Source organism: Rhinatrema bivittatum, chromosome 3 (genome assembly GCF_901001135.1).
Source record: "Rhinatrema bivittatum chromosome 3, aRhiBiv1.1, whole genome shotgun sequence".
Classification (NCBI taxonomy): domain Eukaryota; kingdom Metazoa; phylum Chordata; class Amphibia; order Gymnophiona; family Rhinatrematidae; genus Rhinatrema; species Rhinatrema bivittatum.
The window spans coordinates 297,099,951-298,253,383 of NC_042617.1; the positions used below are offsets into that span (position 1 = coordinate 297,099,951).

Here is a 1,153,433-nt window from a genome sequence, read left to right on the forward strand (position 1 = left end):
AAAAAAAAAATGTAATCCCACGGTGGCTTGCATACAAGAAACCCATCTCTCCAAAGGCAAGAGTTCCAAATTGAAAAAAGACTGGGTGGGAGAGTGTTGTTATACCCCTGCTAAGGGAAAGAAAGGGGGTGTTGCAATTTTTATTCATAAATCTGCTGTGTTTAAAATGTCATTAACAATTCAGGATCACGAGGGCAGACTGTGTATGATCATTGGTGCCCTAAATGGTATAGAAATCACAATATGTTACTTATATGCCCTCAATACGTACTCACATGCTTTCTATACCTATATACTTGAAGCAATTGGCATCACATGCCAAGGGGTATGTAGAGGTTGCAGGGAATTTTAACTTCACCCATGATCCCCATATAGACAGGTCCCCTGAGGGAACACCTGGCCCCAATTGGGAGGGGAAAGGGGTGCCCTTTTTATGCTCCAAATTCTCATTAATAGACTCTTGGCGCACTTTGCATCCTATAGAGAGAGACTATACACATATTTCACGAGCACGCTCATCCATGTCTAGGCTGGATTATAACCTGATTCCACGGGAAGGATTTAATGTATTGTCTAAAGCGATGGTTGGTCCTCAGATCATATCTGATCATGCCCTTAGTTGGGTGGAACTAAAATTTCATACAAGGGAACCCGGGGAAAAATTCTGGAGGTTTTCTGGGTATCCCGAGTTTCACACTCATCTCCAGAGGTGCTGGGAAGAGTATTGCACCCACAATCAGTCTCATCTCTCTAATCCCCAGCTCTTCTGGGAGACTGCTAAAGCTGTGTTACGAGGAGAAATTATCTCCTTTGTTGCATCCTGCAGACGTAAACTAAACCATACCATTTTGGCTTTGGAGACTTCTCTGGGAAACATCAAACAGCGCTTGATAGCTTCCCCCTCCAAACAACACAAACTTGAGTACTTCATACCCTACGGGACCTAAATAATCACTTACAACAAAGAGCCCAACACTTCTTCCAGACTTCTGAGAGAAATTTCTTCCGCTTTGGAAATAAAACGGGCAAACATTTGTCCACTCTTGTTAAAGCCCACAGAGGGGAAAACCTTTATACCTTTCATGAAAAACACACGGGGACAGAGAGTTACATCTCGGAAAGATATATGTGAGGTCTTCCAGACCTTCTATGAAACACTCTATACGGAAGACATCACAGGGGGGGAAGCAGAGGAAAAGGCCCTTCTTTAATAATTTACCCTTGCCTACCCTGTTGGAGACCCAACTATCCTTTCTGAATCGACCATTCACAGAGCTGGAAATTTCCTCTGCCATTTCTACCAGTAAATCCAGCAAAGCTCCAGGTCCAGATGGATTTTCCTTTGACTTCTACAAGATTCTAAAGTCCCAACTGCTCCTGTCCCTCACGTTGTTCTACAATGGGGCGGTTCAGAACCAGGGGCTTCCGACATATTTTAACACTACTTATATTACAGTCCTATATAAAGAAGGGAAGGACCCTTTACTGTCTGCATCATACAGGCCAATATCGATCTTGAATTGCGATCTCAAATTATTAGCTAAGATGCTGGCAGAAAGACTTAGTGTGGTTCTCCCCCTCCTAATTTCTGAGCACCAAGTGGGGTTTGTGAAGGGGAGACAAGCTTGTGAACATATTATTAAATTATTAATGGCAATGGCTTCTTCGATACACCTCCAATCACCTACCTTAGCGATAGGATTCGACTCGGAGAAGGCCTTCGACAGGGTGTCATGGCTCTATCTGTTCTCGGTCTTGCAGCGGTATGGAATAAGGGGTAATTTTCTGACAGTTATTTCTTTGCTATATAACAATCCATTATCACACATTGTGGCAAATGGCTTTAAGTCAGAAGCCATCCACATCAGACGGGGAGTTAAACAAGGGTGTCCCCTTTCCCCCCTGCTTTATAACTTGGCTATAGATCCCCTACTCCGCAAGATTGCCCAATCCCCAGATATTAAAGGGTTCAAGGGGGGATGCCAAGAATTTAAAATAGTGGCTTTTGTGGATGACATTTTGATTTACCTTACCAATTCACAAAGGTCGCTAGATCCGCTATTATCTATGCAAGCAGAATATGGGACCTTCGCAGGACTACGCATAAACCAAGATAAGTCAGAGGCTCTGGATATTGGGGGAAGGGTTAAGAGCATGTGGCAAGGATCCTTTCCTTTAAAAAATGGGTTGATACCCCAATGAAATATTTAGGTATTAAAATTCCTAGCACACTAATCGACCCATACAAGGTTAAATATACAACCCCTGATTCAATCCATGTCTGTTACTAAACAAAATGGCAGGGATTACCGCTCTCAATTTATGGAAGGCTTCAATTGTTTAAAATGATGATTTTACCATGGTGGTTATATGTTTTACAAATGACCCCGCTATGGCTCACCTACCGTGATTGTAGGGCGGTAGGAGCATTACTCCGCAACTTTTTATGGAACGGGAAAAAAGCTCAAATAGCATTGCAAACTATTATGCAGCCGATGGCAAAGGAGGCTTGAACTGCCCAAAGTTGCATATCTACAACCTCGCTTGTTTGATGAGACACTTGAGAGACATATTAATTGGGTCAACCTTATTCACTCCCATGGAGGCCCTTAAATCTTGGTTGGGAGCTATGTCTTTGAATCCTTTAATTCAAGCCTCCAGAGAGATGTTAGGATCAGGTGTTACGGGCCAACCTTTAATACTAGCTTGTCGCAAAGCTTGGGCCTTTCTGTGTGCTCAGACACAACTCCCTACCAAACTACCGGGATTTCTGAGTATATGTCACCCCCAGTTTTACCGACAGTGCTAAATCCATCTAACTTCCACAAATGGTGTGATAAAGGGCTGATATGGGTGCACCAATGTTTCTCAAAAGATACAGGTAGACTCCTTACCTTTTTTGAACTTCAACATGCGTATCAATTACCATCCACAGACTATTTCTCTTATTTGCAATTACGCCACTTCCTTCTCAAGCAAGAGAATTTAAGCGATATACCTGTGCAATTTTGGGTTTTATATAAGGTAGTAATGGCCCCTATGTTGCAGAAACCTTCTATTGCCACATTTCGCAAAGCTATACAATGCATAATGGAGAAGGATGCCTTGTCACCTCTTTTTCTGACCTGGCAACAATGGCCGGGTTTCACACTTTCCTACCAGACTTTTGAACATTGCTTCCAGGATATACCAGAATGGTCGGATAATGTGCTCTACAAGGAATTACAATTTAAATTCCTGTGCCAAATTTATATGACACCTGATAGGGCTTATAGAGCACATGTTATTACAACTCCGATATGTGTTAAGTGTCATATTGGGATGGGCTTATACCCCCCACAGCTTTTGGACATGCCCGGCTATCTGCTTATTCTGGGAACACATAACCAAGCTAGTAGGCCAGATGTTGGGGGTGGCACTACCGCAAGATCCTCTGTTGTGGCTCTTCAGAGTACTCCCGGGGCAGGTTACGGAGATTGACACATACAACCTGAAGTTCATTTAAAAAGCCAGCTTAGTGGGGGAAAAAAGTTATCCTCTTTAATTGGGTCTCAGATCAGCCTCCCCATCATGACCACTGGTTTCGCCTATTCATTAAATTGTACACCTTAGAGTATCTTGGTGCCCGTGCAATATCTGTGAAATGTACAATAGAAATGGAAAATATATGGCAGCCTCTGAATACATATCTGAAGCCCACAGCCGGGAGGTAATAGCAAGGTTCATGACACAGGCTGGGATCTTGACCATCTCTATGTCCGCCACAAGCCTTGGACCTTGCTCTCAGCTTGACCATATCACTACAGCAGTTTCTGACATACACTTGGGGGAGGGGGGGGGGGGAAGGAGGGTAGATTAATGGGGCATGGGATGGACTCAAGATGAACAAGTAAGAGATATGTTGGAAATGGGTATAATCATCGCTGTATATATGGTACTGGATATATGTACCTGAATGGCCATTTCTTTGATGTTTGTAGTTGATAGTATTGTTACCCTGTATCCTGGTTCTACCTCTCTGTTTGTAAACTTCAACATGGAAAAACCAACAAAAATAATACACAAAAAAAAAAAGACTGCCAAAATAAACCTCAGCAGAGACTGATGGGCCATATCCGAGGGCGTGTGTTTTGTGTTTGTTTCCGGTAACCTGTAAAAAAGTATCGGTCTTCAGGTCCCTTTCTGCATAGCCCTGACCCAATAAAGCTACCCTGAAGGGTAAAGTCAGGGCCGGGGATTAGGCATCCTAGGCAAACCTTACAGCCTGGCGCCCCCCATACACAATTTTAAATTATGTATTTAGAACAACATATTTTACATGAAAAATTACATTCTGAGGTAAAATTAATATATATGTGATAATGTCATGCACTGTTGTGATGCCAACAAGAAAACTTTACATCTTGGAATTCATATGGCATCATACCTATTATGATGTTTTGGCATGGTCCTCCCGTATCAGCACAGTACTATCTGCCAACACTCAAAGAATAACAAGCTTACCTATGAAAAAGAATACCACAAATATTACACCAGAATCTAAAATATCAATACACCTATCAGGAAAACAAAACAGGCCAAGCTACTACAGATCCCTACAGAGAAACCACATGCTAAGAATGCTTCATCTCAGACTTTGCATGCAGAACACAAACCCTCACCAATTACAGAATAAAGCCATATAAAGTATAAATAGAAATGAGCAGACAAAAACTGAACTGTAAAACGCATCACGCCAGACTCTACGGTGCACAATGGAAAAACAAAAATCACCATTCCTCATGAAACAATCAGTAAAATCAAGATATATAAATCATTAATCATAATAGTAAAATCATACTAATAAAATAATTTCAAAACAGCTGATGAATAGAATATCCAATAATTAAAGACTCATGCAAATTTTGAAAGCTTTACCAAACACCAATAAAATATTTCAAAACAGCAGACACATCACATACTACCCAATAATTAAAATGGTAGTCAATCAAGAAAAATGAACTTAAAAAGCCACCTTTACCTCTCCAGCAGTTCTCCTTCTCTTTTCCCTTGCAGGCCATACCAGAAGCAGCAGTAGCTGCTGAAGCTGTCCTCACGGTCCTCTTCCTTAGGGACCACAAGTAGTCTCTTCTCTCTCTCACAAACACACACCAGTCACATCCTCAGGACCAGTTTTTCGTGTCTCACACACCAATTATCTCCCCAACCAGTCTCTCTCACACATACAAGCACACACATACCAGTCATCTCCCTGATCAGTCTCTCTCTCTCACACACACACGTCACCTCTCTGGCCAGTCTCTCTCAATCACACAATACTCTCGCTCTCTCTTACTTACACACAGGCTTTCAATCACACATGCTCTCTCTATTTCACTTACACACAAGCTCTCAATCACACACATGTTCTATCTCACTTATAAACAGGCTCAATCATACACATGCCCCCTCTCTCTCACAGCCACAGCCAGCCAAAAACATGTTTTATCTCTCTCTCGCGCACACACTCCACACACACATAGAAGCACCCTCCCTGTCTCACAGCACACACACACAGAAGCACCCTCCCTGCCTCACATACACGCCACACAGACACAGAAGCACCCTCCCTGTCTCACATACACACCACACAGACACACACAAAGGCCCCCAGCTGAACAGCTCATCTTCGGCCCACCGGCCTTGTCTCTGGCGGCAGCTGACAGCGCCGATCTTCTTTTCTTCGGCCCCCGCTGGCCTGGTCTCCGGCGGCTGGCAGCAACATCACTCTCCTGGGTTTTAGCGGCAACACTTGGGCTTGTCTTCACTTTCTTCAGCCGCTGCCAGCTTGGGCTCCGACAGCGGCTCACGGCCCCTCTTCCTTTCTTCTGCCGCCGCTGGCTTGGGCTCCGGCGGCGGCTCACAGCCCCTTCTGCTTGGGCTCTGGCAGGGGCTTGCGGTCCCTCTTCCATTCTTCAGCTCTTGCAGGCCTCTCTTCCGGCCCCGCATGGCTGTCTTGCGGCTGTGGCAGGATGGCTCTGCTGCGGCCCCGCAGGTTTCTCTTCGGGCCGCGTGCCAGCAGACTCTCTTCTTCTCTTTGGCTGGGAAGGCCACCGGCGCCAGGGGTGGATTGCCCCACCGGGGAAAGCCCGATCCCCCAATAGGGCAATCCGCCCCTGGCGCCGGTGGCCTTCAGCCCCTACCATGTGAAAGGGGCTACCGGTGCCATTGGTTGGCCCCTGTAACATGGTAAGGGCTAAAGACCAATGTTGCCATTTTGGTTAGTGATAGCCGAGGCCCAGGGAGCAGCAGATCGCTCCCAGGCCCTCCGCTGGACCACCAGGGGGCATCGGGAGGGTGGCACTGGGGGGGGGGGGGAAGGCAAGGTGAGGCGGGGGCTGGCAGAATTTTGAAAGGGCACTTTTTGCCCTTTCAAAATTCTGCCGCCTGCTGCGGCGCCCCCCTACGTCTCGCCGCCCTAGGCACAGGCCTAGCTCGCCTAGTGGTTCCTCCGGCCCTGGGTAAAGTAATATGCTGGTACATCATAAGGCAAACTTATTAATGTCGCGGGGTGGCATGATTTCTCTCTTGCCAAAGAAAGAAAAAGGAAATTATAAGCAGATGAGTCAGTCCTGCAGGCCTTCTAAGAAAACACGGTCTGTATCTGGGGTTTCAAAAGTGAAGGATCGATCGTTGAGCCAGATCTGCAACTTGGCGGAAACTGCAGAGAAAAGGTATGATTTTTTTAATGTGCTTCCATGTTTGCATATGATTTTCTTGTGTGGTTAATAGTTGAGAATTATATAAAGAACTTCAACTTGTTTTAATCTATCTTTCTCCACAGATCAAGGAGTCAACAGTGTGGTTTATGGCACTGAAGAAGAGACACAGTCTTCCCCAACACTGGAATTCTCCTTTCCTATTTCAACAGAAATGTCCTCCTGCCAACCAAACCTGCTTGTCGAGGAGACCCAGCCCGAGGTACCAATCACACTTGACCTGTTGCAGAATATCCCTGAAACTCCGGGAGATGAGACAACAATAGTTCTGGTCGCCCTGGGAGAGGCAGTCTTTTCCATGAAGGGAATGAGCACTGACTTCTGTGCCAGCCTGATGTTAAGCATCATGACAAGTCTGTCATCCAGGTTTGTGAGTCTGGGCACAAGGTACTCATTAAAATTCATACAGAAAACGTCGAAGCAGTGGGATAAATGTCCTGCCTGGTGGAGAGCTAATCAGCGCCGTAAAGGATGTTGCCAGTGCAGTGCAGTCTGATGATAAATGAATTTTCTTATGTTGGCTTAATAAAAGTTTTTAGTTGTGTGTGAGCTATGTGTTATGTCTCTTCTTTATGGACTATGGTTTGAACAAAGGCCAGACATCAGCCTTGCTCTGTACAAGGGTGAGGTCGAAGTGGAGTTCCACTCCCAAGGCCTGGATCAAAGCTTCACTGGTGCATACACATTGGACCAGGTAATTGGGGCCCAGGGGTATTGCCTTCGCCAACAGCAAAAATAAATACTCACAGCACTGCTTCGCCTAGATTTTAATTTTTGTGGCACATCTGCAACAGGGCCCACTTCATTGTGGCACAATACCAACTTCACTATCAACACTTTCGCTTATCTTCGCTCTCCCCACTGCCATGTGGCATCATTACCATTTCCCTTACCTCTTCACCCAGCATCATAATCATATCTCTCCCCTGGTATCATCCTCTTCTTCCCTTTAACATCACCCCCCCCACTGGCATCAGAAACATCATCACCTTCAATTGTAGTGGGCGTTAACTCACCCAAATACAATCATTATTGCCTGACAATCACAAACCACTGAAATATAAATATTAATTTGTTTAAATGAAAAAGCTATGTACAAATTATTATAAACAGAAAGAGGAGCCAGGATGGGGGTCCCTGGGGGATGAAGAGGAGTGTCATCGAGGGGGAGATGATGGCCAGCTTGGTGGGGCCCTGGCCATGGCCACTAGTGATTGATCTCCAGCAATTACTCGGAGCAGTTCAATCACTTGCTCCTGGCCATGCCTCAGGTCCGCCAAGTTGGCCGCCATCTTCCCCTGAGCCCTTCCATGGAATTCAGACTCTGGCTCAGACAGACCTGCAGAGCCAGCACAGCATGCCTTCCTCCCGTAGCCCTTACTCGGGTGCTGTGTGTGTGTCCCGGAACCGTTGAGTGGCAGATGCTGATTCTCCGGAGAGCCCTTCATTGTCATTGATAATGAAAACCTCCTTGGTCTCCATGGACTCAGGAGTAGGAGAAAGATGAGTACCTTCAGCCTTTGGAGGTGGTGGTGCTTCCTCCAGTGGTGGTAGTGGCTGTGACCTTGGTGGCATGGGAGGTGCTGCTGGTGTTGGTGGATCCACTGGCTGTCCACCCTCCTCTTCCTGCTCAGATGTACTGCTGGTATCTAAAATGATAAATATCAAAGTGTAACAAACATAACACGGAGAGGCAGTGATGGTAAAGGTAGGTCATTGGGGAATTAGTGGTCAAGATTTATCAGTTGTATACTACGGATAGAGACAAACTCACTCTCTAGCTAACTGTTATTTGCATGAACAATTAATACTGGTGTTCACTGCATTTTACATTAAAAACATAAGTTAAGTAAAAGGAGTTGTCACATGCAACGTGATCAACAATTGCAATTTTGCCCTATACCTTGCCCTATAACTTACTATATAACTTATTGCACATGGGTTGATTTTTCAGAGAAAACAACGCATCAAGTCAACTGACACTTTTTAATGTACACATCAATGTGACCTGATATTTGAGAACAAAGTAGTGTTCAACACATATGCATTGATATTAATTAGTTGAATGGTCTAAGCTTTTTTTTTTGGTTGAATGTTGTTTTCGCTTTGAATCCAAATACACTCACCATCTGTTGGACCATGCCGGGCTCAGAGGGCCTGGAGCCACTCGCATTCCTCATGCTTGAACTTCCGGGCCCTCATCTTCAATGCCTCCATCTGGCGGGTACAATTAGAAAAGAAACATTGGCACCTGAATTCTCCACTGTTATACAAAGGGTGCTGGATTGATACAGTATGGGATTTCGTATGTTTTTATGCCCGGGAAAACCAACAAGCACTACTGTAAAACACTTTGAATATTTCCTATTTTTTTTCTTTTCAGCCATAGTCATGTAGCTTTTACTAAACATGTTCCATCAACAAATGTACTGTATTGTATATAGTACATAGAAAACCTTCTAAATACAACATAAAATATTTATTATTCTAGACATGGATACCCATGTTTAATTGAGGAGCTTCCAAAAATAGTCATTGATGCTCATCTGCCTGGACATGGCTACAAAACTATTTATAGGCACTTCAGGTCCTATCCATTGTACTTTGAGACAATCCACAATTTGAAAAATGTGAACATTACAAAATAAGATCATCCCAAGAGCTAACCAGAAAATCATCCATAAAGTCACAAATAACCCCAGTCTAACATCTAAAAATCTGCCAGTCTCTCTCACAGAGGGGGAATGGCCCCAAAAATATTACAACACCCCGCCCAACTTACCTCCCTTGGGAAGGAGGCCTGAGCATTAAATGTCACCCTGAGTGCCAGCCCTGCCCTGGATGCAGGTTCCACCAGCATCCAGGGCGAAAATAAAGATGACACTCATCTTCAACAATGAGCTCTGCGAGCATAGGTATATCAGCCTCTGAAAAGTTGGGCAGTCTGCCCTGTGGCATGTTTCCTCAGGCCCCCACACAAAATGGATATCTGGGTGTGGCCATGGAGGACAAACGTCCTAGTTCATGCACAGAAGACCTCACCCATTTGGATGTCCATTTTCTGCGTCACGCCCAGGATTTAAGCATCTATCACAAGAGCTCCTAAATGGATGCGTAAGGCCTGGACATAGCTGCAAGACCTGTTTACGGATGCCCAAGCCCCATGCCTTGCCAGCACACGGCTTGGGAGTCCACTATGGACCTTTGTCCATGCACGCCCAAATCTTGGATGTCCTGCAAAGGTGCTTGACTTGTGCCTTGTGTCTTTTTTATTATATTTTTGTTTATTACTTTATTAAATTAGTAAGTTTCCATGGTATACCATTCAAAATATAGCTGGATAACATTGAACAAACAAAAATACCATTTTAGGCCATCAAGAAACATAAATAAAAAATGCTGCAGCCCACCCCATCATATCCAGCTATCAAAACCAGCTTTGCATAATTCAGTCAGATTTAATTAACATTGCATTGTTTATATCCCAAGTTGTTTTTTGGGTAATAAAGTTGATTATTTTAAATTTAATTTTGGCACAGGGATCCAAGATGGCTGACGTAGAGTCTGCTGCATGAGCACGGCTCTTCTTTTCTTTGCCTTGGAAGAAATATTTCCTGAAATGCCACATTCAGCCCGAAAATGTCGGATGAAAGAATCAACCACGCAGTTCCTCTGGATTCCCCCATTTTGGGTCCGATGGATGCTCATGTTCAGCAGGGAACTCGGTTAGAGGTCTTGCCCTTGGAGAATGAGGAAGAATCAGTATTTCCTGCCCCCTCTCCAAACTCTTTAACATCTCTATCGCCGATCAATAGGGTTCCTCCAGCGAACCAAAGTATACAATAGTGTTCTTAGGTCACATTCAGAAAGAAATAGCTTTAATTGCCAGAGCATACAAAGTTTAGAGGAGAGATTCTTAATTGTTACTTACCTGTGCAAGAGTGATAAAGTTGAATCCATAACAAAACCTACATTTTGAATTTGTACAAATATTGCACTCTGCATGTTATCATCAACTGCTAAAAAAAAAGCTCACAAATTTGGGGAAGGGAATCTAGCAAGATATAAAATGTCTATCTTTTTCATATCCAAGATAAGCCTATTTTCAGACATCCACCTCTTAAAAGCATATAGGTATTTGCAGATCTCCATAAGTGACTCAGCTAAAGTTTGTTGAATCGGTACCGAAAACTGGATGTTATCAGCATAAAGCCAATATTCCACATCCAGATTTGCTAAGAGTTGACAAATTGGAAAGACAGACATGCTAAATCGTGTCTCCAAAAACGCTGAGCCGGTGGAAGCACTAGAGATGCTTTGAACCGAGCAGGCGTGTCTGTCGGGCTCTCACGGCCTCCGTTTATTAATCCTGAATTTTACCACATTTTTGCCGGAGCTAAAATTACCCGATATATCGGGAGCCTTCCAAGAGGTCCTTGCCTGAACTTTGGGCTAATCAGGGGGTTATGCCAAAGCTCGCTGTAAGAAGAGAGAGCACCACCAAAAAAGAAAAATACAGGCGGGTGCAGCGTTGGCCCTCACCCCAGAGACCACAGAAGCTATTAAAAGGGTAATGGAGGGCTTAGCCAGGAAGATACATACCTCACTGGACTCCAAGTTAGAGTCTGTGGTGGGAAAAGTTTGCCAATCTGATTTCCTCTGTAGGCGAGACCTCAGCGCAAGTGGAGGCAGTTGAAAGCAGAATGGAGGAAGTCGAGCTATCGCTGACGGAGGCGTGCCGCAAATTAGATGTGCTGGAATGCCAGTCAAAAATGTTGCAGGAAAAACCAAACAATCTAGAAAATAAGGAGTCACAGGAACAACATCAGACTAGGCGGGCTGCCTGAGAAATTTAAGGGATCTGACCCTGGGGGATTTTTTTTGCCAGATGGCTGCCGGAGGTTCTCGACTTGGTAGCGCACAGGGCTCTGGCACCAAGAGCAGGGGCAGACTCCAGGCCTTGGTTGTGCTAATTTTAGTGCACCTTTCTGGATAGTGTGTGGCTGCTGGAGGCTGCACGGGAGGCTGCAGACTTGAAGTTCCAGAATGCCTGCCTTTACCTTTTTCAAGACTTCTCTGCAGAATTGCAGCGAAAGCATCAGAGCTACAACGAGGCTAGAAAGGAGCTGAGAAGTTGGGGCATTACCTATGCGCTTCTCTACCCTGCTCGGCTGAAGGTGTTTATCAAGGGAAAGGCTCGGATCTTCACAGCTGTGAAGGATGTAATGGAATTCGTCAGAGCGGAGAAACAGTACCAGGATGGGCAGTGGGCCTAGCAAAAACGTGGTGTCTTAGGGAAAGACTGATGTGGATCTTCATCGCCCTGCCACCTGACTGAACACATCTAAGCAAGTTAATGTGAGCTTTCGGCGAAGTGAAAGACTAAGCAATCCTTGCAAGATAATTGACTTTTTTTTTTTTCAGTTCTTCGTTCTTTCACTGACTTGCTGTGTGATCTTGAGGGGGCTGTGGGGGGCTGCAGAGACTTAGGAGGAACTGGAGCTGTGATGGAGCACTTGGCCCCACCCCTGGACCACCGTCACGCCCCGGACCTCCCCTTTTTCAAAGCCCCGGGACATACACGTGCCGCCGAGCCTATGCAAGATAGGCTCAGCGCGCGCAGAGGCAGCTTTTCGGGAGTTACGCGCGTATGTTACGCGCTTAACCCTTTGAAAATCTGCCCCAAAGTATAATACTTTGTGTTACTTTATAACTTTGAAAAGCAAATGTGGAACGTTACTAAACAAATTTGCATTGCTTTCATATATGAAGGTCTCTTTATAGTTCTCTCACTTGGTTTGTCCTGACTTTTTTTTTTTTTTAGATTATTTAGTTATCCAGTGAGGATGACTCAGAACCAATGCCAGGAAATATTTCTTCACAGAGAGGGTGGTGGATGCCTGGAATGCCCTTCCAGGGGGTGGTGAAGATGAAAACTATGAAAGAATTCAAAGGGGCATGGGATAAACACTGGATCTCTAACGGCTAGAGGACGGAAATGAGAAGTGTGCAGGAGGGGGTAACTTGCTGGTATGACAGTTACTACCCTTAACGGAAGGCATGACGATAACTACTTTTAACCAATATGCTTTGATGCTTTTAATGCATCTGCCACATTGCTCCCTGCTTAGACAGCAAGGGGGGAAAAGAGGAATTGGATTTAGACAATAACAGAGGGCCCCGATATCCATGGTCTGGGATACTGATACGCAGACATAAGGGGAAAAGCACAGGACTGCTTCTACGGCCAAGTCCATAAACAAAGCACGTCAAGCAGCACTGCCTGAATTTTCAAGAAAGTGATGATTACTGAACGCAGCCGGATAAATAGCTTTGAATATTGGAGACTCACTTTTTGTTTAGGCTTTTTAAAATTATAAACATTGGTTTTCCTGATCATAGCCTTGTTGCTTTTAACCATTTTCTTAATTAACAAAATTTTAAACGCTCTTATTTGCATTGTATGCTTGTCTTAACCAGATCATAAGCTCTATGGAGAATGGACTGTCTCTTATGTGCATTTGCACAGTGCACTTAAACTCAGCATCTATCCAGGACATTTTGCAAAGCAGTGACATGGTTCACAATACACACGTATACAAAGCACTACTGTGTACAGCAAGAAACCACACAGGACTATATGTCTGGACAAGGTGTACTCAAAATTATTTTAAAATACAAGTTCTCCAACTTCTCGCTTAAGCGACTGGATTGCAGAAACTAAAGAAACAATTATACTGCTGCAGTCTTCAGCTTTGGAGTCCCATCTGTGTAGCTATTTGTGCTGCTTGTCCATGGAGACTGCTAAGTTGCTTATCTGTAATGGGTGTTCTCTGTGGACAGGAGAACAAACAGTCACACAGTTCCTCCCTCCCTCCCTCCCTGAGATCAGCCTGAGGGGAGGGTTTGTGGGGCGACAGCAGCACAGGAACTGCAGCACATGCTCAGAGCAGATCTAAAAGCTCTGACCTGAGCGAGAATGGACAGAATCAGTGCCGTTGCATAATATCACTCATCTGTGTGACTGTTTATTCTGCTATCCATGGAGAACACCTGTTACAGGTAAGCAACTTTGCCTTACCAAAGTCAGTTATAACAATGTCTGTTACACTAGGAATTCAAGTATCACAAAGTTTCCAACATCAGTATGACCAAGACTTTCAACCATGGGTAATTCTGAATGGGTAGAAGTAAACGGAACATAAATCTTTATTTGAATCAAGTAATGATCAGACCAAGATACCTTGGTATGAGAATAACCACTGTAAACTATGAATAAAGCATTCGCATCTCAGAAACACAAGGCTGAGAGTATGACCATGCTTATGAGTGGATTGTTGGATTATGTGAGACCAACCTAATGCTGACATGGAATTTAAGATTATTTCACAAATTTCAGACCATGGACAAGCATCAAGATGCAAATTAACATAACATAAAAATAAATAAATAATAATAAACCTAAGATTATACAGTTCTTCATATTTCTATTAAGATAGTAAAATATCAGTCAACATGGAGGGGTACATATTGAAATAAAAGTAAGGAGGGCTATAAATTAAACAGACACCCCAATTCAAAAGAGTTTGAATCTGTTCCAAATTTTGAGATACTAATAATCTGATGTACAGACATTCTAATAAAATAAGTTTTCACAATAATTAAATCCCCTTTAGTTTGGATGGAGTCGAGATCAGATTTGATAACCTACACCAATCGATTACAGGCTCAGCCAGCCTTCTGTTTGCAGGGGGGAAGGGGCGCCAACTCGCCAACAGACGTGAAGGAGCATTTGTGGGGGGCCCGTGGAGTGACTCGAGACACGGAGAGATTCAAATGAAGCCTTCTTTCAGTTCTTTGAGCCGGTAGTCGCAGTTGTTGTCGGGCCAGGTGAAGACAGACGGGTTGGTCTCACTCGTCGCGTCATTTTTATGAAATATCCTGCCGGCAGCTACTGAGCTGCCACTACTGCCGCTGGCGCTGCGGCGTCGGCTGTCACTTCTCTGGCTGCACGGCATGTCAGTGGCTGTTGCGTGTTGGTGCTGTAGCTGCGGCCCACACCTAGTTCACCTAGTGCTTCTGCCGGTCCTGTCTGGGGATTTAAAAATGGCATCTAAATATTGTTATCAGGAGGGTGGAGCCCTAGGTGCCAGCAAGGGAGCAGGTCAAACTAACGGGCCAATACAGTAAAGTGGCTCCGCCGGAGCACACTGTTACCCCGCATTTGGCCGCTCGTTTTCGACGCACTATTTTTACCCCTTATACAGTAAGGGGTAATAGTGCGTCGAAAACACGCGGCCAACCCCCTGAAACTAATAGCGCCCGCAACATGCAAATGCATATTGATGGGCCTATTAGTCATTCCTGCGCAATCCAGAAAGTAAAATGTGCAGCCAAGTCGCACATTTAACTTTCAGAAATTAACGCCTGCCAAAGGCAGGAGTTAATTTTGGCCGACACCAGGGAACTGTTCAGAAAAGCAGAAAAAATTGCTTTTCTGTACACCCTCCGACTTAATATCATAGCGATATTAAGTCGGAGGCCTCAAAAGTTAAAAAAAAAAAAAAAAATGTAAAATCTGCCCGCGGGTTGGAAGATGGATGCTCAATTATGCCGGCATCTGTTTTCCGAACCCGTGGCTGTCAGCAGGCTCGAGAACCGACACCGGAAAAATTGAGAGTTGGCTGTCAAACCCGCTGACAGCCGCCGCTTCTATCAAAAAGGAGGCACTAAGGACACGCTAGTGTCCCTAGCGCCTCCTTTTACCGCGGGCCCTCATTTACATTTTTTTTTTTTTACTGAATCGCGTGCCCAGGCCACTCTCCTGGGCGCTTGTCGGGAGAGCGGGCGCTCGCCGTTTCTCCCGCGGGTTTTTCTGTATCGGCTTGCAAAGCAGGTAATGCAGCAACCCAAGGCACTTGTGGGGGCAGAGATAGTCCAGTAGAAATCAACAGATATTTAACTGAGGCACAACATAAAATGCTGAGATGATATCAAGAATCATATCAATGCCTAAATCCAAAATTCTTCCTAATTTATCTAATAATGAAAGTAAATCAGTCTCTGAAAACCAGATTGGCCAATATCCAAAAACTGTCCCAACTGAATACTAAGTGCTTTCTCTATATTTGTTTTCCCACATCATTGTATAGTTTCATGTATTTGTTTTGCTCATATCATGACTCCCTGTATAATAATTCTTCGCTCTAAGATATAATTAATGTTTTTATAGCTGTCTAAGATACCCTATTATATACTCCCTGTTATTATTTACATATATATCTCTTGTATATTTTTACATATATATTTTATTTACATATATATCTCTTGTATGTATTTTTCACATCTTGCTATTGTTCATTGTAAGGGCTATGCCCATAAGTTATCAGTTGTATGTAAACCGATGCGATGTGCAAACGGCTATCGGTATAGAAGAAACTCCAAATAAATAAAAATAAATAAATATGTGTACCTAAGTAGGGAAGCTTAGAAAAGGGAGTAAAATTCTTTACATCCATTGGATCCATTTGAGGTTTCTTAAGTATAGGTCTCACATCTGCCTTTTTAAGTTCAGCAGGAAAACAATCCTGTGCCAGAGACACATTCATAATGGACTGAATGTTAACAGTCCATCACCAGCTGCTCAAATAAACTTTGCAAGCATGTGATCATGAGGAGAACCAATAAGATTCGCTGACACTAAAATATTTGTCATTTCAGCCAATGAAACCGACCAAAAAGTAATCTGAGCAGTTAAAGGTTGTAACTGCTCAATAGGTACCTTTTGACCTTCATGTTGGTCCTCTCCATCTCTTTGCTGGGTTTTTTTCTGTCACCACTTCACCACACCTCTCCAACACTCATCTTTCCCTTTTTAGTGTACTCCTGGGGGATTTCTGCGCTACTGCGGAATGCAAAATTTGCGCAGAATTCCCCGGCATGCCGCGAACGGAGCGCATCCCGTGGCACATGCTCCACAGTGAAGATGAAGGCCCGGCATGCTGTTCGCGGCAAAAAGGAAAGGCCACAGTGTGCCACGGGATACGCTCCGTTCGCAGCGAAGATGAAGGCCCGGCACGCCGTTCGTGACACACGGGGGCCTTCCCTTTTCGCCGCGAACGAAGCGCGTCCTGCGGCATGCCGGTGACAGAGAATGTGTCGAGGAGGAGAGAGGAGTGTGAGAGAGAGCATGGGGGGGGGGGGATGCCAATGAGAGAGAATGTGTGTGTGAGAGAGGGGAGGGTGACAGAGCATGGTTGGTAAGAGGGGGGGTGGGGAGGGTGAGAGAGAGCAGGAGGGTGTGAGAGACAGAGAGCATGGGAGGTAAGAGAGTGTGGGTGGGGGGATGCTTGAGTGTGGGTTTCAGAGAGGGAGCCTTTATGAGGGGAGGGGGATGCCGGTGAGAGAGAATGTTGTGTGAGAGAGGAGAGGGGGTGTGGGGGAGGGTGAGAGACAGCTTGGTTGGTAAGAGGGGGAGTGGGGGGGATGCTTGAGTGTGGGTTTCAGAGAGGGAGCCTATATGAGGAGAGGGGGTGTGGGGGAGGGTGAGACAGTTTGGTTGGTAAGAGGGGTAGTGGGGGGGATGCTTGAGTGTGGGTTTCAGAGAGGGAGCTTATATGAGGGGAGGGTTACAGAGCAGGAGGGTGTGAGAGAGAGCATGGGAGGTAAGAGAGGGTGGGTGGGGGGAGGGAGCCTATATGAGGAGATTGTGAAGGAGTGTATATGTGTGTGAGAGATTGGGAGCTCGTGTGTATGAAAAAGGGATTGTGTGTATGTGAAGGTGATAGCCTGTGTGAAGAGATTGTGTATGTGTGAGACAGAGCCTGTGTGATGGGGTGCGAAAGAGAGAGACATAGGTAGCCTGTGTGAGGATGTATGTGTGAGAGAGAAAGGGAGATTGTGTTGATGAGCCTATTAGTTATTCCCCCGGAATACTGAAAGTAAAATGTCCCTAGCCCCTCCTTATTAGCACGCGGCCTCATTTGAATACAAAATCGCGTGCCCAGGAGAGGTGCCTGGGCGCGCGTCGGGAAAGCGGGCACTCGACTCGGAGCGCTGGCTCTCCCACTCTTCTTATTGCATCGGCCTGTGTTGTGAACAATGTTTGGTCTGCTTTAGATACTTACCTGCAGGCTAATTAAGAGAGAAGAAAACTGCAGGAAAGCCAGGGTATTTCCAAAAGCTGTTTATTGGTTTTGTTTAAACACTTACGGGCAGATTCAGTAAAGTCCGTGGGAGAGTGGACGAACGCCCGCTCTCCCGGCACGCGCACAGGCCACTCGCCTGTGCGTGCAATTCTGTATTTAAATTAGGTGGTGCGGTAGAAACAGGCAAAAGGAGGCGCTAGGGACACTAGCGCGTCCCTAGCGCCTCCTTTTGACCTGGAGCGGCGGCTGTCAGCGGGTTTGACAGCTGACGCTCAATTTTGCCGGCATCGGTTCTCAAGCCCGCTGACAGCCAACAACTATCGCCCAGTCTTAAATCTTCCCTTAATAGCTAAACTAATAGAAATAACGGTACAGAAACAACTAGCTGAAAACCTAGATAATAATAACATACTGTATCCATCTCAACATGGATTTCGAAAGCACTACAGCACTGAGACACTACATCTCTTGCTAACAGATAACATTCTAAGAGGTTTTGATAGCGGTAAACAATACATTCTAATAATGCTAGACTTAGCAGCAGCCTTCGACACAGTAAACCATAAAATACTACTAAAAAGACTAGAAGAAATTGGATTACACAGCAAAACAATAAACTGGTTCAGTTCATATCTAAATAATAGGTTCTTTCAAGTTCAGATCAACAACGTATTATCAGAAAAAGTCAATCTCAAAACAGGAGTACCGCAGGGATCAGCCCTGTCCGCAACCCTCTTTAACATATACATGCTGCCCTTATGCCATCTACTAGCAGGACTAGGAATCATACATTACATTTTCGCAGACGATATTCAACTAATTCTACCAATCGAGGACACATTAGAGAAAACGTTAAACCTAGCTAACATGTACCTAGACATTATAAAACAACTGCTAAACCGAATGGAACTTGTGATTAACATTGAAAAAACAGAATTTCTACACTTAGAACGGAAAAATATTGAAATCATCCAAACTCCAATAATACTCAAAACAACCAGAAAATTGAACTAGCTGAAAAAGTTCGAAACCTTGGAATAATAATGGACCCAGAAATCAATCTAAAACAGCACATATCGTTAAAAGTAAAAGAAGGCTATGCAAAACTCATGATCCTCAGAAAACAACCACTACTAACACTAGCTGATTTCAGAACAGTACTTTAGGCACTAGTTTTCTCCAGCACTGACTACTGTAATGCTCTTTTACTAGGACTCCCAAATACAACATTAAGGCCACTTCAAATACTGCAAAACACAGCAGCTAGAATACTAACCGGAAAAAGAAGGAGGGACCATATAAATGAAACCCTGGCGGAATTACATTGGCTACCTATTGAACACAGAATAAAATACAAAGCCCTATGTACCATACATAAACTAATACATGATGAAAAATCGGACTGGCTAAACACAGCATTACGAGTACACGTCCCACACAGAAACCTTTGATCAGCAAATAAAGCACTCTTAACCATTCCTTCAGTAAAGACAGCGAGACTAACCCAAGTGAGAGAAAGGGCCTTATCTTTAGCAGGCCTCATACTTTGGAACACAATGCCTCTAGAGATCAGATTACAAAGAGATCTCAAAACCTTTAAGAAAAGTTTAAAAACATGGCTTTTTAAACAAGCATTTTATAAAGAGACTGGAGAATAGAAAATATACAGGAATAGGCAGAAGAGCACCAGCGCACAGCACTATTCTAAGAATTTGCATTATAATAGTCTATGAACTCTATATCAGGTGTACCTGTAAGGTACACCTGTAAGGTACTGTGAACAGTACCTTACAGGTACACCTAATCATGACCTCCTTCACTAAACAATCGATTGTCTTTAATGATATATTGTAACTAAACCTTTTGTGGCACCTGTTAGAATGTACTATAGTACACATTCACCTACATTCATTTATGTGCCTACATGTAAACCGTTGCGATGGTATATAACTTAGAGAAGGTATAGAAAAGATTTTAAGTAAATAAATAAATGTGGTTTCGTAAAAAAAACATAGTACAGAAACAGTTAATTTCTACGTTGGATTTTGTGTTATGCCAGTTAGATCGTAATATTCCCATGATTGCTGTTTTTCTTGATATAACTGCTGCATATAATACAATAGCGCATGAGATTTTATTTCAGCGCTTACATCATTTGGGTATAGGTGGTCTTGTTTTTCACTAGTTTCCGTCTTACTTGTTTGGAAGGAAACAGCGAGTTCACTTACAAGGGACCCAATCTGAATGGTATCTACTCCAACAAGGAGTCCCTCAGGGTTCTATTCTTTCGGCTGCCCTTTTTAATATTTTTGTTACCTTTGTGTGATCTGATTGGGCAGCTTGGGATCAAATTCAGAGTATATGCAGATGATTTACAGATGTATCTTCCCATGACAGTCTGTGACAAAGGGCCTCATTTTCCACGCCGCTCGCACACGATAAGGGACCTTTCGCACGCGAAAAGTCCCTTATCGCATGCGATACCAGGATGGGGGTAGAGTCGGCCCCGGAAGAGGAGGAGTCGGAGCGTCACCGGGGCCGACTCTGCGCCAACGCCGCGGGCAGCGAAAAGGTAAGTGCCTTTTCGCGGCAGCTTTCGCTCCCAATAGCTACACCTTCTATGGTGGCGCTATTGGGTGCGAAACCGGCAGCGATCGCAGGCCCTCCCCCCATTTCGGCCCCCCGCCCCTCATCTTCTAAAGTATCGCAAGCCTGCGATACTTTAGGAAATGAGGCCCAGAGTCTTTAGAGAGTACTCTGAGGAATATTACCAACTATCTAAATAGAATAAATGCATGGATGAACCAGAATAATGTTTTTTAATTGGGTACAACTGAAGTGATCTGTTTTTCTCGTAGGACACGGCCTCTACCTGATTTGGAGAATTGTCCCATTTTAGTTAATGGGATTAGATTCCCTACTACTAAATTGGTAAGAAATCTGGGAGTCATCTTTGATGTACACTTGAATTTCTTACTGCATTTGAGAGCAGTATTGAAATCTAGGGTTTTTAAATTTCATTTGTTATGCCATGTTAGATATATGTTAGACAAAAGTTAGTTTCCTACCTTGGTGCAGTCTTTTGTACTAATAATAATTGATTATTGTAATGGTCTTTTTGTTGGCCTTCCTGCTTTGAGTGTTCGGGCATTCTGTATATTACAGAATGCTGCTGCTCGATTAGTGGTGCATGGACATCTCTGGGGTCATATTAGCCCAGTTTTGTATGACTTGCATTGGCTACCATGACCTCAATGCATTGTTTAAAATTCTTGTGTTGGTTTTTAAAGTTTTAAAAACATGGACAATGTTGTTTGAGAAACTTATTGAAACCTCATAATCCTACCAGAACTTTGCGTTCCTAAGACATGGGTCGTCTTATTCCTTCGGTTAAAATGGCCTGTTTATGTGAGACACTTTTCTAATATTGCCCCACTGCTATTGAACACCTTGCCTGCTGTTTTGTGGGATATTTCAGGTATTAAATTGTTCAGGAAACCTTTAAAAGCTTATCTCTTTGGAGTTGCTTTTGAGAAGCTTTGTAATGAGGCAACATGAGATTGGGAGTATGCTGGATTTTATTTTATTTTCTGTATTTTGTGTCTTATGTTTTTGTGCTATTGTAATATTTGATTGTAACTTGTATTTTATTGTATGTTGATTGATATTGTATTGTAATCCGCTTAGATCGACTGGATCATCATAAACGGGCAATAAAAGATTTTAAATAATTGGCCAAAAGTCCTTCAAGGGAAATATTTGGCAAACAGTTGCATTCACGTTAATGAGTAATTGTACTGAGTAAGAACTCAGTCTTATCTGACAAATCACAGTTGTAGTGACCTGCACAGTCAGTTCTGGCAGCACGCTCTCAAACCGAGCTTTCAGGTAGTCTGTGAAGGAAAGCTGCTGCCTGGATAACTTGAGTCCTTTTGTCAGAGTCAAACCTCATTGAATATGCAGTTCCATAAAGGTCCGATGTTGATCCAGATTGGATATTGCCACCTCCTATAGACCACAGGATTGGTGGGATGCAAATGATGCCATCTAGGTCACGATGCATAGGAATATTCTCATATGCTCATTAGAGTCCACCAGCAAAAGAAGTGTTAGAACAATACCCGTTTCAAAACTGATATCAAGCTGGATACAAAGTTTCACCAAGGACATGTTCTCACGTCTGGTCCAAGGTTCTCCTCTCATTTGGGAGGTGATGACAACTCTCTGATATAAAGAGACACAATCTTTTCTTTTTTGTGTGTAAAAAAAAAAAAAAAAGTCTCATAAAGTTGCCAAAAACATCACATGGCTGCAAACTCCATGTCTGCATAGCTTTAGGCCTGCACCTTTTACTCAGTCTGTGCATAGCAGTAGGTCTCAGGTTCATGATGCACATCCTGTTTAGGACCACTGGCTTTTACCCTACAGTGAGCTGAGATATAGTAGATGGTGAGCGGAAATATAGTAGATGGTGTGCCAGTATTGGGTCTCTTTCCTCTGGTGTAATTGACACTTGTAGCTTAAAATAAGTTTACCATCACAGTTAATGAGGCCAAAGGAGGGAAAGGAGAATGGCAGAAGTGGACAGTGTTTGGGTAGGAAACAAAATCAGATTGCTGCTTGTTTAATGCTGATCTGGATAGAGTCAAGAAAGAAACAAGGAAAGGACATTGGACGAAAAGAGTAAAGAAGAAGAGAAAAAGGGAGAGATCATGAGAAAAGTGACAGGAAGGGATTAGAAGGAGCTTGGAAGCTCTCAGGAGAGAGAGAGGAGGAGAAAGGGTTTATGAGGAAGTATCAGAAGGTAAAAAAGAAGTGTGCATGGACAGAGAAGCTAGGTCCAGGACAGGAACAGAAGTAGGAAAATATAGAGGAAGAAAAGTCTAACTGAGCCAGCTGAAGGCGCACTCCCATAAGTGATTTGTCGGGATCCTGTTGTACTATGGCCAGGGTTGCTCATATTCATCCCTTTTGTCTACCTTGTCATAGTAACTCCAGAGACAGATTTCAGCTGACACTGCTCCTAGGCACGCAGTATTGGTACCATACAGTGCCCATCCTTCCTGTTACCAGATCTTGTCTCCAGTGATGCAATGCTATCCTTAGACTGCATTGAATGCAGGTTCTAAGCTTGTGCCCACAGACTCTGGCTCCCCACACAGAAATTCAGATGAGGTAGGGCCTGTGAGTGCAGACTTAGTTGGTGCTCACAGAATCACATCCCTGTAGTAGGGTCCCTGAGAGATGGGGGGGGGGGGGAATGGTAGGTTCAGAGGTTAAGTGTACGATTGGTAATCGAAGGCCTGACATTTGCTGCCCTAGGTACAGGCTTTAATAGCTCACTTTGTTGCTGCTACTTGGCAGGTCACCAGATGCAGAGCAACAGTCAGATTCAATATGAAAATTACCTATGATCATCCCACCGGACCCACAAATATACACATACCCCTCCACATTTCAAATCTTCAAAATGTAAGATCATAACAAAGTATCAGATGCTATTATATCATTTGAAAACTGACCAAATGCACTTTTAAAAACATTAATTGCTAAACTTTATTGTGCAAAGGAAAATTACCCATAATTCCATCTTAAAATTAAGCTAAAGTATATATATTTTACTAGATTTAATATTGGTGCTCTAATTCAAGAGGATTTGTGGCTCTGGAGGGTGAAATAGGGATCTGTGTGCTTGTTATGATTTCTTGCTTTGCCCTAGGACCTGTGTGTTTCACCAGTGAAGAATGCCTTTCCTTTCCAAATCTTTGTTACTGTACAAGTGATGACCTGACTTCTGAAGTGTTATGCAATTCCTGGCAGCCGGGAGGCTCTCCTTTATCTTAGCCAGCACTGAAGAGGTTAAATTCTCCCCAGTTATTCAAATTGGAGGCATTACCCTGCCTTTTCCCATAATATTACAATGTTCTGTGAATCTTTTAAGTTGAGCAATGTTACTGGTCAGAAAGCCAGTGTTTGGGGTTAGGACTGGTTCTGCAGCATGGCATTTCTTATGTTCAGAGACCTAGCCCAGAATTTGTACAAATCTCAGTCTTGACTGATGAGCACAGCCAATGAAAAATCTTTCCAGAACCCTGTCCCATTTATAAACAGTATCCCATGGTAGGATCATTAACTTGAGCCTACTCCGGCACTGGCTAGTTAAAATGAAATTTTGATTAGTTAATGTTTATTTTATAATCTGTTTTCTTTTGCTTGGGCCAATGTAATAAAGTGTGCTGGGCAGAGTGCACAGTTTAACTTGCAGCTTTGAATGCGCTTTTTGTACGCAAACTTTAATGCTTCTGCAGTAAGGAATTTTATGCAGAAGAAAACCCTACGTGTAAAACTGCACATAGGTTAGCACCTTCCCATATTAATGAAGTCATTATCTATTACCACCCATCCCCCCATGCAGCGAGGTGCACAAACTTAACTCCTGTTGTCTTAATACTAGAACTTTAACTCCTGGTCAGAGATGGAGAAAATAGTTTGTAGCTTTCTTTCCCTGTACGTACCCGGATCAGTCCAGATTCCTGGGTTTTGCCTCCCCACCAGCAGACGGAGACAAAGAAGTTCTGACTGGCCCTGACCTATACCCTAAGGTGCCACCTAAGGTCCGTCAATATTTCTCTGTCACCAGCAGATGGTGGAGGTGCAAACTCCTACAGTCCGGTCTTAGTTAAAAAAAAAAAAAAAAAAAGAGTATCTTAGATTAGACAGTGTTCAGAGTAGCGCTCGGATAAAAGTTTTTTTTCATTTCAGGCTCAAGTCGACACCAGTGAGGGGAACTTTCACTTCAGCTTCCCAGGGGGTTGGCAGATCCCACAGGGGCCATCCCCCCTGGTATTAGAGGCGGAGGCTGATAGGGGTTGAGAACCCCGCTGCCCTAATTGTCTCCAGTCTCAGGGGGTGATACCAGGGAGCCCGGCTCACTTACCCCAGGAGGATAGGACCCGAGCCCTCTGTCAAGTTTGGAAAAAAAAACAACTCAGTAGCGACTTTCGAGTGGGCTCTCTGCTCCCTCCGATGCCGACTTTGATCGCAGGTTGCTTTCTCCCACGCTGCTGGCTTCCCGCCGCGAGTTTTTTACTTTTCAGCACCAGAGCTCACTACTCACGCCACGTGGAGTCCTTGCGGCGATGCGAACCCGCGTCTCTTGTGACAGGCTTTGCTCGGCCTGCCTTCCCGGGGGAGAGGGCTCTTCGGGAGGCATTGGGGGAGCCTGGGAGGCCACGACTTGTCTCCTCAGATCCATTCCCGCTGAACGCGGATAGAACTCCTGTCATTTCTAGACTGTTCTGATCCTCAGGCTACGAATCTGAGGAAGTTAGACGTGCGACGGGTTCTGCTAAGATTTTTGGAGGTTACTAATAGTTTCCACCTGTCAGATCACCTGTTTGTACTCCGGAGTGGTCCCAGAAGAGGTTGCCAGGCATCTAAGTCTACTATCGCCCGCTGGTTGAAGGAGGCTATTAGTTCTGCCTACTTGCTTCATAGTCGACCGCGTCTGGTTGGCCTTAAAGCGCATTCTACACCATCGCAGGCAGCCTCGTGGGCAGAGTGTCAGCAAATTTCGCTACAGGAGATTTGGCTAATTGGAAGTCTTTGCACACTTTTGCTAGGCATTACCGATTGGACGTTCAGGCTCCAGGTTTGGGGGGATTTGGTGAAGGTATGAGCCGAGCGGGACTCTCAGGGTCCCACCCCGTGTAGTGGAGCTCTGGTACATCCCAGGAGTCTGGACTGATCTGGGTACGTACAGGGAAAGGAAAATTGGTTCTTACCTGCTAATTTTCGTTTCTATAGTACCACAGATCAGTCCAGAGTCCCGCCCTTTTTCAGCGTGGACATAATGGAGAGTCCGCTTATTCATTGCTTCTTGATATTTCTGCAGACATATTCTCTAAAGATTTCAATGTTTTGTTTTTAAGGGTCCTGCTCCTGCTTGGGGGTAGTGATCTGGGTTTGTCACCGGTCATAGCCGGTATATAGTTCACGATGTTGTGGTTCATTGGTTTAATTGGTTTAAGATATTCTGCTTTGATACAATGTAATACTGATGGACTGTGGGTGGCACCTTAGGGTATAGGAGAGGGCCAGTCAGAACTTCTCTGTCTCCATCTGCTGGTGGGGAGGCAAAACCCAGGAGTCTGGCCTGATCCGTGGTACTACAGGAACGAAAATTAGCAGATAAGAACCAATTTTCCTATTATATGTATCTGTACAGTGCTGCATATGTCTAGTAGCACTTTAAAAACAAGTTGTAGGGTGGAAAATGAGAGAGAAGGAAAAGGTAAAAAGGGAATGGGGATTGTAACAGATGTCTTCAAAAGGTGATGTTAAAGCAGGGAAAATAAAGTCCCGGTATCTGGATATGACCGCATGAAGGCAGAACAGGCAAATATGAATGGTTTCAAATAAGAATACAAAGAATACATTTAGGTATAGATATGCAAATGCTAAAAGTCTAAACAATAAGACAGTTAGGACATGACACTAAATGAAGATATAGACACAGGGAGGACAGTTTTCAAAGCCATATATGTGAGTAAACAGCAATTCGCCCAAGCAAAATGATTTGGTTGAAAATTGTCCTCAGAGCTGCTAAAAATGCATGCAGCCTTTCGCAGCACAGACATGTTAAGCCTTGAGAGGAAAGGTGTTCCCTTGGGTGTTTCTTGGCCTAGGAAGGAAACCAGCATGGGCATATATTCAATTTTCAAATATGTACAAGCAGTTTTGTCCTCATTCAGCGACCTGTACAAACAGCGGGTGCAAAGTAAGTGGAGGCTTTTAGCACTCTTGCTTTGCACTTGCTAATTTTGAAAGAGGAACAATGGGGTTTAGTTTACCTTTGAAAATGTGCATAAAGTGCATGCATTTAACGCGCCTGCATAGTTTGGGACTATGTGGGATATTTGAAGATTGCCTCCTAAGAGGATAATTTTCATAGCAAACTTTAAAAAATGATTTAAAAAAAAAAATATATATATATTACCACACCTAGATTGTCTTGTCTGAAAATCACGCTTCTTAGCCTGGCTTAATGTACATGTACAATTTCCATAGTATGTGTACTTTTATCTGGATTACAAGGAGCTGTTTCTGGAGGCATATTTGGATGGGGGGGGACACAACATGCATATGTGACATTTCCACAAGTATGCATGCAATGTTACCCTCCTCTGCCAACTGAGTAAAACAGCAGGCACATGTACACCGATTTTATGTCTTGCGCAAGCAAGTTATAAAATCAGGGGTCGGCGCGCGCAAGGGGGTGCACAATTGTGCACCTTGCGTGCGTCAAGCCGCGCCTTCCCCATTTCCTCCCCCTAACCTGACCTTCCCACCCCTTCCCCTAACCTTTCCTCCCCCTAGCCCTACTCTAACCCCCCCCCCCAGGTTGCGTGCGCCGGCAGCCTGCCAGCACGCAATCCTTCGACACAGCGGCAATGGCTTCTGTGTCGGAATCCTCTGGCCCCGCCCCCTTTAGTAAAGCCCCAGGACTTACACGCGTCCTGGGGCTTTGCGCGCGTCACCGGGCCTTTTTAAAATTCGGCCCTAAGTCTGTAAATGCTGAAAATATGTGAAGCCCCTGAAAACAGATTATGAAGTTTCTAGGATCCTAGATTGCTGAGGAAAATCATTACTTCAGGGAAAAGATGGAGGCCTGGGGAGAAATACACAGAGCACGGCTTCAGATGGTTTAGGGGTAGATTTTAAAAGCAGCGCGCTCGGCGTACATATGCACCCATGTCTGCACCCATAAAAGTGCATATAAGACATGCTTACAAAGATACGCTTAATTTTATATCGTGTAAAATATCTCTGCCGTGAGCATGTGTGCAGCCTTTACGCACACATTTTAATAACATGCTCGCGCAAAGAGGGGAGAGCGTGCCTCTGTTATAGAGTGTCATATTGTCTCTCTGTCTCCCACTGTAAGAGGGGCACTTTCAATTCAGGGTGGGTTTTGGTGGGGGGCAGTGTCACAATGGGAGATATAGAGTGTCAGATTCTCTCTCTAACAGAGATGCCCCCCCCCCCCCCCACCCCTGGTGTTCAGGACCCCTCTGGCTCAAAATCTCTAGACTTGCGTGTTAGTCTTGGCCCCGACCCGGCACTTCCAGTTTTTGTGCAAGCAATGCTTTTAAAGTCTACCTGTTAGATTGTAAGCCATCTGGGGATAGGGAAATACCTATTACCTACAGTACCTGCAAAAGCAGAATATAAATGAACTCTGTACTTTTCCATATTCAATTTCATCTACCATTCAGTTGCTGTCTCCTCAGTCTCCTTTTGCAGTTCCTTGAAGTCTGCAAATAATTGTGTCATCTGCAAATCCCATCAATTTCACTTGCCGGTCCCTTTTCTAGATCATCTATGAATAAGTTACAGGTCCAAATACTAAGCCCTGTGGTGCTCCTCTAATAATCTTTCTCCATTTGGGTAATCTGCCCATTCAGTCCTACCCTCTGTTTCCATCTTTTTAATCATTTACCAATCCACAATAGAAAACTGCCTCCTATCCCATGACTTTTTAATCTCCTAAAGAGTCTCACACTGGACTTTGTCAAATACCTTCGGAAAGTCCAAATACACTATATCAAGCAGCTCACCTTTATACACGTTTATTTACACATTCAAAAAATTGTAAAAGATTGGCAAGACCTCACACTTCTCCACTAAGCCATTTCTATCTACAAGGCCAGGGATTTTGGTTTTGAGAATGTTTCGATCATTTTGTCCAGAGCTGATGTCAGGCTCTCACCGGTCTATGGTTTTCCGATCAATAGTTTAACACATTCACTAAAAAATGTTATAACTCTCTATGCAGTAAGCTAATCGTATGCTAATGCACTGGGAATTAAACAGTGTGCCGACTTGCACACGTTGGGAGTTAACACATGCAACTCAGGCTTTTGCATAGGCTGAGCTCACGTTACTTCGGGAGAATCTCTACAATGCACGCGTTTAAAATTTAAACTGGCATAAATTATATTTTGCTTGTTTTGGGCACTTACAATGTAATTTCTATGCAGAACACATTTTTATGCACATAAATCATATTTTATGTGCAGAAAGCACAGGTAGATTTTAAAAGTAATATGGGCATCCAGGACTCATTCGCTCATCACCTCCCATCCATTTCAATTCAACCACAAAAAACAAGGTGATGGGTAAAACAAGGCCGCAGCTTTAATACCAAATGACCCGAGCCCCATTTATACAACAAATACATATTAAGTAAACATGTTCGTACAGATTCGGATTTCAGCCTTTCCACTCCCCCCTACCTATCCGCCTCTTTCCGGCAGGATAGCCATTACCAGCCACTCGGCTCAATGTTTCAGGCCCTACACACCAGGCACCGACCCCATCCGCCAATCTGCAAGGAGCCAGCCTGTGTGGACCCCCTACACCATCCTGCAGGGAGTCTGGCCAAGCGGCCCCCGCCTCTCTCCAGCAAGGGGCCACTCCCTGACAACAGCTCCAGTTGTCAACCATCATTTCCATATCTGAAATCCGTCCTGACATAACCAAAACTATAAACACTTATGGCTCGGGCCACGCGCCACAGGCACGGACATCCAATGTCCTGTGACCCCCCAAAGATGCGGACTGCTTTACTTGGGAAACAATGCTTCCAGCACCTCCTGAATGTCGTTCAGAAACAGGTCTGTCCCCAAAAAGGACAAATGAATCCCGTCATTCCGAAATAAGCCCCCCAATTTGCCCCAAGACCATTCGTGCCGTACATGCCGGCCCCCCAAACGCGCCAGCCAAGAGCCAATTTGCTGGTTTGCTTTGGACCTGCTTCTGCGCCACATAACATTATCCACCATTGCCGGCCGGACTATTATGTCCGACCAACACAGAAAGGTGGTAGGCATAAGTATCGACACAGCCATTAAATCTTTCCGCACTATGTTGATAAAATGTCTACCAACCATCCGACCCCAATCATTTCCACCCAGATGAATCACCATCACCCGAGGTGCACCGAGCCGCTTGCATTCTCTCTGGACACACGGGAGTAGCTCATCCCACAGCATGCCGCGACGCCCCAACCAACGAACCCGAACCCCTCTGCTGTGCAAGTCCAAGTGGGGACCATAAGGCCGACCACAGGCATGCCTGTGTGCCCAATGAATAAAGGAGTGTCCAATGATCCACACCTCCATGTCCTTAGACCCCGCACCTGAAAGAAACAGAGGTTAGACACCACTCATTCACGCCCCGCCCCCGGGCGAATGTAACCAAGGTACGCACCCGACCGCCATCGGCCGATCCTCTGAATGACTCCACCTGGCAAACCTGCACTAGCTGCTGACGTGGCTGCACCAATCCGGAACGAATGCGTACCAAAACGTCGCCCGTCCAAACCAATGACCGCCAAAGCACGCCGCAGCACTATCTCAAATTGATACTTGGTTAACGGGCACCCCGACGCATGGATCAGGAACTGAGCGTCCCCCTCCCGACGCAGCCGACAGTAATGCACTGCATTTGCAACTGGACACGTTAGCAAACCCGGCACTCTAGCTAATACAACCGACAAGCCCCGTCCCCCTTGATCCGTCTTAGACCGAGGAATGCCCAATACCACCGACCGATTAGTCACAACTACATTCGCTGCCAACAAACCCGGATAATCCCTACGACCCGCAGCTCGCGCCACCAATTCGCTAATTCGCAATGCACCAAAAAATGCCCACACAAAAGCAAGCCGAAACAACGCCGTTTCGTACCGCGATGCACACACCGACTCCAACGCCCCCCACAGCTGCAACAGTATGTCGTGCATGATCGGCAAACGCTGATGCCGACTCTGCACCACCCCTCTGGACCAACCCGCCAATAACCGCCGCACAATAAATCGTCCTGACGGAAAGCCCCACCCATGCGCCCTCATCAGAAAGGAGAACCCCGTTAACTGCCTACCTACCGCCGCCCTTGAGCACCCAGCACCTCTGGCGCCCTCAATGAACCGGACCAACGCTCCATCCGAAATTGGCCCTCCTCTCCAACCCTTGGACCACAAGAAAGCCGACACTTTGCGCGCCCCACCCAGATAACCTGTCCAGGTGGACGGAGCTAATGAAGCTCGCAGCATGCTCCAAGATTCAGGGTACCAAATCTCCAAAGGGAAGATGGGACCGGTTCTCCACAAACTTTCGCCTCCGGAGCCAGTTCTCGAAAAACTTCCCACTTGAAACGAGAAAGAGAATCGGCCACGCCATTAGACACACCCGGAACATGTCTGGCCCATAGAGTCACATTCAAGGACATGCAACGCAAAATCAATTCCCGCAATAACTCAGAAACTCTAAGACATCGCGCTGCCCTTTTATTAATGACCTCGACCACCCCCAGATTGTCACACCAAAACACAACTCTCTTGCCTCGTAACTGAGAACCCCAAATATGGACCGCCACCACAATGGGAAACAATTCCAGAAAGGTAATATTTTTTGTGATTCCCGATGCTATCCAATCCGTCGGCCACCGATCAGCACACCAAGACCCCTGGAAGTACGCTCCAAATCCCAGCGATCCTGCTGCGTCCGTAAACAGATCCAATTCGTGATTTGACAACGGATCAGTTTGCCAGAACGCCACCCCATTAAAGTTCTGCAAAAAATCATTCCAAATGCACAAATCCTCCCGCATGGCCTTCGAAACACGGACATGATGGAAGGACCGCTTAAGTCCGATCGTAGCATACGACAATCTCCGCAAAAATACTCTCCCCATAGGAATAACCCTGCATGCAAAATTCAGACTTCCCACTATAGACTGCAATTCACGCAAGGTTAGCTTAGCTCGCCCTATCGCCTCCCGTATCAATACCCTTAAGCGCTCTACTTTATCCGCCGGCAGACGAGACACCCTGGCCTCAGAATCCAATTCAATGCCCAAAAAAGTCATTATGGTACATGGACCTTCAGACTTACCAGCCGAAAGAGGTATGCCAAAAACCTTGGACACTTCATGAAAACTAGCCACCAATTGCTCACACTCTCCGGAGCCCGCTGCCCCCACAAATAAGAAATCGTCTAAATAATGCACCAATTTAGCCGATTTCGCTCTCTGCCGAACTACCCAATGCACAAAAGAACTAAAAGCTTCAAAATAAGCGCACGCTATAGAGCAGCCCATAGGCATGCACTTATCAAAATAAAAGGCGTGCTCAAAACGGAACCCCAATAAATGAAAACTGTCTGGATGCACCGGCAGCAACCGAAAAGCCGCCTCAATGTCAGCCTTAGCCATCAGCGCTCCCGGACCACAGCTGCGCACCAAACGAACTGCCGAATCAAATGACGCGTACCGAACTGTGCACAGTGCTCTTGGGATCCCGTCATTCACCGACCGCCCTTCGGGAAAGAACAAATTATGGATTAAACGAAATTTACCCACTTCCTTCTTAGGGATCACCGCCAACGGGGACAGTACCAAATCAGACATGGGATACTCCTTGAATGGACCAGCGATCCTACCCAAATCAATCTCCTCCTGTAACTTAGCCCGCACTACCCCCGCCAAACGCCGAACCGACGGACAATTACCTCCCCCCCCAACCTTGCCCACCCCTTCAAAAGGAATACTGAAGCCAACCGTAAAGCCAGTCAACAGCAGAGCAGCCATGTGCCTCCTAGGATATAACTTTAACCAAGGCCGCATAGCCGAGGCCCTAACTGGCGTAAAGGCCCGATCATACCCCAGGTTTTCCCTGACTCTTGGAACCTGGGGCTGAAGTAGCACCCTCCCCTTGTCGTTTGAGACACCTGGACACCGGATGAGCCGCGCCACAGTTGGAACAAGCATGCCGGAATTTACAGTCGGGGAAAATGCAATTGGAGCGATTAAATCTCCAACACACGTCACTCCTTCCTGATACACCTTTTCCGGAGCCTCCGCCGGGGACGTCCCTCCGAAAGGGCCGCCCCAAACCGCCGCTCAAACCCGCTCCCTGTCCTGAACCATTCATTGGCGCCTTGGATGCCATTTGTGTCAACCATAATCCAACGTCTTGGGTGCCCCAAGACATGAATTTATTTTCTTCCATCCTATCGCGGAAACGTTCATCATAATTTAACCACGACCATCCGTCGTAGGTTTTACTGGCTGCCAAAATGGCATCTGCATACGCCAACAATGGTCCATATTGCGCAGGGTCCTTGCGTCCAACGACGCTCGCCAAACGAAGAAACGCCCTCATCCAATTATGTATGTTGCGCGCTACCTTCTGCTGCGCACCCGGAAAACGTTCACTCTTTCCGCGCTTCTTCTTTCCCTTGCGCTTCCCTCGCCTACCCTCCAACAATTGAAAGATATCAATGAAACGCCTATGCCTAATCCTCTTCCGCAAAGATTTTGGGACCTCCTCCCATAATTCGGTTAAAGCCACTAGCGCTGGGGCGCCGTGCGCTGCTACTCCCCTTGAAACCCCACCAGGGTACACCACGCCTTCTGCCGTTGAACTAGAAGACGATGATGACGACGAGAATGAGGACGAGGAAGAATCCGAGGAACTCGATCTATCACGCCTCTTCCGTTTCTTAGACTTACTCTTCTTACCTGCCTCCCCTCGGACTCCCGCCCCCTCCTCCTTCTCTTCACTCATCTGCAAATCAACTCCCTTATCAATCCCTTCACATCGAATCCATCCCCCCCCCTGCTCCTCCCCAATCTTCTTAGAAGCCACCCCTTTTTTAGGTCGCGGAAAAATCACGAACTCACCTGGCGGGTCCGATGCCAACACCGCCGCTCCATCCACCTCTGCCCGCTCCCGAATTCCTGTCTGGTCCGCTACCGGCGCCACATTTCGCCACTCTTCCTGTCGCGAAGGCCCAGGAACCGCCTCCTCATCCTCCTCACGTATCGCCTGAGAAGACACCACAGCCAGGGAGGGAACAGGCCCCACAACAGGCACAAGATCCCCATCTCTCTCCCCTTCAAGCCCTTCCAACCCCCAGTCACCCCCCGCTAACATGTCCTTTTCTGCCCCACCTCTATCTCCCCTAATACCACCCTGCCACCACCCATCATCTGCCAACCAAGAAGGGGAAAAAGTGTGCCCAGGTCCTCTAGGTATAGCCCCAGCCACTCCCAATCTCCCAACTCTCCCCACTCTCCGTGCCCCCCCACGCTCACCACGATAACTCCCAGCCCCAGCTGGTCCACCTATGACCCCCATGCCCGACATAGACACTCGAGCAAGCCGCCCCCTTCCTGCGCCAGTATCCAAGTCCGGCCTCCTCCTAGACCCAACCCTCTGTCCACGAACCCTCCCGGAGCCCGCGCCATTCAACCCCCCTGATCGCCTCTCCCTGCTGCGCCGTCCCCCAATTACGACCACTCCCGGTTCACTGGCTGTGCTAACCAAATCCTCCTCCCGGCGCACATGAGCCCCTACCGCTCTCATCCCCGCTCCCATATCCGCTCCGCCTCTAGGCCGCCGCGCTCTCACACTCGGCGCCGCAGGCAGGCCACCCACGAACTCAAGCTGCACCGCCCTACGATTTTGGCCCCCCCGCCCCCTACCCTGCCCCCTCCAAATTCTCACTACCCTACTCCCACTTGCCTCTGACCGCCCCTCCGGCACCATCAGAGGCCGCTCAGCACGCGGCCCTGCCCCGCTTCCAGGAGCCCCGCCCCCCACGCCGACTCGCCGTTCCCTCTCATAATCATCCCCCTCCGGCTCGCCAACAGATCTCACCCGCTCCGAGTCGCCACTCTCAGCAATCTCCTCCTCCGATCCGGCCATTGGTAACCAGGCTGCCTCCTCAGAATCAACAAGCCAGGACAAGTCATCGACTTCCCCTTCCGCCATCGTTGCCAATTCTGACTCACCCGCACCGCCACCAACCCCGAAAGCAGCAAGGCAAGTCCACCGCAACCGCTCCAAAATTAACAACTGTCGCGCCTGACTTGTCTCGCCGCCGCGCGAACCCCGGACTGTCCCCCTCGCACTGTCCCCGCTGATATATTCAATTTGAAAATCCCTCAGCCAATTGCAGCCTCCCCCTAGCACTACCTCTCTCCCCCCCATGGATTCCCGCCAATCCCTGACTGCCACGATCCCCTCGCTCTCTAATCCATCCAGCGTCCCTTCATCTCTCCCTCCCCCCCCCCCCCCCCCTCCTGCCTAACTGATAAGCGCGCCTGGGCCCTCATTACAATAACCTTGCGGACACCTGGTCCACTCGGTTTTTCACATTGCTCGCATGTTGACGGACTATTGAGTGTTTTGCTGTTATCTGCCAAGATTTGTGGATTGGTAGATTATACATTTTATAAATAATGATATATATATCTTTTTTTTTTATTTTTCTTTATTGGTATTTCAAACCTTTCATCCAGAACACTGTTCAGCATTTTCAGAACCTCAACCAATGAATAGTTTCAAAACCCCAGTTAACCCCTCCCTTCCAATAATCATTCCCATTACTCATTATACACAAGTTGCTTCACACTTGAACAAATTCACCCCTCTCCCATTATAGTTAAATCACTAAGGATTATAGGAATACAGAATTGCAAAACAGTAAATAAATAAGGAACTCACACACAGATAAACATCTCTTCTCTGGTTGCATTACATTAAGGAACAGGAAGTATTAATAGGGTCTCCCTGAATCTTATTTCTTGTAGCCACAGGTAAGGCAGCAAAGAGGATGCCAGATGTTAATGACATTTTTACATACCTTTGGGAGATAGCAAAGAAGCAGACTTGTGATCAAGAAGTAACAGATTCAACATGGCAGCCTTCCATTGCAAGAATTCTGAATGCTCTGTATCCAACTGCTTATTCAAGATACATTTTTGTGTAACAATAATTTATGGTCTTTATCTAGAATGCATTACATGACCTAAGAGATGGGCCTAAGAGACGGACTACAGCAGTTATAATCATCGAGAAATGTGGTGTACTCTGCCAAAATGCCTGTACAATTCCATAAACAAAGTAAAATAGCTCCTGTTTGGGAACATTTCAGATAGTTGTCAGTGTGCAATTTTGGCACTGTATGCCCTTACTGGCCAAAAGATAATCTTGTATATAATTCTAAAATGTAGTTCACTCAAAATTCCATTCTCTGTAATTTTGACAGACTATTGCATTCACATATATCATCAACTAAATGTACCTGAAGATCCTTCATCCAAACATCAGCAATTGCCTGTGGTAATAAGCAAAATAATCTTCTCTGAAATGTAAATTAGCAACACAATGTTAAAATGACTGTATCATTCCTGTATGTTAGTTATTCATTCTTGACTATCTGTTATCTCTAACATCGTCAATCTTGAATACTGGGCATATGCTACCAGGCTCCAACATAGGATTACCCATCAAAAGAAGACAATAAGATATCTCCCATCAGAGTCATAGCTAGGGCGCCTATGGCCAAGTGAAAAATTGTGCCCTCATCCATTACAGAACACATGACAACAGAGTAGGGAAACTCTTTTCTAAATATTTGTATAGCAATGCCAAAGGCCGGTGCATGGGTAGTAGGTGCCCCAAGCAAACCTTACAGTCTTGCATCTTGTCACACCCTTCCTACACACAATTAAGTTTTGCATTTATTTATAACAGATTTTATGTGAAAAAGCAGAGCCGTAGTGTGCCTATGGCCAATATGGCCTCTGTCATAGGCGCTGCTACTGGAAGATCGCTCTAGTGCTGCCAGTGATGCCTCCTAGCACTGTCGTAGGAAGCAGTGTGGGCCCCACTGGAATTGCCGGCAGGGCATTAGGAGGAGGAAGGGTACTGCAGCCTCTCTGGAATAATTGGCAAAGCTGCCCTGAGAAGGAGAAGTGCAGTGCTTTTCTACTGGAATTGCCATTGTGGCCTGAGGAGGAGGAGGAGAAATGCTGCAGCCCCTCCGGAATCACTGACTGAGCTGCCCTGAGAAGGAGGAAGAGCACCGTGGCTCCGCCAGAATGGCCAGTGGGTCCTTTTAAGAGGAGGAGGAGGGCCGTGGCCATGCCAAAATTACCAGCGCAGCCTGAAAAAGAGGAGCATTGCTGCAGCCCCGCTGGAAATCGCCGGTGGGGCCTTAGGAAGAGGAATGCTGCAATTCTGCCATAAACGTCAGAGAGGCCTTAGAAGGAGAAACGCCACAGCCCCGCCAGCAATTCTAGCGGGGCCTTAGGGAGGAGGAGTGAAGTGGCTTGCTTTGTAGGAAGAGCACTAGGCCAGAACTGGAGCCTGAGTTGGTCCCAAGAAGAAACCATCCTGTTTGCTATAGGGGCTGCAGGGAAGAAGGAGACTGTTGCTGCTGTTTCAAGAGTTGGGAAAAGTGAAAGATAGAATGAGCATGTGTGTAAGTGAGAGTATATGCGTGTGTGAGAGGGAGCATCTGTGTGTGTGTGACAGAGAAAAGCAAGTCTGCTTACTGTAAATGGTGTTTTCCATAAATAGGATGAATTAACCATGCTTCATGGGTGATGTCATCGAATGGCACACTAGGCAGAAATGTCTCTCTCAAAGTTACAAAACATTTGCCCTACTGGGCATGTGCAGAGGTTCCCGTGCAAAGGATAGCTCCTCTGTTCTTCCCCAAGCAGAGATGAAAGTCCAGATGTTTAAGAAATTGTCCAGGGAGGAGGGTGGGAACACATGGCTAATTCATTCTCCTATCTACAGAAAACACAGTTTACAGTAAACAAATTTGCTTTTTTGTGTTAAGTAGACTGAATAAGCCATGCTTCATGGGGAGTCCCAAGCTGAGGGTTGTTAAAAAATAAATAAATAAATAAACTTGAGGCCATTTATAGAAGCCAGTGTTGTTGTTTTTTTTAAACAGCCTGGACTCTTCTGTGGACTGTGATCATCTCAATGAGATTGGTTTAAAATTGCTCTTCCTAGTGAACCATCTTTGGCCACTAGCTTATCTAGGCAGTAATGGGAAGTAAAGATATGAACAGAAGACCAGGTAGCTTTGCAGATTTCTTCTATTGGTATATTGTGTAAATGCAATAATGAAGCTGCCGTAGCCTGTACTTGGTGTGCTCGTATGGGGTATCACAGCAGTATAGACTGGGACTAGTAGCAGTATTGTGTGCAAGAGGTTATCCAATTGGAAAGAGTTTGTTTTGCAACTACTGTTCCCAAACTTTTGTGATCGTATGAAACAAATAGCTGGGAGAATTTTCTCTGACTTTGCATTCTGGAACCCTGCCTATCAATTTTCAAGAAAAGACTCAAGACTTGGCTGTTCAAACAAGCATTTCCGGACCCCAATTAATCTAATATCTCACTATCAATACATAAATATCAGCCATTTCAATGTTACCTATTTGTAATTATCGTTAGCCACTGTTAACCTGTCCTTTCTTTTCTCTCCTCGCCCAGTTCATTCCACCCTTGTTCTATGTAACTGCTTTTTTCCACACCATAGTTCCAGTTTGAAGTTTATTATGCACCCCTGTTTCACTGTGAACCAGCATGATGTGACTGTTGTCATGAATGCCGGTATATATAAAAAACTTAAATAAATAAATAAAATAAAATAAATAAATTCTACGTTTATAGTAGGCTATTGCCCATTTACAGTCCAGAGTTTGGAGCTGGCGGTGTCAGTCCTGTGAGTGAGGTCTCGGAAAGAAAGTAGGAAGTGTGACAGATTGGTTCAAGTGAAATGCTGATACCACCTTTGGTAAGAATTTAGGATGAGTTCATAGGACCATTTTGTCATGGAAGAATTGCAGATATCGTGAGTAGCGAACAAAGGCTTGCAATTCACTCACTCTTCTAGCTGAAGTGATCACTACCAGGAGACTACTTTCCAAACCAAATCCTTTAACTCTGCCGATTCTAGAGACTCGAAGAGAAGATTCATCAATGTGGTGAGAACAATGTTCAGGTCCCAAGGTACTGATGGTTTTCATACCGGAGGCCCTTCATTAATTTAGAATCAAGGGGGGTTTAATGATATTGGGCTACCCTCCTGATATCGATAAGCTATCACACTTAGGTGAACTCGAATTGATGAAGTGGCAAGACCTTTTTTGTTAAGAAGCCAGAGGTAGTCTAGTAGCTTTGGGGCTGACATGTGAAAAGGTCAATGGATTTGTCCTTACACCAGGTAGAATAATTAATCCATTTCAACGCATTGCTATGACATGGATGGCTTTCTAGCAGACAGTATAATTTCCTCAATGTCTTTAGGCAGATGCAAATGCTTTATTATTGAGTGTTCAACATCCATGCTGTAGATTGAGCGACAACTGAAGGGGATGAAGGGGTGATCCCTTTACCTGAGTCAGCAAGGTTGGATTGCTCCCCAAACTCTGAGGAGGGATTTCTGATAGTTGTATGAGATATGCATACCCTGTTGTCTCAGCCACTTTGGAGCTATTAGTATTAGCTTTGCTCGATCTCTCATGCATTTCTGTATTGTCTTGGCTGTGAGAGGTATCAGGGGAAAGGCATAAAGGAGCCCCCACAACCAAGAGATTAGAAAGGCATTTGGGGCCTTTCTGTATAGACTGGGATGAACTAAGCAAAAACTGTTCACTTTCCTGTTTTCCTCTGTCACGGTCAGCCCCATTCCTGAAAAAGACTTTGTTACAGTGCCCGATAGGGACCACTCACGCTGTTGAGTCTGTCTGCCTCTGTATTTGCAATCCTTGACAGACTGCCCGCAGAGTCGCTTGATCGAATTTGGCCCATTCCTGTAGCATTAGAGTTTCTTGGCAAAGGGACCAAGAACCTCTTCCTCCTTGCTTGTTTATTTAAAACATTGCTACTTGGTTGTCTGTGTGAATCATTAAATTCTTGTTCCTGAGCAAACGTTGGAAAATCTGCATGGCATAATTAACTGCTCTGAGTTCTAGCAAATTTACTTTGCACAATGATTCATGGGGGTGACCAGAATCTGTCAAGATTCTGCTCGCGGTTAGGGCCTCTCTTGATGCCATCCTGCACGGTCTGGAGGCCGCTGCCTGTCCTTCACAGCGGTCTGAGCCGCCATCATATAATTCTGCAGCTCGGAGGCCATCCATGTTTTCCTTCTGCACGGTGGGCTGTGCTGCCATGATTCCATGCGGCCCGTGGCCTGCCACTGTTCCATCTATGGGGGCTGAAGGCCGCCGACATCACCTTCTCCTCTACTCGGGGAACCTCCGCCGTCAGCGTCCTCCACCGCAGCATTGTGCCGCCTCCAGCCTCCTTTCTGAGGCCTGGAAACCAGTGCTGGGACATGGTTTTGCGGCCTAGTGCCGCTCCTGCTCTACTTCGCGGCATGGATGCCGCTCTCCAGGGTCCTGCCCTAGGGGCCCGCGGTGCGAGTAGTCCCATGGCCCCTCCTGATGATGTCATCCTGGTCTGCCCCATAAAAAGGGTCCTTCGTTAGTTCTTCGTTGTCTTTGCAAGGAGTCAGTCTGCTCCTGGACTTCTCTACGTTGCCAGCTTCTTCAAGGCATTCCGTTCTCTGTTAGGAATTCCCTCGTCATCTTCTTCTGTGTTCCTGGTCTCTTGTCGGATCCTGTGTTTCCGTCTCGTCTGTTCCTGATGTCATTGCCTTGATGTCCCTGATGTTCCAGATGTGCTGTTCTCCAGATGTTCCATCTTTCGGCACCTCCTTGATGCTCTTGACTGAGTGTCCTGGGGTCTGAAGTCCAGATGTCCTGTTGTATCCAGATGTTGATGCCTAGATGTTCCATCCCTTGACGTCTCCTTGATGCTCTTGACTAAGTGTCCTGGGGGTCCGAGGTCCAGATGTCCTGGTGTTCCATGTCCAGAGGTGGTGCTTTGCCTTCTTTAGTCAGCAGTGCTAGCCTCTGGAATACCCTTAATTTTAATGCTTGGTTCCGAGTATCTTGAGTCTTGAATCCTGAGTTTTGAATCCTGTCCTGGTCTTTGGAGTTCCTGGTGCCTGTTTCCATCCATGCCTAAAGACTTTGCCAGAGTCTGCTTCACCTTCGGCATGGTCCGTGACCAGCTACGAGTGGCTGTGTAGGGTGCGCGGCGATGCAGCACTCACTCAGTACTTTTTCCATATTCTGAACCCTCACCTGAAACCTCCAAGAAACCTGAATCCTTGTCTGAGTCTACTGACTATTCTGAGTCCTCTTCTGAGTTCCTTGAATATCCTGAGTCTTTGTCTGAGTCTTATTGTTCCTGCTCTCAGCCTCTGTCCGTCCTGTTGCATCTGCCGTACCCAACAGCAGGTCCGAAAGGGCTATCAAGTGGCTGGAGGGCTACCCCAGAGACCAACATTGCGGCGTTGGGTCTCTTTGATGCGTTCAGGTTCGACAGAGGTCAGGGCTTCTGGTCTTTAGCCTGTCTGCCCATGCTTGGACACACTTGCCTGCCTCAGCGCTTCCGCGGAGCTCCCCTACAGTCGTACAGTGGTCCAAGGGCACACCAACCTCCCTGAAATTGGGACCGTTTCCCAGTGCTTCCGTAACAGAATCATTCCATTTTCAAGTGAAGGAGGTGGGCTCCCCAGCCCCAAGCTGAGGTATCCATTGTAGTATTATCTGATGGGGATGTGATTGGAGCGGGCTTTGGATTTCAGTATCCCTGGAGATAGCCACCAATTGACATCTTTTTTTCATAAAGTTGGTAACTTTTACCCGGGATGATAGAGGTTGCAAAAACTGATTCCATTGCATCTCTAGACCCCATTGTGATGTCTTATGTGCAGCCTGGTTAAGGGAGCTACATGTATAGCTGCAGCTATGTGACCCAACAATATCAGTATTTGATGTGCTAATGTATGCTGTACTATTTTGTTTGAATCTAATGAAATTAGATGGGGAACCGGTAGATGACGTGATTCAACAGTGCTATAACATGAGAAGGGTTGTAGCCCTGTATAGGGCAAGAGACTGTGAGCACATTAATCTGATACCTCCCCCTGTGAGTGAGTTTGTTAAAATATTAAAACTATAGTGATTGTCTTGTAGCAATTATCCTCAAAGGTATAACAATTTTTTGTACTATTTTGTTTGCCAGATGTCATAGATTGTACCTTTTTCTGGCCAGTGGTGTATCCACGGGTGGGCTTGGGTGCGCAGTTGCCCACCTAATTTGGACCCAGGCCCACCCAACTGGAAGAGGCCTGTTGGAGCAATGCCGTTGTGGGATCCCAACCCCGCAATGGCGAAGAGGAGGGCTGGAGCTGCAAGGCTGCTGCAAGACCCCATCCCCACTGCGGCAGAAGTAGGACTTTGGCTGTGCCTAATGAAAAGGCCTTGTGAGTGTGTACGTGAGAGTGGGAGCTTGAATGTGGGTCTGTGTGAGCCGCAAGAATGGGAGCTTTTGGGGGGGGGGGGGGGGGGGGGGGGGGAGTGACAGCTTGTGTGTGGGAGGAAGGGAAGAAGAAAGTAGAAGAAGAGAGACACTGAAAAGTAATTAGGAAATGAACAAGGGAAAAATGGGAAAAAGAGACCAGAACCAACTAATTAGAAAAATATAAAGATCTGACAACAAAGGTAAAAAAATAAAATTATTTTGAGATTTAAACAATATGAATATGCTATCTTTGGGGAATGTGCATTTCTTATATGTTTGTATTTTGCTCTTTCTTCAGTATTCCACTATTCAGAGTCTAATTTCTCAAGCTTTCTATTTTGATTTTATCTGCATGTTTCTGTTTATAATTTGTAGTCTCTTATTTTCTATATTAGGTAAAGGTCGGTCTCTGTTTTGCCTGTGTGTGACTGAAATGCAGTATTTCTGCTAGCGTGTAGTTTCTCTGTAGTAGTCCAGCTTGTTCTATTATTCCAGTAGTGATGTATTAATGTTCTAGGGCCTGGTGTAGTATTTGCATTGCTGCTTTTTCGTAAGATTGCTATTTGAATCCTGAGAGTCAGTGCTGTGACTGTATGGTATAGCAAGGTTTTAGATGTCTTTCTTTGCAGGAGTTTGTGTTACTTTACAAAATAGCAGTGGAGGGATATTTTTTGCTGAGGTGACACCAGAATTTGAATATTTTTTTCATGTTAGCTGTAATGTGAATTGCCCTAGTTCTGCACCTGTTCTGATGATTGATATCGTAACACTTGTTGCCTGGATTGGCCACTGTTGGAAACAGGATGCTGGGCTTGATGGACACTTGGTCTGACCCAGTATGGCAATTTCTTATGTTCTTATGGTGAAGACTTTTGGGGCTGATGACAGTCAAAAAGGGAGTAACTTGTACTGATAGTGGTTCTCTCCCACTGTGAAGCAGAGGTAATGCCAATAAGATGGGTGGATAGGGATATGTGCATATGCATCCTTAAGGTCTAGGGAACACATCCAATCTTGTGGTTGGATAAATGACAAGATTGTTCCCAGAGATGTCATTTTGAATTTCTCCCAGTGTAGGAATCTGTTGAGAGATCTGAGATCCAAAATGGGTTGTAGACCTCCCAATATTTTGGCTATGAGGAAGTATTTTGAATAGCCCTGACTGTATTCCAAGTAGTCTAGTTTCCTGATGGCATTCTGTTGAAGCATTTGCACTTCCTGTAACAATGAGATCTGAGAATAATTTGGTGGGAGTGATGTCAAATGAGGTGTCTGTGGCTGGCATTTGAAACTGAGATGATATCTGTTTTAAATTACTGTCAGAACCCATTTGTCTTACTTTGGCCCAGTGGCCTTTGAAGTGATGGATTCTTCACCCCACTGGTGTGAAATGTGGTAGTAGTTCCTTCAAAAACCCTGATTGGATTTTCAAGTTGTTTGTGGCAATTGCTTTTGCTATTGCCTATCACTCTGCCTTCCACGGGATTGAGCTGATGACTGGTTGCGTGGAGGTTGGTACGGGGTCTGGCGGTACCCTTGGAATGGTCAGTCTGATCTCTTTGGGGAAAAATGGTCTCTTGTACTATGGATAGAAGAAGCGTGTTACCGATGAATGTTCACCACCTGAGGATAGGGATTGAACAACGACATTTTGTTCTTTTAATTGAGTCTCTGTTTTTTTAGTTTTTCCCTGAAGAGATTGTCTCCTAAGCAGGGAAGGTCTGACAGTTTGTAATGAACATCCTCTCTGATGCTGCTAGCATGAAGTCATGCCATACGTCTTGTGGCAATTGATGATGCTGAAGTTCAAGCTGCCAAATTGAAGCCCTTGTATGCTGCCCTTAGAAAGTGTCTTGAGAACCCTCTTCCATATCATATAGAGGTTTTGATGAAGGTTGATGAACTTCTGATTTTACATAGGGTTTTAGTGTTTGTGGCTTTTCATACAAATACTGCACAATATAAAACTGGTGGTGTTGTATACGACTGGTAAACAAGGAACTCTGGAACACCTTTTTCCCAAAGTCATCTAAGATTCCATGGTCTTTTACCAGAGGGGGAGTTGGAATGGAGGTGTGATTTTTTTTTTTTCCTCCTGCATGGCATATTCTACAACTGCCAAGTTATGGGGTAGTTGTCTGATTTCATAACCTGGTGCTTTTTGCAATCTGAACTTGAGATCCAGTTTACAAGCCACACTGACTCCGGAGGATGGAGATTGCCATGCTTTCATCACTTTTTTGAACCACTGGGTGGGATGGGAGAGCGGTGGGCTCTGCACGAGGGTCTGGTTCCTTCTTCATGTCAACTTTCAAGGTGATGCCTACTTTCTCAACAAACCAGGAGTAGGTTAAGTTGTCTGGGGGTAAGGAGCATTCTGCGAGTTCCTCCTGAGGATCTGAAGGAAGACCAGTAGAACTGGATGGGGACTCTCCCCACAGAGTGAATTACAGGACTTTTTGATCTTTGAGAACACAGTGAAGAAGGGTCTTTTGAGGCGAGAGGGAGGGTTACTCTCATATATAGAAACATAGAAATGACGGCAGAAGAAGACCAAACGGTCCATCCAGTCTGCCCAGCAAGCTTTCACACTTATTTTTTTTTTCATACTTATCTGTTACCCTTGTCCCTTGTAAGTAACGTTTTGGTTCTATTTCCCTTCCACTCCTGCCATCATAAGAACATAAGAACATAAGAAAATGCCATACTGGGTCAGACCAAGGGTCCATCAAGCCCAGCATCCTGTTTCCAACAGTGGCCAATCCAGGCCATAAGAACCTGGCAAGTACCCAAAAACTAAGTCTATTCCATGTAACCATTGCTAATGGCAGTGGCTATTCTCTAAGTGAACTTAATAGCAGGTAATGGACTTCTCCTCCAAGAACTTATCCAATCCTTTTTTAAACACAGCTATACTAACTGCACGAACCACATTCTCTGGCAACAAATTCCAGAGTTTAATTGTGCGTTGAGTAAAAAAGAACTTTCTCCGATTAGTTTTAAATGTGCCCCATGCTAACTTCATGGAGTGTCCCCTAGTCTTTCTACTATCCGAAAGAGTAAATAACCGATTCACATCTACCCGTTCTAGACCTCTCATGATTTTAAACACCTCTATCATATCCCCCCTCAGTCGTCTCTTCTCCAAGCTGAAAAGTCCTAACCTCTTTAGTCTTTCCTCACAGGGGAGTTGTTCCATTCCCCTTATCATTTTGGTAGCCCTTCTCTGTACCTTCTCCATCGCAATTATATCTTTTTTGAGATGCGGCGACCAGAATTGTACACAGTATTCAAGGTGCGGTCTCACCATGGAGTGATACAGAGGCATTATGACATTTTCCGTTTTATTCATCATTCCTTTTCTAATAATTCCCAACATTCTGTTTGCTTTTTTCACTGCCGCAGCACACTGAACCGACGATTTCAATGTGTTATCCACTATGACACCTAGATCTCTTTCTTGGGTTGTAGCACCTAATATGGAACCCAACATCGTGTAATTATAGCATGGGTTATTTTTCCCTATATGCATCACCTTGCACTTATCCACATTAAATTTCATCTGCCATTTGGATGCCCAATTTTCCAGTCTCACAAGGTCTTCCTGCAATTTATCACAATCTGCTTGTGATTTAACTACTCTGAACAATTTTGTGTCATCTGCAAATTTGACTATCTCACTCGTCGTATTTCTTTCCAGATCATTTATAAATATACAAGCCGTAAAGCCCGTTAAAACGGGCTACATCCCTCTGTCTCTCACCTCCCCCTCATTCTCTCTCCCCTCACTCTTCACCACCCCCCTCCCCCACCCACTCCTCTCCACCCTCCCTCTCCTCTCACTCAGTCCCCCCTCTCCCTCCCTCCCACTCACTCAGTCCCCCTCTCCCTCCCTCCCTTCACCCACCTCCATTTCCTCCCGGCGCCGTAAGCGCGACTTCCCGCAACCCTCACCCGGCTCATTAACTCCTCCCGCTCCTGCCGGCAGATCTCGGGGGGGGTCACTCCCGCGCGCGCGGTAGTGACCCCCCCGAGATCTGCCGGCAGATCTGGGGAGGAGAAGCAGCGGCACCGCGCGCGCGCGCGGCGCCGCTGCTTCTCCTCCCGCTCCTGCGGCCCCACCGCCATTTTTTTTTCTGATCGACATCCTTGCCCGCACATGCGCAGTAGAGCTGCGCTCTACTGCGCATTTGCGGGCCGTCGGTCACAGGCCATTTATAAGGTAGATTGAACAGTAAGGGTCCCAATACAGATCCCTGAGGCACTCCACTGTCCACTCCCTTCCACTGAGAAAATTGCCCATTTAATCCTACTCTCTGTTTCCTGTCTTTTAGCCAGTTTGCAATCCACGAAAGGACATCGCCACCTATCCCATGACTTTTTACTTTTCCTAGAAGCCTCTCATGAGGAACTTTGTCAAACGCCTTCTGAAAATCCAAGTATACTATATCTACCGGTTCACCTTTATCCACATGTTTATTAACTCCTTCAAAAAAGTGAAGCAGATTTGTGAGGCAAGACTTGCCCTGGGTAAAGCCATGCTGACTTTGTTCCATTAAACCATGTCTTTCTATATGTTCTGTGATTTTGATGTTTAGAACACTTTCCACTATTTTTCCTGGCACTGAAGTCAGGCTAACCGGTCTGTAGTTTCCCGGATCGCCCCTGGAGCCCTTTTTAAATATTGGGGTTACATTTGCTATCCTCCAGTCTTCAGGTACAATGGATGATTTTAATGATAAGTTACAAATTTTTACTAATAGGTCTGAAATTTCATTTTTTAGTTCCTTCAGAACTCTGGGGTGTATACCATCCGGTCCAGGTGATTTACTACTCTTCAGTTTGTCAATCAGGCCTACCACATCTTCTAGGTTCACCGTGATTTGATTCAGTCCATCTGAATCATTACCCATGAAAACCTTCTCCATTACGGGTACCTCCCCAACATCCTCTTCAGTAAACACCGAAGCAAAGAAATCATTTAATCTTTCCGCGATGGCCTTATCTTCTCTAAGTGCCCCTTTAACCCCTCGATCATCTAACGGTCCAACTGACTCCCTCACAGGCTTTCTGCTTCAGATATATTTAAAAAAGTTTTTACTGTGAGTTTTTGCCTCTACAGCCAACTTCTTTTCAAATTCTCTCTTAGCTTGTCTTATCAATGTCTTACATTTAACTTGCCAATGTTTATCCTTTATCCTATTTTCTTCTGTTGGATCCTTCTTCCAATTTTTGAATGAAGATCTTTTGGCTAAAATAGCTTCTTTCACCTCCCCTTTTAACCATGCCGGTAATCGTTTTGCCTTCTTTCCACCTTTCTTAATGTGTGGAATACATCTGGACTGTGCTTCTAGAATGGTATTTTTTAACAATGACCACGCCTCTTGGACATTTTTTACTTTTGTAGCTGCTCCTTTCAGTTTTTTTCTAACAATTTTTCTCATTTTATCAAAGTTTCCCTTTTGAAAGTTTAGCACGAGAGCCTTGGATTTGCACACTGTTCCTTTTCCAGTCATTAAATCAAATTTGATCATATTATGATCACTATTGCCAAGCGGCCCCACCACCGTTACCTCTCTCACCAAGTCCTGTGCTCCACTGAGAATTAGATCTAAAATTGCTCCCTCTCTCGTCGGTTCCTGAACCAATTGCTCCATAAAGCTATCATTTATTCCATCCAGGAACATTATCTCTCTAGCGTGACCCGATGATACATTTACCCAGTCTATATTGGGGTAATTGAAGTCTCCCATTATTACTGCACTACCAATTTGGTTAGCTTCCCTAATTTCTCTTAGCATTTCACTGTCCATCTCACCATCTTGACCAGGTGGACGGTAGTATACCCCTATCACTGTAGTCTTCCCTGATATACACAAGGGATTTCTACCCATAAAGATTCAATTTTGTATTTAGTCTCATGCAGGATGTTTATCCTGTTGGACTCTATGCCATCCCGGACATAAAGCGCCACACCTCCTCCCGACTGCTCCTCTCTGTCATTGCGATATAATTTGTACCCCGGTATAGCACTGTCCCATTGGTTATCCTCTTTCCACCATGTCTCTGAGATGCCAGTTAAGTCTATGTCATCATTTACTGCTATACATTCTAATTCTCCCATCTTACTACTTAGACTTCTGGCATTAGCATACAAACATTTCAAAGTTTGTTTTTTGTTTGTATTTTTATTCTGCTTTTTAATTGATAGGGATAAGTTAGAATTTTTTAGCTCAGGTGAGTTTTTAGTTACAGGCACTTGGACTACTTTTCTAATTATTGGAACCTCACTGTCGGGATGCCCTAATTCTAATGCATCATTAGTATCCTTTAAAGATACATCTCTCCGAACCATGCGCTGCTGAGCGACTGTCGGCCTTCCCCCCTGTTCCAGTCCAAAAGCTGCTCCATCTCCCTCTTAAAGGTCAGCGCCAGCAGTCCGGTTCCACCCTGGTTAAGGTGGAGCCCATCCCTTCGGAAGAGACTCCCCCTTCCCCAAAAGGTTCCCCAGTTCCTAACAAAACTGAATCCCTCTTCCTTGCACCATTGTCTCATCCACGCATTGAGACTCCGGAGCTCTGCCTGCCTCTGGTGACCTGCGCGTGGAACAGGGAGCATTTCAGAGAATGCTACCCTGGAGGTTCTGGATTTAATCTTTCTACCTAAGAGCCTAAATTTGGCTTCCAGAACCTCCCTCCCACATTTTCCTATGTCATTGGTGCCCACGTGTACCACGACAGCCGGCTCCTCCCCAGCACTGTCTAAAATCCTATCTAGGTGACGCGTGAGGTCCGCCACCTTCGCACCAGGTAGGCATGTTACCAGGCGATCCTCACGCCCACCCGCCACCCAGCTATCTACATTCCTAATAATCGAATCACCAACTATGACGGCCGACCTAACCCTTCCCTCCTGGGCAGTAGGCCTTGGGGAGATATCCTCAGTGCGAAAGGACAATGCATCACCTAGAGAGCAGGTCCTTGCTACAGGATCCTTTCCTGGTGCTCTCCCATTATGAGACCTTCTTCCTCCAAGGCAGCACCAGGGCTGCCAGCCTGAAGTTGGGACTGGACTACTATGTCCCTGAAGGTCTCATCTATATACCTCTCTGTCTCCCTCAGCTCCTCCAGGTCTGCCACTCTAGCCTCCAGAGATCGGACTCGTTCTCTGAGAGCCAGGAGCTCTTTGCATCGCATGCACATGTACAACTTCTCACCGGTGGGTAAAAAATCATACATGTGACACTCGATGCAAAAGACTGGGAAGCCCCCCTCTTGCTGCTGGACTGCTGTCTTCATCTCAATTTTGATCAGTTCCTAGTTAAGTTTTAGGTTGCTATGGGAGTAGGAATGTGTCTAAGTTCCTTTAAATGTATTAGTGAATTCACTATATGTCTGGTAGTGGCCTACTGGGGTCTGATCGAATTCTCAATAAAGTTTTTGTTGATGGGTTTTTGTTTTTTTTTGTGCAAGTGGCACCTGCCTATAAATTAAGGGATGAGCTTGGGGTGGGTGGGCGAGGGGTGGGAGGGTTGGGAATTACAAACAGTCTAACTTTAGTTAGTCAGCCTGCGTGACTCACAGCTCCCTTGATTAACAAATGTTGTTCCCTATTCAAACCCGATCTTTTTCCCTTCCACCCCCGCCATCGATGTAGTTAGCAGTTCTGGAGCTGCATCTATGTCAAAGTATCTAGCTAAGTGGTTAGGGGTAGCAGTGCTAGAGCTGCATCTAAGTGAAGTATCTAGCTAATTGGTTAGAGGTAGTAACCACCGTCATAGCAAGCTACTCCCATGCATGTTTATCCAGCCTGTGCAATTCAGTCCTTGTTGGTTGTTGTCCGAATATAAATCATCTTTTCATCATACCCCCTGCTATTGAAGCATAGAACTATGCTGGATATCATTGAAAGTGAAGTATCAGGCTTATTTGATTTGGGGTAGTAACCACCGTATCAAGCAAACTATTCCCCTGCTTTTTTGTGGATGCAAATCCTTTTTTTCACATTTCCTCTTGCCGTTGAAGCATAGAGCAATGTTGAAGTCTCATTATGTGTACGTTTATTGAATAAGGATATTAATCTCCAGGTAGTAGCCATCATTCCCGCAAGCCGTCCCATGCCTCTTCACTTCATTCACATCCTCTAGACTTTATGGAGGCGACCCCGGCATAACCAGTTCTGTAATTACAGGACAGATGAGGTATGCTGGTGGAAATATTGGGGGTTGACCTTGCAGAAATAAAGATGTAAAGAAATTCCAAACAATATCTGCAATCTGATCCACCGCTTGTTGGGATTTGCGGTGGGAACAATGAAGGAAAATTTCCCATTGTTGCGGTATATTACCTTGCTGCATTGTTATAGGAGGTATAGGTAAGATGGAACATATTGGTTGAGGGGTCTGGAGATATAGACCTTGCTGCCATAAATTAGGTGGTAGAAAAGTTGGAAAAGTTGATGGTCTGTTGGGCTGTCTTGGTACTCTTGGAGGCAGAACTGCAGCCAGTAAAGGTCCACAAATTGCGGATGATCTTCTGAGGAATGATGTGAAACTTCATTAGATGGATGTACAAGAGGGAATGGAACAGGATGGTCCTCTTGTTGGTGAGGTTGCCTTTCTCTTTTCTGTGGCATGGAAGGCTTTGAGGGCCTTTTGCACCTTCCTTTAAGATGGTTGACACAGTTCAATGTATGGTAATGGAAATTCCAGCGCTGAATGATATCTTGTGACTGGTCTCGACTGAAAGGGATGAGATTCTGGGTTGGAAGACTTCTGCATCAGCTTTGGCTGCTGGCAATGCTTCGTGTTTGCCAGCATTTGCATCTTATTAGATTCTTTATGCGCCTTTGATAGAGTCAATCATCACACTGAATGTACTGTGCATCGTTTCAGGTGGTCCTTGCATCATGTCTGGTGTTGAGTGCACCTTGCTCAGTGTTCCGTGTGCCGTCTCCAGTGCACCATGTGTCCTAGGCGCTCTGTGTGCCATCTTCGGCTTCCCCTGCACCATATGTAGCGCATCAGGGGTTGTCTTCGGTGTCTTGAGTCATCGGCACTTGAACCATGTCCAATGCGCCACTCGGCGTTCGACGCTACATGCAGCATCGAAGTATGGAATTTTTCTAGGGGACTGCGAGCCATTAATCTCTTCCCCTTGCCCTCTCAGAGGCTGGCCTGTGCTAATGAATATGGGCGTCTCTCATCTGACCTGGATAGGACTTAACAGACCTGGCTTGGTCTTCCTGGCTCGCCAAGAAGGAAGTGGAGGCTGATGAATGGTCCAATGGTGGGGCATCGTTCGCTTTTAATTTTTCTATTTTTTTATGCTCTCTTCCATTGAGCTCTTGGGAACATCTGCCACAGTCACGGCAGTTAGCTTGATTGTGGTCGGATCTCAGGCAGAAATAACAGTAACTGTGACGGTCAGTAAACATGTGGCCACAACTACAATATTTAAAATCAGATGGTTTTCTTAGAGCCATGGTGAGCACTGAAAGCTGCTGTTGTGGGGATCACAAAAGTGTGTTTTTTGGGGTTTTTTTTTAAGGAGCTGAAACTGAGAGACAGATTCCACCGTCCATGCTCTGGCATAGATGAAAAAGAACGGAGGAGCCTTCTGGAACTATTCTTTATGCGGGAACCGCCGCAAATGCCCAGTAGGGCAAAGGTTTTGTAACTTTGAAACAGCTCCGCCTAGTGTGCCATTCGATGACATCACCCATGAAGCATAGCTAATTCAGCGTGCTTATCAACAGAAGAAGCATATGTGTGTGACTGAAAGCATGTCTGTGTGAGAGAGTTGTGTGTGTGAGAACAAAGTTTGTGCGCAACAACCCCTCTTCCTTTCTGCTTCCCAGGTATGGAAAGTGGAGAATTTTTTAAAATCCTTATTAATTTTAATTATTGCCTGTTATTTGAAGTCTGTTTTGAAATTTTATTGGTGATTGAAAAATGTTTATATAAATTTTTAATTGGATATTCTATTCGTTAGTTGTTTTGAATTATACTTTATTGGTGTGATTTTACTACTGTTGATTTCTTGATTTTATTGTTTTGTGAGGAATAGTAATATTTTTTCCATTGTTGCCCTGCCCTCAGAAAGTGACTTGTTGCAATTTCCAGTTCAGCTTTTGTCTACATGTTTCTATTTATATTTTATATTTTCTTTATTCTGTTTTTGAAGGTCTGCCTCTGTTCTGTGTGTGTGACTGAAATGAGGTATTCCACTAGAGTGGAGTTTCTGTGGAGTAATTTATAGCAGTTTGGCTCATTCTATTTTCAGGGCTTGCTGTATTATTTGCAGTGTTGCCTTTTCATAGGTATGCTGGCAGTTAGTGCTATTCTGATATAGAAAGTTTATTGCATTATAATTGTTTTCTCCTGGCTTTCTGAGGGCCAAGCCTATGCCCATGGTGCTTTACAATAGGCCTAATGCAATATGAGTTCCAAGTGTCTACTTTGCTTTTTTTTTTTTTTTGCAGGGTTTTTGGTTGGCACCATAGCACTGCATGTAAATATAGCCATAGCTAGGCAATTTGGCACCTCTGGCCAAGTGAAAAATTGCACCCTCACCCATTACAGAACATATGCCACCAGAGTAGGGAGACTGTTAAATGTTTGTACAGCAATGTCAAAAGGCCGATACATGGATATTAGGTGCACCAGGCAAACCTTACAGCCTTGCATCCTGTCACGTCTTCTTTACAAACAATTAAATTATGCATTTATAATAGATTTTATGTGAAAAAGGTTATTCAAAGTATAGTTTTCTGAGGTAAAATATAATTTACAATATGTATTTTTGTTTGCAATGCTATGATGCCAACCAGAAAACCCTGCAAAAAAGCATGCTCAACCGCCTAGCCATTAAGAGGGAGGAAAGCTCCGAGAAAAGTACCTCCTGATGTGCTTCTGTTCCCCAGAAAGGGCTCAGCAATTTGGTAGGGTACTCAATGGATTTAACCTGTACCCTCCGCAGACAATGGCTAAAACCCACTGGTCCGACGTTATACTGTGCCACTGGTTCACATAGAACTTCAGCCTGTACCCTCACTGGAGGGTCCATTATCCCGGGTATGGCAGACTTGGCTATGCTCCCTGCAATCCAGTCAAAACCCTGTCCTCTGAGTTGAGTGAGACACTGGCTGGGGCTTAGGACACTCTGTTGCCTGGAATGGCTATGAGGGGCCTGCTGCTGCTTATGAGGTCAAGGAGGTGAAGGATAATATCTCCTCAGATAGAAGAAAGACTTCCTGTGGCCGAACCTCGAGGACCTCCTAGCAGAGGAGGATGGGGCCCTGGGTGCCAGCGGAGAGCTGCTGGAATTTTGCATGGTAGTCCTTCGTTTGAGCCACTGTGTCTTCTACTTTATCTCTGAAGAGGTTCTCTCCAGTGCACGTCCCATCAGAGAGTCACTCCTGCAGTTCTTGACAGAGGTCTGAGGCCCACAGCCATGTGAGTCTACAGGCACTGATCACTGCGGCAGAGACCCTCAATGACATTTCAAAAATGTTGTAGGTCGCCTTGACCCAGAGTCTTCCACAATCCAGGCCCTTATGCACCAGTGATTGATGGGGTAGCTGATGCTTATCGAATCAGAGAGCCTTCTAGACAAGATACATCACATCTACCTTGCTGTTGACAGTAGGAACTGAAAGGAAGTGTCCCACATACTCAACAGTATCTCTACAAGGATTTTGTATACTGGGACTGCCACAGTGTCCAGGAGAGGCTCCACATACTGAAGGATATCCAGCATCTTGTGCCAAGTATCCTCCTCAGTCTGCAACTGAAACAGGATAGCCTCCGATATCACCCTGACAAACCCTGCAAAGAAGTCTTCCTGAGGAGACTGTCTGCCTTCCTTTGGTGAGGGGAGACCATCCGACACATTGTCAGATACATTAGAGGAGTTATTCTCCCAGGAGTCTTAAAGGCCTTCATCCTTACTGTTGTATGCAGGGGTTGAGGCACTAGGTGCTTGGCTTCCAGCCAGTGGTATGGAACCTGACTCAGCTGGCCATGAAGGCTCAGGCCCTGGTGCCGTCCCTTTCAGCAGGGGAACTTCCTCCTCTATGGAACCATTGACCCACACCGGACTGGTTGGAGGCACCACCGATGCCCTGCTGGGTGTCTATGCCACTCTGGTTACCTATATGGGCTGTGTTGGCAACATGCTAATGAGTGCATGCAGGAGTCCAACAGTGGCTTGAGGAGGGACAATACTGGCCTTGGTGCTGTTGCTGCTCCATACTGATGCCATGCACTGCCTTCTCTATGGCCATCTGCACACGCCTCTTCAACTTCTCCTCTAAGACCGCCGATGCCATGACCAATTGGCAACCAGGAGATGTGACCAGAATCTTCTTCAGAACCGAAAGGAGGATCAGTAGTGGGCATCAGGACCAGTGGAGACTGTAATGAACCCTGGGCTGATGGAGGACTGGTGCTTCTCACCATGGGGACGATCACAACAGGCACTGGTACATCCCCATGCCTGGCGCCATGAATCAGTGGGGACCAATGCAGACGCTTCTTCAGCTTCCCTTGATAATCGGATCAGTCCTTCCTTGGTGCTGAGGCTGGAGATGATGAACCTGAAATCTTCAACCTGGGGGAGGTAGATGATGGCCTGTCTCCAGCATCCCTGGCAGCCTTTGGCATTGATGAAACTGATGACCTCCGCTGATGTCAATGGCTTGGTGTTCATCGGTGCAGCTCTGAGGTTCTTCTGTGCTGATGCCTCTGATGCTGATGTCGATGGACTGGTCTTGGTTCGAGGAGATGCCCCATCTTGTTGATGTGGATCTTATGTCCTTTAGGGGTCATCTTGATGAACTTGCTGCAACCCCGGACACTGTGCAATGCCCTGAAGCAGAGGACACATCTATCATGGGTTCCGTGATAGACATTGTCCTCATGTACAGATAGCACTGCTTGAAAGCAGATGCGGACATGTTGCCTGGAAACAAAAGGGACTCGATACTGAAATCAATGGAGGCGGCACTTGATAGCAGGCAGGCACTGAGAGTACCATCACCCCCAGGGATCAACTGCAAAAGAAAACTTACCTAAAATGTCGATAAGCCTGGCGAAAGATAAGGGAAGAAATGAGAGGAGAAGGAGTTCCTCATGTCAACCACACATTCTAGCAAAAAAGACATGAGCAAGAGGGAAAAAAAACAATTTGAAAACATTTATAGAGAGGCACTGCTAGTTGCCGTGACACACGAGTCCCCATGGGAAAAGGAGATTGAGGAGACCCTGTGTAGATGTGTGATATATCTAGTCCTGGGGGAATTCTGCGTTACTGCAGAACACAGAATTTGCTCAGAATTCCCCCCTTTGCATAATTACCAAATTCTGTGCAGAAAATAGCAGAGGAGACCCCAGCATGCTGCAAATGGAGTGCGTCCTGCTTGTGCTGCGGGACGCGCTCCGTTCGCAGCGAAGATGAAGGCCCCGGTGCGCAGTTCGCGGCGAAGATGGAAGGCCCCTGTGTGTCACGGAGGGTGCTCCGCTCGCAGCGAAGAAGGAAGGCCCTGGTGAGAGACTGTGTGTGTGTGTGTGAGAGAGAGAGAGGGGAGGGTGAGAGACAGAGCATGGGAGGTAAAAGAGTGGGGGGGGGAGCTTGAGTGTGGGTTTCAGAGAGAGGGAGCCTATATGAGGGGAGGGGGTGGGGGAGGGGGAGGGGAAGTGAGAGAGAGCATGGAAGGTAAGAGAGGGAGGTTGCTTGAGTGTGGGTTTCAGAGAGAGGGAGCCTATATGAGGAGATTGTGAAGAAGTGTGTATGTGTGTGAAAAATTGGGAGCTCATGTGTATGAAAAAGAGATTGTGTGTATGTGAGGGTGCTAGCCTGTGTGAAGGGATTGTGTATGTGTGAGACAGAGCCTGTGTGAAGGGGTGCGTGAGAGAGAGACATAAGTAGCCTGTGTGAGGATGTATGTGTGAGAAAGAAAGGGAGCTTGTGTGGGTGTGTATGCAAGAGAGATTGCCCTATATGAGGGGATGTGTGTGGGCGCGAGAGAGTGAGGGAGCCTGTATGAGGGTGTGTGTATGTGTATTAGAGAGAGGGAGCATGTGTGTGAGGGGGGGACGGGACACAGAGGGAGCCTGTGTGAGGGGCAGTACTGAGAACAGGGTCAAACTCTGGGACTGGCGATAGAGTGGAAGGGGTTGAGCCTAGAGGTGGAGGGGAGAGATACTGGCAGGTGGAGGAGTTGGGGGCCTGAGAGGGCAAAGTGGCCAGGGGAGTAGGGAGAGTGAGTGGAAGGGACACTCTTACAGTGAATTTCTAGGGAAATTCTGCTCAAAATATTTAAAATTCTGCATCTGTAAGTAATAACTTTTTTCTGTATTAATTTAAAATGTAATTACTTAGACTGTCATGTAAATTGTGCTATTTTGACCAATATAAAGTTTGCAGAATTTTGCAGAATTTTCAGTTTTTCTGCACAGAATTTTAAGGTTTTTTTGTGCAGAATTCCCCCAGGAGTATATATTGCATGCATGAGCCTGCCCCGAGAGGCTCAAAGCTATAGAAGCTTTGACATAAGTTTTCTGTGCCGGGCTCCACTGGATGTCACCCATGTGTGAGAACTGCCTTCCTATTTGTCCTTGGAGAAAGAACAATATGCTGTAAAGAGAAAAGCAAAAAAGTACAAATGTTTGTTTTCAATTTAAATATCAATTCTGTGACTTTGGAAAGTTTGTAATTTTGTTTTTTAAATTCTAACTAATTACCTGGGGATAGTGGTATTCTTTTTCTGTTTTGTTTTTTTTTAATTCTGTTTGTTTGCACAGATAGTGGTATTCTACGCCTACTCCTGTTAGCTCTAAGTGTTGTAATTTGTGTGTAAGGGGAGGAAAGGAGGAGAGGTGGTTTATACTGCCCTTTTACTCCTCTCATTTGCCCACCTGCATCGCCCCACCCCTGGCTCTTTGAAGTCCGTAATCCAAACTTGGGCTGTCTGAATGTGCTTTAGAGTTTTTTTTCCAGGGTTGGCACAACGGAGTGATAAGCTGCAGGGGTTTGTAAAATTACCTTCTGCTGTCGATCCTCTCTCCTGACCACCTCCTGTTTCTCACTGCCATCACGAGGAGAAATGGATCAGGCTGAGGCATGCTCACACCTTGATTCCTCCTCCTCTTATGCCAAATTTTTAAGTTGCACAGGGCACCACAAACCTTGTACTAGCCCAGGGGTAGATGGCAGGGAAATATCAGCCTGGAGGATTTTTTTCAGAACTGGCCTATGGAATAACTGGCGCACTCATGCACTTTCTCTGCAGTGCATGTGTCAACAGCTCCCAAAAGCAAGCCAAGTCAACCCTGGAACCTGGCAGAACTGAGACAAAATACCTCCAAAATAAACTTCATCTTTCCTAAATAACTAAAAAGTTGAGCACATTCTAGACCAACGGTGAGCAGCGCTGCAGCCTCCATTTCATCCATGAAAATTGGTTGGGCTCCCTACACATGTGCTTATATCTTTTAGAGATATATCCTGGATCCTGGGTCTGGTTCTTGAACCAATTGCAAGTGTTGACACTGCCAGCCAGTGTCAGACACCCACCCACAAACAGTCACAACCAGATTTTTAGACTGCAGAAACTTTGTATCAGTGTGTATGTGCCAATACACACTGTTGACAGTAGGAACTGAATTTAAACGGAAACTAAAGACCTGGGCCAACAAATGTAAACGGAACCTAAAGACCTGGCTATTTAAACAGGCATACACCTGAACATGCCCTCTAACCTTCCTCGCAAGTGTTCTTCCTCCTCCCTAAGCACCTCCTGGCAAGGCATCTCTTTTGTCACCCTCTACTTCCCTCCCTCCCTCTCCATTCTCCTCTACACTTTTCTCCACCTTCACACCCTCCCTTCCCCCCTCTTAAATCCCTTACCTTACAGCATTCCCCTCTAAACTCGCTTTCCCATCAATCCCGTCCCTCCATCTCCCCGACCTTACTCTTTCTCCCCACCCCATCCCTTTTATTTAAACACCCGTGTTTCCATTTCCACTGCATTTACTAAAACCTTTTTTCACTGTAAATTCTTAATCCTTCACGGCTCAAATCTCCCCCTTCTCTCTGACCCCCTCTCATCTCCTCACCCCTCCACACTTCATTATTTATTTATTTATTTATTTAAGGTTTTTATATACCGACTTCTGGCGCGCAATCCCCGGCACAGCGGCAAATGGCTGCTGTGCCGGGAGCCTCTGCCCCCGGACCGCCCCTTTAGTAAAGCCCCGGGATTTACATGCATCCCGGGGCTTTACGCGCGTCACCGGACCTTTTCAAAATAGGCCCGATGCGCATAACCCTTTGAAAATCCGGCCTACTGTGCTAGGAATAAAAAATTGTACATCAACATAAAATTTATAAATTAAATCTAGTGCAGCCATAAGGCTGTACAAGTGATGAACAAAAATATTAAGAAATACACTCTTAGTTCATGCTACTCTCACTTGAATACCAGCCAGAACACCCCCTCATCTTGCCACATCAATTGCATTCTCCTCTACAAACATGATTGAAACCATTTTACTACAACTCTCCTTAAACCAATAGACTTTAATTTAGGACTCAGTTTTGTGTATCAGCTAGTGTCAAAAGCCAATGATAAAGCCCATCTGCACGAAAATGCTTATTGTCTTGTATTGCAGGCTGCAATACAGCTTATCTATCTAATAAGGGTAATAATACTATCTCAGTCGTGTATGGTTTTTTTTCTAAATTTATACTTATTCTTTGTTCAATATATTTTCCTCTATAAACTTATCAATTAAGATAACTATCTTTGCAAGATCCTACTCAGAGTACATTAAGCTGATATAGGATGACAAATAGACAAAAGGGTACAGAATATGTCTAGTGTTTGCTTCAAAACAGATGGTACTTCTCCATTCATCAAAGAAAGATTGCCAAGTAGAATTTAGCATTCACTTATAGACGTAATCAAATTCTTAAAATCCAAACTGATCAAGGATTTAAAATACAGGATGTTCACGCGATTCTGGCAAATGAGCTCACGTCACACTGAATCACCCAAACCGGCTTACACGGGTCTAGTTTTGCCCCACTGCATGCATAAATTTGTAAGTCTACATTTCCGTTGATTTCCTTGAAAGAAAACGAATTACATATGCAAGGGGGGGAGGAGGTGGCCAGAATGAAACAAGTCCAGCTACTAAATTACTTCTGTCAGCCAGCCTCACCGTTATGTTTGTTTACATTTCCGCATTTATTTGTGTAAAATTGACGCCCATAGTTATCTGGTCTAGCCCCTCCCTTTAAGAAGCGGTGTTACATTAAGGGATGGAGGCGACGTGCGAAAGTCCTGCCTGCTCATTCCTCTCCTCTCTCTCATTCGAGAGATCTCTCGGGGGGGTGGGCGGAGCCATTGTATAGAAAGCAATTGCTGATAGGACCATTATATTCCTCTCGGGGGCACTTGGAAAGATGGGGGCCCCCACCAGGCATGTATTCAGAAATAGGCAAAGAGATTGGGCAATGGAGGGGGTGGGGTTTCCGGCTGGATCCGCTGTCGAGCATTGGATGGCGCGGAGGCAAGCTTTGGACGGAAAGGGTGTGGGCTGAGCCGGGGTCTGCGCCTTTCTCGGTTTGCTGCGATCGCGTTTCGTCGGACTGCGCCCATTGATGGAACATGGCGGCTCTCTCAGCCTGGTTCTGGAACGAGCGGTTCTGGCTGCCGCAGAACGTTACCTGGGCCGACCTGGAGGAGGAGGAGGCGGCGGCTGGGCTGCGTTACCCGCGGGTGGGGCACCTCCTGTCTGTGGTCCCGCTGACGTTCGCAATCTTCGCCTTGCGCCTCCTGTTTGAGAGGTGAGAAGCCGCTCCTCCTACGCCATCACATTGCCCGGGACCCAAGGCGTCCGGTGCCCGTTATTCAGAGGGAGCCGGAAAAGGGAGAGCGATGATTGCCTTGTTTGGGGACCGGGTGGTTCCGGTCCTGACTTTCCCTCTTCTAGTGGATGTAGGGCTTTGTAGTTCTGTCTGATTTTTATTATTATTATTCTTTTTTTTTTTTTTTGAGTCGTCGGAACTGCAATTTTCTCCGTGCAGTGAGAAAAAACTAGGACTGGTGCAGCCTATTCTGAAAACTGTGGAACTAGTTGGCTACACTTGGAAGGAGGGGAGGCTGCAATAAAAGGAGATATGGATACGTTGAAGGGGTGGGGCACAAGGAAGAGAGGCTGGGGTTGTATGTATGGACTAGGGAGGGCTAAAGGGGCAACGTGGAAGAAAGATGGAAGTTGCTATAGAGAAGGGGTGAGGAATAAAAATTTCATATAAGTAGTGAGCTACAGAAGTATATAGAGTGATGCAGAATCTATATTGCAAGTGCATAAAAAATTACTCCTGGTCAATTCTTTATATCCTAATTTCAGTAGAATTCTTTACACCGACTTTTTGGCACTTAACAGGCTACAAAGTTTGCCATCTTTGGAGTAGCAATGTTTGGCCTATGTCAAAGAGCTGTTGTAACGTTATCCTCTCTTAGTCCTAGTCTATACATTATACATTCATTCTTTTCGCTTTCCAAGAACCAGAGTGGTGGCCCAGATACCTGCCACATATGGCTTTTGAGCTTCCTGCTAAATTACTCTAGTTGAGAATAGGTCTAATGACCAGAGGTGTGAATGAAAACAGAAGAAACAGAGTATCTGTAGAACTGATGGGTAAATGAAGGAAGAGTGAGGGGGGGGGAAATAAACCTGGAGTATATATGGAACGGCAGCTGTGGAACCAGGTTAACAGTGGCTGGAACAGGGACAAAAAGCTCTGGGAATGTGAGGAGCTGAGGAATTTAGTATAAAATGTGATACTTTGAAAGTTTATATACACCATATTCTAATAACAAAAGTTAAAAAGATATGTTATGAAATACTATTACATCTATATACTTAAATCTTAAGTTAATTTTAATGTAGATGCCATTTCATTTGCCTAACAAAACTTGAGTGATATAGAAATAACATACTGCTATTGCCTTTCTTGGATTAGACAACAAAAAGAAGCATTTTACACTATCTTGCTGTGTAAAATACGTGAAAAAAGAATTTGGTCTACCTGCCCAGATAGTTGAGCATGGTGCTGTTAGGAGTATCCTGCACTCATTTGGGCTTCGTCCACTAAAGCTTTTTTTCCCCATTCTGTGTTTTTGGGCAGAAGGCTTAGTAAATCAGACTCTCTGTATTTAATCACTATAGGAAAAAGACAGATATATTTTGCAATCCAGTGTTATTGAAGGCTTTTTCCAGTCACCAGCTCTTGAAATGGGAAGGCATGAGAGATGTCTTCTGGCCAAATTCTGCATATAATAACCCATCTCATATGGTGTAAAGATGAACATTTATCCTTGAGTCAGTATTGGTGACCCCAGGATAGATGCTTTCAGAATTTCTTGCAAATATAAGATGAAATAACTTAAGAAAACTAGCACCGCCTAAGTTGAAAGGACTGCAGAGACTGCACATTTCATGACATGGAATCCTGTGTGTGATTCCAGCTGATTTGCTCAATCTTTCTACACCTGTGTTGTAGCTTTAAGGAAGGTACTTCTCAGCCTGAATATTACTGCTGCTGTTATTTATTTAGATTTTTATATTCAGCTTTTCTCCCTTTTTCGGCACTTCAGAGCGGATTACCTTCAGGGACTGTAGGTATTTCCCTATCCCCAGAGGGCTTTAGTTAAGTCTCTGCCTTGCTTAACAGGCAATCACTGCTCACGGACTGCAAAGTCTGTAAAGTGGAATGCTGTAAACATTGCTGGAGGGCTGTGTACATTGGTGCATATTACTGTATACTAGCGTATAAAGCATGTTGCTTCGAAAACAACTGTTGCTGTTTTGTTTTACTTTTTTGATGGTTTCAAAGTTCTGCAGGAGCCAGTGTGGTGTTTGGGGGAAAGGGTTAACCCTTGTCCGGGTGTCCTGCTCTGTGTATGTGTCTGAATATGTATTTTGTTGCAGCTGGTAAGATGGGATATTTTGGCTTCTGTTAATGTAGTGGACTCTTGCCTATTTCACACCCATCTTTTTTGGCAGCCTAATCAATTTTCACTCATGTAATTCTGGTTGGGATATTAAATTGACATTTGAGGCTCGAGAGACTTTGCTTCTTGGGAAGATGAAGAGGAAAAGTGGAGACTTGCTTCCGGTACAGGATACTGAAGACAAATTACATTACTAGTACAAGCTGACTGAGAAACATGTATAATTCCCTGATTGGACTCTGTGTTTAGTGATGGTTCATCTCTGACCAGATACTCCTTTCCCAACCCTACTGCCTCAGTGAGCAATCAAAGATTAGATTGATTTACTTTAAGACTTGTGATTAATCAAGTACTGAATAAACAAACACGAGAGATTGATGCATGTGATACAGAACTTGGCTTTACCAATGTTAAGTTTACAAAACTACCGTCCTTGTCGCAGCTTGTATCATTTTATATAATGCCAGACAGGAAATGTGAGTTGGATTCCTGGCTTTAGGTATTCCTGTGTTAGCAACTAGACGCCAAGCTAACTTGGGCACCGATGGCACTTTACTGACTTCATTTTAACTAAATTGCTTACTAGACAACTGGCCTACATGCATGGTTCCTTGATTCACAGACTGCTTAAGCCTTCACTCGGATCTGTTTCTGCAATGTAAGTCTAATCTTTCTCAGCCAGAGACCAATTTGACAGCAGATCTTCTCTCGCCTCTTTATTCATCTCATCCTGTTTCTCCTGTGCTGAAGGATTTGTTCTAAAATGCCAAGCTTCTGTGTTCACTCGCAGACAGTAAGGCCCCCCCTGCTGCTATTCTGTGGCTATGGGCAGAAGCACAAAGTACAAGCACCCAGCCTGGTTAGAGCTGTCCCAGGACCTAAGAGGGACAGAAATAAAAATGGGCATAAGAAATGGTTTGTATTTGGTATGTTAGGAAGAGAATAAAGAGACCACTATGCTTCAGCAAAAACAAAAAAATAGTAAGAGCAACAAGAATTAACATTTAGGAAATAGACAGTAGTAGGAGAAAGAGGCAGAATTACCAGAAGAAACAAAGGGAAGCAGGAAGGAGAATATGACAGGCAAAGGTTCAAATGGAGGAGTTTATTACCAAGCAGTAGATGCAGAGGATAAAATCTTTTAGATGTATGTGATGAGAGAGACTAATGGGAATAATAAGAATTAAAAGGGAGGAAGGGATTAGTAATGAGGCAGATCAGAAGGAAAATAGATAAATAATTTTGCTAGGTATTCACTCTAGTAGAGGGTCAGGAAGCAAAAGGCGAGGACAGAAGGGGCTGTGGGGTGAACGCATTACCATTTACCGATGATGTACTGGCACAGCTGGGAGTAGATGAGGCTATGGGACCTGATGGGGGTTCATCCCAGGAGGTGCTGACCGTGCCCCCCACAGCTCATCACTAGAAACAGGAGAGGAGCAGATGTAGCACCGCTCCCCAGGAGAGGCAACAAGGAGGGAGTGGAAAACTACAGACCGGTTAGGTTAACATCAGTGGTGGGTATTGGGTAAGGCAATTGAAATATTACTGAAGGACAGAATAGTATAATACCTTGAAACTGGGTTACAGGATCATTGGCAATGTGGTTTCATAAGGGCAAATTTTTGCCTTACAAACTTGATTTCTTTGAAGCGTTCAGAGTAGTATTTTTATTTTATTTGGATTTAGCTCACATTACTGGTAGATCAATTTGAGTTACATTCAGGTACAGTAGGTATTTTCCTATCTGAGTGCTTATGCTCTAAAGGGTTAATTTACTATGCCATGGTACACATTGTTTTTCTGCAGATGGAAAAATAGTGAACCATGGAAAAATATTGGGGGGGATGAGGGGGAAACTGCACAGTGGCTAACCCCTTTGCCTGAGGCTGCCATCTTCTTAAAGGGCCAGCAGTGAGCCTGAAATAACCTCTCATTCTGTCAAAGCCCCCCCCCCCCCCCCGTCACCTCTAGAGATGGCCCAGCCATTTAAAAAAGTGTAGAAAAAAAATTGTATGAAGTGCCCAGCCCCTACCCAAATATCTCCTGCCAACCTTCCTTGATCCCTGGCCATATCTGGTGGCATAGTGAGTTCCTGATAGTCTAATGGGATCAGAGCGCCTCCTAGACTCCAGGCCAGCTACTGCCATTTTCCAGAATGGTGCTGGCCTGCCTTTGCTCCATCACATGATAGGGGAAAGGGACGGCCAGTGTTTTGAAAAATGACAGCGGTTGGCTGAGAGGACCATCCAAATAAGGCCACAAATTGGAGCCAATAAGGCCAGAGTTTTAAGAGCAAGGCTAGGACAGGAGGCAAGACTTACTTAGACAAAGTATAGACCTTGAGGCCAGAATATAACAGGATCCATACAGGAACAATATGGCCATAGAGGTGGGAGGATTAACCAGAGTGTCTAGGCAGCAGGCCATAGAGCTGTAAGGACTAGAAAGATAGTCCAAAAGACCTGCTGAGGCTCTCTGCTAGCAGAAGGCAAGACCTGCACAGCAGGGCCTTATAGCTGGTGAGTGTGACAAAGCAGGTGAGAAATGTAATTGTGTATTTGGGAAATCAATACCACACTTCGAGGTGTAAAATGTTTTTTCTGTTCTCTTAATGAACCACCAGTGAATGGGAAAGTATCAGAAAAATATACTCATTATAAAGTAATCCGCAAGCTCTTGCCTGCAATGGGCTTCAACCAGCATCGTACACTAGGAGCACCATGCTTACATCACTCACTTAGACCCATTCACATTTAAGAACTAAACACTCTTTATTACCAAAAAAGATATTTTCTCTTTTCTTATATTTTTTGCATACTTATCTTGCCACAGAATCCTATTCAAAAACCTCTTCTCTAAAAGCTAATTCACTCAGGTGCTCCAGTATGAACCCCCACAATCATCCCGACATTGATCAATGTTTCGGCATTTCTGCCTTCCTCAGGGGAACAGACGAACACTTCTACAAAGACCAGATAAAAACCGTGAACAACAAAAAATCTTCACCCAAAAACAAGTCTGTTCCCCCTGAGGAAGACAGAAATGCCGAAACATTGATCAATGTCGGGATGACAGTTAACTTTCAAAAAAATCGATTTTCTTTTTTCATACTGAAAATTGGACAGGGGCGGGATGGCGGAGGAAACTGGTGCCGACTCTGATGGCAGGCAGGAGGGCTTCGCTCTCTCAAGACTGAGTTACCGACCCGAGCTGAATTTCAGACCTAGTTCTGTGGCCTTTGCCAAGATATTCAAAATTATAAAAAAGATTATGGATCATATGGGAGACACGAAGGAGGAGATTTCTGAGATGGGACGGCATATTTTCAAATTTGAGATTGCTACCAAATCCCAGGCTGATGAGATCCGGCGCCTGCAAAAAGATTGCAAGTCCTTACAAATTGAAAACAATACTTTGCAGTGAAACTGGAGGTCTTGGAAAATAGAACCCGCCGAGCAAACCTAAGGTTCTGCGGGGTACCTGAGACCTCAGAGTATTCAAACTGTATGGCTGCGGTGACACAGATTTGCAGGGAAATCTTGAGTACAGAACACTCCTCCGATATCTCTGCTTCCACCTCCCAGGGTCACATCAAGATTGAGAGGGCCTACCGAGCCCTAGGACCCACAATGGCAAACTGGCCATGCAATATCATTGTGTGCTTCCACGAATACACTGTAAAGGAACAGATATTTTCTTTAGCCCAGAAACACTCAGCCAACCAGTTGGAAGGTCAGGAAATTCAAGTTTTTGCAGACCATCACCCTCAACGCTCAAGAAAAGACAAGACATGCGGCCTATAACAAGAGTTTTGTAAAAGGAGAAAGTCCAGTACCACTGGCTCCACCCATTTGGGCTTTGGTTCTCCATAAGAGGCTCTCTTCGAGTGCAAACTGCTGCGGAAGCTACAGCGATTTTACAAGAAGCTAGCTTTATGGTACAGGACGCTCCTCTGTGGCCCTCGACAATGGCTCAGCAGTAAGAAGAGGCTCCCTGCTGGCAGAGTGGGGAAGGGGCAGCAGGCACCTCTGCAGAAATTCGGAGGGTCCTGCACCTGATACAGGAAATAATTTGATTTTACTGTAATGACTTTTCTTACTGCTATTTTTGAGTCTGGCTTCTTAACTGCTCTGGCAGCTGAGAGCTATGTTAAGGTGCGATGGCTTGTTACTTAGTCAGGAATGTCTATTTACCTGTTTTTATGGTTCTGTTAATGGAAGTTGTGACCCCTGGCTGTCAGTACTTGCAGCCTGGTGTGGTGGGAATTTGCGGGTACTTGTATGGTTCCTCCTGTTGTCCTTGATATGGAACTACTATTTTTTTTTGGTTGTTTTGTTTGTGGTTCCTATAGGGTGGGTGGGTGGAAGAAGATAGCGTGGGGATTGCTATGCTCTAATAATTTTGGTAGGGGTGGAGTATCCATGGGGAGTTGGCTCTGACTCCTGGGTTCAGGATTTGGGGTTATCATTGGTATAGGATAAGGGCATCTGAGCTGTTAGATCTCCTATTCATGCCCATAGGTTTAATATATTATTCCTCCTCGAACTATGGTTTCCTTTAAAATTTTATCACTGAATGTTAAGGGGCTTAATGCCCCTCAAAAGAGGAAGCTGCTGTTGTCCAATTTAAGCAGATCTCAGATTTCGATCGCACTGGTGTAGGAGACACATTTGAAAAGCAGATACGAGCATCTTTTGCGTTTCAGATTTATATCCTCCTCTGCATTGGGTGGCGTGCTCCCGCTTGGCCAAATATAGTGGGATAGGGATCCTTTTTTAGAAAGGATTTAATTTTTTAATTTCTCCTGCCATAAATATTCTATTTGTAGGCTTCTAGTTTTAGGAGGGAAAAAATATACTCTTGTGAGCTGGTATTCCCTTAACGTGAAGCAAGGAGCTTTTTTTTTTTTTTTTTTTTTTTTTCAGCTTTGTAGGAGTTTATCTTGGCACGAGCGGAAGGTCACTTAAGCATAGTTGGGAATTGTAATATCACCTTAAATCTGTCCCTGGATAATTCATCAGGTTCTGGTTTGGTTTCCCAGGGGATCATGCCCTATTCAAGAGTTTTTCTTGTCTCAGTGTAACCTAGTAGATACTTGGTAATCTCGATACCCCATATCCAGGAATTATACTTATATTTCCAATACCCATAACTCATATTCTAGGATTTGTGTCTTTTGTTTTTGGATAGGGCGCTCATAAATAGACTTTCAGCTGTAGATATAGAGCCTATTACCTGGTCAGACCACTCCCCTATTTGGTTGGAGTTTTTTCATGATTATGATAGAGGACAACTCTTTTGGAAGCTTAATGATAGATTATTGGACGATGAGTCCTTCATGGAGAAACTTTGGGATGATATACTGGAATATCTAGAGTTTAATGACTCTGGTGAATTGTCTCCTATAGTCATTTGGGATTGCTTGACAGCTGTCATGAGGGGCAAACTTATAGCAAGGGCCTCTGACATCAAAAAGCTAGCAGAAAAAGAGAGGGCAGCTTTGTTGAGACGATTGGTTCACTTCGAGCAAATTCATAAAGAGTTGCCTTCTCAGGATTTCCTCAAGCAGTTAAAACTCTGTAGATCTAGGCTGGCTGAGCTTGATGCTGCTAAGATTGCTCACCATTTGGAATTGGTTAAGCAACTGTATTTTGAAGGAGGCAATAAAGCAGGTAAACTGCTAGCCAATAAATTAAGAGCAAAACATTTGCAAAATAATGTAGTAACGCTTAAGGATGAGAGAGGCAATATCTTGACAGCTAATAAGGCTAAAGATCAGATTTTATTCTGATCTTTATAAAGCGAATTCAGATATCAACTCAGAAGCCAATTACCAATTTTTAGCCAGTACATTTCTCCCAGCTTTGGCAGAAACTCAGCATCTCCAATTAGACAAAGAAATATCCCAACTAGAGGTATCTTCAGCAATCAAACAGCTGAAGATTGGTAAGTTACTGGGTTTAGATGGCTTCACAGCCCATTTTTACCAAAGGTTCTCTGTGGATTTGGTCCCTCCTTTAACAAATTTGTTTAATGCATTACGTGCTGATTTCTTCCTTTTGCAGAATTCTAGCCAAGCTGGCATTACTATTATAGCTAAACCAGGTAGAGACCCTATGGTGTGCGGGTTGTACTACCCAATCTCCCTGCTTAATATCGATTTATAATTGTTAGCTAAAATTTTAGCTGACAGGCTAAATAGCTTTATCTCATTCACCCAGACCAGGCTGGTTTCATTCCTGGACGGGTGGCCTCAGACAACGTCCGCAAAATAGACTCCATTTGGTGGGCCAGACGGCAGCAGCTTCTCCTCTTATTACTTGCCATCGACATGGAAAAAGCATTTGATTTAGTTCATTGGCCCTACTTGTTTAAGGTTCTTCAGAAAATGCAATTTGGGCCCTTTTTTCTCACTTGGCTCCAAAAGCTCTTTGATTCTCCCAAGGCTTGTATTAAGGTCAACGGGGGCTACTCAGATGCTTTCCCTGTGGTTCACAGTACGCTACAGGGCTGTCCGCTATCTTCCTTACTTTTTGCCTTGTTTGTAGAACCTTTTGCTCAGAGTATCCGGGATAACCCACAAATTAACGGGTTCAGCTTGGGAATTACCTTAAAATATCCTTTTTTGCTGAGAACAACCTGTTTATCATTACAAACCCTACCATTTCTTTTACTGAGTTAGAACTGAATTAGGCGATCACCTTTATCTCGGGTTTTTGTTTTTTTTTTAATAAAGTGGGAGAAGTCGGAGATTCTGAATGTTTCCCTACCTGCTCAGCAAGTTGGGGCCTTACATGCGCACCTTCCCTTTCAGATGGGCCCGTGATAAAATCAAAAACCCAGGGGTTTATATTGGGGCTACCCTGGACTTATTTCAATGGAACTATCCTCCTTTATTAGCCCGCTTAATAAAGGAGGATAGGTAAGAATGGGATTGTTACCATATCTCTTGGCTGGGGTGGATAGCAACAGTAAAAATGAATTTATTGGCCAGACTCTGTTATCTTTTCCAGACTCTTCCAATTGACATTCCTGTCGTCGTCTTCTTCTTTTTTTTTTTTTTTTTTATTAAAGCGATGGCAGAGGAGGATAATGAATTTCATTTGGTGGTGGGAATACCCCAGAGTAGCCCAGAGGACTCTTTCAATCTAAATTACAGGGAGGCCTTGGGGTTCCCAAACTTCTTTGGTACCACGCCGCGGCTCAATTGAGGGCTATTGTTGATTGGCATAAGGTGGGCGCATGTAAACCTTGGGTGATTTTGGAACAGGTAGTGTTAGGGCGGATGCCTCTTTCTGCCTTGATATGGCAGCCTAGAAATTCTTGGCCTCCTGTCTGTTTTCCCGGAGCCTTTATCTACCACTTTACACGCCTGGGAGAGATGGAAGGTTTCTCTAGTGGGATCAGAGGGTTCCCCCCCTAACACGTTTTTGTTTCATAACGCTGCTTTCTTGCGTGGAGTCGCTCACTTGGCCTTTACAACCTGGGCGCCGAATGGTATCCACAAATGGGAACATATATGGGGTCCTTGTGGTTTGATAGAGTTCAAGGATTTTCAAGTCAAATATAATTTACCCGCCTCTGAATTATTTCACTATATTCAGCTACGTCATTTCCTGATGATTTCTAATCTAAAGGTAGATCTGTAGCAAAGAGTTACAATGTTTGAATCTGTGTAAATATGCGGACAGATCGCAGAAAATAATGATTTATAAGTTGTCAAAAATCAGGATATGAAACAAATCTCCCTTCATTGGGGCTTGGGAAACTGACCTGGATGAGGGACGTTGGAGGATTTCTGGAGAGAGATCTTTCAGTTTATTGGCAAAGATCTAATCTCTGCTTCTTTGATTGAGAATGGGTTTAAGGTTCTTTACCGCTGGTATTATACCCTTCAATATCGGATAGATGTTAGGGCTGCGGTGAACTAGACATGTATTTCCTTTCCTGGTGGGATTGTTTACACATTCAAGCATTTTGGCAGGCGGTAGCACATTGGCTCCGTGATCTATTACCAGGTATCAATAGTACTTTCATCCAAGGTTGCTTTATTAAATGAACCTTGTTCAACAGTGAACAAATACCAGCAGAAGCTAATAAAATACATATCCACAGCTGCCGGATGCGAATTAGCCTGAGTATGGCGAGATTGTGGTGTTTCCTCCATTTCCAGTGCACAAGCTCGAACTGACCTGCTTCACCGTCTAGGGCGGATAACAGCCCATAAGAATGACTATTTCCTCTTTCCAAAAAATGTGGTCGTCATATGTTAGAGAACTGAAGAGGAGTTCAAACTTAACCATGATTAAGTTATGAGGTTAGTGACTCACAGCCCTTCTTATCCTTCCCATTGGATTACTCTATTCATATTGTTTCTTTATACTGAGGTGGCTTGAGGGGGGTTTAAAATAAGGAACCCATTTTTTAAATTTTTATATACCAACATTTGATCTCAATTGAGACATCACACCGGTTTACATTCAGGTACTGTAGGTATTTCCCTATCCCCAGAGGGCTTACAATCTAAGTTTGTACCTGAGGCAATGTAGGGTAAAGTGACTTGCCCAAGGTCACAAGGAGCGACAGCAGGACTCGAACCCTGGTCTCCTGGTTCATAGTCCACTGCTCTAACCACTAGGCTATTCTTCCTCAAATGAGCCCTTTTGTATTATTGTGAGCTACTGTTACACAGTGTTATCAAGTCACTATTTTATTGATAGGTTAATCTTATTAGATTTTTCCTTTTGCAGTGTAGTGCTGTTCTATAATTGGAGCAATTACTGTTCAGTTTTATGAGACTGAAATGTCTTTCCTTTTTGTTATGGTGAGATTGTTGATATTATGAAGAGATTTATTAAATGTTATGTACTTATATTTGTGGTCTCTAACAAACTAATTAAAAAAACAAAACAAATTAAGGTCACCCACCAAGGACAGGGGAAACCTTTCAGTGAAGATACATTTGTAGCTAACTTTTAGGCATTATACTCACGTCATCAGGTCAGTGCAAAAGGAGTTAGGGAGAATATTTATTGAATATACAACTAAAGTGGTATGCTGGATTAAACCACACATAGGGCACAAAAACTCATACTAAATTTTGTTAATAAAGTTCTTATAACTTCAATTGCATTTAGATTGATTACATAACTACATATTCTATACCCATCTATGGGAAGATAGATAATGGAATTGATGGACATGCTAAGAGATTCCAGACAGTTATGTAAGCAATAACTCTAATGGAATTAAAGAGACTTCTTAAATCAGAAAAAACCCCCACTTTTTTTGCTGAGATGGGGATGGACACTTAGAGCAGACTCCAGTGGAGGTAAAAATTGCCAAACAGCAATAGGGTTCAAACATAATTGGGATAGATATAATGGGACTTTAGTGGCATAGGTAGTAAAAACACTATAGAGACTGCAGAAGATCTATTGTAGATATAAATGGGTAGTGGTCCCTTTTTCTGCCAGAATATCCAGTGTTTCTAGAAGTTAGTTGCACTTGCAATTTTGGGACTTTGCCAACAAGAATATTTTAAGTCTGTTGGTAGGTAGCAGTTTGAGTCAACCCAGATATTTAACTTGATTTGGTGCGCATGTTAAGCTGATTTTATTTTCCCTGCAGAAGAATTACTTAGGGGTGCTCACCTTGTGCCTTCCTCAGCCTTCGATCTCTAACTATAGTGACCAGACAGTCTGTAAACCTTTTTTTTTTGTCCTTGCTTCAGATACCAGAAAACTCAGTTCTTGAATACCAAACATTTATTAGAATGATGAAATAGTTCAACGCTCACTGTGAATGGCAAGACAAGCAATAGCTGTACAGAACATAGAGACAGATATGGTTTAATGGGGCACAGCCAGCATGGATTTACACAAGGGAAATCTAGCCTTTTTTGAAGGGGTTAATAAACATGTATATAATGGTGAGCTGTATTTGAATTTTCAGAAGGTGTTTGACAAAGTGCCCCATGAGACTCCTGAGAAAATTTAAAAAAAAAAAAAAAAAAATCATGATACAAGGAAATGTCCTATTGTGACTTGCAAACTGGTTAAAATAAATGAAATTGAGAGTAGGACTAAATTGTCTGTTTTATTACTACTAGTAGTACTACTACACATTTCTATAGCTCTACTCAACATATGCAGTGTAGTACAAACACAAGAACTTACAATGTAGTCAAGAGACTTGGAGTTTCATATAATAAAACAATGGTTAAAATTAGTTAAGGCTGAAGGTGGACAATCGGGCTTAAGATTTAAAAGCAACCTCAAAAAAGGTGGGCTTTTAGATGGGATTTAAACAAGGCAAAAGGGAGCATGACGCATCAGCTTAGGAAGTCTGTTCCAAACACATGGTGCAGCCAGGTGAAAAGCAAGGAGTTGGGACTTGGCAGGAGAGGCAAAAGGCATAGATAGGAGTAACATTTTTAAATAAGAAGTGCCATGCTGGATCAGAACAAAGTCCATTGAACCCAGCATCCTGTCTCTGATGGTGGCCAGCCCAGGTTGCAAATACATGGCAGATCCCAAAAAGCAAGATCTATTTTCTGTTACTCGCTCTCAGGGTTAGCAATACATTTCTTTAGTCTACCTTGCTAATGTGGATTTTTCCTCCAAGAACTTGCCAATTTTCTTTTAAGCCTTGCTATGCTAGCCTCCTTGACCATGTCCTGTGGCAACCAACCAGATGCCACAAGGTGATTGTGTGTGTGTGTGTGTGTGTGTGTGTGTGTGTGTGTGTGTACTGAATGAAAAAGTACTTTTTACAATTAGTTTTAAATCTACTGCTTGTTTTGTAGAATGTACTCTTGTTTTAGTATTTGAAAGGATAACTAACATTCCTTTCCTTGTATGTACCCAGATCAGTCCAGATTCCTGGGTTTTGCCTCCCTTCCAGCAGATGGAGACAGGGAAGGTTTTACTGACACTGATACTTAACCCGGTGTGCCACCTGCAGTCCCTCAGTATTTCTCTCTTTAGCAGATCGTGGAGGTGCAAAGCCTGCAGTCTGACTTAAAAAAATAAATAAAAGGATCTACTTAGGGGCTCCCAGGGGATTGCTAGATCCTGGTTGGGTCATCCCCCCTGGTTCTTAAGGAGGATGAGGCAGGCAGTACCTTTATTGTATGGTCCTTTCTTCGCCGGATAGGGCTTATAACTGGGGGTCCCAGTTTCGTTGCCCTAGAGGACAGCCTTAGCCTGCAGCCATTCTTCGTTTAAGGGAAGTGTTTAAAAAAAAAAAAGCAAATAAAGGTCAGGAATACGTGGATGAAGTTTGCCGTGGGATGGCACAATTTCCCTGACTCTTAAGTTGCTGGCTTTCGGGCAGTTCAATACTAGTTCCCTCTCCCTTTGGCGGTGTTCTCTGCGTTGCCCTTGCTACTTGGCATCCGTCAGCATGCCGCAAGGCTCAGCTTGTGCAGGGATGAGCAGCGACGGGAAATGTACCTGATGCCTGTCCGGTGGGGAGGGCTCTTCGGGGACTGCTGTGGACGGCAAACAAGGTGATATGATTCTGGGAGACTCTCACTGGTGCGGCAGCCCGTCAGGGATCACTTCCCATTGAGCGCAAGAATGGTGGCTGTCGCGCAGGCCAGGGAGGGGGAATCACCCTCCTTTGTCTCCTGAGGTGGGGACCCTTGGAGGGGGTCCAGATGCGGGAGGGCCCCTCTCTGGGAGTGAGGATGACCTCCATGGGGATTCTGACACAGCCTCCACTTTTTCCTCAGAATTTGTGCTATTACCCAAGGCTTTTAAAGCCAAGAAGTCCCTGTGGCGCAAGGCGAATCGGGATGCCAGTGAGGCCTGCAAAGAGGATCAGGCCCTCTGGGTTTGGGGGTCATGAGAGTCTGGCATGTACCTGAGCCCTCGGCTCTAACGCCTCCTACAAAGGGTTCTTCCAAAGATTTGGGCAGATGAGGGGCCGAGCGCAGAATCCCCTGGACTCAGATCCGTTTGTGTCAGAGCAGGATCCGAATCAGGACTTGTCGATGGCTGCGGCTGTCGATTGATGGTGATCCTAATGTGGTATGGTTGTTCCACAAGGAGGAGTTGGCTCCCCTTATTCCCACGGGCCTACATGAGCTAGGCATTGAAGTCCCGTGACAGAATTCAGAGTTGGGAGCCATGGACCCTGTCATGGCTGGCCTTAGGGGTCCGGTGAGGTCTTTTCCATTCCACCAGTCTGTCAACACCTTGCTATTTAGGGAGTGGGATACTCCTGAGACAGGCCTGAAGATCAGTAGGGCCATGGATAAATTATATCCTTTACCAGAGGATGCACTTGAACGTCTGAAGGTCAATGAAGATGGATGCTTCGGTGGTTGCTAAGAAGATGACCATCCCAGTGCTGGTTCTACAGCTTTGAAGGACCTTCAGAATAGAAGGCTGGAGGTGCACCTCAAGATTTTCAAGGTATCTGCCCTTGGCGTTTGAGCAGCTGTGTAGTAATTTTTATGTTGAGGGCCGGCTTAAGCTGGGTACAGTATTACAAGTGGACAGGTCCTTATCGAAATCTGAGGCCAGACAAGAGCATCTAGAAGCTGTTGTAGTGTAAAGTGTGCATGCCTTATGCGATCTTGTCAGAACTTCCTCCAGAACCATGATGTCTGCAGTTTTGGCTCGGTGACTCCTCTGGTTGAGGAACTGGTCAGCCGATGTTTCGACTAAGTCCCAGTTGGGGGCTTTGCCCTTCAAAGGGAAATTACGCTTTGGTAAAGATTTGGAAGAGATGGTTACTTTTCTTGGGGAGAATAAGGTCTATAAACTTCAGGAAGATAAACCAAAGGCGAAAGGCTCTCTTCCTTCCCGTTCCCACTTCAGAACTAATCGACTTTTGGCCCATGAGGGCAACGGGGAGTTCTTGGAGGCAGTCCTCTGGCAGACAACCATCCTGGAGCCAGTCCTTTCAAGGGCGTAAATCGGGTAGGGATGGCTTTTCATCGGTGGAGGCGGAGCCAAACCCTCGCAATGAGGCGAAGCTGGTTCACTCCTCCTTTCCAGTAATAGGGGGCCGGCTGGCTCTGTTCTTTGAGGAGTGGACCAAAATCACATCTGACCAGGGGGTCCTCGGAGTGATAAGTCAAGGCTACGCTTTTGAATTTGCTCAGCCGTTAAGAGGTCAGTTCCTAGTCTCCTCCTGCACTTATCGAGAAAAGAGTCTGGTGTTGCGGGAAACCATTGCTCGTCTTTGCATGCTTGGGGCCATCGTGCCTGTCCCCCTGGGAGAGTGAGGGATGGGTCGCTATTCCATTTATTTCATAGGCCCCAAGAAGGGCACATTCTGTCCCATCCTAGATTTTAAAAAGCTGAACACCGCGTTAAAAGTTCCTCTATTTTGGATGGAAATCTTGTGTTCGGTGATTGCCTCAATGCACAAAGAGTATCTGGCGTCTCTGGATTTGACCGAGGCCTACTTGCACATCTGAATCTGACCCGATCATCAAAGATATTTGGGATTCATGATTCTGGGCAAGCATTTTCAGTTTTGTGCCCTCCCTTTCGGTCTGGCGAAGGCGCCCAGGATCTTTACCAAAGTGATGGTCATGGTGGCGACAGCACTCTGGAGGGATGGCATCCTAGTCCACTCTTACCTGGATGACTGGTTGATTCGGGCCAAGTCAGAGATCCTTTGTCGGAAGGCAGTGGATGTAGTCCTCGACCTATTGTGCTCTCTGGGTTGGATAGTCAATCTGAGCAAAAGTCATCTTGTTCCTTCCCAGGATTTGGAATTCTTGGGGGTGTGTTTCGATTCCAAAGTGGGGAGGATTTCCAAGTTGCAAAAGCAAGTTCGCAGATTACTGCAAAAGCAAGCACCAAGGGTATGGAATTCCTTGCAAGTTCTTGTGTCTATGGTTTCCACCTTGGAGTTGGTTCCTTGGGCATTTGCTCATATGAGGCCTCTGCAGTTAGCATTGCTGACCTGTTGTCAGAGCTCGATCAAGTCTCTCTTGGTTTCTTATGCCGGACAAGCTAAGGTGGGGTGTGGATTTGGAAATCCCGACCTGGACAATAATCACCACCAATGTCAGTCTCTCCGGGTGGGGAGTGGTGTGTCAGAACCAGTCTGTGCAAGGCTGGTGGTCAGTGGAGGAAGCCTCATGGTCCATCAGTTGCTTGGAAATGAGAGCTGTTCACTTAGCCCTGCAAGTATTTCTGCCCCTGGTGAGGGGAAAGCCGGTGAGGGTCTTGTTGGACAATGCGACAACGCTAGCTTACATCAATTGACAGGCACAAAGAGCCTGGCAGTGGCTCAGGAAGCCAAAGAGTTAATTGGCTGGGCGGAACAACACCTGGAGTGGCTGGCGCCTCCCACATAGCAGGCACGGACAATGTGCAAGCGGATTTTCTGAGCTGGCATGAACTAGATCCCAGAGAATGGGAGTTGTCTGAGGAAGTGGTATGCCTCATCCGTCAAAGGTGGAATACACCGTGCATGGATCTAATGGCGACGTTTCACAATGCCAAGGCTCCACAATACTTCAGTCAGTGAAGAGAGAGGAGCAGAAGGAGTGGATGCCTTAGTTCTGTCTTGGCCGATGGGGGTCCTTCTATACATGTTCCCGCCTTGGCCATTGATCATCAAGGTCTTACGACTCATAGAAGTCCATCCAGGTGAAGTGATTCTCATTGCCCCATAGTGGCTGAGGCGTCTATGGTTTGCGGACTTGGTTAACATAGTAGTAGATGGTCCATTGCAGCTCGCACAACTGCCCAATCTGCTGCGCCAGGGACCCATTTGGATCAGGCAGATGGCTTCTGTCTAGCAGCTTGGCTTTTGAGAGGGAGGGATTAAGGAATAAGGGTTACTCTGAAGGTCATTGCTACACTCTTGCAGTCTAGAAAGACTTCCACTTCTTTGGCATATGAGGGTTTGAAAAGTGTTTGTCTTGGTGTTTCCGGGCAGAAGGTGGATCCTTGACTAGCCTTGGTTGGTTGATGTTTTAACCTTCCTGCAGGAGGGATTGGTTAAAGGTCTGTCATTTTAATTTCCTCAGAGTTCAGGTGACAGCTTTAGGCTGCCTTTGTGGCAAGGTGTGCGGAGTATCTCTGGCAGCTCATCTGGACGTTGTGAGTTTTTCTTCAGGTGGCTAAACATTTGCGTCCTCTGGTTCAGAGACCTTGCCCATCCTGGAACCTTAATGTAGTCCTTAAGAGCATGTGTGTGTCTCCGTTTGAGCCCCTGAAGCGAGCTACTATGAAAGACCTCACTTTGAAGGTGATTTTCTTGGTGGCAATTTGTTTGGCTCGTCAAATCTCTAACTTCAGGCCTTATGTAGAGAGCCCTTTTTGAGAATTTCAGATGCAGGAGTTTCCTTGAACGATTCCGTCTTTTTTTTTTTTTTTTTTTGCTGAAGGTGGTTTTCCTCATTCCACTTAAATCGGTCAGTGGAACATCTGTCCTTCCTGACATTAGATCCTGCGATGCCTCATGCTAAAGAATTGTGACTGTTTAGATGTGAGGCGTGCTTTGTTGCACTACCTGAAGGTTACTAACAGCTTCCACTTGTCGGATTATCTTTTTGTGCTAAGTCATAATGCTTCACGAGCCACCATTGCACAGTGGTTGAAAGAGACTATTAGCACTGCGAATATCTGTCAAGGTCGCCCCGTTCTGGAGAGGCTAAGGGCGCATTCTACTCGTTCGCAGGCAGCCTAAAAGTTTCGCCACAGGAGATCTTTAGAGAGGCTACTTGGAAATCATTGCACGCTTTCGCCAGGCATTACCGCTTAGATGTCCAGGCCCCAGAGGTTTTGGTGAAAATGTGCTTTGAGTGGGACTCTCACAGACCCACCCTGTTTAGGAAAGCTTTGGTATATCCCAGGAGTCTGGACTGATCTGGGTACATACAGGGAAAGGAAAATTGGTTCTTATCTGCTAATTTTCGTTCCTGTAGTACCACAGATCAGTCCAGAGTTCCCGCTCTCTAGTAAAAAGGGGGAATTGGAGAGTCCATTTGATCTGTTGTGATTTCTCTGAAGAATGGTACGAGTTTGTCCTACACATAATTCTATGGACGTGTTTGGCATTATCAGGTTTGCTTTCCCACTGCTCGTTTGGGGGAGAATAGTTAATTAAGATGTTGTCTTTGTTTTTTCATCTGGCTTGGGTACAGTTCAATACAGAGGGATTGCAGGTAGCACCTTGGGTTATAAGTGTCAGTAAAACTTTCTCTATCTCCCTCTGCTGGAGGGGAGGCAAAACCCAGGAGTCTGGACTGATCTGTGGTACTACAGGAATGAAAACCAGCAGGTAAGAACCAATTTTCCGTTCCACTTAACTCATAATTTTATAAACTTCTATCATGTCCCCCTCAGCTGTTTCTCTTCCAAGCTGAAGAGCCCTAATCTGTGTAGCCCTTCATCATAGGAGAGCTGTTCCATCGCCTTTATTAATTTTGTCACCCACTTCTGCCCCTTTTTTGCTTTTTTTTTTTTCCAAGTCATTTTATTGAACCAAACATATAACATAACACAATCAAACACACAAATGTTAATAGTATCAGTTATAAGGTTCACAAGTGCCCCAAAGCCCATCCCAACCCCTCTCCAACAAGGTGCTGTCACTGAAATAACATCACAGTATGGCTAAAAAAGAAAAAGACGATACATTACCTTTAAAAAGGATTGCAAAGTGTCTGTACACATCTGTGTTAATTTCCCCATTAGAAACAAACTCCATACATGTTTATTAAGACACATAATGCCAGATAAGTTAACCTGCTTCCGGGAGGCAGTAGTTTCATATCTAACAGCAATGACCAATTGTGACAACAATTTCAGTGTATTTGTAGAAAGGTTATTTGGAAATAGTAACAAACCTTTAGGAAGTAATATCACAGTAATTTGTTCAATTCGTAATATCACCCTGTCCCAATAAAGACTACGTGTACGCTCACCAAATGTGAAAAACAAGATTCTATCCCTCTGCACAGTCTCCACCAAAAGTCCTCAATATTAGGAGCAAACTTATAAAGCTTCACAGGAGTTAAGTACCATTTGAATAACATTTTATATCCATTTTCCACAACTAAAGTGAGAATAGAGCTCTTGGCCATAAGTGAAAAGCACTTGTCCCATTCTGCTTCCTTTGAAGGCCCAAACTCAGTAAAACCACTAGAAACCTCTTGATGTATGGTCTTATGCATTAGAAAATGCTGCACTTGTAGATATCCAAGTGTATCCTTCTCCCCCTTTCTCAGTCGAGAAGGGTAAACTGTGGAATGCCTCAAGGATTTGTACTGGGACTGGTGCTTTTTAATATTTATTTATAAATGATGAGCAGATGAGAGAAATTTATTACGAGTTGTTAAATCACAAGCGGATTGTGAAAAATTGCAGGACGACCTTGTGAGCCTAGAAGGCTGGGCATTCAAGTGGCAAATGAATTTTAATGTAGACAAGTGCAAACTGATGACATGGGGAAAAAGTAACTCATACTATAGTTATATGATATTAGGTTCCATATTAGGAGTTACCACCCAGAAAAAGGATCTGGGCATCATAGTGGACAATAATACTTTGAAATCCTTAGCTCCGTGTGCGGCAGCGGTCAAAAAAGTAAATGTTAGGAATGGAGAATAAAACAGAGACTGTTATAATGCCTTTATATTGCTCTATGGTGAGGTCACACCATAGGTCTGGTTGCCACATCTCAGAAAAAGATATAGTTGCACTGGAAAAGATACAGAGAAGGGTGACCATAATGATAAAAGGGATGGAATGGCTCCTCCATGAGGAAAAGCTAAAGAGGTTTGGGCTGTTCAGCTTGGAGAAAAAACAGCTGAGGTAGGATAAACAGAGGTCTATAAATTCAAGTAGAATAGAATGAGTAAATATATTAACACTTTCCAAAAAAAAAATAAAAAAATACAAAGACTAGGGGCCACGCCATGAAGTTAGTAAGTAGCACATGCAAAACATTCTTTTTTCACTCAATGCACAATTAAGCTCTGGTATTCATTGCTGGAAGATGTGGTGTCAAGGAGTTAATGTAACTGGGTTTAAAAAGGTTTGGACAAGTTCCTGGAGAAGTCCACAAACCTATTAACCAAGTAGACTTAGGGCATAGCCACTACTTATATCCCATGGGGCTACTGTATTTTGATACTTGTGGTCAACAAAATACACACAGAAAATTAGCCGATTTCAGCACAGGTCTTATTACATTGGCCCTAATATGTGGTTACTTTAGTCCATAGTAAAAGATCAAATAGCTTGTAGGCAAGAGTGTTTTTATAAATCTTGAGTGCCAGTGCACATTTTTAAGCATTGGAAAAAAATTTACATTTTTTGTGCCTTTTTTTTACTCTGGTTTGTGTTATCAATTTTTTGCTTATTTTTCTTTGATTTTTTTTGGCATTTTTTTCCTATATCCTTTCCCATTCAGCTTTTCTCCCTCTTTCCTTTCCACTTGTCCCACTACTCTTCTGTGGCCTTGGCAGCAGTGCCTCCACCCAACTCAGTTCTAGCAATGGCTCTTCTACTTATGCCAAGCTCGGACTGTGGTGGCAGTTGCCACACCCGAAAGCTTAGTTGTCTTGGGGGGGGGGGGGGGGGGTGTTCCAGACTTTCTTATAGGAGTCTGAAAATATTGCTAGTTTTGCTAATATGAATAAATTATAGTGCTAAGCTAATAAGAACTCTTATCTATAGATTGCAGATGTGGCTTTTTTTTTTTTTTTTTTAATTTTAACCACACTGGTAGCCTGCCTAAATGGCTACTTGGGAGAAGGGTGGAACCCCCTCGAAGCTAGTGGTGACATTACTTCTGTCTGCCTGCAGATACCACTTCCTCCCAGGAGCTGGCAGAAGTGATGTTGCGTCTGCTCATCAGGACACAGTTGCTGCCATGAGACAGATGTGGCCCATGGGCTCTAATTTTCCCACCTCAATTTTCATTGAGTAAATGCAGATAAAAAAACACTACTGGTGCAGGAAAAGAAAAAAAACAGAAATTGGTGTCTGTTGGAAAATCACCACTGCCTGCCTCAGATACACCATTTTTTAAAAATATTTTTTGTTATTTTTCTATGCTGCTGGCTCCTCAGCTGCAGAAGTTCTTATCAGCCATGGGCCTCCAGCCGGATTTGCTGCATTGCTGTTCCTAACTGCTGGGGGTGAGAAGATGGCATGAACGTTTGGAAAGGGGAAGAGCATGGTAAGGAGGGACTAGTGAAAGGGAAAAGCAACAGTTTTAGCCCCTTAGCATTTCATGTAGATACATAATTCACAAAGCCATGATAAAATCTGCCAGTTAACATGTATTAACAGGCCAGTTTTAATGTGGCTTTCATTCATCTCAACAGGACCTATTCCACAAGCACATTCTGGGACAAATCAAAGGTCCATCACGCTCAGTATTCTATCTGACAGTGGCCAATCCAGGTCACAAATACCCAATAGGATCCCTAACAATAGGTCCAGTCCTTTTTGCTTACAACCAGAATAAATGATGGCATTCCCGAGTCTACATGGCCAATAGTGGTTTATAGATTTTTGACTCCAGGAACTTGTCTAGACCCTTTTTAAACCCAGCAATGTTAACAGCTTTCACCATACCCTCTGGCAATGAGCAAAAAAATACTTTCTCAGATTTGTTTTAAATGTGCTTACTTGTTCCACCCCATTCATGATTTTATAGATCTCTATTATATTTCCTTTTAGTTGTCTAACTTTATGTTGAACAGTGCTAACCTGTTTAGCATTTCCTCATAAGGGAGCCATTTTCTCCCCTTTATCATTTTGGTTGCTATGGTCACTTTACATCTCAGTGCTACCCCTAACCACTCACTCAGGATAACCTTGTGGCCACTCAGTCCTACCAAGCACTGCCAGAGCCTGCCTTCACCTGCATACATGCCCCTAAATTGACAACCTCAAAATCTACCAATTTGCCTCTGGGTAAGTTCCCTGGTGGTTTCTAGGGACCCCACACAACACAAGGGTGTCAGGGTTCCTAAAAATATACCCACAGACCAAATACACACAATACTGGGATCATTAATCAGTCCAAGACAGGCAGAGCTAAGAAACTAATAAATTAACAAAAAGTAGAGGATTTAATCTGCACACAGGAGCAGATAAAACCAGATTAATCAGCAAAAGTTGTGAACACTCACTTCTTTTTAGTGCCTGGGGAGAGTAGGAAAACGGCTGTCTCTTAGCTGAACAGGGTCTCAGCACGCATCTGCTCCCTCTGAGACTAGAGAGTTCCAGAACCTTCAGGGTGGGTTCTGTCTGCAGGGCCAGTCAGGTTACAAAGTGTTAACAGTTGCTCTCACCAATGGCCTTCTGACAGATAATTATTTTCTGGCCAATGATACTGCAGGATGTTTCAGTCTTGCATTTCCTCAGGGCTGCTGGGATATGTATGCTGTTCAAGCTTCCTACTCAATCGAGGCAACATCCAAAGCCTGTGTTTGAACTACAGTGCAGAGGTCAAACACCACCTGCAGGCCAGCACAGAAGAAATGTGCTCTCAGGGAAGAGCAAACCACAAAGCATGCAAAATCCCTGTTTCGCCACAGCCATCCTGTATACCTTTTTAAGATAGATTTGACCAGAACTGTATACAATAGTCAAGGTGCAGGCACACCATGAATTGATAGAGGCATTATGATATCTTTGCTTTGTTTTCCATTCCCTTCCTAATATCTAAAATTTTATTTGCTTTTTTGACCACTGCTGTGAACTGGGTTGAGGATTTCAAAGTCTTTTTCATAGGTGGTGATGCCTAATATGGGGAACAGCATTGTGTACCCTATAATCTGGATTATCGTTCCCTACGTGCATCATTTTACACTTGTCCATATTAAAATTTCATCTGCTATTTTGGCACCCAAGCCGTCAGTCCTCACAATTAGTTTGTGATTTAACTACTTTGAATAATTTTGCCATTTGCAAATTTGATCACCTCACTCCTTTTCCAGAATATTTATAAATATATATATTAAAAAACAAAACATTTAATGCATAAAGAGAGCACTTTCCACCGCTGGCCCTGCGCTTTGGAACGCGCTCCCACCAGATCTTCGGCTCGAAAGACGCACAATCTCATTCAAAAAGAGACTTAAAACCTGGTTGTTCACCCAAGCATTCCCTGACTCAGCAGAACAGTAGAGCTCCCTTCACCTTTGAAATCCGGAAGGCTGCTCACCAAAAAAAAATCAACTCTGTAATTCAGTCTTTCTAACAAATGTCATAGTATTTCCGAGGCCCTGTGGCCCCGTCAGACATCGAGCCAGTTACCTATAGTTAAGAGCTGGCTAGCCGGCTAAAGTTGTTCTCCATTTGTATTCTCCCTGTTAACATTGTTAATGAACCCAAGTTCTTAGCTTCCTTGTTTTAATGTAATGCCTTGTTAACGCAGGTTTTATGGTTTAATGTAAACCGAATTGATTTGTAACTTGTTACAAGAATATCGGTATATAAGAGCCCCTAAATAAATAAATAAATAATACCATGTCTCTCAAATAGCTAAAAACCACAGAAGCCCTAATTTATAGAGCTATAAATCTGGAATTTTAGAGCAGTGATTGTACTAGAACCTGCTCAGATACCCACTAGTTTCAGAAGTATCCTATTGAATACCTCTTCCACTGTTTAAAATCGGTGCACCTTGCTTGTATAAGACATTTGCAGAATTTCAAAACATAATTACGTATCTATGGCTGCATGATGCTGGAAGAAAACCAGAGGTACTGGGTTCCTAAATATAGCTGTTTTAAACTCCATTGGTGTGGAGAGTATAGACAGTCATGGGAGTAGAGGCTTCAGTATCAGTTAATGACATGGACTGAAACCAAAACAGCTTTTCCTTGTAGATTGTGATGGTTCCATCTACAGAATGAATCGGGATGTTCTCATTACAAAAGTTGTGCTCCTTAACTTGAAGCACTAGAGGTGGGGAGAGGTAGTAGACTCTCCTTATGGCTTCTCTTGAGACTCTTCTATTGAGCTAATGTTACAGCTGGGGAAAAAGACCATTGGGTTCAGTGGTATTAAGATAAGGTACAGAACCTAATGGTTGAGACTACTGGATCTTTTTTTTTTTTTTTGTGGTGATTGGGACTCCCTGCTAGAGTTTGAGCCGGCAGCTTGGCAGCAAAGTTAATGGAAACTTTTGGGGTTGAAATATAATAAATATGCGCTGAAAGTGGGTAACACTCAGCGCCCGCTTTCTTAATGCACTCCCAGACACCCTTCCTGGGAGCGATGTGCAATATTTAAATTAGGGGTCACGTTATCAAGAAGGCGCTAGGGGTGCTTGCGTGCCCCTAGCACCTCCTTGAGAATGGGAGCCCGCGAGTGTGTTGGCCATCCGCCGGTTAGGAAAATGGACGCCGAATTTTATCGGTGTCCGTTTTTCTAAACTGCACACGGCCAGGGGTTCAACAAATGGACGCTTGGCAACTGAGCGTCCGTTTCCTGCACCTGACTGCCAGTGCTTATTTTTGTTTTGTTTTTTAAAGATTTGTTCCTCCTTCTTAATATCGCAATGCTGTTAAGTAGGAGGATGTACTGAAAACATAGTTTTCTACTTTTAGGAGTGCTCAGCGATTAACGCCTGCTCTGGGAAAGCGTTAATTTCTGAGTGCAAAAATGTGTGTCGTAGATGCACTTTTTTTTTTGGCATTCAGCGTGAATAGCTGATAGCCTCATTCACACATTAGCGTTGTGGAGGCGCTAATCCCCTTATTGCATAAGGGGGTTAGTTAGCACCTATACAACCCGCGTCCAACTGTGGGTTAAACGGTGCGCTCGGCTGAGCGCCCTGTTTTCCATTGGCCTCTTCATGTTTTCAATACATCCATTTTCTTAGAAGAACCGGGGCTGACTTTAGCTCCTTTTTATTCTACTCTAACTTTTTTTTTTTTCTCCCCCCATTTTTTTTTATTTTGCAGGTTTATTGCTAAACCATGTGCCCTACACCTCGGCATTCAAACAAATGGACCTTGCAGACCTCAACCAAATGCAATTTTAGAAAAAGTGTTTACATCTATCACAAAGGTAAATGACTCCTGAGTTTTTCGACATTGCAAGCATCTCTGCTCCTAGTGGTCTTGTTTGTTTTATGTCTGTGAGCAATAAACAAAAGTAGCCAGACATTCCTTAAAGTATAGTCCTTATTCGATGCTGAGCTGCAAAAGTGGACACTTGTTGGATGTGAAGATTTTTTTTTTTTCTGGTTTCCTGTCACGGTTGTCATGCTTTTGGTTTGACAGTTTGTGAAACATCTTAATTGGGCGTGTATTGCCCTGGAGTCTCTGGCCCCTAATGTTGCTATTTCACTGGCAGAGGCATCCTCTTTGGGTGCAGCAGGCCTGTCTGTATTTTGTTTGTGTGTGTTATGTTTTTAAAGGTTGGCTAACCTGTCTGGCGTTTTTGTTTTGTTTTTTTATAAACCCAAACTTTATGGTATTCTGGGGGTATGGGTTTGTCTGCTCCCCACCCCCCAAAAAAAAGTGAGGGCTGGGATTTAAGACTTTTTTTTTTTTTAAGGGGGAAGAGAGCAGGGCATTTGTATAGCATCATAAAATCCATAAATTGCCATACTGGGTCAGACCAAAGGTCCATCAAGCCCAGCATCCTGTTTCCGGCCAAACCAGGCCACAAGAACCTGGCAATTAGCCAAACACTAAGTATATCCCACACTACTGATGCTAGTAATAGCAGTGGCTATTCTTGTAAGTCAACTTGATTAACAGCAGTTAATGGACTTCTCCAAGTTCTTATCTAAACCTTTTTTAAACCCAGCTACACTGATTACACTAACCACATCCTCTGGCAACAAATTCCAGAGCTTAATTGTGCATAGAGTGAGAAAGAACTTCCCCTATTAGTTTTAAATGTGCTACTTGCTAACTTCATGGAGTGGCCCCTAGTCCTTCTATTATCCGAAAGAGTAAATAACCAATTCACGTTTACCCGTTCTAGACCTCTCATGATTTTAAACACCTCTATCATATCCCCCGTTAGCCATCTCTTCTCCAAGCTGAACAGTCCTATCCTCTTTAGCCTTTCCTCATAGGGGAGCTGTTCCATCCTCTCTATCATTTTGGTCGCCCTTCTCCATCGCAATAATTTTTTTGAGATGCAGAGACCAGAATTGTAAACAGTACTAGGGTTGTACATTCGTTTTAAACGAAATAGGCAATGGCAACAAAATTGTCTATTTCATTGTGTTTCTGGAGCGCCCTGAAATGAAGAAAAAATGGATGGAATTTAATGTTAGTGCGCACTAACAATATGATAGTACGCATTAAGTCCCATTAGTGGCTGTCTCCTTGCTGTCTCTTTAGAAGGAGACAGCCAGTGGGAATGCAGAATCATACCTCTAACTAAATGAACTGATCCCCAATTGACACTTAAACTTATTGGTAACATTTTTAGTTAGTGCGCACTAGCTCCGAAATGAGGGGGAAACAAAATAACTACCTCCTGAACCATTATAAAAACAAAATTTGACAGATAACGACCCGAAACGAAAACTACCCGGAAAAAAAAATCAGTGCACATCCCTACACAGTACTCAAGGTGCGGTCTCACCATGGAGCGATACAGAGGCATTCTGACATTTTCTGTTTTATTCACCATTCCCTTCCTAATAATTCCTAACATTCTGTTTCAGTCTTTACAGCCTTTACAATCTTTACAACCAAATTTCATCAAAATCTATTAACCTAGAATGTTACAGCTATGTTGCTGTGGATGGACAGAAAGATCAATATATTTGCATTTTGAAGACACTAGTAGGCGCTTTCCTTGAAAGGCAACTAAAAAGGGCAAAAATGCTTTAAGAATAGATGGCGACATGTGGTTTGTGTGTGTTTGGTTTGGCTACAGCATGTCTGTGTTCTGAGCCAGTCATAAGATGGGTTTTCTATAGGGAGGGGAGGGAAATAAAACCACCATCGTCATAAGGGCTGGACATTTCCCAGCTGCAGTGGGGGGGACTCTGTCCATGCTGGTGCCCAGGCACCTTGAAGTGAGGCAATCTTGCAATTCTTTGCCCCAGTTTGGGCCTGCTGGGAGGGAGTATTTGTGGCTGTTGTAGAGACTCAGCCTTGAAGAAGGCGCTATTTCTCCTTCCTTCCACCCACCCAGGATTGGATTTAAAAATAGGCACGAAGGGGGGGGGGCAGAATGCTTTACCAGTGCCAATGCACAGCGTAAAGGAAGCAGGAGTGGGCTCCTCTTTAGCCCAAATGCTTGGTTCCTTCCAAATTTGATGCCCTCAGCAGTTGTCTAGGTCTGAATCCAGGCCTGCCCTCCACTGCTGCTGGAACTGAGTAGGGGGACCAGCAAGAGGGAGGGGAATCTGCTGCAGCCACCAGGAGTGTGGGGAGAATGGGGGGAGGGGGGGTGTCAGAGGAGTTTTTCAGGGATGGTTCACATTTTGTCCCAAGTACTGCAAACAAATCTGGCTTTCACATTTTCCACAATTTGATATTCCTGACATAATTTGCATATATTTGCTCCAGTTGCTAATCAATTTTGCATAAATTGGCTGTCCTGCAACCCAGACTTCCTTGCAGCACTTTAAAAACTGGAGTTCGGGATTCCTGCCCGGCTCCTAAAAGTTCTGCAGGCAGCTAGCAATTTCTGATATTTGTCCAGCCTTGGCCTTGTTTTCATAGTGGCAGTTTGATCCTGTTGTGTTTTGGTATGTCAAAAACCGTGGCCTTGTGTAAAGGCTGGTGATTTTCTTCATTACAGTGTTTGTCCTATTAAAACCAAGCAGTTGGCATATTAACGGTGAGAGCTCCTGACCGCCCTGTCACAATCTGCTGGTCCATTGACGTGCTAAGGTTTAGGGGACAGGACTTCTAGAAGTATACTGCTTTTGTTGAAGTATTAGCATATTTATAATTATACGCCTTGCAGACTGTGGTGGTGATGTTGCAAGATGATGGTTTTAAATAGGTCTGGTTTTTCTAGTATATATGCCACTACTAGAACCACAGACCTTGTATAAATAATAATTTGGGAATGGACAGTTGGTAAAACACTGACCCACAATCGCAAAGAATACCAATAGTGTCCAAATTTATATTTCATTCACCAAGAACCTTTAAAGTGAGTGTACATACTAGGCTTCATTGACTTTCATAATAGGCTTCATCGTATAGCATAGTTTCACTTTCACACTCCGCCTTTTATTTAATCATTGGTCAATACTAATGTATTTTTGTTATATTTTTTGAATTTGCAAATCTCTCGTGTAGATCTACACGAGAGATTTGCAAATTCAAAAAATATAACAAAAATACATTAGTATTGACCAATGATTAAATAAAAGGCGGAGTGTGAAAGTGAAACTATGCTATACGATGAAGCCTATTATGAAAGTCAATGAAGCCTAGTATGTACACTCACTTTAAAGGTTCTTGGTGAATGAAATATAAATTTGGATACTATTGGTATTCTTTGCGATTGTGTTCTAGTATATATTCCACAGTAGCGCAAAGGTGTGCAGTTATCAGTGAAGTCTGAACCTTATATGTTAGCGTTCTGTTCCTTACCAGCTTGCTGAAGACTAGGATAACGAGTTGTTTAAACTCTGAACTCTTTAAATCAATGGGAGCAGGAAAGATCACTTTAGAATTATTCAGTGGGTTTGCTTTTGGACAGGTTTGACCAATTTTGAGTGCCTGTTGCTTTTTGCCATCAGTTTGTCTATCCATATTCTTAAATTGGAGATCCTTCCCATGCCCAGATTACGTACCTGAAATTTTCTAGGCAGTCATGTTGTTCGGGATCCAGTACACTTGCTAATTTTGGGCCAGATCCATGCACAGGCAGGTATCGTGGTAGCTTCTAGAAGAGTGGTGCCAAGAAAACTATGAAAAGCGCCTGCTTAGGATTGTGCTAGAAGCTTCCTCCTCCCCCACTTGTTGGAAATTGCTTTTTTCTTTTTGGTTCCATCAGCTGTGTAAGAAGGGTGGGAAACCTTTTCAGTTATGCATTTAATTTTTTTTACACCAAAGAATAGATTTAACCCTTTGTGGATTGAGAGTTTTCAAACAGTGATCATACGGTTATTTTGAGTTTGGGAAGGCCCCATCCTAAATCGTGCAACTGTGCTTAGCTGAGCTTTTTTCTTTTAAATGTGACAACAGCAAAAGACCTGTGGCCCATTTAACCTGCCCATCCACCCAACTAATTTATCTTTATAATTCCTATTGCTCCCCAAGAGGTCCCCTGTGTTTTTATCCCATGCTTTCTTGAATTCAGATACTGTTTTTTTTTGGGGGGGGGGGTTTTGTCTCCACCACTTCCACACATCCACCACCCTTTCTGTAAATAAATATTTCCTAAAATGACTCCTGACTCTACCCCTTTTCGCCCTCATCCGCTAACCTCTTGTTCTAGAGTTTCCTTTCCTTTGAAAGAGGCCCACCTTCTGTGCATGGAAACACTGGAGGTGTTTACAGAGAGGGTTATATTGCTGGCTGGAGGTTATGCATTTTGACCCTTTGAGAGATTGATTGGCCTTTTTAAGTGGTGATTGCAGCCATTTTGTTTATATATATATATATATATATATATATATATGTGTGTGTGTGTTTGGTAGGGACTCACTTTAATACTGTTGCCCCACCCATCTGAGATCTGAAAATCCCCAACATTCACAGCTACACTATGCCCATTGCCTGCAAGAGAGAACCTTCCAATGATGGGGTTCTTTCCACATCTTCTCCAAGCACCACAGTTTTTAAAGAAGCACTTCTTGTACGTCGCTTCTCTTAAGAATTTAGACATACAGTACCTTGTAAGTGACTTGACAGCCTTGTATGTTTTTCATTTTCAGTTGTCTAAAAAAAATACAAAACAAAATGCATTCAATACTCTATACTTGTATTGTCAAAGAACATTTACTGTATATAAATATTCCAAAAGTAATTAAGAATAAAACGAAAAGCATAAATTGCATGAGTCTTCACGCTCTGTAGGCACTTCTACATATCTCATTTAAGCCTAACTGTATCAGCGGATCAGAATAAAAGCTGCTTCTGTCATGTCTTGGTTAATGGCTTTTATTAAGTCTTATCACAAATTATATTACCATAAATGAAATGATTGGGTAATGAAACATATATTCAGCAATTGTCTCACATACCAAAAATATACTTTGGTGCTTATAAAGTTAATAAAGCTAACATATGAAATAACTTAAAAGTTGCACTTTACCAAGGTAAAACGGTCTAACTATCCTAGCTTTCAGAGATTAAAGAGCCCAAACCTTATAAATGCAGTCAGTTTACAGGAATGCTGCTTTCTTTTTGCCTCGGAGTCTCAGGATCTGCTGCCAGAGTTTGGTCACAGCTCAGACTGGCTGAAAAATTTCTGGTCTCTGTCTTATGAGAAGAGCAGAAAGGGATGGCACTCTTGAGGCTGTAAAGCAAGGCTCCCATTTCTGTGATGTCTGGCATCTTTTCCTTTGCTCTCACCTTTTTTTTTTAAAGACCTCCATTTTCATTTCTTAGTTCATAAATGCAAATTAATAGACTACAAGATGAGCAGCTTGATTGGTCCAGTCCATATGGTGTGTAGTTTGGGGGGGGGGGGGGGGGGGGGGGGGTTGTTTTGTTTTTCCAAACTGCTAGTTCAGCTTTCAGGCAAATGGACATTTAACACATGGCTGCTGGAGACATCACATATCTTTACCAGCTCTGATAGATTGGTTGGTTTGTGTAAAACCTAAAGATGAGACTAGCTGGCACCGTGCCTGCCTGGTATATACAGCAAGACAATTCTGGGCAGCACATTCAGAGCTTGATAACTGGGTATATTAAATGACCACTAGATTGCCAGATACGTCACTTGTCTGGCAATGTTTTAGCCGCATAAAAAGTGGGTGGGCAGTCGGCGTTGTTATCTGGTTAAGTTAATCGGATAAGTTAGACCAACCATATATCTGGCTAAGTTAGACCAGCTCTAACTTATCTGCTAAGTAGTAATTTGTGCGCAGATATTCAGTGGTATAGCCGTGCCGCTGAATACCCCTTGTAACTGAGCCAGATATGTCATATCCAGCTAGGTTACTTAGCCTGAATATCGGGCCCTTCAGAAAGATGGTCAAGAATCCCAGACTCCTTTGGGACATGAATCCATGTTTTGTCAGCATACAGAAGTCTTAGTATGTTTCTTTGGGCATTGTTCCTACATTTTCCCCCATTTTAAGAATTGATGTGCTGGCAAAGGAGCTCATCACTACTTAAACCTAATTAGCAATATATAACTGCAAGTTTTTAGTTAAAATGACACAAATATATAAAAAATTGTGTATTACATAAAAGATGAGGTGAAGAAAATATTAGACTCGAGGTAGAATATGAGTGCAAACAATATATTCAGTAAAAAGCTAAAACGTGACACACATAACTAGAAAGTGCCTGGTGCAGCTTGGCTAGCATCATGTTGGGATGCTTTTCCTCAGCTGGGACTGAGCATCTTGTTAAAATTGGAGGACTGATGGATGGGACGACATACGGGGAGATACTTCAAGACAACCTGCTTCAGCCTGCTAAAAAAAAAAAAACAAACCAAAAAAACTTAAAACTTGGGAGAATGTTCTGCTGAAAAGTGAACTATGAGCCCAAGCAAAAGACCAAAACACAGGAGTGGTTGAACAACGAAAAGGTGAATGTTCTGCGATGGCAGCCAGTCCAGCTCGCAATCTATTTAAGAATCTGTTACACTGTTGGAAAATTGCAATTCATAAGTGTCATCCAATCAACCTGAACAACCTGGAGCAAATCTGTCAGGAAGAATGGGCAAAAATCACTCCCAAACAGTGTGCAAAGCTGATAAAAACTTACCCTAACAGGCCTAAAGCTGTTATTGAGGCTAAAGGTGGGTCTACCAAGAATTAGTCTGAAGGGGGTTGAATGCTTATGCATGCAGTATTTTTCTGTTTTTAATTTTATTTTACAAAAAATGCAGAGAAATAATGAATTGTACTGGAAACATTTTAAGAGCGTACTGGTTTGCAATAAAAACATACTGTCTGGGACAATCTGTGTGTCATTTGTAATTCATACAAATCTGCATGTTGAACAGGACCAGTCACAGAACAGATCCTTGAGGCATTCCTCTTATCACCCTTCTCTCTTTGGAAAATGGAACCTACTCTAAGTCACATTGTTGTAAGGGAGTGTGGCAAGAAGGAAGCCATTGCTGAAGAAAAACTATATGATATACCACATAAGGTTTGCAAAGAAACACATAGGGGACATTCCACACGTGGGGGAAGGTTTTGTGGTCTAATAAGATCAACGTGAAACGTTTTGGTCTCTTGTGTTAAATGATGTAGGTGTAAAATAGAACATATCACCTGCCGACACCATCCCTACATTAAAGCATGGTGATGGCAGCATTATGTTGTGAGGATACTTTGCAGCAGTTACAGGGATAAAAAGACTTTTGAAGATTGAGGGAAAGATGGCTGGTGCCATGTACAAGCATATCCTGGAGGAAATCCTAATCATCTGCCGTAGACCGGTAACTGGGGAGAAGATGAAGAAAGTGGATGTTCTTAAGAGGCCCAGACCTGGATCTAATTTAAAAGAAAAAAATAATAATTCTGTGGCAAGACTGCGGTCCACAGATGAGCTTGAGCTCTTCTGCTAAGAAGAACTCCCAAAAACTGTACCTCCTGCAGTTGGTAGACACTGACACTGAATGACTCATAGCTGCTGTTGCTGCAAATGTAGCTTTCACCAAGTATTGAGTCAAGGGGTGTGAAGACTTATGCAATCAAGACTTGGTTTTTGTTTTTTTTAATCTTAATTACTTTTGGAATAGTTCTGTTAGTTCTTTCATGATGAGTAGATCGGTGAAACGAACTCCTTTAATGCATTTTGATTTGTATCTTTTAGATGCCAGAATGTGAAAAATATAAAGGGGTGTGAAGACTCTTTTTTTTTTTTAAGGCACATCAGCTGGCAACCCTAGCAGCGTAAATGCTTCAGAAAGTGAAATATTTTTCCTGTCTGGGATATAGACTACTTGTGTGCAATGCCAGAATGGCACAGCATTCATCTCTGATTCCTGGCATTCTAGGTGACACCCATCCTGTGATAGGCACATTAGACCCACTCCTTTTCTGATGTGCGGGCGGGCAGTTTGGGCATTGGGGACGGGTCTTGCTGTTTTAGGTGCAGAGAAGAACACCGGGAAAGGTTGTACTATGTGCTACTGTGATACAAAAAGGGCTTACCCTTTTTTTTTTTTTTTTTTTCTTTTGCAGTATCCAGATTGGAAAAGGTTAGAAGGCTTATCAAAACAATTGGATTGGGATGTACGGAAAATCCAGCGATGGTTTCGACATCGAAGGAATCAGGATAAACCCAGCCTGCTTATAAAATTTTGTGAGAGCATGTAGGTGTGCATAGGAATCCGTTGTATGCCTCTTAGTGTGTCCAGGTGCCCCCAGTAGTACCATCCTCCGAAGGGAGCAGGCAGCAAAGCAGTGGTGGTTTATTCATTCCTAGATTGGGGAGCTTTTTTAACATAACCAATTCCAATACTGTTTTCTCTGTCCTTGAAAGCCCTGTACTTATGCAGTAGTAACATACATAGTAGCTTAGCAGATGACAGCAAATCGGGACCAGTAAGTACACCCAGTCTGCCCAGTTGTTCCCATCATTATATCCCTGCACTAGCTTTAGGATATATCCCGATTTTGTCCGCTGTACAAGTCTGACTGCCTGCAGGACAAGGCTCCATGCCAGAGCCAGTTCTAGCGTCGTCTTTTCTTTGATCTTCTACCAATCCAGGGAGGTAAACATACAGCTTTCCATACTTAAAGCTACACCTGGCTCCTCTGCTTCCTCCAGGCTTTTTCCCAGCCTGTCAGTCCAGGTTCTTACTGCTTTCTAAGCATTTTTAAATTCTGAGTTTTGATCTCCACCAGGCATCTTCCACTTTTTTTTTTTTAATACAAGTAGTAGTTCCTCCTCTTCTGAGGCTCCCTCTTTCCAACTTCATATTATTGAACTCTTGTCCCTGAATTTGGTTTTCTCAGTTGCTGAAGTCTGCTAAATATGTGAATCTTTTTTTTGTTTTTTGGGGATTGGTGTTTTTTTTGGGGGGGAGGGGAGAGAGTGCTGACAGTTTTCCTCCTCTGAGCTTCCACCTCAGTCAGAACCGGGGCTAGGATCCGACCCAGTCATCGTAATGCCAGCCTCAGCTAGAGGCCCATGCGCCAGGGCTCCTTACCAGAAGCCTGTAGTCCTGGGTCCTAGGTCTGGGCGCTAGATGTCATTGCAGGATGGGGTGACTGGGGCTCCCTTCACCAGGGACTGTGAACACCCCAAGCCTGGCTGAGCTGGAAATAGAACCCAGGTTGTCCGCATGGTAGCAATCTGCATTGCCCCTGGGCCAGCCCCTATTTGTGTATCGTCCCTTATTTTCCAACGAGTAAGTTTTGAGTTCCTTAAGCCTCCCTGTGCAGGGTTTCTGTTGCATGCTCTCCACCCCCTTTAGTAGCCCTTCTCTGAATAGCTTCCATCCTCTCAATGCCCTTATGAAAGTGCGGCCTGCAGAATGGAACGCGGTACTCAAGGAGGGACCTGTACAAGGGCAGCGTTACCTCCTTTTTCCTGCTGCTGATACCTCTGCTTATGCAACCGAGCATGCTGCTAGCTTGCCCTGTTTTATTGCATTGACTGCCAGTCTCTTGGCTCTTCCACTTTTTTTTTTCTTCTTCAAGGTCCCTTTCATTATTTCCATCCCTCCCGGTGAATCTGTCAAGTTACAAAGTTGTGTCATCTGCAAACAGTGGGCCCTTCATATACGAAGAAGAAAATGTAGTAAGCATTAGAGAAGTGGTACAACTCAACAGTTACAAAATGTATTGGATATGGATGGCCCAGTTGTAATAGCTGTAGTTGTGCTTACGCTTTTCTGCTTGCTAAGCTGTACCCTTATGACCAGCTTCTAGATTTAAGTATAAAAGGTTTTAAAGTATTTCAGCTTAATTCTTTATGCATCTTTATCCTGTTCTTTAATTAGCAAGGTTTCTAAAATCAGACTCCCAATTTATGCTTTAAATATCATTTTAACGTGGCTCAGGCAAATTCTGTATGTCATTTGTAAGTTTAGAATCTGCTTTTCAATGTCTTGGCTTGCATTTGTAAGGCAGTAGAAGCCCGCAATCTCGTTGTTTAAGATACCATCTGAATTTCGCAAAGCAAAAACCTCAAGAGTTCTTCGTGCTGCGGAAGCAGCGTAACTGTGAAAGGGAAGCAGAGGCTTAATGCACATATGTAAAGGGGCACTGGCCAGATATGCAGCTGGAGGGAGAACTGTTCCGAGATAACGGGGAGTCTGAAGTAAAACTGTTTTCAGAGCTTTGAAGCAAGTCTGATCTCTGGTTGCTGGCTGTCACTGGATTAGAATTAGGCGTTCTTTTTCTTTTTGCCCAAAAATAATGGAGTAAGTTGAGACTTTTTTTTTTGTCTTACTTTCCCAGGTGGAGGCTTATGTATTCCTTGTCTATATTTTCCTATGGCATATGCTTCCTCTGGTCGGTAGGTATGAGCCATTTTTGCTTTTATTGATGAAATGCGTTAGCTGATCTGGAGGGTATGAGTGAGGGTTTTAGCCCCATTTTAGTCATGTTCCATTCAAATATTTCCTGACTTGTAAGGCAGACAGAGGGTGGGCTATAAAGAGAAATAAGGGAGCCCTGGATTGCTCACATGACTACCTCTAGCACTTCTCTTTCATTGGGCCTGAGAAACGGACATAATTGGTGCACATGCTGGGAGCAGCAGGTGACCCATTCTATTTTTCACATTGGGGAAAATCTTTTTCTTTTGTCTAAAATTAAGAAAAACCTCTAAATGTGTGTGAAATTTGTAGATGCTTTAAAGTAAATGGAGGTGGTTCACTGTGCTCGTCTTGCTGTGTTCTCGTGGCAGCGTGCACAAGGGTAACACCTGTAGGAGAAGAGGTAAAGCACACGGATTTAGGATTCTTTGTATGGATCTCTGCAGAGATGTATTAGGGCAAAAGGAAGTTTATGATTCTACCCAGGCGCAATGGGGCAGGGTGCCACAAGCACAGCCATGCTTTAATAAATTAAAACCAGTTGCTCTGTTTATCTCCACAGACTCCCTGGTTTTGGGACATCCAAAAGTGCTGGGAGAATTACCCCAATCAGGTACACGTCATGTATTTTTCGTTTAAGAAGAAAAGTCTCCGGTGGGGACTGTGGAAACTTTTCTGCCTCTCTTTCATAGATGCTTTTTTTTTTTTGGGGGGGGTGGGGGCGGGAGGAAGGGTGGAGGGTAAGGAGTGACTTTAGAGAAGAAAACTGGAGCATGTGTGCCAGAGGCTTGGTGGGTATGGGGTGGCAGAGGATCGAGAGCTTGATGGGAATAGGCCAGGTGCAGCTGTTCTGAGCCTGGGATAATGGCCTTCCCCTGACCAGAGGCTTTGTTCCCAGTGGTATCCCTGGAATATTTTGCCTAAACTGAAGTGGTCTCTTCTTTTTTTTTTTTTTTGCAGGCACTTACACCGGGTACTTACTATTTTTATATCGTGCAGCTGGCCGCCTTTTGCTCGCTCTTCTTTTCCCAGTTTACAGATATCAGACGAAAGGTAAGCACTGGCTGGGTTTAAAGGAGACACCGTGCAGGCAAGGCCGGAATTGCACCCCCATCTTTAGGAAAACTTAGAAAACCAAACCTGGCCTGGTTAGTGAACCCTGTGAGGTAAAAAAAAAAAAAAAAAAAGCATAAAACGGATAACTTATCCAACAAAAGTTAGTTGGATAAGTTATCGGGGGTATTCAGTGGAATAAACATCCTGCTGGATATCCTTAAATGTAGTTATCCAGGTATACATATATGGACAACTTTGAAACCTAACTGGCTATGTTTGAGTATCGCTGGTTAAGTTTCTACGTTATCAGAGTACGTGAACGTGGATGACTTATCTTTTAACCAGCTATATTCAAAGAGTATAGCTGCTTAAATGGCAAGCAGCAAGAAAGAAAACAAAAGCACCAAGCAAGCCAGCCTGCCTGATTTTTCTTCCCCCATGAAAGCTCCCCCAAAGATTTTGCAAGCGTTAATGTAGAATGCAGCAGATTGCCGCCCCTCCCCCGACTTCGTCAATTTTATTTCCCCGCCCCCACCCCCCTCTGGTCCTTGTGGCTTCCAGCATTGCTTCGGTAACTTATGCCTCCAGTTTTGCTATTTGGTTAACTGAGCTCCATCCTGAAACACCTCCCAGTTATTTGGATAGTGACATACAGATAAAATGTATCCAGATAAGTGGCGACTATATTCAAAACTCAACATTTATCAGGATAACTCAAATTATACAGATAAATATCTTTGAATATTGACCTCTGCAAAGCTATTTGTATTCACTGCAAACATTTACCAAGTTTGCTTACAAGCCTTACAGTGCAAATATTTATTTTTTTTAAAGTTGTTATGTAAGAACATAAATTGCCATACTGGGTCAGACCAAGGGTCCATCAAGCCCAGCATCCTGTTTCCAACAGAGGCCAAACCAGGCCACAAGAAACTGGCAAGTACCCAAACACTAAGAAGAACCCATGCTACTGATGCAATTAATAGCAGTGGCTATTAATTGCACCAGTAGCATTCTGTGTTCTCCTTTTTGCTTGCCCCTTTTCCTACTACTCATTTGGTAGACCTAGTTATGTTCTGTGATCTCCACTCCCTACATTTCTATTCAGGGATCAGAAGATTGCTAGCAGCCTGTTGCTAGTTTCAAACATTTTTCCCCGTTTTTATATAAAACTGCGGTTGCATCGGAGTGCAGCTGTGCTTGTCTTTTCTAGCAGCTGATTTGGTGGCACTTATTGCTGAGTGATGAGGCAGCTGCTCATAACGGCATTCGAGAGAAGCGACGTTCTGTCTTGTGACTGGTTCTGCCTTAAGGCTTCATCTAGACACCCGTCTCTGCAGTACACACATCAGTGTAACTAACTTAAAAAAAGGAATTGGGTCTGGTAGCAGTTCATACAGGAAAAATAACATCTTGACTGACTCCCCACAAACTTTGGAGATTTGCCTCTCCATCCCCGGCCCCTACAACCCAGTTACTGTGGTGTTAGGAAACAGGAACACCTTTTACCATTTAATATGGGTGTTTGTTAAATTATTATTCCTGAACATTTTATTTATTTTATTTTAAGTTTTTCTATACCGGCATTCGCGATGAATATCGCATCATGCCGGTTTACAATTAACAAGTGGAGAAGGAACAAAAAAAAAAAAATAATAATAATAATAAACATTAACAAGTGCTGACAAAAAGGTTGCAGTTACAATAAAACAAGGGAGTTACACAACTTGGAACAGAGAAAAGAAGCTAGGATTTTAACAGAGAGAACAAATATGCCAATTAATGGTGTGAACTAAGTTACGGCATTTGCAACATTAATGAATTACCCTGTTGAGGTGGAGTTATTAATTACCATGTTAAGGAAAAGTCTAAGGTTAGTTAATGATGAATTAAGGTTCAGTTGAGGTCTGGAAAGGCTTTCATAAATAGCCACGTTTTGAGTCTTTTCCTAAATGTAGGAAGGCGGGGTTCCTGTCGCAAATCTGGTGGGATGGAGTTCCACAGTGTTGGTCCTGCGGTGGAGAAAGCCCTGTATCTGGCGGTTATGTGCCGAGTGGTTTTGGAGTGTGGTACTTGTAGGGATTCTCTGTAGGACTCTCTGGGTCTAGAGGATGTATATTTTCTGAATGGAATTTGAAGGTTAAGTGGAGAGTATTGATGGATGGCTTTGTAAATAGTAGTTATGGACTTATATATGATTCTGTAGTGAATTGGCAGCCAGTGAAGGTCTTTGAGGATTGGTGATATGTGGTCTCTTCTCGCTGCCGTGTTTTGAACCATCTGAAGGGGTTTAGTGTGAGATGAAGGGAGACCTAAAAGTATAGAGTTGCAATAATCTAATTTAGCGATGATTATTGATTGCAATATAGTTCTGTAGTCGTGAAAGTGGAATAGTGGTTTTATACTTTTTAAGACTTGGAGTTTATGGAAGCAGTCCTTAGTAGTTTGATTTATGAATGATTTTAGGTTTAGCCTGTTATCAATGATAGCTCCTAGGTCTCTTACTTGTGGAGTTTGAAAGTTGGGTGGTGGATTTGTGTAGATGTTACTGTTTTCAGTGGAAATTAGGAGGAGTTCGCTTTTTGAAGAATTTAGTATTAGGTTTAGACTGGAGAGGAGTCCGTCGATTTTTTTTTGAAGACAAGTTTCCCAGAATGCTAGAGTTTTTGTGTAGGATTCTTTGAGGGGGATGACTATCTGGACATCATCTGCGTATAGAAAGTGTTTAAGGTTTAATTTGGTTAGCAGTTGGCAGAGGGGGAGCAGGTAAATATTAAAGAGCGTGGGTGAGAGGGAGGCGCCCTGCGGAACTCCCAAAGAGGAAGGATAATGCTGAGATTCTTTGTTGTGTAATTTGACCTGTAGCCTCTGTTCCCCAGGAACGATTTGAACCAAGACAATGCTGTTCCTGTTGTTCCAATGTTCGCTAATTGATTTAGTAGGGTGGAGTGGTTAACCGTATCAAAAGCAGCTGAGAGGTCCAGGAGGATCAGTAAGTAAGCATGACCTTTATCCAGGCCCATGATAAGGTAGTCAGTCAGGGATATGAGTAGTGAATTCAGTACTTAAAGATTTTCAGAAACCATATTGGGTCGGGAACAGAATTTTGTGTTCTTCGAGGTAGTCTGAAAGTCTGGCGTTAACTAATTTTTCCATAACCTTGGCTAAGAAAGGGAGATTGGATATTGGAGGAAGTTGGTAGGATCTTTAGGATTTAAGTTGGGGTTTTTTAAGAGCGGTTTGATGGAGGCAATTTTCAGGTCGTCTGGGTAGATTCCTTGGGCTAAGGAACAGTTGATAATGTCTGTCAGAGCTTTGGAGATGGTATCTGGTATTAGCAGGAGAAGTTTGGATGGGATGTGGTCTAATGAGTGTGATGATGGTTTCATTTTCTTCAATACAGATTGTATCTCTGAAGTAGTGATGGGTTCAAAGGATTGTAGAGTAATGTCTTTGTTGGGATGGAAGTATGTGTTGAATGGCGCTAAAGTATTGGACCTCAGCTGTGTTAGAAGGTTGGAGATTTTGTTGCTGAAGAAGAGGGCCAACTCCTCTTCTTTTTCTTGTGCTTGGTTGAAAGGAATGTCAGATGTAATGGTTTGCGTTAAATTTGATACGTAAGCAAAAAGGGCTTTTGAATCAAAAATAAGATGATGGATCTTGTGCGCGTAGAAGTCCCTTTTTGTTTTTAATGTGGAGCTCTTGTATTGGTGGAGGGCGAGTTTGTAAGCGGAGAGGGAGGTCGGTGAGGGTGCTTTCCGCCATTTGCTTTCTTTCTGTCGAAGGGAGTGTTTGAGTTTTTGAAGTTCTTCGTTAAACCAAGGTTGTCTTTTGGAGGTGTTGTGTTTGAGTTTTTTTGTTGCCAGTGGACAGAATTTGTTTGCTGCCGTTTCTGTTATCTTGGACCAGGAGTGGAGGGCTGAGTTAGGTGTGGAGATGTCTATGAGTGGGAGTTCTGGGACAAGGTGATTGTGTAATTCCTCGGAGGAGCAAGATTTCCTGTATGTAAATTCAGGTTGAGGGACAAGTTTATTGCTTGTTTGTGCCAGCGAAAAGATGGAAGATATTAAAGCATGGTCAGACCAGGGACAGGTTTGCATATCAGTCCAGACAAGCGGGTTTTATTCATCCCTACCAGCAGATGGATGTAGAGAACAAAACTATGGGCACTGCCACATATATGAGAGTGCCACCTGCAGTCCCTCAGTATTTCTCTACCTCCAGCAGATGGTAGAGGTGCTAACTCTGCAGTACTGACTGACAGGCTCCTGCAGAAGGGTCATCCTTCGGGTTGACCTGGGTGAACGGGGGGGGGGGGGGGGGGGGGTTGGATGCCCCTGGCCAGCTTCAGCTCACGACCCTGGGACCCCTGACAGCCAGTGATCTGGTTCCCTTGGTGGGAACCAGATCACTTACTTTTATTTTTGTGCTTTCCTGTGTATCTGGGCCTTTAAATCTTTGTGTAAAAAAAAAAAAAGTCACCGGCAGCTGTCTGCTTTTGTAACAGTAGAAGCATGGGGTAGGCTGTGAGGCCTAGCAGGCTGAATGCAACAGCAGAGGCATGCGGCAGGCTGTGCGGCCTAGCAGGCTGAAATCTTCGGTGAGATCATCTGGTGCAGGCCAGGCAGTAAGTGGGCAGATCGGGGGATCATTCGGAGGAGGGTGGTCCCGGTCGGGGCAGATTCACTCCAGTGGGGGCTGGCTGTACTCCCAAATGAGCCGCACGGTTTTCAATCATGGCAGCGGCCTGTTCACCGTGCCAGCAGGAAATTCTTGGGGCAGTGCACCCTCTTCAGGGTTTGACAGCTGCCATGTGGTGCGCCCCTCCCCCTCGCGATCCGGGCTGTGGGAAAGTGCAGCAAACATAGGATTGCCTGTTTGGATTTTTATTTTGCCTTGCTTTATTTCTTGGGGCTTGTTATGACAGCCAAGCAGCTCAGAGAGACCTGCAGGGCCTATGGTAGCCCGTCGGTCGACCTGAATAACCACCTCCTCTGCACGGAGTGTGCTGGAAGGGGGGAGGGGGGGTCTGAAAGCAAGCAAAGCCGCGGAGGTATTTGCGGACCGCGGCAGTGGCGCTGGGATCATAGGAGGGAGTGGCTATGGCCGCAGAAGAGGAGCTGGATAGGGGGACTTCTCCCCAGGGGTCCAGGGGGTCCCTGCCGCTCCTGTCTCCCATGGTTCGACCTGGGGGAAAAGGTCTGGATGTCTCGGGCCCTAGCAGCCCCAAGCGCCCTTCGGGGGCGAATTCTTACTTTTACTGCACAAGGCCTTCCTGGCTAGTCAGGCAGGTAAGTGCAGTGTCACAGAAGGCCCGACAGGTTCAGCAAAGCGGGGGAAGTTCCCCCCCCTCCCCCGCAAACTCTGCCTCCTGAGGAATGGTTAGCGTGATTGGAATCTGACTCGGAAGATTCGGATGTGTCTAAGCAGGAGGATGAGGTCTCCTCTGAGGCTGATCAGGATGGGGACCCAATTGGGGGTCCCTCTCTGGATCCAGGGGATTCTAAAACTGAACAGGGGACCTGAAGGCAATGATCCGCGGGTGATCTGGCTTTTCAAGAGAGGAGCTTCGCCTGCTTATACCTCAGGTGTTGGAGGAACTGGGAATTAAGCTCACCCTGGAGGATTCAGATGCTGAAGGGGTTAATCCGGTTCTGGATGGCCTACGGAGACCGCCCAGCGCTTTCCCAATTCCGAAGAAAATCCAGAAATTGATCAACCAAGAGTGGGATTCCCCCGACTCGGGTCTGCTAGTTGGCAGAGCGATGTCCAAGCTTTATCCGCTTCTGCAGGACCATCTGCATGTTCTCAAGGTCCCGAAGATGGATGCAGCAGTTTCGGCAGTCACTAAAAAGACCACTATTCCGGTGGCTGGAGCTTCCGCTCTGAAGGATGTTCAGGATCGGAAGTTGGGAGTGCATCTCAAGTGAGCTTTTGAGAGCCTGCGGGCGGTAGTATGTGCAAGTCTGATGCAGCAGGCCTATTTATGTTGGATCCAGAAGCCGCAGGAACAGTCTGCCTCCGGGACTCTTTCCCCAGTCCAGGTGGCCCACCTGAAGGCAGGGGTTGCCTATGGCACTGATGCCTTGTATGACCTGGTGATAACCACGGCCCATGCTATGGTGTCGGTGGCGGCGTCCAGCCGACACTTGTGGCTAAGCAACTGGTCAACGGATCTGTCATCAAAATCGCAGCTCTGTAATCTGCCCTTTCAGGGGAAACTGCTGTTTGGTGAGGACCTCTATCATCTGATGAAGTCACTGGGAGAGACAAAGGGCAATAGGCTGGCAGAGGTTCGAAAGTCTGGCCGGAAACCTTTCTCTTCTCGCTTTCGGGAGGTCAGACAAGGCTCTCTGCGGCCTCGGTCCCAAGTCAGTCCTCGCATAGGCAACAGGAGGGATTGCTGGTGCACCCATACTTGGACGATTGGCTGATAACAGGCGAAGTCACTAGAGGAATGTCTGCGGTCCGTGGACAGAGTTCGGTTGCTCCTGGAATCCCTAGGCTGGGTTATCAATGTGCAGAAGAGCCATCTGGTCCCCTCCAATTCCCTCGAATACTTGAGAGCCCGTTTCGACACCCAGCGGAGCAGAGTGTTTCTTACAGACAGGGTGAACAAAATTCAGGGGCAGATAGCGCATCTGCTTCGTCTACAGGTGCCGACGGTCTGGGATTACTTACAGGTCCTGGGCTCGATGGTATCCACATTGGAACTGGTGCCCTGGACGTTTGCCCATTTAGGCATCTGCAGAGAGCCTTGTTGTCCCGTTGGAATCCTTGGTCGCAACAATATTTCCTGCCCTTGGCTCTGATGGAGTCGGCCAGGGCCAGTTTGGCCTGGTGGATGATGTGGAAGAATCTGGAGAAGGGGATGCCTCTCGAGGTCCCGGAGTGGGTGGTGGTCACCACGGATGCAAGTCTTCGGGGCTGGGGGACAGTTTGTCTGGGCAGGTCTGCTCAGGGCCTTTGGTCGATGTCGGAACAGACATGGTCCATCAATCGCCTGGAGACGAGAGCAGTGCGCCGAGCTGTGGAGCAGTTTCTACCCTTGGTCTGTGATCGGATGGTGCAAGTTTTCTCGGACAATTTGTCCACGGTGGCTTACATCAACCGCCGGGGGGGGAACCAAGAGTCCCACGGTAGCGCAGGAGGCTCAGCTGCTGTTCGAGTGGGCAGAGCTTCATCTCTAAGGAATCGCTGCCTCCCATGTCGCAGGAGTCTACAATGACCAGGCGGATTACCTCAGCCGGCAGCAGTTGGATCCAGGGGAGTGGTAATTCTCTCAGAGGGCCTGGGAGCTTCTCTGCGAACGGTGGGGAACCCCGCAGTTTGATCTCATGGCAACGATTCTCAATTCCAAGACGCAAAGGTTCTTAAGCCGCTGGAGGGAGTCCGGGGCGGTGGGGCTCGATGCCCTTGTATGTCCGTGGCTGACCGGAGTCCTCCTTGTACGCCTTTCCTCCGAGGCTGCTGATAGCAAAGGTACTCGGGCATGTAGAGGGCCACACGGGGTCAGTGATTCTGGTGGCTCCGGAATGGCCTCGCCGTCCGTGGTTCGCGGATCTGGTGTGGCTGGCAGTGGACGGACCGCTACGCCTGACCCATTTATCGGATCTCCTGCGTCAGGGTCCTATATTTCCAATTGGGAGGATCACTTTTGTCTTGCAGCCTGGCTTTTGAGAGGAGGCAATTGCGCGTGAGGGGGTATCTCAGAGGGAGAGTCCAGGGGAAGGCCTTGGCATCCCATCTGGATGTGGTGCGTTTTCTCGAGGAGTCAAACATCTCCGTCCACCTCTGCATCACATTTGTCCGGAATGGAATCTTAATCTCGTGCTACGGGTCCTTTGCGAGAAGCCGTTCGAACTTCTGAATCTGGTATCTTTGAAGATCCTGACTCTGAAGACTATCTTTTTGATAGCTATCTGTTCGGCTAGAAGGATTTCAGAATTGCAGGCATTTTCGTGCCATGATCCGTTTCTCCGGATATCATCCGATACGGTGTCCTTGCAATGCAGTACCTTCGTTTCTTCCTAAGGTGGTGTCTGTTTTTAATGTAAACCAATCAGTGGAGTTGCCCGGGTTTCCGGATTGGGCTCTGGATCCCTCGATGGGATGAGAACTTCACCTTTTGGATGTGAGACGGATGGTATTACGTTACTTGAAAGTCACTAATGCTTTTCGTCATTCTGATCATTTGTTCGTCCTGTTCGGGGGGAGCAAAAAAGGGCGAAAAGGCATCTAAGTCTTCTTTGAAAGAGACTATCTCTGCAGCTTATGTATCAAAAGGAAGAGCGATTCCAGTTGGTCTTAGAGCACATTTGACTCGAGCTCAGGCGCCTTCCTGGGCCTAGTGTCAGCTGGTGTCTCCCCAAGAGATCTGTAGAGCCGCGGTGTGGTCTTCATTGCACACTTTTACCAAGCATTACTGTTTGGGTGTGCGGGCCCCGGAGGCAGCCCTCTTTTGGAGAGAGCGTCTTGCGAGCGGGTCTTTCAGGTTCCCGCCCAGTGTAAGAGGGCTTTGGTACATCCCGCTTGTCTGGACTGATCTGGATATGTTCAGGAAAGGAAAATTGGTTCTTACTTGCTAATTTTCGTTCCTGTAATACCACAGATCAGTCCAGAGGCCCGCCCTGAGGATCTCTGCCAAAAGACTGCTTTGTCTACTGCTGTATTTATTTGCAAAGCAGATTTGCCATTTTTTGGCTTCAATTTCTAGGTTTAGCGTTTTCTGCATGTTTATCTAGTTGGTCAGGGGTATCCATGTTGGGAGTCTCGTTCGCTCTTTATTTTTCTTATCTTGGCTTGGGTATCGATTAATACTGAGGGACTGCAGGTGGCACTCTCGTATATGTGGCAGTGCCCAAAGTTTTGTTGTTTACCTCCATCTGCTGGTAGGGATGAATAAAACCCGCTTGTCTGGACTGATCTGTGGTATTACAGGAATGAAAATTAGCAGGTAAGAACCAATTTTCCTGTTTTTACTTTAGATGTATGTTGTATTTTGCAAAATAAGCATTCACTCTCCTGTGGCAGTTAAGGAAAGGTTTTGGCTTCAATAAGCTGAAGAAATGAGTCTAATAGAAATGGGGAGGGTATGGGTGATTTTGGTTTCTCATCTTTGTATCCTCTCTTTGTTTTCCCTCTTAGGATTTTCAGATTATGTTTGTCCATCACTTGGTTGGAATTTGCCTCATCTTCTTTTCTTATGTAAATAACATGGTGCGGGTGGGAAGCTTGGTGATGTGCCTTCATGATGTTTCTGACATCTTGTTAGAGGTGAGTCTCCAGTCTTTTACTTTCAAAGTCACTATCATCTATATGGTGTAATACCTAACCACTGTAGCCTATATGTTGTGTGCCTGATGTCTCTTTTACCTGTCGTGATCGGCTTGATGTAAATATTTGTCCCTAAGCCTTGGTGGTAGCAATGTGCAGGGGACTCGGGTTTGAGCAGTGGAGTTTGCCTGTCACAGGAAAAAATGAACTTGAGGACCTGGTCACATTCTGCAGGACAGCAGCAGCACAGACTGGCTCAGCCTTTAAGGAGGTTTTACGGTTGATAAGCAAATCTTTGGCAGGGTGGGCACAGACCATAGCTTTCTTTTGAAACTGTGTGTGCAACTTGAATTGCACCTGCAGGTGCTGGCCGGGATTCTCTCACCCTGTCTAAACTTTGCCTTTGCTGCATCCCTAGCCCCTGCCAGCCCTGTGGATAGGAAGCGAACCCAGGTCCTCTATATAACATTCTCTGTATATTGCTGAAGCACACTCAATATTCTGTGCAGCACGTGTGTGTGTGTGTGTGTGTGTGTGTGTGTGTGTGTGTACAAAATGTATAGTTGTAGTGGGTATGGTCTGTATAATTTCAAGTTCCCTGTAGATACCAGGATCAGTCCAGACTGCTGGGTTTATGCCTCCCTTCCAGCAGATGGAGTCAGAGAAAAGCTGAAAAGCACCTCCCACATAATCCGGGGTGCCACCTGCGATCCCCTCAGTATTTTCTCTGACTCCAGCAGATTGAGAGGCATAACCTGCAGTCCTGATCTCAAAATTCCTGGGGCCTTGCCCCATCAGGTTTGAATTTCTTAAACAAAACAGATATTTAGAACTTTTGACTGGATCATTAAAAAAAAAACCAGGGTATTGGTTTTCTGATTTTCTCATAAGTTTTTCTGCAGCAGCCAGCCAGGGGCAGGCAAGGCAGGGCATTGCCCTACAGCCAATTCCCGGAGTGGTCACAGCAATAGCCCGGTGAGAAGAGGGGGAAGATATACCGGTGGGCCGATCACTCACTCTTCCCCTCCCTCAGAGATTTATTTTTATTTAAAAGAATTTATATACTGCAAATTAAACAGGATCCGTCTGGCTAAGCGGTTTACAAGTATATAAACATACATAATAAGATACACAAATTAAAACAAGTATACTATATCAAATAAAAACAATACATCCAAAACATTAAAACTAGTAAAAACTACTTCTGAAAAGACATTATAGAAAGTCAAAGCAGATTATTAATGTTCATGACAATGAGTTCATTTAACTGTAAAGGTTGTTAAATAATGTTGTATGCAGCAGCAAAGAGATGTTTTTAAAGCCTTTTTAAATTCTTTTACATTTGCTATTAAACGAATTTCATCTGGGATGGTATTCCAGAGGATTGGTCCGGTGACAGAGAGCTTGTTTCCTGGTAAATTCTAAATGGGAAAGTTTTACCGATGGTACTTCCAGCATGCGTTTATCCATTGATCTTAATTGTCTTGTTGGTTTGTAAATTCTGAGCAGAGCCATTTTGAATTTGCATTATATAAAAGGTTGTGTATAATTATTTTATATGTGATACGGTAAGATATAGGTAGCCAGTGTAAATGTTGTAGAACCGGGGTGATATGCTCTGAGTGGTATATTGTAGAGTAAACGAGCGGTAGCATTTTGGACTAACTGTAATGGGTGGGTAGTAGATTTTGGCAAACAAAGATATAGTGCATTACAGTAGTCGAGACATGTTAAAATGAGAGATTGTGTCACTGAACGAAAATCAGAAGGTAATAAAAGTGGTTTTAATTTTCTAAGTAAATGAAGCTTAAAAAATGTTGGGTTTTTTTTTTTTTACACAGCTGATATTTTGTTTGTCATAGACAGTCTAGCATCAATGATAGTGCCCAAGTTTTTTTGCTTGATGTTTTATTTCGATTTCTTGTCCGTCAAATGTAAAGGTGAGGGTGGTTGAAATTTTGAATCTGGCACAACTCCTAGAAATAATAATTCAGTTTTGCTGTGTTTAATTTTAATCTGTTGTGTGTCAACCAGGTTTTTATTGCCGTTAAATATAAGTGAAGCAGCGAGAAGGTTTTTTTCCAGCTGTCAGTGAATGGAACAATAAATTGAATGTCGTCAGCATATATTTTAAAAGACAAATTTAAGCCTGTTAAAGATGACACAGTGGAAGCAGATATGTTTTAATTCCTCTGGCACCCCCCCCAGTGCCATCCCCCGTGGGCTGAGTACTTTAAAAAAAAAAATATATCTACCTTATAAATGGCCTGTGACCGACGGCCCGCAAATGCGCAGTAGAGCGCAGCTCTACTGCGCATGTGCGGGCAAGGATGTCGATCAGAAAAAGAAAATGGCGGTGGGGCCGCAGGAGCGGGAGAAGCAGCGGCGCCGCGCGCGCGCGCGGTGCCGCTGCTTCTCCTCCCCAGATCTGCCGGCAGATCTCGGGGGGGGGGGTGTCACTCCCGCGCCCCCCCCACCGAGATCTGCCGGCAGATCTCGGGGGGGGGGGTGTCACTCCCGCGCCCCCCCCACCGAGATCTGCCGGCAGATCTCGGGGGGGGGGTGTCACTCCCGCGCCCCCCCCACCGAGATCTGCCGGCAGATCTCGGGGGGGGGGTGTCACTCCCGCGCCCCCCCCCCCCCCCGAGATCTGCCGGCAGGAGCGGGAGGAGTTAGTGGAGCCGGGTGAGGGTTGCGGGAAGTCGCGCTTACGGCGCCGGGAGGAAATGGAGGTGGGTGAAGGGAGGGAGGGAGGGAGAGGGGGAGTGAGTGGAAGGGAGGGAGGGAGGGAGAGGGGGACTGAGTGAGTGGGAGGGAGGGAGAGGGGGGACTGAGTGGGAGGGAGTGAGGGAGAGGGGGGACTGAGTGAGAGGAGAGGGAGGGTGGAGAGGAGTGGGTGGGGGAGGGGGGTGGTGAAGAGTGAGGGGAGAGAGAATGAGGGGGAGGTGAGAGACAGAGGGATGTAGCCCGTTTTAACGGGCTTTACGGCTTGTATATATATAAAGTAAAAGAAGGAGATTTTAATACTTTATTTATTTGAAATTTCTTACCTCAGCCGCGCCTACCTACAGTCTTCCGGGTCTCCGGAGGGGGTGGAGCTTCCACCCGGCTGCCAGCGATGCCGAGGGGGGTGGCGTGTAACTCTTGTGGAGAGCCAGGGCTCCGGCTCTCTTGCGAAGGCCTCTGCTCCCAGTGTTTCCCCGGGGGCGAGGGGCCTTCGCAACGACCAGATTCGGCACGGGGCGGCCATTTCGCGGCGCAAAAATTGTGCGGCGCGCACGAGGTTGAGTGGCAGAGGCCTGGCTCGCTCCCGATTAGCGCAGGAGCGGCAGCCATCTTGTCTGCCTCGGACAGGGATGCTGATTTCTCTGAGGAGGGAGAGGATCTCCCTCATCCGCTGTCCCCGCCACATAGGCCGCACGGTTTGTCTTTGGACACGGCTCCTCCTCCATCCAATCCCCCAGGGGGGCCCTTAAAGCGACAGCACCCATTTTCTTCAAAATGTATTTTATTATTACATAAAGCGTATATGGAGGTGGAAACTGAGTGGGATTCCCAGTCTCCTAGCCCACCCAAGATCCTGAGGGATTCAATGGGTCAGGGAAAGGCGGAATCCCGCTTCACTTCCTTTAACCCGGGGGATAGGCTGCCTGACCCAGTGACCCTGGGGGATCCAGGATCTCAGGATTCATTCACCCACGATCTGGGCAATAAGGGGGACAATGCCACCCAGGTGGAGGGGGATGACCCCCAGGTCCTCCATCTGTTCCGACGGGAAGAGCTGGATCCCTTGATCTTGCACGTACTTCAGGAGCTGGAACTCCCTCTTTCACAGGAAACATCAGATTTATCCACGGGGGATTCAGCTTTAGCGGGGCTTCGCGCCCCACCGCAGACTTTTCCTTTTCACCCGAAGCTGTCCCAGATTGTATCCCGTGAGTGGGAGACCCCGGAGGCCTCTTTGAGGGTTACCAGAGCCATGGAGAAATTATATCCACTTCCTAATGATTCGCTTGACCTACTTAAAGTTCCGAAGGTGGATTCGGCAGTCACGGCCATAGCCAAGCATACTATTATTCCGGTGACTGGAGGTACAGCGCTCAAAGACCTTCAGGATAGGAAGTTGGAAGTGTTGCTCAAGCGCATATTTGAAGTATCTGCCTTAGGGATATGGGCCACTGTTTGCAGTAGCCTTATGCAGCGAGCTTTGCTACGCTGGGTTCAGTAAATGTTGACGGCCCAAGACCTTCCCCCGGGGGAGGCTGAACAGGCGGCCCGTATGGAATCAGCAGTCACCTATACGGCAGATGCCCTTTATGATCATCTACGTACTTCGGCGCGCACTATGTCTTCAGCAGTGTCCGCACGACATCTATTGTGGCTCCGTAACTGGTCTGTGGATGCCTCGTCTAAATCTCAACTGGGGTCCTTCCCTTTCCGGGGTAAGCTGTTGTTTGGTGATGAGCTGGAACAACTCATAAAAGCCTTGGGAGACGACAAGGTGTATAAGCTGCCAGAGGACAAACCCAGAGTGGCCCGCTCACTGGGTAGCTACAGGGGAAGCTTTAGGGGGCAGCGTCATTTCCGGTCTGGTAGGGGTGCGTTGAGCTATACCCCTAGGCAAGCAGCTTCAAGAGCTTATACCCCTAGGCAAGCAGCTTCAAGTCGTGGTCGTATTCCTTTCGGGGCTGGCGGCCTCAGCGTGCCGGGGCCCATGCCTTCGCACACAACAGCAAACCAGCACAATGAAGGGACGCCGGCCCATTCCTCCATACCGACGATTGGGGGCCGACTATCCTAGTTTCACGAGGAATGGGTCAAAATTACCTCAGATCAGTGGGTACTAGATATTATAAGTCACGGTTACGCTTTGGATTTTGCTCGTCCCCTCCGGGATCTCTTTCTAGTGTCTCCTTGCGGACCGCCCCAGAAGCAGCAGGTCGTCCTTCAGACCCTAGCTCGGTTGAAGGCTCTGGGAACCATTATGCCAGTTCCTTGATCAGAACGCCGGACCGGTCGTTACTCCATTTATTTCGTGGTACCCAAGAAGGATGGAACTTTTTGACCGATTTTGGACCTCAAACAGGTCAACAAGGCATTGCGGGTACCTCGTTTTCGGTCATTGCGGCGGTCCACAAAGGCGAGTTTTTTTGCTTCTTTGGACTGACGGAAGCTTACCTTCACATAAGGATCCAAGAGCACCATCAGTGGTTTCTGAGATTCATGATCATGGATCAACACTATCAGTTTTGTGCCCTACCCTTTGGGCTGGCAACTGCACCCCGCGTGTTCACCAAGGTGCTGGTGGTGGTGGCGGCGAGCTTATGTCGGGAAGGGATTCTAGTACATCCCTACTTGGATGACTGGCTCATTCGAGCGAATTCTGAGGACCTCTGCAAGGCGGCGGTTCGTTCGGTTGTGTCGCCTGCGGCCCCTGGGCTGGGTTGTCAATTAGGCAAAGAGCCGGTTGATCCCAACCCAGGTGTTAGAATTTTTGGGGGCTCGATTCGATATGGTTGTAGGCAAAGTCTTGTTACCCCTCGAGCAGGTTGATGTCTCAGGTGCAGCGGCTGCTGTCGCTCCCCTCCCCAGTGGTATGGGACTATTTACAGGTTCTTGGGTTTATGGCATCTACCCTGGAGCTAGTCCCTTGGGCTTACACGCTGCAGAGAGCGCTGCTGTCTTGTTGGGATCCCAAGTGTGAAGAGTACCAGATCCCTTTGCCTCTGCTCGAACCTGCCAGATCCAGTCTGGACTGGTGGCTCTCTCCAGATCAATTATTGCAAGGGGTAGACCTCGAGAGCCCTCAATGGGTAGTTGTAACAACCGATGCCAGCCTCTCCGGTTGGGGGGCAGTGTGCCAGTCGAGGTCAGCTCAAGGTCTTTGGACTCCGTTACAGGCAAAGTGGTCCATCAACAGGTTGGAGACCAGGGCGGTCCGGCTAGCTCTGCAACACTTCTTATCAATGTTACGCTACAAAGCGATGCGGATTCTCTCCAACAATGCGACCACTGTGGCCTACATAAACAGACAAGGAGGCACCAAAAGTCATCCTGTGGCCGAGGCAGACAAATTCATGAGCTGGACTGAGCGTCACCTGGCCCGGATTGCGGCGTCTCACATAGCTGGGGTCGACAATGTTCAGACGGACTTCCTCAGCAGACAGCAATTGGATCCTGGAGAATGGGAACTTTCGGAAGAAGCGCTACGAATGGTCTCGAGACGATGGGGAACCCCCTGCCTGGACTTGATGGCGACGCATCTGAACGCAAAGGCAGCTCGCTTCTTCAGTTGCAGAAGGGACCACGGGTCCGAAGGAGTGGATGCTCTGGTTCTTCCATGGCCACCGCACATTCTTCTTTGTTTCCTCCATGGCCACTAATAGGAAAGGTATTGCGTCGCATAGAGTCTCACCAGGGGCCAGTGATTCTAGTGGCTCCGGAGTGGCCGCGAAGACCCTGGTTTGCCGATCTGATCAATCTAGCAGTGGACGGTCCGATAAGCTTCAGTCACCTACCCAACCTCCTAAGGCAGGGTCCAGTATTTTTAGATCAGGCCGATTGGTTTTGTCTAGCGGCCTGGCTTATGAGAGGAGACAGTTAAGAAAAAAGGGTTACTCAGAGGCAGTTTCTCTACTCTTCTGCGTGCCAGAAAGACTTCTACTTCTATTACCTACATACGGGTATGGAAAGTCTTTGATTCTTGGTGTCGCGGGTTGAACTTGTCCCCGCGACGGGCCACTATTGTTCACATCCTGTCATTCTTACAAGACGGCTTACGGAAGGGTTTGTCTTATAGTTGGCTCAGAGTTCAGGTCTCTGCTTTGGGCGGCCTTCGTGGTAAGGTCCATTGCGGCACAACCGGATGTGATACGGTTTTTGAAGGGGGCCAAGCACTTGAAACCACCAGTACGCACGGTTTGTCCATCCTGGAGTTTGAATTTTGGTTCTTCGTTACCTTTACGGGCCACCTTTTGAGCCCTTGAAGCAAGCGACAATTAAGGACTTGACGCTTAAAGCAGTGTTTCTCGTGGCTATCTGTTCGGCTAGGTGGGTTTCAGAGCTCCAAGCCTTGTCCTGTCGAGAACCTTTCTTGCGTATTTCTGATTTGGGTATTTCTCTACGCACAGTACCCTCCTTTCTGCCTAAGGTAGTCTCGGCGTTTCATGTCGACCAGTCAGTCGAGTTACCGGCATTCTCTGAGGATAAGGATCTGAAGAGGTTGGATGTCCGTAGGGTTCTCTTGCGGTACTTGGAGATTACTAATCCGTTTCGATTGTCTGATCAACTTTTTGTTTTGTGGAGCGGTCCTAAGAAAGGGGCTAAGGCTTCTAAAGCTACTATCGCCCGCTGGTTGAAGGACGCTATTGCTTCTGCTTACATATGTCACGGACGCCCAGTACCGGATGGCCTTAAGGTGCATACTCTTTGGCTTTCTGTCCATGATGCCGCTTGAGACCTATGTGTCTCACCCCAGGAGATTTGTCGGGCGGCCACTTGGAAATCCTTGCACACGTTTACTAAACATTACCGTTTGGATCTCCGGGATCCGAGGATGGATTCTTTTGGCAGCAGTGTGCTTCACATGGGACTCTCCAGGTCCCACCCCCTCTAGGACAGCTTGGGTACATCCCAGCAGTCTGGATTGATCCTGGTACGTACAGGGAAAGAAAAATTGGTTCTTACCTGTTAATTTTCGTTCCTGTAGTACCAAGGATCAGTCCAGACGTCCGCCCGTACACAGGAGAGTCCACTCAGCTATTCATATTCTCTTGACAGGTTATGATGCAAGTCAGTTTATTTTTGCAGCACCAATATAGTTCTAATTGTTCTTCTTATAGGTTCATGCACGTTCTACCTTTTTAACCGGTTTAGTTTTAACTTGATCTAGTCATTGGTTGATAAAGCGTGTTTACGCGTGTTTGATTATAAAAAAAAATTGTAGTTTCAGCCATTCATTCTGCAGGTGCAGGGATCGCAGGTGGCAGGTGGCACCCCGGGTTATGTGGGAGGTGCTTTTCAGCTTTTCTCTGACCCCATCTGCTGGAAGGGAGGCATAAACCCAGCAGTCTGGACTGATCCTTGGTACTACAGGAACAAAAATTAACAGGTAAGAACTAATTTTCCTGTAATGTATATTATTGATTCCTTGTAGTACATCTAGTTAAAATGCAGGATGTCTGGTTTTCCATGTTTTAATGTTGCGGGGTTTTGTTTTGTTTTTTTTTTTTTTGCAGATTGCAAAACTTGCAAATTATGCCAAGTACCAGCATTTGTGCGATGCTTTCTTTGTGCTCTTTGGTTTTGTGTTCATTACCACTCGGCTGGGTATTTACCCTTTCTGGTAAGTGTCTTCCTGGGAATTACTGTGCCCTGTTGCATAGGACAGAATAGTGTATTCTGTGGAAGCACTAATCTCTGCTGTATTAAACAGGGTCTATATGGCCCCATCACTTGAGAATCTCCTTTGGCCTTTCAATGTTTAATACATTCATTGTTGTGTAATTCCCCCAGTTAAACAAGGAAGACCTGCTGGGTTCATATTGCACTGAAGGATATAAAACATCAACTCCTTTAGACAAATTTTTCAGTATACAGACTGGGTATCTTGGAATACACAGTTACATTTGTAGGCCTTCTAGGTTCCAGCAGTGGCGGATTCCCGAGGAAGACTGGCTTGGGGATTTGCCGCCCAGGCCGGCCCAGGAGAGATACCATGTGGTCTGCCGAGCGCGGCTCTGTCACAGTCGCGCTCAGCAGACCACATGACTAGCGCGACCGGCCCACCGGGGGATGCCCGATCACCTGATAGGCCAATCTGCCCCTGATGGCAATCATGCATTCATCTGATCCCTTAAATCTCTGCTTATGCAGCATGAGTTGCTCCCTCTCTGTGTTGCATGTTTTCTTGTTTCAGGATCTTGAATTCGACGCTGTTTGAGAGTTGGGCACTGATTGGCCCTTACCAGTCTTGGTGGCTCTTCAATGGCCTGCTGTTGATCGTGCAGGTTATGCATATCATCTGGTCTGTCTGCATCATTCGTGTTGCCTATAAGGCTCTGGTTTCAGGAAAGGTAAGCATAGTCTTGTCTTGCTGCAGGACAGGGGTACATACAAAGATTTCTGTTCAGCTGTCAATGTCCTGTCATGCATAGGGTACCATTCTATCAGTAATGGTTTGTTTACTTGATAGAGGAAATTTATTCTGAATAGATAAAAATCAATGTTTTTGTTCCGATAAGGATTTTCTTTGAGAAACCTTTTCAGCCCTGTGGAGTTGGACATTTCATGAGAACAGGCACGCAAATGAAGCTTGTTTTCTAATGCTTCAAAAGTTCTTACCAAGAATATCAGTTCTCAGAGGACAAGCAGGGTGACATCTGATGGAACCTGGCACAGAAAATTTGACAGTTTCTAGAACTTTGACTGAGCTTCTTTGAGTATGCATTATCCCTCGTCCACATGGTTTCTTCAGTCTTACTTTTTCCACGGAGCCCAGTGGTTTGCAGTTTTTGAGTCTCTCATCTTTTACAACTTTTTCGGCTTTTTTTCTCATTTCGGAATTGACGGGATTTGCACCTCATCAATGCAAGTTCCCACAGTTCCTCTGGTAATCGTCCTGTGGTAGGCTTTTCAGTTGTTTACCTTAAGTTTTTTCTTTTGTAGTCGAAACCCTGGGGCGGTGGTGCCCACTGGCAAACTATTTTGATCTTGCATACTTCTTGTTTCGCGATGCCATGTCATCAGGGTTCCTCAATGCACGAGGACATGCTTGAGGGCATTCCCTGTACGTACCTGGATCAGTCCAGACCATGGGTTATGCTTCCCTTCCAGCAGGTGGAGACAGAGAAAAACTTGAAAGGCACCCTCACTTAACCTGGTGTGTCTCCTGCATCCCTTCATTATTTCTCTGTCTCCAGCAAATGGAGGTGGTGCAAACCCTGCTGTCTTGCCCTGTTTCTGGGGTTTAGGCTATCCCTTAAAATAACTAGACTGTCTGCAGACTTCTGAGTCTACTGCATCTTAAGTATTGCCATACTCCAATGAACAGACCGACACGATTGGCCAAAGTCCTTTCAATTTTCCACTTCATTTATTCTCATCCTTTCATTTCCATTCAATTGATGTTTGATAGCATGCGTTGTTACACATAGTACATAATTACATTTTCTGTTTGTACAATTTTCATCAGACGGAGCACGTGCTTATACTTCCTTGATTCGTGTACTGGAATATGCATGCATATATATATATACATTGTATGTGGTGTTCCTATAATTGCAAACACCTTTATAAAAATTACATTACAAAAAAAAACCAAACCTAGAGAGAACTAGCAGTAAAGTTTTGAATCAAGCAAGTTAAAAAAAAAAAAAAAAAAAAAAAAAAACCCCAGAAGTGCTTCTGAAGAGGGAAGTGTTTCCAAATTCTCTCAGGGGGTTGTCAGATCCTGCGGGGTCATCCCCTCTCGTGGCAGGTTATTGGAGCTGGGGTTGGTAATCCTGCAGGGCTCCTGCCAGGTAAGGAGCTGGGGAAGAGATTACTGGTGGTCCGGTCCCTCTTACCCCATGGCGATCCTTAGCATTTTTCAAAAAAAAATTTTTTTTTTTTTTTAAAGTTTTCTTTTTAGGTCGGCTGCAATCCAGGACCCTCTCCATCAGAATCACTGCATTTTTGGGTATGTTTGCTGCGGTTTTTGCTGTTTTTGCCCCACCACGATGCCGCGGCCATCTTTGTGTGTGGCATGTGGGGAATCATCCACGTGGCTTTCTCGGGCCGGCATTGGCTCCCGCTGCCTTCCTGGAGCGGAAAGCAGCTCTTTTTCTGGGTCTGCAGCATCAGCTAAGCCCCGAGGGGCTCCAAAACAGCCCATTCCATGGGATCCTTGGGCTGACCCATTCCCCTCAGTACAGGGACGGCAGCCATTTTAAACACTTTTGCTGAGGCTCAGGCAAGGGCTATGGGGGTGTGGGAGCTTCCCTCAGCACTGTCACTGGTCCCTGCCAGTCCTGATAATGCTTTTTTTTTTTGTTTTAACAGTTTTATTGATGCACATAAAAATCGTACATTACAGCAACAAGAATGAAGTATACATATCAGAAATTATGGCATCACAGTTTTTTCTTCCCTAGAAACCTCCCTCCCTTCCCTCCCTCATATCTTCCCGTGGCTGACCACAAGACAACATATATTACAAAATACAAAATGCGAAACACATGTGATCACCCCTAACACGCATAATGGGTACTCGTCAGAGCAACGATTCAGACATAGCTGCAGAAGTGGTTATGTGACATACAGAAGAGTGCATGCCGAAAGTGAGCAGGAGCCAGCACCTGACCCCTTGAGAACAGAAGTCCAGTCCGCACAATAACAAAGAAAAAGATAGAATCGTGTCACTGGTATAATGTCCCTGAGACCAAAAAGTCCCCCTATGCTTGGGATTGCGTTGTCCATGTTGCTCTCCACTGCAGATAAGGAGTCCAGATACCATAGAAAGCTTTTAACCGTTTGTGCTTTTCTGCTGTAAGTTTGTTCAAGGAGCAAACCTGATCCGTCCTATGTTGCACGGCAGCCAAAGTTGTTCCAGAATTATGCTTCCAAAGCCTCGCAATCTCCAGCCTGGTTGCTATGCAGACTTGAAGGCACAAGCCCACCGCCTGCACAGTCTCCCCGGGTGCAAAATCGTTCAACAAAGCTCCTGCTATGGAAAGGCAAACAGGTTGTTCCAGCATCTCAGATAGCCATCCTTCCACTTTCTCCCATAGAGGTTTGATACAATCCCCAGCCCACCACATGTGTAAGAATGTACCTGTCGTGGGGCAACCTCTCCAACATCTCCCATCACAGGTAGGAACCATTTTCCCCAGTCTCTCCGGTGTGACATACCATCTATATAAAAGCTTATAGCTGTTTTCTACAAGAAGCGAAGACACAGATGCCTTGCTAATGCCTACAAAGATTCTATCCCAATCATGCTCAGTAATATCCTCATTAAGATCAGCACTCCACGCCAGAGCATATCGGGGAGTAACCAGCAATCTGGTATTCAGCAATTGGTAGATTTTTGATAATCCCCTCATGCCATGTGTGACAGAGCAAAACCCCTCAAACAGAGTTTTCCCTCGAGAGAGGTCCGCCTGTACTCCACTAGTAGAACAAAAATGTGCAATTTGTTTATACGCCAAAAATTCTGTGGCTGGCAAGCCCACTGTGTTCTGTAGAAAATCAAAGGGGAGCAACTTATCACCCCCCCCAGATGTGCTCCAAACGTGTGAGAGACCGGGACTTCCAGGCGTGGAATGCTGATGCCGGAATTCCCGGCTGAAAGGCTATATTATGATATAAACTGGTAAGATAGAAATAATTCCTGGATCCCACGAGCTTCGATTTCCATTGAAGCCACATAGATAATGTATGCTTGTCGTGGGTAGTAACCCTTGAGTATCTTTCCACGTATGTCTGGGCTGCCATGGCATGGCTGCGAGTTTCATCCCCGGTACCCGGTCTTGCTCAATAATAACCCAGTGCTTCCCAGCCCGCACCCCATGCCATTCAATAATAGGTCGAACCTGGCCCGCAACCAGATACCAGTGAAGATTAGGCACACTGAGTCCACCCTCCAGTTTTCTTTGGTACAGAACTTGCCTACTGATTCGGGGCGGGCGCCTCTTACAAATGAAACTAAAAAGGCGCCTCTGCCAGAACTTGATGGCTACATTGGGAACAGGAATGGGCAGGGACTGAAATAAGTATAACAATTTAGGCAAGATATTCATTTTCACCGTGGCTATGCGGCCCAGCCAAGATATAGGTAGTCTATGCCATTTATCCAAGCCAAAGAAGATTTTTTTTATAAGTGGCGGGTAATTGCTTCCGTAAAGATCCTTCGGGTGACTAGTTAGGTAGATGCCCAAATATTTAAGTTTTTGTGACGCCCAACGGAAGGGATGTAGGGGCCTTAAAAAGGTCACTGTATCAGCCGTACATGTGACGTTTAGTATCTCTGACTTCTCCCAGTTTACTTTGTAACCAGAAGCTTCACTAAAACATTTTATTTCCGATTCAATTTCTAAGAGGGAAACATGTGGTTTCCTAACTGTAAATATGATGTCATCAGCAAAGAGACACAGTTTGAACACCTGACCCCCCGCTCCTATACCGTGTATTCGCGGATTCTGCCTGATGGTAATGGCTAGAGGTTCTAAAAAGATGGCAAACAGGATGGGCGAGAGAGGACAACCCTGCCGGGTACCTCTCCCCACTTCAAAGCAATCAGAGTACCCCCCATTAATCTTAAGACAAGCTTTCGGTCGCTCATACAACTTAAGCAGCCATTCACAAAAATACGGACCAAATCCCATTTTCCGCAATACTCCAAATAAGAAAGGCCAATGGACCATATCGAACGCTTTTTCCGCATCCATAGAGAGAAAAAGCGCTTCTTCTTGGCGTTCATGAGCGATCCACAACAGATCAACCAGTTTCCTAATATTATCACCAGCCATTCTCCCCTGTATAAAACCGGCTTGATCTTGGTGGATGAGAGTAGTGATATAATTACTCAAGCGGCCTGCTAGTATTTTTGCCAATATCTTAAGGTCCAAATTTATCAAGGAAATGGGGCGATAGGAGCCACAGACCGGTTTGGGGAGCACTGTGATGCCTGCCATATTCGCCTGTGGTCCCAGGGAGGCACCTTGTCTAAGGGAGTTATAGACCTTTTGGAGCTGAGCTACTATGAGAGGCCCAAATTGCTTATAAAATTTTGCCATCAGGCCCCAGCGACTTTCCCACTTTTAAGTCTTGTATGCTATCTAAAATCTCAGCTACCGTGATTTCAGCATCCAGTGCAAACTGTGCATCAGGTGTAAGGCATGGCAACGTCATACCCCCCAAATAATCGTCCACGTTTTTCTGCGAGATGCTTGCATTAGGTGCATATAATTGGGAATAGAATTCCAGAAATCGTGTACGAATGTCTGTGTTCTTAGTGAGCATGCGGTCCCTGTCTGTCTTAATCTTCGCAATGTTATTCTGGAACTGCATATGTTTCAGCTTGGTGGCTAACTGCTTCCCCGCCTTATTGCCGCCTTCAAAAAAGGCCTGTTTTGCCAGAAACAACTGGTGCGTAACGTATTTGGTTTCTAACCGATTTAAGTCTTCTCTAGCTTTTGTGAGTTGTAACCACACCCTCCCATTCCCTGTGGCCTGGTGCCGTCTAGACAATAGCTGTATGCTATCCCGCAATTCCTGGGCAACTTTCGAGTCTCGCTTTTTAACATACGTGCCTCTCGCAATCAGCAGCCCCCTGAGATAGGCCTTGAAGGCATCCCACACGACGGGATCTGATACTTCCCCCCCTGCATTCTGTTGAAAGTAACTTTTAATGTGGTCGCTAAGGTTTTTAGTAAAATCTTCCTCCTGCAATAAAGATTCGTTGAGGCGCCAGAATCTCACCCCAGCATCATAGCCCTGTAAGGTCACCTCCATGACTACAGCTGCGTGATCTGACCACACAACCGGGTGAATATCTGGCTTTTGGACATGATTAAACAGTCCCTTGTCCGTGAGGAGGTAATCTATCCTGGTGTATGCCCGATGTGCCGCTGAATAAAAAGTATACACCCTGGATGTAGGATAGTGGCCCCTCCACACATCCACAAGCTGCCAGGCGTCCATTAAGGCTTGCAATTTGGCCCTATGTGTGCGGGGAGTAGAAACACAACCCTTGGAGGCATCGATCTGGGGTGAACGTACCACATTAAAATCGCCACCTAGGATCAAATATCCCCGACTGTGTGACTGAAGCAGAGATCCAAGTTGTTCAAAAAATAAACCCTGGGCCTTATTAGGTGCATATATGTTTACAAGAGTGTAATCCACCCCATCTATTGATATAATTAGTATCAGATATCTACCCATGGGGTCTCTGATACAACGCTGGCAGTCAAATACCACATGAGGGCCGAGTAATATTCCCACGCCTGCGTACTTAGCCTGCTTAGAGCTTGCAGCATAAAATTGGTGTGGATAAGCAGAAGATTTCATCAGCTTTTCATAGCGAGCCCGAAGATGGGTCTCCTGAATAAAAGCGACATCGGTTTTCAAGTATCCCAGTTCCCTAAACAGTAGGCGCCTCTTATAAGAAGTGTTTAGCCCCTTCACATTGACAGAGGAAATACGTATACTAGTCATGGTATCCTGTCCTTCTCTCCTGTCCCAGCTGCCCCGGAAAAGCATGTCTCCACCCCACCCACCCTCAGCCACAATGCTATCACACTACCGTGCCAACTGTCACTCAGGTAAAAGTCATGAACCACCGATAATGAGAGTAACCCCCAGCTACAACTGAACCATGCCCCCCCTCCCCCTTCCCCCCTCCCTCTCCCTTGAAGTGATCTACTCACACCTCCCAGTAGATCAAATTGATATTATACCAGTAGAGGAAGAAATTAACAAACTTTACTCCCTCTTCCCTTGGAAAAATCCAAAAAAGCAGTAACAAACAGCAATATCAAAACTTTAGCATTAAACGAATAAAGCGAACTGTGGTGAACATCCATGGCTTACGAGGTCACAGAGGCCATAGCTCCAGACCGAACTGAAGTAGAACATTGCAAGAACCAACTGCCCGGGGCAGAGGCTCACTTCTCAGGTATTGCCTGCCGCCTGCTTGGTGGTATCCGATTGCCTCTTCAGCCGGCTATTCCTGGAAGTAGCGCGCTGCCATTTTGGAGGCTGCCCTGGGAATGCAGGTTTCCGGATAGATACGTTAGCAGTGGTGGTAGGGGAAAATCCCTTATCTTTCAAAAGTCCAGTTGCTTCTGCCACCGTGTAGGCCTGCGATGTCTTCCCCTCACAAGTGTAAGTGAGACCAAAGGGATGCATCCAGCGATATTTGATATTCTCTTGGCGAAGAAATTGTGTGATTTCCTTGAACTCAAATCTGCTCTGTAGCGTAGCTTGTGAGAGGTCAGCAAACACCAAAATTTCCTGGCCCTCCCAGGACCATTTAATCTGTTTACGCGCTGCAGCAGCAATCCTCTCTTTTTGAGAATAATTGTGGAAACAGACTATTATGTCCCGCGGGGTATTTGTTCTGGGCGGGCGCAGTGCTCTATGAGCCCTGTCCAATTTTATTTCTTCAGCCCCTTGAGAAGTAGCCTGGCCATCCAATGATAACAGGTGGGAGCAAAAACGAACAATCAGCGGTTCACAATGGTTGTTGACAGTACTTTCTGTGAACCCGCGAAAACGGAGGTTCCCACGCCGAGCTCTATTTTCCAAGTCGGCCATCTTGGCCCTCATGGCCACGTTTTCCCCTTGCAGTTCCGTGCAGATTTCTTGGAGCTGTTTAGCCGTTTCTGCTTGCGCTTCAAGTCGACCTTCCTGGTCGTCGACCCTCCGGCCCATAGCGCTCATTTCTTCCTGAAAGTCGTCCATCATTTCTGTGATTTCTTTTTTATAGCTTTTCAAGTCCTGGCGTATGCTACAAAACCAGTCCCGAAAGTCGGATCTGGTGGGCGCTTCTTCAGATGCAACATTAAATTCATCCCCTTCTTCTTCCACGTGCTCTGGCATCGCCGCCATGCCCGCGGTCTGCGCCGGGCCCGCCGCCTCCGCTCCCCCCGCCTTCTGGTACGAGTAACACTGGAAATCTACAGATTTCCTCTTCGCTGCCATCACGATCGTTAACCACCAGTAAATGCTCTCGGTAGATATCTTTAATCCACTGTTTGCCCCGCTTAATGGAGCTTTCGTAAGCTTTTTATCCGGGAAGAAACAGGAGCTCGAGAGTTAAGCAGCCATTGCTTCGGCTGACGTCACTTCCTCCCTGATAATGCTTTTGATCAGGACCAGGAATTTTTTCATGAGGATCCTGATGTCCCAGGAGGGGATGATGGGGATTCTAACTCTTTTTTTCCTTAGATTTTGTCCTCATGCATAAAGCCTTTTTGGCTTCCAGGTCTCCGCAAGGTGGTGCTTTGCCGGAGAGACCTGCACAGGGACCGTCCCCCAAGGTAGCTAAGCGCACTGATGTGCCCCCATCTCTATGGGTCACAAAGTTAAAAGGCTCCTTGGCTCCAGGAGGAGCAGCCGCTCCGGAGGTTCTGGCATTGTGGCTACAGATACAGTGACCTCTCCTTTCCCCCCTGGCTGGTGCGGGATCGGAAGATGAGCAGGGGAAGCAGAACCCCTTGGATGGTGATGACCCTAAAGTGGTCCGTCTGTTTCAGCGGGAGGAATTGGAATCTCTCATTCCTTCAGTGCTTTCTGAGCTTGGAGTGGAGCTCCCACTGCATGCTCCGCTGCAGGACTCTGTGGACTCAGTCCTGGCGGGATTGAGGATGCCAACCCAAGCTTTTCCTTTCCATCCCATACTTCAGCAGCTGATGACTAGGGAATGGAACGCTCCAGATGCTGGTTTGCGGGTTGGTCGGGCCATGGATAAGCTGTATCCGTTACTAGATGAGTCTCTGGAGCTCCTGCGGTCCCCTAAGGTTGACGCTTCAGTTTCGGCTGTTGTCAAGCGGACCACTATTCCAGCTGCAGATTCGGCGGCTCTCAAAGATCTTCAGGATCGCAAGCTGGAAGTCCTGCTTAAGCGCATCTTTGAGTTGTCTGCTCTAGGTATCCATGCGGCGGTGTGTGGCAGTTACATGTGTGTGAGCCTGCGCTGGGTCCAGCAATTGCTGACGTCTAGAGATCTTACTCCGGGAGAGTCAGAACAGGCAAAACATTTGGAAGCTGCAGTAGCTTATGGAGCGGACGCACTATATGACCTGCTCCGCACTTCCTCTTGCACCATGTTGTCGGCAAGGTGGCTTTTGTGACTCCGAAACTGGTCAGCGGATGTCTCATCCAAGGCTCAACTTGGGGCTGTTCCGTTTAAAGGTGGTTTTTTATTTGGTGGTGATTTGGAGCAGTTGATAAAATCCCTGGGGAAGAGCAAAGTTCACAATTTACCAGAGGACAGGCCAAAACCCTCCAGAGGATTTCCATCATTCCACTCTCATTTTCAAGGACAACATAGGTTTCAGCAGAACAGGCTGCAAGCGGCCGGGCAGCGACAACCGTTGGCCAGAAATTAAGCCGGTCACTCAAGCGAGTTCAACAAAAAGTTCATTACTTTTGCAAGATGGCAGCGATTACAGCAGCGCTGCACAAAACATCAACTCTTTTCCAGGCCACATGGACACCTTTCATGGAATGGGAAAAAAACATTGGATAATTAGATACGTTTGGTACCAGGGCATTGATTCATCATCTTAGTAGAGTCAGCTTTGTAAATTTTGCATTACACATAGTAGCACACCAGGTGTGGTGTCTTCTACTTTACTGTCTCACGTGAACTCATGGAAGAGGGGGGAAAGGGGAATAGGGTATACTGTTTGTAAAAGTTGAAAGCTTTTGTATTTTTTGCAATGTTGGTGTTCTGTATATTTTCGTTGTTTGATTAGCCTTCAACTTAATAAAAATAAAGAAGCAATAGCTTTGGCTTACATCTGAGAGGGCCGGCCATTGCCGGAGGGATTGCGAGCACATTCCACTAGGGCGCAGGTGACCTCATGGTGGTGTGTCAACTGCTTTCTCCGCAGGCGTTCTGTCGAGTGGCGACGTGGTCTTCTCTTCACACTTTTACAAAATATTGTTGCTTAGATGAGCGGACTCCAGAGGAAGTGATGTTTGGGAGGAGAGTATTGCCTGCGGATCTTTTGGGTTCCCGCCCAGAATAGAGGGGCTTGGATACATCCCACTCATCTGTACTGATCTGGGCTACAAACAGGAAAAACAAATTTGGTTCTTACCTGCTAATTTTCATTCCTGAAAAGTATCACAGATCAGTCCAGTGACCCGTCTGCATCTGATAAAATACTTCCTCATTTCTGGATATGGCTAAATTGATTGAGCTGGCATTTGATATAATCAGAGTAATGAAAACTGTACATAATTTGGTATACATTTGTGTTAAATCAAGGGGGCTCCAACTTTCTCTGTTCGCCCAAGGTTTATTGTGGTTTGTTAGGGTAGACATCTTGACTTGGGTACCGGTCAATACTGAGGGACTGCCAGTGGCACTGAGGTAGCAGTGCCTAAGTTTTTTTGTTCTCTGCCTCCATCTGCTGGTAAGGATGGATAAATCCACTCATCTGGATTGATCCATGATACTTAAGGAATGAAAATTAGCAGGTAAGAACCAATTTTCCTATCTTTAATCTTTGCATAACTGGTTGCAGTTCCTAATGCTTGTTGCCAATATTTAGCCAAGGGTTCTAACTACTTTTACAAAACTTATACCACCGGGAAACTGAGTTTCTCCCCTCTCCTATAAACTCCATTTCATCAGAAAGCTTCATGTCTTATAAAATCTGAGATTCATGAAGGTCAAAGAAAGGACATAATAGCATACCTGCAGAAAATCATAGAATTACTTTGTGGTAGAGAAAATGATTGCCTAAGCTGCTCATAACTGTACAAAGATACGTTTATCCATCTATGAAATACTGAAGGTAGTACCCTTCTTTCTAGCCCTGGTGGGAATCAATGGTAAGAGTAGTAATTGAGTAAAATCCATCAGTCCAGAGTTTACGAATGCTTCGCCACGTATTAATCATTGGTTAGAGTAGAACATTCCTTCTACCCACAGTTGGAAGATCCGCATCAACCATATGGAGTAAGCTTAGCAGGGAATATAGCTCCACTGTATCATGTAACAGATTTGGGTGTGTATATTTAAATTTTTCCATCATTTAATTCTCCTATAAATCATAATTGACAAGCCATATTGTACTATCTGAAATGGGGAACATCCACCCCTCCCAACTCTCTACCCTTCATCAACTTTTAATAACTAATCCTAGGTCTGCCACCCCTCCATAAGAACTGAGTGAGCATTGATTTTAACAGCGCCAAGTCTTTTCAGATGATACCTAACTGGCTACCTTGTAGTCTATATAATAGTTTCAGGAGAAGAATCATTTTGAAAAGGGTTTCTACCCAGGAAAGACACTGGCAGCTCATGCCACCACCTTCAGTTGCTCCTGAAAGGCCCTCAGGTCCTTAAAATTCAGTTCATATAAAGTGTTTAAATCTGATGGTATCCATACCCCCAAATATTAAATGCAGTGTGGCATAGCCTCAAATTTTTCAAAATTGATCTTTAAACCTGCAAAGGTTTCAAAGGCGGCAAATATCTGCAGAACATAAGGGATATCATGTATCGCATCTGCCAAGAGCAGCAAGATGTCTTCTGCAAACATATGTGATATAACAGTGGTCAGCCCTGGTGCATACCACCCTTCAGGTCAAATAGGGAAGACATACATTACTCCATTTGTAACTTGCCTGGCTCTGGGATTATGATATAAGTTGAATCCATGATACAAACCGTCTATGGAATCCCCACTTTGCCAATACCCAAAACATGTAACCCCAAATTACCTTGATGATAAACTTTTTCTGCTTCTAAGCACAGGAGAAGGCTTTTTTTTTTTTCCCCTGTCTAGAAGGCATATGTACCAAAATAGTTAATAGTTTGCAGACATTGGTAACTCCATATCTGCCATTCACAAATGCAGTTTGATCTTGTGCTACCAAGTCTGGAATGACTTTACTTAATCGGGCAACCAGTATAGAGGCTAATAACTTGGCATCTAAATTCTAAAGAGAAATTAGGCGGTACGAGGAAGGAACTCTCCCGATCTCTTTCCTTTTTGGGAAGGACTACAGTTGCTGCTTGGGTAATCTCTAGAGAGTAGAATCCATGATGTAATGCATAAACCTGTTTCAACGTCTTTGAGAGAGAATTTTGAAATCTTTATAAAATTCAGGACCTAGCCTATCCACTCCCGGAGACTTTCCTAACTTTAATTTAGTCATAGCTGATCTGAATGCACCTATCTTGGATTCAGAAATATTTTGGGCTAATTGGTTGCACAGTATCTTGTGGCAAATTTAGATCTTTGAAAAACTGATTCCTGTTTTCTTCATTCACTTCCTTCTTATCATATAGAGTTGCATGATAAGATTTAAAGAGCTGTAAAATCTCTGTGTTATTAGTTAGTTTCCCTTGAGCATTGCATAAACCCATAATAAAGACCTTGTGGTGTGTATCTTTGATCAGGCGCTCTAACATCTTGCCCGCCTTGTTACCATATTTATAGAATTGAAATTTGTAATGCTTCATGGCATGAAGTGCTCTCAAATGCAATAATTTATTTGAGGCCCGTGGTCTCATCTAATCTCAGTTTGTGCTCAGGTAAGAGTGGTGGCATGTCTCTTTTGCTTACTTAAAAAAACAAATTTGTGGAGAGGTGTAAAATTTCTGCATCTCTCTGCCTCAGCTTCCTAGCCACATACACCATTAGTCCCCTCTCAGTACAGCCCTTCTGGCCTCCCAAAGTAAAGTGGGCTGAAAATTAGACTTATCATTGAAGCCGAACTACTCTGTCCACTTACCTCTCAAGCAAGTACAAAAGTCGGTATCCTTCATAAGGTCCGAGCTCATCCTCCGCCCACTGCTGTTTTGAGCAGCACTTCCCACCTTAAATGAAAGAGAAGCCAGGGCATGATCTGAAAGCGTTAAAGCCCCCAAGGGCGCAGAAGCTACTCTGGGGAAATTAAAATGTCAGAAAGTAAAGTAGAATTGATCCTTGAATAACTTTGGTGAGGATTAGAAAATGTATAATCTTTTGTGCATGGGTGAAGCACTCTCCAAATATCAAGTAAACCCAATTCTTTTAACACCAAACTAATCCCTTTGGGTTTTTAGATGGTGCATCAGTGCGTGGAGGTTGGCAATCCTCCTTGCTATCTACTACCAGTCACCAGTTTATATTCAGAGATTAATCGAGTGTAGAACTCATGAGAATATACATTGGGAGCAGAAATGTTTCCCATTAAGTATTTCTCCTCATACAAAGTTTCCAACATAAACACAAATCTCTCTGTATCATCCTTTAGAATCATTTCTAATGTGAATGGTATGCTTTTGTGTATCAGGACTGCCACACCCCTCTGTCTGCGAGTATAGGAAGCAAAACCACAGATCCCCACCCAATCCTTTTTCAGTTTTACATGCTCCTCATCAGTTAGGAGCGTTTCCTGCAAAAAGGCTATGTGAACACTTGCCTTTTTCAGGAAGATAAGAAGTTTAGTATGTTTTATAGGTGAAATTGTCATCTACATTTAAGGTAGCTACATTGATACTACTCATTGAGCATTTAGGGCACCTTGGCCCCCATGATCAACAGCATAAGAGAACGGAGTATAGTATTAGTCCCCATACCCCCCCACCCCAGCCAAGATATAGGCAACCCTATATGGCATTAGTAAAATCTTCAGGTACATGAAAAACTATTAGTCCTAATCTGCTTTTCCTCTGTACCCAGTCATTCGATCGCTCTCTACTGCCCACTACATATGCACACCATTCATTCACAAAAATCCACATACACAATCCCCAAAATCAAAACAACATATGTCAAACCATCGGAACTTTGCCCCAAAGGGCCTAAACTCTCTCACTGTGCTTTTCTGCATGTGGTGTAATTTGCAACCAGAAACGTTCACCTATGGGAGTATCCACCCATAATATTAAAGGTAGCATAATTAGGTTCCCTGTACGTACCCGGATGAGTCCACACTCCTGAGGTTTTCCTCCCTTCCAGCAGATGGAGACAGTTTTGTGCCACCTGCAGCTCCTCAGTATTTCTTTGCCTTCAGCAGATGGAGGTGGTGCAAAACCTGCGGTTCTGAACCCAAGACAAGCGAAGGCAGCTTTTCAGTGGATTCTGTCCTCCCAGGGGGTTGGCAGGTCCTGGTGGGACCATCCCCCCTGGTTGTAGGTTCAAGGACGAGCAGGGGTTGGAAACCCCAAAATTTGTTCATCAGGGTGCTGGTGGTGACAGCTGGTGGTCCAGCTCCCTTCCCTTCAGCAAGGGTTTTGAGCAGCCTTTGTCGATTCTTCAGGTAAGATTCTTTGGAATTCTGCCTTGTTTTCTGCCTTGTGCCTTCTTAGTAAAGTTTAAAAAAAAAAAAAAAAGAAGCTGCTTTCCTGGCTGCCGGCCCGATTGATTTTCTCAGCAGGAAGTAGTGAGTTGGTCTTATCTCAGATTTTATTTTTCTGCTTCTGTTCTCTGCGCTCTCCCGTCCCGGCCCGCAGTCCACGTCTGCTGTACCATGCCTCATGCGAGCCGTTGCTCACATTGCGGTGAACGCTCCCTGAGCCTCACACAGGCCGGCCAATGTCCCCACTGCTTTCCGGGGGGGGGGGGGTGATCTTTGGGGGACGCGGCAGCGCGGGCCCGCATGGTTTCCGGTTGTCTCCTCGGAGGAGTCTGATCATGGAGATGATCCTCGAGATTCCTCTTCCCTCAGATGGCCCAGATCAGGGGGATGAGCCCGCTCAACTTCCTTCTGTGGAAGGGGATGACCCCCCAAGGTGGTTCGCTTGTTTCAACGTGAGGAATTGGCTCCTCTGATCCTGCACGTCCTAGCGGAGTTAGAGATTGCAGATCCGCTAGTGGAGCCGAGCCAGGACCTGGTCATGGTGGGCTTACGGGTCCAGCCAAAACTTTTCTCTTTCATGAGATGGTGAAGCAGTTGATGGTCTGGAAGTGGGATACTCCTGAGACAGGGCTCAAGGTCAACAGGGCGATGGACAAGCTGTATCCCTTGCCTGAAGATACTCTGAAGATACTCTGGAACTGTTGAAAATCCCTGAGGTGGCCGCGTCCATCTCAGCAGTCACACAGTGCACCACCATATCCATGGCAAGTGCAGCGCCTCTGAAAGATCTGCAGGATCGGAAGCTGGAAATGTACCTTAAGTAAACTTTTGAGGTCTCTGCTCTGAGCATTCAAGTGGTGGTCTGCAGCAGTTTTATGCTCCATACAAGCTTTAGATGGGTGCAGCAGTTGCAAAGAGCCAGGGATCTCGAGCCCCAGTAGGCAAAGCTTGCAGAAAATTTTAGAGGCTGTGGTGGCTTATGGTGTGAACGCCTTGTACGATCTTATTCGTACTTCTTCCAGAACAATGGGGTCGGCAGCTCGGCTCAGAGGCTCTTGTGGCTGCACAACTGGGCAGTGGTCATTTTGTTGAAGGCCAAGCTCAGAGCGCTCCCTTTTCAAAGGCAAGCTCCTTTTTGGGGAGGACCTGGAACAGATAAGGTGCACAAGATCCCTGAGTTCAAGCCTAAAGGGCCGATAGGATTTTTCCTCTGTTCACTCTCGTTTTCGTGGTCAAAGGCGGTTCCATCAGAGCAGAGCTCCGAGCGCAGGCCAAAGACAGGCCTCGGGGAGGTCTCAGTCTTGGTCCTAATCCTTTTGAGGGTGCAGAGCAAACCATGATAACTACAGCCAAGGAGCTATTGGAGCTAAATCCTCTCAATGAGGCATGGTCGATCCACTCCTCTGTTCCAGTTATCGGGGGTCGGCTGGCTCTCTTTTACCAGGAGTGGGTCAAGATCACATCTGACCAGTGGGTTCTAAGCATGATCAAGCGAGGCTAAGCATTAGAATTTGCTCAGCTGCTCAGAAACCTGTACATGGTATCTCCCTGTGTTTCTCCAGAGAAGAAGCTTGTTTAGCAGACTATCCAGAGGCTGAAGACCCTGGGGGCCATTATTCCCATCCCCCAGGAGGAACAAGGCATGGGACGTTATTCCATTTATTTCATCATTGCAAAGAAGGACGGCTCTTTGTCCAATCTTGACTTTAAAAAAAAAAAAAAAGGTAAACGGGGCTCTAAAATTGCCCCTTTTCCACATGGAGACTCTTTGGTCTGTCATAGGAGTGGTGCATACGAGAGTTTGTGATGTCGCTGGCCCTCACAGAGGCGTATCTCATTTCAGGATTTGTCAGGACCATCAGAGATACCTCAGATTCATGATCCTCTGGCTGCATTTCCAGTTTTGTGTTCTCCCGTTCGGTCTTGCCACCGCCCTGAGGACTTTCATCAAGGGGATGGTATGCTGATCCACCCCTACCTGGATGACTGGCTCATCCGTGCAAAGTCCCAAGGAACTCTGCAAGTGGGCGGTGGCGATGATTCTACACCGCCTGAGATCCCTGGGCTGGGTTGTCAACCTAGCCAAGAGCCATCTTTCTCCTTCTCAGGTTCTGGGGTTCTTGGGTGCACATTTAGATACCCATGTGGGCAAGGTCTTCCTCTCACAGGAACGGATTCTCAAGTTGCATGCGCAGGTTCAAAGTCTCTTATGAACACGAGTGCCCAGGGTCTGGTATTACTTACAGATTCTTGGTTCCATGACATAGACCTTAGATCTGGTCCCGTTGGCATTGCGCATATGAGACCTTTACAGAGTGCGCTACTGTCCTGCTGGAGCCCGCTGTTACAACAGTTTCATCTCCCACTTACGGAGGTCACCAGGTCCAGTCTTTCGTTGTGGCTTGGTCAGGACCATCTGGAATGTGGGGTGGACCTCGAGATACCACAGTGGTGATGACAGATGCAAGTCTCCCCGGTTGAGGAGGCTGTATGTCAGGCTCAGTCAGTACAGGGCCAGTGATCAGCAGAGGAGGAGACTTGGTTGATCAGTCGCCTAGTGACAAGAGTGGTGTGGTTGACTGTGGAGAAATTTCTTCCCCTTCTGTGCAATTGGCCAGTCAGAGTCCTATCCAACAATGCGACGACTGTAGCCTATATCAACAGGCAGGGGGGAACCAAGAGTCTGCCTGTAGCCTTGGAAACAGAGATGCTGGATGGAGCAACATCTGTCACTGTTAGTGGCGTCTCACTTAGCGGGTGGTCTGTCAATGTGCAAGCAGATTTTCTCAGCCGCCAGCTATTAGACCCTGGAGAGTGAGATCTGTTTGACAGTGCCATGGACCTGATCTCTAGCAGGTGGGACAAGACTCACATGGATCTGATGGCATCTCAAATGAATGCCAAGGCACCCCATTTCTTCAGTCGCTGAAGAGAACACGGAGTAGAAGGGGTCGATGTTCTACTTTATGTATTTCCTCCATAGCCTCTGGGCAAGGTCGTCAGGAGGATAGAGGTTCACCCAGGGCCAGTGATACTTGTAGCGCCGGAGTGGCCGCAGCAGCCTTGGTTTGTGGATCTAGTCAACCTAGCAAGGGACAGGCCCCTGAGGTTGGGTCATCTGCCAAATCTTCAGCAGCAGGGCCCTATATTTTTCGATCAAGCAGATCACTTCTGTCTAACGACCTGGCTTTTGAAAGGAGGCAGTTAAGGAAAAAGGGCTACCCAGAGGCGGTTATTTCTACTCTGCTACGAGCTCATAAGACCTGTACTTCCTTGGCATATGTGCAGGTTTGGAGGATCTTCAAGTCTTGGTGTACGGCACAGGTGCTTGATCCTCGCCACGCTTTGGTCACAGCAATTCTTTCCTTCTTACAAGGTGGCCTCGAGAAGGGTTTATCCTTTAATTCCCTATGGGTCCAGGTCTCGACCTTAGGATGTTTGAGGGGCAAGATTCATGGTTCCGCTTTGGCTGCTAATCTGGGCATGGTGCGTTTTTCTCCGAGGAGTGAAACATTTGCGACCCTTGTTGCGTCAGGTGTGCCCTTCCTGGAGTCTCAATTTGTCTGATCATCTTTGTTTTATGGAGCGGTGTAAAGTAGGGCCACAAGGTCTCCAAAGCCACTATAGCGCATTGGTTGAAAGAAGCCATTGGTTGTGCATACTTATGTTGCGATCGCCCAGTCCCGGAGGGGTTAAGGGCTCATTCTACCCGTTCTCAAGCAGCTTCCTGGGTGGAATGCCAACTGGCTTCGCCGCAAGAGATCTGCAGAGCGGCTACTTGGAAGTCTTTACATACTTTTGCCAGACACCATTTGGACATCAGGTTCCAGAAGTGTTCTTCGAGTGGGACTCTCAGTCTCACTCCAGTTAGGGAAGCTTAGGTACATCCCAGGAGTCTGGACTGATCCGGGTACGTACAGGGAAAGGAAAATTGGTTCTTACCTGCTAATTTTCGTTCCTGTTGTACCACATATCAGTCCAGCAAACCCACCTGCTGGGGAGGTTTGGGATTTTTCTTAGAGAGTCCGCTTGATCTGTGTTACATCTGATAATTTCCTGAAGAATGGCATAGGTTCTCAATAATTCTGTTAAGATGTTCTTTCTAAAATGTTTTCTCCTGACCCTCTGCTCGTTCGGGGGCACATAGATTTAATTAAAAAAAAAAAAGTTTGTTTTTGGTCAGTGAATTCTCTCCTTGGGTACTGTGAAATACTGAGGAGCTGCAGGTGGCACACCGGGTTATAAGGCAGTGCCTGTGAAACTTTCTCTGTTTCTATCTGCTGGAAGGGGAGGCAAAACCCAGGAGTCTGGACTGATCCGTGGTACTACAGGAACGAAAATTAGCAGGTAAGAACCAATTTTCTATACTTCTTGTGAATAAACACAATAGCTGTCAACAAGCAGCAATGAATAAAAACTTCAACCAACAATGAAATTATAGATCAATGAAAATGTTAGATATAGTAAAACCATTCAGTTCAAGCGTAATCCCCCAAAATGCAAAGGATGAGATCATCATATGTCGGGAACTCTGTATTGCTAGATCTTCTGCTGCTTAAAAAAAAAAAATCGATGCCATGTTGCAAGGCGTGTCCCCAAGTTCTAGAAGTGTCCACCAAGTCAAAGTGGACTCCAGAATACTGCAACAGTTCCCTCCGCTCGCAATTTGGTGGATGCCAAGGACATGAATATAAAGAGCAGATCCACCATCTCTCAGAAGAGTCTTTCACTTCAGTCGCCTGATACAGATTATCAATAAAACAGCACTGAAATCTAAAAGTCAAGCAGGGAACCCAAGGTGTCAGATTTTAACCTGCCCAATTTAGATGGATAATAGATGGTCTTAGATCATTTCATTTCACCCATGCCCAAAAGATTAAGTACAGGCTCACCTCCGAAGTCAAGTCTCTCTAGCTGATCAAGGCAGACTGCATAGCGTTACACCTTTTGGTTTAGTGGCAAAGGTAAGAGATTTGCTCTCATGAAATACTTTCATCTTAGCAGGAAAAAGCAAGTTGAACCTCATGTTCTGCTGACGACGTTCAGAGCACGCTATAGAGAAGGCCTTCCATTGGGCTGTGACTTTTTCACAGAGTAATCATTAGAGTAGAAGTCGATGCCCTTTATACTTCATTCTTTGTTGCTGTCAGAAAGCTCTAAGAATTCGAACCAGCCCAATTAAGAAGCCTCACCATTACTGGCCTAGGTCTCCCATCATCCTCTCTGCGTATTCCCACACAATGGGTGCGTTCACATATGAAGGCAGGAGATGATACACTTAGGCCCAGAGTGTCTGGCAGCCAGTACTTGAAAATACCTGCCAATTCCACATCTTTGACTGATTCAGATAGCCCAATCAGCTGTAGATTATTGCTCCAACCTTTTCCTGGTTGTCTATGCAGTTAGGCAATTGTGCTGCATCTTTGATAAAATTCACCATTTGCTGTTCCAACCAGCTCATGCTTTCTTCCTGTGCTGCTGTTCTTTATTCAGTTTCATTCAAATGCTGTGTATGGGCATCAAATTTCTCTTGAATCTCATCCTTCTCAGATTGCAATTTACTTAATCTGTCCTCCAAAGCCGCTGAGACCTCCTTGGAAATATTCACTGTTTCATCCACAGACACCATAGCGATCTTTCTTTTTGCTAGCTGCTTCAGGTGTGGACCAGGCAGCCATTTTGTGGTTATCTTGATTGGCCCTCTTTCGAGTTGTTCAGGTCTGTATTACGCTCATTCCTTCCCTCCTGGGGATCATAAATCTGTTCATATGCGTAGACAATGAGATCAGTTTCAGTAGGCAATTTAGTTTGAAGTATGCTTGCTAAATATCAGTTTTTAGAGGAATCCTGGAGCATCTCCTGCTCACGTCCAGCCAGGCATAGAGCACACTAGAAGTCCTGGACTTCCATCTTAATTAGTCAATCATCCATCGAACATTTTTTTTTCCCAGTCCTCATTCACATCAAGGTGAACAAACCCTGCACAATTTGGACTGCAAGAGAGTCTTAGCCTTCTGTCTAGAGTGGACTGAAGCTTATAGTCCACCCATCTTTTTGTTTCCTTTGATCAGATTAAGCTGGGGATCGCCATTGCCAAACAGATGCTATCCAATTTGCAAATGGATTGCATCTCCTTCTGTTATGCCCAGGTAGGTTTGCATCTTGCAGGTGATCAAGGTTCATTCTGTCTGAGCCATGGCAATGTCGATGCCCCACCGACGAGCAGTCTCTATGGAGGAGATCTGCAAGGCTGCGACATGGGTGACTTATTCACATCACATTGCTGTTTGGTCAGGAATGACTGACACGACAGCTTTGGCCAGTCTGTCCTCCAGAATTTGAAGTTTAGAACCCAACTCTGTTCCCAGCTAGAGCCTGTTGTTTTTGTTCAGTTGGGTCTCCTATATATAAAAAAAAAGGCTTGTTGGCAACAAAAATATAGTTGTTGGTGCTAGTTGGCACTGGTGGTTGTCTCCATTTTTTTGTTGGGGGGGGACTGCCTATAGCTAACAATTTACCCATATGTGAGGACTGCCATTCTGTTTTTCCTCTGAGAATGCAGAGTTGCTTACCTGTAACCGGTGTTCTCAGAGGACAGCAGGATGTCTGTCCTCATGAGACCCGACCATCTCCCCGTGAAGCTGGGTCACCACTTTGTGGGGGTTTTGTTTTTTTAATTCAGTGTTATAAGACTGAGGGGACCCTGCATGAATGTGTGGCGAAATGCATGCCCGGGTACATTCAGAGAAATTCAGTCAAAGTTCTAGAAACTTGACACAAGTTTTTCATGCTGGGCTCCATCGAATGATGTCGCCCATGTGTGAGGACTTGACCTCCTGCTGTCCTCTGAGATCACCTGTTACAGGTAAGCAACTCTTTGTCTCCCCAAAGGGACAAATAAAAATAAAGTGCATGTAAGTTACTGCTATTAAAAAACTTCTTTCAGTCATGTTCCTGTTCTTTTCCTGGAAATAAATGTTTTGAGAGACGGATCACAAACCGTCTCTCACCTGCAGTGGTGTTGACTGTGAAGCATGTGATTTGTCAGTTTTGCTTGTATGGACCTGTGTGCAAGGACGGTAGCCATGTGTGACAACTGCCAGGATTTCTTACTTGGGGAATTTCCAAAGCAATAAAAACTCAAATTCCCAATTAAACTACTCTGAGTAAATAATCTGTGTGAACACATTTTTACAGCATTGCTTAGTAAACCTGTTTTAATGTACACAGATGGGTGTTCCAGTGACAGGGGGTGGGGGGGGGGGGGGTGGGAAGGGGAGGCCTCAGCATAGCTGTTGCAGAGATGGACCCTAGCTGATGTCATTTGGCAGCTGCTCGTAAGGTGCTCTCTTTTCTCTCTTTCTCACTGCACCTAGAAATGTACATCTTGCTCTTCTACTTGCTTTTCTCTCCTGACCAGGTGACCTAGCCAGGGAAGGACTAGATGTCTTACCACTCCTCACTTCACTCTTTTCTCGCTCCTTTTCTCTGTGCCAGGTTGCAGTGGGGAAATTTCATCCTTTGCATGTAAGTTTTTTGATCTGTGCTTTTTGCCTGTACAGCTGTAAATATCTCTTATTTCTTCTTTCTAGTATTCTGATGGCTTTCCTTTCTATGAGGCAACTCATGTGTCTTGTCTCCTGTCACTCTTAGGGTTGCCAACTTTTCCATGGACCATAATTGGACACCCCACTAAACTTCATGTTTTGGGAGGGAGGGGGAAGGTTACAGACTACTGCGAGTTGTAGATCCAATCATTACTTGGCTTTCAAGAACCCCTCTCAATATACTTTGTTTTATAAAATATTATTTCAACTATGCTCATAAACACATCAATGGCAGCCTCTCTCACAACTAAAGCCTTTCTAATATACTCTCACCTCCATACTTCCCCATAAACACACATCCTGTCTTATACACACACACGCACACACTCCCAAACACACAACTTCCTCTCATATACCACATTCCCAAACACACAGCCTCCTTTCAGACACAGACGGTTCACGCTCCCTTTTCTTAAAACCTTCCCAATCTTTCATCTGTCTCCTTTATGCCACCTGTCTCTCTCTGCCCTCCCCCTCCTCTGTGCTGCCCTCCTGTCTCTAGTTCCCACCCTCTCCATGCTTGTCTTTCTCTCCCTCCTTCTCTCCTGTCTCCCTCTCCTCCCCAGTGCCTTCCTCTTTGTCTCCCTTGTCTCTTCTTTCCCTTACCCCATCTGTCTCCCACCTTCCTTTATGCTCCCCGTTGTCTCCCCTTCTCTGTGACCTTCCTTCCATACCCCCCTCTGTCTTTCCTCCCTTGCTTACCCATGTGTCTATCTTTGTTTCCCTCACTTTTTCTGTGTCCCTTCTCTCTCTCCCCATTCTCTACTCTGTGACTTTCTCCACCCCCTCCTCTGTGACTGTGTCCCATGGCTGGCTCACTGCAGCCCCTCTCTCAGGTCTTGGCCCAACACTTAGTGAGGGAGGGGCAGGAACCCAGAGGGCAGAGATCTGTGGAGTGCTGAGAACCAAGAGCTGTGCTGTGCTGTGCCCCGCCTCCCCTCTCCATCCCATCCAATCACAACACAGGAACAGAGGCAAGAGGGCGGGGACACAGCACAGCCATCAGCTCTTTCCCTGTAACCAGGAAGCTGTGGGGAAAGAGGAGCCTCTTGCAAAAAACGGATTTTCAGTGTCTGGTCAGTACTTCTGACCGGATACTGTTCAGTCCAGCTGAAAACCTGGCTGTCCAGTCCAAAACTGGGCAGTTGGCAACCCTATTCTCCCCCCCCCCCCCCCCATCATATTCTTTCTTTTCCTTTTAATTTGTATTTCTCCAATCAGATTACATCACTTCTATCAATCTTTCTTTATTGCTTTCTCTGATGGGTCTTTTAATTATTCTTGCTTTGATAAAGTGTGTAAACTTGCAACAAATCAGACTTTTTGCTTTTTGTTAATATGGCGTTTCCCAGATCAACCACAAAAACGAGGCCCAGTGTGTACCTACTTAATAAAGGCAATCAGGAGAACAAAAATATTAAAGAATGAATTTTAGTATTAGAGGTAGGGTGTTATCAAGCCAAGTGTAGATGTAAGACCTTAAACATGGAGGTTGCCTGGACGACTCGATCATCCACGTAAGGTGCCATATGTTTTGAGCTGCAAAACTGCAGGTAAACAGTGCTTTAAAAATATATTGCTGTTTTGCAGCTCAAAGACAATATGGCACCTTGTGTGGATGATTGAGTCGTCCGGGTAACCTCCATGTTTAAGGTCTTACATCTACATCCGGTTTGACACCCTACTTCTAATACTAAAATTCTTTAAAATTCATTCTTTAATATTTTTGATCTCCTGATCGCCTTTAAGTAGGTTCACACTGTGCCTCATTTATGCGGTTGTATTTCATTTGGAGACAGTTTCTGAAGGTTTATTGATTTTAAGTTTCCCAGATCAACACATATTCCTGCAACCTATTTGCTCATCTCCCCATGGTGCCCTGGTAAAATTAATGAAGAGAATTCTACCAAAAAAAGTGAATGCTAGGTACTTGTGCCACTGGTTTTAGGAATGTGCGCTATCGCCTCTAGTTGCATCATTCAGCTATTCCAACAGGGTGGTGTTTCTCTGCCAGTCTGGCTTTCAGGATATCCCAAATGAATATGCATGAGTTCTACACAGTACTGTTGCCATTGTATGAACATATAGCACATGAATATTCATTAGTGAGATCCTGAAATCCATGCGGGCTTGGAAGAACCTAAGGGCAGCTGTGAGGACCATTGTCCTAGCAATCAACATTTGAAGTGACAGCATTGGAATTCACAATGTGAAAATTTCAGGCTTGATTGACGCAATAAACATATAATCTATTGCAGTCAAGAAGTCTTAAGACTGCAACTAGTATTAATCATTTATATAACGCTGCTGGGAGTATGCACTGCTGTAAAGATACACACAAGATAGTACGCTCCATAGAGCAGAGACATCTTAGTCAAGACACAAATAGGCTTCTGGGTAAAAGTAACAAAGCCCCTAGTGTTTTTAAGTGGGATTATTTAATTGAGTAAAGCTGCAAGAAATCAGGTCTGTGCCTGTGTGGGGCAGAAAGGTGGGCCTTGAAGACAAATTTGCACTTCAAAACCAGTTTTTTTTTTTAAGTACTATGCCAATTCAGATAAAGTATATACAGACCAACTTTTTGCAAATTTAGAGAAAATGTGACCATCACCAAGAAATTAAAACGCAAGTTAAGCCAGCTATTAATCGGCAATTTTATTTAGGTTAATTCTTCAGGCTGTTTTCTCAATGAGCAAAGAAGTTGACAAGTTTTTAAAAACTTATTTCAAAAGCTTGGTCCCAGAGCTACCCACACGCTGCAACCATAAATAACACCCAAGACTATTTCCTGTACATTCTCAGATCATTGCAGACCAGTAGGTTGTGTATCCCTGCCAGCAGATGGAGTCAGAGGCAAAACTTTGGACACTACTACATAAGAGAGAGTGCCACCTGCAGTCCCTCAGTATCTCTCTGACTCCAGCAGATGGTAGAGATGCAAACCTGCAGTCTAGGATTTAGATTAAAAAAAAAATAATAATAATACAGGAATCGTTAGATTAGTTAAGCTAGTATAGTGTGTTTGCTTCCTGAGGTGTTAGGCATTGTCGCAGGCCATCCTTCCAGTGGAGCCGGGTGGTTGGATACCCCGGATTGCGTTTTGCCCATGTTCTGCCGGCGGGCCAGACATCCAGAGACTTCTGGTTCACTCTGCCTCCGAAGCAATTCCCCCATTCCTCTGGCCCTGCTGTTCTGCGAGATTTGGTAACGTTAAAGTTAAAAAGGCTGCTTTTTTTTTTTTATCTCCTCCGGAGTTGGCCAGGGCGGTGGAGACTGTGTCCTGAAGCCTGATGCGGGGCAGAGCAGGCTGTGAGGAGGTGGGCGCTTCTCAACTGAGGGGGGAGGTTTTCCTCGCCCCCCCACCCCAGGGTATGTCCTTTTCGGGCCTTCCCACGGTGTGGGAGGCGCAGTTGGGGCCAGAAGTGTGTTGTGGGAGCCTTGGTTCGCCGGCAGGGGACCGTTTGAGGATTCTTGTGCGGTAGGCACCGGAGATATTTTTCTTTGCCGCGTGGCTGAGCGGTTCGTCACATGGCGCTGAAATTCAAGATGGCCGCCAGCCACGCAGCAGGGGACCAGCTGGATTTGCATTCTCTCTATCCTGCGTTTCTGGCCAGGAGGGGGGTGCTCCAGTCGGCAGGGGCTGCGTTTTGGCTGGACCTTCGATTCCTGATGCAGTGGTTTCAGATCTGCAAGGGAGGGTTTCCCCTCCCCAGTGGAGCTAGGTCATGCAGCCAGAGAAGATGGGCAGCATGGGTCCCGTGGTGGAGGAGCAGGTTGACCTCTCTCCCGAGTTTGTTCTCCTGCATCAGGCATTTCTGGCCAATCAGAGGACCGGAGTGAAGAAAATCACGGAGCAATCTGGAGACCCCATGGGCAGGGGTCCCAAGCAGGCCTCTCAGGGTCTGCCTGAGCTCCTTCAGCAGCTTGGGGCTCCATCACCCCGGGGAGACAGCGGTGGTTGTTCAACAGGGGATCCCTCAGACCCTCTGGGGATGGATATGGGTCCTGACCCCGCCCCCTACCTGGGAGACCCCGCCATGGATGAACCAGCCCTAGATGAGTTCTCAGTTCTGGATGGGGATGATCCTCGGGTGATACGGCTGTTCAAGATGGAGGAACTACGCTCCTTGATTCCCCAAGTGCTGGAGGAATTAGGGGTCAAGGTCTCCCTGGAGGAGTCTAATTAGTGAGGGTGTCAACCCGGTACTCGACGGTCTTAGAGGACCGATGACTGCCTTTCCTCTGCCCAAGAAGATCAGGAAGTTAGTGACCCAGGAGTGGGATTCCCCGGACACCGGTTTGAAGGTGGGCAGAGCAATGGCGAAGCTTTATCCCATGAATCTTGAGACATTGGACCTCCTGAATGTACCGCGAGTGGACGCCGCTGTTTCGGCAGTCACTAAGAAGACAATTCTGGTGGCTGGGGCAGCGGTGTTGAAGGACACGCAAGACCGCAAACTGGAGATTCAGTTGAAGCAGTTGTTTGAGGTCTCGCGTGGCTGCGCGTGGTGGTATGTGCCAGCATGATGCAACGGGCCTGTCGGTGTTTGGGTCCAGAAGATCTCAAAGGTGACATCTGGCGGCCCGACTGGAGGCAGGTGTGTAGCGTATGTGGACGATGCTCTGTATGACTTGGTACGGACTTCGGCACGTGCTATGGTTTCCTCCGCTGCGTACCGCAGGCTTTTGTGGTTGCGGAACTGGTCGGCAGACTTGTCCTCCAAGGTGCAGCCTTGTAATCTCCCCTTTAAGGGGAAAGCTCCTCTTTGGGGAAGATTTGGACAAGTTGGTGAAGCTATTGGGGGAGACTAAAGGCAATCGGTTGCCAGAGGATAGGAAACCTAGTAGGGAAGGTGTTCCCGTCCCAAGCTCGTTTTCGGGATTCTCGGAGGTTTCGCTCTGATAACCTGGTTCCAAGCAGGGTTCCAGTCAACAGCAGTCCTTTTGTAGAGGCCGTCGGACTTCCAGAGAGGGGCACCAGCCAGGGCTCAGGCAGTAGTAAACCTGTGCAATGAGGCCAGGGGCCCCCCACTCCCCTGGAGAAGCAGGAGGAGGCAGATTATCCAACTTCTACGAGGAGTGGGAGAGGATTACCTCGGACCATTGGGTCTTGGAGGTGGTCAAGTACAGTTACGCTCTAGATTTCTTGTATCCGATTCGGGACGCCTTTGTGGAGTCTCATGTGGTTTCGCATGGCAGGCGAGAGGCTGTGTGGACAACCCTTCAGAGGCTTCTCGACTTAAATGCCATTTGCCCGGTATCTCCTGCGGAACAGGGTCAGGGTCGGTACTCTACTTCCTGGTCCCAAAAAAGGAAGGCTCCTTTCGACCTATCTTTGACTTGCAGAAGGTGAATCGGTGCTTGCAGGTGCCCAGGTTTCGTATGGAAACGCTCCGCTTGGTAGTTGCAGCAGTGCGCAAAGGGGAGTTTCTAGCGTCGCTGCATCTGACGGAGGCATATCTGCACATCCCGATCCGGCAGGACCATCAAAGATTCCTAAGGTTTAAGGTGCTGGGATGACATTTTCAGTTTCGTGCTCGCTTGTGTGTTGGCCACGGCACCTCGCACATAGTGGTGGCAGCGGCTCTGCGCAAAAAAAGGGATCTTGGTACATCTGTATTTGGACGATTGGCTCATCCGGACCAAGTCTCTTCAGAGGGTAATGAGCACGTTGAGGTCTCTCAGTTGGGTCACCAACCTGCAGAAGAGCCAGCTAGTGCCCATGCAATGCCTGGTGTACCTAGGAGCGCTGTTCGACATGCAGGAGGGCAAGGTCTTCCCAGCTTCGGACCGACTTTGAAATTGCAGGCCCAGGTGAAAGGGCTGCTTAAGTGAAGTGTACCAGCAGTCTGGGATTATCTCTAAGTCCTGGGCTCCATGGCATCCACTTTGGAGTTGGTTCCCTGGGCATTCGTGCACATAAGACCTTTGCAGCATGCACTGTTGTCCAGGTGGCCGGATTTACGCGCGCAGGGCATTTAAAATCTGCCCCAGTGGGTACAAAGTGATTTACAGATAACATTGATAATTCAAAGTACAAGTTATTTATTAAAACCAACAACATAGGTTTATTTTATGTTATACTAGCCCAGACAAGGTTATTTCAAGAGGAAAAAATGCTTCTGAAAAGAAATGAGTGTTTAATGCTTTTTTGAAAGCTTTTAAACAAGCTATTGAGCAGAACTGGTCTGGTAGGGCATTCCAGTTGGATGGTCTAGCTATTGAGAACATGCTCTCTGACAGTGCAGTGGTGTACAAACCTCAGGGATGGGACTTCAAGGAGGTTTTTACTAGATCTTAGGGGGGCGTACTGGCCGATATACATGTAAGATGACATTAAACCAAGGTATTGTTTTGCCTGTGCAGCAAGGTTAGAACCTTGAATTGGATGCTCCACTTGACGGGTAACCAGTGTAGGGGGGAAAAAAAAGTGTAATACGGTCATGTAACCTGGCACCGGTCAGCAGTTGAGTGGTGGCATTTGGAACAAGTTGCAAGGCTCTAATAGAGGTTGCTGGTAAACCTAAGTAATAGTGTGTTACAGTAATCGATTTTGGTCAGATCAAGGGCTTGTAAGATACTGAGAAAATCCTGTGGTTGTAGAAGAGGTTGAAGCCGTGGAGCATTCACAATTGGAAAAAGGAAGTTTGACGACATTTTCAATATGTGGTTTCATAGATAAGTTTGTGTCAATGATAACGTCCAGGTTTCTAGCATGACCTTTGAATATTTCCTTAGGGGAATGCCTTGGGTGGGGGAGGGTTTTTTTTTTCTTAACGTAGTCAGTAAAAAATATTTGTTTTTTCAATGCTGAGTAATAGTTTATTATGATGAAGCCATCTTTTGATAGAGGAAAGGAAGAGCAGAGGTGATATGATACAGACTTTCAGATACTTGAAAAGTTTTAATGATCCAAAGACAACGACAAACCGTTTCTGTTGCAAAAAAATCAGCAGAACCAGGGGTCACGATTTAAAACTCCAGGGAGGAAGACTGAGAACCAATGTCAGGAAGTATTTCTTCACGGAGAGGGTGGTGGATGCTTGGAATGCCCTTCCGGAGGAAGTGGTGAAGACCAAAACTGTGAAGGATTTCAAAGAAGCATGGGATAAACACTGGATCCATAAAGTATAGAGGATGTGAATGAAGTGAAGAGGAATGGGGGGCGGCTTGCGGGCATGATGGCTACTACCTGGAGATAAATTTCCTAATTAAATAAATATACACACGGTTAATGCGACTCCAACATTGCTCTATGCTTCAATGGCAAGAGGAAATGTGAAAAAAAAGGATTTGCATCCACAAAAAAGCAGGGGAGTAGCTTGCTTGATACGGCGGTTACTACCCCAAACCAAATTAGCCTGATACTTCACTCACAATGATATCCAGCATAGTTCTCTGCTTCAACGGCAGGGGGAATGATGAAAAGATCTCTGCTTCAACGGCAGGGGGAATGAAGTAAAGATGATTTATATTCGGACAACAACCCTCAAGGACTGAGTTGGATAGGTTGGATAAACATGAGTGGGAGTAGCTTGCTATGGCAGCGGTTACTACCCCTAAACAATTAGCTAGATACTTCAATTAGATGCTGCTCCAGCACTGAAACAGCTCCAGCACTTAGATGCAGCTCCAGCGCTGCTAACTACATCGATATCGGGGGTGGAAGGGAAATAGAATAAAAAGTCACTTACAAGGGACAAGAGAAACAGATAAGTATGGGGGAGGAAAAAAAAGTGAAAGCTTGCTGGGCAGACTGGATGGACCGTTTGGTCTTCTTCTGCCGTCATTTCTTTGTTTCTATGTGTTTCTATAATTTTATTAGACCTATAGTATATGACCAAGATGAAGAAAAAGGGGGAAAAAAACTGGATGTTGGTGTAAACTTGATTAGTTTATGCCGAGACTAACCAAAATCCTACAGAGCGGTGTCGGGTAAATATTGAAGAGGGTGGTTGATAGGGCAGAATCTTGTGGAACACTGGTGGTCATACTGCCCAGTCCAGTACTGTTGCTAAGGCATACCTGTTGTGATTGGCCTGTAAAAAATGAGGAAAACCATTCGAGCTGTGCCAGATAAGCCTAAGGGCCGCAGTCAGTGTGTTTAGTTTATTATGGTCTAGTGTATCAAATATGGTGGAAATATCAAGCAAAACTATGATGTAGAGAATGCCTTTGTCAAAGCCTCTCAGGGATAGTATCAGTGGTGGATGTTAAGGTTTATGTGTTAAAACTTTCCTGGAAGCCAAATTGAAATTGGTCAATAAGAAAGTTGACTTCTAGAAAATCATGCAATTGAGAGAGTACGGCTGCCTCTGTTACTGTGGTGAGAAGATTGGATGGTAGTTGGCAACAATCTTAGTGTGTTTTGTTTTTTTAAGGGTAGGAGGTACAGAAGTGTGCTTGAGGGAAGGAGGCAAGGAACCAGAAGATAGTGATAAGTTGATTTCTGTAATTGGTTTTGTAATCTCATCTTAACACTTTCAATAATGCCATTGAAAAGGGACTAAGAGCACAAGGAAATATTTTTTTCATTAACAACTGAGAGGTGGCATCCTCACTGATAGTATGGAAAGATGACCAAGATGGCAGGTCTAAAGAGAAGTTTTCATTGACAGAGGCCACAGTGGAATTTAGGGATGTGAATCGTTTTTTGACGATTTAAAATATCGTCCGATATATTTTAAATCGTCAAAAATCGTTAGAAGCGCGATACAATAGGAATTCCCCCGATTTATCGTCAAAAATCGTAAATCGGGGGGAAGGGAAGGGGGAAGGGGGAGTGCGGAAAAACTGGCACACTAAAACAACCCTAAAACCCACCCAGACCCTTTAAAATAAATCCCCCACCCTCCCGAACCCCCCCAAAATGCCTTAAATTACCTGGGGTCCAGAGCGGGGGTCCCGGTGTGATCTTTTACTCTCGGGCCTGCGGTGCGTTGTAGAAATGGCGCCGGCGCCATTTTGTTTTTTGTCCCCCGACGTCAGGAGCATAGGAGATCGCTCCCGGACCCAGGCTGGACCCCCAGGGACTTTTGGCCAGCTTGGGGGGGGGGGCCTCCTGACCCCCACAAGACTTGCCAAAAGTCCAGCGGGGGTCCGGGAGCGACCTCCTGCACTCAAATTGTTTTGCCGTACATTTGTACGGCAAAACGACGTCAGGAGCGTAGGAGATCGCTCCCGGACCCCTGCTGGACCCCCAGGGACTTTTGGCCAGCTTGGGGGGGCCTCCTGACTCCCACAAGACTTGCCAAAAGTCCAGCGGGGGTCTGGGAACGACCTCCTGCAGTCGAATCGTTTTGCCGTACGGCCGGCGCCTTAATTTCTCCTACTAGTTTTTTGTTCAATTACCTATATTTTAACCATTGTTAAATGTATAACGCTCCGGCGTAAGTTCTGTTCTCTGAACACCGACGTGATATCTCTGATGAGCGGCGGTATATAAAAAATTATAAATAAATAAAAATAAATAAATAAATATTTTCTCTTTATTAGTTTTAAATGTATTACCTAGTAACTTCATCGTGTAGCCCCTAGTCTTTGTAATTTTAGAAAGAGTAAACTACTGATTGTTTTTACTTCCATGCCACTCATTTTATAGATCTCTATCATATCTCCCCTCAGCCATCTCTTCTCCAAGCTGGAGTCCTAACCTCTAGCCTTTCTTCATAAATACTTCCATGCCATTATCATTTTGGTTGCCCTTCTCTGTACCTTTTCTAATTATACTATATCTTTTTTTGAGATGTGATGAACTGCACACAATACTCAAGATGAGGTCACACCATGGAGCAATACAGTGGCATTATGATATTCTGTTTTATTCTCCATTCCCTTCGTAATAATCCCTAGCATTCTATTTGCTTTCTTGCCTGCTGCTGCACACTGAGCAGAAGATTTCAATGTATTTTCAATGATGACACCTAGATTCTTTTCCTGAGTGACTCCTAATGGGCAGGCTGATGCAATATAGAAGCGCTAACACCATGCCTCTAAACTGGGCACACATTTAACATGTGCACAATCACCTCTCTTGGGCACCCAATGCAATTAGCAAGTGAGCTGCCGCGCTGAAAAGATCATGCTTAAGGATACGTTGTGTGTGTCCAACTGTCCATGACATCTGGTGGTTAGGAAACATGGCTGTGTGTGGGTTAAGAAAACGGACGCTCAATTTAAGTGTCCATTTTATTCCATGGTAGCTAATTTACTGGCACACACAATATACGTGACCCAGAGCTGGTATATTATAGATGTGTATATTGTAAGCCCCGAAAAATGTTTTTTTCCATCAACGCTTTTTTTTTTTTTTTTTTTTTTTATGGTGCTGCTTTCTGTGGTTCTTCTCCTTAGTATCGCAATGAAACTAAGTAGGAAGAACCATGTTTTGGATGCGTGTCCATAAGCCCTGCGATGCCATAAGGGGATCAGTGCATCCAAAGCATGTGTCCAGACTTGCACATAGCGCTCATTACATGTAAATTCCATGTAGATGAGGCTATTAGCTAGTACCCCGTGATGTAGAAAATCCTTGTGCATCTGAGGTGCAGTTTTTTTTAAGTTGACCTGTGGACACGTGAGAAGACTTTATGCCTGCTCCGGGGCAGGCGTAAAATTTTATGGGTTAAAAAGTGCACCTCAGGCACATGGATTTTTTGCATCATGAGGAAATAGCCAATAGCCTCATCTACATGGAATTTACATATAATGAGCGCTATTAGCTGTGTGCAAGTTTGTATGCAGAGCAATTGTCCATATTAAATTTCATTTGCCATTTGCATGCCCACTCTCCCAGTTTTGCAAGGTCCTCTTGTAATTTCTCACACTCCTCTTGTGATTTAACAACTTTACATTTTGTGCCATTGACAAATTTGATCACCTTACTTGCTCCCATTTCCAGATCCTTTATATATTAAAAAGCAGTGGTCCCAGAACAGATCCCTGGGACACTCCACTATTTACCTTTCTCCATTGGGAAAATTTACGATTTAGCCCTACTCTGTTTTTCTATCATTTAACCAGGTGGCAGTCCACAATAGGACACTGCCACCTGTCTGATGACTTTTTAATTTCCTAAGATGTTTCTTATGAAGGACTTTGTCAGTTACACCATTTTGCCTTGCATAGACATCAGACTTGCTGGTCTATAGTTTCCTGGATCACCCCTTGAACTTGTTTTAAAAATTGGCGTTACATTGGCAACCCTCCAGTCTTCAGGTAGCATAGACTGTTACTGATAGTTTACAAATTTCCAATAGCAGGTCTTCAATTTCATTTCTCAGTTCTTTAGTATCTTCCCCCCCCCCCCCCCCCAATTTTTAAGTGCTTGGTGGTCCAGTGGGGGTCCCAGGAGCGTTCTCCTGCTCTCGGGCCGTCGGCTGCCAGTAAACAAAATGGCGCCGATGGCCCTTTGCCCTTAGTATGTGACAGGGTATCCGAGCCATTGGCCAGCCCCTGTCACATGGTAGGAGCACTGGATGGCCCGTGCCATTTTTAAAGATGGCACCGGCCGGCTATCGGCGCCATTTTCTATACTGGCAGCCAACGGTCCGAGAGCGGGAGAACGCTCCCGGGACCCCCAATGGACCACCAGGTACTTAATTTTTTGGGGGGGGGTTGGAGGGGTCCGGAGGGTGGGGGGATACTAAAGATCTAAATTTAAAGGGTCGGGCTGTGTTTTTGGGTTATCAGCTCTGCACAGCTGATTTAAAAAAAAAAAAAGATTGGACCGCGGGAAAAATAATTTTCCGATAGTCCACGAATCCGAAACTGGAACCGATTCCGATTCACATCTCTAGTTAGTATAGCTGTGTTTAAAAAAGGATTGGAAGGACTTCAAAGGGGCGTGGGATAAACACTGTGGATCCATAAAGTCTAGAGGATATGAATGAATGTGGAAAAAAGGATTTGCATTCACAAAAAAGCGGGGAGTAGCTTGCTTGTTACGGCAGTTACTACCCCAAACCAAATAAGCCTGATATTTCACTTTCAATGCATATCCAGCATAGCTCTCTGCTTCATCAGCAGGGGAGAAAGACTGATACTTCACGCATATCCAGCATAACTCTCTGCTTCAACAGCAGGGTGAATGAAGAAAAGAGGATCTATATGCAGACAACAACCAAAAAGGACTGAATTACATAGTCTGGGAAAACAAATAAGCATGGGTGTAGCTTGCTTATTGCGGCGGTTACTACCCCTAACTAATTAAGCTAAATATTTCACATAGATGCAGTTCCAACACTGCTCTCTGCATTAATGGTGGGGGTGGAAGGGAAATAGAACCAAAAGGTTACTAAGAGCCAAGAGTAACAGATAAGTATGAGAAAAAAAATGTGCAAAGCTTGCTGGGCAGACTGGATGGGCCGTTTAGTCTTCTTCTGCCATCATTTCTATGTTTCTATGGATAAGTTCTTGGAGGAGAAGTCCATTACCTGCTTTTAATTAAATTGACTTAGAAAATAGCCACTGCTATTACTAGCAACGGTAACATGAAATAGACTTAGTTTTTGGGTACTTGCCAGGTTCTTATGGCCTGGATTGGCCACTGTTGGAAACAGGATGCTGGGCTTGATGGACCCTTGGTTTGACCCAATATGGCATGTTCTTATGCCAGAAATGATATTAAAAAGTGAGGATTCAAAGGAACTGAAACAAATCTCAGTGAACCTGAAAGATGTACTAGGGAAAATTGATAAACTAAAGAGTAGCAAATCACCTGGACCAAATGGTATACATCCCAGAGTGCTGAAAGAACTGAGAAATGAAATTGAAGACCTGCTATTGGAAATTTGTAAACTATCAGTAACAGTCTATGCTACCTGAAGACTGGAGGGTTGCCAATGTAACGCCAATTTTTAAAACAAGTTCAAGGGGTGATCCAGGAAACTATAGACCAGCAGTCTGATGTCTAAAGGGTTGGGCTGTGTTTTTGTAAGTGCCCTTTCTTCCCGCCCCCCCCCCCCCCCCAAATAACGATAGGAGAACCCACGAAATTAATCGTGGGGTTTCCTATCGCTATCGGGGACCCCCGATATCTGACGAGATTGAAAATATTGTCTGATATTTTCAATCATCAGATAAACGATTCACATTGCTAATACTAACTGCACTAACCACATCCTCTGGCAACAAATTCCAGAGTTTAATTGTGCGTTGAGTGAAGAAGAACTTTCTCCAATTAGTTTTAAATGTGCCACATGCTAACTTCATGGAGTGCCCCCTAGTCTTTCTATTATCCGAAAGAGTAAATAACCGATTCACATCTACCCGTTCTAGACCTCTCATGATTTTAAACACCTCTATCGTATCCTCCCTCAGTCGTCTCTTCTCCAAGCTGAAATGTCCTAACCTCTTTAGTCTTTCCTCATAGGGGAGCTGTTCCATTCCCCTTATAATTTTGGTCACCCTTCTCTGTACCTTCTCCATCTTTTACATCTTCCTCAGTGAATACTAAAGCAAAGAATTAATTTAGTCTCTCTGCTGTGAATTTGTCATCTCTAAGTGCCTTTATTGGAGGAGCTAAATTTCAACAGGTAAGCTTTTCTGGCGAATTCAACTGCAGAGACCTTACTTTAAAGGGGGATACTTTTTATAAATAACTTTTTGTTGTTTTAATTTTTGAAAGGGATTTTTTGCATTGCTTTATTTGTTTTAGGCATTATTTCTACTTATTTTTAGAAAGGAAGGGTCACCCACCCACCCTACCTTTGCTTCTAACCTTATCGACTAACCCACTAGTTTAGGGGGGGTGGAAGTAATTTTAGATACATTTAATTACTGTGGAATCAAAGTTTCAGGAGGAGATTAATTAGTTAATGCCATAGTAGATATTTCAGCAACCTTATGAAAAAGCAGCAATGCAAATACTACACCAGGCCCTAGAACATTAATACATCACCTGTGGGAATAACAGACAAGCTGGACTACTACTACAGAGAAACTACACGCTAGCAGAAATACTGCATTTCAGTCACACACACACACACAGGCAAAACGGAGACTGATCTTTAACTAATATAGAAATAAGAGACCACAAATTAGAAACAGAAACATGCAGATAAAACCAAAATAGCCTGAGAAACTAAAGTCTCTGAACAGTGGAATACTGAAGAAAGAGCAAAATACAAAAATATAAGAAATGCACATTCCTAAAGATGGCATTTCTAACATTTCAAAATAAATTTATTTATTTTTTTTACCTTTGTTGTCTGATCTTTGTATTTTTCTAATCCGTTGGTCTTGGTCTCTTTTTCCTATTTTTTCCCTTGTCGCTCATTTCCTAATTCCTTTTCAGTGTCTTTCTTCTCTACTGTCTTCTTCCCTTCCACACACACACGCTTTCTCTCACAGACTCCCTCACACACTCAAGCTCTCATTCTCATATGCTCTGCCCCCCCCCCCCCCCCCACACACATACAAGCTTTCACTTTCTCACCCCTCCCCAGGCTTACATTCTTATGCACACACAGACGCACATCCAGGCTCCCATTCTCACCCACAAACCGATGCTCCTATTCTCACCCACACATACACATATATTCAAGTTCCCATTCACACCCACACATTCAAGCTCCCATTCACTAGGTTTTACTTGAGTAAATGCACATTACTCAAGTAAGTGGACCTTTGAAAATTGCTACAATATATGCTATTGAATTGTCCATAGGATTTGCTCGTGTAAGTGCACTTTAGTAAATGACTTTTGAAAATTCCTACAATAGTAGTTACATTTACACGCTAACTCCTTTTGAAAATTACCCCCTTAACCTTTGCAGTTGATCCTTTCATTTTTTTTCTTACCATTTTCCTCATTTTCTTATAATCACCTTTTTGAAAGTTAAATGCTGTTGCAGTAGATTTCTTTAGTGCAAGCCCTCCCAGTTAAGTCAAATTTGATAATCTTGTGATCTCTATTGCCAAGTGCCTCCAAAACCTCTCGCACCCAATCCTGTGTTCCACTAAGGACTAGGTCTAAAATAGTGTCCCCTCTGGTTGGTTCTTGTACCAGCTGCTCCATAAAGCAGTCATTTTTCATTTAGGAGCTTTACCTCTCTAGAATGTTCTGATGTAACATTCACTCAGTCAATACTGGGGTAATTGAAATCATCCATTATTACTGTACTGCTGCTTTTGGTAGCCTCTCTAATTTCTTTTAGCATTTCATTGTCTGTTAGTTCATTCTGGCTATGTGCATGGTAAAACACCCCCACTATTTTATTTCCCTTTTCACCTGGAATTTTTATCCACAAAGATTCAACATTGCATTTTGTTTCCTGCAGAACTCTTGTCCTATCATTTTGATATAGTTTGTATCCAGGTATCACAGTATTCCATTGCTTATCCTCCTTCCACCAGGTCTCTGAGATGCCTACCTCTTCATCTGGTGCTTTGCACTCTCTCACTTGCAGGAACATGAAATAAAAAAGTGGTCTGACCAGGGAATGGATTGGACAGATAGATTAGGGGGCGATTTGGCTAGTATACAAAGTGGCATGAAAACTTAAAAGCTAGGGTATGGCCCATTCTATGGGTCTATGAGTGAATGAATTGCTCTCATCCAAGACCATCCATAGAGCTGAGCAAAAGGTTACCAGCTGGGGTTTAAAGTATCTGGGTCAATGTGTAGATTTAAAGTCTCCTTGAACTACGGTGGTTAAGTCTAAAGGGGTAACGAGAGTGTTTCAATCAACGGAGATATATTGTGAGTCAGATATGATGGAATAGTCTCTCAAGTAGTTGTGGTTGAAACTTATTTTTGATAATAATTAAGAGGTCGCCACCATGCTTAGCAGATCTCTGTTGTGAAAATACTAGATAATTATCATGCAAGTTGATTAGTGAGAACACTCTCGGTATCATATAGCCAGGTCACAGTTAAGCAAAGGTAATCAGGCTGATTAGAGTGCAACAGATCGTATATCACAGAAATTTTATTTTTTACTGCTTGAACATTTAACAACATAACAGCAAAATCAGACTTAGTTAATATGCTGGGAATAGGTTTGATACTCACAGGTAAGTAGCTGGCATGGGCGAGGGAGACATGGCTTCCTCCAGGAAGATAAATCGCTATAGCAGCCGTGACCGCTAAACACCAATTTGGCTGCTGTTGGATCATAAAGAACCAATTAGGGAAGTCTGCTCTTAAGTGACAGTGGCAGTGCAGAAAAAAAAAGAATGGTTTGACTGGTGCAAGCTTTCTCAGGCTTACTCAGGATGCACAAAGGAGCGTGCTTGTAAACAAACTAAGCCACATGAGGTTGGGTCCTAAGATGGTGGTAATTGGGTTGGATGATAGGGTACAGAAGCGGTAGTAAATGGGAGTTCTCTAAGCTTAGGAGCCTAACATCACAAATGGAGTTAGCGCAAGAGTAACCATTTGACAGATTGATCCATGAGGAGCAGATTGGGAGCCAATTATATTCAGTGGCTTCACTGCAATGGGTTTGGAAGATATACTAGTTTGCAGATGCCACTAAAATCTGCAACAGGATTAACAATCCACAAGAAGCAGAAAAAGGAATATTCAAGCATTGAGCAGACAATAATGCAAAACGTGCAGTTTGCTTTTGAAGTAAGATATTTATGATCACCAAAGCAGAGTTGTAATAATCCTTTTGTCTATTTTCTATTTCTTTGGCTTGGACTTTCTTAGGTTTCAAAGGATGACCGCAGTGATAGAGAGAGCAGCTCTGAAGAGGAAGAGAAGACTTCCAGTGGCACAAAAGAAGCACATAATGCCTCCCTCAATGGGGCTAATTCGATTAATGGCCACTTAGCCAGTGGAGAGTGGGCAGAGGAATAAGAGCAGACTTTCTGGACAGGAACAAATCTAGGACGCATGTATTTCCTTAAATACAGATAAACCTTTTTTGGGAAGTGAGACATCCCAGCACCTGATATCAAAATGGAAAGATACTCCATATCTAAAACAGAATGAAGCGTTACATCATGTTACAGCAAAGGCATTAAACAGATACCTTTCCTTCCCTAATTGGTAAACAAAGCTGTTACAAATATATTTCTCTGAGGACAAGCAGGATGGCAGGCTTTACACATGGGTGATATCATCCAGCATGGAAAACTTATGTCAAAATGTCTAGAACTTTGACTGAGCCTCTCTGAGCATGCATTATACCATGTGTCCATGCAGGATTCTTTCAGTCCTACATTTTCCACGGAGCCTGATGGTTTACAGTCTGAGCGTCTCACTTTTTTTGTCTTTCATCTCTTCTCGTTTTTTCAGCAAGGCTAGATGTTGAGAGGCTGATCCTGTAACCCCTTGACCTCTGAGGATGGGTCTTGTGTCCTCCTAGCTTCCAGAAAGCCTTTTTCCAGAAAGTCCTATGGACTGAAGTGGAGGAGGTTTTCCATGTGGCATGAGCAAAGGGCCCTAGACCCTTTCTCCTGCTCAACACCCAAACTGCTAGATTACCTTCTACATCTCTCCAACACTAGTCTCAAGACCAACTCAGGTCGGGTTCAAATTGGTGTGACTGGCGCAATCACCATGGTATAGGAGGTAAGCCCATCTCGGAACAGCCTATAGCTGTCAGTTTCATGCAGAGACTGCTTCATTTGAAGTTTCCCTTAAGGCCTTCTGCTTTATCATGGGTCCTCAGTGTGGTGTCAGGTGAGCAAATGAAAGCTCCTTTCAAGCTACTGTGTTCCTGCGACCTGAAGTACCTCACCTGGAAGGTTATATTTTTGCTGACAATCACGTCAGTGCACAGGGTCAGTGAGTTTCAGGCCTTTAGTGACTTATCCACCTTACATAAAGTTTTTTCACAATAGGGTAGTCTTGTGTACATACCCTCAATGCCTGCCTAAGGTGGTGTCTGACTTCCATCTTACAATCAGTTGTCCTGCCAATATTTTTTCTAGGCCTCACACTCACAAGATGAACAAGCCCTGCACAGTTTGGACTGCAAGAGAGCCTTAGCCTTCTCTCTAGAGCAGACAGAAACCCATAGCAGTCCACCCAGCTTTTTGTTTTTTGATCAGAGCAAGCTGAGGATAGCTATTGTCAAACACTATCCAATTGTCTAGCAGACTGCATCTCGTTCTATTATGCCCAGGTAGGATTGCTTCTTGGGGGCCATGAAGAGGCTCACTCTAAGCCATGGCAGTGTCAATGGCCCACTTGCAGGTAGTCCCCATGGCGGAAAGCTGCAGGGCTATGACGTGGAGTTCAAGCCACTCATTCACATTGCGCTATTTGGATGAGGATGGCCAATGCGATAGGTTTCACCAGTCTGTCTTTCGGAACCTGTTTGAGATGTAGAACCCAACTCTGTTCCCACCTCTGTCCTCTTGTTTTATTCAGGTGGGCCCCCTCTTCTATATACAAAAAAGACTTGTTGCCAACAAAAATATAGTTGTTGATGTCCATTGGCACCGATTTGTTGTCCCCCATTTTTTGTTGGGGGATTGCCTGCAGCTAGGGATTCACCCATATGTGAAGACATACACTGCTTTCTCCTGCTTGTCCTCGGAGAAAGAATTTCTTACCTGTAACAGGTGTTCTCCAAGGATATCAGGATGTCTATCCTCACGAGATCCACCCGCCTCTCCATGGAGTTGGGTCTCCATGTGTGGGTTTTTTCTTAGAATTCTGTTATAAAACTGAGGGGACCCTGCATGGATGCATCGTATAATGCATGTGTGGGCATGTCAGAGTGGCTCAGTCAAAGTTCTAGGAACTTTGATCCAAGCTTTCTGTGCCGGGCTCCATTGGATGATGTCACCCATGTGTGAAGACTGACATCCTACTGCCCTTAGAGAACACATGTTACAGGTAAGCAAGTCTACATTCTCCAGCCCTAGGTCAGCCATGTGGTAGTTTTACTGTGAGCTGTGAATACTATGTAGAAGTGTGTTTGTTTCTTTCCTCATGCGTGTTGAACTGGTTTTTATTAGGATCAACTGAGGCCCAGGAGAGTAATACTGGCCTGGTTTTAGGTGTGTGCTGCTTATGGCTTGGAAACCTGCTCCTGGCCCAGATTTGGAATATTCTGATACAGAAGATTGTACTGAGCAGAGTACTTTCCCCTCAAGCAAGTTTTGTGTTGCTCATGGCTCCTAGCTTTCTTTCTAACATCCGTATAACCTAGTCCTAGTGATTTTTCTTGTATTTGGTTTTATTTCTGCTGTTCTATTCTGCCTGCTTGGTTAGTAGTAGCTGGTGCTTTACATACCTTTTTGGCAAGGACCGTGATGCATTACAGCCCAGCAGTTGCTGTTATCTGAAGCAGAGGATCAGAATATTAGCTTTTATCAGAGCAGTTATCCAATCTGTTTATAAATTAGAGTGACTGCTCCTGAAACAGTACTCGTTTCAACTTCATCATCTTCCTATTTTTCTTAATCCAAATGATCATGGTCTTTTTGTACTGATTTTCATTATGTTTTTCCCTTATTCTGTGGCTAAACAAGTGTGGGGCTCTTTCTCTGGACCTTTTTTTTCGGTAATTAGTATCTGTTCTCTGCTAGTCTGATGCTGTAGTAACTCCTGTGCCTTTTTAACCAGCAGCCTTGCTGGATACTGCAACGTACCCCTTTGGTTGGACCCGATAGAGGTATCGCAGTGTCATCGCAAGCCATCCAAGCCTAAGTGCATTGGCTTTATGCTGTTCTTAGCCTCAGTAGGCCCATAGTGAGACTTTATATGTGTCTTATGCTGTGGAGCGGAACTGAAAACCTTTTTATTCTCTGTACAATTCCCTGCACAAAACTCTGAGCACATTCTAAGCCATGCTAGAAGCAATCATGTCAAAATCCTTCATTATGAGATTTAGAAAAATATTTTGAACAATTATTTCTGAATGCTAAGGAAATTATTTTTATGTAGGGAAGATATGGGGGAGCAAGGCACCTTTTAAAGTGACTGATTGCATATGAGAGGCTACTAGAACAGTATAAGTTTTGCATGAAAATTGCAGATTACATTGCCCTTATCCATGTGGAAAATTCAAAGAGTCTCTATTTTAGCCTCTCACTGTAACTAGAAACTGAAACAGGCAAACTGCTAAAAATGTAAAGATCTTAAACACAAACTGGCAGGTGGAATACTACTTACATGTACCATTAAAGCTTGTATTGGCCTGTTGAGGTTCCATCTCCCTCATAGAGAAGTAATTTTGTGTTTTGTGGAAGAGTGACTCTTTTTTTTTTTTTTTTTATGTGATCACATGTATGGTTTGTAAGAGTGGAAGGTGGGTGTGGATTTAGTAACCGCAGACCCCGTGGCATTCCAGGACTTTGTCATTTTTAGGGGCTGGCCTCAAGGAACTTAAGTTTCAACGTGGAATATCTCATGTTAGGGTACCAAAACCTGCCGTAATTTGGGGAAAGGTCTTAAGAATGACAAGGTCTAAACTAGAACTTGCCTTTAGCAAGGCTTCCTGAAATTAGTCTTGTCATATCAATGCCTGCTTGCCCATCCCTCTCCCTTGTATGCTATCTTTGAGATGTTTTTAACGCATTTATTCCTTTCTTTATTTCAGAATGTTTTAAACAGCCTTTTTTTCTTAAATGATTTTTTTTAAAGCAATTCTAGTAAATAAACTTTTGCTTTGAATTAAATATGTATTTTCTGACCATTGATAGGGAAAGGGTCAGTCTGTCCATATTTTGTTAAACTATAATTAAGGAAAAGTAAAATAGCAGCTGCCAGATGGGTGTATATAGCAAGGAAGCCAATTTACAGACTTGTACACACATACTTCTTTAGAGACTCATCCTGCTGGGATAGGTTCTAAATCCACACCCAGAGAGCCACATAGCAGAAAATGCATTGTCCAAGGTTTCCTGCACTTAATGTCATGTCAAGGTACTAAGGGCAGGAACTTGTGCATTCCTGCATGCTGTAATCATGATCAGAACCATAAGGCCACCTTGAGTTCTGAATTATTTTATACTATTGTTTACTTTTGTCTCTAATTAAAGTTTTTTTGGAAATCTGTTTCCTGTTGCTTTTTAAAAATTTTTCCTTTTTTTTTTTTTTTAATTTATTTTCTAGTGGATATTTATTATTATGATATGCCCTAATCTTTCTAATAGAGTGCTGTACCTAAAAGCCACAGAGGAATATGATCAGGAAGGAAGGTGACAGCATGAAGGTAGTAGGATGGGCATAAAATAACGATTTCCTAGCGAGTAGCAGATGGTCTCAGGATCAATGGGTATAGGGTACTCCTGATAACAGATGGGAGATGGAGTCAGATTTCAAGTTGACGCCAGCCTACATATACCCGTGCAGGAAGCTTAGCTCTCTCCAGTATTTCTCCGTCTCCTAAGCAGATAGGGACACTACACACACTTGCACAGTGTTAGAAAATCCAAACCAAAGAGAGAAATCTTACCTCTAGAAGACGAGCCCCGCTCTCCTGCGGTGATACCTAAGGGTCCTTCCCCTTCCCTGAGGTGATTTCAGAGATCCCTCAAAGGCAAGCCTCGGTCCGGTAGCCGGTTCCCAGCGTGGACTTAGGCCCCAGAGTGGCTGAGAGGCAGCAGGTGCAATACCAAGCGAGGCAGTGAAGGTAATTCCCTCTCCCCCCGCAGCCGGAGACCACCCGGCACAAGACTGGGAAGCACCGAGACAAGGTAAAGTGGAAAACTCTCTTAAAGTCTCCGGTCTCCGAGGCTGGGTTAGCCGCACAGATTGTCCTTCCGGCGTCTGTTAAATCGGGTTGAGCAGCCCCGTCTGAGCTAGACCCCGATCTGGTACGAGGGTCCTCACTTGTGAACTTGTGAATATTTACATATTAAAAACTTGCGTTTTTAATATGTAAATATTCCTGTCCCTTTCTCTTTTTTCCTCCTATCCCAGTTGGTAACTTCCTTGTTCATTGTAACTATTATTTTCTGCACCAGTTCAATTACCTCTAGTTCTCTGTTCATTGCACGACTTGTTAAACGTAAACCGACTTGATGCAACCTCTGGTCGTGAAAGCCGGTATAGAAAATAAGAAATAAAATAAAATAAATAAAAATAAAAGTTAGCCAACAAATGGGGCGAATCTCCAGTGCCTCGTTTACCGGAGGACAGGAACAAGAGAAATCAGCGCTCCACCCGCCCCCCCCCCCCCCCCCCCCAAAGAACCTAAGAGCAGAGGAACCCAGTGCTTCAGACCGTACAAGAACACATACTACCAAGCACCTCGCCCCGCAGGCAGGGGCTAGTCCTTTCGGAACAGACACAAGAGGGGAGCAGGCTCAGGTACAGGCCCCAGCTGCACCCCACAATGAAAATCAACAGACCCATCCACAGGAAGAAGCCATAGGGGGGCAGACTTACCCTCTTCTACTAAAGATGGGTCGAGATAACATCGGACAAGTGGATCCTAACCATCATTTGGGAGGGATACTACCTGGACTTACACAGCATTCCTCCAGACAAATTCATGAGATCACCATGCCACTCCCTCTCCAAGAGAACGGCAGTGGAAACCACACTGACAAAACTATTCAGCCTAAAGGCGATAACCACAGTGCCCAAGCACCACCAAAATACTGGTCATTATTCCATCTATTTTATCGTCCCCAAGGAGGGGACGTTCAGGCCCATCCTGGACCTAAAGACTGTCAATCACTACCTGCGGGTACCACACTTCGCATGGAAACCCTACATTCAGTCAGGGCAGTAAAACCGGGAGAATTCCTGACTTTCTCTAGATCTGTCCGAAGCCTATCTCCACATCCCAGTCCATTACGACCATCAGCGCTTCCTATGCTTTGCGATACTGGTCCATCATTACCAGTTCCGGGTGCTACCCTTCGGACTAGCTACTGCTCCTCGGACGTTCACCAAAATCATGGTGGTAGTGGTGGCGACACTGAGGAAAGAAGGAATTCTCGTACATCCGTATCTGGACGAGTGGCTGATCAGGGCAAAATCTCCAGAGGAAAGTTACCAGGCGACCACCAGAGTCAAGAATCTACTACAGAATCTCAGGTGGGGCATCAACACAGCCAAGAGCTGCCTGCAGCCCTCCCAATTGCTAGAGTACCTGGGAGTCCGGTTCGACACCAAACAAGACAAGGTTGTTCTTCCCCCTATAAGGAGAAGGAAACTGATGGACCAGTTGCGAAAACTGTTGAACTATGCTCGCCCCAAGGTATGGGACTACCTCCAAGTCCTCGGTCTTATGACATCAACCCTAGAAGTCGTCCCATGGGCAAGGGCTCACATGCACCCACTACAATGCTCCCTACTATCACAATGGAACCCAATATCCCAGAACGACTCCATTCGCCTCCAGCTACCGGCAGAGGTTCGGACCCAGCTCCAATGGTGGCTACAGGAAGACCATCTGAGCTAGGGAGTAAGACTATCCCCACTGATCTGGATCTTGCTCACCACGGATGCGAGCCTGCGAGGGTGGGGAGCCCACTGCCAGGAACTGACGGCCCAGGGGCAATGGGACAAGGAAGACTCAGGATGGAACATAAACTGACTGGAAGCTCGAGCAGTCAGACTAACCTGCCTACAATTCAGTCACAAACTCTGGGGCAAATCTGTCAGTCATGTCGGACAACACCACAACAGTTGCCTACATCAACCACCAGGGAAGAACCAGAAGCCAACAAGTGTCCCAGGAAATAGACCCCCTAATGGCATGGGTGGAAGCAAACCTGCAAGGGATCTCAGCCGCCCATATCATGGGAAAAGACAATATCACTGTGGACTACCTCAGCAGAGAGTGTCTAGACCCAGGGGCATGGACGCTGTCGACTACAGCCTTCTAGCTGATAGTAAACTGCTGGGGAACCCCAGCCATGGATCTCCTGGCAACCCAGTCCAACACCCAAGTTCTTAAGCTGCAGACGCGAACCGCAATCCCGGAAACTTGACGCCCTTGTCCAGACCTGGCCACAGGAAGACCTGCTGTATGCTTTTCACCCATGGCCACTACTGGGCGGAATCATCCTCAAGCTAGAACACCACAGGGGGGCTAGTACTTCTACTGGCCCCATAATGGCCAAGAAGGCCATGGTACGCAGACATGTGAAGACTTCTTGCGGGGAACCCTCTGTGCCTGCCTCCACACAGGGATCTTCTCCAGCATGGACCGATCCTCCACGAAGACCCAACTCGATTCTCTCTTACGGTCTGGCCATTGAGAGGACTAGCCTGAAGAAGAATGGATACTCTAAGGCAGTGATTGACACCTTGCTCCGAGCATGCAAGTTCTCCACAGCTCTAGCTTATATACGAATATGGAGAATATTCGAAGCCTGGTGTGAGGACCGCAAGATCCTTCCGTGGACAGTCAAAATCCCCATGATCCTGGAATTTTTGCAGGACGGCTTGAAGAATGGGTTGTCTCTTAACTCCCTCAAGGTTCAGGTGGCCGCGCTGGCCTGCTTCAGAGCCAAAGTGGACGGCATCAGTCTGTCAACCCATCCAGATGTTTCCCGTTCCCTGAGAGGGGTCAAACAAATCCGACCACCATTAAAGTGGCTGGTGCCCCTATGGAATCTCAATCTAGTACTAGACTTTCTAGTGGGAGCTTCCTTCAGACCTACTCACAGTCTGTCACTACGGCTCCTGACCTTGAAGACTGCATTCCGAGTGGCAATATATTCAGCCTGTCGCATCTTCGAGCTTCAAGCCCTATCCTGTCAAGAACCATTCCTCAGGTTCACACAGAGATCCATACAACTACTCACAGTCCCCTCTTTTCTTCCGAAGGTGGTTTCTCAATTTCATCTCCAGATGAACATAAGGACTCGGAAGACTCACGCCGTCTTCACCATCTAAACAGCGGCAGACTCCTAGTCCGATACGTGGAAAGATCGGAATCCGTACAAAAGACGGACCACCTATTCGTCCTTCACAGCGGGAAGAAACAAGGGGAAGCGGCCTCGCGGGCAACCATAGCCTGCTGGATCAAAGATGTAATCAAGGTGGCCTACGTAGAGGCAAGAAAGCCTCCACCTCTACAAGTCAAGACCCATTCTACAAGGGCCCAGGCAGTGTCCTGGGCGGAAACCAAGATGCTGTTGCCTGCCGAGATCTGTCGAGCGTCGACGTGGTCCTCCATACATACCTTCTCCAAGTTCTACCGCCTGGATGTCCAGGCCCGGGTGGATACTACCTTTGCAAGGGCAGTACTGAGTGGGCCACGGGCAGCCTCCCACCCTGTTCAGGAGTAGCTTTTGTACATCCCATTGGTCCTGAGTCCATCTGCTACATGCTAGGACATGGGGAAATTACTTACCTGATAATTTTGTTTTCCTTAGTGTAGACAGATGGACTCAGCATCCCGCCCACAGTTGTCCCGAAATCCGGAAACCTCGGGTGACAATCCCCGAAAACAAGACAAGCATGGGTAAGCCAGGTATTACTCCTAGTTTGACACCCATAGTTGCTGGGTGTCGGCATTTTTCCGGTTGAGTGCACTGGCGGTCTCCAATTTGGAAATCAGTTTAACCAGTCCTAGTTAATCAAGTTAACAAAACACACCTATATCCACAATTGCTTTTCGAGGAGAATACTGGAGAGCACGGGTCTATGTAGGCTGACGACAGCTTGAAATCTGACTCCGTCTCCCATCTGCTATCAGGAGTACACTATACCCATTGGTCCTGAGTCCATCTGTCTACACTAAGGAAAACAAAATTATCAGGTAAGTAATTTCTCCATTACCAAGGGGCAATTTCTTAATGCCATGCTGGGTCAGACTAAAATCCCTCAAGCTCAACATCCTGTCTGACAGTGGCACATTGCAAAAAGTAGATCCAGTTTTTTGTTGTGCACTCCCAGGACCAAGTACTGGATTAAGCGGAGTCACCTAATTAATAATTGTTAATGGACTTTCCTCCAGGAACTTGGCCAAACCCTTTCAAGAGCCTGCTATGTGTTGTTGTTGTGACGACCATATCCTCTGGCAGCAACTTCCAGTGTGTAATTGTGCATCAAGTGAAAGAAAATCTTCCCACAATTTGTTTTAAATCTACCATCTGTTCATTGGAAAGAATATCCCCTAGTCCTAGTATTTGAAAGGGTAACTTAACTGTTCCCCCTTTCTTTTCCACCCATGATCCTTATTAACCCTCTATTGTGGCAGGATAGTGCAATAGATATAGCTCTATGACTGTTCCTGTTGCTGGGATTCTTCTTTCATTTGTTCAGAATAACCACTGGTCACATTACAGCTTTGTTGCTAGGAGTCTTTATAATTTAAGGTTCACTTCAGATGTCAATATGCAACTAAATTGGAAATACATGGGCCAAGTTCTAGCAGGATAGGTTCTTTGATGTTGTAGCTGAATATTACAAAAGGTTGTCTATGGCCCTTCTAACTTAACATTGCTTTCTTTAATAAACACAATGGAGAATTTAGTTCTTACCTGATTTCCTTTCCTTAAATCCAGCCCTATTAGTTGTGATACATGGGTTATACCTCCTAACCAGCAGGAGATACTTACATGTTTGCTGACATCCCTTAGAGGCTCCCCTGGTGATCTCAGCCTGGCACTATTCTGTGTAACAGGCTAAGGTAAACATTTTTAATACTCAACTTTCCCTCACCTGGCAAGCAAAAACCAAAGGGCTTCCAAGGAAGAAACAAACAGAACAGACATAACTTGCATTTCTAGTAAGGTTTATGTTAACATCTGATTTGTTGACTTAGTGCACACAAGCAATTATTCTGAAAATGGATCAGGAGCATATACTTGGCAGAAAAGGAATGGTCTTGAACAGGTCTGGCTGGAGTTAAAGAAAAGAAATGAGCAACTAAGTATTAATTTCTCCTTCTGCTTCAGCCAGCCCAGTCCAGCTGGGATGGATGGGTTACTACCCAGCCTGTTCTCAAGACTCCTCCACCAGGGGAAACTTCTGCCCTGGCTTGATGATTGAGATGATAGTGTTTTGAATAAGTATGCAAGAATTGCCATGCTGCAAATCTTCAACATCAGGCAATGTTCTGCCCACAAATCCACCTGCATCCTGGTAGAGTATACCCTCAGTTTCTTGGGAAGTGGCAATTAGTTGGCTAGGTAAGCTTTCCCTATCACTTCCTTACTCCAATGAATGATTTCTGCCTTTTAAGCTATCCAATCCTTCTAGAATCAGTAAAGAAATAAGCTGAGGTTATGAAACTTACTGATCTTTAGCAGATAACTTCTGCTATAATTAACCTCTAAGTGATGAACTTGAGCATATTTTTCTCCTCATGAGTCCCTTTGAAAGGAAGGGAGCCATACCTTCTGGTTAAGATAAAAAAAAAATGCAAAACCACTTTGGGAAGGAACACAGGAGCCATGAGAATCTACACTGCCTCATCCATAAGATCTCTACACAAGAGCATTCAGCTCCAAAATTCATCTGGCAGTGATTGCTACCAGAAATCACTGCCTTAAGACTAAGCAGCTTAAGTGATGTCTCGCTTGGAGGCTCTAAAAGACCAACCAAATATGAAAACACCAAATTCTGATTCTCTTACTTGAGGCCAAATATGCTTCATTTTCTGGAGGAAACAAGAAGGACTTCTGCTCATCAACCAGCCTCTGTAAGGGACAACAGCTGCTATCTGTACCTTAGGGAGTTAAGGGCCAACCCAATCCCCCCTGCAGAAATTCTAAGTTATCCAGCACCAAAGTTCCTCTGAGATTTTCCTAATCTAGTGCTAATCCTCAAACAACTTCCAGACATTTCACCTATACCAAGGATGTAAAAACTTTCTTGGACCACAAAAGTGTGGTTGCATCCTTCTGAGAAAAGCAAATTTGCTTACAGTTGACTGTGGTTTCCATAGATAGTAGGATGAACTAGCCATGAGCTGTGGGTGACAGGCAGCTTTGCGCTCTACTGAGCATGTGCAGGATTTCCCAGGCAAGTGTTGGCACAGTCTTCTGCATCTGCTTCAAAGTTAGTAGAATAGGATAGTCTACTATCTAGGGAGGAAGGCAGGCATCTTGTGGCTAATTCATCCTGCTATCTATGGAAAACACTGCTTTTCCTAGCGTGTAGCAGATGGACTCAGGACCAATGGGTATAGTGTACTCCTGTTAGCAGTTGGAGACGGATCAGATTTCAATCTGACGTCAGCCCCTAGTACATATACCCCTGCAAGAAGTGCAGATCCTCAGTATTTTCTGTCTCCAAAGCAGTTAGGGACTATCTGCACGCTCTCAGAGCGTTAGAACTAAACTACAAAGAAACCCAAATTTAAGAAGAAAAGATACTTATGGAAGACGAGCCCCACTCTCCTGCGGTGATACCCTCAGGTCCCTCCCCCAGTTGAGATTCCCGAGGTGATTTCTGTGGTCCCTCGGAGGTGAGTGAGCCTCGGTCCGGCGGCCGAATTGCGGCGGGGACCTAGCCCCCGGTTTCCCGGGCACGGCTGAGAGGCAGCGGATGCACCCTCGAGCGCGGCGGTGAAGGTATTTACCCTCTCCCCCCGCAGCCGGAGACCGCCCGGAGCGAAGCCGGGAAGCGCCGAAGACAAGGTAAGGTAGAAATCCTCATATTGTTACCCGGTCTCCGAGGATCGAGGTGAAGTGCAGGTCAGCGACAAGACCAGCGCCACCGGGTTGATCCACCCTAACAGGGACAGACCCCGGTTAGCCCAAGGGTCTGCCACGTGGAGACCCTCAGAGGTGGTCGCCATCTTGCCTTCATTCGCTGCTCCATTCGCACAAAGTTAGTTTTAGGCGCACAAATCTACTTTTGCGCATATGTACGCGCACATAACTTGTGCGCATAAGCTACACGCGCATAGGCGAGGCGCACAGATTACACGCGCCGCGAGCTGTGCACATAAATAGTCCTTGGGCGCACAGCCACGCGCATATCTTACACGCGGCTCGGGCACACAGGAGCGCTTAAGATTTATGTGCAGTCAACTATGGCACCACCAGAAACTGAGCTAAAAGCGCAAGATCTCTGCCCGGCATGCCACATTAGGGCTGCACAGAGCGAGGCAGCCGACACCCTATGTTCCCAGTGTGAGGACACCCTGGGGGACCCAGGCCAAGGCCTTGTGCACCCAGGGCCGAGTACCAGCTCCTCAGGCGACACCCCGGACCTTGTAAATCCCAGAGGGACACCCCCCTCAGCCGGGGACCCCCAAAGAGCCGGCGCCACTCGGCTTGGACCCTGCGTCGCTCTCATGGGTGGAATTTTTCAAGGGATCCACACCTTTGTTCGAATGCAAACTGAAGCTTCGCATCCACATGCTCCACGAGAGGACCCTGATGCACCAGGCCCCTTAAGAGAAAGATACAGGCCTCCAAGATCCAGAAGTCCTATTTATGAGGACTCTGACATATCCGAAGAGGAGGCCGAACCCCTGGAAGAAGGAGAACTCCCCCCGGGGACAGAACCTCACCGCACCATGAGACGCTTTTTCGCAAGGGACGAACTCCCGGACTTAGTCTCACAATGTCTCTCGGAGCTCGCCATCCCGGCCCCAGGCAGTCCAGGGGAACCTAAGCCGAATCCCCTACTGGAAGGCCTCTGCCAGACCTCTCACCATTTCCTGCTGTTACAAGCTGCGCAACAGCTAATTGACCTGGAATGGAGCACCCCGGAGTCCACCTTCAAAGGGGGACGAGCCCTGGCAGCCATGTACCCCCTGGACCCAGCAACCAAAGACCTCTGTATCTGCCCAAGTATGGACGCCATGGTCTGTGTGGTAGCTAAGCGCACCACCATCCCAGTGGAGGAAGGGACAGCGCTCAAGGATGCCCTTCTTGAAGTGGAACACCTTCGGAGCCTCATTGAACTGCATCAGGTTTAGAATAAGTTGAAAGGTACCATCCCTTTAGTACTATAAAGTAAACTGAGTATAGAACCTGACCCTATTGCGAGTATGGCACTGGAACCAGTAGCCACAATGTTGTTTGTACAGCTTTGCCTTATGAACAAGGCACAACTATAACACATCTGAAAAAGAGATAGCAAAACACCTGACTGCAGCTGCTGGTACCTCAGCCCTACTGATCTGAAGTAAGGTGGTTCCACTTCCAGTAAAAGGCTGACAAGAACTCACTCAGACTTTGTAGCAGCAAGTGGCCCCCCACACCTTCAATGTCACATCTGAGAACTTCTGGACTACTTTGAAATGCTATCCTTACCTCCCTTTGTGCAGTTGTAAAAGGCTTGGACTCTGCAATGGGTCCGACTCCTATATATGTACTAACTGCCCTCGCTTTGCACACTAAGAATACCTAAAACAGTTCTGAACTGATGCTGTCCTCCGCTTAGGCATGTTTTGGTGCAATGTGGGGACTTTTGTTTCTTCCATTCTTTCACCAGCTTTTCCAAATAAGAAAATTATTCCTTACCTGCTAATTTTCGTTCCTGTAGTACCATGGATCAGTCCAGACGGTGGGTTATGTCCCCCATCCAGCAGATGGAGTCAGAACAAAACTTCAGAGGGTGCTGCCTCATAAGCTAGAGCACCCTCTGGGAATCCTCAGTATATAGCATATCAAAGCCATAGAGAGAGAAGGATGGATCAAGCTAACAGACAAATATGAACATGAATAAGAATGTGTAAAATGGATAACTCACAACCGGTGTTGGAGAAAAACTTGCAAAAAGAACTATGAAAAACCAACCCCTTAAACATAGAGGTTAACAACTGAGTAGAATAAACAGATTAGCAAAGTCAGAAGGGAAGTCAAGCAGTAAACCCCAAAATTTCTTAGGGAGGGCGTCTGGACTGATCCATGGTACTACAGGAACAAAAATTAGCAGGTAAGGAATAATTTTCTTTTCCCTGTACATACAAGGATCAGTCCAGACGGTGGGATGTACCAAAGCTTCCCTACGTAGGGTAGGCCCCTGAAAGCCCTGCTCGAATGACACTGTCGCCAAAGTAACCGGAGATCAGTGACTGGAGCTGTAAGCGATAGTGCCTTGCGAATGTATGTAAAGATTTCCAGGTCGCTGCACGACATATCTCCTGAGCGGAAACAGACTGGCTTTCCGCCCAGGATGCTGCCTAAGATCGAAGAGAATGTGCTTTGACCCCCATAGGAGGTTGTTTATCCGCTCCTATAAATGCCACTACAATCGCCTTCTTGAGCTATCTGGCGATGGTTGTCTTCGTCGCTTTGTAGCCTTTCTTTGGACCCGACCAGAGGACGAACAGATGGTCAGAGAGACGAAAATCTTTGGTAACCTCCAGGTAACAAATCAGAACCCGCTTAACATTCAGCTTTTGGAGCTCCCGTGAATCATTGGCAGAGAAGGACGGAAGTTCCACCGTCTGGTTAAAATGAAAAGCCGAGACCACCTTAGCCAGGAACGAGGGCACTGTGCGCAAAGAGACACCCCCCCCCCCCCACCCCCGAGTCCATAAAACGGAGATAGGGATCCTGGCATTACAGCTCTTGCAGCTCTGAAACTTGACGGGCAGAACAAATGGCCATCAAAAAGATAGTCTTGAGGGTGAGGTCCTTGAAAGTGGAGGAGCGTATGGGCTCGAAGGGAGGCCCGGCCAGGATCTGAAGCACTAGGTTGAGGTTCCAGGAGGGACAAGGACTCCGGACTGGGGGCCTCAAATGTTTTATCCCTCTGAGGAACTGAATGATGTCAGGGTGAGAGGACAGTGGAGTGTGTCCCTCAGGTGGACCAAGGACCCAAGAGCTGATACTTGGACCCGCAAGGGGTTGTAAGCCAGACCCTTTTCCAAACCGTCCTGAAGAAACGCTAGTATCTGAGGTACGGAAGCCGATCTCGGCTGCGAGGAATGAGAAATGTACCAGGATTCGAAGACCTTCCAGATTCGCACATAAGTGATGGAGGTTGATGTTTTCCTAGTCTTCAGGAGAGTTGTGACTACGGCCTCTGGGTATCCCCGGCGTCGGAGCCGCCGCCTTTCAAAGCCATGCGCAAGACAGAAGCATTCTACCTGGTTGAAAAATACTGGGCCTTGGCGCAGCAGATGGCCCAGGCGTAGAGGGCCGTCCACCGTGAGGTTAAGTCTGCAAACCAAGGCTGACGTGGCCATTCCGGTGCGACTAGGATCACCGGACCCCGGTGTGTCTCTATCCTCCGGAGAACCTTGCCCACTAGTGGCCACAGTGGGAACACATAGAGCAGTAGATCACGTGGCCAGGGAAGGACCAGCGCGTCCACGCCTTCTGCGCCGTGGTCCCTTCTGCGACTGAAGAATCTCGGCGCTTTGGTGTTGTGAAAGGTGGTCATGAGATCTAGGTGAGGGGTCCCCCAGCGATGAATAAGAAGCTGCATCGCCTCCTCGGAGAGTTCCCATTCCCCGGGGTCCAGACGTTGACGGCTGAGGAAGTCCGCCTGAATATTGTCCACTCCCGCAATATGGGAGGCTGCGAGGTGAGAGAGATGGATCTCCACCCACGACATCAGGTGACCTGTTTCCAACGAGATATGTCAACTCCTCGTACCCCCCCCTGGCGGTTGATATACTCTACTGTGGTCATGTTGTCTGAAAGGATCCTGACTGCCCAATGCTGAACCAGAGGGAGGAACTGTTCCAGCACCAGCCGTACTGCCCTGGTTTCCAGTCGATTGATGGGAACCACAAAGTAGATTGAATAATGTCCTGCGCCCTCCTCCTCGGGGGGGCACTGGAATGATGGCCCCGAGAGCTAGGAGTCTGGCGAGAGTCTGGCAAACCATGAGTTGCTTGAGAGGTGTCCCGCAGGGGGAAAAGATGAACCTGTCTTTTGGGGGCCGAACAAATTCCAATGTTTAAAATCCATTGATTTGAGGTGATGCGGTCCCACTCCTCGTAGAAGAGCGAAATTCGCCCCCTGATCCTGGAGGTCGAGGAGTGGGTGAATGTGGCATCATTGAGAGGGCTTGGAGGGAGCCCCTTGGGCCACCCCATCCCTTGTTGATCTGCGGCCTCGAAAAGAGCGAGCCAAGACTGAGATCTGGAAGAGGGTGCTTGAGGCAGTCTGTCTGGTGGAGCGGCGTTGCATGTGAAACCTACTCCTACAGGGATTAAACGATATAGAGGATCTTGGTCGGTCTTCAGGTAGGCGATGGACCGCATTCTCCCTGAGGAGCTTGTTGATCTGGTCCAGATCCTCCCCGAAGAGAAATGTTCCTTTAAAAGGAAGAGATCCTAACCGTGACTTGGAGGAAGAGTCAGCCAACCAGTTGCAGAGCCAAAGAAGTCGGCGAGCCGAGACTACCGATACCACTGACCTTGCCAGGACACGCAGGAGATCATACAGAGCGTCCGCTCCATAGGCGATGACCGCCTCTAGGCGGTCTGCCTGACTTGCTTCCTCCGGCGGTAGTCTCTGCGAAGTAAGAAGTTGCTGAACCCAACGGAGCCTAGCCCTTTGGGCGAGGGAGCTACAGATGGCCGCTCGGACCCCCAGAGCGGAGACCTCAAACACCATTTTGAGATAGACTTCCAGCTTCCTGTCCTGCAAATCCCACAAGGCCGTGCCACCTGTAACAGGAATCGTCATCCGCTTTGTGACAGTCGACACTGCAGAGTCTACCTGCGGGACCTTGAGGAGATCCAAGAAATCCTCGGGAAGAGGCTATAGCTTATCCATTGCCCTGTTAACCTTCAGTGAAGCTTTGGGCATGTCCCATTCCCTGGTTAACAGTTGTAGGAAAGTAGGGTGGGTAGGGAAGGCTCTTGAGGCGGGGCGTAGCCCCGCTAGTACTGGGTCCCCCTTCTTGCCCGAGGTAGAGGGTCCCGGCGGATCCTGGGGAGCCTCGATGTCTAACTCTTGGAGAATATGCGGGATGAGGGTGTCCAACTCATCCTTCTGGAAGATCCGTAGTTCCCGCGGGTCGTCCCCTTCCATCTGTGCCACGAGCAGTGGGTCATCCACGCCGAGTAGGGAATCGTCTAGTCCGGGATCTGGCACTGAAGTAACTCCATCCACCGGGGGGAGTGCTAGCCGTACCCGGGAGACCCCTTGGGGGGCCCACGATGCCCCCAGCCCCGCATCCTAGGGTGCCTGGGGGGCTCCCCCACAGTTATCCACCGGCCTAGGCAGCTTGAGGGTGGGGGTCCTGTCGTGGGGTCTGGGTCATTCTCGCCAGATACGCATTGTGCATAAGCAGCACAAAATCTGTAGTAAATGGTGGTGGTGGGGAATGGTAGCAGGCGTCCCAGGTTGTAAACCGGATCCCAAGGGCTGCACCGGAGTTAGAACCGGTGGCTGCATGTCCAAAACATCCTCCAGTTCTTCCCCTGTGGGCAACGGCATGGCTGGTGCAGGATTCAAAATGGCCACCGTTCCCGCTCAAGGCGGAATCGGGGCCAACCCAGTTTTCTGAAGACGTGCTTGATTGCGCAATGGAGGCTGTCCCACCGGCTGCGAGGTGCCCTCCCCACCAGGGAGGCATCTCGTACAAATCCCCTCGCGGGAGAGCCGCTAACCCGGCTCCCCGCACATCGGTGCGCTCTCGGCATGAGAGAGAAGAGAGAGGAGAGGAAACCTGTGCCGCGAGTAGCGGGAAAACGCCTCCGCTAAGCGCGCCGACCCCGAAATAATTAATCTGTCAGCAAAGGGATGTTACCTCTCTGCGAAGGGCAGCCCCGAGGAATGCGCATCTCGGGGCCGTAGCAGGGGGGGGAGGGGCTGAAACCTTCAGCGTTCACCCCCACAAACCTACCTGCTCAAAACACCTAAGATATGGGAATAAAATCACAAACTTACCCCAGACATGGGCCAAGAGAGGGAAGGAGCAGACCAGCCCCAAGAAAAGTAGAACTGCCTGCAAGTTGGGAGCAAAGATAATAGTTGCTCCAGTAATACTAATCAATTTTTTTTATTTATTTTTTTTTTTTTTTAACTAACTTGATCCATCAACAAGAGGAACAGTAGAGAGAAAAAGGAAGGAGATAAAAATCTCTCCTCAACACAGGGGAAGCCAAGGTTCCCCTACTCCTATCTGCTGGAGTCAGAAAGATACTGGGGACTCCCAGAGGGTGCTCTACCTTATGAGGCAGCACCCTCTGAAGCTTTGTTCTGACTCCATCTGCTGGACGGGGGACATAACACACCATCTGGACTGATCCTGGTACGTACAGGGAAATTCTTCATAAAGATTTCCATAGCTTGAATGTTTAGTCTACCTTCTCTTGGAAACTGAAACTGTTGACTACTGATGTAGGTAAAGTAAATAATAGGCAGCTACAATAGAAACCATACTCTAGGTGAAACTTAAACCAACCCTCAGGGGGTCTGCCAAAATGGTCACCCCTGCTGCCTTTCTAAGCTGCATCTTCCAAGCTTGTCCCACCTACCTTCTAAGGAACTTTCTTGTAATGTGCTTAGACACCTGCAGTCCTGTCCTAGCAACATGACTGCTGCATACAGAGGCCTACAAAACACCACCACCAGCCTCAAAAGGCAACTTCCACACAGCTTCTGTCTTCCTATGCAGAGCCTCCTTCCACAGGAATAGTGGTCCTCCTAGGGCCAGCACGAGTTCATCCACTTGTTAAAAATCCAGCTTTTCCTTTTCCTGACCCAGGAAGGGAGACAACTTTGCCATAGTCTACACCTTTTAAATGTGTGGGATATCCCATGCCCCTGTGAACACACCTTATCTATGCCATAGAACAGCTTTGATTTCCTTAAACTCTACATTTATAGGGTCTTCACTCCTTGTCTGGTCTGTCCAGCAATCTGAGGGACTGGTTGTAGAACTGAACTATAGCTGCATTATCCTCTTCCCTAGGGGAATATTCCTCCTGTTCTTCCTCACTGCCACCTTCCCTTAAAACTTCTAAAGTCCACAAGTGGCAAATCTGAAAGTGAAGTACTTTCTCCCCTCCTAATCCTCCTCTACTTCTTTGCTCAGTCTTTGGCTCTGGCTTGCCTGTAGTTCCAGGGACTGGGTCCTGCCAAAGAAACCTGGAGCTACACTCTATCCTATAGAAAAGGACCTACTGTAATCACATTACAAACACCATGGGAACAGAGGCCTGAGACTCGGGAAGAATCACATCTCCACCTGAAGAAACTGGAGCTGATCTTCTTGGAATACTATGCAGAAGAGCCAGAGACCAGGCCACTGGCACCAGTATAGAAGGCCCTGCTCTGAGCTACTCCTATGGTTCCAATATGGACACTATTCCTGCTGTGGTAGCAGCCATGGCAGTAGGAACAGCGCAGACACACCCCTGTCAATGCAGCCCTCCCCCAGCAGAACTCTGAGCTACCCTTCCCCTACCCACCAAGATTTAGAGGCTTCCCTGCCCAGTACCTGACAGCATTGATACACTCCAACCTACTGAGCAATTCCCCTATTCCTGAAGGGATGCCATCACCTCCTCCTCTACTTCTGCCCACCTCTTTTTTTCAAACAAGCAAGAAACAGGCACATGGTTCAGGAGACGGAAGGAAAAATTGAGAGGGGAGCCTTGTTTAGTCTTTTCTTTTTTTTTTAAAGGGGAGGAGAGACTACAGAAAATGAGAGAGAAAGGAGGGGAAGAGGGGTAATTCCAGCAACTGTATCTGAGCAGAAACCTTGTTCCAACAACTGGAAACTCTCTGGTCTACTGGCTGTGCTCAACTGAGGGAGGGCATCAAGACTTTCACCTCAGGAGCTGCTATCCAAATTTATATCTTCTTAACCTGGTCTTAGCTCACAGTTCAGGATGCTTACCTGCCATCTGCTGGAGACAGAGAATAGTGGCAGGCTGAAGTCAGCAGAGAAGCCTATAACCTTGATATCAGGAAACCTGTTAATCTGTCTCCAGCTGCTGGTTGGGGGGTATAAACTGTGCATCTTGATGGTCTGGCTGGATAACGAGGAAAATTGATATTGATGCTTTTCAGATTTTTGACAATGACATCCCTATACAGTAGAGCAGAAAGTAAAACATCTACAAGAGAAGTTCAGTCAAAATTAAACACGTATTTATATATAGATATCAAAAAAGATTTAGCTTGATAAACTTCATTGTCGCCATATTTTTGAGTGGGAAAACCAAATTCCCATAGCAGCTGGGTTTAAGGACACCACATATGTTTTTCACAGAAATAAAACACATGGTTTTATTACTATCAACATTCAAATCATTTTTAGTCTAGAACCGAAATGAAAACACAGAATATATGTGATCTTTATAGGGCAATATTTCCTTTCCCAAAGCTAATAACCATGTCAGAATACACCATTATTTTGAGGTTAAAATTCTTACATTTTCTGATACACCCTCTACAGAAATAATTACTCAACTTTACTTGCATCACTAGCAGAAAATGGTACACAAAAAACATGAAGGCTAATAATCATTTTACTTCACAGATGCTTTTCTTTGATTAGCAAGAAATTTCTAGTTGCTCATGTGCTTAAGAACTGCTGCCTGGCCACAGACACATGAGACAGTCCTTGGTGCCAGAGATCCCCCATAGGGCACAATGGAATTCAGGTCTCCTTGCAAGCTCAGATGCTGGAGAGGACTCATTCTTTAATGACCTCGCTTGTCTGGTTCTCCGCAGCCGCCTTAAGCTCATTTCTTCGCTGGAAATAGCGGTAAGCTCGTATACTGCACAGGTAACCACCATACAAGGTCAATAACATCATAGAGCCAGAGAAGGCCTTGTAACCAATATCAGCAACACGGCTGGGGGCCACCATGGTGATGTCCTAGAAGAATAAGAAATGTCTCAGGTCTGGTGATTTCCAAAACTTCACAACCCAACAACTGAACAACATAAAACCCTGTTTATAAATATATATATATATTCCACTGTAGCTCCTACATAATGAAAGTAAGCGCTCCAGAATATTCCAGATAGCCCTTGTCTAATATATAGGAAATGACTGTTTGCACTTTTAAATGCATGGGGTGAGAGACCCCAGTATAAAACTGGGGTCTCTCACCCCAGTTCCACCCCAGTTTCACAGTTCCACAGAGAGTAACTCAGAGTAAACTTCCTCTGCTGTTTTTGACCAAGCATGAGGAATTTTATCCAGCCCCCCAGAGAGTTATCCAGTACACCCTATAGAATCTTCACCTTTCTGGAATCTTTCTCTGGGCCCCTCCTAAAGAAGAGTCAGGATTCCCAGGCTTAAAAGACCTAGGTGCTTAAGGCAGGGATGCTCAAACTGGTCCTTGGGCCTCCCCCCGCAAGCCAGTCAGGTTTTCAGGATCTCTCTAATGAATATGCATGAGACGTATTGTGCATGCACTACCTCCTCTGTATGCAAATATTTCTCATTAGGGATGTCTAAAAAACCTGACTGGCTGCTGGGGGGGGGCCTCGAGGTCCAGTTTGAGCATTCCCACCTTAAGGAAATCCCCGGTAAAGAGGGATAAAGTCACATCGACCCATGAAGCTAGGGAGCTCAGCCAGAACTGTTAAATTCCTCCCTGACTAGTCGACTGGGAGCCTGCACTCTATCTTGGACCTGGTATATCTGAATATGTGCCTATTGGGATGCATTCATTGTTATTACTACTGGTTAATAATGAAATTACCAGGCTTTACTGTGACAATGCCTGTGGATGGGATCTGTAAATATCTTCTACTTAAGTGAATAAACACTACACTGGAACCAAAACCTGTAGCTGTATGACTGGCAAGGTTCCAGTCTGGCAAGTGAGTGTATGCAGGGTACTTTAGGCCACTTTTGCAAGGAAAACTAATTCTATCTACAGAGGGAAGCTGGTCCACTGTTTCCAACAACAGAATTCATCCCCACGTCTACTAGGCAAGGGGTGGCCAACTTCGGTCCTCAAGCCACAAACAGGCCTGATTTTCAGGATATCTAAAATGAATATGCATAAGATAGATTTGCATGCACTGCCTCCATTATAAATACATTTCATGCATATTCAGATATTATGTAAGGATCGTGAAATTGCTTCTCTGAGAATTGTGTTTTACCCTCTCTTGATGCTGTGTTACTGTGGAATGAGTCTATGTGGAGGGGGGGGAGGGTAGGATGACTGATTGAAAACCAAAAAAAGGAAATTTGTATTGTTTCATTTCATGTGCAGTGGGTGTAAGAACAACCATCCATTGTATGTTGCCATCTTTGTATTATTAAATCTTTAATAAACAGTTTGAACAATAAAAACCCTCACTGGAGCCTACCTGTCCTGCCAACTATCATCCCTACTCCCTTTTGCCTCCAAACTACTTGAATGTACTGTTCACCACTGCTGTCTTGACTTTCTTATATCTCAAGCCATTCTTGAGCTACTCCAGTCTGGTTTTTAACACATTCTACATTCAACTGAAACCGCCTTTGCTAAAGTTTCCAATGACCTATTTTTGGCCTTATCCTCCTCGACCTGTCTGCCGCTTTTGACACTGTTGATCATCACCTACTCCTTCATACTCTGTTCTCACTTGGATTTTGGGACTCTGTCCTGTCTTGGTTCTCTTATCTTTCCCATTGCACTTTTAATGTTCCTCCTCTACTGCCATTCCACTATCAACTGGTGTGCCTCAGGGTTCTGTCCTGGGCCCTCTTCTCTTCTCTCTGTATACTAATTCCCTTGGTGCTCCGATTTCCTCTCATGGCTTTCAACAATATTTTTATGCTGACGACTCCCAGATCTACCCTTCTACACCAGAAATTTCACCAGAAATCCAGTCCCAGATATCAGACTGCTTGTCGGATATTGCTGCCTGGATGTCCCACTGCCACCTTAAACTCAACATGGCCAAGAAGGAGTTCCTTATCTTCCACACAAGCCCTCTTCCCCTCTTCTACCTTTCTCTATTTCTGTGGATAACAGTCAGCCCGTAACCTTGGAATCCTCTTCGACTCCTCTCTCTCCTCTACGCATATCCAGAACTCTACTAATACGTGCCATTTCGTTTTTTTTATAACATTGCCAAAATCCATCCCTTCCTTTCTGAACACACTACCAGAACCCTTACCCACTCTCTCATCTCACTTCAACCTGCACATCACGGGTCTCCCGGCATGCCATCTCTCTCCACTGTAATCTGTCCTAAATTCAGTTGCACGATTTGTCTTTTAGAAAAGTCGCTGTACTCATATAACCCCTCTTCTGTCATCACTGCATTGGCTCACTATCCACTCCCACGTACAGTTCAAGCTCCTCTTTCTGCAGCACCTCACTACCTCTCATCTCTCTACATCCCTCCCCTCATGTACTCCGCTCAGACAAATCACTATCTGTGCCCTTCTCCTCTACCTCTAATTCCTGACTCTGTGCTTTCCACCTGGCTGCACCATATGCTTGGAATAGTCTTCCTGAACTAGTGTCATGCTCCCTCTCTTGCCATATTTAAATACCATCTAAAGACCCACCTTTTTGAAACCGCTTTTAAATCTTATGCCAGATTGTCTGCTTTTAGTCTTAACTAACTTTTCTTTTTGCTAATGTCTTATTTTATGAAATACCCCGTTTCTTGTCCTGTATGTTTGTCTTATTAGACTGCAAACTCTACTGAGCAGGGACTGTCTTTTTGTATGTTTATACAGTGCTGCATATGTAGGGAGGGGAGGCCTGCGCGATCGGCGCCCAGACCCGTCGGGGTAAGGCCTCAATTTTTTTCCCTTCCCCCCGGCGAGCCTGAGCTCCGATCCCACAGGCAGCGGCAAAAAGACCCGCCCACCAGCCCAAGCAACCAATCAGCGAGGGAGAGGGACATTTAAACTAACCTGAGCTCAGGCGCCGCGCGTCTGCGCCGCGCGTCTAAGGGGCACGACAAAGGGGCCTGCCCCTTTGTGAGCCCCTTAGTGCAGCCCCTGAGCAGCCCCCCCCTTTCAACTCCACACGCCCGCGGCTCAAATAACCCTTTTCAACTTTCTTATTGAAAAGCAAGGCCTGAAAACGACATTTGCCCAGGACCCTTAATCAAGTCTCATCTTTGCACTCACAACAATTCCAGAGTAACACAAATATGATGACCCAACATATTCCCATCAGATATCACCGTCACCCCTTCAACATTCTTCCAGCTCAATCCTCTCCAGCAAGAATTCCCAGATCTCTCATCCCTATCCTGATCACTCCCCTGACTCAGCTCCTAGGTCTAACTCTTCTCTCAGTGACCCTATTCAATTCTCAATCCCTGACAAAAAAGACTCATATCCTCAACGACTATCTCTTAGACTGTAATCCTGACATCTGCGCCATCACAGAAACCTGGCTAAAAAACTCGGACATAGCGTTAATCAATCAATTGACTACCCACAAATACGACTTTTTCTCTATCCACAGACACAAAAAACGAGGGGGCGGCCTGTTACTAGCCACCAAGAAAGAACTCAGACTAACATCTCATACAATCAAGACAGAATCCAAACTAGAACTAGGTTTATTCAAATCTAATCATCTGCAAGTCTTACTAGTTTATGCCCCCCCAGGAGTATTGGAAGCAGACGCCTCCCCCCTTATTGAATCCATCGTTAAACATATCAACACTGACTCTCCTACCATAATCCTGGGAGACTTAACATACACTTTGAAGCCACTCACCATGCACCCAACTGTGAAGCCCTCCTCACCGCCCTCAATGCTATGGGATTCACCCAGATCGTCAACGGACCCACACATAAAGCAGGACACACCTTGGACCTTATCTTTATCAACTCTAACTTCTCCATCACCAAGGATCCGGTTTGTACCCCCATCCCCTGGTCAGACCACTATCTGATAACAACCACCTTCACCTCAAATAAACAGACACCTACCACCCAACACCTCTCCTCCATTCACTTCAGGAAATCATGTGCTTCCGACATACTCAACGAACAGCTCACTAACGATCTCAAAAATATAGATCTATCCAATCCCAACACAGCGGTGCTCTCCTGGCACAATATCACAGAAGCTGTAGCAAATAAACACTGCCCATCTATCTCGAAAAGAATTAATCCTTTAAAAAAAGGAAATCAACCTTGGTACTCCAATGAACTCAAACAGATAAAACAAGAACTACGTCACAAGGAAAACAAATGGCGTAAAGCCCCTTCCTCCTCCACGCTTTCTTCTTACAAAGGAACCTTACATCATTACAGGTCTTTAATTTTAAAATCAAAAAAAGTTTTTTACGCCTATAAAATCCATGATCTCCAATATGACGCGAAGGCTCTCTTCTCATATGTGTCTCAAATCACAAAGTCACTACCACCACCGATCCCAGACGAACAAGCTCAATCCAAGGCAAACGAGCTAGCCATTTTCTTTCAGCAGAAGATATCAAACACGCTCTCACTCCTCCCACCCAATAACAACACCCTCGCTTCATTTACCAATACCCATATGCTTAAGGGAGCCAAATTAGACAACTTCGAATTAACTTCATCTAAAGAGATTGAATCCATTCTCAAGAAGCAGAAACCATCCAGCCACCCCTCAGACAACCTACCAACCAAGTTACTCCTACTCATACCAAACACAATTTCTGGACCTCTGGCCAACATCATAAACTGCTGCTTAACCCAAGGTTTGTACCCAAACATCCTAAAAAACGCCTCTCTCAAACCCCTCCTTAAGAAACACAACTTAGACCCTAGTGAACTAGCTAATTTTCGCCCTATATCGAATCTTCCATTCTTAGCCAAAATCACAGAAAAGGTGGTCAACACCCAGCTCTCAGAGTATTTAGAAGATTACAATATACTATATCCTTCACAGTATGGTTTCCGCAAATCACGCAGTACAGAAACCCTGCTCATCTCCCTAACTGACCATATTATTATGGGACTTGACAAAGGACACTCTTTTCTGCTAATCCTCTTAGACATATCAGCGGCGTTCGATACTGTCAACCACGCCATTCTCCTGAATCGTCTATTAGACATAGGCATCTCAGGACAAGTCTACAACTGGTTCAAGTCTTTCCTTAGTGATAGAAGCTTCAAGGTCAGAATAAATAATAAAGAATCACCACCAACAAATTCATCACTAGGAGTACCTCAAGGATCCTCCCTGTCCCCCACACTTTTCAATATCTACCTCCTCCCCTTGTGCCAATTGTTAACAAGTCTCAACCTTATTCACTACATTTACGCAGATGATGTGCAGATCCTGATCCCCATAACGGAATCCATTACCAAATCACTCTCGATCTGGAACAACTGTCTACAATCTATCACTAGTCTCCTCAACAGTTTAAATTTGGTCCTCAATGCTAACAAGACTGAACTCCTTCTCATTTCCGCCAACCAAGACAACATCCAATCACAGACCCATCATAACCATGCCCTCACTCATACTCAGGTTAGAGACCTGGGGGTAATACTCGATAACCGTCTTAACCTAAAGAGTATGATTAACACTATCACCAAAGACTGCTTCTTCAGACTACAGGTATTAAAAAGACTCAAACCTCTCTTATATTTCCACGACTTTAGGACAGTTCTTCAATCCTTGATATTTGCCAAAATAGACTACTGCAGCGCTCTCCTCACAGGTCTACCCAGCTCAACCATTAAGCCACTTCAGATGATACAAAATGCTGCTGCCAGAATCCTAACAAGCACCAAGCGGAGTGATCATATTACACCCATCCTCCGAAATCTACACTGGTTACCAATCAACCACAGAGTCCTTCACAAATCTTTATCATTAATACATAAATCCATCTACGATCTCCTTTATCTCGACCTTGAAATTCCATTAAAACTCCATACTTCTAATAGGCCAATGAGAGAAATATCCAAAGGAACACTACAAGCCCCTCCAACCAAAGCCACGCGACTCATTGCATCCAGGGACCGAGCATTTTCAACAGCAGCCCCAGCTATCTGGAACAACCTCCCTGCTGAACTCAGGTTGGAACCTTGCCTGCTAACTTTTAAAAAAAAACTCAAAACGTGGTTGTTCCGCCTAGCCTTCCCAGAACCCTGGGATACACATTAGACTTTATCTACTCACGAACAATTATACGAACAATTATACCTCCCCTCATCTGATTCCTGGACAGCATGGATACCAACTCTAACATGTGGACTAATTCTATTCTGAACTATCTCTAGTCCGGAATTTGTTATTTCTCTTTTCTTTACTTAACTTTATCTCTTTTCTTCCAGCTACCTAAGCTTCCAAGTTCACGGTCCTCGTTTAATGTAACTTTGTCTCTTCCTTTACCTAATTATTTTTATCCCTGTTCGATGTAAACCGTCCTGATATGGTATTTAACCATGAAGGTCGGTATAGAAAAATGTTAAATAAATAAATAAATATGTCGTGCAGCAGTATAGATATGTGTAGTAGTAGTACCACACTCTCAAACGAAATCCCTCCAAATCAGAACTATTCTGATACGTATTACTATCTATACCTCTCCTTCCCTGGAAAACCCAAGGATTCAGTGTGCAGTCTGGGGTTACAACTCACACATACTGTTACAATGGAAATCCACATCTTACAGGTGGTAAAGAACTACTTTATGCATCTGTATCAGATTTGCCAACTGCGCTATTACTTTGAAAAGCACAACCTTGCTACATACTGATCATTAACTGCATAGACTATTGTAACTTTCTATTTGGCAGCATCTCACCATACAACCTCAAATTCCTTCAACTACCACAGAGCACAGCTGCTAGACTTCTGGTAGGGGCCAAATCAAGTGAACATACAAGAACAATCTTGCATCCATTACATTAGCTACAAGTCAAAAGAAGGATAAAATTCAAAACTTTGCTTTGTCTTCAAATGTGTAAATAATTATCGACTCCCACTTCTCTCTCCCAGCTTCTGTTCTACACTCCCAAAAAGGAGCTTGGATCCTCCCAAATATCCCTATCCCACCCACCTCTGACTGTGGTCAGATTAATTTGCACAAGACTTCTTGCATTCAGCTACTAAGCCTCAAAGATATGGAACAAGACACACTAACCCTATGCCTTGAGACTTCCTACCTCTCTGTCTGAAAATAAATAAATAAAGGTTTGACTGTTTGACCAGGTCTTCCACAGCAGACACTTCCCGAGGATGAGCCTACCACCTCATTGGCCACCAGATTACTCTAGTCCTACTTAATGCATTCTTACTACCTCTGCATCAAGTGCTTGCCATATTAGACATACATTTGTTAATCCTGGGGGAATTCTGCGCTACATCGGAGCACAGAACTGCCATTTTCCGCGCAGAATTTCCAAATTCTGCACAGAAAATAGCAGAGGAGACCCCCAGCATGCCGCAAACGGAGTGCACAAAGACGAAGGTCCGTGTGTGCCACGGGACATGCTCCATTCGCGGCGAAGATGAAGGCCCGGGTGCGCTGTTTGCAGCAAAAACGGAACACCCCCATGGGCCGTGAATGGAGTGTGTTCTGCTCGCGACGAAGATGGAAGGCCCCTGTGTGCCGCGAACAGACTGTGCTCTGCTCATGGCAAAGATAAAGGCCCCAGTGAGAGAGAATGTGTGTGTGAGAGACAGCATGGGAGGTAAGAGAGCGGGGGGGATGCTTGAGTGTGGGTTTCAGAGAGAGAATGCCTATATGAGGGTGAGAGAGAGCAGAAAGATGTGAGAGAGCATGGGAGGTAAGAGAGTCGGGGGGGGGGGGGGAGTATGCTTGAGTATGGGTTTCAGAGAGAGGGAGCCTATATGAGGAGAAGATTGTGGAGTGTGTATGTGCGTGAGAGATTGGGAGCTCATGTGTATGTGAGAGTGCGAGCCTGTGTGAAGGGATTGTGTATGTGTGAGACAGAGCCTGTGTGACGGGGTGCATGAGATAGAGACATAAGTAGCCTGTGTGAGGATGTATGTGTGTATGCAAGAGAGAGGGCCCTGTATGAGGGGATGTGTGTGTGTGTGCGAGAGAGTGACGGAGCCTATATGAGGGTGTATGTATGTGTACTAAAGAGAGGGAGCATGTGGGGGGGGGAGGGTTTGGGGCCTGAGAGGGCAAAGTGGCCAGGGGAGTAGGGAGAGCCAGTGGAAGAGACACTCTTACTGTGAATTTCTAGGGAACCTCTGCATCTTTAAGTAATAACCTTTTTCTGTATTAATTTAAAATGTAATTAAAGACTGTCATGTAAGTTTGTGTTATTTTGACCAATATAAAGTTTGCAGAATTTTCAGTTTTTTTGCACATAATTCCCCCAGGAGTAATTTGTACACATTTTTATATTCTTGCTATCCAATGAACCTTTTACTATCTAATATACGTTTTTGTTACAATTTAGATAACTACCCACAAGTTACCTCATGTTTCTAGCCATATCGGTATATATCTAAACTTGGGTTTAAGGTCTGACCTCTGATTTGTAAAATGTTTCGCCGCTGCTCTTCCTGTTCGGCCCCCTCCCTTTAGATTAGAATTATTATTATTTATTTTTTTTTAGTTTCCTCCCCCTCCTTCCCAGGGTTTTTCCGCGTTAATAGTTTGGAATTGTCGCCGCCCCCGCCCCTATCGCAGTCTCCTCGCGCGCCGCCGTGAGATCGCCGTTACCTGCGACCTTCCGCGGGAGGCCGAACGGTGGTCTCGTCGCGTCTGCCTGCTTCACGTGACACTTCCGTAGAGACGCCGTGACGTCACCGTCCCTTCCCTCCCAAGCTCTCGGCGGCCATCTTGGGTTCGGGCGGAAAATTGTCGTTGCTGTGGCATGATGAATGGGGAATTGCTATTCTGCAGCTATGGTTGGGGAGTGCTGGTACGACTGCTCTAGGCCTGCTCTGCCCCGTAAAGGACAAAGGGAAAAGCAAGGATAGCTTGCTTAATTTCCAAGTCCCAAGACCCTTTGGTGCCAGCACTTCTGCAGTGCCATCCTCCGAAAAAAGCCCAAAGTTGGCCTGAAACAGGATCATTTAGCAGCCGACCCGCGGGTTATAGAGGTGGCGATATTTATGTCGCCAACTATGTAAAACTTAGTAGTAAAGACGTTCAGGGATGTTTTAAGATCCTGTTGAAATGCAGCATACAGGCTGATACAGTAAAGTGCACTCTGGTGGAGCGCACTGTTAGCCCGCGTTTGGCCGCGTGTTTTCGACGCGCTATTTTTACCCCTTATACAGTAAGGGGTAATAGCGTGTTGAAAACGCGTGACCAACCCCACCGAAACTAATAGCGCCCGCAACATGCAAATGCATATTCATGGACCTATTAGTCATTCCTGCGCGATCCAGAAAGTAAAATGTGCAGCCAAGTCGCACATTTTACTTTCAGAAATTAACGCCTGCCAAAGGTACAAAAAAATAGCAAAAGGCAGGCGTTAATTTCGGCCAGCACCGGGGAAGAGTACAGAAAAGTGATATTAAGTCGGAGGCCCCAAAAGTAAAAAAAAAAATAAAAATCTGCCCGCGGCCCACAGGTTGGAAGACGGATGCTCAATTTTGCCGGCATCCATTTTCCAAACCTGTGGTTGTCAGGGGTCTCGAGAATCGATGCCGGAAAAATTGAGCGTTGGCTGTCAAACCCGCTGACAGCCGCCGCTTCTGTCAAAAAGGAAGCGCTAGGGATGCGCTAGTGTCCCTAGCACCTCCTTTTACTGCGGACCCTCATTTAAATGTTTGGGTTTTTTACTGAATCGCGCGCCCAGGAGAGTGGCCTGGGTGCGCGTCGGGCGAGCAGGCGCTCGCCAGCTCTCCCGCGGGTTTTTCTGTATCGGCCTGATAGTAATTTAGTGTTTTGGAACGAGACAGTAGGAAAAAAGTACTGGTTTTGGCAAATAGTTTCCCAGTGAATGGGAAGGATTAAAAGGGTTGGGAACAGTTCCTGCCCCATGAGAACAATGGGATACTCCTGGGGGGAATTCTGCGCATAAAAAATATAAATTCTGTGCACAAAAACTTAAAATTCTGCAAACTTTATATTGGTCAAAGTAATACAATTTACATGGCAGTCCTTAAGTAATATACTGTGATTACTCTTTCTTTTTTCAAAGTCGACGATTATTTCAAAATAAATGTAAACACTACATCAACAATCAGTTGTTCAAAATTTCAAATTTTTCAAAAACCAGATCCCATTAAACAAGATCCCATTATTTTTACATCGGGTGCAAATGGTTTATAGACCGTCATACCATCCCGCGGTGTTTTAAGCATCTCTGCTCTTTGTTTAAGCCGCTTGTGGGATCATCTTTAATCATAGGTCTTTTTTCACCTGTATCCAAATTTTTCTTTTTGTTGTTTCGTTTTTTTAAAGCAATTTTCATTTATATAAAACAAGCCGTTAAGCCCGTAACAACGGGCTACATTAAAATTTTTTTTTTGGTCCATTTCCTTTCCACTCCCTCCCCCCACCTCTCTCTCTCTCTCTCACCTCCCCCCACACCTCCCTCTCTCTCAGCTCGGAAAGAAAAAAAACACCTCGAAATCAAGAAGCTGACAGAAAGAGGCACAAAAAAAAAACACCTCCCCCCCAGAAAGAAACCAGCCAACTCAAGAACTCCCCCCAAGCAAGACGATCTAATCCCACCAACGAAAAACGCCACCAGAGAAAAAACGAAAAAAAGAAACCACTCCGCCCCACGAAAAGCGCAAACGATCACCCCCCAACCAACACTCTCCCCTTCCCAACACGCCACCACCCCACACCCACCAACCAGCCCCTCTCCCCTCCCCCCCACTCACCTCTCCCCTCCCTCCCCTCCCCACCTCACTCTCTCCCCTCCCCTCCCACCTCACTCTCTCCCACCTCCCCTCAGCTCACTCTCCTCCCAGCTCATCCACAACCGGCAGACAGGGGGTGTCCCTCCCGCGCGCGCGCGCCGCCGCCGTTACTGCTCCTCCCTGCCTCTCGCACGCTGCCGCCGCTACTGCTCCTCCCTGCCTCTCTCTCTCGTACGCGCGCGCGTCGCCGCCACTATTGCTCCTCCCTGCCTCTTGCGCGCGCACGTCGCCGCCGCGGCTACTGCTCGTCGTCGCCGCCACCGCCGCCGGTCCTGCTCGCTGCCGCTGCCGGTCCTGCTCCTAAGGAGTAGGCGCCATTTTTTTTCCTGACACGCTGCGCTCTGGCCGATGTGCGCGCATGCGCAGTAGAGCTGCTCTCTACTGCGCATTTGCGGCACGTCGGTCAAGCTTCGTTTATTAGTATAGATATGCTGTAAGCTATTTCAAAGCAAACTATTGAGATCCTCTTATCATTTCACTCTTAAAGTGGTAAGTTCAAGGTACTTTCCTTTCGGTGGTAACAGAGTACAGTTCGACGTGATCACGTTTCGCATCCAAAGCTGCCTCAGGAACTTCTCTGATAGCGGGTTAACTCTCCATTGTTAATAGGATATTCTTGGTTGCGTTTTAATTCATTCTGAAAAGACAGAAATTATTATAACCATTTCTTGGGATTCCACTTGCCTTGCCTTGCCTTGCTCCTTGCTTGCGAACGTATACATTGTGTCGTCGCGGTGCGGGAGATGCCTCCTACTGAGGTGATCTCCGCAATCTCACTTTTAAGTGCATGCATTCAGTATGAATTGGGATTCAACATGAATAGTGGTGGATTTTTCCAATTAAACACTGTCTCCTCACATGGACTGAATCAAGAAATTGAATGGGCCCAGTTCATGTGAATTCTAGTGATTCTCAATTCAAGCCAATTTAACCTTGTTGCACCTGTGTATAATCTGCCCAATTCATACTGAACGCATATGCTTAAAAGTGAGATTGCGGAGATCACCTCAGTAGGAGGCATCTCCCGCACCGCGACGACGCAAAGAAAAACTGGAAAATATGTGTTCAGCACAGGTTGAATGCATTTTTTAACTAGGGAAGTACTTTATCCGGCTAAGTAGTGGCGAACCACACCACAAACATATAAGTACTGACTTATGCAGCTATCTGATGGCTGCTTACCACTGCCAGATAGCTGCTGCCACTTAAGCGATAGGTCAGTACCTATGCGGTTAAGTCAATTATTATCCAGGTACGTAGCAGCAGTTTCGGCTCTTACTGGAGAGTTTTTGACTTTTTAAAAACTTTTACTCTTTTTTTCATAGTGCTGGCAACTTAACTGTAACCAGGGGTTAATTTTCCAGTGCTAAAAAAGGCACGCTGGCCAGATGTCTCTGCATAGGGGGTAATGCTTAATGCCCTCATTTGTACGGGATTTCCATGCGAGGGCACTGAACAATACTCCCATTTGGAAACACACATTTTCTGCGTGCAAAACTTACTGTTGATGCAGCAAGGAGTTTTGCTCGCAGAAAATGTGCATTGAAGTGCGGGAAGAAAGGTATGTTCACAAACCTTTCTGCATCAGCTTGTAAGAGGGGGTAAAAGGTCTCTTCTTGCTGTGAAAGATGTTTCACTAAGACAAGAATTCAGGCATGAGAATCACTGTAATGGGAACAAACTGCAGATACTGAAAATGAACTAGTTCTAGCATAGCAAAACTTGACACCTCTCTTGAATGGAAAGGTCAATATCTTGAAAGTTGGGACCCTCCATTTTTAGTAACAGCTGACCCCTGTGCTATCCCAGCTATGTATATTTGATACTTACAAGGAAAGCCAAAACAGAAGTCACTAGAGAGCCACCAACTTAAGCAAACTAAGAGACTTATACTTAGGTCTAACAGGATAAAATAAGGTTAGGGGAATGATAGAGCTGTATGGAAATTCATCTTCCACACAAAGCACTCTGTCATCTAAGAACATCAATAGAAAATGAATAGAAACAAATAGGACCTAGGACCCACGGATCGATGAGAAGACTAGTATGGAAGATATTGAACTGTATAGAAGTAATACAAATTATAATGCCACCAGTGGCAATGTACAAAAATGTATCCATTCCATTTCCACACTTCTACAGAGGATGAAATTCAAATCCTCCATAGTAGATACAAAATTTGTGACAGCTAGCATTCCAAATATAGATCAATTTGTGAAAGTTCCGCATAACTGCCAATAACAAGAGTATTAACTGGAAAAAGGAAAAGAGACCACATTACAGAAACACTGGCTGAGTTGCACTGGCTTCCCATTGAACAAAGAATACAGTACAAAACACTATGCACCATACACAAATTAATACACAACAAAAACGCAGACTGGCTTAACACAGCCCTTCGCATACACATCCCCAACAGAAATCTAAGATCAGCCAACAAAGCACTTCTAACTATTCCATCAGTCAAAACAGCAAGACTAACCCAGGTAAGAGAAAGGGTGTTATCCTTAGCGGGACCCATACTATGGAACTCCATGCCCTTGGAATTAAGACTACAAAGAGAAAACAAAACATTTAGAAAAAAAATCTATAAAACTTGGCTATTTAAACAAGCCTTTCAAAAAGAGAAGGGAGAATAGAATCCAGGGAAATGCAAGGTTCAAACCAGGGAAGTGCAAGATACGAAACACCCACACAAACAGGAATCACTAAGGGTGTAGGTTTTAATAGAATTCAACACTAAGGATAAGTTACATTTATAGAATGAGTCCTAGACTCAAAACTGCTATAGAATTGACCTGGACATGATAGTGTTCACTCTCATTTAACAACTAACATTGATTAAAAACTATGTTACTGAACCTTATGGCACCTGTGTAAACTGATAGATTTTAATAGCATTACTTTTTGTGCCTTACTGTAAACCGTTGTGACGGTACCCACCTTAACGACGGTATAGAAAAAGATTTAAATAAATAAATAAATAAATAAATAAATAAATAAACATTCCAACAAGCCTTCCCTTAATCTGGGACCTCCCCATCTACAGACCCACTCCAAGGTCCTCTAGCCATCGCTTCCCCCTGGACCGCATTTGTAAATATTGCTATATTGATATGGTTTAGTTCCGAATTCTTCTGCCATCTGGCTCCTCTTATTCCCAGTTTGAGTACCCCTGTTTTATTGTAACTTTCGTTTATTCTTGGATATGTTAAAGTTATTTCCATATGTTCCATGTAAACCGATCTGATTTGATCCTTATCAAGAATGTCGGTATATAAAAGCACTAAATAAATAAATAAAATAAATAAATAAATACTCCCGCATACTGCCAATATTTTGATCCTACAGATAGACCATCATCAGGGTCAGAGATGATACAAGAAAGGAGAAAGAGAATGCAGGGAAGTACAAATAATAATTCATATACACAGTTCAATGAAATATAGAATATGATAGCAGATAAGAACCATAACACCCATAAATCTGCCCAGTTTACTTCCTGATGCATACTTCCTAATTGATTTCTGGCTTTCCTAGCACTTTTTCAAAATTAGAGTTCCCTGTACGTACCCAGATCAGTCCAGACTCCTGGGTTTTGCCTCCCCTCCAGCAGATGGAGACAGAGAAAGTTTTACTGACACTGCCAATTAACCCCAGGTGCCACCTGCAGTCCCTCAGTATTTCTCTGTCTCCAGCAGATGGTGGAGGTGCAAAATGTGCAGTCTGAAAAAAAAGAAAAGAGGAGATTTGGATTTTGGATTTCAGCCTCCCAGAGGGTTGCTACATCCCAGTTGGGCCATCCCCTCTGGTTTAAGAGGTGTACGAGCAGGGGGTCGGGGGACCCTTTTTTAAGCTTACCCCTTCTGTGCCAGACAGGACTGACAACCGGGGGACCTGGTCCACTCGCGTTGGGGGTTGGACTGAGCCTCCGGACATCTCTCTGAGGGAAGTATTTCTGTCTTTTGCTTGAAGTTTCTTTTACAAAGAAAAAAAAAAAGAGCAAAAAGATAATAAGGTTTGGTGTCAGTATTAAGTTACAGACTGAGTTGGGGGGAGCTGTGGAACGGCTCGCTGTCAGCCCAGCACTGCTTCTGTCTCGATCAAGCGGCTTGGTCTGGTGTCTCTTTCCTCCTGTGGTCTCTGCGTGTGGTGCCCAGCACTAGGGATTATGCCGCGTGGTGCTGCCTGTGGGGATGCCCCCACGTGCGTTTGCGCACGATGGAAAATGTTCCCGGTGTCTCTCTGGCAGAGAGGGCACTTCAGGGAGCATAGGGGTGAAGAGATCTTCTAAGCGCCGTGAGCTGGGAGGGCTCTCGCTGGCACGGCAGCCCGCTGCTAATCCCTTCCTGCTAAGCGCGGGAATGGCAGCCATTTTGTCCAGTTTCAGGGCTGCCGTGCGGGCCGCTGAGGGGGAGAGAGAATTTCCTCCTCCATTGTCTCCAATAGAGGTGGCCTCTGGGGAAGGTCAGGGCACTGGAGGAGCCCCTTCAGGGAGCGAAGATGATCCAAGAGACATTTCTGATGCTTCCTCTTCCTCCTTTTCTTCAGATTTTGTTTTGCTCCTACACAAAGCCTATAAGGCTCGGAGGTCTGCAAGATGCAAATCGGTGAAAGGGGACCCCCAAGGCCATCTAAGAGACCCAGGTCCTCCAGGGAGGAGAGGCCCACGAGGGTCCAGTGGCTCTTGAGGGCCACAGTAGGGATGTGAATCGTTTTTCAACGATTAAAATTATCGTCCGATAATGTTAATATCGTCTTAAATCGTTATAGAACACGATACAATAGAAATTCTAACGATTTATCGTTAAAAATCGTTAAATCGTGTTAGTGCGCACTAACTCCCCGTTAGTGCGCACTAACTCGATTTAGTGCGCACTAACTGAAAATGATCCAAATAAACACTTTCCAGGTCACTGAAGGTCAGTTAGGAATGAATATGTGTTCCTATTGGCTGGCTGCCCTCTTATCTATTGATGTTACCAAGGTTACCACTGAGGTGATGGTTGGGGGGATGGGAAATGGAACTGGAAACTAACGAACACCAACAGAAAATGAAACAAAGTGTTCACACTTCCCAGGTCAGTAAAGGTCACTTAGGAATGAATATGTATGTATGTATTCCTATTGGCTGGCTGTGCTCTTATCTATTGATGTTACCAAGGCTAACACTGAGGTAATGGTTGGGGGGATGTGAAATGGAAACAGTTGGAAGCTTGACAAAAAAAGTAATGTAATGATCAGCACTCACGTGACTAGAACTTGTTTGTTTATTATTTTTGTTAGCAGGCACCTGAAATGCTAGTGCATGTTGAATTTGCCAATCACTGTGCATTTTAGAAAGGTGGTCCTGGCTGGAACTGTACACAGTTCAAATATATGTAATTGATTGTTGGTAAGTGTATTTTTTAAGTAGCCACACTGGCACAAGTATGTTTACTTTTCCTCCTACTTAACTCACTAGCTCAGCTTTGTAAGAAGGGCTTCTCTGCTTGTGTGTTGTTTTTGTTTGGTGTGAGGAGAGCAGAAACATCAGATCTTTATTCAATCTACTACAGTCATCTCTTACAGTGCCCTATCCCTATTAATACCAGGAGTGTTGTGATCTTCCTGCACACAGTGCCCTAACCCTGATACCAGTCTGAGACAGCTCCCTCCCTGCATTACTAGTGAGAGGCTGGCTTCACAGACAGGGGGGAGCTGCCTGACCCTCACTCCTGACTTCCCCCATGTCCCAGCTAGTGAATGGTGTGTGGGTGAGGGGGGGGGGGGGAGGAGGATGGTGAAGTCTGAGACAGCTCCCTCCCTGCATTACTAGTGAGAGGCTGGCTTCACAGACAGGGGGGAGCTGCCTGACCCTCACTCCTGACTTCCCCCATGTCCCAGCTAGTGAATGGTGTGTGGGTGAGGGGGGGGGGGGGAGGATGGTGAAGTCTGAGACAGCTCCCTCCCTGCATTACTAGTGAGAGGCTGGCTTCACAGACAGGGGGGAGCTGCCTGACCCTCACTCCTGACTTCCCCCATGTCCCAGCTAGTGAATGGTGTGTGGGTGAGGGGGGGGGGGAGGATGGTGAAGTCTGAGACAGCTCCCTCCCTGCATTACTAGTGAGAGGCTGGCTTCACAGACAGGGGGGAGCTGCCTGACCCTCACTCCTGACTTCCCCCATGTCCCAGCTAGTGAATGGTGTGTGGGTGAGGGGGGGGGGGAGGATGGTGAAGTCTGAGACAGCTCCCTCCCTGCATTACTAGTGAGAGGCTGGCTTCACAGACAGGGGGGAGCTGCCTGACCCTCACTCCTGACTTCCCCCATGTCCCAGCTAGTGAATGGTGTGTGGGTGAGGGGGGGGGGGGGAGGAGGATGGTGAAGTCTGAGACAGCTCCCTCCCTGCATTACTAGTGAGAGGCTGGCTTCACAGACAGGGGGGAGCTGCCTGACCCTCACTCCTGACTTCCCCCATGTCCCAGCTAGTGAATGGTGTGTGGGTGAGGGGGGGGGGGGGAGGATGGTGAAGTCTGAGACAGCTCCCTCCCTGCATTACTAGTGAGAGGCTGGCTTCACAGACAGGGGGGAGCTGCCTGACCCTCACTCCTGACTTCCCCCATGTCCCAGCTAGTGAATGGTGTGTGGGTGAGGGGGGGGGGGAGGATGGTGAAGTCTGAGACAGCTCCCTCCCTGCATTACTAGTGAGAGGCTGGCTTCACAGACAGGGGGGAGCTGCCTGACCCTCACTCCTGACTTCCCCCATGTCCCAGCTAGTGAATGGTGTGTGGGTGAGGGGAGGGGGAGGAGGATGGTGAAGTCTGAGACAGCTCCCTCCCTGCATTACTAGTGAGAGGCTGGCTTCACAGACAGGGGGGCGCTGCCTGACCCTCACTCCTGACTCCCCCCATGTCCCAGCTAGTGAATGGTGTGTGGGTGAGGGGGGGGGGGAGGATGGTGAAGTCTGAGACAGCTCCCTCCCTGCATTACTAGTGAGAGGCTGGCTTCACAGACAGGGGGGAGCTGCCTGACCCTCACTCCTGACTTCCCCCATGTCCCAGCTAGTGAATGGTGTGTGGGTGAGGGGGGGGGGAGGATGGTGAAGTCTGAGACAGCTCCCTCCCTGCATTACTAGTGAGAGGCTGGCTTCACAGACAGGGGGGAGCTGCCTGACCCTCACTCCTGACTTCCCCCATGTCCCAGCTAGTGAATGGTGTGTGGGTGAGGGGGGGGGGGAGGATGGTGAAGTCTGAGACAGCTCCCTCCCTGCATTACTAGTGAGAGGCTGGCTTCACAGACAGGGGGGAGCTGCCTGACCCTCACTCCTGACTTCCCCCATGTCCCAGCTAGTGAATGGTGTGTGGGTGAGGGGGGGGGGGGGAGGAGGAGGTGAAGTCTGAGACAGCTCCCTCCCTGCATTACTAGTGAGAGGCTGGCTTCACAGACAGGGGGGAGCTGCCTGACCCTCACTCCTGACTTCCCCCATGTCCCAGCTAGTGAATGGTGTGTGGGTGAGGTGGGGGGGAGGATGGTGAAGTCTGAGACAGCTCCCTCCCTGCATTACTAGTGAGAGGCTGGCTTCACAGACAGGGGGGAGCTGCCTGACCCTCACTCCTGACTTCCCCCATGTCCCAGCTAGTGAATGGTGTGTGGGTGAGGGGGGGGGGGGAGGATGGTGAAGTCTGAGACAGTTCCCTCCCTGCATTACTAGTGAGAGGCTGGCTTCACAGACAGGGGGGAGCTGCCTGACCCTCACTCCTGACTTCCCCCATGTCCCAGCTAGTGAATGGTGTGTGGGTGAGGGGGGGGGGGAGGATGGTGAAGTCTGAGACAGCTCCCTCCCTGCATTACTAGTGAGAGGCTGGCTTCACAGACAGGGGGGAGCTGCCTGACCCTCACTCCTGACTTCCCCCATGTCCCAGCTAGTGAATGGTGTGTGGGTGAGGGGGGGGGGGAGGAGGATGGTGAAGTCTGAGACAGCTCCCTCCCTGCATTACTAGTGAGAGGCTGGCTTCACAGACAGGGGGGAGCTGCCTGACCCTCACTCCTGACTTCCCCATGTCCCAGCTAGTGAATGGTGTGTGGGTGAGGGGGGGGAGAGGATGGTGAAGTCTGAGACAGCTCCCTCCCTGCATTACTAGTGAGAGGCTGGCTTCACAGACAGGGGGGAGCTGCCTGACCCTCACTCCTGACTTCCCCCATGTCCCAGCTAGTGAATGGTGTGTGGGTGAGGGGGGGGGGGGAGGATGGTGAAGTCTGAGACAGCTCCCTCCCTGCATTACTAGTGAGAGGCTGGCTTCACAGACAGGGGGGAGCTGCCTGACCCTCACTCCTGACTTCCCCCATGTCCCAGCTAGTGAATGGTGTGTGGGTGAGGGGGGGGGGGAGGAGGATGGTGAAGTCTGAGACAGCTCCCTCCCTGCATTACTAGTGAGAGGCTGGCTTCACAGACAGGGGGGAGCTGCCTGACCCTCACTCCTGACTTCCCCCATGTCCCAGCTAGTGAATGGTGTGTGGGTGAGGGGGGGGGGGGGAGGATGGTGAAGTCTGAGACAGCTCCCTCCCTGCATTACTAGTGAGAGGCTGGCTTCACAGACAGGGGGGAGCTGCCTGACCCTCACTCCTGACTTCCCCCATGTCCCAGCTAGTGAATGGTGTGTGGGTGAGGGGGGGGGGGGGAGGATGGTGAAGTCTGAGACAGCTCCCTCCCTGCATTACTAGTGAGAGGCTGGCTTCACAGACAGGGGGGAGCTGCCTGACCCTCACTCCTGACTTCCCCCATGTCCCAGCTAGTGAATGGTGTGTGGGTGAGGGGGGGGGGGAGGATGGTGAAGTCTGAGACAGCTCCCTCCCTGCATTACTAGTGAGAGGCTGGCTTCACAGACAGGGGGGAGCTGCCTGACCCTCACTCAAGCAGAGAAGCCCTTCTTACAAAGCTGAGCTAGTGAGTTAAGTAGGAGGAAAAGTAAACATACTTGTGCCAGTGTGGCTACTTAAAAAATACACTTACCAACAATCAATTACATATATTTGAACTGTGTACAGTTCCAGCCAGGACCACCTTTCTAAAATGCACAGTGATTGGCAAATTCAACATGCACGTGTCTGCTAACAAAAATAATAAACAAAGAAGTTCTAGTCACGTGAGTGCTGATCATCACATGTCAAGCTTCCAACTGTTTCCATTTCACATCCCCCCAACCATTACCTCAGTGGTAACCTTGGTAACATCAATAGATAAGAGCACAGCCAGCCAATAGGAATACATATTCATTCCTAAGTGACCTTTACTGACCTGGGAAGTGTGAACACTTTGTTTCATTTTCTGCTGGTGTTCATGAGTTTCCAGTTCCATTTCCCATCCCCCCAACCATCACCTCAGTGGTAACCTTGGTAACATCAATAGATAAGAGGGCTGCCAGCCAATAGGAACACATATTCATTCCTAACTGACCTTCAGTGACCTGGAAAGTGTCTATTTGTATCATTTTGAGTTAGTGCGCACTAATCGGAAAAAACGATTTTTAACGATTTTTCAACGAAATAATCGTGCCAAACACGATTTTCTTCTCCTGCCACACGATTTCTATCGTTAAGACGATATGGAAAACGATTCACATCTCTAGGCCACAGTATTGCCGCCTTACGAGGACAGCTCATCAGAGGTTTCAACGACGGAGGACCCGCTAGTGCAGGATCCTACAGGATCGGATCCAAGTTTTCCAGATAAAGATACGGGTCAGAGTCTTTTGAAAGATCCGTCCATCGACGGCAACAACCCAAAAGTGGTTCAGTTGCTCCTCAAGAAGAACTAGGGCTTCTTCTACCTGCAGTTCTGGAGGAGCTGGGTATTGAGGTTCCGCAGGAAGACTCCGAGTTTGGACCAGTGGACCCGGTCATGGTTGGGCTCAGGGGTCCAGCGAGATCTTTCCCATTTCACAAGTTCGTCACCGCCTTATTGTTTAGGGAGTGGGACACTCCTTACACAGGCCTAAAGGTCAGCAGAGCCATGGATAAATTGTGTCCTCTGCCTGAGGATGCACTGGAGCTTCTCAAAGTTCAGAAGGTTGATGCTGTCTCGGTGGTGACAAAGAAGACCACAATTCCGGTTACTGGGTCTGCAGCTCTGAAGGACCTTCAGGATAGAAAACTGGAGGTGCACCTCAAGAAAATGTTTGAAGTGTCGGCCCTTGGTGTTAGGGCAGCTATGTGTGGCGGTTTTATGTTGCGGGCAGGCTTGCACTGGGTGCAGCAGCTACAGTTGGACTGGTCTTTGTCTGGTGCTGAAGCCCAACAGGCGGAGTGGCTGGAGGCCATTGTTGCTTCTAGTGCGGATGCCCTGTATGACCTTCTCAGGACTTCCTCCAGGACAATGGTATCGGCAGTCTCAAACCAGAGGCTCCTCTGGTTGCGGAATTGGTTGGCTAACGTTTCGTCCAAGTCTCAGGAGCTTTACCCTTCAAAGGGAAGCTGCTCTTTGGCAAGGACTTGGAGGAGATGATCAAGTCTTTTGGGGAGAATAAGGTCCATAAGTTGCTGGATGATAAGCCGAAGGGGAGGAGTTCCCTGCCATCTCGTGCCCGTTTCCGAGGGAATCAGCGTTTCCGGCTCTCTAGACCACCTGGAAGTATGCAGTGGCAGATCCCAAGCCAGCAGCCATCTTGGAACCAGTCCTTTCAGGGGTGTAGACCTAGTAGAGATGGCTCCTCACAGGGCAGTGTGGGAGCCAAATCCACCCAATGAGGTGAGACTGGACCACTCCTCGGTTCCGGTGATTGGGGGCTGTCTGGCTCTGTTTTTCGAGGAATAGACCAGGATCATGTCCGACCAGTGGGTCTTAAACTTGATAAGACAAGGTTATGCTTTAGAATTTGCCCAGCTGCTAAAAGATTGGTTCTTGGTCTCCCTGTGTTCGTACAGAGCAAAAGAGTTGACAGTAAGAGAGACCATTTGTCGCTTGGGAGCCATCGTTCCTGTACCTCTAGAGGAGTGGGGGACAGGGAGTTACTCCATTTATTTCATTGTTCCCAAAAAGGAGGGCACGTTCCATCTGATTCCCGATTTAAAGAAGGTGAACGTGACTTTGAAGGTTCCCCAGTCAGTGATTGCTGCGGTGCACATGGGGAAGTATCTGGCCTCTCTAGATTTGACAGAGGCATACCTACACATAGGGATTTGGCCTGATCATCAGCAATATCTGAGTTTCATGATTCTGGGAGATCATTTTCAATTTTGTGCTCTGCCATTCGATATGGCGACCACGCCCAGGACCTTTACCAAGGTAATGGTTGTGGTGGCTGCAGCTATCTGGAGGGACAGTATACTGGTTCACCCCTACTTGTATGACTGGTTGATTTGAGCGAAGTCAGAACTCCTTTGCCAACAGGCTGTAGACTTGGTCGTTTGGCGCTTGTGGTTCTTGGGGTGGATAGTCAGTCTGTCCAAGAGCCATCTGATCCCGTCCCAGAACTTGGAAATTCAGGGGGGCACAGTTCGATATGAGGGCGAGGAAGGTATTCCTCACTGAGGAGCGGATTTCCAAGTTGCAAGCTCAAGTTTGTGAATTGCTGATAAAGCGGGTACCCAAAGACTGGGATTACTTACAAGTTCTCGGGTCTATAGCTTCCACTTTGGAGCTGGTGCCGTGGGCGTTTGCTCATATGCAACCTCTGCAGTCGGATTTGCTGTCTCGCTGGGACCCGTTGGAGCAGTTTCACCTTCCTCTTCCCCTCTCGGAGTGTACTTGGGTCAATCTTTCCTGGTGGCTCCTGCCAGACAAGTTAAGATGGGGTGACCCTGGACATCCTGGTCTGAACGATCACCACCGATGCCAGTCTCTCCAGCTGGGGAGTGGTGTGTCAGAACCAATCGGTGCAAGGACAGTGGTCGGCGAAGGAAGCCTCAATATCCATCAGTTGTCTAGAGATGAGAGCTGTGTTCCTGGCCCTACAGGCATTTCTACCCCTGGTGAGGGGAAGGCCGGTGAGGATCCCGTTGGACAATGCAACAGGGGGGCACCAAGAGTCAGGCAATAGCGCAGGAAGCCTGGCCTTTGATTGCCTGGGCGGAACAACATCTGGAGCATTTGGCAGCCTCCCACATTGCGGGCACAGACAATGTGCAAGCAGATTTTCTGAGTCGACGATGGCTGGATCCCGGAGAGTGAGAGCTATTGAAAGAAGTGATGTGCCTCATCGCTCAGAAATGGGGTGCGCCATGCGTGGACTTCATGGCAACCTTCCACAACACCAAGGCCCCATGTTTCTTCAGTCAGCAAAGAGAAAGGGGAACAGAGAGGCTTTATGCCCAGGCTCTGCCTTGCATAACTGATGTTCTTCTGTACGTCTTCCCTCCGTGGACTCTAGTGGGCAAGATCATAAGTCGCATAGAGGTTTATCCAGGCGAAGTGATTCTCGTTGCGCCGGAGTGGCCAGGGTGTCCGTGGTTCACGGATCTAGTCAACCTAGCAGTGGATGGTCTGCTCCACCTAGCTCATCTACCAAACCTTCTACACTAGGGTCCCCTTAGTTTGGATCAGGCAGATCGCTTTTGTCTAGCGGCTTGGCTTTTGAAAGGCAGCATTTGAGGAACAAAGGTTACTCAGAAGGAGTCATCGCTACTCTCTTGCAATCTCGGAAGACTTCCACGTCCCTGGCCTACTCAAGAGTCTGGAAGGTGTTTGACGTCTTGTGTTCCGAGCAGAGGGTCGATCCCATGCAAGCTTCGGTGGCGCATATTTTGGCCTTTTTGCAGGAGGGTTTGGTCAAAGGTTTATCTTTTAATTCCCTCCGGGTTCAAGTGGCGGCCTTAGGAAGTCTTCATGGTAAGGTTTGTGGCGTCTCTCTAGTGGCTCATCTGGATGAGGTACGCTTTCTTCGGGGAGCGAAGTACTTGTGCCCTCCGTTTCAGAGACCTTGCCCCTCCTAGAATCTTAATGTGGTCCTAAGGGGCATGTGTGCACCTCTGTTTGAACCTCTGAGACAAGCGATTTTGAAAGACCTCATCTTGAAGGTGGTTTTCCTGGTGGTCATCTGTTCATCGTGCCACATCTCCTAGCTTCAGACACTTTCATGCAGGGAGCCTATTTTGCGGATTTTGGATGAAGGTGTTTCCTTGAGAACAGTTCCGTCCTTTCTGCCAAAGGTGGTGTCATCTTTCCACTTAAACCAGTCCGTTGATCTCCCATCCTACTCGAATTGGAACCCTATGTCACCTGAAGCTAAGGATTTAGACGTGAAGCGTGCTTTGTTGCTGTGCCTGGAAGTTAGGAACAGCTTCCATTTGTCGGACCATCTTTTTATGCTTGGGTCTGGTGCCAAAAAAGATCATAAGGCTTCCAGGGCCACAATTGCGAGGTGGTTGAAAGAGGCGAATGGTTCAGCATATATCACTCGGGGTCATCCTGTCCTGGAAGGGCTTCAGGCTCATTCTAATGTAAACTGCCACCCGGCAGTTTACATTAGTTTACATGTAAACTGCCACCCGGCAGTAGTTATTACTGTTAATTGTGAACCGGAGTGATATGTATTGTATACAGGAACTCCGGTATATAAAAACCATAAATAAATAAATAAATAAATAAATAAATTCTACTCATTCTCAGGCGGCCTCCTGGGCCGAGTGTCAACAAGTCTCCCTGCAAGACATCTGTAGGGCAACTACTAGGAAGTCATTGCATACTTTTGCCAAGCATTATCGTTTGGATGTCCAGGCACCAGAGGCCAGGGGCTTTGGTGAGAGTGTGCTTTGAGCGGGACTCTCACAGTCTCACCCTGTTTAGGGAAGCTTTGGTACATCCCAGGAGTCTGGACTGTGTGTACAGAGAAAGGAAAATTGGTTCTTACCTGCTAATTTTTGTTCCTGTAGTACCGCAGATCAGTCCAGAGTCCCACCCATAGAAGGAAAGGGGGATTAGGAGAGTCCGCTCAATCAGTCTTTTTCATCTAATTACTCTGAAGAATAGCACCATTTTATTGTGTTAGCCCTACACTAGTTTTTGTATGGGTGCGGTTTTTCTATTAGGTTTTCCTCTTCCCTCAAAGGGAGTTATTTCTAGAATATTATGGTTTTGCATTTCTGGCTTGGGTACAAATTAATACTGAGGGACTGCAGGTGGCATCTCAGGTTAAGTGGCAGAGTCAATAAAACTTTCTCTGTCTCCATTTGCTGGAGGGGAGGCAAAACGTTCCACACAATCTTCACCGGGCCGGCAGCCCGATAAATCAGAAAAACAGATGCAGGCATCGTTATTGGAGCCAGCCTCCAGTAGGTTGACTAAAGGCAAAACAGGGCATAAAATATCTCTACAGCCTGCGGAAGGCTCTGATGCAGCACACCATATGCACCCGACTGCCCCTGCGTTGAATACATTGGCACAAACACTGACTACAAACCGGCATCAGAACGAGGATTAGAGACCAACATACGATTCTGACTGACACAGGCTAGCTGATGAGCCACGTCAACTTACGCATTCGAAGAAGAAAGCTAGTATGACGCATCTTATGTCTGCCCATGCCATGCGTCAACCAACGCAACTGCACCCAACACACTTATTGAAACCTGTAAAACCTAATGGAGCATCAATGCACCCAAAAATCTTGACACACCCGACGCACAAACATCATACGTTGGAGGGTACGAACAGGGAGTTGCCTATAGTATTGTTCATCTCTGACATAGAAGGTTCTGGTATCTCTGAGGGAGATACCCCACTGATTTTGAGACGCTCTTCTTCCTCGGCTTCAGAAAAACATTCTACAAGTAAAAGACCACGGGCCAGAGAGCAATCAGAAACACCCAAATGAGTCTTGGAACGCTTTGTAGAAAAGGAGTACTCCTGGGAGAGAACTCCAGAGGTCACAGCGAGCGATCCAGGGTTTGAACTCCACAGCCCCAGCTTCCAGAGACCCCAAGCACGCACCATTAGGTGCGCGAATCTCAAACCCTTCAAATCTTTGAGTGAAGATCAATTTAAGGGTGGTTGAAGAGGATTGGTTAGTATAGCTTTGGGAAATATTTGGACTTAAAAAAGTTTGGAGTAAGGTAAAATAGTGGGATATATTCTTTAGAGTTTGTGTGTGTCTGAGATAGTAAGCAAGCCAGAGGTAGTTAATTCTAGTGTCTGTCTTTTCTACCCACCCACCCCTACTCAACCCTTGACTTTTTAGGCAGGAGACACTTTCTCATTAAAAATCAATCAGGCTCTTATCTAAATCATACTATTGCACCAGCCCTTATTGAGAGTTTAATCATTCCCTTGTAGGACACTAGCAGATTAATTAGTAAATACACTTGTAAATTTAAAGTACTCTTAATTCCAACTCCCTTAGTATCCTAAACATAACTAGGAACTCAACAAAATTTAAGATGCAGATAGCACTCCAGCAGCAAGAGGGGGGCTTTCCAGTCTTTTGCATTGAGTGTCACATGTATGATTTTTTACCCTCCGGTGACAGACTGGATGTGTGCACCTGGTGCAAAGAGCTCCTGGCTCTCAGAGAACGAGTCTGATCTCTGGAGGCTAGAGTAGCAGACTTGAAGGAGCTGAGGCAGAAAGAGATGTACATTGATGAGACCTTCAGGGACATAGTAGTCAAGTCCCAAATCTAGTCTGGCAGCCCCAGTGCTGCCTTGGATCAGAAAGGTCTCCCGGTTGGAGAACTCACCTTGGTGTAGCAGGAAGTGATCCTGTAGCAAAGACCAGCTCTCTGTTATGGTTTTCAAGTGTTGGAGTGGTTCCTTGGGTACTGCAGTGATAGCCACTCCCACGGGGAGGAGCCCTGTGAGGAACTGCAGTACTAGGCAAACACAGAAGATCTGTCTTTATTACAAAGCGAATGATACCACCAGAGGTGGCAGTAGTGAGGTGATCCAGCAGAGCAGTCCAGGGGCCCTCAGCAGAGGAGACCCGACCCACAATGGTAGATGTTAACAGCAAACGGTAGTAGATGCAGGTTCCCAGTGTTGAGCTGTAGATGAGACAGACTGACAAAGGTTAGATTACTCACTAAGTTGGTAGCTGTATAGATGTAGATCCCAGCAGGCAGAAGTAGTTATATTGCAGGCACCAAGGCAGGGAGGGCAGGCCCTCGAGGAGCGAGTACCTGGTATCCCAGATAGGCACCTGAAAGAAAGCAAAAGGCCCCCGAGGAGTGGGTATCCAGGTTAGGTGAAATACCCCGAAGGGCAGAGAGAGCTTTCATCGGCAGCAAGGAAGCAGCAGAGTAGCTTAGACCAGACAAGTCCAATCCTTGCTAACTCGAATTGTTAGCAAATGAAGGGCAAGCTAAATACCTGGATAGCGTGATGTCGCTTGAGGGGGACACCCCCGAGGTTCCCGCCATGACGTGTATAGAGATGTGGGTGGCGTGCACGCACGCGCGCGCACCCTAGGAGGCCCTCAGGAGAAACATGGCGGATAGCCTTGCCATAGCCATTCCGGGGACGCTGGAGAGAGCGGCATGCAGACGCGGCGGTAGCCATCTTCCCAAGGCTAGTGGGGAGAGCAGAGAGAAAGGTGAGGCACAGAGGTTGAAGCCGTATGAGACCAACGGACGCAACACTTTCCAGTGTTTTGTTCTCTCGCACTGAGGACAAATCTCCCAGGGCTACTGCCCAGGAGGGAAGGGTTAGGTCGGCCATCATAGTTGGGGATTCGATTATTAGAAATGTAGCTAGCTGGGTGGCTGGTGGACGTGAGGGCCACCTGGTGTGAAAGTGGCAGACGACACGTGTCACCTAGATAAGATTATAGACAGTGCTGGAGAGGAGCTGGCTGTTGTGGTACATGTGGACAACAACGTAGGAAAATGTGGGAGAGAGGTTCTAGAAGCCAAATTTAGGATTTTAGGTAGAAAGTTGAAATCCAGAACTTCCAGGGTGGCATTCCCTGAAATGCTTCCTGTTCCACGTGCAGATCCCCAGAGGCATACTACCACCCAATCCACAAAAATGGGGGAAATTGAATCCAATGTCACTACCTATCCCGCATTCCCTTTTATTTATTTTCTTTTTTTTTTTAAATTGATAGTTTTTATTGCTTAACTAATGAATAAAATGTTGATCACCCTTAAACCACTTCTTGTTCATACATAGCTTTTCACAACCAACATGATTTGCAAAAACTTTTTTTTTTGAAAACCCAAAAAGATTTTGAAAAACCAAAATGTTTTGGGAGGGAGAAAAGTGATGTTTCATAAAATTGTTTCAAGGTACCCTCCGGGTTAACCTTAATATTAAGAACATAAGAAAATGCCATACTGGGTCAGACCAAGGGTCCATCAAGCCCAGCATCCTGTTTCCAACAGTGGCCAATCCAGGCCATAAGAACCTGGCAAGTACCCAAAAACTAAGTCTATTCCATGTTACCATTGGCTATTCTCTAAGTGAACTTAATAGCAGGTAATGGACTTCTCATCCAAGAACTTATCCAATCCTTTTTTAAACACAGCAATACTAACTGCACTAACCACATCCTCTGGCAACAAATTCCAGAGTTTAATTGTACATTGAGTAAAAAAGAACTTTCTCCGATTAGTTTTAAATGTGCCCCATGTTAACTTCATGGAGTGCCCCCTAGTCATTCTACTATCCGAAAGAGTAAATAACAGATTCACATCTACCCGTTCTAGACCTCTCAATTTTAAACATCTCTATCATATTCACCCTCAGCCTTCTCTTCTCCAAGGTGAAAAGTCCTAACCTCTTTAGTCTTTCCTCATAAGAGAGCTGTTCCATTCCCCTTATTTTGGTAGCCCTTCTCTGTACCTTCTCCATCGCAATTATATTTTTTTTTAGATGCGGCGACCAGAATTGTACACAGTATTCAAGGTGCGATCTCACCATGGAGCGATACAGAGGCATTATGACATTTTCCGTTTTATTCACCATTCCCATTCTAATAATTCCCAACATTCTGTTTGCTTTTTTGACTGCCACAGCACACTGAACCGACGATTTCAATGTGTTATCCACTATGACGCCTAGATCTCTTTCTTGGGTTGTAGCACCTAATATGGAACCCAACATTGTGTAATTATAGCATGGGTTATTTTTCCCTATATGCATCACCTTGCACTTATCCACATTAAATTTCATCTGCCATTTGGATGCCCAATTTTCCAGTCTCATAAGGTCTTCCTGCAATTTATCACAATCTGCTTGTGATTTAACTACTCTGAACAATTTTGTGTCATCTGCAAATTTGATTATCTCACTCATCGTATTTCTTTCCAGATCAATTATAAATATATTTTTTAATCATAAACACCACCGTCCACCCTGAATACCTTTATTGTTTTTTTACATCAGTGGAAAGCAACCCCTTCCATTCTTCACCAGAGCAATTACTAAAATACCTACATTTCCTATATATCTCTGGGTTAGCGATATTTTTAATCAGAGTACACCTCAGTGCTATAATGGCGTACCATCCTTATGTTCAAGGGGCTTCCATATCCATGCATCCCCTAGTCTCTCGTTTCATGAGGGGTGCTTTAAAGGTCGACCACCAATCTCACGACCTGCAGTCCCATGGGTCTTAAACATTGTTTTGGAAGCACTAATGCTTCCTCCATTTGAGCCAATGCAGTCATCTTCGTTAAAGTTTCTTACGTGGAAAGTTTTGTTTTTAGTAGCTATAACCTCGGCAAGGCAGGTGAGCAAGTTGCAAGTGTTGGTTCACTATTCTCCGTACCTCCAGTTCTTCCATGAAAAAGTGACCCTACGAAACTAACCTGCCTTCCTACTGAAGGTAGTTTTGGTTTTTCATTTGAATCAAACCATAACGTTGCCAACTTTCTTCCCTAAACCACATTCATCTAGACATGAAGCTTTACTGCACACCTTAGCAGCATTAGCCTACTACAAGAAAAGAACTAGCACATTGAAAAGACACTCCCAGCAATTTCTTTCCTTCAACCTGAATGCTCCTGGATTATCAGTAAAATGGATGCTAGCAAACTGGCTGACTCAATGCACCTACTTCTGCTATTCTACAAGACCCGAACGTTTAACCTCAGGGATCGAGGCACATCAGTTGAGAGCTATGTCTGCTTCAATCGTCCACCTTCGACAAGCTATTCAGGACATTTGCAAAGCACAGGGATGTGAATCGTTTATCTGATGATTGAAAATATCGTCAGATATCAGGGGGTCCCCCGATAGTGATAGGAAACCCCACGATTAATTTAGTGGGTTTTCTTATCGTTATGGGGGGGGGGGGGGAAGAAAGGACACAACCTAAAAACACAACCTGACCCTTTAAAATGAGTTTGTTAGTATCCCCCCACCCTCCGGACCCCCCCCAAAATTTTTTTTAAATACCTGGTGGTCCAGCGGGGGTCCCGGGAGCATTCTCCCACGCTCGGGCTGTCGGCTGCCACTAATCAAAATGGCGCTGATGGCCTTTTGCTCTTACCATGTGACAGGGGCTATCAGTGCCATTGGTCGGCCCCTGTCACATGGTAGGTGCACTGGATGGCCCGCGCCATTTTTAAAGATGGCGCCAGCCGTCCGGTGGAGCGCACTGTTAACCCGCGTTTGAACGTGCATTTTCGATGTGCTAGCTTTACCCCTTATTCAGTAAGGGGTAATAGCGCATCAAAAACGCGCGTCCAACCCCCCTGAAACTAATAGCGCCCGCAACATGCAAATGCTTGTTGATGGCCCTATTAGTTATTCCCGCGCGATTCAGTGAGTAAAATGTGCAGCCAAGCCGCACATTTTACTTTCAGAAATTAGCACCTACCCAAAGGTAGGCGTTAATTTCTGCCGGCACCAGCGACTTTCACTGTATCGGCCCGAAACTGAGGCGATGCAGGCAGGCGCGCAGGAAGGGACCGCACAGGCATGCAGGAACAAAGCTTAGTACATTCTATGAGAAGTTCCCGCTCCAGGCCACCAGGGGTCACTCTCAGACAGAATGGTAAATTCATCCTGCTGTCTACGGAAAACACCGTTTACGGTAAGCAAACTTGCTTTTTTTGCTATAAAAGTTGCCTTGCCGCTTCAGCAGCACTCCCAACAGCTCTTTAAAATGTTATCAAATAAAGAAAAAATAAAGAAATAAAGAAAACAAAAGAGTAAAAGTATTTGCCTCCTCAAGATGTCCAACAAAAAGAAGACCACAGTAAGAGGATTCAAAAACTGTGTTTGTGACAAAAGAATGTCTATTACAGATGGACACGAAATCTGCTACCGTTACCTGGGACCGGAGTATGACCAGGCCAACTGCTATAATTCCGGAAGAATGTCCTTGCATACACAACAAGCTACAGCTTATAAAATGGAGAAACTGCATATGTTTCTTAGAAGCAGCAGTCGCTCCTCCTGCAATGCAGCATCTTCTACTTGATTGAGAAAAGAGTTAAACTGGTGCTCCTCAAAAACTCCTTCTCCGGCAAGGCAGGATGAAACCTTGGGGTTGAATAGTGCTGACCAGCCTGCTTCGAAGAAAAGGCGGCATCATTGCACAGCCACTGGAGCAACTAGTGTCAAAGAAACACTGAGGGCTGTTGTTGCACTGTGTGTTGGCACTAACAACGCATGAAGCATCGACACACAATCTACTGGCACCATTGATGCATGGCACTCATACCCCATCAATGCATGGAACATTGGTGCCATCTACATAGACATTGGCACCATTGCACACATGCTTGGTGAGGTCGACTCACTCAAAGCATGGTGAGTTGATGCAGTCAAAGCATGCAACCACAATCATCGAAACATCTGGCATCATCGAAGTTTAAGACGGCGGCACTGCTGAACCTTAAAACTTCAACTTCAACATACAAATTTACAAGGAACTTGATACCTCGAGCCCTGGACAATGGAGCCTTCCCATATCAACTGCATCATGTCATATTATCTACACAGCTTTGCTGGCTGTTGAATTATCTGCACAACTATGTGAGTTGTTGACAAAAGATTTTCACTTAGAAACACCAGATTCCATATTTTCTCTGATGCCTCTTCTAATAGGTTTCCAATTCAAAGACAAGATGTTCCACCACCCACTCCAGGTTAAAGGACATGTTAGCCATTCAACCAAATATCTGAACTGGTGAAAAATGTCCTTATCCCTTTGGTTAAAAATAAAGAAAGAGCTTTCTATCCTCTTCTCTTTGGTATTGTTAGCAATTAGCATCCTCCCAGAAGAAGGAGTCCCAGTATCCCCAATTCAAGTGAATGCACTATCAGAACCCCCATTACAGAGTTCTTCTTCACTTAATTCTCATGCAACAGAGTCTAGCCATTTAGAGATCATACACCAGGACTATTCCCTTCCAAGACAACCAAGGCCCCTATCCCTGAGTCACTGTCTTCATCACTGGGATCCTGAGTTAGTATTCCTATTCCCAGGTTCAAAAGAGGTATCAACAGGAATCCCCTCTGACCCACTACTGAAGCATCCAGCACATTCCTCACCTCTAGAAGACCTCTCATTCAAAATTCTTACATAAACTAGGAGAAGCTCTTGGAGTTAATGTACACAAATATAAAGATCCTTGCACAAAGGTCTTTGGTCTCCTCCAAACTTTGAACATACCAGCAGAACTGGCAGGTATCCCAGTTCACAGTATTCTACAACTGCTACAGATGAGAGTATGGGGAAACCCCATCTCATGTGCCCCAACTGCAAGGAAGTTAGACTTCAGATCTAAATTGCAGAAATCGCCAGGTTCTGGATAGTCCAATTACCTTTATAATCTATTGTCATTGAATCCGCTCTGAAAAGTTCAAAGAAAACAAGAATTTATTCAAATACACCAGAATCCCAGGTTACTCGACATTTTTGGGAAGAAATATTTTCAATACACCATGCTAAATGCACAGATTTCTTAATATTTACATGGAGCAATACTTGCACAATTGTACACAAAAGCTAAAACTATTTCTTCAACCTACTGAGAGTGGGAATTATCCACAACCACTTCTAGACGCTGAAGAGTGCATATGTCTTTTTCTCCAATCAATGTATGAATCTCAACAGCTTCTAATGGAGCACAACATATAGCCTGGTTGAGAGCCAATTGCCTATGTGATGATGTTCATAACAAGTTGCAGATGTTCCTTGTTTGGGGGAACAACTGTTCAAAGAGAAGTTCAGAGAAACTTGGTCAGATACAAGAACAAAATGTAGCGGTCCAATTCCTGTCTACAGATCCTGAACAACAATCTTCTTTGAGACACTTCTATGTTTTTAAGAGACATTTTTCCAGAGACGCCCCTTCTGGACTTTTCAAATATACTGGCTTCCACCTGTTAACCACTCAACAACAACTTCCAGTTCTTACTTGTTAGTGTGCATGCCATCAGCCTAAAGCAACACAACTTCAACTGAATCTTGGGCCAAATTTTTGATCTCTTCACAAGTCTGCCAACCTTCTCTGGTTGGGGGGAGAATCCTGGCCTTTTTTGGAGAAGAAGAGCAAAATAACAAATGGCTGATGGGTTTTCAAGATTGTGGAATCAGAATACTGTTTGCATTTCTTCCAGCTATCATCTCTTCCTCATTGTTTGGCTTTCAATCCAGATCCATCTCACTTAGCACAGCTCCGCCTGGCAGTGAAATCGCTTCTTCATCAGCAGGCAATAGAGCCAGTCACTGTGTTTCAGCATGGACAGGGATTTTATTCCCAGTGCTTCCTCATCCCCAAGAAATCTGGGGGACAGAGACTATTCTGGATCTGAGAAGCATGAACAAGCATCTACTCCAAGAGAAATTCAAAATGAATTCCTTCAATATAATTCTTCCCCACATCCAGAAGGGGGAATGGATGTGTGCCGTCGACCTAAAAGATGCATTTGCCCACATATCATTCCATTCGACCCACTGGCATTATCTTCACTTTAGAGTGCATTCTTCGCATTATAAATACAAAATACTCTCCTTCAGACTGTCAGCAGCTCCGAGGGGTTTCACCAAATGCCTGGCTATAGTAGCAATGCACTGATGATGTCAAGGAATCCAAGTTTACCTGTACCTAGATGATTGGCTAATAATAGCCAATTTTCAGGAGGACATATTAATCTTCCGTCAAAAATCAATTCAGCTTTTATAGAGATTGGGATTTCTGGTAAATTATGGGAAGTCAAATTTAGTGTTGACCCAGAAAATGCAATATATTGGAGTATGGTAGATTTACTGCAGAAGAGAGTTTTTCTTCTGTCAGAATGGGCAAATACGCTGAGATCATTCGTTTACTAACTGTTGAGCTCACAGCACTCGAAAGCCAGACAAGGCTTGGTTGTTTTAGGTCATATGTTGTCAGTCATTCATGTAGTTCCATTAACCTGCCTCCACATCTGCCATCTGCACTGGGGTCTCCGCTGTCAATCCTTGAAAACCAAAATGCAAGTCTCAAAGAACATGAAAAAGGAATTTTGCTGGTGGGTAAACCCTTGAATTCTTCAAGAAGTAGCTCCACTTCATCTGCTCCCTCATCAAGTAACCTTAGCAAAGGATGCTTCTATAAAAGGTTGGAGCGCCCATACTGGACTTTTTCAAACCCAAGGGACTTGGTCTCTTGTAAAAAAACGTTTTTCAGATCAGCTTACTAGAACTGACAACGATCAGATACTTGCTGCAGTTGACTTTCATGCACCTTCTCCAAGGGAGAAGCATTCTAATTCAGACTGACAAGTGGTCATGTTCTATGTGATCAAGCAGGGAGGTACTCAGTCAAAGACTGTCTGCCAAGAAGCGATAAGGATATGGGAATGGTCATGCAAACATCAAGCTGTCCTGCAAGCCACTTATTTTCCAGACCTCTCCAACACATTGGCAGTTCATCTCAGCAGAGTTTTCTTTTATCAGCAACAATCAACAGCCAACAAACTATTCAGCATATGAGGTCTTCCAGTGAGTGACATATTCACACCAGAACTGAACAGAAAACTGGAGACGTTTTAGTCCATTCTACTCAGCAAACTCAGGTCAGTTTGCGATGTCTTCCTGATCAACTGGAATGCAGATCTCATGTATTCTTTTTTACATATTCCACTGAAAGCAAGAACAGGGCAAAAAGTGCTAAAGGATTGAGCTTCATTGATCCTCATAGTTCCAGTATGGCCCAGACAGATTTGGTTTGCATATTTCATACAGCTTTCCAGCAGTCCCCCAATTCATCTGGGAACAAACCCAACCTTATACTCAAGAAGAAGAAGGACTTCTGTTCCATACAAATCTCCCAACCTGATGGCTTGGATGTTCAATGCTCAGTAAGTGCAGATCTGTCTTAACCCAGAGAGACTGAGGACTTAATAATGTCTGCTACAAAGCCATCAACTAGAAGAGCCTAAAGCTTTAAGTGAAAGAGATTCTCCATATGGTGTCAACATAATGCCTTGGATCCATTCTCACGTGACCCCAAATATTTACTAACTTACTTGTTCTCTCTTTCGGAGTCAGTAAGAGTACATCTCAGTGCCAAGTGGCTTACAATATTTGTAACAAATCTGGTTGCTAGGTGGCCCTGCCCCCCCCCCCCCCTCCTTCCCATCATCAGGGACCCTTACTGAACTACACTCAGGCGCTTTCTGGCTGCTGCAAGTCCTGTCATATATAACCCTGCCTTTCTCAACATTCAAGGCCTCATCATCCTTGCTTTAGCCAACCTTGCCTTGCCTTGTTTCTGTGTGACCTTATTGGCCCTTTTGCCTTGCTTTGTTGCTATGTGGTCTTAGTAGCCCTCTTGCCTTATTCCCTGTGTAGCCAGTTTAAGCTTTCTCGGCTGGACCTGTCTTGTCCCTCTTCATTGCCTAGTTCCCATCTTGGCCCTCCTTGTTGGTTGCCTGTTTTGTTTTGTGTTTTATTTACCTAGTCTTGCCATTGGTTCCTGTTTGCCTGTTCCTGTGTATATTTTGCTTTGTTCTTGTGGTGCTATCCATGTCTTGTTAGGGCATATCTTGTCCTGGCCAGTCTAGGCCCTCTAGCCTTTGTCATTGTGTTCCTTGCTGTGCTCCTGTCCTGTTCCCTGTGGGCTTCCCATTGGCCCTTCTGTTCCTTGTGGGTCTCCCAGTGACCTTTCTGCTCCCTGTGGGTTTGAATGGCCCTTGTGCTCCCTGGTAGCCCTTCTTGCCAGTGTATTTGGGTCTCCTAGTTGCCTAACCTCCTATATATTACCTGCCTTGTCTTGCCCTATTTAGGCCTCCCTCTGGCCTATCCCCTTTGTGTATTCGGCCCTTGTCTATCTGCAACCTGGTTCCCATTTTGTCTATTTACCTGGTTCCTGCCTATGTTTTTTACCCTGTGCCTGTTTTGTCTCTCCTTGCTCCTGCCTTGCCTTGCTGTGTTCCTGCTTGTCCAGCCTTGCCCTGCTGTGTACCTATTTACCTCATTCCTACCTGTAAGTTTTCACCCTGCTCCTGCCTTGCCTAGCTTTGCTTCTGTCCTACCCTTGCCTTGCACCTTATCCAGGCTTCCTAGTGGCCTAGTTCTTCTGAGTATTCCTTGCCCTACACCCTGTTCTGGGCTTGTAACTACTTGTTTTCCATGTTCCAATGAGCACCGTGTTCCTCTTTTTTTTTATAATTGACAATTTTTATTAAAGGCAAAAATGTAAGCAAATGCACATTGTGTCATGTATATTCAACAAACAGAAATCAAAACAGCAATATGACAACTGTACAAATAAGATAATCATAATTACATTGAACTGAGATATGCCCATATCCAATAACTATATCATTTTATTTAACCCTCACCCCTACTATTCCCCCCAACCACCACCCAAGACCCGCAGTTTATATCTAACCAGAGAGCAAGCTAAGAAGACATCAGAAAGAACAAGCACCATAAAAGCCTTAGGGGTAGATTTTCAAAGGGTTATGAGCATAAGATACGCGTGTAACCCCCGAAAACCTACCCCTGCGTGCGCCGAGCCTATTTTGCATAGGCTTGGCGGCGCGCGAAAGCCCCAGGGCGCGTGTATGTCCCGGGGTTTCGAAAAAGGGGCGGGCCGGGGGCGTGGCGGTGGGCCGGTCCGGGAGCGGCAGCGCGCGCATGTTATAAAATTGGGTGTACATTTGTGGCTCACGATTCCCACTGCTCCGGTCATCCAGGACAATCTCTGGAGCTGAAGTAAGTTGCACGCACCGGCCAACTGCCAGCGCGCGATACCAAGCACAGCGGCAAATGTGCCTGGAGCCTCTAGCTCCATCCTTGCCCCACCCCCGGATCACCCCTTTTTGCAAGCTCCGGAACTTATACGTGTCCCGGGCCTTTACGCGCATCACCAGGCCTTTTGAAAATAGGCCCGGCATGCGTAACCCTTTGGAAATCCATCCCACATTGTCTAACTGGATAACAGACTGCATTTAACACTGCTACACATCAGCAGGCTTATAAGTTACAGATTCCATCAAAGCTTGTTAAGTAGAACTATAGCTTCATCCATTGCTCATCTGCAAGCACTACCTCTCGAACACATCTGCAAAGTTGCAACTTGGTCACCAGTACACACCTTTACATCCCATTACTCTCTGGGCAGCCTGTCAAAGAGTGACAGTAAATTTGGACAGGCAGTTTTGCATAGCCTGTTCACTCAGTTGTCTACTCTCCATGGTGGGGCCAAGGCTGCTTACTGAATAAATGCTCCACTGCAACCCTTAGCTTGGGACTCCCTATGTATCATGGCAAACTCAGCCCTGTATATCGATGGAAAAAGCAAGTTGCTTACCATAAACAGTGTTTTCTATAGATAGCAGGATGAATTAGCCATGCCAAATACCCGACCATCTCCCTGGAGAGTCGACTACCGAACTAGATTTAACTTTAAAATCAACTGAAGAGGCTCACGAAACAACACCTGTGTGGAAATTCCCATACACTCTCAGTACAGTTAAAAGCTCCTACTATGTAAGAGAGACAAGTCCATCGCTGCCCCCAGACGACATCACTCACATGTCATGGCTAAGTCATCCTGCTACGTACGGAAAACACTTTACAGTAAGCAAACTTGCTTTCTTGTTCAGTTTACTTTTGAAGTATTTGAGTATCTTTATTATATCCCCCATCTCTTCCAAGGCAAATATATTTAGGTCCTTAAGTCTCATCTCATAGGGCTTTTAGTGCAGATCTTGCACCATTTTAGTAGTCTGGATCACGTCCACCATGCCTATGTCCTGTCAGAGATAGGGCCTCCAGAACATAAGAAAATGCCATACTGGGTCAGACCAAGGGTCCATCAAGCCCAGCATCCGGTTTCCAACAGTGGCCAATCCAGGCCATAAGAACCTGGCAAGTACCCAAAAACTAAGTCTATTCCATATTACCGTTGCTAATGGCAGTGGCTATTCTCTAAGTGAACTTAATAGCAGGTAATGGATTTCTCCTCCAAGAACTTATCCAATCCTTTTTTAAACACAGATATACTAACTGCACTAACCACATCCTCTGGCAACAAATTCCAGAGTTTAATTGTGCGTTGAGTAAAAAAGAACTTTCTTCGATTAGTTTTAAATGTGCCCCATGCTAACTGGACATAATATGCCAGGTGAGATCATTATTTCCTCCTTTCTACAGGCTATGCCTCTCATTCTGAACAGCTGGATACACTGTTTTGCTACCTTTAGATTAGGAGTAGGCAACTTTTTTTTGAAGTGGCATGCCAAGATTTAAATCGGGGTTAGGTAACTCCGGCCCTCGCGTGCCCCAAGCTGGTCTGCACCCATATTCACCAGATTCCTTTCACACAACTCTTGAATATTCATTTTGACACTAATTTCAGTTAAAATATTCAAGAGTTATGTAAAAATATGATTGAAACCAAAATGTTTTTCCCTATGTAAAAACAAAATTATAAAAAGAAGAGACAAATGTCTTTCACTCCCTCCCCCATTCTCACCAATTAGGAAAACAGAACAGGCCAGGCTGTTGTAGATCCCTACACAGAAATTACATGCTAGCTAGCAGAATATCTTACCTCAAGTCACACATGCAGAACCTCACCAAATACAGCATGAGGTGACCATTAAAAAGTGTAAATAGAAACATGCAGACAAAAACTGAACTGTAAACTGCAACAAGCTAAACTCTCTATGCAGTGCATAGAAAAGCAGAAACATTACCAAGTCTCATAAGCATCAAACAACAAAATTAAGAAATATAAAACATAAACATTTTTCATGAAAGGAAAACTATGCCAATTAAAAAATAAATATTTCAAAACAGTTGAATACAATAACATGTAATAATTAAAAAGTCATACACGGGGGGGGGGGGGGGGCGCTCTCGCCGCGGAGCAGGGGGGACGCTCTCGCCGTGGAGCAAGATGGCCGCGTTACTTCGCACTCCCGCCGACCCCGAGCCCCATTATTGTGCTTTATCTAGCTTTAAAACCGGCGAACCTGCTCCAAAACTCAGAGATATTCGGCTGTTATATCCAGGATGGCTCAGAAAAAGAAAGGGCCGGATTTCAAGCAATTCGCTTTTACTAAAAGCTCCGACGCTGAAGGAGGGCCTAGCAGCATGCCGGACGCCCCGGACCCAAGTACTATCAGTCGCGAGGAGGATGGTGCAGAGGGGGATGTCGACACGGCGAATTCGGACCTCCCCACAAGAGAGGACTTCCGGCGCTGGTTCGGGGATATGAGAAAGGAAATGAAAGCGCATAAAAGAGATTTACTGCAAGCAATGGAAGATATGCGTGAGGAGATGGCAGAGATAGGGAGACGTACTGATGAGTGCGAAATATGCCTGGAAGATCATGCCATCAAGCTCACTGCTTTGCAAAAAACCTCGGAACACACTCAGGCTGAGTATGCGGTCCTGTCTGCCAAACTGGAAGATTTGGACAATCGGGGGAGACGTCATAATTTGAGATTTAGAGGAATCCCTGAGGTTGAGGCATACACTGACTGTGGGGCCACTATTCAGAGATTCTGTTCTTTTTTGCAGTCACAAAATGGCGACGGTCCCACTGCAGTAGAGAGTTCTACCATAGAACTGGATCGCGCTCATCGATCATTGGGCCAGAAGCAGCCGGGTAAGCCCAGGGATATTATAGTGTGCTTCACTCAGTACATGGTTAAGGACAAAATTTATCAAATTGCACGGAAACGCAGCTCGTGGGAGTGGGAGAACAACACCATCCAAATATATACGGATCTCTCTCCTATGACATTGAAAAAAAGGATGGAATTCAGAGAGGTCACTACAGTGCTGCGCAAGGCAGGATTTCGCTATTGCTGGCTATTCCCTTTCAGGATAGCGATTACCATAGAAGGAACAACAACAAAGGCGTCCACGGTGGATGGAGCAGTAGCCATCTTGAAAGCTGCAGGGCATCCGGTGCAACGGGCGGTTCCTGATAAGAATGCTCCGGCCACCTCGATGGACACTCCAAGATGGCAGCGGGTCCGTAATGGTGGTAAACGACTGCGCAGGCAATCTGGAGGCAGCACCTCAGATCCGGATAAAGGGAAAGGATGAGAGGAAGTGCATGCCTGGAGTGGACTTTCTTTCTGCGCAGATTATGGTTTGCAGTATGAGTTTCTATGGTGGTTCTCTGGATCTGTCTTTTTATAGATTCGTGTTTCTCTTTATGATGGTTTTACATGTTCACAGGTTTACATGGAAGCAACTGGGGTGAAGGGTTGGGGGGGGGAGGCTCTGCAGGCGATCACATCCTCTATAGCCTGCACAGGGGTGCTATTTGCACATGTCTGTGGAGGGCATTGGCAATATGGGGGGAGGGGGTGGAGGGAGGGATTTGGGGATGGGAACGGGCATGTAATGTAAGGCTTCAGTTATGTGTGCACCTAGGTCCATGTTTTGCATTTTTTGTGTTCTTACGAAATCATACAAAGCATTGGTTTACTGCTGGAATTTTTCTTTTAGGCCTACCGATGGGACAGTGGACGTCTCGGGTGAGGAAGGGTAATCAGCCTGATAGGTGTTTAGGGGTGTTTACTGCTTTGTTTAATTATTTTCACCATGTCGCGGTTTCACTTATGGTCCATTAATGTTAAAGGGTTAAATAGCCCCTCGAAGCGACGGATATTTTATAATGATGTCCAACACTTTAGGGCTGATATATTATTTCTTCAGGAGACGCACCTGAAAAAATGGTATGAACATTTGCTACAATGGGCTCTCTACCCTCGCCAATTCCATGCAGCAGCGTCTAAAGTGGCTAAATATGCGGGAGTAAGTATCTTGCTACACAAGGATCTCCAAGGTTCAGTAATTAAAACTGTGGCTGATCCATTGGGACGGTATTTGGTAATGCAATTGAAAATTGAGCAGACCACCTACACTTTTTTAAATGTATACGCACCCAATACTGCTCAACAAAATTTTTTGGCTAAACTGGGTGATACTCTAGACGCTCTGGAACCTGAGCATTTAATTATAGGGGGCGATTTTAATCTCACCATTCAGCCCCATTTGGACAACTCGGCGGGAGGAGGAGGGGGAACATCGGGTGATCGCAAGTATCTTAAGAAATTTATACGAGAACGGGAACTATTGGATATCTGGCGACACAGGAACATAAATGTGAGAGATTATACTTTCTTCTCACATCCACACAAGACATATTCCCGCATAGATTACTTTTTAGTGGATAAATCCCTGAGTTTACAAATAACTCGACCTACCATAGGTTCTATTACGTGGTCAGATCACGCTCCTATAGGCTTGACACTACATTTGAATACTAAGGGGGCAGGCTTACGATTTTGGAGATTAAATGATTCCCTCTTAGCTGATGAGGCTTTTTGCCAGACTATACATGCAGCTATAGCTGACTACAAGCAATTTAACTCTGATCCTTCTCATACTCCCCCCCCTGATTTGGGATTGTTTGAAAGTGGTTCTCCGGGGAAGATTTATATCCCAGGCATCCTACCAGAAAAAAGTGAAGAGTGCAAATATTGATAGGTTACTGAATAATATCTCTAGCTTAGAGAAACAACAAAAACTCACTTTATCTCCTAGGATATATTCACGCCTTCAACATGCTCGTAATGACTTGTGCTTACTGAGAGCTGGGGATATAGCGTATCAACTGCAGCTTGTGCGGCAGGAGCATTTTGAGTGGGGAAATAAGGCTGGGAGATTGTTAGCTAGAAAATTGAAACGACAAATTGCGCAAAGCCAAATAACGAGAATTAAAGCCACAGATGGCTCCATGTTGGATACGGCCGAAGCTATACAGCATAGATTTTAGCAATTTTATGGTACTTTGTACTCCGCTGATTCCCATATTACAGAGCCCAGTATTGCTGCTTATCTTGCAGATGTCGATCTCCCACGGCTTTCCGAGACGGAGAGGCAGATATTTGAAAAGCCTATTTCACCCCTTGAGGTTCTTCATGCCGTTAAGGCACTTAAACCTAACAAAGCGCCAGGTCTGGACGGTTATACAGGCTCCTTTTATAAAAGGTTTGCCGATCACTTATCCCCCTTTCTTGTGGAAACTTTTAATGCACTGCAAGGGGAGGCCTGCTTACCGCCAGAGGCTAATGTGGCGGGAATAACAATATTGGCTAAACCCAGGAGAGATCCAACTGAGTGCGGGTCCTACCGACCGATTTCATTAATCAACATTGATCTAAAAATTCTGGCGAAAATCTTAGCTACCCGTCTCAATGTTGTAATGCCTAAATTAGTTCATTTAGATCAAGCTGGGTTCATACCTGGCAGAAAAGCGGCGGATAACGTCAGGAAAATTATAGATCTTATGTGGCAGGCTAAGCGGTTCGATACCCCAGCGATATTAATGGCGGTCGACGCGGAAAAAGCGTTCGACATGGTCCATTGGGCATTTTTGTTCAAAACTTTGGAAAAGATGAACTTTGGCCCTAAATTTATTAATTGGCTTTTCAAATTATATGATCGACCGAGGGCTAGGGTGAAAGTTAATGGAGTCTACTCTGACCCTTTTCCCATTGAGCAGGGAACTAGACAGGGTTGCCCGCTCTCCCCTTTATTGTTCGCATTGTTTCTAGAACCCTTTACTACCAAAATCAGAGGTGAGGGGACAATCAATGGCATTCAAGTGGGAAGAATGGATTATAAATTATCGCTTTTCGCGGATGATATTCTGTTCACTCTTTCCAACCCAGCCCAGTCACTAGCGGGTGTTGTTGCCCAACTCATGGCATTTAGCTCAGTCTCTGGCTTCCGTTTAAATTTAGACAAATCGGAAGTGCTAAATATCTCCCTGCCCCCGGATCAGGTGCACAAGCTGAACAGCAATTTCCTTTCAAATGGGCGGGGACTAAGCTCAAATATCTGGGGATTATTATAGGTCCCCAATTATCTGACCTCTTTAAATTGAATTATATACCCCTGGTGGCTAAAGTTTTTAGGGATTTGGATCACTGGGATAACCTTCCTGTCACATGGACTGGAAAGATAGCGATTTTAAAGATGTCTTTTTTGCCCAAATTTAACTATCTGTTCCAAACATTGCCGATCCCAATTCCTACAGCCTTACTGAAAAAATGGCAGAGAAGATTGTTCGCTTTTCTCTGGAAGCGGAGACCTCCCCGAGTTGCGCAAGCGACATTATATCGTCACAAATTGAGAGGGGGGATGGGAGTACCGAAATTACAGTGGTATTACGCGGCGGCACAAATTAGTTTCATTTTTTCATGGTACAGGAAAACTGAACAACCTCGGTGGGTAGAAATTGAGCAAGCTATTCTGGGCTCTACCCCTCTACAAGCCCTTGTATGGCAACCAAGGGTGACATTGCGAATTCAGGGTTCCTTCACTATCTCTTTAAACACTACCCTTCAGATTTGGGATAAATGGAAGCACCTTATTATAGGGAATAGAAGTTATTTTTCTCATACTCATTTATATTCCAACCTTAGATTTACCCCGGGTTGGGACTCTCCCTATTCTCAGATATGGCAGTCGCTTGGTATTCACACAATGGGTCAGATCTGTAGTCCAGACGCTCTGATTTTTTTTACACAACTTCAAGAAACTTTTTCAATTCCCTCCTTCACCTATTATTATTACCTCCAATTGCGCCATTTCATTGTACAGCACCGTATTCAAGCGGATCTTGGGAAGGGGAAAACGCAGTTTGAAGGGTGGTGTGATATGGCAGACCGCATTAAAGGCGGCTTATCTAAAATATACTTTATGCTCCAGGGGTCACTAGTAGGGAGACCTTCATATACTCATAAATGGGAAGAGGAGATTGGACTCATTCTTGAGGATGAGGACTGGGATCAGATATTTTCCAATATCAAGCACAGTTCTCTTTCCACTTCTCTAACTGAGAACGGCTATAAAGTATTATTTCGCTGGCATCTTACACCGTATAGGATGCATAAAGCGGGATTACGGGCGGATGCCAAATGTTGGAAGGGATGTGGTCAGATAGGAACATTCATTCATTTATGGTGGGAGTGTGTTTATGTACGGAAGTTGTGGAAGGAGGTTATGGCCCTAAACCTCTGTATCACTCATAAAGAGGTGATTTTATCTCCTACACAAGGGTTACTTAACGTACCTGTGAAGGTTCTCATGCTGAGAGTTTGATGATTAACCAATTTTGCATAGCAGCTCGGTGCCTCTTGGCCGGGTTATGGAATCAGCCACGAATTCCAACGAAGGACGATTTGTATCGGAAACTTGACACTATGAGCGCTATGTATAAGATAACTGCCCAAAAACGAAATCAACTCTCTAATTTCCAACGGGTGTGGCAGCCCTATCTTCAATGGAGGGAAATCGCTATGTCCCCGGGTCATGTTCCTTGAATCAGACACATACACATGATTGTACATTGCTTAAAGGTTTATTTGATTCAGCCACTTGTTCACATTTACATTTTCTCTATTCGTGGGTTTCCTGTTGACTCCCAACACCAGAGTCGTTTTGTTTGTTTTTATCTTTAAGATGTGGGGATCAACACATCCACTGATTGACGGGCCGCTATGATACTATGTATGACAGTATATGACCTATGCTCTATGCTTATGTAGCTCTTTGTTATGCACTGACTGAATGCTCATTTTCTATGTTTATATTTGATGTTTAAAATGTTGAATAAACTTTACATTACAAAAAAAATAAATAAATAAAAAGTCATACACATTTTTTTTTACATTTTCCAAACACCAATAAAATATTTCAAAGCTGACGCTTCATATAACACCCAATAATTAAAACTTCTAAGGATAAAAATAACTTGACTGTTCATACCTGGGGATTTTTGATTTCCAGTCACCTTGAGATTGTCATAAATTAGTTAGGGTGGGGGACAGGGCACACACACTTTCTAACATACACACACACAGTTTCTCTTTCTCTTTCCCTCACATGCATTCACACACACACTCTCTCTCCCCCACATGCACACACACACACACTCTCCCCCACATGCAATCACACACTCTCTCTCTCTCCCTTTCATATACAATCATACACACACATTCTCACATACAATAACACTCCCTCCCACATGCAGTCACACACACATGCTCTCTCTCCCTCCCACATTGAAATCACTCAAGCTGTCTCTCCCACAATCACACACATGCTCTCTCCCACATACAGTCACATACAATACTCTTACATGCAATCATACACACACTCTCACATGCAATCTCTCTCACACACACATATGATCTCTCTCTCTTCCTAACATGCAATCACACACATACACAGATTCCCACCCACACCCAGGCAGACACCTCCCGACCCAAAGCAGCTCACAAAACACACACAGGCTTACACACCTACCCACAGGTTCACACATACACTCTCAGGGCCTGGGCCTCTTCTTCAGCCACCAGTGGAATGAGGTCCACTAGCTGCTGATGGGGTCCTTCCTTTTCAGCTGCTGTGGGATGAGCTCCATGGTGGCCTTCTGGTCCTCTTAAGTCTTCAGCCGCCAGCGAGGTGAGGTCCGCTGACAACCCCTATGTCCTCTCTCTTCTGCCGCTGCCACGATGGCCTGCCAAATTGTGGGGTGCATAGCAGCGAGACTTGCATTTAGCCAAATGTCATCTGCTGCCATGGGACTGGTCGCACAATAAGAGAGCTATGAGACTGGTTCTGCAGCAGCAGGAGATGACGTTCAGTTAAATGTGACTCCTGCTGCCAGTGTCCAGGATGTGGAGTATGTACCGCCATCCTAAAGGCCACATACAAGGCTCAGGGTTACCTGCCTGCATCAGTAGTGAAAGCAGCGGTCAGCGTCTCCACTCGTCTGCTATTCGGTGTTATGCCACTGCTGCCATGCCTCAAAAAATGGCCTCGCGTGCTGTAGTTTGCAGACCCATACTTTAGCTCATCAGCTATGTTCACCCCAAGATTGCTCTCCTGATTGATGTACATCAGCATTGCATCCCTGTCATGCACTACTCTCTTGTATTTCTGCATCCCAATGCTTTTCTCCACTTTTTTGTTTGCACCGAAACTTAATGCCAAACACTAGACCGCTCCTCAAGCTTTATGTGAGCATCTCTCATTCTTTCTACTCCCTCAGAGGGCATCTGCTCTGTTACACATTTTAGTGTCAACTGCAAAAAGACTAACTTTTCCTTTGCAATACCTGTCATTTATGAAGATATTAGAAACATGATGGCAGAAGACAACCCATCTAGTCTATCAATCCATCCAATTTGTATTGGACAGAACTGACTGTAGCACAGATCCCCAAAGAACTCTACTAATCACCTTTGGTTTTTTTTCCTGAGTGAATTCCATTTAGCACCATCCTTTGTTGTCTGTCACTCAACCAGTTTCTATTCTGTGTACCACTTTATGGCCCACCACTATAGGCTGCTTGCTTTATTAATCCATACAGAATGAAAACATACCTTATAGCATATATATACAGTCATGATGGAAAGATTGACTACTGCTTTTGATTCCAGGTCTAAATGACTGGTTCCTAAACAGGATAGGGAAGAAGGAACAATGCTCTTATTATCCAATTACAGTTAGATAAAGAGCACAATAGGGATAGCGACTTACACAGCCGCATCATTGTTCTTTATGAACTGTTTGGTCCAGATCCCCAGTATCTTGGTTTTAGAGCAGTGGCATTGACAATTACAATTAAAGAAGTATCTATGGTGATTAAGCTAGCAATAACCAATACTTGTAATGTCTGAGGTACTGTGATGAACCTCCTCTACTGGGAAGAGGTAGCTAGCGACAGAACTTTGCAAGTTTTCCTCTTGACCAACTGATAGACATGCTGCCTCTATCTTGGAAAATTGCTGGTTCCAGGCTTGGCTGAGATAGTTCCTCATGGCATGATAGCAAAAGAAATATCAGAATCAACTAGTCCAAAAGCAGGGAAATGACAGGGATAACAGTAGTAAAGAGAGCTAGGAGGGATTTCTTAATCAGGCAATATTTCAAGCCATATACAAACGCTAATATTCTCTAACTTAGATTATTGTAACACCCTTTTATTTGGCCTCCCTGCAAGTACAATTAGACCTTTGCAGCTACTACAGAATGCTAGAGCCAGGGTCTTGACTGGGTGTAGAAAGTTTGACCACATCACACCAATTTTAGGCTCTTTGCATTGGTTGCCAGTAAAATTTAGGATTGATTTTAAAGTTCTTTGTCTTTTACACAAATGCATTCATAGCGATAAAACAGAATGGCTCAATACGGCAGTCCATCTCTACACCCACCAGAGAAATTTGAGATTGGCAAATAAACGGGTACTTTTTTAATTGGCCACGCGCATAAAAAAACAGGGGTTGCGCGTGTGGCCAGGCCTTGTGCGCACCGCATGCGTTTTCAAAGGGGCCCAGCCACGCGCGTAACTCCTGTTACACGCAGAAGTGTCAGGCTGAAGGAAGGGGGCGAGGAGGGGGGCTGGAGATGGCCGGCACAGCGGCCATTTGCCGCTGTGCCGGGGAAGGGGCTGCCGGCATGCACAAGCTGCTTCTGCTCCAACGGAGCAGTAAGCAACAAAATAAAAAAATGAAAGGTAGGAGAAAGGGTTTAGGGGTGGAGAGGAGAGGGGAAGGGGAAGGGAGGTTAGGTAGGGGGTAGGGAAAATACCTCCCAGTCCCGTCCTTAATTGGAGCAGACTGGGAGGGAACTGGGGAAGGCCAGGATGACACGCCACGCGAAAACTGTGGAAGTCTCCCCCCCCCTTGCGTGCACCGCCCGCACATGCGCGTGTGGATTATAAAATCCAGTGCGCACGTGTGCGCCAGCACGTGCATGTATGCGCACCGGGAAGCACGCACACGCACCTTTAAAAATCCACCCCAAAGGCCTTTTGGTTATCCCTTCAGTACGAACTGCACATCTGAGTGAGGTAAGGGAGAGAGCCATATCAATAGCAGGACCAAAATTATGGAATTCTTTACATACTGATTTAAGGCTGCAACAGACAATGATTTTCAAAAAAAATCTAAAACTATGGGTTTTTAAAAAGGCTTTTGAGGGATCTGATTAATTGGCTATCACCCATCAAGACAAGGAAGTTAAATAGTTTTCTGAGATTGAGGCATACAAAAGCATTAAATAAATAAACAAACAAACAAACAAACAAACATAAGGACGTTTAATTGTGGATGCCCATCCTGGTCAGTTCAGGATTCGTGCACCTCTAAACCTCAGAACAGAATCAGCATAGACAGTATGACTCATAGGATTGCTCTTTCCTCACAGCCACTTATCTTTGACTGTTCTGTTTACTTGTCAATATCAGTCGATTTGTGACTTCATTTCAAATAATATTAAATGCTTTTGGCAGAGCACTGGGAATATTGCATCAGTGTCTGGACACTTGCTCATGGTCCAGGTGAGAAAGCTAGTTTGATCAATAAGGTGAAAGAGCAGAACCAGGGATCGAATGCCTGACTTGTGCCACTGTCCAAGTTTGCAGCAAAGACTTCCAGTAGTAATTAGAAAATAGCCTTTGGCATAGGTGTCAGCTCCGTGGATCCTTGAGCATCCCCAATCCATTATCATCGTTGGCACACTGGTAGACGAGGAGCCGAGCACCATGCGCCAGGGAGGGCAGTAAGGAAAGGTTTCTGTCTCTTTCTCCTACTCCTTCCTCCCCCTGCAGCCTATTGGCCTGGCTGTGGAATGTCTGACCAATAGCAGAGAGCAGCAGCAGTTTAGGAAATCGGGATGGCTGCTGACAGAGGGTCTGAGACAACCGCTAGGAGATGGAGTGAGGAGGGGAGGTAACGCAGGCCAGACGATGGGATGATTGTTTGTAAAAAGAGGTACTGGCTGGGAGAGAATACTGCAGTGAGGGTAGGGGGGAGAAACTGAAAGAAGGAATTTTGCCTGGAAGAGGAGGAGGAGGAGGCAAGGAACTATGGGGGGGGTCGATGCAATACCATGCGTGGAAATACATGGATCCAAACTGGGCCCCCGTTTGGCCAAAGCAATAGTCAAATGAGCTGCCGCGCTAAAACGGACGCGCACAGAATAAATTGTGCATCCCTAGCGCGTCCTTGGCATCGGGCTCCCAGGAGACATGTGCTGTGAGCGAGTTACAAAAACGGATGCTCAGTACCTGTTCTATCCCACAGCAGCTAATTTACTGGCACAATACACAAATATACACAGAGTAGAGCGTGTATATTGTGGGTGTATATTTTGTGCCCCGAATTTTTTTTTTTTTTTTTTTGGTCAAGCTTTTTCATTTTTTCATGATGCTGCTTTTTTGTTTTTTTAGTTGAGTCCTTGATGCATGGTAAGACCGAATGCCAGTTCCGGGGCTGGCATTAAATTTTCCATGTTAAAAAGTGCCCAGCCATTTCTTTTGCTTGGGGGGTAATAGCTAATAGCCTCGTCTACATGCCATTTACATGTGATGAGCGCTATTAGCTATGTGCTTGGATGCGCTAGTCCCATTACTGCATTGGGAGTTATTTTGAGTGCACTGATTTTAAATGCTATGTTTATTTATATATCATGTGTGTTATTATATGTGAGCCACACTGAATTCTTTTTGGGTGGAAATTTGCAGCAAATAAGATTTTTAAATAAATAAATGTAAAAGTCAGCCTCTGCGTTAAGGTGTGCCTTTTAGATCCCTAAGTCTCATATGGCTTCTGATGTAGCCCCCACTCCAGAGTGCCTCTAGCCTTTCACTATACTTTTTGAGATGCAATCTCCAGCCCTGAATACAATATTCCAGATGAGGCCTAATCAACGATCTGTCCTGTGGTATGATTGCTTCCTTTTTTTCTGCTGGCTGTTCCTTTCTATGTACTCCAGCATTCTTCTGGCTCTACCCACTGCTTTGTCACACCATGTCACTACCTTAAGATTACTAGACACAATAACCACCATGTCTCGCTCCTGGTTTGTGCATATATTTATTATTTTATTTAGATTTTTATATTCCACTTTTTGGCAATTCAAGACACAAAGGGGCAGATTTTAAAAGCCCTACACGTGTAAATCCAAGGGGGGTTATGCGCGCCGAGCCTATTTTGCATAGGCCCGGCGATGCGCACAAGCCCCAGGACACACGTATGTCCTGGGGCTTGAAAAAGGGGTGGGGAGTGAGCGGTCCAGGGCAGGGCGGGGCGTGGCGTGGCCAGAAGCCTCCATAGGGCCTCTAGGCCGGGGGATCGCCTGCCGGCACTTGGCCGGCACATGCAACCTACACCTGCCCAGAGGCAGGTGCAACTTGAAAAATAAAGGTCGGGGGGGGGGGGGTGTTAGGTATGGGGTGGGGGGCGGAGGGAACAGGGAAAGCCATCGGGGCTCCCCTAGGGCTCGGCGCATGCAAGGTGCACAAGTGTGCACCCCCTTGCGTGCGCCGGCCCCGGATTTTATAACATGCGCGCGGCTGCGCACGCATGTTATAAAATCTGGCATAGATTTGTGCGCGCAGGGTTGCACGCACAAATCTACACCTGTGCGTGGGTATTAAAATCCAGCCCAAAATGAACAGTCACCCACGGACCAATTGGAAAAAGTATTTTTTCACTCACCGCACAATCATACTTTGGAATTTGAGGCCAAAGGTGTGGAAGAAACCCACAATAATTGGGAGTGAGCAACAAAAACCAGGATTGTAAAGGATCTGCTGGGTCACTATCAGAGACAGGATGCTAGGCTCAATGGACTATTGGTCTAACACAGTATGGGACATCTTATGTTCTGAAATGGGAGAAAACCCTTAATACATGTGAAGACAAATTAAGACAACTGGATCCCAGCCACAAAAAGAAATAAAGCAAATTGGTGAGGGCCCCACAGAGCCAATACCGGAGGTTCATGTCAAAGATCTGCAACATAGGCCAGTGCTCTAAATATGTTTTGCTTCTCCACATGCCCCCTTTGCCTATATTGACAGTTGCACATTTCATAGCAGATATGGTTCAGTAAGCTCCAAATAGTGTTACCACCTCATCCGTGTCAACCTAAAGAGGCTGAGTCAATCCTGATTTCTCTTAAAAAAAAAAAAAAAGTAGTACTATAATCTCCAAGCCTGCAATGGGGAAAACCAGGACTGGCTCAGCCTCTGGGTTGAACTGGATGGGGTGGCAACCTAGTCTGAACATAATTCCAAGTCCTACCAAGAAGGTTCTGATGACTCTGAGGCCCCCTTACTTTACATCATCATCAACAACATAGTGTCTGCTTTAAAACCTCTGGATCACTCTGTAGCAAGTATTTTAATCATACAAAATGGGTTTGATGTGGGAAAAAAAAAAGTAAAAAAGATAACAGCATCACATCCAGCTGTCCTGCTGTGGAAAAGGCTTGGCCCATGGATGAACCCTGAGCCACATGCCTCTTACCTCATATGTACTGCAGTTGCTCAGATCAGCATTTCACCACTCGTAAGTGTGAAACTGGCCTATAGATTCCAGGTGGAGAAATGGTTTGTGAAAGTTTTTAGTATACAGGGTCAAGGCTCCCACTGGATACCTTTATAAGCTCTGCTTTCTCTAGCTCTATCATCGATTAAACAGGAAAGCTTTGCATGCTATCTGGGGACTGACACTTGCTAATAAAAGGCACCCTAGCTCAATCAGCAGATTAAGTTCCTTCGCTCACAGCACAGGCAGTGAGGGGGAGGGGAAGGGACGCTGGGGGGCAAGGCTGTTGCAAAGGTCAGGGTTCCTGGGGTTTTTTTTTTGGGGGGGGGGGGAATGTAGACGACCTGCAGATATAATTGCATCTGTTTAAAAGAAAATTATTATTTACCTGCTAATTTTCGTTCCTGTAGTACCATGGATCAGTCCAGACAGTGGGTTATGTCCCCAATCCAGCAGATGGAGTCAGCACAAGCTTTGAGGGGGCGTCACCCTATATACTACTACCCCCTCTGCAGGAGTTCAGTATCGAGTATATCAAAGCCCGAGTAGAAACCCCCGAAGGATCAAGTTTGTGGAAACAGATAATGAAAACAATTGTAACCGCAACAAGTAACTGCAAACATCCTACCAACTTGTAGGGAGCTGTGAAAAACAGCGAAAAGAAACAACTGTGAAGACACAGAACACTGCGAGCAAGAAGCAGCGCAGAGCTGAGCAGGATCAAGAACCCAAACGCGGTGGGCGTCTGGACTGATCCATGGTACTACAGGAACGAAAATTAGCAGGTAAATAATAATTTTCTTTTCCCTGTACGTACCTGGATCAGTCCAGACAGTGGGATGTACCCAAGCTTCCCTAAATCGGGTGGGGTCCTGCGAGGCCTGCTCGGAGAACCTGCTCGCCAAAGTGTCCAGAGACCGAAGAGGCGAGGTGCAGACGATAGTGCCTCGAGAACGTGTGTAACGATTTCCAGTTGGCTGCCCTACAAATTTCCTGCGAGGATACCGAGCGAACCTCCGCCCAGGAAGCCGCCTGAGAACGTGTAGAATGCGCTACGATTCCGGGTGGGGGAGTCCGACCCGCCCCAATGTAAGAAGCAGCAATGCCGGCCTTCAGCCATCTGGCAATGGTAGTCTTCGAGGCCTGAGACCCCTTCTTAGGACCGGCCCAGAGTACAAAGAGATGGTCAGAGGTTCGGAACTCATTTGTAGCCTCCAGATAGAGGCGCAGAGTGCGCTTGACATTCAAGAGACGGAGAGACTTCGGCTCTGAGGAAGAGAAGGACAGCAACTCCACCGTCTGGTTCACATGGAATGCAGAAACCACCTTCGGAAGGAAGGAGGGAACGGTGCGAAGCGAAACTCCAGAGTCTGAGAAACGGAGATAGGGCTCTCTACACGACAGAGCCTGCATCTCCGAGATGCGTCGAGCGGAACAGATGGTCACAAGAAATACAGTCTTGAGAGTGAGATCCTTTATCGTTGCGCTGCGCAGCGGCTCGAACGGTGGTCCCGACAGGGAGCAAAGCACAAGGTTAAGACTCCAGGAGGGACAAGGGTCCCATAACGGAGGACGCATATGCTTGACACCCTTGAGAAAACGAGCAATGTCAGGATGCTGTAGAAGAGAGCCCCCATCGCTCAACAGCGAACCAAGGGCAGCCACCTGAACCCGTAGTGAATTATAGGCGAGCCCTTTTTCCACCCCCGCCTGTAGAAACTGAAGGATCTGAGGTACAGAAGCCTTAGCGGGTCTCGTGGCCTGGCTGGTACACCACAGCTCGAACACCTTCCAGACTCGAACATAGGCCGATGTCTTTCATGCCCGCAATAGCGTGGATACTACCGCCTCCAGGTAGCCCCGACGCCGGAGGCGGCGCCTCTCAAAAGCCAGGCTGCAAGACAGAAGAATTCTGCCTGCTCGAAAAATACCAGGCCCTGATGTAGGAGCTGGGGGAGGTGCCCCAGCCTGATTGGCCTGTCGATCACCAGCTGTAGCAGGTCCGCAAACCAGGGTCGCCTGGGCCATTCTGGGGTGACGAAAACCACGGTCCCCTGATGGCTTTCTATTCTGCGGAGCATCCTGCCCACCAGGGGCCATGGTGGAAAAGAAAGATATGGCGGCCACGGGAGGACCAGGGCATCCACTCCCTCCGCGCTCTCTCCGGCGACTGAAGAAGCGTGGAGCCTTGGCGTTGAGAGCGGACGCCATCAGATCCAAGTGGGGGGCCCCCCACCGATGGACGAGAAGTTGCATTGCTTTGTCGGAGAGAGACCACTCTCCGGGTCCAGCAGTTGACGACTGAGGAAGTCCGCCTGGACGTTGTCCACACCGGCGACGTGCGAGGCTGCTAGCCGGACGAGATGACGCTCCGCCCATTGCATCAGCAGCGCTGCCTCGAGCGCGACCTGCGGGCTGCGCGTGCCTCCTTGTCGGTTGATGTAGACCACGGTGGTAGCGTTGTCCGATAGGATTCTGACTTCTCGGTTCCGAAGAAGCGGGAGGAAATGTCGCAGAGCTAGCCGGACCGCTCTGGTTTCCAGACGGTTGATTGACCACTTCGCCTCCACCGTGGACCACGTCCCCTGCGTGGCGCTTCGATTGCAGACTGCACCCCAGCCTGCTAGACTGGCATAGGTGGTCACCACCACCCAATTTGGCAGATCAAGGGACATGCCACGGGCCAGGTTCGGCGGATCCAACCACCAGCCCAGACTGTCCCTGGCATTCTGTGGGAGCGGGAGAATCATCTGATAGTCCTGCAATACTGGTTTCCAACGGGAGAAGAGCGCCCACTGTAAGGTCCTGAGGTGCGCGAAAGCCCAAGGTACAAGGTCGATGGTGGACCCCATCACTCCCAGGAGTTGCAGGTAGTCCCAGGAGGTGGGCTCTGGTAACGCAGAGAACCGTCGTGTGTGATCCCGCAAGGATTGAGCTTTCTCCTGGCGCAGTAGGGTGTCGAAAGTTGCCCCCCAAAAAAAAACCCAAGCGTTGCGAGGGCATGAGGGAGCTCTTGGAGAAGTTCACTACCCATCCCAGGGAATGTAGAAACCGTACTACTCGAGTCACCGCTGAGCGTCCATGATCGAATGACTTCGCCCGGAGGAGCCAATCGTCCAGATAAGGATGAACCAGGATGCCCTCCTTCCGGAGAGCTGCCGCCACAACTACCATGATCTTGGTGAAGGTGTGCAGCGCCGGCGCCAATCCAAATGCGAGAGCCGTGAACTGAAAATGCTGGTCCAGAATTTTGAAACGAAGGAAACTGTGGTGGTCCGGGCGGATGGGAATGTGCAGGTAGGCCTCCGTTAAGTCCAGGGAGGCGAGGAACTCCCCCCGATGCACCGCCGCAATCACTGACCAGAGCGTTTCCATGCGGAACCGAACGACTCGAAGGGATTTGTTGACTTCCTTGAGGACTAGGATAGGCCGGAAGGAACCGTCCTTCTTTGGTACGACGAAATAGATGGAATAGTGGCCCGAGCCCACCTCTCCGAAGGGCACGGGCGCAGTAGCGCCTATCTCCCGGAGTCTGTCCAGAGTCAGCTGCACCGCTCCTCTCTTGAGGTCCGAGCCACAGGGGGAAAAGATGAACCTTCCCTGCGGGGGGGCGGACAAATTCCAATGCGTAGCCGTGTTTTATGGTATCCAGGACCCACTGGTCCGAGGTGATCCGTGCCCACTCCGCTTAGAAATACGTTAGTCGGTCCCCAATCCTGGGGACAGGGGAGTGGGCGAGACTGGCATCATTGTGAAGACTTGGTATAGGGGTTCCCGGTTCCGGGAGTAGTGCGTGCGGGCCAATGCCCGCGGAAGGCGCGCAACCAGGGCTGAGACCTGGGGGCGGATGGCCGGGAGCCCGTCTGTCTGTAGCCCCTGTAGCGCCGTTGCGCTCTGGCTCTGGTCCGAGAAGAAGAAAACGCTCTGGATGGTCGAAACCTATCCTCCGGCAGCCGATGAACAGCGTTCTCCCCCAGGGACTTGATGATCTGGTCCAAATCCTCCCCGAAGAGGAACTTGCCCCTGAAGGGAAGAGAGCCCAGACTGGACTTAGAGGACGTATCAGACGCCCAATTGCGTAGCCACAGTAGTCGTCGTGCTGCCACTACCGAAACCATGGATCTTGTGAGGACCCGAAAAAGGTCGTACGAGGCGTCCGCCCCATACGCCACTGCGGCTTCTAGCCGATCTGCCTGGGCAGCCTCATCGGACAGCAGGTTCTGAGACGTGAGGAGTTGTTGCACCCAAAGGAGACTAGCCCGCTGGGCAAGCGAACTGCACATCACCGCCCGCATACCCAGAGCGGAGACCTCGAAAACCCGCTTAAGGAAAACTTCCAACTTACGATCCTGTGTGTCCCGCAACGCCGCACCTCCCGTCACTGGGATAGTCGTCCTCTTCGTGACCGCCGACACTGCGGAGTCCACCTTTGGGACCTTGATGAGGTCCAGAAAATCTTCGGGGAGCGGGTACAGCTTTTCCATAGCCCGGCTGCTCTTCAGGGAGGCCTCCGGGGTATCCCATTCCCTGGTGAGAAGTTGTAAAAACGAGTCATGAATGGGAAAAGCCCGAGCCCTCGGCCGGAGTGCCGCCAGGACAGGATCTCCCTTCCTTGAAGAAGTGATGACAGCGGGAGCTACTGGGGCAGGCGGGTCTGGTGGCGGATCCAAATCTAATTCTTGGATGATCTGCGGGATGAGGTCGTCCAGCTCTTCCCTCTGGAAGAGGCGTAGGGTACGCGGATCATCCCCCTCCTGTGTGCCGTCCCCTTGTCCCCCGTCCGGGAGGTCAAGTCCATGTCCCGCTGGGTCTGGCACCGCCCCCACTGCCGCGGGCGTGGATCGGACCCGGGTAGGAAGGCGGGAGGCCCCCACTCCCGGAGGGTCGGGGGGGGCCGGCGTCGAGGGCGACATCCGAGGGATCTTAGGAGGGGGGGGGGGTCCCACAGGTGCTTCCAGCCCCTGCAGATAAGCGGTATGCATGAGCAGGATAAACTCCGGAGAGAACACCGGCCTGCTCGGGTGCGCTTCGGGGGCGGCGTGGTTCCTGCTCCCTGGCTCTGGGTGCTTGGTTCCTGCACCAAAATCGGGGGAACACCCCCGCTGGTAGAGTCCTCCAGGGATCCGTTCTCCCTCGTGGCCTCCAGGGATCTGTTCCCCCTCATGGCCTGCGCCTCAGGGCGCTCAGAATGTAAAATGGCCGCCGTTCCCGCCAAAAATGGCGGAGTGGCCGGCCCGCACCGCCCGGGCAAAAAAGAGAAATCAGTCAGGGACTGTGAGGTACCTTCCCCCCCGGGAAGGCATCGTGCACAGATGCCCTCCCGGGAAATCCGGGACCCCGGGTCTCCGCAGGCCGCACAGCGGGACGGCCGCGGCATCGGGATCGCTGCAGGAGAAAAGAAAAAGCCACGGGGGGGGCCACGCGCACAAAGGCGCCGCTGCGGGGGGGGCCCGGTCGGCCCGCACTGCCCGCTGTCTGAAAATAGAGGAGGGTGCCGCGGGGGGGCCTTCCTGGCCACACGACCCGCCCCAGACATCTTTCCCTAAATGGCTCAGCAGCCCATGAGGAGCTGTAAAATGGCCGCGGGTGAGGGAGTAAAGAGCGAAGAGGCCGGCTCCACCGGCTTTCGCGGGCACCGGGGGCTGAGCTGTGAAGGAAAAAAACTACAAAGGAAAAACAAACTTACCCCTGGCTGCAACGAGAAATAAACAGCAAGGCCGCAGAGAAGAGACAAGGAAGATAAGCCACTCCCCAGGAGTTGAAAGAACTCTGCCTTTTTTTTTTTTTTTTTTAAACTTAATACAAACTTGATACAAACTTGATCCACAGAAAAAGACAACAACAAGCCATAATCAAGCAAGAAAGTGAAGGAAAAGGAGGGGAAGCCTGATTCCCCTACTCGCATCTGCTGGAGTCAGAAGATACTGAACTCCTGCAGAGGGGGTAGTAGTATATATGGATACGCCCCCTCAAAGCTTGTGCTGACTCCATCTGCTGGATTGGGGACATAACCCACTGTCTGGACTGATCCAGGTACGTACAGGGAACTGAGATATATAGCAGGGGCTCCCAATCTTTCAGGGAACACAGACCCCTTTACAGTTTCAAAAAGTTTCACCAAGTCCCACACACTTCTAACTTTTGCATGCCATAACAAAATTGTATATTGTTTCCTTGAATATGAACACATTGATATGTTAACCTGCTAACACTTTTGTAAACCGTTGTGATGGTAAACCCGAATGACAGTATATAAAAACCCACAAGACAAAAAAAAGAAAAAGAAATTATGAGATGCCCTCCAGAATCATTCATACTGTACAAAATTTTGTTCTAAACTGAGTTCGTAGGGAGGGCAATTTCCAAAGCTTTTTAAAAGTTGTCCTCATAATTGAAGGTTGAAGCCATCCCACCTTCCAGTCCAGCAGTGATGAGGAAAAGGAAGCAAGTTCAAAAAAGGTTCCAGGTTAGCAAACTTGGCGTGACCTGGCAGAAAATCATCCCTGGTACCTGCAATCTCATTTTCAAAGGGGAACTGCCCACGGTGTTTCCTTTTGAATACTCCGGCTGGTGAGGGAAAGCCAGTACTTTTGTTCCTGCATACTTCACATGTGCTCTGCATGAGGATTTCAGAATTAAACCTCTGCATGCACTTTGCCTTCACCTGCCTAGCACTGCTCCCTATTTGCCCTGCAGGCAAAAGTCTGTATGTTCCCAGTGTAGCTACTTTCACCCTCAGTGGCGGGTAATAGTAATTTTCAAAAGGGCCATTTTATGTTAGTAAAGAGGTGCTTACCCACGTAAAAAGTTGAAATGTACCCCTTGAAAATTGCCTGCTTTTCTTTTATAGTTTATTATTTTCTTTTATGATTCTTTCAAACACATATAGAAAATTATAGTCACAAAATAATTAGCCTGCTTTTCAGAGGGAAGAAGGCTCCTTGTCTGGCTGTGTGTCTCCCCCAAATAACTTGTGTGTTTGTCAGATCCACATCTGGCTGTTGTCTCATGCTCCCTCCTCCTCTATGGTCATCTCTCCCTTCTTCTCTCCTGGACTATGGTGGGCCTCTATCCCTTTCCCTCTGTCCAGCATGAGTCCTGGGAGTCCTCTCCTTCTCTCCCCTGATAGCCTACCATCCACTCTCACTCCCCTTAACCAAGTCAAGCGTGGATTCCTGTTTCTTTCTTTATCCTCCATTTCTTCCTTCATTCCTGTCTCGCTCCTTCTCCGGTCCCTTTCATTCCCACCCTCACTAAACATGGGACAGTGCGGTTTGAGGCTTCCAATGGTTGCGAACAGCCGCTCCTCCTCCTGGTCTGGAGCAACGTGAAGTCTTCAGGGCCATAATAAGGCCCATCTCACTCTCCTGGCCTGTGGCAGAAGCTTAACTAAGCACAGGTAGCAGCAGCCTGCTCCTTCCTTGCAACCCTTCTGGAGGACCCCCCTGGAACAGTGGACCCCAGGTGCGGAACCACATATAGCAAAGTTCACGCATAATCCTCAGCCAAATTTTGCTTTGCCTTTTTTTTTGCAAAACATGTCACCAGAAGGCGGACTGTACCAAGTATTTTTTCCTATAGATACAAAAAAACTGAAAGTAACTCTCATGCATTATCTGGCCCCAGAGGTCTAAATCTGAAAGCAGAACTGAATCCTGTGTGGGATTGCACATTTGTATCCCTCCCCCCATACCACACATTAGTTCTTTTAGTTGTTTCATAGATACTTAGCTTCAGACATACAATTTGTTTAGTTTTTAACCATTTCTCCCATCATTTGATAACCATCCCCACCTAACTTCAGTTTCCTCGCTGTCTGAGGGCTGGTAAGGAAGGCTGCGAGGTTACTTCTTCAGCATTCCTGCTTGGCAGGCAGAAATTTGCCTTCCTTCTAAAGACAGCAGATACATGCAAGGCTCCATGTAGGAGATTTTTATTTTTTTAATGACAAATATTTTAAAATGTGTTCATATATGTTTACTTGAAGCTGATCTGTCCATTCTTCCCACTTCCGGAGCCTGACTCCATCTCCTTCTGATCTTTCCCCATACTCAAGAGACAAAAGAACACGGAAGGAGCCCAACAGCAAAATATACCAAAGGACTGAAAATGTATTGCTAACCAAGTCCTATAGCAAATAAAAAGAGGAGAAATAAATGGAGAAAGTCTTGATGCAGCAGCAATAAAACTCTTTTTATCAGGGGAACAAAAAATAAATTACAAAATATTAAAAAGTTCAAGGTTTCCCCAGATATTCCAAAGCATCATCAGATCAGCTTCTCTGGCAATTATATATTACAACACATTCCAGCCCTGTTAAGGGATCAAAGGCCAAGTTACTCAAGCACTGGAAAAGTTATAGAGTAGTTAGATACAGCGTGACCTTGCAGCCTAAATCAACTTATAGTAGAGAGAATCTTTTTTTTATTTTCAGATTTTATTTAACCTTGAACATTTGTGACATTATACTACTCTGTTTGAACCCAATCACAAATGTCAATCAGACTGCAGCTTTGGGCGGCTAATACCACACAAAGCTCTGTGATAAACAGTACTATGTTGGATCACCAAAATTAAATTTATTCCAAAAGACAACCAGCGACCTAGTTGTGGACAGAGTTTGAGTAACAAATGCTGGAAGTTTTTAAAACACTGCCTGAGAAAAAAAAAAAGTGGTAGTAGTGCTCAAAAAGCCACTTTAAATATTTGGACCCTAACTTTAGTTTTTCTTTCATTAGGCTAGATGTTAGAAAGCCTTTTTGGCAGTGAACTCAATTTTCATCCACTGCTGGCTCAGCAAAAGTAGTAGCTGAGCTAGAATCCAGCACCAGCCCCATCTATATCCAATCTCCTGGCACTAACACTTCCAGAGGACAGGCAAATGGAGTGTTAAAAAATAAGGCCCATTGCCCGATTTTAGAAACTGTTGCATTGCAGACTCTTCAGTTCTAATTAGCCTTTACAGAATAGAGCCTCTGAGACATTTAGTTCTCAGTTAATAAAGATAAAGGTTTGAAAAGGCAACAGTAGTGATGAAGAACCTTAAAACTTCCATCAAATATAGAAATAAACTAAAGTAATCAGTGTCTAGTAACAGGAAAACAATCATCTTTATCCAAGGTTTTCCAAAGGGCAGTGTGAACTGTTTCAGCAATTAAAAACAAAACAACCTACAACTCAGTTGCCACATTAGCTGGGTATCTGTAAGTAATGAAAAATGATTAGGGGATGTCCAAAAGATAAGTAGATGTGACTAATCCCTAACAGGGAACTCTGGAAAAGGTAAACAGAAGAGCCCATCTCCGCACTGATCAGAGGTCACCACAGACTGCAGCCTTTGATGGTGGGAACTAACGGGGGGAACTGAGCAGCCCTTTCAGAGCAACCAGGAGACCACTTAGTGTAACAGGTCACACTATCCAAAGCCTGATGAACTCTTAATTTGACAAATTATATTGAGGTAGGGGACCTCACATTGTAACAGATTGCTAATTAGGCATGGTTCTTTTTGCTGCAGGAGGGGGACTCAAGGCAATCAATTCTCTGTTCATCAGCAGGATCTGCAGCTCTACAGGCTGATTTCATTACAGGTGTTCCGGATGGTTCTGAAGGCACTTGATGAATTCTTTGACTGGATGACCTTCATAGCATATCTGATATACAGCAGTGAATAGGGGAAACCTGGAGGTGAAGAAACACAGTGTTCAGATTTAAAAAGTCACTATCAAGACACAGGTTTAAGCCTCTTCTACAGTTCACAGGGACCAATCCTAAGTAGGATGGCTGGAGTGATAACTCCATTTTAGTTGAAAACAATTCTGTGTCAGTCACAGCTATAGCCGTCTCCAACTTCCAGCATTATGCACTAATGTCCTCTTGTCCTATGAGCACCATGCTTTGCAAGGCAGTGTTGCCTACCTGTTCTCCCAGCATAGCAAGATGTCAGTCCTCACACTTGGGTGACATCATCCGATGGAGCCCAGCATGGAAAACGTCAAAGTTTCTAGAACTCAGACTGAGCCTCACTGCGCATGCCCATTCTAGACCTCTCATGATTTTAAAGACCTCTATCATATCCCCCGCTCAGCAGTCTCTTCCCCAAGCTGAACAGCCCTAACCTCTTCAGCTTTTTCTCATAGGGGAGCTGTTCCATCCCCTTTATCATTTTGGTTGCCCTTCTCTGTACCTTCTCCATCGCAATTATATCTTTTTTGAGATGCGGTGACCAGAATTGTACACAATACTCAAGGTGCGGTCTCACCATGGAATAGTGCAGATGCAATCTGCTAGCCAATTAGAGAGAGTCTGTTTGGCAATGGTGATCCCCAGCTTGCCCTGATCAAAGGAAGCTGGATGGACTTTCTATGGGCTTCTGTCCCCATTGGATGCCTACATTAGGAAAATTTGCACTGGAGGAATTTGGAAGGGAACCCCCCCCCCCCTCCCCAACCAAACTGGAATTGTCTTGACACCAGGATAGAGAATCCCGGAATTATGGAGTGACTCGGATGCAATCCTGAAGGAATTGAGTAGCTTGGAGCCATTTGAGACCTCAGGGTCCATTGGGCTCTTCACATGTGCAATTGTGCCATGGAAGTGAGATGAACGGTTACAGGCATATGACCCAAAAGCCTCAACATGTGCCAAGTTGACATCTTGACTCTATTGAATCTCTGCTGCAATGGCCATCAGGGTGACAGTCCATTACTGTGCGAGGAAGGCCTTGGCCTAAGTTATGTCTAGCAGAACTCCAATAAACTCCAATTGAAGGTGAAGGGATGGGCTCAGATGAGACTGAGTAGTTGATGATAACCCTAGTGACTCCAACACCCGGATGGTCACATGCATTTACTCTTCAGCTCCTGCCCGAGATATGCTCTTGACCAGCTAATAGTCTAGTTAGGGAAACAGGTGCACCCCAATCTGTGAAGGTGTGTCACCACCACGGCTAAGCATTTTGTGAAGACATGTGGGGCTGATGCTAGCCCAACTGGCAGGATGTGATACTTAAGGTGCAGGTTTCCCACCACGAATCTGAGTTACTTCTGGTGTCTGGGGAATATTTTGATGTGGGTGTGGATGTCCTTCAGATTGAGAGAGCATAGCCAGTCCCTTTTTTTGTAGAAAAGGGGTTAAGATATCTAGGGAAATCATCTTGAACTTTTCTTTCTTCAGAAATTTGTTCAAGGTTCTTAGGTCTAGGATGGGACAGAGTCTCCCGGTTTCTTTGGATTTGTGCAGTATATGGAGTAAAATCCCAGTCCTCTCTTCTCTGGTGGAACTGGCTCGGCTGCTCTGGCCATTAAAAGGGAAGAGAGCTCCAAATACGGTACCTCCTGATGTGATACGAGTCCCCAAGATGGGCTCAGGGAGCGCTTTGGAGGGACACCAAACAGATTTAATCTGTACCTCTGCAAACTATGCCGAGAACCCACTGGTCCAAGGTTGTGCTGGGCCATCGGTTCATGTAGAACCGCAGTCTGCCCCTGACTGGAAGGTCCTTCGGCATGAATACTGGGATCTTGGCTACGCTCTCTATTGTCCAGTCAAACTCCCGTCCCTGGAATTGGCTAGGATGACGTCTGGGGCTTAGGTGTCAACTGCTGCCTGAGATGGCTGCGTGGGGCTTGCTATTGACGGGACCAAGAGGGCACAGAGGATAGTGTCTCCTCGGGCGGAAGAAAGACTTCCTCTGCCCGGATCTCAGGTAACTCCTGGATGAGGAAGCTGGATCTGGAGTGGTAGTGGAGAGTTGCTGGAGCACTGCACAGTGATCCTTCATGCAATCTCCAAAGAGATTCTCTCCACTGAAAGGCATATCAGTGAGTCTCTCCTGCACTTCAGGACAGAGATCAGAGGCTTGCAGTCAGGTGAGTCTGTGAGCCCTGATCCCTATGGCAAAGACTCTTAATGCCGCTCTGAAAATGTCGTAGATAGACCGGACCCTGTCTTTTCCACACTCCAAACCTTTAGTCTTCAGTGACTGGAGGGTGTCCTGCTGCTTCTGAGTGTCCACCTCCCACACCTGCTTCAGAATGTCCCACAAATACTAGCCCATGAAGAGCTGGTAGGTTGCTATCTGGGCAATGAGTATAGCACCCTGGAAAACCTTTTTCCCAATGGTGTCCATGTCTGTAGGGTCCCTCCTTGGAGGCACTGAGTGGGTCCTAGAGCACTTGGCTTTCTTGAGAGTGGATTAGACCACTACAGACCAGTGTGAGTGCTGAATTTACGAGCCTTTTGGACAAGGTATACCACGTCTGCCTTCTTATTGACTGAAGCCACTTTGAGGGTCTCACACATCCTCGAAAACAACTCCTAAAGGATCTCATGCACTGGGGGCTACCACGATCTCCTCATGAGGTTCCACATATTGGAGGATATCTAGCATTTTGTGCCCGGTATTTTCTCAATCTCCAAATTAAATGAGATGGCCTAGGCCATCAACCAAACAAAACTTGCGAAGGAGAGGTCCTTCCGTGGGGACTTCCTTCTGCCAGGGGGAGGAGAAGAAACCTTCTGATGCCTCAATGTCCGAACCACTGTCAGAGCCTCCATATCCCCAGGAGTACACAGATTCCTCACTACTATAACTAGAGAGGGAGGGATCCCTGGGCACTCTGTCTTCAGTTAGCGGTACAATGACTGGAGCAGCTGGTCGATGGGGCCTGGACCTGGAAGTCCCCCAGTTCCCCGGTGAAGCTTTCCTCCTATGAGGAATCCAGGATGACCATCGAGACGGCTGGCACTAATTCCAATGCCTTTCCAGGCATTGATGCCATGGCGGGAACCAACACCAATGTCAGTGTCAGTAATGCACCAACAAGCACCTGTAAGGAGACAAGCAGCAGCTCAAGGAAAAGCGGTGTCGTCTTTGGTGCCATTGGTACTCCTACATTGAGGTCCTGCAGCACCTTCTCCATGGCTAGCTGCACTCATTTCTCCAACTCCTCCTCAAAAATTGCTAATGCCAACACTGACTGGGAGGCAAGAGGAGTGACCACGCCTTCTTCGGAACAAAGAGGAGGAGCCTGGCTGTCACCAGGACTGGTGGAGACTGTAGCGAACCCTCAGGTATTCTAAAGGATGGGCTCTCCTCACTGCGGAGTCACTTTGGGGGTTTCTCGGCCAAAGCCATATCGTCCCGGTGCTTTGCACCACGCATCGACAGACTGAAGCCGATGCTTCTTTGGCTTCCCTCGATACTCAGCATAGATCTTCTCCAGTGCTGAGGTTGAAGCCGATCCCATCTTAGACCGGAAAGAGCTGGGTAATGGCCTGTCTCCAGGATCTCTACCAGCCATCGACACCAAGGGAACTGATGGCCCCCCCGGATGCCGATGACCTGATGTACATTAGTATGGCTCCATGGCCTTCAATGTTGATGCCGATGGATCAGTTTTCCGGTGCCCAAAGAGACATTCAATTTTCTCCGGCTGGGACCAGTGTCCGTTGGGGGTCATTTGAGTGCATTTGCAGCTACCCCAGACATCACGCGATGTCTCCAAGCATAGGTTACCATCTATCATAGGGATCTGTGATAGAAACAGTCTTTGTGCATCAGGGGCACTGTTAAAACCTGGATGACATGTGAACTCGAAAGAAAAGAGATTCTAAATCAAACTCAATGGCAGTGAGCCTGTCGATGGCTGACAGGCATAGATGGCACCGCCACCCAGAGGGAACCACTAGCGAAAGGAAACTTAGAAAAGCAATCAAAAAACCTACCTAGGGACACTATGGGAAGAACCACGGGACCCTGTGATGACCAGGCAAAGGATTTCTCTGAAAAAGAGAATAGTCTCCGAGAGATTAAGCAAGACTCATAGAGAAAGCAATCACTAGGCTCCACGGAAAAAGAAAGACTGAAGGGACCATGCATGGCCGCATGTCACGATGCCTTCATGGGCTTGCTCAGTGAGGCTCAGTTAAAGTTCTAAAAACTCTGACATAAGTTTTCGTACAGGGCTCCATCAGAAGAGGTCACCCATATGTGAGGACTGCCATTCTGCTTATCCTTGGAGAATGCATTATGTTGGCTGTCAGAAGCCACTGCCACTAAGACTCGAGGGGGCCAATATGCAGCTGTGCAAGTTAGCCAAATAAACTTATCTGGTTAACGTGGCCAAGATATTCAATGGTGAGGCTGTGCTGCTAAATATGAGGCTATTTATAAGTTTATCTGGCTAACTTTAGCTAACTAGGGAGGTCATTCACTAAAGGTTTTCTCCCATTTTGTGTCTATGGGAAAAATGCTTAGTAAATGACCCCCTAAGTTCTGTTAGGCGCTTACCATGCAGCAAACACCTTAATATAGCAATAATGTGCGGTATTTTAATACTGCACATTATTTTGCACTAAGTATCATCAAAATGGTAATGAGCTGCTTGGCAATTTTATGGTAATAAAATAATACGGCTTGCCTGAAAAAACCCCCCAAAAAAACAAACCAAAAGCCATGCTATTTTCAGGAAAGAAAGCTACAACTCAGGCTGACTTATTTTCACAGGGCTGCAGAGAAGTCTGTCCTTGACCAGATTAGCAGCTTTTGCTTGTAATATGTATCTTAGCATAGTAAAAGATAAACAGTTCTCAGGAATGAGGTGGGGGAGTAAACCAACAGTGAGAAAGCATTCTGTATTAGTTTCTGTGCTGTGATTTGGGGAGTAAAGGGCAAGGTTCCTCCCCCTACCAAACACTCAGAGGCTTCATAGAATAAGATAAGAAACAGCAGACTGTAACAGACCTAGAGGCTGATGCATTAAGGAGCGCTAAGTCTATTGTGGCTTTTTATAAGTGTGTTAGCATGAGTTTTTTGGCACTAACATAGCTCTGGTACGTAAAAAGGGCTTTAGCACCAAAAATACCCATACTTAAAAGCCCATGGCAGGTTTAGCACAGGTGCATGCAAATTGCAGGGTAATAGCCTAATTAGCTATTATCCTGCAATGCAAGGAGACGCGCTAGGCAGGAGACTGCCTAGCGCGTCTCCTACTATGGCAGGAAATTTAACACCTGCTCAGAGGCAGGCATTACACTTCACACGGCTGGCCTGACTAAAGCTCCCTCTCCCCCACAAGGTCTGGCCCAATGGGCCAAGTGGTCTGGGTCCAGTTCCGGACTCAAGGGTCCTACAATTGAAATAGTAATTTTTACCAGCAGGTCATTTCTTAAAACAGCACCTGTCACAACCAAAATCTCACCCCGCCCAGGTACCCCTGCTGGAGACTCTCCTCTGGCAAGCCTGTTCCCAATTGGTCCTTTTTACTGGCACTTGTCAGCAAAAGGACCAATCCCCTTTCAGGACAGCCTTCTGAAACGGGATTGGTCCTTTCCCTGACAGTGAATGGACCATTTGGCAGTAAGTGAAGGAGTGAATAAAATAATATTAAGTGCCCGACACTTAATCATTTATTCACGCCTTCTGGAACAGCCCTGCTGGAATAGGGTCTCTGGCAGGGGTTCCTAGGCTTGAGAGGGAATTTTGGGTCTGGCAAGTGCTGTTTTAAGAACAGACCTTCCAAATGGACCATTCAGGTAGAAAACCCCCAGGTCTGATCCGGACAGCTTGGCCCATCGGGCAAGAACCTGTGGGGGTGGGGAGGGGGGTGCGGGGGAGGGAGTTTTAGTCAGGCCAGCTGCTGGTGCTGGTCTGGATCTAAGTTCATTTACTGATGACTTTTTCATAGCATAAGGTCTGAAGACACAGCTTCTTTCTACATTTAACTGCCTCGCACTGGATTTCTCACAGTTTAGGCCGAGAATGTAAAAAACCTGTCCTACACAGAACTGGTGTGCTGACATCAGAGCGGTAACGAAGTCAGAACTGTGGTTAAAGCTCATTAGCATTCCAGTTAACTTTTGGATATGTGAGTCCTCGAAATGCTTGAGATTAGCCCCTCTGAGGAAGCCATACTTGGTGAAACAAATGGCCTTTGTCGGGGAATGAGAAACTCTTTACAAGTTAAGGCATCTTTTGAGCAGATAAAAGGAACACACATAATAGTGAGAGAACATCATCTGTAGGTGGCACCTTAGGGTAAAGGGCAGAGTCAGACAAAACTTCTCTGTCTCCATCTGCTGGTGGGGAGGCAAAACCCAGGAGTCTGGACTGATCTGGGTATGTACAGGGAATTCTGCTTACTGAAACTTGTAATTTTGAGATATTACGGTATTGGTTGTAAGACAAATATGAATGAATATATATTCAACAAGAAACCAGCAGTATATACCGTGTTTCCCCGAAAATAAGACATCCCCCAAAAATAAGACCTAGTAGGGATTTTGCCGAATTCTTAAATATAAGACCTCCCCCGAAAGTAAGGCATCCCTTGTAAACAGGGGCGGATTGACCTATCGGGGGATCGGGCTTCCCCCGGTGGGCCGGTCAATCCTGTGACGTCATTTTTTTTAAATTTTTTTAAAATAAAGTTTCCAAAGTATTAGGGGCAGACGCGAGCAGTGGTATCCGGAGGGGAGCCGATGCGCCCGGGCGCAAGGAGGCTCATGCGGCCGCTGAGCCTCCTTGCCCGAAGAAAAAGATCGCATTCAAATGCGCTGATGCTCTTTCTCCTTCCTGCCTGTGCGGCCCCGGAAGTAAACGTTGCCAGAGCCGCATGGGCAGGAAGGAGAGAGCATCAGCGCGTGCAGAAGAGGAGCCGCCGCGGGCTGCTGCGAATCCCAAGTCGCAGCGGCCCAAGAAGAGGAAGAGGCCCGAGAAGTTCAGGGCCGCTGCAGAGCCCATCCTGCAGCGACCCGCGAAGAGATGGCCCAGAGGTGAGAGAGAGGCTGAGGGTCTGTAGAGGGTGTGTGCGTGCGTGTATGAGATGAGTTGAGAGATTGTGTGTGGGAGTGAGGATCTGAATGTTTGCAGAGGCAGCATGTGAGAGCCTCTGTGTGTATGAGAGAGACAGCGTGTGACGGTGAGAGCCTTTGCTTGAGCAAGACAGCATGTGGGAGTGAGAGAGAGCCTGTGTGTGTGAGCGTCAGACAGCATGTGCCAGTGAGAGACTGTGTGTATGAATGATTGTATGAGAGACAGCATGTGACAGTGAGAGCCTGTGTGTGTGTGTGTGAGAGAGAAATGCATGTGAGAATGAGAACCTGACTGTGTTTGAGGGAAGAAGACGGAGAGAAAAGAAATACGGAAGAAAAAAGGACAATATAAAAGGAATTGGCAAAAAAATAAGAAAGGGAAGGTGGGAAAAAAAAAAGCCTGTGACCAACCGATTAGAAAACTAACATCAGCCAGCAAAGGTAAAAAAAAAAAAATTACTTTTTAGTGATTGGCACATGTAATCTTTGGGAATGTGCAAGAGTAGCACTTTCTCTATGCGGATCTCACAATGTACGAGATCAGCATGGAGGAAGTAGAAGCCCACGGGGCCTGCACAGAGGAGGCAGCAGAATGGGCTTCAGTGTCAGTAGCAGTAACCGGCGCCTCCCCAATAGCCATGCGGCAGCAGTGACAGTGGTAGCAAGATTACTGACATCTGGGGATGGTGGCTGTACCAGTCGGGGGACCCCTTCCAAGCAGTGTGCAGAGGTTCAAAAGCAGCAGAGTCAGCCCAAGCTGACTACCATGAATGCTGCACACTCCTACCTCTCTCTGACAGCACACTGGTGAGGCATGGCTGACGCAGGGGCAGCCAGCAGCTCAACGGTATTAGACATCCCCTGAAAATAAGGCCTCGTGCATCTTTGGTAGCAAAAATTAATATAAGACACTGTCTTATTTTCGGGGAAACAGGGTAGTTAATTGATACAAAAGGAATTTAGGCCCATGATTTATTAAAGATGATTTTGTATGTTTCTACTATTTTGGAATAAAGTTATTTATTTTAAAGAAAAATGTGAATAATATTTCATTAATGTTCCATAGTGTTCTTTGTACTATTACAGATATATATACACACACACACACACACACACGTTTTTATTTACTTTTAGTTCCTTGGGGCTACCTCTAGAGGCCTGCTCTAATCATTAGGCTACCCCTCATGCGTAGCAGAGTATGATTAGAGCAGTGGGCTGCTAACCAGGGTTCAAATCCCACTGCCACTCCTCGGAACCTTGGGCAAATCACTTTATTCTCCACTACCTCAGGTACAAAATTAGATTGTAAGCCCTCTGGGGATACAGAAATACCTACAGTACCTGAATGTAATCTGACGTATTGAAAGGTACAATATAAATCAAAATAGAGGCAGTAGAAGTATAGGGGGTTGCATTAGTTGGGGGAGGGGCAGCTTTCTTCAGGCCACTCTGGCTTTTTAATATGATGGCAGCCTCTGGCAAAGGGGCTGCCATCACGTATAATTTTTTAGGTCAGCAAAGCTGTGGTGTTTTACCGCTAGGAAAATATGCGGCATTTAGTAAACTGTTATATCGAATACTGCAGTTTCACAAACCCCCACAATGTTTTCTCCTCAAAGGAAAGTATAGTGGCTTAATAAATAATAGGCCCCCCAAACAGACTTATCCAGGTAATAAGCTGGGTAATGCTAAATATGTGTTATTCAAACAAGTTAGCCAGACAAGTGTCTCCACCCCAGAAACCCTGTACCACCCCTCACTTAGCTGGCTTTTAACCAGATTTTAAAAAGTTTGCCAGCTAAATTTCCTGACTATGCCAGGATATTCAAATGGAACCACTTAGCCAGTCAAGTCTATGCCCAAACTTAACTGGCTAAGAGGCACTGAATATCAGGCCTGAGGAGTTTATAGGTACAGTACAATGTGTTGAAAATTTTTAAGAAAGCTATTTCATCTGAAATGTTAAGTTATAAATGGGAAGTTCCTGACTGCCCAGCAATAGCTTATAAAGAGATATCAAATACAGCAGTTTTGCAAGGCACACTGCAACACGGAGTACCACTTTATTGGTTACTGACCAACAGCCTCATTTCTGATCAGGGAGCAGGCATGAGTGTACTAAAATGCAGCAAATGGGAGCTGCATCTGATACTCACTTCTCTACCAAGTTCTTTGCTTTGAGGATGTGATGGAGCTCAGCAGAAGTCTGCGGGCCTTGCAGTTTCTGCCCGTTCAGCATTTCTTTCTCCAGCTCTTCAATTGACTGAAACAAGACAGCATCAGCTAATCAGCACCTAACAGTTCCCCAAAGCCTCTTTCACCCCACGTAAGCCCCTCTTCAGATTAAAAGAGGTAACTAGGAAATGGTGAAGTTCTGGAGCGTCAAACTAAATGCCCTGAAAATGCTCCCTATTTCCAAAGTCCGCTCCTGTGGATGCTAAGAGTGGAGAAGCTAAAACAGTTCTGCAGTATTTTCTATGGTCACAGGAAAGCAAGTGAAGTCAGGGCATCTTCTCCTTTACTCAAAAAGCTTAGTAAACTAAATTCTGGAGAGATCTTAATGACCAGTTGCTCTTGAGACCAAGGAATGCAGGAGAGTTGCCTGCTTCATACGTGGAATAATGTAGTAATGTTGTAATTTCTGGTTAGAGTCTCTGCTCACTGCAGATCCCAGAACAGTCTCTCAGCTTTGTTTCATTCTTAAAAGGAGAGTATAGAAAACTAAGAATACTGTGTGTAACCATAAGAAAGACTGTGGTTTTGGAAAATGCATCCTATAGTAAGTGATAAGTGTATGTATTTATTTAAAATACTTATAGCCTGCACTATCACCTGTTCAAAGCGGATAACAAATGTACATACACAATAAAAGCATAATAGAACAAACATAAGACAATAAAAAAATCCATAAAATAATTTACATTCTCATATCAAAGATTAACTGCACAACAACCCACAACCAAAAGGCGTGTCAATGTAGCAATACTCAAATCATATCCTCAAAGTCCTGCTCAAATAATAATTTTTCGGAACCTGACAATAGAACCTCCAGTCTTCAGGTCATTTATTCCAAAGGCAAGGACTTGCCATACAGAACACACTCTCCCTCAGGGCTTAATCTGTAGACAAAAAGGATATGGAACTGAAGAGCAGGGGCTGGGGGTGGGGGAGGGGATCAGATGAGGGCTGGGTGTGAACTCTCTCGTTCTCCTAAACACCACACATACACACACATATATGCAAACACACTCTTCACACTTTTCCTCCTCATCCCAATGATCCTTCATCGCCAGCCCCTCAACTGCCAGCCATTCTTCACCCACTAGTGCTCAATAAGCTCAGGGTAAGTTGGGGGGGGCAGAAATACACGCTACCACTGGCTCTGCTCCATTTCTGCAGGGGAAGCAGAACTAATTTACGCCACCGGCCCTACTCTGCTTTCTTGAGTCCCAGAAAAAAAAACGGGGGCAGAATGTCATTCTGGGTTGTTCCACCAGAAATTAAGCCCTGGGTAACAGATACTAAAAAGTGTTGAATTAGCAAAAGTTTGCAACTTGTGAGCTGTAGTGTCAACCATCAAGGCCAGGGCTGAAGCTCTGATCACTGGCACTACTGCTCATAAGTTTCAGACGCGCTAATGCAAACCCTTTTTGTGTCTCTTCTTTGTTCTGTAGTTTTTGCTTCTCTGTAGAACAGGAGGAGATGGGCTGAATTAGGGAGCAGAGCGGCTGTTCTCTGCTTTGTCCACAGCAGCTCGCCCCCTTCTCCCTTGCAGGCTGCCTGGAGGAAGGGGCTGGAGCAGATCACTCCTACTACAACTCTTCCTCTTAAGTCTGAAAAGAAGGGCCGGAACTGCGTTCCAAGCCATTCTCCCACAAATTAAGCCCTACTCTCCTGGTAGATCTGTCTGACGGCTGGTCCGGTCAGAAGATTCTGGAAAGAAGATCTCAATACACGCAACAGTGATAGGGAATAAATTCTGCGACCTGGATTATGTCAGCCTCACAGTATCACACAATCTTAAACCTCCCCTTCCCACCTCACAAACACTACTTTACTTCTTTCTACTCTTGCCCTCCTTTCCTTGTGTTTGCAGAAGTCCCGGCCCTCACCTTCCCAGTTTTAGCAAATGCTTCAGCCACTTTCCGGTTCCTTCCGCCATAACAAGTAGTGATAAGGTCAGCAACTCCACAGCTCTCTAGGAAGGTGGCAGAGGTGACAGTACCAGTGCAGAAGAGCTTGGAGAAGGCAATCATCTCCATCAGGCCCAGCCGGATAACCGCAGCCTTGGTGTTGTCCCCAAACCCGAGGCCATCGCAGAAGCCAGCACCCACAGCAACAATGTTCTAAAGAGGAATGAGAAGCAAGTAAGGCTATGTTAAGCACATAAGAAGTTATCATACTGGGTCAAACCAACGGTCCATCAAGCGCAGCATCCTGTTTCCAAAAGTGGCCAATCCAGGATAGAAGTAGCTGGCAAGTACCCAAACATTAAGCAGATCCCATGCTACTAATGCCGGTAATAAGCAGTGGCTATTCCCTAAGTCAACTTGACTAATAGTTTATGGACTTCTCCAGGAACCTGTCCAAACTCTTTTTAAACCCAGCTAAGCTAACTGCCTTAACCACATCCTCTGGTAACAAATTCCAGAGCTTAATTGTGCAATGAGTGAAAAAGAATTCTATGATTTGTTTTAAATGTGCTACTTGCTAACTTACACGGAGTGCCCCCTAGTCCTATTATCGTATTATTGTAATCCATCCCTATTCTCTAAAAAGCCCAGCATTCTCCTCCTCTTATCATTATCAGATAAACCCAATCACCTAGAACAGACTAATCTACTCCTGATTTTATCTCCACTGCATGCATGAATTTGTAATCCTCCATTTGTTAGGAAAGCCAGAACCACATCCCTAGGCATGCAATAAGACAAAACCATGCCTGAGTTAGTCTCTCCTAGGTGCCACCAATAACCCTATATCCTCTCCATCTGGTGATCATGAGAAACATTGAAAATTACTCCAGTATAAATAAGGCTGCCACTTCCAACACAGAGCCATATGCCACTCTGTCGTCAAATACGACCTACCTTGAGAGCGCCACAGATTTCCACCGTATCAGCCTCCTTCACCACAGCAATCCTGAAGTTGAGAGTCTGAAAAAGCTCTTTTAGTATCTTCCCATGTTCTTCGTTCCTACTACCTGCCAAAGATATGGTGATTTAACCTCTTGATAACATGACAAGGAAATAGGTCAGTGAGATGGTTAGCAGCAGGCAAGGACATGAAGCTAATAAGTTAATGTTAAAAAGGGCTACACAGAGCCAGTCCTGGTTTTACTTTATTGAAATCTATGGAACATAAGAAATGCCTTGATGGGTCATAAATCCATCAAGCTCAGCATTCTGTCAAGCATTATCATAAGGAGTAGCCGCCTAGTGGTTAGAGCAGTGGGCAGTGGTTAGGGCACTGGCTATGAACCAGGTTCAAGTCCCACTGTTGCTCCTTGTGACCTTGGGCAATTCACTTTACCCTCCATTGCCTCAGGTAAAAACTTAGATTGGAAGCCCTCTGGGGATAGGGAAATACCTACAGTACCTAAATGTAATCGACTTTGAAGCACTGAAAAAGTGTGAAAAGCGGAATATAAATAAATTAAAAAAATAAATAAATAAAAATAAGTACTTGGCAGATCCCATGAAGTAGACCTATTTCTTGTTACTTGGTCCCTGGGTTAGCAATAGCTTTCTTTAGTCTACCTGGCTAATAATGTGCTATGGACTTTTCCTCCAGGAACTTATCCAAACCTCTTTTAAACTCCGCTATGCTAGTTGCGTTGACCACGTCCTCTGGTAACAAGATTCTACAGTTTGACTGTGTACAGAGTAAAAAAGTACTTTCTACTATTTGTTTTAAATCTGATGATTGTTAGTTTCATGGAGTGTTCCCTTGTTTTGCTATTATTAAAGGGCTAAATAAGCCCTCCTTTATTTACCCTTCCACCCCACTCATGATTTCATAAACTTCTATCGTGCCCTGAGCCATCTCTTTTCCAAACTGTAGAAATCTAACCCATATAGCCTCTCATCATAGGGGAGCCATTATATTCCCTTTTTCATTTTGGTTGCTCTCCTCTACAGCTTTTCTAGTTATATCTTTTTTGAGATGGGATGACCAGAACTGCTTACAATACTCCAGGTGCGGTCACACCATGGATCAATGCAGGGGCAAATTATTTTCCATTTTATAGTCCATTCCTTTTCGGATCATTCCTAACATTCTATTTCTTTGTTTGACCGCTGTCATATACATTGAGCTGAGAATTTCAATGTATTGTCTACAAGACCTCCCTGGGTGGTGACTCCCAGGTGACTCTTGTAGTTGGGATTATTTTTCCCTAAGTGCATCACTTTGCATTTTTCCACACTGAATTTCATCTGCCATTGAGATGCAGTCTCCTAGTCTCACAAGGCCATTTTGCAATTCCTCACAATCTGTTTTAACAACTTTGAATAATTTTGTGTCATCTGCAAATCTGATTACTTAACTTGTCATTACCTTTTCCAGATCATTTATGAATGCATTATATAGCACAGGACTCAGTAGCAATCCCTGTAGTATTCCACTAATGACCTTTCTCCATTTGGAAAACTGACCATTTAGTTGTGCCTTCTGTTTCCTGTCTTTTAATGAGTTCCCAATCTATAATAGGATATTGCCTCCTATCCCATGACTATATAATTTCCTGAAGAGTCTCCTATGGGGGACTTTGGAAAATCCTTGAAAATCTAAATATACTATATTAACTGGATCACCTTTACCTGTATGTTTTATTTACACCTTCAAAAAAATCTAAAAGACTGGAAAATCAGGACTTGCTAAAATCATATTGACTTCCCCATTAAGCCATGCCTATCTATATGGTCAGTGATTTTGTTGGCTTCTACCATTTTGCCTGGCACACACATCAGGCTCACTAGTTTATAGTTTCCTGGATCACCCCTGGAGCCCTTTTTAAAAACTGGCATCATGTTGGCCACTTTCCAGTCTTCAAGTATTGTGGCTGTTTTATATTTCATGTTTTATTTCTTTTAAAGCTCTGGGGTGGATGCCATTTGGTCCCGGTGATTTGTTACTCTCTATTTTATCAATCCGATCTAGAACATCCTCTATTATCACAGAATCTCCACCATTAAAGAATGCTTCAAGTTACGGGTATGTTTCCAACATTCTCCTCAGTAAAGACTGAGGAAAAGAATTCATTCAATGTTTTTGCTATTTCCTTGTCCTCCTTTAGCACACTGACTCCCATCACAGGCATTTTGCTTCAAATATACTTGAAAAAAGTAAAATTGGTTCTTATCTGCTAATTTTCTTCCTGAGGTACCATGGATCAGTCCAGACTCCTGGGTTTTGCCTCCCCCACCAGCAGATGGAGACAGAGAAGTTTTGACTCTGCCCTATACCCTCAAGTGCCACCTATAGTCCGTCAGTATTACATGGTATCAAAGCAGAACATCTTAAAACTAATTAACCAGAACATTGTGAACTTCATACCGGCTATGACTGGTGATAAAAACCAGATCACTAACCCCAAGTAGGAGCAGAACCATTGAAGTCTTCGAAAAAACTTTGAAAAAACTATTCTGCAGAGAGTACAAAAAAAGTATTGAACGAGCGGACTCTCCAGTATCTCCATGCTGAAGAAGGGCAGGACTCTGGACTGATCCATGGTACTACAGGAACAAAAATTAGCAGGTAAGGACCAATTTTCCTTTCCCTGTACGTACCCGGATCAGTCCAGACTCCTGGGATGTACCAGAGCTCTACTACTCTGGGTGGGACTCCGAGAGTCCCGCTCAGATCACTCCTTCGCCAAACCCCTCAGATCCTGGGGTCTGAACATCCAATCGGTAATGTCTAGCAAAGGTATGCAAGGATTTCCAAGTGGCCGCTCTACACATCTCCTGTGGCGAAATTTGCTGACACTCTGCCCACGAGTCTGCCTGCGAACGCGTAGAATGCGCATTAAGACTGACCGGAAGCGGCCGATCATGAAGCAAGTAGGCTGAATTAATAGTCTCTTTCAACCAGCAGACGATCATAGCCCTAGAAGCATTGTATCCTCTTTTGGGACCGCTCCAGAGCACAAAAAGATGATCCGACATACAGAAACCATTGGTAACCTCCAAATAACATAGTAGAACACAGTGTATGTCTAGTTGCCCCAGATCCCTAGCTTGGGGATCACAGTTCTCCAAGTCCTGAAAAGACAGGAGTTTGATCGACTGATTGAAGTGAAAGGCCTATACTACCTTCGGAAGAAAGGAAGGAACCATCCTGCAAGGAGACCCCGTATCCATAATTCCGAGAAAGGGCTCCCTGCAGGACAAAGCCTGGAACTCAGACACCCGGCGGGCTGAGGAAATAGTCACAAGAAAAACCACCTTTAAAGTAAGATCCTTTAGCGTCGCCCGTTTTAAAGGTTCAAAAGGTGCCGTACATATTACTCGGAGGACCAAATTTAAACTCCACGATGGACAAGCATTCCTGACTGGAGGACGCAGGTGTTTAGCCCCCCTGAGAAACCACGTCACATCCGGATGCGCAACCAAGGGCACACCTCGTATTTTACCATGGAAACCATTACACGTGCCGTCCGTGGCAGACCCGTGGCCGGCCCCCTCACCTTTCTTCAATGACTCCAGCTCCTGGTTCCTCCTCGCTGACGGCGGTGGACTGTCAGCTCCGTCCTCGGGCCTCCCCTGGTGCCTCCGGCCCTGCCGTGGTCCCTGGTGTTCCCGGTCCTGCTGCCACTTCTCGTCGGGCCTCTCTGCGTAGCCCGCAGAGAGATGCTGCTACTTGCGCCGTGCCCCTCCCTAGGCGCACGCACCATTGATGTTTAAGTAGAGACCGCGGCAGGAACCTAGCCGCGGCCCCGGATGATGACGTCAACACAGCTATAGTATTTAAGTGCAGGCTCCACTCCCTAGTGTTGACTTTGCAACAGGTCTCCTCGATGGTCGAGTACTTGTTGCTTCCTGAGATTCGTCTCATCTCTGCATTACTGTTCCTCGTTTGTTCCTGGTTCCTGTCTCCTCGTTCCTACCTCGTTCCATTCTTCGGATTGACTACACGGTCTTGACTCTGCTTTGCCTGACCATACTATTGCCTATCTCCAGACCCAGACCTCTGCTTCGCCTGACTACGCTACTGCCTATTCTCCAGACCCTGACCTCTGCTTCGCCTGACTACGCTACTGCCTATTCTCCAGACCCTGACCTCTGCTTCATTTGACTGTGCTTGAATATCTTCGTGATCAGACCTCAGACTTGCTTGCCACAGTCTTTGGATTGCTGCCAGCTCTGACTCAAGCCTGTTCTTCGACGCCTCTTCAGCTTACTCCCTGGACGTGGTTTATTCAGGCTTTGGCCTGCTCTTGAGCGTCCCCTGTCTGCTTCCGTTCTATTGGCGCTCGGGTTTCCAGGACACTGCCCTGTTCAGAGTAAGACTGTACCATCTTCCACCTGCTGTCTCTGGGCTGAACCAGACTTTACTTCGACTTTACACCGAGGCCCACCTAAGTCCTGCCGGCCCCAGCACCCAAAGGCTCAACCCGCGGGGAACGGGGGCTGGTATAGGTGAAGCTCCAGCGGCCTCTGTCTATCAGCCCACTCCGCCTGCCGACGGTGGGGACCCGTAGTTCCCTACCTATGGGTTGCGTCAACCCCACCTCGGCCCAAGGGTCCACCTCCGACGCAACAGAAACAACTGAGGGCCGCTACCTGTACCCATAAAGAGCTACATGAAAGGCCTTTAACCAGGCCGGCTTGAAGGAAAGATAATATATCAGGCACCAGAGCTAGAGTAGGATTCACTTTGCGGTCTACACATCACGACTCAGACCATCCAAATTCTGACATAAGCTAAAGAAGTGGAGATCTTCCTGGAATGCAAAAGGGTAGTGATGACCGCGTCCGAATAACCCTTGGTCTTCAGTCTTTGCTTCTCAAAAGCCATGTCGCTAGGCAAAAGCGATCTGCCTCTTCCAAACAAACGGGACCCTGATGCAGAATATTCGGAAGGTCCCAGAACCTCAGGAGCCCTTCCACTATCAGGTTTAAGAGATCCGCAAACCATGGACGCCTTGGCCATTCCGGAGCTACTAGGATTCCTTCGGATGGGTGAGTTTTGATGCGCCTCAACACTTTGCTGATGAGAGGCCACAGCGGAAACACATACAGAAGGACATGCCTTGGCCAAGCGAGAACCAAAGCATCCACCCCTTCCACCATTGATCGTCGGCACAGACTGAAGAAACGAGGAGCCTTAGCATTACGGAAGGTCACCATCAAATCGACACTTGGTGTGGACCACTTGCTGCAAATGAGATGGAATGCTTCCTCGGAGAGCTCCCATTCACCGGGTTTGAGACGTGATGACTGAGAAAATCGGCTTGGACGTTGCCCACCCCTGCAATGTGAGAGGCTGCAATGCTGGCTAGGTGTTGTTCTGCCTAGCCTATCAACTGTTGGGCCTCGATCGCCACTGTTCAACTCTTGGTTCCCCCCTGGCGATTGATATAGGCCACTGCCATCGCATTGTCCGAAAGAACCCTGACGGGCTTCCTCTGGAGAAGCGGGAGAAAGGCTTGTAACGCTAACAGCACTGCCCTGGTCTCCAGATGATTGATCGACCATTGGGATTCCTCCCCAGATCATTGGCCCTGCACAGACTTTCCTTGGCACACCGCTCTCCAGCCGGAGAGACTGGCGTCCATGGGGATCACCGTCCAAGTGGGAATCTCCAAACTGACCCCCAAGTGCAAATTGTCCAAGAGGAGCCACCAATCGAAACTGGAACATGCAGAGTCCGTAAGAGGTAGTGGAAGATGAAATTGCTTGGATACCAAGCTCCAGCGAGAGAGCAATACTGACTGAAGCGGCCTCATATGAGCAAAGGTCCATGGGATTAGCTCCAAAGTAGAAGCCATCAATCCAAGGACCCGTAAATAGTCCCAAACTCTGAGAAGATTGTGAGATAGCAAGTCCCGAACTTAACCCTGCAGCTTGATGATTCGCTCCTCGGTGAGGAAGACCCTGCCTAGATGCATGTCTAACAGGGCTCCCAAGAACTCCAATGACTGAGAGGGTACCAGTTGGCTCTTGATCAAATTGACCACCCAGTTGAAGAATCTGGTTCACTGCTGCGCAACAAAGCGACGCCGACTTCGCCCGAATCAGCCAATCGTCCAGACAGGGATGGACTAGCAGGCCTTCCTTCCGAAGCTTCGCTGCCACCACAATCATGACCTTGGTAAAGGTTCTTGGTGGCCGTTGCTAAGCCGAAAGGAAGAGCGCAGAACTGAAGATGGTGACCCAGTATGGAAAACCGGAGAAATTTCTGGTGAGCAGCTCGGATTCCAATGTGCAAATATGTTTCCGTGAGATCCAGGGACGGTAGATACTCTCCCTTACATACTGACGCAATGACCGACTGCAGGGTCTCCATGTGAAACTGGGGCACTTGAAGACATCTGTTGACCCTCTTCAGATCTAGGATGGGCCGGTACGTGCCTTCCTTCTTGGGCACCACGAAGTAAATGGAATAGCAGCCCCTTCGCCGCTCCGCAGGCGGAACTGGAACAATGGCTCAGAGATTGAGTAGATGGCTCAAGGTGTACCCTACCGCCCGACGTTTCTCCCTGTAAGAACAGGGGGAAAACGAGAAAGTGGTCTCGAGGGCACCAAGCAAAATCTAAAGCGTAGTCGTGTCTTATCACATTGAGGACCTTCTTGTCTGACGCAGGCTTGGCCCATTCCTCGTAAAACAGAGACAACCTGCTTCCCACCACCGGAATGGAGGAATGAACCGGCCTCGCCTCCTTGCGCTGACTTAATTCCTGCTGCGGCTTGGGAGGCCCCAGATCTGCCAAATCGACGCCCTCAAAAGGACTGTGACCAGGACTGTTGTCTGCCAGAGTTCTGCCTAGAGGATGAACCAGCCAAACGGGAGGACCGAAATCTCAGATTTCCCCGGAAATGAGATCGAGATGAAGAAAAACTTCTCGGCTTAGGCTTATCCTGCGGAAGACGATGCACCTTGTTCTCTCCCAAGGACTGAATCATATCCTCCAAATCTTTATCGAAAAGAGGCTTACCCTTAAAAGGCAGGGAATCTAACTGGGCCTTGCAGGAGACATCAGCAGACCAGTTCCGCAACCAAAGCAGCCGGCAGGCGGAAACAGCTGAGACCATAGAGCGGGCAGAGGTCCATATCAGATCATAAAGGGCGTCCAGGCGCCCTGCTTGAACAACCTCCTCCTCCGATAACAAGGTGTTACTCTGCAATTGCTGTACCCAGCGGATACCTGCCCTTAAGGAGAAACTGCTGCACATGGCAGCCTGCACTCCAAGGGTGGTCACATCAAAAATCTTCTTGAGCTGAACTTCTAACTTATGATCCTGGAGATCCTTGAGGGCCGTTATCCCTGTCACCGGGATGGTCTTCTTAGTAACAGCGGACACCGCCGCATCCACCTTAGGGACTCGGAGAAGGTCCAGGGCATTGCTTTGTTGATTTTTCAGACCCAAATCCAGAATGTCACACTCCTGAAACAACAAGTCCGTGACTGAAAGATGAAAGGGAAAGGATTTGGTTGGACCCTGAAGACCCACCATGACCGGATCCACAGACCCCATCCGAGAGTCCTCTGCAGGACTATCAATGCCCAATTCCTCCAGGATTGCGGGAATAAGAGGACCTAACTCGTCCCTGCAGAAGAGACGGACCACCTTCAGGCCATCTCCGTCAACCCCATGGGGGCCATGACCTGAAAAAGAATCCTGTCAGCGTCGGGATCCACCCCCAGAGGGGGCTTGCCCCTGATTTTCTGCTCCTCTGGCTCCGAAACAGAGGAGGAGTCTGCCCCTGGGTGAGATGAGGCGGTCCGAAGAGGGCACTTAGCTTTCTGGCCCCTTCCAAATGTTTTACCCTCTTAAGGTCCTTTCTGCCCTTTTTGGCCACCTGCGTAGCTGCATCACTCTCTGACTGCCTCTTTGCGGACCTCCTGGCCTTAAAAGCTTTGTGCAGCAATAAAATGAAATCTGAGGAGAAAGAGGAGGAGGAGGAGACTGAAGCCCCCTTGGGACTATCCTCTGCCGGCAGAATTGGTGCTTCCCTTGGCATGCGGCTCCCCCCCCCCCCCCCCGGAGGCCGTCCGTTGTGGGGATAAGGGGGAGAATTTCCTTCCCCCTCTGCGGCTTGCGCTGCTGCGCAAAAAGTGGACAAAATGGCGTCCGTTCCCGCGGATCAAGCCACGGTCGCCCTGGTCCTGCAGGCACTCTGTGCGACCGTAAAAACACTGACCCTGGCACCTCCTGAGCACCCCTCCTCCCCCCCGGGGAAGCAGGCAGAGCAGAGCCCATCTCTAGAGACGCGCGCGCATCGCCGCACCACACGGCATTAAGAAAAGCCTCTGGGGACCGGTAAGGGACAGCGGCAGTGAAAGCAAGGCAGCAACAATTGAAAAACAACGTCGGCAAAGCGGAGAGCCCAGGCCCGCCAGAAGGCTCTGCTTTTCTTTTTCAAACCTGAGAGAAGAAGGCTCGGGTCCTGTCCTCTGGGGGTGAGTGAGCTGGGCTCCTCGCTATCACCCCCAAATGCAGCAGGTATGATAGGGTAACAGGGTCCTCAACCCCTAGTACCCACTGCCTCAAATACCAGGAGGGATGGGCCCCGCGGGACCTGCCAACCCCCTGGGAAGTTCTAGGATGATTGCTTCACTCTTCACCTTTTTTTTTTTGTTTTAGAACTAAGCCAATATAAAGAAAAAAACCTAACAATCTAAAAATCACTCCTAGAACTTCTTTTCTCTCTCTCTTTTTTTTTTTTTTTTTTTTTTTAACTAACTACAGACTGTAGGACATGCACCTCCACCATCTGCTGGAGACAGAGAAATACTGACGGACTGTAGGTGGCACCTGAGGGTATAGGGCAGAGTCAGTCAAAACTTCTCTGTCTCCATCTGCTGGTGGGGAGGCAAAGCCCAGGAGTCTGGACTGATCTGGGTACGTACAGGGAATATTTTATTATTAGTTGGCCTATCATACTGCTGTTTTACATCTAACTTGTCAGTGCTTATTCTCTTGCTTATTTTCATAATTTGAGTCTGCATGCCATTTATTGAACGATGCACTTTTATCCTAAACTACTTCCTTTTCCTCACCATTAAACCATGCAGTCAGTCGTTTGGTCACTTTCAATCTTTTTTAATGCATGGAATACATTCTATCTGGGCTTTCAAAATAGTATTTTTAAACAATGTCCACTTAAAGTTCCCATTTCTCTAAGAAAAAGCAAGAATTACAATGTCCATAGACACAATAGAGGAAGACCAGGACTGAATGAGGGTATCCATTATGAATCTAGTTTTTAGTCCTAGTGGCAGTTGAAGAAAGGATGAAGGCAAGAGAAGGGAATACAGCTCTTACCAATGGTAGTTTCGCAGAATTTCTCATCTGCCACTTCATTGGCTATATTTGCCCCCATCAGGACACTCATCTCAATCCCCAGTCTCTGGTGGATGATGCTGGAAATTAATCGCAGGCCTTCTGGACCCTCGTCAACTCCCTATAGGCAAGTTTTCAAAGGGTGAATATTTATTTTATTTATTTATTTAAAAACTTTTATATACCGGTATTAGTATGCATACATCATACCGGTTTACAATGTAACTTTAAAGGTAGAAATTACAATGAACAGGGAGGGCGAACAAGGAGGAGTATACAAAGAGCAGGAGGTGGAGGAATTAAAGCAATAAATAAAAACTGCAACGGACTATTTACAGGAATATACAAGGCGTAGGCAAGATACTTGCAGAAGTCGGTGTACTTAATCAGGGTAGGCTTGTCGGAAGAGCCATGTTTTAAGTTATTCCATGTACACACATCCCATTTCAAACCAGGCTCTTGCATCCAAAGTATACTATACTGTTCTAGATCTCATATGTTCCTACATCTTATAGGCCCTAGAATCCTAATAACTCATGCCATGGTCTACTCTAGACTCCTCCCCCATTCCTACTATGTGGTTGTTAGAAATTGTAAACTGCTGGTTAGGATATATGATGGAATTCTGTTTTTTGGGACTCATCAGGAGCTTGGAAGAGCCTTTCAGAGGCAGTATAGCAACTTTTTTGAGACTTTACCTGGGGTGATATTTTTTCACTTTATTTCTCAATGATAATATGGACTTTTTTTTTTTTTTTTTTTTTTTAGTTTCCATGGTCATAGTCTTATAATTTAGCCTCAATAAAACAGTTATTCCATCCATCCATGCCAGGCAGCTCCAATAATCATCAAGCACAAATACTAGTCTACCTTTTGACTCAACAGCAATGAAGTGCCTAAGACCTAGGTTCAGTTCTCATACTGGAAGCCCAGCAAAGGAGGAGGAAACTGCTATGGGCAAACAAAGACTGAAGCAGATCTTGGATGTACCTTGATAAGGGAGACCCCTATGGCGTTCTTCTTCACATGATCCTTCAACTGATCACACAGTTTCCCAATAAACTGGTGCGGCACCACAAACACCAAGATATCGGCATTGGCTGAGGCATCCAGCAGTTCCGGGACAGCCACCTGTCAAAGAAAATGCCAAGAAAGGCAGAGCAATAAAACCAACAAGGAAGCACTTAGCTTAGTTTCAGAATGGAGAGTTGGACTCCTGCTTCCTCTAACCTTTTATTTCTCTCCCTTATGGTGATGGAGACCATTTGGTAGTAATTTTGTATTTTGTAAATTATATTAAATCTACATAGACAGCTGTAACAGTAACCATGAGCCTGTTCAACCATCAGTATATGCACCTGCTCTACAACTTCCAGCTCACAGCTATTCAGTTCACTAGTATTAAAAAAAAAACGCTTCAACCAAGATCTTCTTCTGATGACATCAAACAATAGCCAACGGATTAGTTTATGAAATCAAGAACAGGATGAAAACAGGCTGAATTTTATGATCCATTTTCACTTTACAGTAAAATTAAAAAAGTAACATTTGACCAAAATCTTGAGCAGAGAAGGTGGGAGGTGCAGTGAAACTTCACAGAAGAGTTTACCTAAAGAACTAGTCAAGCGATAGAAATGGCCATTTAGAAACACTTTTTCCTAATGGTTAGTTTCAGTATTGTGAGGGCAGGACCACTGAGTAATTTCTTCCCAAGCGATAGAAGAAAAGAACAAGCAAAGGGTATACAAAGAAGAATGGGAGAGTACAGAATTGTAATCCCTGCTCTCACTCTCTAGTCCATGTTAGGAAGACAGCTCAGATGGTTCAAAACATTTCTTCTCCAGTCTTCTATCCTGGAGCTGCTTAGAACACTCCAAACTCAACCGGTGCTTCCTTCCAAGAGTCCTGGCGCGTTCCAGGTAACCTCTGGAAGGAAATATTTGAATACTGCATTGCCGAATACTTTGAACCATTCTGCACCATTAACATCTGTTCAGGTGTGGCTAAATACAGATAAGAGTTACACCTGGAATGGCTCAGAATTGCTACACAAAATATTCCCCTACCTCATAACTGCCAGGTTGCCCAATTTCTGGAGAATGACTAAAGGATGTGCCTGGTTTTCCAGTGTGCACCCCAATGCAAATGTAGGATATTTATCCCATGCTTATTTCATTTAAAACTAGGGACCAAAATACATCATGAGGACATCAACGCCAGGACTGGTCTGATCTCCAAGAACCAAGTCTCACAGTAGCTTGGCTGTGATCAATAGCCTCAAAAAGTTCTGGGACAACTCCAGATAATCCTATGAAACGATAACTAAGACCTGGTTGGACAGATGATCCCTGGAGTGTCTTGGGGTAGAGTTATTTCTACAATTTCAGTTATGATGCAAAATCACTCATGTGATGTATAAGAACTTAAGACATGCTATACTAGGTCAGACAAAGGGCCCATCAAGCCCAGTATCCTGTGTCCAACAGTGGCCAATCCAAGTCATAAATACCTGGAAAGTACCCAAACATTAAATAGATCCCAAGCTACTATTCCTTATTGATTAATAGTAGTTTATGGACTTCTTCTCTAGGAACATATCCAAACCTTTTTTAAACCCAGTTACACTTACTGCCATACCACATCCTCTGACAATGAATTCCAGAGCTTAATTGAGTGAAAAAGAATTTTCTCCTATTTGTTTTAAATGAGCTACTTGCTAACTTCATGGCGTGCCCCTTAGTCCTTCTATTGTCTGAGAGAGTAAATAACTGATTTACATTTACCTGTTCAAGTCCTTTCATGACTTTGTAAACCTCTATCATATCCCCCCTCAGCCGTCTCTTCTCCAAGCTGAACAGCCTTAACCTCTTTATCCTTTCCTTACATGGGAGCTGTTCCATGCCCTTTATCATTTTGGTCACCCTTCTCTGTACCTTCTCCAGTGCAACTATATCTTTTTTGAGATGCAGTGACCAGAACTGCACACAGTACTCAAGGTGCGGTTTCACCAGGGAGCGATAGAGGCACTGTGACATCCACTAGAAGTGTTTTCCCAATTTTGTGTCTATCAGAAAAATGGTCAGTACATCTGGCCAGGCAGGACCTATTAAGTGGCCACAAAGTAAGGTGCAGCTATACATAATATGACCAGATTTTTTGTTTTCACAACACAGCCAGTTATAATGCAGAAAAGAAAGCAGGCTTGTTGGCATTACAGAGTCTTACAGTCATGGTCCCCATTTCCTACAGCAGATCAGGCACTAATTCTGCCGCAAGCATTAGAAAATTCTATGGCAAAGTCTCTGAAATTCTGCAGCACAGCTACATGATTTCACACATTAAATATAAATAGCATTTTGCTTTATGAAAATAAAAAAAAGTTGTTTTCCAACCTCTTATGTGTGGGTTTCATTATTTTATTGAATTTAGTTTCCAGGGTGGAAGAAAAGGAATCTTAGCAATTGATGCAGAGAAGGAAGGGCAACCAGCATGGAGATGGGATTGGGGAGGAGAGTGAGGGAGAATCCGAGCTAGGGGATGGAGGTGGAGGGATCCCAGAGCCAAGACTGAAGGAGGGAAGATTTCCCCCCCCCCCCCAACACCCCCCCTCCTGGTGCTGTCCCCATTTCCTTTTTCACACATGCACCACCTCCAAAAATCTCTCTCAGCTATTACCCCAGCCCGGACCAATCCTCTGTCAATCCCCCCCAACAAGGTCCAAAAACATCTCTCAGCTGCTCCATGCCAGCCCCACAGCAATCCCCTTTCAATCCCTCCCCTTCCAACTGATCTCTCACCCCTTACCTCAGTGTTTTTCAACTTTGCATTACTTTTGTACCCTTTTCAAAGGTTTAAGATCTCATATACCCCCTAGTTTGCAAAAATTCAAAATTTAAAGCAAACACTATTCTTAATTTTTTTTCCCTCTGCCTTAATTGTAAAGGTGTTTCCTTTTAGTCTCTTCTCGGCTTCCATTTTGTTTGTCATCAAACTTTATTTCCTGGTTCTTCTATTTTCTCTTTCCTTCGATGCTCGTCTCCTTTCTTCATCCATCCCTCTCATCTCCTTTCCCTTTTTTCCAACTCCCTCCCATTTCTTGCCATTCATCTCTTCATTTATCACCTCTTCCATGCCCTCATCTCTTCCCCTATGGACCATTCTGAGCCCTCTAATTCTTTACTAGCTCTTAACCCCCTTTCTTCCTTTCCCCATACTAGATAGCCCTCCATCTCATGCTATCTCCCCACCACCAACAGCCAGCCTTCCACGTCCCTTCTTCTTGACCTCTCTTCCCACCTCTCCCTGTTTACTCTCTCTCCAGTTGCTAGCCATCTCCCTAGTCTTGCCCTCCCTTTCCTGGCAATTAAGCAGCAGCAGCAACAGAGCAACTACCACAAGCACAAAAAGAGAGAGACTCAGGAGATGCTGCCAGCCACAGTCAGTAGACATCAGGCACCCGGGGGGGGGGGGGGGGCAGTGAAAGTGCTGCACTTCCTGTCTCCACAGCTGCTTCCTCTTTCCCCATGTAAGCATTTCCATTCAAGAAACCCATGCCACAGAGAGACAGAAGGAAGGAGGAAAGAAAAAGCACAACACTTTCACCGTGCCCCCACAGTGCCTATGGTCTCTGTTTTAGTTCGACAGCCTACTGCCTTGTCTTGTTCTTCTTGTGCTAGTAACAGAAGCCTCAAGCTCCCCTCTCCTGTGCAGCAATAGTGATGAACAACTCTTATTTCTCCAGCTCAGCATACGGCAGGATCTCTTGCTCGAGGTTACCGCTTTATGTATGCAACGGGAGGGACTAGATGCCCTCTGCAATTCAGTCTCCTGCATGGTAATGGTGGTGGGCGGGGTCAGTACCCTCCAAAGGGGCTTCCATGGATCTCTGCTTGAGAACCACTGCCTTGGCTGGTGCCCTCAGATCTTCCCCCCCAGCTCTTCTTTCACTGCCCTAATTCAAATTTCTCTCACGTCCCTTCCCCTCTTCCCCTGCCAATCCCCATGGCACCAGTCTAGGTCAACAAGAGGGGGTGCTGAGCAACTATGCCTCGGGCCCGGCCCTCTTCTGCTGCTGCTGCCCAGCGCCCAACTGCTGAGTGATTTAAATCAGCAGCCAGGCAACAGGCAGTACTGGCCAACAGGAGACTCAGAGGCTCGTCTCCAGCTAGACAAGACAGCTCATTTAGTTTTTTTCAGGAGAATACAGGCAGAGTAAGGGGTTGGTAGCAAAGAATCTGAACACTGCAGGAAAGTTCTTGGAAAGACAAGACCACTGTTATAGGTAAGATTTGTCGCAAAAGGGGAGGTGATGGTTACTAAGAGTCCACTTTCTGAAGAGGCGATCGTTACCCCCCCTCCTTACCACGTTGGGGGGCAGCTTGTGGCCAGGCAGGTATTTGACGTTCTCATGCTCCGTGTTGATGATTTCTGTGAGTTTCCGCCCTCCAACCAGCTCCTCAAACACCCACATCTTCACCGTGCTGTCAAACTGGGGCAGGCTGGCTGCATTCTCGCCCACAATTTTTGCAATCGCTGACCCCCTGGAAGGCAAAGGGAAATGAGCCCCATGGGAAAAGCGTTCCACTAAGCCCCCACCCCCAAGACCTCTGGCATGCAGGTCTAATTTAGTCTTCACCTTGGCCAATCACTTTCCTCACATTTTAGTTAATGAGCTTTTTACAAAATTAGTCAATTCAATGATGTTGAAAACATCTCTCGCTTTCAGAAAATCGATTTCTTTAAAAAGGCTCGTGTCCACAGTAATAATTTGTGTGTATATAACATGCATTGTAATTCTAAACACCCATGCAGCTACCTCTAGGGTCTGTGGTAGAAAACAAAATAAAAACACATCATGCCCGGGCCTCCAAGAGTAGTTGGAGGGGTGGGGGTAATTTCTGGATTACCGAGATCACCTCCCTTCCCACCCAAGTCACAATTCTTCCTCCATGAAATATTTTCAGTTTTTGGAGTCCATTGCTGAATCTTAATCACATGGTCTTTCACAACTTTCCTGCTGAAAGACGTTTCCAGTGCTACAGACTGAAAAAAGCACCCCCCCCCCCCCCCCTGTGCTCACCGGAAGGGTCTGGAAGGCCCCATTTTCTGCTGCCAAACAGTACACACAGCCAGCACATCACACATCCATCTCACTGCCTTCAGCTCCTCTCTCACTGTTCAATGGTAGCAGCAAACGAGTTTGGTACAAAGCTACAATCCAATCACGTTTACCGAGGGTGATGAATCAACCATTTCCGTTCCTTGTTTTACCTGGCCCGTGAAATAGTAAACAAATCTGAGAGACCAAAGCAAGGCAGATGCTATAGACCCAAGGGGAGATTAATCCATTTTACCAAAACAAACCCACAGGTTATAGCATTTGTAGTCATGGCTCACCAGCCAATGAATGACAGTTGGGACTTCTGTCCACAGTCAAACTATGATGCATTAACAGTGTTGGCAAATTCTGCCCAAATGAACAGTGAACTTCTAGCAGAAGGCAGGGGACAGGATAGGGGAAGATGATCAAAGAACACAGGGGATGGAGCAGCAGGAACTAATGCAGATTACAGAGGAATGCAGGACGAAAAGGAAGAAACATTAATGCAGGGTAAAGGGTAGGGATGTGCATTCATTAAGTCACTCGTTTCGGCAGCACGCGCAACCTCGTAGGCTTATAGAACTTGTGTTATTTCCCATAAGGGGTTATGCGCATACTATCCATTTTATGCATGTACTGTAAATCCACAAGGTATGCACATACCGCTGAAACGAATGATCTAACACATCCCTAATAAAGGGGAAGGACGCAAGGAAAACTAATACAGGACAAAACATTTTGTGTTTGCGTCAGACACTGAGGTTTTGGTTTTTTTTTTATTATTCTTTCTTTACAAAGTTCTGAGTAGACAAGTATCCAGGCCAAAAATTAAACCACCCAACACTTTCACTGCCAGAGAAACCATTCTCTCTCTTTCTCTGCATATCCAGACTTGCATAAAGGTTTAATGTATTAGAACAAAATCTATCATGAAAATTAATGGTATATCCCGAACCTTGGAATGGGGCAGAAAATGCAGTAACAAGCATTCAAGACAGACAGGAGAGGGGAAAACATCACAAGTACAAGTCATGGTGCGATACAAGCAGCTTTACATTAACTAAGGGTTCTCCTCCCTTATACTACTGTACCCTGGGGCCACTGATCTCCTTTTCCTTTGTCATAGGACAAGCAGCACAATCTCCTTTCCCTGCACCTTAAGAGGCATGAGGCTTTAGTAATCAAAACTCATGCAGGGATATAGGAGGGGACTATTGGAAGGCATGAGGAGGGAACAGATAAGAACAAGGCCGGTTTAGTGTAATGGTTACTAGATCTCATAGGATCTCTGTTATCTCCCTATGCATCAGGCAGCTGTTCAGGGATAGTACTGTACTGGCCCAGTCCTAAGATAACCACAAATATAAGGCAATCTTCTTACATTTGGGGTATGTCTGGGTCCAGATCTCACCTTTTCTGCCTCTTCCCCACTGGAATGCTGCTGCCACCAGACTATACTGCCTTTTCCCCTTGGCTGCGATTATAAGAAAAAATAGGTTTCTAGAAATGTACTTTTCCAAAAACTCTCATCTTGTAATTGGGCCAATACAGTAATAACAAAATGTTCTGTCCTTGGGCTTAATGTTTAATAGCATTTGATATACTGCACAACATCTGAGGTATCTGAACAGTTTACAGTCATTAAACTTTTACCGTCAGACACAATATGAGAAAAAAAAAAAAGCCTTAGTAAATCAGGTCCCTTGTCTCCCTTTTGTAAACTGTCATAACAGCATCAAAACCATTAGCCAAACCTTCCACCCCAGAAGTGGCTGCTTATGGGTGTCTAAGTAATTGAACTGTTCAAGGCGATTACATCCTGCTTGGAAAAATGACAACATACAACGTCCTAAATATCAATAGTATTGGGTAAAGAACTGGCCGCTCAGCAACGCCAGGCACCGACGGGAGGTGGGTGAAAGGCAAGGAGTGATGTGGGTAGCGATCACCATCAGCACGGGCCAAAATGTATGTGCCAGAGGGGAAGGAACCGCAGTGCTGGACTGCAGACAACGAGGCTTCTGTCTTTTATATATTGTTCTGAGCAAACGAGGCCAAGCCAGACATCCCCAGATTCAAAAAAAAAACAAAAAACTGACGTGGACTTGAACAAGCTCAGGAAAACGTCGATAAATTTGACACACAAACGTTTTTAAAACGTTTGTGTGGTTTGGTTTTTTTTTCGATTCCCTGCAGGTAGCCCGGGACACGGAATAACGTCCGTTTGCTGTAAACTGGGCACAGCGTTATTTATTTTACCATTACCGGTCTTCACTGGCTTGAAATAAAGAAGCGCCTTCTGCGTCAGGCAGACAACTATCAAACAGAGCTCGCAAGTTGGAGATAACTGGAGATTTTATTTCTGCACCCGGAGCTGCTCCCCACTCTGTTTTCAGGAGAAGACAGCCCAGCCCCTCCCCCCAAGTCAGTGCCACTAAAACCCGCAGAAATAAACCCGGGTCTGGACATCGTCTCCACCAGCGGCACCTTCGGCCCCCCCCCCCCCCCCCTTCTCCACGCCAGGGACACTCACCAGTTTCCTGAGCCCACGATACAAACTTTCCGAGGAGCAGCCATTGCAGCCTGCGGCTCTGCGCGGCGGCGGCGGCGGCCGGGAGTGAGAAAAGGGGGGGGGAGGGGGGAAGGTGCACCGAGAGGATCCAACTCCCGCCACCCCCCACCCTGCGGAGTCCGAGCAGGCTGCAGAGCCCCGCCCACCAGCTCCAGGACTTCGAGCGCCTCAGGGAAGCCCTCGAGGGCAGGGCTCCGCCCACCCTAGCTGATAGGCCCCGCCCACACGCACCCGAGTGGCTCTCTGCAGAAAGTCTATTTCCACCCTATTGCCTTCAAAGGAAGATGAAGAAAAGACTCCGCCCAGAAGGGATTTAAAAAAAAAAAAAAAAAAAAAGTTTTAAGTTGCTGCCCATGGAGTATTAATAAGTAAACTATTATAGGAGGCCAAAGGGCAGCCAGAAGTACAGGTGCCAAAGTGCATGAACGATTAATTTGCTGATAGGGAAAGTTAGATTAAATCAAATATCTTGCGTGGCACAGTGCGGATAAAAGTGACTTGTCCAAAGATCGAGGGGGATGGCAGGACCTCTTCCCGACTCCTATTCCAAGTGCTGGAAAGCCAAGCCTGACCTAAAGCCTCCGCACCCCGGGGGTCATAGGACATCCCTGCCAGAAAAGGAGCAAGGTGCTGTCAATTTCTACTACCAGACTCCACCTAGGTTGGGCTGTCAAGTTACCAGAAAACAGAGTCCCTCTACCACTATAATATGATTAAGGTTCCTCATTCGTTTAAAACCTATTTTCGCCTTTGCAAAAATCAGGGACACTATCAGTTAAAATCGGTTGAAATCTATTTTAACCCGTTAAAAAAAAAAAAGTGTAGCTTTCCCACATCTCCTTCGCCAGAAGAAGTGGAGCTTGTAGAGGAGGGGGCCTGGACTATGCCTACAGCAAAAACTAGGGTACAAGCTTCCCATACAGACTACAGTGCAAGTTCTGCTGGTAAATGCCCTGCTGGAAGGAGGGCAGAAGTGAAAAAAAAGGACACAATGGGAAGGGGGAGAGAGGAGAAACTGGGAGGAGCAGGGCCAGTGCTTCCATTAGGCAAACTAAGTGATTGCCTAGAGCACCAACATTTTAGGGGTGGCAAAATGATGTCAGCATAAGACCTACAGGGGCAGCTGTGTCAGAACCAATATCACTAAAGAAAGGAAGGTTGGGCTGGAGCTACTGCTGCTGGTAGGAGGAAGTTTCTGCGCTGGAGGTAAGTTTAGGGATGTGGATTAGCGAAGGTTCACCTAAGGCACCAAATACTCTGGCACCGGTCCCCAGGGGTCATTAAATTACAAAAAAGAAAACAAAAAAACCACACCCTTTCAATTAGCCCTGACAAAGTTTGAAAGTTATGTAACCCTTTACATAAAATGTTGGGGAATCCCTACTTTTAGGACCCTAATCTGCTTAATAGCATACACTTTTTCAATATATTTATAAATGATCTGGAAAGAAATACGACGAGTGAGGTAATCAAATTTGCAGATGATACAAAATTGTTCAGAGTAGTTAAAATCACAAGCAGATTGTGATAAATTGCAGGAAAACCTTGTAAGACTGGAAAATTGGGCATCGAAATGGCAGATGAAATTTAATGTGGATAAGTGCAAGGTGATGCATATAGGGAAAAATAACCCATGCTATAGTTACACAATGTTGGGTTCCATATTAGGTGCTACAACCCAAGAAAGAGATCTAGGCGTCATAGTGGAGGCACTGGGCAACAAATTTTCACAAAAGTCAAGTTACGGAAATGAAATTAGTCAATTCTTATACATTTCCATGTGCTAAACACGAATGTGACTGTGAAAATGCAAAATTGGCTCTAGTTTTTTTGTAATATGCAATAATATAATTACATCTTGAATTGTATGCCAATAGTAGGAGACCTACGGTTAATACCTTTTGAAAAATGAAGTCATAGACTACGTCTTAGATTTCTTTGCTTGTCTCTTGTACACCTGTTCGGGAGCAACTCTGCGGAGTGTCCAGCAGTAGTCAGCCAGCATGAATATTTCACATGCTCACCCTTTCTGACTGGGCTTCATATAGTACACTGCTGACTTCAGCTTACTCAGCAGCAGCATGGCAGTAGAACTGCATTGCATCAGAAAATGATGTAATAAACTCTGGATGATGTGTACATGATGGTGTTATACAATATGATGCAATATTACATCATTCTAGGCTAATTTACAGTCCTACTGGATAAATTTACATGACTAAACATAGAAAGTGAACTATATTAAATATCTTCAAAACGAGAGCCAATAAAAACTTTTCATGGTCATATTTGTGTTCAGCACATCAAGATACTACAGAGTAGGACCTTTTTAGGTCAGTAACACTTTCATTGTTGCCCAGTGAACACATTGAAATCGTCGGTTCAGTGTGCTGCGGCAGTCAAAAAAGCAAACAATGTTGGGAATTATTAGAAAGGGAATGGTGAATAAAACAGAAAATGTCATAATGCCTCTGTATCGCTCCATGGTGAGACCGCACACAATTCTGGTCGCCGCATCTCAAAAAAAGATATAATTGCGATGGAGAAGGTACAGAGAAGGGCTACCAAAATGATAAGGGGAATGGAACAGCTCCCCTATGAGGAAAGACTAAAGAGGTTAGGACTTTTCAGCTTGGAGAAGAGACGGCTGAGGGGGGATATGATAGAGGTGTTTAAAATCATGAGAGGTCTAGAACGGGTAGATGTGAATCGGTTATTTACTCTTTCGGATAATAGAAAGACTAGGGGGCACTCCATGAAGTTAGCATGTGGCACATTTAAAACTAATCGGAGAAAGTTCTTTTTTAATCAACGCACAATTAAACTCTGGAATTTGTTGCCAGAGGATGTGGTTAGTGCAGTTAGTATAGCTGTGTTTAAAAAAGGATTGGATAAGTTCTTGGAGGAGAAGTCCATTACCTGCTATTAATTAAGTTGACTTAGAAAATAGCCACTGCTATTACTAGCAATGGTAACATGGAATAGACTTAGTTTTTGGGTACTTGCCAGGTTCTTATGGCCTGGATTGGCCACTGTTGGAAACAGGATGCTAGGCTTGATGGATCCTTGGTCTGACCCAGTGTGGCATGTTCTTATGTTCTTATACACACCATTTTTACTATCCTAGCTTCTGTCCTACAAAATAAACTGAGGAATCATTTTTTCACAGATTTTTCTCCTGTTTTCATTTTAGATATAACACACTGATAAATTATCAGGAAAAATAAAATAAAAGCCTCCCCCCCTCTAAATCTAATTTACACAACTTTTGTTCAGCTGAAAGTAGGGAGTGGCAGGAGGTAACTCCAACAAGCCAAAATACTAAAATCCTTCCGGAACCTGAACAAACAAGGCAAGATCCACTCTACTTTGCTGAAAATGCAAAAGGACTGCAAATCAAGAATGCTAAACTCAGTACCACCATATCAACCCAATTATAAGGCAAAGAATGATTATTTTCTTTAAATATATTGCTAGAAACATGCCTCTGTTTATAATCCAGGCAAAGAGTCAGCAGAGACCCCTGGCCTGGTGTGGGAAAGGCAATGCAGCCGATACAGATGATGTCCCACAGGGGAAGCATCAGCAGTACCCAGTCAGTGTCTCAGCAGGGAACGAGGTAGAAAAGGTAAGGTCAGGAAGCAGCAATAACTTATTTGCCCACACAGAAATGGTCATGGTAACTTGTTTGAATATTTAGTTGAGTAGCTGAAATCAGCCTGTTTCTATTACAAACTATGAGGAACTTTTGAAAGGCAAGCCCCATTAACAGGTTAAAACAGAGGTGCAACTGTGCTGGTCATTTTAGGTCACAGTCCACTTACAAAAACCCCAATGCAAATATGAATGCAGCAGACCAAGATTAAAGGAAATTAGTTTTTACCTGCTAATTTTTGTTCCAGAAATACCACAGATCAGTCCAGACTCCTGCGATTTGCCTCCCTGCCAGCAGATGGAGACAGAGAAAGTTTACTATCACTGCAGTGCATATAACCTAGTGTGCCACCTAAAGTCCCTCAGTATTAACCTGTACCCAAGCCAAGATAATTCCCAAAACAACACTAAGAATCCTGAACCCAAACTCCCACAACACGTAGGAGGAGGGCGAATACAATATTGAAATTCTGCCCAAGAAACCAAAGGAAAACAGCACTGGATCCCCCACATTGCATTATATACAACTCATCAGTACGAGCGGACTCTTCTTCCCCAATGGGTGGGTCTCTGGACTGATCTGTGATATTCCAGAAACAAAAATCATCAGGTAAGAACCAATTTTCCTTTCCTGTTCATGCCCCAGATTAGTCCAGACTCTTGCGATGTACCTAAGCTCCCTCAAACTGGGTGGGACTTAAGAGTCCCGCTCATAGAACACTCACCAAAACACATGGAATCCGGAGCCCAGACATCCAACCAATAATATTTGGTGAAAGCATGTAACAATTTGCAAGCAGCCACCCTGCCTAAGAATGAGTCGCGTGAGTGAGCCCTCAACCCTTGAGGCACAGGCTGACCCCTACAAATATAGGCCAAGCCAATCTCCTCTTCAGCCAATGCACAATAATGGACTCTAATGCCTTACATCCTTTCTTTGAGCCTCTCTAGACCACTCAGCAGCACAAAAAGGTCTCACCGGAGGATGCAAACTCTTCGCTCCCCAAATAAAAATGCAACACATCCAAATGCATTGACAGAGGATATCCCTTCATTGTACTCAAAGACAGCTCAAGGCTTCTACCTGCACTCTCAGAGAGTTAAAGGACAGATCCTTGACCGAACCCTCCTGCAGAAAAGTCATACTATATGACATCGTAGCCAAAAGGCAGAAGATCTTTTCCCACTCATGCTGACTTTCGAGACAATAAGCAATTTCACCAGAATGAAGGCTCATTGGGATCTCAAAGGCAGGGTTCTGGCTGAGCACAGTCTCATCCTGGGCAGGCGGCCCTCATCCCGAGACAATTCCAGCCCCAGGAATGGTTGCTACAAAGTCCTCACACTGAGAAGCACCCAGCCCTGCTCTACATCGAAACACACGCCAAAATACTCTAGTGTCTGAGACTATAAACTGCTCTTGCGATACGCCAAGTGATTTTTCAATATACGTGGCCCGAATCAACCTGTCGTCCAGATATGGATGGACCAGAATGCCTGCCTTGCACAGAAATGCCGCTCCATGCCCTTGAAGGTCAGGGCCTGAAATGGATAATGATGCCCCTGAATGCATAGGGAATGATGTTCCTAGCAAATCAGAATATGTAGAAAGAGAAACGCCCATTTATAATCCCTATTACAGAATGTAAATTTTCCATTCTGAAATAAGTCATACTCAAAAGTTGATTAACTCCCATCCTATTCAAGATAGGCCAAAAGGTACTTTCTTCCTTCTTGGGAACAAACAAAATAGATGGAATAGTGCCAAATTTTCTTGTGATCTGAGAACAGGACTTATGGCCTTCAAATCATAATCCAATAGGTGAGCCCGCACACCTTTAATGCAAAGATAGAGATGCTCTGGAGCCTACATCCTTGCAAAGCTTTTCAGGTCAAAAGCACTGAGATCTAAAGGGACGAGACTTTTGAGAAGTTGCTCATCTGTAAGGACAAAACAGACAGGAAACTCTGAGGCAGCCCTCCGCACCAAAAGGACACAATGGCACCATCTTGTCCTCTTGCAATCAAGGAACCTTGGATTCGCCCCATCTAGTCGCCAACTTCTCCAACTTACTCTCAAATAAAAGAGAACCCTTAAAGGGTAACCTTAGCAGACTGGTCTTGGAAATAGTGCCTGTCAATCAACTGTGCAGCTCTAATTGGAGCCTAGTCACTATCATGGAAGCTGCACCCAGCCACAGCCGAATTGGGGAAAAAAGCAGCTACCGGTTCTACCACCGATCCACCATCGGAAACCCCCCCCTCCTTGTGTTCCTAAGAGACATATAAAACCAACCACCTGGTTTGCAACAATGCATACCAACGCTTCTACCCTTAACTGTGCTCTTGCCAAAGTGCACTCCCCTTTTTAAAGTTTGCCTCCAGGGAACTCCACTAAAGATCAAATAACTCTCGAATTGGACAGAGGAGGGTAACCAAAATGCAAGTATCTAGCACCACCCCCAGCAACTTCAGGGTCTAAGTCCGAAATAATTCCAAACCAGGTATAATTTCTCCCTTTACTAGAGGTGAGAGTTAAATCCTTATCAGAATCCTCTGACATATGATCCACAGCCCCCTGAACATCTTCAGAGAAAGCCTCCCTGTGGTGTTTGCCCGCAGTGGCTGACAAGCGAGAGGCCCAAGCACATGAGCCCTCCTTAGCAGCTTGCCTTGCCTTCACCAGGCACCCCTGCAGAAAAGTCCGCAGGCCCCATAAAAAGGAAAAAAAAAATTCCATCTCTGAGAAAGACAATGGAACTATAGAGGCCCATAGGCCCAAATCTGGCCTTCTCTGACCTCTGTCTCAGGGATGCCTCTGCCATCGGATACAAAGGAAGAGAACTGATTGTTGTGCCTCACCTCCCATGTCAATCTAGTAGCAAACCACCTTAAGCATCTAAATAGTGCTGACTCAGGAGTAAAGACAGCAAAGGCCGGACTGCCCTCAGGCGGCAAACCTCACAGATAGCAAGGCAGCTAGATGTGTTCGTCTCTTGCATCTAGCTCTCCTGAATTTTGGTTCTGGGCAGACTCCAGTGTGCACACCAAACACTGCCTGGATATATGTGTGCACCCTCAAGGATGCACACAAATATCCTAGGCTGCAGACTTCCACACACAAGTACCCGCACAAAAATGTGATCAAGTCTAGGTTGCGGCCATACACACACAAGCACCTGCTCCATTACACGCACAAATCCAGGCCACGTCCTTACCTGCACAAAAGGAAAATTGGTTCTTGCCTGCTAATTTTCGTTCCTGTAGTACCACAGATCAGTCCAGACTCCTGGGCTTTGCCTCCCCTCCAGCAGATGGAGACAGAGAAAGTTTTACTGACACTGCCAATTAAGCCAAGGTGCCACCTACAGTCCCTCAGTATTAATCTGTACCCAAGCCAGAAATATAATCAACCAAATCAACTAGACTCCCCCAAACAAGCAGAGGGGAGAAGGAAAAAGCAGAGTTGCTTACCTGTAACAGGTGTTCTCCCAGGACAGCAGGATGTTATTCATCACATATGGGTGACATCCTCAGATGTCACTGAACACTTTTGTCAAAGTTTCTAGAACTTTGAATGGCACACTGAGCATGCCCAGCATGCCACTAACCCTGTAGCCACCAGGGATCCCCCTTCAGTCTCAGCTGTAGCAAAAAGTACGAGCGAAAAATAAAATAAGAAAATGGTAACGAACCCAACAAATGGTGGCGGGCGGGTTTCGTGAGGACTACCATCCTGCTTGTCCTGGGAGAACCTTAAAAATGAAACTGCGTCCACACAAAAACCCCGTGTAGGACTAACAAAACCTCTGCCATTCTTCAGAGAGAGTACAGAAAAGAAAAAAACTGAGCGGACTCTTTCCCAACTACCCATATTCTTCAGAGGGCGGGACTCTGGACTGATCTGTGGTACTACAGGAACAAAAATTAGCAGGTAAGAACCAATTTTCCTTTCCCTGTACATACCCAGATCAGTCCAGACTCCTGGGATGTACCAAAGCTTCCCTAGACAGGGTGGGACAGAGAGTCCCACTTGAAGCACACTTTCACAAAAGCCCCATGCCTCTGGAGCCTGGACATCCAAACGATAATGTCTGGTGAAAGTGTGCAAAAACTTCCAATTAGCCGCTATGCAGATCTCCTGCTGAAAAACCAGCTGATACTCAGCCCAGGCGGCCGACTTAGAACAAGTAGAATTTTCCCCGAAGCCCCTCTGGAACCACGCGATGCTGACAGATATACGCTGAACTAATAGTTTCTTTCAACCACCGCACAATGTTGGCTTTTGACGCCTTATGCCCCTTTTTGTCATCACCCCACAGAACAAAAAGATGATCTGACATGTGGAAACTGTTGGTGATCCCCAGATACTGCATCAATGCATGCTTTACGTCTAAATGTCATAAGTCTCTAGAGCACGGCTCCAAAGGATCCAAATTTGAGAAGGACAGGAGTTCTACCAATTGATTTAAATGAAAAGACAATATCACCTTGGGAAGAAAGGAAGGAACTGTCCGCAAACAAACCCTGTCGTCTGAGATTCTCAAAAAGGGCTCCCTGCAGGATAAAGCCTGAAGTTCGGAAATTTTATGAGCCAAACAGATATCCACCAAGAAAACCACTTTCAAGATGAAATCCTTCTTAGTTGCATGCCTCAAAGGTTCGAAGGGAGGTGCGCACATGTTCTTTAAAACCACATTCAGACTCCAGGAAGGACACGGCTGCTGGACCGGAGGGCATAAATGCTTCACTCCCCGAAGAAAATGTACAACAACTGGATGAGCCAAAAGAGCAATTCCACAAACCTTACCTCGCAGACAGCCTAACACCACCACCTAAACTCTGAGTGAATTAAAGGATAACCCTTTGACTAAACCATCCTGGAGAAAGGCCAAAATATGCCCCACCACAGCTAGTCTAGGATCCATTTGTTCACCAGGTCTCAAAAACCCTCCAGATTCTCGCATGGCCGAGAGAAGTGGAGGTCTTCCTAGATTGCAAGAGGGTAGTGACTACCGCGTCCGAATAACCTTTGTCTTTCAAATGCCGCTTCTCAAAAGCCAAGCCGCTAGACAAAATTGATCTGCCTGATGGAAACAGACAGGCCCTTGATGCAGAAGATTTGGCAAGTGAGTGAGCCTCAATGGCCCATCCACTGCTAGGTTGACTAAGTCTGCAAACCAGGGGCAACTCGGCCACTCTGGAGCTACGAGAATCACTTTGCCCAGATGAATCTCTATTTGCTGTAGGACCTTGCCCACCAAGGGCCAAGGAAGAAACATACAGTAGGACGTCGGCCAAGGCAGGACTAACGAATCTACACCTTCTGCTCCTCTTTCTCTTAGACTGAAGAAATTTGGAGCCTTGGCATTTTGTGAAGTCGCTATCAAGTCTACACACGGGGCACCCCACCGATGACTGATGAGACACATTGCTGCCTCCAACAGCTACCACTCCCTGGGGTCTAGCTGCTGTCAGCTTAGAAAATCTGCTTGCACATTGTCTGAGCCTGCAGTGTGCGAAGCTGCCAAGCGCTCCAGATGTTGCTCTGCCCAATCGACCAAAAGACTGGCCTCCTGAGCTACTGCCCAACTCTTGGTACCCCCTGCCGATTGATGTAAGTTACCGTTGTCACATTGTCCAACAATACTCCTACCAGCCTGCCCCTCACCAGGGGGAGAAACACCATCAGGGCCAAATGCACCACCTTGGCCTCTAGACGATTGATGGACCAGGATGCTTCCTCTGGTGACCTCCAGCCTTGCACAGACTGTCTCTGACATATAGCATCCCAGCCAAAAAGACTGGCATCAGTGGTAATGATCGTCCAGATCGGGAGATCGAGATCCATGCCCTGATGTAGCTTGGAAATCCGCTCCTCAGTGAAGAACACTTTTCCCGCCTTCGTGTCGAAATGCGCCCCCAGGAATTCCAAACTTTGGGAAGGAATCAGATGACTTTTGGCCACATGACGATCCACCCCAGAGATCTGAGGTGTCAGAGAACCAAATCCACTGCCCTCTGGCAAAGGGATTCCAACTTCGCCCGGATCAACCAATCATCCAATAATGGTGGACCAGGACTCTCTCTCTTCGGAGAGCGCAGCTACCACAACCATGACCTTGGTAAGCACAGTTGCCAGACCGAAGGGGAGAGTGCAAAATTGAAAATGTTCCCCCAGAATCATGAACCTCAAAAATCTGATGATCTGGTCGGATGCCTATGTGCAGGAATGCTTCGGTCAAATCCAGGGACGCCAAGTACTCCCCCTTGTGTACCGCCACAATCACCAATCGTAGAGTCTCCATCCAGAACCGAGGAACCCTCAGAGACATGTTCACCTTCTTTAAATCCAGGATCGAGCGGAACGTGCCCTCTTTCTTGGGAATGATGAAATAGATGGAATAGCGACCTGTTCCTTGCTTGCCTGGGGGAAAGGGAACAATGGCTCCCACCTGCCACAGCTATCACACAGCTTCTCTTACTGTAAGTTTCTTTTCCTGGTATGAACATGGGGATACCAAAAACCAGTCTCTTAATCTAGCAAATTCTAAAGTGTAACCTTGTTTTATCATACTTAGGACCCACTGGTCCGATGTGATCCTGGTCCACTACTTGTAAAACAGAGCTAGATGGCCCCCTAGCTTTGGTACCAAAGAGTGGACCAGCCTTGCCTCACTGAGAGGATTTGGCCCCACTTCCACCCTGGGAGAGGCCATCTCTTCCAGGACGATGTCCTCGAAAGGACTGATTCCAGGACTGCTGCCTACCAGAGAAATATCTCGGCGTCGTTCCAGAGGGCCTGAGCGCCCAAAATCTTCAATTTCCCTTGAAGCGGGGGTGAGAAGGAAGGAAGTTCTTTCCTTTTGGTCTCTCTTCTGCCAACTTATGGAACTTATTCTCACCAAGGGACTTCATCAACTCCTCTAGGTCTTTCCCAAAGAGCAATTTTCCTTTAAAGGGCAAAGATCCCAACTTTGACTTAGAAGAAACATCAGCGGACCAATTCCTCAGCCAGAGAAGGTGCCGGGCCAAGACCGACCATGACCTTGGTAAGCACAGTCGCCAGACCGAAGGGGAGAGTGGTCCTGGAAGAGGATCTGAGAAGTCATACAAAGCATTCGCACTGTACTCCACAATAGCCTCCAGCTGCTCAGCCTGTAAAGCCTCAGACTCAGACAAAGACTTGTCCATTTGCAATTGTTGTACCCATCGAAGCCCTGCTCGTAACATAAAACTGCTACACATAGCCGCCCGAGCACCAAAGGCAGACACCTCAAATATCTTCTCTTGAGGTGCACTTCCAACTACCGTTCCTGAAGATTCTTTTAGAGCAACCGTTCCAGTGACCGTAATGGTCATCTTCTTGGTGACTGTGGAGACCGAGGCATCCACTTTCAGAACCTTGAGAAGGTCAAGCTCTTCTTCCAGCAATGGATACAACCTATCCATAGCCCTGCTGACCTTCAAACCTGTATCCGGAGTAGCCCACTCCCTGAACAGGAGAGCGCTAACTGACCCATGGAAAGGAAAAGATTTTGCTGGACTTCAGAGACCAACCATGACTGGATCCACTGCTCCCAAGTCGGAATCTTCCCGAGGGACCTCTATGCCCAGCTCCTCCAGAACTGCTGGAATGGGCTCAGCTCTTCCTTGCGAAACAATCGCACCAACTTAGGGTACCTCTTTTGACTGAAGTGCTCCGTGACAGTGTCTAATCTGGGTCCTGATCAACTGCCTCCGGCCCTGCATTCTGAGGATCCAGCCCCTGGCCACCATCCTTGTCTGAATTGGCCAAAGAGCTATCCATAGCAGCCGGCACACCAAGGCTCTCAGGAGTCGCCTGACTCTAGGTGCCCCAATATCTGCGGAAGTCCTGCGTCTCTTCAGGGGCCTGACCAGGGCCGCCTTCCCAGACCTGCGATGCGCAGCCTTTCTGGCCTTATAGGCGTTGTGAAGCAAAAGCACAGATTCTGAAGAAGAGGCAGAGTCCCCCCGGAGTCCTCCTCAGCCTCTGGACCTCCCCCGGAGGTCCCCACCTCCAAAGATAAAGGGGGAGGGAAATCCCTGCCCCCCTCCGTGGCCTGCACAGGAGCGTTGAACATGGCCAAGATGGCCACCGTTCCTGCGCTCAGCGGGAATGGATCATCGGAGGTCAGCCGCATCGACAAGAGCCTCCCAGGCTCATGGTGAGCCATCATCCTCCCCCTGCCCTACTCCCCGAAGGACCCTCCCCAGTGGGGAAGCATCGGGAGCTGAGACCGTTGCGCGAGACACGACTGCGTGTCCTCACAGGTGATACAAACCGCTCCATGCGGCATGGAAAGCGAACCGAGCCGGCTGCAATGCAGGGCAATGGGAGGAAGAGAGCCGCTTAGCAGGAGCCACTGGAGATAGGAGCGATCAGCACAGGAACAGATACTTGCTGACTCTAATCAAACCCCGGCTGCCTGATTGCCTCTGTGCACTGAACTTTTTTTTTTTTTTTTATAGGTACTTCCCTTAGACAGGCAAGTAGGCTCCGCTGGTCCCTCACTGTGAGTGATCCGGGACTCCCGGGTTTCAACCTTGGCCAGCGTCAAGAAGTCTGTGAGCTATAAGGGTCCCAGACCCCCTGCTCGTCTGCTTCGAGAACCAGAGGGGATGGCCCCATCAGGACCTAGTTACCCTCTGGGATGCCACTGATGACAAGTATAAACTCTGACTTACCTGTTTTGTTTTTTTAGTTTAAGTTAGACTGCAGGCTTTGCACCTCCACCATCTGCTGGAGACAGAGAAATAATGAAGACTGCAGGTGGCACCTCGGCTTAAGGGTCAGTAAAACCTTCTCTGTCTCCATCTGCTGGAGGGGAGGCAAATCCCAGGAGTCTGGACTGATTTGGGTAGGTACAGGGAATACCCATGCACGCGTGCGCCCACCTCAAGAAATGTCTACATGAGTGCCGGCCCATAAGAAAATTACTACTTACCCGATAATTTTCGTTCCTGTAGTACCAAGGATCAGTCCAGACAGTGGGTTATGTCCCCCGTCCAGCAGATGGAGTCAGACCAAGCTTCGGAGGGTGTTGCCTTAAGTACTAGCGCACCCTCTACAGGAGTTCAGTATATAGAATATCAAAGCCAGAACAGAATGAGGCTGGATCAAGTGTAAGAACAATACCACAATGAACTTGAACAAGGCAACTAGCCATAACCGAACTTGCAGATTGAACTAGCCCACAGACCCCGAAATTGAACAAAAGGTAGGGTCTGCAATGAGCAACAACAGAAAAGAGAACCCGCACATACAGTCAGAATGATAGCAATATCGAGCAGAGAACCAGCGGTGGGCGTCTGGACTGATCCTTGGTACTACAGGAACAAAAATTATCGGGTAAGTAGTAATATTCTTTTCCCTGTACGTACCAGGATCAGTCCAGACAGTGGGATGTCCCAAAGCTTCCCTACACTGGGTGGGGCCTAGTAAGCCCTGCTCGAATCACCCTGTCCCCAAAATATCCGGCGGACGAAGGCAGGAGATGAAGTCTGTAATGACGTGCGAAGGTATGCAGTGACTTCCAAGTCGCTGCCCGACAGATCTCCTGCGGGGAAACAGACTGTAGCTCTGCCCAGGATGCAGCTTGCGCACGGAGCGAATGTGCCTTGATTCCCCGTGGCAGGTCGCGACCCGACCCTATATAAGCTGAAGCGATGGCTTCCTTTAACCATCGGGCGATCGTTGTTTTAGAAGCCGAGGAACCTTTCCTCGGGCCGGACCACAGGACAAATAAGTGATCAGAAATCCGAAATTCGTTCGTTACCTCCAGGTATCGAATGATAATCCTCTTGACATCCAGAGCACGAAGCTGACCAGATTCTCCCACTGGGAAAGACGGCAGCTCCACCATCTGATTCAGGTGGAACGATGAAACGACCTTTGGTAGAAAGGAGGGCACCGTACGTAGCGAGACCCCAGATTCGGAGAACCGAAGATAAGGTTCCCTGCAGGAGAGTGCCTGTAGCTTCGAGATGCGGCGAGCCGAAGTGATGGCTACTAGGAAAACAGTCTTGAGCGTGAGGTCTTTAATGGATGCCCTGGAGATAGGCTCGAAAGGAGGACCCGCAAATGAGCGGAGCGCCAGATTAAGACTCCACGAAGGAAAAGGATCCCTGAGCGGGGGCCGCACATGCTTAACTCCCTTGAGAAAACGGGCGACATCCGGTTGTCCTAGGAGAGAAGAGTGGTCCGTGTACTGAAGAAGCGAGCCCAGGGCAGCCACCTGCACCCGTAGAGAGTTGTAGGCTAGCCCTTTATCCAAACCGCCCTGAAGAAACGCCAGAATCTGAGTGATAGAGGCCCCAGAGGTATGAATCTCACGCTCGGTGCACCAGGTCTCAAACACCTTCCAGACCCGCACGTAGGTTGCCGACGTCGAGGTCTTTCTAGCCTTCAAAAGAATAGACACTACAGCCTCCGGGTATCCTTTTCGCCGGAGACGACGCCGTTCAAAAGCCAGGCCGCAAGACAAAAGCGTTCTGCCTGGTTGAAAAATACTGGACCTTGATGAAGCAATCGAGGGAGATGACTTAGACGAATCGGGCGCTCCACTGCGAGGTGGAGCAGATCCGTGAACCAAGGACGCTGAGGCCACTCGGGCGCCACCAGGATGACGGGCCCCCGATGACGCTCTATTCTCCGCAGGACCTTGCCCACTAGGGGCCAAGGGGGAAAGACGTACAAAAGAATGTGTTCCGGCCAAGGGAGCACTAGGGCGTCTACTCTTTCCGCCCCTTGCTCCCGCCGACGGCTGAAGAACCGGGGAGCTTTGGCATTGAGAGCCGTGGCCATGAGATCCAGCCGTGGGGCCCCCCAGCGGCTCCTGAGGAGGTGCATGGCGTCGGAGAGGGACCACTCCCCGGGATCCAGGTGCTGACGACTCAGATAGTCGGCTTGAATGTTGTCTACGCCTGCGATGTGTGACACTGCTAGACGCACTAGGTGCTTTTCCGCCCACGCCAAGAGGCGAGAGGCTTCGATGGACATGTGCCGGCACCTTGTGCCCCCCTGGCGATTGATGTATGCCACTGCCGTCGCATTGTCCGACAGGACCCGTACTGCTCGATTCCGAATCAGTGGCAAGAAGTGCATGAGCGCCAGGCGCACCGCCCTCGTTTCCAGGTGATTTATCAGCCAGGATGCCTGTTCCGTTGTCCACCGACCCTGCGCTGATTGTAGTTGGCAAACCACCCCCCATCCGGATAGGCTGGCATCGGTGGTAACCACCACCCAATGCGGTGTTTCCAGCGAGGTACCCTGGGCTAGGTGACACGGCTCCAGCCACCAGGTCAGGCTTTCCCTGGCTGCCTGAGGAAGGGACAGCACCACGTCGTAGTACCGGGAGACCGGCTTCCAGCGAGACAGAAGAGCAGCTTGCAACGGGCGAAGATGCGCAAAAGCCCATGGGACAAGGTCGATCGTGGAGGCCATGGTTCCCAGGAGCTGCAGGTAGTCCCAAGACGTGGGTTGTGGTAACCAGCTGAACCTGCTCTCGTAGGGATTGTGCTCTGTCCTGACGTAAGAAGACCTTGCCCTGAAGTGTATCGAAGTGTGCTCCCAGGAAGTCCAACTGCTGCGAAGGCGTGAGGGAGCTCTTGGCAAAATTCACTACCCAGCCCAAGGACTGGAGGAAATGCACCACTCTGGAAACCGCCATCAACCCCTGAGAGAAAGACTTCGCTCTGATGAGCCAATCGTCCAGGTATGGATGGACCAGAATTCCCTCTCGTCGCAGAGCCGCCGCGACTACCACCATGATCTTTGTGAAGGTTCGCGGGGCTGTCGCCAGCCCGAAGGGGAGGGGCTTGGAATTGGAAATGGCGATCCAGGACTTTGAAGCGTAGGAACCTTCGGTGCGCCTTGAGAATCAGGACGTGAAGATAAGCCTCTGTCAGATCGAGAGAGGCTAAAAACTCCCCTTGGTGAACCGCCGCAATCACTGACCGCAGAGTTTCCATGCAGAAGCAGGGGATCCGTAAAGACTTGTTGATCTCCTTGAGGTCCAGGATTGGACGGAAGGAGCCGTCCTTTTTGGGTACGACGAAGTAAATGGAATAGTGGCCCGAGCCCACCTCTCCGAAGGGGACGGGCGCGATGGCCCAGAGGCTCAAGAGTCTGTCCAAGGTGTGTTGCACTGCCAACCTCTTGAGCGCGGAGCCGCACGGAGAGAAGAGAAATCTGTCCCGTGGACATCTGGCAAACTCCAAAGCGTAGCCGTTCCTTATAATGTCGAGGACCCATTGGTCTGAGGTGATGCGCACCCACTCCTCGTAGAAGCGAGAAATCCGTCCCCCGATCCGAGGAATCGAGGAGTGGGCTGCTTCGGCATCTTTGGGCAGACTTGGATGAACTCCCCTGGCCCGAACCATCCCTCGCGGGACGGCGGCCACGAAAGGAACGCTGCCAGGACTGGGACCTGGAGGATGGGGTACCTGGGCCCTTGACCCTGCTGTCTGTACCCGCGGTAGCGACGCTGTTGACCCTCGGTAACGAGTCCTGTTGGGCGTAAAGGACCTGGAGTTCCGCCGCCGGTCTTCTGGCAACCTATTTACAGGATTCTCCCCCAGCGACTTGATGAGCTGGTCAAGGTCCTCCCCGAAGAGATACCTGCCCTTGAAAGGTAGCGAGCCCAGGCTGGACTTGGAGGAAGTATCTGCCGCCCAGTTGCGGAGCCATAGGAGACGCTTGGCGGAAACCAGGGAGACCATGGACCTAGCCAAGACGCGGAACAGGTCGTAAAGAGCGTCCGTTCCATATGCAATGGCGGATTCCAGACGGTCCGCCTGCTGAGCCTCCTCCGGTGGCAAATCCTGAGATGTGAGGAGCTGCTGTACCCAGCGCAGACTTGCTCTCTGCGCCAAGGAGCAACAGGCAGCGGCACGAATTCCCAAGGCTGATACTTCAAAAACTCGCTTGAGGTAGACCTCCAATTTTCTATCCTGCGTATCCCGCAGGGCAGTGCCCCCTGTCACCGGGATCGTCGTCCTTTTGGTTACGACCGACACCACTGAGTCCACCTTTGGGACTTTGATCAACTCCAGGAAATCCTCCGGAAGTGGATATAACTTTTCCATGGCTCGCCCGACCTTGAGGGATGTCTCGGGCGAGTCCCACTCCCTCGCCAGCAGCTGCAGAAAAGTCGGATGTGTGGGAAACGCCTTGGCGAGAGGACACAGCCCAGCCAAAAGAGGATCTCCCTGCTTGGACGAGGAGGTGACCACCGGAACAGGCGGTGCTGGAGGTTCAGGTGGAGGATCAAGATCTAGCTCCTGAAGAATCATAGGAATGAGGGCCTGCAATTCCTCCTTCCGAAAGATACGCATGACCCTCGGATCATCACACTCAAGCTGTGCCTCCAGGGCTGGGTCATCCGGAGAGGGAGGCGAAGCACCCCCTGGAACCGGGTAGGGATCCGTACTCCCGCTGGGAATCGGTGCCCGATGGGTCCCTGACGCACCAGGAGGGGACCCCGCCTCCCCCCATCCGCATCCCGGGTCCCCTGGGGTAGCACTGTCATACGTGGAACCTTGGCAGGAGGCGGATCCGGACTGAGCCCCGTTGGGACCTCCAGGCGCTGAAGATAAGCGTTGTGCATTAATAAAATAAACTCCAGAGAAAATGGTGGGGGACCCCGGGGGGGGGGGGGGGGGGGGGGGCTGAGAGAGGCACAACCGGGGGGCTCTGAGTTCCTGAGGTCCCAATCGGAGCCAGAATCGGCGGTTCCACACCATCAGAATCTTCTCCTTCCTTCCCTGTCAGTTGGAAAGGCTGTGTAGCAGCTTCCAAAATGGCCACCGTTCCCGCCGAAAACGGCGGGGGGGCCGACCCCCGAGAATCGGGTCGCACTGAAGATCGAGCTAAGGTCCTCCACGGTCCAGAGGTGCCCTCCCCACCAGGGAGGCACCTGGAACAAATGCCCTCACGCGAAATTCTAGCCCCCGGCTCTCCACAGGCAGAGCAGCGGGCCGGCCGCGGCATGGAGAAGCCGGGGGAGGGGGGCGGAGTGAAAACGCGCTGGCAAAGATGCAGGAACTGCGAGGTGCAGGGAAATACCCTGCTGTGCTCCAGTGTCCTAAGGAGGCAGTAGGGGAATGAAACCTCCCTACTGCAGCAGCCCCGGGGAAAGCGATTCGTCTCGGGGCCGCGGGAGCAACAGCGGTAAGAGGTGAGGAAGGGAGGGGAAGAGGCTGGCACCACCAGCTTTCCCCGCAGTGTTACCTAAAAAACTCCCTGTCAGGAACAAAAAACGGGAGAGAAAACCACAAACTTCTTAAACTTACCCTGTCAACACAGAAGCACAGGAAAGGAGGAGGCAGGAGGAAAAACGGAGAGTGGAAGCAGCCCTGCCTGCAAGCCCTCGGTCGGACCTCCCACCAATCAACCTTTTATTTATTTTTTTTTTTGCATAAACTTTAACAAGAAACTTGATCCAGCCCAGCAAGAAACAGAAATGAAGTCAAATAAAGATTAAGAAAGCCTGTCAGAAGGGGGAAACTCCAGATTCCCCTACTCTCATCTGCTGGAGTCAGAGATATACTGAACTCCTGTAGAGGGTGCGCTAGTACTTAAGGCAACACCCTCCGAAGCTTGGTCTGACTCCATCTGCTGGACGGGGGACATAACCCACTGTCTGGACTGATCCTGGTACGTACAGGGAACACCGCTTCTTACCAGGAGACAGATTTAGAAAGCACAATTTCCCCCCTACCAGCCTATGGCAGCTGAGTGGGGAATACCCTACAAGGAACTAACTTTCTCCTGCAGGTAATGACCAGAGGCGCCGAACCTGCCCTGCAGACCCTGCCATTCTGCTTCAACTGGGTGCGAAAATTATAGCAGGAATCTCACTCTGGCCCTGGGACTCTTCCTCCTGCTCCAGCCTTGACGATATGAGAAAAATCCCGTTAACAGAAGCCGCTAGATCTTCCCTTGCAACATGGCGCCGACATAACTGTCACCAACCTCCTCTCTCCATTCTCCGCTCCAAAGAGTGGGTACACAGGCACTACACTACCCAGCCTACACTGAGTGTGACAGACAGGCCTGGCACCCTAGGCACTTCCCACCTTCAGTGGGAGTACGCACCATCACGGCGAAAATACATTTTGCTTGCGTGCACAACCGTAGCTTAACACACTCCTCTCCCACTAAGTGTGAATGTTTTCCTTGTAACGGGTACAAAGCAAACACACGCCTCCTCCCGCTGTGTGTGAAATAAAGTGGCGAGAGAAATTACAGAGTGTAACAATTAAACAAGACGCAGAAAAACTCCTGTTCCTGCCTCTAGCAGGTGCAAATATACCAGAGCTGTGGGTTTTCCCCCCCAATATTCAATAAAATAAATCATTTGCTCTGAGCGAGCCCACTTGCCATGATGCTGCTGGACCTATATTGCTCGTTCCTGGCCTTACAAGTTGAGCAGAAGCGCTTGGCAGTTGGCCTGTTAAATCCTCCCGTGCTCAGCCTCTAGTCGCTGGTTGAGACTATCTCCCTTTGGCAGACTGCCTAGAAATCAGCTCCTCAGCTGGAAAGGCTGCCTCCATAATCCCGGCTCTAACCAATTTTTATTTATTTATTTATTTTAATAAAGGAAACAAAATACTTCCCTGTCAGTAGTCTTTGCTTCTGGAGCCATCACAGACAGCACAGCCAAGCAGGGAGGAAGAAAGGCATGAGGGATCCGGCTCCACTGGAATTCAGTGCTTGAGAGGGAGAGAGGCATGAGAGATCCAGCACCACCAGATTTCAGAGCTCTCTCTGGGCAGAAATACACCAAGGGTCACCAACCCTCCCTGCTCACCTGCCTCAACCAGGAGGGATGGCCCCACCAGGACCTAACAACCTCCTGGGAGGACTCTGTCAAAATTCTGTCTTCATCTTTCTATTTTTTTTTAATATACTCCAGACTGCAGGTTTTGCATCATCTACCAGAGACAGAGAAATGCCGAAGGACTGCAGATGGCACACTAGGTTATATGCAGTGTCAGTGAAACTTTCTCTGTCTCCATCTGCTGGCAGGGAGGCAAAACCCAGGAATCTGGACTGATCTGGGGCATAAACAGGATCAGCAATTGAATGCAAGCCTGTAATTATATGCACAGCCCCTAGCTTTGTGTGGAAATTGAGAGGTAGACAAACTACCACAGAATTTCTTGTGACAAATTCTGCAGCAAAACTTCATAAAGCTGAATACTTTTGCATATTAAACCATGTTAATTTTCCATCATAAAAATAAAGGAGTTTTCCAACCTTGCTTTGTCTATATAATTTATTTTGTTCTTTTTGGAGTTTTATGGGTGGGTGATCTCAGGTATAGATGAAGAGGAAAGGTAGTTCATCTATGGGATGGGTAGGAAGAGGTTCAGGGATGGGAGGAGGAGGAAGGCTCAAGACTAAGAGGACAGATATTCCGAGATCTTGGGGGAGGAGGAGGCCGAAATCTCTCCCCCAGTTACAGCCCCACTCTATCAACCCTTGTTTCCTCTCATCTCCCCATCCCAAGTACCAATCCACATGTACATACTAATCTCCCCAGCCCTCTCACACACACATTCTGATGCCTCAGCTTTTTAGTTCCCCCCTCCCCTTCCCCATCCAGATTAGACCAGCAGGAGGTGACGATGGTGGTGAGCAGCTGCATCATAGGATGTGACCATCTCCCCTGCACACTCATCCACGCCAGCTGGATCAGCATAGGAGGAAGGAATTACCAATGCACATCCTGCCAGTCACCTCCCCAACCCCAATAGCAAGGGTCAGATTTTGCAGCCCTTCGGTGAAATTGTGGGACACAGATATGGAATGCACCAAATATACTTGAAAGAAAACCCAAAAAACTCTGTATATATTGGTGCGCGTGTGTGTACACACACACACACACACCCACCCTGGCAGAATTTGTAAGATGTGAAGCATTTTAAGAAAACATGAGTGATCAGACAAAACATCTTATTTTTAATGTTTCAAATTAAACTGTTATGCATCACAGAATAGCACAATCATTAAACAAACCATAGCAATAAGGGAAATAATAAAGAGGTCCTGTTCAAAAGTGTGCATACCCTTGAATATTTAGGAAGTTGACACACACAGGTTGAGATGGCAATGAAGGGAAGGTATGCACACCTGTGCCTTGTTTCATTGTAATTAGTGTGAACTAGAGTGTACTATGTGCCTCACTAATATTCCCCCTACAAATATAACATACAAACAAACCAGAAACTGCAGACAGGCATTAATGCCTCAATTTGTTTGTATTATTGTAATTAGTCTTCGTAGAAATAGTCAATGAGTTTCTTAGCTTTCAAGAAACTCTTGTGCATTTCATCCAGGGCTGCACTGACTTTGGCGGTTACTGAAGCATGGGGAAAGCAAAAGAACTGTCAAAAGATCTGCTAAAGTAGTTCAACTTTATAAATTGGGAAAAGGATATAAAAAGATATCCAAAGATTTGAAAATGCCAATCAGTACTGTTCAAACTGATCAAGAAGTGGAAAATTAGAAGACCAAGAAAGATTTCAGACAACTGCAGGGAGAATTTTTCAGGTTGTAAAGAAAAACTCACAAGCAACTTCTACTGAAATACAGGCTTCTCTGAAACAAAGTGGTGTTGAAGCACACCATCCCTACCGTGAAGCATGGAGGTGGATCTCTGCTGTGTTTTTTTGGGGGATGGTGGTGGGTGAGCTACAGTGGCACAGGGAATTTAGTAAAAATTGATGGCAGGATGAATGCAGCATCTTATCAGAAAATACTGGAGAATTGGCATTCATCACCCAGAAAGATGCACATGGGGTACACTTGGACTTTCCAACATGACAATGATCCAAAACAAAGCCAAGTCGACCCTTCAGTGGCTGCAGCAGAAGAAAGTGAAGGTTCTGGAGTGGCCTTCACAGTCTCCTGACCTCAGCATCACTGAGCCACTTTGGGGACTCAAACATGCAGCTCATGCTAGACAACCAAAGAATTTACAAGATCTGGAGGCTTTTTGCCAAGAGGAATGGGCAGCTTTACAACATGAGAAAATAAAGGGCCTCATTCACAGCTATCACCAAAGACTGCAAGACATCATTCATGCAAAAGGGGGCAATACAAGAAATTAGAACTAAGGGTATGCAAACTTTTGTACAGGACCATTTTATTATTTCCTTTATTACTATGGTTTAAACAATTGTGCTATTCTGTGATGCATAATAGTTTATTTTAAAATATTAAAAATAACAGATGTTTTGTTTGATCATGTTTTCTTAAAATGCTACACATCTTACAAATTCTGCCAGGAGTATGTAAACTTATGAGCAGGGCCGGTGCCAGGGGATTGTGCGCCCTAGGCACCTTCAGCCTTATGCCGCCCCCCCCCAGCCCAAACTCCAGGGGAAGGGACCACATGCCACCACTCCCCCCCCCCCCCAAAAAAAAACACCTCACAAAACACCTGGTCCAGCAGGGAGTCCTGGAGCGATCTGCCGCTCCCAGGTCGTCGGCAGCCACTAATGAAAATGGCGCCAGTGGCCTTCAGCCTCTACCATGCGACAGGGGCTACCGGTGCCATTGGCTGGCCCCTGTCACATGGTAGGGGCGGAAGGCCACCGGCGCCATTTTGGTTAGTGGCAGCCGAGGCCCCGGGAGCGGCAGATCGCTCCTGGGCCCTCCGCTGGACCACCAGGGAGGCATCGGGAGGGTGGCACGACGGGGGGGAGGCAGGGGGAGGCTGAGCAGAATTTTGAAGGGGCACTTTTTGCCCTTTCAAAATTCTGCTGCCTGGCGCCCCCTAAATCTCGGCGCCCTAGGCACAGGCCTAGCGGTTCCGCCGGCCCTGCTTACGAGCACAACTGTGTATATATATATATATATATATATATATATATATATATATATATACACAGTTGTGTATATATATATATATATATATATATATATATATATATATATATATATATATAGTAGAACAACCAACCAAAGAAAACGCAAGTGTTCCTTACATATTCTTTGTGCTTGAAGAAAAAAGTAAAACATTGTGTTAATTGCAGCAGCGTAATATTAAAGTTTATGTTTATTTAAACACGATATATGTTAAATATCAAAAATCAATTATATACACTTCACGTACAAAGGTCATTATAAAAAAGCAGCACCTGAGCCAGGTTTCATATAATTGGCTCTACAAAATATCAGAGTCTATTAATGTGCACATGTGTTCAAATGGGGATGAGAGAGTCCAAAAATGAAGTGAACTGGCATACCATCCTTGTATTGCTTAAAACGTAATGCTTGACTAGAAAATACTTCATTTCACTACTGCAGACAAATTCCTCATACCCCAAGGACATTTGTTTCACCACAAATGGCTTCCTCAAGGGGGAGTTTGCAATCACATCGAGGACTCAAAAGAAATTTGTGATACACAATATGGAATCAAAATATTGGCTCAGCATATATTTTCATCAGTGTACATCTCAGCCATCCTTCTGTTTTTCAGCGAGAAACTCAAAGTGTATATAATTGATTTTTGATATACGTTAAATATCATATTTAAATAAACATTAATTTTAAATACTATGCTGTTGCAATTGACACATTAGTATTCCACTTTTTTCTTCAAGCACAAAGTATATATAAAAACACGCTCGAGTTAGAGTACCTTCCCTCACTCTCTTACTTTGTGCTCGCTTGATTTGTACACCCCTGCCACCTACCCTGCGTGAAACTGAAAAAATATTTTGTAGTCCATTACTTTTAAAAATCCCGGTGAAATCACCTACAAAATAAATACATGATACTTTTCATTATATAGACACCTTTTAGCAACAAAAATTTCCACCAAATCAAAGTAGCCAAGCTATGAAAGGGTTTGAGATTTACAACTCTGGTTTAAGACAGACTTGTCTTTGTTGTTGAATAATTGGCATTAAATCAAGCTAACAGGGTTTTGGGTTTTTTTTGTACAGGCATACAAACATCAGTCTTCATTCTGAAGATGCTTTTATTAAAACTGGGTGCAATCTACAAGGATACAGTACAAAAAAAATTTGGTCCATCAAAAAACATAATGTTCCATTAATAAAAACAGTTATTCTGACAATAGCTACATCATCATTCAGGTATCCTGAGGATGCAGACTCCAGCACTGTCTGCCTGTGTCAGCATATGCAGAACCTGCAGGGCAGGAAGAGGACAGACGGCCTCATTGTGCCAAAGGAAAAAGAATGATGTGCATAACCAGATGGCCAAGGATCTCTGGCTGCATGAAGGGATACGGTGCCCACCAGCAAAGTAGCAAGACTAGGTTCAAGCCACCAGGAATCAGACCCAGAATACACGATTCAGAAGTGTCAGTACAACGTATTTGTATCGGAGCTCCCTAAACCTCATCCATCCTGGAAGAGTCAGCACTGAAGTCTCCTGAAGCGAGCTGTGAAGGGGGAGTTGTCTCAACAGTTCAATCATAAAAAAAAGAGGAATAGCCCTGATAAGTTTCAAGATAGGCAGCATCCAGTCTGAATGCCAATTTGAGCATCTTCACATAATCTTACATTAATTCGGGCTCCTATCATCTCTTCCACTCTCAGTAACTCCACTGAAAAAAAATTATTTCCTCTTATGCATAATAAGTTGTGATCATTGCACTTGCTTTCCTTTATGGCATCACCTCCCATACTGGAACCTAGCTCTAAAAAGGTGGGGGCGAACGGGCATGGTTGTGTGTACATTACTTGCTTCCTTCCCACTCTAAGCTAAATGTCATTTTCCATGGAGCTGCAGGGCTCAGGCTGGTTGATGAGCATGTACCTGACAGTTCTCAGCCACATTCTCAGGCATCAGACTGCACCACCAGCCCCCTTTCCTTCTTCTGTACTGTAGCTCCAAACGTCTACGACATCTATTTCAGAATCCATTAACCTCCAGCCTCTCCTGAGATTTTGCACGGTCTTGTCAGAAAACAACAGTCTCCACTCTCACGTGGGCACCAAATGCTACATGACTAATCATATGCATGTTGGAAACTACATGAAAAATACAACTAAAAACTAGCTACTCCGGGGTCCCTTCTCGCCTCCTCCAAAAAACAAAACAAAACAAAAAAAAAAAAAACCCAAGAGTCCTGTTCCCTCTAACTTTCTTCTTCTGACTAAAGGGTTCCCAGCACACTAATGGGGAAGAGGAAGTATATATCACAGCCCCAGTACTCCTCTGCCCTTCATGGCACCCAATCACAGAAATGTTCCAGTGCGTACGCAGCAGCAGCACTGCCCGAGGACAGGGACACTGCTGAGAGTCCACAGACATCTGCCGCATCCATGACTGGAATGGAGGGTACCACTCGGTCTCATAGGCTTCAATCAGAATGGTTACTAGGGGCATCTGCTCCATGAGGTGCCCTGCCAACCCCTCACACATCAGCAACAGCCCTCATGGGAAATTTCCTGACAAAAAAAAGGGGCCGGATGGTCACTGAGCCTCTTACGGAAAAACTAAATTCATATTTAAGGACAGAGAAAGGCTCTGTTTATTTCTGAGCTGTCGCAATCCTCCCAGCTTTGGTTCCTCTTACAAAACCTTTGCTTCATACTGAATGCTGTTAGGCTAAGGAGCTGTGAATGAATGAGGATAGGCATCAAGGCTGGAAAGGCAAAGATCAGGAAGTGATGCAGGTAACAGGCACTCGTCACTTGCAATGGCATAAAGAGAGGCTGTTGACTCCTCCTTCATGTGGCCCACAGGCTTCATCACCATGAGTAGAAGTGAGGTGTGCATGATCATCCATCCAGTCAGCAGCTCCAAAAGCGCATTATGCAGCTGCTGTTCATGAATCCTTAAACCAGAATAAGAGAAATCTGGTGCTCTGTCCCTGCAATGCTCTCTAGATTATGTGTTGCGGATTCCCAGTGCTTGTTCCAACTCTTGTCGCCTCTGCTGCACCTGTGGAAGCAGCAACCATAGTCTTTTGGTTAACAGATTAAATGGATGTGCAACATTTCTACGCCACCCCCCTCTGCACACACACACACACACAACTCCACCACAGAAAGTATACAGCTCAGGAAGCAGCAGTGCAAGCTTCCTTCATGCACACACTGCCCCATCACAGGAGAGGTAGATTATGGGGCAGTGTGCGTCAAGGACGCTTACCTGTGCTGAGTCAGTGTGTGGGTGAGGGAAGCTTGCACTGCTGCCTCCTGTGCTATTCCTGCTCTGTGGTGAGGCGGTGTGGGTGTGGGACTGAGGGTGTGGGAAGCTTGTATTGCTTCTGCCTGTGCTGTACGTATTCTCTGCCTGTTCTGTGATGGGTTGGAAGAGAGAATACGAGAGCACTTCTGGCATCTACTAAGACTACCAGCTAGAGTGCCAATGTGTTGGTGGGTTTCATGTTATAGTTGTGTTTCAACTGTGACTTAATAACCATCAGCATTTCATATAGGCTAGAAAATTAATCTAGATCTAAGCAAACCTAGTGGAACAAAAACTTGATCGCTGAGAGTATCACACTCTCAGAAGAAGCAATTTTGTGAGGTTTTTAATGAGTTTGCATTATTTACTTTTCTATTTTTCCTATTTCCTACAATGTGCTAATTCCCCATGATGAGGTGACGTCAACACCCGGTTGCAAGTAACTCAAATGCTGCAAGTGATGTCTCTTATCCTGTAAGAGATGCTGTCTAAAATATCTGAGAGAAGTCTCACCAATTCCCTGTACCACCTTCATGCCCACCTTTGAGTAAAAGTATCTGCAAACGGCCTCCTGAGCCCAGGGCTGGAAATAGAATTCGGCTCGGCGCTCCTCCTCCGGGTTTCCAACCACATCAGTCATAGTCTGAAGAGAGAGAGAAAAACTCAGAAATGAGCAAAGGTTCTAATGAATAGCCTCGAGTTACGCTAGCACTGGGGTTGGTTGGGTATATATACGCCCAGCCTTCAGAGTGCTTCCCCCCCACCCCCCAAAAGAAATCAGTCACAAGGAGACGGTGACAAAAGGTGGATGCCCAGAAAGCACTCGCTGCCCAAGCCAGTCCTTTTACCTTGAGGTCCCGGCACTGAGACTGCAGCCAGTCATTGATGAAGCCCTGGGGATCTCGGGCAAAGCTTAGCATGAACTCCCTCTGTGTCTTTAGCTGGTTAATGGTTTCTATCGTCTCGTGAATCTGCCAAATGACAAAAACAGTAAAGAAGTGAGGTTGGGGAGGGGGAAGAGAAGAATCTAGATATATTTCTCTAGGGCGACGTTTTTACAAGCCAGACCGAGGACACATGCTTCATGTGTCTATATAACTTGCGAGTGGATCAAACTTACTCCTCTGCTGGTAACTCACGTGATCCATAATCCTTTTCTGTAGCATGGAGAGGTAAGCCTTGGCTACAAACTATAATATACTCACAGCAAGAGGACAAGTACGGTGAGAAGGCTGGGGTGGCATGGGGGGGGGGGGGGGTAAAGAGAAATTATATTGGAGGGATTATTATTGTTACCTTGTTATCAAGAGCAGCTATTTCCTGCTGACTAGCTGTGGAGAGCAGGAAAGAGTTCATCTGGGTCTTGAGTGTGTCATCCACTTCCACATCTATGTCATAACAGGCAGTTTTCTTCTGGTCATTTGGATCGACACTGGGCAGGCCAAAGAGAGAGCACAGGAGAGACTGGAAATGTGCCAGGACAAATTTTCACACTGGTGGTCTGCACTATATTAGCACTTTCACAAGTACTACATCACAAAGACAAATCAAGAGGCAGTTGTGCCTGGGGCTCACCTGATCACATGATTGATGATAATGGGCTCAGGGGGCATGAGTAGTGCATGCAGCCTCTGAGGGATTTCTGAGAACTTCATTCTCTGGGATTCAAATATCTGCAAGAGAGGCCCAGAAGTGAGATCAAGGCAGATGAGACAAGATAACACAGGAGAGAGAGAAAGGGAAAGAGAAAACCAGCAATGGCGGACTATGTAAGATTGTGATTCACAAAGGTCTCATAGGGAGAAGACGCACAGACTAACCCAGAAGATGGCTAGAAAGGTGAGAGGCTGTGGAATTATAGCCATGACGTGGAGGCAGACTAGGGATGATGGTGCATGCATTCCGTTTGCTTCTAGGTCACTACATCAAGTGACAGAAGACAAGAGAACAATTTTCACTGCTGAAAAAGGACAGATTAGTAGAAAACCTTCCTGACATCTACCTTATCTGTAGATATAAAACATACAATTCTAGGATAGGCAGGCATCACACCTCTCAGCTGCTGCAGGTACTAAGTGTACCATGCTGGAGTAACAAAAATTAGTGTCTTTACCTGCTGCTAGTGCAAAGCACACAAGACAGTGAAACAACTTGTCATACCTGCTGCAGGTATTTGTCACAGATCACAAATTCTCTCTCATGCGGGTCCTGCAACTTGTGGGTCTTTATGTATTGCCAGAGTGCCTGGATAATCACAGGACGGGTCTGAGTGTGAATCCCCAGTAAACGAGCCAGGCGAGGATCCAGCTTAAACTGAGGCGGCTGAGGAAAAAGAGGAAAAAATGGCTGGTGATCAGGTGTCAATCTACAAAAAACAAAACAAAAAAAAACCAAAAAACCGCACATGTAGGCTGCCTCTTCAGAAAAGGAAAACTGCTTCTTACCTGCTAATTTTCGTTCCTGGAATACCACAGATCAAACAAGTGGGTTTTGCATCTCTACCAGCAGATGGAGGCAGAGAATAAAAACTTTCCAGCACTGCTACTTAACCAAGAGTGCTACCTGCAGTCCCCTCAGTATTGAACTGTACCCAAGCCACGATGACTACTTCCCAAACTCCAAGGATTTCTTACTCTAGAGAGAGCTGAGGAATAAGTTGGAACCCCCAACAAAACTGAACCCTCCACTTAGAACAATGAAAAAACTTCCAATGTCAAAATCACTGAGAACTATGTACAATCTCGTTTCATATTCTACAGCAGTCATTTAAATTCTGCATTACCCGCAGCATCCAGAAGCAGGAAAGGTCTTTCGAAATAGTTCTAATAATAATAAGGGGACAGGAGTCTGGACTGATCTGTGGTATTTCAGAAGCAAAAATTAGCAGGTAAGAATCAAATTTTCCTTTCCTGTTCATACTCCAGATCAGTCCAGACAAGTGGGATGTACCCAAGCCCCTCTACATTGGGTGGGATCCCAAAAGACCTGCATGCAATACACTTTCACCAAACAAGACTTTTTCTGGGGTCCTGACATCCAAACGGTAATGTTTAGTAAAAGTGTGCAAAGAGGACCAAGTAGTTGCTCGACAGATCTTCTGCGGAGAAACTCAATCGATCGGGGATCAATCAACCTTTACAAATATAGGCCGAAACAATCGCCTCCTTTAACCAGCTTGCAATCGTGCTCTTAGCCGCTTTGCAACCCTTATTTGGTCCACTGAATAACAAAGATATCATCCAATTAGACAGACCTCCGAAATCCATTTGTCACCTTGAGATATCGCAAGAGAACCCAACGCAAGTCCAAAAGGTGAAGCTCCCTTGCATGGGGAGAATTAGACGTCAGGTGTGGGAAGCCCAGTAATTCTACCATCTGGCTAAGATGAAATGCCAATACAACCTTGGGCAAAAAAATAAGGCATCGCATGCAAAGAAACTCCATCATCGGAAATCCGCAAAAAAAGGTTTGCTGCATAAGGCTTGACGCTTCGAAAATCATCTCGCAGAACAAATCGCCACCAGGAACACCATCTTCAGTGTAAGGTCCTTCAAAGAAGCCCTTCTCAAAGGTTCAAAAGGAGATCCACACAATACTCGCAGAACCAAATTAAAATTCCAAGACGGACAAAGTCTATGGACCGGAGGACGCAAATGCTTTGCTCCTTTAAGAAAATGTAATATGTCTGGATGAGACGCTAACGGGCGTCCTTGCAACCTCCCTCTGAAACAATCCAAGGCTGCTTCCTGAACTCGGAGAGAATTATAAGCTAAACCTTTTGACAAGCCATCTTGCAAAAAAGCCAAGAGCTGGGCAAAGTTCACCTACAAAGGAACAGCATCATGAACGTCACACCAGAATTTAAATACTCTCCAAACTCGGATATATGCCAAGGAAGTAGAGGATCTTTTAGCCTGAAGAAGAGTAGTAATCACCAGCTGTGAATACCCCTTCAAGTGGAAACGTCACCTCTTAAAAGCAGGCTGCTAGACAGAAGCGATCTACCTGCTCCAAAAAGATAGGTCCCTGCCTCAGCAATACTCTCAGGTGGCTTAACCGGATGGGCTCGTCCACCCCCAGCTGAACTAGATCCGCAAACCACAGACAGCGCAGCCACTCTGGCACTACTAGGATCAGTCTTCCTGGATGTTGCTTGATGCTCCGTAACACTCAACCTATGAGCGGCCACGAGGGAACACATATAGCAGAAGACTCACTGGCCATAGCTGAACCAGAGCGTTGATCCCTGTGGAGTCAAACTCCCTCCGGCAGCTGAAAAACCTGCTCCCCTTGGCATTCTTCTGCGTTGGCATGAGATCAAACTGGGGCTTGCCCCACCTGCACCGATTGAAGGCAAAGACCTCCGCCAACAGCTCTCATTCCCTGGGTCCAGCTGTCTGCTGAGATAGTCTGTCTGCACATTGTCCACACCTGCCACGTGCGAAGCTGCTAGTGCTGCCAGATGAAGTTCTGCCCAGGCAAAGAGTTCCTGAACCTCCTGAGCCACCAAATGACTCTTCGTTCTGCACTATCGATTGGTATAGGCCACCGTCGTCGCATTGTCCGAGAACACACGCACCGCACATCCCTGAATCCGAGGTCCGCTCTTGTTTCCAGACAGTTGATTGACCAGGATGTCTCCACTGGCAACCACTGCCCTTGGGCTGCAGATCCCTGAAATACCACTCCCCAGCCGCTGAGGCTGGCATCTGTGGTCACTACCACCCAGTCTGGAACTTCCAGATTCACTCCTTTCTCCAAACTGGGACGCAGCAGCCACCACAAGAGACTGGATCTGGATTCTTCATGGAGCAGTAACAGTAGCTGAAACTCCTCCAACAACGGATTACAACGGGACAGAAGCTCCTTCTGAAGAGGTCACATTTGAGAAAAGGCCCATGGCACCAAATCTAGTGTAAAGGCCATGGAACTTAGCACTTCTAAATAATCCCAGAGACGAACCACCTGCGGCTAACCTGATTACCATTTCAGGGGTAAGAAACACCCTGCTTAACTGGGTGTTGAGTCGCACTCCCAGATAATCTAACAACTTCGACAGCTCCAGATGGCTCTTCCCCAGGTTTATCACCCAATCCAGGGATCTTAGGTGCTCCGTCAGCCATTGAATGGAACAGTGATGCTCTACTTCCGACCTCGCCTGAATGAGCCAATCGTCCAGGTATAGATGCACTAGCATCCATTCCCTTCTGAGGGTCGCCGCTACCACCATCACGTTCGTGAAAGTTCTTGGTGTAGTAGCCAGTCTGAAGGGAAGAGCTCGAAACTGAAAATGTTCTCTTAGCACCGTGAAGCACAGAAACGTTCGATGGTCTTCTCGGATAGGAATATGAAGATATACCGCCATTAGATCCAAGGAGCGAGAAACTCTCCCTTGCGCACCACTGCAATAACCATCCGCAATGTCTCCATCCAAAAACATGGCACCCACAAGGCTACATTGACCTTTTGCAGATCTAGAATGGGCCAAAAAAAAAAAAGTCCTCCTTTTTGGAGATCACGAAGTACACAGAATACCTTCCTCGACCCTGCTCCTCCTGCAGCACTGGGATGATGGCTTCCAATCGCTGCAGCTGGAGAAGGGTGTCCCGCATGGCCACCTGCTTGACAGGCAAAGCTCAACAGGATACCACAAAGGCCTCTTTGAGGGGGCGAGAAAATTCTAAGGTGCAGCCATCCCTTAATTCCAGAACTCATTGGTTGGAAATGACTCTGGTCCACTCCTCGTAAAAACAGGACAATCTTCCTCAGACAGCCCTCCAGGAAGGAATGGACTAGACCGCTTTCACTGGACGGATTTTGCACCTCCAGAACCCTAACCGGAGCTATCTCTGGCCTGTCTACAGGACCCCCAAAAGGACTGCTGCCTTCTTGAACCCTTTGTGTGGATCCAGAAGAACTTCTGTTGGAGCGAAATCTCCTTATCTCACGCGGCGGAAAGGTCTTCTTACTCCCTTTATCATCTTCGGGCAATCTATTCCCTTTAGAATCTGCCAAGTGCTTCATCAGCTTCTCCAGATCTTCCCCAAACAACAACTTTCCTTTGAAGAGGAGATTACAAAGTTGTGCCTTTGACCACACATCCACTGACCAATTATGCAACCACAGGAGTCTTCGAGCGGCTACTTCGAGCAGACACCATATTCCTGGCCGAAGTCCAAACCATATCATAAAGGGCATCTATCACATAGGCCACCCCTGCCTCCAACCGAGCTTTCTGGCCAGAATCAGCAGAGGTTCCAGATGTCTTTTCCTGTGTCTTCTGCACCCAGCACAAGCAAGGTCTCTGCATTAGGCTAGCACAGACCGCAGCTCTAAGGTTCAGAGCCAAGACTTCAAACAGCCTCTTTAACAAGATCTCTAGCTTCTGGTCCTGGACATCTTTCAATGCAGCAGACCCTGCCACTGGGATAGTAGTCTTCTTTGTCACTGCTGACATCGCCACATACACATTTGGAAGCTTCCAAAGTGTCCTCTGGCAAGAGATACAACCTGGCCATAGCCCTGGCTACTTTCAGTCCTACCTCCAGGAAATCCCATTCCCAGTCAATCAGCTTCTTCACCTTCTTCTGCAAAGGGAAAGCCTTTGGCGGTCCACGCAGTCCATCACCAGGTTTACCCCCTCGTTGTCCAAATCCTCCTGCGCCACTTTGATCCCCAGTTCTTTCAGAACCTGGGAGATGAAGAGGCCGCAACTCCTCCTTACAGAACAATGTCATCACCCTAGGGTCATCCCCTTCTGCAAGAGGAATGTCCTCCACATCCGGGTCATTACTCACCTGGCCAGTCACAGGATCCGTGCCCTGACCAGCACCCTGGTCAACATGCAGATCCCCCTGAGGATCGCCTCCTTCAGACTCTTCAGAGGAGGAGTACTCCACTCCCGATCGTCCCAGGCTCAGACAACGAAGAATGCCCCCCCTGACCTGAGAGGCGCCTCAGCTCAAGGCTTCTTAGCCGTGCTCTGGGACTTCTGGGTGGTCGCCCGCTTACCTGCTGCTTCCTTCTTGGCGAGGTAGGCTTCATGCAGCAATACAAAATCCAAAGAAAATCCATCGCGCTCTCCGGGCCTCCCCTGGTTCTGCTGCCCCCTCTCTAACTTCTCCAGACTCCTGCTGTAGTAAAGAAAGCGGGGGAGGGGAGTTCCTGCACTCCCTCTCCATGGCAGGCCTCCTTCAAAAATGGCTGCCATCTCCTGGGCAGGACCTGCAGAACAGGTGCAGCATCTGCCTGCTGAGCCCTCTGGCAAGACCCCTTCACCTCCAGAGGCACAACTACTGCAGAGTAGGGCTGCACTGAGGCGCAACTGCCTCCCCCCATAGGCCCAACAGACTATCCCGTGCTCTGCAGCATGAAGAGAGACTTATAAAAATAACTCAGTGCGGGAGAAAGGCAGCTCTGACACCACTGCAGATGCTGCCCCGGCCCCAGGTGCTGAAATCGCATGAACCACACACACCTTCCTCCTCATCCCGACGGAACCGAAGCCAACCATCGCAAAAATAAATAAAGGACACCCTCCCCCTGATACTTTTTTTTTTTTTTAATAAAAACAACCCCCAAGCAACCCAGAGAAACAAAGAAAGTTATTTCCTGCTTCTGGGTGCTCCTGGCTGCTGCAAATGGCCGAACTGCATGAGAAGGCCTCAGAGGGAGCGAGGGAACCAGGACCCCTGGCTTTCCCTACCCTGGAAATCAAGGGTCAAACCTGGCCGGGAATTTCCAACCCCTCTCTCGCCCTGCTCAACCAGAGAGATGGCCCATGAAGGAACCTAACACCTCTGGGAGAACTGTTCACCTCTTCTGTCTTCTTTTCTAACTCTATGTTTTACTATTAGTTAAAAAAAGAAAAACAAGACAAAACTAAGTTCAAACTTAAGGTTTGCATCTCTACCATCTGCAGGAGACAGAGAAATACTGAAGGGCTGCAGGTGACACTCTGTTAAGTAGCAGTGCCTGAAATTTTTTTATGTTCTGTCTCCATCTGCTGGTAGTGATGCAAAACCCACTTGCCTTGCCTGATCTGGGGTATGAACAGGAACCAAGATTCAGCCAACAATGAGGATCCTACAATTATAAGTGATGGGTAACTGGCAGTTGCGACAGGGTGGCATGATGAGGGGGGGGGGGGGGGGGGGCAGAGAAGAGAGACATGAAAAATTGTACCTATAGTGGGGAGAGGGTAGCAGTAAATTCTACAATCTCCAAACTTTAAGAAGCTAATTTAATCAGATATCAGGGTCTTCTGACTTCCTGATATTAAACAATGCTGAAGATGTAAAGGCACCAGCTGTGAGCAGGTAGGGCAGGAAAAGAAAGATGGGAGCATCAAATGAAGGACGTGTCTTATCAGGAAAGGAGAATGAAGACAAATTTAAAACAGTGATAAATAGAAATAGTAAATACTAAATCTTCATCTAATATTTTTCTGAATATTTCAAGTTTCATTTTCATTCAATTTTGAAAGATTTCAATCTACTTGCTTTGTAAAGAAACATCTTGACATAATACAAAAAGAACAAGCATTCCTGAAATATAAAAACACCTGTGCAGGTGCAGAGAATCAGGCCATTATGAACAAAGATTTTACATATTCTTGGTTTTCCTTAGGGCAATGTGTGTTGCTACTAAAAAGCTCAGCAGTTCCTGAATGGCTACCTGCCCAAAAACAGAAAATCAGAAAACAGGAGTGGAAACACACCACACTTTTCCAGAAAAGCAGGGAAACTGGTGCATTTTTGGGGTGGGTTTTTTTTTTTTGCTATGTTTATAAAATGTTTCCACAGCTTTCTGGGGTCAAGCTAACATTGGTGAAAGCACTAAGTTCAGGCCAATGGAACCTTGTGCTGATGATCCCTTAAAAAGTTTGGAAAAAGGGAGTGAGAGATTATATACACACTCTGGTAGAAGAATTATTTTGAAGAAGCACAAACAGATTGATAACCTTGGGACAAGCCATAATAGGATTATTCAGATTTGTGCAGAGAGATTTCACTCTTTTCCGGGGGCAATCAAATTAAATGTAACCAAGGGGCTAAACAAGACAGGCCTCTTCCTACAGATGCAACAGAAGAATGGATAGAAAGTCTTTCTCCTCAGCAGCGTGACAGTAGTGAGGAGATGTGTGACACCGGGAACCTCTTCTCCCGCATTTACCGTGTTACCCACAACGTCCTTTCTGCGAGTGCGCAGCCTGGGTACCTGGTAGTCCAACATCAGCAAGACGGTGCAACGCACGTTGACATCGCCGGGTCGCTTCACCTGGAAGCCATCTGTCTCTTGGGTGGTGGCCGTTCTGTGCCACTGAGGGGGACAAAAAAAACAAACCAAAAACGCAAATTAAAGTCAACAACCACAGAGTATAAATGGCAGAGAGTTTATTGGAGGAGAGAGGGAGGGGCGTGTGTGACCGCAGGTAAGATCCAAGCCCAAGCCTACAGTGTTCTGAATGATAGGAGCAGGGAAGGATCCTGGAAGTGAAGAACTCCAGAAGGAAGACCCAGGCCCGACCCTGCCACCAAACCAAAGACCAACCATGTTTGTAAATGATTCTCTTCCTTTTGTATTTAGGGTCCTTTTGCTTATGCTATTTTATTTAATTCCCATCTCCTTCTATGAACAAAGCATTTCCTCAAGATATGCAAGAAGCAACAGCTAACACATAGCAGCACACCTGTAACTCATGTACTCCTTTAATAAGTAAGAATTTGCATTTTCACCTCACAAACACACAGATAAATCTGTACTCCACAAGTATATACATATGTGCAGATATACTGCAAAGGCACCGTACCCACAAAAGGCAACATTCAGCGAAGGAAAATTGGTTTTTACCTGCTAATTTTCGTTCCTGTACACCTCAGATCAGTCCAGACTCCTGGGTTTATGCATCCGTGCCAGCAGATGGAGACAGAGAAAGTTTAACTGACACTGCTTGATAAGCCCTGGTGCCACCTGCAGTTCCTCAGTATTGATATTTACCCAAGCACAAAAACTCACTTGCAAAAACTTGTAAAAACTATAGAAACACTTGCAAAGGTTCTGAATAAAAATCTGATTTTCCACCTCCATTGAGCGGCGGGCTCTGGACTGATCTGTGGTACTACAGGAACGAAAATTAGCAGGTAAGAACCAATTTTCCTTTCCCTGTATGTCCCCGGATCAGTCCAGACTCCCGGGATGTACCAAAGCCCCCTAGCCGGGGTGGGACCCTGAGAGTCCGCAAGAATGAGTTTCCGGATCCCGGACGTCTAGGCGATAATGTCTTGAAAAAGTATGCAGTGACTTCCAAGTAGCCACCCAACAAATCTCTTGTGGCAACACAAACCGAGCCTCTGCCCACGAGGTAGCTTGCGATCCACTAGAATGAGCTCGTAAACCGACAGGCACCTGCCAGCCCTTGAGAATGTAGGCTGACCCAATAGCCTCCTTGAGCCACCTTGCAATGGTAGCCTTGGATGCCTGGGAACCTTTCTTTGCACCACTCCACAAAACAATAAGGTGATCGGATATCCGAAAGTCATTGGTCACACCTCAAGATATCTCAGTAAGGTCCTCCGAACGTCCAAACGCCTGAGTTCCCTCGCATGAGGAGAAGAATCCATATCGGGAAAAAGCTGGAAGTTCAACCATCTGATTAACATGAAAGGCCGAAACCACCTTAGAAAGGAAAGATGGAACCGTACGTAAGGACACACCCGAATCTGAAATCTGTAGAACGAGCCCGACAAGATAAGTCCTGCAACTCTGATATTGCGCTGAACAAATGGCTACCAGGAAAACATCCTTTAAGGTCAAACCCTTAAGAGTCGCTCAGAAGGTGGTTCACACAACTCAAAGGACCAGATTAAGATTCCAAGATGGACAGACCGGAGGATGTAAACCCCACGAAGAAACTGTATGACATCAGGACGAGAGGACAAAGTTCCCCTGTCAATCGTCCCCCGTAAAGAGGCCAGAGCTACTACGTGAACTCAGAGTTAAATGCCAAGCCTTTGCTCAAGTCATCTCGGAGGACGGATAAAATCTGGGACACCGAAGCACATAAAGCTGGAACTCCTTTGGCCACACACCAAGCCTCAAAAACTTTCCAGACTCTGACATAAGACATCGTGGTAGACGTGTGCCTAGTGTGGAGTAGGGTAGTAATAACCGGTTCAGGGTACCCCCAGCACCTCAAATGTTGCCTCTCAAAAGCCAAGCCACTAGCCAGAAGCGATCTGCCTGATCGAAAAATATGGGACCTTGATGGAGCAGATGAGGTGACTGAACTGTATCTGACCGTCCACGGCCAAGTTGACGAGATCCTCAAACCATGGGTGACATGGCCATCAATACAACATGCCCCAGGTGTCTCTCTATCCTGCGCAAAATCTTGCCCACCAGAGGCCACGGGAGAAATACGTAAAAGTAGAACTTCCTGAGGCCAAGGAATCACTAGAGCATTGACTCCCTCTGCTCTGTAGTCTCGTCTGCAGCTGAAAAAGCGAGGCGCTTTTGCATTTTGACGAGACTCCATCAGATCTACATGTGGACAGCCACACTTCTCACGAATGAGCTGCATCGCTGACTCTGATAGTTCCCATTCGCCCGGATCTAGAAGACTGTGACTTAGAAAATCCGCCTGGATGTTCTCGTTGCCCGCAATATGAGAGGCTGCTATCTGTGTCAAATGTGCCTCTGCCCAATCAACTCCTGAGCCTCCTGGGCTACCATCTGGCTCTTGGTTCCGCCCTGTTGATTGATATAAGCCACAGTCATCACATTGTCCGACAGGATTCTGACCGAATGACCTTGGACCATTGGCAGAAAAGCCAGCAACACTAATCACACTGCCCTGGTTTCCAAGCGATTGATAGACCAGGAGTGCTCCTCCGCAACCACACACCCTGAGCCGAATGATGCTGGCAAACTGCCCCCAACCAGAAAGACTGGCATCGGTAGTGACAACAATCCAATCTAGTACCTCTAGATCGACCTCCCCCCCCCCCAAAGAAGGTGAGATGTTTGGAGCCACCAAGAGAGGCTCTCCTGCATAGGAACATCCAGCAATACTGGCTGATGAAAAGCCTCCAACAGCGGATTCCATTGTGCCAACAGAGTTTTCTGTAATGGTCTCATATGCGCAAAAGCCCAGGGAACCAACTCAAAGGTGGAGGCCATGGAACCCAGAACCTGTAAATAAAATCCCAGGCTTTGGACACCTGCAACGCCAATAGACAGCTGACCTGTGTCTGCAATTTGCCCGCTCTCTTGTCCATCAAGAACACTTTGCCCATGTTCATGTTGAACCAGGCCCCCAGATACTCAGGACACTGGAACGGGTTGAGATGGCTCTTGGCAAAATTCACCACCCGGCCCAGCAACTAAAGGAGCTGAATGACCTTCCTGACCGCTGTGAGACAACCGGCCTCCGATTCTGCCTTGATGAGCCAATCGTTGAGATAAGGATGTACCAAAACTCCCTCACACTGCAAGGCTGCCGCCATTACTACCATGATCTTGGTAAAGGTCCATGGCGCCGTGGCTAGTCCGAAAGAAGGGCCTGAAACTGGAAATGCTGACCCAGAACCATGAACCTCAGATAACGCTGGTGATCCCGATAAATGGGAATAAAAAGATACGCCTCCGTTAGATCCAAGGAAGCTAGGAACTCCCGACTGCAAACCACCACAATCACCAACCTCAGGGTTTCCATGCAAAATCTTGGGACCTTCGGCGCTGCATTTACCCATTTTAGGTCCAGAATAGGACGAAAAGTGCCCTACTTTTCTGAAACCACAAAATAAACGGAGTACCGACCGGTGCCTCGTTCTTCCGGAGGAACCGGCACCACGGCTCCTAAACCCCGCAACCTGTCCAAGGTCTCTCGAACCGCACTTCGCTTTGCCAATGAACCGCAGGGGGAGACCAAAAAGAGGTCGCGGACGGGATGAGCAAATTCTAAAACGTAACAGTTTCTTATGATCGAGAAGACCCACTGATCCTGAGTGAGATTGTCCCACTCCTCGTAGAAAAACGCTAAACACCCCCCTAAAAAGGGAACGACAGAGTGGACCAGCCTCGCCTCATTGGGAGGATTTTGCCCTTGGGGTGCTCTAAAGGGCCTCCGAGCTCCTCAAAAAGTTTGCACCCAGGACTGACCACGGCCCATAAACTGCTTCTGCGGGGCTGTTGCCCCCCCTCGCATGTCGAGGCCTTCTGCCTTCTAGGAAATGGGACTGAAACAGTAAGGACTGACTGGACTTAGGCCTATCCTCTGGCAACTTGTGGACCTTACTGTCCCCTAACTGTTTTATCAACTGCTTGAGATCTTCTCCAAACAAAAGATGGCCCTTAAACGGCAGAGAACCCAACTGAGATTTGGACGAAACATCTGCCGACCAGTGCCGCAAATACAACAATCTCCGGGCTGACACCACAGAATCCATAAGCCGAGAAGAGGTCCGCACTAAGTCATACAAGGCATCTGCTACGTACACCACTGACGCCTCCAAAGTTCTGCGTGACCACCGTCCACGCTGGGGTTAGCCTGGCCTCCTTGCAGCTGCTGCACCCAATGCAAGCATGCATGCTGCATGAAGCTGAGCAAATAGCCGCCCGAAGACTCAAAGCAGAAACCTCAAAGATCCGCTTGAGGTGAATCTCCAGCTTATGGTCTTGGACATTCTTTAAAGTCGTGGCCCCCGCTACCGGAATAGTCGTTTTCTTCGTGACAGCCGATACGGCAGCGTCCACTTTCGGCATAGCGAAAAGCTCTAATGTCTGCTCGGGTAAGGGATAAGAGCTTTGACATAGCTCGGCCCACGCATAAGCCAACACCGGAGTTTGTCCTTGCGGTTACTGACCTTGAAAACAGTGTTTCTTGTGGCAATTTGTTCTGTGCGGAGAGTTTCTGAGCTGCAGGCCTCGTCTTGCCCGGAGCCTTTCCTCCGGGTGACTCGTGATAAAGCTGTGTACTGTTCCTTTTTTTTTTTTTTTTTTTTTTTAACCAAAGGTGGTCACTGAATTTCACTTGTCAGTCCATCTCCCTGCCATCCCTAGACAGAGAGTGAGAAGTAAGGGAGTATCATCTGTTGCGACCCTTAGATGTCAAGAGACATATTATCCGGTATCTGGAGTTTACTGGGACTTTATGGAAAACAGATAAGAAAATTACTTCCTTACCTGCTAATTTTCGTTCCTGTAGTACCAAGGATCAGTCCAGACGGTGGGTTATGTCCCCCGTCCAGCAGATGGAGTCAGACAAAGCTTCGGAGAGTGTTGACATATCAACCAGTGCACCCTCCCTAGATCCTCAGTATAGAGAATATCAAAGCCAGAATAACAAACTAGAACGGATTGGATCAAGTGTATCTGAAAGTAGATCAAATGATACTAACAATTGCAACTTGCAAAGAGAACTGTCGAACAGCCTCGAGGAACGGAGGCAAAAGACCAACAGAAAACCAAAAATAGCAATGTAATGGCAGATCGAGCAGGCAAACCCCAGTATCCCAGCAGTAACCGGGAGGGCGTCTGGACTGATCCTTGGTACTACAGGAATGAAAATTAGCAGGTAAGGAAGTAATTTTCTTTTCCCTGTACGTACTAGGATCAGTCCAACAGTGGGATGTACCAAAGCTTCCCAAATTGGGTGGGCCCCTGAAAGCCCTGCTCGAATGACCCGGTCGCCAAAGTATCCGGAGGTTGGCGACTGTAGATGCAGACGGTAATGTCTTGCAAAGATATGCAGTGAAAGGTGCCTCCCTGGTGGGGAGGACACCTCCCTGCCACGGGATAAAGCTTTTTTTACACGCTCCAGCGCGCCGTGGACTACAGGAGCCAGCCCCGTCCCCGCTTTCAGCGGGAACGGTGGCCATTTTGGAAGCAGGGGACAACATGCAGCAGCCATCAGGAGATGCAGGGGAGGATTTCTTTGACATACCCCTGCTGATGCTTACCCCGGTTCCCTTGCTAGCTCTCCCGGTACCCCCGGGGGAGTCCCCTACTGACCCCCCCCCCCCCCCCCCCGGGCCCAATGCACAATGTTTACCTGCAGCGCCTGGAGAATCCTAGGGTTTCCGGGTTCGAGCCACTACCAGCCAAGGCTCCCCGGCTATTGGAGACACCCATGGGGGCCCAGGGCCGGATCAGGGGGCGCACAGGATACATTTTGCCCTCCCCTTGGGGGGAGGGGCAGCCCCTCTCCCGGATCCGGGGGGAGATCCGCCGTCTTCACTTGGGGATGATCCGCTCCTCGCTAAGCAACTGGAAGGAGATGATCCGCGGGTCCTTCACATCTTTCAAAATGAGGGGCTAGAGGACCTAATCCCTCATATCCTGCAGGAGCTGGACCTCAAGCCTCTCCTAGACCCCCCAGGACCCCCCGCGCCAGTCGTCGCCTCTTCTAGCAAGAAAGGGGATCCAGTTCTGGCTGGCCTGCGCCCCTCATCCCGGGCCTTTCCCACCCACGCCACCTTCCTACAGCTCCTGGCCAGGGAATGGGATACTCCCGAAGCATCCCTCAGGGTCAGCCGGGCGATGGAAAAACTTTATCCGCTTCCAGAGGACTTCCTGGAGCTCCTCAGGGTTCCTAAGTTGGATTCAGCGGTGTCAGCGGTTACCAAACGGACTACAATACCGGTCACTGGTGGGACGGCCCTGCATGATCTCCAGGATAGAAAGCTGGAAGTTTACCTAAAGAGGGTTTTTGAGGTCTCGGCCCTGGGTGTTCGCACTGCCATTTGTAGTTCTTTCGCACAGAGGGCTGGACTCTGTTGGGTCCAACAACTTCTCACCTCCCAGGAACTACCGCCGGAGGACGCAGTCCAAGCGGACCGCCTGGAGGGCGTCATTGCCTATGGAGTGGATGCTTTGTACGATCTGCTCCGGGTCTTAGCATGGTCCATGGTCTCCGTTGTCTCGGCAAGGCGCCTCCTCTGGCTTCGCAACTGGTCAGCAGATTCCTCTTCCAAATCCAGCCTGTGATTTTCTCCTTTCAAGGGCAAGTTTCTCTTCGGAGACGACCTTGACCAGATCATTAAGTCTTTGGGGGAAAATGCGTTCCATCGTCTGCCCGAGGACTGCCAGCGGCCTAATCGATTGTTCACTTCTTTCCGGAGTCGGCCCCGCACTCAACACCGCTATCGTGGACCCCGGCAGACGGTGCCCCGGGCTCCATCCACCAGAACACAGTCGTGGCCCCGTTCCTTTCGTGGATGCAGACCATCCAGGGAGGGGGCTCTGCAAGGGGTTTCCTCCAAATCTCCCCAATGATGCCAGGCTCACCCACTCCTCGACCCCCCAGATCGGAAGACTACTATCCCTCTTCTATGAGGAGTGGGTTCAAATCACCTCGGACCAGTGGGTCCTAGACATCCTAAGGAACGGTTACGCATTGGAGTTTGCTCGCACCCCAAGGGATAGATTTCTCTTCTCACCGTGCGGTCCGAGTCACAAGCGACAAGTTGTGCAACAAACCCTCGACAGACTCCTCGTGAAATGCCGGCACATCTGGTCTCCTTCAGCCATCCATGTTGTTGCTGCCAGGGTTCGACCTTGGCCAGCGCAGGAATGGTGGCCATTTTAGGTTCTCAGGCAGACTTGTCAGTGCTTTTGGGAGGGCTGGAGGACCCCTCCCTGCGGCTTTCCCTAGTGCACCCGGGCCCTGTAGGGGAGCAAGGGAGCGTGGATCAGGCGCTGCCTGTTGGTTTGGCTCGGTCAGGGGGCGCTGGGCCTGCGGGGTCAGCTCCCCTGAATTTATTTTGCTTCTCCACCGTGCATATTTGGCACAGCAGGAAGGGTCAGACCTTCAGCAGGTGGGACTGGCCCCTCCTCCTTTGTCCCTAGCCGTTCAGACGGCTAAGTCAGGCCCTACTCGGTTGTGAGGTACTTTGGCCCCCGGGGTGCAGCATTTATTGGGGCCACCGTGATCAGAGGGAGATATGGAGGATTCCCAAGGGTCCTCGGAGACTCCTGGGGATGCAGGGCTTCCTTGGGGGGGGCCCGGCCCCTGATCGCACAGCGGACGACCCAGATGCCGGTGATCCAGATGCTGGTGATCTGGATCCAGGGGACGATGTCGCAGATATGCCAGTGTCTGGGGACGATCCCAAGATTCTTCATATGTATTCTTTACAGGAACATCGGTATATAAAAATTAAAAATAAATAAAATAAATAAATTTGTTTCATTGGGAAGAATTGGCCCCCTTGATTCTGCAGGTCCTCGGGGAGCTCGGGTTGAAGCGCCCTCTGTTGGATTCGGACCTAGATGGGGCGGATCCAGTTCTGGGCGGGACTTGTGGTCCTCCCTCGGGATACATGGTTGCCATAGCTCGCCCCCCTTTGAATGTGGACTCTGGAGCACTCCATTCCAGGTCAATTAGCTGCTGGATGTCTTGTAACAGAGGGAAATGGCGAGAGGTCTGGCGGAGGCCCTCCAGCAGGGGATTTGGCTTAGGCTCCCCCGAAGCACTGGGGCCCGGGATAGCGAGCTCCTTCAGGCTATGGGTGACCAGGTCAGGGAGCTCGTCCTTGGTGAAGAAGCGTCTCATGGTTCGGTGAGGCTCTGTCCCCAGGGGGAGTGCCCCCTCTTCTAGGGCTCTGCTTCCTCTTCAGAGTTGTCCGTGTCCCCATAGGTGGGGCTTCTGTGCAGTGGAAACCTTTGTCTAGGCCTCGAGGGGCCTGGGGCATAGTCAGAGGATTTTCCCTTGAGTTTAAACCAAACCTGTAAGAAGAACCTTCCCAAATTTAGAGATGATCAGGACCGCAGGTTATGCTCTCTCAATCTGCTGGAGTCAGAGGAATTCTGAGGGATCACAGGTGGCACACCAGGTTATATGGGAGGTGCCTGTCAGCTTTTTTCTGACTCCATCTGCTGGAAGGGAGGCATAACCCAGCAGTCTGGACTGATCCTGGTACGTACAGGGAAATATATTTGTCTAAAATAACAGCCTATAAACATAAGTGTCTACCTAAATCTGAAAAGACATGGCAAGCCTATCAAATTTGGAAATCTACTCCAGTTGCATGAACATTGTTCCTGTTGGTTGCTTAACCTTTTCTCGCAGAGACAATTTCCATATCTGGATGGTCTAGGGGCCCTACCTGGACTAGAGCTCTCTCATTCTCAATACCTTAGGTTTACAATCATGAATCTGATACATCTGATAAGAGGCAGGGGGAGGGATGGGAATATAACTGGGTATGTGCGATGGCTTACAGAAGTATGAATCATAAGATAAGCTTTGTTTCTGTTACTTTGAGGTATATTGTTATTTACACTTAGATGAAAGTTATGTTGCTCTGATAATATAATATGTTTATACTGTTTGATATCACCTCAGATGTATATGGTTCACTGTATTCTTTGGTATTATTAATAAAAACTTTAAATTATAAAAAACAAATTGGTGATGGAATCCCAGTGCTATACACCTTCATTTTCAACTGTACCAAGCCCAGTCACTGCACTGATGGTCCTCGACTATGGGCCATGCCCCAGGGTTCCTTCATCATCCCCCAGCTGCAGAGTCCTGGTCCAGGAATCAAACCCAGGATCCCCTGCATGCTGGCCCTATGAATAATTCTTAGAAATTGTGTGTTCCATTCCATACAACATCTGGCTATATTTGGATCATGCCTCAATTTGTGGCTATCCAAGGGATACTTCACATAAAGAAAGTGATCCTCCTGTGGGATGAAAGGTTCGGAGATCCACAGTGCCTACAATGATACAAGCCACCAGCATTTTAGCTCGTCTTCCTTCAGCCACTGCTAAAAGCAGCCCTCATCTGGCCACATACCTCAACAAGGTGATTGTCCGGGCCGTACAGGTCCTTGTCAAGCTCAATTACCAGAGACTTAAAGAAAGACGAGAACTTCCTTTTCTGTTTTGTGGCATCATATTTAGTCATGGCCGACTGTAGGGAAAACAACAATAAGCAAATGTGTTACACCAGAGAGCCAATTTCACAAAAGACTACAGCACAGCTTTGAAATCCAATGCACACATCCGACAGACAGCATAGCAAAAGTCAAATCAAATGAGCTGTTACATATCAGTATGTAAAAGAGTAGGGTTTAAGGGACGATATGCTAATTCTGATGTGAAAAAATAACCTACAAGAACTACCAGCAGGTACCTATGCCTCACCTATTTAACAAATCTCGCCAACTGACTAGTCCAAAGAAGTCAGCGTACAGTAGTTGGACACAGAGGCTAAAAAGACAGCAATCTTCTCCCTACTCCTCAGTGTGAACGAGTAGATGTGACTCGGTTATTTACACCTTCGAATAATAGAAGGATTAGAGGGCATTCCATGAAGTTAGCAAGCAACACATTTAAGACTAATCAGAGAAAATTCTCTCACACTCAACGCACAATAAAGTTCTGGAATTTGTTGCCAGAGGATGTGGTTAGTGCAGTTAGTGTAGCTGGGTTCAAAAAAGGTTTGGATAAGTCCATTAACGGCTATTAATCAAGTTTACTTAGGGAATAGTCACTGCTATTAATTGCATCAGTAGCATGGGATCTTCTTGGTGTTTGGGTAATTGCCAGGTTCTTGTGGCCTGGTTTGGCCTCTGTTGGAAACAGGATGCTGGGCTTGATGGACCCTTGGTCTGACCCAGCATGGCAATTTCTTATGTTCTTAATTTTACCAAAACCAATCCCCACAAGGGAGAAGAATATCCACCATCTGCTGGAGACAGAGAATACTGGAGGGCTGATGTCAGGGCAGGGCTAAATGCCAGTGGCGCCAGTGAGTCAGCTTTACTTAGTCTCCATCTGTTGGTAAGAGTTCATAACCCACTTGCTGTGTGTCTTGGCCTGCCTGTGTGCAGAGGAAGCAGACACCAGAAAAATGTAAAGGCCCTCCCCACCTGTCCTAGGATTTAACCAGAGACTATGAAACAGTCAGATTATTCCAAGGATGAAGGACCTCCAAATAGGATTTAATGCTATTTCAGCGTTGCATGAGACAGACTCCTTTTTCCCTTGTCCCCAGAGCAATATGCCTTGAACATACATCCTCAAGGAGCCGCCCTTCCACACGGAGCTCCCACGATGCCACCGTCCCCTCTCCATCCTCAGCATCAGACTTGGCAGGATTGAAAGTGTTTGAGATAAAAATCCGCAGCTTCCTTTTTTGCTGAAAGATAAAATGTATCCCATAAATAAGTAAACATGCAGTACCAAAGTCAGATAATCTGATTACTCTGTGTTTTCAAAAGCTTTTCATTTTCTCTGCCTACGAGGCAGGCCTGGGAGAAAGCAATGCCTTGATAGAGGACCAAGAGGCAGCAGGAAAGCTATGGGGAGGAGAGGGCTGCAGCAGGGGTAGTGGAGGGGGCAAGGAGGAGAGTGGAAGTTGGTCAGAAAGCGAGAAGAGTGCGAGATATGAGGAGGGGGCACGAGGAAGAAAGCAAGAAAGCTGCAGGGGGAACCCAACGCAGGCAGCAAGAGTGCTACAAGGGGATAGGACACGAGTAAAAACTGACTACCCAGGACGGGGTAGGAGTATAGGAGAATGAGAGGGCTACACTGGAGTGAGGTGTGTGCACATGCACCATTTACTGCTCACCCTTCCTAAGACCTACAAAATAAACTAGGGGCATTCATAACAAGTGCATTTCCTCCCTTGAGGTTATCAAGTGCATTTCCTTCCTTGTGGTTATCAATTGCCTAGAACACCCACCTTTCCTTTCCATTTTCCCTGGCCTGGCTCTTACCTTGATGGGCCGTTTCAAGGCCTCCTGGATGTCCAGCCGTTTCCGCATAATAGTCTGGTCCAATTTCCTCTCAAATGCTAACAAATCCATATAGGCCTGAGACTCTGGAACCAGCTCACGGATCTTTGGAAAGACAAAGGCTAGTCACACAAGGTATTCTAATTCCACCTTGGCCATGAAAGCATATCATCCACCAGTCACTTGCCTCCCTCTTCTAAATTCAAAGCTCAGTACAAAATGGCAATGGTTTCTTCAGAAATTTAAGAAGGAGAGGGTCTAACAATGAGCTAAAAGGAATAGTATCCAACTCACCCTCTGAGGTAGAATCTTATCAGCCATCTTCTTTTTTTTTGCACTGTTTTAAAGAAAAAGAAACCAGCAGTTAACCTCACAAAAGTGTCCCTGCAATGATCCTTACAAACCACACAGTAACAGCCCAAAAAAAGAAGATCCATCATATCCCTGCACGTATTTCTTGATGAGCAGCAGCCAAGCTGAGGTTCAGCTGGTTTTTCCCGGTTTAACTATTATTACCCCGAATTGTAAAATTTGTTGCAATCAAAGAGAAACACCACCTCTTAAAGGAAGGTTAAAGTATTTTTTTCTCCCACCCTGTCCTTGGAAGAGCAGTGCTCTGGAACAGGAAAACTGGTTCTTACCTGCTAATTTTCGTTCCTGAAGTACCAGGGATCAGTCCAGGCGAGTGAGTTTATGCACCCCTACCAGCAGATGGAGGCAGTGAACAAAACTTTGAGGCACCGCTACATAACTGAGAGTGCCACCTGCAGTCCCTCAGAAATGACCCATACCCAAGCCAAGATGATTACATTAACAAACCTTCACCTACACTACGGGCGAACAGAGACTTAAAGTTGGAGCCCCTGAACTAGGCCCTATTGAGTTAACAGAAAAACATATATCCAACTATGTACACTTCTCATTACTCTGACTACATCAAACCTCAGCTCAGCAATATCCAGAAGTGAGGAAGTCTTTCGAAAGATGGGGACGGGTCTCTGGACTGATTCGTGGTACTTCAGGAACGAAAATTAGCAGGTAAAGAACCAATTTCCCTTTCCTGTTCGTACCCTGGATCAGTCCAGACAAGTGGGATGTACCCGGGCCCCTCTATTCTGGGCGGGAACCCAAAAGACCCACTGCCACCACTGAGACCATACTCCTGGCATAAGTCCGGACCATGTTGTATAGAGCATCAGCCACATAGTCCACTCCCGACTCTAAATGGGCCGCCTGTGCCATCATAGTTACCAATCCTGAACGCTTGCCATGTACCTTCTGCACCTAGGACAAACATGCTCTCTGCATCAGACTTCCGCACACCACTGCTCGAAGGGCCAAAGCTGAGACTTCAAAAAGCCGTTTAATCAGAATCTCCAGCTTCCTATCCTGGAGATCCTGAGAACCGCTGCTCCCATCTCCAGGATGGTAGTCTTCGTAATAAACGCCGAAACTGCTGCATCCACCTTGGGAATTCTCCATAATGCCGAGGTCTGCTCCGGCAAGGGATATCATTTACCCATAGCTCTCGCAACCTTCAGGCCTCCCTCAGGAGATTCCCACTCCTGATCCACCAACTTCTTCATCTGCTTCAGCAACGGAAAAGCAGTAGGAGGTCCCACAATCCCTCCAAGAGCGGATTCTCTCCTTTGTCAGAGTCTTCTGGACATCTTTGGTCCCGAGCTCCTCCAGCACCTGGGGAATCAATGGACCCAGTTCCTCTCTGTGGAAAGTGCAGTTGCTTACCTGTAACAGGTGTTCTCACAGGACAGCAGGATGTTAGTCCTCACATATGGGTGACATCATCCGATGGAGCCCAGCACGGAAAACTTTTACCCAGCTTGCTGCTATCCGCACGTCCACACAAGGTCCCCCTTCACTCTCGTGACATAGCAAAAAATGAGAGCAGAAAATAAAACAAACCAGAAGGAGAACCCCAACTCCGTGGGGAGGCAGGTGGGATTCCTGAGGACTAACATCCTGCTGTCCTAGGAGAATACATGTTACAGGTAAGCAACTGCACTTTCTCCTAGGACAAGCAGGATGGTAGTCCTCACATGTGGGTGAAGACCAAGCTCCAGACCACCCCTGCTAACAGGAGAGGCCAACAGCAACCGAACAAGGTGCCAACGGGCACAACACAACTGCGGCGCTGTGGACCAGCAGGGGACTGTCTGGTTACCACAAAGGCACGAAGAGTTGGGTTCAAGCCTAGACCAGGTTGCGCAGGATAGATTGACCAAAGGCACTGTCCTGACACCTGTCTTTATCCAAGCAATGAGCCGCAAACGTGTGAGGAGAACTCCGGGTTGCAGCCTGGCAGATCTCGATGACGGGGACTGAACGTAAATGCACTACCAATGTCCCCGTAGCCCACACAGTGGGCTATGGGGACGTTGGTAGTGAGCCTTTATTCTGCCGGCTAGCGGAAGGCCTGCCTGCGCATAGCAGAAGGTGATGCAATCCGCCAGCCGGTTCGACAAGGTCTGTTTACCTACCACCAGTTCCAGTCTTTTGGAGACAAAAGACACACGGGCCGCTACAGTAAAAGTCACGGGAGTGCGGGCAAGCGCCCGCTCTTCCAACACGCGCAAAGGCCACTCTCCTGTGCACGCGATTCAGTAAAAAAAATATTCAAATTAGGGCCCGCGGTAAAAAGAGGCAATAGGGACACTAGTGCGTCCCTAGCGCCTCTTTTTTGATAGGAGCGGCAGCTGTCAGAGAGTTTGACAGCAGACGCTCAATTTTGCCTGCGTCGGTTCTCAAACCCGCTGACAGCCACGGGTTCGAGATCTGCATTCGAGATAGAAAGCCAAGGCCTTTTACAGTCCAAGGTATGAAGAGCCTGTTCTCCTGAGTGGGAATGAGGCCTCGGAAAGAAGGTGGGCAAAACAATGGACTGGTTGATATGAAAATCAGTCACAACCTTGGGCAGGAACTTCAGATGTGTATGCAAGACCACACAATTGTGGAAAAACTTTGTGTATGGGCGTACGTAACAAAAGCCTGAAGCTCACTGACCCTATGAGCCAAAGTAATAGCCACCAGGAATATGACCTTCCAGGTGAAGAACTTCAGGTCGCAGGATTGCAGTGGCTCAAAAGGAGGACGCATAAGCCGCGCCAGGACAACATTGAGGTCCCAAGACTCAACCGGAGGCCAAAAAGGGGCCTTCAAGCTGGAGGAGGCCCTGCAGGAAAATGGCCCACTAAAGGTTGGATCGAGATGGGCGTGCCTTGATGGTAAGCGCGGACGGCGCTGAGGTACACTCTGAGTGAGCTCATCTAAAGCCCAGACTCAGAAAGATTCCAAAGGTAGTCCAACAGTCGAGGGAGAGGACATGAGAAAGGACCAAATCATGACCCTCACACCAGATGGAAAACCTTTTCCACTTCAAGCTGTAGGACTTCCTAGTGGAGGACTTTCAAAACGCCACCAGGTCCTGGGAGTCATAGTCCGAGAGCTCCAAAGGCTGGAGGACTACGCGCTCAACATCCAAGCCGAGACGGCCAGTGCCCAGAGGTTCGGATGGCGAGATAAGCTCAGGCGCTGTCCCTAGCCGGGAGACTGGAGGATAATATTTCTTCTGCCGGTAAAAGGGCCTCGAGAATTTCCTGGCAGAGGACAGGCCTTCAGAGGCACTAGCGGACAGCTGCTGAAGGGTATCATGGTGGTCCTTCAATTGCGCTACCACATCCTGGAACTTATCCCCAAAGAGGTTTTCACCTGTGCAGGGGAAGTCAACTAGCTTATCCTGGACCTCCAGCCAGAGTTTGGAGACCTGGAGCCATGCCATTCTCCTGGCGCCAATGCCCAACGCCGCCATGCGGGCCGCCGTCTCAAAAACATCATACGTGGAACGCACTTCCTTCATGCTTCCCCGCTTCGAGACCCAGCAGGGTAATGGCCGAGATAACCTCTTGCTGCTGTTGAGGCAAGCCCTCAGCAAAGTCCTGGATCCGTTTCCAGAGATTGTAGTTATACTGAGTCATGTAAAGCTGGTAGGCGGCGATGCGGGCCACCAGCATGGTGCCTTGGAAGACTTTTCTGTCCAGGGCATCGAATTCCATGTGCTCACGATCCGGAGGGGCAGAGGAATGAGTGCGGGAGTGCCAGACCTTTTTTAAGGCAGAGTCCACAACCACCAACTGGTGGGGAGGTACCACTTGTCAAACCCCACGGCCTGCTGCACCAAGTAAGTGGTGTCGGCCTTTCTAGTGATGGGGGAAAATGGAAATGGGGTGTTCCCATATACAGAGAAGGTCCTTAAAAATATCGTGGATAGGGACTGCCATGTTCTCCTTAGGAGCGTCAACGAACTGGAGCACTTCCAGCATTTTATGCCGCTCGTTCTCCTCCATAAGCAGCTGAAAAAGAATGGCTTCAGCCATAGCCCTATCAAAACCTGCAAAGGACCAGTCCTCATGAGATGACCGGCGCCGTTCTTGCGAAGGAGAGGGCTCCGAGAGGGGGGTCGTCCGAGTAATCAGAGGACGAGTCCATTGAGTCAAAACCCCAAGGGTCGTAAGGCCCTTCACCCTCATTGGGGCCAGGATGCAATGGGTGAGGCCCGTGAGGGGTATTAACCCTGGGCTCCGACGGCTTTGGAGGCCTCGAGGGCACCGTAGGCATCGATGATTCCCCTGGTATCGGGGGGACCGAAGGCCTTGGAAGGCTGGAAGGACCCGGCAAGGGCTTGGGGAACCGTGATCTGGGAAAAACAGTGCCGGCTGTATCTTCCTCCTCTGAGGACCCAAAAACCGGGATTGCTCCAATCGGGGGCATCGGTGACTGCTGGGAAACCAAAGGTCCCTCGGGCACCGGCTGCGTCGGAAGGGCGCCCAGGAGGAAGTCCAGACCCTCCAGAAGGGGTGCTAGCATAGAGGGCGAAGGCTCAGGTACCAAGAAGCTCAATGCTCTGGAGAGCCTTAAAAAGCACCACGGACTGCCCCCTGCATTCCAACTCCTCCTTGAAGTCCTGAGTGGTGAGGACTGATGGAGGGGGACGAGGCGTCACTGGCTCTTCCTCGGTGGCACAGTGCCATCACCGATGTCAGTGCCGAACGCCTAGGACTACTGGGGGCATCGGAGGATAGGGCATCCAATGGCCGGTGTCACTTTGATGGCGGCTCAGCAGCTGCCGGTGTCACTCCAGAACCGAAGCCGTGTGTCGATGGCAACCGGTAGTGATGTTTGCAGGATCTCTTTCGGTGCCTGCCCAGTCTTTCCCCAGCGCCGAGGAAGTGGACAATCCTGATGTCCGGGAGATCGGCGAGACCATTGAAGATCACTGTCCCCTCGATCCTTGGAGGTACTGGCGAGAGGAACAGCCAAGGGAAGCGTGTCAGAAGGCTCCTCGCGACCTCTCGGTGTTGATGGGACCGATGCAGGAGTAGACGGAGCAGACTTCGGATGGGACCGACGCAGGAGTAGATGGAGCAGACTTCAGGGCCTCGAAAGGTTTCTCCATCTTATTGAGTCGCGCCCGATGCCCTTTGGGGGGTCATTTGGTCACACAGATGGCACCCACGGACACTGTGCGAGGCCCCCAGGCAGAGGATGCAGACCTCATGCGTATCCGTGATGGACATGCTCCGCAGGCACTTGGGGCACAGACGAAAACCGGTCGATGCCATGAAAAATACCCAGTGTGTGCTCGATGACCGGCGGTCACCTTGGGGCAAGAGTCGGGAATCGACCACAAAAAATTGCAAAAGAAAACCTACCACGCCAATGGGGCACCGATCGTGAAGGGGGACCCAACGAGGAGATGCACAGGAACCCGAAATGTATGAGAAAAATACAAGAACACATATGGCTCCACGACCGCAAGGCAACTGCACTGCGGAAAAGAAGAGACTGAAGGGGTACCTTACATGGAAGAGTGAATAGTAGTAGCTAGGCATGCTCAATCTGCTTATCCTAGGAGAACAGCCGAACCACACGCGGTCATCACCTACTGCGATCGGGAACATCGCAGGGTCCTGAGTCTGTAACCCGCATGGGATCCTCCAAACCCACCAATGGGTCTCGGTCCAGGTTCTGTGTTGAATCTCCCAGGAAACTCACAGGGTCTTTTGTCCAGTGCCACCAGACCCCCTTGGAGCTGGTCAGGATCATCAATGCTATCTGATGAATCACCCTCCTCTGGGGCCTGCCCGAGACCCAGCAAACGTGGGATCCCTCCTGACTCCTCAGGCCCTCTAGCCTTCTTGGTCGTCCAGGACTTCCTAGGCAAAGGTCTCTTTGCCCCTAACTCCTTCCGGGCTAAATAAGCACAAAGCCCGTGGAAAACGCCTCTGGGTCCGAAGAGGAAGAGTCCTGATCGACTCCCTCCCAAGCCCCCCCCCCCCTCCCTTGCTAGCAGCAGGGTCCTATCCCACCAGAAAAAGCATGGGAGGGGAATCCAGAGGCTCTGAAATTGCAGCCTGTACTTGGGCATGTGCTGTCAAAATGGCTGCCAGCTCCTCTGACCCCTCCGGGGCCTCAGGAGCCAACCCAGCTGCCTGCACTTTGTCACTGCTCCCCGGGAGACCCATCAAGGTCCTGCTCCCCCCAACACACAATTTGCCTTGATGCGGCAAAACGAGGCCGCATCAAGGCAAGATCGCCTCAGGCCGCAACCAAGTTTGCTGTGTGGTGCAGGTGCAGTCATGTTGGAGCAGTCGGGCCTTCACATGTCTCAGTGATTGTACTGATCACTGTCTGGGTGCTGAAATAAAGCCCTAACCCCGATAAAGGCAGGCAATTCGGCCTGCTCCCTCCTGCCTGCTTCCCGGCAGACAAAAAACAAAAAAACGTACCTGCTCCTCAGCCCGGCATAGAAACACTGCTGCAGCCTTCCCTGCTTCACTGTTCCTTGTGTTTTGTTTTTTTTAAAGAAACAGGGCCAGAAGAAAAAAAAAAATACAGGGGGAAAGCACTATTCCCCTGCTTCTCGAGGCTACTGAGGAAACAGGCATACCGAAGGAGTGAAGGACCCGGAAGGGGAAAGGGAACCAGGGTCCCTGGCTATCTACCTTCCCTGCCAAAAAAAGGGCTGAGTCCTGTCAGGGATTGCCAACTTCCCGCTCACCCTGCTATACCCAAGGGACGGCCCACAAAGGAACCTAACATCTCGGGGGAGCTGAATCCTCGTATCTCCCCCCCCCCCCTTTTTTTTTTTTTTTTTTTTTTTTAAATACCTCCAGACTGCAGGTATGCACCACCATCTGCTGGAGACAGAGAAATACTGAGGGATTGCAGGTGGCACTCTCGGTTATGTAGCAATGCCTCAAAGTTTTGTTCTCTGCCTCCATCTGCTCATAGGGATGCATAAACCCATTTATCTGGACAGATCCGGTGTACAAACAGGAATATCTACATTCTCTATTAATTATATTAGCATTTGATCAAAAACAACCACCACATCAAAAACTCTTTGAGAAGTTAATGACCTAACAGCTTACAGGCCGATACAGTAAGGTTGCGCGGAAAACAGGTGCTCAGTGTTCAGCGCCCGCTTTCCTAATGCGCGCCCAGCCACCTTTTCCGGGCGTGCGATACAGTATTTAAATGAGTCGCCGCACTAAAAAGGAGGAGCTAGGGACAATAGCGTGCCCTTAGCGCCTCCTTAGCAGCAGAAGTCCAGGAGAGGTGGCTGTCAGCAGGTTTGTAAAACGGACACTCAATTTTACGAGTATCCGATTTCCTAACCTGACACGCTGGCACACATTTTTTTTTTTAAAACTTGGTTCCCCCGACTTAATATCGCCACAATATTAAGTCGGAGGATGTACAGAAAAGCAGTATTTTCCAAGCATTAATTTCTGAGCACAAAATGTGCGGATCGGGCGCACATTTGGTTTTCTGTCTGTGGTTTTCTGTCTGTGGGTCGAATAGCTAATAAGGCTCATCAACATGCATTTCCATGTTGATGAGCGCTATTAGTTTCAGGGGGGGTTTGGACGCGCTAAACCCTTTATTGTATAAGGGGTAGTGGACACGCGTCCAAAACGCACGACCAACTGCGAGTTAAACAATGCATTCGGCTGAGCGCGCTTTACTATAATCAGCCTGTTAGTGAGGATTTCCTGCTCCAGAGAAAGGGAGATAACAGGAAGCTCCAAAACAAGGGTTACCAAACTACAGCCCACGGGCCAGACCCAGCTCAAGGAGCTCGTTTTCCCAGTCTGCTGTGCTTTTCCCTTCCTACAGCCACATCCGGCCCGTGAAGGAAGTTATTCCATCTCATATCTGGTGGCAGCAGAAAGGCTAGCAGGGTTTGCCAGGGCCTACCAGTGGGAAAAAAGAGTGGGCTGGACCTGCACCCACACAGCTGCCAGTGGGAGAACAGCTGACCAGGAGGAGTTAAAAAAAGACGCTGACCTGGGTGGGGAGCGAGTAAGAGAAGTGAGTGAAAGGGATGGATGGAAGGGGAAGGAGGGAAAGCCACACACCGAAAGAGGAAGGCAAGGGGCAGGATTCCTGGGAGTGTGGCAGGGTTACTAGCTTCAGAGAAATATTATGGACACTATCTGCCGCATCCCTGAGAACCCGGCTGCCTGCTTCTCCCCCCTTTTCCAATATTCCAATTCATCAAAAGGGCCAGATATGGCCCCTCCTCCAGCAATCTCAGGGGGGGGGGGCTCTTATAATGAATTTAAATGTCCTATGTGGCTCTTTCCTTCAAAGGTTCAGGGACCCCTGCTCCCAAAGCATCCTTTATAGCTCTGACTTCATTTCAGGGAAGGCAGAATCCAGATGAAAGCAAAGTGGCAAATTAAAATGAGATTAGAAAGGTGCAGTCTATGTAGTACAGTTTCCAAAGGCTCTTTACATCTATCTGTTCTCCCAATGCTGCAAAGCACACACGTACACAGGAGTTGGAAAAGGACCTGGACATAAGGTATTCCACAGAACTTAATTCTAGAAGTACACCCAGTATCAACCACTGTACAGGAATACATCAGATTACTCCTGGGGTAGCTCCGTACAAAAAACTTTTACTGTGCTGCACTTTTTATTAATTACTGAAGGAGTGCAATTTAGAGGGTCTGATTTTCAACAAACAAGTATGTAGAATTGTTCAGAATATTAAAATATTGTGGGCAGAATTTTTAATATCTGTGCCAATTTCCCCAGGAGCAATGTAAAAAGCACATCATAAGGCCCTCCCTTCCACACACACACACTCCTCACTCCACTGGCTTGAACACACACTCCCTACAGGCCTGATTCCATCAGCTCTCTTCCCTCCTCCCACCCCGTCTTCCTGGGCTCTCCTTCCTCCATGTTCTCTCTCTCTTCCACCCCTCAGGCCCTCCCCATCACCCAGACCTCAACCTGCTCTCCTCCACCCCAGGTCTGACTCTACCACTCTCCCCTTCAGCTCAACCTCATTAAACAATGTTCCCAAGTTGCAGGCATGCACGGCCTTGCAGCATTCTTCCAGCCGCCATGCACTTTCCACATCAGTTCGCACAGGACCCTTGCAGAAGCAGCAGCGGAGACCGTCCAGCAGGCACCAGCTGCTTTGCTCCACCTGCGTCGGCACTGCAAGCAACTTCAAAATTGGTGGGCCAGGACCTCTGCTGCTCATGCATAGTGAGATCAGCAGCAGGAAGGACCAACTTGCAAAATATTGAAGTTGCCTGAGGTGCCAGCACAGACCAGAGAAATTGGCAGCTATGAGGCAGGCTCTGCCGTTCAATTAGCTGATGCAGTGGGGAGTGTGTGCTGGGGAAGGAAGCAAGAGGCAGGAGAAAGTGGATGGCAAGAAATGGGGAAGCAAGAGGTAAAGGGAGCAGATGACGAGGGAGGAGGAAGTGGATGCTGGGGAAGAAGCTGAGGAAAAGGTAAAGGGGGAGAGAGGAATGAAGGCCTGTGCTAAGAATGGGAAAGGAGGCATTATAAAGCTGAGGGGAGGGAGAAAGAAAAGGAAAAGAAGAGTTGAAAGATATGAGAAAAGCTAGGGAGGAGTGGAAAAAATGGCAATTCAAGGAAGGGAGATGAAAGCTGAGGAGAGAGACTGAGCCCAGGTCCTTTGTGGTGTCAGCAGGAAGAGGTGGAGCTGTGAAAGAAAAGGGTGCAGGAGCGTGGACATTTCCAAACAGCAATAAAGTGGGAGGGACGGGGACACCCCCACTCACTTGCACAATAATAATGCACACCCCCCGGCCTTCCTGTCGGTGTGAAGCAGGGTGCCACAGCTTCCATCCTGGCCCACTAGAGCCATTGCAGCCGCCACCACCACCCGGTCCGCTTTCCGAGCCACACAGGCCAACAATATAGCCAGTATTTTCCCTTTTGTCATGCACCTGCTGGCCAAATTCTGGACACAGCCTTAAAACTGTGCTTAAATGCTACACTGCACAAAATTTGCCCCAGGAGTCCAAGAGACAAACTCGCCTTCAAGGAACAGCTTATAGCAAACATTCAGCGCACTTCCAATCTGACAAGCTCCTTACTGGCGCCGGCCTGTGTGCCCAGGAAAGGCAGTGGCCTCTTACCTGTGGTTGCGATTCTGGGCTGCCTGCTGCTGGACTTGCTGAATCTGCTGTGGAGCTGGTCTCTTACGGGACTGATCCATCCCTGACTGGGCAATACCCGGTCTGGCTGCAGGACTCCCGCCATAACCTGGGGGCCCCATGGAGGGCCCCTGGGGCGTCATACGGCTGCCTGGCAGCATACCAGGACGCTGCAGAAAAAGAAAGGCCCAGGAGTGTTACATTTACATACACAATTCTGGCTACAAACCCCAGGGACACATTTGAATAAGTCCAATCACCTAAACCCAGGATAAGGCAATCCTAAATCACGTGTGTTATTTTCACCCGCTACCTCAGAGAGGTGGCCAAGTCTGCTCCTCAAATGCCAGAAACAGGTCTGGTTTTCGGGATATCCACAATGAACGCAAATGAGCTACATCTGCATAAAATGGTGGCAAGGGCTTGAAAACGTAGCTCATGCGTACTCATTGTGAATATCCTGAAAACCAGACCTGTTTGAAGACTTGAGGACTGGTGTTATCTAGACTTGCTCTAGCGAGTGGAAGAAAGGAATATCCAATCCAAAGCTGAGCCACACTCTCAGCACTCACGATACACTTAACTACTAAACTTACAGTCCATTTTATAAAAAAAAATATATACTGTTGTATAAGACAGCTATTTACTGCCAAATACAAGGAAACTAACTCTCACATTTGGGAAGGGGGACAGGAAAGACCTTACTTTAGGAGAAAGGAAAAAAAAATATTTATACACATGAAGATCACAACACTTGTAGCTTTTCTGCCCCATTTTGGAATTTTTTTTCACTCCATCTGGCACCTTCTCTGTATCCTCTCGTGCAAGGGTGCAATGAGAAAATATTGGGACTCCAAACCAATCCGAGTTTACAGCTTAGGACTCTTGAGTTTGTAATGTAAAATACTTAGAAACGGCACAGCTTGGTCTGGCTACGTGGCATCTTATGCTCGACTTTGCTATAGAGGCTTCATCCGCGATTCCCCTGCAGCCCTGAAAACCAGTGCCCCTCAGAGCTCTTGCAGGGGCCGATGTAATAAGCCTTGTATTTAAACTGTGCCCTGAAAATCAGGCACCCCCAATTTTTTTTTTTTAAATGTTTACTATTTGCTTACTGCATCAGAGGTTTTCTAATGCACTGGGAGGTGAAAGTGTGCGCGGATTGGAAAATCCATGCACAAACCCAAGTTAAAATATGCAAAAGACTGAGCGCAAACATGCACCCATTTTAATTCAGGAGAGTGATTTGTGCACAAAGAATAATTCTGAATATAATTATGTTTTATGCTTGCTGAGCAGGTCACTGTGCACACATTTTTGGGTTGGCGTGCGGTTTTCAAACTCCTGATGCCTCACCACACTATTAACTTGGTGCACTGGAAATTAACTTCATGTGTGTGTGTGTGTGTGTGTGTAAAGAAAATGTGTGAACTTTGGTGCACATTTTATACTCGTGTCATTGCATCCAATGTAATAAGATGTGCTGGGCTGTGCACACCTGCTAGCAAGTGGTGGTTTGCACGTTTCTGTGCACAGAACATCACTCCCCATTTAAACAAGGAGTTTGGTGCACAAAAACCATGCCCACAACCATGCACTACCTCGTGTGCACAGATTAGTGCTCTTCCACACAAATTTCATGTTAATGACAGCATTCACCATTGCCGCCCTCCCCCGATGCAGAGAGCTACATAGACTTAACCCAAGTTTCTTTAAAGTTTAACTCCTGACCAGAGGTGGAGCAAAGCTCCTGTGACCTACGTTAGTATATGGGATTGAACCTGGCGCTCACGGTGCAAGGTCCTATACTTAGATTTATGCACAGAACACCCGATTTTGTACATAAATCAGATTTTCTGTGCAGACATTGTGCTTTTATGCAAATAAACTTTGGTTTCTGTTCAGAGAAAATTTTTTATGAGCAAGAAATAGTTTGTGCACAATTTGTGTTTTATGCACATAAATCCTGAGTACAGAATTCCTGCTCCACAAACTCTAGGTTCAGCCCCATACATTAACACTAGCACCAGAAACCTTATTCTGCCTCTAACCAGGAGTTAGATTCCCAGCTTTAAGAAAACATGTGAAGTCTACGGACCTCTGCATTGGGGAATAATAGCTAATGTCCATGATTACCATTGGATCTGCGTGGAGATGCGCTCATGTGTGTGCGCAGAGTTTTAACTCAGGTTTGTGCGCCAAACTGATTAAATCAGAAGTAAAGTTTTACAAACAAAAAAGTGCCCACAATCGTGTGTAAACACGTATGCACCTTATTGCATCGGGGCCAAACTCAGATGAAAAGTTGACATAGGCATGTGAGAATCCTGCAGTAAAGGCCAGATTTTAATTTCAGGTTAAAAAAAAAGTGCATAAAGCATGCCAAGTAAGGTTAAATTATTCTTACTTGATAATTTTCTTCTCTCGAGTCCTGCTAGACCAGGCTTCACATGGGATTTCCCTCACTCACAGCTGATAGAAGCAGAGGTCACCTCTTTATTTTTTTTTTAAATTTTATTTTTACCATTTTCAACAATATTACAAGTAAGAAACACCCTTACTTCCAGAAAATATAGGAATAAAATGCTTATACATACAATTATTAAAGCAGAAACAATGAGACAATTTAAATTTCAATAAGCATCTTTTCCATCAACATAGGTAACATGGGGGAGGGGAACAGAATACAGGAAGATAGTAATAGAATACTTAAAGAAATAGGCAATTAACGTGATCTCTGCTACTTAATCTAATATCTTCTCGACCTAGATGTTAACCAGAGTTGGGGAAGCTACATTCCTTGAATGTATAAATGATTTCTATTGCTCTGGAAAGAAAAATAATGTAAGAATCATCATGTGACGAGATCAAACATTTACATGGATATCTTAGTTTAAAAGAATATCCAAGAGAAAAAAAAAATCTGTGACTTTAACTTGAGAAACTCACGTCTCCTCTCCTGGGTCACTAGTGTGAAATCTGGGTAAACTCGGATTTCTTGCATATGGAAACTTGCGGAGATATTTTTAAAATAACTCTGCATCACATTGCTAACATCATACTCTGATGGAAAGGTTACCAAAAGGAGTTGCCCGATTGTAGACCTCAGATGAGGAATTTTCCAAAAACTGAGTCAGATTCCCTATCCCCCCCACGCTGATTCTGAGAACTTTTCGATTTAGAGGGATTGGGCAAGAACAACAACTTACTAACAGGCAGAACTTTGTCCTCTTCACATTTTAATACTTCCCTAAAATAGTTTCTTAAAGTAAAGTAGGGGTCTTCCCCTACAATTTTAGGAAAATTCAAAAACCTAAGGTTTAAATCGCCTGTTATAATTTTCTAAATATTCTAATCTCCTTAAGGAACTGCTTCAATCTTGAATTAATTTAATATTACAGTCCTGTAATTTTATAGAAGAAATTTCAAGCTTCTCTATTCTTGTATTAACTTCAGCAGAATGATTATCCATTTTCCCCTCTAAATCAGTCAATCTTCTTTCCAAGTTTACCATTTTTGTCCCTTGGTCTCAGAGTGCAGCCAAAATCGGCTACGAGGTCCCACAACGCATCCAGCGTTACCACCGCAGGTTTAGCAGGAAAAACAAAGGACTCATTGTTTCCTCGGAGGGATCCTTTCCCTCCCCTGCTGGTCTCAACCCGGCTGCCTCCAGCTCTCCATGCCCATCCTGGCAACTCCTCTGCACCGGCTCCGGCGAACTCCAGCGTTTGCAATTGGGGGGGGGGGGGGGGGGGGGAGAACTGTGCTGCTCCAGGAACGCTCCCCTCTCTGGCCCCCACCTTCCAAGGCTGTCACGGTGACCTCATCACCTGGCGTCCTAGGCGAGGGAGGAGCTCCAGCAGTCGGGGCCGGTGGTGGGTGAAGATCAGGGGGGCTAAGCAAAACTTCCCCATGCGATTCCACCGCTCCCTCGGAGAAAACCGCAGCGGGGTTAGCACACCCCAATTGTGATGCAAGACCCGGGCCGAAGATGTAATCAGACGTTGTCCCGATAGGGTAGTCACTTCGGTGGGGTAAGTCCTGACTTTACCCTTTCTTTTTGCGGGCATCTTCGAGGAAAAAAGTAATTCAGAAGGGACAGCATTACTCGACCCAGGGTCACGCCGCCATCTTGTTCCCCGGCACCCAAGGTCACCTCTTTATGACTTCTCTGGACTATAAAGGTGGTGTGATTCTGGTTTGATGCCAGGAGCCCACTTCCAAAGCACAATGACCACTAGAAATTCCTTAATGCTCCCAATTCAATAAGAAATGCCTGAGAGGGTATCCAAAATCGTTCTGAGTGAGTCAAGAGATATGATAAGCCAAGGCAGCATGAAGGGAGCAGAATAAAGAATGAGGACGTGCCTACATGTTTTTCCTTATCGACCCTGTATTCCTAGTCTGGTTCTGGACTGGTCTAGCAGGACTCAAGAAAATAAAATTATCAGGTAAGAACAATTTAGCCTTATCTTCCTGCTAGACCAGCCTTCACATATGGGAGTTACCTAAGCTTCTCCTTTCTTGGGGAGGGAGGAAAACAGGGCTGCTTAATTCCTGACCCCAAAGGTTGAATCTGCTTTGGTCAGCACGTCCAATCAGTAATGTTTTGCAAAGGAGTGCAAGAAAAGGCCTCCGCTGCCGCTGAACCAAGAAAACACTTGTACTCTCTTTGAGTGGGAACCCAGCACCATTAACGCCTTCTTATCAGAGTAGGTAGGGTGAAACCATGGCCTCCTTGATCCATCTGGCCAAGCTGGCCTTGGAGGCTGCTTCCCCTTACCGGAAACTTCCAAAACACAAACAGCTTATCAGACTTCCTGAAGGGGCTTATCACTTTCAGGTATTTCAAAAGAATATGCTGCACATCTAGCAGATGCAGGCTTTTGTCCTTCTCCTGACAAATTCCTGCTGCTAAAGGCTGGTAAGAGACCAACTAGTTCACATGAAAAGGCAAAACCACCTTCGGCAAAAAGGATGGAACCGGATGGAAAGTAAGAGTTAATGGAGAAAAAGAATGAATAGTATCTACACAAGAGGGCCTATTTCTGAAATACACAAAGCTGAGCAGATTGCCACCAGAAAGACTGCTTCAATATCAAGTCGTTTATGGCTGCCTATCTTATAGGTTCAAAGGGAGATTTGATCAAGGCCCACAGGACCCTGTTGAGGTCCCATTCAGGTATTATTAGCCTGAATTATAGCCAGAGTCGTTTCACCCCTCTCAAAACCCAGACCATGTCCAGGTGTACTGCTCCCTGGCCCTTATAGTAAGGTTTGGATAAGTTCCTAGAGGTTCTTATGGCCTGGATTGGCCACTGTTAGAAACAGGATGCTGGGCTTAATGGATCCTTGGTCTGACCCAGTATGGCATTTTCTTATATTCTTACAAAATAGCTGCTACCTGAACCTTCAGGGAATTAAGAGCTAGGCTCTCATCTAGACTAATTGTAAGAAGTCTAAAATATGTGATATGCCTGCTTTCCATGGGGCAAGCTCCTCATTGCCACAGAAAGCTTTGAAGATCCGCCAGATCCTTATATATGCTAAGGTGGTGGAGAACTTACGTACTTTCAACATAGCTGAAATCATGGCCGAGGTGTAACCTCTCCTAAGCAGATGCACTCTTTTAAGAGACAGGCTGTAAGATAAGACTAGAAATGGATCTTCCATTGGAACCAGATCTTGCCAGAGTAGGCCATACTCCTTGGGAAAGTGCAGCATTCCTGCTCAGCAGCCTCACTAGGTCTGCAGACCAAAGGTCTCCTTGACCAATCCGGGGCTAGTAATATTTCCATGGATGGGTGATCCTTTATTCTCTTCACTATTTTGCCTATTAGAGGCCATGGAGGGAAGACATAACAGGCTGAGCCATTGCCATATAGCACATCTATGCCGCCTGAGCCTGGCTCCATCCTGCGGCTGAAGAATACTTCCGTCTTGACGTTTGCCTGTGTCACCATCAGGTCCGCGCCGAGGTGACCCCACTGCTCTACTATATCATTTGAAAGGCTTCCGAACTTGGCTTCCACTTTCCTGGGTCCAGTTTGTTCCTGCTGAGAAAAATCGGCTTGGCGATTCTTCTTTCCTGCTATCCATGATGCGGAGAATAGGAGTAGGTTCTCCTCTGCCGACTCACACAACAGTGCTGCCTCCTGGGATAACTTGTGACTGTGGGTTCCCCGTTGTTTGTTTACATATACCAGTGCCGTGGCATTGTCAACAAGACTGACTGCCCTTCCTCTTAACAGCAGAAGGAAGGACTTGTGAGCCAACCTGATGGCTCGTTTCCAGCATGTTTATCAGCCATGCCATGTCTTCTCTGGACCACTGCTCTTGAGCTAAGTGACCCAGGCAGTGTGCCGTTCCCCCCCCTCCCCCCCAGTCTGGTGTCCATGTCCCAGCTGGGAGCTTTTAAGGCCATACCTTTCTATAGACTAAATGGCTGTAGCCATCAATCCAGAGTCTCCTGTATTCTCAAAGGTACCGGGTGGCATGGTTGGTTATCCTGTGAGTGTGACCAGCATGACAACAGGGACTGCTTAAGGGGGCACATCTGCACTCTGGCCCATGGAACCAGGTTCAGTGATGCTGCCATGAGGCCCAGTAGCTGAAGACAGTCCCACGCCTAGGTGCATTTTGAACCCGGAAGGCCTGCATCCACTCTATCAATTTGGATATCCTGTTGGGCAAGTGGGTGACTCAACCTTGTCTCATATCAAAATGAGCTTCTAAGAATTCCAGAGTCTGAGATAGTTCCAGGTTGCTTTTTGTGTAGTTTATTATCCAGCCCAACTGGTGCAGCAGATGAATTACTACCTCCGAGGCCCTGTGGTTTTCTTGTTCTGATTTGAGCCAATAGTCCAGGCAGGTATGCATCATGGATCCCTTTTGTGTAAGGCTGCTGCTACCACCACCATAATCTTGGTAAATGTCTTGGAAGTGTTCACCCAAAATACAGAACCCTAATACATGTTCTGGTGAGATGCCTGGTTGGGAATGTGAAGATATGATTCTGCTAGATGCAAGGAAGCTATGTACTTTCTGTCCCGCACTGAAACCATGACTGACCGTAATGTCTCCATTTGAAAGTGAGGCATGTGTAGGAATTTGTTGACCTCTTTTAGATCCAACCCTGGGCAGAAAGAACAGTCTTTTTTTGAACCTCAAAATATATCGAATAGGTGCCCTGCCCTCTTTCCTGAGGAGCACTGGCATGATTGCTTGAAGATGCTGCAACTTCATCAGAATTTATTTTACCACTTCTCTTTTGAGTGCAGACCCACATGGGAAAACAAAAAAGACCTTTAAGGACTGGTGTCATTCACTCGGGGGCTATTCCCTTCTGTAAGGTGTCCAAGACCCACTGGTCCATCATAATTTGGGTTCACTCCTTGTAGCACTTGAGTAGGCCGCCAACTACTGGTACTATAGATGGATGGACCCGCTGATATCATTATGCTGAGCAACTAGCCCCTGTTTCTGCTGAGGGCTCCACCTTAGCCCTTCTAATCCCCTGAAAGTGGTGCCTCTTTTTTCACCTACTGGGGGAGGAAGAGGAGGGAGGGGAAATGATTCATTGTCCTGAACCAGCACCATTCCCAGGAGTACTGGGACCTAATCCCATGTGAATTCGAACATGCCCTATCTTTAGGGAGTTTCTGGGGTTTAGCCCAACCCAGATCCTTTAGTAGCTTTTTCAGGTCTTCCCCAAAAAGCAGATTCCCCTGGAGGGCAACTTAGAAAGGTACAACTTGGATGCTGAGTCTGCTGACCAATTACACCACCATAGAAGCCTCCTGACTGCTACCCATGAGGCTAGGGCTGGCAAGGACATTCTCACCAGATCATATATATCATCTGCCAGGAAAGCTACAGCTGACTCAGGTGGACTGTCTCTGCGCAAAGCCACACAGGCCACATAACCTCCACAAATGGAGGCTTACAGAGCTATAACATCTGTAGTAAAGGCTTGTTTGGGAATCAATTCTATCTTCCTGTCCTGCTGGTCCTTCAGGGCCGTGCCGCCCTCCACTGGTATCATGATCTTGTGTGCCACTGCTGAAACAAGGGCATCAACATGCAGAACTCTAAGATGATTTTGTTTTTCTTCTTGAGGCAGGAAGTCTAGCCTACTTAACACTCTCCCTTCCCTTTTAAGCTCCGCCTGAGGACTGTCCCATTCAGTGAGAATCATATGCCTCAGGGCATATGCAAAAATGTTTCTGGCAGTCTCCTAGCTCTCTGGAGAATAGATTTCCACTCTGTGGGGTCTCTAGGTACTGCGTCTGTGATCCTCAGGGCTGACCACATGCTGGAGATGAGGGCCAATAGTTCTTCCTTGCGGAACAGACACACTATGGACAATCTTCTTCAGAAGAAAACTCTCCTTCCTCCTGTGACCCCCCTAAGGGATTCCTGATCAGATTCCTCTCCCAAGTGGGATGCCTATCAGAAATCCTGCATGTAGCCCAGGGGGAGGATTCAGATCTCTCCCTCAGCTGTTTGTGTGTACCGAGTGAGCAACTGAAGTGGGGCCACCTGCTTTCTGCAAGGCACTGTAGGCCCGATGTACGACCATGATAAATTTGGGGGAAAAGGCTCCCTGCCAGGGTCCCACCTACACCTGTTGTATTCCCTGTAGGGGTGGATCCTTCCCCAGGGGCCAATATTGCTCTGTTTCCCTGTTAGGAGGAGGAAAGGGGAGGATCCAACTCTCCTGAGTTGTTTTTCTCCTCCACCAGTCACCCTGGATCAATCCCTGATTCTGCCATTGTCTAATCCTGCCTGGCAGGAGGCGGCGAGATGCCTGGGAAGACGGCCTGGCTCACCCTCACATACAGGACAGAGAGAGGCAGCCACACTCGGGATCTGCTTAGTCCTGCATGCAAAGCATTTCCTGCCCCTATGCATGCTAGGGGGCCTAACCTAGCACATTACAGTAAGATGCTAGCAATTTGATACTTTTTTTTGTGCTCCCACAACACTTATACTGCTGTCTTGGTGAGAGGAGAGGCTGTAGGTGCTGCTGCAGTGAGTCAAAGTTGCTACAGCAGACTGCAGTGAACTCCTGACGCTACTGCGGCCCATGGATTTCTCCCTTGCCACCACTGCATTGAGAGTCGGAGCTGTAAACCCTCCCTGCTGTGCACCATGCCTCCCCTCCCTCGTCTATCCAGCTCTCTTCCCCAAACCAAGGCATCTTCACCTTGTCAATGCTGCTGGAGCCTCCCTCAAGGCCTGATCACCAGGTATTCACAACCTCCAGGGGCCTTGCTTGCTTGCTGCTCCGGGACCAATGCTCCCCTTTTTTATTTTTCTTAACTTTGTTGTGCCACCAGTTTGAGAACATACCAGGTGAGAGGGGGGAAGAGAGGGAAAGGGAAGTCCTTCCTTATTTTTGTTAAAAAAAACCAAACAATAAAGGGATCTCGCTTTCCAGTTTCTTCTACCCTTCCCTGGGGAATCCCCAGACCTCTTAGGTACTATGATTACTATCAGGGGACTCATCCGGGCCCTAACCTGGGAGTACTGCTTCCACCGGGAGATTGAGGGCTCAACCATGCCGGCACCACACCTATGCTCTGGGGGCAATGCCCTCTTCACATGTCCGCAGCTGCTGGAGAGCCTATTGGTATTGGAACTAGACCACACCTCCCTTACAGCCCAGAGTGAGGTCATAAAAGAAGTGTGCCCTCTGTCTCCGCCAGCTATGGAAAAGGGAAATCCCATATGTGAAGACTGGACTAGCAGGAAGAGAAGGAATTTTAATTTTCATAAATATTTGATATACCACCATTCTCAACAATTTACAATGGTTTCCAATCAACCTAACATGACTAAAAAACAAACAGAAAACGGACTTAAAATAATAAAATCACAACATACACACAAGCACTTCAATGCAACACACACACACATAAACATACAAATACCTTAACACAATACATTTCTGTTCATTATAGGCCTTTTAAAGAGAAAAATAATAAAAGCAGCTCATAAATTCACAGCAGTTACATCATTCCTTAGTAAAACACAAACACTACCTACTCCCATTACTAAAAACCTGATTTAAAAAAAAAAAAAGGTTTTAATCATTTTCCTAAACTTCTCATACTTTTTTTTTTTGTTCTATTTCTAGCAGCAATGCATTCCACAGTAATGGTGCTTAGTGCCAAAACACTGACCTAGTCTGTTCCAGTCTTATTTCAATTACTGACAGAACCTTTAATAAATCCCAATGACAGGATCAAAGAACTCTAGCTGGGTTATATACAGGGACCTTCCTTTTCAGTTTTTATTTTATTTTGCCTGCAAATGTGTCAACGTTTGTTATAATGAATACAAACAGGAGAAAAAAAATGACATTTTACTCCACCGACTTTCTCCCATTTTTGTTACAATAGACACCGATAAATTCCCATATAAAATAAAAAAGACATACAAAGGGGCCGGATTTTAAGAGATACGCAAGGGCAGAGATTTGTGCGCGCAACCCGGCACGCACAAATCTACGCCTGATTTTATAACATGCGCGCGCAGCCGTGCACATGTTATAAAATCCGGGGTCGGCATGCGCAAGGGGGTGCACACTTGTGCACCTTGCGTGCGCCGAGCCCAGATGACTTTCCCCGTTCCCTCCGCTCCCCCCACCTTCCTCTCCCTTCCCCTAACCTGCCCCCCAGCCCTACCTAAATCTCCCCACTACCTTTATTTTCTTATTAATGCCTGCCTCTGGCACGCAGACCGGCTGCCGGCGCACAATCCTTCGGCACAGCCACTGTGCCGGAGGCCTCGGTCTCGCCCACGCCCCCTTCCTGCCCTTTTTCGAAGCCCCGGGACATACGCGCGTTCCAGGGCTTGCACGCGTCGCCGGGCCTATGCAAAATAGGCTCAGCGCGCATAACCCCCCTACTCGCATAAATCCAGCTGGATTTACGCGTGCAGGGCTTTTAAAATCTGGCCCAAAGTTTGGAGGAGCAGCCTAGAGGTTAGAGCAGTGAATTACGAACCAGGGTCCGAATCCCACTGCTACTCCTTGTATCCTTGGACCAGTCACTTGACCCCCCCCCCCCCCTTATCTCAGGTACAAACGGACCGCAAGCCCTCTGGGGACAGGGAAATACCTACAGTACCTGAACGTAATGGAATACAAACCAGATAAATACAAATACTGATGCACTGGATAAATAATAGGAGCTGTACGTGATGCAAAAGTTTAAAAGCTGACCATAAAATATTAAATTTAATCCTAGCCCCAATTGGTAGCCAGCGTAAATCTTCATTAAAGGGGCTCCATGGTCATTTTGTCACACGAAAATCACTTTGGTGGCTATGTTTTGCAGCAGCTGCAATCTTTTTAAAGAGGCCACAGAAATTCCTGCATACAGGCTGTTACAACAAGTCCACATATGATAGGACAAACGCATACGCAAGCGATGCAAGTACCGCTTTTTCCAAAAAAGGCTTCAAAATATGAATAAGTCTTAGAGAAGAGCATATCCCAGAAGAAATGTGGTACGACACAGAGGTCCATATTTAGAAGCTATTCAGATAAACTCCAATTTTTAAATATCCTCCCCCACCACACCTTTATCTGGCTAAACTATAGTTGGATATCTCATTATCCAGCTAACATTTAGCCAGATAACTTAGGGGTCATTTCTGGGAGGAATTAGGTTAGCCGTCTAACTCGGACGGGTAGCACATCCAGCTAACTCTGGTCCTGCTGTAGGGCTGGCCTGAAGTTATCCAGATAAACACCAGCACACAGCACTGTTCTAAGAATGCGCATCTCAATAATCTACGAACTCTACCTCACAAACGTAATTGTAAACACCATAGATATGATTTTTACCCGTGAACAGTACACCTTACATGCACACCTGGTCATGACCTACTTCACTAAACAATTGATTGTCTTTAACGATTTATTGTAACTGAACCTTTTGTGGCACCTGTTAGAATGTTCTACAGTACGCATCCACCTACTTTATGTGCCTATATGTAAACCATTGTGATGGTATATTACTTAGCAACGGTATAGAAAAGATTTTAAATAAATAAACAAACTTATCTAGCTATCTTTAATATCGCTGTCTAAATTCAGTAGTGTGGCTGCACAGTCTCTCTCTCTCCAGTTATCCAGTCAAGTTTATCTGGCTAACTTCGCAATCCGGCCAGCGACTGAATCCGAGCCTTACTATTTATTTTAATACCTATTCAACACAGTGCATGCTTCTTTCAAAGGAACGCCTACCCTATTCATCTGCAGGCTAAATTTCAAGGAGATATTTCTATTATTCAGCCAAACAGGTACTGATTTCTGCAGGTTCACTTTCAGATAAAGCTTTTATTTACCTAAACATCAAATGTAAAGCAAAACAGTAGCAACTCCATAACAATAGAAGAGAAAAATTTTCATTGCTGTAGTACAATACACAACTGTCCAAAATCATCTTTTCCTTTTAAGCAATCAAAAAATCCCCAGCACGTTAAACCTAACTGCTCCCCACTAGAGAATGGACTCTTACACCCATGGGGGCCAAATTACCGTGATAAATACTCCCCTCCCCAAAAAAGATAGAAACCATTTTATTTATTTGATATATATTCCACTTTTCTGCACTTCACAGTGGATCATATTCAGGTACTGGAGGTATTTCCCTGTTCCCGGAGGGCTCACAATCTAAGGGCCACAGTCACTAAAGGCTTTTCTCCCATTCTGAGGCCATGGGGAAAATGCTTAGTAAATGAGGCCTTAAGTTTGTATCTGAGTCGATGGAGGGTAAAGTGACTTGCCCAAGGTCACAAGGTGCAGCAGTAGGATTTGAACCCTGGTTTACAGCCCGCTGCTCTAACTAAACTTAAAGAAAACCAAAGTGTTATATCTTGCCAGACTTCCGTCTCAAGAGGTTCCCAAGCAAGTTTTAGCTGAAGATCTCTCTAGCCCTATGGTTCTGAAGGCACGAACTTTGGGAATTCTTCCCAACACTAAATTAATGAGGAAGCTACAAATTGCAAGAGTGGATAAGGATGCTTTTTGTAAACTGCATTTCTTTCGAAGACTATGCCCATTTTTGGGGGGAGGATGATTTAAAAACTGTGATGCATTCCTTGATAGTTCCCTCTTCGGATGAATTCTTTTTATTTGGGATTTCCCTAAATTCACCACCTGTGCCATGCAGCTGGTACAAAATGCCGCTGCACGAAATATTGCCAGGACACTTCTTCGGAAGCACATTTCCCCCCACATTGTCCAAGTTACACTGACTCCTCATCATTTAGCGTGCGACATTTAAATTCACTGGACTTGTATTTAAGGGAATCCATGGTCTTGCCGCTCCATCTAGAAATGCAGCCTTGAAATTATACCAGTTGGTGAGATCCCTAAGATCCAAAAATAAGAATTTGCTGCGTACTCTCGTTTAGACAGATCTGATTAGATGAATTTAGGGAACGTTCGTTCTAGAGTCAAGGGCCAACTATTTGAAATATTTGACCAGATATTATTAAGACTGGGCTTTCCCTGTTAACATTTAGGAAAGCTTTTACAAGCTTTCTTTTATGAGCAAGCCATTTTAGGGTGATTGGATGAGTTAATTTATTGGTATTGTTTCCTATAATGATCAGGAAGAATGGCAAGGGAAAGCAGAGATTGCTTGGCAGGGAGTGCAAATAATGATGAGGGTAACTGTTTTATTCAGGCTTATAAATTTTAAACTGGGGGCATTTGCTCCTTTAATCTTACTATTTAAAGAGGGATGTCTGGTTGTTTTTATGGTTTTTTTGTTTTTGTAATTTTATGTATATTTGTATTTTTTTTTATGATTATATATGTTTTTATTGCAAACTGCCTAGAAATGGTGATAGGCAGTTACATTTTTTAAATAAACTACTAGGTTCAGTGTGCTGTAGCGGTCAATAAATCAAATAGAATGTTAGGAATTATTAAGAAGAGAACGGCAAATAAAACATGATATCATAATGCCTCTGTATCGCTCCGTGGTTAGACCACACCTTGAATACTGTGTGGAATTCTGGTTGCCACATCTTAAAAAGAGATATAGTTGCATTGGAGAAACTACAGAGAAGGGTGACCAAAATGATAAATGGGATGGAACGGCTCCCCTATGAGGAAAGGCTAATGAGGTTAGGGCTTGGAGAAGAGACAGCTGAGGGGGGGATATGATAGAGGTCTACAAAATCATGAAAGGACTTAAACGAGTAAATGTGAAACGTATCATTCAAAAGAGGGGGGACACTCAATGAAGTTTGCAAGAGGCACATTTAAAACAAATCATAGATAATTCTTTTACATTCAATAAACAATTAATCTCTGGAATTTGTTGCCAGAGGATGTGGTTAAGGCAGCTTGTTTAGCTGGGTTTAAAAAAGGTTTAGATAAGTTCCTGAAGGAGAAGTCAATAAACTGCTATTAATCAATAGGGAGTGGCCACTGCTTGTTGCTGGCATTAGAAGCATGGAATCTATTGACTTGGACTGGCCCAGGGGTCAGGAACCTTTTTGGCTTAGAGAGCCATAAACGCCACATATTTTAAAATGTAATTCCATGAGAGCCATACAATATGTTTAAAACTAAATACAAGTAAATGTGTGCATTTTATGTAAGATCACACTTTTAAAGTACAATAAGTCTCTGAAAATATTACACCAGGCCTTAAGACACCAATACATCTCCTATTAGGAAAACGGACCAAGTCAGGCTGCTATAGAGTCTTACACAGAAACTACACGCCAGCAGAAAACCTCAACTGAATCACGTGCTGTCCCTCACCTAACATAGAATAAAGAGACCAAAACGCATAACAAGAAGCATGCAGAAAAAACTGAATTGGAAACTGCAACAAGCCAGAGTCTCTGTATGCAGTGTAACAAAGGAAAAAAGAAACATCACCCATCCTTATAAAACAAATCAAGAAATATAAAATCATCAGCAGTAAAACTGTACTAACAAAAAGAACATATTTCGAAACAGCTGATGAGTGGAATATCCAATAATTAAAAACGCATATAAAACATTTCCAGATACCAACAAAATATTTCAAAATAGCAGACACAAAGACCCAGTAATGAAAAATAATAAGGATACAAAAATTTTTTTGCTCTGCATACCTGGGAACGTTTGATATCCAGGTGTCCTGAGATTGTTCTGAATTAGCAGGAGGCGGGGTGGTTTGCTTGGAACTTTCTCCTCTCTCAGTCACATACCAGCGCTCTCTCTCACATTGGCTCTCAATTACACACCTATACACACATGCTCTCAGTAATCACATATACACATGTTTTTTCTCTCTCACTTATATAGGCTCTTAATTACACATTTACACACATGCTGTCTATCTTTTCACGCTTACACACACAGGCTTTCAATCACATAAATTCATGCTGTCTTTTTCTCTCACACACAGACTCATTCACATGCTTACAAACATGTCCTCTCTTTCTCTCATTTACACACAGGCTCTCAATCACATACTCACATGCTCCCTCACCTAAATCAGCTCTCAATCACACACATATGGTCTCTCTCTCTCATTTAAACACAGGCTCTCAATCACATAAACCAGCTCTCAATCACACACAGACACACATGATCTCTCTTTTACTTATACACACAGGCTCTTAATCATACATACACATGATTTCTCTCACACACAAAGGATCTCAATCATACTCACATACTCTTTCACACAAACAGGTTTTCAATCACAAACTTACACATACAGGTTCCCAATGGTAAACTTACATTCATGCTCTCTCTCTCTCTCTCACAGGCAGGCTCTCAATCACAGACATACTCTCTTTCACATGTACAGGCTCTCAATCATTCACATACATGCAATCTCTCTCTCTCACACACACACACACGCACGGCGCCCCCCGCGGCCCGGAAGAGGAAGTGGAGAGTATCGGGTGCCTGCGCGGCAAGAAGAGGCCACGCTAGTGCGCTCGGCATCGGCCCGAAGAAAAGAAGACTGCAGCGCGGCTCGGAGGAAAATGAAGAGCTTCAACCGCGGCCGATGGGACTCCGCCTCCGCGAGGGCTGAAAATGAAGAGGTTAGCGTTGGGAGGAGGCTGCTGCTGCTGCCGCGAGTTCCCGGGGGGGTGGGGGAGAGAGAGATTGAATGAGCGCCTCAATCTCTCTCTCCCCCACCCCCCCGGGAACTCGCGGCAGCAGCAGCAGCCTCCTCCCAACGCTAACCTCTTCATTTTCAGCCCTCGCGGAGGCGGAGTCCCATCGGCCGCGGTTGAAGCTCTTCATTTTCCTCCGAGCCGCGCTGCAGTCTTCTTTTCTTCGGGCCGATGCCGAGCGCACTAGCGTGGCCTCTTCTTGCCGCGCAGGCACCCGATACTCTCCACTTCCTCTTCCGGGCCGGGGGGGGGGGGTAGAGCACGCCGGTGCCGCTGACTCCAGCTGTCCTGCCGCGTTCCGCCCGGGCTGACAGCATTTTAAGCCCGGGCGGAGGAGGACCGGGGAGCAGCTGGGTCAGCGGAAAAGTGTGGCGACTGTCTGCGAGCCAAATGCAGCCCTCAAAAGAGCCATGGGTTCCCGACCCCTGGACTGGCCACTGTTGGAGACAGGATACTAGAACTGAAGGACCCTTGGTCTGAACCAGTGTGGCATATTTTATGTTCCTTCACTCATAGATCAGGCAAGTTTACTAACTCCCATTACTTCTAGCAATGCAAGAAAGCTATCCAAATCAAGCAATACGGACACGCTAAACCCGTGTCCAAATTGGGCGCCCGCTTTTCTAACATTCGCCCATTACCTCTCCCAGGTGCACACTGCAGTAGACAAATGAGCTGCTGCATTAAAAAGGAGACGCTAGGGGAAACTGTGCATCCCTAACACCTCCCCGGCAATAGTCTCACACTGCCACTGCTATTACTAGCAATGGCAACATGGAATAGACTTAGTTTTTGGGTACTTGCCAGGTTCTTATGGCCTGGATTGGCCACTGTTGGAAACAGGATGCTGGGCTTGATGGACCCTTGGTCTGACCCAGTATGGCATGTTCTTATGTTCTAAGTGGCTGTACGCGGGTTAGGAAAACAGACGCTCAATTTTATAAGCGTCCATTTTCCTAACTTATGCACAGCCACGGGTTAGGAAAATGGACGCTTCGCCGGCAAAATGTTTTTTTTTACCTTACTCTTTTTTTCGGTTCCTTCAATTTAATATCGCCAGTATTTTCTGCTCTGCAGTTAACTTTAGGGGCTCCTCAAGACTTAACACCTGCTCCAGGGCAGGCATTCATTTTTGAGAGTTCAAATGTGCGCATCGGGCGCACATTTATTTCTTACATAAGCAGGTCATAGCTAATAGCCTCTTCAACATGAATTTACACATGATGAGCGCTATTAACTACATGCTGGTTTGGTTGCGCGTTTCCAACACGCCAATGGGTTATGGACGCGCGTTCAAGTGCTCATGAACCTGTGCGCTAGACTTAGTGTACGATATTGCATTGGCTGGTGTGTGAGTTATTCCTGAATAAAATGTCAAATTGGCTAGGCTTACACACATTAATAGCCAACTTGAAGTTATAAGAACATAAGAAATTGCCATGCTGGGTCAGACCAAGGGTCCATCAAGACCAGCATCCTGTTTCCAACAGAGGCCAAAACCAGGCCACAAGAACCTGGCAATTACCCAAACACTAAGAAGATCACATGCTACTGATGCAATTAATAGCAGTGGCTATTCCCTAAGTAAAATTGATTAATAGCCATTAATGGACTTCTCCTCCAAGAACTTATCCAAACCTTTTTTGAACCCAGCTACACTAACTGCACTAACCACATCCTCTAGCAACAAATTCCAGAGCTTTATTGTGCGTTGAGTGAAAAAGAATTTTCTCCGATTAGTCTTAAATGTGCTACTTGCTAACTTCATGGAATGCCCCCTAGTCCTTCTATTATTCGAAAGTGAAAAGAACAGAGTCACATCTACTCGTTCAAGACCTCTCATGATCTTAAAGACCTCTATCGTATCCCCCCTCAGCCGTTTATTACGGAATAGATTTAAAAGTTCCCTACATTTTGTGAACAACCTAAATTAAAATATGCTAGAACTTGCACATCATCTGCATACAAAAAGCAGCTGTAACCTAAGCTCTGAATCAATGTGGCCAGTGGAGCAATATACAAATGAAATAAAACTGGCAATAAAACAACCTTGTTGGGACTCTGTATTTAAGATCTTTAACCTATGAAAGTTGATATCCTCAATTTACTTGAAAAGAGCAGCCAGATAAAGACCTGAACCAGTTCAAAGCCACATTTTCCATCCCCAGCTCTGATAAACACTGCAAAAGCAGTGCATGATCAATTGTATTGAAGGCCACACTCATGTCTATTGTCACCATGAGTGCAGTCTTGCCATTATCTAGATTAATTTTATTTCATTATCCAGGGCCACCAATGCTATTTCTGTGCTATCATGTTTCTGGACGCCAGATTGTTTTGGATACAGAACACTGGATTTCTCCAAGAAGTCATTCAGTTGAGCCACCACAATCTGCTTACACAATTCTGAAACAGTGCATCTATTGTCCAAGAATTTAATTTTGGGCAGGCACAAGGGAAAAATGAACCAAAAAACACCCTGATGTGGGACTTTTGCCCAACAGTGCTAAATGTAAGAATTATACACTGGGGGAGGGGGTATAGTCACTTAGTATACATATTCCTACATCCAAAACACTACGAGGGCACTGGGAAAAGGCAATCTCTTAAAAACAACATGCTCTTCTTTCTACAGAAGAGTCCAGTTTCTATATAACTGCTGCTGGAGGGGAGGGGAGGGGAGGGGGGGGGGGGGGGGGGGGCTATTCTTTTGAGAATCAGGGTTCTTAAAAAGGCCCATATTTTATGGAGCCCTGCAGAGACAGATACTATTTTGCAAAAGTTGTTTTTATGCAATAAAACTTTTAACAGGTTTTTATATCATCGTTTAGTTTATCATAATTTATCTATTTTGCTTCTAGATTTTTTTTTAATAAAATGACATGAGCTTTGGAGATCAGAGTCCACTTCCTCAGATGTTGATGTATTTTTAAGTATTTTATACAGTTAGGCCTCTAAAAGCGACTGGATGTCTAGGTTGTACCTTGCTTTTAAATGTTTTTTTTTATTATTTTTTTTTTATTTACCGACTTATTATCGGTTATATTGTGTTCTGCTTTGACCATACGTATGGAAGAACTGACTACATAAATGTAATATCAACGCTGGATACTTCTTTCCAGAGCTGACATGATAACACAAACTCACTTTATTGTTTGAATCAATTCCTTAGAGACAACCCCCCTCCCCTCCCCTCCCGTGCCTGGATGCCGTTACCGATTAATCTATCATGCAACCGCATGCATTTGTAATCACTTATAAGCACCAAGCATAATTTAAATAAACCAATCCGGGTCATTTCTGAAGTCCAAACGTCAGACTACTCTTTTAGGGCTATCAGACCATACCCGGCAAGCTTAGAGCAAAAAAGCCCTGGGGCTGGCTCGAGCCTCATTTCCCACCTCCCCGTCCTGCTGAGTAACACCAAGGGCGCGCTTATCTCTGACATACCAAAGCGTCCTCCCCCAGGTCCCACGAACATTTCCTCCTCTCCACTATCACTCCCTCCCTCAGGATACCCACCCTTTCTCCTCTAAGCCTTGTCTCTTCTCCTCCTCCCCCCCCCCCCCAATATATCTTATTCTCCTTTCAGCTTCTTCTCCTCCTCCCAGTTTCTCACCGGATAGGCGGCGCCCGGCATCGGGGAGCGATAGAGCCCCTGGCCAGGTGCTGGGCCCATGCGGACGGCGGGCCCCGGGGTGCCCGATCCTAGCGCGGCGGCGCCCCCGCCTCCACCGCTGCCCGGAGTCACAGACTGGAATCCCGCCCGCGCCGCCATCTTTTCCTCCGGCACAATAGAGCGGCACCGGATGTGACGGTGGAGAAGGAGACAAGCGCAGCACCGGCGGGCAGAGAGCAAGGCCGGGCTAGAGCGGGCGCCGTCGCTGCCATAGAGAAGAGGCGTTGGCGTGCTGCGTGGCTCCTGCTGGTCGGAAGCTGATTCGGCTTGCTTTCTCGCCTGGTTTTTCCCCCCCCCCCCCCTCATTTCAAACCCTGATGTAAACTGTCAGGGTTGCTAACTTTTCTACAGAAAAGGCTGTTCTGCCCCCCTCCCCCTTTATCCAGTCTCTGTCCCAGGCCCACCAAAAAAAAAAAAAAAATGCTCAGTTCTTCAGTGATTCAAATTTAAAAAACTTGCTACCCCCGCCTCCCCGAACCCATGGCTGGTGCAAGGGTATTAGATGCCCTGGGCGAACCTCATAGCCTTGCGCAATGCCTTTCCCCCATGCCACACATACAGTTAAGAGCTATGCATTTATAGTTTACATGAAAAATACCAAAGTACAATTAGGTAAAAATATCACTCACATTATATTTACATGCACTGCTATGATGCCAACCAGAAATCTCTGTAAAAAAAGACACTTGGAACCGATATGGTATTAGGCCTAGTGTGATGGGTGTGGGCTTGACCGTCTGAAAGCCCAAATACACTAATACACTTCCTGTTAGGAAAATGCCTCATCTCAGTTACACATGCAGAACATAAACAGACCCTCGCTCAGTACAGAGTAGAGCCACCATAAGTAGAAATACAAAAACATGTTATTCAAAAACACTCATTGCAAAAAAAATGTTTTAAAATTACTACTTAATACATTAATTGAACATGTCTCCTTTACAACATTCATTTGTAAATACCATTCAATTACACTTCAACCATACCTAAAAAATCATTCATCCTCATTCACAACCCCATACTCAACCACTCAAACTAACAATACAGTCATAAAAAACATTAATTAATATCTCAATTGCTAAACCAATCGGTCTCAAAATAGGTTCTCCAATAATAATGCTACTGTTTTAACACCTATGTAACAAATATATCCTACATTCCCTCTTCCCCTTATTTTTTTCTCATCACTAACAAATATATTTTTTTACATGGTAACCTAACCCACACTTCAATGTATCCTCTTAGTGTATCGTAATATGTCCCAACAAGGCCCTTGTTTCGCCGGGTTGGCTTCTTCAGGGGAAAGGGATTATTGAAGAGAACCTTACTCGTTGATAGCAACAGCATGACAACTTCATAATATATTGAGATAAACCAAATGTTTAAATTCTTTTAGAGTCTCTTTTACTTTCTCCAACTCTTAACCACTTTGAAACTATCTCCGTGAGGAAGTAATGCCTATTACCCTTGTATTTCAACCATTTCGGGTAACTCACTGCCCACCTGTTCTCTAGTACGACTTTTTCTTGCCGACTTCCAGATTTCAGATGCCAAGTAAGACACAAATCTAAAGGAGAAGAAAGCAGAGCTGTTGCGGCAGGTTAAAGGAGATACCTGTTGCGGCAGGTTAAAGGAGATACCTCACTAAAATCACTATTCATTCATACTCAACCACACCATTCTCACTTTGTACAATATTTTCAAAATAGAAATTACATAATATTTGCTTTGAATATTATAATGATAAACATTTATGTAATTTTATACAACTTGATATAACTCAACTTTATATTAGCAAATTTCAGTCAAAATACATGGTACCAATATTTCTATTTGACAACTTTGGATAATCACAAAGTGCTTAACACTGATGTTGTTATTAACAGTTCTAATCAATCCCAACCGGGCCCTCGTTTCACCTTCCGGCTTCTTCAGGGGAATTTATATGCTGTTGAATCAATGGTCTATCTCTCACAACACTCCTATATATTCTTTGCCATTCCAATAAGGGCACCCATGATCTTCATTGCATCTGCAACTATATATTGTATCTGTATCTTGTTTGTCTGTGTCTACTTTCATGAACCGCTGTCGTTACTATCCACGAGATCCAACTTTTATATGATTATGTCTCGCAGTTCTCACCCTTTAAAAATTTTTTCAGAACCATTGGAATCTCCCTGTTGTATTTAAAGACCTGATATCTAATCAACATGGCTTTTCCTTTTCGTGTTAACAATTTTTGCCGTTTAAGTGACACTAAATGAGCTTCACATTCAAATTCCACCGATTACTCCAACATTACTCCTGCGATATTAAAGACGTGGTTTGAAAATATTGTACAAAGTGAGAATGGTGTGGTTGAGTATGAGTGAATAGTGATTTTAGTGAGGTAGAGATGAGATATGTGTCATTTTATGAAAGTCTGAATTTGTGATTATTGTTGATATAAAAATGAAATAAAGGAACTATCAGAGAGAACAAAATTGTACTTTTATTCCACTCTGAAATGAGTGTTTGTGGTTGTTATATATATATATATACACACACACACACACATACTCTCAGACAAACCCGCAGGCATCTCCAGCTCTTCTTTGGTTAGGATCTACCAGCAGCATCAGGCCCTCATCTTCATTTCATTTGCAGCACCCATTCTCTCTCTCTCACACACAAACACACACACAACCCAGGCAGCTCCCATTCACCCATACACACCCATCCCAGGCAGGCTCCCATTCACACCACACACACACCCCCATCACAGGCAGGCTCTCATTCACACACACATCCATCACAGGCAGCCTCCTATTCAAACACATTCACATATGCATCCCAGGCAGACTCCCAGTCATATACCCACCCGTCCCAGGCAGGCTCCCATTCACACACACACACACACACACCCAACACAGGCAGCCTCCCATTCACTCCCACACAAATGCAGATCATGCAGTCAGGGTCCATGGGTCATTCCTCCTCTGCTGCTGCTGCTGCTGCTACCAGCCTGTACCTTCTTTGTGGAGAGCAGCCATTCTGCAGCTCTTGCATTGCGAGATGAGAATTCCGCGGAGCCAGCACATGAGGAGGAATTGCCAGACAGGCTACCTCTTCTGCTGTTTCCTGCTTCTTCTGCTGCCGATAGAATCAAGTCCACCCGCAGCACCTCGGGCCTCCTGCCTCTTCTGCCACTAGTGGGATCAGGTCCACCAGCAGCACCATGGGCCTCCTGCTTCTTCTGCCGCTGGTGGACGCAATCCCACCAGCGGCACCAAGGACCTTCACTTCTTCCGCCATTGGTGGGATCGGATCCACTGGCAGCAATGTGGGTCTCTCCCTGCTCCTGACACCACACCACTGGTTGTACCACCCTGTGCAATTGTACGGTTTGCACACCCGGTGGTGCCGGACCTGGATTAGGACTGGACATTTGAGGACGGGGTGGCGAGGTGTTCCCTCCTCATTTGTTTAATTTTACATATATTTCAGATCCTGCCACTTGGAACCCATATGGTGTTAGACCTACGCTGTAATGCATGTTGGGTATAAACTTGGCCCTCAGAAATCAATGAGTATATTGAATTATATTTACAGTGTAATAACCTTCCATGTCAAAACAGGACTGAAAGCTAGCACTCAAACAGTAACAGGCAACACTGTAAATATTATACCAGGCCATAAAACACAAATACACTTCTTATTAGGAAAACGAAACAAGCCAGGCGGCTATTGATTCCTACACAGAAACTACACATTGGCAAAATATCTCACTTTGGCCACACATGCAGAATGCAGACAGACCCTCAGCAAATACAGAATAAAGAAATCATACCGTATAAATAGAAACACATAGAAAAAAACTTAACCGGAAACTGCAAAAAGCCAGACTGCAGCATTATTTATTTATTTATAGTCTTTTTCTATACCGATATTAGTGGTTACATCATATCGGTTTACATCAAACTGCAGGTTGAGAAAGTTAAATCAAACAGGGACTGGGCAGTGGACTACAGAGAACTTAACTAGAATAAATATAATATGCAAGAAAAGCAAGCATAATGGAAAAACAGAAACATCACCATGACTCATAAAACATCAAACAAAAAAATTAAATATAAAACAATCATAATAGTAAAAAATAATCATTTCAAAACAGCAGAGTCATTATATAATACCCAATAATTAGAACTAAGGATTACAAAATCTCCCTTTTTCCATACCTGAAACTTTTTAATTTTCAGTCACCCTGCAACTGTTGTGGATTATTAGGGGACAGGAGCGAGGGAAGGCAAGGGGGGTCGCATAAACTTTCTCCTATCTTATACCCACACATTCATTCTCTCTCACACTAAAAGACACACTCACATCCTCCCTTTCTCACATAAGCTGTCACATGGTCTCTCACTCGTACACACACTCCCTCTCATACGTTCTTACTGTCTCATGCAGATATATGCACTCACATATACTCTCACTGAGACACACATATGCGCATATGCACTCACTGACACACTTGCTTGCACTCATATGTTTTGGCACACATACACATGCTCTCATTCACATATGACACACATACATGATCTCACTGACACAGGCTCTCACACACAAGTTCAGATATGTTTTCATTGACACACGTTTATGCTCTCATTGACATACAAATGCTCTCACACCCACACACATGTTCAGATATGCTATCACTGACACACATAAATACTGGTGACTCAGAAAGCTCCCTTTTACCTCACAGATCTCTAGCAGCGTGTGCCCCTTGAAAAAGTTTCTCAACTTCACATCCACGTTGCACAGACAGGCCATGGCGCAAGCAAATCAGCAAAGGTGAATTATTTAGCAGGGCAGGAAGAGGGAACTTGTGTTATTTGCTCATGCTCCCAGAGGTCCCAAAATTCAACAGTAGATTGTATACTCTGGGTTATGTAACAACGCTAGCCCCGGCCGCAGTAAACAGAGCACCGGGGCTGTTAATTGGCTCACCCAAAAGCTACCAGGGTCACGGGATGGAAGTGGATCTGTGTGATGTAAAGGCCGATTCCCAAATTCTGAAGTTGTGGTGGGGTTTTTTTGTTTATTGGCAGTAAATATTTTGAACAACGAAGAAACCTGACCCTCAGCTTGCCAAATCTATGGGTTTCATTTTTTAACTTCAGACATTGTCTCTGGGGAGGACAGCAGGCCAGTCTGGGGAAACAGAGGGCTTATTTTCGATCAGCCAGCCTCACCGGGTTTGTAGTGACTCGGGGATGGGAAGCTCTAGGCCTTTGGTCATCTTGCGTTGTTTACTGAGGCTGCTTTTTTTTGGCACAGAAGCATATTACTGTGTCTACCTCTCTCTGCATCTTAGTCTCTCTTCTTCAAGATGGTTTATGCTGGTGGCTGAAGAACTCTCTCTCTTTCTCTCTCTCTTGCTGTCTTCAGGCATACTCCCTCCGCTGATCGGCCCCAGGCCTTACTGACTGGGTTTTACAGTGTCCGGTCACCCTTGTAACTGGACACTGTAGAGTTAGCTGCAAAACTGGGTGGTCCAGTCGAAAACCGGGGTAGTTGATCACCCTACAAGCTGTGCATACAGGGGCCAATGTAATAAGCTGCACAAAAGCTGCCACGGGTTTTGGCATGTGGTTTCCGCGCCAGTCACACGTATGTTTGTAATAACACGGTTAGTGTGGGAAAGAAATGCGCACACAAACCTGCGGCAGGTTTTGTGCAAGTGCAAGCAAATGGCAAGTAAAGGAGGCAATTGTCTATTCACGGCTATGTAGGGAGCTGCGCTAGCAGGAAGATTAGTGTGGGGGTTTTTTTAAGCGGGTTTTATAGTGCCTGGGCCAGAGGTCCTTTTACTCCATGGCTGGCATTGGTGTGATTACGTGTACTTTTTTCTCACCAGGTGCCCAGGGCTTGTTGATCGTGATCCCTCCTACCGCTTTGGCAGCTTTCAGTGCCCGTCCCGGTGACGTCGCGGTTCCGGGCAGCGTCGGCACTTTGTAGACCCCGGAGATCACCAGTCCATCCATCCTGGCTCCTGCTGTCTCCTGGCAGGGCTGATTCATGCTGAGCGGCCCTGGGACCCGGCACGGACACACAACCACACTAATGCCAGCAATGGAGTGAAAGGGCCAAAGCAGTAGGAGCTGAAACAATTTACTTTTGAATAGTAGTAACTTCAAATAGTTAGAAATAAGTCTGCAACATTTTTCCATTAGCCTCTATTTTAGTGCCTGTTTTCCTGTGGCTTTCTGCATTGGGGCCTTTATGTGGGTACTGGCGCATGTATTTCGTCTTGCGCGCGTTTTTTTTTGTGCATATCTCATTTGCATGCCATTCTGTTATTACATCATGCGGAGCCACCTATTCTTGCCACACACACTCAAAAAAAATAAGAAAATCCTCCCTGAAATCAGCGCAGAAAAATAGCCCTGATTTCAGCACGGGTCTTATTACATTGGCCCCAAAACACGTATAAATAAAAATATGCAAATCTGATGTTAATGAAGACATTAGCTAGGGAAGTGTGTTAAAGCCCTGGAGACAACTAATATTTTGTTTATCAGTGGAATAAAGTTACCTCACATTTCTGGTGGTTAGCTTTAGTGAAGGTTGCTGTGCCAGCGTCTATGTTGTGCAGCCATCATAATTTACATGTGATTCTTCCTTTTGCTCATCTATCTCTTGCGAGTGAGGGCTAGTGTTAGAGCTAAAGAAAGAGAAAGGAAGGTCTGAGCCAAGGGTAATGAAGAAGAGAGGAGGAGAGAGGCTCAGTAATCCCTAACTCCAGCCATCAGCAGGAAGTCTCGCAGGTCTGAGCCAAGGGTAATGAAGAAGAGAGGAGGAGAGAGGCTCAGTAATCCCTGACTCCAGCCATCAGCAGGAAGTCCCGCAGGCAGCATGTATTTTGAATAAGGTCAACAGTGCTGGGATTACCAGAGACAGATGTGGTGTGCAGGTACAGTTTTCTAGCACCCAAACAGATGAATTCAGGACCAGTGGGTTATGCACCTCTACCAGCAGATGGAGAAAGAGCAAACTGATGTCACAGTACATAGCTACAGTACCTGAATGTAATCCACTTTGAAGCGCTGAAAAAGTGCGAAAAAGCAGAATATAAATTAAAAAAAAAAAAGCCCCTGCAGTGACATCAGCCTGCCAGTATTCTCTGTCTCCAGCAGATGGTGAACATGCATTTCCCTACTGGGGTTTGCTTCAAATTTTAGAAGAGAAATAATAGGAGATTTAATTCGCCCCGTTCTCCTGCGGTGATACCAAATGTTCCCTCCCCCAGTTGAGAATTCCTGAGGTGATTTCCGAGGACGCTCAGATGCATGTCTTGGTCCGGTAGCTGGTTTTCTCAGCTGGCGTGGACTTAGCTGATTTAAACAGCTGAAAGGCAGCGGGTGCAGGAAGCCGAGCGCAGTGGTGACTGTATATGCCCTCTCCCCCTGCAGCCGGAGACCGTCTCTGTACTCAGTTGGGAAAGGTTGAGCTCAGGTAAGGTTAAAAAAAAAAGGTAGAAAGACAGAGACAGAGTAGAGGGGGTTGTTTGTAGGCCTTCCCCTTCCTTCGGTCTCCATGCTTGGCATGCCGTTCCGACATTCGTTCCCACTCCCGTGGGAGGTTCAGGGACATAGGCAGCCTGGCGGGTTGAGCAGCCTGGGTGGGCTAGGCCCCACTGTTAGGCTTTTTTTCTGTGTGCTGCGTGGTAGGCTGCAGTGGCGTTTTCATGCACTTTTTTCTGCATGTTAGGCTGCCCTCTTCAGGACCATCAGTGTGTGCAGGTGCGTCTGGCTATACATCCGAAATGTGCGCCCAGATTCTTTTGGGTGCGCTACTTGTGCACACAATCTGGGATGCATTGGTTGTGCGCATAAGTTTGGCACGGTGGAAGTGCACCTAGCTTTGCAACGCCTAGCCTTGGGGCGCCAAAAGTTTGTGTTCCTAAATTTTGCAGCGTGAATTCACCTGGACGCACACCTTCATTTGCCGCCCATGACACTGCCTGAGCTGTAGTGGAATAAGCCCTAACCTGAGTAGGCAATGGCTTTTCAGCATCCACATACGCAGCCGTGATTACTTCCATAATCCAGCAGGCTATTGTAGCCCGTGAAGCCGGCTTGCCCTGTTTACCTCCACCATTAAGGTCAAACAGACAATCCGTCTTTCGGAAAGGTTTAAAAACTTCCAGATACCTCACAACATCCAAGGGTCACAACAGGTGATATTCCTCCTCATCTCTTTCCCTATTCAGAGACGGCAGGGAGTAGACTGATTCAAGTGAAAATCTGAGATCACTTTTGGCAAAATAGAAGGAAATGTACGCAGCTGTTTCGCCCCCTGGACTCACCTGAAGGAACAGATCCCGGCAAGACAAGGCCTGCAACTCGGAAATTCAACGCGCAGAACATCCTTCAAAAAATGAAAAAGTGATCCAAATGAAGAAAACAGGGAACAGCATAAGCACTGGCAAGTTAGATGCAAAGCATTGATAAGGAAGGCAAAGACAGAATTTGAAGAGAAGTTTGCTGTGGAAGCAAAAACCTTTTTCAGGTACATTCAAAGCAAGGTAGGGAGTCAGCTGAACCATTAGATGATCGAGAGATGAAAGGGGTGCTAAGGGAGGACAAGGCAATAGCGGAGAGATTGAATGAATTCTTTCCTTTAGCCTTTACTGAGGAATATGTAAGACTGCTACCAATGCCAGAAATTATATTTAAAAATGATGATTCAGAGGAACTGACACAAATTTCAGTGAACCTGGAAGATATACTAAGGCAAATTGACAAACTAAAGAGTAGCAAATCACCTGGACTAGATGGCATAAATCTTAGAATGCTGAAAGAACTGAAAATGAAATTGCAGACCCACTGTTGGTAATCTGTAAACTATTATTAATATCAGCTATGGTATCTGAAGATTGGAGGATGGACAATGTAATGCCAGTTTTTAAAAAGTGATCCAGGAAACTACAGATTGGTGAGCCTGACATCAGTGTCGTGAAAAATGGTTGCAAGTATTCTGAAGAACAACGTTACTGAACATATAGATAGACATAGTTTAATGGGACAAAGTCAACATGGATTTAGCCAAGGGAAGTCTTGATTCACCAGTTTGCTACATTATGTTGAAGGCGTGAATAAACATGTATAAAGGTGAGCCAGTTGATATAGTGTATCTGGATTTTCAGAACATGATTGACAAAGTACCTCATGAGAGATTCTTGAGGAAATTAAGTCTCGGGCAAGGAGGCAATGTTCTGTTGTCAGAGCTAGTGCAGAGTATCTGGTGCTCTAGGCAAACCTTCGTTCATGCACCTCTTTCCCCCAACTTTACCTATTGGCAGCAGCTCCAGCACAATGCTTTCCCTTACTCGCAGCAGTGGCTCCAACACAGTGCTCCATTTTTTGACAGTAGTGGCTCTGGCACAGCATTTCTCTGTGCCTTGTACTGGATTTTCCTGCCCCAAACATTTTGGCATTATAGGTAACCACCTCATTTGCCTAATGGAAGCACTTTTTATTTTCAAGAATTGATGAAAATATATATAAAAAATAGAGGTTCCTCATTATATCTGTTGAAAAAAATAACTTTGTCATGCAGCAGGTGGGGATAATAGTGGAACAAAGTAATCACCAATAAATAAATGATTAAAATGTGGTTCAATATTAATTGCATGAGAGCTTAACATAAGATTTTCTAGACATGCTAGTTTCACATGCTTTCTTTTAGTCTGCTTAGTAAGTAACAAGTTGAAATAGGGACAGGAAACATCTGTTAACTATCTGATAAGCTCAGTGTCTAAATTGTTTGTGACTCATGCAGTAGCAGGATGTCTCCTAGCAGAAACCACAATTAAGGTATAAATCTGCTGAAGTTGTGAGTTCTAAATAAGATCAACTGAACACATACAAAAAACCTGAACTAGAGTAGGAAATGAGGGTATAAATGAACTGTAATTAACAGCATCCTTTAGATCATCAGAGAGGGACAACGCCTTCACCATCTCATCTGGCCTGCTTTGTCTCTTCCAAGATATGTTGATTTGCAATAGGGAGTTGTGAGGGAGGTAACTTTGTACAAATTGTATGCATTGCTTTATTGTTGCTATATTATTTACCCTTATTGTTATTTACAATGATACTATTTGTCTTTGCTGAATTTTACCATATTTTACAATATTTAGTAAACCAAATATTTGCTTCTACTAGTTTGTGTTGTGTGTTCTATGATGTAATATACCACCGCTCATTCCACCATTTATAATATCTTTATAAATTCTTGCATACCTACTCAGAATTTCCTGTGCTTAAGATATTGGATGATCTATGGGGGGGAAGGCTCTAAATTGTAATACCTGTTGCTTCCAAGCGCTTCTGGTATATCATATTGCACCGTGCTGCATCCAAGAGCCATTTGTAGAATTTCCTGCACCCTTGAGCTCCTCTTATAGGCCCTGCAGCTGGGATTTCCTGAGGTGCTGGCTGATGACATCACATCCTGACTAGGTATATAAGGAAGTCCCCAGCCAGTGTCTCAGCAACAGGTCCTCCTGTGCTACTGGTTGGTGTTATACTGCTGTTGTCCCAGCCTTGCCTTGCTGTGTTCCTGTTTTGTCTAGTCTTGCCTAGCCTTGCTCCTATCCTGCCCTGCCTTACCTCTCCTCCCTGCCTTGTTCTCCAACCCTGCTTCACCTTGCTTTGTTTTTCTGTCAGCCTTCCTTGGTCTGTTCTGTTGCTGACCTGGACTGTCTTCTGACATTGCTTGATCTCTGTTTGCCTCGACCCCTGCCTGGACACTGACCTTGCTAGTTCTCTGCCAACCCTGACCTTGCTTGTTCTTGATGTTATCTGACTCCTTGTTCCCTGCACCTTGCCAGAGAAGACCTGCTGGCTGCCAGAACCTGCAGACTCAACCCAAGGGAGCAGGACCAGCCAGGCGGAAGACCTTGCCTTGTTGCATGTCAGCTGCTGCCTGCTTGGGCCTGTTGTGTGTTTGTATGCCCTAGGCTGTGTCAACCTAGCAGCAGCCCAAAGGCTCACATCTCCTGGAGTGGGACATAAATGTTGTTACATGAAGACCATTTATGAGCCTGTAATTTATTAGTAAACTGTATTACTGATAATGCGACACTCTGTGAACTGCAGCTACATATTTTGCATAGGGGAGTTTTTACTCCTGCTCAGGCATATAAGGCAGGAATAGCAGCATTTAATGAATGTTTAAATTTTCAAAAGAAGGATGCTGCATTGCTGTATTGTCTATGGGACTGCTCATGTATTCTAAAGTTTTGGAATAATGTCATTCATAAGTTCGCAGTTATGACTGGGAGAAAGATACCTACGGTGAGATCATTCTGTATAATTGCTTTCATGAGTAAATTTTATAGGCTTCTGGTGATATTTTGTATGATTGGCAAAAGATGTATTATGCTCAAGTGGCTAGATAATGTATTCCCTGACATTTTGATGTGGCAAACAAAAATGTCAGATTTCCTATATATGGAATTCCATACTGCTTGCCTGGAAAAGGCCAAGTTCCACTTACAGTTTAGTGAAATAATAGAAACCATTTATACAAACTATCTCCAAGTGTCACGATTCGGCCTGCTATATAGCACCCTCACCAGCAGAGGTCATCAGCGAGCCTCGCATACAGTTGCTCTAGCTTTCCTATTGCTGATCCCATGGGGTGGCAACTCCAGGCTTACTTAACCCAGCCTGTCCATTCCCTCGGTGCTTCTTCATTAAGACACCTTGGCTCCTTGATTGGTCTCTCTTGTCTTAATATCCTGCCTTGTGGCCTTTTCAATCTTCTGCCTTTCTTTATGGCCTACCCTGGTCTTCTGACTTGCCTTGTGGCCTAACCAGGCTTTCTGCCTTGCCTTGTGGCCTACCTTGGCATCCTGCCTTGCTTTGGGCCCTTCCAGGCCTTCTGGCCTTGCTCTATGGGGTTTCAGGCCCACCTGCCATGCTTAGTGTCCTCTTGGACTTTTTTGACTTACCCTGTGGCCTTTGTGTCTTCTAGGTTCGCCTAGCCAGCCTTCTTGTTTCCTGTTGCCTATTCTAGTTCTGTCCTTGTCCAGACCTTGTTAGTCCTGTCCTTGTCCAGTCGTTGTCTAGTCATATCCTGGTCCAGTCCTTGTCTAATTCTGTTCTTGTCTGGCCCTGCCCCGAGGCTGGCCCTACTCCTGCTGGGGGAAATCCCAGCCCAGCCTGCCTGCCCCTTGATACAAAGAACATACAACAACAATTGAAATTTAGATTTGGATGATTTTTCAATCAATAAGCCTTTGTGGCTTTATGGGTTGTGTTATATCTTGGTTATTTTACTATCTTCCTGTCATTGTATTTAATCTAGACTTGGGTTGGATGGGGATGAATGGAATATATGATGAAAATTTGTAAGATCTACTTTATATGACTATATTAATAAAAACTGTAATAAAGAGTTATTATAACAAAAAATTGAATCCTGCTTTGGAGTGGGAACCACTGTATTTGACTTAGGATGGTGGCTATCTGGTCATAAGAACATATGAATTTGCTATACTAGGTCATATTGAGGGTCCATCAAACCCAGTATCCTGTTTCCAACAGCGGCCAACCCAAGTCACAAATACTTGGCAAGATCCCAAACAGTAAATAGATCCCATGTTCTATCACTCAGTGATACGTAGTGGTTAATATCAGTATATGGACTTCTTCTTCAGGAACTTGTCCAAATCTTTTTTTAAAAAAGGATTGGATAAATTCTTGGAGGAAAAGTCCATTACCTGCTATTAAGTTCACTTAGAGAATAGCCACTGCCATTAGCAACGGTAATATGGAATAGACTTGGTTTTTGGGTACTTGCCAGGTTCTTATGGCCTGGATTGGCCACTGTTGGAAACAGGATGCTGGGCTTGATGGACCCTTGGTCTGACCCAGTATGGCATGTTCTTATGTTCTTATGTTCTTATGCCTTAATCACATCCTTTGGAAATTAATTCCAGAGCTTAATTGTGCATTGAGTGAAAAATAATTTACTCCAATTTGTTTTAAATGTGCTACTTACTAACTTTATGGAGTGTCCCCTAGTCTTTATATTTTTTGAAAGAGTAAATATCTGATTTATATTTATCCCTGCTATTCCACTCATGATTTTATAGACCTCTATCATATCCTCCCTCAGCTATCTCTTCTCCAAGTTGAACAACACTAACCTCTTTAGCCTTTCCTCTTAGGAGAGCCCTTCCATCCCATTTATCATTTTAGTCGTTCTTCTCTGTACCTTTTCCAATGCAAATATATCTTTTTTGAGTTGCAGTGATTAGCATCACCAAGGAGCAATACAGAGGCATTAGACATTCACCGGTTTATTCTCTATTCCTTTCCTAATAACTCCTAACATTCTGTTTGCTTTTTTGACCACTGCTGCACACTGAACTGAGGATTTTAAAGTGTTGTCCACTATGATGCCCAGGTCCTTTTCCTGGGTAGTAACTCCTAATATGGAACCTAGCATTGTGTAACTACAGTGTAGATTACTTTTCCTCATGTGCATCACATTGCACTTGTCCACATTAAATTTCATCTGCAATTTAAATGCCCAGTCCTCCAGTCTTGCTAGGACCTCCTGCAATTTTTCACAATCCAGTTGTTATTTAACAACTCAAAATAAATTTTTGTGGTCTGAATATTTTATCACCTCATTCATCGTTCCCCTTTCCAGATCATTTATCAATTTGCTAAAAAGCACCACTCCCAGTACAGATCCCTGAGGCACTCCACTATTTACCCTTCTCCACTGAGAAATCTGACCATTTAATCCTACTCTCTGTTTCCTGTCTTTTAACCAGTTTGCAATCCACAAAAGGCCATCACCTCCTATCCCATGACTTTTTAATTTTCTCTGGAGTCTCTCATCAGGCACTTTGTCAAACACCTTCTGAAAATCCAAATACACTGCATTGCTTTGTTTCCCACCAAATTTCTAGTTGCTGTACTTTGAAGACATTAGAGTCATTTGAGGTTGTTCTGGGAGATTCTATACAGTAGGGAATTATAGAAGACAGGTCGGTTGGTGATTAAAGTGTGAACTATGATGGCTGGGTTATGTTTGTTTATCAAAAAAGTTGTGAGTTGGTAAATTTGCTGCAGATGCATAAAGAAAGTCCTTATCATCTTTGTGATGTGGGTTTTCATGGGAGATCAGCATGGGAGGGAATTGAAACATGCTGCCAGCCAGCTGCTGCCAACCTGACCCGGCCCCAGATCTCCTGCTGTGATTCTGCAGGAAGGGCCAGATTTCGCAACCTTTCCCACAGCATTCCTAAGCTGCCCTATCCAAAGTTGGTTGGACCATGGCCCGTGTTGCCCACCCCATTCTGAGTGAGGGAATCGGGGGAGGGGGGGAATGAGCAGATTGGAATTGGGGGAGGAGATATGGAAAGAAAGTAAGGAAGGGAATTGGGGGTGGGGTGGGAGAGTGAGAAGATTGGAAGGGCTGTTGGATAAGAGTAAGAGGATTTGAGAGGTTGCAGGGTGTAAATGTGAAAGAGGAGAGATATGTGTCAGGAGGAAGTGTATAAGCATAAGCATGGATCCTTCCTGCCTTTCTTGATCCTGGATCTCTCACACCCCAATCCAGCATCTCCCCTCCATCTCCCTCTCCTCCCTCTCCTCACTTCATTCTCGTTCCCTTTCATGATCTTTCCTCCTTGTGCTCCCTGATTTCCTTTACCCTCCCTCTGTGCCTCAATCCCTCCCTCTCCCTCCTCCAAAATCCCCTTTCCTCATTCCCCAGAGCCCCTACCCTTCCCCCGTTCTCTATACCTCTCCTCTCTTCCCCGCATGGGCTCCAAGAACCAAATAAATTAACCATGCACACAAGAAATGTCAGAAAACAACTTTATTGCTACAAATTAACATTATTTAATATGCAAACCTAATCAAAATGAGCTACATAATTTTAAAACCCTTACTGCATAGGAAACGGGGGGCTGTGATAACAAAAAAAACCCCTGTTAAGATGCCAAAGAAATAAAAATTATAAAATCATTCTGTACCAGACTTCCATGCTAGCAGTCATAGGCTTGACTCCCACCTCAGGAAGACTCAGAGTTTGCAGTCTGGCTGCACTGCTGAAGTGACTCTCTCAGCTCCAGATCTCCTGCGTTGAGTAACAACATAAAGAAGTAACCGCTCATTTGTGTCTATATTGTTAGGAGACTTGTGGCTTGGTGAACAGGTCAGGGTGACTGAAATGATGGGATTGCGGGGACCAATGCCCAGCGTCTAGGCAGATGAGCGAACAGCATTATATTTTATCCAGACCGGTATACAGTACATCCCTTATTCTGGCCCTTAAGCAGCTGAAGCTCATAAACTTGACAAACAGGATTGCATTTGTAACTCGCAAGCTTCCAGACCATGGAGACACACTTTACTGCTTCGAGCCTCATTTTAATGGAACTTTCATTGAGGTGAATCCGCCAGTGCCCAATTTCACAAACATACGTTAGAAAAATCAATTTTGCGCTATAGGGAACTCATCCATCAATAGGAACATTTAAAAAAGCCCACACAGGCTCAAATCACCAGGAGCTTTTCGAACTTTGCTCCTCCTTGTGAAAGACAGAAATGCTCTAATCAGAGTTTGCTGGGGTTCTGCTTCCCATCCTCTTTTCTGCCTTCAGTATTGTCCTTCAATCAGAATGATCGCAGATCCACGCTGATGGGGGCGACCCAAAGCTGACCCACCATAGGCTTTTATGGTCAATACCTGCTATGCTCTGTTTCATTTTAGGGTTAGCAGAAGGCTCCAATGCGTTAGGAGCATGCTGTTTTTGCACCGTTATGTCACTGGATTTGCACTTCCAAATTCTTAAAGAAATTAAAAGGGTGAAGCTTTGACCATGGGCACCACTGCTCACAAGTTTCAGGCTTGGACTAATTCAAACATGGGTCCAGTATATTTGAGTGTGCAAGCATTTGTGTGTACGTGACAAAACTAGGAAGAGTTCAGACTGTCTTTCATGAGCTGTTGCTATCTGATAACCCGACTTTCATTCATCCTGCTCTCCAGTCTAGGCTCAAGAAGTGTTACAGCACCAGTCACTCTGAACAAGGAAAATGGCTCACTCGGTCACTCCTACAAAACAGATTTGTGTGATTACTGTGGAACTGCTGGTTTAATGTGTACTTTGGATGGCTTGGTGTACAGCAAAAGTGTTAGACTGTGCTATGCATGGGATAATGTCTGCAGGAGCTGAAAAGATGGCTGATGGAGACGGAGGTGGCTTTCTATTCATCGTCCTATCATGAAATGCTTTTGGTGTGCAGTGAAAGATGTTTTATTTTCCTATTTTCGATTGGCTGGGATAATCCATGCTGCTTGCTTATCCTTTTTATGGAGTTAGTAGTGGTTCTTTCACGTGAATCTGAGACTTTGTGAATTCCAGGTCCTGCTTTGTGTGTAAAAGAGCTAGAGAATTTAGCTTCCTGTACTACAACAGTGGGAAGTAAATACTTCCAAGCCTTCACCAAATGGGTGAGTTCTGCCACCACATACTGTCTGACATGGAAGCCTATAATTCCCTATTCCCCGCTCCCCCAAAATTGTGCTCTGTGCTGCTACACCATCCAAACCCTCTAACTATGGCCCTGTAGGAAAGCAAAAATATTGTACTTACTGTTTGGAACAATTCTGCTTTTATTCACTGACAAGAGTTTTGATGCTGATTTTTCTCACTAGCTTTCTGCTTGGGCCTGTTTTGCCTTGGACTGCTCTGTCGTCTCCAGGCCTTCCAGCCTTGTTCTGCCTCTGCCTTGTCCTGTGGCCTTCTCAGGCCTTCTGCTATACTCTTGCCTTGTGGTCTTCACAGACCTGCTTTCTAGTCTGTTGACTTTGGCTTTTATGTTCCTTGTTCTGTTTTGTCCTGTACTTCCTTCTCTTGCCCTGGTTTGTCTATTCTGTTTGTTCCAGTCTGTTCCAGAGTTCCATGCTTACTTGCACCCAGTTCCAGACTCCAGTTCCATGCCTGCCTGATTCCAGCCTCGCCTTGTATCAAGTCTCCAGTTCTGCACCTCTATGTCAACCACAGTCTAAGTCCTGCCGGCCGCCAGAACCCAAGGGCTCAACCTGTGGGGGAGGTGGCTGGTGTAGGCTGTCCTGAAGTCCTGGCCTGCCCCTCTGGGGGTTCACCAGCCCTAGCTGGGCACACAACCATAAAAGCAATTTTCAAACCAATGACATTGGGACAAAAGTCCACAGGCACTTTAAACTGGTGGGCTTTGTACTGGTTTTCAAAGAGAAAATACCTATGTCCTTTGCTTTCAAACGTACACCTGCTTCTCCTGTGAGTACAGTTTTCCCAGGGAAAATATTTCCCTTCCTCGATCTAACCCCCCCCTCCCAAAATGCCACCTCTCAGTGTAGAAGAATGCACTGCCTTTTAGCTGCGTTGGAGAGCAATCTTTGGACAGCCAATTAACATAGGTAAAAACACTTTATGCTCAGGGAAATCACTCTGTAAACTGTCCCGTGTATCAGTGTTTCCCCAACCCTGTCCCGGAGGCAGAGCTAACAGGTCGAGTTTTCAGGATATCCCTAATGAGCGTGCATAGTCATGGTGTCTATCCAGAAAAGCAGATGGGCTAGCTGTGCCTCCGGGGCAGAGAGGGGAAACGCTGCTCCATATGACTTGTTACCATCAGCATAAAGTCTCACAAGGGCAAACCAGCTTGAGAAGCACAAGCAACTCAGTCTTGCCCTGCAGCACCCCCTTGAAAAGCAATGCTGAGACTCACACACACAGCTCTGCCAACACTCCTCAGTTCTAACCTGCAGCAGCCCCTGCTACGTCAGCACGGAGATTCCCCTCCCTTCTGCACATACACTCCAGTCCTGACTTGCAGCACTCCCTGCCTGTTCCGGTGCTGAGACTCACAAACAGGTCTGCCAATACGCCCCAAGATTATGGGCTGAGGGGAATAGGAGGATGACCGTGTTACCCACAGAAACAGAGAAAGGGAAACAGAGAAAGGGGGAAGGAGAGACGTGGGTTGGGTGAGGAGGGGGATGATAAGGAGTTCTGTCTTGGTCATGTTAAGTTTAAGGTGGTGGTAGGGGATCCAGGTGGCATTGTCAGACAAACAGCCTAAAATTTGAAAAAGGATTCCCTTCTATCTCTTTGTCCATGCCTAGTAATTAGAGCAACAGGCTGAGAACCAGGGAAGCCAGGGTTCAAATCCTGCTGACACACTTCATCCTCCTTTGTCTCAGGTACAAAACATAGATTGTAAGCCCTCTGGGGACAGGGAAAATACCTATTGTACCTGAATATAACTTGCCTTGAGCTAACAATGTAAGCAAAAAAAAAAATGATACCATGCAGCAGGATTCTTGGACTACCCACAATACAATTCAGTTGACCTAACTTGGCCTAAGCAGTAACCAGGTCTGAGCTATTTGTTGCGGGAGCGCTAGGGAGCGATCCCAATTCTGGGCAGGTTAGTGTGCCCTTGCACCACGGTGCGACTGCAGAGGAGCTCCGAGTAGCGCCAAAGCAGGCAAGACGTGTCCAAGCACGGGCGGACAGGCTGAAGACTAGGAGCTCTGACCTCTGCCGAACCTGAACGCACCGGAAAAGACCCAACAACCCAATGCTGGTCTCTGGGGTAGCCCTCTGGCAATTCGATAGCCCTTTCGGACCTGCCGCCTGGAAACGGCAGATGCGACAGGACGGACAGAGGTCGAGGACAGACGATGGAACTGGAACTTGGAACAAGACAAGGATACTTGGAATTTGGATGAGACGAGGATACTTGGACAAGACAAGGATGCTTGGAACTCGGACGAGACAAGGATGCTTGGAACTTGGAAGGCACTGCCCCTCAGGGCGCCCTACACAGTCTACCATGGGCTGGTCACAGACCATCCTGTCCCACTGCATGCCCTACACACCTGAAGAGGTTGCGGAGCACGCATAGAGCGGGACAAGCGCAGGACTCAGGATCAGGATCCGGGCAGCGCTCGAAGAAGGATCCAGCCAGAAAAGGACTCCAGACACCGGAAATGGACACCAGAGCAGATACGGATTTACTCCCAGGAAGGTCGGCTGGAGGTGAGGTCTGGCGGGCGAGGCTAGGCTGAAACCCGGAGCTAGGAACTAGCAGATGAACGAGGACATCTGTAGACAGGTAAACAACAATGACTAGTACAACAAACCAATGGTTGATATTTACAAGTCTCAAACAATTCTATGAAGTTGTTATAAACAGTTAAAATGCTTTCCTTTATTTTTGTAATCACAACAATATTCTCTTTTTTTATTTTTTAATTCATTTTTGTATGTATTTTTTAAATAGGAGGAAAAGACCCCAGTACTGGCAAGGAATCTGATAATTTACAGAAACTAATTAGCCAGTTGTTGGACATCTGAAGACGAGGAGACGGGATCTGACGAGAGATCAGGAACCATGGATGAAGACAAGACAAAGGACCAGGAACCACAGAGGAAGACAAGGGAATTCCCATGAAGAACTGAGTGCCTTGAAGAAGCAAGATGGACTTTGGAACCTCCTGGAACGAAGAGCTGGAACAGCAGAGAATCCAGGAGCAGGCAGTTCCTTGCAAAGGTGAAGACAAACTGAAGGAAGGCCCTTTTTATAGGGCTGAAGGTGAGATGCCTGGAGAACTTCATCAGGAGCAGCCAAAGAGGACTGCCCACTGTGGGCCCTTTAAATGTGGAAAAGAGGTGCAGCCTCGTGCCTAGGGGCTGGACCATGGAGAGCGGCGTCCATGCCGTGAAGAGGAGGCAGGAGTGGCACTAGGCCGTGAAGCCCGGCTCCCGCACCGGTGGCAGTTCCCTCAGCCACAGGAGAGGATGACAGCGGTGGCCAACGGGCCACGAAGAGGCTGGAGGTGGCGGCCCTGCCCATGCAGGGGAGAGGTCGATGTCAGTGGCCTCCAGGCCGTGAGGAAGCGTGGCAGTCTCCTCAGCCGCTGGAGTGGAGCAGAACGGTGGCTCCATGCCGCAGGGCGTGCGAGGACACGGCGGCAGCCACTGGGCCGCGTAAGAGGAGATGGTCGGCGTCGGTGGCCATCAGGCCACATGGGAGCAAGGCAGCACAGTCTGCCGTGCAGGAGGAAAGCAAGGGCAGCCTCTGGACCATAGAGACTTCGACGATGGCGGTATCCAGGCCCCGCTGTGAGGCTCACTGCTCTGAGAAGCACACAGTCAGTGCCGAAACAGGTAGGGGGGGGGGGGGGCGCGACACTGTGTGCGTCTTAGGGCCGTGAGAAGCACATAGTCTCTATTTCTTTTTGCCACGAGCAGGATAGGCCCCGCTTGCAGCACCACGTGGCTGCTCTTTGGCGCCCCCTATGGCTCGGCACCCTAGGCAACCGCTGAAGTTCGCTTAATGGACACACTGGCCCTGATGATAATGATGGTTAACGTAGGCATTTCCTCTTTCCTTGGACATTCCATGTGAGGGGGAAAGGTGAAGAGAGATTTTTGTGCCTTGTAGCTTCAGATAATGTTTTGGAGAAATAAGTGACACCTCTGGAAATTCAATGGGGACGGGGTTGGTAACAAGAGATTTTTGGTGCTTTGTAGCTTCAAATAATTTTGCAAAAATAAGTGATCCTTTGGGCTGGAAGTCGGTACTATGCCATTGGCTGGACATCAGTGACACGATATGGACATTACATCCTAAGGGGATGAGATAATATAATTAACTCATCTCTGGGAGCCTATCAGAGAATATTGAAAATCAAACTGACCAACGGTAGACTTACGTCTCAGAATTTAATTAAGTGATACATTGCCTGTTCATTCCAGTAACCAGTAACAGGAAAGGGATACAATATTAATACAATTTATTAACCAATCACAGCTGGCTCTGAAGTATTGCATAAAAATAGATGGTAACTTTCTTTGCTTCAGAAAGTTAGCTAATATTTGAGGTCAGATGGTTCTTGCAGCCTTCTTTTGGGCTGAGGAGAAAAAACAAAACAAGTTTCTTTTCTTCAGAGAAGTCCTTTGCTTAATGAGGTGTTTTAATTAGCTGATTCAGTAAAAGAGATAAATCTTGAGAGAAAGAAAAACTGAAACAAGAATAGTCTTTTGCAGAAAGGGCAAGTAATGTAATTTTTAGATACTTTTGCTTTTATTTCCAGTTGATGAGTACTAGGATAATTGTCTTTTTATTATCAGGCAAACTGAGTTCTGGGGAATAATTGGAAGAACGGTTTTGATTTTAATTTGTTTTGGGTAGCTTAGGCTGCATCTATCCAGGAATCCTGCATGCCAGTCCCAGTGAGACCTCCAAGCATCCAGTCACAGGGTAATTGTACAAGAACAGCGTGGGAGTCATCTGATGTTTTCTGAGGATCATGTGAGATTGAACTGAGAAATCAAATATTAAATTTATCCAGAATTTCATTGGGGATTTTAGGGGAACACTTTTAATTTGATCGGACAGAGAACTGAAAGGGGGGGGGGGGAAGGAGGGTTGGACAGACCTGATTTTCTGTTTATGAGTTGCTAAAAGCTAATTGTTCTATGTTTTCCTTTCATAGTAAATTCTTCTTTTATTATAAGGCAAGATTTCCCAAATATTTGGCCAATATGACCCCATTTTAGCACTTGGAAATTCATATAACCCCAGAGGGCAATCAAAACAAATTAGCAGAGTTGCTGTCCCCCTACAACTATCTCCCCACTCTCACCCTCCTTGCCATCCGGCTGATTCCCTCTCAACCTCCATCTCCATCTCCCCCCCCTCCAAGAACCTCCTCTCAACCCCTTTTCCTCCAGTGGACTCCCTCTCTCAATCTTCACCTCTCTTACAGCCCCCAGCAAATTGTACCTCCCCAACCCATCCCCTCGCTCTCTTATCCTCTCCAGCACTTTTCGCATCCTCTCACTTAGCCCTTTTTTATAACCCCCAACTGATCCTCTCTTATCCCCTCCCAGTCACTCAATCCCCATTTCCTCCTCTCAACTCTCAGTATCACCTCCAACCCTTCTCTCACATCCCCAAGTTGATCTCTCTCATCCCTCCTCCTATCTTATATCTCCCATTCAGTCATTCCCCTTCTCTTACCCACCAAAGCCAGTCTCCACCTGATCAAGCCCTCTAACCTCTCATGCATCTGATCCCTACCTTCAGATTGCCCCTCCTTCAAATATCCTCATGGCCAGGGTCAGTGGCAACATTATCCTTTGGGTCCCAGGCCAAAGGTGGATAACAACTTATGGTGAATTGAGGTCAGGGTGGTATTATTGAAGCAGCACTGTTAAGCTACTTTTAGTTAAAAAAAAAAAAACAACATGAGCAACATTTTTCTCTTTGGTAAGTTCAATGGTGACTGAGGAGAAGGGAGCAGTGACACTCTCCGCTAATCACACTCACCCTCCTCTCCCATCATGATTGGTCTGAAGCAAGACAGTGATCCTCAAGTGGCAACAGCATTAACAATGAAAATCAGCACAAGGCTTTATTTACGTTCACAGGCCTTGCAGGCCCTCCTCACTCAGGGTTGCTGTTACCACAGAAACTCAAACAGGACCTGCGAACACATTCTCGCTCACAGGCCCTTCACTGTCTTCTGCTACTAATGCTGCTACTGGCACATGAAGATTGCTGCCATTTGAGGCACTTGTGACCCTAGCTGAAGATTTTGTGACCCTATTTGGGGTCTCAACCCACAAGTTTGGGAAGATCTGTTAAAAGGACATGTGTTTTTGACTCATATAGAGTATAAGGGTCCAAATGTCTAATGTAAATGTATATGTACTAGTTTTGCTCACATTCAGGTGAATTTTCAAATGCTGCATGCATAAAAATTTGCACTTGTGTGCATTAAAATAGCACATTAACAATATTTATTTATTTATTTTAAAACATTTATGAATTGCTCTTGCCGAATAAGAATCACTCACATCACCTAAAATAAAACTAAAACAGAACAAATTTCTGTGCACAATGCAAATATATGCTAGTTTCAAATCGGGTTCTGTGAGTAACTTTACACGTATAAGAAAGGGGCGTGCCAGGGACATTTTGGGGCAGGGCTAACATTTACACACATAAGTTGCTATTTTATAACCTGCCAAAGTGACACGTGTATGTCTTTTACTTGCGTATATTTACTTCTGCTTAGTAGATGATGTAAGTGATCATAAACATCGTTAAAGTGAAAAAATAACTGAGTAGAGGGTCTGGGTGTAGTAGGGGGACATCAGGCTGAAGAGCCAGGAGAGTCTTCACGAGCTGCAGATGGGCTGGGAAAACAGGAAACTAAATGGTAAAACTGATTATTTCATTGCCATATATATATCTTATAAAATATTCTGATTTCTGCATGTAAACGCCAATTTTCGGGGGATAAAAGTATCAAATTAACATGATAAAAATCTGTGCGCGTATACTTGTAAAGTTGGAAGTACAAATAAATGGGTATATGAGTTGCACCCACTTACCTGGCTAATTTCCAATTTATTCAGCTAAGTAGCACCTTTCCTGCTTCTTAGATGGACAAATTTGAACTTATCAGTGGCATATATCCGGTTATTTTCGATTTATCCAGCTAAGTAGCAGCAGGCCTACATAGCTGGATAAGTCTGAAAAATGCTATTTGTTCATCTAAGTAGTGCTGTTGTGTTCCGCGGCCGTGGCAGACCACGACTGCGGCCCTCTACCTTGTCCGTGGCGTTCCTTCGCCGTGGGAGCCCCGGGGGAGGGCTCTGACTCACGCCGTCGCTCCGGCGCGGCCCCCGGTGCTGCTCGCTGCAGGGTGAGCCATCCTGCTCCCCCCTCGCGGCGTCCAGCGGCGTCTCTCCTCCGCGGGGGAAATCAAAGATGGCTGCCGCCATCCTTAGGCGCAAAGCCGCGCCTCCTTTATAGATTTAAAGGGACCTAATCCCTTTAACTAGCATCACCTGTTCTTGATCAGCCTGAGCAGGGGAAGTATATAGGGAAGCTTCCTCTGCTCATTCAGTGACTTGGCAACGTCCTCCAGCGCTGTCTAGTCTGCTTGCTTCGGTGAGTTCCTTGAGCTTTGGATCCTGTTCCTGTTTCGTCTTGGTGTTCCCGGTTCCTGACTTCGGATTGGCTTATGGTGATTCTCTGGTGTACGACTTCGGATTGGCAAGCGGTGATTCTCTGGTGTGTGACTTCGGACTGGCAAGTGGTGATCCCTTGGTGTGTGACCTCGGACTGGTGACCCTCTGGCACTACCGTCTCCAAGGGCCCGCCTAAGTCCCAGCAGTCCGGGTCCCTACGGGCTCCTCCCGGGGGGACCGCAGACTTCCAGGGCGAAGCTCCAGTCTGCCCTTGCACCGACACCTTGACCTCTCAAAGGTCCACCTAAGCCCCAGAGGTCTGGGTCCCTACGGACTCCTCTTGGGGGGACCACAGACTTCCAGTGGTGAAGACACAGCTCCTCTTCTCGTCTCTTCATCCGCCTCCGCAGTCGCCCCAGTCTCCAGTGCCGAGGGTCAGCTGGTCCCGTCTTCCGCTCTGCCTCGCCACCCGACGAGAGAACCTATGGATCTTCCGAAAGGTATACCATCTTCCCGTCGGCCAAGGGTTCACAAGCCTGAGCATAACAAGTGCTTTTTGGACTTATCCAGCTATGAGCCACTACTTAGCTGGATAAGTCTGAATGTGCACGGCTCGTGATTTTTACATATGCAAGCATTTGTGCGTGCATGTGTACTCGTATTTTATAACCTTTCTGTGCTGGCTATAAAATACAGTAGCAACTTTGCGAGCACCCATATATACATGTAAATGGGTGCACATGAGCAGTTTTGAAAGCTATCCTCCCTATTTGGAACAGTAGTGTTTTAAATCTGTGCTAGTCTCTACTCCCCAGCTCCGGGAGAAGCTTTAGTTATGTTGGTATATTCCACATGCCTATTTTAAATGGCACAGCTGAGAGGAGGAGTCATTTATGTAACCCTATACTCTGGTATGCGTACTAGTGGTAAGGCTGTGGGCAGTTTATACAAAATTCTACATAGACATTTACATAATTTTGTACGTGTAACTAAAAATGAAAAGCCACCTTTCCTCCAACCTCTCTCCCACCTCCTTTTTACAACAGTCAACACTAGTCTCATTCCTATTTCACCCTAGCTCCTTCCTTTCTATTTATAAAACTGAAGAAATTGCAGTTTTGCAGCCCTACATGTATATAATTTCTTCCCCTTACACCTTTCTCTCTTCCTCCCCTACCTAAACTCATACCCTCTCCTTCCTTTGCCCCCCCTTTATTCTCCCTTGACTCTTTTATAAATTGTAATATTATAACTACTCCATATAATATTTTCATTATATATCTATTTATATTTTATAAATTGTTTTTTGTTAATGCATTTAACCGTTTTTAATGTAAAGTTTTCTCAGTTGTTTTCTTACTGTTTTATGTAAAACGCAATTGCGGATTTTTGTTCTATGTACACCGACGTGATATCTCTGATGAGCGGCGGTATATAAAAACCAATAAATAAATAAATAAATGTCTTGTCTGGTTCTCTGAGTGGCATGATGCCACTTCTTTTCAGTGTGATCTCTTTTTTTCCTGCTGGCTAACATCGGGGCTAGCTCAGACTGGATTAGATGGCTGGCTTAGCATGCTGGGATAGCTCAGGTGGCTGGCCCGTTCTCCTGCCTCCAGTTGCTGGTGTTCAGCTTCATTTGTGGGAGATACCAGTAGTAGAAAGTTGGGTGCAAGCTGCACAGCAAAGGCTAAACCTGCCAACACCTACGTAGTAGCAGCAATGTGACCCCAGCGTCTACCCTGGCCTTCTCCTTTCTCCGGCATTGGGCAGGCCTGTGCAATTGCGGCTCTTCCCTTTTTCCCTTCCGCACTGGACTGTAACCAGAAAGCCCCGGAGCACACAGAGACCCATCAGAGCCGCTTCATGTAGCCAGACGCCGGGCTCACTCCCCCTTCACCTGCCTGGAGCAAAGCCTAAAGCCGCCCAAAGGTAAAGAGAATGGAGCAGTGCAGGCTGCTGCTAAAGACCCAGGGACCCCCGAGTATGCATAACCTCCCCAAGCCCCTTTATAGGAGGCGCCTATGACTGTGTGCATCTCTTGGCAGTAGAGACATGAAGCTCCACGGAACTCCTGCCGCTGCCAGAAAACAAGAGTCTTAAGAAGTAAAGTAACTTTTTGGAGGGGTAATTAATTATTGTTTGCTTATTCATTCACTATTTACAGTACAGAATGGGGACTTTGTGACCATTCCTAAAAATGCTTTCGTTGTCTAGTAACTAAATGCCGTACCTGCCCACTGTCTCCGCAGCACTGTGCAGCTTCTCCCAGTTTTTATTAACATAATGCGTTGTGGGCAGGGCACAGATTTCCAGGGAGTCTATTAAAGAAACGCTGTGGATAATGCTAAACCCACTCCCACCTTGCTGGCTCCTGCCTGATTGATTTTCTTCTTTACTGCCCTTCACAACTGAGCATTACATAATTGCTTTCCAGCCTAAATCTGCTGAGGATTCTTAATTTTTACTGCGGTGGCTGAAAACCTGATTTACTGAGCTTTTTTGCAATTGGTACCAAATTGGAGAGAACCTTCAATAAATCTGTGCCAGTTAACTGAATATTTCCCCCCCCCCTTTTTTTTTTTTTTACATATAAGTTATGTGTCTAGCTCTAATGCTATTCTTTACACCAGTGAACTCTACACTGATACCTGCACAATCCCCATGCCTGTCTCTGGTCTGTCTATAGACTGCTACACCTGTCCCTGAGTTACCTGCACACAGGGGAACAGACCCTGGGTGCAGGTAACTAAAAAGTCATGGGATAGGAGGTGATGTCCTTTTGTGGATTGAAAACTGGTTAAAAGACAGGAAACAGAGAGTAGGATTAAATGGTCTGTTTTCACAGTGGAAGATGGTGAACAGTGGAGGGCATCAGAGATCTATACTTGGACCGGTGCTTTTTAATATATTTATAAATGATCTGGAAAGAGGTACGATGAGTGAGGTGCTTAAATTTGCGGATGACACAAAATTATGCAGAATCTCAAGCGGATTGTGATAAATTGCAGGACCTTGTGAGACTGAAAGATTGGGCGTCCCAATAGCAGATGAAATTGAATGTGAACAAGTGCAAGGTGATGCATATAGGGAAAAATAACCCATGCTGTGGTTACATGATGTTAGGTTTATCTTAATGCTCCCCCATGTGCCCTGCTCCTGTTGACCTTCCATTAACTGCCTGGACATCACTTTGTGGACAGTAGATATTCATGCATGTTACCTTTAATTGCAATAATTTGGAATTGACAATGTTCTGATTTATGTGATGATTTTTTCTTCGTTCACAGTTCAGACGGGCGGAGAGTTAATTTGTCGTGGCTGAAAAGCGACCTTTCATGCAGGTGGAGAGGGATGCTGAAGATCAGGAAGAGCATGCAGACCCCAGCGGTTGCCAAGCACCCAAGAAGCAATCACTTGATGCACGTTTCTTGAACGCCGAGAAGGAACTGTTTTGCTGGGCTGTATGTGACAATTATAAAGTGCTCGTCCAATCAAAGGCTTCCTTTTCTACCAAGAAAAGGATTCGGGAGAGGATAGCTGTGAATGTGAGCCCCTTGTCCATAAAAACCAGAGATGTCAAACCGATCCAGCACCGCTGGTGCGATACACGAAGGGACGTGAATGAAAAAGCAACCAAAATCGAGGCATCAGCATGCAGGACTGGTGGTGGGCCACCATGCAATATCATTTTGACCCCCGTCGAGGAGCTAGTCCTAAGCACTGTTCGCCCGGATGTTGTGGATGGTGTGGGTGTACCACATGGGTATGACACTGGGCTGAGTGAAGGTATGACTTTTGAATGTGCTTCCATGTTTTCCTATGATGTCTTTCTGTTGGATGCTTGTGGTTAATGGTTGAGACTTATAGAGAACTTCAACTTGTTTTAATCTATCTTTCTCCACAGATCAAGGAGTCAACAGTGTGGCTGATTGAAGGAGAGACACAATCTCCCCCAACACCACACTTCACCTTTCCTACGTCAACAGAAGTGTCTCCCTGCCAACCAAGCCTGCTTGTCGAGGAGACTCAGCCCAAGGAACCAGTCACACTTCATCTGTCACAGACTATCCCTGAAACTCCGGGAGATGAGACAAAAATGGTAGAGGATGCCCCGGGAGAGGCAATCTTTTCCATGGAAGGGATGGGCACTGACTTCTGCGCTGACCTGATGTCAAGCGTCAAGCATCACGACAAGTCTGTCATCCAGGGTTGGGAGTGTGTGCACAAGGTACTCAATACTATTCGCCAAGAAAATGCCAGTGCAGATGAACTAGATGAACTAATTAGCGCTGTAAATAATGTTGGCAGTGCAGTGCGGTCTCTCAAATAATGAAGTTTCTTATGTTGGGTTAATAAAAATTTTTAGTTTTGTGCAAGCTCTGCATTACGTCTCTTCTTTATATGCTATGGTTTGGACAAAGGCCAGACATCGGCCTTGCTCTGTAGAAAGGCGAGGTTGTGGTGGAGTTCTACACCCAAGGCCTGGATCAAAGCCTCGCTGGTGTAAATACATTGGAACAGATAAAAGGGGCCTGGGAGGATCACCTTGGCTAAGAGCAAAAATAAAGACTCTACAGCACTGCTTCACCTTTTAGATTTCGTGGCACACCTGCAACAGGGCCCACTTCATTGTGATGCAATACTAACTTCCCCATCAACACTTTCACTTATCATCGCTATCCCCACCCTCAATTGTAATAGGCTTTCACTCACCCAAATGCAATCATTTTTGACTGACAATCACAAACCATTGAAAAATAAATATAAATTTATTTTATTTTTTTTGTTTAAACAATTTTATTAGCAAAAATGAAATATAAGGTTCACAACAGTAACAACGAAATATGATACAGCAAGATTAGAACATATACGTTACCAATGAACACACAGCTGAAGTAATTTTTCAGAATGTATTTAAATTATTCCTCATTCCCCACCCTCCCACTCTCACGACCAGGTTATACAGAAATATAGAGCATGTGAAAGGAGAACCAATGTAACCATCAAGAAAGAGGGGATGTAAGAACATACTTAGAAAACACATGGATAATGTCAGGCATACATACATCTTTGTATAGAGAAATTCAGTGCATGTAAATATAGGTATAGGTATACTTATAATCGTAAGGACAAGTAAAGAGTGGGGGAAAAACAATAATGTATAAACGGACCACTAGTTAATTCTTGCACACCATTGCCCCTGTTGGGGTACACATTGCATGATATAATAGACTGACACCCACCGTCAAGCAGAAATAAGGAAGGTATTTCACGCCTTCTTTTGTGCCTCCAAACACCCATGATAAAGACCCCAAATCTTCTGGAAGGTGCCTAAGCGATCTTGATGAACAGCAGTAAGGTGGCCTAGCTGGTAAGAAGTATGTAATCTTTGTTGTATTTTAGCCAAACTGGGTATGCATGTTTTGTTCCAATGTGCTGCCAACTCCGTTTGAGCTGCAATAAAGACATGAAGTGCAAACCGTTGTGCTTCCTTTTTTTGCCCCTGAATGGGTAGGCCCAATAACATACGCCATAGTAACATGAAGAACTTGAGATATCCAAGTAATAACCGTTGGCCAAAAATGAGATAACTTGGGACACCGCCACCATATTTATTTATTTATTTGTACAATTCTTCTATACAGTTGTACAGAAACATGTTTCTATCACTACGGTGTACATAATAACTAAAAACCAAATAAAAACATAAAAATAACAGTAGAATAAAATTACATAAAACATCATAATAAAAGAAATAGGACTAAAATAAAACTACGTTCATTACTAAAAATCATTAAGAAAATAAAATATAGAGAAAATAGGGACTCAAAAACCTCTTAGTCATTGCCTTGTAGATTAACCTTAAATGCCTGCTGGAAACACCATGTTTTTAACTCCTTCCTGAATTTTTTCAAGTCAGGTTGTAATCTTAAATTTTGTGGTAGAGTATTCCAGGGTTTGGGACCTGCGATTGAGATGGCTTGGTCTCTCACATCACTTAAATGGACAGATTTTACTGTGGGGACTGTAAGAAGACCTTTATTCGCAGATCTCAATTCTCTTTGGGGCACATGAAGCCTAATTGTGGAATTCAACCTGTCAGTCTTTTCACCATATCAAATTTTATGAATGATACATAACAGTTTATGTTTAATTCGAAATTCGACCGGGAGCCAATGAAGGCTTTGCAAAACTGGTGTAATATGTTCTCTTTTTTTGGTATTTGTCAGAAGGCGTGCTGCGGCGTTCTGAAGTACCTGCAGCGGTTGGATAGTGGATTTCGGTAGACCTAAAAGGGTGGAGTTACAGTAGTCAATTCCTGTAAAAACCATGACCTGAAGTATATATCTAAAATTTTTCCAGGAAATCAATGGTTTCAATCGTCTCAACATTCTTAGTTTGCAAACCCTTCATTGACTTACGTCGTGATAATCGTCTTCATGTTTAATTCAAAATCCATCATAAGACCTAAATTCTGTACTGTATCTATATATGAAAGTACGTCCCTACTTCCCCACATCCTCTCCAACAGTGCTCGGATAATGCTGGGCTAAATTTATGAAGAGTGACCAGGGTGTAATGCCAGCGATATAGTAACTTGTAGCAGTTTTCCTGCAACCCAATGGAAATAGAACATTTGTAGGTTGTTAAATAGATTAAGTCCCATTCCTTATCCTCCAGAGTATATTCAAAGTCAGATTCCCAAAGTAAGCGGTGTCTTAATGTGCCAACCAGTTTGCCATGCAGAAGAGCATAAATTTTTGATATCACACTACTTAGCGTAAGGGCATTTTTGCAATAATTTTCAAATAAAGTGCTTGTCAATCTTATAGTGCCTGCCCTTAATGCTCTGTGGAGTGAAATGATAAATTTTGGCATATAATAAGAAATCTATCTCATCAATTGGATAATGGGCGCAAAGCTGCATGCTGGACATGAGATTTCCCTGTATTTGTACATGTTTCAGCCGGGTAATCTCTTCTGTGACCCACAACATAGAATCTTTTGTGTGTACAGGGTATGGAAGTATTGCATTAGAGAACAAATGAGTCAGTGGTGAGAATTGTTCCTTCCCCACTAAGAGTGATTTCCAGTGGTGCCAAACCCTAAGGGTAGTGTGCAAAGCATAGAGAATATGAGAAATAGGTCCCCAGGTAGACTGAGGTTGCCATGGTAACACAGAGATTGGAAGTTCCCCCAACAATGCTTGCTCCAGCCTAACCCATTGAGGAATTTCTAGAGCATGGTGTAAGACCACAAGGGCTCACAGCTGTGCCACACAGAAATACCATATTAAATTTGGCAGCTGAAGGCCACCCCTATTCCTTGGTAGATATAACGTAGTCCGAGCTACTTGAGGGGGTCATTTGCGCCATATGAAGCCACAGATTAATTGCTGCCACTTTTTGAGGATAAAAGATGGTATAAATATGGGAATGGTGGTAAAGAAATATAATAAACGGGGTAGGACATTCATTTTAATGATTGCTAATCTTCCCAGCCAAGAATGGGTGCTTTGCAGCCATCGCTCAAGATTCGCTTGTATGGAGCTTATAAGTGGGGAATGAAGAAAGGTGGATCTATATTCAGGCAACAATCAACAAGGACTGAATTACATAGTCTGAATAAGCAGATAAGCATGGGTGTAGCTTGCTTATTGCGGTGGTTAATACCTCTAACTAAATTAAGCTATTTCACTTAGATGCAGGTCCAACACTGCTCTCTACATTAATGGTGGGGGTGGAAGGGAAATAGAATAAAAAAAAGGTTACTAAGAGCCAAGAGAAACAGATAAGTATGTGAGAGAAAAAAAAAGTGCGAAAGCTTGCTGGGCAGACTGGATGGGCCGTTTGGTCTTCTTCTGCCGTCATTTCTATGTTTCTATGTTAATCTTCGGACATTGTCCACCGCCAGTCTCCCGAGGACAAAACCCACCTGGTCAGAATGGACCAGCCCAGGCAAAACACCATTTAATCTAGCAGCTAAGACTCTAGCCAATATTTTCAGGTCTATGTTAATCAGAGATATTGGCCTATATGAGCCACAATGAATTGGATCCCTCCCCGGTTTAGAAAGCACAGTGATACCTGCCATATTGGTTTCTGTGGTAATGGAGTCCATGCCCTGTAAAAAGTTAAACATAGCTGTGAGGGGACCCACAATTATATTGGCGAACCGACGATAATACGTGCCAGTATAGCCATCCAGCCCAGGTGCCTTCCCAGGTTTTAAGTTTTAATTGCCGCCAACATTTCTGATGGCTCTATGGGCTTGACTAAAAACTTCTGTTGCACAGTGGTGAGTGCTGTTAAGGCTACTGACTCTAGATATTGGCCAATTGCGGTATCTGATATGGAAGTATCCTGTGAGTAGAGTTTGGAATAAAATTCAGTAAAGGATTGTCTAATTCCTTCAGATGTGGTTACCAATTGGCCCTGGGCAGTTCTGACTTTGGCCACCAGTGTTTGCGCCCTAACTGCCCGCAACTGGTTAGCCAAGTATCTCCCCACCTTATTTTCCCCCTCAAAAAATTGTTGCTTCAACATAGTTAAATGATGACTAATGGTTGTGTCATCCAGGGACCTCAGTGCGTCTTTGACCCTCATCAATCGCTGATATGTATTTATGGATTTGGTGGCACTATGCTGCTGGTCAATGCCACCAGTTCCGCCACCAAAGATTTGCATTGCCCCTCCCACTCCTTATTGCAGTGTGTAGCCCGTGCAATAAAGAATCCTCTTATACCGCCTTCGAACACTCCCAGACGGTCAAGGGGGACATGCTATCTGTTTGATTCTCCCAAAAATAATTTGACAAATGGCCCTCGATACTGCAAGCAAAGTCTTTATCTTTTAAAAGGCTGTCATTAAGCCTCCATGGATGGAAGCCTGTGTCTAGGTCCCGTATATATAATTCAGCCCAAACCGGGGCATGGTCAGACCATGTTATATTATCGATACCCACTTTACCGACCAGGTTCTGGGAGTAGACAGATATGAAAAGATAATCAATTCTGGAATATGTACTGTGGGGATTGGAAAATAAGGTATAGGAGCAGGAATGAGGGTAGCGCTGCCTCCATATATCCACCAGACACTATTTATTCAGAAATGTATGCCAAGCTCTCTGCATACTTGAAGCTAAAATATTCCTGGAGGAGGTATCCATGTATGAGTCCTTGTTGGCATTAAAGCCTTCTCCCATGAAAAGTTCCCCTTCATGATGTTGCTGAAGTAATTTATCAATAGTTTGCATAAAAGATGTTTGATTGGTGTTCGGGAAATAAACATTGAATAATGTAATAATGCGCATACCCACCCTTATTTTTAAAAGAATGTACCTGCCTTGTGGATCTAGTAATTGAAATAACACTTCATGGACAAAGGTATTGGAGAACAATATTCCCACCCCTGAATAGCGGGATAACTTTTCACTAGTGGCCCAATGAGCGCTAGAGTATTGCGGGAAGGATAAAAGGCACTCGTAGCGCTTCCTTACATGCATCTCTTGAATAAATGTGATGTCTGCTTTTTGGCTCTATAGCTCCCTTTTTAATAGCAAATGTTTTCGGGGGGTGTTTAGCCCTTTCACATTAAGTGAAAAGATTTGATTTGCCATGTATCATGTATGTAAGAAATAAGAAATAGCAGTGCACCCTTTCCCACTTTGAATTTCACTATCCTGGCCTGACCCACTAAATACTCTTGGTGTCCCCCAAGCGTGCAGTGGTAACCGTTCCCCTTCCACTGTAAATAGTAACAACATTTCCTGGTGCCATCCCTGTAAGTCCTAAAGTATCCCTCCACCCTCCGATGGGATACCTTATTCCTGGGGGTCACAAACACCCGATATAAAGCAGACGCCCTCCAACACAGACATCCCCCACAAACCACATGTGTAAGTACATTGTAACAACAGTAAACCCAACCATATCAAAGTAGAATAAGACATACCCCTGAAACATCAGCAATAGAAATCAAAAGGTATAAGATTTGTCAGACTGTCCTGAGAAAATTGTAGATCTGCGATTTTAACCAATATTGTTTCTGAATTAAGAAAGACTGCCAGTCAGCTAAAAAAGACGTATTAGCACATCAGCCTTGATCCTGTGAAGGGGAGCATCAAGCATCTGATTATCAGTGAAGCCTTTGTCCGCTCTTTGCCAGCGTGGAGCTGAGTTCAGTTTATGTGGAGTGGCGGCCATCTTAGGTACTTGAAAAGTGATTTGAAGCTGCACTTTTTGAAAGGCCTCGAGGGCCTCTGTGACAGTTTTGATGCGATAAGTCATGCCTTGGGCCTGAAACTGTAGCCCGAACGGGTAAGTCCATCGGTAACGAATGTCACAGAACTGCAGGTTAGATGTTACTTCATGTAGTTCATAACGCTTTTTGAGTGTAACGGGAGAGAGATCCTGAAACACAGACAAAGTGTGATTGCGCCACTATATGTCTTTTAGTTGTCTTGCAATATCATAAATCTGCGCTTTCTGGGAAAAACTGTGAAAGCACAGTACAATGTCTCGTGGTCGCTGATCCCTTCTCTGCCCCAGTGCTCTATGAGCCCGTTCCAATCTCACCTCTGATGTTGTCGCATCCGGAGCAGTAGAACCCTCGCGTCCCTGAGATAGTATATAGGAACAAATTTGGAGGGCTTTATCATGGACATCAGAAAATTCAGAGGGGTCTGGAACCCCGTGGATTTTTAAGTTACTCCTCCTGCACCGATTTTCGAGGTCTTCCACTTTTTCATGCAGATTTTGAATTTCCATAGTGAGTGAGGAGTGCTGATTACTCAGGTGGTTAAGTACGTCCCAGTGACTGTCGACCCGAGTGTCGATGTCATCCACTCTTGTTCCTAGCGCGGCTAAGTCTTCCTTAAGGTCAGCCACTGACGCCATAATTTCTGCCTTGTGCTGCTTGAGGTCCGATCGTAATTCAATAAACCACTGCCGAATCTCGGCCCGAGTAAGTAGTTCTGCAATGAGAGGGGATTCTGGATTTGGAACCTTGCCACTGTCGTCAGCCGGTGTTGCGGCATCTCCCAAATCGAGCACTGCTTGATCACCACCATGTGGGCCTGGGTCCGGCAGGCTTTTCCTGAGGAAAATTGCTTAAGATCTGTAGTCTTCCATTTTGTGGTCATGTTTGGTAAAGAAATGAAAATCCTGTTATCCGATCTGGTTCCTACACTAAAATCCAGGGTATAAATGCTAATTATTTGGGTTGGAAGGCTTGTGGAGGACAGAGCTCCGCAGTTAGGTGACCGCTCTCATCGGCTGCTGAACAGCACTCCCCAAATATACAGTTTTTAAATTGAAATAACCATTTACAATTTTTTCATTAACAGAAAGGGGGGGGGGGGGTGGGATGGGAGTCTCTTGGGGACGAGGAGGAGCATCATTGACGGGGCGATGATGGCTGGCTTGGTGGGTCCCAGGCCATAGCCAGGAGTGATTGAGCTCCAGTGATTACGCAAAGCAGCTCAATTACTTGCTCCTGGCCATGCCTCAGGTCCGCCAAGTTGGCCACCATCTACACCATGACCCCTTTCATGGAGTCAAGACCGGCTCAAACTGACCTGCAGAGCCAGCACAGCATCCAAGTGTGCAATGCTGGGAGAAGGCATGCCTTCCTCTCGTGGCACTTTCTCGGGTGCTGTGTGTGCCTCCCAGAGCCATTGAGTGGCGGATACTGGTTCTCTGGAGAACCCATTGTTGTTCTCAATGACTTCTAGGGACATGGGAGTGGGAGAAAGAGAAGCAGGAGCACATTCCTCCTCCTGAGTTGGTGGAGGTGGTGGTGCTTCTTGCAGTGGTGGTATTGGCTGTGGCATGGGAGTTGCTTGTGGTGGTGGTGGACCCACTGGCCGCCACCCTCCTCTTCATCCTCAGATGTGCTGCTGGTATCTGAAATGATAAATATCAAAGCATAACAAGTATAATACGGAGAGGCAGTGATAGTAAAGGTAGGTCATTAGGGATTTTTGTTTGGATCATTTTCAGGTTTTAAAATTAATTACAAAAAATCTCAAGCTTTTCCTATAAACCCTTTATTGAAAGATAATTGGAATACAGTATTCCCATTTAAATGGGCAAATGAAACATTAAAGTATTTGGGGATTCAATTAACATATTCTTATAAAAAATTATATAATTTAAATTTAGTTATGGGAATAGATAAAATAGAAAAATTATTAATTAAATGGAGAAATCTTCCTTTATCACTAATGGGTCGTTGTGCATTAATAAAATGATAATATTACCCAAATTATTGTATATCATACAAATGTTGCCCATATGGATAAAACAAACAGATATTTTAAGATTGCAATCAATAATTAATAAATTTATTTGGAATGGTAAAAGAGCAAGATTAAATTATAATATTTTATTATTTGAGAAAGAAAAAGGTGGTTTGAATATTCCTGACTGGCATATTTATAATGTTTCTTCATTTTTGAGATATATTCAAGAATGGATTTCTTTAGGAGATCAATGGGATCCTGAAAGTTTATTGAATATTAGTTTCTATCCATATAATCCAATAAATTATTTCCATATGCCTATAGGATTTACTAATAAAATTAAAACAAAGGCTTTTTGGTATATAACTTTTAGAAAAGCTTGGTGGTGGTGGAGAAAATTTTATAAAAAGATCCTTGTGTTTCTCCATTTTTTATGTTTTTAAATAATCCAGAATTACCATTAAATAAAAACTTATTATTTTATCAAGATTGGAAAAATAGAGGATTATATAGTATAGGACAATTTTTTAATGTCACCAAAAAAGTTTTATTTTCTTTTCAAGAAATTCAAAATAATTGGTTTATACCAAAAAAACATTTCTTTGCGTATTTGTATATAAAATACTATTGTTTGAGTAAAGGTAAAACTAATGTTGAAAAATTTATATTTTCCCTAGATGATGAAATATTTTTTGATATTACACCAAAATTTAATAAAATTTCAAAATGAGTTATTACATTAAAACAAGATTTACAATTATCTCATTTAAATAAATTAGCAAATTTATGGGGAAGGGATTTAGGAATATTATTAACTGAAAATGAAATTATTATAGCATTTTCTTTAATTTATAAGTAACAAGCCGTTAAGCCCGTTAAAACGGGCTACATCCCTCTGTCTCTCACCTCCCCCTCATTCTCTCTCCCCTCCACCCCCTACCTCCCTCCCTCTCACCCACTCAGTCCCTCCCTCCCTCTCACTCTCCCTCAGTCCCACTCCCTCCCTCCTTCTCTCAGTCCCACTCACTCTCCCTCAGTCCCACTCCTTCCGTCCCACTCCCTCTCACTCAGTCCCACTCCCTCTCTCTCCTCCCCTCTCACTCAGTCCCTCACTCTCTCTCCTCCCTCGCTGCCACCGCCGTTAAGCCGTTAAAAAGGGCTACATCCCTCTGTCTCTCACCTCCCCCTCATTCTCTCTCTCCTCCACCCCCTACCTCCCACCCACTCCTCCCTCTCCTCTCACTCAGTCCCTCCCTCCCACTCAGTCTCACTCCCTCCCCCCTCTCTCCCTCCCTCTCACTCTCCCTCAGTCCCACTCCCTTCCCCTCTCCCTCTATGTCCCACTCTCCCTCAGTCCCACTCCCTCTCTATCTCCCTCCCCCCTCACTCAGTCCCCCCCTCTCCCTCCGTCCCACTCACTCCCTCCCACTCACTCAGTCCCACTCCCTCTCTCTCCTCCCCTCTCACTCAGTCCCTCCCTCTCTGTCAGTCCCTCCTTCTCTCTCTCCTCCCTCGCTGCCGCCGCCGCCGCTGCCACCGGACGCCACCGCCACCCGCCGCCGCTGGACGCCGCCACCCGCCGCCACCCGCCGCCGCCGCTACCACCCAACGCCGCCGCCGCTGGACGCCGCCGCCGCTACCACCGGACGCCGCCGCCGCTGCCTCCCGCCGCCGCCGCTACCACCGGACGCCGCCACCACCCAACGCCGCCGCCGCTGGATGCCGCCATGCCGCTGCCACCCAACGCCGCCGCCGCTGCCACTGGACGCCGCCACCCAACGCCGCCGCCGCCACCCAACGCCGCTGCCGCTGCCACTGGACGCCGCCATTGTTTTTTCTTTTTTTCTGACGCTGGCTCAGAGCGACGTGCTCGCCCGCACATGCGCGGTAGAGCTGGTCTCTACTGCGCATTTGCGGGCCGTCGGTCACAGGCCATTTATAAGGTAGATTAATGATAGCTAATTTAAGAGAAATTCAATTTAAATTTATACATAGAAGTTATATTTCTAGAACAACAGGTTATTATATGAGATTGTGGAATAATAATTTATGTTTAAAATGTAAAATACAAAATGGTACTTTTTGTCATATGTTTACAGAATGTCATAAATTAAAAATATATTGGAGTAAAGTACAATGTTTTTTAGAAAAAATGTTAAATACCAATATTGAATGGTCAGGTAAATTATTGTATTTATACTTATGTGAACACATGAATATGATGTCCAATGGAGAAAAAAATGTTTATGTTTATCACTTTTATTGGCTAAAAAAAATATATTAATGTCTTGGAAAGAAGAAGAAGTACCATTATATGAAACATGGATAAAATTATTACACCATACTGCATTATATGAAATTCAATGAAGAAAAGATATTCAAAATCCTCATCACAAAATAAAACTTAAAAAATATTTCCAAGTATGGTTTTACTAATATGATTGATTTATATTCCTTGATTTTATTGTTTGATGAATGATTTATGAGGACTGGGGATGTTTCTGTTTCTCCATTTCTGGAGAAACAGAAACCTGGCTTGTTGTGGTCTGCGATTTCTGGTTCAGTTTCTGTTTATAGTCTCTTTATTCTGAATTTGGTGAGAGTGAGTCTGTGTTCTGCATGTTGTTTAACTGAGGTGGCGTATTCTGTGTTAAAAAGAACAACAAGGAGAGGGCAGCACAGTAATTGTTCGCACAGGGCAGCAAAAATGCTAGCACAGGCCCTGCAGGCCATCATGGATCCCCCACCACCGACAACCTCTCTCCTGCACAGTTTTCATGGGGCAGAGTTTAGGAGGGGGACATGGGGGGGTGGGGGGGGCACTCCGTCTCCCCAAACAAAGAGGTTGGCATTGGCCCACGGAGGCCATAAAAAGGAGGAGGAGCTGGCATTAGGCCATGTGAGCAATAAGATGGAGGATACTGCATTCGTGTCGGCCAGCACCAGCAAATGAACAGACAGGAGAACTATTAGAGTCAGGTGGAATCTGCCTGGGAAGGGAGGGAAGGGGGCGAGCACAGAGTTCGGTGGGAGGAAGGTAAGGGGAGAGGTGGGGAGGAAAGGGTTGGGGAGTGTGCAGGGGTCAGGTCTGAGGAGTGTGAGTGTATGTGTGTGGGTTGGGGGGTGAGGGAGAAGAGAAAAAATATGCCCCCTCTGCTAATCCAAGTCAAGCTAAATGGGGGGGGGGGGGGGGAGGAGGAGGAGAAACAATTTTCACCCCTGCACATTTCCCCCTTAGCTTCCCCCCCCCCCCCCCCCCCAAATGAAGCAGTCAAACTATACCTATGACCTTTTCCTCCCCTGGACCTACCAGCTGGTCATGGCTTGGTAGGGGAAACAGCTAATTTAACCTGTGGTTCTGGAGCTGGCGTCTTAAAGGGCAGAACTAAGAATACAAATCAAATAAAAATAATTAATAACCCCCCCCCCCTTAAATTTTAGCCTCCTGGCTTCACTAATAATGCATTTCCAGTCAATTTTCAAAAGTTATGCTTTCTTCATCGAGTCAAAGCAAAATCCCTTGGGGGTGTGTTGCTCACTTGCATTCCTGTAACGTCTAATAGGGATGTGAATCGTTTTTCGACGATTAAAATTATCGTCCGATAATTTTAATATCGTCTTAAACCGTTATGGAACACAATACAATAGAGATTCTAACGATTTATCGTTATAAATCGTTAGAATCGTGAGCCGGCACACTAAAACCCCCTAAAACCCACCCCCGACCCTTTAAATTAAATCCCCCACCCTCCCGAACCCCCCCAAATGACTTAAATAACCTGGGTGTCCAGCGGCGGAGCGAGGCACCGGAACCCTCGCTGAACGACCTCCTGCAGTCGATCTCCTGCCAGCGCCATTTTCCGTACGGAAAACGATTCGCGGCGGGAAATCGCTCCCTGACCCCCGCTGGACCTCCAGGAACTTTTGGCCAGCTTGGGGGGGGCCTCCTGACCCCCACAAGACTTGCCAAAAGTCCAGCGGGGGTCCGGAAGGACCTCCTGCCGTGGAATCGTGTTGGTCTATGGCCGCCGCCATTTTTCGGCGCCATTTTGGAAAATGGCGCCGGCTGAAGACAACAAGATTCAATAGCAGGAGCCCGTTCCGGACCGCTGCCGTTCCGGACCGCCGCTGGACACCCAGGTTATTTAAGTCATTTGGGGGGGGGTTCGGGAGGGTGGGGGATTTAATTTAAAGGGTCGGGGGTGGGTTTTAGGGGGTTTTAGTGTGCCGGCTCACGATTCTAACGATTTTTCACGATATTTTACCCCCCCAAACGGCAACAATACGATTCCCTCCCCCTCCCAGCCGAAATCGATCGTTAAGACGATCGAGGACACGATTCACATCTCTAACGTCTAAGGAAAGAGAGACCAGTACCTCCTGTCAGCAGGTGGATCTAAGGCCTTTCAGCTCAACCCCTGAAGTGTTCACATTTGTCCTGTTATATGCAGTGCCTCCTGCTGCTTGAGGCTGCAGTGACTCAGTGTCCCCCCCATCACTCTCCCTTATTTCCTACACTTACATTGGCGCATAGGTAAGTTTTCATGTTTTCCCATCTCCCCCCCCATTCTCTGTAGTGCCTCCTGTTGGCTGGTACAGAGATTATTCTAGCCTCTGGATATCCCAGTATGAAAGCTCTGCAATATAATCCTACAGTGCATTTCTAACCCAGGGTTTGGGATTTGAATTTATAACCTTCTGTTTTGCAAACCAGAAACTCTTCTGCTAAGTTGAGCTAGTAGAAGATCCCCATTCCTCCACCATGCTACAGCTCCCTTGCATGGCCATGTCCTATAGAGCCCCCTGGTGGCTGGGACAGAGATTAATTCTATCTCTTCTGCTTGCTTGCGCACCCTCCCTCCCTCCCTCATTTACCTCCCACTCCCCATCTTAATTATCGCAATCATTCTGCATTCCTAATTTAATTCCTTACAAAGGTGGTTCCTCTTGCACAGTGTTTCTATATTTAGCTCTAATTTTGTCTTATTTTATTATCCTCCTTAATGTTACCAATGCTGGGGATGATGATAGACGACTTCAAAGTGTGTGATTGAAATTCTTTTTTTTTTTTTTATTGGGTTGGAATGGAACATTTAACAGTGTCTGAATGGTCCTTCTCTCCGCCAGCAAATTCTCCTCGATTAGTGACAAGAAGTGATGCCACTGGGGCCATTCTCATCTGCCGCTGCTGCTTTCGGTGATGGATGAGCGGCGGATGCAAATGCCTCGCAGCACTCTGCAGTCAATGAGGAGCCTCTCTCAGGGGGCTTTTGTGGAAATGAAATGCTACCATTAATGAGACCAGCTGCTGATTGCTATCACAGCCTTGACAGGAACAGGAGCACAGAGAGGAGAGAGAGAGAGACTGGAAACTGTGCATGGTATGAGAGCTATGGATCGCAAGCCCTCCACCATGCAACTGTGGGCTTGAATGCCCACCCCCCTCCCCAGACTGATGCTCTTATCTTGGATTACCTGTTGGCTCCAGGTAATCAGGAACGGGCTGAACCAATCCTGGGTCTTGCCCCATTGCATGCAGGGCCTTGTTGGGCTGAGATTCTGTGTACATGTCGGCCAGGGCTGGGCCCAGCTTTTTCTGCACTCAGGGCAGATATGCCCCCCTCCCCGCACCCCTTTGACTTACTAGCGGCTGCTCCATCACAGCGCTATCTCCTTTGGTGGCAAAGGAACAGCTATCGCCCTGGTGACGGCAGCTCCAGCGAAGCACACTCCTCTCTCTCTCTCCTCCTACCCAACATCCCACTCTTTCTCCCCCCCCCCCCCCCACCTCTTGTCCAGCATCCCCTTTCTCTTCCCACGCATCCCTTAATCCACTCTTAGCCCTGCATTCCCCCTCTTTCTCCCCCGCTCCCTCCTTGCCCTGCATCCTTCTTTTTCTCCTCTCCATTCCTTCTCCAGCAGCATCTCTCCTTTCTCCCACCCAGCCCGTGCCCAGCGGCACCTCTCTGTACCAACCATCCCTTGCCTAGCAGCTTCCCTCTCCCTCTGCCCAGCATCAGCCTCTTCTCCCCCACTCCCTGCCCAGCAGCCCCTCTCTCCCAATCGTCCGCTCAGAAACAGAAGCCCCTTCTCCCCTACAAACCCTTACCCAGCAGCAGTAGCCCCCTCTCCCCCGCTCCCCATCCAGCAACAGGAGTCACCTCTCCTGCACCCCTCCATCTAGCAGAAACCCCCTCCCTCTCTGCCACCCAACCTCTTGCCCACCAGCAGTGCCTTCTTTGACTCCCCCTTCACTCCCTGTCCAACCGTAGGCCCCTCCCACCTCTCCCCCTTTCTTTCTGTCTCCTCCCTCCTCTGCTCCTCGGGCAGTTTTTACTGCTTTTCTGTGCACTTTTCCGGTGCCTGGAGAAATTAACGCCTACCTTTGGGTAGGCGCTAATTTCTGAAAGTAAAATGTGCGGCTTGGCTGCACATTTTGCTTTCTGAATCGCGCGGGAATACCCCTAATAGGGCCATCAACATGCATTTGCATGTTGCAGGCGCTATTAGGTTCGGGGGGGTTGGATGCGCGTTTTCAATGTGCTATTACCCCTTACTGAATAAGGGTAAAGCTAGCGCATTGAAAACGCGTGTCCAATCGCGGGTTAACAGTGCGCTCTGCCGGAGCGCACTGTACTGTATTGGCCTGTTTGTCTGCCCAGCCTGCTCCTGCCTTGCCTGCGCAGCCTGCCACCGCCCTATCCATCCCTCTTCCCCTCTCTCTCAGATGGATATCTGGTTGTGACCCTTGTCTGGACTTTTGATATACCTGAATCCTGCCTGCCTCGACCATTGCCTGGACTCTTGATATACCTGAATCCTGCCTGCCTGGACTCTCAATACACCAGACCATCACCTGCCTCTGACCATAGCCTGCCCTTGGACCATGTCTTTAGTCTTCAGCCTAAGTCCTGCTGGCCCTAGCACTCAAAGGCTCAACCCGAGAAGAAAGTGGGCTGGTCAAAGTGAAACTCCTGACTGGTCTCTGCTTCGCCTGAGTCCGCCTGCTGGTGGTGAGAACCTGCAGGTCTCCTCCCTGCAGGTAGAGCCAAACTCACCCCAGCCCAAGAGTCCACAGACACAACAAGCTTAAAGCTGGGGCAGTGACTCCTCGATCAAGGGAACCCATAATCACGCAGCCCGCATTGCTGCTCTGGCCATTACGCCTGCTTCAGCTAAACCATTCAGCCGAGGCAGTTCTTCCCCGGCACTACGCCTCCTTCCACCTCAGAGGTGATTGCATCAGTGGCCAGAGTTAAGCAGCATCCCCGCAGGACATAGAAACGGCAGAATCAGGTCCCCCGTTCTTCCCGAGATGTTGCATCCACCTCTGCTGCTGGCAAACTGCCGCTCACAAGATCCTATGGGGTGGTTGTCTCTGGCACTGCAGATGGTGGTTCTGCTGAGGGGAAAGCAGGGCAGATTCAGCCAGGTACAAGCATAAAGGCCCTCCCCAGTTAAGATGTCACCTGCCCCTTCCTTTGTTTAACCTAAAAACATGGCTCCGCAGCCATAGGAGGGGCAATTGACGAGTCCCCTTTAAAGGCATTGGCCCAAGTGATGTATGCTGCTGTTACATAAGAACATAAGAAATTGCCATACTGGGTTAGACCATGGGTCCATCAAGCCAGCATCCTGTGGCAAATCCAAGCTACAAGTATCAGGCAATCACCCAAACACTAAGTAGATTCCATGCTACTGATGCCAGTAATAGCAGTGGATATTCCCTAAGTCAACCTGATTAATAGCAGTTAATGGACTTCTCCTCCAAGAACTTATCCAAACCTTTTTTGAACCCAGCTACACTAACTGCACTAACCACATCCTCTGGCAACAAATTCCAGAGCTTAATTTTGCATTGAGTGAAAAGGAATTTCCTCTGATTAGTCTTAAATGTGCTACTTGCTAACTTCTTGGAGTGCCCCCTACTATTGTCCGAAAGAGTAAATAACCGATTCACATTTACCCGTTCTAGACCTCTCATGATTTTAAACACCTCTATCATATCCCCCCTCAGTGACCTCTTCTCCAAGCTGAACAGCCCTAACCTCTTTAGCCTTTCCTGTTAGGGGAGATTGCCAGAATGTATGAAAGCACAGTCTTTTTTCTCCATACACTGACCACCACTCATATGGCAATAGTACATGGCATAGTGGTGAAGGAGATCTTTGCAACACTAGAGCTTCTAGAGGTCTCTAGAACCAGGGTGGTGCTTTCTAATGTACCACCCTATGTACTTGAGGCAGGGCTGCAGGGGATGTTTACTCTCCAATCTCAGTGATACCCCTGGGGTGCAAGCGCAGGACTATGTCACATCCTGTCCTTCAGACTGCAGGTGACCCTGAAGCTGTCTTGGGGACAAGAGAAGATGGAGGGTTGCTTTGTGTTATGTTATACCTATATCTGCCTTTCTTGAACAAAAGTTCAACCCAAAGTGGGTTACATAATAGTGAAATACATCATAATAATAAAACAATAGAACAATCATATGTACAATAAAATACATAAAAACATTTTAGTAATTGCTTTTATTTTAATCTACCTTTTATTTACCTTTTATGTTAATCTACCTCCGACCGTGCTCTCTCCTTAGCAGGCCCAACCCTTTGGAACAACATGCCCCCCAATCTTCGCCTTGAACCATGCCATAAGAAATTCAAGCAGAACCTCAAGACATGGCTTTTCAAGCAATTCTACGATTAATACCCTAATCTTCACCCTCCCTATCCATCTTACTCCATCCCCCTGCCTTTGCCCCCCCTCCCCCTCCCCTCTTAACTTCCTCCTCAACTTCCCCTCCCCCTTAGCCTCTGCCCTATTTCTATCCCGCTCTAACCTCCTCCCTTTTCTATCCCACTGCATCCCAAAGCCACACACCTTCCTTTGTAAACATTACTCTAGTTCATTGCTTGCCTATGTATATATGTATATATTATTCTACTGCATTGTTCACCTATGCATATATGTTATTCAAACATCATATTATCGTCAATTATGCATTATAGTTCCTCTCCTGTTTTTTTTTGGTTTCCCGCTAATATTACCCGTATTAAGTGTTCCATGTAAAGCCTATTGCTGCATTATTTTCTCTGTAAACCGATAAGATGTTCCCAGCAATTGTCAGTATATAAAAAGCTCAAATAAATAAATAAATAAATAAATAAATGTTTAGGCAAGATTTCATTAATTTACTGATGCTTTAAGTGGGATAGTTCTATGTTAAAAGTGTTATTACGGGTTTTAATTTGATGCTATTGGTTTGAATTTATTGCATATGGCTTCTGTGTTTTATTCTTATGGGGCTGCTCTTGATTATATATTGCTATTATGATGACTTTTGCGATACTTCTGATTTGCATGTTCTTTGTTTTTTTTTTTGTTTTTTTTAGCAATTCCTCATTAGGGGGCCCTGCACACAGTGTATTATAGCTCGGAGGTGGTGAAGTGTTTCCTGTATTGGGGCATACCCAAAGGTTGACCCAGAATAAAGAAAACTATAATGAACTTAAAGCCTCTTGCTTTAACTCCCCCTACAACAAACAATAAATAACAACTAACAGAACAAGAAGTTCACGATAAAAATGACTGCTCTCAGCACTAAGCAAGAGAAGTTCATAGTTATCTCAGTTTTATAGAAAATTGAGCAGTTTTACATCAGGAGAGTTGTGGAATTTAAATATTGGCTAATATATGACTATGAGGGATTTTATTTGTCTAAGAAAACATAAAAACAAAAAAACACTAAAACACAATATTATAAATAAGTAGCTGCATACAAAGGAAAAACGGTACTTGTGCACAGCTGGAGTCATAACCTAAGAGGTGGTTATCATCCACAAAATTGGTACCAGACACCAGAGTTTGGAAATTAGATTTTGACTCATTTTGTTATCAAATTAAAGAAAGCCAACAAATCTGCCACCCTCACACCTTCTCCTCTGCAATACCCTTCCCTGTAACTGTTATTAACACCCCTGCAAGGCCATCCACTCCAAAATCCACCTGTGCCCCAACAGGAAGCTTGGATCTTTGCAGGGGTTCTAACATCGTATCATAGTAAATGTCAGCAGAAAAACTACCATGTGATCCATCCGGTCTGCCCAGCAAGTTTTTTTTAAATTTTCAAATGGTAGTAACTGTGACTCCATGCAGGTTACCCCAATGCCCTCTGTTATGAGTAGCAACTGTCACTCTGTGCAAGTTACCCCTATGCTGTCTGTAATCGGTATTAATAGTTGCTCTAGGCAGGATACCCCATGCCTTCTGATATGGGTAGTAATTGCTGCTCAGTGCTAGTAATCGCTATGTCTTCTGTTACAGGTAGTAACTATTTATGGGTCTCTATAAGTGAGGGAAGACATGGCCTGCTATCTATCCATAGGCAGGTTTAGATTTTCTTCTTCCAGATCCTGCAGAGGCTCTTATATGCAGACTCCCATCCACAGTGGTGCATACTTGCTTATTACTTCCTTTGACAATTCCATAACCCACAGTATGACTAGCAGTTTTTCTATGTCCATCAAAGAGGTTTCAGCAGGGACCTCTTGACAGCCAGTCTTCTATCAAGATCTGGTAAGAGCCTGGAACATGATCTCTATGACCCAAGAGGTCCCGGTGGCCATGATTGTGGACTTTCCAGCTAAGCCCCTAAACTTTAATCCTTGTCTAGTTACGAACATGCTTGGGTGATTCATGGTTTGCCATCAGTTAATATTGGCCGAAATCACAAGGGTCAAAGAGATCTTCTGGACTATGATTGAAACAAGTGGGTAAACTTAGAGACCCTAACACATCTTATGGGTCTAGGAACCCCTTGTATCACTTCTCAATTGCTCCAGAAGATCATGACAGTCTGTGTACCAACCAATGCACCTTCCTCAAGGGGATTCTATAGACCAAAGGTCTCTACCCATCATTGACCCCCATGCTTTCAGATCTACTTTTCAGCTCGGTGAACCCCCTCAGTCTCCCCATCCTGACAGCCCCCAAATTTACTCACTTGTATTGCATACCATACACTTCATCACCCTCATCTCCCACTCAGATACCATCTGGTGGGATGCTCTCCTGTCATCTGAGGGTGAAGATTCTGATAGGCATCCTTCTATTTCCAGTTGATCCCAAGATCCATCAGGGTCTTAAGCTGGAAGATTTTGTATACTGCTTTAAGCACAGGTAAGTTTTTTTGCATGGTTCACAGACTTCTTACCTTCCTGTCCCTTCTGAGGGATAAAAGTCTGTGTTCCTTTTTTTAAAGTGTGTAAGACTATAGCCCATTTCTTTTTGTTAAGGAACCTGCCTCTGTATTATTCTGGTTGCATTTCTTTCCTCATTCATTTTTGGTCGCACCATATCCAGTAGGGTTGTGCATTCATTGGGTTTCATTTGTTTTGGTTGTGTGCGTGTATCACCTGATCAGCAAGAATGCGCACAAAACTGATGGTTTGCGTGTATTCAGGTTGGTGCCCACATGCACGCATTCCATCAGTTTTCTACACATACATTCCGATTGTGAGATACGTGCACACGGGCCAAAATGATGGACTAAAAAAACAACGAATGCATCTCCCTAATATCCAGGGCCCTGATGTACAGGAGCAAGAGATCTCATCAATCTTCTCCTGACTTTTGCAAAGTTGTCCATCTAAAAGATTAGGAGACAGTTCTTGGATGGGGAGACACTCTTGGTCTGTGGGGTCCTGTTGTAGGTAATGGTGCACTCTTGCATCCTAGAAGAGGTCCATGTTATGGTGTCTACTGGATCAATGAATGCCTTCAACAGCCAGTGGCACTGAGGTGTGTGCTCTGCTTGACCTCCTCCCCTGATTATGTTTTGTAGATGAGTATTTCATTTTTGATTTGCAGTAATGCTATTACTAGTTTTTGTTTATTTATTTTATATTCTGTATTTAGTTTAAACTTTTGTTTTTTACATTCCCTTTAGAGAACTAAACTCATGAAAATGACTGCTATCACCACCAGGTGACCCCAGTCTAAACTAGATCTGATTTTCTCAGGGAAATAAATGGAAACTACAAGTCCATGCATTCAATGGGAACAACACCAGAACTGGCTTAGCCTGTTTCTGATGAGTGGGAACCATCTGGTTATCCTATCTTATCAGAATCAGGTTATCAACTACCACATTTATGGTTGATTCAGTCACGGGTTTACCCTACTGCATACATGGAGATGCAAGTTCTGCCTTTTGTAGAGAAATCAAAACTGCATGTCCATGCATGCAGTAGGGACTGGCCTCATTGTCCTGAATAAAGTTAATTGATAACTAAATGAGAATCTGTGCATAATATTATAACACAATAATTGTCGGCAGTTAAGGCCTTCTTGACTTATTCAGACTGCCCAGTTGCACTACCATGTCACCATAAACTCAAGGCAGAAAGTGTAGTGAAACAAATGGTTTTCTGCAGCCTATAAGAGCGCTGCTTGCAGCCCTTGACATCTAATGGAGAATTGTACCACTGCCACGGTGACAAGGATAGCCAGCGAGTGACTCAAGTCCCAGGTGCAGTGCTGGCTGCATGGAAGAATATACTAGACCTTTGCTCATTGGAACTAATGGTTATAGAGATGCTAGTTAGGGCAGCAGACCTTGAGCGATGTCTTTTTGTAGTTTTGATGTACAAAAATATGTATGGCACGTGTGTCTTTATAACACGCATGTGAGAAAGAAAGCCTATATATCTTTGTGTCAGCAGGAGGTTGTGTGTGTGCCTTTGTTTTACTTGTAGCCCATGATTCCAAAGCACAGTTAGACAATCATCATAGTTCCAGATTTTACTGACCTTAGAAGGGATGAATTGACTGTACCATCACTGCAATATGTGAACCTCACATTTTACATAACTGCGCAGATATTTGTAGACAGAAGCTTCTGGGCAGTATAGACTTCCAGCTCAGTCATGACCAGTGCTGGCATTCTGTAGCCATGAGCCTTCATTCACAACTGCTACCTTTTTTCTTTTTTTTTTTTACCTGGTTGTTTCCTCCTGCTCTGTTGGGCTTCCAGCTCATTTCGAACCAGGGCTAGGACCTGGCACCACGAGTCTTCATTTGCAACTCCTCACAGATTTTACCCATTTTATATCCTCTCTCCTGCCCACTCACAACGTGCCTAGCCTGGTCATTGCAATGATGGTCCTGGGCCAGGAGCCAATCACAAGGGCTCCTTCTGGAACCCTGCAATCATAAGCTCTAAATCTGGCCAACAGGTGTCACTCAAGCAGTGACCATGATTCTATCTGCCCAGCGCCCCCCCCCCCCCCTTCCCCAGCATTGTAATCACTGCCCTTGCAGCATCCCCAGCCCCAGCCATCAAGGGAAGGGGAAGACCTGACTCTGGGATTGAACCAGGGACATTCTGCATGGCAGTGCACAGCGCCGCTGACAGATTTTCCAGAATACAGGACTGTACCAAATATTACCATGTTTATAAGGCTGACCTCCTTGTGCCTCTCCTCCTTGGCATCAGCTCAACACCAATGACAGACTGGCAACATGGGGGACAGGGTAAGCATGCACTCCCAGTCTCTGCTGCTGCTTCTTCTCCTCTCCTATGCTTTTGGATTACAAAGGAATCGCCACACCATGGGGGAAAAGCAGCTGAGTGGGTCAGGAAGCACATACAACTCCACTCGAAGTGCTGTACCCCAAACCAAACAGAGAAACCCAGGCCAGGCTGCTGGCTCAGCAGTGGTGCCATATTCTGCCTTGAAGAGGACCTGGGTTCGACTGCCATGTCAGATTTTCCAATTCCTGGGCTGGCTCGAGCTGATGATGCCATAGTGTTGACAGCCCCTGCGAGGAGGGAGCCTCAGCCATTGCTCGACGGTGACACCTGCTGGCTGGGCTTAGGGTTTATGTGTTACAGATTGCTGAGGGAGCTTCGGTTTGCAGGCCCCAGCCAAGGACCAGCACTACTATGGCTGGGCTGAGCTGGGCAGAAGATTAGGGTCATAAAATAGAGGGGGATGGAAATCCTCAGTCAGTTGTGATTGAAGGCTCATGGTGCCAGATCCCAAACCTGGTTCCAACTGAACTGGAAACCCAAAGTGGCAGGAGGAAACCTCTGGGACAGAAAACTTATAGGAAAAAACCCCCCTGACAGGAACCTGAAGGAGACAAGGGGAGGATGGGGAGGAACCTAAGGGAAAGGAGAGGAGTGACAGAGAAGAATCCAAGGACAGAAAAGGTGAAAAGGACTGTGGAAGATGGGAGGAAGAGATGGATAGGAACCTTGTAAGGGTGGGTGGTGGTGGTGGTGGTGGTGGTGGGAAGGAGGTGGTGGTGGGAAGGTGGTGGTGGGAAGGTGGTGGTGGTGGTGGGAAGGTGGTGGTGGTGGTGGGAAGGTGGTGGTGGGAAGGTGGTGGTGGTGGTGGGAAGGAGGAAATAGATACCAAATTAAGAGACATAGTAGATGGAGAGATACTGGAGGGACATGAAGAAGAACCCTGGAGGGCACAGGAGATGGGAAGTATGGAATATAGAAAACAGTGGAAGAGGGGAGGTGGACAGGAACCTGGGGATGGGTGGGATTGGAGAGGAACCTGCATGGAGCAGAAGGGATGGGGAGAGAAGAGGAGCAAGAGCAGAGTGAAAGATGAGAGTGACATGAAAATTGGTTCTTACCTGCTAATTTTTGTCCCTGTAATACCACAGATCAGTCCAGAAAAGTGGGTTGTGTATCCCTACCAGCAGGTGGAGACAGAGAACAATTAGAACTTTGGGCACTGCTACATAACGAGAGTGCCACCTGCAGTCACTCAGTATTGACCTGTACCCAAGCCCATGCTAACAGAACTAAATAACGAAGGGTAGCACCCAACCAAATTTCCAGACTACCACTTCGTCACTGGCAAAAAAACAGACCGAACAACTGCTAAAAACTGCTCCATGAATCATGTCTGCAAAAAAGGAGTTTCAACAATAAAAAACCTAAGCAGGTTCTGACCAAGACAGTTTTTCGGTATCTGAAGAAAGGGGTGAGCCTCTGGACTGATCTGTGGTATTACAGGAACGAAAATTAGCAGGTAAGAACCAATTTTCATTTCCTGAACATACCCAGATCAGTCCAGAAAAGTGGGATTTACCCAAGCCACCTTACACTGGGCAGGAACCCGAAAGACCCGCATGAAGCACACTCTCCCCAAAGGATGGTTCATCAGAAACCTTAACGTCCAATCAGTAATGGTTCGTAAAAGTGTGAATAGACGACCACACCGCCGCCCTACAGATCTCCTGAGGCAACGGTAACTGACACTCTGCCCAGGAGGTAGCCTGATCCCTAGTGGAATGAGCTCTGAGACCCAAAGGCACCTGACACCCTCGGGCTATGTATGCCTTGCAAATGGCTTATTTATTTATTTATTTATTTATTTATTTATTTAAAGTTTTTCTATACCGGCATTCACAATAGATATCGCATCATGTCGGTTTACAATTAACAAGTGGATAGGTAACAAAAAAGGTAAAAACTAATATTTATCTTAATAATAATAATAATAATAATAATAATAATAATCGTAGTAATAATAATAAAACATTAAACAAGAGAAGGCTAAGGTATGCAGTTACAATAAAACAAGGGAGTAATACAACTTGGAGCATAGAAAAGAAGCAGGGGATTAAATCGAAAGAACGTAAATGCCAGTCAATGTGCTTAAGGCATTAGTGAATTGTCTTTATGAGGTAGGAATATTAATTATAAGGTAGGGATATTAGTTGCCGTGAATAAGGCAAAGTCTGAGTGCTTAGTTAATGATGGAATAGGTTCAGGTTAATGATGGAATAGGTTCAGGTTAATGATGGAATAGTTAATGATGGAATAGGCTTCCTTAATCCACCGAGATATGGTCACCTTTGACGCTTTGTCCCCGTTCTTTGGGCCACCAAAGAGAACGAACAAATGATCAGAACGTCTGAAGTCATTGGTAACCTCCAGATAACGCAATAAGGCATGCCGCACATCCAAAAGATGAAGGTCTCTGTTCTGAGAAGACTCCCGGGACCAGTTAGGGAACCCTGGAAGCTCCACAGTTTGATTGACGAGAAAGGCTGAAACCACCTTAGGGACAAAGGACGGAACCGTACGTAATGATACTCGATCACAGTAAATCCGAAGAAAGGGATCCCGACAAGACAGCACCTGCAACTCTGAGATCCGATGGGCCGAGCAAATGGCCACCAAAAACACCATTTTCAAAGTCAGATCTTTCAGGGAAACTCCACAAAGAGGCTAGAAAGGAGCGCCACGTAGAACTTGCAGGACTAAATTCAAACTCCAATCCGGACACACCGAACAGATGGGAGGGCACAAATGTTTGACCCCCTTAAGAAACCGAGCAATATCCGGATGCGCTGCCAGTGAACAGCCGTCAAATTTTCCCCACAAGGCACCTAGAGCTGCAACTTTACACGAAGGGAACTGAATGCCAAGCCCTTAGTGAGGCCCTGTTGCAGAAAGTCAAGAACCCGAGGAACATGCACAGCTAAAGGTCACAGGAATGCTGATGACACCACGTCTCAAAAAGCTTCCAAACTCTCACATAGGCCATAGAGGTGGCTGGACGTCTCGCTTGTAGGAGGGTGGAAATGACTTGTTTTGAATAACCCCTCAAGCATAAATGTCGTTTCTCAAAAGCCAAGCCGCGAGAGAGAAGCGATCCTCCCGATCCGAAAATATGGGCCCCTGATGGAGCAGATGCGTTAGATGAGCCAGCTGAAGTGGATCCTCTAGAGCCAAGCGTACCAGATCCGCGAACTACGGATGATGTGGCCACTCCGGCGCCACCAGAATCACCCTTCCCGGGTGCCGTTCTATGCAACGGAGAAGCCGACTTATGAGGGGCCAGGGTGGGAAGGCATACAGCAGAATCCCCGTGGGCCAAGGGCACATGAGAGCGTCTATGCCCACCGAGCCCTGTTCTCAGCAATGGCTGAAAAAATGAACTGTTTTGCGTTCGCCTGCGTTGCCATCAGATCCTGCTGAGGAGTTCCCCATCTGGTGCAAATGAGATTCCACGCCTCGAGAGATAGTTCCCATTCCCCTGGGTCTAGTTGCTGATGGCTGAGATAATCGGCTTGCACATTCTCTACTCCTGCAACATGGGATGCAGCAATGCCCTCGAGATGGCGCTCCACCCAGGTGAACAGAAGATGTGCCTCCAGTGCCACGGCGGGACTTCGAGTCTCACCTTGCCGGTTGATGTACGCCACCGTTGTCGCATTGTCCGAGAAGAATTGCACCATTCTGCCCTGGATCCAGGGAAGAAACGCCCGCAGGGCCAGATGTACAGCCCTGGTCTCGAGCCGGTTTATGGATCAGGATCTTTCCATCACCGACCAGAGCCCTTGGGCGGACTTGTCTGCACACACCGCTCCCCAACCTTAGAGGCTGGCATTGGTGGAGATTATCAGCCAATTCGGAGTGTCCAAATTCACCCCCTGTTCCAGATTGTCCAGTGACAGCCACCAAGACAGACTGGCTCTGGATTCCGGAAGTAGAGGCATTGGTAGATGGAATTGCTCCGACACGGGGCTCCAGCGAGACAAAAGCGCACGCTGTAAAGGTCTTAAGTGAGTGAACGCCCAAGGAACCAAGTCCAAGGTTGAAGCCATGGAGCCCAGGACCTGAAGATGATGCCACACTGTGGGATTGTTCCTTCGAAGAAGGGAATGTATTTGTTCCTGCAACTTTCCTATTTGGTCCGCCGCTAGAAACACTTTGCCCAGCTAGGTATCGAATTGTGCTCCGAGATAAATCAACTTCTGAGTGGGTTTCAAGTGACTCTTCTGCACATTGATTACCCAACCTAGGGATCGCAATGTGAACATCACCATGTGCACTGATCTCTCGCAGTCCTCCTGAGACTTCGCGTGAATCAACCAGACATCCAGGTACGGGTAGACCAAGATTCTCTCCTGACGAAGGAAGGCCGCCACCACCACCAATACCTTGGTGAACGTGTGAGGAGCTGTTGCGAGACCAAATGGGAGGGCTCGAAATTGGAAGTGTCGTCCCAAGACCTTGAACCGCAGAAACCTCTGGTGATTCAGCCAGATCAGAATGTGTAAATACGTCTCCATGAGGTCCAGAGAAGCGAGAAACTCCCCTTTTCGAACCGTGGCCATCACTGTCCTCAGGTTTTCCATATGAAAGCGAGGAACCCGAAGGAAATCGAAACGTGCCCTCCTTCTTGGGGACCACAAAGTACACGGAGTACCGACCTCGTCCCTGTTGAGCCTCCGGAACTGGGACAATAGCTTTGAGCTCGAGAAGTCGTTGTAGAGTCACCCGGACCGCCTCTCACTTGACACTTGAGGCCACTTGGGACTCCACAAAAACCTCCCGGACTGGGCGTGAGAACTCCAGTGCATACCCATCTTTGATCACTTCTAAGATCCAGCAGTCTGATGTAATTCTTGCCCATTCCGTGTAAAAGTTGGATAATCTGCCTCCGACAGCTTCAACGACGGAATGGGTGCTCGTGGCTTCGTTGGGGGTTTTTATTACTTCCTGCACCAAGATGTCCCGAATCTCTTCTGGGCCGGCAACCCCCTCGAAAGGACTGCTGGCGCCCCGAAGCAGGTTTAGAAGCAGGAGGTGCGTAGTATCTACCCGCTCTGAAGTGGCGAGAATCCTGAAACCTAGCTTGAGGAGGGAAGACTTTCTTAGAAGATCTTTTATCTTCCGGCAACCGATTGCCCTTGGATTCGGCAAGCAGTTTTACTAGTTGATCCAGATCCTCCCCAAAGAGAGTTTGCCCTTGAAGGGTAGATTACAAAGCTGGGACTTGGAGGACAAATCTGCAGCCAGAGGAGATGCCGCGCTGACACCAAGGACACCATACCTCTCGCCAAGATCCTCACCAGATCATACAAAGCATCTGCAACATAAGCGATGCCTGCTTCTAGGTGGATGGACAGCAGAGCCCCACTGTTGCCTGTACTGGCCCCGGCAGCCGACTCCTGGACCCAACACAGACAGGCCCTCTGCATGAGGCTAGCGCAAACCGCCACCCGAAGGCTTAGTACTGCAACCTTGAATGCTTGCTTCAACTGGATCTCCAGCTTGCGGTCCTGCATATCCTTTAGGGCAGCCGCCCCAGCAACCAGGATAGTGGTCTTTTTCGTGACTACCGAGACCGCAGCATCCACCTTTGGAATCTTCAGTAAATCCAAAACATCAGATGATAACGGGTACAGTTTGTTGTGTCCCGCGGCAGTGGCAGGCCACGACCGCGGTCCCCCTACCTCATCCGCGGCGGCAACCCGCCGCGGCAGCCTCAGGGGAAACCCCTGACCGGGTGCTCGGTGCCCCGGCGCGGGTCCCCGGCCTGACCGTCGGGGGGAGAGCCGTTCCTGCTCTGCTCCCGTGCCGTTTTTGCAGTCGTTCCTCCGCGGAGGAAATCAAAGATGGCCGCCGCCATCTTTAGGCATGAAGCCGCACCCCCTTCACTGATTTAAAGTGACCTGAATCCTTTAACAACCTTACCTGTCCTGGATCAGCCTGAGCAGAGGAAGTATATAAGGGAGCTTCCTCTGCTCATTCTCTGACTTGGCAACGTCCTCCAGCGTTGTCTAGTCTGCTTGCCTCGGTGAGTTCTTGAGCTTGGATCCTTGTTCCTGTTTCGGCTTGGTCTTCCCGGTTCCTGACTTTGGATTGGCTTCGGTACTTCTCTGGTGTGACCTCGGACTGGCAAGTGTTGATCCCTCGGTGTGTGACCTCGGTCTGGTAATCGACGACTCTCTGGCAACTGATCTTGGATCCCTCCTGGACTCCGTCTCCAAGGGCCGGCCTATGTCCCAGCGGTCTGGGTCCCTACGGGCTCCTCCTGGGGGGACCGCAGACTTCCAGGGGTGAAGATTCAGCTCCTCTTCTAGTCTCTTCATCTGTCTGCAGTCGTCTCCGCCTCCAGAGCCAAGGGTCAACTGCGCTCCTCTTCTGTTCTGCCTCGCCACCCAACGAGAGAACCTACGGAATCTCCGCAAGGTATTCCATCCTCTCATCGGCCCAAGGGTCCACAAGCCTGAGCTTAACAGATTGCCAATTCCATGGACCCGGAGGAGGTATCTGCCCACCAGGCCATTCCCGGAATGGGCCAACGCCTGAAGGATCAACAACAGACCCTCGACGCCCTGGTCTCTGCGGTACAAGGACTGACCCAACGCCTCGAGGCATTAGGGCCCTCGAACCCTACGTTGCCGTCTCCACCTGGGGCTCAAGGAGGTCGCCCTACCCAGCTACACACCGTCCAGGGCTCCAGGGACGACCAGGGGTCAGTAACGCCCACTCAACTCCCGGCACCCTTTCGATATGCCGGAGATGCGAAGTTGTGTCGAGGATTCCTCAGTCAGTGCCAGGTCCGTTTTTCCTTGTTGTCTGCGCAGTTCCCCAGCGACTTGGTCAAAACCAGCTACATTATGTCCTTACTCGACAGAAAGCCCCTGATATGGGCCTCTCATCTGTGGGAGAGAAGGGATCCTGTTTTCGAAGACTTAAGTCAGTTTCTGTCCGCCTTTCGGCAGACTTTTGACTAACCCGTCTGCAAGCCCACTGCGGTTTCGGAATTACTGCAATTATGACAGGGTACTCGGACCGTAGCCGAGTACGCAACGGAGTTCCGCACCCTGGCTGCGGAGCTGAATTGGAGAGAGGATTGTTTGCACGGAATCTTCTTGGAAGGGCTATCCTCACGCCTGCAGAATGAGCTAGCGGCAGACGACCTCAATGGCATGATAGAGTTGGCCAATCGAGTGGATCGGTGGATGCGGTTTCGCCTTCCAGTAGTCAGGCCAGCGAGAAGGCCCTCATCTTCCTCAAAAAGTGCATCTGAAGCCCTTCGGGCACCCGCCGAGGAGCCTGTGGAGTTGGGTCGTGGGAGAGTGTCTCCTCAAGAGCGCTGGCGGCGTGCGAGAGAAGGACTTTGCTTTTATTGCGGCACGGCAGGCCATCGGATAGCCGTCTATCCAGTACGACCGGAAAACTCTCGGGTCTAGGACCAGAAGGAGGTCTCGTCCTGGGCTGTACCGCACTCGCACCTCCGCTAATGTTGCCAGTGGCATTAACCTCGACTGATGGGGAGTTCCACACGCTAGCCCTAGTGGACTCCGGCACTGGCGGAAATTTTATTATGGGAAGGTCCAATAAAACAAATCGGAAGGCGGTCCCACGTAGCCAACGCAAAAAACATCAAAGGGACTACCTTATACCGTGGAAGATTTTATTAAAATTGCCCGACTCAAGCTGAGTTTCGCCAACAAGGCTGCATCAGGGGCTAAAAATTAAAAACAATAAATATTATCACAAGCCATGCTGGTTATCATTATTTTATGGGATCCTATACGTTCTATCATAAGAATTTTTGTAGTCTGTTTAAAACATAGAGAAACAATTATCTCTATTTCCAATATGTATTATCCTACCAATATAAACTAAAATCGGAACATTTGTGTATAACATACATAAGTGAACATAAATGTACAATGTGACCAATCATATATAAATTTTGAAAATTGAGATCATTACCTTTATGTTGTTAACGTACTCTCACTGTTGCAAGAGTCAGTATATCAATCTGAGTATTAATCGTTGTCACTATCTACATATAAAGATAAAATTTGGTTTGAAGTTTAGAGGGAACCATTATAACTGCTTACAATAATATCATGGTTGCTGTAAAGTTTTTAAGTGATTCTTATGCTTGACCAGGATGATCAAGTGAATAATATATGCAGTTTTTGTGCCTGATTTAAACATACATTTGAATATGCTCCTGACAAAATGATTGCAAATATTTTTGAATCTTTGAAAATTTATATTTTGTGATTTTTACTAATCAATGTATATAAACATTAATATTTTTTGTTTAGTTTTACTGCAACGATTAATACTCAGATTGATATACTGACTCTTGCAACAGTGAGAGTACGTTAACAACATAAAGGTAATGATCTCAATTTTCAAAATTTATATATGATTGGTCACATTGTACATTTATGTTCACTTATGTATGTTATACACAAATGTTCCGATTTTAGTTTATATTGGTAGGATGATACATATTGGAAATAGAGATAATTGTTTCTCTATGTTTTAAACAGACTGTACAAAAATTCTTATGATAGAACGTATAGGATCCCATACAATAATGATAACCAGCATGGCTTGTGATAATATTTATTGTTTTTAATTTTTAGCCCCTGATGCAGCCTTGTTGGCGAAACTCAGCTTGAGTCGGGCAATTTTAATAAAATCTTCCACGGTATAAGGTAGTCCCTTTGTTGTTTTTTGCGTTGGAAATTTTATTATGAAAGGCCTAGTGGATCATCTAAAGATTCCACAAGTTTGTCTCCCTGCCCCGATGGTCATTTCCTCGATTCAAGGGAAACCTCTTTCCGAACGGGTCACACACACCACAATTCCTGTCCAGCTGCGGGCTGGGGTAGTGCATCAAGACATTCTATGTCCTGGAGTACTCCATCCACCCGATCGTCTTAGGTCTCCCCTGGCTCCGGGAGCATGAGCCCCAGTTCAATTGGAGGACTTTGCAGCTAGCTCATTGGGGCCCGAGCTGTCATGACAACTGCCTCCGCGCTGTGGTTCCACCATCCTGCCCCATTGCTTCCACCAGTCTTCCAAACCTGCCAGCCCCTTATGCCGCATACGCAGACGTTTTCTCGAAGAAAAGGGCAGAGATTCTTCCTCCCCATCGGAAGTTCGATTGCGCCATCCAGCTCCTTCCTGGCACCAAACCGCCTCGGGGTCACACCTACGCCCTCTCACCCGCGGAGACGCAGGCTATGAGCGAGTATATCAAGGAGAATCTGGAGAAGGGCTTCATCCGGAAATCCAAATCCCCGGCCAGAGCTGGCTTTTTCTTTGTCGCAAAGAAGGACGGGAGTCTTCATCCCTGTATCGACTACCAGGGCTTAAATGCCATTATGGTCAAGGATCGTTACCCATTACCCCTTATCTCGGAGCTCTCTGACCGGCTACAAGGGGCAAGGATCTTTTCCAAATTAGACCTTCGAGGGGCCTACAACCTCATCCGAATTAAAGAAGGTGATGAGTGGAAGACAGCCTTCAATACCCGAGACGGCCACTATGAGTATTTAGTGATGCCATTCGGGCTCTGTAATGCCCCAGCGGTGTTTCAGAACACCATGAACGAGATATTCCGTGATCTCCTGTACAAGTGCGTAGTAGTATACTTGGATGACATTTTAGTATTTTCGAATTCCCTGACGACGCACCATCAACACGTCATCCAGGTGTTGCAACGTCTCCGAGAACACCAGCTATACGCAAAATTGGACAAGTGCCTCTTTGAGAAGGAGTCCCCTCCTTTCCTGGGATACATCATCTCCAACGAAGGCTTCCGTATGCAAGCCATTTGGGAATGGCCCCAGCCATCCGGACTGAAGACGCTCCAACGATTCTTGGGGTTCGCAAATTATTATCGCTCATTCATTCCCCACTATGCGACCTTAGAGGCCCCGATGACAGCCCTGACCCGGAAAGGCGCGAATCCCAAGGAATGGCCTCCGGGAGCAGAGACCACCTTTCATCACCTCAAGGAGGCGTTCCTGCAGCAACCATGCCTTCGACATCCAGATCCGCAACGGCCGTTCATCATTGAGGTAGATGCCTCATCGGAAGGCATAGGGGCCGTCCTGAGTCAGATGTCTGATACTCACAAACTTCGTCCATGTGTCTTCCTCTCGCGCCAGTTCTCCCTGGCAGAGAGAAACTACACCATAGGCGATAAGGAGTTGTTGACGATCAAGGTCGCCCTCGAGGAATGGCGTCCCTGGCTAGAGGGGGCACAACATCAATTCACCGTCTACACGGACCACAAGAATCTCGAATACTTGCACCGGGCACAACGACTCAACCCCCGGCAAGCACGCTGGGCTCTGTTTTTTACCCAGTTTAATTTTGTGCTCCGCTACAGACCGGCCGAGAAGAATGCCAAGGCCGACGCCCTATCACAGGTATTTCAATCAGCGGAAGGTTCTGAGGAACCGCGATTCATCATCGACCCATCTCGCATCCTCTTGTCGGCTACCACTACCATCCCTCCTGGGAAGACTCTGGTTCCGCCAGGCTTGCGGAAACAAGTATTGGCATGGGCTCACGACACCCTTTGTTCCGGTCACCCAGGACAATCTTGGACCCTACAAAACCTGCACCGCTATTACTGGTGGCCAAAGGTCAATAAGGACGTCCGGGCGTACATGGAGTCCTGTCAGGCCTGCGCCCGCCATAAGAGAATCTTCGGTTCAACCCCAGGTCTACTTCAGCCGCTACCTGCCCCTTCTGAACCATGGACCCATGTGGCTACCGACTTCGTGGTAGATCTGCCACCGTCCAGCTGCAACACAGCAATTTGGGTGGTCATCGACCATTTTAGTAAAATGGCGCACTTCGTGCCATTGCCAGGGTTGCCGTCTGCTCCACAACTGGCTCAGCTGTTTGTCGACACGTCTTCAGGCTTCATGGCCTCCCTAAAAGCATCCTCTCGGATTGTGGACCACAATTCACTGCCAAGTTTTGGAGGGCCCTTTGTTTGAAGTTCGACTTTACGTTAGACTATACGTCCGGTTACCATCCTCAGACCAATGGTCTCACTGAAAGAACTAACCAGACGTTGAAACAATTCCTCCGACTATACGTCAACGAGAAACAAGATGACTGGGCTAGTCTGCTACCCTGGGCCGAATTCGCGCTAAATTCCCATATCTCCGCGGCAACGGGATCCTCCCCGTTTCAGATAGTTTATGGGAAACAGCCACGACCGCCACTGCCTGTCCCCACCACAGTGACGTCTCCAGTAGCCCAGCTCTCGGCTGAAGAGCTGCATCGCCTCTGGTTATCCACGAAGCGCGCCCTGATCAAGGCCGGTCAGGCAGCTAAGAAGTATGCGGACCAGCTCAGGAGGCCATACCCTCCTCTCCGACCGGGCCAAAAGGTTTGGTTAAGTACACAATTTATCCGTCTGAAGCTGCCATCGTCACGACTGGCTCCGCGATTCATCGGGCCGTTCCCCATCATCCGGCAAGTGGGTGCAGTCTCATATAAACTTCGCCTCCCTCCGTCTCTTAAGATACACAATACCTTCCACATCTCTCTCCTGAAACCTCTGGTATTGTCATGGCCCTCCAGCACGCCTCCAACACTCCAACCTGTCGCCTCCGAAGATGACCTCACCTACCAGGTTCGGGAGCTCCTGGATGTGAGAAAACATTGCAAAAGGTGGGAGTATCTGTTGGCATGGGAGGGTTTTGGCCCCAAAGAAAACTTCTGGGAGCCATTGGCTAACATCCTGGATCGGAGCCTATTGGACCAGTTCCACAGAGACCACCCGGCTAAGCCCAGGCCTCCGGGGAGGCGCCCTAAAGAGGGGGGTACTGTTGTGTCCCATGGCCATGGCAGGCCACGACCGCGGTCCCCTACCTCGTCTGCGGTGGCGACCCGCCGCGGCTGCCTCAGGGGAAACCCCTGACCGGGTGCTTGGTGCCCCGGTGCGGGTCCCCGGCCTGACCGTCGGGGGGAGAGCCGTCCCTGCTCTGCCCCTGCGCCGTTTCTGCAGTTGTTCCTCTGCGGAAGAAATCAAAGATGGCCGCCGCCATCTTTAGGCGCGAGGCCGTGCCCCCTTCACTAATTTAAAGGGATCTGATCCCTTTAACAACCTCACCTGTCCTGGATCAGCCTGAGCAGAGGAAGTATATAAGGGAGCTCATTCTCTGACTTGGCAACATCCTCAAGTGTTGTCTAGTCTGCTTGCCTTGGTGAGTTCTTGAGCTTGGATCCCTGTTCCTGTTTCGGCTTGCTCTTCCCGGTTCCTGACTTTGGATTGGCTTCGGTACTTCTCTGGTGTGACCTTGGACTGGCAAGTGTTGATCCCTCGGTGTGTGACCTCGGCCTGGTAATCGACGACTCTCTGGCACCTGATCTTGGACCCCTCCTGGACTCCGTCTCCAAGGGCCTGCCTATGTCCCAGTGGTCTGGGTCCCTATGGGCTCCTCCTGGGGGGACCGCAGACTTCCAGGGCGAAGCTCCAGTCAGCCCTTGCACCGATACCACAACTCCTCGGGGTCCACCTAAGTCCCAGCGGTCTGGGTCCCTACGGGCTCCTCCTGGGGGGACCACAAACTTCCAGGGGTGAAGATTCAGCTCCTCTTCTAGTCTCTTCATCTGTCTGCAGTCATCTCCGCCTCCAGAGCCGAGGGTCAACTGCGCTCCTCTTCTGTTCTGCCTCGCCACCCAACGAGAGAACCTACGGAATCTCCGCAAGGTATTCCAACCTCTCATCGACCCAAGGGTCCACAAGCCTGAGCTTAACACAGTTTCTCCATAGCTCTGCCCACCTTCAAGCCGGAATCCAGAGTCTCCCACTCCCGGGTCACTAGTTTGCGAACCTTCTTAGGCAGAGGAAAAGATGTTGTGGGACCCCTAATGCCGTTGAGGACTGGATTGACGCCCTCATTGTCAGACTCTTCTTGAGAAATCTTAAGTCCCAGAACTTCAAGGACCTGGGGAATAAGGGGTCTTAACTCATCCTGCTTGAACAAACGCACCATGATGGGGTCATCCCCCTCTGCAGGAGGGTCATCGGGCTCATCCCCTATGGGGTGAGCCTGATCAGAGACGCGCTGACGAGAGTCCGTACCCCGATCTCTTTTCTCAGGTGGGTCTGAACCTGCCCCCAGGAGGCAGGGCCGCTTTACTGCCAAGCGTTTCCTTGCCAGGAAGACAAATTCTGAGGAAAACCCCTCCGGGTCCTCCTCCCCCGCTGGATCACCAGGAACATTTTCTTTAAAGTTCCTGGTGATCCAGCAGGGGTCCCAGGAGCGATCTCCTGCTCTCAGGCCGTCGGCTGTCACTAATCAAAATGGCGCCTATGGCCCTTTGCCCTTACCATGTGACTGGGGCGATCGGTGCCATTGGCCGGCCCCTTTCACATGGTAGGAGCAATGGATGGCTCGCGCCATTTTTTAAGATGGCACCGGCTGTCCATTGCTCCTACCATGTGACAGGGGCCGGCGAATGGCACGGATACACCTGTCACATGGTAAGGGCAAAGGGCCATCGGCGCCATTTTGATTAGTGACAGCCGATGACCCAAGAGCGGGAGATCGCTTCCAGGACCCCCGCTGGAGCACCAGGTACTTTAAAAAAGTTTTTTTGGCGGGTCGGGAGGGTGGGGGATTCAAAATAATTACATTTAAAGGGTCGGGTGTTTTTTGTTTTTTTTCAGCACAAGACAGCCGACAAAAACTGCTAAGAACCGCGGGAATGAAGATTTCCTGTGGTTTATACCCATACCCGATACCGGAAACGAGTCCAGTACCGATTCACATCCCTACTGCTGACAGCTTCCCCGGCAGGCCTTAAAAGACCCGGTCCCACCTGCACCTCTCCTTACCTCAGCACTGAAGACTGTCAGTCAGCCGCAGTGAAAACAGCTCTTTTTTTTTTTTTTAAATTAAACTTTACCAAGACACAGAGAAAAGCTGTTGCAGGAGACAAGGGAGCAGCTGTATCAGAGATGGTGGTGAGTAGCCAGGAGCCCCTGGTCGTCAGACACCGAACTGTGGCGGGCAAAACCCTGACAGGTATATCCAATTCCCTGGTTGCCCGGCTTCTACTGAGGGATGGCCCACGAAGGCGCCTAACACCTCAGGAAGCGACCGTAAACCAAAAAATTAAATTCAAACTAACTAAATAAAAAATACACCCCAGAGTTCTGAAGGAACTAAAAAATGAAATTTCAGACCTATTAGTAAAAATTTGTAACTTATCATTAAAATCATCCATTGTACCTGAAGACTGGAGGATAGCAAATGTAACCCCAATATTTAAAAAGGGCTCCAGGGGCGATCCGGGAAACTACAGACCGGTTAGCCTGACTTCAGTGCCAGGAAAAATAGTGGAAAGTGTTCTAAACATCAAAATCACAGAACATATAGAAAGACATGGTTTAATGGAACAAAGTCAGCATGGCTTTACCCAGGGCAAGTCTTGCCTCACAAATCTGCTTCACTTTTTTGAAGGAGTTAATAAACATGTGGATAAAGGTGAACCGGTAGATATAGTATACTTGGATTTTCAGAAGGCGTTTGACAAAGTTCCTCATGAGAGGCTTCTAGGAAAAGTAAAAAGTCATGGGATAGGTGGCGATGTCCTTTCGTGGATTGCAAACTGGCTAAAAGACAGGAAACAGAGAGTAGGATTAAATGGGCAATTTTCTCAGTGGAAGGGAGTGGACAGTGGAGTGCCTCAGGGATCTGTATTGGGACCCTTACTGTTCAATATATTTATAAATGATCTGGAAAGAAATACGACGAGTGAGATAATCAAATTTGCAGATGACACAAAATTGTGCAGAGTAGTTAAATCACAAGCAGATTGTGATAAATTGCAGGAAGACCTTGTGAGACTGGAAAATTGGGCATCCAAATGGCAGATGAAATTTAATGTGGAAAAGTGCAAGGTGATGCATATAGGGAAAAATAACCCATGCTATAATTACACGATGTTGGGTTCCATATTAGGTGCTACAACCCAAGAAAGAGATCTAGGTGTCATAGTGGATAACACATTGAAATCGTCGGTTCAGTGTGCTGCGGCAGTCAAAAAAGCAAACAGAATGTTGGGAATTATTAGAAAAGGAATGATGAATAAAACGGAAAATGTCATAATGCCTCTGTATCGCTCCATGGTGAGACCGCACCTTGAATACTGTGTACAATTCTGGTCGCCGCATCTCAAAAAAGATATAATTGCGATGGAGAAGGTACAGAGAAGGGCTACCAAAATGATAAGGGGAATGGAACAACTCCCCTATGAGGAAAGACTAAAGAGATTAGGACTTTTCAGCTTGGAGAAGAGACGACTGAGGGGGGATATGATAGAGGTGTTTAAAATCATGAGAGGTCTAGAACGGGTAGATGTGAATCGGTTATTTACTCTTTCAGATAGTAGAAGGACTAGGGGACACTCCATGAAGTTAGCATGGGGCACATTTAAAACTAATCGGAGAAAGTTCTTTTTTACTCAACGCACAATTAAACTCTGGAATTTGTTGCCAGAGAATGTGGTTCGTGCAGGTAGTATAGCTGTGTTTAAAAAAGGATTGGATAAGTTCTTGGAGGAGAAGTCCATTACCTGCTATTAGGTTCACTTAGAGAATAGCCACTGCCATTAGCAATGGTTACATGGAATAGACTTAGTTTTTGGGTACTTGCCAGGTTCTTATGGCCTGGATTGGCCACTGTTGGAAACAGGATGCTGGGCTTGATGGACCCTTGGTCTGACCCAGTATGGCATTTTCTTATGTTCTTATGTTCTTATAACTAAAGACTGCAGGTGCGCATCTGTGCCACCAGCTAGAGTCAGAGAAATACAGAGTGATTGCAGGTGGCACTCTCCTTATGTAGCTGTGCCCAAAGTTCTAATTGTTCTCTGACTCCACCTGCTGGGAGGGATACACAATCCACTTTTCTGGACTGATCTGGGTATGTTCAGGAATGAATGATGATGCACAACACCATCCACACACTCCTTATTAAAATCCTAGATCTGTCCATATAAACCGTGCATTAAATTCAGCTGAATTTATTTTTATGTGTATGGCCAGACTGAAAATAAAAAAACAAAACAGGACAACTGAGTGTTCTGTTCAATACCTAGGACAATTTCTTAGAAAACGGTACCTTCCTTGTATAAAGCAAGACACACTCCTTGTGATATAATGCTGTATCTGTAGTTCTGACTGTAAACCGGAAGAAATAGGGATCACAAACACCACAATGCACTGGGCTACTAATCCCCAAACCGGAACAACTAGAATCCTCCCTCCCGAAACTGGGTTATATTCCACGGCTAGCTGGAGCATCAGCAACAGAAAGTGTCTGAGGAGGGGGTGAGGGAAAAATGAAGGAACAAAAATTATAAAACAGACCCCCCCCTGCCCCTCAAACCACAATGGGAGAAGACTCAGAAAGGGTGCCTGTGCAATATTATAAAACTGCTCAGTTGCCATGGTAACTTCTTTCTTTATATCACTTTTACCAGTAGCAGATATTGATATACAATGCATCTCTCATCTTGTTGTGCTTTGTATGGACATGTGTGTACACAGTACAGATACTGGAGTGAGATCAACACTTTATACATGTGAAGACATTCCAAGATCAGTAACTGAAAGACAGCACAAGAGCAAAACTAGGCCTACACTCTACAGAACACATATATACAATGATATGGCATTTACATATATAGTAATATATATATATATGTGTGTGTGTCTGTATATATGTATATATATATAAAATATACATGTAATAATATAAAACAAAGCTGGTAAAAAGTAAAAAAAAAACCAATTAAAATTAAAAAAAGCTAAGCCAAAAGTCAAAATTCAAGTTACCATCTTTACAAGCTTTAGCAAACAAAGGTTAAGAGGATCCATAAGAAAATTTATGGAAGCCCGCGATTCATTTCATCTTTGGAGGAATCGACGATTAGAAATTTCACTTCGTATCACAAGGCAGTAAAAGTCCATTAGCTAAAGCTCCTAGAAATAAGAGAAGTCCTGCTTTGCTTTCAAGCCGTGGTGGATGGATCTCTGGTGCACCTGGACCTAGATATTTCTGGGGAGCAAGCCTAAGGGGATTAGAAAAGAAGGAGAGAAGTTTCTTCTTCTTAGAAGCCTCCTGTGCACTTTTCAGTGATGCCACAGCTACCGTTGCAAACCAAGAGATTGCTGTTTTCCTATAGTGCAACCTTGCATATGAACCTGGCCTCAGCAGAGGATGGCAGTTTAGGGTTCCTTATAAAATACAGCACTGGTCTCTTTACTGGAATAAGGTCTAGGGCTTGTTACAGAAATACAGTGCAGTCCTCCATACATGAATAGTGACCAGGCACTGATGCAGCAATACTGTCCAGGCTTTGATATAAGAATTCAGTGTAGGCCCCAATGGAATACAGAGATCTTCATATAGGAATGTGGTCCAGGCATGTATATAGGCATATGGTCCCAGTCTGGTTATGCAAATATGGTTCAGACCGTATTATAGGAATAGGGTCCAGGTTCTCTTACAGGAATATCGATCCTCTTCCATATACTGTGAGGTGTCCTAGCATTGCACTGAAAGCCACGGGTTCAAATACCTGGAGCTGTTTCAGCCTTTTGACTTCCTGGGGCCGTATCTGTGTACCTTTCCTGCCTGGTGCTTGGCTTCTAGCCTGAAATCAGACTAGATTTTCTCACTGATTCTCTTTAGTAAATTAGCACTGGCCCAATCTGTAACTCACACAATCTCCTTATGTTTTCTATATATACTTCATAAGAAGGGTCCTATTGTCATGTCTCTGGATGTCTCTTAGGGGACAAAATACACAGTAGGTTGTCTCTTTAGGGCAGGGCACATAGAGCAGGGAATTTCCTGGGGGGAGGGCAGAGAACACCCTACAGGCTGTCTTCAGGCATTCTTCCAGGGTAAGGACACCCAGCAGAATGTTTCTTGGAGGATGGAAGCATCCAGCAGGGAACCTTTTACAGGTACAGGAAACTTAATTTACAGACCAGGGCATATCAAAGACTCTTCTATAATTTGCCTGGCGCTGGGAGGAATGACCATCTTCACCCATCAGAAAAAACTATGGGAAAGAAGGGAAATCTAACAGATCCAAGACACTTTTAATAAAGTACCTGAAAGGGAATCTGTGTTCTCTTAGTCAGATGACATCTGCTGCCCTCAGAGTCCTGAGAGGAGATGATGCATACCAATATGACGTTTCGCCTTTATATTTAATTTGGGATGCAAAATGCCTAGCTGCCCAGTTACAGATATAGAGTGAGTGGATTCCAAAGTCTAAGAGGTGGAACAGGAGGAACCTGAGAGAGAGAGGGGATATAAACTCTCCCTGGTTCCCCATGTCCTCCCTGAGAGTGCAAGGAGGAAGGACAGGACTTCTAAGTCCCAGCTATAAAGCTGAAATATAAAGAACCCTCAATCCCGGAAGACAGAGAAAGGAATCTCTTCCATCCACCAAGTCTAAAAGCTAGAATAGGATGACAGAGATAGAGTGGACCACCCAGCATGTTTAAAGAGTTGGAACACATCAAAGCCCTCCTCACCAATTTCACCAACAAAATATCAAGACACCAAGTCTGAGGGGAGGCACAGGTGGAGTCCAATTGTGAATAGTGGCCGGGAGAAGGTTCTTCAGACCCGTTCCATAGACCAGGGGAATGTTTTTTTTCTCTTTGTAAACTGGTTCTAAAATCTGGAGAAAAGAGAAAGAACGTGCACCAGGAAAACTGGTCAGGGCGTTGTCATTGTGCACCAGGGTGTTGTCATTGTGGGTCAATAGAGGCATTAAAGGAGCAGAGAGTACAATGACAGCACATCTGACAGAACTTTGGAGCACCAAGAGAACTTCTCAAACAACCTTACGATTAGCAGATCCATAGAAAAGCAATGCTGCTGCTGGAACAGGAGAAAATCTCTCTTTTCACTATCAACTTGAAGTCAGATTTTACGAGAATAGAAGCTGTTGTCTTTGAAGGGCCCCTTTTGAATGGTCCCTGCAATCGTGCTCTCACAGTAGGGACACTTTCAATCAGACTTTGGTAGTTTGGGGTGTCCTGTGGAGGTACCACTTAACAGGTGAAATCTTCAAAGTTGCCCCGGGCTGGGTGATGAGGTAGGATATTGGCAGTATATGTCATGCCTGCTGGGTGACCCCTCATCCCTTCACACGGATTCTGGGAAGAAATCAGAGAGAGAGAGAGAGACAGAAAAAAAAATCCGTCAAGGGCCAAAAACTCAAAATAGAAGCAGCTGGTAAAGATGGAGAGACTGGATAAGGAAGAGAAAGAGAGCGAGAGAGAGAGAAAGCAAACATGTGAATCTAGGGCACAAGTGCTCAAAGTGACATTCACTGCCAATCACACTGGCAATTCAAAAGGCACACATGTCCAAGAGTAAATGAACGGAAGGCCCATTGGTGCTGACACCCATCAACCAGGTAATTCTTGATATTTGCCACGTCACACCAGCTGAGCTAAGAAAACATTCTCAGCAATAGCCCAGAAGAAAGGAGAAGAAATGGGGGGTGGAGGGTGTTGGAGGGAACATGGACAGAGATCCAGAAGGGAAACAGAGATGGCAGTAAAGAGGTGAAGGTTAAGGAGAAAGGGGAAAGCTGATGGGGCTAGGGGAAATGAGGTGACATGCAACAGGAGCCAGGAAAACAAAGAGCAGGGAGTCAATGAAAGAGAAAAGAGAAGAAAAGAAACATCAGGAAAATGATGAATGTGATATAAAACCTTTGGGATGAACTATCAAAGGGCGACAGAGTGGCTAAGATATCTGACTATACTTATCCGGCTATCTTTAGGATAATTTTCAGCCACAGCATAGCCGGCTAGATTTTGGTTGAAAATTAGCCTAAAGTCAAACTTAATCAGCTATAATCTAGTTGCTGAGCGGCTCTATGAAAATGTACCCCAAATGATGGTACAATGAATCCTCCCCCCTGGACCCGTCATCCAACCTCCCATATAGATGGGACTCTGCCCAACCCCAAATTCAAAATCAGTTCCCCTCATGATTTTGACTTGTATGGTGTGTAAATTATGAGTTGAGTATGTCCTCTTTACTATTGTTATTCTTTACTGTACCTCACCCTAGGCATTAATTTGTAATGATTAGGTTAAGAAAAAGTTATAATAAATACATAAATTAGCTCTCCCCCTGCCATCTCTGTAGTCAGAATTTAATTAATTATTTATTTGTTTGTTTTTATATACTGACGTTCAAAATAAATATCACATTGGTTTACAATAAAACAAAATAAACAGTTGAATAAAACTAAGCACATTAAACAATAACTAATTAAAAGAAAAATGCAACAAATCATAAAATACAAATCAATATTATAAAATACAGTAAAAGTAAATAAAATTCTTAAAAAATCTGCAATATAACTAAAAATTATGAGCCAGGCAACTGAAAGGCATGAAATTTCGGTTGATGTTAGGTGAAAGCTTGTTGGCATAGCCAGGTTATAATACCCTTTTTAAATGTTTTGGTGTTGGGTTCCATTCTAAGCTCTTGAGAAAGTGAGTTCCTGTTGCGATCCCTCCTGTTGCTGCGCTACAGGAGGTATCTTACCTTCCTCCCGGAGGCCGCTTCAAAGCCAGGGCCTCTCCTGTGCACCATCCGGGACTTGCTCCAGGGCCTGTGAGGCCTAGCTGTTCCTGAGGCCTGCCTGTGGCTTGCATACCTGCTCTATTGTGGGAGGGAGGGAGGCGGAGGCGGCCGAAGGCCGCTCCGCCCCCTTAAAGGAAAAGGAGAAAAAAGGACAACAAAAGAAGGGAAGGACAAAAACACAGAACTCCAGCGCCCCCTTGCGAGGGTGCTGGAGAGTACAAGCATGGGACAAAGGGAGGGAAGGAGGGGCGACAAAAACTAGAGGCCACTAGGACACACGTGGCCGAAAAAGCAAGCAGGAGGCTGGAAGCAGGAAGCAGCAGTAGCTGGAACCAGCAGGCAGCAGCAGCAGCAGGCTGGAAGGGCTTCAGGGGCCTGGGAGGCCTAGCAGACACAGCTCCAGGGCCTGTGTTCCATCCGGGACTTGCTCCAGGGCCTGAGAGGCCTAGCTGTTCCTGAGGCCTGCCTGTGGCTTGCATACCTGCGTTTGGACTTCCTGTTTGGCGACGCCCTTCTCCTAGGGGCCGGCCCGCAGCTCTGTACCCCACTTATAGGGCCAGCGAGGGGCGGTCCTGGCAAACTCCTCCTAGGGAGTTGCCTACAACCTCCAGTATATAAGGACTTTCTTGTCACTTGCAACTTGCCTTTGGATCGGGCTCTACAGTTGCCTGTAACCTTCTCCTCGATCCAGGTCATCCGTGGTCTTGCCTGTGTTGATGGTGCCTTGTCCTGTTTTGATGTCTGTTCCAGTCCGTGCCTTGCTGTGTTACCTGATGTCTGATCCAGTTCCTGCCTTTCCTTGATGTCCTGCCTTGTGCTGCCTGGAGTGCAGCATTCCTGCCTTGTGCTGCCTGGAGTGCAGCGTTCCTGCCTTGAGCTGCCTGGTGTGCAGCGAACCTGCCTTGACTGCCTGGAGTGCAGTATTCTTCCGCCTTGTCTTCCTGGTGCTCTCCCGCTCCCAGCGTGGTCCGCGACCAGCCTTCCTGGGCTGAGTAGGGCGCGTATGGGACGGGGTGGTCCGCGACTCAGTCCCGTGGGTGGGCTGAGTAGGGCGCCCTCAGGGACAGTGCCCGTGTCTCCTTCCAGCCCTCATCTTCGATGTCTGCACTAGCCTTTGTCTATGATGTCTGCACCTGCCTTGTCTACGATGTCTGCACCTGCCTTGTCTACGATGTCTTCAGTGTAAAGGACTCTGTCTGCCCTCGCCTCTGTCCGGCCTGCCGCCCATTGCCGTATCCAGCGGCAGGTCCGAAAGGGCCGGGAACAGTCGGAGGACCGTTCATCAATCAACTTCCCAGTGTTGGTTGCCATGGGCGTGCAGGTCCGGCTGAGGGTCAGACTCCACCCCTTACTCCCTGCTTTGTACCCGCCTGGCTCGCCATGCCTGCCCAGCTCACCTCCCATGGTGTGGCTTGGGGTTCCTCCTTGAGTCCTGCCGTGGCCCAAGGGCTCACCACCCGCTTGAGACGAGCGCGCTCCACGCGTGCTCATAACAGTTCCACAGCTGTGGACCTGCAATTGACAGGGCTCTTTGTCTGACTGTGTTAAGGTGTGCTGACTTTGGTGAGGGGATGGGCAAGGTTCCATCAAAGGGGCGTGGGATAAACACTGTGGATCCATAAAATCAAGAGGCCGTCAATAAAGAGTGGGTGGCTCGCCAGAATGACGGCTACTGCCTGGAGATAATACCCTTATTCAATAAACATACACATGGTTACTGTGACTCCAACATCGCTCTAAGCTACAACAGCAAGAGGAAATGTGGAAAAAAGGATTCACACTCACAAAGCGGGGAGTAGCTGGCTTGTTACGGCGGTTACTACCCCAAATCAAATAAGCCTGATACTTCACTTTCAATGCATATCCGGCATAGCTCTCTGCTTCAACGGCAGGGGAGAAGAAAAACTGATACTTCACGCATATCCAGCATAGCTCTCTGCTTCAACGGCAGGGGAGAAGAAAAACTGATACTTCACGCATATCCACCATAGCTCCCTGCTTCAACGGCAGGGGAGAAGAAAAACTGATACTTCACACATATCAAGCATAGCTCCCTGCTTCAACGGCAGGGGAGAAGAAAAACGGATACTTCACGCATATCCAGCATAGCTCCCTGCTTCAACGGCAGGGAAGAAGAAAAACAACCAATAAGGGCTGAATAACATAGTCTAGGTAAAACAAATTAGCAATGGTTACATGGAATAGACTTAGTTTTTGGGTACTTGCCAGGTTCTTATGGCCTGGATTGGCCACTGTTGGAAACAGGATGCTGGGCTTGATGGACCCTTGGTCTGACCCAGTATGGCATTTTCTTATGTTCTTATGTTCTTAAGCATGGGTGTAGCTTGCTTATTGCGGCGGTTACTTCCCCTACTACCCCCTAATTAATCAAGCTTGATATTTCACTTGGATGCAGCTCCATCACTGCTCTCTACATTAATGGTGGGGGTGGAAGGGAAATAGAACCAAAGAGCTAAGAGAAACAGATAAGTATGAGAAAAAAATGTGTGAAGCTTGCTGGGCAGACTGGATGGGCCGTTTGGTCTTCTTCTGCCGTCATTTCTATGTTTCTATAGATCTTGTGGCTCTTTGAGGTATGTGAAAGTGGAGTGCTGAAGTGTGCCATTCCATCTTATTATTGTGTAGAGTTTTATGGATTAATGATAAGAGTTTTATATTGGGATCGGTAAGTAATTGGGAGCCAGTGTAAGTCTTTTAGTACTGGGGTTATGTGTTCTGATAGTTTGGTATTTGTTAAGATTCTGGCGGCCGAGTTTTGTAGGAGTTGAAGGGGTCTGGCAGTGGAAGCTGGGAGACCTAAGAGGAAGTGCATAACAGTAGTCTATTTTCAAAAATAAAAGTGCTTGTAAAACTGTTCTAAAATCATGGTTGTGCAGTAGCGGTTTTAGTTTTGTTTTTTTAAAACGTGTAGCTTATAAGAATAAGATGCTCCCCCAGGCCCTTCCTCCCTCCCACCCAGCACCCCTCCAGAATCTGCACTTACCACTCCGGAGAGTGCCCGTCTTCACCGGCAGGAAGGATGCAAGAACCTTTCTTACTGGCAACTACTGCTCATTGCTGAATGGGGGGCAGGGGTACGAGAGAGGTCCGGGAAGTCGGCCGGAGTGGGAGCAGGGACTGAGAAGACAACTGAATCTGACTTCCAGAATTGTGAGTGGGGGAAGGGGGGGGTGGGATCAGCAGGATAGTGGATTCAGACTTCAGAAGCGGTAAGGGAGACCGGAGGGACAACTGATTCTAACTTTGGGGATGGGAAAGGGGATTGGAGGAACGGCTGATTCTAACTTTGGGGATGGGAAAGGGGATTGGGGGAACGGCTGATTCTGACTTCTCCGCCAGAATCCCGGGTGGGGAGCATGACAACTGATTCTCATTTCTGCAATTAAGAAAGTGGATTGGGAGCAGCTGACTTTGATTTCAGGGGTGAGAGGTGGGAATTGGAAGACGGGGGGGACAGCTGATGCTAATTTCTGTGATTGGGAAGGGGGAATCAAAGCCCCACAAGAAGGCTGATCCACACAGGGTGGTAGAGTCCCGTTGTGAAGGGATTCCTGGCTCATTTTAGGCCAGCTTTCCTTGCCCCTAGGTTTGGGTGCCTAACTTAGGTGCCTATCACTGAAAAATCAGCACTATGGGCCCAATATCTCTTCCTGTACTCAGGGACAACCACATTTAGGGCCTCATTAACTAAGGCTTTTTTATTTATGCATGTATGTGTCCACGCATTGATTTACTATAGTATTTTATAACACACGTGTATGGTATTTGTGCGTTTTATAAAGTAAGTGTATCTCTACCACGCAACATACGTACATATGTAGGCTTACGTGCAAATGTATGCAATGCACTGAAACCACACACATCAATGCACTGAATGTGAGTACATTACCCACCTATTTTAAAAATATAAATGTGCAAGCTGGTGTATTGTGTTACGATCCCCCCTGTTGCTGCGCTACAGGTGGTCTCTCACCTTCCACCGGAGGCCGCCCCGAAGCCAGGACCTCGCCTGTGTTCCATCCGGGACTTGCTCCAGGGCCTGAGTGGCCTAGCTGTGCCTGTGGCTTGCATGCCTCTGCGTTTGGACTTCCTGTTTGGCGACGCCCTTCTCCTAGGGGCCGGCCCGCAGCTCTCTACCCCACTTATAGGACCAGTGAGGGGCGGTCCTGGCAAACTCCTCCCAGGGAGTTGCCTCAACCTCCAGTATATAAGGACTTTCTTGTCACTTGCAACTGGCCTGCAGATCGGGCTCTACAGTTGCTTGTAACCTTGCCGATCCAGGTCTACCGTGGTCTGCCTTGCGTTGATGGCTCTCTGTTCCTGACCTTGCCTTGATGTCTGTTCCTGACCTTGCTTTGATGTCTGTTCCTGAAGCTGCCTGATTCCGTTCCTGTTCCAGTTCCGGTTGTTCTGCCCTATGTCTTCGTCTGGTTCCTGAGCCTTCTGTCCTGTTGGGCCCTGGAGTGGCCAACAGGAGGGATTCGTCCCCCGGGCTCTTGAGCTTCCCTGCCTGCCAGCCGAAGGGGCTTCGGATGTCAGTATCCCAGCATCGGAGTTCCTGCTCGCCTGGATCTTCCCAGCACTCTCCTGTTCCCAGCGTGGTCCACGACCAGCCTTCCTGGGCTGAGTAGGGCGCGTATGGGACGGGGTGGTCCGTGACTCAGTCCCGTGGGTGGGCTGAGTAGGGCGCCCTCAGGGACTGTTCCCATGTCTCCTTCCTGCCCTCTTCTACAATGTCTTGCTTCAGCCTTGCCCTGATGTTTCCAACGTCTTGCTTCAGCCTGTCTTGGATGTCTGCTTCAGCCCCGTCTGACGTCTTCAGTGTAAAGGATTCTGTCTGCCCTCGCCTCTGTCCGGCCTGCTGCCCATTGCCGTTCCCAGCGGCAGGTCCGAAAGGGCCGGGAACAGTCGGAGGACCGTTCATCAGTCAACTTCCCAGTGTTGGCTACCATGGGCGTGCAGGTCCGGTTGAGGGTCAGACTCCATGCCTGCTCCCCTGCTTTTGTACCCGCCTGGCTCACCATGCCTGCCCAGCTCACCTACCACGGTGTGGCTTGGGGCTCCTCCTTGAGTCCTGCCGTGGCCCAAGGGCTCACCACCAGCTCGAGACGACCGCGCCCGCGCGCGCTCATAACATATTGTATAAAATGTGTGCGTCAATGAAACTACCAGTTTTACCAATTAGTCCACCATTAGCCCAGTCCTTCTGCATCTTAACAAGACCCTCCTGATTTTTCAGCTTGAACTCCCCTTAATTCATCCAGACCTCCCTCCTGGTCAGTACTACAAAATAAAAATGTTTACTATCACTTAGATCAGATAATTAGCAGGTGTAAGAATACGCGTGTATCTTTTATAATAGCAGCTTACCCACATAACACTTTTAGACTACTACTTTTTTACATGCATATATGTGAGTGCAAAAGTGAACATACACACATATTTTGAACTCATAAAATAGAGAATATATAAGTAGAGGCTATTTATATGTCTATATGTTAATTTTCACGTGTGTAAAGTTTTAAAAATTCACCTTTAAGGGTGCAGTACAGTATATCGGATGAAGTGATCTGTGCACGATCTGGGGGTGATCAAATCTGATGATCCTAAGGTGACCAAACAGGTAGATAAAGTGATGGCAAAAGCCATAAAGATGCTTGGGTGCATGGGAGAGGAATAGCCAGCAGGAAAGAGGAGGTAATAATGCCTCTGTAAAAGTCTTTGGTGAGACCTTATTTGCATACAATTCTGTAGACTGCACCTTCAAAAGGATATAAACCAAACAGAGTCCAGAGCTGCCAGGAAGGAGATTTTAGGCCAGTCCTGGATTTCTGACAACCCCATAGTGTTGCATTATGGAACTAGCTGCACGGATCTCAAAGGTTAAAATCAGGGACTACAAATGCTACACTGCCAGAAAATCTCTCTCCTGGAAATTGTGTAATTAAAAAAAAACAAAACAACTTAAAACATAGCTATTTAAACAAGCCTACCCTTAACCTCTGCGTATCTTAGTCTTGCCACGGCTAACCCCCCCGCCAACATAGTTGCCCCCCCCTTTATTTTTCCCCCAGAGTCCTGAATCCTTCTCCCCATAGATCTTGAAACTCTCCCCCTTAGATCCTGATTTCCTCCCCTCCCAGACCTTGAATTGTTATTATCGTTTTAATATTATACTGCTTTCGTATCGTTTAATATTATACTGCTTTCGTGCTTATATATTGTTATGCCAGTTTCCTTCTCATCTCCCTGTTTTGATCACGCCCTTGTTTTATATAACTTTTGTCTTTCTGTTTTCTATTTGTTACCCTGTTTCAATGTAAACCGGCACGATGTCCCTACGAATGTCGGTAAAGAAAAAAAAAGCTTAAATAAATAAATAACTGTGAGTCCTTCGAGAGGGTGCCTGCTAAAATGGTCAACTGTCTTCAGATAAAGCATATAGGGACAAACCTAAAGATTTTAAACAAGTATACCTTAGAGGAAAGTAATACGAGATATGAGAGAGACATTTACACACCTCCAAGGAATAAATGTAGAGGAGGAGGGTCTCTTTCATTGAAAGGAAGCTCTGAAGAGGGAGTCATGGGATGAGGGTGAAAAAGAATAGACTCAAGAAATAATATATAGAAATATTTCTTCACAGAAAGGGTTGTGGAAGCATGGAACATCATCCCTGAGGAGTGGTGGAGAAAAAGAAATATGAAATTCAAGAGAGCCTGGACAAGCACAGAGGATCTCTAAGAATAGGGAGGGACTAGAAGCTTAGAAGAATGTGGACAGCAGATGAAATGGGTGCATGCAAATGTTCCCGTCTATTCTCAGCCGCTTGTACAGCTTTTTACCCACCTCCCCCCCCCCCCCCCGAGCAGAAGACCAGTGGGGGGCCGTGGTGAAGCTCATCCCACAATGGCCTGAAGCAAAGAATTCCTGGGGGAATTCTGCGCCGTTCACAATTCTCCTCCTGTACATAATTTAAATGTTTTGTGCAGAATTTAGACTAAGCAGCCCAGTAGAACCATCCCACTCGCAGCAAAGATTGGAGAGGCAGAGATAAACTGCAAATGGAGCCAATCCCACTCATGGCGAATTTCGAAGAGGCCAGTAGGCAACGAGCGGAGCCCATCCCGCTGGTGGCAAAGAATGGAGAGGCAGCTAGACTGCGAGCAGAGCCTATCCTGCTCATGGTGAGGATATGAAGCCTGGTGTGATGAATGGAGCCCATCCCGCTTGCGGCCAAAGATAGAAGAGGCCCGGTGTCCATGAGCTGAGCCCATGCTACTTGTGGCCAAAGAACACAAAAGAGAGTCCCAGGATAGCTATAGGTCGAGCCCATCCCACCTGCAGCTGTGAGACAGCCTGAGAGTCCTATTGTAGAGAGTGAAGTGGTGTTTGTGTATCTGTGTGCGAGAGACAGAGAGAGAAAGAGAGAGAGACCCTATTGGGCTGATACAGTAAAATGGCGCAGGAGAGCCGGCGCTCCGAGGTGAGCGCCCGCTCTCCCGACGCGTACCCAGGCCACTCTCCTGGGCGCGCTAGGGACACTAGCACTTTCCTAGCGCCTCCTCCTTATTGGCAGAGCAGCGGCTGTCAGTGGTTTGACAGCTGACGCTTAATTTTACTGGCGTTGGTTGTCGAACCCGCTGACAGCCACTGGTTCATAAAACGGACGCCAGCAAAATTGAGCATCCGTCTTCCAACCCGCAAGCCGCGGCTTATTTTTTTTTTTTTTAACGATTTAAAACATTTTTTTTTATTTTTGGTGGCCTCCAACTTAATATCGCTATGATATTAAGTTGGAGGGTGTACATACAAGCAGTTTTTTCGGCTTTTCTGTACACTTTCCTGGTGCCGGCCAAAATTAAACTCCTGCCTGAGAGTAAAATGTGCGGCTTGGCTGCATAGTTTATTTTCTGGATCGCGCGGTACTAACTAATAGGCTCATCAACATGCATTGCATGTTGCGGGCACTATTAGTTTTCGGGGGGTTTGCTGCGTGTTTTCCACGCGCTATTACCCTTACTGTATAAGGGGTAAAATTGCACGTGGAAAACACCGGCCAAACGGGGGCTAACGGTGCGCTCGGGTCGAGCGCACCATACTGCATTGGCCAGTATGTGAGGCAGTGTGTATGTGAGCAAGAGATTGAGAGCCTGTGTGCCTAAGTGAGGATGTGTGAGAGAGAAATTGTGTATGAGTGAGGATGTGTGTTTAGGTGTGAGAGAAGGAGCCCGTGTGAGGTTTGTGTTTGTTGAGAAAGAGAGGGAGCCTATTAAGGTAGGTTTTACAAGAAAGAGAGGAAGCTTGTGTGAAGGGGAGTGTATGTGAGAGGGACAGATGGAGACTGTGTGTGTGTGTGTGTGTGCGTGCGTGCGTGCGTGCAAGAGAGAGGGAGTCTGTGGTGTGAGAAAGTGGGCAGAGTGAAAGGGGTCTGACCACAGGAATAGGACGATAGGATGTTAGAGACACTCTTAGAGTGTACTTTTAGGGGAATTCTTCTCAAATATTTAAAAAACTGCATCTTTGAGTAATACATTTTCTCTATTACATTTTACATTAATTACTCATTGTGATGTATATTCTGTTTGACTAATATCAGTATGAAGAATTTTGCAGAATTTTACATTTTGTGTGCAGAATTTTTAACTGAACTTCGGGTTAGTTTGCAGTGTTAGTAACCTTTCTCTGTCTCCTCTGCTGGAGGGGAGGCAAAACCCAGGAGTCTGGACTGATCTGAGTAGGTACCAAGGAAATTTAAAGTTTGCGTATAGAATTCCCCAGGGAATATAAGAAGAGACCCTCAAAACTCGGGGTGCTCTTCCCTTCTTCCTTCCCACATGGCCTGCATGGGCAGGAAGGAGGAGGAGCATTGGCTTACAACCAAAGAGGAGTGGCATCTGTGGCTGTTATGGTTTTGAGGTGTTTTGAGTGGATTCTTGGGTACTGTGGAGATGACCACGCCCACGGGAAGAAGCTCCGCGAGGAGCCACAGTACTAGGCTAGACTCAAGACACACAAACACAGAGATTCATCTTTTATTATACAGTTGAGGTATGCCACCAGAGGTGGCAGTAGTGAGGTGATCCAGCAGTAGCAGTCCAGGGACCCTCGGCAGAGGGGACCCGTCTCACAGAGATAGTATAGGGAGATCTTGATGCAGGTTCCCAGTGCAGCAGAGCTGTAGATGAGACAGACTGAAAATGTTAGATTACTCACTAAGCTGGTAGCTGTATAGGTGGAGATCCCAGCAGGCAGAAGTAGTTGAATACAGGCACCGAGCCAGGGAGAGCAGGCCCTTGAGGAGCGAGTACCTGATCCCAGATAGGCACCTGAAAGAAAGCAAAGGGCCCCCCGATGAGCGGGTACCCAGTTAGAGAAATACCCCCGAAGGGCAGAAAGAGCTTCCAGCGGCAGCAAGGAAGCGGCAGAGTAGCTCAGACTGGAGGCTTTCCATCCATTCACGAGCCTTGCTACTCAATGAGCTAGCAAACAAGGGCAATGCTAAATACCCGATGGCGTGATATCACTCGAGGGGGACGCCCCCAAGGTTCCCGCCATGACATGGATCAAGATGTGGGTGGCATGCGTGTGCGCGCAACCTAGGAGGCCCTTAGGAGAAACATGGTGTGAGGCTTTGCCATTGCCGTTCCAGGGACGCTGGATAGAGTGGCATGCAGATGTGGCAGCAGCCATCTTTCCAAGACTAGCGGGGAGAGCAGAGAGAAAGGTGAGACACAAAGGTCGAAGCCGCTGAGACCGACGGACGCAACAGTGGCAGGGCGGATTCCATCTCATGGCTGCTAAGGAGTCCCGGTAGCAGGGCCGACATGGATCCCATCTCCCGGCAACTCATGAAGAGGAGGCCCAGAGGCAAGAGGGAGGCTGAGGCCTTGTAGAGAGTGTGTATGTATGAGAATGAGTTGAGAGACTGTGTGTGTGTGTGTGTGTGTGTGTATGTGAGAGAGACAGCATGTGAGAATGACAGCCTCTGTTACTGGGGTGGACCCTTGGACTGAGATGAGGTTGACACTACCTGCAGAGAGGAGCCCTGCAGGTCCTCGTCATTGGCTGGCGGAGCTGGCCAGTGCGGAGACCTAACATGACCTTCACCAATACTAGCCCTCGTTCCCTGCAGGTTGAGCCCTTGGGTACCCACAAAGGATGGAAGGCACGAGCTGAGTCAAGGCATTCCTAGGAACAGGGCAGGCAGCCAGCAGTGGAGTCTGGGAGACGTGCCAAGGGTCGAGACAGGTGGCAATCCAACAAAATCCAGAAGGCGTACCAGGAGTCAGGGCAGGCGATGATCCAACAAAGTCTAAAAGGCGTGGGTGGGGACCCCAAGCCATGATTGGGAAGCGCGGTGTTAGCGGCGGGTCCCTGCCACCACGAGAGAGGTCAGGGCTGGTTGGGTCATGGTGGGACAGTCCCCGAGTGAGTAAGGCCGGCCGTGAAGCTCTGTGGCCAGGGAGCGTAACAGTAGCCCCTCCTATAAACCTCCCTCCTGAGGGTTTAGGTTTCTTGGGATGAGAGGCGTGGAATCGTTTGAGTAGTTTCTTATCTAGTATGTTGGCGGCTGGTTCCCAGGTATTCTCCTCTGGGCCGTATCCCTCCCAGGATCAAATATTCCCACTTCTTGTTTTGCCAGATGTCCAATATTTCTTTTACTTGATAAAGCAAATGTTGCTTACCTGTAACAGGTGTTCTCACAGGACAGCAGGATGTTAGTCCTCACATATGGGTGACATCATCAGGATGGAGCCCAATCACGGAAAACTTCTGTCAAAGTTTCCAGAACTTTGACTGGCCTCTACTGGGCATGCCCAGCATGGCACTAACCTTGCAGGTAGCAGGGGTCTCCCTTCAGTCTTATTTGATAGCTACAAGCAGTGCCGAAAAAATAAAACAACAAAACGTTACAAACCCAACACCGCAGGGCGGCGGGTGGGTTTCGTGAGGACTAACATCCTGCTGTCCTGTGAGAACACCTGTTACAGGTAAGCAACATTTGCTTTCTCACAGGACAAGCAGGATGGTAGTCCTCACATCTGGGTGAGTACCGAGCTGAGGATGTCCGAACATGCACCAAATGTACCCAACGGCGTGCAACAGGCACAACAACTGGGGTGGAATTTGGTAGAGGGCATCCTGAACCCCACCGGGCAGGCGGAAGGGTGTTGGTACGTCACGTTGGAAATAGGTTACGCAGGACAGATTGGCCGAAGATGGAATCTTGTCTTCCGGCTTTGTCTAGGCAATAGTGGGCTGCGAAAGTGTGGAGAGAACTCCAGGTGGCAGCACTGCAAATGTCAGGAAGCGGCACCGATCGTAGGTGTGCTACTGAAGTCGCCATGGCCCTCACAGAGTGTGCTTTAACACGGTCTTGGAAAGGAATGCCTGCTTGCTGATAGCAAAAAGATATGCAGTCCGCCAACCAGAAGGAGAGAGTCTGCTTAACCACAGGTTGCCCTAGTTTGTTGGGGTGGAAAGAGATGAATAACTGAGTGCTCTTCCTGTGGGCAACTGTAACGGTCTAGGTAGAACGCTAGAGCCCGTTTACAGTCAAGGGTATGCAGAGCCTGTTCCCCTGGGTTGGAGTGGGGCCTGGGAAAGAAGATAGCTAGTCTGATGGATTGATTAATGTGAAACTCCGAAACTACCTTAGGCAAAAACTTAGGGTGAGTGCAGAGTATCGCCCGGTCCTGCAGGAGTTTAGTGTAAGGCGGATAGGTAACTAGGGCCTGTAACTCACTAACCCTGAGAGCTGAAGTGATAGCCAAAAGGAAAATCACTTTCCATGTGAGATATTTTAGGTCACAGGAGTGAAGAGGTTTGAAAGGTGGTTTCATGAGCCGCCCGAGAACCAGATTAAGGTCCCAAGAAGGGGCTGGAGGATGTAAAGGTGGCTTGATATGGCGCAAGCCTTTCAGAAAACGTGTTACGAGGGGTTGTACCGATATAGGGACATCCCCGACACCTTTATGGAAGGCGGCTACTGCACTGACATGCATTCTGATGGAAGAGGTCTTTAGACCTGATTCCGATAAATGCCAGAGATAGTCCAAAAACCTTGGGATTGGACAGGAAAAGGGATCAAGGGATTGCGAAGAACACCATGATGTGTACCTTTTCCATTTATAGGAATAAGATTTTCTTGTGGAAGGCTTTCGTGAAGCAATCAGGACACGAGAAACCGAATCTGAAAGGTTAAGTGGTTGAAGAATTAACCTTTCAACATCCATGATGTCAGGGGCAAGGCCTGAAGATTGGGATGACATAGACATCCGTCGTTCTGAGTGATCAGAAGCGGGTGCGTTCCCAAGGGAATGTGCCTGCGGATGGAGAGATCCTGGAGTATGGGAAACCACACTTGGCGTGGCCAGTGAGGTGCTATCAGGATCATGGTTCCCTTGTCCTGACGGAGCTTCACGAGAGTCTTCGAGAGAAGAGGAAGTGGAGGGAATGCATAAAGCAGATCGGTTGCGCACGAGAGGGAGAATGCATCTCTGGGCTGAGAGCGCTCGCTGCGAATGAGGGAGCAGTAATTGTCCACCTTGCGGTTCTGAGGGGACGCAAAGAGGTCTATTTGGGGATGACCCCATTGCTGGAAGATGGAGTTTGCCACCGAGGGATTGAGAGACCACTCGTGCGGTTGGAAGACACGACTCAGTTTGTCTGCCAAGACATTGTGCACTCCCGGCAAGTAGGTGGCCCTGAGGTACATCGAGTGGGAGAGCGCTTCCGCCCTAATCTGTGCAGCTTCCTGACACAGAAGGAAGGAGCCTGTGCCTCCCTGCTTGTTGATGTACCACATGGCCACCTGGTTGTCCGTCTGAATCAGGATGACGTGATTTGATAGGCAATCCTGAAAAGCTCTGAGAGCATATCACATCGCTCGAAGCTCCAGGAAATTTATCTGGTGTTTGGCTTCCTCTGGAGACCAAACTCCTTGTGACTGCAGATCAGTGGTGAGAATGAGTTGAGGATCTGGCAGGTGAAAAGGCAGTCCCTGGAGGAGATTGTTCTGATCTTTCCACCAGGTGAGAGACAGACGGAGTGTGTCGGTGATGTGGACAATGGTTGACGGAGGCTGAGTCGCTTGAATCCATTGTGACCTCAGAGTCCAATGCATGACTCTCATGGCCAGGCGGGCCATTGGTGTGAGATGGACTGAGGACGCCATGTATCCGAGAAGGACAAGGAATTGTCGAGCTGTTGCTGTATACTGAGACTGCAACTGATGAGCGAGGGACACGAGGGTTTGCACTCGTTGTTGAGGTAGGAAGGCTTTTGCCTGTAAGGTGTCCAAGTCTGCCCCAATAAACGATAAGGTTTGAGATGGGACTAAATAGGATTTCTCGTAATTGACGAAATTAGAGTGTGTAGGGTCAAATCCAGGGACGATCGAGCGGCTTGCTGTTTCCCTGTTTCCCTGTTTCCCTGATTAACCAGTCGTCTAGATAGGGGTAGACGTGAACACCTTCTTTCCTGAGAAAGGCTGCGACAACCACAAGACATTTGGGAAAGACTCGTGGTGCCAATGCTAGGCCGAATGGAAGCACTTGGTATTGATAGTGCTTTGGGCCTACTAAAAACCTGAGGTACTTGCGATGAGCTGGAGTATTGCAATATGGGTGTACGCGTCCTGGAGGTCCAGAGAGCAGAGCCAGTCTCCTCTTTGTAGAAGAGGGAGAAGTGAGCCCAGGGTTACCATCTTGAACTTTTCCCACTGGAGGTACTTGTTGAGGGCATGTAGGCCCAGAATTGGATGAAGCCCCCTGGATTTTTTGGGGATTAAAAAGTACCGGGAATAGAACCCTAGGCCTTGTTGTGAAAGAGAGATGGGTTCTATTGCTCTTAACTGGAGAAGAAGGGAAAACTCCGGCTCCAGAGGGACAGAGTGGTCGGTTACTCTCCACGCTTGTAGAAGTGGTGATTCTGGTGGAAGAGCAAGAAAGTTCAGGTGGTAACCCTGAGCAATGATTGCTAGCACCCATTGGTTGGTTGTAATTGATTGCCACATGCCATGAAAGTGGCACAATCGACCTCCCACTGGTATGGCTGGCAGAGGGATCAGAATGCTGCTCTCCAAGGGAACGTCAAAAACCTGAAGCAGGCCCCGGCTAGGGAGCTGCTTGTGGCTTTTGCTTCCGGGGCTGGCGAGGCTGAGATTTCTGATAAGGCCTCGTAACTCGGGACCTTGTTGGTGGAGGATAGTACTTCCTTGGGCAGAAGAATGACTTCTTAGAGTCCTTCTTGAAGGGCTGTCTAGAAGGGAAGTCAGAAGGTATCGATGAGAGCTGTTTGAGGGTCTCATGATGGTCCTTTAATTCAGCCACTATTTGCTGAACCTGTTCACCGAATAGATTATCTCCTATACAGGGCAGGTCAGAGAGCCTGTCTTGTACTTCTGGGCGAAGGTCAGAAGACTTGAGCCAGGCCCAGCGTCTTGCCGAAATGGCAGTTGCAGACACTCTAGTGGAGGTGTCAAAGATATCGTAAGCTGTTCTTATCTCATGTTTTCCTGCCTCAAATCCCTTGTTGACAAGGGTTTGAAGATGTTCTTGAAATTGGTCAGGTAGGGTTTCAGAGAAGTCCTGTATTTGCTTGAAAATGACCCTGTTGTATTGGGTCATGTACAGCTGGTACATGACCCAATACAACAATCCTGGAGCAATCCTGAAGCAATCCTGGAGATAAGCATGGCCCCTTGGAACACTCGACGACCAATATTGTCGAGGAACTTGTGTTCCTTGACAGGAGGGTAGAGAATTCATGCTGATTCATGGTGATCGCCACCAGAAGAGTAAATTGGGGAGCAGGTGTGTCATAGCCTAGGGTCATCTCCCTGCTGACTCCTAGGCTTGGTAGATTTCCTGCTTCACAGGGCATTGTGCTAGAAGATGGACCTTCTCAGCGCAATAGAAACAAAGTCCCAGGGTACGACATCAGTGCTTCTCTTTGGACATGAGGCGACTCCGTCCCAGCTGCATTGGTTCCTCAAGTCAAGATGAACTGGGATCTGTTGCTGGGCTTGGGACCAGGGGACATGAAAATGATGTGACAAGTGTGACTTGCCTTCATGGTGTCCTTAACTCCCAGACCGTTGCTGGAGATGGCGGTTGATCATCCTGGCGAGATCAAGGAGGGCCTTGAGGGATTATGGGAGCTCCCTCTCTGCTAACTTATCCTTTATTCGGGAGGATAATCCTTTCAAGAAAAACCAAGACCAGGTAGGGGGTCTGGAGGGGGGTCCTTTGAAGGGGGGTACTGTTGCGTCCATAGGTCTCAGTTGGCTTCGACCTCTGTGCCTCAGCTTTATTCCTTCTCTCTCCTCAAGCCTTGGGAAGATGGCTGCTGCCGCGTCTTCATGCTGCTCTCTCCGGCGTCCCTGGAACGGCAACGGCGATGATGTTCACCATGGATTTCCTGAGGGCCTCCTAGGGTGCGCGCGCACACACCACCCACGTCTTTATCCACGTCATGGCGGGAACCTCGGGGGTGTCCCCTTCAAGTGACGTCACGCCATCCGGGTATTTAGCCTGCCCTTCGTTTGCTAACAAACTGAGTTAGCAAGGATGGGATTTGCTCTGGTCTAAGCTGCTCTGCCGCTCCCAGCAGCCGCTGGAAGCTCTCTCTGCCCTTCGGGGTTAACTCTAACCTGGGTACCCGCTCCTCTGGGGCCCTTGTGCTTTCTTTCAGGTACCATTCCTGGAGACTCGGTACTTGCTCCTTGAGGGCCTGCTCTCCTTAGTGTGGTGCCTACAGTTCAACTACTTCTGCCTGCCAGGATTCTCATCAATACAGTTATCTACTTCAGTGAGTAACTAACATTGTCAGCTTGTCTCATCTTCAGCTGCTGCGCTGGAGTCTGCATCCAGGACTCTCTCTTTTACCCTGCGCTGCATACCATCTATACGAACGTGGGACTGGTCTCCTCTCCTGAGGACCCATGGACTGACTACTGGGTTACCTCACTACTGCCATCCCTGGCAGTACCACCAAGCTGCATAATAAATACGAATTCTCTTGTCTGCATGTATAGTCTAGCCTAGTACTGCGGTTCCTCACGGGGCTCCTCCCCATGGGAGTGGCCATCACCGCAGTACCCAAGAATCCACTCCAACACCTCAAAATCCTAACAGTGCCTGCCAACATTTCCAAGAAGTGCTGCTGTTGTTGGATTTTCTGAGCCAAGCCTGGAATGGCCTGGAGCCCCGAAAGATCCGCTGGGTCCATGGCCTTAACAAACTGTTACTGGGGTGAACCCTTGGACCAAGACGAGATTGATGCTACCTGCAGGGAGGAGGTCTGCAGATCCTTGTCGTCGGCTGGTGGAGCTGGCTGGAGCAGAGACCCAACAAGACCTTCACCAATACCAGCCCTTGTTCCCCACAGGTTAAACCCTTGGGTACCGGGGCCAGCTGGACTTAAGCGCAGGTCTCTGAAGGTGAACAATCCCACAAAGGACAGTAGGCATGAGCTGAGTCAAGGCATTCCTAGGGTCAGGGCAGGCAGCCAGCAGTGAAGTCCGGGAGGTGTGCCAAGGGATTGTACATAATTTCTGTACTCAGGGCCGAGGCAGGTAGCGATCCAACGAAGTCCAGAAGACGTACCAGGAGTCAGGGCAAGCGGTGATCCAACGAAATCCAAGAACAGTCCGAGGTCAAGGCCAGAGAAGCAATCCAGAAGAGGACAAGGTCAGGAACATGGAATCAGGAGCACAGAGTCAGGAACACGGAGTCAAGCAACTAGCTACTCACATGGAGCTTGATCTGTTGCTGAGGTGAAGACTGAAGGCAGGGGCTGGCTTAAATAGTTCTGGAGTGATGACGTCATCAGTGAGGGCCACTGGGCTTTTCCCGTCGCAGGCCCTTTAAATGCTGCAGAGAGGCATGCATGCACGCCTAAGGAAGTGCTGGCTGAGACCAGACGTCGGTGGCGTGGGCAGTGGCCTCGAGCTGCGAAGAGGAAGCATGGCATTGGTGGTGGATCCCTGCCGCCGTAAGAGAGGTCGGGGCTAGTTGAGTCGTGGTGGGACAGCGACGAGTGAGTGAAGCTAGCCGCAAAGTTCTGCAGCTGGCGAATGTAAACAGCCTCTGTGTGTGTGTGAGTGAGAGAGCATGTGAAAGTGAGTTGTGTGTGTATGTAAGAGAGCATATGGGAGTGCAAATCTGTGTGTGTGTGTGTGTGTGTGAAATAGAGATACAGCATGTGGGAGCCTCTGTGTGTGAGAGTCAGCATGTATGTGAGAGAACATGTGAGCGTGAGAGCCTGTGTTTGTGTGTGTGAGAGTGAGACAGCATGTGAGAGACAGAGCCGGTGTATATATATGAGAGAGAAACAGTATGTGAAAGTGAGAGCCGTATGTATGAGTGACAAAGACAGTATCTGAGAATGAGAGCCTGAGTGTGTGTTTGAAGGAAAAAGGGAAGAAGACAAGTGGAGAGAGAAGAAATGGAAAGAACAAAAGACCCTGTAAAAGGAATTGGGAAAAGACTGTGGAAAGGAAGCCTGGGACCAACCAATTAGAAAATTAAGATCAGACAACAAAACAAAACAAACATAATTATTTTGAATTTTTAGTTCTCTTTGGTAACGTGTATTGCATATTTGTATTTAGTTCTTCAGTATTCCACTGTTCAGTCTGGTTTCTCTGGCTTTCCATTTTATTTTTGTCTGCATGTTTCTGTTTTTAATGTGTAGTCTCTTATTCTGTATTTTTGGAGGAGAAGTCCATTAACGGCTATTAATCAAGTTTACTTAGGGAATAGACACTGCTATTAATTGCATCAGTAGCATGGGATCTTCTTAGTTTTTGGGTACTTGCCAGGTTCTTATGGCCTGGATTGGCCACTGTTGGAAACAGGATGCTGGGCTTGATGGACCCTTGGTCTGACCCAGCATGGCAATTTCTTATGTTCTTATTAGGTAAGGGTCTGCCTGTGTTCTGCATATATAACTGAGGTGCAGTATTTCTGCTCTCATGGAGTTTTTCTGTAAGTGGTGTATAAGTGTTCTAGGGCATGGTATAATAACTGCATTGCTGCCGTGTCATAGATAATGCTGCTGCTGTTTGAGTCCTGAGATAGTGCTGGTAGGTATGGCAAGGTTCTAGGTGTCTTTTTTTTTTTTGCAGGGGTTTGTGTTACTTCTCAAAGTATTTGGCAGTGAAGTGTTTGCAGTTATTGAGATGAGTGTGTGTATGGAAGCGGAGGAGAATTGAGTGAGTATGCATATGCGTGGGAGTCTGAGGAGTGAATGAGAGTGTGTGAGTGTGTGTGTGTGTGTGTGTGTGTGTTTGTGAGAATGAGCACATATGCATGTGAAAGAGTATGGGAGTGAATATGCAAGTGTGTGTGTGTATGTGAAAAAGTGTGTATGCATACTGCTACGAATGTTCCCCCTAAGGATTGGGTTGCTGTGAGCATTAAATTGATAGGCTTTTTTCATCAAAGAAAGTAGTGCTCACAGGGCAATGAAACCAAAAATGTTTGCTCATGAACAAAAATTGTTGCACACTGCAACCCAATCCTTAGAGGGAACATTGGTTGTATGGTCTTTATCTGCCATCATGTTTTCTGTTTCCCATTCTTGTCTATTTGGAAAAAAAAAGCTTAGTAAGATTGGTTAAATTTAACACTTAGCCCTAGTCAATTTTCAAATGATCTGGTCTAGCTGCCTGACTCCCGGTTTGGCAGCTAGACCTGTTGAAAACTGACCCCTTAATTTGTAATGGCATTTGAAAAATGAGGGCTCCAGCCCTTACAGTCAAATACCAAAATGAAAAACATTATTTGCTATGCTCTGAATCTCCTTTTCCTTTGATATATTTCTCACCAGCAAATTACTATGCAAATGAAAGGGAAAGCTGCCAGACACATGCTTATCTCTGCAGCATGAGTTTTTAAGGCTTCTAGTGTCTTTTTAACCCCATTTATTCTAAACTCGCATAGCAGGAGGTGCTGCAGGGCAGGAATGAGGTAGACCGGCAGAACCGTGTATGGGGGATATTAGTACCAGAAAAGGGGCTGCTGCAGGGCAGGATTAAGGTGCATTAGCAGAACTCTGTGTGTGTGTGTGTGTGGGGGGGGGGGGTGGGGGTGGGGGGAGAGGCATGTCATTACTAGAATAGAGAGGGTGCTGCAGGGCAGGATTAAGGTGCATTGGCAGAGCTGTGTGTATGTGTGAGTGTGTGTGTGTGTGAGGGGGTGGGGTGGGGTGGGGTGGGGGGAGAGGCATGTCATTACTGGAATAGAGGGGGTGCTGCAGGGCAGGATTAAGGTACATTGGCAGAGCTGTGTGTATGTGTGAGTGTGTGTGTGTGGGAGGGGGGGGGGGGGGGGGGGAGAGGCATGTCATTACTGGAATAGAGGGGGTGCTGCAGGGCAGGATTAAGGTGCATTGGCAGAGCTGTCTGTGTGGGTCTCAGTGCTGCAGTTAGGACTCAGGTGCACTGGCAGAGATGGAACAGAGAATCAAGCTGTGTATTTTGCTGTGTGGGCAGAGTAAGGATTCAGGGCGTGGAGGAGAAAACACAGCAAATGATTATTGTAATGTCACACGCACACACATGGTACTCACATGGCGTTTGACATCATCCATGCTCAGGGCCACTCCTTTATCATTGTTGTTCCTTTTGTGATCCTTTTGGCATTTAACCTTGCGACACAGCTTGTGCCTCAGGACCTGGGAGACACAAGGCAAAAGAATCTGGGAAGATCCATCTTCCAAAAACCACTCGTCCAATCAAGGCATTTAACTTACCCTCTCCCCAAACTCCTGCTTCCACCTCTTTCAAGTGTGAGGGAGAAATCCCCTTGATCTATCCCCACAAGCCTCACCCACCTGCATCTCCTCATTCCCTCATCTCCCTGCCAGTGTTCCTTGAAGCTCTGGAGGGAATGGGGGCAAAAGACTTTGGACACTGACAAGGGCATTTATCTGGATAACTACTGAGTTATCCGGATAAATGCAGAGGTTTCGATATTGGTGCCACTTCTCTGGAGGCAATGGGGCGGAGGTAATTTTCTTGGCCAAATCTGGAGGCCATCAACTTTTGTAAAATCTTTGTGAGTGCTTGGGAAGGGAGGTGGGTTCAACATTTCTCTCACTTAGGTGGGGGATTGGGCTCGCAGGCTTAGCTACTTTTTTTTTTTTTAAACATGTTCCACCATTTAATCAACTATATTGTTTGAATATAGTCAGATATATACCTGGATAACAATTAAACCGAACTAGCGATAAATTTATTCAGGGATATTCAGCAGGACTTTTATCCTGTTGAATATCCCTGATTACTTATACGGCTAAGTTACCTTTTTTGTGTGTGTTTTTAAATATTGACCTCTGCGGATTTATGTGTCAGAAAAAGCCATAGAAGAGGAAGTTTGAACAGTTTGTATCTGATCACTTAAACATTGCCTATACGCAGAGGCGTCCCGAGGGTCTCCAGGTGCCAATGCATTTATATTGCCTCCCCCGCGTGTCCCCCCCCCCCCCCAATCCTCCTTGTGGAAATGCTTGCAGTCACATAAAATCACACTAATGCAAACCCGGGAAAAAAAAAAAGAACTGACAGACTGCTGTAAACAGCCTATGGAGCATAAGCTTCCCTGCCTGCAGACAGGCTGCCAACACTGCCCCTTACCTCTGTGGTACTGTAAGCAAAAAAAAACCAAACCAAAACATTCTCTAGTAAAGAATAAGATCAAGAGTCAAGGAGTGTGATGTAAAATTTATAAATTCTTCCAAAATTTTCACTTCTGACCATCAGAAAAAAAAAACAAAAAGGAAAAACCATTCCAAATGTCTCCTTTTCTCCAGACCTGCAGACATCACTGCAGCCTCATTACAGCACACTGCCTGTCCCCTTACCAAATACAGAATAATTGACTACAAATTAGAAAGGGAAACATGGAGACATAACCCGGGCATGCCACATTGTCCGCCCAGTATGGCTGAACAAACCCTACTTCCCCTTCCCAATAACAACATCGTTCCATATCCAGATAAGCCTTTTTTTATTTCTTTATTCAGTGGATGAAACGGCCACAGCAGCTTTATTTAACATACCTAAAATGCAAATGTAAATGTTCTAACTCTTCACTGTATCCCCACTGTATCCCGTGAAACCTGAAGCTTCCTAACTAATCCCTCAATAGTAAAGCCCAGCAGCATCCTGCTCTGTTAATGCTGTTGCTAAGGGCATGCGACAACAGTTCCTCTGTGCTGTTTTCCTCCATCTCACTGTTTAACAGCCTTCCCCAGACCACCCCTACCATGGTCTGATGATAACTGCCCAGACCCCCCTCCCTTTCTATCAGGGACCTGGGACGCTAAATTGCCCATGGCCGTCACCAACCCAGGTGCCGCCCCCTATCAAAATGGCACCTGAGCATTAACTGTTCAAGTTGCACCCTCTTCTTGCACTGGTGAGGAGCGCCAGCTATCCCACACCCAAATGGTGCTGCCTCCCCACCTTCCTGGCTTCTTCTATGTCTCCAAGGACCCTCATCAGAGGATTGGCCAGTTCAGACTGCCAGGATGGCCATGATACTTGCTAGCCCTGCCCTAGTCTCCTGCCTTCCCCCCTCCCTCCAACTCATCTCTGGCCATGCCCTCACTCCCAGATGGCAGCCCTTGTTATGTAGCCCATGCTCCCCTATGCAGTCTGGGCCTTCTAAAACTGAACTGGAAACCCCCAAAAAGCCACTTGCATCTTCCCTGTACTATAAAAATATAGAAATATTCAGATACTTATTTCCCAGAAATGACACAGAGGAAGTCAAATTCTTCCCATTTCCCATCTCAGAGAACCAGAAGCAATAGCAGCCTCATTCTCTTAACCCTCCCAGGCTCCAGCAGTCTCGCTCCCCAGCCCTTTCTCCCCTCCCAGACAGACTCATATGCCGTGCAATAATGCAAACACAGAAACATCGCCTTTCCTCATAAAACAAAATCAAGAAACATACATCCATCATATTAGAAAACCATGTTAATAAAAAACAATATTTCAAAACAGATGACGAATAGAGCATCCAAAAATAATGATTAAACCAATTTTAAACATTCTCCAAAAATCAATAAAATATTTCAGAACAACAGACATATCAAACAACAACCAATAATTACAACTAATAAGGATTAAAAAAAATGTTCCTGTCTCCATACCTGGGAAAGGAAAATTGGTTTTTACCTGTTAATTTTCGTTCCTGAAGTACCAAAGATCAGTCCAGACAAGTTTTGCATCTCTACCAGCAGATGGAGGCAGAGAACTAAAAACTTTGCGGCATTGCTACATAATCGAGAGTGCCAGCTGCAGTCCATCAGTATTGACCTGTACCCAAGCCAACTATAGAGTGACAACTCCTCAACAACCCCCTAAATGAGGGTGAACGCCAAACCCAAACGTTGGAGCCCCCCAAACAGAAAAACCACAAATTAACCCAAGGGGCTAACCACAACCTGGCAAATTTCTGTATATATACATTCTGACAGTTCTTTCCAGTAAGCATGCCAGAACATCGTCTTGCCGTAACGGTCTTGAGAACATTAAGGGCTGGGTCTCTGGACTGATCCGGGGTACTTCAGAATGAAAATTAGCGGGTAAGAACCAATTTTCCTTTCCTGTTCGTACCCCAGATCAGTCCAAACAAATGGGCTGTACCTAAGCACCCCTATACTGGGCGGGCCCACAAAAGACCCCCTCTCAACACACTTTCTCCAAAGGTCGGCTATCTTGAAGCCTGAGCATCTAAACGGTAACGGCAAGAAAAATTGTGAAGAGAAGACCACGTCACCACTCTACAAATCTCCTGCAGCAACACTAATTGACACTCGGCCCATGATGCTGCCTGGGCTCTAGTAGAGTGCACACGCAACCTCTCTGGAATTCTTCTCTCCTTATAAAGGTAGGCCGAAACAATAGCTTCCTTCAGCCAATGCACTATCGTGCCTTTGGAGGCCTTGCATCCATTTCTGGCATCTCCAAACAATACAAACAAATGATCCGACCGATGAAAACTGTTTGTGACCTTTGCCTCCGGCGCCTCAGCAGATCAATTCAGGAAGGCAGGAGCTCCAGAGTCTGAGTCAGGTAAAATGAAGATGCCACCTTAGATAGGCATGAAGGTACCATGCGCAAAGACATCCCCTCTGCTTCGCCTTAAGCATGCAGTCCGATGGCACTTGTTTGTCTTCCTTCTGCGTGGGGCCCACACATGTGTGATTTCATCTAGGCCTGCTTCTACAGCAAGGCCTGGAGTTTTCAGGAGAGTTCCCAGGCACTGAAAAAAAATTACAAAAGGCCCCTGGGTGCCCACCTCAGCCCATCACTCAGGTATCTTGTGGACCCCCTGCCCCCCGCCCCCCCATGCTACGCCACTGCCTATACGAAATAGACTAGTTAGGATACTTTAAAGTGGGGACTTCTAGAGGGAAACATTTGGGCCATTCCTGTTCTTGAACTTGCATCCCAGTGCACTGTGGTATCTGTATTCCTGCACTTTCAACTGGAAATCAGCACTTTAGATATCAGAATGCACCAGGAGGGGGAAGGGGCATTAGAAAGCTAGGACTGGCCTGAAGCCTCCCTCCAGGTATTGGGATCCAGGTCTGGATCGCTGCTTTGGACATACAGAGGCCGATATCCAAAGGCATTTATCTGGATAATTTTTTAGTTATCCAGATAAATGCCTAATTTGAATATCACTGGCACCTGTATGTCTAAATTTTAGCTTGAAAAGTCATTATCTGGCTAAGCTTTGGACAGATAATATAAGGGTGCTCTGGAGGCAGCTGCAGACTCCTCACCAGGTGTCTTCCCACCAAGCTTTATAATAATCTAAACAGCTTTCAAAACTAGTGAGGCTGTTGCCCAAACATCAGGTTGCCTAGCTCTCCATGGGCTTGCAGCACGGTACCTGGTCACCAACAACCTGCTGGCATTGACCTGGTAGGTTTCTGCGGAGTTGTAGCCTGCTGGTACCAAGCCAATGACCCTCATGGTCTGCGGTGTCATTTGCTTGTGCTTCTTTCATCTTCCCCTCGTTTTCTTCTAACTGATGATGCTTGCCTGGCCAGAGTTATGATGACGAGCAACTAGCTGGGTTTATCGTTTAACAAAAGACCTAAGGCATTATATTTTCAGGATGGCATCAGATCTAGTTTAACTTTTTGAACGTAGATGGATCTTAAGATTTAAAGCCTTGAGAGTTACAAGAACGTGCTTTTCCTAGAAGTTTCTCTGGCAACGTGGGGTGATGGACATCGCTGAGCACAGCACCAGCAACCAAACCTTCTGGCCAACCACATACAGAAGCTAACAGGATTCCCAGCTGTGCATCGTTATATTCCTGTCAGAATTTATGAGCTGCAGCGTGAGGCAGCAATCACGGAGGATTAAAGAGATGACTCTTTGGCAGCTGTGATAGGAACATCTAAATGCGGACTCAGGCTCATTTCACCTTTATCCACTGGGGAGCAGAGCAGAACACCGCAACCTGCTGTGCTACAGCTGCAGTGGGCTGAAGCACAGGAGGATGAGGAGGATGGACAGCTGGACAACACAGTGCTGCTTTACAGTCCAGCAGGAAATAATTCTGTATTCACAGCAATGATGTCACACTGGCTCATAACTTCCAGGAGACAACAGCAGAGCAGTTCATTCCCAGGTAAAGTCACACAGGAGTAGGGAGGGACTGAGTTTAAAAGGTAATGCTGGCAACCTACTGGGAGTCGATGATTAAACAAATATGGATACAAACACAGAGAACACACACACACATATATATATATATATATACACACACACACATTTGCTCTGTACCCCTCTTGTACAAATACAGTATATGTATACTCACACTGCTGCATATATTCACATTTATCCACTAACACATGCACACACTCCAGCACAGGAGATTCCTCTCCAGCACAGGGACTTCCTGACCCTGTTTCTCTGCATTTTTTGTGACACTTAAATCTGGCTCTTGTTAATATTCTCCATTCAGTAGAATGGTCTTTTAGCCACTTCATCTGAACGATACCATGCCGGGCTCTCTATCCTTTCCTTAGGACCGATACAATAAGGTGTGCTAGGTAGAGCTCACAGTTCAGTTGTATGCACATTTTTTTGTGTGCAAACTTTACTGCTGATAAAGCACAAAAAATTTGCACCTAGAACTATGCATATTCCTTAGCGCTTCCCATGCAAATTCCATGCCAATGAAAGCATTAGCTATTACTCCCCAATGCAGAAAGGTATGCAGGCTTTCCTTGTGTTTTATTAGTGCTAGAAACATAACTCCTGGTCTGAGGTGGAATAGTTTCCAGGGCTGATTTTAACTCTATGGGCAAAATGCCTTTTATGCTGAAAACAGTCTTTGTGTGCATACCAGTTAGGCACATAACAAAAGATATCTGCTTAAATTAGGAGCACATCAAAAGATATGCTCCTAACTCTAGTGCAGAACACATTTTTTGTGTGCATAAATCATATTTTATGCGCAGAAACATGGCTATGTGCACAAATCATTTTCCACACATATGTTGTGTGCGTAAATCTTATTTTATGCATGGAAATCGTGATTTGTGAATTTAAACCATGTTTTCCACATATAAACTTGTTTTTCTGTGTGTTAAGTTTTTTTCTGGTTTGTGCACTTTTTTTTTGTTAACGCCAGATGTATTAGCATAACATTAGCTTACTGCATCGAAAGTTTAAAAAAACATTAGCTTGGCCATTAGGAAACTGTGTGCTGAATTACAGCACGCTTTTTAGGATCAGCTTTTTGCATCAGCCCCCTTGCTTGGCTTGAGCTTTCCATCTCAGTTGGTTAGAGACACACAAATGTGTGAAGACAGAATAAATGTTCATTGTCTGCGATCCCACCTCCCTTCACTAGCGAGACCCCTCATACAGGCCGATACAGTAAAGCACGGCTGTGGTTGCACGGTTTTTAACCCGCTTTGGATGCACGTTTGAGCACGTAAGACGGACGTGTAATTCAGTATCGGCTTTTACACGTCCTTAGTGCTTGCCGAAAAAGACGCGTATCCATTTCCGCCCGCCGCATGTATATGGTATGTTAATGATCGAATTAGCTATTCCCCCCAATACAGTAACGCGCGCCCAAATTATCGCGTCTTTAACCAGCTTACTTACCGCGTCTTTAACCTCTATATTTACCGCCTACCCTGACCCTGGCATTAGTGTGGTGCTCAGTCAGCTTCGGACCGGACAGCGTCATGGACAACATGTATATATTGGCTCTGGCGATCTTTTTCATTCGGTTGAGAAGCAGAATAAGAAATGCTCGGCAAGCAAATTCTAGAAGGCAGATTGGAGAGGCCAACAGGGGAACCCAGCAGCAAGGAGAACCCAGCCAATCCAGCCAACAGGAGAACCCTGCAGCAAGACCGGAAGAGGTATGTGTTCAACGGTATTATCCATCTCTGGGCGTCTCTGAGGCTCCGGGGGGTCCAGCGGAGACATGGATGCCTCTACGGACGCCGGAGAGATGGGAGCCGCGCCAGGCCTTCCTCCAGAGTCTACTAGGCGTCCTGAGGCTCCGGGGGTCAGGAACATCCATGAACGGAAGCCCCGACCTTGGACGTCCGGCCGGGCGCTCAAGGCAGTGGCCATGGACGATGGAAGACAGCAGGGCCTCCGATCATGGACTCCCGGAAAGAGGCGGGAACGTCCATGAACGGAATCCCCGACCTTGGATGTCCAGCCGGGCACTCAAGGCAGCGGCCATGGATGTTGGAAGGCAGCGTTCCTGTCTCTTTCCGGGCGTCCATGCTTGGAGGCCCCGACCTTCACAGATGCCCGGACATCCTTGCACGTCCTTAAGCGCCTGGACGTGGAAGGTTGGGGGTGGCCTCCGATCAAGGACGTTCGGATGCTCAGGGCAGCGGCCCTGGTGTCCATGCGGGGTCTGTAGAAAAGAACCATCCACTTACCTGCTGGAATGACATTTGAAATGACAGGTATGGCACCAGCGCACCCTGGATACTGTATAGGAGCTGTATACTGCTCTATACAGTAAAATGGATTGCGAATGCCTACCGTTTCAATGGCGCGCTTTTGACGCTCCTTTGCTGCCGCTTGGATTTGCGTCTAATTTGAATACTGAATTGAGCGGCTTGCGAACCAAAATGCACGTGCGTCAAACGCGTGGGTGCCCGGCAGTGCCGCACTTTTTTTTACGCGTCGGTCCTGTATCGGCCCGATACTGGGAGGGAGTAGAGGGGGGAGGGGGAGGGGGAGGTGAACAGTATGTGAGTGCCTGGTGGGACAGAGGGAGGTTATCCAGGCAAACATCCCCATCAATTCTTATCCCCAAATTTATAATACCCACCAAACAAGGGAGGGGGGGGGGGAGAGAGGGGGGGGCGTGTAGGGAGAGAGGAGGAATCAGAATCTCACCTCATAAGCATAGTCAAACAACTCCAGCACTGTCAAGATACTGGCTCCGATGAACAGTCCCATCTGTCCTCCAATGTCACCTGCAGAGGTCATGGGAGGCAAGGAGAGGACACTTGTGTAAACCTAGCAGGAAGCAAATGATTCTCCCCTTCCCTTTCCTTCCCCTGCTTTTTTTTTTTGCCTTTACTCCCTGCCTTCTTCTGGAACTTATCCTTTTTTGTACTTTCTTTTTTTTTTGGGGGGGGGGGGGGGGTTGTTCTTCTCTCATCTCTGATGCTCTCTCTCTCGTATACAAGAGCAGGAGCCTTAATCTCCTGCTGACATGCACTGGCATCAGGGAAGTCTTAGGAGGGCAGCCAGGAGAGAATTGTTTCATTCTTTAGCCACAGAAAAGCGAGAGTTAAGCCGTGCTTTCCTTGCGTCTCTGTCTCCTGTTCTCTCTCATTTTGCCCTGCACATCGAGCACAGAACATGCCTTGCCTTTTACCCCTGACAGTCTGCCTCTCTGTCACCTTCTCTCCCCCATTTCTGATAAACAGAAGGTTCAAACAGCCTAGAATTTTATAATCCTCTGCCACAACCCCCCCCCCAAAGAAATCCCCCTACTGTTTGACCTTAAGAAAGTGGAGACAAGCCATATATGTTTGAGTCAAGGGACAGGAGTGGGAGCAGGATGGATTCCACAGGGGAGGGCAACTAGGATTTTCAAGCAGGTACATTAAAGTGAAGCTTGATTGCACACAATAAAAAAATGAATTAGCATTTTCTAATTAGTTTGTTCAAATACAGGGCAAGGCTCCTGCTGGCTCTGTTTTCAGCTTTGGAGCAGAACATTAATGCAAGAGGTCAGGAGTTTGCTGAAAAGGGAATGGAGAGGAGGGAAGAGGGAGGAAACAAGAGCTAGGGAGGAACGGTGGAGGAGCTGAGTCCTGGTAGCCCTGGAGGAAACTGGATACTATGCAGACAGCAATACCTTTTACTGACCAACTATAAGGCTTCTTAAATATTAAATCTGGTGCTACTCAAATAAAAGGAGTTGCAATTGATTTCCTCCAGGGCTGATATGGCTATTGAAACCAGTAGTTTATTGGCCGAGCTGTCATGTGACCCAGTTTCGGCAGTTGTGGTGTACTGACATCCTCCTCTGATGCAGTTTAGCACCTGTAAGCACTTTTTTGACATGGAAGAAGGAGTACAAACACCACAATGCAGTGGGCTGTAAATTAAAAAAAAAACCCAAAACAAACAGGACTGCGGAAACTGGGTACCTTGGTGGCTCTGTATGGGTCTGCTGCTAGAAGCCATTTACTAGGTCCTGTCTCAACATTTTTAGTGGAAGGGGGTTTATGGTAAAGGCTTGAGCAGCTCAGGAGCGTGCCGTGAGCTCTCAGGACTCACCTAACAGCCCTGCAACCTCGTAAGCTTTCTTCTGCTCAATGGTCTCGTAGTTCAGTGCTTCGAAGAAAATATCCAGCACAAGAATGTTCTCCCTGGAACACAAGACAGACATGAGCCTGCACTGCCCGAACTGTTTTACAGGCTTTACTGGCAGCAGTTAAACATCTCACGAGAATAAAGCGTTACACATCAGACATCAAACCCTGGAGGGGATTCTTGGAACTTGAGCCACAAGTGGTGTTACACCTTCAGAGCCAATCACAAAGGGAACAGGGCGAGAACCAATACCAGAGCCAATCACAAAGAGCCAGGGGAGAACCAATACCAGGCAACTTATGAAGAAGGGTTGGTACTGGAGAGCCAGGAGAAAACTGATCCCAGCTGCAGGGAACTAAGGTGGAGACAACGGAACTATTGGGGCAAAACGAGAGCGGAGTCAGCATGGAATTCTGTCACTATCAGTGGCGCTCACGTGGCACAGGGCACCATTACTGCGCATGGCACACACACACACACACTTCATGGGGGCACGGTTAAGTTAAACAGGACTTACGAAATGTATTGCTCGGACTTGTTGTACTTTTTGGCCAGGTACTTGGCAGAGGCCTTGCTGGGTATTTTCACCATGGACAGCTCCTTGGCGTACCGTGTCATGTTGCATGGTGTCTCGCAGCTGCAGTAGTCATTGTCCGTCTCTACCAGGAAATCTGTAGCAAAGAAGAGCAAAGGCTGCCAACTCTGAGCCCAGCCAGCAACTGAAACCCCAGAAAAACAAAAAACAAAAAAAAAAAAAGGGAGGGAGGGACTCACCTAGGGCTGGGTCTGCACATTCCTTGTACTGCTCAGGGGTGCAGTAAGCAGCATCACCTGCAGAGGGAGAAAGAACAGACAGCAGGGACCACAATTTTAAGAAGAGCATGGCCCAAGCTGGAGTGTTCAGAATGCCCGCTTTCCTCTTCCCTGGTCCTGCTGCCTTCCACCCACAACTTTTAGGTTTATTCCTAGGTCTCCTTTCTTTTCTTCTCCACTACACAGCACAGTCTCCATTTAACTGTCTCTCTAATGAAGCTGAAACTGAAATGGGATTCATTTTCGTCTGGATTCTACTGCCCTTTCATGGTTCACATCTCAGCTTTCCAGTAATGGTATCAAATTCCATCTCTATCTGATTTCATACAAGTGTCAATTATTGCCTACAGTATGCTGTCAATGCAGAGTTTTGTAAAATCCATGGTTAAATGAATCCTGCTCCCTCCTATCCCATAAAGTTGATAATCTAAAGGCTGAGTGGCGGTGAGGTTAAGGGACTTGCTCAAGGTCATATAAGAAGTGTCTCCAGGTTTCACAGCACTGTCTTAGGGAAGAGGCAATGGGACTAGACATCTATCTATCTATCTATCTATCTATCTATCTATCTATCTATTTATTTATTTATTTATTTTAAGTTTTTCTATACCGACATTTGTTGGCACATCACATCAGTTTACATATAACAAAGAACAACGTGTAAGCTTTACAGAGAACTATTTTTAGAAATAACCATAGAAATAACAATAACCTTGAACTGATTGAGTAGATAATGAAAGTAGAACTGTGAGAAGAATATGTGTTAACTTAAAATAATTACATGGCAAATAGAAGGAGAGAATTATAACTTGTGGGGGGGGGGGAGCGGGGGAGAGAGAGCAGGACGGCAGATATGGGTGTTAAAGGGAAGGGGTTGAGCGGCATGTTGAGGGAGTAGTGGAATTAGAGGGGGGCAGGCGAGTAAATAAAGGAGGATCATGAAAATGCCTGTTTGAATAGCCAGGCTTTCAGTTTTTTTTTTTTAATTTTTGTAAACAGTGCTCCTGGCGTAGGTCAGGGGGCATAGAATTCTAGATCGTGGGCCCTGCAATGCATAGAGCCCGCTCTTTCGTGGTGTTGAGATGAGTGAGGTTAGGAGAGGGTTTGTGTGTGTAAGGTTGCCCTGTAGTGATATCTCGTGGGTCTATCAGATGCGTGGAAATGTAGGGAGTCTTTAAGCCAATGAATATCTTGGTTGTGTAACGTTTTATATATGAGTGAAAGGGTCTTGTAGAGAATTCGGGATGAGATTGGGAGCCAGTGTAGTTCTTTGAAAATAGGGAAAATATGATCGGTTTTGCATGTGTTGGTAAGGATACGGGTGGTGGCATTCTGCAACATTTGTAGTGGGGTGATGGTACTTTTGGGAAGGCTTAGAAGGAGGGAGTTACAATAGTCGATTTTAGAGAAGATGGCGGATAGGAGTACAGTGCGGAAATCATTGAAGTGCAGTAGGGGTCTTAGTTTTTTTAGAGTGTGAAGTTTGTAATAGCAGTCTTTCAAGGTGGAGTTAATGCATTTTTAAAAATTTAGTTGACTGTCTATGATGATGCCTAGGTCTCGTATGTGTTCTGAGATGGATATTGTAGGGGGGAAGGGGTTTGGTTGGGCAAGGGTAATGGTGCTGCAGTGAACTGATATGATAATGATTTCGGTTTTGGAGGAATTGAGTGCGAGGTTAAGGTTGGTGAGGAGATTGTTGATTGCAGAGAGAACAGTTTCCCAGGTTTTGAGGGCATTTTGAAAGGAGTCTGTAATAGGGATAAGGATTTGTACATCGTCAGCATATATGAAGTGTGTAAGACCAAGCTCAGAGAGGAGGTGGCAGAGGGGCAGTAGGTAGATGTTGAAGAGTGTAGAGGTCAATGCGGAGCCTTGTGGAACGCCTCGTGAGAGGATGATTGCTTTGGATTCATTGTTACCTATTTTGTCTTTGTAGTGTCTGTTATTTAGGAAGGACTCAAACCAGCGAAGAGGAGTTCCTGAAATGCCAATTTCTGTGAGCTGGTCGAGTAGGATGTTATGGCTAATAGTGTCAAAAGCGGAGGATATATCTAGGAGTGCGAGGATATAGGATTGGCCTTTATCCAGTCCTTTGAGGAGGGAATCTGTGAGGGAGATCAGGAGGGTTTCTGTATTGAAAAACTTACGGAAGCCAAATTGTGAGGGGAAAACATAAGAACATAAGAACATGCCATACTGGGTCAGACCAAGGGTCCATCAAGCCCAGCATCCTCTTTCCAACAGTGGCTAATCCAGGCCATAAGAAACCTGGCAAGTACCCAAAAACTAAGTCTATTTCATGTTACCGTTGCTAGTAATAGCAGTGGCTATTTTCTAACAGGCCGATACAGTACAGTGCGCTCTGATGGAGCACACTGTTAGCCTGCTATTGGACACGCGCTTTCCCTTACCCCTTATTCAGTAAGGGGAGGAAAACGCGCGTCCAACCCGCGGCACCTAATAGCGCCCTCAACATGCGAATGCATGTTGATGGCCCTATTAGGTATGCGCACGGGATACAGAAAGTAAAATGTGCAGCCAAGCCGCACATTTTACTTTCAGAAATTAGCGCCGACCCAAAGGTAGGTGCTAATTTCTTCCGGCACCGGGAAAGTGCACAGAAAAGCAATAAAAACTGCTTTTCTGTGCACCCTCCAACTTAATATCATGGCGATATTAAGTCGGAGGTCCCAAAGAGTAAAAAAAGTAAAAAAAAAATAAATTTGAATTCGGCCCGCGGCTGTCGGGCTGAAAACCAGATGCTCAATGTTGCCGGCGTCCGGTTTCCGAGCCCGTGGCTGTCAGCGGGCTCGAGAACCGACGCCGGCAAAATTGAGCGTCGGCTGTCCAACCCGCTGACAGCCGCCGCTCCGGGCTAAAAGGAGGCGCTATGGACGCGCTAGTGTCCCTAGTGCCTCCTTTTCCCCGTTTCTACCGCACCACCTCATTTGAATACTGAATCGCGTGCACCGGCGAGGGCCCAGTGCGCGCGCCGGGAGAGCAGGCGTTCGTCCGCTCTCCCGCGGACTTTACTGAATCGGCCTGTAAGTCAACTTAATTAATAGCAGGTAATGGACTTCTCCTCCAAGAACTTATCCAATCCTTTTTTAAACACAGCTATACTAACTGAACTAACCACGTCCTCTGCAACAAATTCCAGAGTTTAATTGTGCGTTGAGTGAAGAACTTTTTCCGATTAGTTTTAAATGTGCCACATGCTAACTTCATGGAGTACCCCCTAGTCTTTCTATTATCTGAAAGACTAAATAACTGATTCACATCTACCCGTTCTAGGCCTCTCATGATTTTAAACACCTCTATCATATCTCCCCTCAACCGTCTCTTCTCCAAGCTGAAAAGTCCTAACCTCTTTAGTCTTTCCTCATAGGGGAGCTGTTCCATTCCCCTTATCATTTTGGTTGCCCTTCTCTGTACCTTCTCCATCGCAATTATATCTTTTTTGAGATGCGGTGACCAGAATTGTAAACAGTATTCAAGGTGGGGTCTCACCATGGAGCGATACAGAGGCATTATGACATTTTCCGTTTTTTTCACCATTCCCTATGATGCCTAGATCTCTTTCTTGGGTGGTAGCACCTAATATGGAACCTAACATTGTGTAACTATAGCATGGGTTATTTTTCCCTATATGCATCACCTTGTATTTATCCACATTAAATTCCATCTGCCATTTCGATTCCCAATTTTCCAGTCTCACAAGGACTTCCTGCAATTTATCACAATCTGCTTGTGATTTAACTACTCTGAACAATTTTGTATCATCTGCAAATTTGATTACCTCACTCGTCGTATTTCTTTCTAGATCATTTATAAATATATTGAAAAGTAAGGGTCCCAATACAGATCCCTGAGGCACTCCACTGCCCACTTCCTTCCACTGAGAAAATTGTCCATTTAATCCTACTCTCTGTTTCCTGTCTTTTAGCCAGTTTGTAATCCACAAAAGGTCATCGCCACCTATACCATGACTTTTTACTTTTCCTAGAAGCCTCTCATGAGGAACTTTATCAAACGTCTTTTGAAAATCCAAGTACACTACATCTACCGGTTCACCTTTATCCACATGTTTATTAACTACTTCAAAAAAGTGAAGATTTGTGAGGCAAGACTTGCCTTGGGTAAAGTTATGTTTTTCTAGATAATCAGTCAGTTCTAGGTTTACTACTTTTTCAAGAATTTTTGCTAGGAAGGGTAAGTTAGAGGTAGGGCGATAGTTGGTCAGTTCTGTGGGGTCCAGTTTAGGTTTCTTTAGTATGGGTTTGACTATTGCTTGTTTAAGTGAGGTCGGGACGTGTCCAAGGGAGAGTGAATGGTTGATGATGTTGGCTAGAGGGATATTATGTTAGGGATGGTTAGGAGGGATTTGATAGGAATTGTATTGGTTGGGTGGGATGAAGGTTTCATTTTCTTTAAGAGTGATTCTATTTCAGTGGAAGCAGAGGTCTCAAAGGAACTTAGGGTAGCATGTGGGTTTTTTGGAAGGGCTTTGGTGAGAACGGTGGCAGGCGGAAAACGTGTCATGAGATTAGCGATTTTGTCGTGGAAGAATTGTACAAGGTCTTCGCATTTTGTTTTGGCGTCATCATCTGGTAAGGGTGTGGGAGAGGTTTTGGTAAGTTCTGAGACGTATGTGAAAAGGGCTTTGGGGTTAAATTGCAGGTTGTGGATTCTTAGAGTGTAGAAGTCTCACTTGGTTTTCAGGATAGTCTCTCGGTAGGTGTGTAGGGTGGAATTGAATTTAGTAAATTGTGTGGGAACGGGATCCTTGCGCCATTTCTTTTCTTGGCTTCTTAAGTCGCGTTTCATCTTTTTAAATTCTGGAGTGTACCAAGGTTTTTTTGTGTTGCGGGAAGGGTTTAGTTCTTTAGTGTGTAGCGGGCAGATTTTGTCAGCGATGTTGCTTGTGAGGTGATTCCAAGATGAGAGTCTGGATTCGGCATCAGATCAAGTTTATCAAGATTATTGGCAAAGGCTGTGATTAAGTCATCTCAGGTACAGGGCTTTCTGAAATGGATGGTATTATATTTTGTGCGTGGGGGGGGGTAGGTTTGTTTTTTATAGTTAGATTTGCTCTAATGAGGGAGTGGTCAGACCAAGGGACAGGGGAGCATGAGGGGGGATCAGAGAGGATTAGAAAGTTTATGAAGATTACATCTAGCGAATGACCTGCTTTGTGTGTGGGGCATGTTATTATTTGCTTGAAGCCCATAGCGTTGAGTGAGGTTAGGAGAGCTTCGCATGTAGGTGAAAGTGGTAGGGAGTCTATGTGGAGATTGAAATCCCCGAGGATAATAGCAGGAGTGTCCACTGCTATGTTCTGGGCAATGTATTCGATGAGGGGGGAGGTGTTTTTATCAAGGAGACCGGGGGGAGGGGGTGTAGACTAAGCATATTTGTAGTTGTGGAGATTTGAATAAACCTATTTCAAATTTAGATGCAGACAGTTTGGGATATTAGTTTGAAGTGTTTTTTTGGCTGCAAGTAGAAGACCGCCACCTCTTTTTTTAGGTCTTGGTATGGAAAAGATGTCATATGTGTTTGTGGGGAGTTGGTTTAATAGTACTGTGTCTGTTTCTTTGAGCCAGGTCTCGGTTAAGGCACAAATGTCAGGTTGGTTATCCAGGAGGATGTCGTTGAGTATAGGAGTTTTTTTGACAATGGATTGAGAGTTGAAAACAATGAGGGAGAAAGCGGTGAGGCCAAGGAATTGAGTGAGAGGGGATGGCATGATTGGTAACAAGAATCTGTGGTGAGCTGTGTGATGGGTTAAGTGATGTAAGTAAAGCTTGGTAGAGTAGTGTTTGAGTGTAGGGATTGGGCTTGCTAGCATGTTTAGGTTTTAGGGGGTGTGTGTATAATGGATGACCAGTGTGGGTGTATGATGAAGGAGCGGGGGAGTTGAAAGGTAGAAACAAGGGTCGATGAGGGTGGGGTGTAATGTACAAAGCAGATTTGGGGGGGAGGAGATAGTTGGTTTGGGAGGCTGATGGTCCTGAAGTAGTCAGGGGAGGAAAGGGGGATGCTAGATGGAATAGGGGGATTTAAAGGGAGTAGTGAAGGAGGTAGTGAGGTTGAGAGGTTTCAAGGGTGGCGCTAAGGGTCGGCACTAAGGGGCGCGCCAAGGGGCGAGCTCCTTAGGCGCGCAATGCCTGGTAGGTCGGCTGGATTTAAGGGCCGTCGGGGTGCTGAGTAGTGATGTCGCAGTGGGGGGGGGGGGGGTCTTCGGCGGTGGTCCTCGGACGCAGTGGCTCCTGACCCTGATGGGTCTACGCCGACCACATCGAGCATCAGCGGGCCTCGGGGGAGCAGGCCTCAGCAGTGCAGGCAGCCAGGAAAGATAAGGGCTTGCCTGGTAGGTCGGCCGGATTTAAAGGGCCGTCGGGGCGCCGAGTAGTGACATTGCGGTGGGGGGGGGGGGGCAGTCTTCGGTGGCGGTCCTTGGACTTGGTGGCTCCTGACTGTACCCTAGAACTGTACCCTACCCTACCTAGGATTTTTCTTTTATTTTGTATCCCCATGCCCTGTAATTTGTATCCCCATGCCTTATAATTTGGCCACTAGGTGTGTCACCTTGAGGGATAACCCCAACTCCCTCCTTCAAGGGCTGTGAACCCTGTCTCCATGGCATCCCCAACCCCAGCTGACTTGGGAAGCGAAAGACCCATCGAACTGAAGGCCCTTTGTATGGCATGTGCAGTACGAACCGTCTGAGCCACTAGGCCAATCTGTGTATATTTCTAATGTATTCATCTCTTGCTGCAGAGCCAAAGAGCCTCCTGGCATACTAACTCAAGGAGAATCCAGGATCCTGTCACTGCGCAAAAGCCCAGGCGGGCCTCTCACTCAGTTTACCACACATGTCCCATCAGAAATAGGCCAGTCACCTACAATGACCAGGGTGTTCAAAGGCCTTCTGCTGGCTCTCACCTGGCATGTGCACCATCTTGCAGTTACAGTTCTCCACTAAGTAACGGGTCTCACAGTCAATGCGGCAGGCTGTGATGCTGTAGATGTCGAAGAAATCTGAGTCAATGGGGGTGGATTTGCAGTCGCCCCAGGGAGGAGGCAGGTAGGTCAGCTGCAGAGGCAAAAAAACACAATATCACACAGAGGATGCAGGTCAACTCCAATGCTGTGCTCCACAACATGCAATAATGTAACCGTGCATCGATGGGATGAAGCAAGAGAGAACTACAGAGATGCAAAATAGAAGACAGGGAGATGGGATAGGTAGAAAGCAAGGGTGAAGGTGAGGGGGTAACATTAGAAAGAGGGACAGGAGAAACAAATGAATAAGGAGGGATTCAAATGATGGAGAGGAAGAATGGAAGAGGAAAGGAATGAATAGGAAGGAGAAATGAAAGGATGGCGAGAAGTGACCCACAAGTTTTGGGGTATTTTGGCCCACCAATTTATGTTAACAAGTTCCTCTGGGCAAGACTCTGGCACTGGTTATGACCGCCAGGAGTTGCACTAGATCAGGTTAACAAGTCTCCTATGTAATTTGTCTCCTGGCATGTTTTGGGAGCAACCTCCTGGCTTTATCTAGGGTCCTTACCCTCTGCTCCTGGCAGGACACAAAAGTCTGGAACCCAGGTGCCACTCCAAATCCCAGCTGGTCTATGAAAGGCGGTTCTTCCTGGCTGTGAATTTGCACCTTAATCCCAGCTTCGAAGGATGTTTCATCTACAAAACAGAAGCCACAGATGGACCAGCTGGAGAACCTCAGATCCTCGTATCTATTGGAAGGTGGAATCCACAATCCAAAGTCAGCATGACATGCAGTGCCTAAACACCAAGAGCAGATAAACACAACACGAGGGATCTAAAGGATGTGCAACACATAGCCTTTTGTGGCTGGATCGCTTGCTCCTCCATGCTTCCCTATGAAGAGAGGAGAGCCTGCTATGGAGTACTGCCTAGTCTGGAGAAAGTTAGCCAATTAAAAAGTTACAATTCTGCAAAACTGCATTAAAAAGACCAACCAGTAATAAAAATTACTTGGTGAAAAATCTCTGAATTACCTACTGGGTGACTGCCACACCATCTTTTCTTAGTTTACCAGTTAAAATTAGTCTTTTTTTCAAACTTTCCACTGCACAATTAAAACAACATACAAAGCTCAGGATATATTTGAGCCTGCACTGATACGAGATAATTAGCTGATATCATGTGCCTACAGCTATCTTGTTTTTCAATGATGTCACTCTAGAAAAGAATGTGCCTCAAACTTTGCATCCATCCAAGTGTTAAAGAAAAAGAGATTAAAACCCATGAACTCAGCAGCTATGAGCTGGGATTTCCAGGGCAGTCTCACACAGGCACAAACTGCAGGGCACACAACCTGTTTTAGTCTTAAGCGGACACCTTAAAGGATAGACTAGACTGGTACTGTGATGGGGAGAAACTACATCTGTGTTCAGCACCCAAGTTTCAAAGCCTAAGGCTGGTACAAAACACGCAGCCAAAGCAGAGGGAAGGGGGTGATGAGGCATCCAGCAATGAAATGTTTTCTCAAGATGATAATGAACCACGCTTAGATTTAATATTCTCCCTCCATGCCACTGATACTCATCCTCTGTATTGTTCAACTGGCCGTTTTCATGTCTCTCTCCAATGCCCTGCTCTGCAGCTGTAAACATCTCTCTGAACTGCTTCCGGGAGAATAGGGAGTGCAGGCTGCTTCAGCCCTTCTCATACTGAGGTGGTGTGAAGGGAGGGGATTGCTCACAAGGACAAATGATATAACATCTGATCACTTAATGCAGGCCCCAGTTCCCAAAGGTGATCATCTGGCTCCATATCAAAAGGAGCCAGTCCTGGTTTGGCCCCACTGTACGCAGGGAGATGTAGTTCCTGCTTTTCTTAGGGAAATCAGAATTGCTTCTCCGCCCATGCAACGGAGTAAAACCGGAACTCGATCATTCTGGGTCTTCTGACATTCTGACATGGAGCTATCTGGCCACCTTACTATTTCCCCAGTGAAGCTGCTGAAGATGGTTCCAGACTGAGCAACCCAGTCTCCCCCTGGGGCCAAATCACGGGTTCCTCCAGAGCAGAGCCGCTGCTGATGGTCAGTACGCCACTGGGGAGGGGCAGAAGTTGATGGTGTGGGGAGGGCCAGAAGTTGATGATGTGCTGACCGCGAGGCACTGGCAGTTAGGACAGCGGCCGGAGGTGAACCAGCTTTCATCAGAAATCCTCTTCATGGAGGATGGAGCGATGGCTTCACACTGCCCACAGCCTTTCCCTTTTCTGTACCAACGTCGTTATCCCTCCTCAGCTAACGTATTGGTTACACAACGTAGGCTCAGTGTTTTCGTTTGAAAGTGCCTTATGAGTGAAGACATTAAGGGGCAAATAATAAAAACGGGTCATGCTGGTGCAAACTCCATGGGTACGTTTACCTGCGGCCTTTCTACCAATAATCAAAGCAAAACTACGCCAACAGTCCTGCTTTTTATGTGGGTACTTTTTAAAGGCAAAAACTATGTGCATAGTTACTTCCTCTGACTTAACCCCGCTCTGGAAATGCCTACAAAAATATGCTGGTAAAAGTATGCGCATTGTCGACATAACATGCACACTCCTGCCTGCGCAGTGCGTGGTTAATAATCGAAGAGCCCATTTCCACATTGGGTTTGACTACTGCTCTTTAAGTAGAGAAATTTAGGAATAAGGCTGAAGCAGCAGCAGTTTATAATTCTGACAGTCTTGGGAATGACACTTAACCTCTGTTGCCCTTGAGGCACATCACCAGAAACCCTTGGCATGATGCCAGCTTTATTATGCATAATAAGGGACATATAATCTTGTAGGTGATTATTCAGGTCTGGCTGAGGAATGCCATTACTATTTATAACCGTCTGAGGGTGGTGTGTGCAGGAGACAATGGCAAACTTTACATTAGCGGCAAAACATCCGTGTCTTGAGTCAGGTAGGGTCACATACAAACATAAGCAAAGGTGCCGCAGCAGGGAGAGGAAATGAAACATCACCAGCAGTGTCTCTGAGCACTTCTTCCTGCATTTAAACACCATTCTTCAGGTACGTTGAAGCTTCATTGTTGCTCATAATGGAAAGGTGCTGGACACCCACAGACTCACTTGTGTGGTGAGCTCTCCAGACACTTATGTGGCCTGGGGTGGCTCTCATTTTACAGAGCTCGGAAATGACTGGATACATGAGAAATGAGACTATAAGTCTGATGTGTCTCAGCTACTTAAGGAAAATAGACAGAGCCTGTACGAGCCTGCAGTTCTTTTTCCGCTGTCACATTCAATGTGTCTGTGTGGTGAGGACTGGGGAACAGCAGTGCAAGGGCACACAAAGAAAGTTTTTCAGTGGTGGGTAGCAGTGGGGGTTGCTAATTTAAAAAAAATATGAATGGATAAAAACAAAATCATAGAAATAGCAAGAATAATTAGCATTAAAATCCAAGGAAGGGAGGGGTAAATGCCCCCCCCCCCTTGCAGTTTCCCATAAGCAGTGCTGAATTTCTCTAGGGACATCTTTATTGCCACTGCTGGTTTGCAATTTGCTGAAGGGTAAGGTATATGCCACAGATTCCACCATCACCATGCTCATGAGATGGGCTGAACCCATGGGCCCTGCCACAACCAGATCACCAAATATGCTTTTTTTTATTTTTCTGCCTCGCCAATCAGGTCTCCTTTGTAACTGTGTGTCACAGAGCACCAATTAATCCCTTGGTGGTTTAAATAAAAAAGAAAGATCTTCAGGATAGGTGTCCTGTGATTGTGCATGTTACTTGGTAGGACGCTAAAAGCAAATGGCACTTGTACCAGGTGTTGCATAACCTTTGCCTCCCCATTGCAGCAGCAACCAGAAATCTGATAAAAAAACATGCAATATACCATTTTAATCAGCATTCAAAATAGAATTAAGCAACATATAATTAATAGTTGGTGAGCCCACTGTTAGCATGCAAAATGGCCTTAAAACAAGCAGGTTATGAATACAACAAATTTTGAAATAAATCTGTATCATTTTCCAAATTTAGTGAGATCAATTCCAAATTCTGACGCAGAGTTTCAATGCAATAACGTCCCTGACCACTTTCCTTCAACATTAAACTCTCCACCTCATCCTTAATAATGGCACCTATGTTTTTGGCAGTGTTCAACTCTGGAGAGTTCCCTGGCCAAATGTAATTACCCCAAAAATCAATGCCATTTTCTTTAAGCAGCTGTTGCATAGTATTGGCGCTCGCATGCCTACCACCAAAACGTTTTCCAGATCACTCAAAGATGGGATAAAATTTTCGACTAAACTCGTATTCTGAAAATAGGTGCCATCCCAAGATTCTTCACATTTTTTGATTACCCACATTTTCTTCTCTGTGAACATGACAAAAAGACCAATGCAAGCAGAGTTTCTGATAATTTGGCGATAATGTTCACTGTGAACCTGGAAGATGTAGTAGGCCAGATTGACAAACTAAAGAGTAGCAAATCACCTGGACCGGATGATATGCATCTTAGGGTACTGAAGGAACTAAAAAATGAAAATTCTGATCTATTAGTTAAAATTTGTAACCTATCATTAAAATCATCCATTGTACCTGAAGACTGGAGGGTGGCCAATGTAACCCCAATATTTAAAAAAGGCTCCAGGGGCGATCCTGGTAACTATAGACCAGTGAGCCTGACTTCAGTGCCGGGAAAAATAGTGGAAACTATTCTCAAGATCAAAATCGTAGGGCATTTAGAAAGACAGACATGGTTTAATGGAACACAGTCAACATGGATTTAACCAAGGAAAGTCTTGCCTAACAAATCTGCTTCATTTTTTTGAAGGGTTAATAAACATGTGGATAAAGGTGAACCGGTAGATGTAGTGTATTTGGATTTTCAGAAGGCGTTTGACAAAGTCCCTCATGAGAGGCTTCTAAGAAAACTAAAAAGTCATGGGATAGGAGGCGATGTCCTTTCGTGGATTACAAACTGGTTAAAAGACAGGAAACAGAGAGTAGGATGATACAAAATTATTCAGAGTAGTTAAATCACAAGTGGATTGTGATACATTACAGGAGGACCTTGCAAGACTGGAAGATTGGGCATCCAAATGGCAGATGAAATTTAATGTGGAAAAGTGCAAGGTGTTGCATATAGGGAAAAATAACCCTTGCTGTAGTTACATGATGTTAGGTTCCATATTAGGAGCTACCACCCAGGAAAAAAATCTAGGCATCATAGTGGATAATACTTTAAAATCGTCGGCTCAAATATATGGCAGAATTTTATAAGAGTTTGATTGACCCCCTTGTTAGCCCCCTTACGAATACTTTCAATGCGGTAATTGTGGCGGGTTCATACCCGCAACATATGAACACCGCGCACATTACATTGATTCCCAAACTGGGGAAAGACACCATGAAGCCTGAATCCTACCGTCCAATTTCCTTACTTAGGGGCGGATTTTCAGAGCCCTGCTCGCCTAAATCCTCCCAAAACCGGGCGGATTTAGGCGAGCAGGGCCCTGCGCGCCGGTGAGCCTATTTTACATAGGCCTACCGGCGCGCGCAGAGCCCCGGGACTCGCGTAAGTCCCGGGGTTCTCCAAGGGGGGCGTGTTGGGGGCGGGCCCGGTCGTCACGGCGTTTCGGGGGCGTGTTGGCAGCGTTTTGGGGGCAGGTATGGGGGCGTGGCTATGGCCCGGGGCGGTCCGGGGGCGTGGCCGCGCCCTCCGTACCCGCCCCCAGGTCGCGGCCCGGCGCAGGAGGCCCGCTCGCGCGCGGGGATTTACTTCTCCCTCCGGGAGGCGTAAATCCCCGGAGAAAGGTAAGGGGGGGGTGTAGACAGGGCCGGGCGGGTGGGTTAGGTAGAGGAAGGGAGGGGAAGGTGAGGGGAGGGCGTTAGAGGATTCCCTCCAAGGCCGCTCCGATTTCGGAGCGGCCTTGGAGGGAACGGGGGTAGGTTGCGCGGCTCGGCGCGCGCCGGCTATACAAAATCGATAGCCTTGCGCGCGCCGATCCAGGTTTTTAGCAGATACGCGCGGCTCCGCGCGTATCTACTAAAATCCAGCGTACTTTTGTTTGCGCCTGGAGCGCAAACAAAAGTAGGCCTATTCGCGGAGTCTGAAAATCCGCCCCAAAATGTAGACCAAAAATTTTTGGCAAAGATCATGGCTGATCGTTTGGTGAGCATTTTACCCGGGTTGATTGGAATAGGCCAAGTGGGGTTTGTACGCTATCGATATGCGCTGACTAATATCTGTAAAGTTCTCAGTGCTATGATGCTGTGTCAACATGAACAGGTGCCTTATTTGGTGGTCAGCTTTGATGCAGAAAAAGCTTTCGACCGGGTGGAGTGGGGCTACCTTTTTCATATCTTACAATTGGTGGGGATTACAGGGTTTTTCTATCAGGCGGTCCAGTTGTTATATCATGACCTATTATAGCAGCTAACATATTATAGTAGCTAATCAATCTCAGTCCGAGCCACTGTCCATTTGAAGGGGCACGAGACAGGGTTGCCCCCTGTCTCCTCTGCTGTTTATTTTGCAGCTTGAACTGTTATTATTGGCTACCCAAAACACGCGCACAATTAAAGGGGTGTGCTTTCAAATGGAGATCTTTAAATATGCCGCGTTCACCGATGATATTCTGGCCTTCATGACGAACCCTAGACAATCGCTCCCTGCAATTTTGGCTCTTTTTCAAGAATACGGGTCTTTTTCAGGGTTTAAATTAAATCAAGGGAAGTCAGAGGCTTTACCCTTTCCTGCCTCTTTAAAGGATACATGGGGTACTCCTTTCCCAATGTCCCTGGGCAACCTCTAAGATCAAGTTTTTGGGGATTTTCCTTCCCCTTCAGCTCCACTCCTTATATGCTTGCAACGTCGTCCCAGTACTGAAGGCTATGGTGGAGCGTTTAGCTAATTGGCGCTCGCTTCCTCTCTCTCTGCTTGGCTGGTTCAATTTGTTTAAGATGATCATCCTCCCCAAATGGCTTTTTTGTATTTCACAATTTGCCTCTTACTCTTAAAGCTGCAGATCGGAAGATACTGGAGGCGCGTATACCTCTTTGGGCTTTGCAGGCTCGGTGGGGCCAAGGAGGGTTAAGTGTACCGAACCTGAAGCTTTACAATTTAGCGGGAAATCTTAGAATTATACGGGATTGGCTCCTGGGGGAATCCTCCTTCATTGATATTCTAGCAGAGAAAACGTTGGTTGATCCCATTGACCTTCGATTTGTTTTACAGCAGAGCCTAGTAAATTTTCATATCCCCTGTTAATAATGTCCTTGATCACTCCGCTTCGAACTGCTTGGAAGCTGACCACTAAATTGCTGCGTCTCCCACGTTTATGTGCCTATTTTCTGCCTATTCGGGGCAACCCAGATTTTTCTCCTGGCTCCCAATCGGCTGGCTTTCGGTGTTGGGCCGTTCAAGGAATACTGTAATTGGGCCATGTTTTGGACAGCATGGGCCAGTTGTTACCATTTCAGACTCTCGCATTGCAATATGGGTTGCCCTCAGCACAGGTGTTCTCATATTTACAATTACAGCACTACATACAATCCTTACCCTTGGACGTGAAACAACCGCAAACTTTTCTCACATTGGAGGCTCTATTTGGCTTGGAGAAGCAGCGCAGTCCTCCCCTGGCTCATTATTATAAAAAGTTGCTGGGGAGCACTACTGACAGTTTCTGTAACATATTGGAAGGCCACTGGCGAAAAGATGGGGGGGGTTTGAGGTTACGACAGACATCTTGTGACAGTGTTTCCGCCATATCTCAGGTATCTCTTCTAACTCATACTACCGGGAGATACAATTTAAATTTTTATGGAGAGCCTATATCCCGCTAGTAATGGTGGTGCATTTGAAGATAGTGCTGTCTGGGTTTTGTGGGAAATGCCACACCGCTGAGGGAACTCTGCTACATATGTTTTGGGGCTGTCCTTTGGTGCGGACCTTCTGGGTACGCATAGTGCAATAGGGATGTGAATCGTTTTTTGACGATTTAAAATATCGTCCGATATATTTTAAATCGTCAAAAATCGTTAGGGCCATGATACAATACCAATTTCCCCGATTTATCGTTAAAAAATCGTAAATCGGGGGAAGGGGGAGGGCAGGAACTTACTTACTTGCCCTAAACCAATGGCAGGAAAACCGGCACACTAAAACCCCCTAAAACCCACCCCCGACCCTTTAAATTAAATCCCCCACCCTCCCGAACCCCCCCCCAAATGCCTTACATTACCTGGGGGTCCAGCGGCGGTCCGGAACGGGCTCCTGCAATTGAATTGTGTTGTCTTCAGCCGGCGCCATTTTGCAAAATGGCGGCTGCAAAATGGCGGCGGCCATAGACCAACACGATTCGACTGCAGGAGGTCGTTCTGGACCCCCGCTGGACTTTTGGCAAGTCTTGTGGGGGTCAGGAGGCCCCCCCAAGCTGGCCAAAAGTCCCTGGGGGTCCAGAGGGGGTCCGGGAGCGATCTCCTGCCGCGAATCGTTTTCCGTACGGAAAATGGCGCCGGCCATACACGTATGGCTGGCGCCATTTTCCATATGGAAAATAGCGCCGGCAGGAGATCGACTGCAGGAGGTCGTTCAGCGGGGGTTCCGGACCGCCGCTGAACGACCTCCTGCAGTCGATCTCCTGCCGGCGCCATTTTCCGTACGGAAAACGATTCGCGGCAGGAGATCGCTCCCGGACCCCCGCTGGACCCCCAGGGACTTTTGGCCAGCTTGGGGGGGCCTCCTGACCCCCACAAGACTTGCCAAAAGTCCAGCGGGGGTCCGGAACGACCTCCTGCAGTCGAATCGTGTTGGTCTATGGCCGCCGCCATTTTGCGGCCGCCATTTTGCAAAATGGCGCCGGCTGAAGACAACACAATTCAATTGCAGGAGCCCGTTCCAGACCGCCGCTGGACCCCCAGGTAATTTAAGGCATTTGGGGGGGGGGGGTTCGGGAGGGTGGGGGATTTAATTTAAAGGGTCGGGGTGGGTTTTAGGGGGTTTTAGTGTGCCGGTTTTCCTGCCATTGGTTTAGGGCAAGTAAGTACTTCCCTCCCAAAGTTGATGAAGTATTAAGGCATTTGGGGTGGGGGATTTAATATAAAGGGTCGGGGGTGGGTTTTAGGGGGTTTTAGTGTGCCGGCTCACGATTTTAACGATTTTCACGAAATTTTAAACACCCAAACGGCAACAATACGATTCCCTCCCCCTCCCAGCCAAAATCGATCGTAAAGACGATCGAGGACACGATTCACATCTCTATAGTGCAATACCTGGCGGGTTTATTGGATATTACTCTGCCTGTTTCATTCTGCCTGGTGCTGTTTGGACAGATTCCACCGGCCCTGGTTCGGGGGCAAGGACCCCGGCTGCTGCTGCAGAAAGTGTTTGCCGTGGGGAAGAAAATCATACTACTTTGCTGGCAGCCCCTGATCCCCCAACATACTGGCTGTGGAGGAACCATTTCCACAGGTTGATGCTGATGGATAAGCAACTGGCCGCCTCTTCTTTTCCAAGTGATAAACGCTTCCTGCGCATCTGGGAACCCTACATTCAGGTCTTACCCCATCGGATCCGAAGCCTGATTCTGAACGCTTGACTGTCCTGGACACTGGCCTTTACAGTCTGTAGTTGTGTTGGACCTGGTGAGATACTCTGTCAACCATGGAGACCTGGGGGATGGGCTGGGAGGGAGGGGGGGCAGGGGAGGGTAGTGAGAGAGGGGTTGAGGCTGAGGGAGTTCGAGTTGAATGCAATCACGTGAGATTTTTGACTTGCAATCTGATCCAGCATTCTATGTAATAGCTGTAGCTATGCCTTAGCAGTGGATGATGTTCATTGCATTGTTGATGCTGTATTCTTTCATTTATATAAAAATTCAATAAAAACAGTTTTGAAGTAAAATTGTCGGCTCAGTTTGCTGCAGCAGTCAAAAAAGCAAACAGAATGTTAGGAATTATTAGGAAGGGAATGGTTAATAAAACGGAAAATGTCATAATGCCTCTATATCGCTCCATGGTGAGACCGCACCTGGAATACTATGTACAATTCTGGTCGCCGCATCTCAAAAAGGATATAGTTGCGATGGAGAAGGTACAGAGAAGGGCAACCAAAATGATAAAGGGGATGGAACAGCTCCCCTATGAGGAAAGGCTGAAGAGGTTAGGACTTTTCAGCTTGGAGAAGAGACGACTGAGATGGGATACGTTAGAGGTCTTTAAGATCATGAGAGGTCTTGAACGAGTAGATGTGAATTGGTTATTTACACTTTCGAATAATAGAAGGACTAGGGGGCATTTCATGAAGTTAGCAAGTAGCACATTTAAGACTAATCGGAGAAAATTCTTTTTCACTCAACGCACAATAAAGCTCTGGAATTTGTTGCCAGAGGATGTGGTTAGTGTAGCTGGGTTCAAAAAAGGTTTGGATAAGTTATTGGCGGAGAAGTCCATTAACAGCTATTTATCAAATTTACTTAGGGAATAGCCACTGCTATTAATTGCATCAGTAGCATGGGATCTTCTTAGTGTTTGGGTAATTGCCAGGTTCTTGTGGCCTGGTTTGGCCTCTGTTAGAAACAGTATGCTGGGCTTGATGGACCCTTGGTCTGACCCAGCATGGCAATTTCTTATGTTTTTATGTTCTTATGTTGCTAATTTCATTCAAAGTTTTTGACCAAACTTGATAATTTTGAAAATGTGGTTTTTGAATTAATCAAATGAAAAATTCATTGGAAGGTGCTAAATGAAGGAAATCCTCTTCATCCCAATTTTGTAACCAATTCGCTAGCCAGAGACTGTCTTGGATATGGGTTTCGGTTTTTAATGTTTTTGAAATAACATGAAACACCTGGATACAAGCCCTGACTTGATAACGATAAACTGTTCTTCTATCAGATTTTTTCATCCTCTTATCCAAAATCGTTTGTGTCACTTGGTAACAGATTTTTTTTTCTGCTTGTTGCTGGAATTTTCAATAATCTTTTAGTTTTCTTGAGACAATTTTAGCATTCGACCATCACCAAATTCAGTAAAACACTCATCAGCAGTCTTGCCCCATGTCCTCTGAACCCAGCTTTCACTTCGACCCAATTTTTCAGCAATCCATTTTTTCTTAATAAAAGTTGCTCCAGAATTATGCACCTCACGAAACGCAATACACTTAATATGGTCAATCTGGTGCTGTTTTTCGCTATTGTACATTCTGGCCATAAATAATACATTTTAATAATGTGTAAGGTACTGTTAAATTCCAAATTGAATGGCCTAAAAAATGGTACATAAAATTATATTAGCAGGATAATCCAGTGGGGCACTGGGGGAGGGGGAAGGCAAAGGTTATGCAACACTGGGTACGTTCCCCACTAAAAGCTGCAACCACATCAAGAGTTTCTGACGGTGCACAAAATCCCAAAACATGATGTAGTCAAGCCCTCAGAGCTGCAGGCTGCTTCATTCAACATACAACTAGCTCGTTGACTATTTGTAGGCTGCAAGGGAGATGGAGCAATTTTTATAGCAAGGTTGTGGAACACCTTTTCTGTCCCATTTGTAGGAGAAACCTGTGCCTTCGGGTGCTGGGGGGAGGAGCGTGGGAGGGAAGGAGAGGGGTTGCTTTCCAACACCTGTGGCAGACCCTTGCTCTCCTCTCTCTCACATTTCCTCCTTCTCCATGCTTGCGTCCCCCTGAATATAATCTCCTAAAGTTATCTGGCTAAATACAGCCGGATAACCTTAAAATCTAACCGGATATGCATGACAATAACTGGTTAGGTGTTAAGTGGCAGTGTTCGGAGAAAACAAAAAGTGTAGTGTGAGCCTACAGTCCCGTCCCCCAAATTTGGTCAAAGGCTTTACTGGACCAAGCACCCCCTCATCACCCCGCAGGTTGGGGTCCTCCCATCCCCTTGCCTGTTTTTTCTGGTAACTCCGTACTTAATTAAAATGCCCTTCTAAAGATAGGCAGAGAGTATCTGTGAGTGCGTGACTACACAGGAGCAGGAGGATCTACCTACAGACTTGCTGGGTTTCTGTTTGCATTGATTCATCATTCTTACAAAAAAAAAAAAAGAAAAAGATTCTTTAAGGCAGAGAGAGAGAGAGAACGCTTCTGTGCCAGTCACTTACTATAAAATATACTAATTGCATTGTTATGGCTTAGCACAGACATGATGACACCTTGGCAGAAAACCATAGTTCTCTTACAAATGCACAAACTGGTGCCAGAGTGGGGGTTCTGTTAACACATTTTTTGGTAGCCTCAGATGGTCGCATTCACAATGTTTACCTAAAATACTCCTGCTCCTCACTGTCCATCCGTCTACATAATCATAGTATCCATTTACAAAAGGCTATTTATAATATCATTAGTACTTATTCAGTGTCTGTTATCCATTGAAACTGAACACGTGCTTTGAGGAAAAAAGGATCCGGGTGAGATGACACAGTTAGATGAAAAGTGCTGATCCAGGGACTTAAGTTAATCTCCAGATACGGAGCGGAGAGAACGTTTCTCTTTTTCATTGTGCGGCAGAATTAGTCACAGATGCACAGCGCTTTCCTCAGAATTACTAACCCTGTAGCGGGGTCCATGGTGTATTTATTCTAACTATAGTTCCTGTTTGCCATTGCAGCTGCGCTAAACTTTGAGTTGCCCCAGAGATGTACAGGAAGCTCTTCAGCTGAATATTTGCAAAGAAGCTGCAGTAGATAGAAAAGCTGTTCCTGCAATGCATGTCAGTCATCTTATTTTTTTTTTCCAATTTCTAATAGCTCCTGTTCATTCCCTCCCACATAGGGATAAAAGAGAGTGGGGAAGGGGGAAGAGAAACCTAGCCAGTCGGGAAGAAGCTCAGTGGACCTAAAGCCTTGCAGCTCTTCAACATTTCAGTATACAAGCATCACTTGATGCACTTGGGTTTCAGATGAAAATAAAGTGAGTGGAAGTAGAAATACACAAAGGGAATCCTTCTTATTGTGGGAGAGAGGGGAACTTGGTACAAGATGTGTAGAAAACTCCCTCCCAGTGTGGAACAGATGATCAGGGATAAGGAGGTATGGAGTTAGCCCCTCCCAATATGGGACATTGGGAGCACTGAGTGTGAGAGGGAAGGTGAGACAGCCCCCCTCTTGCTGTGCGATGGAGGAAGTTCTGGAGGTGAGAGGGAAACAGATAGTCCCCCACTCAGTATGGGTCAGGTGGGAAAGTTCTGCATGTTGCGGTGGTCTTTTTCCTTTTTTTGCATGATATTGGATATTAATTTCCAGATTTATAAGCCACTGCCTGGTGTTATTGTTCATTGTGAGAAGGGATGCAGTTGTGACTATCTTCTTAAGAACATAAGAGCAAGAGGGAGCCAAGATGGTGGCGGTGTAGCAGTACTGCTTAGATGCTGTCCGTTTTCCAACAATTTTGTTTGCTTCTTCTGGTCGGAGAGTATCCGAAATATGCCCCCGAAAAGAAAAGGTCGGGTTCGCGTGTATCCTGCAGCGCCATCCCTTCCACCCGGACAGTGTACGATAGCGGAGCTGACTGCAAACTATTCAAGATTGGAGGTGACGCGCTCCGCGGAGGTAACCACGGGAGGAGCCGTGGTTGACCCTGGAGAAACCACCTTGAGCCCTCCAGACTCCAGGACGCCTCCAGTGCCGGTCCCCAGAGATTCCTCGAGTCTGGTGAGTGCTCTATCGGTCCCGATTGGGGAGCTGGGTACAGCAGCAGGAACCACCACGGGGAATGGGAGAGAAAATGCAGGCCTGGAGGAGACAGGAGAAGGGATGGCAGGGCTGCCGGCGGCAAGCTCAAATTTGGATTTTGTTTCCACTTTGAATGCCTTAAATGGCGAAGATTTTTTTAAATTTGAGCCCGAAGCAGGAAACGCCTTATTCCCAAAACCTGAGGTTGTATCTATGCACGCTCTCTGGGAGCTGATAACCAAAATGGGGATGGCATTATTCAAAGTTGCGCAACAGCAGGCAAATGTGAACCAAAAAATTGGAGGTTTCACTCATGAATATAATGCAAGATACTTAGAACACCAGCAAAAGATTCTGAGGCTGGAAGATCAAGTAAAGAAGTCCCAAGATATGCAAGCAGCTTTGTTGAAAGACCGTATCGCCATAAACAGGAAATTGGAACAGCTTGAAAATAAATCAAGGAATTTAAACCTTACATTTATAAATTTCCCAAAGGTTATGGGCGAACAACCGAGAGTAACTCTGAGGAAATACATGGTGGAAATTTTGAAGATAGCTCCTGAAAATATTCCCCCTTTGAACAAAGTGTATTTCATGCCTCATGCAAGGCCTAGAGGAGGAGAAGCTGCTCCAGAGCTTGATCTTGCTAACTTAACAACTTTTCTAGAGACTTCTATGCCGGAAATAGTAGAGAGATCTACTCTCTTGGTTTCTTTTGTTTATTCCCAAGATCTCAGTCTAGTAATGAGGAATTATTTTTCAAACATGAGAGCAGAATTCATGGGTAAATCAGTGCAGGTCTTCCCTGATTTGGCACAAGCTACTCAGGAGAGAAGGAGGGGATTCCTGTCAATGCGACAGGAAGCCCGTTCTTTGGGGGCAACTTTTATACTCAGGTACCCTTGTCGATGTATATTAAAACTAGATAATGTTATGTATGTTTTCTTTGTACCTGAACAAATGAAAGAATTATTGGAAAATAGGAAAAGATTACTCCCCAATCCTTCTGTCCAAGATGCTTTAAATGTGGAGTCATAGAAAAGGAAGAATAGTTATTAAACGTTAAGCTTTTTCTTAAGTAATAATTCTTTAAGATTTCTCCTCATATGTTCTGGCTGTAACACCCTCTATTATATTTGGGGTCAAGTTTATTTGATTATGTAATTCTTCTTTAAAAATATAACTGAGAAAGTTGTAAAATGAAGATAGATTGTTTCTCATGTTTCTGTACAAAGTGATAATCCTTTGTAAATTTTGTTTAAACTAATAAAATTAAAAAAAAAAAAAAAAAGAACATAAGAAATTGCCATACTGGGTCAGACCAAGGGTCCAACAAGCCCAACAGTGGCTACAAGTACCTGGCAAGTGCCCAAACACTAAGTAGACCCCATGCTAGTGATGCCAGTAAGAGCAGTACTGCTTCCTCTCAGTAGCTGATCCTCAATCCAATTCTTAGGGATCCTCCAAACAGCTGGGTTTTCAGGCTATCCACAATGAGCATGCATGAGATATATTTGCTTACAACAGTAAGCAGTGCATGTACATCTATCTCATGCTTATTCACTGTGGGGTAGATTTTCAAAGGGTTACGCGCGTAACCCCCGAAAACCTACCCCCTGCGCGCGCCGAGCCCTTCTTGCATTGGCTGCTGGCGCGCGCAAAGCCCTGGGACGTGCGTAAGTCCCGGGGCTTTCCTAGGGGGCGTGTCAGGGGGCGTGTTGCGGCCGGCACGTCATCGGGGTGTGTGTCGGGGGCATGTCACGGCCGGCGCGTGATTGGGGCGTTCCGGGGGCATGGCCGCGGCCTCTGGACCAGCCCCCAGACCGGACCATGGCGCACTGGCGGCCGGCCCGGTGCGTGCAAGTTACGCCTGCCTCGGACAGGCTTAACTTGTGCAACAAAGGTAGGGGGGTTTACATAGGGCTGGGGGGGGGTAGGTAGGGGAAGGGAGGGGAAGGTTGAAAGAAAGTTCCTTCTGAGACTGCTCCGATTTCGGAGCAGCTTCGGAGGGAATGGAGGCAGGCTGCGCGGCTATGCGCGTATCTATTGAAATCCAGCGTACTTTTGTTTGCGCCTGGTGCGCGAACAAAAGTACACGCGTACGTAGTTTTATAAAATCTGCCCCTGAGGATATTCTGAAAATCCACACTGGTCCAGGGGATTCCCAAGGACTGGATTGAGGACGGCTATTGTAAAGAAAAAACAAAAGTCTCAGTCAAGGTAATCGGACCTCTGATTTCTTAATACTCCTGTGATGTTTTGTACCCTGCTCAGGGCATTGGATTTGGTCAGATAAATGCTATAGAAAAGTTTAAGTAAATAAGTAAATAGATAAGAGGTGAGAGACTTTCTTACCTGTTTCCCCCCAGACAGGCATGTACTCATCCTGCTGAATATCCAACATGAGTTCCAGACCATTCCCAGTTCCTCCTCTTACTGAGATCAAAGGGGCTTTCCCATTCTTCCCAGAGTTAAAGGTGTAACATTTCCCATAGCGAGTGAAGACCTACAGGAAAAGATACAGATGGATTAAGTACAAAGTGATACTGACATTTTAATGGAAAAACTTCCCACACAGAGATAATCAACGCGTACACACACAGCCCCCCCTGCAGAGATAAGAAATATAGTACCAGTGGCAAACTCTATGAAGACATGCCCTACAGACACACATCCTACAGAGAGACACATATAACATGGCAAAATGTACTGAACCATACCATACATACACACTTTAGGAGGACACGTCTTATGGAGACATATCTTACAGAGACAACACATGGAGACAGACATTTCATAGCATCCCTAGCCTGAGAGCCACACCTTACTATCTTGAAATATCAGGATGTGTCCAAGCAATAAAGGACAGGCTGAGGCAACTTTGATTTTGCCCTATTGTACTGCACATATTCTTCAGAGGCAAACTCCATGAAAATACAGTCTACCGAATGACGGTATATAAAACTCATCAAATAAATAAATAAATATAAGCAAACCCTGTGGAGTCATCCAACATCAACTTGAGACACACCCTACAGGCAAGGCATATGGAGATGTATCCTAGTGAGATGCTCTCTGCAGACACACCCTAGAGAGTCATACTTTAACATCTGCCAACTTGTTCCAAGTCATGAATGGCAGATTGAGATAGTCCTATTTTGCTGAAACATCATTTTTGTAAGCATCTACATGGACAAAACAGAAGACACTTTGGAAATAATGAATCCACCATGACCCAGCAGTGTAGTAAAAAAGCCTAATTCAGAGGTTCAAACCCGTCCTGGGGGAACTCAAGCCAGTCAGGAGTTCAGGATATCCACAATGAATATGCATAGATAAATTTGTATGCAATGAAGGCAGCGCATGCAAATCTAGCTAATGCATATTCACTGCAGCTATCCTGAAAACCTGACTGGATGAGGGTCCTACAGGACAGGTTTGGAAACCACTAACCCCCAAGCTGGCCAAAAGTTCCTGGAGGTCCAGCGGGGGTCAGGGAGCGATTTCCCGCCGCGAATCGTTTTCGTACGGAAAATGGTGCCGGCCATACGCGTATGGCCGGCGCCATTTTCCATACGGAAAATGGCGCCGGCAGGAGATCGACTGCAGGAGGTCGTTCAGCGAGGGTTCCGGCGCCTCGCTGAACGACCTCCTGCAGTCGATCTCCTGCCGGCGCCCTTTTCCGTACGAAAACGATTCGCGGCGGGAAATCGCTCCCTGACCCCCGCTGGACCTCCAGGAACTTTTGGCCAGCTTGGGGGGGGCCTCCTGACCCGCACAAGACTTGCCAAAAGTCCAGCGGGGGTCCGGAAGGACCTCCTGCCGTCCAATCGTGTTCGTCTATGGCCGCCGCCATTTTTCGGCGCCATTTTGGAAAATGGCGCCGGCTGAAGACAACAAGATTCAGTAGCAGGAGCCCGTTCCGGACCGCTGCCGTTCCGGACCGCCGCTGGACCCGCAGGTTATTTAAGTCATTTGGGGGGGGGGGGGGTTCGGGAGGGTGGGGGATTTAATTTAAAGGGTGGGGGTGGGTTTTAGGGGGTTTTAATGTGCCGGTTTTGCGATTTTACGTTTTTTCGATTTTTTACGATTTTTCACGATTTTTCACGATATTTTACCCCCCCAAACGGCAACAATACGATTCCCTCCCCCTCCCAGCCGAAATCGATCGTTAAGACGATCGAGGACACGATTCACATCTCTACTACATTCCTCCCTTCATTCTGACAACACTAGCCTGGTAGGGGTGGCGATACAACCTTACAAGCCACAGAGATCACTAAGATCTCACAATAAAGGATTACTAGTTGTGCCATTATTACAGAATACTCTTCAGGCAAAAAACTGTATGTTCTCCATAGCAGGCCCTAAACTTTGGAACTCTCTACCCGAGACACTACGACTGACCACTGAAACAAAGAAATTCAAACGTGACCTTAAAACGTGGTTATTTCAAAATGCCTACAACCTAACTTAAACCTTTCAGAAATCTGTACTTGCCCCTTCATGGTCAAACTCACCATGAACCTAACTAAAGTACACAATACCTCATCACTTCCCAACTCAGCCTAAATACAAATCTTTGGGACTTCCTCTCCCCTCCCCTCTCCTCCCCATTTATCCCTCCAGCAGCCTCTGTCAAAAATACTACCTCATCCCCGCTTCCTCACTCCTCCCTCTTGCTAAAATGTATGATTTTTTAACACATCTAGTGAATATAACTGCCTACCTATAATATATATTTTTATTTTTTTATTTATCAATCTTTTACATTATTTTTCAAGTAAACACTTGAGATGCAAAAACTTGTGATTAACACAAATATACAACTTTGATATACTTTCAATGAAACAATTACATCACATGTATCTATTTAGACCACTGTAAGAGCCAGCAAAGATCCCAGTATACACAATCCTAAGAAAAATCATAGGAAATTAGTAGTATAGGGTCTGATTTATTTATTCAAGATCAATTGTTCTCTATTAAGCTCCCTTAGCCAGACATTAGGAACTAACCTAATCTCCCCCCTTATTACTAAGAAAAGTAACTAGTTGGGAAAGAAGAAAAAACTGGTCTGAAACACCCTGATATTTTATCAGGCATTTACAAGGAAATTTAAGAACAAATAATGCTCCCAATTGTAAAACTCTAGGTTTTAATAACAGAAATTGGCATCTGCACTTCTGCATTTGCCTGGAAAGATCAGGAAGCATCTGTATTTTACAATTCAGGAATGGTTCCTTCCGATGTAGAAAATATTTTTTAAAAATCCATTCCTTGTCTGAATCAAGTAGAAACGTAACAATCAATGTAGATGGTACAGCCACAACATCATCCGAATGTTCCAAGATATCTGAAATATTCATATTAGGTGTATCTTTATATCTTTCTCTTCTTGAATTAGACTCTTCTTTATTTGTGGTATATAATACAATTTAGCTGTTATGGGAAGTGTCTCTTCTAGAATTTTCAATATCTCAATTAGATACCTTTTCCAGATATCTTTAGGTGACGCATATGGGAGTTTTGTGAAATTTATACAGCGAATATTATTATTATTTTTATTATTTAATAATTTTTATATACCGACTTTTCATGCAAGCATATCAAATCGATTTACAGTAGTTAGCAATTAATCATTTAAAATTATTTGCATTTCCAAAGAAGAAAGAAGTAAATACATTATTTCATAATATAATTAACATAGCAAACTAAATAGTATGCTAAATAATCAAAATTTAAAAACTTAGAGGCAGATTTTCAAAGGGCTATGCGCGTAACCCCCGAAAAGCTGCCCCTTCCATCCCCTGTGCGCGCCGAGCCTATGTTGCATAGGCTCAGCGGCGCTCGCAAGCCCCGGGAAGCGCGTAAGTCCCGGGGCTTTCCTGGGGGGGCGTGCCGGGGGCGTGTCGGGTGTGGGTTGGGGCAGGTTGCGGCTGGCGCGTCATCGGGGGGCATTCCGGGGGGGCGGCCGCAGCCTCCGGACCAGCTCCCGGACCGAAACATGGCGTGCCGGCAGCTGGCCCGCGCACGCAAGTTAACTTTTGAAATAAAGGTAGGGGGTGGGAATTAGTTAGGGCCGGGGGGGCGGGTTAGTTAGGGGAAGGAAAGGGAAGGTGGGGAGCGCCGGAAAGAAAGTTCACTCCGAGGCCGCTCCGATTTTGCCGGGTGCTCGCGAACTTTTAAAAAATCTGCCCCTTAGAGATATTCTTTGCACGTGATAAATTTTCCAAATTTTCCAACTTAAAATTGAAAGAGGTGTTTTCTTTAATCATCTGTTGCTGAGTAGGACTTTCAGTTTTAGTACTATATAAGTCCCGAATCTTTTTACTATCTCCCAAATCATTTTCAACCAATTCCAGTCTTCTATCCATATCTTGAACTGCTTTAGAAATATTATTAATCTGAAGTGAAACATTAGTATTCAAAATATAAATGGCTTCCCATATCGTTTCAAGGTTAATCTGCTGAGGTCTCACCAACTCCATTATTTGAAATAGAGAATATTTAGGTTCCTTCCCATATCCCTGGGACTGGGCAGCTTGAGCTGCAATTTCGCCCGGAAATGTATGGGCCTCTCTCTCCAGCACCGCGGGCTTCAAGAAGGACTCACCTCGGGCGCCGACTTCTGACCCCTCTGAGTCCCTCTGCCGTTACTGGGGTCGAGCCTCCGCTGGATTCTCAGGCGGCGATCTCTCTACAGGAGATAGGGTTGTCATCAGCTCAGGGGAGGTTGCGGGTTCTTCTTCCCCCCGTTCTCCTCCCAGCGAGGCCGCCTCCATATTTCCAAGGACCTGAAATACATGTTCATCCATCGGCCCAGCCAAGGTTTGTGGAGAGGATGTCTCCGGAGCTAGACGCTCCCTCGCCCTATGCTTGCGGACAGAATGAGGCATTAATCCAAAAGGAAAATTCCGACAAAGGAAAAGATGGACGCCCAGGCTACATGCTATGTCGCCATCTTGGATCACCCAGGGTACCTATGATATTTATGTCATGATGTAAACCGTTGTGATCTTCTCTTGGAACGATGGTATATAAAATGGCCAAGTAAATAAAAAAATAAAAAAATAAAGTTCATGGTTCTCTGAAAACCCCCCCTTAATCAGAATATTGGCGTTTGGTCTGCAGTTACTGTGTAGTAAGGCAAGATGCAGACTTTAAGTGACGCTTGATATTCACCTTTTTATGATTACTTGTTGAAGATTGCAATCGAGGGGATGTCTCCTGAGGGTTTTGTGACATGAATGGGTTGTGTGGTACTGTCTGAGTTTGGTTTGATCATTATGGTCCGGTGGACCTCAAACAGAGTGTACGCAGGGTGTTGTTCACGTTGGTTCTGATAATTAAAGGGAATCATCCTGTATTGCAAAGCTGCATCAATCTTTGGTTTATATTGTACCTTCTCTTTCCCCTAACAACAGTTTTGGTTGTACCTGCGTTGCTCATTAATAAAAATGATTTTGACAAAAAAAAAAGAATATTTTAAGTTTGATGGAGCGTAATAAAAGAAGACTGATCAGAAATATTCCACCATCAGTTACTGACTTTCTCTCTCTGGGGGGAGTCTCACCTTTATTTCTTTCATACTCATCACCATCTTCTTTCCCACCCCCAGAAATTCCTGATTCTAGTGAATTTCTCTCTACTACAATTGTATTTGTAAAGAGAGTTTGAACCTTGGCACATGTGAGGGTTCCTCTCTCTAAAATGCTTCGCACTGCCTCAACTGAAGCTCTCAGAATTTGAACATGTAACCCTTTGGGCTCTAAAACCAATGATTCTACTGTTGGCTGAGCGTGCGGGATGCTCCCAACTACTTTAGGCTGAGCGTGCGGGATGCTCCCAACTACTTTAGGTATGTCATTCATATCTCTTCCCTCTCAAGCTGCCTATATGGCATACCCTCCTGCTGCTCGGGACAGAAACTGCTCTCTTGTTAGCATCCATCCCACCATTGGTCCAGGGCAGCATGCAAAATCCTACTTTTGACATTATATGTGAGGATTCGGCCCTCACTGAAACACTCCCCTATGTCTATCTCCCAATTTGGGATATCAGAATCTTAATCTGCAACCTTGAGACCCTACTGCTGAGCTAAAGAAGCAGCTCCTCCAGCTGTACTAGTACAAGATCCCTTTGGACATTAGCCTGTTCCTCATAACCCTGCTCATAGCACTCCACTATTTGCTACATGCACTACACTTGGAGCTACCTTTCCACGTTATATTAAACCTAACCTTAATAATTTCTCTTGTATAAAATCCAGCTGCAATACTGAAGCCGATGGTAAGGATTTACTGCCAGAGCATTAAATGGATAATTTATTCAAGAGGGGGAGAACACATAACAAATCCCCTTCAGAAATCTGCTTATGCATCTTTGGTGTGTGACTTCTTTTAACAGAGAGAACTGTAAGTAAATTATTTTTTGTTGGCTTTCCATTTCTGTAGAAAGCCTAAAGGATCTCTGCTAAAGAGGACTGTTCTATTTTTCACAGGGGACAGGAGTAATATTATTGTGGGTTATACCGCCCCCATGTGGGAGTCTGAAATGGTGGAGTCTCGGGGAGGCCGATATTTAGCGCTACTTAGCTGGATAAAAAGGGACTTATCTGGCTAAGTGGCAGCCGCTGAATATCCGGCTATATTCAGCGGCCACCACTTAGCTGGGCAATGGGCAGATCAAGGCAGGGCAATTTATCCACTTATCTTAACAGGATAAGTGCCTATATTCAGTCTTTATTGGTTAAGTTAATCAAATAAGTTAGAGCTGCTCAATAGCAGGTCTACAGTTATCCGAATGTAACTTATCTGGCTAACTAGAACTTATCTGTTTATATTCAGTGGCATGAATCTGATTATCCCTTCTAACAGGTCGATACAGAAAAACGTGCGGGAGAGCCGGCGAGCGCGCGCTCTCCCGGCGCGCGCACAGGCCACTCTCCTGGGCGCGCGACTTAATATCGCTATGATATTAAGTCGGAGGGGGTACAGAAAAGCAGTTTTTTCTGCTTTTCTGTACACTTCCCCGGCGCTGGCAGAAATTATCGCCAGCCTAATATATTCCTAACATAAAAACTTAACTCACTCACATAGTTTATTATATTAAATTGTTACCATACTATGATGGCACAAGATTAAGTTGTAAGCTATACCACTCATTTTTTCATTATTGTGCCTTACTGTAAACCGTTGTGATGGTTATCTAACTTAACGACGGTATAGAAGAGTTTTTAAATAAATAAAAATAAATAAAACAACCACATCTGCTTCATCAGGATATTGCTGTGATCCACTAAGAACTGTGGATTGCTGGAATACAAATGTAATAAATAACTAACTAAATAAATATTGAAGAGAGGAGTATGGAGGTCCACTCCACGTACCAACAAGGGAAGAAAGGAGAGGGACTGAACAATTGGACTAAAGCTATGAGAAACTGGACTTGGAATTTGTATGTCTAAAATGAAATAGCATCCCATTCACCAAATTGTGGGTGGGAACTTTAACACTACCCCATTAATTGGAATGGATTAGAGAGAAGAAACCTATTTGACATCAGTAACAGAATACATTAACTGGAAGTTGAAAGTCAGTAATTTTATTAGATGATCTGAAGCTGTAAAATTGATTTTAAATACCAAGACCTTGAAACTTAATATTTTCATCAAATTTCGATCATTAAACAGTAAAAGTCAAATTAGAAATCATCAGTTGCTTCCAGAGTAATTATTATTACTGTTTACAAGAGGCTTTCATGTTGAACAATGCTCAGGGCCTGGAAAATAATCCTTCCCCCCAACAGGAAATCTTGGACTTTCAGAGTATATTACCATCAGGAGAGGATTTTACCATCTTAAACCCTATCTGAGGTGTGATCTTTAGGGTCTTGTGATTGGATACTAGACTAGAGGTTACATTTCTATAGAAATAGCCTTTTGAATCCTATTTGCTTAAGCTGGGAGGAAGAGAAAAGAAGAAGAGAGAGGGGGAAGAAGAAAAAAAAAAAGGTCTAAAACAAACTATGGGTATTAGAGGGATGGAGACAGTCCCCCTCTCCTCTCCCCAGTATGGGACAGAGAGAGCGTGGAGAGTGAGGGAGATAAGTCCCCTCCTAGTGTGGGAGAGAGGAAGCTCTGGGGGTGAGAGGGAGGGGGAGAAAGCCCCCTCCCAACATAAGTCCGGGAGAGCTATGGGAGTTACAGGGATACAGGCAGCCTGTTTCCAGTGCTGCCAAGGGAAGTTCAAGGGAGCTGGGATGTGGAGAGACTCCCCCTTTTTCAGTTTTGGACAGAAGCTCCGGTACTTAGAAACATGAAGATAACGCTGCATGGTCACTAAGTGCTCTTCCTGCAGCTGATCCCAGATTGTCCAGTTTTTAGGAAGGACAGGTCTAAGGACAGTTAGGCTCATGGTGACCTACAGTTCACCTGCTTTCAGTTTCTAATTGTTTGCCCTCTGCACCGAGAGGGTTTCTGCAAGTATAAACAGGAATACCACGGGTATGAAGTGGAATCCAATGCCTCCTCTCCAACCCACCCATGCAGCTTGTCTCATGGTAACCAATGTTGTAGCTAACCCCAGTGGAAGTGAAACAGGGATGCTAAACGACCTAGGTCAAGGAGGGAGGTTTTAGGTCAGTCCTGGTACCTGCAGTGCTGATTTCAAATGGTAGAAGCAGGGACTACAAATACCAAAATGCATTGGGATATAAATTAAATAAACCAGGAGTGGCCCAAAAGTCTCCCACCTTGAACCAGATCGCCTGGCAGTTCTACTGAAATGTCTAATGCCCACAAAGAAACAGAAAGGAGGAGCTGGCATCCAGTTAACAATTGGTTTCATACTTTCAGGGCAGGCTTCAAGTCTTGGTTTTACTCCCAATGTATACGGGTCCTTATAGTCCTGCAATTAGAGGAAGGGAAACTACAATTCCCAGCATGCACTGGGATGAAAGCCAGGCTGCCTCAGCCTGTCCCATATGACATGGAGCATGTTGACAACCCTATAATGCAGGCCACATTACTCTGATATGTAAAAAGCATGAACAGAAGATAGGACTCAGGAAAGGAGATGTTTAGTAGGTCATAAAAGGAACACAACCTTTATTTCCCCAAAAACGTGTGAAAATGTAAGAAGAAAAATAAAGACAAAGAAGGAAACCTAGGAATATGATCAAAAGAGACAGTTATAGAGAGCCAAGATGTAGGAATATTGCTGTTGTGAAGACTCTGACCAGTACTTATGCTACACAGCTCGTGAACTGAGAATACTTGTGTGCCAGGGCTCCAGTCTCATATATTTTAAAATGCGGTTGCTAAGACACGGCTTCCAGCCTGAATAGGAGTGTATTCTGCTCTCCGGAGCACCGCACTCAATCTTGGCATTGGCTATTTATTGGCCAACAATTTTATCCATTGCAAGGCGACAGGTTAATGAAGAACCGGAGAGAGAACATGAAAACGGAGATTTATGTCAGCAGTTCTGCCATTCCTTTATCTGAAGCTCCAAGAGACCTGTGCAGAAAATTCTGCTTTCATGATGGTACACAAGATGGATTTAGGGTTGCCACCTCACATCTTGTCAGCCAAACAGGCTGGTCCAGTCCAGTTTTGTCCCCCAATGCACATATGGAGCTATGGTTCTGATTTCCCCGTTTATTTCCCTGTATAACCCAGAACTAGAACTCCATGTGTGCAAGAGGGGCAAAAGCAGGCCTGGCTTAGTCTGTTTAGTTGACATGGGCTAAGGTGGCATCCTTAAACTAAGTCCCTTCCAGTCCTATCTTCCTATGATCCTATCTGCTTAATTAACCACCTGTGAACATGTGAGAAGACACCACTGCAGGGAGACAAAAAAATAAACAACAAAGTCTTCATCTATCTGATTAACTTTCAGCAGAAACTGGAATGGCTTAAACTGCTATGCAAAAGAAGGCTTCTATAGGCACATAAATTAAGATATTAGCAGATAGGAATGGCTTGCACCCTGTCTGTCCCTTAGCACAGGGATGGGCAATTCTAGTCTTCAAGGGCCAGCAACCAGTGAGGTTTTCAGGATATCCCTAATGGAATATGCATGAGATAGATTTGCAGGCACACTGCCTCAGTTGTATGCAAATATTTCATTAGGGATATCCTAAAAACCCCACTGGTTGGTGACCCTGAATTGCCCACCCCTGCCTTAGCACCTGCTACTGCAGAACCTATTCCAGACTAACCTCCCTCTTTTGTCCTTTCGCTAAGTGCAGGGCTTTTCAAACCTGTCCTGGTGAGCCCGCTGGCAGTCGGGTTTTCAGGATATCCATAATAAATATGCATGGGAGAACTCTGCATAATAGAGAGACCTAGTAAATGCAAAGTTCTCTCATGCATGTTCCTTGCAAGTAGTATGAAAACTAGACTGGATGGGGGAGGTGGGTCCCTTTGTGTCTTTTTTTTTTTTTTCAAATTGTCTTTATTGTGGCATACTGCAAACATAGAAAACAGGCAACCAAATTACATATCCAAAATTAGGCAGCACCCCTTTTTTTGTATTTAAAGCTCCCTCCCCCCAAACCCTTCCCCCCCCCCCAAGACCACAAAGCTGCATCTTGCAAACATTGTTAATACAATAATGGAGTGAACTCATATCCCCAGCAATAATAAGGAAACAAGGCTATCAAAATCCTTGATAAAGAGCATGTCTCAGCTCGTGACCAGAGGAGCTATCTTTTAAACAGAGTCCAGCAAAGAATCATAAAAGACGGACCAGATCTCTTTGAAGAAATGCTTTTTCTTGGGAGAAAACCAGCGGTAAAGGGAGCCATATTCCAATTTAAATAACTCAGTCATTAAGGCTTTCTACATTTCTCCAGTTGGGGGAGTTGGCTCTATCCAGCTGGATAGAATGCATTTCTTTGCTATTAAACATGCTTTGGAGAGAAACCATACATTATCTAGATTCAAACTTCCTTCCCCCATATCATTATTCAAGATACAAAACGAGCAAGACCAGAGAACATCCTTACCAAAGAGAACCAAGAATCGACTGCGCATGTTTTCCCAAAAAGTTTGGATAGTCTCACAATCCCATAAACAGTGAATAACTGAAGCCTGTATAGATCCACATTTAAGACATCGATTTAATGTAACTATGCGCATTTTGTAGGCACTTGCAGGAGAAAAAATAATTCTATAAAAATTTTTTTGTTTTAATCCTCTGAGTCCCACATTATTCGTTATCTTTGGTATGGATAGATAACAATTTTTGAGCATGGATGTGTTGATATCTTCCTCATAATCTTGTTGCCATTTCACGAGCAAATTTGTATACACCAGATATGTTAGCAGAAGTGTAGAACTTATATAGACATGATAAGGAGCCCAGTTTGGCCCCAAAACATTTAAATAATCCAGAATAAAGTGAGTTGTCAATTACACCTCCCACTCTTTTCATTACAGCTTGGCATGATGCCCTCAAATAACCATATAATAGAAAATGGTGAGGTTGAAAGCCCAACTTTTCTTGACACTGTGCAAAAGAATATAACATCCCAGTAGTAGGGTGAAGCAAATCTTTAAGTAGCCAATTAGACAAAACAGTGAAAGTATTCTGTTTGGGAAGAATCAGCAAAGAATTCTTTGAGGGGCCTCTCAATGGAAAATGCGGGGAAATCTGTGTGGGTAACTTGAGCAATTTATGTGTCACCACCCAAATGCACCTAAGGACAGTCATTGTTGGAACCTGTGGGAGGGAGCGCTCCCGATTCACGGGAGATGTGTGCCCTTGGACCACGGCACAACTGCAGAGAGGAGCAACGTGGAAGTGCCGCGGCAGGCAAGATGTGTTCCAGCTTAGGAGGAGCAGACTGACCACCGCCCTAACCTCTGCCAAACCTGCACTCACCGGTAGAGACCCAGCAACGCTATGCTGGTCTCTGGGGTAGCCCTCTGGCCACTCGATAGCCCTTTTGGACCTGCCACTGGGTAGCGGCAGATGCGGCAGGATGGACAGAGGTCGAGGACAGGTGATGGTAGTGGAGCTTGGAACAAGACAAAACTTCGACCTTGGACTAGGCTGAAGACTTGAACAAGACGAGGAAACTCAGAGGCTCAGATGAGTCGAAGACATGTGGAGATTGGGACTCAGACAAGACGAGGACACTTGGAGATTCAGACGAGGCGAGAATGCTTGGTACTTGGAGACTCAGACGAGACGAAGATACTTGGCACTTGGAAGCTCAGACGAGAAAGGACCCTTGGAGACTTGGGAGCTCAGACGAAACGAGGACGCTTGGAAACTTGGGAGCTCAGATGAGAGGAGGACACGAGGGAACTCGGGCTGGACGAGGACAAAAGAAGACTTGGAACTCGGACTAAACGAGGACATGAGGAAACTTGGAACTCAGATGAGACGAGGACAAAAAGGTAGCTTGGAGCTCCGACGAGATGAAGGCGAGAGGTAGCTTGGAACTCAGATGTAGATGAAGATCAGAGGTGGATTCTAGAGAGTCAGGCAAGGATCCGAGTACTCCGATGAGGACTTGAAACTTGGGAAAACTCAGACGAGGATAAGGACTCAGGATACTTGGAGGCTTAGACAAGCGCTGCCACTCAAGGCACCCTATACAGCTGATGAGGGCTGGACACGGACCACCCTGTCCCATGGTGTGCCCTACACAACCTGAAGAGGCTGGTCGCGGACCACGCGGAGAGCGGAGCGAGCACAAGACTGAGGCTCAGGACAAAGGAGGAATCCGGGCAGTGCTTGAAGACAGATCCTGCCGGAAGAGGGCTCCAGCCTTCAGGAAATGGACGGATTTACTCTCAGGAAAGGTCAGCTGGAGATGAGGTCCGGGGCAAGTGGGCAGAACCCGGAACTTAAGGACTGAAGGTACTTCATGATCAGGATTGGACAAAGGACATCAAAAGCAAGACTTGGAACATCAGGGTTGGAATGTAGGACATTGGATAAGAATGGACACCGGTACCTCGGGACATCAGGACATCTATGGCATCTGGACATCAGGGGACTTCTAAAGAGGAGGACCATGGGGATAACTGGAACATGACGGACGAAGACATCAGAAGGCTGAGACATCTGGACATCCGAAGTCGAGGGGATGTCAGGACATCCGGAGATAGGGAGATGTCCGGACATAGAGACACATGGACATCGGGACATCTGGAGACGTGGACATCAGGACATCTGGAGACGAAAGGACAGGATCCGTTGAGAGACCAAGACATGGAACAAAGATCAGACGAAGGTTCAAGAACCATGGACGAAGATGAAAAGGACCAACGAAGAAAGAATGCTTTGAAGAAGCGATGAGGGATCACAGAGGATCCTGGAGTGAAGAGCTGGAACAGAAGATCCAGGAGCAGTCCGACTCCATGACTGACTCCTTGCGAAGGCCACGAGGAACTGAAGAACCATTCAGTTCAGCTTTCGTTATCGGCCCGCCGCAGGAAATTTTGGTTTCCCGCGGTTCGGGCCTTTTTCTTTTCAGCTGCCCCAAATTTCGGGTTAGTGTGCACTAACGGGGTTAGTGCGCACTAACATTTAAACATTTAAACTCCCGTTAGTGTGCGCTAAGCTGAAAAGCGAATTTCTACAAAATTTCAGAAACATTTTGTTCGTTTTTCGGGTTTCCCAAAACAGGATGAATTTCATTGAAATTGCCTAATTCGTCCAAAATGAATGCACATCCCTATCAGGCAGCCTAAATCCCCTTGTGGCTATGAAAAGACAACACTGAAAATATAGAAAGAATGCCTTGAAGAAGCGATGAGGGATCACGGAGGACTCCTGGAGTGAAGAGCTGGAACAGAAGATCCAGGAGCAGTCTGACTCCATGACTGACTCCTTGCGAAGGCCACAAGGAACTGAAGACTGAGCCCTTTTATAGGGCTGAAGAGGAACACCCAGGATGACATCATGAGGAGGAGCCAGGAGGACTGCCCCTTTAAATCTGAAGGAGAGGCACAGCCCTGCACCTAAGGAGGCAGGACCAGGGACAGCAGCCATGCTGTAAAGATGAAGCCGAAGCAAGGAAGCAGGCCTGAGGTGTCGGAGGCAGCTTCTGCCGCTGAAGAGAAGCTGAAGATGATGGCGGCTTCCCAGCCACATGAAGAGGAGCTCCGGAGCGGCCTCCAGGCCACAGAAGAGGATGAAGATGACGGTGGCCTCCAGGCTGCATGGAGAAGGGCTTCGGGGCGGCCTCCAGGCCGCAAAGAGGAGCAGCTACAGCGGCGGCTTCTGAGCTGTGAAGAGGAGGACTTTGGCGGCGGCTTCTGAGCCGCGAAGAAGGCCTGGTCGGTGGTGTTCTTCTATGGGAAACTGTGCTGTCGGCGGCAGCCTCCGAGCCCCGCTACAAGGTAAGAGGCTACTTGTGGCCTAGCTGCAAGCAGCATCGTAACAGTGATAAGACCGTATCACATCTGTTGACCCTGTAAATTGTGTGGAGCTGCATGGAGAACAAAATTAGGGTCCAGAGGGGCACAAATAGCAGCCACTAGGTTACCATCTGTATTTTCTGAAGTGTTATAGAACCAATTCCCCAGAAAGTGTAGATTAGCTGCCCAGGAGTATAATTTAAAATCAGGCAGTAGAGATGTGCTTCGGCTGAACCTTTCAGTTCAGCTTTCGTTATCGGCCTGCCGCAGGAAATTTTTGTTTCCTGCGGTTCGGGCCTTTTTTTTTTTCAGCCGCCCCGAATTTCGGGTTAGTGTGCACTAACGGGGTTAGTGCGCACTAACATTTAAACATTTAAACTCCCGTTAGTGCGCGCTAAGCTGAAAAACACATTTCTACAAAATTTCAGAAAAATTTTGTTCATTTTTCGGGTTTCTATTCTTTGAAGGTGATGATTCTGAGAAACTGAAGCAAGTTACTGTGAAACTGGAAGATGTATTAGAGCAAACTGACAAGGTTAATAGCATCAAATCTCCAGAACCAGATGGTATTCACCCCAGAGTTCTAAAAGATCTCAAATATGAAATTTTAGATCTGCTACTGGTAATTTGTCACTAAACTCTGGCAGCATGCCTGAAGACTGGAAGGCAGCAAATGTAATGCCAATTTCTAAAAAGGGCCCAAGGGTTGATCCAGGAAACTATAGATCAGAGAGCTTCATGTAAGTGCAGAGCAAAATGGTGAAAGCGATTCTTAACAAAATCACTGGACAGACATTAAAAAATGGGGTAGATTCATCCTGTATTTATCAAATCTATTAGAATTTTTTGAAGATGTAAATAAACATATTGATGGAGGAGTGTCAGTGAATACAATATACTTAGATTTCCAGAAGAAATTTGACAAATCCTTCATGAGAGACTCCTCAGGGAAATTAGAAAAACATGAGATGGGGCAATGGCTTGTTATGGACTGAAAACTGGTTAAAATCGGGAAACAAAGTAGGATTAAATGGTCAGTTTCCCAAATGCAGAGAGGTAAATAGGGAGTGCCCCAGGGATCTGTACTTGGACCAGTGTTGTTTAATATAATTCATTAATGACCTGGAAAAGGGAGCAAAGAGTTAGGTGGTCAAATTTACAGATGATTCAAAATTATTCAAGGTGATCAAAACACAAGCTGACTGTGAGGAATTACAAGAGGAACTTGCCAGACTGGGAAAATCAGCATTTAAATGGTTGATGAAATTTAATATGGACAAGTGCAAAATGATGCACATAAAGAAAAAAATCCAAACTATAGGCTCACAATGCTGGAATCGATGCTAGGAGTTACCACTCAGCAAACAGATCTTGGAGTCTTTGTGAACAATATGTTGAAATCTTCAGCTCAGTGTGCAACAGTGGCCAAAAAATTGAATAGAACGCTCGGAATTATTCAGAAGGAAATAGAGAACAAAACAAGGAATATTACAATGTCACTATATTGATCAATGGTGCAGCTGCAACTCGAGTATTGTGTGCAGTTCAGATTGTCACATTTCTAAAAAGATATAGCAGAACTAGAAATGGTTCAGAGAAAGGGGATACAAATTATTAAGGGGATGAAACAGCTCCTTTATGAAGGAAGTCTTGACATCTTAGGGCTCTTCACCTGGGAGGAGATGACTTGAGAGTATGGTAGAAAGGGACTATCTGCCCTGAGGAGGCCATCAACCAGCGACTCTATAAGCCCCTCCCCTTGCTGATATGCAGCCACGCCTACCTGACATCCCTCCAAGCCCCTGTAAAAAAAAGGGCACAGAGCCACCATGAGGTAACTCACCTAAGGCCCTAAGAGTGACCCTGAGGGTGACTTGAATATTGATATTGGACATCTGGTTTAAAGCATAGCAAATATTTTTGTTATGAAATTTTGTTGGGGTTAATTTGAAATGTGTTGGTCACAACACTGTTCAACGGAGAATGTGATTCTTTGTATGATGGGTAGCAGGCCCCGTAGGGGGAAGAAAGTTGCCGTTATGCTATCAGGTAGATCAAATGTGTCAGCGAAGAAGGTCCCTGAAGTTAAGGGTAAAATTTTGGGGAATATTGTTTAATGTGTGGTTGGTTAATCAAAAAATTGTATTGTTACATGATTTAATTAAGGAGCCTAATACATGATTTGGTTTTATTTACAGAAACTGGTTGAAGAGGGAGGGTGGGGTGTTGGTGTCTCAAATGTGTCCTGAGGTGTTATAAATTGGAATTTGTTTCACGGGAAGAGATAAGGTTGCAGTAATGCTTCTGAGGGAATGGGTGGTGCAAAGAATGGATTTAAAATTTCCATCTAAATGTGAAATATTGTATTTGAAAGTTTGAAGCCTTTTAGATTTAATGTACTACTTATATATATTGCCCTCTGGGTATGTGCCAATCAGTGTGTAATGATATTATTGCGTTAATGACTTCTGTAACTTTAAATGATCAGTACATGTCCGCCATGTTCTGTGATCGGTAGTGCCACGTTGCTGAAGAGCTTGAGAAGATTTTTTTATTTAGTGTGCTTTCACCCGATGAAGGATTTCATCCGAAACCTGGCCATGTTGGGAACAACGAGCAGCTAAACAATGAACAATCTGATCGTGGGTTTTTTCTGTTAATTACGGGGACAACGCACGGGGTGCACATAGGTTCCAATTTGTTGTATGATGAGTGGGGACTTAATTTTTTGGGATTTTACAAAGTCTCCTGGAGTGATTATGTGGTATTACAGTTTGGCCATGTGCCTTTCTTTTGAATTAAGTAATGGTCGGTCAGTTAGGACAGAGAGTCAGTTGTGTAAGGGTAAAATTGAAAAGGAGGAGTTTGATGAAAGGGTTATAAATATGACGGGAAAGCTGGGTAGAGGGTTCTTTATCAGATATGCTAAAACAATGGGATGAAGGGTTTAAAGATGATTTTGGATGAGTTGGCACTTTGGAAACCTGTGAAATGTAGGTTTGAGTGCTAAGAAGAAATGATAGACCAAGGAACCATGTATATTAAAGAGGGAGACAAGGCATTTGGAAAGTATTTGAAGGAAATGACCTACTCCTGATAACAGATGTAATTGACGTAGAATGGCAAATAAGTATTATAGATAAGTTAAGCAGGTGAAAAAGAGAGTGATAGCGGAATATGCAAGGAATTCTAGGATTTTGTTTGATGTGGTAAAAGAGTTTTATTAGAGAGAGATGTATACAATAAGACTGATTGTAATTTGTTGCCAAATAGCGAGGTGTTTAAAATGTATTTTGTGAAGAAATTGGAGAGTTTAAGGGGGTAGTTTCAAGATTAGTGAAAATCTGGTGGATTTGAGGAGCATGAAAGATGCTCAGGAAAAGACTTGGGACTACCCTGACTGTTAAAAAATGGAAGGATGAAAGGGTATATAGACTAATGCTCGTAAGCTAATTATCTTTTGTAAAAGAGTAGAATTAACAGTGAAATTGTTACATAGAACCTATCATACTCCTACTTACAATGCCAGATTATTTGAATTTCCAGACAATGAAATCAAATGCTGGAGGGGTTGTGGGGAATGAGGTATATATATACACATGTGGTGGTATTGCCAAGGTGTGTTATGGATTTGGGGTAAGGTTGCTCAAGAAATCTCTCACGTTTTGAACATCCATTTGCAACTTAAATTGGAGCTGTTAGGAATATGTCATGGTTCACAAATTCCAGTAAGTACAGGCCTTTGGTGGGACAAATGATTCTTGCAGAGAGATTTGCAATCACAACATCCTAGAAATTCAACCCTACTTGCATGCTCAAGTGAGAGACATTGCGGATATTGAGAGAATGTATTATGATCTAATAAATAAAAGTTTTAAATATCACCAAATTTGGGGGTGGTACCTTGAGCACTATGGTTTGACTGTTTCAAGTGGAAATGAATTGGGGTTTTTTTGGTAACAAAGTGAGCCTAGTGCAGCTGGTATGGACTCCATGCGAGACCTGTTATGCTTGGTTTGTTTCATGTTTGCCAAATATGAACATTCCTGCTTGCTTTCTGTAATGCAAAGTTGAAATGTAACTGTTGTTTCTGTATGCCTGAAAATTGTTAAATAGTTATAATATAACAAAAAATGCTCAGGTAGATATTCTGGGGAGTGATAGTGCAAGAGTTAGTTCAGTTTGAAGTTTTGTGTATGCTGGAGTTTAAACAGTTGCTTGCTCAAGTGCAGTCTACTTTTTATAGATTAGATCCATGTTCAGCTGCCGTGGTTACATCTTTGCCATGTAAAGGACTACAGTATTTATTAGGGATTGTTAATGCTGCATTGATGGAGGGTGTAGTTCCCAAGGATTTGTGCAGGGTGATTATTTCCCCATTTACTCCTGGGGGAATTCTGTTAAAAAAAAAAAATGGAAAATTCCGCACCAAATAAATTAAAAATTCCGTGCACATATTTTCTAAATATTGCAAAATTCTGCACATTTGTCAAAATAACACAATATTTTTTGCAAATTATCATTCTGCATTTCAGTGCAATCCGGTATTTACATTTTTCTCACTTAGCAAGGGTCTGTAGCGTCCTAGGCAGACAAATGTAACACCACTCGCTGCCCAACCCACCCTGAATTGAAAGTGCCCGTCTTACAGTGGTAGATATATATAGAGTCATGTTCTCACTTGTATAGTTCTCTCTCTCTCTCCCTCCCCCACCTATGGTGACAGCTCTCATACTACCTTCAGAGGTCATCCTAGAGACGTCCCAGGCCTGGTCTTCAGACTAGGCTATATTGCCTCCTGTGAGCTTGTGCCGGGATTCATGCTCTTCCACCTCCAGCAAGGCTCGTGGAGCAAATATTAATTATTGCCACGATCCTGCTTGCAACAGCGCTCAGAGCGGTGGTATGGCCTGGTTTCTGCAAGGTGAAGGGGAGAATCTGCGGGAAGGGGAAATTCTGCATTCCTCCGTAGCACAGAATTCCCCCAGGACTAAAACTGAGATGGATATAAGGAGTTGAGCTAATTATAGACTGATTGCCTCTAATCTATTTATTACAAAAATATTAGAGAAGGCTGTGACTGTACAACTGTCTGATTTTTTAGAAGAGAGAGGGAAATTAGATTTGTGACACAGTGGCTTTCGGAAAGGACATAGCACAGAGACTATCTTAGTCTCAGTGTTAGATTATATTTTGTGCAGAATGGACAAGGGTATTCAGATGGTTTTAGTTTAATGTCAGTATTTGATTTGGTGGCTCATTCTTTGCATTGCAGAGATGTTTTGACTTGGAAATTATGACGGTAACTTTTAAAGCGGTGCACAGGCGCACATGTGCGCACGTTCATCAGCCCCTGCCCAGGGACTCGGCTATTTTATAACATATGCGTATATGTGCACATGTTATAAAACAGGCTGGCTGCACGCACATGTCTGCTCAGTTTTAAGTGGGCATTCACCTGTGCATGTAAATCCCGCTTCTACCGCGAAAGTGGGGGATTTTTAAAAGGGACATGCGCTGATGTGATTGCCACTAAAACCAGTTCATTCCCAGTTCACCCAGTTAAGGGGTAGGTCTTCCAAAACCCCCAGTTTAATAGCCTTCCTTCCCTGCACGTTAGTCCCGACCATTAAAATCCCACTGATCTGCCTAGATTTTTTTGTTTTATCACTTACAGAAGCTACGCCGCAGAGGACCCCGGTGTACACCAGTGCATGTAAGTATTAACATGCAAATTCAGGTTAAAATCTCAGAATGCCTATTCCCCACCCCAGATCACACCCACGCCCCGCCCCTTTTGAAAACTTTTCATTTGTGCGAACAGCGGTAGATACGCGCGTATCCAGGTGGCTTTTAAAATCTGCTTGACGCATGCTGACCCGACATATTCGTGCATCCTCTGATTGATGCATGTGTCGGGCTTTTAAAATTCACCTTTAAGGGTAGGTTTTTACAGTGGTTGTCTGTTTTTGAAGGGGAAAATGCATCAAGTATATCTGAATGGGATTGTATCTACTGAAATGCAGTTTCCATGTGGAGACAGTAGGGTTCTCCGCTTTCTCCACTTTTATTTAATATTTTTTTGTAGCTGTTAGAGGCTCTTATTTGTTTTCTGGATATATATGGTTATTTATTTGCAGAAGATCCATCTAGTTTTTCTTTTAGTAAGTGATATGAATAGTTCAGTGCAGCAGATTAGTGATAAAGTGGACATTATTTCTACTTGGTTAAGGTTTAATGGGCTTGTGTTAAATTTTGCAAAGACTGAAGTGCTTAGTGTTGCGGTGTTGTGGAAATAGACCACTGGGCCGAGGTGAAGTTGGCGTAACTCGCAGGGAGGAGCCCTACAGGTCCCCACTGTCGGTAGGTGGTGCGGACTGGAGCAGAGGCCTAACTGGATCTTCACCAATACCACCCCTCGTTCCCCTTAGGATGAGCCTTCGGGTGCTGGGGCTGGCTGGACTTAGGCGCGGGTCTCTGTGGAGGTGAAGATCCATCCCTTGGAAGATGTGGCAGGCTAGCACAGTGCAAGAACAGGGAGTCAGTCAGGCAGCAGTCAAACAGACAGCAGTCAACGAAGGCTAGTACAGGCTGTGGTCAGAGGCAGGCGGAGATCAAGCAGCGTCGAGATCCAATCAAAGGTCAAAGCTAGAAGTCCAATCTGATGAGACAAGGGACAAAGAGGAGGAAGGAGGATAAGGAACCACAGGAGCCAGATGAGACATTGAAGACAAACGAGGGAAGACTGACCACATATACAAGAACTCGGAAGACAACAAACAGCGGAACAGGAGCCAGGAGTCAAGGAGCAGGAAGCAAGAATCAGGAACACAGTGGCAAATGCACCTCTTGAACGAGATGACCTAATGCCAAGGCGTTGGTGGAAGGTTTAAAGAGGCCTTTAATAGGCCCAGGTTAGTGACCTCATCAGAAGGGGTTGCAGGGCTTTTCCAGCCAAGGTCCCTTTAAATCCAGCCCAGAGACACACCTAAGGAGGGCGTGCTGGCTTGGGTCCTGTCGGTGGCATCTCACCTTTGATCGAGCCGGGCTGGAGGTGAGAAAGGAGGTCCGCGGGAATAGCCTGCAGCCAACTGAGCGTAACACTTAGGGTGGATAAGGTGGGAAAGATCCTTCGTTGTTAATAGTTAAGATGGAGGATCAATTTTTAGAGTCTAGGCATAAGGTGAGATGAATTTAGGGATTATGCTGGAATCTAGTTTGAAAGTGGAGGTAATGGTTTCCATGATTATTCAGAGACTATATGAGAAGTTGTGAATGCTTCGACATCTAAAGCTTTTTTTATGTTTCAAAACTTTTTTACTGAATTTTTATAAAAACAGTTTACATTCAGAGATAGATGTAGGGGGTTGGTTATTCTGCATGCCCTCTCCCACGGACAGAACCAACAAACCATAATAATACAGAACAACCCAAATAGCACAAACTATCCCCCCCCTCAGCCCAAGCACAGGTATAATTGTGGTTACTCCTCATAAGAGGGAAATAAAGTATAAACTGTATACATGGGCAAAATAACAGTTATCCTTCATGAAAGAACATAAGAACATAAGAATATGCCATACTGGGTCAGACCAAGGGTCCATCAAGCCCAGCATCCTGTTTCCAACAGTGGCCAATCCAGGCAATAAGAACCTGGCAAGTACCCAAAAACTAAATCTATTCCATGTTCCCATTGCTAATAATAGCGGTGGTTATTATATAAGTCAACTTAATTAATAGCAGGTAATGGACTTTTCGTCCAAGAACTTATCCAATCCTTTTTTAAACACAGATAAACTAACTGCACTAATCACATCCTCTGGCAACAAATTCCAGAGTTTAATTGTGCGTTGAGTGAAAAAGAACTTTCTCCGATTAGTTTTAAATGTGCCACATGCTAACTTCATGGGAGTGCCCCCTAGTCTTTCTATTATCCGAAAGAGTAAAAAACCAATTAACATCTACCCGTTCTAGACCTCTCATGATTTTAAACACCTCTATCATATCCCCCCTCAGCCGTCTCTTCTCCAAGCTGAAAAGTCCTAACCTCTTTAGTCTTTCCTGATAGGGGAGCTGTTCCAAACCCTTTATCATTTTGGTTGCCCTTCTCTGTTCCTTCTCCATCGCAATTATATCTTTTTTGAGATGCAGTGACCAGAATTGTACACAATATTCAAGGTGCGGTCTCACCATGGAGCGATACAGAGGCATTATGACATTTTCCGTTTTATTCACCATTCCCTTTCTAATAATTCCCAACATTCTGTTTGCTTTTTTGACTACCGCAGCACACTGAACCAACGATTCAATGTGTTATCCACTATGACGCCTAGATCTCTTTCTTGGGTGGTAGCTCCTAATATGGAACCTAACATTGTGTAACTATAGCATGGGTTATTTTTCCCTATATGCATCACCTTGCACTTATCCACATTAAATTTCATCTGCCATTTGGATGCCCAATTTTCCAGTCTCACAAGGTCTTCCTGCAATTTATCACAATCCACTTGTGATTAACTACTCTGAATAATTTTGTATCATCTGCAAATTTGATTACCTCACTTGTTGTATTCCTTTCCAGATCATTAATAAATATATTGAAAAACATGGGTCCCATTACAGATCCCTGAGGCACTCCACTGCCCACTCCCCTCCACTGAGAAAATTGTCCATTTGATCCTACTCTCTGTTTCCTGTCTTTTAGCCAGTTTGTAATCCACGAAAGGACCGCCACCTATCCCATGACTTTTTACTTTTCCTAGAAGCATCTCAAGAGGAAATTTGTCAAATGCCTTCTGAAAATCCAAATTCTCTACATCTACCGGTTCACCTTTATCTACAAGTTTATTAACCCCTTCAAAAAAGTGAAGCAGATTTGTGAGGCAAGACTTGCCATGGGTAAAGCCATGCTGAAGAAGGCAAAGTGACTTGTGCAATGTCACAAGGAATAACAGTGGGATTTGAACCATGTTTTCCCTTGGTCATAGCCCACTGCTCTAATCACTAGGCTACTCCTCCATACTTTCATGAAGGGACGTCTTCACCTATGAGCACTGGTTAAACAATACAGTCCTATCACCTCTAATGAAACCTCCATTTGAACTTGTGGAGCTGGTTTTGCTGAAATTCCTCACCTGGAAGGTAATCTTCTTTGTAGCAGTAACTTTTGCACACAAAATAAGCAAGATCCAGGCCTAGTCCATTTTCCACCCTGTCTCCAGTTCTTCCACTCTCCGTGCCCACCCAAAGTTCTTACCAAAAGTGGTATGGCCATTCCACTTGAATTAGAGCATCTCACTTCCAATGTTTTTCCGAAAACCGCATACGAATGAGTGGGAAAATCTACTCCACACGCTCGATTGCAAACAAGCTCTGGCTTACTATAAAAGAAGGACTCAGACTCAATAGAAAAGGGTCTCAATTTTTATTTCCTACAATCCAAACAAATTAGGTATCCTAATGGCAAAGCGAACACTCTCTAACTGGATTACGGCTTGTGTTAAGCACTTTTATGCTGCACACTTGCTCCACCTTGCAGACCTATAGTGAGGACATATCAAGTACGAGGTCATATGCAGAGCTGCCACCTGGTCATCCATCTACACTTTTACCTCACATTACTGCCTAGATAAAGCAACCATAGCTGACAAGTCAGTAGGAGCGGCAGTCCTCAAATGCGCCACTACATCTTAGCATTCTGTCCACAAAGGGGTTGCTAAAAAAAACAAACGAGGAAACTAAGAAAATAAAAAAGTCTTTATTCTTACATTGCAACCTTCAGCTTGGGACTTCCCATTGAGTATGGCTAATTCAGCCTGCTTATCGACGGAAAAAAGCCATTTTCCTTACTGTAAATGGTGTTTTCCATAGAAAGCAGGATGAAGTAGCCATATGAAATCCGCCCCTCCTTCCTCTGCAACAACTACTTGGACTGAATCAACTAGCTTTTTTTATCAAGTGAAGAGAGTTCTGAAATCACCATTTGTGTAGGAAGACCCGTGCATGCTCAATACATAAAAAACTTTATTTGACTGTGAGAGACGGTTCCGCATCATGCTGATGATGATTTCATCCATTGAGCATGGCTAATTCATCTTGCTATCTATGGAAAACATAGTTTACGATAAGCAAAAGTTACTTTTTTTTACTCTACTGTTAGTTACATAATAAGTAGGAAGTGTGTTGATAAGCCAAATACATTCTGGTACCTGTAGAATAAATAGACAAAATAAAACTACAAATCCCACACTGCACTGGGATATAAGTGTAAAAACTCTCTCACTCCCATGGATCTTTTCTTTTTCAGGCACTCTTCCACACTGCCTTCTGAGATACAGACATGTGTCCTGCCAAAAAGAGCAAAAACAGTTTCCTGGACATTTTTGTGGGTTGATACTGCCACTTGGTGACCACAGTGCATAACTGCAAGTGTTTTTTAAATCCAGGTGAAGTTACTACATTACATATTGAATTCACAAATAAGGGTAGAAAATCAATAGGGTTACAGACCACCTCAATTTTTCAAGACAGATTGCTCCTATTTTTACGGCATTGACTCTTTGAACATGTACTTCCTGGTTTTCCTGAGGAAAACCTGAAAAATAAGTCCACGAGTGCCATAGGGCAAAAACCAGCCTGACAGCCTCCGATTATCCTGAGAAAATGGATTAGCTGATATGCCAGCTTAACTTCTGACTTTTTAGGGGCACAGTATAGTATATATATGTTGATCTTTACAATGGACAAGATAACACTTGAATTATGTGCTATTTCAGCAGCGTCTGTCATAAGGTCCTAGCGGTAATAGAACGGGGATTACTCGTTACTGCATTAACAATAATAGTAAGTTACATTAAGTTTTAAGATTCTCGTGCTATAATTTTGTTTATAGTCACTTTCTTTGGATTTATTTCACATGGTGTTATGAGACACTCATATCTTGTGCAGTTAAAATTTAATATTTATGCATGGAAGTTTATTCTATTTTTTGACGTTAGTTAATTATGAGATGCTTTATCATGTACCTTAACCGGCTCACAGCTCTGAATCAAATGGCTGAGTTGTTATTACATAGTTGTTTATGAATCGTAAGGCTCATGGCATTTAGTAACTATTTGTTTGCAATCAGTTGTATAGATATTCACAACACTGGGCACAGTATAGTTGATACATGTTCACTTTTACAAATTATGCCATCTTTAGCAATTTTACATACAATAGATCTTAATTTTTACTAATTTTTTGCCTTTTGTCACTATATGTGTTGGTCAGAGTTATTATTTTTTTGTTCATTGATTTACAGACCACCAGACCTTTCAAGTATTTGGTGAATTCATTCCAAGACATCTTTCTGATACATAGAAAGAGATTAACTTCACACAGGTACAAACATAGTTTTGACACTATTTTCATTTCATCCCATCCCGATCCTCTCAAGTTATATTAACATTTTTTATCGGTGTGTTTTTCATCTGTGTCTTTTATCAGTGGTATCTTTTATATTCAAAGTTTGTTAACTTTGTAAGTTGTTTTAAATATTTTTAATTTATTCATGTATGTCCTACTGTGTTTTTATGTTTATTTTTATATTTATTGATATCATGTATTTATTCATTGTTTCTAGCCCCTGAGGCAGCCCCAATTGGGGTGAAACTCGACCAGAGTCGGGCAATTGTACGAATACATGTCTCCATTCAAATAAAGTTTACACTTGGACTATCTTTGGTGTCTAACCTGCATTGTTGCCCAAACGGCTTTTTTAGACAACCTACCCTCTTGCTTTATTAGTCTATTGCCATCAGGGACAGGCTGAGCCAGTCCTGGTTTTACCGGCTCTTCCTTCCTCCTCAGCCTGTTAACCCTATCCATCAACACTTTGTAGCTGGGCTTCACCACGATGTACCACCCTCCTGTGTGGTGCTGCTGCTTCTTTCTTCACTGGATTCCCTTCTTTCACTCATGCACACCCCACCTTCCATCACTTACCCTTCTGTTAGGTGATATTAATCATCACCCTGCCGAGCCTCTCTGCCACTCCTGCTCTTCTTTCTATTTGGTTTCTCTTCTCTCTAATACCTCCCACCCACAGCTGGCCTGCAGCTCAAACTTGCATTCTCCTGTGATTATTCACATTCCCCTCTCCTCCTTCACTTTCTGATTTTTTATTCTTCCACCCTCCCTCCTCTCTCACCACAATCCCCCATCCACAAAGTCCTATTCCTGACCTTGATCTCCTTCAATTTCTCTCCTCCTCTTACCAGATTTTCAGTATGTATCCTACATCCTCTCATTCCACTGAGACAATCCTCACCCATCTGTAATCACATTCTCATTTTGCTGCTTTCTCTGTCTGCTTTTGACTCAGCCAACCACTGTCTCCAGCTTGACACCATCACGTCACTGGGTACATCAGGGCATGTATTTGACTGGCTTGCATTGTACCTATCTAAACAGTCCTATTCATGAGTTTTCTCTGACCCCCTTGCTTTTCTTGCAGGGCCTGGCAGTTTTCTCCTGCTCTTTGAACCTCCAGCTGATTCGGATCCAGGGCTGGGATCTGGCACCTTGAGCCTTCACTCACAGCTACCTGGGGAATTTCCCCCTATTCTATATCCCCTCCCAATGTACGTTAGTCCAGATATGGCAGTGACAGTTCTCATTTGGGGGGGGGGGGGGGAGGGAATGCACCAGAGCTCCTTAGGATGGAGACCTAAATCTGGCCAGAAAGTGTCACTATCACACAATAACTGCAATTCCCTTTCCTCCCCCAGAGGCTATCAATGCTGCTTTCATGCATCCCCAGTCCCATCTGGCCCAGGGAGGGGAAGACGTGATCTAGAAATCAAAACCAGGTCTCTCCACGTGGCCATGCACAGCACCACCACTGAGCTGGCCCAATAAATTAAGAAGCTTTTAGTTGATATATATTTTCCATGAAATATCTCTTATGCTTGCCAACCTAAAGAATGTTGAAAGAATTGTAGCTCTCCACATAGGGACAAAAATCTCCAGATTTGAAATGCATGAAGAAAATGGGAATATCTTGGATAATTTGGAAAACTAGAAACATACGGTCAGTATTTTTTGGAGAACCAAAATCTCTGTTGCTTTTATAGGAAACAGTTGCAGTCTAAGGGATGTTGATGAGTTCCTCATTCCAGTAGTGACCCTCCCCCTTTCACCCTTCTAGCAGTTTTACCCAGAGCAACACAGGCAGACAGAGACAGGGAAAAAGAGCAGAAGCAGCCACCTTCCCCCACGCAGAAAACCCCACACCGACCCCACACCACAATCCACACATCTACACCCCCACAATCCCACTTACCCCCCATCTACACACGCACACACACACACACACACACACATTCCCATAAAAGGCACCTCCCATGTACAACCCGCACCCCATACACCCCATGAACACACATACCACACCCATGTACAACCCACACCCCATACACCCATGAACACACACACCACACCCATGTACAACCCACACTCCATACACACCATGAACACACACACCACACCCATGTACAACACACATACCACACCCATGTACAACCCACACCCCATACACCCCATGAACACACACACCACACCCATGTACAACCCACACACACCATGAACACACATACCACACCCATGTACAACCCGCACCCCATACACACCATGAACACACATACCACACCCACACATGCATGCCTGCCCCCATCAAGGTGCAGATGCAGAAGTTGCACTGGCTTGGTGACTTCATTTCTTTCCAACAAAGAACAGAATGTTTTATGGAATGTTAGGCACATTGGACTGTGGAGTACAATAGGGCTTGTTGTTGTCACCACTGCTTTTTAACATGAATTTGGCCTCGGCAGTACAGGTGGACTTAGGATACAAGGTTGACTCACCTGTAACAGTAACAGAACTGTTACAGGTTAGCAGACAAAAAAAATGAATTGGTAGTCCAACTGTCAGTTCAGAAATTTACATTAATACCTAAGAATATGGTTTGTAGCTTGGGAATGTGTCCAAACTCCCAGCTATCACTGATGGCCCAGATATATCATGTGGAGACAGCACTTCTTTTGCTTCTTTGAAGAAGATCTGTTGCATTTATACTTTGAAAAGAAAGATCTTCAGATCCTTGTTTATGCGTTGGTACTAGATTGGGGAGGATTATTTTAACCTCCTCTACTAGGGTTTACCAGCAGTTAGATTAAAATGACTGAAGCTTTTACAGAATATGACCACACATCTTATTGAGGGAAAAAGAAGTACAAATCATATGACACCAATCCTCCAGAGCCTACACTGTGGAGCAAGATTCTTACAGTTGTATTTCGATGTCTCCATTGTGGTATCCCACCATATTTATATCAGTTATTTTCTTATTACAATCCACAGAGATCACAAGATCATCACAGTAAGTTCTATTGGATGTGAGATCCTTCTCCATGTAAAAGTGGAGACCAGCAGACGATGTGCATTTTCCTGTTTTGCATCAGTCATCTGGAATTCTATTCCACTGGAGATTCATCAGGCACTCAATTATATTACATTTTGTAAGAGAGTCAAGACCCATCTCTTTCGAGAGGTATTTGGGTGCGTTGAGAGCCTTTCAGTTTATTCAAGGATTACGACTGTATCCCCCACCACTTAGGATAATTAGGTCATTGGTGGAGAGGGGATTACTAGAGAGAAAAACTGTTACAGAGTTAGTTCTATATCTCTAAGAGCAATGCAGTTACTTCTGTGTTGGGTGGAATGAGCTGAGGTTCCAAAGCTGTCTGTTCCACATACACGGTAATAGACTTCACCCACAGAATACTCCCCATGGGAGCACAAATTCAATGCATAAACTCTGAATTCCCTCTACCTATGCTCTGCACCTCCTCTTCCTCACACAAATACAAGAAAAAAAAACCACAAAGAATATAATTCAGCACAGCTTTACTGAATGAATATGGTTCAGTTAGTAAGCAACAAAAAAATATCTCACACAGACACAGGCAAATGAAACCAAGCAGGGTCAAAAGCCCTGTGTTTACCTCAAAAGGATCTGTGGAGAACATTTTGTCTTCCTTTAGTATTTGAAGAGCATATCTCAGGAACTATAGGGGAGGGGAGAGGGGGGGAAGGGAAGGGAAGGGGGAAGTATCCATCTGTTGAAGTATTGGTTGGGCTTTGTTGTATGGTGTTGCAGTAATTTACATGATTTAAAATAAAAATAAGAGATGGGGAAAAAAAAGTCTCTGTGGTAAAATAAATAAAAATGTATTACATAACATCCCTAAAAACAAATGTAAATACAAATCAAGTACAAAAAATGAGACATTCTATTTGGTGCACTTTGCTTTTTCTTTCCTTGTGAACGACGGCTCATTCTTAAGTACAGCTGTCATAATTGATGTTTTTTTTATTTTTTGTTACCCAGGCCCAGATTTAGGCACAAGCAACATAGGCAGCTGCCTAGAGTGCCAAATTTTGAAGGAACCAAATACCCAGGCCAAAGAGGAGCCTGCTTCCGCTTGTTTAGGGCAGTGTGCTGGCACAGTTTCATAGAGGTGCCACCATGGCAGTCTGCCTATGGGTGCAAAAATCTCAAGAGGATTGTGAGAAATTGCAAGAGGACCTTGCAAAATTGGAAGACGGCATGCAAATGGCAATTGAAATTTAATGTGGACAAGTGCAAAGTGATGCACCTAGGGAAGAGTAACCCAAATTATAGCTATACGATGCAAGGTTCTATATTAGGAGTCACTATTCAGGAAAAGGATATAGGTGAATACATTGAAATCTTCTCCTCAGTGTGCAGCAGCAGCCATGAAAGCAAATAGAATGCTAAGGATTATTAGGAAAGGAATGGAGAATAAAACAGAGAATATCATAATGCCTCTGTATCGCTCCATGGTGCAACTTCATCTTGAGTATTGTGTTCAGTTCTGGTCACCTCATCTCAAGAAAAATATAGCAGAATTAGAAAAGGTAGAGAGAAGGGTGACCAAAATGATAAAGGGGATGGAACAATTCCCCTATGAGGAAAAGATAAAGAGGTTCTTCAACTTGGAGAAGAGCCGGCTGAGGGGAGATATGGTAGAGGTCTATAAAACAATGAGTGGAATGGAACGAGTAAATGTTAATCAGTTGTTTTCTATTTTGAAAAGTACAAAGACCAGGGAACACACAATGAATTTACTAGGAAATACATTTAAAACTAGTAAGAGAAATATGTTTTTACTCAACACATAACAAAGCCCTGGAATTTATTGCCAGAGAATATGGTGAAAGCTATTAGTGTAGCTGCATTTAAAAACGGTTTGGACAAATTCCTGGAGGAAAAGTCTATAAACCATTATTAAGGTGGAGTTGCAGAAATCCACTGTTTATTCTTGGGATAAGCAGCTTGGAATCTATCTACCCCTTGGGATCCTGCCAGGTAGTTACTCATGACCTGGCTTGGCCACTGTTGGAAACAGGATACTGAGCTTGATGGACCCTTGATCTGACCCAGTATGGCAAGTCTTATGTTCTTATGTTTCTGTAGGGAAACCCACAATTCAGTGTTTTTCAGTCTTTTGGAAGTTTAAACCCTGGAGATTCCTGATTGAAAACACTATTCGGGTGCAGGCAGCTCAAGCTGTCTTCCTTTCAGGGGATCATGCCCTTTGGTCTGCTGCTAAACACTCTGGCTCTCTCGTCACACTACTGTCTGTCTGGTAGACACAGGAAAGTCACAGGTTATGTGATTTTCAGCAGTACAATTTAGTTTCATATGGTTGCAGAATCTTCTGTGTTTTTCACCACCACGCTGAACTGCTGGGAAAGCAGCTGCTACACCTCAGTCCTTCATTCTCTGCAACCCTCTCTACCTCTCCCCTCTGTGGGCAGCAATGAAAGTCTTTTGCCTTGGATATTATGAACTTATTAGATGAGAATATGCTCCAGGTTGTTTTATCTGTTTCTGGCATTAGATGTGATCCATGCTGGCTGCAACATTCTGATTGGACCCCAACCAGGAAACAGTCCAACTGGGGATTAACTGTAGATGTGCTGGATAAAATCAGAGACAACCCCTCTTCCAGATTTTGGGTTCAAAGAAGACTGAAAAAAGGAAATAGCATGCTATATCCACACAGAAACTGAGATGGGGGTCTATGTGACTACTGCAGCCTATCTGGACAATATTGTCATTTACGGTGGTGACTGGGAAGCACACCTAAGCCAGCTACAGGCAATACTTACAAGCCTACAGAAGGGAGGGTTCATCCCCAGTCGTGGAAGATAGAAGCGATTACCCGTGTGCCAGGCCTGCAAACTAAGAGTAGGGTGAGAGCCTTTTTAGGAATCATTGGATACTACTGAAGATTTATACCAAACTTTGCAAAAAAATAAAAAGCCAAATTCCTCACCCACCTACTCCAAAAGAAAACCCCAGAGAAGGTCAGATGACCTCGAAAGCCAAAAGAGGCCTTCCAGAGTTTAAAGAAGGCTCTATGCTCAGAACCAGTTCTGATCATCCAGGACTTTTGCAGGCCCTTCATGGTCCAGGCAGATGCCTCAGAGGTAGGCTAAGTAGTAGTCCTTGCCCAACAGAAGAATGGCCAGGAACACCCAATGGCCTTCATTAGCCAGAAGGCAATGCCAGGAGAGAAAAATTACTCAATGATTGAGAAAGAAGCATTAGCCATCAAGAGGGCACCTGCTGGGTTGCCAGTTCACCTTAATAATAGACCATCAGCCCTTGGTTTATATTGTCCAAAATAAGGAGTCGAACGGTTGGGTCATGAGGTGGTTCTTGGCCCTTCAACCCTTCAATTTTAAGCTGCGGCACAGAGCTGGAAAGAAAAATGCTAATATTGACTTCCTCTTCAGGAAAGTGTACCTAGTGCAGGCAGGCGCTCAACCAAGGAAGGCTGAGCTGAGGGGGAGGGTATGTGAAGGCAGGCTCAGAATAACTTAAGGAACCGGTTCCACGTATCTGGCCTAGTTCACCCAACACAAGATTTACAAGATTGTATTGAAACTCTTGTTGACACAGGGTTACAAGAGGGTTTCCTCACTTCAAGGGAAGCCCGGGCACTAAAGGTGAAACAACCAGTCACTCCAGTGCTTTATAACCTCCCGAAGATACATAAGGACATTAAGACCCCACCGGGTCGTCCTATTGTATCAAGCAGAGGTTCGGTTTTGGAACCCCTGTCAACATTTTTAGATTTCTTTCTAAAACCATATGTGGTGCAATCAGCATCATTTTTGCAAGATACTTCACACATGCTGCGGACTTTGGATGAGGTGTTGGACCTACCAGATGAATATTGGTTAGTCACCTTGGATGTTACTGCATTATATACGAACATCCCCCAGCAGGAGGCATTTGAGCTAGTAAGAAATATTTTTCATTCTCGGCCACGCCCCCATGATGTACCTACTAAGTTTCTGCTTGATCTGTTGAAATTAGTCTTATTTAAAAACTTTTTTAAATTTGACAAAACACTCTATCTCCAAGTCAAGGGTGTAGCAATGGGGGCCACAGTTGCCCCTGACATTGCTAATCTGTATATGAGCAATTTTGAAACAAAAATGTTATATACATCTCACTGGTATCAATACATGCGGGTATATAAAAGATATATCGATGATATATTTTTTATTTGGGTATCCTCTGTGGAGAATTTACAGTTATTTCTTACTTGGTTAAATACAGCAAACAATAATTTAAAATTTACAGCACATTTTGATCACCAATCCATAGCGTTTTTAGACATTTTGATTCAACGGAACAACGATGGGATCAGCACAACCTTGTTCAGGAAGAAGACAGATCGCACCAACTATCTGAAATACTCCAGTGTCCACCCGTTGGGCTTAAAGAACGGTTTACCCATCTCCCAATTCTTAAGACTGCGACGCATTTGCTCATCGGTCCAGGAATTTCGCGCTCAAGCGACAGAATTAACAAACAGATTTGCCCTAAGAGGATATCCGAAATCGATTATCAAAAAGGCATATAAAAGGGCATTATATGCCAATCGCGATCTCCTATTACAATATCAACAACGCCCCTTCTCCCAGACAACTACTTGCACCCTCCAGTATTCGAAACAAGCGGGGAGACTCATCAACTTCATTAAAACCCATTGGCACATCCTGACCCTTCATTCCGTCTTTCAGAGTGAACCAAGGTTTGCATTTTTCAGGGGTCAAAATATTAGAGACATAGTAGTTAAATCTACGTTTGAATCTACAATTGCACCCCAGTCTTCCGGTGGCCACCAAGAGTGTGGTCACTGTGATATGTGCCCCCTGACAGTGACGGGGAATAAGTGGCAGGTACCTAATTCTGATAAAATCCTCAGCCTTAATGGCCGCACAAATTGTGAGTCGGAGCGAGTAATTTATGTCATCCAATGCCTGTGCCAATTGTTGTACATTGGCCGCACCAAACGCAAAATAAGAACCCGCTTGATTGAGCATAGAAGCTGTTTGAGAACTGCAAAAGTCACTGCTCCAATGGTACCACATTGTATCAGACAACAACATGAGTTTACGGACTTAAAATGGTTGGTACTTGAACAGGTGTATGCAGATCCCCGTGGGGGTGATATCCAACTTCGGCTGAATATGCGGGAACAATATTGGATCTACTGTTTGAATACAGTCGATCCAGCAGGACTGAATGAAAAAGTGAATTGGTACTCGCTGATTTAATAGCTGATTTGGAAGGGTGGCTATTTACAATGTGGGATGATAAGTGAACATAACTTGGAAGTAGGAGACGAATGCAAGCATGCGATGATTTCTGAGATACTTATTGAATTCATATATTTGCGGTTTGTAAGAACAAACAGAAGTTCTTTCAGAGGCTCGATGACGTGAAGTGAGCTGAATGAGTGGGAGGAGTCGTTTTATGCAAATGTAACTGTCGGGACAACCAATCAGATTCGATGCCAAAGCGATTGATTCTATGGTGGCTATAGAATGGATTATAACCTCGATCATAATAGAGTTTAAAATACGACATGTGACTTTTAAAACTAAAAAAGAACATCCGGATGTCATGGAGTACGGGAGCTGATGCAAGAACAGAGGCCGGGAGATGTCGTGAGGACGAGAACCGCCGCATGAACAGCTGACATGAAAGAAGATTATGGTGGACGTGAAAGAGGACTACAGCATCCGGCAAAGGAGACTATCGCGCTTGTTCCGGTTGGGAACATGCGATGTGAAAGAAGACTATTGTGGACGTGAAAGAGGACTACAGCTTCCGGTAAAAGAGACTTCCGGTTAGAGGGTATATAACGATCACTGAAGGGAGTTGGCATTTTAAGAGCAGACGCAGCCCAACGGGGCTGTCGTGGATTTACAAAGAAGAAGCCAGCCAATAAATAAAAGCAGGCTCCGTGAAAATATTTGTGGAAGGAGATACTGAAGAACACCCCTTGAAGAAGGACGACGAGGTCCGAAACACAGCTGTGTCGGGGAATGACCAGACGGGTCAACTACCAACATTTGGAGTGGATGAGTATTTGTATCTCTGATAGCAATTTATGAACATAGTCTGATAGTTAATGATGGATTTTATTATAAAGAGAAATTTCTACTAAAAAAGATAGGACTGATGAGTGATTAAAAATTAAAGTAAGGTGACCCTGTACAACAGTAGAGTCTGTCATACTATACAGACCCTCGAAGTAAGGGGCCTACATACGTTTGGCTTAAATAAACCTGTGAGGTGTTTAAGACATACCTGATGTACCAGTATTTTTTATATTGTTATTGCATAGTTCGGTACACTGGAATACAGTGGTTTTGGGGAAATAGGTTGTGACTAGTTCACCTTAAGACATACCCAGCAGGGAATCCCGGTCCCAGGGTATTTTTCTTTGAAGGGGTATAACTAGCCAGGCCCAGGAGGGAACTCCGGAGAGAAGCTCAGGATATGCTAAGACTACATACATCTGATTTTGCCAGACTGCAAAGATAAGCAGGTCTGCTTGTTTTCCTTTGTGTATATAATAAAAGTTTTGTGAAGAGTTGGCCAAAAACCAGTCACTCTGTCCTCTAGCAAATTACCGAGCCATGGGCTGCTCCCCAGGCACCACAGACATGAGGAGCCCAACTTTCAAACCTGTTTGCGTTTCAGCATTTGTGTGTGTAACCGGACCTGTGGAGATTAAAGTTGGCGTTTTGCAAACTGTGAGGCGGGATTTGCACAGTTCAAAATACTGGGGGTAATTTTCAAAGGAGTTACGTGCATAAATGTAACTACTATTGTAGCAATTTTCAAAAGCCATTTACTCACGTAAAGTGCACTTATGTGAATAAATCCTATGGACGATTCAATGGCATATATTGTAGCAATTTTCAAAAGCCCACTTACTCGAGTAAAGTGCATTTACATGCGTAAAACCCAGTTTTACGCATGTAAATGCTTTTTAAAATCAGACCCATAGGGGGTAATTTTCAAAAGGAGTTACATGCATAAATGTAGCTACTATTGTAGCAATTTTCAAAAGCCATTTACTCAAGTAAAGTGCACTTATGTGAGTAAATCCTATAGACAAGTCAATGGCATATATTGTAGCAATTTTCAAAAACCCACTTACTCAAGTAAAGTGAATGTACTCCAGTAAACCTGGTTTTAACTTGAGTAAATGCTTTTTAAAATCAGGCCCATAGGGGTAGATTTTAAAAAGCATTTACTCGAGCAAAACTGGTTTTTGCTCGAGTAAATACACTTTACTCAAGTAAGTGGGCTTTTCAAAATTGCTACAATATATGCCATTGAATTGTCCATAGGATTTACTCAAGTAAGTGCACTTTACTCGAGTAAATAGCTTTTGAAAATTGCTACGATAGTATGTCACATTTACATGCGTAACTCCTTTGAAAATATGGACAATTTAATGGCATATATTGTAGCAATTTTGAAAAGCCCACTTACTTGAGTAAAGTGTATTTACTCGAGCAAAAACCAGTTTTGCTCGAGTAAATGCTTTTTAAAATCTACCCCATAGTGTATTTCTGTTCTGAAAGTTCGCGCATAGTTTCAGCACGCGTACTTTCTCTACTCATTTTATAAACAAATGTGCATATATTTTACACGTGTGATGCCTCTTCAGGATCATCATGGTAAGGCCCTAGTCTTGAACCCTTTGAGCAAGGCTAGGAAGGGTAGTGGAGAGAGGGATGCTCCATTTCTGTACAGCTCCTCCATTGAGGCTGCTGGAATGGCCAGCCCCCTGCTGCTTATAAAAGCAGGCTGCAACAATTCTAAGGCATGGCATTATGGTTAAGAGTTAGAGAGGGTAGGAGTGTTTTCCTTGAGCTGTTCCCTTGCTTGGGTACTGGGTTAAACAGCCTGGGCCAATACCCCGGTGGGAAGGATATCAGTGCTTGCTTGGGTTCTGGTTCTATTTTTGATTGAGATTTTTTGGATATTTTTGCCTTTTTGGGCTTTCTTCTGTGAGAACCCTGGTACCCCTGGCTGGAGGAATTTGGGGGTCTCTGCCAGCTAGGTTAGCTCGGGAGGTAGGAAGAATTCCTAATGGTGACCCGCTGCAGAGAATTCCAGCTCCTGACTGCCTCCAGTTTCAGTCCTTGTCTTCAGTGCCAGCCCCGTCCTTCCCCACCGCTGTCATGTACCACACCAAGAAAGTCCTGATGGCCCCCAGAACCTGCGGGCTCAATCCAAGAGGGAGGGGGCTGACCAGGCAGAAGACCTTGTCCGGCTCTGTCATAAAGCCCTGAACTGCTTCTGCTGGGGGAATACTAGAATCCAGCCTGCCTGACTGGTCTGTAATAATATTTACTTTATTTGTGGCTTAATATTAACCTGTTTTATAAAAGTGAAAACACCTTCCAGGCTGTTTGGCTATATAGTATACAGTAAGGACAGACATGTCAGGGCTGAGGGTTAACCCTGTGATGTCCTTATAATTACCTGATGTCAAACGTGAATATGTGGTCTCTGCTTTTCTTGTAGAAATCCTATGTACAAGTCTGCAGATTCACCAGGAGTTTAAAGCAAGACTAGTTAAGCAAGTTCCTGATGGCACGGCCTCATCTGGCACTAGGCCCCAGGCTTCTGCCTCACCTGTATCAGGTCGATCCTGTAAGGCCGCGGTAATAACAGTGCGGCAGTGTCAGGCGCACCCTTCCTCCCCGCACGCACAGGTCTCTTCACTAACTCCCCGATACTCTCCTCTAATCGCATGCAAATGCATGCCGCGGCTTTAAAGCGGTAGGGAAGGGTTATGCCCGCGTAACCCATTTTACTGTATAGGCGCTTAATACAGCGCCTATACAGTAACCTGGGTGCGCTGGTACCTGTCATTTCAAATGACATTTGAAATGACAGGTACCAGTGAATGAATGCGACCCCTGCGATTCGGCGCTCAAGGCAGTCACATGCCGTGACGTCACGGGATGTGACTGCCTTGAGCGCCGAATTGCAGGGGTCGCACAGGCGCGCATTCATTCACTGCCGGTGGGGGCTGCAGCCCCCACCAGCAGTGAATGAATGCGCGCCTGTGCGGACCCGGCCTAGATTTAACACGCGACCACCCGCCGCCCACCGGCCTTCTCGAACTAACGCGTGTCCCCCCGCCGCCGCTGCTGCTGCCGCCTGGAACAGGCGCCCACCCGCCCGCGGCCTAGATTTAACACGCGACCACCTGGCTCCCGCCGCCGGCCGCCTGGACCCACGCAGCCCTCCGACAGGTATTTAAAAATTTTTATTTTTTTTTCTGATAGGTTTTATGTGTCCCACATCATTACATTTTCTCGATCATCTCTGTATGGCTTTTTTTTTTTATTGTGTTTTATTGTTTTTGAGTGTCTTAAGCGGTGTCGATGGATTTGTTACTAGACTCACAGTCCTAACTCCTACTAGGGGGAGGCGGTAAACTAACACGTTACGGCCGCGGCAAAACAGTGCGTTACTAATGAGATAACCTGAGCGCGCGTTACGGTATCGGAGGGGAATAGCTAATTCCTTCATTATACAGCTAATTCGTTCATTTACATGCCGGGTGCGGGAAGGGTTACGCGTCTGTTTTAAGAAGCGCTACGGACGCGCGAAACTGGAGACTGTATCGCTGGTTTGCCTTTCGCGTCGGAATTGTGCGCAGCGAGCTCGTTACAGACGAGAAATCTTCAACTGAATGTTACTGTATCGAGTGACAGGAAACCACGTGGACTTATTTTTACCCCTACTCTGGTTTTCCTTCTTCATCAGCCCTGTCTCCTACAATTTCCCCTTAACCAGCTCCAGGCTGGCTCCCATACCGACCACACACAATCACCATTTTTTTTTAATACTCCTCTGGTTTTCTTTTCACAGACTCAGGGACCAGAAAGTAAAGGTCCAGTAGCCAAACGGATGTGCAGGACCTTCGTAGCTGTACCCTCGCTTCTAAACCATGAAGGATCCTCGGTGCTTGACCCAGGCCTTCTTGAATTATGGCGCCAATGCCCCCAGTGGCAGGCCAATCCGTGCACCCGCTCCTCTTCCTGTTAAGGAATACTTCCTTACCGTTACTTCAGTCTCACATCATGATGACCCCCTTGCTCTAGAACTTCCTTTCCAGGAAAATGTGCTTGCCCCTTGTATCTTACAAAAACGTGCACTGCACGGAAATTCAGTTCAGACAGTTTTGCTGGTTGATATTTAAGGGTAATAAATGGTTCCGGGATAGAGCAGCTGTAGCCCTCTTCCCCTCTCCTCTAATCCTGCCTATCTCTGGATTTTCTGCCAGAAATTGCATCTATGGACAAAAAAAAAAAAAAAAAGCTCCTGCTATCTGAACATCAGCCAAGAACTGGGATCAATTTCACATCTTTTTCTAAGCTTCAAAGGGCGGGGGGCAGGGGGGGGGGAAACAAGGAGGGGTGGCTCTGTTGTAAGTGAAGAAAAGATAATGAGGGGAGACTAAATATTTAAACCTCACCATCTCAGTCCCCCCCCCCCACCCGATTCATTCCTGAAACTCCAGGAGCTGTCTTTCTCCTGCCAGCACTGTTGAGATTGCTGTCTTGGGGATTTCCCCTCCCTGCAGTCCTTTCCTTCCCTTCACACACCAGGATTCTATAATTTCACCTTCATAAATGTTTCAGGTATCCGGAGGCATCTCAACACCTCCCTTAATGAAGAGTCAACTGTTAGTCCCATCCACAAGGTCATAAGGAGGAGGAGGTGCAGAGGGGAGGGGGGATCCCTTCAGCATTAGTGTTCTCTTCCTGAGGAGCTCCACTGTCATTCTCAGTTACTCTCCCACTGCTTCTAGCCTGTCTGGGGGTGCTCGGCTCTCTCCCGGGGAGGGCACGCGGGGGGTGGGGGGGGATCCCTTCAGCATTAGTGTTCTCTTCCTGAGGTACTCCACTGTCATTCTCAGTCACTCTGCCACTGCTTCTAGCCTGTTTGGGGGTGCTTGGCTCTCTCCTGGGGAGGGCATGCGGGGGGTGGGGATCCGTTCAGCATTAGTGTTCTCTTCCTGAGGAGCTCCACTGTCATTCTCAGTTACTCTCCCACTGCTTCTAGCCTGTCTGGGGGTGCTCGGCTCTCTCCCGGGGAGGGCACGCGGGGGGTGGGGGGGGGATCCCTTCAGCATTAGTGTTCTCTTCCTGAGGTACTCCACTGTCATTCTCAGTCACTCTCCCACTGCTTCTAGACTGTCTGGGGGTGCTCGGCTGTCTCCCGGGGAGGGTCACCGGGGGGGGAGATGGTCTCCACTCTTTTCTTCCCCAGAAGCTGTTAGACAACATCCTATGATCAGCCTTCAACACTGAGCTGGAAACATTAGGCAGAGGCCATGATTTCCAGCACAAGCGGAAATATCATATTCTCATAGGTAAGGGAACCAAGGGGCAAGAGGAGGGAGGGAGAAGAGATGGACATAAGCTGTATTGATTGCATAGGGACACAGTATCATGTAACAGACTCCCCCCCACTTCCAAATCCCACCAGGATTCACTATCATCATCAGAAACACCCCCCCCCCCCCCGCCATTGGTTTCCATTTAATGAGAGACTGAAAAAGAAACAGCTCGGTGTCTAGAGATTTCACCCCTGACTCAGCAGAAGTACGAATGCAGATGCAGAGTGAAATCTTAGTATAGGGAATTCTGATATAGCAAGGACAGTCTTTTTCATGAAGCCTCAAAAATGTACTAACGGGGGGGAGGGAGGGGGCAGCTTGGTGGCTCATGCAATAGACCAGGATTCGTTTCCTGGGAGGCAGCATTCACCGCTCCTGGGAATGAGTCTCAGTCGGCACGAAACAGCGACATCTGGTGTTCGGACTTGAGACCCACAATCGCGGGGTTCTAGGAGGAGATCAGGTGTACGAGCCCTGGCTGAGGACTGGCATTGGGCTAAAAGAGGTGGATGGAGATATAAAATAAAGGGGGGAAAAAATTCTCTGGGCAGTTACTAATGAAGGCTCATGGCGCTGGATCTTGACTGAGCTGGAAGGCAAAAGGAACAGGAGGAAACTGCCGGGCCCCACCTCCAAAGCATACGAATAGCGAATGAAACTCCCATGAAGGTCACCAGAGGGCTCTGGGTCATCAGGGACAGGCTGATCCAGTCTAGGCTTTAACCCCATTGCATAAAATGAGATGTCAGGCTAATTTTTTTTTTTTTTTAAATAGAAATATCAGAACTATAACTCCGTGCATGAAATGGGGCAAACACAAGACTTGATTAGTCTGCCTCAAGTGACATACAGCCATAAGCAGCATAACAGATGACAACCGAAAAAGACCAACCTACTCATCCAGACTGCCCGGTTATTCCTGTCCACACTGCAAGGATCTATCCCAGCTGCCAGCCAAAGAACATGACCGATTCTAAAGTATCTCTTCTTATCTAAGAGAGAGTTTTTCATCTTCCTCATTTGTACTCTGTTATCTTAGGCAGATGAGCATACAAGATCTCTCAGCTCTCACAACCCTACACACCCAAGTTGGAGAGAGATCTCTGACCAGCAACCTGGATGAGTAAAATGCAGGCCCAATCTCTTATCAGAAGAGCCTGCCACAAATTCACATTTTCCTGTTCTAAAATTGTTTCAGTACAACATTTTATTTGCCCGACTCTAGAAACAGAGAGTCCTACTGCTTAGCAGTTTGAGTCATTCCTGCTTTTATTCCATACCTAAGTAAGAACATTTGAATTTCTTTTTACCTGTAAAGATATTGCAAACATGTTATTATTTTTTCACCCTGTTCAGGTGTGACTAACTAACAGGTCAATATTCACTTCACTGATAGAACCTTTGAGCGGGGATTGGTCCTTTCATTGACAGCTGTCAGTGAAGAGATGAATCAGAGTCCAATGAAGTGAATAAATAGCTGTACTAAGAACTATACTGGCATGAGTTGGGGGGGGGGGGGGGGGGGGCACTGGCTGGCCAGAACATTTAAAATCTCTTGAATATAGACCTCTCAGTTCCTAGCAAACAGATTGATACTCTAAGGCCGCGGTAGAAACAGTGCGGCAGTGTCAGGCGCACCCTCGTTCCCCGCACGCACAGTTCTCTTACCTACCGCTCTATACTCTCTTCTAATTGCATGCAAATGCATGCCGCGGCTGCGAAGCCTTAGGCAAGCGTTAGGCCCGCGCAACCCATTTTACTGTATAGAGTGCCTATACAGTATCCTGGGTTCGCGGGCCTAACGCTTCACGGCCACGCTGGTATCTGTCATTTCAAATGACATTTGAAATGACAGGTACCAGGAAGTGGACAGTTATGTTCCCCGATGCTCAGCAAACTTTCCCCCAGCCCCCGCTTACCTGCCCTGGCCCCGTCCAGTCTCCGGTGCAGCCCCAGTCCTGTCCCCTCCTCCCGAAGCAAAAAAAAACAAAAAACTGAAAAAGTAGCAAGGCTCGGGCCTGCTACGATAGTCCCTTCTCCCTTCTCCTCTCCTCCCGATTTCGGCGCTCAAGGCGGGCGTGCATTCATCCAGGCAGAGGGAGCCGGCGGCGAAAGCGGCCTCCGACTCCCTCTGCCTGGATGAATGCACGGCCCCCGCCGGCAGTGAATGAATGCCCGTGCGATTTCGGCGCTCAAGGCGTGACGTCATGACATGTGACTGCCTTGAGCGCCGAAATCGCACGGGCATTCATTCACTGTCGGCGGGGGCCTTGCATTCATCCAGGCAGAGGGAGCTGACGGCGAAAGCGGCCTCCGGCTCCCTCTGCCTAGATGAATGCACGGCCCCCGCCGGCAGTGAATGAATGCCCGTGCGATTTTGCGGCGGGGGCCGTGCATTCATCCAGGCAGAAGGAGCCGGAGGCCGCTTTCGCTGCCGGCTCCCTCTGCCTGGATGAATGCACGCCCACCCGGCCGCCTTGAGCGCCGAAATCGGGAGGAGAGGAGAAGGGAGAAGGGACTACCGTAGCAGGCCCGAGCCTTGCTACTTTTTCGTTTTTTGTTTTTTTTTTGCTTCGGGAGGAGGGGACAGGACTGGGGCTGCACCGGAGACCGGACGGGGCCTTGAGCGCCGAAATCGCCCCCATTTTTTACACTTTATTCCCGTTTTAATTTTCTAACACCACACTAACACCAAGTAGAGGGTAGGCGATAAACTAACAGGTTAAGGACGCGGCAAAATAGTGGGATACAAAGGAGATAATCTGAGCGCGCATCACAGTATCGGAGGGGAATAGCTAATTCCTTCATTATACAGCTAATTCGTTCATTTACATATCATATACATGCTGCGTGCGGAAAGGGTTATGCATCTGTTTTAAGAAGCGCTAAGGACGCGTGAAACTGGAGGCTGGATCGCCTTACGCGTCCGAATTGTGCGCTCCCAGCACGTTACAGACGGGAAATCTTCAACCGCACGTTACAGTATCGACCTGTAGGTTGAACTGGACCAATTTGCAATAGACAGGGCATCAGAAAATCTTTCCAAAGGAGTGATGATATCTTAGGTGAAGCGAGCGCGGAGGTGCGGTCGCTTGCTCAGAGAGATTGTGAGCTCTTGGGCCACAGCGCGGCTCAGGGAGGAGCCCCAAGACCCACACCGTGGGAGGTGAGAGTGTTCAGGCACGGGCTGGAGCTGGAACAAGGCTGGACCAGGAACAAGATATGGAACATCAGGAACTGGAACAAGGCAGGCTCAGCCCTCCACTGGACCTGCACGCACTGGTGAGACCCAGCAACGCAATGCTGGTCTCAAGAGTAGTCCTCCAGCTACTTGGTAGCCTTTCTGGACCCGCCACTTGGGAAAGACGAGTGCGTGAGGCCAGACGGAGGCTGAGGGCAGGAACAAGACGAGACATGGAACTCAGGAAACTTGGAAGGCTCAGACGAGGATATGTGGAACTTGGAAGACTCAGACGAGGATATGTAAAGCTTGGAAGACTCAGACAAGGTTTCAGGATACTTGGAAGACTCGGACAAGGACTTAGGATACTTGGAAGACTCGGACTAGGATCCAGGATACTTGGAAGACTCAGGCAAGGATTCAGGGTTCAGGCACTAGTACAGGGTGAGTACTGCACCGCAGCACGCCCTACACAGTCAGGCTGATGATGTCATCGTTGGGGCTGTGGGACTTTTCCCGCCGCTAGCCCTTTAAATACTGAAGTGAGGCGTGTGCCTGCACCTAGGCAGGGCCCAGAGAGGCAGGATCAAGCAGCGGTGTCCCTGCCGCATAGGTGAAGAAAGAAGACAGCGGCTTCCCTGCTGTTCAGGCAGCGTCGGCAACGGCACTCCCTGCCGCTCAGAGGACCAGGACAGCAGCGGGACTTGGGATGGCACTCAGCCGTACAGGAGCAGCAACAGCGGCACTTCCAAGCCACAAAGAAGACACAGTCAGCGGTGGCTTCCTGCCGTGAAGATGAGACAGTCGGTGACCCCTCCTGCCGCGTACAGTGGTGGGCTGCGAAGCAGCAGCAGCGGCAGTCTGGGACATCATAGGCCATGTCAACGGGGACTGAAGGCGTTGGAATAGTGAGTGAGGGCCTGCTCACGGGATGGGTTCCGCGAGCAGGATCGTAATATTAGGTTAACAAATGTATAACATACAGTCTCCTGGAACTGTGCTACAGTCCCTTCCTTGGGTAATTTTATAACATTTACATTCATTAACCTTGTAGTAGCTGGTTTTCTTCTAAGAAACTGTAGTTTTTGGCAGGCAAATATGCCCCATTTGGTTAGACTGGCATGAGGCCTACAATGATTTTCTACCCTTCTGAATGAGTAATCCAGTCAATTTACTCACTTGTCTTTTTCATGAAGCTAATACTTAAAAAATAGAGGTAGATTACAAAAGCATTGCTCACGCAAAAGCGGCCCCATATGAACGCGAGCAATGTGAATTTTAAGAAGCCGAGAGTACGCGCATACAAATATGTACACGTGTTAAGAATAAGGAGGCAGAAAAAGGGGCAGGAAATGGGCATTCTGGGTGGAGCCAGACATACAAGCATAACCCCTGAATTTTGCAAGGGTGACCATGGCAACGCGTGCCACATTACCCAGGTAACTTTACTACTGGTCCTGATGAGGTGCAAGTCTGGGATCCTGAACATGGGGGGGGGGGGGGGGGGGGGGAAACAGAGGATGAGAGAGAGTGAAGAAAAGGAATGAATTTGTACAATGCAGCAGCTAGCAGAGACTGCAGCGTACAAACTGACTCCTCCTATTAGACTTTTCATTGTTTATATGGACTAAAATGCTTTAGTGACGTAAATTTTACAGTGAATACCTCTGAATGTGACTGTAACCTCCACCTCCTGAAATCCCACCCTGATTCAAAGTGCCCCTCTATAGTGGCACTATTTATTTATTTATCTATCTATCTATCTATCTATCTATCTATCTATCATTTCTTTTATACCGATATCCGTTCGCACATCGTATCGGTTCACAGTGAACAAAAAACCATTGGGCAGTGCCCGTACATATAGAGAGAGTCAGAGTACCCCTATGCAGAGTGATTCCCTCTCTCTCTCTCTCTTTTCTCTCTCTCTCTCCTTTTAAGATTTACCAGATAGCTTTTAGCACTTTAAATACGGCCACCATAGCACTTTCTCAGATACTTCTAGTTTGTAATCAAACCTCCTCTCAAAGTATTATGGTGTAACCCAGGCTTCTTCTCGGGTTAGAGATAAGTGCTGGGAGTTTAATATCAGTCCTCTAGTGAGAGTAGGATGGATAATGGGAGGATCCATTCAAATGCAGACCATCCTTCTGTGGAGTCGGGAATGGCCGTCCCACTTGTGATAGTATATAACCGCGCCTTTGTCACAGCTTGGGAAGCAATCCTCTTTGGTTAGTACAAAGAACAGAGGGAGAAAGGAGTTTAGTTTTTGTTATTTTTCAGGCCCAGCCAGTTTAGCCAAGCAAGCCCTGATTGGTGGTCCTGGCCGGGGTCGGGAGGGTTTCTGCCCAGCCAGTACACAACCTGTCTGGTGGAAGATTCTCTCTGAGTGCATTTTTTGGACTTTAATCTTTTAAGTGTTAGGGGCCTTCCTGGAGCCTGTACACCGCCTGGGTTCAGGGATAGGGGAACCCTGGGTCTGAGGTTGTTCAGGTTGGAGAAGACCTGCCCCCCTTTTATCCTCAGTGAGGTTGGGGGTGTCAGTCCCGTGTTCTATCTTCAGCTTTTAAGAAGATTAAATTCACCATCAGGGGGAAGTTTTGACTGCCCTCCTGCCTGACTAGAGCCGAGAAAGTCCTGCTCCAGGGGATCCCTCCTATCAGGGATCTGAATAAAAGCTCAAAGGACTGCATAAGAACAAAAGAAGGTTTGAATCGTTTAAGAGTGAGTAAAGGCAAAGCTTACCAATACCATTCAAAAGGACACCCATGTGGTGATTCTTCAGATCCTGAGGAGAGAGAAAGTTTTATCTCTCTGTGTAGAGACCGTGACTTTATATCCTTGCTAGCCGGAGAGAGTAGTTCTGCCCATACAAAGGACACCCTGCCTAACTGGGGACCCTATTTTTCCAAGTCCTGGAGGGTAGGATTCCCTGGTCTGGCGCTAGACATTCCTGCACAGATTGAGGAAGAACTTGTAACCAAGCATTATATTGTGCTGCTGTGGATCTAGAGTTGTGCCATTTTCCTAACTGTCAACAGTAAAGAATTATTTTTGGATACTAACACAGTGACTCCAGTCTTTATTTGGCATCCCAGCACACACAGTTGCCTTAATTATTGGATCATAAAGTAAGTCAGGGAAAGAGAAGTAGCCACCCCACACTGGAAACCGAGAGGACTCATTCCATCCCCAAGTCTATCGAACCTACACCCTGGGAAGGAAGGAAAGTAATATAACTGGCCTAGGTTCGTACCCCAAAGAGTTACAAATTACTTTATGGCCTCACCTATGCCAAGTTTGCACACCAGCGTGGGGTTACATAAAATGGCGCCCGAGAACATGGGGCTCGAAGTGCGGGGTGTGAAGATGGATGAAATCGATGTGGGAATCGCTGTGGAACATCTTATTCAGTTCACCGAATGTTTTTGAGAAAATCGTGAACTTTACCAATATGCCTGCCGTTTCCACCGAAATTGCTGCTCCCGCCAAAGATACCAGTAGCAAGGAAAAGCACATCAAAAGAGGGGACACATCGCCGAATGTGTGACATCATCGGCCAGAAAGGCACCTGTATGTCAGTGCAACGTCATCACACAAGCATCTCTGCACGAGGCACATCCTGCGCGGAGCACAGTTGCTGTGATGAAGTGAGTCTGGATGTGGCGAGTGACTACATCAGTTATGCTGCATTTGGGGATCAAACAATCAAGGCCAGTTCAGTGCATTCTAGAACTAGCAGTAGCCACCACTCAAACTGTGGCTCTGACGAAGGCTCCGGCGATCACTGAGGAGTGCAAAGCAGTATCGGATCTCCGGACCAGGATGACCCTGGATTGGGATCCACCTCAGGAGATGTATTATCTATTAGTGAAATGGCGACTTTCTTTATCCCTCATGGAGGGTCAAGATCACCTTTTGAGTTGCCTTGGCGATGGGAGCAGGGAAGGCAGGCATTGCTACACGATGCACCCAGCACAACCCTTCCAGCTTTAGTGTTGTTACTGCTTGGGCCTAATGCTTAAAGCAGCCAAGCTCACCAGCCCTGCACCCACCCCTGGAGTGACCTGCCTACAGCCAGCTACCATAATTGAGGAAGTAGCCATGACCTGCCAGTCCATCTCACCATTGGAAACATCGGAAGGCAGCGGAGAGCGAGCCAAGAGTGAACCAGTGCCCATTGAGGTGCCTGCATCACTGAATGTTCCAACAAGCGGGGGTTGCTAGTCATTGTCTAAGGAGGTAACTGAGGCCTATCAGACCAGTGGCCCTAGTGTACCATCCGGCCAGAAACTGAACGACTGTAGTCGAGGCAGGGGAATCCCAGTTGGGGGAGACCTGGTGAAGGCGGCATTCCCACTGTGTGAATTGGAGGCTGAATCAACCATTGAGAGAGGAAGACCTTCCTTAAGGAGACCTCAGACAGTACCAAGGCCTCAAGGAGCAGGGTGAAGTATGCCAGCAGTGTAGCTTGGAGTCCGTCGCCGATCATTCGATGTGGGATTCACCAGTTCTCGATCATCTGGAGGAACAAAGGAGCAAAGCCAATGGAACATGGCCATTAGTAGTCGCATGGCTAGGTAACGCTTTAGCATTGTTCCCCCGGAGGTGAATCTCTATGCTCTCGAACCAAGAACCTACCAGGAGTATTGCATCCAGACCATGAAGGGATGCCAAATTCAGTCCAGCTCTTGGGTTTCTTCTGTGGAAACTTCCCAGGAAGGCAGCAGTCCATCTGCTTTTGGGCTGCTGAAATCATCATCCATTCAATCCCCAACGCCAAGTGAATCATTGGTGGCGTTGTCCACATGCAGTCTACAGATGCCAAACATACTGTTTGACCAGGTCCTCTAGGCTGATGTAAAAGATCAGTCCTGGGTGGTCCCTAGCACCTATGCCAACCCCAAAATACTTCTATGTGCTTCCGAAGTGGAGAAACTGGTGTGCTGGCAAGTGCAGCTGTTTGGCCTTCACTACCCCTATGTGCTCTTGTACATTATGGACTACGTGGAGTTAAACAATCTAGAATGACTGTGAGAGGAAGTCGACTGGCAGATCACCCAGAATTCAGCTGATCCAAGTTTTTACGAGGGCACACCTGGATTATCCTAAGGAGATGGCCCATTGTGTGAAGGAGCTACAAATGGGCCACGGTCCCAGTAAGGATGTGGCTGTTCACCACCATGTGTTGGGGCCCCCAATTCAGCATTCAGTGTATGCTGCCCTGTGGGGTGGCTATCAACAAACTACACCCTGACCACTACGAGTCCTACCCTTTACTCTATGTGGGCCAGTAATAATGAAGTAATATCCTGGTCTCCTGGATTATGCCATTTAAAAGTAAATGTGCCTTTCTGAAGGAGGGGAGTTGTTAAAAGAACTGTTTACATCTGTTGTGGTGGGGTGTTTATTACAGTTTATGCAAGAACTTTTGCTATTGTTTCCTCCTTGTGAAGGCATTTGAGGTACTGGACTATACTCTTCCAGACTAAAATCTTCAATCAAATAGATGGCCTAGGTGGTCAAGAGGCCTCGAAGATCAAAAAACCTCCATTGCCATTCCCTGGTTGGGAAGAGACTGTTTCTATAAATTTCATTTTTGCTATTCTATGGGTGGCTCTTTTTAAATAAAATTCTATGAGTTTGCATTTAAGAAAAATAAAAGGCTTGATGGTTTGGTAATGCCACTATTGAAATATTGTTTTCAAGTTTCTATGAAAATGCATAAAAACCTTATAAAAATAAAAAAAAAATGTTTTGAACTAGTGACCCCTGGATTCATTTGTAACTTCTGACATTTTAAGTAATTGTTTCCTTTGAAAGTTGGGAGTCAAATGCCCTTTCAACTCGTTAACCTATTATTTCCAGACTGAAATTCAGAGGAATTAGTAGTCAGAGGCACCACAGGCATTGGAGGAACCTATTCCAGGGTTCTCCCATCGCAGGTCGAGTTAGCCGTTTTCCAGCCTGAAGAATTCAGAAAAGTAGTGACATTTCCAATATAGATGTGGAGGTTCAGCACAGTGTGTAATTATAGTGCTTCATTGGGGATGGGGAGAGCATTTAAGAGTAGGGGTAGCACCCACAACAGCCAGCAGTGGCAGGGCTGGTATTTGCTAGTCATGTCATTATAGTGCACCCTAATTTGGTGAATGTTCGCTCTAATTTATCAATTTACAGGATGGAGTCAGCAGACCTTTTCTGTTAGTGTCTACACCAGGTATACAGCCTGCGGAGGTTCATGGAAAAAGAAAAAAATATGTGTGTATTTGTATTAAGGTAATTGCAATGCAATAAGGGGAGAAGTTGTTAATTATGCACACACTTGTAAAATCTGTGCAAGAGTCTCCTCCCTTGTCCAGATTTTGAAATAACTGGGAGGGGTGTTGTAACCTAGGTATCTTCTCAGCTTACCAGTAAGTCCTGAGTGTTTAGTATCAGTCCTCTAGTTAGAGTAGGATGGATAATGGGAAGAAAAATGCAGACCATCCTTCTGTGGAGTCGGGAATGGCCGTCCCACTTGTGATAGTATATAACCGCGCCTTTGTCACAGCTTGGGAAGCAATCCTCTTTGGTTAGTACAAAGAACAGAGGGAGAAAGGAGTTTAGTTTTTGTTATTTTTCAGGCCCAGCCAGTTTAGCCAAGCAAGCCCTGATTGGTGGTCCTGGCCAGGGTCGGGAGGGTTTCTGCCCAGCAGTACACAACCTGTCTGGTGGAAGATTCTCTCTGAGTGCATTTTTTGGACTTTAACCTTTTAAGTAGTAGGGGGCCTTACTGGAGCCTGTACATCGCCTGAGCTCAGGGATAGGGGAACCCTGGGTTTGGGGCTGTGCAGGTTAGGGAAGACCTGCCCCCCCCCCCCCTTTAACCTCAGTGAGGTTGGGGGTGTCATTGACCTGCTGTATGGAGAACCTGGTGTTATCTTCAGTTTTTAAGAAGATTAAGTTCACCATCCAGGGGGAAATTTTGACTGCCCTTCCTTCCTGTCTTGGGCCCAGAATGTCCTACTCCAGGGGATCCCTCCCATCAGGGATTTGAATAAAAGCACAAAGGACTGCATAAGAGCATAGAAGGTTTGTATCATCTAAGAGTGAGTAAAGGCAAAGCTTACCATTCAAAAGGGCACCCATTTGATGAATCTTCAGATTCTGGGGCAGTGGCGTAGCCAGAATTGCTTTTTTGGGTGGGCACAAGGTTAACATGGCTGGGCTATAGGCATGTAGGTCTGAGACCTATTAGTTGTTTTCTTATTGATAAATAATGCCATATACCGCACCCTACAATGACTTTCTAAGTAGTTTGCAACAGCCATTATGCATCATGCATGAAACTTTAAAATAATTTACCTCAATTATTTCAAGCACTTACTAGAATTAAAATTCCTTATTAATCTGAATTTATTTTATATTTATTGCAGTTTATAAATGCACAAGTATATTGTGTAAAAAGCAAAGAAAACAATCAGATCCAATCATGTAATAAAACAAAAATTATTGTATTATTTCATGAATCTTCTTTTCAGAAAGCCAGAAATCATCATAACTACAACAAAATATAATTAATCATCAGAACAGGTGCAGAGCAGAGCTAGGACAATTCACATTACAACTAACATGAAAAACAAAATTCAAATTCTGGTGCCACCTCAGCAAAAATTATCCCTCCACTGCTATTTTGTGAAGTAACACAAACTCCGGCAAAGAAAGACTTCTAGAACCTTGCCATACAGTCAAAGCACTGACTCTCAGGTTTCAAATAACAGCAACCTTATGGAAAAGCAGCAATGCAAATACTACACCAGGCCCTAGAACATTAATACATCACCTACTGGAATAACAGAACAAGCTGGACTACTACAGAGAAATTACACGCTAGCAGAAATACCGCATTTCAGTCACATACAGGCAAAACAGAGACCGACCCTTACCTAATATAGAAATAAGAGACTACAAATTAGAAACAAAAACATGCAGATAAAACCAAAATAGAAAGCCTGGCAGAAAATGCTATCACTGCCTTCAAAGATCAATGAAGGGAAAAAAAACCCCCAACCCATTGCCAACTGGAGCCACGCTTAGGGTCCATGGCATCCAGCACTGGCTTGCAGGCCTTACACTGAAGAACACTGGGCTAAATGCTAGTTAGTGAGGATAGAGGTTCACAGATAAAATGAATGCAGTGGGAAGAAAGAGAGAAAGAAGAAAGGAAGCCCAAGAGCCAATGAGAAAAAGAAAAACCTTTAAAAAAAAAAAAAAGAATAAAGAAATACAAAATCCACTGGAGCTGAGGCAAGTTATTGTAATGTTTGTTTGTTTTTTTTTGGGGGGAGGATATATTTCTAGAAAGCACTGCTACTTTAAGTAAAAATGGCTTTTTATGGAAGGTCACAGCATCTAGTCTGCTGTGAAGAAAGAGAAAAAGCTGGTCTCTCAATTAGGATTGCAAATGTTAATGAAAGCTTCTCAAAGCACAGAGGAATATGCAAAGAAGTGAAGAGAAAGCTAGAGATGAACAGAGATCTATGGCACTGCACCAGGAATGAAACTGGGCAGACTCGTTGAGCCTTGTCCTATTCTCTGTTGCACTCATCTCAGCAGAACAGTGCCTGGTGCTCCAGATTTCACTGTATTTTGCATTTGATGGCAAATTAAAGCCTTCTACTTGTGCCCCATGGCTACATTAAATAATCTGTCAATTCAGCTGCTGCTATTTTTTTTCAGCTGTAATGAGAACGTTTCTGTCAGTGTTCCTCGTCTTGTGTGTCCTACAAAGCCCATTGCCAGACACTTTCTCTCTCTCTCTCTTTTCTACCACATTTTTCTCTTCCTTTTTCACTGTCGCTTTTCCTGTACCTCTCTACCTCTCTCTACATGCTCTTTCTCTATGTATCCCTCTCCTCCCACTCTCTCCATGTAACTCTCATCTCCTTTTTCTCCCTTTTAGAAACACAGAACATGGTAACAGATAAAGACCACGTGGCACATCCAGTCTGCACATCCTCCTCTTTTTCAGCTTTATAGTCCCTTCCTCTCCCTCAGAGATCCTCTGTGCTTGTCTCATGCTTTCTTGAATTCTGATATGGTCCTCGTGTCCACCACTTAGACCAGGAAGCTTTCCATGCATCTACTACCCTTTCTATAAAGAAATATGTCCTCAGATTACTCTTCAGTCTACCCTCTTTCAACTGCCATCCCATAACCCTTCATTGTAGAGCCCTCCTTTCTGTTGAAAGAGTCCTGCTTCCTGTGCATTTATTCCTTGGAGGTATTTAAATGTCTCTATCATAGCTCCCCTTTTCCTCCTTTCCTCCAGAATATATATATGTTTAGATCTTTAAGTCTGTCCCTATATGCTTCATGGTGACCATTTTAGTAATTGCCCTCTGGACTGATTCTGGTTTATATCCTTTTGATGGTGCGGGCTTCACAGCTGTACACAGTATTCCAAATCAGGTCTCACCAAGAACTTATATAGGGGAAATATCACCTCCTATTGTTCTCTCTATGGACCAAAGCATCATTCTGGATTTTGCCATTGCCTTGTCTACATGTTTGGCACCCTTAAAATCATGAGATATAATCACCTGAGATATAATCACCTCCAAATCACACTCTTGTTTTCTGCATAAAATAACTTCTCTTCCTATGCTGCCAGACTCTAAACATTACCCAAGCTTCACTAGATCCCTCCCCATGTTTTCCATACCTTCCAGGCTCACTACCCTGTTGAAGATTTTGATATTTCCCGATAGTCCTTCCGCAATATCGTTAGCATCTCTATCCTGCTTTTCATTCATGAGTTCTAAGTACTAAGCATTTATCACCAGCAATGGGGCAGAACTGGCTGGTTCACCTGGTCTTTCTTTGCTGTCATCTACTATGTTACTATGTGTTGGCTGATGGGGAATGTCCTGATCTGGAGTTCCCTTAGAAGGTGGAATTTCATCAATGACTTGAGGCCAGCAAGATAAAAGTTCTATAAATAACATTTTCAAGCACAGGGTGAACAATTTTCTAAGTAATCTAATCCATGATAACAGCAATTGAACATGGATAAGATTGCCCCATTTTGAAAACTGACCTCCTTCAATGTCACCAAAGGGAGGGGGAAAGCAAAACTATGTGCAGGAATTTCACTTTGAAATCCCCCTGCGAACTTTACTATTATTGATTTTAGCTGCGCTAGCCTCAATTCCTTCTAAGGGAGTCCCAGATCAGGACATTCCCCATCAGCTAACACATAACACAGTAGATGACAGCTAAGAAAGACTAAATGGACCAGTCAGTCTGTCATGTTGTCTTCCTCTCTGGTTTGCTACCGCTTCTGAGTAGATGAACACATAAATTCCCATAATGAAACCAACAGCAGCCTTCCTCCTCCTCTCCCCCCAAAGCACAGTCAGTAGACACCAAGTATCACCACCCCCCACCCCCCACGGCGAATTTCCATTTGAAAATTGGCTTGAAGTCCCTTTCAGAATGGCTCCCCAAGTTCATCTTCACTGTTTGGGAAGTTTACGTATAGTATGGATGCCAGAAATATGCTGTCAGGCCATTCACCCCAGCGGTGGCTGTGTACATTGGAAATTCCATACTCTGGTTTAAGTTGTAAGAAATAAATGCATTGGAATGAAAATTGTATATCAGTTATTATTACTATTAACAGTAAAATCTCACAAAAGCTGGTAAATTAACAATTTTGCTTAGGATACTGGGCCAGGATGGAATTTACCAGGCAGACTGATACCCAGCTCTGATAAGTACTGTATTTATCATCCAAAAGAAATCTATAGGCTATCCATGTCTTTCTTTACAAGGCAACAAGATCATTTCAAGAGTTGTTTTTTTACCAGTCATGTACAATATTTAATCAAAGGCTTGTGTGAGCTGCTTCTGACGGAATAAGATTACCGGCAGCTGCTGATTTCTCGCACAGTCTTTGTCCTTTGGGGACACAGTATTTAGGGACTGCAGGCAAGCTCCAGATCTGGTCCTGGTTTTTGCTACCGTTCCCCACAGAGCTTTGGCATTTCTGATTTCCTTAAGAATCGCAGGTCTACAGGTCTGCTAGGACAGGAGTTTAAAAGCAGAGTGGGCTCAGCTTGTCCCAGGTGGTGAGTGACCCTGTTTGCAGAGCTGATATGTCTCGGCCTTGGAAGAATGGTGGCTGTTCTGCAGTCATGAACCCTGCTGACTAGCCAGTTGGTCAAGATATGGAAGCCAAGAAATTAAAAAAGGGGAAAGCAAGAAGCAGGGAACAGACAGAGACTTTAGAGAGTTAAGGTGACCAGAGTGCCCATGTCTTAAGGGGCAGGCTATTCCAGTCCTGGTTTTACGTCCCAGTGCATGTAAGAACTGCATACCCATAGATGCACTGAGAGTAAAACTAGGACTGACTCAGCCTCTCCCTCATTTATTTATTTACTTATTTATCGAGTTTTATATACCATTGTTCGGTTTCGCCATCATAACGGTTTACAAAGTTTCGATGTTTAACAGAGTTTCTAAAAGGTTCATATGATTGTTAACATAGATATAGATATAAACGTAGTTCGTAGGTCAAGCTATACAGGTTTCAGTTAAGTGTTATGCTACTGTTTTGCATTGGTTCCATATGTTTGCATAGTGTTTTTGGGAGGGAAGTGGTGTTTTAGAGTCATTGGGTGAGTTGGTAGGTTTTGGTAAACATCCAGGGTTTTAGATCTTTTTTGAAAGTTTTTATGTTTTGTTGTGTTCTGAGTTCGATTGGGAGGGTGTTCCAGAGTTTAGGGCTTCCTAATGAAATTTCTCTCTTTTGATTTGAGGTGAGTTGTTTAGAACGAGCAGGTGGAATCTTTAATAGTCCTTTATTTGCTGATCTGAGGTTTCTGTTTGGAGAGTGCAATTTTATGGATGTACTTAGCCAGTTTATTTGTTTTTCGTATATTATTTTGTGTAGTATGGATAGTATTTTGTATTCTATCCTAAATTTTATTGGGAGCCAGTGTAATGATATAAGTGTAGGAGTAATGTGATCATGTTTTTTAGATCCAGTGAGTAATGTTGCAGCTGCGTTTTGGAGGATTTGGAGTGGTCAGATGGTGTTAAGAGGTAAGTTGAATAGCAGGGAGTTGCAGTAGTCCAGGTTGGAGAAGATGAGTAGTTGAAGGACAGTTCTGAAGTCATTGGGAGAGAGGAAAGGTTTTAGATGACATAGGGTTAGAAGTTTGTGATATCCGTCTTTGATTTTTGTTGTGATGTGGTTCTTGAAGAAAAGTTCCTTGTCAATTATGACTCCAAGGCTGAGGGCATGATTGACCGGTGAGATTGCTGCTTTTTGGATCATTAAGTTGAGTGGTGGCAGTTGAGGGGTGTTGTTCTTTCTATCCAGTATGATTATTTCAGTCTTATCGAAGTTTAGGATGAGTTTCATGTTGGTTAGTAGTTGCTTTATTTTGTTGAGGTAATTGGCTGTTTTTTTGTATGTTTCTTCCAGAGAGTTGTGTATTGGGATTAATATTTGTATATCATTCGCATATATGAAGTGGGTCAGTTTAAGGTTTGAGAGGAAGTGGCATATCGGAAGCAGATAAATGTTGAAAAGTGTCGCCGATAGAGTGGAGCCTTGGGGAACTCCGATGCCTAGGTTTATTTTTTTGGAGAGGGTGTCGTTGATCAACACCTGGTAGGTTCTTTCTGGTCACCTTATTAAGAAAGAGTGATTGACAGGATGGTATACTGAATTATCGCCATTGTTTTTAGCAGAACATTCAATTATTTTATTTGGAATTGCAAACTGAGAGGCCACGAAAGACTGATAGAGGAAGAAAGAAAGCAAGTGAGAGAGAATGTGAAACACAGACAAGAGAGGAGCGGAGGACACAATGCTTACATTTTGCCTTGGCTTTGGTTGCTGCTGCCTCTGCCATTAGGCTGTCCCGGGCACCTCTCGCCTCTCGTTAAAAGACATATGTTCTCATGCGCCCTCTGAACCTTCCTGCCTGTAACTTCAATATTTCTTTTCATATTTCCAAAGAATTTTCTTTTCTATGGAAACTTTGACCTTCTCATACTTTACTTTGCTGAAGCCTGCCAAATATATGAATATTTCTATCACGTCCCCTCCTTCTAAAGGAGCCCCAGATCAGGACATTCCCCATTAGCTATTACTGTGGTTAACGGGCTTTAACACACCTTTGCAACAGGGATGTAAAATCAGATGGGGCACACAGTAATAACAGCACTGGCGCTTTAACATAGGGCAGCTCAGTGAAAGGCACATGACAGACAGATGGACAGAGAGCTTGCTAGACAGGTGGACTTCACCTGAAGTCAGTCCATGATGGATCTCTGCTGGGGTGTCCTCTCACCACGCTTTTCATGCGTCCCTATCCACAAGTCCCCTTCTCAGCATCACCCTTAGACCAATGGCCTTCAAGTCCTAGGGCAGGAGTAGGCAACTCCAGTCCTAAAATGCCACAAACCGATCTGGTTTTCGGGATATCTATGATAAATCTGCTTAAGGTATATTTACATACAGTGGAGGCAGTGCATGCAAATCTATCTCATGCATATTCATTGTGGATATCCTGAAAATCAGACCTGTTTGTGTTGCGTTTGACAGCTAGCGGGCTGCCCCCATGAGCCGCCGCTCTCACCTCCGCGGCCCGGCCAGGTGCTGCTCTCTCCATTGTGACAGGACGCCGCCGACTCTTCCCCCGGCGAGGGGCTGCCGGGCACCATGCGGCAGGACGCCGCCAGCTCCTGACTTGCACTGCTCCTCATAGGCACGCGCGCGCCCGATGCCAGCCCTCTTAAAGGGACCTTGGTGGGAAAGTCCCCGTGGCCCCTGCTGATTTATTTATTTACTTATTTTATTTTAAAGCTTTTACTATACCGACATTCGTATGACCTCACAGTCTTCGCCCTATTTAAGGTCAGCTTCACTGATGCACCCTGCTTCAGCAACAGGTCCAGCTATCTCCTGTAGTGCGTGTTGCTTCCTGGCTTCGTTTGCCCAGCTTGTTCCTGCCTTTGTCTGCCCACTGCCCAGTCTGCCCTCGCCCAGCCTGCCTCAGCCCTATCCGTCCCCTTACCTCTCCCTTGGATGGATAGCTGGTTTCGATCCTTTCCATGGTCCCTCGCTACGCCTGAATGCTGCCTGTCTGGACCCTTGCCTAGACTTTCACTATACCTGACCGCTGCCTGCCTCTGACCATAGCCTGCACTTGGACCACGACTCTAGCCATCTCCTGCTGGCCCCGGCACCCAAAGGCTTAAGCCGAGGGGAACGTGGGCTGGTAAAGGAGAAGCTCTAGACCGGTCTCTGCTTTGCCTGGGTCTGCCTGGGTCGCCTGGCATGTCTCCTGCCTGCAGGTGGAGCCAGATTCACCCCAGCCTAAGGCTGGGGTGAATAACAGTTTGTGGGGCTCCAGGACTGGAGTTGCCTATCCCTGTCTTTGGTGCTACACCAATGAAGACATACTGATTTCCTCATATGAAGCAGTCTGTGGGGGAAATCAGAAGATGGACCGACATCCACATAGTAAAGGGAGATGAAATCTGCAGAAATGACTTGATCTTTTCTGTTTCCATCTTTGCTGCCAGGGCTGGACTTTGATTTATGGAGGGAGTTTCCCCATTCCTTGTCTATAGTAAGACTTTTTAGTAGCTAGATTGGTCTTGTAGGTTCGAATAATTCTGCAGGCTTTGATGCTCTTTACCGGACCAAAATAAGAATTATGCAGGGGTGAAGTTGTATATGAGCATTCCAGGCTATACTGGTCCCTTCTGCAGAACCACTGGTCCCATCAGCACCTGCATGGCAAGCAGCAACGTTTCTTAACCTGCAGTATGCAAACACCCAGGAGTATGTGAGCTGCAGGAAGGGGGTAGGAGGGTGTCGACAAAGCAATGTAAAGGAAGGGCTGCTTGTTGAAGAGAGCAGCGGCACTCCCTGCCCCTGCTGGTGCCCTCCTGTTTAGTCTTCTGGGATACTGGTGATGGGGTAAGAGAGGGACAAAGAGAGAGAAGGTGGGAGGCAGGAGGAGAAGAGAGAGAGGGGAATGGGCATGAGAGAGTGGAGGGCAGAAGGAAAGGACTGAGAAGTGGGAATGGGGTGTGAGGAAAGAGAGGATTGGGGGAATACTGGTGCTGAATGGGGGGGCAAAGGAAGTCAGGGCAGAGTGGGAGCAGGAAGAGAAGAGAAAGGGGGTGGGGATGTGGGGCGAGGGAGATAAAGGGTATGGGATGATTGGGGAGAGAAGGAGTGGTAGACAGGGGGGAGGGGAGTGGGTCAGGAAAGGTGAAGGGAAGGGAAGAGATGGAGAAACTGCTGGGCATTTTGTGTAGGAAAAACGGGATTGGGAGAAACAGATGCTGAGTGAGAGGCAGAGAGATAGGATGGCGGGCAGAGAGGAAGGAGGCTGCTGGGTACAATGTGCTGAGGGAAAGAAGACTGGTGGATATTGTGCTAAGTAGAGGGTAGGGGGAGAGAGGGTGTGGGAGCAGATGGGAAATAAGAGAGGGTGGGGGAATACTGGGTGTTGTTCTAGTGGGGGATGGGAGGTGTGGTGTTCGGGCTGTTCAGCTATAAGTGTTGTTTTTGTGGGGGGGGAGGGGCAGGAGGTGATGTTGGGGTTGCCGAGTCCCCAATACTGTTTGTGGGTTGGACAGGAGGTGCTATGTTGTGGCCACAGAGCCCCCGTCTCTCTTGGAACAATGGTGAATAATGTACCACAAACAACTTACGTAGAATTGATGTCTATATAACAAGAAAAAAAAGAAATCCAACATATCAGACTGTAGCACTAGAAAAAGAAAATTGTTCCAGTACCCCCCCCCCCCCCCAACGCACATGCAAAATCCTTCCGTGATCACTGCACAATCTTCCCTAGCATTTACTAAAAACCCTTTATTTATGTCTAAACATTTATTGAGTAGGAAAGACAAAAATATACAAGTCTCATTTTAACCTGGGTATCAGGAGATGGGGCAGGACCAGCATATTGTGACAGTGACATAAAATAGCTAATCAAAGCACTCCCAAGCAAGGACACCTCTCAGATAGTCAATTTGAAGCTGATATGAGCCCTGTCTCCTTTCTAGTGCAATCAATCAGGATAAACAGAAGCCGAGAAGGAGAATATCGGGGAAGAATATCCACAGGAAGCACTTATTTCTGTTTCTGTTGGCTCTGCTTCACTTTGAGGAGAGACAGCCTGTGGCATAAGCTTTATAACAGGATGTTGCTGTCCCATTTCACACTGTACTTGGGAAGTGGAAAAACCAGAGACAAGGAAATATATTAAAAAACAAAAAAACAAAACAAAAAATTCTTTATAAACTAGGAAAAGCAGAAAGGCAGAGAGCAGACAAGAAGGGAAAGAGTTAAGGTGAGGGTCCCCTCTTTGCTGTTCTAGCCAATATCAGTTTCTTGTAATAAGCATCTCGGTTCAGGTCTGAAATCATCCCCTGGACCCCCTTATGACTTCCTGCTCGTATATGTTTGCATGTTTATACGGGAATGGAATGGCTCTCATGACAATAAATTAAGTTAATTTTATTGATTCAATAGACTTGGAAGCAAAATTATCAATTCTAGGCACGTAAATCCTCTTTCACCTTCTGCCTATCCCACAAAACTTCTGCAGTGGACTTAGTACAGTTTCTGGAGTGGTTTAGCTCTGTCTGCTACTGAAATGTAAAACTTAGAAAACAGAAACTGGAACCATTTTATGGTCTGATCCATTAAACATGACCAGGTGCTGGGTTTTCATCTGGCACCTCACTTGTTCAAATCTATACATCTTTTTAGGAATTGGCTGCAAGATAAGACAGACAGGAACCACTCTTCTTATAAAAGTTTAGTTCCCAGCTAGCCACTGGTGCCCCTTTCATGCTGGTTAGTGGGCTGCCCAACCACAGCTGGATCCGAGCACAGTGAGCTTAGCTTCAGATATGACAGCAGGTATCTATGTTTGACAGCAGAGCCATCTGTACTACAGCTTCCCAAACCTGGGTTTTCAGGATGTCCACAAGAAATACGAATGAGGTAAATCTGTGTACACTGGAAATCCAGCACATGCACATTTTATCACATGCATACTCACTGCGAATATCCTGAAAACTCAACTGGCTGGGGGGTCTCTAGGACAGGTTGGGGAAAATCCTGTGATATATCTTTTCTCACTGCTGACTTTTCAGGCACCTGGTTGGGTTCAGTTGCATCTCCGCGGTGGTCCAAGTTTGAGTGTAATGGTACCAGGCACCGTTCTTTTCCTTCACAGACCGGCACAATCGTTTAGCTTTTACTGTACACTGGATCCTTCTTTCAGAAAGCCAAAAGGATTCTAAGTGTGTAACGGGATGGAGCACGACACGTGCCCTGTTTCTTGTATACTTTCTCTAAGCATCTGTGTCTTCTCCCTGTCAAAGGCACAGTTTTGGATTTGATGGCCCTTTTGGTCTGGTAGTTAGTGTTTCCCCTCTCACCTTGACTGGTTTTCTTCTACCAATGACACTGCCTTTGAGTTGCCTGAAGGAGGGGTGGGGGGAGGAGGGGGGAATGACCCCCACTTACCACAAAGAAGTCAGAAGCTGTGCACTGCTTCCCCTGAAAGGTGCAGTTCAGGAGCATGTCCTCAAGCTGGTGACAGGTGCGGTCAAAGAACTGGAGCGTGTTGTAATTCTCCTGAAAGGTATCCGCAGCAGCAGTGGGCATAGGGAAGCCGGAATCCATGTCTTCCCTGAACCCCACTAGTGGGCCCAGGTACTGCAGGTCTGAGAAGCTGAGCTGTAGAAACCGGAAGCGGTTCATGTTACATAAGGTGATAGCTGGGAAAGTCATATTGGGGCTGTCCTGTTCATCCAGCACTGTGACGTGATGGTACCCCAGGTAGAACTTGACACGGTCAGCTACCTGGTAGAGGAAAGCAGAGAGGGAAAGTAGAAAGACGCAGGCCCACAGCACTTGCCGGAGCCCGCAGCCACCCTCCACGAAAATGTGCCTGGCACCATGGAGCGTGCAGTTACTGGCGAAGGCTACAATGTCAGCTGCGGCTTCCTCCTCCTCCTCTTCCTCTTCCTCCTCCTGGCACAAGAACTCGTGGGAGCTCTCTTCACTTTTCCCCTTCCTCCCCTCATCCAGGGAGTCTTCATTGGAGGAGAAGGACACTGTACAGAATATCTGGATGGGCATCCTAAACTTGGTCCTTCTGTTTCTCCTTAAGCGACTGAGCAAACTGCCTTGCCTTTCAGGCTGGTGCCAGGCGGGCGCCTAAGAGTCTGATTTCCTCCTCTGTGTAAGCAATCTAGAAATTATGGAGAGAGCTGCAAATGTCATTGGAAGCCCCCCTCCCCCTACCTGGCATCACCTGAAAACTTCTCCGTCGCCCGAGTGCTCCATCAGATCTCCAGGATCTCTCGCAAAACACCACTTCAAATAAGTTGTCGGGAGGGAGTATCTTATCTCTGCGAATAGCTGAAAAGGTTGGGAGCTCAGGACCTCTAATCACAGTCTGTGTCCTGCGCTGATCTCCTCCTCAGCTCTGGATGAGATTATGTGTGTGTGTGTGTGTGTGTGTGCGTGTGTGTGTGTGGGTAGAAGCTGTGCTGGAGAGCTGACAGCCACACACAAAGTGCAGGGACTGGTGGAGAGTGGTAAATCATTTATTAGATTCCTGTTTTCTCCTGCTTCAGGGGAGGGGCTCTGGCTGGCTCTGAGAGTACCTGGGCTCGGCCAGCCCCACTGGCCCAAAGCTCCCTGGCACTGGCTGCCTATAGCCATACCAAGATGGGGGGCACAGAAGAAATGCGCCAGAAAAGTGACTTTTAAAAAATCTGCTCATGAACCATCTTTACAAAAAACTCAGAGGGGTGAAGGAATGTCCCGCAAAATAACTTTTGGGCATTTTCTTTTGGACTCTGCGGGGATTTATTAGAGAAGGACAGGATTTCTCTCATTCTTTTTTTTTTTATTAGCAACTACCCTTCCCTCCAAAATTCGACAGGGGCTGCGAGCGGGAGGCTATGAGCTGGAATGGTGCAATCTTGGGTCTCAGCAAGGGGGGGGGGGGTTGTGATGGGAAGCGTGTGGTGGTGTGAATGGAGTGTAGTATGTATGGGGATGACTGAGGTGTAGGAGTTGGCAGTATGGGGAGGGCGGGTCTGGGAAGAAAATGGAAAATAGGATGGGATGGAGTCATGCGGGTGGTTTTTGTTGTTCGATGCTTTAACCCATTTGTAGTGCATTAGCTGTTCAATTTATTGATGGCATTTACTCAGTGAAGGATTCACTGCATGTTCATGTTTCATCCCAATAAAAATTATTTTGAAAAAATAAAAAATAAAAAAAACAACGCAAACAGCAAACCCACTTCCAAATATGGAGCTCTGATGGACACTTCTCCTGGGGCTTTTACACTTATAAATTGCCATCAACTTCTCCTTTTTTTCTTTTTCAGACAATTAGATAACAAGCCATGGAAAACACTATCCAAACTAGTAAGAACCTATTGCTCTCATGGAGGCAACACACAATTCGACACATTCACATCACAGAACAACAGGCTTTTTCATCTAAGCATTTACGTCATGCAGCTTTTCTTCAAAAGACGCCGTACCTGCTTTCTCTGAACACCTTTCCACCTCGGCATTACACAGTAACCAACGTTCTGCCAGGTAGAGACTACTAAAGAATTATAAATAACCTGATTGGCTTCAATGAGTTTCTCCCATGTTGTAAAAAAGCTGTCCACGTCTCTGTCTCGGCCCTTTAAAGTGGTCCGTTTCTCCCTCCCCAGGAGCCCAGTCATAAATGTGGACCACTGTAGCATGTCTAGGCAGGGGAGACTCAAGGCAACCTGCTGCCTGAGGTAAGGGATGGTGCTCTCCCCCCCCCCCCCCCCAATGCATGACTCAGGTCAAACCATCAAGGGAGGGTCTCTTTGCCATCCTGCTTTTTTTGGCGATTTCAAATGCTGTGGAAAGGGGAAAGCAGGGGCCAGAGTTCCCAGAGGCATGGCAGGTGTCAGTGATAATATTTGTAGGAAGCTGGCCAGCCTGCACACTCCCAGGACCTCTACGACCTGCCTCCCACCTCCCCCCTCCCCCCCTAGCATTTTCCCAGGAGAAGTGGGAGTTGGGTGAATGGTGGGAGACTTTGTGTGGCACACTCTCTCCGGGCCACTGCAAGGGCATTAGGTAAACTTTACAGCCTTGTGCCTGCTTCTCCTTGCACTCACCACACACAATTAAAAATTCTACATGCATAATAACCAATTTTACATGAAAAAGGACATTGAAAGAATAGTCTACTGAGGTAAAAATACCACAACCCTGTAAAAAAGCAAAATATACACTTGGAGTGCATTTAGTATTAGGCCTATTGTAATGCATGATGGATGTGGGCTTTGCCCTCAGAAAGCCCAGAGTAAACTGAATTACAATTACAATATAGCAAACCTCCCCTATTAAAAGAGCACTAACTGCCAACATTCAAAGAGTAAAAACCCTAACTATGAAAACGTAACACTGCAAATATTACACCAGACTCTAAACACCAATATACCTCCTATTAGGAAAATAGAACAAGCCAGCCTGCTATAGATGCATGTGGGTGGGAGAGCATGTGTATGTATGAGAGAGCATATGTTGTGCGTAGCGTGTGTGTGTGTGAGAGAGCAACGTGTGAAAGCATTTGTGTGTGAAACAGTATACGTGAGCATCTGTGTGTGTGAAAGAGCATATGTGATAGCATCTGTGTTAAAGAGCTTGTGTGAGCATATCTGTGTGTGTGTATGTGTGAAAGAGCATATGTGTGTGTGTGTGTGTTTAACTGGTAGTTTCACACACACACACATATGCTGACACATGCTCTCACACACAGATGCTCTTTCACACACACACACAGATATGCTCACACAAGCTCTTTAACACAGATGCTATCACATATGCTCTTTCACACGGCTAAGTAGCGGCATTTATCTGGGTAAGTACCAATTTATCCAGGTAAATAGCAACAAAGCCTCAACTTAGCCAGATAAGTCTTGAAATGCTGCTTATCTGGCTAAGTCAGATAGCTGGACAAACCTAAAAAGCGTTACTTATCTGGTTAAATCAGACAGCCTGATAAGTAGCGCTTTTTAGATTTATCCAACTTTGCGATAAGTGCCAGAATTGTTGTATTTCCTACATACAACCACTGGGAGGACCATTTTAAGCTCCTGGAGATCCAGCCTAACTATCAGGGGCCTTCTACAACCACGGGAGGGGGGGAGGAGAGAGAGAGAGAGAGAGTGAGAGAGACTAGTTAAAATGCCCTCATACTAGGTAGGTATTTATACCTTTATAGGAGGCCTACCTAGTCATTCGAGGTGAGGTTTAGGTATTCTGTAGGGGTTAGGGGCCACTTTGACAATCAAGCTTGATCAAGCTAGGTTGAGAGAAAACTGCACAAATCTCATCTTTGGGTGAGTTTCCTCACTCTGAAGGTCATCAAATCTTCACAAGAGAGCTCTACTGGCAATGATGCTCAATTTTTGGAGCAGCAAAAACTGACCCAAAATGCTCCTCCGTCAGCCGCCTCACCTTGCTGCCAGACACACATATTGAGCATCATTGCCAGTAGAGCTCTCTTGTGAAGATCTGATGACCTTCGGAATGAGGAAGCTCACCCAAAGATGAGATTTGTGCAATGTTCTCTCAACCTATCTTGATGGACTCTCTACCTGGGTAACATCAAGCTAGGTTGCGAGAACATTGCACAAATCTCATCTTTGGGTGAGTTTCCTCACTCCGAAGGTCATCAAATCTTCACAAGAGAGCACTGTTCTGTTCGTACGTCTCACTTTGAATGTCAAAGTTGCCCCTAACCCCTACACTAATACATAAACCTCACCTTGAGTGACTAGGTAGGACTCCTATAGAGGTATAAATACCTACCTAGTATGAGGGCATTTTGGCTAATGTCTCTCTCTCTCTCCCTCTCCACCCCCCCCCCCACCCAGTGGTTGTAGAAGGGCCCTGATAGCTAGGCTGGATCTCCAGGAGCTAAGCCCTATCACATAGCTTTACATTCACAAATGATGAAGCTTGGCCACAAATCCCACACCAAACTCCTCCCCTTTTTCTAATTTGCATCACACTATGCGTTAAAGGTGTTTTCGCATGTGTTAAAGGCATTTTTTCATGCGAAAACGCCTTAATGCATGCGAAAACACCATATAGCACTTTGATAAATGACCCCCTTAGCTGGATAAGTAGCATTTATTTATTTATTTTTATTTATATTTTTCAAATGTAACAAAGAAACATTTATACATAATAAATTCCTGATGTACGAGGGTAAGTCAGTAAGTAAATCACAAATCTCTCTACTAAGGTAATAAAACATATATCTGTAACGTTGTCATATTCCATAGATGGCAGCACCTTAGAAGTGCTTATGTACATAAATAGTTATTTAAACTGTGCATGCGCAGGGGCTGTGTACAGAAGGAAAATGGCTACCGTGTTGACAGATTATATGGTCGAAGAACAACGTGCTGTTGTCCGATTTTTATGGGCTAAGGGCTTAGTGGCAAAAGACAATTCATAAAGAAATGTATCCAGTATATGGAGAGAAATGTCTCTCATGTAAAGCAATTTATAACTGGATTGATAAATTTGCACAAGGACGTGCCAACGTGAACGACGAAACCAGACCTGGTCGACCTGTAGAGATTGCAACAGAGGCAAATGTGAAGCAGGTTGAAGAGATGGTTCGCGCTAACCGGAGGGTAACAATTGACGAAGTTGCCAAAGAAATTGGGTGTTCTCACGGATTAGCATATTCCTTAGTGCACGATGCATTGAACTTTTGCAAAGTCTGTGCAAGATGGGTTCCCAAACAGCTGACCGAAGACAATAAGAACAACCGGATGGGTGTCTGTTTGGAAAATCTCTGCCGTTATGCAAACGAAGGTGAATCAATGATGGCACGTATTGTTACTGGTGACGAGTCATGGGTGCACCACTATCAACCAGAAGTGAAACGCGATTCCATGCAGTGGTATCACCGACACCGAGAAAATTCAAGCTTGTGCCTTCTGCAGGAAAGGTGATGTTGACTGTGTTTTGGGACTGAGATGGGATACTCTTAACCAGTTTTCAGAAACGCGGTGAATCTGTTAATTCGGCTTCCTACTGTGCTATTCTATTAAAGCTTAAAGGAGCTATTTGTAGAAAACGCCCAGATCTGGAAAAAAGGAGTGCTGATTCTTCACGATAATGCCAGACCACACACTTCGAATGAGACTCGTCAGACAATTGCGAACCTGCACTGGGAAGTTCTTGAACATCCACCATACAGTCCGGATTTGGCACCCAGCGATTTTCACTTGTTTGGCAAACTGAAAAGCCATCTCGGTGGTAAACATTTCACCAGTGATGAAGAAGTGGAACAAGAGGTGAAGCGCTGGTTACGATGCCAGCCAAAAGACTTTTATGCAGAAGGTTTTGATGGACTTTTCAAACGCTGGGACAAATGTATAAATGTTCGCGGCGATTACGTTGAAAAGTAATTGGTTTTTCCAGAAAAACTGTTTGTGACTATATTCTGTATATTTCACAGTAAATAATTCATCTTTTGCATTTAAATAAAGTTCATGAATATTAATCCCATGTATGTTTGTGACTTACTTACTGACTTACCCTTGTACAATACTGGTTTCTTCAAGTATGTAATTCATACACTTTTTTTTTTATTTTCCAAATTTCACATTATTACATGAAATGCATTCTTATTAGAACATGGTACATATACTTTAACAGATAATTCTCATGAACATATTTTCCATTTAATTTTTTAAATATATAACATTAAGTATGTGTACATAAATAGAAGAAATAAGGGGGCAATAGACATTTTACTCTTTTTTTTTTTTTTTTACTTAAGTATCCTGTAGGAGAGCAACCTAACTACTTTTATGTCAATCCTTCTCTGGGAATATTTTGAGAGTGACCAATCAGAAAATCCTTGAGCTGGTCTGGCTCAAAAAATACGTAATTATCGTTCAAATATCTAACACAACATTTGCTAGGATACTTCAAAACATATCGGGCTCCTAAGCTAAGAACCCTCTCTCACATAGTAAGAAATTATTTTCTGCGCTGTTGAGTTATTTTAACAAGATCAGGGTAAATCCATATCTGAGCACCATAAAAAGAGGCTAGCCTATTTCTAAGAAACATTTTCAATACATAATTGTGGTCTGATAGAAATGCAAATGTTACAAGCATTAACTTCCTTTTTTTAAATTTCTGAATCTAATGATAACTCAAGTAATTCTGAAATGTCCATAGATAGGGTATGCCTCTCTTCATTTTCCTCTTGTCCCATTTGGGGCAGGTAGTACACCGTTGTGCAAACTGGAAGCGCCGATTCAGGGATTTTCAAAATCTGCTTCATGTAGATTTTAAATAATTTGATGGGTGAAATCATTCTAACCACTGGAAAGTTAATTATCCTCAAATTAAGTATTCTTAAGGTATTTTCAATTCTTTCCATTCTTTTTCCCAATGCAGTGTCCGACTTAACAAAATTTTGTTGTAAAGTCTCCACCTTTGTTATTCTTTCCTCATGGTTTTCAATTTTAACATTAAAAGTCCCAATCAAATTATTATTTATAATCGTTTGATTCTTTGCCTCCAATGTGGTTGGTGCCAAGGATTTTAAAGCCGTTTCAATTGCTTTCAAGGCAGACCACACTTTCCCCAGGGTAATTATTTCAGGTTGACCAAGATTTATACTCATAGTCAGGGATTCTGACTGGCCTTCTCTCATTTCCCGTGTGGTTGCCGATTCCACCCCGATGCCTGCAGCTGGACCTGCAGCCTTCACCTGGTGAGGGTTCTATGTGCCCTCAAAGGGGGAAATTCTTCTGCATTTTGATTTTTCAAAATGAGTCCGCATATATCTTGTATTATTTTGGTACAGTCCTGATAGCCTTCACTTCCGGAATGCCCCTGAACCTTAAGTTCCCCCTTGTAGAGCAATTCTCTAAATCCTCTAACCAGCTTAAATGTTCACCCCGCTCCTTGTTTTAGCTGCTCCACTTCTTGCTGCAGTACAGTGATTGCTTCACTCTGCTCTCCTGCCTAAGTTTCAATGGCATCCACGCAGTCCCCCAAGCCTGCAAAGTCGAGGCGGAGCTCTGCAGCTATCAGCTGTAATTCATTTTTTAAAGTTCCAATGCCCTCTTTTACCTCACCAAACCACTGCTGAAAATCAGCCCGGGTGATTTCCAGCTCCTCGGCCTCCCTCGGCTCGCCACTATTCGCGGTTGTGAGGGGAGAAGCAGGCCTCTGCTCCCCCCGATCTAAGTCGGCCATGCTGTCCTGGAGCTTGTCAGCCGCGGCTGCGAACGAAAATTGTTATAGGTCCGCAATTTTCTTTCTCATCGCCATCTGTCGATCTCCAGAGGTGAGGGCTAGGATTTTTGCTGGGTTTTCACGAATTTTTGAGGAGGATGAAGCGAGATTTACAAGCTGGAGGTGTGGAGCTTGGGAACTAAGCCGCCATCGGGTTGGGTGACGTCACTTCCTCCCCCAGCTGGATAAGTAGCATTTTAAGACTTATCCAGCTAATAGCGCCTTCACTGCTATTTAGTGGGATAAATAAGAACTTGTCCGGATAAGTGCTGCTACTTAGCTGGATATATTAGAATTTAGCCAGAGAAGTGTGCACAACTGGTATACCTGCTTATTTTTCCATCTAATTTTAAAGTGATGCATGAGAGGATTTTACTCACATTACTTAGACTCATTTAACCCCCTATAAGTTGGTTTTTACATACCTAAATCAGGGAATTTTCTAACATGATTGCAGCAATGAAATTACCAGTTTTACCTATAAGTCTACCAGTTCGCCCAGTCCAGCTGCAGGTCTTCAGGTTGAAGTCCCCCCATCAGGGCTGGTGCAAGAGTCTGTAGTGCACTAGGCACACCAATGTAACACCGGCCTCCTCCCGCCCCCCCCCCCCCCCCCCCCCGCCATCCTCCTCCAAACCCACCCTGAGTTGCCAGTGGCAGATATATAGATTTATGGTCTCCCTCTGACAGTGCTCTCTCTCTCTCTCATTCTCCATGTCACACTAACCTACAGCCTGACAAGCGGGTAAACTTTCATGCATGGTTTATCAAGTTCCACTATAAGTTTACCTGGACCAAGCGGCGGCACTCCCCGGGGGTTTGGACTTACGTGCATATTTTGTAAAATTCGACCACATAGATGTACTTTTCTTTTTCAAGAAAAGTTTTTGCGCATCATCAAGCAGGAGTAACTTATGCAGGGTAGATTTGGTGTATATGCATGTAAGTTCACTTTGAAATTTGGGGTAATTTATATGCTCATATTTGCGACATAAATTATGTGCGGTATTTATTATTCATTTATTAAAAGTACTTATAAACCGCATATATCAAATAGATAGTTCTAAGGGTTGGACAAAAGAAAACTAAATCATCATAGTTCAAAAGATAGACAATATTAAACAATAAAATCATTGTTGAACATCAGCAAATGCCTCTATGAATAAATAGGCTTTTAATTGTTTTTGAAAGACTTCTGCATCCTGCATCAATCGCAGACTGCCTGGGAAGGGCATTCCATAACTGAGGCCCAATCGTGGAAAAAGCCCATCTTCACGTTTCCACGTACCAAACTAGCTTATGAGAGGGTGCAACTAAAAGCAAATCATCTTAGGAGCACACAGACCATCCAGGCAAATATTTAAATACAAGTGAAGATAAACATGATGGACCATTTTCCTTAATAATTTTAAAAGTAAGTACAAGAATTTTAAATCTAATTCTCTGCTCCACAGGTAACCAGTGCAGTTTAATCAGCATTGGGGGTTGCATGATCTCTGAGCCCAGCCCTAAGCACTAGTCAAGCAGAAGCATTCTTTAATAGCTGCACAGCTCGTAATCAATATTTGGGTACACCTATCAATAAGGCAGCGCAATAAACAGTTTGAAAATCACGACTCTTACAATCTAACTTATGTATGGGGAGGATATCATAGCCCTTTACTTTGGCAAGATAGCAGGCAGCCATGTATCATCTTGAATGGCACCTCTTTCATGTTTGCCTCCATTTGCATCTTGTAAACCTGAAGAAAGAAACCCCTCATTTGAGGAAACATTTATTTTTCTGTTCCTTAATATCTCAGCTTAAGTCAAATTTAAAGCAAAGTCAGATTTGCCACCCAGAGAGAGAGAGAGAGAGAGAGAGATAGAGAGCGAGCCAGCGCCAGGATTTACCTCAGTTCTCTAAACAAGCTGCACTCTCTAGTGCCACAGACCCAACTGAATTCTGCTCAGGAGATCCAGGGCCATGTTTTATAAGCACCTGTACTTGCCCACCCAGCTCTGCTTAGTATAGCACCCAGATCCAGGCTTTCCAGATAACCATGAACATCAATCTCTACAACTTTCTCCTCCTTCCGCCCCCCCCCCCCCCAGCCCGTGCCCTCCCTCCACACTCTCAGACTGATGCAGTAATCTGGGTGCTATGAAAACGTGCGCCAGTTTTCAACACACAATTTTAGTGCCCGAGTTATTATTTTTAACGCTGGATGCAGTAAGCTAGTGCTATACTAATGCATCGGGAGTTAAAAAGCGCACCTAAACCTTAAAATGTGAGTTTGGCCCAGGCTGAACACACACTATAATTTGGGAAAGGAGGAGGCATCCTGACAGGCTACCTAGATGAATAAATAGATAGCCGAATAAATCAGTACTTATCCACCTGTCCCGCACAGGTCACCACTACTTAGCTGGATAATTACTTTATCCAGCTAAGTAGCGGTGAACCGTGCCACATAGCTGGATAAGTACTGACATGCGGCTATCTGGCGGCTGCTTCCTGTTGCTAGAAAGACATATAAATCGGTTTTTATCCATTAAGTGGTGGTGGCTGCTGATACTTACCTGGAGAGTTCCTGACTATCTTTTAAACTTATCTTTTCCTTTTTTACTATTTTTTTCATAGCGCCAGAAACTTAACTCCAGCCCTGACCCAGGAGTTAGGTTTCCACAGCTAAAAAAGACACGCTGGTCAGATGCAGTCTCTATGCTTTGAGGAGTACTTCTTAATGCCCTCATTTCCATCGGCTTTCCATGTGAAGACACTAAGCAGTACTCCCATTAAGGAATGCAAATTTCCTGTGCGCAAATCGTCTTGCTGCATCGGCAGTAAGTTTTGCACCCAGAAAATGAGCGCTCAAGAACATAAGAACATAAGAAAATGCCATACTGGGTCAGACTAAGGGTCCATCAAGCCCAGCATCCTGTTTCCAACAGTGGCCAATCCAGGCCATAAGAACCTGGCAAGTACCCAAAAGCTAAGTCCATTCCATGTTACCATTGCTAATGGCGGTGGCTATTCTCTAAGTGAACCTAATAGCAGGTAATGGACTTCTCCTCCAAGAACTTGTCCAATCCTTTTTTAAACACAGCTATACTAACTGCACTAACCACATCCTCTGGCAACAAATTCCAGAGTTTAATTGTGCATTGAGTAAAAAAGAACTTTCTCCGATTAGTTTTAAATGTGCCCCATGCTAACTTCATGGAGTGTCCCCTAGTCTTTCTATTATCCGAAAGAGTAAATAACCGATTCACATCTACCCATTCTAGAACTCTCATGATTTTAAACACCTCTATCATATCCCCCCTCAGCCGTCTCTTCTCCAAGCTGAAAAGTCCTAACCTCTTTAGTCTTTCCTCATAGGGGAGCTGTTCCATCCCATTTATCATTTTGGTTGCCCTTCTCTGTACCTTCTCCATCGCAATTATATCTTTTTTGAGATGCGGCGACCAGAATTGTACACAGTATTCAAGGTGCGGTCTCACCATGGAGCGATACAGAGGCATTATGACACTTTCCGTTTTATTCACCATTCCCTTCCTAATAATTCCCAACATTCTGTTTGCTTTTTTGACTGCCGCAGGCAGTGTAGATAGAGAGGTACGTTTCTACATCAGCCTGTCAGCATCTAACAAAGACGAAACAGAGCACGCCTATAGCTAGGACACAGCTCAAAAACATCACATGCAGTGAGGAAACATAGCATAAAGCTAGATTGAAACATATTCTGTTTCTGTGTACATGTATTTTTATTAGCAGAAATGCCCATTTTTAGCCCAGGTTAGAAGATTCCTCAAGAGTCCCAGTTAACAGAATAGAAAGTAACATTTGCGTTTAATTGAGCAAAGCATCTTGACATTAGGGAAGGTGGGAAGACCTGCCTCCCTCACTGCCTGCCCCTGAGAAATGAAGGAAAAGCCTGCTCACTTCCCCACCCTAGCCCTGGTAAGATCTGCTTCAAGCACAAAAAGAAAGTGTTTCATATGCAGAAATAAAAACAACTGAATGCTGTTAGTTATATTTGGGAACTCTCTGGATTTGACCTGGCAAACCCAGGAAAACTTGGGGTGCATAGCTAAGGAATCCTGCGTGGGGCCTGGAAGAGGAAGTCACCAGGACCTGTGCAGGCGGGCAGAACAAGGAGCTGAAAGGGGAGGAGTCCTGGCTGTAGGGAGGAGCCGTATTAGCATTTTTCCACATGACTACAAGAAGCAGTAGTGACTGTGTTGACCAGCAGAATTTGCAGAGGAAGCGCTGGCATGTGTGGCCGGCAGAAAAAGGAGTCTCGTCGGCTGTGCCGTGCAGGCCAAAAGCAGGAGGCAACTGCTGCTAGTAAATTAGGGGCTTTGAGAGAAAGTGCGAGTGGGCTTGTGCATGTGAGTTTGTGAGTGGGCGTGTGTCTGTATGTATGTGTGTTTGTGTGTCTGTGTGTGTGAGTGAATTGTTGTGTGTGTCAAGCAGTTTCTGTGCACATGTGAGTGAGAGGCAGTGTCTGTGTGGGAGAATGAGAGGAGTGAAAGTGAGTGTGTATGTGGGGGAGTGTGAGAAAGCAGAGTTGCTTACCTGTAACAGGTGTTCTCACAGGACAGCAGGATGTTAGTCCTCACATATGGGTGACATCATCAGGATGGAGCCAAATCACGGAACACTTTTGTCAAAGTTTCTAGAACTTTGACTGGCATCTACTGGGCATGCCCAGCATGGCACTAACCCTGCAGCCAGCAGGGGTCCCCCTTCAGTCTCGTGTATAGCAAAAAGTACATGCGAAAAATAACATAACAAATCGCAAGCAACCCCAACTCCGCGGCGTGGTGGGCGGGCTTTGTGAGGACTAACATCCTGCTGTCCTGTGAGAACACCTGTTACAGGTAAGCTACTCTGCTTTCTCACAGGACAAGCAGGATGGTAGTCCTCACATATGGGTAAGCAGCAAGCTGAGGATGCCCGAGCAATGTACCAAATGCACCCAAAGACATGCAACAGGCAGAACAACAGGGGTGAATTTGGGTAGGAGGGCATCCTGAAAACCCTGAACGGGTCTCTGGTAGGATGTTGGGTAGTTAAGCTGAGAATAAGTTGCGTAGAACAGACTGGCCAAAAACAAAATCTTGCAGGCCAGCCTTATCTAAGCAATAATGGGCTGTGAAGGTATGGAGAGAGCTCCAGGTCACAGCCTTACAAATATCAACAAGTGACACTGACCGAAGGTGAGCCACAGAGGTTGCAACGGCCCTAACAGAGTGTGCTTTCACACGTTCTTGTAGCGGAATGCATTCTTGCTGGTAGCAAAAGGAGATACAGTCCGCCAACCAGGAGGAAAGGGTCTGTTTTCCCACTGGATTTCCCAATTTGATGCTACCGAAAGAAACAAATAATTGAGTGGACTTTCTGTGGGCTGACGTGCGCTCCAGATAAAAGGCTAGGGCACGTTTGCAGTCCAGGGAATGTAAAGCCTTTTCTCCTGGGTTTGAATGGGGCCTTGGGAAGAAAGTAGGTAAGATGATGGATTCATTAAGATGAAATTCCGACATTACTTTGGTAAAAACTTAGGGTGTGTACGGAGGACCACTCTGTCATGTAGAAATTTAGTGTAAGGCGGGTAGGTGACTAATGCCTTTAACTCACTAACTCTACGAGTGGATGTTATAGTGAGAAGAAAAATTACTTTTCAGGTGAGATAGCGGAGCTCACAAGAGTGGAGAGGCTCAAACAGAGGTTTCATGAGCCGCCCTAACACCACATTAAGGTCCCAAGCGTGAGCCGGAGTGCGCAATGGAGGTTTCAGGTAGAGCCTCTTATGAAGCTTGTGACTAAGGGCTGTGTCGAAATAGAGACATCTCCTATTCCTTTGTGGAAGGCGGCTACCGCACTGACAAGCACTCTTATAGAGGAAGTTTTCAGATCTGATTCTAACAGATGCCAGAGATAGTCCAGAAACTTCTCAGTGGAACAAGTGAAGGGGTCTATGGACTTGGACGTGCACCAGACCGTAAACCTTTTCCACTTGGAATGATAAGAGCGTCTTGTGGAAGGCTTTCGTGAAGCTACTAGGACTCGGGATACTGACTCTGAAAGGTTAAGGGGTTGAAGTATTGACCTTTCAACTTCCAGGCCATCAGCGACAAGGTCTGGAGGTTGGGGTGGCGCAGGCACCCGTTGTTCTGAGTTATCAGAAATGGATACTTCCCTAGAGGGATGCGCCGGCGAACTGATAGATCCTCGAGAATTGGGAACCAGACTTGGCGTGGCCAGTGAGGGGCTATCAGAATCATTAAGCCCTTGTCCCTTCATAACTTCACGAAAGTCTTTGATATGAGTGGAAGTGGGGGGTACGCATAGAGGAGACCGCTGGACCACGAGAGGGCGAAAGTGTCTCTCGGCTGTGAGTGGCGGCTGCGAGTGAGCACACAGAAGTTCGCTACTTTGCGGTTGTGGAAGGACGCAAAGATGTCTATGTGTGGATACCCCCAACGTTGGACGATTGTGTCTGCTACCGCAGGGTTGAGAGACCGTTCGTGCGGAGGGAAGGTCCAGCTGAATCTGTCTGCCAGAACATTGTCCACGCCCACCAAGTAGGTCGCTCTGAGGTACATCGAGTGGGAAAGAGCCCACTCCCATATCTGTGCAGCTTCCTGACACAGAAGGTAGGAGCCCATTCCCCCTTGCTTGTTGATGTACCACATCGCTACCTGGTTGTCAGTTTGAATCAGGATGGTCTTGTTTAAAAGGCAATCCTGAAAAACTCTGAGGGCATATCTGATCGCTCGAAGCTCCAAGAAATTTATCTAATGTTTAGCTTCCTCTAGAGACCAGGGTCCCTGAGTCTGTAGGTCGTTGACCTGAGCATCCCAACCTAGATTGGAGGTGTCTGTCGTTAGGACAATTTGAGGTGCTGGAACCTGAAAGGGAAGGCCTTGAAGGAGGTTGGAGAGCTGCATCCACCAGGTCAGCGATAGGTGAAGTTGCTTGGTAACATGGACAATGATGGACATTGGCTGGTAAGCCTGAGTCCACTGGGACTTTAGAGTCCACTGCATGACTCTCATGGCGAGGCGTGTCATTGGAGTGACATGTATAGCGGACGCCTTGTGACCCAGCAAAATGAGAAAATGACGAGCTGTCGAATAACGCCGATTCTGGAGGCATTGTGCGAGGGATATGAGAGTACGAGCTCAGTCCTGAGGGAGGAATGCTCTTGCCCACATGGTGTCCAGGTCGGCTCCTATGTAGGATAGGGTTTGAGATGGAACTAGGCTGGACTTGGGGTAGTTGATCAGGAACCTGAGAGACAGCAACGTATGGATAGTGAGATGTAAGGAGGCTAATCCATCCGTCTGAGTCAGAGCCCTTATCAGCCAATCGTCGAGATAAGGGTAGACATGGACGACTTGACATCTCAGGTAGGCCGCTACGACTACGAGGCACTTGGTGAAGACTCGAGGAGCGGATGATAGGCCGAACGGCAGTACCCGGTACTGAAAATGCTGGGGGCCGACCAGGAAACAAAGGAATTTGCGGTGGGATGGAGATGTGTGTATATGCGTCCTGCAGATCTAGAGAGCAAAGCCAATCTCCTCTTTGTAGAAGAGGCAGTAGAGAACCCAAGGTCCCCATCCTGAACTTCTCCCTCTGTAGATATCTGTTTAAGGCATGCAGGTCCAGTATTGGACGAATGCTGCCTGACCTTTTTGGAATGAAGAAATACCTGGAATAGAACCCCTGCCCTTGCTGCAAGAGGGGCACTGGTTCTATTGCCCGGGATTTCAGGAGGGTTGATACCTCCTCTTCCAGAAGAGAGGAGTGGTCGGATGAACCCCACGTCGACTGAGGTGGGGAGTCTGTTGGTACCAATAGGAAGTTGAGGTGGTAGCCTTGGGTCAGTACAGCAAGTACCCACTGGTCTGAAGTGATCGTGTGCCATATTTATTTATTTATTTTATTTTATTTTTTTCTATACCGGCATTCATGAGGGTATCACATCATGCGGGTTTACAATAAACAGTGGAGTGATAAAAGGAACAATGAACGAAATAAATAATAGGTGCTAAACATAAAATAGTTACAGTTACAATAAAACAGGGATGAGTACAACTGGGAGCAAGAGGAAAAATGAAAGGAACTTTAACATAGTATATTAACCGAAGTATGACGGGGTACATTACAAGAATTATGTGATTTACAATGATTTGTTCATTTGAAATAATTGCAGTTTTTTACATAAGGGTAGTGATCAGAAGTGATGGTTTTCTGCATACTGGTAGTGCTTGGAAGTTGATTGTAGGTGTTGGAAGTTGGTTGTAGGTAAGGTGAGTAATGAGTTTAATCCGAGTCTGGGAAGTCTTTTTTGAATAGCCACGTTTTGAGTCTTTTCCTGAATGTTGGGAGGCAAGGTTCCTGCCTTATCTCCGTTGGGATGGAGTTCCACAGAGGAGGTTCTGCTGTGGAAAATGCCCTGTCTCTGAGAGTTATGTTGGTGAAATGGCACAGTCGACCGCCGACTGGTACGGATGGTAGAGGAGGTTGGCTTATGCTCTCTAGCGAGAAGTCAAAATCCAGCAGCTGGGCCCGGTTGAGGGGCTGGCTGGGTCTTTTGAGGTTGGGCTTGCCTGGGCTGACCCTTTTGGAAGGACGACCTTGAGCGGCAGGAGAATAATATCTCCCTGGCTTGAAAGACAGTCGCTTAGAGTCCCTTCGGAATGTCCTCTTAGAAGTGGACGGGAAATCAGAGGAAACTGAGGAAAGTTAGCGCAGCGTTTCATGGTGGTCCTTTAGCTGTGCCACTGTTTCCTGGATTTTGGCCCTGATGAGTTTATCTCCGGCGCAAGGTAGGTTTGCTAACTGGTCCTGCATCTCTGGTCGTAGGTCTGAGGACTTCAGCCAGGCCCACCTTCTTGCACTAATCCCCGCTGCAGACACTCTGGAGGCAATGTCAAAAATGTCATATGCAGCGCGGACCTCATGCTTGCCAGCATCTAGGCCTTTTTTAGCCAGAGCATTGAGTGGATCCTGGAATTGTTCTGGTAAAGATTCAGAGAAATCTTGGATCTTCTTGAACAAGTCTCTGTTATACTGGGTCATGTATAACTGGTAGGAAGCAATGCGAGAAATGAGCATTGAGCCATAGAAGACACACCTACCAAAAGCATCCAGGGACCTCTGTTCTTTCCCTGGAGGTATGGAGGAATGAGGTTTAGAACGTCGTGCCTTCTTCTGGGCTGACTCCACAACCACAGAATGGTGATCCAACTGTGTTCTTTGAAAGCCAGAGGCTGTCTGGACAAGGTAGGTGGTATCTGTCTTTCGGTTGACAGGTGGTACCGAGCCTGGGTGCTCCCAATTCCTTTTCAGCAGGTCAATTAGGATTTCATGAATAGGAATAGACATTTTTGGGGCATCAAGAAACTGGAGACATTTTTGGGGCATCAAGAAACTGGAGTACTTCCAGCATCTTGTGCCTCGAGTCCTCTTCTGTCTGAAGCTGAAATGGAATAGTTTCAGTCATTTCCTTTATGAAATTAATAAAGGAGAGATCTTCTGGAGGAGAGCGTCACCTTTCCTCAGGGGGAGAGGGCTCTAAAGGCAAATCTTTAGAATCCTGGGAAGAGTCATCAGTCCAAGGATTGTAAGGTTGATCCCCAGCTCCCATAGGATCACCCGAGGGAAGAAATGGCGTTAGACTTGAAGGATCAGGCCTAGGCAACGATGGTACCGGAGGAGGCACCGATGGCATTGATGGCGGCACCGATGGCATCGACAGTGGCACCAACGACATCAATGGTGGCATCGATGGAGAATGATGCGGTACCGATGGCAAAAAAGGCACCGATGGAACCAGTGACATCGACAGGTGAGTCAGTGGCAAGATTCCAGACGGCAGAATGGGTATCGGTGTTTCTTCATCTTCCGATGACAAAGGTATCAGCGTAGAAGGCGGTGGACATACCAGTACTCTCTGTTCCACCGGTGGAAGAGCACCGATCAGCACATCCAGTCTGCCTAGAAGCATTGCAAGCACCGTGGGCATTGGGTCGGTGACTGGGGCTGGCATCGGTGTTGGTGCCGATGGAGGTTGGAAGCCCTGAAGTGCCTTACCAATGGCCTCTTGGATCATCCAATCCAATTCCTTGCAGAAGCCTGGGGCATGGAACCCCGGCATCGGAGTAGGAGGCAGCACTGGCGTAGCCGGAAGGTCCACCGGTGAAAGTGGAGTCGCGACTCCCTGCAACAATGAAGGTGGGGAATGCCTTGGTGACTCGGTCGCAGAGGAGGATGGGGCCTTCTCTGGACAGGATTTCTTTGTCGGTGGTTCTGTCGACGCCGATGCCGAGGGCTTGCCTGGATCAGCGGACTAAGCCTTCCGATGCCGGTGTTGACGCTTTTCACGATGTTCTCCTCGGTCCTTCTCCTGAGGCGATGAGGAAGAAGTCGACACCTTTGGAGTAGTCGATGCCAGTCAGGCAGCACTGGTGTCCCGCTGCTGGCGAGAGGTCGATGGCACCGGCTCAGACGAAGTTGAAGCGGTTGATGGAGTTGGGGGTTTTGAATGGAAAAGAAACTCCATCTTCTCTAAGTGGGCCTTATGGCCCTTCGGTGTCATTTGGGCACATTTGGTGCAATTTAGGATGTCATGGTCGGACACCAAGCACAATACATAAACTCTATGCGGGTCTGTGATGGACATTGTCCAAGGACAATCGGTGCACCAACGAAAACCCGACGCCATGGCTTCGACAAAAATTTAGCAGTGGTGCAGTCAATGGCAGGTAGGCCCCGAAGGGAAAATTCGACAGGAATCGACCGCAAACCAAGATAAAGCCTTACCTTTCGACTGTGGAGTACGGATATTGATAGGGGGACCCCTTTGGGGTAGAATCTTTTTGAAAATTTTGAAAGAAGTTCCATGAGGAAAATTCCTGTCAGGAATCTCTAGCGAGCTCCTTAACCCGCGTGGCTACTGCTGCGTGGAAAAAAAAGAGACTGAAGGGGGACCCCTACAGGATGCAGGGTGAGTGCCATGCTGGGCATGCCCAGTAGGTGCCAGTCAAAGGTCTAGAAACTTTGACAAAAGTGTTCCGTGATTGGGCTCCATCCTGATGATGTCACCTATATGTGAGGACTAACATCCTGCTTGTCCTGTGAGAATGAACATGTGAGCATATTAAAGCGTGTGATTATAAATTAGTGTTCCTGCCCTCCCTTGCCCCCCGCTAATTCCTGACATTCTCAGGAGGAATGGAAATCAAAAGTTCCCAGTATACTGCTAGTTAATGGTTGCCATGCAGTATTACCCAGCTAGCAACATACAAGTTTAAAATAACAACAGAGACAGGAAGCAGAAACACTGAAATACATTAATCAGGCACAAGGTGGGATCGATCTATAAGTTAATATCTATAGCATCTCTCTTTTCTTTGTTCAGTATTTGAATAACTTTCTACTGTAAAATGTCCTACAAATTATCAACCTATAAGTTAACATGTGTAACAGAGGCCTGTTCTAGGCCAGTAGTGGACGTCTTTTTGTCTGTAATGCTCAGAAGTAAAGGGATATGCTGTCAATTCCTTTTCATGTCATGATGAGCTTTTGGAAAAACAATCTGCATGATGATAAAAGCTGCTTTGCTGCACCCATTCCCCTTCAGGGAGAGGCAGCCCGAGGGGAAGTTATAACAACCTCTTGGAAAATCCTTTTTCCTGAGAGGGATGAGACAAACTGCCTTTTGCTTACTATTCAGCTTTCCTTTCCAGAATTCACCATGGTATAAAAGCACATTGAAAGTACACTTTTACATTTCAGCATTAAAGACACACAGTCTGTATGCATTTTATATGTATTTTGTTCCAATGTATTGTTTTTAGGCTTCATCTTGTCATTGAGGCAGACACAGGGAGATAGGTGACTACTCAAGGGGCTATTACAATGGCCCAGGCTCCCTTTGGGGAGAGAGTGCCATAATTTCCCTTCGGGCAAGCTTCCCCGGGGCAGGTTGTCTGGAGGATTATAAAAGAACAGTCGACAAGCAGCAGGCACAGGAAGAAGCTGGCTCTAGAAGTCTTTCCTCTGCAGTGCTCAAAGGTAAAGGTTTGTTGTTATTGCCTTTTTAAATCATGGCGAGCTTTGGAAAGACACTCTGAATAATAATAAAAACCAATATGCTCTGCAGCCATCTCCCCTGGCTTAGAGGAAGGTTACTTGACAGGCAGTCAGATAGCCTACCCCTGAATACTTGTGCGGGGTAAATAGACTTTTATTATTATTCAAAATTGTCTTCTGAATGCTTACTGTGATGTTACAGAGCATTCAGAGCATCTTTTACTACAAACAGCAAAGAACCCCTGTACCCCTGGATTTGCAGTGAAACATTTTGTAATTGTTAAGACTGAAAACACAAACATTTTTTCTATACAAATTGAGCATTGGATCGGACTATATTTATGGAAGGTGATTTACAAATGTAACACTTAACATTAACATGTAGTATTATACTACCACCATACTGTACAACATTACTTATCAATACAACATCATTTTCATTCTAGAAATCCTACCGGAACAAACTATAAACCAGTGATGGCCACCACTGGTCCTCAAGAGCCACAAACAGGGCAAGTCTATGTCATGCATATTCATTGTGTATATCCTGAAAACCTGGCCTATTTGTGGCTCTTGAGGACCAGCGTTTGCCACCCCTGCTATAAACTGTAAAATTACCCAAGAAGAAACATTTTAGTCCACAAGCTGCATTGAAAATACCTCACACAGTTACAAATAATCCCGAGATGTGGAGAAAGTAGTTAGCCAGAGACATAGAGGGTGCTATAAATAAAACCACATAAGAGAGAGAGAAGCAGAGAAAAGAGGTAAGGCCACTTTAAGAAGGAAGGAGGTAGAGAACTGGAAGCTGCTGAGAATTGTAGCTCCAGAGAGACTTAACCTAAAGCCAGTTAATTTAGGATTAAAGGACTGATGGCAGAGAAACTTGTCATTAATTGGGGAATGCAGGTAAGGCTAATTAAGGATTTACCCAGAGAGAGTGGAGTCTCTAGGAAAAGAGACTACCAGGAAGACTGTGCACAGCCAGAGAAAAAAGGGTCAGTTGGAATGGTACTATTGTAGGCTAAGAGTTACCAGTACAGGTGGAGGGCCTGTGATTTGGGGATAACAAAGACACAGAAGACAAAAGAGAAGGAAGATTTGGTTGTTGCATAGAGTTTATGCCAGCCTGTGTTTAAATGTCTGTTATACATGTTCGGAGTGACCCTAGTGCCTCAGGGCCATGGAACTGTATTATTATCTGTGAAGGAACAGAGTCTGAAAAAAAATAAAAATAAAAACTCCCCTGCAAGTGCTTGACCATTCTCTTGTTTTGGCTGATCCAGCTGGTGCTTCAAACAGGTCACATATACAGAATCTACCATTCAGCCTTTTCTTCCCACACTGCATTTACCACGGAAGAACTTACTTTCTCCCAACTGGTCTAAAAACAGCAATCTAAAACTATGAGCCTGATTCACCAAGGCCCTTTGCCTATCTGAATTCATGGGAAAAGACCTTGATGAATGAAGACATATCTATTGGAAGCAGTCTTAAAAAAAACTAATCACCTTCCTGTTATGAACCCTCCTGTAGCTGGGCTACGGGAGGCTTCTTACTTCTTCCTGGAGGCCGCTCCAAGCCAGGGTCTCGCCTGTGAACTGTCCAGGATTTGCTCCAGGGCCTGGGAGGCCTCGATGTCCATGGGGCCTGCCTGAGGCTGCTTGTGCTTGCATGGATTTCCTGGTTTGAGCCATGCCCTTCCCTAGGGGCTAGCCCGCAGCACTTCTCCGTAGTTATAGGGCCAGCTAGGTGTGGGCCTGCCAAACTCCTCCCAGGGAGTCGCCGGTCTGCAGCCCTATAAAAGGACTTCAACTTCAGTCTGTCTTTGCCTTGCATCAGTGTGACTTCCCTCTGGAGGTGCCCGCCTGCCAGAGCTTTGTAAGGTCTTCTGTTCTTCGTGGAGCTCCTCGCCTCGTCTGCCTTTATACCACATCTTTGTGTCTTGATGTCTTGCCTGAGGTCCCTGACCATGTCCTGATGTTCCGCCATGATCTTCCTTATCCTGATGTGTCTGCCTGCCAGGATGTTCTTCCCTGCATCTTCATCATGAGCTCCGGGCCTTCTGACCTGTTTGGCCTAGGAGTGGCCAACAGGTGGGATCCGTCCCTGTGCCCTGGAGCATCTGTTCCCGCCAGCCTTGGGGGAAGCTTCGGATGACACCGGCTTTGTCATTAGAGTTCCTCCTTGCCTGGGTCTGCCCTGCGCTCGTCCCGTTCTCAGTAGTGGGACAGGGTGGTCCGTGACCAGCCCATTGGGTCCGCCCGTGAAGGTGGGCTGTGTAGGGCACCCTGAGAGACAGTGCCAATGTCCTCCTGCCTTATGTCTCGTCTTATTTGGATCAAGTTCCTCCTCATGCTTGTGATGCCGTCGCATCAGCCCAATCTCGTCCGAAATGCTGTCGCATCAGTCATAGTCCTGTCTATGTGTCAAGGCCTCCGTCTGCCCTCAACCTCAGGCCAGGCCTGCTGCTCCAATGCCGATCAAGCGGCAGGTCCGAAAGGGCTCAGAACAGTCGGAGGACCGTTCCCCTACCAACATCTCATGTTGTTGGCTCTGGGAGCTTGCAGGCCTGGCAGAGGGAAAGACCGTGTTCAGCCATGCGGGAGCATGCCGTCAACCCTCGGCCCGGCCCTGAAGGTCTGGGCCCGGGCTGAGACCCAAGGGCACACTAAACACCCCCGTTCACAACACTTCCTTTTCACGTCTACTCATTCACTTTTCAGTCTCATCATCTCAGTTACTCCAGACATTTTTCAGCATTTATAATTCCCTCCCCTGTAAACAGGCGTCCTTTCATTTGATTCCATTCATTTTAACAAATTGCGTACAGTAACTGAACTATTTCTCAAATTACATTCCTAAGATGAGTCCACACCAATTTCACAAACACATAAACAGCGATAGCAAACTGCATATCAAAACTGTAGCGCCCCTTTCAGATCCCAGCATATCTCAGTATCTAATTTACTACATTCAATTTACCCCAATTAAATTAAGAGTATTTCATTATGTACCTCCAAAAATTTCCCAGATTAAACTTGCAAGCTCCTCAATACTATCTTTTAAGACACATGCATACATTTTTACAACCCCTGTAATGCAGACCATACTTCCATATACAATCCCTACTACTTTATACATTTTTAAGCTCTCTCCAAATTCTCACATGAAGTCATGGTCTGATAAAGACAAGGGATGTGTTGGCTAATAGTTGCAGGAAGTGTTGCTATGCCACATATTGCTACATTTCCTCAAGAATTATCTGGAAGCCTTTACACTTTGCAGATAAACCATCCGGGTCTTTTTCTTGTTTTCACAGTTAAATTCACATATATGGTAGTTCTCAGTTACTGGGGAACAGATTCATCAAATGCCATGAACCCATGAATTATGTTACTATTGTGGGCACACAATCGGGTCGATACAGTAAGGCCGCGTTAGAAAGAGTGCGGCAGTGCCGGGCGCACCCTCGTTTGCCGCACGCACCGTTCTGATCACATACCGCTCGATACTCTATTTAAATTGCTTGCAAATGCAAGCCGCGTCTGCGAAGCGTTAGGCGAAGCGTTAGGCCCGCGCAACCCATTTTACTGTATAGGCGCTTAATACAGCCAAATTGTGAAGCGGCTTGCAGCGTTCCCCCCCGCGCAGGTCCCGGTTCTCCTGGCTCGGCGTGAGGCTCGGTGTGAGGCTCGGCATGAGCGTTCTTTCATTGGCCGGAGCGCCCGTCGATTTGGGCGCTCCGGCCAATGAAAGCACATAGACGGGCGTGCGTGACATCACGGCGTGCGTCACGCGCGCCCGTCTATGTGCTTTCATTGGCCGGAGCGCCCAAATCGACGGGCGCTCAGGTCAATGAAAGAACGCTTCGCTCCGCTCGTGCCGGAGAGGGCACAGAACAGTGGGCTCTCACCTCACGCCGAGCCAGGAGAACCGGGACCTGCGCGGGGGGGGAACGCTGCAAGCCGCTTCACAATTTGGCCGAGCCAGGAAGGAAGGAAGGAAGGATTGGGGTGGATGGAGCCCTAGCTGTGGCTGCAGGTGGAGAATGTGAATACAAGGGGGAATGGATATGGAAACTTGTGCCAGACTGGACAAGTTGCTTTAATTGGTGGCCATTGTACTGCTGTTGCTGAGCCAGGAGAACCGGGACCTGCGCGGGGGGGGGACGACCACTGCGAGCCGCTTTCGCCGCCGGCTGCCCCCTCCGGAGGATGGCAGAGAAGGGAAGAAGCTGAAAGCAACAAAAGGTAAGAAAGCAACAAAAAGTAATGTCGAGTCGCTTCGGGAGGAGGGGAGGAAGGGATTTTAGGTTTTTAGAGGTTTCCTTTTGGGGAACGTTTGCCGTCTACCATTACCCCTGCCTCTAACGCAGGGGTACAAATCATACAAATCATTGTATCTCTCCAGAATTCTCCAACTACCTTTTTTTCCTGTGCATGTAAAATACTAAGCCTCCATAATGGCTGACCCCTATTAAGATGGTCACTCTAAGGTCAGTGTGCAAATTCTCATACTCTTTGGGGTAGATTTTAAAAGCCCTACATGCGCCGAGCCTATTTTCCATATGCCCGGTGACGAGCGCAAACCCCGGGACGTGCGTATGTCCTGGGGCTTGAAAAAAAGGGCGGGGTGGGGCGGGGCATGGCCAGAGGCCTTCGTAGGGCCTCTAGGCCAGGTGATCGCGCGCCGGTACGCGCAACCTACGCCTGCCCAGAGACAGGTGCAACTTGCCAAACAAAGATTGGGGGGGGGGGGGGTTTAGGTAGGGCTGGGGGACGGATTAGGTAGGGGAAGGTGGGGGGGGGGGGGGGCGCGGAAGGAAAGTTCCCTCCGAGGCCGTTCTGATTTCGGAGCGGCCTCGGAGGGAACAGGGAAAGCCATTGGGGCTCCCCTATGGCTTGGCGCGGCAAGGTACACAAATGTGCACCTCCTTGCACGCGCCAACCCCGGATTTTATAACATGCGCACACAAATGTACGCCCGGGCATACCTCTTAAAATCTGGCCCATTATCTGTAAAAGCCATAGGCTGACGGCAAAACCAGTTGGTTCACATTTAAAGTTAGATGTATATCAGTACACTTCCCAAGAAACAAATCGGTAACCGATCCAGTAAGCCGTGTAGCAGAAACAATAATGAGAATCGGATAGAAGAAAGCCCTTTATTAATAATAAAGGGCTTTCTTCTATCCGATTATCAGTACACTTCTACAAGATTTCCATAAAGACCAGAATTACTACAATGCTTTTTTTTTTTTTATAATTATATCTTTATTAAATTTTCATTTAATACAAAGTAATTAACACATATTTACAAAGAAACATAAAAAAGGCATCAAAAAGCCATAACATACAAAATAGCACAAGCAAAATATCAATAATCTCCAAAAATAATAATGAACATTCTCTGTAAATCAGCTAAACATATAAATGGGGGAACTACATAATCACAATTAAGGAAACAAAAAAGAAAAAAGTGAGATGTGCCTAATTTATTTAATTAACCTTTTTATCCTCCTCAATTTCTAAACTTCTAACCTCGTTAAGTACTTTTGTTAAAAATAAAAGTTTCTAAATGTAGGGGATCCGTAAACACAAATTTAATAGATTGAAATGTTATAAAACATCTGCAAGAGTATTTCAAGAAAAAGAATGCTCCTAACTGAATCACTTTACTTTTCAAACAGACCGATACAGTAAAGTTTGCAGGAGAGGTGCGCGCACAGGCCAGTGTCTTGTGCGCGCGATTCAGTAAACTAAAATATTTAAATTAGGGCCAGCGGTAAAAAGAGACACTAGGGACACTAGCGCATCCCTAGCGCCTCTTTTTGGACAGGAGCAACGGCTGTCAGCGGGTTTGACAGCCGACGCTCAATTTTGCTGGCGTCGGTTCTCGAGCCCGTTGACAGCCACGGGTTCGGAAACCGGGCACCGGCAAAATTGAGCATCCGGTTTTCAACCCGCGAGCTGCGGGCCCATTTAAAAATTTTTTTTAAATGTTTTACTTTTTTAAACTTTTGGGACCTCCAACTTAATATCGTTATGATATTAAGTCGGAGGGTGCACAGAAAAGCAGTTTTTACTGCTTTTCTGTGCACTTCCCCGGTGCCGGCAGAAATTAATGCCTACTTTTGGGTAGGCGCTAATTTCTTAAAGTAAAACGTGCGGCTTGGCTGCACATTTTACTTTCTGAATCGCGCGGGAATGACTAATAGGGCCATCAACATGCATTTGCATGTTGCGGGTGCTATTAGTCTCGGGGGGGGGGTTGGATGCGCATTTTTGACGCGCTATTACCCCTTACTGAATAAGGGGTAAAGCTAGCGCGTCAAAAACGCGCGTCAAATTTCGGTTAACAGTGCGCTCCACTGCACTGTACTGTATCGGCCTGAATGAGAGGAAATGTCTCCTATGAACTTGTGAAGATCGGGAAACATCAGGAAATACAGATTTTTTTTGCCCACAGAAAGAAACTTCCCTATTCTTGAAATATTTAAGGAAAACCAGATCTTTATCCTGTTCAACACAGAATGATACAATCAGAGTCGCCCTATTTGATATCAAATCTAAGGACTCTTCTAAAAAAGCTGAAATATCTGGGCTAGATACAGGAGTGGAAGGATAGTCTGCCATGAACATCATTTGAACCTTTCTGCTTAGGAAAATAAAATATCTTCGGAATAGATGGTAACTGATCATCTTGAAAAGCTAAATTCTCTTTCAGATATTTCTTAAACATCTCATTGGCCAACAATAATTTAGTATATGAAAAATTTATAAAACGAAGGTTTTTAACTCTAAACATGTTTTCCATAGCTTCAATTTCATGAATTACCAAGCTATCTTTAATATGAGCAGACTCTGCATTTGTTAATAATGAAATTTTGAGAGTTCAAAGCAGTGGTGTTTTTTTTTTCCAATCCATGTATCCACTTCTCTTGTGAATCAAGAAAAGATCTGGAATCAAGAACAAAAGTATTGAGCTGGGAGATAAACTGAAGCACATTATTGTCCAGTTTAGTACTTAATTTCCATAAATCCGATAAAGTAACATTGGGTGGTGCCAGTATATCTTCACCACTATCCAGTGCAACTGGATGTATGGAAGACGAACCTCTTATCAGTTTCAGGTACAACACGAACAGGTATAGTAGTTGGCAAGGTACAGTTAGATTTATCTACCTGATGGCCTGTGCCTACTACAACATGAGATTTAAAATAGGTAATCCTTCTTCTGAAACTGAAGACGGGGGAGATTACCTATGGTGAGGAGTGCTTGGGAGTCCTACCGGGCAAGATCCATCCACCCACCAGCTGAGACCACGATCATGCCGACGTTCCTCCTTGCCCCGGAGCACTGACATCATTGGGAAGCACCTATTCTATAAAACCCAGAGGCCTCTGACACACAGCCGTCGGCATGCTGCCGAAGCCACATGTGCCAAAGGGGCACGCAGCTGTGACTCGATGGGAAGGAAGAAGAAACCTATGCTTGTTACATCGTATCCTCTACCAGCTGCTATTCAAAGCCTGATGGACAGTCACCTATGATGTATAGGTGAGTCGCCATTAAGTGACTGCAGTGGGGAGGTCTTTTTTAGATGCTTCCTTGACTCATGGCGCCAACCAACTACAATGCATTCTTTGCAACCCAATTACATTTCATAGGAAATCTCTGAAAGGTTTTTCACATTGCACAGAGGCAGTGTTAGGAGTTGCGGCTCATGGGAAGGCCCTGCAAGCTGCTAGACTTACTCATATACTGCCCGCCAGCCAGTCATGTGCTCGTGGCAGATGCCGGTGGACTCCCTTCTCGCAACTTGGGACACTGCCATCACCGCCACTCCTTGGATCCTCCCTAGGTGTGCATACACTGGACCGCATGCTAGTTATAGGGCCTGAGGTGGGAAAATGCCTGAGGCACCCACAGATGATGTCAGCACTTCAGCCGTATTTAGGGCTTCCCCGGACTTCCCCTCCTCACCTCAGCAATGGGTCATCTACACTTAGATGCAGTGTGTGTTGCTGCTCTGGTTTCCTGTGTTCCAGCCTTGCCTCGTCTCTCCAGCTCAGCCTTGCCTTGTCTCCTCAGCCTTTCTTGCCTCGTCTTCTCGACTCCCCTTGAACTTCTGGATCTGACCCTTGCTTGGACACTGACCATTCTTGTTTGCTGCCTGCCTCTGACCTTTGCCTGGATACTGACCATTCTTGCTTACCGCCTGCCCTTGACCCTAGTCTTATCCTGGATTGATGCCTATGCTATAGCCACAGAGACTCTTGCCTAAGACCTGCCGGTCCCCAGAACTCAAGGGCTCAACCCAAGGGGAAAGGGGTTGGTATAGGTGAAGCTCCTAGTAGTCTCTTCTCTGCGTAGCTCTGCCAGCTGTCAGTGAGAGCCTATGGGCCTTACCCATAAGTTGAGCCAATTTTGCCACAGCAGCAAGGGTCTACAGATCTTACAGGCAGTATGGACCTCCACTTTGTTTTTACAGCAAATTCTTATACACAATCACACTTTATGTCCCTAATAACAAATCTGCCTGCAGATATGAAACTTCAAACTATGTAACCGACTTATTGTAACTCTTTCTAAGTTTTTCAAGTAATCATGGATTTTCTGTAGTTAACAATTTATATCCTGTTTTTCTAGTAAACTGCCATAAGTGGGTTATAACTCCAATAATAGCATCATACACATAGGAACACAAAAACTATCATATCAATAGCTGTTCACATAAAAGAGCCTGGAGAACTAAAATGCAAACATAGGTGAATGTGCTAAAACAAACAGTAGCAAACATTAAAAAATCAGCAATAAAATAAATCATCAATAAAACCTAACTAAACGCATGACACTAAATCAACAATGTAAATTATGTAATTACTAAAACACAAAAGTATCCAATGTTTAGCATGAAAAGTATCCATAAAATATCAAAATGAAGAAGGAAATCAGCAAAATAAACAATGTTAAACTCATAAATAGAAAGCAAAACAGAGAAATGTTCAAATGCCTAGTCTCAAAAAGATTCCAGACAACTAAAACTTTACTAAGCCTGGAGGTTAACTTGATCAGTGGTGCTGAATTCAATACCATTGATCATGGGCTGCTACTCAGGCGTCTAATTGATGCTGGAGTTCAGGAGGGTGCTTCAGAATGATTTGCTTCTTTCATGAGGGATATGTCACAATTTGTCCTTAAGGTAGGCAATGTTTCAGAGGTGTGTGCAGTATCATGTGGAGTTCCACAAGGTTCTCTGCTCTCATACTTACTTTCTAATATGTATTTACAGCCACTCACTCAAGTGATTCAGAAATATGGCATAAGCTATTTTTTCTCTGCTGAGGACATTGTTTTATTCACCACTGAGTAAAAATCGACTGAAGGGTTTAGAGGAGCTTAATAATTGCCTTTTGGAGATCTCACTGTGGATGTTCCACAATAAGTTTATTTATTTTTATTTATTTATTTAAGGTTTTTCTATACCGGCATTCATGAAAGCGTTCACATCATGCCGGTTTACATGAAACAGGGGTGTGAAGAACAAACCAAGAACATAACTAAACGTGATGAAGAGATGCAGTTACAATTAACAGGGGCTGTAAACTGGGAGGAGGAAAAATAGAGAGAGAAAGAGGAGGTTAATTATATACAATAGTACAGTATATATACATAATCCGAAATATATAGTTGCTGAGTGGAGTCTTTAATGGTTGGCGTGTTAAGTGGAGTTCGGGAAGGCTTGCCTAAACAGCCATGTCTTAAGTCTGTAAGTTTAAACTGAGTCCATCAAAGTTTAAACTGAGTCCATCAAAGAAGGAGGTATCATGGGTTCACAAAGGCGATATGAAATTTTCAAAACCTTTGTTATTGTTAGGGCGGAGGGCATTCATTAGAACATAAAAATCAGGTTGTGAATCTGGGAGTTAAGATTGATAACAAAATTTAAAATGGATAATCAGATTTCATCTGTGGTTCGGAACTGTTACTTTTGGGGGCCAATGCATTAAATCTGTGAGATGAAATTCAGCGCACTTCTTAACACGGGCACTGAATAAAAATGTAACTCCTGATGCAGTAAGGAGATAATATGCTAATACACTGGGAGTTAAAAATGTGTGCAATCACAAACATATGCGCACAAACTCCAGTTAAAATGTGCGCTCAGTATAGCCAGATTAAACATTTTAACTTGGGTGGTGGTGGGGAGGTGAGTCTCTCGGACAAGATTTATGTGGACAAAAATAATGTTTTATGCATGTAAAAGATTAAGAGCAAAGTCTTGAACTGAATTTAAAAAGGGACTGGAAGCCAATGCAAATACTTTAACATTGACATAATATGCTCTCTTCTACCTGTACATGCTATCAGATGTGCCACAGAATTTTGAATCAGTTATAATTTGTAAATCTGCTTGTGCGGAAGTCCTAACAGAATACTATTGCAGTAAATCATTATGCAAAGTGGCTAAAGCATTGATTACAGCCTCTAAGGCTGATTTGGATGTAAAACATACGTAGCCTCCAAACAGATACAACTTTAACAATTTCTCATCAAATACCTCACCCAAAGTTATCACCCTGGGTTGACAACTTAAGAGATACTGAAGAATCTCCTCAACCTGCCTGCCGATCAACAAAACTTCTAGTTTTTGTTGGAATCAGCATCAATTTATTTAACATCAGCCAAGAGTGGATTAATGCTAGGATAGTAACAAGACCCCATGGCCGGATGGAATCCACCCTAAAGTTCTAAAAGATGCAAAACTAGAAATTGCACTTAGGCTGATTTGCAACCTGTAACTAACAACAGCTGCTGTACCAGGGCCAATGTGTCTCCAGTAAAGCCTGACATCAATGCCAGGTAAGATGGTGGAGACAATTATCCAGAACAAAGTAATTAAGAACATTGAAGAAAATGGAAGAATTAGGGATAGCCAGCATGGATCTTGGGAAGGCGAGTCATGTTGCACAAATCTCTTTGGAATTGTAACTAGGCAGATGGATGCTGGTGGACCGGATGACATTGTGTATGTGGGCTCTATAAAGGCATCTGACATATGAGAGATTACTCTGAATCTGATAGGCCATGAGAGAGAGGACAACATATATTCATGCATCAGGGAACTGCTTAATGGAAAGGACACAGCGAGCGGGATTGAATGGCCAGTTCTCAAACTGAAGAGGAGTTCATAACAGAGTGCCCTGAGGGTTCGGTACTAGGCTTGGTACTATTCAATTTCTTTATAAATGATGTGAAGATGGAGTAATGAGTGCAGCTGCAAAATTTGCAGATGATACTAAAGTATAGGGTGATGCATCAAGCTGCAATATATGTGATAATTTGCATCTTCCCGCCCAGATTCTCTCCACTATTATAATGACCTTCTTTGCATGTGATTTGCATGCATGAATAATGCAGTTGCATGCAAAGAAGATCACCACTAATTAATTTGATGTAAATATTTTATTGCGGCTGACCGAGAAGGTGGTCAGCAGCAATAAAATAACAACATATATTTAAAATGTTTTAAATGAGCGGTGGGAGGCCTGAGACCCTAACTCAGGTCTCGAGGCTCCCGCTGCTCATTTAAAGCAGCAGGAAAAAAAAATCATAGCAAATAGAAAGGTTGAGCAGTGGTCAGTGCTGAACCCCATCTCAATCTGGGGCTGTCAGTGAAGGTGGCTCCTGTCTCCCCTGTCTCCTCAAAAATGTTAAAAATAAAAAAAAGAACCACGCAGCAGTGGCCCCGGTCCTCTGCTGCCATATCCCCCATTCCCACCCCCCAAGTGACAGAGATCCCCCCAGTTTCTAATAAATAAATAAACAGGATCCATGCCTCACCCCATCTGTATCAAAAATCTGATCCTGCATAGTGGTTGGGTGCACTCTTGCATCCAGCCAGGTCAGTGCCATTTTCCAAAATGGTGCAGACCTAACCTTGCTCCAGCCATGTGACTGGGGTAAGGACCGGGAATCAGACTTTGGCCATGTGGCCTGGATGAGGGTGCACCTGACCCCTATGCAGGATCATTTTTATGTACAGGAGGATGCAGGGCAGGGTCGGGGGTAAGGGAGGGTGAGAAGGGGGATGGGTGCCAGGACACCTTTTTTTCCTTTCAGGGGGGAGGGTAGGACCCGGGAACTTTTGTTTTTTTAGAATTGGGGGAGCCATTACGGTCACTTGGGTGGGGTGGGAAATGGACTTGTGGGGAGGGGATCTCTGTCACGTGGGGGTGGGGTATGGACTTTTGAGGGGATCTCTGTCACTTGGGTGTTGGGGGGGTGTGGCAGTGGGGAGTTGGAGCCATCACTGCATGGTTCTTTTGTTTATTTATAACATTTTGGGGGAGTTGGGGCCATCTCTACTGATCCCTGCTCTACCTCCCCATTTGCACATGACTTTTTTTTTTCGGGTCAGCGGCCCTTTAAGGCAATGGTTGACCCAAGAGGTTGCGGCCGCCATCGCGTTAAATGGCCACTCGCCACGTTCTTTTGTCTCACGGTGTTTGACCGTGAGACAAAAGAATGCTCCATACAGCTGCAATGCTTTTTCATGGGAGGGGCCCCACTATCACAGCGACCCCCCCCCCCATGATAGTGGGACCCCTCCTGTAAAAAGAACATTGTGGCTTAGTGCATCTAGGGGTATATGTAGGTTAGTTAAAACACAAACTGACTATGTGAAATTGCAAGAGGATCAAGAAAACTTGGCACCTTGAGCATCCAAATGGCAAACAGAATTTAATATAGACAAGTGCAAAGTGATGAAACATTGGAAGAAAAAAATACAAACTATCTACAGGAAAAACTGTACCAGAGATGACCTTATATCAGCCATCGCTAACAAACTTGACAATCTAGAACTCACCAATGTAGACACAGCTCTTGCCTCCTGGTATGACATCACCAATAATATAGCTAATTCTACCTGCCCCCGGCAAACTAAACTTATCTGTCCTCAAAGTAACAAGAGTAAGAAACCTTGGTACTCCCAAGAGCTAAAAAACCTTAAACAACACCTTCGAAAATCTGAAAAGATTTGGCGCAAGGATCCCTCACACACACACCTGGCACAATTTAAAACCTCCCTACATCTATATAGTGACAAACTTAACATGACAAAACGAGACTTCTATGCCAACAAAATACACCAATTCCAATACAACCCTAAAGTTCTATATGATTACGTTAACTCACTTACCAAGACGGCTGCCCCCGACATCCCTGACGTAGTAGCCAAATCCAAATGTGAAGATCTAGCCACCTTCTTCCAAACCAAAGTAGACAAGTTACTTTCAAAGTTCACCCCTTGTGCCAGTCCCATCAACATTGTTGAACCCGATTTCATCAATACAAAGATTTGCAACAATACAACTGTTCTCTCCTCCCTAGACTGCACCTCAACATTAGAAATAGAAACCTTTATCAAGAAAGCCAAACCTTCCACTCACCCATCTGACACCATACCCACAAAACATCTCCTCACAATACCCAATATTATTGCTAAACCATTAACAAATATCATTAACCTCTCCATTAACTTGGGACAGGTACCTCTCCCCTTGAAACAGGCTATTGTCAAACCCATCCTAAAGAAACCCAAACTTGACCCCTCTGATCTAGCCAACTATCGCCCTATTTCCAATCTTCCATTTATTGCTAAACTCCTTGAAAAAACCGTTAACAAGCAACTCACAGAATACCTTGAAGACAATCACATCCTTGCCCCCGCACAATACGGCTTTTGGAAATCTCATAGTACTGAGACTCTTTTACTCTCCCTAACAGACCACATTATTAAAGGATTTGAGAAAGGACAATCATACATACTTGTCTTCCTTGACATCTCCTCCGCATTTGACACCGTCAGCCATCCCATTCTCCTACAGCGGTTGACTGAAATAGGCATTACAGGTGTTGCCCACAACTGGTTCAATTCATATCTCAGCAATAGAGATTACAAAATTCAGCTAGGCAATCATGTTTCCAAGGCTATCCCCCTTAATCAAGGTGTCCCTCAAGGTTCATCCCTCTCTTCAACCCTCTTCAATATTTACATCCTACCCCTCTGTCACTTCCTATCCAGCCTAAATCTTCCACACTACATATATGCTGACGATGTTCAGCTCCTCATACCCATCACTGACTCTATTTCTAAAACCATGGATTTCTGGAACGATACTCTCCAATCCATAAACAATCTCCTTTCTTCCATCCACCTAGCTCTCAACACTACTAAAACTGAAATCATGCTCATCTCACCCCTTAACCACTCGATCCTTCCCCCTCTTTCACAGTTCCAATTTGCACAACAAGTCCGTGATCTGGGTATCATTCTCGATGGGCACTTCACACTGAAGAAATTTATCAACAACATACTAAAAGATGGCTTCTTTAAACTTCATACACTAAAAAAACTAAAACCCTTACTACACCCCCCCGATTTCCAAACAGTGCTCCAAACCACCATCTTCGCCAAAACCGACTACTGCAACTCCCTTCTCCTCGGCCTTCCTAACAATGCCATTCACCCCATTCAAATTTTACAAAACACAACAGCCCGAATCTTGACCAACTTACGCAGACACGACCATATTACACCTGTTCTAAAAGATCTACATTGGCTCCCAATAGCTTCCCGTATACAATATAAGACTCTCTCTCTCATCCACAAGGCTTTATACAACCCTGAAATGAACTGGTTTAATGAATCCTTCCGCTTACACCAGTCTAATAAGCCTACTAGACACGCACATCTCGCAACTATGCCCATCCCTTCCCCTAAACTCTACAAACTAACATCTACCAGAGCCCGTGCAATATCGATAGCCGGGCCGACCCTTTGGAACACAATGCCAGTTGAACTACGGCAAGAGGAATGCCTCAAATCGTTGAAGCGGAAGCTCAAGACCTGGCTCTTCGCCAAGGCATACACGTAATTTCTCCCTTCCTCTCCTCTGCCCACCATTCCTCTCCTCTGCCCCCCTCTTCTGGCCCTCTATCCCCTCACTTCGCCCTTCTCCTACCTTTTTCTCCCCCCCTCACCTCATACACTTTTTCTCCCCCCCTCACCTCGTTCCCTTCCCTCTGCTCGCCACTCCCCCCTCTCCTCCTAGCACTCCTAAATTGCTTATCTCTTAGTGTCTTCCTTTTGTACATATGTATATATTTACAAACCTCGTTGATTATTTAATGCAAATTTCCCCTTGTTACTCACACCCTCATTTATTAATTTGTTAACTTGTTTTATTTGTTCAATGTAAAGCGCCATGCCTGGCGTTTGTTTGTGTTACACTGTAAACCGATGTGATATCCTGGATGAATGTCGGTATATAAAAATTTTAAATAAATAAATAAATAAATCTGTGCACGCTGTTGGGGTCCACGCTGGAAAGCTGCTATCCAGAGAGGGGTCTTGTAATTACTGTGGATAAAAAACTAGGGTTGCCAACTTTCAACTGTGAAAATTGCGAACACTTTGCCTCATGGAGTATTTCCTATATGTCCTTCCACACGACAACTTTTATTATTTGCCTTATTACTAGAAAACTATGCACCAAATACATAGAAACATAGAAATGATGGCAGAAGAAGACCAAACGGCCCATCCAGTCTGCCCAGCAAGCTTTCACATTTTTTTTTCTCTCACATACTTATCTGTTTCTCTTGGCTCTTAGTAACCTTTTTTATTCTATTTCCCTTCCACCCTCGCCATTGATGTAGAGAGCAGTGCTAGATACAATTAAGTGAAGTATCTAGCTTAATTGGGTAGGGGTAGTAACCGCCGCAATAAGCAAGCTACTTCCATGCTTATTTGTTTACCCAGCCTGTGCAATTTAGTCCTTGTTGGTTGTTGTCTGAATATAAATCCTCTTTTCTTCATTCCCCCTGCTGTTGAAGCAGGGAGCTATGCTGGATATGTATTCCAAGTGAAGTATCAGGCTTAATTGATTCAGGGTAGTAACCGCCGTAACAAGCAAGCTACACCCATGCTTATTTGTTTACCCAGACTATGTAATTCAGTCCTTGTTAGTTGTTGTCTGAATATAAATCCTCTTTTCTTCATTCCCCTGCCATTGAAGCAGGGAGCTATGCTGGATTGAAAGTGAAGTAATTATAAAATTATCAATAACATTCCATTAGAGCAGTCAGGAAAATTACAATTATTTAACAACTGCCATTCCACCATTAGGAAAACTTGTCTTTTTTTTTTTTTTTTACCTAATATCACTGGACTCCCAGAGCTGGTGCAAGAGTATTAGGTGCCCTAGGCAAAACTTACAGTGTTATACAACCCCCTCCCCTCCACACACATTTAAAAATAATGCAGTTATTGTAACAGATTTTACATGGGAAAGGACATTCAAATAGTCTTCTGAGGTAAAAATGTCATTTACAATGACATGTATATGATATTTACATGCACTGCTGTGGTGACAACCAGAAAATCCTGCAAAAAAGACACTTGGAACCCATATGATATCAGGCCTATTGTAAAGTGTGTTAGATGTGGGCTTGGCTGCCAGAAAGCCATTAGTAAACTGCATTACAATTACAATATAGTAAATCTCCTATACCAAAACAGCCCTAACTGCCAGCACTGTAACAGTAACAATCCTTCCTAAGGAAAGACAACCCTGCAAATATCACACCAGGCCCTAAAACACCAATACACCTCCTATTAGGAAAACAGGACAAGCCAGGCTGCTATAGACCCTTCACAGAAACCACATGCCAGCAGAATACCTCACCTCAGTCACACATGCAAAACAGACAGATCCTCATCAAATACAGAATAAAGAGGCTATCTACCATATAAATGGGCTTGGACCAACGTGCCGCAAATGCGCAGTAGAGAACAGCTCTACTGCGCATGCGCAAGAGCACGTCGGTCAGAGGGCAGCAACATGGTGCTGGGAAGGAATGAAGCGGCGGGAAAGGAATGAAGTGACGGGGAGCAGCAGTGGCGAAGGCGGCGGCAGCACAGAAGGTCTCCAGGGGGTCTCTCTCTCGCATGAAGAGAAGCGGCGGCACAGACATAAATGGGAGGTCTCCGGGGTCTCTCTCTCGCGTGCTTGCCTCATCACCGAGCATCGGGCGGGCCAGCTACAAGCCCGGTGGAGAGGCACGCGCGCGAGAGAGACCCCTGGAGACCTCCCATGGAGCAGCGGCGGTATCTAAGCGTCAGGTGCGCGTTCTGGATAAGAGAAGAGGGAGTGGAGGAGGGCGGAGAGGTCGGAAGAGGATGTGAGTAAGTGGGGAGGGTAAAGTTGGGGAGTACAGAAAAAGGGAGTGGAGGAGGGCTGAGGGAGAGGGAAGGGGTTGAGGAGGAGGGAGGGGAAGGAAAGGGAAAATGAGAAGGGATGGAAGGAACAGGATGTAAGTGGGAAGGGTAAAGTGGAGTAGTGAAAAAGAGGAAGTGGAGGAGGGCTGAGGGAGAGGGGAGAAGGGGAAGGAAAGGGAAGGTGAGAGTGGAAGGAAAAGGGAAGAGGATATGACTGAACAAGTGGGAAGGGTAAGAAGTTCTGGAGAAGAGAAAAAAGAGTGGAGGAGGGCTGGGAGAGGGAAGGGGTTGTAGATAAGGTGAGAGGGGAAGGAAAGCAAAGGAAAGATGAGAGGGGATGGAAGGAAAAGGGAAGTTGTGGAGAACAGAGCGGCTCTAACCGTGCCGGTCTGACCGATGGAATCTCGCCCGTTTTAACGGGCTTAACGGCTAGTAATGTATAAACAGAAACATACAGACAAGAAATGAATAGCAACTGCAACAAGCCAAACTCTGCATATAATGCAAGAATGGAAAAACAGAAACATCATCATTTCTCACAAAACATGAAACAATAAAACCAAGAAAAATAAATCATAATAGTGAAGCCATACTAATAAAAATAATATTTAAAAACATTTGATAAATAAAATAATATCTAATAATTAGAAACTCATATTAAACATTTTAAAAAGTTTACCAAACACCAAGAAAATATTTCAAAACAGCAGACACATCAAATAAAGTCCAATAATTAAAACAAAGAGGGACAAAAAAATATTCCCTGCTCACCATACCTGGGAACTTTGGATTTCCAGTCACCTTGAGATTGTCATGGATTAGTGGGGGAGAGTGAAAGTGCATACTTTATCTCTCTCTCTCTCTCATATATATACATAAACTCCCTAATACATACATATTCATTCTCTCTCTCTCACACACAAACACACAGGCTCTCTCACACTCACTGGCTATCTCACTCACATGCTCTCTCTCCCTCCCTCCAACACATACACACACACACACACACACACACACAAGCTCTCTCTCTATCACTCTCTCTCTCTCTCTCCCACACACAGACTATCCCTCTCTCACAAACACACAGGCTCTCTCACACTCACTGGCTATCTCACTCACAGGCTCTCTCTCCCTCCCTCCCTCCAACACACACACACAAGCTCTCTCTCTATCACTCTCTCTCTCTCTCCCACACACAGACTATCCCTCTCTCACAAACACACAGGCTCTCATCCTCACTAGTCCTCCCTCCTTTACATAGACATACACATGCTCTCTTATCAGCTCTCTCTCCCTCCTTCACACACATGCACAGGCTCTCTCACCCTCACTTGCTCTCTCTCTCCCTCATATACATATGCTCTCTCTCATTCACTGGCTCTGTCTCCCCTCACATACACAGTCTCTCTCACATTCACTGTCTCTCTCATACATACACACACACACACACTCTCTCGCATTCACTGGTTCTCCCTTTCTCACACACGAACAGGTTCTCTCACCTTCACTGGCTCTCCCTCCCTTACATAGACATACAAATGCCTTCTCACCAGCTCTCTCTCTCACCTCATACTCAAACAAAGACTCTCACCCTCACTGGCTCTCTCTCTCTCTCACACACACACATATGCAGGCTCTCTCAAACTCACTGTCTCTCTCCCTCTTGCACACATATACACAGGCTCTCTCACACACACTGGGCCCTGGATCTCTTCCACTCACACATACACACACACACACACACACACACACACACAAGGCTGTCTCACATTCACTGGCTCTCTCTCCCTCACAAACACAGGTTTTATCATCCTCCCTAACTCACAAACACACACTGGCTCTCCTATATTCACTGACTTTCTTATCCTCCCTCACACACAGGCTCTCTCATACTCATTAGCTCTCTCTCCCTCACACATACACCCTTCTTTCTCTCTCTCATACACACACACACAGGTTCTCTCAAGCTCCCTGGCTCACACACACACACACACACACACACACACACACACACACGCACACAGAGGCTCTTTCACATGCATTGTCTCTCACACACATACACCTCTGTTTCAACAGCCAAAGATGCTGAAGGCCTGGTTAGGTCTCTTGATGCTGCACTGCAGATGGAAGGTGAGATGCCGACACCCCGCACCCCCAAGCCTCTTTATATTGCACCTCAGGTAGAAGGGAAGAGAAACCGATGGCCCTGCCTAGCTTCTTTCTATTGTGCCACAGGGAGGAGGGAGGAGATTTCATTGGCGCCTTCGGATTTCTTTCTATTGCACCATGGTTGGGAAAAAGAAAATGCCGACGGCCCCTCCTGGCCATTCTCTGTTGTGTAGTCTCATTGGTGGCAGTGGGATGGCGCATGATTTTCTTAATACAGCTTACCCCTACGATGCTGCTGCAATCCCCTCACTCACCCTCCCTGCTCCTGAAGAATGGAAGGATCATGGCCTTGCAGCTCAGGCTGCTTCCTCCCTCCCAGCTGCTGGTGCCTGAATGACATCATCAGGTGCTTTTACACATGGTGGTGCCTATTGGCCAGAGGCACACTACAGCGAGTCTGAAAATGCAGACAATTTCCAGATATTTCAGCCCTCTGTCTGGCTTCTGTACACTGACTTTAAATTCTGTACTATCGAGAGAAAATCTGGACAGTTGGCAACCCTATCACACACTGAAATCATCCGTGCAGTGTGCAGTAGCGACCAAAAATGCCAGTAGTATATTAGGAATAATTTGGAAAGGTGTCAATGACAAATCTGAAGATATTATCATGCCTCTGTATAGGGGTTTGGTGTGATGAGTCACATAGTACTGTGTACAGTTCTGGTTGCCCCTTTGCAAAAAGATGTGGTGAGCTCAAGAAGATATAGAAAAGGGCAACCAGAATGATGAGAGAATTTATGCATTTCTCATACAAAGTAAGGCTAAAACACATAGTGCTTTTTAGTTTGGAAAAAAGAAAATTGAGGGGGGACATGACAGAGGTTGTAAAAATAGTTGGCCCTTGTGCTGTGGCATGGTTGATGCAGTCTAGTAAGTGCACCTACTAGGCCCATGCTGACAGCTGGCGAATATGCCCTGGTCTGGGACAAGACTGGAACTTCACTTATACCAGTCTTTGGGTTCCAGGGGCAAGCAGGACTTAGGTGAGGGTCCCCACAGAGCCTATAAAGTAAAAGAGTCCAGTATTGGGCCAAGTTCAAGACAAGTGTTATCAAAGAATAACCAATAGCAAAGTGGAGGTTAAGGCAGGCGGCAAGCAAGACATAGACAAGGTCCAAAGCTAAGGTCAGTGGCAGATTGAAGTCAGGATCCGTAGCAGAAGTCAATACTGAAGTTAGGCTGTAGGCAGGGTAGGCTGGAGGATCTGGACAAAGCAGGCTAGACGAGACAAGGCAAGTTGGGCTAGGCAAGGCAGGATCAGGAACGCAGGAGCTAAATGTACTGCAAACAAGCAGGAAGAGCTGTTGTGGAGGCAATGAGGGAAGCGTGGCTAGGGCCTTTATACTCAGCCGGGTCCCGGGTGATGTCATCAGAGTGCGACAGCCAGGCTGTTTTCTGCTGCAGGGTCTACAAAACATGCTGCAATGCGTGTACCTAGGGAAGCTCGAGGATTGGGGGTGCTGATGGCATCATGGCAGCATCCTCGCTGCTTTGAAGAAAGTTGGTTTTCTGGAGTGAGTACTGCCGGTGGCGCCCGGGGATCAGGAATGCTGATGGCATCATGGCGGTGTTCTTACCACTTTGGAGATGGTCTGCATCCTGTGGTGAGTTCTACCGGTTGTGAGACAACCCTGTAACCAGCAAACGTTACAGAGGTCTACAAAATCATGAATGGAAAAGAACAAACCACAAGCAAGCAGTTGTTTACAAGGTCCAAAAACACTAGGACCAGAGGGCATCCAATGAAACTGTATGCTAGAAATTTCAAGATGAATATAAGAAAGCATTTTTTTAGTCAACAGGGTGTTAAACTGTGGAATGAGCTGTTGCCAAATGCAATCACAGCAAGCAGTACAGCAAGATGCATTCCTGGAAGACAAGGATACAGATGAATATTAGAGATTGGGTGGAGGCCAAGTGGTTTCACACCTTTATAGATCTACAGGAAGCACTTAATGAACTCTGGTTTTCATCTAGCGACCCTGGGGCCACTGTTGGAGACAGGATACTTGGCTAGATGGTCTACTGATCTGAGCCAGCTTGGCCATTCTTATATTCTTATGTTCAATATTTACCAAGTGACCTTTTCCCTAATGTGAGGAGATCCCCCAGTTTGACCTATTTTTGGTGTTTAGTTGCACAGATATTTTGATGGGGGAGACCCAGAATTTATCATGGTTGACCTTTTGGCAAATGCTTGAATGTTTGTACATGTAGTAATAGGAAATGACCACTGGATGGCATTTTTAGAGAAGTGAGCATTATAACATGTGTTAATGTGGTTTGTCTTAAAGGATGGTGGGTGTCCCCTTAACCACCCAGGGTATGTGACTGGTGGAAAATGGCTGAGCAGGAGCTATAAAAGTGGGATGTTTTGGCAGGATCTTGCCCTTTTTTCCTGTCTTTTAAAGGATGGAGCTGGCAGAGGAAGGATCTTCAGGATGTAGTGGCCTGGAGTAGCCATCCTGCGGGCTGGTGGGCCCACAGCCCACCCCATTATGGAGTGGAAGGGAAAAGGCCCAAGGTCGTCTAGTGGAAAAGGTTTTTCCTTCACCTGAGGAAAGTTCCAAGAGTTCAAAGTGGAGAGGTGGCGATTCATTCCCATAAGGAAAATGGCCAGCAGGAAGGAGCAAGGATGGTCTGAGATGAGGAGCACCCAAAGAAGGAACTAGGGCATGCAGTAAACTGGGGATAACGGCAAGTACCTGAAAAGGAGGAAAAGTTTAAGAAGCTGTGAACTGAAGCAGTATTGTGAGTAAGCTTTAAGGGGGTGCACATCATTCCCTAAGATTGGGAGACAGGTGGTTTTTTTTTTTTTTAATCTGTTATTAAAGATAAAATACAGTCATGGCATTGAGGCTGTGTTTCTGAGACCACCAGGTATATACAAAGAATACAAATGAGAAACATTTTTCAGTAAACAACAAAACAACCCCTTCCCTCTCGCATCACCCCCACCCTCCATCAAACATGAGTGTTAACGTAAAAAGCACCTACTGGAAAGTCAACAAGCGTTTAAAATCATACGCCTAGTCTGTGTTGGTAGAGAGTCAATATAAGGCAACCATATGTCCAATATTTTCTTCTTTCCTTTATAAGAGCTCTTTTTCCCAACCAGCATCGCCATAAGCAAAAGAGGACTGCATTCCTCCAAAAAAGAAAGGTGGGTCCAACTCTTGTTTCCAGTGATGCATAACAGTAGGTTTGGCAACCAGAAAAACTTTTGAGACCCACAGAGTTTGTAATGATGAATGATGATCTCCCAAATTCATGTATCCAAATAACGCAAGTTGAGAAAAAAAATTAATCTTACAGAAAGAACATTTTCAACATATAGATATATTTGTTTCCAAAAGAATTGGATGTTAGTACAAGACCACAAAGAATGTCCAAGTGTTCCAGGCACCACCTTACATTTTATACAAAAATCTGATTCAATTAAACCAGCCAAGTATGCCTGTCGTTGTGCTATGTAAGCCCTAGATAGAATTTTATATTGTGTCTCTCGCATTGCATATTCTGTGTAATCTGTGTTATGTGCCCAAAACATGCAATAAAGGAAGAACTAAAAAATTGTTATGTGCAATTATTGAGTTCATTTGGTCCACACAGTTTTCAGAGAAAAAGTATGAGTAATCAGGCGCAATGAGTTATGGAAAGAAGATAAGAGTATGCCTCCCAGGGTCATCCAAATCAAACCAGTCCTGAAATATTTCTCAACTTTTATCCAATAACATTTCTCACAGCAATGAATTAACATAACATCAGAATTGTAAATAGTCAAAGACATCCACTATTCGTTCCCTTAGCTTTTGCTGTAAAGAGTTTAAAGATATCATTTCCCCCTTATCATCAAAGGTATGTGCCATAATAGAAATTTCACCCAGGGCCTGCCTTGGCATTAACTTCAAGGTATATGTGGATGATATACAGTTTTATGTTCCCTATACCTCATCCTGGACCGTGACTTTTGACTTAGTATCTCTGTACCTAAATTCCATCAAACATTGGTTACTACACAATCGATTGCAACTAAATGATGAAGAAAACAAAACCATGATCCTGACTGCAATTAAACCATCTTTTCACAAAATTCCAACAATATTTAAATTTCAAGACCTTGAGAAAACCTACAGCACAAAAAACAAAGAACCTAGGGATAATGATGGATGCAAACCTTACCATGAAACCTCAAATTGCATCAGTAGTTAAATCATCACTCTACAAGCTACGCCTTCTAAGTAGGTTAAAACCTCTACTGGAACCAGAAGACTTCTGCTCCGCTCTTCAGACCCTTATCACTTAGATTACTGCAACTTGTTATACCTAGGTCCAGCTAATTCCACACATTCTCTGCAGGTGGTACAAACACAGCTGCAAGGATACTCATTGGCAGAAAAAAATCATGAACACATCATTCCTATTCTAGTGGCTTTACACTGGGCTTCCCATCATCTATAGGGCCCAATATAAAGTCGCTAACATCATATTCAAATTAATGAATTCTGATTCATCATTATGGCTTAGCCCAACACTCCATATTTATAAACCCACCAGACAATTGCACTCAGTGAATAAAAACTTACTCAAGGTCCTGGCTCCAAAACTAGCATGGTTTGACATAACAAGAAACAAAGCTTTCTTGATGGCCAATCCTTGTCTGTGGAACAGCCTGCCAGAGTACTTGCGTGATATTAACTGTATTAAGACCTTTAAGAAGGAACTGAAGACTTTCCTCTTCACCCAAGCATTTGAACCAATAGATAGTCCATTAATTTGGTTATGTTTATAGATATATATATATACAGTATATACCTGGTATGTATTTTAATGTATTGTCCATTTCCTGTATATTTTTTTATCTTTTTTATACTTTATGTATGTTGTGACAATTTGTAATCTGCCATGAAACTGTCATACTTGTGCGGAATATAAATGCTTTAAATAAATAAATAAATAAAAATAAATAAATCTTACAAAAGCCAGCTTACCAATTAGAGCATTATCATATCCTAGTAAACATTACATATCATGGTAAAACCATTATCCGTTTTGATACACATAATAAAAGCCATATTTACAAATGAAGATAGGATCTTGAACTTAATATATTCTACAACTGGTACCCAATGTAATTCTTTTAGCAGAGGAGTGACCCTCTCTCTTCTTCGCCAACCTAATATTACTTGTGCAGCCTTATTCTGCACTACCTGTAAATTATACATTAAACTTTACAGGGAGACCCATAAAAAATGTTGACCAGAGCCTGCATAATGATCTTAAGATTATATTTATCCATATAAAGTTGCAAGTGGCACAGCTTTGCAAAGGCGCTCCTACATGTATCACAAATGAGGCTGTCCATATTTAAGAACGAGTCTAATAAAACTCCCACTTTCCAAACCAGAGCTTTTGGAGTAATATATGATCCATCAATCAGCAGAAGGATCTTCAGGACTCATATCTGTGATTTTCCTACCCACAGAATCTCAGTTTTATTACTGTTCAATTTCAATTCCAATTTATTCTCAGTCTCCAGACTGAGTTTGCTACCAGACATTGATTTAAATTTCCCATGAAGTCTGCTAAATTATCTTCTAAAGGCAAATAGATTTGTACATTGTCAGAGTATGTTTAACCATCCAGGCTGAATTTTCTAATAATAGCACCTAAGGACTGGAGGTAAATATTAAATAAAACTGGGGAGAGAGAACCTTAATCTAAAAGTCTAGGATTTGAGGAGTAGTCACTAATTATTACTTTTTGCATCCTACCTAACAAAAAGGACTGAAGCCGCTGGCTAACCATCCCATCACAGCCCAAGCTAGTAAGTCGCTCCAGCAGAATACTGTGGTCAGCAGTGACAAATGCAGAAGAAAGATCAATTAACAAAGATAACATCCCTTTATCCAGCTCATGCTGCAATTTATCAACTAGAGAAATTAAAACAGATTTGGTGCGGTGGCCACCCTAAATCCCCATTGATAAAGGTCTAGGCCTCCATAAAACAAATGAGCTTGGAGTTGAGAAGCTACCACTCATTCTAACACCTTTGCAGAAAGGGGCACGTTTGACACTGGTCTATAATTTGCACATATGACTGTGACTAAGGGAAGCCTTTTTTAAAATTGGCTTGTAAAGCCGTGGGAGCAGCCCTGTGGTTTGGGGGAATGTGCAGGACAGGGCCAATGCTTCCATTAGACACACTAGGCGGTTGCCAGGACCACCAAAACTTTGGAGGGCAGCTGAGGCCCACCAGCATGAGGCCCAGAGGGGGAGAACCAATACTGCCAAAGAAATGAATGCTGTGCTGGAGCTGCTGCCAATAGATAAGTTGAGGGTAGGGGTGTATGACCGAAGGTTTGCTAGGGTGCCAAATACTCTTACACCTGCCCTGAACTCTGGCCGTTCTTCATAAATTTTTATTATTTACATAAAATAAAGCAAGCAGAAAAGACCTGCTTACCTCAGCAGTCTTTAAAGAAAAGTCACAGCAATCAAACACAGATTGTTTTAGCAAATTGTATGCTTTCTTCTCCTCTCAAGGCCTCCTTGATCTTACCTGGCCCTGCTCTCCTTATTCCCCTGCTAAGGGAAATACCCTGAGACCAGGCTTTCCTTCTGGTCTGTGCGTTAACGTAGACCAGGCCAGATACCTGGAGCTGGTCCCTTAAGGTGTTCTGAGGGTCTTTCTTGTATTTATGCCTGGCATCCTCTTCAGTTTGCAAATTTAAAGGAATTGTGTCAGACATTTCCTTAATAAAATTTGCAAATGTCAAGTCCTCTGGTGGGGAACATCGACATTCATCTGGGGGTGAAGATTGTGAAGGAAGATCATCTGAATCATCAGAGTCAGTAGTATCAACTCCCCATGGATTATAAGGGTGGTCACCGGTGCCTCCAGGACCTTGAGGTTGAGGTAAAGGTGCAAATCCAGCCGGATCTGCAGGTGGCACCAATGGGAATCGAGGCGGCATCGATGGCATCGAGGTGGCATCAATGGCATCGGTGTTTTTGAAGGACGATGCAATGGTATGAAACCCAATGGACCCGGTGTTGGTTTGGGCATCAGCCGATCTGGTTCCTCTTCCGAGGATAAAGGGTGTCAGCATCAGTGTCAGTAGCTTTGCAGGAGCCGATGGCACGGCTGGAACAGAGGGAAGAGCACCAATTAATGAATTTAGTTTTTCCAGAAGAGGAGATAACATCATCGACGTGGGACCGGGCATTGGCATGGGAACTGGTGCCGGTGTTGGTGGAGACTAGAAAGACCTTAAAGCCTGAAGCACCGCCTACTGGACAATCCTGTCCAATTCCGCTCAAGAAGCTGGAATGGGGGGTATGCTCAAAAGGCATAGCCAGAGGCTCCACCGGTGGCGGTGAAGTTCTGGATCCCGGCACCAATACCGGTGGGGAATGCCTCGGTGCCCCGAGTCCAGATGGGGATGGGGCCTCATCTCCTCGGGGCTTTTTGGTCAGTGGCTCCATTGCCGATGTCGATGGCTTTCCGATTCCTACATCGGAGGAAACACTTCATCGATGATGGTGTCGATGTTTCTCCCGATGATCGGTGCGCTGTTTGTCTGGCATCGAAGATGAAGATATCGATGCTTTGGACCGAGAAGAGACAGGTGAAGGGATATCACTGGTGGATTTTTGCCGTTTAGGCTTCAGTGGCAACGGAGTCTTTGACGATAGAGGGTTTTGGCTCGATGTCGGTTTAGTAGAAGTCGATGGAGAGATCTTAAAAAGGAGTTCCATCTTCTCCAAATGGGCCCTGCGGCTTTGTGGAGTCATTTGTGAACAGCTTGTACACTGTTGCACGTCATGAACGGGTCCAAGATACAGAACACACACATCGTGCGGGTCTGTGATGGACATAGTTCTTGGGCACTCAGGACACTTATGGAACCCGGTGGCCATGATTTTTGAAAGAAAAAGCGGTTGCGCAGTCGATGACCGTCGAATACCGAGAGAGGAAATCTCTGGGAACCGATGGAAAAAACGACGGAAACAACTTACTGGCGTCGACGGTGGTTGGTGGTCGATGAGGGACCCTGGGATAGGGAAAAAATATATAATGTTGAAGTTCCGTGAGGAAAATTTGTGAGGTAAACTCACAGATCTCCAGAATCCGCAAAGCTACTGCTGCGCAGAAAAAAAGAGACTGAAGGGGGACCCCTGCTGGATGCAGGGTTGGTGCCATGCTGGGCATGCTCCGTGGTGCCAGTCAAAGTTCTAGAAACTTTGACAGAAGCTTTCCGTGATTGGGCTCTATCCTGATGATGTCACCCACATGTGAGGACTACCATCCTGCTTGTCCTGTGAGAAAAGGCTTACCAGTTGGTCCATATCTGTTTTTTGTGGGGAAGAAAGTTGGTCCCCAAAAGAGACTGGTGATGGTCCAAGATTTGGCAAGATTTTTGGGCCAAAATTTTCTCCCTGTATAAGGCCACAAGTTGGTGTAACTCACTTCTTTAGGAGGTTTACATGGAAGATTTGGGCCTTCTTCCTTTTATCTGGTTGAGCTACCTTGTGGTCCATGGGAGCTATCTTCTCCACTACCTCATATGGGCTTGCCAGCAGGACAATAATTTACTTTTTGAAGATGGTAAGAGGACAAGGACATAGACTCCAAGCTGAAAGACCTGTTGAATAATGGACGGTTATATTCCCAGGCTTGGGATTCCTGGACCTTCTCCAGGGACAGGTGTGCAACTTCTCCAGCCCTTCTCAGTCATTCCTGGATCTGGATTTCATAGTTGACCAGGTTCTTTCCAGAGGTCGGTTCCTTCTCCCAAGACTTCCAATCTAGACTCCCACTCGGTCTTCTCCCATACAAAGTGTAAATGGGGAATAGCCTGTTGAGCTCTGGGGAACTTCCTAGACTGCAAATAATATTTAGGGCAATAACAAATTTCAGTTCTTGCCATCTTCCATAGTAAACTTCCTCAGCATCTGCTTGAGTGTTTTGTTAAAGCATTCCAACAACCATCAGTTTGCAGATGGTAAACTGAAGTCCGCAGGATTTTTATTCCCAGTAAGGCACAAACTTGCTTCATCACTTTAGACATGAACAGGGTCCCTTGGTCTTTGAGTAGTCCAACCAGGAAGAAGACCTCCATCAAGGCCATTGCAACCATTTGAGTCTTCATATTCCTCAGGGGTACAGCCTCTGAATATCTGGTAGAGTAGTCCAGGATGACTAAAATGCATTTAGTCCCTTGGCTGGACCTTTTCTAGGGTCCTACTAGGTCCATAGCAATTCTTTCAAAAGGACGTTTTTATAATGGGCAATGGAACCAGGGTTGCTGTTCGAACCCCAGCAGGTTTAGTTAGTTGACACGTAGGGCAGGACTGACAATAGTCCTGAACTTGCAGGTACAAGCCAGGCTAATAGAACTGGGCTAGGACTTTTTCTCATTTTCTTCTCCCCCTCCTGCACTTTTCACGGATCTTTCTTTGATTGTAACAAAATTAGTCTTTTTGGATGTTGGTGGGAGAGTTCTCAGGTGGTGAATATCTCCACTATTATATCATGACAAAGATTTTGCAAAATTCCTTAAAACATAGTGGGAGGAATATCAAAGATTTAATCTTACGAAGGAGATTGACCCCCAACATGTACTGGAATGTGGCTAAGGCGGTGTTACAAGGACAAATCATAGCCTATCAAGTGCGAAGGAGTCGAGAATGTGCCAAACAGATACTGGAGCTTTCAAAAACACTGGCGGAGTTTAAAAAGTTGCATATACAATAGCTTACAAAGGATCTTAGGCAGCAAATTATTGCAGTGAGTAGAGAGTTGGATGTCCTTTTGGAATTTAAGGTGAAACAAAACCTAATTTTTTTTCAAATAAATTATTCCAGTGGGGAAATAAATCTAGAAAACTAGTTGTAAATCTACTTAGAAATAACAAAAAAAAAAAAAAAATCATTTGTTAACAAATTGTCATTTAAAAATAAGGAATATAAAGGTGTGGCAAAAGCGGTAGAAGTGTTTGAAGCCTTCTTCTAGCAATTATATACTAAGGAACCATGTTCGTACACAGGCATGCAGGAATTTTTTCAGGGTTTAAAATTGCCGCAGGTTTCCTTAGCGGACAAGAAAATTTTTAGAAAGGCCTATTCAGAAGGCTGAAATCAGGGAAGTCATTGTTTCATTGCGGTTAGGGAAATCTCCAGGGCCTGATGGTTTTGGCACAGAATTCAACAAATTATTAAACAGTGAGGTTATCACTCCTTTGACAGAAACGTTTAAAGCTGCGCAAAGGGGCATAAATTTAACTACTATTATTCTATTGCAAAAGCCTGGTCAGAATCCAATTTATCCTGAATCATACAGACCTATTTTGTTACTTAATCAGGACATTAAAATCCTAGCATCCATTTTAGCATTTGGCGTTAATAAGCTGATGCATACCCTTGTGGCTCTCAATCAAACAGGGGCAGACATCCCTTTTCTAATTTGTTGAAAGCTCTTTTAGCTAAGGATATCCATTAAAAATGGTTATTAGTTAGCCTTGATGCTGAAAAGGTGTTCGACAGGGTGCAGTGATCAAATCTCTGGTACATTTTAAAGCAATACAATTTTGGAAAGCAATTTTTGAGATGATGCAGCTGTTGTATGCTCAACCAGTGGCAGAGATTTCGGTCAATATGTTATCACAAATTTTCTCTCTGCAGAGGGGAATGAGGCAGAGTTGTCCCTTGTCTCCATTATTGTATGTATTGGCATTAGAACCTCTGGCTATTAAATTATGGTGTATGGCTGGTTTTCAGGGTATTTCCTATAAGTGGCGGCAAATTAAACTTAGTTTATTTGCAGATGACATGCTTTTATTTATAAGTAATCACAGAGAAAGTATTCAGGAAATTATTCAAGGTTCAAGTCCCGCTGTCGCTCCTTGTGACCTTGGGCAAGTCACTTTACCCTACATTGCCTCAGGTACAAAAAAACTTAGATTGTAAGCCCTCTGGGGATAGAGAAATACCTACAGTACCTGAATGTAAACCGGTGTGATATCTCAATTGAGATGAATGTCGGTATATAAAAATAATAAATAAATAAATAAATAAATAAATCTGTTTGGTGCTCTTGGGTCTAAAAATAAATTATAGCAAATCTGAAGCGTTTCCTCTTCATCCTGAGTTAGTGGAAACGTGGTGTGAGGCCTTTCCGCTGAAGTGAAATTTGGAAACCATGAAATATTTGGATATTTGGCTCTTACATTCAATTAAAGAGATGTATTTCCTGAATATTATTCATGTGTTGAATAAAATGAAATCCCTCTCGCAAAAATGGATGTCCTTTCCATTAAATGTCATACATCAGTTAAAATGATCATTCTTCCCAAAATTCTGTATAATTTGCAAATGCTCCCTTTTTGGGTGCGGAACTCGGAAATTCAAGCATATCGATCTATGATTTCTGATTTTATTTAGAGAAACAAAAGGGTAAGAATTAAGTTGGATGTCTTAATGGAAGAAAAAAAGCATGGGGGCTTAATCGTCCAGATTTACGGTTGTACAACACAGTGTGCTTAATGGGGTACACTCAAGACTAGGTCTGCCTTCATAATAAGTATGATAATGAAAGATTGTTAGAAGAGTGGATTAAGCTACACAAGCCCATTAATATATTGCACTTTTCTAATATGGTAATTTGAGTTTTACGCTTCTCTATATTCTGGGTGGTTGCGTTAAGGAAAGCATGGAAATGGTGGAAGGGTAAAGAACATAGATTATGGCAAGTTTCCCCAATTTATGTCTCTGGTGGGAAACAGGGATTTTCCAATGGGTTTCAGATCTCTCAGTGGGAAGAGGAGGGGCTACATCACATTGGTTAATTGGTAGTCACTGAACTAAAAAGTTTGTACTCATTTCAACAGTTGCAAGAACAGTGGGGGATACTGGGTTGTAATTTATTTTGATTATTTACAAGCTTGCCACTATATTTTACAGACTGATCAAGGGGGTAGATGCAATAACCTTTACAGATAATGATTATGCCCCAGTTTAATAAAGTTGTGATATGGATGAGACACCTGAAAAAAACAACCAACAACTGGAAAGCGGACCTAGGACTGGAGGTGGAGGAGGCAGATATTATGGAAGCGTTTGCCGCCAACTATCGATACCTGCTTCCAGTTAATCTCATAGAATTTAAATTCAAATTATTGCATCGTGTATATATTATTAGAATGAAGGGAATTAAGATGCATTTGTGGGATTCCCCTTTGTGTTTAAAATGTCATATTCTCAGTGTCATATGTTTACAGATTTTTATAAACTAAACAATTTCTGGAGACAGGTACGGAAGTTCTTAGAGCAGTTACTAAACAGATCTCTCCGATGGGATGGTAATATGTTGTATTTACATTTGTTTAAGAGGGATACTCTTTTGCCCAGTGGTGGAAAAAAATTCTTAGCTGTCTCTCTCATGCTGGCAAAAAAAAAAATCTATCTTGTTGCACTGGCACAACGATGAAATACCTACCCTCCCCTACTGTTTGGAAATTGATGATGCAAAGGCATGCTACCTTGGAATAGATAAGAATGAGAAAATATTATGGAAAAAAGGCCTTGTTATTTCAAATGGGATATTTTAAGTTACGGGATGAAGTATTGAAGGTGACCTAAGCGTTGATGATATAATTGGATGTGTATCTGGGCGCTGGTAAATTGTTGCCTTATGCTTTTATAAATCATGCTTTTGATCTGGTGTGAGTGTGGGTATATATGGTATGGCTGGAATTTGTGCGAGACAAGATCTGTTTATAAAATGGTGAGCTTTGTTCTACTTGTATGGTAAAAGTGCAAAGATGTGGTTAGAAAGGAGACCACGTGATGTGGTGAATGTGGAAGATCGCCTTCCTTGAGGCTCTGGGCGTCATCCCTCTGGATCCAGTAACATCAGGATCCCAACCTCTCCCTTCTCCTTGCTACACCCGCTGTGAGGATTCGGAACTGGACTATCCACTGCTGTGATTTGAGAGATTGTTGAATGGGTATGACAACATGTACCGCGCAAAAAAGAGAAGGACAGGCTTACCAGCACAGAGGGGGAATATGGCCATCAATAAGGTGCCAGCACCGCAAGTGACTCTCAATGAATTGACTGTAACGGGCCTGACCAACGCAGTGGTAGCAGCGCTGGCAACCCACTTTGACGACTTATCTGCCCAGATTGTTGAGGTGAAAAATTCTAACTCAGGTTTTCACACGCATTTTGAAAATATTGAGGGTCGGGTCGGCGTGGATGAAGACGACATGCTCGCGCTCATGGCCAAAGTAGAGAAGCTGGAAAAGCTGGTGGAAACACAGGAACTAAAAATCGATGACCTGGAAAATAGATTGCGGCGATCCAACTTATGATTCCTGGGGTTCAAAGAGCAGATATCTGATGGGAAACTTCGCAAAATATTAAAGCACTGGCTGCCAGCGGTACTAGGCCTTGCAGGTTTGCAAGACTCTCTGCTAATCAAGCGAGTACACTGGGTGGGCGCAGTGAGCACAAACCTGGCCCGACCGCACATAGTGCTTGCAAAAATTTTCAATTTTGCCCACAAGACCCGCATCCTACAAGAGTATCGTAAACAGAAAGAACTCACATTTGAAGGCTGCCAGCTTAGGATTTTCCAGGATTTTTCCTCAAGGATAGCCGCCATGCGCAAAGTATATAGTCCGATCAAGTGGCAGATGCGATTCGCGGTGATTTATCCAGCCAAGTTAAAGATATGGACCAACCAAGGAATCAAGTGGTGCGATTTTGAGCGGGATGCTAAAGCGTTTCTACAATCCCTGCCAATTCAAAATGGTGGCACTACCACAACTTGAAAGCGGGGAGTCCAAAGGCCAACAAGAATTTCCTGCGGACCTGGCGATATGGCTGAAGAGTGATGTACGTTTCTGCTCATATGCTATCTGCCGGCTTCCACTGTGACTGGTAACGCTGTGTGACTATGAGTATGGGCCAGGGGGAAGTGGAGGTTTAATTCCTACCCGCTGGATGCACAGCAATTATCTGAACAGGGAAAGCTCGCTGTTGTGCCGGAGACATCAGTCGACATTCTTCATTTTGTTTTGGTTTAAGTATTAGATGGTTTTCAAGAAGAGTTGCTTCAGCGCATTTGAGTTTAAATGACTATCATTTTCTCAGACTGAGGGATATTTGGGATTTACTGTTGACTTTACTAGCAATATATTGTTCTATTGGTGTTTTTAGCAATGCATGGGCAAGGATTTTGGGGCCTAATTCCCTTTGGTTACACTCGATCAAAATGTTGAGGGAGGGCACCCAAGTGCATCAGGGTGGGGGGGGGGGGGGGGGGTCTCTAGTTTTCACATGGAAGAGAGCACCAGGAGGAGGTGTATTACTGAGAGGGAAGGGAGGTTCGGGGAGGGAAGAGGAAGGGGGGAGGGGATTCTAGGGAAAATTGAACTCGAGTAGCTCATTGTAGCAAACATTATCATACTTCTATAACCACCTAAGGGTGGTACAACTTTGTCTTCGGATTATGTTGCCAGGGGCTTTCCAGCTAGTTGCGCACTTAGATCTTACGACGGGGTTGGAGACTGGAACGTGGTCTCTACCAGCTTTCAATTGCTATGTGAACAATGTGATGATGGGGAGCCGGGTTAAAGTTGTTACATAGAATGTTGCAGACTTGGGTACCCCGATAAAATGTGAAAAGGTCATCTCCCACTTGATCAGACTGAGAGGCTCTATCATGTTGTTGCAGGAGACCCACATGTCCCAGCAGGAGCATCTTAAACTGAAGCGTCGTGGCATATCACAGGTGTTCGCAGCTTCTGGCTCCTCTCACAGCCGTGGGAGTAGCGATTCTTCTCCATAAGTCAAATGCAAACACAGCTGGTCTATTCAGCGGGGCACTATATATTGGTGATGGGATTGTTGTTTGGTTAACCTTATATACTGGGTTCAGTATATAACTATGACCACGCAGTTTTTACGGAAATTGTCTCTCATGTTCTCACTCTGGGTAATGCACCCATAATTCTGGGAGGTGATTTTAATTGTGTGATGGACAGGTCTTCGGTGAGGGGGGGGGGAGCGCTCCTCCAGTTGGGTGGAATCCAAAGAGATTCCTTTTTTGACCAATATCTTGAGACTCTTGGACTCCTGGAGAGTATTACACCCCGGCGAAATTGATTTTACTCATCATGCCAGTGCTAGTGACTCTAAATCCAGACTGGATTATGTACTAATTTCCGAAAATTTATTTCCTCATCTGCTGGAAACCAATATTGAAGCCTTGTTGTGTTTGTGGCATTGTGTGGATCCTTAGTCGCAGTGGAGATGACTCCTCCCATGGGGAGAGGCCCCGTGGGGAACCACAGTGATAGGCTAACCTCAGAGAGCCGACACTTGTAGGTGGAAAGCTTTATTGTACTGCTGTAGATAGATGGTATGAGGCAGGAAGGAAAGGCGCTGAAGTCTGCAAGGTGCCAATGTGTTCAGACAGTCTCAGATGTAGAAGTCTCACCCAGATGTTCAAGATAGCTGGGAAACCGCAGTGCGGGCAAGGCCGAGCCTGGTGGGTGGAGTTGGAGCACTGGATCAGTACTCACAGGAGCGTAGTGCGGCATCTTCCTGGAAATGATGGTGGTGGGACCGAAGGTCCGTGGTGCAGGATACAGAGACTGGTAGGCCCTCGAGGAGCGAGTACCCGATAGACTAGAAGATCCTGAAATAAATAGAGAGACCCCCCCCGAGGAGCGGTTGTCTAGTTAGTAGAAACCCCAAAGGGTGGTTGGAAGTGAGAGGCCCCCGAGGAGTGGGTGCCTAGAGCTTCGTAAAGAGCGAGATCCCTGGAGGATAACGCGGCATCTAAGCGAGCAGCTTAGAGCAGTCAGAGTAGCTTAAACCGAAGTCCTTGCTAACTCAATGATGGTAGTGTAGTAGGGGCATTAAATACCCGGAGGTATCGATGTCATGCGGTGGGGACGCCCCCGAGGTTCCCGCCATGACATGTATTTGAGCGTAGGCAATGTGCACGCGCGCACTCTAGGAGGCCATGGGAAGGAGCATGGCAGACTGGGATGCCCATGCTGAGTTGGAGACGCTGAGGGTTTTGGCACTCGGCACCGTAGGCAGCCATCTTGCCCAAGGAGGAGAAAAAGGGAAGAAAGAGGTAAGGCAGAGCGGTCACAGCCGTCTGCGACTGACAGACGCAACAAACCTTAGTCATTTCCGATCATTGCCCGGTGGTCTGTACTCTCCGAGGGCCTAATTCGAGGAGAGACTTTGTTGACTGGAGGATGCCTCCCTGCCTCTGTCAAGACAAAGCTTTATCACAGTTCTTGCAGAGTCGTTGGAAGGAATATGAGTGAATGCCCAACATAATGAAAACCCAGTTTTATTTTGGGAGGCTGTGACGGCAGTGCTCCGAGGGGACATGTGGTAGCAAAGAGGAAGGAATTAAATCAGGATATCCTAGATCTTACCAATTGTCTGAACCAATTAAGACAGAAAATATCAAAAAAAGTCCCTGCTCCACTCAAAGAAGAGTTTGATTCCCTTCGCAAACTGTTAAATGACAAATTACACAAAAGGGCCATTGCCTCTCTACTATCATTGCGCCACAAATGATTTGTTTTTGGAAATCACTCAGGCAGATTGCTGGCTAATTTGGTGTGGGGGAACGCAAGTTGGAGTATATCGTGGGCTTGCGCTCGCAATCGGGGCATTTAGAATTCACATCTAAGGAGATCTGCAATGCTTTAAGAGATTTTTATGAGCACCTATATACAGCGGAGGAGGAGTCGGGTTCCGCATGCCAGGCTTTTTTTTGGGGGGATACAGGTTCTTCAACTGACACCCCAACAGCTAGTGGATCTTAACAAACCCATTCATGCAGCTGAGATTGCCTCCGTGATCTGGGCTTTGCCAGCCTTTAAGGCACCAGGGCTTGACGGTTTCTCCGCCCATTTTACAAGGTACTATCACCACATGTACATGACAATCTTGGGCATCTTTATGACAGAATGGTTCAAGATGGTGCGATGCCAAGCTCGCTGCAAATGGCACACATCATTGTCCTCCCAAAGCCGGGGCGAGATTTACAGGAACCATCCTCGTATCACCCCATTTCGCTACTAAATGTAGATATAAAAATATTTGCTAAAGTTATAGCTAACCAGCTGGCAGAGATATTACCCTTGTTGACCTCTAAGGGGTAGGCAGGTTTTGTCAAAGGTCGCCACTCTAGCATCAATATTCACTGCCTCAATATGTTACTGGAGATATGTAAGAGGGGCGGTTTGTTGACCCGATCCTGATAGGCATTGACGCAGAGAAAGTCTTTGATTGGGTATCATGGCTTTTCTCATGAAGGTAGTACACTTTTATGGCTTTTCAGGGTTCATTCACCAAGTGATCTCAGTATTATATATTAGGGATGTGAATCGTGTCCTCGATCGTCTTAACGATCGATTTCGGCTGGGAGGGGGAGGGAATCGTATTGTTGCCGTTTGGGGGGGGTAAAATATCGTGAAAAATCGTTAAAAATCGAAAAATCGAAAAATCAAAAAACCGGCACATTAAAACCCCCTAAAACCCACCCCCGACCCTTTAAATTAAATCCCCCACCCTCCCGAACCCCCCCCAAATAACTTAAATAACCTGCGGGTCGTTAAAAATCGAAAAATCGAAAAACCGGCACATTAAAACCCCCTAAAACCCACCCCGACCCTTTAAATTAAATCCCCCACCCTCCCGAACCCCCCCCAAATAACTTAAATAACCTGCGGGTCCAGCGGCGGTCCGGAACGGCAGCGGTCCGGAACGGGCTCCTGCTCCTGAATCTTGTCGTCTTCAGCCGGCGCCATTTTCCAAAATGGCGCCGAAAAATGGCGGCGGCCATAGACGAAAAAGATTGGACGGCAGGAGGTCCTTCCGGACCCCCGCTGGACTTTTGGCAAGTCTCGTGGGGGTCAGGAGGCCCCCCACAAGCTGGCCAAAAGTTCCTGGAGGTCCAGCGGGGGTCAGGGAGCGATTTCCCGCCGCGAATCGTTTTCGTACGGAAAATGGCGCCGGCAGGAGATCGACTGCAGGAGGTCGTTCAGCGAGGCGCCGGAACCCTCGTTGAACGACCTCCTGCAGTCGATCTCCTGCCGGCGCCATTTTCCGTACGAAAACGATTCGCGGCGGGAAATCGCTCCCTGACCCCCGCTGGACCTCCAGGAACTTTTGGCCAGCTTGTGGGGGGCCTCCTGACCCCCACGAGACTTGCCAAAAGTCCAGCGGGGGTCCGGAAGGTCCTCCTGCCGTCCAATCTTTTTCGTCTATGGCCGCCGCCATTTTTCGGCGCCATTTTGGAAAATGGCGCCGGCTGAAGACGACAAGATTCAGGAGCAGGAGCCCGTTCCGGACCGCTGCCGTTCCGGACCGCTGCTGGACCCGCAGGTTATTTAAGTTATTGGGGGGGGGTTCGGGAGGGTGGGGGATTTAATTTAAAGGGTCGGGGGTGGGTTTTAGGGGGTTTTAGTGTGCCGGCTCACGATTCTAACGATTTATAACGATAAATCGTTAGAATCTGTATTGTATTGTGTTCCATAACGGTTTAAGACGATATTAAAATTATCGGACGATAATTTTAATCGTCCTAAAACGATTCACATCCCTATTATATATTAACCCCAAGGCAAAACTTTGCGTCAATGGTACCCTTTCGGACCCTTTTTCGCTCAAGCTGGGGACAAAACAGGGATGTCCCCTGTCCCCCCTCTTGTTTATTTTATCCCTGGAGCCATTAATAGCCAAGCTAGACACTACACTTCGGGAGTATGTGACCTATCAGGGTGTCCCCTTATTAGCCACATTTCTTTTTGCAGATGTTTTACTTTTTGTACCAGATGCTAAGAGGCTGCTTCCAGAGATGTTGGGCCTTTTTAGAGCATACGAGTCCTTTTCTGGGCTTAAATTAAACCTTGAAAAAACAGTAGCACTTGATATACTGGGGCTTTTGCAAAATTATTGAGACATATCCCTGTTACGTTGGGAGGCAGAGCAGCTCAAGTACCTAGGGGTCTATGTACATAGGGACCCCAGTAAGTGGTATCAGGTTAATATCCCACACATCATACAGGAGTTTAAAACCCGCACACAACGCTGGATGAACTTCCCACTATCTCTTATGGGTAGGATTGCATTACTGAAGATGACGCTTCTCCCCAAATTGCTATACCCTCTGCAGATGTTCCCCATTCTTCTGTCTACCAAAGTCATCAAGATTCTGATACAGATAAGCGCTAAATTTGTCTGGCAAGAGTGCAGGGCATGAGTGTCGGTCAAAAAACTAATGATGCCAAAGGAGGCAGGGGGATTGGGATTCCCAAACCTTCGCTACTATAACTTAGCCTGTTCCTTAAGAGCTCTAGGAGACTGACTGACGAGCACCAGCAGCTTCGCAGATGTAGATGAGGAGGCTGTGGCAGTATACCCATTTGGACTGAGTTTCCTAGTGCATGCGAGCAGGGGAGAGCTCCCGGGCAGTCTTGCCAGCAATATTCTAGTTCAATACATGCAATATGCTTGGCGCAAACTGCGGAAACTGCTGGGATTGCAGTGGAGATCCACCCTGTGGCTCACTTATCTGTGGCAACCCGAGGTTTCCAGTGGGAGAGTCTACGAAACCTGTATCTCAATGGGATTTTGCCTCTCAAATTCGCTTCTACAAATTCATTGATCTCTCCAGTAACAATATTTATTTAAAATGTATTTATTTAAAATCTTTTCTATACCGTCACTAAGTTATATACCATTGCAACGGTTTACATGTAGGCACATAAATTAATGTAGGTAAGGGCATACTATAGTACATTCTAACAGGTGCCGCTAAAGGTTCAGTTACAATATATCATTAAAGACAATCAATTGTTTAGTGAAGTAGGTCATGACCAAGTGTACCAATAAGGTACTGTTCACAGGTAAAATTTACTATTCATAGTGTTACAATTATGTTTATAGTGATGTAGAGTTCATAGACCACTCTACTGTGCATTCCTAAGTGCTGTGCATCAGTGCTCTTCTGCCTATTCCTAAATATTTTCTATTCTCCCGTCTCTTTATAAAATGCTTGTTTAAAAAGCCATGTTTTTAAACTTTTCTTAAATGTTTTGAGATCTCTTTGTAATCTGACCTCTAGAGGCATTGTGTTCCAAAGTGTGGGGCCTGCTAGTGATAAGGCCCTTTCTCTCACTTGGGTTAGTCTTGCCGTTTTTACTGAAGGAATGGTTAAGAGGGCTTTATTTGCTGATCGACAGTTTCTGTGTGGGACATGTACTCGTAATGCTGTGTTTAGCCAGTCCGATTTCTCATCATGTATTAGTTTATGTATGGTACAAAGGGTTTTGTATTTAATTCTGTGTTCGATAGGTAACCAATGTAATTCTGCCAGGGTTTCAGTTATATGGTCCCTCCTCCTTTTTCCGGTTAGTATTCTAGCTGCTGTGTTTTGAAGTATTTGAAGTGGTTTTAATGTTGTGTTCAGGAGTCCTAGTAGAAGGGCATTACAGTAGTCTGTGCTGGAGAAAACTAGTACCTGTAGAACTGTTCGGAAATTAGTTAGTGTTAGTAGTGGTTTTAGTTTTCTGAGTACCGTGATTACCATGAGTACCATGAGTTTAGCATAGCCTTCCTTTACTTTTAGTGATATGTGCTGTTTTAGATTGATTTCAATATGTTCTCCTTTCAATATTATATATAGTAAAGCACCACATCAACAATTAACTTAAGTTTTACAAAGTTGCCATTATTCGATGCAATACCCCATCATTTAAATATGCCAGGTGTGGTTGTATTATAGACTTTCATAACATCCCGCGGTGTTTGGGACTTATCTGCTCCTTATTTAAACCGCTTATGGCATCATCTTTAATCATCGGTCTTACCACCACTGGTGCAAAATTCTTTTTTTGTATTTTTTCAAGAATTTTTCTAAAAATGTGTAATATTCCTTTCACAGCGTGGCACTAATATTCCTTTGATCGTTATGCTTAAATAAAGGTAAATCTCATTTTGAGACAAAGATAAATTCTAAGTACTTTCCTTAAGGCTGATAACAGAGTGCTGTTCTAGTTGCCTTGAAGCTGATAACAGAGTGCAGTAAAGCCGACTGTATGTCTAAATTCTCAATAAAACTTATTATACAGGGAATGTTTACATCAGCTCTTTGTCTCCTCTTGCTGTGTAACTTCTCAGAGCCATTCCACCTTACTTTTCTGAGCAAATCACCAGGCCTGTTTAATGAAACTGGAAGCTTGGTACTATGCCCGCTGCAGCTCTAACTTCTTCATCCCTCCCCCCCTCCCTCTCCCCCATCAGGCAAATGATGCTATCGCTTTAACATTTTTTGCAGAATTGGGCAAAACGTACACTTTGCTCTCCTCCCTTCCATTTCAAAATCTTCAGAATACATCTCTTATTTCCCTAGCTTCAATACAGAATTCTTTCATTCTTCATTGTCATAGCCTGAACATGATTTCTGTGTTAATATTTAGCTTGTACAGTACTCATGAGACCTGCATTCATTAACCACATTTATTATATATTTTTGAAATCAATCCTTGGAAATACCGGAGTAACTTTATCTACACTGACCTTCTATGCAATTATTATTGAACCTCTCTATCACTGATTTCTGTAGATATATTCCTGTAATTTTTCCCAACTTCCCGTGCTTAGGGATCAGGTACAATGGTATCATGTTTTGCCCATCCCTCCCCCCTCATCAGGCCTGTTTATGACTGCTGATTCCCGTCATTGGCTGCACTGCAGTTCTTACCCACCTCACAGTCCCCCCCTGTGGCTTGCCCTAGAGCATTAGCAAGAAATCTTAACATGGTGGCCTGCTGTCCTCAGATGGGTCTCTGGGGCTTAATTTTCCTTGCACTGAAGCATTAACGAGGAGCCCGGCGTGACCACTGAGTGAGATTTGGCTGTTTTTTTATTGATGCCTCTTAATTGGAGAGGGGCTAGAGCAGCTAAGGATGAGAAGCTCTCTAAGGTTGTGCAGAAAATGGTCTTGCGGCTGGTGCCATGGAGATCATATATGGATGAACTGGAGATGGTGGCCCAGTTCTCTCACTGCTCTTTGCCTTGGTATGGTAGGTTGATTTAATCCATGAGCTGTATCACATGAGAATGGTGATATGGATAAGGCATAGGAAATCTTGACAATGGATTCAACGATCTCGAGGTTTCCAAGGATCAAAGTAGGTATCTGTCCACTAATGTTTTCCAGTCCCTGCAGACACCCACTGATATCCCCTCACTAACAACATGAGTTCTGCTGGTGCCTACCATTCCCTTGTCTTGTCCTAAATAATGTCTGCTAAGCTCTAATAGCATCCGCCATTTGGTTTATGGCTCCTGCAGGTGCCTTTAAGAGTCTCATGGCAGAAGTTTCTATATAAGGTGGTATGTTGATACAGAGGGTGCTGTGGGGGTTAGGGGCTATGGAGTGACGATAAGGGGCACAAAGTACAGTACGGTGGTACCATGCCAGTAGAAGAAGGAGGATTTGTTCCCTCTAGTACTATAATAAGAATAGTAGACATGTAAAAAAAAACCCAAAACATTTTTAGCATCTAGTAAGAGAGAAAAAAAGATGCATGGATGGTGGGAGATCCAGTTTATTTTGAAATGAACTATGTCAATAGGAAATGGGAAATTGCCTTCTCGCCAATATCTATAAGCAACACACATTGGGAACTAACCCACCCAGCATCCTTTCTACAGGAAACTGGAATTCATCCCTTGAGACTTTCATAGACACCACTTTCCTGGGATACACCCAACTAGTCATGGCACAACTCTTTGCTACTTTCAGCGTATTTTAGATAAGCAACACTTTCTTTCTCTCTTCTTGACCTAACTGCAGACATTTCCAGGTTGCGATTCCGGGTCGGCCCCGGAATCGCCGCTCACCTCGGGGCAGCCCCGGTTCCTGGCCGCCTTCCCCGCGCCTCCGGGGGCCTCTGCCGCCGCAGGCCCGGCGCGTTTCCATCTCGCCCGGGCCTGCAGGCTCCCCTGCCGTCGCGTCCTCGCTTCGGCGGAGCAGCCGGCGTCTCTCCACGGCTGGCTCCGCCCCCTAGACGCGCGCGGCTGAGCTCCCTTCTTAAAGGGGCCAGCGCGGGAGAAGCTGGGGACGGCCTCCGATGACGTCAGACGCTGCAGGGCTATTTAAGCCCTGCAGTAGCTCCTCTTCTCTGCCTTGCAACGAGGTTCTCAGGTCCTGCCTGCTCCCAGTTGCTCCGTTCCCTGTTTCTTCTCTTCGTTTCCTGGTTCCTGACTCGGATCGGCTTCGGTGACTCCCTGGTTCCTGACTCGGCTTTGGCTTTCGACGATCCTCTGCTTCTGACCCCGGACTGGCTTACGGTGAACCTCTGGCTTCTGACCCCGGACCGGCTTCCGTTGACTCTTCGGCTCTCGACCTCGGCCTGGCGTACGGTGATCCATTGGTTCCTGACTCTGGACTGGCGAGCGACGACCCCTCGGTACTCTACCTTGGACTCCATCAGATTCGACCCCTGCGGGTCCTCCTAAGTCCCAGTGGCCGGGTCCCTACGGGCTCCTCCTGGGGGGACTCCGGCTTCCAGGGTGAATCTCCTAAGTCCCAGCGGCCGAACTCCTACGAGCTCCTCTCGGGGGAGGATCGGCTTCCAGGGCGAAGACCTTCCCGCTACTGGACCAGCTCCGTCGTCTCCACTCTCCTCGCCAAAGCCCTTGGTCGCATAGGGCTTTCCGCAGTTCCATCCGCCAGCCACCCTCGAGTCCGCTTCTGCCGTCTTCCGATCGGCACCAGTGCTGAGTACCGCTCAGCCGCCTTCCATCCTTCGGTTCCGATCGGTCCAAGGGTCCACGAAGTTAACAGATTGCAAGGCCATGGACCCGGCGGACCTTGCTGGACTCAAAGCCATTCCGGGCATAGCCCAGAAGCTACAGCAGCAACAGATGTGCCTCGACACCTTGATGTCGACTGTTCAACGCCTGGCGGATTGCGTGGAGGGGGCTTCCGCAGCTGCCCCTGTGGCATCTTCTTCCCAGGCCAGTATGGGTTCCACCACGCCTGTACAGATGCCTGCACCCACCCGGTACTCAGGGGATCCAAAGTCATGCAGAGGATTCCTCAATCAATGCTATATCCGTTTTGACCTGCTGCACGCGCAATTTCCTACGGATCGAGTCAAGACGACGTACATCATTTCCCTCCTTGATGGAAAACCTTTGGCCTGGGCTTCGTCCATCTGGGAACGTCAGGACTCCTGACTGAACAACCTAGTGCAGTTCGTCAAGTCTTTTCGGAGAGTCTTTGATGAACCGTCTCGCGCCTCCACAGCCGCCTCTGAACTGCTCCAGCTGAGACAGGGAAACCGGCCTCTGGAAGAATACGCGATGGAGTTCCAGACCCTCGCCTCTGAGCTGGCCTGGGGTGAAGACAGTCTGCATGGAATCTTCCTGGAAGGACTCTCACCACGGCTCCAGGACGAACTTGCGGCCCGGGATCTTCCTGACGATCTTCAAGATCTGATTGAGCTGGCCGGGCGAGTCGATCGACGCATCCAGCGTCGCTTCCGTGACCGAAGACCCATGCCGGGACAGACCACTCGCAGGATCACTCCACCTTGTACCCGATCTTCCCCGCCGGCTGCAGCGACCACCTCGGCAGAGGAGCCTATGCAATTGGGAAGAGGCCCCCTGACTTCTGAAGAGCGGAGACGCCGTCGCACCCAAGGACTGTGTCTTTACTGCGGGAGCAAGGGACATTTCCTAGCCCGCTGTACCGAGCGTCCGGGAAACGCCCGAACCTAGAGTCTAGCGGGGAGTTGACTCTAGGCAATGTTTCACCCAACTCCCCATGTACCGTACTGGTACGACTTTGTCTGCCTGAGGGAGGATTTGACACCTTAGCCCTGCTAGACTCTGGGTCCGGGGGGAATTTTATCCTCCAAGAACTGGTGCAACAGCTCCAGCTCGAGGTCCTGCCTCAGGAACCACCCGTGCGAGTTTCTTCTATCCAGGGGGTCCCACTCCCGGGTACCATCGCTACTCGCACCACTCCCCTGAAGCTTCAGGTCGAAGCCCTGCATAGGGAAGAGATATCTTTTCTCATTCTTGAAAAATCTATCCACCCAGTTGTCCTGGGCCTACCCTGGCTCAGGGAACACTCGCCAACGATCGATTGGGCCTCGCTTCAGATTACGTCCTGGGGTTCAGTGTGTTTCCATCGCTGCCTTCCCGCTCGCCCGTTGCAGACGCTACCTCTCCTCACGACCCCCTTGACGGTTCCACCACAGTATCACGACTTCCGGGACGTCTTTTCCAAGGAACAAGCCAAATTACTCCCGGAGCACCGACCCTTTGATTGCGCTATCAATCTGCTGCCAGGGACCACTCCACCCCGTGGGAGGGTCTACCCACTGTCCCTGCCTGAGACTCAGGCTATGTCGGCCTATATAAAGGAGAACCTGGAACGGGGTTTCATCAGCCCATCCAACTCCCCAGCTGGGGCCGGGTTCTTTTTTTGTAAGGAAGAAGGACGGGTCCCTTCGCCCCTGTATCGATTACCGGGGTCTGAACCTAATCACCCGTCGGGATCGTTACCCATTGCCTTTGATTCCAGAGCTCTTGGATCGCCTTCAAGGGACTCGCATTTTCACCAAGCTCGACCTCCAAGGGGCATATAACCTAGTGCGGATCCGCCCGGGTGACGAGTGGAAGACCGCCTTTAACACCAGGGACGGTCACTACGAATATCTCGTCATGCCATTCGGTCTCTGCAACGCCCCAGCTGTGTTCCAAAACCTTATGAATGAGGTTCTTCGCGAGCTGCTGCACACCACGGTTATCGTGTACTTGGACGATGTCCTAATCTACTCCCGGGACCTTGCCTCTCATCGTCAACATGTCCGCCAAGTACTCCTGAAGCTAAGAGAGAACCGGCTATATGCCAAATTGGAAAAATGCCAATTCGAACAAGAGTCGCTGCCTTTTTTGGGATACATTGTCTCCTCAACTGGCTTTCAGATGGACCCGGATAAGGTCGCAGCCATCGAGAACTGGCCTCAGCCACACGGGGTGAAAGCGCTCCAGCGCTTCTTAGGCTTCGCCAACTTCTATCGCCACTTCATTCCGCACTACACCAGCCTGGTGGCGCCTCTAACGACCCTCACCCATAAAGGAGCCGATGCCCGTAAGTGGACACCCACCGCCATACAAGCCTTCCAGGAACTCAAGAAGGCCTTTCTACGGGATACCTGCCTCCGACACCCTGATCCTTTGCGCCAATTTATTGTAGAAGTGGACGCCTCCGACGTGGCGGTGGGGGCTGTGTTGGCTCAACCCTCCAAGAATGGGAAAACCTGGCCCTGCTCCTATTTCTCTCGTAAATTCTCTCCTGCCGAGAAAAACTATGGTATCGGCGACAAGGAATTACTCGCCGTCAAGTTAGCCTTTGAGAAGTGGCGCCAGTGGCTGGAGGGAGCCCAGCATCCCATCATAGTCTACACCGATCATAAAAATTTGGAATACTTGTGCCGTGCCCAAAGACTCAACCCCCGGCAGGCACGCTGGTCCCTCTTTTTCAGCCGATTCAACTTTACCCTCCATTACCGACCAGCGGCCAAGAACGTAAGGGCAGATGCCCTCTCTCGTGCTACTGAGACGGATGATACCCCAGAACCGCTTCGCTACATTCTGGATCCAGCTAAAGTGTGTCTGGCCGCCTCTGACGTCAGTTCCGCAGGGAAGACGGTAGTCCCGGTCCGCTCCAGGAGGAGGGTCTTAGCGTGGGCACACGAGTCCCTCACGGCCGGGCACCCAGGGATTGCCCGGACTTTTGAGCTCTTAACAGAGTTCTATTGGTGGCCACGGATGAGGGAGGATGTCCGGCTCTATGTGCAGTCCTGTCCTACGTGCGCCCAACAGAAGCCATTACCAGGTCGACCCTGGGGTCTCCTTCAGCCGCTTCCCATTCCTACGGAACCGTGGACGCACATTTCCACGGATTTCATTGTGGAGTTACCGCCCTCGGAGGGGAAGACCGTGATTTGGGTCACTATTGACTGATTCTCGAAAATGGCCCACTTTGTGCCACTGGCCAAACTGCCTTCAGCTCCTGAACTGGCCGACCTATTTGTCCATCATATCTTTCGGCTACATGGCTTGCCCCTGCATATTACCTCGGACCGAGGCCCTCAATTCACAGCAAAGTACTGGAGGGCCCTTTGCAAGAAGTTCGGGGTGCAGCTGGATCTAACTACAGTCTTTCATCCGCAGAGTAACGGCCAGGTCGAACGGACAAATCGTACCCTCAAGGCCTTTCTCCGAGCCTTTGTGGGGGATCTCCAAGACAACTGGGTCTCGCTTCTTCCCTGGGCCGAGTTTTCTTATAACCGACACAAACACTCGGCCACCTTACAGTCCCCCTTCCAGCTGGTCTACGGGAAAGTACCCAAGCCTCCCTTGCCCTTATCTGTGACGGTCTCCTCCCCGGCAGCACAGCTGACAGCTGAACAGATCCATCAGCTCTGGCTCTCCACTCAGGAGAGACTTCGCAAGACTGCGGCCCAGTTCAAGGAATATGCAGACCGGTCTCGACGCGCCGCACCAGTTTTCTTACCCGGGACAAAGGTTTGGCTGAGCACTAAACACATCCAGTTGCGGACTCCCTCCATGAGACTAGCGCCTCGCTACATTGGACCTTTCCCGGTAGCCGAACGCATAGGAGCAGTGCCCTACAGGTTACGCCTCCCATCCACGCTGAAGATTCATGATGTTTTTCATGTTTCCCTTCTCAAGCCTCTGGTACTCTCTCGCTTCCGGATCAGTCCACCTGAGCCCACAGTTGCCTCCACCCCCCAGGGAGACACGTACACGGTGAAGGAGGTCTTGGATTTACGCTGTCGCCGCCATCGGTGGGACTACCTTCTGTCCTGGGAGGGGTATGGTCCAGAAGAGAACTCCTGGGAACCCTCTTCCCATATCCTGGACAAGGACCTTCTTCGCCAATTCCATTCTGAGCACCCGGACAAGCCGCGACCCTCCGGGAGGGGGCGTAGGAGGGGGGGTACTGTTGCGATTCCGGGTCGGCCCCGGAATCGCCGCTCACCTCGGGGCAGCCCCGGTTCCTGGCCGCCTTCCCCGCGCCTCCGGGGGCCTCTGCCGCCGCAGGCCCGGCGCGTTTCCATCTCGCCCGGGCCTGCAGGCTCCCCTGCCGTCGCGTCCTCGCTTCGGCGGAGCAGCCGGCGTCTCTCCACGGCTGGCTCCGCCCCCTAGACGCGCGCGGCTGAGCTCCCTTCTTAAAGGGGCCAGCGCGGGAGAAGCTGGGGACGGCCTCCGATGACGTCAGACGCTGCAGGGCTATTTAAGCCCTGCAGTAGCTCCTCTTCTCTGCCTTGCAACGAGGTTCTCAGGTCCTGCCTGCTCCCAGTTGCTCCGTTCCCTGTTTCTTCTCTTCGTTTCCTGGTTCCTGACTCGGATCGGCTTCGGTGACTCCCTGGTTCCTGACTCGGCTTTGGCTTTCGACGATCCTCTGCTTCTGACCCCGGACTGGCTTACGGTGAACCTCTGGCTTCTGACCCCGGACCGGCTTCCGTTGACTCTTCGGCTCTCGACCTCGGCCTGGCGTACGGTGATCCATTGGTTCCTGACTCTGGACTGGCGAGCGACGACCCCTCGGTACTCTACCTTGGACTCCATCAGATTCGACCCCTGCGGGTCCTCCTAAGTCCCAGCGGCCGGGTCCCTACGGGCTCCTCCTGGGGGGACTCCGGCTTCCAGGGTGAATCTCCTAAGTCCCAGCGGCCGAACTCCTACAAGCTCCTCTCGGGGGAGGATCGGCTTCCAGGGCGTAGACCTTCCCGCTACTGGACCAGCTCCGTCGTCTCCACTCTCCTCGCCAAAGCCCTTGGTCGCATAGGGCTTTCCGCAGTTCCATCCGCCAGCCACCCTCGAGTCCGCTTCTGCCGCCTTCCGATCGGCACCAGTGCTGAGTACCGCTCAGCCGCCTTCCATCCTTCGGTTCCGATCGGTCCAAGGGTCCACGAAGTTAACATTCCAGCCTCCTTCCCATTATAAAACAGATGAATATAAGGTCTTGTCCTGTACCATGGGTGTCATAATGGGGTAGGCCACAGTGGTAATAGCCTGACCAAACTCTGATCCACCCACAAAATCGCTGTGGGAGATCTGGGGCTGGGGCTGGCAGGCAGCAGCTGTTTGGCAGCAGGAGGAGAGAAGCGGTGATTTGTCGACCACATCCTTCCACCTCTGCAGCTCCTGGGCCCTGACCTCTGCTTTGAACTGCGGGAGACTCTGTACAGTCCATGCGCTTCAAAGCAGTAGTCAGGCCAGGTGGCAGAGGAGGAGGAGGTCGTGGCCGGAGGCACCACTGCTCTCCTTCTCCTGCCAATGGTCAGTGTGGGAGGGGGAAGGGAGATAGTAGGGGTGAAAATGGAGTGGTATATAGAGGGAGGCGGGGCAGGGGAAGAAAGAAACATTTCAATAGAGGGAGGGGTGTGTGGGAGGCAGGGGAACGGAGAAAGGAGTGATGAGAGGGAGGGAGGGGACAGAGCTTGACTGGCTTGGTCCCCCCACAGCCGAAAAGGGGTTCCACTGCCCCTATCCTGCACTGGGATTTCATGGCTTTAAGAATCTGGATTGCAGAAGATAGGGAGATGGCCCTTTCTGCTTCCAGCATAACTACGAGGCCCTTGGGATCTGCTGTGCTGTGCTGAAAAATAAAAATCAAGAAATTGTTTTATTTTCCTTTGAGGGATATCAAAGCACTTCCAAGCAAGTAATGGTCAGCCATCATCTGGGTGGAAAGAAGCAGCAGATTTTCATGCATCAATAACATTGTGTGGAGAGGATGAGAGGAAAGATTAAGAAAAGCATGGAGTAGGATCTGGTTGTGCACAAGCTATGAGTGGGGGTTAAACAACTTCTTAAAGTTTATCTGTCGGGAGTGACTTGTTTCTACTAGGTTGAGAACTACTGCTGGACGGGGTCAAGCTCAAGGTCATTCCAGCCCACTATCCTGTTTTCAACAGTGGCAAGCAAGAGATGCACAGTTCCCAGTAGTCAGGTTTTATTTATTTACTTATTTATAGATTTATTTATCGCCTATCTACAATTCTAGGTGATTTACAATAAACAGGTATGGTAAAATAAGCAACAATGGTAAAATAAAAACAGAAAAAATAAAAATAAAGGGACATATAAACTTATCTAATAGATCCAATTAATCATGAGTGGTATTTAAATGTTAAAACTGATAAGCCTGTGTAAATAAATAAATAGGCCTTTAGCATCCTCCTAAAATCAATTAAGACTGTTTCTTTTTTTAGCTGTTTAGATAATCCATTCCACAATTGTGGTCCCTGAATACAAAAAGGTGAGCTAGGAGTGGCTGTACAGAGCATAAAAGCTTCCCCTTCTAGTCCCTGCGACAGGGGTTCTCACCCCAGTCCTTGGGACACACCCTAGTCAATCAGGATTTCCACAATGAATATGCATGAGATAGGCAGTGCCAGTAAATCTGTCTTATACATATTCATTGTGAATATTCTAAAACCCTGACTGGCTAGGTGAGCACTGAGGACTGGGTTGAGAACCACTGTCCTGATACTGCCTCAAGGGGGAAGAAAGGAAACAGGTTGGAGAAGTGGGGGTTACAGTTGCTGCCTGACCCAGATCAATCCCATGATGCTGATCCAGATCTGATTTTGCCCCAATGCATCTAATTAATTGAATTTAATTTTTAGCATTTATATTCTGCCTTTATGAAATAGAATAGCGGATTGCTTTAATGTGACTGGGGCCCTAAATTAGGTCTGATCACTAGAGATACGTTCCTGACCAAAATGTTTAGGGATGTCATGCAACCTCTGCTTGTGGGTAATGGTGACAAGTCATTGTGGCAAAGGTTTATCACTGCAACAAAAATTTATGATGGGGATTTGGTAGATTCTTTTCAGGGAGAACCACTAGGGGGCCAAAATAAGGTGATGCTTACAGCAGGAAAGTGTGAGTTTCTGCTGGGCACTTGACTTCAGTGACTGAGGAGTAGGGAGCTCCACAGCTCCTTGGAGGGCAGTAGGTCTACTCAGTCCAGCAAGGCCAAGGCATGGGAGACCAGTACCTACTGCTGGGCTTCTGGATATATGTACCACTTTTTGCAACGGAGGTGAACGGTTCAGATGGGACTATGACTGAGAACTTTGTGAAGGGACCTGAGTTCTAAAAGCTCATTTGATTTTGTTGTTGGTGTTGTCGTTGTTGCTATTCAATGCTGTAAGTGCCTACGAACCCTGATTTCATCAATGAATTTTAATGTTATTCATTTCAGACCGCTGGAAACCTCAGAAATAAAAGTTTTGATTTGTTGAAGATATCTTTGTGTCAGATCCTCCTTTATCCCAAGGTATGAGTTTGAGAGAGGCATCTTTCATGTTATGCATGCTGTCTGCAGCAGACCTGCAGCACAGCCCCTTCACCTTTCCACAAGGATTCCAGCCTCTGGTTCCTCCTCGCTGGCGGCAGTGGGCCGCCAGCTACGTCCTCGGGCTTCCCCTGGTGCCTCCGGCTCTGCCACAGTCCCCGGCGTTCCCGGTCCTGCTGCTACTGCCCCCGCGGAGAGACGCCACTACCCGCGCCGCACCCCTCCCTAGGCGCGTGCACATCGCTGATCTTTAAGTAGCGATCGCGGCGGGAACCTAGCCGCGGCCCCGGATGATGACGTCAACCCATTCATAGTATTTAAGCTCAGGCTCCACTCCATAGTGTTGCCTTTGCAACAGGTCTCCTCGCTGGTCGAGTACTCGTTGCTACTGAGAGATTCGTCTCTATCCTGTGTTCCTGCTCCTCGTTGTTCCTGGTTCTAGTTCCCTTGTTCCTGTCCTGCTTATGCTTCGGATTGACTACACGGACTTTGACTCTGCTTCGCCTGACTACGCTACAGCCTATCTCTAGACCCAGACCTCTGCTTCGCCCGACAATGCTACAGCCTATCTCTAGACCCAGACCTCTGCTTCGCCCGACAATGCTACAGCCTTTCTCTGGACCCAGACCTCTGCTTCTCCAACTATACTATTGATTATCTCCGTGATCAGACCTCAGCTTTGCTTGACTACGCTCTTGACTATCTCCGTGATCAGACCTCAGCTTTGCTTGACTACGCTCTTGACTATCCCCGTGATCATACCTCAGCCTTGCTTGCCACTGCCACTGGATTGCCGCCAGCCCTGACTCAAGCCTATCTTTGGGCGTCTCTCCTGCCTGCTCCCTGGACGTGGATTCATCAGGCTCTGGCCTATCTCTGCTCGAGCACCCTCTGTCTGCCTTCATTCCATTGGCACCCGAGTTTCCAGGACATAATCCAGTCCAAAGTAGGACTGCACCACCTTTCGCCTGCTGTCTCTGGGCTGAACCAACTTCTCCTGCAACTCTACACAGAGGCCCACCTAAGTCCTGCCGGCCCCGGCAGCCAAAGGCTCAACCTGCGGGGAATGAGGGCTGGTATAGGTGAAGCTCCAGCAGCCTCTGCCTATCAGCCCACTCCACTTGCTGACGGTGGAGACCTGTAGGCCCTTGCCTACTGGCTGTGTCAACCCCACCTTGGCCCAAGGGTCCACCTCAGACGCAACATTTCAGTGACGGAGGAATGGGATCTGAGGATTCTGGATGTAATGGACTGGTCACAAAGGCAAAATAAGTGTTTTGGGTTTTAGTTCTTTATCCAGTTTGAGGAATACATCCCCATGCCTCTGTGCCAGGTCCACTACACCATCTGCTTGACCGTTTTTTAATTTTTGTGAACCCACAGACACTGGTGCTTAGCTGTCAAACAAACCTCAGAAACCTCTCTCATTTTATGTGCCCCGAAAGGAGGTTACATTAAAAAAAAAATAAAAAAATTTAACAGTCGATTATAACAAAATAAAAAAGCAGAGTCTATGTATTTTGAAACTGTAGGTCTCTTTCCTACAGAAATTAAAACTATAAAAGTCAATAGAGGCAATGGGGCAAAACCAGGCTGTTTATTATATCGGCTTGTTAGAATTGATGTGGGTCAGGTGGTAACTCCAGGGTTGCTGGAAGAGGCGTGCAAGATAGGTGGCTACACGGGCTGCAAGACTGGGAGGGTGCCATGCCACTGTCGCTGCAGCAGCGCTGAAAATATGTTCCTGCATTGCCGTGTCATTAGAAGGGGACGGTTTCAGTAGGTCCCATCCCATTAACTTGCTTCAACATCAGAGGATGGCCCTCACTCCTATCAACTGCCCGGCATCTGTCCTGGGTAATCCCACTTACAGGAGATGTCAGGAGTCGGGTGGCACCTTAGAGGCTAACCAATTTATTGAAGTATGAGCTTTCAAGGACAAGTGCATCTGATGAAGTGGACACTTGTCCTCGAAAGATCATGCTTCAATAAATCGGTTAGTTTCAAAGGTACCACCCGACTCCTGTCATTTGTTTTTGCTACACTGGACTAACACGGCGACCCCTCTGGCGCTTTTTCACCACCTACATGAGGGTGTAGCGCAGAGGCCTTTTAGGACCTCCCCCATTCGTTGGCGTCTCCTTCTACATTGGAAAGACAAGAAGGAGGTGGATTGGTGGAAGGAGGAGTAGTCAAGCAACAGCAGCAAGAGAGAATGATTTTCTTTTAAATTTTAATACATTTCTTGTAAATAATTAAAATGGAGAATCTCTGGCGAGAATACAGAGATGATGGCATTTTAATGAAAATGTTCCATCATTTCTGAGAAGTAGTTGCTGTTAGCTGGCCTTAGGGCTCTGGTTAAACAACACTGTGATAGAATTAGTGCTTCTCCAGGCAGTGACTGCATGAACGGCACTCCAGTGCCCCAGTTAAGGTCATTTACATCCAAAAATAGAACTGGGGTTATCAGAGGTCTCTGGGTCATCAGGGAGGCTGAGCCAGTACTAGTTTAATGAATCTAGGGAAATGTAGTTCTGATTTTTCTAAGGATCTATTTAAAGGCATTAATCCTGAAGTTTGCATGGGAGGCTACCTTTGGTGGCCTCCTATGCTAATGCATGAAAAACATTAAAATCCATTGCAGCCTCTGCATCCCACTGGGCTGCACTAAAATATCTTCAACTGTAGCTACAGTTCTCATTGGGGCCAGACACGGTCTTTTAGCTATGGCAATAGAGGAGTGGATGGACAGGGAAGGGGAAGCCCACTGCACCTCCCTGAATGGTTAAGTTGATGGGGAAGTGAATTAGAGAGGTTTTTTTTTTCCAGAAGGAGGACTTAAGCAATTCAAATAACATAAAAAGAGATGGTGGTGGTGGAGGGCTTTGAGGACTTTATATGGAGGAACCTTGGCCGGAAAGCTTCAGGGTTGCTCCTGCTTGTCCAAGGCATGACCTCAAAACTCATGATAGCTAATGGTGTGAACACCTCACTTTTCCTGCACAGGGCTATTTCCACTGCTCTGAACCTAGCCCAACCTTCAACCTAACTACCTAAATGAATATAACATGGATTTTCCTAGGGAAATCAATGGAAAATCAGAGCTTTAAGTCTCTAGATGCAATAGAGATAAAACCAGGACTGGCTCAGCCTGTCCCTGATGAACTATGTCAGGTGTTAGGCCTCTGACTTCTTTCTCAGTGCATTCTGGGATTTGTAGTGCTGCAGTCCCAGCATAACATAGACTGAGGTTTCTTTCAAAAAAAGGTTGCTCTCAGTTTATCCTTGTTAGCTTGAATCCCAGCCCCCAACCCAGTAATCAAAAAAGGCTGCACTTTTCCTAAACCTGGTAGAGGTCAGTGTGCAAGAACCTATGCTCATACATTGGGCTTATTACTAATATTTGCATTTCAACCAGTCTTGGGAGATTTCTCTAACTCAGGGCTTTCCAAACCTGCTCTGGGAACCCCCACAGCCAGCTGGTTTTCAGAATATCCACAATGGATATGCATGGGATAAATGTGCATATGCTGGGTCTCCACAGCATGGAGATTTATCTCATGTAGATTCATGTTCTTTATCCTGAAACCTGACTGACTGTGGGGTTCCCAGGGCAGGTTTAGGAAGCCCTGTTCTAACTTTACCCTTAGGACTCTCAACCAGCTTGGTATGTCTGGATATCCCGAGTAAATATTCATTAAGAACATTTGCATACACTTGGACTCATTGCCAGGTTGCTTTGCACATTTTGCTGATCCCTGAAGAACGGACATGGTTGAAAGTTCTGAGGACTGAGTTTGAAAACCCTACCAGGAAAAGAGTGATCCAGTCCTGGTTTTACTCCCACCTCATGCAAAGACTTGTTCTCTTGCTTTCAGGAAAATCTGGACTAGAAACTGAAGCTTGTGATGAGGTAAAACCAGAACTGGATTAGCTTGCTCTGAAAAAAAAAAAAAAAAGTTAGCAGCAGCAGGCAGTCCTAACAGTGATTAAAGATCTATAAACTTGGAGACCCTCATTAAATCTTCTCTCTCCATTACACACTATGCGACTTTCAGCAAATCCCATAACCGTTTTGTGCTGAAACTTAGAACGCAAGTTCCTTGGGGCAGGCACGCTGCAGCCATATGAATTATAATATAGAATTTCTTCTCAATTCTTTGGCTTCCTGCCCCCCTCCTCCTCTCCCTTGCTCTCCTCATCTGCCCTTCCTCCTCCCTCTGTGTTGAGCTGTCAGGAGGCTGTAGTTCAGATTACCAGAGGTTGCAGGACCGCTCTTTCCTGAGCCAAATCTGATAGCACTGCATCCTGTAAGGTGACCTTCTGATGCCTTGGCTGAGTCTACAGCATAAAAAGGAATCTAAGATTGCATCAGTGAAAGCTCTCTGTGTTCACAAGAGCTGACCAAAGGAGGGAGCGGAGTGCTGGAGTTAGGGGCCCAGCTGGCTCAGATCCTGACTCCCAGTGACCTCGGTAGCCCACCCTTTCTCTTCTTACAATAATTATCCTGTATGCAATTACAGTCAGTAGCACTTGCAGATTTGAACAGCATCACTGTGTTTATTAAATGCTTAAAATATCTTGGGCTTAATGACTCAGCTTGTAAACCCATTGGGCTGGGGCAGGGTACTACAGTCATCTGTGTCTGTCTGTCTCCTTATAATCAATCATGCTTCTTAATTGCCATCAAGTATTATAAACTTGCATTATTACCAAGGAACTACACCAACACACTGGGAGTCACTGCTTTATACCTATCCACCCAGCCAGAAGAAATCCCATACAGAAGAGGAACCTGGATCCTCCACATCTACCGAGATGCGACTGGGCTGTTTTAAAGTAACATGGGGCAATAATGCATAGGTGTATTAGGAATGTGAAGGGAAAATATTTTGTTTTTTATCTTTTGTTTTTGTTTTTTTTTCCCGGGGTATTATTTTGTCCTTTAAGAAATTACATAAAGCAAATGTTGCTTACCTGTAACAGGTGTTCTCACAGGACAGCAGGATGTTAGTCCTCCCATATGGGTGACATCACAGGATGGAGCCCAATCACGGAACACTTTTGTCAAAGATTCCAGAACTTTGACTGGCACCTACTGGGCATGCCCAGCATGGCGCTAACCCTGCAGCCAGCAGGGGTCCCCCTTCAGTCTTGTTTAAAAGCTACAGGAAGTGCCGAAAAATAAAATAAGAAACGTAACGAACCCAACACCGCGGGGTGGCGGGCGGATTTCGTGAGGACTAACATCCTGCTGTCCTGTGAGAACACCTGTCACAGGTAAGCATCATTTGCTTTCTCACAGGACAAGCAGGATAGTAGTCCTCACATATGGGTGAGTACCGAGCTGAGGATCTCCGAGTATGCACTAAATGTACCCAGGTGTGCAAGGCATTAGACTGGGGTTGAATTTGGCGGAAGGCATCCTGAACCCTAACGGGCAGGCGGAAGGGTGTTGGTATGTCAAGTTGTATAGAGGTTGCGCAAGACAGACTGGCCGAAGATGGAATCTTGTCTTCCGGCTTTGTCTAAGCAAAAATGGGCTGTAAAGGTATGGAGAGAACTCCAGGTGGCAGCCCTGCAAATGTCAGGAAGCGGCACCGATCGCAGGTGTGCTACTGAAGTCGCCATGGCCCTCACAGAGTGTGCTTTAACAAGGTCTTGAAGTGGAATGCCGGCTTGCTGATAGCAAAAGGATATGCAGTCCACTAACCAGGAGGAGAGAGCCTGCTTACCCACAGGCTGCTCCAATTTGATGGAGTAGAAAGAGACAAACAATTGAGTGCTCTTCCTGTGGGCAGCTGTACAGTTTAGGTAGAATGCTAGAGCCCGTTTACAGTCAAGGGTATGCAGAGCCTGTTCTCCTGGACTGGAATGGGGCCTGGGAAAAAAGGTAGGTAATATAATGGATTGATTGAGATGAAACTCCGATACTACCTTAGGTAAGAACTTAGGGTGAGTGCGGAGTACTGCCCGGTCCTGCAGAAGTTTAGTGTAAGGTGGGTAGGTAACTAGGGCCTGTAACTGATTGCCAAAAGGAAGATCACTTTCCATGTGAGATAGCGAAGATCACAGGATTGGAGAGGCTCGAATGGTGGTTTCATGAGCCGACCCAAAACCAGGTCGAGGTCCCATGAAGGGAGGCTTGAGGTGAAGCAAGCCCTTCAGAAAACATGTTACAAGGGGCTGTACTGAAATAGGAATGTCCCCAATACCTTTATGGAAGGCGGCTACCGCACTGACATGCATTCTGATGGAGGAAGTTTTTAGACCTGATTCTGACAAGTGCCCGAGATAGTCTAGAAACTTCTTGGTAGGACAAGTAAAGGGGTCAAGGGACTGAGAAGAACACCATGACTTAAACCTGTTCCATTTGTAAAGGTAGGATTTTCTCGTGGAAGGCTTCCGTGAAGCAATCAGGACACGGGAAACCGGTTCCGAAAGGTTAAGTGGCTGAAGAATTAACCTTTCAACATCCAGGCTGTCAGGGACAAGGCTTGAAGATTGGGGTGGCGTAGGCACCCGTCGATTTGAGTGATCAGAAGTGGGTCCTTTCCCAAGGGAATGTGCCTGCGAATGGAGAGATCCTGAAGTATTGGGAACCACATTTGGCATGGCCAATGAAGTGCTATCAGAATCATGGTTCCCTTGTCCTGACGTAACTTCACGAGAGTCTTTGAGAGAAGTGGAAGTGGAAGGAATGCATGTAGGAGACCGGTCGCCCATGAGAGGAAGAATGCATCTCATGGCTGATAGTGTTGGCTGCGATTGAGAGAGCAAAAGTTCTCTACTTTGCGGTTTAAAAGTGACGCAAAGAGATCTATATGAGGGTAACCCCATTGTTGGAAGATCGAGTCCGCCACTGAGGGGTTGAGAGACCACTCGTGCGGCTGAAAGGTGCGACTTAGTTTGTCTGCCAACACATTGTCCACTCCCGGCAATAGATGGCCCTGAGGTAGATCGAGTGGGAGAGGGCCTCCACCCATATCTGCGTAGCTTCCTGACACAGAAGGTAGGAGCCCGTCCCTCCCATGTACCACATGGCCACCTGGTTGTCCGTCTGAATCAGGATGACTTGATTGGACAGGCGATCCTGAAATACCCTGAGAGTATATCTGATTGCTCGAAGCTTCCTCTGGAGACCAAGATCCTTGTGTCTGCAGTTCGGCCACATGGGCTCCCCAGCCGAGGTTGGAAGCATCGGTGGTGAGAATTATTTGAGGATCTGGAGCCTCGAAGGGCAAGTCTTGGAGGCGATTGATCTGATTTTTCCACCAGGCTAGAGACTGACGGAGTGAGTCGGTGACATGGATAATGGTCGACAGTGGCTGAATAGATTGAGTGCATTGTGACCCTGAAGTCCACTGCATGACTCTCATGGCCAAGCGGGCCATTGGGGTAACCTGAACTGAGGACGCCATGTGTCCCAGCAGGATGAGAAAGTGGCGTGCAGTCGTGCTGTGTTGAGACTGTAGCTGATGTGCGAGAGAGACAAGAGTGAGAGCTCGCTGATGAGACAGAAAAGCTTTTGCCTGCAAGGTGCCCAAGTCTTCCCCTATAAATGATAAAGTTTGAGATGGAACTAAGAAAGATTTGTCGTAGTTGACGAGAAATCCTAGCGAAATCAGAGTGTGTAAGGTAAGATGTAGGGACGACAGAGCAGTTTGCTGAGTGGGAACCCTGATCAACCAATCGTGTAGATAGGGGTAGACGTGAACACCTTGAGTCCTGAGGAAGGCAGCAACTACTACGAGGCATTTTGTGAAGACTCATGGTGCAGATGCCAGGCTGAATGGAAGCACTCGGTACTGATAGTGCTTGGGGCCTACCAGAAATCTCAGGAATTTGCGATGAGATGGAGTTATCCCAATATGTGTGTATGCGTCCTGGAGGTCTAGAGAGCAGAGCCAGTCTCCTCTTTGCAAAAGAGGAAGAAGAGAACCCAAGGTTACCATTTTGATCTTTTCTCGATGGAGGTACTTGTTGAGGGCACGGAGGTCCAGAATTGGACGAACACCTCCCGATTTTTTGGGGATTAGAAAGTACCAGGAATAGAACCCTAGGCCGTGCTGAGAGTAGTGCACTGGTTCTATTGCTTTGGACTGGAAGAGGAGGGAGACCTCCTGTCCCAGGGGGATAGAGTGGTCGGATGTTCTCCATGTTGGTAGAGATGGGGAGTCCGGTGGGATGGAGAGAAAGTTCAGATGATAACCTTGAGCGATTATCGCTAGGACCCACTGGTCTGAGGTGATTGAGTGCCACCTGTTGTTGAAATAGCATAATTGACCTCCCACTGGTATGTGAGGCAGTGGAAGCTGGCTGCTGCTCTCTATGCAGGAGTCAAAAACCGGAAGCAGGGCCCGGCTGAGGAGCTGCTTGAGGCTTTTGTTTTCGCAGTTGACGAGACTGGGTTTTTTGGAAAGGTCTCGTAGAACGAGCTCTAGACGGTGACAGGTAGGATTTCTTCGGACGGAAGAATGACTTTTTAGTGTCCTTTTGGAGAGATTGTTTTGAGGAATACTCAGAAGGCATCAGAGAGAGCTGTCTCAGAGTCTCATGATGGTCCTTGAGTTCCGCCACCGTCCGCTGAATCTGCTCGCCAAACAGATTGTCTCCTACACAGGGCAGGTCGGACAGTCTGTCCTGTACTTCAGGGCGAAGGTCCGAAGACTTGAGCCAGGCCCATCTTCTTGCTGAAATAGCAGCTGCAGATACCCTGGTAGCAGTGTCAAAGATATCATAAGATGATCTTATCTCATGCTTGCCTGCCTCAAAGCCCTTGTTCACTAGGGTTTGAAGTTGATCTTGGAACTGTTGAGGCAGGGAGTCTGTCAATTCTTGTATCTGCTTAAATAAGACTCTGTTGTATTGGGTCATATAGAGCTGATAAGAGGCAATTCGGGAGATGAGCATTGAGCCCTGGAAGACACGGTGACCAATGGCATCTAGAAATTTCTGCTCCTTGCCTGGGGGAAAGGAAGAGTGGGGTTTCGATCTCCTTGCACTCTTTTGGGCCAATTCTACAACCACAGATTGGTGATCCAACTGAGGTTTTTGAAAACCTGGGGCTGACTGTACCAAATAAGTGGTGTCAGCCTTCCTGTTGACTGGAGCAACAGAGCCAGGGTGTTCCCAGTTCTTTTTGAGGAGATCCAGAAGAACCTGGTGAATAGGGATGGAGGTTATTTCCTTGGGAGCATCCAGGAATTGCAACAGCTCCATCATTTGATGCCTGTCATCTTGTTCAGTCTGTAATTGAAAGGGAACCAATTCAGACATCTCCTTCACAAAATTTATGAAGGAAAGGTCCTCTGGAGGAGAACGCTTCCTGCTTTCAGTAGGAGAAGGTGGTGAAGGCAAGTCATCGGTGTCTGGTGAAGAATCATCAGTCCAGGTATCATTGGGATCAGCACCTGCCTCTCTAGGAACCACAGGGGGACGGGGCGGTGGAATTCTTCAAGGTCCAGGTCTAGGCTCTGAAGGAATCGAAGGAAGAACTGGAGGCACTGATGAAGGCATCGAAGGCACCGGTGCAGGCATCGATGGCATCGATGGATGGATTGGTGGCGTCAGATGCATCAGCATCGATGGCTAAGGATGTGGAATGGTGTTTCTCCTCCCGATGACAAAGTAAGAGGAGAGGGTACCAGAGCCATCGGTGACCCGGCATCCATAGGTGGAAAAGTGGCAATAAGCGCTTCCATCCTCGAGAGCAGCGGTGCCAACACTGCCGGAATCGGGTCAGTGGTTGGCTCCACGATCAGCACCGGTGTCAGTGCCGGAGGAACTTGTAGTCGATGCATCGCCTTGTCGATGGCCTCCTGAACCATCCAGTCCAGTTCTTCACGGAGACCTGGAGCAATCAGCCCCGGCTCTGGAAGGGGAGAAGGAGAAGGAGGCAGAGGCATAGCCGGAGGGACCACCGTTAAAGGCGGAATCGCGGCTCCCGATGCCCATCTGGGTGAGGGTTGCCTCAGTGACCCGGTCGCAGAAAAGGTTGGTGCCTTTTGTGCTCGGGGTTTCTTCGACGGCGGCTCGGACGATGGCGAGGCCGATGACTTCGCTCCCTCGATGGTCCGAGACTTCTGATGTCGATGTCTCTCTCTACGATCCCCTCGTAGAGAGGGGGAGTAGAGGGAGTTGAAGGCCGAGAAGGCGTCGATGCCGGACGGTCACCAGCCGGTGGTCGATACTGGCGTGAAGTGGATGGTGCCGGTTCTGACGATGTCGATGCAATAGACAGCGTCGGGGTTTGAGCACGGAAGAGAAATTCCATCTTCTCCATTCTGGCCTTGCGACCTTTTGGTGTCATTAGGGCACAGTTGGTGCAGGTCAGGACATCGTGCTCACATCTGAGACACATTACACAGACCTTATGAGGGTCTGTTATGGACATGGTGCGGTTACAGTCCGGGCACCGACAGAACCCAGACGCAATGGCCTTGAAAAATTTGAGCCGCGGTACAGTTGATGGCCAGTAGGCCGCAAGGGCCAAACTCAACGGGAATTGAACGAAAACGGGTAAAATACTTACCGGAGTACTGCGGCTTGAAAAAGTTGAAGGAGGGACCCCTGTGAGGTAAGAAAGTTTTCAGTAATTCCGTGAGGAAAATTCCTGTCAGGAATCTCTGCGGAGCTCCTTAACCGCGTGGCTACTGCTGTGCAGAAAAAAGAAGACTGAAGGGGGACCCCTGCTGGCTGCAGGGTTAGTGCCATGCTGGGCATGCCCAGTAGGTGCCAGTCAAAGTTCTAGAAACTTTGACAAAAGTGTTGCGTGATTGGGCTCCATCCTGTGATGTCACCCATATGTGAGCACTACCATCCTGCTTATCTTGTGAGAAACATTAAAAGAAAAAAAACAACAGAATTAGGGCCTATCCAAGCCTAAACGTGACCCATATCACCTGCCCCCACCCAAAAAAATAGGCCAGGGCCAGGAAGTTCTCCAGCTCCCAATTACCATACCTGGGAACTCTCAGGATTTCACTGTGAGAGTCAGGGAATATGCAGGGTATCAGGGAAACATTAGAAATCTCAGGACCTCACAGTATACAGCTCAGCCATTCCCCTTTCACAATAAGCCTGCTGAGAACCAGGAGAAGTGGGGTGACTCTGGAGCAGACACTGCAAGGAGCATGTGGGGAGAAACTGGAAAGAGGCTGCAACGCACACAAAACTCAGTCTGCAGCTGTGATTCCAGGACTTGGGAATCACTCAGCTAAGTGAGTGAGGATGCATAAGTCATGGAGCTGTAACTTATAGGGAGTGGGAACAAAGAGTGCTGAAAGAAGAAGGGGAATTATGGTGGGACTGTATCTGGAGGGAGGATAGATGATGGTGGTGGGTGGTGATACATATTATTCCACTGCTTTCTCTTTCCCACCTCCCCACCATCTGCTAATCGACAGCATCTCAGGGTGACCACAACTCAAAAGTTCCCAGGTATACCAATTACCCGGTTTGTGGAAGTCCCATCATTGCCACACTCTAGTGTGGTGGTTGAGACATAGGCCAGATGCTGGGCCGAGACTCAGCACTGGGGCTTGGCCCAAGGCCTTGTCCCATTGCCAGGCCTAGGCCCAGCATTGGGGCCCATCTCAAGACTAGTCCCTTCACCTAGGCCTCGGCCTAAACCAGGTCTCTCAATGTCTTCTCGCTTCTTGGTGGAAGCAACAAGAAGAAAGGCCTGCTTTAAGCTGAGGCCTAGGTTTAGTCCTTGGCACTGGGACCAGGCCCCAGACTGGGCCTCGGTAACAGGATCAGACCTTGGGCCAGGCCCCGTTCATGGGACCAGGTTTCAAGCCGGGCCCTGGCGCTAGGAGCAGGCCTTGGCACTAGGTCTAGGCTTAAGCGACAGGACCAGGCAATGAGTCAGGTCTTGTTTTCAGCCCTAGGCCTCGGCTATGGAATCCAGCTTTGGGCCAGGCCCGGCGCTGAGCTTAGGCCTAGATGACGGGACTAGACTTCGGGCCAGGCCTGTTCCCAGTGCCAAGCCTAGGCCTGAGAGACAGAACCAGGCCTCAGCGATGAGACCAGGCCTCAGGCCATGCATTTCTGCCTTTTTTTCCAAAATGAAACTAAGTTAAACCAATTAAATCTCGTTGGTTGTTTTTCATTCTGTTTTGTAAACATCATGAAACAAACTTGGAAATGTAGTTGACATTTTTTATTTTGTTTCAAATGAGTGTACATCCGTAATGTGTATATTCAATTAAAATATTCCAGTCTGGATAATTGATAGAGCTAGTGATACAGCATGGCCCATTTTATTACCACCTTATTTGCATTCTTCCCTTGTCTTAGTCTAAGGCTGGTTATGTAGTAGAGGAATGATGAGAATAAAGAGCCGGAGAAAACCCAATTTGAGAAACACAGGTTCTGATCCCACGTGACCTTTGGCAGGCATTTAACCTTCCTGTACGTGAGCATGAGGTACAAGTTCCTTGGCAGAAGGAGTGTAATGCAACTTGTATGGCTCTGGACTGCACGTCAGCCCTCAGTGAACACTATCAGAAGCTAAACAAAATGTTCAGCTTCACTCTCCAAGCTGTCTGAAACATAATCCTTTAGAAATTTCATTTTGCAAGTCCCTCTGGATGGGGTGTTTTACCATCGGTTAATACCCAGCCTGAGTTAAAGGCAATCAGCTGTGCCTCGGGGAGCACAGCCCCTTACGGCAGGGTATTAAATATCAGTAAATGCTGTTTCCATTAAGAGTGGTATAATTAAGAGCTCTTCATGGCATCCACTTTCTGCTCACCATTCCCTTTGAATCCATTTTTGTACTTAGCCAGCACAGGTGCCCAGGAGGATTCTGGGATGATTTCAATTAACAAATACATTGAAGTCTTATCTTCACTGCTTGGGAAGAAAGAGATACAGAGCATAATGGTGTCCTCTCTCCCTCATCTCTTTCCACTACCCCTATGCCTTCCAGCCCTCTTTGATCACTCCTCTGCATTATCTTAGTACAGTAAATGCATTCTAACAGTGACTGATTTTTTCGATAATTATAATTTCGGAATTACAGAATACTCTGTGTTTGGGAGCCATGGGGTGAGGGTGGACGGATTTCAGCAGAAGTGGTGCATAAGATTTTCGCTCTTCTTTGCCAGCAATTTCCAGAATGGCTGGGACATCTCAAATTCAATGTGAGACCCTTCCCCAAGGGTAGACTGGGAAGAGAAGGATAGTGATGATACAAGTGACTTCTGGTGAAAATGAGAATCTTTGGATAAAACTGTTTGAAGAAACAAGACATCAGAAATGGATGAACTCCAGGATGAGACGCATCAGCTGTCTTCTTTGTTTTGGGACGTGAAACAGGATTCCATACCCTGCCATTTAATTTGCTCAGTGTTCAAATTAAAGGTCCGTCTATGCTGCCATTTTCTCATCCTATTACAATACCCCAGACCCTACTTGATCGCCAGCTTTACTCCTCCCTCCTCCACTACTGAGGATCCTCTGAACTTTCCCCATGATTTCTTGAATTTGGATTTCATTGTATTCACCCCACCACCTCTACTGGGAGCCTGTTTTATGTCTCTACCACTCTTTCTGAGAAAAAATATTCCCCGTGTCTACCTCCTTTGAGCTTCACATGATCTCTTGTCCTAGAGCTTCCTTTGCACTGAAAAATGTTAACTTTTTGTGCATTATTTACACCTTTGAACTATCCAACTGTCTCTATTATATGCCTCCCTTCTCCTGGGTATGCATATTTATAATATAGACTGCCTTCAAAAAATGGGGGGTAGGAACTGATGGCCCTCATTTTCCCAGATGCTACTTTTCCTAAAATTCTATCAACTCTTTTGTATAGGAAGATTTTATAAAATGCAAAGTTAAAATGCAGAAATGGATTTTAGCCTCCATTTTCTTGTTACATAGCTAACAAATGAACACACGTACATGCGTAAAGAGTTCATCAAATGTCCCTTACTATTGACGTCATCATCTCCCTGTATGTTGGTTGGATGAGATCATAGGAAGCAGGAGCTGGGATGTGACCTCATCATCTCCTGTAAGCTGGTGGATGAGATCATAGGAAGCAGGAGTTGGGGTGTGACCTCATCATCTCCCTGTACGCTGGTGGATGAGATCATAGGAAGCAGGAGTTGGGGGTGTGTCTTACACTCCCCAATGGAAAGTGTTTTTCTTCTGTGAGTGGTTTAACAAAACTCATGAGCCCATTTGGCTCAGTGTTGACTTGGCTGAGAGTTCAGGTCAGTTGATTTCCTTCTTTCCTATCTCCTGTCCTGAAAGGGTAGCTGATAGACCCAAGAGTGGGGTTCTCAGGCTCTTATAATCAGTGAGATTCATCTTGGGGACCAAAAGTGTACTTCTGAGATAGTCCAAGGAACTAGAGAAGAAGTCTTAAGCAATAGGTGAGTTAGTCTTATACTCCTCAGCCTCTTATACTCCTCCTCTCTCTATCTGGGAGAGATTTCATCAGTGTTTTGGAGGAAAAGGATTTTCTTTGTGGGGAGTCAGAAGGAAGATTGCCTTGCAGGAAGAAAGTCCCATACAGCTGCTGCTTACAGAAAAGCATCAGCCTAGGAATTTACGTGTGTCAGCAAAGGTTCCAGTTTCCTATTGAGAAGGAATCTGCATCCAGTCTGCGGGTACCATTGGGGAAGTACCAAGCAAAGGTCCCATGTGAAGAGTACTTACTGCAGGCAAGTGCAGCTTTGCCAATGACTATATCTATGTCTTTCTTTTGGAACTTTATTTTCTGTATTCAGGTGCACTATTCATATGTGTATCATTTGTGATTTGACACCTGCAAACAAGTATTCAGTAAAAGGATTTATTTTTGAACAATAGCTGACTTATGCAATGCGGTTCTTTTACTATAAGAAGCATAAAACCTCTACAGGAAGCCCAAGGTCCTTAATTAAAGACTTTACTTTCCAGCCCCTGTCAAGAAAAGAACTTGGGAGCATGGGTCACTCAGAATGTGGCTCCACCATTCCCCAGTGTGCCCCTGAACCCTGTTAGCCAGTAGGACAAGGGTATACATGTATCCAGAAGGCTCGGTGTAGCACTCTGCATGGACACTCATTGGAAAATGCTTCTGACTCTCCCTCTAGCAATTAAGTCTGCAGCCTGACCAGAACAGATAACAAACACCATTCACAAGCAGCAATTTGGTGCATGCATACAATGCCTTTTTTGCATGTTTATAGGAATATTATAAAGCACAACACACTAGTAGGAGTCAAAAATAACTTTTATCTTAAACCCTGGAGTCGGCTGTATGTTTCCAAGCTGCCGGGTTTGCAGCATGCATTAAGATTCACCACTGAAAGCAAGGTACCATGGCAGAAAGCAAGGGGTGCTGCCAGAATGGATCAAATTTTAAAGCAAACATTTACCCACTCTCTCAGTTCACCCAACTTCTTTCCGAAGCTTTGCAGAAAGACTTTTGAAGGAGATGCATCAGCATTAATGTTTTTTCCAAGAGCTGACCACTAGACATGTCTATAATAGGTCAACTGTTCCGTCTCCTGAAACGAGTGCATAAAATACCAGACAGTTAAAAAGATGTGTTCTCATGCCATACAGGTCAGCTACAGCCTCTCAGAACAAAAAAAGCAACGAAAGAGAGAGAGAAAAAAATATGTCTTTGCTTTATTTCAGAAATCTATGGTTGGCATGCCATAGAAATCCACTTACCATTGCACTACTTTTGCAAAAATACACTGGTGTAAAAGTATATTTTTGTTTTGGACACAAAAGGGGGACTGCACTTAAAGGCTAAAGCAGTTCCTAGTCCCTGGAATTAGAATCTGGTTGCTGAGGTCAGAACCAAGGTCATCAGGGTAATCCAAAGGCCTTTCTCAAGAAAAAGGTTTGTCTCCCCGGAGAGGGGAAAGTGGGTTACTGGATATTATGTCATTGATTTTTAATCTTTTCCCCTGACATTGTCTATTTCAGGGCTTCCCCAGCTTATCCTGGGGACCCCACAGCCAGTGGGGTTTTCAGGATATCCACAATGAATATGAATGAGATAAATCTGCATATAGTGAGTCTCCATGGTATGCAAATGTGTCTCATGCATATTCATTGTGGATATCCTGAAAACCCCACTGGCTGTGGGGTCCCCCGGACAGGTTTAGGAAGCCCTGGTTTATTTGTTCTTGATTTTTAAGCATTTTATACTGAATATTCTTTGTTTTTAGGAAAGAAATTCTAAAAATGAAAAGTGGGAGAACCAGGCAAGGTCAAGCTTGGTCTGAGCCCACTCGTTTCCCTCTTTTCCAAGACAAAGCCAAAAAAAAAATCATTTGTCACAATTCTGGCTGTCAAGCTAAAGTTACATTATTCCTGTTGAACACAAGACAGCTGTTGAGTAATTTTGAAAGTCATGGAAAAGCTGCAGTGAGGGCCGGGTGGTTACAGTTTTAGCACTAGATGGACTTGTGATCACTGAATGTTTTCTTTGCTTCAGCTCCTAGGAAAGTTGCAGGTGAGTTGTGTGGAGCTGTGGTTTGGTCCCCTGGATACAGTTATAATCACTGAACATTCACCCCATCTCAATCTAATCTTGGTTTTCCAGCCAAACCAGAGGCCCTTCTCTTCTAAGCAGACAAATCAGTGGCCTAGCTCACCCTTCAACGACTAAACTGAAAATTCCCTGATAAAAGCCTTTAGAGATCAATATTCAAATAGTTGAACTCCTAAAGTTAGGATTCTAAGGGGCTCAATCACTAAGTTGCGTGTAACCCCGACTAGGGTCACTAGATAGGAGTTTCTGGAGGGTTCCTACTCTCTAAGGGTTCAACAATAGGTCAGAGAGCTCTGATCTAGCAATGATCTGCAAATTGCAAGATCCTTCTTTTTTAGGAGGGGTTTAAGAAATTCATAGAAACATAGAAACATAGAAACATAGAAATGACGGCAGAAGAAGACCAAATGGCCCATCCAGTCTGCCCAGCAAGCTTCCCTCATTTCTTCTCCCATACTTATCTGTTTCTCTTAGCTCTTGGTTCTAATTCCCTTCCACCCCCGCCATTAATGTAGAGAGCGGTGGAGGAGCTGCATCCAAGTGAAATATCTAGCTTGATTAGTTAGAGGTAGTAGGAGTAGTAACCGCCGCAATAAGCAAGCTACACCCATGCTTATTTGTTTTTACCCAGATTATGTTATACAGCCCTTATTGGTTGTTTATCTTCTCCCCTGCTGTTGAAGCAGAGAGCTATGCTGGATATGCATCGAAAGTGAAGTATCAGGCACATTTGGTTTGGGGTAGTAACCGCCGTGACAAGCCAGCTACTCCCCGCTTTGTGAGTGTGAATCCTTTTTTCTTCTCCCCTGCCGTTGAAGTTATGCTGGATATGCGTGAAGTATCAGTTTTTCTTTTCCCCTGCCGTTGAAGCAGAGAGCTATGCTGGAAATTCGTGATGTATCAGTCTTTCTCCGATGCCGTTGAAGTAGAGAGCCATGCTGGATATGCGTCGAGAGTGAAGTATCAGGTACATTTGGTTTGGGGTAGTAACCGCCGTAACAAGCCAGCTACTCCCCGCTTTGTGAGTGCGAACCCTTTTTTCTTCTCCCCTGCCGTTTAAGCAGAGAGCTCTGCTGGATGTGTGAAGTAACAGTTTTTCTTTTCCCCTGCTGTTGAAGCAGAGAACTATGCTGGATATGCATTGAAAGTGAAGTATAAGAATGGAGTGATCAAGCTAGTTGAAAGGCATCAGGAATAGAGGAAGGTGGAGGTAGTAATCTGGATATTTGGTTTGGGGTAGTAACCGCCGTAACAAGCCAGCTACTCCCGTCATTGTGAGTGCAAATCCTTTTTTCCACATTTCCTCATGCTGTTGAATCTTAGAGTGATGTTGGAGTCACAGTAACCATGTGTATGTTTATTGACTAAGGGTATTGTCTCCAGGCAGTAGCCATCATTCTGGCGAGTCACCCACTCTTCATTGGCGGCCTCTTGACTTTATGGATCCACAGTGTTTATCCCACGCCCCTTTGAAGTCCTTCACAGTTCTGGTCTTCACCACTTCCTCCGGAAGGGCATTCCAGGCATCCACCACCCTCTCCGTGAAGAAATACTTCCTGACATTGGTTCTGAATCTTCCTCCCTGGAGCTTCAAATCGTGACCCCTGGTTCTGCTGATTTTTTTCTTATGGTAAAGGTTTGTCGTTGCCTTTGGATCATTAAAACCTTTCAAGTATCTGAAAGTCTGTATCATATCACCTCTGCTCCTCCTTTCCTCCAGGGTGTACATATTTAGATTCTTCAATCTCTCCTCGTACGTCATGCGATGAAGATCCTCCACCTTCCTGGTCGCCCTTCTCTGTACCGCTTCCATCTTGTCTTTGTCTTTTTGTAGATACGGTCTCCAGAACTGAACACAGTACTCCAGGTGAGGCCTCACCAAGGACCTGTACAAGGGAATAATCACTTCCCTTTTCTTACTCGATATTCCTCTCTCTATGCAGCCCAGCATTCTTCTGGCTTTTGCTATCGCCTTGTCGCATTGTTTCGCAGACTTCATATCATTAGACACTATCACCCCAAGGTCCCTCTCCTGCTCCGTGCACGTCAGCCTTTCCCCCCCCATCGAATACAGTTCATTCGGATTTCCGCTCCCCATATGCATGACTTTGCACTTCTTGGCATTGAATCTCAGCTGCCATATCTTCGACCACTCTTCCAGTTTCCTTAGATCCCGTCTCATTCTCTCCACTCCTTCCGGCGTGTCCACTCTGTTGCAGATCTTAGTGTCATCCGCAAAAAGACAAACCTTACCTTCTATCCCGTCCGCAATGTCGCTCACAAAGATATTGAACAGGACCGGTCCCAACACCGATCCTTGCGGTACACCGCTTAAAACCGCTCTCTCTACAGAGAAGGTTCCGTTTACCATCACACATTGTCTTCTGTCCGTCAACCAATTTGCAATCCAGGTCACCACCTTGTCACTCACTCCCAAGCTTCTCGTTTTATTCACCAGTCTCCTGTGCGGAACCGTATCAAAAGCTTTGCTGAAATCCAAGTATATGACATCGAGCGCTCTTCCTTGGTCCAATTCCTTGGTTACCCAGTCAAAAAAGTCATCAGATTTGTCTGACAGGATCTTCCCCTGGTGAATCCATGTTGCCTCTGGTCCATCAATTCTCCGGACTGTAGATAGTTCACTATTCTCTCTTTCAGCAGAGACTCCATTACTTTTCCCACCACTGAAGTGAGGCTAACCGGCCTGTAGTTGCCAGCCTCCTCCCTGTTCCCACTCTTGTGAAGCGGGACCACCACCGCTCTTCTCCAGTCTCTCGGCACCACTCCCGTTTCTAGGGATCTATTGAACAGGTCACACAGCGGACCCGCCAGAACATCTCTGAGCTCCCTCAATATCCTTGGATGAATCCCATCAGGCCCCATGGCTTTGTCCACTTTCAGGTTCTTTAGCTCTTCCCACACATTTTCTACTGTAAAAGGATTTTCATCTATTCCACTTCCCTCCAGTTTCTTGTTGTGTAGAGATGGTCCTTCTCCAGGGTCTTCTTTAGTGAACACAGAGCTGAAGTATTCGTTTAATATTTCTGCCATTTCTTCGTCTGTCTCCACACATTGATCATTACCACCTTTCAATTTCACTATACCACTTTGGACCACCTTTCAATTTCACTATACCACTTTGGACCATAGAAAATGCAGCTAGTGCTGGGTCACAGTATGAAGTATCATTCCCCCAAAGGGAATGGCTTAGGTCAAAGGGCATAAAAGGTGCTTTCACAGACACTTGGGGAAGCAGAGGAGAGAAGGCTTGGAGAGGGTTGATGAGCTGGGACCAGCTTTTCTGCATTTGGGGCAAACATTCAGAATTATACATCCCCCACTTGCCCTGCATACACACTCTCAGTCACCAGGTACACTCACACACACTCTGCTATATTGCTGCTGCTCATCTGCTCACTCAGTAAGTGCTTCCCCTCCCCAGAACTGCCACATTATGTAAAGTTCTTGCTTGCTGCTAGCCCTCCTATAGCCTGTAGCAGCCCCTTCCCTTTCCTATTCTCACCCCTTCTTGGCACCCACAAGCTCCAGAAGACTCATTAATGCTACTGCCAGTGCATACAGCTCATGAAACACCAGCTGGCCCCACCCCCTGTGCTGGCAGAATACTTCACATTCAGAACACAGAAAGACCCCCACCAATTACAAAACAAAAAAGAGACCATAAAGTAGAAATTAGAAACATGCAGACAAGAAGTAAACTGGAAAACACAACAAGCCCAAATGTATTATGCAGTGAAACAATGAAAAAAGAACCATCACCATTCTTCATAAAACACCAAATAAAATCAAGAAATATAACATACCAATCATAATTGTAAAACCATAACAATAAAAAGAATAAAATTCAAAATAGCCAACCACTAGAACATCCAATAATTAAAAACTCACATAACTATTTAATATTTCCCCAAACACCAATAAAATATTTCAAAACAGAGGACACATCTAATAACACCCAAAAATTAAAACAAGCAAAGATTTAAAATCTTCTGCACTCTATACCTGGGATCTTCTGATGGCCACACTTACATATGTTCATTCTCTCAAACATTCCCCACATGCTCTCATACATAGGTAGGCAGTCACACAGGCAGGCAATTGTTTCCTCTCTCACACACACACATGCAGGCTGGCAGGCACTCTCTCTCATACACACACACACGCAGGCAGGCACTCTCATATACACACACAGACAGGCATTCTCTCATACACACATATGCTGGCACACACAAGCGAGTACTCTCTCAGGACCTATCTTTCCTCTTTCACAGAGGCCTGTGAAGGCTTCATCATAGGCCACCAAAGGATGGGCTAGCGGCCCAGGCTTCTTTTCCCACCACTGAGGCAGCCATTGCAGCAGCCCAATTGGACTTTGCTTTCAGCCATCATATGGGGAGGACGGGAAGGATGCGGATGTGAAAGCAAGCAGGAGGAGGGGAGCGGGAGAGGAGAGGAGGAGTTGCTACCCTTCCAATTGTGTCCGGAGGTTGTCAGACAATAAAGAGAATGATCCAAAGGTCAACGGCGTTCCCTGCTGGGCAGTGACCGAACATCTGCTCCCACATTCAAAGAGGAGCTACAGGTCCAGGCCCGGCAGCGGCAGTCCCGAGTCATGGTGGTGGCACGTGGACCAGTTGGCAAGTCAGTAAAGTGGGCAGATCCAGAAGCATAAAGGGCCTACAAGTATTCTAGGCCCCTTTATAATCTTTCTTTAAGATGTAATTTCCCCTGCACGCAAGCTGTAGCTCAGGCAGGAGGAGGGGGAGGAGGAATTGCTGTCTTTCCGATCCTGAGCATAGGAGGAGGGGAGAAGGAGAGAGCAGAGTCGGCGTGGCAACCTGAATTTTATGGGTGGGGGGGCGGGGGGCATGGCCCCTGCAGTCTCCCCTGCTCTGACACCTATGTGCTGCTGCCTGATCTAGAAAGACATGCCGACGCCCCCGGTAGCATAACCCCTGGGGCAGCTGCCCCGATTGCCCCCCTGCCTAGTCCTGCCACTGGCTCCTAGTTCAGGATCCCTAGCTGAAAGAAGAATCTGTTTGAAGTTGGAAGTATTTGTTACAAATCCGGAGGTGGACCCCTGTTCTGAGGTAAGGTTAGCGCTACCAAAGAGAAAGTCAACCCTCTCTGGTCCCTACCGTCGAAGGGCAAGGCTTGAAGGTACACCAGTCAAATAAAGGCTTTGCCCTGGAAGCTCGTGGTTCCCCCAGGAGGAGCCCGTAGGAACCCGGCCGCTGGGACTTAGGAGACTCCCTCAAGTCTGAAGATTGGTCTGGATGCAGGCGCCTCCTGCAGGTCGTTGATTCCAGACGTCTGGCGCCTCCAGCAGGTTGAGTCAGTCCAGGAATAGAAGCCGAAGAGTGGTCGAAAGCCATTCCGAGGGTCGAAGCCAGGAGAAGGGTCCGCAGCCAGTCCAGAAGCAAGCCAGGAGAAGGGTCCGCAGCCAGTCCAAAGTCAAGCCAAGCGAAGAACGACAGCCGCTCCAAGGGTCAGAAGCCAAGAATCAGTCCAACGAAGAAGGAGAACAGAAGCGGAACGAAGACCAGGAACACCAGCACAGAATCCTGAACCAGAAGCCTCAATACCAAGGCAAGGTCTGAGGAGCAGACCTTGACTTAAATACCCAGAAACAGGAGGAAGTCCAAAGGAGGAACCACTCAACTTCCTGTCGTGGTTCCTTTAAATTTAGCAGCCAGCCGCGCGCGCGGCCCTAGTCATCCCCAGAGGTGGGCGGAGCCAACCTGGCCGACGAGGAGCCATGCGGCCGGATGCCACCAGCGGCAATGGCCGCGAAGACAGTGCAGGGAAGGACTGCCCGCGTCTGCTGGAGCCTGGGGAATCGTCGGACCCCAAGGGTAGGTACTTGCCCCGGTCGCGGTCTGCTGCGACCGGCGGCCTTGACAGTCGGTCCCAGCAGCGGACCGCCGCAGCCGGTGACCATAACAGTATTAATGTAGACTACTGTTTAGTCCTCCAGAAGTTCAGCCTTCTTCAAGGAAAAGCAGGAACTTTTCTACCTGGGGTGGTCCACAGTGGAGGTTTTGTATTGGTATTATACTGGGACCTATGGGTTTGGGGCCCTGACAGAAGAAAGGATTTGACAACAGAGTTGTTGCTCTGGTAGAGAAAGAGTTAGCAACAAGAAATACTATAATTAACTGTACTTCAATTCAATTGTTCTTTTGCCTATTTCTGCTATTAAAATCTACTTTGGAAGATCTCAACTTTCTACATTGTTTTTTTGAACTTTACAATAAATTTTACTTTTTGGAACAAACCATCAGGTGGGGACATTTCTCCAACCTCGACTACTGCAACTCCTTACTATTCGGCCTACCCCTCGCCACAATCCGTCCACTACAAATCCTACAGAACGCAGCGGCTAGAATACTAACAGGAACAAAAAAACATGACCATATCACCCCATCCCTCATGGCGCTGCACTGGCTCCCAATTAAATATTGAATAGACTACAAAATACTAACAATACTTCACAAAATAATCATAGGACTGCAAACCAGCTGGTTATCTAAAACGATTGAACTACACGCCCCAAAATGATCCCTTCGCTCGACAAAGGTCTCCTAAAAATTCCTCCCACTCGAACCATGCGACTCACCACAAATCGAGAAAGAGCCATATCCATTGGAAGCCCCAAGCTATGGAACTTCCTGCCAATCAAAATAAGAACACAACCCAACCTAAAAACCTTCAAGAAGGACCTAAAATCATGGCTATTCACCAAAGCCTACTTAGAGACTCAATGAAAACCATACATCTGGTTTCACAACCATCAAACCAAACGAGACAAGGACACATTAAATACTACAAGCGAATTTTACACTTTCTGACTCACACAACTCTAAGAAGCCTGAAAACCATCCCAACCATAACATTACTATAACCTCTCACAGAACATATTGTACTATCTAACTTAAATCTGTAATTGTATATTGTTTCTTTGAATATGAACACGTTGCTATGTTAATCTGCTAACAATTTTGTAAACCGTTGTGATGGCAAACCCGAATGATGGTATATAAAAATCCACAAATAAATAATTAAATAAATAAATAAGTCTCCCCTCGGGCATCCCAGAATCATCTGGTCCACAGTTGGCGATCCCTGATAGAATAAAACTCATCCCAGGACTGCAGCAGTGTCACTCACCATCTCTGCAGTCTCCGAAGGTGACCACCGCAAAAAGGGGGAGTAACACGTGTTAGGGCATGTACCACATGAAAAACGCAGTACATGGCCTAATGTGGGGATAAAGCAAGTGTTGCTTACCTGTAACGGGTGTTCTCACAGGACAGCAGGATGTTAGTCCTCACATATGGGTGAATTCACAGGATGGAGCCCAATCACGGAACACTTTTGTCAAAGTTTCTAGAACTTTGACTGGCACCTACTGGGCATGCCCAGGATGGCACTAACCCTGCAACCAGCAGGGGGTCCCCCTTCAGTCTTGTTCAAAAGCAAAAGTAAGTGCCAAAAAATTAAATAAGAAACGTAACGAACCCAACACCGCGGGGTGGCGGGCGGGTTTCGTGAGGACTAACATCCTGCTGTCCTGTGAGAACACCTGTTACAGGTAAGCAACACTTCCTTTCTCACAGGTCAAGCAGGATGGTAGTCTTTACATATAGGTGAGTACCGAGCTGAGGATGTCCGAACATGCACCAAATGTACCCAAAGACGTGCAACAGGCACAACTGGGGTGGAATTTGGTAGAGGGCATCCTGAACCCTAACGGGCAGGCGGAAGGGTGTTGGTACATCCTCGCCATCAGGATCCTACAGTGGACTCTGCTCTCTAGACCTCCAGTATCCTTACATTCACATCGCAATAACTCCGTCTCATCACAAATTTTTGCGATTCCTCGTTGGCCCAAAACACTACCAATATCGAGTGCTACCATTTGGCCTAGCCTCTGCTCCATGAGTCTTCACCAAGTGCCTCGTAGTAGTAGCAGCGTTACTCAGAACTCAAGGTGTCCACATCTACCCCTACCTCGATGATTGGTTGATCAGGGCTCCCACACAGCAAGCTGTTCTGACGCCCCTAAGTCTCACCTTGCACACCCTGATCTCTCTGGGGTTTCTCATCAATTATCCAAAGTCCAGCTTGGTCCCATCGCAAACCCTGTCGTTCATAGGAGCAGACTTGGACACTTTCAAAGCGAAGGCATTTCTTCCTCGAGAACGAGCTCTCATCATCTCCTCTCTCGCCCATCAGCTGCAGTCTCGACAACGCTCCACTGCACGTCACTTTCTAGTCCTGCTAGGACACATGGCGTCCTCAGTACACGTCACTCCCATGGCTCATCTCGCCATGAGGATCCTACAGTGGACTCTAAGGTAATAGTGGATTCAATCACCTCAACCACTATCAGCTGTTGTCCACATAACCAACCCACTTCATCTATCTCTAGCTTGGTGGAAGAATCAGGCCAATCTCCTTCAAGGCCTTCCTTTTCAAGCTCCAGATCCTCAAATAACCCTTACAACAGATGCCTCCAACATCGGCTGGGGAACACACGTTGCCAATTTACAAACTCAAGGGTCCTGGTCTCCAGAGGAAGCCAAACACCAGATCAATTTCCTGGAGCCAAGAGCAATCAGATATGCTCTCAGAGTATTTCAGGATCGCCTCTCCAACCAGGTCATCCTGATTCAAATGGACAACCAGGTGGCTATGTGGTACATCAACAAATAAGGAGGAACAGGCTCCCACCTCCTGTGTCAGGAAGCTACACAGATATGGGCGGAGGCCCTCTCCCACTCGATGTACCTCAGGGCCACCTACTTGCTGGGAGTGGACAATGTGTTGGCAGACAAGCTGAGTCGCACCTTTCGACCACACGAGTGGTCTCTCAACCATGCAGTAGCGGACTCAATATTCCAACGTTGGGGCTACTTGTTATTGCTCACCCCTCCAGGAGGGTGGGGTTAGCAATCTATTAGGTTCCAGCTTCTCTGGGAGGAGGAGTTAGCAAACTGTTGTGGCTCAACTTGCCAGGAGGGTGGAGTTAGCAGTCTATATCGACCAGCTCCTCCGAGGAGTTAGCAAACTGATATGGCTAACCCCGCCAGGAGGGCAGAGTTGGCAACCTGGTATGCGCTGGTTCCTGTAGAATGAAAGAGTAGCACTCTGTTATAATTCTGCTTTGGAGTTGAGTAATCTGAGTCAGATCTGTAAAAATGAAAGAGGGGGACCCCTGTGGGGTAGAAAGTTGAATAGTAATTCTGTGAGGAAATTTCCTGTCAGGAATCTCTGTGGAGCTCCTTAACCCACGTGGCTACTGCTGCGTGAAAAAAAGAAGACTGAAGGGGGACCCCTGCTGGTTGCAGGGTTAGTACCATCCTGGGCATGCCCAGTAGGTGCCAGTCAAAGTTCTAGAAACTTTGACAAAAGTGTTCCGTGATTGGGCTCCATCCTGTCATGTCACCCATATGTGAGGACTAACATCCTGCTTGACCTGTGAGAACACAAGGTTTTTCAATGCCTTGTATTATTTCAGCACCCTGGCACATGCATGCTGGCTAGCTGATAAATAACTTTCCTCCAACTCTTTAAAATATATATATTTTTTAAAAAAATGGTTCCCTGGGCACTGCAACCCCTTCCCTCCCTTAAAAAAATATTTAAAAATGTTCCCACGTTGTGGTGTCCCCTTTCTTTCCCTCCCTCCACCCTTTGAAAAAAAAAAAAAATGTCCCTGCTGGCCGAGGTCCTCTTGCTTTCCCCTTCCTCCACCCATTCTAACAATAGAAAATTTCCTTCCTTCCCCGCACAGCAGGGACCATCCTTCTCTGCCTCCCTTACTGTTTGCTGGCAGGGCTTCCATCTCTTTCTGAGAAAGGACAGCGATGCCCTCCCCTCCTCTCCACAAAAGGGCACAGGAGGGGAGGGACCTTCCTTTCCTAGGAGGGAGATGGGATCCCGCCCAACCACTGGTTTTGACTGTTATCAGGTAGCAAGTTGAAAGCAAACAGGAGGAAGTTACTGCTTCACTGAACACAGCTAATTTGCAGAACTCATTGTCACATTAGTTTATGGAGGCAAAACAGAATAATTTGGTTCAAACAAAGATTAGAGAAATTATGGCAGATAAATCAATCACAGGTGGTTATAAGGTGACAGCCAGAGATATCAGCCCTGGGCCCAGTGCATCCTTAAACTCCTGACTGCTGGAAACGAAGAGGACGGGACAGGATGGGCAACTCTTACCCGTGCCCTCTGCACACCTGCTGCTTGCCCCCCCGTCAGAGACAGGGCCGGGTCACTGGACCTTTTGGTCTGTCCCAGCGTATCGGTTCTTTGGCACTTTATCCCTTGCGGAGAAGTCTTATTGTAGGAGAATCCTAAACATTTTGGGGACCAAGGCTTCCCTTTCTTACAGCGAAGGGTTTTCTCTGTAAAGGAAGGGGGAAGAGGCGTTGTAACGAGGGGAGAGGCCTACGTGAGACACAGGGACATTTTCAAATCTGCCCCACATTCTGGACTTGAGGCTGGATATGGAGTAATCAACGGGAGGAGGGGGGTGGCCCTGGTGGTTAGAGCAGCGAAGCCAGGGTTCAAAACCCACTTGCCCCACTGACACTTCTTGTGGCCCTTGGGCAAGTCCCTTTATCTCCCGTTGCCTCAGGTACCCACTTAGATTGTAAGTGCAGTGGGGCAGGGAGTTATCCTACAATACCCTGTAAGCAACCATGAGATGCATCATTTGGAAAGGCGGGGGCTGGAAGAAAAGTCCCCAAATACCGTTGAGCTCCAGATGTGTTCGAGTTAGGGACAGTTAAGGAATAAAGAGAGGCTTGAGGATTCTTCCTCGATCGAGGGTTTTTTATTGGCCCGGCAGAGTGCACAGAGGCAGTGGGGAGCTTGGCCTGTAGCTCGGACTCGACTCTTTCTCACATTACGGGACTCACAAAGCCATTTGATGCCACTCATACTCCTTTTACTCTTACCCACAATATCTTGAACCTCTGCCCTATCTCATTTCTGACCACAGGGTCCAGATTTACTGTAAAGGGATGGGGGGGGGGGGGGGGGGAAGGTGCGAGTCATTCTTGTGCGTCTCCAGTTTCGCAAACCTTCTCTGTGCCAGAGCTGCAGCTCTTTATCTTCTCCTCCCACACAAGCTCGGCCTTCCTCCTGCACCCTCCCCTTTTCATTGTGTGCCAGCTCTTTTCAGTGGTTAACCAGAGCTGCTTTAGCTGGCTGCAGAGAAATGGACTTGCAGCTTCTTCTTCCTGGCAATGAGGGCATCCCTGCAAAGGACTCGTTTTAATTACTTATTTGTTTCTTCTTTTCTTGCAAATTCAGCATTGTGAGAACCCCTGGAGTTCAAAATGTCTTTTCCCAAATCCTTAAAACTGTCTTTCAGTTTCTGACCAGCTTTCAGGAGTCGCACTCCCATCACTGGGTCAGAGCAAAACGTGTGCGCTGCCCTTCCTTCCCCGTATGAAAGTGGGTCGGCCTGGCATCCAAGATGAAACCCAGGCAGAAAACCAAGATTTATAATGCCATGTTTTATCCGAGATGAGATGCTGCTTTAATTCTTGTTTTTTTATGGTTGAAGTTAAAAGCCCTAAGGTTCCCTGGGAGGGGGTTAATGAGAAAAGCTGTTTTGGATGGATGGTGGCTATCTGCACTGTTCTTGGTCTCATCGAGCGGTGGGAGCATGGCATTGACGTTGCATTAGATACAATCTCTTTCTCTTGCTCTCTTCACTGAGAGATGCAATCTAAGTGTCCCAGTAATGCACCAACAGCAAGAATAGTCAGCGTTTCTTGAGTTGTTTTTTTTCGTTCCTTACAGTGGGAAGATGAAGCAGCCTTTCTGGGGGGGAAGGTTAATTCTTCTCTCACCAGTCTTCTGGGAACCACATGAAGCTGCTCTCCGAATGAGTCCCCCGGGACAGTAAGAAGAATGTGATACGCATCCCAGGTCCTGGCTGAGATTCAGAAAGTGGCTTTCTCCATAGATGTAGTCATCAGTGGAGCAGTCAGGGATGGAATGGGGTGGAGAATGGGGGCTACATGAGGGGCCATGGTGGCCATACCCTGATGCCGTTAGTCCTTAGTGGCACCCAGCAAAACGATCTGAACTGAGGAAATTTCAGTGGAGTATGCAAGTCTTAGCAAGACAGATTCTTACACTTTTTGGTAGAAAGGAACTTGTAGAAGAAGGCTGGAAGAGGAAGAGTTGACTCAGGAAATATCCCTGGACAGAATGGGTGATGGATGCATGGAACAGTCTCTGTGTGGAGACAATAATAACAATTCAAGAAGGCACCAAGGATTCTTAGCAATAGGGAAGCAACCTGGAAACACATAGCTGCCGATAAGCTCCAGGTCATAAGAGATAAACTGAGCCAAGCCAGGTTTTACTTCCACTGCTGTTCCAATTTCTTTAAGAAAGACAAGTTTAAAAGTGCATAGATATTGGTTTGAGAATCCATTTGCTGGCTTTGCCTGGGACAGGTGGATATCCTTGGCTGGCCGGCCTGAAAGCAGGAAGCAGCAGCCAGATCAGGACTTAGGAGGCAGCAGGGGTATGAATGTCTTAGGCACTGCTGAAGACCCCAGGAAGAGAAGGAAGCAGCTTTAGCCCCAGCTGTAAATTGTGTGAGGAAAGAGGAGGAGGAGGAGAAAGCCTTTAAGCCCCCACTGGAGTCTGGGAGGAGAGTGAGAGAGCTGAAAGGGAGAAGAGATGAGGAGAGAAAGTTGGAGGGAGGGGAAGAAGAGACTAAAATGAGAGGATTGCTGGGGTGGGACTGGAGGATGAGCAAAAGGAGTTCACAAGGGTGAGGGAAGGGAGGGGTTTGGAATGGAGGAGGGAGAGAGTTAAAGGGGAAACTGCAGGGGCAGGGACTGTAAGAGGGAAGACTGGATCTGGGTGGAGTGAGGGGATATGAAGTGATGGAGAAGGAGGCTGAGAGTTATACCAGGCACTCATCATGTACTTCCACCGCCTCAAATGAATTCATTGGTGGTGGTGGTGGTGGGGTGGGGGTGGGGGTGGGGGGGTTGGAGTATATGGCGAGTGCATTTGGTTCCTGGGTTCCTGGCCAGTAAGTCTTGGAGGAAGTTTGCAATTCTTCCATAGATGCAATAGGGGTAAAACCTGGACTGATTCGGCCTGTTCTTTATGACATGGGAGCTTATTGGCAGCTCTCACCAGTGTGTAATGCCCACCTGGGGCACTGGTTTGCTCTTTACTCAAGAAGGGGCATGAACAGTCTCCACTGAGCCACCAACACCATTTCTTGGATTTTCCATCCAAGTGCTGGCCACGTTCACCCTCGCCTGGCTGCTGAAATCTCTCAGGTTAAGAGCCTAGAGCTATTTATATATATATATATATATATATATATATATATATATATATATATATATATATAGTGTTAAATAGTGTGCCACATCGCTCCCAGGCTAAGAAAACACCAGAGGGCATCCCACCTAAGCTTACTAAATATATATATATAAATACATGTGCTTAAAAAGATACTAGTAATTAACAGAGCATGTGCAATGCTCTCTGCATGGCTCTAATTAGATGTTCACTGAACACATAACAAGATCATTATTGTAGTGCAATTCAAATTACTGTTTTCAGAAGGAGCCTGGCAAAGTTGAAAAGCATGTTCTGAATCCCCCCAATCTCGAGGTGCATGAACAGGACCCCTTCACACCAACCCTGGACAAATGGACTCAGTAGTATTAACATAAGAACAGGCCTTACTGGGTCAGACCGAGGGTCCATCAAGCCCAGCATCCTGTTTCCAACAGTGGCCAATCCAGGCTACAAGAACTTGGCAAGTATCCAAACATTAAATACATCCCATGCTACTGATGCCAGCAACAAGCAGTGGTTAGCCACCCCCTCCTCCCCCACCCAGTGCAAAGCAGCTCCTGTCTGCCACATAGGGTTCAGTCCCTAGGAGGGGAGGCCTTGCACTACAGACATTAGAAGATAGGATGGAAGGAGCATGGAGAAGCAACATATGTAACATCGTAGGGTTATTGACTGGCTCCATATCACCTCGACTGCACCTATGGACTTTGCATTTCCAATTCTCTACAAAAAAAGAAGATACAAGTCCATGTCTCCACTTAGGGGGAGGGGGGTTGTTTAATACAGGATTAGCTCAACCTGTCCAGATGACAAGCAGCCAGTTGATAACACCCCCCCCCCCGCCACCTTGCATAACCTTGTTCTATGCTAATTTAAACTTTAGGCTCTTTGGGGAAGGGACCTTGTTGAGATTATGTAAATTGTGCTGTACATCTCCAGATGCAATGGCAGCTCCTGTATAAATAATATTCCTACAGCCTAATGGGTAAGAAGGATGGGAGTCTCTGCAGAGGGCACAGTTGTATCATAACTCTCTGCTGCCGTCAGATCAGATGCAGCACTGAGCCGTATTCAGCTCGATGATTTCTGAGCTGATCACTATAGACTTGGGACTCGGGGGAAGGGCAGAAAAGAGAGGAGGGTGGGAAGCGAAAGAGACTAGAGCAAAGGGTGGCGGCGAGAGAGAGACGGAATGATCCAGATGGCTCCATGTCATGAGGGTCAGGATCATGCAGTCCCGGTTTTACCCTATGCTTCATGGATGAATTTACAATTCCAAGAACAGTGGGACCTATAAGTCAAGTTTGTGCATGCAACAAAGGTAAAAACAGGACTGGATCAGCCAGCTGGTGCTCCATGATGTTACCAGGAGCCCCTGATGCTTTAAACATTTTGCTACTTACAGTCGCTACAATTAACTCCTTACAGCAGTGTTTCCCAATCCTCTCCTGGAGGCACACCTAACCAGTCAGGTTTTCAGGATTTCCATAATAAATACACATGAGATGGATCTGCATATCCTGCATACCCAGGGTATGCAAATCTCATGCATATCCATTGTGTCAATCCTGAAAACCCGACCGGCTAGATGTGCTTCCAGGAGAGGGTTGGGAAACACTGACATAATTACAGTTTGTTAGTTTTATGATTATGCCGCAGAGTTTGTAGAGCACAGGCACATTTTCGGATGGATGTTTAACAGCTTTGTCAGGGAACTGCCCCCAGAAACCAACCTCGCAGCTTAAGCAGTTTTGTTCAAGTTAGTCCTGGAGTATCTAACCCCACAGCAAGTCAGGTTTTCAGGATATGCACAATGAATATGCAAGAGACACATCTGCATAAAATGGAGGCAGTGCAAGCAAATCTGTCCCATGCATACTCACTGCGGATATCCTGACAAACTTACAATCTAAGAACATCCTGGAGCCATTTGGCAACTTTTTCTTCTGAATGGGTGCATAGTGGTCCCCAACCTGGTCCTAGAAGAGTTCCTAATTAGTCTAGTTTTCAGGATTCCCATAATGAATATTCTTGAGATGCAGTGTATTGATCCATGGCAATCACACAAGTACTGTGTGCAGTTCTGGTTGCTCCACCTAAAAAAAAAACCCATAAAGAGCTACTAGAAAAGATACAGAGAAGGACAAGCAAAATGCTGAAGGGGATGGAACTGCTCCCTTATGGGGAAAGGTTAAACAGGTTACGTCTCTTCAGTTTGGAGAAGAGATGACTGAGAAGTGATATGGTGGATAGACTTATAAAATCATGTGGAGTGGAACAGATGAATAGGGAACAGTTATTTGCCTTTCAAATTGTATTAAGACTAGTGGACACGCCATGAAACTAACAAGTAGCAGATTTAAAAGAAATTGGAGAAAGTATTTTTTCACTCAATGTGCAATCAAGCTGTGGAATTTGTTGCCAGAGGATCTGGTCAAGGTGACTTGTGTTGTGGGGTTTAAAAAGGGGGTTGGACAAGTTCCTGGAGGAAAAGTCCATAAACGATTATTAGCCAGGTGGTTGTGATAAAATTACCACTTATTCCTGGTAGTGAGCAACAAGGAATAGATCTACTCTTTGGGATTTGCTGGGTACCTTCTAATAACCCAGATTGGCCACTGTCAAGAGTCAGGATGCTAGACACAATTTATTTTTTGAAATCCATTTATCACATGCCAAACAAATAAATATTCCTAGTGAATTACAATAATAATAAAAAAAAAAAAAACTGAAAAAAACCCCCCAATTAAAAATGCATTGAAAAATACAATGGCAAAAGCAACCCCCTCCAACCCCCCTCACCATGCTAACACAGAAAGTACTAAAATATGTGCAGCTATAATCAAGGGACAAAATTAATCAATGGTTGCTTGAAACAAAACTGATTTCAAAATATGCCAGAAGGACATGTAATCCTCCATATGGTACCGCTCACCGTAAAGATCATTCCATAATTTAGGTGCTGTTCCACAAAATGTTCTAGAATGAGTTGCAATAAGTCTGAGCCTTTAATGAAGGTACAACTAAATCCCACTTGGTTCAGCCAAGAGGGGAGTCATTCCCTCTCTTAGACCACAACCCCAGTCACAATGCAAGCAGCCCACATTTTGGACTATTTGCAAACTGCATATGTTTCTTGGGCAACCCAGTAAACAGTGCATTACAATAATCCAGCCTGTTGGTGACAAGTGTATGGACAACCTTCACCAGATCATTCTTTTTCAGCCAAGGATGGAGTTGGCGAATCCACTGCAATGGGGGGAAAAAAAAGCATATTCTAACCAATGAGCAAATTTATGGCTCCATCGACCAATCTCTATTGAGCTGTACTCCTACGTTATGTGATTGCGTTTTACAGGCACTGGCTGATTGTGTAATAACTGAATCACATCCAGTTCTAATGTGCCCAGTTTAGTGACATGTAAAATTTCTCTTAGCCATATTTAACTTGAACCATCTTTGGGTCATCCATGGAGCCTCAGCATGCATGCACTGAGATAACGTCTCTGACAACTCAGACCTTTGTTCTGACTTAGCATGGCATAGTTTATGTTCTTATATTTGCATACAATGGAGGCGGTGCATGCATATCTGGGGACAGGGAAAATGCTTATGGGAACTGGAATGTAATCTGCTTTTAAGTGACTGACTAGTCACGAAAGGTGGAATACAAATCAGATATTCAATGAAAAAATAAAAAATCTCTCTCATGTACATTCCTGAAAACCAAAGTGGCTAGATGTTCCTCTAGGACTGGACTGGGGACCCCTCTGTGGCACTATTTCTCACCTGGTCAGTTTGGTTCTCAGGATATCCTTAATGAACATACATGAGATATATTTGCATATCCTGGAGGCAGTGCATGCAAATATATCTCATTTGTGTTTATTAGGGATGTCTTGAAAACCACACTGGCCAGGCAGTCCCTGAGGACCGGATTAAGAATCACTGCACTACCATAATACAATAACTTATAAAATAGAACCAACAGTTCCTTCAAGTATAGCTGGTTTCCCAAACCCATCCTGAGCACCTCACTGACAATTGGCTTTTCACAATATCCACAATGGATAGGTAGAGAGAAAAAATGTACATGTACTGAGTTTCCAGTGAATGCAAATTTCTCTCATGTATATGAATTGTTGATATCCTGAAAGCTTGACTGGCTCTAGGATCCCTAGCACAAGTTTTGGGAAGCCCTGCAAACAACCATCATATCCAACAGATGGCGCTGTGTCACCATATTATCCCAGCCTTTGTAGCGTCACCAGGTTAGGAACCCGAAGTCCAGTCAATATGCAGAGCACACGCATAAAGTGTTTTTCCTCCATTTTTTCAAAATTAACATTTTTATTGAATTTGTTTTAAAATAAACGTTACAGAGCAAATACAATGTTTTGGGTAATCACTAATACAGAGTTTGACAATTCGACATCGGACATCCTACCAAGATTCAGGAGGACTGTGGTTTGAGTCAGTCCTGGCTGCATGGGTTCCATTCCCGTTGTGTCCTGGCGATTTTGACATCATCTATCAGAACACACTGAGGCGGGAGCTGAAAAATCATAGCTGGTTTTGCTCTGTCCCCGATGCATCTCTGGGTGTGAGAGCCTGATATTTCAAGAAAGAAATTGCAACCACAGGTCCCTATTTGCAACAGCGGGAAAACTAGGACTGGCTCCGCCTATCCCTGCTGACCTGGAACTCGTCAGCATTCCCAGCTGGAATGGACAAAATGGATCTGGATTTACAAATCCAAGTCACAGTTTGCCGGTTTGTGGCAAATCTGGTGCCACTTTATATCTGATTTAGACATGCACTTTAAAGGACCCTCATGTTGTGTTGGGGCACATAAGCAGAAGATGCAAAAATAATACTGAGCTTTTCTGTGGTTTTTATTTGTGGACACGCCTGCCATGCAGCCAGCCACACTTCCTAGAGGTAGCGGAGATACAATGGCCCTTGTTGTCTGTCACTCCTTCGCCAGCCCCTGTGCTGTGGTCATTGATCACAGCGACAGAATCCTGTGAGGGGAAGGGAATGATGAAAGCAGGAGAAATGTTCATGAAATCGTGCAGAGGTTAAAAGGTCATCTATAAATACTATCATTTCTTCCTGTTTTCAAGAACACTCTTTAGTGAAACTCTGCCTGAGCTGCACATGCATTTTCGTTCCAGAGGAAAATGAATTAAAAGCACAAAGACATGTATCCTTCTGCTGTAAAATATTGGTACTTTTTATGATTACTTTGAAGGAAAGGGAGGGGGGTGCAGATAAACTCAGAGGAGCATAGCCAAGGGTGTTAGGGTGACCTGAGCCTGCTCGGAGGCTGTCAGCCCTGAGTCCAATATCAGAACCGGCTCCAGCCCCCGCCGGCGGGCTAAAACAGGAGAGCGGCGAATCGGATCCTTTCACAAACCAAAAAGGTTTTCTTTGGGAATTTCATTTTTTTGTTCTCTTTGACCTAATGTCAGGTTGCCGATGCATTCCACAGAAGGAAAGCAGTGAGGTGCAAACAGAACGAATGCCTGGGCTGGGCTTCTGACTTCCAGCAGGAAGGCATAGGAAGAAGGGACCGGCTTCGGCTCAAAAGCTCCTGTACACCACCTCTGGATAATTCTTTCTTACAGAGGTTCCATAAAAAGCATCAATAACAGGCTATAGAGAATCTGGCGTTCTCACACGCTGCCTGGCGGAGATGATTTTTTTTTTTTTTTTTGCCGGCATATTCCCCGTTCCTGGTTTCGATTCGCTCAGTGTTTAGTTGCTTGTAAAATGATTTCTGATTGTCCCTCTGGAGGATTCTGCTTTAAAAGGAGCCTCCAGGTGCACAGGGGCGTAGCGGCACGTGAAGACTTCTGCTAAAATTGCTATCAGTCCCAACGCGGGCTGAGAAGAACAAGTCTTTTTTTTTAACTCCTGGAAAATCCAGGTTCCTTTAATAGAATCAAAACGCCCTCATCTCTCTGCCGGGGGCTTAAATGCTTGTTTGCAGGCCCTGCCAACCTCACTGACTCTGGCACGCCTCCAGGCCATGGTGAACCTCCTGCGCCCATCTCGCCCTGGTTGTGTCTGAGCAGCCTTCCCTTGGAAAGCATAAGGGGGCCGATGCAATAATTGTGCACAGAAAACAGGTGCGTCCAGCCACCTCTCCTGGGCACATGATCCAATATTTAAGTGAGGGGTCACTCTAAAAAAAAAAAAAAAGGAGGTGCTAGGGACAAATGTACGTCCCTAGCACCTCCTTGGCATCAGGCGCACAGGAGAGGTGGCTGTCCAAGCGGGTTGGGAAAACGGACGCTCAACCTACGAGCGTCCGTTTTTCATGCTACTGGTATATACACATAAGATACACATGAGACCATAAGAAATTGCCATGCTGGGTCAGACCAAGGGTCCATCAAGCCCAGCATCCTGTTTCCAACAGAGGCCAAACCAGGCCACAAGAACCTGGCAATTACCCAAACACTAAGAAGAACCCATGCTAGGGGTGTGCATTCTTTTGCAACTTATTGGTAATCCGCAACATATAGGGCCATATTCGTTGTATTCGTGGGGAAGCGAAATGTATCGTGATTCCCCACGAATACAATGAATCTTCACCAAATTATTTGGCCGTCTAAAGGAGCAAATTTAAACAAACCCCCCAGCCTCCTGACCGCCCCAAGACTTACCAAAACTCTCTGGTGGTCCAGCGGGGGGGGGGGGGGCTGAGAGCCATCTCCTGCCCTCAGGCCATCAGCTGTTGGTATTCAAAATGGCGCCGATGGCCTTTGCCCTTACTATGTCATAGGGGCTACCGGGTTGGCCCCAAGTCTTGTGGGAGGTCAGGAGGGTCCCCCAAGGCTTGCCAAAAGTCCCTGGTGGTCCAGCGGGGGTCTGGGAGCAACCTCCTGCATTCGGGCTGTCAGCTGCCAGTAATCAAAATGGCGCCGATAGCCTTTGCCCTTACTATGTCACAGGGGCTACCAGTGCCATTGGTCAGGCCCTGTCGCATGGTAGGAGCACAAGATGGCGCCAGCCGTCCATTAATTGCATCAGTTAGAGCAGTGGCTACGAACCAGGAGACCAGCGTTCTAGTCCCACTGTCACTCCTTGTGACCTTGGGCAAGTCACTTTACCCTCCATTGCCTCAGGTACAAACTTACGGGCCATAACCCGCCATTGGACACACATTTTCGACTTGCTAGCGTTACCCCTTATTCAGTAAGGGGCCGAAAACGCGCGTCCAAACCCCCGAACCTAATAGCGCCCTCAACATGCAAATGCATGTTGATGGCCCTATTAGGTATTCCCGCGCGATTCAGAAAACAAAATGTGCAGCCAAGCCGCACATTTTGCTTTCAGAAATTAGCGCCTACCCAAAGGTAGGCACTAATTTCTTCAGGCACCCTCCGACTTAATATCAAGGCGATATTAAGTAGGAGGTCCCGAAGGGTAAAAAAAGTAAAAAAATAAAAAATAAATTTGAAGTCAGCCCACGGCTGTCGGGTCGAAAACCGGACGCTCAATTTTGCCGGCGTCCGGTTTCCGAGTCCGTGGCTGTTAGCGGGCTCGAGAACCGATGCCGGCAAAATTGAGCGTATGCTGTGAAACCCGCTGACAGCCGCCGCTCCGGTCCAAAAGGAGGCGCTAGGGACACGCTAGTGTCCCTAGCGCCTCCTTTTGGACCTTTTGCCTGTTTTTACCGCCGGGCCTCATTTAAATACAGAATCGCGCGCACAGGAGAGTGGCCTGTGCGCGCACCGGGAGAGCAGGCGTTCGCCCGCTCTCCCGCGGACTTTACTGTATCGGCCCGTTATATTGTAAGCCTTCTGGGGATAGGGAAATACCTACAGTACCTGAATGTTAACCAATGTGATATCTCAGATCAAATGTTGGTATATATATATAAAAATAAAAATAATAATAAATGTTAATAACCAATTCACATCTACTTGTTGAAGACCTCTCCCAGCCTGGACTGTATATCTTGTATTGGATGTCCAGAATTAATTTTTTTTTTTAAGCTTTTTTTAAAACTAAATATTGCTTTATTTGGTTCCTCCTACTTAGTATCACTACGATACTATTAGGAGGAATCACAGGAAAGCAGGATCTTTCTTTTTTTTTTTTTTTTCAACGCTCCCTTGAGCGTGGCATATCTTTACGGCAGCCCCGACCGGCATAAAATTTGCCGCATTGCAAGGGCGCACTGGCCGCGCGGAAAATTTATTGGATCGCGGGGATTAGCTAAATATCCTCATCTACACGGAATGTACATATGACGAGCGCTATTGGCTACGCGGTGATTTGGTCGCGCGTTTTGGACTCGCTAATCCCCGTATCGCACTGGGGGATTATGGACGTGTGTCCGATCGCGTGTTCAGCCGTGCGTGGAGGTTAGCGCATGGTGTTGCATCGGCCCCCGTGGTGAAGGAGAGTTGACGACCAATCAAATGTCCAGGCCAGTTCTGGACATTTGCGTATAAAAAATTGTGAGGCACGGTTGTGAAAAGTAAAGCTGACCACATGGCTCTATCTCAAGAGGGATAAGCTGAAGCCAGTCCTCGTTTTTACCTCCCCCCTCCCTGACTGTGTCCATGGACTCGTACTTTCAATTTTTATATGGGGGCGACAGAAGGGGTGGGATAAAAACCAGTATTGAATCAGACCGTCCCTGACAACCTGGAGCTGTTGGGGTCACTTCAGTGGGAATCAGATTGAATCTTCAGGGATGCGATAAGATCTTGGCTCTCTTCCTATTCTTGCATCTTATTTTGTGGTATTCCCCCTCCCCACCCACATTCTGCAGCAGTCTCCCCCCTCCCTCCCCCCCTTGTGTGCCAGGAGGGGGGAGGGAGAGGGGGTGGGGTTGGCACAAGGATCCCCATGCTGGCTGGAGGTTTAGGTTTGCCACCTTCCTCCAGGTCAACTGAACAGGCTGATCTGGTCCTGGGTTTTGCCCGCTGCACGCATGGATTTGCAGCTCTGATTTTCTTAGGGAACTCGATGGGAAACTTGAAACTACAAAAGTCAAATGCATTCAATGGGAGCAAAACGGAACTGGATCTGCCTGTTCTGGCTGACTTGGTGTGAAATGGCAACTCTATGGAGGGCTAAAGGGGCACCTCTGCCATCCAGATGTGGGTCATCAAGGGGCAGGCTGAGCATTCAACGGGTGGGGGGTGTTTATAAAGCAGGACTGGTTCAGTCTGTCCCCGACAACCTGGAGGCAGCTGGTAACTCCTAGTTAGCCACCACTCCCTCCTCAGGCCTAAGGGTACCATCCCCATGACAGCCTTAAACAGCATCTAATTTTATTTACATAATTTTCTCATTTTAAGAATTTTTATTCTCTGCTCATGAAGAATGTCTGTAATAGGAAAGAAGGAAGACAGGACTTTGATGAGGAGGTGCATGCCTCATTTCTCACTGTCTGGTGAGCACATGACGTCATGACACAAAGAACGCAAATGAGTCGGTCCTGGTTCTGCCCTGCTGCACGGAGGGATTTGTAGTTCGATCTACCTAAAATGAGCAGGACTACAAGGCCACGGATGCAACGGGGGAAAATCCAGGACTGGCCCAGAGCATTTCTAGTGACATAGACTTACCTGGCAATCTTTCCACCAGGTTTTCTGGAGAGGTTAAGCCAGTCCTGGTTTTGTCCCATGACAGCCATGGACTTAAGAGTTCCTGTTTTTTTTTATTCTGGTAGCAAAGTAGGTGCTAGAAATCTTCCTGCAAAATGGAGTAAAACCAGAAACGGCTAAGCCTCTCCAACTGACATGGAGGCAGTTGGTAGCCGCACAGGTCTTTAATTCTGTGGATCCCGTCCCCTGCACTCCTTCCATTCTTCTGTCAGTCCTCAGGTCTGGGAAAGACAGATCCTCACAAAGCGCTCAGAATAATCCCCTCCTGAGCTCCTGCCACCTCTCAGACCTCCTGAAAACAGCATCTTGTTATCCTTTCCCTCAACCTGTCTCTCTTCCCTCCCTGCTGCTGACCCTGTCGACCAATGGCAGCTCAAGTCACTGCCCCCCCCCCCCCAACAGTTCCCAGCCTCCTTATCCCAGGGATTAGCCGCCTTCACAGGGGGGGATTAGTGTTTTACATCCAATGCAGAAAAAAATTGACAGTTACAGAAAGGTGTTTTATTCTGGGTAGGATTCCCGCCTCCCTTAGGACCCCTGCAGAAATCCTTCAGTCTTTGATTTCCTTCTCTCCCCCCAGCCCCTCTCCCCTCCCTCAAAATATCTGTTTTCTTACCATCAGCACTTTTTTTTCACAGATGCAGTCATTTACGTGAGGCTTGTACTGCTGCCTGTCCATCACAAGACAAAATGTTAGGGGGGAAAAGATATAGCCAATTTGGGACTCTTAAAATATGCAGAGTACTTCTCTCTCTAGATCCTTCGGAAAACCCACACAGCTACTTCTGATTTCATTGCTCCCTGCACTGGCCTTCTCTAGGTCGTCTCTCCTTTTTTTTGGTTACTGCACACTTCTTACACACAGGTTCCTTGTGGAATGAAAGGCGGGCCCTTTCACCATGACCACCGATACCGTGTAAAAGCATGAATACAGCTCACAAGTGGGCTCGGAAGGAAGCGATTTGCAGAAGTAAGAATGCGTAAGCATCGTTTTGCATGCAGACCTGAAGAAACAGATTACATTTTTAAAAAACCCTCTCTTTTTAAATAGGCATTCGAGCAGAGCATACAGCTAAGTTACTTAACACTTTCTCAGGAGGTGCTGAAGGCCATTACAACCACTGAGACTGGTGAAGGTCCAAGTTCATACTCAGGACCTGGACATTGGAGATGAGGTTTTACGGGCTGTGCTGACCGCTGCATTTTATTGGACATCCATTTGGTTTTATTATTGTAATCGTATGCATGTTTATTGCACACCACCGAGAATTTCAGAACTTGCAGTTTTTAAATTCTTAGGAGGTACAGTAAATACATAAATTGTACAATTTTCATTCAAATATTTCTATGTTTTTGGGGGAGGGACGAAATTAAAGGCGGGGGCACCTGTATGATTCTGAACTATGATCAGAAGACAGGCGCGTTAAGAGCAAACTAGGGGCAGCGACAGCGCTAAGAAACAGAGGAGGAGTGTGGTCAGCAATTTCTTTTGGTATCCTGGGGTGCACCCTCTCAGGGTTTAGGGTTTTCCTCCACTCATTTGTGTAAGTACTGCAAGAGCTTCCCCCTCTGTAACGGGCCAATACAGAACGGTGCGCTCAGCCGAGCGCACCGTTAGCCCCCGTCTGGACACGTGTTTTCGACGTGCTATTATTACCCCATATACAGCAAGGGGTAATAGCGCGAGGAAAACGCGTGTCCAACTCCCTAAAAACTAATAGCAACCGCAACATGCAAATACATGTTGATGAGCCTATTAGGTATTCCCACGTCATACAGAAAGTAAAATGTGCAGCCAAGCCGCACATTTTACTCTCAGAAATTAACGCCTGCCCAAAGGCAGGCGTTAATTTCAGCCGGCACCGGGAAAGTGTTCAGAAACATAGAAACATAGAAATGATGGCAGAAGAAGACCAAACGGCCCATCCAATCTGCCCAGCAAGTTCCGCACTTTTTTTTTTCTCATACTTATCTGTTACTCTTGGCCCTTGTTAATAACTTTTTGGATCTAGTTACCGTCCACCCCCACCATTAATGCAGAGAGCAGTGTTGGAGCTGCATCTAAGTGAAATATCTAGCTTAATTAGTTAGGGGTAGTAACTGCCGCAATAAGCAAGCTACACCCATGCTTATTTGTTTACCCAGACTATGTTATTCAGTCCTTGTTGGTTGTCTGTATATAGATCCACTTTTCTTCATTCCCCTTGCCGATGAAGCAGAGAGTTATGCTGGATATGCAATGAAAGTGAAGTATCAGTCTTTCTCCCCTGCCGTTGAAGCAGAGAGCTATGCTGGATATGCGTGAAGTATCAGACTTTCTCCCCTGCCGTTGAAGCAGAGAGCTATGCTGGATATGCGTGAAGTATCAGACTTTCTCCCCTGCCGTTGAAGCAGAGAGCTATGCTGGATATGCATGAAGTATCAGACTTTCTCCCCTGCCGTTAAAGCAGAGAGCTATGCTGGATATGCGTGAAGTATCAGTCTTTCTCCCCTGCTTTTCTAAACACCCTCCGACTTAATATCATAGCGATATTAAGTCGGAGGACCCCCCCTAAAACAAAATTGGCCCGCGGCTTGGAAGAAGGACACTTAATTTTGCCGGCGTCCGTTTTCCGAACCCGTGGCTGTCAGCGGGTTTGACAACCAATGCCGGTAAAATTAAGTGTCAGCTGTCAAACCTGTTGACAGCCGCTGCTTCTGCCAATGAGGCGGCGCTAGGGACACAATAGTGTCCCTAGTGCCTCCTTATTACCGCGGGCCCTCATTAGCATAGAGAATCGCGCGCCCAGGAGAGTGGCCTGGGCGTACGTCAGGAGAGCTGGCGCTCGCCTCGGAGCGCCGGCTCTCCCGCGCATTTTACTGTATCGGCCCGTATATGAGGTTTGTGATCATTTCATGATCATACAGGCTGTATCTTGCCTTAGGCACATCACCCTCCCCTTCTTCTGTAAATAATGAGCAAAAGAGCCCATTCAAAATTTCTCTCTTTTGCCAGTCCCCTTCCTTACTAATCCCACTTCTGCCTTTTATTTTAGTTATTCCTTTTAGGTGTCACATCTCTCCCTTATAGATCTGAAGAAGATTTTATCTCCTCCTTTTGTGGACTGAGCCATTTTCTCCCCCTGTTTGGATCTATCTTTCTGATAATTCTGACCTCCGTTGTGCCTTTTTGCTCTTACCATCACCGTTGCCTTCCTACAGAACCAGACTGGTCTCTTTTTTTTTTTTTCCCTCTTCCCTTTATTAACTTGCCTGGCACAGAGATCTGTCATCATCTCGCTGCTCTTTTATTACTGCCCACGGTTCCTCTGTACCCAAGGGATGGCCCACTCCAGTCCTCGGCAGCCACAAACAGGCCAGGTTTTCAGGATATCCACAACGAATATGCATGAGATAGATTTGCATGCACTGCCTCCCCTGCATACAAATCTATCTCATGCATATTCACTGTGGATATCCTGAAAACCTGGCCTGTTTGTGGCTCTTGAGGACTGGAGTGGTCCATCCCTGTGCTATTCCACTTAGAAGCAGTTCATTTTTAAAAACTGGGAATTTTGTAGACTTCAATAGGAATATGCATTGTAATTTTGCTTAGTTTATTATTATTATTATTAGTATTTTATGTTATATATTTTTTTTATTTTTCAAATATTTGTTTGTATTTGAAACGCTTAAAATTCTAATAAAATAAAAAAAAAAACTAAAAAAGAGGCCCAGCCTGGTGGCTCACTGGCAAATGCAGTGCGATGCCATGCGGAGGACCTGGCTCTGACTCCTCCTGGGTCAGGTCTTCCCTTCTCGTTCTGGCCCAGGGCTGCCGAGGAGGCTGCAGTCGCAGTACCTGCCGGGAGCCGTGCCTCAGCCACTGCTCAGCGGGGACACCTCGTGGCCAGGCACAGGGATCCCAAACAGTTTACGGCTCCTGGCTGAGGACTGTTGCTGTGATGGGTTCCGATACAGTTGGAAGAAGGGTAAATAAAAAGAGGGGGAGAAATCCAGGTAGTCGTGAATGAAGACTCAAGGCCTCATGGCCCAATAGGCTGGTTCCGAGCGAGCTGGAAACCTGAAGGAGAAGGAAGAAACTGCTGGGCCAAACCCCTCCCCGGCCGAAAGCATACACTGAATCCCAAGGCAGTAGAAATTTCAGTTAGAAAATAGGCAGATACTGCACTTCTAATTTCCCCCCACAGAAAGCAGAGACAGAGTGAGCTGGTATCTGCAGATTGAAATCCTAAATCTTACAAGATCACTCCATGTCAGCTAGGGCAGGCTGAACTAGTCCTCCTGGTTTGGGCCCCCCCCATCGTTTGCATGGAGCTACGGTTCCTGCCCTCCTTAAGAGAAATCAGTAGTACGTCTCTCTGCGGAGGCAGCAAGGCAAAGCCATGGCCTGGTACGGCATGTGCAGAAGACCATGGCGTTTCCCAGAAATTCAGTCTGACGGAAAGAAGGCAGCGGCAGCCCAATTAATAATAAATAAGAGAGTTTCTTGGGGAAAGGAAACCGTGCAAGGCAAAATATTTCTCCGCTGGCATTCAGAGCCTCAAAGGGTTAACAAACTCAGTATGCTAATCAGAGGCTAGCTATTATTATTATGTGAGAGTTTCTGAACCTTTACACTGCAGCCAGCGCTGCTCATGGGGAGGAAAAAAAATAACCCTCTCCATAAAAACATGCATTTCTAATCAATTTCTCTCCCCAATTTCTAAATTATTTATGGTCTCTGCAAGAGGTATAAATAACCCAAGTGAAGGTGCCAAGTCCTTAGCCTTGCAAGACTATCTACTGAACTCCTCTGATTGTTAATGGTGCTCTGTGCTGATGAAAGGCAGGCAGGTAGTCTGACAGCTGATGGCTCTCGGGGAATCTATCCAGCACCTTTCTTAACTCCCTGCAGGGTTCCCCCACACCCTACCTTGCTGTCTCCTCCCGATAAGGATAACAACAAGCCTGGGCCAGTGCATGTTTTTTTACTGGAAACCCTAGAGACAGACTCAGATTTAGGCACAGGCAATTTCCTAGGGTACTACATTTTGAAGGCACCAAACATCAAGGCCAAAGAGAAGCCAGCCTTATTCTTGCTACAGTGCCGTGTGCCAGCACAGCTTCAACGTTGCACCCATTGCCATGGCACTGCCTTTGGGCACCCTGATCTTAAATCTTGCCCTGCCTGGAGAACTATGAAAATGTTCTACTCTCCCTTCTTTCCTCCTCCTCTAGGGCTGCATTTAGGGCAAATGGCACCAACTGTAACAGCATAGGAGTAGGAAGAGGGTGCAGGGTCTGAGCTCAAGTACATGCATGCCTGGCACTTACAGCGGTCAAGAAGCCTCCCTCCCAGTACCTCTCTCCCCCCCCCCCACCAACTTCCACAGCTGAACCCCTGTGATTTTTCACAGTCCCTCTCTTGCCTTACATGCTGCGGTGGTCACCCTGCTCCTGGTCACTTAACGCCAAACTCCACCAAGGCCTCCTTTTGGGTTGGAACCCATGATATGCTCCATCACCCCTGCCACTTTATTCCGGAAGCTCCATTCAGTCTGGGCTACTGCTACCACCTCCTCCAGCTGTGGGGGCTACATCCTGCTGCCCCATATGAACATAAGAAATACCAAGCTGGGTCAGGCCAATGATCCATTCAGGCCCAGGAACCTGTCTCCGACTGCTCCAGAACACCTGGAAGTGCCTGGCAAATTTCATAGTGCTCTCACCAAGAATAAAGAGATGGAAAATCCAAAGTCTATCCGGCTGATAATTAGTTATGGACCTGCTCTCCAGAAACCTGTCCAGACCTTTTTTATTCTCAGTCACAGAACTAGCCTTAATCATGTTTTCTCGCAACAAGTTTTGTAACTTGATTATGCAGGGTCTTGAAAAAAATAATTTCTTAAATTTGTTTGAAGTCTGCTACCTGTTAGTTTCACAGAGTGATCCCTGGTCCTAGTGTTATTTATTAGTGTAAATAACTTCCCTACTTCCCTATTCTATACCACTCAGAATTTTATAAACCTCTATCATATAAAGCTTCTAAGTTGTTTTCTATTCCTTTCTGAATAATTCCTAACATTCTATTTGCTTTATCGGCTGTCACCGCACCCGACCTGAGAATTTTAACATATCAGCCACACTTTTATTTATTTATTTGATTTATATTTGGCTTTTCAGGCACTTCAAAGCGGACTGACATTCAGGTACTGCAGGTATTTGACACCGAGGTCCTTTTTCTAGGTGATAGCTCCTAATACGAAACACACACGAGTATGTAGATAGTTAGGATTATTTTTCTCTGTTTGCATTACCGGTACTTTGCATTTGCCCACATTAAATTTTATCTGCCATTTAGATGCCCAGTTCCCCAGTCTGGCAATGTGCCCCTGCAATTCCTTACAGTTAGCTCATGTTTTAACTACCTTGACAAATCTATTGTCATCTGCAAATTTCATCACCTTGCTCATTGTTAAGAACATAAGAACATAAGAACATGCCATACTGGGTTAGACCAAGGGTCCATCAAGCCCAGCATCCTGTTTCCAACAGTGGCCAATCCAGGCCATAAGAACCTGGCAAGTACCCAAAAGCTAAGTCCATTCCATGTAACCATTGCTAATGGCAGTGGCTATTCTCTAAGTGAACCTAATAGCAGGTAATGGACTTCTCCTCCAAGAACTTATTGTTCCTTTTTCTAGATCATTTATGAATATGTTAAACAACTCTGGTCTCAATACAGACTCCTGTAAGATTCCACTATTCACCTCCCTCCATTAGGAAAAATGAATAACCAGAGAACTGCAACTCCAGCTTGGACAGGTCTGGTTTTCAGGATATCCACAATGAATGTGCATGAAATTTATTTGCATACAGTGAAGGTAGTGCATGCAAATATACCTCATACATATTCATTATGGATATCCTGAAAACCAGACCTGTTTGCCGCACTCTAGGCCCGGAGCTGCCTACCTCTATTCTCTGTTTCTTATCTTTTTAACCAGTTACCAAACCACGATAGGACATTGTCACATTCATTCCCAAGACTTTTATAATTTCCTGAGGAGTCCCACATGAGGTGGGACTTAATCAAATGCCTTCGAAAATCAAATGCCTTCGAATGCCTTCGAAAATCCAGGTACAATATATCGACCGGCTCTCCCTCATCCACATGTTAATTTACACCTTCAAAGAATTTTAATAGATTGGTAAGGCATGAATTCCTTTTGCTAAAATATGTTAACTTTTTCCCGTTAAACCATGCTTATCCATTTGCCCAGTAATTCTGTTCTTAATTATAGTTTCTATTTTGCCAGCAGTAATCTCAGGCTTAATGGTCTCTAGTTTTCCCGATCAGCTCTAGTGCCCTATTTAAAAATTGGTGTACATTGGTTACCCTCCAGTCTTCAGGTATGGTGGCAGATTTTAATGATGGGTTACAGATTAACATATCACATCTGCAATTTTATATTTGAGTTCTTTCAGAACTTTGGGATGCATAGCATCAAGTCCTGGCGATTTGTTGCTATTTAGCTTGCCAGTTAGTTCTAGTTTAACAGCTGCTGACTCCTCATCCCCTTCCAAGAATGGGTCCAATGAGGGTATCTATCCTCTTCAGTAAAGACTGAAGCAAAGAATCAATCAGCTTTTCTGTGATGGCATTCTCTTCTTTGAATACCCCTTTTACCTCCTGGTCATCCAGTTGTCCAAATGGCTCCCTGGCAGCCTTCTTCCTGTTGGTCTGGGCCCCGAAATCTTGCCACCTCATCCTTAGCACCTTATGGATGGCGAGAGACTTGCTGACATTGCTGCCTTCTCTGAAGGGGATCCCCTGATAAAAAGGACTAGAGGAATGAAGCTAGGTGCAGGTGTGAGAGAGAGGAGTAGATAAGTTGATGGAGCTGCTGAACAGAGAATGCAGGATTGGTAGACAGAAGAAGGGATTGTGACAGGGCTGCTAAGGGGAGGAGGGAGGGCACTGCACAGGAGTGGATTCAGTAGAAAATGTGATCATAGGTGAATGGTGAAGCCACCGAGAGGAAGGAAGAGGACTGTGGAGGAGCAGGGTTGAATTAATCTTGAATTAATCTTGTTTATAATAATTTAACGCTATACTCCCCTTATATCTCCCCCCCCTCAATTACTCTCTTGTTAACATGTTATATTTGTTCGACGTTATATTTGTTCGATGTAAAGCGCCACCCCAGGCGTCTGTTTGCGTTACACTTTGAACCGATGTGATATCATTGATGAATGTCGGTATCTAAAAGCTTTAAATAAAATAAATAAATAAAAATAATCTTTTGCCATCTCAATTTTTCTGTCCTAGGAAGCCATCTAGTCAGTCCTGCCAGACATGGGGGCAGATTGCTAGGGAGACTGATTGCTGCAGGGTGAGTCAGTAGGGAATAAAATCAAACTTCCCAAGAAGAGCTGCAGAGAAGAGGGACTATAAGTGCATGTTTTGATAGGTTTATGTTGTTGGCACTAAAGCAACTTATGGGTAAACACCTCCTTTTATATTACTCATGCTTCCTTTCACTGTGTCTCCAGCATCTTCTGCCGTGGCTGGCTAATATATTTTCCCATAATCCCATATACCCATTATTCCCAGGAAATATTAATTACCCAAGTCTTCTACACCAGGTCCCATCATTCCCAGCATAAAAGGTCTAATGTGTTATCCACAAGCCTTCACACCAGGTCCCATCATTGCCATATTTTCTAAGTGCCCAGCATTTTTGCCCTGTCCTCTACAGAATCTTTGCAGCTAGATCAGCTATTCCCCCACAAAATTACAGCAAAATCTTCAGTACAGCCCTGAAAAACTTTGATGGGCATGCATGTCTAGTGAATCCTTTGCACCAGGCCACCAGCATTGCTGTTAAGACACTGACCAGTATAGTACTTACATTAGGTCTGCAACATTTTCATCAGCGATTCCATTACATTTCAACCACTATATGTCCCACTGTCCTATCAGAATGAAACACAGTCTTTATATATGTGTCCCTATGTAAGGAACCCAAGAGAGGTGAGGAAGAGTAAACAGTAAAACACTCCCTCCTCACCCTGTCAATTTTATTGGCTTATCCTGAGAAGATATGGACATCCAGATACCTTACTGGAGAAGCCTACATATTCAGGGATCTCTGTCTGCCTCACTCTCCGCGATTTTAAATGTCAAAGTGAAAGAAAGTGAAATGGCATTGTGAGCAATGCTGAAAGTTCACGGTTACTGAAAGGAGATTATAGATATATTTTTCTCTTCTCTAGCTGCTGCTGTTCAGCACTCCTGGAGACTATCAGGCAGGAAATGAAAGCATCGCATTTCGTATAATGATCATTTAATAAACCGATTGATTGATTCTATTCTGTCTGCATCCACGGGTGCTTTCAGCTCAGCTGCAGTAAATATCAGCGAGCACGTTCTGAATCAGGATACATGAATGCCTGGGATGGATTGAATACAGGCACATCCTACCAAGAGAGTCAGAGCCAGCAGGTGGCACAGGCTGAGCCGGCCCCTCAGTGGGTAAAAAGTCAATGGTTTAGCACCATGAGCAGTGGTGGAGGTGGTGGTGGGTGGGCATTCAATTGACTCCAGGTTATAAAGAGTAACAGTTCTATATCTGTAACATGCTAGTAACTAACCAATCTGAGGTCCCCTCCCCTCAAGCAAAAGAAGAAAGGCTACCTGCGATTCCAGGACACGAAGCAGCGAGATTCCAGGGATAAAAACTTCTGGAGACCCCCAGACAAGACAGAACGAGTCCGCCACAGAGCCCAGACCACGCGAGAATTAGGCTGTCCGAAGCCCAGGTCAAGAGGGGTGAAACTGAGGCAAAGGGACGTGAAACTGTCAGGTAGAGGGAGACAGCAGGAACCGGGGTCAGGAGGCTCCCCGATCAGAGGCAGCACAGAACAGCAGGTTCCTCCCCCGGGGGAAGAGCTCAGAGAAAGGTTAGAAAACATGTTCACATTTTATGCAATCATCTAACCTTTGAGTCATCCCAATCACAGTGGTTGCTCTCCATGGCAGATAATGTAGAAACAGACTTTAATAAGGTCAGGAGGCAGCAAAACTTGACACATAACTGGATATGGCACAAGAGCGTATCACTTACTGAGCATGTGCAGTGAGGCTGACGCGCGTATTGCGCAACTGCAGATCCCAAGTCCTGAGTGCAGGGAGGGACAGAGATAAACTGCCTGCAACCCATCTATTTATCTTACTCTCTTCCCCTACAACAGACATTAGTCTACCAGTACTATGAATCACTCTATTCACGCACACACATATCTACAGTTTAGTTCAGTGCTTCCCCAACTTTTTCAAGCCCAAGACACACCTACATTAACAAAAATGTTGTGTGGCGCACCAGCCTCCACGGGGCAGACAGTGCGGACACGCAGAAGACTCATAGAGCTACAAGAAGAGCTAGGGCAGCACTGTAAGCCCCACCAGCCTCTCTTCCAAATTTTAAAATAAAGCGAGAGAAGGGGGGAAAGATACATACAAACCCGTCATGGGCGGACCAGTTTCTTATGTACACGACTGCAGAATAAGGCCGAAGTCGGTACGGGAGGCCGGCTAATTAGGCTGAGCATTAGAACACCGTGTGCTGAATTTAAGAACATAGTTTTAACACACAAGCCACTTTATTTTTTTTTAAATCCCCAGTGCAGTAACCTAATGCCATGCTAATGCATCGGGAGTTAAAAAGTGCACATGCAGAGTTAAAATGTACATAATGCATATTTTAGCTCGGGGGGGGGGGGGGAGGCGGGAGTGTAGAACTGCCTGTCGCAGCATTGCTGCCTTGCGTACCCCGATTCCAGTGGCTAGAATGTGCAAGAGGGAGGGGGAGGAAGACCGTAGCACTGAATCAGAGATGCCACAGCTAGATTTAAAAGTGTATGAGGGGACTAAAGCTTGGAACAATTGCATAAGAGCTGGTGACGACCCTGCCTCTCTCCCGAGAGCTGGTAGCAGATTGGTGCTTTTTTTTTTTTTCACTCTGCAGTTTTCACTAGCTTTGCAATGGTAACGCAGTATTCTTCCCAGTAAAAAGAAAAAAAATAAAATAAAGAATGCGCACCACATACTAGAGGCGACGATTCAGCAGCAGCTTTCTGTTTGTATATTATTAAAAAAAAACAAACTCCTGAAGTGTCTCCATCTAATTATTTTCAAACGTGGACTGAACTTCTACAAGGTAACAGCAGTGCTGGAAACTTAACCATCTCTGATTAGGAGTAAAGTTTCCAGCACTAAGAAAACCTGGGTTAAGCCAAGCGCACCTCTCTGCATTGGGGATTACTGCTTAATGCCCTCATTTGCATGAGATTTCCATGCGAGGGCGCTAAGCAGGATGCACGATTTTAAATGCACATTTTATGCACATAAAACTCCTTCCTGCATCAGCAGTAGGGTTTACGTGCACACAATGTTAGTTCAATTGCTGGTAAAACTGTGCGCTCAACTGAACATACTTTTATTGCATCGGCCTGTAACTTAGTTACTTTCGGGCCGATATAGTAAAAGTCGCGGGAGAGCGGGCGAACGCCCGCTGTCCAGGCGCGCACCAAGCCACTCTCCTGTGCGCGCGATTTTGTATTCAAATAAGGGCCCATGGCAAAAAGAGGCGCTAGGGACACTAGTGCGTCCCTAGCACCTCTTTTTGGACAGGAGCGGCGGCTGTCAGCAGGTTTGACAGCCGACGCTCAATCTTGCCGGTGTCGGTTCTTGAGCCCACTGACAGCCACGGGTTCGGAAACCGGACGCCGGCAAAATTGAGCATCCGGTTTTCAACCCACGAGCCGATTTCACATTTTTTTTTTAACTTTTTTTTAACTTTTGGGACCTCCAACTTAATATCGCCATGATATTAAGTTGGAGGGTGCACAGAAAAGCAGATTTTACTGCTTTTCTGTGCACTTTCCCGGTGCCCGGAGAAATTAACGCCTACCTTTGGGTAGGCACTAATTTCTGAAAGTAAAATGTGCAGCTTGGCTGCACATTTTGCTTTCTGAATCGCACCGGAATACCTAATAGGGCCATCAACATGCATTTGCATGTTGTGGGCGCTATTAGGTTCTGGGGGATTGGATGCGCGTTTTCGATGCGCTATTACCCCTTACTGAATAAGGGGTAAAGCTGGCACATCGAAAACGCACGTCCAATCGCAGGTTAACAGTGCACTCCGGAGCGCACTATACTGTATCGGCCTGTTTGGTTGCTGCATGTGGCTGCCAGGGCTCATTTACTGCTGCTACTCCCAACACTTGGGTTGTTACATATGGGCCGATTCAGTATGGTGAATGGTGCCTGCGGTTTGGCCGCGCTATTTTTACTCCTTATTCAGTAAGGGGTAATAGCGTGTCGAAAACCGCAGCCAACGCCCCCGAAACTAATAGCGCCCACAACATGCAAATGCATGTTGATGGGCCTATTAGTTAGTCCCGCGCAATACAGAAAGTAACGCCTGCCCAAAGGCAGAAGTTAATTTCGGCTGGCACAGGGAAAGTGTAAGGAAAAGCAGAAAAAAACTGCTTTTCTGTACACCCTCTGACTTAATATCATAGTGATTAACCCGCTGACAGCAGCCGCTTCTGTCAAAAAGGAGGCACTAAGGACGCACTAGTGTCCCTAGCGCCTCCTTTTACCGTGGGCCCTCATTTACATATTTTTTCTTACTGAATCGCTCGCCCAGGAGAGTGGCCTGGGCGCACATCGGGAGAGCGGGCGCTCGCCGGCTCTCCCGCGGGTTTTTCTGTATCGGCCCGTATGGTTGCTGCATGTGGCTGCCAGGGCTCATTTACTGCTGCTACTCCCAACACTTAGGGTAAGTCACATACAGTGCTAAGTATACCCTCTCCTCATCTCACTCAGCATAGGGACAGATCAAAGGCTGGAAGGACTCAAAGGAGGAGGCTCAGAGCGGGGAAGATGAGGTGCTGCCATGTGCAATGGTGTGCTATACACAAAGCAAAACCCAGCTATCCATGCCCTGCACGCCGCCCATTAATTGCTACACTCCAGGGCTTATTCTGTAGTTAGGAAGAAGAGGCATGCATGATTACACATAGTCCTAAGAAAGTAGTTCCTACATGTTTAAAAGCCACTGCTGCTGTCTCTTGTTGTTGTAAGATGCTGAAAGTAGAGCCCAAGTGCCGGTCTGGATCTTAGCATCAGGCAATGGTGATTTTTCTGTAGCACACCTGATCAGGTCTGAAGGCACATTGGTTGGGAAACATTGGTTTAGCTATAGCATCAATTATATTTACATACAGTATTAATCTTATTCAGTTACAATATCTATTTATAGAATCTTGTGGTATTATTTAAACAGAACATTTAGGTCATTTAGAGAGGGTGCCCAACCCCCTTCTGTCTAGGTGTGTCCTGCTATTCACATGAATCAACTGAAGAGAAGTTTCTGTTGCTCAGGCATCCTTGAATACACTGAAATTTTCATCAGCCAGGAATACATCTCTTGTTCCTTAAAGGTTTCTAATGAAGATCCTCCAATGGTTTCTAGTGGCAGAGAATGGACCTGATGCACTAAGCATTTTTCCCATAAACACAAAATAAGAAAAACCTGGCTTGGGAATTTGTTTAAATAAAATAGAAATTTTAGCACACATCCCCATTTTGTTTCAAATAATTTTTAGAAATGAAAAGAAAGAAAAATGAACTGGAATTCAGAATCTGGTGCAACAGGTAATGGTGGTGGAGCTGCTTGGCAATAGTGATCCTAATGCAATCAAACTGAGATAATCACTGAAGGAAAAATAAGAACTAAAACTACTGCAATAACAACATATAACTTTAAAAAAGGAAGCCACAATAAGATGAGGACATTAATTTGATGGGAATTAAAAGGAGTAGTTACAATGGTTCAAAGTCTGCATGTTTAAAAACACCATCTTGGAAACCCAGGTAAAAAAAAGTTCAAAAGAATTACAAGTGTCTACTAGCGTGGCTAACTGAATCTATGGAAGAGGCTATCAAAGCTAAAGTGGCATCTTTTAAAAACAGAAATCAGGCCCTAAGGAGGAAAATAGGAAGATATGAAGCTTTAATAAAGCAGGCCAAGAAAGAATTTGAGGAGAAATTGTCAAAGAGGCAAAAGCTAATAATAATCTTTGGGGGAGTCAGTAGGGCCATTAGATGATCAGGTGGGGGAGGGGCGGCATTAAAAGGCGTGCTTAGGAAGGATAAGGGCATAGCAGAAAAACTTAATGAATTCTTTGTTTTGGTCTTTACTGTGGAGGATGTTGCAGAGATATCAGACCTGAATCATTCTTTGGAGGTGATGATTCAGAGGAACTGAATTAAATCAGTGTGAATCTGGCTGCTCAAGCATACTGACAAACTAAGTAGTAGCAAATCAATGGAATGGATGGTATTCACCCCAGCATTCTAAAGAAACTCAAATATGAAATTTCAGACCTGCTACTGGCAATCTGTAACCTATCACATCATTCTGATGTTTAGAAAGACAGTCAATCAAATAAAATTACCACTTACAGTATCATTCAAATCTATCGCTATATGTAAGGACTGGAGGGTAGCAAGTATAATGACAATTTTCAAAAAGGGCTCTAGGGATAACCCAAGTAACTACAGACCAGTGAGCTTGACATCGTTGCTAGGTAAAATACTGAAATCTATTGCTAAGAAAGAAAATTACTGGTTAAATGGATAAACATGGCTTGATGGGGAAGAGGCAGCATGGATTTAGCAAAGGGAGGTGATAAATTGCTAACCTATTAAAGTTCTTTAAACTTGTGAATAAGCATATGGATAAAAATAAGTCGATCGATATAGTATATTTGGATTTTCAGAAGGCATTTGATAAAAGTGCCTCATGAGAGACCTTTCAGAAAAATAAAATGTCGTGGAATAGGAAGCATTGACTTACTGTGGATTGATAACTGGTTAAAAGGTAGGAGACAGAGAGTACTATTAAATGGTCAGTTTTCCCAATGGAGAAAGATAAATAGTGGAGTGCCCTGGGGATCTGTACTGGAAACCTTGTTGTTTAACTTATTAACAATCTTAAAAAGGGAGCAACAAGTGATCAGATTTTCAGATGACACAAAATGATTCAAAATAGTTAAAATACAGATAGACTGGAGAATTGCATAAGGACCTTGTGAGACTGGAGAACTAGGTATGTAAATTGCAGATGAAATTTAATGTGGCCAAGTGCCAAGTAATGCACAAAGGGAAAAATAATCCTAACTACAGGTGCACAATGCTGGGTTCTGTATTAGGAATCACCATGCAGGAAAAGGATTTGGAAGTTATTGTGGATAACAGTTTGAAATCCTCAGCTCAGATTGTGGTGGTGGTCAAATAAGGAGACAGAATGTTGGGAATTATTTGGAAAGAAATGGAAAATAAAACTGTAAATATCATTAATACCTCTGTATGGATCTGTGGCACAACTGCACCTTGAGTACTGTCTGCAGTTTTGATTGCCCCATCTCAAGAAAGATACAGCAAAACTAGAACGTGTATAAGGAAGGGCAATAAAAATGATAACGGGGATGGAATGGCTTACCTTACGAGGAAAGGCTAAACAGGTTAGGACTCTTCAGCTTGGAGAAGAGATGACAGAGGGGGATATGACAGAAGTTTATAAAATCATGAGTGGGGGTGGAACAGGTAAATAGGGGATAGTTCTTTACCTTTCCAAATAGTAATGAAACTAGAGAAAGTTTTTTGTTTTTTTTATTCGACCCACAATTAAGCTGTGCAATTCTTTGCCAGAGGATGTAGTAAAGACATGTGGCACAGCTGAGTTTCAAAGGTGGTTGGACAAGTTCCCGGAGAAAAAAGTCCATAAACAGTTATTAGCTGGGTGGACTCGGGGGGGGGCAACAAAAAACTGGATCCAGACTCTTTGGGACCTGCTGGGCATTTCCTCATGACCTGGATGGGCCACTGTCAGAAACAGGACACCGGGCTAATGAGCCTGCGATCTGACCACAGCACATCTTACATTATTATAGTGTTTTTAAAAATGCTTCCACCGCTGCTGCTGGAGCCCTCTTACCATATTCTCTTCCTTCCCAGGCCTGGGAGTGATTCCCTGACCACGCCTGCCCCGCTGGCGGAACGCTCAGAAATGGCAGCGGCAGGTCCAGGCCGACACCGTTTTCAATTTATTCCACACAGGCCCAGGTCCAAGCCAGCGCTGCTTTGTACAGAATAAATTAACAGTGGGCACTAGTTTTGGTCTGTCAGCGCCATGCCTGAGCATTCCATCGGCGGGGCAGGGGCAAAGCGGAGATTGCTTCTGCCCCTTTGAAGAAAGAAAAACATAAGGAAAAGTGGTCGAGGGAGAGGGAAAGGGGGATGTATGTGGAGGGACTGGGGTCAGAAAAGAGTCGTGAGGGAGCTTTATTTTCTTTTTCCGTGGGGCCCACCATTTTATTTGTTTTAAATTTTGCCTTCTGTATATTTTCCTTGTTTTTAAATTTTAATTTTGTTTTGTTTTAAATAAATGAAAAGAAATAAAACAAACAGAAAACAAAATGAAAAGTATAATGAAAAACAAATATATCTGTGCACACCCCTGTTTAGTTCAATAATCCCATACCCCCCTTCTCTCTGTTTCTACTTAGTAGGTAATAATAGGCCTGAGTTCCACCCATCCTTTATCACTGGTTGTGTTTGTGACTGTGTTGTGTGTGTCTAGCAATGTATGTTCTAATGTCTGTATTTGGATGTGTGGGTCTCATCGTGTAACACTTGTGTAGGTCAATAGGTTTTATGGTATATGCTACTCACTATCGGGTAGATTTTAAAGGTGTATGTGCAAAGATACACGCTATTTTATAATGTATATGCGTAGGTTATAAAATACTCGTCATGCATATATGTCTGCAGCTTTGTGCACATAACTTACGTGGAGAGAGAGAGAGAGAGAGAGAGAAAGAGAGAGAACACGAACGAGAACCTCTTTATAAGGCTCAGCATGACACTCAATATATAGACCATTGTAAGGGGTGAGTTTTCAGGAGGTGGGTTGGGGTTTGGGTATGGTTGCCAACTGCCTGGTTTTGGACCGGTTAGGCAGGTCTTCAGCTGGACTGACTGGACACTGAAAATCCGGTTTTTGCAAGACGTTCCTCTTTCCCCACAGCTTCCTGGTCACAGGGAAAGACAGGGCCGAGAACTGGGCTGTGTCCCCACCCTCTTGCCTCCTTTCCTATGTTGTGATTGGATGGAATGGGGAGAGGAGGTGGGGCATAGCACAGCCCTCAGTTCCCAGTGGCTCCACAGATCTCTGCAGCAATGCCCTCTGGTTCCCTCCCCCTCCCTCACTGAGTGCTGGGCCAAAACCCCAGAGAGGGGCTGTAGTAGCAAGCCAGCCAAGGGATGCAGTCATAGAGGAGGGGAAGGTGGAGAGAGAGAGACAGAGTCACAGGGTGGGGAAAGGGGAGAGAAAGAGGGGACACAGATAAAAGGGGAGGGAAAGGAAGATAGACACATGGGGAGCAAGGGAGGAAAGAGACACAGAGGGGGTATAGAAGGAAGATCACAGGGAAGAATAGAGTCACAATGGGAGCATGAGGGAAGGAGGGAGATGGGGAGGGGGCAGAGAAGGAAGAGACAGAAGAATGAACAAAGGAGACAGGGGAACACAGGAGGAAAAGAGATAAAGAGGAAGGCACTGGGGAGGGAGACAGGAGGGAGAGAAAGACAAGAGCATAGGGAGGGAGGGGACTAGGGAATGGAGGGTAGCACAAGGGGCACAGAGAAGGGGGAGGGCATATGGAGAGACAGGTGGTACAAGGGAGACAGATGAAAGGCTGGAAAGTTTTTAACGAAAGGAAGAGTGAACCACCTGTGTCTGAGGCAGGAGGCTATGTGTTTGGGAGTGTGCATGTGTGTCTGAGAGAGGAGGCTGTGTGTTTGGGAGTGTGTGGATGAGAGAGGATGTGTATGTGTGGATGAGAGGAGGCTGTGTGTGGGTATGTGGATGAGAGAGGAGGCTGTGTTTTTGGGAGTGTGTATGTATAAGAGAGGAGGGTGTGTGTTTATGGGGAAGTATGGAGGTGGATGTGTATTAGAAAAGCTTTAGTTGTGATAGAGAGCAAAACGTCATGAGAGAGGCTGCCATTGATGTGTTTATAAAGATAGTGAAATAACATTTTATAAAACAAAGTATATTGAGGAGGTGCTTGAAAGCCAAGTAATGAGTGGATCGACAATTGACAGTAGTCCCCCAAAGCATGAAGTTTAGTGGGGGGGCCAGTTTTGGTCCATGGAGGTGGATTTACAGACACATTCTGGGGTATTCATTGTAAAACTGACATTATTAAAGAATTTAAAATGTCCATTTTACAATGAATACCTCTGAATGTTTCTGTAATACCCCCCTCCCCCCAACTCCAACCTACATTCCGAAAACTCACCCCGATTCAAAGTGCCCTCTTACAATGATCCATATGATTGTTAGGCTGAGCCTTATAAAGAGGTTTTCTCTCTCTCTCTCTCAATCCCTGCTGAGAAAAATTAGGAGTTATGCGTATCAGTGCTGGCCCTGCCCCTTTTCCACCTACTTTTTCTGGGCGCGCATACATCAATGTACGCGTAGCTCCCGAATGGCCATTTACGCACGTATGTGGCCATTTTTGTGAGCGCACGGCTTTTAAAATCTACCTCTGTGGCTGTGTGGCTAGTTTAGGTACCAACGTTCCACAAGTGGAACATTTTTTCATATACTTTTAATTACTTGCACATTTTTTTATACCATATTTGGGTCTAGTTAACTAAGATATGTAAAAAGAGGCATCAGGAAATAATTCCTTCAATGAGCAGGATCTAAAAGGTTAATGCATCTATGGGCATGGGCACTGTGCCTGTAAACATTTTCTTCAGTCTATGTTTGACCAGGTGTGGGTAAGAGTCTGTGTGTGTGTGAGTATATGTTTACATCCATGACCGGGGTGTGCATAAAAGTACATTACAGATGTACTACTGACCGTGGATGCACGTTCATACATGGAAGTGTGTGTGCGTTGCTGTGTTTACGTGTATGTAAATAAGGATATTCCTACTCCTGTGTCTATGCTTGTGTGTGCATATGTACCTATGTGTACATGTACGTGCATGTTTTCCTGTGTCTTCCTCTGCGACTGTGTGCATCTGCCTCTACGGCTGTATTCTTTTTTTGCCTCAGATACCTCTCTAACTGGAAAACTGAGGGGGAGCACTGTTCCCTGGGCAGCTAAAGTCAGAAGCTGCAATATTAGCAAGAGCTCTTTCATAATTCAGCCCTCATACATCTAACGCAATGACCTTCAACTGTATAGCTATCCAGAGACATCTCAAACAAAACGTACAAGATCATCCTTTTCTCTTACCCCCTACCCTTGTTTTCTTCACCTTGCCCTGATAATATATGTGGTGACCAGATAGGTTTGATTCTTTTATTACAGGGTGAAGAGTCTGGGTGGGGGAGGCCCTGCTATCATCACAATCAGACTTGTTAAAGTAGGGGTTAAACAATTCTCATGTAGTACCATGAAATGATCACTGGCTGGCATTTGAAGGGAATAAATCATGATCTAAATTAGTTTAAGGTGCTTTGGGAAAAAATGTGTATGTTCCCGTAACAATTTTGGACTATCTTATTGGTGGACTCTAGAGCAGTGGTTCTCAATCTTTTTTTCTATCAGGACACACCTGAGAGATCATGCTCACATGAGTCATCTGCTCTGCATCCACAGGAGTCCCCCGCTTCCTAACAATGAGTGCAGAGCAGAACCAAGACATTTCCCTGCACAACTCGCTATACAAAAAAGATATTCTGATTCTGGTGTCATCTCAATAACAACATCACAAATTCCCTCCACTACCAGGTGCATTGTAAAATAATACAAACAACCCCACTCTGTACGTCTATCAAACCTGCCATGAAACAGCAATAGCCCTACCCATGAAAAGGCAGAGAAAATACAACAAATAAAGCTGATACAAACTTCTAGTAAAGTACCTCATCTCAGTCACATACACACAGAACACAGACAGGCCTGCCTTCACCAAATAAGAATAAAAGACCATAAATTACAAAACAAAACCTGGAATGGAAACCCCAAGACCACCACCTGCATGCAGTGCAAAACTGGAGACCTGAAACAAAAATATATTTCCTCTTACACTAATCAAAGTTCAAAGAGAGAAGAAATGCAAATTCTCAAAACTGACATAGTATGGTCCTTGTATCCCATCACTCCCCTCCATGCACCTCACGTCTCCCAACTACTTAATCATCCCTTCACATGCTCATATCCCTGTCTTTCTGCCCTTCCCTCTCCCCTTCCCTACCCAGAATACATCTAACCACCTCTTTCCTACTCCTTCCTGTTCAACATCCTCCACTCCCCGCTCCCCGCTCCCCTCTCCCCCAACCCGGCAGCCCCACACCTCCATCTCTCCACTTCCATCTCTTCCCTGCCCAGCTGCCCTCACCCCTGACTCCCTATCTCCCCATGACTTCCAGTCCAGCAGACTCTTGAACTCTTGCCTTTCTACCCAGTACATTTCCCCCTCCTGGCTCCCAGTCAGCAGAAAAGATTGTCCAATCTAGAGTCTCCCTCCCTCTATCAGCAGCAGATGAGGGCAAGAAGCATTGAGGAGGGGAAGATGATGAGGAGGCAGCAGCAGCAGCAGCGGATCTACAGAGCACTCACATTTCTCCCTTATGCTCCTGCTTTCACATCCAGGCCCCATGGGGGTGAAGAGAGCATCAGCAGCCTCATTGCCAGCAGGCAGAGGAAGATAAAATTGGTGTCCTGCTGGGCCCATATGAACAGGACTTGGTGATATTGCGCTATGATCTGGATGAAGGAAGAGGGAGCAACCTTCCACTGGCTTGGAAGAGGAGAAGGAAACAAGAGCAGCTTCCTGTCATATCCAATATAAGAGAAGTCTGCCATCTTCTGCCCAGACTGATGAAGAAAGATCAGTCTTCTGGAGGCTCTGTGACACACCTCCAAGGACATGGAGACACACTAGTGGGTCCCGACAAACCTGCTGAGAGTGGTCAGTATAAAGGGGAAAGATTTTGGCGGGTTTTTGCCTTTTCTTCCCCTGCTCTCTCCCGTATAGGGTGGGAATTAGGGACCTCCAGTTATGTAATCATATGGAGTACTCAGCCTGAGGGTTGGGAGGCCAAGGGACCCTGCAGGGTCTCTCCCCTTCAAGGGGAGAGGCCCATGGCTAAGAAGAAGTGTAGTGGAGCCCATCCCCTGTTATGGTTGGATCGGAGTAGAGAAGTGCCTGAGAGGCAAGGAGTAGGGTTCACCCCCCACCCCAACCCTAAAAAATGGAACTACCATACAGAAGAAAGGAGAAGTACAGGAGTGGGGTGACTTAACCAACTGTGGAATTGCCCTGGAGCGTTATTGATGTGCAGGCCCTGGGAAACCTAGAATAGGTTTCCCTCCAAGGAGCTCACCGTAGTGGGGAAGCGGAGAGGCCAGTGGCCGGAATCCTCCCCCTGAGGGCCTAAGGCTCCAAGAGGGGACGCCGCGTGTGTAAGAGTGGGTGAATTGTACCGAGGTATTGCCCAATGTGTCCTAGCTAGTGTTGCGTCCGGGGAAGCCAGCACCGAATGATGGGGATGCGGAGTTGGGAAAGAGGTCCATGACCATGGCGAGAGGCAAGCAGTGACCTTGGAAGACGAGATGGCATATTGCCCTGTCACGGAAATTTTGTGCTTATGTATTTGGTGCCCATTGGATGAGAATTTTGGGATGTGGGTATGTCTGAACCAACCAGCCCTCCCATAAGGTTGAAGGAGAGAAAAGGCAGCGGTCGGCTGTGATTGTAACATTCATTGTATGGAAGCCCATGATTTTCTGACTTGCTCAGCACGTCTTGAAACACCTTCTCATCCATGTACTGTAAATAATTCTTGGCTGGCTGGATATTTCAGAAAATAAAGTTGCAGTTTTGTTTGGAAATTGATACAGTTTGTCAGTGTCCATTTTTGAGTCAGTTTTATGGTTTTATGGAGGGAGTCGAACAGTCCTATTTAGACAAGCCTTAAAAAAAAAAAAAAAAAAAAAAAGTCCTATTGATGGAATGTGCAGCAGCATGATCTTTTTCATTTCTGATTTGTTTTTAGTGATGGGTAATGTTGTGAGCTGCCGTGGGTCCCTGCATGGGTGGCATTTAAACACAAACAAACAAATAAATAAATAAATGGAAGGGAGTGAGGGGACTTCTCCGTCTGCATGACCGAACTTGAGGAACCCATACAAAAGTTGGAAGGATGGTCATCATTGATGTACCCCATCAGGGGGTTACTGCAATGGAAGTGGACTCTTGTGCTGTGGTCTGGTTTGCGCAGCCCAGTAGGCGAACCCACTAGGGCCTCACTTTCAGCTGGCAGACGCACCCCGGGCTGGGACAGAGCTGAGGCTTCACCTGTACCAGGCCCCATTCCCCGCAGGTTGAACCCTTGGGTTCCGGGGGCCAGCAGAACTTAGGCGATGGTCCCATGGGACAAAGACTAAGAAAGAGAGAGTCTAGGGCCAAGCTGAGGTCAGGGCAGGTAGCAGTCAGAGAATCACCAGATCCGTGCTGACGGTTGAGGTAGGCAGCGAGTAAAGCTTTAAACAAGCCTTCGACTAACACCACCCTCCCTATTCCCCACTACGAACCCATGTCAAATCTCTCTGCCAGCTCCTCCCATTGATCTTCCTGTATATTGTTCTTCTCTTACATGTTAATCTTACACTTCTACCTCCCTACTTTCATGTAATTAACTTTTAATTAGATTATATCTCTGGCCCCCAACATGACCATTCTATATACTTGTACCTAGTTTACAAACTGATTGGTTTAATTACCTCTTTTTTATGCTATCTCTAAATGCTACCAACCTGTTCCATGCAACTGTTATGCTTCATAATATAAGCTCAAGGTTCTTTGCAAACCGATACATTGTACATAGTTTATAATCTGATTGATTTAAATACTTCTTATTTATGTTATCCCTATATGTTACCAATTTGTTCCATGAAACTGTTATGCTTCATATTATAAGCGCAATGTTCTTTGTAAACCGATACGATGTGCAAACGGCTATCGGTATGTAAAAGCCTATAAATAAATAAAGCGTAGTCCAGGTCCAGTGAAGCAATGATCAGTGGCAGGTGGCAAGCAAGAAAGTGGTCCAGGTCCAAAGCAATGGTCAATACCAGGAATCAGCCCAAGATGGACAGGATGGGGAGAAGATAGGACATGGAGGACCAGGACAAGACAGGTCGGACAAGGCAAGGCAAGCAAGCCAATGAGGCAAGAAAACAGTCAGCAAGACAAGGCACAGGAGAGACAGCAACATGCACTGCTAGGCAGTAGTTCCTGTTGCTGAGGTGTTTGCCTGGAGCACGGCTGGGGTTTACATATCCCACCACACTGACATCATCAGAGAGTGTCGCAGGGTTCCTTCCTGCCACGGGGCCTGTGTAGTCGGGGCGAGTGCGCGCACACGTGCCTAGAGGGAGGCTCGGCCCGACTGGCTGGGCGCTTGCTGGCGGCATCCCTACCGGACGGGAATTCAGACGGCGCCCTGCAGGTCCTGGCGGCATTGTGTGGTAGGTGCGGCCGGTCGCGGTGCCTTCCCACGGCTGTCCAAACGTTACAGTTACACATAATCTGAACAGGAGCGTTCACTCTCTGGTTCTGTACGGTCACAATATCCTTTGCTGGGATGAGACTTTCTTAATATTTGTTTTTCTCTTTCTCTCTCTCTCTCACTCTTTTTTTTTTTTTACCATTTATCTCCTCCTTTCTTTCACTTCTTTGACTCCTGCCCTCTCTATAGCACCTGTCACCACCTCCTCCTCTGTCTCATGAGATTTCCTTCCCCAGTGGAAAGTTCTTATGGCTGCCCTTAGTGCTCTCCACAAGGTCTGAGAGAGACCCAAGCGAGGGCTCTGCTGTTGAAGGCTGCTTCAGCAAACCACACCACTGACCATACACAGCCCCAGGGCAACCAGAAGCCTGCAACCAAGGCCCCATTCTCCATCAAGAATGTTTTTGTATTAGGCTGCTGAAGCATGGAACAATTAAGAAGGAGGTTTTCCCACTAACCAGGTTAGGTGAATTATAATCACATGGTTACTGCTGAAAAGCCTGTGAACCACTCATGCCCTCTGAAGCAGTGAGGGATTACCACCCTAGCAGCCTTTGCACGTCTGACGTTCTTTTTCTCATTCCCTCTGAATTTTTGCAGCAGATTAAGTGGGAAATTTGTTGCTTCTCTGCTGAGACAGACCGTGAGTGACAATAGTGATTGTGAAGAAAGAGGCAACATAAGGGTTCTCAGAGCCATGGTATGTAGGAGGCATCTTTTGTTTACATTACAGGTATAAAGGGTGTATACAACATGATCTGTTCACATTATAGGTGCAGACTGTCTATGCAATATCTGTTTGTGTTATAAGTGAAGAGTTTGTATGTGTGCTAACCCCACTATAACACAAATCCCAGGTAGTGTGCTTAGATCCAGGAAGGGAGGAAAGATGGCCCTGTGCCTTGGAGAAAGCATCTCTCCACCCCCAGGGCCAGTGAGGTCTCCCAGAGCCACCCTGGCACGCCAGCTGGACAGGAGAGTCAAAGATGAGAAAAAAAACAAAACAAAACAATTTACCTCCCTCCCATACAAACAAACCACAGATCCTGCCAGGGCTAATCCCACTATAATACACTCTGCATGCACCAGTGCTCCTGAGTACACGAATCCTAAACACACCACTGTTTTTCGCTTATTCAGATTTTAAGAGTATTAATTATTTTTAGCTGACAGTAGAATGAGTGCCAGTCTCCTCTTTTTTCCTTTTTATGAGTCCTGAAGGAAATCCTTTACCTTGCAATGGCTGGATGGTGCAATCAGCGAGATAGGAAGAGTGGGGGCTTTACACTGCTGCAGTGCTTGAGCTTGGAGTTATGAGTGCTGGAGTTATCGTGCATAGCTCAGTGCTCGTCATTCACAGTAACAGACTAATACAAAGACTCATTATCTCAAGTCAGGCTTTAAGTGGACTTCATTACTGGATGAATGCATTTTTCACATTGGTGTACTGTCCTACATTATTTCATATCAGGAGTGTCTTATCTCCCCTCCAAATGCCTCCATTTAAACTTCATTAATCTTCTGGAACCTCGGCCATTGCTCTTGCCTCCTCCTCCACTCTGATGGCTCACCAGGGGCACTGGCAGAGGCAAGCGCATCCTATGCTACTGCCTCAGCTACTTCTGATTAATAGGCGCAGAGGGGTGCTAAGGGAGGGGGGGGCGGCAACAGAGGGAGGGGTGTCATTGCTGCCGACAGGACGGTCCTGCGGCGGCGCTGGACAGTGACGTGGAAGGGAGGAGAACCCCGCCAGCAAAAGCAAGGAGCTGCAGGGGCAGAGCGCAGCGGCGCTGCCAGCTTTTCCTGGAGGAGGCGGCGTGACGTGGCGACAAGGAGCAGGTCTGCATTGCCGCCGGCGCTCCAGAAGCCAATGGCAGAAGAAGAGGCCCTGCAATGTCGCCGGTGGCCGAAGAAGGGAGAGACTGGCCCTGTGAGAGTAAGTGCCAGTGTATGAGGGGGTGTGGGTGTGAGAGTTAATTTTCCTTAGAAGTGCTTTAAGTTATTTGTACCTCTGCTATTTCCTCTGTTTGTTTTATCTCTGATTGTTTTTATTGATTTTATGTATGTTAATTGTACACCGCCTAGATCCACTAATGTGTGTATATGCGGTATATAAGAACCTTTTAAATAAATAAATAAATAAATGAGGTCACATGGGTGTGTGTGTGTATGAGGGTGTAAGAACATAAGAACATAAGAACATGCCATACTTGGTCAGTCTAAGGGTCCATCAAGCCCAGCATCCTGTCTCCAACAGTGGCCAATCCAGGCCATAAGAACCTGGCAAGTACCCAAAAACTAAGTCTATTCCATGTTACCACTGCTAATAATAGCAGTGGCTGTTTTCTAAGTCAACTTAATTAATAGCAGGTAATGGACTTCTCCTCCAAGAACTTATCCAATCCTTTTTTAAACACAGCTATACTAACTGCACTAACCACATCCTCTGGCAACAAATTCCAGAGTTTAATTCTGCGTTGAGTGAAGAACTTTCTCTGATTAGTCTTAAATGTGCCACATGCTAACTTCATGGAGTGCCCCCTAGTCCTTCTATTATCCGAAAGAGTAAATACCTGATTCACATTTACCCGTTCTAGACCTCTCATGATTTTAAACATCTCTATCATATCCCCCCTCAGCCGTCTCTTCTCCAAGCTGAACAGTCCTAACCTCTTTAGTCTTTTTATGTATTTGTGTGTGTGTGTGTGTGTGTACGAGGGTGTATATGAGGGAGTGTGTGTATCTATATATATGAGGGTGTTTAGGTGGGTGTGTGTATGACAGGATGCCTGTGTGTATGAGACAGTGAGTGTATACGCCTATGGGTGCGTATGTGTGAGAGGGTGCCTGGGTGCGGGATTGGGGGTGAGAGAGAGGAATCATGTGTGTGTGTGTGCATGGGTGAGACAGGAATCCTGTGTGAGAGATAAAGAGGACGCGTGTATATGTGAGCGAGAGAGACGGAGGAAATGTGTGTGTCTGTCTCTTTCACACACACATACTCAAGCTCCCTCTGCTCTCACCAAGCATGTATATGTGTGAGAGACAAAGGGAGCATATTTTGTTTGTGTCTCTGTGTATGTGTGAACCCCCAGTTCACAACAATCTCAGGGTGACAGGTATGAAGAATGGGGGATTTTTAAAATCCTTATTAGTTTTAATTACTGGGTGTTATTTGATGTCTGCTATTTTGAAATATTTTATCAATGTTTAGGAAATTTTTAAAAATTTGTACAGGAGCTTCTAATTATTGAATATTATTCTGTTCATCAGCTGTTTTGAAATGTATATTATTTAGTATGGTTTTACTATTCTGATTGATTTATATTTCTTGATTGTATTGTTTTGAGGAATAGTGATCTTCTGCTTTTCCATTGTTACACTGCATTCAGAATCTGGCTTGTGGTTTCCAGTTCAGTTTTTGTCTGCATGTGTGTGTGTGTGAGAATGAGAGAGAGGGAGCATGTGTGTGTGTGTGTGTGTGTGTGTGTGAGAGACACAAAGAAACTGTGTGTGAGAGAGATACAGAGAAAGTGTATGTATGTGTGTTTCTCACACATACACATGCTCCCTCTGTCTCTCACCTGGGGAATTCTGTGCTACTGTGGAGCGCAGAATTTGCACAGAATTGGCAAATTCTGAGCAGAATATGTCAGAGGAGACCCCGGCATGCCGCGAACGGAGCGCACTGTTCGCGGCGAAGATGAAGGCCTCTGGTGTGCCATTCGCGCCGAAGAAGGACCTCGGTGCACCGTTCGTGCGAAGAAGAAGGCTACCAGTGCGCCGTTCACACCAAAGAAGGCCCTCTGCGCGCCGTTTGCACTGACGAAGAAGGCCCTTGGCGTACCGTTTGTGCCGAAGGCCCTCAGTGCACAATTTGCACCGAAGAAGGTGGCTCCTGGCACACCATTCGCACCAAAGAAGAAGGCTCTCGGTGCGCCTTTTGCGCCGAAGAACAAGGTCCTTGGCGCGCCGTTTGCGCCAAAGAAGAAGGCCCCCGGCATGCCACTGGCAGCAAAGATGAAAGCCCCCACATGTCTTGACACCCGCTCCACTTGTGGCGAAGATGAAGGCTCCAGTGAGAGTGAATGTGTGTAGAGAGAGGTGGGTTTGTGTGTATGTGTGTGTGTGAGAGAGAGGAGGGGGAGGGGAGAGGGGTGTGAGAGAGGGAAAGGGGGGAGGGAGAGGGGTGTGAGAGAATGGAGGGGATATGAGAGAGGGAAAGGGAGGATGAGAGAGGGGAGGAGGGGTGTGAGAGAGCAAGAGCAGGGGGGAGGGAGAGAGAGACAGCAGGGGGAGGGTATGAGAGAGAAAGCAGGGGAGGTGAGAGATACAGCGTGTGTGTGTGTGTGTGTGGAGGGGGGGGGGGTGCTTGAGTGTGGGTGCCAGAGAGAGGGAGCCTGTATGAGATTGTGAAAGAGTATGTATGTATGTGAGAGACTGGGAGCTGGTGTGTATGAAAAAGGGATCCTGTGTAAGTGAGGGTGTGAAGGGATTGTGTATACTATGTGTGAAGGGGGTGCATGAGAGAGAGACATAGGTAGCCTGTGTGAGAGAGAAAGGGAGCTTGTGTGGGTGTGTCTGCAAGAGAGAGAGGGACCCTGTATGAGGGATGTGTGTGTGCAAGAGAGTGAGGGAGCCTGTATGAGGGTGTGTGTATGTGTATTAAAGAGAGGGAGCATGTGTGTGAGAGAGGGAGGGACAGAGGGAGCCTGTGTGAGGGGCAGTTCTGAGAATGGGATCAAGTTCTGGGACTGGCGATAGAGTGGAAGGGGTTGAGCCTAGAGGTGGAGGAGAGAGATACTGGCAGGTGGAGGAATTGGGGTCTGAGAGGGCAAAGTGGCCAGGCGCATAGGGAGAGCGAGGGGAAGAGACACAGTGAATTTCTAGGGAAATTCTGCTCAAAATATTAAAAAAATTCGGCATCTCTAAGTAATAGATTTTTTCTGTATTAATTTAAAATATAATTACTTAAAGGCTGTCATGTAAATTTTGTTATTTTGACCAATATAAAGTTTGCAGAATTTTGCAGAATTTTAAGTTTTTGTGTGCAGAATTTTAAGTTTTTTTTGCGCAGAATTCCCCCAGGAGTAGTATGTGTGTATATGAGAGAGAGGAAGCATATTGTGTGTTTGTGTGAGTGCATGCATGCCCCCAGTCTACAACAATCTTAGGATGACAGATATGGAGAATGAGAAAATTTTAAAATCCTCATTAGTTTTAATTATTGGGTGTTATTTGATTTGTCTGCTGTTTTGAAATATTTTATCAATGTTTAGGAAATTTTAAAATTATATATTGGGTGGGGGGTGCCAAAGAAGTATGTACCCCAGGTGCCAAATACTCTAGCTATGCCTTGGAACAGGCACAGCCTAACCTGCTTCCCGCTTACTTCTGGTCACCTCGGTTTAACAAGCGTGGTTTAACCTGCTGCCCCCAGCTACTTCTGTTTAACCAGCGCAGCCTACCTTGCTGTACCCCCACCCCCCACTCCACTGGCCACCCGATTAACAAGAACAGCATAACCTGCTCTCAGTGCCAGACCTTTTGAATTTACATCCAAGTGCACTGTGGTATTTGTAATCTAGGCTTCTTCCATTTGAAATCAGCACCGCGGGCACCAAAATGCAGCAGGAGGGAGAGTCAGAAAGCCAGTACTGGCCTATAATCTCCTGGTAGGATCTGGGCCATTTGGCAGCTTTTGAATGGAGTTTTCTTTGAAACAGGAAATTAGCTGCATCAGTTGAACATTTGGCCTATCTGAGGCTGACCATATGCTCCCTAAACTCCACTCCCCACCTCCTTCTAGAGTGGTGGCCCCAGGATCTGTGCTGCTGGCAAGAGACTCAATTGCTTCAAAGTAAGATCAGCAGCAACAGCCCTCGGATCAGAGCCCATCCTTTGAGCTCCAAATGGGATTAGCAAATATTGTGAAATCCATCATAATCCCACTAAATACAGCATTTCCGAGGCATCTAATTGTCTTGTGCTTTAGGATTTGAAATCCCCACCTCTCCTGTGCCTTTGCAGAAAGCGAAAGGTGTGTGTGTGTATGTGTGTGTGAGTGCGCAAGGAGCAAGAGAGCATGGAATGAAAGTGCGAATGTGTGTGAGGTATGAGCATGAATCAGGCTGCAGTGCCTCTTGCAACTGCTCATGGTGTTATATTTAAACAGTACACTGAGTTAACGGTGGATGACAGCTTGCTGAATAAAGATATTCGTGTGCCCTATGTCACTCTTAAAAGCCTGAAAATCAAATTCCCTTTTGCGTTTAAGTAATTTGGCGGACATTGACAAATAAAATTACTCTGCATGATCAAACAGCAGAGGCAGTAGTGGGACCAGAGGGCAGAAAGATGCACAAGGATAGGGGTTTGCTTTCTGCCTAGCAGTTTCTTTGGGTTAGTACTGGGATCTGGCACCATAAGCCCAAATTTGCAACTACCCAGGAATTTCTCTCCCCCCCCTCCCCATTTTATATCCCCTCCCAATTCACTGAGCCCAGTAATCGCAGCAACAGTCCTTGGCCGGGGAGCTCCATGTACCAGGGGCCCCTTTCAGAACCCTGCAATTCTGGGACACAAATCCAGCCACTAAGTGTCACCATTGGGTAAAAACTGGGATTCCCGAACCTTCCCCCCACCCCAAGGCCTGTGAGCACTGCCTTGCAGAATCTCCAGCCCCAGGCAGCCAACAGCTTGGAACACCCGACCCAGAAATCAAACCCAGGTCCGTCTCCACATGCACTGTCAACGAACTACTGGGCTGGCATCACTCTCTCTTATCTTATCCCCTTGTCAGCAGAGAAGAGAACCGCCTACCTAGGGAACTGTATGAGGCTTGGACCGAGTACCCAGGTTACCTCAGTCCTCAGCAGAAATCCATTTCTTTAGGCATATATATGTTTCATGGAACTGGTCCATGGACGGTGAAACTTCTCCTTTCCCTTTGCCACATCACATTAATGGAAACAGCTGGAACCTTTGGCAACCGGGCCAACCTACTCTAGCATCCCTACGGCAGCTGGGGCAATAGGTGGTGTTAAACACCAAGCAAGATAACCTGGATGCAAGGCAGAAAGAAGTCAGTTACAAATAAAAAAAATAGATTATTTATTTATTTGTTTGTTTGTTTGTTTGTTTGTTTATTTATTTATTTATTTATTTAGAGTTTTTGTGTACCGACATTCGTTAAGCAAACATCACATCGGTTTCCATACAACGTAAAAATAGCCAACAGGGCTTTACAGTGTAACTGATAATGGAACTAGGGGAGGGGAGGAGGGGGGAAAGGGGAGGGTAACCAGGGTCTTTTGCTATACATTCAGTAAACGCGATATACAATTAAGTACAAAAGTGGTGAACTGAAAGTACCCCAGAGACTGGTGGATGATAGAGACCCTGTTACATTCCTTGTGATTCTTAAATCATTTTGCTCCTTTCCTCTCTCCTTCTGCATCTCCCTTTCCCGTTACTCTCTCTACTTTGTGTTAACATTCTCCCTTTTCTCTCCTTCTCCCTCCTCTTGAAATACAAAGTTCCTGTCCTCATCCTTATTTAGCGTAGGATCAGTTTTCAAAAGGTTTAGCTGGCTATCTTTGATAATTAGCTGGCTAAACCTTTACTTTTAAAAATATTCCCCTACTGACTGGCTATATTTAACTCCCTAAATTCACAAAGTAGATAACAAGCAAAAAAACAAAACAAAAAAAACCCAAAAAACATAAGGCTGCAGGGGTGAACCCAGGGCAGATTTATGTCTTAGCTGGTGAGCACTGATTTTTAATGCTACCCAGCTAAATTTAGGGAGATGACACCAGCTACACAAATAACTGTCCTAAGTCTAGCCAGTCAGGTTCAGCTAAAAATTCACCTAAAGATAACTAGCTAAAATTAATCCATTATCTTATTTACTCAGCAGATCTTTGAAAATTTATACCTATATAAAACTTTCCCCAACAATAAAATAAATTATTTTTCCTCTGTTAAATATAAGTTCAATCATGCCACCATGCTGCCAAAGGATCCAGTACCTTGCAGAAGACATTTGGCCAGTCTTGGGGTTTTTTGTTTGTTTTTTTTAATTTTTTTGTAGTCATAGCTCAGGGCATTGTGGTATTTGTAGTCTTGATGCTGCTAGTTTAAATCAGCAGTGCACGAGGACAGCCAAAGCAGAGGTTAAAAAGAGATTGTCCTATTTTAAGCACAGAGAAATAGCAGGGATTACACTGAATGTCTGTATCGGGTCCCTAATGTGAGCAGTGCATGAACAAAAATATATCAGTGTAGAGACAGGGCCTCAGGTCTCCAGTGATGGGCCCTGAAATCTGCCTTTTCTTATGGATTTTGCACATCTCTGCAGAATTGCTGAAGGAGACTGGGGGGGGGGGGGGGGGCCTTACCGGCAACATATTCTAAGTCCCTCCCTCCCCATCCCAAGCAGTGGCGGCGGGTCAGACTGCTTCCTCCTGTCTTACTGCCTGGGCCCAACTGCAGCAGTTCAGCCACATGGATTGAGATGGGGGATAGGGGAGGGGTGGATGAAGAGTACTTGGGGGGGGGGGGGGAAGAGATGGGAAGGCTTGAAGAGAAAGCCCTTTGGTGGTGGGTTGAACAGAGATAAGTGAAGGCTAGGAGTAGGGGGCCAGAGCAAAGGGATGAGTGGTGTTAGGCGGCTAGAGCAAATGAGAGCGAATGAGGGGATCAGAGAAGGTGCAGGGGTAGGAGGAGGAAGAGTGAACAAGGGACAGAGGCGAGAGTGAATGAGAGGATCAGACAGAGACAGGAAGATAGTGAGTGAAGAGGTTTAGGAAAGAGTAGGCGAGGAGATCAGTTGAGTTGCTGGATGTGGGCGAGGGGCTCATAGGCAGGATGCAGAGAAGGAGCCAGGTGCTCAGAGGGGCTGTAAATGAGGGAAGCAGAGGGTTGGGAAAAAAGGGATTGGTGTTGAGAGCAAGAGTGTAAGTGAATCATCTCTCCCTCTCCTGATCCTGACGCCCCCTCCCCCTCCCCCTCCTTGATCCTCCTTACCTTTCTTCCACTGTTCCCTTTCCTTCTGATTCCCCCCTTCCATCTTTCTACCCCCTCCTGCTTGAGCTTCCTTTTTATGGCTTTTTGTTTTTAAGATCTGAAGCCACCTGGCCACCCTGGATTTATTTCAAAAACTGGTTTCTACTAGGAAAAAAAAATGCATTTCAGCCCCCCACTTCCTGTGGGGTCGCCCTACAAAAAAAAACCAAAAACCAAAAACCAAAAAACTTTTTATACTAATTTTTGAGTGAATACTCACCTGGCAACTCTGAATTGAGTCATTTGGTCACACTCACGCCTGAAAAGCATTATGAAGTAAGGGTCCCCCCAGCTACTGCATGTTGCAGTAAATGTAACTGGACTCCTTCAGGCTCCTTCTCCTGTCCTTGCTCAGCTGGTCATTACCAAGTCATCCTCCTCCCCCCCATGTACCTCCCTGCCTCTGCAAGTTCATTAGCCCTGTGTTCTAGTCACTGTGCAGATCATTCCAAGCACAGCCTCCCCCCCCCCCCCCCCCCCCCCCTCTTAGTAATTATCCAGCTCCAGAGCGGTGGACACACCGGCTCCTCCACCAGCCCTCTCTTCTGCAATTACTGTGGGTGCACGCAGGCACGACAAGGGAGGGCAGCTGCATGGAGAAGTGTGGAGCACGGCAATTAGGAGGGTTCTTCCATCTATACCTGAGTTGGAGTCACTGCGAGAAGTGGAAATAAAAAAAGAAAATATACAAACGACACTGCTGCTTTCAGGGCATGGACTAAATGTAAGGTCTAAGGCCACCACAGAGCTGTTTCTCGCATTATAAGTAAGGTAAATCTCTTCACAACTAGTCTTGAAGAATGCACGCTTTAAACACAAAGCCTTGGCCCTGACTCCCAGGTTAAGAAAATCTGAAAGCCCAATGATTGACTGGACTTTGAGGACTGGCGCTTAGGTAGCGAATAAGTGTCAACAGAGCCATACACTCAGGTTCCAGCTCAAGGACTGGCTCTTTCCTTTTTTGCTGTTCCTCATTTAACTGCATTAAAATACATTGGTGCAAGTTGCAATCCTTGAGCAGATTCATGTAAAGCAAGGGAACTAATATTGGGCCTATAGACTACCCACAGGGTCACCAACTGGCTGCATGTCATATAGGACAGATCCAGCCAATCCTGATATTACTCCCTCTTCCCAGCATATCCACCCAGTGTATGGACTTGTGTTTCCAAGTTCTCTAGAGACCAATGGAACTGCAAATCCATAGATAAAATGAGTAGGGTACCATCTGGCTCAGTCATACGGCACAGATTAATTCAGGCCTGCTTTTACCCTATTGCATGCAGGGATTTGTAGTTCTGATTTGCTTAGATAAATCAATGGGATAATCAGAACTATAAGTCCCTGCATGCAATAGGGTAAAACCAGCACTGGATTTGCCTTTTATTTATTTATTTATTTATTTGTTTATTTCTTTTATATACCGACATTCAATCGAGATATCACATCGGTTTCCAGGTAACTAAGAGAATAGGGCGAGTTCTGCCCTATTTTACATTATAACATGAGTATTTTTCCTTATGACATGGAGTTAAGTGACAAACCTAACATGGAAGCAAAATCAGGAATGGCTCAGCTTGTCCCTCATGACATGGACCATCACGTAGCTCTATTGGCCAGGCTTATGCAAAATCAGTCAGGTCTATAGCTCCATACTTAGGAAGCTTGCCCTAAACAGTTCTCATTGGGCTGCCTTATCCAGTGATTCTCAACTCTCATTCTTTAAGGCAGTGGTTCTTAACCTTTTTTCTGTCGGGACACACCTGACAGATGGTTCTCACATGCGTGACACACTGAACACATGAGCATCATAGGGCTAAATGTAAAAGTACAGTTTGCATCCACAGGAACCCCCCTGACCCACAATTATGAATGTAAAGCAGAATTACGACATTCCCTGTACAACTCATCTTACAAAAAAGATATTCTGGTTCTAGTGTCATCTCAGTAACAGCAACACAAACTCCTACTACCGGGCTTAATAGCCCTACTTAAGAAAAGACAGTAGTTTATCACCAATGCATGTCCTCTTCAGAAAATACAGCAAATAAGACTGATTCAGTAAAATAACTCACCTCGGTCACATACACAGAACCGACCTATCATACTCCCAGGATCTGTAGTAATGCACATAAACTAATCCGCACACAGTTACACCTGTATTATGGAATACACCCAAACAGGAGCAACCCTATCTATGAAAAGGCAACACTATAAATATTAAATCAGGCCCTAAACACCAATACACCTCCTATTAGGAAAACAGAACTAGCCAAGCAGCTATAGATCCCAACACAGAAATAATTGTATAACTATACTAATAAGCAGAATAAATGTTTCACAACAACTATGAACAGAATAATATCCAACAATTAAAAACTCATACAAATTATTTAAAATTCTCCAAACACCAATAAAATATTTCAAAACTGCAGACACATCACATAATATTCAGTAATTAAAATGGCAGTCAATCAAGAAAAATAAACTTAAAAAGCCACCTTTATTAACCCCCTCCAGTAGCTCTCCTACTCCTCTTCCATGCAGGCCAGTAGCACACACCAGAAGCAGTAGCGGCTGAAGTTCTGTACTCATGGTCCTCTTCCTTAGGGCCCACGATCAGTCTCTCTGTCTCTCACTCACACACACACACACCAGTCACACTCCCATGCCAGTTTCTGTCTTTCACACACCAATCATCTCCTGACCAGTCTTTCTCTTACACACACACACCAGTCACCTTCCCGAACAGTCTCTCTCTCTCATGTACACACACACACAGGCTTCCCACTCCCATGTTCTCTCTTACATATACAGGCTTCTCACTCCCATGCTGTGTCTCACACACAACCACACACCCAGGTTTCTCACTCCTATGCTAGCTCTCTCTCCACATGCACAGGCTTCTCATTCCTATAATCACTTTCTTTCTCTCTCACACACACATACCAATCACACTCACATACCAGTTTCTGTCTCTCACACACCAATCATCTCCTGACCAGTCTTTCTCTTACACACACATACATACACACACCAGTCACCTTCCCGAAAAGTCTCTCTCTCTCATGTACACACACACACACAGGCTTCCCACTCCCATGTTCTCTCTTACATATACAGGCTTCTCACTCCCATGCTGTGTCCCACACACACCCACACACCCAGGTTTCTCACTCTTATGCTAACTCTCTCTCCACATGCACAGGCTTCTCATTCCCATAATCATTTTCTCTCTCTCACACACACACACATATATACTTTCAATCACACATACATTCTCTCACTTACAGACACAGGCTGGCTGGCTGTCTCTCTCTCATTTCCTGCACCCCCCCCCCCCCCCAAGAACAAATGGTAGCTGCAGCAGCCTTCTCCTCTAGCCCCCACAGGCCAAGAAAGAAGAATCTCATCGGCCACGGGAGACTAATTCTGCTGTCTCCTGTACCGATTTCTGGTTGCTTCTGATTTTGCTCCGGGCCCACGCTACTGCTCGGGGCTGATGCTGCTGCCGCTACTTCTTCCTGCGCACCCCACTGCGCATCACTTCCTGTTCCGGGCCAGGGTGGAGGCAGAAGAAAAGGCCCAGCCGCAGTTGCCAGCCTCCACTAACACTGCTGCCGTTCCCATCCGGGCTTGAACATGTTGATAGCCCAGGCGGCAACCGGAGCAGTGGAAGATTGTCCCTCGCTCTCTCTCGGTGAAGGAAGAGGAGGGAAGAGCAGCGGGAGACTGGTAACACGCAACACACCTGCCGCTGCTTGGCAACTCACTGGTGTGTCACGACAGACCGGTTGAGAATCGTTGCTTTAAGGTAATGAGACAAGATAGATTTTCAGGATAATTACCACAAATATTCATAATGAAACTATATGCATTTTGGTCTGAGAACCAAACTAATTTACATAGCTTGACTACCCAGAAAACCTGTTGGTTCTCAGCTGGGTGGGCCTGGTGGAACAGGACCTGGAGGCACCCATATAGCTAGTATCCAGGCCAAAGTCTATGGATAAAGGTGAACAAACCTTGGGAACCATGAAGGCTGGAGAACAGAAGCAGAGTAGGCCAAAGTACAAAATTAAGTAAGCAGATGCACAGATACTTTTGAAGGTCAGAGTGCAGGAGTAACAAATTGCAGATGATTAATTGAAGCATAGGTATTTTGGAGATTGAAGTGCAGATTTTAGAATGTTGGCTGGGCAGCCTTCTAGTTGCTGGGAACAACTGCAGGCAGGGTATCTAAGTCCCAGAAGCAGGCTCCAAATTCAACTGTGGCAATACTTCTGACACCTCCTAACTCCAAAAATCAAGCTCCACTGTCCCACTTTCTTAGGGAGATAGCTGCTTTAATACCACAAGGGGCTGGTCATCCCAATACCCTCAAGGGCACCGAATGGTGCCTCCCCTACATTACTAACCTGTCTGTACTAGTTCAAAGAGTTAATAGGGCCATATTGGTAATGAACCCAAAGGGTCATAACATTTGCAACACCAGTAACCACAAGGTTTGATTTTCCCTGGTGAGTGCTACCACTAGCCCTTGTTGAATCCTGATCATGTGGGCCAGGGTAGATACTTTCATGCCAGAGCCAGCAGATGTCCAGATGGAAGGTTGAGGGGCCCTAAGGGTAGAGTGATGGTTAGGTCTCCACTACAGAGTTGCCAACCGGCTCCAGATTTTCAGGACAGGTTCATCCAGTCCTGGTTTTACTCCCCTGCACGCAGGTACTTATAGTTTTGATTTTCTGAGCGAATGCAGTACAAAAAGTAGAATAAATCCCAGCATGCAATGGGGTAAAACCAGGACTGGATCAACCTATCCTGAAAATATGGAGCTGGTTGGCAACCCTACTCCACTAGTGTTTGTCCCTAGCTCAGGTTATGGGTTAGGATTTAAGAAGGAGGAGGAGTACACCATCCCTGACAAGCACCTCCAGTGAGGATGCTTGGATTGTTCAGCCAGCAGGCAGAATGGGAAATCAATGTGAGTGCGCTCGTTTAAGATTTGTGGAAGCAGGAGTGTGGTGTTTTGGGAGCTCCTCAGTCTCCAACATTAGGCCCCCACAGGGCAGGGAGGATGCACATCCCTGTCTAGCACCTAAATGGTCTGGAAGGGGTTGTCTCAGAGAGAGATGACTGTTTTGGAGTTTTGGTTTTTGTGGAGAAACTCTGTTCCTGCCTCTGGGAGGGAGGATATTTTCCCCTGCCTGGAGGAGGTCAGAAAAGAGCTGAGTTTTCCAGCTTGCACTACAAGGAGGGACAGTGCTGTCTTGTCATCGGAGAAGAGAGTGGTATTTTTGGAGAAGAGGTTTTTGTGACTCTTTGTTTTAGGAGGAATTTTACCCACCATTCCTGCCTGGGAGATGCTGAGGAGGACAGTGTTTGTGATTTTGGGGGGCTCTCTACCAGAGAGGGCCCTGAAGAAAGATAAGAGAGACAGACACAGTACCCCCATTAGGGACCTGGTTTCAACCCCCTGAAATAGTGCCTTGCCATCCTGAGGGGCACTAATATAGAGGACATGAATTGAGACTGTTTTTCACACTTGGATTTGGAAATGTAAATGAGAAGATTCCTATGATTACTTCTGAAGATTTAATTACAGTGAAGTTAATTTTGGAACACCCCACTTGCTATACATGGGAGCTCTCTGGATTTGGTCCGGAGACTCTGGAATTCTGAAGGAATTGCTGGGTCTCCGGGCCATCACCGAAAAGCTCCAGGTGCTCCTGCAGAAGCAGGCCCCGGAAGAAAAAGTTGTGGAGCTGCATGGGCAAGAAGGTGGAGGGTCGTTTGGTCCAGTGGCGTGGCCCACCCAATCAGGGCTGCCTGATAGCCAAAGAAATGGAACCTTCCCAGGTTCTAATTTTAATTTTTTTTTTTTTTTTTTTCATATTGAGGACTGTGTGTGTGTGTGTGTGTGTGTGTGTGTGTGTGTGTGAAAAGGTGAAGAACTGATTGAGTGTGCATGTATGTGAGAGTCTGTACAGTATGTGGGTGAATGAGAGAAATGAGAGTGTGTGAGAATGAGCATGTATGTGTGTGAAAGAGAGTATGAGCATGAACATGCAAGTGTGATAGTGTTTATGTTTATGTGAGAAAATTTGTGTGACTGCTGCTACTGGCATGTCCCCTCCCCCACCCCCTGCAAAGCCACAACAATCTCAGGGTGAGTGAAGTCAAAAGTTCCCAGGTATGCCACGTGCATGTTCTGTGAGTCCTTGGGTACTGGGAAACAACACTGGATTGAGAGAAGTCATCTAATAGTGAGTATACTCGTGAGAAAGAGACTGTATTTTCCCCCTGTTGTGCCTTGAGCTCTGGAGGTTAAGCCCCCTTCCCCTATCAAGAGAATCCACACCCTACTGTAAAAGGATTAGTGTAAGTAAACTGGGACTTAGCCCAGGGACTGACTGTGTCCCCTGCACAGATTCGGCCTTCAGACTGAAGAAGACTACACAAGTTTAACGCAAAACAATTTACATCATGCAATAAATACAATAATCAAATACATCATTAAAAAATAGTAATACATGATAATATAAAATTTACTTTAATAATTTAGAACGATGGCTCAAAACTATCCCATTCTTACTAGGGGGAATAAAATGACAGTCCATATCAAGACTGCAGGACTAGTGTGGGCAGAAGTCCAGAAGTTAGTTCTTTGTCTGTGTGGGCTGGGCAGGTTCTAGTTGTCCGATACAAAGGCTTGATTTTGACATACCTTTAAATATATTCCCAGGGACAAACCATTCCCTTTGGGGTGTGGCCATCTGCATGCTTGCTGATCCCTGAGTCATCAGTGTTGTCTGGTGACTTGGGGGCAAAATGCATCCTCCAGTTCAAATCCCACTGGGGCTACAGGCAACTTACAACAGTAATCAATAGAGCAAAATGTGAGTAGCCTGGCTCTCAGGGAAGAATGACAAAGCAATAACACAGATAGAAAGAGGTAAAATAGGGCACTGATGTCTATAGCTGCCTTAGTTCTTCTCCCTTCAAAATATTTAAGGAGGAGTTAACCAACAGATAAAGGAAATAATATTCAAAGCACCTTTGAAGCTCCAGAAACGGTAGTGGAATGCTTTCCAGAAATTATTTTCAATACACTGAATAGAGCTAAACCCAGAGAGGAAAGGGGTAAGGGTAGGAGTTGGAGGGTGAGGGTGGAGGAAGAGACAGCAAGAGAAGGAAAGAAGGGAGAGAGACATGAAGGAAGGTAGGTGGGTGGGAAATAAAGATAGGGATGAAGATTGTGGGAATAAAGAAGGAAGAGGAAAAGAGAAAATCACAAGGCATGAAACAAGAAGAGCAATCACAAATAAGTGAGAAAAAGAAACAGCATGAGAGAAAGAGCTAGAGAGAGTGAGAGATGGGGAAGTGTGAGAAAGAAATTCAGTAACAGTCATATTAGGTTGAAAGAAAAACAGAGGGCCATCAAAATTAATCTGATTGCCTAACACCTATTTACTATAATTGAAGCTATCTATAATACTGAGAGACCTGAAGCTCAGTTCCCAAAGGTGATGGCTAGTGATGTAGGATGAGTGAGAGGTGGTGGTGGGGAGGGGAGGAGGCCAGGTAGAGGGTTTGCTTAGATCAGTAGTTCCCAAATCTATTCTGCAGGACCCCCCAATCCAGTCGAGTTTTCAGGATATCCACAATAACATGCATGAGATAAATTTTCATGCACTGCCTTCATAGCATGCAAATTGTATCTCATGTATATTCATTATGGATATCCTGAAAATCTGACTGTCTGGAGCTTCCCCAGGACAGGTTTAGGAACCTCTAGTTTATATTATTCAGCTTTCATCTCTTACGTTTAAGGTTGGAGCAGGGGCTTCATCTCCACTACATCTGCAACACAAACTTGAACTTTTGTTTATTTTATGGCCCAAAAGCTTCCTCCTGCTCTATTGGGCTTCCAGCTTAATCAAAATATGCCCTTATTGGGGCTATGGTGCCATGAGCCTTCATTTACAGCTGTTTTTTATTCCTCATTTTAAACCCATGTAGTCCAGACATCACAACATGGCCAGAGGGCCACCAACTGACCAGAGCTTTTTCCGTACTCTGACTTTGAATAAGGACAATATGCTTCATTCTTGCGCAGTGAGGACTCCCTGGCATCCATGGATTGTGCACACTATTCTCCTTAACATTGTCAGCCCTGGCTGGCTCCATGATAGCCATAGTTCCAGCCCTACAGGAATCATTTCATGGTCATCAGAGAATGCTCCAGAAACATAGTTCCAACACCAGTCCTTGGGATCTACTGGTCAGTCCAGGTTTTAGGATCTACTGAACAGTCTGGTTTTTAGGATATCTGCAATGAATATTCATCATACTGTATATACAGTGCATTCAGAAAGTATTCAGACCCCTTCACTTTTTCCACATTTTGTTACATTACAGCCCTTTTCTAAAATAGATAATATGCATTTTTCACCTCCTCAGTCTACTCACAATACCCCTTAATGACAAAGTAAAATCAGATTTGTATAAAGTTGCACAATTTAATTACAAAACCCCTGAAATATCACATTTACATAAGTATTCAGACCCTTTGCTATGGCACTCAAAGCTGAGCTCAGGTGCATCCTGTTCCCATCCTTACGATGTTTCTCCAACTTGATTGGAGTCCGCCTGTGGTAAATTCAGTTGATTGGACGCGATTTGGAAAGGCACACACCCATGTATATAAGGTTCCACAGTTGACGGTGCATGTCAGAGCCAAACCAATAATCAAATTCAATGGCAACTGGTACAATTTTATATGCAATATAAATCATGAGCCAAATCAAAGCCATGAAGACAAAGGAGTTGTCTGTAAACCTCCGGGACAGAATTGTGTCGAGCCACAGATCTGGGGAATGGGACAAAAATACTTGCTGCAGCATTGAAGGTCCTGAAGAACACAGTGGCCTCCATCAATCTTAAATGGAAGATGTTCAAAACCACCAGGACTCTTCCTTGGAATGGCCGCCCGCCCAAACTAAGCAATCGGGGGAGAAGGGCCTTGGTCAGGGAGGTGACCAAGAACCTGATGATCACTGACAAAGCTCCAGAGTCCCACTGTGAAGATGGGAGAACCTTCCAGAAGGGCAGCCATCTCTGCAGCACTCTCCCAATCAGGTCTTTATGGTAGAGTGGCCAGATAGAAGCCACTCCTCATAAAAAGGCAGCTGTCCGCCTACTTGGAGTTTGCCAAAAGGCACTTAAATGAGACTCAGAGCATGAGAAACAAGATTCTCTGGTCTGATGAATCCAAGATTGAACTCTTTGGCCTGAATGCTAAGCATCATGTCTGGAGGAAACCAGGCACTGTTCATCATCTAGCAAATGCAATCCCTATGGTGAAGCATAGTGTTGGCAGCATCATGCTATGGGGATGTTTTTCAGCTGCAGAAACTGGGAGACTAGTCAGGATCAAGGGAAATATGAACAGAGCAAAGTACTGAGAGTTCCTTGATGAAATCCTGCTCCCAACAACTTGGGCAATGATTCACTTCCCAAAAGGACAACAACCCTAAGCACACAGCCAAGAGAACACAGTTCTCAATGTGCTTTGGGACAAGTCTGTGAATGTCCTTGAGTGGCCCAGCCACAGCCCGGACTTGAGCCCAATGGAAAATCTCTGGAGAGACCTGAAAACAGCTGTACATCAATACTTCCCATCCAACCTGAAAGAGTTTGAGGGGATCTGTAGAAAAGAATGGGAGAAAATCCCCAAATCCAGTGTGCCAAAATTGTAGCGTCATACCCAAGAATACTTGAGGCTGTAATAGCTGCAAATGGTGCCTCAACAAATTACTGATTAAAGCCTCTGAATACTTATGTAAATGTGATAGTTTCGTATTTGTTTGTTTTTTTAAATTTATTTGCACAAATTTCTACAAACCTGATTTCACTTTGTCATTATGGGGCATTGTGTGTAGTTTGAGAAGGGAAAGAATGCATATTATCTATTTTAGAAAAAGACTGTAACATAACAAAAAGTGGAAAAAGTGAATATGAATACTTTCTTAATGCACTGAATTTGCATAAGTTTGTTTATTTATTTATTTATTTATTTATTTATTTATTTAGAGTCTTTTATATACCGAGGTATAGCTGGCTGCCTTCACTCCGGTTTACATTTTAACAACTTGTTACAGAAAGAAACAGTAAAAACCGAGCAACTTGTTAACTTAACGCTCTTGGAACCATTTTATATATAGGCGAATACAAACAGTATATGGATAGATATTATAGTTAATAATCATAGTCCAAGTAGAGTAAAAAAAAAACCAGGTCTTGCAGTGTAAAGAATATTGTCTAAGCAGTATATAACAGGGTAATGATACATATTACGTAAGGAAACTCGAGAATGACTTCGAGTCACCGGAGTGTGAGCAATCAGATTATCCAACCCCATCCGTGAATGTCTGTCGGAATATCCAAGTTTTGAGTTCTTTTTTGAATGATTTGATGTCATGGAGTGTGCATAGGTAGTCTGGTAAGGAGTTCCATGATTTCGGCCCCGCAATGGAGAAGGCTCTGTTCCTAGTGTTGGAAAGCTTTGCTGAAGGGAGAGAGGGTATGGCTAGATGGAGTTTGCTGGTTGTTCTTGTTGTGCGTTGAGTTTTGTGTATTTGGATCATGTTCTCGAGGGCGGTATTGTCAGTTCTGTGGATAGCGTTGTGTAAGATTGTTAAGGATTTGAACTTAATTCTTTGTTCGACCAGTAGCCAGTGAAGACTTCTTAAGACGGGGGTGATGTGGTCTGATTTTTTCTTGCCGGTTAGAACTCTGGCTGCAGCATTCTGCAACAGTTGGAGAGGCTTTAAGGCAGATTTGGGAAGTTAATCCAAAAAATGGATTCATTTGTACATTTGGGTCACAATGAAAACCAGTCTGGTTTGTGACTCTCAAGAACTGGAATCACCCACAAATACTCTAGAACAGTGTTCCTCAATCTATTCTTCATGGACCACTCAAACCATCTGGTTTTCAGGAAACCTGTAATTCATATGCATTATATGAATGAGATATACTGGAATATGGTGGAAGCAGTGTTTGCAAATCTCTAATGCATATTCAATGCGGATAACTTGAAAACCAGATTGGCTGGGTGTTCCTTGAAGACCAGGATGGAAACCCACCCCATTGACACTCTTGCAAAGTAACAAGTCAGTCTCACATTCCTATACATTCAAGCAGGCAGCTGAAGTATTGCAAATTCTTGGTGCAGTCTGTAGAGGGCATCCAAAGTTGCAAGAAGCAGCAGTATTGCAGAGACAATCACCAAACAACTGTTGGCAGGAGGCACTCAGAACAAAAAGCTCACAATCTAAACCAAGATTGCTCAAACTGGCCCTATGGGTCCCCCCAGCTTGTCAGGTTTTCAGGATATCTCTAATGAATATGCATGAGATTTATTTGCATGTACTACCTCCTGGGTATGCAAATATTTCTCTTGCATATTTATTAGGGATATTCTGAAAACCTGACTGGCTGGGGGGGACCTGTAGGACCATTTTGATCATCCCTGATCTAGATCCCCCCCAAGACAAAGCTTGTGTGGAACACAAGCATTAAGGCAGGGTTTGTCAACTCCATTCCTCGAGAGCCACAGACAGGCCATGTTTTCAGGATATCCACAATGATTATGCGTGAGATAGATTTGAATATAATGGAGGTAGAGCATGCAAATCTATCTCATGCATATTCTTCGTGGATATCCAGTGATACCGGACAGCTCTCCTGGACTGAGCAGATGGAGGCCCAGGAGCAACGCAACTTAGCAGTGGAGATGATACTATCTGTGATTGGGCGAGGTAGATGGGTTCCTAGATTTGGGGAGTTTGAACTCATGCGGCTGTTGACCCCATCAAAAGTGTACCCACTCCATTTGAAATCTGCACCACCCCCACAATTTGCCTGTGCTGTTGCCGCAGCAGCAGATACAGCTTCAACAACCATGGGAGCCTCGTCCAACCAGTTTTGGGCCAGGTCGCATTCAAGGCAAATGGAGCGCCGTGAGTGGGACACAGCCATTACCTCCGAGGAAGCTGAGGAAATGTATGGAGTGGTAACACTTAAATGTATCCTCATGGTGAGAAGCCCCAATGCTTTCAGAGAGCTTTTGCTGGATGGCCATAGAGGTGTCATCCAGGCCTCCTAGTTCTGGTATCTTGAGTAATACTGAGTCTGCTTCCAGCAGCGAACCACATTTTCCAGCAGGGAGGAGACCAACAGTTCTGGAGGGCCCTATATCCTTGGGTGCCTCCTGAAATATCCAGCAAGGGAGATCTTTTGGACCAGTCTCTGCCTTTGGCGGTACGTGATCAAGAGTGGATGGTGCCCAGCATGCTAGGAAAGAGATCCAACATCTACCAGTTTTCCCAAGCACAGCGCACTGTTGATCATCAGTTACAAGGAATCTTTGGACTTCAATACCCATACATCACAATACAACATCTACCGGTTTTCCCAAGCACAGCACACTGTTGATCATCAGGTACAAGGAATCTTTGGACTTCAATACCCATACATCACAGTACATGTCATGAACTTTGTTGAGGAAAACTGGCACGCTGAACAAGTGATTATAAAGGATTCCAAGCACCCTCAGTACATAAGGGATCGTATGGACTACAGGAGAACCTTGGACAGGAAGGTGGCCTATCTGCAGCATGGCAGAAATATCTTTAAACACGCCGTCATCTACTACCTCAGGAATGGCGAGCGGAAGCCCTACTCAGTAAACTACCTACTACCCAATGGGATCACAGTGGGAAAAACCCCCATCTTGAGCACTATGAATGACAGAGGTCCCCAAAGAAGGAAGACGTTCCCAGTGAAGACGTTATCTCCCTGTGAGGAGGGGGTAACTTCATCCCTATACACAGGCTGTTCTAGTTACAGAAGGGACATTGTTTTCTGTGTGTTGTGTTGCAGGGTGTCCAGTTAGCTTGGGCTGTCCAAGACACAGAGATTTCTGCTGGGAGTTCCTGAATAAGAGACTGTTTGCTTACCCTCAGTGGAAGGGTAAAGATTTCTACTCTGGCATAGAGTCTGTTAGTCTGTCCTCCATGGGACAGACTTAGGAAAGGGTGGACTGCTGTGTCATCAGAAGCCAGACTTCATTCAAGAAGATTTCTACAGTAATGAACTGTTCTAAGCCCTTTGGGGAAGGGACCTTTTATTTAACATTTATTCTCATCGGAGAATCCTCTACACTAAAATCAATTACTATCCTTAAAGATATTTGTTGTTACATGCTTAAATGTTAATATCCTTCTCAGGTTTGATAAAGTTATAAAACTTCATTAAAAGGGTGTTTGATTTATTTATATTGGATTTTTGTGATTAACTATTGTTTTTCTTCTTAGGTGGAGTCTCTTAATACGATTCAACACCTTTCACTCTAATTCATTATTTATTTGCAGGAGAGTTACACTGAAAAATAAATTGATGATCCTGTGTTCTAACCTTTTGAGAAAGAATTGTGTCACTTTCGAGGTGATGGGAAGAAAAGAAGGAATTAAAAGAGGAAATTTCAATGTGAAACTATAAAGTATTTTTGTAGGGAAATAATTTTGATGAGCAAATAAAGTATTCCAATGTATTTGAAGGTAGAGTAGTGTCCCCTCTTTGGGATACACTAGTAATATCGGGCAAATTGTTGAATAAAAAAGATTTGAATAGCTTTCCATTACAGGGATAGTGGATGACTATGCTGCTAATGGAGTGATATTCACCTCATTTTTGTAAACTGCTTTCATTACAGACAGTGAGAGAGACTAACTCATATTGGGTGGTGGAGGCACCCGTACTGTTGCAGCAGTGGCAGTGCTGGCCCTCAGTTCAGATTAACCATTATTAAATTCGCAGGAATATGGGCCCAGGGTTGTGTGTTTTCCTAATGTGATGCAATTACAGGCCGATACAGTAAAAGTCGCACAGGCCACTCTCCTGATTAACAATAGTTAATCACAGAAATCCAATATAAACAAATCAAACACCCTTTAGTGTGCGTGATTCAGTAAAAAAAAATATTCAAATTAGGGCCCACGGTAAAAACAGAGCACTGTACTGTATCGGCCTGTTAGTGTGTATTCTGGGTTTCAAGTAAACCACATGTTCCATCCTGCTATGCTGGTTATAGTTTCCTAGGGAATGTACACCCCCTAATGGTGGGAAGATTTATGATACCACCTGCATACCATTTGTAATTGTATCCTGTTATTTGTGTGAAATGTTTGTGAATAAGTGTCCTAGCTCAGACAATTTTGTTTTTGTGAGTGTGTGTGTGTGTGTGGGGGGGGGGGGGGGGGGGGGGGAGTGTGGCACCCCTACCAGGTCTGGTCACTAGATGCCACTATCCCTGTCCTTAGAACACACTCAGTATACTTAGTAGGAGCCATCCATCCCTTCAGGCCCTCCCACCAGGAGACTTTGGATTGGGTGACTCAGTGCTATTTAGCGCAGCCATCTTTAACACTCAGGGGGGTCAGTTAGAGAGAGAGCAGCTGCAGAGAAAAACTATTTTTTCCACACTCTGGTAGGGCCTCCCAGCCTTGCCCAAAGGAGTTTTCTATTAGAAGAGACCCCTCACTGGTGCACTCCCTGCCAGAGGGTCCTTATAATTTACAGTGAGATAAACTTTTAAGCCTGATACCCCTATGGGGCGAAGGGGCTCTCTTCAGGGGACCACAGACCTGTGAGCCTACTCTACTCACTAGGGGGTGCCATGCAATATTTAAATTAGGGGGTCGCGTTAGCAAGGAGGCGCTAGGGGTATTGTGCACTGTAGTGCATCGGCCCCTAGGTAGGCAAGCACAGTTATGCTGCGAGAGACAGTGAGGGCAGAGAAGATATCCAGATTTAGACAAAGTATTTTTTGGAACTAAAGAGTAGTGGTGAGGTTTTTGGATCCCCCTCCCCCACGGGAATTTTAGCGCAGGATTAATAGCCTGGTCTCCAGATTTTTCCACAAGAGAAATCACACGAAGTAACAGCTGAGGAATAAAAAAACAGCACAACCAAAGGAAGGAAGTACAAGAGAAGGAGATCCCATCCTGATTTCCACCTAAGCAATCAAAACAGGCTGGGTGTCCACGGGAAAGATTTCTCAAGATAGGATTTTTGCAGTTAAAAGGGAACCCTCTCACTAGGATTCCCACAGCACAGCCGCTGGGAGAGTAAGGGCATTTAAAATCTCCATGGGCTGTACCCAGAGGTCTGTAATAAGGTCACCTACCTACACAGAAAGATAACCCTGTAACTACAGTCAGATGTACACTCATCATTTTGGACAACGGACTTTAATCTGATTTTAAAAATCAGTAAACTTTATTTTAACACTCATTCCTGGTCCTGTCTGAGTTCTTACAGCTTCTTTCCTCATGAGAGGCACTTAAAGCACAGCACACACACACACTGGCGACCTTCTTTCATCGTCTGGGCCATAAGCGAGAGCTTCCCCCCCATAAAAAGAGTCGTGTCCCCCCGGGATTAAAAGTCAGCGTGGCAGTGAATGGTTAGCCGGAGCAGCCCCAGAAGATATAAATAAGATTTGCGACCTTGAGATTTATTACACCCCTCTAAAGGTTACATCACGATGCCCTGGTTTAACTGAAACCAGTCTTTTTTTTTTAATGCAATCAAAAGGTTATAAATTAAAGAAATGCAACTTTCCTGACACACTATAATGTACAAAGTAGGAACAATGGGCTCCGTATTCAGCTGCTGTGCGGCTCTGCAAGGTGGCAGGACCCCCACCCCTATCCCCTAACCTCCCATACCTCAAAAAGGTGTCTTCAGCGGCCGATCTGACTTTGCCCCTTTCACGTAACAAGCCAAGGATCGGGGGCTTGGGGAGTAGGGGTGAGGGTCCACTTGTCCTCCCAGACCACCAGGGTACTATTTTTTGGGGTTGGGGACACTAGACCCGAGTGATTTTATAATATTTAGAAGGGGGTTGGGATGGGCTGGGAAGGGTGGGAGGGCTATCCTGTGTCAATGGGGCTTTTTGGCTTTGAAGGGGTTGGGGGGGGGGGGGGGAGGAAAAGGCCTGTTGCTGCGCATGTGGCATACGTTGTTGTTTTTCATTCCTGGGGAACCAGTGCCATCTACGTAGGCGGCGGGGGTCGCCATTGACCCCTGGGATGATTTTCTTTGGCCTTTGGGTGTGTGTGTGTGTGTGTGTGTATCAGGTACCTTGGCCCTTTAATCTTCCCACGGGAGCATCTAGGATCCACATTAGCAGCCCAATCCTCCCTCAGGAAAATTAACTACTCCTCCCTCAAATGCGATACAATTATGAGGCTGACTTTATTCAAAGTCAGCTGTGTTATTTTATTAGCATTGGATTGCCTATGCATACACTGCTTTATATGCATTAGGCAATTTTATGCAAGAAAAATGCATGCCAAAGCAGCTTATTTCCATAGGGGAAGGAATTTTCTGCTATTATTGGGTGATATTGCTGCAATAAACATCATTTAATGTATGTTACGTGCTATTTAACTCACGATATTGCCATATTGTGACTTAGTAAATATAGTCCTAAATTTGTACCTGAGGTAGTAGGGAGTGAAGTGACTTTGCCCAAGGTCACAAGGAGCAGCAGTGGGATTTGAATGCTAGCTGGGCTGATTTGCAATCCACTGCCCTAACGACTAGGCTACTCTTCCACTCCCAGCATTCAGAATGGTACTTATCTGGCTAAATACTGAGTAGGGTTTGTTGCCCCAACTGTTCCTGACCCAGAACCCTTGTGCTCATGTTGCTGAATGTTGTTTCCGCTGTTTGATTCTGTTGTGCTGTAAAAATTCAACTGTGCCTCTTCCATATAGTCATTATTGATGATTATATATTTATTTATTTATGTATTTTGTTCTTTGTTCTTTGACATAGCCCTCTGTTATTGTTACCGTTTGTTCTGTAACACACTCACCAGCTGGAAGATCAAGTAAAAAATAAATGAAGATGATGATGATGACTTATCCGGCTAAGTAGCACCCGGTGACCCTAGCCGGAAATTCAGCAGCATCACTTAGCCAGATAAGTAGGGCATATCTGGACAAGTACCGTTTTGAATATGAGACTCCTCAAGACTAATTCAGAATTAGGTGTGTGAAATAATAAGTGAATCCTGATTTACTTAGCACATTTAATTGGCTAATTAAAATCAGGTGGAGAGGATCCAAGATGGCATCTGGGTGAGGATGCATTGCGAGACTGCTCCAGTGTACGTTTACCTCTCAGCACTGCTTCTGGCTTCTTTCCATGTTGAAGCAGAAGGTTAAGGCTGCTGGGAGTTCCCCCTACTCACCTGCAGAGACCCTCCAAGCAACAAGGGGTGAGCAGAGCAGCAGCCTCTGTTCCATCCATGTAAATTGGTTGGGGCCCCTACACATCTGCTTATATCTCTTACAGAACTATATCCTGGATTCCCAATCTGGCTCTTGAACCAGTTGCAAGTAATAACACTGCTAGCCAGTATCAGACACACACACACATTTGGTCACAAACATATTTTTAAATTGCAGAAACTTTATTGGCACATCTAGATTGACACACACAACGACACAGACACAAAGACACACCCACACATTGAGAGTCTGTTTCAGAGAGAAAGATGCCCTCTCACCATCATGGTTTGTATGGGTGTATGTGTGTGTCTCTCTCTCACTCTCTCTGACACAGACACACACTCTCTCTGACATGCTACTATTGTGCTGCTGCTTATGTGCTCACACAGCGAGTGCCCCCAGTCCAGCACTGCTGCATCATGGTGTAAAGTTCTTGCTTGCTGCCAGCCCTTCCCCATTCTGCAGTAGCCCCCTCCCTTTCCCAATCCCATTCTCTAGGAGACTCGCTGGTTCCACAGCCAGCTGCTTCTCTCAGAGCTCAGTACAGTCACCTCAGACAGAAGCCTCCCCAACACTGCACAGGCACTTCCTCCTGGCTTACCCTATTCCTTCCTGTGCCTGCAGCCTGCCTCCACTTCTTTGCATCCCTCACACCACTCTAGAGCATTCCCATTGGCTGCAGGCTACACAGTCTGCTGCTTTTATGGTTCCCCAAGCTCTGCTCTGCCTACCAACTCCAGGAGATGGGGGACCAAAAGTGACCCATACGGTTTCCTGGGCTTATAAAAAGAAAAAAAATTAAGCCCTGACCGAGACAGGGGGAAGCCACTAACCCAAAGTGGCACAGCTTCAGATGGAACTTTGCTTTCTCTTGTGGAGGCAGTGCAGCCAGGGCTAGTGCAAGGGTATTAGGTGTCATAGGCAAATCTTACAGCCTTGCACACACACCTGGCCCACCCTTTCCACAAATAATTTAAAAATATGCATTTATGATAATATATTTTACATGAAAAAGAACATTCAGTGTTTTAAAGTAAAAATATCACTTACAACATGTATATTATTTACATGCACTGCTTTGGTATCAACCAGGAACCTCTAAAAAAAAAAAGACATCTGCAGCCATATGGTATTAGGACTATTGTAAAACATGTTGGCCCTCAGAAAGCTTTAAGTAAACTGAATTACAATATAGTAAATCTCTCATATGAAAACAGCACTAACTGCCAGCACTCAAACAGCAAAATTCCTACCAATGAAAATGCAGCATTGCAAATATTACACCAGGCCCTAAAACACCAATACACTCTATATTAGGAAAACAGAACAAGCCAGGCTGCTATAGATCCTTATACAGTAACTAGATGCTAGCAGAATACCTCACCTCAGTCACATTTGTAGAGCACAGACAGACCCTCACCAAATACAGAATAAAGAGGCTATAAAGTATAACTAAAAAAATGCAGATAAAAACTGAATTGGAAACCATAACAAAATGGACTCCATATGCAGTGCAACAATGAAAAAACAGAAATATCATTATTACTCATTAAACACATCAAGATAAATAAACCATAAATCATAATAGTAAAACCATACTCATAAAAAGAATAAAGCAGTTGATAAATAGGACATCCAGAGGCCGATATTCAGAAGCCATTTAGCCGGATAACTGAAAGGTTATCCGGCTAAATGTTAAGGTCGATATTCAGAAGCCATTTAGCCGGATAACTGAAAGGTTATCCGGCTATTTGTTAATTTTCCAAACATCAATAAAATATTTAAAAACAACAGACACATCAAATAACACCCCAATAATTAAATCTAAGTCTAAAAAAAATCCCCTGCTGTCCATACTTGGGGACTTTAGACTCCCCTCACACTGAGATTATGATGGATTAGTCAGGGATAAGAGGTATGCACAAACTTTCTCCTCTCTCTCATACATGCTCATTCTTACACAAACTTCCTTATATTCTCTCTCACACACATGCTGACTGGCTCACAAACTCTGGCTCATGCACATGTTCATAGTCCTCTTGCTTGCACACATGCTTATTGGCTCACTTGTTCTCTCTTACTCACACACATGCCTTAGAAACAACAGCAAGCTTGACTGCATTATGCAGTACAAAATGGAAAAAACACAAACATCATTCCTCATAAAACATTAAGCAATAAAGTCTAGAGATATAAAACATTGTTCATAACATTAAAACCATACTAATAAAAAGAATAAGTATGTCAAACAGGCAACAGCCAACAAACATTCAGTAATTAAAATGACTCATACATTTTTTCTAATATTTCCCAAACATCAAATACTTCAGACACATGGAATAACATCCCAAAATTTAAAATAATAGGATTAAAAATCTCCACCTCTCCATACCTGGGATCTTTTGATTTCCAGTCACAAACATATTGTTGTGGATTGGGGGAGGGGGGGCCTCACAATCATTATCCTCTATCACCTCCCCTCACACACACATATGTTGTCACCAGGGCTGGTGCAAGGGGATTAGGGGTCCTAAGCACTTTCTGCCTTGCGCCGGCCCCCCCCTGGTCATGTTGCTCTCCCCCCCCCAGTCGCAGCCCCGACTCCTACCTCCTACCCACATGGCTTGTGAGTGGCGGTGGCGGCAAAGTGGAATGGGGATTTGAATCTGCTCGCACTCCCTAATGGTCGGCGCCCTGGGCCCAGGCCTAGCTTGCCCAGTGCTTCTGCTGGCCCTGGCTGTCACACACACACAGGCTCTCTCTCACTCACATATATGCTGTCATATGCACCAGGCTTTCTCGTTCTCACATACACACAGGCTCTCAAAGACACATGCAGGCTCTCTCGCTCTCTCATACATACGCAATCTCTCACAAATACGTAGGCTCTCTTGCTCTCATACATATACAGGCTCTCGCTTTTTCATACACACGCAGGCTCTCACACAAACACACATGCAGACTGTCTCATACATACATGCAGGCTCTCTCTGTCACATACACACCCAGGTGCTCACTCTCTTAAATATACACGCAATCTATCTCTCATACACACAAGCATAATATACACATACAGCTTTCAGACCGCCCCCTTTCTTCTGGGACTTGTCTTTGGCCACTGTTGGATGGCAGTGCTGCTGCTCACTGTCGGAAGGGAGATGGAAGCAGGCCACTGCTACCATGCTGCTCCTGCAAGGTAGGGGGTGGGGGGGGAAGAGGGCTGTGGCAGGATGGGCTCTGCTGATGCCCTGCAGGCATCTCCTCCAGTCGCGGTCCTGCAGGCCTGTCTTCAGGCTATGGTAGGATGGGCTCTGCTGAGGCCCTGCAGACCTCTCCTCTGGCCACAGCAGGATGGTCTCTCTGCAGTCCCGCATGCTTCTCTTTAGGCTGCGGCAGGATGGATTCTGCTATGGCGCCGCAGGCCTCTCCTCCATCTGCGGCAAGTTGGGTTCTGCTGCGGCAATGCAGGCTGTCTTTTAGCTGTGGCAGGACGGGCACTGTCGCGGCCCTGGAGACCTTTCTTAAAGCCGCAGCTCCATAGGCCTTTCGTCAGGCTACAGCAGCATGGGCTCTGCTGCGGCCTCATAGGCCTCTCTTCAGGACACAACAGGATGGGCTCTGCTGCTACCCCAGAGGTTTCTCTTTGGGCTGTAGCAGCCCCTCTTTTTTTTTTTATCATGGAAGCTGAAAAAAAAACATGTGATGGGAGCGACCAGCCCACCGGAAGAAGTCTGATCCCCCAATAGGCCAATCCGCTCCAGCTTTCATGTGTTACCTTTTTCTTGCTTGTCAAATGCTATTTCTGTTGCAAGTTTATTTTTGTAATTTATTTTACAAAATGATAAATAAATAGTAAAAAAAAATAAAAAAATCAGGTGATTAAATAATCAGATAACAAGTACATTTGCACCAGTGAGCCTGAACATCCTGTCCTATATAAAGGTTCAGAAGGTTTTGAATGTTCACCTTAAAAGTTATTGAGAACTCATCAAGCCACAATCAAAAGAAATTTCAAAGGACTTACAAACAAAAACAGTTGATGCTCATCTGTCTGGACAGATTTACAAAACCAATTCTAAACATTTGGGACTCCATCCATCCACTGTCGGACAGACAGTCTACATACAAATGGAAAAAGTTGAAGACTACAGTGACTCTATCTAAGAGTGTTCATCCTGCTATGATCACCCCAAGAGCAAACCATAAAATTATCCACAGAGTCGCAGTAAGAACTCCAGGTTAACATCCAAAGATCTTCAGGCCTCTTTTACTGCGGCTGAATTGAGGGTTCTGGAAAAAATTGGATGCGAATGGTTTTACTGTGAAGATAACTAGGAAGAAACTACTTGCTTTCTAAAAATGACACTTGCTTTTCTTTCTCCTCACTTAGATTTTGGGACTCTGTCCTGTCTTGGTTGTCTTCTTACCTCTCCCATCACACTTTTTGTGTTTTTCTCTGGTGAGTCTCCTCTACTGCCATCCCATTATCAATTGGTGTGCCTCAGGGTTCTGTTCCGGGCCCTCTTCTCTTCTTGTATATTAATACCCTTAGTACTCTGATTTCTTCTCATGACTTTCAATACCATTTTTATGCTGATTGCTCTCAGATCTACTTCTCTGCACCAGAAATTTCATCAAAAATCCAGTCCCAGATCTCAGCCTGCTTGTCTGACATTGCTGCCTGGATGTCCCACCGCCACCTTAAACTCAACATGGCTAAGACTGAATTCATTATCCCACCCCCAGCCCACCTCCCCTCTTTCTTCCTGTACTTCTGTGGATAACACAGTCATCCTCCCAGTCTCCTCAACCGGTAACCTAGGAATCATCTTTGACTCCTCTCTCCTTCTCTATACATATCCAAAACTGCTACAATGTGCTTTTTCTTTCTCTATAACAGCCAAAATCCATCCCTTTCTTTCTGAATACACTATCAGAACTCTTATCTACTCTTTCATCTCCTCCCACTTAGACTATTGCAACCTGCTCTTCACAGGTCTCCCAGCAAGGCATCTCTCTCCACTACAATCTACTCTAAATTCAGCTGCGAGACTTATCTTTCACCAAAGTTGCTATACCCATATTACTCCTCTTCTGAAGTCACTGCATTAGCTCCCTATCCATTCCCACATACAGTTCAAGTGCCTCTTACTCATCTACCAGTGTCTTCACTCTGCAGTTCCTCACTACCTCTCCTCTCTTAGCTCTCTCTACATCCCTCCTCATGCACTCCGCTCATCAGACAAGTCACGTCTATCTATGCCCTTCTTCTCTAGCGCCAGTTCCTGACTCCATGCTTTCCACCTGGCTGCACCATGTGCTTGGAATAGACTTCCTGAGCCAGTGCATCTTGCACCCACTCTCACCTTCTTCAAATCCCACTTTTTTAAGGCTTCTTTTAAATCTTAAGCCTGTTGGTCTGCTTTCAGCCTCATTAACTAATTTTAACAATTGTCTGTTGGCCTGTATGATTATCTTGATTAGATTGTAAGCTCTACTGAGAAGGGAATGTCTCTTGTATGTTGTTTGCATAGTGCTGCATATGCCGAGAAGCGCTATAGAAATGTTAAGTAATAATAGTAACATGAACATTGCTGCCCACTCAGGTTTGTCAAAGAGCATCTGGGTGACCAACAAGACTTCAGGAATAATGTTCTCTGGGAAAAAAATTGAACTTTTTGGTTATAATAACAAACATTTTGTTTGGCAAAATCAACACTGCCTTCCAAAGTAAGAACCTCATTCCAACTATCAAGCAAGATGATGGGGGTATCTTGGCATGGGGCAGCTTTATTGCATCAGGACTTAGACGGCTTGCCATCATTAATGGAACCACAAATTCTGTTTTATATCAGAGAATGCTAAAGGAGAATGTCAGGCCATCTGTCCATGAGCTGATGCTATGCTGAGAATGCATCAAGCGCCAAGACAGCGACCCTAAACATTCAAGTAAAACTACTACAGAGTGGCTGAAGAAGTGATTTAATGGTTTAGACTGGTTAAGTCAGAGTCCCAAACTAAACCCGATGGAAAGGTCTGAAGCAAGATATTCATGCAAGGAAGCCTTCCAATTGTCACAGAGTTGAAACAGTTCTGCATGAAAGAATGGGATAAATTTATCAAGTTCAATGTGAGAACCCGATCAACAGTAACAGGAAATGTTTAGTTGAAGTTACTGTTGCTCAAGAAGAAGGTGCCACTAGTAACTGAATGAAGGGTTCATATAATTTTTGCACAAGGATACTTGTTGTTGAATCTTTTTGTTGAATAATCAAACAATATCCTTTTTGTCTGAGTTATTTATTCAATGGGGATTATCTTTCTCTCTTAGGAAGGTTTAGATTATAATCTAATCATGTTTTGAGTATAAATGTGCTATCACACACAGGGGCTTCTCAAACGTTTTAAAAGCACTATATAAATGTTTTCACAATGGTTAGGACATTTTGCACTGCATCTTTCCAAAAGGGTCTGGTTTACTAAGACTATTTCCATTCTGTGTCAATGGGAAAAATGCTTAGTAAATCAGGCCTAGGATTTTTTATTATTATTTTTGTATTTTTTTTCTTGACATATCACAATTCTGTTAGTACTATCAAATTAGCAAAGAACATTTTCGTATGTTTTGATTATTTTCCTTGACTTTGCATGGTATCAGAACACTTCTAGGACCGAGACCACCATCTGCAGAGTCCACCATTCCATCTGATTACTGATTAATTTCTGGTGGAATTTTAATGAGGTGTGGTTTTGTATATAATAGCTGAGGCTTAGTGATATATATTTTTGGAGTCTAAAAATCAAAACAATTTTTTGATGTGTTTTTTTTTTAGCACTTCTCTCTCTCTTTCTCTCTCTCTCTCTCTGTCTTTTGCTCTGGGCTAATTAATATGAGAGAACTGATCAGATGTTCTGGGAAACCAGAGGGCCAATCCCTTCTGAAGCGGAGATCCTTTAATCCTTAGGACATTCTCACCAGTCGGAGAGGGGGCCCTCTGCCTGATGCATCAGTTTCAGACAGGCTCTTCATCTCTTTCCGCCTTCATTTAGAGTTCCTGCTCCTTCTTAACATTCTGTGTCAGGATGAGATGCTAAGGGGGAGCCGGGTCCTGGCTCTCCAGTGCAGCGGCCCATTAGCATTCATGACTCACAGCAATCAGTGGGAAGCAGGCCGGAGCCTTCCCCTCCCCTCTCCTCCTCTTTGTGTCTCTCACAAACCTGCATTATCAGGGTGAGCCAGGCTTTCTTTTATCGCCTTTGCATTAATGCAGGGCTCGCCAATTTGCTCGCAGCACAGTTTTTTTTAGGTCAAACCCTGCCTGCCCACCCCCCCCCACCCCCTCCCCTGCTCAGAACTTTCTGAGAGCACACAGCACCATCCTGCTTCTCCAAATCCTATGCATGAAAGGGGGGGAAACACCCCCATCCACCGTCAAATCCCTGCCTCCCTCATCATCATACTCACTCAGGCAGAGGACTGGGGGAGACTAGGAATGTGGATGTGGACTATATAATTTGTTTATGTACCTGATGCCTTTCCCCAAGGTTCCTCCAAAGCAATCACACATAGAGTGCAATCAAGCTGATGGATCATAGGAATAATCAGGAGGCGGCAAGTGTGAGGAGACGGAGGGAAAGAGTTAGTGCTGCTCAAGGCCCTCAGGCCAAGGGAAAGGTCCTGAGAAATAATTGAAAAGGATGGAGCAGAGCAAAAAGAAAGAGGGCTTTGGTTCTGCCAAAGGAAGGGTGTTATGATTAAGCAATGGAAAGGCGGCAAGACAAAACAGGTAGGCAGACAATCTAGACTGGGAGCCAAGTAGGGTAATGAGGTTTGATATGGAGTTCACCCTGAGACTGTTGGCGATTAGTGGGAAGGGGGTGGATGGGCGGGTGCTATGCGCACAGAGCTTCTCCTCTCAGACACATACACTGTTACATTCCCACATGTTCGCTTACACATATACATGCTCATTCTCTCATACACAGATGCACACTTACACACTCCCTCCTTTTATTCTGTCACACACACTCACATACACTCCCTTACAAACACATGACCACTTGCACTCTCACACACACCCATGTGCCTGCTCACACACATGGCTACACACGCATACTCCCTCACATACACACACTCACATGCCTATTCACACTCTCTCTCACTCACATGCTCACTCATTCCCTCTCTCCTGCCCGCAGACAGGACTTCTCCTTCTTCGGCCACGTGGGTTGATTCTACCTTTGCTCCTTCTTCTGGCCATGTGGGTGGACAGGATTTTCCTTGCTTCTTCCTGATTGTGCACCCAATGGTATCTCTACTCCTTCTTCTGGCTGCATGGGCCAATTGGATTCTTCTTATTTCTTCCCACTTGCACGGCTGACACTGCCACTGCTCCCTCTTTCCCACCTGCGCGGCCAACGCTCGTCCTCCTTTCGGCCAGCGGAAGCCCAAGTGATTTCCTCTTCTGGGGCCCATGCAGGCACTTCCTTACTGTAGTCACTGTTCCCTCTAAGCTGCATGTGTGCACATGCATTCAGGTTGTGAACCCTGCGCACATGGCAAAAATTAGTGCACACAAGAAATCCTGATATTATTTGCATTATACTGACTACTAGTGCACAAATTTGAGCTTAGCTTATAAAAAGTTGCACAAAAAGATAATTTAGGTGCACGCAGTCTTTCAGAAATTTGAGGGAACACTGGCTGTAGCCCAGAGTTTTCCGGTGTTGGCCCAGAGACCTGGCAACTTCTTTAAAACTGTGGAGTCTCCAGGCCAAATCTGGAGAGTTCCTAAGTATGGCAATGAGAGGAATAGTTGGAAACGAGCTATGTAGGAGCAGTAGGCCAAAGAGCTCAATGTCTGGGAGGCAGTAGGAAGGGCTGAAGCATAATTCACATGTCACCAGTTGATGGATTTCCACCTAAGCAAAAGAGCAGGTGTAAACTCAGCCAGAGCTGAATGTAGCAGATAAACAACTGGCTAAACAGCTGGCCTAAGGTCCCAGCCCACTGCCAGAACATCTTCTGTTATCTCTGCGGGCTCTTGGAAGGTGAGAGGCCTGCTGTCCAGGTTTGGATGGAGCACAGTCTGAATTTGTGACATCAGCTGCTCTGCTCTGCTTTGCTGCCATTGGCTTCTGAACATCCAGATATGCAAATAATCCTGTATTGTGATGCTTCTTGCTGCAGATATTAACTGTCTTTAACATACACATACGAGTGAGAACATTTTCTATATCCCCATCACTATTTCCAAAACTCGGGGCAGAAATCTGTGAACTCGAAGAAGCAATACTGTATGACATGATGATTTCTCCTTGCCAGTGGTTCCCAAATCTGGGCTTCAAATAACCTCTGTTAGGTCTGGTCTGTAGGATATCCACAATGAATATTAATCAGATGTACTTCCATACAGTGTCTCTTATAACCAAGTTAGTTTGTGTACTTTGCTTGCCCCGACCTGTTGGGAGATTTTAAAGGACTGGATCAGGAAACTGCTGCCCCCCCCCCCCCCCATATTCATCCCCTCCTCCCAAGAAAGCTTCCCTTCTTCTTAAATAAAGGGTGCATGTGACTGAGAATCTACCTGCTTCCCTCCCCTGGCCCCTCCATCCCATCCTCCACCTCCAGCCTTCCTCTGGGGCAGGGAACTGTTTGTGCTCTCACTCACCCTGCAGAGAAGGCGAGATACTGGCAGGAGACATTGGCAGCGGAGTTAATGGTATTCACCGTGGATTTGATGCATTGCTTCAATTTTCTCAATCACACCTGAGGGCTGGCAGTGCTTAGCCACTCCTGTGATTGGATGAAATTACAAACCATCCATCACCCTCCATGAGCAGCTTTCAGAAACTCGGCAGCAGAGAAAAGAGAGCAAGGAAGACAGAGCGAGAGAGAATCATAGGAAGGAAGCATCGTTACCAGATGGCTTTAGATCATCAAGGACAGTGTGAGCCCTTTGGCTTTTCCTCTGTTGTATCTATGGACTTGTAGTTCTAATTTGCCTAAGGAAAACATGAATTACAGGTCCACAGATGCCATGGGGACAAAATCAGAACTGCCTTGGCCAGTGTCTGATGACCTGCAGCCACCTACTAACCCTAAAAGAAGGGCAAGATTGATCAAACCTTTTCTCCATTACAAACATGACTCCAGATGTATTTACGGTGTAATATCTGGCCAGTCGCGGAATGGCCCTGCACCCAGCTGCGCTCACCCTCAATGCTGCTGACTCCTTCCGCAGCAAGGATGCCGCCATTCCCTGACTGCCAGTGCGGCCCCTAGGCATGTGTGAACACTGCTCACTGACATTAGAAGGCCCTGCAGCAGGAAACTTTCCAGTGGCGCCTCTTGATGACATCACGTGGCGGGGTATTTAAACCCCTGCCATGCTTACCCTGATGCCTCAGCAACAGGTCCCCTGCAGCCTTGCAGTGCGTATTACATCTCCAGTTCCTGGTGTGCTCCAGTTCCTGTTCCAGTCTTGCCTCATCTCCCCTACCTTGCCTCTTCCAGTCAGCCTTTCTCGCCCAGCCTGCCCTGCCTTGTCCAGCCTGTCTTGCCTTGTCCTGGTCCTTTGTCTGCCTGATACTGACCTCTGCTCTAAACCCTGACTTTGATCACAGCTGCCCTGACCTCAGTCCGGCCCTAGACTCTTGCTTTCTGTCCGCCCCAGGGACACTTGCCTAAATCCTGCGGCATCTGGAACCGAAAGGCTCAATCTGCGGGGAACGGGGCTGGCTCAGTCCTGTCGAGGGCTGTGCCCGCCAATTGTCGGCATAGGCCTAGTAGGTTCGCCTGCTTGGCTGCATCAACCATGTCACAGCACAAGGGTTCACAACTATGACATATGGAAATATCCCAGTGTTGGGAAAAATGGGATAGAAATGGAGAAACAATGATGCAGAGACTTTGATAAATCACCTTCCAAAGAAGAGGGACAAACAAAGAGAAAAGAGAAATAAAGAAGAAACAAAGACACAAACAAAGTAACAAGTTATTGAAAAGATGGAAGAAGACTGCAAAATTCATACATCTCTGTAACATCAATATATCAAACTAAAGCGCTTATCGGGACGGATTTTAAGAGGTACGCGCGGGCGTACATTTGTGGGCGCAACCCGGCGCGCACAAATGTACGCCCAATTTTATAACATGCACGTGCAGCCGCATGCATGTTATAAAATCTGGGGTCGGCGCACGCAAGAGGGTGCACACTTGTGCACCTTGTGCGCGCCGAGCCCTAGGGGAGCCCCGATGGCTTTCCCGTTCCCTCCAAGGCCGCTCCGAAATCGGAGCCTCGGAGGGAACTTTCCTTCCGCCCCCCCCCCCCCCACCTTCCCCTACCGAACCCACCCCCCAGCCCTACCTAAACCCCCCCATACCTTTATTTTTCAAGTTGCTCCTGCTTCCGGGCAGGTGTAGGTTGCGCGCGCTGGCCAAGTGCCGGCGTGCTATCCCCTGCCTAGAGTCCCTACGGAGGCTTTGGCCAGGCCCCCACCCCGACCCGGACCGCCCACACCCTGCCCCTTTTTTCAAGCCCCGGGACATACGCGCGTCCCGGGGTTTGCGCGCGTCGCCGGGTCTATGCAAAATAGGCTCAGTGCGCGTAACCCCCCTGCGCTTAAATCCAGCTGGATTTACGTGCGTAGGGCTTTTAAAATCTGCCCCATCATGTTTTGGTGCTCAGGCCTTACAACTACCCATATTCAAAATAAAAGGATCGCATTCATACTTCTCCAAGAATGTATAAATGATCCAATGCAAAAAAAATGTGAAGAAGAATGCTACATTGCTAAAAGATGCCAAAAATTAAAGACAAGAATCAATCTTCACAGACATAACATAAACTTACAGAGAAAAACAGAATGACAGCTCAGTCCCTTAATGATCTCACGATCAGGATACTTAAAGAGAAATTTACGAGTACACAAAAAGGAAAACATTTAAAATTAGGATGATTGAACACTTCAAAATTAAACTCAAAAGGACATTATCTTTCTCACCCATTATGAGATATAAGCCTTTTCAATTGTAAAGTTTTATCCGTCTCATCCCCTCTGTCATTTTCCCCCACCTTCACTGAGCCGTAATGTCATATGCACGCAGCTGAAGACCTAGACGACTCTGTACTATTTAAATCCAGTGTAATTGCGCTGTTGCTTCACTGACCTGATGAAGAGAGGACAACTCTCAATGTTTAGTCAGAGATGTATTAAGTTATTCCAATCAAGAGATCTCACCTACAACTTTGTTTATTGACCCTTTAATTCTAAATATCCAAGTGGAGTAAGACGGCAACAATAATTATAATTCTCTGCTCATTAGAATGCCATAGGCAGACCATGTTACAAAGCATGACAGAATTAAAACCGAAAGTAATCTTCATTAGGATTTTAGATTTCATTATTCCCCTTTCCAAATCAGCACTCAGACTGAGTTACAAATTCAGGTACAGTTGACACCTCCCTGTCCCAGGGGGCTTACAATCTAAGGGTCTGATTTACTAAGGCTTTTCTCCTATTCTGTGTCTGAGACAGTGGAGGGTGATCTGTAAGGGTTGCACTTAAATCTTTTTCATTTTGTTTTTGCTTCTTTTTTCAATGTTGTTTGTGGTTTATTTCATTTCATTTATTTGAAACAAAATGAATGAAAAAACAAAATGAAAAGAAGGGGGCTATTGTTCCCCCACCTCTGCCAAAAAACACCAGAACAAGTCATATCTACCCTGCAGACTGCTATTTAAAAATAGTGCTGGTGAGCCTTGAGGCCAGAACCATCTTTAAATATGGACCTGGTAGGGCAGAATTGACTTGGGATCGCTCCTGTCCCATTTAGAAAGAAATTCCTTGTGTGACATGTAAGAGTATAGCAGTGGGTGTATACTGCTGGCCACCAGGCCAAAATGAAGAAATAGACTGAAATGCTAGCTGAAATTAGAAAAGCAAATAAATTTGGCAACAAAATAACAATGGGAGCTTTCAGTTGCCCCAATATTGACTGGCTCAATGTATCATCAGGTCATGCTAGAGAGGTTACGTTTTTAGATGCCATAAATGACTGCTTCATGGAGCAGCTGGTCCCAGAACCAATGAGCAGGACAGTTACCTTAGATCTAGTCCTCAGTGCAACACACAATCTAGTATGAGGCATTACTGAGATGGGGCCGCTAAGCAATAGTGATCATAATGCAATCAAATTTGACATAATCACTGGAGGGAGGACATTAAGTAAAACTATTACAGTAGCATATAACTTTAAAAAGGGAGTCAACGACAGAATGAGGAAATAGAAAAAAACTAAAAGGAATGGTTGCAAGGATTAAAAGTTTGCATGAGGCATAGACATTGTTTAAAAATACCATTTTAGGAGGAAGTGACGTCACCGATGGTAATGGCCGCCTGAATCTGGAGCTCCCGACCCAAATGAGAATAATCTTCCCCCATCGGCTAATTTCGCAGTGGTTCCTGGTAAAAAAGCACTGCGAGAGGCTGCTGATATTGCCAGAATGGCAGCCCAACAGAAAAAAACAGATTTGCAGAAATTCTCGTTCACTGAAGCCACAGCGCAACTGGAGGCTGGCTCAGATGGTGCAGTACAGGCTGCACACGTGGCTGCGGAGGTGAGCAAGAGCAGTAACGCCGGGGCTGGGGAAACCCCGCCGAGCCACGCTGATTTTATCAATTGGTTTGGGGAGCTCCACGGCGAGATAGAAGGGCTAAAAATAGAGTTGCAGGGGGTCATGGCCGAGATCCAGAAGGATGGCACTGGGAAACAGAGTGGCAGACACAGAGGTCCACCTGGAGGATCAAGCCTATGAAATATCAGGCTGCAAACTAGCCCTGGATAAACTTATGCAGGCCAAAAATTGATCTCATGAACAGGCCTGAAGACCTGGAGAACAGGTCCAGCAGAACCAATCTTAGGTTCCGGGGAATATGTGAATCCCAGGAATTTAATAATTGTAACCAAGTGGTTGGCAGTATTTGTGCCCAAATTCTTAGCTCTGAATCTGCATCAGTGGAAGCGAAAACAATTAAACTAGAACAGGCTCACCGCGCACTGGGGGCAAATCGTTCCAACAGGCCCAGGGACATCATAGCCTGTTTTCATAGCTTCTCCCAAAAAGAGGATATTGCCTCGCAGTCACGTAAGCTTGGTTCTATATAATGGCAGAATCATAAAATGGAGATCTTTCAAGATCTAGCCCCGACCACCATCCGCAGACGGAGAGGTCTACGCGATGTCACCACCATTCTTCGATCCAATAACATCAAATATAGATGGCTGTTTCTGTTTGGACTGAGCTTTACCATCGCTGGAGTAACTTTGCGGGTATCCACCATAGAGGAAGCAGCTGATATTTTGCATGCCTTTTGTGACAACAGGCGACACCTCCGAATTGAGTACCAGCATCAGATCCCGCAGATACACACCCAGATCTTCAGTTTAGTGACCATCCTTAGTGACTAGCCACGATCCTTCCCTTTTTTTCTTTTATAGTGAGCTGGATCATGGTTGGCATAAGAGTGATGACTTTATTTTGATAATGCTTTATGTCTGACTTCTCTGTTTATAGTTCGTGATGGGGGCGAGATTGCACTACCTTTATTTTTTGTTGCAAACAAGCATATCATGGTCGGGGGGGGGGGGGGGGCCGGGGGGGGGGGGCCAGAAGCAGCGATGACTTCAATCCTCCAGGAGGAGTGGGCCCTTTCAAAGGGATATGGGCTGTTGGTAAGGGGATTACGGGAGGGGGGTAAAATGGGGTGTGGGGTTCAGTTATCATAGGTGCATATATACGCACTATTTCTGGATCAACAGTGGTTTGTGGCAGAATGCTTTTCAGTTCACTCTTGGGTGGTGGCCAATAGGAGTAGCTATATATCTGTTTCACGGATTCCAGATGGCAGGGCTGTGCATAATTTCTATCAGTGTGAAGGGCCTAAATACCCCAACCAAGAGGAAATTACTTTTTTAGGAAGCGAAAAGGGGGCAAGTAAGAGTCATTTTCTGCCAGGAGACCCACCTATTAAAACGGGCAGAAGGCCTTCTTTGGGATAGATCTTTTCCTCAACAATTTTTGGCATCTGCATCCATTCATTGGAAGTATTGCGGAGTGGGGATTTTATTTTCGAATTCTCTTGTTATAGATGTTAGAGACATCCAAAGGGATCCCGAGGGTAGATATATAACCCTAAATGTTTTAATTGACAACACCCTGTTTATACTTCTCACATTATATGGTCCTAGCACCAATCAGCAATCCTTCTTCCGCCACATCTCTACCTTGTTGGAGACATGGGCAGAGGGTGAAGTAATAGTTGGTGGTGACTTTAATCTCACTAGGTATCCCTACCTAGACAACTCAGGTACAACAGGTGGGGGAGGTTGGATTCACAGACAGGCTTTAAAAGCATTAATCACCGAACGGGGATTGGTTGACATCTGGCGCTTGCAGAACCCCACCCAGCGTAATTACACCTTCTTTTCCAACTCTCATCAATCATACTCCCGTATTGATATGTATTTAATTGATAAGGATATTTCAGAATTGGCAATTGAGTCGGACATAGGCCTTATCACCTGGTCAGACCACGCTCCCATTTGGTTAGAGATTAGGTTACCTACCTGACCCTCTGGTAGTCATCACTGGCACCTAAATGATAGCTTACTAAATCATAAAACCTTTGTGGAGTCCTTGACTGGTGATATCCAGGAGTATCTGCGACTAAATTGTACAGGTGAAGTAGCACCCGGATCAGTAGGGGACTGTTTAAAAGCAGTAGTTCAGGGGAAACTAATAGCCTGGGCTAGTTTCCTTAAAAAAGAGAGGAATGCCAAACGCCTACGCCTTATGCAGCGTATTGCTAAATCAGCTTTAAGTCATAAACGATCTCTAGATCCTAAAATGTTCGATGAAATCCAGTTTGCTAAAAGAGAATTGCAAGCCCTTGACTTAGAGAAAATAGCATTCCATCTTGATTTGCTGCATCAGAAACACTTTGAATTTGGCAATAAAGCAGGATGCATGCTTGCTAGAAAGCTTAGAGAGAGCTGCACAATCCCTTATCACTAAAATCAAGGATTCCACAGGGACGATGTTATATGAAGCCAGTGAGATCCACACCCGATTCACCCGCTTCTATGAAGAACTTTATGCATCAGATGACCTAGAAGGTGAAATGATTATAGATGAATATTTACAAAGGGTAGAATTACCATCTCTCCCGGATGAAGCGTGCGAGTTCTTAAACGCTGAAATAACCCATAATGAACTTTACCAGGCGATTCAAGGCCTGAAGCTAGGAAAATCCTCAGCCTCGATGACTTCATGGCTAAATTCTATAAAAGCTTCCAGGCTATGGTGATTTCACCGTTACTCCGGATGATCAATGCTTTAAGATCTGAGGGCTCTATATCCCCTGAAGCTAATCTAGCTGGTATTACTATCCTGGCTAAGAGTAGGAGAGACCCCTCACTCTGCGTGTCGCCCCATATTCTTGATTAACATAGATCTGAAACTCCTGGTCAAGATCCTAGCAACCAGATTGGGAAAAGTGGCTCCCCTTTTGATCCATGAAGACCAGTCAGGGTTCGTCTCTGGTCTTCTCGCTTCAGACAATGTGCGTAGAGTGTTAGAACTAATTTTGAGGGCGAAACAGGAGAACATACCTCTTGTGCTCCTAGGGGTAGACGCTGAAAAGGCCTTTAATAGGATCCACTGGCCATATCTTTTTAAAGTTCTTGGAAAATTCAACTTGGGAAATACCTGTATTAGATGGGTCCAGCGCCTATATGAAAATCCTAGGGGTGGTCTAAAAATTAATGGGGAATATACCCAGCCATTCCCAGTGAAGCGGGGAACTCAGCAGGGATGTCCATTATCACCCCTTCTTTTTGCATTATCCTTAGAACCATTTGCGGCCTAGTAAGATCTAACCCCTCAATTCAAGAGTTACAGGTTGGGCCCTACACTTACAAATTGTCCATGTTTGCAGATGATCTCCTCTTCACTGTGACTGTTCTGGACTCTTCCCTTCAGCACTTGCTGCAGGAGATGCAAGCCTATGGAAAAGTCTCTGGTTTTAAAGTAAATGAAGATAAGATGGAACTTCTTAATATATCAATGCCCCGGGAACATTTTGAAACTATCAAGACCACCCTGTTGTTTCGCACCGCAAAATATTGGGTAAAATATTTGGATGTTAAGATTGGCCCTGAGGACCATGAGCTATTTCGTTTGAATTATGGCCCGCTTTTCCTTAACATTCAAAAAGACCTGGACCGCTGGGTCCGCGGGGATTTCTCCTGGTTTGGGAGAGCGTAAACTCTTTTGGTTTATCTGGAGGCGTAGGCCCACCAGGGAGGCTCGCTCCACTTTATAAACACCAAGGAATTTATTAATATTTCGTAGTAAAAAGCCCGATTCAGGCAGAGTATCACTCTATTGAGCTGCTTCAGGGGCTGTTGAATAATGAAAGCAGTGTTTGCCTGTATATAGCACCTCATGCGGATGTAAGGTCCTTATATTCCATATATTGTACTAAATAACTCTGTTTAAGCAAGTTTTTGAAAAAGCCGGAGATAGTCCATTAGATGTCCATACGAATTCCTTGCTATGAGACTTAGATTCCTGCAAAAAGCGTCCTGCAACCACTGCAAGCCAAACAATACATAGGCCACCCTGGGCGGCCTACGCCTCCAGACAAACCAAAAGAGTTTACGCTGCCATAGGGATAGTAAGGCGTCTGGGACTAATACTAGCAGAGTCTGAAAAAAATAACATAGGCAGGGTAGGATGTTCATTTTAACTATAGCTATCCTCCCAAACCAGGAGAAATCCTCGGAATTTGTATGGACATCTAATGGACTATCTCCAGCTTTTTCAAAAACTTGCTTAAACAGAGTTATTTAGTACAATATATGGAATATAAGGACTTTACATCTGCATGAGGTGCTGTATACAGGCAAACACCGCTTTCATTATTCAACAGCCCCCGAAGCAGTTCAATAGAGTGAAACTCGGCCTGAGTCGGGTTTTTTACTACGAAATATTAATAAATTCCTTGTTTACCGATCTTCTTCTTCATGTGGTCGCTACTTGCAATACTGGATCAGTTTCCGGTTTGTTTCTTTGGACCTTTGCTCCACTTTATAACACGATAAGTCTTGGGGTGGCCTTCAGGTACCAAATTTGGCGTGGTATTTAGCGCATCCCAGCTTAGTGCACTTATCCAATGGCACCTTCAGGGAGTCCCGAAACCCTGGATCAGAATAGCTTCTGCAGGCACAGGTGACCCTCCTTTCCATGTCAGAGCCTGGCAAAGGGGTAGGATAGATGATGCAGGCTTGTCTCCCTTCTCCTGATTGATCTTAACTGTGTGGGGGAAATGGCGGTCTCAGCTGGCTGGTGATAAATCCGCCTATTATCTAACGTCATTTCTTTATGATAAATCCTTTACTCCAGGCATGCATTCAAGCATGATCAGGCTATGGCAAGGAAGAGATTTATACACCTGGGAGCATTTATGGAATGGCCAGAACCGTATACCTTTTAATGATTTGCAACACACATATCACCCATCAGATAAGGATTCATTCGCTTATAATCAGATCCTCCCATTTTTTCTCTACAGTTCAAATTGGAAGGGCACTAAATCAGGGCAAATCCCTATTTGAGAACTATTGTTCGCACACAGATAAGGTTTCCAAACCCATTTCTAAAATTATGACTGTCATTAAAGGGGTCCCCCAAGGCAAGCTGACCTTTCAGATAGCATGGGAACGAGATATTGGGAAGGCCCTTGAAGATAGCGACTGGGATCAATCCTTTCTCACTACCAGCAGATGCTCAATATCTGCGGCGATAAAAGAAAATGCATATAAAGTACTATACAGATGGTATATCACTCCTGACATATTGAGCAAGTTCCGTGGGGGAGGCAGTAACCTTTGCTGGAAGGGTTGTGGCGCTATAGGAACTTACTTCCATCAGTGGTGGGAACGCCAGCGTATTGTTCAATTATGGGAAACCATTCTCGATTTTATTTTCTCAGTCTCACACCTCCAGATTTCTAGGGACCCAAAAATTTGTCTGCTTAATATTTTTCCTGACCAAGAAACCAAACCCGTGCAACACTGGGCCCAACAAGTAGCTTCCTCCGTCAAATGTGAGATAGTTCTTTGGTGGTGCAAGCCGGGGGTCCCACGCGTAGGAGCCGTACAGTCTAGAATAGAGAGGGTATATTATATGAGTAAACTCATGGCAATCCGTATCGATAGGTTAGCGCATCATAGGGAAACTTGGTCACCTTATCTAAGATGGAAATCTGAATATATCGCTCCATGGTGACACCGCACCTTGAATACTGTGTACAATTCTGGTTGCCGCATCTCAAAAAAGATATAATTGCGATGGAGAAGGTACAGAGAAGTGCTACCAAAATGATAAGGGGAATGGAACAACTCCCCTATGAGGAAAGACTAAAGAGGTTAGGACTTTTCAGCTTGGAGAAGAGACGACTGAGGGGGGATATGATAGAGGTGTTTAAAATCATGAGAGGTCTAGAACGGGTAGATGTGAATCGGTTATTTACTCTTTTGGATAGTAGAAAGACTAGGGGGCACTCCATGAAGTTAGCATGGGGCACATTTAAAACTAATCGGAGAAAGTTCTTTTTTACTCAATGCACAATTAAACTCTGGAATTTGTTGCCAGCGAATGTGGTTAGTGCAGTTAGTATAGCTGTGTTTAAAAAAGGATTGGATAAGTTCTTGGAGGAGAAGTCCATTACCTGCTATTAAGTTCACTTAGAGAATAGCCACTGCCATTAGCAATGGTTACATGGAATAGACTTAGTTTTTGGGTACTTGCCAGGTTCTTATGGCCTGGATTGGCCACTGTTGGAAACAGGATGCTGGGCTTGATGGACCCTTGGTCTGACCCAGTATGGCATTTTCTTATGTTCTTATGTTCTTATATATGTCCATCCCCGATGGCCATTCTCACATAGGAGTAGGTGCATTTAAGACTTTAGTGCACTAGTTGCTACCTAACCTTTGGGAGCCACTGCTGTCTCCTAGTTAATATCATTAGTTTTGCCACTCTCTAGATATCTTCTACCTCCTGTACATAACATGTGGGTTTGGGTGAGGTGGGATTAGCTCGTGTCACACCCTGCACTGTGGGCTTCAACTGATGATATCAGAAATCACTTATGTGTCATCATTTTATTACTACCCACGTGCTGGATTATGCTCAGATAACCGGCGGGGGGGGGGGGGGTAAGGGAGGTATAAACAGAAAAATAAAACATACATAGGTTTATGTTTACATTTTATTATTCTGTACATTGCAGAGATTGTTTGTACCTGATTTTGTTATACTTGGGCTTTTTCAATATTTCTGTGTCTTTTATTGAGCTGATTAATAAAATTTCAATTACAAAAAAATAAATAAAATAAAAATACCATTTTGGAAGCTCGAATAAAATGCATTCCATGCCTTAAAAAAGGGTCGAAGGAAGACCAAACAACTCCCAGCATGGTTTAATGGTGAGATCAAAAAGGCAGTTAAAGCTAAAAGGGCATCGGTTCATAAACTGCAAAAAAACCCCAAAAGATGAGAATAGGCAAGACCATAAGCACTGGAAAGTTAGATATAAAACAGAATTTAGACAGGCCAAGAGAGACTTTGAGAAACAGCTTGTCAATGAGGCAAAAACTAATAATAAAACTTTTTCAAGTACATTTGATGCACAAAGCTTGTGAGAGAGTCAGTTGGGCAGCTAGATGACAAAGGATCAAAAGGGGCGCTCAGGGAGGACAAGGAAATAGCAAAAAAACTGAATGCTTTGCTTGGTCTTTAGAGGAGGATGGAAACACATCCATACCTGAAACATTCCTTAATGGTGGAAATTATGAGCCATTAACACAAACATCTGTGACAATGGAGGATGTAATAGATCAGATTGGAAAACTAAAGAGTAAAAAAATCATCGGGATGGCATTCACTCCAGAGTTCTAAAAGAGCTAAAACATGAAATCGCTAATCTGTTACTAATAATCTGTCACCAGGCCCGGCGTGACTGGCTGTGCATACCGTGCATTTGCACGAGGTGGCACACCAAGGGGGTTAGTGGCAACAGGAGAGCCCGCAGAGCAGCCAGCGGAGCCAAACTTGCCAGCAAAGTTCAACCCACCAGGAGCTAAAAAGGAAGAGTGGCTGCCATCTGCCAGCAAAGTTCATCCCACCAGCGGCTGAAGAGGAAATACCGCACCGCTGCAGTATTCCTTGTGATGTGCTGCTTGTGTGCCTGCGCACAACTTTCCCCGCTTCAGCTCCAACTCTCCCCCCCCCCCTGCTTCAGCTCCAACTCTCCCCTCCCCCAAAAGCAGGAAGATCAGCTGATCATGGTGGGGCCAATGAGAAGAGGAGCCCGCGGGGCCATGGTAGAACTCATCCCCCATGGCCCAAAAAGAAGAGAAGCCCAAAGGGCCGTGATGGAGCTCATACCACCATGGCCCGAAGAGAAGAGGAGCCCATAGGGCTGTAATGGAGCTCATACCACCAGCCCGAAGAGAACAGGAGGCCGTGTATGTGTTTGTCTGAATCTGTGTGAGAGCTTATCTGTGTGTGTGTGTGTGTGTGTGTGTGTGGGTGTGTCTCTGTGTGAAAGCGTGTGTGTGGGTTTGTCTGAAAGACAGAATGTATGCATGTGTGTGTCTGTGTGGAAGCTTGTGTGTGTGTGTGTGTGGCTGTGTGACAGCCTGTATGTATGCATGTGGCTGTGTGAGAGCTTGTGTGTGGCTGTGTGAGAGCCTATGTGCTTATGTGTGTGTCTTGTAAGTGCCTGTGTGCGTGTTTGTGTGAGGACCGTGTGTGTGTCTGTGTGAGAGCCTGTGTGTTTGTGTATAAGTGAGGGTGCGCCTGTGAAAGGCTATTTATCACATGTAGGCTCTCACAGGCATAAATAAGCATACATACCTTATGTATATGTGAGGGAGAGAGAGAGTATGTGTGTGAGCATAGGCATGTATATGAGACGGAGTGTGTGAGAGGATCAATGTGCTATTGTGTGTGTGTGTGTGAGAGACAGAAGATAAAGTTTGTGTGGCCCTATCTCTCTGAATCCATGAAAATCTCAGATTGACTGAAAATCAAAACATCCCAGGTATGGAGAGCAAGATTTTGTAATCCTTATTAGTTTTAATTATTGGGTTAATTTGATGGTTTTGCTGTTTTGAAATATTTTGTTGTTTTTTTGGGGGGGAAATAGAACATTTTTTAATTATTGGAGTTTTTGAAATATTGTATTGATGCTTTAAAATTTTTGGATATTCTAGTCTTTAACTGGTTTGAAATATTTATTCTGTTTATGAATATGATTTTACTATTATTATGTTTTATATTTCTTGATTTTATTATTTAATATTTTATGAAGAATGGTAATGTTGCGCTCGGGGGTGGATCCTTGTCCTGTGGCAGAGGAGATCCGCCTCCTGGTAGGAACCAGGAGGCAACTGGCCCCAGAAGGTGGAGCATGGAAGGAGACAGAGGCTAGGAAAGCACCACTGGAAGCCTGAGGTCCCCCCGGGAGGAGCCCATAGGAACCCGGGCCGCTTGGACTTAGGTGGGCCTCGCAGGGTCTCCTGGGAGAGTGGAAGTCCAGCGTGCCCACAGACAGAAGAGGAGCGCAGTCAGGTTCGAGACTGGAGGTCAAGTGGAACAAGGAGGACCAGAATAGCGTAGGTGATAACAAGGCTAGGAACAGAGCCAGAATCTAGAGACGAGGTCAAGAAGGCAGAGGTCAAAGTCCAGGAGTCAGTCCGAAGAATGGTCAACAAAGCAGACATCAGGTACTGGAGGTCAGATGAAGTCACAGGCAGGCTGAGGTCAAGAGGCAGGCAGCAGGCAGCAGGCAGGCGAGTCAAGTAACAGGCGGACGTCAGAAGGCAGGCAGCAGGCAGGCGAGTCAAGGAACAGACTAGAGTCAGAAGGCAGATGGCAGGCAGGCAAGTCAAAGAATAGACTGGAGTCAGGAGGCAGGTGGCTGGCAGGCAGGTCGAGGAACAGACTGGAGTCAGGAGGCAGGCAGGCAGGCAGGCGGGTCAACTAGCAAGCCGATGTCAGTACTAGAGGGTCAGTCCGAAGGTACTACCTGGGAGACGAACAGACGAACAGGAACAGAAGGACGCTGGAACTAGGAAGCAGGAACAGAACTGGAACAGAAGGATCCTGGAACGAGACTTGGAACAAGACAGGAGCAAGTACAAGCGCGGAGGCAATCTAGCATAAGCCGACCCGATTGCCAAGGCAAGGAAAAGCAGGCAGGGACTTCCTTATAACAGATAATCAATCAGGGCATGCCGCGGAGCTAAGACCCGACCTTGGCCCTACAAGAGGCTGGGTGGTCCACGCGCGTGCGCATAGGGGCGAGGCAAACAGCGCCGAAGATGCCGAGCTCTGGCGTGAGGCCTGGTGCACAGTGGAAGGCCTGGCGACCGCCCCCGCGGGACGCCGGGGCCTGGAAGTGCTAGCAGCTGCTGCTAGGGAGGCCAACCTGGGACCTGCCGAGGAATCATGAAGGTGAGCAGGCCCGTGCGCGGGATGAGCATGAACGGGGCGCGTAACAGGTAATGTTTCGTATTTCCATTGTTGCTCTGCATATAGAGGCTGGCTTGTGGGTTCCAGTTCAGTTTTTCTCAGCACATTTCTATTTATACTCTCTGAACTCTTTATTCTATATTTGGTCAGGGTCTGTCTGTATTTTGCATATGTGACCAAGGTGAGCTATTTTGCTGGCATGTAGTTTCAGTGTAGGAATCTATAGCAGCCTGGCTTGTTCTGTTTTCCCAATAGGAGGTGTATTGGAGTTCTAGGGCCTAGTGTAATATTTGCAGTGTTGCCTTTTCATAGATAAGGTTGCTACTGTTTGAGTGCTGGAAGTTAGGATTGTCTTGGTATGGGAAGTTTACTAAATTGTAATGGTAATTACGTTTATCCATGGCTTTCTGAAGTACCATTATAAATTCCATAGGAATTCCAAGTGTCATTTTTGCATAGTTTTCTGGCTGGCACTACAGCAATGCATATAAATATTAGGGCTATGCAGGAGAAAAACATTCATTTTCGATTCGTTTTCAGGAGATTTTTATCCCATGAATTTCGGTTTATTGATTGTTTGTTTCATCCATGAGAAAAAAAGAAATCAGACAATTAAAAAAAAACAAAACAAAAACAAAATGGCCAAAAAATGAAAACGAGGCCTCCCGGGGCCTCCTGCCTGCCTGAAAAATTGCCCGGTTCGGGATCCTCCCCGACCTCCACTTACCCGGTCCAGTGGGGATCCATATATCAAAATGGAGCCGTCCACTAGGGTGAATGAGCTGGAGTTAATTAACTCTGGTGCAACCCGAGCAGATGGCGTCATTTGGCTTGTAAGTGCCAAAGAACAAAGAGGATGAAGAAGAGGCTCCAAGGCCTGGGCTCTGAAGCCTGGACCTAACCCTGGGTCGAGGCCAGGCATCAGGATTTGGCCTCTTGGCCGAAGCCCCAGCATCGGGCTTGGGTCCAGGCCCAGGCCCCGGGACCTGGCCTTCATCAGATACCTAACGGATAAGGTAAGATTTTTTTCTGTTGTTTAATTTTTGGGGGTCTTGACCGAGGCCCTGGCATCAGCCCATGCATCCACTGAGACCCTGGCACTGCACTCAGCCTAGGCCGGGGTCCCTGCTTTGGGCATCAGCCCATGCTCTAGGTGAGGCACTGGCTTCGGGCCTTGGCCAAGGTGACAACATCATGCTCGGGCATAGGCTGCAGCCCGCTTTGGGCCTTGGCCTATGCCCTAGGCAAGACCCTGGCTTCGAGCCTAGACCTAGGCCTGCATCATGTTTAAAACGAAATGAAACGAATAAGATTCGTTTCATTTGGGGGGGGCCCCCCGAATGAAACAAATTAGCCTTATTCGTTGCATTTTGCAGTTTTGTTTTAAAGAATGCACATCCCTAGTAAATATAATACATATGTTGTAAGTGATATTTTGCCTCAGAAGACTGTACTTATGAATGTTCTTTTTCATGTGAAATTTGTTACAGCTGCATAATTAAATTTTGTGTGGCTATAGAGGATCTGGGAGTGTGGGGTGGTGGTGTGTGTGCAAGGCTGTAAGGTTTCCCTAGGGTATGTAATAACCTTCCCTAGACCATGGGTTCTGTGGAGGAGTGGATGGGTGTTAGTTTTTAAAAATATAGATTGCTGGAGGGAGCTGGGCTATATTTGATGGGCCTGGGACAGAGACTGATTGAATCATTGGGGGGAGGGGGGAGCAGCAACAAAGCCTGCACCGGCCCTGTCTGTAACCTTTGATTTAAAGCACTCACGAATTCTGAAGAATGGAAGGTGGCCAATGTGAAGCCAATATTTTAAAAGGGCTCCAGGGTTGGTTTGGAAAACTATAGACCAGTGAGCCTAATGTCTGTATAAGGCAAAATTGTAGAAGCTATTCTTAAAAACAAAATCACTGGCCATATAAATAGACATGGCTTAATGGGGAAGAGTCAACATGGTTTTAGCAAGGTGAAGTCTTGTCTTACCAATCTTTTAGAATTTTTTGAAGGTATAAATAAACTTGTAGCTAAAAGTGCGCTGGTTGATAAGAGTGAATTTGGACTTCCAGAAGGCATCTGGAAAAGTCCCCCATGAGAGACTCCTCAGGAAATTACAATGGATAGGAATCGGGTTCACTTTGTGGCTTGGTTAAAAGGCCAGAAACAGTGTATAGGACTAAATGGTCAGTTTTCCAAATGAAGAAAGGTCAGCACAGATCCACAGGGATTTATATTGGGATCTGTGCTGTTTAACGTTCATAAATGATCTTGAAAAGGGAACAAGAGGTGAGGTGATCAAATTTGCAATGACCCAAAATTATTCAAATTTGTTAAAACAGCAGTGGATTGCAAGGAACTGTCGAAGTACCCTGTGAGCTAGGAGACTGGGCAACTGAATGGCAGATGTAATGTATAAAAGTGCAAAGTGATGCACATAGGAAAAAAATAATACCAACTACAGGTACTCGATGCTAGGTTCTCTGTTGGGATTGGGAAAAGGAACTCCCAGGAAAAGGAGTTCTTGTGGATAATACGTTGACATCCTTAGCTCAGTGTAAGGCAGCAGTCAAAAAGGCAAATAGAATGTTAGGAATGATCTGAAAAGGAATGGAGAATAAAACCTCTGTATCGAGCCATGGTACGACTGCACCTTGTGTGCAGTTCTGGTCACCCCCATCTCAAGAAAGACAGTGGAACTAGAAAAGATACAGAAAAAAGGCGACAAAAGTGATAAAGCGGATGAAACATATCTGCTATGATGAGAGGCTACACAGGCTAGGGCTCTTTGGCTTGAAAAAGAAACGGCTGAGAGGGGACGTGATAGACGTTTACAAAATCATGAGTGGGGTGGAATGGGTAAATATAGGACGGTTGTTTACCTTTTCAAATAATATTGCCTCCCCTTGTGTTTCTAAACTGCTAGTATTTAAGCTGTTGATTTTACGCCCTTATTTTCTAGACAAGTTATCACCCCCTGCTGCTCCAAATTGCTAGTTTTAAGTCATTCATAATTCTGTTCACAGTTCCTTGTAAAGCCCGTTTGCTGCTTATTGTTTTGTTATGTGTAAACCGATGTGATGTTCCCAACCAACGTCGGTCTATAAAAATGTTCAAATAAATAAATAAATATTAAAACAAGGGGACGCTCCATGAAAACTAACAATGAGCAGATTCAATACAAATTGTAGAAAGTACTTTTTCACTCAGTGCATTATCAAGCTGTGGAATCTGTTGCTAGAAGACATGATCAAGGCGACTAGCCCTCGCCAGGTTTAAAAGAGGGGTTGGACAAGTTCCTGGAGGAAAAGTCCATAGCACATTATTAGCCAGGTAGACTTAAGAAAGCTATTGCTATCCCTGGGAGTGAATAACAAATCTACTCTATGGGATCTGCCGGGTACTTGCGACCTGAATTGGCCACTGTTGGAGACAGGATGTTGGGCTCGATAGACCTTGGTCTGACCCAGTATGGCACTTCTTATGTTCTAGACCCCATGGCTGGGGAAGATGAGTCCAAGAGTATGAGGGGTGGTATAGTAAAAGGCCCTGATGAGGGCTTTACTACTTACAGTTTCATGACATCAGTGCTGGTGTTTTTCAGGGTGGGGGAGGGAGGCCAGGGTCAGGGCCAGTGGCTACTGCCTTATAGAAAACAAAATGAAATTGCATTTTTTCAAAATGAATTGAAATGAGAAATTTTGTTTAAAAAAAATTAACATCCCTAAAGAAGCAACTTGCCAAAGGTCACAAGCAGAATCAATGGGAGAAACAGATTTGAACCCTGGCTTCAGCCCACTGCTCTAATAACCACTAGGCTATTTATTCCTCCATTATAATCAAGTTAAGGCTAACTCCAAAGCTTGAGTGACAGAGGCTACAAACCTCTGGATAATTTCTCAGACAGTGGGCTTAAGGGAGTGCTAATGGAAGCAGGAAGCAATGGCGGCAACTAGTGGTATTGTATGGAAGGACTGAAGGCATCGCAGTCTAAAACAGGCTTCCTTTCCAGACAATCTAATTTGGTGCTTGATGACTGTTTAATATATCCTCGGTGAGGAAACCAGAAAACATGTGCATGTGTGCTTAGGGGAAGGAAGACGGACAAAAGCAAAAATCCAAGAAATCAATTAAAAGAAGCAAGCACTACTTACTAATGGTATAGCAAATGTTGCTTACCTGATGTAACAGGTGTTCTCACAGGACAGCAGGATGTTAGTCCTCACAAATGGGTGACATCGAGGATGGAGCCCACCACGGAAAACTTCTGTCAAAGTTTAAACAGAACTTTGACTGGCCCCTACTGGGCATGCCCAGCAAGGCACTGACCCTGCAGCCAGCAGGGGTCTCCCTTCAGTCTAATTTTCAAAGCTACAGGCAGTGCCTAGAAAGTAAAAACAAAACGAACCCAACACCGCGGGGTGGCGGGCGGGTTTCGTGAGGACTAACATCCTGCTGTCCTGTGAGAACACCTGTTACATCAGGTAAGCAACATTTGCTTTCTCACAGGACAAGCAGGATGGTTGTCCTCACAAATGGGTGAGTACCGAGCTGAGGATGTCCTGACTTGCACCAAATGCTCCCAACGACGTGCAACAGGCAGTACAAGTGGGGTGGAATTTGGGAAAGGGCATCCGCACCCTACCGGGAAGGTGGAAGGGTGTTGGTACATCAGGTTGGAAAAAGGTTACGCAAGACAGATTGGCCGAAGATGGAGTCCTGTCTTCCAGCTTTGTCCAAACAATAGTGGGCTGCAAAGGTATGGAGAGAACTCCAGGTTGCAGCCCTGCAGATGTCAGGAAGCGGCACCGATCGAAGGTGTGCCACTGACGTCGCCATGGCCCTCACAGAGTGTGCTTTGACACGGTCTTGGAAAGGAATGCCAGCCTGCTCATAGCAGAAAGAAATGCAGTCCGCCAACCAGGAGGAAAGAGCCTGCTTACCCACAGGTTGTCCTAACTTGTTAGGATGGAAAGAGACGAATAATTGAGTGCTCTTCCTGTGAGAAACTGTACGGTCTAGGTAAAAGGCTAGAGCTCGTTTACAGTCTAGGGTATGCAGGGTCTGTTCTCCAGAGTTGGAGTGGGGCCTGGGAAAAAAGATAGGTAGTATGATGGATTGATTGATATGAAACTCAGAAACTACCTTAGGTAAAAATTTAGGGTGAGTGCGGAGTACCGCCCGGTCCTGCAGGAGCTTAGTGTAAGGCGGATAGGTAACTAGGGCCTGTAATTCACTAACCCTGCGAGCTGAAGTGATAGCCAAAAGGAATAACACTTTCCATGTGAGATACTTTAACTCACAGGAGTGCAGAGGTTCGAAAGGAGGTTTCATTAGACGACCAAGAACCAGATTAAGGTCCCAGGATGGGGCCGGAGGCCGTAAGGGTGGCTTCAGATGGAGCAAGCCTTTAAGAAAACGTGTTACTAGGGGTTGTACTGAAATAGGGACACCCTGTACACCTTTATGGAAGGCGGCTACCGCACTGACATGCATCCTAATGGAAGAGGTTTTAAGACCTGATTCAGAGAGATGCCATAAATAGTCCAAGAATTTGGAAATTGGACAGGAAAGGGGATCAAGGGACTGAGAAGTGCACCATGATGTGTACCTTTTCCATTTGTATGAGTAAGACTTTCTTGTGGAAGGCTTTCGTGAAGCTATCAGGACTCGAGAAACGGAATCTGAAAGGTTGAAAGGCTGAAGGACTAACCTTTCAACATCCATGCCGTCAGGGACAAGGCTTGGAGGTTGGGATGGAGGAGGCATCCGTCGTTTTGAGTGAGCAGATGCGGGTCCTTTCCCAGAGGAATGTGCCTGCGGATGGAGAGATCCTGGAGTATTGGAAACCATACTTGGCGTGGCCAGTAAGGTGCTATCAGGATCATGGTTCCTCCGTCCTGGCGTAGCTTCACGAGAGTCTTTGACACAAGAGGAAGTGGGGGGAATGCGTAGAGCAGACCGGTTGTCCACTTGAGGGAGAATGCATCCCTCGGCCGAGAGTTCTGGCTCCGAATGAGAGAGCAGTAATCGTCCACTTTGTGGTTCTGAGGGGACGCAAAGAGGTCTATGCGGGGAGAACCCCACTTGTGAAACAGAGAGGTCGCTACCAGAGGATCGAGTGACCACTCGTGCGGTCGGAAGACACGGCTCAGCCGGTCTGCCAATACATTGTCTACTCCCGGCAGGTAAGTGGCCCTGAGGTACATAGAGTGGGAGAGGGCTTCCGCCCAGATCTGCGCAGCTTCCTGACACAGAAGGAAGGAGCCTGTGCCTCCCTGCTTGTTTATGTACCACATGGCCACTTGGTTGTCCGTCTGGATTAAGATTATCTGATGAAAGAGATGATCTTTGAAAGTGCGGAGCGCATAGCGGATTGCTCGAAGTTCCAGGAAATTGATCTGGTGTTCGGCTTCCTCGTTGGACCATAACCCTTGGGTTTGAAAATTGTCCACATGGGCCCCCCAACCGATGTGGGAAGCGTCGGTGGTTAGGATAACTTGCGGATCCGGTGGAAGAAAGGGTAAGCCCTGAAGGAGGTTGACCTGAGTCGTCCACCAGGTTAAGGATAGGCGCAGCGCTTGTGTGACTGTGATTATGGAGGACAGAGGCTGAAAAGCTTGAATCCATTGTTGTCGTAGAGTCCATTGTGTTACTCTCATGGCTAGTCTGGTCATGGGAGTGACTTGAACCGAGGATGCCATGTGTCCTAGGAGAACTAGGAATTGGCGAGCTGTGGCAGTGTCTTGAGACTGGAGCTGGTGAGCTAGGGACATGAGAGTTTGGACCCGTTGTAGCGGAAGGTAGGCCTTTGCCTGTAAGGTGTCCAAGTCTGCCCCAATGAAAGATAAGGTTTGAGATGGGACGAAGCAAGATTTCTCGTAATTGACAAGAAACCCTAAGGAAAGGAGTGTGTTGATTGTCAATTGTAGGGAGGACCGGGCAATCTGAGGGGTGGAGGCCCTGATCAGCCAGTCGTCCAGATAGGGGTATACGTGGACACCTTCCTTCCTGAGGAATGCTGCTACAACTACGAGGCATTTGGTGAAGACCCGTGGAGCAGATGCCAGACCGAAAGGCAGTACTCGGTATTGATAATGGTCGCGGCCTACGAGAAACCGCAGATATTTGCGATGGGATTGTGTTATCGCAATATGGGTATAAGCTTCCTTGAGGTCGAGGGAGCATAGCCAATCCCCTTTCTGCAGCAGAGGGAGTAACGTGCCCAGGGTTACCATCTTGAACTTTTCTTTTTGCAGATACTTGTTGAGGGCTCGAAGGTCTAAAATTGGACGTAGCCCTCCTGATTTCTTTGGAATTAGGAAGTATCTGGAATAGAATCCCTTGCCTCGTTGAGAGGGAGGAACGAGTTCTATAGCATTTGATTGCAGAAGAAGAGATACTTCCTGTTGTAATTGAGCCAAATGGCTGGATAGACTCCACGCTTGAAGCGGCGGGGAGTCTGCCGGAAGAGTTATGAAATTGAGGTGGTAACCCTGTGCGATAATCGCCAGCACCCACTGGTCTGAGGTAATCCGTATCCAATGCTGTAGAAAGTGGCACAGACGACCCCCTACAGGGATGTGGGGGAGTGGGATATGGCATGTGCTCCGAGTCGGGAAGTCAAAGGCCTGCCGCAGGCCCGGGGGGTGGGGCTACAGCAGGTCTTTGTTTCCGAGGTTGGCGTGGCTGAGGTCTGGTGGAGGATCGAGCCGGACGAGGCCTAGTCGACGGAGGGTAATAACGACGTGGCCGAAAGAATGACTTTTTGGAGTCCTTCTTAGGTGGTGGTTTGGAGGATACCTCAGATGGAACAGACGAAAGTTGTTTCAACGTCTCGTGGTGATCCTTCAATTCCGCCACAATTTGTTGAATCTGTTCTCCGAACAGATTATCCCCTAAGCAGGGTAAATCGGCTAGACGATCCTGAACCTCTGGGCGAAGGTTGGATGATTTTAACCAAGCCCAACGTCTGGCTGAGATGGCAGTAGCTGAGACTTTCGTGGAAGCATCGAAGATATCGTAGGCCGTTCGGATCTCGTGCTTCCCAGCTTCAAATCCTTTGTGAAGGAGGGCTTGAAGCTGTGGCTGGTATTGGTCCGGTAAGGTGTCAGCGTAGTCCTGCATTTGTTTAAGGATAGCTCTGTTGTACTGAGTCATATAAAGTTGGTATGAAGCTATACGAGATATCAACATAGCCCCATGATACACTTTCCTTCCCACACTATCAAGAAATTGGTTGTCCTTGATAGGGGGAGTGGAAGAGTGTGGCTTTAAACGCTTGGCTTTCTTTTGCGCAGACTCAACTACAACAGAGCGATGATCCAGTTGAGACTTCTGAAATCCTGGTGCTGACTGAACGAGGTAGGTTGAGTCAGCTTTTTTATTGACTGGTGACACAGATGAAGGTGATTCCCAGTTTTTCTTTAAAAGATCCAGAAATACTTGGTGAATGGGGATGGAAGCGATGATCTTGGGGGCATCCAGAAATTGGAGCAGTTCCATCATTTGGTGCCTGTCATCGGTCTCAGATTGCAGCTGAAAAGGCACAACTTCTGACATCTCCTTTACAAAATTTATAAAGGAGAGATCTTCAGGAGGAGATCGTTTTCTACTCTCTGTAGGAGATGGTGGGGATGGTAAATCTGTATCTGAAGATGAATCATCACCCCAGGTATCATAAGGATCATGTAAGGTTTGCTGTCCTGAAGGACCTGGTAGAGGATCCAAAGGCATCGATGGAACCGGTGCTGCAAACGGAACAGTGAACGGCATCGAGGGCTTCGGGGCCACCGATGGAATCGGTGCCGATCTTGGAATCGATGGAGCCGAAGGATAAATCGGTGGAAAGGTATGTGAAGGCACCGATGGAACGACACCGGACGGAGGAATCCGGAACGGTGTTTCTCCTGTCGATGAATGTCCTTCCGGAGATGATGGTGTAGTCGGTGCTAATGAAATCACCGATGGAAGGGCGCGCATAAGTGCCTCCATACGATTTAGTATCGGTGCCAACGCTTCCACTATAGGCTCGGTGGTCGGTTCCATCCTTGGTGGCAGAGTCGGTGCTGAGGTCGGTGCCTGAGGCGGTGCCGGAATCGGTGCCGGAGGCGGTGCCGGTGGAGGCTGGAATCTTCGCATCGCATTCTCGATGGCCTCCTGGACCAGCCGGTCCAGTTCTGCCCGGAGACCAGGGGTAAGCATACCCGGCTCGACGGGAGAGGGAGGCTGAGGCAGGGCCGGAGGGACCACCGTAACCGGTGGGATCACGGCCCCCGCACCCCGGGAGGGTGAGGGTTTCCTCGGTGCCTGCGAACGAGACGTGGACGGTGCCAGGTCCGACCGAGGCTTTTTCTTCGGTGGCTCGGCCTGTTCAGAGGTCGATGGTTGCGGATCCTCGACGGGCCGAGACTTGTGCCGTCGATGGCGATGCTTATCCTTCCGATCTCCTCGGTCATCCGGGGAGGGGACAGGAGTCGACGGCCGAGAAGTCATCGATGGTGGACGGTCACCGGCGGGTTGGCGATGGTGGTGCAACTTCGACGGTGCCGGTTCCGATGACGTCGATGCTATCGATGGCGTTGGGGTGGGTGCATGGAAGAGGAGCCCCATCTTCTCCATCCTGGCCTTGCGACCCTTAGGTGTCATTAAGGCACATTTGGTGCAAGTCAGGACATCATGCTCACTACCCAAACATAAAACACAAACCCTATGGGGGTCAGTGATGGACATAGTCCGGGTACAATCCGGACATCGACGGAACCCCGTCGCCATGGCTTAAGGCCAAATTTAGGCGCGGGCTCAGTAAGTTCCCACAGGCCTCAAGGGCCAAAATCGACGGCCGCCGATTAAAAAAGGGAAAAAACTTACCGGTTTCCGCGAAAGTGACAAAAATTTGTCGAAGGGAGACCCCTGAGGGGCAAATTTTCTTCGGATAGAAAAATACCGAATTCCTGTCAGGAACGTGGTAAGAGAGCTCCTTTCACCGCGTGGCAACTGCTGCGCGGAAAAAAGAAGACTGAAGGGAGACCCCTGCTGGCTGCAGGGTCAGTGCCTTGCTGGGCATGCCCAGTAGGGGCCAGTCAAAGTTCTGTTTAAACTTTGACAGAAGTTTTCCGTGGTGGGCTCCATCCTCGATGTCACCCATTTGTGAGGACAACCATCCTGCTTGTCCTGTGAGAACAGATGTGGCTTTGAGAAGAACATTAATCAAAGAATCCTATGTAACCCTTATCAGGGGTTTTAATCCCAGGGCACACAAACTTACTTATTCCTTTTCGGGGCTGGCTCTGGCTAGCAATGCACTCCAATGCCCAAACTCTTGATCCTGAGAGGGATTCTTTTTATGGAAAGAAGCTCTTGCTTATGGCCCGGACCATGGTGTCGTTTTCAATCAGGCCGATGCAATACCATGCACTGGCCACAGCACACAGCTCAACACTCGACTGGAAAGTTCTTCCTAATGTCTCAGCTCAGTCTCAGATTCATATTATTATTATTTTTTTGTCATGACAGTTTTAGGTGCCCTGCAGCAATTTAAGTCCTTTATTTGTTGACATTTCCCCCTTTCTCCTATTAATGTGCAGTGGGTGGGGGGAGCATTTTCAATAACCCTCCGCATAAATAGCTGTGAAAGGGAAACAAAATAAGGTCTCCATCATCTCTTTTTTTATGTCATTGTCTGAACAACTTTCAGCACAGCATCAGGCAGGGGTGGGGAAATGCTACTAAACAGGTCAGGAAAGAAGGAAGAAAGAAAGAGGTTGAACGGAATCCACAGCAAAGGACAGAGAAAGAAGACTGGGAATAAGGGGGTAGGAAAGGGAGATGGGCCACGGCTAGGGCAGTGCAGGCGGTCAGGAGTGTACAGCTGACAGCTGGGAGATACCCTCAGCTAAAGCAATGTAGGCAGGGGGACAGCCAGGTGGACAGGGCGAGCCAGACAGTCCTTAGGTTGCCAACACCTACTGTGACTGTAAAAGAGAGAGGAACGGGAGCAAGAGCGGGGGGGGGGGGGGGGGGGGGTGGGGGGAGAGGGGTAGAGCTGGAGATTAGGCTGCATCTGTGATACTGAAGTTGGGAAAGAGAATGATCAGCACGGGTGGGGCGGGCCTTCCGTATCCTACGTTTAAGACAAACAAACAGATGGGGACGAACAGAGGAAAGATGGAGAGAGAAGCAAGAAAGTGATGAAAAAGAGAGAGAGAGAGAGAGAGAGATCAAGGGGATTGGAAAATGGAAGCTAGAAGAGATAAGATTCTAAAGAAAAATGTGGGGGTTTTTTGGTTTTTTTTTTACTTTATTATGATGATATTATTATTCTGATGGAGCAGCTGACGCTGGGGATCCACATGCTGCTCGTAATGCAGCCCTCAGCAGATGCAGTGGACGCTGCAGATAACGCATACCCCTACAGCACATCCTAACCCTGCCTCCCCACCCACTCACTATCTCTCTGCTTCCAGCTTGTAAGTTCAATCAAAGAAACGCATGATATAATTTGTCAGATATGCGGATTCCAGTAAAGAGACTGAATTTGCTACAGTTGAAAACTTTGAACATTTCAGCGTACCCAGCAGTGAAAACAGGCAAATTAATCTCCAGGGAACGTGGCAGAAAACATGTCCAGGGCTTGCATCTCCAGAAGCTCAGGGCCGGCTGCTTCCCATCCCCCAACACAGCAGCCCTGGAGATATTCCCTATATACTGTGGAATATAGGCAAAACTTAAACATACAGCTCTGCATATTTTTACAAGAATAGGATAATTCCCCACAGTCAATGAAAACATTGTATTTTGTCCAGTAGAGCTAGCTAAGGTGCACAGCATAAATACTAAATTCTAAACAAATTTTATACCTTTCTAGGTTATAAAGACTCCTTTCGTGTTTAATCTCTGGCAGCATGGTGTAAGTGCATACTTTCAATTCTTAACTACTGTAGGCATCCTTTAAACATGTAATTTCTCAATGCGGGGTACTGTCTAGAGTGCCATATAACCCTGGATAACCCACACTAACTGCTTGCTGCAAAGAACCGGGGCTACTTTGCCCTGGAATATATTTTCAGTCATCATAATTTTGTTATTTATACTTTTGCTTCTCAAAGCTATCTGAAGAGAAGCTTTTCTTTGACTACAGCAGCCTCACTCTACTGCTGACTCAGTACCTAAAGCGAGTAAATGGCCTATCATTATGAAAGGTTTCAAGAAAGAAAAAGAAAAATCCATCCAGCAAATTAAAGAAGTTTAGCTCTTGCCGAAAAGCATGAGCCACTCCAGGACTGACGAGGCAGAATTATTTAAATCAGGGCTTCTCAAACCTGTCCTCAGGGACCCCCTCCCCACCTGCCAGTCATGTTTTTGGGCTATCCACAATGAATATGCATGATATAAATTTGCATATACCAGATATCTAATATATGAAAATTTATCTCATGCATATTCATAGTGGATATCCTTAAAACCTGACTGTTGGGAGTCCTGAGGACAGGTTTGAGAGGCTCTCATTTAAATGCTTTGAACACCTGACTTGGGGTCAGTTTGATATACCACGTAATCATAAACTTGCACAGAGGGCAGAAAAACATAAAATTATAGGGATAGGATAACCTTATCCTGGGTGCCCATTCCATCATCGGCAAGCAAAATAGAACGTCTGGGCTGAACATGTGAAGACAAATGAGTGTTTATGCCTCTCTAGAAAAGAATGAGGAATAACTAAAATAGCTCTAAGTAGAATTGCCAAGTGATCCAGGTCAACCAGGAGAGGCTGATCCTGTACTACTTTTCCCCATTAATTCCATGGTGAGGTTGCCCCTCTAAGAAAAGCGGTCAAAACAGGACCTGTGACATAGAGTCATCTGGTCACTTTATGTTCAGAACTACTGTGTGCCCTGGTTTCTGGAGAAAAATGTTAGGCCAGTCCTGGTTTTCTGACATCCCCTTCCCGGGGCATTCAGTGAGTACCAGAGTGCTGATTTCCAATACAGGCAGCAGGGCTACAAATACTACAGTGCACTAGACTGCAAGTTCGAAAACCAGGACCTGCCCACAAAACACCTCCTTCCATAGATTAGGTCCCTTGGTGCTTTTTCTTTATTGCCTCTGACAAAAAAACCCAAAACAAACAGGATTTACTACAAAGCAATTTTTCATTACCCGGGAGCCCATCGCCATCTTCACTGGAAAAAATTCACTTTAATTACTGGGAAATATACAAAAAAAAAGCCCTTTTCACTTTCGCATTTCACCCTGCATACTAATGCCCTTTTCATTAGTGCTTCACATTTCTGAGGGTGTATGCAGCTTGCAGGATCTTCCCTATAGGTTGGCTGATAAGATAAATAAAACTCTTAAAGCAAATACATGAGCACATGTGAGGAGAAAAGAGAGGTGAATAGTGACCCCACATATAAACACACAAAACAGAACACGGGGGCAGATAAATAAGAAGCCCCATATTAGTTTAAGGAATAAAGACCAACAAAAAATATAAATTCAGCAATTTCTGTGGATCTCTATATTCAGGACTCTCTGCTAACATTAATCCGGGATCGACACTGAGTCAGTTCTGGTTCTTGAGGTCATCTTTCCCAGCATGCTAGGAGCTATCTGAGCAAAATGCAAGACTAAAAATCCAAGAACACCTGGAGCTGGAGAGCCAGAAACACGAGGCTGGCTGAAAGCATCCTTGATGGACTGTCTGGAACTAGTCAGGGGGAGTCTGCTGTAAAGTGTAAGGTGAATGCATAGCGCCATCTCATAATGGACAGACTGAGCTGGTCCTGGATTTATCACCTCCACCTCCCTGTGGGCTGGATTCCTACACTGTCTTCAGAAAATAAAGGGGGGGGGGGGGAAGGGGGGAGGAGAAATGAATTGCTGTGTAAACCTATGTTCCTGCAAATTGGTGGCATGGTGGCTCAGTGGTTGTACCGTGCGCTGTCATGTGGAGGGAGCCAGGGCCTGTTCCTTCACGTCCCCAGCATGGCTGGGGCTCAAGTTGCTGCGAAAGTAGCGCTCACAGTTCAAGGTGGGACGGAGTCTCAGTCACATCACACACACAGTAGTGATAAACAGAGGCCAGATTTAGAGCCCATGATTGCAGGAGTCTGGAAGGAGTCTTGGCGCACGGCCCTTGGCAAAGAACTATCACTGCGATGACTGGCCTGTGTGAGTTGGGAGGGGATATAAAATAGGGGGAAAAAAAAATCCATGGGTAGTTGTGAATGAAGGTTCATGGTACTGGTTTTGACTGAGCTGGAGATCCGAAGGAGTAGGAGAAAACAGCTGGGCCAAACGATGCAAAACTAGCTGGCAGCAGTAAGCAAAGTTCAGGCTGGTTATGTGTGGCGTTAGTCGTCTGCCAGCCCTTTCTGCCCAATCATATCAGTTCCTGAAGGAGTCATCCTGAGCCCCGATGTATGTTATGGTGTGGTAACGGACCTTGTAAAAAAAAAAAAAGTGGTTGTTTTTTTAACCAGTTGTGAGGCACAGAACAAACAAAACGATCTTGGTTTTATACAGTGACTTGTATACCCAGTAGATCCTCCTGCTGTTGCCAAATCTCCGAGCAGGTGATCTTTTGCATGTGAGGCTCTTAGTACAACGCTTGTTTGGCAGCAAATTAAAGCGAGATTCTTTCAGAGGCCATGCATCAATGTTTACAGCTGGCAGAAGCACAACTCCTTTATAATTCCCCTGAATCCCTGGGAGAAGTCATGTACAGCGAACTATCAAAATATCCCATGCACAATGATATTCTGATAGATTTAGGCTATGTACAATAGAGATGTGAATCGTGTGCCAGATCGTCTTAACGATCAGATTCGGCTGGGGGGGGGGGGGGGAATCTGATCGTTAAGATATGTGAATTGGAATCGTTTCCGATTCCAATTCACATCGCCAATTTCACATCCTAAAAAAAATTTCACATCCTAAAAAAAAAGGGTCGGGAGGGTGGGGGAGGCTAAGGGGGGGTCGATTTAAAGGGTCGGGTGGGTTTTTTATTTTATCGGGCCATCGGCGCCATTTTAATTAGTGGCAGCCAAAATGGCGCCGATGGCCCGAGAGCGGGAGATCACGCCGGGACCCCCCCCCCACTGGACCACCAGGTAATTTAACATTTTGGGGGGGTGCGGGAGGGTGGGGGAGGGTAAGGAATTGGTTTTAAAGGGTCGGGGTGGGTTTAGGGGTTGTTTTGGTGTGCCGGTTTTCCCGCCCTCCCCCAAATAATTCCCGTGCCCTATTTAACGATACAATACAAATGCCCCTGACGATAAATCGGGGGCATTTGTATTGTATCGATTTAGGACGATTTTAAAATTATCTGACGATAATTTTAATCGTTCAAAAACGATTCACATCCCTAATGTACAATGTCATTTATTACATCATAGTCAATAGGAACCAGTCAGATGCCATTCAATATGATATCACTTGTGAGCATTATGGACGTCTGCCATAGTGAATCCTCTCTCTAATGTGGTTCTCTGTAAGACATAACACCTTAGACTTGTCCAACAACGATGATGTTAAGTTAGTACCTGAGTTTCCAAGACCCAAAATGAGGAGCCAAGACATCTGAAGAAGGGATCTATGGAGTCTTGAAAGCACATGTCTTACAGCATCAACTTTGCTGGTTTAATGAAAGATGTCACTGTCCCTAAAGATCCCCATATTCAAAAACCTGCCAAGCAAGTGTGATAGCCAAATAATTTTACCTGGTTATCTTTACCCAGATATTTAAAGTTATCCAGATTAACTTTACACCAGTTATTTTGCAGACCGACTTGTCTCACAAATTTAGCTGGACAGCGCTCAATATGGTGCTAACCGGCTAAATATGTTAGCCTGCCTCCAGCCTCGCCTCCTTAGTGTCCAGATTTCTTTGTATTTGTGTGGACAATGTTACCTGGAGAAAGGAATACATTTTAAAAAGCTGATTTTACCTGATTTTTACCAAATAAATCCTTTGAACGTGGGACCTCCTAAGAGATTCCATTTTCTCAGGACCAACATGGCTACAAGAACTCTAATTTCATGGCTTATGAGTTACAAGTTTTCTCTTGTTTGGCAACCGTACCCCCAGAGAAATTTCAGATCAGTGCCTAATTGTGGATTTTCTATTGCAAATCACTAAGGGGCAGATTTTAATACCTATGCGCCCGATTTTATAACATGCGCACGCAGCCGCGCGCATGTTATAAAATCTGGGGTCGGCGCGCGCAAGGGGGTGCACAACAGTGCACCCTGCGCGCGCCAAGCCCCTGGGGAGCCCTGCTGGCTTTCCCCATTCCCTCCGAGGCCGCTCCGAAATTGGAGCGGCCTCGGAGGGAACTTTCCTTCTGCCCCCCCACCTTTCCTCCCCCCCCCCAGCCCTACCTAAACCCCCCCAACCTTTATAATTTCTTTTTTGAAGTTTTTATGTTATTTATAATACAAACTCTCCCCCCCCCCCCCCCAACCTTTATTAAATAAGTAGCGCCTGCCTCTGGGCAGGCGTAGGTTGAGCACTGGCCAACGGCCGGCCCGCGATCCCGGGCACAGAGGCAAATGGCCGCTGTGCCTGGAGGCTCCGGCCCTGCCCTGCCCCCGGACCGCCCCGCCCCTTTTTTCAAGCCCCGGGACTTACACACGTCCTGGGGCTTTATGCGTGCCACCGGGCCCTTTTGAAAATAGGTGCGCGTATCCCCCCCTCCCGGATTTACGTGCCTAGGGCTTTGAAAATCTGCCCCTAAGAGAGCCACTATTTAAAGGGGTTTATCTGGATTGCTATAAGCGGAATATAAATGTTTTAAATACATAAATAATAGTCATCCAGATAAACCCTGAGATTTTACTATCTTGGCCACTGATCCAGATTCATTTTATCTGGCTTAAGTCATTAACCAGATAAAACCTATCTGGAGAAATGGAAGGCATTCCAGGGCGGAGCGGGCTTAGCCGAATAATTTATCCAACTTAACTCCAATATTCAGAGTCAGCCGAATAAGTTCTTCAGCTAAGTCTAGAGAGACATGCCTCAGAGCAGGAGTAGAGTTATCTGGGAATGGCTGCATATCGTGATTAAGTGGCGACCAAAAGCATAAAAAATTGGCAACTGAGTGGGTCTCCTGGCCTGATCATTCACCTGCCAATCCCAGTGAAACTCTTGTCAGGCGCTGCACCCAATCCCCTCCCAAGCCTCACAAAAGAGTATTATAATACTCTGACGGCCATGCTGGTGGCTTATACTTCCAGCCCTGCTGTCAAAGCTACATTTGATGCTGCTGGGAACAGTACGATAGTTCCATGATCCTGGCAGCTGAGGGGGGTGGAAATGGCAGGGGGGATGGGAATGTTTGGGTTGAGGTGGTGGTGGGAGGGAGGGGCGGGGAGAATGAGAAGGGGGCCTGGTGGCTGCAATATTTGGAGAAAGCACAGGGGTGGGGGGTTACAGCTGGCTCCTCATGCCAAGAGGTCCTAAACTTTTTAAAAATGTTTTTGGAGGGGCTTGAGGGAAGGGGGGGGAATTAGGTAATGAGGGACTGGGCTGGCTAGCCTACTCGGCTGCTTTTTGCTTGCTTTGGTTGCCACTTAACCAGCTATGGGCCGGATTTTCTAAACTATCGCGGCTCTGTGAATTTGGCGGTACCAGGGGGCGGGGCGAAGTGGGGGGCAGGCCTGGGAAAGCTGGCAGCGAACGCACCACTGTGGTGTTATCACTGCCGACTTTCGCACCCAATAGCGCCACCGTGAAAGGTAGAGCTATTGGGCGCGCTACTGGCAGCGATAAGGTGTCCTGTCTTTTTGCCGACAGCGAAGTCGTCATGGAGTCCACCCTGATGCCACCCTGACTCCTCCCCTTCCGGTGCGGATTCTGCCCCGATTTAGCTATCGGATGCGAAAAGGGACTTTTCGCATGCAAAATGTCCCTTTTTGTGTGCGATCCCTTTAGAAAATGACCCCCTATATCTTTTAAATATAGCCGGTTAAGGTAAATTTATCCCAGAACATGTGCCTGGATTACTTTCAAATCTAACCAGCAATATTCAAACATAAGGCCTTGTTTACTAAGCATTTTTCCCATAGACACGGCATGGGAGAAAAGCCTTAGTAAATCAGACTTATATTATAGCCTGTTAGTTTTCAAAGTTATCTGGTTACATATACCCAGATAAATTTATTCTGGGACATACAACGGGACATTTATCCTGTTGAATATCCCTAATTTATCTAGCTAACTTTAGCAGGATAAGTTATCCATTTTCTGATGATTTTTTAATATTGGCCTCTGTTCATTGGATCATCCCATTTTCCAATTTAAGTGTTAGATGATCTTATTTACTGACTTACCAGCCACTAAATCTATCCAGGACTGAATAGAAGATCTTCGGAAACACAAGAACATAAGCTCAAGATCCAACAAGAATTAAAAACTGTACCAGAGGCATGCGTTCACAGACAGGCAGATGTGCTGCAGATGTGCAGGCGGGAATGGAACTGTGCCTCCATGGGCTTGCACAGAAGAACATACACCCTCTTAGAGTTGGATAGCAGAGGCAATGCTGGCTGGCTTATTACCCAAGGCCCAACTAGCAGAGCTGGTGTCACATGCTAAGGGAGCCCTTATTCCCTAACCCTGCTCTCCTGTGGCTGTAAGCGCTGCCTTCAATGCTGGTTGTATGATTAACCAGTAATTCTTCTTTGCAGGGGTTCTTCTCTCTGCTTGATGATGAGCTGCAGGAGTGACTAAGAGCTGTGTATTGATTCCCCGTCCAGAGAGAGAGAGAGAGGACAGCTAGATGAAAAGTATTCCTTGGCGGAGGTTGGTATCTCCATGCTGAGCCAGTGCTAACAGGAGCTCTCCGAATTCTTTATTGGGCTGAGGATGAAAACCTCCAATGAGGAAAAAAAAAAAAAAAAAAGGGTGGGGGAGCCGGCAAAGATACAAATCCTATATCTGCTCCTCCCTTGAACACAATGGAAATTACGTGAGCTCCTGGTGTCCAACACCTGTCTTTACATTTTCCTAATTATTTTTACATTTATATTCAAGGGGCTCCTGAGCTGGCAGCACGTGAACCCGCTGATGGGGCTCCAGAAGATGTGCAAGATGGCTCTGCAGATGGAAGCGCTACAGGGGGGGGGGGGGGAGGAGGGAGGGGTTCTGTGGGGGGGGGGGGGGGTGCCACCTCACCAGGGAATTCAAGAGTAAGATGGATGCAGAAGACCAGGACAGCAATCTTATAAACACTCAGCTCCAGGCTTATCCCATTTGGATTTTGAACTCATTTTATTATTCAGTGGGCCCTGACGTTTCGTTACAGCTCACGGGCAGTAGCCTGAATGGGAATTGCTTTGGGAACCCTGCGTTTTAGAAACTGTAAGTTCTTTGGCTGGCAAAAGGAGCCTTTCAACCTTTTCCTGTTTGTGACTGTGCAAGCTGCTGGCACTTTAAGCAAAGAGAAATTACAAGTATGTGTCCATAGTTTTTTTTTTTTTTTTTGGGGGGGGGGGCAAGATTTTAACTAGCAAAAAGGTTTACAAAACTACAGGAACTGTAAAGTCTGATACACCCTGGACCCATGTCCTGTGCAGCTGACCTGAAGGTCTGAGGAGCCGGCATTACTTGGAAGCCCTTGGATCACACTCTTCAAATTCTGAGTTACTCAAAAAGATTAGCAAGCATGGGCAGAGCTGCTGGCCTAGCTCAAATGTCTTCTGCTGGGGGGTGCTCTAGCCTTCTGTCCTCTCACTGACTGCGCTGGTTTTGGGGGGGGGGGGGGGGGGAGGTTAGAAAATTAGTAAATCATGGTGGATTTGATTAAGGATAGTTGCAAAACAAACTATACGGATTTTGAGAATTTGGTGCTAAAATATACTTAAAAAACAATGCAGGCCTAATCTCTACAGGTTATCTGATTCTCCAGAAAAGGCCACCTAAATATATGTTGGTGTGGAAAAAAAAAAAGCATTAGCTTATCAATGTTGTTCATGCACCAGAGGAAGAAGATGTGGAACAAAATCCTAAAAGGAAACTCGATAATTGCGCACATGCACAAAAGAGACTTAAAAACTACGCAGTGAGTGGGACATTATCAGCCATGGACAAGACGGCGCATGCATAGACAATTAGCTCTGCATGGTGGCTTAAGATAATCACCTTGAATCTGCTTTTATTATTCTCCCCTTTCTGGATGGAATGCTAACGCAGCCAAAAAAACAATTCCCTCTCAATGGCTAGCAGGTGCAGAGCTTCAAATTTGAAGGAGGATTTATTTATTTATATGCCGCTTATGCAAAGCCCCTAAGCGGCGCACAGCAAAACATACACAGTATTACTAAACCGGTAAAAGAAAAGATAAAAACATGATGGGCCTGATTCATCAAGGTATTTTCCCCTTAGCCACAGAGTGGCCGATGCAATTCAGTGCACTCAGCCAAGCGCATTGTTTAACCCGCAGTTGGACGCGGAATGTGTAGGAGCGTCCACAGCCCCTTATGCTATAAGGGGATCAGCCGTCCACATCGCACTTCCAATGTGTCGCAAAACTAATAGTACATTCATGTTGATGAGGCTATTAGTCACCCCAAATGCAAAAAAAATAAAGTGTGTCCAATGCGCACATTTTTGTGTTCAGAAATTGTCTGCCCAGGGAAGACGTTAATTTATGAGCGCCCCAAAAAAGTTGTACAGAAAAGCAGAAAATACTGCTTTTCTGTACAAAGAAAGATTTAAAAAAAAAAAAAATATTTTTTTTTTTAAGTGCAGGCGATCGAGTTCGGGAAACAGACGCTCAGTTAACCAGCGTCCGTTTTCTGAACCAATGGCTGTGTGTGCTGATTAGGAAAACGGATGCCGATAAATTCAGCGTCCATTTTCTTAACTGGCGGACAGCCGCGAAGAGCCGACCTCCCCCGGGCACTCGCTGTCAAGGAGGTGCTAGGAGCGCGCAATTGACCCTAGCGCCTCCTTGACAGCGCGGCCCCTAATTTAAATATCGCATGGCGCCCCCAGGAGAGGAGCCTGGGGGCGAGTTAGGAAAGTGGGCGCTGAACACTCAGAGCCCGCTTTCAGCACATTTTATTTGCATTGGCCCCAGAATGGGAGAAAAGCCTTAGTGAATAAGGCAGATAGTCAGTAACAAGGGCCTGGTTGGCATTTCAGAAGGAAGGACAATGGATTCACAGTGGAGCCTGCAGCCAGCGGCAGATTCCTGATGAAGACCTGCCTGGGGATTCGCCGCCCAGGCCGGCCCAGGAGATATCACGTGGTCTGCCGAGCGCTGCTCTGTTACGGCCTCACTCGGCAGACCACATGACTAGCGCAGCCGGCCCTGCCTGCAGCCATCTGATTTGCTGGCGAACACATGCGCTCTACAGTTGGGAGAAGGGAATCAGGGGCAGCTGATGCAGGCATTTCAATTCCCAGATCTGATATAAGGCACTTAATGGTTGAATTACAGATAGACTGTAAGATGGTTATTTTCTAAGCTATTTATGCATGGGAATAGCTGTTCTAAAATTGACTCTGTGCATGCAACCTGATTTCGCTCGTTGTTTTATACCGAAGAGAGGCATTCCTGGGGGTGGATTCGGGACAGAGTAATGACTTGCGTGCATGGTTATTGATTTTTTTTAAAAGTGTGCACATCACGCTGTTAGTTACCCAAGGATATTCAAAGCAAACTCATGTGCGTAAAGTGACTTTGAAAATCCTCCATGAAGCCTGAGAGTACAATGCGCATGCAGAATTTACTGCTATGCGGGGTGTTTATAAAATTACCCTCTGGGGTCACGTGACGTGATGTAGCTGAACGGACGTTTCTGGCTCGGCTCCGTGCGCCGCCCTCCCGTAATCAGCCATCATCTCTTCCAATTCTCGTCTAACCACAGCCTTTTTTTGCAAGTATAACAAGTTAATGTCGATAGACAAGTTTATGCTTAAAGGAGCGAGTAGTATGCCCCTGAGAGGCAGCAAAAAGGAGAAGGAAAAATCAGGCCCGACGGCTCCTAAAATGGCGGACACACCGATTAGGCCAACAGCCCCCGCTACACCGAACCTTGCAGGGCCGCCCACCGATTTCACTCTCACTGTCACAAGTGCTGTGGTAGCCGCTTTAGATAGCCGATTTACTGACTTATCTACACAACTTACGGATCTGAAAAACTCCTTTGCGGAGCTCCCCCCTAGACTTGCGGAGGTTGAGTCCCGGATCTCTGAAATGGAGGATACCGCCCTTACCACGAGGAGCAGGGTGCAAGCGCTCGAGACCACGGTGGCAGCTCAGGCGGAGAAGATTGACGATTTAGAAAATCGAGCGAGGCGGAACAACATTCGGCTGTCTGGATTCCCGGAGTCGGTGGGGGACACCAATTTGGAAGCTATTTTGGAAGCATGGCTCCCTGAAGCCTTAGCGATACCAGACCTTGGCCGCGACTTTCATGTGGAAAGAGCTCACCGGCTGGGACGAAGGCGCGAAGGGGATAATCGTCCACGTTTCATAATCGCTAAGTTACTAAACTGGTCCCAAAAACAGAAAATCCTGCAGGCATATCGCTCAAAACCAGTTTTGAAATATAAAGAGGCGGAAATACGGCTCTATCAAGATTTCTCAGCAGTCCTTGCTCAAAAACGGAAACAATTCAGTCCGATTTGTACCGACCTGTTTCAAAAAAATATCCGTTTCCAACTGGCATACCCGGCTACGTTGAAATTCAAGCATGGAGGTAAGGAGCACAGCTTTACTTCTGCTGATCAGGCGAAGGAATATATGGCTAATATTTGAGAAGTTAAAACCTGACCCGCCATTTTACATAGCGTGGAGTCGGACTCTCATTAATATGCTAAGTTGCGCTGAGGCGGCTTCTTCTTTATTTTGCCGAATCTTTTTTCTTTACTAAGGGGAAAGGCATGCTTCTCTCCTGGTCCTTGCTTGCCTAGCAGCCACCGCTCACTAGACATTATTGGCAATCCGTTTTGGTTAATCCCCGCCGGACTCATGTAACTGTCAAGGAGAACCGTGCAGAGTCCAGCAGGGCCCAGCAACTTGTTTTTTTTTTTTTTTTTAGCCCGTGCCACATGGATGCGGGTCGACTGCCCGGCGAATTTCAGAAGGGGTTCCTGACCACCATTTGAGGACTGGCTACTATCGACCATTTTGGGGGGTGGCTTGGCGGCCTCACATTTTCTTCCTGGGATTTGGGTCTGCTGGCTCGCCCAAACTTTGTGGCGCTACGGTCAGAAGAACTTACAATCATGGGGAACATGAAACCGTACTGAGACCCGTTTCTTTCTTTTTTGGGGCCAACGCCGGAGCAGTGGATAATGTTTGGGTCCGGAGCCTTAATATCACTCTGAGCTGAACCGCTAGGGCAGTAGGGCTCCCTATCAGATCGTCAGATGACTACCTGGCTTTTGGAGAATGTTAAGGTGTGCTACCCGCAGGTCTCTATACAGCGGCATTACTACATGGATTCGGCTATGTGTACAACATTTATCTTACTGCTAGCTACAGCGTTTTGGACCAGGGAGTGGTCAAGGAGGCCGGAGTGTTGTCCTACCCTTTGAATTACAAATCGGGTTGTGGTTACATTCTTCTATGGCTTTGGTGAGACATGTGGAGAGGTAGCTTTGCTGCAGGGCAGATGGAGAGGACACGCTTCTGCGCCCGCCAGTTTAAGATGGTGACTGGATGGAGAGCATGACTCCTGCGGTGTTTGGCATTTTCCGTTTTTTGTTTTTTTTTTTTTTTCCTTCTTTATTGCTACTCAGGTTCCTTGTTGAATGAATCTTTTTTCCTTCCCGGCTCCCAAGTTATAGCTTGCTGATTAATAAGCAGACTCTGGGTAGTAATGAGCCGGGATTTTCAATTTTCAATGAGGTTGTTCATATTAAATGTTGATGGCTGGTGCGGGGGGTGTGGTGCACAACACGTTAGTAGTGAACCCCCCGAGGCTCCCTCCTGGGAGGGTGTCTCTTGAGATTCCTTAATGGGGCTTGAATGTTGGGGTTTGGGACGGGAAGCGGGGAAGGGGAGGGGGAGGGGGTACACGGGAGGTTCATACAGCATAAGCTATGTACATCTCTTGTTCTCTTGTTTACTTCTTTTGTTGTTGAGTGGCATCAAACTGCAAAGAGGGGCTATTTGGAAACTATATCCGGGCTTCTATTGGATGGTGGACCTAGGCGGGGGGTTCGTCACCTTCATTTAGTAGCACATACTGTACATATTTTAATTTCCACGGGGCCGGTAGGAATCACATAAAACTTGCGAGCCTCAATGTCAACGGATTAGGCAATCCAATCAAGAGAACTAAGGTTTTGCAGTTTCTAAAACGGTCCAAAGTACAGTTAGCTTGTATATAGGTAACTCACCTGACAGAGGTGGAATCTAAGAAACTTAGGAGGGATTGGGTTGGTCAGTGTTTTTTTGCCGCAGCTCGTGGAAAAAAAGCAGGAGTAGCGATCCTAATACACAAGAGTCTCTCCTTCCAATTAAATAAAGAGTTATCAGACCCCGAGGGCAGATACATTTTCATAACCGGGAAGCTTAATGGTAAGGAAATCACTATTGGTAACATATATGGGCCTAACTCACCTTCACCTAGTTTTTTTACCAATATTGCGAACCTATTTACTACATATGGAGTGGGCAGACAACTCTTAGTAGGGGATTTTAATAGTGTCCATGACCCATCTCTAGACAAACTCCCGGGTAATCCCAGACTAATACCGCGCACCAAACCCACTCTCATTAGTCAACTCTGTCGGGACCTCAATTTCATGGACTATTGGCGTGTTTTACATATAGAGGAAAAAGACTATACCCATGTCTCTAAAGCCCACGGCACGCTTTCTAGGATAGATTATATCCTGGGCGATACCAGGCTCTTCCCGCTCATCTCCGCAGCGGGGATTGATGCCCCTGGAGTATCTGATCACGCACTCATTTGGGCTACTATAAATTGGGAGGACACAATACCCCAAAGTAATTGTTGGAAATTCCCCACTTATATCAAAGATGATAAGAGTTTTAGAGATTACCTTACCGCCAAATGGTCTCAATTTCAAGAAACGAATAGCCAACATAGGGACTCGCCTGAACTGTTCTGGCAAACAGGGAAGGCGGTGATGAGGGGAGAAATAGTCTCCTTCTTGAGGCGCAGGAACAAACTTCTAAACGCGGATATTTTACGTTTAGATGCCCAACTGAGACAAGACAAACAGGCCTTGATTCAAGATCCCGCGCAAATTAACTGGGCGCGCTACCATCAAACCTTAGGGACGTTACAAACGCAGCTGCAGCAGAGAGCTCTGAAATCTTTTAAATTCAAGGAGCACTCCTTCTATCGATATGGGAACAAGGCTGGGCGAATGATGGCGAACCTGATTAGGACTCGACATAGCAAAACCTATATTGAAAAAATGAAAACGAATAGCGGCACATGGGTACAAAAAGGGGAGGAGATTAGTGAAGTGTTTCGTCAGTTCTATTCCAAACTATACACAGAAGATAGGCTGGGCAACTATGGGGAGGAAAATGATTTTTTTGAGCACTTGTCTATTCCTGCCCTTACGGAAGCTCAGCGGGACCGACTCAACTCTCCCATACAGGCACAAGAGCTACTTTCAGCTATAAAAAAGAGCAAGTCAGGCAAAGCCCCAGGGCCCGATGGGTTCACCTACGATTTCTATAAGATCTTAGGGGAAGGGGTAGCAGACACGTTGCAATCTTTCTTTCACCAAGCTCTCCTGGATCGCAAATTTCCTTCTGACTTTAACACGGCATACATCACTGTGCTCCCGAAACCAGGTAAAGACCCGGGCGTCCCTGCCTCCTACAGGCCCATATCTCTGTTGAATTGTGATCTGAAATTACTAGCGAATGTATTGGCAGCACGGCTGAGCCTGGTCTTGCCGGGGTTGATCTCCCCGTCGCAAGTGGGGTTTGTAAAAGGTAGATCGTCCAGCTCACATATAGTTAGATTACTCACTGCTATAAATCACTGCCAAATTAGCCATACTCCATCCATAGCTGTGAGTTTCGACTCGGAAAAAGCTTTTGATCGAGTCTCATGGGACTACCTGTTTTCAGTGTTAAAACGCTTTGGGTTGCAAGGTAATATATTTCCCTGCTATATGCTAATCCGTCTTCTCACATCTTAGCTAATGGCCTACTTTCGCAGGCATTCACACCACAACGAGGGGTGAGACAGGGATGCCCTCTCTCACCGTTACTATACATTATGGCTATTGACCCATTACTTCGTTACATTGCCAAAGATCCCCAGATTACGGGCCTAACCATTGGGGGGCAGACTTTTAAAACAGCGGCGTTTGCCGATGATATTCTGATCTTTCTTACTTGCCCACAAACGACACTGCCTCGAGTCCTGAATCTGATGCTCCGTTATGGGCGATTCTCAGGCCTCAAAATCAATACGGACAAGTCGGAGGCATTGGACGTCACCGGTAACATGCAACAAACTTGGGGTGTACCTTTCCCACTTAAATGGGCTCCAGGCTCCATAAAATATTTGGGTATACAGATTTCTAACTCTCTTCCATCCGTATATAAGGCAAATGTAAGACCGGCCTTGGATAAGATGCAGGCGAGATTATTAAAATGGCAAAATTTGCCTTTATCGCTGATGGGTAGGATTCATCTCTTTAAAATGGTGGAATTGCCCAAATGGCTATACATCCTTCAGATGCTTCCAATCTGGTTGACTAGTGCTGACCTAAAAGCCATGAACAAAGCTTTGAGGACCTTTATTTGGAGGGGGCGCAAAGCGAGATTAGCCCTGCAGTATATGACCTGTGCAAAAGTGGATGGTGGCCTGGCATGTCCAGATTTCCAACACTACAATTTAATGTGCATGTTACGGCATTTTAGAGACTGGCTTTTAGATACAGAATACTTTTCTCCTATGACCTTTTTGCAAGCCAGTCTTCAGGGTTTCTCACCACTGACATTGATCCAATTGGCATCTACGGACCTACCGATAGACTGTAAACAATTTTTCATAGTGCAGATGGGACGGCAAGCTTGGGCTCACTTGTGTCGATGTCTCGGCCTTGCCAAGTTCTGCACCCCCCTCATGCCCATTTGTTCCAACCCGCACTTTCCTCCTGGACAAGACCACAGTGTATTCCAGACATGGGCTTCCAAGGGACTGAGACTTATCACTCAGGTTCTACACCCGGACACAAACCACATGCACAGTTTTCAGGAACTTCAGACCCTCTTTGATTTACCCTCCCAAGATTTCTTTGCCTTTCTTCAACTTAGGCATTATGTCCAGTCCACTGGTATGCAAATGATCCCGCCTAGCCATAAGGCACAGTTAGAGGGATTGTTGGGCCTTAACGTTAAGATGAAGATGTCCTGTACAATGTTTTCCAAAGTCCTACTGAAATTGACAGGGGTCACAGCATTTGGAGTTATCAGTGAAAAATGGGCTGGAACTGCGGAGCTTCAAGTCACCCCTGCCATTGTGAAAAAGTATCTTAGTCATATTAGAGGTCTCACAGAAAATAATACACTGAGAGAGTTACAATTTAAATTTATTTGGCAGCTTTACATTACTCCTAACCGAGCTTACAAAATGGGTCTTAGTGGATCTTCTCAATGCATAAAGTGTGGTGCTAGTGGGGGCGATCTTTTTCACAATTTCTGGTCATGCGCAAGACTACATACCTTTTGGGCACAGATACACACCTTTTGTTCAGGGGTTTGGGATTGTGCTCTTCCTCTAATACCGCAATTCTGGCTGGTAGGTAGTGACTTGACACCGGAGGTCCACTTTAACATATACATTAACTTATTTGTGAACAAAGCGGGGCTTTTAGCTAAGCAAACCATTCTATCCTATTGGATATCCGGAGAAGCTCCCCAATTTAAACACTGGCTCAATAAAATGATTAAGCTAGCCACATTTGAACAGATGACTGCCAAGTTGCAGCCTCAAAAAAAGGGCGAGGACTTCTCAAAGCTTTGGGGTCCTTTCTTTACCTACCAGCACCTTGATGAATCAGCGACGTTAATGCCAGAGGTTTAACTATTTCTCGGCTAGTCACAGTTCCATACAATGCGGGCCTACCCGCTAGGGCTTACTTTCGTCCAACAGTTGCACATCCACTTTTGGAGACCTAACTGAAGGGATTCTTCTATAGGTGGACTTAAATGGTTATACAGTTGCCCGCCTACCGATGACTCATATGCCCTACCATTTGCTATCTGGGCTAGAGTTCTATAGCATACCCTTTCTGGTTTCCGGCTACTTGGCCCTTTATTTTATTTTATTTTATTTTATTTTGTTTTACTTCATTTCACCTCCTTTCTTTCCATTTTTTTTCCTTTTTCCTTTTTTATTTTTTATTTCCTCTTCCTCTTCCTTTTTGCTATGGTCCTATTGCTATAGTACTTCGAGCTGTAACAAGAATGTATCATGACTGCAACTTACCTGTGACATGCTTTAACATGATTACCATATGCTTATAACAGGATGTTATCTATATGCTGTATGTTGGGATGGGAGGGGGGAGGGTATGGGGGGCCCTGAAGGTATAGGGGAAAACTGCTTCAGGGATTTTTGACCCACGACAGCTCATTGGTTCCTGTTTCCGTCGATGAACGGGCACCGAAACACGTGTGGATACTAAAACAGTCGCAGAATTTACCAGGACCATTGGCTGACTTTGGATGACCTACGTGGTCTCGTGCTTAAAGGTTGGCCGGTCAGATTGAACTCACTCTGGTCCGGTTCCTACTGCGATCAATACAAACCTTTATGAATCGCCGGGATTATATGCTGATGTGGTTTCGCAGAGAATGTTGGTTTGTACAATTATTGGTTGTATTACTATTACCTTTATACCCCTGTACACGAAGGTTTGGGATTCTTTGTTATGTACAAAATTAATAAAAACAGATTTCAAAAAAAAAAATAAAATTACCCTCTAAAAATATAAAATGAGAGATGCTTGCCAAGATTACTGGAGCCAAAGCAGATCTAGATAATCCGGGGAACCATGTCTCCGAGATCCAGTGAAAAGTTGAAAAGGTCTGACTTGACTGGGATGCCAAAGAAAAATATGTAATGCAGGGATTACACTAGGTCAGTATTCAGTAAGCAGGTGAGTAAAGAAATTATCCAATTAAGGTTACCTGGATAACGTTAGCCGAATATTCAGTGGAACTTACCGGAATAAATATTCCACTAAATATCCTCAGCTACAGTTACCTGGTAAGTTATTTAGGTAACTTTACTTCTCGTTGGCATACAGAACATTGGGAAAAGAAAAACAAAAAAAACAAAACAAACCCTAGCAGTCAAACAGTGATCAATGTTCCCTTCCCCCCACCTCCCCAATACCTTAAACAACTGTAGGAGCCAAATGGTGCCGTTTCACTGCCCTCCTCACCCATCACCATCACCTACCTTCAAAATATTTTGAGCAAAAATCCTCATCTGAACCTCCAACAGCAGAGTGGGGGGAGGAGACATTCGTACCTCTTCCTTCCTTGCTGAATTCTAAGTGCCGGTAGAGCTAAAAGGTACCGGCACTTAATATTAATTTATTCATTTTACTCTGAGGTGTACACAACAATCCCCATTTGGAACTCGGTGATAGGGAAGGAGCCAATCCCCGTTCAGTACTGCGCTCTGAATGGCGATCGGTGTTTATAATGAGGAGTGAAATGAATAGATTAATACTAAGTGCTGGTACTTATAAACTGAACTGGCAGTCAGCGAAGCAGGAAGAAGTAAGAGCTTTTCCTCCTTCTGATCTTTTTTGTGAAAACTTTGGGGGATGTGGGTGGGGATTTTTACCCACAATTTTTTGAAGATGGTGGAGAATGGGGGGAGAAATCAGCACTGCTCAGCCCTTACAATGTTTTAAGATATTTGGGGGGGGGGGGGGGAGGGGGCTGGAGAGGGGCTGCTAAGACCTTGCTACAATTTTTTAAGATGTTTGGGGGCGAGGCAAGGGAGACGGACTGGCTGCTACTTTGATGTTAGGTGTTTTGTTTTGTTTTTTTGTTATTTGGCTATCTTTAGGACAGAAATGTTTCCATCCAGAGCTAGCCAGATAACTTTATCCAGTTAATGCTGAAGCAGCACTAGCTGGATAAATTTTAGCCATGCCCAAAAAACACACCCTAAATTTTGTATAGTTAATGACTTACCCAACAAAATTTAAATGGCATGAGTTGGGACATATTGAAACATCAGGTTTTGTTCGGCTAACTCCAAACGTTAGGCGGACAAAGCCTTTGAACAGGAAGCTCAGAATATCTGGGTGCAAGGACTACCTGAAGGAAACAGGCTTAGGGGATATGGCCACATTTGCCATCTTGTTTGAAAGTGGTAAAGGAGCTGCGTCAGGACAATAGTTATTGATCAGGTCTGTATACCACTCATTTTAATCAGATAGCATAATCTCACTGACCAAGAGCATATAATTAGAAAGATACTATTGTTGAAACCCTGCACTTTTTGATGAGGCCACCATCTGCTCCCTGAAGCTGAAGCAAGTCACCCACCCGATAGTCGGAAAGATCTTTTGTGGAGGAGAGTTGGATGGAGGGTTATTTGTCATCAGCAGGCTTTAGCGTTATGCTTGCCTTTTTTTTTCTGTCAGGGATCTTTCATATTGCTTATCTTTTCGGTATGTGAATGTTGCTGAAGTGTGGGGGAGAAAGGTAGATAAATGAACTTAATGGCTCATGTGGCATGGGGAAGGGGAATGGAACGGAGTGGTTGACAGGTAGGGTAAAGAACAGTGTCTCATTTTGGGAATCTGTGATGAGGGGAGGCAGGAGTTGGGCATTAATGGATGGCCGTTTGCTATAGGGGGAGTGGGATGGAAAGGCCCATCTCCTCTCAGCCCAGGGTGGGGTGTAATGACAGCCACCTATCTGTGGTCTCTTCCCTACTTTAAGGAATATTATTTACCAGGAAAGTAAAATTGATGTGCCGTTTTTTGGGGGGTTTTTTTTTTTACATGGAATGTGAAAGGGCATAATAGGCCACATAAAAAAAAAAACAAAAAACAAAAACATAAGGTACATGCATTCTATTCTTCAATCAGATTCAAATTAAACTACTTCATATAAAGAGTTAATATTTTTGGACACTACAGTCTCGAACATTTGTGCACAGAAAACCTACTGACAGATGCAGCTTACCTTCCCTCCACTTTCCCTTGACATATAAAAAGGTCCGTTTCACACAGCCAAGCCCACACAGAACCACTGTACTGTATATGGTTCCTACCCAGTTAATTAGGGATAAATATGTCAAAGCTCTAAATGATTGTCTCAGATTAAAAGGCTACAAACTTAAAATCATCTGTAAGAAAATTGCACCATCACTTAGAACACCCGGGGAAAACCTCCCTATAGAGCAAAGAAAGGAAAACCCACAGAGCGGGAAACCCTTTGCAGTTACGCATAACCAGAACTAGAAAAAAGCTAAGAAAAGTCATAAAAGATCTACTGCCACTATAAGCAGAGGATGAACACTGAAGGAAATATCCCCTGCTCCCTCCAGTTCTAGCTTTCAGGCAACCATCTAATCTGGAGCAAAATCTAGTAAGGGGCACACTTCAAATAGAAATTAAAAAAGAAGAAAATGGCTCAAAACTCTGCAAAGCAACTTGCCGCAACTATGTGCCAGCACGTCTCACAGGACCTCACAGGTACGAGAGGCATTGAACAGAAGGGGATCATTCGTGCTCCTCTGTTAATGAAGTATATGTTATCCGGTGCAGAAAGTGTGAAAAGGGATGCTGGATTGGTAAAACAGGTCAGGTTAGAAGTTACAGATAAAAAACAAAGAAATGTGTGACTCCTTCCTAGTTTTCTTCTGTGGTACAGAAATTTGTTATCGGGTTACGAGGGTAATTTTCAAACAGCCTAAGGGAGGGCTAAAATGTGCATATAAGTCCACTTTGAAAACTTGCAAGTTGTCCAGTATATGCATATGTATGCCTGTGGGAAGTTAACCCCCTTCATGCTTTCCCTGTCCCAATTCTGACCCCTCCCCTTTCTAATGCAGGTAAAGGTATACATGAAATGGGGTTTTGCACATAACACAGAAACATGACAACAGAAAAAGACCATATGGCCTATCTAGTCTGCCCATCTATACTAACTGCTCAGTTCTACAATCCTTATGACTTCCTCGAGGATCCCCAGTGCTTGTCCCAGGTTTTCTTGAATTCAGATACCGTCTTTGTCTCCACCACTTCCAAGGGGGGGGCTGTTGCATGTATCTGCTACCCACTCTGTAAAGACATTCCTTAGGTTACTCCTCAGCAGTGACGTACCCAGAATTGATTTTTTGGGCGGGCACAAGGTTAACATGGCTGGGCTGTAGGCATGCAGGTCTGAGACCTACTAGTTGTATTCTTATTGATAAATAACGCCATATACTGCACCCTGCAATGGTTTTCTAAGTAGTTTGCAACAGCCATTATGCATCATGTATGAAACTTTAAAATAATTTACCTCAAATATTTCAAACACTTACCAGATTTAAAATTTAGTATTAATCTGAATTAATTTTATATTTATTGCAGTTTATGAATGCACAAGTATATCATGTAAAAAGCAAAGAAAACAATCAGATCCAATCAATCGTAATAAAACAAAAATTAATGTATTCTTTCATGAACCATCTTTGCAGAAAACCAGAAATCTTCATAAATACAATAAAATATAATTAATCATCAGAGAAGAGCAGATACATCCCCATAGAGGTGGTACTGCACTTCCAGAGTCTGATGTCATATTCCTGCTGACATCCAGGAGCCAACCTGGAGAAAGCTAACATGATAAGAAGTGGGGATTGGCACTGGATGTGGAAGCCAATTCTGAGGTATTGAGAGATTGGAGTGTGATTGCAGCAGTAAGAATCAAACTTTTAAATATCCATCGGCTGTCCAGCAATTGCTCCGTTTCGCAAGGAAATGACTTACAGGCTGAAGACCATGTTTGACTGTCCATTGAGGCAGGCATCAACATTGGGCAGTCCAAGGCCACCAGGTTCAAGACCTACAACCAGTGGTAAATTCAGTGCACTACTGCCTAGAGTCTATTTATGAACCAGAGACTTTGGGGTTGTGTCTGAAATACGAACATCTCTACCAAAGAGAGTTGGTGTGGCGCCAGAGAAAGGAAGTGAGGCCGCAGAGGAGGAAAGGGGCCTCTGAAGTTGCCCACCTTCTCAGAGGGAATCAGTGGAATCAAGCAGGCTTCCAAGAACTTGGCAGGAACACGGAGCAGAAGTAACAGCAGGAGAGATCAAGGGCATGCAGGTAACGAGGAAGCACCCACCAATTACCCAGAAAACCGTGAGGTGTCCCTGATTGAAAGGGAGAAAACTAGAGGTGTCGAGGAGCCCCTGTACTGGCATGGAAGGAGCCTGGTTAAGCCAGAGGTTTTGCACGCAAGAGGACCCAAGAGAAGTTGCCCAGGAGCAGAAAGGGTTGAGGACATCTATCTGCATAAGGAGATATAGGCCCAGTGCCCCTCCCTCTTGCCCAGTTATCATCATCAGCCTGACCAAGTGGGGAGGCCACATGGTAGGCAGACTGAGGAGGCTTAGAGCTCCTTGGGGACTGAAGTCGTTTTGGTAATTAGAGGATGCATTAGGACCTTGAAGATTATCCACCGGAATGGCTTGCCAAAAATGTAAACCATGATGGACTTTGCAATCCTGCTCTAGGGTCCCTTGTGGAGGAATCTACCACATCTGGGATGTCCCCAGGCTGCTCAGTTTCCAGACATGAACTTGAGATGAGGTCTCTGGCGTACAGTATTACATCATGGAAGAGAAAGATGTTGGGCCTGTCTCTTGGCATGACTGACGGGGAATAAGAGATAGATTTGGCATAGGTCCCCATCACCCCAGAACTACTGACTAAATCCTGGATTGAACTGGGATGTCCTAGATGGAAAAAACTACCTGCCTAGTCAAGGGATGAGAAGTTTGTGAGGAAGCTGCTATATGAGCTATGGGAATATTCCTACCCCCACATGCCTTTGACCGTAAAAAGTGTGATAGAGCTGAGAAGATAAGAGTAGGCACACCAGTAGCCATATAACTGGATGAAAAGGGATGTAACATACAAACATTTTCCCTGGCATCATCCACTGATAGTCTCAACCATTAACAAACAATATGATCAGTAGCAGGTTGCTCGCAGAATACAGAAGCAAGCAATGTTCATTATGGATCCAGATGAGAGACCCAGAAAATATTCGAAAATAAGAATTCTGCCTGGAGGGAACAGCGAGCAGATTCCAAATCCTGCTTGGTAAACAGGAAATGCAAACTACAAGAAACTGTTGATGGGACCTTGTCTGTTGCAAGAAGTACTTGTTTGAAGTAAAGAAGCACAAAGAGGACATTTTCTTTGTGTTTGCCATTTTGTTGTTTTTATCTTGTCTGTTGCAAGAAGTACTTGTTTGAAGTAAAGAAGCACAAAGAGGACATTTTCTTTGTGTTTGCCATTTTGTTGTTTTTATTTATTTATAAAGATTTTAAATCAAAGATAAAGCAATTATCTCAACACAGAAATAGATCTTTCCAGGTCAATATACAAAATCATATAATAACCACAAAAACAAAATCACCTAGAAAAAAAATGCAAGACTACAGTTCAAAGAGGGGGAGAAGAGAAAATAAAAAAAGAAACAAAATAAATCAGTAGAGATTGACTGAACTCCAGTGAGCAAGCTATAAAAGAAAATTAACCATAGCCCTCCTCTAGAGAAACCATATTACCATCAGCTGCTTGGCCTGAAATAAATCTTCAGAGTTGTTCAGGATCATAGAATACATAAGTGACCTCTTGATATTTAATTAAACTTAAGTGGAAAATTCAGAAAAAAATCTGCATCCTTCCTATGCACTGATTGATTAACCCATTATGCCCCAAATTTTTAAAGAAGCTATCGTCTAAATAGGAAAAAGGCACATAATGGGTTAAGCCCCATAAAAATCCTAAACTTCTCTTGAACATGCCTGTTAACGTCAGGAAAAATCCTAACTTTAGCATCATAGAAATACAAATTTTTGTTCCAAAAAAGGACTTAAGAGTCCAGTCACAGCTGGGCTCCAAAATAAACAAAACAAGCAAAGTTAGTCTTGTAATCTTAGGATCCAGAGATGATTCCAATAAGGTAGTTAGTTCCAGTTTATCAAACTTCAAATTAGTTTTCCCCCATATCTTCTCTCTCCTGACTACTCTTCTTTCCCACTGGGAGGTAAAAACAAATCTGAGCTATAGGTGGAATAGCCTCAGCTGGATATTTCAAAATCTCTATTAAGTACTTTTTTAATATGTCTAACAGAGATATCAAAAAGGATTTAGGGAAGTTAATAAACTTCCTCCTGATTTGATTTTCTTAAACGTCTAATTTATAATGCAGTGCTTGACTGTCCTGAGACTGAGAGAGCGGTTTTAACAGATAAAAGTCTTAATATTCCCATTTAGCCAAATACTGCCCTTGTTTAAACAGTACTTCATCTTGGAAGACTCTTTAGAGAAAACACAAAGTTGAGATACACAACCCGTTGATGAAGTTTCCATATGAGAAACTTGGGAACAAATCTCTCCCAAAGAAACATCTGATGGGGGTTGAGATAATGGAGCCAAGGTGAATTTAACAGTGGTAGGAAGCTGAGGCAGGGATACCAACAATACAGCAAAAAGCTCATTCCGGTCTCCACATTATGCAGTAAATTATCTGCTCCTTCCTGCTGAGAATCAACCCCCATCAGGCAATTTACCAGTCTCTGTTTTCAAACCCAGAGACCGTGGTGCACCTGGCCTCTTCCTCCTGTGAAGCCCTCTGCAGCACGTCATCAACCAGCGATGCTTTTCCCAGGAAGATGGAGGGGGGGGGGGGGGGTGTTTCTCTCATCTGAACTCAGAGAAGCCTCCTGAACATCAGCACCAAATTTCAACTATCCTCTCACCGCCTGGAGGAAAAGCTTGCAAAGAATAGGCCATAAAGGAATCCAGCGGTCCAACAACTGGTGAGGACATATTTGGAAAAGTCCTGAACTTCCCTTTCCTCTTAATCATCATGGCCCAGAGCTCAACCTTGCAACTGCTGCTTGCCTGACAATTTAGCTCCTCTTCCCCCATTGTTCTGTTTGTGTGCATATGCGCTTTATTTCAGGTAGGAAATGTATCCAGGATCTGGAAATGAAGTAGATCCTATTTTGATTGTTAGACTTTGCTTGGATTTTGTTGAAATTATGGGGATATCAGGTCTCTGAAAGCCAAAAGCCCTGAAGACCTTGAAAGGAAAGGAAATGTGTTCATTTTACTTAGAGTGCCTAAGGTTAAAACCCAAAGAACATTATTTGGGTGGACATTCTAAGTTGCTGATTAAAATGTTTTAAGTTATACGGTAGTAGGAAAGAAAAAAAGTTTGAAAATTTGTATAAAAAGTACAAAAAATTGAAAAAAAACCCATAAAAATTGGAAAAACTGCACCAAACCTCTCTCTTTGTCTTTTTCTTATTTCTGTCTATGGTAATTTCTGGAAGTGAAGGAATTTAACCATTGCTGGTTATCTTTCATAGAAACATAAACACAGAAACAGAAATGATGGCAGAAAAAGACCAAATGGCCCATCCAGTCTGCCCAGCAAGCTCCCACTCTTATATTCCCATACTTATCTGTTTCACCGACCACCAAGTTCAGGGCTCTTGTTGGTAACTGTTTGATTTGAATTTCCTGCCACCCCCTGCCATTGATGCAGAGAGTAATGCTGGAGTTGCATCACAAGTAAATCATAAGACTTAATGGTTAAGGGTAGTAACCGCCGCATCAAGCAAGTTACCCCGATGCTTGTTTACCCAGATTGCATAGATCAATGCCTTGTTGGATTTGTCTGAATGTAAATCCTCTTTTTCACACTTCCCCCTGCCATTGAAGCAGAGAGCAATGCTGTATATGCATTCAAAGTGAAGGATCAGGTTTAATTGGTTTAGGGTAGTAACCACCGCAATAAGCAAGCTACCTCCACGCTTATTTGTTTACCCAGACTGTGTAGTTCAGTCCTTGTTGGTTGTTGTCTGAACGCAAATCCTCTTTTCCACATTTCCCCTTGCCGTTGATACAGATAGCAATGTTGGAGTTGCATTAACCATGTGAAGACTTATTGAGAAAGGGTAGTAATCACCAGGTAGTAGCCATCACCATTTCAGCAAGCCACCCCCTTGGCTCTTCTCTTCATTCCCATCCTCTAGCCTTTATGGATCTACAGTGTTTATCCCATGCCCCTTTGAATTCCTTCACAGTTTTAGTCGTCACCACTTCCTCCGGAAGGGCATTCCAGGCATCCACCACCCTCTCCATGAAGAAATACTTCCTGACATTGATTCTAAGTCTTCCTCCCTGGAGTTTCAAATCGTGGAGGAAAATGGTCAAAGTGATAAAATACTAGTGCTCAATATTCAAAGATATCCGGGGGATGACACCAAGATAGTGGGGCCCCCTCCCCCATTCTTTTGTTTTGTGAGCAAATACCATGGGACAAAAGAATGCGGCGCACTCACCTTAAAGGGCCACTGGCCCAAAAAAAGTCCTAGTTGAGATGGCCCCAACAGGCATTTGCCACTTGAGAGAGAGAGAGAGAGACTAGCTATAAGGCCCTCATACTAGGTAGGTATTTATACCTCTATAGGAGGCCCACCTAGTTACTCGAGGTGAGGTTTAAGTAGTAGTGTAGGGGTTAGGGGCCACTTTGACATTCACAGTGCGATGTACGAACAGAACAGTGGACTCTCTACCTGGGTAACATCAAGCTAGCTTGAGAGAACATTGTACAAATCTCATCTTTGTGTGTTTCCTCACTCCGAAGGTCATCAAATCTTCACAAGAGTGCACTGTTCTCTCTCTCTCTCAAAATGCTATTTGCGAAAACATCGCAAAGTGTGATAAAGCCATATCACATGGCTTAACGCAAATTGTGAAGCCAGTCCACTTGGCCAGAAATCCTGCCCCGAACTCCTTCCCTTTTCCTGATTTGCATTGCACCACGCGTTATGGTGCTTTCACATGCGAAAACGCCATATAACACTTTGATAAATGACCCCCTTAGTGTCTTCCTGAAAATCCTTTGATGTTAACCTCACTTCCAGTCTTATTTTTGTCTGTTTTCTGTTGTCTTACACCAGGCAGAAATATCTGTTAAGCAAGTCTGTTTTTAGCTTTTCAGTCTTTTCATATTCCTTCCCTTCACCTCTGAGTCTCACAATGCCACTTTTGTACTTCCTTCTATCACTAAAATAGCTTTAAAATGTGTAAGGCAGCTTAGGCCTTGCTATAAGATTAAATTATTTGCTAAGTTTATCATGGAGTATCTTTCAGTTAGTGAGAGGTTTTGGAAGGTATATTTAAGGTGATGAATGTGTAGAGAACCAGGGGCGGTTCTATCATGAGGCAGTCGCTTCAGGCAGTAAAGTTTTGAGGCGGCAAAAAGTGTCCCTCATAACTCTCCATCTGCAGCCTGCCTTGAGGCACAGTTCTGCAAACCACCCTGAAGGATCCCCATCATCCACAGGCACGAAGAAAAAACCCCAGCAGTAATGCAAATTTGATGACAGGCCCACGGGGTGTTGCCCCCCGTGGGCAAGAAGAAAGGAACCAGCAGCCGACGATGGCCACTTTTACTGACGTGCCTGAGGGGTCCCCACCCCCCTCCGAGCAAGAGGAAAAGGACCATGGCAGCAGCAGCGATGCACTTTAGTAACATGCCCTGGGCCAAAATAAAACCGGATGGAACCAAAGATGACTACCTTCAGGATTACACCCACCCCCACCCCCGCGGGTAGTTAGGACACGGGGAGGAGGAGAGGCGATGCACTGGCAGCAAAGGGAAGGGAAGGTGAGAGAACTCACGTTTCCCCTTCCCCTGACTTAGCTCAGCTCTCCTTCCTTTCTCAATGAGAGGGAAGGGAAGAGGAGCTGAGCTAAGCAAAAAGGGAGGGGTTAGAGGGAGGAGAAGGGGGAAGGAGTGAGGAAGGGGTGAGAGAGAGGGAAGGGGATAAGTGCAAGGGGGAAAGGGGTAGGGGTGTGAGAGGAGGAAGGCAGATGAAAGGGAGTGGAATGGGAGTAACACGTGAGTGAGACTGGGAAGGGGAAAAGTGGGTAGGAGTGAGTGAGTAGGGAGAAGAGCAGAGGAGCACGAATGTTTTGTGGGGATATGAATGAGGGCCAGTAGAAGTAGATGGCTGTTTAGAGTGCCACAGTTTTAGCTGTGGAACAGTGGGGTCAGGAGTGCAATGGCTGCAGCTCCTTGTTCTTCCTACCCATGTGAGCCCAGCATAGGAAGATGTTGCATGGGTCCACGTGGGTGGGAAGGAGGAGGCACAATAACTGCAGCCAGAAGGAGCAGAAGCAGTGTTGGACCATGTGGCCAGAAGAAAGGAGGAGAGCCTCTGCCCAAGTCCCAAGGGGAATGAGTAGTCCTATCGACTGTTCGGGCTATAGTTGGAGGTTGCTACAGTTTGTGCATTCCAGAGGGGGAGAGAATGTGTGTGTGTGAACATGTGAGAGAGTGTGAGCAAGTGTGTGTATTAATGAAAGAGTCAAAGTTTATGTGCAGTGCACTTCCTCCACTCTTCCATGACAATCTCAAAGTGACTGGAAATATAGAGTTCACAGGTAGAATGATGCATTTATTTTATCCTTATAAGTTTTAATTATTGGTTGTTTGATGTGTCTGCTCTTTTTAAACATTTAATTGATTTGTTTTGGAAAATGTTAATAATTCTTATATGAGTCTATTTCATGTTCTATTTGTCAGCTGTTTTGAAATATTCATGTTCTTATTATGTTTTTAATATAATTGTGTTTTATATTTCTTGACTGTAGTTGTTTTAAGAGGAATGGTGATGCTTCTGTTTTTCCATTGTTGCATTGCAAATGGAGTCTGGCTTGTTGCAGTTTCCAGTTCAATTTTTGTCTGGACATTTCTATTTATGGTCTCTTTATTCTCTATTTAGTGAGGCTGTGCTTTGGCTGTGTTCTGCTTGTGGAACCAAGGTGAGGTATTCTGCTATGTGTAGTTTCTGTGTAGGGATGTACAGCAGACTGGCTTGTTCTGTTTTCCTTATAGGAGGTGTATTTGTGTTGCTTTTCATAGGTAGGGTTGATACTGTTTGAGTGCTAGCAGTTAGTGCTGCTTTGGTATCAAAGGTTTAGCAGAAGTTGCTTACCTGTAACAGGTGTTCTCACAGGACAGCAGGATGTTAGTCCTCACATATGGGTGACATCACAGGATGGAGCCCAATCACGGAACACTTTTGTCAAAGTTTCTAGAACTTTGACTGGCACCTACTGGGCATGGCCAGGATGGCACTAACCCTGCAGCCAGCAGGGGTCCCCCTTCAGTCTTGTTTAAAAGCTAAAGTAAGTGCCAAAAAATAAAATAAGAAAACGTAACAAACCCAACACCGTGGGGTGGCGGGCGGGTTTCGTGAGGACTAATATCCTGCTGTCCTGTGAGAACACCTGTTACAGGTAAGCAACTTCTGCTTTCTCACAGGACAAGCAGGATGGTAGTCCTCACATATGGGTGAGTACCGAGCTGAGGATGTCCGAGAAATGCACCAAACATATCCAAGATGTGCAAGAGGCACAAGGACTGGGGTGGAATTTGGTAGAGGGCATCCTGAACCCTAACGGGGCAGGATGTTGGTACATCAAGTTGCAAAAATGGTTGTGCAAGACAGACTGTCCGAAGATGGAATCTTGTCTGCCAGCCTTGTCTAAACAGTAATGGGCTGTAAATGTATGGAGAGAACTCCAGGTAGCAGCTCTACAAATATCAGGAAGCGGCACCGAGCGTAGGTGCGCTACTGAAGTTGCCATGGCCCTGACAGAGTGTGCTTTAACATGGTCTTGAAGTGGAATGCCTGCTTGCTGATAGCAAAAGGATATGCAGTCCGCTAACCAGGAGGAGATAGTCTGCTTACCCACAGGATGACCCAATCTGATGGAATGGTAGGAAACAAACAGTTGGGTGGATTTTCTGTGGGTAGCTGTATGGTCTAGATAGAATGCTAGAGCCCGTTTACAGTCAAGAGTATGCAGATCCTGTTCTCCTGGATTGGAATGGGGCCTGGGAAAGAATACGGGTAGTATAATATATATATATTATAATATATTATATAATAACCACTAGCAGCTCTAACCACTAGGAATAGCCTAGTGGTTAGAGCAGTGGACTATGAACCAGGAGACCAAGGTTCAAGTCCTGCTGTCGCTCCTTGTGACCTTGGGCAAGTCACTTTACCCTACATTGCCTCAGGTACAAAAACTTAGATTATAAGCCCTCTGGGGATAGAGAAATACCTACAGTACCTGAATGTAAACTGGTGTGATATCTCAATTGAGATGAATGTCAGTATATAAAAATAATTATATATATATAATGGATTGATTAATGTGAAACTCCGATACTACCTTAGGCAAAAACTTAGAGTGAGTGCGGAATACTACCCGGTCGTGCAGAAGTTTAGTGTAAGGTGGGTAGGTAACTAGGGCCTGTAACTCACTAACTCTGTGAACAGATGTGATTGCCAAAAGAAAAATCACTTTCCATGTGAGATAGCAAAGATCACAAGATTGGAGAGGCTCAAATGGTGGTTTCATGAGCTGACCCAAAATGAGGTGAAGGGGCCAGAGGGTGCAGTGGAGGTTTGAGGTGGAGCAAGCCCTTCAGAAAACGTGTTACAAGGGGTTGTACTGAAATGGGAACATCCCCAACACCTTTATGGAAGGCAGCTACTGCACTGACATGCACCCTGATGGAAGAAGGTTTTTAGACCTGATTCTGTCAAGTGCCAGAGATAGTCTAGAAATTTCATGGTGGAACAAGTGAAAGGATTAAGGGACAGGGAAGAACACCATAACTTAAACCTGTTCCATTTGGAATAATAAGATTTTCTCGTGGAAGGCTTTCGTGAAGCAATCAAGACACGGGAAACTGGCTCCAAAAGTTTGAGTGGCTGAAGAATTAACCTTTCAACATCCAGGCAGGCAGGGACAAGGCCTGAAGATTGGGGTGAGTTCTGAGTGATCAGAAGTGGGTCCTTCCCCAGGGGAATGTGCCTGCGAATGGAGAGGTCTTGAAGAATCGTAAACCACACTTGGCGTGACCAGTGAGGGGCTATCAGGATCATGCTTCCCTTGTCCTGATGTAACGTCACGAGAGTCTTTGAGAGAAGTGGAAGTGGAGGGAATGCATATAGGAGACCTGTGGCCCATGAGAGGGAGATTGCATCTCTTGGTAGTAAGTGTTGGCTATGAGTGAGAGAGCAAATGTTCTCTACTTTGCAGTTTTGAGGTGACGCAAAGAGGTCTATGCAAGGGTAACCTCAATGTTGGAATATTGAGTCCGCTACTGTGGGGTTGAGGGACCACTCGTGCGGCTGAAAGGTGCGACTCAGCTTGTCTGCCAACACATTGTCCACTCCCAGCAAGTAGGTGGCTTTGAGGTACATCGAGTGGGAAAGGGCCTCTGCCCATATCTGTGCAGCTTCCTGACACAGGAGGTAGGAGCCCGTTCCTCCTTGTTTGTTGATGTACCACATGGCCACCTGGTTGTCTGTCTGAATCAGGATGACCTGGTTAGAAAGGCGATCCTGAAACACCCTGAGAGCATATCTGATTGCTCGTAGTTCCAGGAAATTTATTTGGTGTTTGGCTTCCTCTGGAGACCAGGTCCCTTGCGTTTGTAGATTGGCAAGATGTGCTCCCCAGTCGAGGTTGGAGGCATCAGTTGTAAGGGTTATTTGAGGATCTGGAGCCTGGAAAGGTAGGCCTTTGAGGAGATTGGATTGACTTTTCCACCAAGCCAGAGACAGGCAAAGTGGGTTGGTGATGTGGACAATGGCTGACAGTGGTTGAGATGATTGAATTCACTGTGACCTTACAGTCCACTGCATTACTCTCATGGCAAGACGAGCCATTGGAGTGACATGTACCAAGGACGCCATGTGTTCCAGCAAAACTAGAAATTGACGTGCAGTTGAGCGTTGTCGAGACTGCAGTTGATGGGCAAGAGAAGTGAGAGTGAGAGCTCGTTCTCGAGGAAGAAAAGCTTTTGCTTTGAAGGTGTCCAAGTCTGCTCCTATGAACGACAGGGTTTGTGATGGGACTAGGTTGAATTTTGGGTAATTGATGAGAAACCCTAGGGAGACCAGGGTATGCAAGATGAGACATAGGGACGTCAAAGCAGCTTGCTGGGTGGGAGCCCTGATCAACCAATTGTCGATGTAGGGGTAGACGTGGACACCTTGAGTCCTGAGGAATGCTGCTACTACTATGAGGCACTTGGTGAAGACTCGTGGTGCAGATGCCAGGCCAAATGGTAGCACTCGGTATTGATAGTGCTTTGGCCTACCAGGAATCACAGAAATTTGCGATGAGACGGAGTTATTGCGATGTGTGTGTGTGAGCATCCTGGAGGTCTAGAGAGCAGAGCCAGTCTTCCCTTTGCAGAAGGGGAAGGAGGGAACCCAAGATTACCATCTTGAACTTTTCTGTTTGTAGGTACTCGTTTAAGGCGCGAAGGTCCAGTATCGGGCGAAAGCCACCTAACTTTATTGGGATTAGAAAGTACCGAGAACAGAATCCTAGGCCCTGTTGGGAGTAGGGCACTGGTTTGATTGCTCTGGATCGCAGGAGGAGGGAGACTTCCTGATCCAGGAGTGGTGAGTGATCGGATGTTCCCCACGTCAGCCAAGGTGGGGAGTCCGGCGGAATGGAGAGAAAGTTGAGGTGATAACCTTGAGTAACTATGGTAAGGACCCACTGGTCTGAGGTGATTGTGTGCCAGATGTTGCTGAAGTGACACAATCGACCTCCCACTGGTACATGTAATAATGGAGGCTGAATACTGCTCTCTAGGAAAGAGTCAAAAACCAGATGCTGGACCTGGCTGAGGGGTTGTCTGTGGTTTTTGTCTACGAGGTTGTCTGGACTGGCCTTTCTGTTAAGGCTTAGTAGAACGACCTTTAGACGGTGGAGGATATGATTTCTTTTGGTGGTAAAAAGACTTTTTGGAATCCTTTCTGAACGTTTGCTTAGCAGGATATTCAGAAGGCAACAAGGAGAGTTGGCGAAGAGTCTTGTGGTGATCTTTAAGCTGTGCCACTGCTTGCTGTATCTGTTCACCAAAATGGTTGTCACCAGTGCAAGGCAAGTCGGATAGTCTGTCCTGGATCCTCAGGTTGTAGGTCTGAAGACTTTAGCCTAGCCCACCTCGTCGCAGAAATAGCTGCTGCTGATACCCTAGAAGCGGTGTCAAAAATGTCATATGCTAATCTGATTTCATGTTTGCCCGCTTCTAATCCTTTTTGAGCCAGGGCATGAAATTGCTCTTGAAACTGCTGAGGTAGGGATTCAGCAAAGTCCTGCATTTGCTTAAAGAGGACCCTGTTGTACTGGGTCATATAGAGTTGGAAAGAGGCAATGCGAGATATAAGCATTGACCCATGAAAAATCGCCGACCTATGGTATCCAGGAACTTTTGTTCTTTCCCTGGAGGGAAAGAAGAGTGAGGCTTGGAGCATCGGGCCTTCTTTTGGGCTGACTCAACAACCACTAAATGGTGATCCAATTGAGTTTTTTGGAAACCTGGAGTTCACTGGACTAAGTATGTGGTGTCTGCTTTTTGGTTGACTGGTGCCACCGAACCAGGATGCTCCCAATTCCTCTTTAGAATATCCAAGAAGACATCATGGATAGGGATAGAGGTGATTTCTTTAGGAGCATCCAAAAATTGCAGAAGTTCCATCATCTGGTGTCTATCATCCTGTTCTGTCTGAAGTTGGAATGGAACCAATTCAGACATTTCGTTCACAAAATTAATGAAGGACAAGTCCTCTGGAGGAGAATGCTTCCTGCTTTCGGCAGGAGAGGGTGGTGATGGTAAGTCATCGGTATCCTGGGACGAGTCATCGGTCCATGGATCATAGGTTTCATCACCAGCACCCCTAGGATCCTCAGAGGGATGAAATGTTGGTATTCCTGAAGGTCCTGGTTTAGACACCGAGGGCATCGAGGTAGTCACCGGAGGCATCGATGGCAGCACCAAGGGCATTGATGGACAGATCGGAGGCACCGATGGTAGCAAAGACCCTATCGGTGACATCGATGGCTGAGGCATCAGTAGAACTCCCGATGGAGGAAGAAATAACGGTGTTTCTCCTTCTTCAGTCGATGAGAGAGGAATTGGGGAGGAGGGCACCGGGCCCATCAGTGCCCCCAGATCCATCGGAGGAAAATCGGCGAGTGGTGCTTCCATCCTCATCAGTAGCGGTGCCAGTGCTGCAGGAATTGGATCGGTAGCCGGTTCAGGAATCGGCACCGGCATTGGAGGAATCTTGAAGCCTTGCATCGCTCTGCCGATGGCCTCTTGAATCATCTGATCCAATTCCGCTCGGACACCTGGAGCATGCAGCCCCAATACCGGAGGAGGAGGTGGAGGCGTAGCCGGAGGAACCACCGTTGGAGGCTCAGATGATGGCGACGTCAAGGGCTGGCCTGCGTCGATGGTCTGAGACCTACAGTGTCGATGCCGATGTTTTTCTCGACGATCTCCTTGGTCCTTTTCCTGAGGTGGAACAGAGGGGGCCGCCGGCTGCGGAGTCATTGATGCTGGTCGGACACCGGTCAGTGCTCGATACTGGCATGACGTAGACGGTGTCGGCTCGGATGACGTCGATGCTATGGACGGAGTAGGGGTTTGTGACCGAAAGAGAAGTTCCATCTTCTCATTCTAGCCTTGTGACCTTTTGTGTCATTAGGGCACATTTGGTGCAAGTTAGGACATCATGCTCGCTCCCTAAGCACATTACACAGACCTTGTGAGGGTCTGTAATGGACATTGTGCGAGTGCAGTCGGGACATCGATGGAACCCCAACGCCATGGCCTCTCAAAAAATTTAGGAGCGGTGCGGTCGACGGCCAGTAGGCTGTGAGGGCAGAACCCGACGGGAATCGACCGGAACCAGGTAAAAAACTTACCGGACCACCACAGAAGTGAAAATTCAGTAGGGGGACCCCGTGGGGTATTAAATTATGAAGTAATTCCGTGAGGAAAATTCCTGTCAGGAATCTCTGAAGAGCTCCTTAACCCACGTGGCTACTGCTGCGCAGAAAAAAGAAGACTGAAGGGGGACCCCTGCTGGTTGCAGGGTTAGTGCCATCCTGGGCATGCCCAGTAGGTGCCAGTCAAAGTTCTAGAAACTTTGACAAAAGTGTTCCGTGATTGGGCTCCATCCTGTGATGTCACCCATATGTGAGGACTACCATCCTGCTTGTCCTATGAGAAACTGTATTATAATTTGTAATTCAGTTTATTTATCGCTGTCTGAGGGCCAAGCTCATATCTAACACACTTTATAACAGGCCTAATACCATATGTGTTGCAAGTGTCTTGCTTTTTTGCAGGATTTTCTGACTGACACCACAATAGTGCATGTAAATATAATATACCTGATGTAAACTCTATTATTATAAATGAGCAATTTGTAATTGTGTGTGGGAGAGCCAGGGAGTGAACAGGGGTGGGCGCAAGGCTGTACAATTTGCCTAGGTGGTCAATGTACTCGCTTCCAGTTCCTCAGGGGTCAAATGTTGGGGAAGGGTGGAAGGCAGATGGTAGAGTTCCTGGGAGTGTGAGAAGGTTACCAACTTCCTGGAAATACAAATAGTACTCTATCTGCCACTCTTCTGGGAACCCTGACCCCTGCCTCCCCTCTTGCTCAGCATTTCAAATCACCAAAAGGACTAGACTGTAAGGGGGAATCTATCCCCTCACCCCCCCCCCCCCCCCCCCCGCTCTGATTTGACCTGCGCTTCGCCTTGGGGGGGGAGGGGGAGTGTTTTCTTTTTTCTCGCTTCAGGCATCAGATTGCCTTGAGAACCCTCTGGGTTCCTACTAGGAGGAATGGTTCAACTTTGGAGGTGAAACAGAGATGTTGTGTTCCGCGCTCATGGAAGCCATAAGCGCGGCCCCCTACCTTGCCCGCGACGGCGACCCACCATGGGAACTCCGGAGGAGAACCCTGACCCGATGCCCATCGCTTCGGCGCGGGTCCCCGCTCTGGCCGCCAGTTGGGGAGCCGTCCCTGCTCCTCCCTCCCGGCGTCCTGCAGCATGTCCTCCGGAGGAAATCCAAGATGGCCACCGCCATCTTTAGGCACGAGGCCGCGCCCCCTCATTAGATTTAAAGGGACCTGATCCCTTTAACCAGGTTCAGCTGTTCCCTATGAGCCAGAGCAGAGGAAGTATAAAAGGAGGCTTCCTCTGCTCATTCCTCGACTTGGCAACTTCCGTGGTTGGTCAGGTCTGCTTGCTTTGGTGAGTTCTTGTGTCTTGAATCCTTGTTCCTGTCTCATCTTGGTGTTCTTGGTTTCTGACTTCGGATCGGCTAGCGGTGATTCCTGGTGTTTGACTTCGGACTGGCAAGCGGTGATTCTCTGGTGTGTGACTTCGGACTGGCAAGTGGTGATCCCTCGGTGTGTGACCTCGGACTGGTAAGCGACGACCCTCTGGCACTTGACCTTGGACTTCTTCTTGACCATCGTCTCCAAGGGCCCACCTAAGTCCCAGTGGCCCGGGTCTATACGGGCTCCTCCTGGGGGTACCGCGGGCTTCCAAGGGTGAAGCTCCAGCCAACCCTTGCACCGAACGCTCGACCTTCCAAAGGTCCACCTAAGTCCCAGAGGTCCGGTTCCCTACAGGCTCCTCCTGGGGGGACCGTGGACTTCCAGTGGCGAAGACACACTTCCTTCCTCGACGTCACAACTCTTCGTCTGTCTCTACAGTCGCCTCTGCCTCCAGTGCCAAGGGTCAGCTGGTCACGTCTTCTGTTCCTGCCTCACCACCCGACGGGAGAACCTACGGATCTTCCTCCTAAGGTATTCCATCCTCCAATCGGCCCAAGGGTCCACAAGCCTGAGCATAACAAGAGACAGCAGTAGTATGGGATGTAGCTCCCCATGTGGGAATCTCAGATGGTGAGCTCTCAGTCTATATAAACTATTGCCATCATCTTAAATTGTGGAACTTTCAGTTGACCCTTTTAGGGGCAGAATGTCCCCTTTGCAATTTGTTTGTTTTTCTGGCAAAGCATCTTGGGATCTCCAGAACTGAGACTTGGGTATATGGAAGAAGAAACAATGCCTTTTCCATTATTCTTGCCACGTTTTTAGATACCATACCTTTCTGTTAGGAGGAGGAAGTTTTTTTCCACCCTTTCTATTTCTGAATTTGGTTTCTCCTTTGTTTAAGAGCTTTACAGTTTTGTTTTGTTTTTTCTGTTTTTCTGTGTACCCTAGGGGCCAGAGGCTCAGTTCTGTTACCATCTTTAGGAAGAGTGTTATCCCTTTGAGTTAACATGCAGACCATCATTTATTCTTGGGGAAAGGAATAAGAAGATTGTGAAGAAGAACTGTGGCACCAGTCAGGTCAGGGGCATAGGATGGCTGCTGCCAGGTGCCCTACAATACAGTCCACCCTGCTACATTACCTTGTGAGCACAACTTTCTTTGGTGCAAAAAGCCTATCAATTTTCTTCTCACAGCAACCCAATTCCTAGAGGGAAAATTAGCTAAATCCATCCCTTAAAATAATCGCCTAACTACTAAAAGCAGTTACAATAAAATATGTGAATGGTAAAAAATATTTCTGCAAGAACATAAGATATGCCATACTAGGTCAGAGCAAGGGTCCATCAAGCCCAGCATCCTGTTTCCAGCAGTGGCCAATCCAGGATAGAAGTACCTGGCAAGTACCCAAACATTAAATAGATCTCAAGATACTATTCCTTATTGATTAATAGAAGTTTATGGATTTTAACTCTAGGAACTTATCCAAATCTTTTTTAAACCCGGTTACACTAACTGCCGTAACCACATCCTCTGGCAATGAATTCCAGAGCTTAACTATGCGCTGAGTGACAAAGAATTTTCTTCAATTAAATGAGCTACTTGCTAACTTCATGGAGTGCCCCCTGGTCCTTCTATTTTCTGAGAAAGTAAATAACCAATTTACATTAAAGTCCTTTCATGATTTTGTAGACCTCTATCATATCCCCCCTCAGTAGTCTCTTCCCCAAACTGAACAGCCCTAACCTCTTTAGCTTTTCCTCACAGAGGAGTCGTTTCATGCTCCTTATTATTTTTGTCACCCTCAAAATGATTTTCTGCATGCAAATGAAATTAATAAAAAGAAAACTTTTGTTTAAAATAGAAATTAAGAAGAGAGGACCAAAATGCCATAAAAGCCAGTGATGATAAGTATGTTAATTTTCACAGCAAGAATTCAAGTTACACAAGAACTGGACCTTTACAATACAGACAAACCCTCACCGAGAACAAAATAGAAACATTCCAACAAAAACTGTACTGGAAACCAGAAGCTTGACTGTATTATGCAGTACAGAAATGGAAAAACAGAAACCTCATAATTCCTTGCAAAACATCAAGCAATAAAATCAAGATATATAAAACATCATTCATAATATTAAAACCATGGTAAAAAAAAGAATAAATGCCAACACAGCCAACGAACATCCAATAATTAAAAAAAAACTTGGACACATTTGTTCTATTTCCCAAACATCAATAAAATATTTCAAAACATTTGATGAATAAAATATCCAATAATTTAAAAATGTTCTAATATTTTACCAAAAAAAACAATAAAATATTTTAAAACAAAAGAAACATCAAATTACACCCAATAATTAAAACCAATAAGGATTAAAAAATCTCCTACTCTTCATTCTTGGGATCTTTTGATTTCCGCTCACCCTGAATTATCAAAGATTAGGGGAGTTAGGGCCACACAAACTATCTCCTCTCTTCCTCATTCCCACACACACATACTAACAATTTCATTCTTTCACACACTCCTCGAAAAATGCCAATGCTCTCACACACACTCCCTCTCTCACACACACACACACACAGGCTTGTGTGTGCGACTCACCAAGCCCTAGAACAGTAATACATCACCTACTGGGCAAACAGAACAAACCAGACTTCTACAAATCCCTACATAGACACTACACGCTAATCAAAATACTGTACCTCTGTCACACATGTACATCACAGACAGACCCTTACCTAATACAGCATAAGCGACTACAAATTAGAAAGAGAAACATGCAGGCAAAATTGAAATGGAAAGCTAGAGAAACCAGATTCTGTAAACTCTGGAATACTGAAGAAAAAGCAAAATACAAATATATAATAAATGCACATTCCCAAAGATGGCATATTCCAATTGTTGAAATGGCAAAATAATTTGTTTTAGCCATGTTGTCTGATCTTATTTTTCTAATCAGTTGGTCCCATTCTCTTTTTCCCCCTTGTCTATCTTTTCCTTATTCCTTTTCAGGGTCTCTTTTAATCTTTCTGTTTCTTCTCTCTCTTCCTGTCTTCTTTCCTTCATCCAGACACGCACATAGGCTCTCTCTCACATGCGCTCTCTCACACGCAAGCTTTCTCTCTCACAGGATCCCACTTTTTCATGCTCTCTCTCACATACACACAGGCTCCCATTCCCACACAGGTGCCCACTCTCATATGCTCTCTCACACGCAAGCTTTCTCTCTCACAGGATCCCATTCTTTCATGCTCTCTCTCACATACACACAGGCTACCATTCCCACACACAGGTGCCCACTCTCATATGCTCTCTCTCACATGCAGGCTCTCGCTCTCACATACTCAGAGTCGTAGCTAGCCTATGACTGATATGGCCTCGTCCATAGGCGCCATCTACTGGAGAGCGCCACTGCTCCCTCACCCTGTGGCTGAACAGCCATTTCCTCATTCCCCAATACAGCCCTTACTCTTAAGAATGCTGTGCCGTGGGAGAGAAGAGCTGCTGCACCTGTTCCAGGTGCCCCGTCTCCTCGCAGGGTCCTCCTTAAAGGCAATAGAGGGAGAGAGCGGCAATAGAGGGAGAGAGCAAATCCAGAGAAATCTGCACCAACACTCTCATACAACTCATTTGCGGCCTGCACAGCCCACGCACCCCCTCCCTCCAAGAAGCAGCGGGCTGGAAGAAAAAACGTTTGCAGCAAGAACAGGGCCGTCAGATGCAATTACCTCCTTTCACCTCCCCTCTGGCAGTGAGAAGAAGTGCAGCAAGAAGCACCAGCCTCCTCTCCCTTCCTCCCAGTGAGGGGCAGCGTGGCTGAAGGGCCACTAGTAATATTGGACTTCCCTCCAGCCCAACAGCAGTCAGGAGCAGCACAGCAGCGGGGCTGCAAGAATTGTCAGCTTCCTTCCTCCTCCTACCTCCCGTGCAACACTGAGGAACAGTGCTGCCACGGGCCTCAAAATAAGCATAGCAACTCTCTCCTCTTAGTCAGGAGCAGAAGAAACACTGCTTGGAAGCTAGAACAATCTGGTAGGCCATGGGGGATGAACAAAGAGGCTGCTGCCCCTTGTGCATCTAGACTGAGAAACAAGTGAAAGAGCATATGTTTCTATGTATATGATTAAGAGAGAGAGAGCAAACAAGTGTGTATGTGTTTGTTTGTGTGTTTGTGTGTGTGTGTGTGATTCAGAGAGCGAGTGAATGAGCATGCATGTGTGCGTATGACAGAGCATGAACAAGTGTGTGTGTGTGAGTATGATACAGAAAGCGTGAACAAGCAAGTGTGTGTGTGTATGAGTGACAGAGAGAGCAAACAAGCATATGTGAGTGTGTGTGCATACCTCTATCGCCTCAGGTACAAAATTAGATTGTAAGCCCTGTGAAGACAGGGAAATACCTATAGTACCTGAATATAATCTTTGAACACTTTGAAGTGCCGAAAAACGGAATATAACAATAAATAAATAAATGATTGAATGAGAGTGTGTGTGTGCATGATTTGAAATAGGGAATGAGCATGTGTGTGTATGATTTGAGAGACAGCACAAACATATGTGTGTGATAGAGAGTGCGAACAAGTGTGTGTGTATGATTGCGAGAGTTAATGAGCATGTGTGTATGTATGACTGCGAAAGCGAGCGAATGAGTGTGTGTGTGTATGACTGAATGAGCATATGTGTGTGTATGATTGAGAGAGAGTGAACAAATGTGTGTCAGTGTGTATATGATTGAGAGAGAGAGAAAATGAGCGTGTGTGTGTATGTGTATGATTGAGTATGTGTGAGAGAGAGAGAGAGGCAAGCCATGACAATCTCATGGGATCTGAAGATCAAAAGTTTCTAGGTATGGAAAACAGGGGAGTTTATCTTATCCTTATTAATTATGGGGTTGATTTTCTAAATCGCGCACGTGCGTCCATGTGCGCGCTGTTCCCAGCACGCGCACATGGTCGCGATGATTTTATAACATGCGCACATCGGTACGCGCATGTTATAAAATACGATTCCTGCGTGCACATGCATGCCGGATTTTAATATCCGCGGTCGGGTGTCATCTCCCACGTGAAAGGGGGAGTATTTTACAAAAATAAGTATGGCGACACAAGAAGGCCTTTTCCTTAATTGGAGCGGACTGGGAAGGAATTTCCATATCCCCCTACCAACACTTCCTCCCTTTTCCCCTCTCCTGGATTGCAAACTGGCTAAAAGACAGGAAACAGAGAGTAGGATTAAATGGACAATTTTCTCAGTGGAAGGGAGTGGACAGTGGAGTGCCTCAGGGATCTGTATTGGGACCCTTACTTTTCAATATATTTATAAATGATCTGGAAAGAAATACGAGTGAGATAATCAAATTTGCAGATGACACAAAATTGTTCAGAGTAGTTAAATCACAAGCAGATTGTGATAAATTTCAGGAAGACCTTGTGAGACTGGAAAATTGGGCATCCAAATGGCAGATGAAATTTAATGTGGATAAGTGCAAGGTGATGCATATAGGGAAAAATAACCCATGCTATAATTACACAATGTTGGGTTCCATATTAGGTGCTACAACCCAAGAAAGAGATCTAGGCGTCATAGTGGATAACATGTTGAAATCGTCGGTTCAGTGTGCTGTGGCAGTCAAAAAAGCAAACAGAATGTTGGGAATTATTAGGAAGGGAATGGTGAATAAAACAGAAAATGTCATAATGCCTCTGTATCGCTCCATGGTGAGACCGCACCTTGAATACTGTGTACAATTCTGGTCGTCTCATCTAAAAAAAGATATAATTGCGATGGAGAAGGTACAGAGAAGGGCTAACAAAATGATAAGGGGAATGGAACAGCTCTCCTATGAGGAAAGACTAAAGAGGTTAGGACTTTTCAGCTTGGAGAAGAGACGGCTGAGGGGGGATATGATAGAGGTGTTTAAAATCATGCGAGGTCTAGAACAGGTCGATGTGAATCGGTTATTTACTCTTTCGGATAATAGAAAGACTAGGGGGCACGCCATGAAGGTAGCATGGGGTACATTTAAAACTAATTGGAGAAAGTTCTTTTTTACTCAACGCACAATTAAACTCTGGAATTTGTTGCCAGAGGATGTGGTTAGTGCAGTTAGTATAGCTGTGTTTAAAAAAGGATTGGATAGGTTCTTGGAGGTGAAGTCCATTACCTGCTATTAAGTTCACTTAGAGAAGAGCCACTGCCATTAGCAATGGTAACATGGAATAGACTTAGTTTTTGGGTACTTGCCAGGTTCTTATGTCCTGGATTGGCCACTGTTGGAAACAGGATGCTGGGCTTGATGGACCCTTGGTCTGACCCAGTATGGCATTTTCTTCTGTTCTTATGTTCCTCCCCGACCCCTAAACTAACCCTATCTACCCTAGAAATTTTTGTTTTAAAACTTACCCACTCCGAGCAGGTGTAAGTACCCGGTGCGAGCTTCCCTGGGACAGGGTCTAATGGCTGCTGTCCCGGCCGGCCTCTGCCAGACCCCGCCACCCTGGCCCGCCCCTTTCATCAAGCCCGGCACTTCTGTGCATATCGGGAAATACGTGGCCGGGCCGTTTTTAATATACGCTCGGTGTGAGCATGGCCTGGCTACACGCTTATCTCCCGGAATTTACGTGCGCCGGGCTTCGAAAATTCAGGCGTATAACTCTATGACATTATTTGAGGCATCTGCTGTTTTGAAATACTTTATGGGCATTTGGAAAAGATTCTTCTTTTATGTATTTTATTTTAAGGTTTTCTACAAAAGAGCACCAAGACACAGCAGAACAAGACATGCAATTTTTCGCCGCAGCTTACCCTTGTCCCAACCCAACCCACCCCTCCCAATACCCTCCCTCCCCTAATATATTCACATCCAAAGCAGGGAATACCACTAACATTTAGTCAGTTGAAAGAAAAGAAAATTAACAGGAAGACTCCACAAGATAACACAGGAAACTCTGAGAGTCAGCATACTAGGCTAAAACTGTGCAGACTATGCAAAAGAACCAGATTTCTATCCAGCATCGTATGTATTGTGTTCTAACTGTTACAATAAAGCAAACAAACTACTACGTGCTTTCAGTCAATGTCATCATATAAGCATGCCAGATATCCAAAAACAAATCATATTTAGATTTTGATGAACGGCGAACAGAGATATGTTTGAAAACTGCCATTTTATGTAACTTCAATTTCCAGTATGTGATTGAAGGTTTCTCCACTTTTATCCAATGATCTAAAATGGATTTCTTAGCCAGCAGGACGGCTTTCTGCAAAAAACATCTGTTGCGCCTTTGCAGTTTTGGAATATATCATATCCATACAGTCAAATAGTGGAATAGAAAAACAATACAATCCTTCTAGATAGCGCAAAACAGCCTTCCAGAAAGATTTTATCACTTCATAATCCCCCAAAACAATGAAATAGAGTATGCTGTGCTACCATACATTTGATACTTTTATGTGTGGCAGCCGGCTTAGCTTTATAGGCCCAAATACTGGAGACAAACATACGTCTGAGAAATTTGAAATAGTTCTCACGCAGTAAGAAATTTTCTGAGATAATATTACAGTTCCCGCAACAAGATTTTAATATTTGAACTGAGATAGGAGTGTCTACCTCCTGGTTCCAATTAGCGACCAAGTCATGCACAGGGATGTGTAAAGTAAATACTCTTTATGGCTTTTGTCAAAGATGCACCCAGGGTCTTTTGACCAGGTGGGTCATAAAAAACCTATCAAAAAGGTGGGCATTATTTACTTTGTATGTACGTCATGTTCGATAAAATGTCTAATCTGTAGGTATACATAAAACTCCTTGTGTGAAAGATCAAAGGTTAACCGGAGCTCCTCAAAAGAGAGAACCGCTCCGGTATCTGCATAGATGAACTGCCTTAAGGCAGTGAGGCCCATTTCATGAGTTCCGGATTTACCGAACCTGGGCCTGGATTTTTCAAAATGCACTAAATATCGCCTGCGATAGAAAAAGGGGTGTGTTTTATGGTAAGAGACAGTTTATCACAATTTGCACTAATACCTAGTATGAAGAGCTAAGTTGCCACAACTTTCAGATAAGTGCCAGAATGTGGTATTTCCTACATACAATGAGAGAGAGAGAGAGAGAGAGAGAGAGAGAGAGAGAGAGAGAGAGAGAGAGAGAGAGAGAGAGAGACTAGCCATAATGCCTTCACCCTACATAGGTATTTATATCTCTATGGGAGGCCCACCTAGTAGCTCGGTGTGAGGTTTAGGTATCAGTATAGGGGTTAGGGGCCACTTTGACATTCAAAGTGAGACATACGAACAGAACAGTGCTCTCTTGTGAAGATTTGATGAACCTCGGAGTGAGGAAACTCACTCAAAGATGAGATTTGTGCAATGTTCTCTCCACCTAGCTTGATGGACTCTCTACCTGGGCCTCCCATAGAGATATAAATATCTATGTAGGTTAAAGGCATTATGGCTAGCCTCTCTCTCTCTCTCTCTCTTTCAGAGCTGTAAAACAGGCCTGTGAGAACACATCACAATAAAGGCTTAACAATACTGGAAAAGGCATAGGTAACATTGCATTAAAGCTGTGCAATAGGACTACAGTAAACCCAGCCTAACTTTTCCGATTTGCATCACACCATACATTATGGTCTTAACGCATGTGAAAACGCCTTATAGCATTTTGATATATGACCCCCCTGGTGAGAGCCTCAGGTGGCCAGCAATAGAGAGAAAATGGGAAACTTCCCAGTGGGAACCCAGTCTGTTACAAAGGATCTTCCACACCTGTTTGCACAAGATAATGATAGGGTGATATTTTACATAAGCTGGCAGAATATGGCCAGGGACGTGTAATAAATTACCCAAAATAAATAATGTGTACCAGGCCTGTAGAAAGCTAGTTGGAGAAAACATATCCGAGCCAGTGAACCAATCTTTGGCATGTCATAATAAGCATGCTAGATTATAACTCTGTAAATTGGGATAGTCCATCGCTCCCACCTCCCATGATAGCTGCATCTTACTTAAAGACAAATGAGCCATTTTAACCCCCCCACCCCCAAAGAAATTTCCTTAGTGCCCTTTCTACTTCCAACAAAAGTTTTCGTTTAATCCAGAGTGGCAACATTTGCAGAGTGTATAACCATCTTGGTAGCTCCATCATCTTGAACAAATGGATCCATCCTGATAAAGAAAGGGGCAGTGACTACCACTCCATCAACTTTCTTTTTATCTTAGTTAATTGATGGCAAGATATAACAATCGTATATAGTGTGAATATCAGCCGGGATTTTAATCCCTTGGTATTTCATCTCCGCTTCCACCCAACATAAAGGAAACAAGCCTGGCCATTGGGCCTCCAAGGACCCCAAGACATCCAAGACTTCTGATTTATCAAGATTGATTTTAAGCCTGAGAATGAGCTGAATTGCATTTGCAGAGCCATCACTTTCGGGACCAAAGAACAGGGTCTGTCAAGAAGACAAAGACATCATCTGAAAAGGCAGCTATTTTAAAATGTACTGCCTATAATTTAAATCCCTGAATTTCTGGGCATTCATCTATTTTCCGCAATAGTGGGTCTAAGGAAAGGATATAAAGAAGCGGAGATAATGGGTACCCCTGCCTCGTCCCCCTTTGTGGCTCGAATTCCGCCGACATGTAACCATTTGCCAAGACGATGGAGCTAGGTTCTTTATATAATAAAGAGATATTGTGCAATATTTCCCTCCTCAAACCCATAGCGATGGAGAACAAATATCGCCAGACCACACGATCAAATGCCTTTTCAGCATCGAATCTTACGACTAGCGCCTGCACTTGAGAATTCTTACTCTGCATCATAGCCATTCACAATCTCTCAAAGTGTTTGCTCACCGGCCTCCCTTTCACAAATCCTGCCTGATTCTGGAAAATCAATGTAGGCAGTATCAGATTTAAGTGGTTTGCCATGATTTTGGCAAAAAGTTTCAAATCATAATTTAAGAGGGATATGGATCTATATGAGCCTGGCTGAGATGGGTGCTTTGCCTCTTTAGGGAACACCATAATATAAGCCCTTTTAGCCTCTCTGGGAAAAGAGCCCTGGAGTAACGCTCCGGTAAAATACTCCTTAAAGAGTTTCCCCTATGTCCCTACTTAAAATCCTATAAAAATCTGCATTAAACCCATCGGGGCCCAGGGCTTTGTGTAAAGGGCTTGTCTTTATACTCTCCAGAATTTCCGATAAATTAAATAGTCTGTTTAACCAGGACAACTGTTGATCAGATACCGTTGGCAAATTTAAATCTTGAAATAACCTATCTTCTGCCAAGCAAGCCCCCTCTTCTGGTTCACCCTTATAAAACTGTTCATAAAAAGACTGGAAAATCTTACAAATTGCCTCAGCGGATGTTTGTCCTAACCCATATTGATCCTTCAGCACCTCAATGTAAGTATGCCCCTTTTTTACCTTAACCAGGTTGGCCAATAATCTTCCCTCTTTGTTCCCGTATCTATATAATTTATGGGAGGTTTATAAGAGAGTCTTCATTGTTTTTTGATGCACATAACAATTTAAAGGATAAAGAGTCTCTCTATAATGGGTCTCGTTAGCCACTGAGGGGAACCTTATCATCTGCACCTTGGCCTTTTGGAACTCCTCTAGCGCCACAATTTGTTTATTCAATAATTTAGCATTACAAATCATATATGAAGTGATTTTCCGTGGCATAACATCCTTCCCAGTATCCCAAAATAACAAAGGATTTGATTTGTGTTGGGAATTATATTCCTCATATTCTTTCCATTCAAGTTTGAGGTATTCCTGAAATTCACTATCTCCAGTGAGATGAGTAGGGAACCTCCATCTACACTGACCCATCTGAGGGCCCCCTATCCTGACATCCACCCATACCTGGGAATGATCAGAGAATTCAGTGGATCCTAGTTTTAGCCTTAACAACTTTAGAAAAGGTAGTCTCCGATATCAGTATATAATCTATACAAGACATGGACCGATGTGTGTGAAATCCTTTTCTTCAGGATGCAAGATCCGCCAGACATCAAGGAATTGCAAGTGTTTACAAAGGAAAGGAATACCTTTATTTTTTCTCACTCTGGATATAGAAACCTGAGAAGATCTATCTACAGTGGGATCCACGGCACGATTAAAATCTCCAGCTAAGAGCAAAGCACCTTTAACATAAACAATCAAGTCCCTCACCAACCCTTCAAATAATGTATGACTATATGTATTGGGGGCATAAACACTACATACTGTGGTGATTTGACCATATAGCTTCCCAGTGACAAAATGAAACTGTCCCTCAGAATCTTAATGTGTTGAAATATGCTCAAAAGCCACATTTACCAAAGAGAATCGCAACCCCTCCCTTCCTATTTACTGCAGAGGAATAAAAAATATTGCCCAACCAATCACTGACCAATTTACCATGTTCCAAATCACTTAAATGAGTCTCCTGTAAACAAATGATCTTAGCTTTTGGTCTGCTTCACAGGGGATCCCAATCCTGCTATATTCCACAAAAGCATTGTCAACCATTTTCCAATCAATGGAGAGCATTCTTGCAATATGACATCCATACCCATATTAACTGGACACCAATCCTCCCCATCCTAGGGAACTAACTCCCATCGAAACCTCCCATAACTACTACTGAGAGTGCAGTGACAAAGACTCTGCTTGGATAGAGCCATTTTATTTTCTTTGGATGCCAGTAAAATACCCAGCCCCTGTCCCTGCCCCCACCTCTCACCTTCCCACCCTAGCTCCCATCCTTTCTCCCACCAACATAACCAAGTTACCCCCAAAACAAGGAGGTACAGAAACCACATGTACTATTCGTACCAGTGCCCCCTCTGTGTTCCATCAATACTTATAACATCCCACTTAGCTATTTAAGAAAAACAACATACCCTTAAAGCAAGCTTACTTTCTTGTAACATATCATATAGAAAGAAACCAGTATATAAGACATATAACAGTGACATATATCTGGATGCACCGTAACATTATCAACATATGAAGCATAAGCCAATACTGCATGTCTTTCATTTTTCCATTAATGATTCCAAGAATTGTTGAGCGCATGCCGCTTATTCGAAAACATTCCAGGAACCCTTATGCTCCAGTCGAAGCCTCGCTGGGTATTGCAATGTGAAATGGATATGGCCATTGAATAAATCCGCACAGAGTTTAGAGAAGTTTCTCTGCTTCTGCGTGATCACAATGGAGTAATCCTGAAAAATCAAAATTCTGCCTCCATCCCATAACAGTGCAGACGTTTTCCAGTAGGCTTGTAGGATCGCAAGTGTGTGTGAAATTCAAAAAACGTGCAATCACGGTACGGGATCTTGATGTTCCTTGGGTTCGAGTTCCCAACCAATGCGCATGCTCCAGTGGCACCTTCCAATAAGCGCATCTAAACCTAACTCTTTCAGCAGCCATCCTTCCAACAAGGAATGTATTTCATGATCTGACAGAGACACCGAAAAGCCCACAAAACAAAGATTATTCTCATGCCCAAATCATCCACCTTGGCTTCCAAAGTCAGGATCTGTTTTTTCAAGGCTCCTTGCTTCTCTTTTAGGGCCTATGTTTCAGACTCCACCTCCCCCACTCAGTTTTGTGTATCTTCCACCTGAAGCTTAATTTTATTCAGGGTTTCATTGCCCAATGTAATTTGTTGTGATATTGTTTGAGAACAGGTGTCTAGGGCTTGTACCACAGCTTTGGTCACTTCTTCTACCAAAGCACCATTACCTGAAGCTGAGCGCAGGCTCGGAAGGCCATCAGCCATTTTGTTGTCGGTAGGCTTGCCCACGATTTTTTTGTCCTGTTGTTGTTTTGCTGATATATCGGTGCTTCCCCGGAGGAGAAAATCATCCATAAACCGTTGAGAAGCCACTGGGAAGCAAAGCTTCTTCCTCTTCTCAGCTGCTGGTGACCTCCCGGATGTCTTCTTTCTTTGGCTGCCAGTGGGATGGGGTCTGCCGGCGGCCTCCGGAGCCTGTTCCTCTTCTTGGCTGCTGGCAAGATGGGGTCCACTGATGGCCTTGAGAGCTTCTTCCTCTTCTCAGCTGCCGGCGGGATGGGGCCAAGTGGTGGCCTACCAGTCCTGCCCCTCTTCTCGACTACCAGCAAGATGGGGTCTGCCAGCAGCCTCTCAGACCTCTTCCTCCTCTCTGTTGCCACTCTTCTGGATGTACACGCAGTTGGTGGTGTACAGCATACCACGTTTTAAAGTTGGGTATATCCATAACCATCTCACTGAAATCAACAAGGGATGAGAGCAGTAAGAGGGTACCACCCATGTACAAAATCCAGGAAAGAGGTTGAATTCTGAGTAACTACATTAAAGGTATGAAAATAGAGATTTTATCTAAACATAACTAAGAAAGTATCCTAGTCATCATCTATTGGGAGGAAGCTTAACAACTTCCTCAATGATTGGACTGGAGAAAGAATCAAGTGATTAATTGCAATTGCTTTAACAATTGGCTTCAAACTTAAGATTAGTTTTACTGGAACTATAAGGTCACAAATTTATTGAAGAACTAAGTGTAAATCTGGAGTTGTAAATATCAAGAGCTGTAAGGAATCTTTTCATCAATTTCAATTATTGATCAGTAAAAATTAAGTTAGGAACCATTAACTACTTCCACAGTGATCATTACTGCAGTCCACAATTATGAGGTTATTGCTGCTATATACAAGGAGCTTAAGAACTACTTTAGTGCTAAACAACACACAGGGCCTAGGTATTATCTCCTCTCATCAGGGAACCTTGGATATCAGATTTTATTAACATCAGGAGAGGACTACTAACAATCCCTTCAGTAAAGTCAGCAAAATTAACTCAAGTGAGAGAAAGGGTTTTATCATTGGCTGGGCCCATACTATGGAACACGATGCCCCCTGAACTCAGATTACAGAATAATCTCAAAACTTTTAAGAAAAATTTAAAAACATGGCTCTTTAAAAAAGCCTTCACTAAAGAGTGTGGAGGGTAGAGAATGAAAGTACAGGGTAATGCAGATGAGAATGAATTTACTCAATCCTACATTTAAGAAGTAATATCTCAAAGAGATAGTAACTCAATAATATACCTGGTCTTGACCAACATTACTCAAATAATGATTTTATTTATGAAATTGTAACCGAACTTTATTGGCACCTGTTAGAATGTACGATATCCTACATTTACTTACCTTAGTCTATGTGCCTATTTGTAAACCGTTGCGATGGTATATAACTTAGTGACGGTATAGAAAAGTTTTTAAATAAATAAATAAATTTGGACCTTTTATTTAAAGTGTGGTCCTCAGGGTCCCATACTGGGATGCTAGCCTGGGGGTTACAAGTGAAAAGAAGTTCTTTTTCCCTAAGGGGGTGGATTTGAGAGTATAGGTACTTAAGTTACTTCCACAAGCCCTGGGCAGAATATTTTGGGAGCAGTTGGTGAGAAGTGGTGGGCTGAGACTTTCACAAGTCAGACGTTTTGCAGTTTTGGGGTTGCAGCTTTCTTCAGTGCCTGGAGTGGTTTCTACAATGGAGAATATCTGAGAATTTGGATTTGTTGAAGAAGCCAACAAACAGGTTTCCAAGGAGATTGGGGATCCCTCAGTCAACTGGAATAGTTGCATCTGCCCTGGAAACCCACAGTTTGGGACAGAGATCTTTTGCTAGAGGAGAGGAATTTCCAGTTTTGCATTTGGGACCTTACAGGAGTAAGGGGCCTTGAAGAGACTCTGCTTTTATCGTCCTTTAACACCATACTAAGAGGCTTTGACTCTAATAAAGATTACATTCTAGTGCGCCTAGATATTTTGGCGGCCTTTGATACTCTTGATCACACTATACTATTATCCAGACTACGTTCAATTGGTATCTCTGACTCAGTCCACAACTGGTTTAACTCCTTCCTATTTAACCGGCAATGTCAAATTCACATTGGCACATTTTCTTCAGCTCCCTATTCCATTCCCTCTGGTGGTCCACAAGGTTCATCACTTTCTCCTATTCTCTTTAATATTTATCTTTTACCACTCTGTTACCGGCTAGACAGTTTAAAAGTTCAGTTCAAAATACATGCAGATGACATCCAGTTTTATATCCCCTATTCAACATCCTGGTCCTATACTCTATCATTAATCTCATTATACAATATAAATACAATAAGAATATGGCTTTCACATAACTTCCTAAAACTTAACACCTCAAAAACTGAAATAATCCATTTATCTTCTATCCCAGCCTCTGACTGTGGTCCACCAACCTTCTTAGACTTCAATGGCAACTCACTACCTATTATCTCAAAAGCTCGGATCCTTGGCATCATAATCAATTCCAGCCTCTTCATGACCAACCATATATCTTTACTTGTAAACAGTGGAGTGCCTCAGGGATCTGTACTTGGACCGGTGCTTTTCAATATATATATATAAATGATCTGGAAAGGAATACGACAAGTGAGGTAATCAAATTTGCGGATGATACAAAATTATTCAGAGTAGTTAAATCACAAGCAGACTGTGATACATTACAGGAGGACCTTGCAAGACTTGAAGATTGGGCATCCAAATGGCAGATGAAATTTAATGTGGACAAGTGCAAGGTGTTGCATATAGGGAAAAATAACCATTGCTATAGTTACACGATGTTAGGTTCCATATTAGGAGCTACCACCCAGGAAAAAGATCTAGGCATCATAGTGGATAATACTTTAAAATTGTCGGCACAGTATGCTGCAGCAGTCAAAAAAGCAAATAGAATGTTAGGAATTATTAGGAAGGGAATGGTTAATAGAACGGAAAATGTCATAATGCCTCTATATCGCTCCATGGTGAGACCACACCTTGAATACTGTGTGTACAATTCTGGTCCCCGCATCTCAAAAAAGATATAGTTGCGATGGAGAAGGTACAGAGAAGGCCAACCAAAATGATAAAGGGGATGGAACAGCTTCCCTATGAGGAAAGGCTGAAGAGGTTAGGGCTGTTCAGCTTGGAGAAGAGACGGCTGAGGGGGATATGATAGAGGTCTTTAAGATCATGAGAGGTCTTGAACAAGTAGATGTGACTCGGTTATTTTCACTTTCGAATAATAGAAGGACATGGGGACATTCCATGAAGTTAGCAAGTAGCACATTTAAGACTAATCGGAGAAAATTCTTTTTCACTCAACACACAATAAAGCTCTGGAATTTGTTGCCAGAGGATGTGGTTAGTGCAGTTAGTGTAGTTGGGTTCAAAAAAAGTTTGGATAAATTCTTGGAGGAGAAGTCCATTAATGGCTATTAATCAATTTTACTTAGGGAATAGCCACTACTATTAATTGCATCAGTAGCATGGGATCTTCTTAGTGTTTGGGTAATTGCCAGGTTCTTGTGGCCTGGTTTTGGCCTCTGTTGGAAACAGGATGCTGGGCTTGATGGACCCTTGGTCTGACCCAGCATGGCAATTTCTTATGTTCTTATGTTCTTATTATTACATCATAATGACTTCAGAACAATACTACAATCCCTAATTTTCAGAAGCCTAGACTACTGTAAAGCACTGTTTTTTGGCCTTCACCTTAACGCACTTCGCCCATTTCAACTGATCCAGAATGCTGCCTCCCGTATCCTCACCGGTAAATGTCGTAGAGACCACATTTCCCCAGTTCTCTATTCACTACATTGGTTACCCGTACAATATAGAATAAAATATAAAATACTTTTCATTATTTACAACCTTCTAAATGATGACACTTTATCCTGGCTTAGCTCTCAATTGCGCATTTATAGACCAACCAGAAGTCTCCGTTCAGCCCATAAGAATCTTTTACAAATACCAACAATTAAGACTGCCCGACTTGACATCACCAGAAAGCGTGCTTTCTCTGTTGCAGGCTCCCAGCTTTGGAATTCACTCCCAGATAACCCAAGAAATATTGACAGTAAGAAAGAATTCAAAAAGAACTTAAAAGCCTATATTTTTGAATGTGCGTTCACCAGAAACAATGCTTGGTAATTTCCTGACACCGGATACTGTCTTTATTCATTAGTTTACTTTGATTTTTCCCTCCACGCCCCCTTATCCCCATAAATTTTTTGGTACAGCATTTTTTAATTTGCTGTTAGTCATATTAAATTTTAATATTTAATGTTTTTTATTATATGTACTCCTGTTTGTCATATTAATTTTACTATTTATTTTTTATTTTTATGTTTTTTATTATATATGTACATACTGTAAACCATTTTGACTACTCCCCAGTAAAAAAACAGTATATAAAAATTGTTTAAATAAATAAATATCATGCACGCAAAAAAATGTGCATCTAACTTGGATGCATGTTTTTTGAATGCATGCACATCCCGTCTCTTGGGCGCTTGATATAATACTCAAACGAGCTGGCACGCTAAAAAGCGCGCATGTGCATGACGTTGTGTGCCCAGGAGAAGTGGCTGCGCGCAGGTAAGGAAAACAGACACTCAATTTTCCAAGCGTCCGTTTTCCTAACCCATGCACAGCCATAGGTTAGGAAAATGGACGCTCATAAATTGAGCTTCCCTTTTCCTAACCTGCCTGCTGTCAAGATTTTTTTTTCATGTTGCAGCTTTCTGTGGTTCCTCCTGCTTAGTATCGCAACGATATTAAGTAGGAGGAACCACAGAAAAGCTGTATTTTTTGTTTTTCTGAGCATGGCTTGGGGTGCCTCAAACCTTAACACCAGCTCTGGGCTGCCATTAATTTTTGAGGGTTAAAATGTCGGGAGCACTTTTTTTTTTTTTTTTACATCGGGGGTACTAGCTAATAGCCTCATCAACATGGCATTTGCATGTGATGTGCGCTATTAGCTACGCGCCAGTATGGATGTGCGTTTTGTACGCACTAATCCCAACATTGCATTGGGCGTAGGTCTAGCACGTCCAAAACATGTGCCCAATGCGCATTTAGCGGCGCGCTGAGCTCAGCACCCAATATTGCATCAGCCCCGCAGTCTGTTAAGAGAAATTGCATGTTTGGGGTTTCAGTGTACTGATTAGAGTGCCTTCAGTAATGGAGCTTTCTTAATTAATTACCTGCTAGGAGAAACTGCATAATGGGTTAAAGGTACTGCTGAAGAGGAACTCCAACTAACAGAGATCTGAGTGTTGGGTTCAAGAGTACTGTTCTAGAGGGTTTGCAGTTTACACAGAATTGTTAACTAATTGGCCATTAGAAGAAACTGCAGGTCTGGTTAAAGAAGCACATAGGAGTAAGCCCATAGGAGATATGTTTGTGAAACCTTAAACTCTGAATGCTGTTTCTAAATTAATGGAAGCTGTTTGTAATAAGCTTAAATGGTTCTTTCAGCTGTTAACCTTGTCTCAGGCTCTAAGAAGTGTTAAGTCATGTACTGAAGCTAATTAAAGTTAAAACTCCTAAGCTCTGTGATGTTTTGGGGTGGAATCTTAGCCCTGTTGTGAAACTAAAGGAGAAGGGAAACAAAGTTGTGTTCTAGTATATTTGAGTGATTGTGTGATGTTTGGGTAAAACTAGGTGTTAATAAAGGGGTTTAGAATTATAGGGTTTCAAGCTTCATCCTTTTAAACTTTATGGGAATGAAGTGGCTAGCTGAAGTGGTAGGAAACCAGAGAGGTAGCTATTATTAAAAATATACCCTGAGTTTGGACAAAGAAGTAGCTCAGGGTAAGACTGATTAACTGCCCTTACTACCAACGTATCGCCTGACCCACTAGTCACTTTAGGCCCAATATTGAAAGCGTGTTTACTGCTAGATAGCCGGATAAGTAGGACTGATCCAGCTAAGTAATGGCTGTTGAATATCCAACTATGTTCAGCGGCCGCTACTTAACTGGATAATTCACTTATCCAGCTAAGTATATAACTGGATAGTCAATGGGCGGGAAATGGGCGGATAGAGGCAGCGCTACTTATCCAGTTATCTTAACCAAATAAGTGCCTATATTTAGCTTTATCCGTTTAAGTTATCTGGTTGTACTCAGCCGCATAGCCATGCAGCTGAATATCCCTTCTAGGTTATCCGGATAACTTAAATAATTGGATATCTTTGAATATTGGGCCCTATAAAGGGCGGATTTTCAGAAGGACACGCACATAAAATCCAGCCTTTACACGCGTAGCCGGGCCTAGCACATGCCGAGCCTATTTTCAAAAAGGCCTGGCCAGGCTCTAGAACAGCATTACTATTCTTCCCAGCAGGGAAAAAGAGTGGCCTAGTGGTTAGAGTTATGGGTTGAGAATTAGCAAAACACACTGACACTCTTTGTGACCTTGAGCAAGTTGCTTTATCTCCTGTTGCCTCAGATACAATGCTACTAGTTAATTTTAAAAAGAACACGCGTGCATCCATAAACGTGTATATCGGCATGCAGAGATTTGCTGCAATTTTATATCATATGCGTGCATACACGTGTATCATATAAAATACCTCTTCCATGCATGATTTTAAGAGGAGGCTCGAGTAATAACCCGCACGTATTACCACCAGAACTTTAGCAGCTTTTACGCACGTATGCTCACACAAGGGGAAAACCATTTTTTTCATGAGAGAGAAAAAGAGAGAGAGTGAGAGCAATATGAAAACTATATATAGTTACTCCAATATGAAAACTATATATAGTTTTCATATTGGAGTAAATTGAACGTGCTTTTTCTGATCCACTCCTTTATGTTCAGGTAGGAGTAGGAGTCAGGTGAGGTTTTTAGAAATTGAATTGTTTGTTAAAAATAATTTATTGATTAAAAATTTTATATATGCATAATGATGTAAAAGAGGATTTGATAATATTTTGAAAACGTGGTGAAATATTTTATATGGGGATTTAGGATTTGGGGAGTGTAGGTTGTTTTTTACATTGTTTTATGTATTATAGATACAAGAGGTGGAAATGATTACTGTCCATTGATGTTTGGTCTTATTAAAAGTATTCCCCTGAAGAAGCCAGATTGGCGAAACGAGGTCCTTGTCGGGATAGAAGATAGAACCAGCTGAATGGAATACACCATTAATATAAAATTAATAAATTAATGTAGGATTGTAATTTGAATAATTGAGATAAGTTTCTTTAAATATAAATGGTGTATTCAATATGAAAGACCGATCATTACATCAATGTGGTTAGGGAATATTAAGTCCGGTAAGGGTAAGATTGAGACAAGAAGTAGGAGAAGGCTGAGGGATATAATCATATGGACTTAACATTAATTTTTGAAGTAATCAATGATTTATTTAAAATGCACTTTATGATGTGTTGACAAGCTATTGTTGTTAAATTTTCAATAAAAAAGTAATAATTTTATAAAATATTATATTTTTGAGATGGTTTATTGAATAATAAGGGTGCTTGTTTTTCTCCAAAAAATATTTTTTTTTTTTTGGGGGGGGTTTGTATATATATATATATATATATATATATATATATATATATATATGTACCACTGTAAGAGGGGCACTTTCAACTCAGGGTGGGTGTTACATTGGCGCGCTACAGACCCTTGTGCCCTGGCCATGGAGGAGGGAATGAAGGACTTGAACAGGTAAATGTAAACCAGTTATTTACTCTCTCAGACAATAGCAGGTCTAGGGGGCACTCCATGAAGTTAGCAAGTAGCTAATTTAAAACAAATCAGAAAAACTTCTTTTTCACTCAGTGCATAGTTAAGCTCTGAAATTCATTCCCAGAGGATATGGTTACGGAAGTTAGTGTAACTGGGTTTAAAAAAGGTTTGGATAAGGTTCTTATGATTCAAATCCATCTAGGAGCTGAAAGTGTCCTCTTACAGTGGTATATATATCTAGTGTCAAATTGCCTCACCTACGGTTCTCTCTTTCTCTCTCTCTCTGTATGGTAGTTCAGAAGTCTTGAAAATCCCTGAACTTGAGATGTTCACAAATAACACACTGACAGGCACCATGCCACACCCCCTTTTCTACCCCCTTGTTCTTGATGTATATACTTTGTGGCTTCTTTAGTATAAAACGATTTTTATTGAGTGTGGAACACGTAACATATAAACAGTGGTTACTCTGAAAATCCAGTGACATATCACATTTTGGTACATGTGGAGGCACCACATTTGGGATTAACAGACACTCATTACATAAAACCCATCTTCCCCTTCTTATTCAGAACATGGAAAGACGTGGTCAACCCAGTCAGTGAACACTCCAGGGAGGTGCCAGAGACGCAGAGCTCTGATATACCCCTCAGCACCTCTCACCGAAAGAGCTAAAGTCCAAGACCACCGCTTTTCAAAATACAAACTCTAAGTAAACCGTCCACGAACTGCGATAACCTCACCATATCCAAGTCCAGCAGGCTTTCTAGTACGGTCAGTCATTCAGAATCAGACTCCGAGCATGGTGCAGCAGAGCTTGGAGATAGACTTCTCAAGTTCTTAAAAAGGATCTGCGTTGCAGCGGTGATAATTTTGAAGTGAAATTGTCCATTTGCATCATACGGTGGAAGTGTATACGCCACGTCCAATACGAGGGCGCCATCAATTCTTTCCAATTGAGCAATATAACTTTCTTCCCTACCAGCCAGGCCTTCTTGACCGATAAACGCGGACCCACCTCCCGAATCAAGGTCTGGGGAATGCAATCAAATAAAATCAGATGCGGAGTAACAGGGATCTGTACCTTCAATAGGTGCTGTAAATACCTCACAATCTTCCCCCAATATAATTGGATCAGAGGGCAAGCCCAAAAGACATGAGATAATGTCCCAACTGCAAGGTGACAGCGGGGGCAAGTGGTGTCCGGGATTAGTTGCGCTCGCCAGGCTAATTGCGGGGAAATAAAGGCTCTCTGCAGGAATTTGTATTGCATTTCCCGGAAATATATGTTCCCAGTAGTCTTGGTCAAACTCCTCATACAAGCAGAGAAGGCCGCCATTGAAACAGAAAACACTCCATCTTGTCCCCAGCGGTCAACAGACATAGTATAAGTAGTTTGCGACTGGCCTTGAAAGAGCCCCTTATAATATCTAGATAGTGAAGGGGAGTACTCTCTCTCCAGTTGAAAAAAAGACTCTAAGGAAAGGAAATGGGCAGGGCTGTGGGTATCTAGCTTTAAGGACATAATATAATGCCTGAGCTGCAAATAGCCAAAGACATGAGCAGCCGTTAACCCATATGTGCCTTGCAATGTTGCAAAGGGTATGAGAGTCCCCTCCGGATTGAGCATATGGCCAAAGTGTGTGATGCTCCGCTGCTCCCAGCCTTGTAAACTAGTGGATTGAGAACCAGGCAGAAACTCTAGATTCCCCTGAATCAGAAGGAGGTAAGAACAACGTCTAGGCAGCTCAAGTCGCTTGGTGAGAAAGAGCCATAAGAACATAAGAACATGCCATACTGGGTCAGACTAAGGGTCCATCAAGCCCAGCATCCTGTTTCCAACAGTGGCCAATCCAGGCCATAAGAACCTGGCAAGTACCCAAAAACTAAGTCTATTTCATGTTATCGTTGCTACTAATATAGCAGTGGCTATTTTCTAAGTCATGGACTTCTCCTCCAAGAACTTATCCAATCCTTTTTTAAACACAGCTATACTAATTGAACTAACCATGTCCTCTGGCAACAAATTCCAGAGTTTAATTGTGCGTTGAGTGAAGAAGAACGTTCTCTGATTAGTTTTAAATGTGCCACATGCTAGCTTCATGGAGTGCCCCCTAGTCTTTCTATTATCTGAAAGACTAAATAACCGATTCACATCTACCCGTTCTAGACCTCTCTTGATTTTAAACACCTCTATCATATCCCCCCCTCAGCCATCTCTTCTCCAAGCTGAAAAGTCCTAACCTCTTTAGTCTTTCCTCATAGAGGAGCTGTTCCATTCCCTTTATCATTTTGGTCGCTTTCCTAATTGGGACAATTAAGGGGCTTTGGGATAGTGCAATAGGTAATTCCCCACTCGGGCCCATCAAGACAAATTTAAGATCCAAAGGGGCCACTAGAGTCCATTCCGCCAAAATATTCGTATAAAAGGATGTCCCTAAAATCCATTCGCGAACGAGATGGAGGTTAGCCGCTACACAATAGCGGGCTAAGTCTGGTACTCCCATTCCTCCCTCACCCTACCTCAAAGCTAGCCAGGAAAGCGGTATATGTGCTTTCCTCCCCTGCCAGAAAAAGACAAACATCAATGTATTCAGTGTTCCTATATCGTGGCACTTGAGCGATAATGGGAAATTCTGCAACACATATAGCCACTTGAGTAAGAGGGTCAATTTGAACAGATTGATACGCCCTCCCAGAGAAACCAGTGGACACAGCCAAAGATGCAGCTTTTCCTGGGTATGTTGGAGCAGGCCTGGAATGTTAAGGTCGTACATATCCGCCAGGTCCAGCGATAGGTGTATCCCCAGGTACTTAATAGTATTACCTGCCCAGTGTAAGGGAAAGGGGCCACCCCACTGTTCCCGAAGGGTCCGTGGAAAAACCAGGACCTCGGATTTATCCCAATTAATCCACAGACCCGAGAAAGTACCATAAACCTGGACCAACTCCAGTAGAGCAGGCAAAGAGTGACAGGGGTTAGTAAGAAAGACCATAATGTCATCGCAAAAGCGGCATATTTGAAAACCTCCTTCTGTTCCTGAAAGTGAAATAAGAGTCCCCAAATAGCACAGGATGCTTGGATGGCAAAAAGCAGGGGCTCCAATGTTAAAAGAAAAAGAAGGGGGGACAGAGGGCATCCCTGACGGGTACCCCTTAGCACCGGGAAGGGGGCAGAATACTGTCCATTCACTAACAATGAGGCGACCGGGGAGTTGTAGAATAACCTAAGGGCTTGATAGAAAAAACCCCCAAAGCCCATTAAACCCAGAAGATGGAACATAAACCCCACTCTACCCAGTTGAAGGCTTTTTCAGCATCCAAGCTGGCGATGAGATAAGGAGCATTATTCCGAGAGCAAAGTTCCATGGCCACCGCCAGTCGCCGAATGTTAGTCAAGGCATAATGCTTCTTAACAAAGCCCACCTGTCCAGGCTTAATCAACTGGGGTAGGACATTACCTAGCCTGACAGCCAGGATCTTCGCCAACAATTTATGGTCTACGTTTAATAAGGAGATGGGGCGATATGAAGCTGGCAGCAGGGGATCTTTCCCCGGTTTGGGGATAAGAGTCACATGAGTCACATTCCAATGCACCGGAAAAGCCCCTGTAGAAATCAGAGCATTGATCACTAAAGGAAGGAGTTGAGTGAATGGTTCGAGAAGGCATTTATAAAACTCCGAGCTATAGCCATCTGGACCGGGGGCTTTAAACTTTGGGGAATTCCATATGGCCAGCCGTACCTCCTCATCTGAGATGGGGTTATTCAGCCATTTATTTGTGCAAGAGTGAGAGAGGGGAGGTGAAGACAAGCACAGAAGGCCTCCCACTGGGCAGGACTCCACCCCTCGGACTGATAAAGGGTAGAATAGTAGGCCTGAAAAACTTTCAAAATATCTGAAGTATCGTTGACTATCTGTCCCCCTGAGGTTTTAAGGGCAGAAATATGGCGAGTCCCCCTGGCTGATTTAATTAAATTGGCTAACAGTTTCCCTGATTTATTACCATGTCTATAGAGTTTGTGCTAATAAAATAAAAGACTGCGTTTGGCCCTCTGGTGTAAGAGAGAGTTAATCGCCATTTAGATAGCCAGGTACGCCTCCCTATTGGCTTGGGAGTGAGACCCCAACAACGTCTTCTTGGCTTTCTGAAGTTTCCCAGTGAGGGTTAACAGACGGCTATTCATGGATTTCCTCCTATGTGCCAAGTAAGAGATGATGTCTCCCCTCACCACAACCTTGGCTGTGTTCCAAAACAAAATGGGATCTCCACTGTGCTGGGTATTCAGTGTTGCAAAATCTGCCCATTTCTCCCTTAGAAAGTCCTGAAAAGCACTGTCATCGGCCAAAAAGTAAGGGAAGCACCAATGGAAAGCTGAGAATGTGTTGGGGAGCAACGCCAGCTCCACCCATATCGGGGCATGGTCCGAGAGGATGATGTCTCCAATCCCTGCTTCTAAAACTTTAGAAAAGGAATGAGTACTGACCAACAAATAGTCTATTCTGGAATGTGTCACATGCGCTCTGGAGAGATGAGTGAAATCTCTCTGAAATGGGTGGAGAGTGCGCCATGTATCAGCTAGATGCAATATCTCTTCCAACAAGCGGATCCCTCTACCAGAAACTCCCACCCTGTGGGCCGAAGAAGACCTATCCCACTCAGGGTCTCTAAGCGCGTTAAAATCTCCCCCCATCAGGGGCGGATTGGCCTATCGGGGCTTCGGGCATGCCCCAGTGGGCCGGTCAGCCCGATCACGTGGTTGGTGTTCACAGCGGCCCCATGCCTGCGGAGTCTCTGTGCCTAACACAACTCTGTAGGACAGCGCTTCTCAACCAGTGTGTCGCGTCTCCCGGTGTCCCACTACCCCGTTCTACTTTCCTTTTGCCTTTTTCCAGCCCAATTGGAAGCCTCGTGTCTTCCTATCCCCATTGCCCAATGGGAAGCCTCCTTCATTCTGCCTGCCCCCGCACAGGCCAATCGGAAGCATCTTCCCTACCAGTGGGAGTAGGGAGGAAGCCTTTGATTGGCTGGTGAGGCAGGCATCTGAATGCCCGGGGGTGGGAGGAATAGAAGTTTTGAACTCCGAAGCAAGGCCGCGCAGTTAAGAGGAAACCCGACCCCCGATGAAGCAAAGCCGCCATGGGAGCCCATTCCCATGGCGGCGAAGAGGAAACCCAACCCTGACCAATCTAGGCCGCCACAGCCCGTGGCAGCGAAGAGGAAACTGGACCCCGACCTAGGCCACCATGGGAGCCCATTCCCGTGGTGGCGAAAAAAGAAGGCCCGCCGGAGTAAAGCTGCGGCGGAACTGGAGCTCATCCCTGCAGTGAAGGAAGAAGTTTTTGGTGCGAGCTGGTGCGTCTGTGTGTGAATGAGTGCCTGGCTGAGAGCTGGTGCATCTGTGTGTGAATGAGTTCATGGCTGAATGCTGGTGCTGTGGTTTGTGTGTGAATGAGTGCCTGGCTGAGTGCTGGTGCTGTGGTCTGTGTGTGAATAAATGAGTGCCAGGCTGAGAGCTGGTGCATCTGTGTGTGAATGAGTGCATGGCTGAGAGCTGGTGCGTCTGTGTGTGAATGAGTACCTGGCTGAGTGCTGGTGCTATGGTCTGGTCTGTGTGTGAATGAGTGCCTGGCTGAGTGCTGGTGCTGTGGTTTGTGTGTGAATGAGTGCCTGGCTGAGTGCTGGTGCTGTGGTCTGTGTGTGAATGAGTGCCTGGCTGAGAGCTGGTGTGTCTGTGTGTGAATGAGTGCCTGGCTGAGAGCTGGTGTGAATGGATGCCTGGGTGAGAGCTTGTTTGTGTGGGTGTGAATGGGTGTTTGGGTGAGAGCTTGTGTGTGTGTGTGGGTGTGAATGGGTGCTTGGGTGAGAGCTTTTGTGTGTGTGTGTATGTGTGTAAATGGGTGCTTGGGTGAGAGCTTGTGTGTGTGGGTGTGAATGGGTGCTTGGGTGAGAGCTTATGTGTGTGGGTGTGAATGGATGCATGGGTGAGATCTTGTGTCTGTGGGTGTGAATGGAAGCCTGGGTAAGAGCTGGTGTGAATGGGTGCGAGAGCATTTGTGTGTGATTGAGAGCTTGAATATAAGAGACCATGAGTGTGATTGAGAGAGAGACTGGTCAGGGTGGTGATGTGTTTCTGTGTGAAGAGGAGGCCCAGAGGTAAGAGAGAGGCTGAAGGCCCGTAGAGTGCATGCATGAGATGAGTTGACAGATTGTGTGTGTGTGTGTGTATGAGATGAGTTGAGAGATTGTGTGTGTGCGTATATGAGATGAGTTGAGAGATTGTGTGCGTGTATGAGATGAGTTGAGAGATTGTGTGTCTGTGTGTGAGAGTGAGTTGAGAGACTGTATGTGGGAGTGAGGACCTGAATGTTTGGAGAGACAGCATGTGAGAGCCTGTGTGTGTGAGAGAGAGACAGCATGTGACAGTGAGAGCCTGTGCTTGAGCAAGACAGCATGTGGGAGTGAGAGAGAGCCTGGGTGTGAGGGTCAGACAACATGTGCAAGAGAGAGACTGTGTATGAATGATTGTATGAGAGAGAGCATGTGAGAGTGAGAACCTGTGTGTGTGTGAGAGAGAGAGAAAGCATGTGAGAATGAGAACCTGACTGTGTGTTTGAGGGACGAAGATAGATGGAGAGAAAGAAATAGAAAAAAAGACAATATGAAAGGAATTGGCAAAAAAATAAGAAAGGGAAGGTGGAACAAAAAAGCCTGTGACCAACCGATTAGAAAACTAAGATCAGACAGCAAAGGTAAAAAATAAATAAATTACTTTTTACTGATTGGCACATGTAATCTTTGGTAATGTGCAAGAGTAGCACTTTCTCTATGCGGATCTCACAATGTACGAGATCAACATGGAGGAAGAGGAAACCCACGGGGCCTGCACAGAGGAGGCAGCAGAATGGGCTTCAGTACCAGTAGCAGAAATCAGCGCCTCCCCAATAGCCATGCGGCATCAGTGACAGTGGCAGCAGAGGAATGAGAGAGGTTCTGAGGTTGCTGGCAAAAGAAAGAGAGGGGGTCTGCCTTTATTTATTTATTTATTTTAATTTTTTTCTATACCGGCATTCGTGATAATATCACATCAAGCCGGTTTACAATAAACAATGGGTGATAACCTGAACAGAGAACGAAATAATATGAACTATACATAATATAGATGCAGTTACAATAAACAAGGAGTCGTACAACTAGGAGCAAGAAGAAGAAGAGATAGAAACTTTAACATAGTGTATAAACCTGTAGAATGGTGGAATTTCCAAAAATGGATGTTTGAGATTTACAATGAATTGTTCAGTACAAGTATGTAGTTTTTTAACAATAAAGAAGAAATCATAGGTAATGAAGATTCTGGATGATTATAATGCTTAGGGGTAGGATACCAGGATGGTTATAATAATAAAAGATGTTGATTGGAGGTTGACTATCGGATAGAATTGTTTTTAATCTGAGTCTGGGAAGGCTTGTTTGAAAAGCCTTTAGTGTGTGCATGTGTATGAATGGGAGTCTGCCTGGGGGTGTATGTGTGTGAATGCATGGGTGCTTGCCTGAGGGTGTGTCTGTGTATGAGAATGAATGGGTGTCTTCCTGGGGTTGGTATGTGTGAGAATAGGTGCCTGCTTGTGTGTGGTGTATGTGTGTGTGTGAGAATGAATTGGTGCCTGCCTGGGGGTCTGTGTGTGTGAAAATGAATGCGTGCATGCCTGGGGGATGGTGAGGGAGTGGTGTGAAAATGAATGGGAGCCTGCCTGGGGGTCAGCTTCAGTGCGTGAGAATGATTGGGAGCTTGCCTGGGTGTGTGTGTTTGTGTGAGAATGATTGGTAACTTGCCTGGGTGTGTGTGTGTGTATGTAAGGGAGCCAGAGAGAGTGAGAGCATGAGTGTGTATGAGAAAATCCAGGGGAGTAAGAGTTTGTGTGTGTGTGGGGGGGAGGGGGTGTGGAGGGGGAGAGAGTGTCTTAGAGCCTGAGAGTGTGTCAGTGTCTGTGAGAGGTTATGGGTATAAGAGCATGAATGTGTATGTATGTGACAGTGTATGTGTGAGAGAGAATGGACATGTGAGTATGTGTGAGAGAGAGAGGATAACCTCCTAATCCTCAACAATATCAGGGTGACAGGAAATCAAGAGCTCCCACGTATGGACAGCAGGGGCTTTTTAAAATCCTTATTAGTTTTAATTATTGGGTGTTACTTGATATATGTGCTGTTTTGAAATATTTTATTGGTGTTTGGGAAATTGTAAAAAATGTATATGATTTTAATTAATAGAAATTCTATTTATCAGTAGTTTTAAAATATTCTTATATTAGTATTGTTTTACTATTACAACTGATGCTTTATGTTTCTTAATTTTATTTGTTTTATGAGGAATGGTGGTTCTGTTTTTCCATTGTTAATACACAGAGTCTGGATTCTTGGGGTTTCCATCTCAGTTTTTGTCTAATTTGTGCTCCTTTATTTTGTATTCTGTATTTGGTGAGGGTCTGTCTCTGCTCTGTGTGTGTGACCATGATGAGAGATTCTGCTAGCATGTAGTGTCTGTATAGGGATCTATAGCAATCTGGTTTGTTTTGTTTCCTCAGTAGGTGGTGTATTGGTATTCTAGGACCCAGTGTAATATTTACCCTTGCTTTTTCACAGGTTTTGTTTGAGTCCTTGGTGTTATTACTGTTATGTTACAATGGGATTGCAGTATAGATTTTGAGTGTCTTTTTTGCGGTGTTTTGTGTTAGTTCACAATGTGCCTGGCAGTGGAAGGTGTTTGTGTTGCTGTTACTGTGAGGTGACACCAGAATTTGAAAATATCTTTTAGTATGATGAGCTGTAAGGGAAACATCCAAGCTCCATTGTTTGGAGGAATTTCAGTGGATGCACAGAGTTACAGAACTGGAGGTGCAGGATTGACCTTCTGTCCCTTCCTATAAATTCCAGACTTCACTCTCATAGCCATATAGAATTAGTTGAATGAGGCTATCAAATAATTTTATAGTGTGAAACTGGCCAGCTTTTTAAAATTACGCAGAAGACCCTTTGGACTTTTTTATTAACACCAAATATTCAAAAGCTGTGTTCATCCCATCAAGCTCATATATCTCATTAAAGAGGTAAATTGAATAACCCAATAACTTTGTTTTATTATTGTTACTCATAAATTATAACAATAACATTAATCTTGGAATATTATATATTTTTAATATAAATTAAAGGTTTTCACAAGATAGGTTGTGTCGTGAAACATTTTATTATGTATATATTTAAGGAAACACATATAAATTGTCGAAATACATTTCGTTCATTTAACCTTTAACCTCTGGTTTGCTAGTAGACTGAATTACTGTGTCACGAAATTATGTTTGTCTAAAAAGTGTGTCACCAACATGAAAAGTTTGGAAAGCTCTGGGCTAGATAAATTGGAAGGATGGGCAGACTAGATGGGCCATATGGTCTTTTTCTGCCATCTTGTTTCTACTTGCCTTTTTTTCATGCTGTTTATATTCTGTACTCTGGATTGATTTGTTTCTTTGCTGCATTTTCTCAAAGGAGTTCGTGTATTTGTTTATAACTGGTTTGTTGTACACATGGGGGGGCCGGATTTTAATACCTAAGCGCGGGCGTAGATTTTTGCGTGCAACCCTGCGCGCACAAATCTACGCCCGATTTTATAACATGCGTGCGCAGCCAGGGCAGGGCAGGATCATGGCCTCTGGCCATGATCCTGCCCTGCCCTGGACCGCCCACGTCCCGCCCCTTTTTCAAGCCCCGAGACATGCGCGCGTCCCGGGGCTTGCAAGCGCCGGGCCTATGCAAAATAGGCTCGGCATGCGTAACCCCCCTGCGCACGTAAATCCAGCTGGATTTACACGTGTAGGGCTTTTAAAATCTGCCCCACGATTTTTACATATTGTAATTACGTGAATTTGATTATGATAAAGTGGAGTTAGGCTGCATAAATGCTCAGAGGTTCCACAGGACTTAGGGGAGGTTGACTTGTGCATGCATGATCATCTAGACCCTGATTGACTTGTGTGTGTATGGGGGGAGGGGGGGGGCGCAAAGTTGACCCCAACACAGAAGAATCTATTAGTGCAGTGGCATAAATTCCATCCAAATAGTCCCTGGGTGGACCCAAGGAAGAAAGGGAATCCCTTGCAGCTGTTTCCAGATCTCCTGAAGTAGACTCTCTCTCCCCCCCCCCCCCCCCCCTCAACACTGGGGGTCCTTTCAAAATTTGTCATTTGGGGACCTTTCATTTGAACTTATGACACTACAACAGAGGCATGCTCTTTTCAGTCACCGTGCACAGATTTCTCATAATAAGAGGGTGCCACAAGGAAGGGTCTTAGTTCTTATGAATTCTGGCCCAGGAACATGGATTCCATAAAGTAACTCTGTCAGCACCCTGGAACAATGCCAGAAACTAACAGATGTAAACATGAAGGAGCTGAGTTGTTGGTGGGCAGAAGGAGGGTTGCCTGGGGAAGTTAGAGCCACTAAGGAAAAGAGAGAAGAGAGGTGATGCTCGATCAATTCTCATTTTTACACATATCTCAAAATATCACTTTTTTTTTTTTTTTGCTCCAGGCTTTGAACTTTACATTATACTTATTTAAACCAGTCATTAATCTTGGAGATGCCTGGGGAGAGTGCGGGTGAAACAGACACTTAGAATAGCCCCAGCTGCGCTAGCTGGTTTCTCATTAACCTGCAGTAGGAAATCTCTTTAGAAGAAAGAGCAGATAAGTGAAACTTTAAGCAGGAGATGAGGCCAAGACCTTAAACCAAGGAGCGTGAGATGCGTAATACTTAAATCAGTGGTCCAGGGATTCTGAATCCGCTGTTGGCAAAAAAAATGTCTGTGTGAACAAGGAACACTGGGACCCTGAACCTAAGCCAGGAAAAATTCCATGTCCGAGTTCTCAGAACATTCACTCCAATCACCACAGGCACCAAATTTTCAAAATGAAATGGGGGTGCTAAACTCAACACAAATTACCCCTCCCTGGACATAATAAAGGAGTTTGTTCGATATTTGGGGTGCTCAAGCACACACTGCATCCATAGATCTGGCACCAATGCCAGTCACACACCAGGGTATGCAGTCCTCCCTGATTGCTCTGGGTTATTTTTTTCTTTTAAATTCCCATCAAGGTCCAAACTTGTAGGATAATGGCAAACAAAGTTATTCCAAGCCCTTAAATATTATGAATGGAATGATAGCTATTATTTAAATTAAAAAAAGTTAATTAGCAGAATTCCTCGACTGGTCAGGGTGAATTTCTTCTGAGGAACTGTCAGGATTGACTGGTTTCAAATCAGCATCCTGTAGCTGCTCAGCTGATAGTTCTCTCTGTTGAGACCTCATTTGGAATACTGTGTACAATTCTGGAAACCACATCTACAGAAGGATATAAATCGGCTGAAGATGGCACAGAGGGTGGCTACTAAAATGGTCAGTGGTCTTCGTTCTAAAGATCTAAACATGTACACCCTAGAGAAAAGGTGAGATAAGGCAGATATAATAAAGACAAATATGTCAAAGGTTTCCATGCACACGAGGCAATTCCCTTTCAATGGCAAGGAGGCTCTAGAACCAGGGATCATGGGATGAGGGTAAAACAGGGTAGACTCAGAAGTAATCTAAGGATATATTTCTTTACAGCTAGGGTAGTAGATGCATGGAATAGTCTTCCCATGGAGGTGGTAGAGACAAGGACGGTATCTGATTTCAAGAAACCACAGGATAAACATAGAGCTCTCTGAAGGAATAGCAGGGATTGAAAAACTGAATTGGATGGCATGGATGAGCAGACAAGATAGGCCATATGATCATTTTCTGCCATAATATTTCTATATTTGAGCTATCTCTGCCATCTAGTCAAAGGGGGCCTTAGGGAGTGACAACTGTTCCTGGCAGGGCCATCCTTAGGGAGAGGTGAATAGGGACGACTCTCTTGGGCACAGCACTTTGAGGGGCCCTGTGCTGCCATGTTAGCCCCGCCCCCAGCACCATCATTTCCTGTCAGCTTGGGAGTGGAGTCACGTACGTCAGCATTTCAGCGCCCCCACAGCAGTTGTTTTGCCCAGGCCCCACACCCTATTAAGGTCAGTCCTTAATTTCACTTGGATGCAGCTCCATCACTGCTCTCTACATTAATGGTGGGGGTGGAAGGGAAATAGAACCAAAGAGCTAAGAGAAACAGATAAGTATGAGAGAAAAAAATGTGTGAAGCTTGCTGGGCAGACTGGATGGGCCGTTTGGTCTTCTTCTGCCGTCATTTCTCTGTTTCTATGTTTCCTGGCTCCTGGCCCTGTGCTTGCCACTTGAGGCTCGTGTAGCTCTTTGCCCTCTGCTGCTGCCAGCACCTCCTACCTCCTAGTCAGCAATTTGTGCTCTCTCTCCAGCATCTTGCATTCTGCATCCCTCTAGGGTCTGTCCTGCCTTTAGTGACAGATGGGATCCAGCTATCTCCCATTTCTCCTGGGAGTTTGCCTTTAGATCCTAAATTCTGTTTCCTGATTGGACCAGATGTAATAGGCTGATGTTTTTTACTTACTTAATCCTTGGCCTGTTCTCCTGCCTGGTAAAACTAATCTGTTTGGACCTTCTCTAAGATTTCTGCTTCCAGCTCTTATTTTGGGTCCTGTCCAAGCTTGCACCCATTTCCTTACTTGCCAGCCCTTGTCTCTTTGGCTTTCACTTTGGCCTGGATCAGACACTATGAGTCCTGTGTATTTTCCCACAGACATGGAGAGGATACTTTTCAGAGTCATTTAATTCCGTTTATTAAATTTATAAGCCTCCTTTCCCAAGCTCAAGGCAGAAGTTACAAAATAAAAACATAATATACAGAATTAAATAAACACTATAAACAGGACAGACCCCCAATATAAAGCAATCAAATCATCAATACCAGCCAGAATAAGAAACAAGCAATAATAAAAACATAAAATCAATTTATGAGAATAGATTACCTTCAATGCAAGAAATCTAATAAATGTGAAAGAAATATTACAACAATAAATTTAAACATTACAGCAAGTAGAGAGAGCACAACAAATCCAAAAGGTGATAAAAGAAGTATTAGAACAGTAAAAAAGCACAATAAATGAATCATTTATTTATTTATATAAAATAATCTCAAAAACCTGTATTAAAAGAGTAATTTTCAAAGGTATTTCTGCTAGTAAAATTGTGTTATTCTTGCATAAATGGCCTTTTGCAAAATTGCCTGCCCAATCTGCAGGTTAATTTATGCGCTTGCTACCTTTCCACTCAAAGTTTACCAGGACTGAGAGAAGGTGTTCCTGGGGATGGAGTTAGGGAGGGATTTAGACTTATGCACATGTGGTCCAGATCCTAAATTCTGGTCCCTGTGCACCTAGTAAGGTGTCCTTAACCTTTCTCCAAATTTTCACTTAATCTCTACTTTTGGTTAGAATAGGATTATATTGGTCCGGAAGCGTATGGCCCTGTTTTGACCTATCTCTTTAAGGAAGGGTATGGAGAGATGGCCTCTGGTATGCCCTGTGCAAACTTAAGCTTAAGCTCAGAGTAGGAGTGGGGCTCTTTTGCAGTCGGATCCCGAGGGAAAGACCTGAAGTGATCCTGGGAATTCCCTGTTGGCCTGCTGGTTCTTCCAGTCCAGCAGGGCCATCTGTTACCATGGATGACAAAGTGCCAACGGAATGCCATAGGCATTTTGCCAAGAGGCTGGGAGCAGGCATGGTAGGTCCTTTGTCCTTCTTTGGATATTTCCTCCTGTGAAGAATTCAGTGATTTGGTGTCAGTAATGATGAGCTTATGCTGGAAGAATAACTGATGCACAAAGGTTGTTAGTAGAAGAGATATGGATCTTGACATAATGCTAAAGGAGGAAGAAGGGTAAAGTGTGTTTATGTGGTTGTTGCGCTTATCTCTGCCGTGGAAATCCTGTAACTCATCCTTTTATAATTTTGATGGTTGACTGACTGCTGGTACTCCAGAAGAATGAAAGTTGTTGTTGATAATATTAAAATACAATCCTTGTGTGAGACTTTGATTAAAAAAAAAAAAAAATCCCTGGCGACAGAGGGGAAAAGTTTGATTTTGGTATTTTCCCTGTCCAGCAGCATAAAATAGTGCAAGTAAACCTCAGAGGCCCAATCCAATATCTACCCAGCCATTGTTTTTTGGGGGTTTTTTTTAACTCACTGAGCTGGTGCCAGGACCACAAAAACCCATTAGACCTCTTTTACATAGAAACATAGAAATGACAACAGAAAAGGACCTAATGGTCCATCCAGTCTGCCTAGTAAGCTTATGGTAGTATCTGCTGCACCATGTATGAATCCCAAGCCAAGGTTACACACGTACTTTCGCATTTTTTAAAATATGCGTGTAAATTTTCCACAAAATTTTCCATGCACATAAGAACTGGTATAATTTTGTGGGGGTAAATTTGGTGGGCTAATATTCAAAGCAGACATTTATTATTATTATTTTAAAAATTTCTTGACTGTCAATCACCATTTCTTGGTGATTTACAATAAAACGTTCATAATCATGGAAACATACATACATAAAAATGCAAAACAAACATAAAATCAACAATTAAAAGACACCCCTAGAAAACAATCAGCTATCTTCCTGTTGCTATCTAATAAAAAAAAACCAAACACTTGTGCATGTTACTTCAGTTTTCAAAGCAGACTTAACCTACATGCGTATTTAGCGGGCTGTCACAAAATTATTTAGCAGGCTGTCCTGAGGTGTCAAAAGCTGACCAAAAGAGCCAAAATTTGAGATATTGTCTAAAACTCAGATACCCACGTGAACTGGCCATCAGAAAGCTACCCACCTCCATTGCGGCTGAAAGCATGTGCATGCTATTATCCGCATTTGGAGGAGGCATTCCCAGGGGAGTGTCTGGGTCAGTGTGTGTGTAGACTGCATTTTCTGTGTCTATTATTTACATATAAAATTTACCTGCACAAAAAAAGAGGCACAAAAGTCAACAGGCGCAAAATTTCAAAGCATATGCATGCTTTCTCTTGGAAAGTCTGCAGGTAGAAAGACTTTTATCTGATGCCGAGAGTCTGAAAATTGTCCCTGTACAGCGGAAGAAAAACTCTAGTACAGGGGCCGCTGTGGGTTTGCCCGATTTGATGCTCTGGGGCTTCAAGTTCTGTCCTCAGCTTTCCCGCTTTGCTCTCTGAACTCTGTGGCTGTGTTGGCCACCGGTGCCTTGGCTGCATGCTACTACAAGCACTGGCAAAAGGAAGCAAGCCTGAGCATCTGGTAGCACTCACGGGAAAGAAAGAGCAATAAAGGATAACTGCTGGCAGTGCCAGGCAACAAAAAAAAAACAACAAAACAAAATCAAATTATTATTTTGTGAAGTATGTGCTTGTGGTCATATTATCTTTCCCTTTTTGTGCACTCTGAAGAGTGTGTGCATTCTTTAATGATCTGTGGGAGAGAAACTAACAAGTACATACAGTTTACAGTGAAAGGCACAAGCATTGCCACTGGGACGCAATCCTGCCATGATTCTGCTACACATTCAAGCTGCCTGTGCGTCACGTAACTTCTCTGTGCTCAATATTATCTTGTACAGCTCTGTGTACGCTCATGGCACAGTACAGGTAATAAGAAATAGATATAATAAATACAGGCACACTCCAGCCACTCACGCTTGTAGACACTGAATATGTGCCATGAAATCCATCCATGCGCGTGCCCACACAAAAACACACATGCATGCAAGGGACCATGGGCAAGAGAAACCAGGAATTCCATAGCTGGAAACCTGAAAACTAGGTGGGGACCTGACTTTATTTTTATCTTCTTTTTTACTCTGATTTGACATTAGTTTTTAGGTTATATGGTTTATTATTTTATATTATTATTTACTTTTATTTTGGTGTTCATCTTTTACATGATGTCATATTTTGAATTGTTCTTGTTACGCGCCCCGCCCGTGGCTGTCCCGCACACAGGCCTGCTCACCTTCATGGTTCCACAGCGGGTCCCGGGACGACCTCCCTCGAGGTAGTTGCCAGCCCTGCCAGGCCCCGGCGTCCCACGGCGGCGGTCGCCGGGCCTTCCACTGCGCGCCAGGCCTCACGCCGAGGCTCGGCGTCCTCTGCCATGTTAGCCACGTCCCCTACGCGTGTGCGCAGACCGCCCGGACTCATGTAGGACCAAGGGCGGGTCTTAGCTCCGCGGCGTGCCCTGATTGATCCCTCGATATAAGGAAGTTCCTGTCTATGCTTCCTTGCCTTGGCAATCGGGTCGGTTTGTTCTATGATTGCCTCTGCGTTTGTTCCTGCTCTTGCCTGTTCCTAGTCTCGTTCCAGGATCCTTCTGTTCCAGTTCTGTTCCTGACTTGTTCCTGCATCCTAGTTCCTGCATCCTGCTTGTTCCTGTGTTCGTCTGTCTGTCTACCCAGGTAGTACCCTCGGACTGTCTTACTGTTACTGACCTCAGCTTGTTCCTGACCTGCCTGCCTGCCTGCCACCTGCCTCAAAGACCTCAGCTTGCTCCTGACCTGCCTGCCTGCCTGCCGCCTGCCTCAAGACCTCAGCCTGCCTTTGACCTCGTCTGACCTCCGGTACCTGACCCCTGCTTTACTGACCATTCCTCGGACTGACCTCTGGATCTTGCCCTTTGCCTGCCTGACCTTGTCTTCAGATTCTGGCTCTGTTCCTCGCCTTGTCATCACCAACTCTGTTCTGGTTCTCCTTGTTCCAACCAGCTTCCAAATTCGAACCCGATCGCGCTGCCCCTGTGTCCGTGAGCATGCTGGTTTCCATTCTCTCAAGAGACCCTGCGAGGCCCACCTTAGTCTAAGCGGCCTGGGACCCTACGGGCTCCTCCCAGGGGCTCTCGGGCTTCCAGTGGTGAAGCTCTTCACAGCCTCTGTCTCCTCCAGTGCTCCGCCCCCTAGGGGCAGTTACCTCCTGTTCTCTTTCAGGAGGCGTTCCTTCACTGTCCCAGGACAAGGGTCCACCCCCGAGCGCAATAATTCTACCTTGCCTTGAGCAATATGGAAAGATGAGTTATACATTCGTTAAATAAATGTTACATAAAATAAAATTCTCCAAGAAGAAAAATATCTGGGGATAGGATAGAAAATCCAACACTTGAGGGAGGAAGTGAGGTCACCGGATTTAATGGCTGCCTGAGCCACGAGCTCCTCATCTTGCCCTCATAAGATCATTAAAATTGGGACCTAGAGCTATATTAAACATCGCTGAAAAACGTGGGAAGTGCAATGGAATTGAATCGAGATGGCAGCGAAACAAAAGTCCGTAGACTTTAACTGCTTTTCATACCGAAAAGCTGGAGACCGCGGGACTGAAGCGGACGAGCAGGCCGTGGGCATCTCCCCAGCAGATGAAGGTACAGAATCGGATGACGCATTTAATATACATTTGGAAGAAGCCCCGACACGCATAGAATTTCAAGATTGGTTTTTTGGATTAAGACAGGACCTAAAAAACTATAAAAAGGAAATCCAAGACATGCTGGGAGAATTTCAAGAAAAACTTTCTGGCCTTAGCCACAGAGTAGATGATATCGATGTTAGAGTGGGCGCACAGGCTGAACCACAAAACAGCTGCAAGAGGTGTGTACGGAACTTCAGGGAGATAATCTACATATGCAGGCTAAAATAGCAGATTTTCAGGCCGATACAGTACAGTGCGCACCAGCGGAGTGCACTGTTAATCCGCGTTTGGACGGGTGTTTTGGACGCGCTAGCTTTACCCCTTATTCAGTAAGGGGTAATAGCGCATCCAAAACGTGCGTCCAACCCCCCCGAACCTAATAGCGCCCGCAACATGCAAATGCATGGTGATGGCCCTATTAGGTATTCCCGCGCGATTCAGAAAGCAAAATGTGCAGCCAAGCTGCACATTTTGCTTTCAGAAATTAGCGCCTACCCAAAGGTAGGAGCTAATTTCTACCGGCACCAGGAAAGTGCACAGAAAAGCAGTAAAAACTGCTTTTCTGTGCACCTTCTGACTTAATATCATGGCGATATTAAGTCGGAGGTCCCGAAAGTTAAAAAAAGTTAAAAAAAAAAATTGAAATAGGCCCACAGCTCGCGGGTTGAAAACCGGACGCCCAATTTTGCCGGCGTCCGGTTTCCGAACCTGTGGCTGTCAGCGGGCTTGAGAACTGACGCTAACAAAATTGAGCGTCGGCTGTCAAATCCGCTGACAGCTGCTGCTCCTGTCCGAAAAGAGGCACTAGGGATGCGCTAGTGTCCCTAGCGCCTCTTTTTACGCCAGGCCTAATTTAAATAAATGTATTTACTGAATCGCGCGCACAGGAGAGTATCCTGTGCGCGTGCCGGGAGAGCGGGCGCTTGCCTGCTCTCCCATGATTTTACTGTATTGGCCCGTTAGAGAATAGGGCCAGAAGAGGGAACCTGAGATTTCAAGGGTTCCAGGAAACACGGGAAAATATGAATTGCGCAGATACTATACGACACTTTTGCATATTCTTGTTGGAATCTAGCTCTGATCATGAAGAGGGACATACCCCGGATATTAAGCTGGATAGAGCTCCTAGGGCCATGCGAGCGACGGGATCCAGCCAAACAAGAGATATCCTCGCAATGTTTTCATGACTATTCCCTAAAGGAAAGGATAGCAGGAGTGGCCAGAAAACAAATGCGCTGGGCCTGGGAGAATCCAGAAATATCAGTATATGCAGACCTGTCTCAGGCCACACTTCAAAATAGGCAGGAGTTAAAAGAAGTCATCTCGTTTCTCAGAAAAGAAAATAGCAAATACAGATGGATGCACCCTTTTGGGCTGATGTATACGTGGGAAGGGGTGTCCTCCCGCATTCAATCCGTTTCAGAAGCCACGCTACTATTGAAAGACAGAGGGTTTACACCGGTAACTACCCAGCCATCGAGCACTAAAAGGTTCATACCTAAAGATCAACATCCTCGGGGGCAGAGGGCGAGCGCAAGAAATAGCAGGCTGAAAAGAAACTCTGACCCGAAGAAGAATTTAATGGACGACTCGTGAAGCGTCACCCAGGTCATTTTGTAATATGGAACCCATATATCAATATAAACCTGCGAACTCGATTTCTCATAAGATTTATTTACAGCGGGTTTTCTTTCTCAAACTGTAAACCGCCAAAATTCTGAACTCAGCATAATAGACAATCGGCTGATCATGGGACTTTGATGTTTAGCAGATTTGTTTTCAAGGTCCTGATGTGTCGATATAGACAGGGCTGGAGGGAGTTTGCATGATGGTGACATTAACTTCCTCCTGGTGATCTGATCTGCAAGGAGGTTTGAGCAGATTGTGGTTGGTACAAAGGGGGGAGGGGGTGGGGAAAATAACAGGGAAAAGGGACTGCACACAATTATTCTGGTCAATAAGATCTGAATGCTGTACACTGCTCCTATGGGACTTTGTGGAGGGGGACATGGTGGTGACAGGGAGTTCTGGAGTCTATGTAGCAGGCCACAATTATGTACTGAATGACTGAATAAATCTGAGATGAAGGCAGCAGTCCAGCAGCAAGAGGGGGGCTTCCCAGTCTTTTGCATCGAGTGTCACATGTATGATATTTTACCTGCCGGTGAGAAGTTGTACATGTGCATGCGATGCAAAGAGCTCCTGGCTCTCAGAGAATGAGTCCGATCTCTGGAGGCTAGAGTGGCAGACCTGGAAGAGCTGAAGCAGACAGAGAGGTATATAGATGAGACCTTCATGGACATAGTAGCCAAGTCCCAACTTCAGACTGGCAGCCCTGGTGCTGCCTTGGAGGAAGAAGGTATCATGATTGGAGAGCATCAACCTGAAGCGGCAGGAAAGGATCCTGTAGCAAGGACCTGCTCTCCAGGTGATGCATTGTCCTTTCGCACCAAGGATATCTCACCAAGGCCTACTGCCCAAGAGGGAAGGGTTAGGTCGGCCGTCATAGCTGGTGATTCGATTATTAGGAATGAAGACAGCTGGATGGCTGGTAACATGCCTACCTGGTGCGAAGGTGGCAGACCTCAAGCATCACCTAGATAGGATTTTAGACAGTGCTGGGGAGGAGCCGGCTGTCGTGGTACATGTGGGCACCAACGACATAGGAAAATGTGGGAGGGAGGTTCTGGAAGCCGAATTTAGGCTCTTAGGTAGAAAGCTTCAATCCAGAACCTCCAGGGTAGCATTCTCTGAAATGCTCCCTGTTCCACGCGCAGTAGGTAGAAAGCTTAAATCCAGATCCTCCAGGGTAGCATTCTCTGAAATGCTCCCTGTTCCATGCGCAGGTCACCAGAGGCAGGCAGAGTCTCAATGCGTGGATGAGACGATGGTGCAAGGAAGAGGGATTCAGTTTTGTTAGGAACTGAAGAACCTTATGGGGAAAGGGGAGTTTCTTCTGAAGGGTTGGGCTCCACCTTAACCAGGATGGAACCAGACTGCTGGTGCTAACCTTTAAAAAGGAGATAGAGCAGCTTTTAAACTAGAACAAAAGGGAAAGCAGACAGTTGCTCAGCAGCGCATGGTTCGGAGAGAGGTATCTTCAAAGGATACTAATGATGCATTAGAATTAGGGCATCCCGACAGTGAGGTTCCAATAATAAGAAAAATAGTCGAAGTGCCTGGAACTAAAAACTCACCTGAGCTAAAAAATTCTAACTTATCCCTATCAATTAAAAAGCAGAATGAAAATACAAACAGAAAACAAACTTTGAAATGTTTGTATGCTAATGCCAGAAGTCTAAGAAGATGGGACAATTAGAATATATAGCAGTGAGTGATGACATAGACTTAATTGGCATCTCAGAGACATGGTAGAAGGAGGACAACCAATGGGACAGTGCTATCCCGGGGTACAAATTATATCGCAATGACAGAGAGGAGCACCCGGGAGGTGGTGTGGTGCTTTATGTCCGGGATGGCATAGAGTCCAACAGGATAAACATCCTGCATGAGACTAAATGCACAATTGAATCTTTATGGGTAGAAATCCCTTGTGTGTCGGGGAAGACTATAGTGATAGGAGTATACTACCGTCCACCTGGTCAAGATGGTGAGACTGACAGTGAAATGCTAAGAGAAATTAGGGAAGCTAACCAAATTGGTAGTGCGGTAATAATGGGAGACTTCAATTACCCCAATATTGACTGGGTAAATGTATCATCGGGACACGCTACAGAGATAAAGTTCTTGGATGGAATAAATGATAGCTTTATGGAGCAATTGGTTCAGGAACCAATGAGAGAGGGAGAAATTTTAGATCTAATTCTTAGTGGAGCACAAGATTTGGTGAGACAGGTAACGGTAGTGGGGCTGCTTGGCAATAGTGATCATAATATGATCAAATTTGAATTAATGACTGGAAGGGGGGACAGTAAGTAAATCCACGGCTCTCGTGCTAAACTTTCAAAAGGGAAACTTTGATAAAATGAGAAAAATTGTTAGAAAAAAACTGATAGGAGCAGCTAAAGGTAAAAAGTGTGCAAGAGGCGTGGTCATTGTTAAAAAATACCATCCTAGAAGTGGAAACGATTACCGGCATGGTTAAAAGAGGAGGTGAAAGACGCTATTATAGCCAAAAGATCTTCATTCAAAAATTGGAAGAAGGATCCAACAGAAGAAAATAGGATAATGCATAAGCGTTGGCAAGTTAAATGTAAGACATTAATAAGACAGACTAAGAAAGAATTTGAAAAGAAGTTGGCCGTAGAGACAAAAACTCACAGTAAAAACTTTTAAAAATATATCTGAAGCAGAAAGTCTGTGAGGGAGTCAGTTGGACCGTTATATGATTGAGGGGTTAAAGGAACACTTAAAGGCCATCGCAGAAAGATTAAATGATTTCTTTGCTTCGGTGTTTACTGAAGAGGATGTTGGGGAGGTACCAGTACCTGATTTACAAACTGAAGAGTAGTAAATCACCTGGACCGGATGGTATACACCCCAGAGTTCTGAAGGAACTAAAAAATGAAATTTCAGACCTATTAGTAAACATTTGTAACCTCTCATTAAAATCATCCATTGTACCTGAAGACTGGAGGATAGATAATGTAACCCCAATATTTAAAAAGGGCTCCAGGGGCGATCAGGGAAACTACAGACCGGTTAGCCTGACTTCAGTGCCAGGAAAAATAGTAGAAAGTGTTCTAAACATCAAAATCACAGAACATATAGAAAGACATGGTTTAATGGAACAAAATCAGAATGGCTTTACCCAAGGCAAGTCTTGCCTCACAAATCTGCTTCACATTTTTGAAGGAGTTAATAAACATGTGGATAAAGGTGAACAGGTAGATGTAGTGTACTTGGATTTTCAGAAGGCGTTTGACAAACATCCTCATGAGAGGCTTCTAGAAAAAGCAAAAAGTCATGGGATAGGTGGCGATGTCCTTTCATGGATTACAAACTGGCTAGAAGACAGGAAACAGAAAATAGGATTAAATGGACAATTTTCTCAGTGGAAGGGAGTGGGCAGTGGAGTGCGTCAGGGATGTGTATTGGGACCCTTACTTTTCAATATATTTATAAAAGATCTGGAAAGAAATACGACAAGTGATGCAATCAAATTTGCAGATGATACAAAATTGTTCAGAGTAGTTAAATCACAAGTAGATTGTGATAAATTGCAGGAAGCCCTTGTGAGACTGGAAAATTGGGCATCGAAATGGCAGATTAAATTTAATGTGGATAAGTGCAAGGTGATGCATATAGGGAAAAATAACCCATGCTATAGTTATACAATGTTAGGTTCCATATTAGCTGCTACCACCCAAGAAAGAGATCTAGGCATCATAGTGGATAACACATTGAAATCGTCGGTTCAGTGTGCTGCGGCAGTCAAAAAAGCAAACAGAATGTTGGGAATTATTAGAAAGGGAATGGTGAATAAAACGGAAAATGTCACAATGGAAAATGTCATAATGCCTCTGTATCGCTCCATGGTGAGACCGCACCTTGAATACTGTGTACAATTCTGGTTGCTGCTTCTCAAAAAAGATATAATTGCGATGGAGAAGGTACAGAGAAGGGCAACCAAAATGATAAGGCGAATGGAACAGCTCCCCTATGAGGAAAGACTAAAGAGGTTAGGACTTTTCAGCTTGTAGAAGAAACGGCTGAAGGGGGATATGATAGAGGTATTTAAAATCATGAGAAGTCTAGAACTGGTAGATGTGAATCGGTTATTTACTCTTTCAGATAATAGAAAGACTAGTGGAGGACTCCATGAAGTTAGCATGTGACACATTTAAAACTAATCGGAGAAAGTTCTTTTTCACTCAACGCACAATTAAACTCTGGAATTTGTTGCCAGAGGATGTGGTTAGTGCAGTTAGTATAGCTGTGTTTAAAAAAGGATTGGACCACCCTCCCCTACCATTGTTATTCTTTGGAAAACTCAATAAAAATTGTTAAAATAAAAAAGGATTGGATAAGTTCTTGGAGGAGAAGTCCATTACCTGCTATTAATTGAGTTGACTTAGAAAATAGCCACTGCTATTACTAGCAACAGTAACATGGAATATACTTAGTTTTTGGGTACTTGCCAGGTTCTTATGGCCTGGGTTGGCCACTGTTGGAAACAGGATGCTGGGCTTGATGGACCCTTGGTCTGATCCAGTATGGCATATTCTTATGTTTTATGTCTTACTATAAGGGAATACTTAACCATTACTTGCAATTATGGGATCTCCATGTCCAAGGAAAGAAATACACTGAACAAGGGGAAAGCGACCTGGTGTCTGACTCTAAATGGGGAGACTCATCCTAGTTGGCTGTAACTACGGCTACTTTTCATATAATTTTCCTTAATGTTAAGGGACTCAATTCCCCGTTTAAGAGACATATTTTCTTTAAAGAAGCATGAGCTATGCAAGCGGATATCGTATTCATTCAAGAATCCCACTTGAAAGGCAGACACGAGTCACTTTTAAAATCTAACCATTATCCTTTCCAATTCTTGACTACGTGCACAAAATCCACTAAGTACAGAGGAGTTGGTATATTATTTTCGTAACATTTGGTATTTGCTAGTCAGTTATGTATCCATGACCCACTAGGCCGATATATTCTATTACAGATTTTAGTGAATGGGATGGAGAATACTTTGGTGAATGTGTATGCCCCAAATCAGGAGCAAGGAAAGTTTTTGAGTGGCTAAACCAGGTCCTATTATTATATAGGAAAGGAAAAATAATCATTGGTGGGGATTTCAGTCTGGCAAGAAAACCTGAGATGGATGCCTCTAAGGTGAGTATATCCGCTTCCCCAATACATAAGAAAAAACTGCAGGAGTTGATTGATAATTGGCAATTGATAGATGTTTGGAGAGCACAATACCCTTCCTCTAGATTTTATACTTTTTACTCCCCTCCACACACTTCGTACTCCTGGATAGATTGCTTCTTGGTAGACAAGGCATTGTTTCATAATATTACCAACCCAGATATAACCCCAGTGGCAGGCCGCTGTGTTGCTTGATATTACGTTTGCCCAATATGACAAAGGGATACGATTTTGGCATCTTAATGACTCCTTATTGGCAGATGAGGACTATGTTAGAACTATTATTACCTGCATTCAGGACTATCTAAAAAATGATAATGGAGAAGAAACTCTACCGGTAGTATGGGACTCCCTTAAGACATATTTGAGGGGATTATTTATACCTAGTGCTTCTTTCATAAAAATATGAGATACCCAAGCAGCTCAAGAATTGAGGAAAAAGATAGAAAGGCTATCCCAAGAACATCAGGTTACGGGATCTACAAAATTACTATTGCAGTTGTCCAATACTAGGGAAGAACGTTTGAGACTGGAATCCGCAAAGATGGTCCATATGATGGACATGGTTAAGCAGGAGTACTTCGAGGGGGGCAACAAAGCTGGATGGAATTTAGCACGAAAATTAAAGAAGATAGTTTATCAAAATACAGTCACCAAGATCAAAGATGAAAAGGGCGCCCTGTTAACCAATAATCCCTGTTAACCAATAATCAGTTAAAGATTCCTAAATTTCTACTCTGACCTATACACTTTAGAAAATACCACACAAGAAAGGGTAGATGGATACCTGGAGTTGATCCTGATACCCTCCCTATCTGCTGAGGCCCAGCTAGAATTGGATGAGGAAATAACTGCAGTAGAAATTTTGAACTCCATAAAAGCATTGAAGTTAGGGAAATCCCCAGGCCCTGATGGCCTTACGGCAAAGTTCTATAAACAATTTGCTCCTTATGTAGTAGCATATCTCCAGGTCTTTAATTTCTTGAGGAATGGAGGAGTATTGGCCCCTAATTCTAATCTAGCGGGGATAATGTTATTGCTTTAACCGGGCAGAGACCCTGCCAGCTGCGGGTCGTACAGACCTATATCCCTCTTAAATCTAGACCTTAAAATTCTAGCAAAAATACTAGCAGGAAGAATGAATAAATATTTTACCTCTCTGATACACCAAGACCAAGCTGGCTTTATGCCTGGACGATTAGCGTGAGATAATATTCACAAATTGGTTGATATAATGTGGTGGGCTCATGGGAATCATACAGAAGCTATCTTCCTTTCCATTGATGCCAAAAAGGCATTTGATATGGTACAGTGGCCCTTTCTCTTCAGGTCCTGAGGAGGATGGGTTTTGGGCCCTTCTTCTGTACGTGGATAGCAAGTTTATACACTGAACCTAAGGCATGTCTTAAAATAAATGGAGGATACTCAGATTATTTCTCAGTGGGTCGAGGTGCCAGACAGGGATGCCCTCTCTCCTCATTACTGTTTGCCATTTTCGTAGAAGCTTTGGCTATCACCATACGTAATAACAACGCAGTGACAGGATTTAATTTCTCACATCATGCATTTAAACTGGCCTTATTCGCAGATGACATAATGTTTCCTTAACCAATCCTCATACCTCCATGCAGGCCACAGAACATGATATTCAAGAGTTTAATGGTGGTGGTGTCTCCAGATTTAAGGTAAATTGGAAGAAGTCTGAAATACTTAATCTCACCTGTAACCCAGAGAAAGTTCGCACACTCAAGCAAAAGCACCCATTTCGATGGGCCTCCCAGAAGCTTAAGTATTTGGGTATCTACCTTCCTACCCATTGAAAGATCTGTTTCAATTGAATTAAACCCCTCTTCTAAAGTGGGCCTTAATGGACTTAGACAGTTGGTGTGGACTTCCCATCTCGTGGCTAAATCGGATAGCAACAATAAAAATGAACTTTCTACCTAGATTATTGTATCTATTTCAAACCCTACCCATACCTATATCAAGTGATATTCTGAAACAATGGCAGAAATGGTGTTTAGCTTTATATGAAAGAGGAGACTACCTAGGATTAGCAGATATGTTCTTTATCAAAGTAAATTGGATGGGGGTTTAGGTTTACCTAATTTGATGTGGTATTACCCGCTAACTTTCAGAATATCTAGAAGACCATAAAATCCTCTACCCAACCCAATATGGTTTCCGCAAATCGCTAGGCACTGAAACCCTCCTCATCTCCCTCACGGACCACCTCATCATGGGCCTAGACAAAGGACACTCCTTCCTGCTAGCACTCCTCGACATCACGGCGGCGTTCGACATGGTGAACCACTCCATCCTCCTAAATCGAATATCAGACATTGGGATATCAGGAACAGTCTTCAGATGGTTTGATTCTTTCCTCAGTAATAGAGGCTATAAAGTTAAAATCAACAACAAAGAATCCCTGTGCATCAATTCTTCACTAGGAGTACCCCAAGACTCTTCTCTGACCCCACCCTCTTCAATATCTACCTCCTACCCCTCTGCCAGCTGCTAACAAGCCTAAAACTAAAACACTATCTTTACGCTGATGACGTACAAATTCTGATTCCTATAACTGAATCCCTACCGAAAACACTCAAGTTCTGGAACAATTGCCTCCAATCCATCAACCTCCTCCTCACTAGCCTAAATCTTGTACTTAACTCAGCCACGACGGAACTCCTCCTCATATCTCCTGACTACAGTGATTTTCCTCAGCAGACCCACCCCAACACCATGGTCACCCAAGCAAGAGATCTTGGAGTGATACTTGACAACCATCTGAACTTCTTTAAGTTCATCAATCACACAACCAAGGACTGCTTCTACAAATTACAGGTGCTAAAAAGACAAAACACGTCTACATTTCCACGACTTCAGGACTGTCCTCCAAGCCACTCTATTTTCCAAGATAGACTACTGTAACTCCCTACTTTTGGGTCTCCCTGCCTCCACAACCAAACCTCTTCAGATGCTCCAAAACGCGGCCGCTAAAATCTTGACAAATACCAACAGAAGAGACCATATCACGCCCATTCTCAGAAATTTGCACTGGCTACCAATAAGTTGTAGAATCCTATGCAAGTCCCTCACCATTATTCACAAAACCATTCACAACCAGGGCCCTATCGACCTTCAATTCCCACTCAGACTCCACACCTCTTCAAGACCTATCAGAGAAGCTTACAAAGGAACTCTGCACGCCCCCACAACCAAATCCACACAGCATACAGTCACTAGAGAACGGGCCTTCTCGACAGTGGGACCAGCCATCTGGAATGCTATCCCCCCAGATCTCAGACAGGAACCCTGCCTGTTGACTTTCAGAAAAAAACTCAAGACCTGGCTGTTTCAACAAGCCTTCCCTTAACCCAGTCCACCCCCTTCCAAGCCCTTGATCCTGGCAAGCCGCATCATCCAGCCTGCTATACCCCCCCCCCCCCATTAGTCCTCGCCTCGCCTTCTCAGCAACTCTACAGTTCGTATACAAGTGCCACCTAATCAGTGCACTCCATTTCTGACACTGTATTTTTTGTTATAGTTACCTCATTTATCTTCTGCTCCTGGCTTCTTCATCTCCCAAGTTTCCATGCCCCTGTTTTATTGTAACTTTTTGCCTCTTCTTCTATGTTAATGTTATAACCCCTTGTTCCATGTAAACCGATATGATATGATCTGTATCATGAATGTCGGTATAAAAAAGACCTAAATAAATAAATAAAATAAATTACGTGGCGGCACAGATGAGACCCTTGATAGTTTAGCATTTGACTGCTGATCCCAAACATTGGGCGATCATTGAACAATCCCAATTAGCTGTGATGCCTCTGGCTGCCATGCTGTGGCAAGCCAGGAAAACCTGGAGATCATGCCCCCATATGTTCCCAACTACAAGACATACTTTAAATACCTGGGAAAGGTGGAAATTGAGATTGGTGGGAAAGAGAACTCACTATCATCTAACTCAACTGTTTCATAATATCAAATTCCCCCCCTCTCTATCGTTACTTTCCTTCCCAGAGTGGAAAACCAAGGGCATAACACGACTTGCACACATTTGGGAGGGGGATGCTTTCATTTAATTTGACTCTCTGTGCCGGACACACGATATGTCCATTTCTGAAGATTTTGCCTATCAACAACTACGTCACTTTTGTAAGGATAACCATATGAAAGAGGATCTATGCTGGGGGTCTCATTTCCAAAATTTACAAACTGCTAAATGTGAGACTTACCCTTCTCCCCAACCACATTAAGGCATGGAACAAAGACTTACCAAAAGAATACGCCATAGATGAATGGTCGGCAATATTCGAATTTATCAGCAGGATTTCGCTCTCATCTTCTTTAATCGAAAATGGGTATAAGCAATTATATTGATGGAATATAACCCCGGAGAGACTAGCCAAAATTCTACCCAGCAATGATGGCAATTGTTGGAGGGGGTGCCAATTTACGGGCACTTATATGCATATGTGGTGGTCTGGGGACTGTATCGTACCTCTATGGAAGCAGGTAAAAGCCACGTTATCGTCTATCCTAAAGGATAGAATTCACTTACGGTTGGACTCAGCCCTGCTACATTATGATGATCCAGATACACCTTCTTCACAACACCCCTTTATTGCACAGGTATGTCTGGCAACCCACATGGAGATTGCCAAAGCTTGGGAATTAAAGCAATGCCCATCCTTAAAGTCGGTGGTACTAAGACTTGACCAGGTGTGCACTATGAATAAGTTTACAGCGACGAAACATCATACAATGAAAAGATACCATCATACTTGGGATCATTATCTTCAGTGGCGCTCCACAAAAGCACCAGAGGACTCAGTAAAGACATAAGGATACAAGTGTACAAAATCTGAGAGAAGCACCTGATACGATCTCAGATCATTGTGTGGAGGGGAAGGGGGTGGGGGAGGGAAGGAGATAGTCGGATTGGGGGAAAAAATTCATAACGGTGTGTATAAAGTTGTTAAATTTTTTATTTCATATGTATGTTTATGTACAACACCAATAAAACTGTTTACACAAAAAAGAAAATCCCACACTTACATGTTGACATATTGGCCCAGCATAAGAATAATGCAAAGATTTTATAGCACACAAGCTTCCAAGGCCACAGACTTGAAAGCTCACAAAATCACAATATCCTTTGATTATTCGTATGCTGGTTCAACGGCAGGCATACCATACTCCAAAGTGCACAGGTCTAACTAATGTTAAGTACAATAACTGAGGCAATACCAGCTCAGTGCTTGCTGGAAGGCAATGCCCAGGACAGCCAATAAATTCAGCAGGTTCATTAATCTGCCGCAGGGAGGACTTTTCATTTTAACGCACACTAAAAGCTCTGCAGTTAGAGATGCTGCATGGACGAGGAAAAAAAAAAAGCATGCAATATCTAAATTAAAAAAAAAGAAGTAGGCAAAACCCAACTTTTAGGAACCGCTTTGATTGCCTCCAGCATCAAAGCAGCACCTCAGCAGTTTCTTCCTGTGCTGATGAAATATCGAGCTACCCAAGTGTATAGCACAACCCATTACGTAAAGTCATATTCTGTGCAGAAAACAAATGTGTTGGGAAAAAGCATTAAACAACAAAAAAAGGCAGGAAGAGTTACAAAATAGGTAGGTAGAGAGAGGTCGATCTCTCATGGGGAAAGAAGAAAAGGAAGGAGGCTAGGGAATGATGTGGCTGGAGAACCCGGCTTCAGTCTGCAACAGCTAATCCCCCAACTTAATTTCTCAAACACTTGGCACAGTGCTCAGATATAGCAGGACACCGCACAAATAGATCTTGATGATCTCAAACCAGAGTAACAGGGGGAGGCAAGGACACAGCCTGCGGCAGCGCAGAACATTCAGGGTACAGTGTGAGCGTGGTGAGGGCTGGCTCAACCATTAGGCAATCTAGGCAGTTGTCTAGGGTGGCAGCTTGTGGTGGGGGCACCAAAGAGCAGCCATAGGCACAGCAAAACAATAGTGCTGTTTTGGTACGGCAAATTTGTTGTATAGGTTCTGTGTGTCTTTTTTTCTTTTTTTTTGCAGGTTTTTGTGTTACTTCACAAAGTGTCTGGTACCAGAGGGAGTTTGTGTCACTGTTACTAAGGAGACACCAGAATTTGACATTTTCTCTTTTAATATGTGAGTAGTAAGGGAAAACATCCCAGTTCAGTCCAGCCAGCCATTTCAGAGATTACCTTTTGACAATATGATATGAATTTCCTTTAATTTATAAATTTATATATTTATTGATTTTATTTGCAGTCTAATCACAAAACTCACAGATGATAAATTCCTAACACATTGTAATATAATTTCTGAATATATAAGTTACTGCACAGGACCTACAGATATCCTCTCTATCTTGTAAATTTTTCGCCATCCTCTTCTAAATTTTGTTGGAGGGGCTGTGGGGAAGAAGGCTCCTATCTACATGTTTTGTGGTTCTGTGTTTCTGTTAAGATTTTCTGGGGTAAAGCTGAACTGAGAATCTCTGATATTTTGGCCCTGTGGGTTAAACTTCTTCCGAAGATGTGTGGAGGGATGCCACACTTAATACCTATCAACATAAATTATATAGCCACCTTATTCATGCTGTCTGCTCACTGTTGCTACCTCTTGGAAATCTATACCCTTGATTTCACATTGGTGCAAGCAGGTACATGAGATAACGGATCAAGAAACTGACTTTTATGTTGCACAAAAAGATAGCTGTGTCTAATAAAATTTGGAGAAAATACTGGGGATATGTGGGTGGCCTTTTTCATATCTGTACAAGAGTCTGAAGTCACTATCAGGTGCTCCTAGACTGTATCTCTTACACGAAAGTGGAAAGTATGTCTTGATCTTGTTGTGTTAATGTTTCTCTGCACCACAATTATATTCTTTCCTTGTTTGCTGGTTTGTTTAATAAAGCATTAAAAAAAAGAAATGTTTAAGTCTGATATCCAATTATGTGTTTATACAGGATTATTCTTGGAGGGGTGGTAGTGGGGTGATTATGAGGGTTGAATTTAATTATCAAAATATCAAGGGGGGCCTAAGACTCTGAAAGTTATTGATGGAGGTGGGGATGGGCACAAGGGTTAAAGGTTCACCTAGGATCTCTAATATTGCCCTGGCCCTGTTTGTGGTATAGTGAGAAGACACGGGACTATGTGTGGGGGGGAAGTGAAAAAAGGACAGGCAGAAAGCACACCTCAGCATGAACAGGGCAGGGAACGTGACAAACATCGCACAATGCATGCATTGTGCGATGTTTGTCAGTTTGTCCAGGAGATTTCAACCCAGAGGTTTTCCAGGCAGATGTGCTCAGTCAGAACAATAACAGGAAACTTTGTGATGCCAAAGAAATGTGGAGCTGCATCCTGTTTGACTTTGCTCTCTCCATCTGTTTTTTTAGGCGTACCCACCTCCAGATGTTACACTTTGCCTCTGCTACATTCATAGGTTGCACCGTGAGTGACCAGGCCCGTGCCCAAATCCTTACAGAAAAAAATCTATTTTCAAACTCCCATTTAAAGCATCAGAAGCTTTGGGCTCAGTCGCAGAGTAAAAACAAAAGGTGGGGAGCAATTTATGGTATTTTAACTGCGAGCATACAGAAAATGCACTCTCAACAAGACATCCATCAGAAAAACTGCCACGGAGCAACGACGCAAGATAAGGGACTAGCAACGCTTCAGAGCCATAATTCACACAACCTGATCCCTGGGTATATGCTCTGTATTCGCAGAGTTCAATTTTATTAACATCGTCAAGGATTTTTTTTTTTTTTCCCTGAGCTGGTAAAGTCATCAGCATTTCAAATGCTGAAAGGAGAAAATCTCCTGTTAAGGTTGAAAAGCAATCAGTGCCAGCTGTTCCTCTCCTCCTTTTACATGGACTGCCAGCGAGTCCTTCTCTTGTAAAATGAGGGTTGTGAAGGCTCAGTACTTGCTGAAGCACTCCACAATGTTATGGCCTATTTTTATGAGGAGGGGGCATCAAGATCTGAACCTACAACCTTCCTGGCTCCCTGCCAGGGATTCTAGCCTAGCAGTAAAAGGGCAGCTCTCCTGAAAGAGCTAGAGAGCGACTCCCGTCTAGTCTGGCTTGGTTACTGATGTCCATCCCCTCTAGGGCACTTGGGGAAAACATTATAGTGCAGGTAATGGAGGCCTTGGTGTGCTGGGCATAGAACCATGGACATTTCTTGCATAGGGGTGGTGTGTGTGTGCAAGATAACGGTTACTTTTTTATGGAATAGTCTCCGCTTTGCTCCTTGCAGCTTGGTCAAAATAACTTTCTGCTTACAAGAAATGGGCGCCTGCAGGTGTGTCTAGGTCTTACTCATGTTTGTGGTAATCTGCTGGAAGCACCAGTGAGGCCTGACTGCCTTCAGTTCAGAGAAAGAAGAAACCGCTTGCAGTAAAGCAGAATGCCTGCAAGACTGCTGTGGACAGATGGTTTTTGTCTGTAATGGTGAGATGCTGATCATGCAGGAGCAGATGAAGGAAGTTAGAAATGATCAGTAACTTTATGGGTAATTATAATTGCATGTGACCTTTCACACATGAACAGTAAGAATATAGCAACCGGCTTTTCCTAAATAAAGGAATACGTCAGGTTTACGGTCAATACCCCGAATCAATTAAGCTTGATACTTCACTTTCAATACATATCCAGAGTAGCTCTCTCCTTCAACGGCAGGGGGGGACAAAGAAAAGTGGATTTATATTCAGATAACAACCAACAAGGACTGAATTGCACAGGCTGGGTAAACAAATATGCGTGGGAGTAACTTGCTTATTGCAGCAGTTACTACCCCTAACCAATTAAGCTACATACTTCACTTAGAAGCTGTTCCAGCACTGCTTTCTACATTAATGGCGGGGGTGGAAGGGAAATAGAACTAAAGGTTACATTAATGGCGGGGGTGGAAAGGAAATAGAACCAAAAGGTTACTAAAGGCCAAGAGTAACAGATAAGTATGAGAGATAAAAAAAAAAGTGTGAAAGCTTGCTGGGCAGACTGGATGGGCCAATTGGTCTTCTTCTGCTGTCATTTCTATATTTCTATAACACTCAGGTAACAGAAATCCCCAACCTAGCAGTACATGCACAGGAACTAAGGCCTCAGCAATTGTGTCTTCGGTACCAGCACTAAAAACCATCACTCTGTCCCCTCCTATCACTCCTTACTTCATGACCCGTACACCCCCATTAATAGCCATTAACCTGTCCTTCCTATCATTCATAAGATTTGCCATAATGATTCAGTCCAAAGATCCATTAAGCCCAATTTCCAACAGTGGTTAATCCAGGTCACAAGTATCTGGCAGGATCCCAAGTCCACCTTATTAATGGTTTATGGACTTTTCTTCCAAACCTTTTTAAAACCTAGTTTCACTAAAAACTTACACCACATACCCTGGCAAGAAATTCCAGAGTTTAATTATGTGTTGAGTAAAAAATATTTTCTTCTATTTGTCTTTAAATGTATTACCTAGTAACTTCATTGTGTATCCCCTAAACTTTGAAAGAGTAAACAACCAATTTGGTTTACCTGTTCCACGTCACTCATTATTTTAAATCTCCCCTCAGCCATCTCTTCTCCAAACTGAAGACCCCTAACATCTTTAGCCTTTCCTCATAGGGGAATCGTTCCATCCCCTTTATCATTTTGGTCGCTCTCCTCCACACCTTTCTAATTCCACTGTACGTTTTTGAAATGCGGTGACCAAAACGGCACACAATACTCAAGGGGGCCAATGCAATAAAGTGCGCTCAGCCTAGGTGAACGCGCGGTCGGACGAACGTTTTGGATGTGGTAGACTAACATCCGATGCAAAAAGGGGATTAGTGTGTCCAAACAAACTCATAGCTAATAGTGTTCATCATATGTAAATGCCATGTAGATGAGGCTATTAGCTATTACCCTTGATGCAGAAAATCGCTGCTCAGCCAACACACCGTTTTTAATGCAGCAAATTTAAAGCCAGCCCTGGAGCTGGTGTTAAGCCATACCACGAATCAAGGGTGCTTGAAAAACCAAAAATACTGCTCACTTTGGTTCCTCTACTTTTTGCAAATCCGAAGCTGTACATTTTTTACTTTTCTGATGCAAGACTCTGTCCGGTTTGTTGCATCCCCCACCTCCACCAACACCCGGGGAAAACCCCGATTGGCTGGGGGGGGGGGGGGGGGGGAGCTGCTTCAGTGCCTCCCCCAGCACCGCAGCTCAAATGCTTCCCTGGGTTTCTTCTTTTCAAATGCACCTCAGCGGCTGAACCCTCATGAAGAAATGAATGAATGAAGTCGAGATTTACTTGTGCTTGGCCACGGGCTTCCCCTGGCTGAACTAGGGGCTGGATCCTGAGGTATAGAGGCTGTCTGTTACAGTGAGTCATGAGTGGGTAACAGTAATAAGACCCCTTTGCATCAAGCAGGGAGAGCAACATTCCCATCCAGCACAGCAGCGGCACCAGAGGAGTTTTCTTGAAGGATCCACTTGTCCTGATCTTGATCTCTCTTGCCCGGCCCCCCCCATCAAAAAAAAACAAAAACCCGCAATGAGGAAAAAAGTATTCTTGAGGGCTGAGAAAACAGATGTTTGTACTGAGCGCCTGTTTTCCTAACTCACGCACAGACACAGCACCGCCTGGGCGCCCGATGCTTTTTAGCATGGCAGCTCATTAAAAATCTAGCATTGTGCACCCAGAAGAGGTAGATGTGCGCGCATTGAAAAAAAACGGGCGCCCAGTTTGGACGCATGTTTTTACGTGCGTGATACTGCATTGGCCTGAAGATGTGGTCACCCCATGAAGTGACACAGAGGCATTATGATATTCTCTGTTTTATTCACCATTCCTTTCTATCGTATTTGTGGACTCTTTGACCAAAGCGGGATTGGCTGTACCTGCAAGGAGGAGCCCAACAGGTTGCCACAGTCAGCAGGCTGACCCAGGCAAAGAAGAGACCAGTCAGACCTTCACCTATACCAGCCCACGTTCCCCTCGGGTTGAGCCTTAGGGTGCTGGAGCCGGCAGGTGCATTCTCTGCTGATGGCAGGGGCAAAGGTCTGTGGTAAGATGGGTCACAGGCAGGCGGCAGTCAGATGTATCCGGAGTCCAGTCAGTGGTCAGAGGCAGGCAGCGTTCAGTCATATCCGAAGTCCAGGCAATGGGAAGAGGTAGGCAGCAGTCAGCCATATCCGAAGTCCAGGCAATGGGAAGAGGTAGGCAGCAGTCAGTCATATCCAAGGTCTAGGCCAAGGTCAAACCAGGTATCCATCCAAGAGAGGAGAAGAGAGACGGACAGGAGAGGACAAGAACAGACAAGCAATGAGGATGGAGCAGACGGAGATGAAGACTAAAGATAAACCAAAGACAGCTGGATGAGTGCTGAAGACAAGACTGGAAAGAAGATTGAAGACAAGACTGGAATGAAGACTGGAACGCTGGGGAGCAACATGCACTACTAAGAAGTAGCTGGGCCTGTTGCTGAGACAAGTTGCTTCCGGGGAAATGCCCTTATAAAGGGCTATGCCGATAATGTCATCTTTAGGGGTCGTGGGGACTTTCTCACTGCGATCCCTTTAAATCCCAGCAAGTGGTGTGCGTGCGCACCTAAGGGAAGGTGCAGCGTGCTGTGTCGGCGGCATCCTGCCGGCAGCGTCCTGTCGGCATCCTGCCACGGCAAAGAGAGGCATCCTGCTTTGTGGCTGACTGGCGGCATTTGCCGTGTGGATGAGAGGCAAGGCCGGCCCAGCCAGGGGAGCTGAGTGCAGCAATTTGCGGGGGTAGCCTGCGGACCGCCGAACGAAACACTTTCTTAATAGAATGTAGGAATTATTTGCTTTCTTGGCCATCGCCGCATACTGAGCAGAGTATTTCAACATATCCACGACGACACCTAGATCCTTTTCCTGAGTGATGACTCCCAATATGAAACCTTGCATTGGGTAGTTATAATGTGGACAAATGCAAAATGATGCACGTAGGGAAGAGTAACCCAAATTATATGTCATCTGCATTTGGATGCCCTCTCTTGCAAGGTCCTCCTGCAATTTCTCACAATCCTCTTGTGATTTATCAGCTGTAATGCCTCACTCCATGTCCTCTATACCCAAGTTGCACTTATAAGTTGAAAAAGCTGGACTGAGAAGAACAGCACGATGGGCTGAGAACAGCTCTGGGCCACAGCAGTGGGGCTGACAAAGTGTCCCAGGCCCTCCCCGGCAAAGAACAGCAGGAGGGGCCGGTAGCCAGAGCAGTGGGGCTGGCAGGGATTCCAAGTCTCTGCCAGCCTAAGAGAAAAAGGAGGAGGTAAAGAACGCCTTTCAAAATGTTTTCTACTCCATGTAGTCCACCTTTCCAATCTTGTTACATCATGCAGCTTACAAGTTAATTAAAGGGAAGACACATGGACTGCAAGTCAGTCCCTTTATAATACTTTGGCATTCATATCCTTGTGAATTAAAAGCCTGCTTAAAGTGTGAGATAAACTGCTCTCCATTAAGTTAACAATTCCAGGCAGCCTGCAGCCACCCTGCAATGTGAAAATGAGGTGTCTTTAAAACAAAAATATAATAATCAACGTTATTTCTCCCCTTTCAAAATGAGGATACCATTATTTCATGTGACAAGGTGGTATTCTTGATTCTGGTACATTATCAATCCTGGACAGTAGTCAGCGAGAGGAAGCACATATCAAAGCTAATCAGGCCCTTCCCCCTCTCCCATTTCTCAAATCTGGTACTGGACTTCTTAATAAGTTATAATTTTATCACCTGCTGTTAGACAGGCTGCCAGGAAATAAGGTTTATAAACATGCCTGGAGGAACCATAAACAAACTCCAAATTATTTACTACAGGTCTGGGTCACCAGTACTAGCCAGCTCTGCATTAACCCTGTCCTGCCCAGGTCCTGGTTCTACATTAAGCCTGTCTTTTGCAAGCGTGAATCTCTCTCCTTCTCTCTTTCTCTGTGTGTTTGTCTCTCTTCTTTCTTTATGACTCTTCTCCTCTTTCTCTTAGTATATGTGTATATATATGTAGCCCCTATCCCTGTCAGCTCTTGGGCAAAAAGGGAGGATTACAGGACCACACAAGGCTCCACCGTCTCCAGGGATTCTGGCATGGGGGGGGGGGGGGGGGGGGGGGGGGGGTAAAGGGTGTTTACTTCAGTCTTTTCAAGGCCCTCACTCTGGGGCTCTTCTGCACACCAGTCACACTGACAAAATCACAGTTCACTGTAATTCTGTTGTTCAGAAATAAAAGCCTTTACTATAAACTGGTGGCAGGAAAAGAGTGTCCAAACACTACCTTAGAGGAGAGTACACCAAGACCAAGTACGAAAATAAAAGCTCAGTTTCTTCTTACATGCTCTTTCCCACAAAGATAAGATCTTTGGGGCAGGTACCCTCCCACCATGGGCCCTCCCAGTACCTTTTGGATCTGTAGATCCTCTCAGTTCCTTTAGATGAGCTTTTTGCAGATTTGCTTAATCATGCAAACGCTCTATGGATTTTCCCAGGCAGGCTGTTCTTCCCAAGGACTCCCTGCTACGCTCATCCAGGTCTCTGCAGAGTTCCCTTCTCTCATGGATCTCCCCAGACCTTTTCTCAGGAACTCTTCCACCCACCTCTCGCTGGAATCCCAGAACATCTTCCTTTTGGACTCCTTCCTCTGAGGTCCCTGAAGTTCCCCCTGCTTCTCAGACCTTCCATGTGGAGGAATAAAGCCACCAAGTCTCCTCCGCAGGTGGGAGACCTGCTCTCCCAGCGCTGTACTAAGGCTGATTCTTAACTCCCAGAGTCCCCCTGCAACACATGGGTGCAGGGGGTTTTCTTTTTTTTTATCAAAATCTTTTTTATTGGTAGTATCGGGTAAGTAACAACCATAGATCACTGAGAACACTAGAACAATATACACAGTAACAAGCAAAGAAAGCATCAGTACAGGTATTACCCAACACTCCATAACATTTTGTATTTTCATAGGGAAGGGGGATCCATGCGGATACCCTCAACCCCCCCCCCCCCCCCCGTCCAAACCTCCCCATCAAGCATTCCTCATTCATCCCCTTTCACTTCCCAGTCAAACCACCCCCCTTCCCCCCTTTGGAACAGTCCAGTCCGAAGTATATCCATTCAGTCGAAGTTCGTCCTGTAGCTCCGCAGGTAAAGCCAACACACAGGCATTCCAACATGCACAGTAAGTTTTATCCAGAGGTCGATGTCCCAGCGAACACGCCATGCGTTCCAGAAGAGCCATGTCAGCCATACGCCAGGCCCAGGCAAGGTAGGAGGGTCCGCGGCAGTCCGAGCCAGTCCGCGGCAGTCCGAGCCAGTCCGCCAACACTGTGCGGCACGCCAACATAACCGCCGCCCTTTCAAAGCGCGTCTTGGAGCTGCAGCCCAGCATCGTGCTCGGGATAGAGCTACTAATCAGTATCATCCCCGTAAGGCTAGTAGTGGCTCCCGTACACTGATCAATCACAGTCATTATGGCAGTCCAAAACGCCCGTAAAGAGGGGCAGGCAAATAGTTTGTGCGCCAAAGTCCCAACCTGCAATCCACATTTAAGACACGTGGAGGTGTGTGTAAGCCGCATTTGATGACGTCGGACATCATCGCAATAGAGCCAATGCAGAATTTTAAATTGCACCTCTCGAAGCCCAAGATCCGGGAAATTCTTATTAAGGCGTACAAACTGTGCCAGCACCTGAGCCCCCGACACAGGAGTGCCAAGCGCTTCCGTCCATCGGTCCACCAAATGAGAGGTTCTATCAATGACACGAAGTCTCTGCCCCACAGTCTTCCACCCAGTGATAGTGTTAGCAACATACGCAGTATCGAAGAAGGCGTTGGCAAACTTGACTTCCTCTGCCAGTTCAGCTGCAGTCCACTGATGAGAACGGATGTAATGTCTGGCCTGGAGAAAGGCATAAAACTGCTTCGATGAAAGATTATAAGTCCGTTGTAACGTGGCAAAATCTAACAATTGACAATCATTTGCATCATACATGTGATAGATAAACATTAAGCCTTTAATTGCCCAAGAGTGAAAAATAGCCCCACTGTCTTGACCCGGCAAGAATTCCAGATTCCGTACCAAGGGGAGGAGTAAAGACCGAGTCCCTGGGCATGGATATAGCCGCCGCCACCAAGACCAGGCCTTAATACAGGGATGCAGAAAAACCGCTGGGTAAGATACACCAGCACGGTCCACTGCTCTGGATTGCAGGATACTGACAGGGGAAAAAGGGGCAGACATGCGCAGTAGCATGCCGGCCGCGCAGAACTTATAGGTGCCTGTCAGCCATTCCCCTATGAACCGCAACTGGCAGGCCACATTATACAAGCGGAAGTCTGGCATGTTGAACCCTCCCTGCTCCCGCAGCAATTCCAAGGCAGGATAGGGTAGTCGCGCACGCTTTCCCTGCCACAAAAACTTTTGGATACTGGAGCGCAAGCGCCTGATATCCTTCCCTGCTAGCCAGCAAGGAACCATGTGCAATACATACAGCAATTTGGGCACAACTACCATTTTTATCAATGCACACCTACCAAAAAGCGATAGTGGGAGGGAAATCCAAGCAGTTAATTGATTACATAATTTCGCTATACAGGCGGTGATATTTAAAACATACAATTTCTTCAAATCCCTGGGAACCCAGATCCCCAAATACTTCAACCGGGTCGGAGCCCATTGAAATGGGAAAGGACCCCCCCACTTGGTTGGCAAGCATTCATCAAGGGCCAACGCCTCCGACTTAGAGTAATTGATGCGCAAGCCAGCAACCAGCTGAAACTGATCGAATAACCGGACAATCACTGGAACACTATCCCGTGGCTTGCCAACAAACAATAAAATATCGTCGGCGAATAAGGCAATCTTCAAGGGATACCCACCCACACTGAGACCTCAAACCTCCCTGTCTCCCCGTAAACGAATGGCCAAAGGCTCCAAGGCCAGGACAAATAGCAGGGGAGACAGGGGGCAACCTTGCCTAACACCACACCGAATAGGAAAGGCCTCCGTAGGTAAGCCATTCACCAAAATGGTAGCACTGGGGTTGCTATAGAGGACAGAGCAGGGGGTTTTCTTATATACACACACTCACAACACCTCTGAATATGGAGTGATACACTACACTAACATACCTCACTACACTGACTTCACACATAGCAGCAGGGTCTGGATGAAGACCTCTGACACACACTACTGGCTAGCTAACCTGCTGAGGCCATTAATGTCATAGCATTAAGGGGCAACCACTACTAGTTAAGGACAAATGTGTTTTTCCTTCTCTCTCTCTCTCTCTCCATTTGTGATTCTCCTTCTCTGTTGCTCAGCATTTGGCAATGTATGTATGCATGTGTGTGGGTGTGTCTCTCTCCCTCCATATATATATATATATATATATATATATATAATGTATGTATGTGTGTTTGTGACTCTCTCTCCCTCCATATATATAATGTATCTCATTCCCTCTCTCTCTGTATTTGTATCTGATTGTGTTTCTCCTTCCCTCTCTGTATATGTCTTTATGTACAGACATCTTCGTTCTCTGCCAGTTCGGTCTGGATTAAGGATGCCTAACTCCCCCCATGTGGGAGACAGTAAGTGGTTGAGTTCCTCTGAACCTCACGGAGGCGTTGCTGAATCCGGCGGTCAATACGCCCATAGAGATCGGTGACGCCCTCCAAGTCGTCGGGGAGCTCTTGGGCAGCCAGTTCATCCTTTACCTTGGGAGCCAGTCCCTCCAAGAAGATGCTGCTTAGGCTGTCTTCTCGCCACCCTAGTTCTGACGCTAGGGTGCGGAATTCCACTGTGTGCCCTGCCAACGGCCGCAGATCCCCTGGCGAAGATGGAGGAGATCGGAGGCTGCCGTGCTCTGTCGCCCGGGCTCATCGAAGACCTTTTTGAAGGTCTGTACAAACCGTGGAAGGTCTCGGAGCAGTGGGGTCTCCGTGTTTCCAGGGGAGGGGGGGGGGGGGAGAGTCCCAGGCCAGAGTCTTCCCATCCAGGAGGGATAGGATGAAGTTGGTCTTGATACTGTCACTAGCAAACTGGGATGGCTGCAGGGAAAAATGCATAAAGCAGTGATTTAGAAATCCCTGAGACTGCCGCGGGTCCCCTGCGTAGCGCCGGGGAGCAGGTAAGTGGAGGGCGGTCGAGGGCATAGGTGGCACCGCTGGAACAGGAGGCTGAACGTTGGGTGCCGGGTCGGCATCCAGTCGGTTTTACCAGCTGCTCCACTCTAGAGGCCAGCAAATCCAGACATTGTTGTTGCTGCTACAGTCTCTGAGTCAGTCTGGGGATGGTTTGCAGGCCGGACAGATCTGCCGGGTCCATGGCCTCAGCAAACTGTAAGGGAAGTGGACCCTTGAGCCGCGACAAGGTTGGTACTTCCGCCAGGAGAGGGCCCCCTGGTGGTTCTTGTTGACGGAAGGCGGAACAGGTACAGATGGACCCACAGGAGCTTCACCTATACTAGTCCTCGTTCCCTACAGGTTGAGCCCTTGGGTGCCGGGGCCAGCAGGACTTAGGCGGGGGCTTCTCACGGAGTGAGTCCTGAGGAAGAGGCAGAGACGGCATCGGACTGGCTGGAGTCAAGGTGGATGGAGAATAGGCGGAGTCAGGACAGGCAGCGGGCAGGAAGAAGACGAAGAAACTGGCTGGAGGTCTGGGCAGGTGGAGGTCACTCGGAATCGGATTACTAGGTGGAGGTCAGGCAGGCAGAGGTCACAGTCGGATTACCAGGCAGAGGTCACTCAGAGTCGGATAACCAGGTGGTCAGGCAGGCAGAAGGCAGTCCGGCAGGGCAAGGAGCAGGAAGGAAGGCACAAAAGGCAAGGATCAGGCAGGGACGCAGGAACAGTAATTAAGCAGGAACGCTGGAGCAGGAATCAAGCAAGAACACACTCTCACGAAGCAGGACCCGTAGATGAGGCGAAGTGGACAAGGCAGGACGGGTATAAGTACCTGAGGCATTTGATGTCATCCCCGCGCACCGAGGGAACTTTTCCCACCACTGGGCCTTTAAATCTGGTGGCGCGCGCCTAGGGAATCAGGCCCGGAGCGGCATGCTGGATCGCCGTGAGAGCAGGCCGCAGCCGCGGCCTCCGCCGGGGAAAGGCAGCAGAGGTCAGTACGGGTCTCCGGTGGTGAGGGGGCCCAGCCGGGGTCCTCTATGGGTGGGGATCCTAGCAGTTGTCTAAGAAGGGAGAAAGGAGAGGAGTTCTCTTGGACCGCACCAGGGTTCATATCTATCTAAGCTGATATTGGGAAAAGAGGTGTTCAGTATGTGCCAATCAAGTACAGTGAGGAGAAAGAGAAGGTCAGAAAACTACTGGGAGAGGTATGAGAAATGGACTGTGCATTTTGGAAACATCTGTACGAGACTGTATAACCCAACATTCCAAATACATGGAAGGGAAGCTTAAACCTACCCTCAAAGGAAAGACTACAAATCATAAAAAGCCAATTTTTATTCTAACATCCAAAATATTTACAAGACTTTATGGAGTCACAAATTTATTAAGACATATCTGTGCAACATCTTAACAGATAAATGAGGCTGTAAAGAACATTCTATCTTCAGCAAAGAGTGGACTGAAAACCATTTCAGCCTCCAGAGTTTTACTGCGATAGCTGGACATTGAGAGCTCATCAGTGCTGTTGATAAATGGGTGATCCTCAGTGCTGTTTACCAGAGTGAAAGAAGAGTTTGGGGATATAGACAATGCACAGGGTTTAGAAGATCTGTCTTGCCCCCACTCAGGGAATCCTGGAGAGATTACATACAATTAACAATATATGGGCAGGTTTAACATTAGAGACTTGTGTTGAGATATGGGCCTTTGGAGATCTCTATCCAGGACTATCTGCCCAGGGGTTACATATCTGTGAGTGCATATTCCTAGGTGAGTTTTCAAATGTTGCACACATAAAAATTAGCACTTGTATGCATAAAATAGCACATACATGAATACATGTTACTTACAAAACCACAACTTACGCACATAAATCAGAGTCTATGAGTAACTTTACATGTTTAAGAAAGGGGCGTGCCAGGGGCATTCCGGGGTGGGGCAAACATTTACATGAATAAGTTGCTATTTTAAAATCTGCCAAAGTGACACGCGTATGTCTTTTAATTGCTCAATATCTGGCGAGATTATAAACATCGGTTAAAAAATGACTGGGTAGTGGGTCTGGGTGCAATGGGGGGATTTCAGGCTGAACAGCCAGGAGGGTCTTCACGAGCTGGAGATAGACCATGCAAACTGGTTATTCCATTGCCATGCGTATGCTATAAAATACCCTTATTTACATTTGTTTAAGCCGACTTACAGGGGATAAAAGCATCACATTAATGCAATAAAAATCTACATGCATATCCTTGTAAAATTGGAAGTACAAATACCTGGGTAAATGAGTTGTGCACACTTATCCGGCTAATTTCCAATTTATTCAGCTAAGTAGCAACTTTCCCATTAATTGGATGGACAAATTTGAACTTATTCGGAATATAACGGCACTTATCCAGCTATATTCTGATTTATCTGGCTAAGAAGCAGCAGGCCTACATAGCCAGATAAGTCTGAAAAGTGCTATTTGTTCAATGTAGCACTTTTCGGACTTATCCAGTAACATGCTGCTACTTAGTTGGATAAATCAGTCAAACTTGCAAGGCTCATGGTTTTTACATATGCAAGAGCATTTGTGCATGCATATGTACTCATATTTTATAACCTTTCCGTGCTGGTTATAAAATAGAGTATCAAGTTTGCACGTGCCCATATACACGTGCACGTTAACCGGCCAAATAAATATTCGGGCATACATCTGGCTAAATTCTAGTCACTTAATAAGTTAGGAAGCTAGAATTTAGCTGGTTAAGTCTAGTTGGGTCAAAGAGATGTCCTAAAGTTAGGCGGATATAGTTAGCCAGCTAACTTTAAGATAGCTGGCTACATACAATACTGAGGCTGCGTTATTGAATTATACCTCCAAAGTTAGTCCAGAATCTGTTAAAGTGCCTGCCTCCATTGCTAGGCCATCTCAAGCCTTGTTATCTTCCTCTTCTGATTCTTATCAGAACACTAAATCTGGTATCTGGATCCCCTTTCAGGTCTTATTATCAAGTTTTCCAATAATCCACACACAACCACCCAAACTAGGGAAGCTATTGCGCAAAATACCCTGCCTCAACGTGCTCACCACGGTTTGGGTTTCAACCACATGGTCAGTCCGTGCAGGTCACCTCAGTTCCTTCTTGGAAGCCCAATGTGGTTGCATCACTGCTGTTTAGCATTGCAATGGCCGCTCCATGCAGGTGATCCCAATGCCTTCTTGCAAACCCAATGCAACCATGCTACTGCTCTTTAGGTTGGTAAGTCCTAGCATATAATGAGGTAAAAACCAGGACTAGATTAGCCTGTCCTGAAAACCAGCGCGCATATGTACACGATTATCTCACTCCACTCTGGCTACATATATGTGTGTGGGTCTCTCTCTCCTTCCTTCTCTCCCCTCTCTCTTTCTGCCTTATTACTGGACCTCATTAAAACTCTACACTTTTTTTCCACTTCTGGTCAAGATCTCCATCTCCCTCCTAACTTTCGCTCTTCCCATAATTCTTAGAGGCCCACCCTGGACCCCAGCCTCTCACTTTGGCATCAGGCTCTGCAGTGTTCCTAGTCCTCCCGCTCTGGCAGGTTTTACTGCCTGTTGCTGGTTTAGTGTGTTTGTCTGTTTGCAAGGCTTTATCTGATTCCACCTGGAACTCTGCTACTGCGATCCTTACACTGGCTTATGATTAAATATACATGGTTGCCATCTCCCGAAAAACATTTTAACTGAAGGTCTAAGAGGTTTATTTTATTATTATTATTATTTTTTTTTTTTTTTTTTTTACTGACAATTCAGTTCTTTTTTTTTATTGTGTCTCAGATGTGGCTAGACTGGGAATGAGAAGGGTAGGTGGCGGTGGTGGGGGAGTTGAGTGGAGGTCTCCCCTGTGATTTTGGATATCAGAAGGAGCCAGGTGAGAGACAAGCCAAAATTACAGGCATTTGCAAAATCTTTACAGACAGGTTCATTTTTCATAATTTTTGACAGGTGGTCGGGAACTCTGCAGATACTGCACCGTGTTTAAACATTGACAGTCACTTAGGCATATCTCCACAGTCCCTAGTCTCCTGAGACAGCTCAGGGGCAGATTCTGCAGCAACTCTGTGGCACATTTGCACAAATCTGCATAGAACTGCATATGCAAACCCCTAAATCTTGATTGAAAATGCTTTTTTTTTTTTTTTTAATGTTCCTGCAGCTTCCCTCCTTCCTCTCCCCAGCCTCACCTCTCCAACTTCTCTCCCTATCTCACTTCTGCGAGCTTTGCACCACACCAGCCTTTCAACCTGCCTCTCATCCCTCCTTTCCCCATCTCTCTCCCACCCCAGCCTGTCATCCTTCCACCTTTAAATCTCCTTCCCCATTCAGCTGTATATTTACAGAACCATCCCCCAACCCGTCTTTATCTGTCCCCTCCTGTCACTGCACTGGCACATTGCTGCCTCCCCCCCCCCCCCCCCCCCCCCCCCCCCCCCCCCCACCACCACCACCATAGGGCTCTTTTTGCTGTGAGCCAGCTGATTGGGTTATCTGGTAGGTGCTGACGAAAACATCAGCAGCAGCAGCATATGCTGCCAGGCCGGGCCCAAGCCAGCCTGGGTGGCAGAAAAGAGTAGGTGGCAGCAGGCGTGGAGGACAGCAGCAAGGACAGGGAGAGAAGAGGAGCAACGGATTGGGGAGCCAGAAGCAAATTCTGCAGTGGGGAGGGAGGTAAATTGCACATTTGCTGCGGCATCGCGGCAGCCTGTGGGGGGGACGACGACGTGATTACATTGCACCTTGCTCTCTCCGTTCACAACTGCTGAACCCTCCTCTCTATCTCTCATACTGACTGAGTAGCATCAGGTTTCCTTTGTACCGGCTCCGGCGCTCCTGAGTTGAGGTTACAACTTCATGTAGGAGAGACTGTCCGTAAGGAAAACAGAGAACTCCTCGCTTCCTGCCCGTACATCCCAGTGCATCCATTGTCCTCAGCCTCTCACTAAGTTTCTGGACTGCTCAGGCACCGAACTTTGAACCCCTTGTTCCACAGAATAAGTGACCATGTACTAGAAACAGAAATATGCAGGCAAAAACCAAACTGGAAACCCTAAAAAGCTAAACTGTATGAAATGCAACATCAGAGAAAAACAAACAGAAATGCATTTCCTCCTGTACTGTGCAAAATACAAAGATATCAGAGATGCACATTTCCCAAAATAGACAGAAAAAAAAATCAAAGCCTTCCCTTAAAAAACTGAGCAGGGAAAACTGTATAATTCTAGAAGAAGCAGCAGCTATTGCACCAAAAGATGTGGTTTCCTGCCACCAGGCCAGAAATGTAATTTGACCAGGGATAATACAGGCCAGCATCAAATCCTGCGAGCTATCCTTTTTGTTGTCATACTCTTGTGTTATCACTACTTTATATTTTTTCCCTTTTTTATTTTTAACATTGCATGTATTAATTAGGTATTAATTTGGCATCATATACAAAATTGTCATGGCAATAAAATTCTCTGAACCTGAGACAATAAGAGTATGTGTATGAGAGAGTTCATCACCTTTCTCCCTCCACTCCCATTCTGCAGAATTAAGTTAATATTTGTATGTGACCACCCACGTTAACATCACGACACCCACCAAATGTGGCAATGCCACATTTCTCCAGGGGCCGAAGAGGTATATTCTGCTGCATCTCCAGAGCATCAGGGAGAGAGTGTACCGTGAGTGAGAGATTCAGTCTGAGAATCGGGGAGTTAGATGCTGTGTGAAAGAAAATCAAAGAATCAGAGACAGAATCAGAGTTGGGGATGTATGTGAGAGAATCAAAGGCAGTATGTAAGAGAATCAGCAGGTTGGAGGCTCTCTGTGAGAGAATCAGAGAGTGAGAAGCTGTGTGTGAGAGAATCAGGAGTTGGAGAGAATCAGAGTCAGAGCCTGTTTATGAGAGACCATACAGAGAAAAGTCTAAATAATATAAATGGAGAGTTGTAATGTATATTAATTTATATGAGCACCACATCAACAATAAATTTTAAATTTTCTGATTTTTTAGTTTTCAAAACAGAAACCTATCCATATACCAGGTATGAGTATGATAGACCATCATACCACCCCACGGTCTCTCGGGCATGTCTGCTCCATGTTTAAACCACTAACGGGGTCATCTTTAATCATTGGTCTTTACTCAACCTACATTTGTTTTTCCTTTTTTTTGTTTTTAGATTTTTTTGTTTTTTTCAAACTTTTTTTGTTAATATAAAATATATTCAAGATGCTTCTCTCAAGCAAATATTTATTTTATTTACTTATTTATTTAAAAACTTTTCTAGACCGTCGTTTAGTGATATACCATCACAACGGTTTACAAATAGGTACATAAATAAGTTCGAAATGGATTTACTTTAACCAGAGGGTGCCATAGTTGTTCAGATACATGATTCGGTATTATAAGCTATATGTAAAGTGTATTAAAATTCTCTTTATGAGCTAACCGTAGATGCGGTATACTGTAATTCTTTAACTTAATACTTAAGTGTGATAAAATAAAAATAAAAACACACATATGTTCTCAGGTGAATTTGCCTGTGTGTATAAGTCCTTTTCTTGTTTCTTAGTAACACCTATTTCCCATTCTCACTTTGAAAAGCCTTTTTGAAAAGCCATGTTTTTAAACCTTTTTTTTAAATATATTTTTAAATATTGAAATTCTCTTATTATTTTGCCAAGAGAAGTAAATTCAGGATACTTTCTTTTAGCTGATATCAGAGTACAATTCAACGTGATTATATTAACAAAAAAACTTTTGAAAAAAACAAAAAAAATATTAAAAAAAAAAAAAAGGAAAAACAAATGTAGGTTGAGTAAAGATCAATGACTAAAGATGACCCCTTTAGCAGTTTAAACATGGAACAGACATGCCCAAAAGACCATGGGGTGGTATGAATGTCTATCATACTCATACCTGGTATATGGATAATAGGTTTCTGGTTTGAAAACTAAAAAATCAGAAAATTTAAAATTTATTGTTGACATGGTGCTCATATAAATTAATATTTCTATCATCAACTCGGAGAAAAAGGAGTATTCTGAGTTGTAATGTATGACATTGAATGAAGATGCAGATAATAGGCATCTCAGGGACCTGGCAGAAGGAGGATAATCAATGGAACATTGCGATACCAGTGTACAAATTTTATTGAAATGATAGGCCAGGCCAAACTGGTGGAGGGATAGCACTATATGTTAAGGACTGAATAACTATAGACTGGTCTCAAACTTCCCACTAATAGCAAAATTAATAGAAAAAACAGTCCAAAACCAACTGTCAGATCATCTTGAAAGTAATAACATACTATATCACTATCTGACAATATCTTAAGAGGCTTCGACACAGGAACACACTACATTCTGGTTCCCATTAGATCTGTCCTCTGCTTTTGACACTGTGAATCACGAAATACTTATCAATAGACTAATGGAAATAGGACTCCAGCACAACACAATAACCTGGTTCAAGTCATACTTACGTAACAGATTTTTCCAAGTACAAATCAATAACTCAATATCTGAAAAAGTAGAGTTAAAAACAGGAGTGCCACAGGGATCAGCCCTGTCTGCAACACTTTTAAATATTTACCTCCTCCCGGTTTGCCACCTACTCGCAGGACTGGGAATCATACATTATATTTACGTGGATGACATACAACTATTGTTACCGATTGACAACACAATTGAAGAAACAATAAAACTGGCCAATATGTACCTAGACATAATCAAACAACTACTAAACCAGATGGAGTTAGTAATAAACATTGAAAAAACAGAATTCCTACACCTCGAACGAAAAATATAAACCCAATTCAAACACCAATAGCAATAAAAAATAATCAAACAGTGGAATTAGCAGTGAAAGTATGCAATCTAAGTGAAATAATAGACCCCAAACTAAACCTGAAACAACACATATCACTAAAAATAAAAGAAGGTTACGCAAAACTAATGGTTCTCAGAAAGTTGAAACCTTTACTAACCATGGCAAATTTCCAAACAGTTCTACAGTCAATGGTATTCACAAGCACTGACTACTGTAACGCCCTGTTACTAGGTGTACCTCAAGCGACCATAAGTCTGCTCCAAATACTGCAAAATTCAGCTGCTAGAATATTGACAGGAAAAAAGAAAAGAGACCACATTACAGGAACACTAGCAGAACTACACTGGCTACCTATTGAACAAAGAAAACAATATAAAGCACTGTGTATAATACATAAATTAATCCATGATGAAAAAGCGGAGTGGCTAAACACAGCACTTCATGTACATGTGGCGGCGGTCCGGGGGCGTGGCGGTGGTCTGGGGGCAGGGTCGAGTGCTCTGGCAGCCGGCCGTCGTGCGCAAGTTACGCCTGCTTTTTTTGATAAAAACAGATAAATGACTATGGAGGCCTAGTTGGCTATGATTAACACGTGGTAAGCAGCATGGTGCTGGAGAACTTCGATGCAAGAAGGACTGCTACAGTCTAATGCAGGTGCACATGCCTTTTTTTTAAAACCAATTTTCGCTGAGCTCCTCGGCTTTTGTGTGCATCTTTAGGAAATTTTTATGTATTTATTTTTATATTGTTCAAACTGTACAACTTTTGTTTCCATGCAAAATGATAGAGGTGGGGGTCGGAAGCTAAAATATCATCTTAAAATTTGGACTATTAGGAGATGGCTGCTGCAGATACAGATGGATGAGGAGGGAGTAGAGGGTTCAAAAAGTATAGGGTGGGACATTGTGTGGGGTAAATGTGGCTTGAGAGAAACTGTGCATGAGAGTAGTTTTCATAAGTCTTGAGAGATTATACTGTATGCCAACTTGTAATAATGTGACATTTCCATGAATGTACCATACATGGCATACATTCTCCTATAAAGCATAAGAAAATATTAATGTGTTTGGAGAAATTGCACACTCATGCTGCATTCTTACTGGAAACTAGAGATGTGAATCGTGTGCCAGATCGTCTTAACGATCAGGTTCGGCTGGGGGGGGGGAAATCTGATCATTAAGATATGTGAATTGGAATCGTTTCCGATTCCAATTCACATCGCTAATTTTTTTTTTAGGGAGGCCCGCGCTGCTAAAAAAAAAAACCCATCCGACCCTTTAAATCAACCCCCCTTAGCCTCCCCCACCCTCCCGACCCCCCCAAAACCTTTTAACATTACCTGGTAGTCCAGGGGGGCCTCGGGGGACGATTTCCCGTTCCCAGGCATCAGCTGCGCTAAAATAAAATGGCGCCAATGCCCCTTTGCCCTTACCATGTGACAGGGTATCCGTGCCATTGGCCGGCCCCTGTCACATGGTAGGAGCACTGGATGGCCGGCGCCTTCTTTAAAGATGGCACCGGCCATCTTTACTCATCAGCCCCTATGGCCGGCGCTATCTTTAAAGATGGCGCCGGCCATCTTTACTCATCAGCCCCTATTATACTAGGGGCTGATGAGTAAAGATGGCCCCCGAGGCCCCCCTGGACCACCAGGTAATGTTAAAAGGTTTTGGGGGGGGGGTCGGGAGGGTGGGGGAGGCTAAGGGGGGTCGATTTAAAGGGTCGGGTGGGTTTTTTTTTTATCGGGCCATCGGCGCCATTTTAATTAGTGGCAGCCAAAATGGCGCCGATGGCCCGAGAGCGGGAGATCGCGCCGGGACCCCCCCCATTGGACCACCAGGTAATTTAACATTTTGGGGGGGGGGTCGGGAGGGTGGGGGAGGGTAAGGAATTGGTTTTAAAGGGTCGGGGTGGGTTTAGGGGTTGTTTTGGTGTGCCGGTTTTCCCGCCCTCCCCCAAATAATTCCCGTGCCCTATTTAACGATTTAGGACGATTTATGACGATAAATCGGGGGCATTAGTATTGTATCGTGCACTCTGACGATTTAGGACGATTTTAAAATTATCTGACGATAATTTTAATCGTTCAAAAACGATTCACATCCCCACTGGAAACTCACCTAGAAGACAAAGAACATATGAAGTTGAAATCAACTGGATAAGAGTATGTGAATATTCTTCTTATACATGGAAACAAAGAGGGGTGACAATACTTATACAGAAATCTTTGCCTTTTGAGTGTGAGAAGGTGGTAAAAGATCTTCAGGGGAGGTATTTGTGGGTGGCTGATAAGATGCTTGGATCAAAGATATTGTTGGGAAACATACACTCCTAACCAATATGATCATAAATTCCCTTCACAGATAGTGTCACAGGTGGCTCAGTTTGATGGCTACAAAGTAAGTTTTAGGGGGGAGGGACTTTAGTATGTCCCTGGATATACTGCCTTCCTGGGATACCAGGGGGTAAAATAGGTACAAAGGGGATTTTCTTTTTTTTAATAAAGAGCTGGATTTAGTGGATATATGAAGATGGTTACACCCTGAAAAAACTGACTATATTTATTATTCTCATGTTCACCATACTTATTCTAGAATAGATGGGTTTTTGATAACAAGTTCTTTGTTTTCAGATATTAAATCTGAAACTATCAGGGCTAACCCAGTTTCTGATCATTCTCCTGTGAAAGTGATTATCTTTTTGGAAGGGAAAGAAAAATGGCCTTTTTTCTCAAAACTTAATCTGGTGTGGTTTCAGGATCCAGAGTTTATAAAGTACTTAACTACAAATGGCATATGTATGAAACTAGCAATTGATCTAAGGATATGGACCCAAGAATTTTTGGAAAATGGCCGAAATAGTACTATGAGGGGGTGTTATCTCTTATGTAGCACATAAGAAAAAATTATCTAACATGAATATTCATAACGCCACAAGGGATTTGAAGAGTCTAAAGAGCAGCTGGTGAATTGTAAGTTAAGTTGAACTTACTGTTTCAGGATAAAGTGCACTTTTCAATATTATAATTTAAGGCAAAACTGTATAAATATGGTAACCATAGTGGGAAAATGTTGGCCAGGTTGATTAAGTGAAGAACAGCATAAAGGCAGATATTTACTATGAAAGATGCCTGGGGCAGTATTTGCCAAGAAATAGTCACAAATTAAATCTAGCTTTGGAAGTTTTTATGAGTCTTTATGTAATCCTACCTAGGGTCATTAACATGTTCTAGAAGATTTTGGAAGGGTTCCTGCTTTCCAGAGTTCAGGAAGAGTTTAGTGAGTTCTGCATAAGGACAGAGCTCTTGCGAGCTGCAAGCATCCTCTCTATTAAATAAGGGGTGTAAAGCGGGATGAGGTAATCTTTCTAGCCGAGTTGGTGTGAGATAAGGTAGTGATGAGAGGAGGTGCTTTCTCTCCACAGGGAATAGGCTGGGTTATTAGCGTCTAAATCAAATGCCCCCAAGCAACTGATTGATGTTGTCTTGAGAGTCCTGGGAAGAGACAGGGCTTGTAAGGCACCCAAAGATTTCTGGAACTAGGAACAAGGAAGATTCCAAGTTGAAGAAAAGATTTATTGGCCTACCAGAGGGAGGACACCCTACTAAGAAAAAGGGTAAAATCCTTGTCTGGGAAAGCTCCAGTACATGAACTGTTTACATATGATGTTACCCCAAAGGCCTTGGGGCTGAAGTTTTGGGTGAGTGAGATCCCTCCTTCTTAGTGAGAATTATCCGAGTTTGTTTATTTCCTGTTGGACTGTATCCAGCTATTCAGTTCAAGATTCTACTATGTTCTTCTGTCTATTGTTTGTACTTACAAATACATTTCATTTTGGAACCAACACCGGAGTGGACACTGGACTGTGTAAGTTGGTGGTAAGTCTTCCCCTGGGCCTCTCAGAGTCAGTCTGGCCCCCATTGGTGATCCCTGGTAAACTTTATCCTATCACAGGGCTGCAGCAGTGGCCCTCTCCTTCCTCTGTAGTCTCTGAAGGTGACCCCAAGGAAAAGTGGGGTTACATTTATATTCTAAATTTAGGGAGATGGAAGGAGCTAAAGATAATGGCCTATCACTGCTCACACTGAGTGAAGATGCTATTCAGGTTTTGAATAGCCCCATGAAGAGACTGGAAATAGAGAGTGATTATAACATGCCAAATTATAAATCTCCTGGACCAGACAGACATGGCGGGGATTTTTATGAACATATGAGGCAGCTTATTTCTGGGCACTTGGAATCTTTGGGCTGGATTTTAAAAGCCCTACACGCATAAATCCATGGGATTTATGTGCATAAGAGGCCTTACGCATGCCGGGCCTATTTTAAAAGGCCCGGCCACGCCCGTAAAGCCCCGGGCCACATGTAAGACCTGGGGCTTCAAGAAAGGGGAGGGGGCGGGAGATCCGGAGGCAGGGTGAGGCTAGAGGTCACATGCACAGCATCCGTTTGCCACTGTGATGGAGGATCGTGTGCTGGCCGGCCGGCTGCCGGCGTGCACAACCTGCGCCTGCTTCAAGCAGGCGCAAAAGGCGAGACAACTTTTGGGAGGGGGTTAGGATAGGGCTAGGGGGCAGGAAGGTTAGGGGAAGGGGTAGGAAGGATAGATTAGGAGGTAGGGAAGTTCCCTCCCAGGCCGATCCTAAATTGGAGCAGTCTGGGAGGGAACGGGGGAAGGCTGCGGGCGTCGGCGTGTGCAAGTTGCATTAATGTGCAACCCCTTGCACCCGCTGACCCCGGATTTTATAACATGCGCACACCTGCGCATGTATGCACCATATGTATGTACTATACCTACATAGTCTATTCAGTATTTACATACATACTAAGGCCATCTATTCAGAACACGCTATCTCAGACATTGTAATTACTTTGTTATACTTAATGAGTTACCTCTCTACTTCTGGCTTCTTCTCCTCTCTAGTTCCATTATCCCTGTTCATTGTAACTTTTGTATCTTCGTCTATGTTAAGGTTAATGTTATAACACCCCTGTTCCATGTAAACTGATATGATATGATCTGTATCATGAATATCGGTATAAAAAAAGTATTAAATAAATAATAAATAAATAAATTTGCTTTTATTCACCTTGGGTAGGAGTGCTTTATTTAAAATGATTTTGTTTCAAAAAATACTATAGGTTCTAGAATTGCTGCCTTGTTGGCTGAAAAAAAGATAGTGTTGTGGGTTTCAGAAACATCTTAGTACTTTTATATGGAAAAAGAAAAAAACAACAGAATTGCAATAACTAAATTAACTAGAACAAAAAATCGGAAAGGGGGGGGGGGGGGGTATGACCTTACCGGATATCCGTCTGTATAATGCTGCATGCCAATTAAGGGTATTGCATGATTGGTGTTTGGAAGCTGGCCATTATGCAAATGTGAAAATTGAATTAGGATTAATGCAGCCTTATCTTCCAATTAATGTGGTTCATGTACCTGGAGTATATTTACCAAGACAGCACATTTTGATTAAACCGGTCAGACAAGCCTGGGCTTTCTTGCAGTGAAAGTGGGCATTACCAAGTCATTTCTCTCCCTTAATTTCTATTGCAGTTAATCCTATGTTTCAATCTAGAGGGGAGGATGTATTTTGAAAGTGGTACGATGCAGGTATTCAGCAAGTTGCTAATATATTATCTGTTATTATACAGGTTTTATCATTTCACATTTTACAACAAAAATATGGTATCTTTGGAAGTCATTGGTATATGCATATTTACAAGCTCAAAACTATCTGATGACACAAATTATCTGGGCCACAGGAGGTGAAAAAGAAAACTTTTTTACAATCTTATGCTAGGGCATTAAAAAATAAGAATACCATCACCATCTGGTATAATGTAGGAAGGAAGAGCACCACGATTGATATTCTTTAATTTCAGAGTAATTATTAGTCTGAGGTTTTAACTGAGGTCATCAAAGTTAATGATTTATTATTATGAACATATACATAATATGACAGTAGATGTAAGATGGAGGGAGATGCAACTAAAGCTTCCTTATTCTGCGTATATGGGCAAGCATAAATTCCAGATGGGATTTGTTGATACAATGTATGTTCCAAATGTAGAGAGGATGCAGGCACATTTCTTCATAGTATATACTCATGCCCTTTAATACAATGGTTCTGGACTGATATTTTTTTAGAGCTTCAGAGGTTATTAAAATTATTATTTCCTTTGACAGTGTTAAAGCGATCTTAGGACTATGTGAATTTGATGATAGTATACCAAATACAGTACATATAGACATGATAGTCTTGTCTTTGTTATTAGCAAGGAAATGCATATGTCTCAAATAGACTGTGGAAGAAGTTCCCACAGAAGGTTTATGGTTACATTTAATGGTTGAAATGTTTCACCTTGAAAAGATACAAATATGGCCTCTGGTAAATTTATGGGATGTTGTGTGAAAGGATAATTTTACGAAAGCTAGCTAGATCCCCAGAAGACTTTGTACTGGGAATACAGAGCTATGGATCAGAACAGACTCTTATCGACTGATGAGTATGGATCAATATATTGCATATAATTTAAATACAAAGATTGTATAAAGGCATGACACTATCACCATTTGTTCCCTTCATTCCTGAGACATTCTGGCAAAAATGAGCTGATTAAGAGTTGGGATGGCCCCAAGATAACATCTGGTGTCTCTGGGGACAACAAAGATGAAGACATTTGGTATCTTTTAACACCTGGGAAGATCAAATGCTAAAGACCAGTATGGCTACCAATGAACTGATAATGAGTTAAAAATTTTGGTGTCTTTTACCAAATGGGAGCTCAGAAGACTGGTACTGAAATGCCTTCCTAGGTAAAGTGCAAATTGAAACACAGGGGATATATAAGGCAATGCATTTGCTTATTTTAGTTGGATGAGCTGAAAGGAACAGAGAGCGAGTCATTCTTTTTCAGAGTCCCCGGGCATGCGTCTTCCAGATTTCTATGAATACTGACTGGCTTATATACAAGGATGACATCTAAGGGAGGTGTTCTTTTCTTTTTTGTTCATTATTGTTCTTTGATTAATGTTCTACCTTTATTTCTGTCTGTTTCCTATTTACCTGTATTGATTTATCTACAGCTTACTGTGATACTGTACTCAATGTTTGCTGAGAAGAGATATAATAGAGGTCTATAAAATCATGGATGGAGTGGAACAGGTAAATAGGGAATGGTTATTTACCTTTAACAGTAGTACTAGGACTAGGGGACATGCTATGAAGCTAATGGATAGCACTTTTAAAACAAATCGAAGAAAGTACTTTTTCACTCAGCATACAATTAAACTGTGGAATTTGTTGCCAGAGAACGTGATGAAAGCAGTTAGTGTAATTGGGTTTAAAAAGGGTTTAGACAAGTTCCTGGAGGAAAAGTCCATAAACCATTATTAGCCATGTAGACTTGGGGAAGCCACTGCTTATCCCGGTTATGAGCAAGAAGGATTGGGCCTATTCTTTGGTATCCTACCGGGTACTTATGGCCTACATTGGCCATTGTGGGAGAAAGGATGCTGGGCTTGATGGACCTTTTGTCAAATCTAGTATGGCATTTTTTTATGTTCTTATGTAATATCAGGGAGTCAGAGACTGAGTGTGAGAGAATCAAAAAGTCAGAGGGACAGTCTTACACTGTGAGAAAAAATCAGACTGGGAATCAAGGAGTCAGAAGTTGTGTTTGAGAGAATCAGAGTCTGAGGCTTTATGTGAGAATCAGAGTCTGAAAGAACCAGGGAGTCAGAGAGAGAGAGAGAGAGAGAGAGAGTCAGAGGCAGTGTGTGCCAGAAAGCAAGTCTGCTTACCATAAACAATATTTTCTGTAGCAAGTAAGATGAATAAGCCATTAAGTGTGGGCGCCATCATCCAGTAACACCAAATGAACCTCTCTCTCTTAGCCCATAGAGCATTTGCTCTACTGAGCATATGTGGTTATTCCCATTTGGGCATTGCCTCATGACCCCCTCAGTCAATTTTAGAGCTAATTCTAGCTAGATAAACGATTCTCCAGGGAGATGGGCGGCTATTTAGTATAACTAATTCATCCTGCTATCCACTGATAACACCGTTTACATTAAGCAAACTTGCTTTTTCTATGGATACTTTAAGCAAACTTACTTTTTCTGTGATTAGCCATTATATGTAGGGAATTCCAAGATGAGGGTTGCAGCAGAGTGATTAATGAAGAAAGGCAACCCGGATGCCACCATGTAGAGTGGACTACTGGGTGAACAGGCTACACAAAACTGCTTATCTGAATTTACTGCCACTTCTTGAAAGATTGTCCAAACAGTAATGGGATGCAAAGGTGTGTACTGGCAACCAAGTGGCAGCTTTGCAGATGTCTTTGAGAGGCATGGCTTGCAGATGAGCCACTGAGGCAGTGATAGCTCTAACTTGATGAGCCTTGATGGTGTCTTTAATTTGTAAACCTGCTAAGGTATAGGAGTGCACAATGTAGTCTGCTAAACAGTTGGACAATGTACGTATAGATACTGCTATGCCCAGTTTGTTTGGATCATAAAAGAAGAATAATTGAGAAGCCTGATGATGAGGATAAAGTCTTCTCTTGTAGCAAGCCAAGGTCCTTTTACAGCCTAAGTTATAAAGGGTCTTCTCATCTTCATATGTGTGTGGCCTCAAATAACATAGGCAACACGATGACTTGACTAATATGAAAAGCAGATACTACCTTTGGTAGAAACTTTGGGTGGGTATGGAGCACCACTCTATTGTGGAAGAATTATGTATAAGATAGATACTGAACTAAAGCCTGAAGCTCCTTGATGCTTAAGAACATAAGAACATAAGAAAATGCCATACTGGGTCAGACCAAGGGTCGATCAAGCCCAGCATCCTGTTTCCAACAGTGGCCAATCCAGGCCATAAGAACCTGGCAAGTACCCAAAAACTAAGTCTATTCCATGTAACCATTGCTAATGGCAGTGGCTATTCTCTAAGTGAACTTAATAGCAGGTAATGGACTTCTCCTCCAAGAACTTATCCAATCCTTTTTTAAACACTGCTATATTAACTGCACTAACCACATCCTCCGGCAACAAATTCCAGAGTCTAATTGTGCGTTGAGATTACTGATACCAGGAATATTACTTTCCACATTAGGAACTTGAAAGAAGCTGATTACAATGATTCATATGGTGGCTTCTTTGTTGTGCAAGAACCATGTTTAGATCCCAGGAAATAGGTGATTTTACGACTGGAGGTTTAGTATGCCATAAGCCTTTCATGAACTTGAAACTAACAGATGAATTGAGAAAGACTTACTGTTGATTTGATCATGGTAAGTTGCTATGGCTCTAAGATGTACTCTCCCTAATGAGGCTGTTAGGATTCATGGGTTTCATGGACCTTGCCCTGAGGTGGAGGTTGATGCGACCTGAGGGGGGATGGGCCCCACAGGTCCTCACCGTCGGGAGGCAAGGTCAGTTGCAGCAGGGACAAGACTATAGTTCAGAGAAGTGAGAATGTCCTGCGTCACTGCCACGTCGTGATCGCAGGTACCTGTGCTGAGATATACTATGAGGCCCCCCGAGGAGCGGGACGGAGAGGCACAGTCCGAGGGAGTCACAGTACTAGGCAGGGCTGAAGGTATGGTGTACTAGGAAGGGAAGCTCCTGGACAGAGGTGCGCTGGGCAGGCCACGAGGAGCGGGGTGCACAGAGACAGGATCTCTGAAGGAGTAATGCGGAGACTGTCCCGAGGGGTGGAACAGCGCAGCAATAGAGACTTTGATGATAACGTCGGGGCTGCCCTGAGGAGCGGGGAAGCGCAGAGTCAAGTCTCTGATGTAATGGCGTAGGCTACCCTGAGGAGCAGGGAGCATAAAGCAAGGTCACTGGTGTAAAAACATGGAGGCTGTCCCGAGGTACGGGGTAGCATAGAGTCAAATTCTCCAGAGTAGAAAGGTAGAAACTGCCCGAGGAGCGGGGAAGCATAGAGATGGGATCTCTGGAAGTCAGTGTTGCAGCAACTCTGAGGAGCGGAGAAGCGAATCGGCAGGACCTCTGGTGAGGAGCGCAGGAGCTACCCCAAGGAGCAGGGAAGCCTGGAGACCAGGTCTCCCGAAGGAAGCGCAAGCAGGTCCCAAGGAACGGGTACCCAAGCCAGAGTCCAGAAAAGCCGGTAGAGATCCAAGGCAGGAACCATGGGTCCAAAGACACAGGAACAAGCACCATTGAGGCGAAGGAACTCGTTGCCAAGTCAGTTTGCATAGGCCAAAGAAGGTGCTTAAATATCCCAAAGTGATGATGTCATCAATCGGAGACGGCCCAGAGATTCCCGCCAATGGTCCTTTAAATTGAGCAGGGATGGTGCGTATGCGCGCCTAGGAAGGCCTGGAGTTGGAGTGTGGGCCAGTGGTGTCCCAGCCACCATGTGGAGCAAGGAGGGCCAAGAACAGTGTGACAACAATGGCTGGCCAGAGATGTGAGCTCCCCTGAAGTGGAGGGCCAGGCATGGCAGGAAGTAAGTTGGGTCGACCGTGGGCGGCTGCGGCCAACGGTCATAACAGAGGAGCTGAGACTTGAATCAGACAGAATGAATAAATAGTTCAGTAACTCCTTAGGTTTGCATGCGAATGGATCTAAGGTACCGTGTACATGTCATGTGGACAACCTTCTTAATTTAAATCTGTAAGCTCTTCTAATTGATGGATTTCTGGCAGGCACTAGAATGTCCTCAACTTCCTTGGATAAGGACAGTTCATAATTATTGAGCATTCAACATTCTTTCCATTATGTTGAGTGAGGAAAGGTTCAGATGAAACAGGTTGAAAAACTCTGCTGACATGATATGTCAATGTGTTGAAAATCACTGGAAGGTAATTCACTTGCAAGAAAGCCTGATGACTACATGCCCATTCCCATATCTTTATTGCTTAGTTGTTGGTTTGAATGAGAATACCTTTCCTCTGGAGGAAGCGAGTGGAAGTTGTTAGGGCATATCTGATCACTGTCAATTCTAGGAGGTTGATTTAAAACTGTCTTCCCATTAATGATCATATTCCTTGAGGTTGAGACTCCCAATATTTTGTGGAGGCATCCATCACCGTCCAACTTGGTGAGGAAGAAGACAGAATGGAGATGCCTCCTGAAGAATATAAGATTGTAGCCACTTTCATTTGCTGTGAAATTTTCACTTTGGTTGACAAGGATTGAGTGAGCTGGTCCCAATGGGAGCAGAGGCCCCACTACACAATCTGTATATGAAGGTGTGTTAGTGAAACTATGTGAATCACTGCTTCCATATGACCCAGAATGACTAGAACTTGTCTGGCTGTTGACTGATCTGTAATCAACAGTATGTACACCAGGGAACTGAGAGTATCTCCCTGATCTGACAAAAGGAAAACTCTCTCTTATAATCTATCCATGCTCTAATGAATTTGATTTTCTGTGAGGGAATCAGTCTTGATTTCTTAAAATTCACTAGGGATTCTAGTGATTGTAGCACCTTCTGCAGGGAGATTAGAACACCTTCCTTGGAGTTTGCAATCTCAAGCTAGTTGTCTAGCTAAAGGCTCGGATTTCTTGACACCCCAAATTCACTGCTACTACAGCCAGGTATTGGTGAAGACCCTCAATGTTGCTGAAAAGTTGAAGGGGAGCACTGATAGTGGGAAAAGTTCAAAATAAATCTCAGGTAATGCCAGTGGGAGAGATGGATGGATGGGAATATGTGCATAAGCATCCTTTAAATCCAAAGTGCACATACACTCTTCTCAATGAAGGGAAGCATTGAGTGGAGGAAATTCATTTAGAATTTCTTATAGAGCATATGCTTGTTCATGATTCTTAAATCCAGGATGAGTGTCAGTCCCCTGGATTTATTAGGAATAAGGAAATAATGGGAGTAGAGACCCGGCCATGGTGATGGGGAGGGGGCCATGATGATGGGGAGGAACAGGTTTTATGGCTGCTTTTGAAGACAGAATCTGGAGTGAGACAGATCCAGATTGAAGGTTGAACAATGAGGAAGTGTGGGAAGCCAGGAGAAACAAAAAATATCCAGACTCCACAATCTTGAGAACTCAATGGTCTTTAGTGATCTTGCGCCACTCCTCCAAATAATGCTGATTTTTTTCCCCTTACCAGTAAGGTTGGGTGCTGAGTTTGAAAAGTGGTCAAAGCTTGGTTCAGTCTTTGCTGGGCTTGTTGCATTGTTTTTGGTTTCTGATGCTCATGCTGTTGATTGCACACCAGAAGTTATTGAAACTGTGGAAGTAAAGACAATATCCAGTATCTTTGAAATTGTTGGAAGGGGTGTCTCTGAAATATGGTCTTTTAAAAGCATAGTAAGAGCACCTTATGGAAGATTGTTGTTCTTGTCCTGTAGAGAGGGACTGGACTGCAAGATTCTGTTCCTTTATTTGAGCAACTGTTTCTCTAAGCTTTTCTTTGAAAAGATGATCACCTAAGCATGGGATGTCTTCCATCATTTCATAGGCATCATCATGCAGGCTACTGGTTCTCAACCAAGCCATATGACATGCTCTGATGGATGCTGTCAAAGTGTGAACCGTGGTATCAAATGCTTCATAAAAGGATCAAAGAAGATAGTATGTACACTCTTCTTCATCTAAGAGAGGTTGAAGGTATGCAACTCCAACTTCTCAGGGTGGAAGAAAAGGTTTTATTGTTTGTATATACTCATGTAAATATTGAACCATGTAGACTTGATGAGCAGAGAGATTCATGCATTAAGTATAGAGATTTGAAAAACCTTTTTTGCCAAAGTTTTCCAGTAGTCTGGGATCCTTCCCTAGTGGGGTACTGGAGTATATCCATGTTTTCTATGCACTTTTAAGAGCTGATTCTACCACAGCTGATTGGTTGAGTAATTGTACTATTCCAAACCCAGGAGATTTTTGTACCTTATACTTGAGGTCTACTTTCCTTGCCACTGGGGTACAGGAAACTGGGATACTATAGATCAAATTTGCTGCTGGTTCCACTAGGTTTTCCAGAATCTGGAGGAGGCCAAAGACATTTGTGCAAGGATCTTTGTCTCTATGCCAGGACTCCTTGAGGGAGTAAATTTGATATCTTGGAAAAGAGAGGTTGGAAGCTACCTTCCTTATCCTTTAGCAGAGGTAATTAAATCTTTCACTAGCTTCCCTATTTGGCTTAGGGGCTGGGAAGCCCTTTAATCTGGTGTGGGCAGTAGAACATCCTCTTCTGATACCAGAATGGAATCTTGAACATTTTTCTGGGCTCTGCAAAATTTTAACTGCAGGCCAGTTGATGTGGGATATGGAGTCTCCAGGCATAATTTAATTTTTGTCCCATTAGTTTTGTTGGAGTAAGTTCTCTGATAATTGGTGGGGGTAGGGGTATAATATCCTCTTCTGTCCCTGTCAAAATTCTGTGTAGGCCTGTATACAGCTTGTAAAAAGCATTGCAGCACGATGCAGCAATGATGAAGCTCATGCCCTGAAAGTAAAGGTGTTAAGGGCCCATGTATTTCACCATCCAGGGCTCACTGTGTCGAGTATGTCGAGGATTTACATGTCAACGACACCAGTGTCTTGTGTTTTGACGTGGACTTATGTGTTGATGGCATGGACTTATGTGTTTTGACATGGACTTACGTGTTGATGGCACCATGGACTTTTGTTTCACTGGCATGGGGGCCTTGTGCATCTATAGCATCGGGGCCTTGTGCATTGATGGCACAGACAGTGCTGATGCACTCTGCGTCTATGCATCCAACACTCAGTTCTTTTTGCACACCGGCTGCACCAGCTACTCTGGCAGCTCCGCAGAGTGACAACTCTTTTTCTTCAACACATGTCGTTTACTCGATTCTGATGATCCGGCCTGTTCTTCCAAAGGGGGGATATTTTAGAGTAGCTCCTGCTCAATTCCATTCACAAATGAGACAGGTGAGGTTGCACTTCAGGAGGAAGAACAACTGCGGCTTCTCTGAGACTTACACAGTTCCTCCATTTTCCAGGCCCTCGACCTTTGGATCCCAGGAAACACCCGTCCACAGTCGTATTAGTTGGTCTGGTTGTGATCTAGTCCCAGACAACAGTAGCAGGGGTCAAGTCCATTGGTAATGGATATTTTCCTCCCACAACATAATCCCTGAACGCACTAACTGTGGCCTTTTTCTTTCCAGACATCCTGAAGAAAAACATTCTACTTCTTTCTTTTTTTTAATGCAAATGAAGTACTGAAAAGTGCTGTTTTGCCTCGCTGCTTCAGCAGCCCCACTTTAAAAACAAAACTTTGAACATTTTTAGAGAAAAACTGAGAGAGAAAGAGAGATAGAGACATATACGTCCATGCCAGTGCTCAGACAATAAAAGACTGAGGGAGCTCACAAGGCAATGCCCAAGAGGGAATTTTCACACATGCTCGGTAGAACAAAAGTTCTATTAGCTATGAGAGAGGTCCGTTCGGTGTCAATTGAATAACATCATCCATATGAAATGGCTAATTCACCCCTGCTTATTGACAGAAGATAAGGGAGTCAGAAGCTATGTGTGGGAGAATCATAACATAAGAACATAAGAAATTGCCATACTGGGTCAGACTGAAGGTCCATCCAGCATCCTGTTTCCAACTGTGGCCAATCCAGGAAATAAACATTAAATAGATCCCATGCTACTACAGCCAGTATTAGGCAGTGGCTATTCCCTAAGTCAATTTGACTAATAGCAATTTATGGATTTCTCAAAGAATTTGTAAGATTCGTGCACTCTTGCTGCTGTGGTGCAGCATACAGAGTAGGCCCCATAGGTTCTCACCAATAGCCGGCAGAGCTACACAAGGAAGGGACTGGACAGGAGCTTCACCTATACCAAACTCTTTCCCCTTGGGTTGAGCTTTCGGGTTCCAGGGGTCAGCAGGTTTTAGGCCAGAGTCTCTATAGAAGAAGCAAATGCATAGATTCCAGAGCTAGGCCAAGGTTGGAGGCAGGCAGCAAGTGAGAATGGTTGAAGTGTCCAGTCAAAGGTCAATGGTGGGTGGCAAGCAAGAATAGTCAATGTCCAGGTGAGGGTCAGATCCAAAAGTCAGTCCAAGGACAGGCTGGGGAAATGAGGAGAAGGACTGATACGGCAGGGCAGGCAGGAGGGTACGGGCTGGATAAGATGAGACTGGACAGACTGAGAGATGAGGCAAGGCTGGACTAGAGAAACGAAGTGAGGCTGGGCTGGAGAGATGAGGCAAAGCTAGGCTGGAGAGACAAGGCAAGAAGCAGGACCAGGAACGCAGGAAACAGGAAGCAGCAACACACGCTACACTCTGGGATGTAGAAGACCTGTTGCTGAGGTGATATGGGAGAGGCACCGAGGTCATCAGTGGGTGCCGCAGCTCTTTTCCCGCCATGGGCCCTTGAAAGCTGAGGACTTAGTGTGCGCCCATGCCTAAGGAGAACAGAGTGAAGGGCCAGGATGGCAGTGGATGTGGCACGCAGGAGAGGCCTAGCTGTCCACGGTGGCTTGGCCATGGAGCGTCACTGCAGGTGTCGGTAGTAAATGCGCCAGCTTTCGGGGGCTTCCTGAGAGCCGGAAATCATAACAGAATTTGTCCAAACCTTTTTTAAACCCAGCTAAGCTAACTTCCTTAACCACATTCTCTGGCAATGAATTCCAGAGCTTAATTGTGCATTGAGTGAAAGAATTTTCTCCAATTTTTTTTTTTTTTTTTAAATCTTCTACTTGCTAACTTCATGGAGTGGCCCCTAGTCCTTCTATTATCTCAAAGAATAAACCGATTCACACTTACCCGTTCTAGTCTTCTCATGATTTTGTAGACCTCCATTATATCTCCCCTCAGCCTTCTCCAAGCTGAACAGCCCTAACCGCTTTAGTCTTTCCTCATAGCAAAAACATTCCATCCCCTTTATCATTTGGTTGCCCTTCTCTGAACCTTCTCCCGTGCATCTATACCTTATTTGAGATGCGGCAACCAGAACTGTACACAGTACTCAAGATGCAGTCTCACCATGTAGCGACACAGAGGCATTATGACATTCTTGGTTTTATTCACCATTCTCTTCCTAATAATTCCTAACATTCTGTTTGCTTTTTTGACCATCGCTGCACACTGAACTGAAGATTTCAATGTATTATCCACTAGGACGCCTATATCTTTTTCCTGGATGGTAACTCCTAACATGGGTTATTTTTCCTTATATGCATTAACTTGCACTGGTCCACATTAGATTTTATCTGCCATTTGAATGCCCAATCTTCCAGTCTCGCAAGATCCTCCTGCAATTTACCACTATGTGCTTATGATTTAACTATCTGAATAATTTTGCATCATCTGCATATTTGATCATCTAACTTGTTGTTCCCCTTTCCGTTAGGTTCCAGATACCCTCTCCTCCACCAGAGGACCCTGGTGAGCCCGGCTCTGAACTACCAACACGTCCTGGTCCCTGGCCTCCATGACACTAGAGGACTCCATGAGCTCTCGACCTTGGTTGGCCAAGTCCTTCTCTCCTGCCCTACTTAATCCTGCCTCTCCCATGTGTCAATGCTTCAGCGTTGAGTTCCCTTGGTCTCCTTGCCGGTCCAAGTACAGATCCCTGAGGCACTCCACTGTTTACCTCTCTCCACTGAGAAAACTGACCATTTATTCCTACTTTCTGTTTCCAGTCTTCCAGTTTGTAATCCACAATAGTACATTACCTCCTACCCCATGTCTCTTTAATTTTCCTAGAAGCCTCTCATGGGGGACTTTGTCAAACGCCTTCTGAAAATCCAAATATACTACATCTACCAGCTCACCTTTATCCACATGTTTATTATCCCCTTCAAAAAATGTAGATTTGTGAGACAAGACTTCCCTTGGGTAAATCCATGCTGGATATGTCTTATTAAATCATGTCTATCTATATGTTCTGTGATTTTGTTCTTTAGAATAGTTTCTACAATTTTTCCCAGCACTGAAATCAGGCTCACCAGTCTGTAGTTTCCCGGATCTCCCCGGAGCTTTTTTAAATATCGGGGTGGCATTGTACACATTACTAGTAATAGAGCTAAAATTTAATTTTTGAGTTCTTTAAGAACCCTGGGAGCATATCATCTGGTCCGGGCGATTTGCTACTCTTCAGTTTGACAATCTGGCCTACTACATCTTCCATGTTCACTGTGATTTGGTTCAGGTCATCTATATCATCACCCTTGAAAACCAACTCCGGAATGGTATCTCCCCAATATCTTCATCTGTAAACACCGAAGCAAAGAATTCATTTAGTCTTTCTGCGATAGCATTATTTTCCCTACGTGCCCCTTTCACCTCTCAATCATCTAACAGTCCAATCGACTCCCTCACAGGCTTCCTGCTTCGGATATATTTTTTTACGTTTTTATTGTGGCACCCCCTTGGGTCAGCCACTAGATGGCTCTAGATTCCTGCTTAGAACCCTTTTAGAACTCACACCTTTTTGGGGGTTTCAAATTATGGAAGAAGGCCTGGGGCTGCCGGCGGAGCCCATCCCACTGGTGGCTGAAGAGCACAGGAGCCGCCCCCAGTCGGTAAGACTTGGGAGGGAGGGCGCAAGGCCAATGGTTGCCTAGGGTGCCTAATACCATTACACCAGCCCTGGATCCATGCCTTCTGTTAAGGATCTCCACTGAGGTGGAGTAAACTCACATTCCTGGTGGAGCCGAGTGTAATACTACACATCAGAGTCTGAGAACGTCAGAGGCTGTGTGAGAGAATAGGAGATTCAGAATCAGTCAAAGGCTGTGTGAGAGATAATCAAAAACTCTAAAAGAATCAGGGAATCAGAGGCTATGTGCGAGAGAAGCAGAGACTCTGAGAGAACCAGGGAGTCAGTGGCTGTATATGAGCGACAAATTCAGGAACTGCAAAGACCAGTCACTGGATTTTACTTCACTGATGTGATCATTTCATGTTATTACTTTGCATGGATGGCAGCTGCATGCTGAATGTTTCAGAATAGCAAACATGGATAATAATGTATGCTTGCTGATGACTGCAGATCTGTTCGCTTAAATTATTTTGTTTGTTTATATCAAAATATAAAATTTAAATAGGTATTACCTAAAGCTTTTTTGTTTTATGATCCCTAGGGATCTTCATTTTCAGTTTATTTTTGTCAGGGAATTTATCAGTGTTTATTACAACAAGAACAAAAATTATATCTACCTAGAAAAATTGAGTCATATTTTCCACTGAATTCTCCTGTTTTTGTTCTTATTGTAATAAACACTGATAAATTCCCCCAACACCAAAAAAACTAAAAACTGAAAACGCAGGTCCCTAATTTATTAATTTAATTTATTTATTTAGGGATTTTTTATATACCGCAGCACATTAAAAACATCACCTTGGTTTACAATGAACAATAATTCAGCAACAAGCTTTACAATCAAATGAATTTAGCATGAAACATAACATATCAATAAATTAAAACCTGTAAACATAGGATAATCCCAGACAATTATGGGCTCAAAATAGAAACAAACCCTCCCAACTCTCAGATTTTTCAAGAGTTTGGGGGGAGCCTCCCCAAAAACGTGAGTCGCCAGGTGCTTATGAGGTTTGGTATAAAGAGTAACCCCTATATTTGGCTGTCCCTCCCCGTCCCAGTGAGGCTCTGAGTGCTACAAGAGCCTGAGATCCAGGAACCTGATGGATTAATATGAGCTGGGTGTCTTGCTTGGTAGTAGACAGTGCTGAGCTTTCGGGACTATTGTCAGGCAGCTCATTGCATGGTCCACTGGAGACCCGAGATACAACTTCTGCAGGCACAAGGCATGGCCACTACTCTTTATTTCTCTTAAATCCCTGCATACCCTCCTCTGCCAAACTTTCTGTTTGATGACTGTTATTGCATGCGCACACAAACAATTCAGCTTGTGTGGTTCTGATCTTGCAAAGGATCCAGTTTACAGTTACTAGAATTTTGCACTATGCATACACAAGGCGCACATACACGCTGCCCTGGGGACCACACTTCCCTCCTTGCACACATGATTAGACTGGTCTTCAGCACTCCACCTGCCATCTGCGGCCTCAGCAGTTTGTGATCTATCACGGTGTGAGTCCCTGGTACTGAGCATTGTACACCAGTTCCACTGATGTTGCCAATGGAGCCCAGGATCGTACCTTGCCCTCTCTGATTCTAGACTAGCTCCAACTAGTTTTAATTTGAGCGAAGTCTCTGGAACAAACTGCAGCCTGGACCGTTCCTCAGACCACTGATGATAGATGAGAGGGGTCTGAAGCTCCACTGCTGCAAGGTGATTATGAGCCCAGCACGGGAAAGGATACTGCACTGGGGAATATTATTTCTCCAGAGAGTGATCACACATGGCAGTCCTGGGTACTTACGAGGCTATGCAATAAAACTTGCTTTAAAAATGTTTTCATGTGTATGACATTAAGAATTTTATGGGCATGCTAAAATGGCATGATGTACTTTTCACAAAATTTTAGCATGCAGATGCTAAATAATTGCTTCTAGAACATGTACATGGTAGTAATATACATGTTAACTCAGATAAGTGTAGCATGCATGCTGCCTGCCTCTGGAAATCCCCTGTGCTAACCAAACAGAAGCAAAAGAAAGTACCAGTTAGCAGGGGGGGGAGGGGGGGATTTCCTCTTCCTGCAAACCTCCCAATCTCCCTCCCATCCCCATCCCCAAGCACCATCCGATCTCCTTCACTCTCATCGGCACCATCATTCCCACTCCAGTAGCCATCAGACGCTCACACAATGAAGATTTTTCCCAAATCGCCTCCAAACCCATGCCCCCCCAGAAGATGAAGCACAGGCAGCACTGTCTAGAAGTGTCATTCAATGGCTGCAGAGGTGTAAGCAAAAGGTCTCCCACGTCCTTTTTGTCCTTGAAGATGGGGGAACCCTCCAGAAAGGTAAAGGCCTCATTTGAAAGGCACGGAAGGGAGATTGGGGCTTCACGTGGACTGGGGGGGGGGGGGGGGGGAGACGACTTCATTTTACAGGGGAGCCTGAGTAGAGCTTGGTTGGGGGTTAGGGTCATGGTAACTGAAGGCTATTGAGGGGAGGGAGAGTGATGGTGTCAGGTAGTGGTGGAGAGGGGAGATGGAGGCAGATCGTCCTTATGGAGGGTATGGGGAAGAGGAAATTCCCCCATGCTAGCTGGCACTTTCACTTCTAGCTAGTTAGCATAGGGGATTTCCAGAGAGGGCTAGACAGTTTTTAAGCTTTAGCGTACGAAGCAAGGATCTAACACTTGCACGTAGCTAGGTGTTAAATCTTTGGTGGTAGTTAGTGCACGATAAAGAGAAGGTGAAGGAGAGCAGGATATTTTCTGTACAAATGCCAAAGCCTCATTTGCATGTAACATCTCTTCATATACAATATGCATACACATTAACTTTAGCACATATGTGCTGACATCTTCTGACCCCGGCTTAGCAAGCACTCTAAGCTGTTCTAGCATAATTTGCTATTTTTAGTGCGGGCTAAGTGGCCTCAACCTGCATGCTGAGCTTTGGTGTATAGGCCCTATGAGGTCATGTTTCTTTCAGCAGGGTTCTCTATGGTCCCCCCAAAAACTGGAACCGAGACTCAGGAGTTAATTATTGAAGTGACGCATGCAAAGGAGACCATGATGCAATGCATAGAATGAGGCCTGACACAAAGGAGCTTGTTGATGTAATAAAGCGGAATATAATTCAAATAAATAAGTAAAGTAATATGTGCAAAGTAACCTTCTGATATAATGAAATGAATGTGGCTTGGTGATGGTATGCTCATGTCTGATGATGTAATATATTCACAAGAGCCTGATGTAATCCATGTGTAACACCACCCCCGCCCCCACCCCCGCCACACACACACACACACACACACACACTGGTCACTTTGGTTTGTCCCAGTTATTTATTTATTTCCTTTTTATTTTCCGCCTTTAATTAACATAAGTCTCAAGGCAGAATACAGCTAAACATTTTACACAGTATAAACATACTGGGGCAGTATTAAAAAAGTAAGCCCACGCAAACAAGAGTACGCCGGATTTTAATAGATACGCGCGTAGCCACGCGTATCTTTTAAAATCCAGGGTCGGCGAGCGCGGTCAAGCCGCGCAGCCTGCCTCCATTCCCTCAGAGGCCGTTCCGAAATTGGAGCGGCCTCGGAGGGAACTTTCCTTCCACCCCCCCGGACCTTCCCCTCCCTTCCCTACCTAACCCACCCCCCCAGCCCTATCTAAACCCCCCCTACCTTTCAAAAGTTACTCCTGCCCGAGGCAGACGTAATTCTCGCGCGCCGGCCAACCGCCGTCACGCAATTCTCCAGCCCGGGAGCAGTTTCGGAGGCCTCGGCCTCGCCCCTGAAACGCCCTTGGGCCGGAACCACGCCCGCGGCCCCGCCCCCGGATGACGCGTCACCGCGACACGCCCCCCCCCCAGAAAGCCCCAGGACTTACGCGCGTTGCCAAGCCTATTCAACATAGGCTCGGCGCGTGCAGGGGGAGCTTGGGGCAGGTTTTCGAGGGACCGCATGTAACTTACGCACTTACCCCTTTGAAAATCTTCTCCACTATGTACATATGAAAATAACATAGTTCCAAGGCTCCATTTCTTCAAACCAATGGTTAACCCAGTCCTTGGGAACACCTAGCCAGTCAGGGTTTCAGTATACCCAAAATAAATATGCATGAGATAGATTTCCATGCATTGCCTCCATTGTTGTAAAACTATTTCATACATACTTATTATGGATATTCTGAAAACCTGACTGGCTAGGTGGGTCCCAAGGACTGGCTTGAGAACCTTCACTTTAAACAGCTGTTACCTCCCAAGACCTGACATCATAAAAATACACCCAAAAGAGAATCAAGCAGAAGCAGGTCAAAGAGCTAGGATTTTTTTTTCCAGAATTTTAAATAGTTCAACTCTAGCTAGTAAAGCCTGTGCAGGGACAATTAATAATCCAGCCAGGTGTGATCTGGGCATGCTCCCAAGAATGAGTGAGGAGATATTTGTTAACCCAGCAAGCAGTTTGCTGGATGGTATGCAGGAGCTGTCAATATGGAGCGAATACAGAGGACCAATTTTACTTGGATTTCAGCAAGGCCTTTCACACTGTACTGCGTAGGAGGCTCATAAATAAACTGGACAGTCTAGGGATGGGACCTAAATTGATGGACTGGATTAGAAACTAGCTGAAAGACAGAGACAGAACATGGTGATAAATGGGGTTCGCTCTGAGGAAAAAAAAATAGTGAGTGGAGTGCCTCAGGGATCGGTCCAGAGGCTGGTTATGTTCAATATCTTGCTGAGTAATACTGAACAGGGGTTAAGAGCAAAAATTTGCTTTTCTGTAGACACTATAAGATCTGCAATAGAGTGGATGTATATATGATGGAGCAGACAGAACCAAAAGCGATCTAAAAAATCTTACAGAGTAGTTGATTGCTTGGCAGCTAATTTCAATATTAAAAAATGCATTGGCTTCCTAGGGCCCCTGTGTAGCTTGCCAGACTGATCCAGCTACACGAACACTTACCTTTCCTGTAGAACTTTTAGAGATCCGTATACAGTAGAATGTTTAGTGGACAAGTTTTTCGGCTAAGTTTAACTGGATAACTTGTTCTGGATATTCAGTAGGATAAATGTCCCACTGAATATCTTTGTTTAAACTTGTCCACCTAACTGTAGCCGGATAACTTTAAACACAACTGGATAGTCTTTTGAATATCACCGCTAGGCCTCTGGTATGTAGCCTAGCAATGGCAGAAGCACTGAGCCTGGAGCACAGTAGGATGCTACCTCTGTCCAGGCTGAAAAAATGCTACATGTTAAGGTAAGGGTGGGTGGAAGGGAAAGGACAGGGGGGGCACTGTGGGAGGGGGGGGGCATCTGCAGAATATGGCATTAAAAAAAAAAAAAAGGGGAACCAGGAGCAGGGGGTGGAGGAGGGGGGGGGGGGGGATGAAATTGCTATGACTCTCGGCACTAACAGTTTTTATTAAACTTAGAGATGGGTCAGGGGCTGGGTAACTTTTCCACTAAACGTCCTACTGTTTATGGACCTCTAGAAGTTCTAGAGGAAAGGTTCAATATAGTAGAGTACAAATGAGGAAGATGAACAAATCTATCATGGATAAGGACAGAAAGCTTACAAGTGATCATGCTCTATGGCTGGCAGCTGGGATAGATCTTTGCAGTGTGGACAGGAATAACTGGACAGACTGGATGGGCCAACTGGTCTTTTTCTGCTCTCATCTACTAAGTTATTATCTCTCCTGCTAAGCTGCTCAAATGCTCCAAGGGTAGCAAATGAAGTTACCCTGTTGGACTCTTCATCCAACCGTTATAGTGCCTTGACATGTGAGTAACCTGAATCCTTCCTGTTAAGGACATGAATGGTGGAACTCTTGGATTACAAATTCCACAGAGAAACGTGGGTGCTGATTTGGTGCCTGGAACACCCTGGTCATCCGCATGTGCGTATAAAAGAGTTTTAGAGTTTCAGCTACTTAAAAGCTGGGAAATTGACACCCGCTGTGTTTTATGAACCTGTATGTCAGTGAAAGACATGACAAAGAAAGTCAGACAGTTTTGGAATCTTTCTTCAGTGCAATCTGTTGTTTTTAACTTATTTACCGGGAACTGCACTAGAGCTATAGGAGGGAAAAACAATTTCCCGCATAATAAGGCACTATGCAGGTTCACTTCACCAATAGATAGGCCAAGTTAAAAGAGAACCCAAGCCATAAGAGGAGCTTAGAACTGAGGAGCATGGACATATGCAAACATAGCCTGACAATATAAGACACAGGACACCATGCATGCAATTCAGATCACTGACAGAGCAGAATGTAAAAGGCAGGGAATGGGGTCCAGAGTGTTTTAACAGGGCCAGATGTTTTTGTATAATGCTTATTTCTTACTTTTTGAAGGTTGTGCTCTCTTCTTCCTTCCTGCCAATGGCTCTGTTTGTTTTGGGCTGGCAGGTGCTATGCCTGGAGCACAGCCAGCTCTGTAGAATGAAGGGATCTTTTTCTGCACAGAAAACAACATGAGTGCAAGCATGTATCTTTTGTGCATTTATGTCCAAGTACTGGATGACTGAAAGGTTCTCATACACCTGTGCCAATCCCAAGTAGACCATAGAAAGCAGCCCCATACTTGGTGGAAATGGCTCAAGGGATCATATTACCTCCACTTCTCCTTTCTGCCCGCTCTTTTAAACTTTTGCATAATATTGTTTGATTGGAAGCAAGTGCTCTGTAGGAGCACAGGGAGCTTTCGATCAACCTATAGCACATGTATTCATTATGTTCAAGTGATTTTCAGCATGCACATGCTTGCCTGAATATGCAATTGTGCCTATGTCTCTGTAAATCTGTGCACATGCATGTGGCTGTGCCCACTAGTCTCTATGTATTTCTCTGTAAACATACATAGGTTTATGCCTGCATATGTCTTTCCACATGTGGCTTTTTGGGGATGCATGTGCATGTCTCTCTGTAACTGCATGTTTGTGTGCCTGTATGTCTGTCTGTGATATGTAGCCATCTCTCTTTGCATTCTTGTCTCTGCTACCTCTTTCCTGTCAGCTACATAAATTTTCATATCAGATATCAAAATGCATAACCCTTTTTGAGATGCAAGCCAGATCTGTCCACTGCTGTAACAGCATTCGGTCTTCCTGTGTCAGATAATGAAACTGCTACAGATGCAGCGGCATCAGGAGAATGTGCGAGCTGTTTCTATTGTGCGTTTTCATTAAAATCCTTATTAAAATGTGATATTTGCCGCCTGGAGAATAAAGAAGGCATAAATATCACGAAGCGTGAGCGGCAGTCATTTTATGTGCATATAATGAAACGGAATGGGATTCAACAGATCCTTTAATGTCAGTAAAGGCCCTTAACAACATGCACAAATCACCCAAAAATGATGTGCTGCATGCAAGAAGGGAATCCTACATTAATCCATGGGGACCTCTGAATTTGTTGAGGTTGCAAACTTTAACTGTGCAAAACTCAGAATAAGCTACTAGTGAGCGAATAACATAAATCTATTCCAGAAAAGCTTAAATTCCCTCTGCTCCTTCTTCCAGAGAACTAACATCTTGTTCTCTAAAAGTCTGGTTCTCTCTAGAGGGAGAGACAGATAGAGAGAGATGGAAGAAGAAACAGAGCAGCAGAGAGAGAGATAAAGAAAAGAGAAAAGGGGGATATGATGGAGACATTCTAATACCTCAAAAAGTATAAATTATGCAGGGCCAGTTTAGAGTGTGCAACTGTGCTACTGCTTTAGGGTCATGGGCAGTAGCTGTTTTGGAGGGGGGGTCACCAACCACAGCACTCTGGGAGGGACCTCACCACTGGCCATGAAGGGCACCTTTCCTGGTATTTGCACTCACCCTAAATCTAGCCCTGAAATAATGTACAGACATTTTTCCGTGTTCCAGAAGTTCTAGAACAAGAGTTTACATAGTTCCTGGAATGGAGTAGCACAATGGTTAATAGCAGTTGGGCTGGGAAGTCAGAATTCAAATCGTGCTGACACTCCTTCTGTCCTTGGACAAGTCACTTCACCCTCCATTGCCTCAGGTACAAACACAGGGCCTTTATTTATTATTAAGGCTTGTCTCCCATTCTGTGTCTATGGGGAAAATTCTTAGCATATGAGTCTCATAGATTGTAAGCCCTCTGGGGACAGGGAAAATACTGACTGTACCTGAATGTAATTCGCCTTGAAAAGGCATGAGCTAAAAATAAAATGATATGAGGTCAAAGGGGGCAGACACAGGCATAATAACATAAGGAAATATTTTATTTATTTATTTATAAAATCCTGCATTCTGCTGCTTCCAAAAGAAACGTCCAGAGCGAATTCAAATCAAATATTTCTTCACATAAAAGGTGCATGGAATGACTTCTCAATAAAGGTGGTGAAAAAAGCCTGGAACAGATACCAAGGATCCATAGTTGCAAAGAAGTAAAGGAAAAGTCAGAGATCTATCGAGGACTCTGTTGTATTACAGCAGGAGTTAAATTGGGTAATACTAAACCTTATAGTTCTTATCTGCCATCACTGCCTATATTCCTATGACAAAGACTGTGACATTAGGAATCCTTCTAAAGAGAGAGAAATTGGATCGTTCAGTGCAGAGAAATAGTAGCCATGCTGATTCTGGAGAACAGTGGCCTCTTTACAGACTGTGGGACATTTTATTGAATAACATAAGAATTAGCCATAGATGATGCTGAGTATATATTTTCCAGAGCACACAGGTCCCTTCTGCAGATGTGACCCACTGGAGGGATCTACTGGTACAATGTCAGTAACATCTGTTTACCTGTCTGTCCACCATCCTATACATCCTCTTTCCTTTCCATGCATGACTTCCAATTTTCTAGATAAGATAGATTTAACCACAGACCCTATGTAAATGGCAACTTTCTTTATGTGTTTTATAGATATAAGTTCACAATAGTAAAAAATTATAAGTTCCAAAAACATCCCAACACAGTAGTGTTTAAATGTTCTAAATGCACTGAGAGGAGAGCATCATCTTGCTGGTGTCAGAAGAGGATCAATATGTATTGTTTTGGGAAATTTTAGCACTTAAAAAAGTTTTGGGGAGAGATAAACTATTGGGGTATATTCTTTAGTGCGCATGTGTGTGTTTGTTAAAAAAAAAGCAAGCCAAAAGGTAGGAAAAAGCTTAGGGGTACATTTTAAAATACAGTGCGCGCATGTACTTTTGTTCGCGCACCAGGCACAAACAAAGGTATGCTGGATTTTATAAGATATGTGCGTAGCCGCGCATATCTTATAAAATCCGGGGTCGACACGCGCAAGGAGGTGCACATTTGTGCAACTTGCGCGCTGAGCCCTGCGAGCGCTGCCCGTTCCCTCCGAGGCTGCTCCGAAATCTGAGCGGCCTCGGAGGGAACTTTCCTTCTGCCTTCCCCCACCTTCCCCTCCCTTCCCCTACCTAACCCACCCTCCCCCCCCCCCGGCCCTATCTAAAACCCCCCTACCTCTATCGCACAAGTTACGCCTGCTAGAGGCAGGCGTAACTTTGCGCGCGCCGGGCCGGCTACCGCGCGCCATGTTCCGGTCCGGGGGCTGGTCCGGAGGCCACGGCCACGCCCCCAGAACGCCCCCAGGCAGAAACCACGCCCGTGGCACCGCCCCCGGATGACGCGCTGACCGTGTCACGCCCCCGACACGCCCCCGGATGATGCGCCGACCGCGTCACGCCCCTGACGCGCCCACCCCAAGAAAGCCCCGGGACTTACGCGCGTCCTGGGGCTTTGCGCGCGCCGGAAGCCTATGCAATATAGGCTCGGCGCGCGCAGGGCCGTTTTAGAAGGGTTACGCGCGTTCTTATGCGCGTTACCCTTTTAAAATCCGGCCCTTAGAGTTTATGTAATTGTTATAAAAAGCTAGCCAAAATGTAAGAAAAAAGGTTAGAGTTTATGAGTGTTTCTCTTTCCCTCCCTTCCACCCATCTCACACCCACTCCTAACTCATCCTTTGATTTATAGGCAGGAAACATTGTCACATTAAAAATCAATCAGCATTTTATCTAAAACACAGGATTGTCCTAGCCCTTATCAAGAGTTTAATTACCCCATTGCAGATCACTACCAGATTGACAGTGAATATACCAATAAATTTAAAGGACTCTTATTTATACATTCCTTTCCCTTAGCAACTTTAACTTAACTAAGAACACAACAAAATTAAGATGAAGGCAGCAGTCTGGCAGCAAGAGGGGAGCCTTCCAGTCTTCTGCATCTAATTTTACATGTATGATTTTTTACCCACCGGTGAGAAGTTGTATGTGTACACCCAATGCAAGGAGTTCCTGGCTCTCAGAAATGAGTCCGATCTCTGGAGGCTAGAGTGACAGATCTAGGGGAGCTGAGGCAGAGTGGTATATAGATGAGACCTTCAGGGACATAGCAACCAAGTCCCAACTCCAGCAAAGCACCCTTGGTTCTGCCTTGGAGGAGGAAGATCTCCTGGTTGACAGCAACAACCTAGTGCAGCAGGAAGTGATCCTGTAGCAAGGACCTGCTCTCCAAGGATGTGTCTCCCAGGACTACTGCTCAGGAGGAAAGACTTAGGTTGACCGCCATAATGGGTGATTCGATTATTAGGAATGTAGAGAGCTGGGTGGCTGGTGAGCGCGAGGATTGCCTAGTAACATGCAGATCTGGTGTGAAGGTGGTGGGCCTCACGCTTCACCTAGATAAGATTTTAGACAGTGCTGGGGAGGAGATGGCTGTCATGGTACATGTGGACACCAACGACACAGGAAAATGTGAGAGGGAGGTTCTGGAAGCCAAATTAAGGCTCTTAGATAGTAAGCTGAAATCCAGAACCTCCAGGATAGCATGTTCTGAAATGTTCCCTTTTTCATACGCAGGTCCCCACAGAGGCAGGCAGAGCTCTGGAGTCTCAATGCATGGCCTGTCTCCAGTAATTGCACCTGTGTTCCTGTTTTCAGTTTACTCAGTATTCCTGTTTCCGATGTCTCCTGCCATTCATTTCCAGGACACTCTGTGTTTGTCTTCAGTCCAATACTATGGAATTCTGCTGGATGCATGATCTGACTCAGAGACAAAATTTCTTATGAATTCTGAGTCCCTGGTTCATTTTTCTGAGTAAACTCAGAGAAGAATCTGACAGGTAACAATAGGAGGGACAGTAGAAAGGAAATACCAAGCTGAACAGTGGCAAATGGGGGGAAGGGAAAGAGAGAGACAGGAGAAAAAGAGCTGGGTGGTAGTGACACTGGGTAGGAGGGAGAGCAGGCAAGAGGCACAGAGCTGTGGTGACATTGAGTGGGAGTGTAACCCTTACTGATTGGGGGGGGGGGGGGGGGGGGAGGGGTAAGTCCCAAGGGCACACAAACATATTATTTTCTTTGGGGATGCTGTGGCTAGCAATTAACATCCCATGCTTGACTCTCTATCCCATAGTGGATTCTTTTTATAGGGGGAAGCTCTCGCTTATGGCCTGGATCATGATGTCTTGCTTTCAGTGTGTGTTGTTTACAGCTGCATACCAAGGAGTGAGATGCCGGGACAAATCAGACAGGACCAGGCACTGGTTGTTAAAATAAAGTTTACTGACAAGTAATAATTAAATTAAAGTCCATTTGTCCATTATGTTGAGGTTACATCAGACTGTTGATACATGTGTATATTTCTCTATAGGTAGGTGTCCGTTTATTTCAGGCATCTGGCTAGAGCTTCCCATAGTGATTTTACGTGCACAAAGCTCACCCAGTGGCTAACCGGGAATCCTACTGGAGGGAGTCTTACATTCTTCACAGCAAAATAGTCCTACCCGACTCCATATCCTTCCTGGATACCCAGCCCGACCTGGCCTCATGAGTGTGGAGATTCGTTTGGGTTCTCCTGTTCTTGCTCTTTCTCCTTAGTTTTTATTACTGAGGACTTCCCTCTGGGAGGAAAAGTCAAAAAAGGATCAGGCTTCTTCAGCTATGCATCACAGTATGGAGAGGTAAATCAGAAAAAAAAACTCCCTGCACAGCAAAAAAAATATTTCTAAAGGTAAAGATGGATACATCTTCAGCTATCATTCAGGCCAATACAGAACAGGCCCTCTGCCAGTAAGATGGCATAATCTTCCTTTCCTTTATTTGGTCGACCCAACCCTCCCTCTCCCTCCCATCCACCCCACCCCCCTTCCCCCCTCCCATCCAAGGTGCAGAGGGTATTAGTGTGTTGGCCAGTTTGATTAATTATTCCTTCTAAGTTTTTTCTTTCTAATTGTTCCCTCAATAGCCTAATTAGCATAGATTAAAGTATACTAGTGTGCTTTACTTTAAAGTCGTGCTTATATCCTGCATTGGTTTGGAAGCTCAGGTTCTCATTTCTAGGGCATATTTATTTGAACATTTTGTTTACTGAAATGTTATGCTTATTGAAACATTCTTCCATTGCAGACTTTGCTTCCATTCAATTTATGCTCGCTCTTGCTTTTTGTCCTGGATCTGCTGGTCTCAACGCTAGGAACCTGTCTCTAACCTCTCTGGGTTGGTACTGTATGAAACGGTCCCAGATGTTTTGAGTTTCAGCCCATTTACTAGCCGCCGAATATTGCGCAGAGGTCATATACTAAAAAATGGCTAGCTTGACCATTTTATTATTCCATTATTGGAATGCCGGGGCCTTCAAGGATAGCCATACCGATAGAATAGTATACTTGGCCATTAAAGCGGCTTTGTCTAAGAAACGTTTTTGGGTTATATTAAACTTCACTTTCTCACTATGCCAAATAGCTAAATTTTTGGGTCATCTGCTATACTATAGGCTTATAGCATTGAGCACAGAGTCCGTATTTGTGTCCAAAATACTTTAATCTTTGGGCAGGACCAGAAACAGTGAAAATAATCACCCTTATCACTCTCACATTTTTGGCACATAGGGGATGGGCAAATCCTCATTTGATAAGCCTGTGTCTTAGAGTAATAGAGTTGCCAAATGAACTTTAGAAGCATTTCCCTAAAATTTGAATTCCCTGAAACTTTTGGGATATTTTGTAAGTAATGTTTTATGTCTGTTTTGGATAGTGCTAATGTAGGGAGGTTGCCCCACCTTCCCAACACCTCATGGTAAACCTTATTGTGGAGTTGTTTGGTTAAGGTTTTTGCAAACTGGGAGCATGAAACCTTAATTGAACGCGGAGTTTCTTGTTTGGTCCATTGGGAAATTTTGCAGGCCTGTAGACACCACATAATGTCGGAGTTGTAAAAACGCATAAAAATGTCACTTGCTTTAATAGCTTTGGATAACTCCCCAACTGTAATGGGAAAATTGAAGGTGGAGAATTGTTGTGCAGTAAGTTTTGGGAGCTGTAGTTTATTAAAAAAATCATTCTCCTCCTTGTGACCCCCTTGCCTATCATCTGTATATAGCTTCTCATAGAAGGAGAGGAGCACTTTGCCAATGTCTTTCCCTTGCACTGCCCACGTGCTCTGTGGTGTTTTTAGCTTTTCAATATATGTTTTACTACATACATCGCGTTCTTATTAGATTAGCTAACAATTTTCCAGTTTTGTATGATCTGCATTTTGATAACTTTTCATAGCCCGCTGTTGTAAATAGGCTTGTAGTGAACATAGAATCATGTGGTAGCTGTTCGAATGTTCTTGGGAGGGACGGTTGATCATGATGCGCTTAGCTTTTACCAAGTCAGCTTCTAGTTGTAAAATCTTGGTGTTTAGGCATTTATTCCTGTGTCTAAGATAGGAAATTATTTCCCCTCTTAGGACAGCCTTGCTGGTTTTTTAATTCCTGTAATTGGGAAGAGAGTTCATTGAATCTTACGTTTAAGGCGCTGACCACCGCACTAGTTACTTGGATTGTAATGTCACTGTGCGAGTCGGTCGACTTGGGAGAGGGGGGATTGCGTCCTGTACTTGTCGCTATTTTGTCAGTGGATTCTTTGATCTTCTCTTTCTCCTTTTTTCCCCCCTCTCAAGGGCATAGTATTCGTGGCTTTCAACATAAATTGGTCGATAAACATGTAATATCTCCTAAAAACCAGTTGGTTTCACTTAGCAATGCCAGATGGTGGCGATATCCGTGGGTTTTGGGGGTTAGTGCCCAGAGTTAGAGCTAAGCATGTCCACTCAGCTGCACCACATCACGTGATTTCCCCAGCTTGTTTAGCTGTCCAGTAGGTGATGGTTTAGTATTCTAGGGCCTTGCTGCCTTTTCATAGATAAGGTTGCTGCTGTTTGAATCCTGAGAGTTACTGCTGTTATGGTATGGTATGGTATGGCAAGGTTCTAGGTGGCTTTTTATTATATTTTTGTAAGGGTTTGTGTTACTTCACAGTATTTGGCAGTGGAGGGAGTTTATTTTACTGTTACTGAGGTGACACCAGAATTTGAATATTTGTTTTGCATGTTGGGTTGTAATATGAACTGTTCTAGTTCTGTTGTGTTTCCATTGCAGATCTTAAGTTCTTATAATTATTGTTGTTTTATTGTAGTTATGATATACTCTGCATTTTTTAAGAGTATTCATACAGGAATACATTGATATTTGTTTTATTACATGATTGAATCTGATGTCTTTAAGTATTTTTTGTTAAATTTTTATAAACTGCAAATATAAAATAAATTAATACAGATTAATAAGGCATTTTTAATATTGGTAAGTGCTTGAAATAAAAGAATTAAAATATTTTAAAATGGATGCATGATGCATGATGGCTGTTGCAGACTACTTAGAAATCTATTGTCAGGTGCATTCTAAGGCATTATTTATCAATAAGACTACAACTAGTAGGGCCTAGACCTGTATCCTTACTGCTTATCCATGATAACCTCGGGCCCTTCCAAAAAATTTAGTTCTGGCTATGCCACTGGGTGGAAGACGCTCATCTAAGGGGCTCAGGGAAGCTTCATCCCCAGCAGCGGAAGACACTCCCTCATTAACCGCCGCATCGGGGCCTGAGCCCTCCAGAGCAGATGACAAAGCCTTGAACTCCAAGACAGAGTGCTGGGCCAGGGTGAGCTGGGTCTCAGAGGGATATACCTTAACTCGCCCCCTTCCTTTTTGAGAGGCACAACCCTAAAGAGGAGCCCAAGGAGGCCGTGACTAACTCATGCCATCATCTTGTCTGATTATGCCATACATTCTAACTCTCCAGTCTTATCATTCAGACTTCTGGCATTAACATACTGACATTTTAAAGTATGCTTTTTATTTGTATTTCAATTTATTTTCACAACCTGCTTATTAGCAGAAGATACAGGCAGTTTAGAGCCATTTAGATCTGAGTTCTGTTTACTTATACCCATTTGGCTACGTCAGCTTTAATCACAGTCTATCTACTGGGATATTCTAACTTCCCTGTTTTGAAGTGTCCTTCAAAAATACCTCCCTCTGAGCTATATGCTTCTGAATGATTAGTGACTTTCTCTAGTTTGAAAGCTGCTCTGTCTCTGTTACGATCCCCCCTGTTGCTGCGCTACAGGAGGTATCTCACCTTTCCACTGGAGGCCGCTCCAGGGCCTGGGAGGCCTAGCTGTTCCTGAGGCCTGCCTGTGGCTTGCTTGGCTGTTTGGACTTCCTGGTTAGGCCACACCCTTCTCCCTAGGGGCCGGCCCGCAGCTCTCCACCTCAGTTATAGGGCCAGCGAGGGGCGGTCCAGGTGAACTCCTCCCAGGGAGTTGCCCACTTCAGCTGTATAAAAGAACTTTCATTCCACTTCCTGCGTGCCTTTGGATTAGCCTTGCACATCGCTGTGTCCTATCTGCTGATCCAGGTCCTCCATGGTCGTCTGTGCTTTGATGGCTCCCTGTCCTGTCTATGAAGTTGCCTCGATGTCTGTTCCTGATGTTGCCTGATGTCTGTTCCTGATCCAGTGCCTGATCCAGTTCCTGATGTTCCTTCCTGCTTTAGGCTGCCAGGAGTGCAGCAAACCTGCTTTAGGCTGCCAGGAGTGCAGCAACCTACCCTACCTTGACTGCCAGGAGTGCAGTAACCCACCGCTTCCTCTTCCCTGCACTTTTCTGCTCCCGTGTTTGTAGGACAGGGTGGTCCGTGACCAGTCCAACCGTGCTGGCTGTGTAGGACGCCCTGAGAGACAGTGCCCGTATCTTGCTTCAACCCTTGCCTTGATGTCTTGCTTCAGCCCTGTCTTGGATGTCTTGCTTCAGCCCCCGACTGATGTCTTCACTGTGCTAAGGACTCTGTCTGCCCTCGCCTCTGTCCGGCGTGCCGTACCCAGCGGCAGGTCCGAAAGGGCTTGAAACAGTCGGAGGACTGTTCATCAATCAACATCCCATTGTTGGTTGCCATGGGCGTGCAGGTCCGGCTGAGGGTCAGACTCCGCTCCTTACCCCCTGCTTCAGTACCCATCTGGCTCACCATGCCAGCACCAGCTCACCTCCTACGGTGTGGCTTGGGGCTCCCCCTAAGTCTTGCCGTGGCCCAAGGGCTCACCACCGGCTTAGAAGCGACCGTGCTCCTCGCGCTCATAACAACAGTCTCTATCACCATTAGCTGGGCTCCCAGGGCCAATACTTCAATTAGACATTCTAAGCAGTTGCCTAGAGCGTCAACCCTTAGGGGGGTGCCAAAACGACCAGCTTGACCTCTATACCAGCCTAAGATAGAGAAGAACCATGGCAGAAGACAGGAAAAAGAGGCCCAGGTGGAGCCCATCCAACCCGTGGCTGAAGATAAAAAGGCTTGGGAGGGCCACCTGTAGAGCAAATCCCACACGCAACAGAAGATGATGGGGAACCTGGAGCGAGAGCACAACAGATGGGAGCTGAAGGAGGAAGAGGCTGCTACTATACCATGTGCTTGTGGAGGAAGGGGTGAGGGGGAGAGTGAGTGAAATAACATGTGTGTGTGTGTGATTGAAAGCATGTATGTGTGTATGTGATTGACAGCATGTGTGGAGAGAGCATGTATAAGTGTGATTGAGAACAGATGTGTTTGTGATTCATAGCATATGTAGAGAGAACATGTTTGTGTGAGTGTCACTGACAGCATAGGGGGAGTTATAGTGTGTGTGTGTGTGTCAGTGTGTGTGTGTATGTATGTATATATATGTGTGTGTGTGTGTGTGTGTGTGACTGAGAGCATGTATGGAGACAGCTTGTGTAAATGTGATTGAGAACAAGTGTGTGCGCAACAACACTATCCCAGTCATCACTAATCTCAATGCATCTGAAAATCAAAAGTTCCCAGGTATAAAGAGAGGGTAATTAGTTTATCCTTATTAGTTTCAATTATTGCTTTGGCTATTATTTGATGTGTCTGATGTACTGAAATTTTATTGGTATTTGAAAAATGTTTATTTTTTAATTTTAGATGCTATTCTATTTATCAGTTGTTTTGAAATATTTATTATTTTTATTAGGCTGATTTGATATTATGATTAATGATTTATATTTCTTGATTTTATTGTTTAATTTTTTTTAATTTAAGTTTTTTTTGATTTATTTCTTAAACCACATAAACAGGTTCAGCTTTTACAAACATAATACATTATAAACTAATCATAAATCCCCCCCAAAGTCCCCTCCCTTCCCTCCCGTCCCCCTATATGGTGGAGTCAAGGCCTCTGAGTCGATTTCCCTAATGTTCAACAATAAAACATCAATTACATATCCATATCCATAATAATATGTCTGCAGGTCTCTCAGTGCGAGTAGAGTATTGCGTACAAGCAGCGTCATTTCTGTATTACAAGTTCGCTATATAATCCGAAAAAGGTTTCCATGTTACCAGAACGGAGGACATTCTATTATATTTGGCAGCGGTTAAAGAGTGAAATTTTCCCTGCACTTCACTTAACCTCGGCAGTTAATCTGATTTCCATCTCATGGCTACTAGGCTGCGGGCAGCAATGAAAATGTGGGTGCCCAATCGCTGCTGGGCTTTAATTATAGCCTCAGGAGATACATGTAGCAATGCTGTCTTGGCAGCAGTTGGCCAAGGCACTGCCAAAAGGTTACTAAGCCAAGTAAACAGGTCTCCCCAGAAGGGCACTATTTTAGGGCATTCCCACCAAATATAAATAATAAGTGCCTCGAGCCCCGCATTTACGCAAGCACTCTTCTGGCACATGCGAATAAATCTTGTGAAGTTTATCTGGGGTGAGGTACCATCTATATATCATTTTGTAGCAATTCTCTTGTAATCTGGCGGATACAGAACACCGTCTGGCAGTGCATATAGTCTCTCCCCATATTTTAGCACCCAGCTGTTTACCCAAATCAGTTTCCCAGTTCACTATAAATTTGCAAGTATCCGATTCCTCTGGGAGGAATAATTGGTACAACTTGGATATAGACCCTTTAATCGGGTCGCTATGTGAAAAAACAGTCTCCGGCAGTGACCTGCCTGGACGGAGAGATTTAGAATGTTGTATAGAGTATATAAATTGGGTGACCTGTACATATGCCAAAAAGTTGTGATGATCAAAATAGAATATGTCCGTCATCCCGTCAAGGGGGAGAAGGTCGCCCTGGGACATCAGATGTCCTATGGTTGTAACTCCCTTCTCCTGCCAGGACTTGAGTTGCTGGGTTTGATAGCCAGCCGGTAAGTGTACATTGTGCAAAAGTGATGTCTGGTAAAAATACTTATAGTCCCCAACCAACCGTTTTTGGCACTGCTTCCAAATACGCAGGGTGACGTCCAAGGACCATGAAATGCCCTTAACGGGGCACCAGGTGCTACATGGCTGCCATGGTAGAGCAGTGAGTGCCATGGGGCCATTTTAGGGTGCTCAATTTGCACCCATTGTTTAGGCGCCGTATGGCGGTTAAAGTCTAACATGGCTCTCAATTGTAATGCATTGTAGTACCACAGGATATGGGGTACCCCCAGTCCCCCTTGTAATTTAGGGAGGTATAGTACCTTTCGTGTTAGTCTGGGGGGGCGCCGCCGCCAATTAAAACAAAAAATCTTTTTCTGCCAGCTGCGAAGTATTGATGCAGGGATATATACAGGTAAAGCTGAAAAAAGATATAGAAATTTTGGCAGGACATTCATTTTGATTATTGCAATCCTACCAAGCCAGGAAAAGTGCCCCGGTTCCACCTGCTTAGGTCTATAGTGATTTTGTCGACCAACGGTTGGTAATTAAGCTGATACAAGTCGGTGAACCGTGCTGACATTAAAATGCCCAGGTACTTAATATGGGATTTGGCCCATTTGAATGGATATTTTCCCCCAATTGCCTGAATTGCCTGTTGACTTAGATTGATATTAAGCAATTCCGACTTCTCAATGTTAACTTTAAGCCCAGCCACCTCTTTAAACCATGTGATTTCCTTCATTGCTTCCTCCATTATTTCCTAAAGTGACCCCCTTAATATCCGGCGATGCTTGGACCCTCGTTGTAAGAGGCTCCATATAAAAGGCAAAGAGCAATGGAGAAAGGGGGCATCCCTGCCTAGTACCCCTCCCTATGTCAAAGTCCTGCCCATAACCATTATTAACTTTGACCCTTGCTTTGTGTTTATCATACAGCTTCTGTACCCAACGAAGGAAATAGGGTCCAAACGCTATCTTTTGCAATGTGGAGAACAAAAAGGGCCAGTGGACTAGGTCAAACGTTTTTTTCAGCATCAATGGATAATAGGACGGCCAGGATCTGTTCCCTATGAACCTACCACAGGAGATCTATAACTTTACGAATGTTGTCTGCTGCCATGCGTAGTGGGACAAAGCCCACTTGATCAGAGTGGACCAAGTGGGGGAGGAATTTATTAAGTGTAGGACTAGTACTCTAGCCAAGATCTTAAGGTCCATGTTGATGAGTGAGATGGGCCTATACGAGCCACATTGCGTGGGGTCCCTCCCAGGTTTGGCCCGTGACATTGGCTTGGGGGCCTATACTTCCAGCTTCCCGGAGGCTATTAAAAAACTGAGCTAAAGGTTCTGCTACCACGTTAGCGTGCTTCTTGTAGTATGCTCCAGATAGGCCGTCTAGGCCTAGAGATTTGCTCAACTTAAGAGATTTAATTACCAGCTCTATCTCGCTAACAGATATGGGTGCGTCTAAATCCTGTTGTTGCTCAAGGGATAATCCTGGCAGTTCCATATCCTGCAAATAGTCAGCTATATCTGACTATTTGCAGATTATTTACATCCCCCCAGACCTCAGAAATGAGCCATGCCTCCTAACATTTAGGAAAAGACTCAAGACATGGCTGTTCAGGCAAGCATTCCCTGACTCCAACTAATACGCTTCACCAGCAAACATTCTACACAGCAGCTGTATATTTTGTACACTGTATATATTGTATACATGTATATAATTAACTTCTTCTATCTCTCTTTATTTCCTCCACCCCAGTTCAACAGCCCTTGTTAATTGTAACTGCATCTCTTCATCACATTTATTTATGTTCATTGTTGTATTCATTGCACCCCTGTTTTTATGTAAACCGACATGATGTGAATGCTTCATGAATGCCGGTATAAAAAAACCTTAAATAAATAAAATAAATAAATAAATATCGGCCATGTGAATAGTCTGCTCGGGTTCATACAGCTTCCAATAGAAATCAGAAAAGGCTGCTCGAATCTCTGATGAGGCTATCTGGATGTGGCCCTTGACATCTTTAATCTTTTGGATATTATTCTAGGCTTGCCTAGTTTTCAATTGCTTTGCCAGCAGGCGCCCCACCTTATTCCCTCCCTTATAACACTTTTGCCTAGTTGTTTCTAAAGCATGTAATAAATTTCAGAGCTAATAATTTTTTGTAGCATGTCTTCGATTGAGTCCTCATATGCTCTCTAGACAGGTCTTCGATTTTAGCTAATAAATCCAGTCTAGCATGTTGTTCTAGGCGCCTGCACCTGGTAGCTCTAGAAATGAATAACCCTCGGGCCACTGCCTTTGAACATTCCCACAGAGTACTGGGGGTAATATTGGGACTGCTATTGAGGTTAAAATATTCATGCATTTGGGAGTCTAGCGATTTAACAAAAGAGGCATCTTGCAGTAAAGATTCATTTAGCTTCCAGAATCTACCACCCCGGTCCCCATAGTCCAGTTCGACCTCCAAGCTGATAGGAGCGTGGCCGGACCAGGTTATTATATCCACCTCTGCCCTACGTACATAGTTGCCAAACATTTTGTCCACAAGAAAGTAATCAATACGTGAGAAAATACCTACAGTACCTGAATGTAAACCAATGTGATATCTCAGATCGAATGTCAGTATAAATAAATAAATAAATAAATTGTGCGGAGTAGAATAAAAAATATAAGCTCGAGACTTAGGGAATCGGTTCCTCCATATATCGATTAAGTCCCAGTCATCTCGAAGTCCTTTCAGTCAATTTCTAATTTTGTGAGGTGTGTGAGAGGATGGATTGGAGTTATCCACATCCTGCCTTAAGGTGGCATTAAAGTCGCCCCCTATAATTATTGACCCTTTGGCATAGGAAGACATAAAGCTGTGTATCTCCTGTAAAAAAGAATCCTGTTCCCGGTTTGGTGCATAAAGAGACACTAAAGTATAGATCTGGGTGCCAATCCGGATCTTTAACAATAAATACCTCCCAGCCGGATCAGCTATTTGAGAGATAAATTCAAACAGCAGCCAGGCTGAGATCAGGATCCCCGTCCCTGTGTATTTATTCATTTTCCCACTGGCAGCCAAAAATACATGAGGATATTCCTTATAGGCCTAAAGGTGTTCATGCCTGCGTTTTAAGTGAGTCTCCTGGATATAGGCTATGTCAGCTTTTTGATTCATCAACTCTCTTTTAAGGAGGAACCGCTTCCTATAAGTATTTAAACTTTTAACATTCAGTGAAATTATTTTGACCATGATTACAGCAAGAAAATGAACTTCCGCTGAGATAGACGCCGCTGAGTCGCCCAGACCGTGAGAGAGCAGTACAACAAAAATGTTAACTCAAACATGGGTAGGATATTTAAGCGAAATTTATTCAGACAGTGCAAGTACTTAAACACACAAATTAGTGACTCCACCTCTTCCCGGTCCTCATTCTGGCAAGATTTGCTAGCCCATCGCGAATCAAAGCCCTGGGGGTACATAGTGCGCAGCGCCGTTGGCCTTTATCTTTCCGCTCCCTCCCTCTCCCAAAACAACACAAAAACAGAATCCAAATCAGAGGCATTAATCTTCATGCTTCATCGCCGCCATAGCAGGTCCATTTGCCCGACAAATAATAAAAGAAAATAATCACTGAAACTGCTGTGTTGCAGAGTAGTCGGGCGATATATAGGGTCAGTGGAACCAATCATCATCTAAACGTGGAAAAAACACTCCTGAAACACTTGCTAGTGGAGTCAGCCCTTGTCCGCTGTCGGATCCACGAACTGGGATTGCTGCCTGCGTAGTCTGCTTCGTCCTGTGCCTTGTCACCGCCATCTTGGGGTGGCGTCCATGGATTTAATCAATGCTGGTTTGGGATTCACTGCAAAACTGAAGGCCCCTGCTTGTGCGAAACAGTCTGCTGCCTCAGCCAGCATTTTCATTCTATAGGTGACAACCTAATGCTGGAAAATCAGGGCAAATGGGAAGGCCCAACGGAATCGGAGTTCTTCATTCCGCAGGGTGGTGGTCGCCTCTCGGAGCATGAAACGTTTCTGTAATGTGGTGGGCACCAGGTCGTTGTAAATAGAGAGCTCAAGGTCCTGCCACTTCCAGTGGGGGTTAGACCGAGCCAGCTTGATGATTTCCTCCTTCATTTTAAAATTGTGGAATTGGATTATAATGTCCCAAGATTGATTGTTCCACTTAGGGTCTAACGCCCGGTGTGCACGCTCCAAATCTATCTCAAGTGCTATTTCATTTGCATTGGGGTTCGCTCCGTGGCAGGTCAGGAGATCCTTGCAGATAGTCGTCGCCTTCTGTACTGTTCTAGCTCGGGTATCCCCCGTATATGGAGGTTTGAATGGCATGATCGATTTTCAAGATCTTCGACCCTATCCGCCAAGGTCTCTAGCTCCGAAGTTAGTTGCTTAGTCTGAGTGGAGAGCGAGTCCATCATGGCGTTCTGGTTATCTGCTCGAGTATCCAGGTCATCCACTCGATGTCCCTTGGAGTTCAGGTCATCTTTCATCTCCGAGATAGTTGCTAACAGCTCTGCTCTGTGATTTTTCAAGTCAGTCCGCAGTTCAATGAACCAATTTCTAATTTCTGCACTGGTCGGGAAATCCAAACTGGTCACCCCCGTGGGTTGTTCAGAGAGAGAGAGTTATACTTGGAGCACTGCCCTGCTGCACCGGTCTCTTCCCCCTGAGATGTTGCGGCCTGTGCGTCATCGTCAGGCGGGATCTCGTCCGCAATTTTACTAAATGAGAATTGCTTTAAATCAGTGGTTCTCTTGTGCCTGGTCATCCTGAGCCCTTCTCCCAGCAATGTAGCGGTTATCGGTGCAGGAGGGCTTATTTCTTACCGATAAAATGCCTCTAAGGGAGAGTTGAGGAGCGGAGCTGTTAGATTAAGCAGCCATCTTGCAACGCTGCTCAAGAGCGCCCCCTTATTGTTTAATATTTTATGAGAAATGGTGGTGTTTCTGTTTTCCATTTTTGCACTGTATATAGAGTCTGGCTTCTTGCGGTTTCCAGTTCACTGTTTTGTTTGCATATTTCTATTTCTATTTTGTGGTCTCTTTATTTTGTATTTGGTGAGAGTTTGTCTGTGTTCTTCATATGTGACCGAAGTGAAGTATTCTTCTAACATGTTGTTTTTGTGTACAGTTCTATAGCAGCCTGGCTTGTTCTATTTTCCTAATAGGAAGTAATTTGGTGTTTTAGGACTTATTGTAATATTTGCAGTGTTGCCTTTTCATATATAGGAATGTTACTGTTTGAGTGCTGGCATTGAGTGCTGTTTTAGAATGGGAGGTTTACTACACTGTAACTGTAATTCCATTTACTCTTGGCTTTCTGAAGGCCAAACCCACACGCAACATGTGTTACCATATTCCTAATACCATATGGGTTCCAATTTCTTCTTTACAGGGTCTTTGGTTGGCACCACAGCAGTGCATGCAAATATAATATACATGTTGTTGTAAGTAATATTTTTATCTCAAAAGAGTATTCTTTATTTTTCATGTAAAATCTGTTATTATAAATGCAAACTTTTTAAAACTGGTGTGTGTGTGTGTGTGAAGGGTGCGACCACTGGGGATGGGAGGCAAAGAATGCACCCAGTGTGTGTGTATGTGCAATCTTTGCCTCCTCTAAAGCAGCACTGGAACTGACAGACTGGGGGTGGGACTGCTCTGTCTGTATCAGCTCCTGCAGGTCTGCCACTCTGACCTCCAGAAACTGGAATTGTTCTCTGAGAATCAGGAGCTTTTGGCATTTGGTGCATGTCACAAAGTTGTATGATTTGCCTAGGGCGCCTAAAACCCTTGCACAGGCCCTGCAGGTTCCACCCTGGTTAAACCGTAGCCCATTCCATTGAAATAGGCTCCCCCTTCCCCAGAATGTTCCTCAGTCCCTAACAAATCTAAAACCCCTGTAGCATGCATCTCATCCACGCACTGAGACTCTAGAGGTCAGCCTGCCTCTGGGGTTCTGCATGTGAACAGGAAGCATTTCTTCGAATGCAACCCTGGAAATTCTGGATTTCAATTTCCTACCTTAAAGCTTAAACCTATCCTCAAGAACCTCGCTCCTGCACCTTCTTATGTCATTGGTACCCACATATACCATTACAACTGGCTCCTCGTCAGCACTCTCTAAAATCCTATCTAGTTGACATATGTGGTCTTCTACCTTTGCACCAGGCAGGCAATTTACCAAGCAATCCTCACGCCCATTAGTCATCCAGCTTTCTACATTCTTAAAAATTGAATCGCCAACTACAATGGCAGTCCTAATCCTTCCATCCTGGGCACATGCTCATGGGGACAGGTCATGCTCATGCTCATGGAGGGCAGGTCCTAGCTCATGCTCATGCTCATGGAGAGCTCATGGAGGGCAGGTCCTAGCTCATGCTCATGGAGGGCAGGTCCTAGCGACAGGATCATTTCCTGCCACATCCAGGTGATGGTCTCCTGCCGGATGATCTTGCTCCTCTAAAGCAGCATTGGGACTGACAGACTGGGGGTGGGACTGCTCTGTTACGTCCCTGAAGGCCTCCTCTATACCTCTCTGTATCAGCTCCTGCAGGTCTGCCACTCTGGCCTCCAGAAACTGGAATTGTTTTCTGAGAATCAGGAGCTTTTGGCATTTGGTGCACACGTACAACCTCTCACCATCTGATAAATATTCATACATGTAGCACTATGTACAAAAAGGCTGGATAGCTCCCCTCTCGCTGCTGGACCTCTGTCTGCATCTTAATATTTGTTGAGTTGTTGAAGTTTATTAAAGCTGTTTAAGGAGTGAATATGTTTAAATCTAAGGGTTTTTAAATTTGATTTTTAGGTGTATTATGTTAGTTTGTCAAAAATCAGCAATAAGACTAAAATGAGTCAATCACTAAAGCCAGGGTTAATTGCACCTTGTTCTAAATCACTAATTAATTCTTTAACTGAAGATTTTACTCTTAATGGGGATAATAATCTACATATCAAAAATATAACAGGGGTGAGTGGGAATCCACACCTGTCTTTTCTATCATTCCACCTCTCCCATCTCGAGGCTCATCTTCCTGCTACTAGTGAGGCCCGAGAAACCCAACCAACTGCTGCCATCATGCCAGTTTCCTTTTTTTACTTGTGGGGCCTAGAAAACCCACCAGCCTTTCTGCTGATTCCTCCACACCCTTGTTCAGCTGCCTGAGGTCTCCTGCAGTGCTGATGGCAAGCTGACCTGTCCCCCAGCTCCAGGTGAGTGTTGCAATGCCAGTGCACATGCCGAGCCCCTTACAATTTCATATATATATATATATATATATATGTATGTGTATGTACAAGCAAGCACACCCATGCATGCATAGATATATAGGTGAAGGTGCTACTGAAATGGGAGAGCATTCGCAGCATTAACAGGTTTATCCATGAAGCTTATCTTCACCTCTGCATGAAGGCCTAGGCCAGGGGTGGCCAACTTCAGTCCTCAAGAACCACAAACAGGTCTGGTTTTTAGGATATCCACAATGAATATACATGATGTAGATTTGCATGCAGTGCATGCAAATGTCTCTCATACCTGAAAACCCAACAGGCTGCCATCAGGACAAGTTTGGGAAGCCCCGGCAGAGAAAATAAATTATGTGCTCAGGTATGCATCTGTCAGTATTTCTGTGTCTCTCTCCAGCTGTGTGCATGTGTGACTGTCTTTCTGTATTTGTATGCTTGTGTATCTGTGTTATGTGTGCCTCTGTCTTTGAGTATCTGTATTTGTATGCCACTATCAATCCCTCTCTGTATGTAAAGATGTGTGGGCTGAGCCACCCCAGCTGCCCTCTCTCTACCCTGCATTCTTCATTATGGTCACAGATCTAGGTCTGCTAAGTACCTCCTTTCTTACATGAAAGAGCATTGATCGATCTGCTCCTTCCCTGTGTCACAGTAAAATAACCCATTGTCTTCAGATGCTGTTCTTTTTTTCCCACTTACAATTATTCAAAACCAATTAGGATTTTTATGCTTCACAAGGGTTTGTTCTCGCTCGCCTTCTTGACAGGGGCAGAAGCTTCTAATACAGGGCATGCCTCGCTTTCCAGAACTGCAGATTTAAGAGAGGACCGCCTCATAGGCTCTGCTCTTGTGTGTAGTTCAGAACTTTAGTGATTGAAAAAGCTCAGTCCAAATTACACAACTATTTTTTTTGCATTTTCAAAATATTACACTGCGTTATTTTTATTGTCCTGTGCACCAGCTGTGGAGATGATAGGTAATTTTCAAAGAACCTGCCTAAATAGACCAAGAGCCTGCACCAAATTTTCAAAGGGAAAGTTCATGTGCACTCTGAAAACTTTCCATGGGTACAAAGGACTCGGTGACTTTCCACTTGCTTTTTTGTGAGCAGACTGTGGCTGGGAAATAATGCGCATAGACAAGAAAATGAAATCTACATGCACTGTTTCCCAATCCCATCCAAAACAAGCCCCCCTCTCCCTCCCAGGAACACCTTCACTGAAAGTAAATGGCATACTTTTACCCGCATTGAGGTGGGAAACTTTCAAATGGGTCATTCTATGTGTTATGACCATCAGTTGCAGACGGCTGTGACTGCTATTACTCACTTCGTGCCTCGCTGCCCTCTCTCCTCTGGGAAGACTCGCAGCTGTGGCTAGCCGCCTCCGACCCTCATGGCTCCGACCCTCATGGCTCTGTCTCAGGACTCCCCAGGGCGACGAGGACGCTGCTGACCACCATGTCTCTCCCGGGCCTTCCTAGGCGCGCGCTCCATGGCCCTCCTTTAAGGACACCAGGGCGGGAGCCTCAGGGGCGTCTCCCCTTGATGACATCACTAGCCCTGGACTCTTAAGCACCATCGGGGCCTGGCTCTAATCGACTTGACAATGAGTTCCCTCCTTGCTGAATCCTGCTGCTCTCTCTACGGACGTCGGTTCCTGGTTCCTGCTTCTCCTGGCGTGAGAGACTCTCAGGTACCCACTCCTCGGAGGGCCCTGTGCCTCGGATGCTGTCTACCTTCCCCCGCTCCACAAGGCTGCTCCAGGAACTACTTATCTGTGAGCCTCTACTTCGGTGTACCCCGCTCTGCGGACCATTGCCATTCTACTCTGCCTTGTGGAGCCCAACGTAGGTGTACCCTGCTCTGCGGGCCACTGCCTCGCCGCTCTGCTTCATGGAGACCTAGCGCTGGTGTACCCTGCTCTGCGGGCCATTGCCATCGCTTGTGACTAAGCCGCGCCCCCGCTCCTCGGGGCAGCGCTTGTGAACTCGAGACTGTGCTGCGCTCCCCCGCTCCTTGAGACAGCGCCTTGCTACTTCCATTTACTACATTCCGCTCACCGCTCCTCAGGGTAGCATCCTGCCTATCTCCGAGACTGTACCGCACTCCCCCGCTCCTCGGGGTAGTGTTCCCTCGCACTGCCAGAGACCCCTGGGCTTCCCCGTGCCTCGGGTAAGCCTACGTCATTCTTTCTGTGCTGACTCTCTCTGTAGCTCCATCCCCTGGGGTAACCCTCGAAAGCACTCCTCCTTACCCTGCCTGCATTCCCCACTCCTCAGGGCCTGTTCAGCACTCCACCACTAGGGGGGATCTATTCTGGCTAACCACATCCTCAACCCGGCCTCCTACTCTCCCTGTACTCGCTGGGCTGTGTTACCTGTAGCTCTGACCTCGCCTCCTGACGGTGAGGCTCAGCGGGGCTCCTCCCCGTGGGCGGTACCACCTCTCACCTCGGGCCAAGGGCCCACTAAGCTACGAATCCTAACACTACGCCCTTTTATCCTTTTTACTGTGCCTAGATTGTTTTAAATACTGTCCTCCCGACGCCTCCTTTTCGGCATCCCCCTATGTAACTGGTGACCCTTAACTTTTCACACTGGCTCCTGATATTTCCTGTGAACTCTGGAAAAGCAGCAGCAGTAGCAGAACACGAGAAAGGAAATGATAACACATTATTCTGAAGTGAAACAATGCGCACGCCCTTCAGAGGCACCACCATTATGCAAAACAGGCCTATGCAACAAAAACCTGGCTCTGCTCCTCTTCACCTTCCTCTTCTGGGAGTACTGTGGTTATTCTGGAGCTGGAATGGGCCTATGGGCGGTTGATAGCATCTTGATATTTTCAGTGTAGGGTGACCCTATAGCTCCATGTTTGCAGGAAGAGTCTGAGCCAATACTGGTTTTTGACTCATTGCATGCTTGGACTGGTACTTCCAATTTCATAAAGAGCATGGCGATATGGTCACCCTATTCCTTTTGACCTCCTTGCTTTTCTGGTGTTCAGTTTAGACCTGAAATTTGGGTTTCCAACAGACCAAGGTCAAGTTGAACAAGCCGATCCACTCCTGGTTTTTCTCCATTGCATGCATGAAGATGTAGTTCCTACTTTTATTTTAAGGGCAATCAGACCTACATCCCTACACATGAAGTAGGGCAAAACCAGGCCTGGATCAGCTAGCCTAGGTGAGGTGACATGGGCTGAGACTCATAAATGTGCTTGCCCCTTGGAGTTTTGATGCATTACCTTCAGGGTTGTTCCTTTGAAAGTCTCTTGATGAAGTATACTGATTCTTTGATGCATTACAGCTTGTTGTATGTACACTTAGGGGCAGATTTTAAAAGCCCTACGCGCATAAATCCAGGTGGATTTACGCGTGTAGGAGGGTTACGTGCGCCGGGCCTATTTTCAAAAGGTCCGGCGATGCGCATAAAGCCCCGGAACGCGTGTAAGTCCCAGGGCTTGCAAAAAGGGGCGGGGCGTGGGCAGGGCCAGAGGCCTCCACATGGCCACTGTGCCTGGGGATCGCGCGCCGGCAGTCTCTGGCAGGCGTAACTTGTGAGATAAAGGTACGGGGGGGGGGGGGGGGGGTTTGAATGGGAAATGTTTCAGGAGCACTAGAGTGCTGCAAGAAATAGTTTCTATGACTTGAAGAGAGTATTATTCCTTGTTTGCTAGTACTGAACTACTTCTCACTTCACCCAGGTCAACTCAAGAGGCTCATCCAGTCCTGGTTTTACCTAGGGGTGACCCTAAGGAGTATATAATTTATTTATTATTTAATGTATTTATTGCCTGCCCCTCCACAGTTTGGAGCGGGGTACAATTTACATACATAAATGAGACATATGAAGACAGACAGACAACAATATTTATCAAATAAAATATCAAGTAATAGATATCATATCATCAAATGAACTGCTGACATGAAAAACAAGGAGTGTAAGTAAGAGATATAAGCAGGAGAATTGAACTCAAGTTTAAATAGGTATGTTTTCAGGGCTCTTTTAAATACTCTCTGTTCTTTGATATTATGTATAGTTGTGGGTAAAGAATTCCACAAAACAGGACCCGCGATGGATATTACTCTCTCTCAGACTTCACCTAGGTGACATCTAGTAGGCCTGAGTTGGAGAATCGGAGGGCGTAGCCGCGCGTATCTTATAAAATCCGGGGTCGGTGTGCAAGGCTGCGCAAAATTGGCAGCCTGCGCGCGCCAAGCCGCACAGCCTGCGTCCGTTCCCTCCGAGGCCGCTCCGAAATCGGAGCGGCCTCGGAGGGAACTTTCCTTCCACCCCTCCGCACCTTCCCCTCCCTTCCCCTACCTACCCACCCTCCCGGCCCTATCTAACCCTTCCCCCTACCTTTATCAGAAAAGTTACTACTGCCTCCGGGCAGTAATAACTTACGCACGCCGGCGTTGCAGGCCCCTCCCCCGGACACGCCCCCGATTGAAAACCGCGCCCCCCCCCTCACCACGCCCCCAACCGCCCCTTTTTGCAAGCCCCGGGACTTACGCACGTCCCGGGGCTTGCACGCGCCGCCGAGCCTATGTAAAATAGGCTCGGCGCACACAGGGGGGTTTTAAAAGGGTAGTGGCAGATTTTAAAACCCCTGCGCGCGTAAATCCGGCCGGATTTACGCGTGCAGGGCTCTCTCGCGCCGGTGCTCCTATTTTGCATTGGCCGCCGGCGCGCGCAGAGCCCCGGGACTCGCGTAAGTCCCGGGGATTTCGAAAAGGGGCGTGTCGGGGGGTGTCGGGGGCGTGTCTAGAATGACGCGCCGTTTCATGGGCGTGACGCAGCGTTTGGGGGGCGGGCCCGGGGGTGTTGCGCCGGCCCGGGGGCGTGGTCGAGGCCTCCGGACCAGCCCCTGGGTCGGATGATGGCACGCCAGCAGTCCGCTGGCGCGCGTTGATTTACGTCTGCTTTGGGCAGGCGTAAATCACGAAATAAAGGTGGTGGTAGGGTTTTAGATAGGGCCGGGGGGGTGGGTTAGGCAGGGGAAGGGAGGGGAAGGGGAGGGCAGGCAAAAAGAAAGTTCCCTCCGAGGCCGCTCCGATTTCGGAGCGGCCTCGGAGGGAATGGAGGCAGGCTGTGCGGTTCGGCGCGCGCAGGCTGCCCAAAATTGGCAGCCTTGCGTGCGCCAATCCTGGATTTTATAGGATACACGCGGCTACATGCGTATCTTATAAAATCCAGTGTACTTTTGTTTGCGCCTGGTGCGCCAACAAAAGTACGCGATCGCGTATGTTTTAAAGATCTACCTCGTTACGCGCGTACCTTATGGGGCGGATTTTAAATGCCCTGCTCGCCAGCTCGCCTATTTTGCATAGGCCGCCGGCGCGCGCAGAGCCCCGGGATGTGCGTAAGTCCCGGGGCTTTTTTAAGGGGACATGTCGGGGGCGTGTCGGGGGCGTCGCCAAATGACGCGGCATTTCAGGGGCGCGACGCGGCGTTTGGGGGGCGGGCCCGGGGGCGTGGTTTCGGTCCGAGGGCGTTCTGGGGCGTGGCCGCGCCCTCCGGAACAGCCCCCGGGTCGGGTCTTGGCGCGCCAGCAGCCCACTGGCGTGCTCGGATTTACGTCTGCCTCCGGCAGGCGTAAATCCATGGATAAAGGTAGGGGGGGGGTTTAGATAGGGCCGGGGGGGTGGGTTAGGTAGGGGAAGGGAGGGGAAGGTGAGGGGAGGGTGAAAGAAAGTTCCCTCCGAGGCCGCTCCCATTTCGGAGGCAGGCTGCGCGGCTCGGCGGGCGCAGGCTGCCCAAAATCGGCAGCCTTGCGCGTGCCGATCCAGGATTTTAATGAATATGCGCGGCTACACGCGTATCTATTGAAATCCCACATGCTCTTGTTCGTGCCTGGTGCGCCACCAAAAGTACGCGATCGCGTATTTTTTTAAGATCTACCTCTATGCGCGTAACCCTTTTAAAATCTGGCCTATAACTTGCCAATACTTATGCTTTTTCTTATTTTCTTCTGTTGATCCTTCTTCCAGTTTTTGAATGAAGATCTTTTTGCTAAAATAGCCTCTTTCACCTCACTTTTTAGCCATGCCGGCAATTATTTGAATTTCCTTCCACCTTTTTTAATGCGTGGAATACATTTGGACTGCGCTTCTAAGATGATATTTTTTAACAATGTCCACACCTGTTGCACACTCTTAACCTTTGTAGCTGCATCTTTCAGGAGTTTTAAAACTATTTTTCTCATTTTATCAAAGTTTCCCTTTTCAAAGTTTAGTGCTAGAGCCGTAGATTTACATATTGTCCCCCTTCCAGTCATTAATTCAAATTTGATCATATAATGATCATTATTTCCATATATACATAACTCCTAAAAATCTAAGTGGATTGTGGCTATTGAGAACTGAGTTTGTAGAACCTGTCATAAGGGACAGGCTGATCTAGTCTTGGTTTTACTCCTCCCCTTACATCTATGGACTTGTGCTTCCAGTTTCTTTTATGGACATAAAATTGAGTCTGTCTCAGCCTGTCTCTTTTTAACATGGAAATGAAAATGTCATTCTTGTTTTATCCCATTGTATGTATGGAGATGTAGATCTGACTTCCCTAAGACAAGGAGAACTCTATTTTTGGGCATGCAATGGTGCAAAGCTGGGCCTGGCTCAGTTCTTTGGGTAGAGCAGGGTCAGGTGGCACTGTGTTAATAAAAGGTAACCATGTTGCAAATAAAATATTATAGCAGGACCTTCCAAACTTGTCCTGGTGACCCCATAGCTAGCTGGGTTTTCAGGAGATCTACAAAGAACATGAATAAGATGAAATGGCAGATACTGGGTCTTCAGTGTATGCAAATATCACTCCTGCATGTTCATTGTGGATATCCTGAAAACTCAACTGGTGTGGGAAGCTCTGCACCAGAAGGAGCTCCTGATAGGGTAACCCAATAACTCCACCTCACTTGGCAGTCTTGGTTTTTCCCCATTCCATGCATGAAAACTGAATTCCCTGTTTGTATTCGGGAAATCAGAGCTACATCTCCATACACGCAATGGGACAGAAGAACTGGCCCAAGTGAGTCTTGTGGTCACCCTATATCTACTTGAAGGACAAACTTAACTTTGTTTCAAGGGGTTTTGAGTATTTGTTTGTTTTGCAACTGTAGGATTGATTCCAGTGCCCTGGTCAAATTCCAGTACAGTCTGTATGTTCTGGTGCCAGTCTAAAGTCTCTCTGGAAAAACAGCATTTAATTACGGAATAAAAAAGTTTAATTTCTTCTGTTTTTAATTACATACTGTACCATCTGCTATAACTGGACATTCTGCAGTGCTGTGGCATGAAAGTGCTATAAAAATGAAGAAATAATCATATTAATTGTAGGGCAAACTGTAGGCAAGAGCTAAGCTTGGAAAGAGCTAAGCAGTGCTATGGTTTCTCTTATGATGCCAGGGAAATTACTTTGGTCAATTTAATGCCATCATTTTTAAAAAATGTACACTTTCCTGACTGCCTCACTCTGAACTCAGACTTCAAGCTTTTAACATTTGCTTTGCCACTGTCAAAGCCAATATAAAAATAGAAAGCAGGATTCAGATAAAAGCTTTGTTTTCATGGTGGAAAAGTTTAAGAACATCAGCGACAATCAGCAAAGACTTGTGTGCAAGACTATACACAGAAGAGTCTAGAGCAGGGCTTCCCAAACCTGTCCTGGGGACCCCACAGCCAGTCGGGTTTTCAGGATATCCATAATGAATATGCATGAGACACATTTGCATATCCTTGTGGGGTCCCCAGGACAGGTTTGGGAAGCCCTGGTCTAAGGTATATAGAGAAATGTTGTGTCTGACACCAGCATACATAGGGAACTGTATCATTACATAGAAGGGATTCTATAATGGATGGGGAATAGCTGCATCTGAAACCAGCACATATAGGGGATTCTATAATGGATGGGGAATAGCTGATTCTGATACCAGCACATATAGGGAATTCTATAATGCACAGAGAATAGTTGGGGCTGATACCAGAATACACAGGTGATTCAGTAATTGGCAGATAATTTCAGGGGCTGATAAGAATATATGGAAGGGATTCTAATAACAGGGTGGGGATGATAATGTCTTGTTCAGGCGCTATCGGCTGGCATTTCTGTTCTGACAGATTGGAGTACCTCCGTGACACATCATGAGAAAGCATTTTAAGCTTTTTGGCTTTTTAAGTCACACTCCTAATGCTCTGGGAGAGGCACAAATTACTCCAGAGATGTACATTAAAGCTATTCCAAGGTCCCACCAGTGTTGATAGGACAACAATAGACGCAGCTACTTCTTTCTATGGTCTCTAAACAATGAAGATTCTTCCCAGCGGCTCTTGTCCAAAGACAGGGGTGCCTCAAGCACCTGCAGTACATTTGCTCTCAGCTCAAGATACTCAGAAACCTGATCTGAAGGCAAAAAACATGGGTGAGAAATTACAAGAGGAGCAGGTTGATGATTATTATGATAGGTGTACGGGAGATGGGGTGAGGAGTGATCAGAAGACGCAGGGTGATGGTTATTACTGGGGTATAGAGGACATGGGGTGAGGAATGATGGGAGAGGGCAGGTTGATGTTTCTGTTGGCGGTGTAGAGGACACAGGGTGAGAATGATAGGAGGAGGCAAGGTGATGATTATTACTTTGGGTGTAGAGGACATGGGGGGGGGGGGGAGAAATGAAAGGACAGTGATCCAGGACTTAATTTTACCATCATTGGCTACTGTAATTCACTGTATCCTGGCCTTCCATTCAAAACACTTCATACTATGCAACTCGTGCAGAATGCTGACGCCCGTCTAATTTCGGGAGCTGGCATGAGACATCATGAGGCGCCAGTATTGTTTGACCCCCCACTAGCTTCCAAATCCAGTGGAGGATCAAGTATAAAAGTTGCCAAACTGGTACACAAGCCATTGTTGTTAGATTCCATCCCTTGGGCAAATGCATTGCTGAAGATCCAGAAACCGGGCGGCACCTTCGTTCAGGGAAGTGAGGTCTGCTAGATATCCCCCTCTACCAGACATGCTCGTCTCTGGAGGCAAGGGGAAGAGCCTTCTCAGTGGCTGTGCTCACAACTCTGGAACTCTCTTCCTGTAGAACATTTTTTAGATGGATCGTATGAAAACCCTTCAAAGAAATGCTGAAAACTTTGTTATTTAAGTAGGCATATATGTAAACTTTTGGGCTTGTCCTTCAGACAGAACTGTCAAAATTTTTTTTTCTGCTAGCTGGATTTGTTTTGTCTTTCATTATGTATGTTTTAATGTTAACCGCCTAGAGCCTTGGTACAGGCGGTATATAAATAATGTGAAAAGTAAATAGGAGGGAGTGGATCTATATAGTTAATGTGGATGGGACCGCAGTCTGATTATGAACAAGAAGGACCACTTCCCACCAGCAGAATCAGCTTTTGCTTATTAAAGTTATTTTCCTCACTCAGCTGCAGTCTCTGCATATCCCCTCTTTTGGTAAAGGACTGGCCCTCCTTTACGCCACAGCATGATAATATCAATGGAAAGGCTGGTGCTTTGTTACATGCACGAGACACTGAATCAGGCCCCCATACTGGCTATCATTTCCAGAGTTGTCTTCATCTCTCTGTTATCTTGTACCACACATTATCAGCTTATCAAGACTTTCCTCAGCTGCGCATTTCCACACCCTCCTTGCACGGTAACAAGGATGGACAACAAAGTTTATGTTTAAATACGTTTATTGAGTTTCAACGGTCTGGTACAAAAAAATACATGCGAACATTTAACAACATTAATACAACATATGCTTTTAACATTTAACAACATTATAACATTAACATTAACATTATAACATTAACATTAACATTATAACATTATAACATTAACAACATATAACATTTAACAACATTAATACAACAAGCCTTGAGATCTTTGAACCTGTCTCCACTTTGGAAATTGAAAACGTTCTAAAAAGACTTAAACCTTCATCACACCCACTAGATGCTATTCCAGCCAACCTCCTTATTTCAATTGCCAAAGACATCTCACACCCTATATCACAGATCATCAATTCCTCTTTATTACAAGGCCTCGTCCCCACTCCACTCAAACTCGCCATCCTTAAACCATTACTAAAAAAAGCAAATCTTTCCCCAGACAATCCAGCCAACTTCCGCCCTATAGCCAATCTCCCAATTATCTCCAAAATCATGGAAAAACTAGTTAACAAACAACTCGCCGAATACTTAGAAAACAACAACATCCTCTCTTCTTCTCAATTTGGTTTCCGAAAATCTAGAAGCACCGAATCCCTCCTTTCATCACTTTCAGATAAAATTCTCTTGAACCTAGAAAAAAAAACAATCATCCCTCCTCATTCTACTCGACTTATCAGCAGCTTTTGACACAGTGAACCATGTTATCCTTTTAGATCGTCTAACAGAAATTGGCATAAAAAACACCGCACTTAAATGGTTCTCATCTTTCCTCCAGAATAGATTCTATAAAGTCAAGATAAACAGCAAAGTTTCACCTCCTTTCAGATCCACTATGGGAGTCCCGCAAGGTTCTTCGCTATCCCCAACACTATTCAACATTTATCTTCTCCCTCTATGTCATCTCCTCTCCAAATTTAACCTTATTCACTATGTTTATGCAGATGACGTCCAAATCCTTATCCCGATTAAAGATTCATTACAAAATACCTTACAATTCTTGAATTCCTGTCTTCTATCCATCAATAACCTCCTAACAAATCTTGATTTGATTCTCAATTCCAACAAGTCAGAGTTCCTGCTCATCACCCCAAATGGTAACTACACTGCTCCCTACTCACACAACTTATCTCCACCAGCCTTTTCCACTCAGGTCAGAAACCTTGGGGTCACCATGGATAACCAGCTGAACTACAAAAGCTTCATTAACAACACCATAAAAGATTGCTTCTTTAAACTTCAAGTATTAAAGAGGCTAAGACCACTCTTATACTTCCAAGACTTCAGATATGTATTACAAGCAATCATTTTCTCGAAGATAGACTATTGTAATTCTTTGCTGCTTGGTTTACCCGCAAACTCTCTAAAACCTCTGCAAATGTTACAAAATGCCACTGCGAGGATCCTGACTAAATCTAATAAAAGGGACCACATTACTCCCATTTTAAAGAACCTTCACTGGCTCCCTATCAAACACAGAATCCTCTATAAATCCCTATCAATAATCCATAAAGCCATCTATAACTCCACCCCAATGGACCTCACCATCCCTTTACAGCTTCACTCCACCTCTCGTCCAACTAGACAAGCTCAGAAAGGCACGCTAAGAGCCCATCCTCTCAAGACTTCACTTAGCAAAAGAGCTATTTCCACTGCCGGTCCTAATCTCTGGAATTCACTCCCACCAGACCTTAGAATTGAACAATCGACTCCCACCTTTAAAAAAAGACTAAAGACCTGGTTGTTCAACCAAGCATTCTCTTAATTTCAAACTTAATACCTAAGCTTTGATCTCCAGGAAGGTCCACTACTTTGTATATAATTACCCTTAAGTTATTATTTTTTATTTTCTCCAAGTTCTATTTATCCTGTTCATTGTAAGACCTTATTCTAAATACTGTCAATCTATTGTTGTAATGTAAACCGAAGTGATTAGTAACTTTGTTACCAGAACTTCGGTATATAAAACTGTTAAATAAAAATAAAATAAAAATATGCGGAGGTGCACTGGTTGGTCCTTCCAAGCGCCTCCATTTGTGCATGTATGTACCAAGACATTCCAACCCCTGCACTCCCCTCCCGAAACCTCCACCCCCCCCCCCCCCCCCCAGCCATCTTAAGTGTCCCAACAAACCTCCAAGACTAACAGATGAAATGTTCCAAGTTAGCAGTCATTAAGAGCAAGGCTTCATGCCTGGTCTGGCAATGACTGAATCTACGCATCCCAGACAAGTAAAAAAAAAGCCTTAACTTTCCTAGTCACATCCGTTTTTTCAACATACTTTTCATGAATGCACAGAAGAAGTATTTGGTTCTGCCAATACGTAAAATTTGGCAGGTCCTTGCCCACCCAAAAATTAAAGAATAGATTTTTTTTTTGCAAGCAACAAAACCTTCCTTATCCAAAGCCTTTCAAGCCTCTGCCCCAGGACTATATCCTGCAGCTAGTCAAAAAGGAGCACACGAGTGCACAGGGGTGTCCAGATATCTGTAACCTGACGTATATATACCGAATTACCGCCCTCCGGAAGGGAACGATTTTTGAACACCCCCAAAACTTATGCCCCAAAGTGCTAGGAATTTGATTACATTTCTCACATATCGCAGAAGCTACAATCTTCATACGGAAAGCCTGCACTCATGCATTTTGGTTGCAGTCAGTCTAGCTCACACTCACACACCTTGTTTCTTTAAGTGTGTGCATCTCATTACCTTAGCCTAAACCATTCTTTCTTTTAAACAACAAAGAACCAAAATAAAGTAGTACGATATCTCATAACCGAGTAAGAGGAAACCGGACATGACTTATAACACTCACCAAATTATATTTTTTTATGAAACTATGTTACAGTAAATTAACGGCACCTGTTTAAGAGTTTAGAATTCCAGATACTGGATTTTACACATAGTTTTTGTGCCCTATTGTGAACCGTTGTGATGGCACCCGCTTAACGACGGTATAGAAAAGACTTTAAATAAATAAATAAATAAATAAATAAATAGATAAATACTTCATAAGGAATTTATACTGAACCTCCCTTAGATCCTGACCGCAAGTAAGGGATGCTATACGTCTGAAGCATAACACATACTGAGATTCAATCAGGTCCAAGGGAAGCTCCCTCTTCCATCTGGATAGCGCATGCCCAAAAGTCAAGGGGTGGTTTTGGATCTGAGAGAGGCTTATAAAATAGGAGAAATGGCGGGAAAGATTCTTCTACATCAACTATATCTGACAATAATGCTCTTTTATCCCCATCCCAATCGCTCACCTGGAGAGACCTGATATAACTTTTAACTTGTAAGTAAGCGAAAATTTGTTTATTATCCAACCCAAATTCTTCCACCAAGGTCGGAAATGATTTAACCCCGCCCTCATCATTTAAAACCTGAGCAATCACATGCAGCTCTTTAGTTGCCCAAAGCCGGAAAGTCACATTAGAAAGTCCCGTCTGAAACTTTGCACTGCAGAACATTACTAATGTAAGGCAACAGGCTCCATTTCCATTGACACTAAACCCGGCAGCTCTAAGCATGCAATATATGGACTCCCAGAGACCTTCTGCTTCTTGCATAATGGAGGCAGTACCTAAGGTATTGTTTATTGTATTTACAAAGGCGCACACAGAATAAGGGATCCATTTAATGGCTCAGAAGAATGGGGTGAGAGGAGAAAGGGGGAGGGAGAAAAAGGAACTAGCAGAGAGTGAGGAGGAAAAACAGAGTGACAGAGGTGAAATTAAAGAAAGAGAAAAAAAATGTTATGACACACACAGACTAAGGAAAGTCTTAGTCATTAAGTGGTCCATAGTCAAAAGCCATTTAGATGAATAACTTAAAAAGTTATCTGTCCAAATGGCAAAAATGGCATTATCAGCCGCTTATCCAGCTAAATTCTAGCCGGATAACTTGGGGGCGTTCTGGGGGCAGGTGGGATGCATTCCGGGGAGGAGTATAGTTAGCTGGATAACTTATCCGGCTAACTCTGACCAGACCACAAAGCTATCCTAATGTTAGCCAAATAAACTTATCTGGCTAACTTTAAGATAGTCGGGTATATTCAATGGCACGGTATACAGAATTAGCTGGATAGATTTATCCGGCTAACTATAAGAGTCTCGCAGCAGCTGAATATGAACCTCTTGATGAAGTAAATGGAGAACAAGAGGAAGGAGAAAATGGCTGGAGGTGAGAGGGAATGTAAAAAGAGACAGTACCTCGGGCCTATACACACAGGACAGCAGGATCCAGCAGACATCCCAAGAAAAGAGTTAGAGGGAGAATGGCAGTGTGAGTGAAGAAGGAAGGGGGTGCCACAAAAGGGGAAGATTAGGGTTATATAGATGTAGAAGGTTCTTTATTTTATCTTTTCCAAAAGCTGAAAAAGTTGTATAATTGGAACATCGTGTTAGAACACCCCTGTTATTTGGTGCTTATACCACTGGTGGGAGTAGTCACAAAGACCTTATGTGTTTGCTTTGGTCAAAAGAGACAGATCCTGTGGGAGACCTGTTTTGTTTTGTGAGAGGTGCTACCCAAGCAATTCCACACTCTTCTGCAATTGACTGGCTGACAAGAGAAGGCTACCTCCGATGCTGCAGGAGAGACTGCTTGCCTGGACATGCTTCACAAAACCCTCTCTGGACCAACCTGTGAGCATAACATCCTGCTCCCTGGCTGGGAAGACCTGCCGGAACTACCCTGCCTTGCTCCCGCCAGCCAATCTCTAATCGGGCAGTAGCCCCCGCCCCCCGCTGACATCATCTGCACGGGGAGATTCAAGAGCCAGTGGTTGACGCCGGAGGCGCTTTGCGCCAGAGTTGCATGTGCTCCGTCATGTGCACAAAGGAGCACGACAAAGGAGACACTTTGTGCACTCCTTCGTGCGCGATGAGCAGTGATGAACTTCATCCCCACAATGTCGCCACTGATTTCAAAACATCTGTGAACTTTTCTGGTTACCCCATTTCGGTTGTGATGAACCAGGGTAGATATGGAGATCTACGTAGTCTGAGACACCGCCGAGGTTCAGGTAGGCCATCCTGTTTAATACCTGTGAAACTGACCGCGGGCCATTCAATTCCTTCTTTAGTCCCTTCAATTTAAGATTGTTTCTAATTAATGCACAAGCAAATAAACAAAAAATCCACATAATTTCTGATTTGATTCAAGAACATCAACCTGATTGGTTTTGCATTACAGAATCATGGCTATTGCCATCTGACTCAGTTCTGCTTAATCAGATCTCCCCTCCGGGATATACTGCTATTTCCCAACCCAGAAAAAAAGGGCAAGGTGGAGGGCTTCTAATCATTTATAAAGATCAATACATGATGGCCACCGAAGACCTAAGCGGCGATTCTCCCTATGAGTCTCTGGTTTTATCTTCTGCTATATTCAGTATTTGTTTGGTTCACTGTCGTTGTCCCCCCCACTACCTTGCTCTTTCATGATTTGTCACAATTCTTTGAGCAATTAGTTTCCTCTAAGGCCAATTTAAATAACATGATCATTTTGGGATATTTTAATTTACAAGTCACTGGTACTTCATCTTCAGCCCAAGGTGTAATTTTTCTTGATATTCTCTCTGCTTTAGGGTGGGAACAGCTAATCTCTTCTCCTACACATAAACACAGAAGTACTTTAGATATCATTTTTGTTAACAAATCTATTTTAGATTTTTGTGCAAAATCTATTTCAATCACTGCAGTCCCATGATCAGACCATTTTCTGATCAACTTTAGTATTCCTTTTCCCTCTAACTCATTTAGACCAGACAGTAATCCTTGTGATAGCATCTCTAGCCATCTCAGATCTAGTTAGTTCTATATATGCTACATTCTCCCCTACTGATACTGAGGAACCTCTGGACCTCTACGCTGACCGATGCCTTTGATGAGGTAGCTCCATTAGTAATTAAACCCAAACCTAAGACAAAAGTTTCTCCCTGGCTTTCATCGGTTATTAGATCCAGTAGACAACAGCTATGCTGGATTGAACGGTGATCGAGAATTTTGCATCAACGATTTGCTGCTTTGCTATCGATCTTTACTATCCTCTTTCCATTCTTCATTACAGAAATTAAACATTCCTATTATACTAAACAAATCTATGATATTGGATATAATCCCAAAGAGCTTTTTAAGATAGCAAAACAACTGACAAAACACTCAGCTCCTTCTCTACGTACCCCAATAGGCTCTTCTGCGAATCCACATTGTAATAATTTTCTGGATCACTTTAAAAACAAAATCAACACTCTCATTTCTTCTTTTTCTTCTGTTCCCAATTGGACATCTTCTTCTATTACTAACTCTAAGAAATCCTGGATCGAATTTGACTCAACTTCAATGTTAGAGCTCAAACAAGCGATCTCTAAATTGAATCCGTCCTACTGTGCACTGAATCCCTGTAGTGTCTCAATCAGTAAGAACATCAAAGATACTTTAATACTTTCCATTAAATCTCTTATTAATCTTTCACTATCTAAAGGACTTTTTCCGAAATCTCTTAATAAAACTTTGGTTAAACCTCTTTTAAAAAAACCTAGTCTCGATCCATCAGATTTAAACAACTATCAGCCCATTTCCTCACTGCCTTTTCTAACCAAACTGATTGAAAGTATTGTCCTCATTCAACTAACTAACTTCATTGAGACCCATCAGGTATTGGATCCTCATCAATTTGGTTTTAGGAAGTCACTTAGGGCTGGATTTTAAAAGGGTTACGCGCATAAGGTACGCGCGTAACCCTTTTAAAAACCCCCTGCGTGCGCCGAGCCTATTTTGCATAGGCTCGGTGGCACGAGCAAGCCCCGGGACGCGCGCAAGTCCCGGGGCTTGCAAAAGGGGTGGTTGGGGGCGTGGGCCAGGGGCGAGGTTTTGGATCGGGGGCATGTTCGGGGGCATGTGGGCGGTCCGGGGGTGTGGCCGAGTGCCCCGACACAGCGGCCTGTGTCGGGGCCTGCCGCGCCAGCACGCGTAAGTTACTACTGCCCGGAGGCAGTAGTAACTTTTCTGATAAAGGTGGGGGGGGGTCTAGATAGGGCCGGGAGGGTGGGCTAGGTAGGGGAAGGGAGGGGAAGGTGCGGGGGGGTGGAAGGAAAGTTCCCTCCAAGGCCGCTCTGATTTTGGAGTGGCCTCGGAGGGAACGGGCAGCGCGCACAGGGCTCGGAGCGCGCAAGTTGCACAAATGTGCATCCCCTTGCGCGCGCCAACCCCAGATTTTATAAGATACGCGCGGCTTCGCGCGTATCTTATAAAATCCAGCATACTTTAGTTCACACCTGATGCGTGAACAAAAGTACGCGCGCGTGCTCTCTTTTAAAATGTACCCCATATATTTTAATTTCTATGGACATCACTGCAGCCTTTGATACAGTCAACCACTTCATCTTGCTCCATCGTCTATGTAAATATGGTATCAACGGCATAGTTCTTCAATGATTTCTTTCCTATCAGACCTTTTTCAATGTGTTGAATATGATCATAAACATTCCCCTTGATCTGAAGTCTCCACTGGTTTGCCTCAAGGCTCGGCTCTTTCCACGATTCTTTTTAACATCTATTTAGCACCCCTTTGTAAGATTCTGACAAGTCTGTGTGATGGATATAAACTCTACGTGGATGATTCTCAATTTTTTGTTCGAATCCGCCCCTCTTGGAATCATATTGTTGAACTGGTTAATCTATGCCTATCTTCCATCAAACATTGGCTGTTTTTTAATAAATTATCTTTGAATATCTCTAAAACACAATGGGGCGGATTTTAAGAGCCCTGCTCGCGTAAATCCGCCCGGATTTACGTGAGCAGGGCCCTGCGCGCCAGTGCGCCTATTTTACATAGGCCTACCGGTGCGCGCAGAGCCCCGGGACTCGCGTAAGTCCCGGGGTTCTCCGAGGGGGGTGTGTCGGGGGGCGGTCCCAGTCGTCACGGCGTTTTCGGGGCGTGTCGGCAGCGTTTTGGGGGCGGGTACGGGGGCGTGGCTACGGCCCGGGGCGGTCCGGGGGCGTGGCCGCGCCCTCCGTACCCGCCCCCAGGTCGTGGCCCGGCGCGCAGGAGGCCCGCTGGCGCGCGGGGATTTACGCCTCCCTCTGGGAGGCGTAAATCCCCGGAGAAAGGTAAGGGGGGGTGTAGACAGAGCCGGGCGAGTGGGTTAGGTAGAGGAAGGGAGGGGAAGGTGAGGGGAGGGCGTTAGAGGATTCCCTCCGATTTCGGAGCGGCCTTGGAGGGAACGGGGGTAGACTGCGCGGCTCGGCGCGCGCCGGCTATACAAAATCGATAGCCTTGCGCGCGCCGATCCAGGTTTTTAGCAGATACGCGCGGCTCCGCGCGTATCTACTAAAATCCAGCGTACTTTTGTTTGCGCCTGGAGCGCAAACAAAAGTACGCGCTCGCGTATTTTTTAAAAATCTGCCCCAAAGTGTTTGGATTCAATGTATCCATTCCAGATTTTGCTGTCTTCAATTTTTATTGAAAATAACTCTTTTTCATTAAATATTCCAATACGCAACTTTGGCGTACTAATAGATCCTTTGCTATCTTCCTGTCCTTATGTTAAAAATATCATAAAGTCTGGTTTCTTCAAATTAAGGGGGTTATTTTCCAAGCCGTGTTATGGGCTTTTCGCATGTAAAAAATGCCTTAATGCATGTGAAAAGCACCATAACGCATGGCGTGATGCTAATTTAGAAAAGGGGGAGGAATTTGGGGCGGGATTTCTGTCCAAGTGGGCTGGCTTTGCAAATTGCGAAGCCATATCACAGTTTTAATGCGAGAAATAACTACACCTTTTTAATTTACGTCAAGCTGTGCGATATGGCACTTGCAATCTTTTCGCAAATAGTGTTTTCAGTATTTTAAGCTGGAGAGAGAGAGAGAGAGAGAGAGAGAGAGAGAGAGAGAGAGACTAGCTATAAGGCCCTTATAGTAGTTAGGTAATTCGAGGTGAGGTTTAGGTAGCAGTGTACGGGTTAGGGGCCACTTTGACATTCAGAGTGAGACGTACGAACAGAACAGTACACTCTTGTGAGGATTTGATGAACTTCGGAGTGAGGAAACTCACACAAAGATGAGATTTGTACAATGTTTCCTCAACCTAGCTTGATGGACTCTCTATCTGGCTCTCTCTCTCTCTCCAGCGGTTGTAGGTAGGAATTACAACAATTGTGGCACTTACCGCAAAGTGCGAAAAAGTTATCGCACTCTGCAGTAATACCTATGCGAAGCGCTAAGATAGTGCACTTTGCGATAAATAGGCTATTACCATAAAACATGCCCCTCTTCCTATCACATGTAATAGTTTGATGAATCCTGGGCTAAGAATCTTATGTGGTCTTAAACATCTTTTGGAAAAATATGATTTTCAAACGATAGTTCAAGCTTCTCTCCTCCCCATAGTAGATTATTGTAACTGTTCTACTGGGTCTTCCTGCATTAACTCTAAAACCCTTACAACTACTGCTCAATGCAGCCGCGCATCTTACTTCTGGAAGCAAAAGACGGGATCATACCACTCCCGTCCTGATGGACTTACATTGGTTACCCATCAGTGAACATATTAAATACAAAATCGCAGTCATTATCTATACATTGATTTCTGACTCGGTTTCTTCATGAGGCAATGCTTTATTACATCTATATTGCCCCACCTGACAACTTTGCTCCTCTCAGAGAGGCCTTATTGATGTAACTTCTCCATTCCATGCCAGACTGTGTACAACCTGGGACAGTGCTTTTTCTGTCACGGCACCTATTTTGTGGAACACTTTTGCAGTGGAACTACATTTAGCAAACATTTTAAAAACTTTCAAATCCCTCTTAAAAACATGGCTGTTTAAGCAGGCTTTTTACTAAACTGTAGCACTATGGCAAGCAATTTCTGATTCGGCTACTGTCTGTCCATGTTCAAGTTTATTTACTGATACATGTATATAATGTATATTTAGTATTTTATGCATGTTTTATGCAGTACATTGCCTAGATTTATTTTAGGCAATTAATAAATTTAAATGAAAGAAAAAAAAAAAAGAAAGAAAAGATAACGACAGTCATGCCCAGAGGATGGAACAAGGATTAAAAAACAACAGCCCTTTCTTCATTATAAACATTACCTCATGAGAACTGTAAGCAGAATCCATCTGAGAGGTGGGGGTGTGGGGGAAAGGGGACTGAAGATCCATTGAGGATCCAATGGAAATATAGGAAGAAGGTGAAGAAATCCTAGAATTCTATGGGGAGGGGAGGAGGAGGTTTTGGTTGCAATCAAATGCTTTTTGGATGGATGCAAATTCTTGTTCGTCCACGTGTCAGAGATACTACTGAAACACCTGAGAACTGAGACTGTGCAAAACCAACTTGCTGCAGTAATTAAGCTGCATTTTATTTTTCTATCTTGAAGACTTTTTCTAAAAATAAAGTAAATCCCAGGAAACAGCCAATAAACATGTAGATTCTAATTACCTACCACTGCAGTGACTCTGTACTGTTTCTCCAGCATAGGGTCTGAAGAGTGAGGTGAGAAAGTTAATAGAAAATGTATGTAACACTGGTAGGCTTAGAATCCCCAGCCTAGAGAAACTAAGCATCACTGGGAGAAAGTGAAATGCAAAATATCTTAGTGGTACAACTTTATTCCTGCCTGCAAAAGCACAAACAGATTGACTCATCCAAAACATGTCCAAGATGGTTAAGAGGAGGGCAGACAGCAATGGGAGACAAGGATACAGTAGGGCTGGGAGAAAGGGAGGAATTGTATATTAGAATATTGGTGGTCCTACTTAATTCCTACTTGCCAAGGTACAGAATGATCCAAGCAATTGTATTTCCCCGGAAGAATGGAAAGAAGCACTGAAGGAAAGACAGAAGGGAAACAGGCAACAAGAAGCAGATGAGGAAGGCAACTCAATGCTGGGTTTAGATGTATGTGTAGTAACAGGGATGGATGCAAAGAGTGTGTCCCTATTACAAAAACCTTATTCAGAACCTTTCGTCAACTCCTGTCAAAGGAAACATCTGCACTGCCATAACAGTAACGCCTGGTATTCTTTCTGTGCTGGAAAAAGCTGACTTGAATTTACCCAAACTTCCCCTCTGCCAACAGACAGAAAAAAGGATGGGTGTGCTATCAGAGGTTCCATCACTACCTCACACCATGATGCCCAGCACTCTCTGCAAGAGCCATACAAAACTAGAAAGCACATAGAGCTGCAAGAAGACCAGAGGTTCATCTGGCCCAACTTCCTCCTAATACCTCTCTCCACATCTCCATGTGGTACTCTATAAGGAAGGAGAATCTACCTTCCTCCTCCCCCTCCTCCTCCATCCCCTCCACTGTGCTTCTGTAGTCAATTCTGCAGAAAAACAGGGGAAATAATTCCTTCCTGAACTCAAGAACATAAGAACATAAGAAATTGCCACGCTGGGTCAGACCAAGGGTCCATCAAGCCCAGCATCCTGTTTCCAACAGAGGCCAAACCAGGCCAGATGAACCTGGTAATTACCTAAACACTAAGAAGATCCCATGCTACTGATGCAATTAATAGCAGTGGCTGGCTATTCCCTAAGTAAACTTGATTAATAGCCGTTAATGGACTTCTCCTCCAAGAACTTATCCAAACCTATTTTGAACCCAGCTACACTAACTGCACTAACCACATCCTCTGGCAACAAATTCCAGAGCTTAATTGTGCATTGAGTGAAAAAGAACTTCCTCCAATTAGTCTTAAATGTGCTACTTGCTAACTTAATGGAATGCCCCCTAGTCCTTTTATTATTCGAAAGTATAAATAACCGATTCACATCTACTCATTCAAGACCTCTCATGATCTTAAAGACCTCTATCATATCCCCCCTCAGCCGTCTCTTCTCCAAGCTGAACAGCCCTAACCTCTTCAGCCTTTCCTCATAGGGGAGGTGTTCCATCCCCTTTATCATTTTGGTTGCCCTTCTCGGTAACTTCTCCATCGCAATTATATCTTTTTTGAGATGCGGCGACCAGAATTGTACACAGTATTCAAGGTGCGGTCTCACCATGGAGCGATATAGAGGCATTATGACATTTTCCGTTCTATTAACCATTCCCTTCCTAATAATTCCTAACATTCTGTTTGCTTTTTTGACTGCTGCAGCACACTGAGCCGACGATTTTAAAGTATTATCCACTATGATGCCTAGATCTTTTTCCTGGGTGGTAGATCCTAACATGGAACCTAACACCGTGTAACCACAGCAAGGGTTATTTTATAAGAACATAAGAAAATCGTCACATATGACGATTGTCTTAAAATCCTGAATAGCAAGTTCCCCTACACTTGATCAGTGCAATTTTGAAGTTTTTCAGAAGCAATCAACATCTCTGATAGCAAAATAGGTATACACTTCTGGCAGTTTGTAAGATACTTCCCTTTTCCATTTGGAATATTTTCCATCAGGAATTTTGTGCCCCAGCTTTTCTTACTTTAGGCAGCAAGACACTTTTGCATAACATTAAAGCTACGGTAAGTTCTTCCAGGGGCACCTGTGCCCAGATTTGGTGATTTTGAAATCAAGTTCAGGTCAAAATTAAATCTCGTGAAAGGACTATGCTGCAACTTGATCCTGCATTGGAGCTGTTGGGAACAATAGATGCAAAATTCAACCTAAAGTCTCATAAAAAAAAGCTTTGTTTCATTAACTCATGTTTTTGACATGGATGGCCATTCTTAGAGCTTAAAGAACCTGGACTTTCAGTTATTTGACAATGCAAGGTGGCTTATTTATTTATTTATTTATTTATTTTTAATTTTTATATACCGGAATTCCTGTATGCAATACAAATCAGTCCGGTTTACAAGTAACGAAAAGGTTGCCCTGGTCTGGGAGGTTAGACTGGGGTTTTTTACATAGAACATAGAACAATAACAATCAACTATTGAACATTATTACAAGGAACAGTGAAAGTAACAATAGTATTTAACAAACAGATAATATTATTATAACATAATTCGTGTACACATTTTACAAGGAACTTTAGTAAGTTTAGTAAAAAAGTTTAGTAAGTTTAGTAAGTTTAGTAAGGAACTTTAGTGGCTTAAGAACATGGAACAAGCAGCAATGTGTCCAACAGAAATACCGGTAGGATATGCTCTACTTTGGAAGGCACCCAGTTCTGAGGGCTCTGATGATTCTATGCAGACCAAGTGAGTTGTTAATATGCAAACATTTCTGTGTATGTGATGAGCCCTATAGCTCTCTCTATGCAATCTATCCCCCTCATTTTTCACCAGCAATGTTTCCCTGTTATGTCTGCTAAATAGGTTTGAGACTTCCTTTTTATTGTTGTAAGCTGCTTGTGCTAGTATTTACAAATTTATTGATTGTGACTTTAAAGACCTTATGTAAAGGTTTTTTTATTGTATGCAATGTTTCTTTTATAATTTGTTGTTTTATGTTATTTGCAATGCATGATTACTTCATTTTCACTTTTCATGATCCACTTTATCCTAATCGCACTAATAAAATGCAGAATATAATTATGCAATTTAAATTAAAATCTACTGAAAGAAAGACTGCCTCTAAGAATATGCAGAAGCTCCAAACCCACCCACCCCCCTTCTAGTCAGGTTCTGAATAATTATGACTACTTAGCGCAGTATCACTAATTCTCCTCTGCAATGTTGGGTGGCAAATAGCACAAGCCAAATATTTGTGCATTTTCTTTTTTTGCTGCTAATTTCTTATACCTTCTTATCTGACTCACCTCCTCAATAATGACACATAATTCAGGTTTCACAGACAGGCAGACTCATCTCCCTTTTTCATGCATGCAATGCTTTTCTGAATCATTTGTAATCTGCTATATTTGTATGACTGGGTGAAAAGCTCTAAACGGTTCAAGCCATCAAAAGGTTATGAAAAGGAGTTAAAAGTCACTGACAGGCTGCATTTGGAGGAAGGGAGTCACCAGAAGCATTAGAGAGTCAATGAGGGAGGCTGGCCTGGTGGCTCAGTGGCAGAGCTGTGTACTGCCATGCAGAGAACCTGGCTTTGATTCCTGGGTCAAAATTCTGCTCCCTGGACCAGCCGTGGCTGGAGATGCCACTGCAGCAGTGTTCATAAGCCCCAAGGGAAGGTAAGTCTTGGCCACAGCTTGATAGCAACACTTAGTGGCAAGATTCAAGGTTCACATTATTGTATTCTGAAAAGAACCATAAAAGTGAATTTTCAAAAGTTGTGCATGTAAAAATTCAAAGTTACATGTGTAAAATAGCATATACATGAATATATGTATTTTAGAAACCTCAATATACATGCATAAGTAAGGGTTCACAAGTAAATTTGTGCGTGTAAAAAAGGAGTGAGCCAGGGGTATTCTGGAGCAGGACCAAAATTTATGTAAATTGCTATTTTATAAGCAATTTACACATGTAAATTTGGCAGCTTACTCGCATATATTTACTCCTGCTCAATATCGGAAACATCTTAAAAGTAAAATACTGACTTGGGGGGGGAGGGGTCTGGGTGAAATGGGGGGACTTGAGGCTGAAGACACAGGAGGGTCTCAATGACCTGCAGATGGACTGGTAGAATAATTAGTAAAACTGGGGTAATTTCATTCCTGTGCCCATGTTAGAAATCTCCTGACTTCCAGGTGTAAAAGCCAACTTACATCTAATTTATGCATATTTAATCTACTCACATATAACATTAAAATTAGACATAAAAATACACAGGCATACTAGTTGCGCACACTTATCTGACTAAATTCCGACATCCAGCTAAGTAATAACTTTGCTGTATTTAGCCAGAAAAATTCCAGTTAAGTAACAGCACTTATCCGGATAAGTACCAATTTATCCAGCTAAGTAGCAGCAATGCTACTATTTAGCCAGCTAAAACATTATATAATTTAGTGGGATAAGTAGTATAGTTCTTTTGGTTATTTTATAGTGAAATTGTGAATTGGCATGATTACAGAAAAGCAGTATATAAAATAATATAAATAAATAAATAAATAGACTTATCCAGCTATCTGACTTAACTGGATAAGTAGTATTTTAAGATACAGTCCGCTAAATAGTAGATTTGCTACTACTTAGCCAAATAAATTGATACTTATCCGGATAAGTCATAATGTATACGGATAAATGCAAAAATGTATTTGCACATTTTTTCCATGTGCATGCACATGTTTCTGAGTATATTTACGTATATTTTATAACCTGCATATATCATATATGTATGCATATATGGGAAACTGCACGCATGTTTTGAAATTATCCTCATAGTACGTAGCCCCGATCAAGGTCTGTGGTTGCAATGTCTGGGCTAAGTGAGTGGGAGGGAATATAACATTGTGGAGGGGGGAAATCCTGAGGTAGCCCAAAAGAGGCTGAAACCTAAAGGAGCTGGAGAAAACTATCAGGCCTCAAAAATGTCTATGTTTTAGGATATCGGAGATCACTTATAGACTACAATGTAAGTCACCAAAGGTCATGGAAAAGTTACCAATCACAGACAGACTGCCCATTGTCAAGAAACATCAGTGACTGACAGTGGTAATTAAAACAAAAAAAAAAAAAAGATACCAGGATGGGATAAGCAGCAGCCTCCACCTTCCACTCCAACTGCAATGGAGAAGACGATGCAAGATTAAAGAAGTTCCAGGTCAATGATCTGGCATGACATGGCAGAAAATTATCATTGGTAAAAGACCATGAAGGTCAATATAACTATAAACTGGGGGGTGGGGGAAGAGTCATCTGAGATTACTTAACAGTCTGAGGTAGACACATCACTGATCACTCTTTAGTATATGCTAAAACCCTGGTGAGTCATTGCTAGGTTATATGGATAGGATTGATTGTTTTCTTTCTTTCTTTCTTTAGTTTCTTTTAGTTTCTTTAAAATGAAATAAAACAATAAAATGAAATAAAAAAATAAAAATAAAACCAACACAAAGCAAAATGTTGGCCCTGTAGGAGAAGAAGACAAAAAACTTCCCACAACCCGCCTCTGATCCTCCCCACTCCTGAACCCTCTTACCATATTTTTTTTTTTCACAGGGCAGAAGCGATCCCCAGTCACTCCAGCTCAGTTGGTAGCATGCTTAGACCAAGGCCAACGCCATTGTTTATTTATTCAATACAAAATACCGCTAGCCAGGCCCAGACCCAGGTTGGCACCGTTCTGTACATGTAGGACCCCACTGGGCCCCTACTAGACTGTAACTTTGCAGGAAAGCTAATATGGTGTGCATGCCCAGAAATTTTGTTTTTTCATTTTTGTAGGTATTTTAAACGCAAAAATAATTTTGTTTAATTTTTTTTTTGCTTCAGTATCTTATCCAAAATGAAATAAACATTTAAAACCCCAAAAAGAAAACAAACAAAAAGAAACACTAGGGAGCCTCCGGAAGTCCCTAGTGCCCTACTCCCAAATGGTGCCAGGGCCGGGAACTACCCCAGCCCCCACTTATCCCATCTGGGAGGGTCACTGCAAAGTAAAAGAGACAGGAGTGTTGCCCACTTGCCTCCTGACCACTTGGTGCCATATGAATATACAGCCATACAAGAAAATGGCTACCAGCCGGCCCTGAGACTGGTGTTATTTTAAAGTCGCTATGGCACCAGTCTTCAAGACAACATACAGGCCCATGCAATACAGTAGGCTCAGTCGACAGCACTGGTTAACCTGTGGTTGGATGCAAGTAGGGCTTCCCCAGTTCCTTCCCAGTTCCCTCCCAGTCTGCTCACAGCTGTTTCCAAAAGGCAGAGTTGTGTAAAGGGCTCTCCATTGCACCTTATAAATGCGGACACAGCCAATCAAAAAGCTCCAATTCAGAGACAAGCTACCCAATTAAGGAGTGGACTGGGAGGGAACTGGGAGGGAACTGGGGAAGCAGCAGTAGACTCCGCGTGCCAACTGGCTGCCAGCGTGCACTTCCCTGGGAAGGCAGATAATGGCGCTGTCCCAGCCCGCCCCTCCCAGGGGATTAGCGCATACAAAACGTGCGTCGAAGCCCCCACGAAGCCAATAGTGCTCATCACATGTAAATTCATGTGATGAGGCTATTAGCTATTACCTCCCGATGCAAAAAAAAAAAAATGTGTGCCCGACACGCACATTTTTACCCTCAGAAATTAACGCCTGCCCAGGAGCAGGCGTTAAGTTTTGTGGAGCTCCTAAAGTTGACAGAAAAGCAGAAAATACTGCTTTCCTGTAGTTCCTCCGACTTAATATGGTGAAAAAAGGAGTTAGGTAAAAAAAAAATAATTTTTTTTAAAGTGTGCCAGCGGTCAGGTTAGGAAAAGGGACGCTCAATTTTACGAGCGTCACTTTACCTAACTCACTGATAGCCACCTCTCCTGGGGGCCCACTGCCAAGAAGGCGCTAGGGGTGCACAATTTCCCCCTAGTGCCCTCCTTTTTACTGGGACAACCCATTTGCATATCGCATCAGGCGCCCCAGAGAGATCGATCGGCCTGCATTAGGAGAGCGGACGCTTAATCATGAGCGCCCGTTTTCCGCGCGCTGATACCGCAGTGGCCTGATTGATGGGGCAGGAAGCAAGTGGGCATTCCATTCTGCCCCCTTTTACTTTGCGGTGGACCCCAAGGGCGGGGTAAGTGGGGGTTCCTGGCCTCAGTAGCTTTCTGAAGGGGAGGGGGTCAGAGGATGCTCCGGGGTAGGCCGTGGGCCCCCAGATCAGGCTCTAGAGCAGGCTGCAGGGCAGACTGAGGCAGTCTGCAGGCACCTAGGAGGACAGGCTGCATGGAAAGCAGCGGGCCCACGTAGGATTTTTTTTTTTTTTTTTTTAAACACAACCATGAAAACCAATGAAATTTCATAGTTTTTTCTTTTGTTCCATTTTGAAAATGTAATGAAACGAAATGGGAAATGTTGTTGACATTTCCTATTTTGTTTCAAACAACTGCACATCCCTAATGCCTGTAGAACAGAGTAGTATTAGAAGAGCATACTTTCTAATGCATATCGCCCCCTTGTGAGGCTGCTGCAGGGGTTGCTTTCTGTTCCTATATAAGGTTAGGACCCCTTATGGAGGTGTGAATTTTTAGTTGGATATCAAAGAGTGAGCAGTTTTTCTTCTGAGTTCCTGGTTTTTTTTTGGTTTATGAAGAAATCCTAGGCCCTATCCTCTGGGTCCCGGAATTGGAGAAGAATTCAGAGACATTTATTTATGTATTTATGTATTTATTTTAATGGATATTCTTTTGTGAGGGTGAGACGACTTTCCATTTTTCAATCATTTTGAGGGAAGTTTATTTGCTTCCTTCCATTTTGAACACTGGGAGTGATTTCATCCCATCCTTCTGTTTCTCTCCAACCGAGAGAGATACACAACCCCCCAACCTCACCAAAATCTGGAACGCAGCCTGGACATCTGACCGGTGGTGTCCGGCTCCACAAGGAGTAAAAAGGGGCAGAGAAGCGGCAGCCATTGGGGTGCATAACCACCGTAAATACCTGTCCAGTATCCGGGTCCTGGAGTCAAGAGGCGCCCTGCGGGTGCACCAGGGGGGTAAGAACGTTAACACCAGGACATCTGAGCCAAGGCATGGGGAATGGGGAGTCAAACTGTGGTTAGCTAACTCGTCGGTGCAGACAACCCAGGAAGGATCCCCCGTCTACCACTGAGACTGTGTGTACTGCTAAAGCCTCTAGAGCCGCGGATTTATCAAGAAGCACTATGTTTCATCTTTAAAGGTCACCTTTCAATGGAGTTGTGTTGGGACAACAAATTGTTTCCAGCAGTAATTATTACCCACTGGCTTCAGAGAAGTTGAAGAAAACACCCAGGGCCCGGGAGGTTATCTTCCCCCCCCCCCACCCCCCCCCCCACCACCACACCACTCAACAGTGACTCCTGTAGGTTTGGAGCTATTTGAAGTGTATGGGAGTTGAAGAATGTAACAGCCCCCCCCCCCCGGTGTTGAGAATGTGTCCCTGGACTCGTGTGGCCTCAGTCTGCCGACGCCATTTCTAAGTTTACCTCCGGCGAGGCAGGAGCGACTAGGGATCACTCCTGAACTGTGAAATTAGAAAAATATGATAAGAGGGTTTTGGGGGAGTGTGGGAGGACAGAGGGCAGGCATGGGAAGGTTTTTTTTTTCCTATTTTTTTTTTTTTTTGTCAGCGGTGGCAGCGAAAAATATTTTTTAAACAAAACAAAGGGAGAAAACTAAATTTTCTTAATTTTCTTTCATTTCCTTTTAAAAATGAATTGAAACAAAAGAAGAAATTTTCTTAAAATTTGACCGTTTCATTCCAAGCAAAGGCACATCCTCAGAGGCTCTTGCTTAAGCCATCAGAGGTAACAGAAAGACAACGTCTTTTAATACTTTAATGCCACAGGCAGTGGAACAGGGTGGGCCACTCAGGCAATGGCCCTGACCAACGTTTGGCAGCGCAGTGAACTGGAGGCCCCGCGGCACCAGTGTCATCTCTGACCTGACAGCAAAACATGAAGGCAAGAGATGCATTCTATATATGGACAGAGCTGCTACTGCCTCTTCCTATCACCGCCTCATCTACTGCCAGGCCAGAGATCTGCCACTTAAGAACATAACAAGTTGCCATACTGGGTCAGACCGAGGGTCCATCAAGCCCAGCATCCTGTTTCCAATCCAGGTTACAAGTACCGGGCAAGTACCCAAACACTAAATAGATCCCATGCTAATAATGCCAGTAACAGCAATGGCTGTTCTCTAAGGGGTAGATTTTCAAAGGGTTACGCGCGTAGGTTACACGCGTAACCCCCGAAAACCTACCCCAAACCCACCTGCGCGCGCCGAGCCTATCTTGCATAGGCTGCCAGCGCGCGCAAGTCCCAGGGCTTTCCTGGAGGGGCGTGTCGGGGGCGTGTCGTGGCCAGCGCGTCATTGGGGGCGTTCCAGGGGCGTAGCCGCGGCTTACGGACCAGCCCCCGGACCGGAGCATGGCGCCCCGGCAGCCAGCCCGGCGCACGCAAATTACGCCTGCCTCGGGCAGGAGTAACTTGTGCAACAAAGGTAGGGGGGGTTTTGGAGCGGCCTCGGAGGGAACGGAGGCAGGCTGCGCGGCTCGGCGCGCACAGGCTGCTGATTTTGGGCAGCCTTGCGCGCGCCAACCCCGGATTTTAACAGATACGTGCGGCTACGCACGTATCTATTGAAATCCGGTGTACTTTTGTTTGCGCCTGGTGCGCGAACAAAAGTACGCACGCGCGTAGTTTTATAAAATCTGCCCCTCAGTCAACTTGTTTGATAGCAGTTTAGGGACTTCTCCTCCAGAAACTTATCCACACCTTTTTTTAAACCCAGCTACACTAACTGTCCTAACCACATCCTCTAGCAACAAATTCCAGAGCTTAACTGTGCATTGAGTAAAAAAGAATTTTCTTCAATTTGTTTTAAATGTGCTGCTTGCTAACTTCATAGAGTGCCCCCTAGTCCTTCTATTATCTGAAAGAGTAAATAACCAATTTATATTTACCTGTTCTAATCCTCTCATGATTTTACAAACTTCTATCATATCTCTCCTTGGTCATTTCTTCTCCAAGCTGAACAGCCCTAACCTCTTTAGCCTTTCCTCATAGGGGAGCCGTTCCATGCCCTTTACCATTTTGGTTGCCCTTCTTTGTACCTTCTCCAGTGCAACTATATCTTTTTTGAGAAGTGGCAACCAGAACAACACACAATATTCAAGGTGCAGTCTCATTATGAGCAATACAGAGGCATTATGACATTCTCTGTTTTATCCACCATTTCCTTCCTAATAATTCCCAACATTCTGTTTGCTTTTTTGACTGCTGCAGCACACTGAGCCGACAATTTCAAAGTATTATCCACTATGATGCCTAGATCTTTTTCCTGGGTTGTAACTCCTCATATGGAACCTAACCGTGTAACTACAGCATGGGTTATTTTTCCCTATATGCACTTGTCCACATTAAATTTCATTTGCCATTTTGACTCCCAATCTTCTAGTCTCACAGGGTCCTCCTGCAATTTATTACAATCTACCTGTGATTTAAGTACTCTGAATAATTTTATGTCATCTGCAAATTTGATCACCTCACTCGTCACTCCTCTTTCCAGACATTTATAAATATATTGAAAAGCACCAGTCCAAGTACAGATCCCTCCACTGTTTACCTCTCTCCTCTGAGAAAACTGACCATTTAATCCTGCTCTCTGTTTCCTTTTAACCAGTTTTCAATCCACGAAAGGACACTTCTCCCCCACTGTTTCCTATCATCTGCTAGGCCAAAGGCTGTGGCTGGTGAGGAGGAGGCAGCACTTGGACTGGATCAAATCTTTTCTACTGATTGGGAGCCAGGGGAGGGGGCAACTGAATGCTGCTGGGAAGGGAGGGGAGAGATTGGGTGAAGAGAATGCTGGGCAAAGCCTTATGTGGAGCTTGGTTGTTTGGCTTGGTCCCCTATCACCACCACCACCAAAATGGTGTTCTGCTTCCCCTGCTTATTATTCCTGCTTATTGCAGGAATGCCTCTAGCTGCCCATGATAGAATTCCTGCTTCAGGGTCAGGGCCAGTGCTAGCTTTTTTTGTTGCCCTGTGCGAACAAGTAGTGTGCTGCCCACCCCCATCCTCCCCAGGATTCATTCATCTCCCGCCACTAATTTAAACTTTAAAATCTGACATTCCTCCCTACCCAGGTCCACCCCCTCTCCTCTGGAACTCATGACCAATGTATGAGTATTAGATGCCCTATCACCCCTCTCCCCCACTCTGGCCCTCCACAAAACACAATTACAAGTTACGTATCTATAATAGCAGATTTTGCATTCAAATAACATTCAGAATACAACCTTCTGAGATGAAAATATCCTTACAATAACCTGTATGTAATATTTACATGCACCGCTGAGGTGCCAACCAGAAAACCCTGCAAAAATACCCATATGTTATTATGACTGTTGTAATGCATATTGAATGTGGGCTTGACCCTCAGAAAGCCATGAGTAAACAATTACAATATAGCAAACCTCCCATGCCAAAACAGCACTAATTGCCAGCGCTCAAACAATAACAATCTTGCCTACAAAAAAGTAAAACTGCAAATATAACACCAGCTCCTAAAATACCAATACACCTCATCCTAGGAAAACAGAACAAGCCAGACTGCTATACAACCCTACACAGAAGTACACACTAGCAGAATCCCTCATTTCTGTCACACATGCAAAACACTGATAGACCCTCACCAAATACAAAATAAAGAGACCATAAACTAGAAATAGAAATGCGCAGACAAAAACTGAACTGGACATCGCAAAACGCCAGACTGTGTTTATAGTGCAATAATGCAAAAAACAGAAACCACCATTCCTCACAAAATATCAAATAATAAAATCAAGAAATAAAAAGTATCAATCATAATACTAAAACCATATTAATAATGAAAATAAATATTTCAAGAAAGTTGACGAATAAACATCCAATATTTAAAAACTCATTTAAATTGTTTTTTTTTTAAATTTCCCAAACACCAGTAAAATATTTCAAAACAGCAGACACATCAAACACCCACTAATTAAAACTAAGAAGGATTAAAAAAAAATTCCCACTCTTCATACCTGGGGACTAGTGATGGAGGGAGGACATGCAAACGTTCTCCTTTCTCTCATATACGGTATGCACACACACTTTCTTTCTCTCATACATGCGCATGTTCACACACTCATGCTTCCTCTCTCAGATGCACATACTCCCTCTCTCCCCACGTGCGTGCTGTCACAAACACACACACACACACACACACACACATACACACACACACATATGCTGTCTCACACACACAGGCTTTACTTTATCTTATCTTTCAATTGCTCCCCTGGGAGCTCTGGGCCCTTCTCTTCACTCTGGCCTCTATCGGTTCGGTATCACAAGGTGGCATCCACTCACTTAAGCTGCTGGTGGGATGTGGTCCACTGGCAGCCCAGAGTCCCTTCTTTACATAGGCCATCGGCGGATGGATGGGTTCCACCAGGTGGACTGTGGCCTCACTACCTCGGCTCTTTCCTTTACTCAGATCTTCCTCCCCTTTCCTTCACTATCTTTCCTTTTCCCCCCACATTTCACCCCCTTCTCTCCCTCCCCTTCTCACGCTACCTCAGTTCTTCCCCCATTTCTGTCTCTCTAGAGCAGTGGTTTTCAACCCTGTCCTGGGCCCCCCAGTCAGTAAGATTTTCAGGATATCCACAATGAATATGCACGAGAGAAAATTTGCATGCACTGCCTCGACATGCAAATTTTCTCTCATGCATATTCATTGTGGATATCCCAACTGACTGGGGGGGGGGGGGGGGAAGGGGCCAGGACAGGGTTGAAAACCACTGCTCTAGAACAGTGGTTCTCAACAGGTGTGTCGGGACACACTGGTGTATCGTGAGGTCCTGGGAGGTGAGTGGCAGGGCCAGCAGATGGCTGCCTCCTTATCAACCCGGGTGGGAGTTGGTTGACTTCTCTTATATTGGGCAATATGGGAGGCTACTCTAACTTCTTTCTGGCTCAGTGGGAGGCTGTTTCATCCTTCACCCAGATGAAAGAGATACATTGCCAGCTCCTGCTGTTCTGGGCCTGATGGGATGCTGGGAAGATGAATGTAGAGTGGAGAGGGAGTGTGGGGACTATTGAGCAGGAAGGGGTGGGAAACAGGGGGTCGGGGTAGCTGGGCAGGCAGGGAGATGGGATGAAGGGGGTAGGAAGAGTCAAGCAGGGAAGAGAGCATTTGGGAGCATAGGGAAGAGGATTTGGGGGGGTCGGGGGAGCTGGGCAGGGATATGAGTGTGAGCGGATGATTGAAAGGGAGTAATTGGGAAAAGTGAAGGATGATGGAGACATGGAAGGGGAGTGATGGGATGCAAGAGTCATAATATGTCAGTTTGGGGAATGTGCATTTCTTCTATCTTTGTACTTTGCTTAGTGTAGGAGGAAATGTATTTCTGTTTCTAGCGCTCCCATTTTGCACTGCATGCAGGGAGGCTTTCTGGAGGTTTCCATTCCAGTTTTTGTCTCCACATTTGTAATTTGTGGCCTTGTGTTCGGTATATGGTGAAGGTCGGATCTGCATGTGTGACTGAGGTGAGGTATTTTACTAGTAGGTAGGGATTTGTATCAATCTTCTTTGTTGCATTTTCTCATTCTCAATAGGACATGCATTGGTGCTGCACTGCTGCCTTTCCATAGGAAGGGCTATTGCTGTTTGAGGTCTTGGAATTAGTGTTGCAATGGTATGGAAGGTTTGCCAGACATGTACTGGATGTTTTTATTTTTCAGGTTTTGTATTTTACAATGTGCCTGGTAGTAAGGGAGTTTGTGTTTCTGTTACTGAGATAGCACCGGAATCAAAATATCTTTTTTGTATAGCAAGTGGTATTTGAAATATACTAGTTCTGCTCTGCATCCACTGTTTAGGGACGGAGGGGGGGAGGAGGGGGCGGGTTCCTGTGAATGCAGATATTTACATCCAGTCCCGTTATGGTCAAGAATTCAGTGTGCCACGCCTGTAAGAACATAAGAACATAAGAAATTGCCATGCTGGGTCAGACCAAGAGTCCTTCAAGCCCAGCATCCTGTTTCCAACAGAGGCCAAACCAGGCCACAAGAACCTGGCAATTACCCAAACACTAAGAAGATCCCATGCTACTGATGCAATTAATAGCAGTGGCTATTCCCTAAGTAAAATTAATTTATAGCCGTTAATGGACTTCTCCAAGAACTTATCTAAACCTTTTTTGTACCCAGCTATACTAACTGCACTAACCACATCCTCTGGCAATAAATTCCAGAGCTTTATTGTACGTTGAGTGAAAAAGAATTTTCTCCGATTAGTCTTAAATGTGCTACTTGCTAACTTCATGGAATGCCCCCTAGTCCTTCTATTATTTGAAAGTGTAAATAACCGATTCACATCTACTCGTTCAAGACCTCTCATGATTTTAAAGACCTCTATCATATCCCACCTCAGCCGTCTCTTCTCCAAGCTGAACAGCCCTAACCTCTTTAGCCTTTCCTCATAGGGGAGCTGTTCCATCCCCTTTATCATTTTGGTTGCCCTTCTCTGTATCTTCTCCATCGCAATTATATCTTTTTTGAGATGCGGCGACCAGAATTGTACATAGTATTCAAGGTGCAGTCTCACCATGGAGCGATATATAGGCATTATGAAATTTTCCGTTTTATTAACCATTCTCTTCCTAATAATTCCTAACATTCTGTTTGCTTTTTTGACTGCTGCAGCACACTGAGCCGACAATTTGAAAGTATTATCCACTATGATGCCTAGATCTTTTTCCTGGGTGGTAACTCCTAATATGGAACCTAACATCGTGTAACTACAGCAAGGGTTATTTTTCCCTATATGCAACACCTTGCACTTGTCCACATTAAATTTCATCTGCCATTTGGATGCCCAATCTTCCAGTCTTGCAAGGTCCTCCTGTAATGTATCACAATCCGCTTGTGATTTAACCACTCTGAATAATTTTGTATCATCCGCAAATTTCATAACCTCACTCGTCGTATTCCTTTCCAGATCATTTATATATATATATATATATATATATATATATATATATATATATATATATTCAAAAGCACTGGTCCAAGTACAGATCCCTGAAGCACTCCACTGTTTACCCTTTTCCACTGAGAAAATTGTCCATTTAATCCTACTCTCTGTTTCCTGTCTTTTAACCAGTTTGTAATCCATGAAAGGACATCGCCTCCTATCCCATGACTTTTTAGTTTTCTTAGAAGCCTCTCATGAGGGACTTTGTCAAATGTGTCCCAAATGTGTCCCAATAGAAAAAAGGTTGAGAACCACTGATCTAGAGATTCTTCTCCTTCTCACCCCTCACTATCTGATGATTCCCCTTTCTCACCTTATTTCCTCATTACCTCAGCTTTTTCCCCCTTTTCCCCCCTCCCTCCAACCTTTGCTCTTTCCTCCTCTTTCTATGCTTTCATCACTTTCTTCCTCCCCCCTCCCTATGCTCTTCCCCCACCTTCTCACCCAGTCACTCCCAAGCTCTTCCAGCTCCCACTCCAAGTGCAGGGACTCCCTAGCAAGTTTCTATGAGTAGCTTGCTTGTTACGGCGGTTACTACCCCAAACCAAACAAGCTTGATACTTCACTTTCAATGCATATCCATATCCAGTGTAGCTCTCTGCTTCAACAGCAGGGGGGAATGAAGAAAAGATGATTTTATATTCAGACAACAACCAACAAGGACTGAATTACACAGCCTGGGTAAACAAATAAGCATGGGTGTAGCTTGCTTGTTACGATGGTTAATACCCCAAATCAATTAAGCCTAATATTTCACTTTCAATACATATCCAGAGTAGCTCTCTGCTTCAACGGCAGGGGGGAACGAAGAAAAATGGATTTATATTCAGAAAACAACCAACAAGGCCTGAATTGTACAGGCTGGGTAAACAAACATGCGTGGGAGTAACTTGCTTATTGCGGCGGTTAATACCCCTAACCAATTAAGCTAGATACTTCATTTAGAAGCAGTTCCAGCACTGCTCTCTGCATTAATGGCGGGGGTGGAAGGGAAATAGAACCAAAAGGTTACTAAAGGCCAAGAGTAACAGATAAGTATGAGAGATTAAAAAAAAAAAAAAAAAAAAAGTGTGAAAGCTTGCTGGGCAGACTGGATGGGCCATTTGGTCTTCTTCTACCGTCATTTCTATGTTTCTATGTTAGTGTTGGGCTTCTCCCTCACCCCGCATGAGCCAGCAGCAGGAGCAGCATTTGAGTAACATCATCTCCTGCTGTTGCAGAGCCAGTCTCGTGGAAAGAGCTGTGAAATCTCACTGTTCCTCTCGCGAGACTGACCCCACAGCAGCAAGAGATGATGTCACGCAAATGCTGCTGCTGCTGGCTTGTGCAGAGGATGTGCTTTTTTTTCCTCCCTACATTGATCCAGGCAGGGGTTTAGCAAGCCTCCTATGCGTCCTGTGGCATTTTTTTTTACTTCGGTTGCCCATTTATTTATTTATGGATTTTATATACCGGGAGTTCCTGTATACAATATATATCACTCCGGTTCACAGTTAAACGGTAATAACTACTGCCGTGTAGCAGTTTACATGGAACAAATCAGAAACTTGATCTAATAAGCATAAGCCCATGGGGTAGAGTTCTCCGAGTAGCTCCACAGCCTCCACTCATTTTGACCACTGGTAGACCTAGGCAGCCACCTCCTCGGAGCCGCCGCCCTGTGCAAGTGCGCACAGGGCGTTGCGCAGGCCCTGTTCAGGGTTTACCCTTATAGAAAAGGAGAGGAATCCCCTTGCACTTTCACAGTTTCTTGCACCGACAGCTGACTGCCTGACTGCACCACTATCCAGGGTGCTGAAATGGAAGAGGCTGAGACATGAATATTTCTGACATAGCAGTTGTTTAAATTTACATTATGCAAACGTTTTCTTTCATGTAATCAGATAAGCAGAACAATTACGCAACCTGACATTTTTGTAAATGCAAATGTAACAAAGATTGCGATATGGATCACAATGATGCTAGATACATATTTGTTTGCAAATAAAGCTTATTTTGATTTAAAAAAAAAAATAAGGAGACAAGAGCCTCTCCCCACAACTTTGCAGTCACTTGGATATGTTCCTGTGGGAATTATCATGGAGAATGAGGGTCTTCCCTTCACGCCACTGATTGAATATTACGGAACTCTAATTCTGCACAGCCCCGTACAGCCCCTCACATCTCAAATGCACTTCGGACCCGTTTGTAATGACAGAATGCTTAATGACTTACAGAATTTGTTTGTGATAACCACCAGTAATTATTTACTGCTTCTACTGGAATCTTTATCAATAACTGTAAAATCAATAACAAGGAAGTTTGAAAGGACTGGGGAGGAGTCCATAAAAGAGACTGTCTCAGTGCGAAAGAAAGATAGAAAGAAAGAAGCCAGATATTAAGAGAGAGAGAGAGAGTTGGAAGGGAGATGGTAGAGCAAAAGGTGAATCCCCCACAGCCTCATCAGTCTAAATGAGCAAGGAGCCCATGACCCATAACCACATCAGACAGCACCAAATATTCCAGAAATATTTCACAGGACCTAAGAGACACTCGAGATTATATTTAAGGGGAAAAGAAAAGCTATTTGCCAATTTCTGGTACCCAGGCTTTTTTCTCCCCCATAACTATAACAAAGTACAAGCAACTATAGCAGAGACAGCAACGGGAATCCACAGAGAGTCATCAATACCAGAAGAACGACTTTTTTAAATCAAACATCTTAAATCACTCCTGCTTGCTCCCATGGTGATAATCTACTGTATGCAACATTCATGTCCCTGTTATTATAAAACTGGGCAGCCAAGGGCCTGAACTGCTCTCCGTGCACTCCTCATTGCGGAAAAAAAAAAAAAGAATTGTACAATAACCCCAAGCAGAACCAGCCAGATCTCAACAGCCAAGTATTGTTTGCATCACTGCCATAGGCCCTCAGCAAGACTTCATTGGAGCTTAAGAGACGAAGCGTTAATAGAAAACTGTAAAAGCGAAACAGGGGCATTGGGGGGGGGGGGGGGGGGAGAGAGGGAAGAGGGAGTTGGGGGGTATTAAAAAAATGGGTTTGTAAATGGATCTGAGAGAGACAAGCAAAGGGACCCAAGGAGATAGAAAGGCAGGCAGGCAGGCAGGAGAACAGACATAGGAAAGAAAGATAAAGAAAGTTAAAAAAAACAAAACAGATTGAGAGAAACGCATAGGAGAAAAGAGGAAAATGATCTTGCAAGGGAAACACAATCATACAGGGTCTGTTGTATCTGGGAACTGAGTGTCAGCATGAAATAATTACAGAACGCGACACAGAAATGACATTGCTCATGCAAGTGAGTGATTGTGTATACAGCTGTAAATTACAACCCCCATCACTCTGTAATTCTCCCTATGTGATTCTGTTGAGAAGGCTTATCTTGGTGCATGTGTGAGTCTGTGTGTATGTTATCTGCATTTCTCACTCTCTTTCCTTATCCGTGCCTCTCCATACTCTTTTCTCTCTCTGTATCCCCCTAATCTGTCATCTTCTTTTCTCTCTGCTTCTTTTATTCTCTCTCTCTCGCTAATTCTGTCTGCCTATGTCTATCTCCATAATAAGAGTGTGTAGCCAAAAAATGTTTGCTTTTGTCATTTTGTTTTGTTTTTATTTCATTTTTTTGTTTCATTTTCTGTTGCGTTTTAATGTGCACTATAAAATTAGCATGCACTAAAAAAAATTAGCACACACTAATCGAAATAAAATGACAACTGAGAACACATTTCTACTGTTTTGCAGTAGGCGTCATACATTTTCACCATTACACCAATGCCTTTGCCTCCTTACTTTCACTGGCTCTAATGGCTGCCCCCCAAAATGCAAACAACTACTCTGATTGCAGGATCAGGATTCTTGCCACACTCAGCACTGTCTCAGAATCAAAGAATGTGATTCCTGTGAGCCAGCCACGAGGAGGCCACGCTCAGCACTGTCTCAGAACCAGACAGCATGACTCCTGAAGGTGCAGCCTGAGCAGGCTACATTCAATACTGTCTCAGAATCAGAGAACGTGACTGCCGAGAGTGAGCCGCAAGCAGGCCACACTCTGCATTATCTCAGAACATGACTCCTGAGAGTGTGCCACGAGTAATGCCACGTTCAACACTGTCTCAGAACCAGAGAATGTGACCCCCATGAGAGTGCACCACAAGCAGGCCACATGTAATGCTGTCTCAGATATTCCACATTAGCAGAAGTAACAAGTCACCAGTTGAAAAAACTGCTGCTGTCCAACAGTGAGACTAATTTATAAGAATAAAAGTGAGCCAAGGATACTCACTTTTTTGAAGTCTTCAGCATTGCATTCCATACCCCGGAAACGACAGCTCAGCAGCATATCCTGTATGTCATGGCCAGCCCGGTCATAAAACTCAAACATATTAAATGGTTTGGCTTTGAAATTTTGGAAATTAGCCTTTTCCTGAAGGATACCAAGAACCTTCTCATCAGCTAGCTGGGTATCTGGAATCTCATACCTGGGGAGAGAGGAGAATTCTCAGTTCAGATGTTTGTGTTTCATTGCTTTACTCACAGAATCTAAACAAATTTAGTAAGAGACCCCCATTGCATCATCCCTTCTACAACAGTGTGCTGAGACCTCACTGCATTACCTCTGCTAAGTCCCCTCCTGTATCACCTCTACTATGGTATGTAGTGCTGAGACCCCACTGAGTCACCTGAGCTGCAGTACTGTGCTGAGACCCCCACTGCATCACCTCTGCTGCAACATAGCACAAAAGACCCCGCTGTGTCACCTCTGCTGCAGTTCAGTGCTCAGATCCCACCACATCACCAGGTATGCAGTAATGTGCAGAAACCTTACTGCATCACCTTTGCTACAGAAGTGCACAGAGATCCCTATTTCATCATTTCTGGCTCAGTAAAGTGATGAGATCCCACTGCATCACACTGCAGAAATGCTACAGCAGTTAAATTATGTCAGTTCACAGTTGCTATGAAGCTCTAGGAAAGAGTCATGTGATTACATTAGCTCAGCTGTGTGACAACACTGGGAATGATGACTGCACTAAATCTAAAAATCTATTATATTAAAATACCATATCCAGGAATCTGCAAGACTGAGACAATGGCACTATCTTTGCTATGTGATGCCAATAATGCAAACATCATTCCCAGGGCTACCATATTGCATCTCCGGGACACAACTGCACCACAGTGTTCCCCTTGTTTTATATGATGCTCTAGGCCACTGATCTATCAAATTGGGTCTCTCAAGTCTTGTCTCTGACAGTGCTATTATCACAGATCATCATGCAGCACTCCAGGAGTGACAGAGGCTGGGAATGTGTGTGAGTTCTAGGAAAAGTTACTGAGTGCCGCTGGGGCTGATTTCTGGTCAAGGAGTCTTCTAGTGCTCTTAGAGTGGTCTTATATCCTGCAGAGCCAAGGGATGCATATGAGCTAGAGCACAGAAACAGTCACTGCATGTAGGGGTTTCCACATGTGTGTTGCAGAGGTTGGGTTTTTTTTGTAACATTTATTAAAAAAAACAAACTGAGGCCATCAATAGCCAGAAAACTGCAAGCCTAGCCCATGATCTGAGACAGCAAGCCTTTTGTTGCTAAGCCATTTTTAGCATTTTCCCATTTGAATCATACAGGGGTAGATTTTCAGACCGCGCGAATAGGCGTACTTTTGCTGGCGCATCAGGCGCAAGCAAAAGTACGTGGGATTTTAGTAGATACGCGCGGAGCCGCGCGTATCCGCTAAAATCCGGGATCGGCGCGCGCAAGGCTATGGATTCTGTATAGCTGGCGCGCGCCGAGCCGCGCAGCCTACCTCCGTTCCCTCCGAGGCCGCTCCGAAATCGGAGCGGCCTCGGAGGGAACTTTCTTTTGCCCCTCCCCTCACCTTCCCCTCCCTTCCCCTACCTAACCCACCCGCCCGGCCCTGTCTAAACCCCATCCTTACCTTTGTCGGGGGATTTACGCCTCCCAGAGGGAGGCGTAAATCCCCGCGCGCCAGCGGGCCGCTAGCGCGCCGGGACGCGACCTGGGGGCGGGTCCGGAGGGCGCGGCCACGCCCCGGACCGCCCCGGGCCGTAACCACGCCCCCGGACCCACCCCCGAAACGCTCCCGACACGCCCCCAAAACGGCACTGCGCTCGGTCCCGCCCCCGACACGCCCCCTCCGAAAACCCCGGGACTTACGCGAGTCCCGGGGCTCTGCGCGCGCCGGTAGGCCTATGTAAAATAGGCTCACCGGCGCGCAGGGCCCTGCTCACCTAAATCCGCCCGGATTTGGGCGGATTTAGGCGAGCAGGGCTCTTAAAATCCGCCCCACAATGTATACTAGGGATATGCATTTATTTTGATCTGAATGGAAAAATGTGACAAATGATTTGATTTTCAGTTCAGTTCAGGGCAACCAAACCGAATGGCTGAGGTGTCTAAAAAATCTGAATCCTTTTTGGCTCATTCAGTTTGGTCCTGTTAAAGTCTATGGGGGAATTAAAGCAAAGCAATGCATTTTTGACCTTAAGCCAGACAGAGCAGAGCCATTTGAAGGTGGAACAAGGAAGGAGCACGATCAACCAGTTTATCCCAGCTGTTAGCTGTATGACATGACTTCATAGTTTTTAAAGTGAAAGTGAAACTAATGACACTGAGCAATGGCCATTTTGTACTCAGTTATTCCTCTATTGGATCTCAAAGAGAGAAGCCAGAGATTCTGAGGCTCCTTGCTTCATAACTTACAGGGTGATGGATCAAGCCGTGTTAATGCTCTAACGTGCATTATATTGCATATATTGCATAATATATGTGATATTTTCCATCTGCTCACCCAGATACCCTCCCCTATTACAATGACCTTCTTTGCATAGTATTTGCATGCATGAATAATGCCAATGCATGCAAAGAGGGTCATTACTAGTCAATTTTAGCAAGTTATCAAGAAGGTGGTCTACCGCGATAAAATAATAACACCTATTTGAAATGTGTTAGATCTAAGGCGGGAAGCCTGGGACCTTAATGCGGCAAAAAACAAAAAAAATATTGCAGCAAACAGGGAGGTAGAGCGGGGATCAGTGATGACTCCCGTATCAACCTGGGGCCACCAGTCAAAGTGGCTCTGACTACCCCAAAATATAAATTAAAAAAAGCACCTGCGCAATGATGGCCTTAGGCCTCCCTTACCTTCTCCCCAAAGTTAAAATTTAAAATATGGCCTCGGCTTCCCGCTTCCATACTCCCCCTCCCTCCACCCTGCAAGCGACAGTGACGGCTCCCCCAATGGAAAAAAGAAAAAAAGAAAAGGTCCCAGGCCTATCCCTCTCCCTCCCACACCCAGCCCTGCTGAGGGATGTGTTTTTAGGTAATAGGGTGCAGGAGGGGAATGCAAGAGGGGGGAGGCTGGGGTCCAGGACCTTTTTTTTTTTCTGTTGGGGTTGCCATCACTATCAGCTGGGGGAGATTGACTTTGGGTAGGTGCCATCACTGTCACTTAGAGGGCTTTGTACACGGGGGGGGGGGGGGGCACATTTTAAGTTTTAGCTTTGGGGAAGGGGAAGGGAGGGCCGGGGCTGTTGCCATGAGGTTCATTTTTTTATTATTATTATTTACATTTTGGGGGAGTCATGGCCGCTTCCTCTGACGGCCCCGGATTGAGACAGGGATCAGCACTGACCCCTGCTCAGCCACCCCATTTGTCATGCTTTCTTCTTTCAGGCCAGTGACCCTTTGAGGCGATAGCAGTCCCGTGAGGTTGGGGACTGCCATCATGATAAAGGGCTGCTTGCCACATTCTTTTGTCCTGCAGTGTTTGGCTGAAGTACAAAAGAATGCGCCATACAGTCACAATACTTTTTCGGGACAGATGAAGTGGAGCGGCAGATGAATCCCCTATAGAAGTCTCGTGGATATATTCGGACATCGCCTATGTCTCAGGGAGGGACAACGGGTATACCTTGCCTCGTAGTGGTTTGGAATCAGGTAGCAGGTTGATCCCACAGTCAAATTCCCTGTAGGGAGGTAGAGACTCGGCTTTTTTCTTAGAGAACACATCAGAAAAATCACTGTACTGCAGAGAGATTCCTGATGAGGTACCCGCTATGATGAGGTATAATGGGACCTCCACTTTTTCCAAGCATAAAACATGGAGGTTGGGACCCCACTTGATGAGCTGCAGCAAAGCCCAATCAAACTAAGACAGGCACTGTTGAAACCAAGGTAACCCCAGTACCATGGGCTGGATGGTTTTATCAATGATGGCAAGGTAATGTATTCCACATGAAGGGAACCGGTTCACAAAGTCATTGGTGCTGTGGTGAGAGTGATCCTATCCAGCAACGGATCTCCAGAGATTGAAGAAATGATCAACAGAACCCTCTTGGACATGGTCAATATTTGAAGGTGGTCCTCCAAAGCCTTCATTAGGAAATTCCCTCCAGCTCCAGAGTCCACCACAGCCAAGGTGGAGAGGTCCCGATCATCTACGGAGATTGTCATAGGAAGAGTCAGTTGGGGAGCCAGAGTTGTGAAGCCTAGGGTCAGGCCCCTCTCCCCAGACCCTAGGCTCTGGAGTTTCCCGGTCTGAACTGACACAGCAGAGACAAAGACCAGAATGGCGCTACCGTAAGCATTCCTCAGGCGAAAGGCATCCCTGCTCAAGTTGCATGAGTTCCTCGGTGCGTGCCACTGGAGAAGGGTATGAGGCAGGCGGTAATAGCGGGTGTTGAAAGTGGGGAGCCAGAGGAAAAGGGCAACACTGAATGTGGAGCTCCTTGATCCGTTGTTGAAGGCAATGATCTATGTGGCCTGTTAGGTTGATGAGGCCCTCCAGGGATTCCGGAAATTCGCATGCCACAAGCTCATCTTTTATCTTGGAGTATAACCCTTCCAAGAAAATGGTGCGAAGGCAGTCCTCTCTCCAAATGAATTCAGCGGCCAGAGTCCAGAACTCAATGGCATAATCCATTAGGGTCTGGGTGCCCTGGTGCAAGTGGAGGAGATCTCAGCCTGATCTTGCCAGCCGGCCAAGTTCATCAAAGGCTGTTTTGAAGGCTGTGACGAATAGATTCAAGTCCTAGAGTAGTGGGTTGGAGCGTTCCCACAGCAGGGAGGCCCAGGTGAGAGCTTGCATTGAGACGAGAAAGGATGAAAGTTGTCGTGACAGAATCCTCTGTGAACTGTGCTGGTTGCAAGGAAAAATGCATATAGCACTGGTTGATGAACCCACGATACTGCTTCAGGTCTCCAGCATACTGGGGAGGAGCAGGCAGATGCAGCATGGGATGAGTCAGAGACTTCGGTGCTGGGGAGGCAGTCACCAGAAGAGTAGGAACAGCAGGGGCTGCAGTAGCATCTAAACGAGTATTAAGGTGTTCTATGGAGGCTGCCAGGATTTCAAGGAACTGCTGTTGTTCCTGGAGCTTGTGGATTAGATCCAGAATGGCTTGAAGAGCAGTAACATCCATCAAGTCCATGGCCTCGGCAATCTGTTGCAGCAGTGGACCCTTGGGCTGAGGTGGAGTTGGCTCAACCTGCATGGAGGAGCCCTGAAAGTCCCCACTGTCGGCTGGCAGTGCAGGCGGTTGCAGAGGCCCAACTAGAGCTTCACCAATAACAGCCCACGTTCCCCTTAGGTTGAGCCCTCGGGTGCCGGAGCCAGCTGGACCTAGGCACGGGTTTCTGCAGAGGTGAAGATCCGAGGAAGTGCAGTTTCAGGCCAAGATGTAGCACAAGAGGGATGTAAGCAGAAATGATGTCTGGGCAGGGGTCAATGGCAGGTGGAGTATAATCATGATCAGGGTCCAGGTGTTGGTCAGTGGTAAGAGGAGTTCAGTCATGGTCAATAGGCAAGACGAAGTCAAAACCAGAGAAAGCTGGACAGGAGATATAGAATTCAGAAGACGGGAGGCTGAGGGACAAAACTGAAGGCTGACCACAAGGAGGATGAAGGAGAGATGATGGACCAGGAGGAAGACGAGAACTCAGGAACAGAAGCAGTCTACCAAAAAGGAACCAGGAACAAAAATCAGGAACACGGATCAGGAACAATGAAGCCAGGAACAGGAACATGGGAAATAGCTGAGGCAATTCATTACTTTCAGGAAGTTGACCTATTGCCGAGGCATTTGTGGAGTGCTAGAGGGAGCTTTAAATACAGAGTGGGTCCCAATGTCATCAGGATGCATTGTGGGGGGTTTTCCCACCTCGGGCCTTTTAAGAATCAGGTTCGGCACATGTGCACCTAGGGAAGCCCCAGAGCAGCTGGCAGCAGCATCCCTCCAATGTACGCATTGATCATTCAGGCGTGAGGACCTGCCAAGCTTCCTTTCAGGGGTCTGCCCTGCTAGCAAGGAATCCCAGTTGCAGCTCAGGGAAGGAGGGAAGAGCGACAGTCCGCAGCCCCATGCCATGGACTGCCGAGCAAAACAGTTACGTACTTGCTCAATCATTGCTGTGATCTTTGAGAAGACTTCAGTGGAGCAATATATTCTTCGGAGACTAGGAATGATTCTCGCTCTGTCACTAGTGATGGATTGGATGATAAGGGTAGAAGCAAACCAATTGGTTCATGAGACTGCAGGCAAAGACTCTATAACATAGTAGCCAAGTCCCAAATCCAGTCTGGCAGCCCCAGTGCTGCCTTGGATCAGAAAGGTCTCCCAGTAGGAGAACATTACCCTGGTGTAGCAGGAATTGATCCTGTAGCAAGGACCTGCTCTCCAGGTGATGTATTCTCCTCTCGCACTGAGGACAAGTCTCCCAGGGCTACTGCCCAGGAGGGAAGGGTTAGGCCAGCCATCATAGTTGGTGATTCAATTATTAGAAATATAGATAGCAGGGTGGCTGGTGGACGTGAGGACCGCCTGGTAACTTGCCTGCTTGGTGCGAAAGTGGCAGACCTCATGCATCACCTAGATAGGATTATAGACAGTGCTGGGGAGGAGCCAGCTTTCGTGGTACATGTGGGCACCAACGACATAGGAAAATGTGGACGAGAGGTTCTGGAAGCCAAATTTAGGATTTTAGGTAGGAAGCTGAAATCCAGAACCTCCAGGGTGGCATTCTCTGAAATGCTTCCTGTTCCACGTGCAGGTCCCCAGAGGCAGGCAGAGCTCCAGAGTTTCAATGCGGGGATGAGACGATGGTGCAGGGAAGAGGGATTCAGTTTTGTAAGGAACTGGGGAACCTTTTGGGGAAGGGGGAGTCTCTTCCAAAGGGATGGGCTCCACCTTAACCAGGGTGGAACCAGACTGCTGGTGCTAACCTTTAAAAAGAAGATAGAGCAGCTTTTAAACAAGAACAAGGGGGAAAGCCGACAGTCACTCAGCTGTGCATGGTTCGGAGAAATGTATCCTCGAAGGATACTAATGAAACAGGAGAGTTAGGGCATCCCAACAGATAAAGATCATACAAGAGACTAAATGCTCAGTAAAATCTATATGGGTAGAAATCCCATGTGTGTTGGGTAAGATTATAGTGATAGGAGTATACTACCGTCCACCTGGGCAAAATGGTCAGACAGATGATGAAATGCTAAGAGAAATCAGGGAAGTTAACCAATTTGGCAGTGCAATAATAATGAGAGATTTCAATTACCCCAATATTGACTGTTCAAATATAACATCAGGACTTGCTAGAGACATAAAGTTCCTGGATGTAATAAATGACTGCTTCATGGAGCAATTGGTTCAGGAACCAACAAGAGAGGAAGCTATTTTAGATTTAATTCTTAGTGGAACGCAGGATTTGGTGAGAGAGGTAACAGTTGTGGGGTCACTTGGCAACAGTGTTCATAACATGATCAAATTTAAACTAATAACTGGAAATAAGTAAATCTGTAGCTCTAACACTAAACTTTCAAAAGGGAAACTTTGATAAAATGAGGAAAATAGAAAAAAAAAATGAAAGGTACAGCTGCACAGGTTAAAAGTGTTCAATAGGCATGGACATTGTTTAAAAATACAATCCTAGAGGCTCAGTCCATATATATTCCACACACTAAGAAAGGTGGAAGGAAGGCAAAACCATTACCGTCATGGTTAAAAGGTGAGGTGAAAGAGGCTATTTTAGCCAAAAAAATTCCTTCAAAAATTGGAAGAAGGATCCATCTGAAGAAAATAGGATAAAACATAAGCATTGTCAAGTTAAGTGTAAAACATTGATAAGACAGGCGAAGAGAGAATTTGAAATGAAGTTGGCCACAGAGGTAAAAACTCATAATAAAAACTTTTTAAAATATATCCGAAGCAAGAAACCTGTGAGGGAATCGGTTGGACCATTAGATGACCGAGGGGATAAAGGGGCTCTTAGGGAAGATAAGGCCATTGCAGAAAGACTAAATTAATTATTTGCTTCTGTGTTTACTAATGACGATGTTGGGGAGATACTAGTTCCAGAGATGGTTTAGGGGTCAATGAGTCAGACAAACTGAACAAAATCACTGTGAACCGTGAAGATGTAGTAGGCCAGATTGACAAACTAAAGAGTAGCAAATCACCTGGACCGGATGGTATGCATCCTAGAGTACTGAAGGAACTCAAGTGAGGAATTGAGTGAGGTGTAAGCCAGCAAGAAGGATACTGCAAAAGGACAGCAAGAAGGTGTAAGACAGCAAGAAGGAACTCAAAAAATGAAATTTCTGATCTATTAGTTAAAATTTGTAACCTATCATTAAAATCATCCAGTGTACCTGAAGACTGGAGGGTGGCCAATGTAACCCCAATATTTAAAAAAGGCTCCAGGGGCAATCCGGGTAACTATAGACCAGTGAGCCTGACTTCAGTGCCGGGAAAAATAGTGGAAACTATTCTAAAGATCAAAATCGTAGAGCATATAGAAAAACATGGTTTAATGGAACACAGTTCAACATGGATTTACTCAAGGGAAGTCTTGCCTAACAAATCTGCTTCATTTTTTTGAAAGGGTTAATAAACATGTGGATAAAGGTGAACCAGTAGATGTAGTGTATTTGGATTTTCAAAAGGCGTTTGGCAAAGTCCCTCATGAGAGGCTTCTAAGAAAACTAAAAAATCATAGGATAGGAGGTGATGTCCTTTCGTGGATTACAAACTGGTTAAAAGACAGGAAACAGAGAATAGGATTAAATGGTCAATTTTCTCAGTGGAAAAGGATAAACAGTAGAGTGCCTCAGGGATCTGTACTTGGACCGGTGCTTTTCAATATATATATATAAATGATCTGGAAAAGAATATGACGAGAGAGGTTATCAAATTTGCGGATGATACAAAATTATTCAGAGTAGTTAAATCACAAGCTGATTGTGATACATTACAGGAGGACCTTGCAAGACTGGAAGATTGGGCATCCAAATAGCAGATGAAATTTAATGTGGACAAGTGCAAGGTGTTGCATATAGGGAAAAATAACCCTTGCTGTAGTTACACGATGTTAGGTTCCATATTAGGAGCTACCACCCAGGAAAAAGATCTAGGCATCATAGTGGATAATACTTTAAAAATCGTCAGCTCAGTGTGCTGCAGCAGTCAAAAAAGCAAACAGAATGTTAGGAATTGTTAGGAAGGGAATGGTTAATAAAACAGAAAATGTCATAATGCCTCTATATCACTCCATGGTGAGCCCGCACCTTGAATACTGTGTACAATTCTGGTCGCCGCATCTCAAAAAAGATATAGTTGCGATGGAGAAGGTACAGAAAAGGGCAAGCAAAATGATAAAGGGGATGGAACAGCTCTCCTACGAGGAAAGGCTGAAGATGTTAGGGCTGTTCAGCTTGGAGAAGAGACGGCTGGGGGGGGAAATGATAGAGGTCTTTAAGATCATGAGAGGACTTGAACGAGTAGATGTGAATCGGTTATTTACACTTTCGAATAATAGAAGGACTAGGGGGCATTCTATGAAGTTAGCAAGTAGCACATTTAAGACTAGTCGGAGAAAATTCTTTTTCACTCAACGCACAATAAAGCTCTGGAATTTGTTGCCAGAGGATGTGGTTAGTGCAGTTAGTATAGCTGGGTTCAAAAAAGGTTTGGATAAGTTCTTGGAGGAGAAGTCCATTAACAGCTATTAATCAAGTTTACTTAGGGAATAGCCACTGCTATTAATTGCATCTGTAGCATGGGATCTTCTTAGTGTTTGGGTAATTGCCAGGTTTTTGTGGCCTGGTTTGGCCTCTGTTGGAAACAGGATGCTGGGCTTGATGAACCCTTGGTCTGGCCCACCATGGCAGTTTCTTATGTTCTTATGACAGAATTTGGGAGGCTGGTAAGGCTCTAGTAAAATGAGTCCCACTGTGTGGGTAAGGCGGCCTTCAATATTTCTTGCACATGGCACTCACCCAGATGCATTGGCAACACTGGAAAAGGAATTGTTTTTTCCACATGCCTTAATGGATGCGAAGCTATAGATTGATGGGATAGCAGAAAGAGGTTTGGAGCATCATCTGAACTTATCTGACATATATCCCCTTCTTTCTGTACTGATTGCATCGAGGTAGATTTGGTTTGTAATGGTAAATGCTTCGATAACTTTTGATGTTGCATTGAGCTCTATTGTCTCTTATGACCAGAGTCTTTTGATGCAGAGCGTGTTGGGAATTTCAATGCATTATGTGTCAGTTTCTTTGATGCAGCATGCATTGAGTGATGATTTGTGCTGTGTGATGGTCTGTCCAGTGGCTCATGTTTCGAATACTTTAGTGCATCGTGCATGGAACATCCCAGTGCATCGTGTGCTGCACGTCCTATTGCAGTTTGCTTCAAGCGGCCCGATAAACTTTGTTTCGGGCGCACCAATGCTTCATGCATTGAGCAGTCCAGTAGTTTGTATCAATTGCTTTGATGCATCGAGCGATGAGCATTTCGACACATCATGCATCGATTGCATCGATTATTTCGCCGTAGTTTTCAACAGCATAGCTTTTGGTCAATGCTGCATCATATCTTTTTTTTTCTTAAAAGGATCTGGGGCTGAATGCACCGAGTGCATCGAAGAGTCTTGGTGCTTTGCCTTGGTTGTCCCTCTTACCAACTCTGATGAATGTGGCCGCCTGAGACTCGACTCAATTCGGGCTGCACAGTCCAGACTGCTCCTACTGCTTGTAGGAGAAACGGAGAAGTGATGACTTCCCGAAGCTGATTTGCTCTTGCTTTTTTGACGTAGGCTAGCTATTTCTGCAGCCCAGGATCTCTAATTGTTTTCATTGATGCCATGTTCTAGAAGGTTCATGGGCACTGAAGATTTCTTTTTCCTTCTTTACTTATATTTTTTTTTTCTATGAATAGCCAAAATGTTCAATATCACTGAAAAGTACTGTTGTAGGTCACTAAGATACTGAGTAGAAAAGAATTAGTAAGATTAAGGAGATAAATGTGAAGAGAGACTAAAAAGCCATGTATTTTATTTATTTATTTATTTATTTAAAAGCTTTTCTATACCGTCGTTAAGTTAATTAACCATCACAACGGTTTACAAAAAGGCACAAAAAAGGGTTAAAAGTTGATTGGTATAGATTTAATATTATAGGTGTGCCATTAGGGAATGGTAACATTTTTTAATATCAAAGCTATATGTTGAGTTTGCTTATATTTTGGTTGGAATAAAAACTTCTTAACAGTTCCAATATAAAGTTAACGTTCTAATATGTAATGGGAGATAGGAGAAAGAAATATTAATAAAGTTGCATGCTTGGTGCTTACTTACATATGTGCTTATTTGTTTTCATCTTTCTGTTTATAAAAGGCTTGTTTATATAGCCAGGTTTTTAGACTTGCTTTGAAGAGTTTAAAGCTTCTCTGTAGTCTAATTTTGGGTGGCATTGAGTTCTGTGAAGCGCAGACAAAAAATAGACTGAGGAGATTCTAAGGCAATGCCCATGCAGGAAATCCCGCACATGCTCAGTAGAGCTCAAAGCTCTAATAGCTTGGAGAAACAGATCCATTCAGTGTCACCGGATGACATCACCCACAGATCATGTCTAATTCAGCCCTGCTATTTGATGTAAAAGTGGATCTTCCTTAAAGTAAACCTCCATTTGAAGAGTTTCCCCTGAATTTCCATGGGAATGGTAGAAGGACTAAGGATCCAAACCAATGCCCACACTTTTTAGCCTCAGTGCTTTGCTGTGTTGTTGGCAGTTGCCATTCTTGCTGCGGTTTTCTGGCCTGCTTCTCATGCCCTGCGTTTCTTCTGTTCAGTATCTTGTTGTGTTGTTGGGCCACTGCTGCTGTCTGGCCTGCTCCTCCTCCTTTGCCTATCTCCTCTTTCAGTGCCTTGCTGTGTTGATGCTATTCCCCTTGTTGTCTTAGCCCTTGCTCAAGGTCTTGGGCTGTTGATGCTCCTTCTCTTCCTGTTTCTCTCTGTTTCTGATGTACGCCAATGAATGTTGGTATATAAAAGCAAATAAATAAATAAATAAATACACTCTATGCCTGAGGGGTTTGAATCAATCTTCTTGCTGTCTTACACCTCACTCAATTCCTCAGGGTGTTGGTGCAACTCTTTTTGATGCCTTACCCCCTCCTTCAGTGCCTGGGGGTGTTGATGCCACTGTCTTTGCTTCCATACCCCTCACTTGGTATTTTAGGGTGATGATGCCAATGTGCTTGCTGCCATACCACTTGCTATGTGCCTTGGGGTGTTCATGCCAATGTTTGTGTTACTTTTCCCTCTTTAGGTGCCTTGGAGTGTTCATGCCACTGTTGTTGGTGCTCTTTACCCATCTTTTGTTTCCTTGGGGTATTCACAGGCCTGGATTTAGGCACAGGCAACTGCTGAGGATGCCAAATTTTGAAAATATCAACTATCCAGGCCAAAGAGGAACCTGCTCCTGCTTGCTTTTTGGCCACGTGCCTGCAGATGCTTCAAAGAGGCACCACTATGGCATTCTGCCTATGGCACTAAAATCTTAACTCTGTCCATGGGTATTCATACCACTGTCTGTGCAGCTCTGTCCCCCTCACAAGGCCTTGGATATTTCATGCCACAGCTGGCACCACTTTTCCCCTCACTTGGTATCTTGGCATGCTGTACCCTCTGCTGCTGATGCCTGCCTGCAAGTTTCATTAAACTTGGACAGAAAACCCTAATGTTGAGTCTAAAATAGGATGCATTGCTTTCCCCAATTATGTTAATGGAAACGAATGAAACAAAATGACAAAATAAACGTATGAGCTTGGGAACTGAAAGGAACGAAACAAATACAAAATGGCAACTGAACCAATACAAAGAACCAAACCAAAAATGCTTTCTGTGCAGACCCCTAATGTATATTAATAATGGAAGAAGCTAAAAATAAATCCTATCTGCATTAATCTGAAGCTTTATATTTAAGTTGCAGTATCTTTTCATTAAAGGATGGGTGCTTACATCACATGTGAACCTTCCTCACAGATTTCTGTTCTGATTTTCATTTAATCTGTGAGGACAAAGGAGCATTTACAAGTTTGAAATTTCTTCAATTTAGTAGCTTCCGCTATTATGCAAATAATTGTGCTGATTGTCATCAGATCGCCATGCAGGCATCACAGTAATACATGTAAAGCATGAATACAGCATAGACAGCAGAAGAGTGGATCTTCATTGGAGCCCCATGCAGGTGTCACATTGATACTGATAAAGCATGAACACAACATGAACAACTAAAGAGCAGATTTTCAACAGAGCGGCATGCAAGCAACACTGATACAGAGTATAGCATGAATACAGCACAGACAGATGAATAACAGATCTTCATCAGAGACCTATGAAAGTATCAAATTGATACTGATAAAGCATGAATACAGCACAAACAGCCAAAGAATGGATCTTCATCAAAGTCCCATGCAGGCATCAAACTGATATATATATATATATATATGCACCATAGACAGGAGAAGAGCAGATCTACATCAGAACCCCATGCAGACATCACATTGATACTTATAAAGAATTAATACAGTACAGACAGCAGAAGAATGAATCTTCATCAGAGCCTCATGCTGGTGTTACACTGATATATGTAAAGCATGAATACAATATAATTTAGTCTCTTCTGCTATTATTCATGTAATTGTGCTGATTGTCATCAGATCCCCATGCAGGTATCACACTGATACATTGTAAGGCATGAATACAACATGGACAGCTGAATAACAGATCTTCATCAAAGCCCCGTGCAGGTGTAACACTGATGATAAAGCCTGAATACAGCACGGAGAGCTGAAGAGCAGCTCTTCATCAGAGGCCTGTGCAGGTGTCACACTGATATCCATAAAGCATGAACACAGCATGGACAGCTGTAGCAAGGACTTTCATCAGAGCCCCATCAGGATACAGAGAAAGTTGAAGCACATAGGAACATAAAAGATTTTGGCAGATAAGGGCCATTTAAGTCCCCTTTCCCCCCCCCCCCCCCCCGTAGCCTGCCCACTGATGATGCGTACTGGCAGTCACAAATCTTACTCGATATGTGGTCTTCTGTATTGGACTGGACCGCCGTCACCAAATCCTTGCCCATTCTTCCAAATTTTTTGTCATCTTTTATCTTATCTATGTCTGTCTGTTCTGTTGCAGATCTTAATACCGTCCATAATCTCCCAATATCTCTTATAAACACATTGAAGAGGACGTGGGCCTAGCACTGATGCTTGTGACTTCACTAAACCACCTCCTCCCTGTTCCTTCTTATTTGTCTCCTCTTTCCACTTATACAGTATATCTAAAGAAAGCACAAGCAACAGTGAGGAGTGGACTCAAGGAGGATATCTTTATACGCAAGGGTACATGGGCCAGCCCAGGAGCTCACTGGTGGTGCTTGCGCATTGTCAAGCAGAGGGGCCCCGTGTCTGGTTCTCCGCTGAGGTAATTTTGCTCCTCGGGATGCTTTGGAGGTAGTTGATCGCAGCCCTGGTTGGAGAGGGAGTTCTCGGTCATCGTGCCACAGTGACACCTAGTGCCCGGAACTGGGTCCCATGATTGCAGGGGCTCTGGAAGGAGCTCTGGAGCCATGACCCCCATCCGGGGACCGTCACAATACTGACCGAACTAAAGTTAATTTGGGAGGGAGGGGGAATATAACACAGGGGCTCCCGACTGAGTTGGAAGCCCCAAAGGAGCAGAAGGAATCTGCTGGGTGAAAAAAATAAAAATAAAAAACCCTCAAAAACACAACAATGTGTGTGTGTGTGCGTCCATGACAAAAGATGCACCCTTCTAAACCTAGAATAAATAAGAATAAAAATCTAAGACATTATATTAATACAAACAAAAGAAGAATTTGGAATACGGCCCAAAAAAGAAACACTAGGACAAAGAAACAGGCAAACTGGTGTTTTTTGTATTCTGCCCTTCTAATGCTCTCTTTCCTTTATGCCTTGGTCCTCAGGCTCCACATTTGTGATGTCTTCACAGCACCTAAAACTTAAACAGTAGTACTAACAAAACAAATTGTCGAAATAAAACAAACATATCATATAGATCCCCCATGGAAATCGTATTTCATTGTGGTGGTGGTTATGTGAGGGCGTAAAGTTTTTGAATGCGTTCCCTGCTTGGGCATTTCCAACACTTAACAGATTTTCTTTTTTAAATTTTTGGGCCCGACGGTTCCCTCCTCTTCCTTTGGACTTCCAGCTCAGTCAGAACCAACCTCTGCTGGGTCCAGCACCACAAGCTTTCATTCACAACTACCCCGGGGGATGTTTCTCCTGTTTTATGTCCCCTCCCAACTTACTTCAGACCAGAGACAGCTCCTCGGCTGGGAACCACGCACCAGGGCTCCTTCTGGAACTCCACATCCTTTTCTCCCTCCTCCCTCCCTCCCTCTCCTTTCCCAGGGGCTGTAAGCACTGACGCCCCCACCCCAGTCATCTGCATCTCCAGCTACGGCTGGGAAACAGAAAAGATCTGTCCCGGGAAAAGAACACAGCTCCTCCGCCTGGCAGTGCCTTTGAGCCAGAGGGCCGGCCCAATGAAATGTTATAAATCTAAGGAAATTGGAGGGTGGGGTGAGGTGCACACTGATGTACGGATCCTCACCAGAAACCCATGGAGTGGGCAGATGGGCACACGTAAAGTGTGAGGAAACGTGGAGCGCATCACACATGGCACGCACTTCAGCAAGATGATCTGACAGAACAGGTGGGGCGTGCCTAGATGCCACAAGGCCTATGCCATGTGTTGGAAACAGGCTCGCGAGACCCCAAGGAAGAGTGTGGGGGGGGGGGGGGGGGTGGAGGGCAGGGCGATAAAGTAAAATATATAGCTGCTTGCTCGAGAAAAGGCAGCCCCGCTACATACCCGGACAAGGACATCTGCTGTAATCAGATAACAGACACAGAAACTAACCATGATCAGCCATGATTCCGAGAATGGAAAAGTATCCCTGACCTTGGCGGGTAGCACAGTGCTGTGCCACCTTCCATAAACAGCACCTTAGTCACTTCGTCTGTGCGCATGTAGGCCTCAGCCTCAGACACTGGAACTACAAGTCTATCCATGCAATGGGACAAAACCAGCTCAGCCTGCCATGCAGCCATCTGGTGACCTGGCAGAAGGGGAGATCAATTAGCTCATACAATTTCTGAACTGACTGGAATGCTCTCTGCCTCTTGCTCACCTACAGTATGACTACTCAACGTAGAACAACAGCGGACCCCTAACCCGCTGTGGGGAAACCTTTTACAATATTCAGAAAACTCCTCAGATACTGTGAAAACACCATAACTTTATAAATGGAGGTGTGCTTTATGTTAAGATAGTAAGCACTGTGCACTTATTGTGCAAACATTTCCTCACTTGTAGCTTTCTCCTGTAGAAGCACGTATACAGCAGCACCCTTACACAATAAGAGGTGTCCTGTACTACAAGGCTCAGTTTTGCTCCCCCTTCTGGTCTCAGCATCTTCTAACAAATTGTAGAACAGATTGAAAGAAATGGCCATCTCTCTCTCAGTTCATATGAGCCTAGGCAGGAGCATTAGTAAGTGCACGTGTAAATTAAAAAAAAAACAAAAAACCTCAGAAGCCCAACAATGGATTAAGACTTGTGGCAGCACAGCAAACAAGTACAAATGTGCAAACTGGGTAGGCCAAATGGTCCTTTTTTGTTAACATTTTCTCTATTTCTGTGTATATCTATGGGAACAGAATTATAATGGGAGCACAGTTGAACAAGAACAAGTAAATAAATGTATATGTATGTATGTATGAACGGGTATGAGTATGTGTTGGGTGTGGATATCTCCACTACATGTGCATGCTGGTCTCATCTTTTGTCCTAAGTACATGTCTGTGTCATGTATAAGTGTATGCTTCCACTGATACTGAGTGTGTTGGGTACACATGCATTCTGTACCTTCAGCCCTTTTGTGTCATACTAGCCTTTGTGTGCAGCCCCTGGGTGTCTGGGTATCTGAGCTGTCCCTGGGTGTCTGGGCAGTCCCCATTGCGCCATATGAGTTCCTGCCTGTGGTCCCTTGACTTCTGGGTGCTCTACAGGCACTTACCTGTTGTTAAGGAGTGCAAGGAGCTCCCCAGCGTGGTACAGGTCGTTCCTGGTCACCCGGCTAAAGCGGAATTCATTGAGGTTGCAGAAGGTGATGGCAGGGAAGGTCATCATGGGAGCAGAGATCTCGTCTAGCTTGGTGACATGCGGGTATTGGAAATAATACTGGATCCTCTCAGTGCAAACAAACAGTAGCAGACCCAGTGACCCCAGGAAACAGGTGACCCACACAATCCTCTTGAAGGAGAACCTCTCAAAGGAGAAGATGTGAGAGAGGCCATGCAAGGTGGAACCACTGGCAAAAGCCTCAAGGCTAATGGGTTCCCCTCCTGCCACCTCCTGTTCTTCCACTTTGAGATCCATCACCGAAGATGTCCTTCCTAAATTTAAAAAAAAAAAAAAATTTAATTAAACATAAAACAGGAATAAATCTGTTGCTCTCTCCTGTTCTTTAGACTCAGATCAGTAGGGGCCCAAACCAACTTGCTTTTTAGGTTAGCCCACAATTAATAGGGGAGTCAGGTTAATTTATATATTGTGGATACCCTGAAAACTAGGTCTGTCTTGAAGGCTGTCTAAAGGGCTGGATTTGGGAAGCTGAGACCCCTGGAATGCCGGCTCCTGACTTTACAGTCACTGGTGTAAGTGAGAGGGGAAACACTCTCAGCCAGTGAAGCCTCCAAAGAAAAAAGAAAGGAGAGAGCGGGAAGAGAATATGAGTTATGAGCTCCCTGTTCCTCTTTCTTAAAAATTCTTCATTCTAATTTTGGCATTTGAAGTACGTTCTTTCCAATTTCTTAAGCTTCTGAAAAACTGGCCATGGATTTCTCAAGTCAAATCTAAATCCCTCCCCCACCACATACACAAACACACACACACACACACAGTCGCTCACACACTTAAATGTACACATACACTCAGACAGACACACACACACACACACTTTTATTCACACACATATCCATTAAAAAATACAAGTTCACCCACATACAAACACACACACACACTTTTATACACCCATATGTACACACACTCATTCACACACACTGAAACACACATTCACTCACATTCATATGTACCACACACACACACACGCACACACGTACACTCATATGTACACACACGCACAGTCTCCCCCGTTTACTGAAACACACACACACACACACACACACGTACACTCATATGTACACACACGCACAGTCTCCCCCGTTTACTGAAACACACACACACACACACACACGTACTCCCACAGGGGCAACCCCTGCGGCAGCGGCACCCGCCGCTTTCCCGCGCGCAGAGAGGCGCTCGCGCTCCCCTACCTGCAGACAGGGCCGGAGTGCGGAGGAGCCCGGCGGACGGATGGACGCGGGCAGGCGGCTCACTCGGTGCCTGAATTCAGAAGCGCAGGGACGGCAGCACATGCATCTCTCCGACGAGGCCTGAAGGGAGGGAGGGAGGGAGGAGGAGGAGGAGGAGGAAGGGGACTGGCAGCGGGAGCTGTGCCTGCAGCCTCACTCCCTGCCGCCGCCTGCCACAAGCTCCGGCTGCTGATGCTCTGTGCATGTGGCTAGCATGGTGCGTGCGTGTGTGTGTGTGTGTGGCTTTCTCTCCCCCTCCTCTCTCTCTCTCTCCCCCCCCCCCCCCCCCCCCCCCCATCCCCCAGCTGCCTTGGATCAATGCTCCACTCTTTACTTCTCACTCCCATCGGCTGCTTCCACACCTGGGGCCGCCGTCTCTCGCATGGATCGAATTGCGTCCCTGTTGGCGAAGCATCCTTGCCGTGGGCTACCTCTAGGATAAGATCAGCAGCAACAGGGCTGGCTAAGGAGGGGGCTTGACCCCCCCCCCCCCGAGGTCCCAGGCAGCCGGCTTCCAGCCGCGCACTGACCCCTGATCAGTGACGGTTGTGGGGGGCAACTAAAGATAGAAGAGTCACGGCAGCCAGTTAGGGACACGTCGGCCCCCTCCCAGGAATCTGCTTATGCCCCACAAACCCAACGCTAATGGGACCCAGAAGCCGAGCAGCAGCTTAAGAGGGCTGGAGACCTCCGAGCCGTGGCCCCCTTTGCTATGGGCAGGGCTGGGGTGGGAGGCTCAGGCACTACCATCCTCTCCTCCTGAACTCGATATTGCAAAGCAAAATGTTTCTTGATGTGCAAGCACTAGCGATCTCTGGCTTGAATCTGCTGTTGTAACTTATTTCGAAGGGGAAACTGGTTATTTCATTTCGAATAGATAGAAATACATACACACATACGCATTATAATTATTTATTTATGCACTTTTAATATACGTACATCCAATAAATACATCTTGTTCAGAAACAGTGATGAAATAGTATGATTTTAAAAGAAAAAGAGCAAAAACACAAAAAGAAGTAATAAGAAAAAAATCCCAATGCATCTCAGTCTACAAAAGAAAGGGATCCAATTCTAAACCCCAAGAAAACAGTGGCGTAAATAACAGACGATAGCTGCAGGGGACATACATAACTGTTCAGATATCATGTATATTTTTCCTATTCAAAGTGAAATAGACAATTTCCCAGGTTTGGTTGCATGCCTCTTTCTTTCCTTTTCCTTTCTTGTCCATTTTCTCTTTTCATTCCTTTCCTTTCATATCTCCCCCCCCCTCCCCCCCATCATATATCCTAAGAGCATAAGAACTGCCATGCTGCGTCAGACCAAGGTCCATCGAGCCCAGCGTCCTGCCTTTGACAGTGGCCAATCCAGGTCACAAGTACCTGGCAGATCCTGTAGAGCAGATCTGATTCCTGTACTCACTCCCGGGTACAGCATGTGTCCTGCATGTTCCCGGAGTCCTCCTATCGCCTGTCCTCTGTCCTCTTTCTTTGCTTCCCTGTCTTAGCTCTGGCTGCACTCATTAACCTCTACGTCTCTCTCTCCCCTCTGTCTGTGTCTCCGACTCCTCCATTAACCTCTCCCCCCCTTCCATCTCTCCCTCTAGAGGCCAGGGGATACTACAATGAATCTTTGTGGGCTGGGACATTGTTCTGAGGATACCAGTGTCCTGCTTATGCAGGCATAAGTAGAGGGTCCGAGTGAGAATTCAGATTTAGATAGCTTTGTTGGCGTGACAGTTTTACATGTGTTGCCAAAGTAATACATAAAATAAAAAGAGGGAAGAAGATTGTAAAATATACTCACACAAGTGTTTGGCAGCCAGAAGACAAATGGGCCGATACAGTAAAGGTCGTGGGAGAGCGGGTGAACGCACAGGCCACGCTCCTGTGCGCACGATTCTGTATTCAAATGAGGGCCCGCGGCAAAAAGAGGCGCTAGGGACACTAGCGTGTTCCTAGCGTCTCTTTTTGGACAGGAGCGGCGGCTGTCAGCGGGTTTGACAGCCGACGCTCAATTTTGCCGGCGTCGGTTCTCAAACCCGCTGACAGCCACGGGTTCGGAAACCGGACGCCGGCAACTTTTTTTTAACTTTCTGGACTTCCGACGTAATATTGCCTTGATATTAAGTCGGAGGGTGCACAGAAAAGCAGTTTTTACTGCTTTTCTGTGCACTTTCCCGGTGCCCGTAGAAATTAGCGCCTATCTTTGGGTAGGCGCTAATTTCTGAAAGTAAAATGTGCGGCTTGGCTGCACATTTTGCTTTCTGAATCGCGCGGGAATACCTAATAGGGCCATCAACATGCATTTGCATGTTGCGGGCGCTATTAGGTTCGGGGGGTGTTGGACGCACGTTTTCGACGCGCTATTACCCCTTACTGTATAAGGGGTAAAGCTAGCACTTCGAAAACGCGCGTCCAATCGCGGGTTAACAGTGCGCTCCTCCGGAGCACATTGTACTGTATCAGCCTGATTGTGCAGTACAGAGGTCTTTATGCACTATTTTTACCCCTTATATCATAGCGATATTAAGTCAGAGGCCCACGGGTCCGTTTTCCGGCGCTCGCCGGCTCTCCCGCAGCTTTTACTGAATCGGCCTGATAGTGAGAAGTGGAAGTAGGATTGGCTTTCAGGGTCCCAGACTTCACAACCCTGGGATTTAATCAACAAAACTGGAAAGGCGTTCTTTACCTCCAGCCCTTATCAGGGATGAAATGCACTCAGGATACCGTATACTCCCACCTCCACACCATCTCCTCTTCAATAATTTTTTTATGAGTGGTAAGGGGGTGGCAGGAGTACACGCTGAGTGCATTTCTTCCTTGCTGAGTGTACCTCTCGCCATCACTAACCCATCCCAATCTCATGCAGCCCTCTCACTCTCATTCTGTACTCCCCACCCCAGTCCTGCGGTGGGGTCTCTCCCCTACACCCCTACTCCCTGGTGCAGTCCTCTCCCTCCACTTACTTCTTTCTTCTCGCCCACTCACCCCTTCCTTTCCCCCCACCCATTTACCTCACCATTCTCCCAACTCTTCTCCATACTCCCCTCTAGCCACCCACACACACACACACACACACACACACACACACACACCTCTACCCTCCTCGCTTCTTCCCCTACCTCTGCACATCTACTCATCACCTCCCTGCCAGCTGCAGCACTCTCACAGTTCCTCCTACTCCTTAGCTGTTGGACCCTAGGGAATCTCCACCAGCTCGGCTGCTCCAGACTGTGATTTTTTTTTTCTTTAGCTGACAGGGCTGGGGATCCCCTCCCCCCCCCCCCCCCCCCAAGCCAGTCTGATCATGCGGCCCACTCTTCCTGCTCTTCTTCCTTCGTCCTTATACACCTGTGGGTGCATGGATAGTTTACTCATGTATCTTTCCATTGCCAGGAAAGTTTCGTGCAAAAACTGTCCACACATGCACAGATGAAAAAGGACACAGATGGGCAGAGCCTGTTGATAGGAAAATCATTCCTACAGTACTTCACTGTAAAAAAAAAAAAAAAATTCCTAAAAATTATTTTTTTTCCATTTTGTGTCTATGAACACATTTTGTTATTTGATACCACCTAGCGTGTTCTAGACTACACTGTTAAGTAGATGGCAAGTGTTAGGGGGGAACTGGGACAATGAGCGAGGAAGGCAGATAACAACCTCTGAATACAGTTCACCCCACAGCCTGAGCACAGAGCGTACGCAGAAGAGGTCAGACGGCAGCGTAACCTTTCAGTTCTCTCTGAAAGGTTCTGATTGATATTTGTTTCTTCTGGATGTGATCTGTGGCTCCCTTGCTCTCTTCTCGCTGTTGGGGAAAACACTACCCCCTTGTGGTGCAAACATGTTATCACTCAGAAATGTTCCCCTGTCTCCCCCCCCCCCCCCCCATCCCAGGAAACGGCAAATCTGGAATGACTGAGTGATGCCGCTTACCCTCTCTCCCTCAAACCCCATAATCAGGCTCCCTGCAACCACGTGGGGTTTGACTATAGCTAAAGAGGGCAACATAACAAATATAACATAACATAACATAACTTCCACCAGCCTAGGAAAGCACCCCCACCCCCCAGCTTGTCTCTCTCGCTCCCTCCCCAATGCAAAAGTCAGCCTGATAACTTCAAAAGACTGCACAAATGTCTGGAGGAGAAATGGATGCCTGGCATGTGACGAAGCCATCAGAGATGCTCCAGCCGAGAGGGGAAGGGTGAGAGGGAGGAGAGAAAGGGAAAGAGAGGCAGAGCTGAGGAGGGGAAAGAAAAGCGGAGAGTCTGTGAGAGTGGAAAACGGAGAAACTAGAAAGCCCAAGAGGAAGATGGATGTGCTTCCAATTCTTTTCACACTTAAATCCTCAGGGTTGGAAAAGTATTCATTCAGGGTCTTATCTGGGGTCAGCAAGGCATTTCCTTTCCAGCTATGCTGCAGGATCAGCTACAGGTGCAAATAGCCTCTGGGGTACCATGTGTGACAGAGATAGGCCACTCTAGTCCTAGAGTGCTGCAAACAGGTCTGGTTTCAGGATATCCACAATGAATATGTATAAGATGTATTTGCATACAATGGGAGTGAATGCAAATCTTTCTCATGTGCATTCATTATGGATATTCTGAAAACCAGACCTGTTTGTGGACCTCGAGGATCGGAGATGCCTACATGTAACACAATCTGAAGAAGACTGGACTCAATGGAGTCCATTCCTATCACACGAATTGATCGATAAAGGTTTTTTGTTGTAGAGAATAAGTGACAAGAAGAAACTCAGAACGTACACTTAGGAAGAGCATCACTTGATAGAGCTGAAGCTTCACAGACCACAGCTCAACTCCAGGCCTTGGGACATAGGCACCCCCCTCACCCCCTTCACCCCCACCCCCAACCCCACCATCAGGCAAGGGATCTCCCCACCTAGTTCTTGCATGACTTGCATCTAGACAGGACTTGCCAGACCTGTCAGATTTTCAGGCTATCCACAATGAGATAAATTTTGCATTTGTTGTAGATATCTTGAAAACCCAGTTGGCTGTGAGGTCAAGAGGACACATTTGGGAAGCCCTGATCTAAAAGAAGAAAAATCATGTGTGGCCATTATTTTTAAAAAACCCCACCCATTTTATTTAAAAAAAAGAAGTGTGAAATGCAAGAAATATAATATCTTGGCTAAAGACAGAAAGGAGAACTAGGACAGAGACTGAAAGAGACAGCAACAGAGTCAAGAGATAGGGCAAGGTGATAGCAAATGACGACAGATAAAGACCAACATGGTCCTTCCAGTCTGCCCACTAGAGAGTAATTCAATTTGGGATATAAAGTCCCTTATACAACCCAGCCCCAGCTCCTGCTCTCCATGCCTTTTACTTGCCCTCATAACCCTTTTGCCACCTCTATCTCTGTCCCAAGCATGCCCAAAATCTGCCAAAGTGACGGCCTCCACCACCTCTGCTGGTAGGTTGCTTTAGGCCTTACCATCTTCAGCTTCGCTTCTAGCAAAACCAGTGCTTACGCCAAACACCCACACCCCCTTCTCTATCTTATTACCATGTTTTTGCAATGATCCTTCTCAAAGCCACCAAGGATCATGACGCTGTGGCAAAAAAAAAAAAAAAAAAATCCCACCTCCCCATGCCCCTGAAATTTGGGGTTTAACCATGGCCCTTCTATGCAGGTCCTCCCAGCCTTTTCTTTTTTTTTTTTTAAAGTCCGATCAGTTGTGCCACATGATTGTAACAATTGCTCCATGAAGGTTTACCCCCAAGGTTTTTTGGAGGTCCGATGCAATTGTATCACTGCTGTTTAGAGTTGAACTGTCACTCTGTGCAGATTGTCCCAGTGCGTTCCTGCAAGCACAAAGCAGTCATACCATTGCCTTTATGGGGTGAAGTGCTACGCCACACAGGATCCCCCAGTACTTCATTACCATCCTCTTGTTTCCGGGGATCCTCTGTGTTTGTTGTTCCACTGTTTTTAAAATCCCGTTACTATTTTTAACTCCACCTCCTCATCCAAAAGAGTATTCCAGGCATCCACCGCCATTTCTGTGGAAAAAAAAAAATATTTCCTTATGTTGTCCCTGAGTCTACCCCCTAAGGAGCTTCATAACATTTCCTTTGCCAGACCTTTAGTTCTACAACTTCCTTTCATTTGGAAAAGATTTACTTCTTGTACGTTAATGCCTTTGAGATAGGGCCATTCTTCCAAGGTCAAATTGGAGCAATTATCCCGGGCCTGAGCTGCCATTGTAGTTCTGCGCCCAACAGCCTTTTGGGAAAGCCAGCAGGGTGAATCTGATCATGGCGGGAGCTCCCGCCACTACTCCTGGGCTCTGACTGGTTCCATAGCCAGATGCCATTGCCTCTCTCTTGCTCTCCCCTCCGGTGGATCTTTTCTTCGCAGCCCACGGTCTTCTCACTACTCCTCCACTTGCTGGCCTAGCAGCCAGCTATAAATAAACTTTAGGGCTGGCAGGGCCTTACTATCCAGGCTGCTGCCTCTGAAAGGGGCACTATCCCAACTGAAACAGGTAAAGAAAAAATATCAGCTGGCTAATGCTGCAGCCATTGGGGCTGCCAAAGTATCTAGGCCCCTTAAAGGGGCAGTGCCCTTGCTCCTTAGCCTCGGTGGGAGGGAGGCAGAGTGCCCCCCTCTACCCCCTGCTCATCTACCTCCAGGGAGTAGAGGCCAGATTCTCCCTAGGCCCCACACCTGCCCTACAGTCAGCCCTGCTTCCAGCTATTTAAATATTTCTGTCATCATACCTGGGAACTATTGAGCTGTGATCACCCTGAGATTTGCTATTGATTAGCTGGGGGGGAGGTGGAGGGAGGGGGCGAGTGAGGAATAATGCATATATGCTTTCTCTCTTCCACTCCCCTCCTCTGATCCACACACCCTCTCTCCCCCCACGTCCAAGGATGAACCCAGCAGTTCTTTTGCTTTATCTCTCCCTGATCCCAGCACTCTTTGCTCCCATCCCCCCTATAGGTCACAGCTCCCTGACTCTACCCTTATCCGAGTCCCATCATGTCCTGGAATTACAGCTGCAGACCCAGTTTGTTCACCTCTCCATTTTCTCCCCACATGCAGGCTCACCCCTCTCCCCCCTGCTCCTGTTGGAGGAGACGCTGTAGAGCAGAAAACAATTGCTTCTGCTCACTTCTCCAGCCCTTCTCCTCCTCCTGTTCCCTGTGGACTTCCTGAAGGAGAGGAGCTGAGGCAGTGGACAAGAGAGGCCCGGGAGCTTTTGTAGTGTCTCCCCTACAGACCCACCAACTGGTGTAGATTCCCCGAGTCTATTATATCCGCCTTGTCTCTTCTCTCTTCCAGGGTATACGAATATTAAGGTCTCCTTCAGCCTCATTTCGTAGGGCATTTGGTGCAGAACCTGCACCATTTAGGATGCCTTTATCTACCCTGTCTATAGGCTTTCTGAGGTATGGCTTTCAGAACCGAACCCGCTAGGTGAGGTCTGATCACCGACCTGCACAGAGGCTTAATCATTTTCTGATTGGTTATGCCTCTCCCTGTCACTCCGGCGGGCGTCTCTCTGGCTCTGGCCACCACCTTAATCCTCTGTTTTGCTATTTTATGATAAGGTGGTGGCCAGAGCCAGAGAGATGCCGGGGTGAACAGGAAGGGGCATTGTCAGCAGACAAGGAATGAAGTGATGATAATGCCTCTTTACAGGTCAGTGGTCGGACCTCACCTAGAGCACAGAATCCAGTTCTGGAGGTTGTATTTCAGAGGTCTTTAAGAAGCCTTTCTTTCTCTGAAAGCTTGGGGATACACAGGCTTTAGATGTATCAGTTCGTTGCACTGGGTGCAGAGAAGTAACAATCAGTTTAAGGGGGAAAAAAAAATCACTGGTAACTCCCCCGGCAGCAAAATCAACCTCATGCATTCGGAGGGAGGGAAAGGAAACGGGGATCAGCCTTTGTGTTTCCTCTACTGCCGAGCACAGAGGCACAACAAGGACAGCGCGGGGACCTCTTCAGAAGCTGCACCCCCACTCCTCCAGTCAAGGTCAGGGATCCCAGTCAAGGGATTCACTGCCTTTCGGGAAACAAACTGGAGATATCAGTAGAAATTGCAAACTCTCCTCCATTCCGTCTGTCTCTCCCATCCTCTCTCTCTCTCTCCTTCCCCTCATTTTTTTGTGCCTTCTGCCTCTTTCCTCCTCTCCTCCCTGTCTCTTTCATTGTCTCCTTTCTCTCTTTCTTTGCCCCATCCTCTCATCTTACATGCCTTAGCCCCTCTGTCTCCCCCTTGATTTCTTTCTTCCCCCCCCTTTGCCTCCATCTCTCTCTGCAGTCTCTGAGGGACCCCCCCAAACCCCGCTTCCTCTCTCAGAGGACAGACATTTGCAGGCTGTTATGCATTCTGACTATCGAATGAAGCTGATGGCAGCCATCCACCAGGGCTATGTACTATCCTAATGGACAATCTGCTGCAGGAGATTAGCATTTATTAAAAGCAAAGTGTTTTTCTAATGAATTGGAACTTGCTGTATATGTGTGTGTGTGTGTGTGTGTGTGTGTGTTCATGCTGTGCACTGCTGCGCAGTGGACTTGGATGCAGCTCCTAGACTTGGGGCACACTCCTATGGCTGGCCAGGACTGGGGATGTTGTGGTTTCTTCCAGAGTACCTTCTTGGCCCTTTCCATCTGTTTCGTGCGGTCTGTAGCTAACACCGTCCGTCCGTCATTCTTCCACAGTGAAACTCGTGTCCCTGTTGCATGGATACCTAAATCCCTTAGACGCTGCTGTGGATCCAGGCTAAGCTGTCATGCACCTGGTAGTCACATGTTTTCTGGGCAGGACCAATGCAAGAGCATTTGGCCCCCTAAGCAAACCGTCAGTCATGCATCCCCCACTTCCCATTCCCGTTTACTTACTGGTAGCAGCTCCTGCGCAGCGCTCTCATCTTTGGCAGTATTGACTCTTTCCTTCTGGACCTCATGCTGGCAGGATTTTGCTGCCACCCCCCCCCCAAATTTTGGCGCACTGGGCAAAATTCTGGTTTTCCTAATGGGTGCACCGGCTCTGTTTCTGAGGCAGAAATGTGTGCGTGATCTCCCCCTTCCCATAAGACCTGTGTCACCCGCTGCCCCAGCTCCCAGCTGCACTTGGTCTCGTCCAGTGGGGCATTCCCCCGCACAGCTTCAGGAAGCAGCGATACTGTGTGGCCGTCGTGTCTGTTTTGTGTATTAGCCATCTGAGTCCTCGGCTACTGTGTAAGAGAGAAAGCAGGGAATCGTAGCCATTGTACAAGAAGGATATCTAGTGAATTGTTGTACAATAGCAGAAGTGAAAGTTCATTAGGACACACAGTGGCAGGGCCGGCGCATCCCAATAGGCGACTGCTTAGGGCGCCAGCCATTAGGGGGGTGGCAAAAAGCAGCCATGTGGAGCCATGAGCAGAGCCCATCCCACTCACCGCCGAGAGGAGTAAAGACTCAGCGGGCTGTGAGTGGCAGAGACTGGGGGGGGGCTGCGAGCGGCACCCATCCTGCTCGCAGCTGAGAGAAACAGAGTCTTGGTGGGCCAGAAGCGAAGCCTCTGTTTATGTGTAAGTATGTGTGTGTGTGTCTGTGTGAGTGAGAGGGAAAGTGTGTGTGTGTGTGTATGAGAGAGCAATGGTGTTAGTGAGAGAGAGAGGGAGGGAGCCTGTGTCAGGGTGCATGTGTGAATGAGACAAGGATCCTTAGTGTGTAAGAGAGAGAGGGGGCCTGTCTGAGTGAATGAGGTCGGGGCCGGAGCCAGGGCTGGACCAGGGGGGTGGGGAGGGGGTTGGGCGCAAGGCAGAAGCTTGGCCTAGGGCACTTAATACCCTTGCACCGGCCCTTCACAGTAGTGCTTGTGCAACACTAACTTGAAAAAAAAAATGCCATGAACCACTCAAAATGAACTTTTCAAGACCTGACAGCCACACAAACTCGAAGAATCACCAGTGCTTCAAAATTGCTTCACATCTGTTGTGTGTAAAAATAATAAGCTGTATTATGTAGTGCTTTATACCATGGTTTTGTTTATTTTTTTTTTTTTTTACATTTTAAAATGTTTTAAGTAATTTGACTGGATATGTGTCTACTCCCCTGAGAGGAAACCGAACTGGTAAGCTTTCCTCAGAATCTCCAGATTCCTACAGCTTAAGGAGCGAAGTTACATTTCTGGGGAACAAGGAGAACACAGAGAAAAATGATACAGCCGCTAAACCATGGCTTCAAAAACCCTCCACTCCGAAGAAACCCATAAAAGTAGCAGGGTAAGAGGAAGAGGTTTACGGGAAAGGGAAGGTGAGGGGACAGCCGTGCCCAGGGGAAGAGAAAGCGTGGCCTCTCCGCAAGCTGCAGTCACAGGAGAGGGAAGCATCTAACGCACTGTAGCACACTCCTTGTTTTAAGCTTCTCCGGCCCCCATCCTCATCATCATTATTATTATTTATTTATTTATTGCTGTAAATCCCTAACTGCAGCCCACTTTCCTCCTCCTGACAATAACAGGTGCTGCTTTTGTTTTCTCCCGCTGAACCCTTAAGGAGAGGAAGCTGCTGGGACACAGACTGCTGCTGCTCCCTGTCCAGCTTTCCTCTGCAGCAGAGAGGGTGAGAGAGGGGAGACAGGTGGCTACGGACTAGGGGGAGGCCAGCTGAGAGGCGGTGAGAGACAGCTAGATGGCAGATAAAGGGAAAGATTATTTATTTTCATAGCTTGTGACTCTGGGGAGTTTTAACTTTCAAAGTGTAATAACTGGCACCCGAAGGGTAGCAGTCCTTTACTTATGTTAACAATATATTCTGCAACATTTAACAAATGGTTTGTTTTTTTTTAATACATTTTGCTATTTTTTGGGGCCAGGGGTGGAAAACTGTACACTCTGTAACTTTTTGCTTTTCCACCCAGCCCTGCCCTACTCTGCATCCATCTCAAGGGCCTCCTGGGTGCTCTACTCCCCCCCCCCCCCCCATATCCCCCCATATGGTGACCCTGAGCTGGGAGGGCGAGCTGACAGCAGGTGAGAACCTCTCCTCCTGCCTGTGGACGTCTATGGGAGCTCAAGGAGGCCCTGGGGAGGGAGGGTCGGATGGGCACTCCTTGTCGTGTTGGGGTCCAAATGGGTTTCTTGTTCTGACATAAGGGTGTGCATGGAAAAAGTTTCACGTTTTCATTTTGTCTGGTGTTTATTTTCATTTGGTTTGCTTTTTTTTTTAGAAATTAAATAAACATCAATGAAAAAAAAAAGAAGAAAAGAAAAAACGAAAAAAGAAAAGGAACGGAAGGGTCCTCCCCTCACTGAAACCCCCTGTCCCCAAGGAGCGTTGTTAGATTCGTGGACCCTTGGGTCATCTGAGACGGACGGTGATGCACTGTGAGCCCACAGTGCACGTTGCAGCCGGGAGGCGGTGCTGAAGAGCAGGGCCGGCGGAAGCATTAGGCGAACTAGGCGGTCGCCTAGGGCGCCAGCTTCCCGGGGGCGGCACTGCCCCGGTAAAATTAAGAGAGTCGTAGCCTGCCCCGGTAAAAATAAAAGAGCTGCATTAAGCCGCCGCCCACCCCCCCGATAAAAATAAAAGAGCCGCTGCCGGCAGCCCGCCCCTGCCCCGCGTGCAAAAAAAAAAAAAAAAAGCTGTTGCATCCGCGGCTGCCCTTTTCTTCTTCCCGCCCCCCCCCCCCCCGACCCGGAACAGGAAGTGATGCGCGGGAAGCAGTGGCGTAGCCACGGGTGGGCCTGGGTGGGCAGGTGCCCATCCAACTTAGACCCAGGCCCACCCAACTGGCACCAGAACTGCAAGGCTGTCGCGGGATCCCATCCCCGCGACAGCGAACAAGAGAACCCATGCCTCGCGCGCCATCACGGCACATATGGGGAAGCGCTGCTGCGGCCGTATGGCCAACCGGTCTTCCTGTTCGGGGGGGGGGCGGGGGAGCGGAAGCGCCGCGCGCAGCTTCCGCTTCCTCCCCCCAATGCAGGAAGATCAGCTGCCTCTCCTGCTGCCACCCGTTCTCCTGCTATCTTCGGACCAAACGGCCCGCCGAACTTCCTGTTTGGGGGAGCGGAAGCGCCGCGCACAGCTTCCGCTTTCTCCCCCAAAGCAGGAAGATCAGCTGCCTCTCCTGCTGCCACCGGCCTCCTGCTATCTTCGGGCGTCGGGCCGTACTGCCCGCCGATCTTCCTGCTTGGGGGGGGGGGAGGGAGGAAGCGGACGTTGTGCGCTGCGCTTCCGCTCCCCCCCCCCCGACAGGAAGTTCGGCGGGCAGTACGGCCCGACGCCCGAAGGTAGCAGGAGGCCGGTGGCAGCAGGAGAGGCAGCTGATCTTCCTGCTCTGGGGGAGAAAGCGGAAGCTGTGCACGTGCTTGAATGTGTATGTGTGGATGAGAATGGGAGTGTGTGTGGGTGAAAACTGGAGCCTGGGTGTGTATGTGGGTGAGAATGGAAGCTTGAATATGTGGGTGAATGGGAGCTCGAATGTGTGTATGTGTGGTTGAGAATGGGAGCCTGGGTTTGTGGGTGGGTGAGAATGGGAGCTTGAATGTGTGTATATATGGGTGAGAATGAGAGCCTGGGTTTGTGTGGGTGGGTGAGAATGGAAGCTTGAATATGTGGATAAGAATGGGTGCTTGAATGTGTGTATGTGTGGGTGAGAATAGTACCTTAAATGTGTATATGTATGGATGAGAATGGGAGCTTGAATATGTGTGGGTGAGACTGGGAGCATGGGTTTGTGGGTGAGAATGGGAGTCTGGATTTATGTGTGTGGGTGAGAATGGGTGCCTGGATGTGCGTCTGTGTGTGTATAAGAATATAAGCCTGGGGAGGGGTGAGAAAGTGAGAACTTGAATGTGAGCTTGTGGGGGGGGGGGAGAGTATATGAGAGTGACAGCTTGAGTGTGTGAGAGGGAGTCTGTGAGAGAAAGCGTGTATGTGTGTGTGTGTGGGGGTGTGTGTGGAAGGGAAGAAGACAGTAATAGAAGAAAGACACTGAAAAGGAATTAGGAAATGAGCTATAAGGGAAAAAATGGGAAAAAGAGACCAGGACCAACTGATTAGAAAAATACAAAGATCAGACAACAAAGGTAAAAATATATATCTATATTTTGAGATGTTAGCAATTTAAATATAAGCAACACAACCGCTCTCTCAAAATTTATGGACAGGTAGGAGCCGTGTATAAAATCGTAATAATAAGAAGGCTAAAGTACCACAAATCACCGTGAATTATGTTTGTATCATTAAGTAAACCTCATACTTAGGCGTAGATGTGAATGCTATGCTGCATAATTTGGCATTATTTATCAGTAAAAAAACAACTAGTAGACCTGCATGCCTACAGCCCACCCATGTTAACCTTGTGCCCACCCAAAAAATCAATTCTGGCTACGCCACTGGCGGGAAGGAGAAAGAGCCGTGCCGCATGAAAAAATAGCGGCGACAGCAGCATCGGCCCCTGAGCAATTGAAGCAGCCGGTAATCGGGAAAGGAGTCAGCAGCACGAGCCTCCTGCGGCCGATGGGATTCTTCCTTCTTGGCCTGTGGGGGCTGGAGGAGGCTGCAGCAGCTACCATTTGTTCTCGGGGGGGGGGGGGGGGGGGGGGGGGGGAAGTGAGTGAGAGAAAGAGAGAGAAGCAGCCAGCTAGCCTGTGTGTGATTGAGAGCCTGTGTGTAAGTGAGAGAATGTATTTGATCGAGAGCATGTGTGTGTGATTGAGAGAAACTGGTCAGAGAGCTGATGTATGTGTATATGTGAGAGACAATGAAAGTGACTGCTCAGAGAGATGACTGATGTGTGAGAGTGTGAGACAGTCAGGGATGTGACTGATGTGTGTGTGTGTGTGTGTGTGTGTGTGTGTGTGAAAGAGAGAAAAAGCATGGAAGTGAGAACTCTGGGTATGTGTGTGAGAAAGAGAAAGTGATTATGGGAATGAGAAGCCTGTGCATGTGGAGAGAACAAGCATGGGAGTGAGAGACTGGTGAGTGTGTGTGAGAAAGAGAAAGTGATTATGAGAGTGAGAAGCCCATATATGTAAGTGGAACACGGGCGTGGGAAGCCTGTGTGTGTATGGCATGAGAGAAACTGTTCAGGAAGGTGACTGGTGTGTTTGTCAAAGACTGTTTGGGAGGTGATTGGTGTGTGAGAGACAGAAACTGGTCATGGGGGCATGACTGATATGGTGTGTGTGAGAGACAGAAACTGGTCATGGGGGCATGACTGATATGGTGTGTGTGAGAGACATGGGCCCTAAGGAAGAGGACCATGAGTATAGAGCTTAGCCACTACTGCTGCTTCTGGTGTGTACTACAGCCTGCATGGAAGAGGAGTAAGAGAGCTGCTGGAGGGGGTAAGTAAAGATGGCTTTTTAAGTTTATTTTTCTTGATTGACTGCCATTTTAATTATTTAATATTATGTGATGTGTCTGCTTTTTTTGTTTGAGCAACAAGTATAGCTTTGGTTTATGTTTATTTTATTTATTTTTATTTATTTATTTATAAAAGAGTTTCTATACCGTCGATAAGACAAATCATCTCAATGGTTTACATGGCATAAAAAATGTCAAATAAGTGTTCTGTTATAAATACAGACTTCGTTATTTTCATTAATGCACAATGTAAGTTAATTATGTGTGGAGGCGGGGGGGGGGGGGGGGCGGCATAGCTGACGTTTCGCCTAGGGCGCCTAATACCCTTGAACCGGCCCTGCTGAAGAGGTGGTCCTGGGAAGGCTTCACCTCTGGAATCCGGAGGTCCCCTCAGAAGGAGCCCGTAGGGATCCGGGCCTCTTGGACTTAGGCGAGATCCTCTGCGACCGAGGACCTGAAGAGAGATCCCGAAGAGGTAGTCCAGTGAAATGGCTGAGCCAAGAGGTCAGAAGAGACTTCACCCTCGGAAGCCCACGGTCCCCCCGGGAGGAGCCCATGAGAACCCGAGCCACTGGGACTTAGGTGAGACCTCCTGGCAGGTGAAGAACCGGATACCTGTGGAAGGCAAGAGGTCAGGAGCCGGAGTCCAGCCAGGGATGGAAACTGAAGCTGGAGTCAGTGGACAAGCCAAGGTCGGAAGCCAGAAGTCAGAAGCTGGAGTCAAAGCCAGGGACGAAAACTGAAGCCAGAGTCAGTGGACGAGCCAAGGTCGGAAGCCAGAAGTCAGAAGCCAGAGTCAAAGCCAGGGGCGGAAGCTGAAGCCGGGGTCAGTGGACGAGCCAAGGTCGGAAGCCAGAAGTCAGAAGCCAGAGTCAAAGCCAGGGGCGGAAGCTGAAGCCGGGGTCAGTGGACGAGCCAAGGTCGGAAGCCAGAAGTCAGAAGCCAGAGAGGTCAGAAGAATCGCAACACAACTCAGGAGAAAGAATCTCGTTGCAAGGCAGGGCATTGAGGCAGCTGCAGGGTTTAAATATCCCTGCAGCGTCTGACGTCATCTCTAGGGCTGTCCTTCGTTTCCCGCGCTGGCCCCTTTAAATCCGGAGCCCTCTGCGCGCGCTAAGGGGGCGGGGCCAGGCACCGAGGATCGGTGGCGTCTCCCTTGCAGGGGGAACGCCGCGGCAAGAGCCAGGTCAGGCCTAGACGGCCGAAGAAACCTTCCAGCGGCCTGGGCCGGCCCCAAGGTAGGTGGAGGGACCGGGACTGGCCGGGGACCGTAACAGCGTAGGCATTTAAAAAATGGAACCTCCCCCCACCCTCCAGGCCTTCCCTTATTCCCCCAATCCTTCCAGGAGTCCTCTTATCCCTATCTGTGGCATTTCCAAAATTCAAAATGGGGCAGGAGCTGTCCCCAGGTGCTCCTGCCCCTCCAGGCCCATTTTCAAAATGGCATGTGTCTCGAGATACTGAGCCTGAGGGCCGACTGGTGCCATTTTGAAAACAGGATTCAGCAGGGCAGGAGCTATTCGGGATGGCTTCTGCCCAATTTTGAATTTGCAGGTGCCACAGATGAGGTAAGAGGACCCTGGAAAGGGTGGGGGTCAGGGAAGGCCCGGGGGGGGGGGGGGGGGAGGAGGAATTGGTTTCAATTTTTAAATGTTCTCAGCACAGAAGGGTTGGGTTTTTTTCAGTTTCCAAAACAAAAGGAAACAAAAAATTCTAAAATGTTGGCAGTATTTCTTTTTTTAATGAAATGAAAGAAGGTTTTTCGATGCGTTTTTCATTTTGTTAGAAATAAAAGCGGGCATCCCTATTGTGTCATGGTGACTGAAGGGGAGATCAGGGTCTGCGTGGCACTGTTGTGTCGAGCAGGTGATGTCACCGAAGAGGCTCGTGTACTGACCCTGTCATGCAAGATCAGCACGCTAGCCCTTTTCACCCCACGCCTGTGGGTTATTAACTTTCTCACAAATATATGGCTGTGAGGAAGTTAAGAACACATATTGGGGGGGGGGGGGGACAGTTTAAAAGCTCAGCATCCTCCTCATGTAAACAACTGACATGCAGTTCATTTATTCCTGAGTCACGTGGCAGCAGGACATATTCTGGTGCACCACCAACTTCAGCAGTCACCCTAATGCTTTGCCAAGTGGCCCAATGCAGGATTCACAGATAGAAGGTAGGTCCTGGATGTGGTTTAAGGCCTCTAGCCAAGGATTGTTGCTGGATGTGACTCAGGAATAAATGAAGTGCATGCCAATCGTTTACATGAGGAGGGCACTGAGCTTTTAAACTGTTTCCCCCGCCTTCGCCCTCCCCCCCCCCCCCCCCAAGAAATGTGTGTTATTAACTTCCTCACAGCCTTATATTTGTGAGAAAATTAATAACACACAGGGATGGGGTGAAAAAGGCTAGCGTGCTGATCTTGCATGACAGGGTCAATACATTAGCTTCTTCGGTGACCCTCCCACATCACCTGCTCGACACAACAATGCCAGGCAGACCCTGATCTCCCCTCCAGTCACCATGACACAATAGAGATGTGTGGCGTTATTTCTAACAAAATGAAAAACGCATCAAAAAAACCTTGGTGAGGGGGGAGAAATAGGGAGAAGGAAAAAGGATAAAAATAGTAAAAAATTAAATTACATTAAATTAAAGAATATAGCTATCTTGTTGATCCTTCCGAGTACTATAAGATGGGAGTCTGCTACCTGCAGCATTCAGGAAGATGACCATGAGCTGGCCAGGACCGGGCAGGAGGAGAAAGCCCTGCCCCAAATGGGCATCCACCTCACAGCAGCTAAGGCTGCTCCCCTCACACTCTCTCTCCAGGGAAAGCAGAGCCAGACGGCAGAATGCGTGCAATTAATGGCAAGAAGAGAGGTAATCAAAGGAAGGTGTGAATATTTAAGCGGCTAATTAGAGACGCGGCAATCTTCATTTCTGTGAGTCTGAGAAAGGGGGGGTGGTGTGTGAGGGCTTTCTTTGCAGCTGCTAGGGGCTCTGCCTCCTCCCGGCTTCTGCAGATGACAGGAGGCACCTGCGGCTCCCATCAGCCACTGCAGCTGCTGTGAAGAGGGATGACGCTCCCGCTAAGGCACCCATACATCCCATTCCTCTCCAGACAAGGTATCCAGTGCAGTGTCCCTGGCCCTGAAATTATAAATACCGTATTGGAAATAATTCAGCATATAGGTATCTCATTTTTAATTAAAGATTTTCCTCACATCTTCTACTCTCTCACTGCTGCCCTGTGCCATCCTTTCTCCTCCCCTGGGCACTGCTGTCCCCTCACCTCACTTTCCCATAAACCTCGCCCTCTTCCTATGTTAATTTTATGGGTTTCTTCCATGTAGAGTTTTATCAACATCATACGTACAAAATAAAACGTCCTCATGACAGCTGGTTCGGTGGCTTAGTAGGAGATCCAGCTTTGATTCTTGAGCCTGGTGTCTGCTCCTTGGGCTGGTTAGGGCACAGCTTTTGCAGTTTTGGGGGGGGGGAACAGGGTGGAAGGTAGTACCAGCCATTACACAACAGTGACACCTGCTGGCTGAGAGTGCACTTGTACCGTGTTACAGAGGGATTCATGGACTGCACCTCTCAATCAGAAAGAAGTCTGTCGCTAGAGGAGAAATAGGGAGAGTGGAGAGGAGTTGTGGATGAAAGTCCAGGGCAACCGTAGCTCCAGGAGGGAATGGCTCCCAAAAAAGGAGAAGGAAGAAGCTGTCATGTGCACTTTTGTCAAGTCAAGCATCCTGTAGGCCTTGTTCCTAGTGGTGATCAGGATTAATGGACAAATAAAACAGAGGGAGGGAAGGAAAGAAGGAAGAAGATGAGACATGATTAAAAAACAGAAGATTCCTGGTTGAGGTCCTCCTCTCCAATCTCCACTGTGTGAAACTGAACAAGTCACTTACATCTTCCTGTAAGGAAACTTAGAGCATAATTTTTTTTTTTTTAGGGCAGGAGCTATGTAATTTATTTTGAACACAGCTATATACACAGAAAGTGCAACGTAAATCAGATGGGGCTTTATTGTTGAACAGAGGGAAAAAATATGAGTTAGGGAGGGAGAGGGGGCGATGGGTAAAGGATGGGATAGGAGAGAGACAGGGAGAGAGAAGGAGAGGTAAAGGAGAGGTAAAAGAGAGGGGCAAGGAACAGGGAGGGAGAGGGAGAGAGACAGATGGAGGAAGGGGATAATGCGAGAGATAGGCAGGGAAGGAGGTAGGGTGAGGGGAATGATGTTGGTGACCTGGAAGCTGGACATTAACATCCTATAAAGATGTCCAGTATAATGGGCTATAATGAATTGAAAGCAGGAGCCCTCAGCTTAATTGGCTCAGACAAAGGACTTCGTTAACAGATTCAGTTAACGAGCTTGCCTCCCCTGAGGTTCCATTAGCAGTGGAGAACTGCAGTGTCCGAAGGAGGCCACGGGAAGCAACAATGACATGCGGCTGCTGTGCCTCCACAGTAACGACAGAAGGGGTTTCCACAGGACCGAGGCAGAGGTAGAAAAGGATCTAGATGTGAGCCTGGACCGGCCTGCAGCTCTAACGTGAAGCAGAAATTCTGTGCCACTCTCGTCCGCTCTCTGCCACTTCTCCTACTCCTTGTGAGCTTGGGCAATTCACTTCACCCTCCACTGCCTCAGGAGCAAGCGTAGGGGTATATTTAATAAACTGCGCTACATTTCCCGGAGGGTTCCACGGCAGGCACAAAGCTACGCTAACTGGTACGGCAGCTCTGTGAATCTGGCAGGATTTTCCCTGGCTATTAGGAAATTTAAATATCAATGGAGAATGGAAACAGGGGAATGTGGATGCACATTTTACACATTTTTTTAAATTGCAAAACTGGCTTGTGAGGAAAGAAGCTAAAATCACAAAAATATTATAAGTGCATACATTCCCATTGATTGTGTTGTGATTCCCATCCTAGATTTCTAAACTTGTCTAATTATATTTTAGGTTTTTTAGACTGTTCAGTTTAGTTAAAAGTACATTTTCTGGCATTTTCACAGTTACATGACCAGTGTGGGTATGAACTGTGGATCACTAAAGACTAAAGGATGGAAATGAGATCCCAGTAGGAGATCATGAATATAAACTTACGATGTTCACGGACGATGTTCTGTTCACTATAGCTCACCCAGCAAGCTCCTTAGGACCATTGATGGAGGAGTTTCGAATCTTTAGTGCGGTCTCAGGTTACCAATTAAATATGGATAAATCTGAATTGATGAATGTTACCCTTTCAGCAGATCATTTAGGACAGATAAAAAACACGAAATTCCCATTTAAAATAGTTCATTCAGCTTTAAAATATTTGGGAGTAAAAATAAAGCCCTAATCTTGCAGATTTATATAAGATAAACTATGAGGGCCTTTGGGGAAAAATTCTTGAGGACATTCAAATGTGGGACAGCACGAATCTGTCCTGGTTAGGCAGAATTGCCACTGTTAAAATGAATATCCTACTTAGATTAGGATACTTATTTCAGACCCTGCCTGTTGAAATAACTATCCCTACCATTTGGACGTGGCAACAGAAGCTATTTTAGTTCATATGGAAAAGACGACCTCCTCGAGTTTGCCGCGATGTTCTGTTTCTACCTAAAGAGGGGATGAGGACTAAATGTACCTTGCCTCCTCTGTATTATGTAGCCTCACAATTACGTAACGGTTATTGATTGGTATACTCAGGGGTCAACTAAACGCTGGGTACAACCGGAAGCTGACCTTTTACAGGGGGAGACCTCCTGTGTCTCAAGTGTGGTTACCGAGTAAGGACAGGTTGAAGGGAGCTGGGGGACATTCCTTCGATAGCTCTCACCCTGAAACTGTGGGATCAATGGAAGGCTAACTGGTGGGTAATAGGCAATATTTCTAGAACCCCATATTTTTTCAACCCATATTTCCCCACCTGGTGCTTCCAAAAGCAGGGCAATGAGATGGGAGGGGCAAGGATGCTCCCGGCTAGTCATCTTTGGTCTAGGGGCTAGATAATGGAATTTTTTAGAGTTTAGGCAAAAATATGACTTGCTTTCCTTGGATGACTACTTTTACTCACAGCTGAGGCACTATTAAGCCCAGAAAAAGATCAAAACTGATTTAAGCAGAGAGAAATCACTGTTTGAAGGGTCTTGTGATGAGAGGAGACTCTTAGGCGGCTGATATCACGGATTTATAGGGGTGTGCATTCGTTTGAACTTAAATGTAAAAACGCAACTTTTTTTTTTTTAACTTAAAAAAGTGATGAGGCATAAACGATCGGATTTCCAACTTATTCAACATAGCTATGTTGAATACGTTGGAAATCGCGATTGTTGATCTAAATAAAAATTTAAACCCCCTCACCCTCCTTAATCCCCCCCCCCCCCCAAGACTTACCAAAACTCCCCAAGCTGGCCAAAAGTTCCGTGAGGGTCCGGGAGCGGACGCGCGGGGAATCACGTGACGTCCGCGTCACTCCGACGTGACGCCAACGTCACGTGGTCCATCGCGGTTCCGCTCCCGGACCCCTCGTTGGACCCAAACGGCACTTTTGGCCATCTTGGGGGGGCCTCCTGACCCCCCCAAGCTGGCCAAAAGTGCCTTTTGGGCCCAACGAGGGATCCGGGAGCGGACCCGCGGGGAATCACGTGACGCCGCATCACTCCGACGTGGCGCCGACTTAAATCCATTCCCAGATTGATACCTTGCTTCTTTGTTTTAGCCTACATTAGGCTCTGTAGCATTTACGTTATGTTATGTTATTACCCCATATATCTGTATCCAAGTTACTTTTACCTGTTCATTGTAAGACTTAACTTGTCATTGTTCTGTTCAGAATGTAAACCGAATTGATCAGTAGCTCTGTTATTGGAAAATCGGTATATAAAAGTGCAAAATAAATAAATCAATCAATCAATCAATCAATCATTGCGCCTGGAAGAGGATTTTATGAAATTCCAGAAACGTATATAGGTTTCCATTTTTAAAAAGCCTTTGACTCCTGAATATATTTTATTTCACTGTTGTTTGATTTATAATTTTATGCTGTAATCACTTCAGCTTTTATTTACAATACTGTTTCTATTTTTAAACGGATCCTCAGTATACTTACATTGGGCCCTCGGGTTACGAATGGCTCAGGTTACGACCAACATTCAAGGTTTCGGGTTACGAACAAATTTCAAGTTACGACCACAATTTTCGGTTTTGAGTTACGACAAAAATTTGCGTTACGACCCGTGCCACGTGCATCAGTTTTTGTTTTTTTTCGCGGTTGTGTTGTAATTGGCCCGTTGTTACTGCCTATCACATTTTTTTGGTCTTGGAAGGTGGGATTTCAACAGAGATTGGATGGCTAGTGTTGCATGTGGGCAGACCCGGCACGGAAATGCAAACAACAGCATCAGGGACAGCATGTGGGAACAGGATTGGGACAGCATTAGAGACTGTATCGGGGAGCAGCATTGGGGAACAGCATCAGGGACAGCATCGGGGAACAGCATTGGCGGACAGCACTCAGCTGGCAAGGTACAGAAGAGTTTCTGGAGGGCCATAGATGTTCTCATAAGTGGTAGGGAGAGGGGGAAAAGAGTGTCTGGGGTTGATGTTTTTGGTTGTACACCTTTTTAGATTTCTTATTTTTTTTTAATTCTTCTCCCTGCAGAACACCAAAGAAGTGGTAAAAATGGCCCCAAAGATAAAGAAAGCAATAACTATTGAAAAGAAGAAGGAAATTGTGCAGAAATTTGAGAGTGTCATTCGAGTGACCAATCTTGCTCTCATATACAGCATGTCAAAATCCACCATTTCCACAATCTTACAAAGAAAAGATATGTACAAGGAAGTTAGTGTGGCTAGAGGTGTCACTCAAATTACCAAGCAACGATCAACAGTGATAGATGAGGTAGAAAGCCTATTGCTAGTGTGGATAAATGAAAGGCAGATGGCAGGTGATTGCCTATCTGAATGTCTAATCTGTGAAAAAGCTAGGGCTATAAATGCAGATATCGTAAAGGATAAGCCATTGCCAAGTGAACCTTGGGAAATATTTTGTGCCAGTAAGGGGTGGTTTCATAATTTTAAAGCAAGAACTGGGGTTCATAGAGTAGCTAGGCATGGTGAAGCTGCCAGTTCAGATAAAAAGGCTGCTGAAAACTACATACCCCACTTCGAAGCAATGACACAGAGTACTGGCTTTTCCTGTCAGCAAGTTTTCAATTGTGATGAAACTGGACTATTCTGGAAGAAAATGCCCAAGAGTGTTGTGAGCACGGGGCTAATGGACCCTTGGGACGGCCTACAGGAGACTTGGGAAGGACTTCACAGGTCTCAACTGAACAGGCCGGAGGGCAGACTCCTGGCGGGCAGGTAGAAGCGGCTTCACCCTGGAAGCTGGTACTCCCCCGGGAGGAGCCCTTGGGAGTCCAGCTGCTGGGACTTAGGAGATTCACCCTGGAAGTCGGAGCCCCCCTCCGGGAGAAGCCCGTAGGGGCCCAACCACTGGGACTTAGGCGAGGCGGTCGATGGAGAGGAAGCAGACGAGTATCAGGCTTGGCTGAGGCAGGCAGGAACCCGGCAAGGGTTGTAGACAGGCTGGAGTCCAGCTTGGGCTGAAGACAGGCAGGAGCCCGGTTTGGGCTGTAGGCAGGCAGGAACCCGGCTTGGACTGTAAGCAAGCAGGATCCTGGCTAGGACTGTAGACGGACTGGAACCCGGCTTGGGCTGAAGACAGGCAGGGGCCCGGTTTGGGCTGTAGACAGGCAGAAACCCGATTTGGGCTGTAGGCAGGCACCCGGCTTGGGCTGACTGGCAGGATCCCGGCTTGGGCTGTAGACACGCAGGAACCGGCACAGACTGTAGGCAGGCAGGAACCGGCACGGACTGTAGGCAGGCAGGAACTGGCAGGCAGGCAGGCAGGAATGGAGTAGCCAGAACGCTGGCAAACTCCGGAGCTCGAGGCAACGGAGAGGACCGAAGGAACCCTGTTGCAAGGCACTGATCGGGTGTCCGCGGTGGCCCTAAGTAGGCCGCGGCGTCTGACGTCAGACTAGGGGTGGAGCCACCCTCAGGCGGGAAACTGTCTAGAAAAGCGCAGGGCGTCCAAGCGCGCGCTTAGAGGCAGGCCAGCAATGGCGTCTCCCCTGCGGGGACGCCCAGATCCCGACTTTGCTTCGTTCCCAGCCAGCAGGAACCCTTGAAGTAAGGACCGGGACGTGAGCTTCACAGACCGGACCGCAACAAAGAGAACATACATTACCCAGGAAGAAAAGAAAATGCCAGGGCACAAGCCAATGAAGGATAGGCTAACCTTATTGCTATGTGCCAATGCGAGTGGTGATCTCAAGATAAAGCCTCTCTTAGTTTATCATTCTGAGACCCCTAGAGTGTTCAGAAAACAGAATGTCATAAAGAATAGGTTAGGGGTCATGTGGAGATCGAACAGAAAAGCCTGGGTGACAAGAGTCCTTTTTCTTGAGTGGATAGAAGAGCTGTGGAAACTGAAAGTGGACAAAGCCATGTGGCCTGATGAGGATCATCTCAGGATACTGAATGGTGGGTCCGCTGTGTGACCTGTTCAATAGATCCCTAGAAACAGAAGTGGTGCCGAGTGATTGGAGAAGAGCGGTGGTGGTCCAGCTTCACAAGAGTGGGAACAGAGAAGAGGCTGGTAACTACAGTCCGGATAACCTCACCTCGGTGGTGGGAAAAGTAATGGAGTCGCTGTTGAAAGAAAGATTAGTGAACTATCTACAGTCAAGAGAATTGCTGGACCAGAGGCAGCATGGATTCACCCGGGGAATATCCTGTCAGACAAATCTGATTGACTTTTTTAACTGGGTAACCAAGGAATTGGATCGAGGAAGAGCAATCGATGTCATCTACTTGGACTTCAGCAAAGCTTTTGATACGGTCCCGCACAGGAGACTGGTGAATAAAATGAGAAGCTTAGAAGTGAGTGCCGAGGTGGTGGCCTGGATTGCAAACTGGTTGACGAAGACAAAGTGTGATGGTAAATGGAACTTACTCTGAAGAGAGAGCGGTGTTGAGCGAAGTGCCACAAGGATCGGTGTTGGGACCGGTCCTGTTCAATATCTTTGTGAGCGACATTGCGGGCGGGATAGAAGGTAAGGTTTGTCTTTTTGCGGATGACACTAAAATCTGCAACAGAGTGGACACGCCGGAAGGAGTGGAGAAAATAAGACAGGATTTAAGGAAACCAGAAGAGTGGTCGAAGATATGGCAGCTAAGATTCAATGCCAAGAAGTGCAGAGTCATGCATATGGGATGTGGAAATCCGAAAGAACTGTATTCAATGGGGGAAGAAGGGCTGATGTGCACGGAGCAGGAGAGAGACCTTGGGGTGATAGTGTCTAATGATCTGAAGTTGGCAAAACAATATGACAAGGCGATAGCTAAAGCCAGAAGAATGCTGGGCTGCATAGAGAGAGGTATATCGAGTAAGAAAAGGGAAGTGATTATCCTCTTGTACAGGTCCTTGGTGAGGCCTCACCTGGAGTACTGTGTTCAGTTCTGGAGACCGTATCTCAGAAGGGACAGAGACAGGATGGAGGTGGTCCAGAGAAGGGCGACCAAAAAGGTGGATGGTCTTCATCAAATGACTTATGAGGAAAGATTGAAGAATCTAAATATGTACACCCTGGAGTAAAGGAGGAGCAGGGGTGATATGATACAGACTTTCAGATACTTGAAAGGTTTTAATGATCCAAAGGTAACGACAAACCTTTTCTGTTGCAAAAAAATCAGCAGAACCAGGGGGTCATGATTTAAAACCTCAGGGAGGAAGACTCGGAACCAATGTCAGGAAGAATTTCTTCACAGAGAGTGTGGTGGATGCCTGGAACGCCCTTCCGGAGGAAGTGGTGAAGACCAAAACTGTGAAGGATTTCAAAGGGGCATGGGATAAACACTGTGGATCCATAAAGCCTAGAGGATGTGAATGAAGAGAAGAGGCATGGGGGTGGCTTGTGGGAATGATGGCTACTACCTGGAGATTAATATCCTTATTCAATAAACATACACAGTTAATGCGACTCCAACATTGCTCTATGCTTCAATGGCAAGAGGAAATGTGGAAAAAAGGATTTGCATCCACAAAAAAGCAGTGGAGTAGCTTGCTTGTTATGGCGGTTACTACCCCAAACCAAATAAGCCTGATACTTCACTTTCAATGCATATCCAGCATAGCTCTCTGCTTCAACGGCAGGGGGAATGAAGAAAAGATGATTTATATTCAGACAACTACCAACAAGGACTCAATTACATAGTCTGGGTAAACAAATAAGCATGGGTGTAGCTTGATTGTTATGGCGGTTACTACCCCAAATCAAGCCTGATACTTCACTTGGAATACATATCCAGCATAGCTCACTGCTTCAACAGCAGGGGGAATGAAGTAAAGAGGATTTATATTCAAACAACCAACAAGGACTGAATTGCACAGGCTGGGTAAACAAGCATGGGAGTAGCTAGCTTATTATGGTGGCTACTACCCCTAACCAATTAACCTAGATACTTCACTTAGATGCAGCTTCTAGCACTGTATTCTACATCAATGGCGGGGGTGGAAGGGAAATAGAACCAAAAAGTTACTTATAAGAGACAAGAGTAACAGATAGTTAAAGGGGTTAAAGGGGCTCTTAGGGAAGATAAGGCCATTGTAGACAGACTAAATGAATTCTTTGCTTCCGTGTTTACTAATGAGGATGTTGGGGAGATACCAGTTCTGGAGATGGTTTTCAAGGGTGATGAGTCAGACGAACTGAACGAAATCACTGTGGAACCTGGAAGATGTGGAGTAGCAAATCACCTGGACCGGATGGTATGCAACTAGGGTACTGAAGGAACTCAAATATGAAATTTCTGATCTATTAGTTAACATTTGTAACCTATCATTAAAATTCATCCATTGGTACCTGAAGACTGGAGGGTGGCTAATGTAACCAAAATATTTAAAAAAGGTTCCAGGGGCGATCCGGGTAACTATAGACCAGTGAGCCTGACTTCAGTGTTGGGAAAAATAGTAGAAACTATTCTCAAGATCAAAATCATAGAGCATATAGAAAGACATGGATTTACCCAAGGGAAGTCTTGCCTAACAAATCTGCTTCATTTTTTTGAAGGGGTTAATAAATATGTGGATAAAGGTGAACAGGAAGATGTATTTGGATTTTCAGAAGGCGTTTGACAAAGTCCCTCATGAGAGGCTTCTAAGAAAACTAAAAAGTCATGGGATAGGAGGCAATGTCCTTTTGTGGATTACAAACTAGGGATGTGAATCGTTTTAGGACGATTAAAATTATCGTCCGATAATTTTAATATCGTCTTAAACCGTTATGGAACACAATACATAGAGATTCTAACGATTTATCGTTATAAATCGTTAGAATCGTGAGCCGGCACACTAAAACCCCCTAAAACCCCCCCCCCGACCCTTTAAATTAAATCCCCCACCCTCCCGAACCCCCCCAAATGAGTTAAATAACCTGCGGGTCCAGCGGCGGTCCGGAACGGCAGCGGTCCGGAACGGGCTCCTGCTCCTGAATCTTGTTGTCTTCAGCCGGCGCCATTTTCCAAAATGGCGCCGAAAAATGGCGGCGGCCATAGACGAACACGATTGGACGGCAGGAGGTCCTTCCGGACCCCCGCTGGACTTTTGGCAAGTCTCGTGGGGGTCAGGAGGCCCCCCACAAGCTGGCCAAAAGTTCCTGGAGGTCCAGCGGGGGTCAGGGAGCGATTTCCCGCCGCGAATCGTTTTCGTACGGAAAATGGCGCCGGCAGGAGATCGACTGCAGGAGGTCGTTCAGCGAGGCGCCGGAACCCTCGCTGAACGACCTCCTGCAGTCGATCTCCTGCCGGCGCCATTTTCCGTACGAAAACGATTCGCGGCGGGAAATCGCTCCCTGACCCCCGCTGGACCTCCAGGAACTTTTGGCCAGCTTGTGGGGGGCCTCCTGACCCCCACGAGACTTGCCAAAAGTCCAGCGGGGGTCCGGAAGGACCTCCTGCCGTCCAATCGTGTTCGTCTATGGCCGCCGCCATTTTTCGGCGCCATTTTGGAAAATGGCGCCGGCTGAAGACAACAAGATTCAGGAGCAGGAGCCCGTTCCGGACCGCTGCCGTTCCGGACCTCCGCTGGACCCGCAGGTTATTTAACTCATTTGGGGGGGGGTTCGGGAGGGTGGGGGATTTAATTTAAAGGGTCGGGGGTGGGTTTTAGGGGGTTTTAATGTGCCGGTTTTGCGATTTTTAGATTTTTAGATTTTCACGATTTTTCACGATATTTTACCCCCCCCAAACGGCAACAATACGATTCCCATCCCCCTCCCAGCCGAAATCGATCGTTAAGACGATCGAGGACACGATTCACATCCCTATTACAAACTGGTTAAAAGACAGGAACCAGAGTAGGATTAAATGGTCAATTTTCTCAGTGAAAAAGGGTAAACAGTGGAGTGCCTCAGGGATCTGTACTTGGACCGGTGCTTTTCAATATATATATATATATATATATATATATATATATATATATATATATAAATGATCTGGAAAGGAATATGACGAGTGAGGTTATCAAATTTGCGGATGATACAAAATTATTCAGAGTAGTTAAATCATAAGCGGATTATGATACATTACAGGAGGGCCTTGCAAGACTGGAAGACTGGGCATCCAAATGGCAGATGAAATTTAATGTGGACAGTGCAGGGTAATGCATATAGGGAAAAATAACCCTTGCTGTAGTTACACGATATTAGGTTCCATATTAGGAGCTACCACCCAGGATAAAGATCTAGGCATCATAGTGGATAATAGGGATGTGAATCGGGCTTCGGATGATTGAAAATATCAGACGATATTTTCAAAATCGTCAGAAATCGGGGGCTCCCGATAAGAGAACCCCAAAATTTTGTTTCTGGGGTTCTCTTATCGTTTTCAGGGAGGGCGGGAAAAACGGCATACCAAAACAATCCCTAAACCCACCCCGACCCTTTAAAACTGTTCCCTTAGCTTCCCCCACCCTCCCGAACACCCCCAAAAACGTTTTACAAGTACCTGGTGGTCCAGTGGGGGTCCCGGGAGCGATCTCCTGCTCTCGGGGCCGTCGGCTGCCACTAATAAAAACGGCGCTGATGGCCCTTTGCCCTTACCATGTGACAGGGTATCCGTGCCATTGGCCAGGCCCTGTCACATGGTAGGAGTATTGGATGGCCGGCTACCCCCCCAGGTACTTGTAAAAAGTAATGGATGGCCGGCTACCCCCCCCAGGTACTTGTAAAAAGTTTTGGGGGGGTTCAGGAGGGTGGGGAAAGCTAAGGGAACAGTTTTAAAGGGTCAGTGGGTTTTTTTTGTTTATCGGCTTGGGCGCAGCCGATAAACAAAACCGCGATCGGGCCGCACAAAAAAAAATGAACGATGTGAATCGGAACCGGAATCGGACCGATTCCCGTTCCGATTCACATCTCTAGTGGATAATACTTTGAAATCATCGGCTCAGTGTGCTGCAAGCAATCAAAAAAGCAAACAAAATGTTAGGAATTATTAGGAAGGGAATGGTTAATAAAATGGAAAATGTCATAATGCCTCTATATTGCTCCATGGTGAGACCACACCTTGAATACTGTGTACAATTCTGGTCGCCGCATCTCAAAAAGATATAGTTGCGATGGAGAAGGTACAGAGAAGGGCAACCAAAATGATAAAGGGGATGGAACAGCTCCCCTATGAGGAAAGGCCGAAGAGGTTAGGGCTGTTCAGCTTGGAGAAGAGAAGGCTAAGGGGGGATATGATAGAGGTCTTTAAGATCATGAGAGGTCTTGAATGAGTAGATGTGAATCGGCTATTTACACTTTCAAATAATAGAAGGACTAGGGAGCATTCCATGAAGTTAGCAAGTAGCACATTTAAGACTAATCGAAGAAAATTCTTTTTTACTCAATGCACAATAAAAGCTCTGGAATTTGTTGCCAGAGGATGTGGTTAGTGCAGTTAGTGTAGCTGGGTTCAAAAAAGGTTTGGATAAGTTCTTGGAGGAGAAGTCCATTAACTGCTATTAATCAAGTTGACTTAGGGAATAGCCACCGCTATTAATTGCATCAGTAGCATGGGATCTTCTTAGTGTTTGGGTAATTGCTAGGTTCTTGTGGTCTGGTTTGGCCTCTGTTGGAAACAGGATGCTGGGCTTGATGGACCCTTGGTCTGACCCAGCATGGCAATTTCTTATGTTCTTAAAAAAAAAAGTGTGAATGTTTACTGGGCAGACTGCATGGATTGCTTGGTCTTCTTCTGCCGTCATTTCTATGTTTTCTGTCCTACTCAAGGCTCTCCTCATCATGGACAATGCTCCAGCTCACCCACGAGACTTGTGTGGAGGGAAGAAAGGCTGAATGCTGAAAGGAAGTGAAAGGAGAAGGGGGAGAATGCTGGTGATCAGAGAAGTGAATGATTGAGGAGGAGGGGCATGGTGGAAGGGAGTGGATATTGGGGGAAGATGAGGAGGCAGGGCTGGTGCTTCAGTATGGCAAGCTAGGCAGTCATCTAGAGCCGCCAACATTTTGGGGGTGGCAAAATCCCATCAGCACGAGGCCAAGAGTGGTACTGTGCCAGAGTCAATACCACCAGAGAAGAGAGTGATGTGCTAGAGCTATTGCCACTGGTAGGAGGGAGTGCTGGGGATATGTTGGGGGAGGGGTGCATCGCCAAACATTTTGCTTAAGGTGCCAAATACTATTGTACCAGACCTGTGAGGAGGGGTGTGAATGCTTGGGGGAGGGGGAATAGGATGCCGACATGATCTTATACACTGCTGTTTCTACCATGCCAGGAGGGATGGAGAGGGTTGGGGAGGACAAGCCAAGCTATATTGAGTGGGGGGAAGAGATTGAGGGATGCATGGGATACAGCATACTAGGGATTGGGATCCTGGTGGGGATGTGGGATGAGGAGACCAAGCTAGGATATGAGACAGGGAGGTAGAGAGATGATCAATTTTGAGGCAGAAGAGGGAGAAACCTGAAGCAGGTAGGAGAAAGGAAAGAGAGAGAGAGAGAGAGAAATTGGGATAGGTAAAGGTAGAGGGAGAAGGCAGAATAGACCCTATATACTGGCAGGGTACTAGAGAATAAAAGAAGACCCAGTATATATATAGAGAGGACCAGGTATTGGGAAGAGGGAAATGGAGAAATGACTCAGGAACCAGGGGGCAAGAGAGGGTCCACATGTAAGGAAAGAGACATGGGGATGGAGGACAAAGAGGAGAGAGAGAGAAAACCTGGGACTGAGGGGAAGAGAGAGAACACTGAGTAGGGGAGATGAAGCGACAACTCAGGAAGGAGGAAGAGGGTGAGAGGACAAGGAATTGGGTGGATAGAGAGGGACAAATGACCTTTGATGGAAGAGAGGACTGCAGAAGGAGATGAGCATTAAAAAAGGGAGGGGGATCATCCTTGGGAGATAATGGAGGAGAAAAGGAATGAGGAATAGAAGAGAGGAGGAGAAAGAGGAGAAGGAATGGGGCCAGCAGACAGGAAAAGAAAGATGAGACAAGAATGAAGAGAAGAAAGGTGAGAAGGGAAGAAAACAGAAAGATTGAAGAAAGGGAAAATATTAAAATATCTTCTCTGAAGGAAAAAGACAAAGGAGAAGGAATAAGGACACCACAGAGAGATAGGGAAAACATAAAAAGGAACAGAGAGAAGACCAGAGAATGAGAAGAAAAGAGACACACTGAGTCATAAAAGCGAGCCAGAGACACCAAAGCTTGAAAACTTTTATTGCATGATACAGAATATTAATAATGCATCAGTGTAAAATATCCTGGGACCCAGTTCAAAGTCTCTGACCTGGAAATGTCTCCCACAAAGAATTTACATGTTGGGAATAATTGGATTTTGTTGGTTAATTTGACTTTTCTAGTGTATAATTAGTTCTAGGAATGTGCATTTGTTTTAAACGAATGGGTAAAATGCAATAAATGTGTCAATTTTTGGTTCATTATGCATGAAACGAACCAAAACTTGATTCATTCTGAAAATCTGCAGCCTTTTTTTGATTATTCATTTTCAGAAGCTTGCACAAACTATGTGCACAAATTATAATTTGTATGTGCCAGTTTCTGAAAACAACAACAAATCCAATGAAAAAAAAGTCATGAAACAAAATTCAAACACGAAATGTGCCAAAAAAGAAAGAAACTTATGAAACCAACATTTTTTTCCATGGACATCCCTATTTCTTTTGTACTGGCCCAAAAATGTTTTGGTGTAACAAAACTTAGAATATGATTCTAGATATATTTTGAGAGTAGAGTATTATAATTTTCCATTGAGATAGTCAACCAAACTTTCCTCCCTCCTATGAAAAATAACTGCGTGCTCATTGCTAGCACTCAGGGAACCAGCATTCAAAATTCACCTACCAGAAATCTTGTAACCTTCTTCCTTTCCCACTGACAGGAGGACAGCATCACTTTTCACCTGTGTGTGCCTCCTCTGCCAGTCTTGCAAGCTCTCAGGACCCACTGGCCCTGCATGTTCAGATGCCAGACTGAAGCCAGCAGACTGAGGCAGACACAGGCAAAACGTGCTGTTCTCTTCCTGCTGGTGGGAGAGGGAGGGGTTTAGAATTGTGCAAAATTTGGTTCGGTGTGCCACAAGAACTGGGCAAACTCGGAAGTGTACCATGAAATAAAAAGCTTGAGAAACACTGATCTAGTCTGATCTGCCAGTTAGATTTTCAGGATATCCACAATGAATATGCATGAGATAAATTTGCATGCAGTGGTGGCAGTGCATGCAAATCTATTTTATGCACATTCATTATGTATATCTTGAAAGCCTGAGTGGCTGGGGATCTTTCAGGACAGGTTTGGGATCCACTGATCTAAGGTGCCTAATACTCTTGCATCAGCCCTGCTTGTAGTGTAAAGCAGAGGCATAGCTTCAAGGGGGCCTCATATTTGTCTCGGGCCCCCTCCCTTAGCAGCAGGTTCATGTGACATCTGAGTCAGTCTTAAGATGCAGCAGTTAGAGAATCAGGAAGCACTGGAGTCACTGCCAGTCCAAGATACCCTGCACCTTTAAAACAGCTAACTTAAACAGGGAAATAGCTCTGCCCCAGGGCTAGACTTGTAAAGATTTGAGGTCAAAGTCTTTGTTTACTTTTGGCAGGTAATTATTGAATGTCCAGAAATGCCTGGTGGAGGTTGAAAGTCTGTTTACATAGTTGCTCTATAGCTGTTATGGCTAGCATCAGTCTCGAGCAAGCACTCGAGGCTTGGCATACCAAGGCTCTCTAGGTGGAAGAGAAGTGAGGTGTGCCCTTGCAGTGGTGAAGACGGTCCAAGTCCCGGCCACTCCGACCTACACGCCCCGGGAGACCACACTATTATGGTGGTCTCTAAACAGTCCTCCGACCGTTCCCAGCCCTTTCGGACCTGCCGCAGGGAGCAGCAGAGGCGGCAGGCCGGATGGAGGTCAGGTTGGCACAGGACTGAAGTGGAGAAAGCAAGGCCTTGGAACTTGGAGCAAAGAAGAGGAGTTCAGGATGAAGACAGGAACAAGAGGGATGAGCAGGACCCTCAGGCGCCCTACCAATCCATTGCCAATGGGCTGCCTCAATGGACGGTCGCGGACCACACTGTCTCCTTCACGCCCTACACAGCCAAGAGGCTGGTCACGGACCACGAGAAGAGCGGGAGAAGCTCAGGAAGTCACTCAGCACCGGGTAGTGGAAACCCCTTGGGTCCTCCAGAGTTGGAACTAGGGAATCAGAAGCAAGAGTCTAGGAACTCGGAACAGAAGCAGGAACTCTCAGAGGCTTGGGGTCCCACATCCTGGAGCATCAGGACTGGAACATCAGAAGCAAGCAGGAACATCAGGACTGGAACATCAGGAACAAGCAGGAACATCAGGACTGGAAACATCAGAAAGCAAGCAGGAACATCAGGACTGGAACATCAGAAGCAAACAGGAACATCAGGACTGGAACATCAGGAAGCAAACAGGAACATCAGGACTGGAACATCAGAAGCAAGCAGGAACATCAGGACTGGAACATCAGAAGCAAACAGGAACATCAGGACTGGAACATCAGAAGCAAGCAGGAACATCAGGACTGGAACATCAGAAGCAAGCAGGAACATCAGGACTGGAACATCAGAAGCAAACAGGAACATCAGGACTGGAACATCAGGAACAAGCAGGAACATCAGGACTGGAACATCAGAAGCAAGCAGGAACATCAGGACTGGAACATCAGGAACAAGCAGGAACATCAGGACTGGAACATCAGAAGCAAACAGGAACATCAGGACTGGAACATCAGAAGCAAGCAGGAACATCAGGACTGGAACATCAGGAACAAGCAGGAACATCAGGACTGGAAACATCAGAAGCAAGCAGGAACATCAGGACTGGAACATCAGAAGCAAGCAGGCCCATCAGGAAGTCCAAGGGAGACACAGCCTAGGTAGACTAGCACCATTGCCAAAGCAAGGACTGAGAGAAGAGAAAGTCCTTTTATAGAACAGGAACAAACAACTCCCTGGGAGGAGTTCAGATGGGCCACACCTGGCTGGCCCTATAACTGGAGAGAAGAGCTGCGGGGCCGACCCCTAGGGAGAAGGCGTGGCCCAAACCAGGAAGTCCAGGCGAAGACTGAAGCAGGCCTCAGGCAGGCCCTGAGGACGTCGAAGGCCTCCCAAGCCATGGAGCAAAACCTGGGCAAGCAGATCAGGCGAGGCCCCGGCTTCGTAGCGGCCTCCAGAGAAAGGTGAGAGGCCTCCCGTAGCTCCAGCTACAGGATGAATCGTAACAATAGCAGCCTGAGAGTTTAACACTTTCATAAAGTGGGTGCCATAACCATAGATGGATAGTGAGAGATAGCAGGGGCAAGGAGAGTGAAAAGACAGAAGATACAGAGTGTTGTCAGAGATTAAAGGGTTTATAGCCATTCCTGTGAAGACCCACATAAGATGGGGGGGATGGGGCATGGCTAGCACCGTGCCCCTCCCATGTTAACCTTAGGCCCCTCCAAAAAAAATTAAGTTCTGGCTGCACTCCTGGTGCAAAGCCCTTAACATGTCTACATAAGCTGGAAAAAAGGTAGAGGTGTCTTTGCATCGGACCGCATGGACCAGGAAGGAGGAGGAGGCAGTGTGCAGCTGCTTTCCTGTCAGCCAGCATAGAGGAGGAAAGCGGCAAACTGCAGGCCAGCAGCATCAGATTAAGGGGGGGAGCGGGGTGGCAGAGGAGAGAAGGAGGAGAGTGCTGTGGTCAGGGACACAAGTGAGGACAGTAGCCCAGTGGTGAGAGTAGAGGGCTGTGAGTCAAGGAAGCCAAAGTTCAAATCCAACTTCATCCACCGATGCATCTTCTGACCTTGGACAAGTCAATCAATCCTCCGGTAGAAACTTCAGACCTGATTTGCTAAGGCCTTTCTCCCATTCTGTCAATGGGGAAAAGCTTAGTTAATCAGACCCTTAGATTGTTAAACCCTCTGGGGGGGGGGGGGGGGGGCAGGGAAATACCCGAATCTAATCTTTTTTGAAGTGCCTGACAGGCCGAATATCAATAAAAAATAAAAGCGGGCTCTGTAAGCCGCACTGGAGGATGCATGAGGTGTAGATGGGGGTGGGGGGAAGAGCACTGGGGTAAGATGAGTGAGGCTGAGAAGGACATATTCCTCCTCCTCCTCCTTCACAGGACATTTGTGGCTCTTTCTTTCCCCCTCCCTTCCTCTTCATTGCTTTCTGGTGACAGCTCTCCCTAAACGCAGACTCCAAGCTACACTGTCTCCAAGCCCAGAGCAGGTTAAACAGCTCTTTAACATCTCCCATAAAAACAATAAAAAAAAAAAAAAGGCACCTCATTACAATTTAATCTGAGTGACATGTGAAATGTCTCATTTGAGCCCTGCTTTACAGTTAATGGCTTGCAAATTACATCAATCAACGCTGATATTATAGATTGCGTTTTAAAATAACTGTGAGAAGCCAGATTCCTTATAGAAACGCACTTTCCATCCTTAGCAAAATAACCATCGTCGCAATTAGGAGCTATTACAGTAAATTGTATGCAAATGCCACCGGTTTGAGTCCTGCCCCATGCTTTAGTTACATTCAGTGCTGCTATTTGCAGATGGAATCCACCACCTCACCCCAGAGAAAGCGCTGGGGTCCAGGCCCCTTCCAACCCCCCCAATACTGATTACAGGCCTGAGCCTGGTGACAGAGGTAAAATCTGGGAGCAGATTTCCCAAGGCAGTCGTTACACAGTGACAGAACAGGGATGTGAGGGAATCGGAGAAGTTTGCTTTAACATTCTAGGGCTAGGGCTTCCCAGACCTATCCCGGGGACCCCACAGCTAGTCGAGTTTTCAGGATTTCTGCAATGAATACGCATGAGATAAATCTGCATATATTGGAGACCCAGTATGGGCAAATTTATCTCATGCATGGGGTTGCCAATTCATCCAGGCCATCTGAACAGGCTGATCCAGTCCTGGTTTTGTCCTACTGCATGCATGGAGTTGTAGTTTTGATTTCACTTCCCTTTGATAATCAGACCTACAACTCCATGCATGCAGTGGAGCAAAACCAGAACTGGATCAGCCTGTTCAGGTCAACCTGGGGCGAGTTGGCAACCCTGCTCATGCATATTCATTGTGAATATCTTGAAAACCTGATTGGCTGTGGGGTAATGAGGCCAGGTTTGGAAAGCCCTGTTCTTGGCACCCTATGATTTCCTGGCTTCTTAGTAAGGCATTCTAACAAGCTCTTAGTCATTCAGAACAAGCTGAGCCAGACCTGGTTCTGCATATATGGACTTGTAGCCCACTTTTCTCTTAAGCAAGACAATTCTACCAGTTAGTGATTGATAGTTCGACCCTATCCCATAGGGTCTGGACCCATCTGGTGACCCTATCCAAAGTCACCCACAAAATTGCTTTTGAAAATTGGGCTCTCTAGTTTCGGCAGCAAGAGAAGCTGTATTAGTCCCTTGCTTGAGCTGAGGAAAAGAAGTACTTGATTTGGAGAGTGGAGAACAGTAGGTTTACCAGCTGAGCCAAGATCATCTAGAACAGGCTTCTGGGGCTGGAGCCCAGAAGCCTGAACCTATCTCCTGTAGCTGAATTGTAACTCACCTTGAGCATGGGTTTAGAAGATGAGTAATTAAATCCAAATCCATTGCTGATTTTGCATCTGTTGCAGCTGTTCTTGCCTTTCACAGAGAAGTCCATAGACAGTGTAGAAAAAAACAGGTCTAGTTCAGGCTATCCCAGATGACTTGGAGTTTGTTGTCAGCCCTTGGCAGAGCTTCTAGAGGGACTCAAAAGCAGGCCTTAAGCCAGTCCTGGTTTTCAGACATGTCCTTTCCTCCCAAAATATCCTGATTTCTCATGGGAAATACAGGGAGAAAAATCCTACAAGGCACTGGAATGGAAGTTCAAAACCAAGACTTCAGTCTTCCTCCAGGAAACAGGCCACATGGCAACTCCCCCGCGGGACATTCTGCACCAATAGAGCCCTTCTGCTGTCAATTTTTTCTTTTACTAAAATGCATCTTGTAAAACACAGTGACATTGGGTTTGCCTTTGTATGTCTGCTCTCCAATTTCTGTGTAGTATCTGCTCAGTCCAAGTACATTCCCTCCTTTTTGATATACGCTGTCACCCTAAATAAAAATATTGCCTTAAAACAAGGTTCCCCCTCAAAACCAAGAACTCTAAATAGTAAATCATGGCTATCTTAGAGTAATAAAAGGCTTTTATTGGAAGCCATATATTATTAAGAATTCATACACTAAAAAAACACTGCTTTAAGTCCTAGATCCATTTTAGCATGTATTTTTGTGCAGTAAACTTTACTTACAATTTAATAAGGTTTTTTTAGTGCACAAAAAAGCACACTAAAACTGGAGTAAAAATGTGCACAAAAGTTAATGCAACCCCATTCTAATATCATATAAATGAAGAAATTATATATAACTTTCTAATGCAGGGATGTGCATTAAGATTTGAAGGATTTATGCTAGCATTTATTATTTCAGGGGTTGGTTTTTTTTTTTTTTAATTTCATTCTTGCTTTCTTTTGTTTCATTTTTCCAAAATGAACTAAACAAAAAAATAAAATGAGTCTACTCCATCTCCTCCAAATATCCCATTTAAAGAAAGCACCCCCCCCCCCCAAGCCCTCAGGGCCCCCTCGGCCCTCCTCCTACCCCAGTCCTTATGTCATTCACGGCTCAGCGGGTCTTCCAAGAGCAGAAGCGATCCCCAGCTGCTTCTGCCCCACAGCTCCGGCTTCTCAAAATGACCACCAATCTACCCAAGGTTGGAGCCATTATGCTGTACAATAGAATCTGTGCTCTGATACATTAGAGGTATTCAAATGTCTCTATTACATCTCCCCCTACCCTACCTTTCCTCTAGGGTATACATGTACAGACTTTGTCCCCATATGCTTTAGCACAAATATCCCTGACAATTTTAGTGGCCACTCTCTAGACCAGCTCTATCCAGTTTATATTCTATTGCGTTCGGCGGTCCAAGGGTCGGGCCCACAGACTGTTGCTCTTACCTCCAGCCCCATAACCTCACCAAACATCTCTGATGCCAGGGCAGGTGATGTGACCTCCTTAATGGTCACATCGCCGACTGCTGCGTCTGAGAGATCGACGTGGTGGACGGGAGAGAGACGCCGACTCCGGGCTGCCCCTAGGTGTGCAAGGCGCCCAACTTCCTGCAATTTAAAGGGCCCACGGCGGGAACTTCCCTACGGCGCCTGCTGATGACATCAGGGCTCCTCTCCTATATAAGGCTCACTCTCTGCCTCGGCAATAGGTCGTCTCTTCTGAGAAGTGCATTGCCTTAGCATTTCTTGATTCCTGACTTCTGACTTCTGTTCCTGGTTTCTGAATCCTACTATGTTCCTAAGTTCCTCTGTCTTGGTCCCGATTCCGCTGGTTGTCTGGTTCATCTTGAGTTCTTGTCTTCCTGGTCAGTCTTCCTGGTCTGTCTTCAGTGTCTCTCCTTGCTTCTTGGCCCCCTTCTCTTTTCTCTTTGTTCCTTGCTTCCTCGGATTGGACTTCTGGCTTGACCTCGGATTGGACTTTTGATGCTGCTTGACCTCCACCTGCCACTGACCACTTCCTGTTTACTGTTTTTGACTGAACTCTGCCTGGCCTGATCTCTGCTTGAACCTCGATCCTGAGAGAACTCTGCCTGCCTTGACCACAACCTGAACTGACTCTGATTGCCTGCCACCTGCCCGGCCTGCTGCTTGTCCTGACTCTGCTTTCCTCTGTGCTGGCCCACAACATTTTCCATGTGACAATCTTTACCCCACAGAGGCCTGCACCTGTGGGCTCAACCTAAGGGAATGAGGGCTTGGTATTGGTGACGCTCCAGTTGGGTCTCTGCTTCATCCATGTTGCAACTGTCCCTTCCCGATGGCTTCACTCCGCCTATCTTTCTTTCTTTGCACCTCCTCTCGCTATGGATGGACGCCTGGCTGCCGCGGCGTCTGCCTGCCCCGAGGCGTCTGCCTGCCCCGCCATCCCCGGACCGGCTTGGGCGCTGCCTCCCGCCATGCTCCGCTGGTACCTTAGGGTGCGCGCGCTGCGCGGCCCTCACTCTTATTTCCTACTTGGCGCAAACCTCAGGGGCGTCCCCCTGTGATGACGTCAGGCTGCCTGGATATTTAAAGCCTACGATGTTTGCTAGCCTTTGAGTTAGCAAGGGGGAATCTTACGGATGGGATTCGCTCTCCGTACCCAGTTACTCTGCCTCTCCAATTTTCCATTGGACTCTTAATGCTAACGGGGTACCCGCTCCTCGGGGGCCTCACTTGCTTTTCAGGTCACTATCAGGAAACCGGTACTCGCTCCTCGAGGGCCCATGTTCCCTGACTCGCTGCCTGCTCCTACCTTCTCTTCTGCCTGGAAGGGTTCGCTATCTTCAACACCAGTGAGTCTTCACCTCAAAGCTGTTCCCTGGAACCAGGTACTCACTCCTCGAGGGCCTGCCTCCGTTCCAGCCCAAGTGCCATCTCCTACGTGGAACCGCTGTGTGAGTACATCTCCTACAAGCCTCTTAGCTCTCAGGGATCAGGTACTCGCTCCTCGAGGGCCTGCTCTCCCTATCCTGGTGTTCTCCATGCTGAGGCTTTGTGCATATTCCACTGTACTCATTATTCTCAGTTCTTTCCACTACAGCACTGCTACTGGAGTAGTCGCTGTTCCAGCGCCTGAGGGATACTAGCCCAGCTGGGCTACTTCTGCTGCTCACCACTGCTACCTCTGGTGGCTTCACCACATTGTCTAATAAAAGATCAATCTCTGTCAGGCCGATACAGTAAAGACGCGTTAGAAAGAGTGCGGCAGTGCCGGGGCGCACCCTCGTTTGCCGCACGCAACAGTTCGGATCACATATCGCTCGATACAGTATTTAAATGAGACACAAATGCAAGCCGCGTCCAAAGCGCGTCCATGAAGCGCTAGTCCTGGAGCAATCCATTTACTGTATAGAAGCGCTATACAGCGCCTATACAGTATCCTGGGTGCGCTGGCACCTGTCATTTCAAATGTCATTTCAAATGACAGATACCAGGAAGTGGATGGTTCTCCTATGCTTGGGCATCGGGGATTGCCAGTCCTCTCTCCCCCCGAAGCAAGGCGCTGGGCTAAAAATCGTTCATCCACCTTCCGCCAGCGTGGGCTGCTGTAAGACGCTTTCCCATAGAGGCGTTCCCGTTGAGGTGTTCCTCTGTTTACGAGAGATGGGCGCCCGTAAACAGAGGCGTCCGTAAGGCGGAGACAGGAACACCTCTACGGGAAAGCGGCCTCTGTTTACGGGCACCCATCTCTCTGGCCGCCCAGAGAGATGGGCGCCCATCTTCCGGCGTTCGTACAGACGCACTTTTGCTGCCTTGAGCGCCCAGATTGAACATACAGGCGGGCCCTCAAGGCAGCGGGAAGGTCCATGAACGGCGTGCAAGATGCTGCTTTAGTGCCCAGCTCAAAGTGTCCTTGGTGGACCTTCCCGCTGTCTTGAGTTCCCAAGCTGGATGCCCAAGACGTGACTTCAGGCGTTCATGGACCCATGCACTGGTGTATGTACATGCCCGACCTCAGCTCTAACGCCTATGTCATATCCAGCTGTGTCTGACCCCTGCTCTAACAATCCCTGTCCCATGCACTGGTGTATGTACCCGACCTCTGCTAGCCTGATCCATTGTACCCTGGTATTCCATGTGCTCGTCTTCTGTTTCGGTAGAGTTTCCCTTTGTATTCCATGTGATCTTCTTGTGTTCTGTAGATTTTCTTGTATTCTATGTTCTTCTCTTGTATTCTATGTCCTCCTCTTCTGTTTCAGCTCAGTTTGCCTTTGTATTCCATGTGCTCCTCTTCCGGTTACTTCTCCCTTTCTTTTCCGCCAGTATGCTCTGCATGTTCTCCTCATCCTTGGCAGTCATTCTGATCTTGATTATGGCCGCAGTAGCAACACATAAGTCTCATGCAATCAATTGTGGAAAGGAAATGAACCAACTTTTTAAATTCCAAAAAGATATATATATATATATATATATTTGAAAAATAAAATGTAACAATTAACATAAATATTTTACATGGGCGGTCATTGGGGGGTGGGCGTTGGGGAAAAAAGGGGGCGGAGCATGCCATGGGGGGGGGGAGAAGGAGCATCGTCATTGACGGTCCTCAGGCGGTGACGGTCCTGCAGGAGCCGGCGCCAAGAACCAGCAGGGACTGAGCCCCTGTGATTGCTCTCAGGAGCTCAATAATCTCCCGCTGGCCAAGACGCAGGTCCGTGCAGGATTGTCACCGCCTGCACTGCCATTCCCTCCAGGGTGTCCAGACGCCTGGCGAACTGCGCCAGTTCGAACGGCATAGTGTCTGGGTGCTCCCAAATATTTGAGGGCCCTTCCCCAGACGCTACGCCATCGTCCGGCCGACCACCAGCCACAGGCATCCCCGGAGAGCCTTGGCCGACAACGTCAATGACGATGTCCTCCTCCACTCCCATGGCGGGCGGGGTGTGTGGGGCTGGAGAGACTTGTGCGGGAAAATTGGGGGGGGGGGCCGACAAGATACCGGGAGAGGCACTCCAAAATGGGGATGGGCGGGGTAAAAGGGGAGCAGGAGGGATTTGTACAGGAAAATTGGGGGTGGAAAACTGGGACGGGCAAGATCACGGGCGGACGCTCCATAATGGGGGTGGATGGGATAAAAGGGGGAGCAGGAGGGATTTGTTCTGGAAAATTAGGTGGGGTGGGGGGGGGGGGGGGTGAAAAACAGGGACGGGCAGGATGACACTCGGACGATCACAAATGGGGGTGGGCGTTGTATGAGTGTGGGGCCCCAGTCTTCATCTGATGTATCTGAAAAGAGAAAAAATGTAAGTATTAATGCTGTCCCACATGAATTCATGCACAACAGTAAGAAACAGAGCCCTTGCAACCTTGAAACCGGGAAACATAACCTGTTCCATTAAGAATGACATCTGCATGTGCAAATTTCATCGCTTGACAAATGTCATAAAGTATGCCAATGCTATTAAATGCTCACCGCGGCGTTGTTCCGGCGGAGCAGGCCCCTCGACACTGCCACCATCATCCATGTCGCTCTCTGACCCCTGCTCTGAAAACAGAAATATGCACATTTTCACAGCTGTGCATGCAAAGATCGAGAATGGTACAAATAGTAAATGTCTTTATCGCTTTCAGGTCAACCGTGAAATCTATTAACTGCATGTACCGTACACTCTTCGGTGGGCCCGCAGGGCCCTCAGGTACTCAGGATCCTCCTTCCTGATTCTGCGAGCCCGCTTCTTCAGTGCCTCTATCTGCTGGTTATAACAATAGCAAAAGGAAACAGAAGTTGAACTACTAATTTTGATATGGAGGCAAAAATAAATTGTAACCAAACTAGTCTTATATGTGAACTGTGAAGTGTCATTTTAATATTTGTCATCACCCATCCCAATACAAAACTAGTACCCAAAAACTTCCAACAAGTCAAGTCCCAGTTGTCCTGTCGTGGCGCACAGTTATACAAAGCAACCACCCAAATTAAATTTAATTGCTTGGTCTAACTACTCAAGTGTCAGTTTCCCCACTGTCACACACAGCAATACAAAACAAACCCACAATGATGATGCTTCAATTACAACATAACAAGAAACCAAGGCCTATGAACTTACCTCCCTCGGAAAGGAAGCTTGGGAGTTGAATCGGGCCCTGAGCGCCCGCCAGGCCTCATTGGCCCTGTCCTGGTCCAGCGGGCGCCCAGGGCTGAAGAATAGACTTCCATGGTCCTCGGCCACTAGTTCAGCCAGCAGCCGTACATCCGCATCAGAAAAGTTCAGCATTCGCCCTCGTGGCATCCTGACAAACTTTGTCAAAATGGCCGTCCGGGTGTGGCGTTGCACGTGTGAGCGCCGTGCCACCTGCTTCCGGCCCCTTTGCTTCGCCATGTTGCTAAAGCGGAACTTTACAGACGCCGAAGCCGGGACTTCGGCGTCCCTTCGGTTCCGCCGTGACAATATGGCTCTGTTCAGGCGCCTCTATTGGGCGCGCGTTTCGTTCGCCCGCCATCATGCCACGGCGGAACTAACAGACGCCGAAGCAGGACTTTGGCATCCCTTCAGTTCCGCCGTGACAATATGGCTCTGTTCAGGCACCTCTATTGGGTGCATGTTTCGTTCGCCATGTTCGTACACGGGAACTTTTCAGGCATGTAGGTCTGGACATGAACATTCCCGCCATTTTTGCCGCCTTTTTAGAACTGGAGTTTCCAATTGGTCCAAACTCGAGTTTCCAATTGGTTTTGGAACTTGAGTTTCCCATTGGTCGGATTGGCATTTGCAATTGGTTTTTGAACTGGAGTTTCCAATTGGCCAGCACAGCATCATAATCCTACTGTGGACGTGTATATAGGTCGCTACTTGGAATGGAAAAGTCCCTTTCGAATTCGTTTGGATAAGGACACAGCGCGTACAACTGTTTCGTCAGATATCTATCTGGAGATCGTCAAGGCTTTCAGCAGGTAAGCATAACAATGCACGCTTCTTTTTTACCAACAATCAGGCACCCCTTGTGTTGATCCGTGCGCCTTTGCAACTCTTTTCTGTGCGTTTCTGCTTGGGCGCACAAGCAGGAAGACTACAATATGGCATCCCTTGTGTGGCTCCATGTGCCTATGCTACTGTTTTCTATGCGCTTAGACTTGTGCGTTCATGCATGAAGAGTAGAGTCTGGCGTACCTTTGGTTCGGCACTGGCCATGATCGTTGGACAGTTAAAATAGCTGACGAACATGACGTTCCCGCCTTTTTCTCGCTTCCCTCCACGGCCTTGGTATCCATGGTGGAAGGTCTGTTTTTTCATTTTCTTGTTTGCAAAATTTGGTTCGCCCCTTCTTTCTGGTAGTAGTTAGTTAGTGTATGATTTTCACGGTGGGTGTTTGCTATATGCATGCCACTTCTCTTGGCGGACGTTAAGATGTTTGTTGTTTACAGTACCTGTATATGCTAGCCTCTTCTTCGCATTTATTGTGGTTTTGATGTTTGTTATTTCAATGTAACCCGGGAATGTTTCCCTCTGCTTTGCATTCAATCTGTTTCTGATGTTTGTTACTTGCAGTTCCTGTATATGTAACGCTTTTTTTTTTTTTTTACAGTTTTAGATGTTTGTTAGTTAACTGTTTCCTGTTTATGTCACCCGCCTCTTTGCATTTTTTTTGTTTCGGATACTTTGGTTTAGACTCTTGTCTGTAAGCTATCCATTGTGCCCTGTAACTTAGTGGTCATTTGCTACGTTTTCATCGTTCATTAACCCCATGTTCGCCTTGTTATTTTCTCCGATTCAGACAATGATGCCCTGAAAACATAGCATTTCACGGGTGGAGGTGGAGCACGGAGACTGGCAACCATTTGTGGAATGGCTCTTGATTGAAGCTAAACAGGGGCCTCAATATATTCAAGTATTTTTAACAGATTTAATCTCTGCCGTGCTGTCCATTAATCACGTGGTCTTTGTTACCGTTCAGGTTTAACTATGCCAGGAAAGTGCACTATCGCTGAGGTAGAGGAGCATGCCGTGGAGCAGCAACAAGAGGAAGACTCAAGCGCGAGCCAGCCATCCCGAAAGCGAACCTGTAACGCGCGCTTTACGGATGAAGAGAAAGAAGTATTGTGCCGTGCGGTATGCGAAAAACATAACCTTCTCTTCAAGTCGAAGATTTTGTGGACCAGCAGAAAAAAGATTTGGGAAAAAGATTGCCCAGGATGTAAGCTCCCTTCTGTGACGCCCCAGGGATGTTAAGCAGGTGCAGCACCGGTGGTGGTACACCAAGAAAGAGGTGAAAGAGAAGGCCGCTAAATCAATGCCTCTGCAAAGAGGACCGGTGGAGGGCCACATGCAGCATCATACTGACACCAGTGGAGGAGATGGTTCTCCGAACTATGAGGACGGAGGTCGTCGTGGGCGTGCGGACGCAGTACGGCGCCAAACTCGGCAGCATGTGCAGGTATGTATTTAGCTAAATCTGGTTACCGTAGCATGTTAACTGTATGGGTGATGAGTGGTCAACCGATGTGTAATCGCTCTTTTTTGTTTTAAATTTTTCCTACTGTAATTAAAATGTGCATCATTGATTGCCCTACCGTCACTGTACTTGTGGCAATAGTATCTGATAGCATTTAGCAAATATGTCACGTCTCTCCTGCCATGAGAATTCTTGTTCGATAACATATATATTAAAATTTCGTTTGACATCGGTACTGCTATAAATTCTGATGAACTCTTCCCAGCTTATGGAAATGACGGTGACCTCTTTCTATATCTTTAGCCACAGAAACAACGGACAATGGTGAAGGTGACAGCAAAGAATCCAGCCACAACCAGGAATTCGTGTTTCCAATGCCTAGCGCAGACTCCCCCAGCCAACAGATGTCAACAGAGGACATGGTTACACTGAATCTGTATGATGTCCCTGTCAGCGAAGCACCTGAAGTTCTCCTGGACCTCCAGGATTCAGCACCCCCCCTGGCATTTCAAGACACGGAACCATCCCAGCTACTGGCTGACGCGCCAGTGATTGAGGAAATTGCGCCAGTGGTACCGGACCTCAAACTGTCACTTTTTGGCAATGATGGCCTGAGCGAGCAATTTCTGACTGGAATAACCTCGCATCAGGATCATCATAATGAGCAACTGCTCCAGGAAGTGCGGTTGCTGAGAGCCGACTTTAGAGAATGTATGGTGGAAATGATGACTGCTCAGAGAGAAAATATGGCGGCACTGATCGGCGCAATCCGAGAAGTTGCCTCTAAATTTCCTTCCGTCAACCATTCCTAAAAAGTAAAATAAAAGTTATATTTTGTTTGCAATTTGAGTACGTGTACTTTTATGTTTTTATTACTACTGGCAAATTCTTATAGGGTTACACATGGAGGATAGGATGGGCATGGCAAGTGAACAGACCACGCAGTAGGTGGGAATAAGAGCTTCATTGTTACTGCGGTTGGCGGGGGGACATAACATGTTCATGATGTCTATGACACCCCATTCCCTTAGGCCAGGTATGAAGGCGCAGACGGCTGGAGAAGGGCCCGGAGGGGAGGAGGGGAATCCTTTGTCCTGGAGGGGCGCGCCACATGCAAGAGTATAAAAGATAGGTAATGTTGTATACAATGGGTCGCCACACATTATTTATGTAACACTTCATGAGATGTTAATGTAATGTTAAAAAACAGATTTTTATTGCTGGGAAAAGCTTTCATATTCAGAGAAGGAAAACTAGATGTGGGTTGAATGTTTGTAAACATTATATCCATGTAACACATCAAGGGATATTTATTCAACCATAAATAACCATATGCTATTGTTAATATTTCAGTGGCTGGAAAAGGCCTGGATGACCATAAAAGGGGAAATAATTTATCAGGTTTCAATGGGTTGACAAACTATATTTAAGACAGAAAAATATGGATACGATGAAAATCGATGTGAATTGTTAATGGTTTGACGGAGGGGTCATCTTCCGGTTATATGTTCTGTTCTGAGGAGTTAATTTTTAAAGAAATCAATCTCGAATTCTGAAAGAAAAAGAGAAAAAAAAGGCAAGAGTGAATAGGACATACAGGTACAGAAATGATTAATATCTATAATAAAGCACAGCTATGAACTACAATGAAAGCGCCACATCATCATGGGGCAATGTAGACAGGAGTGGTACTATAACAGTAGTAATGAAATGTAATGTATGACATTAGACTTACAAGAGAATTAACTGTCGATGATCCTTCGTCGGACTTCATGACCCCGTGCAGTGTTGTCCGCTTCAGCTGCGAGCTCCACGGGCGGATCGGGTGGCAAGTCTTTGTCAACCTCTGCATGCACACCGAATCTCTGACAAATGTTGTGTAGCATGCAGCAGGCAACAATTATGCTCACCACCTTTTCTGCACTGTATTGCAGGGCTCCCCCCGAGTGATCCAGACATCGAAAACGCCCCTTCAGAACTCCAAAAGTGCGCTCAATCACGTTTCTGGTGCTGCCATGAGCCTCACTGTAGCGTTTTTCTGGGACTGGAGCGGAGTTAGCAACCAAGGCTTACAGCCATAGCCGCCATCACCTATAGGATCAAAAATCCAGGATGCATTGAAAACAACTTTGCGGCACAAAACACCATAAACATTGAATGACATAATAAACATTACTGTATAGCGATCATCCTTAACATCCGGAGACCAGAACACATGACAGACAGAATCACGGGAAGTAGCTATTGTCACTTACCAAGTAGCCAACCTTCACCATACTTTCCTTCAGGGAATTGGGTACCCAGAGATGAATGTGCGAGAATGTAGGCGTCATGGCAGCTCCCTGGAAAGTTCGCTACAACATTTAGAATACGAAGGCGTGCCTCGCAAACCACTTGCACGTTCATAGAATGGAAGTGCTTGCGATTCCAGAACGCACTCTCTTCATCCAACCTGGGTGTAAACGCAATATGAGTGCAGTCGATAGCGCCCAACACGTTAGGCATCCCCGCAATACCCATGAATCCGCTGCGGATCTGTTGCAGTTCAGCTGGATCCGTAGGATAGACGATGTACTCCCTCATCCGCTTCATCATGGCCTTCAACACCTGTGACAGGTGCCGTGAAACGGAGGCCTGCGTCATACCAGCAATTACACTCACTGAGTTTTGAAAACTTCCGGTACCAAAAAAATTTAAGCCGCACAGAAGTTTATTCAATCCGGGCACAGCATGGTGTCGATTGGCCTGGGGGTCCAGGACCCCACGCAGGTCTTCATAGAGGGACAAGATTGCCTGTGAGCTCAGCCGGTAGGTTGGACAACATCTCGCTCACACATGCCAAAAAGCGTTGTCCGTGTGCGAATGAAACGTCCCGGCCGGTCGATGGCCCGCTGATGGCCTGGCATACAGAATGCACGGTGCTCTGCCTGCAGGGAATACAACAGAGGAAAACACACGAAATTCAAATTAGTAGATGAACACATATAAATGCTTTAACAACTCATTCATGCTTACATCTGCCACACTGTGGGATCTCTGGTGTACAGTTTGAATGGCGGTACACAAAATAATGTAACAGATCAATATGGCTAGGGAGAGATGGACAGATAGTCCGCCATCACTGTTCAGAGTAAACTACAGCCAAGCATTTATAAATTGTTTTCAATGCAGATATAGCTGACACAAAATCTGTCACATTAAGAAAAACAGGAAATATATACAGATAGAAAAAAGAAGCATGGCCATGGACATGGATCAGCAACACTGTTATAGACAACCGTATAGGCGCCCGTAGAGGAACCAGAGCCTCAGGATGCCTAGCGGACGCCCATCTCTCGGTTTAACTATACCATCCATCCAAGCCGTAAAGAACGGCGTCCGTGTAAGTACGTGTCTTCTGGCGCCTCTATTGGCGCCGGAAAGATGGACGCCCATCTCTCTGAGCGCCCATCTTCCGGCGCCCGTAGAGGCGTTCCTGTTTCCGCCTTTACGGACGCCTATGTTTACGGGCGCCCATCTCTCTGGGCGCCCATCTTCCGGCGTCCGTAGAGGCGTTCTCGTCTCCGCCTTTATGGACTCCTATGTTTACGGGCGCCCATCTCTCTGGGTGCCCATCTTCCGGCGTCCATTGAGGCGATCTCGTCTCCGGCTTTACGGACGCCCATGTTTACGGGCGCCCATCTCTCTGGGTGCCCATCTTCCGGCGTCCATTGAGGCGATCTCGTCTCCGGCTTTACGGACACCTATGTTTACGGGCGCCCATCTTCCGGCGTCAATAGAGGCACCAGAAGATACGGACGCCATTCTTTACAGCTAAACAAAAACAGGTCACGTACCTCTTCCAGTCTTGCTGCTGGGTTCTCCGGTCGGATGGGTTCTCCTTGCTGCGGCCCCCCCCCCCCCCCAATCACCTCTCCAATCTGCCGAGCATTTCCTGCGTTTCTCAGTCGAGCATATCTCCTTCTCCTTCTCAACCGAATGAAAAATAGCACCAGAGCAATAACATACAGGTTGTCCATGGCGCAGTCCGGTACGAAGCTGATCGAACACCACACTAACGCCAGGTAAAGGGTAGGCGGTAAACTAACAGGTTAGAGACGCGGCAAAATAGCAGGTTAGAAAGGAGATAATCGGAGTGCACGTTACTGTATCGGAGGAAATAGCTAATCCGATCATTAACATATCATATACATGCCGGCATGCGGAAAGGGATACGCGTCGGTTCAAGAAGCGCTAAGGACGCGTGAAACTGGATACTGAATTGCGGGATCGCCTTACGCGTCCCAATTGTGCGCCCACAGCGGGTTAGAAACGGGGTAATTGCGGCCACACTTTACTGTATTGGCCTGTGTGTTTGTGTGTCCTAAGCTGAGCCTGACCTGTGGCCTCTCACGGGACTTCCCCCCGTGGGCGTGGTCAGCTGCCACAGTGTCCAAGGATCCACCCAAACCTCACTAATTATAACAATCCAGCTCCACCAGCTGACGGTGGGGACCTTCAGGGCTCCTCCCTGCAGGTTGCTCCAACTCCCCCTCGGCCCAAGGGTCCACTTCTTCAACATATCCTTTGAAGGTGCGGTCTCCAGAATCGTACAAATGAGGTCTCACCAGGAATCTATACAGGGGCAATATCATCTCTTTTTTTTTCTGCTGATCATTTCTCAATCAATAATCATGATGTTGCCACCATCATCACTCCAAGAACAATTTTGTAGAAGCACATGATGGGACATTATATTGAATAGGCTGTTTAGTGGGCAAGTTATCTTGCTGATATTAGCCAGATAATTTGTCCTGTATCAGCGGGATAAATGTCCTGTTGAATAAATTAGCCTAAAGTTATAGCTAGGTAGGTTATTTACTTATCCGACCTTGTGTGGCCAGATAACATGCTACTTAACAGATAGGCAGGCACCCTGAGCGTTTGCCTGGCATGCCCTGAGTAAGCATGTTTATATGAGAGTCAGTGAGCATGAGTGAGAATGAACATAAGAAATTGCCATGTTGGGTCAGACCAAGGGTCCATCAAAGCCAGCATCCTGTTTTCAACAGAGGCCAAACCAGGCCACAAGAACCTGGCAAGTACCCAAACACCAAGAAGATCCCATGCTACTGATGCCAGTAATAGCAGAAGCCATTCCCTCACTCATGTGTGTGAGTGTATGAGAGAGACAGAAGCTAAAGAGTGTGTACATTCTCCACCCCTGACTAATCCCAATAATCTCAGCATGACTAGAATCTAAAATTCCAGGTATGGAGAATGAGGGATTTTTTTTTTTTTTTAATTTAACTTTTCATTTATTGAACCATTCAGCAAATGAGTAACATAGCATACACGGAACCATACAAGGTACAAAAGCATAAAAAATCCATTTGGTTACAGAGTTCAATAAGTTTTCAAAAAGTGTTTTTAACCCCCCTTCCCCCCCCCTCCCTCCTTATGGCAGAGTCTCACAGAAATTATACATGGCTAAAAGAACAACCCCGAACCAGGGGTGGTCTGGGCGTCTCGGGTTCACAAGGCCAACTGTGGCGGTCAGCAAGAACAGTGAAAAGCGTAAGACAAACTAACAATACTGTTTGTTGATGGTGCCTAAAAATATATAATCAAGTAACAATACTTGGTTACATGGGAAATGAAAATTACAGGTTCGCAATATAGTCCCGATAGGGCCTCCACAGTTTGTGGAAAGAAGCGTGCCGATGGTACTTATCGGCCGTGAGAGAAGCCAAATGATGGTATGAATGGAGCTTCATTAAGACTTCAGAAATTGTGGGTAAACGAGAAGACCGCCAGTGAAGTGCAATAAGACTGCGAGCTGCAATAAACACTTGTGTGCACAGTGTCTGCTGCGGTTTATCCAGGGTATCAGGGAATACATGTAATAAAGCCATCTCCATCAATGGGATAAGGGTACATCCAAACATAACGCTAATAGTTGAAAAATCTCCTCCAAAATGGCTGAAGGCTTGCACAGGTCCACCAAATATGTTGGTAGGAGCCCTGTTCCCCGCAACCTCGCCAGCAGGAATCAGTAACATGCGAATATATTCTGTGCAGCTTAACAGGTGTGAGATACCAACGGTACATCATCTTGTAACAATTCTCCTGTAAATTAGCAGAAATAGAACAGCAACGAGCATGATAAGCAATAATTCTCCACATCTCCGAGCTGATACTCTTGCCCAGATCTCGCTCCCACTGGACAATATGGGCCCCAAATAATGCATCAGTAGGTTGAAATAATTGATAAATTTTGGAGATAGACCCACTCAGCACATCCCCTTGAGTGAAATATATCTCAAACAAGGCTCTCCCCGGTCGGAGGGACCTGTCTTTGATAACACTGCGGATGAAGTGCGCTACTTGGGCATATAACAAACAGTCCCTGTGATCTAAGTCATACAGAGAAAATAATTGTTCCCTAGATAACAAGGAACCTAACTGTAAAAGGTGCCCCAGCGTCGTGATCCCTTGCGCCGTCCAATGCTGCATACGGGACGTGTGATAGCCCGGGGACAAACTGGTGTTATTAACCAGGGAAGACTGATAATAATATCGGTGGATGCCCACCAGCTTCTGCCTCGAGTGGGCCCACACCCTCAAGGTGACTCCCAGGGACCAGGGTATCTGTCTAATCGGCCTCCACGTGGTCCGCGGCTGCCATAAAATAGCTGATATGTCCATAGGGCCTAGTACATCCTGTTCAATAGTGACCCATTGCTTGCGGACAACGCGCCGGGAAAAGTCCAAGACCGCCCGTAATTGTGCTGCACTGTAATACCAGGCTAAATTTGGGACCGCCATGCCCCCCTGAGGCTTAGGGAGGTAGAGCACGGCTTTAGATCCCGCGGAGGGCGTCGCCTCCAAATGAAATCAAAAACTTTCTTTTGCCAATTCCGTAACATACTGGAGGGTATGAACACCGGCAGAGAGGAGAACAAGTACAGAAACTTTGGTAATACCGTCATCTTAGTTATAGCAATCCGTCCCAGCCAGGAGAATGCCAATTTATTCCATCTGCTAAGGTCAATAGTCACCTTGCTAATTAAAGGCTGATAATTTAGTTCGAACAGCTCCGTGAGCTTGGAGGACTGCAGAATCCCCAAATATTTGATATGTTTTTTGGCCCAGCGGAACGGATAGGTAGAGCCAAGGGAACTCACCACCTGGGGGCGTAAGTTAAGATTTAGCAATTCTGATTTATCAAAATTGACCCGTAACCCCGACACTCGGCTAAAACAGGTGAGTTCCCTCATTACTCCCTGTAGGGAGCGCATAGGATCAGTAAGAATCATAAGAATATCGTCTGCGAAGAGCGATAATTTATATTGTTTATCCCCTACCGTTACACCCTGAATGGCTGAAGAAGCCCTCACATGGGTGGTGAGCGGTTCAAGATACAATGCAAATAGTAAAGGGGATAAAGGACACCCCTGGCGAGTGCCGCGCCCTATGGAAAATACCTCGCCGTAACCATTATTGACTTTGACTCGGGCCTGCGGGTGTTCATATAACCTCTGTATCCAAGTAATAAAATTAGGCCCAAAATCAAATTTGCGCAATGTCTGAAATAGGAAAGGCCAGTGTACCAGATCGAAAGCCTGTTCCGCATCCAGAGATAACAAAACCGCTGGTTCTTTCCTCTCCTGTACCCACCACATCAGGTCAATGACTTTCCTAATGTTGTCCGCAGCCATGCGCTTCGGAACAAACCCGACCTGGTCGGTATGCACCAAGTTAGGGAGACATGAATTGAGGCGCAATGCTAACACTCGGGCAAAAATTTTGAGGTCTACATTGATTAATGATATAGGCCTATACGAGCTGCATTGTGTATGATCCCTGCCCGGTTTTGGCAGAACAGTAATGCCCGCTACATTGGCTTGCTGATGTATGGAGCCTCCCGCCTGTAGGCTATTAAAATAGTCCGTCAGCGGCTGGGAAACCGTGTCTATGCATTTTTTGTAGGTATGCCCCCGAGAGGCCATCCAACCCTGGGGATTTGCTAGACTTGAGTGATCTAATCACCACTTCAACTTCATCTACGGAAATGGGAGCATCTAGTCTACATTTCTGATCTTCAGTGAGACAGGGCAGTGTTAACGTGGCCAGATATTCCTCTATATCAGTGTGAGAAATAGTAGCCTCCGCCGAGTACAGATGTGCGTAGAATTTTAAAAAGGCTTCCCGGATACTTCTAGAGTCAGTGAGAAGCTCACCAGTGGAGTTTCGAATCTTAGTGATATTATTCTGAGAAATTTTCGCTTTCAATTGTCGGGCTAGGAGTTTCCCCGCTTTATCCCCCCCTTCATAGTATTCTTGCTTAGTAACGTCCAAAGCATAAAGCAGCTGTTGGTTATCGAGTTGTCGTATTTTGTCTTTAAGGGCTAGAAGTTTATGGTAACATTTCTGGGACTGCTGCTGCATATGTATGCTAGAAAGTCGACGGAGTTGAGCCATGAGCTCATCTCTGGCTAGAGTTTTTTGACGCTTACATGTTGCGGCCCTGGCTATTAAAAGACCCCGAACCACTGCCTTAGAGCAGTCCCAACGAATACTCGATGAGATATCGGGGCTGTCATTAAGTAGAAAATACTCCTGTAATTGGGATTCGAAGGTTTTCAAGAAATCCGGGTCTTGGAGTAAAGACTCATTCAGTTTCCAAAACTTGGAGCCAGTATCACAAACTCCCATGTTAATGTCTAAACTAATGGGAGAATGATCAGACCAGGTGAGGGGTTCAATAACAGGGCATTTAACCCGGTTGCTCAGCCGTGTATCAACAAGGAAATAATCAATCCTCGAGTAGCTAGCATGGGGTGAGGAATAAAAAGTGTACGAGCGAGAGTGTGGGTACCGATTTCTCCAAACATCTATCAGTTGCCAATCACGCATTATATCCTGTAGTTGGGACCTGGGAACCCGTTGTGATTCCCCCTGCGGATATGAGTTATCTAACTCCCGATTCACTGTCAGGTTAAAATCCCCCCCCATAATAAGTGACCCCTCCGTATGCTGCAAAAGTAGGCCCTGCAGAGCCTTAAAAAAAACACTCTGCTCCTTGTTTGGAGCATAGATGGACAGTAGCGTATAGATTTGGGAACCGATTTGTATTTTAAGTAGTAAGTATCTACCCGCCGGGTCCGCAACATGTGACAGGACATCAAAAACTAAATGGGAGGAGAGCAAAATTCCCGTCCCCGTATATTTGTGCTGTGCGCAGCAGGCAGCCGCATATACGTGAGGAAACTCCCTGTTGCCCAACAAATGAGTATACCGACGTTTAAGGTGGGTCTCTTGGATGAAGGCGATATCCGCCCTGAGGTGGACTAGTTCCTTCCGGAGAAGATGGCGTTTTTTATAAGTGTTGAGGCCCTTGACATTTAAAGAAATTATTTTAACCATGAGAAAGTGAGAAAATTGAAGCACCACAACAATAACAGTTCGATATAGACAATGACCTGCAAAACATTGGACCTTGCAAAACCATATTTGGTCACCACAGAGCCAAAACCCCCCTCTGTGAAAATAAATAATGGAGAGAAATAAGGAATTACACCGCCGTGTATTTTATAACAACAACAATGACCGCCATAAGTCCCTTCCCCCCCCCTAACTAAGTTGGTCCGCTGCAAACTGGCGAACCGATATGGAGAAACGCTAAACAGTCAACTCAAGCCCCCTTCATAGACCCCCCCGCCCCCGGTTAGCTAAGCCAGTTCCCACAATAAAAACTGAAAGTGATAACGACATGATACTATGTAAGCGTTCAGAAAACAGTTGCGCCTCATAATACTGCAAACCTGAGTCCCACAGGGCCAAATCGCATGACCCTCCCGTCCATTCCAGCAAGTAGAAAAGCGGTAGCCCGCTCAGCATATAGTGCTCGCCCTCAGCCCAGTCCCGCCGATGAGACCTCGGACTGCGATTGTTGCCGCCGAAGTCTGCCCCGTCCGGGTCCCGGGCGGCGCCATTTTGAAGCCCTGGTAGGCCCAGGCCCTGGCTGCCGCGGTGCAGAGGCCAAAAAAGGCGCGTCCAGTCCCGCTTGCTTGAAGGATTCTATAGCGTCGGATAGACTCTTGACTCGGTAGGTGATACCTTTGCGTTGAAAAATAAGGGCAAACGGAAATGCCCAGCGGTACCTTATCTCTTCATTCCGGAGGGCCGTGGTCACATCTCGGAGTTGGTAACGCTTCTGTAGGGTGATTGGTGCAAGATCGTTGAATACGGAGACCTCTAGATTCTGCCATTTTATTACTTGTTGCGCCCTCGCGGCCTGCAGCACTTCTTCTTTAGTGCGGTAGTGATGGAATTTCAGGATGATGTCCCGCGGGCGACCATCCGATCTAGGACCCAAAGCCCTATGTGCGCGCTCAAGATCCACCTCGGGGGGACCCCCGTCCCCTCCCCGAGCATCCTTATGGGTGGACAAGATATGCTGGCAGATGGCTTTAGCGGTCACCATGCAATCAGTATATTCAGCTGACTCTGAAACGCCCCTCAAGCGAAGGTTCGCCCTTCTCGATCTGTTTTCCAGATCCTCCACCTTCTCGGACAACAGATCCAAATCAGATATACACTGGGTAGTTTGAGTGGAAAGTGATTCTGTTAACACCTCCTGTCCATCCAGGCGGGTGTCCATATCGTCTACCCGGCGGCCCAGTGCATTTAAGTCCTCCCGGACGTTTGCGATGGATGCCACGATCTCCGCTTTATGAGCCTTTAAATCGGCTCTGAGTTCTATAAACCAGTTCCTCATTTCAGAGCGGGTTGGGAACTCCGACGGCGGCGCAGACATCTCTGAAACCGCGCTAGTCACAAGTTCGGGACTGGGGCCTGCCGCCTGGTCCTCGTGGTCTGGGGCCTTCTCGGCCTGTTCGGCGTCTTCTGGGAGAAGCGTGTCTGCCAATTTACTGAAGGCAAACTGTTTTAAATCCGTCGCCTTTTTTCGTGCAGCCATCGCGCACTATTCCTGCAACCTTGCCCGCTATTTTGAGGCGTCCAGTATCGCAACTGCTGCTATAAATGCCGTGTATTTCCCGGGGGTCGGAGGAGCTAGTTAATCAGGCGGCCATCTTGTTGCGCTGCTCTCTAGCGCCCCCAATGAGGGATTTTTTAATCCTTATTCATTTTAATTATTTGGCGTTACTTGATATGTTTGCTGTTTTGAAATATGTTATTTGTGAAATTTTTTAACATTTTATGTTTTTAATTTTTGGTTCAATTTATCAACTGTTTTGAAATATTTTTATTAGTATAGTTTACTATTATGATTGACATTTTATATTTTTTATTGTATGAGGAATGGCAATGTTTCTGTTTTTCCATGTATATGCACTGCATAAGAATCAGGTGGCTTGCAGTTTCCAGTGCAGTTTTTGTCTGCATGTTTCTATTTATACTTTTATGGTGTCTCTGTTCTGTATTTAATGAGGGTCTGTCTGTGTTCTGCATGTGTGACCACAGTGAGGTATTCTGTTAGCTAGTAGTTTTTGTATAGGGGTCTATAGCAGCTTGGCTTATTTTGTTTTCCTAATAAGTGTTTTGGGGCCAGAAATCAAGCCAGAGACCACAAAGATTGGAAGCTTTACTACTGTATAGAGAATATTAATAATGCATTAGTAGGAAATATCCTGGGACACAGTTCAAAGTCCCTGTCTTGGACATATCTCCCACATGAGAATAATTGGATTTTGTTGACTAATTTTTTATGTTTTCTGGCATGTAATTAATTCTCTTGTATGTAGGACATACCCACCAATACCGAGGCTTTTGTATTGTGCTCAGAAATATTTTGTGGTAACAGAACTTGAGGAATGTGCTTGAAAGTAAATTAGCATAATTTTCCATGGGGACAGTCCACTGGACTTACCACCTCCCATCAAAATGAACTGCTAATTCACTACTAGCAGTACAGGGAACAAGTGTCCCAGATTCACCTATCAGAACTCCTCCTCTCTCCTTCCCACTGGGAGGTGAACGGCCCTTCTTACCTGTGTGTGCCGCCTCTGACAGACTCAATCTGATGTTTGACTGTGTGGGGCCCTGAAGTCAGCTGGATCCGCATGTTCAGGTGTCAGATTGAAGCTGGCAGAATGAGGCACACAGGTGAAAAGTGCTGTTTCCCTCCTGCTGTGGAAGGGGAAGGAGGGTGAGAATCATGCAAAATTCGGTTTGGTGTACCACAGGTATTGATCAAATTTGAGTGTGCCATGAAATAAAAAAGGTTGAGAAGCACTATTACTTTATTTCTGTTTTGAGTTGGTCAGTGTTAATTTCGTTAGTGGTGTCCTACATGGGGGGTGGATGGGGTGACACAACCATCAGTGCCTAGGGGTGAGATAAATCCGTCCAAGGATATGCTGTATTCTAGGTAAGTGTACAGATTGGTGCTGACAAGGGATCACCAAGAGCATTTCAAGTTGTCTCTGTTGCGATACCGCTCGCCGGAGAGACCTGCAAGCGGCCTTTCTCACCTCTTGGCACCCCCTGTGTGTCACTGCCTCTGCTTTCCTATGTAGCCTTGGAGCACTGCTGAACCCTGACGCCACCTCAGCCTTGCCACTGCACCCCGCGGTGGGAGATTCGCCACTGATGCTGCCTGCTTCCTTTGAGGCCTCTCACCTACCCGATTCCGCTCCTGCTTCCTGCTTCCTGCGTAATGTTATATATGGGCCTGAAATATCAACATGAAGACTTTGGCTCAGACTCTAGTTCACCCAGAATCCTCTCCTGCCTAGGCCTATCTGCAAATTCTGGCCATGAAAACCTCAAATTGACCCTACCTTGGAGAGACTCTGGGAGACATATGGACTGCAGTTGGAGCTGTTCAAATATGATGGAGGGTCATGAGGTCACAAAGAGCACATGGATGAGGTTACGTTCTCACAGGATACCGTCTCGACTTCAGGGGCCCAGTGAAACTGGAGTTTTCCAATCCCCCCTGAGGATGGAAAGATTGACAGGACAAAGAACTAACAGAAGATTGACGTGAGCGGCAGGCACGTGGGCCTCAATTGGGCCTCAAGGTGGGAGGGGGGAACAGGGTACTTAGATTTTAGTTTGTCTTATTTGGACACGAGACACGTGGTACGTGATCCTCCCAGAGATTCAAGCACTTTGGGGATTGAAACTGTCTGTGTTATCTATAAAAAAGAGAACTTTACTAATGTACGGGGAGACACACAGTAGTAGCTCTAAGGAGCTGCGAGTTTGTTTCTCCCAAAGGTACCAGGATTGCTTTTTGATATGCAATAATAAACTTAAATTTGTTTCTACTAAATTTGCTGTGGTACCTTTGTGTTCGTGGGGCAGCGCCTTTAAGCTGATTTAATGCTTAATAGTGGCTGAAATGCTGTTGACATTCTCCGATGCGGCACATTGCCTCCCTAGGCATGCACACGTGCCTCTGTCTGGAATTTAAAGGGGCCACACCGGGAAAAGCCCCGCGGCCCCTCCTGATGATGTCATTGCTTTGGACCTTTAAAAGGCCACTTCCTCTGTTGCTCCATACCTTCACAAAATTACCAGTCCTTCAAGATCTCCTGTTTTGTGTAGTCTTCTGTTCCTGGTCTCCTGGTTCCTGCATCCAGGTCTTCATTCCTGTATCCAAGTCTTTGTTCCTGCATCCAAGTCTTCAGTCCAAGTCTTCAGAGTCCTGTCCAAGTCTTCGCCTCTGGTTCAAGTCTTTGGAGTCTCTTCCGAGTTCCTAGTCCTAGCTCTTGAGTTCCAGTCCGAGTTCCTAGTCCTAGCTCTTGAGTTCGAAGTCTAATTTTCAAGTTCTTGAGTCTGAGTTCCTAGTCCAAGTTCCCGAGTCTTGAGTCTGAGTTCCGGAGTCCGAGTTCCTGAATCCTGTCCCTGGTCTCCGGAGTTCTTGTTCCAGCCATCCTGCCTGTTCCAAGTCCTGAGCCTTCATCTTATTCTAAGTCCTGAGCACTCATTCTGTTTCTGTTTCAAGCCATGCTTTAGTCTCCAAGTTATGATTCAGTCTTCAAGCCATGCTTCACCTTCGTCACGTCTAAGTTTTCAGCTTTCGTCATGTCCAGGTCTTCAGTGTTATGTCCAAGTATCCGGTGTCTTGTCCTCATCTCCAGAGTCACCTTTGGGTCCTCTGCCTCCGTTTGTCCTCATGCTCAAACCACTTCCAAGCAGCAGTTCGAAAAGACTTTTGGAGTGGCTGGAGGGCTACCCCGGAGACCAGCATGGGTTGCTGGTTCTCAGTTTCTGGAGCGTGTTGGATGTCCAGTGTTCCTGGTCCAAGCCAAGAGTCTTCCTGTTCCAAGTCAAGAGTTTCCTGTTTCAGCCTGCCCGTGCCCGGATGCACTCACCCGCCAGTGGCATGGACCATGGCCAGCCCCGAGGCTGTGTCAGTTGCGTTGCGGTACAGGGGCTCACAATCTCGAGCACCCGTCTGCACTCACAACAGTCTCATCCTGCATAGTGGCAGGTGGCTCTCTCTTTGTCAGGGAGTATCTGGGCTTGGCAATCAGGGGCCACCCTGGAAAGAAGATGCTTGCTTTGAGAGGCAAGGTGGATCTTGTCCAGGGGCTGGAGAAGAACCGGAGAGAAGAGTGAGGCAGGAACACTGGAACTAGACAAACAGGAGACATAAACTGTACTGTAAGACAGGAAAGTTTATCAAGCAAAAGCACATCGTTACAGGAAATCAGGAGTCACGGGGCGGACACTGAGAGGGTTGTTTGACCAGCAAAGGTGTGTCAGCCTAGAGCTCCTTATAAACTGTACTCAATTTGGGATACACCTAATGATAGTCCAATAGAGATCCTGCAGTGGTGTGACCTACTCTCCAGGAAAACAGAATAATAATATTAGAACTTCCTGGAGAACCAGCAGCCTCCACAGTTCTGTGGCAGGTCCATGGTCTGGAATCCCTGGGGCCGTGGGTTCAAACTCTGTTGACCCTAACAGAATGCCCCCTCCCAATGGGTGGCCTCTGGATACCTCCAAAAGACTTCTGGGGTCTCAGACCCAACAAGGAAAAGCACAATTTCAAGCAAACACGGGTCCAAGAGATGGCACTTGTGTTGATGAAGGAAATTATGTAAATTTGCCAGAGCCCGAGCAGGCATAACGGCTGGCACTGACTTCACCGATGCACAGATAGAAAATTGAACTAGAGGAACAGTAGACATAGAGTTCAAAGTTATGAAGGCAGGCACTAAAGCTGCAACAACAGCCGGCGCTGACTTCACCAGAGCACAGTGACATGGGGAAGGCAGGCTAGGTCTGGGATTTCCCCCAACAAGAGCAGGGGGGACAAGGCCAGACTGGACCAGCCACCTCCCCTGCAGGTTGAGCCCTTGGGTTCTGGTTTCCAGCAGGACTATTCTAGAATAGGCCTGGAACTGGGAACACAGCTATTACTTAGAGGCACGGCCTAGAACTAGAGACAAGGGCTGGAAATGAAGAGAGGACATAACTGGGAACAAAGCCTGGGATAACAAGGACAGGACAAGACTAGCACTGGCCCACAGGAACTGAACAAGGATCACAAACACATGAAACAAGGAGGTAAGTACAAACAAGAAGGCCTAAGCAGGCCACAAGGCAGGGCTAGGAAAGCCAAGGAGGCCACAGGACAGGGCTGGAAGGGTTCAGTGGAAAGCAAGGATGGCCAGGGAAGGAGCTGAGGTGACTCAATGCAGGGAGAGGCTGGGCTAAATAGGGCTGGCCTTTCTGAGTCATGGGATCAACAAATATGTGGTTAGTGTAGGAGCAAGCATTCTCTGTTGGCAGGGAGGCCCCCTAGCAGCGAGGATTGTGACACACAGAGAGGAACTTGAGATGGCAAAGAAGATGATGCAGAGTTCACCAGTGTACCAGCGGCCACTAGAGCTGTGGCAACAGTGCACAGTCAAGGACCGGAACTGAAGAAAAGAGAAAAGGCAGACACTAGAGCTGTAGGGACAGCCGGTGCTGGCTTCACTGATGCATGGACAGGAACTCTGATTGATGAAGGAGTTGACATGGAGTTCACTGGTGCGAAGGCAGGCACTGGAGCTGTGGCGACAGCTGGGGCTGACTGTACAGGTGCATGGACTTGTGGTGTTAAGGAAATTGATGCAGAATTCACTAGTGTAAAGGGCTTGCACTAGAGCTGTGGTGACAGTTGGTGCGGTGCATGCACAAGGACTGAAACAGGCACTAGAGCTGTAGGGACAACTGATGCTGGCTTCACCAGTGCATGGGCAGGAACTTGGGCTGGGCTGATGAAGGAGCTGACACAGATTTCACCAGTGTCATAGCAGTGAACAAAATGATTAGGCATTCTCAAGGCTGCAGGTTCAAATCCCATCAACCCTAACATTTTTCTAGTTCAAGCTCCTCTCTCTCATGTTGTAGTAGTTGACTGGCTGAGTACCCCCTGACAGACTTCCAAGTACTTCTAGGGATACACATACCACTGGTTGAGAATCACTGCCCTAGAATACCAATACACCTCTTATTGGGAAAACAGAACAAGCTGGACTGCTACAGAGACTGCATACTAGCAGAATACCTCACCTCGGTCACACAAGCAGAACACAGACCTTTATCGAATACAGAATAAGTGACCGCAAATTAGAAGCAGAAATATAAAGATAAAAATCTGAACTCTTCTTTGATCTGCTGTCCACTCCAACCTCACCCCATGCCCTCCTATTACCTGAGACAGGAGAGGAAGGGGTTGGGGAACAGGAGGGGTGAAAGCAGATTAGGGAGCACAATAACTCTCCTTTGCTGTCATTTGTGTACTCCAGCCTCATCTCTCTCCTCCTGTTCTCTGCACAGGAGGCAGGGAATTGGCAGATAGAGAATAACAGGAGGGGAGATGCTGGATTAAAGAGCAGAGTAGTTCTTCTTTACTGTGCTCTGTGCACTTATTCTGACACATGGTGTTAGCTAATCAGCATTTACTTCCAGTCAAAGCTCCACCAAATCCCCATCCCCTTCATAGAAACTCGCCATGTTGATTCTGGATGGATGATGGATGGATGGCGTTTTGATGTGATGATTTTAATTGAGTTCCCTTGATGCAGGCATGCTAGTGCTGAAACGCTGCAGCATTGGAGCTTTTGAACAGCTAGAGGAGGGGAGAAGGAGTCATCGGGTTCCTTTTACTGACTGACATGGTGATTTTGAGCTGGCACTGGGAGTTTTCTGTACAGTGAAAGGAAGTGTGCCTGTTTGGCATTTGGATACCATTTTAGAGACTTGTTTGGGAGTCCATAATCTCTGCAAACTTTATAGATTGGACATTTGAAATCCAACTGGTGAAACATTTCTTTAAGATACTACCTTTGGCATTTACCAACATTGAACCCGGGGACTTCTTCATTGATGTGTTTATCACTGTGGACATAAAATACAAGTTGTGTTCATTATATTTTTCCTCTTTGGATTCATCATTTTTGGATTGACTCTTTGGGGTATTGAATTTTTAAAAATATGTGAGATGCGTGGTTTGTGATGAGAAGTGAGATGTGTGGTTGGTGTGGAGAGTGAATGCATTGGTGTGTAGGTTATGGTTGTATTTTGTTATTGACATTGTAACGTATTAATAATGAATGATATTTGTATTGCAGAAATGGTAAATTAAAGGATTAACTCATTAATTAAAGAATTTATTTTTTTTTTCTTATTTTTTTTGTTTACATTTGCATACTGTTTGATATAGGTTATTGAGGTTGTCTATAGCAAACAGTAGGGGTGGTCTAGGGCATTGTTTGATAGTGAAATGAACCAAACCAAAAATGGCTTTTTTCGATTCTGATTGCAAATTTGTTTCAAACAAATGCACATCCTACCATCAACTGAATCCTGAAACTTTGTAAATCCAAATATATGTTGTAGGATCTTCTTCCTGCTGAGATGACAGGGTCATTAAAGATGAATGGTTCTGACTCTGACATAGCTACCTGACTGTTGGGTGCTGACATCTGATTGTTCTTCCTCTATGTGTGAGGAAGGGAGGGGATGATGAGGGAGATATTAACTCAGAAGTGGGATTACTACTGCTGCAGATATAAACTTCAAAAAGATTTGCATCTTGGGAAAAAAAAAACAGCTAACCAAATGTGGCTAGGAACCTTGCTGTCTTGTATAGCTTCTTCACGAAGGATAGCACTTCAGTATGAATGTTTTGGACAAAGGGAAAATCAATGTATATGCTGGAATTTGAATGAGGACATGTCCTCTAGTTCTGTGAAAGACTTGTGTTACACAGAACAAGAATACTGATCTAGCTCATTCTTTGGATCCACGTTCTAACTCCTCAGCTCCCAGGAATTGTCAGTAGTATAACAGGTAGTGTTCTTGTCAAAAGCATTCTGACAGGTGGTGTCAGCCAATTAGCATTTACTTCCAGTCAAAGCTCCTCCAAATCCCCATCACCTTCATAAAAATAAACGTGAAAAGCTCTGCCCTAGCCTTGTCATAACCTACACACCTCTATATCACAGGAAGTGGTCTTAACTGCACTTCCCAGAAATGGCACTAGTTATGCCCCAAGTTGCTGTTGATCATGCACAGAAACAAGCCATCTCTTCCCTTTTACCTCTCTGCCTAGAATTCAGGGTACTGTGTACAATTTCCTGCAAGCAGAATGAGAATAGGGAGCAGAGTCAAACTAGATAGTATGAGTATGCCCAGGACATATTTAAATCTGTAGCTCTTGAAAACTGTTATTTTGGGAAAACTCTCCTCAATTTTGCAAGTGTTTTGAATGTTTTCAGCCCACAAGAAACACTGTATAGGACAAACAGAGGCCATGCTGAAATGAGGTCACATCTGATATCACTGGCAGAGCATGATGGGTAGTTTTCCTGTTGCCAAAGGAACTGGGAAGCATGTGATCACCAGACCACATTTGTAGTTCAGCTGACATTACAGTTGTAATTTCAAGCTTGCAGATACAGATAGTGAAACCTGGCAGAGAGAGGAAAATGATTTGTAAAGTTATTAAGGAGCAGTTTTCAGAAGTGAACACTGTTGACTTGTGCTGGTAAAATATAACAAAATATGTTTAAAATACAAGCTACCACATTTAACTAGTCACAGAGATGTTTTATATTTGACAAGCCGTTAAGCCCGTTAAAACGGGCTACATCCCTCTGTCTCTCACCTCCCCCTCTTTCTCTCTCCCCTCACTCTTCACCACCCCCTCCCTCACCCACTCCTCCCCACCCTCCCTCTCCTATCACTCAGTCCCTCCCTCCCACTCAGTCTCACTCACTCCCTCCCCCTCTCTCCCTCCCTCTCACTCACTCAGTCCCACTCACTCTCACTCAGTCCCCCACTCCCTCCGTCCTCTCCCTCAGTCCCACTCCCTCCCTCCTCTCCCTCAGTCCCACTCCCTCCCTCCCTCTCTCTCCCTCAGTCCCACTCCCTCCCTCAGTCCCTCCCCCTCACTCAATCCCTCCCTCCCACTCAGTCACTCCCTCCCCCCTCCCTCTCACTCACTCAGTCCCACTCACTCTCCCTCAGTCCCACTCCCTCCCTCTCTCTCCCAGTCCCACTCCCTCCCTCAGTCCCCCCTCTCCCTCTCACTCAGTCCCCCCTCTCCCTCTCACTCAGTCCCACTCCCTCCCTCTCACTCAGTCCCTCCCCCTCACTCAATCCCTCCCTCCCACTCAGTCCCTCCCTCTCACTCAGTCACTCCCTCCCACTCTCTCTCTCCGTCCCTCCCTCCCACTCAGTCCGTCCCTCCCTCTCTCTCTCTTCTCCCTCCCTCGCTACCGCCTGCTACCGCCGTCGCCGCTACCGCCGCCGCTCGCTACCGCCGTCGCCGCCCGCTGCCGGTACCGCCGCCGCCGCCCGCTGCTGCCGCCGCCGCCATTTTTTTTTCTTTCTGAAGCTGCCTCAGAGCGACGTGCTCGCCCGCACATGCGCGGTAGAGCTGGTCTCTACTGCGCATTTGCGGGCCGTCGGTCACAGGCCATTTATAAGGTAGATAGCAGCCATGCACAAGGCATTTTTAAACAAAATTTATTGAGGCCTATATTCAGACAGTAGCTAGATTGCAAAGTTAGCCAGATAAACTTATTTGGCCAAGTGTGGAGAAATATTCAGTAGAGCAGCCGCACTATTGAATAGAGACATCTATCTTAAAGATAGCCAAATAAATTTATCTGACTAATTTTAGAACAGCTTTACTACATTGCTAATTTCAACCTTTCTAACTGTTGTTTGTTAATAGATGACCAGAGTAAAGTCGTCCAGGACATCACTAATTGCATAGTAAAGATGACCCACATTCCGGTCCAGACCTGGAGGAGTGTCTGGGATTGGACGAAGAATCTGGGAGATTGGTTCACCCAAGTTGGGGGCCTAAAGACTATGGTCGCAATCCTTGCCGCCATTGCAGTTGTTTGTCTTGTCCTACCATGCTTGCTACCTCTCCTGCTGCAAGGGTTCTGTAACATGATGGCATCCATTGCGGATCGCTGCGCTATCGCTCAAATTATGTCCATATGCATGTACTCTCCAGTTCCGCTTGTTGACACGTTTATCGATGTAGATACAGATGTCGAAGCAGACTAAATCTCTTTTTCTTTCCCCTCAAGTAGGCTATGCAGGCCACCCCTCCTAGGGAGATCCCCTCCCCCTACAAAGGGGAGGGGATCTCCCTAGGAGCCCCTCGTCTCAAACTGGTGAAGAAACCTCCTGGCTGCCCGAGGATTAGGGCCTGTTCAAGTTCCTACATTAACTTTGTCTTCTCATCTCCTGACACCTAGGTGTTGGTGATACTTCCCATCCCAAATTGGATGATAAAGTATCAAAGGGGGGATTGAAGGAGTAAATTAAGTCGCAAATCATCATGCCTTCCACAGGACTACTATTCCCAGCAGAACTCTCACTTCCTGTGAATGACGTATCAGTGCCTACACAAAACAAAGCCGGAACGGAAGAAAGAATCAGGAAGTGCCACGCTGGCAATAAGGGCAGTACCCAGCCTAACATAAGTTTGATTCTAATGTGTGATGCTTGCTTACTAATGTATAATGCGCATGTGTGAAGAAACAAAGAACTGTAAAATGTATTTAAGGCAGCACCCTGCTGGGCGGGGTCACGCAGTCTTACTGACACGAGTCAGCTGCGTCTTGCTAGCAATAAAAATTTTCTCTCTCAGACCAGTTGCCTGGAGTCTCCTTCAAAGTATCCGGTTACAACATGACTAGAGTTAGCTGGATAACTTATCTAGTTAACTTAACTCCTCCCAGAAATGCCTCTGGAATACCCCTACACTTTCTGGCCAGCCAGATAGTGTAGGGGTATTCCAGAGGCACTAAATCCACTCGTCTAACCTCCACCAAAGAACGGGCATTCTCATCAGCGGGCCCCACCATCTGGAACAACCTGCCGACTGATCTAAGACTGGAACCTTGCCTGCTAACCTTCCGAAAAAAACTCAAGACTTGGCTTTTCCTCCAAGCCTACCCTTAAGTTCTAATATTTCAACAGTAGTATAGCTGTGTTTAAAAAAGGATTGGATAAGTTCTTGGAGGAGAAGTCCATTACCTGCTATTAAGTTCACTTAGAGAATAGCCACTGCCATTAGCAATGGTAACATGGAATAGACTTAGTTTTTGGGTACTTGCCAGGTTCTTATGGCCTGGATTGGCCACTGTTGGAAACAGGATGCTGGGCTTGATGGACCCTTGGTCTGACCCAGTATGGCATTTTCTTATGTTCTTATGTTCTCTCATTCAGTCTCAACCCAATTGGCTAAATGCCCGGTCCAGCCACAGCATAGACATACTTTCTCAGCCTCTAGTTTTTTCTGTCCTTTTATTTCCAGGCTACTCTAGCTCCCAAGTTCTTTCTCCCTGTTATTTGTAACTGCGCCTCGGCCTTCCTGTTATATGGTTATGTTTAGTTAATCCCTAAGTTCCATGTAAACCGGTCTGATATGAAGCTTGTCATGAAGATTGGTATAGAAAAATGTCAAATAAATAAATAAATAAATAAATAAATAAATAATGAAATATGGGACTTAAGTTTAGCCAGATAAGTACCCAAAATATTCAAAAGTTGGCATTTATCAGGATTACTTGTGAGTTATTCAGCTAAATGCTTTTGAATATAGACCTTGCTATGAACCAGAGGTTGCAGGAAGTTTGGAAGGTATGACTCCAGCATCCTAAAGATGTGAATAGAAAATAAGTCACTTATAGGCTTGGTGAACAAGAGGCTTACACTTTGCACAGACCAGACAAGGGCCATTTTAAAAGAAACAACTGTAAGCTGTAAATATGTGACATAGCTTGTAAAGTAGACATCTTATGGTAAATGTGACCAGTTCATAGCCCACTTGTTAGGATCCCTGGCTGTGTGAGACCACGGCCGAGTCCCCTTACCTGGGCAAGCAGGTGACCCATTCTGGCTTCCCCCCATCACCGCCTTTCGCAGCCAATGTTGACCGCCGCAGCAGCAGCCTGCTCTCGTGGTGCTCCCACACACTGCCAAAGCCGAGTTCCGCACCCCTGCTGTAAATTTAAAGGGCCGACGGCGGGAAAGTTCCCTGCAGCCTGCAAAGATGACGTCAGACAGGGTGGGTATATATACCCTGCCTTGCTACCAGCACTCTGCCTCAGCAATGGGTCCAGCTCATTCTAGAGTGCGAGTTGTCTGCATTCCTGATCCTTGCCTTGTTGCAGCGTTCCTGCCTTGCTTCCTGTTCCTGGTTCTTGCGTTCCTGTTCCTTGTCTCCAGTCTCTGCCTACTAGCTCCTCGTCCTGACGGATTGATCTTCTGGTTCTGATCCTGCCTGCCTGACTCCACTTGACCTTCGCCTGCCTTGACTCTTGCCTGGTATCTCGACTCTGCTTGTCCTCCGCCTGCCCTGACCATCTGCCTGGCCTCTCGTCTGCTTGTTCGCTGCCCGTCCTGACCTCTGGCCTGCTCCTGGTTCTGTTAGTCTGCTGCCTGCCTCGATCCCCTGCTCGTCCAACTCCGCTTCAGCTTCTTCCTCTGGTTCCACAACTTGAGAGACCCCGGCCTAAGTCCTACCGTCCCCGGTACCCAAGGGCTCAACTGGCGGGGAAGGAGGGCTGGTATAGGTGAAGGTCTAGTTGGGTCTTCTTCGCCTGTACCACCTCCCGACGATGAGGACCAACAGGGACCCACTCCTGGTGGTAGCATAAACCTCGTCTCGGCTCAAGGGTCCACATCTCCAACACCACTTATAGATAGGACTGTAAATGTTGAAAGCTGTATTACAGCAATCCATAATGGCTTTGTATGAAACTCCCAAAAGAAAGCCACCAATGAGAAATATGGGATTTAACTGTTGCTCCTTCTCAAAGATTTCAAAGAGAGCTGGAAGGTTATCCAGTGGTAGAAAATCTACTTGCCACCTGAGAACCTGCTCGATACGGGAGACAGTGAGATGGATAAGACCCCACTGATACAGATGCTTTAGGATTCTCAGGACTTTATCGATTCTCTGTCTGCGGAACATGAAGATTCAGCAAGCAGGACCTGTGATGCAATCGCGTGATGCAGCAGCAGATCCAGAACTGGAAGATTTGATTAAAAAACTAGAAAAGTGTTCCCTGGAACACAGGTAAGAAAAAATATTTTTTTTTCTTTTTGACAGAATGGCGATTAAGTATGTGCTGGACAGTTTTGAAATTGTTTTGACAATCTTGTAAACATAGTTTTTTTGCAGGTAAATGATGGATTTTTGCAGAGAATATGGGAATAGCACACAACTGCCAGCTGCCAATTTAAGCCTGTATGTGCTGGATTTGCCCTTGCCAAAAGGCATCCCCCCTTACCACCCCAGAGGTGGAAGGTATACAAAGAGGCCACAAAAATGCCGCTAGACCCAAAGATGTTCATGATTCAAGACAATGAAATGACATACTGACATGTAGGTATCTTTAAATCTCCCAGGGTTCATGGATTTTGCTGAAAAGGCATGTTTAAGTCAATCATACACCCAGCTGTATATTGCATTCTTAAGAAGTGTTGACTAGGATTTTAAAAAAAGACTGTTATTGCTTGTGTAATGGAAGCCAAAAATATCACAATTGTCTATTTTGGGTGATGCAAGATATACAGCAGAAATTGAGGACTGCCTGTGGTAGACTGTGCATGAAACATGTTTTAAACATGATTGAGATAGCAGGATGAAACAGGGAAATATTAGGCCTATGTAATGAGCATATGAGTTTAGTGTTGAATCTGATACATGATGTTAAGAAAGCTGAAAATCCAAGGCAAAGGCTAACTAGCTTGGTTAGAGCAATGATTGATCAACCTATGATGACCTCTATTGATTCCATAATCTGTAAAGGAAACCACCTGTCATTTTTTAAGACAACAAAATGTGAATAATAGAACTGATTTTCTCCAGTGTGTTTGTGTCTGTGTTACTGTATATTTCAGAAAAAAATGACTCTGCATGAGGCACAAAGTAGGGAAGAAAATTAAAAGTATATGTGACAGAAGCCCCATATTGGGTTCATGTCTTGGCGTATGGTCTGGGAGAGACTTTGGGGTGTGGGAGCCCCCAAGGCATCTTTACGAGAAAATTGGGGGAAAAAATGTTATATGGGCAGTACCAGTGAACCGTCACTAGCAAGCATAGTAAACGGTAATTGAGTTAGTTACATGTGGCTCAATGGGAAGTTTCTAGATAAAGTTACTGATGGTTGTGTAACAAGTTGGGTTCCTTTAAGAGGGTTAGGGAGAAAATCCTGGGGACCCATCCTTTTTAGGAGGGAGCCCTGCAGGGGCTTTCCCTCTCAAGGAGCAAGGCCTGAGGCCGAGCGGAATTCTTCTCACGAAGAATTGCTAGGGGACCTGCTATGGGTTTGTCCAAAGGTGGAGGGACCAGGAAGGGTAGGCCCTATTCCAAAAAAGGAAGATAACAGATTAGAGAGGAGCTCAGAAGGAGAAGTGTATCAGGGATACCAGGGAAGTCCGTGAACACTGCTCGGGCACAGAGGTGCTTTCCCTAAGGAAGAAGGGACACTCTGTTTGGCCCACTATATGTGAGTATTTGACTTAAAAGGAAGCTGATTGTGTGGTGGGAAATGCAATGAGAAAATAGGGAAGCTAATCAAATTGGTAATGCAGTAATAATGGGAGATTTCAATTGCCCTCAGTATTGACTGGGTGTGTGTAACATTAGGACATGCTAGAGAGATAAAGTTGCTGGATGGAATAAATTACAGTTTTATGGAGCAGTTGGTTCAGGAACCGACAAAAGAGGGAGCAATTTTAGATCTAATTCTCAGTGGAGCACAGGATTTGGTGAGAGAGGCAACGGTGGTGGGGCCGCTTGGCAATAGTGATCATAATATGGGCAAATTTGAATTAATGACTAGAAGGGGGACAGTAAGTAAATCCATGGCTCTAGCCCTAAACTTTCAAAAAGAAAACTTTGATAAAATGAGAAGAATAGTTAAAAAAACTGAAAGATGCAGCTGCAAAGGTAAAAAGTGTGTAAGAGGCATGGACATTGTTAAAAATTACCATCCTAGAAGCACAGTCCAGATGTATTCCACACATTAAGAAAGGTGGAAGGTGGAAGGAAGTATATAATTTTGGCTCAAGGTTTGGAGGGAGGACTGACTGAGGAGACTCCAGCATGGACTAGCAGTGAAGGTGGCTGCCAGCCAAGGTTGGCAAGCCTGGGGACGGCTGAGGGGGGATATGTTTAAAATCATGAGAGGTCTAGAACAGGTAGATGTGAATTAGTTATTTACTCTTTCGGATAATAGAAAGACTAGGGGGCAATCCATGAAGTTAGCGTGTGGCAGATTTAAAACTAATCGGAGAAAGTTCTTTTTTACTCAACACACAATTAACTCTGGAATTTGTTGCCAGAGGATGTGGTTAGTGCAGTTAGTATAGCTATGTTTAAAAAAAGATTGGATAAGTTCTTGGAGGAGAAGTCCATTACCTGTTATTCATTAAGTTGACTTAGATAAAAACCACCGCTATTACTAGCAACAGTAACATGGGATAGACTTAGTTTTTGGGTACTTGCCAGGTTCTTATGGCCTGGATTGGCCACTGTTGGAAACAGGATGCTGGGCTTGATGGACCCTTGGTCTGACCCAATATGGCATGTTCTTATGTTCTTAAGGCAAAACGATTACCGGCATGGTTAAAAGGTGAGGTGAAAGAGGCTATTTTAGCCAAAAGATCTTCATCCAAAAATTGGAAGAAGGATCCATCAGTAGAAATTAAGATAAACCATAAGCATTGGCAAGTTAAATGTAAGAAATTGATAAGACAGGCTAAGAGAGAATTTGAAAAGAAGTTGACCATAAAGGCAAAACTCAAAATAAATTTTTTTTTTAAATATATCCAAAGCAGAAAGCCTGCAAGGGAGTCAGTTGGACCGTTAGATGATAGAGTGGTTAAAGGGGCACTTAAGGAAGATAAGACAATTGCGGAAAGACTAAACAGATTCTTTGCTTCTATATTTACTGAAGAGATGTTGGGGAGATACCTGTTCTGGAGATGGTTTTCAAGGGTGATGATTCAGATGAACTAAAGCAAATCACTGTGAGCCTGGAAGATGTAGTAAGCCAGACAAACTGAAGAGTAGTAAATCACTTGGACCAGATGGTATACACTCCAGGGTTCTGAAAGAACTATAAAAATGAAATTTCAGACCTATTACAAGTACTTGTAGCCTGGATTGGCCACTGTTGGAAACAGGATGCCTGGCTTGATGGACCCTTGGTCTGATCCAGTATGGCAATTTCTTATGTTCTAATCTGTAACATATCTTTAAAATCATCCATTGAACCTAAAGATTGGAAGGTGGCCAATGTAAACCCCAATATTTAAAAAGGGCTCCAGGGTGGGTCCTTTCTGTGGGGATGAAGGCTAACCTTTTTAGTTCAGGCAGTAGTGTTCTCCTGTGTGTGTTCCCATAGCTCTTTGGGGAAGGCACACTTACAAACCAGGCAGGACTTACGGGAGGGGTGTTCAAATCAACAGTGTCCAGATACTTCCGGTATTTCCAGATTTACATGAGACAGGATTTTACTTTATTTTCAACATTGCTTTCAGTAGTCTTTATGGGGCTGGTCCCATTTTTTTTATGTTTTTGTGTGTTGCAATTATATTGTAACTTTTATGCTTGTATTTTATTGTACATCTGCCTGGGGATATTAATGTATACAGCACAGTGATCTCCAAAGTGTCCAAGACCCATCTATAACAAAAATCTGTTCATGTAATTAGCTTAGCTTGCTGAATTCCTTAGCTATAAGCTGAATTCCTTAGCTATAAGCTAAGGAATTCAGCAAGCTCTTTCTAATGGACTCTGGGATACCAGTGGTTTTACCAGTGGTCTCAAAAACCTACCACTGGTATTCCAGAGTCTCTCTTACATCAGAGACTCTTCTGATTTAAGAGAGACTCTGGAATACCAGTGGTAGGTTTTTGAGACCACTGGTAAAACCACTGGTATCCCAGAGTCCTTCTTACATTAGAAAGAGTGTGAAATGTGCAGAGTGAATATGATGGGGAAAATGCAGGTTTTTAAAAATGATTCTTATTTAGACAATATGACAGATATACTGGGCATTTCTCAAATTGCCTCTAGAATCTGAAGTGGTAAGACATGTTGAGTTTGTGAACAGATGGTTCCACCCAACACCTCATTTTAATGTTGTAATTTGTTCAGATGACCTTTGTTTTATTAAAATGGAAAGAATAACATCTTTTAGAGAGGCTCAGGAAGCTATAAGCTAAGGAATTCAGCAAGCCTTAGCTGAGATAAACAGTAAAGCTTGATTTGCAGATACAATCTGAGTCTACAGATTTAGAAAAACTCTTGCACTTTAGATGGTGTCAGGGTCAAAAGAGTTTAAACCCACAGCCCTGGGGATTCTAAACCATGGACCTACCACTGAGCTGTGGAGCCTGCTGACTCTCCGGGAAATTCTAGTATTTTTATTCTGTTTTCCCAGAGAGTCAGACATGCCCTTGAAGGCTCCCTATTGGACCAGCATTAGTTGTGTCCCAAATTGAAAGCTTTATATAAAGAGCTCTAGCTTGACACGTCTTTGCTGGTCCAACAACCTTCTTGGCGTCCACCCCTCAGAAGTGCTATCTGTGTGAGTCCTGATTTCCTGAAACCCTGTTCCTGAATTCTTGCCTGGTAATCGTGTTCCTGCTTGATAAAGCTTCCTGTCTTACAGTCCAGTTTTTGTGTCCTATTTGTTTTCAGCTCATAAGAACATAAGATTTGCCATACTGGGTCAGACCCCAGGGACCATCAAGCCTAATATCCTGTTTCCCGTGTTCTTGCCTCATGCTTCGTCCCTGGTTCTTCTCCAACACTTGGATTCCATTGACCTTGCCTCCCCAAGTGCACACCTTCCCTCCAGGGCAGCCCCTGATTGCCGAACCCTTCCTGACAGTAGGCAAAAGCCACACAATCTGGATGCTGATGTTTTCTTAGAGTGGGTTAGTAATCTCCTACAGAGTTACAGAGAAATACAAGTGACATGAGAAAGTGTGTCTAATTCTAACGGTGATAAGAAACAGGTGGGGGAGGGGTAATAATAGCGTCACGTCATTCATAAAAAGAGAAGATAATTAATTGACCTGAATGACTTGCGTGTATTCTCCATACTTATCAAGAGCAAACATGATAGAATAGTGAGTCTTGTCTTATGGAACTGTTCCAAGTTATTTTCCAGGGTCTTGGACAGTAGCTTCACAAGGGCTTCGCCACACTCGGTGCCATTCTGGTAATAACTTATGCTTTGCAGAGAATCTTGTGGCTTTCATGTCATCAGTAAAGCTGACAGACACAGTTAGAGGAAGACAGAACATTTTACTCCGAGTTGGTCAGAAGATAAAAGGTTAATGCCTAGTGTCTACATCTGAACACCTTTGCAAGTAAACAAAAGAGGTCATGCGTCACCTAGAAAGGGTTCTGGGGTTTTTCAAAATAAATGACCATCTTGTGTTTCCCAAAACTGTTCATCTTTTGCTCCATGACCATCATTCTATGGTATATTAAATGTGATGGGACCCCCACACTGGAGCCATGTTTGGAGGTTTAGTTATTTTGGAGAAACTTTGGTTGGGGGAGCTCTGTAGTATCCCTTGGGAGATTTGGAAGAGGAACATGGTATTGGATCACAGTAGCAGTGAACCGCCACTAGATAGTATAAGAAACAGTGTTGACCTATGTTATATGCTGGTTAATGGGAATGTTCTGGATACAGTTGTTAAGAGGATCTAGTTTTGGATTCCCTTTAAGAGAGCTGGAAAAATGATCCTTTAGAGGAGCGGTCTAGGAGGGTTTATAACCTAGTTCGGCAGACGTTGGAGTCTGAGGGAGACTGAGGAACTTCTAGGATGGATAGGATGTCTGGAGGGTGCCAGCCTCTGGGCTGGTGGCCTGGAATCCCCTCCATTTTGGAATGAGCCCTGCAGGTGCTCTTCCCCTCTAAGGGAGAAGCCCAAGGCTGAGGTGGAAGTGGTATTTCCTCCCAAGAGGAAATGGCCAGGGACCAGGAGTGGAGAGTGAAGAAAAAGTGGAAGAAAAGAAGGGTTTTCCATGAGGAGGAATGCCTCAAAGGAATACCAGAGTTTGGAGGATGCCAGGAAAGTCCTAAAACACCATGCAAGGGCAAGGCAGGGGCCCTCTGTTGGCTGCAATTTTCTTTTGTTCCTAGTACTTGTGTTGCCTTGCCCTTGCCTTGGACCTGATTTTGTTTCTTGTGTGGCCTACCATCAGCCTTTCTGCATTTTATGTGTGTGTGTGCGTTGGGTCCTAGTCCAGTGGCCCTCCTGCCTGGTCCTTGTCCTTGTTTCTTGTGTGGCCTCCAAGTGTCCTCTTGCCTATTTACAGTTTGGTCCTTGCCTTGCCCTGCCCTGGTCTTGCCCTCTAATCTGTTTCTGCTTGCTTCCTGTCTTCTCTACTTGTTGTCTGGCCTTACTGCACTCCTTGTTCCATGTTTTGTGGGCACTCTTCTGTTTCCTGCAGCCTGCGTTGCCTTTGTGGGTGCCCTTCTGTACCCCAGCCCCAAGTGCACATCTAAGTCCTGTCGGCCACCAGCACCTGCTGGCTCAAACCAAGGTAGAGGTGGCCGGTCAGGCAAAAGGCCCTGCAATGCCCTGTTCTGGCCTTCTGAGCTGCTTCTGCCCTGGGGACTACTTATCACCAGACCGAGTGGCCATCACACACTGCTGGAGCCAAGGACACAGGACCTAGATGGAGCCGGTACCTAGTGGGCTATGGAGTGTGAGTACCTCAGTTAGAGGGACCCTGAGGATATTTTGAGAAGATAATCATGTGGGAGTAATTCAGGCATGAGACACACAATCCTACTGGAAGTGGTAGAGACTTTACTGATGGTGGAGTCACAAGTTTATTAAATCTTTCTGCTGTCTTCTTATTTATTGACTGGAACCAAGAAACAAGTTGAATCTGTAAATAATATTCAGTCATCTAATCAACTATCAGCAAAGAAGTTGGAAATCACCATTCCTCTCATGTGGGTTTATTGGATGCAGAGAAAGTGTTAGTATAAGAACTATTTTTCGTCCTCACTCTGAATCCTGAGACTCAGACAGTAAAACTATCTGGTGGGGTGAAGGAGAGTCTGAGAGACAGTAAAGGAGTGTTGTATAGAATGGGTCTGTCTCTTTTTTTTTTCCCTATGCACCCTCTGGGTGCAAGGAAAAGGATCTGTCCCGCCCAGGGGTTACACTTAGTAAGTCTTTGTTAAGACTTTGATTGACAAAATGTTCAGAGACTACACTTCCATAGCTCACAGTTGTAATGGTGATGATGGTAATTTTGTTGTTAATCAGTGTGATGGTTACTATCCACCCTGAGGGGGGTTAGGTGAGGAAACCAATAGAGGAATCTGGGCAAGAAAGAAAACCTGGGTGGAATCTTAAGAACCCAAGAATCCCAGAAGTTAGGAGAAAATCTCTTTCACTTGGAAGAACTAGGAGAGGGGGTGGAGAACAAAGAGGGAGGGGACTTCATAGCTTTCACCTCAGCAAGGGGGAGGGGACACCCAGGTAAACTGGGAGGAGAAGGGGAGGGGGCCAGACAGAAACAGGAAAGCGCACTAATAGAGGCAGAGGGAGACAAGGAGGAGACGGAAGTGGAGGTGTTGGAGAATCCAGAGCCGGAGCCAATGCCAATGGGAGATGAATGTTGGAAACCCCCTCAAGAAGGCCTGGATTGTTAAAGGCCTACAGGTTAGAGTCCGGTAGAAGGAACTGCCATAGTCTCCCTCTGCAAGCTATGGTGGGTGGTGGCGGTAAGGGCTTGGTTTCCCTCAAACTAAGCCCACAAGCACTAGAAGCTGTGCTTGAAAAGACTCTTCTGGGCTTGGCTAGAAACTGTGGTGGAAGCCAGAGACTGTGTTTAAAACCGACAGGGTTAACCCCGGTGGGAAAAGCAAGAGACTGATCATTAGGCAGTTCTCTTCACAAACCGATTTGATTTATTTGTGCAGAGAAGGCCGGACCTACTTTCAGAAAGCCTGCCACGAACTGGAATCTTATGGTAGATGGAAGTATTTTACTTCCAGTCTTTAAGATTCCAGTAGGGTTAAAGCATCTGCTCAAGCACAGGCTGTGTTTTGAGGTTGCCATGGAAGAGTCCTGCAGAGGAGAATTGTTTACTGAAGCATTAGCTGTGTTGCGGAATATTACAACCTGTTCTCAACCTGTGGAAAGTCAGAAAGGACGACATCAGTTATTAAAAGAAAAGATGAAGACAGGAGTGCTAGCATGGGGGGGGGGGGGGGGGGGTAAACTTTTACAATCACAAATCTCTGGGCATGTGATTTATAGATTATTTAAATTTCCAACCAATGAAGCTTAGCAAGCTCCCTCAAGTCGTTAGCTTTGAAGATTACAAATTGTTATTTTCCCCCATTTTTTTTTATACTGAGAAAAACTGAGGTTATATAGGAATTATGCCTGAGCCTGGTGAAAAAGAAGAGACTTTAAAGACTGATGTAACAAGAACAAACATAAGATAAGATTACAAAACGTGTTGGCCTATTATTGCCAACATGCTCTGTATACTTTTCGACAGACCTGGATCCTGTCAGAGATGAAATTATGAAAATGAGAGAGAGGAGGTGGTAGAAGAAGAAGAAGAAATACTAGGAGACAATGTTAACATTGCAAAAAGGTTTCTAGACTGTCATTACATAATGACCTGTACATGGCCATGCACAGATTTAAGTTATTAAAAGCTAAAACCATAGGAGGTAATTTTCAAAGGAGTTACATATGTAAATTATTCCTGCTTACTGCCAACATCGATTTGTTTGTTGTTAACATTGATTTTTAATTGCAACTAAAAAAACTTTTGAAAAATAGATAACATCGGCACTTTTTGTGGGCCACATGGGTGAATGATTGAGAGGCCCAGGGAACCTCTTATTTGAAGAGGTCTAGCACTTACACCCGGCTTGCTGACACCCAAAAAGATTTATTTAGTACTTGGTAACATCTAGTGCCTGTTTTCACAGATTTTTCTGCTGTTCCTTTCTTCCATTTGGTGCTTTGAGTTAAGGACAGTTTGACTGGCTTTTTTGGTTTTGAGTGTTGCCTTAAACTTAACATGGATCTTCTTGTTTATCCCCCTCAAACCCACTTCCCCTTGTGTCTCTTTTTCTGTCTCTGAGGATGGCGCTCTCATCCTCCTTCTCTTGGCACGTAATTTTGGATCATCTGTGATGCCTATCTCTCCTTCTCTATGCACATTCAAAACACTGCTAAAGCCTTTTGGTTCTTATAAGAACATAAGTCTTGCCATACTGGATCAGACCAAGCGTCCATCCAACCCAGTATCCTGTTTCCAATAATGGCCAAGCCAGGTCACAAGTACCTGGCAGGATCCCAAGGGGTAGATAGATTCCAAGCTGCTTATCCCAAGAATAATTAGTGGATTTCTGCAAATCTACCTTAATAATTGTTAATGGACTTTTCCTCCAGGAACTTGTCCAAACCTTTTTTAAAATGCAGCTATACTAATAGCTTTCACCATATCCTCTGGCAATGAATTCCAGAGCTTAATTATGCACTGAGTAAAAAAATATTTTCTCTTATTAATTTTAAATGTATTAGATAATAACTTCATTGTGTGTCTCCTGGTCTTTGTACTTTTCAAAATAGTCAACAACTGATTAATGTTTACTCATTCCATTCCACTCATTCATTCCTCTATAACAGTGGTTCTCAACCTGTTGCGAGCACGGAGGTGCAGTCACTTGCTCAAGAGGGATTGTGAGCCCTTGGGCCATGGCGCGGCTCAGGGAGGAGCCCCAAGACATACACTGTAGGAGGTGAGAGTGTTCAGGCACGGGCTAGAGCGGGAACAAGGCTGGACCAGGATCAAGACATGGAACATCAGGAACTGGAACAAGACAGGCTTAGCCCTCCACTGGACCTGCACACACTGGTGAGACCCAGCAACGCAATTGTGGTCTCAAGAGTAGCCCTCCGGCCACTCAGTAGCCCTTCCGGACCCGCTGCTTGGGAACGACCAGTGCGTGAGGCCAGACGGAGGCTGAGGGCAGGAACAAGATGAGACATGGAACTCAGGAACTTGGAAGTCTCAGACGAGGGCTCGAGGAAATTGGAAGACTCAGACAAGGTTTCAGGATACTTGGAAGACTCGGACAAGGTTTCAGGATTTTGGCACTAGTACAGGGTGAGTACTGCACCGCAGTGCGCTCTACACAGCCGCGGACCATGCTGAAAGCGATGCAGACTCCAGGCGAGAAAGTGAAGACTTGGAACCGGAAACATCTCGAAGATTCAGGAGAGGCCTGCACCGAGGCGCACCCTACACAGCCACCCGTGGCTGGTCGTGGACCATGCTGAAGTGGAGCAGGTTCTGGCTTGAGTCTAGGGCATGAACAGAAGCAGGAACAAGATACTCCGAAGACCAGGAACAGGATTCAAGATTCAGAACTCTGATTCAGGAACAGACTTCGGAATTAAAAACAAGCGCCTTCCAGAGACTGCGCTGCAGTCGTGAAGACAGGCCTTGTGCCACGAAGCACCCTACACAGCCCCCCAATGGGTTGGTCACTAACCACGACGGTGGCACGCCAGGAAAGGTGGACAAGCAGGAAACGTGGAAGCAGGACAAAGAGCGGAGACAAGGACATCAGGACCAGGACTGGAACATGGAACATGGAACTTCAGGGACTTCAGGACATGGAACATTAGGACACCGAAGAGACGACGAAGGAGCTCCAATGAAGAACAGGACCAGGATCATCAGACGAAAGAGACCAGGAACATCTGGAACATCTAACAAGGAGCCATCAAGACATGATAAGACCACGGAGGACCTTGACTGGAGAGAGAAGCATGGACGACTATGGATTCGGTTCGAAGGCCCCAAGGAGTAAAAGCTGATCTCTTTTATAGGGCTGGACATGGCACCAGCTGATGATGTCATCCAGTGTGGCCACGGGCTTTTCCCGCCGCTGGCCCTTTAAATGTTGTGAAGAGGCACGCGCCCGCCTAGAGGAGCCCAGGGACAGGAGCAGGCAGCGGCGTCCCTGCTGTGTAGAGGAGCAATGGTGGCGACACCAGGGCCGCATGAAGAGGCCTCCCGACAGCGGCACTAGGGCTGTGAAGAGGCAATCCTGACAGTGGCCTCTGCCACAGAGGTGAAAGGACGGTGGCAGCGGCTTCCATGCCGCGAGCAGAGGTGTCCCAGCGGCAGCTCCTGCCGCGAAGAGGAGTCCCAATAGTGGTTCCTGCCACGGAGGTGGAAGGATGGCGGTGGTCCGGGCAGCCTAGGCCTGCGGCATCGGACAGGTGAGAGGCTGCTCGTGGGATGGGTTCCACGAGCAGCATCGTAACACAACATTTTTCCTATTGTGACACACCTGATGGACGGCTCTTGCATGTGTAACACACTGTTCATTACAATCCATGGTGGAAATATTTTAAAAAGGCCCAATATTACTTTTATTTTTAGAATGACACAAGGGAAAGATAAGTACTTTCTCTGAACAGAAATTACATAAGCACTGTACCTCCCATACCAGAACAGCACCAGCTTCCAGCACTCAAACAGTTAACCACCTTACCTAAGAAAAGACAACACTGAAAATAATACACCAAGCCTTATGTTCTGTCCCCCACAGTGAGTACATGTTTGTATCTGTATATACTGTAGTTTAACTGTGTTTAGTGCAGTCTTCCCTTCTGAGGATTCGTGATATTGAAACACTTCTTGTAACCCATGATAAAAGTCTGTGAGCCTTTGCCTTTAAAAGGAGCCTTTGCCCTTAAGAGAAGCTCCCTCCCTTTCCACTTTCTCTCACTATTGGAAGAGCTTGAATGCCCCTCAATCTAACTTGAGTCTTCCTAGGAGCCTTATAGGCTCAAGGGACTGCCCTTCATGCTCACCCTGTGTCACATGGTTCTTAGGCTCACTGCCATTGGACCTTTGCTCCCTGCCCTCAGCTTGTGGAGGCGTTTCCTTTAGCAGCTCTCCACGAGAGCTCAATCTTGCCCATGCTTTCTTCTGAGCCAGCAGCACTCTGTAAAACCCTGTGAAACGATCAGGTTTTTACCTTTTCTCTTACTGCCTTCGTCTGAAGACTAAATCAGCCTCATATCCCTCAAGCTTCCTACCTCTACAATAAACTAACTCCTGCAACACAAAGACCTCCTTCTCCTCCTGCTACCCTGTCTCCAGTTACCAAAGATCTTTGCCTTGGGGCTTGCATTTGAGATGCAACAATTGTAAGTAGAATTTACCTGTACAATAAATAATTTAAAACTTAAAGAATCTTTGTCTTGAGAACTGATTGGAGAAAATGTTTAGCTGCCTGGATGGCAAACTCGGATGTCTGCCTGATCCAGAACACCTTAAAACGCCAATACTCCTCCTATTAGGAAAACGAAACAAGCCAGGCTGCTATAGAGTCCTACGCAGAAATTACATGCCAACAGAATACCTCACCTCAGTCACATGTGCAGACCCTCACTTAAAGAAAAAAGAGACCATAAAGCATAACTAGAAACATGCAGATAAAAACTGAACTGGAAACTGCAACAAGCCAGAGACTCTGTATGCAATGTAACAAAGGAAAAAGAGAAACATCACCATTCTTCATAAAACAAATCGAGAAATATAAAATCAGTAGCAATAAAACCATAATAATAAAAACAACTGATGTCTGGAATATCCAATAATTAAAAAATCATATAACAAATTTCCAGACATCAATGAAATATTTCAAAACAGCAGGCACAAAAACCCAATAATTAAAAATAATAAGGATAAAAAAATGCTCTGCTCTTCATACCTGAGAACGTTTGATTTCAGGTGCCGTGAAATTGTTGTGAATTAGCAGGGGGAGGGGAAGAGAACAGAGGAAACAGAGAGTAGGATTAAATGGTCAGTTTTCACAGTGGAAAAAGGTAAACAATGGAGTACCTCAGGGATCTGTACTTGGACTGGTGCTTTTAAATATATTTATAAATGATCTGGAGAGGGGTATGATGAGTGAGGTGATCAAATTTGTGGATGACACAAAATTATGCAGAGTAATTAACTCTCAAGCAGATTGTGATGAATTGCAGGAGGATCTTGTGAGACTGGAAGATTGGGAGTCCAAATGGCAGATGAAATTTTACGTGGACAAGTGCAAAGTGATACATATAGGGAAAAATAACCCTTGCTGTAGTTAAACAATGTTAGGTTCTACCTTAGGAGTTACCACCAAGGAAAGAGATCTGGGCGTCAGAGTGGATAATACATTGAAATCATCGGCCCAGTGTGCTGGGATGATCAAAAAAGCAAATAGAATGTTATGAATTATTAGGAAGGGAATGGAAAATAAAACAGTGGATGTCATAATGCCTCTGTATTGCTCCATGGTGAGACCGCACCTTGAATACTGTGTGCACTTCTGGTCACCGCATCTCAAAAAGGATATAGCTGCACTGAAGAAAGTGCAGAGAAGAGCAACCAAAATGATATGGGGCATGGAACGGCTGCCCAGTGAGGAAAGGCTAAAGATGTTAGGGCTGTTCAGTATGGAGAAGAAACGACTGAGAGGGGATATGATAGAAGTCTACAAAATCATGAAAGGACTTGAACAAGTTATTGTAAATTGGTTATCTACTCTCTCAGATAATAGAAGGACCAGGGAGCTCTCCATGAAGTTAGCAAGTTGCTCATTTAAAACAAATTGAAGACAATTCTTTTTCCCTCAGCACATAGTTAAGCTCTGGAATTCATTGTAAGAGGAGTTGGTTACAGCAGTTAATGCAACTGGGTTTAAAAAAGGTTTGGATAAGTTCCTAGAGGAAAAATCCATAAACCGCAATTATTATTTATTTATTTGTTTGTTTGTTTTTCTATACCGACATTCTATTCAAAATTTCACATCGGTTTACATATAGCAGAACTGTTTTCAGTTAAACTATTGAAGACAAAATACAGTAAAACAGGTAAACAGAGTAAATATAAATAATTAAAAGATCAATGGCAAATTAAAAATATCAAACCTAAATTAATAAGAAAACCTATAGTGAAATGAGATATTGCGTTTCTAATGAAAGAAGTAAGTTGTAGCGTGGTATTGTTTAAAACAATTAACTTTGTGAGGGGAAAGCTTTCCAAAAAAGCCAAGTTTTGAGGCTTTTTTTGAAAGAAGATATGGAGGGGTCAGTTCTCAGAGAAGATGGAAGAGAGTTTCAGATATGGGGACCTATTATTGATGCAGCTCGAGCCCTTGTGGATACTCGGTGAACTTCTTTGTTGGAAGGGGTTGTCAGCAAACCAGTGTCTGACGAACGGAGGCTTCTTGTGGATATACATGGGTAAAGAGGTTTTTGTAGCCAAGTTGTATAATCATTATTAATTGCTTTATGGATAAGCATGATGATCTTGTATTGAGATCTGAATGCAATTGGAAGCCAATGTAGTTGATCGAGTACTGGAGTGATATGATCCGATTTTTTGCAATTTGTGAGATATCTTGTTGCAGCGTTTTGGAGAAGCTGAAGGGGTTTAATGGTGGCAGCGGGCAGACCTATTAAAAGGGAATTACAATAATCTGTTTTGGAGAAGAGGAGGGACTGTAAAACTGTCCGAAAGTCTGGAGAATGTAGCAAAGGTTTGAGTTTCCTAAGAATTTGCAGTTTATAAAAGCCTTCTTTAATTAGGTTGTTAATATGAAATTTAAAATCCAGATTTTTATCCAAGGTCTCGGACAGAAGCAGAAATTTTATATTTAGACGGGATTGTGGCATCAGTGGCAGGTGTTGTTAACTTGTTGGAAAGAAGAAATTCTGTTTTATTCTGATTGAGGGTAAGCGCCATTTGAGATAGGATGTTATTTATATCGGTAAGATATAATTCCCATTGAATAAGTGTATTAATGATGTTATCTTTGACTGGAAGTAAAATCTGAACATCATCAGCGTATAGGAAGTATGAAAGGCCTATTTTGCTCAGATAGTGACATAATGGCAGCATATAAATATTGAAGAGAGTTGGTGAAAGAGAAGAGCCTTGAGGGACTCCTTGTGGAAGGGGAATAAGGTCAAACATTTCATTTCGGTATGTAACCTTGAAGGATCTATTAGAGAGGAATGAATGAAACCATTGAAGAATTGTACCATTGATACCTATTTCTCTTAGCCTATGTAGAAGAATCTTATGATTAACTGAGTCAAAAGCAGCAGAGATGTCAAGAAGAATAAGAATGAAAAAGGTTCCTTTATCAAATCCTCGAGGAATTGTATCAATAAGGGTAATTAGTAATGATTCAGTGCTGTGACCCTTCTTGAAACCATGTTGAGCCGGAAGAAGAATGTTTTAGCTCTCTAAGAATTCCGAAAGTTGAAGGTTAACTGTTTTTTCTATAATTTTTGTGAGGAATGGTAGGTTGGAGATGGGTCGGTAGTTAGATAAAATTGTTGGATCTAGTTGAGACTTTTTTAGTATAGGTTTTACTACTGCACATTTAAGGGAGATAGGAAGGAGACCTTGTTCGAGCGAAAGATTTACAATGTTAGTAATGGGTCTTGCTAGACAGTTTGGAATTAGCTTGAGGGTTTTTATTGGAATGGGATGAAGTGGATGGGCTGCTGGGTTGATTTTCCGAATGATGGTTTCAACCTCAGAAAAGGCGATGGTGTCAAATTGTGACCAAATTGGAGAAATACAGGATGAAGGAGCCAAACGATCAGAATTATACTGTAATTAATAAGCAATAGTAGCTTGTGATTTATCTAATGTTTGGGTACTTGCCAGGTACTTGTGAATTGGATTGGCCACTGCTGGAAACAGGATACTGGGCTGGATGGACCCTTGGTCTGATCCAGTATGGCATATCTTATGTTCTTAAGTTCTTAATCACACACATATACAATGCGCTCTCTCTCTCTTTCACTTTCATAGGCTTTCAATCACTCATTTGCTCACAAGCTGTCTGTCTTTCTCACACTAACACAGACAGGCTCTCAGTCACTCACAGACACACATGCTCTCTCTCTCACACTTATACACACAGGATCTTAATCATACATACACATGCTCTCTCTCACATATACACTACAGGCTCTCAATCACACTCTTACATATATGCTGTGTCTCTCACACACAAAAGATCTCAATCATACACAGACACACACATGATCTCAATCACACACACACCTGCTCTCTGTCACCCACATAGGCTCTCAGTCACAAACACTATCTCTCTCTCTCTCACACACACTTATACACACAGGCATTTAATCATACATCCACATGCTCTCTCTCACTCACACACAGACTCTCAGTCACACATTTACATACATGCTGTCTCTCTCACACACCCACACACAGGGTCTCAAACACATATGCTCGCTTGCTTACTCACTCTCTCTCCCCCTCCCTCCACCGAAGAACAACTGGGGGCAGTAGCAGCCTCCTCCTCTTCCAACCCTCGCGGCCTCAAGAAAGGAGTCCCATTGGCCCTGGGGGCTGACGTTGCTCCAGGTTGTACTGCTCTTCTGCTTCGGGCCATTGCTGCAGCCCTTGTACCTAGCATGGTCTCTTCTTCTCACACGTGCGGCCGCTGCACACCACTTTCTCTTCCGGGCTGCGGGAGAACGGCAAAAAAGAGACCATGCGGCGAATGCCGCTGACTTCAGCTCTCCTGCCACGTTCCACCTGGGCTGACAGCATTGCAAGCCCGGGCGGAGGAAGAGTCCTCATCTCGCTGGGGCAGGGGGGAGCAGCTGGACCAGCAGGGGTATCGGGAAGTGTGGCGACACACTTGTGTGTGCTCGGTGACACACTGGTGTGTCGCGACAGACCGGTTGAGAACCGTTGCTCTATAATATCATTAAAATCTTTAATGATAGGTTTTCATGAAAAACTTCCTTTCTGAGCATGCTACCAAAATGTTCATCCGTTCTCTCATCATCTCCTGTTTAGACTACCGCAACTTGTACTCTGCTGGCCTCCTACTGAATCTATTCAAAATTCAGCTGCACGACTTATCTATCATCAATGTCGCTATGACCATGTAACCCTCTCTTCTCATGTTGTTTCATTGGCACCCTGCCTGCTTCGGCATACAGTTTTTCTCTTACTTGCCTGTAAATGCATTCACTCTGCAGCTTCTCATTACTAACTTCTCTTCTCTCTCCCTAAACCCTTTCTCGTTTGCTCTGTTCATCTGGCAAGTCATTCTTATTTGTGACCCCCCCCCCCCCCTCCTCCAAGCCAACTCCTGACTCCGCGCTTTCCACCTTGCTGTGCCATATGCCTGAAGCAGACTTCCTGAGCCCGCTGCATCATGCTCCCTCTCTATCCATATTCAAATCCAGTTTAAAAACTCAACTTCTTGAAGCTGCTTTTAAATCCTTACCATTTCTCTACAATAAATACACATCCCACAGACTTGTTTGTCATACGTGTTTGTCTTGATTAGATTGTAAGCTCCACAGAGCAAGGATTGTCTCTTATGTGTATCTGCACAGCACTGCATTTGTCTAGTAGAGCTTTAGAAATAGTAGTAGTAGTAGTGTTCTGCTTGGTTATAAAAACCATTGCCTCTGATGTGAGCATGCTACCCTAAATCTGATTAGAAGTCAGCGTGTGCGGTTGTGTTCTGAAAGCAGAGGATCGCTGCCTTGTAGAGGTTAGAATGAGTGGATTCAGGGTACAGGATGGGTGCCAATCCCTTCTAGAAAAGCTGGCAGATGACTGCAAAGGCCAGGGTTCAGTTCTGGGAACAAATTGTATTACACCCTCCTGGAGAGGCACAAGTATGAGGCCCTTAATTCTTGCAAGGAGGACTGGCGAGTGGGGGTATTGACAGGACGATAGAATCATGAGTCAAGGACTGAAAAACATGCAGGTGAAAACAGATATTTACAAAAAAAAAAAAAAGCATTGGCTTAGAAATGAGCACCTGCGGCTTCTCACTGTACCGAAATTGGGACTGGCTGCTGGCTGAAAGAGTTATTTCTCCCTTTCATGTTTACGATCATCAGCAATGTACTGGGTCCTCACTAAATTTGTAACCTATTAAAATCATCCATTGTACCTGAAGACTGGAGGATAGCAAATGTAACCCCAATATTTAAAAAGGGCTCCAGGGGCGATCCGGAAAACTATAGACCAGTTAGCATGACTTCAGTGCCAGGAAAAATAGTGGAAAGTGTTCTAAACATCAAAATCACAGAACATATAGAAAGACATGGTTTAATGGAACAAAGTCAGCATGGCTTTACCCAAGGCAAGTCTTGCCTCACAAATCTGCTTCACTTTTTTGAAGGAGTTAATAAACATGTGGATAAAGGTGAACCGGTAGATATAGTATATTTGGATTTTCAGAAGGCGTTTGACAAAGTTCCTCATGAGAGGCTTCTAGGAAAAGTAAAAAGTCATGGGATAGGTGGCGATGTCCTTTCGTGGATTGCAAACTGGCTAAAAGACAGGAAACAGAGAGTAGGATTAAATGGACAATTTTCTCAGTGGAAGGGAGTGGGCAGTGGAGTGCCTCAGGGATCCGTATTGCTTCAAAACATAGATTTGATTACTCCAACGAAGATCTCGTTTCACCCGTCCACGCGAGCTTCTTCAGGGAATGATAATTCACAATAGCGCAACTATATTATCATGTTGGTGTCCTTCATACATTACTTTCTTCAAATTAAGTGCTGCATATATTCCCTTGCATTCTTCTCCATAACCTGGATAAATCTTCTTTACATCACCTTAATATTTGAATCATCACCACACATAATGCTGGGTTCAACTCCGCGGCAATACTGCTATGCTTGTTCAATACCGCTATACTTATATACCATCCTTTTTACACCAGTCTTCGATCATCATCTTCAACCGATAAGATTTCAAGCTCTAATGTTGTCCTACAGGATCTTATATTCTTGCATACCAAGCATGCTATCTCTTACGACTGAAGCAAGAATCCTAAACCGCTCATGTTCACCGGTCTGAACCAAGCCTTCTGCTAACGTGCAAAATTGTGTCATGCATATTCATTGCAGATATCCTGAAAACTGGACTAGCTGTAGGGTTCCCAGTACAGACTTAGGAAGCCCAAGGCTGAACTGTGTCTTATGGGCAATCCTTTTATTACTTTCAAGGCTACAGGTCCGAGGAGCAGGCAGTTTACCCTGCATCCTCTCCCTACTCGCCTCTTCTCTCCCAGCTAAAGCACCAGATTGATTAATAACAGTTGTGGGGAATGAAGGAAAATACTAAGTCAAGAGCAAGAAAACAGTTTGCAAAGAAAATCAATAGAATCTGCAAAATATTGATTTCAAGAGCAAACTGGTCCTACAGTCAGTTTCCTGGTTTCTACAGCAAAATGTTAATAGCAATTCCTGGTTATCCCTAGAGTCCCCTTCAACACATCTCTATGCTGTCAGCTGTCTGATTCCAGCTGTTTCTCTAGTTTTCTAAGCTGGAGTAAATGAAAGTTATGCTCAGCAACAAGCTTTTACTACAGGAAAACTCCTTGACAACCCATGCTCCTGCACCACTTTTTATAGTGCCTCCCCCTGGGAGAGGCTGGTACTGCAGGAGCTGGGAGCACCCCTACAGCCAGCGCTCCTGTACGTCCAAATTATTTTTTAAGTTTGAGCTATGAGGTGGAAGTAGTGATGGACATGTTCTTTTGGGTGGACAAAGCAGCAGTTTTGAGCTAGGAAATCAGTGTTCTGAGATATATACTATACTACTCTTCTTTCCTGTGCTGAAAATCACATTAAATAAATGAACTATTAAAGATGGTGGCAGTAAGAAACCTCCAATTCTGCTTGCCTGTCTGCAAACATCCTCCTTGTGCTTCCAGCGCTCTTGAAGAATCATTGGTAATTCAGTTTCAGATTATAAGTGTCCACAGCAAATTCAGGGCCTTTAGTCTTCCTTAGGCTTTCTTATGAGCTTATTGACAGAGGAATACATATTTCAAGCCATTACCTAAGAATGTGACACATGGCTAGAAAAGAGGAAAGCCACGCTACTTGAGCCCAGATTGTAACTGTGGTTAATGTGCTCTGGACCTCAGCTCTCACTGCCATGACATGAAGCTACACAAACTGAAAGTCCAAACTTCTCTTGGGAAAGCCCTAAATAAGCATGAAAATTATCCCACAGTATGCTTATCTCAATAATTATGGCTGCTTATTATATTAGCTTTGTCGGACCTTATTATATTATGTCAGGAGTCTGTGATATAAAAACTCACAAGACTCTTTAAGATCAATGGTCTTTTTAGCCAATTTTTTTTAATATTTTTTTTCATGTGCAGTTGTGTCCATATAACCAGTAGGGTGCCAATAAGAAACCCAAAAGTCAGCTTAGCTGCACAATGTTGTTATATAAAAAGCCCTGTTGCGGTGCCGTGTTTCAAGCCCCTTCCTGTATTCCTGTACTTTATATAGTTCCCAAAATACACAAAACACTCATTAATCCACCAGGCCACCCTATTGTATCAGGGCAGAGATCAGTACTGAAACCATTTCCACATTTATACATCAATGTTTAAAAGAAACAGTGGCACAGGCAAGATCACAAATCAAGAACACTATGCAGGAAGTGACCAACATAGCCGATGAGAGCATTCTAGTGACGTTGGATTTAGAATCCTTATACACAAATATACTCATTGTTTCTTCACTGCTCTAGGCCACAGATGATATCTGTGCCTTTCCTGATGGAGGGGGCAGGGTAGCATTAGCTCAGAATTATTTTATGTTTTCAACAGAATTTTTCTTGCAGGTACAGGGGGTTGCTTTGGGAGCCACCATGACACCCGATTTTGCTAACATATTTTTCTATATTTGAGGACCAGTCTGTACAATTCTGAATGGTTCACTCATGTTAAACTATGGAAGCGGTTTATAGACGATATTTGTTTTTCATTTGGTCATCCACAGTTGAATAGCTGCATGAGTTTTTGGAATGGTTTAATTAATGTGATCCTAATTTATGGTTCTCTATGCAATATGACACACATCAGATTCTTGGATATAATGATCATTAAGCAGCATCCATCATTTGATCACGACATTGTACAGTCAGTCGACAGACAGAAATAGCTTTATGTTATATAGTAGCAGTCATCCTAGAAGTCTGAGAGACAGTTTACAAATGAGTCAGTTTTTGAGACTTAATTGTCATGATGTTCATGAGTTCACAAAACAGGCTAAAATTTTGTACCAATGGTTTCTGTGCCATGATTTTCCTAACATAGTGAAGAAAGCATATAAAAGAGGTTTATACGCACAGAGATCATTGCTGCTTTCATATCAGCGTATGATGATATCATTTGCATAGTTAGATTTTCAGACAAGGCTCATAAAATAATTGAGATCATCCACCGACACTGGCATATCTTGACTCTTCATGGGAGCTTCAGTCATTTCCAAGAATAGCTTTTTCCTGTGGTCAAAATCTTAGAGACTTGGTAGTAAAATTTACACTATCCAACATAAATATTATAGACATCGGACACCCGAGGGGACATTATGCATGTGGCACATGTAATAGGTGCATCAATATGCTTTCTTGTCAAGTGTGGACACATCCTCAGACTTTAAAGAGCTGTACTAATTGCAACTCCTCTGGGGTAGTATATGCAGTTCTCTGCCCCTGTGCCTTGGCTTACATTGGGTGCACTTCATAAGCTAACTGAGTCCATTTAACAGAGCATAAAAGCTGGCTGAACACAGTGACACTTAATGCTCCATTGGTACCCCATTGTATTGAACAGCACCACAGATTTCAGGATTTACAATGGACCGTCTTGGGACAGATTGCGAGGCCCATTGGGGCGGATACTTTTCTGTGATCTTGAATAAGCGGGAACATTATTGGATCTTTACTTTGAATACCATAGATCCAAATGGTCTTAATGAACAAATTATATGGCACTCACTATTTTGAAGTGTTGCGGCTGCCTTAATGATCATGTACACTTTTCTAACGATTTTTTGTTTTCATTATTTTTAAGATTATTGATATATAACAACAGCAGGAGGTGAGGGAAATTGAATGACTGAGATCTATGACCACGCCCCCTCTGATGTCACTGGGAGCTCCGGCGACGGTTGAAGAGCGCCTCACCATCAGGCGCTGTGCACCATGCGTCACACGCCGAAGGGGCGCGACAAAGGGGCCCTCCCCTTTGTGCACCCCTTCGTGCAACCCTTGTGCTTGTAAAAAAAAAAAAAGTTTTATATTTTTCTTTTATTTAAACTTTATTCCAATTCTTTACCTTTTCTTTTCGCTTGTTAATAATTTTAATTAGAAATGTTCTTTGTATTAGACTATGGAAATTTATTTCCTGCTATTCTGTTTAATGTAAACCGGTATGATTTACATCGGATGTAAGAATGTCGGTATATAAAAATTAAAAATAAATAAATAAATAAATAATATTAGGAGTATCTTAATTTTAATGATTATTGTTTTACTCCACCTCATTAGAGAATGATCTAAATACCAGTGTAGTTGACATCACTTCTGGCTCCTCCCATTTTGGTTTTAAAATTTGAACATGTGTGCTTGAGTTGCAGATGCCAAGGAACTCTGGATGAAGGACCTTACAATGGTGGTGCTACAGATAAAGAACATAACTGGGACCCCCTGAAGCAGAATGGGACGCGAAACATGGTACTGTGTCGGGGATTTTGTACAACACATCACAGACTCCTGATATAATAAGGTCCGACAAGGCTAATATAATAAGCAACCATAATTATTGAGATGACATGACGGTAGCCATCTTAGCCCTTTTGACTGCCCTAAGTCTTCTGGATTGCTTGACCCTAACCTTTCAGTCCACTTTGATTGCATTTCAGAGGATCACACTCCCTTGGACACAATTCACATTCTTGGCTCTAAGAAACAGAAGATTTTGGGCAGCATTTAGAGTAGCAGCTATAGGCAACCTTAAGAAAATGTATTAAAGAATCATTGGTTTGTTAATTCTTAGTTCACTGATTTATAAAGACAAGTGACTTTCTCCCAGGTCAAAAGTAGTAGCAGGGGGTACATCTCTCACCAAACTAGACAAAAAAAGATATGAAACAGGATACTGGTTCAGGGTTTGTTTGTTTTTTCCTACTAATAGCAGCAATAGATAACACAGAATATCAAAACAACCACCTATCACAAAAAGTAGATGTTCTACTTTCCAACAACCACTTGGAGGAGCTTGACCCCAAGGGAAGAAATACCATGGCCAGCATGATAAAATGGAACAGCAGCTGGACAGAACACAATCACATCACAGTATATAGCAATTTGATTTCTGTTTTCCTTGAGGAACATAAAAGGACAAGATTTGCTATACTGGATCAGGCCAAAGGACCATCAAGCCCAGGATCCTCTTTCCAACAGTGGCCAATCTAGGTCACAAGTATCTGGCAGGATCCCAAAAGGTCAATAGGTGGATCTGGTGTTTTGGTCCAGCCGAACTTGTCTGCGGCCTTTGACACCCTTCATGATATTTCATTGAATACCATGCGATCAAAGGGTGTGGGGGTACCGTTTTAAATTGGTTTCGATCATATCTGACTAAAAGGGAACAAAGGGTTCAAACTGGATCACAACACTCAGCATAGCATGAAATTAAATGGGGTGTGCCATAAGGTTTGGCTTTGTCATTGATGCTGTTTAATCTCTATCTGGCTCCCATAGACGTTGTCTTTAGTCTTTGAATATCAAATATTTTATATACGCGGATGACATTCAATTTTTAATTCCATGTAACCCTAAGGGTGAAATACCTGAAATTAGATTACAAGAAATTGTTAAACAGTTGCAAGTATTAGAGATGTGAATCGTGTGCCCGATCGTCTTAACGATCGGTTTCGGCTAGAGGGGGGAAAAAATCTGATTGTGGGTGATGTGGGTGATGTGAATCGGAATTGGTTCCGATTCACATCATTATTTTTTTTGTAGTAAGGCCCGACCCTTTAAAATTAACCCCTTACCTTTCCCCACCCTCCCGAAGCCCCCCAAAACTTTTTACGATTACCTGGTGGTCCAGTGGGGGCGCGGGGACTGATCTCCCGCTCTCGGACCATCGGCGCTATTTTGGCTGCCACTCAAAAATGGCGCCGATGGCCCGATAAAAAAAAAAACCCACCCGATCCTTTAGAAACGACCCCTTAGCTTCCCCCACCCTCCCGAGCCCCCAAAACATACCTGGTGGTCTAGTGGTGGTCCCGGGAGCGATCTCCCGTTCTCAGGCCATCGGCTGCCACTCATAAAGATGGCGCCGATGGCCCTTTGCCCTTACCATATGACAGGGTATCCGTGCCATTGGCCGGCTCCTGTCACATGGTAGGAGCACTGGATGGCTGGCGCCATCTTTAAAGATGGCGGCGGCCATCTTTACGATGGTGGCGGCCATCTTTAAATACGGCGGTGGCCATCTTTACGAAGGATGCGGCCATCTTTAAAGATGGCGCCGGCCAGCCAGAGCTCCTACCATGTGACAGGGGCCGGCCAATGGCACGGATACCCTGTCATATTAATGGGGCAGATGGAAAAAAACAATCAAATCTTCAAGGGATTTCATAGGGTCTATATGAATGAATGGCAGGATGATTGGGCATCTCTCCTTTCTTGGGCAGAATTCTGTATAAGAATCACATCGGAGACTACGCGGGGTCATCCCCTTTCCAGATCCTATATGGCAGATATCCATGGGTCCCACTTCCTATACTTGTAACAGTCCCATGTCCTGCAGCCAATGACATGGGCCAAGATGTTGAGGAGGAGTTCCAAAAGACTTGCCAGCTTCTCCCCTCAGCTGCTGTTAAATACAAAAAGCAAGCTGACAAAAGATACCAGCCTGCACCTCATCTTAAACACAGAGATTCGGTATGGCTAAATACCCACAATCTGTGACTGAAAAATCCATCTACAAAGTTTTCACCTCATTTCATTGTCCCCATTTCCAGTCACTCAGCAGACTGTGCCAGTGGTATATCAATTGAAACTGCCACCTACCCACAAGTCCACAATGTTTTCCTCATGTCCCTCCTCAAACCGCTATTTTTGCCTTGGCCCTCAGAAGCCCTTCTCAGACTTATGGAGGTGATCTCAGAGGATGACACAGAATGTGAAGTTCAGGAGTTCCTCGAATTCAAGCATATCCAAAACAAGCTCCACTACCTCATCTCTTGAAAGGAATTTGGCCCTGAAGAGAACTCTTGGGTACTTGCATCTGACATCCAAGCTCCCTGTCTTTCTCAGTAATTCCATTGCTTCTTCCCATATAGGCCTAAGCCAGAGATCTTGGGGAGGGGCTTAGGAGGGGGATATTATAAAATTTGGCTGGCTGCAGGAAGGCCTCACAACCGGTCATATTTACCCCTGCGCACCTCCCATGCAGCAGGGATGCTGCCATGCTGCTCTTACCCCAGGCCTCCTTAAGCGCACATGTGCATAATGCACGGCACACTGCACTTTAAAGACCCCATGGCAGGAAACACTTTTGCTGGCACCCAGTGATGACATCGCACGGCTGGGTACTTAAGTCCCAGTTGCGCAACAGAAATCACCTCAGCAATAGGTTCTCCTGCTCCTCCAGCGGGTATTGCTATTATGTGTTTGCCTTGCCTTGTCTTTCTCCTTGCCTAATCTGGCTGTGGACCTTTAGACTGCTGCCTGCCCTGACCTTTTCCTGGATCTTGACACTGCCTGCTCTCCATCTGCCCCGACCTTGGCATGGACCTCGATGTTGCCTGACCTTTGCCTGTACTGACTTTGGCCTGAACATCGACACCATTTGCTTCATGCCTGCCCTGTCCTCAGCCTGCTACTCGACTTACAGAACCCTTGCCTAAGCCTTACCAGCTCCTGGAACCCAAGGGCTCACTTGCGGGGAACCGGGTAAGTATTGGTGAAGCACTTGACTCAGTCCTAGTAAGAGTGAGTCCATCTGCTGTTGGCATGGGCCTAGTGCATCAACCACGCCACAGCCCAAGGGCTCACATCCGTGACAGAAAATCTCCAACATATGCATGTAAAAGCCAACTTATGGGGGATAAATGCATCTAAATAACTCGTGTAAAATCTACTACATAGCCCTTTAAAATCTGACATAAAAATATACAGGTATGTCATTTGTGCACACTTATCCAGCTAAATTCTGATTTATCCGGCAGTGACGCAGTGCCCCTATATTCCCCCTTAAACTGGTGCAGGACCATGCTAGGTACCTGGTCCACTTTAATTCCCCTTGTGAGAGAGAGCTCTGTGGGCGGGACCCAGCAGGGGAGGGATAAGAGCTGGAACCTAGGTGGGGATAGTCAGACCAGGCCCAAGTCTCCAGGAGGAAGGCAGCTCATGTAGAATATTGCTGTAACTAAGCTGTGTGAGTACTGAGGGAAGCGGTACTAACTATGAGTAATTGGAGTACACTGTTCTGAAGGTAAAGGCAGTCTACTAATGTATATAAAGTGGCAAATAAAGATAAAGTGTTTTAAGAAAGGCTGGAATCAGTCCAGGTTTGTGTCAAGGAAACACCGCTTGCTCCCACACCAGCTATGTAGCACCTTTGCAGCTATTTAGATGGAAAAATTCAAATTTATCTGGATAAATAGCCACATTTATCCAGCTAACTTCCAATTTATCTGGCTAAGTAGCAGCAGGCGCAGCTTAACCGGATAAGTCTGAAAAAGCGCTGATTGTCCATTTAAATAGTGCCTTTTTGGACCTATCCGGCTATGTAAGATAACTGGATAAGTTTGAAAAAAGAAAAGCACTACTTATCCGGCTAAGTCTAAAAATGCTATTTATCTGGCTATCTGACTTAGCTGGATAAGTAGCCTTTTAAGATGTATCTGGCTAAGCACTGTTTTTTTTTTAGACCTATCTGGCTATCTTACATAGCCGGATAAGTCTGAGAAGCATTACTTAGATGAACAAATAATTATTTTCAGACTTATCTGGCTTTGCTGTTACTTAGCTGGATAAATCAAAACCTATCCGGATAAGTGCCACTACTTAATGTGATGTCTGAATTTGCGTGGCTCACAGTTTTTACATATGTGAGCATGTTTTTGCGCATATGTGCTCGTATTTTAGAATGTGCACATATTGTTTGCCTGCAATTTATAAAATACTGTAGCAACTTTGTGCACACCCATATACATGCATATATGGGCATGCATGAGCAGCGTTGAAGGTTATTCTCCCTATGTGTTACCCATTATAATGGGGCTGGAGGGAAGCTATTGGAGTCTGCCACACTGCCTGCTCTTGCTCCTCTTCTGCTACAGCAAAAGCCTCTTATACACCTGAAACCACTGCTAATGGGATGTTGCTGGCCACACCCAGTCCTGATTCATCCCTACTGGCTCTCTGCCAAAGTCAGTCAGCAAGGAATTCTGAGGGTTGTAGTCCTACATTGCAGCCATCTTGGTTTCTCATCCCTATTATTCTCAGACAAGGAAAAAATTCTGCTTTTAAAGTTCAAGTCCCTTTTTCTACGCAAGAACTATCACCAAATTATAAATAAACTGAGCACTCTTAGTATAGGCCCTAAAGTGACTGACTGGGTTAGAAACTAGTTGAGTAGGAGGTGACAAAGGATAGTGGGAGTTCACTCTGAAGTGAGGGGCGTTATTAGTAATGTGACACAGGGATCGGTCCTTGGACTGGTTCATTTCAATAGTTTTGTAAGTGATATTATGGAAGGACTATTGGGAAAATTTTGCTTTTTGTGGATGATACCTAAATCTGCAACAGGATAGACACTCAGGAAGGTGTGGAAACCAAGAGGAGGGATCTAGCAAAACTTGAGGAATGGTCTAGCAGCTAAGATTTAATGCTAAAAAATGAAGAGCCATGCATTTGGGCTGCAAAAATTCAAAGGAGCAGTAGAGTATAGGGAGAGAAATTCTTCTAAGCATAAAACAAGAGTGGGATGTGGAGGTGATCATATCTGATGATATTAAGGTGGCCAATCAAATGGATAAGGTGATGGCAAAAACCAGAAAGATGCTTGGGTATATATATAAGGAGAGGAATAGTAAGCAGAAAAAAGGAGGTGATATTGCCTCGTATACGTCTCTGATGAGACTTCATTTGGAATACAATGTAATGGAGTCGGTCCAGACGGTGGCTACTAAAATGGTCAGTAGTCTTTGTTTTATGTGGACAGGATAAGGGAGAACTGATGAGAGACATTTAAATACCTCCAAGGTATCAATGCACAAGAGGCAGAATTCTTTTAGTAGAAAGGAGACTCTGGAAAGGGAGGATGAAACATGGTAAACTTGGGAATAATCTAAAGAAATATTTCTTTACAGAGAGGTTGGAGGTGTATGGAGACAAGAACAGTATCTGAATCATGAGATAAGCATAGGGGATCTCTGAGGGAGTAGTAGGAACTGTATAGCTGAGCAGTTAGTGTCGATGGGTAGATTAGATAGGCCATATGGTCTTTTTCTTCCATCGCATTACTATGTTTCTAATACACCTGAAGTTAACCTTTTTTCAGTGAAAAGGAAGTTCTAGATCAAGAGTCACGACATGAGGCTCAAAGGGGATTGACTCAGGAGGAACATATGAAAAGATTCCTTCACAGAAAGAATGGTAGATGCTTAACACAACGTTCCAGTGGAGGTGGAGGAGATATAAAGAGAATTCAAGAAATCCTGAGATAAGCGTAGAGAAACCTGAGTTGTAAGGAAATGAAGGGAAAGCAGAGATCAACTGGGGGCTATCTCATTCCATCAGGAATTAAATTGAACAGACTATATGGTCCTTATGGACCTTATCTGTCATCATGTTCTGTGTTTCTCCGAGCAAAGTCAGTGAAAATGCACAAACACAAGCTGCATAAATACATTTTCTTTCATTACAGCAAATCACTCAGCACCTGAGCTGTGAATGCAGGAAACACTCTTTCTAGAATGATCTTGGGGACCTTTACTAGCTGGTTTTGCTTCCTCTTCTTTTTTCCTCCATACAGATATTTGGCACATGGTCTATGCTCACCCCTCTCACATTCTGGGAACAGCCAGGCTTGTACATAGTGGAGCGAGATAAAGCAACGAGTGTAGCTCTCTGTATCCCATTTACCTATGAGAATCCCTGGGCTGGCTATCTGATAGCGACTGTGCCTTCAGTCGTATTGTTGTCTCAAGCAGTAAGCTCTAATAAAAACAGAAACAGAAATATCCATCTCCAAAGGCTCAACTCTTCCTCTATATTGATTAACTTTTTGATTTATTTTCAGTTTGTACATTATGCCCTACTCAGTTTGTAATACAGCCAGTGAAAGTGACAAACCCTTTTTCATTATTGCTTTTGCACACTTCATTTATAAATAACTGTAACACCCTTCTAATGTCTCACAGGACAAGGGGGGCACTTCTGGCATCTGCTGGGCCACGAGGCACCACGTGGAGCTCCCTTGTGTTCCTCCGACAAGGGGTAAGTGTTGCTTCAGGGCCCTTAGGGCAGTTGTGACACTCCAGTAGTCTTGAAATAAAGACAATTTACATCAGAATTTGTTCCAGTTGAATAGAGCTTACTGGTATATAACTTTGTTATCCAGAAAGCGTACTTAAAAAGTCATATGCACAGATCCAATACAACATGCAGGGGCTTCCTTTAGCTCTAAGTACCTCTTCAGGCTACTGCAGGGATCTATCCTTGACTTTTTGGATTCACCTTAGTACCTGAATCTTCTTGAATTCTTCTCTGCTCATATGCTGAGTAGTTCTCCCTCCTCTTTCTTTCTTCCTTTGACTGAAAAACCTGGCAAGTAATGGGTAAAGCGCCTTAGGAAAGAAGGCTGAAATTTTTCTCCTTCTCTTCCGCTCCAGCGTGTGGGAAAAGAATCCTGCGAGACTCATCATCATCCTCTCGGTCTGACAGGCCTTCTCCCAAAACCACACAATCACAGGCATCACTAGGGAGTGGCAAAGGGTGACAAGTGCCACCCCAGAAAGGAGGCTTGCCACCCTCTTTGCCACCCTAGTTTTCGGTATCGAATCGGGCAGGGAGAACCCAGACCCCTGCCCAAGCCGACGCGGTTTAGTAACATGCTGATCCTATCTGCTGTGCGAGCCGGCAGCTGGAGCAGCAGTAGTGTTTGAGTGAAGTCGTTGCCCGCTGCCATGGGGGCCAGTCTCAGGACAGTAGCAGTGAGATTTCACAGCTCCTATTGGTCCTGTGGCAGCGGGCGACGACTTCACTCAAATGCTGCCACTGCCGGCTCATGGGGAGGAAGGGGAATCCCAAGTGTAATTAGCTGCCCCTGGAGGGTCCCAGCACTTGGAGTAGGAAGAGCCTGGATTGGGGGGGGGGGGGGGGAGGAGGAAGGGGCTGGGAGGGACAGGGTGGGGGTAGGGAGGAAGTGGGGAAAAGCATAGGAAGAGGGTGAGATGTTGAGTTCTGGGTGGCAATACTGGTTTGGTATGGCAGGTTTGCTACATATGTGTTGAATGTGTTTTGTTTTTGCAATAGAATGTGTATTGGTGTTCTAGGGCCCAGTGTAATAGTTACAGTGCTGCACTATTTTTAATCTTTGGAGTTAGTGCTGTTATGATATGATACATTTTCTATATTGGAGGTGAATGAGATTCTGTCCCTTCCTGTATAGACTTCAGACTTCATGCTCCAGTCGGAAGAATTGGTTGAATGAGGTTATCAAATAATTTTAATGGTACGATGGATGGTTGAAACTGGCTAGGGTTTTTAAATTGAAGAAAAAGTCGTTGTCACTTTTTATTATTGTCTCGTATAACTAATTTAAAGGCAGGAGGGCATGTTGTGGGGGGTGGATATGAGTGTGGAAATGTAATTTTGGCTTGCCCCCTCCATATCTGGCTTGTCCCCCAATTGCTTCTATTTAGAGAGGCCACAGAGCTAAATTTTGCAAAAAAGGCCAAACACTGCATATTATTTGAAACTGCACGCTTTAGTTCCATTTTACCATGTGAAGCCAAGTTTGCAAACTTTTGTGGCTTTGCAAATAGTAAAATTTTGCACATAGTTTAATGCATGCAAAATTTTGTTCAAATTAATAGTTAATGGGTTGCAACAATACAAAATTATGCAAAGTAGATAGTTAATTATTAGTACATAGTAAAGCTACATACAAAATTTGCATCACAGAATGTTTTAGTGAAACGTTACCTAGCTCTTTTCTCTACTGGGATCATTTGTTTTAAATCTGATATCAGTTAGTTTCATGGCATATTCCCTATCCCAGGACTGTCTGGAAGAGTAAATAACTGTCCCCTATTAACTCACTCATTCCACACATCTCATGAGCTTATAAACCTTTATCATATCCACTCTCAGTCATTTCTTCTCCAGTCTGAAGAGCCCTTGCAATATATTCTTTTTTATAGGCTTGATATAATTGGAAGAGTTATTGGCTACTACAGTTTCCCAACCTTATAGCAAAAAGCGGGAAGACAGTATGTCCGGAAGCCTGTCAGAGCTTTTGATGTTCTCTGCCTTGTCTGAGCAAAGGCTTTTTGAGACAATCGCTCACCATTGATAGGCTCTGACCTTTTCCGCACACACAGTGGGATGCCTTTCTTACTTGCTTCCATTAGTTCAGGTAATCTGCTCATGTTAGCCAGCACCATACCGGCTGAGGATCTATAGTCTAGGAGCATCCTACTAATTTAGACAGCAGTGGCACCACAGGAACAGAAATGGAGATGAGCTGCCGCCTAAGAATAAATGCCCTTTCGGATTTCAAGAAAAAGGCAGCTATTGAGAATGGACCACGTCCTACCTTGTACAGTCAGGTTCAGGTAATTGGCAAAACAGAATCATAGAAACCCAGAGATAGAACAGCAGATAAAGATCTTCAGACCCATCCAGTCTGCCTATTCTTACTATCTATCTACTAGAATATCTCAGACCCTACACAATCTCCACATTTACACTAATTTCCTCTATTGTTAAGGATCCTTTGGGCTTCTCTTATTCCTTTCTTGGATTTCATTTTGCCCCACCTCCTCCATTAAGAAGCAGTTCCATACATCACCATTTCTGTAAAGAAAAGAAATTCTCCCTGATTTATTTATTTATCTAATTTATATACCGTCTATCTGACAAACAATCAAGACAGTGTACATACCGGTCGTATGATATACATCAAAAATTTCAGTCAGTTAAGCCTCTTTAAAAAAAATTTAAACACATTAAAATAAACTATAATAAGATACATTGTAAAAATTAAAATGACTTAAGATACAATAACAATTTAGAGTAGTAAGTAATAATATAAAATCTAATATTAACTTTAAAAAATAACAAGAAATAGCACAAATTTAATATCAATAACATATAAACATAGAATAACATAAAATAATGTAGCATAACCATCATGGTGGGTTGGTGAGCACCAAATGTTTATCAGAAACTATCAGTTGTCAAGGCCACTCCAAGAGGCCACAGACTATGCTTAGTGGTGGAAAACCGATTATAGTTGCAATGGAGAAGGTACATAAAAGGGCGACTAAAATGATAAAGGGGATGGAACATCTCCCCTATGAGGAAAGGCTAAAGAGGGTAGGGCTGTTCAGCTTGGAGAAGAGACTGCTGAGGGAGGATATGACAGAGGTCTTTAAAATCATGAGAGGTCTAGAACGGGTAAATTTGAATTGGTTATTTATTCTTTCAGATAATAGAAGGACTAGGGGGCACTCCATGAAGTTAGCATGTGGCATATTTAAAACTAATTGGAGAAAGTTCTTTTTCACTCAATGCACAATAAAACTCTGGAATTTGTTGCCAGGAGATGTGGTTAGTGCAGTTGATGTAACTGGTTTTAAAAAGGGATTGGATAAGTTCTTGGAGGAGAAGTCCATTACCTGCTATTAATTAAGTTGACTTAGAAAATAGCCACTGCTATTAATTGTATCAGTAGCATGGGATAGACAGTTTTTGGGTACTTGCCAGGTACTTGTAGCCTGGATTGGCCACTGTTGGAAACAGGATGCTGGGTTTGATGGACCCTTGGTCTGACCCAGTATGGCATGTTCTTACTGTATAGGCTACCCAGTATTACTGATGCCTAACCTCACCTTCAGAAATACTTGTACATACAGTATAATAGTATTTCTTACACAGCAAGAATTTAGTACCCCAATAATTAAAGGCCAGATTTGTTTTGCGCATCTTTTGCCCAAGGATTTAATTTCCTCTGAATTCAGCAAATGAAACAATTCCACAGAAAACAATTATACAAATAAAATATTCAGCAAAAGGTGCTACATGACTTTTCCCATGATTCTTAAACTTAGCCCTGGGGACAAATTGATGTTTGGGCTTGTCCACTTTTTTTCCCTATTTTTGTCCAAGATCTAGGCTCTAAGTAAAAAGCTAAGGGACAGAATATAGCAGAAATGCTTCCTTCTGTACCTCCTGCCTAACTTAATTTCATAAGCCTGAAATCTCTTTCCATGCTTCTTGTGCATTATTTATTATACCGCTGGGTAACTGACCCTCTTTACCAAGGTCATTATGTTTTTGTATCCATCCACTGCCAAGCACATTTCAGCAGTTATAAATTGGCCTCAGCAGCATCCCATACCACGCAGGGGCTCTTCAAGCAATGGGAAGACCTAAAGATTTTGTATGGTCTGCCTCTTGTCATAATCGCAGGCCTCGGGCCAGGTGGAGCAATTCCATGTTGGTTCTTAACTTACCAGCTTGGGAATGGAGGTGGTTTAGAGTCTCCCAGGTAGTCCCTTCTTCCTCTGCCTTTCAGAAACTGCTCAGTCTCTGATACTCATGCTAATCCCACTGGCAAAATCCCCAAATTGCACCTGTCACATCTTCTCACAAGCACAGTGTTAATTATACATGTTGTGAAGTTCCTTTGCCATGGTGCAACTATACAGAGGATGTTTAGTATCCTCTGTTGCTTTCTTGTTGCGTTGGAGGTGGACCCTTGTACCGAGGTAGGGTTGATGCAACCCATAGGTAAGGGACCTATGGGTCCCCACCGTCGGCAGGCGGAGTGGGCTGATAGACAGAGGCCTCTGGAGCTTCACCTATACCAGCCCTTGTTCCCCGCGGGTTGAGCCTTTGGGTGCCGGGGCCGGCAGGACTTAGGTGGGCCTCGAGATAGGAGTGGTTCAGCCCAGAGACAGCAGGTGAGAGATGGTACAGTCTTACTCTTGACGAGGTAATGTCATGGAAACTTGAGCACCAATGGAACAGAAGCAGACAGGGGGCGCTCGGGCAAGAGCAGGCCGAAGCCTGAATAAACCACATCCAGGGGGTAAGCTGAAGAGGCGTCAAAGAACAAGCTTGAGTCAGGGCAGGCGGCAATCCGAAGGCAGTGGCAAGCAAGGCTGAGGTCTGGGTCTGGAGATAGGCAATAGCGTAGTCAGGCGAAGCAGAGGTCTGGGTCTGGAGACAGGCAATAGCGTAGTCAGGTGAAATGGAGGTCTGGGTCTGGAGATAGGCAATAGCATAGTCAGGTGAAGCAGAGGTCTGGGTCTGGAGATAGGTAATAGCATAGTCAGGTGAAGCAGAGGTCTGGGTCTGGAGATAGGTAATAGCATAGTCAGGTGAAGCAGAGGTCTGGGTCTGGAGATAGGTAATAGCATAGTCAGGTGAAGCAGAGGTCTGGGTCTGGAGATAGGCAATAGCGTTGTCAGGCGAAGCAGAGGTCCGGTCTTTGGGAGAGTCAATGGCGAAGTCAGGCAATGCAGAGGTCCGGGCTTGGAGAGAGTCAATGGCGAAGTCAGGCAAAGCAGAGTCAAAGTCCATGTAATCAATCCGAGGGACAAAGCAAGTGTAGATGCAAGGAGACTGGAACCGGGAACAACGAGGAACAGGAACACAGGAGGTGAGACGAATCTCGGAAGGCAACGAGTACTCGACCAGCAAGGAGACCTGTTGCAAAGGCGATGCTAGGGAGTGGAGCCTGAACTTATATACGGTGATAGTATTGACTTCATTATCCGGGGCCGTGGCCAGGTTCCCGCCGCAGTCCCTACTTAAACCTTAGAGGTGCGCGCACACGTTCGCTTAGGGAGGGGCGCGTCGCGTGTGGCAGCGTCTCTCTGCGGGCCACGCAGAGAGGCCCGACGAGCAAAGGCAGCGGGACTAGTGACGCTGGGAGTTGCGGCAGGGCCAGAGGCACCAGGGGAGGCCCGGGGATGGAGCTGGCGGCCTACCGCCGCCAAAAAGGAGAAACCAGAAGCTGGAACTGCAGGAGAAAGGTGAGGGGGCTGTGCCACGGGTCTGCCATGGACGGCACACGTAACATTTCTCTCTATTTAGCTGGCCAAAGGCTATACATATAGGGGTAGATTTTCAAAGGGGTACGCGCGTTCGATACGCATGGGCTCAGGCATGCAAGGTGCACAGTTGTGCACCCCCTTGCGCGTGCTGACCCCCGATTTTATAACATGCGTGCTCCTGTGCGCGCATGTTATAAAATCGCATGTCCATGTGCGCGCGCTGGGTAGCGTGTGCACATGGATGTGCTTGCGCAAGTTTAAAAATCTACCCCTAAAAGCACAATCGAATCTTTATGGGTAGAAATCCTTAGTGTGTTGGGGAAGACTATAGTGATAGGAGAGTACTACCATCCACCTGGCCAAGATGGTGAGATGGACAGTGAAATGCTAAGAGAAATTAGGGAAGCTAACCAAATTGGTAGTGCGGTAATAATGGGAGATTTCAATTACCGAAACAGTCACGAAGCGGAAACCTTGCACATCAGCAAGTACTCAAACACAATGGTGCAGGAACAAATCTTCAATTCCACCAGTTCTCAGAACAAGTTTATATTTATTCAGTTCAAAGGAGTGAAACTGGCAACTCCACAAGTGAATAGGTATACATGTACAAAGAGTCCCCCGACACGGTCCCGTGTTTCGCGGTGGCTGCATCGGGAGGGACCACAAATATTCAAACAATCTGTGAAAAGAAAATATATATGTAGTGGAATATAAAACAAACAGGCTACTTTTTTCAAAACATTCAAAAGGGTAGTACATACCATTCTTAGCCGTCACGGAGCGCGAGCGCCCTCAGTCTGACAAACATTTAAAGCAGAAAATTGGCGCGAAACAGAGATCCCTCGCGAGATCCCTGAACCAATCACAGCAGAGCACAAATCAATCAAATAAATGCCACTCAATCTCCTTATTAAGACCTCCCGGGCTGACAGTATCTAGCGTGTATATCCATCTCTGCTCTCTCCTCCCCAGTACCTCAGCAAAGTCACCCCCCCCCCCCCGAGATGAGCGGGCGACCACCTCAAGTATGGAGAAGAAGAGGTCCGAGATGGAATGGTTAGATTGGGACCAATGAGTCACAAGGGGTTCATCCATTCTTAGATGTCGTATGTTGGTACAATGTTCAGACATCCTCGTTTTCACCATTCTTATGGTCTTCCCTACATACAGAAGGGGGCAGGGACACTGCACTATGTATACCACACCTTTAGTAGTACCATTCCATCTCGGACCTCTTCTTCTCCGTACTTGAGGTGGTCGCCCGCCCATCTTGGGGGGGTCCGGGGGCGATCTCCTGCACGCGTGACGTCGGGAGCCAGGAACCAAAATGGCGCCGGCGCTACCTTTGCCCTGTCACATGATAAGGGCAAAGGGCCACCGGCGCCATTTCTCAACGCAGCCGTGGGCAGAGAGAGAGGGAGATCGAGTCGGGACCCCCCCACTGGACCCCAGGTAATTTAAAACATTTGGGGGGGTTCGGGAGGGTGGAGGATTTGTTTTAAAGATTCGGGGTGTGTTTTAGGGTTTTTTGGTGTGCTGGTTTTCCCGCCCTCCCCCGATTTACGATTTTGAACGATTTAAAAAAAAACAAAAAACACGACGATAAGATTTCCCTCCCCCCCCCAGCCAAAATCGATCGTTAAGACGATCGATCACATGATTCACACCTCTACTGCTTGAGTCGCTTAGAATTAGGGGAAAAACGTAAGGGCTCGATTACAAAAAAACCCAAATTTCTGGGCTCACAATATACATGCTTCAGGTGTGCGTGTATATTGTGCGTGGGTGTTATCGGTGGTGGGATAAAATGGATGCTCACGAGTGCCCATTTTCCTGGCCTGTGCACAGCCACATCTCCAGGGTGGCCCGATGCTTTTGAGCGCTAGGGATGCACAATTTTAGCCGCTCGCATGCTTTTTAATGTGGTAGCTCATTAAAAAATAGCATCGCTTGCCCAGGAGAGGTGGATGTGTGTGCGCTTAAAAAAACCGGGCGCCCAGCTTGGACATGCATTTTTATGCACGTGATATTGCATTGGCCGGACAGAGAGTAAGAACTGTAACGGCCACGTTTGAGAGAATAACTGATGCGAATTGTGCCAGTTACCATTCAGATTCCAACTTCAGTAAAGTTTATTTTTGGACACTCACTCCTGCATCATTTGTTTGGCACTCACATCCATCAGAGGGGAAGAAAAGCATCTCTCCCAGGGAAAAGAAACCGTATCAGCCCTGCCACCTAGGGCCCTGGAGGAATTGTTGTCCTCACCCCCACTCCCCCCATCAGTAAAAGAACCAGGTGCTGGGAAAAGAGACTGAGCAAGTCGTTGCCCCCAAATGAACACAAATTACTTTATGGTCCCATCGATATTAAGTAGTTGCCCAAAGATGGGGGTTACATTATCATTAATTTATTTATTTAGGCATTTTATTACTGATGTATTACTTTTTTTTTTATCTTTGTGGAAAGTGAGATGGCGTGTAAGTGTAAATATAGAATAGGTAGATGCACTGGTCCAGCTGTAGCAACAACGTGTGCTCTTTTGGTCAATAGAGTAGGTGGTTTCTCTGCAGTCCTCAGAAAGAAACACAGAATAAGTCAAGATTAACCATTAATATAAAACAATTTGTCACTTTTTGTCTGTCACGTTCAATTTCCATGTAAAACAAACATAAACAAGTTGAAACATATGGCGATGTGTTTCAGCTTTGCTGGCAGAAACCAAAACCCCAACCTTCAGCCTTCAAAAGTAATCCTTGAGGCAGCAGTTTATGGAAAGAGAATTGATATCGGCAATGCGGAAGCAGTTTCAGCATTCCCTGGGAGTATTTTACACTGAAACAATGATGTTTTGTGGCTTATTAGAAGAGATCTAAGTACGTACAGAAGCGGTGACTCAGTCGTGACCGAAGATGTGAATAAGGGAACTGTAAACAAGCAAAGACCGTCAGGAATGCCGCCACACAAGCTGAGTTTGAGGGTTGGAGGGCTCATAATGCTAATTACAAATTTAAATCCAAAGAAGGGCTTGCTGAATGAAACACGACTGTTGGTGAGAGCAGTTCATCAACACTTTATTGGTCTTAGATTTTCAATAGGAGTACTAGCAGCAGAGAATTTGGTTGTTGTACTGAGAACCGAGCTGGCGCCAAGTAGCACACATTTACTATTTACTTTGAAGAGGAAACCTTTTCCCGTGATTCCTGCTTTTGCAATTACACTAAATAAATTATGACAGACGTTTGATTGAGTTGGAGTACTTTAAGAGGAAGCAGTGTTTGTTATTGCCAAAGCTGTCCCTAGAGGGCAAACTGACCAGGTTAAAGAGGCAGGGGAGGCCAGGTGGCCCTTTCTGTGTCCGAGCTCTGTGGCGTCTTCTTCTGGCCTTCTGGAACTGATGTTAAACCAATTTGCAACCCCCAAGGGTGGCCCCTGTTTCCCAACCTCATTCCTCTTCTTCCTCTGTTTCTCAGTCCCCTGTCTTTCTCTCCCCATCCCTCAGTTCCTGCTCTCTTATCCCCCCCCCCCATCTCATCCTTCAGTTCTTTTTAAAAAAATTTTATTTATCATTTTCAAAATTTACAACAGTATTACTACTTTTGTTATGGTAAACAGATATCCAGATATGGTAAACAGATATGGTAAACAGATTAAATCCTCCACCTAACAGCACAAACTCTTATTCAAAAATTGGACTGAAATAAGAATCCACCATCTTCCCACTCATACCCTGTATCATATTATTATGCTACACACCTCTATCATATAGATCCATCTTACTATACAGCTTTATTATTTGATGCAATCGACCGTACTGTAACGATCCTTCTGTTCAGTTATCTCCCCCCTTTCTAGATCCAAGTTAACTCTCCCTGTTTTATTGTAACTTTCCCACATACATACTATTGTTTTTCGATGTTTAAACTTTGTATAGTGTTTACTTGTTATTCTCTGTCTTACCCACATTGTTAATTGTAAACCGGGTTGATGTGATTATTATCATGAAAGTCGGTATAACAAAATAATAAATAAATAAATAAATCCATACATTGATTACAGCTGTAACATTTCTTTAACATAGTTATCATTTATCTGTATTTCTTTCTAGGAAAACGAGGCGGGGGGGGGGTGAAAGTTGGCGGTATACGAAAAGAGAAAACATTTTGTTTTGTAAAGCCCGCAAGGCAGAGACCCAGCGAACAAATTTATCCTACCACCGAAACCTGGTCAGAAACCTCTTGGGTATGAGCGTCCAAGAATGTACGCAGTTGTAGGGGTTCAAGGAAAACACAATTATTATTCAAATAATTCACAAGACATTTGCAAGGATATTTTAAGGTAAACTTTCCCCCTCTGGTTACTACCTCTGGTCTCATAGTAAGAAACCTTTTTTCTTCTTTCATGTGTAATCCTCGAAAGGTCTGGATATATCCAGATTTTACCACCATGAAATTCCTTTAACCTATTACGCATAAACATTTGGAACACTAAGTCCCGGGCTGAAGGGAAAGTAAAAGACACAAATAATGTCCTCCTTTTTTAAATTTCTGAATCCAAAGACATTTCCAGAACCTGAGTTAAGTTCAAAGTGGCTTCTAATAGTTGGTCTCCGTTCAATTTTTCTTCTCTGACAGGAAGATAAATTCTATTAAACACAGGTAATATCTCAGGAGATAGTTTTAACACATGGACAAGATATTTCTTAAACATATCATTAGGGGATATAATTTCCACAAACGGAAAATTAAGAACACAAAGATGAGAATATTTTCCAAAATTCTCTATATTCTCCATTATCTTAATATTCACAACCTCTACCCTTAATATTTCCTGCTGCGTTGATTCAACCTTATCAACTCTTGCCTCTAATTGTTCCAATTTCATGTCTTGCAAAGCAATTTTACTCTCAATGTTCTGAAATCGTAAGTTAGATTCTAGAGTAATCTTAGTTAATTTTAGAATTGCTGTCTCCAAACCTTTCAAGGCACTCCACAAAGAGTCTAAAGTAATGACCGTTGGTTTCACCATTAGGGGGAAAACCTCCAGCTGCTTCTTAGTCTTCTCATCTCCCGTTGCTGCCAGGTTCCCTTGCTCCACGATCAAGTTTTCTTCTTCAGTGCTGGTAGCAGAAACTCCTGAAGACAAATCTCTCACTGGCCTGAACTTCAGTCGGTTTCCTGCTCCTGTTGTTTCCACCCTTACGGGTTCGCAGAAGATCCCAGGTGTCGGCTCAGCCTTCCTTTGCTGAATTAGGCCCTGCACTTCCTCTACCTCAGCAATAATTGTGGGAGGAGAGGGGGTTTTCGGTGCGCCGGGACTCAATGTGATGGCAGCGGCCAACACAGTCAACGCCCGCTCTGCGCCGACTGCTACAGCGGCCCCCTCCACCGGCAAGTTTGCTGGAGCGGTAAAGAAAGACTCTATCCTGGGTTGAGTCTGTTCGGGTAAGGGAGAAGATGTCGTCACTTCCCTTACCCTGGCTTTCTGTTTAGTATGCAGCATGTCTTTTACAGGTAACAAGTTTTCAAGGTAACACAGAGAGAGAGCCTTCCAGCCGTTCGTCTCACGCGACGGCCATCTTGCCCCTCTCATCCTTCAGTTCTTACTTCCCCCTCTCCCTTCCGTGAGTCCCCAGCTTGAAGGCTCTCCTCCAGCCTCTCTTCCTTCTCTGTAGCGTGGTCAGCAGGAGAGGGGGACCAACAGTAGGCTGCCTCTAGGCGTTCCTGATGCCACTGGCTCCTTTCCTTCCCTGTGCCAGTCAGATCAGCTGTTTGACTTACGCAGGAGGAAGAGGAGCCCACATCACCACAAGCTGGTCAGAAGGCCTGATTGCCGGCCGCGCTCTCCTGCTGGCTGGACCACAGATGAGGGGGCAGCACTGCCCCTCACCTCTGCGATTTCCAGCAGGCTGCAGGGAACAGCAGTAGCAGTGGTTCTCCAGCCATACCCGAGCTGTCTCAGAGGGGGAAGGGAGCAGCAGCGGTAAAGTTATTATTTGGACCTCAGCAACGTCGGACGGGTGACGGCTACCACAGTGGCACAGGTCTCCCCCAAATTGTTTGTTTTGTTGAGTTTTTTTGTTTTTTTTAATTATTTAATTTTGTTTATCTGAAACTAACATTACAAAATGAATGAAAAAAATAAAATAAAGCGAAAGGAAACAAAGGGAAAAATGGCAGCAGGGTCCCGAACCCAAGCCTCATCCCCTGCCATTCCTTCCCTGTGCTACCGTAATTTTAAAATGAATGGTACCTCAGGCTAGGCCAATGCAGGCCCTGTCTGCCCCCCTCCCACACACACACACACACACACTGAGTGCCTTACCCCTCCCTTCCCTGAAACTCTCACCCTGTTGCTGGAGATCATTGGAGTGATCCCCCTGTTGCTCCTTCCCTGCTGGTCCTGAGATACTTCCATGCAATATGCCTTCGGCCTACCTATAGAAAAAGGCAAAAAAAAAAAAAAAAAATCAAATGCTTATAAATAAATGAATAAAATAGTAAAATGGCACCAACCTCAAGCTTGGCTGGGATCGTTTTGAACAGGGTCTTGGTAGGGCAGGAACAGCTTGGGATTCTGCCTGTTCCCTGTGAACTTTGGTGATCCCCCATGGATGGAGTAAGACTTTTGAGAGGGAGGGGTATGGCATTCGGTGGGATAGTCCTTGCCCTGGCTACTCTTAATTTTTTAATTTTGGTGGAGAGGATAGCCTCCAAAAAGGAAACTGACATGAAACAAAAAACAAATGACATTTTTTCTTTTTTTTTTTTTCCTGTTTTCCCAAACAAAATGAAACAAAGAAATTTCATTGAAATTTCCTGTTTTGTTTCAAACAAAAGCACATCACTACTATTTTCCATGGACAGCTGTAGGTGCTGTGGACAAGAACAAGAGATAAGGATAGCCTGAATATTTATGAGATAGATATTCAGCCACCAACCAGCTCAGAAAGGGAGCTTTATCAAGCTATGATAGGGCTATAATGTGTGTAAAACAGCATATATCGTGCAATAAATATAGCTATCTGGCTAACTTAATGAGGATATTATGTGTGGGGACTGTGTATGTATATGTGTGGGGGGCAGTGTCTGCCTGTGTGTGTGGATGACTGCTTGTGTATATGGGGGTGGGTGACTGTGTGTGTTGGTGACTGCTTGTGTGAGTGTGTGTGTGTGTGGGGGGGTGACTGCCTATGTGTGTGTGTGTGTGTGTGGATGAGAGCCTGGGTTTTGAGTGGATGAGTACTTGCCTGTGGGGTGTGAGAGCCAGGGTGTGTGTGTGTGTGTGTGTGTGTGTGTGAGAGAGAGCATGTGTGTGAGAGCGTGTGTGTTTGTGTGAAAGCGCATGTGAGAGTGAGAGCAGAGCTGTATATGTGAGAAAGCATGTGAGAGAGAGAACCTATGGGGCAGATTTTTTTTTTTTTTTAAATAATTTATTATTTATTAATTTCATATGTCAAATACATTACACAGTTCTTTAGTAAAACTAACAATCTGAAAATTATTTAACATAATCTTAAATCAAACTGTATATATCCATCCAAGTAACGAAAAATCAAGCAAATAGAGTGCTGGAGAGTTTAAACAGTCTAGAAGCAGATAATTGAAAAGAAAATAAAACATAAGAAATTTAATTTCCTCCTATACATCATTTTTTTAACCAATACATTGGTGGTATTTTAGGACTGGGTATCCAGGTATTGTCTAAGCTGGGACACCTGTGTGAAAATAAACTTGTTCCCCTGACTGATAATTATACATTGACATGGGTACCTTAATAAAAATTTTATCCCCTTATTCTGAGCTTCACCTCTCATTGCCAAAAATTCTTTTCTTTTAACTCTTGTTGCATATGATATGTCCGGAAAGATCCTAATAACCTGTCCATAAAACTTATCATTTTGATGTCCAAAATATATTCTCATCAAGGAATCTCTTTCAGATAGAAAAGAAAATTGTACTATAAGGGTGGCTCTAGTATTTATACTACGGTAGTTTCAAAAGATTTTTCTAACAATTCTGACAAATCTAATTCAGGCTGATTTTCTTTATCTTGATCATGTTTTTTATTTTCCTCATTTTGAGAGATATAGTATATTCTTGCATTAGCTGGTATTGCTTCCTTTGTATATTTCAGGATATTCACTAGGTAACTTTTAAATAAGTCTATTGGATTTATTAAAGCAGTCTTAGGGAAATTCAATATCCTCAAATTATTTTTCTTCATCTGATTTTCTAATACTTCCAATCTCTCAAAATGGGATTTTTCAGATTTTATTAAATTCAATTGAATTTTATCCATCTCATCTACCTTGAGTTGTACAGAATTAACTGATTCTTCAACTTTCTCAATCTTAGATTGAAGACCCACATTCTTATTTAGTACTTCCTGTAATGTATTTACTATATTATTTATTGATTTCTGCATGGAAACCAGCATATTTCCTATTTCTCCAAGAGAAAAATTTTTAGGAGTAACAACAGAAATCCCAGCCAAGAGTCCTTCCTGGGTATTACCAGCTCCACCTTCCAATGGAGATGTAATTCCACTTTGTTCCATAGAGCCCAGCTGTGAGTTCTCCGAGAAGCTAGTTGAACCAACTGCTTCCCTCTGGTCACATGTTGTTAAAGAATCCATTTTGAGTTTGGGATCACCTCTAAAGGTTATCCCCACTCTAGATCCAACTGGTGGCTCAGGAGTTGTTGGTGCCCCTGGGGTCGGGCAGATTTTTAAACGAGCGCGCGTGGGGTACATTTGTGCGCACTACCTGGCGCACACAAATGTACACCCGATTTTATAACATGCGTGCGCTTCCGCACGCATGTTATAAAATACAGGGTCGGCGTATGCATGGGAGTGCACACTTGTGCACCTTGCGCGCGCTGAGCCCTAGGGGAGCCCCAATGGCTTTCCCCGTTAAGTTACAAGGGAATATTAAGAAAAGAATATAAGGGAACGATTCAAGGAAAATAGTTTGCTGTAAAGTGGAAAATAAGAAAAATGTATGGCAATATGTTGTGCAATATGTATTATAATGTGTATTGTTATTATGTATGAATGATGGTATGAATGGTATTGGCATATGTGATGTGATAAATATTGTGATAAAATATATATATGATATGTGTTAATGTTTTAAAGAACATTTTGTAATAAAGAAATAATATTGTTAAAAACAAACACAGGTATATGGTATATGGTTACTTATATGTGGATAATACCTGTAATTTACCCTTGTGTAAGTTTACACTTGACCATCTTGTATAATCATGCAACTTTGGGTGATGGAATCTCAAGCAGGCCACATTGAGAAGAGTGCAAGGTTCTTGTAGGTTGATATAATTTCAGTATTGCGTTGGCCCAGTGGCAAGTCTGCTCTTTGAGCAGTTTGAAAATTTAACATTCCAACCTTATATTTAACTCTCTCATTAACTGGGAGCCACTGTAGCTAGAAAACGTGCAGCGGAGTTCAGTAGCAACTGCAATGGTCCTAATGAAGTGTGAGAAATGCTTGTATATAGACTATTACAGTAATCAACAATGGGGAAAATGGATACTTGTAGAACTGTATGGAATTCAGGCAAGTGGAAAAGATTCCTGCGGCCTGCAAGGGCATGAAGTCTGTAAAATCCTTGAGAAATAACATGTTTTATTTGCGGTCGAAAAGAAAGATTGTTCTTCTAGAAACTATACTTTTTTTTCTAAACTACATGGATCCTATTCACGTATTGATTTTTTTTGGTTGACAAGGGGGTAATGAATAGAGTTATTGAGGCAGAGACAGGCAACATAACATGGTCGGACTATGCTCCTGTGTGGGTTGACTTACAATTTATAAATTATGACACAGGTAAATGATTCTGGCATCTGAATGATAATTTATTAAAAGATGAATCTTTTTGCGAAACATTGGACACTAATATTCAGGAATATTTTCAGCTCAATAATCAGGAGAATGTCACTCCAGTCACTGTTTGGGAATGTTCCAACGCTGTTATTCATGGGGGGATGATATCAATGATTTGACCCCTCCAATTCCCTCCCATCAGCTTTCCAATATAAGATACTCTTGTTCGGACCCCTGACCCTCCACAATATTCCTGTTGGCCTAGTTACTCCCACCTTGCCCCCACCCCAAGGCCCTCACCTTAAAACCTCTCATACGGGCTGCAGGGGTCCCGGGGTGTTGACATGACCTTGACCTTGTCATGTGATGAGGTAAACTCCGGAGATGACCACCACTTAACAAATTATCTGAATGTGGCAGACTATTCAAACAGCGTATCTTAGCCGGATACGTCCAAACTGACAAAGAAAACCAAGGAAGATTTCTGCAAAACAGAAGAGCATTTATATGACATGGTGCATTGATGGAGTAGTTGTTCACTTCTTTTTTGATTTTCTGATAAGCTAGTAATACATAATGAGGGCAATTTTGAATTGCCTGAGTTATTTGCAAAGCTATTTTAGCCCATGTACATTGCACCAGTTCTCAAACTGGAACAACCCGCAGTATTTCCCTTTTGAAAATGAGCAGTTGTAAAGTATATACATTACAAGCGTCTCCCTACTTTGCCCCTGATACTGTGTTTGTGCAGATGATTGAACTGGGGGCTTAATTGTAAGCTAGCTTCTGGAAATCTCATGTAGGTATGCTGCTTTCCAACCCCGTCCTAAAGACATTTATAGGCATGTCTCCTTATAATGTGGCTAAAGTACATGCCCTCTGGCAGCTGAACGTGCATTTAGTGGCATCGTTTAAGGAGAGCACTTTTCAGTCAGGCCATTTTAACTAATAATGTTTTTTTTCTTGTAAATGACCCTACACAAGGCCTTGAGTGGAGGAAAATCACGTCTTGATGTCTGTCTAACTTTTCATTCTCTCTACTCCTTCAGATGTGTCCACTCTATTTCAGGTCTTAGTATCAGCCACACATAGACAAACTTTACCTTCTATCCCTTCTGCCAGGTCGCTCACAAAGATACTGAACAGAATCGGTCCCAAAACTAATCCCTGTGGCACTCAACACCATTCTTTCTTCACAGTAGGTTCTGTTTACCATTACATGCTGTTTCCTGTCAGACAACCATTTCTGATCCACGCTACTACCTTGGCACCCACTCCCAAGCTTCTCATTTTGTTCATGAGTCTATGTGGGACTGTATCAAACGTTTTACTAGAATTCCAGTAAATCACATTGGGCGCACTTCCCTGATCCAATTCTTTAGTCACCCAATCAAAAAAATCAATCAGATTTGTCTGACAGGACCTTCCCCTGGTGAAACCATGCTGCCTCGGGTTGAGCAACCCACTAGATTGTAGATGGTTCACTATCCTTTCCTTCAGCAGAGTCTCCATTAATTTTCCCACCACAGAGGTGAGGCTAACTGGCCTGTAGTTTCCAGCCCATTCTTGTGAAGTGGGACCATCACCACTCTTCTCCAGTCTTGTGGCACCACTCCCATTTCCAGGAATCTGTTGAACAGGTCTTTCAGCGGACCCACCAGCACAACTCTGAGCTCCCTCAGTATCCTGGGATGAACCTCATCCAGCCCCATGGCCTTATCCACTTTCAGTTTTCCTAGCTCTTCCCATACATTCTCTTCTGTAAACGGTTTCGTCTACTCCACCCGCATCCACAGTCTTGTTAACTAGCGATGGTCCTTCTCCAGGGTCTTCTTTAGTGAACACTGAACTGAAGTATTTAATATTTCAGCCATTTCTTCATCTCTCCCCACATATTGATCTTTGTCACCTTTCAATTTCACTATACCACTTCAGACCTTTCTCCTTTCTTTGATATATCTGAAAAATGTTTTGTCACCTCGCTTATCCTCTTTAGCAATCCTTTTGCCTGACTTTTTGCTTTCTTGATTTCTTTCTTCATCTCTCTCAATTTCACCAGATATTCTTCCCTGTGTTCTGCTTTTTGGGATCCTTTATATTTCTTGAACACAGTTCTTTTTGCTTTTATTTTATCAGCCACTTCCTTGGAGAACTAAATTGATTTCTTATTTCTCTTACTTTATTTTACTTTTCTAACATATAGATTTATTGCCTTTGTAATTGCTTCTTTTAGTTTGGCCCACTGTTGTTCCACCTCTCTCATTTTCTTCTAGTTCTACCTCCAGGAATGGCCCCATTTTGACAAAGTCTGTATTTCTGAAATTCAAAACTCGGGTCTTCGTGAGATTTTTTGTATCCTATTTGCGATATCAAACCATACTGTTTGATGATCACTGGTGCTGAGGTGCGCACCCACTCGGACATTAGAGACATTATCCCCATTAGAGAGCACTAGGTCGAGTATAACTCCCTCCTTCATGGATTCCATTACTGTTTGTTTGAACAGAGCCCCTTGCAGGGCATCCACTATCTACTTCTGGTAGATTCCACAGAAGGGATTCTCCAGTTTACATCCGGCAGATTTAAATCTCCAACAATCAACACTTCTCCCTTCTTTCCCACTTTTTGGATGTCTTTGTCTAGCTCTTCCATTTGAGTCGGAGGCCTGTAAAACCATAATGTTTCTTCTCTACTCCGAAATCCTTGCAGTTCAGTTGCATGGATATTTATTTTGATATAAAGAGCTACTCTTCCTACGTTTCTGTTCTCTCTGTCCTTCCTTAACAAGTTATAGCCTGGTATGGCCATATCCCAATCATGAGAATCCGTGAACCATGTCTCTGTAACAGCAACAATGTCCAAGTCCACCTCCACCATTAGGGCCTGCAGGTCTAGGATTTTATTGCCCAAACTATGAGCATTTGTAGTCATAGCTTTCCAGTTTTTCTCCCTTGATTTGTTGCTCTTCCTAGACACCTTTTCTACTTTTTTTGAGCTGATTGATTTTGTTATTTTCTCCTTCCACTTCCTCTATTGCTTGGGGGTGACATGTCAATTTAACTGGCCGTCTCCTGCCACCTCCATTCTTTAGTTTAAATGTCTGATAACACTGGGGAACACAATTTTCGTTGAGTTAGATCTGACACTTGTTTTTGACTAATTTTTGACATCTGAATCCAAAAATGACCCCAGTTTTTCTCTATCACGTCAACTTTTTAAGGTACAGGATACCCTCCCTTTGTCCCAAAAATCATACAAAATGTACATACAAAGGAAATAAAAGAAAAAATTACCTGAATATACTGTTTATATAGAGTTATTTTATTAATACAAAGGCTATATATTGTTACTGTAAGTCAAATTGTGTACAAGTAGTAAAGTTCTGCTACCAAACATACATATTAAGGTAAAAATTTACACTTATAGCTTTTCTGGCAGTGTTCAATCTGTGGACAATCTCGCCTGATGCTCCAACAATAGTCAGTCATCATATGTACATCCCATCTACCCTGATACCGTGCCTCCATGACCTTCAAATCTTGGTGGAATCATTCACCTTGCTCATTACTGACTGCACCAAGGTTTTTCGGGAAGTCAGCAAGATGGCTATGCAGAAAATACACCTTGATGCTCATGTTGCAACGAAGCATTTTGTAGCTCTCCAAGAGTTTCTGGAAAATTTCGGTGTAATTCTGTGCTTGTGTATTTCCAAGAAAGTCCTTGACAAGGTTTTTGAATGACAACCAAGCATTCTTTTGGAGTTCTGACATTGTCCCGATGAAATGTTCATCTTTAATGAGCTGCCGAATCTGTGGACTGTCAAACACACTGGCCTTTATCTTTTCGAACGACAGGCTAGGAAATGCCAAAATGAGATACTTGAAACAGTCTCCTTCAGTTGGCACAACTTTAACAAATTGCTTCATGAGACCCAGTTTTATGTGCAGAGGTGGGAATATAATGTTCTTTCTGTCAACAAGTGGCTCATGTAGAATGTTTGGATCATCAGGTTTGAGGTCAGATCTTGGAGGCCAATTCGACTGCACCCAATGCTTCTCATGAGCTCTGCTGTCCCACAAACCCAGAAAACAGGGATACTTGGTGTATCCATGTTGCTGGCCAAGAAGGAAACAGACCATTTTAAAGTCAACACAGATGATCCAATTGTGCTTGTGAAATTGCAATAGATCAATGACTCTTTATGTCTTCATAGTCTTCACAAAAACAAACTGAATGGCCAAATGGGACTGTACCAAATAAATTGCCATTGTGGAGGAGGACACACTTCAAGCTCTGCTTTGAGCTATTGATGAACAGTCGCCATTCAGTTGCGTTATAGATTGGAATTCCCATTTCCTCCATTAAACCATGTATGTTATGGCAATAGACAAAGCCACCGTCACTTCGAAAGCACTGCAGAAATGCACTTTCTCTTGATCAAAAGTAGGATACCTGTGCTCCTTTTTCAAGCAAGTTTTTCTCATGCAGACTTGATGCTAGGAGTTCTGAAACCTTTTTGGATAGTCCCAAATCTCATGCCAAATTAATCAACTCATGCTGATCAAATCCCTTCTTACGAACTGAGTCATCTTCAATTTCAAAACCTTCATCATTGCTGTCACTTAGTTCTTCACCATACTCCTGTTTTTCGAAAGAGGGTAGTTCAGTGAAAACTGGCACTTGAATTTCAGCTGAATGAGGCACTGGGCATATAGCTGATGGTAGACTAGGATACTCTATTTTACATTTATTTTTCTTGTTATATCCTGTCGTTTTCACTATACAAAAGTAATAGTCACTTGAATGATCTCTGGGCTCTCGCCAAACCATAGGTATACCAAATGGCAATTTATCACTTGTTCTCTTCGTCCATATCCGTAAAATCTCGACACACTGCTTGCACACCTTGTGAGGTGCCCAAGACTTATCTTGATCACCAAGTTTTACTTTAAAATATGGAAAATAGGCTTGCCTGACAAATGTACTGATGTTTGTCCTTTGACTGGGAATGGTGAAACTACCACAGATATAACAAAACGAATCAGGGTTGTTTAGGCACTTATGATGAGAAATAGCAGAGGCAGATATGATCTGAAGGAAATAAGTACGCATGTAAATAAAAAAATAAATTCTGCTAACTCCTTCTATACAGACAAGAACTCTGACTATACTTCAGAATATGATTCACTATATAGAGCGGCACACAACCTCTCACCTCACTGACTTATGTGTAACTGAATAGCCTAGACAAGTATGAACCTGTCACTAGTCTCCAAGATCATCCTCCACCCCTCCCCACTCGAGGGAGGTTTGCTCTCAGCCAATAGGAGAGCACTAGTGCTTCCCTTGATCCAGACTCGAACCAGCCTAGAGTGGTCGCATTAAGGGGGTCATTTATCAAAGTGCTATATGGGTAACATCAAGCTAGGTTGAGAGAACATTGCACAAATCTCATTTTTGGGTGAATTTCCTCACTCCGAAGGTCATCAAATCTTCACAAGAGTGCACTGTTCTGTTCGTATGTCACACTCTGAAAAAGTGGCCCCTCACCCCTACACTAATACCTAAACCTCACCTTCAGTAACTAGGTGGGCCTCCTATAAGAGGTATAAATACCTACCTAGTATGAGGGCCTTATAGCTAGTCAGTCTCTCTCTCTCTCTCTCTCTCTCTCTCTCTCTCTAGTGGTGGTAGGCTATGCTCTGTCTCCCCTAGCAGCTTAAAATACTGAAAACGCTATTTGCAAAAACATCTCCCCCCCCCCCCCCAGTGGTCGTAGTGCATTTTGATAAATCCAGGCCTAAGATAGGCTGTAGAGAAAAATCTTGAACGTGATAGAAGAAAACTAACTGCAGTTTTGAAATCAGCATGCCTATTTAAGTCAAAACAGCTGAAAAATAGAACTCAACAGGAATTATGTTAAAAATTGTTCCCCAGTGTAATATATGAGCTGAATTTCTCACTTAGCATCCTCCTTCCTGCTACAGATAAATGTAGCCCATCCTTTCCATAAAGCCTTTTACTGCTCCATACATGATTCCAGCCACCAATGTATCCAAAACCACTTTCTGTACACCAGGTTTTGAGCCAGGAAATGAAATTATCTATATGGCATAGCTTCTCATTTTCCTTTCCATGAACAGGTAATACTTCCAAAAAGGCAATAGTCTTTGCCGTGTGTCTTATCATCTTTCCTAGATTTTGGAAATCTTTTTGTACTTCATGGATACCATTTCTGTTGGGATCATTGATCCCCAGATGGATGGTAACACTGATATCAAAGTTCCTACTTTCTTCTTTAATGACTTGGACTATCTGGTTTGCATTTCTACTAACTGAGGAGCCTGGAAGGCACTTAACTGTTGTATCGCCATCAAAATGTGCTCCCAAATTGGTTCCGCCGATGATCAAGTCTCCCAGCAGAATCAGCTTTCTTTAATGACATTTGATTCTGTTGAAGGGCTTCTGGGTACATTGGGTGACTTCACTTTTAGAAATCACTTCAAAATCTATTGCTGAGGTTTCTTCATTCTCCAATGCAGAAAAAGCAATTTTGAGAGGTAACAGTGGGGAGAGTGGATGTCTCTTCATCACAGGCCTTATTCTGCCAGAGCCCACTAATATCCAATTGTTCCTGGATTTTTTAATCTTCTATTTCTGACATCTCTGTGGGATGGGGGTTGATGCACAGGATGCTGTAAAGTTGGGGAAGGTGGAGGTCTGTTTGTCACATGTCTTGTTCTACCAGAGCCCATTGTAAACTATTTTTTCCTGATTTTCTGAAACTTCTGTGGGAGATGGGCGAGAGACACTGGATGGTTCAAGGTTAATTGAAACCTGTATAATTCCTCCCTTAGATTAATCAGCTCTATTTTAATTGCAGATAGCTCAAGGCAAAAGGAACAGCCTTTGATTCTCCAAATGATAGGCCTTGAGACATAAGCACCACAATTGTTGCATTGAATGAAAGACATTTTGTTAAATTATCACTAATTCCTTAAAGTCATATAGATAAGGAATGGTAACATTTAGACTCTAGCAAAGATTTTTAATAGGTATTTGGAATAATATTTAAAAGTATTAGTGTTAGGCAATAAAGATTAATAGGTAGAATATGAAATCCAATTTTTACAAGCCATATGACAGTTTAAGTTACTATTATCTGAGCAGTAAGGAACTACTATGTAATGGGAGATGAAGTAATTGAAGCTAATTATCTAGGAGTCCAGGGAAGACCTATATAACAAAAGTAAACCCAGGAGTGGGTGGGTAAAGGGGTAGGGAAGGAGGGAACTAAACATTTGAAATTACTTGCAGGAATTTTTTTTCTGTGCTTTCAGTTCCAACATACATTTTAAGTACAATAAACCCCCCCTCAAAGGCACAAAATATTTAAAAAAACAGACAAGGAATATACTTATCCCAGATATAAATAAGCAAGTAATTTCAGACAGCTTCAGATCTAACTTAGACAAACAACTTATCCAGTTAAGTCTCAATATTGCTACCTAGCTAGATAAGTTATCCGGCTAAGTAGTACCACCCCAATCTGCCCACTGCCCCCAACAAAGTTCTTCGGCTAAGAGATAGCTGGATAAGTGACTTATCTGGCTATCTAATGGCCGCTGAATTTAAGAGGATATTCAGCGGTCTCTTAGATATCCGGATAAGACCTACTTATCCGAATATCTTCTGCTTAAATATCAGGCCCTCTGCATTTATAATAAACTATTTACATGAAAAAGGACATTGAAAATATAGTCTCTGAGGTAAAAATATCACAAAATATCACAACTCTACTATAAAACAAAAAAACAAATTTGAAATGCATATAGTATGAGACGGATTAAAATGCATGTTGGGTGTGGGTTTTGCCCTCAGAAAGCCCAGAGTAAACTGAATTACAATTACAATATAGTAAACCTCCCATACTAAAAGAGCACTAATTGCCAGCACTCAAACAAGAAAAACCATAACTATGAAAATGTAACACTGCAAATATTATACTAGGTCCTAAACACGTCTTATTAGGAAAACAGAACAAGCCATCTTGCTATAGATCTCTACACAGAAACTACAAACTGGCAGAATACCTCACCTCCGTCACACATGCAGAGCACAGACATACTCTCACCAAATACAAAATAAAGAGACCATAAAGTATAAACAGAAATATGTAGTCAAAACTGAACTGGAAACTGCAACAAGCCACACTGTATGCAGTGCAACAATGGAAAAATAGAAATACTATTCCTCACAACAATAAAATCAATGAATATAAAGCATCAATTATAACATTAAACATATACAAATAAAAAGAATAAATATTTCAAAATAGCTGATGAATAGAATAACAGCCAGTAATTAAAAACTCATACAAAAATTGTAAACAATTTCACTAACATCAATGAAATATTTCAAAATGGCAGACACATCAAATACCCAATAATTAAAACTAATACGGATTTTAAAAGATCACCTCTTTTTATACCTGGGAAATTTGATTTCTAGTTACCTTGGGACTGCCATGGATTAGTACGGGGAAAAAGGAAGGGGAACTTTTTTCTCTCATACCCACACACACATATGTTCATTCTTTCTCGCACACCCCCACACTCACAAATGCTCTCACACATGCTCTTTCACACACAAACACATGCTGTCACACAAGTGCTTTCACACACACCCATGCACATGCTTTCTCAAACATACACACATGCTCTCTTACAAACACGCAAACCCTCTACTTCACTCACACATGCTGTAAATCAGACTGTCTCTCGCGTTTTTGGCTGTGGGTGGGATGAGCTCAGCAGGCCTCTCATTTTCTTCTGCTGCCAGCAGCTGCTGGGACTCTCTCTTCTTCAGCTACTCGTGGGTTGGGCTCCTTTCTTCTTCAGTTGCCGGTGAGGTGGACTCTTCTGACAGCCCGGGGGTCCTCCTTTCCTCTTTTGCTGATGGTGGCCCCTGGGGCCCTCTTCTCTTCTTTCACTGCCAGCGGGGCCTCTTTTATTTTTCAGCCGCTGGTAGCACTGGCAGCTGGGCCTCTTCTTTTCCTCAACCCCACAGGAATGTCATCTCTCTACGCCACCGCGGGGATCTTCTTCTAGCCGGTGGGAGGTGAGATCCCTGTGGGCAACTGGGCATATCATTAAATTATGTGTACGGTGGCAAAATGAGGCAACCACTGGAGGAGCATTTTGCCGCTCCAAACTTATTGCCTAATTACAAAACCATCCCCGAGCCAAGGCAAGTACCTGAAACCAATAGGAGAGCTGATCCAGTAAGCACGTTTAGGGGCCAATGCTATAAAACGTGCACTAAAATACATTTAACGTGCGAGTCAATGCAGCTGGAGAAAGGAACACAGGAGCCAGGTCCAACCACACCTGCTGCAGCAGCATGAAGCAAGGGATGAGAAGGGCATTATACACGCCAGCCAATCCGGCTGGATCTAATAGGTCCAATAGGTAAAACGCCCCTTAACATTTTACACAAAGTTTTATTGTGTGCATAATAAAATTTTGCCACACTACCTTGACCATGGTAGTAGCGTGCATGTGAACAACGAACATCTATGCTGTGTATAAGGGACCTATGGTTTCCCCTTACTATAGGCTGGGGAGGTTCACTGAGGAAATAAGTGAGAGGTTTGGGGTTTTCTCCCTCATGTGGCAACATGCGGATGGGATGTCCCAGCTGCTTTTCACCCTAATGCACCTGCTATCCTAATGGAGTTTTACTTTGGAACTTGAGTTAACAGGTTGTGATTTTTAGTTAGACTTTCAAGCAGCTAGGAACTTGCTGCTTCCTGCTGTGTAATTTTTTTTCCCTAATTTATGAGAAAGGAGTAAGGAGGTTTTCCCATTTAGGAGCCAGCCTCTGCTACCTCTCAATCCAGCCTTTAAGCTTCTTTTTGGGCTCTCTTAAGCCAGTTTTTGAGAATTCCCTGGGAGAGCCTTGGTCCCTCTTCACAGTGGATTTGAGTGTCTGCTATGTAAGGTTAGATCAGATGTAAGGGAGGATTCTGGCAGTCTTTTGTCCCTCCTCCAGAGGATTTAAGCTGTCTGGTGACCCAATGCAGAGGAATTATATTTTTGCATTAACTGTCTTTTTGCACTCTCTCTTCTGTCTGGAGATAAGGAAGGTTTATTCCACCCTTCCTGCTTCTTGCTTGATTTTTTTCCACTTTGAGTTTATCTAATATTTTTTTCCACTTGGGCCTGATAACCATGGTACCTGGGAATCAGTATACCAAACCCTTGGAAGAGGGAAGTCTTTCATCCAGAAAGATGCAGAGCTGTTCCAAATTCCATCTGAAGCAAGGGATCTCAGTAAAGTGCACTACCAGGAGAACAAAGCAAATACAATGTAAAGGTAACAAGAACTTTGATGCTATTGAGGGAAATCTTACATGAAGGGGTGAGAAGTGCCCACCATGCACTGCCTAAGGAGATAACAGAATCAAGAAAGAGAGTGAAGTACCCTTCTGGTGCTGTCTGAGCAATTAAAGGATGCCTAAAGGATTTCTTGGAAGATACGAAATCTGGGACTAAGTTCTGATTACATTTGGGACTGTATACTTTCTAACCATTTTCAGTGGGAAGATTTAAGAAGCAAAAGGTGAATTTTAAACGCTTGACATGTGCATTAATTAAGGGGGATGCACGATTATGTCAGGCTCGCGCACGCCAAGCGGATTTTAAAAAGCCACCCAGATACGTGCATAAATGCCGCGGAGTGCACATCTCGGAGGTTTTCAAAAAAGGGCAGGGCGTGGTCTGGGCAGGGCAAGGGCGTCTTGGGGCATGAACCAGAGATGTTCGCGTAAATACTTATGCGATCCAGCGTAACTTTACTTTTGCTATGGATGCCGTGTAAGTTATAAAAGAAAGATAAATAGGCAGACCAGTGGGGTTTTAAAGGTCAAGGATAACTGGGGGAAGTGAAGGCTATCAAACCATTGGGGGGTTGGAGATTCTCTCTCTTAACAGGGCGAACTAGGGATGAACTGGTAAAACTTGAAATGGCATCAGCATGCACCCCTTTTAAAATTTTCCAATTTATGTGGTAGAAGCGGCATTTCTGCACTTGCACAAACCCACCTAAATTGTGGCACACGTGTGCGTGTGGGTCAGGCTATTTTATCAATCACAACCTCTTCCCCACAAGAACCACTGTATTCTAGTGTACCGTAGTGTGTATACACAAATCCAAATAAATGGTACAACCAGTAAATCTAAAACTAATATCTAAATCTTTCACCAGATATTTGTAGGCCCCTTATTCCAAGGGTCTGTATAGCATCACAGACTCTGTTATGGTCCAGGGTCACCTTGCTTTAATTTATAACCTCATTTTTTTGTTTTTCATTTTAGTGTTTGTAATAAAATCTACCAAAAGTCTCAATGTACTCTTATTGATTTCATGCTTATTTTTTCAAAACATGCACATTATCCACAGATATAACAGGAGCTCTAATACTCATCCATTAGTTGGTCACCCGACATGATCATGTTTCGGACAAATAAATGTCCTGTTTCAGGGGTTGCCCTTCAACATTTGTACGAGAACCGTCCTGTATTTACTCCTCCAACTCGAGCCTTCTTGTCTTCTGTTTCAATAGATGCAAGAATAAACTGGTGCAAAACGAGCCTTATTTCCTTCCATGTTGACTAATACAACTTGAGCCTTCTTGTATTCCTGGCTTACACATCCGTCTTTTATTCACAGCAGCCCTAGAGCTGTGTGTCCTCCTGAAATAGCATCCCACTGGAGGTGATCCTCTTATATCCCTACAACCGGAAATGACATCAAGGACTTCAGTCCTCTTTCAAGTACGGGTTATGCCTCTCTAACTCACCCACTTTGCTGCCTCACATAAACTGCAGTCTTCTTTCACGTCCTCTACTCCTAGTATTGCCTCCGTGTTACTAAGTCACATGATTTCATCCGCTGTCTTCTTTCACGTCGGCGAATTTCGGGTTAAACCTCTCCAACTCACCCGCTTCTCCTAACTGCAGTTCTCTTTCACGTCTGTTCCTACTAATATTGACTCCGTGTCCCTGAATCACGTGTTTTCATCCGCTATCTTCTTTCATTAAATTTAATCATCCGTAAATCCATCGCGTCCAACACCCTGATCACCTCCGTATCCCTGAATCACGTGTTTTCATCCACTGTCTTCTTTCATGTCGTTGAGTTTAATTGTCCGTGAGTCCATCGCGTCAAACATCCTGATCACCGCCACATTTTCTTCCATCTCACACACCACGTTCCCGCTGTCTGCTTGCATGTCGGCTGATATTATTCCTCTGTTTTTTCTCACATCCAATGTCCTGATCGCCGCCGCATGCTATTAAAGCATTGTATGCCAATAGGACCCTTTTATTACAGCGATCTCCTACCGCGAATCGTTTTTCCATACGGAAAATGGCGCCGGCCGTACGGCAACACGATTCGACTGCAGGAGGTCGTTCCGGACCCCCGCTGGACTTTTGGCAAGTCTTGTGGGGGTCAGGAGGCCCCCCCAAGCTGGCCAAAAGTACCTGGGGGTCCAGTGGGGGTCCGGAACGACCTCCTGCAGTCGAATCATTTTTTCGTACGGAAAAACGATTCGCGGTAGGAGATCGCTCCCGGACCCCCGCTGGACTTTTGGCAAGTCTTGTGGGGGTCAGGAGGCCCCCCCAAGCTGGCCAAAAGTCCCTGGGGGTCCATCGGGGGTTCGGGAGCGATCTCCTACGCTCCTGACGTCGGGGGACAAAAAAACAAAATGGCGCCGGCTCTACCTTTGACCTGTCATATGACAGGTCAAAGGTAGCGCCGGCGCCATTTCTACAACTCACGGAGGACCGAGAGTAAAATATCACACCGGGACCCTTCCTCTGGACCCCAGGTAATTTAAGGCATTTTGGGGGGGTTTGGGAGGGTGGGGGATTTATTTTAAAGGGTCGGGGTGGGTTTTAGGGTCATTTTAGTGTGCCGGTTTTCCCGCCCTCCCCCTTCCCCCGATTTTTTTAACGATAAATCGGGGGAATTGTTATTGTATCACGGCTCTAATGATTTTTGACGATTTAAAATGTATCGGACGATATTTTAAATCGTCAAAAAACGATTCACATCCCTATTATCCACTATGATGCCTAGATCTTTTTCCTGGGTGGTATCTCCTACTATGGAACCTAACATCGTATAACTACAGCAAGGGTTTTTTTCCCTATATGCTACACCTTGCACTTGTCCACATTAAATTTCATCTGCGATTTGGATGCCCAATCTTCCAGTCTTGCAAGGTCCTCCTGTAATGTATCACAATCAGCTTGTGATTTAACTAATCTGAATAATTTTGTATCAGCCACAAATTTGATAACCTCACTCGTCATATTCCTTTCCAGATCATTTACATATATATTGAAAAGCACAGGTCCAAGTACAGATCCCTGAGGCACTCCATTGTTTAACCTTTTCCACTGAGAAAATTGACCATTTAATCCTATTCTCTGTTTCCTGTCTTTTAACCAGTTTGTAATCCACAAAAGGACATCGCCTCCTATCCCATAACTTTTTAGTTTTCTTAGAAGCCTCTCATGAGGGTCTTTGTCAAATGCCTTCTGAAAATCCAAATACACTACATCTACTGGTTCACCTTTATCCACACGTTTATTAACCCCTTCAAAAAAATGAAACAGATTTGTTAGGCAAGACTTTCCTTGGGTAAATCCATGTTGACTGTGTTCCATTAAACCATGTCTTTCTATATGCTCTATGATTTTGATCTTGAGAATAGTTTCCACTTTTTCCTGGCACTGAAGTCAGGCTCACTGGTCTATAGTTACCCGGATCGCCCCTGGAGCCTTTTTTAAATATTGGGGTTACATTGGCCACCCTCCAGTCTTCAGGTACAATGGATGATTGTAATGATAGGTTACAAATGTTAACTAATAGATCAGAAATTTCATTTTTGAGTTCCTTCAGTACCCTAGGATGCATACCATCCGGTCCAGGTGATTTGCTACTCTAGTTTGTCAATCTGGCCTACTACATCTTCCAGGTTCACAGTGATCTTGTTCAGTTCGTCTGACTCATCACCCCTGAAAACCATCTCCGGAACAGGTATTGCCCCAACATCCTCATTGGATGTTTCAGTGATTTTAACTCCACTAAGCTCATGGCAGGTCACGTGCTATTACCAAGCCTGGATTTTGCTTTATCTGTTATCTGACTCTGTATGGGTCACTTCCTCTCAGCCAAAACCCAGGCAGAATCACGGAGAGAGAACATGTGCATGCTCCGCTATCCTGCCTGGCCAAACCCTGCTGTTGTCTGGGAACTCAGTACCCATGTGTCTGAATACACTTGTTAGTCATGGTGAAAATCAGTTTGCTTTCTAGGACTGTTTTCCAGTACCTTTCTCTCATAAATCCCTTTCCCAGTCATAGTTCTGTAATTTAGGAGTTTGAATCCTTTTGATTTTTAGTGATATTTTCTACAAAATTACCAGCAAAAGTCCAAGGGGCTATGACATGCAAATCCCCTACCTCAATCTCTGTAATCTATTCAATGGCCATTTAAGTACCTTCACAGTAAAGGACCTGGCCATCTTTTCAATTTCCTGGGTTGACAGCTCAAGTTACATAGTTGCATTGTCCTCCTTTTTTTTTTTCTGTGCTGCAGTTCACTTAAATGGTAGCATGCTCAAACTCTGTCTCTTGTGAGGGGGGGAGGTTTCACTTAAATATTAGGTTAGTAGGGGAAAGAGACCCTTAATGTGCACTTTAAAGCCTTAAGGGTAGTTTTTTAAACATACAAGCATGCGTCCATGTTATAAAATCCGGGGTGGCGAGTGCAAGGGGGGGTGAAATAATGCAATTTTTGCAAGGCGATGCATCACAGCCTTCTCCAGTTCCCTTCCAGTCTGCTCCAATTAAGGCGCGGACTGGGAGGGAACTTTCCTTCCACCCCCCCTGCCCATGCTCCCTCCCTCTTCCCCTGCCCTCCTGACCCCTTAAAAAATCCTGCCTTTTAAAAAAAAATTTGTTTCAGAACTTATGCCAGCTCCTGAGCCTGCCAGCGTGTGATTCCCTGGCACAGTGGCAAATGGCTGCTGGCTGCCTCTAGCTCCACCATGCCCCCTGGACTGCCCCTCTCCGTCCCCTGGACCACCCCTTTTGCGAGGTCTGGCTCTTGTGCGTGTAGTGGGGGTTATGTGTGTGGCCGGGCTCCTTCTAAAATGTGCGTGGCTGCACAAGGCCCGGCCGCACAAGTAACCCCCAGATTTTACATGCATGGGGGAATAAAAATTCGGCCTTTATTGCACAAAATATGATTTGTAGCATGCACAAAAGCCCTTTAATGTGCACATTGATTTTTAATATATAAGCCTCTTAGGGTCAGGATCTGGCCAAGATCAGAACTTGGGAGTCTGGAGGGAAGGAAGCAGAAACAGACGAAAGAATGAATGACTAGGAACAGAGAACAGGAGTCAAAGCAGACAACAGGAACTGGAATTAGGCTGGAAAAATGAACACAGAAGTCAGGTGCAACCAAACCTTCTCTAGCAGCATGAAGCAAAGACAAGAGAAGGGCATTATACATGCCAGCCAGTCTAGCTGGCTCTTGTAAGTCCAATAGGAAATAAGTAGATCCATGCAACACTAAAGACAAGGGATGTCTGCTGGAAGGCCTCCAGCCCCAAATGAATAAATAGCTCACCAGGTGAAAAGCTGTAGTCAGTAGCCGGTCCCCACATATGAAACGCTTCAGTGAGAAAATGTGAGCTGGGGAGTAAGATGCCATAGAATGAGGCCAGTCGCTAAAGAAGACTCAAAACTGAACAGAGTGAATGCTAAAAAGGGAGAAATGTGTCAATATACTGAAGCTGTGGCACTGCTGGCAGCAGATGGGAATTAGACTCTTGATTGAAAATGTAGTTGGGCATTAATATTGCTGTCACTATTCACAGAGAAGGACGACGTGCACAGGATAAATACACAAGAAACAGAAGGAGGACTGGCAACAAAAGTATGAACAATTAAGAAACAAAGGAAGATACAAGATAACAGGGAGATGAAACAAAGTCTTTCTGTCCCACTTACTATGAAGCATGCACAATAGGAGTGGTAGCAATTATTGTAATACCACATCGGATTCTTATTCTGCCTCAGCTCAATCAAAGTTAGTATGGCATACTTCATAATGACCTCATAACTGTGTGCTAACACTTGTATTATCAATATCACACATTATTTAAATCATAGGTCAGACCATCAAAAAATGTTTAATTCTAAATCAATGTATTTTCCAACTTTTTTTTTACTTTTTTATATTACACATACAAAAAATTTCAAAACAAATCTCTGATCCAAAGTCAAATGCACAGCTATATTAGGAAAAATTATTTGAAACTTATGTTTGTAGAAATCACTAACTTAAAGTCCCATTGCATATAGACCCAACACAGGCTGTGATTTGATGCATCAGGGATAACCGCGCTTCAATGTCACTTCTCCAAAGAGGTTTCTCTGCAGTTACTCTGCTCGGCACTCAACGATTAAATCATGGCATCTGATGTCACTTCCATATGCCGTGCAGCTATTTAAACAAAAACCAAGATTAAAAAGCAGCCAATGAGGAGCATTTATCATAGCTAAGATGGGCAATCAAGCTCTTCATTCAAGCCATATGGAACTATGCTATTCAAAAGAAATATCCAATGTTATCATTGAGAATAGCTGACAAGTCTCCATCCCATGAGGAGGGTGTAGCCTGCTCCAAAATTGTCCATTGCAAATCTGACAATTTATGGTTGCTGCCAACGGCAGACACCATGATTTGTAATTGTTGAATGCCGAGCAGAGTAACGGCAGAGAAACCTTTTTTCCATCATAGGCAGCAGGGGGGGGGGGGGGTTGCATTTTTTGAATCCTCCCCTTGCTTTATCCCCACCTTTTCATGGGAGACTGCTGGGGAGTATAAAAATCCCCCAGAGCATGTGATTTGGTTTTTGCCATCCCCCAGTGAACTGACCAGAAAGGGAGAGAGGGTTTCCCTGCTTTTCAGTGGAGGTGAGCTAGGGAAGAGTCATTGGGATTCGAAGATTTTTGCTAGTTGTTGGATCACTGAAGTGAACCAGTTGTTGACACCATCTGCTGGACTCTGTAACACTTTCTGAAGAAACTCCTAAATAGCAACCAGGGGTTTGGAATCAAAGGCAGTCTAGCAACGGACATGATCACGCCAAGGGTCCAGGGGGATAAACTTCTACCACTTTGGAATGACGCATATATTAAATGGTTTAATTTATGATATAACCAATATTGCATGATCTACAAATTATAGATGATGTATTCTTTATGTGGCATGGCAGTGAAGACACTATAATAATTTTTTTACTTGGTTAAATTTCTTAGGTGTACACCTGAAATTTACTATGCATAATGATCTTTTCAATATTCCATTTTTGGACATCATTATTTCTAAAAAAGATATGAGAATTAAGACCAGTCTCTATAGAAAATCTATGGATAGGAATAATTCTTTTGTTGTTCAAGAACTTTCACCCATGATGGTTAAAACTGGATCTGCCCATTAGCCAGTTTTTGCATCTAAGACATATTTGCTCGGAGTTGGAAGATTTTAAACTCTTGCCTCAAGACCTTATTCAAAGATATTTAGAGTAGGTTATCCTTGGACTTTTTTTTTTTAGAGCAGTTTCTTTTAGAGCAGTTTACAAGAGAACATGTTTTGCAAATCGTGACTTACTTTGATCTTATCAACAATCAAATCGGGATCCCCTTGTGACCAAACGTCATTAGCATCTGAAAGCCATTTTTTGGTCTATATGATGTGAGTTAGGGGGTCTAGGTCCAGTTCTTAGTGCACAAGCACCCATACCACCATCATACATACAATCTGTTAGTAATTAGTAGAGATGTACATTCATTTTTGCCAAATTGGAAAATTTCAATGAATTCGGAATGTTTCAGGGAGCCCGAAAAAGATCGGGATTTTCCCGTGTTTTCACAAAAATTCATTTTTTCGATTAGTGCGCACTAACGGGAGTCAGTGCGCACTAACAAAAACTAACAAAAAGTAACAAAAAGTAACAAAATCTAACGGTTTTTGTTAGTGCGCGCTAACGGGGAGTTAGCGCGCACTAACTAAAAATCGATTTTTTTGCGAAAAAAAAAGACCCGAACTGAAAAAAAACAACATTTTCCATGGCGGCCGAAAAACGAAGAACGACACAAACCCAAAAAACGATGCACATCTCTAGTAATTAGTACATTTGCTGGCAGAATTTTTTTCTCTCTCTCTTTTTCTCTTCTCTTTCGCCCACTGTGGTAGGACAGTGTGTGTGTGTGAGGGAAGCTTGCACTGCTGCTGCCTGTGCTGTACCTGTTCTATGGTAGGGCAGTGTGTGTGTGTGAGGGAAGCTTGCACTGCTGCTGCCTGTGCTGTACCTGTTCTATGGTAGGGCAGTGTGTGTGTGAGGGAAGCTTGCCCTGCTGCTGCCTGTGCTGTACCTGTTCTGTAGTGGGGCAGTGTGTGTGAGGGAAGCTTGCCCTGCTGCTGCCTGTGCTGTACCTGTTCTATGGTAGGACAGTGTGTGTGTGTGAGGGAAGCTTGCACGCTGCTGCCTGTGCTGTACCTGTTCTGTGGTTGGGCAGTGTGTGTGTGAGGGAAGCTTGCACTGCTGCTGCCTGTGCTGTACCTGTTCTGTGGTTGGGCAGTGTGTGTGTGAGGGAAGCTTGCACTGCTGCTGCCTGTGCTGTACCTGTTCTGTGGTAGGGCAGTGTGTGTGTGAGGGGAAGTTTGCACTGCTGCTGCCTGTGCTGTACCTGTTCTATGGTAGGGCAGTGTGTGTGTGAGGGAAGCTTGCCCTGCTGCTGCCTGTGCTGTACCTGTTCTGTAGTGGGGCAGTGTGTGTGAGGGAAGCTTGCCCTGCTGCTGCCTGTGCTGTACCTGTTCTGTAGTGGGGCAGTGTGTGTGAGGGAAGCTTGCCCTGCTGCTGCCTGTGCTGTACCTGTTCTATGGTAGGACAGTGTGTGTGTGTGAGGGAAGCTTGCACGCTGCTGCCTGTGCTGTACCTGTTCTGTGGTTGGGCAGTGTGTGTGTGAGGGAAGCTTGCACTGCTGCTGCCTGTGCTGTACCTGTTCTGTGGTTGGGCAGTGTGTGTGTGAGGGAAGCTTGCACTGCTGCTGCCTGTGCTGTACCTGTTCTGTGGTAGGGCAGTGTGTGTGTGAGGGGAAGTTTGCACTGCTGCTGCCTGTGCTGTACCTGTTCTGTGGTAGGACAGTGTGTGTGTGTGAGGGAAGCTTGCACTGCTGCTGCCTGTGCTGTACCTGTTCTGTGGTTGGGCAGTGTGTGTGTGAGGGAAGCTTGCACTGCTGCTGCCTGTGCTGTACCTGTTCTGTGGTTGGGCAGTGTGTGCGTGAGGGAAGCTTGCCCTGCTGCTGCCTGTGCTGTACCTGTTCTATGGTAGGGCAGTGTGTGTGTGTGAGGGAAGCTTGCACTGCTGCTGCCTGTGCTGTACCTGTTCTGTGGTGGGGCAGTGTGTGTGTGAGGGAAGCTTGCCCTGCCGCTGCCTGTGCTGTACCTGTTCTATGGTGGGGCAGTGTGTGTGTGAGGGAAGCTTGCACTGCTGCTGCCTGTGCTGTACCTGTTCTATGGTAGGGCAGTGTGTGTGTGAGGGAAGCTTGCACTGCTGCTGCCTGTGCTGTACCTGTTCTGTGGTTGGGCAGTGTGTGTGTGAGGGAAGCTTGCACTGCTGCTGCCTGTGCTGTACCTGTTCTGTGGTGGGGCAGTGTGTGTGTGAGGGAAGCTTGCCCTGCTGCTGCCTGTGCTGTACCTGTTCTATGGTAGGGCAGTGTGTGTGTGAGGGAAGCTTGCCCTGCTGCTGCCTGTGCTGTACCTGTTCTCTAGTGGGGCAGTGTGTGTGAGGGAAGCTTGCACTGCTGCTGCCTGTGCTGTACCTGTTCTGTGGTGGGGCAGTGTGTGTGTGAGGGAAGCTTGCCCTGCTGCTGCCTGTGCTGTACCTGTTCTATGGTAGGGCAGTGTGTGTGTGAGGGAAGCTTGCACTGCTGCTGCCTGTGCTGTACCTGTTCTGTGGTGGGGCAGTGTGTGTGTGAGGGAAGCTTGCCCTGCTGCTGCCTGTGCTGTACCTGTTCTGTGATGGGGCAGTGTGTGTGTGAGTAAGCTTGCCCTGCTGCTGCCTGTGCTGTACCTGTTCTGTGGTGGGGCAGTGTGTGTGAGGGAAGCTTGCCCTGCTGCTGCCTATACTGTACCTGTTCTGTGGTGGAGCAGGGTGTGATTCTTCTTCCATGACTAAACAATGGACTTGGATTTCCAGTGCTATGAGTCTGGCATTTTTTCACTAGCCCTTAAAAAAATGTAGAAAGAAAACAATAGGGTTTGATTTTTTACATTCTATGATTGCATACTGTTTAGGGGCAATTTTCAAACTGTCTGCCTGGATGCAAAGCCGGCGGGTGCCTTAAATCTGTGGACTTGTACCTAATTCCCAAAGGGAATGCACGCATGTACTTGCCTGTTGGAAATTGCTGTGGGCACCCCAGCTTTTGCTGTGGGTGACACTTTGATGGGAAAAAATGCTCATAGCATTGGAAATGCAATCCCCACAAGTTATTTTCTAATCCTACCCAAAAACAGGTTCCCCTTGATCCAGCTAACAGGAAAAGCACTACGGAAGCCTGTGCACACTTTTAGCAGGATTGAGTGAGAACAATTTACATAAGTAAATTGGTATTTACCTGGGTAAGTGACCTTGAAAATTGCCCTCAGGGAGGACAATTCTCAAAGCCATTTACATGGGTAGATAGCAATATATACACATAAACTAGCTTTCTGGAAAGTACCCTAAAACTACATGGCTACAAGCGTGCAGGGTATTCCACTTTTGGCCATATTTAGGGGACACATTTCCTTGGGGGGAGGGAGGGCAGTGTCAGATAAGAACATCATAGATTGTATTTGCAAGTCCTACATGCATGATTTTCCATAAAAAAGCTACCCGTGAAAAAACAGGTGCAAAGGTGCACAGCCACTTTGTACATACAAGAAATTTAAAAGGGAAAGTACACATGCAAAATACACCACCATGGACTTTGCCCTGGGGCAGACAATCTTAAAATGGCCGACCCTCCGCCCTCCCCCACATCTTAAGGAATTCCTTCCATCTATGGGGGTCGATGCGATAAGTCATTGTCATGCAGAAAATGACTGCTCAGAAAGGAGTTATTACCACTTTCATCTTTTATTTGTTTCAAATTGAGAGGACAGTGCTGGAGGGAGGAGGAGGGGAGTGGGGACTCAGGGCCAGAGGGAGATGAAGACGCTGGTGATTCTGAAACTTAAAAGAGATCCATCTGTGACTTCCTTTGTTTACACCTCTCACTTGAATGCTGGCTTGAAAACATTCTGTTCCGGAATTTGAATGATACCCACGTTAGGTTGTGCATAGGAACAAAAAGAGTCTGAAAACATCAACACTTCTGGAACAAATGTATTTTTATACCTGGAGGAAAGTAAGGAGCACAAAAGGTGTAGGCAGCATAAGAAATTGTTGCTTGCTGATTCTTGGATGGATGGATGGATGGATGGAATCTGTTCTTTTGTGCATCATGTCTGCAGGCAAACACGGTTGAGTGGGGAGCAGGAGAAGAGACTTAAATGGGCAGAAGCAGAACGCAGGATTTGAACATGTTTGGTTCTTTACTAGTACAGCTCTGGGTGGCCTTGGACAAGTGCCACCTTTGTGTGCCTCTCCTTAGCCAAACGTAATTTGTTGGTACCAAGCACACTGTTCCTACTCCACTCTTTCTACGCTGGGGTTCATAATCTAGTGTTCAAAGCATGCATGAGTGGCTTGTTAGGTTACAATGAGGACTGAAGTCCATCAAATCCATTCCAAAGACGTTAGATTAGGGAAATGTCTTGTGGGTTAAAGACAAGACTGGCACGCAGGCATCTATAACCTTGGGGATGCGAACTTACTACTTTATGCCGCAAGCTTCCCCCAACTGTAAATGGGTATTAACCATACTTTGCCTTTTCCATTACCTACAATTGTATTTTTAAGGAGGGATGGACATTCATTTCAAATGAATAGTTATGACGAATGAGCCTATTTTTGGTTTGGTTTGGTTTGTTCCACCTAAAACCAGTGGACAGTGCTTCTGAACAAAAGAAAGATTTTAATGCCATTAGTGTTGGGATGCACTAACGTCAATAAGGCAAGCAAAACTGCACCTTTTTTTCTCCTCAAGCAAGACAGAAAGCCAGGATGGGAAGGGACAAGTAAGGAGCAGGGCCAATGCAGGGGAGACACTTTTTTAAGCAACCTAACCCCCAGCAGGACTTCCTAATTTTTTTTTAACTTGCAACTGCAAGAAAAACTTAACTTTAAACTATCACCATTTTATAAAGCCTTTTGTCTGTTGGATTTCAGAGAGAGAGCAGAGATACATTCTAGGACTCTTATTTAAAGGGGTTAATAAACATGGACAAGGAAGAGTTGGTTGATACAGTATATCTAGATTTTCAAAAGATGTTTGACAAGTCCCTCATTAGAGGCTCATCAGCAAATTAAAGAGTCGTAGGCTGGGGGGCAAAGTCCTAGTGTGGACTGGTAATTGGCTCTAGGGTAAGGAACAGAGAGTAGGACTGAATGGTCTGTTTTCTCAGTGGAGAAAGGGTAAACAGTGGAGTGCCTCTTGGATCTGTATTGGGACCGGTGCTTTTGAATATATTTATAAATGATCTGGAAAAGGGAATGATGAGTGAGGTGATCAAATTTGAAGATGACACTAAATTATTCAAAGTAGTTAAAATCACAAGCCAATTGTGAAGAATTACAAGAAGACCTTGATAGACTGGGGTCGATCAGATGAAATGTAATATGGACAAGTGCGAAGCGAAGCATTTAGGGAAGGATATTCTAAACTACAGTTAGATGATGTTGGGTTCTATATTAGATATCACCTCTCATGAAAAGGATCTTGCAGTCTCTGTGCACAACAATTTGAAACCCTTGGCTCAGTGTGCAGAGTGCACTTTGAGTATTGTGTGCAATTCTGGTCACCGTATCTAAAAAAAGACATAGTACAGCAAGAAAAGGTACAGAAAAGGGTGACCAAAATGATAAAGGGGAAGAACTGGCTCCCCATGAAGAAATACTAAACAGGTTAGGGCTCTTCAGCCTGGAGAAGAAACACTGAAAGGAGATATGATAGAGGTGTATAAAATCATGAGTTGGGTGGAACAGGTAAACAGTTATTTACCCTTTCAATTGTACTAGTGTAGAGACCCCCTAGGACTCCACTAGATGGCTCTTGCCTAAGCCCTGGTTGCCACATCTCAAAAAAGATATAGTTGCAATGGAGAAGGTACAGAGAAGGGCAACCAAAATGATAAAGGGGGTGGAACAGCTTCCCTATGAGGAAAGGCTGAAGAGGTTAGGGCTGTTCAGCTTAGAGAAGAGACAGCTGAGGGGGGATATGATAGAGGTCTTTAAGATCATGAGAGGTCTTGAATGAGTAGATGTGACTCGGTTATTTACACTTTCGAATAATAGAAGGACTAGGGGGCATTCCATGAAGTTAGCAAGTAGCACATTTAAGACTAATTGAACAAAATTCTTTTTCACTCAACGCACAATAAAGTTCTGTTGCCAGAGGATGTGGTTAGTGCAGTTAGTGTAGCTGGGTTCAAAAAAGGTTTGGATAAGTTCTTGGAGGAGAAGTCCATTAACGGCTATTAATCAATTATACTTAGGGAATAGCCACTGCTATTAATTGCATCAGTAGCATGGGATCTTCTTAGTGTTTGGGTAATTGCCAGGTTCTTGTGGCCTGATTTGGCCTCTGTTGGAAACAGGATGCTGGGCTTGGTCTGACCCAGCATGGCAATTTCTTATGTTCTTAGAGGGACATACCATTCTTAAGAGCACCTGCTCTGATGCTTATTGGAATGGTAAGCTCCTGACTGCATAAGGGTAGACCAGTATAGAAATCAGTAAGGTCTGGTTTTTGAAGGAGTAGGAGGTGTTTCGTTTGATGTCCTCTATCTCCAGTTTTAGGCTCCAAGGTCAGAGACTTTGGAGAAGGGGAGAAGCACATTCCTGTCCCGTACACAACCTGCCTGTAAGGGTTTGTGTTAGGGATATTTTTTGGTAAGTAAACTATTTTCCTGGAAGTTCATATTTGGAGTTTTTTTTTGCCTTTTGTGAATCCCTGGTCCTGGCCTAGAGAGGGGAAAAGCCCTGCCTTGGAAGAGGACAGGGGTAGAGAAGACATGCTTGGCCCATCTCACAGTGCTTTGAGGCACAGTGGTGACTCGCCACAAGAGAGTTTGGTTGCTGAAGTCTGTGATTTTGCCTTTTGAATTGGAAGTTTGTGCTGCCACCCTTCCTTCCCAGTGGTTGAGGAAAGGAAAAGAGTTGACCTTCCCTGGACACAGGAGCCTTCAGTCAAAGAGATCCACTTGTACTGTTTTGAAAGGATAGCAGGAGTGACATCTGGAGACCCCCCTCCCCCCACTGGAGTCTTCACCCTGGGATACAGGACAAGGACTGTATTTTGGAGATCGGGAAATACCTGGACTGGAGGTATTTTTTTGGGGGAAGAGATCCCACTACCCCTAGAATATATTCCCCACCCACCTGAGATTCATCATTCCAAAACCTGGAGGGTAAGAACATCTCAGGACAAAGTGATGGGGGGACACATCCACAGACAGAAGGGAGGTGTCATGAAATACACCAGACATGGATATAACTGGGAACAACGTTGGTGGTGTCAATTGATGAAATGTAACTACTTACAGTAAAGTTTTAATTTGGAACACCCAACCAGAGTGACTTAGCCTATCAATTCATTGCATGTACACTTAAGTATCAGTAAGTACATGCAGTAAAGAGGAGATCCATATTCAGACACAGTCCAGCTAGCAAAATTAGCCAGCTAAACGTATCTGGTTTACTTTGGAAGTATTTTCACTAGTGAAATCACACTATTCAATATAGCCAGCTATCTTAAATAAACCAACTGACTATAGCCTCCTAACTTTAGGACAGCTAAATCATCTGGCTAACTCTGAATACTGGAGCTAGTCAATTAACTTAGCCGGCTAACTCAACTTCTCCACCCCCCCCCCCCCTCCAGAGTGCCTTAACTTAGCCCTAGATTCATTAAGCCACAATGTTTTATCACAGGAGGCGTCCCACTATCACAGGGGTTGCTGCCACAATAGTGGAGCCCCTCCTCTGAAAAACTTTTGTGGCTCTATAGCCAAAAACCACAGGGCAAAAGAACGCACCTAGTGGCCCTTTAACATGATGGCAGTGTGGGAAATTATTTTAAGGAGGAAGTTAGATTGCATGAAGAATATTATACTGCGATAGAAAGGAATGAAGCAGAGAAATTACTGATATTATTAATGTAATCGTTTGATATAAGGCCTATAAGTGCTGAGAATAAATATGCTGCTTTTCCTAGCCTGCTTGTAACAAAAAACATGTCCTGAGATCAGATATATTAAAGAGCACTTATTCAGGAGATATCAGAGGAAAACAGGACATTGGCCACTTGGCCGTACCCAACTGCTTGCTGATGTGATAAGAACAGAAGGTTGGGGCCTCGAGAACTCATGGGAGAGGCCCAGAGAAGAAACTGGAACAAAGGTCAGGAAAATTAACTTAAAAAGAGCAACATGAAATAAGCTGTTTGAAATCGGAGAAAGAACAGCTCGGAAGAATAGCTTATGAATATTAACAATGGTTAATTAAGTGCCTGATGAGCTGTTGCTGATTTCACAACATGTTGTGTTCCCAGATCTATAAAGATATATCAGACTCACATTGGGAACTGTGAGGGGAAGTATTTTTGTGAATTTCCTTAATGCAAACTCTAATCTCGTATGCTTTTATTGCTTATTCTCAGACTTATAATTAAACGTCTGTACTTGTAAATAAGTGTGTTGTGTATTCTGTGACATATAACCTACCAGTCAGCCACCATTTTACAGGCAGCCCCAAATTCCAGGGACTTGCTGCCATCGCCTTATAGGGCCGTTGGCCACAAGAAAAATTGCGGCAAAGAGGAGAGGTTGAGTGGGTCAGAACTGACCCCTTTCTCAACCCAGGGCCACCACTTGAGGTGGCCCTGGGTTGAGAATGTGTATTTTATCGCTGCTGACCATCTTCTCGGTCTACCACAATAAAATGTTTGCATAGGATTGCCTGTGCTTGACCTTTGCATGCATTTGCATTATTCATGCATGCAAATTGCATGGAAAGAAGGTCACTGTAATAGGAGAGGGAACCTAGGCAGGGAGATGCACAATATCACCACGATAGTGCTCTATCATGGTGATATCCCATGATATGAGCAATATAATGTGTGTTAGAGTGCTACCTCAGCTTGATGTATCTCCCTGTTAGCCAGCTAAATTCTAGCCCCTTAACCTTTCCTGGACACAGAGAGATCCATTTGTACTGTTTTGAAAAGAGAGCAGGAGTGACATCTGGAGACCCCCCCCCCCCCCCACACACACACACACTGGAGTCTTCACCCTGGGACACAGGACACTGTGTTTTGGAGATCAGGAAAATAAAATCGGGAAATAAAAATACTTTTTAATATGGACCTTGAGATTTCCATCTTTATGCTTGGGCCTTGGCCCAGCATAACCGGGTATGCATAGTGTGGAATTGCATAGGGCAGCACACACAGGGCTGCAGAGTGGCGGCAACAGGAGAGGTGGAACCGCTGGCAAAGCCCAACCTACCAGCACATGAGAAGATGCGAGACCACGTGGCTGCTAGTGTAGTCCAACCCACTGGCAGCAGAAAAAAAGGAGAAGCTGCAGTCCTGCCATGCAATAGCCTACGTATGTGAGTGTGTGTGTTTGTGTGAAAGGAAAACTTGCCTGAATGTGTGTGTGTGTGAAAGAGGAAGATTGCCTGCGTATGTGTATGTGAATGGGAGCCTGCCTGGGGTGTGTGTCTGTGTGTGTGTGAGAATGGGAGCCTGCCTGGGGTGTGTGTGTATGTGTGAATGGGAGTCTACCTTCGTCTCACCCTGCAGACCACATCCCCACCAAACTACTTCTATCTATTCCAGACACAATAGCCACATCATTGACAAACATCATCAATTGCTCTCTAGCCCAAGGATCCTTCCCAGATGATCTCAAAATGGCCTCAATCTCACCACTCCTAAAGAAACCCAACCTTGACCCGAAGGACCCTAACAACTTCCGCCCCATAGCTAACCTTCCATTCATCGCCAAGATCATGGAAAAACTAGTCAACTCCCAGCTTTCAAACTACATCGAAGACAACAATCTCCTCTTCACCCCACAACACGGATTCCGAAAAAATCGAGGCACAGAATCCCTCCTTATATCTTTGACAGACCATAACCTACTGGGCCTTGACAAAGGAAATTCATTCCTATTGATCTTGCTAGACCTATCCGCAGCGTTCGACACGGTCAACCACCCCATCCTCCTAAACCAGTTGTCGTCCATAGGAATCAGCGGCACCGTCCTTTCCTGGTTTAAAACCTTTCTCAACAATAGAGGTTACAAAGTCAAACTCCAAAACAAGGAATCCTCTAGATTTGACTCTGCCATAGGAGTCCCACAAGGTTCGTCATTATCTCCGACTCTATTCAATATTTACCTTCTTCCTCTCTGCCAACTTCTCACCGACCTCAATCTAAAGTTTTTCCTATACGCAGATGATATTCAAATCATCATCCCTATCAAAGACACATACTCTAATACTCTTGACTACTGGGAATCATGCCACCAAAAAATCAAACAACTACTCAACAGCCTACACCTCATCTTAAATTCCTCCAAGACTGAAATCCTACTCATCTCTCCTGAGAACAACACCTCCAACAGTACTCTTCCTACCAATCTGCCTACCACACAAGCTAGAGACCTAGGAGTAATAATAGACAACCGGCTAAACTTCAAGGCACACATCAACAAAACAACCAAAGATTGCTTCTATAAACTCCAGGTCCTGAAAAGGATAAGACCTCTTTTCCACGCTCAAGACTTCAGAACGATCATCCAAGCAGTCATTTTTTCGAAACTAGACTATTGCAATTCCCTATTGCTAGGTCTACCTTCATCCTACTCCAAACCTCTACAGATGGTTCAAAACTCAGCAGCCAGAATCTTGACAGGCGCAAGGAAAATAGACAACATATCCCCCGTCCTGAAAGAGCTTCACTGGTTACCCGTATACTTCCGCATCATGTATAAAGCCATAACTATCACCTACAAAACTATACATCAACTCACCACCCTCGATCTTCAATTCCCTCTCCAAGCACATAATTCTACCAGACCTACCAGAGATGCTTACAGAGGCTCCCTCCAAGTTCCCCCAGCGAAAACGACCAGACACGTCACCATAAGAGATTGCGCCACCTCCACAGCTGGCCCTCTTCTGTGGAATTCCATTCCTACAGACCTCAGACAGGAGCCCTGCCTCCTAATTTTTAGGAAAAAACTTAAGACTTGGTTATTCAAGCAAGCTTTTCTGGACACAACTCAATGACACAATCCATTGACTCCTAAAACACCATGCCTCTTGTATATAACATTTATTTTGTATACTATACTTAAACTGTATATTGTTTAACTATTTCTATTCTCTCCTATCTTCATCCTTCTCCAAGTTCGGCTACCCTTGTTAAATGTAACTGTACCTTTCGGTCACCACAGTTCTAGTTTTTATGTATATAATGCACTCCTGTTTTATGTAAACCAGCAAGATATGTTTTCATGATTGCCGGTATATAAAAATTCTAAATAAATAAATAAATAAAAATTATGTGTGTGTCAATGTGGTCTGCCTGGGATATTTGTGTGTGTGTGTGTGTGTGTGTGATTGGGAGCCTCCTTGGGTTGGGTGTGTGTGTGAGCCTTCCCCTCCTGTTCCCCATTAATCCATGACAATTTCAGGGCATCTGGAAATAAAAAGTCTCCAGGTTTGGAAAGAGGGATTTTTTATACTCATTTGTTTTAATTATTGCTTAGTGTTTGATTTGTCTACTGTTTTAATTATTTTATTGGTGTCTGGGAAATGTTTGATATTCTTAACTGATTTGAAATATTTATTCTTTTTGGGATAGATTTTCAAAGGGTTAAGAACATAAGAAAATGCCATACTGGGTCAGACCAAGGGTCCATCAAGCCCAGCATCCTGTTTCCAACAGTGGCCAATCCAGGCCACAAGAACCTGGCAAGTACCCAAAAACTAAGTCTATTCCATGTAACCATTGCTAATGGCAGTGGCTATTCTCTAAGTGAACTTAATAGCTCTGCCTGTGTATCTAGTCTGCCAATCCATACCGATTAATTCAGTTTACAATCCCTACCACTCCCTCGGAGCTCCACTGTGTTTATCCCATGCTTTCTTTAAATCATCTACTGTATTTGTCTCCACTACTCCCATGGGGAAGCTGTTCCAAGCATCCACTATCCTCTCTGTAAAGAAATATTTCCTAAGATTACTTGTGAGTCTATCCCTTCATTCACCCTCCAACCATGGCCTCTCATTCTAGAACCTCCTTTCCTTTAAGAACATGATATGCCATACTGGGTCAGACCAAGGGTTCATCAAGCCCAGCATCCTGTTTCCAACAGTGGCCAATCCAGGCCAAAAGAACCTGGCAAGTACCCAAAATCTAAGTCTATTCCATGTAACCATTGCTAATGGCAGTGGCTATTCTCTAAGTGAACTGAATAGCAGGTAATGGACTTCTCCTCCAAGAACTTTTCCAATCCTTTTTTAAACACAGCTATACTAACTGCACGAACCACATTCTCTGGCAACAAATTCCAGAGTTTAATTGTGCGTTGAGTAAAAAAGAACTTTCTCCGATTAGTTTTAAATGTGCCCCATGCTAACTTCATGGAGTGCCCCCTAGTCTTTCTACTATCCGAAAGAGTAAATAACCGATTCACATCTACCCGTTCTAGACCTCTCATGATTTTAAACACCTCTATCATATCCCCCCTCAGTCGTCTCTTCTCCAAGCTGAAAAGTCCTAACCTCTTTAGTCTTTCCTCATAGGGGATTTGTTCCATTCCCTTTATCATTTTGGTAGCCCTTCCCTGTACCTTCTCCATCGCAATTATATCTTTTTTGAGATGCGGTGACCAGAATTGTACACAGTATTCAAGGTGCGGTCTCACCATGGAGCGATACAGAGGCATTATGACATTTTCAGTTTTATTCATCATTCCTTTTCTAATAATTCCCAACATTCTGTTTGCTTTTTTGACTGCCGCAGAACACTGCATCGACAATTTCAATGTGTTATCCACTATGACACCTAGATCTCTTTCTTGGGTTGCAGCACCTAATATGGAACCCAACATTGTGTAATTATAGCATGGGTTATTTTTCCCTATATGCATCACCTTGCACTTATCCACATTAAATTTCATCTGCCATTTGGATGCCCAATTTTCCAGTCTCACAAGGTCTTCCTGCAATTTATCACAATCTGCTTGTGATTTAACTACTCTGAACAATTTTGTGTCATCTGCAAATTTGATTACCTCACTCGTCGTATTTCTTTCCAGATTATTTATAAATATATTGAACAGTAAGGGTCCCAATACAGATCCCTGAGGCACTCCACTGTCCACTCCCTTCCACTGAGAAAATTGCCCATTTAATCCTACTCTCTGTTTCCTGTCTTTTAGCCAGTTTGCAATCCACGAAAGGACATCGCCACCTATCCCATGACTTTTTACTTTTCCTAGAAGCCTCTCATGAGGAACTTTGTCAAACGCCTTCTGAAAATCCAAGTATACTACATCTACCGGTTCACCTTTATCCACATGTTTATTAACTCCTTCAAAAAAGTGAAGCAGATTTGTGAGGCAAGACTTGCCCTGGGTAAAGCCATGCTGACTTTGTTCCATTAACCCATGTCTTTCTATATGTTCTGTGATTTTGATGTTTAGAACACTTTCCACTATTTTTCCTGGCACTGAAGTCAGGCTAACCGGTCTGTAGTTTCCCGGATCGCCCCTGGAGCCCTTTTTAAATATTGGGGTTACATTTGCTATCCTCCATAATATACATGCGTAACCCTTTAAACCCCCTACCCCTGCAAGCGTCGAGCCTATTTTGCCTAGGCTCGGTGGCGCGTGCAAGCCCCAGGACACGCATATGTCCCGGGGCTTTGAAAAGGGGCAGGAAGGGGGCGGCGGTCCAGGGGCAGTCCGGGGGCGGTCCTGAATCCTCCGGCACAGTGGCTGTGCCGGGGAATGGCCGGCGCGCACAAGTTGCACCTGCCTCAGGCAGGAGGGAACGTGGAAAGCCATCGGGCCTCCCCTAGGGCTCGGCGCGCGCAAGGTGCACCCCCTTGCGCACGTCGACCCTGGATTTTATAACATGCGCGCAGCAGCGTGCGCATGTTATTAAATCGGGTGTACATTTGTGCGCGCCGGGTAGTGTGCACAAATGTACCCCGCATGTGCTGAACCGAAAATCTGCCCCTTTATGAATATGGTTTTACTATTATGATTGATGATTTATATTTCTTGATTTTATTCTTTAAATATTTTATGAAGAATGGTAATGTTCCTGTTTTTCCATTGTTGCTCTGAATATAGAGCCTGGCTTGTCGTGGGTTCCCGTTCAGTTCTTCTTTGCACGTTTATACTTTCTGGTTTCTTTATACTGTATTTGGTCAGGGTCAGTCTGTGTTCTGCATGTGTGCCCTCGGTGAGGTATTTTGCTGGCATGTAGATTCTGTGTAAGGATCTATAGCAGTCTGATTTGTTCTGTTTTCCTAATAGGAGGTGATTTGGAGTTCTAGGGCCTGGTGTAATATGTGCAGTGTTACCTTTTCATAGATACAAGGTTGTTACTGTTTGAACGCTGGCAGATAGTGTTGTTTTGGTATGGGAGGTTTACTGTTTTGTAATGGTAATTCGTTTATTCATGGCTTTCTGAAGGCCAAGACTATATCCAACATGCATTACAAAAAGTCTAATTCCATAGGAGTTCCAAGTGCCTTTTTTTGCAGAGTTTTCTGGTTGGCACCACAGCAGTGCATGTAAATATAATGTGCATGTTGTAAGTGTTATTTTATCCTCAGCAAACTGTACTTTTGAATGTTCTTTTTCATATAACATTTGTTATAAATGCATAATTTAATTGTGTGTATGTGTGTGTGTGTGTGTGGGGGGGGGGGGGCTGTGTGCAAGGCTATAAAATTTTCCTAGAGTAGCTAATTCCCTCCACTGATCATGGGTTCTTTGGGGGTGGGGGCCATGAGGATCAGTTATTAAAAATAGAGATTGCTGGGATATTTTTTTTTGACGGGCCCAGGACAGAGACTAAATTAATCGGGGTGTGGGGAGGAGGGCAGCACAATAATTGTTTGCACAGTGCAGCCTGAAAGCTAGCATTGGCAATGCTTGCTCCCCCCCCCCCCCCCTGTTTGAAGAGTCTGGTTTGAACTTGAGAGCCAGTATGAGGATTTAGGCCCAGGACTGAGCATGATTCCTATTTATTTCATCAGAACACAATCTGAAACAGGGGCTTCACTAGAACTAGGAGCACTCTATGAAGGGAATAGGTAACCCTTTTAAAATACATTGGAGACAATCTTTTTTTTCACTCAGCACACGCCGTCTCTGAAGCTGGCCCCTGCCTTTGGGTCTCTCTCCCAGAATCGCTGTGTTTTATTGCTCGCCTAAAAGCCTTTTAAAAGGCTTTAAAGACTTATTTGTTTACCCAGACTTTTGAAGCAACATGACGATCCAATAGGACATCTGTTTGGATTGCTGAGTCATACAACAGTCTGTTGTTTTTTTGTTTTTGTTTGTACTGTGTTTTTAAATGATAAATGTATACATTTGTAATCTGCCTGGGAACATGTAGTATGTAAGTATGGAATATAAGGTCAATAAAAGTAAAGTAAACTAAAATTAGGCTGTGGAATTTGTTGCCAGAGGATGTGATGAAAGCATTTAGCATAACTGGGAGTAGAAAGGGTTAAGACGTGTTCCCGAAGGAAAAGGCCATAAACCACTATTAGTCATGTAGATTGGGGAAAGCCACTGCTTATTCCTGGTAGGGATGTGCACCCCCAAAATTTTTGGTTTATTTAATTTTTTTTTGTTGTGGGATTGTTTAAAAAAAAAAAAAAAAAAAAAAAAAAGTGATTTGTTCAGTTTTTCAGTTCAGTTTGTTTGCCACACCAAAAAAACCCAAGAATAAAACCTGAAAAAAAAAAAAAACCCCAGCCTGAAAAATGGGCTTCTAGTGGGACCAAGCCTTGGGCATTGAGGCCTGATTGGGGCTGGGTCCTTATGCCAGGGCCCAATCTCAGGCTGGGTTTCATCGCCAAGGCCTAGTCCTGGATCAGACGCAAGAGTCCAGCTCAGGGACTGATCCCGTCGCCAAAGCCTAGGCCTGACATTGTGGAGTGGCTCAAGGTCTGATCTTGTCGCTGAAGACCAGACCTAGGGCTAGGCCCAGCTTTGAGGCCAAGCCCTGTTGCTGAGGCCTAGATATATGCTTAGGACCAGGCCTCCCTATGTCTTCTTCCATCCACCATCTTCCATAAATGATGCAATACACTTGAGGAACACACCAGAGTGACATCACTGCGACACTTTCTCTGGAGCAGATGGTGCCATTTTGAAGTAAGACCACTGAAATGTATGGCCATACATCAAAATGGTGCCATCCACTCTGGAGGAAAGTACCACTGTGATGTCACTGGCATGTTTATCAAGTGGATGGCATAATTTTTGGAAAAATGTGGATGGAAAAATATATTGGGAAGCCCGAACCTAGGCCTCCAGATTTTGGCCTAGGCCTAGACCTTGGCAATAAGGCAAAGCCTTGGGCCGACCCCAGCACCAGACCTAGGTCTCAAATTCAGCAATAGGACCAGGGCTTGGGACAAGCCCTGGTGCCAGGCTTGGGCCTCAGTGACGAGACAACGCCTTAGGCTGGGCCCCAGAGCTGAGCCTAGGCATCGGTGATGAGTTCTCATATTGGGCCAAGACCTGGGCCTAAGCCTTAGTAATAAGACTGGGCTTTGACTGGGTTCTTGTGCCAGGCCTTCTTGTGCTAGGCATCAGCGACAACACCAGGACTTGGGCCAGGCCCCGACTCCATGCCTAGGCCTTGTTGACAGGGATCAGAACTCTGGGCCAGGTCTTGGCACCAGGCCTAGACATAGCCTTTGGTGACAATGCCAGACCTATGCCTAGGCCTTAGTGACTTGACCAGCCAATGTAAGAATATGAAAATACAAAAAGATTTTGGGGTATTTTTGTAAGAGCCTAGTTTTGTTTATTCCATTCAGAACAAACTGAATATGGCTTCATTTGTTACATTTTATGTATTCATTTGAAATACATGCACATCCCTCATCCCTGGTTATGAGCAAGGATTGGATCTATTCTTTTGGATCCACAGAAAACCATGACTGAGATATGGTTATTCTAGGATACAATCTAATCAGGAGGACAAGTAGGAAGGAGGGAGGAGGTGTGGCATGATGTATATATATATATATATATATAAATATAATATCAAAACAACAGAATTTCAGGGCTTACAAGGTAAGGAAGAAACACTGTCGGTTAATCTGGAAAAAGGAATGGAACATCTATTTATAAAGGTGTAATCTACAGACCTCTATCACAGACAGAGGAAACGGATAGAGATTTAATGGAGGATATTTACAAAAATGCTGTAAAATGGGAGGTGCTATTGTTAGGAGATTTTAGTCTGCTGGATATTGATTGGGATATCCTGGCTGTGCGGGTGTTGCAGAAGCAGGGAGATCCTGAATTTTCTGCAGGGAGAATTGTTCTGGCAACTGGTAAAAGGAACCCAGATGGGAGGAGGCAATACTGGACAGTGTTTCTAAAGCTGTAGTGGACGATCATCTGGGATCCATTCATTGGTGTGATTCAGCATTAGAGCACAAGAGACGAAGATTCATGCAAAGGTGAGGGTCCTAAACTTCAGGAAAACTAACTTTGTGAAAATGGGGAAGTACCCCAAGGAGTCAGCTGGATGGGGAGATTTAGGGGAAGCAGAAGAGCAGTGGGGAAAACTAAAACGAGGAATTACAAGGGCAACTGATCTTTCTGTTAGGAAAGTCAATAAAGGGAAAAGGAAAAAAAAAATGCCGCCAAAGTTTTCTAATGAAGTAGCTGAAAAGGTAAGGGAGAAAAGGTAAGCATTCATAAACTACAAGAGATCGAAGAAAGAGGAAGAAGACTGGTGACAATATCTGGAAAAAAGAGAAGCTGGGAAAGCAATGAGAAACGCAAAGATGATAATGGAAGAAAAAATAGCAAATATGGTAAAAGAGGAAGAGAAGGCTTGCTTTTTTTTTAGATATGTTAGTAATAGAAGGAGTTGCAAAAGTGGCATTGGGAGACTCAGAGGTGAAGGAGAGGAATGTGGAGAGGCTGATAAGGAAAAAACAAAATGACTTACCACATATTTCTGTTCACTGTGGAAGGACCAGGAGCAGGACCCACATAAACACCCGTCGTCAGTAGGAGTCCCACAGGGGTCCTCCCTGTCTCCTACTTTATTTAACATTTACCTTATACCGTTATGCCAACTTCTCACCGACCTCAACCTCAAACACTTCCTTTACGCGGACGATATCCAGGTCCTGATACCCATTAAGGATTCCTTCGCAAAAACTCTGGCTTACTGGGATAAATGCCTTCAAAAAATTAAACTCCTCCTCACCAGCCTGAACCTGGTATTAAATTCCGGCAAAACTGAACTCCTGCTCATCGCCTCAGAAAACAGCACCATCACCTCTGCACAACAAGCCACGCCAACAATCACACAAGTGAGAGACCTAGGAGTCTTAATTGATAATCGCCTGAATTTCAAAGCCACTATTAACAAAACCACCAAAGACTGTTTCTACCAACTACAAGTGCTGAAAAGAATTAGACCACTTTTCCATGCCCAAGATTTCAGAACCATTCTACAAGCAATCATTTTTTCAAAATTAGACTATTGTAACACCATCCTACTTGGCCTTCCCGCTTCATACACCAAACCGCTTCAGATGGTGCAAAATGCAGCTGCACGAATTCTGACAAATACCAGGAGAAGGGACCACATAACCCCCATTCTAAAGAGCCTCCATTGGCTACCTGTACACTTTAGAATAATATACAAGGCCATTCTTACCACATACAAAATAGGGATGTGAATCGTTTTCCATATCGTCTTAACGATAGAAATCGTGTGGCAGGGCAAGAAAATCGTCTTAGGCACGATTTTTTAGTTAAAAAATCGTTAAAAATCGTTTTTTCCGATTAGTGCGCACTAACTCGAGTTAGTGCGCACTAACTGGGAGTTAGTGCGCACTAACTGAAAATGATACAATTTGACACTTTTCAGGTCAGTTAAGGTCAGTTTAGGAATGAATATGTATTCCTATTGGCTGCCCTCTTATTTATTCATGTTACCAAGTTTCCTACTGACAGTATATGGGGGATGGGAAATGGAAACAGTTGGTAGCTTGACAAAACAAGTAATGTGATCAGTCAATGTGACTAGAACTTGTGCCCTAACCCTGATACCAGGGGTATTGTGATCTTCCTGCACACAGTGACCTATCCCTATTAATACCAGGAGTGTTGTGATCTTCCTGCACACAGTGCCCTATCCCTAATACCAGGGGTGTTGTGATCTTCCTGCACACAGTGCCCTATTCCTGATACTGGGGGTGTTGTGATCTTCCTGCACACAGTGCCCTATTCCTGATACCGGGGGTGTTGTGATCTTCTTGCACACATCCCGATATCAGGGATAGGGCACTGCATGCAGGAAGATCACAACACCCCCGGTATCAGGGATAGGGCACTGTGTGCAGGAAGATCACAATACCCCGGAGGAGTGAGGGTCAGGCAGCTCCCCCCTGTCTGTGAAGCCAGCCTCTCACTAGTAATGCAGGGAGGGAGCTGTCTCAGACTTCACCATCCTCCCCCCCCCCCTTACCCACACACCATTCACTAGCTGGGACATGGGGGAAGTCAGGAGTGAGGGTCAGGCAGCTCCCCCCTGTCTGCGAAGCCAGCCTCTCACTAGTAATGCAGGGAGGGAGCTGTCTCAGACTTCACCATCCACCCCCCCCCCCTCACCCACACACCATTCACTAGCTGGGACATGGGGGAAGTCAGGAGTGAGGGACAGGCAGCTCCCCCCTGTCTGTGAAGCCAGCCTCTCACTAGTAATGCAGGGAGGGAGCTGTCTCAGACTTCACCATCCTCCCCCCCCCCCCCCCACCCACACACCATTCACTAGCTGGGACATGGGGGAAGTCAGGAGTGAGGGTCAGGCAGCTCCCCCCTGTCTGTGAAGCCAGCCTCTCACTAGTAATGCAGGGAGGGAGCTGTCTCAGACTTCACCACCCTCCCCCCCCCCCCCCCTCACCCACACACCATTCACTAGCTGGGACATGGGGGAAGTCAGGAGTGAGGGTCAGGCAGCTCCCCCCTGTCTGCGAAGCCAGCCTCTCACTAGTAATGCAGGGAGGGAGCTGTCTCAGACTTCACCATCCTCCCCCCCCCCCTCACCCACACACCATTCACTAGCTGGGACATGGGGGAAGTCAGGAGTGAGGGTCAGGCAGCTCCCCCCTGTCTGTGAAGCCAGCCTCTCACTAGTAATGCAGGGAGGGAGCTGTCTCAGACTTCACCATCCACCCCCCCCCTCACCCACACACCATTCACTAGCTGGGACATGGGGGAAGTCAGGAGTGAGGGACAGGCAGCTCCCCCCTGTCTGTGAAGCCAGCCTCTCACTAGTAATGCAGGGAGGGAGCTGTCTCAGACTTCACCATCCTCCCCCCCCCCCCTCACCCACACACCATTCACTAGCTGGGACATGGGGGAAGTCAGGAGTGAGGGTCAGGCAGCTCCCCCCTGTCTGTGAAGCCAGCCTCTCACTAGTAATGCAGGGAGGGAGCTGTCTCAGACTTCACCATCCTCCCCCCCCCCTCACCCACACACCATTCACTAGCTGGGACATGGGGGAAGTCAGGAGTGAGGGTCAGGCAGCTCCCCCCTGTCTGCGAAGCCAGCCTCTCACTAGTAATGCAGGGAGGGAGCTGTCTCAGACTTCACCATCCTCCCCCCCCCCCCCCTCACCCACACACCATTCACTAGCTGGGACATGGGGGAAGTCAGGAGTGAGGGTCAGGCAGCTCCCCCCTGTCTGTGAAGCCAGCCTCTCACTAGTAATGCAGGGAGGGAGCTGTCTCAGACTTCACCATCCTCCCCCCCCCCCCCCCCCTCACCCACACACCATTCACTAGCTGGGACATGGGGGAAGTCAGGAGTGAGGGTCAGGCAGCTCCCCCCTGTCTGTGAAGCCAGCCTCTCACTAGTAATGCAGGGAGGGAGCTGTCTCAGACTTCACCATCCTCCCCCCCCCCTCACCCACACACCATTCACTAGCTGGGACATGGGGGAAGTCAGGAGTGAGGGTCAGGCAGCTCCCCCCTGTCTGTGAAGCCAGCCTCTCACTAGTAATGCAGGGAGGGAGCTGTCTCAGACTGGTATCAGGGTTAGGGCACTGTGTGCAGGAAGATCACAACACTCCTGGTATTAATAGGGATAGGGCACTGTAAGAGATGACTGTAGTAGATTGAATAAAGATCTGATGTTTCTGCTCTCCTCACACCAAACAAAAACAACACACAAGCAGAGAAGCCCTTCTTACAAAGCTGAGCTAGTGAGTTAAGTAGGAGGAAAAGTAAACATAACTGGTGCCAGTGTGGCTACTTAAAAATACACTTACCAACAATCAATTACATATATTTGAACTGTGTACAGTTCCAGCCAGGACCACCTTTCTAAAATGCACAGTGATTGGCAAATTCAACATGCACTAGCATTTCAGGTGCCTGCTAACAAAAATAATAAACAAACAAGTTCTAGTCACGTGAGTGCTGATCATTACATTACTTTTTTTGTCAAGCTTCCAACTGTTTCCATTTCACATCCCCCCAACCATATTGGTAACATCAATAGATAAGAGCACAGCCAGCCAATAGGAATACATACATACATATTCATTCCTAAGTGACCTTTACTGACCTGGGAAGTGTGAACACTTTGTTTCATTTTCTGTTGGTGTTCGTTAGTTTCCAGTTCCATTTCCCATCCCCCCAACCATCACCTCAGTGGTAACCTTGGTAATATCAATAGATAAGAGGGCAGCCAGCCAATAGGAACTCATATTCATTCCTAACTGACCTTCAGTGACCTGGAAAGTGTTTATTTGTATCATTTTCAGTTAGTGCGCACTAAATCGAGTTAGTGCGCACTAACGGGGAGTTAGTGCGCACTAACTCGAGTTAGTGCGCACTAACACGATTTAACGATTTTTAACGATAAATCGTTAGAATTTCTATTGTATCGTGTTCTATAACGATTTAAGACGATATAAACATTATCGGACGATAATTTTAATCGTTGAAAAACGATTCACATCCCTAATACAAAAACATCAACCAACTGGCTCCCATTGACCTACAGATCCCTCTCCAACTACACAATTCGTCAAGACCGACAAGAGATGCATACAGGGGATCGCTACAGGTACCACCGTCCAAATCCACTAGACACTGCACACTAAGAGACCGGGCTTTCTCTACTGCCATTCCACCGTTATGGAACTCCATCCCCTCAAATCTAAGAACAGAACCATGCATCTCAACTTCAAAAAAGACTAAAGACCTGGATATTCACACAAGCTTTCCCGGACACCAATTGATAGAACACCGCCAAGCTACCCCTAATCTCCAACTATACCATGGTTAACTAATCTCCAACATGGTTAACTAATCTCCAACTCGGTTAACTAATCTCCAAATACACCATGGTCATCCTTATCTTCTATCGTTTACCTGTGTGAATTTTAATAACCTTTCCTTTCTCTTCCTTCTCAGCCAAGTTCTTATCACCCTGTTATATGTAACTGCCTTTTCAACACCATTGTTATAGTTATGTTTACTATGCACCCCTGTTTTATGTGAACCAGCATGATGTGACTGCTGTCTCGAATGCCGGTATATAAAAATCTGAAATAAATAAATAAATAAATAAATGAACACAAATAGCACTGGAAGTCAGGTAAACTGATTTTCAGAAAAGTGTTGTCTGTGAGGAGCTAACTAAACTTAAAGTTAATAAAGTGATGGGGCTGAACGGGACGCAGCCGAGGGTATTAAGGAAACTTAGAAACGTTCTGGCACTTCCACTGGCCAACGGTTTCTTTAGAGTCAGCAGTAGTTCCAAAGGATTGGAGATAGGCAGATGTGGTTTCTATTCACAAAACTGGAAGTAAAGAGGAGGCTGAGAATTGTGAGCTGGTTAGTCGGACCTCGTGGTGAGAAAATTAAAGGAATTGCTGCTAAAACAAAGAAAGCTAATGGATTGCAATCCGAGGTAGCATGGTTTTACCAGGGTAGGTGCAGTCAGATGAATCTGATCAATTTCTTTGATTAGGTGACCAGACAATTGGATCAAGGGACAGCACTAGATGTAGTGTACTTGGATTTTAGTAGGCCTTTGGCACAATTTCATATAGATGACATAAATAAATAGGCATCATAGTGGATACTGGATAATACATTGAAATCAACAGCTCAGTGTGCTGTGGCGATCAAAAAAGCAAACAGAATGCTAGGAATTATTAGGAAGGGAATGGTGAATAAAGCGATGAATGTCATAATGCCTCTGTATCGCTCCATGGTGAAACCGCATCTTGAATACTGTGTACAATTCTGGTCACCACATGTAAAAAAAAGAAATAGTTGCATTGGATAAAGTGCAGAGAAGGACGACCAAAATGATAAGGGGCATTGAACAGCAGCCCAATGAGGGAAGTCTAAAGAAGTTAGGGCTGTTCAGTTTGGAGAAGAGACAACAGAGGGGGGATATGATAGAAGTCTACAAAATGATGAAAGGATTTGAACAAGTTAATGAAATCGGTTATATACTCTCTCAGATAATAGAAGGACTAGGGTGCACTCCATGAAGTTAGCAATTAGTTCATTTAAAACAAATCGAAGAAAATTCTTTTTCACTCAGTGCATAGTTAAGCTCTGGAATTCATTGCCAGAGGATGTGTTTACAGCAGTTAATTGTAACTGGGTTTACAAACGGTTTGGATAAGTTCCTAGAGGAAAAATCCATAAACTACTATTAATTAATAAACAATAGTAGCTTGTGATTTATTTAATGTTTGGGTACTTTCCAGGTACTTGTGACTTGGATTGGCCACTGTTGGAAACAGGATGCTGGGCTTGATGGACCCTTGGTCTGACCCAGTATGGCATATCATGTTCTTAAAGGAAAGGAGGTTCTAGAATGAGAGGCCATGGTTGGAGGCCATGGTTGGAGGGTGAATGATTACTCACAAGTAATCTTAGGAAATATTTCTTTACAGAGAGGATAGTGGATGCTTGGAACAGCTTCCCCATGGGAGTAGTGGAGACAAATACAGTAGATGATTTAAAGAAAGCATGGGATAAACACAGTGGAGCTCCGAGGGAGTGGTAGGGATTGTAAACTGAATTAATCGGTATGGATTGGCAGACTAGATACGATAGGCCATACTTTTTTTTTTTTTTTTACAAACATAACTTTTCTATGTTCCTATCTTATTAGGTAATTGTGACTTGGATTGCCCACTGCTGGAGACAGGATGCTGGGCTTGATGGAAGTTTGATCTTACCTGGTATGGCATTTCTTATGATAGAGTGAAGAAAACTTTTATAAAACATTTAAGAACATAAGAATATGCCACTTTGGGTCAGACCAAGGGTCCATCAAGCCCAGCATCCTGTTTCCAACAGTGGCCAATCCAGGCTATAAGTACCTAGCAAGTACCCAAAAACTAAGAATATGCCATGCTACTGATGCTAGTAATAGCAGTGGCTATTCTCTAACAGGCCGATACAATACAGTGTGCTCCGGTGGAGCGCACTGTTACCCCAGGTTTGGACGCGCGTTTTCGACGTGCTATTACCCCTTACTGTATAAGGGGTAAAGCTAGCGAGTCGAAAACCCCATCTTCTCTCCTTGCTTCCTAGATCTTGATCTGAAATGTGCCCATTATATGTACGAGTGACCCACAATCTATATGGCCTTTGCTGTTATCAGATCCATTTCTGTGGTAAGAGTACAGTATCAGCGCTGAAACTGTACTCTTACCACAGAAATGGATCTGATCAAGATCCAGGAAGCAAGGAGAGAAGATGCGCTAGCTTTACTCCTTATACAGTAAGGCAGGGGTGGGCAATTCCGGTCCTCGAGGGCTGCAAACCAGTCGGGTTTTCAGGATATCCTTAATGAATATGCATGAGAGAGACCTGAACACACACTGCCTCAGTTGTATGCAAATCTATTTCATGCATATTCATTAGGGGTATCCTGAAAACCCGACTGGTTTGCAGCTCTCGACGACCGGACTTGCCCACCCCTGCGAGTAAGGGGTAATAGCGCGTCGAAAACGCGCGTCCAACCCCCCCAAAACTAATAGCGCCCGCAACATGTAAATACATGTTGATGGCCCTATTAGTTATTCTTGCGCGATACAGAAAGTAAAATGTGCAGCCAAGCCGCACATTTTACTTTCAGAAATTAACGCCTGCCCAAAGGCTTGCGTTAATTTCTGCCGGCGCCGGGGAAGTGTACAGAAAAGCAGAAAAAACTGCTTTTCTATACACTCTCCGACTTAATATCATGGCGATATTAAGTCGGAGGTCCCAAAAGTAAAAAAAAGTAAAAAAAAAAAAAATTAAAAATTGGCCCGCAGGTCGGAAGATGGACGCTCAATTATGCCGGCGCCCATTTCCGAACCTGTGGCTGTCCATTTCCGAACCTGTGGCGCTAGGGACACATGCTAGTGTCCCTAGCGCCTCCTTTTACCGCGGGCCCTAATTTGCAAAGGCCACCCTCCTGAATCGCGCACTCAGGAGAGTGGCCTGTGTGCTCGCCCACTCTCCCGCACGTTTTTCTGATTCGGCTTGTAAGTCAGCTTGATTAATAGCAGGTAATGGACTTCTCCTCCAAGAACTTATCCAATCCTTTTTTAAACCCAGCTACACTAACTGCACTAACCACATCCCCTGGCAACAAATTCCAGAGTTTAATTGTGCATTGAGTGAAAAAGAACTTTTTCCGATTAGTTTTAAATGTGCTACATGCTAACTTCATGGAGTGCCCCGCCCCAGTCCTTCTATTATCCAAAAGAGTAAATAACTGATTCACATTAACCCATTCTAGACCTCTCATGATTTTAAACATCTCTATCATATCCCCCCTCAGCCGTCTCTTCTCCAAGCTGAACAACCCTAACCTCTTTAGTCTTTCCTCATAGGGGAGCTGTTCCATCCCCTTTATCATTTTGGTGGCCCTTCTCATCCCAACTATATCTTTTTTGAGATTTAGACAGGAGAAACAAAAAGGTGGGCTGTTATCTGTTGTCATTGTTTCATAGGAGACACTGTAATCTCTCTGTTGACTGTTAGTCTGTGTTATAGAATCAACAGAGGTTAGAGCCAGCACTGCAGAGAGAGGCACAGTGTATCTGTCTGCAACTCCGCACCGCAGAGCACGCGGTAGGTGAAATTCTGTGTTTTACTGTGTGTGACTGACAGGAAGGTATATAGCAGTCTTTGTTCTCTCAGCCTTTATGTGTATGTCACTTAGTGCAAGTCAGCAAGCACACAGCAGTGAGTGCTTTGTTTCTAACCTAAGTGACTGAATCTGCTCACTGCCTGTGTGTGTCCACACCACTGGGTGTTTCTTAACACTAAAATCCCCTAGTTAGAGCCAATAGTGATGTATTTAAAATTCCAAGGTGGTCAAATTAACTAGCATATAGTGGGGTTTAAAAGAGGTTTAGATAAATTTTTGGAGGAAAAGTCCATAGCCCAATATTATCCGGTAGACTAGAAAATGCCATTGCTATACCTGTGAGTGAATAACAGGAAATAGATCAACTTTTTGGGATATGTCAGATACTTGTGACTCAGACTAGCCACTGTGGGAGACAGGATGCTGGGCTCGATGGACTTTGCTCTGACTGAGCATGGCATGTCTTATGTTTTTATTCTGCTGGAGGGGCAATATCCAAATTTCAGTTTTCAACAATACTGCACAAGGGCCTGTCAGCAAATGGGGAGGACCCAGATGTTTTCAACATGTATTCTTTCTGAACTGGGGCCGCTTCATTCACTAGCAAGTCGGGTTTAGGCTAAAGAAATAGGGAGATGGTGATCCAGCAAGTACAAATCCTACATTCAGAACAACTATTGATATCAGCGCTGATACTGTACTCTTACCACAGAAATGGATCTGATAACAGCAAAGGCCATATAGATTGTGGGTCACTCATACATATAATGGGCACATTTCAGATCAAGAACTAGGAAGCAAGGAGAGAAGATGGGATTGCCATAAAACAAAGCAATTGTCTTGACTTGTCCTAAGGGGAATGAAATGGGGATAAGTCATACAAAAATCCTGCAACAGGCTAGAAAGCTTCCAAGGCCGGACATTCTAATGCGTCACCTTGGCAGCAATGATATGGTGACAGTGGACAATATGCAAGGGAGTGTCATTATTTAAGGGCAAAAGGAGGGGAGCCTCACCATATCTGGGCATCTAGGTGGCACACACGCAGAATAACTTTATTATTTGGTGTCCTGTTCGCCTCAAATTTTCAGGACACGTCAGGGGTCCAAGGGCATCCTGAAAGGGGTTTTTTTTTTCCAATCCAGATATATGCCTGGACTTGAGTGCATGCATAAATTCCAGAAGATAACCTCTATTGGCTCTGTGTGGAACTTCTTGTTCCCAATTTGTGTCCCAGGTTGTTAACGTGGATAAAAGTAGGTATATACCCTTACACATTTTAAAATGATAGCATAAAGAACACACGTAAAAGGCATGTGTTAGGATTAGTTAGTATGTAGACCCTGGGCTGAAGTGAAAGATGGTACCGTCCACAGGGAGGAGCCCTGTGAGCCTCAGCGTCGGGAGGTGAGGTCTCAGTGACGTCAGACACAGTATCAGTCTAGAGTCTTTATTAAAGAGAGTGACACAACCCACAGAGTGGGAGGTGCCAGAGAGGAGGTCTTACAGACCCAGAGATACAGGGTCTGTGGATAGGACAATACTCCCAAGTGGATATCTCTGTAGAGTAGAAGATGATCCGCAGAGCGGGGTACACTGAAGAAGGTCCTCAGCTGTGTCAGTAGTGGTCCGCAGAGCGGGGTACATCAATGAGGTCCTTAGTAGAGATGGTAATGATCTGTGAAGCGAAATACACCAAAGAGGGTCCTCAGTAGAGATGATAGCGATCCACAGAGCAGGGAGCACCAGTGAGGTCCTCAGTAGAGATAGTAGTGGTCTGCGAAGCGGGGGTACACCAGCAAAATCCTCGGTAGCGAAGGTTCCAGGGAAGCCCCGGGGAATGGGCAGGCAGAAGTCCCAAGTGATAGGCCCTCTAAGGAGTGGATAGCCAAGACGAGGAGAGGGCCCCCAAGGAATGGGTACCCAAGATGTCTATGCCTGGAAGCAGGAACTGGAACGCAGGTCCTCTGAGAGCAAGGTGGATTTAGCAAGAAGGGTTCTCTTTGCCAAGTCGTTGGTAGGCAGGGCCAGCTGGCTTAAATGTCCCGGAGAGATGACGTCATCTGGAAGGGACGTTCCCGCCATGACGGCTTTAAGACTGGCCAGTGTGCGCGTGCGTGCGCCTAAGGACTTCCAACGGCAAGATGGCGGTCGGCGGCGTCCATGCCGCCCCGGGAGGCCTGGGAGTGGAGGCAGGCCATCGGCAGCTGGCAGAGGCTGCCAGTCTACCCCACAGAGTCAAGGAAGCAAAGAAAGAGGTGAGCAAGAGTGGTCGCAGCCTTCTGTGTAGCTTCCAAACATCACAAAAATGCTTCCCAGAACTCCTCTTTGCTAAATGGCCAAAAGTAAATGCATTCTGAAAGTACGCATGTACTTTCAAACAATACAGTTTTGGATGTGATCAACTTAGGGATGTTAACTCTAGTTACTCTTTAAAGCCAATTTTTGTGAGTTCTCCTTGTGAGAGCCTCGATACCCTTTTCATAGAGGATTGGGGCATCCCTGTGTAAGGGGTAGAGAACACTTGCAGTGTGCTGTTACTTCTCCAGGGTGTGGCCCTGACGGTGACCCGATGCAGTGGAGTTTCATCTTTAAATTATCTGTCTTTAGTGACTATCTACTCAGGTTGGAGACCACCCTTCTTGTCTCTGCTTTGACTTTTCCCCCTTTGGACTTAAATACAATATTTGTTTTGGAGTTGTGGGCCTTTGGTACCAGGGACTCAGTTACTATTCCACTGAAAGTAAAGGATCCCTGTCGATGGCAAAAGAGGAAAAAGCTGAAGGTATTAAGGATGCTATAGCTGTAGACTCAAATGAGTTGCATTTGAAAGGGGCGTGCCCATCTGGTACTACATGAGGAGAGCTAAAGTATTGCAGAAGACTTCAGGAAAGGTAAGAGAATTGGGACTTATGTTCTGGTACACTATTGGGACTTTATTCTAACCACTCCATCGTGGGGAGAGAACAGAGATAAAAATACTGGGAGTTTGAAAAAGAGGATCTGATTATCTCATAACTGAGTAATTGGTGTAACTGGGAGAGAGAAAACGCTCAAGTGTTAAGAAGTGGGCTTCCAAAGAAGTCAAGAGACTTTGCTAGAAGAGTGAGGTTACAAGTTTATTAACTTTCCTGTTGTCTTATCATGTATTGACTTCATTTAAATGATGAATTAAGAGCTGCAAACATTCTTCTGCCATCAAATCAACTATCAGTAAATGAAGTTGGAAAACACATTGCTTCTCGGTGTGCTTTTTGGGTTTAAAGGACGGCGATTACTGTTAGTGTTGCTTACAGGGATGGAAAGGGGCTTGCACTGGGGACTACTACAAAAAGGGCCTTGGAACTATTCTTCCCTCCACACACACACACACACAAGGAGCCCTAGAACTCAGAGCGTAATTGCTATGTGTGCAGAAAGGGTCCATCTCTTTTCCTATGTGCAAGTTAAAGGATCCGACCCACCCAGGGGTTATAGATAAAATGCAGAACCCTACGGGGCCCAGCTGGGGAAGAGTAGAGAGACCTTCGAGGAGGAGCAGAGAGTCTAGCCAGCCATAAGAGATCCCACCTTGGTGCTGGTCTAAGCCCCCGCCCCTCCACGGTGTATTCTTGGTGACCTTCCTGCTGCGGTGGCAGAGGCAGCGTTGGCACAGCAGTGGGGTTTCAGGTGGTATCAGAGGAGTCACAAATTGTACTTGCCCGGGGGGGGGGGGGATAGAAAAGGAATTCTCCTTCTTACTGGGTCTCCTGATATTAAGAATAGGGGTCCGGAACCCACCCAGCGAGTATCCCAGGGGAAGAGAGAGAAGGCAGAACCCAAATAGAAAAAAAAAAAACTTGAATGTAAGCAGATTAATATTTTACAGTTTCCGAGCTATGACTCAGATTTATTATCACAAGCTTAAACAGTGAGAAGCAAGTAATGAAAATATTATAAATGTACTGTAAGTTTTCCACAGTTAACACAATTTGGGTTTTCATTCAATGATTAGCTGACAACTATTTTAAATGAAGAGAACCGATTCTCCTGACTTCACCATAAAACAATCAGATAAGTATGGTTTAAGTACTAACTGCTATACACTGGTACAAAGAACATTTCTCCTTTCACAACAGCAATAGACCCACTAGAAAACAATATCTAGCTACACTACACACCCCTTCACCTAAGCTTACTAAACTTCACACCACAAACGAAAGGGCCCTATCCCTTGCAGGCCCGCTTCTTTGGAATAAACTACCCACCTCCCTCCGCCAAGAAACCTGCCCAAAAATATTCAGGCAAAACCTGAAGACCTGGTTCTTCAAACACTCATACACCTAACATTCACACAGTCACTAGCACCCCCCCCTCTCCAATTCCTATCCTCCCTCCTCCTCTCCCCCCCCCCCCCCCCTTCCTTTCCACCTCCTATCCACCCCCTTTCCACTTTACTTAACACTCCCCCATCTCCCCTGCATCCCGTAAAGTTAATTTATCAGGACAGCATATTGTATATTGTATATAAGAACTTTTTATTCCCAAACACGTGTATATATGTTGATATCCTTATGTTGATATCCTACAAATGTTGATATCCTTCCTATTTATCAGAATTTCTTTGCCCCCCCCCCCCCCGTTTAGATAACTTCAATCTTGTATCCCACTTAGTTAATTATTACTTGCATAATCTACTCTGTTATTGTATGTATGTTTTTACTGTTCCTCATATAATTATGCGATAATTGTAAAGCCTGTTGCTCAGTTCTGTTCTCTGTAAACCGACGAGATGTTCCCAACGTTCGTCGGTATATAAAAGATATTAAATAAAATAAATAAAATATACTTTCTGTATCAAGAAATTTAGCAATTAATGCTACTAAGAAGAAAGTGAATCTTTATGTCCCAATTCTGTCTTGCAGTTACAGCAGGACAAAATCAACACTCTAATTGCAGGTAAGTAGATGACAAGTGTTTTGTGGTGTTTCTTTTCTGTGCTGTTTTGACTCTGTATGTCTATTAACCATTTTTTTTTCTTTCTCTGGCTCTTTCCAGTGAACTCTCCAGTCCCTGTGAATTTTGAGGCTTTTGTACTACGTGTCCTTCACTTATGTCTCTGGCACAATTACGGTACTTATGACAGCTGCTGCAGCGATTCTGTACTCTCTTTCTCTGTGGTGTTGGAAAAGTTTCAGTCTAGCTAGACTTTGTGGCAAGTATACACTTAAGTCCGGATTTTAAAAGGGCTGTGTGTATAAATTTCAAGGTTTACGCATGTGGCCAGGCCTTGCGCGCATTTTACAACAGGCCCAGCCATGCGCATAAACTCCAGTACGCGCAGAAGTGCTGGCCGAGAGAAAAGGGGTGTCCCAGGGAAGCGCGGGCCAGCAGCCAGCCAGCACACGCAGATTACTTCTGCTCCAAAGGAGCAGTAAATATTAAAATAAAAAAATTAGGGATAGTTAGGATAGGTTTAGGGGATAGAGAGGAGAAGGGAAGAGGGAGGGAGGGTAGATAGGGGGGGTAGGAAAGTTCCCTCCCAGTCCGCTCCTTAATTTGAGTGGACTGGTAGGGAACTGGGGGAGGCCCGATTGCACTGCTGCACATTGCTTTGTAAAATTCCCTCCCCCCCCCTCGGGTGCACGAGTCGCAGGCCGCCTGCACATGCACGCAGCCATCTGATTTTAGAGCATGCTATAAAATCGACGCATGCATGTGCATGCACCAGGAACTGCGCGCACATGGACACACGCACGCTCCTTTTAAAATCAACCCCTTAGCTGACTTTCTTTAAGATGAATCTTTGTACCCTCTGCCGCTGATAGGGGGCGTGGCTTGCTGCAACGCTTGCTCATGGGCACGGCTTGAGTGCCAGAGGGTCCTGCCACTGTGATCCTCGTGCTGTATTGGGCTTGTTTTCTCTGGAGCAGTCAGAATCCTAGCTATACTCTTTAAATTACAAAATAGCGTGTTCCTGCACTACATAATCGCCTTTATCTTCCGGAGTGCACTAGGCGTGCTCCCTCAGGGGCGGATTTTAAAAGCCCTGTTCGCGTAAATCCGCCCGGATTTATGCGAGCAGGGCCTTGCGCTCCGGCGGGCCTATTTTCCATAGGCCCGCCGGAGCGCGCAGAGCCCCGGGACTCGCGTAAGTCCCGGGGTTTTTCGAGGGGGGCGTGTCGGGGGCGTGGCCGATCGGCGCGGCGTTTTGGGGGCGGGACGCGGCATTTCGGGGGCGGGCCCAGGGGCATGGCCGCGCCCTCCGGAACCGCCCCCGGATCGCGTCTCCGCGCGCCAGCAGCCCGCTGGCGCGCGTGGATTTACGTCTCCCTCCGGGAGGCGTAAATCCAGGATAAAGGTAGGGGGGGGTTAGATAGGGCCGGGGGGGTGGGTTAGGTAGAGGAAGGGAGGGGAAGGTGAGGGGAGGGCGAAAGGGAGTTCCCTCCTAGGCCGCCCGATTTCGGAGCGGCCTCGGAGGGAACGGAGACAGGCTGCGCGGCTCGGTGCGCGCCGGCTGCCCAAATCAGCAGCCTTGCGCGCGCCGATCCAGGATTTTAGCAGCTACGCGCGTATCTACTAAAATCCAGCGTACTTTTGTTTGCGCCTGGTGCACCAACAAAAGTACGCGCTCGCGCTGTTTTATAAAATCTACCCCTCAGTGTTTATTCATGGAAACTAACAGGAACTGGGCGAGCTGATTGTGGAAAACAAAAGATAATTAAATAATCCATATTCTAGTTAGGACAGAGGAACTAAATTCAGATGCTCGCTCCTGTATGGTGAGGATTATTTTCACACTTTCTTTCACTCACCTCTCACACTTTTACCCACAGTGCACTGAGTAAAGGTTCAGGTGCACAACCAGTGACTGTATTTCTCAGTGGGTTCGGTTATCAGCTTTGCTATAAGCAAGCTTACAGATTCATATATCCAGTCTGTCTCTCAATGTAGCAAACCACTACAGTAAACTAGACCTTCTCCTGGGTCAGACTCTGGTTCTCCTAGATCAATTCTATCGGAGAGATCATACTTCTTTAGGATATATGTGTATTCTCCTATATTATGAGAACTGAAGCCCTCTCCTTGTTAGAGAAAGCCAAGATCACTTATTATATGTTTCTTCAAAGCAAGCCATAACAGTGGCATATACAGCCATGTGTAAGTATAGTAATTGGAAAATCACTCACTTTATCCACATTACATTTGCCGAATTTCCAGTCACCTCTTATAATGCTATCAATGTCTGTGAAAATTCACTGCGATACAGCCAAATTAAGTTAATATTAATGATTAAGCTGCCTACCTTACCTGGAATTTACCTTATTTTTAAAACAAATATCACACTAACACAGTCACACACACTTCAAACATCCCTACTGGAGATGTGTGCATCCCTCTCTGTGCTCCACTGTTTTGTATTTCTGGGATTTCAGAGCAGTCTCCGAAGAGAACTGGCCAAGTGCTTTCTGCTCTCTCATTTAGTCAAACTCAGGCTAACTGAAATCTCCAACACACCCAGGAAGATCAGTGCTCCTGTGCTGACCTCAGCAAAAAAATAGTACTAAGAGGCATTTAGGAGCAGTTTTAATATACTCTTGACCTATAGACATAGACAACCCCCATCTTTGTATGAAGTTGTGGAAAAGACAATTTGGGAATTTTGAGACATAGTTTGAGGCTAAAATGGAATCTGAATTTCTTTATCAGTGAGAAATACTTATGTATCAGTCCACTAGCCCCTTCACATAATTTCCTTCCAGAACTGGCTCACAAAATGGTGTCACCAGCTCATTTGCATAGACACAGACATTTTCCTCAGGATTCCAGTGACAAAATGGAGTTTGATTTTTTTTCTCTTTCACTGAGGAAATTTGTTTGGGAATCCAAATTTTTTCTCTTCCAAATAATTAGGAAAGGATTTTGAAGTGATTCACAGCATTTTCTAGTGTTTCAGATTTCCTCTTTACCGTAAAACGTACTTCCTATAACACCATGATATATTTAAAAATTCCCACTCAGACTTTCATTACAATAAAATATGTAGAGGGTCCTCTTTCAATATTTCTGCTCATCCCCAGAGCATAGCCTCTGAAACCGCATGAAACCCCTCCAAAAACACAGGATGTATTCAGTTAGGCATCTCTGACCTGGCCAATATGGATCTTCAGGTCCACCTTAGGCACTCTGGGGTCTTTTTGACACATTCTGAGACCCCAGACCACTTTTGGCTGCCAGGAGAAGCCCCCCTCCCCCCAACTTGGCCCCAATGCTTATTTTGTCACAATTTTAACTTTAAAAAGAGCTCTCTCCCCCCCCCCCCCCCCCCGAAAATTGATTTTGGCAAAATTCAGTTGAGGCTATAAATCCAAGGTGGGAGCTCAGGCAGGCTTTCCCCTCCTAGAATCTGCTTTTTAAAAAAATTTTTCATTGCTCAGATAAATTTTTATAAACTTTTAAAAGTTCTTCTGACCTCTGTAAAACCAGGAAGCACCTCCTCCAGGTTACATCCATGACTCACATGTCCATCCTCCTGCAACTTCATTACAAAAACACTGCCAGTCATCACAAGGAGGGGAACAGGAGCTCTTACAGCTGTCTGCATATCTTTACCCAGTGAGAGAACTGGAAAACAAATTGTCCCATCCCAGCAATGTTTTCTTAGAGCCCAGGTTCCAGGTCAGTAAATAAAAAAAAAATAAATTCTTTACCCCCTTATTTTTATATTTTAACTTCTGGTTACATTGGCAATGGTCTTCTATCAAATACAGGGCCTTGCGACGTGAAGCTGTGCGCCAAAAGCCAGCCTCTAGTTGCCGAAAATGGAAAAAGAAGAGGAAACCTAAGCCCTGGACGTCCTCTCTAGCTTCTACAGTGATTCGAAAACCCATGGACAACTTGGTCGGTGAGGGTTCCATTTCTGGGTTCTCACTAAGTCCCTGGGGAAAAGCAGCTATCTTCTCAACCCATTGCTGTGTTATTTAACGAAGGTTTGGTGCCTACAAGTAACATTTCAGACACTGCGCTGGTTTCCGCATGTCCTCAGCGGGCTGTAGAGACTGTTGGCACAGAGACTCATTTGAAGGTGATTTCTCCATGTTTGGAAGCCCTGGTGGGTAACACCTTAGGGGGGGTCCCTCGCCCCAAAAGTGGGGCAACAGAAGGAACTGCGAAGCCTGTTAATGCGACTCTCTTAGATTTGCGGAAACCGAGTTAAGTTTTTATTAAGCTTAGCCACCAGTCACTTTCCCAGACGCAGGCTTTTTCCTCTCAGGTAAGATGGGAAAGCGAGAGAATAAAGGCCGCGGAGAGGAAGGAGCTGTGACGGCGATCAACTCTCAGATGACTTCTGTTCAAGCTTTTTGTTCATCTTTTATAAAAGGATAATTTTATTATCCATAATTGGCTTGAAATACTTAGAAAATAATTTGAGATCTTGCAATCTGTGGTTTGTTTTTTTTAAATGTTTCCATTTCCAGGTTGTTATCACCTGGGCAATTATTTAAGAAGTGTGTGTGTGAAGTGCTATCTTTTGATGGAGGATAAAGCTCTTTCTAAGATGTACTATCATCCTAAGAGGAAAATACTCACTGCTAAGGAAGGGGAAGTAGATTTTTTTTAGGAACCCCTTGGGTCTCTACCTTTTTAGAGGCCTCTTCTGATGACATTCTAACTAGAGCCTCATTGATACTCACGTTTCCTTACACCGAGATAAGGATTCGGTTTTCTATAGATATTTCCAACGCAAAGATTTTTCCTTTTGTGGTCAAAAGATCCCAGATCTTTCCAGATATCTCACAGCCCCGTAGGAAACATTTTCTTTCCTTTAAGCAGATTACCAGATATTGGAGCAAGTTTCTTTCTTAAGTTCATATGTAAAGGTTTGGTTACTTATCAGAATAACAAATTTATTTTCTCCGACCCATTACAGCTTTATCAATTTCTTAATTGAAAAAAAAAGTGAAAACTCCTGTGAGTTCGTAGCAATTTTAAGGGTAGGAGCAATTAAAGGCTGGCGAAATGGTCTAGCTGGTATCCTCAAAACCTCTATACTTCTATTATTGTTTTTATTTTTATTTTTTCTGAATGCATGCTTCTCCCTCTTTCCTTGTTAATGCGGGCTAGTAAAGCTATAAACTGCCTGTATGTTAGGTTACATTTCCATTGGAGTTTTTTCATTATTCCTGTTATTTCGTTACATGGATTGTAAATGATATCATCAATAAAAATGTAATTAAAAAAAAAAAAAGCTGCCTCCTTCTTTGAAAATGTATCCCAATTATGTGTTTGTACAGGTGCAGGCTGTCCACCATATGGGCATCCACGAGCGCTGTTACAATTTGCAGTGTTTGCGGTGTTAGGATGGTGAAATCGCACTCTTGTTGTATGAGATGTTAGCTAGAGGAACGGTACTACAGAAAGAGACATTTTGAATAGCTCTGTTGTATGACACATTAACTGGAGAGATAGCACTGCTATATGACACATTAATGGAGGGATAGCTCTGATGAATGACACATTAGATGGAAGGATAACACTGCTGTATGAAGCATAAACTGACAGGTTAGCTCCTTTGTACAAAATGTTAGCTGCAAGGAAGCTGTGTTAATAAAGTGTTAAGTCTGCGATGTCTGTGTGACCCTGGGTTTACAGTTTCAAATCAAATCATGGAGAACTCCAACGTTTTAGGACCTTCATTTGGCAGATATCACCAGCTGGGTTTTGCTGCGTATCAGATGCTGTTAAAAGGCTTATTCTGGGCTATTTAGAACTGCCAAAATTGTATTCAGCACCGGCAGAAAAAAGGAAATCTGAAGCATACAATTGATGAAGCTGCCACAAAGGCTCTCTGATCTGGCTCTCTAGGGGTTAATTACCCACGTACTATCAAGGCAAAAAGAGCTCAGGCTAACTTTCAAACTGAGATCTGTTCCACTTGAGAGCTATAATGCTGCTCCCGAGCCATGCTGTAACTTCTTTGATCGGAGGCTGAGCAACCCAGAAGGAGTCTGCCTGCAACCTCAATGCAAATACTTGTGGCCCTGCCCCTGCACATCTGGATTGGTCCTGAGGATTCAAAAGGTACTGCTGGTTTGCTACAGTGGCAAATTGAAGGCTAGAAACTGAGCTATGTGGACTCAGATGAGACAAGTGAGCAGGGCCAGTGCAAACCTTTAGCCTCGCACCCCCTTCCCCTCCCTCCTTACATTCTTAACTTTTGAAATTTTAATTCTGCATTAATATGAATAAAGTTTTCTTCATGTATACTAACATTTATTTTTACATGTACAAGGAGAATCTGATAACTGGGGATTTAAGAGCAGCACACAAATAAAAAGAGAACCTTCAAAGATTAGTTTTCTGAGGTAAACCCATCACTTACCACATATATATATTACATTTACAAGCACTGCTATGGTGTCAATGAAAACAATTACTGAAAACTCTGCAAAAGCACACTCAGAACCAATGCATTCTTATTATTTATTTGATTAACTACCATTCAAATCAAAGGGGTTTACAAACAAAATACACAGCTAAAATGCAATTACATGATAGCATATAAAACATAATAAAACAACAATCAAACATTAATTTATAATGAAGTCCATATTATCAATAGCCAGTTAAGGAAGTTAGCTGGGTAAACATATCTGGCTAACTTAGCCGAGATAGTCAGCGACACGGTTGCACCACTGAATATACCTGCTCAATAGCAAGTCTAACTTATCCAGCTAACTTAGGGCCAGATTCATTAAGACTTTTCTACCATGTTGTGTCTGTGGGAAAAACCCTTAGTGAATCAGGTACTTAGCCAGATAAGTCTAAATATCATTATTTATCTGGCTAACCCCGAGATTTATCAAATGCTACAAATACATAGGTAATTTCCACAAGGCACAATACATTTATCACACCCGTGCTATTTTTCGCTTCATGCGCTGATTACGAGAGAGCACTTCTGTAGAGAATAATATGTCACTCTCTATTTATTGAACAAAATGAAGGCTAGACCAAGTATCCTTAGGTGTAGGGATTCTTTATTTGGCTTAAAACTTAACAGCATAAAACAGCATGTGGCTGACTCAGGCCGAGTTTCGCCCAATCCAAATGGTCTGCATCAGGGGCTAGGCTGGTGTATATCAAAATAAGCGGCTGTACAACTAGACCAGTATGTGCTGCAATCCATGGTACTGCACACTTAATTTCACTTGTGTAAGTGATGGCGTATAATTCACAATCAACAGTGTGAAGACCCCGGAGGAAACATTTTAAACTTAGAAGCCACAGCCAAACCAGTTCTCCATAAGTCTCTCATTCGTCATTTCAAAAATCGTTTGGAATATAGCTAACTCTACTATTTATATCACTGTAAGAAGGGGCACTTTTAACTCGGCTGAAATGACAGAAAATCTTCAGTGATGTGTACTTTGCTGTTCGTACCTCCTACTGTGTAAACACCCCCCCCCCCAACCTACCCCCCCCCCCCAAAAAAAAAGCCCACTCCGAGTTAAAAGTGCCCCCTCTTACGGTGGTATAAATAGTAGAGTGACATACTCCTCTCTACAGAGTCAGTCAGTCTCTCTCTCTCTCTTCCCCCCTGCCCCAACAATATTTCTGATGTTAAGGTCCTAATGGAATATGATAAATGACCCTGTAAGTTAGCCAGATAAGTTGTCTTTGGACAGCATGTAATTTTAAAGCAGTATTTGGAAGCCAGGTAGAGAGCTGAAATTGTCCAGATTTTACCCTCCAGTTCAGTGCAGCAGTTACATTGGCACCTGCATCTCTCAGCTTGAAGGTGTTATTGTTTAATTCCACCGCCAATAGTGGCACTACAGTTGACAGTGCAGATTCTCTCTCCCTGATTCATCAAATAGCACAGGTATGAGGTCCGTGCCCCAAGCTCCGTTTCTTCCATTGCAGTAAAAGAGTAAGAGGCATAGTCGGGCTGCTCATGGCGCAGAGCGAAGCCATGACACCTTCCCACCTCTGCCAGCAGCACAGGTAAAGGCCCAGCAGGGCTGCTAGCATTTCCCCTCCCACCTGTAGCAGAAATAAAAGCCCAGTGGGGCCCTCCATGTGCTAAACTAGGGGCTCAGAGAGTGACGGAGTGTGTGTGTGTGTGAGGAAGAGAGAGTCAGTGAGCGTGATAGAGCCAGTGCATGTGTGTGAGGGAGAGAGAGCCAGTGAATGTGAAAGAGCCTGTGTGTATATGTGGAGAGAGAAGAGAGCCAGTGAGTGTGATAGAGCCTGTGTGTGTGTGAGGAAGAGTGTGCCAGTGAATGCGACAGAGCTATGTATGTGGGAGGGAGATAAAGCCAGTGAGTATGACAGAGCCTGGGTGTATAAGGGAGAGAGAGAGAGGCAGTGAGTGTGAAAGAGCCTGCATGTGTGTGTGGGAAGGAGAACCAGTAAATGTGACAGAGCCTGTGTGAGTGTGGGAGGGAGAGAGAGTCAGTGAATGTGATAGTTTGTCTGTGTGGATGTGGAAGGGAGACAGAACCAATGAGTGTGAAAGAGCCTGCATGTGCATGGGTGTGTTTGTGTGTGAGAGGGAGTGATAGAGAACCAATGAGTGAAACAGAGCTTGTGTGCGTGGGAGAGTTTGTGTGAGTGTGAGAGGGAATGAGAGACAGTGAATGTGACAGAGCCTGTGAATGTGTGTGTAGAAGGGAAAGATAGCCAGTGTGTGTAACAATGTGTGTGTGTGGGGGGGGGGGGGGGGGGTAAGGGAAAGAGAGCCAGTGAATGTGAAAAAGCCTGTCTGTGCAAGGGAGAGACAGTGAGCCAGTGAATGTGACAGAGCTTGTGTGTGTGTGTGTTGGGGGGGGGGGGAGGAATAGAGAGTCAGTAAGTGTGACAGCCTGTGAGTGTGTATGTGTAGGAGGGAGAGTGAGCAATCCAGTGAATGTGATAGAGCTTGTGTATGTGCGTGTATGTGTGGGTGGAAGAGTCAGTGAATCTGATAGAATCTGTTTGTATGAGGGGAGGCAGAAAGAGCCAGTGAATATGACAGAGCCTTTGTGCATGTATGTGTATAGAAGGGATAGAGAGCCAGTGACTGTGACAGAACCTATGTGTATCTGGGAGGAAGAGAGAGTCAGTGAATGTGATAGAGCATGTGTGTAGTACATGTGTGTGGGAGGGAGAGAGAGAGAGAGCCAATGCATGTGACCACTCCTCCCTTCTCAGACTAACATTTCTCCAGCTCAGGCAACTTGCACTGTGTGGGAACGAGCGGTGATTTCCACAGGCCTGAAGGCAGAAATTCAATCTGACTTCAGCCTTTCTTAAATATACTTTTTATTTTACCAGCAGTAGGCTAATTTTATCTTCAGACAGTATATTCTCTCTCACTCACAGGTGTGCTGCTTTGTCTCAGCTCAGTTTTTGGACAGTGTTACACATAGGTGCTGCCTTCCTCCCTGAGACCTGGGCCTGGTCTGGCTATCCCCACCTGGATCCCAGTTCTTATTCCCCAGTCTCTGGTTATGCCCTTTGAGCCCCATCTGCCTCGCAGGATTCTGCTCATAGTGCATACTCTCTTTAAGGTATTTAAGGTGGACCAGGCATCTAGCCTAAATAGGGGAACACTAGGGGTGCTGCCTCACACACTGTTTTACATTTTCTTCCTCATGCCTTCGGCTGGTGCCTCAGGTTCCTTTATCTGGTTCCTCACTATCCCACTCTCTGGATGGAGGGCCCATTTGTGGGTGTCCTGGGAACTGGAGGGGTACCATTTGTCCCTCACTCTCTGCCTCCTGCAGGAGCTGTGGAGGCTATAAGGTATGTTGGGGGGGAGAAGAACCTGCCTGCAGGCCTCCGACTGTCTGGGGTGAGGCTGCAATGCTCACCTGGCCTGGGTGATGGAGGGCTGCCTGCCTGCCTTCACAATCACTTCCCCTCACCAAGTAGTCCCCAGAGCCTGAACTGAGCAGGATCAGGGAGTCAACAGGTTGCAGTGGAGCCCATCCTGCGGCAGCTGAAGACAAAACCCAGAAGAGGGGGGGAGGCCCTGAGAAAGACATCCTGTCTATGTGTATGAGAGCCTGCATATGTGAGAGAGAAAGCCTGCTCGTCTGTGTGAGATCTTGTGTGTTTATGAGAGAGAGCCTGCATGTGTGTAAGAGAGCCTGCATGTGTATGTGAGAACCTGCATGTATAAGAGAGAGAGAGAGCCTGTGTGAGAGAGAGAGCATCCATCTGTGTGAGAGAGATCCTGCAAGTGTATGGCTGTGAGAGAGAGAGCCTGCATGTGTAAGTGTGAGAGCCTGCATGTCTATATGAAAGAGAGCCTCCATGGGTATGTGAGAGCTTGTGTGTGTGGGAGCTTGCATGTGTATGACAGAGAGAGAATCTGCATGTGTGTATATTAGAGTGAGAGAGAGCCTGCATGTCTGTGAGAGAGAGAGCCTTTATGTGTATGAGAGAGAGTCTGTGTGTGGGTGGGAGAGCTTGCATGTGTATATGAGAGAGAGCCTGTTTTTGTAGAGTCTGTGTGTTTAGAAGAGAGAATGCATGTGTGTGTGTATGAGAGAATGTGAGCCTGTGTATGCATGGGAAGAGAGAGAGAGAGAGATCCCACATATGAGTGTGTGAGCCTGCATGTGTGTTTGAGAGCCTGCATGTTTGTGTAAACCTGCATATGTGTGTGTGAGCCTGCCTGTGTATGAGAAAAAGAGAGAGAGCCAGTATGTGATAGTATATGTGCCTGTGAAGGGGTGAGAGAGAGGATAAAGTTTGTGTGGCCCCCTCCCCCTAATCCACAACCATCTTTAAGTAACTGAAAATCTAAAAATCCCAGGTTTTGAGAGCTGGAAATGTTTTAATCCTTCTTTAAATTTTTGGGTGGGTGTTTCATGTGTCTATTGTTTTGAAATATTTTATTGGTGTTTGGGAAATAGAACAAATTTATATGAGTTTTTAAATTATTAGATGTTCATTGGCTGTTTTGGACATTTATTCTTTTTATTAATATGATTTTAATATTATGAACGATGTTTATATCTTTTGATTTTATTGCTTGATGTTTTGTGAGGAATGATGATGTTTCTGTTTTTCCATTGTTGCACTGCATAATACAGTCAGGCTTGTTGTGGTTTCCCATTCAGTTTTTCTTGGCATGTTTCTATTTATACTTTATGGTCTTCTATTCTGTATTTGGTGTCTGTATTCTAAAGTTCCAATTCTTGTGCAATTTTAATTCTTGCTGTGAAAATGATGGCCATTATCATCACTGGTTTTTATGACATTATGGTCATTCTCATTTCTATTTTAACAGAAGTTTGTTTTTTATTAATTTCACTTGCATGCAGAAAGCAGTTTTGAATGTTCCTGCAGGAACATTTTTTTCATAGACATATTTTATTGTAACTGCTGTTAGTAGATTAGGCAATTATTTTAAGGAATGGACTTTGCCAATGTTCCCTCTAAGGATTGGGTTGCTGTGAGCATATAAATTGATAGTCTTTTTGCATCAACCAGCAGCTATCTTTCTCAGCCAGTTCTGTCTTGCTCAGCAGTAATGAGCAGCAGTCTCTCTCAGCCAGGTCTCTCTTGCTCAATGGTAACCAGCAGCAGTCTCTCTCAGTCAGATTTCTCTCTCGCTCAGTGGTAACCAGCAGCAGTCTCTATCAGCCAGATCTCTCTCTCTCAGTGGTAAGCAGCAGCAGTCTCTCTCAGCCAGGTTCACTCGCTCAGTGGTAACCAGCAGCAGTTTCTCTCAGCCAGGTCTCTCTCGCTCAGTGGTAACCAGCAAGCAGTCTCTCTCAGCCAGATCTCTCTCACTCAGTGGTAACCAGCAGCAGTCTCTCTCAGCCAGATCTCTCTCACTCAGTGGTAACCAGCAGCAGTCTTTCAGCCAGGTCTATCTTGCTCAGTGGTAACCAGCAGCAATCTCTCTGAGCTAGGTCTCTCTCGCTCAACGGTAACCAGCAGCAGTCTCCCTCAGCCAGATCTCTCTCGCTCAGTGGTAACCAGCAGCAATCTCTCTGAGCCAGGTCTCTCTCGTTCAGTGGTAACCAGCAGCACTCTCTCTGAGCTAAGATATAAGAAAATGCCATACTGGGTCAGACCAAGGGTCCATCAAGCCCAGCATCCTGTTTCCAACAGTGGCCAATCCAGGCCATAAGAGCCTGGCAAGTACCCAAAAACTAAGTCTATTCATGTTACCGTTGCTAATGGCAGTGGCTATTCTCTAAGTGAACTAATAGCAGGTAATGGACTTCTCCTCCAAGAACTTATCCAATCCTTTTTTAAAACACAGCTATACTAACTTGCACTAACCACATCCTCTGGCAACAAATTCCAGAGTTTAATGTGCGTTGAGTAAAAAAAGAACTTTCTCCGATTAGGTTTTAAATGTGCCCCATGCTAACGTCATGGAGTGCCCCCTAGTCTTTCTACTATCTGAAAGAGTAAATAACCGATTCACATCTACCCGTTCTAGACCTCTCATGATTTTAAACACCTCTCCTCGCTCAACGGTAACCAGCAGCAGTCTCCCTCAGCCAGATCTCTCTCGCTCAGGTGGTAACCAGCAGCAGTCTCTCACAGCCAGATCTCTCTTGCTCAGTGGTAACCAGCAGCAGTCTCTTTGAGCCAGGTCTCTCTCGCTCAATGGTAACCAGCAGCAGTCTCCCTCAGCCAGGTCTCTCTCTCGCTCAGTGGTAACCAGCAGCAGTCTCTTTGAGCCAGGTCTCTCTCGCTCAATGGTAACCAGCAGCAGTCTCCCTCAGCCAGGTCTCTCTCGCTCAGTGGTAACCAGCAGCAGTCTCTTTGAGCCAGGTCTCTCTCGCTCAATGGTAACCAGCAGCAGTCTCTCTCAGCCAGGTCTCTCTCACTCAACAATTTACCAGTAACAGTCTCTGTAAATTCTCTCATTTCGGTCTTTTTAATGGACCCTCAGCTGTAGAGTGAGGTCGGCGGCTTTTTCTGACTCTGGGATTAAGTCCATCAGTTCAGGACATTGTTATGGAACACCACATTGTTATCCTGCCACCTGCACTTCCACAGAATATATAAAATGTTCTCAAATTAGTAGGTTTCTTGTTAAATGAAAATGCTTGCTGAAACATTTTATAAATGATTTTATTAAGTATTTAAAATGTGTACTATATATTAGTACAATGTTTTTCTTTCTATATTTATTTTTATGTCTATTTTTATTCTATAATTTTGTTCTATTTAAGTGGTTGAAAAATGTGTTTAAATAAATAAGTAAATAAATATTTTAAGAAAAAAAAAATATATTGGATGCCCATGGACCAGTATGGATAAAAGTCCCCCCTGATGTTGCAGTTGGACACTGCTGGCGAGATAGTGGACCCTTGGGCCGGCCTACCTAGGGTGACAGGGCAGGCCAGGGGGCGGAGCCACAAGTAGAAGGCATTCACCCAGGAACCCCCCGGGAGGAGCCCGTAGGGCACCGGGTCCCCGGGACTTGGTATTGAGACAGAAAGTCCAGGAACTCAGATAGACAGGACCGGGACCAGAGCAAGCAGGAAGGATAGGCAGTCCAAGGTTACCCGGGAGACAGGGACCGGCTGTACAGGGCCGAGGGCCAGCTGAAGGCAGGGCAGCGGGCAGCAGCGGAGTCTGTAGCGAGCCGGAGGCGGGAAGCAGGCTGTAGGCTGAAGCGGAATCGGTAGCAAACCGGAGGCTGAAGCAGGCTATAGGCTGAAGCGGATTCAGGCCGAGGTCAGAGGCTGGCTGCAGACCGAAGCGGAGTCGGAGGCAGACCGGAGTCGGAGGCAGGCAGCAGGCAGAAGCGGAGTCAGAGGCAAACCGGAGTCGGAAGCAGGCAGCAGGCTGAAGCGGAAGTCAGAGGCAAACCGGAGTCAGAGGCAGGCAGCAGGCTGAAGCAAAGTCAAAGCAAACCGGAATCAGAAGCATGGCAACGTGGAGATCACCAGGAACGCAACTAAGAACACTATGGAGTTGTGAACCTCGTTGCAAGGCAATGAGAGATAGTTTGAGTGCCGGTTATATCGGGACTTGGGCGTGACATCACCCGCACGGGCGGGGCCAGGCTTCCGGGGGTTGAGCGCTCAAGACGGGCGTCCTCGCGCGCATGAGACAGGAGAGAAGCAGGCACGTAATGGCGGACGCCACGTGGAGTGAGAGAAGCCCCCGGGGTCTGGAGCGGGCGGAGCGCGGTGATTCCTGAAGCGGAGGTAGGCAGGTTTGGGCCTTAGGCGGAGGGAAGTGGTAGAGACCGCAACACCTAACTAATATTTTCCCACAAACCGCCCAGTGCTATAACAAAGGTCTCCAGTGCCCAAGTGCCAATACATTTGTGTTGTCTCCCCCATGCCCCCCCTACCCACTACCACCACCACTACCATTCTCCTTGTAGAAATGATTAAGGTCACAGAAACAGCAGACATTACAAATAAACACCCTCTTCTTGCCTTCTGCCTGTGTGCATCTGAAAAAAACTACAAAAAAAAAAAAAAAGAGTCCCCTGGGCACCCACTACAGCCCAGCGCCCAGGGGCTTTGATGCGCCCCCCCCCCCCCCCCCCCACACACACACACACACTGAATCTGCCCCCGTGATCTGAATTTGAGATTGGAGTAAAATCTGAACTTTGCATGTTGGAACTGTGAATTGGAATCGAAAAGCTCTGTTGGGATCCTGCCCGCGGTGGCCCTGCTGGCGGTCCCCTACCAATTTTTGCGGCAGGCTGCCGCCGATGCCGTCCTCCACGGCCCAGAAACCGCGACTGTCTCCTGTCCCTCGCGGTAGGTGGAGCCGCCCGATGCCTCCCTCCTTCGCGACTGGAGACGCTGCCGGGGTCCTTGAGCGGCAGGGAAGCCGTCTCAGCCGGTGCCTGCCTGTTTCCACCGTTTCGCGGCAGGGAGCCACTTCCTGTTGGGCCTTCCATGTGGCAAGGACACCGCTGATGTCTTCAGCCTTTCAGCTTCCTTCTAGGCGCGGGTGCGTGCCTCTCTTTGATATTTAAAGCGCCAGCAGCGGGAAAAGCCCCGCAGCCCTCAGGGATGACATCATCAGTCTTTGCCTGCTTCAGCCCTATAAAAGGGCCCTGTTTCAGTTCTTCAGTGCCTTCGGATCTGGTCTTCACAGCGTCTATGGTCTTCTTTGGATCCAGGTCCTCTGTGGTCTTCCTGTGCCTTGATGGATCTTCGTTCCTTGTTCTTCGTGTTCCTGAACTTCGTCTCCTTGATGTTCCTGGTCTCGTCCCTTGTTGGAGCTCCCTTGTCACCTGTCTCGAGTTCCTGATGTTCCAGATGGCCAGTTCTCCAGATGTCCTGATGTTCCGTGTCCTGAGGTGCCATGTTCCTGATGTCCGATGTTCCTGTCCTGACTCTGTTCGTCTCTTCTTCAGCTCTTTGTCCAGTTCCCAGGTGCCACTGTCATGGTCCATGACCAGCCCATGGGGGGCTGTGTAGTAGAGATGTGAATCGTGTGCCCGATCGTCTTAACGATCGGGTTCGGCTAGAGGGGGGAAAAAATCTGATCGTGGGTGATGTGAATCGGAATTGGTTCCGATTCACATCGTTATTTTTTTTTTTTTAGTGAGGCCTGACCCTTTAAAATTAACCCCTTACCTTCCCCCACCCTCCCGAACACCCCCAAAGCTTTTTACGAGTACCTGGTGGTCCAGTGGGGGCGCGGGGACCGATCTCCCGCTCTCGGTCCATCGGCGCCATTTTGGCTGCCACTCAAAAATGGCACAGATGGCCCAATAAAAAAAAAAACCCACCCGACCCTTTAAAAATGACCCCTTAGCTTCCCCCACCCTCCCGAGCCCCCCAAAACATTTTAAATTTACCTGGTGGTCTAGTGGTGGTCCCGGGAGCGATCTCCCATTCTCGGGCCATCGGCTGCCACTCATAAAGATGGCACCGATGGCCCTTTGCCCTTACCATGTGACAGGGTATCTGTGCCATTGGCCGGCTCCTGTCACATGGTAGGAGCACTGGATGGCCGGCACCATCTTTAAAGATGACGGTGGCCATCTTTACGACGGCAGCAGCCATCTTTAAATACGGTGGCGGCCATCTTTAAAGATGGCGCCGGCCAGCCAGTGCTCCTACCATGTGACAGGGGCCGGCCAATGGCACGGATACTCTGTCATATGGTAAGGGCAAAGGGCCATCGGCGCCATCTTTATGAGTGGCAGCCGACGGCCCGAGAATGGGAGATCGCTCCCGGGACCACCACTAGACCACCAGGTAAATTAAAATGTTTTGGGGGGCTCGGGAGGTGGGGGAAGCTAAGGGGTCATTTTTAAAGGGTCGGGTGGGGTTTTTTTTATAAATCGGGCCATCGGCGCCATTTTTGAGTGGCAGCCAAAATGGCGCCGACGGACCGAGAGCGGGAGATCGGTCTCCGCGCCCCCACTGGACCACCAGGTACTTGTAAAAAGCTTTGGGGGGGTTCGGGAGGGTGGGGGAAGGTAAGGGATTCGTTTTATAGGGTCGGGGTGGGTTTTGGGTTTTTTTTGGTGTGCCGGTTTTCCCCGCCCTCCCTCCCTCCCCCAATTTACGATTTTTCATGATAAATCGGGGGAATTTCTATTGTATCGCGACTCAACGATTTTGATGATTTAAAATATATCTGACGCTTGTTTTAAATCGTCAAAAAATGATTTGCATCCCTACTGTGTAGGGTGCCTCGTGGTACAAGGTCTTCTTCTCATCTGCAGCGCAAGACTCCGGAAGACTCCTGTTTTTAATGCCATGCTTCTGAGAATCCTGAGTCTTGAATCCTGTTCCAGTCTTTGGAGCTCCTTGTGCTTGCTTCTGTCCATGCCCAAGACTCTGCCAGAACCTGCTCCACTCCAGCATGGTCCGCAACTAGCCACAGGCGGCTGTGTAGGGCGCACCCCGGTGCAGACCTCTACTGAATCTTCATTATATTCCAGTCTCAAGTTCCACTTCTTCGCCTGGAGTCTGCTTCACGTTCAGCATGGTCCGCGACCAGCCATGGGCTGCTGTGTAGGGTGCGCTGCGATGCAGTTTTCACCCAGTACTTTCGCCCGAGTCCTGAATCCTTGCCTGAAACCTCCGAGCAACCTGAATCCTTGTCCGAGTCTCCTGAGTCCTTGTCTGAGTCTTCCAAGTATCCAAGTCTTCGTCCGAGTCTGCTGTGTATCTAAGTCTGAGTCTGAGTATCCAAGTCTATGTCTGAATCCTCCGAGTATCCTGACATCTTCTTGTTCCTGCCCTCAGCCTCCGTCTTGCCTCATGCACTCATTTCCAAGCGGCTGGTCCGGAAGGGCTATCGAGTGGTTGGAGGGCTACTCTCGAGACCAGTATTGCATTGCTGGGTCTCATTGGTGTGTGTAGGTCCAGTGGAGGTCTGAGTTGTCTTGTCCCTGTTCCGGATATTCCTCACCTTGTCTTCATTCCAGCCTTGCTCCTAAGAACATAAGAACATAAGAAAATGCCATACTGGGTCAGACCAAGGGTCCATCAAGCCCAGCATCCTGTTTCCAACAGTGGCCAATCCAGGCCATAAGAACCTGGCAAGTACCCAAAAACTAAGTCTATTCCATGTAACCATTGCTAATGGCTATTCTCTAAGTGAACTTAATAGCTCTGCCTGTGCTCGTACTTGCTCACCTCTCATGGTGTTTCTTGGGGCTCCTCTCTGAGCCGCGCCGTAATCCAAGGGCTCACATCCTCCCTTGAGATGGGACTGTGCCTCCTTGCTCCTAACAGGGCCTGAAGGGTGTGCTCCCTAACAAGCTCAGCATAGATAGCTTTCTGTGAACTAGTTGTTCCCATGGAGCCATCTTGTAAATATTTTTTCCTGGATAAATAAAAGACCATCGGAACCACACTTTTGGAGTATCTGCAGCTATTTCAGATTCGTGATTGCCACTAAAATCAGATGCATCAGAAAGGATTTAGTCACTTTTGCCCATGGTTCACTACATCACTTGATCGACCACTGCTTTTGGACTGACAGAATCTGACCTCCTAAACAGTTGCATTTGTAATAATCCCCACAGCCACCAAAATTAAGTTGTTGCCCAAAACATTTGGTGTACCCATGTTCACTGAAGTTTGGATTTTAACCACTGTCCCTCCGTGTAGATTACCCCAGCCTTATTAGAAATTTAATACAGTTATGTGAATGCTATTAGAATTGTAATCATCTCTCTGTATTCAAATACCTTACTGGAAGCCTGATGCAGTCAAACCACTGATGTTTTGGATTGTAACACAGGAATAATTAACCAAGTCGGGGGGATAACCATAGTTACTTGTAAGAAGAAAAGATACTGTGGCACTCTCAAAAAGACCAATGCATTATAGGGGTGTGCATTCGTTTTTGATGTATTGGCAATCCGCAACGTATATGTCCCTATTCATTGTATTCGTGGGGTCCCGAAACGTATGGTGAACCCCCATGAATACAACATATCTAACAAATAAACCCCTCACCCTCCTGACCCCCCCAAGACTTACCAAAAGTCCCTGGTGGTCCTGGAGCGATCTCCTGCACTCGGGCCATCAGCTGCCAGTATTCAAAATGGCGCCGATAGCTTTTGCCCTTACTATGTCACAGGGGCCGACCAATGCACCGGTAGCGCCTGTGACATAGGGAGGGCAAAAGCTATCGGCGCCATTTTGAATACCGGCACCTGACAGCCTGAGTGCAGGAGATCGCGCCAGGACCCCCGCTGGACCACCAGGGACTTTTGGTAAGTCTTGGGGGGGGGGGGGGCAGGAGGGTGGGTGGTTGTAGTTAATTAAATTTAAAGGGTTGGGATGGGGTTTTTTTTGGGGGAAATGAATACATACGTAACTAATGAGCGGATCAGGGTCCCCCAAGAACGGATGCAACAGATTTGGCTCCCCACGAATATGAATACCAAATGGGACGAATCCGTCCCTGCTGCATATCCCTAATGCATTATCAGGGCATAAGAAATGTGTGTCCAAACTGGGCACACGTTTTTTGAATGCGTGCACATCCACCTTTCCTGGCCGCTTGATGCAAGAGGCAAATGAGCTGCCGTACTAAAAGGGACACGCAATGGGTAATTTGTGCATCCCTAGCGCTCTGCATTGGGCGCCCAGAAGACGTGGCTGTGGGTCTAGAACAGCCTGACTACAGCTCCCTCCCCACCACTGGCGGGGCTGTTCCTGATTGGTCCTTTTCACTGTCATATGTCAGTGAATGGACCAATCGGCATATAGTGGAGTGAATATCAAGTGCCCAACACTTAATATTAATGTATTCACTCCTCCACTCACTGCCAGCAGGGGTTCCAATTGGGCCAGACCTTGGAGATTCTGCTTTCTGTGATTCTCCCTATGAGGAACCACAGAAAGCAGGATTTTTTTTTTTGTTAAGCCCTTGAGCAGGACATAATTCTGTTTTCTGTGGCTCCTCCTATTTAGTATCACTAGGATAAATTAGCTACAGGAAAAGGAATTCCTTTCACTTCCTCAATATGCAGGTGTTGTACAATGTTAAAGGGCTCTTACAATTTGGTAGCTAAGTATGCTGGCTCATGCCATAATTGTTTCATTCTTTCACACTCTGGGATACAAAAGCTCTTGCAGGCCAATGCAATATAGTGCGCTCGGCTTTACGTGTACTTGGATGCGCATTTTGGACGCGCGTCCAAAACCCCTCATGCAACAAGGGGAATAGTGCGTCCAAAATGTGCGTCCAAACCAGCATGTAGCTAATAGCGGTCATCGCATGTAAATTCATGTTGATGTGGCTATTAGTTATTACCCCAGATGCAAAATATTGCCGTGCGGCCATGGCGCCCATTTTAACATTGCAAATTTAATGCTTGCCCGGAGCAGGCGTTAAAGCATGGGCACTCAAGGGCTGAGGGAAAAAACCCCCCAAAAATCCTGCTTTCTGCGACAGAAAGCAGGATTTTTGGGGGGTTTTTTCCCTCAGCCCTTGAGTGCCCATGCTTTAACGCCTGCTCCGGCAAGCATTAAATTTGCAATGTTAAAATGGGCGCCATGGCCGCACGGCAATATTTGCATCTGGGGTAATAACTATAGCCACATCAACATGAATTTACATGCGATGACCGCTATTAGCTACATGCTGGTTTGGACGCACATTTTGGACGCACTATTCCCCTTGTTGCATGAGGGGTTTTGGACGCGCGTCCAAAATGCGCATCCAAGTACACGTAAAGCCGAGCGCACTATATTGCATTGGCCTGCAAGAGCTTTTGTATCCCAGAGTGTGAAAGAATGAAACAATTATGGCATGAGCCAGCATACTTAGCTACCAAAATTGTAAAGAGCCCTTTAACATTGTACAACACCTGCATATTGAGGAAGTGAAAGGAATTCCTTTTCCTGTAGCTAATTTTGGTTGCAGCTGGGGGCCTGATGGCTAAGTGAGTGTAATCAATAGCACCTAAGACAGAAGGAAAATTAGCAAGGTTATCCTCCTCTTCAAAGAATCCAGGGGAAGCTTCTTAGATTAAATTCTCTGAATCTGAATCCAGTTTCTTCAAACAGTGGGGGTTTTTTTCCCACTCTCACATGCTCACTGCTAGAGACCAGTTTCCAGCACCATTTCAAGAACTTGAATTAAAAGTGAAGAAGAATATCATTTAAGAATCTGTCAGTGGATTCCTGTAAGAGGAAGGTTACTGCATCACAGCACTGAAGCAGGCATTGTATCAAAATGTGGCCCAGTAGGTGGAAACACTGTCACTAAGTGCTGACTGTTAATGTTACCATGCTGGGAAGTATTCTATTTTTCTGAAATAATTTGCACTCAAAAGGCTATTAATATTTTGCATTAAATTTTATGATATCTCTGTGGAGGGATTTAATTGAATACTTGCACTTAATTGCTTTCTGCATTGTAAGCATATTTAAATTTTAAAAACAGGAATTATGTTTATAACAATAAGGGCTGATCCTTTTCTGTGATTTCCCTTGCAATATATGATAGTCCCTAATTCACTTTTTTAAATCAGGTATTGGAATTATGATACTATTTCTGTCTTTTTATTAGATGGCTTTTGCTTCTCCATTCTTATTAACTTGCTACAATATATGAATGTGTGATCCAAAAACCATTGGTAATACCAAATTAGTTTCACAGCTACCAGAGAAAAGATAAATCCTTCTTCCCAGGTGCTTCTTTCTTTGACTAATCCAAGGAGTGTTGACTATTAGTTATTTAATTCCAATGGAAATCTTAAAGTGAATGGATATAATACAAAGAAATGTAATTGGATTCATTTCCTGTCCATCAAAATAAGAGGTGCACAGAATTGTTCTGCTAATTTATAAACCGTGATGATATTTCTGCACTGGTCAGTAAGAAAGCATGGGTTGCTTGCTCCTTCTGTACAGGGTAGTTAGAAAGCACGTATAGCCTGCTTGTTCTTAGCGGAAGGGGCTGCTAAAATGTATTGATTTGAAACAAATGAGGAATCCAATCTGAAAATACCTACATTCGGTTTAGTTTGCTTCAAAGAAAATGAATAATGGGGTGCCTCTGAAAAGCCCACATTTTTTTTATTTTCTTTTAGCAAATTGCACATACTATTTGCCAAGAAATGTAAACCCTCCCCCCCAGCTCACAGTGTCCCCACTCTGATGAAAGGGGCAGGAGTGGTCTCCACCCACTCCTGCCCCACTGGCTCCAGTTAAAAAATGACACTGATTTCAGGGCCATTTGGCATCAAGTGGGTTTACAGCTGTATTGCTTTATAGCCATAAGACAACTGAGACTGGCACCATTTTTTAACTGGAGCCAGTGGGGCAGGTGTGACTGGGGATCCGCTGTTGCCCCTTTCATCCTTGGAGAAACGGCAGAAGGGGTAAGGGTGCAGTGGGAATAGGGCATAGGGGGATTGTGGGAGAGCAAAGGGGCTTTTCTTTATTATTTTTTTTTTATTTAATGTTTATTTTGGTTCAGCAAATGAACCAAAATAAAAACAAAACAAAACAAAAAAAAAAACCACCCCATGAAATGAACTGAATCCCAACCCCCAAAAATGAAAAAGAAAACCAAACCAAAATGAAAATGTTTGCCCTGAACACGCAAGAGCCATTTCCAGTTTCTCTCACATGTGACACCACATATTCTATGGAACTAGCTTCTGGAAATGAATGTCTAGGTAATAACGGAGTCCAGCATGATTCCCAGGTATATTATAGAGCCTGATACCAATAACATATCCCTTGGAGACAAATCAGAATCTTAAAATGTTCCAGAATAAATCTAGAAAATGTAAAGATATGCACAAAGGCAACATTATCCCTGTGTAAGCAAGAAACACTTAGTATGAGTTTATCACCCTCTTGCTTCCTCTCAATCTCAGGTAAATCCTGTTGCTGTATCCTAGCATTGTACCTTGACAACCTGAAATGAGCGTCTTGCTTGTTTGGGCTAATGGGGTAATCTCTTTGCTTGTTTCCATGGTACAGATTAGGACATTTTCCTCTCTTTTCTTTTCTCTCTCCGATCTTGACCTCCTCCTAGCTTACCTCCTTTATTGCTTCCTCCAAATCTTTCTCTTTACCCGAATTTTAAGACTGATTACCTCATTTCAATATAAAGTAGTGTGGTTGCCAGGTTAGTTCACTGGAATTACAGAAATAAAGGTTAAAAAAAAAACAAAACCAAGATGATAACCTTTTAATTTATTAGACTGACTCAATACATTTCTTGACTAGTTTTTGGGAGCTATTACTCCCTTCCTCAGGTCAGAACAGAATCATCTCACTCCAGGTCATATGAGGAACTGGTAAGCCAGTATATGATCTTTCAGGATAAAGGAGTATTTGAGATAATACAGCACAATGAATCCACGGCACTTGATGCTAAAGTGCATAAATGAATATGCATTCTTATGCCAGTAGCATATTATATTATCTCATAATATTCTGTGGGAACCAAAGAACACATGAGTAATCAGCAGTAAAATCTATATAGACACAAAACAGATTTGTGAGTGTATGTGAGAAATTAAGGTGGAGAAAACGGTTGATTTAAGAATTACAGAAACTGTAAGTTAATGCAGTGATTCAAAATAATCACAGTGAGATAAATGGCTTGACTGATATAAGATGTGTCTGCAGGAAACAGTTGATCAGACAAGATAATGGTACAGAGTTTGAGAGTTAAACGTGCAGAGTTCTAGAAGCTGCGTGGTCCCGGAGAAAGATTGAGTTTCTACAGATTGTGAGACCTTTTAAATGAACAGATCTCAAAATGTTGGATTCGTGGACCCTTGAGCCGGCTGGGACAGATGATGACGCACTGTGGGAAGGCCCACAGTGGAAGTCAAAGCTGGGAGGCGGCACAGGGCAGGAGACCGGAGGGATCATCACCACTGGAAGCCCGAGGTCCCCCCCAGGAGGAGCCTGTGAGGACCCGAGCCGCTTGGATTTACGTGCGGTCTCCTGTGGGTCGGTGTCTGAAGAGGAGTTCCAGAGGATCGAGAAGAGTAGAGCTGAAGCCAGGAAGCCAACTGGAACTTCACCACTGGAAGCCTGCGGTCCCTCCCCCCCCCCCCGAGAGGAGCTCGTGAGGACCCGAGCCGCTTGGACTTAGGAGAGGCCTCCTGGATGAAAGCCGGAGACAAGAACCAGTGGACAGAAGCCTGAATAAGAAGCCAGTAGTAGTCAGAAGCCGAAGTCAGAAGCCAGTGGACGAGCCATAGTCAGAAGCCAGTAGTCGGAAGCCAAAGTCAGAAGCCAGTAGTCAAAAGCAGAAGTCAAAAGCCAGTAGTCGAAAGCCAAAGTCAGAAGCCAATAGTCGAAAGCCAAAGTCAGAAGCCAGTAGTCAAAGCAGAAGTCAAAAGCCAGTAGTCGAAAGCCAAAGTCAGAAGCCAATAGTCGAAAGCCAAAGTCAGAAGCCAGTAGTCAAAAGCAGAAGTCAAAAGCCAGTAGTCGAAAGCCAAAGTCAGAAGCCAATAGTCGAAAGCCAAAGTCAGAAGCCAGTAGTCCAGCGGTTCTCAACCGGTGTGTCGCGATGCACCGGCAGGTGTGTCGCGTGGCTCCCGGTTCCTCCCGCTGCTCGTTCTTCCCTGCTGCCGTTGCCGCCGGGCTATCAGCACGTTCAAGCCCAGCGGGAACGGCAGCGGTGCAAAAAAAAAAAAAAAAAGGCTGTGGCATCCGCGGCTGCCCTTTTCTTCTTCCTGCGCCTGCATTCCCCCCCCCCCCCCCCGGACCCGGAACAGGAAGTGGTGCGCAGGAAGAAGAAAGGCCGTGCCGCAAGAGAACCCACGCCTCGCGCGCCATCACGGCACACATGGGGAAGCGCTGCTGCGGCCGTATGGCCAACCGGTCTTCCTGTTCGGGGGAGGGGGGGAGCGGAAGCGTCGCGCACAGCTTCCGCTTTCTCCCCCAAAGCAGGAAGATCAGCTGCCTCTCCTGCTGCCACCGGCCTCCTGCTATCTTCGGGCGTCGGGCCGTATGGTCCGCCGATCTTCCTGCTTGGGGGGGGGGGAGGGAGGAAGCGGACATTGTGCGCTGCGCTTCCGCTACCCCCCCCCCCCCAACAGGAAGTTCGGACGCCCGAAGATAGCAGGAGTCCGGTGGCAGCAGGAGAGGCAGCTGATCTTCCTGCTCTGGGGGAGAAAGCGGAAGGGAAAGGAGAGAGCAGCATGAGCCTCCCGCGATCGATGGAATTCTTCCTTCTTGGCCTGCGGGGGCTGGAGGAGCAGCTACCGTTTGTGCTGGGGGGGGGGGAGAGGAAGTGAGTGACAGAAAGAGAGAGAAGCAGCCAGCCAGCCTGTGTGTAAGTGAGAGAATGTGTGTGATTGAGAGCCTGTGTGTAAGTGAGAGAATGTATTTGATCGAGAGTATGTGTGTGATTGAGAGAAACTAGTCAGAGAGCTGATGTATGTGTATATGTGAGAGACAATGAAAGTGACTGCTCAAGGAGATGACTGATGTGTATGTGAGAGTGTGAGACAGTCAGGGATGTGTGTGTGTGAGAGAGAGAGAGAAAAAGCATGGAAGTGAGAAATCTGGGTATGTGAGAAAGCATGGGAGTAAGAAGCCTGATTATGTGAGAGAGAGCATGGGAGTGGGAAGCCTGTGTGTGTGCATGTATATGAGAGAGACTGGTTGGTAAGGTGACAGTGTGACTGGTGTGTATGTGAATGTGAGAGAGAGAATGTGATTCAGGGAATGAGAAGCCTGTGCACGTGGAGAGCGAGCATGGAAATGAGAGAGAGACTGGGTGTGTGTGTGTGTAACAGAGAAAGTGATTATGGGAATGAGAAGCCTGTGCATGTGAAGAGAGTGAGCATGGGAGTGAGAACCTGGGTGTGTGTGAGACACAGCATGGGAGGGAGAAGCCTGTGTATGTAAGACAGAACATGGAAGTGGGAAGCCTGTGTGTGTGTGTATGCATGAGAGAGATCAGGTGACGGGTGTGTGTGAGAGAGAGAGAGAGAGAAAGTGATTATGGGAATGAGAAGCCTGTGCAGGTGAAGAGTGGGCATGGGAGTGAGAAACCTGTGTGTGTGTGAGACACAGCATGGGAGTGAGAAGCCTGTATATCTGAAAGAGAACATGAGAGTGGGAAGCCTATGTGTGTGTGTATATGCATGAGAGAGATCAGGTGACTGGTGTGTGTTTGCGTGTATGTGAGAGAGAGAAAGAAAGTGATTATGGGAATAAGAAGCCTGTACATGTGAAGAGTGAGCATGGGAGTGAGAAAGCTGGGAGTGTGTGAGATACAGCATGGGAGTGAGAAGCCTGTATATCTGAAAGAGAACATGGGAGTGGGAAGCCTGTGTGTGTATGCATGAGAGAGATCAGGTGACTGGTGTGTGTGTATGTGGGAGAGAAAGAAAGTGATTATGGGAATGAGAAGCCTGTGCATGTGGAGAGAACAAGCATGGGAGTGAGAGACTGGTGAGTGTATGTGAGAAAGAGAAAGTGATTATGAGAGTGAGAAGCCCATATATGTAAGTGGAACACGGGAGTGGGAAGCCTGTGTGTGTGTGTATGGCATGAGAGAAACTGTTCAGGAAGGTGGTGTGTTTGTCAAGACTGGGAGATGATTGGTGTGTGAGAGACAGAAACTGGTCATGGGGGCATGACTGGTATGGTGTGTGTGTGTGTGAGAGACATGGGCCCTAAGGAAGAGGACCATGAGTATAGAGCTTAGCCACTACTGCTGCTTCTGGTGTGTGCTACAGCCTGCATGGAAGAGGAGTAGGAAAGCTGCTGGAGGGGGTAAGTAAAGGTGGCTTTTTAAGTTTATTTTTCTTGATTGACTGCTATTTTAATTATTTAATATTATGTGATGTGTCTGCTTTTTTTGAAATATTTTATTGGTGTTTGGAGAATTTTTAATAGTTTTTATGAGTTTTTAATTGTTGGATGTTATTCTGTTCATAGTTGTTGTGAAACATTTATTCTGCTTATTAGTATAGTTTTACAATTATTTCTGTGTGGGGATCTATAGCTGCTTGCTAGTTCTGTTTTCCTAATAAGAGGTGTATTGGTTTTTAGGGCCTGATTTAATATTTGTAGTGTTGCCTTTTCATAGATAGGGTTGCTCCTGTTTGAGTGTATTCCATAATACAGGTGTAACTGTGTGTGGATTAGTTTATGTGCATTACTACAGATCCTAGGAGTATGTTAGGTCGGTTCTGTGTCTGTTACAGAGATATTTTACTAGCATGTAAGTGTTTTATCAGTCTTATTTGTTGCGTTTTCTCAAGAGGACATGCATTGGTGGTAAACTGCTGTCTTTTCATAAGTAGGGCTATTGAGCCTGAAAGTAGAAGGAGTTTGAGTTGCTGTTACTGAGATGACACCAGAACCAGAATATCTTTTTTGTAGAGCGAGTTGAACGGGGAATGTCATAATTCTGCTTTACATCCATTATTGTGGATCAGAGGGGTTCCCGTGGATGCAAACTGTACATTTACATCTATCCCTGTGACGATCATGGGTCAGTGTGTCACGCATGTGAGAACCATCTGTCAGGTGTGTCCCGACAGAAAAAAGGTTGAGAACCACTGCAGTAGTCAAAAGCAGAAGTCAAAAGCTAATAGTCGAAAGCCGAAGTCAGAAGCCAGTAGTCGGAAGCAGCAACTAGTAGCTCTCAACAGAGAGTGAACCTCATTGCAAGGCAAGGGAGAAGACCGACAAGCAAGTTTAAATACCGGCGGACGTCTGACGTCATCCTGGGGGCAGAGCCGTCCTTTCCCGCGCTGGCCCTTTTAAATGGTCGAGCCCCTGCACACGCGCCTAGGGGCGGGGCCTGCATCGATGTCGACGGCGTCTCCCTCGCTGAGGGAACGCCGCGAAGGAGGCCGCGGGCCCGACTAGGCCTTAGCCATGCTGCCGCTGCCGCCAGATGCCCCGGGGTAGGTGGGGGACTGGCCCGCGGACCTCCGCGGGTCGGGCACATAACACAAAAACTCATATGTTGCTCCTTTAAACAGTCCCACAACCCACAAGGACTGCAAGAGATTTATTTTGACCAGGTAGTTTCCTACTATTCATTTGAGTTTCCAACTCAATCAGGACCAGTATCAAACGGGAGAAGTACCATGAGCCTCCATCACAGCTACCTGAGGTTTTCCCCCTATTTTCATAATCCCCCACTAACCCAGCCATTGCAGTGACAATCCTTAGCCAGGGGCCAAAAATTGCAGCTCCTTCCGGAATCCAGCTAACGTGGACTATAAGTCTGGTCGCCGGGTGCCACCATGAGCAATGGCTGAGAATCTAGCCCTTCTCTCCTCCCCCACACAAAATCCTTTGAACACAGCCTGCCCTGGCCAGACCGGGAAGAGGAAGCCCCGCCCCAAAAATGGAAACCAGTGCAACACTGCCACTGCGCTGGCCTTAAAGACTGCAAAAGGTTTTCTCTCTTTTTTTTTTTTATATAGGGGGGGAGGGATAACAACAGCAGTTTCCTCCAGTTCCTTTGGGCTTCTAGTTCAATCAGAACTGGAACTTGGATCTGTTGCCATGAGCCTTTATTTGTAATGACTGGGGAGCTTTCCCTGGGGCCACTGTCGGACGCGGGTTAAATAGGCGCTAATCCACCCCCTGATGCAATAGGGGGATTAGCGCCTATTGAATGCGCGTCCGACACGGAGTGAATGAGATAGCGCTCATCACATGCAAATGCATGTGAACGAGGCTATTACTCATCCCTCCGCATGCAAAAAGATAAATGTGCATCTCAGACGCACAGTTATCGCTCAGACATTAACGCCTGCCTGGAGCAAGCGTTAATAGCCGAGCGCATTGAAAAGAAGTACAGAAAAAGCAGAAAAAACTGCTTTTCTGTACTTCTTTTTTAAAGTAAAATAAATAAATAAATAAAATAACTCGGCAGACCGCCAAGTTATGAAGACTGAAGCCGGTAAACTCGGTGTCAGTTTTCATAACCGGCCGTCTGCCAGTAATGAAAATGGCTGTCGATGGACTTGATGGCCTTTATTCACCTTAACCAACAATGTAATACCATATGATATGCATAACCCTGAATTCGGGAAACGCTTTTAAGATTCACAGAGTCCATCGCAAACTTAGAAGAGTTAAGTCACATACACAGTCAGAATCCACTCGTTTCAAGCCCCGTTCAGTGGATTCACCTCTATTCAGAGGTGGGGAAGGAGGTTATTTTCCAGGGCCCAAGGCGTTAAGTATGTCAATCACTGAATGCAGAGGGACACTTCATTGGTCTTGCCTTTGCACTTTCAAAATAACACGAATCTGATGCAGTAAACACTTTTTCTTTGATAAATTCACAATCCAGAAATAAATACTTGAATAGCAACTGTGTGATCCCTCCTTTCGGTTACTGGGGGTCCTCCTTATTCCTTTCTGAAACTTGGGATCTCCACCAACTATTCCAACTGTAATTTAGGGATTACCAGGACTCTTTACAATGGACACTCCCTCGTTCCTTGTAAATGGTCGTTATTAATGCTGCAGCTCCTGTTGGATCCTTTCCTTCACTTCCACTCCTCTGTTCCTCGGGTGTCAGATACCTCCTTGGTCAGGTACTGGAGAGGTATAGGCCATAAGTAAGCACCTTGCGGTTGAGACTTCTCCTGCTTCCTCTGGATACTGGAGCGGTGTTCTCACCTTCTCCACGTGGGCACCGACACTGTAAAGCTGAGCAAAATCAGATGGGAAAGAAACAAGTGCTCAAACACAAAAGCTGAAAGGAAGGGAGTGAAAAGCTTCCTTTCCACTGAAGCTCCAAGATAAAGAATCTTCTCGAACCTCAAAACATCAGCTTAGTCAGAAGGTCTCTTTAATCTCCACCAATCCATGTCCTACTGAATTGACCCTAAGATTTCTCCAGGAAAAAGGGAGCTGTCTTACAGAGACACAGGAAAGAACCACTGCAGCAACCTCTCGTGGGGTACTGAAGCATTCATGGGCTCTTCCTTTCTTCTTCTCCAAATGCACAAGCTTTCTACAAGGTCACACCTTCACAAGACTCCTAGTGGGTTCCTACATATTTATGCCCAAGTATAAAAAATGCCTCCAGTACTTCCTCACCATGAACAAAATGCACTTTTCATTGACTCCCACCTTTCTCCCCCCAATAATTAGTTTTGAAGGGTGGTGGTGGGATTACATGTTGAGTGCATTTTTTCCCTGATAAATGTTTACCTCCCATCTCATGCTTGTGCAGCCCTCTCCTTCCCTCCACCTCAACTAGTGTTGCGTCCGTTGGTCGCAGATGGCTGCAACCTTTGCGGCTCACCTCCTTTCTCCATGCAGCTCCGAGTCTGGGCAGAATGGCGGCCTCCGCTTCCACACGCCGACCCTCGTGGTGTGCCCGGGACAGCGTGGGCACTCCCGGCAGCCATCTTACATCCGGGGGTTACCTAAGGCACGCACGCGCCTGCCCCCTTCTTAAACGCGTCATGATGGGAACCTCGGGGGGCATCTCCACCACATGATGTCATCCACCTACTATACGTAAACAGCTGACTTCTTGGAAAACGAGTTAGCAAGGAATCTTGTCCTGCTGGTTCCGCCTCTCTGGGACTTCGCCTCACTGACTTCTGAGTGACCTAGGTACCCGCTCCTCAGGGGCCTTGCCGCACTCACAGCTATCCGCTCCTCGAAGAGCCATTCTCTGTCTCTCTCTATTTCAGTGATTGCCTGCATTGTTCTCAGATGACTCCGGCTGTTCCTGCTCCAGTCATCCTCGGTGCCTGTTCTCCATCTGCCTCTGCAGTACTGGTGTGAGTACACTACCTTCGTGGCACGGATTCTCGGGTTACCCCACTTGCGAGCCACTATCGGATCCTTCTTGTCTTGTGCAACTATACCAACGGCTGCTGGCCTACCCCGCGCTGTGGACCACTACCAGGATTGCCAGCACAAGCTAAGCCTAGAGAAGGTATTCACCGGACCACTCCGCACTGCGGATTACTACTGGACTGAACAGCTACAGTACTGACTATTCCTTCGGATATACATTGCTGTATAATAAAGTTATTTCCTCTGTTGTCCATCACTGCTGAGACCTTGCCTGTTGTGGTAAGGGCCCATAGGGCTCCTCCCTGTGGGCGGAGTCTTCACTCGCCACGACCCAAGGGCCCACAACTAGTTCAAGACACACCGAACATAACAACCAGCTGCAATCTTCCCTTTCCTCCTCCAGACATTTGCAGCCCCCTCACTCTCATCCCACCTCCTTTTCCTCCTTCTTCTGTCCCCCTACTTTCTCTCTCCCTGACTCTCACTCCTTTCTTCCCCACCCCTAGCTCTGCTGCTGCCAGGGTCATTGAAAGGGATGGATGAGGTGACTAGGGGGTGGATCAAGATGGTGGACTTGGACTAAATGCTCTCATTTATTTGCTTTTTGCCATGGTCAAAAGGAAAGGAAGGATCCAGGTTTTTCCTGCTGATCCTGGGTCTTCCTCAGGTCTAACTGATCGCTTCATCTGCCAGAAGCCCCAGGCACTTAGTTCCTCTGGAGGAGAGCCATTGGAAGGAGAGGTGAGGACGGGCAAGTCGCCAACCTCCCTGGTGTTTGAAATAACATTAAGCTGGAGGTGAGGAGGTCTCTGATTGGACCTTTCATGGAGATAGCTGGTGGAGTGTTGGAAAAGGTGCCAGCAGATGCCACTCTTGCGATGAGAATCCCAGATGGAGGAGAGAGGAAAAATGCTGCTGGGTCTAGTGGTATGCCAGGATCTTTGGCATCTCCCCTCCCGCCAGGAGATTTGGATGTTAGAGATGGAGGATGGATTAGACTTGAGGCAGCTTTACCTGAAAGTGTGTGACTTAACCCTTATTTTCCTTAGCAAAACCTGACGTAATTACTCTTGATGCTATTTGGCGGGGGAGGCAGCTGGGGGAACAGGCAATTTACTCAACTATCAGCACAGGTTTCCACAGCCTGCCTCAGGATCAGGAAATTCAACTGAACTAGGCTGTTTCCCCTTACTACTCATCATATAAAAAAAAATTCAAATTCCGAGATCACTTCAGTAACAGTAAAACAAAGTCACTCCATTACCAGACACTTGGCAAAATTAACATAAAACCTGCAAAAAAGACACTTAGGATCTGTAAAGCAAACCTGCCATACCAAAATAGCACTATGGAGTACCTCATGGTGCCCCCCCCCCCCCCCCCCCCCCCAAAACCTGCCACCCTAGGCGATCGCCTGGTTTGCCTAATGGATAAGTTGGTCCCTGCCAAGATGCCTCCTTCTCCTAACTACCCTCCTGGACCTCGATCAGGACTGAAGACACCACCACTGCTGCTGCCTCCTGGGCCTGGATCGGTCATCTTGACAGCTGAGACAATCCACTCGCTCCAGGCCAGCAGGCAAATTAATTTTTGAAACCCTGTTTATGTTTCTATTTACTGCTGGTAAGAAAAGCAAACTGTGCCAAAGTGCAGATCTTGCAATAAACAGGTAATATGTAATCTGAGTACCACAATGTGCTAAATTATAGCAATGAATATATAAACATATATATAGATAGCCAACATTAATCACTGTTTGCTAATGTGACTTGGTAGGTTAAAATCAGGTTCTATTGAATTCTGCTGAATTATACTGATGACAGTTTACAGTGAACAAATGGTCAATAGTTTTCATGCAGAGCAATAGTCCCCAGTTTTAAGTTACAGATAACTGTTGCTAGGCTACGGTATTTAAACCCTAAGAGGAAGGGATTGTAAAATGCAAGACTGTTAGGGGAGGGGGAGTGATTAATTTGATGGTGGCCAGCAGTCTTCTTACACTGGTATTGTGCTAATATCCGCCAGGTCTCTCGTGAAATAATGCTTAAATCAAAGAGTCTGATCAACTTGATTATGTGTGGATGATGTTTGGTTAGTACTGAAAAGCAGTAACTATCTGTAAAACAGACTTTAAATAGTTAGGTAATCTGTTACACTGTACCAATTCTTTATAAGGCTTGCCTTAGACATCATGTTGTATGTAAACCGATGTGATATGTCAAATCGAATGTAGGTATTGAAAAATAAACAAATAAATAAACAAACAAATGCCCCAAGGCCGATATTTAGCATCTGCCACTTAGCTGGATAAGTATCTATCCGGCTAAGTAGACAGCCAGATATCTTGGGGGCCAGCAATGGAGCAGAGTTACTTCTACAATTATCGTAACCAGATAAGTGCCGATATTCAGACTTATCCGGTTAAGTTAACCAAATAAGTTAGACCTGCTATATAGCAAGTCTAACTTAGCCGGATTTAACTTATCCAGCTAAGTGACAATATGCACGCAGATATTCAGCAGCATGGCCGTGCTGCTGAAGATCCCATTTCAGTTAGCCAGCAAACTTAAATAAATGTTTAGTTTTGAATATTAGGCCCATATATTTTTTGGCCCACCCAGTTTCTTCTTTTCTGGGCTTCTAGATCAATCCAAACCAATTCTCTACTGTAAAGTTAACAGATTTTTGGTGGACATATCTGGGGCTCTTGTCCCCATGATATGAGAAGTGAGTGCAGTGAGAGAGCAGTTTAACATATCCAGGGAAGTTTCCCTGAGGAAAAGGTTTACCAATCTGCTCTCAAATTCTGACATTTTTTGATACCATGAAACATTATTTAAATTCTCTTACCAAAAAAAAGTATTCACTCAGTTTAACTTATCTGGGATATGTCCTATATAGAAGGGAAACAGACACCAGAAAATAACAAATCCGATTCAACTTTTGCCAAAAAATTAATCCTTTGTATGTTGAGCACACATGCGCACAATAATGCTTTGAATTAGGTCCCAAGATTCTTTGTTAATTAGTTTAATAACATTTCTCATTCAAGCAATAAAACTGTTTTCTATAGTTTTGTGTCTCTGGCTTGATTTTCTGCTCTGCTTCTCTTTGTTTTTATCCTCTGTTCTACTTCTCTCTGCCTGGGTTTTTTTTTCTCTTTCTTTCTTGCAGGCATCGGGCAGCAGGAAGGCAGCAGTGGGAAAAGGTAACATCATGGTTCTTCGGGGAGGTAGGAGCAGTAGGGGGTTGAGAGGGAGGCAGCATCAGCAAAAGAACTCTCTTTAGGCTGGAGCAGGGGCCTGTAAGGAAATGTGAGGCCCCGCACCTTATTACTGCAACAGGTAGATCTCATCAACCCTCCCCACCTTACTCTCATCTCTCTCTCCCCTCCCCACCTCTTTCTGGCCCTTCTTCCACCCACCCGGAGTGCTCTCTCACTTCTCCCCTTTGTTTTCTCACTCTCTGCTTTCACCTCTCTCCCCCCCCCCCCCCTTCACATTTCCCTCTCTTGCATTCTCACCCTCTACCCCTGGCTTGCTCACCTCTCCCCCCCATTCACATTTCCCTCTCTTACATTCTCACCCCTCTACCCCTGGCTTGCTCACCTCTCCCCCTTCACATTTCTCTCTCTTGCATTCTCACCCCTCTACCCCTGGCTTGCTCACCTCTCCCCCCTTCACATTTCTCTCTCTTACATTCTCACCCCTCTACCCCTAGCTTGCTCACCTCTCCCCCCCCCCCTTCACATTTCCTCTCTTACATTCTCACCCTCTCCCCCTGGCTTGCTCACCTCCCCCCCCCCCTTCACATTTCTCTCTCTTGCATTCTCACCCCTCTACCCCTGGCTTGCTCACCTCTCCCCCCTTCACATTTCTCTCTCTTACATTCTCACCCCTCTACCCCTGGCTTGCTCACCTCTCCCCCCCTTCACATTTCCCTCTCTTACATTCTCACCCCTCTACCCCTGGCTTGCTCACCTCTCCCCCCCTTCACATTTCCCTCTCTTACATTCTCACCCCTCTACCCCTGGCTTGCTCACCTCTCCCCCCCTTCACATTTCCCTCTCTTGCATTCTCACCCCTCTACCCCTGGCTTGCTCACCTCTCCCCCCCCTTCACATTTCTCTCTCTTGCATTCTTACCTCTCTACCCCTGGCTTGCTCACCTCTCCCCCCCTTCACATTTCTCTCTTGCATTCTCACCCCTCTACCCCTGGCTTGCTCACCTCTCCCCCCTTCACATTTCCCTCTCTTACATTCTCACCCCTCTACCCCTGGCTTGCTCACCTCTCCCCCCCTTCACATTTCCATCTCTTGCATTCTCACCCCTCTACCCCTGGCTTGCTCACCTCTCCCCCCTTCACATTTCCATCTCTTGCATTCTCACCCCTCTACCCCTGGCTTGCTCACCTCTCCCCCCCTTCACATTTCCCTCTCTTACATTCTCACCCCTCTACCCCTGGCTTTCTCACCTCCCCCCCCCCCTTCACATTTCTCTCTCTTGCATTCTCACCCCTCTACCCCTGGCTTGCTCACCTCTCCCCACTTCATATTTCTCTCTCTTACATTCTCACCCCTCTACCCCTGGCTTGCTCACCTCTCCCCCCCTTCACATTTCCCTCTCTTACATTCTCACCCTTTCTACCCCTGGCTTGCTCACCTCTCCCCCCCTCACATTTCCCTCTCTTACATTCTCACCCTTCTACCCCTGGCTTGCTCACCTCTCCCCCCTTCACATTTCTCTCTCTTGCATTCTCACCCCTCTACCCCTGGCTTGCTCACCTCTCCCCCCTTCACATTTCTCTCTTGCATTCTCACCCCTCTACCCCTGGCTTGCTCACCTCTCCCCCTTCACACTTCTCTCTTGCATTCTCACCCCTCTACCCCTGGCTTGCTCACCTCTCCCCCTTCACACTTCTCTCTCTTACATTCTCACCCCTCTACCCCTGGCTTGCTCACCTCTCCCCCCTTGTTCTCTGTCTCCCCTACTGTCATCCTTTTCTTTTCTCTCTTCCCCTCCCTTGTGCTCTCTTCTCTCCTCCTTACCTTTTCCCCTTTCTCTATCTCCTTATCCATTCTCTCTTTTCTCTGTGGCCTTCCTTCTCTCAGTCGCTTCCCCCATTCATGCTCCTGTTTTCCCCTTACTTTTCCTCCACTCTGTCACCTCTCTCCTTCTTTCATGTTGTCTCCCCCTCTCTCCACCCCCATTTGCCTGACCCTCCCCTCCTTGCTCTCATTCCCTGATCTCACTCCACTCTTCCCCCCTCTCTCTACCTTTCCCCCTCTCTCCACCTTTACCTGCCTTGTCCCCCTCTTAAGTTCTCCCATGTTTATTTTTCCCTTTGCTTAAGGGGGCCATTGCTGCCTCTCTCTCCTAACTCCGCACAGGCCACCTTGGTTTCTTTTTCAGATCCTGACCAGGCCATGGGTTTCCTCCTCCCTCCCTTCTCCTTATCAGGTCCTAATCAGTCTGCTGCCTCCCAAAGCCTTGATCTACCTCTCTCTCCTCCCAAGCAGAGAGCAGCAGCAGCCCATTTCTGCTATGGGAACAGAATGCACTGGTTCCTTACTGGGTACAAGTATTCATTTTGCTAGTGTCCTCCCTGGTAGTACTTCTTTATCCTAATGCCGCTGCACCCTGTCCAAGCAAGGCTCGGCATTCCCCTTGCAAATCTGCAGCCAGCGGGGAGCGCAGGTACTTTTGTGCTTGCGTATGTTGTACCTGCTTTGTAGTAAGTGCAAAGTATGCAGGTTAAAATACACCTGAAGACTTTAAAAAAAAATGAAACGTCTGCATGTGCTTTCCTCTCCCTGGCTTTATAATGCCCACCAACCTTTTCCCTGCAGGTAACAGATTGCATGCTGGGAAACACCAAATGCATTTTTACCTGGACTGAGGGGGGGGCAGTCTTTTTTTTTTTTTTTTTTTAAAGCATTCTTACACAGGTAAATATATTTTTACCCACATAAAAGCCTTTGAAAATTGCCCTCCCTCTTTTAAAACACTTACAGATTAGAGAAAATGCAGTGGTTTACATAATGCAAAGTATTACGTATTTCAGCAAATATCTGTGTTGTCCGAGGATTTTTTTTTACCACCATAAGGTTTAGCAATCTTTTCTCTTGTCTCTTCTGAAACATTTTCCTGGTTTTCTTTCCATTTTACCTTTCTTTTTTTTTTGGACTGGCAGTTTCCCCTCCTGTTCTTTTCGACTTTCAGCTCAATCGGAACCAGAGCTGGGATCTGGTGCTATGGGCCTTCATTCACAACTACATTTCCCTATTATATATCACATATCTAAGTCTATCATTGCAGTGACAGGTCCTCGGCTGGAGGTCAGGCACTTGGGCTCCTTCCAGAATTCTGCAATTATGGGCCCTAAATCCCACTGGCAACAACCACGACTCCCTCCCTCCTGCGGGCTATGGCATGCTGTGTCTGTGTAGGATGGGCATAGGAACCAGCTCCGCCAGCACGGTGGGTGCTTGCAGGGTTGGTGCAAGGGTATTAGGTGCTCTAGGTGGATCATTTCTCTCTCTCTCTCTCTCAGCAAGACAAAAATGCTCCAATTATTAGCCATGGCCTATTAGATGTGCGAACTCAGTTTACCACGCTAGCCTGCATGGCTGACGCTGCTCCACCTCCTTCCGGATCCATGGCACTAGCTGATGCTTCTTCCGACTATGCCAGCCGTCGGTTATTTCCTGTCTTTCAACCCTGCAGAGCTGATACTGATCAGAACCGGTGGGAGCACTAGGCCACTGCCCCCAAACCTCTGGCATTTTAGGCAGCCACGTAATCTGCCTCATGCTTGAGCATGGCCAATACTGTGTCCAGTCCTCCTGTGGATTGTGAGCTAGGAGTTCCATACTACAAGGCTGTGGTGGGAAGAGAGGAAGGAAGTGTTTCTGTCTCTCTGTTACTGCTTCCATCTCCCCCTACAAGCTATTGGCTGGCTGTGGAATATCTGACCAGTGGGTTGCAGAGGGACCAGACAGCAGGACTGATAGGCTTCCTGGGGTGCAGTGGAGATGGAGAGGGCTGCTGATAGAGGAACTGGGAAAATGGAAAGAGGAACAGAGGAGCTATGAGGGGGTCTGGTCTGGGAGAGAAACTGAAAGAATGAATCCTGGCTGAGAGAGGAGGAGAGGAACTGTGAGGGGAAAAGGAACTGGCTGATAATAGTGCTGAGAGAGGGAACGGAGTGAACACAGGCTGTGAAGATGTGAGGGGTTGGAGAAGAACCAAAAGAAGGATCCTGGCTGGGAGATGAGGAACGGGGCTGGAGAGGGGCGGACAGTAGAACTGGATGGGAGGGAGAGGAGTAGACACAGGCTGTGAGGGTGAGAGGACCTGAGAGGAATGAAGGACGGACAGCGGCTGTAAGAAGGGGAAAGGATTTGGAGAAGGAATTATATGCTGGGAGAGAGACAAGGGACGTGATAAGAAGAGAAGCTGGGGTAAGGGGTTAGGCAGAGAGGAGAGAAGGTGAAGCCAGCCTGGGGGCATATACCAAGAGAAGGGTTGTCAGAATGGATCATGGTTAGATGAAGAGCTGAGATTAGGAGATGAGAGAAGATAGTATGTTGTGGAGAGAGCTGGTGCATAGAAAGCTATAAGCATGGAGGAAAAAATATGAAATGATAAAGAAATTAACTTAAGACCAAAAACCAAGAGCAGCAGAGACAGAGGATAGATTCAACAAAGATTGGAAAGTTGCTTATTTTAAATTCGGTGTTAATTTTGTGCTAGCTGGGATGGGGTCGGGGGGGGGGGGAGCTGATTGGTAGTTGTCCTTTTCTTCCAAACTGTAATTACTGGGGTAAGTAAGGTATTTTTCTGGAAGGGGAAGGAGATTGGTGGTGACATACAATGCCATGGACTGAAAATCTCTCTTAAAAAATTGCAACTCCTTGGTAGCTCCAGTATTCAGAGGGGCTGTGGTCAGGGCTTCAACTGAGAGGGGAATGGAGGAGAACACTCTTCTCCTTGTTCCCAAAACACTACCCTGTATATCCCAGAGAAGACAAGCGGTTATCTCTGGGGATTTCCAAGCTGAGCTTGGGAAGCACCACATGCAGCTGCGGCCCTGGAGCTGGAGAGAGATGCTCATTGCTGAGCTCATAGGGCTCATGATATGCAATTGGTTTTGACTCTGCAGACGTGGGACCTGCTCTGGCCTGCAATCTGTGAGTGCCAGGAGAAATGCTGCAGGGATAAAGAGGTAGGAGCAGTCCCAGAAAAAGAAAGAGATGTGTCTGATCTCAGGAAGGGCATATCTGAGCCTGTGGAGTAAGAGTAATCACACATTGAAGGCGAGCTAAGCCTGCTACTGAAGGAAACGCTTTCATGCTGAGGAGGGGAGCTGGCTATGGAGGGGTGAGGGGGAATCTGATAGGGTGTGGAGGGATTAGAAAGGGAACAGAGAAGGGCAAGTTCAAGGGGAAATGGGAGAAGAGCAAGCTACAGAGATATAGGATTGGAGGAGTAGCCTAGTGGTTATAGTAGTGTGCTACAAACCAGGGAGACCAGGGTTCAATTCTGCCACTTCTTGTGACCTTGGTAAAGTCACTTTACCCTCCATTGACTCAAATACAAACTTAGGAACTAAGCTGCAATGTGTTATTGCAGGATGATCCCACTATCATGGTGGTGGTGGGGTCACCAAACACCACAGGAAAAAAACACACTACATGCGGCCCCTTAAAGCAATGGTAGCCACAATCTCCCAGACTGCCATTGCCCTAAAGGGCTGCTGGCCCAAAATAAATAAAATGTGGCAGATGGGGAGGTTGAGTAGGGGGTCAGTGCTGATATTCATCACTTTTCAAAAAGATGTTTGCATTTTATTGCGGCTGACCACCTTCTCAGCCGGCCACAATAAAATATTTGCATAGGATTGCCTATGCATGACCTTCTTTGCATGTATCTGCATTATTCGTACATGCAAATAGCATGCAAAGGAGGGAATTATAATAGAGGAGGGAATCCAGGCAGGGAGATGTAAAATATTGTGTATATTGTGCAATATAAATGAAATAACGTGTGCTAGAGCCCTACCATGGCTTGATGCATCTCCCTGGTTTGGGAACATATGTTTTTCCATGTCAGCATTACTGCTCTGGACATCAAATACAGGCTTGTCAGTCCTACTTACGATCCTCTGTGTTTTGTTTTCTCTTTTTTTTTTGCTGGGGATGTTGTATTCTGTGTTGAGTTCAGCACCCGCAATCATTTTTCAAAAGTTGGTTCCTATGAGGATGTGGGATGTATATTTTGTGATGAATTATTAATTCTACCAATGCAGGGTACTGCATACTCTGAATGTGAAGAAATTAAGAATGCTATGATGCTATAACTTTCCCCTACCCAAAGCAAAGCCTTCTAGTTGGAGAACTGAATATGAAACGAATGGGAACAGTAATATCAACAAAAGATCCAGGGAAGACAAAAATCAGACAAAACTAACCATTCAATTGAATACATAACTGAAACACTAATCTTGTTGAAAAGCACCAGGCCCATCAGGCAAAGATCAGTTATTTTACCAATTCCCCTGCGGTGCCCTGCAATTTTCCTGACAATATTTATTTATTTATTTAGCACTTTTATATACCGACTTTCCAATAACAGAGTTACTGATCAATTCGGTTTACATTCTAAACAGAAACATTGACAAGTTAATGTCTTACAATGAACAGGTAGCAGGAACTTGGATACAGATATATGGGGTTAATAACATAACGTAATTAAGGGTCAAATATTGATAACCTCTGATGTAATCATCTGGAAGTTGATGGGAATGATACAGCCAGGCACTTGAGCCAGTTTTAGACTAGATCCTTGTGTGTCTTTTCATCTTTCTCATCTCTCCCCCCCTCTTCCACTTCTCTCGCTCATCTTACTTCCAATTTTGTTCTTCTCCAACTCTGGCTTTTTGCTTTCCAATACCTCACCATTCTCTCCATCTTTCAATTTACACCATTACACTAACCCTCTCAGTCTCCAACCTCCATTTCCCTGTCTCCTTCCCCTTCTCTACCCCCTCACTTACTTTCATTCTTAACCTCTTATTTGCCTTTCCCCACTCTCTGGCTTTCAGCTGCATCTAAGCCCTCTACCATCTGTCTCTGCCTTTCTGTGAACCACTGTCCTCCAATCTCTCTTTTTCAGCCTCTCCTCTCCTTCCCTGTCTTTGTTTCCCCTTCTCGGTTTTCCTTCCTCTTTCCCCTGGGGTCCTTTTCTAGACTCACTGATGCTCCCCCAGCGCACCCCCCCCCACCTGGCTTCACACATCCCCACCGTGCTTCTCCTCAGCTTTGCCCGGTGCTCTCTCTCCCCCTAGCTTCACTCATCCTCCCCCAGTGTTCTCTAGCCTCATTGATCCTAAGTGCTCCCCTCCTAGCCTCACTCATCCTTCCCCCCACTATTTCCCCATCTCTGCCTTACTCATTCTCCACAATTCTCCCCTACCACAGCCTCACTCATCCTCCTCCCCATGCTTCTCAAGCCTCAGTAATCCTTCCCAGTGCTCCCCCATCCCTGTGGAACACAGTTGAAATGTGTGCTCTGGGAGGGCCATCGAAGCAGCAGATGCACATGTACTCAGTGCCCCCCGTGGCGCTCCTGCCACTGTCTCCCTTCCTCTAGTCGCAGTGGCTGTGCTAACCTTTCAGAAACCCTGCAAATAGAGGTGATGGCAGGACCACTGCAGGCACACAGTGAGTGCATTTGCATGAGCTACATCAGCATCCCCGTGGCACACACTGTTGACCACACATCCTGGTGTCGCCAGGTTCCGACGGCATTTTTGGAGCCCGACTCTGAGGCGTGCGAATTCAGGGCACTGCCAAATAGAATCAGGGCATTGGCCCTTTGTGCCTGTGCCTAGCAACGCCACCTGGTGTGAGATACAAACACTGAAGGAAGATTTATCAGACCACAAACCTTCTAAAGGATGTTTCAGGCGAGACTAGCAAGGTTCTTAAAATGGGAAGTTGGATATTTTGCAAAGAAAGTTTTGTTATTTATAGTTTGTGCTGCCTCTTTAGTTATGCTTTGCATTTCTCAGGGGAGGAGAGGCTTTTTTTTAACCTTTTGAATGAAAATGTGAAAATCATAGGGCCACAGCATGCCGTGCTGTAATGGTCCCATTGTACTAATAGCAGTAAGGACATGGAAATTGAAATAACATGACTGGTTGTGGCTGAGCCTCTGTTTCAGTTTTATCTGTCTTCGTGCAACACTACTATTATGAGCCATTCCTATTTTATTTTACCAGCCCTGACAGCATCACTTTAAATTCTATCAAAATCTGGAAAACGTTCAAGGGAGGTAAAGCTGCCATCACTCAAAGCACACAAGAAAAGATACTTTGAACAGAGAGTCAGAGTCAATCACTTTGTAGAATTAGTTCCTGTTTTCAGATGCAATTTCCATCATTCTACACCAGAGTCAACCAGGGCTCATCTGGTAATATAGAAAATGTTCTCATTATGCATTGCTTACAGGTTTGCTGATGATGCAATCAATCAAGTCAAGTGAACTCTTTTGAGTTGATGAAGTGGCTAACATTGAAACCAAGGTCAAGCTGTATATTGCGCTTTGCTTTCTTGACCTCACAGAGACAAAAGAAGACTCACATAGGTAGTAGAATGCGAACCTGGAGAGGTCAGTGGGTGGTGGTTGATTGAATCTAAAACCCCACCTTTTGCAATGCCTAGTGTCAATTCAAAGTCATGGACATAAATTCATCTATAGCAGCCAAATGGTTTCATAAAAACCTAGGACACTTGTGGTTTGGGAAAAGAGCTGTAAACAAAGAATAATACGCTTGACAAAATAGTGTTGAGGCCATGAAAAAGAACCTAGTCTGTGCCAGCCCGGTGGTTCCATGGCAGTGCTGTGCATTGACATGTGAAGGAACCTAGCTCTGATTCCTGACTCAGATCTCCTGCTTTCCAGGTCAGCCATAACTAAGGATGCTGCAGAAAAAGCACTTACAGATCCTAGCTGGGAGGGAGTCATAGCCATTGTACAATAGTGAAATCTACTGCAGTGACTGGGCTAACTGAGCCAGGAGGGGATATACTTTAAAATAAGGGAAAAATTGCTGAGAAGTTGTAACCAAAGACTCAAGCTGCTGGATGCCACCACTGGTTCTAATTTAGCTGAAAGCCCAGAAGAAGTAGGAGGCCCTCCCCACACACAATTAAAATGTAGAACAGATTTTACATGAAAAAGCACTTACAACAAGCTGTAAGTGCCAACACTGTGGTGCCAACCAGAAAACTCTGCAAAAAAGACCATTTGGAGCCCATATTCTATTGTATTTATTTATATATTGATTGATTATTTTAAACCGCTAAATCAGAAAACAAGCCTGGTCAAAGCAACGTACATCATTAAAACACAAAAATAAAAATAATATACGAAAACAAATAAAATAAAATATCACCATATATGAGAATAAAATATTAAAACAAAAGCATCAAGAATATCAACCTTCTTAAAATATAATTAAAATAACCAAGCTTTTATTTCTTTCTGAAAGTTAAATAATTTGTTCCATCTAACTTCCCGGGGGACTGAATTCCAAATTTCTGGCCCCTGGACTAAGAACATCCTCCTCCATGAGCCTCCTTGCATATCTCCTGCCTTGATGGAACTTGACATAAATATTTCAAAACAGCCAACAAACAGAACAACATCTAATAATCCAAAACTCGTATAATTTTTTGTTTTAATTTCTCAACACTAATAAAATATTTCAAAACAGCAGACACATCAAATAGCATCCAATAATTAAAACTAATGAGGATTTTAAAAAAATCCCCCGCTCTCCATGCCTGGGAACTTTTGATTTCCAGATGCCCTGAGATTGTCATGGATTAGGCAGCGGAAGAGGGGGGATTGTTGTGCAGAAACTATCTTCTCTCTCTTGCATATACACATGGTCAATTCATACTCTTTCCCTCACTCAGATATGTTGGATTACACACATAGCTCTCTCCCTCGCACAAACACCCACAGAAGCTCAATCAAATGCACATATCCTCTCTCCCTCTCACACATATGCTCAATCACACACACACACACATGCTTGCTCCTTCACTCACACATACTCATTACACACTTGTGGTCTTGGGTGTTAATGTGAATGCATTGATGTAATCCATTTTTTTGATCGGATGGGTAAAAGACTGAAAAAAATATAGACATAAACAAACAAACAAACATGATCTGTCGCTCACACACACACACACGCCCTCTGTCACTCATTCTCCTCTGGAAGCACAAGCAGCAGCAGCAGCAGCAGTTTCCTCCTTCATCCCTGTGGCTGATGGAAATCCTCCTCTTTCTTTGCGCGGTTGATGCTACTGTGCCTCCTGCTTCTTTCGGCCACATGGGCCATCACAAAGCGTGAGCCTATTCCTCCTCCCATTCCTTTCAGCACCAGGATGGCATCTTCTCTATCCCACCCATGCAGGATCACACGACACTGCTTCCCTCTTCCGGGGCTTCATGGGTGAAAAGAAGGGAGAAGCCATCATGACGCCGCACCCAAAATCTGTGGTGCAGCGCTGTAGCCAGGCAATTTGGCGCCTATGGTCCAGTGAAAAACTGCACCTTCACCCATTACAACAACACAACACGTCACCACGAGTTGGGAGACTCTGTTCAATGCCCATGGCCAGTGCAAGGGTATTAGAGACCCTAGGAAAACTTTACAGCCTTGCTCCTCCCACCTCATCACACCCTCCTCACACACAATTAAAAATTATGCATTTATAATACAGATTTTACATGAAAAAGAACATTCAAAGCACATCTAAGGTAAAAATATCACTTACAATATGTATATTATATTTACATGCACTGCTGTGGTGCCAACCAGAAACCCTGCAAAAAAGCAAGAGACGCTTGGAACCTATATGGTATTAGGCCTACTGTAATGCATCTTGTGCATGGGCAGGACCCTCAGAGAGCCACGAGAAAAAATAATTTCTATATAAAAACAGCACTAACTGCCAGCACTCAAACAGTAACAACCCTACCTATGAAAGTTAATCCTACAAATATTACATCCCCTATTAGGAAAACAGAACAATCCAAGCTGCTATAGATCCCTACATAGAAACTACACACTAATGGAATAACTCACTTCAGTCACACAGATAGATCCTCAAATACAGAATAAAGAGACCATACAGTATAAATAGAAATGTACAGACAAAAGCTGACCTGGAGACTGCAACGAGCCAAATTCTGTATGTGCTGCTACAATGTAAAAAACAAAACATTACCATTCCTCATAAAACAAAATAGTAAAATCATACCAATAAAAAAATAATTCAAAACAATTACAAGTACATTTTCAAAGGCCTGCATGTGTGCAAATACTGGCGGTTGTGCGTGTGGCTGGGCCCTGCGTGCGTCGTGCGCATTTTCTAAAATGCCTGGCCATGCGCTTAATCACTGCTACCTCTCGGGTCTCTCAGAAGGGGCGGGCCGGGACAAGCGCCATTCGACACAGTCCTGGGAAGCGCATGCTGGCAGGTAGGTACACCACATTAAGAAGGCTGAACCGCTTTGCACCTGCTCTCTTGTATGGGTGACCGAGAAGGGTAACATAGCACACGAGCATGCACTTTTTCCCTCCCATCTAAACTTGCTTCTGGGAATGCCTCCTTGCAGGCCACCTGCAGAAGCCCATGCGGACATTTGGCAGGGTAGAGGAAGGCAGCTTTTTGCCAAGTCATTTTAACCGGGTCAGTAAGTATTTGTCTGGGTAAATGGCTTTGAAAGTTGTCCCACACTCATGGAAAAATCAGCAATATTTAAGTTTGGAACAAACTGTATATCAGAAAAAAAAACAAAAAAAACCAAACTTGCACACTCAAATTGTTATATTAGGGGCCATCATACACCAGAGCCAGGCACTTAACTGACGGTGTGAGGAGCAGAGCAGTCATTGTCCAATTTGTTACATTTTCTTTAAAGTGCGTCGCGCTACATACTATATCAATATCCATGTAGACTCTCAAACATTCTTCACGTCATATAAAAATAAAATAGTACTGCTCATCAGACAAATAATGTTCCCTTCCGCCCTATTTGTGCCAAGGCACCAGCTCTCTCTAGACAAAAGGCCCATGATCTTCCGGGGAAGCTTTCAGCTTTTGCTCAACCTCAAGATTCAGTCAAAGAGCTTTCAGATATAGGTCAGACATGTAAGCTAGGTCTATAGATTGAGAACAGTCCTAGACATTTCATATCCGCTGCAAAGATCTGAAGGAAACAGTAGGAGCTACTTTCTAAAAGCCTAGATCAATGGACCTTCAGTTCTGTGTGCTGTGAAGCAACGAGCCTGTTGTCTGACTTCATCCATGTTCCTGTGAGATGATACACTGTCTAATAGATTCAGATCGAGTTGACTCATGCCCATATTACCAACAGTTAAATCTGCATTCCTTTTTTTGCATTGGTTCGGCAACAAATTAACAGGAGTTCTTTATTCACGTCCTCCTAGGTAAAAACACTTGTTCGCAAGTCAAACTTCATTTGGGTATGTGTAAAACAAAAAACTATATAGGTTTATTGTACATTGTCAACTCTCAACATCCTTGCGAAAACATCAGTAATCTGGAGAGGATCAGACTTTTCAGCTTTTATTACCTGGGACAATTGCCAGAGTTTTTCTACAACACCGGAAGGCTCAGAGCCTGGGTGATATGTCCCCTTCATGCGGGACCCACAGATTACGGGCACTGTTCTCGCAGGGCAATCAGATGGGCCATCGGCTGCTTATCAAGATAATATTTCAGGATCCCCTTGATGAATCAGCCAGACTTACTGACCTGCAGTAACCTCAGGTTTTAGATTCCACACTTCCACAGCTGGGCTCGTGTTTTCTTCAGTCTGTGCTGGGACTTACAGTGCTATGTAGGGTTTGGCCCAGTCACTGGGGTGCTTTGCTAGTTAAGGTGAGTTGAATGAAGCAGGGATTTGCCTATGATCAACACTGCTACAAAGGTACGGCCTTCTTCTATGCTTGGGCAATTTTACTTCTAAGTGGTCTGCCCTCAAAGTCTGTGGGGGTCAGGTTAGTTCTACCTTGCTACCAGAGGCTCCACGCCTGCTTTCTGTCACTATGCCGTAGTGCACACACTTAAGGGGGTAATTTTCAAAAGCATTTCCACTGGCAAAATGCGATTTTACATGCGTAAATGGGCTTTTTTGAAAATTATCCCAGGGGGTGTAAGTGGAGAAAGTGCACACAGAAGCATTTTTTTTTTTTTGCAAAGACTTTTCTGCATGCTGCAAAGAAGCATTCCCGGGGACAGAGTTCATTTACTATGTACTTTTGATTTCAAAAGTTACTTGCGGAAATGTTCATGTGCACATTTCTGACTGCTCCGTAGCCGGCGTGAATATGTGCGCCAATGCCCATGCACAGTCCTGCTCATTTTCAGAGTGGACTTACGCGGCTAAGTCCATGTGTGCCTTGTACATGCCCTAAGCCCGCTGTTATAAAATTGGGCTTTTTAATATTCTTCAATTGAATTGTAATGCCAGAGGGCACCAAGTTTATGCTGGCTTGAACATTTGGCTCCATGTTCTGGGGTTTCCTCATAGGTCCAAGAACATTAATGCATGGCAACATCTGAATGTTATTATGAGGGAGTTTTAGTGAAAGGAAGAGGCAGGTGTCTTATTCCATCGGTTACAGGGGATTGGAATTGCGGGAGGCATATAAAAAGAGGATCTCTCCTTCTTAAAAGGAAGAGTTGGCAACTATTTCTGACCATAGAGCCATCTGCTTATCCTAAACCCTAAATGACTAGATATTGTCATTACATAAGTTGCCAAAATGGTGACTGAATAGTAAGGAGAGTTTCCATACTAAATGTAAATAGACATTTATTTTATCAAAAATACTAATGAAAAATGTCTGGCATTCCTCAGGTACTCTGGTCTATAACAGCCTGTGTGTTTGTGTATCCTGCATGAGTGTGTGCGCCTGTGCGGGCTTGTGGGTGTTGTGTGGATGCCTCTGCCTGTCAGTGTGGGTACCTGTGCCTATGTGTGTCTGCATATGCCGTTTGTGTGTGTCTATGTATGTGTGGGTGCACCTGTGCTACCTGTGCAGGTACCTATGGGGCAGATTTTCAAGGATTTATGCGCGTACATTTCAAAAGTCCAGGTGGCACGCATAAGCCCCGGAGCTTGGCCAGAGGCCCTCCGCATGGCCGCTGGGCCTGGGATGGTGCGCCGGCAGTTGGCCGGCGTGCGCAACTTACTTCAGCGCCAGGGCTGAGGTAAGTTTTGGAACCAAACAAAAAGGAAAGGTAGGGGGGAAGGGCGGGGAGGTAGGGGAAGGGAAGGTGGGGTGAGGGGGTAAGGAAATTCCCTCCCAGGCCGCTCCCGATTTCGGAGCGGCCTGGGAGGGAACAGGGGAAGGCAAGCGCGGCTCGGATAGAGCTCGGCGCGCGCAAGGTGCACAATTGTGCACTCCTTTGCGCGCGCCGATCCTGGGATTTATAACATGCACGCGCCTGTGTGCGCATGTTATAAAATCGGGTGTACATGTGCGCGCACCGGGTAGCACAAACACATGTTAGGCCGCGCGCGTATGTTTTAAAATCCGGCCTATGTGTGTGTGCATTTGCATATGCGAGCCAGTGTGTGTATGTGAGCGAGCCTATGAACACTTCTGCACATTTGTTGTACACTTGTGTGCATATGTGTAAACTTGGGCAAGCTTGTGTGCACCTATGTGTGTGTGCCTAGGCCTGCTGTCCCTGTGTATGGAGGCACGGGCCAAGGCATCACAGTAGAGAGCATATTATCGAACATTATCCAGCGTTGCTCAAGTTGTCTGGTCATAATCATCTCTGTGTGGGTTCCTATGTTTGTGTGCCTATGCCTGCTTGCCCTTATGTGTGAGAGTGTGACAGACAGGGCTTCATAGACAGAGCATATTAGCAATAGCAAACATTTCTCAGCGTTGCTTAGATTGTCTGGTCAATAACAGCTTCTGTGTGTGTTCGCCTGTGCATGTTGCCTCTGCCTTTGTGTGTATGTGTGTGTGTGGGGGGGGGGGGGGGGTGCTTGTGAGTGTGTCTCTGCATGTGTGTGGTATCTTTTTGTGCTTGTGTGTCGTTGCATATGTGTGGTTTAGGGGAGCCTATGTGTGTGTGTGTGTGTATCTGCCTGTGCCTGTATGTGTCTGGCTGCACGTATGTATGGGTACATGTGTGTGCATGCAACAATGCTTTGTAGACAGAGCAGATTGTCTTTGCACAGTGCACCCTCTACTGTTCTGGCATCACCTGGTGGCCACAGACAGACATGACAGTGTGACAAACCAACCGACACAAGCCATTTCTATATATAGACAGGATCGCTCTCATAATCAGTGACTATTGGCAATCATTTAGCAAGGATCTTCTAATCAACAGGAGAATCCTAAGCTTCACTATTTTGGATCTTGGCCTCCTCCCATCCCTGAAAGTACTGACTGATAACCTGCCTACGGCTATCCTCACCGTTGTAGAATAGTGAGTCATGTGGGGTTGATGTTGTTGCTGCCCATTTTTACTGCTTTTCCCCCTTTAATTCCCCCTACTTCAGGTCATTCACCAGTGAAAAACAAACGTTGTGGCAATATAACACATTTTATAAACCTTTGTGTTGAAAATGTTCACCTTCCTCCAAAATACACTGCTGCCTCCTTTGATATCCCCTCCCTTTGGAGAACTATGGACCTAGACCAACCTTAAACTTCATTATTTGTGCCAAAGTGCCAAATGTGTATAAAGAAGGCCCATGAACCGCTGGAGAAGCTTTCATTTTTTTCCCCAATGTCGAGTTTCAATCAGAGAATTTTTCAAATAAAAGGTCAGACATGCAAACTGAGTTTATAGATTCAGAACAGTCCCGGACATTCATATCCCCTACAAAGATCTGATGGAAACAGTTGGAGCTACTTCTAAAAGCCTAGATCAATGGACCTTCAGTTCTGTGTGCTGTGAAGCAATGAGCCCGTTGTCTGACTTCATCCATGTCCTTGTGAGATGATACACTCTGCAACTGACATATTGCCTATCAAGTTGACCTGCAGCCAACAACTAAAACTGCATTTCTTTGTAATTTTTAATTCAATAAGATGAAAAGATATGTTTATTTGCATCTTCCCAAACACTCTACTTGTTCACTTCTTAAAGTGCCTCATGGATATGTGTAAAAGAAAAAAAATATTGTCAACTCTCATTATCCCAGGTCCTTAACACTACATGAAAGTTTCAAGATCTGGAGGATTAGACTGTTCAGGTTTTATTACCTGGAATAATGTTCAGGATAATTGCAAGAGTGTTAAGGATGAGCAGTCATTTGATAAAATGGGCAATCCAAAACAAAACAGGGCATTTTTGTTTTGTTGAAATCTAAATGAAAAATCAGTGCCTCTGAAAATGAATTGTTGTTTTCGTTAGTTTTCAATTCTATTCAAGTCTATGAGGTGAATGAAACTGCAGGGTTCGTTTTCCTCCTCAAGGCAAGTCAGGGAATCTGTTGTGGCACTGTTGCTGCAGGAGTGTGGTGGACACTACCTCCAGGGTGGTACAGGATGGCTTGACGAGACTAGGATTGCCAACTTTCCACTGTGAAAAATTCCAAACACTTGGATGCACTAAGTAAAATTTCTGCCAATGGTGTTGTTCCACTTCCGTATGACTATTACTGTCAGGTCGATCCAGTAAGGGCCGCGGTAAAAACAGTGAGGTAGTGTCAGGCGCGCCCTTCCTCCCCGCGCGCACAGTTCTCTTCACTAACTCCCCGATACTCTCCTCTAATCGCATGCAAATGCATGCCGCGGCTGTGAAGCGTTAGGGAAGGGTTATGCCCGCGCAACCCATTTTACTGTATAGGCGCTGTAACAGCGCCTATACAGTAACCTGGGTGCGCTGGTACCTGTCATTTCAAATGACATTTGAAATGACAGGCACCAGGAAGTGTAAAAAAGTTTAAAAAGTGTAAAAAACAAAAAACCTGTGTGTTATATAAAAAAATAAAACAATTTTAAATACCTGTCGGAGGGCCGTGGGTCCCGGGGCGGCGGGCAGCCATCAGCGGCATCCGGTAGTCCCTTCTCCCTTCCTCCCTCCCTCCCCTGCCTGGATGAGCGCCAAAATCGCACGGGCGGGTCGGCAGCGGGGGGGGGGGGCGGCAGCGGGGGGGGCGGCAGCAGGATCCGGGAGCGGCGGGTAGGCGGCAGCGGGGGTCCGGGGGGGCAGCGGCAGCGGGGTCGGGGGGTGGCAGCGAGATCCGGGGAGCCAGCAGCGGCAGCATGTTCGGTCGGGTAGGCAGCTAGGTGGCAAAGTAAAGATGGCCGCCTGCATGGGAAAATCGTGCAATTGGCCGCTGAAGACGTGACGTCACACCCCGTGACGCCAAACGTCGTGACGTCACGTCTTCAGCGGCCAATTGCACGATTTTCCCGTGCAGGCGGCCATCTTTACTTTGCCACCTAGCTGCCTACCCGATCGAACATGCTGCTGCTGCTGGCTCCCCGGATCTCGCTGCCACCCCCGGACCCCGCTGCCGCTGCCCCCCCCGGACCCCGCTGCCGCCTACCCGCCGCTCCCGGATCCTGCTGCCGCCCCCCCGCGCGATTTTGGCGCTCATCCAGGCAGGGGAGGGAGGGAGGAGGGAGAAGGGACTACCGGATGCCGCTGATGGCTGCCCGCCGCCCACCGGGACCCACGGCCCTCCGACAGGTAATTTAAAATTGTTTTATTTTTTTATATAACACACAGGTTTTTTGTTTTTTACACTTTTTAAACTTACCATAGCAGGCCCGAGCCTTGCTACTTTTTCGTTTGTTTTTTTTTTGCCTGGTCCCGTCCGGTCTCCTGCAGCACCGTCCGGTCCGGACGGGGCTGCAGGAGACCGGACGGGACCAGGGCGGGTAAGCAATGTTTTTACCCTACACTACACTAACTCCTACTAGGGGGAGGCGGTAAACTAGCAGGTTAAGGCCGCGGCAGAACAGCGGGTTACGGAGGAGATAATATCAGCGCCCGTTACAGTATTGCAGGGGAATAGCTAATTCCTTCATTATACAGCTTTTTCGTTCATTTACATGCCGGGTGCGGAAGGGTTATGCAGTCTGTTTTCAGAAGCGATACGGACGCGTGAAACTGGAGACTGTATCGCCGAATTGCTTGCGCGCCCGAATTGTGCGCTACGAGCACGTTACAGACGGGCAATCCTCGAGCGGACGATACTGGATCGACCTGTGTGAAGGGTTGCCACTGGGACCCCTACTAAGGAGTGTGGCCTAGTATCTAGGTCATTGCAGTATATCAGGGGTGGTCAACCTTTCACACATCGAGAGCCACAAAACCAGAATTCACAGAGATAAGGAGCTGCTATTATGTTTACCGGGGGAGGTGGGGGATGTCCCCACAGCTGAAAGAAAAGGCCAAGCTTCTCTCTCCCCCTACCGGCCAAAAGATTGACAGATACACACACTCACCCCCCCCCCCCCCTACCCCCAGACACAAAGTCAAATACACCAAGGAGTCGTACACACCTCCTTCTCAGAGACAGACTCACATATGCACAACCTCTCAGATCAAAAACTCATATACACATATCCTCAAAGACACAAAGACTCACACACCACATTCTGCTGTAATGCTTCTGCTCATGTGCTCACTCAGTGAGTACCCCTCTGCCTTAGCAATGCTGTGTTATTTTTGCAAAGTTCTTGCTTGCTGTCAGTCCTTCCACAGCCTACAACAGCCCCCTTCCTTTCTCATCCTCTCTCAGTATCCCTACTCTCCAGGAGACTCACTGGTTTCATAGCCAATGTATGCAACTTGCAAGATGCCGGTTGGCCACCCCTCACACATGCAGAACACAGACACTCATCAAATTCAGAATAAAGAGACATAACTATAAACAGAAATGTGTAAACAAAAAACTGAAACTAAAACCACAACAAGCCAGACTTGTTATACAATGCACAATAACAGAAAAACAGAAATCTGTCTATTCTTCATAAGCAATAAACAACAAAATCAAGAAATATAAAACGCCTTCAGGAGATGCTTTATTATTAATTAATCATTCACAAGGGCCAGGGCTACGCTCTCCCAAGGTGGTGAAGGCTTCTCCTCCTCCTATGATATTTTCTCAGTGGTGGGAGAACAAAACAAAAAAGCTCATAAGGAAGTGTTGTGAGTGCAGGGAAGGCTGATCCCAGCCCACACACTAAAACCATCCCCAGAGATGCCAAGGGTGGTGCATCCCAATGAGTGAGATTTTTAGGCGTTGTCTAGGGTATAAAATCTGGGACTTTCTTGGACCCTCTGCGAGTTGCTCTCTGTACCATGGGAGGCAGACAGCGTTTTCCCTATCCATAAGACAGTAAACATAGACTGCTATGCTCCACAATTTGGCAAATATATCTCTGATCACCCAGCTCTCCTCGCTCTCTGATTGTGTGTGGCTCCATGCGCTGCTATGGTCTCCTCTTTCTCTCCCTATGCGCTTTTCTGTGTGGTTTCTGATCAGGAACCGTGCAAGGTATTAGGCATCCTAGGTGAAACTTACAGCCTTTATTATAACAGATTTTACATGAAGGAGGACATTCAAAGTACCCTCTTCTGAGGTAAAAATATCACTTAAAATAAAATGTACTGAATATTGTTTTGACATATACAGCTGTGGTGCCAACCAGAAAACTCAGCAAAAAATAAAAATAAAGACACTTGGAAACCATAGCTATGAAGCCATGAGGGCTTGGCCCTCAGAAACCCATGAGTAAACAATTCCAAATACAATATAAAAAACCTCTCATAGCAAAACACCAGCACTCACACTCAAACCCTACCTATGAAAAGGCAACACTGCACATATGACAGCAGTCCTTAAAACACCAATATATCTCCTATCAGGAAAACAAAACAAACCAGGATGCTATAGATCTTTATACAGAAACTACAGGCTAACAGAAGACAGACAGCTAGAGCACAAACAGACCCTCATCAGATATAGAATAAAGAGTCCATAAAGCAAAACTTGAAACATGTAGACAAAAACTGAACTGGAAACAAAAAGCCTAACCCTGTAGCAGAGTAAACACAGAAAAACAAACATCTCCATTTCTCATAAAACATCAAATAAAATAAAGAAGTATAAAACATCAATCATAATTATAAAACCAGATAAATATTTCAAACCAGCAGACACATTAAACACCCAATATTAAAACTAATAAAGCTTTTAAAAATCTCCCACTCTCCATATCTAGTATCTTGATTTCCACACACCCTGAGATTGTCGTAGATTAGTATGGGGGGAGGAAAGAGCACACAAACTTTTTTCTGTCATACAAGCATATGGTCACTCACACCCACCCACCCACTCATGCTCTCATATAAACACTCACACCCTTTCTCACATCCACCCACCCCCATGAAGTCACTTTCTTTCTCAGTCTCCCATGCACTTTCTTTCTCACACACTGTCCTCATGCTGTCAATCTCTTTCACACCCACCTACCCTTGCTGTCAAACTTTCTCACACACACACACACCCATGCACTCGCTCTCCATACACAAACTCAGTCCAGGCCCCATCTCTTCTTTGGTTTGCTGGCAGGACTGGGTCTGCCGACGGCTTCTGCGGGACCTTTGTCTTTCTTATGGCCTTCAGCCCTGCCGATGCCAGGCCTCTTTTCTTCTTAGGGTGCCAGAAGGATGGGGAGCACCAGTGGGTCTGCTGGACCTCTCCTTTGCTGAAATCCAGTGGGGCTGTCGGGCCTCTCGTCTTTGGGTCATCGGCAAGATGGAGGTTCACCGATGGCTCTCGGGGCCTCTCTCTTTCTTCTGGCTGACAGCAGGCCTCTTTTCTTCTTTGGGCCACCGACAGGACAGGTTCTGCCGACGGCCCTGCGGGCTTCTTCTTTTCTTCGGTCCCATGGCGTTGTCAGCGCTAGCCCTCTGTTTTGTTTTTTTTGTTTTGCTGTGACGGCACTGAGGGGCCTCTCCTTTTTCTTTGGCTGATGGTGAGCAGCTGAATGCACCACCAGCCTGTTCCATTCGTGCCTGTTCTCGCCCTCGCTCCACCCTCTTCACCTTTGTGGCGACTCCCTTCAGTTCTGATGGACAGATGCTGCCGCGGCTTCTCCTCGCCATACTTCCTGGAATCCCTGGGCTGGTTTGACGCTGCGGATCCGCCATGTTCCTGATGATGTAAGGACGTGCGCTCCAGAGTTTGTACCGGCAAAGGCGCGAACCTCAGGGGCGTCCCCCCGTAGTGACGTCATCCGTTTCCACCTTAAAAGGTCTTTGTTTGCTACTTCGAATCGAGTTAGCAAGGGGAATTCTTTCTCCGTTGCTCTGCCTCCACCACCTTACCTAGGGGTACCTGCTCCTCGGGGGCCCCGCTCTCTCTTCTTGATTTCAGATTGCTAAGACGGGATCCGGTACTCGCTCCACGAGGGCCTACGTCCCTGAATACTCAGAAGACTCCTTACTACCTGGAAGCGATCGCAGACGTGAACACAGTGAGTTCTATTACAGACAGGAACTGATACTCGCGCCACGAGGGCCTATGTTCCTAATCTCCAAGACTCCCTTCTGTCTAAGACGTTATCGCAGGTACGGAGATCGTGAGTCATTATTGTAAATTTTATTTTATTTTTATTTAAAAACTCTTCTATACCGTCGTTAAGTTAGATAACCGTCACAACAGTTTACAGCAAGGCACAATAATGAAAATGTGAGTGGTATAGATTACAAATTAATCATGTGCCATCATAGTGTGGTAACAATTTATTTCAATAAATTATGTGTGTAAAATAAGCTTGTCTGTTGGGAGCATATTAATTTAATTGCAGATAGGAACCGGTACTCGCTCCATGAGGGCCTATGTTCCTAATCCCCAAAGACTCTCTTCTATTCCAGAAGCCATCTCATACACAGATATTGTGAGTTCTCATTCCAGACTGCATATAGGAACCAGCACTCGTCTACGGCTCCTGTTCCTGAATATACTGAAGACTCTCTGTTGCATAGAAGCCATTACAGATATCTACAATTGTGAGTGTACTATCATCTACTACTCGTTATGTATCCAGCATACCCTGTCTACTCACTACTTATAGTCTCTCTCTATAGCTCAGCAACCCAGAGACCGCAATTCCAGTATCGAAGGGACTTCAGCCCTGTTGGGCACATCAGCTCACTACTGCCACCTCTGGTGGTTTCTACTTCCTGTCTAATAAAGAATTATCCGTGTTTGTCTCCATACTCCAGCCTAGCCGTGGTCCCTCTCAGGATATCCTCCTGTCATCTGCCATCGGCCCAGGGATTCACAATTCACCTCAGTGTCATCCCTTACACTACTAGAACGGTATTATACAACTGCCACTCTGTGGAAGCCAATCTACTACAGATCATTAACTCCGTCTATGGAGTATTACAATTGTTAGCTCTTCCCCTTGGCAGGGAGATCCATTACAGATTGCTAACCCTCTGGCGGACTTATAGCAGATTGCCACTCTTAGTAGCAGGGATTGATAAGATTGTTAACTCCTCCCTCTCCAGGAGGAGATCCATAACAGACTGCTAACTCCTCCCTCTACTGGAGGAGCTCAATAACAGATTGCTAACTCCTCCCCTCTGGGGAGCAGATCTCCAACACAGCCAGAGCATGCCTGCAGCAGCAAAAAGACGCCAAGGGCACAGAAAGCAGAGGCAGTGCGGGAATGAAGTACCCTGCCACCCGCCAGTCCCGACGCAAAGCTCCCTCTTCAGCAGGGGAAGACCAGACAGCGCCTTCACCACCTCTGCCATCAACTGGGGAAACCCAACACAGCAGATAAAATTAATAAATCTCAGCGGACTAAAATCCAGACTATTTCTGGGCATTTTAGTCCTCCTTTTGGCTTCTGGACATGAAAGCTAAACTCTGTACAGTCCAGAAGAAATCCAGACAGCTGGCAACCCTAGATGAGTCTAGGGCTAGACTTGTGTGGTCCGGTGAGGCTGAAGCAAGGCAGTCTGTGCAGATTAGGCTGGAAGCTCAGGAACGGATTGGAGCTGAGTGGAATTAAGGGTGAACTCAGGCACAGACTGGAACACAGGACTCAGTCAGGACAGGACAGGGCAAGAACAACACAGATCATGAAACATAAATCCCAAAGAGGCCAGGCAGAGAGAGGCCTTGCAAAAAGAAGAGGCTAAGGAAGCCTCAAGGCTAGGCCTGAACAGAGCAGAAGGCCAGGAGGCCACAGGACAGAGAAAGGCAAAAAGCTGGAAGGCCACCAAGCAGACTAGGATCAGAGGGCCCAGGGACCTCAAGACAAAACAAGGCATGGCTGTAGACAGAAGGTCCACTGACTACAGGACAAAGCAAGGCAAAACTGGAATCAGAAGACCCAGAGGCCACAAGGAATGGCCTGGGAAGGCCGCAAGGCAGAAGTAGCTAGAGCCAGGAGCCCAAGGTAACTCAGTACCGAAGCTCTGAGACAGAGGCTAGTCAGGATTAAACAAGACTGGGGTCTGGGCGTGATGCAGCCAGGAAAGAGAGGTTTGGAAATCCGGGGGAGTGAGCTCATGGAGGTTCCCCTGGTGGCACGGAGGTTGTAGGACTGGCTGAGGCAAGATACCAGGAACAGTTTGGAGCCATGCTCACCATCTTATACACTCAGTACCATGCTCACATGCAGGCACAGCTGGCCAAAATGGAGAGAGCTAGCATCCACCCAATCTTCTCCGTTTCTGTTCTTCTCACTCACATGGGCATCCTGGGCTTCCTCTTTTCCCAGACTCCTTCCTCCCAGCAAGGAACAACTTCTCTCTTCTCCTCCTCCTCTTGGTCTTATCCCTGTGAGGGGAAAGACCCACTAAAAATCCTCAGCAAGGGTAGACATTTGCTTCCTTGGACTATTTTAAGGCTGACTCTCCCATTCTCCTACTCTGTCTCTCCCTGCATGGGGCAGCATCCATCCTCCCTAGATACTTACATTGCACTGACCTTACAACATGCTGCCATGTAAGTGAAAGGCAAAGCAGCTTGCAGGGGGCAGAATTTGACACCAGAATAAAAAGTAAGCAGCTACTGATTCAAGGAGCTTATCCTATGGTATGTCATCAGTAGCTTCAGAAGTAAATAGGAAGTTCCACGCAGAGCTAATGGGGCCCACATTCCGAAATGTATACACATCCGCACATAAATATGGATTAAAAAAAAAAATCCCTGTCAGGCTCTCCTCTCTTGCCCTGAACATTTGGTGTGGATAGGAATTAGACACAATTATTAGATGGGCTGGAGGGAATGTGGAACACAGTCACAAACAGGCAGACACAGTAATCTCATAAACACTTCTTCCCTTTATGGTAGCTATATGATGTTGACTTGTAACACAAAATCTCGAGTACAGAAATTATTTTAACCTCACAGTTAGGTCCCTACTGCCTTCCATGCCACACGATTGCCAGGGAAGCAGACAGTAGGTCTTCTTTAGGCAATGCACGCAATTACAGCCTTGAGCAGCTGGCCATTCTCCTTTGATTCATTATAGCAGGAAGCTCAGCAATCTCACGAGTAGGGCAGACTCAGGCTGAAGGAAGGAGTCATTAGCACAGCTTCAGTGGAATGTCCGAAACTCATAAACGTCAGCCATCTGATGGAAATAGACTGATTCCCACCTAGGGAAGAGTGGATTTTGTACTTTTATTGCTGTTCCGCAAAACGTAGGGGCCGTGAATTATTCAGGATGCCCCGGAGTAAGCCCAGTTCATTAAAATAAATCAGCTATTTGCTTACCTTTCCTCTTTCCCATAGATAGGCTTCCTGCACCCGCTGGGAACGTTGTGTTGTTGAGTTCTGTCACGGGACGTACATTTCATAATTAATACTTTGCTGTCATGACACAGAAACTACATAAATACCAGCAGCAGACTGCATTAAATATTGACTCCAACTCAATTGTATTTAATTTCGTCAAGCGTTCCATGCCAATAATGAAATGGCAGCAATGCGGGTTCCTCTGGTAGTAATGCTCATACAGAGGCTATGAATATTTCAGCAAAGTCAATACGCTTTTCCATTTAACGTTTTTGAATGGGAACTTTTGGAAAGAGTAGCTTTAAAGTGCATGTGCTTTAATCATGCCCAGGTGCATGGGAAGGAAAATTCCACCTTCCAGTTCTTCTCACTCACTCTCCTTATCCTCCTCCTTCCACCTTTGCCGCCACCACCACCACCACCATTTTGACTTCAATCTAGGCTCACTTGTCGAGCTCATCAAAGTCTTTTGTTTCCTGTTGGCGTTTATTTTTAAATAGATTTATTTTTGGATCTGTCCTCTTGGCGAGAGCATACAGAATACAGTACAGAGAAAGGGGACAGAAGGGAAGAAAATTGTACATAATCTGTATTTATACCGCTTCTTTCAGAAAGAGGAAATTAGTTGCAAAATAAACCAACAAATAAAACGGGATGGCTGGTTTTCTCGTGGCTGATTTCATTTCTGTTGGCTCGCCCGGTGCTTTTTCTTTCTCTGTTTTGATTCAGAAAGACAGCATCCCGTGAATAACAACTGCCGACCTTGAGAAATACACTTAGAGCCACCGCTGGGGTGCGCTGGATTGGGGGAGGCACCGGGAGACAGCGAGTTCCCTTTGGGCCACACAGAGACTCAGCCTCGGCTCCCAGGCGCTCTCTGTCCTGGCCCTAACCACTGCTCTGCATTCTCTCCAGGCCTCATGCTTGCTGCTTAGCCAATGGGAACTCGCCTTTCCCAAGGGAGAGGCGTGGCTACGAAGCGGAAGAAAGCGAACGCCTGGCAGCCATATTTAAAGTGGATCTTCAAAATGTGCTTTTCAACTAACTTCTGAGAGACAAAAGGAGTGAAAAATCGACTGCCTTACTTAGCTAGCGAGGTGGAAGATGCTTGTACCTCTCACTCAGATTGGTAAAAAAAAACAAAATAGAAAGAACGTGCATGGTGCTGCAGCTTTACAGCGTTTAACACCAAGGAGAAGCGCACATTTACAGAAGCAACAGCGTTAAAATCACTACCAGCTCCCTATACCCCCCTATAAGAGGCCTCTGAGGTTTGAGTTATGTCTTCAGGGCATCAGCATTTCAGAGTCTCCAGAACGAGCACTGGTAAACCTCCGATTGCGTTAAAGGACTGACAGTGGATACTCCTCTCCCAAATGGAGAGAGTTCGGCAATCCCTACTCTTACAATACTGGAATGCATACAGTGTGAGAATGGTAGAAAGCCATCCTATCATTTGTGCTGTTCTAGTACCGCCAAGAAAGCACTGGGAAATTCGCAGGGGACTTAGCACTCAGGGAGCCAGATGAAAAGCTGTGATACTTTGGAAAAAAAAAAAAAAAGTTGATTGCGGTGGTCCACACTTCATTAAAACTCCCAAAATGGTGGCATTGTAAAGCTTGTTGACATGTCACTCATTACACTCTGCCAGTGCGCTGCATCCTAATTCCCACCTCTCTCTCTCGCTCAACACTCTTTTATGGCTGTCATCAATTAGGGTAGCAAGTGCTGAATAATAACAGCATTAATTAAAAAGTGTGTCACTGCGCTAGAGCTGCTGCAATTAAACCGGAGGAAATAAAATTCTGCTTTGCGCTGTTGAAAGTTTCTCATTTTCCTAAATGACTGAGCACAACTGCAGATGAACCCTTTGGAAAAAGACCCATAACCATGGATATACAATTAATCCCCGTGTGTCAGTCGCGGGGAGGAGTGAATGGGCAATGGATATCCCTCTGAAGAGAGTTCCCATTTCTACCCATGTGGGATGAGAGGGAATTAGGAGGCGATTGACCAGTGAGCCACTGAGGATTTTCTTCTCAGATGTATGAGATCAGAGAAGATGGGACCAGTCCCCAAAATCATTATATATACGGATCACGGCTGCAAAATGAATAATTGATTTTAATAACCAAAGTCTGAGCTTGTCGCATCTGGTGGTTGGTTCAGGTTGGAAGTGCATGTTCCAGATTAAAAAATCCCAACAATTCCAATAAAACATACAACAGCTGCGGGGCAGAGAGGAAGTTTGGCAGGCTGCAGATCTGTCTCCTGGTGTTCTGTACGATGTTAGACGCTGTGGTTTTCAGAGAACAGGATCCTTGCAATAACATCTGAAGAAGGGACCTATATGGTCCCCAGAGCAAGTTTTTGGATTATTATTTACAGTGGCCCATTAAAAGGTACAGCCTGCAAAGAATCCACAAGATGGAAGAAAACCTTTTATGCGCCCATATCTCCTCCTCTGCAACCGTTAGCCATGAAATCACTCAGCTTTCAAGCAGGGAGGCTATAAAGTCCAGACTCACTACAATTTCCTCTTTTTCAACATTTTAACACCGTTTCATGATCCAGATTTAACAGAGAGCCCTAGTTTGGAGTGCTGACCTTGGGGAGAATGGCAGAGAGGCAACAACCTCAAATAGTTGTAGAACTAGTGCTAGCGAGCAGTGGCCCATGTCTTCATTACACTTATAAATTCAGCAGCAATATGACAAGTGTGGACTTCATTCCAAGCAGCTCTTTGGCATAGGGGCCCATGGGAAAGGTTATGGATTGCACAGGGCCCCATGACCTCCCAGGGCTCCTGCAGGGGTAGGAGGTGGGGGAAGGGTTTTCTCCACTCTCTGGGGGCCTCTTCTGCACACCAGTCACACTCCACTTCAGAGTATTTGTTCCAATAAGCCTTTACTGAGAGCTGGTGGCAGGGGAAAACACAAAGTCCAAACAAGTACACCAGCAACACAGTCCAAAAATACCCAAATACAGATATCAGTCTCTTCCGCATTTTACGCTCTCTCCCAAACAGGTAAGCTCTTGGGAAAGGTACCTTTCCTCGCTGGGCCCTCCCAGTACCTTCAGCGTAGCAGAAACGTCTTATGTTTCTCTCAGTTCTGTTCCTCGGTACATCCTCCAATTGAATGACTTGGACAGTCTTCAGCGCTGCGGATTTTCCCAGGCAGGCTGACTCTCTCTGACACCACCCAGTACACCCATCCAGCAGTTTCTGTGGAATCTCTCTCAGGAACACTTCTCTCCAGCTCATTATGTGGTCTCCCAGGAACCTCCCCTTCTGGAGAGGCTGAATTTCTCTCTCTCAGATACTATCCCTGTAGAGGGACAGACCAACCGCAAGGACAGACATCTGCTACCTCAGCCCGGTTCTGACACAGAATCTCTCCAAGTCCTCCTATTCTCCTGCATCATCACATGGGTGCAAGGGTCTTTACGCACTCTTACAACCCCTCTGAACGGGGAGTGGCACAAACGCACTGACCCACCTCACTACACTGACATCACTCCGAGGGGGCAATGTCTGGTGAGACCTTTT

The 1,153,433-nt window shown here is 45.7% G+C and overlaps 5 protein-coding genes and 3 long non-coding RNA genes across 13 annotated transcripts; 2 read left to right on the top strand and 6 right to left on the bottom strand.

Annotated features, from left to right (window-relative positions):
- Positions 1–7,518: 7,518 nt before the first annotated feature.
- LOC115087610 lies at positions 7,519–82,388 on the bottom strand. Of its 3 annotated transcripts, none has more exons than XR_003855561.1 (3): positions 82,318–82,388; positions 8,885–8,975; positions 7,519–8,407 (listed from the first exon to the last, which is right to left on the bottom strand). It is a non-coding gene; the product is annotated as an uncharacterized LOC115087610 (long non-coding RNA). The 3 variants fall into 3 exon arrangements; XR_003855560.1 differs by lacking the exon at positions 82,318–82,388 and adding an exon at positions 59,894–60,077; XR_003855562.1 differs by lacking the exon at positions 82,318–82,388 and adding an exon at positions 11,361–11,467.
- On the top strand, positions 59,625–157,676 carry CERS5 (ceramide synthase 5). 2 transcript variants are annotated; one of them, XR_003855559.1, is made up of 11 exons: positions 59,625–60,013; positions 85,102–85,207; positions 93,453–93,583; positions 95,679–95,736; positions 96,321–96,371; positions 96,719–96,811; positions 105,962–106,090; positions 114,328–114,434; positions 115,008–115,164; positions 136,524–136,630; positions 153,368–153,506. XR_003855559.1 is itself a non-coding variant. In XM_029595012.1 (10 exons), exons 1-10 carry the CDS (start codon positions 59,835–59,837, stop codon positions 153,515–153,517), a joined length of 1,161 nt encoding a protein of 386 aa, XP_029450872.1. In that variant the 5' UTR covers positions 59,630–59,834; the 3' UTR covers positions 153,518–157,676. The 2 variants fall into 2 exon arrangements, 1 of the variants encoding a protein (XP_029450872.1); XM_029595012.1 differs by lacking the exon at positions 136,524–136,630 and having other exon boundaries at positions 59,630–60,013; positions 153,368–157,676.
- Positions 157,677–173,534: 15,858 nt separating this feature from the next.
- LOC115087611 (cytochrome c oxidase assembly protein COX14 homolog) lies at positions 173,535–183,166 on the bottom strand. The gene is made up of 2 exons (XM_029595013.1): positions 183,037–183,166; positions 173,535–174,289 (listed from the first exon to the last, which is right to left on the bottom strand). Exon 2 carries the CDS (start codon positions 174,278–174,280, stop codon positions 174,104–174,106), a length of 177 nt encoding a protein of 58 aa, XP_029450873.1. The 5' UTR covers positions 174,281–174,289; positions 183,037–183,166; the 3' UTR covers positions 173,535–174,103.
- Positions 183,167–234,105: 50,939 nt separating this feature from the next.
- On the bottom strand, positions 234,106–266,049 carry GPD1 (glycerol-3-phosphate dehydrogenase 1). The gene is made up of 8 exons (XM_029595014.1): positions 265,892–266,049; positions 262,621–262,798; positions 258,249–258,389; positions 257,241–257,379; positions 247,839–247,951; positions 246,861–247,094; positions 244,905–245,011; positions 234,106–235,614 (listed from the first exon to the last, which is right to left on the bottom strand). The coding sequence occupies exons 1-8, from the start codon at positions 265,933–265,935 to the stop codon at positions 235,518–235,520; spliced, it is 1,053 nt and encodes a 350-aa protein (XP_029450874.1). The 5' UTR covers positions 265,936–266,049; the 3' UTR covers positions 234,106–235,517.
- A 23,538-nt stretch (positions 266,050–289,587) lies between these two features.
- SMARCD1 (SWI/SNF related, matrix associated, actin dependent regulator of chromatin, subfamily d, member 1) lies at positions 289,588–343,163 on the bottom strand. 2 transcript variants are annotated; one of them, XM_029595016.1, is made up of 13 exons: positions 342,824–343,163; positions 323,032–323,219; positions 312,836–312,878; positions 312,524–312,646; positions 311,821–311,943; positions 310,597–310,713; positions 301,011–301,112; positions 293,952–294,113; positions 293,367–293,464; positions 293,088–293,223; positions 292,640–292,762; positions 292,333–292,434; positions 289,588–291,542 (listed from the first exon to the last, which is right to left on the bottom strand). In XM_029595016.1, exons 1-13 carry the CDS (start codon positions 342,980–342,982, stop codon positions 291,489–291,491), a joined length of 1,530 nt encoding a protein of 509 aa, XP_029450876.1. In that variant the 5' UTR covers positions 342,983–343,163; the 3' UTR covers positions 289,588–291,488. The 2 variants fall into 2 exon arrangements, with proteins under 2 accessions (XP_029450876.1, XP_029450875.1); XM_029595015.1 differs by having other exon boundaries at positions 300,966–301,112.
- Positions 343,164–409,255: 66,092 nt separating this feature from the next.
- LOC115087614 (acid-sensing ion channel 1) lies at positions 409,256–929,785 on the bottom strand. Of its 2 annotated transcripts, XM_029595019.1 has the most exons (12): positions 929,559–929,785; positions 928,241–928,619; positions 911,088–911,283; positions 466,196–466,346; positions 450,716–450,843; positions 450,085–450,235; positions 443,098–443,154; positions 442,841–442,994; positions 442,288–442,379; positions 440,890–440,969; positions 433,044–433,148; positions 409,256–411,991 (listed from the first exon to the last, which is right to left on the bottom strand). In XM_029595019.1, the coding sequence occupies exons 2-12, from the start codon at positions 928,600–928,602 to the stop codon at positions 411,887–411,889; spliced, it is 1,581 nt and encodes a 526-aa protein (XP_029450879.1). In that variant the 5' UTR covers positions 928,603–928,619; positions 929,559–929,785; the 3' UTR covers positions 409,256–411,886. The 2 variants fall into 2 exon arrangements, with proteins under 2 accessions (XP_029450879.1, XP_029450878.1); XM_029595018.1 differs by lacking the exons at positions 911,088–911,283; positions 928,241–928,619; positions 929,559–929,785 and adding an exon at positions 526,837–527,795.
- On the top strand, positions 484,991–492,825 carry LOC115087615. The gene is made up of 5 exons (XR_003855563.1): positions 484,991–485,148; positions 485,902–485,940; positions 490,531–490,669; positions 491,527–491,606; positions 492,721–492,825. It is a non-coding gene; the product is annotated as an uncharacterized LOC115087615 (long non-coding RNA).
- Positions 929,786–1,033,842: 104,057 nt separating the features above from the next.
- Positions 1,033,843–1,043,589, bottom strand: LOC115088759. The gene is made up of 3 exons (XR_003855853.1): positions 1,043,416–1,043,589; positions 1,039,617–1,039,705; positions 1,033,843–1,033,947 (listed from the first exon to the last, which is right to left on the bottom strand). It is a non-coding gene; the product is annotated as an uncharacterized LOC115088759 (long non-coding RNA).
- Between the last annotated feature and the right edge of the window lie 109,844 nt (positions 1,043,590–1,153,433).

Bases quoted from the DNA above. Each gene is read 5' to 3' on its own strand.
- CERS5 (XM_029595012.1), top strand. From the start codon at position 59,835: ATGGCGGCTCTCTCAGCCTGGTTCTGGAACGAGCGGTTCTGGCTGCCG. The intron at 60,014-85,101 runs GTGAGAAGCCGC...TTTATTTTGCAG, and splicing joins TTGCGCCTCCTGTTTGAGAG to GTTTATTGCTAAACCATGTG. The intron at 96,372-96,718 runs GTACACGTCATG...TTTTTTTTGCAG, and splicing joins GGGAGAATTACCCCAATCAG to GCACTTACACCGGGTACTTA.
- LOC115087611 (XM_029595013.1), bottom strand. From the start codon at position 174,280: ATGGTGGCCCCCAGCCGTGTTGCTGATATTGGTTACAAGGCCTTCTCT.
- GPD1 (XM_029595014.1), bottom strand. From the start codon at position 265,935: ATGGCTGCTCCTCGGAAAGTTTGTATCGTGGGCTCAGGAAACTG. The intron at 258,390-262,620 runs GTAAGGAGGGGG...TTTCTTTGACAG, and splicing joins ACAAGCTGCCCCCCAACGTG to GTGGCTGTCCCGGAACTGCT. The intron at 247,952-257,240 runs GTAAGAGCTGTA...TATCTTTGGCAG, and splicing joins ATTCTGCGAAACTACCATTG to GTAGTAGGAACGAAGAACAT.
- SMARCD1 (XM_029595015.1), bottom strand. From the start codon at position 342,982: ATGGCGGCGCGGGCGGGATTCCAGTCTGTGACTCCGGGCAGCGGTGGA. The intron at 312,879-323,031 runs GTAAGAGGCCAC...TCTTTAAAACAG, and splicing joins GCCCAGAATCGCAACCACAG to TGCAAAAAAAAAGAAGATGG. The intron at 293,224-293,366 runs GTGAGCCCCAGG...TGGCCTGCCCAG, and splicing joins ATCATCAATCATGTGATCAG to TGTCGATCCAAATGACCAGA.
- LOC115087614 (XM_029595018.1), bottom strand. From the start codon at position 527,454: ATGCCCATCCAGATATTCTGTACAGTGTCCTTCTCCTCCAATGAAGAC. The intron at 466,347-526,836 runs GTAAGTGGGGGT...CTTTTCCTGTAG, and splicing joins CAGCTTCTGACTTCTTTGTG to GTCTTCACTCGCTATGGGAA. The intron at 440,970-442,287 runs GTGAGTCCTGAG...TGACCTCTGCAG, and splicing joins CGAGGTTGCAGGGCTGTTAG to GTGACATTGGAGGACAGATG.